The following is a 1,153,433-nucleotide window of genomic DNA, read 5'->3' as shown; positions in this document are numbered from 1 at the left end:
GCCTCCCGAGTGCTGGGATTAAAGGTGTGCGCCACCACGCCCGGCTGTAGTGAATTTTTTACCTTGTGATCACATACTCTGAGAGAGGTACAAGTGCTGAGAACAAAGAGCAGAGACAGGCCCTCCCCCTTTTTTTCCCAGAATTTCAGCTTCGATCAGCCCAGTTACTGCAGAGATAGAGCAAAGGCTACTTTACCTCATCCCACCCCTCTGTGCTCTTACTATGAGGAGCTAAACCAGGAACTGCTTCCAGCCCCTGAACAACTCAGACAGGTAGATCTGCTGCAGAAGCAAAGTAACTTAGCATTTTATTATTACATTGCTAAAAGTTAGGTTATTTAAAACCTCATTGATGGGTGCTGGGATGCCCCAGATGGGCTGAATTCCTGTGTCATGATTAACCACAGGATGGGCTGCCTAGCACAGATGGCCTATCCTGAGATAAGATATTTCTCATTCCCGTGGCTATCTTTAGGCTGTTCCTTGAGTGAGGTCTTTTATTCTCTTGTTCCTGGAATTTGGGGTCTGCTGCTGGAGCAAAGGCTTATGACCTAGTTTCTGAGTGGAGACAAAATGGGATGAATAGGCCCCTTTAACACACATGCAGGCACAACATCTGTACACACATGCATAAAATCAATCAGTCAATCTTTTTTTTTTAAATGTAAGTTTTAGGATTTTTTGGGGGGGGGGCAGGGTTTATCTGTGTAGCTCTTGCTGTCCTGGAACAGGCTCTGTAGACCAGGGTGGCCTCAAACTCAGAGATCCACCTGCCTCTGTCTCCTCTGCCTCCTGAGTGCTGAGATTAAAGGGTGTGCCACTACCACCTGGCACAGAGTGGCTCCAACTCCTAGATATGTTCCTTCCTCATCCTCCAGCATGCTGAAATCTCAGATGTGAGGTATCATATGATCTCTAAGCTATGTTTTTTTGTGTTGGGAATTGGTCTATTGCTGTGTATAAAATGCTAAAGTTTGAATCCCAAGATCTGGTTGTTGTCTAGATGAGTGCATTCTCATGTACACCGACCATTGTTGTGAAAACCAATTTAAAGCTATTGGTTAATAAAAGAGTGGGCAGTAGAGAGAGAAAGACAGAACCTGAGAATTGAGTGAGTCCAGGTGAGACTCAAACAGCAAGTAACAAGGGGGATATGATTTGGATATGGGTAAGAATAGCACAGAGACTGCCTAATCTAGGCTTACATCTTGTAAATAAATACCAGGATTCTGTCTTTTATATGGGCTAGCTAGAATAAATACTTCATTTATGTTTTATATGTCAAGTTCTATGAAAATTATTACATATTCACAAGAACTCTGTGTCTTGGTTAGGGTTTTACTGCTGTGAACAGACACCACCCATTTAATTGGGGCTGGCTTACAGGTTCAGAGGTTCAGTCCATTATCATCAAGGTGGGAGCATGGCAGCATCCAGGCAGGAGGAGCTGAGAGTTCTACGACTTCATTTGAAGGCTGCTAGGAGATGACAGACTTCCAGGCAGTTAGGATGAAGGTGGGTTTTTTTGTTTGTTTGTTTGTTTTAGATTTATTTATTGTTATATGTGTAAGTACACTGTAGCTGTCTTCAGACAGCATCAGATCTCATTATGGATGGTTGTAAGCCACCATGTGGTTGCTGGGATTTGAACTCAGGACCTTCAGAAGAGCAGTCAGTTCTCTTAACTGCCAAACCGTCTCAACAGCCCCTAGGATGAGGGTCTTAAAGCCCACACCCACAGTGACACAACTACTCCAACAAGGCCATACCTACTCTGACAGGTCCACACCTTCTAATAGTGCCACTCCCTGGACCCAGCATATACAAACCGTCACTCTCTGTGACACAGGAAGTATGTTTTCTTCCCACAAGTGAAGGAAATGACATCTAGAAGGATAAACTGCTGCAGGCCAAGGTCAGCTGACTCCAGAGCCTTCTACCTTAACCTGAAGACACATCACTTCGGACTTTGTTTCTTTTTTGTAATCAACTACTTAACAAACTGCGACCAACAGTAACCAACCATCACCCAACAAATATCCAACAAACAAACAACAAACCACCCTGGGGCCTCTTGGGGCCCTAGCATTTATATACACTCTGAAAAGTCCCCAGAATTCCCAATGTCACGCAATTGCAGAAACTATTTGCAGCTGCTAAAACCACATTTCTGCTAGAGCACAAGGCCAATTTTAGTCAGCTGCTGCAGATATCACATACAGCCCATATCACACATCTGGGACTAAAACGAAAGCACCACATTCCTATTCGTGTGTGTGTGTGTGTGTGTGTGTGTGTGTGTGTGTGTGTGTGTGAGAGAGAGAGAGAGAGAGAGAGAGAGAGAGAGAGAGAGAGAGAGAGAGAGAGAGAGAGATGTGTGTGTGTGTGTGTACCTGTGTGTGGGCACATCTGCCACTATGCACCTGCAGTCAGAGGAGAACAGCTTTCTTTCCTCTGTGGGTCCCAGAGATCAAACTCAGGTTGTCAGGCTTGATCTTGGAGCACAGTCACTGGATGGACCACCATATTATCAACCCTGTTTACCTATTTTTTGAGACAGGATCTCACTTTAGTCCAGGCTAGTGTTGAATTCTCTATGCGACTGAAGGTGACTGTGAACTCCTGGTCCCTCCTGCCTCTACCTCTCAATGCTGGGATCACATGCTCACACCACCAAGACCAGTCTTTTTCTTTTAAAGATTTATTCATGGGGGCTGGTGAGATGGCTTCAGTGGGTAAGAGCACCCGACTGCTCTTCTGAAGGTCCGGAGTTCAAATCCCAGCAACCACATGGTGGCTCACAACGATCTGTAACAAGATCTGACTCCCTCTTCTGGAGTGTCTGAAGACAGCTACAGTGTACTTACATATAATAAATAAATAAATAAATCTTTAAAAAAATTATTCATTTATTATATGTAAGTGTCTTCAGACACCCCAGAAGAGGGCATCAGATCTCATTACAGATGGTTGTGAGTCATCATGTGGCTGCTGGGATTTGAACTCAGGACCTTCAGAAGAGCAGTCAGTGCTCTTAACCACTGAGCCATCTCTCCAGCTCCCAAGACCAGTCTTATTTTTGTTCTTTTTGGAGTATAGGCCTTAGTATGTAGCCTGGGCTGGTCTCAAACTCTTATCTCCCTGCCTCAGCCTCCTTAGTGCCTGGACCTGGATTATAGGCATGCTCACCAAACCATGCCCACCCTCCCTTACCTGTCCCCCCCATGTCATTGTGCTATATGTAATTGACATCCATTAGAACTGTCTATATTAAAGTCCCTTATCTACTTTTAATTCTATTTATTTATTTATTTATTTAAGGACAGGGTCTCACTCTGTAGCACTGGCCAGCCTAATGCTTGCTTGCTGTGTAGACTAGGCTTACTTCAGATTCATAGAGATCCACCTGCTGGTGTGCTCCACCAAGGCTGGTCAAAGTCTACAATTTGATAGATTTTAATATATATAAACACCCATGAAAACATTTCTTTAGAGGTTTCCTTATGGCCTTTTAAAACCCCTTTCTCCCAGCTTTTCAATACTTGCCATATGTTGGCAATCACCCATCTGCTTTCTGACTATCCTCTAGAATTTTATACTGATGGATCATTTAGTGTTGTGGTGGTCTGAATGGGACTGACCACCACATGCTTTGTCACTGGGGAATGGAGCTGTTTGAGGATTAGAAGGTGGAGCCTTGTGGAAGGAGGTGGTCATTTGGGGCGAGGGGGCTTGAGGTTTCAGAAGCCCAGGACAGACCCAGTTTCTTGTTCTAATCCTGAATCTTGGGGATCAGATACGAGCTCTCGGTTACTACTCCAGTGCCGTATTTGTCTGTCTGTGGCTACGCTCTCCACCATGATGATAATGGACTTAGCCCCTGAAACTGTAAGCCAGCCCCAATTAAATGCTTTTCTTTAGTCTTGTATGTTTTTCCTTTTTGTGGAAAACGTGTGCCTTGGAGGAGGGATGGCTCAGCTGTTAAAAGCATTGGCTGCTGCTCACAACCTTCTGTAACTTCTGTTTTATCGGATCCAACACTGCCTTCTGCTCTTCTTTGTTGACATTAAAATGGAAACCTGCAATAGTTTTAAGATGGAGATGTGGTTATGCTTATATACCTACAGGGAATTAAAAAATATGGATCCCAACAAAACTTATAAAGATTAGATCGGACCAAGCAAAACTTCTTATCACTTGAGACATGAATGTCTTCACAAAGCAAACAGCCCAAATAATTCATAGACTATCTTAATTACTGATTTCTTTAAAAAAAATGCATGCAAGTCAACTTCAAAAGGGCTAGCCCAAGTGGTCGATCACAAAGAGATGGACAATACATAGACTGGATAGACAATAAATACAGAGAGCCTGGATAAATACAGAGACTGGGCAATGAATACAACAGCTAGCTTTTTTCAGACTAACCATTTCCCCCCCTTAGGGCCCAAACAACAGACAATATAGAAACTGGATAAACCCAGAGACTGAGCAATAAATGCTACAGCTAGCTTCTCTCAGACTAACCATTTTTTCCCATGGGGCCCCAAAACAGGAATACTTCACCCCAATGCATCAGAAAACAAATATATATATAAGAAGACCATTGTCCCAATCCCTTAAGTTGGGGTGGGAAGTTCTGATCACTTGGTGTGTTATGGTTGTTATCATCTAGGGTTTTAGAATGTTTTGCTTAATTATTGTGTATTGATAAAAAAATTTTAATAGAAATTTAAGGTTTTTTCTTTAGTTATTGTATTCTATATTGATAGAAATGTAAGTTTTTTTGTTTAATTATTCTATAATAATGGATGTTTAAGGTTTTTTGTTTAATTATTGTATAGTAATAGAAAATTGAATTCTGCTTGGCACCTACACACCGAAGGGCCGTGCTTTTAGAATGGGAGGGGAAGGCTGGTGAGATGGCTCAGTGGGTAAGAGCACCCGACTGCTCTTCCAAAGGTCCAGAGTTCAAATCCCAGCAACCACATGGTGGCTCACAACCATCCGCAACGAGATCTGGCGCCCTCTTCTGGAATGTCTGAAGACAGCTACAGTGTACTTACATATAATCAATAAATAAATCTTTAAAAAAAAAAAAAAAAAAAGAATGGGAGGGGAATGGGACCTGGACACACAGTGTAGTGGTGGTAATCTGAATATTACCAGTAACTTGGTAACAATAGAAAGCCACTTTACCGCAGATCTAATGCCAGTTTCCCCTCTCCTGGGAAGGAGATAGATACCGGCAGTGATGGCTAGCATCCGGAGCTCCTGTGCGATCTCTGTCCACTGGGGCTGTTTTCTTGCTTCTGTGAGTCACTTAGTTGAGAGATCCAGATCCTCACGAGCTGGCTGGAGAGCCAAGCGTTCAGATGGCTCCCTCTGTGCTCTGCTCAGTACCTAAGTGGCTTAGGTACCTTGCACCTTGGGAAACATCCTTGGCACTCTTCTTCAGATGGTCAGGCAAGCCCAGAGCTTATGAAGGGCGGTCCCTAGAGATGACCAGCACCTCTAGCACCAGGGTAAGAGGGCCCGTGAGAACCCCTCGAGGATGGGGAGACAACTGAGGCCCCTGGAGACACAACTAGAACAGGGAGGTGGGTGCTCGTATCCTCTGAGTCGTCTCTCCAGTCCTTCCTCCATTCTGAGACAAGCTCTCTCTAAGTAGCTTTGGCTGGCCTGCATACTATATAGACCAGTCTGGTCTTGAATTCACAGATCTCTACCTGCCTCTGCCTCCTAAGTGCCGGGGTTAAAGGTGGCCACTACCATACCCTCTCTGCTCTAGCTTTATAGAATTGGTGTATTTCGGGGCTCAAGAGATGGTTCAGTGGTTAAGAGAGCTTGAGTCTCTTCCAGAAGACCCGAGTTCAGATCCCAGTACCCATGTTAGGTGGCTCACAACTGCCTGTAACTCTGGCTCTAAGAATTCAATGCCCTTTTCTGATCTCTGTGGGTGCCACACACAGCTGGCACACACTCAGACAGACACATTTGAAAAGCATGATAGGGAGACAATGGCGACAGACTAGTGTTGGATGCTTTTCATCCTTCTCCAACTCCATAACAGCACTGTTTTTATGTCTGTTATCTGAGTCTTCTAGGCAGGCTCATGTGACTCTAGGATTAGCACTAGATGCCAGCCACAAAATCTATTTTTTAAGTTTACTCCGGAGAGCATATATCCCTACAGTTGTTTACAAGGTTAAGGGTTGGGAGACGAGGTAAGCTATGTGCTATCATAAGACTTGCTCACCTCAGAAGAATCCGGTAAAGGGAAGTGACACATCCCACCTCCTTAGGAATTGTCAGCACCACATGCTGCCTTACAACAGGCAGTGCCAGAGCAAACAGGGCCATCTGTTGGGTTAAGGGTTCCATAGTGGCCAGTAGCCATCTCTAAGTCTCTGTGTGACCCAGATGTGGAAAGGCGTCTGCTGTTGCCTCTTAGGTCAACAACCTTGACACACAAGCAGGAATCCCAGGACACACCAGGCTGCTGCAAGAGAGACTGAAGAGCAAAAGCCCCCTGGCATGTGTGTTTGTGTGTGGGGAGGTCTGAACTCAATGGTTAAGAGCTATGAGGGTTGGCCGTGTGACTGAGTGGCAAGGTGGTACCACAGACATCACTTTCCCCCATAGGGAAAATGTCAGCAGGCAGACATTTGTTGCTTATGGCCAAACTGGTAGAGGGAAAAGTGTCCCTGCCACATGAAGAACGTGGAGGAGAATTGCAGATGGAGAGCTGGAACTTAAAAACTACAGCCGCTGCCTTGCACTTACGTGGAACATTTCCCTTGGGGGTCTTGAGCCCAGGGTCATTTTGTTTTATTTTGAGACATGGTCTCTATGTAGCCCTGGCTGTCCTGGAACTCTCTATGTAGACCAGGATGACCTCCAACTCACAGAGATGCTCTTGCCTCTGCATTCTGAGTGCTGGGATTAAAGGCCACTTTGCTCGGCTTACCCAAATGGTTCTAACTGGCAGACTTACTAGCATTGGGAAAGGGAAGGGGTTGGGCCCAGACAGAAAGGATGCTGTATGCTCCCTCTGCTTCTAGGTTCTAGCTCTGAGTCAACTCTGAACCTTGGGTAATTTCTTCCCAGAGCTACTCTCCAGCCTCTTTACGCCCCAGACATGAAAGCTTGAAAGTCTCAGGGACCAAGTCATTTACTCCTTGGTTATTCTCTTCTTCACAAGATATGCTGGGGATCGAACCTGGGGCCTCATGCACTCCAGGCAAATGCTGTACTACACTGAGCCACACCCAGCCTCCCCTCCTTATACTCATATTCATCTTCTCTCTCTCTCTCTCTCCCTCCCTTCCTCCCTCTGTCTGTCTCTCTGTCTCTGTCTGTCTCTCTCTGTCTCTCTCTGTCTCTCTCTCTCAGCTTCCCTTTTTTTTTTAAAGATTTATTTTATTATTTATTATTATATGTAAGTACACTGTAGCTGTCTTCAGACACTCCAGAAGAGGGCGCCAGATCTCGTTACGGATGGTTGTGAGCCACCATATGGTTGCTGGGATTTGAACTCTGGAACTTTGGAAGAGCAGTCGGGTGCTCTTACCCATTGAGCCATCTCACCAGCCCTCAGCTTCCCTTTTAGCTGCTAAAAGTAGAGCTTTAACCAAGTGTGCTGGTAAGGCTAGGAACCTGGCATCTTTAGCCATTTCCAAGGCACTAGCAAAAGCAGTAAGAACATACAGGGGACAGGGCCAAGCAGTGTTAAGCAGTTTCGGTCTGATTATGGTCTGGTTAACTATTATCTCGGGTTGGACAGAATCATTGTCTGGGCCAGTGAGATGCCGCAGTGGATAAAAATGCCTGCCCTAACAAACCTGACAGCCTGAGTTCAGTCCCTGGAATTCATGGTGAAGAGAGATAACCTTTGATCTCTTCCTGAGCACCTGCACACACACATGCATGCACACATGCATGCATTCATGTACACATATACACACTTGTGAACAATAAAAGAAAGCAATCTTTTTTAAATTGCCAGCAGGGCACAGCCAATAAAAGCACTTGCCACACAAGCCTGATTGATGATCTGATTCCTGCCTCACAGTGCAGCTAACTCCCAAGGGGGTTGTCCTCTGACCTTTACAAATGAGCTGTGGCATACATATGCCCTCATTCTCACGAATTCTCTCTCTCTCTCTCTCTCTCTCCCTCTCCCTTTTCTCCCCTCCCCCTCTCCCTCTCTCTCTGTTTCCCTTCTAGCCATTTTCCCTAACACAGGTAAAATGAGCACAGCATGCTACCTTCTAAGGTCCCATAGGGTTTCACCAGGGCCTTTTCTTAGTGTTTTCTGCCTTTTCTTCCATTCTTGTGCCATTCTCAAGGTAAGGATGGGACTCTGAAGAACTGGGGCCACTTTTATGTATTTAATGTTTAGGTTTATTTTAATTTTATGCATATAGGCATTTGCCTGTATACATGTCTGTATGCCTTGTGTGTGCAGTACCCACAGAGGCCATAGAGGGGCCTTGGATCTCTGGGGACTGGAGTTACACATGGTTGTAAGATGCCATGTGGTGCTGAAAATTGAACCCAGGTTCTTTGGAGAAGTCTGTGGTCTTAGTTGCTGAGCCATCTCTCCCAGTCCCATGGGACCATTTTTAGTCACCAAGAAGAGCTTCTGCTGTGCCCCTCTGGGAACGGACTCTGCTAAGCGAAGTGTCCATGTAAGGAGCATGAGATCCATACCGACACTGGACATATTTGTCCCTCTACGTGTATCTCTGCATCTTCAAAGTTGTCATTGCCCTTCTCCAACACTCCACTGAGTTCTCCATTCTTCCCCCATTGGTAAAACCATGAGCAATAGTGTAAGAAATTAACCTTTATCCTATAAGTTCCCAAGAAGAACCTGTAGGGCATCCAAATAGAAAGGACACTGGAACATGTGGATGCATCTTGGAGAAACACCATAGACTTACGTATTGAGAAACATGATGTAGGCTCAGCTTTTTTCTAGGAGGTGCAGGAGCTGTCTGGCAATTGGGATGCCTTAGGGGACTTTCCAGAGCTTGGTGGAAGGTGGGATGCCATCACCCTTCCTATGAGTACTTGTGCTTCTCCACCAGCTCTCTGTTTGACCTCGAGTCAGAGGACAGAGTAGGACTGCTCTCCATTACTTGCTGTGTGCGTCCCCTGTGTGATCCTTACAGTTAAAACTGCTTCTGTCTGTGAGCTCTTCTCAATGGATTTTGTACTGGTTATCTGCATGCATACATACGCACATACACACATTACATGCATACATACACATATGTATACATACATGCATGCATACATACATACGTACTGTACTGGCTAGTTTTGTGTCAACTTGACACAGCTGGAGTTATCACAGAGAAAGGAGCTTCAGTTGAGGAAATGCCTCCATGAGATCCAACTGTAAGGCATTTTCTCAATTAGTGATCAAGGGGGAAGGGCCCTTGTGGGTGGGACCATCTCTGGGCTGGTAGTCTTAGATTCTATAAGAGAGTAGGCTGAGCAAGCCAGGGGAAATAAGCCAGTAAATAACATCCCTCCATGGCCTCTGCATCAGCTCCTGCTTCCTGACCTGCTTGAGTTCCAGTCCTGACTTCCTTTGGTGATGAACAGCAATGTGGAAGTGTAAGCTGAATAAACCCTTTCCTCCCCAACTTGCTTCTTGGTCATGATGTCTGCGCAGGACTAGAAACCCTGACTAAGACACAGACATAAACTTCTACAAAAGGCAAGTTCCTATTGAGATGGTTGTTGTCCACCAGTGTGTGGCCTTAGTTGGGACATCTATTTGCTGTTAACTTCTGAGCCCAAACCCTGATGGTATAGGGGTCTCAAATTTGGTAATATGCATTTCATCCTCTTTGTTGTGCTTAGCCTTCAGGAATTAAAGTGGGCAAGTGTCTCACACCAATGTGAGGGTTCCCATAGGTATCTGGGTTACATTCTCAACCACCTCCATTACCTTAGTTATCTCTGAACCTTCTGGCCACTTTGACTTCCTCAGTGCCTAAGAACAAACCTCCTCTTTCCACCAGATGGCGCTGTGACAGCACTGCCATCTGGCGTTCTGTGATCCAGAGAGGCCTCTGGACCACCCAGTCTGCCTTTAGGTTCTGCCTCTGACCTATGGGATTATGGGAATCCCAGTTCAGTATCCAAAAATGGCATGGGCATTGTACCACAGGATTCTTCATACTTGATGTCTACAAACTTTTCTCTTTTAAAAAAGGTGTGTGTGTGTGTGTGTCCCTCTGGGTGAGCAGTACCTTTAATCTCTTAGTTATCTTTCCAGCCCCCTACAACTGTTTACTAACCAGCTCTTACCCTTTGCTTTATAATAGTTCTACCTGGGATAACAGATTTAAGACCGGTGAATTCCAGAGAGTCAAGTATTCCAAGAGTAGGTCTGTTGAGGGGCACTGTCCTCTGCTTGCTTGGTACAGCAGGAGTTATGCTATGCCAGAGTGTGGCTCCCAGGCCTAGGAGCCAATCGAAAGGAGAGGACCTGAATTCAGGGGCAGGGTTCTGTGGAGATCCTCCATTCTTTCCTGATCTCTATGGCAACAGAATGCTAAGACTTTATCATGCTAAAAATATGGATAATTGCCCTTAGGTTTTAATTTGTCAGCTCTCAGCCTTCTAGGTGGGGTGATGGTTTTGTGGGACGTTAGCCTCCAGATTTACTTTCTACACTAAAGTCCTAGAGGTTGGCTGGCGACACAGGCAGCCACTGGACAAGGACTTGGCTAGGTCCTAACTCTTGACCAGAGCTCTCCCTGCCCCAGCCCTTCCACCCCTCAAGCCTATCTTACTTTATTCTTTGGGCCTATGGGAAGGGAACAAAAGAATGATATTCTATTTTTAGGTAGGAGCTGCTGGCTATGGCCCAGTCCCCTATAGTTATCGATTTGGCTGCTAATGTATCTTGAGTGGTGTGGGGACTATTTTTCGTTAGTCATCCTGAGGCTGCGAACCCGACCTCACAGTTGGCTTAGACTCTCCTGAACTGTTATACTCACAGGCAGTTTCCCTTCCCTTTTCAGATGGTCCCCTATTTCTGTTTGATTTCCTCAATAGTCCCATCCCCAACTGTCCCCAACCATCCCCTTTCTGAACACTGGGTCTTCTACATCAGTCTTTTTTTTCTCTATTCTTCTTGTTTGTTTTCAACACAGGGGTTTGTCTGGGAAGCCCTGGCTATCCTAGAACTCACTCCATAGACCAGGCTGGCCTTAAACTCAGAGATCTTCCTGCCTCTGGCCCCCAAGTCTGGGATTAAAGGCATGTGCCACCACTGCTCGGTCTCTTACTCTGTTCTTACTTCACTGGAGAGAAAGACAACACGGGTGTAAGGAAACATTTAAGACAACTTTTGCGGTACTTTTACCCCATATAAGGTGACAATGTCTAGTACATAACAGCTGGTGCCACTGTGTGTGACTCAGCGCTGTTACTCATCCCTCCGTAGGGGGCGGTTAGAGTAGAGAGAAGCTGGCAATGAACAGTCTCTGTCCAGGCTAAGATAGAAGAAACCTCCCTCCAGTTCTCCCACCTGAGTACAGGTAGGAGGGATTCAGTGAGACTCTGACCCAAATCCTTTTCTGGAACAGCTAGCATTATCCACCTAACCCTCAGTTCTAAATAGACTTCTCGCTTGACGTGGGCTCTGCTGTAGGTTGGCTTCCTGTAGTTTTGACTAAACATTAGGCAAAAACAAGTTGGGGAGGAAAGGCTTGATTTCATCAGTGATGTCCTCCACCATGGAGGGGATTCAAGGTGGGCACTTGAAACAGAAACCACGGAGGGACCGCTTCCTTCCTGGATTGCTTCCCCAGGTTTGCTCAGCCTCCTTTCTTAGACAGCCCAGGCCCGCTTGCCTAGGGATGACACGGCCTACAGTGGGCTGGGCTCCTACATAAATTAGCAATTGAGAAAATGCTCCACAGACATGTAACTAGAGGTCAGTCTGGTCCACTCAATTTTTCAGCTAAGGTTCTCTCTTTCTAGGAGTGAAAGGTGACCCCAAAAACTATTCAAAGACGTCTCATACTGTATGCTTATGTCTTTTCTAAGACAAGACCTTCCTTTGCTTTGCTGTGTTCCTGAGCTGGGGAGTTTGATACCTAGCACCATGTTTTGTAGCTCACAAGTGCTACTAACTCCAGTTCCAAGGGATCTGATGCCCTTTTTTGGTTTCCTATGGTATCCACACAGGTAACATTCAAACACACACACACATACCACACACACTTGCACACACACACACACATGTTAAATCTTTAAATAGCTATGTTCTTTTGTTTGAGACATTGTTTTGTTATGTAGCTTGGCTGGCCTCAAACTCATACATAGTACTCAGTCCTGCTTCAGTCTTTCACGTAATTTTAAAAAATTTTTTATTTTTATGTGTATGAGCATTTGCCTACATGTTTGTCTGTGGACCATGAGTGAGCCTGACAGAAGAGGTCAGAAGGAGGGGGGAATTTGACTCCCTGGAACTGGAGTTAAATATGATTGTAAATCACCATGCAGGTGTTGGGAACCAAACCTAGGTCCTTTGCAAGAGCAGCAAGTGAGCTTAATTGCTGAGTCATTTCTTGAGTTCTGGGATTACAGGATGGTTCACCAGGCCAGGCTTCTTCTCTCTCTCTCTGTGTGTGTGTGTGTGTGTGTGTGTGTGTGTGTGTAGACAGGATCTCACACTGTAGCCCTAGCTTGCATAGCCTGTGTAGCTCAGGCTGGCCTTAAATCTGTGGCCACTGGCATGTGCTAGTTTCCCAAAGGCTGAGGTTACAGTTGTTTGCCACCACATCTGGCTTGCGGTTTGCTGTGTTTGTTTTGAGTCTAGGATTCCCTATGGATCCCTAGCTATCCTAGAACTCACTGAAACCCAGGGTAGCCTCAAACTACAGAGGTCTAGTTTCCTCTGCCTCCCAAGTGTTGGGATTAAAGGCATGCACTATCTTGCATTACTAAAAGGAATAATTCTAACCATGGTGTTTATTCATTTAATCTTCACAATTGGGTAAGGTAAATTGTCTTTTCTACAAAACAGATTTGAAGAGATTAACTTAAACATATTCTGTGGGTTTAATAAAAAACTTCACCAGTGGGACATCTATCTTATCTTAATTGATAGATAGATAGACAGATAGATAGATAGATAGATCGATCAATTAATCGATCAGTCTTGGTCATGGTGTCTCTTCACAGCAATGGAAGCCCTAACTAAGACAGTGGGAAAGAGTTTATCATGTTTTAACTGTATTAACTCCACTGCATAGGGCTGGGGGAGATGTGGGAGCTGACTTAGTATATAAAAGTGATTGCCACCAACCCTGAGGATCTGAGTTTGATGTCTGTGGAAGGAGGGAACTGACTCCCCAGGTTTTCCTATGATCTACACACACACACACACACACACACACACACACACACACACACACACACAATCTTAGTTAAGGTTTTACTGCTGTGAACAGACACCATGACCATGACAACTCTTATAAAGGCAAACATTTGATTGGGGCTGGCTTACAGCTTCAGAGGTTCAGTCCAACATCATCATGGCATGAAGCATGGCAGCCTGCAGGCAGACATGGTGCTGGAGAAGGAGCCAGCACTTCTACATCTTAATCTGAAGACAGCAGAAGGAGACTGTGTGCCACACTGGGTGTAGCTTGAACATAAGACCTCAAAGCCCGCTCCCACAATGACAATTCCTCCAGTAAGTCCACAACTACTTCAATAAGGCTATATTTCCTAAAAGTGTCATTCCCCATGGGCCAGGCACTCAAAACTTGAGTGCAGTGTAGGAGGGTGTGTGCACACCTATTCAAACCACCACTAGAGCAGATGTAGATGAAGGTGACACTTCCCCAGGAACTCTAAGGCACCCACAGTGGTGTTAATAGGCAGGTGAGAATTAATAGAGGATCTTGAAGTCAGACCAGTTATATTGGAATCAAATTTGCCAACAGATTATGGGGCAAGTCTCTGTCTGTCTCTGTCTCTATCTCTGTCTCTCTCTCTTTCTCTACAGATAGATAGATAGATAGGTAGATAGAAGATCTTGGTCATGGTGTCTCTTCACAGCAATGTGAACATTTAAGCAAGGACATTTAATTAAGGCTGCTTATAGGTTCAGAGGTTCTGTCCATTATCATCAAGGCAGGAAACATGGCAGCGTCCAGACAGGCATGGTGCTGGAGGAGCTGAGAGTTCTACATCTTGTTCCGAAGGCAACTAAAATAAGACTGTCTTCCAGGCAGCTAGGAGGAAGGTCTCAAAGCCCACCCCACAGTGACACACTCCCTCCAAAGCCACACCTACTCCAACAAGGCCACACCTCCTAATAGTGCCACTCCCTGGTCCAAGCATATTCAAACACTTGAGTCTATGGACCAAACCTATTCAAACCACTATACCCACTAAACTCTACCAGCTCTGAGCCCTCTTCCTTCTGTCCTCTGCTGGCCAGAAAGCCAGTCTTGCGAGAATATAACTTTCCTAGGTGGAGTTAATATTCCTTCCTAGTATTGTCCAATGGTGGGTCTCATTTTGTGTTTTGTTGGCAGTGAGTTTTGTTGTTTTTGTTTGTGAACCAATGAGTTTAATGAGGGTTACTTAGGAGACGGTGGGTGAGGGGTTATTTACATAGGCATGGGTACTTCACCATTAGCTACACCACCAAGGAAAATGTCTCTTCCTTCCTTTTTTTTTTTTTTTTTCCAAGACAGGGTTTCTCTGTGTAGCCCTGGCTGCCCTGGAACTCACTCTGTAGTCCAGGCTGGCCTTGAACTCAGAAATTCGCCTGCCTCTGCCTCCCAAGTGCTGGGATTAAAGGTGTGCTCCACCAGTGCCCGGCACGTTTCTTCCTTCTTCAGCAACTGTTAACCACCTCCAGCTTCCCTCATGAGCCCTTTCCTGTGTTTTTTCTTGTGTGTGTGTGTAGACTGGAGGATGACATTGAGTGTCCTATTCTATCACCCCATGCCTTGTTTTAGAGAGATATTGTCTCTAACTGAATATGGAGCTAGGCTGGCAGCCAACAGTTTGTGTTTGGGTGTGATGTGGTGTGGTATGGTGTGGTGTGATGTGGTGTGATGTGGTGTGGTGTGGTGTGGTGTGGTGTGATGTGGTGTGATGTGATGTGGTGTGGTGTGGTGTGGTGTGATGTGGTGTGGTGTGATGTGGTGTGATGTGATGTGGTGTGGTGTGGTGTGGTGTGGTGTGATGTGGTGTGGTGTGGTGTGGTGTGATGTGGTGTGGTGTGGTGTGATGTGATGTGGTGTGGTGTGGTGTGGTGTGGTGTGGTGTGGTGTGATGTGATGTGGTGTGGTGTGGTGTGATGTGATGTGATGTGGTGTGGTGTGGTGTGGTGTGGTGTGGTGTGGTGTGGTGTGGTGTGGTGTGGGTTGAGGGGCACATGTGTGGAAGTCAGAAGACGACTTATGAGAGTTAGTTCTTTCTTTTCACTATGTCAATACTGGGCATCAAACTCTGCCAAGTGTGGTGGCAAGTGACTTCTCCTACTGAGTTGCCTCACTGGATACTTTTGGATTTTTGAGGTAGGGTTTTACTGTAGCCCAGGCTGGCCTCCATCATGCGGCAGGAGTCCTGCCTCAGCCTCTGAGTGTTGTCATTACAGGTGTGGGTATTTGGCACATTCTGCGCTTAAGAGTTCTTTGCAAATTATTTTTCAATGCTTTTAGTCTGGCGAAGCCATACAAGTCTTATTCATTCTGCCCTTTGCCATGCACACAGGAGATGTCTATTGAATTAATTCCGTCTTCAAAGTCAGAGGCAGGCTTTCTAAAACCTCTCTTCTAGCTTAGTTTCCACAGCAGCTTCCTCCTTTCCTTTCTCCTGGAGGAGAAAGGATACATCTCTGTTTTTTTTGGTGTTGCCATGGTAGCCTATGATACATCTAAAGTGCGGCTTGCCATCCACCAGAGACTGACATTTCCATAGCAACCAGGTGAAGGCACTTGCTGGATACAAGAAGAAATTTTGGTCTGAGTTGTGTGTCTGAATCTTCTAGCTTCAATCTTCCTTTCTCTTCCCACGAAGCATTTTCCCTGAGTCTCCAGAGCTGGCTTGCTCTTGAGACTTTTCCTGACTGAGGAATCTGGGAATCGGTGAGGTGAAGCTGGCCGCAGACTTACATCATGTGAGAAAGTGGATGTGAGGAAAAGTCTGCTCCAAGCTCCAAGACCACTTGTTTGTTTGTTTGTTTGTTTGCTTGTTTGTTTTTCAAGATAGGGTTTCTCTGTGTAGACCTAGCTGTCCTGGAACTCGCTCTATACATCAGGCTGCCCCTGAACTCAGAGATCCTCCTGCCTCTGCCTCCTGAATGCTGGGATTGAAGGCATGTGTCACCACCACCTGGCATCTAAGACCACTTTTAAAGCAGGGTGCTCTGCAGACTGTTCCAGATGATCTGTTCTTGGCGGAGGTTACTGCAGAGCCATTAGGCACGTTTGCTTTTAGAGCAATGGGTAGAAGGATGGGTCAGCCAGAAGGCTGGGAAGGAGCCAGTCAGTGCTGGGCTCAGACAGAGGACACCATGACCTTGGAAATCAGACACTTGTCAAATGTTTGCCACTGTTCTGGAAGGAATGTGCTCCTCAGACCCAGGGAACTCCATGGCTCAGGTCCCTGCTCTATCACGAGCAGCTGACTCAGCTCAGGGCTTTCATTCACCTCCGACTCCCCATCTGTAAAAGGAAATGAAGGGAGTGCCTATTTCGTCGGTGTGTTCTGAGCGTTAGATGAGATGCTAAATATGAAGCGTTTAGAATTGTGAGTCTGTTCCTGTCATCCCCTCTCCTCTGGGTGCTTACTCACTGGACTTCCCACCTAACCGCATTCTCATTTTAGAAAATGCTCGAAGTTTACAAGGGGAGAAGAAGGGTGGGCGGGAAGTGTGAAATTAATGAGTTCCTGGATAAAGTCTCAAGTTCTGTGTGTGTACAGTCAGCCTCACTGGTAGGAAAAGAACCCCCACTAACGTGACCTGAAGCTCTGCACAGTCAAATCACAATAAGGATGGCTCTGAAAATTCAAGGCAAGCCCCACCTAGGCACCTAGGGGTTAAACTTTGCTTGGTCTTGAAAGAAGCAGCCTAGAGTTACTGATACAATCCTTTATCTATTTATTTTCCTGAGACAGGGTTTCTCTGTGTATCCCTGGCTGTCCTGAAACTCACTCTGCAGACCAGGCTGGCCTCGAACTCACAGAGAATCTACCTGCCTCTTCCTCCTGAGTGCTGGGAATCAAAGGTGCATGCCAATACCTCTTGGCTTCAATCCTCTTTTTCGTAGATTCCCTACCTCTCACAGTCACATAGCTCCTGCCGTGGCTTCCCAGAGCCTGGTCCTACACTGGCAAATTTCTTTCTAATAAATATCTTAAATCAGCACAGGTCCTCAGTCTAAATACAAGTTCTGATTTAAACAGTGAACCGGAAGCTTTAGTTCCTAGTCTTTTCCCTGAAACTCCCCCAAACCACCAACCCCAGTCCTGGGTTGCCTATGTGTCCCACAGGAGTGTGTGCCAGAAAGTCCAGTTGTATCTCCGGAGTAGTACTATATGTTTATGTTTCTTGGCTCCTACAGAAGGGGCTTGGACTTCCACTGTGAGTTCCACAGCGAATCACTTGACAGATTTTAAAGATCACCACTCTTTTACTTTAAAAAAAAATTTTTTTTTTAAATTTTATCCTCCCAGTGCTGGGGTGGAACCCAGAGCCCTGTGCATGCTAGATAAGTGCTCTACCAGCGGAGCTGCATCCCCAGCCCTGTGTGTGTGTGTGTGTATGAGTGTATGTGTATGTGTGTGTGTGTGCGCGCGCACGCGCACGCACATGCATTTGTGTGCCCTGTCTTTGCCTCACCTCTCCCTATCCCTCCCTCACCTCTCCCTATCCCTCCCTCACCTCTCCCTACCCCTCCCTCCCAGCTGCCTTTGTATTTAGTTCTCATGACTACCATTGTATACATATAACAATATCAAATGTTTCCGAATATTTCTGAATATGTTCAGTGTAAGGTTCTGAGTGCGAATCAAAAAGCATGCCAAGGCAGTCCTGAATTCATACTTACATGAATTCGACAAAGCCAACAAGCTATGGATGCTTGACATCTAGATTCAAATACATGAAGTCAGACCCGAAGATGGTACAGGCCCATCATCCCTGGGATTGTAGGATGAGACAGAATGATTGTAAAGTCAATGTTTGCCTGGGTTACAGGCCAGCCTGGGCAATTTAGTTAGACCCACATATATGAGTCAGAGAAATGGCCCAGTGGATAAGGCATTGGCTGCCAAGCCTATGACTGGAGTTCTATCCCCGGGAACCACGTGGTAAAAACAGAGAACAGACTCTTACAAGTTATCCTCTGACTTCCACATGTATCCGTGGGATACATGTATGCACACCTGCACATACATACCCACACACACATAAACCAATGTGAGAAAAATAAACCTTATTATTATAGAAATAAACTTTATTATTTAGGTCTTTTTTTTTTTTCTTAATAACAAAAAGGGAGACCCAGATTAGCGGGAGAGTACTTGCCTGGCATGTTTCAGACCTTATGTTCAAAAGAAAAAAGAATCAAATCGGTGGAAAGTTCCTTGGGCATATCCATCAGTGAGCCAGGAAGAAAGAATTGAGAAGGAGGATAGCTCTGCATTCTGGGCTTCCAGATAACCTGGCACTGCCATCTACCCAAATGTTGCTACCTTCTGCACAGGGATGAAGTGAGCTCCTTCATGCACTTCCTTATGTTGTTTTACACCAATGTTTTTGTTTCTTTCACCTATCTATCTATCTATCCATCTAGTGTATGCATATATGCATGTGTTTGTGCATGCTTGCGTGCGTGCGTGTGTGTGTGCATTCGAGACATGCTCTTACTATGTAGCTCTAGTTGTCCTGGAACTCAACATGTAGCCCCAAATCTTGCATGTCCTTTTAGGTCCAGTTCCTAAGCCTGGAATAATACTTAGAGCCCAGCCCACAGTCCGTGGTCTGGCAGCTGTTGGTTTTGACTGTGTTAGCACTGTCGCCATCCCGCCCATCTTCCCGTGGTCTGGAAGCTGTTGGTTTTGACCCGTGTTAGCACTGTCACCATCCCGCCATCTTCCCCGCTTTACTTGGAAGTTCCTTGAGGTTCTGAGACTGTGTCACGCATGGATCTGTCTTCCCAGTACAGTGCCTGGCATAACTGCATACGCTTACTAGTAGAGGGGAACAAAATGTCTCTAGACATTTGTGGTAGAAATATTAAATTCCCAGAAATATATACTTAAGATCAGTGTGGATTGAAACAACCTTCTAGATTAAAGAAGAAGACTTGTGTGGGCTTCCTGGGATTCCTAGAGGACTTCTACCCACAAGACTGGCCCTCTTTTGGAGAGGAGAGCCCCTAATGCTAGTCTCTTGGTGGTGGGGGCGTTAGATGTAGCAGAGCCTAAAGCCACAGCCATAGCAAAGGCCTGAAGTGGAAAAGTACCTTTCTTGACAAAGAATTGTTTTCCCTCTTTGGCCCCTCAGGGGAAAGCACACAAGGCCTGGGTGTTGAGGAAGCCTTGTGGAGAGTTACAGGAATGGCAGGAGATGTTGAGGGAACACAGACTTCAAGATATAACTACAGTGGTTAAGAGTTCTGTGGGCATCTGACTGAGCCACAAGTAACTTAGGCCCCAAGACTAGTTGCTGACAGCTCACCTCAACAACTCTACCTTGGGCAAAGGGAAGATGGTCAGGCTCTCAGAGAAGACCTTACCTCTCCCAAGTCTGGTGAGAGCCTGGAGCTTCTGTCTGTTCTGAGCTCTTTCCCGTAGGCGGCTGAAAGAACACAGATGGGCCTGGCTGATGGGACTGGATGAGTTGGAGGGAGGGAGGTTTGTGGATTTTGTGGATGTGGCGCTTCCCCTGGGGGAGGTCCTGCCACCACCTTTAATATGCAATGTTCATGCTTGGAGCATCCAGGCCTGAAAGGCACCCTTGTTGATTCTTCTCCTTCTGAACTTGTAGCTACTGTTGGCGCTTACCCTGTGTGCTTGGTTGGTCCTAGCTCTGTGGTAACAGCTTCTCTGCCTCCCTCATCTACCTGTGCCCAGGGTTCTCCTTGCTCCTCCTTTCTCTGTAACACTGATTATTTTTATATGATTTAATAATTGAAAAAAAACATTTTTTTAGACAGTGTTTTCTCTGTCTTTGTGTAGCCTGACTATCCTAGAACTCGCTCTACAGACCAGCCTAGCCTTGAGCTCAGAGATCTACCTGCCTCTGCCTCCTGAGCCCTGGAATTAAAGGTGTGCACCATCACCACCTGGACTTTTTTTTTTAATTATCTATTTATTTATGTGCATTGGTGTTTGCCTGCATATATGTCTGTGTGAGGGTTTCAGGTCCTCTAGAATTGGAGTTATAGACACTTTGGAGCCTCTTAACTGCTGAGCCACCTCTCTAACCCTGAGCTAGGGTCTTACTAGGCAGCCCTAGCTGACCTGGAACTTACTACACAGACCAGGCTAGTCTCAAACTTAAACTCAGAGGTACACCTGCCTCTGCTTCCTGAGTGCTGGCATTAAACATATGCACTGCAATACCCATTTAACAATTTATTTTAAATTATTATTATTTTGTTGTTGTTGAGACAGGGATACCTTTCAATTGGGGCCTGCAGGCATGCAATTTCATGACCGGTTTTAGTCTTTTTTTTTTTTTTTTTTTAATGGTTTAAGCGCTTTATTATAGAAATGCAGGGGACAGAGAGAAGGTAGAAAAGAGAGAGGGGGAGAGAGAGAAAGGCTAGAGAGAAAGAGAGAGAAAGAGGAAAGGAAAGAAGAAGACAAAGAGAAAGGGAAGAGAGAAGTGAGAGGTGAAGGAACAAAGGAGTAAGAGAGTGGTTTTATTCTTATTTGGTCTCTGAACAAGCAATAAATCCCAAACCTGGGAGGCTGGTGAGATGGCTCACTAGTTAAAAGCACTGGCTACTCTTGCAGAGGACCCAGTCATTAGCACCCACATGATGACTTTTAACAGTCTCTAACTCCAGTTCTGGGGCATCCCATGCCCCCTTGTGGACTTCACAGGTATTGCATGCACACGATGTACTGATGTATATTTGGGCAAAACACCCATACACAGAAAATAAGAATGGAATATTAAAAAGCAGTCCAAAACCGGATTTGGCGGTTCATATTTGTAATCCAGGAAGGATGATTGACAGAAGTACACAGGGCAGACTGGGGTACAGTGTGAGACCCTGTCTCCAAAAGCAAAACTAGGGTGAGATAGCTCATGCTACAACCTGACAAGCAGTGTGGTGGAAGGAATACCAGCTCCTGCAAGCTGTACTCTTATCTCACATGCACACCATGGCCTGCTTATACCCAACACACAAGTAAATGAAATAAGTTTTATTAGTTGATTATTTTATGTGTATGGGTGTTTTTCCTGCATGTACATCTGTGTATTACTTACATCCCTGGTGTTTACAGAGACCAGACAAAAGGGTCAAATCCTCTGAAACTGGAGTTATAGTTTTAAGCTGCCAAAGGAAGACCAGCTAGTGCTCTTAACTACTGAGTCATTTCTTCAGTTCCAATTTAAAAAACAAAAACAAAAACAAAAACAAAATTTAAAAAACAAAAGCAAAAAACCCAAGTCTGAGGATGCCTTGCATGCAGGAAGCCTTTGATTCAGTCCACGACATCCATAAAGCCAGGCACGGCAGTCAACACCTGTAACTGAAACACTGGAGAGGCGCGGGCCAGGGGGATTCTAGATAACCCTTGGTTCCATGTAGCTCCGGCTGAGTTTGAACTCACAATACTCCTGTTCAGTCTCCTGAGTGCTGGATCAAGCCTATGAGTTCTGACCTTCCAAGCCACGATTCCTGTGCTTTCCAATACCACCTCTTAGGGTGGCCCGGCGTCACCTCCATGTGAGTCACTGTTTCTAGCCCCTGAACACAGTTCCACAGTACTTACCACTCACTGCTGTCCCGGTCCAGGGACACCTCTACCAGCCTCCTAGTCTCAAAGGACCATTGCTAACGTGTTACACATTCAGAGGCCTTTGGTGACTCACTTCCTGCAGTTAGGCACACTCCTTTGCTGACATTTAAGGTCCTTTGTGGTTGGGCTCCAAATCTTTCCTGTGTGCTCCTCTCTTACCCTCCTCTTCGTGTCTCTGAGGTTCCCATCCAAATGTACAACCATCTGGTCCCTTATTGGCCCTGTGTGGTTTCCTGCATGTTTAAATCTGAACTGCTCTATGCACAAGAGTCACGGGCCTTCTTACTTCACTCCAGCAAGGCCACATCCCTATTTTTCCCCACGGCTGGCCATTGCACGTGGCTCTGCCCATTGCATCCCTACATCTTCTCTGCTACAGTTCTACCTCATCTGTGCTGAATTGCAGATTTAGAGCTAGAACCAGAGCACATGATGTACAGAACCTCTGTCTTGCTGTTTACTGGGTAACTGCAGGCAAGCTAATGCAAAGGTTTCTTCTACTGTAAAGCAGACGGCGACGCCTTATAAGGTCTTTAAGGAATTAACGAAGTTAAATTGATTCCAAGGGTAGCTCCATTATTTGCATTTCCACCTCATCCTCTGCTGGGCAGCCCTGCTCACTAGCTACAAGGACTTAGGAAGCACCTCGCCTCTCTTTACCGGGTTGTAGGACGCTGCATGTGGTGGGTTGGAGGCCTGGCTCTCCAGCACTCAGGTAGCTGAACTAAATGTCTAGAGGTGAGGAGAGCTGCTGCCTCTGCTCTCTTTGTTCAAACTCATGGCTCAGGCAGCAGCAGGCGTGGGTGTCCCCAGGGGAGGCAATGACAGCTTCAGTTCTCACACGGGCTTCGCAGGTGACAGCTGGAGCTGTGGGGCCCTGCCAGGGAAGGCAAAAGCCCACCCTAGCATGCCCCAGCTAATGGGCATCCCTGGGGGACATAGTCTCCACCTTGAACTAACCCCAGTCAAAGCGGGGTGACTCTGGAACTCTCCACTTGGTCCCTGCACGATGAGGAGAATAAAGAGTTGGGACCCAGACCTGGAGCCTGGGACTCTGCCAGATCTCCTCTGGGTCTGTTTCTCTCCAGATCTGTTGTCTTACTGTTGTTGAGAGCCTATCCCAGGACTAAGCCAGCTCCTGCCCTTCCTAAAGATGTCCAGTCCTTGCTTCAGGGTTCTCCCAAGTTCTCTTGCCTGTAACAGGAGCGTCCCTTCACATCTCCTTCTCAGGGAACCACCAGAACAGAAAGCCAAGATAAACTTAGTGCAATAGAAAAAAAAAATTTTTATTGGAAAGGGGAAAGGGTGGCCCTTGCTGGTGCCTCCTAGTCCCTAGGCAAAGGGGCTGCCAGCCCTCAGATCTACCTTAGGGCATCTAAATGCAGAGAGTCTGCCCACATCGTCACATCAATAACCTTAAAGGAAACGTGCCATGCTAGAATGGTAAGTCAGAGTCCAATTTCAAGAATAACTTCCAGCCCTTTCTTTGAAGAACTTCTTAAGGGCAAAGTGGACCAGGACAGAGGATAATTTTCAGTTATCTCTGGAAAAGTCATCTCTGGGTTTTTACCTTTAAAACTTACTTAAAGGTAAGGCATGTTCCGAGTACCAAGGCTCCATCCAGGAGGCTACAAAGCACTTTTTTGGTTCTAGTTTTTGGAGTGTCTTTCCGGGAGAGGTGGCTTCTTGCAAGTTAATAATAACAATAAAAAAATACCTTGCAGCACGGTTTTCTTCCCTGACTTGCAGGTCTTGAGGCTCTGTGAATGGTCAGCTGTTCAGACCAGGAGAGGTGGTGGTGGTGGACCTACCAGCTACCCGGCCCCGCCTCCCGCTCACACCAGGGCATCCTGGGTATTTTTGGTTTCCTAGACGGACAGGAGTGGGGTGAGGGGGCGAGCGGAGGGCACGGTGACCATGGCGACTGCAGTGACCATGGCGACCGTGGCTCAGAGCACAGAGAGGTCGTGACACGACCTGGAGCGTTGCTTGAAGAACTTGGCGTTGCGCGGCACCAGGTTGGCGAGGAAGCGCTTAGCTTTCTTGGTGAGGCTCTCACGGCGCGTAGGCGGCGCGGGGCCGTCCGGGCTGCTAGGTTCAGGTCGCTGGCCCCCGGCATGACCCCGGCCCCGCCGCAGCCTGATCTGACGCACAGCACCCTCGAAGAGCTCACGAGTGTTGTGGTGGAGAGCGGCCGACGTCTCGATGTGCTTGCAGCTCAGCGTCCCAGCCAGATGGCGACCCTCTGCAGGAAGGGAACAGCAGCTCAGGCGCCCGCTGGGCAGCTTTGTCTGAGACTAGGGTGGGCTAGCACAGGTGGGGAGGGAAATGAGGGAGGGACCACCGAATCCCAACTCAGAACTGGGCTGGGATCCTAGGGCGGTGGTGCGAAAGGGTGGCCCGAGGTACCCAGGAGGAGCAGTGAAGGCTAGTGAAGGACCTCACACAGAAGCTGGGTATCAGTGACTCACGCACCAGTTAGGGGTAAAAGGCCTTTGGAGATTTCAAGTACAGAATGGCTTTAGGATACACACCCTCCAGTGATACCTCCCGGGAACGGGCCAGGTCACTCTTATTTCCAACAAGGATGACAGGTAGGTCATGGTGGGGCCTCCCAGCCCGGAGCCGAAGAAGGGTTTCTGGAACTTTAGAGAAGCTTCGTCGATCTGTGACTGAGAAGACGATGAGAAAGGCATCCCCCGTCTGAAGGCAGTGATCCTGCAGCCATCCTCCTGCATCTCCCTGCAGATGAGCAGAGAACCATGAAATACTAGGGCTAGAGACATTGAGATGGCCTAGACCAGGGACCAGGGACCAGGGACCAGGAACCGACTGTGTGAAAGAGGCCACTTGCTCAACTAGGAGCCAGTTAAGGGCAGTATTTCAATGCTCACGGGCCTTGTGGGGGCTGTGGGGAGTTAGTGATGTGAACCCCACGTGGGAGAATTGGAGAAATAGGATCTCATAGTAGGTTAACCATCTACTCTCTTAGAAGACTAAGTAAGGAGTCTGGAAGGGCTGGGGATGTAGCACAGTTGGTAGAATGCTTGCCTAGTATGCACAAAGGCCTGAGTTGTAAGCCTGTAATCCCACACACAGCAAGCTAAGGCAAAGGGAGTGTTGTGATAAAGAACAATAAACAAACAAACAAACAAATAGATAAAATTTAAAAAGTAACAGAGTATAGCCTCTTCTTTCCACATAGAGCTATTATATTCAGAAGCCCCTGCACATTTCTCCCTTTACTGAGACCATAGAGATCTCCGGTCCTGTCACATCAGATTTATAAATGGGTCAGTTTCTGTGTAATTACCCTGACTTGAAACGGAAGGGTTTGTCAAATTCAGATTCTAACTTTTGTCTGAGCCAAAAGGTCCTAGGAAAACGGTGGGTATCACAGCCGTGAGCCAAGATAGGCATGCCAAGGTGGGCCTTTTCTCCTTGAGATGCGGTAATGCAGAGTCATTGCTAGCCATGGTTGGAGCCAGGATGGGTAATGCCAGCAGTTTCAGCCAGACTGCTCTTCCCCAGTTCCTGCAGAGTCACAGACACATCTTAGTCCTCACCTGTTCCCAGATGTCATAAACAATTAAAGTCACTTCTTCTTTGTCCACCATGATCCGTCTCTCATAGGTGTCCTCTGTTGGGAAAGAAGGAAGAAAACATGAGGAGATTCCCCAACACGTGTGAGACCTGGTGTCCAGGAACACCTCCTGACATTAGGGAGTCGCCTCCAGGCAAACTTCATAGAAAGCAATGGAGAAATTTCTCTTAGATTCTGTCCTCCAGGGACTGTTCACAATACAAACACTTTCATGCCTGACTAGAGCCCTCCAGGATGCCCCTGAATACCTGAGTTTTCCATCTCGTGAGCATTGTCTCCCTGGAGACCTCCAAAAGTGCCCGCTAGAGTGCTCTTGCCCACTCCACTCTCCCCCACGAGCATGACCTTAAAGACGCCATCTTTTTGAGTAAGGGCTGCCTCCCCTGAGCCCAAGGAGTCAGAGGAGCCAGAGGGGGAGGCCTGGGGTGGCCAGTCAAGTTCATCTACAGCTTGGGCCCGCCGCAGCTGGTGTTTGTAGGGCACAGGCATGCTTCCTCTTCGTCTGGGGACCCCAGGAGCAGGAGGAGGCCCACTCAGGTCCAACTCTGCTAACAGTTTCTCTGGCTTCTGTTTCAGAAGTGTAGTATCTGCTTCTAGGGAGAGGGAGAAAAGGAAGCCATGGGTGAGATATATCTAGACATCGGATGAGGGGTTAATTCAGACTGCTTCTTCAGCTACACCCAGATAAAGAGTGTGACCCCCAAAAGAACTAAGAGTCATTAGTCTAGCCTTGTGCACTAAAAATTCCCCTGAAACTCAAAGCAATGAACTTTCAAGGCGCTGGCATGATAGTTTCCAATGTTGATCCTAGCCACAACATGATCAAAACTTGTATCACTGAGGGAGGTCCTGTGCACAGGGTTACACACCACTCACACCTTACACCGTCATAGGCACGCCCCTACATTAGGCCTAGTGGGCTGGGAAGCTATATCTTTCCTCTAATGGGCCCTGCCTCCTATTTCTTCCTGCACCCCAGTCCCAGACTGGCAGGTGTAGGCAGAATCAGAAACTCCGCAGGGACCTTATTCGTAGGTCTGGGGGAGGAGGGCTAGAGAAGGGGAGGGTACTGTTTCCTGTGTCCCCGTAGGCAGGTGAGCATCGCATGCGGGAGTGTTTGTGTGTGAGAGAGAATCCTCCTGGATCCTTGCCTGTCCTGGCAAGTGGGAGACAATGTTGTGTTCCTGGGGAGGTAGCGGTGGAGAGTTGTGTGTGAGGAGTATGACAATTCAGGGGTTGGGGTAACTAGAGGAACAACAACAGACACAACAAAGGGGGATGGAGCCGGGCTATAAATAGCACAGGATCAATATTTGGCAGGCAGCCAATGATGGAGCTAGAAGAAGCCCTTACAACAGGTCCCCAGGGAAGCCCCCTTAGCTGGGGATTCCTAGGTTTGTGGGCTGCTGCTTTTCTTCCCCCTTCCCTTCTGGCAGGCTCTGCCTAACAGGGCTGAGGTTAACCTAGGAGCCAAGTGCCAGTGTCTCTGGCGAAGCCCTGGGAGCGTTGGGGGAGGGGCACCCTGGCAGCTTTCCCCCTTCCCCTTGGCCGTCCGGACCTCAAAAGTGCAGGGGTCTCCCTTGCCGCATTTGCTCTTTCCTTCTCGTTGGACCCTGCCCAGACCTTCCCACCAAAGCTTCAGCTCCCCCACCCACAGCTTCAGCCACATCCTACTCCCCTTAGCCCTCACCTGGTGTGGGTGTCCCCAGTGGGGAGGCCTGGCGGCTGCTAGAAGAACAAAGTGCTACGGTTTCTGTGTCCGTGTCCATGTCGGTGTCAAGGTCCGTGTGCAACGGCGTGCATGTGCGAGTGCAGCCCCGCGGCTCAGAGCACCGGTTCCTCACTCAGCAGCACTGTCAGCTTTTCCCTTTAAATACTGCCTCTCCCCCCCCCCCATCATATTCCCCACCCCTCCCCGCTCCAGACACCTGGGGAAATTGTCCCGCCTCCTGATGAGGTCACATATGCTAATGAGCAGTGATGTAAGCGGGATTCCCTCCTTCTGTCTCCCTGCTTTTTCTTTGTGTCACTTCCCTCTGGGAGCATACTCCCTGCATAGGCACAGCTTGGCATACGGGCAGAACAGAGCAGTCAGAGGGACGGAAGAAAAGGTTTCAGAGGGCAGTGTGGAGGCAGGGGGCTGCAGATAAAGGAGTTGAGAGTGGCAGGAGGCAGGGACCCTGAGAGCCAGAGGACTTCTGCTCCAGGGTCCAAGACTATAAACCTTGTCTGTTGTTTCCAGTCCCCACCCCATCGTCCAGCTCAGGGTGGGTGCTCAGTGGCTAAAGAGTGTGACAGACGACTAAAGACGAACTGGAAAGACAGAAATGAATCAAGGGATGTGAAGCTGGAGAATGGCCACCCTACTGTCTAGGTCCTTCACTCTGCCTCTTCAGGAGCTACAAAAGTCCGCAGGCAGATGAGAGCTCCGAGGAAGGGAAGCCTCCTTGTGCAGCTTCGTTTCTCCTTCACCGCTAGGTCAGCACAGCCAGGGTTAATCTATGGGAAGCCAGAACCGGCAAATCCTTGACTGTTCCTTGTCTACCCAGCTTCCTTTTCTCTCGGGTCCCCATTCCCTGCAGCCTCCTCCTGCACACACCGTGCCTCTCTGCTTCATCCTATTTTGCCAAGTACTTGCCTACGGTATCTCTCTTCCTTTTCATAACTAAGGTTTAGAAGGGTTGGTGGTTGGCCTGTCCGATTGCCACCTTTAGATTCCCAATGCCCAGACAACCCACCGTATCTAAACAGAGTGGATTGCGTTCTCATGAATACATGCAACCTTTTTTTTTAAAAGATTTATTTATTTATTATATGTAAGTACATTGTAGCTGTCTTCAGACACTCCAGAAAAGTGAGTCAGATCTCGTTAAGGATAGTTGTGAGCCACCATGTGGTTGCTGGGATTTGAACTCCAGACCTTCGGAAGAGCAGTCAGGTGCTCTTACCCACTGAGCCATTTCACCAGCCCACACACAACCTTTTTTAACTGGTGATATATTTTGCCATTCTCGGTGAACTTCTCCCATGGAAGAAACTACAAGTAACTCGGAGAATATGTTGTAGTACCACTTACCTGGTGATCAGCCCCTGAGCAGGATCTGAAGGGGTCTACAGAACGCACGCTCTTAACTCTACAGCCCCTTCAGTTTCCACTCATAGCCTATTGTTCTGGTTTGCTTCTCTATTGCTGTGATAAAACCCAGAAACAAACTTGGAAGGAAGGGGTTTATTTGGCTAACAGGTTACAGTGCATCATCAGGGGAAGCCAAGGCAGGAACACAAGAAAGGAGCTTGGCCAGAAATCCTGCCGAAGTCTGGATTACTTGGCTAACTTTTTTATATAGTTCAGGGCCCTTGCCAAGAGTAGCACTGCCTACAGTGGGCCAGGACCCCATACCAACTAGCAACCAAGAAAATGCCCCACAGACATGGCCATAGACTAATCTGGCAGAGGTGGTTCCTCTTCCGGGGTGTCACTTTGACAACCGAAACCAATGCGATACTTATTTTATTCATAAGTTTGCTATACAAAGTATATTCTGTAGTAGATGTATACTTGGAGCAGTGACCTTGGTAACCATAGGTTTTATAAGTGCTCCTTAGCATTTTTTTTTTTTTTTTTTTGGTTTTTCAAGACAGGGTTTCTCTGTATAGCCCTGGCTGTCCTGGAACTCACTTTGTAGATCAGGATGGCCTCGAACTCAGAAATCCGCCTGCCTCTGCCTCCCAAGTGCTGGGATTAAAGGCATGTGCCACCACGCCGGGCTGCTCCTTAGCCTTTTGAAACATCTCCTCCCTTTCCCCCTAGACAGGATTTCCCTGCAGATCCATGGCTGTCCCCGAACTGTAGACTAGGCCAGCCTCAAACTCAAGAGATCTGCCTGCCTCTGCCTCCTAAGATTAAAGGACGTGTACTACCACCAACACCGCCACCCTGCACCTTTTGGAAAAATTTTAAAAATATATTATTAATTTCTTTATTATGTATAGTGTTCTATTTCATGTATACATATACACTACAAGAAGGCATCAGATCTCATTACAGATGGTTGTGAGACACCATGTGGTTGCTGGGAATTGAACTCAGGACCTCTGGGAGAGCAGTCAGTGCTCTTAACCTCTGAGCCATCTCTCCAGCCCCTAGGGAAATCTTCTATTTCAGATTTGTGTGTATGTCATGTAGGTGCCTACAGAGGCCAGAAGGTATCAAATCCCGTGGTCCTTGAGATATTGGCACTTGTGATCCGAGTGTGATCTGAGGTCCTCTGGAAGAGCAGCAACCACTCTTAACTTCTGAGGTACCTTTCCAGCATCCCTCTCCCAACGTGTGAGTGTGTGTGTGTGAGTGTGTGTGAGTGTGTGTGTGTGTGTGAGTGTGTGTGTGAGTGTGAGAGAGTGTGTGTGTGTGTGTGTGAGTGTGTGAGTGAATGTGTGTGTGTGAGTGTGTGTGTGTGTTAGTGTGTGAGTGTGTGTGTGAGTGTGTGTCTGAGTGTGTGTGTGTGTGTGTGTGACTGAATCTTCTTACCTTAGCAATTCTGGAACTCTGTTCCTCATGCTGTCCTTGAACTCATGAGTGTTGGGGTTTGATACGTCTGGATTTTTTTCCCTTTATCTCCTGCATATGTGTGTGGACACGCGTATGCAGCTGTACTCATGTGGCGAGAGGTCAGAGGACAACTTGGGAGCGCCTCTCTCCTTCCACTGTGTAGGTTGTGGGTATTGAACTCAGGCCTGGTAGCAAGTGCCTTTACCCAGTGAGCCATCTCACAGGTCCTATTTTATCTTTTAAAATTTTATTTTTTTTTGAAGCGCTGGGGGTCAAATCCAGGACATTATGCATGTAAAATAAGCCTGATACTACTGAGGTATTTCGTAGCCCTATTTTTTAAGTTTAAACTAGTTAGGCACAGATGGTAGCGCATCTCTCATCTCTCTAGGCCAGTGGTTCTCAACCTTCCTAATGCTGCAACCCTTTTAACACAGCTCGTCATGTTACGCTGACCTCGCTGCTTCATAATTTTACCTGTAATTTTGCTACCATTATGAATTGTAATGTAAATATCTGTATTTTTTCCAGTGGTTTAGATGACCCCTATGAAAGGGTCGTTCAAACCCCAACGGGTTTGAAATGGGGAAGTCTGCCCTACTCAGTAAAATCCTGTCTCAAAACTAAACTCAGAAGACACCCTGAAGAGGCTGGCTGAAATCTGTTTAGAAGTATTTGGAAGGCAGGGTTGGGAATACAGCTCCCTGGTAAACACGGGCTCAACCAATTGGCGGAGGACTGCTGCTCTGGAGGCTGAGGTGGGGATTACAGAGTTGAGAAACCAAGCCTGGCCTATCCGGTAAGATCCTGTCTCAAAATGAATCTCAGAAGACACCCTACCGACACAAGCTTTATTTATCTGCAAAGCTGACGTGGTGCTTGGATTCATTTCCCTGATGCTAGGTAAGACTGGATCCAAAGCTGCAGACCCTGGCAAGCTGCCCACTGCAATTATTGCCTCTTCATAGCAGTCTTGGACCACAAGAGCAGCATATGTTTCACTGAACAGTCTTCTCCACTGCACCTCACTCTGTTTCTTCATTCCCTTCTAAGGACCTTCCTGGGGGGTCCCACACACCCGAGACTGGGCCTCTTAGTGGTATCTCTTCACAGCATTTAAAGAGATTCATGCTGTATTTTGAATCTAGAATAAGCCTCAGAGATCCAGCCCTTACACTTTGAAGCACTGGGGCTTAGTGGGATGTTTTAAGTTACTGGGCGTGGCTTCTGTCCTGGCTAGTTTTATGTCAACTTGGCACAAGTCGGGGTCATGTGAAAGGAGGGAACATCAGTTGAGAGAATAGGTGTAGCTCTAGGTGTAGATGGAGTTGGGGATTTAGCTCAGTGGTATAACGCTTGCCTAGCAAGCCCAAGGCCCTGCCTGGATTCGGGCTTTATTTAGCTCTGGGAGTGAGAGTGAAGTCCAACTGTAAGGCATTTTCTTAATTAGTGATGGATGGGGAAGGGCCCAGCCATTGTGGGTGGGGTCATCCCTGGGCTAGTGGTCCTAGACTGCACAAGAAAGTAGGCTGAGCAAGCCATGATGAGCAAGCCAGGGAGCAGCACTCCTCTATGGCCTCTGCATCAGCTCCCGTTACCAGGTTTTGTCCTGGCTGAGTTCCTGTCCCGACTTCTAATGATGGACAGCAACGTGGATGTGTAAGCCAAATAAACCCTTTCCTCTCCGATTAGCTTTTTCACATCATGGTGTTTCATTACTGAGTAACTAGGCCAGCCTCCGAGGGCAATGTGGCACCCTGACTGGCCTCCTACAGTTCCTATTAGAGAATGGCTTTACTGTGCCTTTACTGTACTGGGATGTGGTGCTCCCTGCGCCAACCAGCATCACGGAGCAGAACTTCCAGAACTGTGAGCAAAGTAACCGTGTGAGGCAGAGCGAGGCTTTGTAGCTTAGGCTGGTATTGAATTCACGACAATCCTGCCTCAGCCTCCTTCGCATGTGTGAAGATTGTATGTGTGCAGACTTCTGCCTTCTTCTTGGACGTTGGTTGTCTCTGTTGTTTGCTGCAGTAGCAGTAACACCATTTTTTCCCCACCTTGGGCCCTGGTCAAAGTAAATTTGCATTGTTGGTAGGGTGCGTGCCCACTGTTATCAGTCAGGGTTCCCTGGAGGAACTAGTCAAGCCGACAGCCCAGATTAACCATCAATCCAGACCTCCAGGCATGAAGCCCTGGCTTCAGTCTCCAGTACTGTACAAACCTGGTGTGGTGTTACATGCCTGTAATTCCAGCCCTTGGTGGGCCTAGGATAGTCTTTTAAAAAAACAAAAAACAACAAAGGAAACCTTATCGAGTACATCTGCTTCCTTATATTGTCTGTGCAAGGTCAATTCCCCTTCCCACCAACCCTGGGGTCCCACTGTGGCTGGCAGAAGCAAAGTTCCTGCTTGTACCAGAATAGGATAAACTGCTACCCTCATGTACAATGACTTACAATGACCTATAAGCCCAGCCTCCCCCTCTTCCCTGCACCCCCTATCCCCCAACATATCGATGCATCCCAACCAGGAGCCCTCTTTTTACCCTACTCTCTGTCCACAGTGCAGTCCACAGAGGGAGAGGGCTAGGGGAAGGGGAGGGATGAAGGTGTCAGTCAGCAGGGTCATGGGTGGCTACAGTGAGAGGCCAGGCAGCTCACTTCATGTTCTCTCTCCCTCTCCCTCTCCCTCTCCCTCTCCCTCTCCCTCCAGGGTTTGCCTGGGTAGCCTTAGCTGTCTGGGAACTCACTCTGAAAGCTTCACCACTTTCGTCCAAGCTGGGAGGGCGGGCCCAAAGAGAAAACTGTAAGATTCCCTAGCCTGGCAGCAGTCTCTGGAGAGCACTAGGTCAAAGCTTAGGGTTTCCCTGATCCAAGTTGTTGAGGGTCCTAAAAGGGAGAGCCTGGGGAAGCCAGTTTCCTGGGAACTTTAGGGAATGCTGACTCCTCTGAAGCTCTGGGGCAACTTCTGCCATCAGCCAGGGTTCCAACACTTCTCCCATCTCATCCCCTCATCCACCATGCCCAGTGCTTTAGCTCCAACCTCTCCTTGGGCTTCACCGAGGTGGGTCTAGCCTCTGTGTTTTAACCTGCTTCTTCTTACTACTGACAGCATGGTTGGGAACTTAGTCTCTGTCCTCCTCCAGGAAGACCCCCTGGATTTGGTCAGTCATGCCAGGGATTTCACAACCTCAAACTCTTTCCTTCTGCTTCTCTACCTGCTTTGAAGGGCCCAAGTGGAGACCTCACCTTCTTGCCTGGCTGGGGCAGAGAGCCAGTGGCTCCCAGGTTTTACCCAGGAACAGACTGCTGCTCTGATCTGTGCTGTGAGAGCATTCCATAATCAGACCCTTTCTTGACTTCAGGGCTCAGCTGGCTCTGAACTGGGCCTGCACTGAGTTCAGGCTGAGCCTGATGCCAATCAGTGTAGGGTTGGGGCCTGGAGAATGAAGATGGAGAAGGCTATTCCTCAGGGTTCCCTGCATGGCAGAGATGGACAGAGAGGATGCAGGATGCAGGCTCACAGCTTATTTACCAAGGGCTGAAGTTTATGATTCCTTTATTTTTGTCATCGATTTCCTGGACAATGATGCAGCTAAGGGGCAAAAGCACTTGTGTCCTCTAAGTGGTGTCCTCTAAGTGGGCCAGGTACTACAGGGATGGAGGCTGGCAAAACCATCACCCTGGCCAAATCCTCCCCTTGGTGGCTAGGTCTCCAGCCAAACAGTCTAGTAGTTAAGGCCACTTTTGGGTGGGGAGCTGGAAAGAACGGAGTGTCCAAGCCCGTGACCCTTGTGGGACCTTTCATAACACAGCCACCTGGACAGCAGGCTGGGCAGAGGGTGGCGGTGAAGTCTCTTGTCATACCAGAAGGTGTGTATAGTGAACGCTCTCCCTGCCGGAGGGACACTAACTTTCTGTGCTACATAGATCAGTGGGGAAGCTGAACCACTTCCAAGGATCATACCATTGTGCCTAGAGTCCCTCAGGCAAGCAATGGTTCATCCTCTGCCTCCACCACCCAGACTTCTGGCTCAGCCAGTGGCAATAACAATACATCGTCCTCATCCTCTGGGGACAGGACTGTTGTGTGAGTTCCAGTTTGGGTCCAAGTGGGGCCTGGGGACCACAGGCTGGGTAGGAGGCGGCCTCGTAGGACCTGGACAACTCCAGACAACAGTGATGATTCTACAGGCACTGAGGGTAGTGGCCCTGGGGGCTCAGAGTCAGTAGCAAGGGCGGGAAGTGTGCTTGGGGTTGGGATGGGGGTCTTGATGGGTAATGGAGGAGCCTGCTCCCCATCCTGCCCCCCTACTGCCCCACCCTCACAGGCTTGGCCTGTGCTGTCATCCAGGGCCTCAGAGGGAACAGAGGGTGTGACCTGGGATCTGGTCTCAGGAGCCCGAGCTGGGGTATTAGTTCGAGGAAGCAGGCCCCAACGACGGAGACGGCGAACCAGACGGCGGACGGAGCGTCCACGCTGGCGACGGCGGCCCCCTGAAGTACCACCTGGAGTCATATCCTGGCGTAAGATCTGAAGCAGAGAACGTAGGTTTCCCAGCACAGAGTTCTGCAAGGAGAGAGGCAGACGTCAGAATCAGGGTGGCCAGATGGCTAGGTAGGAAACAAGGCTGTCACCATGAGGTCCAAGGTTGGAAGAATGACTCACATCGTTAGGGTTCTCTGTGGGGAAGTCTTCCACAGGCGGGATGGCACCCTGGGCAATGAGCTGCCCATAGGAAGGGGGTGCCTGTTGCTGCACAATCTCGGCCTCCATCCGGGAGAGGGGGGCAAAGATGCTGGAAGAAAGGAGGGCCACTCAGATATAAGTTACTCAAAGTGAGGGCAATGTGCCTTGGCCCAGAAGGCCTCTTCCCTCCATTCCCAGGCCAGGTCTGTCCAAAGTCATGTCCCTTCCTTCCTAGAGACTACTCTCCGGAGCTGATGGCAGGAACCACTCCTCAAGGTGGGCCTGCTCAGTGCCCAGGAACTGCATGGGTCCCATCTCATCCTCAGTCCCGGCTCCTCCACAGCCAGCCCCCCTCCAACTGACCTGTACTCCTGGGTGCGGATGGCATAGAGTTTGCAGGTGCAGCCGAGAGCGATGACCAGCAACAGGCCACACACCAGGCTGCCAATGACTGCTGCTGTGATGACTTTTCGGGGCAGGGCGTAGGAGCAGTCCCACTCATCACTGCCGTCAGTACAGTCTGGCTGCCCATCACACACCCATGTCTCATACACACACTTCTCATCCCGGCACCGGAAGTTGCCGGGCTGGCAATGCCGGCAGCGCCTCTCATCCGCTCCATCAGCGCAGAACGTCTGGTAGTTGCAGCGGTCGGCAGGCAGGTAGCAGGCTGTGGCACCAGGGGTGCCTGCAGCTCCACAGGGGAAGTGCCCTGGTGGGCAGCCAGGGCAACCCTCCTCATCTGTGCCATCGGCACAGTCCCATGAGCCATCACAGCGCTGTGCCTCGCTATAGCAACGCTCACCTAGGTTTTCACTAGCCCCCAGGCCAGAGCCCAAGCCGCAGGGTTTGTCCCAAGGTAAACAGTAGCCCCGGACATGGTAGGTAGCATTAAAGCCCCGGCCACTGCTCCAAGCAACTGTGTGGTAGGACACAACAGCCTGACCAGACAGGGTCTCCACAGTGACAGCCTTGCCATTGCTGAAGTGGGTGAGACTACGTAGCAGTCGAGGAGTCTCGGGGGGTCCAGCACCATCATACACATGCACCGCATCTCCATAACTCAAGTCCAGGGCTGTGAAGCGCACTGCCAGTCTCCGGCCGTCATGGGGGTCCAGCAGCCACAGGCAGGACTGGGGGTGGGAGACTGAGGCCAGGTGTGAATATCCAGGGGAAGAAAAGACCCCATAAAAGTCCTCCAAGGTGAGATTGCAGGCCAGAGTTGGCACAGGGGCTGGGTTCAGGTTAGGGAGTGGATCTGAGCTGCAGCCTGCCTCGTCTGAGCCATCCCCGCAGGCATTGATCCCATCACAGCGCTGAGCAGCTGGAATGCAGCGGTGGTTCGGGCACTGGAACTCTTCTTGCAGGCACAGTAGCCAATCTGCAGAGGCATCAAGAGACAGGGAAGTGCCAGAACTCCCAGGATCCTTGCCTCTTCCCAGGGGACTCCCACTTCTCCTCCAATGGTCCCACCGCACACCCTGTTCAGCCTACCTTGGCTGTAAGTCAGCAAGAAGCCCTGGCCCGTGGGTGCTCTGGCCCCAGCATAGCTGTATGTAATGGTGACATTGCCCCCTGGTAGCTGCAAAGGGCCAGAAGGGGCCTCACACAGGGAGATTGGTGGCTGTAGAGGGGAGTGCAGGATTAAATGCTCTGAGCCACAGGCCAGATGCAGCTTCTGGAACCTATGAGGTACAGAAGAGCAAAACATGAGATGCTCTGGAGATTTGCTCCCCCACCCCCACCCCTGCCTCCCCTCTTGATGACAGGTTCCTGGTAGCCCAGGAAGCACAAATGCTTCCTTACCCATGATTCAACGAGCCAAATGAGAACTCAGCCAATCCAGTAAATAGAGTCGATGAGGAAAAATATAAACCAGGGGCAAAGTTCCAACAGAGGTGCCATCAGACCACAAGACCCTTCCTAGAGTCCTCTGAGGGAACTGATGTGCTCAGGGACCAAGGTGAGAGCAGGGTTATTACTTTCCAGTTGTGGCAATACCATAACCCAAGCACAGTGCCCGGCAGTTAGCTGACAAAATGTATCTGTTCAATTAACCATAACAACTCAGCTCCACAAGTGACAAGGGAAAATCTGAAGTCCCCAGGGCTGTACCACGGGTCAACAGTCTCTTTTTAGATTGTTCTCTCCTTTATATACCTTTCTGGATAAATTCTTTTGTGTTTCGTTTGTTTATTTTGTTTTTGAGGTAGGGTTTCTTTATGTAGCCTTAGCTATCCTGGAACTCAGGATTTAGACTAGGCTGGCCTTGAACTCACAGACTGAGTTTGTCTCTGCCTCCTGAGTGCTGGGATTAAAGGCGTATGCCATTACCATCCTGCTCTCTGGGCAAGTTCTCATCAAGTGAAATGTAGGGGTACAGTTCTCATCAAGTCTTAGGGGTACAGGGCTGGGATTGTTGCTTAGAGGTAGGGTGCTCTCATCTAGGATGTGTGAACCCCTGAGTTGTTTCCCAGTACTGAAGGCAAAATAAACAAAACAAAAACGACCAAAACCACACAAAAACTCCAAACAACAAACCAACTAAATGAAAACCAAAAACCAAAAAATAAAAACAAAAACAAAAAATAAGAAAAAAGAAAAAGGAATACTGGGCATAGTGACTCCACAGGAAAATCCAAAATTTGGGAGGATGAGATGGAGCTAACTTAGTGCCAGCCTGCTGGGCTGCACAGTGAAGATGGGATCTGATGCCTTCTTCCGGTATGTCTGAAGAGAGCAACGGTGTATTCAGATACATTAAATAAATAAATAAATAAATAAATAATCTTTTTAAAAAAACAAAAGGAGAGGAGAGGGGAGACAAGGGGAGAGGATGAGAGAGGAGAGAGGGGAAGGGGGAGGGGAGGGGAAAAGGGAAAGGGGGCAGAGGAGAGGAAGGGGGAGGGGAGAGTAAGGATGGAGCAGTGCAATGCAGAAAGGCAGACCCAGAGAAGGTTTGTTTTGCTAGAGACTGAACCCAGGACTTCTGCACACTCCAGACAAGCATTCCACCAATGAGCTAGTAATACAGTCCCAACCCTGAGGAAGGGTCTAAGTTGATTAACAACTAGGCCACGCTATGATTCAAGGACTCATCACAAGTTTAGCTGAGCCCAGAATAATTTCTAGAGTCCTTTTGAGATGGACAGTCCCCAAGCTAAATATCCACCATGGCTAAGCCTTTACAGCAGACCCAGCCAAACCAAATTTTCTTCTGCTGACAAGGATGGAAATAACCATAGAAAGGTGATCAAAGGCTTTTTCAGAGGGAGAGGGAAGGGGCAGTAGAGAGAAATGGGGACTTGCCTTATTTCTCACCTGACAGTTACTGTCTGATCCTTGCTGCCCAGGATAACCCAGGTGCAGTTGGCAGGAGAGCTTCGGCTGTCCTGGCCTAGAGGCCTCTGTAAAGTGCCTTGTACTTCCGAGAACACTGCTGGGGGCGACTCACAAGCTAGAGGGAGAAGGGGTCGGGGAGACAATGGTAGAGTTCTTTAACATTCTTCTTTCTCTCTGAATGCCTCAAGATGGCAAAAATCCCCACCCACCAGTTACAGCCAACTGGTCCCTCTCCATTTTTTTTTTTGTTTGTTTAAAGACAAAACCCTTTTGTAGCCTAGGCTATCCTCAAAGTCACTATATAGCTGAGGCTGGCCTTGAACTGATTCTCCTGCCTCTGCCTCCCACGTGCTGGAATTATAGGAGTTGACCACCCTACTCCTTTTCCATATTCTTTATACTTCATCTTAAATATTCACACTATAAATAATGTTACTGTAGGCTTTGTGCCAGCCACAGGGTCAGGTGGCAGAGGAAATACTGTTTCTACTCTCAGGAAGACCTTACCCTAACTAGGGAGACAAAACACGGATATTACACATAAAAAAAATGAGATGGTTTGTAACAACTACCAGGTACCAGTTCACATTGGGCCTCAGTTTCCTCTTCTGTAAAATAGTGGATGATACCTATTCTAAAATTACAGCAGACTTCAGGATCCAGGGGAGAGATTCTTTTTTCTAGGGTGCATCTTCATTCCCATGCCCCAGAACCCTAGGAACTCGCTCTACTTACCAGAATTTGGGAAAGTGATCCGGTCTGGGCGGGCCAGAGCACCTCCTAGAGGGGGATCGAGAAAGGGCAGCAGAGAGAGTCAAGTTTTCTTCACCTGGGCAACTCCGGGGGGAGGCCCATCTGAGACTTCCGGACAGTTTATAGGAAGGGGTAGAGGAGCCGGAAGGAGGCGCGTGACCTCGCCGAAAGGTCTCCTTCCCTGGCTGTGAGTGGGAGGGACAGTGTGGGACAGCCCGAGAGGTGGCCGAGGCTCGACGGGGCGGCGGTCGCAGGGGTCGTGGGACGCCAAGGAGGGCGCGGGACGGCGGGCAGTGACACCGGGGCGGGGACTCTTACCGAGGAGGAGGAAAAGAAGAGGGAGCGCCGATGGCATCCTGGGTCGAACAGGGGTGCCGGCAGGGTCCCGGGGCGCTTCTTGTCTACCTGGCAGGAAGCTCCTCGCCGGGTGGGGGCTGCATAGCCCCGGAGCGACCCAGGCTCGGGGTGCCAGGGCTGGACGCACGGCGGAGAAGAACAGGCGTGACGCCTCTTGCTAACTTCAGAGTTGATCGCTCCTTACCAGTGCCCGGCGGTGCTCGCCCGGAAGGCCGCGAGCGTCCCGGCCAGGCCCGGCCGCACCTGCCGGGCTCGACGCTGCGTCCTCCGCGGACCAAACTTTGTGGACTGTCCGTCCCCGAGCCGGCGCGCGGCTCGGTCCCCGCGGCCCTAAGGGGACGCCGGCTTTGCACAGCTCGCGGTGCCCAGCGGACCCCGGCCGAAGCCCAGCAGCCGGCGACGAGGGGCGCGGCCAGCCTGGCCCCACCCCTGCCAGTCACCGCGCGGCCACGCCCACCTGCGCTCAGCTCCTTTCCGGGTTGCTTTTGCTGTCACGCTCCGGATCGCCCTTTGCCTGCCGCCTGCGTTATCTTTCAGATGTGTCTTGTCAAAGGATGTCTGCTTTTCCCGCCGTAACTGCTAAGTGTCTTTGGACCCTTAAATCCTCAGTACTTTTTCTTGACCCCAGCGCCTTAGATCCCGTAGCGCTTCTGGTAGTAAGCCTTTACTGAACCAATTACCAGGCGCTATTATAATTATCTGTTACAATGTTTATTCATCACTCCCGCCCCCGGCTCAGCTTTGGAAACTGACACTTCCTGTAGGCTGGGGCCTAGACTGGGTACCTTTGTCCCAAGAGTGTTGCTTGCTCTCCTGCTGAGATCCAGTGATCTCTACGAATGGTAAATACATAATATGGCTTCACGCTGGATCCGTGAACTTGAGAAAATTACTCCTCCGTTCAGCAGTCCTGTAAAAATTGAAGGTCATGATAGTGTGACTCCCTCCTATGGTACTTGTGAACATTTAGGGTAATATTGTAGATTGAGTCCTAAGCACGTTGGCAGACGTATGACGTGAAGTGTTTCTATCTGATAGCAACAATATTCTCAGTCACAGGGTAGTATTATTAAATGTTGTGGGTTTCCGGTTTCCTGTGGCACAGGTGGGTAATATTTACGAAAGAATAATAAGTTGAATACTTTTTTTCACATTTCAGGCTTATACCTAAGTACATTTAGTATACATATAGTAAATATTTAACAGCGAGATGTTTGTTCCTCTTGTCAACAGTCCTGTGAGGTAGTCTATGGTTACTTCCATTTTACAGATAAGGAAGTGCTGGCATGGAGAAGTTCAGTAATACCTTCCCCTAATCTGAATATTCAAATCTGAATGGCTCCCACTATTTTAAACTATTTGAGCACCGACATAGTGCCACAGGTGGGAAATTCCATACAGTGAAACTTTGTTTCATCTTCAGCATTGCTAAAAATAATTGATAAATTTATCATCAGGTTACTTGTGATGTGTATATGAAACATGAATAGATGCCATCTACCCGTGTGCTGTGGCATACATTGCAACTTGTGTGTGTGTGTGTGTGTATGTGTGATTAAAATAAATGTCAACAAATATTTTCAGTGCTTCCAGGGAATCACTCACCATCTGCTAGGTATTAATCATAGCATTTTGCATATATTATCTCACTGAAAGGTGACCACACCTCTGAGAAGTCAGTGTTGGAAACTGAGTCACAAATAGTTGAGATACCTTGTTTCTAAATCAAACTCTTGGCATATAAAAGAGCTAGACTCAGACAAGACTCAGTCAAGTTCTCTGGACCAGACTCCCTGCTGCTAGAGATGACATGGTAGATTCTAGAATCCTCAGATAAAAGTCTTTGTTTTTGAGAAGTCTCTTGTATCTTAGGCTGGCTTTGAACTCCTGGTTCTCTTGCCTCTACTTCCAAGTGATGGCATCATAAGCACGTCACCATGTCCAGCTGGAACAAGAATTTTAACATCTGACTACTCTCTAGGATAGATTTTATGTAAAGCAGCTGGTCATGCTGCTGTATACCTTTAGTTCCAGCACTCAGGGGGTCAAGGCAGGTGGGTCTTTATGGGTTTGAGACCTGTCTTGTCTACCTAGTAAGTTTCAGGCAAGCCAATACTACACAGTGAAGCCCTATCTCAAATACAAAAAACACTAGACTGTCTGTAAATAAGGAACGAGGTTATCTGCCAACTAGTCACCTGTTTTGAGATTTATTGCACAACTTTCTGCAAACTACATTTCCCAGGTTCCCTTTCAGAATCATCTCAATGTAGTCTCAGCTATTGGGGAAGATTGGGACAGGGAGGAGGGATGTGCCCTACACCCCTGCTTTAACTTTGGGTGGGGCAGGAGCTATCTGTCTGCCCTGGTTTCAGCTGTGGCTGGGTAGCATAACCTCTAGTTACTCAGGTTCTCCCCCTTCCTTCCTTCCTTCCTTCCTTCCTTCCTTCCTTCCTTCCTTCCTTCCTTCCTTCCTTCCTCAGCTTTTCCTGACTTTCTCAGCATCTGCTTTCAGCATTTTGGCAAATTTGTCTTATCTGTGCATATTTCTTCCATGTACTCCCAACTTCTTATTTCTCCCCAAGATTTATTTTTATGTGAGTATGACTCTGTGTGTGTGTGTGTGTGTGTGTGTGTGTGTGTGTGTGTGTGCCATGTCATGTGTAAGTACCTGTAGAGGACATCAGATCCCCTGTGGCTGGAGTTAACCTGCAATTGTAAGTTGCCAGATGTGGGTGCTGGGTACTGCCCTCTGGAAGAGCAGCAAGCACTCTTAACTGCTCAGCCATCTCTCCAGCCCCCTTTTTCTTAGTGTTTTGAGGCAGAGTCTCATGTAGCCAAGGCTGACCTCGAACTCCTCATCCTCTGTCTCTACCATCCCAGTGCTAAGATTAAAGACATGTCATTACTATTGGATTTTTTTAATGAAAAATATTTTATCCCCCCCCCCACCGTGTGTGTGTGAGTGTGTGTGTATGTTGTGTGTGAGTATATGTGGTTGTGTGTGTGTAGGTCAGGGACAACTTTTGGGAGTTGGATCTCTCCACCACTATATGAGTTCCAAGGATTGAATTAAGTTCATTGATGCTGCCTTTACCCGTTAAGCCATCTTCTTTGTTCATTTACTGTGTGTGTGCCCTGGAGTGTATGAGCATACATGCCTATGAAGATCAGAAAACAACTTTCATGAGCAGTCAACTCTCTTCTTCCACCCTGGGAGTTCCAGTGACTGAATTGAAGTTGTCAGGATTGGTGGCAGGCATCCTTACCCACTGAGCCATCTCATCTGTCAAAGTTGTTTCTCTTTGTAAAAATATAATGCTAGGCTTGGTAGTGCACACTACCAAGTTTAATCTCAGCACTCAGGAGGCAGATGGAGGTGGGTGGGGGGGTATCTGTGAGTTCAAATCCAGCCTGTTCTATGTAGAGAGATCTTGTCTAAAACCAACAAGAATATTCTGTATTTGTTAATATAAAAGACAAAGCAGCCAAGTGGGTGCTGGGACCTGAACCTGGGTCTCTACAAGAGCAGTCAGTGAGTGACTTAGTTACTCCAGGTCCCCCAAATATATTTTTATTAATTCTTTGAGAATTCCATACATTCACATAATGTATTTTGATTATATTCACTTCCCACCCAACCCCTAACTCTTTCCAGATATCCTTTCTAACCCTTCCAACTTAATGTTTCCTTGTCTTCCTCCTCTTCTTCCTCTTCCTCCTCCTCCTTTTTGATTTTTTTGAGGCAGGGTTTCTCTGTGTAACCCTGGATGTTCTGAAACTTGCTTTGTAGACCAGGCGGGTGAGCACTGCTCCTCCTCCTCCTCTTCTTCTTCCTCCTATAACTTGTTATTGTGTGCGTTTGTGTGTGTGTGTACTGCTTGCCAAAGTGTGCATGTATGCATCTCATGTGTGCCTGCTGGCTGAGAAAACAGAAGAGTGCATCGGATCTCCTGGAACTGGAGTTAAGGGTGGTTGTCAACTACCATGTGGGTGTTGGAATGGATGGAACCTGGGTCCTCTGCAGGAACAGCAAGTGCTCTTACCCTTTGAGATATCGCTGACATATTCAGCTCTCCTTCATTACTTTTTTTTTTTTTTTTCTTTTGGTTTTTTGAGACAGGGTTTCTCTGAGGAACCTTGGCTGTCCTGGAAATCACTCTGTAGTCCAGGCTGGCCTTGAACTCAGAAATCCACCTGCCTCTACCTCCCAAGTGCTGGGGTTTAAAGGCATGTGCCACCACTGCTTGGCTCCCTCATTACTTAAAAAAAAAAAAAAAAAAAAAAACCCAAAACAAAACACCATGTGTAATTTGTGCTGCCCGTATACTTGAGCATATAGAAACATCCATTAGAGTGTAACTGGCCTACTTTAGAATCCATCAACTGTCAATAGCTCCTTAGGTAGGGGTGGGGAGTTGTGAGCCCTATGTCTGCTGTGCTGGAATGTTGACTGGCTTGATCTTGTGCAGGCCTTATGCAAGCAACTATAGCTGCTGTGAGTCTGTGAGTACAGTGGGACGTCACGTCACTATTTTGCTCAGGTTCTCCCCAACATCTGGCTCTTACAATCATTTTGTCCCCTCTTCCACGGATGAGAGATGTGAACTAGCTGACCCATTTGTGGCTGAGCACTCCATAGACACTTACTCTCTGTCATTTGATCAGTTGTGACTTTCTGGGTTAACCACTGTGTACAGTGTAAAGAAATTTCTCTGATGAGATCTGAGAGCCTCCCTAACTAAAGGGTTGCGGATTTAGAGGCAGTTTGATTCTGTATCCATTTAGCAAAATAATAGCAGTGAGTTCACCCTTGGATCCTATGAACTCCCATCTATGAGTTCTTGGCTAGATTCACACAGTACAGGACAGGCACAGGTTCCCTCCTATGGAACAGGCCTAAATCTAACCAGAGAGCAGTTGGCTACCCCTATCTTAGTTATTATTCAATTGCTGTGAAGAGACACCATGACCATGGCAACTCTTATAAGGGAAAGCATTTAATTGGGGGCTTGTATACAGTTTCAGAGCTTTAGTCCATTATCATCATAAAGGGGTAGGGGGATGGGGGGCGTTGCAGGAATGTGTTTGAGGCATGATGCTGGAAAAGTAGTTGATAGCCACATCCTGATCCACAAGGAGAGGGGGGGGGGGAGAGAGAGAGAGAGAGAGAGAGAGAGAGAGAGAGAGAGAGAGAGAGAGAGAGAGAGAGAGAGAGAGAGGCTGAAAGACTGACTAGGTTTGTCATGGGCTTTTGAAACTTCAAAGTCTACCTACCCCCCAGTGACACAATTCTTCCAACAAGGCCAAATCTCATAAGCCTTGTAATCCTATCAAACAGTCCCACTCCCTGGTGACTAAGCATTCAAATACATGAGAATATGGGGTCATTTCCTATTCAACCCACCACATTCCACTCCCTGGCCCCCATAATGCAAAAAATGCATTTAGTCCAACTTCAGCGGAAGTCCCCATAGTTCATTAGTCTCAATACCATTTAAAAGTCCAAAGTTCAAAGTCTTTTGAGACTCATGGCAATCTTTTAGCTGTAACCCCCTGTAAAATCAAAATTAAAAAAAAAGCAGATTATACACTTCTAATATACAATGGCAAAGAATATGCATCGCTATTCCAAAATGGAGGAAAGGGAGCGTGGTGAGGAGATGCTGGACCCAAGTAGGACTGAAACCCAGCTGAGAATCTCCAAATTCCGCATCTGTGTCTGACGCCTGCCTGTCAAAGCGGTCTTCTGATCTCCAACTCCTTTCAGCTTTGTTGACTGCATCATACTTCTGTGTGCTGCTTCCACACATGCTCTGCAGCTCTCTTTGGCAGGTATCCCACAGCTCTGGCATCTCCAACATTTTGGGGTCTTCAACACAATCTAGGCTTCACCTTCACAGCTTCACGGGCTCCCATACGGGGGGGATACCCTTGACGTACACCTGGCTGCCACACTCCCATAACACTCTGTGTCACGTGGGTCTTTGAGATCCAAATTCAGATCTTCATGCTTCAGTAGCAAGAGCTTCACCCCATGTGATGGCTAATGCTGCTTATCAACTTTACAGGATCCGGACTCGCCTGAGAGAGAAGCCTCCAGAGACACTTGTGAGGGATTCTTTATATTGTTCGCTTCCATGTGGGCCTGTGAAGGGATTATTTTAATAGATTAATTGAGATGGGAAGACCCATGCTAAACAAGACCAGCACAACCTACACTTGAATCCTGGACAGCATAAAGAGAAGGAAGCGGGGCTGGTGAGATGGCTCAGTGGGTAAGAGCACCCGACTGCTCTTCCTAAGGTCCGGAGTTCAAATCCCAGCAACCACATGGTGGCTCACAACCATCCGTAACGAGATCTGACTCTGTCTTCTGGAGTGACTGAAGACAGTTACAGTGTACTTACATATAATCAATAAATAAATCTAAAAAAAAAAAAGATTTAAAAAAGAGAAGGAAGGGGCTGGAGAGATGGCTCAGTGGTTAAGAGCACCGACTGCTCTTCTGAAGGTCCGGAGTTCAAATCCCAGCAACCACATGGTGGCTCACAATCATCCGTAATGAGATCTGATGCCCTCTTCTGGTACATCTGAAGACAGCTACAGTGTACTTAGATATAATAATAAATAAATCTTTAAAAAAAAAAAAAAAAAAAAAAAAGAGAAGGAAGCTCCCAGATACCAACATAGTATTCTGCTTCCTGGTTTTGTGTGTGTGTGTGTGTGTGTGTGTGTGTGTGTGTGTGTGTGTGGTTTGTGTGTGTGTCCAGCTACCTTGAGCTACTGCCACCAGGATTTTCCCACCGTGATGACCTGTACCCCTGAACTGTGAGTCAAAATAAACCCGTTTCCCCTGAGTTGCTCTTGTCAGTGTACTTTGTCACAGCAACAGAAGATGCAACCCGTACCCACACTGGGCCATCTCTCCAACCCCAGGACTGTGAAGATTCTGACAACCTCAAGTGATGGATCCATAGTGTTTACGAAATAAAATGGCAAAATCCTGCACTTTGATTAAAATTATCAACTTACTAGAAAGTAGGGGCTGGAGAGATGGCTCAGTGGTTAAGAGTACCAAATCTTTTTTCAGTGGGAAAGAATACACTTGCTCTACAAGCTTGAGGACCTGAGTTCAAATCCCTAGCACCCATATCAAAAGCTGGGCATGGCAACTTGGGCCTGTAAGTCCAAGACTGGGAACATAGACAGGTAGATTCTCAGAGTTCACTGGCTAGCCAGCCTAGCCAAAGTGGTGGGCTTTTAGTTCAATCAGAGACCTTGTCTCAAAGAAAGAAGGTGAAAGCAGTGAAAGACTTACAACGTGAGGACTCCCCCACGTTCTGACTCAGGAGAGGTGACACGCCAAATCACTCACGAGAAACAGTCTTGCTGCAAACTGCAAGAGGACTTTTAATTTAAGAGCGCTCTTGGGCCCACGGTCATATACCACGCAGGGGTAGAGGACCGTGGCGCCCCGAGTAACTGAGTAAAGGGGTATTTAAAGGAAGAAACCACAACTCAAGAAAGTGGGGAGGGCATTGTTGGAAAATACCCAAGATACCAGTTAAGAGTCACAAGGAAGTGCAGTCACAAGTGTCACAAGGAATACCTGGTAATTGTTCAGGTTATTTCTCAAGACAGTTTCTAAGAGCCCCTAACAATAGCACATTCTTTGAATTAACACTCTTTGAACCCAGGAAGCAGGTGGGTGGAGGAATGTCGCTATCTGTTTTATGATTAGCATACCTTGGAGCATTGAGTTACAGAGGTCACATTCCCAAGCCTGGGCCTAAAGGCCTAGGAATTTTGTTTTTATGTTATACTTTTTCAGCAGTAGAAGACGACACACAAAAACTCTGGTCTAGCCACATGCACCATGTGCATATGCATAGAAAGAAACACACTGGTTGGTCTGAACGAAAATGATGCCCACAGGCTCATGATTCAGTATTTGGTACCCAGTTGGTGGAACTGTTTGGGAAGGATTAGCAGGTGTGGCTTTGTTGGGTGGGTGGTGTTAGTGTGGTGGACTTTGAGGTTTCAAAAGATTCCTTTGATTTCCAGTGTCTCTTCTTTTTCTCTCCCCTCCCCTCCCCTCCCCTCCCCTCCCCTCCCCTCCCCTCCCCTCCCCTCCCCTCCCCTCCCCTCCCCTCCCCTCTCCTCCACCCCTCCCCTCTCCTCTCCTCCCCCCTCTCCTCTCCTCCTCCCCTCCCCTCCCCCCTCCCCTCCCCTCCCCTTCCCCTCCTCTCCTCTCTCTTTCTCTCTCTCTCTCTCTCCCCCTCTTTCACTGTGGGCTTTCTGCCCATGCTCAAGTTCCCCAAATTGACTTAGAGACTGAACTCTACATGAATAAATGCCTAGGCCAATAGCCTAGGCTCTGTTCCCTGACTAGCTCATATTCTCAATAGTCCAGTTTATTCTGTTCTATGAATGCCACATGGTTGGTTACCTCACCTCAATTTCATACGACTGTCTCCTTCAGCGGACTGGGGCAAATCTCCCACACTGAGCTGTTTTTCCAGAATCCTATCTCTCTCTGCCATATTTCTCACCACCTTCTATTCCTGCCCAGCTCATTGGCCAATCAGCCTTTTATGGATAGGTGAATGCTTGTACACAACACACAAGTCTCTCTCTCTCTCTCTCTCTCTCTCTCTCTCTCTCTCTCTCTCTCTCTCTCCCTCTGTCTTGTGGCTGTGGATCAAGATGAGAACTCCTGGGCTGGAGAGATGACTCAGCAGTTTTAAGAGCACTGACTGCTCTTCCAGAGGTCCTGAGTTCAATTCCCAGCAACCACATGGTGGCTCACAGCCATCTGTAATGGGATCTGATGCCCTCTTCTGGTGTGGTATGTCTGAAGAGAGCTCTGAAGAGAGCTCATATACATAAAATAAATAAATAAATCTTTGTTTGTTTGTTTGTTTGTTTTTGTTTTTTTGAGACAGGGTTTCTCTGTATAGCCCTGGCTGTCCTGGAACTCACTCTGTAGACCAGGCTGGCTTCAAACTCAGAAATTCGCCTGCCTCTGCCTCCCTGCACCACCACACCCGGCTAATAAATCTTTAAAAACAAAAACAAAAAACAGATGTGAATTCCCAGGTATTGCTTTGCTCCACCAATAGGGGCTTTAACTCAACCAAAAGCCAAACGAAACACTTTTAAAAATATAAGTATAGCAGGGCGGTGGTGGCACACACCTTTGATCCCAGCACTCGGGAGGCAGAGGCAGGTGGATTTCTGAGTTCGAGGCCAGCCTGGTCTCCAGAGTGAGTCCCAGGACAGCCAGGGCTACACAGAGAAACCCCGTTTCAAAACAAAACAAACAAAAAAACCCACAAAAAAATAAACAAACAATAAATATATAAGTATAGTGTTTTACCACTGCTGTAGAAAAGTAAGTAAGGGGGCTGGTGAGATGGCTCAGTGGGTTAGAGCACCCGACTGCTCTTCCGAAGGTCCAGAGTTCAAATCCCAGCAACCACATGGTGGCTCACAACCATCCATAATGAAATCTGACTCCCTCTTCTGGAGGTCTAAAAACAGCTACAGTGTACTTACATATAATAAATAAATCTTTAAAAAAAAAAAAAGAAAAGTAAGTAAGACACCACACACACACACACACACACACACACACACAGAGAGAGAGAGAGAGAGAGAGAATAGTACTGGACCCTGGAGCAGGCCTATCTTTGGTCTCACTGCAGTCATCTAAAGTCCAGCTGGAGCTGGAGGATACATTTCCAGCATAGTTCATTTCCACGCTTGACAAGTAGGCAAGCTGTTGACAGGAAGACTCAGTCCCTTTCCCTGTGAGCATCTTCACAGACTATCTGAGTGTCCTTATGCCACGGCAGCTGGTTCCTCAAGAAGAGGACTCTACAAGGGAGCAAAGTGGGAGTCCGATCCTGTAACGCTAATCTCAGCAATCACACTCCAAGGCTGGGCGTGCGGCTCACTGATAAAGTATTTGCCTGGAGTGCTGGTTGGGTTTTTGCCAATTAGACATAATTCCAGTCATACCTGGAAAGAGGGAATCTTCTTGAGGCATGGCCCTCATCAGAGTGGCCTGTAGGAAAGTTGATGGGGGCATTTTCTTGATTAATGATTGGAGCGGGAGGGCCCAGCCCAATTTTAGGAGCTGCTACTCCTAGGCAAGAGGGTCCTGGATGTCGTAAGAGCAGGTTGAGCAAGCCCTGAGGAGCAAGCCAGCAAGCATTGCCTCTCTATGGTGGTTTCTGCCTCCAGGCACCTGCCCTGTCTGCATTTCTCCCTTGGCTTTCTTTAGTGGACTATGACCTGGGGGTTTGTAAACCAAATAAACCCTTCCCTTCCCAAATTGCTCTTGGTTAGTGTTTTATCACATCAACAGAAAACTGGCTAAGAGGGCCAGGTGTGATGTGCACACCTTTAATCCCAGCACTCCCAGCACTGGGATTCAAGTGGGGTCCTTCTTGAGTAGTGCCTTATGGGCAGCTCCTTAGTTACTGACTGTGTTGACCTGAAGACCTATGAACACCATAAAACTTGTACTCCCTGTGTCCACCCATCCTATTCCCAGCACCTAAGGGCAGCATGTGAGGCAAGTGCAGGAAAACTTCCATAGGTATTCCTAGTCACAAAGGGAGAGAGGTATACAAAGTACTCACTAGACCTTAGATATCCTAAATCCAGAAAGGTACCGCTTGACATTGGTACTAGAACTCAAAGCCTGAGCACACTTTTTCAGTGTTTGGCTCCCTAGTGTGTTTTTGTTGTTGTTTTTTTGTTTTTGTTTTTTGAGACAGTGTTTCTCTGTATAGCCCTGGCTGTCCTAGAACTCACTCTGTAGACCAGGCTGGCCTCCTACTCAGAAATCTGCCTGCCTCTGCCTCCCAAGTGCTGGGATTAAAGGCATGTGCCACCACTGCCCGGCCCTAATGTGCTCTTTATTTTTATCTTCTGGGAAGTTATTACAATCTCCTTGTTTTGTTTTAGAACTTCATTTTGTATCATTTTCCTTGCTTCTTTCGAGCTAAGCCAGCAGTGATTCTGCTAATACACAGTCCTTTTAAAAGCCTTTGTGGATCTCTGATTGGTGAGATGGCTGCTGTTGGCATTTGCTGCTGAGCCAGATGGCCTGACCCGAGGGTTGGATGGAGAGAACTGACTCCTCCCACAAATCATCCTCTGACCTCTACCTGCAAACCAGGAGTACATGCGTACACCACCCTCCTCCAGATGCTAAATAAATAAACAAATAAATTGATTTAAAAATTTTTAAAAAGAAAACATATGTGGTCCCCCTGTGAGTTGTACTGGGGCTCTGCCAGATGAAAGTTGTACTCACAAGTGTCCATGGCATAATTTCTCTTCTCCCAGACTGCTAAAGAACAGTGGTGTTCACATATCTTTTTATGGAAAGAAGGGTGGTACTTGGGACTAGACTCAGGGCACCATGCAGGCAATGCTTGCATTCTGCTTCTGCGCTCCATTTGCAGCCCTCTTCAGCTTCTTTTTAAATGAGTTATTTACTTAGTGCGTGTGCTCATAGAGATGGGAGGCTCCACTTCATTTAGAGCTATAGATGGCCGTGAGTCATCCGAAATGGGTCCCGGGAGCAGAGCGGAAATCGCTCTCAACCACTGAGCCAGAGCTCCAACCCTTACTGTTTGACCTTTTCCCCCTTGAGTATGTGTTGGACTTGGTCGCTCCTTTCTGATAGAACCTAGCAGAAAGAATAACATGCAACCCAAGAGTAATACAAAACAAGCAACGTTGGTTTTCCACTTTGCTGTCTTTAGGGTCACTCATTTGAGGGAAGCTAGCTGCCATGTTGTGGGACATTCAAGAAGCCCAACATGTCTTCAGGTCAAGAACACGGCCTAGGGCAAACATGTCAGGCACAGGAGGAATGATCCCTCTGGAGGCAAGCCTTCAGATGAATGTGGATGCAGCTACGACCTTAAGACCTGGACCACAACCAAATGTAAGTACCTAGACCAGGAGCACAGATACCAGGTGTGGCCTCCAACATGCTACCTGAATCTCTCCTGACTTTCATTAGCTAGGTTCCCTACTTTCTACATGACTTCATGCAAGTGTCTGTGGAGGCTGGAAGTAGGCACTGGGTGCTTGGAGTTGTGAGCCACTGTCAGTTGTAAGCCACCAGATGACAGTACTGGGAATTAAACCCGGGTTCTGTGCAAGAGCAGCAAGTGCTCTTAGCCATTGAGTTTACCTCCCTTAAAAGGCATCTTAAAAGGCATCTATCTCGAAAAACCAAAAAAAAAAAAAAAAAAAAAAAAGGCATCTATCTTGGTTCTACTAAAGCTACTCTGAGCACTTTGGTTTGCATTTACACTGATCTCAGTCTTTCTAGCTTCTGAAGACAGAAACATCAAAGAATTAAGTGTCTTGGCTTACAGAAAGCATTATGTAACAGTGGCAATTGTTCTCCTGACCGGACTAATAATACTGTTTGCAATGTGCTAAAATAACCTTTCTTTTCTGCACTTCAAAGGCTCTTTTTAGTCAGAATGGGAGCCTAAGCTTTTGTCAGACATCATGGTTCATGCCTGTGATTCTAGCACTCAGGAGTCCAGGGCAGGAAGGATAGGAGTTCAAAGTCACCCTCAGTTACAAAGTAAGTTCAAGGCCAGCCTTGGCTACCCAAGACCCTGTATCAACAAAACAAGACACCACCACCAACTAAACAACCAAACCAAACACACTCAAGCCAAAATCTTTATAATGACTTATAAGGCACCATGGTCTCTTGCCCTGGTACCCACCTCACCTCCACCTCTAATGTTCTCTTCCTTGCTCCTTCTGTCTAGCCACACTGCCTTGTTCTCTATGGATTTCGTGAGTCATGCTATCACCTCAGGCTTTTGGCATTTGCTCTTCCCTTTCCTTGGAAGATTCCTCCCAAGAACTACATGGCATGTTTACTGATGCCCAAGATCCCTGTGGGGCCATCTCTACATATCATGCACAATCCCATGGAAGCAGCATCTCCCGTCCTCATCTAAGTTTTGCCCTCAATACTTGTTGCTATGCAACATATTATATATTCCCCTAATTTATCACACTTGCTGTTCACTCCATTCACAAGAATAGATGTCCCAGGAGAGCAGAGGTCGTTTGTCTTCTGTTACGTCTTTGCTACTAAAGGTGATGGATGTGTCGGTACTCAGGAAACACAGGCTGAGGGAATAGTGAATGAATGAATTAATCAACGAATCAATGACTGCTGGTCACAGGCATCTCTTAGATGATGTCTTTTCATCTGTTTGACCACTCTTTGAATTATTAGTTCATTAAGGATGAAGAAGTTCTTTCTGACATAGAGAAGCTGAGGGCCTACACTGCGGAGGACACCTGTCAGGGAAGCTGAGGGCCTACACTGCGTAGGACAACTGTCAGGGCTTTTGATGCTCCTTCACAACTCATGAGTGAAAGGACTGTCTAGCTTCACAGACCACAAGGACAATGGGGACTTCATGGAGCAAGTTGTGCTAGACGCAAAAAATGAGCCCAGAGAAATTGAGGGACGGGAAAAGCCCAGGGGGTGTGACAGAAAGGTTCAGGAAGGCTTTGCAGGAGGCACGGTCACTAAATACCTCCGTTTGAGGCTCTCATGGAGAATTGTGACAAAAAAACGAAGCCTTGGGCTGGGGAGCATCTGCCTCCCCTGTTCCTTAGCTGAGGACTAAACCCAGAGCCCCACGCTTGCTAGGCAAATGCTCTATCCCTGAGCTAAATCCCCAGCCATAGCTCATGTCTTCAATCCCAGCATTTGGGAGGCAGAGGCAGGTGAACCTCTGTGAGTTTGGTCTATGTAGGGAGCTTGGTCTACATAGGGAGTTCTAGGCCAGCTAAGGATACATAGTGAGACCCTATGTTATCTTATTTTAGGTTTCTTTTTTCTTTTTTCTCTGTGTAGCCTTGGCTGATCTGGAACTGGATCTGGAGACCAGGATGGCCTTGAATTTTATAGAGATCCACCTGCCTCTGCCTCCCAAGTGCCGTCATTAATGCTGTGATTAAGTGTGTGCCACCACTGCTCTGCTTAGTGAGACCATGTGTTTAAAGGAGGAGGAGGAGGAGGAGCAGCAGCAGCAGCAGCAACAGTCACTGCCTTGGATGGTAGAATTCTGTAATCCCTGTACTTCTGCACCTCAGGGAGGATCTTCAGTTAGAGGCCATCCTGAGCTATGTCTCCAGATCCTGTCTACACACACACACACACACACACACACACTCACACACACACAGAGATACACACACATACACACACACACACACACTCACACACATACACACACATACACACACATACACACACATACACACACATACACACACACACACACTCACACACACACAGAGATACACACACATACACACACACACACACACACATACACACACATACACACACATACACACACATACACACACATACACACACACACACACACACACTCACACACACACAGAGATACACACACATACACACACACACACACACACATACACACACACACACTCACACACATACACACACATACACACACATACACACACACACACACACTCACACACACACAGAGATACACACACATACACACACACACACACACATACACACACATACACACACATACACACACATACACACACATACACACACACACACACACACACTCACACACACACAGAGATACACACACATACACACACATACACACACACACACATACACACACATACACACACATACACACACATACACACACATACACACACACACACACTCACACACACACAGAGATACACACACATACACACACATACACACACACACACATACACACACATACACACACATACACACACATACACACACATACACACACACACACACACACACACTCACACACACACAGAGATACACACACATACACACACACACACACACACACACATACACACTCCAATTTTGAATAGAAAAACTAAAGAAAAAAATTTGAGGAGAATTCTGATTACCTGGGAAAAAAAGTTTTCAGGATGGGAACTCTGTTTAAAGGGAGAGGCAAGACCTTACCACATGGCTATAGGAGCTAGTTTGTGCTTCAGGGAGAAAAAAGAATCAGCTTTATCTCTTTATTATGAGGGGTAGGGCATGCCTCCCAGGTTTAGTGACTTTAATTGTGTTTGAGTCTTGTATATTTCAAAATTGAGAAACACTAAGTTGTTTTTTTTTTTTTTTTTTTTTAGGTAGTGTCTTGCTTTGTAGATCTGTCTGGCCTAGAGCTGGCAACAAAGACCAGGATGACCTTGAACTTGTATCAGTATATCTGCCTCTTCCTCAGAGTCCCCCACAGAGCTAGGATGAGAGGTAATTGCCACTATGCCCAGATATTATGACATATCTTAAAAGACCTGATATATTTAAAATATTTAAGTGGGGTGTGGTAACTCATACCTGCAATTCCACTCTTTGGGAGGTAGAGGCTGGTGGGTCTTTGTCATTTCAAGTCCAGCCTGATCCATATAGAGAGTTACAGTACAACCAATGCTACATAGTGAGACACTGTTTAAGCAACAAGCAAGCAAACAAGCAAATAACCTTCCCCATCCCTTAACATTTACTAAATGAAAAATTCGTCACAATATAGTGCTATTCAAAAGATATGGGTGTCTTTTGAACTACAAAACTAGACATTTAGCGGTGTGTCACACGCATATTTAGAGAAAGAGAGAGAGAGAGAGAAAGAAGAAGGAGGAGGAGGAAGGGAGGAAGGAAGGGAGGGAGGAAGGAAGGAAGGAAGGAAGGAAGGAAGAAAGAAAGAAAGAAAGAAAGAAAGAAAGAAAGAAAGAAAGAAAGAAAGAAAGAAAGAAAAAAGAAAACTAGAAATGCAGGAACCTTTATAAATGTGAGACCTAGGGATGGACTCCCATGGTCTCAAACTCCTGGGGTCCCAGGCACAAACGTGGTGGATTAGCCAGCGTCTTCGGAGCCCACAGGGGGGCAGTGTGGCAGCTTGCAGCTCTGAGGATGCAGAAGAGCCTCCTTCTGTAGGCCGCCCAGAACGCTCTGAGTTAGTGAGGGCTGCCCACTAACTCCCGCACCTAGGCCAGGGTGGACAGCGATGGAAACTCTGACCTTTTGTTTCGGTGGTTGCGAGGCTAAGAACAGCCGTGGGCCCCGTCTGGCCCATAGTTCCACCCCTTTAAATACAGGTGTCTAGAGAGGAAACATGGAAAGCGGGAGGGAGGCTGGTGGTTTCTTTGGCTCCAACCAGTTTTTTCCTTGCCTAGGTTCTGGGTTCGCAGGGTCGACGTCCAATCCTCACACCGAACGCAAGGGGGCGATACCGCCCTGCAAACCCTGCCCAGCTGGTTTCTGCTGTAGAGATTGGGTGGGTCCCCACAGAGTGGGACGTGTCGGCCTCTAGCTTTCTGCCCAACTTCCCTTCTCTTAGAACTTACCTGTGGGCTTGCACAAGGTGGCTGTAGGGGAGGGTTGGTCTCGGTGTCACAGGACAGTAAAGACTAGTGAGACAGTTGGAGATGTCTGCTAAACAGGTTAAAGGATGCTGAAAGGGAGACCCTGTGGGCTCTTCAGGACTGGATGAAGGCTGGGCTGGTCGGCACCTGAAGGCTTGAAATCTCCTCAAGAGCTAGACCAACACAGCCTAATACCACTCCCAGATTAAGGACAGGCCTTGTAGAGGGTAGAGAGGGTGGACCAGGTGACACAGTAGGTGGCTCAGGAGATAAAAAGGGTATGTATGAACTTCTACCTGGATGCATTTCTCTACATTGTTTTTCTTTTTTCATACTAGGAATCCACCCAAGGAGGCCTCTCCTCATGCTGGACAAGGGCTCCACTACTGAGCTACACCCCCAGCTCCTTTTTTCTTTTTTTTTTTTTTTTGATTGGCTGAGTGATGATTGATTTAGATGCAGGATCTCAAGTAATGAGCTCCAGGTCAGATTCTGTTCCAAAGGAACAGAAAAGGGGTAGATGCAGGAGGATCAGAAGTCCGTGGCTTGGGCTGGAGAGACCTCTCAGTAATTAAGAGCACTGACTGCTCTTTCTTCCAGAGGTCCCGAGTTCAATTCCCAGCAAGCACATGGTGGCTCACAACCATCTGTAGTAAGTCTTAAGAACAAAAGTTCACAGCTAAGATGGCCGGTGGTGGTGCACACCTTTAGTCCTTGCACTGGTGGTTGTGGGTGGGTGGGGGGGCAGAGGCAGGCCAATCTCTGAAACTGAGGCTAGCCTGGTCTACAATCCTAGCACTGGAGGTTGTGTGGTGAAGGAGAAGCAGGCCAATCTTTGAGTTTGAGGCTAGCCTGGTCTACAGAGTGAGTTCACAGAAAAAGTCTCACCGGAAGAAGAGGAAGTTGTTCTTGGTTATTCTTCGTTACATAGGGAGTTGGAGGCCGGCCTAGGCTATGTGAGATCCTGTTTAGTCAGGTAGGCAGGGAGATAAATAAGAATCCTCTGTCGGGCTGGAGAGATGGCTCAGTGGGTATGAGCACCTGACTGCTCTTCCGAAGGTCCCGAGTTCAAATCCCAGCAACCACATGGTGGCTCACAACCATCCATAATGAGATCTGACTCCCTCTTCTGGAGTGTCTGAAGACAGCTACAGTGTACTTACATATAATAATAAATAAATCTTAAAAAAAAAAAAGAATCCTCTGTCATGTATGAATATACTCACAGAGACATCATTATGTCCAAGATATGTTTTTAAATCAGCTTTTAAAAAAATAAACACATTGCATACACTAGCAAGATTTTGCTGAAAGGACCCAGATATAGCTGTCTCTTGTGAGACTACGCCAGGGCCTAGCAAACACAGAAGTGGATGCTCACAGTCAGCTATTGGATGGATCACAGGGCCCCCAATGGAGGAGCTAGAGAAAATACCCAAGGAGCTAAAGGGATCTGCAACCCTATAGGTGGATCAACAATATGAACTAACCAGTACCCCGGAGCTCTTGACTCTAGCTGCATATGTATCAAAAGATGGCCTAGTCGTCCATCACTGGAAAGAGAGGCCCATTGGACTTGCAAACTTTATATGCCCCAGTACAGGGGAACGCCAGGGCCAAGAAGTGGGAGTGGGTGGGTAGGGGAGTGGGGGGGGGAGGGTATGGGGGACTTTTGGGATAGCATTGGAAATGTAAATGAGGAAAATACCTAATTAAAAAAAAAAAACAGCAAAACCTCTAAGCCAGGCAGTGGTGGTGCACTTGGGAGGCAGATTTCTGAGTTCAAGGCCAGCCTGGTCTACAGAGTGCATTCCAGGACAGTTAGGGCTATACAGAGAAACTCTGTCTCAGGGAAAAAACAAAAAACAGAACAAAACAAAACAAACAAACAAAGAACATTAAGAAAGAGGGCAGATGAGATGGCTCAGCAAATAAAAAGCATTTGCCGAGAAAGCCTGGCATCTTGATACCCAGAACCCATGTAAAGGTGGAAGGGGAGACCATCTGCACTTGTGTGCTATGCATTCATGCCCACCCCCATCATGCGTGAGCATGTGCACCTGCACACACAGACACACACACAGAGACACACAGAGACACACAGAGACACACACACACTAATATGAGTAGTAGTACAGGCCTGTGATCCCATCATTTAGAAGGCTGAGACAGGACAATCAGGAGTTCTCAGGCAGCTTAGGTTTCATAGTGAGACCCTATCTCAATAGACCAACATAGAACAAAAGCATGAATGAGAGGGGAAAAAAAAAGTGCTCAACCTCATTAGGATTTACAGAAACACAAACTAAAATGCCAGCGATCTCTTGCTCCACCTAATAAAGATGAACAGTCCTGGTGACTGCACATACCAGTGAAAATATGATGCTATAAAACCAAAATACTTGTACAAGGAGATGCACTACAGCAAAGAAAGGAAATACAGCTACACGGACCATCACGAGGGAACCTCAATAACAACAACAGGAACCGACAGCAGTGCCCGCCGTGAGAAACAAGAAAGTCTCAGAGCTGCAGAGACATCTCAGGAGGTCATGGCTGCTCTCCAGGGGACCTGAGTTCAGTGCCCATGGAGGCTCACAACTGTCTGGAACTCTAGTTTCAGAAAATCCCATGCCCTCTTCTGGCTAGTGTGGGAAGCAGGCCTGTATCTGGTGCACTTACATGCTGACAAAATACTCACACATATAAAATAAAACTAAACCTTACAAAGAAAGAAAGGCAAAGAAATAGTACAGCATTCAGGGACTTGGTATCTCTAATGGAGAGAATTTGGGGAGACTTTGGGGAGCACACAAGGGTCCTTTAAGACACTGGCTCTATTTTCCTAAGTCATATAGTAGATATATTGTCTCTTTTCTACTAACTTGCAAAGAGCCTGTTTTTTTTTTTGGTTTGCCTCTTTGTTTGTTTTGGTTTCTCAAGACAGGGCTTCTCTCTGCATAACCCCAACTGCTCTGCAGACCAGGCTGGCCTTGAAATTAGAGATCTACCTGCCTCTGCCTCCAGAGTGCTGGGATCAAAGGTGTGTGCCACGACAGCTAGGCAAGGAGCCATTTTTTAAATTCCTCTTTTGTGGGCAGCCTGGCCTTGCTCCAACTGGACCCCCATCCTTCCCGGAGTTAGGGAAGTGCCCGGAATGGGAAATCCAGTGAGTGAACAGGATATGAGCTGTGCTGAGGTACTTCCCAGGCCCATCTGGTCCTTGAGTCAGTGAGCTACTTCAGGCCCTCAGTGGATGCCCTCCCGACAGCCATCACAGTGCCGCCTCTTCTGTCTGCTTGCTCTCCAGTCATTTTCTACCCAGGTGTCTGTTTTCAGACAGTGTCTCGTGTAACCTAAGCTGGCACTCCCATTTCCATCTTCTGAATGCTGGGGTTAGGGTTATGGATGTATGTCACAATGCCTGGTTTTATGTGGTGCTGGGATCAAACTCGGGTCTTGCACATGGTAGTCAAGTCCTCTATGGACTGAGGCATACCCCCAGCCACAGACCTGGGCCTTTGTGAAGCAGCTTATCTCTTTTAAGCCCACAGAGGCCACAGAGACTGGAGATAAGTTGTTTAGGGGGACCTGGCCTCAGCAAGCATGCAGAGTAAGCTGCCCCCCTGGGGATGTGATGACAGCCCTGGCTTAAGGAGTCTAACAGTCCTGCTGTGGAGCACCAGCACTAATGGCAAGGGAGCATCTAGGGGGCTGAGGAAAGCAGGCTAGGAAGGAACTAAGCCACTGGCACCACACCAGCATGGAAAGTATGTGTATGAGCTCATTGGGAAGCTGGGTTCTGTCCAGTCAGGCCTGCCTGCCTTCCAGGCCCTGGCTGTTTAGCCCCAGCGCAGTCTGCCACTGGGTCTCTCTAAGACTGAGGGGGAAAGGCACTAAGGGGTAGGAGTAAGTATAGAAAACTGGTTTCCTAAAGGAGAAATAGACTAAGGTTTGAGATGAGTACAGATCTGGTACAGGAACTGTAGGACAATTGTCTGAGCTAAGGCTGGAGTTTTCTGGGGACTTAGTGGGAATAGTAGCCATTCCTCTGAAAGCTTTGCTGCCTCCTATTCTTAAAGATTTGTTTATTTTATGTATATGAGTACACTGTAGCTGTCAGACACACCAGAAGAAGGCATCAGATCCCATTACAGATGGTTGTGAGCCACCATGTGGTTACTGGGAATTGAACTCAGGATCTCTAGAAGAACAGTCAGTGCTCTTAACCACTGAGCCATCTCTCCAGCCCCTGGTGCCTCCTATTCTTATCAAGGTGTTCACCAACACCCCCTACTATTGTATGTAAGCACCTTTAGCCCCTCTGGTTTCTGAGTCCATGTGGCCTTTACTTTCCTTCCTTCTGAACACTTGCTTCTACCTCTGAGAAGCAAAGGGGTAGGCTGCAAACTGGCTTTCCTTTCTGAGGAACCTCTCCCATGCCCTGTCCTCCCTACCCTGGTTGCCTTCATTGATCTGCTGCATGGTCCAACAAACAAACACAGATAACCTGACAGTTCCCCAAAGCATACTGGCTGCATGGAGCTACACATTGGAAGAGATGCCCAAGGAACCTTGTCAGAATCTGCTTCCATAGAGCAGCCACCCAGTTTCTTTGGGGTCTTAGTTTTGCTTTGCTGTGCTGAGGATCACATTTAGTCCTGCTCATGTTAGGCAAATGTTCTCCCACAGAGCCACGTCCTTAGTCCCGATATGGGGCTAATTTGAACTAAGGAACTGGTTCCAACTGAGACCTTGCTCTGTATACTGAAGGCCTACAGCAAGGGCAAGGATACAGAGGTAGCTGGGAAGTCTGTTTAATGGATAAAGGCATTGAGAACGGGCAGGGAAGGACCACAACGGCTAACCAGATTATAATGTGTGGAGATGTCTCTCTAACATCTTCTCTTGCAGAGAGTGCGGTTCCTCTTAGGCTGTCCCTTCCCTGGCCTGCCTGGGTGGTAGCCCAAGAGGCTTTGGACCTGCTGCTATCAGGACCCCTGGAAAGGGAGAGTGCAGTAAAGAGAGGCCCCTCCCCCCACGGGGTGTGTTGGTGGGCAAACTGCTGCTCCTTCTTAGCCTTCTTTCCCACTCCGGTATCTTTTTAGCCCAGTGTCCTTGGGGCAGCCCAAACCTCCTTACATATTCCAACTGGCTCCTTCTGGCTGCCCCAACTCACAAGTGCTGCTTTCGAATAAAGGAACTTGGAACCATAGAAACTGGGTCAGGCCCAGCAGACAAATCGGCCAGGCCAGGCCAGTGAAAACAGTTGGTAGGTCCTTGGGAGCCAGAGGGCCCTCTGCCTCCTGTCATCCTATCCTGACATGGTGGCTCACTCAAGTGGGACCTTCTGACCACGAAGGCACCCTCCAAGGTCCCGGGGTGCGGTGGGCAGGCTCAAGTACATCATCAGCACCAGACACACGCGGCCTCCACCCCACAGTCCGGTCTGCGCAGAATCGATCCTCCAGCTCATCTCCCTTTGTCTCCAGTTCTGCATTCCCATTTCTCTCGTTGGCTTCAGAGAGCATCTTGTGATTCCAGAATCCCAGCCAAACAATTTCCTCGTGATGGGGAAACCGCACTCCTTTCCCGGGCTCCCCCTCCTCTTCCCTCTGGCAACACACCCTCCTGGGCTCTTCCACTGGCTCCAGCTGTGTTTTGCAGAATTCCCTCTGGATAACATCTGTAATTACCTCCAGATGTGGACCACAAAAACACAAAGGGGCCATTAGCTCATCTTTTACTTTTTTTTTTTTTTTTTTTTTTTTTTGTCACATGAACCGGCTTGATTCCCCCTAGATGCCCCCAGGGCCACCTCAGCTCCAATCCTTTTTGGTGAAGGTGGCGGTCGGTTGGTTAGCGGAGGCTGTTCCTAACTTCACTGAGACACACGGGGCCCTGGCAAACAGCTGTTGGCAGCAGAGGCACAGGTGATCAGGCACAGGGTCAGGGTTGTTGGCTGGCAGGAAGGTAGGGTACCCCATCTGCCAAAGTAACCACACCAAGGACTCTGCAGAGCAGCTGGATGGAAGAGGGCATGGGTGGAGCCAGGCTCTGGAAGGCAGGCAGGCTGTGGAGGACCTGGGCGGGAGCCCAGGGAAGACTGGGCTGAGGCAGGAAGGGAAGGCGGGAGAAGGGGGCTGCTCTCCTTCAGCTGAGCTGACTCAGCAGCTGGGCTGACCCCTCCCTTCAGGCTGGTTTTGGAGGAAGGGAGGGTCAACAGCCTGGGAACCCTGTCTAGGGCAGCAGTTTCTATGGAAAATGGAAACAAAGCCTTGTTATTTAACCCTTCCAACCTGAGGGTCCTGGCTCTTCTGGGACAATGGAAGAACTCTGTTGTGCCAGGGAGAGGACACTCCTAGGAGCGCAGACCATGGAGAAACCTTTCTTTTTTTCCATCTCTAGTTTCCTGATCCAACAGCAGGGTCTCAGGCCTATAAGAACCACCACCTCTCCGCCCACTACCCCACCCCTTACTGTGTAGCCCCAGCTAGTTTAGATCTTACTCATGTAGACCAGGCTAGCCTTGACCTCCTGCCTCCATAGAGTAAAGATGCCACCATGCCCAGCTTTAGCAGGACCTCCCTAGGAAGGGTCTCCCTAGGTCCTGGCACCTGTCATTGAACTTCAGACTAATGTGATCATGGGAATCCCTTGCTGAAGGGACAGATTTATGAGGAAACTCAAATGTGGCGAGATCACACGGCAGAATAATGCAATTTAGGAAGATTTTCCAAATGGCCTCAGCTTGACCACTTCCTCTTATTCTGGCAGCCTTGGTTCTCAAAGGTAGCCTTTTAAGGCTTTTGGGGGGAGAAATCTGGGTTCTTCCAGTCACTCCTCTAACCTCCAGTGGGGTATGACTTGTTCCCCAACTGCAACTCTTAAGTTCTATCAGTCTAAGAATAAATATTTATGACAAATACTAAAACCTGCATCATGGGAAATGGTGTTCTTAGTGTCTGCCCTCCCTATCCCTGCTTGGCCACATCGCATCCACCCCTACACCCAGCTCGAGTCACACAAAGAATGTGAAACACAGTTTATTCTTCTTGGAAAGGTTGAACAAGGTCAAAAAAATGTCCTTAGAGAGCACTGACCCAGCCCCGCCCTGCAGGTTTCTGGGGTCAGTCACCTCAGCCCCCCTCCACCCCCCACCCCTCCCCATGCCCCTTGTTAACAAAAAGGAACAATTTGAATGGCATTCATATATAATAATTATAATAAAAATATACATTAAACAAAACAAAAAAAAACCCAAACAAGACAGAAATTTAGCTGGGCTTCCAGCACCGTTCACCCCTATCCCCAACCCCCACCCAGACACTTCTCTCCTCTCCTTGCCTCTCCCTCCACAGGGTCTCACTCTCCCAAGTCCCCAGTACCATGACCACCTTCAGTGGCTGAAGGAGACTTCAAATGGGTCAACTGGGCGGGGAAGAGGAAGGGCAGGACATAGGTAAAATGGGCTGAGGGGTGCCTGCATCAGGAAAGGGAGGCCACCCTAACCAACAGCACCCAGACACCTGCCTCACTAGGGCAGTGAGGAAGACTAAGCAAGCCCAGACTGCTGACAGCCTCCTCTGGTCTCCATTGAGTCCCTGTATGCATGCTCTTCTCACTCCTGTATCATTTCCTACCCTTGCCTTCTACACTGTGAGCAAGGGGACAGAAAGTGGCCAGTGTGGCTTCCCTTAAGGCCCTTTCTGAGACATCCAATAAGATGTGCCCACTCCTGGGGACTAGTGTCCCATGTGTGCACTGCAGTCTGTGCAGACTCCCAGGCATACACTGCCACCACCACCCTTCGTGTCCTGCCCCCTCTGACTGCTCTCTTTGGGTCCCAGCCCCAGCGACTTGCATTTGAACAAGGTCTTTGTCTGCTTTGAGCTGTGAGGCTCATCCTTCAGATCCTGCTGTCTCCCCTTGACCTCACTCCACCCGGGACCTTTCCCCCTGGTTTCAGCTCTTCCAGCCTTGAACTTGACATTCAAGGCTAACATTCAGGGGTCAGGGGTCGGGTTTGCCAAGGGTTTCCTCAAACCCATTTAGTCCTTAATGGCTCAGGCTCCTTTGGAAGTTCTCCAGGCTGGGTTGGATAGAGGCAGATCTTTGTGGAGAGGAACTTGGCTGTCCAAGCCACCAGACTCTCTGTGAGCTTTTCTTTCTTTCTTTCTTTCTTTCTTTCTTTCTTTCTTTCTTTCTTTCTTTCTTTCTTTCTTTCTTTCTTTCTTATCAAAGTCTTTAGGGTAACTGAACAATCTTTCCACCTCCAAACGTACACTCTTAAGATTCCTTTTAGTCAGAGTGGCGGGAGGCAGCCAACTAGGTACACTTGGTACGTATAGGGCTCATATGCCCAGAGCCTCCTGAGGTCAGAGTTCAGAGATTTAAGGTATATAGTTAGGGGGATGGAAAAGAAGCAGATGACCCCATTTGGCCGTTGCCTATAAGGTCAGAGGGTCTTGCCTTCAAGTGCAGAGCCTTGACAACATTCAACTAGGGCTGAACACACACCGAGCTGTGAGGTTCCCTTGAGGGCCAGAGGCCGACCGTCTTCTGCTCAGCCCTCAAGGGACCCACTTATGGGTGAAGCAATGCTGGGGTGAGGGTGGGAGAGGCCAATTAGGGACTGAGAAGGGAGGCTGGAGGGAGGGAGCCCAGGACGGGTGAGAGCAGCCCACCTGCTACCACCTGTAGCCACTGGCCTTCAGAGGCAAAGTCCTTGTGGTAGAAGCGGGTGGGCCAGTGGTGGGGGTCAGACCTTGTCCAGCAGCGAACGCTGGCAGTAAAGCAGTCGCTTGGGCGTCCCATGGCGTCTGAAGAAGAAGACAGCGAGGCCCACTGCCAGTACCAGGAGCAGCAGTAGTACCGGCAGGACCACGGCGGCCGCACTCACAGCTCCACTGCCCTCCTCATCCACCTCAATGATGATCACCTCTGTCTCCTCCTCAGTCCCCTCATCGGGCCGGCCCCCCGAAGGGCAGCCCATCCAGTCCCGCAGAGCTGACTTGGGGTACCCTGGCTCTACCTTCAGCTTCTGGTTGTTGAACTTCCAGTATTTGTTTCCCTTGTAGAAGTATGTGAAGACTGAAGGGCCCCAAGAAGACGGATGAAGAGGACAAGAACCAAGACCCGGTGAAGAGGTCGGAGGACAGAGTCCATAAAGGCCCCCGAAGAGAGAAGAGAAGAAAGCACAGTTAGTGTGAGGCCAGCTAAGCTTACCACTCATCCCAGTAACAGCTTGGCAGAGTGGAAAGACTGAGGGTACTACACATGAAAACACTTGGCTCTTTCCTGGCAAGCCCCCAGCCCCCACTGCTACACCATCAATGCTTTCCACAAGACCTGCCTTTCTGCTTTTCCTTGGCTCCCCAAGCTTGCCCTTCTCTATAGTTTCCTTTGCTTCACTCACCTTCATCACTGCCCATGAATGACCCCCTGGGAGATTCAGGGATTCCTTCCCAGACTTTGATGTTTTTAGGGTACTCGCTGTCCACTGCCCTGAATTCTTCATTGAACCGGTAGTACCTGGGGGAGGGGAAAGAAAGGGGAGTGGTTGAATACTGGGCATGCCCTTAGAGGTGAGCAGACCCAGGACAAAGGGTAGCTAGGGTCATGGTTGGGGACAGGGATTTTGAGTAATGAGGGCCTGCAGTGGAAAGAGGCGGAAGGAGGAGGTGGAAGGGAAGGTCCAGGCTGTAAGGAGCCACTAGCAGCCCCTTAATGATAGTGCCTGGTGGCCGGGTGGAGGCCCAGTACTAGGTGCAGGAGGCATCAAATGACCAGGTTTGAAATGGTGACCGGGTCACATCCCACTCGCGAAGCACTAAGAAAAACTGTCTGTTGCTAGGCAACAGTAAAGGATTAGCAACAACCTTGGCGGGGTGGGGCTTTCTTCAGAATTTAGGGATCGGGCTATTTGGGGTGGCAGTGGCAGTAGTTTCTGAGTAGAGAGGCTTAGGGTTAAGGAGCTGAATTCTTACTTATTGCCCCGGAAGAAGTAGGTCTTCCCATTGGGCATCCAGAAGAGAGCTGCATCGATCTTGTCCGTGGGCAGCCCTCGGCCCAGCTCCTTAATGTGCTTGGGGTATCCGGGTTCCAGGGAGGCTTCGTCAAACACCCAGTGCTTATCTCCTGGAATAAGAGGGAAGGGAAGAACCTGGGTCCAACCTGACGGTGGGTGAGGTCTTCGGGAGTGAAGTGGAATCAGTCACCCGGGGAGACCCTTCCAACCAAGTTCCCAGGACTAGGAAATGCCTGGTTACCTTTGAAGAAGACAAATTTGCCATCCTTCCTCTCGTAGGCAGTGTTGATGGATGCAGGCAGGCCCCTCCAGAATTGGCCAATGGGCATTGGGTATCCGTCCATCACTTGGTTATTCCTCACCCGCCAGAACCATCGCTCCTAGAAACCAGTAAAGATGAGGGGGAACACATTACGCCTTATACCTTTGTCTTCCTCAGTCCCCAAAGCTTCCCCCACTGCCCTTGGTTCTATGGTTTTAGTTTTCAGTCCATTATTATTTCCATCCATTTTCCTCGCTGCGAGTCCTTCTGTCCCCTCAAACAATCCCACTTCTCTTCCTCTCACCTTGAAGACAAACATCTCTCCTCGGAGCATGGCTACGGTGTCAAAGTTCCCGTCACAGATGTTGGGCCCATAGGTGGGGTTCTTGGGCTTATCTGGGACAGAGGGTCGAGAGGTAGTTCTGGGTTGAGGGGGCATCTTTGTGGGTGACCCTGACTTGCTTCCTGAGGAAGAGAACAATAGGGGGTACTTTAGACTTTGGAGCCAAGAGGGTGGAAGAACAGAGAGATAAGCAGACAACACCCCTGGAAAGTGTGATGAGGGTGGCGGTGCTACCGAGATGGCTCAGTGGTTAAAGCAAGTACTGCAGAGGATGGGAGTTTGGTTCCCAGAGCTGACAACCAGTGGCTCACAACCACCTATAACCCTAGTTCTAGGAAGTCAGATGCCTCTGGTCTCTGTGGACACACAGACACACCCTAATAAGAACAAATATTAAAAAAAAAAAAAAGACAGTGTAAACAGGCTTTAGAGAAGGATGAAGTAGTCGGCTTGGGTGTGTCCAACAGGTGAGCTTAAAAAGTGGGAGCTGAGGGGCTGGAGATATGACTCCGTGATTAGGAGCACCTGCAGATCTTAAAGAGGACCCAAGTTTGGTCCCCAGCACTCACATGGCAGTGTCAGGAGATCCAGTGTCCTCTTTAGGACTCCACAGGTACACATGATGCATATACATACATAGAGGCAATACACTTAAATATGTAAAACAAAAAGTGCTTTTAAAAAGTGGTAGCTAATAGAGGCAATGAAAAGTGGTGTGTGTGTTTGTGTGTGGTGTGTGTGTGTAGAGACTTCACAGCATGATGGAGGGAAAATGCAGACAAGAGGCCAAGAGGGGACAAGTATAGAGATGGAGGAGCAGGAATGGGGATGGGTAACTCGCCATAAAGTTGCTGGATGCCACGGCGATCGTCATCAGGCAACACGAAGTTCTCTGTGTCCATCCACTGGTAAAAGGGGGCCATGATGGCGGAGGGATCATTGGAATGTTCCAGGCCTAGGGCATGCCCCAACTCATGCACAGCCACCAAGAAGATGTCATTTCCTGGAGGGATGGAGATGGTGAAAACTTGGTTAAGCTCCCTACTTCTCTACCAGAGACTCTAGTTTCACAGAGAAGCTTGCTGATTGTGTTTTCCACCTCAAGGGATGAAGTCCTGAGGGTCAGCTTCCTATTTGGTTCAGAAAGCTCAAGGCAGTCACTACCCTCCTCTGGGGAAAGTGGGGGACCTGGGTCCAGATCCCAATCCTAAGAAAACCTACACTGTAGAATTCAGTTTCTCCCAGAAGCTAGGTACCATGTTTGCCTGGAAAAGAGGGAGAGAAGTGAGAGCCCTTGCCAGTCTGTGATTGGTAAGTCAGTCAAGCTGTAATGGCAGACCAAATATACAGAAACAAACAGCTTAAAATAAGACTCCTGCACGCTCTCACTAGGTTCTACGGCTAATAACTTAGCTGTTGCTTGTTCTTTTGTTTTGAGATAGAGTCTTGTTATACAATCTAGGCAGGCCTCAAACTCACAATCCTCCTGCCTCAACACTTAGATTTATTATTTTTTTTAATTTTATTGATTTATGAGACAGGGTCTCACTATGTAGCCCAGGCTGGCCTAGAACTTACTACGTAGAGCAGGCTGGCCCACTACACCCTGCTACCTTAGATTTTGGAAGAAGAACCCTCTAGATACAAGTGACTGCACAGGGTAGAACCTGGGGTTCCCTTACTCACCATTTAGATCCTCATTTTGGACAGTCCAGGGCTCGGCAGAATCAAAGTGGGTATCCCCTCCAATATTGGGCCCTGGGAAGTAGGCATGAGCCAGGAAGCCTCCTTCACCATCAAAGGGTGTACTGTCGCCGTGGAAACCCTCAGCAAACAAGATCATGATGTCAGCCTGCTTCTCATGTCCCTCCCGGATGTAGGCATAGGGCACTTCTCGGAATCGCAATGGCGTGGCACTCTCCCATACTCGGAAGGCCTTCCGAATGGCCTCGAATGTAGCATACTCGCCCACCTTAGGGGTGTAATTCTGGATGCTACATCCAGATGTGAGGGTAGAGAAGGGAAACATTAGGATAAAGGAGGCAAAGTTCCCTCTCCTAGCTCTGACAGAAGTGCCTGCCCACCTTGCCAGACCTGGTTCCCTGCTATTGCATATATGTATCTCAGCCCAGGGGACGAAAGGCTTAGGGGACTTTCAGGCTTGGGGTGTTGCCAAGAGAGTGCATGCTCTTCAGAATGGCTGTACTTCTCTGCAAGATTAGAGCTATTTTCGTAGGAATTAGAGCCACTCTCTAGGAATGGGCAGTAGCCCAGGCCACCTTTGACTCAATACAACTAACGGGGAGGGATACTGCATGTGAAAAACATGTCTAGGCTGGGGGACTCACCAGAAAGTGATCTCATTATGCTGCCACTTGAGGCCCTGAATGGCATAGCGCTTCCTCCGAACATTAGCCTTGATCTCAGTCCCAAACTTATCCGGAACACCACAGCGAGGGCGCCTCATGGCCCTGGGGTGGAAACAACGGGGTCAGTGTAGTATATAAAACAAAACCATCTTCAAGGGGACAGAGTGTAGTGCTGTAGTTGACCCAGGGTCTTGGCCTCTGGTCCCAGATTAGTGATGGGTGAGGCTTTGTGTGTGCCAGTGTAGGGGAAGGCCAGGTCCTGAGGTGGATGGGAGAGGGCACTGAGGCAAGTTCAAGTGGAAGCATGTCTGGTATTCAGCATGGTCAGTGGAGGACAGGAACTTACATCATGGTTGCCAAATCAGCCTTGCCTGTCACTTGTAAACCATAGAACTTTTGCATGGCGGCAATGGCAGCTGAGAGTGACTGGGGTGAGCGTTGTGTGTGGGTACGCAGGTCTCCTGGAGGTAGGTAGCCATACTGCTGCAGCCAGGCCTGTAGGGAGAGAGGTGTGGCTTAGAGAACTTCCGGCTTGGTCCAGGGGGCCCACCTGCCTCTCCACGATGCCTGCCAGATGTCCTTGACGTCAGTCAGTGACTATGACGGGCTCTTAGTCTGATTCAGGCAGGAACTCTCAGGCTAACTGTTGACTTGAGCTCTAGCCTAGACCCCAGGATGGCTTGTCCTCAGGGGTGACAGGGTGCAGACAGATGGAAGGCTGGGAAACCATTGCTCCCGACTGAGCTATGGTGCTCTTGGACATAAGAGCCTCAGAGAGTTGAGAGGAGTTGTTAGCATATTTTTAGATTGTCTGTACATGTATGTGGAGGCCAGAGGTCAATCTCTGGTGCGTTCCTTGGGAGCTGTGACTCACCTATTAGGCCAGGCTAGATGGCCAGCAAGCCTCAGGGGTTGTTCTGCCTCTGCCTCTCCAGCACTGACATACTGACATTACAAGTGTGTCACTACCACCTCTTTTATACACACACACACACACACACACACACACACACACACACACACACATATGCTAGGGGTCAAATCCAGGCCCTCATTCTTACAAAGTGAGCATTTTGCCACACCTTAAAATGCCTTCTTAGAGCTGGCATTCTCGCTAGCACGTTTCTTCTCTGTGTCAGCTTTTGAAAATATGGCATGTCCCATGTCTTTTTTTCTTTTTTTCCCAGAGCTGAGGCCCGAGCCCAGGGCCCTGCGCTTGCTAGGCAAGTGCTCTACCACTGAGCTAAATTCCCAATCCCAGCATGTTCCATTTGAAAACAGGTTATGCCCATGGTAGGCAGAATAGTACAGTGGGGGTGAGGGAGCCTGAACAGGGTGAAGGAGTTTCTGGGACAGAAAGTACCACACTTCTAGGACCCTCACAGCAGAAATATTTTTAAGGAGGGCAGAAAATGAGTCAGGGGTAAGGCTTGATGATGATGATAGGGAAGCTGTATTCTTTAGGGTGGTAGCGAATCAGCCATAACCCTAAGTAAATACTCTACGACTTAGGAATCTAGACTTGGAGAGCCAAGCAAGCCATGTTATGTATAGACAATGAGGATGCCTGGATTCTTGTTGGGAGACACCATCCTGATAGCTCTGGTCCTATTTCAGTTTTACCCTTCTTAAGGAGTCCACAGGGGGTTTCACACTGCCTAGAATGAGCATTCGGAAGGGAAATGGTAAAATCTGCCTTGGAGCCCTCATCGCCTGCCTGCCCATGATCATTAGGATGGATCTATGGATCTATATGATGCTCTTCCCCTTCAGACTTAGGCACCCGTGGTGGAGCAGCGCTCTTGTGTGGGGTCTGGGGGTGATTCAGGAGCAGCTGACTTAGGACCTGAGCCCAAAAGGGCAGGAATTGCAACACAGTTCCAGGAAGTGATTCCCTTATGCTGACAAGAGTTAGGGCTCAAGTTGTAAACAACCCAGCCTTTCCCCAGCCAATGTGGTTGGCCAAACAAGCCTAGCATCACCTGTATCTCAGAGCCCTCCTCTCGGGTACAGGATTTTAACCTCTTGTGTGTCAGAGAGGCCTAGAGGGGTAAGTAACTCCAGAGCTGTTCCCTCCGATCTGAAGGCTTGCCCTGACCTGTGCTGTGGACTGTGCCAAGAATGCAGGAAACTCCCTTTGCTTCCAGCCTCACCTGTAGGCTCTGACCCCAGCTGGGCTATCAGCTGCTTCAGGCTTGGGGATAGGGGAGAGTGGGAGTGGCCGGCTTCCCCCCAACCCACAAGCTGAAACTCAGGAGGAGTGAAACCAGGTCCTCAACCCTCAGCAGATGAGGAACCGCTCTTAGAGTGTTCCGGAGAAGGGAGGCTGGACAGACAGGAGTTCCGGATAAATCCCTTTCCTATGAGCCTTTCGAGATGCAGGCAAGTCTAAATAAGCACACTCATAAACCCGGCCCCAGTACCCCGTGGAGCAAAATGGATGCTTTGTCAGGAAAAGGACTCCCCGGAAGAGTATCACAAAGCCAGGAAAGAAACTGTCCCCATCATTTTCTTCCTCTCCCGAACTGGGCAAGTTTCTTTCTCCATCTCTGAGCCAGGCAAAAACCACAGACTATGAAACTGGAACCACAGGAGAGGACTCTGGTGTCTGCGGCTGAGTGGGGGAAGGGACAAGCACCAGACACACCAACTGGGAGGAGAGGGCTGTCCTGGAGCTGTGGAGGCTCGGTTAAAGGGACCTAGCTGCCTCAGAACCCCTCTCCCTTCAGCTTGGCCGGAAGACAGAGCAACTCTGGTGGGTGGCAGGACCCGGTTGGCTGGCATTGTCTTGATCAATAACCGCAGGGTATTCCCTATGAGAGAGTCAAGGAACAGCTCCCACTTTCGGAGGCTGAGAGGGTGGGGGCTCTCCAGCTCAACATCAAGTCTTGGATCCTGGCCTCTGGATCGGTCCCGCCCTCCCTCAGCTTCCCACCCTACTGTGTGCCAGAAGCAAATGGTGGTTCTGGCTCTGGGAGGACCATGACCCACTTAGAGCAGAGCCAGGGCTGCCGCGCCTTCCCTAGGGCACCTACTGGAGACTGGGGAGGGGAAAAAAGACGTTGGCAGTGGGCAGTTTTCCAGAGGCTCCTTTTGTTAGGCACTCTCTGGGGCTAAGATGGTAGCTTTAGGCCTGGGAAAGGCGCCTCCTCTCTCTGACAATTGGGTTTGGTTTCCAGTCTCAGGGAGGATTTTACTCTTTCCAGTTTCCATGCACAACTGTGGCCCGACTCCTAGGGCTACACTTGGCCTTTCAGCTCCAGGTCTCTTCAGTGATACAGGCAGCATGTGCCCAGGAGAGGTTCATTCTGAGGGTGCGCCCCGGCCTGGGCCCAGAGAAGAGGGAGTCAAATCCAGACCGTATCCTGCATTTTGGGCCCTTCCCAGCCCTTCCCTACCACACCCAGGTCCTCACCAGGCTGAGTGGGTTGGGATGGCCCAAAATAAGAAGCTGATTAAATCCGTCTCCCACCTTCACCCCAAAATAAGAGAGGGAGGGAAAACTTCCTCGGACTACTCCCACGCCGCTTCCTTCAGGACCGGGGTGGGCTATGGTCACGGAAGAGTTAGGGATGGGGGTGGGGGCGCCAGAGTCAGTCGGGACACTCAGGGGAGACCCAGGCCAGCCCTCAACTAACTCGCCAAGCGAGCGTCTCCCCGACTGTCCCCGCGATCAATGCAGAAAAATAATTATCAACAACAACAAAAAAAGGCCCCCCAAGGCGCCGGTAGGGGTGTGGAGGACGAGGGAGGCGGTGGCCAGGCTGAGCCCCGCTGCTCACAAGAAGAGCTTTGTGTGCGCGGAAGTTCGGCCCGCCGCGATCCTCGACGCCCGGGCCGGTGGCCCGCACCGAGGGCGGTCCAGGGGAGGCGGGTACAGCTTGGGCGCCCCCGACGCCCCCACTTGGTACGGATGCGTCCGTGCAGGGCCGCGGGCACCTGAGCGCTGCCAAACTGAAGGAACAACTCGCGTGTGACACCGGCCCGGACGGCGCGGAGTCCAGTGTCTCTGAGGCTCCCGCCTTGTGCCACAGTGCGCGCAGAGCTTGGAAAAGCGAGGCCCGGGCCCCGCTGCAGAGTTCTTCCAGGGAAGGGAGGAATGGGAAAGAGTCGGTGGCGGCGGAAGGGGGGTTGTTGGAGGCAGGCAAAAGTTGGATCAACTTGCAAGTTTGCAGATGAGGGGAGAAAAAGAAAGGCTGGCGCAGCAGAGCCCCCCCAGAGCCCATCTCTCAGCGGGGGCTGTCCCCTTGGAGACCCCCGGGCTCGCCTACCGGGCGGGCGAAACTCCGGGAAGGGCCGGAGGAGCTCACTTACTTCGGGGCTGAAGTTGCTGCCTTGGGCCCAGCCGAGGGAGGCGAGCGCGGTGCCAAGCGTGAGCAGGGGGAGCAGGAGGCTGCGGGAGGGTCGAGGGGCGGGAGACATGGTTCCCGGCGTCGGGGCGCCGGGCGGTGCGGGCTCCGCGGCGGGGCCCACGCCCTGGGGTCGCGCCGCCTCTCTTGGGGCGCCTTTGTCTTCTAAAGGAACGGAATGTGGATTCCTAGAGCGCGGTCGGCTTGGAGGTGAGGGAATTGCTCCTGGAAATGTCTGTTTGCTCTTCTCTTTTCCGTTTTTTGATCTTTCTTCTGCTTAGTCGGCGAACTGAGTTGGAAGCCCTCTCTGCTCTCCTTTGGTCCCTCCCTTCTCCCACAGCCTCTCCTCCGCCCCCGCCCCAATGCCCTCCTTTTTCGGTGGGGACGTGGTGTTTCAGCTCGAATCCAATTACAGCAGGAGAGAAGGAAAAAAAAAAGTTTGTCTTTTCTGTGGTGCAGGCTGCCATCTGCAGGGGTTGAGGCCGCAACCGGCAACTAACTAGGAGCCTGGGTGTCCCAGGGGACGGGATGCGGAAGACTTTCTCTTCCTAAGCATTTTTTGGGTGGCCTGATTCCCGTAGTATTCAGCATGTCTCACTTGAGAGTGTTTAAGTATTGGGAATCCCTATGGCTAGGAGTGGTGGAGACATGAAGTCTAACATGCGAGTGAGGAAGGTTGGGAGAAGGGACATTTACTAACAAGAGGGTTGTATGTTGAGACCTGTGGACAGCCTCCTCCTCCTGCCCCAAACTTGAGACTGTAACAAAAGCCACTGTCCAACAGCCACCACAATTACTTTGAATTTGGGGGCCGACCCCTTTATTAATGGCTTTTACAATCTGGCTGTTCTATTAAGTGTGAACTGCCTGGGTAGGAAAGGGCTTCAAGGGCACAGGATGGGGGAAGCCGGATAGAAGTGGTGAAATTTGTTGTAAGAGGAAGGATTGGGAGGTAGGGTTTTGGAGTTTCCTTCAGTCTTTACAGTGGAGACAGTTCCTTTGAGCGCGCAGCTTCCGTGATGGCTGGGCAGGGAGAACAAAAGGAGAGGCAGACAGGGGAGAGGGAGGCCAGGCTGCGCTGGCTCTCCGAGAGGGAGACAGATAAGAGGTTGACAACTAGATATGGAAACACACCAAGCAGTGGGACAGAGGCAGGAAAAGTGTGGGAGACAGAAAACTCGACCATCAGCGAAATGTAAGATCCAAGAATTGCATTTGGTCAGCGAGAGGAAGGCAGTGGGGAGAGGGAAGGAAAGCAAGCAAGGGAAGCGGTAAGGGAAGGGGGCAGGAATAAAGCCAGGTAGGAAGCTGCAGAGATCCACAGCTGCCAGCTTTGTGGTGGATGATGGGAGCCAAACACGGAGCACTGGAACGGGAACAAAGGTCCTTGCCTCCAGAATCCAAGGGAGGGCTCATGATCAATACAATGAATGGTTGCTAGGTCATGGGCAGTGACCTTGTGTGTGGGGGGGTGGGGAAGCACAGGACCCTCTTTAACCTCTGGAACTTAGTCTGATTATTACTCCTTCAGCAGAAGACCCCAGTTTAATCCTTCGTATATCTGCCTTACAGTGTGAGTGTCTCCTGGACCATGTACCCAGATACTAGCTGCTTGTTAAGAAAGGGACTTCTAACAGGTGTGGTGGCACATGGCTTTAAATCCAGACAGCGATGGATCTTTGTGATTGCCAGACAACGGTCTACCTGGCCAGTTTCAGGACAGCCAGTGCTACCGTGAGACCATGTCTTTTTTGTTTTTTTGGTTTTTCTCTGTATAGCCCTGGCTGTCCTGGACCTCACTTTGTAGACCAGGCTGGCCTCGAACTCAGAAATTCACCTGCCTCTGCCTCCCGAGTGCTGGGATTAAAGGCGTGCGTCACCATGCCCGGCCCCCATGTCTTTTTTTTTTTTAAGATTTATTTATTATATGTAAGTACACTGTAGCTGTCTTCAGATGCACCAGAAGGGGGAGTCAGATCTTGTTACAGATGTTTGTGAGCCACCCCATGTGGTTGCTGGGATTTGAACTCAGGACCTTCTGAAGAGCAGTCAGATGCTCTTACCTGCTGAGCCATCTCACCAGCCCCTGAGACCATGTCTTAAAAAGGAAATAGAACCTCAGGTGGAAAGACCTTTTCAAGAAAACATTAAATGCCAACTGTATGCATCTGAGCTGTGCATGATCTCTCTCTTAGTGACAAGAGTATGAGGGTGAACCAGGGAAACTGCTGCTGCCCCTTTCTTCTCTCACAGAGCAGTTGCTGCTCTTAGCTGGCTCAGCCCAGATGACCAGCACTGAAGAGGTTTAAAATCCCAAGCAGGCCAAGTGATAGGTGGTGGTGCGCTTAGCTTTTGTTAAGGCTCTGGGCACGTTTCTTCAGCACTATGGGCAAAATGATCCCAGAGCAAGATCTGGCTGAACTGGAATGGGGAGGACTAAGGGCACTGGGCCAAGCCTGGCAGGCAGTGATTTTAAGGTCTTTTGCTATCAATACAAATGGTAGGGAAAATGACTTGATAAAGCATTCAGACGATAGAAAAGAAAGCCAGAGAGAGTCTGGGAAAGTGGGGCAGGAGCTGCTTTTTATTGATTCGGAAGTGGGCTTCTCAGTAAAGTCCCTTTAGGTTTAAGATCATGTTCCCGATTCCTTTCTTCCTGCAATTTCTGCTGCCTGAGCTTCCATGCCTGTATTCCAGCATCCATTTCCTGTGTCAGCAGTACAACTCGTCTCTGAAACAGACAGGAAGAGAGTAGGTGACATCTGAGGCTCAGGCATATGTACCACTGAGCAGGTCTCCTTCCCCCCCAAGAGCCAAGTGTTCAGCTGGATATTGATGCGTCACGCTGACGGTGTGAAGCTGGGGAAGGTCTGCTGTTGGTTTCTGCAGAGTGCCCCACTCCAGTCTTCCCTTCTCAGTCCTAGTAAAACATCTGCTTGGCCAGGTAGGGGGATACATCCTTTGATCCTAGTACTTGGGAGGTGAAGGCAGGCCCATCTCTTGTGAGTTTGAGGCTGGCCTGGTCTACGTGCCTCATCGAAAGAAAGAAAAGGGTCTGGAGAGATGGCTCAGAGGTTAAGAGCACTGACTGCTCTTCCAGAGGTTCTGAGTTCAAATCCCAGCAACCACATGGTGGCTCACAACCATCTGTAATGGGGTCTGATGCCCTCTTCTGGTGTGTGTCTGAAGACAGCTACAGTGTACTCATATAAATAAAAATAAATAAATCTAGAAAAAGAAAATAAGTTAGTTGGGTGTAAAGACTGGAGAAATGGCTGCTGCTGGTAGGCCTGCCTAGCAGGCAGGAAGCCCTGGATTTTATCCCATGCACTGCCAAATAGTAGCTCAAGTACAACACAACTTAAAACAGATTCTAATTTATGGGGCTGTAGAGATGGCTCTCTGCTCTTGCAAGGGACAAGGGTTCAACTCCCAGTAGCCACCCCAGAGCTCACAACCATCTGTAATTCCAGTTCCAGGGGATCTGACACCCTCCTCTGTACCACAAACACATATGATGAGCATACATTAATACAGGCAAAACACATGCATATAAAATAAAAATCAATCTTAAAGAAAATGAAGATAAATGATGATTTAAATTTTCCTCCTCCAGTTATAAACACAGCCTTTGACAGAGTCCCAGCTACTCACTGCAAGCTTCTCCCTTTGAGCTTTTCTTCGAAGTTGGCCTTTCATTGGGGGTGCAGGGCGGCCATCTACAGACGTAAACAAAAGGCATAGTGTTAAATGTGGTCTGGGGATCCTGTCCAAGCACTGGTGTGATAGGGATTGGAGAAGAGTAAGCCCCTAGCTCCACTTTTCCTGCTCACACTGACTATGGTTGGTTGGGTGGAGGCTGGCATGCGTGAGGCCGTAGGTTCAGGGCCCAGTTCTGCTCACCAGAAACAATACTGAGGAGGATCCCAGTTCACAACCACAACTATAACTGATCTAGCCTCAGGTGTGAGATCCGACAGAATCATGAAATGACTTCTTAGGCACGCTCTTCCTATCATTTAACCCTGTCATTAGCATGGACGTAGGGGCCGTCTGCCATGCTGAACTCACTTTTATCTTCAAAAACCCTTCACTCAATGTGTCTCTTTGCTAAACTTCATCTCACTGTATAATGAAATACAGGGTTTTTTTCCTCCCTCACTCTTGATATTTGAGGCAGGGCTTCACTATGTAGCCAAGGCTATCCCCTAGCTCTCAGTGCTTCTGCCTCATGAGTGCCAATTGCAGGCATGTGTCACTACTCTCTTTTAATTTTTTTTTTTTTTTTTTTAAGTTTTATTTTCATGTGCTTGGGTGTTGTGTTTGCATGTATGTCTGTGCACCATGTGGGTGGGTGCCTGGTACAGGTGGAAGTGAAAAGATGACATCAGATCCCCTGGAACTGGAGTTACAAGCAATTGTGAGTCACCCTGTGGGTGTTGGGAATCGAACCCATGTCCTCCAGAAGAACAGGCACCGCATTAAAGGCACCTTTCAGTCCATCAGCTTTTTTTTTTCTTTTTAAAGAGAAAAAGACTTCTCTGTACTGAGTCTGCCATTTCAGACTTGTAGGGATCTTCGGTGTTCTTTTCAGCAGCTTTTCAAAGAATTCCTTGCACATTTGCAAACAAATTGTCAAAATACACTCACCACACATGTGAGAGTTTTATCCTTCTGAGAGGGTAAAAGTCATACACACTTCCAAGCCCAGAACAGCCCACGTTTGTATTTCCTTATATATTCAGGATACGATCCTCGACAGCTAACTCTCCTTTGCCAATGTACTATTTATTGATTGATACACAGGGTCTCATTCTGTAGTTCAGGATAATCAAGGATTCCCTACATAGCACTGACCTCACAGCAATTCCTCTGCCTCAGCTCTCCAAACCTAAAACCTCAGGGGTGAACTAACACACGGCTACACAGTCAGGCAAAGGTAGAGCTGCAGTCCTCCAACTCTTAACGAAGTAAAAGGTTCACTATTTTCCCAGACACGCCCCCAATCCTTACCCCGGTGGTCTCGGAGGAAAAAGGAAAAAAAAAAAAACAAAAACAAAAAACCCTTGACATCAAGGCTCACCCGCGAAGGACCAGTCAGGGAGCTCCGTGAGGGGCCCATAGCCGGAAGGGTTGGCAGCCAGCCCCTGCCTGGGTGGGGGAGACAGTGGGTGAGGACGCGGCGGGATACCAGGTCCCGCCGCGCCCCCGCCCGTAACGGCACTCACTGGAGTCGCCACTGGCCGCCGGCCCGCGCCACTACGCTACAGTGCAATCTCCGGACACCTAATGGAAGAGCAGGGAGTTAGAAGGCTGGTCGCCCCGCGGCTCCCGGGTCCCCAACCCCACAATCACTCACTGGACAGCCAGGTCCCTAAGGCAGCCATGCTGGAGCAAGGGAACCGGAAGTGGGCGTGGTCCCGGCAGCCACGCGGGACGCTGCCGGGAAAACCGGAAGCCGACATCTTGAATGTGGTTTTCTATCGCCGGTCCCACCATCTTGCGTTATCGTACGGAAGTGGGAGTCAGCTGCGGGCTGAGTGTTCTGAACAGGAGGAACTGCCCCGCGCGTGCATGTTGCACCCTCCTAGGTGGTTGAGATACCTGTGACCGAATCCTTCGCAGCTGTTTCCAAGTCCTTTCCCGGACGTTCTCCAGACTTGGGAAATTTAGGGTAACTCAGAAGTGTAGCATTCAACGAACCTCATTGTGAAGTCTTCTGCTTCATTTTAACGTTTGTTTTTTGATATGGTCAAGTGTAGAACGAGTCGGAAAAATTTGGTTCTCATCCAACGGAGTCGAAGAAGTGATGAATGGGTTAGGAGATTATAAGGATAGCTAAACACAGTCCAGATAAGGCATTTGAGTCTAGGAAGACAAATGATCACAGACATGACTAATAGTGCAGCCCAGTGGTGGGAAGGGAAGTATATGTTATTTGCAAAACTATGTATGGAAGCACGGATCTGAGGACACTGTTAAACATTTTTTTGAGGAAGTTGTACTGGTGCCATTTATTTATTTATTTTTGAGACAAGGTCTCACCATGTAACTATGGTACTCAGTACGTAGCCTAGGTTGGCATCAAACTCATTGAGATACATCTGCCTCTGCTCCCGAATGCAGGGATGTAAGGTGACTCTGATTCTAATTTTAAACCACACATTCTCATGAGTTAGGTATACTTTTTGAGTGGTCCAAACCTGGAAGCTGAAGTGCTCCCAAGCCAAACCTGTTGAATCCAAACATGATGCTACAATGGAGAATTACACACCCAAAGTCGTGACGGAATTTTAGTCAAAAAATCAGGTGCACTAAGGGCTGGCGATGATGCTGTGGTGGAATACTTGTCCAGCATGCTTAGACTGTGGATTCATCCTCAGCATACTCAAAAATAACACCCAGCATGAAAGAATTTTATGCTTAGAATTCAGATCCATCCCCAACAAACATGTATTCAAATGTTCCCAAATCAGGCATTTCTGTATTAAGGGCCCAAGAGTTGGACAGATTCCCTGGTAGGCAGACAGATAAAGACCATGGCTAGATAATGATGAATGTCATCCAAGATGGCTGGTTTCCTCCTCTCCTCCTAGCCTGAGACAAAAGCCTGGCAGCAGAAAACAAAGAATCAATCGTGTGCGCTTTTTCTCCCTCCCAGGAGATCTGCTGATAGACTGACTCCCAAGAATTCAAGGCTGGATTGGTACATGTTACAAGACAGTTGTGGGCCAATCAGCCATCCTTTTTCTCTTTAAATTTACCAACCCTAAATTAGGGGAGGAAAACTTCAGAGACTTAAAAACCCCAGCCTTGGAAAAGGACTAGATTTTCAGTCTTCTGAGTCCCTCTTCTTGGCTTTGCAAAGGCACTTTTCTCTGTGTGTGATGCATGTATGTGTTGCTTCACCCTTCAATAAAGCCTTTCTTCAGTTGCTGATTCTGTCTGCGGTGTTTGCGATGTTGGAGATTTCTCCACTGCTACCTGTCACATCTGAGATTTTCCTGCTTTTTAATTCTTTAGCTGACAGTAGAAACAAGACCGATCAAGGCCCGTGATGCTAACAATACCAAGGCATTTCAAATAAAGGATATTCAGCCTATAAGCTAGAGCTGCCTTTCTCCCCAGCACCCCTTTTGAGATAGGGATCTTGCTAAGTAGCTCTGGATGACCCAGTGCCTGCTAGGTAGCCCTGGCTGCCCTCAATGCTCCTGTATCAGCCTTTTGAATACTGGGATTACCAGTTTGTACCACCATGCCTGGCTTTATTTATTCTCTTTGGTATTTATTTTTGCCTTTGAGGAACTCCTTTTTCCTTCCTTTTCCTTTTCTATTTCCTCCATCTCTCCTCCCTAGCCTTTCCTTTCCCATTATGAGACAGGGTCTTGCTCTGTAACCCAGACTGGTCTAGAAACTCTTCAGTTCTTAGTTCTCTGTTACAGGATATTTGATTATGATACATAGAAAGCCTAATTGCTAACAAAATACAGAAGCTTAGATATTGGTTTGTCAGATGCAGTTAGGTGTGTCCTGAAGGGAAGCAGTTAGGGTGTGCCTCTAAAAGTTTCAAATAGATAAGATGCTAAAGAATAGGAAGTTTCACCTATTTCTTTTTTTGTTTTTTGTTTTTTCGATTTTTTTTTTTTAGTTTTTTTCAAGACAGGTTTCTCTGTATAGCCCTGGCTGTCCTGGAACTCACTTTGTAGACCAGGCTGGCCTCGAACTCAGAAATCCGCCTGCCTCTGCCTCCCGAGTGCTGGGATTAAAGGTGTGCACCACCATGCCCGGCCTAAGGCAAATTTCTTGGGAGAGGTCTTGTGGTCTTTGCTTTATGACTCTAGGTAAAGTCAGCTGGATGGCTTCCTAGGCCCCTACTGACTTGACTCGGAGCCCCCTCGCTGTGAAGGTGACCTGGTTCAGCCTTCCTAGAGTGTGGGGCTAGAGACTTACTGCAGATGGGCCTTTACTAGCTCTCTCTCTTGGCTTGGAAGAGCCTTAGTTAGGGACGGAGCTCCAGGTAAGAGGGATTTTCTCTGGGCTTGCAGGAACCACAGAGAAGCAGCTGTCAGGACACAGCAGTATTCTAGGGAAGAGAGCTTAGGAGCCCTCTTGGGTTTGGAGGAGCTCAAGAGAAAGGTAGCCTAGTTGGTTAGTCTGACAAAGATAGAGATTTCTTTTTTTTTTTTTTTTTTTGGTTTTTCGAGACAGGGTTTCTCTGTATAGTCCTGGCTGTCCTGGAACTCACTTTGTAGACCAGGCTGGCCTCAAACTCAGAAATCCGCCTGGCTCTGCCTCCCAAGTGCTGGGATTAAAGGCGTGAACCACCACGCCCGGCAAGGTAGAGATTTCTAAGGAGCTAGCAGTTTAGTTGCAGGATCAGGCTCATAAGTAGATATTTTGTATATAGTTAAGAAAATAAAGTTACCTTACTGAGCTAGCGGGATTTTACCTCAGTTCCCACTTCCCATGTCTTTATTGGTATAAATATTTAAAAAATAAATAGATATTACAGTTCTGAAAATATTTCAAGGGTGATAATGTAAGCCAAAATCCTTTATGGCAAGACTACATTGCAGGGTTGCTGGGCTAGATACAAACCCAGGCTAACAAGGGCAAGGAGAGCAGGAGTGGTGTGATGGCCTGTCTTCGAGTGTATCAGGTCTGTCATTCCTCAACCCAGGCTGAGGAATTTTTACCCTGGAAGTGTTTTGGAGTTGTTCTTTGGAAGAAGGGAAGGGTGGATCCTGGTTTAAGAAATAAAAACTGGGGACTGGAGAGATGACTTAGAAATTAAGAGCACTGGCTGCTCTTCCATAGGTCTGGAGTTCAATGCCCCGCAACCACATTGTGGCTCACAACCATCTGTAATGAGATCTGGTGCCCTCTTCTGGCCTGCAGGCGTACATGCAGGCAGAATGCTGTATACATAATAAATACATCTTTTTTAAAAAAACCAAACCGATAACAAAATGATGCAGGGTGGGACTGACCTAAAAAGACCAGACGAAGAACAAAAGGAAATTAACTAGATGCCGCAGATTGCATCCCTCCTCCCCCACTCAAAATAAAACAAGGGAGAGCAGGGCCTGGAGACCGCATGCACTTGGGAGGTGGGAGTAAGGGATGAGTTCCAGACAAGCCTGTGATACAGAAACCCTGTCTGGAAAATTAAAACAAAACATACCACGAAGTTTATAAGAGTACTACTATGACATAAACCCTCCCCCTTTTTTGAGATGGGGTCTCAGTAGCCTAGGCTAGCTTAGAGGTCATTGTATGATATAGGTTGGCTTCAAATTTGCAGTTATATCTTAGCCCGAACCTCCTTCTGCATGCTGAGACTATATGTGAGAGCCAGCATGCCTGACCCCATCCTTTATTTTTTAAACTTGAGTCAAGAGACTCACTCAAGTTGCTTAAACTGGCCTTGAACTTTGTTTCAAGGTGGTCTGCCTCATCTCCCAAATAACTAGGAGTTGAGGCCTGTTAGTTTTGTTTTGTTTTTGTTTTTGTGCTCTGGGGTCTTGAATACGCTAGGAAGGGTCTCTACCCCTCAGCACCACACACTTGTTCTTCTTTTCTAAAGATTTATGTGTATTGGTGTTTTGCCTATATGTATGTCCATGTACCATGTATATGCCTAGTGACCATGGAAGCCAGAGGAAGACATGAGATTCCCCTGGAACTGGAGTTACAGATCACATGGGTGCTGGGAATCAATCTAACTTCTACAAGGGGGCTTTCAACCGTGAGTTGCTTCGACAGCCCCTTCTTTACGTTTGTTTTTCAAAGACATTTCTGCTGCTCTTGCAAAGGACCAAGTTTGAGTCTCAGAATCACCTGTCACTCTTGCTTCACGGAATCCGACCTATCTAGCCTCCGAGAGCACCTATACTCAAATGTGTACACACACACACAATTAAAATGAACACAAATCTTTAAAGCCACTTCTACACAAATAATTTCATATGCTTTTCTTACTAAACCTACAAAGGAGATTAGATAGCTCTGTATACTTTTCTTGAAGTTTTTAAGACTTTAAGATTGAAGCAAATGTGGCCATTGGAGTAGAAGGCCCAGTAGTAGGATGTATATTTGCCATGTGTGAGGCCCCAGTTTGATCTCTAGCAGAACACACACACACACACACACACACACACACACACACACACACACACAAAAACACTTGCACAAAATGAATGGAGTTACTTTTTTTTTTTTTTTACTGGAAGTGTCAGAATAGAGAAAGTGCCACTGTTTCCAAATGCATGTTGCTAAGCCTCTAGCCCCAAGACAGCACTAGAATCCCATAGTTTTCAGCTGAGAGATCAAATATACCCTAAAAGCTTGAAGAATAGGGTAAGACTCAACGTTCTGCAGTAACAAGCAAGATGATAGCCTTATACTACCACCTTTGCTATGTAAGGGAATCAGGTCAGCAGCTCTCCCGTCTCTTGGTAGCTCACAGAATACCATCAGTTGGGAAGATCATTCAAAGTGATAGAAGTGTCTTTTGGGGAATAAAACATGGACAATAAAACATGCAAAAGTAGGCATGTGTGCCTGGAGTGGTAGCAATAGCTTTTACTTGCAGGTCTTGGCAGGCAGAGGCAGGCAGATCGCTAGGAATTTGAGGCCAGCTTGGTCTATGTAGTGAGTTCCAGGCCAGCCAAGTCTGCACAGTGATATCCTGCCAAACAAAACAACAAAAGTCATTCAACAGAGCAAGAACTGGGGGATTTGGGGGTGGGGACAGGACAGGGAGTTTGATGAGAACTGGACAATCTGGGAAGAGAAAGGCAAGTCCCGCTTTGACCTGGTTAATTTGATGTAGCAGAGGTGCAAGCTATGGGTTATAAATAGACTGCAGCTGGGAGGTGGTGGCTCATGCCTTTAATGTGTGCATCTGAGTGTGCATGTGTGCACCATATGTGTGCATCTGAGTGTGTGTGTGTGCACCATATGTGGGCAGGAGCTCTTGGAGGTCAGAAGAGGTCACCAGATCCCCTGGAACTGGAGTTACAGGCGGTTTTGAATTGCCACCTGAGTGCTAGGAATTGAACCTGGGTCTTCTGCAAGAACAGTGAGTATCCTTAACTGCTGAGCCATCTCTCTAGTCCACCAGCCTTTGAACTTTATGGAACAGTCGAGCCTGGCATCTGCACAGCCCTCTTGAATGACTTATCCGGCTTTGCCAACTACAGGAAAGTGGCTCTGTCTTGTCACACTGAATACGTTCTGCACTTCATCTGAGAACAAGGGAACCGAGAGCCATAGAATACTGAGTTTGAGATTCCCGTTTCCTCTCCTAGACTTCTTTGCCTTTCGTGGTCATGAGGTCCCATGTATAAAACATATAGCTTTGGCATTTTATTACACACTCATGTTCCCCTCAATGTTACCTGAATACATCTCTGTTCCATAAGTCTAGACGCCATTACTTTTGCTCAAGAGCATTGCTTTGGGAAATTCAATGCCTTTTTTGCTACCGATTTATTTATTTATTCATTCATTCATTCATTCATTCATAATCAGAAATTTAACTTTGCCATTCAGTTAGACTTGGAGGAGAATATGAAAACCAGAGGACTGGATGCATCAAGAGCTCAGAGATCACGGAGATCTGTGCGCAGATGGGCTGGAGGGTGATGTCATGAGGAACAGTCTGCTGCTTCAGATTCATACAGGCCAGAGTATCAGAACTGTTCACAGCGAGCAATGGTGAGCGTCATGCTGGCCTTGCTGTTCCTGGTCTGAAAGCACTCCATGGCTTCAGCAATGCTCACTTTCACCTTCCCGAAGATTGCAGTCTTGCCAGAGAACCATCCAGGCACTCAGGAGGTACAGGTGAGAAGCTGGGAAGTGTTTGTGTTTGGTTCAGCATTTTCGACGGGCCAGATGCTGATGTATGGCACAGGAACTTGCAGCCTTGACCGTGAACCCTGAACTGATTCTGTGAGAGAAGGCTTTGTAACCACATCTTTCCCTCAAGTACTCAGAGTACAAAAGCTTGCCATCAATGGCAATAATGAAGATCATGGTAGTGAGAGGGTGAGGGCAAGGGTCAGCCATCTCTCCAGATGCCCCACTTTTGAGACAGTTATGTAGATAGGCTGACCTTGAACTTCCAGATGCCTTCTTACCTCAGCCTCCAGAGTGCTTACAAGCTAGTGCTGTCATGGCTACTTATTTTTAAACTGTCTGTTGAAATATGTGTGTGTGTGTGTCCCTCTTCTTTTTCAGAGCTATCAAATTTCTGTCAAATCAGTAGTAGATCAGATCAGCTCCACTAAATGGCCCAGCTTCAAGCCGGGTCAGTTATGGCCTTGAGGCTTCCTTCTTTCTCGACTACCCATCGTGATTCTGCCTCTGCCTCCCAGATTCTGGGGTTAAAGGCATGTGCCATCTGGAACATCTGTTTTTGTTATTTATTCTAAACATCTACTATGTGTGTGTGTGCATGTGCCTGAGTGCATGTATGTTTGCCATCTTCCTGCCTGAGCCCTTGGACATTAGAAGAAGGTATTGGATCCTCTTGAATTGGAGTTACAGGCATTTGTGAGCCAGCATCTGGATGCTGGGAAATGAACCCTGGTCCTCTGCAAGAGCAGTACACGCTCTAAACAGCCGAGCCTTTGGCCCCAACTGTGATATCTCTTAACAGTGTGTGCCTTTTCACCTGGTTTGTCTTAAAGGTGGGTAGGCAATCTTGGCTATAAAAAATTTGCCAGAGGCAGGCATGGAGGCCCACATCTTTGATCCCAGCACTCAGGAGGCAAAAGGAAGTGAATCACTGTCACCTTGAGGCCAGTCTGGTCTACAATGAGGACTTACTAAGCTAGACCCCACTCTTTCCCTCAAAAAAGCCAAGGCTGGATTATGCAAGAAATATGATTTACAAACCTCTGTTTAGCAGGAACCTATACAAAGCATATCTATATTCTTTTGTTTTCTATTTCCTGAGACAGAGGTTTGCACAGTAGTTCATGCTGGGCTCCAGTACAGGGTCCTCCTGGCTCAGCCTCGAAAGTACTAGGACTCCAGGCTTCCCGCATTTGCTGTGTTCCAGATCCTTTAAAAAGTAAGTTCAAATCCCAGCAACCACATGGTGGCTCACAACCACCCGTAATGAGATCTGATGTCCTCTAGCTACAATGTACTTACATATAATAAATAAATAAATTAAAAAAAAAAAAAAAGAACCGGGTGAGGAGCGCTGACTGCTCTTCCAGAGGTCCTGAGTTCAATTCCCAGCAACCACGTGGTGACTCACAACCATCTGTAATGGGATCTGATGCCCTCTTCTGGTGTGTCTGAAGACAGTGACAGTGTACCCACATACATGAAATAAATAAATAAATAAATAACAAAGAAAATCCTTCCTTTTCTTTTTTGAGAATGGATGGCCTTCAACTTTGCAATGTAGCCGAAAATGACTTTGAACTTCTGACCCTCTTGTCTTCACCTCCTAAGTGCTGGAAATACAAGCGTGTGCCAGCTTGCCAAGTTCAGAGTTCCCTTTTGCCTCTGCTTGGGCTTGATGAAAGGTTCACTGTGCAAGTTCAGTTTTCGTGTCTCCCTTGCAGCCGCTATTTTTGGTTAAGTGCTGCCTCCTGGCGACTACTCAGGACACCTTCGGGGCACCGTGGTCACTTTCTTTAATTTGGGACCTAGAATCTGATGCAACAGCTTCCCCGAGGGGGCGGAGAGTCAGAACACAGAGGTAGGCAGAGATAAAGTTCGGGGACCCCTCCCCCCGGCTGCAAGCAGGCACCGCCCCTGTCTCCCGCTGCCCCCGGGGCTTCCCGGCCTGGGTTTCTCCCGAGCTTCAGCCAGCTCTTCGGCTGGTTGGACTGTCTAGGGTTGGAAGTTTTGGTCAGACTGCGTCTGGCTGACAGCTCGGGCAGGACTGGGAGGGAGGGAAGAGGAAGCTGAGTGTGCCTGGGGCAGAGGACACGTCTCTAAGGGTATCCGCAGTCATTTTCATTCCCCGGGGACTCGTTGAGCAGGCGCGGGGCCGGGCCCGGGGTCAGCTCGCAGGGTCTCTGTGATCTCAGACCTTTGCTTCCTTCGCTCTCATTCACCACAGTTCCTTATTCTCGAGCTTCTTAGATAAAAGGGAAGAGCCCAGCCCTGGTAAGCGCTTGCCCATTCGAGGGCAAGCCGGGTAATTGTGACTAGGTTGGGTCTTGAGTGGTCGATATTTTAGCGCCACAGACCAAGAGGAAGACCCAACAAAAGAGAGAGGTGCGGGACGGGGCTCCAGTGAAATGAGAGTAGCTGGGGAGGAAGCGTGGGAGAGGGGCAAAGGTGAGTCCGCCGGTGGAGGGGGATGGGCTCATCTAGATGAGGGTCTCCAGGAAAGAGCGTTAGGTGTGGGCCTTTTAGTTTTTCCATTAGCTAAACAAAGACAATTTTATTTCTGGTGTACATGTATGTTGAGGGTGGTGTATGAGTGTGTGTGTATGTATGAGTGTGTGTGTGTTTCTGTGTGGCCCGGGGGCGGTGCTTGTGCCAGTGCACAACAGGCATCAGAGGATGCAGGGTATATTCCCTTGAGACAAGGTCTCTCACCCTATTTGGAGTTAGGCTTGCAGCCAGCAAGAGTCAGCAATCTGTCTCCACCCACAGTAGCTTTTTACCATGGAGCTGGGACTAGAACGCAGGTCTTGCTGTGTGTGCAGCCACCATTCTTAGCTGCTTAGCCATTTCACCCACAGAACTGTCTCTCCTGTCCTCCCTCCTTTCAGTTTTTCCTTCATCTTTTCTATTCTATCCTTTTTTTTTTTTTTTTTTTGGAAACAGGTTCTTTGCAGTCCAGACTAACCTCAGATTCACTATGTATTGAGGCTGGCCTTGAACTCCAGATCTTTCAGCCTCCACACCCATAACGCTGAGTTTGAATGACCATGTCTAGCCCTAAACTTCGCAGATTTCCACCTGCACAGGCTGTTAAGAGCCGGAACCCAGGGTCCTGGGTTTGCTAGGTAAGTGCTCTGCCAAGTCGGTAAGTGATAACCACACTCTTTCCCATAAATGCACCGACATGGGAAAGAACAAGTATCTGTGAATTCTCCTTACTCTAACTAACCTAGGGGTAGTGAAGGGGCGGTTCTGATGCTGATGTTAGGGTAGTAACCCTGGGCTGCCTGGGGGGCAAATTCAAGGACCCACCCTGGAGCCTAGCCAGCCAGGGGAATCAGAGAGACAGTATTGTTCTTTCTTTCTTTCTTTCTTTCTTTCTTTCTTTCTTTCTTTCTTTCTTTCTTTCTTTCTTTCTTTCTTTCTTTCTTTCTTTCTTTCTTCCCTCCCTCCCTCCCTCCCTCCCTCCCTCCCTCCCTCCCTCCCTCCCTCCCTCCCTCCCTCCCTCCTTTCTTTCTTTCTTTCTTTCTTTCTTTCTTTCTTTCTTTCTTTCTTTCTTTCTTTCTTCTCTCTCTCTCTCTCTCTCTCTCTCTCTCTCTCTCTCTCTCTCTCTTTTCTTTCTTTTTACATATATTGATGGCTTGTGTGCCGTCCCCCGCCTTCTTAGGGTACTGTGGGGAACAGAGCTCTTATGATGCTTATCTGCTCTTGGCAGAGATGTTGACAAATAGTACCAGGAATGAAAAGTGTCACGGAGAAGAATGTTCTCAGCAGGGGGAGCAGTCAAACAATCTCGCAGACTTTGCAAAAGCTCTGTGGTGGTGTGGTCCCAGCGAGAGACCGCCGTGAGGCCCCCTTCTGTGAGGGGAAGCAGGGGCAGCTCTGTCTCTCTTCCTGTGACCTTCCCTCACTGACACCCTGGGCTTGTCCCCAGAGTAAGATTAAAGATTCCTGGTCAGCCAGGAAGTGGCCTGGGATCTAAAAGAGCATCACACTTTCCTTGGAATACTTCTGATTTCGTGCCAGGGATTTCGGATTTCTGCCTTTTGGTATCATATAGTTTGGCTCCCCATCTAGTGATGCTAGAGTTGTGCGTGAGTACTGCACTTGAATGCAAGAGTCCTTAGAGGCCAGAGATGCAGGCAGTCAGGCGCTGCCTGAGGTGCCTGAGGCGGCTGTGGATCAGCAGTGCGTGCCATTTCTCTAGTCCCCAGCCTGAATTCTTGAGTCCTTATCTGGAGTAATTTACGGAACAGCTGGCTGCCCGAAGGCCACAGTCACACCTGGACTGTGCAAATACTTCTGGTGCTGTGAAGTGCCACTCCCCTGGACACAGATTTGTATGGTCTACATTTTCACTGATTTAATATGCCTACCAAGGAATGATATTTTTGATTCTGAATATAAAGAGGCTCGTCTAGTTTAAACTTTAAAAGTTTTATTTTATTTATTTTATGTTTTGCCTGCATGTATGTCTGTGTGAGGGTGTCAGATCTCCTGGAACAGGAGTTACAGACAGTTGTGAGCTGCCGTGTGGGTGCTGGGAATTGAATGTAGGTCCTCTGAAAGAGCAGCCAGTATTCTTAACCTCTGAATCATCTCTCCAGCCCCTTAAACACTTTTTTTTTATTAGTGTGTGTGCGTGCGTGCGTGTGTGTGTGTGTGTGTGTGTATCCACAGTGCATGTGTAGAGACTAGAGGACAACTTTAAAAAAATTTTTTTTTTTTGAGACAAAGTTTCTCTATGTATCCCTGTCTGTCCTAGAACTCACCATGCAGGCCAGTCTGGGTTCAAACTCACAGGAGCTCACAGAGACCTGACTGTGCAGGGGGCGGGGGGTGGGATAGAGGGGTAAACCCTGCATTAACGTGTGGCCAGAGGACATCTTTTGGGAGTGGCTTTTTTTCTCTGTCCTCTGTGGGTTTCGGGGCTTAGATGAGCTTGTCAGGTTTTGAAGGCAAGCAGTTTTGCCTTCAGAAATATCTCCCCAGACCTCTCCTCGTTTTCAGTCCAGGGTCACATTTTCTCTGTTTCTGCAAAGTAAACATTTAACAGATATTTAAATAACAGTGGTTTGAAAGGCTGCCAACTTTAGGAATGGCCCAGGGTGGCACAGGCCTAGTTGGTTTTTACCTAGTAACTCAGACCCGTTGTTGACAACTCCTCAGCCAATTAGAGATCTGAGCTGGGACCTCGCTCGCTGATATCTGAGTCCAAACTTGTCTGTACCCACAGGTGGCCTTTGTTGGCCTCCTTGGTTTGTTTTAGATGCTGAAATGGCACAAACTGTTGAGCTAGGACGGCAGCGTTTCACTGGCCTTACGGTGGGATCTTGAGATCAAAGGCAGTAATAAGCCCAGAAGGCAGGTTGGTGAGTTTTAGGACACAGAGTGGAGGAGAGGCTCAGGAGGGCGCTTTCCTTTGCACTTAACTACTCAGCAAGCTAGGGCCACAAGGAAGGCTCTGGGCTGAGGTGGGGAGGAGGAGCCCGGCAGAGGAGATGCCCGGGTGGCAGCAGGCTCTGAGGTCCTCCCTGTCTGACCAGGCAGTCTCAGCTCCGGCTCGTCCTCTGGCCCCTCCCCATCGCCGGCCAGAGTCACACATGTGTTTTCCTGTTTTCCATTTCGGTCCCAGGCACCCTCTGCCTTTTCTGCTCCTCCGTGTCAACAGCTGCTGAAGTCACACCCCCCATTCTCTTAACTACCACCCCTCACCCCAGTGTGCTGCTAGCCCCCTCCTCCCTGCACTTGCCCAGAGGTCTTCCGGACAGGTAAGAGGCGGAGAAGCAAGGGCAGTGGAAGTGTAGGGAGCACAGGGGGGAGGATGGAGTACCTGAAAATTGGCCAAAGAGAGAGGAAAAACCTTATTTCTTGGCCCCCAGCCCTGGCACTGTCTAGGTAGAGCTCTCTGTCCGGAGACTTCAGCTTTAGTTAATGGAAGCTCTGGTCAGAGCAGTAAACAGTTTTCTTTTCTTAAATTCACTTTTTTTTTTTTAAAGGGACGGTTTGAGCTATAGTGGGATATAGAAAAACAAATGGAGAACTGGAGAGGGAGGGGCTACGCAGCTATGGAGGCCTGGTGAGGAATCCAACCACACTAGCATGTATCTGTTTTGTTTCTGTTGTTAAGGGAGGCAACGCAGTTGAAGAGCGGAAGGCAAGCCTTGGGGTCTCTCAGGGGAGAGAGGGTGTTCTCACAGTAGCTCACTGAGCTTGGCAGAGGAGTCTAGACTCCGAGCTGTGTGTAGGTTCCCAGAGGAAGGGCATTTCTGGTGGTGCTGTTGAAGCATGAAGCATGGTAGTTCAGCACTGGCTTGCTGCTCTGCCAGGCCTTTCGTGCTTGGGGTTCTGCTGCCTGCTCCCTGGAAGGCCTGGACTGGGAACTTCTTTAGGCTCTAGGATGAGTGTATTCTTTTCTGGAATAGCCGTGATGTCCTAAGCGATGAGCACAGCAAAAGAAAGGGAAAATGACAAGCAGTGTGTCAGCGTCTGTAAAATCTGCCCTGGCTGAGTTCCTCTAGAATGGCGGGAGCGTTACAGTGAGAGCCAAAAGGGGTGTCTTCTTGCCTTTGGTGCTAGGCAGTGGTTGAGGAAAGAGGGGGCATTTCCATGAATGGCAGGCAGCCTGCCTTGCCTGGTTGCAGAGGGCTTACTGGCAGCTGGAATGAGGATTCCATTTGTTGTACTTCCTGGAGAGACCACTAGGGCATGCTGTTTGCTGGGGTGTGGGTTCCATCCATCCTTCAATTCCTTAAGGACTTCACTGGTTTTTGTTGTATGTTTTGTTGTATGTTTCTTTGTTTGTTGTCAACTATGAGCTCGACCTCCTGGACCCTCACATCCTTTTCTCCCTTCTTCTTTCCAGGGATTCACATTTGAGTCTGAACTCCATTGATGGCAAGGGCATTTTGATCTTAAAAGGGCAGGTGTCTTGATGTGTGTTTCTGTGTCTTCAATAGAAGTCACAGCACTCTGGGTAGACATTGTCACTTCTCTTTTTCACCCAAAATGACAATGGGAGGTGCAGCCGGAAGGCAGTGACAGTGATTCCACCCATGCTGTCCCCCTAAAGACTGCAGGTTGTTTTCCAATCTAATCTTAGTCCGCCCTAGGTAGGTAACTCATTAGGGAGCCACCTGGGGTGGCTTCCTGCCTAAAGGGACGGTCAGGTGACCAGAGACAATGGCGGGCCAGAGAGCTGGAAGCTGAGGAGACAGCACAGCTCTGTGATCTTCACTGCCTGCCTCCTCTCCACTTGGCACCCTACAGAGTGTGTAGTACCTGCTTCCTGGCTGCATACTTTCCACCGGGATAATGCCCTGAAATGCACAGTGGGTTGTCTGGCCTGGACAAGAACTCAGGCAGTGTTAGCACTACCATCGTGGACGTGTTTCAGGGGAGGCTGGGAGGAAAGGGCAGTGTCTTCAAGACGGATTTGTATGTAGGGCTTCCTTGTGAGAAATTCAATCTTTAATTTTTTAAAAAAATTCATTTTTATGTGTATTGGGTGTTTTGCCTGCATGTGTTTATGTACCGTGTATGTATTAGTAGCTATGGAATCCAGAAGAGGGCATCAAATCTCCTGAAACTGGACTTGTGAGCTGCCATGTGGGTGCTGGGTGTGGAGCTTGGGTCTTCTCAAGAACAGTGCTCACAACTGCTGAGCCATCTCTCCATCCTCAAAGCACGGTCTTTGGGAGGCCTAAGCCCAGCATCCCTTCTCGGTTTAGCTAAAAACGTCAAGGGGTTGGGATGGGAAGGTGAGTGAGCATAGAGATGAGCTGTCTCTGTCTATTTCTGTAGAATAACCTAAGAGTGAAGAAGAGGTAGAAGAAGAAGGGACACACAGTTGGGTTTCAGAACAGGTAAGCTGCCAAAAAAGGCTCAGTATACCAGAGTTAAAGTCGATTATAAAGGTAGAATAAACTGTGATTTCAAATTGTAGAACTTTTTCTGTTTATTCTGGGCCTGTCTAGCATAGTTCAGTGAAACATTATTTCCACACTATTTTTGTGCCTGGGGGTAGGTAAGCGCTCTACCATTGAGCTATACTCCAGCTTTCTATATATATATATAACACACACATATATTATTATTATGTTAGTTTTTGTTTGTTTGTTTGTTTGTTTGTTTTGAGGCAGAGTTTCTCCTCATAGCCCTTGCTGCCCTAGAACTCACTCTGTAGACCAGGCTGTCCTTGATCCTTGAACTCAGAGAGCTCCCTGCCTCTGCTCCCAGAGTGCTGGGTTTAAAGGTCTGTACCACATTAAAGGTCTGTACCACGGTGCTCAGCTAATTTTTTTATTATACTGAGTGCGAACGCTCGTAGAACAGTAGGAAAATTTCTCCTTCCATCGTGGGCTTCATCTTGGCACCCCCCTCCCCCACTTTTGACATGGTGTCTCCAGTCTAGCCTTAACCAAATAGGACCCTCCTGTCTCAACCTTCTGAATGTGGGATTACAGGTATGAGCCAATCACATCTGGGCCTCCATATATTTTTAAGAAATGGAGGAAAGCTTGTACTGGGACCTTCATAGGAAGTTTTAGGCGCTCCAGAGGTTGTATTGTGTTTCCCTAAGATGAAAGAGCATACTGGTGGGATGGAGTTGGATCTAGAAGTTTGATCTCATTTCTGAACCATATTTCTTTTTTTTTTTTTTTTTGGTTTTTCGAGACAGGGTTTCTCTGTATAGCCCTGGCTGTCCTGGAACTCACTTTGTAGACCAGGCTGGCCTCGAACTCAGAAATCCACCTGCCTCTGCCTCCCAAGTGCTGGGATTAAAGGCGTGCGCCACCACCGCCCGGCATATTTCTTTTGAAAAAGCTTGAGGGTCAGACTTTGGGGGTGATGCTCCGGTTTAGAGGCAGCCACCCCTCTCTTTGCATGGGGAAGTGTTCAGAGCTCTCACTTAGAGCGCCACACAGGGCGTCTGAACCACTCCTGTACTTCCGCCAATCTCAGCTTGTGAACAATGCGTCCCATTCTCTAACCTTCCTGCCTTTCTTGTTTCGAGTGAGAGAGAGAAGTGAAGTTTGGGTGGGCCTTGGAGGGAGGACACATGGGGAGAGGTCTGTGCCACCAGTGCTCTGTACTTGGTAACTTATTAGACTCTCCGGGGTTTCAGAGAGCACACCCAGTTAGTTAGCTGTCCCTTCCTCTGGGCCTCCTGTCCCGGGGCAGAGCTGACAAAGGAGAGTCCTGATCGAGCACCTTCTTATCACAGAAAGTGCTGAGCCAGGAGCTCCTAGCTGCCCCTTTCGCAGATGTGAAAGGCCCGTGAACCTTGGACCCAGAGGGTTGCTTAACGCTCCTCTCCCTTTTCCTCACCCCTTCCTTTCCTAGCTTCCTCACCACCTCCTCCCTTCTTGACCTGACTTAAAGCGGGTAGGCGTTTGTCTGGGTTTCCCTCTTACTGCTGGAGGAAGGAGGAGCTGTCAGATCTCTGTTCTTGGAGGGTGTGTGTGCCTCTTTGTTTCAGAGACTGTGGCTGGCCATTGCTGTGGGAACCTCCTTATATCCAGAGCCAGGGAGTGAGTGTGCCCCACCCTGTCCCCTTGCTAAACCCTCTGCTGTTCTCTGTCTGTCCAGTCACTTCCTCGAGCTCCAGAGCCTCTGGCTGTAGTGTTTCGCCATTTGTCTGATTGCTTTCCTATTTTGTGCAGCTGTGCAGCTGTCTCTAGCTCTGTATTTCAGGGCATCTGCTGTCTGGCCTTAGCTCTTTCTTTTCCTTGGTTTGCTTTGGTATGTCTCCAGCAGTTCTATGGTGGGTGGGCAGCCACCACCCACTGCCTCCAGTCCTCTCTGGGTTCTGCTGTGTGTTTGGGCCATCCTTCTGAAAGATCATTCCTACTTTTTGGCTGGTGTGGATGTGAGAGATTTGGCGGCAGGAGGCCTGGGGTGCTAGAGGCTGGGACAGGTATCTGGGAATGGAAAAGCAGTACAAAGAGAATCAATCTCCTGTCTTCTTTTTTTTTTTTTTCTTTCTAGGATGGGTGGGGCTGCTTGGGCTTTGCCAACATCTAAGATGCCAGCTGACCATTTGTTAATGGCTATTCTGGAGCAGGGAGGTGGCTGTGCATCCGTAGCAGGAGCGCTTTAAAAGCTTCAGCCCAGCACACAGACTCCATAGGGGGAAGAACAGCAAATCAGCAAAAAGAGGATCTAGCGAATCAGTTGGTTTTAGGGTTGGTTCTTCATGCAGGCATCTCAGCGCAGGGACATTTGAAACTGAAATCAGAGGGGAGAGACTTTGGGGGTCAGGGGGAGGCAGAAAAGTTTTACCAAACTGCTTCATTCATGCCTGCCCTGCCTATTATTCATGCCATAATAGGCTGAGGGTTCAGCTGTCTGATAAATAAGGTATGCTACATCCTAAGGCTAGCATGCTTTCCCCTTTTGTGGGGGAAAAGCCAAGCCGGGGTCATTTTGACATGCCTTGGGGGAAAAGGTTGCGGGGAGACAGAAGTGAGGAGGGTGTCTGGATTGGTGGGTGCTGACTGCCTTGGGCCCTGTGGTGTGGGAGGGAGCGATTCTGCAGAGTGACCAACACAGCCTTCTTTCTTCCTTAGAGGGCAATGCAAGCAAGCTGGTGAAGGTCTTCCTTCTCTTCGCCATGGTCAACAGCACCAAGTATGAAGTGGCTGCTCAGCACGAGGCCGTCGATGGCTCTGCTCTGGGGGATGGGGCCAGCCCAGTGGCGGAGCAGGTCAAATTGAAGAAGGAGATCTCCCTGCTTAACGGCGTGTGCCTCATAGTGGGGAACATGATCGGCTCCGGCATCTTTGTCTCCCCTAAGGGTGTGCTCATGTACAGTGCCTCTTTTGGCCTCTCACTGGTCATCTGGGCTGTCGGGGGCATTTTCTCTGTCTTTGGGGCCCTTTGTTACGCTGAACTGGGTACCACCATTAAGAAATCCGGGGCCAGCTATGCTTATATCCTGGAGGCCTTCGGGGAATTCCTTGCGTTCATCCGCCTCTGGACTTCTCTGCTCATCATTGAACCCACCAGCCAGGCCATCATTGCCATCACCTTTGCCAACTACATGGTGCAGCCCCTCTTCCCGAGCTGTGGCGCTCCCTATGCCGCTGGCCGCCTGCTAGCCGCTGCCTGCATCTGTAAGTAGAGATGGGGGAGGATTGGTGATGGTGGAGGACTGGGCAGAAGTGGGGGTGTGAGTCCAGCCAAGGAGGAAGAGTTGGGAAATGATTGCCTACAACAGCTTTTTTAATTGTAAAAAGTAATGTGCACTGCGGGAGTGTAGCTTAATAAGACCTCAGTTGGAAGCTCCAGGCTCACTGGCCAGTGCTACTCCTAAAAAGTTTTGCATGAAAAGTCAGTTCAATGTAGTTTAAGGTTTGGGGAAGTAGCCAGTTAAAGGGCTTGCCTAGCACGTATGAGGGTATGCTTTGACTCCCCAGAACAACATAAACTGTGTGCATTGCTTAGTACCTCTAACCCCAGCATCTGCGAGGTTTCTTGAGGGCCAGTAGCTTAAGGTCATTTCTTTCTTAGCAAGTTTGAGGCCAGCCTTGCATGAAAGAGATCCTGTCTCAAAAAGCAAGCAGACAGGTTGGATGTGATGGAGCATGCCTTTAATTCCAGAAGGCAACTAGATGGGTTTCTGGTGCCAGCCTGCTCTACACAGTGAAACCATGTCACAAACAATCAAGCAAACAAAGGATTAACTTAATATAGTGTTAAAAAATGAAGGTGGCACACGCCTTTAGGCCCAGCACTCAGGAGGCAGAAGTCTGTGGATTTCTTTGAGTTTGAGGCCAGCCTGGTCTACAGAGCACGTTCCAGTACAGCCAGGGCTACACAGACAAAACTTATCTTGAATCTTCCACCCCCTGCAAAAGGAAGAAAGCAGCGCAGCACGTGTTCCCTAATGCTGGTTGCCTATTGCAATTGGCATGTTCTTCCTAATAGTTCTTCAAGTATATATATATATATATATATATATATATATATATATATATATTTTAATGAAGTAGGGTGATGCCATTGTACCTGTATTGCCGTAACTCCTACCATTTATCAGATGTCCTTGCTGCAGGCCTGTCTATGGCCTAGTACACTAGTTTGGGCTGCTTAGATTTAGAGATGGTCATGGGTAGATGGTGCACTGTGGTAGTTACCCTTTATGCACTTTCAGGAGTTTTGGTTTCTCCTCCTCCTTTTCTCCTCCTTTTTTTGGAGACAGGGTCTTGCTATATAGCACAGATGAACCTGGAGTTCACCACAGTACCCATTCTGACCTTGACCTTGGCATCTTTGTAGCTCGACCTCTGAAGTGCTAGTATTATAAGCATGTGCCACTGTGCATGGTTCATGAGTGATTTAAAAAAAAGATTTATTTATTTATTTATTTTATGCATATGAGCACACTGTAGCTGTCTTCAGGCACACCAGAAGAGGGCATCGGATCCCATTGTAGATGGTTGTGAGCCACCGTGTGATTGCTGGGAATTGAACTCAGGACCTCTGGAAGAACAGTCAGTGCTTTTAACCGCTGAGCCATCTCTCCAGCCCTCATGAGTGATTTTTAATTACATATGTATTGATACAGAGTAGCTGTATGTCTTATGGGATGAGCCTAGCCTTTAATGGCTGAGCCATCTCTCCAGCACCAGTGTGGCATTTTAATCCATCCTCACCAGCCGGGTGATGGGCATGCCTGTCATGTCATGTGTGTGCTGTCATTTCCTTGTGTTAGGGATGCTCAAAGTCCTCAGTCAATTCTGGCCAGCTGTAGTCTGACTGTGCTATATAAGCTTCGAAGTGATTTGTTCTTTCCAGTTGCTCCCTCGGTCTATCAGTCTTCCTATCCCCCCTCCACGCCCCACCCCGCCTTCCTTTCTCCTCCCAGGTTCTGGGAACCCTCCTCCTCCTCCCACACATCCCACCCTGCCTTCCTCACCCCTCCCAGGTTCTGGGAACCCTCTTCCTCCTTTTTCTTTTTTCCACCACTGTTCTATTATTACCTTAAAAAAAAAATTAACACAGGGTCTTACTGTGCTGCTCTGGCTGGCCTGGAACTTGCTGTGTAGATCAGGCTGGCTTCAAACCTGCTTCCACCCCCCAAGTTTCATTTCTGTTCAGGATTATTAAGTTCCCCTCCCATGTAAATTTTGTGATTTAATAACAAAAAAATAATCTGTGTATCTGCACAAGCAGACCTGGACGGAGACGTCAGGTGTTTTGCTCTCTCTCTGTCTAACTTACTCCACTGAGACTCACTGGGACAAGGTGACTTTCTGAACCTGGATTGAGGCTGGTGGCCAGCAAGCCCAGTGATGCTTCTTGTCTGCCACCAATAGTGTGACCATGCCCAGATCTGTGTGTGGGCTCTGAGGATTTGAACTCAGGTCCTTATGCTGTGCCGCCGTCTTCCATCAGGCGTGCTTCTTTCCCCATCTGTGAAGGGGAATGTCATTGTGTAGTCTGCACTGGCTCTGTAGGTTGTTTTGGGCAATACAGACATTGTAGCACTTCTGCAATCTATTCTCTCTCTCTCCCTCCCTCCTTCTCTTCCTCCCCTTTTCCTCCTTCTCCTCCCTTCTCTTTTGAGACAAGGTCTTCCCATATAGTCCCGTCTGTCTTGGAACTCTGTGTTGACTAGGCTGATCTCAAAAGTACAGAAATCCATTTGCCTCTGTCTCCTAAGTGCTGGGATCAAAGGATCAAAGGCATGCACCACCATGCTTGGCTCCTGTGTGTGTGTGTGTGTGTGTGTGTGTGTCTGTGTGTGTCTGTGTGTGTCTGTGTGTCTGTGTCTGTGTGGTATGCCTATGCATATCCTCCTTAGCTTTTAGTCTTGTTTTGTGATTCTCATTGTAGAAACCATTAATCTCCTTGCCCACATTTATTCTGGGTGCCTTGTGTTTGGCAGCTGTTCTGAATGAGAATAGGTCTTGATTTGTCTTCCAGCAACTTCATTCAGTATTGATGTGTAAAAAAGCAATTTTTAAAAAAGCTGGTCTTGTATTTTGTAACCTCACTGGATTTGTCAGTTCTAACAGTTTTTGGCTGGAGTCTCGAGTTTTTCTGTGTGTACTGCAGTGTCATGTGACAACAGGGACAGCTTGACTTCCCTTTCCCATGTGTCAGTGTCCCCATTTCTTCACATGCCTTCTTATGGCCAGCAGGTCTCATACTGTATTCTATAAGAGGCATGAGGTGCATACCTGGATCCCACTGCTTGTGATGGTAGTGGGGTACAGGAAGATCAGGAGTTCAAGGTTACTCTTTTTTTATAAGATGAGTTCTGTCTGACTATGTAGCTGGGCCTGGTCTCAATTTGCTTTGTGACCTAGTGTGCAAGCCCTGTAATATGTCTCTCTCTCTGTCTCTTTGTCTCTATTTCTCTGTATACACACCTTTAATTGTGGTGCGGGTGTGCCTGTGCCACAGTTTGTGAATGGAGTCAGAAGATAAATCAGATGTTGGGCCTCACCATCTGCCTGGGAAAGGGTGTCTTTAAAAATAGTAAATTTTGATAATTTATACATGTATACAATTAATTTGGGTCATTTTCACTTCTTTTGCCCTCCCCCCACTCTTATGAACCACCTCTTTTTCTCAAAAAGTCCCCCTCCCACTTTCCCAGTTTTTTTTTTTTGGCCCCTGCTGAGTTTAGTAAGGCTTGTTTATGTGAGCATTGGTGGGGAGTTATTTACTGGTGCATGGGTGGTGCAACAGTGGTTGGACCACTGAAGGAAAGAATTCCTCCTCCAGTCTCTCAGGGACATGAGCCCCTCCCCAACCCTTGATTCAGGGTTGCCTGGCTTCACCTTGTGCAGCTCCTGTGCAGGCAACCACAACTGCAGAGGATTCATGGATGCAATGACAAGTGGAGTCCAGAGACAGTGTTTTACAGTCCTCTGCCCCATCCTCCACCGTCTCTTCCCCATCCTCCACTGTCCTACTCCCTATCTTCCATAGTCTTTCTCTTCAGCCCCTCCAAACAAAACAGCAACAAACACAGTTGGTGACGGGCTGGGGAGCAGCTCAGTGGTGGAGCACTTGTTTATTAGCAGGTATGAGGTACTGGGCTCAGTCTCTAGGTTGGCAGAACTCAGCAGCAAATCTGTCTACTAGTGGGCTGCTTTTCTTCTTTCTCTACGTAAATAACTTACACTAGAAAGTGATTTAATGGGCTGGAGAGATGGCTCAGTGGTTAAGAGCACTGATTGTTCTTCCAGAGGTCCTGAGTTCAATTCCCACACAATGCACTCTTCTAGTGTGTGTTTGAAGACAGCTGCGGTGTACTCATATAAATAAAAATAAGTAAATCTAAAAAAAAGAGAAAGTGATTCAATGTGTGTGTGCATGCACGAGTGTGTGTGTGTTTTGGTTATAGGACAACTTGTGTGAGTCTGTTCTGCCTTTCCACCATGTGGGTCACAGGATTCAAACTCAGCCATTACCTACTGAGTCCGTTTTGCTGAACGTGAGTTTTTTCTTGAGAGACTTTTTTTTTTTTTTTTTTTGGTTTTTTCGAGACAGGGTTTCTCTGTATAGCCCTGGCTGTCCTGGAACTCACTTTGTAGACCAGGCTGGCCTCGAACTCAGAAATCCGCCTGCCTCTGCCTCCCGAGTACTGGGATTAAAGGCGTGCGCCACCACGCCCGGCTCTTGAGAGACTTTTAGTCTATGATCCACTCTTTTTTTTTTTTTAAGATTTATTTATTTATTATATATAAGTACACTGTAGCTGTCTTCAGACACTCCAGAAGAGGGCGCCAGATCTCGTTACAGATGGTTGTGAGCCACCATGTGGTTGCTGGGAATTGAACTCTGGACCTTCGGAAGAGCAGTCGGGTGCTCTTACCCACTGAGCCATCTCACCAGCCCTGATCCACTCTTCTTATTTGTTAGTGGTGTGCTTAGGTTTTGTGTGTTCTCATGACTCCATTGGTAGATTACATGTGTTCAGAAATCTAGCCATTTCTCCCATCTAGGTTTTCCAGTTTTTGTCATATATTCCTCCATAATGATCCTCCACACTTCTCTAATAATGTTTCTTTTTTGTGTCTGATTTGATTTATTTGGGATTTTTTTCTTGTTTAGTCTAGTCCTTGCTAGACACCACAGGCTAATAAATAAAAAGCCTGGTGCCAGGAATGGGTTACACCTTTTGGAGTTGTTAGTCAGTGAGGTACCGTAGACTTCCAAACATGACAGGCTATTGGTTCCCTTCCGAATGACGGTAAGACACCACCTGAAGACACCACAGACATGAGTGTCAGGGTAGTACTGACCCGGAAGCTTCTTCTCTATTGGCCTAGCTTTCCTAGTGCTGGAAGGTGCTGTGCATATGACTGGAGGAGAAAAACAACGGCCATTCTCCCCAGATGTAAACCCTAAGAACGACAGTAACAATCTGCCCGGTCAAAGTACAATAGTGGCAGGGATGTTAGAGGAGTAACCGATTACTCTCTGGTTGGTTCCAAGCTCATTTGATATAGGGCTGGCGAGATGGCTCATCAGTTCAGAGCACAAGCTGATCTTCCAGTGAACCTTGGCTTGATATCTAGCACTCATACGGGAGATCAACAAACAACTATCTATAACTCCATTTCCAGGGGATCTGATGCCTTCCCCCCACCTACATGGGCAGTAGGCACATGTGTGGTACACAGGCATACATGTAGGCAAAACACTCATACATGTTAAAACAAACAAACAAACAAACATGACATATCCCATCTGATGGAACCCATCCCTGGCACTGTTATCAGGGCTGTGCCCTGTGGCTACATAGGCCATAGGGCCTGGGGAGTCCCTGTTACTATTACTCTGCTAAATGAACATACATTAAACTGACTTCTAATGACCTACTGCTAGTCCTGTAGATTAACACATTGTGTCAATTACTTTTCTATTGTGTTGACAAAACACCACTGACCGAGGGCAGCTTATATAAGAAAACATTTAATTGGACTTAGGGTTTCAAGATTAGAGTCCATGATGGTAGGACAAAGGCACTGTGGAAGGAACAGCTGAGAGCATATCTTGATCCGAAAGCAAGAGGAAGAACTAACTTGAAATGGCATGAGTCTTTTGAAACCTCAAAGCCTGCTTCTGGTGATACCCCTCCTCCAATAAGGCCATACCTCCTAATCCTTCCTAAATATTCAAACAGACTGAAGACCAAGTATCCAAATATATGAGCCTGTGAGGGGATTCTCACTGAACCACTACATGCATCTTTCAACTCTCACCAGATAAGCTGCTTCTTGTAGGAAATGGAAATCAACACAGAGACGCACAACTGGTCAAAGTGCAGCGAAGAGGAGACTGAGGAGTTCTCAGTGCTGCTAGAGGGGATGCCTGTATTATACTCCCTTCCTTAACGCTCAGGGATTTTTGTGGAAGGAGTGGAAAGATTGTAAAAGTCAGAGGTGATGGAATTTACAATTATTTCCTCCTCCTCTTCCTCTTCTTCCTCCACCTCTTTTTCCTCTTCCTCCTCCTCTTCTTCTTCCTCCTCCTCCTTCTCTGTCAGAAGCCATCTAGGAAAGGCTATGGCAAACAAATGAGTTTTCTGGAGATGGCCCACTGTTTTGCATGACTGCAGTGGGTGCACTCTGAGATGCAGTGTCCTCAGAGACCTCATCCCAGGATTGCTTCTCACTACTGATATGCCTTTCCTGCCACTATTACATAGCCCGATGATTCCTGGGCATTAGTCCACCCAACTGTATTTGGCAAATTTCTTGCAGATCAACATGAAAATGTATTCTCATGTAGTAATGTTGTATAGACTAATTGATGATTTCATAATTCCTGATAATAATTTTATAGAATTCCTAAATTGATATAAGTACTCTCAAACCCCCTGTAGAATAAAAGCTGCAAATAGAGCTCTGCAAACCCTCATGTGTCATGGGCTTATTGCACTAGGAAAAGAAAACAGGTGTGGAACAAATTTACAATCTAGAAAAACATTCTTTCTAGGTTAGGAACGAGGCCACTATCTGGTAACTATAGGTCATAAACTGGGAATGAGCAATTTATTATAGGTACAAGGACAGGAAATAAATGATGGAGTAGTTTATACAAGACTTCAAAAATAATAAGACACAAGGGACATGATTAGTCTTTTGACAAAACCCAGCTTATTTGTGATGTGAAAACTGTTGCTTTAAACTTATAATGAGCTTGTGGTGCCATAAAATACAAAATGAATGTTTAGTTAGGTACTAGTCTTAATGGAAAGATATGTAAACAATTCTGTGGTAACTCCTTAAGTCTTATTGACCTATGACACGAACTGTTGCCTTAAACTTAGTATGAACTTGTGGGATGTAAAAGTACTTAGAAAACCATGTGATCAATTATCCTGAGAAGGTATAAAAACCAAGAACAAGAATAAAGTGGTAGTGTAGCCCTTTTCTCCTTCATTCAGAGGGTGTGTGTGTGTGTGTGTGTGTGTGTGTGTGTGTGTGTGTGTATGTATGTGCGCACCTGACTTTTTTCTTTCTTTTCTTTTCTCTCTGGCTCATGGAGAGTTAAGGAGCTCTGAGCCTCTTGCCTGGATAGCTAGATGCCTGAGTCAGAGTAAAGAGCCCAAGCAACTAAGTTTCTTTTCTAATTCTCCTGCTACATTCAGCAGGAGTTAATTGCCAGAAGCTATCAGCTTTTGGCCCCTGAATAGCAAGAGGGAGTTAAATTGTCTAAGCGATCTCTTTTGACCCTGATCACCAACCCACCCTGTTATCTTCCTCAGCTAGCTGAATGTTGGGTGGGACCTGGGCACTCCTCCTCCTCTTCCTCCTTTTCCTCTTTCTTTTCAAGATTTATTTATTAGGCCAGGTGCGGTGGCCCTTGCCTTTCATCTCAGCACTTACAGGCAGAGGCAGACAGATCTCTGTGAGTTCAAGTCCAGTCCCATAGAAAGTTCCAGGGTAGCCAGGGTTATATAGTGAGACCTTGTGTCAAAAGAAAGACAATAAAAAAAAGAGAAAGATTTATTTATTTATTTATTTATTTATTTATTTATTTATTTATAAAAGAAATTTACCCTGTAGACTATGCTGTCTTTGAACTCAGAGATCCACCTGCCTCTGCTTCTCAGGTGCTGGGATTAAAGGTGTGTGCCACTATCACCTGGCAAGATTAATTTCATATGTAAATACATATTTTTAAACGTGTATGAGTGTTTTGCCTGCATGTATGTATGGATCATGTATGTGCGGTGCCTGAGGAAGCCAGAAGAGAGCATTAGATTCCCCCCAGAACCAGAGTTAGAGGTAGTTGTGAACTACAAGGTGGGTGCTGGAAACAGAATCCAGGTCCTTGGCAAGGCAGTAAATATCTCATCTGCTGGGTCATCTCTCTAGCTTCTATTATTTCTTCTTGTTGGATTGATCTCTTTATCACTGTGGCTTTGATTTTATCTGATGCCTTATAGTTTTTATATTCCCAGGCGGTTCTCGAAAATTTGGGTTCATGTGACCCTCATGCCTCAACTTTGTAGGGGTTTTGTTTGTTTGCTGTTTGAGATAGGATCTCACTATGTAGTACTGGCTAGCCTGGAACTGTCTGTGTAGATCAGGCTAGCCTCAAATTCACAGAAATCCACCTTCCTCCACCTCCTGAATGCTTGGGATTAATAGTTTGTGCTATCACACCCAGAGACTTTAAAGTTTCTTAATTGAATTGTATTGTTTGATAAAAGTACAGGTACTTCAGGTCAATTTTGGTTTCTATTGCATGAGACGTGATTTTTTTTAAAGATCTATTTATTTATGTGAGTGCATTGTAGCTGTCTTCAGACACAGCAGAGGAGTGCAGAAGATCCCATTACAGATGGTTGTGAGCCACCATGTGGTTGCTGGGAATTGAACTCAGGACCTTCGGAAGAGCAGTCAGTGCTCTTAACCACTGAGCCAGCTCTCCAGCCCAGGATACATGTTTTCATCTCTTCACCTTAGTCTGTGTGAGTTTTGTTGGTGAAGCAAGTTGCTCGGAAGCAGTTTGCAGGAGCATTTCTATGGGCCAGAGTTGTAGACATTTCGATCTATCTTCATGTTTTCTTCTCTTAAATTCTGTATGAATAGAGAGCCACGTTAGAGGTGTTGGGAGCCGGCTAGCCCATACTCCCCTCTTTCCAGTCTCCTTCTCAGAGGGTGATGGCCTTGGGGATGACTGTGATCCTTCAGCTGTGAAGCGCAGACACTCTTGTCTGTTTGCAGAGGAGCAGTGCCAGGGAGTGCAGGAGTTTTACACCAGGGCCTTGTTCACTGGCCTGACTCCATTAACCTTATTTCCTGTTCTCTTTTGCTTTCTTTATTGCTGTCTGTGCTCCGCATCCTCCATTCCCCTGCTTTACAGCTATGTAAACAACTGACTGTTTTTTTTGTGTGTGTGTGATTTACTTGTTTGTGGCCTACTCGGATCTCTGCATGGGGGATGTTTGTCAGGCGGGAGGCTTTTCTCCTGAAGTGTCTGGTGTGGTCTGTAATTTTTCTCGTGGCAATTTTGTGTGACCTAGGAGGTCACTCACTGTCCAACCTCCTTTTAGGATCTGTTATGTTAGTCTTGGGCTCCTCAGATGTGGCAAAAAGTAACATAGCTGTGTAGAGAGTGCTCATTCTCTAAGTGATATTTTTAAGGTGACTGCATCACTGTAAGCCACAGGCTTCTATTATTTAACCACTTTTGCTGACATTTCTTTTAAACCAGTGGTGCATTTGCTTGTCTTTGTAATTTGACATTTCTTCTGATGACTCAGGGTTATTACTGCACAGCCTCTTTTTCCCATTTCCCTTCCTTCCTTTTAAGACAGGGTCTTGCTAAATCACAAAGGCTGGCCTTCAACACATCTTGATTTTTCTGTAACTGTGAGGTCTCCTCAGGCTCCTTGGGTAGGAAAGAACATTTGCTTCTTTAGGGGCTTCGGACTGTTGACTTTAGTTCTCTGGGCTTTATTCTTCCCTGATGTCTATTTGTGCCACCTGTGACAGCTGCCTGTCATCTCTTGATTCTGGCATTATACCTACCTACATCTGTCACTCCCCTCTGATCTGATGTCTCTAATTTGAGAATAGGAATGTACTCAAACTCTCGAACAGCCACCTACATACACTTGTACCAGAAAGCATGCAAAGTAGCCATAGCTACTGAGAATCTGTGGACTTCCCCTGTCAGTAAAAGGCACGGGGTTTGCATGTGGGTTCAGGGCAGCGTGTGTGTGTGTGTGTGTGTGTGTTTATGTATGTCAGTCAAAATGGTTTATTGTGCACCTACTATATTCAAAACACTCAAGGTGCAAGAGACAGATGGTTAGCACACATCTGTAGCAATCTGCTGTCTTGGAGCTCTCAGTGGAAGGTTCCTGCTTGAGTTCAGGGCCTGAGGCAGGAGCAAGTCCTGTGTGCACTTCTACTGCTTTTGGTCCCAGCTGGAGAGCTGCCATTAACTGAGGAGGTCTGCTGCCTTTGTGCAGTCCCCTCTGAGGCCTGATTGTCATCTCCTGAGTCTCCTCTGGTTTCAAACTCTCTGCGTTCCTCAGTGTTGAACAACTTTCCCTCCCAAGGTGCTAGGCTGAGGCCAGGTGAGAGCCTTTTACTGGACCCCTCTAGGGATACTTCTTTGATTTTTTTTTTTCCCATGCTTCAGTGGCAGTGTGGACCAAAGAGAGTGCAGCCACCAAGTCCTCCGGAGCCAAAGTCTGCCTGTGTGCAGGGACAGGATCGAAGTGTGTTTCGTGGATGTGGGATGAGAGGTGGGAATGATGATGTCAGGTTTTTGTGTTTTGTTTTGTTTTGTTTTGCTTTGTTTCCTGTGGCTTTGGCAGGATGACTGCCCAGACCTGTTAGTATGTGGATCTGATCCTGACCTTAACCTTGGGGTTGTTCTAAATTGACGGCCAGACCAAAGCCCGAAAGGCAGACTTTTAAGATAACCTTGGTAGAGTGAAGGGTGTGCTCTACTTGTGTTTGAGGCTGAGCCCAACAGTTGTGTGCTTCTTGGTGCAAGGAGCAGAGAGCCTTTACTTTCAGTATAATGTGAGGATGACCTGAGGGCCAGGGAATCTGGGTGCAGTGATGAAGCTGCTCTAGAAGCAGAGGCAGGAGGATTACTTGAGCCCAGGAGTTCTAGATAACGTATCTGAGAGAACTGGTGAAAAAGCTGGGCATGTGGCTCTTGTCTCTAATTCTGGTATTTGGAAGGTAAAAGTGGATTTATCATGAGTTCTAGATTAGCCTAGCCTATGTAGCGAGACCCTGTCTAAAAAACAAAACAAAACAAAACAAAACAAAACAACAAAATAAGCAGGGTGGTGTGTGATACAGGCCTTCAAGTCCAGTGCTCTGGAGACAGAGGCAGGTGAACTCTTTTTGAGTTCAAGGCCAGCCTGGTCTACATAGTGAGTTCTAGGCCAGCCAAGGGTTATACTGTGTCAACACACACACACACACAACACACACACACACACACACTGTGAAAACCATACATTGAACTCAAGTGTAAGGTATTGATTATTGATGCTTGAAGCTGGTATCTCGTTGTGTTGCAGGCCTTTACTTTACAGGAATGCGCTTGGCTTTCTCCCGAGTGGTCATGTGCACGAGTCATTACACAGACCGTATCTGGACGTTGTTCTGTCTTTAGTAACTCCACAGACAGGATTCACAAGCTCGGTCCTTCCGTTACCGTTTCATAAGCTCATGGCACAAGTCAGATGCTGAGATTCTAAGCGGCCTAAGTGAGGACTCAAGCTAATTTTTCATGTTTAACAAGAGAAAGACTTTAATATACAGCCCTCATTTATTCTGTTCTTCTGGAAGCACGATGTAGGCATACTATGTGCTAGATATTACACTTGGTGCTGGGAAAGAATAATAACGGACATCCCTGTTCTTTCAAGACCTCACAGGGCAGAAGGGAGACAGATAGACATGCCATCCAACAGTGTGCCCTGTAGTGTAAGTGTGGTGACAGGCATGACAGAAGCCAGGAGGACAACTTTAGTTTTATTTTATTATTTTGTTTTGAAAATGTAGCCCAGGCTGGCCTCCTGTCTCAGTCTCCCCATTGCTGGTTATTTCAAGTGTTGACTTACCATTCCTGGCAGAACTTTTTTTTTTTTTTTTGTGGGAGGAGAGGTTTAGAAGAGAAGGGTCATGCTCAGGTCAGGCATGAGTCTTAGCTGAGGAGACATGCAGCTAATTTCTCAGTGAAAACCCTATTTGTGGAGAAGCAGATACTCATCAGTGTGTGGAATATTCAGAGAGTTCTAGGTAGTTGAATGGCTGGAATGTGGGCTGGGCAGCGAGGTGGCCTGGGATGAAGATGGCTCTACATGGTGCCTAATATGGACTGGATCTTGAGGGTAGGGGCGCTGCTGGTTTTTTGCAAAGCAGGTGAAGTTAAAGGAGAGGAGAGGTCCTGAAATGAACACAGCTCGTTCCAAGGAGGACTCTGGTGGCCACATGGAGAGTGTGTTTGGAAAGAATGTGAGAAGGAAGGTGGAGAGGCTCGTTCAGGAACAGAAACCGGAGTCCTCATGGAGAGCAGTGAAAAGGAGTGAGTGGCCTTAGGGACAGAGATGAGGGCTTGGATAGAGAATTGCTGGGGCTTTGGTAGTGAGAAGGGTGTTGTGGGTGGGACCGCACTTTAAAACAAGGGAGATGGGCTGAGTGAGGAGGGAGGGCCTTCTGGGCTTGACCTGGGCTCCTGCGATCCTTCTGGGTCTGTCCTGGGCTCCTTTGGTCCTGGGTCAACAAGAGACCCATGCTGCATCTGCAGCCACCTGAGGAGTTCTTTGAAGAGTTCCGTTCAGGAGAAGCCAGGTCTCATCTTAGAGAGAGAGAGAGAGAGAGAGAGAGAGAGAGAGAGAGAGAGAGAGAGGAGAGAGAGGGGCAGACAGAGGGGGAACAGAGAGAGAAACACGAGAGAGAGAAAGACAAAGGGACAGAGAGACAGAGTCTCACTCTATATATCACTAGACCAGTCTGGTCTCTATATCACAGAGATCCGCCTCTCTCTGTATCCTGAGTGTTGAGATTAAACACCATGGCTTGGCATTAAAAAAAAAAAATTGTAGACCAGGCTCAAACAAACTCAGAGAGAGCCACTTGCCTCAGCCTTATGAGTTCTGGGACTAAAGGCATGCACCATCACACCTGGCATTCACTATAATGTTTTAAAAGATTTGTTTTATTTTTAATTATGTGTATGCGTTTATGTGGCTATGTGCATGTGCGTGTGGGTGGTACAGAAGACAGAGGCGTTGCATTCTGGGATCACAGGTGTGTGTGAGCCACCTGAAATAGGTATTGAGAATAGCATTTAGGTTTCTGCAAGTCCACCACACACACTGGCCACTGAGTCCTCTCTGCAGCCGGAGACTTGGAGTTTCTTGTTATTTTATTTATATGTGTGTCCTTTGTATATGTGTATGTGAGTTTATTTACACAGATGTGTGTGCAGGCACCCATAGAGGCCAAAAGAGGGCGTCAGAGACCTTGAAGTTGGAGTATAGGTGTTAGAACAAACTGGTAGAGGTGCTGAGATCTGAACTCTGGTCCTTAAAATTGACTGTTGGCTGCTGAGCTGCTCCAGTCCAAACTTTATTTTTATATTATATGTATGGGTGTTTTGTCTGCATATACGTCGAGTGAACCACTAGCTTGCATGGTACCCACAGAGTCAAGAAGAGGGCATCAGACGACTTGAAAGTGGAGTTACAGATGGTTTGTGAGCCACCGTGTCGGTGCTGAGAACTGAACCCAGACCTTGGCAAGAGCACCAAGGGCTCTTAACGGCTGAGTCATCTCTCCAGCCCCCAAAGTTGGAGTTTCTAAACAAAAGGTTTTAACATAGGTTTGAGCATGACCATTAAGGGGAAGAAAGATACTTAGGAAAAGGGGCTAATTACCCAAATGTGGTTGTGGGCATCTCTAGAAAAGCTTGCTCTTGAGCTCTCAACAATACCCATTTACATTCTTTGCATGGTTTCTGAAGTGATGTGGTTCAAAGAGTTGCCAAGAACTTCTTTCCCCTCCTCTCTGGTAATGAGATCATAGGGTGGATCATGGTTCACAAGGGAGCTAAGAAATGTGTTTTGATTACAAACACAGTTAATAATCATACTAGTGAGATCCTCAAAAAATTACAGGCTTGCATCTGGGGGAAAAGAATGAGGTTAAACTAAAAGGCCTTATAAGCATGGTCCATTTTAATGTTAACATTATTTGAACTATTTCTACATGGAAGGAATGTTGTACCTTTAGGTGATCTTTGTGGCAAATTTTCTCAGTTGTGTCAAAATTCTCCACCATCAGCTGGTGCGGGATTTCAAGTAGACTCTGGTGTGAGGACTCCTTCCCTTCTCATGTCCCCTTGATTCCCCCCTCTCCCCCTTCCCTCGACCTTCTATCCTACCTTAGTTCTTACAAGCAATGCCTCCCCAGGATCACTGTGACCTGGAGTTCGGTCATTTTCCGGGAAGCTGAATCATGTTTAATTTAAAAAGAAATTGACATGCCAGGTGTTAGGGTACAGTGATGAGCAATGTATATATAATTGCTATGACCAGCAGTTGGTCACTGTGAAGGCACCCCCTTTTCTTAGCACAGTGAAAAGCCACAGGAACACAGAGTAGTCACCAGGAAGTTTCCTGCAGAACACAGAATCAGGACAATGGTTAAAAATCTGAGCTGAGAAACTGTCACTGAAGTAAGTGCCTTTAATCCCAGCACTTGGGAGGCAGAGGTAGGCAGATCTCTTGAGTCCATGGCCAGCCTGGTCTATAGAGCAAGTTGCAGGGCAGCAAGGGCCGACACATAGAAACCCTGTCTCGAAAACAACAACAACAATAACAACAACACTAAAACAGAAAACAAACAAACAAAAAAACCAAAATAAAACAAATCCCAAACAAACAAGCAAAAAACAAAAAGAAAACTTTTATTGATTGTAGCAGGCTTTATAAAACATGGAGCTGAAATGTCATTGGTAGTGTGGTAGAGGAGCCAGGCAAATATATATCCAGCAATGTATGTGGCAGTTTCTTTTTTTTTTTTTAAGATTTATTTATTTATTATATGTAAGTACACTGTAGCTGTCTTCAGACACACCAGAAGAAGGAGTCAGATCTCATTACGGATGATTGTGAGCCACCATGTGGTTGCTGGGATTTGAATTCAGGACCTTTGGAAGAGCAGTCGGGTGCTCTTACCTGCTGAGCCATCTCACCAGCCCCTTTGTGGCAGTTTCTAGGAGGGGTGGACACTCAGTGGATGGTGTCACATCTGTGTTGAAAGATGGAAGAGTCAGAGTTGGGCCGAAGCACTCAGATTGCTACCGTGCCCGAGTGTTCTGCCTTGCCTGACTTCCTGCCTGCTCCTCTTTGGTGTCTTTGCTGCACTCAAGCTTGCTCTTGCTTTGGCTAAGTGCTGCCTGGTGTGTTGCTGCTTTGGGTTTGTTTTGTTCTTTTACCAGGAAGGCTCTTTCCCCAGATGTTCACAGACCTGCTCCATGCACCTCTCTGGGAGATGGGTCAAAATGGTCTTTCTTGTGAGATTGGGGTGTCGCTCAGAGGTCGAGCGTGTGTCTAGCATGTGCTGGGCTCTGCGTTCGATCCTCAGCACCAGAACCGAACAAGGAAGCAGAGGGAGCAGAGAGTTGTTTCTTCCTTTAAGACGCTTTATGAAATATTTTTGAGTGTGTGTGTGTGTGTGTGTCTGTGAATGCCAAGTGTGTGTGGGTACACTCAGAGGTTACACCAGGAGGCATCAGGCAGGCCTCTTGGGACTGGAGTTAGATTGCTATGAGCTGCCTGTGGGTAGGGAGAACCGAATGCCAGTCTGCAAGAGCAGCAAGTGTGCTCAACTCCTGAACCATCTCTCCAGCCCCTCCTTAAAAGTTGGTGTTGTGAGTGTGTACAGGCGTGCCTAGCACATGTGTGGAGGTCAGAGAAAAATGACCAGAAATAAGCTTTCTCCTTCCATCGTGCGAATTCTGGGGATCAAGCTCAGGTCATTGGGCTTGGTGGTAGGTTCCTTTATCCACTGAGCCATCTTGCTGGGTCCCTCTCTTCTCTCTGTATTTCCTCTTTCTCCTCTTCTTCCTCTTCCTCCCCCTCTCTGTCTCTCTCTCTCCTCCCGAGCCCCATCCCAGCTCCCTGGTTCATTTTGCTCTGTGGTACCCATTACTGCCCAGCATCAGTGATTCGTTTGCTTATTGTCCGCCTTTTCCTCTACCAGGCAAACATCATGGGAATAAGCACTTTGCTTTGCTTAGTGTTTATACTGCACTCGGTACCGACATTCATGCCCTTCTCCTTCTAGGAATCATTACATCTTTTGAAGAAGGGGTGTTGGTGGTGAGACTTTCTAGACCCGGGGAAAGGCACACAGGTGAGAGAAGACATGGGGTACGCGTACTCGTAGGAGATTGTGAGTTGTACCTTCCTGGGGTTCAGACTTATCCTAAATAGGGAGCCAGTAGCGCTGGATTGGAACCTGGGCAAAGCCAGAGGCAGACACCATTCTGAAGTTCTTTCAGGGCTGGGGACATGGCTTAGTTCCTAAGAGCTTTTGTAGAGGACCTGGGTTTCCATTCCTAGCTCCCGCATGGTAACTCATCAGTGCCTGTAATTCTGTTTCCAGGGCATTCCTCTTCTGTGTGGTGCCTACAGCAATAGGGCCTTATCTAGTTGAGTTGGGCAACCAAGAGTAATATCAATAGTCTTTGTTGTTTGGGGCCTCCTTAACCAGTACTCAGTATGTAGTAACTGAGTATGAAGATTTATCCCAGGTCTGGAGCTGAGAGTTTTATTTAATGACCCATGTCTTCTGAGACCCATTGTCTACCCATGAAGGGTTATTGTGTTCAAATTCCCTTAAAAAATTTGTATTAGTACCTTTTTTTTTTCTTTGATTTGTTTATTTGTATGTTGTATGGGTGTTTGGCCCACATATGTCTGTGTAGCGTGCATGGAATGCCTATGAGATCAGAAGAGAGTGTCAGATCCTCTGGAACTGCAGTTACAGGCAGCTGTGAGCTGCCTCTGTGGCTGCTGAAAATGCAGCTAAGGTCTTCTCCACCGAGCCATCTCTCAGCCCCTCAAAATAGTGGCTTTCCATAAGGAATTTTCATATGTTCTTAGTTTGGATTATTGTGCCCCCAAACCCTCCTCTCCCCTGTCCCCCAATCCTGCTTAGGTACTTAAAACCCCGGATTCCGTCATCTTACACTTTCCTTTAATCATCTGTATCCCTCATCTGACTTCACAGGCTTCCCAAGCATGCTACACAGACATACATGCAGGCTTCCCCTTGTACCATTTGGGACCCCACCTCCCTCTCACGGGCTCTAGCCTCTGGAGCTCTGTAGACACTCCAGATTAAACACAGAAATCTAAAAATTCAAAGCCAGGACCACATATGAGAGACGACATGCAGTGCTGTGCCTGTTATTTGTTTGTTAGGATGCCCTGTCTTTTCCTGGAGGTGGGGTACTGAAACCTCCTGGGCCTGCTCTGCTGGGGCCACTCTGTGACTAACTGTGCTACTGTGTGTTTTATGACATTGAGTGCTCCTTTGTTTGGGTCATAAATGTTTAGAGCCATCCTGTCGTCTTGGCGGATTGGTCCTTCAGTCAGCATGAAGTGGTGGCGTTCTCCTTTCTCACCAGTTTTTTGTTTTTTTTTTTTAATTAGGTATTTTCCTCAATTACATTTCCAATGCTATCCAAAAAGTCCCCAATACATTTCCCCCCCCCCCAGTCCCCCACCCACCCACACCCACCCCTTGGCCCTGGCATTCCCCTGTACTGGGGCATATAAAGTTGGCAAGTCCAATGGGCCTCTCTTTCCAGTGATGGCTGACTAGGCCATCTTTTGATACAAATGCAGCTAGAGTCAAGAGCTCTGAGGTACTGGTTAGTTCATAATAATGTTCCACCTATGGGGTTGCAGTTCCCTTTAGCTCCTTGGGTACTTTCTCTAGCTCCTCCATTGGGGGCCCTGTGATCCATCCAATAGCTGACTGTGAGCATCCACTTCTGTCTCACCAGTTTTGGTTGGAGCTCTGTCTGTTGTTAGAGCAGCCACCGCTGCTTGTTCACTCGGTCAATGCACTTGGAAATCTTTTTCCAGCCTGGCAACCTCAGGTTGGGTTTGTCTTCTTTGGTGAGGGGAATTCCTTGGAGGCTGCACATAGATGGCTCCTGGTTCTCTATCCAGTTTTCTCGTCTGTATCTTTTGACTGGGGAATTGAGGACACCAGTGCTCAGCGTTATTATTGGAAGCTGTGTGTCGATTCCTGACCATTTGTTTGTAGCACTTGTTTTTCTCTTCCTTCCTTATTGAATGTTAATTCTATTCGTTCATTTCTTGTGGCCTCATGGATGGACTTGCCTTTCTCTTCAGTCTAAAAAGATTCTTTCAGATATCTTCTGTGGAGTTGGCTGAGTGGTCATGCATCCCTTTAGTCTATCTTTATTTTTACTTCTAAAAAACTTCATATGTATTTATTTATTTTGAGAGTAGGGTCTTTCTATGTAGCCCTGGCTGTTCTGGAACTATTTATGCAGACCAGGATGGCCTTGAATTCACAGAGCTATACCTGCCTCTGCTTCCCAAGTGCTGGGATTAAAGGCATGTACTACTATGGCTGGCTCCTTTAGTCTATTTTTTAAAAAAATGTTTTTATTTTATGTGTGTAAGTGCCCGCATGTGTGTATGTGTACTGGTGTACTGCTTTTTGTCCGGAGAGCCCAGGAGAGAGTGCTGAATTCTCTTGGAACTGGAGTTAAGATAGTTTTGTGAGCCACCATGTGGGTGCTGGGAACTAAACCCAGGTCTTCTGTAAGAGCTGCAAGAACCAGAACCAGCTCTCTACCCCATCCCCCTTACTCTATTTTATCATGTCAGGCTTTAACTTTCATTTATTGAAGATTTCATTTATTTTAAAGTGTGTGTGTGTGTGTGCACGCACATGCATGAACACACACACACACACACACACACACGAGTGCAGGTGCCTGTGGAAGCCAGAGTGTTGCTTCTCCATGGAACCAGAGTTACAGGTGGTTGTGACCCTCTTAGTAACATATATAGTGTTGGGAACTGCAGGAACAGTACATGTACTTGACCGCAGAGCCATCTCTCCACACTGAAACTTTGTAATTTTGAATTTTATGGTTTTAAAAAGATCTTTTTTAAAAGCATACAGGCCACAGCAGAGAGATGAGTTAGTAAGCGACTCCTTACTGTGGCTTGGACTAGAATCATAAGATCATGGTTTGGGGATAAGGGGACTAGCTGGGTCTGACATTGGCTGGGCTTGATGATAATATGATACCCATGTAGTAAGCTATATGGTGGATGGTGATGTTGGATGGTAATGTGATACCCACATAGTGAGCTATATGGTGGATGGTGATGTTGGATGGTAATGTGATACCCACATAGTGAGCTATATGGTGGGCAGTGATGCTGATCACTCATATGAGGAAGAGTAGGTTTGAGAGAACTGCTGGGATTAATTTTCAATATGTTGAATTGGATGTGCCTGATGACACCCAGTAGTGATTCTTTTTAAAATATTTATTTATTTATTTTACTTTATATATATGAGTATACTGTTGCTCTCTTCAGGCAAACCAGAAAAGGACATCAAATTCCATTGTAGATGGTTGTGAGCCATGATGTGGTTGCTGGGAATTGAACTCAGGACCTCTGGAAGAGCAGTCAGTGTTCTTAACCACTGGGCCATTTCTCCAGCCCTAATAGTGACTTTAAAAAAAAAAGCGTTATTGTTTATTTATGCATAGGTGTGTCTGTGTGAATGTATGCTAGCTACGTGGTACTCTCAGAGGCCAGAAGAGATGCCAGGTCCCCTGGTGCTAGAATGGCAAACAGTTGTAAGCTGCCCAATGTGAGTGCTGGGATCCATGCTTGGGTGTTCTGGAAAGAGCAGCAAGTCCTCAACCGCTGAGCCATCTCTCTGGTCACTCATTGGCTGGTCATGCTTCTAGGGTCATGTAGTTGGCTGCTACTGTGTTTTGGGAATCGTTATAATAGTAGTAGAAACCAAGGGCACAGAGGGCATGACCTAGGGCCTGGGTGTAGAAATGGAGGACAAAGAACAGACTCTAGGATTACCAATGTTTGAGAGATCTCAGCTCTGCAAAAGTGGTGACAAAGGAGGACCCGCTAAGAGGGGAGACAGAGAGGTGGTGACCGGGAGAGAGCAGTTTGAGAAATAGCCAGCGAGCAGCCGTGTCTCGTTCGCTAAGCGGCCAAGCTAGATAAGGATGAGTTACAGGGAGGCCAGTGGTGACTTCCCACGTGGGCTTTCTCCTAAGGCAATTTCAAGGCAGTGAGGTTGGAATTGGATTTCAGAACTATTTCACCAAGAAAAATCTACTCAGTGTTACTATGAGCTTATTTCTGTGCTGCGCCTAGGGGAGACAGATCCATTAAACGGCCTTTCTTTACGTAGCTCAAGGTAGGCACATGAACCATTCTAAGCCACTGTAGTATGGAGGAAAAAGGGGGGGGGGCAGCACAGAGGAGAAATTGGTTAACCATTTGGAATTAACAGATTCCAAGCAGGAGCTCAAGGAAACTCGGGTGCGATGGATGGCAGGGGAGGGGAGATGCTAGACCATTGTAGGGAAGGGAGTGGCGATAATCTGTTTGTCTCTCTCTCTTCAGATTCTCATTATGTAGCACTGGCTGGCCCGGAACTCACTATGTAGACCAGGCTGGCCAGGGTGGAATAAGCACCTGGAGGTCCATGCTTGCCCAAACAGCCTTCTGCGGAGGCAGGATGCTCTGGCCACCGAGCACGGCTACACATCGCTGTTCTCGCCTTGCCTATTCTCACTCACTGCAAGCTAGTTATTTTGGTTTAGCTTTTCCCCCTCTTTGTTGACAGGACATGTCTCTAGTCAGCCGACTGCCTGAGTCAACCAGCAGTGTTTACTGAGGGCTGTGAACAGGGCATAGCATCTTTGCATGCCCCCGACTTGGCCCTTCGGAACTGTATGTACTAATAGGATCCTTAGTAGACGCTGGCAAGCTGACTATACAGAAGCTAGAACTCAAGATTCAGCATCTTTGAGATGGGGCATTTCGTGCGGTGGACGCTCTAGGGCCCTGGCTGAGGCCTGTGGTCTGCTGTAGAAGCTGGGCGGAGGGAAGGACAGACAGTTCATCAAGAGCTGACAAGCCAGATGGTGGACTGTGAAGGACTTCGGATCTCTGTGTGTGTCTGAGATCTTTGACCATATGTCCTCTTGCAGTTTTTCCTGACTAGAGTGACTGACCTCATGTGCTTATGGCTAATGAGGTGGAACAGCTGGGCCTCCAGCTGACTTTTGCCCCTTGAATTTTTTCTTGGAAGCTAGTTAGTTTCCTATCTTGGAAAGGTTTTCCAAGGATCCATCCATCTTAAGTTAGAGGTTAGGTCATGTCCTACAGTCACCTTAGCAAATTAGGGTGGCATCAGAATTTAGGGTTATTCCTAGTATAGGATCAGTGCAAATTCCTTTCCAGAAGTGAAGGGGCACAGCTGTGTGAGGGTTTAACCCATACAGCTCTTAGGGGTTCATTCTTGGGCTCTTTTCTCTGTTACCTTTGTCTCTACTTCAGAAGCACTGAAGGAATGTTCTAGAGGAATGCTGGGAGAATTGCCTGGAACAGTGGGTCTGAATCTTAGCTGTACACTGGGATTATCAAGAGAATTTTAAAAGTATAGATTTATTTATGTGCATGGGTGTTTTGCCTGCATTCATGTCTGTACAGTATGTTCATGCCCAGTGCCCATGGAGGCTGAAAGAAGGTGCTGGGCCCCTGGAACTGATGGCTGTAAACCACCCTGTGGGTGCTGGGAATCGAATCCTGTTCCTCTAGAAGAGCATCCAGTGCTCATAAATGCTGAGCCATCTCTGTAGCCACACACCAACCCCCTTTTGAGACAGGGTCTCACTATGTAGTCTTGACTGGCCTAGAACTTGCCATGTAGATCAGGCCAGCCTCAAACTTACAGAGATCGGCATGATGAAAGGTGTTGGCCATTACTCTCATCCAAAGAATTAAAAACTCCAAAACGTTCCTTCCATCCTCTCTGCTTGGGGGTATCTGAGCCACTCAGACAGACAAGGCAGAGGCCTGTGGGAGGAGGAAACCAAACAAATTACTACTAAGGAGAGCTGGGGGGTCTCCTGATGCAGGAGATGGAAGAGCAGGTCTCAGTGTTGCCATGGTACCTGAGTTTTAACAACTTGGTGACAGCAGGGCTGCCCCAGAGGCTTTGACTTCATTGCCAGCAGTGACAATGTGCCACAGAGATGTAGGAGCCCAGGCTAAGGAAAGGTTCAGGCATGTTCTGCCCTAAGCTGGTCTGCATGTGATTATCTCATGAGGTAATTACCCCAGTTAAATACAAAGCAGCGTATTACCAGACTGCTCTGGGAAACTCTGTTTCAACTTCCCAAATCAGAACTGCCCAGGAGCCTCCCCGTGCGTGGCCGGTGACTTCTCAGGCCTTGTGCTTGGCATCTGACCACTTGAACCGAATGGCTCAGCAAACATGAAAGATGCAGCTAGTTTCAAAAAAGTCTATTTTATTTATTTATTTATTTAATTTATTTATTTATTTATTTAGTGTGTGTGTGTGTGTGTGTGTGTGTGTGCATATGTGCCAGGGTGCACCTGTGAAGGGTCAGGGGACAACTTGTGGGAGTTGGTTCTCTATTTTCACCATGTTGGTCCTAGGGATCAGACTTTGGTTGTCGGGCTTGGCTGTGAGTACCTTGATAACCAAGATAATCCACTGAGTCATCTTGCCTGCCTTATAGTTGCTTAGAAATCTAGGGGAATGTATAAACCATGGGCTTGCCTCCTTAGAGATGCCAGAGCCACAGTGTTTAAAGTGCTGACTGAATTCTAGAAAGGACACTGGGAGGGGTCTGATTCAGTGACCCATGGCCACTCTGTGTTTGGATCTTCTTCACCCGTGACACATGAGTCAGTGAAATGTTTCTGTGACCCGGAACAACCCCTGGGGGACATCAGAAAAGAAGAGTCAGTAAAAAGTTGAAGAGGTCTCTCGGGCTTGTTTGTGGTGTGTGTTGGTGTAATCAGCAGCTTCTCTCTATCTTTCTAGGAGTGGGACTTGGTTAGAGTCAGATGGTGAAAGATTACACTTGGATGTATTTGCTAGAACTGGGGTGTATAATATGAATGAGAGACTGATTTGCATGAGGCTCACTGGTTAACAGTGCTTGCTGCTCTTGCACAGGGCCAGAGTTTGGTATCCCAGCACTCTCGTTAGTGCCCCTGCCCCTTCTGCCAAGGTCACATTTAATATTCTTTGATTGCAGTAAGAAAAAAAAGTTCAGTCCAACAAGATACTGAGACCTGCCCAAAGATTTTTCCCCTTCTTTTTCTTTACTTTCTAACTACTGTAATAAACAGTGCCACTGAACACCAGCAGCTCTCTGCCTGCGAGCAGGGAGGCTGGTTCCTGTGCTTAAAAGGAGGTCTTCCTGCCGGGCAGTGGTGGCACACACCTTTAATCCCAGCACTCGGGAGGCAGAGGCAGGCAGATTTCTGAGTTCGAGGCCAGCCTGGTCTACAAAGTGAGTTCCAGGATAGCCAGGGCTACACAGAGAAACCCTGTCTCAGAAAAAAGAAAAGAGAAGAAAAGAAAAGAAGAGAAAAGAAAAGAAAGGTCTTCCTTCGTTACTTACAAAATGTGGCCCATACCTTAGAAGGGACACAAAGATGCCAGCTTCTTCATTGTATCCTTACCTTAGGGAAAAGTGTTACTTTCATTGTTGGACTTTACCCCCTCTCTGTCCTGGACCTGGCTCTGTAGACCAGGATGGCCTTGAATTTAGAGATCTATTTCTGCCTCCTGAGTACTGGGATTAAAGAATGAGTACCATCACTGCCCTACCAGACTGACTCTCTCTCTCTCTCTCTCTCTCTCTCTCTCTCTCTCTCTCTCTCTCTCTCTCTCTCTGTGTGTGTGTGTGTGTCTCTGTCTGTCTTTGAGACAGGGTATTACTATGTCCCTTGGCCTGCCTGGAACTCAAAACCTGAGGTTCACCATTCTTTGCCTCCCCGGTGTTGGCATTAAAGGGCAACCCACACCACCACACACAGGGTCTGCTATTGTGATGTAAACCATCTTCCATCAGTGCATGAGAATCAGGGCTGGAGAGATGGCTCCGCAGTAACAGCCCTCGTACAGGATCAGGGTTAGATTCCCAGCACCCACAGGGAGTGGCTCACACGGGTCGCCTGTAACTCAGGCCTCTGGCTTTCTCAGGCACCCGCACTCATGTGGTGCACATGCAGACAGGCAGGCTAGAACAGATGCAGGATCAGATAGAAGTTATGGACTTGTGGTGTGTGGCCCACATTGTCAGAAAAAGACAGCTTGCTTTCCCAATAAAGATTACAAAACATGTAAGAAGGGGGAAAGGAGACATGGCTCCCCTGACATCCTTTGCTGGTATTAATTCCATTCTGTTGTATTTTGAACTCTATGAATTAAGAAGAGCATATTGTGGAAAAATGCAAGCACATATTAATGCAAAAGTAGAGTGAACAATGAGACAAACGTTTGTTACTCCAGCACAGTGTAAGTTGTCGCTTCTGTCGTCCCATCCCGTGAGAGTACCGAAGCTTATCTAAGCATCATTAACATTTAACTTGTAAGCTTCAGGATTAATCTCTACGGGATAAGGACTCACAGTTTGTTGGTGAGACTTTAGACTATTTGAAGTTAAACCTGGGCATTGATCAGAGCAGGCTAAAGGTATTGCTACTTTTGGATTAAAAATTATTTTATGTGTATGTGCCTGCATGCATGTGTGTGTCGTGTGCATGGAGGATCCTGCAGAGGTCAGAAAATTGTGTATGGTCCCCTAGAACTGGAGTTATGGGTAGTTAGTTGTGTGGGTGTTGGGGACCAGACATGGGTTCTCTGCAAGAGCAGCAAGTACTCTTAACTGATCGGTCCCCCACCTTCCCTTTTCAGAACAACCTGGGCATTTCCATTTTGTTCTAGAGCGGATTCTGGGCCCTCGTGGCAGCATCCTCCCCAGGGACTTTGTGTCTGCTGGGGTTGACCTGTCCTGGAGTGCCTCTTCAGGTTGCAGGAGAGTCATCTTCCCAGCAGCTGCCTTGCAGGGGTAGAGTAGCAGCTGGGTCAAGGTTAAAGGTCATTTTAGGCAATCCTCCCATGGACTTGGCTCAGTATTGGGTGGGGACTGAATTACCCGCTGGGGTAGAAGGGCAGGTGTCTCTGTCTGTAGGCTAACTTGCATCCATCCCTATTATTCTAACCCTGACGTCTCCTTTCTTTGACTCTGCAGCAGGAGGTGGGGCTTTGCTTCAAGAGCCATACTTTTGGCTGAGCTTTGGGGACTCTGGTCAGCTGTATCTGTTAGGGGTGGGGACAAAGAGCCTAGTCAGCATTGAGGCTTGCCTTATTCATTTCCTGTTCCCAGGGCCAGGCTCTCTGGAGGAAGCTGGGAGCTGTGCAAGGTGTGAGCCAGCTCCCTTCAGCCGGTTCTCTCAGTGCTCCCATCTCTGTGTACAGGGTTTTGCATTCAAATTGAGCCTCCCTTCTTCAAGTTCAGTACAGAGATCAGACCGGGACATGATGGGGGTCTGTGACTGGGGGTTGTTCCCAAGTAGTGGGGAACATTGGAGGTAACAGAAGGGATGAAGTGATCCTAGCCGTAGGGGTCAAAATATCAACATTCTCAGCCTGGGAGTTGTGACCTTGATGCGTGTGTGTGTGGGGGTCCAATGACCCTTTCACAGGGGTCACATGTCAGATACCCCATATAACATATATTTACATTATGATTCATAATAGTAGTAGAATTAAAATGGTGAAGTAGCAACAAATCTTTTTTTGTTTGGGGAGGGTCACTGCGGCATGAGGAACTGCATTAAAGGGTCTCAGCATTAGGAAGGTTGAGAACCGCTGCTTCGCACTCTCCTGGCCGGGGTCGCTGGAAGGAAAGGCTTGAGTCAGCTGTCTTGTCTGTGCTCATGACCGTGAACAGAACCAAGACAAACCGCCCTGTGACGTGGAGCTGCAGACTCTGCGAAGCAGAAGTAGTCTTTTATGTCTGTCTATTCCAGTCCCATGTTGTGACCTATGGTTACCCTGCTAGGCCGGCCCACCCTGGTGCATCGTAGGTCACTCAAAGAGACAAAATAAGAGTAGACGCAGAGGGAGATGCACTCAGTATGGCAACACTGGGGAGGGAAACGAGCAAGTAAAGAGGTTCAGTAGATCCTAATATGAGGCTTAGGTTTAAATAGAGGGTGAGAGACATGCACAGCTAAGCAGCCCTGGCAATGATCTCCACCACCCTGGTCCCTCATTGCCTTAGTCCTAATGTCTCTAGCAAAGTGGCTTGAGAAGATGCCACGCTGTGTGAAATCACTTTGAGTCACTAGGTTCTCCTGCAGCTGGCACCAGGCTTCAGCCCTTTTCTTTTCTCCGCATGGGATGCCTAAGGAAATTCCAACTTATTTGGGACCACGGCTTAATGGTCTGCTAGCCAAAAGTGGGGAGAGATATAAGTTTCACTTTAGAATGTCTTCATTCCTGCCAGGGGGTTCCTGTTCTAGGGGCTCCCACTCTCCTGAGCGTACATAGGCCAGCAAAGCACATCTGTGTTTGGCGTTTCTAATGAAAAGCTGGCTTGCAGAGCCTAAAAGTGGAGAGTAGCCATTGCCAGATAGGGAGAGAGAGGTTTCTAGTGGCATTGAAATAGCTCAGGATGGAAGTCTAGTGGGTAGCGAGGGATGGATGACTGGCTGAGGAAGAGCAGTGTCTGACAGGCTTGTGGAGGGCAAGATAAAGACAAGTTATTTTGTGGAATTACTGAGGAGACAGTACACTAGCGTCTTTAATGATTAACTTAGCACCGGGGTGGCCTGGAGCGATGGGTACGTGTTTGCTCAGCCTTCCGGTAAGGTTTGGTTGTTTACTGTTATGTCTATTAGGCACAAAGACATGTATTTGAGTAGAGCCAGAAATCTCCTCAGAAGAAAACAAAAAACGTGGATAATACGTAGAAAGGGAGCCGGGGAGGTGGCTCACTGGGCAGAGTGCCTGGTGCTCGAGAAAGGAGACCTGAGTTTAGACCCTCAGGGCCTGCTTAAAGAGCCAGCTTGCTGAGTACCTGGGGGAAATCGATGAGTTCCAGGTGCAGGGAGATTATCTCAAGAGTAGGGCGGACAAGCTGACAATATGGCTTAGCCAGTAAAGGCTCCTGCCACCAGGCCTAAGTTTGACCCCTGAGCTCCACACGGCAGAAGGAGAGAATTGACTCTTACAAGTTGTCCTCTTACCTCCACGTGTGTGCTGTGGCGTGCACACTTACATGGAAATAACTATAATAAAAGATAAGGTAGAGAGGTGATGGAGGAAGACATCCGACATTGGCTTCCACGTATGCCTGTAGGGGTGAGTGCACACTCATGTGCCTGTAGGGGTGAGTGCACACTCGTGTGCCTGTAGGGGTGAGTGCACACTCATGTACCTGTAGGGGTGAGCACACACTCCTCATTTGTGTGCACTCGCATACACACAGACACAGTAAGGTTAGAAGGAAGACTGGAAGAGAAGATGGCTTATTCTCCCTGTTTCTTAGTGGAGGCCTCTGGACCAGAATCACAACAAGGCCAGGACCTAATAATTGTAGGAGGTCTGCAGAGCCTGAGGGCATTGTCAGGACTCCGCATTAGTAAGATTGTTTTCTTTCCTTCTGAGATGGGGTCTCTATAGTCCAGGCTGGTTTAGGAGTCACTATCTAATCCAAGGTGACCTCAGATTAAAATTTGTGGGTCTATAAAGTGATGACAGGAACTGCTCCATGGTATCTAATCCAAGGTGACTTCAGATTAAAATTTGTGGGTCTATAAAGTGATGACAGGAACTGCTCCATGGTGTGGTGAAGGGGAAGGTTTTTATTGTAGACAAGAGAAAGAGATCTGCCAGAGGCACCTGGAAGAGTCCAGAGCAGAGAGAGCAAGCAGGAGACTGAACATGGCCAGCAGACTGGACTCAGGCAGGGCTATCTGGAGAGAGGGGAGGATAGCAGGGATAGAGAATAGAACAAAAAGCAAGAGCAGAGGGGGGTGGAGCTCAGTGAGGGGTGGGGGAGACAAGTGGGAGGGTGAGAAGAGTGAGTACCCGGGGAGGGGAGGGAAGCCTGTGAACTGGAGGGAATTTAGGTAGAGGAGGAGGTGAGAATAGCTAGATGCTAGTGTGGACTTTGAAAGGTGCCTGTGGCACTGAGGGAGCCTAGAGGCCAGTATGCACCTATATGAATAGGTACCACAGGTAGCCATTTGTATCCTCTGCCAGTGATGGGGAAAGACTCCTTTTGGTAGAGGGGAGCTGGCTTTGTAGGAGCCTGAGGAATGCCGGATTTTATCTAACCTCCAGAAATCCTCCTCTAGTCCAGGTTGAGCCCATTTCTGGATATTTGGATTGTGTTTTGGGGTTTGGAGAATTGGAGTTTCCTTTGGACTAGGAGATCCTGTCCCAGTCTTCTGCGTGAGAGCCTGAGCCGTTGCCCTTGGGCTTGGAGTGGTTTCTTTTGTTTTGTTTGGATTTTTTTATTTTTAAAAGATTGTATTGGTAGCCCGAATCAACCAAGACCTACGTTGGCCTTCCCTTTCCTCACTGGCAAGGCCAGCTTTGTTCTGAGAGCCACTGAAGGGAGACTTGACAGTCAAGTGCTCTGTGGGGGTGTTCCAGTCGCTGAGCTAGAAGAAGCTGGCCATTGATTCCCTGTGGCATGGGGGTGGGCGCAGGGTTGGGGGTGCAGGGTGCAGTGCTGCCTGCTGAAGAGGCTGCATGATGGGCCGCAGGGTTGCTGCTTCTGCCTCTTGCTCCCCCCTCTCCAGTCTCTTCCCCCCCCCCCCCAAAGCTACCAGTCAGCCTCATAGCATGCGAGGCTTCCCTTCTTGAATTTCTTCCCAAGTAATAGAGTGTAGCTTTTGGGCTAATGGATTTTCCTGAGACTGTTATTTTTTTGGGTGAAAGGATTTGAACCCAGGACTTTCCCGCACTGGAACACACGATCTACAACCAAGCCACACCCTCAGCTACTACTCAGATTTTGACGAAAGATAGGGACTCGTTTTTTCGAAGAATGTGTACATTCATACGCCACAGCACTTGGCAAGAGACTGTCACGCCCTGCTGCGAACATTTACTCTGAGTATGGTCTGTGAACTTTTCCTGAGTTCCCCCTGGCAGAGGGATTGCCTCCAGCCCGGGGTGGAAGGACTTGAGGAATGTTTATGGCTCATACTGTTGCATTATTCTGGCAGGAAAAGTGCCCTGCCCTCTTTCTACGGAAACTTGTTTTAGCTGCACGAGTTTTACAATGCACAGGCCGGTGGGCAGGGGGCTGGAAGTTTGGTCTCTATTCTAATCCTTGGACACACATACTGACCTGCTGGCCTAGACACTGGATAAATTACAGCAGTACTTGGCAAGATTAATAACAACAGTATAGAGCCAAGATGTTGGGTTCTAGACCTGTGTGTGTGTGTGTGTGTGTATGTATGTGATAGGAAGGAGAGAAGGGATTTAAAGAATGAAGGACTAGAATACACCTGTAATCTGTACAACTCCCAGGTGCTTGCCACTTCTGTGACCAAGAATTTTGCCATCTTGTTCTGTGACACTAGTTTAAGGAGCTAGGGCTTGGGAATGTGGCAGTGTAAACACAGGTGTTGAGCAAGTGCCTTGCAGTGATGAAGCTGAGGATAATCGGGGTCCAAACACATAGCTGACTCCCCATGATGGGTTCATCTCCACGAGTGGCGCTGGGGAAGCTGCTTGGGAGTCTGAGGCCCTCCAAGTGCAGAGGCTAGATCATGGTCAGTGTTGTTTTTCTTTCAGGTCTCTTAACCTTCATTAACTGTGCCTATGTCAAGTGGGGAACCCTGGTCCAAGATATTTTCACCTACGCTAAGGTGTTGGCGCTGATTGCAGTCATCATTGCAGGCATTGTTAGACTTGGCCAGGGTAAGAAAAAAAAAATAGCAACTAACTTTATTAAACTTTCCTTTTTTGTCTTTTTCTTTGGAGTGCTGGGGATCAGATCCAGAGTTCTGGGCCCTGCTAGGCAAGCGGTGTGTCTCAGATCTATACCTTCACTGGGAGTCTCTAACTGACCTTATTTAAATCTCCAAATACCATATGTGGTCAGCACTGTTATTCCTTTTATATAAGTGAGGAAACAGGCCACGGGATGGACGTACCTATAATCCCAGTCCCCGTGAGGTGGCACTAAGGGGCTCAGGAGTGAAAGATCATCCATCCACAGCTACATAGAGAACTCGAGGCCAGCCTGGGACACAGAAGAGCCTATCTCAAAACAAAAACAAAAGCTGGGTGGTGGTGGTGGTGGTGGTGGTGGTTTATGCTCTATCCCAGCACTCAGAGGTAGAGTTGGGAGCATCTTTGAGTTTGAGGCCAGCTTGGTCTACATCTCGAGTTCCAGACCAGCCAGGGCTACACAGTGAGACCCTATTTTGAAGCAAAGCAACGAAGTCCCCAGGTTGACCATCTTGCTCAAGTTCCTAGTGGTTAAGTAGAAGAGCTGAAACTTGTGCCCCCCCGCAGACACTCCAAAGCCTGTCCTCCTTTGGCTCTGTTGCCTCCCACAGGAAACTGACCTTGGCAGGGGGGGCTGACAGCTGCTGCACCCTGGGAACTGGCTTTCACAGTTTGCTGGGCCTAGTGCTATTGCTCTGCCTCTTCTGCCCTTGGAGATGAGCACTCCTTCACATCTCTCCCACCTGGTTTCTAGGGCTGAAGCCTTCCCCACGTCTCCTGTTGACCTGGGCATACTGAATCTCGTCTCTTCTCTCCTCTTCCCGTGTTATCCCTGACTAGTGTTAGAGAGTAGGTAGGGCTCAGGCAGCCTGCAGTGTAGAGAAGAACACCACCTGTTTCTAGCCCGCTGGGCTCTGTGGGAGAGTCTTACCCTGGACAGTCACTTGAGTTCTTCACGTCATGACTGCATCCATGGTTCCCTGCACCTTAGTCCTCTGTAGACGCCTTTCTTCTGTCCCTGAGCCCTCCATGGCCCCCTCACAGCCATTTCAATGCTGTTATTACCATATGCATTTTCCCCTTTCAGGATCAGCTGAGGTAGGAGTGAGCCATTAAACCGTGTCTTCCGTTGTTCTCACCTTCCAGGAGCCACAGTTAACTTTGAGAACTCCTTTGAGGGCTCATCCTTTGCAATGGGTGACATTGCTCTGGCACTCTACTCAGCCCTGTTCTCCTACTCAGGCTGGGACACCCTTAACTATGTCACCGAAGAGATCAGGAACCCCGAGAGGTAGGTACCTCACCGCCACCCGGCCACACCAGGGGTAGCATCATTTCCGTGCCTGGCTGATTCATTCCACCAGCCTGAATTTTAACAGATTTAAGACCTAGAGATATAACTTGTCCATGGTTGCAGTGACTGTGCAGATGTGCGCTTTCTTGCATATGCTTTATCAATCCTTTTAGGAAGGTTTGTACATGTACTCATTTCTACCTAAAATAAAGCAGGCTATACTTTGTGCTTAAATATGCCTCTAGGCACCCACAAGGTCCTTGCCAGCTGCTTAGGAGGGTGAAGCAAGAGGATCGCTTTTACGTCCAGATTTGTGACCTAATCTGAGGAACACTGAGATAACCTCATAAAGCTTGCTCTGTCTTCAGACCGTCACTCACCCTTACCCCCACACAGATAATTTTAGGTCACAGGACTACCTTCTATGAGACTTCTTCTTCGGTTTCCCTCCTGGATCCTTTCCCTCTGTCCTGATTCCTGCCGATATTGTGTAACGGTTCCAGCCATTCACTGAGTTTCCTCATCAGCACTGCTCTGAACTGCCTGCCGTGGTGCAGATGAAGAGCTTTGGGTGGTGAGGCACGGACAGGGCTTGGGGTCTGGATTTCCTTGACAGAATCCTTTTTCCTTTTTTGTAGCCATGAACTTGCTATTCCGTTTTCTTCCTTCATTTTGCTTTGAGACAAGCGATGGCACTGTAGTCCTGGCTGCTCTGGAACTCACTATTCAGACCGTACTGGCCTCAAAAAAATCACAGAGATCTAGTTCTTTTTGCTTCCCACCATACCTGGCCATTCCTTGATTTTTCTTTACTAAAACTCCTTTTTTTTTTTTCTTTCCTTCCTGTGATATTATCTCACTATGTGTGCACTCCATGCTGGCCTTGAATCTGTAACCTTCTTGACAATGACCAGTTTGCCGGGTGCTTTTTTTGTATAAGTATGTGCCCGGGGTGTGTGCACACATGCTTGTGGAAACCACTTTGGTATTATTCCTTAGGTGCTGTGTACTTTAAAACAATGTATTTATTTTATATGTGTGTGTGTGAACCTGAGTGCATAGCTGTGAGCCATTAACGTGCACACTTGGAACAGAACCTGGGTCCTCTGGAGGAACTTGGGTTTGTAGCAGCTGAGCCATTTCTCCAGCTTCCATCTTTGTTTTGGAGACTGATTCCTTCAGTGACTTGGAGCTTGCTAATTAGTCGAGGCTGGCTGGCTGTGGAACCCTGGGGTCCTTCTGTTCCCGACTTTCTGATTCTGGGATCACAAGTGCACCCCATCCTCCACAACGCACCAACCCTTTCCATGTAGGCTCTGAGGTCGAACCCAGCCCCTCCTTGCAAGTGGCTTCATGGACTGAGCCATTTCCCTAGCCCTTGCCTGCTTCGGTAATATAACATTAAGAGGGTGGAATTACAGGATCTCCATGGCCTTTCCTTGCTCTAAAAGATTATGATCCTAGAAACTAAGATTTGCCAGGAAATAGTTTGCCTAAATTATAACAATTCTCATACCAGTTGGCTTTTGGCTTTGAAAACCGAGCCGCCTTTCTGGTATATAGCTGCTGGCATTGTGACCAAGGAGCAGGGGTACTAGAAGGGAAAAGAGACCGGGTAGTGGTGCTTCCACCTACTGGCAAGGAGCTGAATGACTCCAGATAATTTGCAATCCTGACTCATGGTAAAGGCTTGTAATCCAGCCACTCTGGAGGCTGAGGCAGGAGCATCCCAAGTTCAAAGCCAAGAACAGAGTGAATTCAAGGCCTCTCGGAGAAACTTACTGAGACCCAGTCAATATTAACAGAGGGATTGGGGCAGGGCTAATGGTAGAGCATTTGTTATCATGTGCAAGGCTTTAGAGAGCAGTGGTTCTCAACCTTCCTAATGCTACAACCCTTAAATACAGTTCCTCATGTTGTGGTGACCCCTAACTGTAGTTATTTTGGTTGCTACTTCATAACTGTAGTTTTGCTGTTATGAATTGTAATGTAAATATCTGATCTGTAGGATGGGGTCGAGATCCACAGGTTGAACCACTGCAAATGTGTCCTGGATCCCAGATCCAATTCCCTTATTTATACCTCATTTTTGGCATTTATACAGACAGTGATCTTTTTGCACTTGAGAGACCTTAAGGAGTCACTGTGCCTTTTTCATGGCTGCCACTTAGAATGGCACCTGGAATTCTCTGAAATGACTTCCTTGTTTGGGTGCACACACTGTTCTTTCTACTGGAGAAGAAGTGAGATTCCACAATCTGCCTCTCTCGTTTCTTCTGTGTCTTACCTTGAAGCTACACTGCCAGAGCTCAGCAACAGAATCCTTACCCGACTACTGGCTGTAGGAGGGAACACACCCACCTTCCTGCTATGCTGGAACGTAACGTAACCTTGCTCGGTCTCCCCTTTTGTTGCTGTCTTCCAGTGGAACTGGAGATTGGGTCTAGGACCCCCCAGGCATGCTAGACAAATACTTTACGCTAAGCTCTGCCCTCAGCCCTGCTTTACTTTTTTATTTTAAGAATAGTTTTAAATTTTCGTGTGGGTGTTTTTTGTTTTTTTTTGTTTTTGTTTTTGTTTTTTTTTCCTGCATATATGTATGCTCAGTGTCCTCAGAGGCCAGAAGAGGGTTTCAAGTCTTCTGGAATTGGAGTTACCGACCACCGTGGGCTACTACATGGGTGCTGGGAACTGAACCCAGGTCATCTGTAAGAGTCAACACTGAGCCATCTCTACCCTGTTTTTACTTGAGACGAATTCACTGAATGGTCCCTGCAGATCTTGAATTCGGGACCCTCCTACCGAGCCTTCAGGGTAGTGGGAATCATAAGCCAGAGCTACTACATGCAGTGTCACCGTCTTTGCATAACTTCTGTAACGGAGTATTTCTCCCCCTAGTACTTGTTAGTTTTTAAGGGTTTAAAGCTTACGCCAATACTTCAAGGCAACTTCAAAGGCAAAGGACCCGGGAACCACAGCCGTCTGTATCCTTAGAGAAGATGGCATGGCAGACCTAAGGACAGAGAGGTAGGGACACAATGGTGGGACTGACAGATCCTTTTCCCTTTCTGTTTGGCTGTAGGAACTTGCCCCTCTCCATTGGCATTTCCATGCCGATCGTCACCATCATCTACCTCTTGACCAATGTGGCCTATTACAGTGTGCTAGACATAAAGGAAATCCTGGCCAGTGACGCTGTTGCCGTGGTAAAGGATTTTAACTCACAGGTTGAGGGAGTGTTGTGGGCTTCTGGACATGTTCCAGTTGGCTCAGTCCTGGGAAGGGAGTAGACAGCCTGATAAGAACTCAAGGATACTGGGCTTTCAGGAAGGTCCTGTTACCTTCACTGTGGGAGGGACTGGATTCCTGAGGACTTTGGGCATATGTCTGGGCGTCCTGTTAGGATCTGCTGATGACTTCTGCTCCTTTTTCCTAGACCTTTGCAGATCAAGTTTTTGGAGTATTCAATTGGATAATTCCAGTAGCGGTGGCATTCTCTTGCTTCGGTGGGCTCAACGCCTCCATCGTGGCTGCTTCCAGGTATGACTGTCACTTTTTGCTCACAGCGTGGGTGTCATGAATAGCTTTGGCAGAGACAGTTAAACTTCTAGGACTGGGACTCCAGTTGCCGGTATTCCCCATCCCTTTCTCTTGTTCCCATTAGCTGCCCCCAGTTCTAAGCTCCACACTGAACTCCCTTCTGTTATTCAGACCTTTGGAAGGGATACCAGAGAGGGAGAATGGTGTGGCAGGTGACCCAGGGTGCCCTAAGTGCCCCACAGTTCTGTCAGCTTCTCTTATTGTATCTCAACAGGCTTTTATTTGTGGGCTCGAGAGAAGGCCACCTCCCTGACGCCATCTGTATGGTTCATGTTGAACGGTTCACACCAGTGCCTTCTCTACTCTTCAATGTGAGTGAGCCTGACAGCCAGGTGGTGGTGGGGTCTTACTAGATGTGGCTAGTCTGGGCTCCTGAAAGCCATAAAGAGGGTTCTGGCCTGGAACCTCCTGATGCACTGGGCTATCTGTGGATGGAATTTTCAAGACTCAAACTTCTGTGAAAAGTGCCAACTGCATGTGGCCCAAAAGAAGGAGTGAGAGCCAGGCTACATGGTAATGAGTAACAGCCACAATAGGGTGCGATGCATTCTTTAAGAGAAAAAGAAGTTGGCTGAGAAAAAATTTGATGGCGGGGGGCATTTTAAAGGTGGGGTATGAAGGTTAGGGTAGTGGACATGGGCTTTAGGTAAGGCAGACAGCATCATCAAGTCCTGCGACAAAGCTTTGTGAAGATGTGTCATAGAAGTAGAAGTGTTAGTTGGAGAGTCTACAGGGCTTTACCTAAGACTTCTGCCTAAGACACTTAAAGTGTTAGGGTTAACCTGGCAAGGATTTGAAGAATGCACTAAAAATTTAGTTGAGAGGCAAGTATCTTCTTTGTTTTTTTGAGACAGGGTTTCTCTGTGTAGCCCTGGCTGTTTTGGAGCTTGCTCTGTAGATCAGGCTGGTCTCCAACTCAGAGATCCACCTGCCTCTGCCTCCAGAGTGCTGGGATTAAAGGTGTCTGCCACCACTGCCCAGCTGGCAATTATCTTTTAATAGAGAGGGGTACCGTACCAAGAGTGCTCCAGGGTTTGGGGGCGGAAGGCCGACTTGCAGACTGTGAAGCTGTGAGTGACCTGGGAGGGACTGAGTGGGAAGGAAGCCAGAGAGGAGCTGACTTTGGACTTGTACCAACAGGGTGTGTTGTCCCTGGTCTACCTGTGCGTGGAGGACATCTTCCAGCTCATTAACTACTATAGCTTCAGCTACTGGTTCTTTGTGGGCCTTTCTATTGTGGGTCAGCTGTATCTACGCTGGAAGGACCCCGACCGGCCTCGCCCTCTCAAGGTAATCCATCCTCCTTACTGACCTTTGCTCCATTTAGTACAGCTAGTGCTGCCACCGCAGGGACCTTACAAGAAGTTATCCTTTCCCTAGGCCAGGCATAGTAGCACTTACTTGAAATTAAAAAACAAAACAAAACCAAAAAAAACCCTAAGGGTTGGGGCTGATGGCTCAGCGGTTAAGAACACGGACTGCTCTTACAGAAATCCTGAGTTCAATTCCCAGCAGCCACATGGTGGCTCACAACCATCTGTAATGGGATCTGATGACATCTTCTGGTGTGTCTGAGGAGAGTGACAGTGTACTTACATACAAAAACCAAACATCAAGTGTTTGGGGCTAGAGAGAACTGACTCAGTGGTTAAGAACACTGATTGCCCTTCCATGGGACTCAGGTTCAGTTCCCAGAATGGACATGATGGCTCACACATGTCTGTGAATCTAGTTCCAGGGCTTCTGTCACCCTTACACATGCAGTCAGAACACTAATGAACATTAAAAAACAAAAACAAAAACAAAAAAAAACCCAAAAAACAACCCAAACCAGAAAAACAAATAAAACTATGTGTGTGTGTGTGTGTGTATGTATGTATACACACACACACACATATATATAGTTGTTTTTTTTTTAAATCCCAAGGGTTGGGCTGGAAACATGGCTCGGTGGTTAAGAGTACCTGATTTTACAAAGAACCTGGCTTTGATTCTCAGCACCCACATGGCTCACAACATCTAACTCCAGTTCCAAGGGATCCAATACCCTCTCTAGCTTCTCATGCAGCAAAACATGCATTAAAAAAAAAAAAAACCCAAAATATCACACTGAAACAAAACACAAGGGCTAGGAAGCCATGCATGGTAGCCCATGCCTGTTACCCTAACCCTTGGGAGGTAAAGGCATGAAGACCAGTTGTAAACAGCTAGGCTAGGCTATGAGACCCTGTGTTTTTGTTTGTTTTTTTTTTTCTTTTAGTAAAAAAAAAAAAAAAAGAAAGAAAAAGAAAAACCAACAACCTGTCCCCACCCCAAATGAACCACAACAAGGACTGAAACTTGTCTAGCATACACAAGGCCTTGGGTTGGTTCTTCAGCACTGTCTCATCCCAGTGCCCTAAAATAAGCAGCCCCCACCTCCACCCCTGTGGATTAAAGGTGGGGTCCTGTGTCTGCTTGGGGCACCAGCCGCTGGGTGAGGTGGGATGCAGGAGTTTTGACTGTGTGCACCTCAGGCTGGCGCTGAGCAGGCTTCGGGCTGTGAGAAACCTCAGAATGCTGCTCCGGGGGTGGGCGAGTACAGTCTGAGGTCCCTGGGGACTGGCAGAGTTGCCTTGGGGGTCCCAGCCTGCACGGCGACCGAGGACATCTGGTTCTCAGACTCTTGGGCACCACAGATGCTACAGGATGCCATGGAAGAGCTGAGAATGGAGTGAGGGCCCTGTGGGCTGGATCTAGCCTGGCGCTGAAGGGAAAAGGGCAGGAAGACAGCCCCGACTGGGTCCCTGGGGAGAGAGTCCTTTTGGGTAGCTTGGCATGGTGGAGAACATGGCTGGGAGCCCCAAGAGGCCTTCTGTGAGAGGTCAGGTGCCTGGCTCTTTAGATGGCCTGCTCCATTTATTGTCATGGTGGGAAGTTGATGAGTAAAGACTGTATACTACTTTCTCAGGTTGGGCCTGAGGTTAAATACCTTCTGCAGGGAGGAGTGTCTGGGAAGAGGAGTTTAATTGGCTAAGCCCTTCAGGCCTTTAGGTACCTCATTAAAATGGAGATCTGTCTTGAGGTTATGGGACAGACAATGGGAAGGCAGTAGTGTGTCCTGTCTCTAAGCCCTTTGGGGATAAAGGTTGTCTGGGTTGTCAGCAATTCTGACTTACTGGGTGTAGGGACCAGTCGATGCCTACAATCCCAGCACTCAGGCTGAGGCAGGCTGATGAGTTTGAGGCTAGCTTGGGCTACAAAGTGAGACTATCTTGAAATAACAAGCAAGAAACCAACCCATGCTGAGCTAACCATTTCCTCTGTGCCCTTAGCTCAGCCTTTTCTTCCCCATCATCTTCTGCCTCTGCACCGTCTTCCTGGTGGCTGTTCCACTTTACAGTGACACCATCAACTCCCTCATTGGCATTGGCATTGCACTCTCAGGCCTGCCCTTCTACTTCCTTATCATCAGAGTGCCAGAGCACAAACGACCACTGTTCCTCCGCAGGATTGTAGGTAAGCTTGGCACAACCAAGTGGGTCAGCTACCTGAATAGACTGGGTTTTTTTTTTTTTGCCTTTTTCTGCAAACCTTACCATAGCTGGCTTCTGCCATTAACCATATGGCTTAATTGAATCACTCCTTCCTGGAGCCCCTTTGGTGCCCTGAACTCAGCCCCCTGAACCTTTTCCCAGTTTTAATTCCTGAATTAAATTAAATTCTCTTTGTAGCCTCTATCACACGGTACCTCCAGATCCTCTGTATGTCAGTTGCTGCAGAAATGGACTTGGAAGATGGAGAGTTGTCCAAACAAGATCCCAAGTCTAAATAGAGTGGAATTCTGAGGTGTGGACAGAATGGGTGTTTCATATCTCCCATTGGCCAGAACCCTGGAGGCACGGTCCAGGAGCCCAAGCTTGGCAGCTTCAACTCTGAACTTGCTTTTGAGGGATGAAGAATAATTTATTTGTTTTGCTACATGTTTCAGACTTCATAAATGCATGATGCAGACTGTGGCAGGAAGTAGGCCATTTTGGGGCAGTCCTGGCAGCACCTGGGTGTGCCTACCCACTCCTCTTTCCAAGGGCCAACAATGCTCCAAACTTGTCTCCTTCAGAGGAACACAAAACTGTCACAGATGCAAAACAATAAAAAGGTTATGTTCCTAAGGTCTGAGTGGCTTTATTCTACTTAGTGACTGGGGTATTTATGCAGTTCAGACACAGAAACTAAAAGATTCAATTTCTCCCTCTGAAGCCAGCTGCCAATGGCAATAGAACCGATTTCTACAAATACAGCACAACTGTTGTACTAAAATGTCATGAATGGGAAAAGCTAGTGCATAAACACTTCAGCTTCTTCTTAAAGTATGGCTGGCACATGTGCAGAGGCCAGAGGAGGGTGTCAGGCGTTGTGCTGTCACGTCCACCTTTATACCCAGAGACCGGATCTCACACTGAACCTGGAGCTAGGCTGATGGCCAGCAAACCAAGCAGTCCCCCTGTCTCCACACCCCATAGCACTGGGGTCACAGGCGTAAGAGCAGGGCATGCTCAGCTTTCCGCATGAGTGCCGGGGATTTGAACTCTTATCTGCTGATCCATTTTTCCCCAGACTCCCTTCATTCTTCTAAACCATTACTAAGGATTTCAGTATATCTGCTTCTTAAGGAAATTGCAAAAGTAATCGTGTTGGGGGTGGGGGGTCAAGAAACATGTCAGGGCTGGAGATGTGGGATCAATCCCCAGCACCACAAAAGCGGCTGTCATAGTCTTGCCCATGACACCTCTAGAATGCAAACTCAGATGGAGGTGCAGTGTGTGAGTAGAGGTCTGAGCTGTGAAGACCAGGAGAGAACATGAAGCCCCTTCCCAGGAGCCAGGGCTAGCGAGGAAAATCATCTCCCACCCTGTCCTGTTCAGAAGCACAACCCCCTTCCATACTTAACAAACATCAAGAAGCCCAGACAAGACAGGGGTTTACTAGCTCTGTGGATGGAAGGTCGCTTGGCTCTCCAGGACTCTTTTAATACACACAAATAAGAGTCTGTAGTGGAAACAACTTTTAAAATGAACCCCTCCAAATGCTATAGTCCCCAGAGCTGGGGCAAATCAGTGTGGAGGAGTCCGCAGAGGCAGGGGTCTTGTCAGAGTGAGCACAGAACACGTCAACCAAGTGTGTCTTGCCAAGGCTTCTTTGCGTTTGCTTTGATGCTGCTGTTGTTGCTGTTGGGAGCTTTGGGGGGGTGACTTGGATCATGCTGCAGCAGAGGGTTGTGCGTAAAAGTCTGTCGTAAGGGACCTGGGAGAAGAAAGAGAGAAAAAAATCTCAGTAAACAAAGAGAAAGAAGAAATGGAAGAGAGTACTTAGCCTGAAGGCCTCTTACCCCTGGCAGCCAGGTCCAAGTGTTTCTGCATTCGCTGCTCCCGCTCTCGGAGCTGCTGTGCAATTTCAGCGTTCTTCCAGCCTGTGTGACAAGAACAGAAGTTCCCCTCTTATGCTTAGGCTACTTTCTCCTGGTCCTGATCCCTATTCCTTTTTGAGGAAAGTCTCAAGTTGCATAGCCCACTACGTAGCCTGGGTGACTAGGTAGTGCAATCTTGCTTCAGCCTCGGGCTTGCTGGGGTGACAGATATTCACTGACACGTTGTCCAATCGCCCTTACCTTTTTTGAAGCTCTTCAAGAAGCCTTCCCTAGGAGGCAATTTGTCAGGGTCATGGACGACTCGCTGGGGGATCTTCAGCACTGTGCGCACAGCTGGAATCCGGAGGCAGGCTACTTGGCACAGGGAGAACACATTGGAGGACAGCCAGTACATGAACACTGCCTGGGGGAAGGAAGGAAGGTGCTCAGAGCTGCATCCCAGTCAGCTTGTTCAGACACTAGGCAGGAGGACATGGAGGCCGCTACTAAGCCGTTACCTACCGAGGGGAAGTGGATGGTCACAGGCAAGACCACCAGGGGCATCACCCTGATAATGTTCCTCATGAACTGAAGGTCATTGCTCTGAACACCTGTCTCAGCACCTAGCTGCCAAAAAGGGGTTGAGGGAAAGAAGAATCAATTCCAAGCCCCGACCCATCAACTCTCCTTCTCCAGAGAGTGGAAGGCGGACGATACACATTCTGCACACTACTCCATCCCTACCCCCTGTTTTCTGGCAGGCTCAGCACTCGGCCAACCCCAGCTTACCTCAAGGACACACCACATTGTGGCAGTGACTACCAGTGGCAAGACGTAGATGGGATCAGACACGGTGAGATCTTGGAACCACCAGAGCCCACCTGTCTGGAGGCTGGGCACAGGCAGGTTGGCCATCTCTCTCAAGGCAATAAAGAAGGAGATGAAGACGGGGGCCTGTTACACAGGATAAGCAGTCAGCACACCTAACAGGAGGTTACTAGAAGCCACACACACCACCACCACTTGCGTTTCTGGGGACCTAGGGACATGGGAAACAGGAGACAACTTGATGGATTTGGCATAAATAAGCAGGGCACATTTCTGCTCACCTGAGTGAGAGGTAGGATGAGCGGTCTCAAGAGTTTAATATCATGCTTTTTCTGATAGCGTGTCATCTCTATGGTGGCCTTGTAAACTGTGACGGGAGGGAAATGGGTCACTGGGTTAAGAGTGACATCAGTGAAGCTTAACATCCTATTCTTTCCAAGGAACGGAAAACAGGTGCCTGGCACCTGTTCCTTCCCCCGAGTGGAATGTCTCCAATGCAAACTCGCTTCTCTCCCACACCTGCCCTGGAACCAACTCACACTCAGCCTGGTCTCCGGCCAACTTGGCCTCTCTGATTCGAGTGGAAAACTTCTGCATCTCTGGCATGTGGTTGTGGATCTTGGCTGCTTCTCGCTGGCCCTTCACAATGAGAGGAAAAACGAGGCATCGGGCAAGGACAGTACCTGGAAAATACAGCACAGGCTTGGAGTGAAATTAAAAGCTGCCTGCAGCTAGAAGGCTCACTCCAGACTTTTCCTCACTGTGGCTCTCACCCAAGGGGCCCAGAAGGAAGGACAGGGTATACCTAGCTCTTCAAGGCTCAGAGTGCTGTGGTCGAATAAAAGTTCAGCATAACTTCTCTAAGCAGATGAGCAAGGATATTGTTTGTTTCCCTGAAACAACCATTGCTGCCACCAAGCAAAAGTTCTTTTGTACTTCAATAGCCTCCAAACTTTTCTATCAATGGAAACTTTTCAACTCTTTCTAAAGATCGATCGATTAATCTATCTACCTACCTATATCTATCCATCCATCTAATGGGTCATCTATGTATGTATGTATGTATGTATGTATGTATGTATGTATCTATCTATCTATCTATCTATCTAATGGGTTTTGCCTGTATGTATGTCTATGTGAGGGTGTCGGATCCCCTGGAACTGGAGTTACAGACAGTTTTGAGCTGACATATGGGTCCTGGGAATTGAACCCAGCTCCTCTGAAAGAGCAGCCAGTGCTTCTAACCACTGAGCCACTTCTCTAGCCACATCAACTTTTAAGTAGTAGATGAAAATATAGACTAATTCCTCGATAAAGGAAAAACATTCGCCCAGAATCTCCACCGTGTTCAGCATCTCTACAGAACTAAGTCTCAGAATGAGTCTGAGTTCATTTTCTGCAATAGGGTCTTGGTGTGTACAGGCTGGCCTTGAACTAATGGCCTTCCTTCCTCAGCCTCCCTAGTGCCATAATTACAGGTATGTGGTGTCATACCTAGCTTGTCAGAACAAAGCTGGAAAGTCAGTTTACAGGTCCACCATGTTCTGGTGGTTTAACGCTTCCCCCTTCCTTATACTCCTCTCTACTGGCCATTCCAACGAATACTTAGCTTATGCTATCTGTTGACATCTAAGTGGGTCTGGGCTAAGAAACCAAGGACATAACTCAGAACACCGTCACTCAAGACAGGTGGAGATCAGGTAACAAATACAGGCAGTATGGTCAGAAAAACAAGAAGGTGGGGGGAGACAGTAGGGCAGGTTTTCACAAAATCCGAGGACAGCCTTTAAGTTTTAATATGTCTTACGCATTAAGATTCAAGTATGAGAAGAGTGGATTTAGTAATGCCACCACCAGCAGTGACAGGGAAGTGATTTCAGCAAAATCTCAATGGCTGAGGGCCTAAGTCTAGAAAGAAGCAGTAGGCTGCCCGATGGATCCCCTAATACACAGGGATGCTTAACCTGTTTGTGTACTTAGTGTAAACAGGAAGGCACCAAAACCAAGGGTGGTAGCACCAGCTCCCAGTCTCAGGGCCAGAGAGGCCAAGAGTATCGAGAGTTTGAGGAAGACCTTACTTTTAATAAAATCAAGGGAGTGGGCTGGAGAGGATGCATAGAGGTTAAGAGTGTTGGCTCTTTTGCAGAGGACCCAAGTTTGGTTCTCAGTACCCAGGAGAGCTGGTTCATAACTTCCTGTAAGCCCAGCTCCAAGGGATCCAATTCAGGCAGGTGTACATATTCGCAGGGAAATGCATGCATGCACATGTACTTTTGAGTGCACACACAAAAATTAATCTTTAAAAAACTCTAGAAAGGAGCTGAAGACATGGCTCAGTGGTTAAGAGCACCAACTGCTCTTCTGAAGGTCCTGAGTTCAAATCCCAACAACCACATGGTGGCTCACAATCATCCATAACGAGATCTGACTCTCTCTTCTGAAGTGTCTGAAGACAGCTACAGTGTACTTCCTTATAATAAATAATCTTAAAAACAAAACAAACAAAAAAAAAAACCCTCTAGAAAACCAAGGGACTTGGGAATTTGTCTTAGTGACAGCACACTTGCATAGCTGTTGAAGGTCACTGGATTCAGGCATTGCATGCATATGGCACCCAGGTATATACACACACACTCATACATATAAAATAAAGGAACATTTTTTATTTTCATTTAATGTGTATAGGTGTTTTGCCTGTCTGTCTTTCTGTATGCCCATAATGGCCAAAAAAGGCATCCCCTGGAACTGGAGTAAGACAGATATGAACCAGTGTGTGGGTGCTGGGAATAGAACCTGGCTTCTCTGCAAAAGCAGCTGTGCTCTTAACCATGGAGCCACCTTCAGCTTTGTCTGCCCATCCCCTTCAACAGGGTTTCTGTTACCTTTGCTGACCTAGAACTTGCTATGTAGACCAGGCTGGTTTCAAACTCGAAGATCCTCCAGTCTCTGCATCCCTTCCCCAAGACTGGGATTAATGGTGTACACCAGACCGAGCTCAAATGAAGGTTTTGAAAACCTTTTTAAAGGCAGTTTTATGTAGCCCGGACATGGTGGTCTGAGTGAGAATGGCCTCTGAAGGCTCGTCTATTTGAATGATGAGTCATCAGATTTATTGGATGTGGCACTATTTCAGTGGCATTAGGAGGTGTGTGTGGCCTTGTGAAAGGAAGTATGTCAGTGGGAGTGGGCTTAGAGGTTTCAAAAAGCCCATGCACGCTACAGGCCCAGTAAACACCCCCCCACCCCCGCCACCCGCCTATGGATCAGGATGGAGCCCTCAGCTACTTCTCTAGCACCATGCCTGCCTTCCTGCTGCCTGAGATGATGATGGCCTAAACCTCTTGAAACTGTAAACAAGTCCATACTTATATGCTTTCCTTGACAGGAGTTGCTTTGGTCACGGCATCTCTTCATGGCCACAGGACAGTGACTAAGGTACGAGGCTAGCCTTGAATTCTTTAATTAACTAAGGGTGAACTCTGACCCTCCTTCCTCTACCTCCCAAGCACTGCGGACAGAGAAGTGGCTTTCTAACACGCTCTAGGAACTAAAAGTTGAGTGTTACCATCCCTTTTTGAATCACCTGATTTTCTGACCTCTACATTTCTGTCCCCAGTTCTTCCACCCTTGCTCAGGATGCCCTCTTACATGTGGCAATGGCCCCCCACCAAGGCAGGCCCAGGTCGACATGTATATATTCCAAGAGATTCTGGATGAGCCCCACCGGGGTGTAAGAGCCGAGCCCCAGTTCTGTGAAGCTCGGTTCTGTAGCACACTGGACTGCATCTGCAGCTCCTCCAGAAGCTACCTCTGGTACTGCAGCAGGGATAGAGGTAGCAGGAACAACAGGGGGTGCCTGGACCTGTGAGGAAAGAGACCAAGTGCCGTGAGTAGGATGTACAAAGTTGAGGATCCCTTATGCTAACAGTCCTGGGCTCTATTTTCTTGCTTTGACTTCTTGATCTTCAATGATGGCCAATGGTGTCCATACAATCCTGCCTTCAAAAGACAGTATTTTTTGCCTCTAGCAGGATAACTTAAGAGAGTGTCTCATGGCTTCCCTTCAGGCAGGGAACTTGCTTCCCACATCACGGTTCCCAGACTTCAGTCATTTGAGCATCATGGTCATTGCCCTTCCCATATTCCAAATCAAAGTACTTGGAATCCTTTTGTTCTGTGCTAGAAATTGAACTCAGGGCCTCACACACATCTGGCAAGAACACAGACCACTCACTGAGCTGGCCCTCAGCCCAAAATTCTCTTAATTCAACTCAGTTTTTTTTTTCAATCTTTCTTTCTTCCTTCCTTTTTTTTTTTTTTTTTTTTTAATGGTAGTGGGTGGGTGGGAAGGTTAGTTTTGGAGGCAGGATCTCGATTGCTCTGTAGTTCAGGTTGGCCTTGTACATGCTAACCAAGAGCTCTGTTACCGACTACATCCTGAGACGCGGCTCAGGGGCTAAGAGCTCCAGCAGAGGATCTATTTTCCGTTCCTAGCATCCTTGTAGAGCAGCATACAGCCACCTGTAACTCCAGCCTCAGGCTCTCTAATAGGCACTCATGAGCACATGCACACAGTCACACACACACACACACACTCATAACACAATATGATAAATCTCTCAGAGAAAAATCCTACTCAGGCTTCTAAGAAACAGTATTCAAAGAATCACACAGATCACAAACACACAAACACACAATCACATTTCACTTTATTGGCTTACCACCACTCCTCCGGTAGTGTCTTGAATATAATACAACATTTAATTAATTAATTAGTTAATTGTATTTATTTATTTATTTGGTTTTTCGAGACAGGGTTTCTCAGTATAGCCCTGGCTGTCCTGGAACTCACTTTGTAGACCAGACTGGCCTTGAACTTAGAAATCCTCCTGCCTCTGCCTCCCAAGTGCTGGGATTAAAGGCATGCGCCACCACGCCCGGCAAATTTAATTTATTTTTATTGTGTGTGTGTGATGTGTGTAGGCATGCATGTGTGGAAGTCAGAGATGAACTTTGTGTGGCTCCTTCTTCCTTCATAATTTTTTTTTTTTTTTTTTGAGACAAGGTCACACTACACAGCTCTATGTTGACTAGGCTGGTTTTGAATTCAGAGATCTGTCCATCTCTGCCTCCCAAGTGCTGAGGGTTACTAAGATTGTGCCACAACCTGCTCCACCTTTACTTGGGCTCCAGGGTTGGCACTTGGGTTACCAGGGTTGCATAGCAAGAGCTTTTGTACAGCGGGGTCATTTTGCCTGCCCTACAAATTTCTCAGCACTTTTAGGCATTTCCTCACTGAGTTGACTGAGATGAGAACCTACTTCTACTCCGAATAGGCTAATATTAGGAGGAACTGCGAGGAGTGTGAGAACTCTGCTACACATTCACTGTCTCCCGCAAAACAAAACAAACAAAACAACACAGAACCAAAAGAAACGGGCCAAGAAGGCGGGAACCTCTTACCTGGGCTTCTGCAAAGAGGGTGGCAGATGTACTGATGCAGCGAGGAGTGAAGACGGCGAGAAGAGCATAGGGTGGCCGCCCGTTACCCCGGCGGGCTGCGAGGAGCTCGGCGGCCAGCGGTCTCAGGGACACTGCGACGCTATGGAACTGACCATGTGAAAGGAAGGGAAGGCCTTGAGTCCCAGCCGACCCGCCTCTCCCGCAGACAGCCTGCTGTTGCAGCAGTCGGGGCGCTGCAGCAGTCGGGGCGCCGCAACTCTGCTCGCACAGACTGCAGGCCCCGAAGCCATGCACTGGAGCGTGCAGGGTGCAGCTCCGGCTAGGGTCTCCCGCATCCTGTTACCGAAGCCCGGGGACGGGGCCCAGAGGTCACGGCTCAGGGTCGAAGGCAGTTTCCAAACATCTACAGAGAAACCAGGCCACCAACCCCGGGACGTAACCCGGTGGTGCCCTCACGCGACCGGAGGTCATGACTCGCAGGTCGCAGTGACCAGGTCAGCATCTGCTCGTGACCTCAGCTCAGGTGACAAGGACAAGGCAGCATCCCCGCGCTTTGGACAGAACCTTACCGAACGCTGGGGTCGTAGGAGTCGCAGAAGCTGCCAGTGACCGCACACTAACTTCCTCGCCATCTTGCCGGGAAGAGAGCACTTACTCTCGCGCATGCGCACTCAGAACTTTGACGCTGCGGGAGAGGCCATTTTGGAAATGGGCAGGAAGTCAGACCTGACGTCACAGATCAGGTAGTGAGGGAGAATGAAGCCAGGCGCTGGTATTTGAAGTGGTTAAAAAACGTCAAGATTCCGCAGAGATTGAAACTAAGAGACCGAGGCAGGCGGATTTCTGAGTTCGAGGCCAGTTTGGTCTACAAAGTGAGCTCCAGGACAGCCAGGACTATACAGAGAAACCCTGTTTCGAAAATCAAAAAAAAAAAAAAAAAAAAAAAAAGAAAGAAACTAAGAGACAGGATGCGCTGTTAAGTGGCAGTGTAAACATAGCATATTTCCCGTTTTCCTTTCCATTTCCCAAACTGTAATTGTTCCCTGGGTTAAAAATAATTCTTGGATTAAAAATAGCCTTTACTCTTGGAATAGTGCCTCAAGTCTATAATCCCAGCATTTGGGAGGCGGAGGCAGGAGGATTGCATAGGAAGTTCGAGGTGAATCTTGGTTACCTATTGTGTTTAAGGCTAGCCTGGACTGCAGAGAGAGAGAGAGAGACCCTGCCTGTCACAAGAAGATAATGAATAAACAAAATCTCAAACTAGAATTAACCCCACAAACAGGCAAAACAGAAAAGAGAAAACAATAGCTTTTACATCTGTGCTTGGCGTGGGTTTTTTCTTACTGCAAGGTAATATTGTAATTACAGATCCAATGAAATTTGAAAGTAGCCTGGAATCTGACAAAGCTATAGGGAAGGCAGTTTCCGGGAAATAACCGAGGAAACTAAAGATTAAAGTTGAACTTGATGTCTTGGATCTGCTGTCTCAAGATTGTTACTATCTATTTGTAGATTTCGTTGTGTATTTTTTTAAACTAAAAGCTTCCCTAAAGCATAAATCGAAATAAAGTGGGTATGGTGCTGCACGCCTGTGATCCCAGCACTGAAGAGGAAGCTGACTCAGGTAAGTGGTGAGTTCAAGGCCAGCCAGGGTTAAAAATGGAGACCTTATCTAAAAAAAAAAAAAAAAAAAAAAAAAAGTAATGTGAAAAATAAATTACTGCTCAGGAAGGAGGGGGTTGATCACATATACTTCTTCATATGCTATTAGATACTCTGGAGGAATAAAATCTTATTTAAAATTTATTTCATAGATGTCGTGTGTTGTGTGAGTGTACATTCTCAGAGGTCAGAAGAGGGCTGGAGTTAGAGGTGTTTGTTGCATGAGTGTTGGGATCTGAACTCTGGTATTCACCATGGTGCAGCAAATACTCTTAACCACTGAGCCATATTCAACCCCGAAATTTGCGACTTTTATTTTGGAGAGAGAGAGAGAGAGCGTGTGCACATATTCTTATATATATACATAGCAGCTCACAACCACATACACCTCCAGTTCCAAGAGTTCTGACACCTTTGTCTGTCTCTATGGACACTAGGCAAGTGTGTGGTACAAATACATATAAGCAAGCACAACACTCATATATGCATACCTAAATATCTCTATCTATCTATCTATCTATCTATCTATCTATCTATCTATCTATCTATCATCTATTGTCAGATGTGGTGGGCATAGGCCTTTATTATCAGCATTCAAAAGGCAGAAACAAATGTCTCTCTGTGAATTTGAGACCAGCCTGGTCTACACAGTGAATTCCAGGACAGCAAGGACCACATAAAGAAAGTCTGTCTCAACAAACAAGCAAAGCAAAAAACAAACAAACAAAAATCTTGGAAATTTTTATCTCTTTTTTGTTTAGGCAAAATTAAATATTACTTTAAGGAAGACAATACACGCTAACAATTTCAACAGTGTAACAGTCACATTATTTAATATCTGATAAAATTTAATAAGCATGATATTCAACAAAAAATGAACAGAGCTAAAAAAAAAATCAGGGCTGAAGAGATGGTTCAGTTAATCTGAGTGTGATTCCTTGCACCCATACAGTGGGCTCACAACAGTCTCTATTCCCAATTCCAGGAAATCTGATGCTCTCTGCTAGTTCATCGGGTATCAGGCACTCCACACAGTGCACAGACATACATGAGGGCAAACACTCGTACACATAAAAATAAATGATTTTTTAAAATATGGAATATCAGCCAGGCAGTGGTGACATACACCTTCAATCCCAGTACTTCAGAGGCAGAGGCAGGAGGATTTCTGTGAGTTCAAGGCCAGCCTGGTGTACAAAGTGAGTTCCAGGACAGCCAAGGTTACACAGAGAAACTCTGTCTGGAAAAACAAAAACAAAGCAAAATGGGAAAAAAAATCTGAAATATCAATAGGAGCAGAGAAAAGTAAAACAAGCCACCCAGAAACAACAGAGATGATGAATTAGCAGAAAAGAATGCTGCAGTGCCAGGTGTCAGGGTTTAAAGGTTGGGGAAAAAATAAAGAAAGAAAGAAACTATGAGAGCCAGAAACAAAATCCGAGAGACTTAGATTGAAGACACAGGGTGTTAGCTGGGGATGCAGCTCAGAGGGTAAAGTGTTTGTCTAGAATGCACAAAGCCTTGGGTTTGATCCCCCGCACCAAATACACTGGACATGGGGGCACAAGCTTGTATTCCTGTGACCTGGAGGTAGAGGCAGGTAGATCAAAAGTTCAAGGTCATCCTTGACTGTAGAGTAAGTTTGAGCCAGTCTGGGTTATATGATGAAATGGTGTCTCAGAAAAAAAAAGGAAGAAAGCAAAGAGAATATTTGAAAACAAATGATTCATTCTCTGGGTCAACTCACATCAGATTAGACTGTAAAAGAAAATAACAATGAATCCGAAGATGATAAAAGAGACCATCTAAAAGGTGCAGGGAGAATAAAGGCTAAAAATACCTGTGAGATAATATCTAACGGTCTAGTATACATGTAATTGGAGTTTAGGAATGAGATGCAGGGGAGAATGTAAAAACTGGTGGCTTAAAGTTTTCAAGATGATGAAGATAATAAATGTATGGATCCAATCGAATATCCCTTCTTGGCCTTCGGCTAAGATCACATGTAGATCCAACTGACCTCAAGTAGGATCTTGAGAATACAGGAGACCATAGCATGGCTGCATTAACTGTCTGTTACCTTGATAAGAAATTCAACTTAGAAGGAGAAAAGGTGGCTCACCATTTCTGGGCTTTTGGGTTACAGTTGTTTGTCTTTATTGCTTTGGCCTATGGTGACACATTACTTTGTGGCAAGGGCTCATGGCAGAAGAGTCTTGTTCACCTGATGGTGGGTGGGAAGCAAAGAGACAGGAAATGGCCAGAGTCCCAACCTTCTAAAAATTACACTATTAATGACTTAACTTCTGTTGCTGGATCTTACCTCTAAGAGCTCCAAATAGCGCCAGCCTCCAACATTGATCCTTTGGGAGCACTCAGGGTTCAAACCATGGCAATGGTCAAAAATGAAACAATTTGTGATATGTTGTAGCCTAGGTTGACCTTGAATTTATGGTCCTCCTGTCTCGACTTTCTGAGTGCTAGGCTTACAGGTACATGTCATTGCATCTGGCAAATTACTTCTTATAAGAATGCAAGTCAGATTGGATTAGGGCTCTCCCTAAAACAACCAAATACACAACCCCGTCCCACCCCCACTCTCCCAAAAAAAGAAAAACCTTATTTTATTTTAGCCAGATCTTTAAAGACCTTACATTTAGGGCTAGAAATATGGTTAGTGGTTTAGTATTACTTGTGCAGCAGATCTGAGTTCAGTTCCCAGGACGCACTCAGCACACAACCTCGTGCAACTCCAGTTCCAGGGTGGACACTGAACACATGTGCTCATGTACCGCACCACATTGTAGCCATCCAGGCTTTTTCTATGCCTGCTCCAGTTCCTGAATAATGACATGGAGGCTTATGTTTATTGATGAGTGTTAGACCTTAAGCTAGGCTTGCTTCCCAACTTGCTCTTAACTTATGTATACTACTCTATGTCTGCAACGTGGCTCAGTTTCATATGTCCAACTTCCTCTGAGTCCAGGTGGTGAGTTTCCTATGCCTCTCTCCTCAGAGTTCCTCTCTCTCTCCTGGATGAACCACCTTACTATGGTGCCTTTTTAGTCAATCAAAAGGTGTCTTAAACAGGCAAGGAAGGACAGAGACACATTTTCACACAGTGTACAAAAACATCACTCTAATACCACATACATAAATTAAAAATGAAAAAAAAATCACATTTAAAAAAGCCTTATTTCCAAATATAACCATATTTGGAGGTACCGGGTTAAGACAGTATGAGAGAAGGTAAAATAGGTGTGCTGGCCTTCTCTCTCCCTTCCTTGGACCGAGACACTCCCATAGCTATACCTTCCTGGCATGATAGACTGTGTTCATGTAAACTGTGAGTCAAAATAAACTTCCTCCTTCAGGTTTCTTTTGTCAGATATTTAGTCACAGGGATAATAAAAGTAACCAACAGGAAATTAGTACCAGAAGTGGGGAAACTAATGTGACAAATCTAAGCATGTGGTTTCTAGGCTTCTAAAACTGGATTTTTTGAGGAATGTGGAAAAATTTGGAACTGTAGGCTAGAGAATATAATGTAGGCAGCAGAGCTTAGTGGGCTATTTTTTTTTTTTTTTGTGTGTGTGGAGACTTGGAAGACCATCTTAGTGATTACTAAGGCTTACTTGTGAAGTTTTAGAGAGCAAGGACTTTGTTAGGAGCTGGGCCAAAATCCATTTCTATGACACTTTTGGCAAAACACCTGGTTTCATTCTGTTGTGTCTTGGACATCGAGGTAGGCTGAATTCAAAAGTAATGAACTAAGCTGTTTATAGAAGTGATTGTAAAGCATAGCATTCAGTCTGTGGCACAGTTATTGCTCATTGTATGCACACACACACACACACACGCACTCTGCTCAATTTCAACTTGCCTTATTGGCTCAATTCCTGGGCTCTTCTAAGCCTTCCTTAGCTATCTCATGCCCTTCTTTTCACTCCCAGCTCAGCACCCTAAATCTGCCCTTAATTATGTTTTTAATATTTATCCTGCTTTCCCCAGGCCCAGTCGGGAAAGCAGCCAAGCGCCACTCCACCCTGGAACTCACATGGCTGGTCACCTTTTCTCCCTCTGAATCATAGTGAAACCTTTCTTTTTCTCCCCTCATCTCTTAGACTGCATGTGGGGACCAAGAAGTCCCTCCCTTTCTTCTGCCCAGCAATTAGCCCCTGCCATCTTTATCGATTGATCAAGAACCTTGGCATCAGACCCACCCCCCTAGAGAGAAAGGTGCAGTTTGTTGAGGAGAGGAGAGTGAACCCATTTAAAGGTTTAGATGTGGACAAGATAGTTGTGACTGTTGGAGAGATTGGTGAGCTAAGGAGAAAGCTAGTGCTTTGCATAGGGAGGAGCCATGAAGGCAAGATGCTACTGATTGAAGGCTTCAGGCTGAAAAACTAAAAACCTGATAGATGTGGTGGCTCTTGCTTATAATCCTAGGAGGGGAAGCTGAGGAAGTAGTTCACCAGAGTGTGAAGACTGCAAAATGCATTATAGGACACAGCCTGGAGTACAGAGCCAGACCCCATGTCAAGAAGAAGAAGAGAAGAAGAAGAAAAAGAGAAAGAAGAACAACTACCCCCAAATATCCCCACTTCAATCCTAAATAACTGTGGGGAAAATACTCATTTGAAGATATTGCCTGAAAATAATAAAACAACAGAACAACAACAACCTACAATAATCACTACCACCACCACCACCAAACAAATCCCACCACTAACAGAGCCTTTAGAGTGTCTTTTTGGAAAACGGTCACCTGAAGGCACACAGAGGCTGCTGTAGTTTTGTCTGGGTGACATCTTAGACTGAGAGTAGAACTTGGCAGTAAGGCTGGAGAGATGACTTAGAGGTTGAGAGCACACACTGCTCTCACAGAGGACATGCAATTGGTTCACAGCACCCGTGGCAACTGTTTCACATCTGCCCATAAGCCCAGCTCCCAAGAATCTAGCGCCCTCTGTTGTCCTTGCCAGCACTTGCACTCATGCAGCATGTGATTTATTTTGTGATTATTTTGATTTTTTTTTTTTTTTTAAATCACCTTAGAGACAGGGTTTCTCTGTGTAGCCTTGGCTATCCTGGAACTCACTCTGTAGACCAGACTGGCCACGAACTCAGAAATCCACCTGCCTTTGCTTCCTGAGTGTTGGGATTAAAGGGTGTGCCACCACCACTCGGCTTGAATTTTGATTTTTATGGAGACTCAATGTTAAAAGAATACCTCGATTCTCAGATAAAATGTTGAACTTAGAATTTTGAACAAGGCTGTAACTGTTAGGACTTAGAGGATCTTCAGGGATAGTCCAAAACGTTCTGAATTATGAGATGAACATGAGACTTAAGGGCCAGGAGTAAAATATTATGGTTTAACGTGATGTGTTGGGTGACAGTTGACTTGTGGCAGATAATTTGATTGACAGTTACCTAGATTATGAAACACTTGGGGCCTTGATGATGTATGCCTGTGGATATGACAATGAGGGATTTTCTGGAGTAGTTTAATTGAAAGGGAAAGAAAGGCCTGCCCAGAATATGGGCAGCTCGCTCTCATGAATCAGAGGGGAAAGTTGAGAGCAGCCATTCCTCTTTCTTTGTTTCCTTACTAGGCCCACAAGCCAAGCTGCTTCTCCTGCCTTGCCCTTCCCCACCATGGCTGGAGGAATTCTTCTCACTGTGGGATAAAGTAAACTTTTGCTCCCTTAGGGGAAAGCTGGTTATGGAAAAAGTACAGGACACGAACACAGTTGCACCATGATGATAGATTGTTCACTACGCTTACATGTGCTGCATCTTACTTATCACCTCATTGAACTATCGACTTACGATTGATTTCCACAGGGTGTCAAGGTTTTGGGAAAACGTTGAATCATTTGGAGCTTGGATTTTATTATATAGACACATCATATGAAAAATAAAGAAAGAAAATAAGCCACAGACTTGCAAATGCAACAATGGATTTATGATGATGTGTGAATCTCATTTTTGAAAGTCTATGTCCTGTAAACTATGGGATTTCCTTTCTCTCCTAGAGCGAACATCTTCTTCTGATAAGTTCAGAGGACCGTGTAGCTTCCTGAACTAAGGAGTCTCTGCTCCCCTGAGAAGAACAACTGATAATGAAGCCCAACCTCAGATCCTCGGCTAAATCCTCAGATCCAGAAAAGCTCTGTATCACCTGTAATTGTGGGCTTTTCTACCAGTGCCCAAATTCCCAAAATAACGACCCTGAGACTGAATTATTATGAATACATTGCCTAGGCCAAAAACTGTGACTCATTCTCACAAGCTCGGAACTCATTATCCTACTTATTCTATTCTAAGTCCTGCCACATGGCTAGTTACCTCGCCTCAGGTTCACATGACAGACTTCATCAGCGTTCAGGGAGAATCTCTTTCCCACACCTGACTCTATCCCAGAATCTTCTCTCCCTGCTGGAACTCCCATCTCCTCTTTCCTGCCTAAGCTAATAGACCAACAGCTTTTTCATTGGGAGGTGATGCTTTCCATCCAGTACACAAGAGATTTTTCTCTATATCCATCAACTACTCATTCTCAGAAAACCCACCAATATCCTTACCTCAACCCCTACTCCTTGCCCCAACTCGTGGTTAGCCTTGATCACCTGGTCAAGTTGCTATCTGCTAAGTTCATTTTCTCATGAGCAGTTGAGTAGTGTTTTGTGGGAAATGGTTCATGTCTATGCTACTGTTCTATTCTTCTGTGTGCTGTTTTTTTTTTTGTCACCCTGATGCTAAGTAGAGTCATCTGGGAAGAGGGAACCTTAAATGAAGAAATGCTTCCATTAGATTGGCCTACAGGCATATCTGTGTGGTATTTTCTTAATTGATCCAGCCCACTGTGGGCAATGTCACTCTGAGGCAAATGGTCCTGGGAGGTATAAGAGAGGAGCCAAATATGCTTTGTGGTCAGGATAGACTTTAACCAGCCCTGATCCTGGGCTAGAAGTCAAATGGCCTCTGGAGGGCAGAAAAGCACCATAGGACTGGTTGTCAATTGAGGCCTTATGACTTTGGTTGTGAGCAATGTTCATTTGTTAAATTTCTGGACCTCCCAAAAGGCCAATGACCTCCACAGGGTTTACTAGAGTGGACAGAGAAGGAGTATCATGTTCTGGAGTCGAAGTAAGAAGAGTTAAATGGCATTTACCTATTCTAAATGTAGACTTTGACTCTGTTCCTTATGATCCACAAGACTTGGGTTTCCAGTGAGTGAGTTTACTAAGAATACAGTAAGCAGGAGTGAAAGAAGACAAGAGCAAGCACTGGATTAGATGCTTCCACCATCTAAGAGTCCCAGAGTCCTGGATCCACAAAGAGCATGTGTAGAGAGGGTAGTTTAACAACATAACCATTTAACAAAATAACAACAGCAGGTTCTACCCTAATGCCTATGAATACCCCAGCCATGGGTTTCAGACGAGGTTTAAGGATCAGGCATGAATTCCCTCCTGTGGAGTCAGCCTCAAATCCAGTTGGAAACCAGTTGGTTACACCATAACAGTCATGCCACTATGGCAACTCTCTCCTAGCAAGTTGATATCATAGCATTCCGGTCCCATGCTGGGTACAGTCATTAATGTCTTTTTCCCCCTAACAATCTGAGTCGTACCTTCTGACTTATCAACTTCTCTACTTTCTCTGTATTGTCTGTGTTTGGTGTACTAATCTGTCCATGTGTCAATTCGTGTCTGTTTTTCTTTCATTGTCTGAATGACTGTTGTTCACTGTTTCATGTTGAAAAGAAAATATGGTTAAAACTTTATCTGCTGGCTATCCATCTCTTGATTCAGTCTCAGTTTGCATAGCAGAGGCTGATTAAAGTTGCCCTGCACCTTAGCCAGGAGTCACGCAAGAAGGATAGGTCCTGCTGAAAAACTGTTTTTAAAAAGGAGTCTGCAGCTTCTTAGTTCTAAGGCAAATAAACTGATAGTTGTTTTTTCCTAGAAAATTCTCTGCAGTTGTGATTATTGGGTTTAGCAAATGACAAAGTGCTTATTATCTTAAAATTATAGAAAAAGTAAAAATTCTTTGATTGGTCTAAATTTATAAGATCAGTGTAGCCACTTCATTTGGTTTCTGACTGGTCTTAAAGGTATAAATATGTTCTGCATGTCTTGGTCATAGAGTATTGGCTTACAAGTTATTGGGTATGATTAAAAAGGTATAACATTGGTAACAAGAAAGTTAGCTTAAAACTCATAACTCAGGGTTGGAGTCATTTTAAACAATAACACGTGGCATGAACCAGCCCAGGAAACTAGACCTCTAAGGATATTTCCAAAATGGGATAATATTTTATGTGATTCTTATCCTAGAAACTAGACTTATAAGAGATAAGATTTAAAACAATGTCTCTTTAATGAAGCATTAAAATTTTCACTGTCAGCTGGGCGTGGTGGCGCACGCCTTTAATCCCAGCACTCGGGAGGCAGAGGCAGGCGGATTTCTGAGTTCGAGGCCAGCCTGGTCTACAAAGTGAGTGCCAGGACAGCCAGGGCTATACAGAGAAACCCTGTCTCGAAAAACCTAAAAAAAAAAAAAAAAAAAAAAATTTTCACTGTCATGCATTCATATATACGAATTGACAGCCAAACTTTGTAGCGTGAAAGTGATGTTTCTGGTATGACTTTTTTTTTTTCTTTTTTCTTGGCTTTTCGAGACAGGGTTTCTCTGTATAGCCCTGGCTGTCCTGGAACTCACTTTGTAGACCAGGCTGGCCTCGAACTCAGAAATCTGCCTGCCTCTGCCTCCTGAGTGCTGGGATTAAAGGTGTGCGCCACCACCACCCAGCTGAGCTCAGGATTCTTAACTCACCCATATATTGTTAATTAGGATGATTATAAGAGTAATCATCTTATGAGAGTGCTAATGCAGCTCACTTCAGCCATCTGGCCATACAAAGCAAAAGCAGAATTATCTAGATATATTCGTCTTTGTGCAGAAATTGGACCCTTATACAATCGGTTTGTCTTTGGTTGCTGCCTTGCAGGGGACTACAGTACAAGCAATGCTTTCACAGCACTGAGGTTATAAGGAATGTTTTAACTATAAGTCATCTTAAGAAAGACTGTCCAAAATTAGGGGCATTGACAGAGAGTTGAATTGTTCCTCTGGAATCTGTCCTCACTGCAGGAGGGATAATCTTTGAGCCAGGACTCAGGCAGTAAGCTCAGATTAAGAAATATTTATATTTGAATTAATGCAAAGCTCAGAGCAGCCTTAGCAAGGCTTGTGTGGTGTTTCTTTTTTGCAAACCCTGCAAGTTCTTGGGACCTTGCCTCTCCTTGCCTCTGGAGAATTTTTTTTTAAGCCAAAACAACATTATTACAGATCTATCCAGGTGTTGTTCAAATAAAGTTTAAACTTAAGATTTATAAAAGATCAATGAGGCTGTAGAACTTATAGAGGCATTATAATCTGGCTTGCCTACTCCATATAGAATTATTATAGATTTGGAAGTTTTTTTCCCCTTACATCCTGATCATTGTAAAGGGTTTGCTTCTAGTGAGCTTGTGATCATTGGAAAGATTTGCCTCTAGGTATGGCTAATAGCCTTATATTATGCAAGAAAAAAAATTTTTTTTTGTCTCTGCTTCAATACAAGAAGCTAGGACTTTGAATCTTTCAGTATATATTGTTTCTTATATAGAAAGTATTTTATTAGCTAATGCCTCTGAAGGAAAATTTACTACAAATCTTTGCTTTTACACAATGAGCTTTAAAGTTTTGGGGTGTAACTGTTGCTTCAGAAAAGATTCAGAGGCAATATCTTTTTTAATATTTAGGATCTCAGTTTTATCCTAGAAAAATTATGATACAAAAAATTAAAAAACAAGAAAAGAAAAGAATAGATCATTTGCTTACTTCAAATTATTTTTAAAAGCTTCCAGGAGAAGTTAATTGGCTAAGACCTCACCCTAAGCTCACCACAGAAGGACTTAAGCCTTTGTTGGATGTTATCAAGGGAGATGCAAATTAACTGGTGAAAACAAAAGGCTTTGAAGAAAGCAGAGGAAGCTTCTGCAATCAATGGTAATCAAATATTAGCTGTGTATTCTAGTTATTGTTACTCAATGTGCCCACAGCAATTCTTTGACAAAAGAGAACAGTAATGTAGAATCACCTTTCTTCATCTCCAAGTAAAGTTTCAACATCCTATTATGAAGCTGTTGTGGTGCTAAGAAAGAATTGTAAGAAAAAGTCATGAAGGTATTTTAAAAGATATTTTTAAAAAATGTCTTAAAAAACTGACAAAGGCGTCTGTTCCTTGTTTTGAACAGCAATTAAATTGGTTATTGCAGAATATTGATATTTGGTCTATTGCATAGCAAACTTTTTAGGTAAAATTGATAATCATTATCCAAAAGATACGTTGTTAAAAATTGCTTCTATAAAAAAAAAATTGCTTCTATGCACGCTTTTGTATTTTCTGTAAATTTATATATGCATGTATCCCATAAAGAATACATCTACTGTATTTAAAAACAGGCCTTCTATGGGAGAGAAGTATATGTGATTGGATATATAAATATATATATATATATATATATATATATATATATATATATATATATATATATCAGGGCTTACAGTTGTTTGAAATTGTTCCTTTTTTAGATACTGCTAATTCTCAAAATTGCAATTGTTTATGCATATACAACCCAAGTTAAGAAAAAAAATACTGTTCCTTTAAAGGACTGTCTTTAGACATTTAAGAACTCATCCTAGATTTCCTGGACAAGACCCCTTAAGGTGACGCCACCCAGATTTATATCCCAGGCAGATTATAGGCTGTACACAAGAATAACTGGCATATAATCTCATTCTTTTTTTTTTTCTTTTTTCTTTTGTTTTGTTTTTTGTTTTTTCGAGACAGGGTTTCTCTGTGTAGCCCTGGCTGTCCTGGAACTCACTTTGTAGACCAGGCTGGCCTCGAACTCAGAAATCCACCTGCCTCTGCCTCCCGAGTGCTGGGATTAAAGGCAAGTGCCACCACGCCCGGCTATAATCTCATTCTTTACATTCATCAAAATAGTAATGGCTTGAGATAATACTTTGGTATTTTTAGAGAATGTGCATGTCAAATTGTAGAGACTTGTTCTCAGTGTTCCCAGTTTCTACCTGTTCCACATAATGGTGCTAATTCTCAAGGACTTATACTTAATCAATAATTGCAAATGAATACTTATATTTCTGATTTTAGAAAATAAAATATGCACATGTGACCATTGATACCTTTTCAGGCTTTCTAGTTGCAACTGCTTTAACAGGAAAAGCAACTAAAAATGTAATTAGTCATTGTCTGCATTGTTTTTCTATGCTTGGAGTTCCAAATCAAATTAGAACAGATATTGGAACTGGGTATTACAGTCAAGCATTCGAGGTTTTTTTTTTTTAATTTTATTTATTTTTAAATATTTATTTATTTGTTTATTTATTATATGTAAGTACACTGCAGCTGTCTTCAGACACTCCAGAAGAGAGCATCAGATTTTGTTACGGATGGTTGTGAGCTACCATGTGGTTGCTGGGATTTGAACTCAGGACCTTTGGAAGAGCAGTCAGTACTCTTAACCGCTGAGCCATCTCACCAGCCTGCATTTGAGATGTTTTCTCAACAATTAGATGTCACCCATGTTACTGGTATTTATTTTTTTTATAACTCTCAAGGACAAGGTATTGTGGAACTTTAAAACTATATCTTCTTAAACAAAAAAGGGGAGAATTATATCCCCATGCACATTATTTAAATCACACTTTTTATTTAAAATATTTTAAAATTTGGATACCAAAGAACTCCTTGCTGAGTGCCTTATAGTATCCTACAACTAGGTATACTCATGCGTAGGTGAGGTGAAAGGATCCATTTATTGGCATATGGCATGATCCTTATCAGATATTTAATATGGGGAAGAGGGGATGTTTGTGTTTTTTTCCACAGAATGCTGCAAGAGCTTGCTAGCTGCCAGAGTGATTGGTGTGGCAAGCTGACATAAAAGGATAACGCCGACCTCTGAGCTTGGTGAGTGCCCTGACAATGGTAGCAAGAAAGCTATATAGATATATGTTCTTGACCCACCTTTGCTTGCCTATGTCCCAGATTAGACAAGCTATACTGCCTTGCTTCAAGGACAGAGAACATAGAGAGACTGTGGAAAATTATTTAGAAAAACGAATCAAATGGAGGAGTTACAATGACTCTTCTCTTTCCTTCAATGTGATCAGTTATTCTGACTCTGAAGAAGTAACAAAGTTCGAGGCTTTTGGGCCCAGGCTTGGGAGTGTGGTTTTTGGGGCTTAGTGCTCCAGGTGCTGGTCATAAAACAGACATTCCTTCCTCCACCCACCAGCTTCCTGGGTTCAAAAAGTGTTCATTCAAAGAATGGCACCCTGACCATTACTGGAACCTGCAATGCAAATGTGCTATCTTTAGGGGCTCTTAGATTGTTAGGGACTCTTAGAAACTGTCTTGAGAGATAACCTGACACTTGTGACTTTATACTTCCTTGTGAATCTTAACTGGTATTTTTGGTATTTTCCAACAACGCCCTCCCCACCTCCATGAGTTGTGGTTTCTTCCTTTAAATACCCCCTTACTCAGCTACTTGGGGCGCCATGGTCCTCTACCTCTGCGTGGTGTATGGCCATGGGCCCGAGAGTGCTCTTGAATAAAAATCCTCTTGCAATTTGCAGCAAGACCGTTTCTTGTGGGTGATTTTGGGGTGTCGCCTCTCCTGAGTCAGAACGTGGGGGAGTCCTCACGTTGTGGGTCTTTCAACTCAATTCATGGACTGGTCTAGAAATAAATCCAATATTGGAGATTCCTATTATGAAGATAGCTAAAAATCTTCATCAGCCAGCAGAGTTAACTTGGAGCATAGCCTCCACTATTTACATGAGAAGTAACAGTTTTGGGGCTGGTGAGATGGCTCAGTGGGTAAGAGCACCCAACCGCTCTTCCGAAGGTCCAGAGTTCAAATCCCAGCAACCACATGGTGGCTCACAACCATCCGTAACGAGATCTGGTGCCCTCTTCTGGAGTGTCTGAAGACAGCTACAGTGTACTTACATATAATAAATAAATAAATCTTTAAAAAAAAAAAAAAGAGAAGTAACAGTTTTCCTGTTGATTCTCAAAGCCACGCCCCCACATCCCCCCACCCCCACCCCACCCCGCAGCGGGAGGCCAGAGCTTGGACTTGATCTCTGCTAATTTGCAACTGAATTAAGTGCTTGGGACATCCCCATAGACAACCTTAATCTTGTTGCTTTCAACTTTGACTTTGTGTTTCGAGCAGGTCAGTTGCCTCCACACAGTTTTGCCTTTAGCAAAGTGCAGATGGCAGTGATTCATGGCTATGAAGAAATGCATTGAGTGCATATTGTGGCTTTGGTCTGATTGGGAAAAAGGTGTGCAATGAGGGCCGGCAACCAAGGATGGACCACTGGGTCTATGGCTTATTTCAACCTAAGACAGAGGCATGTGCCAATAGGCTGTGTTTGTTCATAATAAACACTAAAATGCCATGTTTGTGCAAATAAATACAAGCTGCACATGTTCTCTGAATAAGTCCAATTAGTTCTAAGACAGGTACGGCTACCAGCCACCATAATTCTCAGGCAGGACCATGGAGCATAAGTAAATTATATGCCTCAGTCCAGCTAATTTTTAATAATAAAAAGGGAGGAACTGTGCCCTTCCCCCAGCCTTGAGCAGGCTGGCTCAGACCTTGCTTGCCACAGCTGACTAGCCCACCTAGGGTGGAGTCTTCTGACCTAGGTAAAGTCTATTGTCCTGCCACATCTGCACTTTTCCTCCAAGATGCCACTACCTGCTGAGAGGCTGAACCTGTTTTCCTGACAAAAGGCAGCAGATCCTCACAAGCAAAGAGATCCTGGCATGGTAGGGGATGGGTTCCCCCCTTTATAAGCTTAAACTCTTAATTAAACATTGGCCTTGATCAGAAAACTTTGTCTTGGCTCATTATTTCTTTTGCTGCCTTTCCCATCCAAAATTCCATCTTTACTTTCAGGAACCCAGTAACCCGTGGACGCAGGTGGCTATACCACATAAACCTTTAACTTCCAGAAACCCTCACTTCTTTCATATCATGTGTGTTCAACTATCTTCTCCCGTGGACTCACATTGGGCTCCTCCAAGTTCCACCTACCCAAGCAGCATGTCCCTCAACTGACTCCTACTATGTGGGGCACACCCAACTGACTTGTAGCCCAGCTGATGATCCACTCAGGCCCACATTGGAACTCCAGATTAAACAAAGACCGGCAGTAACCCTGGCACCCGTTCCAAAAATCCAGACCTTCCAGCCACTCTGAAGAGAGTCACTCTATTGTCTTCCCACTTTTGTTTTCGGGGAGAGCTATTGCACTGACTCTGGTCCAAATCCAGAAAGTCTAATGGATCATGAACAAAAACTCCAATTCCAGCCCCCACCCCCCATGCTTTATTCTTTCTCTTTCCATTCCTGGCTCCCTGCCCATTTGACTTTTTTCTTATCTATCTATCTATCTATCTATCTATCTATCTATCTATCTATCTATCTATCATCCAGCCATTGCCCCTTCCTCCCAGGCCCCCTCCCACAGTTCCTCAGACCATTCCTCCCCCTCCTGTTTCTGAGAGGATGCTTCCCCACCACCAGGCCTCCCCCCTCCCTGGGGCCTCAACTCTCTCGTGGATTAGGCACACCTTTTCCCACTGAGGCCAGAACAGGCAGTACCTTACTATATATGTATGTGTGTGTGTATGTGGGCACTTGTGTATGCTGCCTGGTTTGGTTGGTGACTCAGTGTCTGGGAGCTCCCAGAGGTTCCAGTTAGTTGAGACTGCTGGTCTCCCTATGGGTCGCCCTTCCCCTTTTGCTTCTTCCATCCTTCCCCTAATTCCCCATAGGGGTCTCCAACTTCAGTCCAATGGTTGAATGTAAACATCTGCATCTGTCTCAGTCAGCTGCTAATTGGGCTTCTCAGAGGATAGCTATGCTAAGCTCCTGTCATGCATGTCCTTTTGGGTCTGGGTTACTTCACTCAGGATGGTATTTTCTAGTTCAACCCATTTGCCTGTGAAGAAGTAACAAAATTCTAGGCCTTTAGGATGAGGCTTGGGAATGTGACCTTTGTGACTCATTGCTCCAAGGTATGCTAATCATACCTTGATAGCGACATTCCTCCACCTACCCTCTTCCTGGGTTCAATTCAAAGAATGGCACCCTGACCATTACTGGAACCTGCAATGCAAATGTGCTATCTTTAGGGGCTCTTAGATTGTTAGGGGCTTTTAGAAACTGTCTTGAGAGATAACCTGACACTTGTGACTTTATACTTCCTTGTGACTCTTAACTGGTATTTTTGGTATTTTCCAACAACACCCTCCCCACCTCCATGAATTGTGGTTTCTTCCTTTAAATACCCCCTTACTCAGCTACTCGGGGCGCCATGGTCCTCTACCCCTGCGTGGTGTATGACCATGGGCCCGAGAACGCTCTCGAATAAAAATCCTCTTGCAGTTGCAGCAAGATCGTTTCTTGTGGGTGATTTTGGGGTGTCGCCTCTCCTGAGTCAGAACGTGAGGGAGTCCTCACGTTGTGGGTCTTTCACCTGCATAACTCATGATGTTCTCATTCTTAATAGCTGAGTAGTATTCCATTTGTAAATGTACCACATTTTCTGTATCTGTTCTTCCATTGTGGGACATATGGATTGTTTCCAGCTTCTGGATATTACAAACAAGGCCACTATGAACATAGTGGAGCATGTATCCCTCTGATGTGGTGGGGCATCTTTTTGGTATATGTCCAAGAGTGGTATAGCTGGATCTTCAGGTAGGTCTATTTCCAATTTTCTGAGGAACCGCCAGATTGATTTCCAGAGTGGTTGTACCAATTTGAAATCCCACCAGCAATGGAGGAATGTTCTCTTTCTCCACATCCTCCCAGCATCTGCTGCCACCTGAGGTTTTTTTTTTGTTGTTGTTGTTGTTTTGTTTTGTTTTGTTTTTTGGTTTTTTTTTCGAGACAGGGTTTCTCTGTATAGCCCTGGCTGTCCTGGAACTCACTTTGTAGACCAGGCTGGCCTCGAACTCAGAAATCTGCCTGCCTCTGCCTCCCAAGTGCTGGGATTAAAGGCATATGCCACCATGCCGGGCTCACCTGAGTTTTTGATCTTAGCCATTCTGACTGGTGTGAGGTGGAATCTCAGGGTCATTTTGATTTGCATTTCCCTGATGACTAAGAACTTTGAACATTTCCTTAAGTGCTTCTTGGCCATTTAAAATTCCTGTTGTGAATTCTGTTTTGCTCTATACCCCTCCCCTGTTTTAATATTTTTATAAAGGCATATTATATAATAAATTTGTAGCCACGTTTTTAATGACCGCCTAAATGTCTGTTTGCTCACCGGGTGATTCTCTAAAACCACGAAGGACACAAGGACAAGTCATCTATGAGGCTTGAATTAACGGTTCCAGTCTGTTGGGTATAACCTGGGCTAGCCAAGGGATTTAGGAACAAAGAAGGTTCCATGGGTAGAGGTAGAGGTCTGATCCCCAGTGTGCAATGTTAGGGGCCATGTACAGGATTGACTCTCAGGACCACAGATTTTTACCCAGAGTAACCCTGACCCTGCTCCCGTGTCATTTTTTTCTGGGGGAAGGACTCTAGGGCACTCAACCTTCATGCAATCAGACATGCCTCTCAGAGACTGTCTAACAGCTTCCAGACTAATCTCTGTGCAGTACTTAGTCTTACAACTCTCACGGGCAATGGCTTCAAGTTCCAATTTTTCGATGTGTCTAGCCTGGCATGACTGTTTAGTTTCCAATGTGGTGAGAATGTATATTACCATGTCGGAAGCACAGACTACGGCAATCTATAAATGATTCGCGGCATGAGACTGATGGCCAAATTTAGGGGGAGGGGAATGATCTTACTTAAGCATTTTATGGAAATTGAGTCTCTCTCCCCGAGAAGAGGGTGATGAAGCAGCATCCACATCTGACTCTTCTCCAGTAACCTGCTTGTTATCGCCAACGTCCAGCCGATGGTAATGAACTGAAACAGATGCGATTGAAAGAGATGAATCAATTTGAGATTTAACAAATCGGGTCAATTTCTGAAATGCCCAAGGACCAAAGGAAATCAATAATAGGAGTCCCAATAGAGGCCCCAAAAGGGAGGGCAACAAGGTCGAAAGCCAGGGGGAGGTTGAAAACCAATTTTGGTACCATGACTCTTGTTGTTCTCTCTCTCTTTTTCTTTTTTTCTAAATTGGCAGTAACCTTGGCAATGCTATCGTTAACTAATCCAGTTTTATCAACATATACGCAGTATTCTTCCTTAAGTGCAGCACATAAGCCTCCTTGTGGTAGAAAGAGCAAATCTAATCCCCTTCTATTTTGAAGGGCAACTTCTGAAAGGGAGACCAAGGAAGATCATCAGTAAGATCATCTAGGCCCCTTTTTATATTCTTTATATCTTTGCTAATAGCCTCATTGAGCAGATGGTAATTGCGCGCATTCTGTTGAGATGACACAAGGGCTGCGATTCTGGTCTCTGTCCCAACAGCACTCAGGCCAAGAAGGACCGCAAGGGTCACTGCTGAGATAAGCTCTCTTTTGTGGCAGGATGTCAAGGAGGCACCTCGGTCCCAAAACTTTAATAAGTCATCTGACTCATGAATACTAAAATTTGGAAAAAGCTGAACCAAGACACAATAATCTCTATTATTTATAAAATCTTGTATAATAATGTACCATGTAAGGCCCGTGGAACATGCCAAAAAGGTATCATTTGGGGCAAGAAGATAAGAAAACCCATTATTATTTACTCTAAACGTGTTATTGCAAATCTCTAGCAAGGGCTGAGGCGGAAGCATGCCTGGGCCCAACACACAACTTCCTATCCCAGAGAGTTCTGTCAAGGTAAGCTGAACTGACTCGAAGGGAAGCTGCCTAGCATCTGAAAATTTCCAAATAAGGCTATGCCCTCATAAAAGGGCGGGGAAGCAGAAAAGCACATCCAACAATCTTCAAATTCTGACGCATTATCTCTTTGTCTCTTATCCAGCAAGGCTAAAGCAGAAGCATTCAATATAGACCACAGTAAATCAGTGGAAGAGGGGGGCCCGCAGGGAGAGTGGGCTGAAACAGGGTCGTAGCTCGCCCTGGAGCAGGAACAGGGGGGCGGGTACCTGGAAGTCTGGGACTGTTTGGGGAATTAGGGTGATGTAATTGGGGGTTAGGTCCTATAGATGCTTTATATATGTTGGGGATTTCCTTTTGTAGTTTAATCTTGAATGTCAATCCCCAATCTGTGCCCTCTTTATATATGCGCAACCCCCAAGAGAATCCTCTCTTGGTCCAGTTAGCAGTCCTTCCAGCTGTTGTAAAGCCAATTTGTAATGGGTTGCACCACCCTTGTAGAGAAGAATTGGGGGAACAATAGCTATTAAGGGGTTGTTTTCCAGGGGAGGTGACTTTGGAATTGGGGTAAAGTCATTTAACTGTGACATAATTCCAAGAGGAGGATGGGGTCCAATAGGTATCCCCAGTGGTTTCACAGCTCCTAGAGGCTCAATAAAAATCATTTTCATAGCCACATTTATAATTTAGAGATCTATCTCGATGAGTTCCTGGACAGACATATATACCTCCAGTGTGTAAGGCCAGGGCAGCACGACATATATCACTGCTGCAACCTGGATCAATCTTTTTATCACCTGTGTTAACTGCTGTTAATTGAGGCATATAATAATCAGGGCTGCCCCAGGCGGCGTCTGCACCCAATGCAAGGACACAGATGTCAACTTCTAACTTGGGCCAATGGGGCTCGGCACCAATCTTTGAGCTGGAGTTAGAGCAGCCCCAATGGCCAGGTTAATAGACTTAGAAACTTGTTGAGAAAACACATATACCTCGTTACAAAGCTTGATCATACCATTTATATCTAAACTCTTGGTTTTACCTCTCAGGGCAGCCTTACATGCTGAATTGGCGTTTTCAAGAGCAAGTTGTCGGACTAACAGACACTCACTTTCCTCAGGTCCCAAAATTCTCTCAGCTGCTTCCTGCAATCTGGCAACGAACTGTGCATAGGACTCTTGGGGCCCTTGTATAATCTTGGTTAGGGGCATAGTTAGCATCCCTGCAGCAGGGACAGCGTGCCAAGCTCCCAGGGCTACCTGTGCTGTCTGGGCAAGGACACCGGGGGAGAGCCCTAATTGTTTTATGTATGCAGCGAAATTGACCGCAGATTTTATCAGTAGTCCAGGAGGCTGTCTTTTTTTTTTTTTTTTAAAGATTTATTTATTTATTATATATGTAAGTACACTGTAGCTGTCTTCAGACACTCCAGAAGAGGGCGCCAGATCTCGTTACGGGTGGTTGTTAGCCACCATGTGGTTGCTGGGATTTGAACTCTGGACCTTTGGAAGAGCAGTCGGGTGCTCTTACCCACTGAGCCATCTCACCAGCCCCCGGAGGCTGTCTTACTAGTAGGATTCTTTCTATTATTTGCAGCCAAATTTTCTCCTCTGTCCACAAACTCTGACTTCCAAGTTAAATATTGGCCTCTAGTGAGGACAGACTGAACAACTTTATTCCATTCATTGGGTATCAAGTAGCCTTCTCCTGCTAAACCTTCTAATATAGATACTGTGAACGGGGCATTAACCCCATAATTTTTGACTGCTGAATGAAGATCTTTTACATGTCTCAGTTTTAGCTTTTTGTAGACTGGTTGGCTGTTGGTGTCCAACCCTTCATTGGGGGACATGCCACCCTCATCGGAATCAGAGTTTGTTTGATCATCCTCCTCCTCACTCTCTGGTTCCCCCTGATCTTTTTCGGAGGAGCCAGTGTGGCGGGGGCGTCCTCATGACCTGGTGCAGCCTGATGGGCTTGAGCTTGAGTGAGGACAGGAAAAGCCAAATTTTTATTCCCTTGTTTCTGAGAGGGACCTTTGCGGCCAGTTTGAGGATTTTTTGAGATGGGACCTTGAAGGTTCCCCATGAGGGCCCTTTGTAGACTCTGAGTCTCTAGACTGAGGTCTTGTAGCTCCTTTTGAAGCCCTAGAACATCTTTAAGATTGGTGATCTGAGGCTGAAGTTCTCTTTTAGTTTGAAGTAATTGCTGAATGGACGAAGGGGCCAGTGATACAGGACGAGGATTAGGCTGAGGATTAGGGGGCAAATAAGGACGAGGGTGGAAATTGAAGGGCTCGATGGTAAGATAGGCACTGGGCCCGGGATCATAGTGGTCTTGTTCATATTTAAAGGCTTCCTCATCCAATTCTGCCTCCGAGGCAGGATCGAGGGCTTCATCTGGCAACTCCTTATACAAAATGGGGTAAATCCTTTTTGGTCTAACAGGGGGTCAAGCAGTAGCCCCTTTTCTAGAATCTAATGTAATTTGGGGAGAAAGAGGGGAAGGCAGGGAATTCTTAGGGACCCGGGCATCGATAATCGATGACGGCCAAGACTGACCAGATTTGCCAGCGGCTTAGTTTCGCTTTTGTGAGACAGTGATAGGGAGTTTTCTAAAAAAATCTTCAGTAAGGGCTATGGGGCGAGCGCCCTCTCCGCCCTTTTCTGCCTGTTTAAGGAGATCTCTGATGATTCCCCAATAGCTAAAAAAGGACTCAGGGACATTTTCTCCTTGTTTAATCAAAGCATTGATATCTTTGCCTACTTTATTCCAAGTTAAAGGGTGTATTTAAGGACCATTCAATACCAGCCATGGACATCTCTCATCCACAAAACAACAACAACAAAAAAATTTTATTAAATTCTTTTTCTTAACTATTATCCCTCTCTCCTAAAGAGACCCCTTCATCTCTTGAATAAAAACTGTCTCTTTGGACAGAACATTTCCCATGGTGAATGGGACAACAATTTTATGCCCAGGCTTACCTCTCAACGTCCGCGACACTCGTGCCCCACGTTAGGCGCCACTTTACCCGTCCAGCAGGTCCAGTTATTTGAGGGTCTCGAGGGGATCTTCTCCTAAGAACCAAATGGGGGGAGAGAAAAGACGGACACCAAGTGCGAGGAACGACAAGGAACCATTCTGAATAGCATCAAGGTGTCACTGCTCAAGGCTTAAATGCACAAGCAAAGGAGGAAACACTTCTCAGCAGGAGGGATGGGGCAGCGGAAATTTTTCTTTTGGTGACTACACTGGGAAGCAGGAACTTGGTGGTATCAGGGTACATCTTGAGGTCAGGACATCCGGTGCTGACTTAGGGCTGGAATAATCTGTGGTTGTTCTTGGAGTGGTGCGTCGGTGGCCTGCTTTTGACCCCCTTTTCTTTTCAGGCGGGAGAGGCCCAATTCAGAGATCAGGACAATTGTGTTGTCTTAATGGCTCCCAACATACCCCATTTTTAAATTGGGTTATCTGTGGTTTTTTTTTTTTTTTTCTTTCTTTTTGAGGTTAGCTTCTTGAGTTCTTTATATAGTTTGGATATTAGCCCTCTATTGGATGTGGGGTTAACGAAGTTTTTGTTTTTGTTTTTTTTTCTTCCCATTTTGTAGGTTACCGATTTGTCCTATTGACTGTGCCTTTTGCCTTATAAAAGTTTTTCTGTTACAGAAGCTTTTCAGTTTCATGAGGTCCCATTTATCAATTGTTGATCTTAGAGCCTGAACCATTGGAGTTCAGTTAGTGTCAATGAGTTCGAGGCTTTTTCCCACTTTCTCTTCTATTAGGTTCAGTGTATCTGGTTTTACATTAAGATCCTTGATCCACTTGGACTTCAGCTTTGTGCTAGAATAAAGCTTACCTGGTCATAATGAATGATCTTTTATTTATTTATTATTTATTTTTATGTGTCTGAGTGTTTTGATTGCATGTAAGTATGTGTACTGTGTGCATTTAATACTTAGCAGGCCAGAAGAAGGCATCATATCTACTGGAACTGGATTTACAGATGGTTGTGAGCCACTCTATAGATGCTAAGGACAGAACTTGGGTCCTCTGCAAGAGCAACAAGCATGATTAACCACAGAACCATCTCTCCAACCCCACAACAAACATTTTGATGTGCTTTTGAATCTTGAAGTGCCAATATTTTATTTTATTGAGAATTTTAAAAATCGATATTTAATGGGGAGGTAGGTCTGTTATTTTCTTTGTATCTTTTTTTAAAAAATAATTATTTATTTTATGTATAGGAGTATACTGTAGCTTCAGACACACCAGAAGAGGGCATTGGATTCCATTACAGATGGTTGTGAGCTACCATGTGGTTGCTGGGAATTGAACTAAGGATCTCTGGAGGAACAATCAGTGCTCTTAACTGCTCATCCATCTCTCCAGCCCTGTATCTTTTTCTTTTGTGGTGTCTTTTTTTGTTTGTTTGTTTTTTGTTTTTTGTTTTTTGAGACAGGGTTTCTCTGTATAGCCCTGGCTGTCCTGGAACTCACTTTGTAGATCATGAATCTCAGAAATCTGCCTGCCTCTGCCTCCCAAGTGCTGGGATTAAAGGCGTGTGCCACCACAACCCGGCTCTTTTGTGGTGTCTTTATCTGGTTGTGATATCACAATTCTGCTTTCTGTTCATAAAAAGAGTTTGGAAGCCTCCATTCTTTTTCTATTTAATGGAATAATTTGAGTAGCATTGGTGTTAGTTTTTCTTCAAAGCTCTGTTAGAATTCTGCAGTAAACCTGGTCCTGGACTTTATTTTTATTATTAATTATTTTATTAATTACGTCCTGGACCTTTTTTTTTTTTTTTTTTTTTTAGTTGGGAGATGTTTTACTATGGCTTCAATTCCACTGTTGGTTATAGATCTAGTTAAATTATTTATTTGTTCTTGGTTTAACTTCAGTAGGTTATTTTATACAGAGATTAATCCATTTCTTTGATGTTTTCTAATTTGTTGAAGTATGCCATCATAATTTTGAGTTTAATTGGTATCTATTGTAACACCTCCCTTTTTTTTTTTTTTTTTTTTTTTTTTTGGTTTTTCAAGATAGGGTTTCTCTGTGTAGCCCTGGCTGTCCTGGAACTCACTTTGTAGACCAGGCTGGCCTCGAACTCAGAAATCGCCTGCCTCTGCCTCCCCAGTGCTGGGATTAAAGGCGTGCGCCACCACCGCCCCGCAACACCTCCCTTTTTATCTCTTGGTTTATTTTATTTATTTTTTAACTTTTATCTTTTACTTATGTATATGGAGTTTTGTATGCATATATGTATGTCTGTGTACCAGTTGCCTGCCTGGTGCTCCTAGAAACCAGAAGAGGCATCTGATCCCCTGGGACTTGAGTTATAATAAGTTGTGAGTTGTTCTGTGGGTACTAAGAATTGAACCTGGGTCCTCTACAAGAGCAGCCACCAGTCCTCTTCGCTACTGAACCAAGTATTTGTCAATCTGGTTTTTCTTTCCAAAGAACCACCTGTTGTGTGTGTGTGTGTGTGTGTGTTTTCGAGACAGGGTATACTGGCTGGTTTTATGTGTCAACTTGACACAGGCTGGGGTTATCACAGAGAGAGGAGCTTCACTTGGGGAAGTGTCTCCATGAGATCCAGCTGTGGGGTATTTTCTCAATTAGTGATCAAGGGGGAAAGGTCCCTTGTCGGTGGGACCATCTCTGGGCTGGCAGTCTTGGGTTCTATAAGAGAGCAGGCTTAGCAAGCTTAGCAAGCCAGAGGAAGCAAGTCAGTAAAGAACATTCCTCCATTGCCTCTGCATCAGCTCCTGCTTCCTGACCTGCTTGAGTTCCAGTCCTGACTTCCTTGGTGATGAACAGCAGTATGGAAGTGTAAGTTGAATAAATCCTTTCCTCCCCAATTTGCTTCTTGGTCATGATGTTTGTGCAGGAATAGAAACCCTGACTAAGACACAGGGTTTCTCTGTGTTGTAGTCCTGGTTGTTCTGGAATTTGCTCTGTAGACCAGGCTGGCCTCAAACTCACAGAGATACACCTGCTTCTGCCTCCCAAGGACTAGGATTAGACGTGTGCACCCCCATTGCCTGGAAAGAACCAATTCTTTATCTTGTTATTTTTTGCTTTTTTTCTCTTTCATTCTTTTAAAAATATTTTTAATTAGGTGTGTGTGTGCACGCATATGCTCACATACATGCATGCGTGCACATGTCTATGTGCACATGAATGACAGCATTCATGGGAGCCGGAGAGGAGATTGAACTTCCTAGAGCTGTGGTTATACAGTACAGATGGAGCTGCATGCAGTTGTCTGATGTGGGTGCTATGGATGGAACTTTAGTCCTCTGCAGGAACAATACAGTCATGAGCACTATACTATCTTTCCAGTCTGTTTTATTCTTTCCTAGTTCGTCAGTTTCTACCCTGACTTTTAAAATGGAGATGATGTCAGTTTTATAAGTTCCCACTGGCTATTAAAATGGTTTATGCAGTTACCTTTCCTGGGGGGAAAATTCCCATACCTAGAGGACATATTGTGAGTCTCTTCCCAGGACTTTGTCACTAGAAATAAATGTCTCACAACCAGGCAGAAACTCTTGACAATTTATAAAGCTGGAAGCAAGTGGCTGGGCAAACAATAGAAAGGCACTTCCTTTTCCTCCACCTGATGGCCTTGGTGACGTTAACATTATGAGAACAACAGCCTTTATCTTTCTCCTGGGTCTGGCACTTTCCACCTTATTTATTGGATGTCTTTCTCATCCCCCGGCTGCTGCTGTAATACTGATAGCTCATATGATTTGTGCCCTGAGTCTAACTCCTGCTGGCTCTAGCTAGTCCTTAAATCCAGCTCACTTGAGCTTTTAGTAATTATCAGGCTCTGATTGTAGAGGAAGGAAGCAAAATGCCTGCAATACCAACGTTGGGCTACATTTCAATTTCTGCCCTGATTTTAATTATTTCTTCCTGTCTGATTGCTTCTGGCTTTGTTTCATTTTTGTAAAGTCTTTTTAATCTTTTTCTTTCTTTCTTTCTTTCTTTCTTTCTTTCTTTCTTTCTTTCTTTCTTTCTTTCTTTCTTTCTTTCTTTCTTTCTTTCTTTTTCTTTCTTTCTTGTCTTTTGACACAAGGTTTCTCTGTAGCCTGGGGTGTCCTGGGACTCACTCTGTAGATCAGGCTGGCCTCAAAACTTAGACATGCACTCGCCTCTGCCCCACCCCAGTGCTGGGATTAAAGGCATACGACAGCACTACCCAGCTAGTTTTTAAAGTCTTAAGGCTTAAGTCTTAATTAATTAAGCCCTAAGTCTTAATTTACTTATTTGAGATCTCTCAAATTTTTGAGCTAGGCACTTAGTACCTGATGTGTGACATTATCCCTGGGGAGATGTAAACAAGAGCTACTCACCCAACAGGAGCTCACAACAGACCAAAGTATGGGTACCATCAAAACCCAACTTAGTGAGCCAATGAGTTATATTGGAGTTACTTACAGGAGCAGAAATGACTCAAAGACATCACCAAAGTCTTCCCTAGACTGCATGATGGGCCATAAAAGCTGGAGGCAACCAGAAGGTCGATCCCATTTTCTCAGATAGTGTGCTAGCCTGTCTCATTTTTATCGGTGAATTGAGATTTCTGATACTCAGAGTTCATATTCAAAGTGTGTGTTGATTCCTGCTATTTTGCTGACTTTGTGGTGCTTTCTTAGAGCCCTTTGGGTGAAAAGTTTGCTATTGATTGTCTCTAGGAGACAACTTTATCCTCCTTGGTCTAAGGGATCCCTTCCAGTGTCCTTTGCAGAGCTGGTGAAGTGTTCACAAATTCCTTAGTCTGTTTTCTTTTTTTTTTTTTTTTTTTTTTTTGGTTTTTTGAGACAGGGTTTCTCTGTATAGCCCTGGCTGTCCTGGAACTCACTTTGTAGACCAGGCTGGCCTGGAACTCAGAAATCCGCCTGCCTCTGCCTCCCAAGTGCTGGGATTAAAGGCGTGCGCCACCACGCCCGGCTGTCTGTTTTCATTATGGAAAATGTGAATTTCTCCTTCTTCTCTCCTCCCTCCTCTTCTCCTTCTCTTCTCTCTTGTAAACAGCTGACATACACTCACAAGCTATTCTGGCTATAGGGCAGACAATGCCGGGCACAGGAAATGGAACCTGGATGGTGACTGGCTCCTGCCACAAGCCTGTGCTCTTGCTCCGGCTTCCCCACACCCCATCTCCTTCCAACTCAATCCCCTTCTTGCTCCATCTGAACCACTCCTCTTCTGGCTTCCCCTATGATGTTGGAGTCAGTGTGGATACTTAGGCCGAGCAGAGTTGCCACTGCCCAGGTTTGAGGGGCAATCATGGTCTTGGTGCTTTCTTCTTATCTATAGGTTCTCTGTAAAGTCTGCATTGGAGCTGAAAAAAGAAGGATAATCTTGAAAGCCGCTCTCCACTGGAGAGCCTGCTTGCCAGTTCCCAGGGCGACTGCCCACCCCCAAGAAGTTATCCTATAGCCAGAATTGAAGGTGCCTCATCTGCCTCGAGGTTCTGCCACACGTTGCTCTGCCGGCGACTCTACCTTTCCTGAACCCAAAGCCGCCTTCATTTCGTTTTCTGCCTTCTGTAACATCCACTTGAAGTGACCAGTTCCCCAAGAGTGCCCTGTCCTTTGTTAGAGCCTCCTTCAAGGAATCCATGCTTTCAAATTGGACAGAACAGAACCCTTCAAGTTGTCTGTATCTTTGTGACTAGCTGCACACTCCATAGGCTGAGATCCTTAAAGATACCATCGGTGTTGTCTTGAATTATGTTAAAAGGGAGATTTCCTGTGTTCGCTGTATAGGGGGACTTTGTGGGCAGCTCCTTCTGGCTTTGGGACCCATGGCCACCAGCACAGTCATCATGCCCTCTGCCACCACTGAAACTGCTGTAGGCTGGACTGGAAGGTAACCACATCTGCCATTTGCTGTCTCAGCTCAATTTTAACAGTTTTATTGGGTACAGTGTGGGGAGCCATTTGGTGCTTTCTGAAACAGAGATGAGAGAGAGAGAGAGAGAGAGAGAGAGAGAGAGAGAGAGAGAGAGAGAGAGAGATCGAAAGAGAGAGACTGCCAGCTAGGCAGAGTCAAGGCAGGTCAGGGTCTGTTGGCAGATTTCCCAGCCTGCTGAGGCAAGGCATGGGATGATAAGAGGAGATGAACTTGAGGCTCAAGGCTCATAGCTGAAGAGTCTATTGACCTTGGTGGTAGGAACAGGGAGATTTTTTGTGTGAGAACAAATGTTTCGTGAATATTTCAGCAATTGTTTCTGTTAGCTTATGGCTTTGCTTCCCATGGTACTGAAGTATAAGAAGGCTATGAGAGATATACTAGGGGCTGGTGTGGTAGTGACCTGCAGCCTTCCCATACTGTCTCTTGCATCTTTTTTCTATCTGTCTTATAATAATCTTCACTTCCCCCTCCGAGGACCGTTTGACTTTATCCCTGCCAGACCTGTACAGTACAATAGTTAGAACTGGCAAATAGTCAAAAGCTAAGAATGTTACCAGATAACGTCTGAGGCCTATATCAGAGGTTTCTCCAGTTGGCTGCACAATACCTACCCACTGTACCCACCAATGTATTTAACGAGTTTTTCATCCCTTAACTATTAAAAAACTTCATGAAATAGCTATCCCCTGGGATTGTGGAATTCAGGGTAACCACAATCTTCGACCTGGAGCATGGTCACTTATATTTGATTACAGAATGAATTACGTTTCTTCCCTTTTGAGAGAATGGTACTTCTTGCATAGACAGGATCTTTTTTGGTTGAAGCTCTTATATTCAAAAAAGTCACTAAGGAACCTAAATGAGGGCACAGGGCAGTTCCAGGGAGATTACAATGGATACGCTAAAACTGTACCAGGAAGGTAGGACATATTTGCTAAGAACCAAGTTAATGTTTCAAGAGTCTTTGGAGATATCTGGGAAAGAACTGGGGTCCTCCCTCAGGTCTTCAGCCTTTGTATTATTCAACATAAACCCGAGAAGCAATAGTCTGCGTCCAGTCTTTACAATGTATGTCAATTGCTGGAATTCTTGTTCCTCAGCTGGAGGGAGGTTTCAACCAACTCTGGGGGAATGGGCTTCTCTCCCTTTCCATGTTCCCATAATCCCCCTGCTCTTTCCATCCTGCCTCAGAAGCCTTCCCCTGCTCCTTCTGACAGTGCTCACTCAGGCTTCTCCTCTTGTGTGCCTGCCCAGGGATGGCAAGGTCTTGGCTCCTTCTTCAGTCTCCTGCAGGCCTTCTTTCTCCGTGCTGTAGAAGGAACAAGGTTACATGGTGCTCTGGCTATGTGCATCCAAGAAAGGAGCACAGATCATTAAAGCCCAAGATTTTCTCTTATTCAGTCAGAGAGGGGTATTCATTCCACTTGAATAGAGGCATGAAGCTCTTTTTTAGACCAGAGCTGGCTATTTTACAGAAAACAAAGGAGTTATACATTAGCATGGGGTAACTGGCTTTTTCTGGGAGGCTACCTAACAATGACTAGAGACAATGGTGTAATTATAAGCCACACTGTTAAGAGATGCCTAGCTCACACACAGTCTCTGAACAAAATTTCACTATGCCTTGGGAAAGAGATTTAAACTGGCTTGTGGGTCTAATGAGGGACCTGCTTTGTTCTTTCTCTCCCAGGGCTTTGGAAGTGCTTCCGCCTTACCCAGACTCTAGCCTTTGCCAACGCTGTTCCCACAGCCAGGGGCACTTCCCTCCTTTCTTTTGCCTATCTTCTTCGTCTTTGCCTTCATTGCCTACTTCATTCCTCCTGGCTGAACTTCAATTTCTTTTCATCTCCAGGCTGTCCTGGGATCTACCGATGGTGAACTTGCTGCGGCACCCCACCACACTGCTCCCACTGTGAGCCACTTGCATGTGTGTGAGATCTTGCCTTTGTAGAAATGAGCTAGTTGAGCATTCACATTATTCTTGTGTTCTGCCTCCTAACATAGGCCATAGCAACATGGTCTTCTTAAACTAATGAGTTATTGAATGTGTGGATGAAAAACAGCTCTCACCTCAACGTGGCTAAGAAATACTTCATCACAGAGCCAAGTATGTTCTGGAAACAGAGCTTTAGATCACTGGAAATTCCATATTTCAACATAGAAGCACTTTCTTGACGTTTTTGCAGGAACTGAGCAAAAAAAAAAAAAAGTTATGAATCTCTGGGCAGTGGTGGCGCACGCCTTTAATCCCAGCACTAAGGAGGCAGAGGCAGGTGGATCTCTGTGTAGACCAAGGCCAGCCTGGTTTACAGAACGGGTTCCAGGACAGCCAGGAAAACACAGAGAAACCCAGTCCTGAAAAACAAAAACAAGCAAAACAAAATTATGAATCAAGAAACTTTTCAAACACATTGATGGGTATGCCAGGTAGACAGGTTAGAGCTGTAGAGGGAGAACTGTTATATGCCTTAGACACTATTTGAGAGTCTGAACCCTTTTTGGTGGAATTAGTTTGTTAAAAAAATTCTAAGCGTGCATTTATTTATGTATTTGTTTATTTAAAATCTGTTAGTCACAGGATGTTAGGTTTGACTTTATCAGTTAGTCATGATACAGAGGTAAACAACAAAGAATGGCTATTTAGGGGGCTAAAAAGATAGCCCAAGAGGTATTGTAATTAGGCTCTGGACCTGCAGCAATACAACCTCTCCAGTCACTGAAGTTCTAACCAATCAGTCTTTGCACGCACAGCTATGGTTCTGAGTATGCAATAAATGATTCGCTAATGTGGAGGCCATTGTGTCACAACATGCCTTAGGGAATAAGTAGCTTATTGTATAGTGGCTTCAGTCAGTAGAGGAGTTGGTGGGCAATAAAGGCACTTACCTTCTGAGTCAGAAGAATAAGGATGGCTACAACATCACCAATAGCACCTGTACGTTATGCCTGGGAAGGTATTTCCATTTATTTATTTATTTATTTATTTTAAACCTATGTCTGTGGCCTATGTCTTTATTTTAAAAGTAGGTCTGTGGTTTGGGTGAGTCTCTTGAAAGTAGTTTCCTGGTATGTAATTAATACTTTACAAAGGAGGGAAGTCTAGAGTGGCTGGTGGACGCCTCTGTAGGTCAATCCAAACAACTGGATACATAGTAATTTCTGTTTATGCAATCTCTCCCATGCAGATAAAGACAGTGTTGGTCTAAGCTTTGGGTGCAATGTGTGTGTGTGTGTGTGTGTGTCTGAGGTGCTAGGTTACAGCATCCAAGAGCTCCCAGTTTGGGATTCTCAGACCATGTTTGTTAATACTCTGCAGCTGGAGACTGGCTCTCCTGTCTTGCCGTCTATTAGTTGCCTTTACCCTGTAAGCTCAGAGAGAAGGAAGGACAGAAAAAAAGAAGAGACTCAATAGCAACATGGGCTGTATTTACTAAGGAAAAAAGACTGAGGAGGGGTCTCCAGAGCAGAATCGCAGAGCCCATCCATTGACTGCTTGCAGGCTAGGGTAGCTTTTGGGTAGGAAAGGGGAAGGGAGAGGCGGGAGCTAAGTTTCCTTTCCTGGCTCATGGTTGGCTGTTGCAAGGTATAGCTGGGGAAAGCGATTGATAAGTGCTGAGTGAATGCTTTGTAAGGGACCACGATTTGCAGAAGAATGATACCCGAGACTCAAATAGTATGTAAATGCAAAGAGTGTTTTATTCTGCAGAAGTCCAGCTTGCTGGGGTCTCCCATCACCAAGACAGAGACAACCAAGTGAGCTCAGAGGCTCCATTTAAAGCACACTGGAATTCTGGGGTAGATGGGCTTTATCTCATTTCAATCTATCTCTAAGGACATTCCACTGCCCGGGTGTGGGCAATGGCTGGAAACTGCTGACCCACTGTCCTTGCTTCAGGTGGTGGGGTAAATTCTGACAAGCTGCCAGAAGCCTGGGTTTTTAGGCCTAATCTCCTGAACTGCCTGTTTGAAGCCTGTCATGGAGTCAGCCTGTTTCATCAGCTTGTCAAGTGATTTATGTCAGCCATTTTCTGGAGTCACTGGGAGTCACAGAGTTCAGAGAAGCACTGTACTTTGGTTTCAGGGACCGCCGTTATTTAACCAGAATGGAGGAGCATTTCAGAATGGTGTGGCCATGGTTATGCTCTCCTCCCAGTCTCGCCACCATGGCCACGTCTGTCCGTTTCTGTCAGTGTTTGCAGAGGGTCACTGAGAAATCCCACTAGCTCTTCCGCCAGCGTTGACTCAGTTTTTTTTGTTTTTTGTTTTTTTGAGACAGGGTTTCTCTGTGTAGCCCTCGCTGTCCTGGAACTCACTCTGTAGACCAGGGGGGCCTCTAACTCAGAAATCCACCTGCCTCTGCCTCCCAAGTGCTGGGATTAAAGGCGTGCGCCACCACGCCCGGCTGTTGACTCAGTTTTTCCTCCTTTTTTTTCTTTCTTTCTCTGGCTCCTGCCTCCAGTTTGCTAGGAAGAGCAAAAGGAGTGGGCTTTGGTTGCAATTTCCTCTGTAAGTGATTGAGAGAATTAAAGCAAAAGTGAGTGAGTATTCAGTCTTTGGAAAAGAAGCTAAAAAAAACCCGAGTGAACCCATTTGATAAAACTTTGTGATTGTTTTGAGAGAAAGAAAATAGAAGTCTAAAACCTAAGATGCTTGTTAGGTCTCAGAAACCTGGGACAAATGGCTGAGGTGCCTATCAACATGCTGGTTTGCTCTCTCAGCATCACTAGGTACCTGTGGCTCCGCCCAGCACTTCTCGCCCTACCCCCTATCCTAATCTCTCCTTCCCGGCGGTCTGAACTTGGGCTTCCCTTCCCCCAGTCTGATCCCCATATACAACTCAGCAATTATGGCTCCACTGCTCCCTTAGTCTCTCGACCAGGCTGCCCCTCCTGATTGGCAGTACTTCTCTTATTCTCCCTCTCCACAACTCCTCTCAGTTTAGTCTTACCGCCATGTTCAGCCTGGACTCTTCCCTTTGTCTGCTTTCTCCATTGTATATACAATAAAAATTGTCTCCATACTTCAGGAGTGGTCGTGTTCTCCTCTTTTATTCCATTCTTTCATTCTTCTGTGGCTAAAACCATGGGAATAGCATAAATCAGCCCCCGTCCCAGGGCCTCGGCCTCTCTGAACCAAGCTGATGATTTGACTCTCCTAATGTATGTAGGGATTATTTGTTTCTGCAGGATTCTGCTGCTCACCATATTCGATTACAAATTCTAGACTCTGCCTCTTTAGCTGCTTCTTTTAACCTCCACCTGCTCCAACCATCCTTCTCTCTTTGGCTACTTTTTAAGTGTCCTCTTTTATGGAGCCTGCTACACTATCTGGGGTACCCAGATGTTTACTTAGCAGCTACTACCCACTTGCAAGTAAGTACGCACCATTTTTGTCTTTCTGGGTTTTCAGAGAGAGTGATGTCTGTGTTGCCTGTTTTATTGCCCTGCCCAGCTGCTGTGTTCACAGGGAATGTCTGCTGGCATTGGAGGCTGAGATGCATTGTTGAATCAAGGTAGGGAGGTGAGGAGGGAATGGTTTATGGGATCCACAGGAGATGTGCTAGAGCCTGCAACTGGTGTTCTGTTGCAGTGTTAGGGGTGAGACTGAGGGATGGAGTCTGGGGGGAACAGAGAGAGCTGAGACGGTCTGTGGCTAGCCTACCTGGTTTTCTGTCAGGCATGGCCTCACATTTAATGGTTCTTAATTGTGGTGTATTCTCTTCCTCATTTATTTATTATTTGTAATGATATTTTACTAAATCACTTGAGTCTTGTGTTACCACCGTGAAAAAATGTTATCTTTTCTCTTCCAATGAGTAAACTATTTTAATTTTGTGCTTTTATTTGTTAAAATGTCCACAAGATGATGATAGATAACAACATTGTGGACAAGCATATTATCTAATTTCTAATTAAAAAAATATTTATTATGTATACAGCATTCTGCCTGCATGTATGTCTGCATGCCAGAAGAGGGCACCAGATCTCATTACAGATGGTTGTGAGCCACCATGTGGTGGCTGGGAATCAAACTCAGGACCTCTGGAAGAGCAGCCAATGCTCTTAATCTCTGAACCATCTCTCTAATCCTAATTTTTAACTTTAAGTGAAGCAGCTCCTTTTACCCGTTTTGGTAATTTGGATTTTTAAAAGAATATCTCCTTCTGGGGAGATATCTCAGTTGATAAAGTACTTGCAAGAGGACTTAAATTCAATCCCTAGAAGCCATATACCATAGCAATTGTGATCTCAGATCTGGGGAGCAGAGGCAGGTGGATTCCTGGAAGCTTACTGTCCAGCCAGCTTACTTAGTGAGCTTTGGCTACTGAAAGATCCTGTCTTTAAAAACTTATGTATAATTCAATATATATATTAACTGAACAATACTTGAGGAACCCCTCCCACAGAGTGGGGGAGGAAGAGGGAGAGGCACAAATGCTTGTGTACATACATAAACATGAAACTATAACACAGAGGCACAAATGTGTGCATACACACACTCCTAGGAAGCAAAGATGAATGTCTCTATCCATTTTTTTTTTTTTTTGGTAGTTCAGAAATTAAGAGTGGTTGTCAAATTTTATCAAATGACTTCCTAGTACCGATTGGTAAAGGCACATTGTTTTCATTTAATTTGATATTTTCTTAGATTGTGGTGCTAGGTTTTCTAACAGGGGACTGCTTGCATTCCTGGAATAATCCTTTATAACCTGTGCTATGCTTTTGCATCTTTTTGATAAATACTAGATCTCTTGGCTCTCACTTTTAAATTTTCCCTTGTGTTCAGCAGCAAGCTTGGAAAATGTCTATTCTTTTAGTTTAACTTTTAGGTTAAAATGGACTTGACAAAATGAGTTAGATTTGCATGTATAGGAATATACAAAATTATTTCTATTTTTATGCCAGTATAATTTAAATAGTATTGGAATTATTTAATATTGAAAGGATGAGTAAAAATATGGTTGGGTTCCTTTCCTTTGTTAAGATTTTTATGCCCTCCCCAGACTTCACACTCAGCTGGTGTATTGGGACTGAAATTATTTTCCCCCTCTTAAGACAGGGTCTTGTTAAGTTGCACAGGATTACTTAGCCAGCAGGCTGGATTTGAACTCAGGACCCTTCTGCCTCAGCATCCTGACTGCTGAGATTACAGGCATGTGCACTAAGCTTGGGGAAAAAAAAAATGTTCCTTTTTCCAAAAGTGTTGCGGCCGACCAGCAGTTCGCACCGAACGGTTTAACTGAGATGGCAACTCGGGCTGAAAGAGAGGAACTAGACGGGCGGAAGAAAGAACGGAGCCAAGTCAAGGTCTCTCTGATCAAAGCTACACAAAAGGATTTTTTTTTTTTTTGTTTCACAACATTCCATGTAAAGTCTTTCGTTTCTATTAACTTTTCTTGATTCTGTATCTACGATGCCAAAATGTAAATTCTTTCAATTCTTTTCATTTTTTCTGCCTCTGTACCTATGACCATGCCTAGTCTTACATAAGAGTTCTTCATTGGATAAACAAAAATATTTATTCACAGAGGTGAACACTATAGGAAAACCAAATAAATGACAAAGCATGACTAATTTAGAGAAAAGATAAAAGGAACAAAAAATGTCAATAACGTTTTTTTATTTTTATATTTTTTTTTAGGGCCAGTGAAATGGGTCAGCACATAAGAATATTTCCTGCCAAGCCTGCCAAAACTGGATTTGAGCCCTGGAGTCCATGTTGTAAAAGGAAACCAACCCTTTCCTGTTGCCTTCTGACCTCCGCACATGTCAGTGTGTGTGTGTGTGTGTGTGTGTGTGTGTGCACACATAAAGAAATAGAGGTAATCTTAAAACTTTGAGAACATTTTTACAAAGAAAGAAGAAGAAAGGCAAAGGCTTACTTTCCCCGTCTCTGGATCTCACTGTGGAGCTCTGGGCTTTGTGTGTGCTTCTGAAGGAATTCACATGAACACACAACGCACAGAACAGAAGGTAATCTGAGTTCATTACAAAGGAAACTGAAACACTCTTGAGGACTGAGAGTAGAGCAAGAGCCAAGGGGACCATTGCCATCGGGCACACTCACAGGGTAAGAGTAGAAAATGACCTAAGGGACACTGTGCTGACCTACCTGTATTTTATGTAGGCTTTGTAATATTTCTAAAGTTTCTAAGAGAGACAGCTTTTCCTCAGAGGCATTTTCTTGTACCGATGATTGACAGGCTCATTTGGATGGACTCTCAGGGAGGGGACAGTTATGCCCTTGTTCTTTAGCAGAAGGCTTCTTGCTAGAAAACTGCATTATGGCCTTGTAGGCAGTTCAGACTGTCATGTCTCCACCTAGGGCCAGAGATAAAGCTTATACCTCTTTTTCTGCCCAGTGACCAGAGTCCTACAGTGGTAGCCTCTGATACACTACTAGCTACCTATCAACCCCCTCAAGAGCTAAGACTCAAAAATCACTTAAGAAATGCCCCCCTTGGGATGAAATGGGGCATAAAAAGTGTTTAGGGCGACCACTCTTTTTTTTTTTTTTGGTTTTTCGAGACAGGGTTTCTCTGTGTAGCCCTGGCTGTCCTTGAACTCACTTTGTAGACCAGGCTTGGCCTCGAACTCAGAAATCCGCCTGCCTCTGCCTCCTGAGTGCTGGGATTAAAGGCGTGTGCCACCATGCCCGGCTTAGGGTGACCACTCTTGTTGGTTAAGTTTATAGGGTCATCAGAAGATAGATTCACTGGGAACAGAGGAGAACATCCAGTGTAGGCATAACTTTTTCCAACCTACTTTAATAAGCATTCAACCTCCCCTCTAGCCCAACATCCACCAGAGGTAGTAAAAAAGAAAAGTTATTGGGAAGCAGGGGAAGTAGACCTGTTTAGAAATAGCCTCTTTGGACTAACTCCAGTCTTCATTATCAGGATTTTAGCAGTTCAGTTCAGTAGCAAACACTAAATTCAAATCAGTAGCTGCAGTCCAGTCCACTTGGCAGTCACCACACACAAACCAACAAAGGCAGTTTAATCCAGAAGAAACCCCAAGGCTCACCAACCAGCCAGCAGCAAGAACCTGCAGGAACATCATGAGAAGTTCTTTGATAAGTTTTCCTCTATGGCATCACCACAAGTGGAACTCAGCAACGCAACGTAAGATGAACACATGTGTTGCCAGCGAAGAATAGAGAGGTGGAGCAAAGCAAAGCAGTGCTGGAGCTCCCATTGTTTGTTGGGTCATATTTATAAGCCTTCATCCTGTATCCTTTCACATGTGTGCTTTAGCAAAACATTGTTCACCTGTGTCTGCTTCAGCAAAACATCCTTTCCCTTGTGTGTCTCAGCAAAACATCATTTGACATAACTGGCTTTCCAAAGAAATTGGAAGTTCTCACTTCAGTCTGATGATCAGCAGGACTGAGACAAATAGAAAGACAGGAAAATTATGGTGACATGGAAGGAAGGCTTGGGGAAACAGGCCCTTCATCCCAGGGTCTGGTCTGCCTTATCGGCTGAGAAACTTCAAATTCTCCTGATAGCCCAGACTGCACACAGAGATGAAATGTGTTTTCCAAGGACATCTGTTGAAAACAATAAATAAGTAGTGCTTACTTAGTGCCAAAATGATGTACAGCCTTGTGCTTCTGCCGTTCCTGTTCATTCCTCAACCTAAACCACATCCCCTATAAATCTGCTTTATACCGTTGTTTACAGAAGAACATTCTTTAACTTTTAACCTTGCTGTAAGGTTCACTCTTTGGGCAACGCTGAAAGAGGGAAGAATTCTCAGCAGCCTTTATAGATGTAACCAAAGTCCTATAAAAACCCGCCGATATAACACCTAAGTACGAATCTGCCTTGAGAAGTCCATATCCACATTGGGCTATGTCTTATTCTTTCCTTGACCCTCCCTTTCTGAGCCTACCATCTATGCTAATGTGCCTCTGGGGGGGGGGCGCTGAGAGTCAGCTCCAGGAGTAGGAGCACTTGCCAGGAAAGCTTTCCGAACTTGAACTTGAGCAGGGAGCTGGGCATGGCCGTGTGTGCACCTCTAACCTCTGGGCTGCAGGTGCCGAGGCAGGAGGATCACTGAAGTTTGTGAACTATCCTAGTTCTGGGGCCAGTGAGAGCCTGTCTTGAGGGAATATGGTAATTTATCTTGGAGCTAAAAAAGCTGGGAGTCTGGCTCCCTAACTGACCCAAGCTTTCTTGAAGGCCAAAGGATGGACCCTGTGGTGTAGCATTTGTAATTTTGTATCTTTTCCTCTTGGCAGAGTTCCTACATTTTACAAAACTCAGGACCAACCAAGCCTGGGTCTGTCCTTAGCTAGATCTTACCATTTGCATGATGTTTCTTCGAGCAACAGCATGGAAATGAAGTGAATTATATTTGTTTCCCCAGTTCCAATCAAATCCCAGTACTATTTACCCAGCAATAAGAAAAATTATGTACTGATTTTTCTACCTCTTCATTAACCTATAGCCACAAAGCTGAAGATACAAAGATTTAGTTGAAGTCACAGAACATTACAAGGATATTGTAAATCTTAGGAATATAAAATACTAACACAACTATAAATATCGATGCATTGGAAAACTAGTTATTAGTCTTTGATAGCGGGCTAGCTAGGGAGAGAAGCTAAAGGTGACAGTGGGAATAGGGATTCTATCATGCTGTTCTCACTAACTACGTCAACAAATCCCAACCAGTGTGAAGCTGGAGAGGTCAAGGAAAGCGCAATCGATTTCCCATGTTTCAAAATAGACCCATGCTATTTCTAAAGATGATAGGTCAAGGAACAGTCAGGTATACTACTAATGGTAGAAACAATACTTAAAGATGAAATAAAGACCATAAGAACAGCCTAGCCCCAAAACATTCCTCATGAAACTTGTGGGAAATTGATTGACTAGGAGATGAAGAAAACAAAGTTTTGATTTATCTGTATCTATATCTATAATATATATATTCAATAGCATTTGAATTTTCATTTGTTCAAGCATTATTTAATTTTCACTCAAGTATTTAAAAATGTTTATAATGGTATAATTGATGGTGCTGCTCTTTCCTGAGAGAAATTAATAGGAGAGTGATTTAAGTAAATTTTTTTGTTTTTGTTTTTGTTTTTTTCGAGACAGGGTTTCTCTGTATATCTCTGGCTGTCCTGGAGCTCACTCTGTAGACCAGGCTTGACCTCGAACTCAGAAATCCGCCTGCCTCTGCCTCCCAAGTGCTGGAATTAAAGGTATGAGCCACCACTGCCCGGCTTGATTTAAGTAATTTAAATTGGTTTTATTAACATGAAAATACCTCTATAGTATATTTTATCTTAAAAATTCAGCTTGAAAGCTGGACATGGTGGCACATGCCTTTGATCCTGGCCTTTGGGAGGTAGAGGAAGGCCGAACTCTGTGAGTTCCTGGCCAGCCAGGGGGGTTGTACAGAAAACACCTGTCTCGCGAAAAGAACAAACAAACAATCAAACAAACAAAAAACCAAAAAAGCAAAAAAACCAACCCAGATCGAGGCTGAAGAAAGGCTCAATGATTTAGAGCGCTTGTTGCTTTTGCATGTAAAACACATGGGTTCAGTATGGCTCACAACTGGTATAGTTTCTGGAAACCTGACTCTCTCTTCTAACTTCTGCAGGCACCAGGCACGCACATGGTACACACACATATATGCTGACCCAGGACTGTGCAGGAGTAAAAAGTGCTCATCACCACTGTGGAGCCTTTCCAGCCCTAGGTAAAAAAAAAATTAAATTCAGATTGCAGTTCATTGAGCTCCATAGAGACAGCGCCCGGGCAAGCGCGAGCCAGACAGGCACTGGGTGACTCTGTGCCTCGTGGAGGAAAATCAACTAAATATGGGCAAAGGAGATCCTAAGAAGTGGGGGTGGGGGTGGGCGGCAAAATGTCCTCATATGCATTCTTTGTGCAAACCGCCGACCGCCGGGAGGAGCACAAGAAGAAGCACCCAGATGCTTCTGTCAACTTCTCAGAGTTCTCCAAGAAGTGCTCAGAGAGGTGGAAGATCATGTCTGCTAAAGAAAAGGGGAAATTTGAAGATATGGCAAAGGCTGACAAGGTTTTCTATGAAAGAGAAATGAAAACCTATGTACCCCCAAAGGGGAGACCCAAAAGAAGTTCAAGGACCCCAATGCACCCAAGAGGCTCCTTCAGCCTTCTTGTTCTGTTCTGAGTACTACCCCCAAATCAAAGGCAAGCATCCTGGCTTATCCATTGGTGATGTTGCAAAGAAAGTAGGAAAGATGTGGAACAACACCGCTGCGGATGACAAGCAGCCCTATGAGAAGAAGGCTGCCAAGCTGAAGGAGAAGTACGAGAAGGATATTGCTGCCTACAGAGCTAAAGGAAAACCTGATGCAGCGAAAAAGGGGGTGGTCAGGCTGAAAAGAGCAAGAAAAAGAAGGGAGAGGAAGACGAGGATGAGGATGAAGAAGATGAAGAGAAAGACAAAAATAAAGATGATGATGATTAAGTTGGTTCTAGCGGAATTTTTTTTCTTGTCTATAAAGCATTTAACTCCTTCCCTGTACACAACTCACTCCTTTTAAAGAAAAAAATTGAAATGTAAGGCTGTGTAAGATTTGTTTTTAAACTGTACAGTGCCTTTCTTTTTTTCTTTTCTTTTTTTTTTTGTATAGTTAACACACTATCGAATGTGTCTTTAGACATTTTCAAGAGCCACTAACCTTGCCTGGTACAGTCTGGGGGTTGTAAATTTTGCCATGGTAATTTAAAGCAGGTTCTTGTTGTTGCACAGCACAAATTAGTTATATATGGGGACATATGGGGACAGTAGTTTGTTTTTTTTTTTTCTTTTTGGTTTTTGATTTTTGATTTTATTTTCATCTTCAGTTGTCTCTGATGCAGCTTATATGAAAATAATTGTCCTGTTAACTGAATACCACTCTGTAATTGCAAAAAAATTACAGCTGTTTTGTTGACATTCTGAATACTTCTAAGTAAATATATTTTTTATTAAAAATTAAATTCAGATACTCATATACATAAAAACATGTAAAAAAATAAAAAATCCAGAAACATACGTGGCAGGGGAGAAATTATGACAAAAATCTCAGCTGCAGGGCTGCAGCCAAGAGCACTGGCCGCTCTTCCAGAGGATCCAGGTTTGATTCCCAGCACCCACATCGCCGCTCACAACTGCCTGTAACTCAAGTTCAGGGCATTTGATGCCCTCTTCTCTCTTCCACTGGACTATAGACATATGCTGGATAGACACACATACAGGGAAAACATCCACAGAGATAAAATAAAAATAAATCTTAAAAAAAAAAATCCAGATGCTTTGGTCAGAGAGATGGCTCAGCAAATAAAGGGCCTAGCCAAGGCCAGTTACCTGAGTTCAGACCTCAGGACCCACTTGGTGAAGGGAGAGAACAAGTTCCTACAGGGTAGTCCTCTGATAGCTACACACGTATCAACACACTGGCACACACACACACACACAAATGTAATTTAAAAACATTTTAAAAGATTTTTAAATTTATGTTTATAATTGTTTTCTCTACACGTCGTATGTGCACTGCATACATGCAGTGCCTTTGGAGGCCAGAAGAGGACAGGAGATCCCCTCGGTCTCGAGTTACAGGCCGGTGTGACCCACCCAGACCATGGCTTCTGCAGGAGCACCAGGTTCCTCTAACTTTTGAGCAGCCAGCCATTCCAGACCTATTAAAAACCATATTCAGTTCAGACACTTAATAATATCCATTCTTAAACATCTGGTGTATACATGTATATGTCCAAGATACACATTCAAAATATTAGGGAGTGTTGCACCCAGGTGGAAAAAGATGCAAATGATTAAAAAAATTTTTTTTTTTTACCTTTCCTGAATTTTCTGAAATGTAGTTTTTCTTTTTTGGAGGGGGAGGGAGGAGTTGAGACAGGGTTTCTCTGTGTAGCCCTGGCTGTCCTGAAACTCTGAAGACCAGGCTGGCCTTGAACTCAGAGATCTGCCTGCCTCTGCCTCCCAAGTGTTGGGATTAAAGGCCTGCACCATCATGCCTGGCTCCTTAAAGAAATTTTTATGAGGAACTTAAATTATTTTGTAGTAAATAAAATCCAGAAATGCTATTTTATTTTCTTGTTTAGCTCCTTTTAAGTCTCCCCTGATTGGACAAGGTCATACAGATTGTGTGTGTGTGTGTGTGTGTGTGTGTGTGTGTGTGTGTGTGATTTTCCCATACTGGACTATGTATGCAAGTCAAAAATGTGTTTGTCATCACCCTCAAAAGAGTCCAGTGCGGAGATAATTTTCAATTCACAGTGATAAGAAAACTGCCTCACAGCTAAAGGGTTATATAAAAAGAACATCATTGCAGGCTTCCCCCTTCAGGCATGTGCCGGCTTCTTCGCGCAGGTGCCGTCCATTTCTGATCGCAAGGGCAGGTGACTCTAAATCATCAACAGAACCATCGCAGCTCCACAACAAAGCTCCAGCCGAGCTTGGCAGCAGCCGGCCCTTGTCTGGGGCGCTCATTTCAAATCGCCGTGGAAAGCGAAGTCACCGCCGTGAAGTTTCATACTGTCTGAAAATCCGTGACTTTTTTGTGTCATAAGAGCACACTTGCAAACTTCGATAAGGAAGTTTACACGGATTTCATCATGGCAGCAGATTTAAACGGTGAGGAAACAAAGGCAAGAGAATCTATGCTCTCTCTCTCAGAAAAGTCTGGATCCAAGGCATTTCCATTATCTCAAAGCAAGCAAGGAAGCCACATCTGAAACAATCTACTTTCACACAAAGGCTGCTTTGTGTTTAGAAATTCAAGAGGGGAGGCCAAGGGAAACCAAATACACCCACATGTAAATTCACTTTTTTTTTTTTTTTTTGGCCTTGATAATTTCTTTTGGATTAGAGTACTTAGTAGATAGTTTAGTGTATAGTAGAATTTCCTGTGGAATTTTTCATGTCTCAGAATGGTGGTGGTGGTGGGGAACTACAGCTGGGTATACTAGCATGACTTTAATCCCAGCAGCACTTGGGAAGCAGAAGGTGGTATGAAATCAAGGCCAGCCTGTTCTACATAGTGAATTCCGGGCTAGCCAGGACTAGATGGTAAGACCTTGTATAAAATAAAATAAAATAAAATAAAATAAAATAAAATAAAATAAAAATACCATAAACACAATTGGTACTAATTATATAAGTTCCAGAAGCCAAAAACAATTCAAGTTTCTTCAGGACTTTCCTGAGCCTTACTAGAAGATTCTAGATCAGACCTGTCTGACATCAACCATCCCCCAAGAACTGGAGAGATGGCTTGGCAGTTAGCACTGGCTGCTTTTCCAGAGGACCCAGGTTCCATTCTCAACATTCACATGGCAGTTCATAATTCTGTCACTTCATTCCTTGGGGGATATGTCCCTGTCTGGCCTCCAATGGCACCACATGCATGTGGTGTACAGACATATATGCAGGCAATACTTCACTACGTATAAAAGAAAATTTATAGAAGTAAATTAAAGGGCACTGGAGTAGTGCAGTCTCTCTTCTTCTAACCATGAGATGTGTTAGGATCTTTCCTAGAGAGTGAGAATTTTAAAAGTTCACTTACTATGCTGTGTGTGGGCATGCCTGCCACCCTGTGCATGTGGAGCTCAAAGGCAACATGGCGTAGCTAAGTCTCTTCTGCCTTTACATGGGTTCCAGGTACTGGAATTGACTTGCACGCATGGCATCTCTGATGCTCTGTTGGGGATTTCTCATAGAAACCATTTTGCCCCTTGATTCCATCATGTGGGGGGTGTGGATTTGCCCCTTGTCTTAGTTTGAATTTTCATTGCTGTGAAGAGACACCATGACTGAGGCAACTCTTATAAACCAGTGTGGTGGCGCACGCCTTTAATCCCAGCACTCGGGAGGCAGAGGCAGGCGGATTTCTGAGTTCGAGGCCAGCCTGGTCTACAAAGTGAGTTCCAGGACAGCCAGGGCTACACAGAGAAACCCTGTCTCAAAAAAAACCAAAAATAAATAAATAAATAATTAATTAAAAAAAAAAGGCAAACATTTAACTGGGGCTGGCTTACAGGTTCAGTATCCAAGCTCCTTTTTGATTAAGTTCTATCTCTATAAGGCAACTCACTTTTTCAGGAAGATGTCATGTGACCAGATTGTAGCTAATGGAATATAAATGTTGAGTGATGTTGTAGAGAGAGGACTTTTTGTTTAGTGGGCTTTTATTTTTATTTTTTTGTAGTTCTAGGAATTGAACGAGGGGAATAGTTGGTACTGTAGTGACCACTGAGATACGTAGCCTGCAGAGCAACAATAGGGAAGGATCCTGGGTCCTTAATTATGTATGGCTGCCATTCTAGCCCTAGAGTTCTTTGCTATGAGGAAGAAATAAGAGCACTTTATATAACAAATAATACACTATGTATTTAAGCTACTCTTGTGTTTCTGTTGTTTATGAACAGCAGCATCTAATCCTAGTTAACATAATTTTTTAGGTAGCCCCTGGTTAATGGGACCAAAGAGCTGTTCTCTGTTCTAAGCATGTGCTCCTTCTGGCACTGCTGGAAGCCCAGGGGGAAAGTGAAAGTTTCTCCCCCACACCCCACATGTTCATTCATCAACTGTTGACAGTCCTCAAGACAAACTGAATTACCATTGTTCCTCAACAACAGGCAACAGCCTGTGAGGTCATCTCTCCACCTCTATACTTGCCCTTTACAGCCCAGTCTCCAGGGGAAGCCAGAGGACCCTTTGAAAGGTGAAGAAATTCACATCACCCACCATCTCAAAACCCTTCAGCTTCTTCTAGTCCCACCTCAGATAGAAATCCAAAGCCTTTCCATATGGTCAGAGAAAACTAAGACTGGTTTCAAAGTGCTATGAAATTCTGTCTTTGGATCAAATGGGCTCACTGCACTTGTGAGCTCACAGCTTCTGTGATGACCTGCACAAGAGCAAGATGATCAACATTCCAGAATGGATAGGAAGGGGCTCATGAGGTCCAAGCCCTAGCTAAAGAGCTATTGGCAATTGAGGGCTGATAGGGATAATTTTTCTTTGGGGAGTGTAGACCCTCTGGTTCATGGTCTGCATCCATTTAAATGTCACTAATTGGACTCGGGGTTATAAGCAAGGAGTGGGAAGATGAGGATAAGTAGGTGAGAGGGGGAGATGAAGATGAGCAGTAGTATTTAGGGAGGCTGAAGTGAATGGGAGGAGGGTATTTGGGTTGGATATTATCTTAGTTTGGGTTTCCATTGCTGTGAAGAGACACCATGACCAAGGCAACTCTAATTAAGGACAACATTTAACTGGGGTTGGCTTACAGTTTCAGATGTTTAGTCCATTATTACCATGGTGGGAAGTATGGCATTGTCCAAGCAGACATGGAGAAGATGCTGAGAGTTCTACATCTTGATCTACAGGCAGCAGAAGGAGACTGGGTTTCATACTTGTCATAGCCTTAGCCAAGTACATATGAGACCTCAAAGCCAGCCTACATAGTGATGACTTCCTCTGACAAGGCCACACCTACTGCAACAATGCTTCTGGGAGAATTCTGGGAATTTTTTTAAAAAAGATTTATTTATTTATTTTATGTATATGGTACACTGTAGCTGAACAGATGATTGTGAGCCTTCATGTGGTTGTTGGGAATTGAATTTTTAGGACCTCTGTTCACTCCGATCAATCAATTCTGCTTGCTTCGGCCCAAAGATTTATTTATTATTATATATAAGTACACTGTAGCTGTCTTCAGACACACCAGAAGAGGGTGTCAGATCTCACTACGGGTGGTTGTGAGCCACCACGTGGTTCCTGGGATTTGAACTCAGGACCTTTGGAAGAGCAGTCAGTGCTCTTACCTGCTGAGCCACCTTGCCAGCCCAAATTCTGGGAATCTTGAAGGCCAATTTCAAACAGGGTGGATGGCAAGGATGAATACCCAAGCTTGACCTCTGACCTCCACACGTGTGCCTCTACTTATATCCACACACTAACAATGCACACACATGTAACAACAATAATATCAGTAACATCTTTAAAACAGTGATGGAAAATAGGATATTCATTTTTAAAACAACAGAACTTGGACTCTTCACTATAAAAATTCAACATGCATCAGCAATTTTAATATAAGTTCCTAGTTGGCAAACTTTCCAGAACAAAATTGATAAAAACCAAAGATTTCTTGGAAATGATACCAAATGCATGATCTGTAAGTGTAAAGATGAACAAATTGGTTTTAAAAGGAAAAAAAAACCTTTTAAATTTCAAAGTACTATATTAAGAAAATAAAAATCTAAGGAATAGATTAAGGAAATATTTGGAACTCATGTATCCAGTAAAGATCTTGTATCTAGAAAATATACAAAAACAAACAAAGAAACAAAAAACCAACCAAACCAACCAACCAAACATTCACACCAGGTATGCTGCTGACTTGGACCTGCAATTTCAGCACTTGGAAGACTGAGGTAGGAGGATTGCTGTGAGTTCTAGACAGCCTGGGCTACTTTGTGGACCCCCCACATCTCTCTCTCTCTCTCTCTCTCTCTCTCTCTCTCACACACACACACACACACACACACACACACGCTCGAAAGTAAAGCAAAACAAAACAAAACAAATCAATACAAAGACAGCTCAGTTTTTAATTTTAATTTATTTTTGAGGCAGGGTTTCTGGAAGTAGCTCTGTAGACCAGGTTGTCCTTGAATTCAGAAATCTGCCTGCCTCTGCCTCCCAAGTGCTGGATTAAAGGTGTGTACCACCACGCCTAGCTTATAACCCAATTTAAAAATGGCAAAATATTGACATTTCATTTCATATATATATATATATGTATATATGTGTATATATACATATATATATATATATATATATATGCTAACAATAACTTTTAAGGTGATCAATATTATTAATCATCAGAAGATACAAGTTAAGTCATCAGTGAACACTGCTACATGTCTCCTAAAAATTTTATCATCAAAAATACAAATGATACTATTGAAATACTTTGAATATAAAATAAATTGTGTGTGTATGTATGTGTGGTATATGCACATATGTGTGCAGGAATATCTGTCCCATGTATATCTGCTATATATATATATATATAGAAGTCAGGGAACATGAGGTATCTTGTTCCACCACCCTTGGCCTTATTTTTTTGAGGCAGAGTCTCTCACTAGAGCTAGGCTGGTAGTGAACAAGCCCCAGAAACCTTCCTATCTCTGTCCCTCCAAAGCATAGGTGTTACAGAGAACTGTAGCTGGGGACTTGAACTCAGGTCTTTCATGCTTGTGCAGCAGCATTCTCATACACAGAGAAAGCTCCCCAAGCCTGCTAACAAAAATACCTTAAAAGCTCACGAGTAGAGCTGATTGATGCATGCTTCAGCGGTCAAGGTGCTTACCTCAAGTGTGATGATCTGAGTCATCCCCAGGACCCCCCCCCCCCCCCATGTAAAAGAGGAAAACGACTCCTACAAATTGTCTAAACATACACATGCTATGCAGACAGACAGACAGACACACACACACACACACATACACACACACATTAAATGCACCAGTAACAACAACAGTAAACTAACAGGCAGAAGCACTTAGGAAAGGTTCCCAGCTGGGGAGACTTGTTTTGGCTTTAACATCAATAAATTTCCCACTATATCACAAAGTTAATGGACAAAGACACTGGCTTCAGAGCAGTTGAACATTTCCCTCATGTTTATTGAGAAAAGATCACTGAATTAAATTATGTTTGTATGGCAAAGTTCATGGCAGTGTGATATATATACTTGTACTCTTTGTGAATTTCGTGTCAATATTTAAACAATGCTATCTGATGCCAAGGAACCACTAATCTTAATTTGCAAACTCATGTGTGCACAAAATTTAATTTTCTAGGTATTTAAAAAAAATCCAGCTTAATTTCCCTAGACACCCTATTAGCCTGATAGTAGAAATTAAATCACAGTTAATTTTGAGGTCTCTCCCAGGACACTTTTCGTCAGGGTTGTGTTGGTGTTCTGAGGGTGATGGAGAGGGCTAAGAAGGCTCCAGTCTTCCTGCTCCTGCCCTCTGGAAGTCTTCCAGCCTGCGGAGGTCATCAGTGCACAAGAGGGAGTTAGCGGTCAGCTCTCCTCTCAGCAGGGAGGCCCTTGGCGGTGGGAAAGCCCTCCCCTGCTGTTTTCACACTCCACTGGGAATTTCCAGGCTTCACTGCTTCTCCCTGTACTTTGCTGAGCTTCAGAAAAATTCTTTGATGCTCTTGAAGTTCCCACTGGCCTAGAAACGCTACACTGCCTGCAGGCCTCCATTAATGGCCACTGCTTTAAAGTCCCTCCAGACAGCGATGTACAGCCTTCCCTTCATCTCTGGTCATTGCCCTAAAGCCCTTTGAGAAGTTGAGTCAAAGGTGGTCTCTGTTTTCAGATCCACAGTGCTGTGTGGGATTCTGTCATTTCCCTTTCAGACTCAGCCAGGATGTGAGAACCTGCAGGGTAAATGCACTTCCTAGGGCTCACTAGCTCTGAGTTATCCTCTCTTTGTTAGTTTTCCTTTTAATGATAAAATCTGGGAGATAAAGAAACCTTGCCCGAGCTTACCATGATCAGCACCACCGCTACTACCACCGCCACCGTCATTGTCACTCCCACCACCACCATCAACAAACTCGTTAGATTTAAACTGTACACCCTGTAGATTAAATGGGTCTAACAGACATTCGTAGAACATTCCACCTTATCCAATGCACTGTGCTCCATGGATTTGGATACAGGATAAATCTTAATAGACTAGAGGAGGCTGGAGAGATGGCTCAGCAGGTAAGGGTGCTGGCTGCTTGTCCAAAAGAACTGGGTTTGTTTTCCAGCATCCATATGGTGCTGGAAACAGCATCACAACTCTTTTTAAGACTAGTCCCAGAGGATCCATCACCCTCTTCAGGCCTCCACAGGCACCAGATACACATGTGCTTCGTAGACATACATACAGGCTATAAACATCCATACACATAATTTATCTTTAAGAAAGGATTAGAACACTAAGAGAAATAGAAACTTTAAAAGTTTATGATATATTTTCTTGTACTCTTGGTGAATTTCCTGTTTAAACGTTTAAAAAACACAAGAGATGGGCTGGAGAAATGGCTCAGTGGATAAGAGAACTGGTTTTACTTCCAGAGAAACTGAGTTCAATTCCCAGCACCTACGTGGCAGCATACACTGTAACTTGATCTGTTGCTGTTTTCTGGCTTTCTTGGTCAGTAGGCACACACATCTACATACATGGAGGCAAAAACCCATACACATAAAAAATAACACACACAATGTTAGTGAAATGTGGGGGATGTGGAGGTCAACCTTGTGAAGGAAAAAGTGGATGGAGAACAAGAAACCACAGGCTCCTGTGACTCCTGGAAGAGTCCTGATCTGCTGAACTCGGCTGTAGATCTAAGATGGCTCGGGAACTATGGCTTTCATTGGTGAATGGTGACAGTATGGCAAGATACAATTGGTTAAGAAGTTAGGGGCTTGGGATTGGCTCGAACACTAAATATAAGCTTAAGTGCTGAGCAATAAGTTCAGATCTGCACCTTGATGCTGGGATTCATCACATGACTCTCACCTCTCCACTCCCATTCTCCGTCTTCTTCCCACCGTGAAACATTAAGTTGACTTTTGAAAAGATAAAATTACTAAGACTTAGCTAGATTAATGAAGAAAAAAGAGGAAAGACTCAGATAAAACAGTATGAAAAAGAAATACAGCTAATATGACAAAAACACAAAGGTCTACTAGGAATTCCTTTTCTTTTTCTTTTTTAAACTTTAGTTAGTTAGTTGTGGGACAGACAATGGGTATGCCACTGAACGTGTGTGGAGGACAGAGGATACTTTGAAGGAATCCTTCTCTCCTTCAAACTCTGGTCACCAAGATAGACAGCAAATGTTTTACACACTCAGGCTCCATTTCTATGAAGAAGTACACTCAAATAATTTCGAAATTTAGAAGAGATGGAAACAATAACTGGAACCATAGAGCTTCCTATAGCCGTATCAGAAAGAAATAGGAATTCTAAGTGTACTGATAAGGAATACTGAGACATTCAATAATCAAAGTGTCTCATCAAAGAAAAGCCAAGGATCCCTACCCAAGTGATCTACAAACTCCATGCACCTTGCTTTAGGGTACCAATGAGAATAATATTCTTCACAGAAACAGAAATATATACAAATATTCATATGGGACCAGTGGCATCAAGGTGATATATCCTAGGGCTACAGAAACAGGGTTTCATCTTCTGACTTAAAAAATCAGGAAAGGCAAAGTTTTATCATTCAGCCAAGTGTCACATACACACACACACACACACACACACACACACACACACACACATACACACCCGAGTATTTGAAAGTCTCTAGGAACAGTTGCCTCTGGCAGGAAAAAGCCTTTGGCTTTAAGAATGAGAAGAATTAAGATGGCTAGCCACTTTAAATGTTAAAAGTACATTAATCCACCTATATACTCTTTTCCATACAATGGAAAAGTCTGACTCCTAGTCCCTCATATCTACAAAAGACCCAAATAGCCTGAGAATGTTCTGAGAACAAACAAGAGTTCACACCATCTGACTTCAAATTATATGACAAAGCAATAGTAATCAAAACTTCATGGTACTGTCATAAGAATAACTGTATAGATCGATAAAACAGAATGGAAAACTCACAAATACTCTTAGAGCCAACCAAATCTTGACAAATGTACCAAGAGCAGTCACTGGGGAAAGGACAAATTCTTCACTAAGTGAGGGTAGAAAATATAGATTATTCCATAGAATAATGCTATGCTAGAAGAATTGAAACTAAACCCCTAATAATCACCACCTTAAAAAAATCAACTAAAAATGAACTTACATGCAAGATACAAACTATTAAGCTATTAGAAGAAACCATGGGGAGCAGAGATGGATACCATGTCATTGATCTGGCTGGGCCTCATATAGCCTGAACTGGCCTTGAACTCTTGTGTAAGGAAAAATGACTGCTTTCTTGAATTCTTGATTCTTCTACTTTCATCTCTCTGGTTCTGAGAATACAAGTATGTGGCATCACACCTGGTAACAAATTAAATTAAAAATGCTAGCAGAGGAAACAACAGAATGAAGAGATAACTTACACAAGTAAGGGGAGGTATTTGGAAACTATGCATCTGACAAAGTTAATGTCCAGAATATAAAAGCTATCATAAATCTTAACAAAAATAAGTATTCAATTTATAAATGGATGAATGTAGTGAAAATTTTCTCATTTTTTTAAAACACAGGAATGTAATAAGAATATGTTTTTTATTTAATCCCATGTGAGGGATATGGGGCTGCTTTAGATTCTCTACAGCAGCTGACTATGATTTGCCTCATGCTCTAGCAGGGGTATGATTTTGCCAGCTGCAGATATTTTCTGCAATTGTGTGATGTTCGTAATTCTGAGGACTTTTCAGAGGATACATAAATGCTAGGGGTCCAGAGAGGAGTGGTGAGTTGTTGGTTGTTGGTCACAGATTGTTGAGTAGTCACGCACAAAGAAGAAACAAGAGGAGATCAGATATCCTGATGGCAAAGCAAGAATCAGATTTGCCCCAAGGAGCTCGAATGCCTCTAATCAGGAAGTAATCTAATGATGATATACCCTCCCTCTTCCTAACACCTGACTTTATTCAGGGATCTCTTTCCTTTCCTCTCTGTCCTTTTCTCCCTCCTAGCTAGTGTTAGGGGGTTGAAGGGGTGGAAAAGGGTGGAAGAAAGGAGAATCACAAATTATCAAAACACCAGCTACAGGTGAAAGACAGGAACAGACATTTCCCCAAGAAGACAAGAATTGGTCAAGAGGTATAAGTAAAAATGTTTAGCATCACTAATAATCAGGGAAATGCACATCAAAACCATGAGAAACTATCAAAAATACAAATTTGAAGGGGCGAGAGCAATGGCTCAGTGGTTTAGAGCACTTGTTGCTCTTGCAGAAGACCTAGATTCAATTCCCAGCACCCACATGATAGTTTTAAACTCCAGTTACAAGGGATCCAGTACCACCTTCTCTCCTCCTGGGGCACCAGGCACACACCTCACCTGGTACACCTACATTCATGCAGACAAAACACTCATACATATAAAAGAAAAGAAAAAAATTAAATTAAAAAATTCAAATTGGAGAAGAGAGAATACCAACTAAAGCTGTGAGCAAAGGAGGCTCTAATACACCACTGGTGAGGATGCTACTAAAGGAGGATGCTACTATACTAAAGGAGGCTTTAATGCACCACTGGTGAGGATACTAATCAGTTCATCCATTGTGGAAAACAGTAGAGAGAGATTCTTAGAAAAACAATGAGAATTACCTTCTAGTTCTCTAATCTCCTTCTGTGTATACTCTATTTTAATTTATGCTTCCATTGCTGTGGTAAAACAGCATGACCAAAAGCAACTTACAGAGGAAAGGATTTATTTCATCTTACAACCCTTAGGTCCAGGGAAGTTGAGGCAGGGACCCAAGGCATGAACCTGGAGGCACTGATGCAGAGGCCATGGAGAGGTGCTGCTTCCTGGCTTACTCCCCATGACTTGCTCAGCCTGTTTTCTTATAGAAACCAGGACCAGCAGGGCATTACCTACCTTGGGCTGGTCACTCTTACATCAATCACTAGTTAAGAAAATGCCCTACAAGCAAATCTTATGGAGCCATCTTTTTTCAATTTAGAGTCCCTCTTCCCAAATGACTCTAGCTCATCCAGTTGACACAAAACTAACCAGCACAATATCCTAAAGAAGTGAAATCAGTATAATGAAGAGAGACCTAAATTCCCATATTTATTACAACTTTACATATCATACATACACATACATACAACGGGGTGTTGTTGGGGTCAGGCTAGGACTGGCCAAAACTCTGTTCCTTTGCATCCCCATAATAAGAAGAGCACATAATATTATATAGTTAATTATCTTGGAGATATGATAAAATGTATGTCTCTAAAAGCTATTATTTTTGACATGTTATGTATATAATCTATATCAGTAGTAACTATTACTCTGAAACTTAACAAACAACATAAACTTTTGTTAGAAAAGTTGCAAGTAACGACCAAGAGATATGGAAAGAGGAAAGTGAGTCTCATTAGACTAAATGTCTGGGGGAATCCCAGGCCCCATCAGACTAAGGAGATAATTAGATCCCAAAAGAAAACAGAGCCATCCTGTGTGACTCCAGCCCCACACCCATCTTAGGCTGATTCCAGTCATGTGCTCCATGGCTGCTCCACCTGGTCTTTCCAACCATACCCTGTATGTGACTCCACCCCACACTGATGCTAGCCTCCTTTTCCTCGTGTCCCATTTGTTATAGCCGCCCCACCTCTGGACTGGTGGACCATAATGCTCCACTCAGTTCCTCCAGCACTGGCCCCTAACCCTCAACTCATCCCTGTCAGCACAGGCTCTATTCCCTAAAGTCTACTCCAAGCCACCCAAGCTGCCACACCATATTGAGATTCCAGCTTAGCAAGCTAAGAATACATACCAAAGGACAACAAACAACTTGGTGCACAGACACACATGCAGGCAAAATAACCCATGCATATAAAAATAATTTTAAAAAGTAAAATAAAATAAACACCTGAATTAATGTAAAGAGGAGAGGAATAAAATTATTCAGCTCTAAGAAAACAGAAATGACTGAATGAAATAATGAAGAGAATTCAGGATGGAATTGAATAAAGAGATAGAAACATTGAAGAAACACGAATCCAAAGTGAAAATCCAGTAAGATTAATATCAGTGGAAATAAATATCAATGGAAAGCCTCATTAAGAGAGAATCCTGCAGAAGACAGAATATCTGGGCTTGAAGACAAAGTAGATCTGGGTCATCCAATCAAAGAAAATAATACATATTTAAAAAGGATGTTAACATAATGTGTAGGAACTTTGAGACCATGAAAAGATCAAATTTATGAATTATGAGCATTGACAGAGAAAAATAGTTCCAGGTCAAGATATAGTTAATATTTTCAGTATAATAATAAAACAAAATATCTCAAATCTTAGAGAAATCATTAGAGATATCATTAGAAATCTTAGAGATATCATTCCTGTACAAAAGGTTCACAGGACCCAAATAGAGAGGAGCAGAGGAGACATAGTCAGAACACTGAACGCACAGTGCAAAGACAGGGGTAGTCACTTTTGACGCTGTACTCAAGCGAAAGCTACAGGAAAAAGGGCCAAGTCATCTATAAAAGCAAGACAATCAGAACAATGGCTGATTATTTGATAGAAAAATTAAAACCAGAAGAGTCTGAAAAGATGTAGTTCAAGTTCTGAGAGGCCACAACTGCTAGCCCAGGCTATTATACCCAGAAAAACTATTAAAATTGAAGGAGAAATAGGAGCTTTCCACGATAAAAATAGATGAATGGAATAGGTGAAAAATATGTACATTCAAGAAGTCAAGGGGGAGAAGAAATAGTGCCAGGACAATTCATCAAAAGAGATTTAAAAATACCATGAATTAACAAAATTATATTAATAGATATATTTCGATAATAATGGTCTTATTCAGGTTTTTTTTTTTTCCTGCACAAAACATCATGACCAAGAAGCAAGTTGAGGAGGAAAGGGTTTATTCAGCTTACATTTTCACATTGCTGTTTATCACCAAAGGAAGTCAGAACAGGAATTCAAACAGGGTAGGAACTTGGAGGCTGAAGCCATGAAGGGGTTCTGCTTACTGGATTGGTTCCTCTGGGTTGCTCAGCTTGCTTTCTTATAACCCAAGACTACCAGCCCAGGGATGGCACCACCCACAATGGGCCCTCCCATCCTTGATCACTAATTGAGAAAATGTCTTATAGCTGGATCTCATGGAGGCATTTCCTCAAGGGAGGCTCCCTTCTCAGTGATAACTTCAGTTTGTGTCAAGTTGACAGACAAAACCAGCCAGTACAATAATGTTGAATAACAATGGTCTCTTTTTATTCATCAATAAAAAGATACAGACTAGCAGATTGAACTAGAAAATAGGAACACTTCTCTTGCTGTCTCAAAGAAACACACCTCACTATCAAATAGAAACCAACTCAAGGCTGAGAAAAGATACTACAAGTAGATGGGACTAAGAAACAAGTAGACATAGCTATTCAATTATCAGACAAAGTAGGCTTCACACTAATACTACTTAGGAGAAATAGTATCACTTCATATTCATTAAGGGAACAATTCATCAAGAGAATACTACAATTCTAAACATACTCTCACAGATGTACTCAGTTTCATGAAACAAACACTACTAGATGTAGAGTCACAGATTAATCTCAATGGAATAATAGTGGGAGACTTCAATACCCTCTTCTTCCAGACAAAAAGCCAGTAGAAAAACATTAGAGTTAAATAACAAATCAAAGGAACATAATAGACACATACAGAACATTCCTCCCAAACATTAAAGAGTGTACACTCTTCTCATTGATTCAAAGGACATACCCCAGAACAGAGCACTCTTTATGATACAAAGCAAACCTCAACACATAGAAGAATGTGAAATAAAACAAAGTTACATTTTGTATTCTATCTGCTCACAGTCAGATAAAACTACATATCAACAACGATGAAAACTTCAGAAAGTACATAGACTCTTTAAGACTAAATAGCACACTATTGAAGGGAATGGATCACTGAAGAACTTAAGGAAGAAATGAATGAAAATGAAAACACAACACACCTAAATCTGGAATACGATGAAGGCAGTCCTAAAGGGAACTTTTACAGTCCCAAGTACATACAAAAACAAAATAAAACAACCACACACATACACACACAAAAATAAAAAAATAAAAAAACAAAAACAAGAAAAAACCCCAAACCTCCAAAAATCAAAACCAAATGAAACAAAAAACTACCACCACCATCACCACTAACAAAGCAAGCAAGCAAGCAAACAAACAAACAACAAACAAACAAGCAAAACTAACTACCACCACCACCACCACCACCACCAAAAGGAGACCTGACCTAGACTTAAAGGCCATTCTTCATTGGTAGGATCTTGAGAGAGAGGACCAGAAAAGTTAGGGTCAGGAAGTCTTGCACCAGCTATGTCTTATGTCAAACAAGTTCATTAAGAAGTATAGCCTTAGCCGGGCAGTGGTGGCGCACGCCTTTAATCCCAGCACTTAGGAGGCAGAGGCAGGCAGATTTCTGAGTTTGAGGCCAGCCTGGTCTACAGAGTGAGTTCCAGGACAGCCAGGGCTACACAGAGAAACCCTGTCTCAAAAAACCAAAACAAAAAAAAAAAAAAAGAAAAAAAAAGAAAAAAGAAGTACAGCCTCTCATACATTACTTCTATTTGCAGGGGAAGATTGAGACAGAGTCAGCAGGAAGGTAATTAAGAAATGTTGGCAAAGAGAACACAGGATAATTCAGACACAAGTGCATTAGGACAGATAAACCACAGCCCAAGGGGGAGAGTCGAGTCCCAGGAAGTGCAACCTTGACTCCTTCAAGGCCCTGGCTTCAGTCTCAGACTAAGACTTTGCCAAGTCAGACCCTGAATGGGGACATAGAACTAGTATTCTCTATTGTCATTTCAACAGTGCTCCTAAGAAAGCCTTGCATTGGCCAGGCTGTCAAATGAGGTGAGGTCTCAGATGGGGATCGTGGTACATTTACTCCTAGAGCTCAGGAGGTCAGAGGCAGGCAGAGCTCTATGAGTTCAAGGCTAGACTAGTCTACACAGTGAGTTCCAGACTAGCTAGGGATACACAGTGAAAGGTGTTGGCTTAGATTTTTTTCAAAATCTACTTTTAATAAGGGTTCTTAAGTGCTCCAACCTCCCTTCTAGCCCCCCACCCACCAGAGGTAGTGGAAAAGAAGGGCTATTAGTATACGTGGGAAGCAGACCTGTTTAGAAATTGTTCTTTGGAGGCAAGTCCAATCTGCGTTGTCAGCAGTCCAGTTCAGTAATATCAAGATAGCAAACATGAATCAGCAGCAGTGGCATGACCCAACAGAAACAGCCAAGTGCCAGCCAAATTGGCATGAGTGACCATGACCAGCAGGGACACTAGGAGAAGTTCTCTGCTGTGCATTTCTCAACAAAGTGAAGGTCAGCAAAGATGAAGATGAAAGATCAGCGAAGCAGTGCAAAGCTAGCTACGCAAGCCCCTTGTTACTGTTACATCACATGTCCTCCACGGGTGAGGACTATCAGCTGACAGCACTCTGTTGATTGGCACGAGTCCACCAAAGTGGTGAGAAGCCACCAGAACACCACTAGAAGGTTTTTTTCTGGTGTGTTTTCTCAATGGAGCCAAGACAAACAGAGCTCATCAATGCAAGGTAAGGCAAATCAATAAATACATGTCAGTAGTGAAGAATCCTTCCATGCGCTTGCTTTAGCAAAACATCCTTTTACCTGTGTCTACCTTACTGAAACATCCTTTCACCTGTGTCCACTTCCGTGAAAACATTTCTTTATGTGTTTGCCCCAGCAAAACACCATATGACACAACTGACTTTCCAACGAATCCAGAAGTTTCCACTTTCACTATCTTCCTGTCTCCCTTCCATATAGCTTCCTGAGCCCGGAGGGGAAGGTTTGATGAAGATAGCCCATTCTGGGATGGATTTGCCAGTATCTTTTGCCTCGGTACATTGATGGCTCAATTGTGGGTCTTTGTATTTGTGCCCATCTCTTGCAAGAATTGTTTCTGATAATGAAGGAGTGATATATGAAGTGTTGTCTTCAGAAATAGGACCTTATCATCAGTTTATGGAGAACAGCCAATAGTGTTGGCACTAGCCTGAGATGTTTGCAGGTTTTCATTTGGCCTATTTGGTCAATGACTCAAATAAACGAAGCCCATTCCTGGGACTATAATTTTCACTTCACTGGCATCAGAGGTCTAGTTGGGGCTTTGTTTCTCCCATTATTTTGTGACTCCACTTAGATTCCATTCATATATGTATATATTTTAGGAAGTTTCTTCAGGAGCAGTTTTCTACACAGGCTCTCAAATGACCATTAGTGTCAGTTGTTCCCCCCTCCCTGCCACATTCCCCCTTTTTAAAAAAAATTAGATATTTTCATTATTTACATTTCAAATGTTATCCCCTTTTCTCCTTTCTCCTCCAAAACCCCCCTTCCCCCTCCCCCTCCCCCTGCTCACTAACCGGTCCACTCCTGCTTCCCTGTCCTGGCATTCCCCTACACTGGGGCATCGAGGCTTCACAAGACCAAGGGCCTCTCCTCTCACTGATGTCCCACAAGGCCATCCTCTGCTACATATGTGGCTGGAGCCATGGGTCTCTCCATGTATACTCTTTGGTTTGTGGTTTAGTCCCTGGGAGCTCTGGGGATACTGGCTGGTTCATATTGTTGTTCCTCCTATGGGGCTGCAAACCCCTTCAGCTCCTTGGGTCCTTTCTCTAGCTCCTCCATTGGGGACCCTGTGCTCAGTCCAATGGATGGCTGTGAGCATCCACTTCTGTATTTGTCAGGTACTGGCAGAGTCTCTCAGGAGACAGCTATATAAGGCTCAGCAAGCACTTGTTGGCATCCACAATAGTGTCTGGGTTTGGTAACTGTATATGGGATGGATCCCCAGGTATGACAGTCTCTCAATGCCCTTTCCTTCAGTTTCTGCTCCACACTTTGTATCTCCTCTCATGGTTGTTTTAATCCCTCTTCTAAGAAGGACCGAAGTATCTATACTTTGGTCTTCCTTCTTCTTGAGCTTCATGTGGTCTGTGAATTGTATCTTGGGTATTCTGAACTTCTGGGCTAATATCCACTTATCAGTGAGTGCACACCATGTGTGTTCTTTTGTGATTGGGTTACCTCACTCAGGATAATATTTTCTAGTTCCATCCATTTGCCTAAGAATTTCAATCCCAGCACTTGGGAGGCAGAGGCAGGTGGATTTCTGAGTTCGAGGCCAGCCTGGTCTACAGAGTGAGTTCCAGGACAGCCAGGGCTACACAGAGAAACCCTATCTCAAAAAAAACCAAAAAAACAAAAAAACAAAAAACAAAAACAAACCAACAAAACAAAACAAACAAACAAAAGAATTTCATGAATTCATTGTTTTTAATAGCTGAGCCACATTCCTTTCTTTATTCCTCTTTCATGTTCCCATTTAATCTCCCACTCCAGTCTCCCCACCCCTAACCGTCTCTCCATAATTATATATTTATCCTTTGTCTTAGTCAATGTTTTATTGCTTTGAAGATATACCATGGCCATGGCAACTTTTATAAAGAAAAGCATTTAATTGGGAAATGCTTACAGTTTCAGAGATTTAGTTCATTGTCATTATTGAGGGAAGAATGGGGGCATGTAGGCAGACATCATGGTGATAGAGAAGTTGAAAATTCTATCTCCAGTTCTGCAGGCAGCAGAAAATAAGAGAGCCATTGGGCCTGGTTTGGGCTTCTGAAATGTCAAAGCCCATGCACAGTGACACACTTCCTTCAACAACACTATACCTCCTAATGTCTCTCAAGTAGTGCCACTTCTTAATGACTAGACATTCAAATGTTTGAGTCTATGGGGGCCATTTTTATCCAAACCTCTACACCCTACCCCATAGGCTTGTAGCCATTTCATAATGAAAAAACATGTTCCATCCAGCTTTAAAACTCTCCATAGTCTATAATGGTTTCAGCACTATCTAAAAGTCTAAAGTTCTAGGTCTTTTCTGAAGCTCAAGGCAATTTCTCAACTGTAACCCCCTGTAAAATCAAAATCAAAAAGCATATCAAAGACTTCCAACATACAATGACACAGGATACACATTAACATTCTAAAAGGGAGGAAAGGAAGCATGAGAGGAATCACTGGAACAAAACAAGATTGAACCCCAGTGTCTTAGGGTTCCATTGCTGTGAAGTGACAACATGACCGTGGCAACTTTATAAAGGAAAACATTTAATTTGGAGCTGGCTTATTCTTTCAGAGGTTTAGTTCATTATCTATTATTGTGGTGGTTTGATGGTTGGCCTATGGGAAGTGGCACTATTAAGAGGTATGACCTTGTTGGAATTGGTGTGACCTTGTTGGAGGAAGTGTATCACTGTGGGGGCGGGCTTTGAGGTCTACTAGGACACAGGGTCTGCTCAGTGTGGAAGAGACCCTCCTCCTGGCTGTCTGCAAAAGAGTGTCTCCTCCTGGCTGCCTTCAGGTCAAGATGTAGAACTCTCAGCTCCTTCTAGAGCACCATGTCTACCCGGATGCTGCCATTCTTCCTGCCATGATGATAATGGATTAAACCTCTGAAAGTGTAAGCCAGCCCCAATTATAAGAGTAGCCTTGGTCATGGTATCCCTCCACAGCAATGAAACCCTAACTAAGACAATCATCATGGTAGGAAGCATGGCAGCATGTAGGCAGACTTAGTGTTTGAGAAGCCAAGAGTTCTACATCTTGATCTTCAGGCAGCAGAAAGATATTGTGTGTCACACTGAGCATAGCTTGAGCATAGGAAACCTCAAAGCCTGCCCCCCCCCCAATGACACACTTCCTCCTCCAAGGGCACACCTATTCCAGCAATGCCTCTTAATAGTGCCACTCCCTATGGGCCAAGCATTCAAACACATGAGTCTATGGGAGCCATACTTATTCAAACCACTAATTTTTTAAAAAAGAATTATTTATTTATTTGATATATATATGAGTACACTGTTGCTGTCTTCAGATACACCAAAGAGGGTATCAGATCCCATTACAGATGGTTGTGAGCCACCATGTGGTTGCTGGGAATTGAACTCAGGACCTCTGGAAGAGCAGTCAGTGCTCTTAACCACCGAGCCATCTCTACAGCCCACCACCACTGTTATATGGAGTTTTCTGTGTGTGTGTTTTCTCCTGGCCCCAAGCTCCTAAAAATAATAAGTCTGAGACCCAAATATATATATATATATATATATATATATATATATATATATATATATAATCTTGTAACTTAATAATCCCGTTATTCTATTCTAAGTTTTGCCACAAGGCTGGTTACCTCTGCCCAGATCTCAATGTGTCTATCCACCTTCATCTCCTGGGGCAAATACTCCTGCACTTGGCTCTATCCTAGAATCTCTTCTGGCTACAGGATGCCCCACCTTTCATTCTACCCTTTCCTATATGCCAAAGTTGTTTGTTTGTTTGCTTGCTCGCTTGTTTTTGGACAGGTGATGTATCCATAGGGTACACAAGAGATTCTTTCTACAATTCTTTTAGTCCAATAGAAAGCTCTTTCTTACAATGATAAACTATAAACAATAATAACAATTATGAAAACTATCAGGTAAGATTTACACTCATAATGTCTAGTCCATATGCATTTGGCAACCTTGGAGAAAGTTATCTATGCTATCTTGGTGAGTTTAGAGTGTTGTACCTAAATAAATTTCTATTATAACTTATATTACCAACCTACAACATCTTCTCAGGCTTACAAACAATTTCTTCAATCCTAAACAATTTAAGCTTATACAGGTGATTATAGCTATCTAGTCTTCAACCCTATCAGAGACTGGAGAGTAATGAGGAAGTGTAGCCAAACAGCTTCCGAAACCTTAGAAATGAGAGGAGGGGGCTGCCTGGGCAGTCCCCTGAGGAGCATCCATTTTTGGCCTTCTTGTGCAGTATCTGACAGACTATTTTGTGAAGCAGGAATACTGAAGGACTTGGCTTGGCTTGGGAAAATTTAGCAGTCGACTTCCCTACATCAAGTTTGTGTTCATTTTTGGGCAATGTCCTGCCTACAGTTGTAGCAAGGGCATTTTCTTGCCCAGAGGCAGCTCGCAAACTCCATAAGGGGAGTCTTCAATGCTCATCCTATTCTTTAAAGTGGAATAGGGATGCTGCTAGAAGCAGTCCTGTTTCATAAAAGGCTTAACTAATAAAACATCTTTAAATGTCATTTTCTGTGGATCTCTGAGGTTTTTGAAGCCACCTATCTGTGGTATATCTGAATTGTTTGTTTCTAGCTAATTGCTATCTAATTAACATCTAGAGAAGATTAAATAAAGCCTATTTTTGTAAACAGTTAAGCTAGCACCTACAAGATCATACATTTTATTGACTATAAACTTGCATTTCTAATTATTTTAAATGCTTTGTAATAGCAGCTTTCCAAAGGTCTAGAACTTAATGCATTTTTAAACGTGTTGCATAAGTACAATACAGTAGCAAGTTGTAGCAATATATAATCCTAAATCTGCATAAATATACAAAGATCTATACCAATGTAATAAGATATAACCTTAATTTTGTATTTACAAAGATCAATGCCAATGTAGAATTTTTGGCTTATCAATGTTCTTAGGTCTAAAGTAGATTCAATAATCTACCCATTATTCCTATATTGCCTATATCCCTCCCTCTTTCTTTTCATTTCCCCGCCCCCCAACTTCCCTCTAACACTAAATAGGAGAGAAAGAAGTATAGAGAAAAGCAAAAGAAAGAGAAAAATAAATCCCTGAATCCAACCTCTCTACTTTGTTTCCTCCATGATCAAGACCATTAACAATTTGTAACCAACCCTCTTAAAAATGACAACAAACACTCATTGTCTACTGAATGACAAAAATTATCCACCCCACATCTTAGGAATTGGGATGTTGTTCTTTTAAAATTGCTTTCTGATGATTTGGGGTATTGCTTTCCTTTTGGGATAGTGGTTAGCCTTAAGAAAGCTAGCTATACCACTGGTAGATCCAGATATAGCACACATGGGCATGCACCCAAAGGAATCTACGTCTTACTACAGATATGCTTGTGCATTGATGTTTGTTTCTGTTTATTCACACTAGCTAGAAATTGTGACAGCAGAGATTCTCTATTAGCTGATAAACAGATAAGGAAAATGTACAATTACACAATGGAATATTATTCAGAGCTTAGGAAATGTGAAGTTTGAAGGAAAACGTATAGAGCTATCCTGATTGTGATAATCAAGAGCCAGAAACACAAACATTGGGCTTTCTTATTTGTGAATAAAGCCGACAAGTCTTAAAAAGAAAGAAAGAAAGAAAGAAAGAAAGAAAGAAAGAAAGAAAGAAAGAAAGAAAGAAAGAAAGCAAGCTAGCTATAGCACCGGGTGTGGTGGCACACGCCTTTAATCCCAGCACTGGGGAGGCAGAGGCAGGTGGATTTCTGAGTTTGAGGCCAGCCTGGTCTACAAAGTGAGTTCCAGGACAGCCAGGGCTACACAGAGAAACCCTGTCTCAAAAGCTAGCTATGACATTTGTCCAGTCTTTGTATGTTGAGAAAGTTCAGGGCTTAACTGAAGTCATGACTGAACAGTCTATGATGCTGGACCAATTGGGGTCAGCTGTTTCTTTGAAGCTGCCCTGGAATCATATTTTGATGAAACAGCAGTTGAGGCAATTGGAGGCTGGATCACCTGGGACACTTGTCATCTTTGGTGTCTGATTCTTTTGCTCTGCAAACATAGGAACTCTCACAAGTAATATACATTTGTGCAACAAAATATGTATACAATATGCAGTGTGCACAGATCAGTCCAAGGTGGTTCTTTGCTCTTTGAGCAGGTGAAAGACATCTGTCTGTCTTTATAAGTGAGTTTGGACTTTATAACCAAACTACAATATGTATCTCCATCCATGCCATAAGAAAGGATGCCATGATAAGTTTTGAGAATCCTGTAGCCAACAAGATTTATTGGCTAAGCTTAGCTGAAGTTTTGCTGGAGACATTTTTATGTCTCAGTCAGTTTCAGAGGTCTTCCTATGCAGAGACACTAGCAATATTGACTTGTTCTTTCATTTGACTTCCCTCTTCTTGTCTGCCCCTCAGGTCCTCAAGGGGTCTTCCCAGTTATATCTGATTTTTATCAGTTTGGAAGGAATCCATAGTTTCTCGTTTTCTGTTGAAATAAGAGCATATTCTTTTCCAAAATGCAACACATTTTCTGCCTTCTGAAGTTTGGATATATTTATGTTGATCTAATTTCACAGTCCTTTCCATATTTCAGTTTGTTTTAGCAGTTATGGTGTTTGTCTCAGTGGCATTTAAAAATGTAAAGTCAATAAAGCATTATTTCAACTATCTTTTTTCAGATTCCATATCTCCCTTTTGTTCTATGAGCATTTTCTTTAAAGTCCTGTTAAATCTCTCTACAATTGTTTGTCTTGTAGGATTTAGGGTATGTCAGTTACATGTTCTATGCCACAATACCTAAAAGTTTGTTATTTCTAAAGGATACATTTGCCTGAGTATCATCAGCTTTTGTAGCCTCCCCCAGCCCTGAGCAGGCTGACTCAGACCTGTTCTGCCACTGTGAATGAGAACACCTAGGATTGAGTCTTCCGACCTAGATAGGTCTATTGTTCTGCCACCTGTGCTCTTCTCCAAGATGCCACTACCTGCTGAGAGGCTGGTAGGGCATTTTTAAATTAGTTATTGATGAGCAATGGCCCGGCCCATTGTGGGTGGGGCCATCCCTGGGCTGGTGGTCTTGGGTTCTATAAGAAAGCAGGCTGAGCAAGCCATGAGGAACATGTAAGCAGCACTCTTTCATGGTCTCTGTATCAGCTCCTTCCTCCGGGTTCCTGCCATGTTTGAGTTCCTGTTCTATCTTCCTTCAGTGATGGGCTATGATGTGGAAATATAAACCAAGTAAATCCTTTCCTCCCCAACTTGCTTTTGGTTATGGTGTTGCATCACAGCAATAGAAGCTCTCATATAGGCAATCATATTATCTGAAAATAAAAATACTTTGTCTTCTTATTTTCCTATTTTTATCCCCTTGATCTCTTTCAATTTCCTTATTGCTTTATTTGAGGAACCAGTATGGAGAGAGTAGACATCTGTCTTACTCAGGGTTTCTGTTCCTGCACAAACATCATGACTAAGAAGCAAGTTGGGGAGGAAAGGGTTTATTCAGCTTACACTTCCACATTGCTGGTCATCACCAAAGGAAGTCAGGACTGGAACTCAAGCAGGTCAGGAAGCAAGAGCTGATGCAGAGGCCATGGAGGGATGTTACATACTGGCTTGCTTCCCCTGGCTTGCTCAGCTTGCTTTCTTATAGAACCCAAGACTACCATCCCAGGGATGGTCCCACCCACAATGGGCCCTCCAACCCTTGATCACTAATTGAGAAAAAGCCTTACATCTGGATCTCATGGAGGCATTTCCTCAAGGGAAGCTACTTTCTCAGTGATAACTCCAGCTTGTGTCTAGTTGACATATAAAACCAGCTAATACAACATCCTTATCTTGATTTTAGTGTAAATGATTTGCACTTATCTCTGTTTAGACTGATGTTGGTGTGGGCTTGCTGTGAATTGCTCTTATTGTGTTGATGTACGTCTCTTGTGTTCATAGTCTCTCCTGGGCTTTTATCATGACAGGATGTTGGATTTTGTCAAAGATCTGTAACTAATTAGATATTTGCATGTTTTTTGTCTTTCATTCTGTTTATGTGGTGAATATATATGTTGAAACATTCCTGAATCTTAGGGATGAAGTCAATTTGATCATGGTGGATGATATTTCTTAATGTGCTCTTGAATTCATTTTGCAAGTACTTTATTGAGATTTTTGTATCTAAGTTCATAAGGGATATTAGTTGTTAATTATATTAGTCAGGGTTCACTAGGGCAGTGGTTGTCAACCTTTCTAATGCTGTGACTATAGTGACAATTTTAGAATTTTGGTTTCTTTAAGAAACACAGAGATATTATAAAAATTTCATTTCATTTTAATCCCAGGTATGGGCTATGGTACTGCTTCAGACTGACCATAGAAGCTGACTATGATTTGCCTCATGCTCTAGCTGAGGCATGATTTTGCCAGGGGCAGAGAGTTTCTGCAATTTTTGGCATTTGAAAAAGTGAGAACTTTTCAGAACACACATAAATTCTAGGGACCCGAAAGGAGGGGTTTGTTGTTGGTTGGCTGTTCAGGGGTATGGAGCAGTGGGCCATGCCACCAGACAGAAGAACTGGTAAGGTTGCAGCAAAGTTCTGAACCCTGATAAAAACTCATAACTGAGAACTGCAGGAGTTTGAACAAGCTCCGGACCAGATTCCTGTCCTGGAATACAAGACTTTGACACTCCACTAGAATTGTCACATAGGGACAAAACCTAAAGTCTTTCCCCAAGTTAATAGGGGTACCTAACTTCTTATACTGAGCCAGCGGAAAGATCTATCCCTAGATCCCATCGCACCCCAAAAATCTTTATAAGGTCCCTGTCCACCAAAGATTGTCTGAGAGTGCCTGTTTTATTAAGCTGCAACACTTCAGGGGAGAGTTTTCTCTCTCAAAGTTTTCTTCTGCTAGACCTTGATCCTGCTGGATTCCCTACCTGCTGTGCTCTGGTAGGCCGACCTACGCAGACTGGCACAGGGGTCTGGTTACGGTTTGTTAGTAGTAATGCTTAAAGAAGAAACAAGGAGAAGAGAAAAGAAATAGATTCAGGGATCTCTTTCCTTTCCTATCTATCCTTTTCCCCTCTCCTATCTAATGTTAGGGGGTTAAAAGGGAGGAGAAATGTGGAAGAAAGAACCTACAAAGTAGCAATTCCAGTTACGTGTGATACTTTCATACAGTCCCTCATGTTGTGGTGATCCCCCCCCCCAAATTATTTTGTTGGTACATCATAACTGTAATTTTTCTACTGTTAAGAATTGTAATATAAATATCTGATATCCAGTCTCTGTGAAAGGTAGCCAAAGGGGTCGTGACACATAGATTGAGAACTGCTGTTCTAGAGGAATTGAATGTACAGAATGAATACATCCATATAATATACATGCACATGCACATGCCTACACACATATATATGAAGGGTATTTGCTAGAATGTCTTACAGGTCATGGTCCAATTCAACAATGGTTGTCTCCCAATGGGAAGTACAAGAATCCAGTGATTCTTCAGTCTATAAGGTTGAATGTCCCAGTAGATCTTTGTCCTAATTAAAACTTTATTGAAAGTTTCTGGGCTTCTTCTGAGAACAAAGTAAACTTTTAGTCTGAGAGTTGAATGAAGTAAGAGGGAAGGGACCTTCCTCGATCCCTGTTATTGCTGATGGTAATGAATCTCAAGGGAAGGATAGCTCCAGCCAGCAAAAACAGAGAATCTCAGATGAGTCAAATCTGAGCCATGCATCTTTGCACATCTCGAATTCCCATAGAGACCAAAGAGAATGTCTAATACCTCAGGCCTCTTCCCAGTACACAGAAACAAAGGGTCTACCCTGATTGCTGTACCCCAGAGTCTTCTGTGGGCACAGTGGGACTGGAAGATCATGAGCAGCTTGTAAGAGCCAGTCACACAAGTCATCCATTGATGTCTGTCTCTCTACTACAGGAACTATAGATGTATATTTAACTTTCTCAGGCAAGGGTCCTAGCTGTGACACTTGGGGTTAGGAGCCCTAGCAGCCAAGGAGTTGGTAATCCCAATTCTAGTAAGTACCCAGAGACAACTCACTTCTGAGAGGACCAAGGGAGGGAGTATTGCAAGGGAGGTGGGTTGCTGGAAAAACTGAAGGTTTAGTGGTACGTGAAGTGTAACAGGACAAGAGCTGCCTGATTGTGATCTGAAGAACATACGATAGACCTTAAGGTAAAAACATAATCTGAACAATTGAGATTGAATCCATGGATGACTCTGAATGGTTATTTGTGTTGATTATTGAGAATATTATACAAAAGCTAAACATGATAAAAATGCGTGCTTTCTTATCTATATATCAGTTTCGTGTACCTGAAGTCTTCAAAAATAGTAGCCAAATAATTACAAAAAGTTTATAATAATGTCATTTTATTTTACTAATATATTAAAAGAAGAAGGGTAAAGTGCATAATCTGTGAGCAGAGTTATATAAACCAATATGTAGATGTAAATAATGATAGAAAATGCAACAGAGAAATAGAAAACAGAACTGTGGTGTTTGAAACCAGCCTCACGCACACCAGACAAGGGGTGTGCCGCTGAGCTACCTCTCAGCCCTGCATCAAAATCTTCACAGAACTGGGAATGAAGAGATGGCTAAGACTCTAGGAGCACACACTGCTCCGGCAGAGGACCTGACTTCAACTCCCAGCCTCCGTGTTGGGTAACTTCAGCTCCAGGGGAGCCAGTACTGCTGGTTACTGAGGGCGTCTGCACTCACTCAGACATAATCACATAGGTAAGAACACAAAATAGATCTTCAAATTAAGAAGGCATCATAAATGTTATCTGTGTGGGGCTACAAAGGAGTCTTTTTATTCCTTTTACTCTACATTCCTAAACATTCTAATGAGCTGTTAATAGTTTATATTCTTCTTTCTTCCTTCTTCTTCTTCTTCTTCTTCTTCTTCTTCTTCTTCTTCCTCCTCCTCCTCCTCCTTCCTCCTCCTCCTCCTCCTCCTCCTTCTTCTTCTTCTTCTTCTTCTTCTTCTTCTTCTTCTTCTTCTTCTTCTTCTTCTTCTCCTTCTTCTCCTTCTCCTTCTCCTTCTCTTTCCTATTATTATTATTATTATTATTATTATTATTATTATTATTATTATATTATTTGTTGAAGAGCAACTGTGGCAGTCAGGGGACCACTATGTGCACTTGATTCTGTCTTTTCATGAGTTCCAGGGATGAAACTATGGTTGTCAGTTTTGTATAACAAGTGCTGTATTCACTGAGCCATCTGACCAGCCCACAGATAATATTTTTATAACTTTTACACATTTGAAAAAAATATATAGTCCCCTAATGTCTTAGTCAGGGTTTCTATTCCTGCACAAACATCATGGCCAAGAAACACGTTGGGGAGGAAACGGTTTATTCGGCTTACACTTCCATACTGCTGTTCATCACCAAGGGAAGTCAGGACTGGAACTCAAGCAGGTTAGAAGGCAGGAGCTGATGCAGAGGCTATGGAGAGATGTTCTTTACTGGCTTGCTTCCTCTGGCTTGCTCAGCCTGCTCTCTTATAGAACCAAGACTACTAGCCCAGAGATGGTCCCACCCACAAGGGGCCTTTCCCCCTTGATCAATAATTGAGAAAATGACTTACAGCTGGATCTCATGGAGGCATTTCCTCAACTGAAGCTCCTTTCTCTGTGATAACTCCAGCTGTGTCAAGTTGACACAAAACTAGCCAGAACACCTAAATATACTATACTTTTTGTTATGTTATTTTTACACTATTAGCCTACTAATTTTGGTAATAAAGAAAGGTCCCATATTCAACCCAGGACTATGTATTGGCTATTATTTGTTTTAGTTTTGCAAGAAGTACCATGGGTATTGTTTGATTTTGTTTTAAGTTCTGGTAGCTGGAATTCAAATGCAGTAACACTATTTTCAACAAAAATGCCTTCGATAGAAAGCTTTGTAAGCTTTTCATCCATGATGCTGATGAAAACTTTTGATTCACAGGACACAGAATTTGCAAAGAGAAAAGTTTTCATTAATTTAGGAGTGTGTATACAACTTTTAAATGAATATTGGAAAAACATGATCTGATCTAAAATAATAATAAAAAAAATCCTAGCAGAAAAAAATAGTAATTGAGGAAAATACGTAATAAAAAAATATTAAAAATTTAAAAAAAAAAGAAAAAAAATAGGTTACATACAAAGTTGTTTAAAATCCTTTTGGGTAGGAAATTACCCCGAATGTTGTAAAATGATGTTAAAGTTTATGATCTGCTGTTGACTCAGAGAGACATCTTACTCACCAGCCTGAGGAACAGGATGGCAAGGAGATGAAGCATCTAAAGGACTCCGCCAGCTGAAAGTGTAGTACTCATTCCTCTGTATCTTCAGCTTTGTGTTGTCCTCAGGGCTCACAGGCTCTGATGCTCAGCAGGGTACATGACCATCCCCAGCAGAGGTGGGAGGAGCCATGGCGAACAGCACCCCTGTTACTGAGTTCATTTTGCTGGGGCTGTCAGATGCCTGTGAGCTGCAGATGCTCATCTTCCTGGGCTTCCTCCTGACCTACTTCCTTATCCTGCTGGGAAACTTCCTCATCATCTTCATCACCCTTGCGGACAGGCGCCTTCACACCCCCATGTACTACTTCCTCCGCAACTTTGCCGTGCTGGAGATCTGGTTCACCTCTGTCATCTTCCCCAAGATGCTAACCAACATCATCACAGGACATAAGACCATCTCCCTACTAGGTTGTTTCCTCCAAACATTCTTGTATTTCTTCCTTGGCACCACCGAGTTCTTTCTACTCGCAGTGATGTCCTTTGACAGGTATGTGGCCATTTGTAACCCTTTGCGTTATGCCACCATTATGAGCAAAAGAGTCTGTGTCCAGCTTGTGTTTTGCTCATGGATGTCAGGATTGCTTCTCATCATAGTTCCCAGTTCTATTATATTTCAGCAGCCATTCTGTGGCCCAAACATCATTAATCATTTCTTCTGTGACAACTTTCCACTTATGGAACTCATATGTGCAGATACCAGCCTGGTAGAGTTCCTGGGTTTTGTTATTGCCAATTTCAGCCTCCTGGGCACTCTGGCTGTGACTGCCACCTGCTATGGCCACATTCTCTATACCATTCTGCACATTCCTTCAGCCAAGGAGAGGAAGAAAGCCTTCTCAACTTGCTCCTCTCATATTATTGTGGTGTCTCTCTTCTACGGCAGCTGTATCTTCATGTATGTCCGGTCTGGCAAGAATGGACAGGGGGAGGATCATAACAAGGTGGTGGCATTACTCAACACTGTAGTGACACCTACACTCAACCCCTTCATCTACACTCTGAGAAACAAGCAGGTGAAGCAGGTATTTAGGGAGCACATAAGCAAGTTCCAAAAGTTCAGCCAGACATGAAGAAAACACCATTGCAAACTTGCCTGACTCTCTGCTAATGAAACTCGCAATGGTAGCCGGTGATGTTCTCCTCGAAGGAAGCTTTGTGTGATATGCTCTAATGTAGTGTAGTTTCTGACACATATCATAAGCATCCATTCCATCTTGTACAGAGAAGACACAAATTCCAATATACCAGTACTCTGTGTGTTAAGTCTTGATGTTTCAGATCCTACCTGTATATGAATTCTATAATCTCCCCTTTCTTAAATGCTGAGAATAAACTTGGTCCTTCTTTGCTGGTTCTCTTCAAAGTTGATAAAAGTATGCCCAAAGGATATAGTCATTGATAGACCAAAGAAGTATTATGTACAGGAGAATTGACAAAATAGTAAAAAATAAACATGGACTAAACAATATTGTAAGAGCTTCCTTTTTTTTTCAGATTTCCAATATTAAAGACAAACTGTCTAATAAGACAAAAATATATATTCTCTTGGCTGAGGAGAGAGTTTAGTGGGTCAAGTGCATGCTGCCCAAGCTTCAGGGCCTAACATTAGATCCTCAGCATCCATATAACAGCTGGACAATGGCTGCTAGTGTGTAAACCCAGTGGGAGGAGCTGGTGGTATGGACCCAGGCAGGTCCTTGCCCAGCCATTCTATGAATCGGGGAGCACCAGAGTAAGTGGAAGAAAAACCAATGTGGGGAGTGATAGAGGAAGACAGTTACCACTTGTCCCATGTGAACAGACATGTGCACACCTGGAAATACACATGTACATATACTAAATTCATGAAATAAAAATGTAATGTTTAATAAATACGTAGTTTTGTGTGCCCTATGAAAAGCATTTAGTAGATTAAATCTGGGCTTAACATTCAGTACCAGAAAACAACAACAACAACAACAACAACAACAACAACAACAACAACAACAGCAACAGCAACAGCAACAAGAAAATGTTTAAATATATCTCTTAAGTAAATCAGAATTAAGAAATAAACCAGAGACAACTCACACATTGAAAGCCAGAAAACATAATTCTAAAAAATCTACCTGTCAAAGAAAATATTGGAAGGAAATTGAAAAATACTTTCAAGTTTGAAAACATTTCAAAGGAAAGCGAAAATGTAAGAAAAATTGTGGACTGTAACACAGTCAGTGCTTATAAAAATTTATAGCATTGAATATGTTGTCAGTTGCAATGAAACTAACAAGATCAACAAGATAGGTGATATATATGTGGTTATGTTTATGTTTCTGTATATGGAGACAGCTCTGGAACAGGCTGAGACTAAAATGTCTGTACACAGCCAATAACACTTATTTGGTACAAAATTTTCATGACTTGTTATTACATAGCATCCTTTAAGTTGGCATGAATGGAAATTTATACTGTAGCTTGATTTTATGATCAAACTAACCTATGAAGAAAGGCAGTCATCTTTCTTTATTGATCTTCATTAACCAATCTGTACACCCTGTATGCTCCATAAATGTCTTTACAGAACTATATGTTGCTTTTAAGTTTTATATACCGCAGGATGAAAGAAGAGAAAGACAAGATTCACACTTCGGGATGCTGAGATTCTGGGACCTTCCATTCCAGCCCCTTGCTTGATTATACTGTAACTACATCAAAGCTGTTTTTTCTAAAGTCTTGCTTCCAGAGCTTTTCCAGAACAGCTAGCTTGCCTATCCAGCTTTTCAGACTGTCATAGTCAGGATGTCAGCTAAGCAATGAACTTTCTCAGCACATAGTGACTGGAAGGCAAATAATGCCAGCTAGCCCTCCTTTGACAAAACCAATTTTTTTATTTCCCTCTGGGGACCCAGAAGGGAATTCTTCACTCTAATTCAGCTAGAAGCAGACAAAAGATCATCGTCCCAGTCCCTTAGGTAGGGGTGGATGGATCTGTTTATTTTATAAACTATAATATGTTGTCATTTTAAGGAATAGTCTATAAATGTTGTAGCTTTGGACAGGGAGGAAACAGACTCAGGGATTTCTACCTTTCCTTTCCTCTTCTCTTTCCTTCCTTCTTAGGTAAAGGAAAGAGGGGTGGAAGGGTAAAGGGAGGATATCATAGAAATAATCATAGAAATAATCGAAATAGTAATAATCATAGAAATTAGAGGAATAGACAAATAGGGATAGGTTATCAAATTTACTCTTAGGCAAAACATTGTTTAGCCATATCTTACATTGGTAGAAATCTTTATAATTAATGTAAATTGAAGTTGTAACTTTACATTGGTATAGAATTTATAGATTGATGCAGATTTAAGGTTTTCATTGATGTGAATTTCTTATATTGATACAAAATTTAAAATATTGTTGCTCTTTGATAGATATTGTACCTATACATCTCATCTAAGAATACAAAGCTTAACTCAGTCCTTCTAATAACTGCCATTACAAGCTATTTAGGATGATTAAGTAACACAAATTAAGGGCTAGATCGTACACTCATGATTGTCTTAGATTCTGATTTAATTATAATAAAGTGCTTTTAGGTTACTCAACTAGAAATGACTAAGACTAGTTAAGGTTGAACAGTTCAGATTACTTTACATAGATAGATAGTCTTCAAAGGCATCAGAAGTCCCAGAAGATGACATTTAAGGCCATTTCATTATTAAAGATCATTTGACTAAAGACCTGTCTGCTCCTGACAGCACCCCCTTTTTTGGTTCAAAGAAGAAGTTGAGCATCAGTGGAGTTGCTCCAGTTGTGGTGAGATAGCCACTGGGCAAGAATTACCTTGTAGCCGTCAGTGGCCACGGGTTACTGGGTTCCTGAAAGGAAAGCCGAAGATGAATGGGAAGAATGGTGAGAGAAATAACAAGCCAAGACAAAGTTCTCTCATCAAGCCTCAATATTTACTTTTGAGTCTGAACTTAAAAAGGGGGGAAACCCATCCCCCACTTTGTCAGGATCTCGTTGCTTTGTCAGGATCTTGTTCCTTCATCAGGATCTCCTCGGGACAATTCCCAGTAACCGGGAAAAATCAAATCCTTAGAAGCTTATAATTAATCAGTCAGATTTATATATCGATAAATTCTCAATTCACAAGATGCCCACACAATAATTTCAGAGCCAATTGATAATGATACAAGTTGTCCACCTAGATTAGACAAGTTATCCTAATTATTTTATCCCTATATGGTAGTATAGCTACCTGTGGCTATTTAAAGCCACAGGGAATCTGAATCGCCCTTCATTTTCCTTCTCCTCCTCTTCTCCTCTATTGCTCCCTGTCTCTGCAACTCTTAGCTCCGCCTTTCTTTCCCTGTCCAATAACAGGCTTCTTGTTGTATAAATAATTAAATTAATTGGACAGGAAAAATCCTGCTACACATACAATTCTTCTTGTATTAATTTTTAATTAGAACTAGAATTCAATGAAAATGAAGGCAAAACATACCCAAACTTATGAAAACAGTGCTTAGAGGAAAGTTCATAGGACTAAGTACCCTCATAAAGAAATTGGATTATTTAGTGTTGTGGTGGTCTGAATGGGACTGACCACCACATGCTTTGTCACTGGGGAATGGAGCTGTTTGAGGATTAGAAGGTGGAGCCTTGTTGAAGGAGGTGGTCATTTGGGGTGAGGGGGCTTGAGGTTTCAGAAGCCCAGGACAGACCCAGTTTCTTGTTCTAAACCTGATCTTGGGGATCAGATACGAGCTCTCGGTTACTACTCCAGTGCCGTACTTGTCTGTCTGTGGCTACGCTCTCCACCATGATGATAATGGACTAACCTCCTGAAACTGTAAGCCAGCCCCAATTAAATGCTTTTCTTTATAAGAGTTGTGGTCATTGTGTCTTCACAGCAATAGAACAGTGACTAAGACAACCATGTACCCTTATTTTGGTCATTTTTTTTTAAAGCTCAGCATACTTATTTTGAGATTCAACTATGTTGCATGTAATGATAATTCCAGACTAACAATTTTTAAATATAACCTAATTGACTTTGTTTGGCATCTTTCATTTTTCTTTTCTTTTCTTTCTTTCTTTCTTTTTCCTTAAGATTTATTTATTTATTTATTTATTTATTTATTTATTTATTTATTTATTTAATGCATGTGAGTACACCAGAAGAGGGCATTGGATCCCATTACAGATGGTGTGAGCCACCATGTGGTTGCTGGGAATTGAACTCAGGACCTCTGGACAAGCAGTCAATGCTCTTAACTGCTAAGACATCTCTCCAGCCCGATTTCTAGCTCTTTTCCAGTAAATTGTAATGCCTGATTTCTTTCACTGTCTACACCGGAGGCATTTCGTCTGAATGAGTAACATTCTTACTAAAATCAAAGCCCAAGGTGGCTCAATGATTTCCTAGGATATTGCAACACTGGTGGAGGCTAATCTAACTCAGCTATATGTCAAAAATCATTCCTTAGAGGCACTTATAATAAACAATATTGAAGGAAAGCACATAGATCCATTCACCGACTAACACGAGGACCAGTTTGGAGCATTTGTGCTATGGATGCCAAGGCTCTAGGAGACTAAGTTTCTGTGAAACTTTTTGCCTCAGAACTGCGCCCAAGCTTTTGGGCCTGTCACAAAGCAGTTTCCACTGGAGTGGGTGTGGCAACCATGATCAAGTATGCTTCATCCCAGGGATGAGAGAGTGATTCAATATATGAAAATCCATCAATATAATCAACTATATAAACAAACTGAAAGAAAAAGCCCACATGATCATCCCATTACATGCCAAAACAGCCTTTGACAAAATCCAGCACCCATTCATGTTAAAGGTCTTGGAGAGATGCATATCTAAGCACAATTAAAGCAGTATATAATAAGCCAATAGCCAGCATCAAATTAAATGGAGGGAAACTTAAAGCAATTTTACTAAAATTAGGGAGAAGACAAGGCTGTCCACTCTTTCCCTATCTCTTCAATATAGTACTTGAAGTTCTAGCTAGAAAGGTAAGATAACTAAAGGAGATAAGGGGATACAAATTGGAAAGGAAGTCAAAGTATCACTATTTTGTAGATGATGCCATAGCATACCTAAGTGACCCCCAAAATTCAGTAAAGTGGCTGGATACAAATTAACTCAAAGAAATCAGTAGCCATCCTTTATACAAACAATAAATGGGCTGAGAAAGAAGTTAGGGAGACAATTCCCTTCACAATAGCCACAAATAATATAAACTGTCTTGGACAGGAAGACCAACAGAGTCAATTAACCTGGATCCTTGGGGGCTCCCAGAGACTGAACCAACCACTGAACAAAGAGCGAGCATGGGCTGGACCTAAGCCCCCTGCACACATAGAAGATGAGCAACTTGGTCTCCAGCAACAGGAGCAGGGGGCTCTCCCTGAATCTGTTGCCTGCCTGCCTGCCTGCCCGCCTGCCCTCCTGCCTGCTTGTGGATCTCATTCCCCTAAATGGGCCACCTCAACTGGGGTCTGTGGCAGAGGTTGTGCCAAGTCCTGCTGTCACCTGATGTACTGTTGGTAGGGAATGGGGATTGTTGATGGTGGGATGGGAGTGGGGGATAGCAGGGGGAGAGTTACCTAAAGGAAGGGGCTCTCCCTTTTCAAAGGAGAAGGGGAGGGAAGAATGGAGGGAGGTACTGGGAGGAGAGGAAGAGCTAATATTGGGATGTAAAGTGAATAAATTAAAAGAAAAAAGAACACAAACAGGCTTTTAAGGGATCATAATAAAATTTAAAAAATAAGATTAGAGAAAAAGAATTTTTAATTAGAACTATGTTTTGGATGTTCATTCCATTATTTAAGCTTTCTGGACATCTGACTATTCTATAATAAAAATTGGGGAAAATTAAATCTACTTTTATAATTACAAAGAAGATTGGGGATTACTATGGAAGTGGTGAAAAGAACCGGTCATGAGACAGAAGCATGGTGCCTGCTGGAGTTACAGGTTGACAGTCACAACACCACTGTCTCTCTGGTGAGCAGCAGAGAGGATTAGCTATGCGACAGCACTTATTTAGCTCAGATCTAACAAGCAATGTCTGTAGGAGACCATGAAGCACTTTATTGTTCTAATATCTCTTCTGTCTAGTATGCTGGGAAGTACCTGAGAACTGTGGGTGTCCCTTTGACAGAGAGGAGAAGAAACAAGATGATTCCACAGACAGACCTGGGTTCTGCTGGAGCTCACCAAACGCCTGTCATTAGCTGAGTGCTGCTAAGCAGAGATGCGGATCAATTCTGTCAGCCATGGACTCAATGGCCCCTCAGGCCCCCTTGGTGGACTAGCCCTTGCTTTCCTTCTCCATCAGAACCAAGAGCACAAGGCAGAGGGTCCCTGTCATTCACAGAGCCCAGGCCATTAATTGGGGCTGGGGGTGGGAAGATGAAGAATTCAATACCAAATTGGCACTTATAAAAAGCAGGGGATTTTCTAAGGAAAATAGCCTTTATGCCACTGGTCAGCCAAACTTCCATGATAGTGTAAATTAACTCATATATACAGAATGATATTGAGGATATTTGAAAAATAGTAATAATAAAAGAAAATCAGATTGCTGGGCTGGAGAGATCGCTCTATGGTTAAGAGCACTGGCTGCTCTTCCAGAGGACTTGGGCTCAATTCCCAACATCTACCTGGGAGCTCACCTGCAAGCTAAACATCAATGCATCATCACCACCACCACCATCATCATCACCACCACCACCATCATCATCATCATCATTATAGAGAATATTTGAGCTAGTGGATAGTTTCTAGAGTGTCAAATATGTGACTCAGGCTCTGGATTCTGATCTTAGCAATAACAAGGTTTCCATGGTGAGCAGCCTCACCTCCTGAGCCACCCTGTCTCTGCTCAGGGCTTTCTTTTGTTTCTGTGATTTTTGTTTTGTTTTGGGGGTGATTTGTTTTTTGTTTTGTTTTGTTTTTAAGACAAGGTCTCTCTACATAGCTCTCGCTAATCCTACTTACTATGCACACTGGTTCTGGCCGAATATGTGGCAGAGGATGGCTTTGTTGGGCATCAGAGGGAGGAGTAGCTCTTGGGCCTGAGGGTATTCGATGCTCCAGTGTGGGGAATGCCAGGGCGGGAAGACGGGAGTGGGTGGGTAGGTGAGGGAGCACCCTCATAGAGGCAGGGGGAGAAGGGGGTAGGGTAGGGGGTTTCCAAAGAGGAGACCTGGAAAGGGGAAAATGGAAATGTAAATCAAGAAAATATCTAATTAAAAAATTTTTTTAAATATGACATCTACGGGGGGGGATAAAAATTCTTATAACAGTTTTGTTTGTTTCATGTAAAAAAGAAGAAGAAGAAGAAGAAGAAGAAGAAGAAGAAGAAGAAGAAGAAGAAGAAGAAGAAGAAGAAGAAGAAGAAGAAGAAGAAGAAAAGGCCAAGGTTGTAACTCAGAAGTAGTTTGCCATTTCCACAAGGTCTGGGCACAATCCCTAACCCAGAGAAAGGTCAGGCTGGACAACATGGCAAGGTCTTAGAAAAGAGAGAGAAGAGAGAGATTAGGAAGGAGGGGAAGGGAGGGGAACGAAAGAGTTCCTTGTCACTGGTTATACAGCTTTGGGATTCAGCGCCTAGGTCTCACCAGGAGATTGGGATTACAACACCTCTCATAGAGGTCTTTTTAGATGATGAAATAACACATGCCAAACACTTGGAGTGGCACATAGTAAGTGGTCATAGATGCAGTCTAGTATTGTTTAACACTAGTATTGAACTGTGTCTTCTTTGACAAGCTCAATGCCTTTTTTTCTTCCGGCAGCTCAGCTTTCTTAATAGGAATATTTGAGATCTCAGGGCTGCAAAGCAGCTGTTTAAGATTGAACTTCTCTAAGTCCTCCCCACTCCCCACAAGGAAATTTCTAAGTTCTGTGGGGCTTCCTGCTTCCATCGACCCATCAATATATTAAATTGTTATGTGAAAGAAGTCTGACTTTTTTTTATTTCTGATGGTGAGGAACAGTTGGTTCACACTGTGGAGAAGGCCTGCAAGTCTCTCTTGTGCCTCTTTCTTTTCTCTTGTGTCTTTGAGTATAATAATATTTTTCTGTTGCTGTGATCAAACACCGTGAGACTCATAGCAGGCAACTTATAGAAGAATGTTCATTAGATCACGTGGTTCCAGAGGGATAAGGGTCCAGCATAATGGGTAAGCATGGCAGCTCCAGCGGGATACTGAGTTCACATCCCTTACTGCAAGCGCACAGCAGAGAGGGAACTAGGAGAAGGTTGATGAGGCCTTAAGGTTTCAATGTGACACACTTCCTCCAGCAAGGCCACATCTGCTAATCCTTTCCAAAATAGCATTGGCAATTGGAACCAAATGTTCAAAAATGTGAGCCTATGAGGGTAAGGAGATGCACTGAGTTCAATACCTTGCAGTCCTAGGGACGCCTAGATCAAAACAGTAGCTTCTTAGGAGCTGGTGGGGTAGCTCAACGATTAAGAGCACTTGCTTTTACAGAGAACCTGGGTTCAGTGTCCTGTACCCCCTCTACAGCTCACAACCATCTGCAACTCCAATTCTAGGTGATCTGATACTGTTTTCTGGGGGTGCTGTATGGTCATGGTGCATAGACATACACACAGACAGACAGACATGCAGACATACTGACACAGACACAGAGTCAGATTCACAAGACGGTCTTCAGGCAGGCACTAGGCAGACTCATGCAGACAGACACCCCGGAAGGAAAACACAAGAGGGCACAAAGCAGAGAGTTCAAATCTGGACTCACTCTTGGCTATATGACTTGGTTAAATAGTTTTAAATTTATTTTTCTTAATGTGACACTGATCCATCATCGGTGGCTCAGAGTTAATCACTAATGTGTTTAATCCATGCAGCAAGCAAGCAGCTGCGTCTGGCAGGGAGGAGGGCTTTAAAGAAGGAGTGAGGATGCCCCAAATCCAGAAGGAGCAGCCTTAGATTCTGGCCACCATCCAATCAGAACACAAGAGACTAAATAAATAAACAAACAAATAAAATGAGTAAAAGCAAAATAAAACAAAAGGGAAAGTTGCACCGTTCAGAAAGATGGACAGACCTAGCTAAACCTGCCCAGTGTGTAGGTTGCTGCTCTAGTAGGGAGGAAGCCTGAAGGAAATTACAGCACCTCACTAGCATTAGTGGGGTGGTTACTTCACCCATCCTTTTAGCGGGGCTCCAGGTGAAGGTGCCTTGTCAGGGCAGTCCTGCCTTCCTGAGAGGTAGTCTCTTAGCCAAGTCATTGAATCTGTCCATCTTAATGTTAGGTTTCTACCCAGGCCAGAGTTTCTAGTGTCTTTTTTTTTTTTTTTTTTTCCCGAGACAGGGTTTCTCCGTATAGCCCGACTGTCCTGGAACTCACCCTGTAGACCAGGCTGGCCTAGAACACAGAAATCTGCCTGCCTCTGCCTCCCAAGTGCTGGGATTAAAGGCGTGGGCCACCCCACCCCACCCCACCCCACCCCACCCCCTCGGCGAGTTTCTAGTGTCTTGACTAGAAGTTGCTACTTCAACAAAAGTTCTTCCACCTCTGGGTGAAGTTGTGGGTGCTCTCTTATGGCTCAAAATTAATTGTGATAACAAGACCCCAGCCATTTCTAAACCGCTTGGTTGCTAAATGTGTTCAGATTGGAAGTTCCCAGTTCCTTGGTGATTGAAGGCTCTATGTTTAGCATGGGAAGTTTGCTCTTTTCTTCCAGTTGTTGAACATAGTAAGTTTGGATAGCTTTAATAAAAGTTCATAATGAACTTCATTGAAGGAGAGAAAGGAAAATGTCAGGTCACTTCTAAGTGCTGGGCCAGTGAAGTTACAGGCAAGGGCAGAGCCCTGTGTAACCTGTGGCTATGAGGAACTAGGTGCCCACCACTGACTGGGAGCTGGTCTGCCTGCTCCAGGTGGCTCACAATCCACTCTCATTGAGATTTCTCTGTTCTCCCTCACCTCTGGGAAGGCTACATACAACACGCTTGTCCCAGGGCCTGAGCCCTCATCTCTTTAGATGAGGGTTCTTGTCTCTCTTACACAGAAAGGCCCTCCCTGTTGGTAATTTCTGGTCTTCTTACTGTTGTCTTCTTTGGTCCAAAGCAGCACCTCATCTCATTTGCATATTACTATTTGTTTACCTTCTTTTCCAGAGGAAAAAAAATTGACCGCAGAGACATCCGACCCCATCAAGGCCTCATAACATACTTTCTTTTGCCATCGCTAGTATTCGTTATGGCTAGTACTAAAAATACTTAAGTTTTGTTGATCTGGTTGTAAAAGCTAGAGCCTCGGAGATGCGCGCTGTCTGAGCACTGGTGAGAGTGAGCTCCTTCATGCCTCTGCGCTCAGCGGTACATCTTCTTTCCTGAGTTTCATAGTCACGTGCCCTTTGCACAGAGATAAATATTTTCCTATGCGACTCCTTCCTCCTTTCTCTCCCAGCTCCCCCTTCTTCTCCTTTATTCTTTATTTTTGTCTCTCTCACTCCTTCCCTCCCCACTCTTTCGTTCCCCTCCTTCCTAATCTCTCTCTTCTCTCTCTTTTCTAAGACCTTGCCATGTTGTCCAGCCTGACCTTTCTCTGGGTTAGGGATTGTGCCCAGACCTTGTGGATGTGGCAAACTACTTCTGAGTTACAACCTTGGCCTTTTCTTCTTCTTCTTCTTTTTTTTTTATAATGGAAACTTTTTTTTTACATGAAACAAACAAAACTGTTATAAGAATTTTTATCCTTTCCCCCCCGTAGATGTCATATTAAAAAAAATTTTTAAATTAGATATTTTCTTTATTTACATTTCCATTTTCCCCTTTCCAGGTCTCCTCTTTGGAAACCCCCTACCCTACCCCCTTCTCCCCCTGCCTCTATGAGGGTGCTCCCTCACCTACCCATCCACCCCCGTCTTCCCGCCCTGGCATTCCCCACACTGGAGCATCGAATACCCTCAGGCCCAAGAGCTACTCCTCCCTCTGATGCCCAACAAAGCCATCCTCTGCCACATATTCAGCCAGAACCAGTGTACATAGTAAGTAGGATTAGCCAGAGCTATGTAGAGAGACCTTGTCTTAAAAACAAAAAAACAAAACAAAACAGAAAACAAACAAATTACCCCCAAAACAAAACAAAAATCACAGAAACAAAAGAAAGCCCTGAGCAGAGACAGGGTGGCTCAGGAGGTGAGGCTGCTCACCATGGAAACTTGACCACCTGAGTTGGATCCTTGGAGTGCAAGGGAATGCAGAAGGGGAGAACCAATTCCACAGGTGTCCTCGGATGTCCACATGCACAATGAGCATTTGTGCGCACACATACAATGTGTACACACATCGTGTACATACATACATATATACATACATACACAATAACAAATAGAATTTTAAAAAAGGGTGATTTTCCTTGGAAAATGTTGAAATCTGGTTTTCAGGAATTAGACTCACAATGGGGACATCTTACCTTTCCTCACTAAGTCATGTTGTCAGCCCTCTGGTCTAGGGTTGTTTTTTTTCTTAGAATGAACACGTACTTTGACGGGTGAGGTAGCTCTGTGTGTACAAGCACTTACCACTGCAAACTGATCCAAATTTGATCCCTGGAACCCACAAAAGGGAGAGCCAACCTCACAGTTGTCCATGGACGTTCACATGTGTGCTGCATGGCACATGACTCCCCCCCCCCCCCATACATACTCTCTTAAGAGAATAGACGCACTCTTTATACAGCCGTGAATCTATGTGCGCAGATTGACGACAACCTCCTCACATGCAGCTCAGAAGCAGTTTAGTGGGTTCTCTCTCACACTGCCCTTCCCTGCCTGCCACCCTCCCTTCAGGCTCAGCTGCCATCGCGCCTGTGACAGGCTTCCCTGACCCAGGCATTGCCTTTCAGCTGCTTTTTAAAAATATATACCTTTTAGTCAGTTTACTTAAAATTCAGTAAAGTGTTTTCTTTTTGTGGAGACTGGGATTTCTCATCAAGGAAGGGATCATGTTTTTCATTTTTGTAGTTCTTGTCTCTTGACATTTCTGTAGTAGTGGCAAAATATGTCCACTGTACAGCCATCTCCAGCAAAGCTGGTTCTGGGACAGGGTCGGCTCTGTAACCGCACCAGAAGGCATTTGTGTCTGTCTGTCTATGAGGTCATCTCACTGCACAGCATGCATTGCTTGTAGTTAGAGCTGGGATTCTGAGATGACTTGAAGTTAGCCAGAAGTGCAGGTACTGTTGATGATGATTTAAACATTGTTTTGGTTATCTGATTTATCTCAATTCTTTTGACTTGACCAAAACCAACATTATAGAAATGTTCCCTTTAAGCCGGGCGTGGTGGCACACGCCTTTAATCCCAGCACTCGGGAGGCAGAGGCAGGCAGATTTCTGAGTTCGAGGCCAGCCTGGTCTACAAAGTGAGTTCCAGGACAGCCAGGGCTACACAGAGAAACCCTGTCTCAAAAAAAAAAAAAAAAACAAAAAACAAAAAACAAAAACAAAAACAAAAAAAAACCAAGAAATGTTCCCTTTGTCTCTCCAGTGCTTCTATCTAGGGAGGAAACATATTAAAGTGACACCTTTAAAAAAAAAAAAAAAAGATTTAGCTGGGCAGTGGTGGCACACGCCTTTAATCCCAGCACTTGGGAGGCAGAGGCAGGCGGATTTCTGAGTTTGAGGCCAGCCTGGTCTACAGAATGAGTTCCAGGACAGCCAGGGCTACAAAGAAATTCTGTCTCGAAAAACCAACCAACCAACCAACCAACCAAAAAAAGATTTAAAAGTCTATGTATATGTATGTGTGCCTGTGTGAATTTATGTGCACCACATGGATGTGTGCACCCAGAGGCTACAGGGCACTGGATCAATCCCTGGAAACCCGCATTACAAGCATTTATGAGATATCTGAGATTTGAACTTCTGTTCTCTGCAAGAATAGCATGTGCTGTTAATTGCTGAGCCATCTCTTATCCCATTCATTTTAAGCGTGTATGTGTGTGTGCACACACATGCATATGTGCATATGAGGGCAAAGGTGTCAGATCCACTTGGAAATGGAATTCCAGGTAGGTGCCTGACATGGGTATGGGGAAATGGGACTTGGGTCCCTGCAAGAGGAGCCAGGGCTCTTAGCCACTAACCTATTTCTTCAGCCCCAAGTTCTATATTTTACAAAGGGACAGCTGAGTGGAGACACACAATAGGAACTTTTAGGTAGGAGAGGGAGGGAGGGCCAGGTTTTCCTGGGTAAGGAACTTCTGGGTTGAGACTAGGAAGTCAGGGAGCAGAATTGTGAAGGCCTAGACCTAGCTGACAGGGTGCTGACTGGGCAGGGCAGGGCAGAGCAGACCACAGGATTCTCTTTTGATTGAGGTTTAACCCACCTGTGCTCTTGACTAACTCCTCTTCCACCATGGGTAGGCTGATAGGATAGTCTGCTTTCCTGGACTTGGAGGTACACTACCTGGGAGAGGGAGTGGCCCACAGGTAGTACCTCGTTGCTTCTGTTCTCCTGTACGGGGGCTGCCTGGACTGCTGTGAGGCAGTACCACTCAGTGCTCTTGTTAGATCACTATTAAACAGTGTCATCACTGACAATTTTTACTCTTCTTTATTAATATAGAAAAGGAGCCCGAGGCCGCTGAACCAGTAGTACAAAGCACCAGGAGTTAATACTATTCTGGTGAAAGGCTTGGCTTTATAAAAGTGGAGGAGGAGGCAGGAACTGCCCGGCTTCCGGGGCCAGGCCCAGCCTAGTCCCCAGAGCCTTAGAGCAGGACCTGGAATGAGATTCACTGGAGAGGGCTGATGGATAATTTTGAAGCAGAAGGAGTTGGAGGCCATGGTGACAGATGAGAGCATAGAGGTTCGGGCAGTGAGAAGCATTCTGTGGCTGATAAGGATAGAGAACTGCTGGCTGAGTGCTCCTCAGTGAGCCATGGGGAGGGGCTCTCAGCGATAGGGCCAGGTAAAAAATGCTGCAGATACCTGTGGAGTTCATGGATCCAGGCATAACTCTAGGGTAGAAGGGCTTTTGCCCTTCTCCACCAGGAATCGCCTTTGCTCTATACTACACATGGGGCTTTAGGGCCCAAGGCACAGAGAGGCTCAGAGCCTCATAGTGGAAGGAACAAGAGGAAGAGACTCAGGTGTCCCAACTTAGGCAACCAGGATTGAGACACAGGGCAAGATAACAGTGTACCTGCATAACAGGTTAGAATATGGAGCAGGGTTAAATTTCAATCGGCTCCACAGCAGTGGTGTCTGCATGAGATCTTAGTGTACAACACATGCTGGAACCCATCATGTGCTATATCCTGCCCCGATCTCTTGCCTCTTCTGCCAATGAGAGCTTGGGATATACCTCCAAGGTCATGGAAGCGGTTGTGCAGGTGACTAGAGTTGCTTCTGGTGGGCGAGTGGAAACTGAGCTTGGATGGAGGCGTGGGGTGATGGAGAAGAAAGATGTTCCTGTGTGGAACCTACTCTCAGACACACTCCCAAAGTAGAAAGGCTGCTGGAAGCCCTCCTCTGTCTAGAGGTAGGGAAGGCCATGCAGGGAGACGGCGTGGTTCGCCCAGTCTCCTTGTAGTCTCTACCTGGCGTGGAGGGAATGGGCGGTACTAGGCAGCCCTTTATGCTTTTTCCCAGTGTGGGGAGTTCAAGGCCTTTGGTGGATTCTGCCTCTTGCCCTCAGCATGGGATTGGAAGTGCTCTTGTTCACTGTGGTCCTATCTTGGGGACAGCCCGAGACTCTGCCTGGCTGGCACATGTTAGTTGGTAAGGAAAGGACAGAGGTTCTGACTAAGACAGGGAGACAGATGACAGCAACTCCGGCTTCCTCCTCTCCCTCTCAGGGCATCTCAGTCAACCGAGTTGCAGATCTCTTCTACCACAGCATTGAAGATGTGTGGCTGGTCAGCATAGACGTGGTGGGATGCGCCCTCAATTTCCTGCGGACAGAGGACAGCGGTGGCTCAGCTCCTTAGTGCTGGAAAGTCTCTTCTCCCACAGTGGTCCCACCATTTCTTCTCCCCCAGCTCCTGCTTGCCTGTTATCCTGAGCTCTTCTCAGGAGCAAGACTCTACCCTTTCTCTGGATACTGCACATTCCTTTGGGAACCAGTGAATGTCAAAAGCCTGTTTTGTTTTGGGGAGCCATCCACTGTGTATTTCCCACTTGATCTGCTTGTTTTATGCAGGAAACGGAACCATGTGTGACTCAGTGGGAAAGGGAAGTGCAGGAGACAGAAGTGTGTAGGAAATGGACCCTGTCTTTTGGCTGAACTGGGTTGCACAGAAAAAGGGAATTCCTATCTAGCAGAGAGGGCCCTTTCAAAGGCACTGCTCTATCGCATCTGTATTTTTTGTCCTTATTTTGATCACCCTTTGTCACCTGAGACCTTCCCGCCCACCATCTTCTTCAACTCCCACTCTTTAGCAAGCCAACCTACCATGTCTCGGACGTAGGAATCCGGCCTTTGCATCTTCACCTTCTTCCCTGTGCTGGTATCTATCCAGGTGTTGGCCCCATAGATCATGGTGATGGGCACATCTTTTCGAATTAAGTGGATTCGCTCCAACATGGGGCGCCGGGCCCAGCCGAAGGACTCCATCATGGCTTTGAATGCTGTTTCCCCACTAACAGAACAAAAAGGTGAGGGGATGGACAGGAAAACAAAATGTCAGCTCGCTGCTCTTCAGAGGCCAGGCTGGATCTCAGAGACTTGGTTTATCTCCTGTCAGCCAGCACTGGCTCATCAAGTAGTGAGGAGACTGGGAGAAGAGTGACAGGCCCTAAGGAATGCTTGTGAAACCCGACCACATAGGGTGCTGTTCAAGACCGCAGCAAGGACTTGTGCAGCACAGCTTTCCGCTAGGTTGGGGAAGGGGCACAGGCACAGGCACAGGCCACATGTGGCGCCGCACCTGCCCTCCTGGAGCTTGCTTTCTTGCTTGTGTCTCTGGACGGCAGTGGCTAAGTAGTCATATGAACTTTGCTTTTAACTCAGCATCTCCCAAGGCTCATGAAAGGGGGCTAGAACTTCAGAACATGGGGAAGGGGCTTAGCTGATGAGAAAATGGAGGCTGAATTCACTAGAGGTGAGGCCCGAAGAGGGAGGGCTCTACCAAGAGGGCTTTGCTAAAGACACTCTGGGATGAGGAATAAAAACTGTGTCAGGCTTTTGAGACTGGGGTTTAGTAGCTTCTGTTAGGGGGACACCACAGACACGAGCTTAATCTCCCTCTCAGGCTTGTGTGAGCTGGGGTAGCAGCCAGGTTTCCAAGTAGCTTGCAGCCTTTGTGGGAGGCAGGGGAGGCTGAGGACAATGCTCCCTCCTGGTCTCTGCCTGTTGGGTGTAGTTGTATTCCTGTTTTCCTTTGTACCCTGATGGGCTCTGTCTATTCCAGCAGGCACAGAGAACATCTCTATGAGACACTGCACCAGACTCTGTAATCTGTCAGACATGAATTTAAATTGAGTCTTCTTAGCAAGTCATAGAACCAAAATATACCTTGATTTCCTTATACAAACTGGAGGGAACTACAGACACTTCCTTAGGTCCAGCTGAAAAGAATGGAGACACAGGCAGAGCACCCACGTCTAGGTGGAGTGAGGAAGGTACCACTCAAGCATTTCCTTGTTGTCAAAGGTTTCCAAAGGACTGCTGGGAATTACAGACACTTGTCAGCTACAGTAAGAAAGCTGAGTTTTATAAAACTGAGTGGTGACTGGAGGGGACAGGGAGAGCTGGCCACCTCATGGCAGCTTAGCTTCGGCTGGGACACAAACAAGAAGCAAAGTTAAATATTCTGTGGGTTATACTGAGAGGCCACGGCACAGAAGTAGGTCTCAGGTGAAGGGAGAGGCAGAATTGTGCCCGTTGGGCCTTTAGGTAGGTACAGGACTGACAGTGAGCCCATGAAAGCTGAATGGAGCCAAATAACAGGAAGCTGGGGGATGCTCATTTTTGGGGGTTCCTATGGCCCATGGTTTAAGCAGGATGTTGCTGTAAGGCTGGGCCTCACCTTCCTTACAGCCTTGGGCCCCATAGTGACTTGGACAGGCTTGGGAAAAGGTGGATGGTGTCTGCCTCCTGCAGGGTCAGGGTAAGGTCTTCGCAGGGTGTTGCTACCCACAGCGGGATGAGCCCTGCTGGGATCAGCCTTGCTCAGGTCTGGCTGTGGGAGAGGATTCCTTTCCTGCCTGTCAATGCTGCTGACACTGCAGATCAGCAAGCTTGCAGGGCTTGCTTGGGACCAGCCAGAGATGAGAGCTTCTCACAGTGCTCAGGCCACCTTTATACCTCTAAAAGAGGTAAAGGATTTTTATGCCAATTTGAAACTATTTCAAAGTGTACATAATTGAAATAAATGCATATTCTTTCTTTGAACGTATTAAAATGTATTCTATAGATATATCACACACATATATAGAAAGGGACACATGAGAGAAGCATTCGACTAAAAATGAGGAAATCTAGAAACTGAAGGTTGTGAATGGGCAAAGACTTCACTTTTCTATTTGCCTTAAAAACAATGCCCCCCACATTTGCCTATAAAATAAAACCCAAAATACCAAAAAAAAATTTATTATCAGTTTTTCAGTTATAAACTATCTTTTAAATGTTTCCCAGACGGTTTCTCATCATGTCAGCTACTGATCGCTAGAGAGGGACAGCATATTTAATTAAGTCTATTGTCTCCTATAGCTCTGGTGACCACCCCTAGGGAACTCTGGAGACAAGCCTGCTGGTGCCTGCGTTCCCCTGAGGCAGGCTTCTGTGGAAGAGAAGCAGTAGCTCAAGCCTTACTTTCAGCCCTGCCCCACCCCACACTGGTCCCGGGCACCGCCCTCACCTGGGATTCTGTGCATTGCAGTGGTAGATGTATTCCGAGATGGTGTCATCCTCAAAGAAGTCTGCAAACTTGCGCTTGAAGTCTGGACGGAATCTCTGCACCAGCCCAGGCCCTGGGAGGGGGTAGGAAGAACAATGTGATACTGGGCATGTGGTACGTGCCCGGGATTCCAGCACTCAGGGGGCAGACGCAGGAGAACTGTTTCAAGCTCAAGGTCGGTCTGGGGATGTGTGAAGACCCTATTTTAAGCCCCTACCAGAGAACAGAAAGAACAACAACAACACGCCCACCAAAAAACAAAACAAACAAACAAAACCGTGGAGCGGTCAGAGTGAGTGGTGGTGGTAGGGAGAGAAGAGGAACTCCTGCCTGCTTATGTTTAAACAACCACCACCCAATTTCTCTCTTGAAGGACTTAGTTCCTTTATGCATTCAACATGACAGAGAGAGTGCAGGAGCCTGTTGGGAAGCAACAGATGACTTCAAATGTCAGAGTTTGATTTTTTGGTCACCAATGAGTTTAGTGACCGTCTACCATCCCCAGGAAGTTGGTAATTTTCATGTCAGCTTGCCCCAGTACTTTCCTTACAGGCTCACATGTTCTGGGAGGGTCTGTGGTAGAGAGGATTTTAAAGTCAGAGTTATGCACTCCCCCTCCCCCTCCTCCACCCCAACCCCACCCTGCAACCTTGCGATTATTTATTTATTTATTTATTTTTACTTTTCTGAAGGTAGCAATGAAACCATACCATTTCCCAAGCACTCTCTCACTTTCGGGCTGTAACAGAATACTTGGAAAGGTGATCTTAACAGCCCTGCAGGCCCCGGCTTTCACCACTGTGCGTGAAGAAGCTGCAGGCATGCAGGCAGACTGTGAGGATCGGGCCCACTGGACACTGCCTCTGTCCTGGCAGGCCTTTTGTCTGTGAGCAGTGTCTGGGGGAGATACCATGAATATAGCCACAGGCCCTACTGTCCCTCTAGCACAGTCCTCCATGGCTGCCAGGCAGCCACCCAACACCATAGCTGATACCTTGCATGGACCTGGCCAGATCCAAGACCAGGGGAGGGGAGCATGGTTAGACCAGGAAGGATGGTAGTGAGTCTGTTAGAGGGCCCTGGACTCTGAGGTCGGCCCTCTGGCTGCCTTCTTCCCTTTGGCACCCATGTCTCTTACTTGCTCCCTTTGTCCCAGAACACCTGTGCTACCTTTTACGTCAGGGCTCATTTTCCACTCTGTTAGGAGCCATTATGTTTCAGCCACTCTAACAAGTGACTACTGAAAAGTTCTATGTAGACATAAGCTATCAGTACAAAACAGGGGTCACCACCTTTTCAGTCAAATGAACCTGCTTCTTATGTCAGCAGTGTCAAAAGCTCCTCAAAGGGAGGCACGTGGACAGCGTGAGGTGAGAGCATGCAGAGCCTCTGACACTACAGACTATAGTGTGTCCTGTCTCGTTCTCAGAATCTTCTGACAGCTACTTAGGGCTAAGAAATCCAGAGAGGGAGATGTGGTGTGTCTCTGGAGCAGGGCACGGCTCAGCGGGACCTGTTTGCCATGGTGTGTTATGTTAGAAGTCGAAGATCTGAGTCCGGCTTGCTGCGGTGCTGGTGAGCCATGGAAAGGGATCCAATGGTGGCTACTGCCCTTGAGTCTCTACCAGGTTGTCACACAAAATTCACTCGTGTAGCAAAGAAGTGGCACATCAGAGTCCCTTCCTTTCTCTAGTTCTATCTGCTGATACAGATGAAGGGAATATACATACATACATACATATGTATGTATATATATATCAACCACCTGAAACCTCCAATACAGAGACATGGTCCTGATGAATGGTTTTAAGGAACAATGCTATGTGTAGGCCTAGTGTTTAAGAACCAGTGAGGATGACAGAGATAGGTAGGTGCACCAAGGTGAGTGGTGGTGATTGGATGGCCTTGGCTTAAAGACAGAGTCCTTCGTCCGGAGGTGACTCACCCCAAGGCCCAGCCACTCGAAGAACAGCCAGTGGATTGGAACGTCCCAGGACAGATGCCACAGCCTTGACCCAGGTTGGAGGTGCACGGATCTCACTAGGGTCAGTTGGTCGTAGGGGAAAGCCCCATGGATCCACCAGGATAAGATGTTTAACTCTACATTAAACAGAAGATACACTGTATTTGCTTAGAGGTATCATAGTTTTTCAGTTGCTGGGGAATGAGAGTATTACTGGAATAAATATTGGAACGTGCCTAGGAAGGCAGAGTCAGCTCATGAGTGAGAAGAGTAGCTTAAGTTACCTTTCAGGGTACTTGATAGAGTAAGAAGTGGCCAGGAATCCTCCCAAACTGTGCCCCAGGAGGATCATGGTGGGGATTCCCATGGTCTCCCGCCATGTCTCTATTGAGGTCACAAACTCATCTTCAGCTCCTTCTGGGTCCCTTGGGAATGTTGGCCTTGAGCTTCGCCCAAAACCAAGCAGATCAAAGGTATGAAGTGTGCGGCGGGCACTCAGTGAATCCATGTTGAGGATCCAGAGGCCCACACCGCCCCCAAAGCCATGTACCATCACCAGAGGGGTGCGATCCTTTTGTTCTGGGCTCACAGTCACCGTCCAGATCTTGTTCTGGTTTGGGAGGGATACATAACGGGCCAGGAACTTGTTCTGGAGACCTGGGAAGGGAAGAATTCCTGGGTAAAGCATCAAGAATGCTTCCTGAGAGCACAGACATTTTGCCTAGATACACTCTTCAGTCTTCTCTCCTCTTAAAGAGATCATTTTAGGAAGCCCTCCTAGTCTCCACAGTGAGTTCCAGGACAACGAGGGCCACATAGAAAGACCCTGTCTCAAAAGAAAAGGGTAATGATGATGATGATGATGATGATAATGATAAAAGAAGACATGCTGAGGAAGCCACATTGCTCTATGGTCTCTGCTTCAGGTCTTGCCTCCAGGTTACTGCCTTGGCTTCTAAACTTCATGATGGATTGTAACCTGTAAGCCAAATAAACGTTTCCTCCCTGAGTTTGATTTGGTCAATATTTTAATCTCAGGAACAGAAAGTGAACTAAAACAGCCTCATCCATCTTCGGCCTCCTTAGCCCGGCCTTAGACAGAACCCTAAGTCAGGTTAGCAAGAACTGTCACGTGGCGTGCCCTGTTCCCCCATCTTTAGATCTGATCCAGTGAATCTTGCTGAGTTCATTCAGAAGAAACTCCCCTTGATGTCTTGATGTCTTTAGTAATCTCCATCCACTGACCCTGTTCGTTCCTTAACTGTAAGTTCCCCAGCTGTTCCTGTAACATGGGGAACTGGGAATGTTATCGTCCCAGTGACAACAGGTTTTATGTAGTCATTTTAAAAGACTTAAAAGTATCAGAATAATTTTTCTTTTATACTTCAAATACTAATGATTTCAAATCCAAGGTAAATTTACAGACCATTTGGTATATAGGCAGTAAGAGAGACCATATCACTTTTCAAGATGGTGTGCCCAATTCCCTTTGGGTCCCTGATGTTGTACAACTCTTGGACTCATTGTTCTTAAATTTGCATGTGCTTGGACATGAACAGAGAACTGTGGTCTAGCCAGGTGGAGGTAGTGATGGGAGTGGGTTGAGCCAAGGGCTTATTCCTCTTAGACACTGAGGTGGGGCAGTACTTTTTCCGCTATTGTGGCTACATAGAAAGAGCTGCCTGTGTCAATCAGTCTGCATCTGGATGGAGGCTTGAAAGCTATGGTTCCTTCCAAATGCTCAGAGAGAGTAGCTCTAGCTGGGCAGAGCAGCAGGGTGGAGAGGATCGGGATGGGGGTTGAGGTATGGGGGGAGACATGGTCTCAGGGTCTTGTTTGAACCAATGGCTCTTTCTGCTCATGGGGTACCCTTCTTCAATATTGCTCATGAGATCTGGTCTGTGTGAACTCCAAAAAACTGTCATAGGCTATGCCTGAGCAGAGAGCAGGAAACAGTGATATTAGAAAACAAAGGATTGCTAGCATTCAAGTAGGAAGGTAGTAAATTAAAAAGTGCCTGGCTATGTGTTTAGAAGAGAGGGAGCCGGGCATGGTGGCGCACGCCTTTAATCCCAGCAGTCGGGAGGGAGGCAGAGGCAGGTGGATTTCTGAGTTTGAGGACAGCCTGGTCTACAAAGTGAGTTCCAAGACAGCCAGGGCTATACAGAGAAACCCTGTCTCGAAAGAAAAAAGAAGAGGAAGAAGAAGAGAGGGAAAAGCAAAGAAGAGATAGGGAAAAGAGGAAGGGAGGGATGAAATCTGTGTATGAATCAATACACATTAATGGATAGGGTTTAAAATGAAGCTGTAGGATGGAGGAGAGAGCTACCATAGGGTGAGGGCGTTGAGGGACCACTGTCGTGGAATACTGTGTTGTCTGTCTGTATCCTCCCTGCAAGCCAATGATTTTCTTTCCTCTAACCCATACACTCCTAATGAGGAATCAGGGGGCTCAGTGGACCCAGGTTGGGGAAGACCCTGTATCCTTTCCAGGCCTTTTAAAGGGGAGGAGCAAACTGTCCCTTCTACTTACACTGGAGGATCCTGGCTTCCACATTCTTCAGTTGAGACATGGAAGTGGGGCGCCAAGTGGGGAGCCAGCTACTCAGCCAGCCCTGAGGCCTACAAGACACAAAGGCACTTACTGACAACACTGGAAAGAAGCCACTGTTCCCAGCCTTGCTGATAGCTCCTAGAGTTATCAGGGTACAAGGTGTTTCCCAACTTCAGGAGGCCTGCCCTTCATGGTCTTCAATATCAGCAATGCCTAAGCAGTCCAATAGATACACTGTTAATCTTTCCTTAGGCAAATGGCTATTAAGAACAATGGCCCTTAACAGAGAACAGATACCATGTACATAAAACTTGACTCTTTTGTATTTATTACCTTCGTGGAGCTTTACAACTCCTCTTTGTTTCTGGCTATTTTAATCTATGCTTAAGGAGATTACAGAGGGAGAGGGAGAGACTTTCACTAATATTTCCATTATTCTTTGTCACTCCCAGAACTAGCCGTTCTTTTAGGGTATTGCAGACAAATTCCCATGCCATCTGCTGTCATGCATGCTTCTGGAAGTTTGGGGTGCTGTTAGTGCCTGATTGGGGAATCCATCAATCAGGGTTGAATTTAGAGCTGGGGCAGGCAAGGACCAAGGGGTAAGATATCTGGATTCATGTCACCAAAAGACACAGGTGGCCTCTGGCCCATTTTTCAGGTTGTAAAACTAGGAGAAAACTTGCCTATGTCCTAGAGTAAAACTGGTAACTTATCCTGCTTTCCCTTTCACACCCAGTGACTAAGCCACTGAAGAGAAGAGGTGCCAAGCACTGGCTCTGGAGTAAACAGAACTCCTGGGTCTGAACTATAGACCCACAAGTGATGAACAGAAGGGGTTGAGGTCCAGACATATAGTGAACCTTGACAGGTGCCTGTTCTTGTTCTACCTTTCCTGTCTTGCATGTTTTCTCTCTTTTTGTGAACTCTGCCTAGGTGAAGGTAAGAGGATGGTTGCAGCAAGGGCTTGTGGGTTTGAGCAGGAGAAGATGAGGGCATCCTGGGGCGGAACCATCCCAGCTACTCATAGCATACACAATGGGTACCCTGAGTATCTCGGGAACTCGTTGGATGAAGCACCAGTACCTAGACCACAGATCTTGGCCAGTCTCAAAAGAGAGACTTCCTCTTTGCGTTGTAGACTATAACAAGTCAGACCATGACACCTGAACCAACCCCACACATCTCTAACTCTGGACAGCAGAGCTCAAGAGAAATGCTTCCCTATGAGACAGCAACACTGGCAGCAGTCCACACAGCCCTGAAGGGGTGGGGGGTGGGGGACAGGGAGCTATGGGCACAGCTTGGACTTTCTTCTATAAAAACAATCCAGAAAGAGAAAAGGCAACGGTGCCTGTCACACTGTGTGTCAGTGCCATTTAGGGAGGTGAGAGCTGAGGTGGGAGAGTGAGGCAAGCAGCCTCTTAATATTGAGCAAGTCTCTGAGTTTCTATGGGCATTCGCATCTGTTGCTTTATTTGTAAAACGGAGCTGAATGACCTGAGTCTTCTCTGGCTCTAGTGCTGTTTCCCCCAAGTCACTGTAGGCACCATACATTTCCTCTTAGAAAGCAATACTCTCTTGGGCATTCTTTTAGGTCCCTTACACGATTGTTTACTGTTGATACAAAGTTATTTCGTTGTTCTGCATATCCAAAAGGACAAATATTAGGTCAAGGGAAGGCCCTGTTCCCGTGGAACCCTTGGAGCTGAGTCATTCTCTTCTAAGCAACTTTTTTCCCCCGATCCTGTTAGACCACATCACACAGGTGGCATCTCAAACTTGATGGCCTTGGGCAAGCAGTAAGCACATCCCAATCTAACAAACCTACTTCTGAAACCACGGCAGTAAGCATGTGTTTATGATTAAGGACACTATCAACTAGGATTGCAAGCAGAACGTAAAGGCGGCCAAGGGCTAAAGGAATTTGCAAGCCAGTTCCACACTAATTCCACCGCAGTGGAGACTTCTTTCTCCTACCCATGCCTTGCCCTTCAAGGGCTTTTCACACCCACGACTTTAGTTCCGGGCAAGTCTCCACAAGCACCACGTCCGCATCGGGAAGAGTTAGCTTATTCCTCGTGCTTTACCACTAATCTAACTGGGCTACCAGGGGGGCGATCGCGAAGACTAGTGGAAAGTCAAGAGTCCCCAGGCTGAACGCAAGCTTAACCCCCAACACTCTCCCAGCTCCGCAGCCTTCTCATCTCTCAGCGCTCCCGGGGCTCCTGAGCGCAACCCATTCCTCCCTGGAAGCCAACCTGAAAGGAAAGGCGGGGAGTCTGAAGCTGTCCTCAACTACAGACAGTCCCCGGATCCTGGCCCGGACAGATAGAGACAGAAAGAGAAACGGACAGGAGTAACTCACTGCTGCTCCAGATCATCAGCCATAGTAAACAAGCCCTGCCGGGTCGAGCTGAGCCAGCCCATCCCTCCGCTCGACGCCAGAACCAGCTGACCCAGGGAAGTATCGGATAACAAAGAGGGCGGGGCCGGAGGCGGGGCCTGAGTCGCTAGCTGGGTTCAAGCGGGCACCCTTGGCAGGCCGACCGACTCTGCACATGGACTGCAATCACTTGGGTGCTTCCTTCTGTTTGCTCCCTCTGGCCTGCGTCCAGGCTGAACACTACGGTCCCACAAAAGTAGGCTCCTAATCCGGATCACATCCCTTTGGGGAGGGAGCGAGGGAGACAGGAAGATAGGTAGTTTAAAACTCCAAGTTCCTCACTGGAATGCCACCAGCCCCGCCTCCACACCTCCTTCAATTAAAGAGTGAAGGAAAGCTTTGCCTCTTGCTCACGTTCTCAAGCTTCCCTCTATATCTCAGGTCACAGACGCTTCATCTGCCTTGGTAGTCCTATGGAAATGGTTTAGATGTCCGTGGAGTCATAAGGGTGCTTCCTATAAAAGGGCCTTGGATATTGTAACTCAAGATTTCCAGGTTCCAGAAATACAAAAAGCAAACTGCCTAGTTAAAATTGAATTTTAGACAACAAAGTTTAAGGCTAAGTACGCTCCCTGTAGTATTTGGGGCACAGCTCTAAGATGAGGGGTGACACCTGTCAGCATAAGCATTTCTCTGTTCTGGGGATGTCTTGCCTCAACCTACTTTCCAAGGAAAAAGTAGCAGTATCCTGCTTCCTTCCATTCGGTGGACCTCCCAGAAGAGGGCCAGTTAAAGGACTAACGCATAAGGCTGGGCGTGATTTAGGTATGTGGATATAAGATTAAGGATGTGGGATGTGAAGTGACTTAACCCAGAAGTTTTGAGCACATTTCAGGCTGGCTTGGCAGAGAGGCGGGACACATCTTGAAGCTGGTTTCAGAATTCACTTGAAATGGAAAGGGGGTGTGGCATCCCTGGAGCGGCTCCCTTTCCAATTATCCACTGCAGTAGTTTAATCATACTTAAGGGGAAAATAATCTACAAAAGTAACTTTTCTTTATCCTGTCTTCCTCTCTCTGAGGGCTCTCTCTCTCTCTCTCTCTCTCTCTCTCTCTCTCTCTCTCACACACACACACACACTTCAAGGTGTATGTGTCCTGGGCTGGCCTCACATTGGATGTGTATCTGAGGATGATCTGTGCTTCCGAGTCTCCTGTTTCTATCTCTGGAGTGCTGGGATTGTAGGGTGTTCTGCCAGGCTTGTTGATTCAGGACTGGGGATCGAACCCAGGGCTTTCTGCTTGCTAGCTAGGCACTTTTAGCAGCAGAGCTATGTTCCTAGTCCTACAGTATTTTTCTTTGGTCTTCTTGAAAGACCTAAGAGAACCTGAGATTTATTCTTTCCAGAAACACAATGTTAAACTGATCATTATAAGGGTTTAAAGTTGAAGAGAACTGGAATTTTCAGAAATGTCCATCCATGATTCTAGCCAAGCTCAGTGGTCCTACAATTCACTATACACAGTCATAGAGTAGGCTTGATAACAACGCAGCCTCCTGATTCCCATCCTCTGAATCTAATTCAGTTAGTTTGGTTTGAGGCTAGAAAGCTGCTGCATTGAAGGTGTTCCAGAAGACACACTAGTTAAACAAATAGAACCCATGGTCAGAAGTTAAATTCAAGTTCTTAGCTCTGTCATTTATTTCCTGATCTTGGGCAAGTCATTTTGTTTGGCTGCTGCTTCTTCTGGAGTGTGGCTTGTGAGAATTAACTAAGGCAATTCAAAGAAGATTTAGCATATGTACTTTAACAATGATGTATCTTATGTCCAAAGCAAACATTATGTTAGCACAAATAATCCAATGATAAAAAGAAAGGAAGTAATCTTTTTTGGTGGTCCCCCACAGACTCCCCAGGCTGGTTTTGGAGAGCTGGCAACTATGTAGTCAGAACTTAGTTCAAACTTCCCTCCTTCTAAAAGAGACCCCCATCATCAGGGCACCACATGACTTTAGTTTATTTTCCTCAGAACACCATTTTAAAAAGGCTCTTGCATAATCCATACTCATTTGCCCCTCCTCCAGAAATTAAGTTTCAGGGGGAGTCTTGTCTGTTTAGCACCCTGCTTTGCTCCCTGCCCACAGCAGGGTATGTGCTTGGCATTTGGTGACTGCGTGGGCAAGCAGGCTAGTAAGCATGAGTGGCTGACAGAATGAAGCATTCAGTGCTAAGAATGAAGTACTCAATTCTGCGGTACTAAGTACTAAGTAGCTGACAGAATGAAGTGCTAAGTTCTAGGACAACAAAAGCTCCCATAATCCTGATAACCTATAAAATGTGGGTTCTTTTGGGAAAGGCTGATCAGGTGCAACTGGTATTAGGACTTTAGATTCTAGAACATATATGAGGAACACAGTGCAGAGAGCATTAGTATTCTGTCTCCACGTGTTCCAAATAAACTTTAGCACAGTTGTTTAGAAGGAAGAAATTCAAGTATATGGAAAATGTTCTTTATAACGAAAGTTATCCTTTAAGGTATTCCCAGAATTGATATAACTCAGGATTGAGTAGATCTTCTAGAATTATATACAATGCAATGAACTCTTGGTACCTACTCTAGACAGGCTTCTGGAGAGAAAATGTATTCTCCCTTTCTTATCTTGAAGTCAAGACACATATGGAAGAATATATCCTATCTTAAAAACATATCTTTTAAAACGTGCATGATTTGATACATAAAGTATTGTACTTTTTTTTAGTTTTTTTTTTTTTTCTGGTTTTGGTTTTCTGATACAGGGTTTCTCTGTGTAGCCTTGGCTGTCCTGGAACTCACTCTGTAGACCAGGCTGGCCTCCAACTCAGAAATTCACCTGCCTCTGCCTCCCAAGTGCTGGGATTAAAGGCGTGCACCACTACTGCCCGGCTGATAATATAATTTCTTAGGGAAAGAATGGAAGAATCACAGAGTATGCCCCTTCTACTCTCCCATATCTTATATTGTGGAGCACCTTAGTAATGAAGCCTCTAAGGTCTTCTCTGACTTCTGATTTGACTTAAAACCTACTGTGTCTTTGCCAGTCATCAGATTACAGTGCTAGCACCATCTTTTGCATGCCCAACTTATTGGAGCTTTGCAGAATGGCCGACTTTTAATTATTTGGAGAAACAGAGGTAGTTCATGTCAGAATGAATAATTGTTAGCAAGTGCAAACATCTTCTGGGCATTTACCATGGGCTCTGGACTTTGCTGCTTAATGTTTGACATTATTTCATTTAACCCCAATGAAAGCAGTGCTGTGATTCAGGTATTGTTATTTCCATGTCATGGAGATGGAAAATGAGACCATAGTGGCATATATCTGTAATTTCAGCACTTAGTAAGCAGAGGCAGGAGGATTGCAAATTTGAATCCACTCTGGGATACATAGTAATTTCCAGTCTAGGCTACATAAAGAAACCTTGTCAAAAAGAACACAAAGAAGGAAAGCAAGGATTAAATGTTAAGTGATCAGTCTCAGGTTAGGTCATTATTTGTATGTAGAATCAAAGTTTAACACCCTCTTTGTCTGACTCTGGAACTTGAACTTTTACCTACTATCCCTCTGCACATGAACTTTTTACACATAGTAATGCTCTGACTCACACTCCTCAAAACCAGTGACCGTAGGCTTTCCTATGGAGAGCTTAGTTAAGTTCATATACTGAACACAGAGCAAAACTTTTCCGTATTGCTAATTCAGGTAGCTGAGAAAATCTGGAGTTCAGAATGGCTTTGTCTCCGAATGAGTATGCTTGTCTCAATAAGTGATGTCTTGCATTGCTTCTGTCTTCCTAGGGAGTTCCTATGAAGATGTTAATGATGGTGGTTGACAAAGATCAAAGGCTAAGACATGTCTGGAAGGTGCTGGGATAATGGCACAGGAACTTCAGGAAGAATTCATTCCTGGGATGACTAGAAACAGCCAGGTGGCCCATTTGGCCTTAAGTTGACTAGCAGAGGAATCTGTTCTACTTGTGATGAGACAGGGAGAAGGGTTAAATTGCAGATGCAGGTGGAGTAGGAACCTGTCTGGTTATCCTTCCACATCCCACCCACTCTACAGTAACACAAGAGCACAGAGGCTACATTTCTAGGAGTGCAAACTTCTCCCTTGTGAATATGGAGTTACCTCTTTTAACACACTAAGGCTTTCCAAAGACACGAGTGATTCACTGGAACCTGGGCAGGGCTATTTACGTCTTATTGGATTATGGTGCTAAGTGTTTCCGGGCTAAATACAGATAACAAGTGACAGTAGTTCAGTTTCGGGTTTAGAAATGTTGCTCAACTAGTTAGGCATGGCAGTTGAAAGTGACTCAAACGCTGAAATGAAGTACCGGATTATATGCGGGTAGACTTTTTAACTGAAAGATGAGATACTAGGTTTAGAAGGTCGGGTTATTGTGAACTTGTAATGGCAGTGCAAACCAGAAGGCAGAACTTAAGTTTTCTTCAGTTAAAACGCTAAAAAGCAGTTAATTGTACTTGTTAAAACCTCAAACTTTCAATTCTTTTTCTATAAAATGATTCAGTGGATCAGGTTGAACCAAATATGCTCTTTGGAGCCTTTCAAAGGTTGACATCTCGGGATATTATAACAATACCTGTTGTACGATGTCAGTTTGCTGCTGATTCTGACCCTTCACTCTACGCACAAGTGACTTTCTTTTTAGACAGTGACTGATTAACCTAAAAATTCTTACAATTTAACTACAGCTATTGGACCTCTTTGGTACCCAACGAGCGTTTGTTGAATGAATGAATACCTGTTGGCTTAGGTTCTTCGTGGGGCCCAGATCCAGCCTTCCAGTTCAGGATCCCGTAGAGGTCAACCCTCTCCCGCCAGTGTAAACCGGCGCTTGCCCTGTATAAACATAGTTCTCACTGCGGAGGAACTTGACCTGATCTAATGATCCGTCATAGGCATCTGAAGATAGAGCTTTTAAGAGAATTAGGGCCAGGCAGGTTAAGTCCCTGGGCCGCCAGCTTGGTCTCTAAGCAGATTCCCAAGCTAGACCACTGAGGGGGATCAAAGAGAGCCGGAACTCTCTGGGAAGCGTCTCTGTCCGCTGTTAAACCTCTCCCCTTATTCCGGTCACAAATCTCGTCGCCAGAGCAACAGTGGGCGTCAACAAACGCAGGGCGGAAATAAGGCTATAGTACACGTCTCCAGAGGGGGGGGGGGGAAGAGATAGGCCATGCGCAGGCGCATTAATTTATTTCCGTTTGTAGTTCTCAGTCTGGGGATGCAGCCTGCGTCTGCGCATTAATTGTGACGCACCAAGGTTGGCCTTTACGCCGGAGCCAATTGGCCCGCCGGTGTGGGCGTGGCTAGGGCCCGCTAACGCGCACGCGCGAGCCACATAGTCTGTGGTCGTCCGGTATTCGAAGTCCCCGCGTTCGTCATGTCGGCGTCTGTGGTGTCCGTCATCTCCCGGTTCCTAGAGGAGTACTTGAGCTCCACTCCGCAGCGGCTGAAGTTGCTGGACGCCTATCTCCTTTATATACTGCTGACCGGGGCGCTGCAGTTCGGCTACTGTCTCCTCGTGGGCACCTTCCCCTTCAACTCTTTCCTCTCTGGCTTCATCTCTTGTGTGGGCAGCTTCATCCTAGCGGGTAATGATTCTGTATCCTGGTCATAATGTCCCACTTTGGCGCGCAGCTTCGTCCTCACGGTACCCTTTGGTAGTTTGTAGAAGGCCGTCGTCTGTGAAGTCACGCTTCTTGGGATCCAGGAAGCAGGCTCAGAAATGTCACATTTCTAATGCCAAACAGGAGTTGAAACTGAATATGTAAAGAAATAGCTCTTCTGGTGTTCGTCGCAATTAATACTTCTCTAAGGAAAAATATCCCACCTTGATGAAACTTTAATACAAACTTAAAGTTGGTAGAGCTTTAAATTAAAATGCCAAGCTGAGCCATTTCTATCACTTTGGCCTAATCCCTACTTCATCTAGGAGAAGACTTTAGTGATAGTATAGGAATATAAATATATGCCGGGCGTGGTGGCGCACGCCTTTAATCCCAGCACTCGGGAGGCAGAGGCAGGCGGATTTCTGAGTTCGAGGCCAGCCTGGTCTACAAAGTGAGTTCCAGGACAGCCAGAGCTATACAGAGAAACCCTGTCTCGAAAAACAAAACAAAAAAAAAAAAAAAAAAAAAAAAAAAAAAAAAGGAATATAAATATTAGTGACTGCTTGTGAGGAGGCAATCCAATTGATGCTGGCTTTTTAGATGCCCCTACTTATTTCTGTGCATAATTTATGTGCTTTTTCTCTTTACCCTCAACTCAATTTTTATTCACACAATTGTGTATTAGCTCTTCTTTCGGGTCTACACACTTAATAACCTTACAGACTTCCAGGTTTAATGAGGATTGCTGCCATGGATTTCATCTGAAGTCTGACCTTTCTTGCCCCACGGAACTGAGAGAATACTGGGAACAGGTTTGGCTCAGGAATGTTACTACCAAATGTATCATGGTCAGTCAGCAGTGTTTTGGGGGTTTATTAGCAATTGTTTTCCTCAGTGAATTACAGCTGGTTTGGGCAGAGACAAAATATAGCTTTGGACTTGTCTGGAGACTTGGTTTACAGTCTTAACATAAACCTCACGTCACATGTACACATTCACATTGCTCGGTCAGGCACACTGGGAACAATTTTACTTTTCAGAACTTAAATAGGCCCCAGCCGACTTGTGCCCCAGTCAGAGCTAGAGCTGCAAAGTCAGCTTATTCAGCGGTCATCATACTGTCTTTGGGTTTTGGTCCAGTTTCTGGAGGCTACACCCTAACCATCAGGATATGTTAGCACCATTAGCCAGGTCTGACAAACCTCTTTCCTGTGCCCAGTTCTGTTCCTGACAACTTTATTAGCCAGCCAGGAGAAAGCATTTGCTGAGAACCTCTTAACTTATTTAGCCTCTGGTTATGGAAGTGTAGGGACAGGGTGGGGCTAACAGCTGATTTAAGTCAGGCCTCTCCTGTTGAAGCCACCCATCTTCACAAGCCCCTGAGTTAAGTCCTGACTTACCGGAACTACATAGAAAAAATGATTTGCTGGAAAGTTAGGTTAGTGCGCTCGCTCTCTCTCTCTCTCTCTCTCTTTCTCTCATCCCATCTATCTTTCTTCTTTCTTCTTTTTACTTTTCTTTTCCTTTTCTTTTGTAGATGGCTTTTGCCTTTTTTTTGTTTTTTAAGATTTATTTATTTATGTGAGTACATTGTAGCTGTTCAGACATAGCAGAGGAGTGCAGAAGATCTCATTACAGATGGTTGTGAGCCACCATGTGGTTGCTGGGAACTGAACTCAGGACCTCTGGAAGAGCAGTCAGTGCTCTTAACCACTGAGCCTTCTCTCCAGCCCCAGCCCCAGCTTTTGCTTTTTTTTTTTTTTTTTAAATGTTCTCTTAAAAGTATTTTTGTGAGCATCTTTGTGTGCATATAGTGTATTGTAAAGTGTCATTATGTGTCAGTGTGCATGTGTGTGTATATGGAGGTCAAAGAGCAGAAGTATTCATTGGCTAGACTGAACTGGCTGGTGGATAGAGAACTCTGGGGAGGGAGTGTCTTCCTGTTGTGTGGTGTCTTGTCTGCCTCTCTCCAACTCTCTGCAACTCCACAGTTAAAGATGTGCCAGCAAACCAGGTCCTTATGCTTTGAGGCAGGCACTTTACCAACTGAAACATCACTCCAGCTCCTAAGTCCTGTTTTTGTGCCTGTTGAGGCTGAAATGATCAGGTTTCAGTGGGAGGTATATGGCTTGTTATTGACTAGCCTGCTTAGCAAAGGAACACTGATAGCAGTGAGGGCATTATTAGGAGTGAGGGCATTATTATTAGTACTGAGGTCATTATTAGTAGTAAGATTGGCGTTAGTAGTGATATTTACAAATCTTTTAGGTAACAGGGAATAGGGTGAGAGAAATAAAATTGGGTTTAAGGAAAAGGGTTTCTGATAATTCATTGTTGCTGAAGAAAGTTATCATTTGCATTCTCTTCCTGTCAGTGAACTCAGGGTATTTTGTCACTGAGCTAAATTCTCAGATCCATTCATCATCCACCCACCTAGCCATCCTTCCTTCCTTTCTTTCTTTCTTTCTTTCTTTCTTTGAGACAGGGTTTTAATGTGTATCCCTGCCTTGCTGGAACTGTAGATTGGGTTGACCTTGAACACAGAGATCAGTGTACCTCCATGTTCTGAGTGCTGGGGTTAAAGGTGGATCAGCAGCCCGGCTGCCATGTTTCTTTTGACAGCATTCATTTTACTAAGTCCAACTTCTTTTGCTAGGCCAGATCATTGCCTGGTAACTTGTTTTAATGAAAAATTAGAAATTTGGCTGTTTGGCCTTCGTTCACATTGTTGAGACAGGAGATCTCATGCCTGATGTTTTTGACGTTTCTGTGTTTTTTTGGGAAGAGACTGGAAGGGGCAGTTTTGGTGAGGGAGGCTATAGGAAATTCTGGGGGAGGATTTTGAAAGACCAAGTGGCACTAATGCTGGAGCTTTGGGTGTCAGGCCTGTTTCTGTAGGAGATCATCTGAGAATTAACAGTGGCAACACAGGCAGGTGAGATGGCTCAGTGGATGAAGGTCCTTGTCACCAAGCCTGAGCATCACCTGAGTTTGATCCCTGGGGCCTGGGTCGGGAGGAGAGAACCAGCTCCTGCATTGTCACCTCCACATGTACACACTCACACTAAGTAAAGCGTAATTAGCATGCACACCAGCTGTCCAACAGCAGCTCTCTTTTTGGAAGTGAAGGGCAGACTTGAAGTTGATGTTCGTTGCATGGCCTGGGGGAGGCCCTCTTGGATTGAGTCTCTTCATGCTTTTGGCTGGTTGTTTCTTTTGCATGTACATTTGCTCTTTAGAAATTGGTTAGGACACTGTAAATGAGTTTAATGCTGTCTTCTGTTTCCTCATGGCTGGGTGGCTAATTCAGGGTCTCAGGAAGGGACTTGAGGTGAGAGAGCACTAGGGATGGGCTTGTTCAGCAGCGTATAGAGTAGTAGGTTTTTAAAGGACCTCAGGGAAGTCATTTTCCTATCTCAGCCATGCTCAGCAGCTGTCTGTTTATCTTCCTGTTAGCTATCACTAGAGGAGGGACATCTGTCGCGGCAGAGTTAACATTCCAGTGTTGGTAGTCTTTGTAGTTTCCTTTTGTACCTAGCTGGGATCTGCTCATCTCAAGAACTGTTTAGGGAGATTAAGTGGCAATTAGTTAAGTCTGTCTTTAAAGTAAGTCTTACTAGGCAGACACGCCACCACTGAGCCTCGTCCCTAGTCTTGAAGTCATTGTTTTAAGTTACTTTACAACTTTGGTTCGTCCGTGCTCAAGCTTAGGAAGCAGTTTTGTGGGCTGGAGAGATGGCTTAGTTGGCTAGAGTGCTTACAGCGGTTAGTTCAGATACCTAGCACCAAGGTCAGAAGCTAGGCATGGTACATATGCCTATAACCCCAGTGCTGGGGTGGGGGCGGGAGGCGCAAGGCAGAGTCTAAGAGGATTGCCGAGTCTTGCTGGCTGCCAGCTCAGGTTCAATGAGAGAACCTGTCTCAAAGGAATAAGGATGAAAGAGAGAAGGACACCCAATGTCCTCGGCCTCTGAAAGTATGCACACACAGGCACGTGCATCTGGACACACGTGCACACATGCCACACACACATATACCACATTCATATCTCTGTCTCTCTTTCTCTTTCTCTCTCTGTCTCTGTCTCTCTCTGTCTCTGTCTCTCTCTCTCTCACACACACACACACACACACACGGTGACATTTACAAAGTAAAGTTTTAGTACTCCCAGTTAAGAAATCAGAGGAGTTTGCATTTGAGAGACGAGGAGACCAACGTAGAGTGTTTTCTGTCTCAAGGAAGCCATTGGCTTATGTGGCCTGGGGTGGAGCTACTTTAGGGAGTGTCCTTTGATATTTGGATTCCTCTCAGCTACTGTCCAGGAAATTGGGAGTTTGCCAACTTCGTGGCTGATTGTCTGGTTTCTACACTTGATCTTAGCCAAAAGGCCGAGAAGCGATTTGTCTGGTTTCTAAATGTCCCATCCATCACTATTTTATTCTCGATGTCTCAGGCTGCTTCCTGGCTTTGCAGCCCGTGCGTGGTATCTCTTTTAGCTTGATCTGACTTGCATGCCTGATCATGTTACTTAACCAAATTTGTCTGTGGTTTCCAAAGTAGAGTTTGTGTTTTGTTTAGTTTGTTTGTTTTTTCAGGACACATAGGCTCTTTTGGGAGCTGGCCTTGTTGACACCACCCTCTTCATCATTGTCTAGTGTCAGTAAGTCATTTGCCATTCCGAGGTTCTTGTCCCTTTACTTGCCTCTCTGCAGAGCTTGGTTCACATCTGACCCCTCTCAGTTCACGGTTGCTGACTCTTCCAGTGGGCCCAGGGCTCTCGTGTCCTTGCTTGCGTGTGTATGATGAGGTAAGGAAGAGGAGAGGTGGGACTCTTCCATTAGTCTGGGAGGCGAGGGCAGGGGCTTTCATGCCTGCATCCTTGTGCTTGTTAAATTGTGAGCACAGCTGTCTTAATTTAAGGAAGATGGAGGACTGTTTGCCAGGTTCTGTGCTGGTGTGCTGTGGATTCAGCTGTGAGGATCACAGATGCGGCTCCTCTTGAGGGGTCTTAGAGTCTGAAGGAGGATGCAGACAGGTCTCTGTGGAAGTATTGCCAGTGAGGACAGGAGCCTGATGGCTCCCTGGCCCTTTCAGTGCTCCTGCAGTGTGTCCCTCCTGTGTCCACTTTCCCAGAATGTGCTTTGCAACTTCTCACAGTTTTCTCCATTTCTTTGCCTGTATTCACAGTCTATCTTATATATTAGTTTTTTACTAGCAAAGTGACAGTAGCCAGGAGTCTGTTCATCTTCTAGTGGCTCACACCTGCTCCTGTGCCTCTGCTGTTTGATTCCCTCCCACGTCAGCTCTTGCACTTACACAGAGGCACCGGTCTTCTCTTGGTGGCTGAACAGCTTCTGTGGTGATCCCTTCATTCAGCATTGTGGATTTTCTCTATTGAGTTATTCTCAAGTTTTAGACTTGCTCTAATACTGTCTAATTTTAAAGTTGAACCAGGCATGGTGGTGCATACTTTGTCTTAGCTCTTGAGTGACTGAGGCAGGAGGATATCTATGAATTTGAGGCCAGGCTGGTTTACATAGTGAGTTCCAGGTCAACCAAGACCCCGTCTCAAAAAGGAAAAAGATCCCAGGCACTGCTAGCAACCATCACTAGCATCTTTTCCTTCTCTCTCGTTGCAGAGCTTCTTGAAAGAGTAGTTGCTGTGTCTCCCTTTCCCCCACATATTTCTCAGTGCTCTCATGCTGTGGCCTGTCCCCACCACTTCCTCAAACTATTTTCCCTTGTGACCAGATGGAGCAGTCATCCGCCTCACTTTACCTGACTGCTCAGCATTAGCATTTAGCTCAAATGGCTGGTTCTTTCTGAGTGAAACACTCGCTTCTCAGTGCTCTTGTGACTGCCTCTTCCTCGTTCCTTTTCACCTCCTGCTGGCTTTTCCTTCCCACTGTGCTGGGCATTTCATTTTGTATTTCTTTCCATAGGTGAATTTTTTTTTTTTTTTTTGCAACAGGGTTTCTCTGTGTAGCCCTGGCTGTCCTGGAACTCACTCTGTAGACCAGGCTGGCCTCGAACTCAGAAATCCGCCTGCCTCTGCCTCCCAAGTGCTGGGATTAAAGGCGTGCACTACCACTGGCTGGCACCATAGGTGAATTTAAGTTCTGTATCCTGTCCAGTTGGTTCAAAATACTAAATCCACTTGCTGACATATTTCTCTCTTTGCTGTCTCTTCAATCGCTCATGTTTACATATCCCAAATGGACATTCCCCTCACCCTCCTTCCCAGCCATCTGCTTCTTTACCAGCCACTGTACAGTGTCAGCCCTGGGTAGGTTGTTCAGCCAGATATATAGGAGGTCTTTTTGATCTCATAATCTCAACTCCCACATCCATTTCACCAGCAAGCTTTGTCTTCTCTGGAATATAGGCTGTCTCTGTCTCTGCTGACTTTTATCACCTTAACCCTGAGCTTTTCCATTCCTAAGTCATTCATCTTTAGTCCTGCAAACCATTCTTTATGTTGCAGTCTGGCCTTTTAAAGAATGTGAGTCGTTGTTGCTCAGCTAGTTGAACCCTTGACTGCTGCTTCATTGCCCTTTGGCTAAGTTCAGACTCTGTCCTGAGTCCTTTGGTCACTGATATTGACCAGATAGCTTGTTCCGCCTAGGAAGCGGCAAGACTGTTTTTACTATCTGTATTGCTCTGCCCCAGATCTTTATGTGCCTGGCTCTTTAGTCTTTAAATGGTCTTTAGTAGCACTTTTAAAAACACGACTACTGGATACAACAGCTTTCTAGTCTCCTTATCTTGCTCCATTTTCTCCACAGTGTGTACCCCACGCAGAATTTCCTTGTTGGTTTGCTGACTTGTGACTGGAGACACTTGTTTGTCTCCACGGACTATAGGTCCCTTGGGAGCCAGAGTCTAGAGTGATGCTTGACTCATAGTAGGTGCTTGTTAAATCTTTTGCTAAACAAATGAGCATTTAAGGAGATGATGAGCAGAGGTGCTGGATGGGCAGTCAGGAGGCCGTCGGTTTCAGTCTCTGGAAGTCCTCAGGGAGATGCTGAACCCTCATTTCTGGAGCAATTTCTTTACCTGTCTGTGTCCAAACCAGCTGAGGGATATGTCATACTTACAAGTGACACAGGATTTGGAGGGTTGGTCGTTCTCGTGCTCATCAAATCCGGGACCTTGTAAGTATCCTTCAGAGAATTTCCCTGGCTCTTCTCTGGAGGCTGCTTCCAGCTCACCTGTCTCCCACCACTTCTTGGACATTGCTCTAGTTTGCTTTCTATCGCTGTGATAAACTACGACCAGGAGCAGCCTGGGGAGGAAAGGGCTTATTTGACTTCATGGCATAGCCCTTTATCAAGGGAAGTAAAAGCAGGAACTGAAGTCAAGGCCATGGAGGACTGCTGCTTACTGCTTGCTCAACTCGGTTCCTTACACAGCCAGGACCGCCTGTCTAGGGGGTAGTTGCACTGCCTACCGTGAGCTGGGTCCTTCCATCTTAGTCATTAATTAGGAAAGTGCAGGAGGGATGGCCCAGCAGTCCTGAAGACTTTTATGGTTGCTTTTCTAGAGGACCCAGCCTCAATTCCTGGCACCTTGACGGGGTTTGACATGCTCTTCTGGCCTCCTATGACACCAGGTACACAAGTGATACACAGACTTACATGAAGACAAAATATCCAATAAGTAAAATAAATTTTTTAAAAGGGAAAAAAAAATGCCCCCAACCTCCCCAGCCTAGTCTGATAGAGGCAACCCAAAGCCCCACATGCAGTTCCCCAGCTGAGGTTCTCATTTCAGCTGACTAGTTTGTGTCAAGTTGGCAAAAAAAAAAAAAAAGAAAAAAAGAAAAAATAATCCAACTAGCATAGGCATTTTATGCACCAAATGGGGTGTTTGAAGGGCTAGAGAATGGCTCAGCAATTAAGAGTGTTGGCTATTCTTCCAGAGGACCCAGGTTCCAATCCCAGCACCCACATGGTTTCTCACAACCATTCATGTAACTTCAGTTCCGGGGTATCCAGTGCTGTCCAGTAACCTCAATGGGCACCAGGCACACACAGATGATGCATGTATACACATGTAAGCAAAACACTCATACACATAGACTAAACAATTTTTAAAAAATGGGGTGTTGATGTCAATGACCTCTGAGGTCCACTGGATACTTGTGGAGTTGACTTGTGCACTGTAACTTAATTTGAGTTGTTATAGTCATTTTAAGGTGACCAGCAGTCCATGACTGTATCCACCAGGACAAAGCTTTTCTCTTATCCCCTCATAGTTACTCCAGACACTACCTCATCTTCTATCCCAGTGCTGCTAACAGTTCTGTATCTATTTCTCTAGAGTTTTCGCTAGCTTGCAAGTGATAGATAATATGTAAAGTAAATATAAACATAGTAATTATATGTAAAAGTTACAGTTTCAGAAAGAGCAGTTTGGGGCCCATGGCAGAGCAGCTGCAGAAGCAGGCAGACCTGCGTTAAGGTCCCAGCACTCCAGGTCTGTCACCCAGGGTGGAGGAAGGAGAAGGCAGGCAGACCTTGAACCTCATTGGCTAGCCAGCCCAGGGAGTCTAAGCTTCAAGGAGAATGTCTGTGAGAATCCATGAGTTCATAAGAACTCTTTTCTCAAAAATAAGGTAGGTGGACTGGAGAGATGGCTCAGTGGTTAAGATCACTTCCTGCTTTCAGAGGATTTGAGTTTGATTCCCAGAATCCACATCCAACCTCCAGGGAATCCATGCCCTCTTCTGCCTTTTAGGAACACCTGTATACACAAGTCATATAGTCATGGCGCACGTGCGCACATGTGTGCATGCACACACACTGAGACATACACACATACACAGAGACATACACACAGAGATACACAGACACACAGATACACAGACACACACATGATAAAAACGAATCTGAAAAAAATTAGGTGTGATGTGAATGAGGAAGATTCCTGAATTTAACCTCTGACCTCCACATACATGTATGTGTGCACCTACCCTTATGTTCAGCACATATGAACATGTACATATATACACACAATATACAGACATATACATACAATACTACAGACACATACAAAAAGAGAGCTGCCATGAGTTAGTGATTTTGACTATTTTTTTCACTCAGTAAAAGTGGATAGTTTTCTTGTCAGTGTATAGAGAATTTCCCTTATTCTGAATAATTGCATAGGATTTTATTGCAGGTGTGTAGTATGATTTAATTATTCCCCTTGGTGACATTTGGACCATTTGTTTTTGTTTTCTTTCAATTTAGCAAACATTGTGTTTTGTAAGACACATTCCTTGTCAAAAGGTAAAAACATTTTAAATACTAAGTGGTATTGCCAGTAGCTTTCTCCCAGAGGTGGACCAGCCTGGCCTTTTACAGCAGGGCTTTAAGTGGCTTCCTTACTCCAGCCAGTGCCCTTCATAAAGGTCAGTGCACTTCTGCAGTGTGTCTGTGCTTAGGTTGATGGGAACTGTTGCCATGGTGATGAACTCTGGAGGACTAATCTGATCATTCTGTCTTCTCAGTGGATTCTTTGTTAATGTTGGAGTGGATGCTAGCCTGAAGCAGGTGCAATAATTTATTGAAGCCATAAAAGGTGTTTGAGTAGAGAATGCCCCTAGAGCTGCTTTTCATGTCTGGGTGACTGGCTGCCGCCTTGTTAGAGACTTCAGGGATACAGAAACGTGGGAGTAGAGATCACTGTCAAGAGTCTTGTGTGTTGGATCTTCTGTTGTCTTTTGCTACAAATAAAGCCACTAGAACTTTACCAAAGACAGTGTATCTACAGCAGGAGGCCCTTGTGGACCTTCAGCTGTATTCCTGATCTCTGTCGTGTATCTTCTTGTAGAAGTTGATTAAGATGTCATAGGGTCATCATTCATCCCAGTCTTTGTTACTGCTGCATCTATAGCCCGTGTAGGTATAATTAGACACCTTGAAGTCAACCAGCTTAAGAGTGCTTAGGCGGTTAGGAGGTGTGAGTAAGCTTACAGCTTTAGCGTAACTCTGAGGTGTTGTTTTCCCCCTTTATTGTTCCTTTAATAAAGGAAAGTTAAGATTATAAAGGTATATAATTTTATGAGTTTTAATTTTCCAATTACTATTTACAGTTTTTAGTTATTGGATGTGTGTATGTATGCTGTCAGGCTTGTCGGCAAATGTCCTCCCCAGTAAGCTACCTCACAATCTTAGTTTTATATTTTTTGAGACAGTGTCTGATGTAGCTCAAGCTCCCCTTGGACTTACCGTGGAGTTGGAGATGACCTTGAATGATCCCCCTTACACCTGCCCCGGGAGTGCCAGGCTGCAGCGGTGCAGCACCATACCTAGTTTGGGGTGAGGTTTTAGACACTCCGGTCTAACTATGACTTGGATCAGGACAGAACATTATCACTACTGTACAGGTTTCTTGCATTTTAAGCCATGATTCTGCCCATGAGAGATCAAAGTCACTGTCTGACTTATGCTACTGTAGATTTTACTCAGCCTATTTTGTTTGTTTATTTGTTTTTGTTGTCTTGCCTTTTTGAGAGAGTGTCTTAACTCTGTAGTCCAGACTGGTCTCCAAACTTGTGGCTGTCCTCCTTCAGACTCTCACGTCCTGGGATCACAGTTGTGGACCACCATGTCTGGCTGGTTTGCCTGGTGTTAAGGCTCCATATGTATGGAATCATCTAGTGTGCACTCTTTATGTTTGGATTGTGCTGCATAGCGTGGTGAATTCCATCCAACTTGGATCTAGCAGAAGTTCCTTTTCATTGCCGTATAGTATTTCCTTGTCTACATGTGGTATGTAGTTCCCCTGTACTGTTAATAAGCATTAACTTTTCTAGATGGTGTACTTCATAGGCATTACTCCTGTGCTTGCCTCTTGGCTGTGGTGCTTTCATTTTATTATAGAGAATTTTCATCACGGGATATATTTGTGTATTGATTAGCAATCATTTGTTTTGTATTTCTGAATAATGACTTTTGTGTTTTGTTTCTTACCCAGTTTGCCTGAGAATACAGATCAACCCCCAGAACAAGGCGGACTTCCAAGGCATCTCTCCGGAGCGAGCCTTTGCTGACTTCCTCTTTGCCAGCACGATCCTGCACCTTGTCGTCATGAACTTCGTTGGCTGAACTGCTCAGTTCCTTACCGTGGAGTTGGAGATTAGTGGAGCGTAAGTGGTGATCCCAGCCTTGTGCTGCTGTGCTGATTCCAGCAGGTGGATTAGATGGGCTGGTTCTGGTCCTGGTCGGCCGAGTTCCCATGGTGCAGTAGGGTGTTTGCAGGCTTGCCTGGAGCTTCAGCGGGCAGCAGTTTCGCGCGCTCATCAGCCTGTGTGTTACAGGTGTGCTCCCAAAGGCATTTGAAGAAAGATAAACTGCAGGTTTTGCTTTTAGATTTGTTCTTGAGTTTTTCCCCAATTCTGATTGCCATTGATGTTAAATATTAAATATGGCCATTGTTGCCTGATATGTATTCAGAATGAATGTATGACAGCTGGTTCTTATGAATGTGTGCCCTGAACTCAAATGGTAAAGTTGGATTAACTTCTGAGAAGACTTAGAACCAGACTGGTAGCATTTGGTTTGTTTGCTACATCCCTTGTTAAGCACGAAGCCATCTTGCCCCGCAAACAAACTTTACAGAATTCTGATAGGGAAATGCAGGTAGGCCTAGATCCCTTTTGTAGAGCTGAAAATTCCCTCTGCTCTCCCTTCATAGGTTGTGTGCCCTCCTCTCCACTCTCCCGTCTTGTCTCAGTTACTTCATTAATGCTGTGACAAGACACCATGGCAGAGGCAGCTTGTGGAAGAAAGTGTGTAATTTGGTATTCATTGTTGCAGAGTTAGAGTCTATGACTGTCAAGGTGGGGAGCATGGCAGCAGGCAGGCTTGGTGTGGAGCAGTAGCTGGCAGCTTACACCTTGAGCCACAAGCTTGAAGCAGAAAGCTAACTGCGAGTGTCATGGGCTTTTGAACCTGAAAGCCTATTCACCCCCAGATCAACCCCCAGAACAAGGTGGTCATTCAAAGTGACACACCTCCTCCAACAAGGACACACCCTCTAATCCTTCCCAAACAGTTCCACCTACTGGGCGGAAGCATTCAAACATAGGAGCCTGTGGCCATTCTCATTCAAACCTCTACATCCCAGAAGCAGCCTTAAAGCTGTGAAACAGACATGATTTTTCCCAACACATACCAATATTTTTCCTTTGATGAGAGAAAATGAGCTGGGAGCAATGCAGATGCACAGGTACACCATGTAGAGTCGCCTCTGCCGCTTGATGTTTGGCCCTGTGCTTGTGCAGCTCAGGGACGAATGCCTGTGCTCTTCCTTTCCTTTGCACAATAAGATTTCGTACTGTTGCTTCCAGGTGGCAAGAGAAGAGAATCTTAGGAAATAATAACCTTTTGGGAGAAAATGTCCCAGGTCCACCCTCTACATCACTACATGGAAACCTGTGTGTTGGTTCTGAGAGCCTCAGAAACCTCACACGAGAACCAGGGATGCACGGTGACTGCATTGGAAACGGCACACAACCGCACTGTAAAGACAGTTGTGTTTGTTGGGTGGACCTTTCAGTTGGGTAGTGGTAAGTTGCTGGGATGCTGTAGTCAGTGAAGACATTTGAGAACACTTCATTCTGCTCTCCTAATTCAGTTCCAGTCATTGGAGACCTGATTGCCATCCCTCCTCCTCATCCCTAGTCAGTGCCAGTTAGTGGGATGCAAAGGGAAGTACGATGCCTTCTAAAGGGAAGAGTTTTAAAAGTATAAACAAAGACAAAAGAAGCAGAGCTGGAGATGTATTTGAGGTGGTGAGGTGCCCTGGGTTCAGTCTCAGTACTGTACAAACCGGATGCAGTGGTAGGTGCCTGTCATCCCAGCACTCGGGTGAAACGGGGAAGATGAGAGCTTCAACTTCATCCTCAGCTGCTTCGTATCCAGTGGCGGTCAGCCTGAACTTCCTGAACTGTCTTAGGAAGGGCAAGGACCCATAAATGTACAGAGAAAACATGGCATGGTTAGAGTGTTCCCAGAGACCAGGATGAAGTGCCATGAGAGGTGGAGAAGGAGCTGGTGAGCAGATCCCAGGTCATTGTTCCCAGTGGATACCTTGAGTTTATGGGTACTAGGTCTAACTGTCAGGCGTTCTGAAGAGCTGGAGAAACAACTGTGTCTTCTGATTACCTTACTCTAGACTTGTGAAGGTGTTTCCCAGTGAGTTATGGTGTATTTAGGAAGGGACAATGCATTTCCAGGGTGTTCTCCAGGCTCAGAAAGACACCAAATCATGGAAGATTCTTTTCTGGTGCTGCCATGTTTGGAGGAGGACTCGGCTTCCAAAGAACTTAGTGTTTCAAAATTATGACAAAAGAGGAAAGCAGGCTCAGCAGAACAGTAGTGCAGGTCATATTAACAGGCCTGGGCCCCCTGCCCCGCTGGGATTTATGGGCTAAGCATGTGCAGAATCGCCCAGTCCCATATCGCGGTACCCGTCACTTTGTAGAAAGTAGTGGGCTCCTAGAAAAGGTGGGGAAACGCTCTTGTCTGGGGATTGCCCTGCACATTCTCCAGACCTTTGACCCGATACCCGCTAGCTACCCTGTGGTCCCACACATCTGTCTGTCCCATCTGTGTGGTTTTCATTCAGCTGTGTGTTCTAATGGTCACACTAACTCGGTAGGATGAAAAGGAAACCAAAAGCAAGACCACTCAGTGCGTTTATAAAACACTCATTCGTAAGACACCGGCGGCGTTGACGCCCTTATTCTGTGAAATGAATTACAGGGTTATAGGGCAGCACAGTTTGGGCAAGATTCTCATGTTGCTCCCTAACATTCTCCTTATTTTCCAGTTGACAGATGGGCATTTTAAAAAATTTAATGAACTTGAAGGTGATATTTAAAACCAGGAAGAAAAGGCATATCAAAAGATAATGGCATTGCACTGTAAAGTCAGTGTGACTTAGGGGAGCCAACGAAGGGCAGTTGCTTCAAGTGGTGCTCACTGGGTGTCGCTTCAAGTGCTTGTGAAGTATCATTTTACTTTCAGATGGCCTCAAGCAGGCGAGCCTGCCATTCCTATTTGTAGACTGGGCACTGAGAGACCCAGAGAGCACGAGGAGAAATCTTTCGTTTGTTTTTGCTTTGAAACAGGGTCTCATGTAGGACAAGGTCGCTTCAAATCAGTTATGTACTGAAGGATGGCCTTGTGTTGTTGACTCCAACCCTTGCCTCCCACGTGCTGGGATTACAAGTGTAGGTCCTCAGTTCCCGGGCCCAACTTTAGCTTCCTTTTCTAATTTAAACATTTTTTATTTTAATTTGCATATATGTATATGTCTGTGTGGGTTGTGTATGTTAGTGCAGGTTCCCATGGCAACCAGAAGTGATGGGTCTCCTGGAGCTAGTTATAGGCAGTTAGGAACTGCTCATTGTCGTGTTGGGTACCAAACTTGGGTCTTTTGAAAGACCAGTTTATAATCTTAACTGCCGAGTCATCTCTCCAGCTACAGTTTCAAGGGACAGGGTTTCTCTGTGTAGTTCTGGCTGTCCTAGAACTTGCTCTATACCAGCCTAGCCTCCGACTCAGAGATCCTCCTGTGTCTGACTCCCGAGTGCTGGGATTAAAGATGTGTGCCATAGCCTGCCCGGTTTCAGGGTTTTTAAAAGACAGGATGAAAAGGGAGACGGCACACCATTGGGTTGCATTTGGGAAGTTCACATACCTGGCGACGTGGGCCGAGGGACCAGGGAAAGTGACGTGGGCACCAAGGAGTAACACAACTAACTTTAGTGTGCTTGCCTTCCTGGATGGAGGTTGTTCCAGAAGCCTGGGCTGAAATTTTGTTAGTTCTCCTTTTTTAATATTATGGGGAGAGTCTCTTACTATCTCTAAAATTTTGTAGCATTTAATCCTAGCTAGTGCTAGAAGACTACCTTTGAGCTGATGGCACTGTTTATTACTAGGCAATTCTCTTCCTTTCTTTCTTTCTTTTTTTAATTTATCAAAATTAGATCTAGAAATCTAGAGAATTACCTTGGGAAGGGACTCAAAATGTATTCCTTTTTTCCATCTCCATCTTTATTTATTTATTTATTTTTTATCTTTTTTTAAAAATTTTTAATATTTTTATTACATATTTTCCTCAGTTACATTTCCAATGCTATCCCAAAAGTCCCCCATAGCGCCCCCCACTTCCCTACCCACCCATTCCCATTCTTTTGGCCCTGGCATTCCCCTATATTGGGGCATATAAAGTTTGCAAGTCCAATGGGCCTCTCTTTCCAATGATGGCCGACTAGGCCATCTTTCGATACATATGCAGCTAGAGACAAGAGCTCCGGGGTTCTGGTTAGTACCCATCTTTATTTTTAACTAATTAAGAGACAGGGTCTCCTTATCCCAGGCTTGCTTGGAACTTGAAAAAAAATTGTTTAAAATTTATTAGAGTTTATTGAGGGAGGGAGGAGCTGGTTGTGTGTGTGTGTTTGTGTGTGCCTGCCTAGAGCACATGTGGTGAACAGGACTGACTACCTCTGAAAGCTCTCTCCACCATGTGGGTCCTAGGGATCACACTGGGGCATCAGCATCCAGGGAAGTGCCCGTCCTCCCTGAGCCAGCTCACTTGCCCTGGACTTTAAAGAAAAAAAAAAGTTTTAATTTATTCTTTGACAATTTCACACGTGTTTGCAGTGTATTTTGGTAGTATCCCCCCCACCTAGTACCCCACCACATGCTCTTTTCTTTTCAAAATATTTTATAACCGACCGTGTCCATTTAGGGCTTCCTGCATGCATATGGGCACGGGCCATCTCTTCAGTCTAGATGGTACCCTCTGCACTCTGCCGCCACCTAGTGGATGCACCATTCCTGTGCTGGGAGTGGATCACAAAGCATATGAGTTGTAAGTTCCTTTCCCGTCATGGGAGGGCAGCAAAGGCCCAGGTGAGTGTAAATGCCGACCAGGGGTTTCTTTCCATCCTGGCCAGGAGACAGCAGTGCTGAGCTAGGGATCCTTAGCAGGACCCAGGCTGTGTTCCTCACCTGTGTTGATAAATGCAGGATTTCACAGGGTTCCCTTTGTCAGTGTCTGGACTTGGCTTTCATTTATTCTAGACCCTTTATTGCCTCCAGCTCTGAGTGCCCACTGGCAATACTGTTCAGTGTTTAGTGGATGAGCGAGTGGGTCCCCTAACCGTATCTCAGTGCCTCAGCCCTCGGGGCTGGGAAGTCAGGAAACTTCTTTATGTTTGGTCTTAATAGTTCCTAAAAAGCATTAATTGATTCTTTTAATTTGTGGAGCTAGACAGATGTAGGTAGATTTATTCGTGTGTGTGTGTGTGTGTGTGTGTGTGTGTGTGTGTGTGTGAGACTGTGGATATGGGCAGCATGGCAGATGATCCAAGGACAGTGTTCAGGGGTTGCTTTCTCTTTCCACCATGTGGGTCCTGGGGATGGAGCTCAGGTTGTCAGGAGTAGCAGGAGTACCCACTGATCCAGCTCATTAGCCCTGTTTGTAAATTATTTAAAATTTATTTTCCTTTTTTTTTTTTTTTTTGAGATAGTCTTGTTCTGTGCCCGGGTTCTTCTTGAACTCACAATCCTCTCCTTTGCCTCCTGAGAGCCGGGATATAGTTTACTGGTGGATCCGTGAAGAATTCTGTTCCTGTCCTGACCTCCAGCTCTGGTGACTCCAGCCCTAAGTCATTGTCAGCCACTGGGCTGCACAGGGGCCTGGTCCCTGGGCTCTCAGGCCCACAGTGCACACCTCTTGCACCCTGTATTGTCACATTGCTTTAAAGTTGTTAAATCCTGTTCCTGCTGCGCCCCCCACCTCTGCTCCCAGGTTCCTGAGAGTAGGGACCTTAAGGCCGATCCCAGGCCTCAGTTTCCCTGCCTGTACAGTGAGGAGCTTGGCCTTCATTGTAATCTCTTACAGCTGTTAACTTTCACTAATACAGTTAGGATGGGCACTATGCTGTGGACTCCATTTGGGTTCTCCCTCTCCCCCTCCCCCTTCCTCTCTCTCTCTCTCTTCCCCTCCCTCCCTCCCTCCCTCCCCCTCCAGTTGTTACTTTTTATTAATATTCTCAGGGTGACTGAAGGGAAAACATTAAAGTTCAAAATAAAATGTCCAGTGTTACAGAACCGTCCATCTATAAGATGCTTTGTCAGCCCCACATCTTTAGGATTCCTGTGTCTTCCACATGCACCTTATATCAGTGCATATAATTCCCCTGCCTGCCCTGTGCTCGGAGAGACAGATAGCTGTGTGTGTACCTGCTTTGTACCTGAAGGAACTTGGCCTCTGCAGAAATTTCAGTTGACTTTAGTCCTTGGTACTAAGTGACTGAGTGGGCACTTAATAGTGAATGTTTGGATCCTAAACTCTGATGTTCATTGCTCTCTATTTTCAAGGACTTTTGAGTAATGATTATATATATATATGTATATATATATGAATGATTATATATGCATGTATATGTATACACACATACTTAGAGGATTGTGTTTGTTAAAATATTAAACTTGCTTAAATGGGAAAGGTTATGAGCACTTTATAATAAGAAGGGATAAAGACAGATAACCCAGGTTTCCTGCGAAGGCGGCATCATTACCGTGATACAGGAGAGCTGTAGGAGCATGCATCTTGGGAGAGCTGAGCTGATCTAGCAGTGGTGACGGTGGTGACAGTGGTGACCTCACACAGCACCTGGGTCCTCTGAGTGTGTGTTCTCCACCCACAACAGTGGTCATTGGTCACATGATTGATGTTGCTTGGTGGACTTCTGAAAAGGGACTCACCGACCAAGGAACTAAGTTTTAATTTCCTTAATTTATTTATATTTTATTTTATTAGACTCTTCTGAATCCTTAGCTAGCCTTGGACTCAATCCATAGTTAAGGAAGACCTTGAACTTCTGGCCCTCCTGCCTCCCCAAGGCCTGGGACTGCGGACATGAGCCAGCATGCCTGACTCTGTGGGCTCTTGGGTGTTGATGCTACAGCACCCTGCCATCTGGACTGTCCCTGCCGCAGCCCTGCCTGCCCGTGATTTAAGGCGGTTTTAACCAGAGTTAAATACATGTGTGTAGCTGCTGGGTACTGGGTTGGACAGAATAGCTGCGGATAAAATTCCCAAGCTACCAAGTTGTAGATTTATCATTTCTAAAGGAGAGAATTAGCCTAGTTGCTTTCTGGAGTGTCCTTCATTTTAGAAGTTATGATCTGTGCCTTGTAATACTAGAGTGATTCAGACTGTGCTCTGCTCTCGGGAGTTGAGCACAGTTGTCTCTGATTTATATCACCCCTAGTTCCAGCTGTGATTGGGTGGTCAGGATCCAGGGAAGGGCAGCATTTGATCGTATCTGTCCAGTAATAGTGACAGTCTAGAGAAGGGAAGTCTGGGGAAGCCCACAGTCCCAGGAGCCGTTGTCATTTTCATCTATAGAATGAAATATAGAAAATGTCATTTTCATTATTTCTTGTATTTTTCCTTGCTTTCTTTTAGGGTGATTAGAATAGGTGGGTCAGATGGTGCTGTTTCTTCCTGGGGGGACAGACTGGGGACCCCGTCACCTCTCTCAGTAGGTGTCTTCCATTCTGCATGTTTCAGTGACATCAGGGAGGAGATTTTGAGGCAGTTTTTGATAGCAGCCTTTATTCCGCTTGTAGTTCAAAGCATTCTTGTGAGTTGCTCACCAGTCCATTGTGCCAGCATTTCAGAAACCCCAAGGCCTCTGAGCACTCGCCAAGTATGTCCTCTGGAGAAGAGAGAACAGGGTTTTCTGGAAGCTACCACCAAAGACCCGTTCTTTCCCGAGCTTTTCCTTTCTGGTGGACTGGCCGTGGTGTGTAAGGGTCATGTGCTTTAGTATCAGAGTCCACCCTGCTCTTAGCAGCAACCAGGCCCCACTGCAGGCATTGCTCACCTTACCCAAAGTAACTTATGAGAAGTGAGAACTGAATTACCTCTTCACAGACCTGACTCTTTCTGAGGTTCTGAGAAGTTTTATCCACGGTCTTGAGTCTGTCCTCAAATTGGACATTAGTGCTTTGAGGAATGTGAGGGCCAGGAAGGTGAGTGGCTGGTGGAGAGTTAGGATTGGTAAGTCAAGAGCTGGCTGCCAGTCTCTCCAGCACCTCAACGGCCTTTTTTCCCTTTTCTTTTTGTGAGGCTACTGTCATACAATGCTTGGGAAACATTGGCCATGTTCTGGTTATTGTAGCCTGGTCTAAACACTGCGATGCACTAGGAGTGCAGCAGCTGTCTCATGGGTTGAGAGTTTAGATGGAAGGATTTGGGACATGACACACCTTTGTGCTTCTTTCAGGCTCACTCTTTGACGTCCCCTGGATCAGCATTCTTGAGCTGGCAGCTTGTTGCACATGGCTTCGTCAGATTCGTGCTTGACTACGACTCTCACTGGATGTGAGGTGGCGTGTCCAGAGAACTCCACAGTGTACGTCTCTTAACGCAGAATCTGCCTCCCCTCAGTGTAGCCCTTACTTTCCATATTAAAAAACATTTCAGCCTCCAGGTGCCATTTGTTCTTTCATGTTTGTGTGTCTGTTTCCCTCTGCTCAGTGCGCTCCCATGACTTGCTCCCAGCTGTGACCCTTCACCTGTGACCCTTCACCTTTGTTTTCATTAAGTAGTTGTCATTGCTGACAACCTGGAAAATGGCAGTCCTTTGTCCTTTGCTCGGTCAGGCAATCCTTTATTAATCCTTCATTGTCTGGAACGGTACCAGTGAACACTTGTCAGAAACTGACCCGTGTGCTCTCTCGTTACGTCCGTTTCCATAAGCTTCTCGGAGAGTGAAATAAATGTGTGTCTCTCTTGGGCAGTATAGGCCAAGTGCAAAGTGTGTGTGTGTGTGTGTGTGTATGTGTGTGTGGTGAGAGAGGTGTGACTGTGACTGCAGGCAGGTGTCTCTGTGTGTGTTGCATTCTGTGTGACTCTGTATGTGTATGAGAGGCTGCTGTGCTGCCTGTGGCATGTGACTGTGGTGTGTGTGCGTGCACGTATGTTGATTTCTCTCACATTGTTTTCCAAAGCTCCCTCACAAGCCTTGGTCTCACGTCACAGTTGTCTTCAGAGGTTCCAGCTCTCCTGAAGTAGGTGAGGAAACGAAGCTCAGATTTGTGCTTAAGACCACAGGTCTTAACAGGAGATCACATTAAGGACAAAGCCGGAGTAGAGTAGCGTCTGCTGGCTGAAGTCTAGGCACCCTGTATCCAGTGAGCCCTGCGTCTGTCTAAGGAGCAGTAAGTTCGCCATATATGGGGAACAGCCCTGTCGTGTTCCCCTGGAGCTGATTACCAAATGACCTGTGCTCCAGAAGTCCCCCTGTGGGGCCGCACGCTGGCATAGGCCGAGGAACTCACGGTTCTGTTGCCTGGGTCACACTGGATCAAATCAGTCTGGGGTATAGCTGACTACCCCTTTCCTGGATGATTGCGGCTCGCCCTTCAGTGGGTAGTCAGCCAGTAGTGGTACTGGCCACTCAGGAGCTGTTGGAAAAGGAGACTCCCAGGCCTTACCCCCAAGGGACAGAAGCAAAGCTTTGCATTTTAACACGGTGCCAGGTGGTGGTGTGCACACGGAAGTCTGAGATGCACGCATTTCCAGCTCTGGGTGTATCCTGCAACTACCCAGGCTTGAGCCTCTCCATTCTTTATCAGCTCTCTGCTTAGTTAGACATACTCCAGAGTGAGTTAACAAGCCTTTTAGGAATGGTTGGGTTCAATATAATGACAAAACCTGGCAGGGGTCCTGAGGGCCCCCTCACAAGGCCTCACACTGAGAAGTTCACTAGGATGGCTGAGCGATCAGTGTGCTCGACACTCGTGCAGACGTCCTGCGGCTTTCCCCGGAGAGGTGGATGAGGTTTACTTTGGATTCAATAAGCAGATATTTCAGATATGAAAAGCAATCAGACTTTAAGAGGATGGGTCTTGGCAAAGGAAGACGTCACAACACGACGCATGAAGATTTACATTTCTCACAGTGGCTTAGAGCCGCCTGGGCCGGGTACTAGTTTCCAGGCGCAGATCTGCTTTTGTCTCGGGGTTGAGATTTTCCCCTTGGACTAGCCTTGGCAGCGACATAGCTTGCTGTGAGTTTGTACCGTTTACAGCAGTACAAAACTCAGACTACTTTCGGGAGTCTTGAGTTCAAATTTGAAAATGCACCATAGACTACCAGTTAGCTGTAGACTTTAGTTAGCTTGCTCTGTGCCTCTCAGTTTCATAGGCACAGAAAGACTAGCTGAGGGTTATTCCTCAGCTAGGGAAGTGCCTTCCACACGGCTCCCCGGTCTGAGGGTTGGTTTTGCTGACTCAGGTACTGTATGGGCTCAGGGATGTCCTGCTGTTTCCTGCAGCTTCCAGCTCACACCTCCTCTGTGGGGCGGTTTATTTTTATTTCCTGTGTTCTATCTGTGGGGCTGCAAGCCATTTACCACAACTACTGTACATTGTTCCTTGCTCGGCCGTGGTGGGAAACAGCCCTTTGCACCCTCTGCCTACACACTTCCTGTCGCCACGGCATGCAAATGTTCCTCCTGCTTCCTCTCCGGCAGCCTGCACCTCTGCTCTTTGATCACGTCTGTGATCTTGGCCCACAAAGCACTCTTGTTATGATTGTTGGAACATACTTGGGGGAAGTGACAGAGATTTGTTCCCTTCTTTGGGAAAGTCAGCAAGCCAGCCAGCATCAGCTAGTTTCCAGCACCTGGAAGCTACTAGCTCAGTTGTAGTTCTGGTGGGTTGTGGACTGCAAGTCTAGGCTAGTGTTTGGGTGCCCCATGACTTACGATTTATCTTAGGGTTTTCATTGCTGTGATAAAACACCGTGGGGTGGGGGGTGGAAGCCCCTTGGGAAGGAAAGGGTTTGTTTCAGTTTACAGCTGAAATCCATCAGTCGGGGAATCAGGGAAGTTGGGGCAGGAACGCAAGGCAGGAGCTGATGCTCAGACCAGGGGTGAGAGCTGCCTGCTGCCTTACAATACCTTGCTCAGCCTGCTTTCTTACAGCAGGGCCAGCTTGCCCGGGGTGGCACCACCTACAATGGGTTGGGCTTTCCCTCATCAGTTACTAAGAAAATGCCCCCACAGGCTTGCCCACCAGTCTGAGGGGGACTTTTTTCAATTGACATCCCTTTTCTCAAATGACTCCAGACTGTCAAACTGACATGAAAACTAGCCAGTATAAGACTATAGCTAATTTAAAAAAAAAAAAAAAGTTTCCCCTGGGTATGTGTGGTCCTTTACCTTGAATAAGGACTTTAGTGAGAAAGAAAAAAGTGAGAATTTCTGTCAGACTAGACAGAAATATTTTACTTACTTAATTTTGAATTTATAAGTCTGAGCACACAATTTTTCTTTCCTAATGTGGGCAGCCCGGTATTGTGGAATGTGCTTTGCATGATGTGAAGTGTTGAATTGAGACTGTTTTCTGCTACATATTGTCTTTTGAATCTTAGAGGACCCTCTGTCTGTACAATTCTGTAAATAATTAATTAGGCGCCTGGGCTGTGCCCAGTAGGCATGGGCTATAAAAGATAAGAAGCAGCCTCGCTGTCTAGGGGTGAGTAAACTCACTCATGCCCTGTGTGTCTCGCACAGTATTAAGTGCCTGTCCCCATCTGCTGTCGAAGTTCTATGGCCCCGTGAGGTTCTCTAATCTCACAAGGATGTAGTCTCATTTTTCCAGGTGGGGAGATGGAGCGTTGGGTTGCCAGTGTTAGGATGTGAATCATCTTTCTGACTCAAAGCATTTGCTTTGGATGAGCTAATGACTAATGAGTCTGGGAGCGATGATGCTTCAAGCATCAGCTACAGATGCGCCGGTCCTCATGGAAGGCAGCAGAACTGGGATCTCTCACATGATGCTTCCTCCCTCAGCACCATATCCAGCTGGACAGGGTCTTGCCACGGACCTCGCTGGCCAGTGGGAGGAGAGAGGTCTCCCTAGGGACCTATTCTTGCTGCTCTCACAGCGGTGGACCACTTTGCTTTAAAAAATTAAATATTGCTGGGCGTGGTGGCACACGCCTTTATTCCCAGCACTTGGGAGGCAGAGGCAGGCGGATTTCTGAATTCGAGGCCACCCTGGTCTACAGAGTGAGTTCCAGGACAGCCAGGGCTACACAGAGAAACCCTGTCTCGAAGAAAAAAAGAAAGAAAGAAAAAAAAATTATGTCATTTCCCCCTTCCCTCCTTCTCCCTCTCATCTACTTCCCTTCCCCCAATACTTTCTCAAATTCATGGCCTCTGGCCTTTTAAATTGTGATAGGTGTGTGTATGTTTATGTACACACACACACACACACACACACACACACACACACGTATATGATTTCAGAGCTGACCATTTGGTATTGGATAGCTGGTTGGGGGATCTTTTCCCTGGGGAAGAATGTTTCCCACTGTCAGTGTTGCTTGGCTGCTGCGCTCCTTGTTTAGGGTTGGCACCTGTTTGTCTCCCTCCCTCTGTGTTACCACGTCTATTGGTGTCTTTCGTGTTCAGTTCTAGTTTAGGCAGCCGTGCTGGTGAGACTTCGTGGGTGTAGCTTCTCTCACATTTCTTTTTCTTTTTTTTTTCCAGAGCTGAGGACCGAAGCCAGGGTCTTGTGCTTGCTAGGCAAGCGCTCCACCACTGAGCTAAATCCCCAACCCCCCCTCACATTTCTAAGAAGCCTTCTCAGAGCACACTTCCTGTTTCTCTGGTTCTTACAATCGTTGTGCTCCCAACCCCCTTCTAAGATGTTCCCTGAGCTGGGTTGTAGATGGATCCGCTGGAGCCGGCACCCCAGGATCCTCTGTCCTCTGCCTCTGACAGGGTGTGGTTTTCTTTCTGTATGCATGCGTGCATGTTTGTGAGTGTGCCAGAGGACATCTTGGCAGGAGTTGGTTCTTTCCTTCTACCATGTAGGTACTAGGGTTCAAACTTGGGTCACCAGGGCTGCCACTAGGTGCCTTTGTAGCAGAGTCATCTCGTCTTCTGATTTTGCCTTATCACTGAACTTCTGACCCATGGGGCTGGCAAGGTGGCTCAGAGATTAAATACACCTTCTGTGCGGCCTGGTGATCTGAGATTGACCCCCAGCGTCCACGCAGAAGTAGAGAACTGACTACTGAAGTTCTCTGACCGTCACATGGCACCACGGCACACCATCCCCGCCATGAGACTGAGCCTACAGTTTATGCATGTATTATGCTGTGTATTCCCTCAGCAGGGGAGCCTTGTCCACCCATGCTCCCTAGAGTGGACAGGGCTCGGGTTTGCCATTCAAATTCAGTCCTAGAGAGGAGCCAAGTAAGTGCAGACAATCACAGCGGAGTCACTGAAGCAGAATGTCAGGGACTGGTCTGGTTGGGGGGCCTGCCTAGCTGATGGCTGCACCTAGCACTGAGACTTCGTGTTAGCTCTGTTTGGTGGGAAACCAAGGCATTCGGACTAGTCCACAGTGTTTTTTTGTTTGTTTTGTTTTTGTTTGTTTGTTTGTTTGTTTCAAGACAGGGTTTCTCTGTGTAGCCCTGGCTGTCCTGGGACTGACTCTGGAGACCAGGCTGGCCTCGAACTCAGAAATCCACCTGCCTCTGTCTCCTAAATGCTGGGATTAAAGGCATGCACCATCACTGTCCTGCCCACCGTGGTCTTATATAAGGCAGTTTGTATGTTTCCTAAGTTGTCAAAGGGGCAGAGAAATGCGCTGCCTGTGGTTCAGGTTTGTAGGATCGAAGGAGGTAATGTTTGTTTTGATGTTGAGCAAGCACACACTATCGTGACTCTAGATCACTATCGTGACTCTATCGTGATTCTAGATGAGGATGCTGCCCCCTCATGTGACATCATTTGAATAACTCAGCTGGGGTCAGCAAGGAGAAGGAAGGATGCCCTAGAGTCGATAAAAGTCATGTCTTGCGCCGGGCGTGGTGGTTCACACCTTTAATCCCAGCACTTGGGAGACAGAGGCAAGCAGATTTCTGAGTTCGAGGCCACCCTGGTCTACAAAGTGAGTTCCAGGACAGCCAGGACTACACAGAGAAACCCTGTCTCGAAAAAACAAAGAAAAAGGAAAAAATCGTGTTTTGCAGTTTCGTTGACCACAGTCTTTTAGATTTACCTTGGGGTTTTCCTGCCCAGGCTGACCATGAAACAGACCAGTTGCTCCCACAACCTAAACCACGTTCTTTGATCCACTTCACTCTCAAGTTCTGCCAGTCCCATCTTCTTACGTCTGTCTATGCTTCCTCCATCTGGTGTTTTCTTTTTTTTTTTTTCTTGGTTGATAAATTTAATGTGGATGTTTCAGAGAATGGACAGAACTGGACAGTTTCACAGTGGATTTCAGGAGGGCTTCAAAACTGGAATCCTGTGGCCTCTCTTTTTATTTTTGTTTATTTATTTATTTTGGAGACAGGGTTTTTCTGTGTAGCCCTGGCTGTCCTGGAACTCACTCTGTAGACCAGGCTGGCCTTGCCAGACTGTCTCTGCCTCCCAAGTACTGGGATTAAAGGCGTGCGCCACCACTGCCCAGCCCTGTGGACTCTGGAAGGGTGGTAGGCTCACATTCCCAGGACAAACACACCCTAGGATATTGTGGGACACACTGGCCAGAGGAGGGATGCTTCTCAGAAAACCTGCCTTGAGGGGAGGTGCCTGGAGAGATTGTATCCTGCTACTACTGGCTCAAGGAGTCCTACAATCAGGGAAGCCTCTGGGGTGCCAGAGAGGAGGGAAAAAATGTGTCTCCTCACAGGTGATACAGTGAGAAGCATCAGGGGGGCCATGGGATACCGTGGGGTCCTGTGGTCCTGAAAATTCTCCACTGTGACCTCGCAAAAGCTGGAAGTCATGGAAGGAGTAACAGATGCGCGTGATAGAAGCTGCTGGGGCCACAGTCATGGGTGAGGTGGGCATCTGCTGAGCGGGGACCTGGCGAGCCCCAAGCCTACATGAGCACCGGCATCCTTACGCAGCAGGCTGCTTTTATCGCAGCATGGGGGTGCATGGGTGCATCCGAGCAAGCGCGCAGGATTATGGTCCATCCTTTCACTCATGCTGCCATCCCACTGCTTTGTGTCTGCCTCGGGATTTCGGTTCGCGAAGCATTAGCATACCATTATCTCCTCAAACAACAGGGAGAGAAGGTGGGCATGCATTCTGGTCTCCATGTGAATAATGAAAAATGGAGAGAGACAGAGCAAAGTTAAATGTGCCACGAAGGACACTGAAGCTTACAGACCCTGCTTTGCCTGACCCCTGCCTGCCTGAGGACTGCCAGGAAGATATTAACAGAGGCCATAAAATTACAGCCATTACGTCTCCCATGCTCACACACTGCCCGGACTGTCTGTGCCTTGCCTTTAGGCAATCTTGAGTTTAATTTACACACACCGAGGTGCAGCAAACCTAGGCTTTCCAGCTGGATGCATTTGGACAGGCATCTACCCCAATGTGCCCATCATCCAGATTCCAGATCAACAGCCCCGAATTCCAAAACCCTTGTTCTCCTTTCCCATCAGTCCTTTCTCCCTAGAGACACCTAGCATGTGAGTACCTGTTATGGGCAATCCCTTTGGCCAGTTCTTAAACTTTAGTTGTATGGAGTCAGAGTCCCTGAAACCTGACACAGTGTCTGCCCTTTGACAGGTATCCCCCTGGAAGAAAGCCTTCGTTCCTAAACTACCTGAGAGAATGTTGGTACAAAGAGGAAAACTGAGGCTGCAGGTTTACAGGCTACAGAGAGTGAAGTCATGGATCCTGGGCCTGCCGGGGCCCCATATTCCATCTCCTGGCTTCCAACAGGGTAGTTTCTGGGTTTCTCTTGTAGCTGGGTCTCCTAAACCTGGGCAGGCAGTGCCCCCTGCTGCCTGAAGGTCTGACCCTAGACTCTTTGCAGGCAGAGAGGATCACACAAGTCTGGAGTCCAGTGACTGGCATAGGGCAGGACCCTGTGAAACAGAAGTCACTTGTCATTTTATTTTCCTTTGGAAAGAGTTTTTCCGTAGGATGTAGGGATTTTCTTTATCCCGAAAAAAAAAAAAAAACCACGCCGAGGGAGAAATAGCGTTTTGGTGGAGTACTGCTGCCCCCGTGTGGCTACCTTAAGACACTACAACAGAGTGGGACTCCCAAGACGGAAGTTTTTCAGGTTTCAGGTTCTGCGACTTCCTTGGACCCTGAGAGACAGATGTCCACTAGGGTTATCTCTTGACATTTAAATTTCCTCCTGGAGTGGAAATGAGAGCGAATGGGGCTTCTTGTGGAAGGTATCTGTTGGGGAACGAGCCTTAGATGTGTGTGTAGGCAGCTGCCTCTTTCACAACCTGTCCAGCACAAGCTGGACTGGACATAGACTTTCTCTCTTGAACTAGGTATATAGACTTGTCTAATTTGAGGGCAATAGAGGTCAGGGGAGGGGGACTTCTTGGGAGTGGAGCCACAGTGCCTCCTCAGCCGGCTGCTGTGAATGGGTGTTACCACCAAGACCTGCAAGCCCCACCCAATGTGCTCGCCCGTGGCCTTCTTTTCTGCACCTGTGGTTGGGCTGCGGTGTAACGGCCCAGCCTACCTCTTCTGGGCACGTGGCCCGGAGAGATCTTATCTCTAACTCTGTATTTTTAACTCCTCTTTCCAGAGGATGTGGCTTCTGCGGGAAAGCTTCAAAGGGAGACCTGTTTGCCCATGTCAGCAACCATGACGTCATGGAAGTGGGAGGCTGTTCAGACCCAAACACCTGGAGGGAAGTGGGGAACTTTTTCCATTTCCTGTTCTACTTCTGGCTATTGATTCACTATCTGACCAGCTTACCCATTTCAGGGTGCAGCTGTCTGTGTGATTCTTGGAGGAAATCCTATGCCTTGTGTGTCTGTATGAAAGGAGGCCTTAGAGACAGCTGTGTTACCCATGTGGCTTTTACCCAAATCAGGGCTGGCGATCCTTCAGACTGCCCCCCACCCCCACCCGCACCCCCACCCCCGCCCCCACCCGTAGCCAGTACATGCAAGAGTCACAGTATTTGACAGGTCTCTCACACTCACCTCTGGGAAATATCCCTTGGGGACCCAGACTTCAGTCTTGTCCAGGGCGGGGTGGGCTGGATGTAGACTTCCTGCTTTGTACTAAGTAAACCGGAAGTCCTTCTTCCCACAGGTTGCTTGAGGAACTAGGTTTCAGTGGGTTTGTGTGGGTCACTGGGGAAACTGAAATGGACATTAAGTGACCTTTGGCCCTGGATGCTGGTTCTCATGTAGGACCAGAGTTTTTAGACTTTTAGAAGCCGGTGTTTCCTGGTAACTGTCCTCCAGGATTCAACAGTCATGAGGCTAATGTGAGTCTGAACTCTTCAAGGGCGCTCCACTCAAGCTCTGATTATTCTAATCGTTTTTGCCAACCTACTCTATTCCTTGCAAAACCGAGACAGTGGCTCACCTGGCCTCTGTTAACACCACCACGTTCCCTCTCCAGCTCAGGTCCCTCCCAGTGACTGTGTTGACCCTCATGGGGTCATCTGTTGGTGTCTGTTGGGTGCAAGGTACTGCACTAGGTATGGAGGACCTACTGGTGAGCAAGGTATTCCTCCTATCCGAAGGGTCATCTATAGTCCCCTTGCCAACATGTCACCTGGTAATAAAACAATATTAGATTTGATATTAGACATGAGCCTTGGGAGTTGGATTTTATGGTATACCCCAAACAAAAATGAGACAAAAATAAACCCTTGAAGCCTCAGGGGGCGGCCTGAGTGGTCAGAGCACACATCTGTCCAGCCTGCCTGTTTCTGGACTGAACTGTGACTCCAGCTGCACTGGACAACGTTGTAGAACACTTTCCACAGTTCTAGCCTTGGAACATGAAGGGTCCATTTTTTTTTTCTGCCTTCAGAGCTGGCCTGCATAAAGTCCTTGAGGGAGTAAGGGCATTTGTCTAGACTCTAGATATACCCATTTTACAGCTGGCCCTGGCAAGGAGTTTGCTGGGGTATGGGTGCGGTCTCTTCGGGAGTTGGTCCAGACGGGTCTGGGAGCAGTGGCAGCCTTGTGACCATTGTCATGTCTTCAGGTTTCCTCAGTAGCCTCTTCCAGACTAAACAGTGGGCGACCCAGAGTCTGACGTGGAAGAATCTCTGCCTGTTCCCCACACTTGTTCAGCTCCTGTGGAGACTTAGCCTCAGCTATGGGAGAAAGTTCTTGTTCTGATTGGATGGCGATTTCTCTGGGGGTGAAGTTGACTTTGATCTATCAGTGGCCTCCTGCCTGTCTTGTCCCGGCCTCGCTTGAGTTGGGGCTGGAAGCTATCTATATTCACTTCACCGCTGTGGGAGGACCTTCAGCTCCCTGCCACGTCACCTCACTCTGGTCCTTAGGTGACGTTAGGGTTCTTGTGACCTCTGGATGCTGCTCTCTGGGGGCACTGGGCTAGCATGGTTCAACTGAGGCTGGGCCTCTTTTACGTTTAGTGAGGAGGTCTGTCTTTGACTCCTATACTACCTTCTAGGCTTCTTACTCTGTCCCATTCTCACAAGGTCCCCCTTCAGCCTCCGCATTATGGCAGGCAGTTTTTAGGAGCCCGGCATCTCCTCAGCCACCCACGCTTTCTTTGCCTGGATTTTTTTTTTTTTAATAGAACAAAGTGAATTACCACTTTAGGAGCAAGGAAAAAAAAAAGACAAACTAATTTGCCCTAAGTTCTTAATGGTTGATAAAGGCTTGCTGCACTAACCTTCCCATGGGCACTTTCATCTAATACAGGGAAGAGAATGGTTTAATTAAAAGAAATTCCCAGTGGTAGTCTCTGGCATCGTGTCAGACACTCCAGGAGGGGTGTGGGGATGAGGCTCTTCGCCCCTCCTCCCGTGAGTGTGAGGGTGGCCCTGTCATGGTGGTGTTTCCTGAGACCGTCCCCGTCACTGGTCTCAGAAGGCTTCATTGTGGGCTAGAGATGAGGCAGCTTAGAAATGACGGGGTTCTGCGGTCACTCTAATCAGGGGTGGCAGGGAGAGGGAACATGGGTTTTTGCTATAGTCTCCAGTCGAAACTGACATTTCATGGCTGGTGACCCTGAAGCTCACAGGAGGGAGGGACATACCCTCGATCACACACGAAAGCTGGTCAGCCCCATCTCTATGAGAAGAAGCAGGCCTGGGAGTCACAGCTGGGAGGATTAGCCTATTTCTGGCTAGTGTGGTCATAGACACACAGTTGAACCAGGGAAGAGCTGGGTGGTGGCAGTGGGTGGGGGTGGGGGAGTCCTGGGAACTAGTAAGGACTCCCATTTGGTGTGAGCAGTCTCTGAAGTGTATTCCCATCAGAATCCCTGCCCTTGGGGAAAGAAGACTGACAGGAGAGGCTCCCTCTCTGCCGAGAACAGTGGGCTGTGAAGGCAGAGACTCTCATGGCTAGGAAGAGCTGAGGATGCCTGCTGTCTTTGGCCAAGTCCCAGACAGTCAATTTGTGAGGTAAAACACAGGTTCAGTAGCAAGGCAGTCTGATGTGAGAGCAAAGGTGTCCCAGGAGGGCAGGAGCCAGTGGGTGAGAACCTGGAGGACTTTCTTCATCCTTGGCTGGTCAAGTTCAGCTACAGGTCAGAGCCTGTCCATCAGCCCCCTGTGGTCAGCCTCTTAATGGGTGTGGCATGAGTGGGGACTCACCCCTGTAAAAGGAGCTTCCTGGCCCTTGGTACAGCTTGCTTAGTGGAATTCCCCCCCCCCCCCCACAGGGTTTCTCTGTGTAGCCCTGCTGTTTTGTCCTGGAACTTACTCTGTAGACCAGGCTGGCCTCGAACTCAGAAATCCGCCTGCCTCTGCCTCCCAAGTGCTGGGATTAAAGGTGTGCGCCACCACTCCCGGCCGCTTAGTGGAATTTTTAAGAGGTCATTCCAAGAGGTTGAATGGAGAGGGTTTGTTGAGGTAACTGGGCAAGTGTGATAGGCACGTACTTCGGTTTCTCTCTGCATGTAAATGCCCCCATCAAAACCCAGTCAAATAGGATCACAGTTTTGGTTTTTCTGAATCACCTTTAATGATGTCATGGGCAGCAGAATAATATACAATGTGGCTCAGTACACACAGTAGCAGGAGGGTCTAGACAATGAGATAATTTCTACACCTTGATGAAAGAGTTAATATGCATTTCTTTATGGATGCTTAAAAAAATAAACCCGCAAAAAAAAACATATTTTTTACAACATTTTCCAAAGAGATTTTACAGGGGAGTCTGCCATGGGGGAGGGGTCTTCAGATCCAGGAGAAGCTCCGCCCCTGCCGTTTTTTGTGAATGGTCAGCAGCAGTGAGGGAGCTGAGTGGGTGCTGCAGCATCGCTTAGCTCTCCAGCACCCTTCCTCACAAATCTGGGAGATCCAGTTGGGATTGTGAATCAGGGCCAACCAGACCCCAGACAGCCTTCTTGATGAGGTGGGAGGGCTCCTTTTGGCTTGAAGAGGGAGCGGAGGGGTGAGGAGGATGGAGCTTGGGAGTCAGGCTCTGTCAATCTTGCAGACCTGGAGTGAGAAAGCGCAGAGGTCAGGCTTGGTATGGAGGACTAGGACCCCCAGGGGTGTGATAAGGATGAATTTGTTAGGGGCTGTGCAAGGTGACCATGGACGCATGATGACTCTAGCCAGGTGTAGGGCTAATGAGTATAGCATCTTTGAATATCAAGCTGAGAGAGCTTGCTAGGGAGAAGGCACACAGGAAGGGAGTGTACATTCCAGAAGGCAGGGCCAGAGGCACGTGGTACGTGTGCATCAGGGTCCGGAGTTTTCTCCTCCTCTGTTCTTTGGTTGTGTGAGCCTTGATATGACTTGGCCTCACTTCCATCATTTCTAAATGAGCATGACCTGAGTATCTTAGGAGAGTCACTGCTGGACCAAGGATGCTGAAAGGATTGTGTTCTGCAGCCCAGGTGTTTCAGGGCACTGTTGCAACAGTGTTAAAACTTGTAACGGGTAGTGGGTAGAAAAGTCCTGTGGGTCCAGTCTTAGGATTTAAAAGCAAATTTTAAATCCCAGGGCGATTTGCGCTCAGGGTTGGGTCTTGCCCTGAATCCACACCTCTAAGCCTTCTCCAGGCTTTGATGCCTTCTTACCTCAACTGGACCACAGCCTCAGCGTCATGAGCAGGTTAAATCCAGCTACTTTCAGCAGGAGGATTCGGAGTCCCATAACGGACAGGTTTTGAAAGTTTAGGTTCATATCTGTAAAACCAAGAGGTGGTAGCCATTAACGGTATGTGCATGAGAGGGCGGTACAGCAACTCACGACCCTGTGGACTTTCCCAAGCGCTGGTTAGGTGTGGTTGGGTGTGGGTAACTTCAACTCCCAGGTTGCACACCCCCCAAGGCAAAGGTATTTTGTGTATTCCTCCAGGGTAAGAGCATTGTGTTTTAAGACAAAAAATTTAGTCCATATAATATTCTGAGGCCCTGTACGGATGAGGGGCGGGGTGCCGGTGGGGTGGGGGGGAGTAGATGTTCAGAACTTGTCATAATGCTCTAGACCTGGGCCCCTCAGTGGAGATGTGATGACTCCCCATCTGTGGAGATGTGATGACTCCCCATCTGTGGAGATGTGATGACTCAGTAACTAGTCATGTGGAATTGAGGTGGCACTGAGACAAGACCTTTGCCTGAGGCTATGTGAGTTCTACTTCCTTTCTAGAAAGGAATTCCCCTGAGATACAGAGAGGGCCAGTGTCCATAGAGTGACAAGGTTAGTTCAAGGCTGCTCTGAAGGGACTCACAAGTTCCACAGTGGGATATGAAGTGGTTTTCTTTGGCTATTCTCACAGAGGAACCAAAACAAGAGACACCAAGGCCCGAGAGTGACTCACTGGCCTTGTGAAACTGGAGGCACCGCTTGCTAAGTACTTAGAATGGAAAATGACGTTAACCATGCTGGGGATTCAAGACAGACCCTGCGAAGTTTGGGGCAGGACTGGAAATGCTGTTCCCACCCCCAGATCCACCCCCTCTCCTCCCCTGTGCACTAAAGGTCATTACTGGCTCCTCCCCACCTCCAGCATCACTCAATGTTGGTCAGACCCTTCTCTTACCTGTTTCAAAGCTTTTCTCCGTCAACGTGGCATCACAGGGAACGTCTAAAAGGGAAAACAAAGACATTTCCTTAGATTCTGAAGTGTGTCAACTGTCCCGCCACAGGTTGTTGGTCAGGAAAACATATCACAGCTTTTCTGTGATTCTTTGGGAGAGAGCTGGGGGACATATTGCCCAAGGGTATCTGCTGGGGCAAAGGCCCAATACCCTGACTTGTGGGCATGCTTTTACTCTTTCAACAACTATGGGCTGTGCAAAGTACGTGTGGCATGGGCCAAAAAGTCAAGATAGTCCCTGAACCTGGAGGTTTCAGTCTAGAGTCCCGTAAAGACAGCAAGACATATTCACAGTGACCAGGGCCATGTATTTTCATGTACACCTTCCCCCAATAGTGTTGATGCCCAACTTTGCTCCTTTATTATCTCTTACTTAGTATAAGGTCCCATCGACCGAGATGCTCTGCCACTCCCCTTGATGCCCATTGACCGATCTCTGTGTGGTTCTATCTGTGAAACCTAAGTGCTGTTGGCCGCTGGAGTCCCGCCATCACCTGGTGGGGCTTCCTTCATCTCTCTATGTTCTCTGTCTTCTGCTGGATCTACAGTCTGCCTTCTACACACCACTCAACCTTATGTTTATTTAGTTGTTTTTGGAGACAGGGTCTTGGGTAGTCCAGACTGGCCTTGAACTTTCTGTGTAGGTGAAGATAACTTTGAACGTCTGCTTCTCTTGCCTCTACCTGTGATCTGACCCCCCTGTCCATGGCTTACAATCCATTTCCTGCAGCTTCTCCTTGTTCTCCGGATTCTCCTTTCTTGGCCTCTGACAGGGTCCTCTCTGGCCCCAGGCAGGGCTGGTCCCTTCTTATCTGTTAACTTGTCGTGCGATAGTGTTTTCTCTGAGCCTTTCTCTGAGCTGTTCTTGTCTTAACTCTGAGTTATTGCACATATTAATTGCAGCCTGGTGTCATTTACATGTCCCTCTGCTGACGGATGGTCCTCCCGGATTAGAGTGGCGCTCCCTCCTCCTCATCTGACTTCTGTACTCACACTACTTGGCAGACATAGAAATCAGGGCAGGCGGCTGGAGGGGGGGGGTGGGGTGGGCAGGAAGGGATTGGAAACTGTGCCTGGGAGAACAGAGAGGGCACTTGGCTCAAGAGAAGGCAGGAAGGTGAGCTCTCAGAATTGTGAGACCAACGCTGGGCCAATGTCCTCTGTCATGTTCTCTTGTCTGCTTTGGTGACCCGCTAGGACTCCTTAGTGACACAGGATGTGGATTTTGCTGCTTAATGATGAGGGTGAGATGACCCAAAGCAGCTTTTGGAAACCATAGATTTGAGCCAGGAGGAGACCTCTGGGGCACCACTCACCTGAACTGGGGTAGGTGGCATTGGTCTCTTTGAAGGCATCTTGGCAGGTGAAGCTTGTCTGGTTGCTCCAGGCAATGGCCCCATTGCTCTTGGAATCCATAGCTTTCATGTCCAGCACAGTTTTGTCAGTGATGAACGTTCCAGATTCCATGGTTTTCGGCACATTGATTTGGGAATCAAAGTCGGTGAACAGGCAGAGGGTACTGTCCCGAGACCGAGGGTCTTTTAACTGGTACACAGCAGGTTCTGGGTTCTGGATGTCTGTGGGCCAAGAGGACTGATGTTAGAAGATTTATTTTTTGGGTCCTAACTTAGGTCAGAACTCAGATGCTAGTGACAGGCAAGAGCGGAACTCTCTGGACTAGCCAGTCTTGTTCACAGACTTTACATTGGAAATGACAGCTTAGGATCTAGCTGCCCATGATGGACACAGGCTTAGGAACAGGCACAAGTCATGAGTGCCAGCCAAGATCTCTAGCTCTCAGTAGTTCCTCTCCACGGGGTCCTTTCTGGCATCTGGGAAAACCAGAAAGAACTATGGGACCACTAAACCATCTTGTCATTTTTCTACTTAACACGATCTTCAAAACCCCGGTGGGTCCAGTCAAACAATTTTGTTTTGGCAGGACAAACACAAGCTTAGAAAACAGAGACTTAGATGTCTTCTCTAGAGTACTCTCCCCCAGGTAGGCTGGACATTGGTGAGAAACGAAGGCGTGTGATATTTTAACATTAGGTTAGAAAATCTCTCACACTACCAGGCCATTTTTCCTCTCTTGTTGATAAATGTTTTGAATAGCACTCACACCAGAGCCCTGTCTCTACAATTTACTCCGGTCAGCCTGGATTAAATCAACAGGCAGCTGAAGTCGCAGAATTTTCACCTGTTAGAGGGACACCAGGCTGTTCTGAGAAATGACTATTTCTTCAAATAAAAATAACCGAGTAAACCACACACCGGGCACTGAACAAACGTGCCCGGCTTTCACCATGAAAACATACCACTTAGCAAACCAATCACACTGTCTCTTTATTCCAGGAAAGCGGGTGCTACCTGAAGACAATTCTTTCCTTTCTCCAAGGGATTTTGTTTTTAACGTGACTCTCTCAGACTATTTCCCCACGCCCTCCACGGTCTGAGGAGGAAGCAGAGGCTGGCCGGAGGCAGACCACCTAGAGAGTTTCCAGCAGGGCTGTGATCCAAAGCTCCTTCCCCTGTGGGTCTCCCACAGTTCTTAACTGATCACAGGAGCCAACCAGGGTGGCCTTGGCAATGCTGGCTCCCTGCTGGATCCTAAACCAAAGCAACCAGGCCCTGGTGCCATTGCTCAAGGATGCTGAGTTAAGACAAGAGCTGTAGCAAGCAAGGTACTGCCTCAGAGCAGCAGAGCTGGGTGGGTGCCGTGGTCAGACATGGAGTTCTGGCCCCTTTCAGGCAAATATTTAAGGTCTCGCCACAGAGACGTCCTAGTGTTTAGTCCCCTTCATGTTCAGCTCCATAGATACCTATTGCAACCCCACCTTTCCCCCTGAAAATGAGAAACAAATCCCCTTTAACTAGAGGTCTTCAGGGTTCCTGTCTCTCAGAGCCCTGCAGTGAGAGACATTCTATCTCTACCTGGTCAGAAAAACACATTTTTACCACTGATAGCATCCGAGGTCACTTTAGCAAGACTGGATCAATTTCTCAGCTACAAGTTCAGCTGCTCTGATTCCTAACTTGCCATCATAATTCAAAACATACAGAGGCGGCGCGTGTCTGAGTGTATAAGCGCGAGGTAGGTCCCCAGGGGCATTGCAGTGATGGAAAGAGTCCCTCACCACTAAATCTGTGCTCTGTTGTTAAGTACCGGGAACCTTGGAATGAGAGTTAGTGACACAGATCAGGCTTGGGTAGTGTCAGGAAAACAGCACCCACCGCAGGCTTGTCAGGAAAGATGGAGCACCTGTCTGCACACCAGCCCTAATGCTTCCTTACACTAACACCCCCTGATTGTCTTCCAAGGAGGCTGGGATGAACTCACCTAGAGTCTGATGAAGACGAAGGGGGCGGGGGATTCCTGACACCCCTCACCTCACATCTAGTCTGCTTACTAAACTGGATTCTTAGTGTTCTTGTGGCTGGCCCTGGATCCAATCTCTGTATTCCCTGGGACGATCTAGTATTTCTTATTTCCACTGTCTAAAAAGGTTCCTTTTATTTTATTTTATTTTATTTTTTTTGCCTTGTTCTCTTAGTCTATTTTTACTATCAGATCTGCCTACACAAGCCAAAAGGCCTGTGCCTTGTTTATCCCAAGATCAAATCTTCTTTCTTGTTGCCCCGTGGTTGGAATTCCGCCTCCCTCCTCTCTCTTACTTACACAGATCTTATCAATCTGTCAAGGCTCAACAAATCTTTTCTAGCACAGAAAGCAGCCTCAGTCTAGGGCACCTTCTCCAGGACCCTGACCCTCTGAGTCTGTTTATCTACACCAGCAGTTGCCAACCCTTAAATAGTTTGTAGGTTGTTAAATGTACAGTAGTTCTGAACATTTGTCGAGTGTCTATGCTGTCTGCGGACAGGTCAGACATCTATCTGTCTTGGGCTTTTTTATTCTCAGCCTAACATTACCTAGAGTGATAGCTACTTAGAGGCATTTAAAAGTGTCCATTGAATGATTAAAGTCATCTTTTAATGAGTTTGACCTAGAGAAAACACAGATATTTAAGATTGATAGCGATGCCTTCCCCCTTCACAGACCTCCGTAAAACAATTAGCAGGATACCCCAGTTAGCCTCTCCCTGCCATGGGAACAGCGGACATCTCCAGAGAGAGCGTTAATAACTGTGGCCTAACGGGTTGCAAATGGTGCCACTTGGGGTCACTCACCAGATATTACCGTCACTTGGGTCCCTTCCCCGAATGTTAATTTGCCACTTAGTCCTCCAGTATTCACACTGTAGGTGACACCTTTACAGAAGCCTAGGCGACCTACCTATTCCTTAGATAGAAAGAAAGTCTCTCAGGGTGGAGAATCCCAGGCCTGAGACTGAGCCCTTTTGCTGTCTTGCATTGGAATTCTGTCTCTGCTACAAACAGTCCTTTCCTCCTGCCCTGTTCTACTGTGAGGCCCCACATTGAAGTAAGTGACATGATTTCCATAAATTCAGGAGAATTTACGAGATCAAAACTCCCTGCTCAGAGCAGCAGTTTCTCGGATACTCTAATTGAAGGATCTAGATTATCAGATCCTTCAATGATTGCCAAGGGTCCAGAGCGAGGACAATGCTTCCTCAGTATTTAGTGCTGGGTGGGGTGGGCCCTTTCTAGAAACATTTACAATCCTACAGAAGAAGATACCAGAACTCAAGCCAGTGTGTCTTGGACAGAGAGGCAGAGGGAGTTCTTGTAAATTCTATCCTTGACTCATTCTACGTATATGGTAGATTTCTGAATTTGGTTTCAGCTCCAAAGATTAGTTTAGAGCTATAGCTGAATTCCCAGTCCAGGTAAGGTCTTTGAAGAAGCCTTTCTGATACCAGTCAGAGCCCACGGGGGTCTCAGGATATTTCCCTAAACTGTCCTGGAGTTCTTGGTCCCTTACAACTTCTGTTTACCAAGGAAGCTGTTGTTTTGCTTTCTTGACAACAGTATAAACCTTGTGTGGCAAGGCCATGATCAGATCATAGTACCAAGGATGCATTAGACACTCCCAATGGAGGATTTTTGTTTGTTGTTGTTGTGTGCAGGCAATGTCTCACATGATACCAAATGATGTGGGAATATCACTTTGCTGTTGGAAGTGGAAACACTATTAAATATAGCCGGTGAAGGTAGAGCCAGAATTCAGCACAGGCCTATCCTCCTCCTCACCATCTCCCTTCCTATCCTTACAAAACAGAGCACACTGGCCAGTCACGGAGCTCAGCCATTTTTACCCTTGGGGAGGGTCCTGGAACTCAACTCAGTTCTTAGAAAAGTCTCTGGGAACTGGTGTCCCCTCACCACACTCATTAGCTAATCCAGGAGTTTAACTACCTGCTGCAATAAAAGAGAATTTGTGTTTGCCATTAACCCATCTCTTCCTCCCCAAGGGCACTTAGCTAATTTCCCGAATGTTCAGGTTATCGGGTGCTGATATTATCAGCCTCGCTTGAAAGCACTGAGTATGTGCAATTCTTTAAAAAAAATTTTTCTATAAATTATCCTGTCCAGATTTTCATTTATTCAATTGGCTCTTGGCACCTCTCTGACTTAAGTACGAGAACTGGGGATATTTTAAGCTACCACCAAAGCATGTGGAAATAAGAAATGATATTCTGTGCATCCCAAGATTTGCTAGAGATTACACCAACAAGGCACCAGTTCTTTTTTGCTCCGGTCATTGGCACAATCATACTCACATGGGCACACAGCCAGTCTGGTTCCTGCTCCAAAGGTCAACTTATTGAAGCTACCAGATAACACACAGCAGAAAGGTGCTTTACAAGAATTCTAGCCTGCACTGGACCAGCCTCGATGAGACATTCGTCTCCTGCCTCAGTTTACCGATTTCCTTTGATGAAAGGGAAATCTCACCTCAGATCCCTTTTCTCAGGAGTAGCCCCATGGACCTTTCCCTCAGCCATCTTGGAGCCAGCAGGGCTTTCCTGAAAGGAGGTTACCCATTCTGGCATAGGCAACAGAGTTAAAGGTGTAAGAGGCACCTTGGGAGAGTGTGAAGAGACAGAGATTAGTTGTAAAATGATTTTAAAAAGTACACATTGTTTTCTTTTCTGACATGGTCTTGCTCTGTAGCCCAGGGCTGGCCTTGAACTCACGATCCTCATGCCTCAGTTTCTTGAGTGCTGGGATAATGAATGTGTGCCACCATGCCTGGTATGAAATGGAACTTGAGGGAAGACTGCACTGGTGACAAACATCGGCAAGGCTTAGTGACAGGACTGAGGTGTAGGAGGGCCCTCCCTTAAGATGGCATCTGTCATTCCCTAGGGTACGCATGGACTACAGTTATCCTTGCTAGGGAGTCAGGAAGCTCTGCCTCATACTGATGTCATATGGAACACAGACCCCGAAGTCTGAGAACATTGTAGACAAGTGAGACCTCTCAGTGGGGACACCAGAGAGCCTCATTCCTTCTCAATTTCTGTGAAAAAACAAAAACAACAAAAAACCAATCTAAAGCCCAGAAAGATTAGAAGCCTTGTAATGCATTCCAGTCCTGAAGACTGCTGATCAATGCTAGCATTTTAAAGTCTGCAAAATCTAACAATAAAGCAAGCCCGGGCTCCTCAAGCTAACTATTTGAGGGTAATGCTACTACGAGCCATTAATATCTCATGTATGTACATGGGTATTTATTTCGGTCTTTGGATATGCCTTCTCTAGCTCTAGGACAGGACATTAAGATTCCATTCTCATGCTAGTCTAATTTTAACCGTTGGGTTCTCTGTGCTCCGAATCGGCTCTTTCTCCTGTTCACTCCTGCGGCCACAATTAGGGGCCTCACTGGAGCTGATTGTTTCTTTCTAATGATTAGGAAACAGCTTCATTTCCTCCCCACAACTGCAGCGCACCTAGGCAGCTGAGCTGCATCTGCTTCTGCCCTTGCCAGCATCCGAGCCTCAGGGACCTGCGCACACAGGACGGTATCTTCCCAACAGCTTTACCCGCTAAGAAAGATGTCAACTCAAAAGCCTTTTCCAAACACAGAGTTTTGAGCTTCCGGCCATGGTTCACCACGTGCCTGGGAGCTGGGCATTTCAAAGATGATTGTAATGTCAGCGGGATCATTTCCTCCGTGTACCACTTTCCCTGATGGTCCCTCAGATGGACACATCTTTATCATCACATCTCTAACTTTCCTGCTAAACCCTGATTGTGCTGTGTCCTCATTACAGACGTTTTTGTCCTTTTGCCTCTTAACACTGGTTTTCCAGAAACAGGATGGGCTTTCTAATCTAGGCTCACTGACCCTTGGCAGGAAAGAGGCCCTTGGTGAAGCACACAAGCAAACAGACTCCAACAGAGGCGCCTTCCCTGGAGAGATGGGATGCTTCCCCTGCTGGCGAAGAGATTCTGTCCTCTAAGGCAATCTAAATTTCTACTTCTTGCTCTGTTGTACTCCATGTGGGTGGACTCTAGTCTCCCTGCTTTAAAGGCCTAACAACTTTCTCTGTTGGAGAATACTCACTAATGCCAAACCCAACGGGTTTTAAACAGTGATTTCCTCTCCACTGAAATCTTCCCAACATCTAAAAGGCACTTTTGGAAAAAAAAGAATCACTGATTTAGTGTGTGTGTGTGTGTGTGTGTGTGTGTGTGTGTGTGTACACACGCAAGCACACCTTGGCTGTGACAATCTGTTCAATCTGTGCACACACTCTGGATTTCCTGGTCTTCCCTCCCTTCCTCACATCTAGCAGAATGGTTAGGATACTAGAGTTGTTTAATAAGTAGCTATTGCTAAAATACTCTCTTTTCAATGCAGGCCTGAAACTTACATTCTTTTGTTATGTCTATTCATCTTGCCCTTTAACTTCTGTAGGGTCTAATTGATTTGCGTTGTTTTTGGCATTACGTAGGCTTTAACAGTCCTTCTTGTCTCTTAGCTGAGCATGGGGTTTCTTGAGAGTGTGTCCAAAGTTCACTATCTTTGGGAAGTTTAATCCATTATCTTTTATGAAACTGAATGGTAACAAAAACAAAAATAAATCTTTTGTTACACTTAGTCACAGTTTCTTCTCTGATACAGATCTAGGAACCACAAAAGGGTCTATGATGATGAAGAGATTAATTCCCTTTGGCAACTACCTTAGAAAATACACCAGTAAGCAAGCCAATGGCTGGGAATTTAGAATCCGAATCACTGGTTCAGCGTGTAAGAGAGCAGAGGGACTTACTTGCATAAACTTGGAGTCTTGTCCCGCTCCCAAAAGTGAGCTGCCCCACAACCTGTGTCCCCCACCCTAGTACAGCACAGTACAAATACCTGCCCCCAGAAAGGGCAGCTTTCCATCACCGCTCAGAGTGTCTCAGGGAACAAAACTTTTGTGTGGCTTCCCTCATGGTTTTAATATTAATTCCTCTTTCTTTGTAGGTTAATATCCAATGAACAGTCTCCTAATGTTTCTCTTTCCCTCTCCAAAGTTCGTGCACCTTGCTAAGACAAGTGTGACTTTACTTAGGTCCCCAGAAATGCTGAGCCACTCTGCCATGGCTATTATGGCCAGAGGATCAGGATGTATAAGGTTGGACCAAACCTTCTTACTTGGGGAAGGAAAAATTTACACCCAGGTAACCTTTGCGGTGTGGGGGACTTCCTTCACACTAATAATAAGTCCTTTAGTCAAGTAGACCTAACTCAACTTCAGTTGTGTTTTTCTGAGCTATGTGATCTTGGGCAACTTGCTAATAATTCCAAGTCTCTGATTCCTTATCTATAAAATGGGTCCAATATCAATTACCTATCATTAGGATGGATGAGTGTACTGATCGAAGAAGGACAGGGCCCAGTCACTGGCAGGTCAGCCAAGTTGTAAGCAGTAGCTAATTATAATTCCTATCAGTGCTTTACATAGGGAAAAGGACTGAGGCTTCTTGAAGCCAGAGGAGGCCCATTTTTGTTCAGAATTCCTCTGCATCCTGGCTGCTATCTGGGGGGAAAAGATCTCCTTGAGTGGACAGGAGATGGTGAGTTTCTTAGACAGAGGGAGGAGTAGGGTAGGCTCTGTGTCTGCTACGAAGAAAAGTTCTTCAGAGACCTGACAAGAGGAAAACCTCGGTTCTCAAAATTTGGATATTTGTCCTTTGAAGCAGAACCCTTATCCATTATTCAACGCAGCCTCATTAGACCTGACACACCGACAGTTACTTCTCTTCAGCAAAGGACTCCGTTAATGAGTGCGGACCACTCTACTCACTCACTGTAGGACGCCCTTCCCTAACATTCTGCTCACAATTCCCCAATGATTGTTTCTGCACTACTCACATGGATGAACCACGAGGCTGGTCCCTTTTCCAAACGTAGGTTTGTAGTTTCCTCCTGAGGTACACAGTGAGGAACGCCTTTGATGAAACCTATCCCCTGTGACCTCCCTTTGCCATTGGTCTTGTTGGGTTGGGGCAGCAATCCAGGGAAACCCTGGGCCCACTGGATCCCCTACCCAGTTACACTAAAAAACCTATCACTTTCTTGTCAGCACAGAAGCAGGAATATCCTAATACCACCACGATCAATCACCTTGTCTGTGTGGCAGACAGTCTGGTCATCTAGGGCTTCTGAAAGTGCCATGGGAGTTGGGACTCTAGGGGATATTACACAGGCTTGTCCTGATACACCCCTAAACTTCTGTCAGAAGCTTTCTTTGTTCTTCTCTGGCTTTCCTTCCTATACTCTGAAGGGTTCCATTCATAGTCTTCCCATTACGTGAGAGCCCCAGGCATTTGATTCCTGCAAAACCCTGTCTGACCAAGACTCTGTAAGGTTAAGGTCCTTCCTGCGACTTGTGTTATTATCCTGGAGACAGGCACCCAAGGCCATCTGATCATCTTCATTTCCAGTGACCTTGACTCAGACAGGGCCTTGTTTCTATGAAACCCCAGAGGAAAAATGCTGTAACTTTTGAAAGACAAGAGGAAATGGATCTCCTGATGCCTACTTCAGGATGGAGAAGCTCACAGAAGTCACAGCCCAGGCTGCAGCCCTAAGTTGACGTGCGCACCCCAGCCATCCTTGGCCCTTGCACGTGGCTGGCTCACCATTGATCTCTACCTGTGCTTTAGAATTGTTAGTAAAAGGCTATGTGCCTCTACTGAACTCAGGGTGAGAGGAAGGGGTTGGGGCTTGATACTGCTCTGCACTGCCCGGACCCTAGGCTGCCACAGTCACAGCAGCAAGGTGTCTCCGAGGTCCCTTTCAACACATATTTCTGTGATCCACTGTTCAGTTTGAAAGCAAGCCTCAAGGAACAGTGGGTGAAGCTTTATCAAGAAAATGAAAGTGTGGCCATTGGAGATGCTGGAGCGAGAGGGTAGGAGGAAGCGAGGCTGGAGGAAGCTTAGGACCATCTGAGAACCTCGTTTGTGAGTGACCTCACAGATGGATGGGTACGCTCTCCACTGGCCTGGAGTCAGGACAAGGAGTGATCCAGGTGAAGGAGGTTATCCTAGAGAGCACTTGTGACAGAGGACATAGCTCACTTACTTGGTAACACCACCACCTGGGTCCCCTTCCCCAAAGTAAGTCTGTTGTTGCCATAGTCCCACTCTGAGTAAGTGCTTCACAAAAACGCACACATTTCGGCTCTACCCTCTCACGGAGGAGGCACACCCAGGAAGAGGTGATCTTGAAATTTCCTGTAAGGGGTGCTATGAGGACTCAAAGGAGCCCTTGGGACGAGAGCAAACAGTGCCAGCTCCCCAGTGCTACCCACGGCCTCCGCTTCCCTCATCACAGCCACCAGTGGGCATCACTTTCTCCCTCATCTGGGAAAGGAGTCTTTATGAGACTTTGTGAAAGAAACACTCTGCTTCCGACGCGGACCTGGAGGGCGTGAGAATTTCTCAGGGCCCAAGGAGAAGGCAAACACATTTCTCACTCACATCTCCCACACGTGTGCAGAGGACCCTACTTTCCTGTGGGCAGATGCAAAAATGATCTCTCATTTTGCCAGGAAGAGCAGCACCGAGAGTAGATCCTGCTGAACATCGGTACATGCTAAGGACACGCCAGGGCACATGACTCAGGGCTGCCATGCCCTCTCTGGGCCTGAGCAGGAGCCTTCATGGCCCGAGCTCAGCTCAATCCTGTTTCTGCCCTGATCTCACTCTAGGATATTAATATTAATATTAATTGCTGATGAGCTTTTGCTTTTTTTTTTTGTCCTTAAAACGTCAGACATCTCAGTACTGAACAGAGTTGAATCCTCCCCAGCCAAGAAAAGTGGGGTCCAATTGTGTCTGTCTTCTGCCAAGTTTAAGTATCCACTGTTAACTCTGATCATCTCCACAACCCCAATTTGCTAATAAGACTGAGGGATTTTTTCTTTTCTTTTACTTATTTAGTTTTGAGACAAGGTGTCACTAGGTAGCTCTGGTTAGCCTGGAACTCACCATACAGAAAAAAAGCTGGCCTTGAACTCAGCCTGCCTCAGCCTCTCAAGCACTGAGGTCAAAGGTGCACCCCACCACACCCCGAGATTGACGCTCTTGAGATCAGAGATCATATCTCTTGTTTTCTTTCTTTTTTTGTTTTTAAGTCAACTACAGTCCCTGGTGTGTTGGTGATATTCAATAATCATTTACTAAGTTGAACTGGCTTTTAGTGAACATTATTATTGGGGGCAAAGAGGCCAGTTTTGGAAGAATTTAAAAGCTTAGTATACTCTGAGTTGGAAAGTCTAAGTGCTTAGGCAAGTGAAAAGCAAGGATGCACTTCTAAGGGAGATAATAAGGAGGCAGTGCGCACCCAAGCACTGTGACTTCCATGCAGATTTTGAGCAGAGAGGTGAGAACTGAACGAGCAAATAAGAAATCACTCAAAGGAACAAATGCCCTCCCCTGCAGGATCTTGACAGTGACTCCTTTTAAGGGGCAGAAAGAGTAATATAGCAGAAATGTGCACTCTAGGTCAGCAGCAGCGCTATGATTGCAAATAAGATAGTCCTAGCAGTGTCCCTTACACACCAGTCCACCAGCTGCAAACGCAGCAGAGCAGAGCAGAGCAGAGCAGAGCAGAGCAGAGCAGAGCAGAGCAGAGCAGAGCAGAGCAGAGCAGAGCAGAGCAGAGCAGAGCAGAGCAAAGCAAAAGCAAAGCAAAGCACCCAAGTGGTGGCTTCCACCATGTCCCAGGGGTCACTGTGACATTAATCCATACAAGGTGGCACCTGTAGCCAGGTCTGGGATTCTGACAGCACACTCAGGTTTGTTATTAAGTGTTCCAGGGTCTGTGTGCATACACCAATTTGCAAATAAGACTGAGTGAGGCTTATCATTTTAACCTTCATCTGCCCAAGACTACTGGAAGATGAAAAGAAATAAGGCAGAACCCAGTAAGAGAGTCTGCAGGCCTCATAAAAGCTCTTACTGGTACTCAGAATTCCTACTCTACATAGGACCTACTGTGGTCTTCTCTATTTATTACTATATGTCCTGTTTATTATATATTGTTTCCAGGTATGATACTCATGGATACTGTAATATAATACTATTGTCTACTTATTTTCTTATATAAACAGCACCGAAAGCCACAGGTACCTCCTTATCTCCCCTCAAAAAGACAATGAAAGACATGAACGCAGACAGATGTCCCTTCTACTGTAATATAAATCAAGTTTCTCATTGCACTCACTTGGATCAACCAACAGGCTTGTTCCTGTCCCGAAGGTAAGTTTGTAGCCTATGTTGCTCACAGTGATTTGTCCTGTGACAAAATGGGCTGTTTCCTCCACTTGCCCCTTTCACAACACAGTTGAGCATAGGTCTGGGAAGCCCACGATACGTGTTTAGTAAAATGCTCTGTAAGTTTTCTGTTCATGAATGAATCTTACATGTGGCCTGCAAGATGGGTCATTCACTCAACAGTAGTCATGGAATGTGGCTCCAGGGCCAGATCCCAGCTTCTAGACCTAGCCTTGCTCACATTGATTTTTTTTTAAAATAATATTGGATGATTAAAGCAACCCTCTGCATCTGAACTGCTTTTTAGGAAGAAAATAAGTTCTGAGTGAGATGGTTTCTAGAATCAGAGTTAAGTGGCCTGTGAGCAGTGGCTGCTCTGCCTGGGGAAGGTTTGAGGAGCAGTGATGGGTGGGGAGGGAGTCAGCCCAAGCAGTGTCTGCTGTGTCTGTCTCCCCACAGACCTGAGCTCACAGAGTGGTTGGAACGGCCCTACGCTCTGCTCTTCTGTTACGGAGAGGAGAGAACCCTTTAGAAGGAGCATCTATATCAAGACTTTCTGAATCTTTAACTCTTGGCATCGACTAAGGATGGAAAAGCTAAACTCCATGTATCTCCCTCCTCTCTGATTGGCGTTATCCTTCATTTCTAAGTGAACCATGACAGAGCCTTTGACATGAAGTAGAACAAACAGAGCTTTGAGGTCAGACAGGCTGACCAGGTTGGAATTTAGGCCTTCCAGATAACTAGCCATAGAATTTTGGGCAAAAGCTTTTCTGAGCCTCATTTCTCCTGTGCAAAATAAAAAATACTGCTTTTACCTTACAGAGCTATAGACTCACTATAGTATATAACACTATACCCACACATCATAGGCACTTATATGAAAGTTATTATCATTTCTCTTCTCTTGTTGTTGTTGTTGTTGATGATGATGATGGTGGTGGTGGTGGTGGTGGTGGTGGTGGTGGTGGTGGTGGTGTGTGTGTGTGTGGTGTGTCCCAGGAATTGAACACCCATCATCTGGTTTGTGCATCAAGTGTTTTACGTCCTAAGGTATCTCACGGGCCAGTTATTATTATTATTATTCTGTTAGATTATTGATTAGCAAGGCTATTCCATTAAGGTTACAGAATATGCTTCCTCTACTCGGAATTTGCTTCTGAAATAGTCCCACACTCTTGAATAGCATGAGCTTTAGGTTCACAAAGGAGGGAGCTTCTAAACTACAGATGTCTGCACCCTTTAGCTCCTGAGAGAGTCAGAGGCTCACAGAGGGGCAATGATGGGTTCAGTATCACACAGCGAGTTGGTGACAAATCAAATTTAGCATTTTGTCTGAAATTAGCATCCCGGAGCATGTGCCACCACCGCCCAGCTCTGGAAAACACTTGAGATTTCACAAAACTATTTGACTTATTCATAGAAAGAAAAAGGTTTCATTTTATGGCCTCGAATGGAGCAAAGTTATCGAGGGTTTGTAGAAAGGCGACAACAAAGGCTAGGTGAGCCCACATCGCAGATATAGAGAGGAAATCTCCAAGGCAAAGGTTGCTGTGAGGGACATAGCTAGTTGGTAGCAGAGAGTAGAGTGTGGGTCTCCTTGATTCTCAGTCTGTTTCCCCTCCTCTCCATTCTTGAATGCGGGGGTCATTTGATTCACTTTCTCCTTTCCTTTGGAGGTTCTGACATCTCTGAGTGCTCAGTTTTAATTAAACAAATCTCTATCAAATATTTGTATAAAAGAGCCACATTAGATATTGCAGGGACATAAAGAAACTTTGCTCTCACCATCCTTCATTTTTACCGGTGGGTATTCGTAGCGGTGAGTTTCTATAGCTATATGTGTTGCAGACCAACACTGTACAGCTAAACTTGCAATACAGAAGCTAAGAGGAACCTGAAGGCTATCCAAGGAAAGAACACGCAGTCCAGACCTTTCCCAGGAAGCTGGGTTATTTCTAGAGAAAGTACTATTTTCTGATTATTTACAGTTCTAGTCTGGGCTCCATCCTATTCTAGTGAACCCGTTCTACTGTTATTTATAGCTCGCCTCCTACTTTCTTGCTTAAATGAAGAGCCCAGGAAACGACAGCCTTAAATTCACGGATTATCAACCAACAGAACAAGGATGCTGCAGTTCCCAGGGAAAACGCAGCAAGAATGTGCAGAAACCTTAACGCAAAGGGAGACAGAGCTCAGAGGGGCAGCGTTTACCTGGGGAGACTAGAAGCACCGTGCCCTTCCCAAAGGTGAGTTTGTTGTATCCTGAGTCACACAGTAGCAAACCTCTCCACAAAAATGGCCTGCAGCATAAGGCTTTTCAGCCCGTGATATATAGTTTATAAGGAGAGAGAAAATTCATCATTTATGGAGGACATAGGATATGCCAAGCGGCTTGACAATCTACATAGATTACATCACCTCGCTGAGATGGTGACCTTGTACGTTATTATCTTGTTTAATGAATGAGGAGCAGGTGACCTAAGGCTAAGCAGGCTCCACTACTGCCACTGCCAATAAACATTCAGACATTTTGGATCTACGTCATATTTTAGCAGAGGACTCACAAATCTCAGAGAACTCTCCCTCATTCCTTGTAGTGTGGGGTTGGGAACACACACACACACACACACACACACACACACACACACACACACTTTTTTTTTTTTTTTTTTTTTTTTGCTAGAAGTAGTGGGACTCTAGTAACAGTCCTAGCCCTCCAGCTTGTCCTTCATTGCAGGGCCATTCCCTGGACCATAAAGACCTTTCACCCACAGCCTTCCCATCATTTCTTCCTTAGCTCACTTACCAGGGCTCACCAGCAATTGAGTCCCACTTCCAAAAATCAGTTTATAGCCTTCAGTCCCCACAGTGTTTCTTAGTCAGTCAAAAACACCCACAGGTAAGCACATACCCAGACTCAGGGCTGTAGCTTTCCATCGACAAACAGGCTGCAGCTCACTTTTCCTTTACACTCCATAAAGCACACAGGTCATTTAACTCAAACCGGGGGCATTTGTGGCACCAAGTTTAAAAATGAACTTGCTTTCTGCCCACGTCTCTGGATCTATTGTCACCAAACTCCCAAATTTTCAACTCCATTTATCTAACAGATGCATTGGAACTTTCTCACAATTCCACAGCAGTTAGGGCTTTAGATTCTTGCTCCAGAGTCTCTTTAACTTTAATGTCAATCACTTGACAACTTCATGAAGAAGGGTTTAGATCACTATATGTAAAGCCTCCCCAACCCCAGTCAACACATTCTACAAGCCTGGGCCTTACTCAAGTCAAATTCTGCCTTCAAAGTCAGGTGACCCCCCAATGACCCTATGCTTCACAGTTGTAAAAAGCAAACAAACCCCAGATCTCTGCTTTGGCTCTGTGGATCTGCTGTCTGACGTCTAGTCTCATGGGCACCGTCTTAGCTTTCTTTCCCATTGGAAAAGAAAAAAGGTGGAAGGAGACTATTTAAATGTTAAGGGATGGATGAAGGACCTTAAAAAGTCCTTTGCTTACATCTCCTGAAATGGCCAAGAAGGGGGAGGTCTATTGCATCCCATTCTGGGCTCCAAATGCTATATTAGAGAAGACAACATGAGAACAGTTCAGACATGGACTCACTTGGGACGACTTGGAGTTTTGTCCCAGTTCCAAACCTCTGGTAAGTCCCAGAATTTGCACTGTAAGTGAGGTCTTTACAAAATGGCTTCTTTCCCTTCCTGTTTTCATCAGAGTAACTCTCAACTCAGACACTTCCATGAGAGAGAGAGAGAGATGGTGTTTTTAACCAGTGCCTGTGGCCACAGATCCCCACGAACACACACCATCTCTTCATCTTAAAAGAGTTCTATGACTGACCCAGCTTTTAATATTTTTTGTTGTTGTTCTATAGACCCATATTTTATATGTGGGTAGCACTTCAGGATCTGTAAACTATTTTCACATATATTAACTTATCCTTATAATAACTTATGAAGTATTATTAAACACTTTCTTTCTACAGATAAAGCTGGTCCAGTGCACTAGTCAAAGCAGATTTAGGGGACCTGGATGTGTTTCAGCTGAGCTGCCCGTTCTTCAGGATCAGCTCTGCGGGAGCTATTGTTTCTAGGGTTCCTACACGACCTGTCTTGTTCACAGCCAGTTCTGCACCCTTATTTTAACAGTTTCCCCATACAAGGAATGCGCTTGTCTGCATGAGCCATTAATTCTTTGACCACTGTGCCTCACAAATACTGTGGCAAGTTCACTGGGCCTTAGCATCCCTGTTAAGCATCTCTTTAGTGACGTCTTGTCCCCAAAATGAATACATTGTAAATTGTGGTCCTGTGCTGTCTGACAAAAATGCTCAGTCTGCTGTGATCTTAGATTGATGTGATCAGCATTCAGCTCTTCTCTCTCTTGGGAGTTCTGCTAGGGATTCCCCCTTTTTGATTACTGGAATAAAGGCTAAGCCATGGAATTAAGCCTATGAAAGCCTCTTTACAAGGTTCAACAACAGTGGTGCCATAGCTGTAGCTAAAGCCTGAGAGGATAGCAGCTAATATTCTCCAGCCAATTCTGAAACATTCTGCTTTTTAAAAAGATTTGTACAATTCCACCAAGTCGACTTATTATTTATTTATTTTTTTCTAGCCAAAGCCTGGTCCTTCTGATTCCCACTGTTACATAGGCACCGGCACCTGTAGACACTTCCATTTTCACCAGAGTTTAGCAAATTGTAACCGTCCTTCTAGTAAATTTCCTTTTATCACTTGAAGTTATCAAAGTAATTATGAACATAGAGTGAGACATGGGATGGAGGACTGCATCCACCAATAACATTTAATTCCTTTCCTCATTAAACCCCAATTCTTCTTTACTTAAGTGATAAGGAATGTGGTCATCTGTGTAATAAAGGCTATGAGATAAGGGTGGGCGTCATAATCACCAGCGATCAGGTACTTACTGGGAGTGACTGATACCATGGTTCCTTTTCCAAATATCAGAGCTCTGCCTCCCTGGTAGGCACAGTGAAACGAGGCCCTGCAAATTCTTCATTGGCTCCCTCATTCAAACTCATGGTGTATGCAACTAGGCAGAATAGAAATCATATCCTGTCCTTGCCACAGCCAGACTCTTGAGTTCTCAGTGTCTGCATAGGCAGCAACAAGACTCTAATTTTTTTTTCAGAACTATAATTTTTAAGCATGGAAGGCAGCTTGGCGGCTGGATCTTAGTTCATATAGCAACAACACTAGACACCGAGGAAACAATGAAAAGCAGTCACTGTCCCATGACAGTGACATTCAGGAGTGAGGAAACAATAAATAAACATATAAGGTCAGGTGAACGAACGGTATGCATTAGAGTCAGGTTGGGTAGCAGGCTGGAGGCCATCCAGGCAACAGCACTTGACGGACGGCATGCTGGCCTGCCCCCTGGAGACACGGAAGAACTAATCATCACCTTCACTGACAGACAAAGGAAAATGGAGGGCGGAAAGATCAAAGCTTGGCTCCAAATTACAGCGTGCCAACGAGGGTCATCTACATCATCTTTCTGCTGATGTACGAGATGCGAATATCACCAAGAAATGCGTTCTTAGAAAAAGATGGAGATGGGCAGATGGGCTAGAGAGATAGCTCAGCCCGTAAAGTGCTTTCCCTGCAAGCATGCACACCCAGGTTCCATGTCTAGAACTCACACATAGACAAGCATAGTTGTCTGCACTTGTAGTCCAGCACCAGGGATGTGCAGGCTCTTGGGGGCTATCTAGTCATCCAGCCTTGCTTCATCAGCGAGAGGCTTTGCCTCAAAAAAAGCAGCATAGATGACCCCCAGGAGCAACATTCAGCGACCACTGGCCTCTGTATGAATGTTTGCACAGCCACATGTGTGAAAGGCTGGGATGCTGTAGGCAACTGAAAGACATGGCCTATTTAGGGCTTGACAGTCATAAGATGATGCCAAGTGGAAGGGAAGATGGCATTTCAGAACAGCTTTCTCTGCCTGGGCAGTCCCAGGCTGACTGCTGGGCATCGGAGGTATCTTCCAATCTGCTTCCCTACTATGTTTGCCAACAATATAAACTAGAATCTGCTTTTCTAGTTAACATGGGGAAGGCATGAGAGGTCACCTTGCCTTCCCATGATGTCTGGATGAATGGGGACAGTTGATAGCCCACTCACATGTCTAAAAAGCTTGCACTTGTCTCAACAATGAATCCAATTCGGAATCCATAGAAAGAGGCATACTTACGCAGGTTCACCTTTAATACGGTCCCCTGACCAAAAATCAGCTTCTGGCCACTTGAAGTTGCCACAGTGATCTCTTCCACCACAAAAACTAAATGGTGCTAGAGAGTAAAACCTCCCAGAGCTTTTTGCTTGGCTCAGATATAATCCTACACCAAGCACATATTTTCAGGAAAAATATGAAACCCTCATGCTCTTTCTGATGGGAGGGAACCCCGGGAATCACTCAATACACTTGCCCAAGTGCATGTTTGTCTACTATGTGACTGCAGGCTTTTGAAGATTTCCAGAAAAGGCCTTGTTTTATGATTTTTTTCCCTCCTCACAACTGGAAAGTCTCACCTTATTTCCAAATCCAAGCCTTTCTTAGCCATAGCCAAGGTCTATCAAACTTGTTCACTTTTAGGCTTACCCTCAAATGGAATTTTGCCTAAAAATGTAACTTAACAAATCAGGAATCGTCTGACTGCCTATACTTCCCAAGGGCATTTCACAAACATGCTCTCATCCCAGTCTCGTGGAGTTGTCTGGGGTAGGCAGAGCTGGAACCTAGAAGCCCATTTCCCACATGAACCAACCTATAGACATCTCAACAGATCTCACGGAGGCATGGTTATCAAAAGGATGGACCGGGTTTGCTGTCCTTTGTCTTCTAATTGAATGCCTTAATTATGCTGTGCACGTTCATGTATTGATCTTAGCATCTTGCCTCTCGAGTACTGCTTCTGTCTCATCCCCTCTTCCAAGCTAATAAAAAGTCTCCCCCTCCCCAAGAAAATAAATAAAATGAAGCCCCCCCTCTAGCCAACTCCTCTTCATAGCAACCCTGTCTTTCTAATCCTTACACACATTCTGTGAGCCGGGAGAGAAGGGTTATCAATATTTCAGTTATAATAATTAGGAAAGATGAGAGCCAGAGGAAATAAATCAGAATGACGGTTATACAGGCTACAGCTGGGCACACACCGCAGTATAGTGAACCCTAGAAAATGTGGGCCCTTGCCCTGCCATTGTGAAAATGTTTGAATCACTTAACCACTCTGTGCAATGGAATCCTCCCCCCTGCCCCCTCCCCATTCTCCCATTCTTGGGACAGTAAGAGGCTTCTTTTAGGAAATCTGATCCTGGGATACATCAAGATAGAAATGTCTTTTATCTGTACTGACTTCATCTATTCATTTACCCACACTTACTTAAGAGAAATACTAAACATTTTCCAATCCAAGTTGAATACAGATTAATCTGGGCCAAACTACCATCACTTCACTTAAAAACTGATGGCGAGGCTCCTTTTCCAAGTTTGGGAGCAGAGCCATGCTTACCTGGCCTGACCAGCACCCTAGTTCCGATTCCAAAAGTTAGCTTGTTCCCTGCACTGTTAGTCACACAGTGATCTGAGGCCAAGCAAAAAACACAAGGGCTAAAGACATCACACGCAGCAGATACTTGGCAAAGGACCTTCCCTATGCTTGCAAAGATGGAGGGCTGCAAACGTTCAGGGTAAACCCGTCTTCTCCACTGTACACACATTTATGTTTACAAATTTGATTCTTAGCTTTGGCCATTTAGACCTCAATATTCAAGGATAATGCATCTGAATCATAACCTCACTGGGGAGCCTGTCTGACTATGCTTTAACACAGGAAAGAACCAAGAACTCTGGAACCTTCAGAGTCAGGCTTATTCATCTAGCATGGACATGCTGAATGCCCTGGACAATGCACTTCTAACTGAGTGTCTCCGTTTCACTTGGTGCCAAGGAAGTCTCCAAAGAAGAGGGAGACTTTAGTCCTGGGTCTACTGTGCACTGTGTCTCAGCTTTACTCCCTGTCATTAAAGTGTAGATCCAGACCTTTTCTAATTCTTCTAGAGACCTTCTTCTATTGGTGCAGCTAGGGCCAGGGAAGGCAATCAAGAAACTTGGGGATGTTTAAAGAGTATCTTTATCCACAAATGGTAGTCAGTAGGGCCTCTCAGACGGAGACAGCCAAGAATCATAGGACCAAGGCAAAAACCAGTCCTGTGAAAGTCCAGTTTTCCAGTTTGGCTTGCCTGTTCTGTTGTAGGCTTCAGCCTTTTTTCAAATGCTGGTCATGGTCCAAAACAGATGTTTTGGGATGCTTCAAACCTTTCTGGTACAACTGCCTGCCTATTTTCCCTTAGGTAGGACCCACTATTTCTCCTCATGGAGATTCATGGACTCCTAACAGCGATTTTAGGCCCTTCCTTCTGCTTTATCTATCACACCAGGGCTGCCTGGGAGGTAGTGACACAAAGAAATACTTTAAAAAATTCTTTTTTTTGACAATAATGAAATTAATTTGTCTCCCTTTTAGATTTCTTCATGGTAATGTTTCCCTGGAGTAGAAAGAAACCTACTCACCAGGCATGACAATCAGCTGAGTCCCAGCTCCAAAATGCAGCCTCCCTAAGGCTGAACCTCTATCTACACAGTGCCAGCCCCCTTTACACAAACCTGCTCCTACCATTCCCCAGCCTCTCTCCCTGGCTTGGGAGTGTAGGGCCGAAAAACCATCTTCTGTCCGCTCTGAGCTTCCCTAAGTCTTTCCCCCGAGCACCCAGCAGCCTACGGTAGACAGTCACTCTTTCTTCAGAGGCTACATCTTAAGGGACAAATGATCTGTGGTAACAATAGTCTTTCCACCGCCAGAGTCCTCTCCTATCAGAAAGCAATTACACAGCCTTTTGAGAGTGTTTAAATTGGAAGGACCTTCGCTCCCCTGGTCCTATTTCCTAGTCTAAAAGACTGCTTCAGTTACTAGGACTTACATTATGCTTGGATTCTATTCCAGAGCTGAACTTATGAAAACCTCGATAGATCAGATCTGTCCTCTGCAAAGTCACCCCACTTCCTTTGTTCAACCTCTGGTCCTCCTTCAAGGCATTTCTTCTCTCTCTCTCTCTCTCTCCTCTTCTTTCCCCATTTACTGCACTGAGAAATCATAGTTCTATATCTTCTAAGTGTAAAAAAATCTCTGTAGGCCTCAGCTTGTGAATAATTTGATGGCCCGTTTCTTGGCTATCAAAATAATAAAAATAGAAAAAACAGATGTAGCCCACCCTTTTATCTTCTATGCTAGGGTCATGGGGCCTTAGCACTTCGAATTCATAGGATATCCAAAGTCTAAAATGCCACAGAAACCCCTTCCACAATGCCCTCCACCTTAGTCCTGAGGATCCAGAGTGAAGTCCTTGAAGGGCACTCTCCAGACTTCACAGTGGAGCCTACCTGCCCGCCCACTGCACCGTTCAGTAGCATCCCGGAGAAGCTGGGACGCCTTTTCATCTACTGCTTTTGATTCTGCCTTTGGTGTCAACCTCTTCCATTATCTACACAAGAGTTCTTCAAATATTGGAATAAGAGTTATCTTCTAAGATTCTTGGTATGACCCGGAGACAGCCTTTCTCAGTTTTTTATCTGACTTCATCATCAACAAAGACATCTCTGAAAGGGTTTCCCTGAGACGAAAGTCCAGCTGCTGAGGAAGGTGGGGAGGAAAGAAAGAGGGGTGGAGAAAGGCTAGGATTCTAACTCAAAGGGAGGATCTTTTTTAATTTGTTTTTTGGCCATTTACCATACTTCCTGAGTGAAATTGCTCATGTACGCATTCACCGTTTTGTTTTAAAGTGTTCTGGATCCTGAAAGCAGTGTGAGTCTCATCTCACACCCTGCTCTTACAGACATCATGGTTACTGACTCAACACGGAGCTTGTAGTTACCAGAACCACAGGCTATTTCATTCTGTACAAACCTCAGCAAGACCCTAGTTGTGACCAGGTCTGCTGCTGGTCTAGCTTGGTCCTCCATTTTCTCTTAACCATTTGGTTACAATTTCAACTTTACCTTTGAAAGTGGGATAATATCTGCCCCAGAGGGCCATTAGCCCCTTAAATGAGATAAGGTACAAGGGGCATTTACACAGGCATATAGCAAATATTCAATAAATGTTAGCTATGGAATCTTGTATGAATGCATATACTGAGCCATGTCTGTTTTTTGAAATCTTAGGTACTCACGGGTACTTTCAGTTATATTCAGCTTCTTTGTGTGTTAATTAGTAAAAGTCGTGACTTCCCTTGCTTTGGAAACCTTCCTTCTGGAGGATGTCAAGCACACAGTTGTCTGTCTCAGAGTGTTAATGGAATCCTAGGATTTGTTTGCTCTGTTTATATCTGCTCAAGAGACAGGGACAAGGAGTGACTGATACGACATTGGACGAGGATCCAAGCTAAAGAGAACTCAAAGCAAATATAGAGCGAGTAGAGGCATTTAGCATAATGGGTGGGTAACGGTAACTTACTTGGCTCTACAGTGAGTTTGGTGCCAGATCCGAAGTAAAGCATGTTGTAATTAGACACACAATGGTTAGCACCATTACAAAAAGCCCTCTTCTTCAAAGAGAGGTTCGTTATGAAAAAATGACTACTAACCAAGTTATGTGAAGAGCAAAAGAAGCCTACAGATGCTGCGCAGTTCCACAGAGGTGCGAAGAACAGTGAAGAATGAGCGGAGACGACACATTCATTATCAGAGACAGGCAAGAGAAGGTCGACTGACTTTCTCCGGTGCCTATTGATTTCCTTTTCTCTAGTTTTCAGCCTGGGTTCTTTCTTCTGTTTCCCATGCTGTATGTAGACAACATGTGAAACAAGGGTGCTCCTAGTGAACTCTTTCCTCCCCTGCCTTCCTAATTATAAGTGAAAATTCCCCTCAGGTAGATTTGACTTCGAGGAAAGTCCTTATCCTGCCCCTGTTTTAGCTCCTGGGCTATCTGAATGCTCTCTTTTAGACCCTGTAACTGGGTCTGGATTGTTCTTGGCAACTGACCGGGAGCATCTCTTCAGGATATCCTGAGCCACGCAAGCTAGCTCAGGGAATTCTGCAAGCATGGCCTAACAAGACCACTCCATCTCGTCTGTCAGAATACCTGTTTTATATAACCAAATGTATCTTGCCATCCTCACTGATGGTCTCCTTCTAACCCCATAGGGGGGAAAAACCCTTTACATTTCACTTTAGTTTTGCTTTCTTCTTGCAGATTCCCTTCAGGAAAAAGGAAACAAAGAAAAAAAAAGAGGCTGCAGTGTTGGCTGTCATTTGCAAGTCTAGATGAAACATTATTTATGGGCAAAATATTTTGCTGGCAGTTTCAAGAGAAAGGAAGCCTCAGTGTCATCAATGGCACACCCACGCTGCTGCCTGAATTTCAACAGATCTCAACAAACGAGCACAGTTAGGAGAAACACAGTAGAGGTGACTTCAGCCTAAGCCAAGTAATTATAATACTTATGCAGCTTTGGAGGGCAAGGGGTTCACTTGCTCTGACTTGTAAAAATGATAAGCAGTGTGCTGCAGGAATATGTTGCTGGTAGGGCACCAGAAAACTAGAGAAGATGGAGCTTAATTTAAATATCCTAACTTGGCACCTTGTGTGTAAGGACTTGGGTAGAATAAGCTGGACTAAGCTAGAAATGTAGTTGGCTAACTTGGTTGAGTCCTTAAGACTTCGATAGCTCTGGGCAAAGCCATCTTGGAGCCTTTGGTTGGTTCTAGTGAGAGAATATCATGAGAATTGCAGCTTCCCTTACAGTCTGCAGCCATGGTGCAGCAAGTTTCCGGGCCCTGCCCGGCTTCAGCTCCACTCACTTCTGTAGGATCTTAACCATGCTTCCCTCTCTCATCTTGTCTTTCATGACCATCTCTCTTCTACTTTCCCTTTCCCAGTTGACACTGCTGGTAGTTCTTTCTCATTCTCAATCCCAGGCTCTCAAAATAACCAACACACACTTGTGCCCTGGTCAGTTGGTGTAAATAGGAATTAATTGTAGTGGCCTACCAGGCATAACTGCCAGTTGGGTTCCAGATCCAAAGGTGAGTTGCCAGCTGCCAGAAGATGCACTGTGATTTGCTCAACAACAAGAACCTCAGCCGAGAGGCCAGGCTGGCTGAGCACCAAATCACTTATCTACAAACTCTAAAAGAGTCCTTCCTTGTCTTTCTAATTCCAGTTTCCTTGAGGGAAATCTTTGATTTCCATTTTTTTTTCACCACAGGGTTCTGAGCATCAGATAGGTGTTTCTAAATCCCTATATAGTAAATGCTCTTTGATTTTAGATATCAACCTACCATGCAGATTTTCCCACTTAAAGAAACTCACAAAGTTAGAACAGAGGAGTTCTACTGTGGGCATCAATAAAATATGCTTGCAGAAAACTGCCCCACCCTACTTCTTACATCTTCCTTAGCCGAATTTACAGAACCGAAAAGCAGCGGGCATGGAGCTGGCTGGCATCAAGTTAATTTTACTCCTACTTTCATATTGAAATACTTTTGCTAAGATCAGGTTATTAGAACATTGCTAGTTTTGAATTTAAATGTTAGGCATTTATCTTTTGTCCCTATTAAAAGTCACTCCTAATATTTCCTAAGGTTGTAAGGATAGTATGCAAGGGCCATGCACAGGAGGGGTTCTGGGTGTGCATTGAATCTGTGGGAGAAACCAAGCGGACTAAGTCTATCAGCAGATATAGGAAGTATCCTTCGGTATTCATGAATACATATCTTTTTATTTCCCCATGTAACTTCTCAGACTTTGACAGAGAGACTAGTCACTTACTTTGGTCAGTGGCAATTATTTCCAAGATTCATTCTAAACAGAACCTCAGAGTGGATGGCGCCTTAGAGAGCTCATTAAGGAATTAGAAATCTTGTCGCTGATTACTGCACAAATCCAGGCCTATGATCCTAGCCAAAGCCCAGGATAATCAGTTATGTATCCTTAGTCCCAGTACATATATTCTGGGAGCAATTCCCAGAGACATCCCTCCCTCCACGGCTCATTGTGCATGGCGCTGCCAGATCCTAACCAGGGAGACTTTCGGCCTCCTCTTTGACACTCATTCTCCCTCAGTAGGCATTCTTTATATAGTGTATAATTGAGTCGAAATCAGCCCGTAATCCATAGACATTACTTAATCCAAGGATAAAATTTTATACTTACTGGGCTTGATAGATAACTTGGTTCCCTGTCCAAAGATAAGCTTCCCCTGGTTATAATTCACACTGTGTTACATACCCTGTCAAAAACACATCCAATCTGCCTGAACACATTTCTAATCCTCCACCCCCAAATCCACAGCCGACAGCTCCCACACCACAGCATGAATCATGGCAACATTTCTTACTGTAACTTCTTCTTATAAGGAGAATAAGAGTGTACACACAGGAGCCTGGGAGACAGTAATGAAAAGTCTTATTTATCCAAAAATGCTTCTATTTAATGCCAAAATGGGCTCTCATTTTTGCTTAATGGCTCTGGATATTGTCCTTTGGGGGAAATGGCTTCTTTCCCAAGGCATTTCTCAAAGGTTTACTGGGAAATGATTGGTATACAAAGGTTAAGATGAAGGGAAGGTGAGACTCCAAGGAATTGGGCTTACCTGGGGTCACCACAACCTGGGTTCCTGTTCCAAACTGCAGTTTCCCCAAACTAGCAGTTGTCACACTGTGACAAACACGTCTACAAAATGGCGTCCCCAGAGAAGACAGCTGCTAAATGAAGACAAACTGCTCATGGGAAAACAATCTTGCTACAAAATGAGGGAACTGCATGATGTGAGATACAAACATTTTCCTCTTCTCTTTTAATTTCTCTTCTTTCAAGACCTTGAGGATGATGTGTGCCAAGAGGCTTGCTTTCTGAGCAGTATAGCCAGTGAGAGCCATCGTGGGGTTAATAAAGCCTGCACTGCGTTGAAACTCTGCAACCATGGGAACTCTCCCTGCTCAGAGTTTATCTGATCCCAAACCCCATCCTCAGAGGCCCTGGAATTCAACCATAGTGGATCTCACTGCCTTTAAAGAGCCTGTGTGTTAGATTCTGGAGTCCAGTGGAAAAACCCCTGTCAGTGCCTGCTCTTGTCTTGGTTGGAGCAACACTCGTCTCTGATCTCCTTTTGGCTTGGTTTTTAAATCTATTAAGTGAGGATAGCTATTGCTGGAGTTTCCTACTGAGCAAGACTCTGACATTGAGACTGTTGGAAGTCCGGCAGAAGGGACAGACACCACAGAGCTAGCTTTTTGGTGACGTTCTTGTATGATTCTTCCCTTTTCCACACTAGCCTCCCTCCTTGATAAAGAAGGTGACAAGATATTGGGCCTTCATCTCTGCTCCCAAGTACTTTTGATTCAAGGAGGCCCCTGTCCTTGGAAGTAGAACATGCCTTTGTAGACAATCTTATTCAGCATATAATTCAAATTATTTGCCACTTACTTGGCTTCACCAGCAGCCTTCTCCCTGTCCCAAAGACAGAGGTGACTTTTGTCCTTCTACAGGGCTTGTCTCAACATTAAAACCAGCTTAGGTTTCTCCTCCACCAAGAATCCCCGAGAAGGGGACCTCTAATGCAATTCCTGCAGTGTTAGCCACAGCCTGAATCCCAACCCCTCCCCTCCCTGTGTCTCCATAAACAAATTCTCCTACTCTGTCCTTATGAGCTTGTCCCTCAGTCCCTCCTGAGATCACAGTAGACCTCAGGTCCCCCTCACCCCAGCTCATCCCCACACCAGCACTGTGTTCGCCATGCCTTTCACTCAGGTATACTTACAGGGAAACACAGATACTCTGGTGCCAAGACCGAAGGTTAATCCCTGGGCATAGTTATTTCCACAGTGGTTTTCCTCTTAGCAAAAACTCACTAGAGCCTCCTCTCTGCACCCCAAAGCATCGCAACAGTACAAATGACTCAGGACACAGAACCTGTGCTTCTGGCTTTAGAATAAAAATAAACCCCCCATCCCATTTATCCACCGAGTCTTGGGAACAAAGGGAGTTTGGGAACCAAACAAGCAGTGGTTCTAAAACCTAGCCCAGTAAGCCATGTGCCCTGAAGGCTGTAGCTCTGCCTTAATCAGTCTTGTACTTTCACAGAGAGACTCTGGAGGCTGCAGAAAGCTTAAAGAGGTTCTCTCATTCCTCCAAGGGCCTGGGGGCCTGCACTCCACTCACCCCTGATAGAAGGTGTCTATCTCCTTTCAAAAGTACTCTAGAGAAAGTGCTCTGGCAATGACTCCTGACAGCTCATTTTCACTGTTCAAAAACCCATTAGGAAGGTTTTACCACCAACGTTACTGTTACTACCTTCCTGCAATAACAGCTGCATCGTGTGCTCTGTGTCCCAGCCAGGCTAGAGAGCAAAGCCTCTCTGCCGGGTCTAATAAGTCCCTCCCTAGACTTAGAGTTGCGACTCTGTCCTCACCTGGCTCTTGCCAGATTTCCCCTAAATAAACAGTCCCCATTCACTCCCCTGGACTTGGCTGAGCTTGCATCTCCAGGCTTGAGAGCTTTGTCAGAGACAAAAGTTTTGGAAGCCAAATTTCTAATGAGCTTCACCATCAAGATGAGCAGGGTAATCTGGGACAGATTGCCCTTCCTCCAAAGGTTCCCCTGTTTTTGTGGTATGGAAGTCCTTTTGGGGAAGGGAATCTACGTATCTTGGAGGAAGTTGGTGATGGTAGTGTGAAGCTTCAGTTTCTACCATGTCTACACTGCAGTCATGGTCTCCAGGACCATGCCTTGGCACAGAGGGTGGGTGTGCAGCCCCCTGAACCTGGCAATGCAGCTTTACAGAAGCCTTGCCCCGCCTTTGACACCGGGATGGTTTTTATTGAAATGAGTCAGGACTCTTTCTATTTTCACATTCAAATCCCAGGTGAAGGATTTCATAGAACAGGCTGACATTCCTCCCTGTCCCGCACCGTGTCTCTCTATTCCAGCCCTGCTCCTGATGCATGACAGGGCCTTGACAGAAGAGCCCAGAGGGTGAAGCAAAAGCCCCACCATGCATCAGAGATGACGCTTGTCATTATTACTAATGGCTGGGGCTTAATGATGGCTCCCTGTATTCTGGTCACTATGCTAAATATGTGAGCTGTATTATTTCATTTGATCTTCACAATAATTCATCAGGGTAGATATATTTTTATCTTTGTATTATGGATGGAAAAAACTAAAGCTCAGAGAGATGAAGAAACTCACCCCTCACCCCTGATTACTCAGCTGGTTAAAGAGAACAAGAATTTGAATGTTTGAATTTAGATTTTTTTTTTTTTTTTTTTTGGTCTCCAGAGCTGATATTGCCCAATCCATCATTGCTTTAGCTTAAAATGTCTGGTGGGGGCATAGGACATTTCTCAGGAGCCATGGGTTTGAACTCAGTGCTTGAAGGCCCATGTTCCACAGAGGATAAATATTTTTCTCAGTCTAGATGAACAAAGCCTTCCTGGCTCTTTTCAGTTATTTAAATTGTAGCGGGGGGCAGGGGGTGGTCAGAATTAAAGGCGAGAAAGAACTTTCTGGCAGTGAGGGAAGTGATTACAGAGTGCATCCCACATGACCAGGGAGCCTGCCAGGAAGTCTAGTCAAAAGTGGTGGGGTACTGGATTCCCCAGAGCTCCCTCCTAATGTCCTCATTGGCTTAAATATTGTTTATATCATTACTCCCTCCACCTCCACTCCTACCTCATTTTAAAGCAGGGAAGAGAAACAGATTTTTTTTTTTTGGCCTGAGGAAACAACATTAATAAAGACCCAAGCAGATGCATAAGATTAAAGTATTTTTCAAACTAATGATTTGATTGATTTCCCCCCAAAGGCCCAGGCTAAGAAGAGGGCAACTTACTTGGCTTCACTGTGAGCACGGTCCCATCCCCAAAGGTTAATTTGCCTGCATTGGTGTTACACAGTGCTCCGTGCTATTGCAATAACCTTGACTGGAGCCTCTGAGAAGACAGGTGGAGGTAGGGGGAGGCGAGGCGGAAAACAAAACCCGAAATGACTGCCCATGGCCAAAACAATCTCCTTGTAATTAGGTTAGAGCGTGGGAAGAATACTGATAGCCAGCCGCTTTCCCTCTCCATTCTATCTGCCATAATTTTCCTTGAAAGGAGTCTTGGAGAGAACCCCCCCTGCTGGGAAATTCACAGAGTGGCTACTGCCTGTCTCTTGGGGCCAAGGCGTGTTCCTCCCACAGGACTTTTCTCCATTTGCCTCCAGTTCTTGCCTCCCCCGCTCCATACTTTCCCTGGACCTCCCCACTCCTGGGGTTTCACATAATTTCTCAGGGAGAGACTACATGGATATTAAAAGCCCGAGTACAATGCCTCAGGGAACACATGCATTAATAACCTTGTTTTCCAACTCGTATCCCAAACCACCCAACACAAACCGAGCAACGACAACACCACCTGTGTTCTGACAGCTTCCGCATGATGGAGGGTGGGCTTGCGAGAAATAATTAGCTAGCAAGAGGGACTTACTCGGGATGAGTGAGAATTTGGTGCCTTTCCCAAAAGTGAGCTGGTTGCTCCCAGTGCCTGGTAGACACAGAATTTCCTTTCCTTGCAAAAACTTCACAGATGCTGAGAGAATCAAACCCCACCACATAGGAGCCCAGGGAGGAAACTGACATGGAAGGAGAGGGTCTCTGTAAATATTGTCTTTACTCTTAATTGGAATCGTTCACAATAAGAACATTTTGCGTATTACTTAGGACAATTAAAATTTGTTATAAATTAGAAATTAAATGGAAATCCACAATGTTTTAAAAAATCACCCCTGAGCCCCAGACCATCCCTTCTGTACTTGACCAGCTTAAGGAATCTCAGGTTCTCTGTCCAAGACTTTGGACTCCTGGGGTCAGGAGAAGGAACTTGGGTGGGATGTGTGGTCAGGAGAAGTTAGGGGTGTGAGACACAGTGCCAAGCAGGGTCCTGTTCTGTGCTTCTCCACGACCTGCTGGCTGGAGTTTGATTGCTGCATTTCCCTGCTTGGCCCTAGTGACTTAGCTCCTCTAGCAGACTCGGGAGTCTCATGTTTGAACAGAGGGCCTCATGTATGCTAAACATACTCCTGATCTGTACCCCTCCCTACCTCCTAACAGACCATTGTTGGGGCAAAGGCATTCCTACATGCACTGGGAAATCACTGGGGAAGGGAAGATGCCCTTGTTGATTAAGGTTAGAGAGTTGGCTAGGCACTTTCAATCATAGAAAGCCTTACTTCCCTTCCTAAGACAAGTTCCCTGCTTCCTGAATTCCCACAGTGACCATCTTCCTACTCATCCCCACCCCGACCCACCCCAGTGCCTGCCCAGTGTTTTTCTTGGGTCTTTCTTCCTGTTAATCATTTCTTTTCCTGATGGAACCATCCAACAACCTCCCCATTTAACCAAAGCTTTTGTTTTCCCTCTGAGTCCTTATCTCTAATCCTTGTAAAAGGCGGTATAATAAAAACATGTCTGGCTTTGCCTGTCTACCCTGACCATAGAATTTCCATAGGCAGAGCTGGGATCCAGGAAGGCATTTCTGAGCTCCCTGAGAATGCCCAGCTCATTGTTAGCCTGAGAAAAAGATCCCAAAGGAAATCCCTGGTCCTGGCCTTAAATGAGCACTTTGCTGTGTCTGAATATATCACAGACATCAAATAGGAGTGGCCGTGCTTCTAAACAGAAGAAAACAACTGGGAAATGGGATGGCGTGAAAAGACTCCATGTGCTGTGTTACACTTGGCCAGCAGTTTATCCCTGTTGTCTGTGACATCAAAGTGGCTCTTAAAGAAGTTGTCTCCTGCCCATCCCTGGAACAGGGGCATAAGGGAGCATGGGGACAGAACCAGGATGCCAGCAAAGGCCAAACAGAACAACAGACCTTTTATAAAGGATGGGAGAGAGACTGTGGGAGTCATCAAACAAAGAAAACCTCATTATTTTTAGTAGGAGCCAAAAATCACATTGAATTTACAGTCAGCTGGGGACTGGTGAGGGTAGGGTGGACTGGGGTGGGGAGACTTGAAAATGGATTCTGGACAAAGTTTCTTGATTTTCCCCTTTGCTCTCCGTATCAGGTAAACAATGAGGAAGATCTTGGTGTCAGGTGGAAGAGTGGGACCAGTTTCTCCTGTAGTGGGGATGTGGTGTCTGGCTGAGCTGTGGAGTACCCTGGACAGGAGTGCTGCCCCCATGTCCCAGCGTATGAAGCTTTCCCACCCTACACTCACCACACCTTCAATTCAGTGGGAGAGAATTTCAGAACATCAGAAAATGGAACATCACTTACTAGGGAGAACATGAAGATGTGTCCCTTTTCCAAAGATGACTTTGTAAGCATTTGTGTCACACTGTGATTGGGACCATACCCAAAACGTCTAGTGACAGTTTTTGGGGAAAGCTATGTATTCTTCATTGGATAGTTCACCTTCATGGGACTTAACAGATCTCACATGGCCCTTCTGCTCTAATAAACAGGCCTCATCAATTTGGCCACCCACCTCTGTCCCTCCTTGTTATTTTGCCTGAATTTTATGCTGCTTATTGACCTCATTTGACCCTGAGAGTGAATCACAAAAGCAGCAACCCAACAAACTCCTGTGGGATGTCCAACACAATGCTGTTATTGCAGGCAAAAGATAGCTAGCAGGCAGCTACCAAGCTAGACACCTTCTCTCCAGAGCCTAAACAAGGACTTGGACAGGAAGGGGCAGCTTGGGTCTCACAGCTGGAGGGCCACTTGAGAGGAGCTGCACTGCAGAGCCCTCATCTCACACTCAGCACTAAGATACAAGCTTGGGAACAAGCCATATCACCCAACTCTGAGGACACTGTCCCTGAGCCAAGCAAAATATCTGTTGCATCCTTTATAGCCATCACTAGCTGGGGACAGAGGAGGCCACTCATTTTGGCCCATAGGGATCCTTGGCTTTGGGGAAATATGTGTATGTAGCCCATGGGAACATTCTCTTACTACCAAGAAATGCTCACCAACCCTGAAAAGATCCTGTTTGGACACTCAAAGAACAAGTTCCAGTGTCTCTTTTCCTCCTGCCCACCCACCACAAATGCAATTTACTACAGTCATTGGAAGAGATCTACATGAGATAGTTAAACTATCAGCTCTGAAACAAATTTAGGGAGCCAGCAGCCCACTTCCCTGTCTCTCAGTGTTTCCCTCAACAAAGCACCGGAAGACAAACTTGCCTAGTTTAAAACTCCTTGGTTGCTCATTCCAAGTCACGATCAGCACCTGTTATAGGCTCTAATAAATGGGGCCAACCAGTTTGATAACACTTGCATATGTCTATATATCTATATATCTATCTCTCTCTCTATATATATATATATACACACACATATATATGTATATGTATATATGTATATGTGTGTGTGTGTGTGTGTATGTGTAGTCCAACATGGGTGAGGGTCTTGGCTCCTAAAATAGCAACGCAGAGAGAACCGACACCCTAGGAGTAGCCCTTAGGAGAGCCAGGCTTCTGAATGCCATTCTTTGCCACCTCTCCAATGAAGTATGCTTATACGTTTTTATCCTACAAGGAAGCATTGATTATTGAACAGGAATCCTGTCATGCCTGCGACCTTTTTCATGATGAATTTCCTTTCAGGTATTTACAAAGCCACCTTGAACTGCCAGTTCCTCTCTGGATTGTTCCCCCCACCCCCTGCCATCTTCTCCACTGTATTTGAACTGTGAGGCTGTGTTTTTAGTGGAATTCGACATGGACAAGGAGACCAGATGTAGGTGTTTACCAAAAAAAGGACAGTGCATGGATTTCCTGTTAGACTACTGAAGAACAAATATGTGCTAGGCACAAGAAGAGATGGTGTATTATAAATATTATTAGCATCGGAAATGAGATACATTCTCATTCTTAACGCAAGACAAGTTCTGCGGGCAAATTCATAATAAACACACAAATCATTGCAGAATATAGTTTAAGAGATACCAAGGCTATAAATAACTCATGGCTTCAGTATCTGTCTGGAAAAAAGAGAGCGAAGCTACTATATTAAAGGCGATTTGGGATGGTCTCATTTCCCATCTATTTATGACTATTGCTGTATCCTTAGCATCATGAATGTTTCATGTGTTAAAATGAAGATTCATTTAAAAAAAAACAATTGTTTTCATATTAAATTGCATCTCTGCTATAGTCCCAGGATTTACTTGTTTGGCCAAATATAAGCAGGGCATGGATACTCACTGGGCTTCACCACTAGCTGCGTCCCATCACCAAAGAAGATTCTGTTATTGTTATTCCCACATCATCTCTTGCCTTTACTGAAACCTTTCGCAAGACTCAGTCAAATACAAAGCATCTCAGAGAGCAGACAGTTAGACTTGTTATCTTCTTTTGTTTTACTTCCGTGTTTCTGGAAATTGGCCTTTTATCCCAGGAAGAAAAAGAGTGCTTCCGCCATTTAAAGCTAACCATTTCTCCTTTATAAAGAGCAGACTTACAAGCTTCTACGACACCCCCCCTCCAGCATCTCTGAGCTAAAATCTGCCCAAGCTGAATCAAATAATTTGCTAACAATTTTGTCCCTTGTGTGGGCTCAGTCTCAGATATGAGGAACATTTTAGAAGGAAAAGCGAGATATGAAGGCCAGAGGAGGCAAATGCCTGGATAAGCAGATGATACAGATTGTAGAAACGGACAAATAGAAATGTTACATTCCTGTATCCACCAGGAAGCCAGCTGAGCTCACCTCCAAACTTGACCCAGCCTTTGTGTGCCTGACTCTAATTACTTACTTAGTGTGGAGTCTTCTCAGTGTGCCATAATGCTTAAGCAATTGCCTAGACATTTTCTGAAGAAGTTCCGCCATGGGCTGCTGTGTGGTTTCAGCCAGAAAGGGTCGGGAGTAAAGACCCACAATTTCTCACAACCTTAGGAAAACTCAGGCCTGAAAGAACTGAGCATCTTCCGTTATGAAAATTTGGATAAGTAAAAACAAGGGTGCCAAGAACTCATTTATCTCAAACTTGCACTTCGGCTGGATTTTAATATGCACGGAGTCATTTTATTAAAGGGAGAAGGTGAGCAGATCAGGTTGGGACAGCAGGGCCCTGACTTTCTTGGTTAGAAGTAGGGCTTAACAGAGAACATTTAAAGTTTGAAGAGAGGGTGACTTCATCCCATCCCCAGCATCTGTGACATTGATTGATCAGGTTTGGTCAGGAGTTCAGGATGGATTTTATTGTCCCCTTTCTAGTCAGAGAGCTACAGAGGTCCAGAATAAAGAATAAAGAGAAAGGACTTCTTCCAGGTAGCATGAAAAGGGAGCAATTAGCTGCATCACAGTTCAAATATGGAGTTAACCTCTGTTTCCCCTCCCCTCCCAGTAATCTCATCAATGACTCTGGAGTCTCTCTTGGAAGAAAGAGGAGGAGGAGGAGGAGGAGGAGGAGGAGAAGGAGGAGAAGGAGGAGGAGGAGGAGGAGGAGGAGGAGGAGGAGGAGGAGAAGAAGAAGAAGAAGAAGAAGAAGAAGAAGAAGAAGAAGAAGAAGAAGAAGAAGAAGAAGAAGAAGAAGAAGGAGAAGAGATCTAGCTTAAGGAAGCTGATACAGAAATGTATAAACAGCTGCACAGACAGGCTGCTCTGCACAGGTTGATCACAGCTGATAAGTGGCTAGAGAGCAGAACTCAGGAGCAGGCACCCCGCAGCATGCAGAGGACACAAGCTTCCCACAACAGATTCTCTGCTTTTCCTAGGGTGTACCTTAAAATTAGCCCAACTTCCTCTTCCCTGACTGAAGTTGCCATTCAGGAGAGCAGGGGATTTTTGAGAGTCCTGTGTCTTGGAATATTGTGACAGACAAAGGAGGACACAGCAAGGGAACAAAATCAGCCTTAGCTCTCCTCAGCAAAACTTGGCTGCTACCTCCCATTTGCCACGGGCAAGATCTAGCACACAGACCCTATTACTCACGTACTTGGCTTGACAGAAAGCAGAGTGCCAGTTCCAAAGATGAGCTTGTTGCCACTGCCCCCATAATTCACACAGCCCTGCAGAGCCTTACAATAACTCTGAGGAAGGGCTGTGGAAGATGGGGTGAGCACAGCATTGTGTCCTTTCACATGAAGAATATCTTAGTACCACTGTGGCAGAAGTCGAAAACCAGGAACCCTTTAACCTTCATATTCCAGTAAAACAGACTTTTAATTGGTGTCTTTATGGGGTTTAGGATATAGCCCCACAGCCCAGGTAATCAACAAGAGATCAAAAGCTTTGTAGGCATCTGCTCTTAAACACTGGGAAAGGTTCAGCCACACGACTTTTTAATCTACCTTTCCCCCTTTCTCTCTCTCTCTCTCTCTCTCTCTCTCTCTTTTTTTCTCTCCCCCCCCCCCCATTTATTTTTTTTTTCTAGTGGGATGGGCTGGCTTGTCTTTGGGAAAGAATTCTAAACATACCAGAGGGAATTAGACATCCCCACACCACTTGGCTCTGCTATTTTAGAAGGCCAGTCAAGCATTATTCATTCTGGAAGCAGCTATATTAAACAAGAGAGTTGGTGGCTGACATCGCCTTTCTCTGGGAGCGAAGACCCCATCGGGCTGAGTGCATCGTCTCCAGCAGGCCGGATTGTTCTTAAAAATACAATTTGCATGCTACACTTCATGCATTATTCAGCCAGTGCCTTCTTTCTTACTGTCATATATCGGAGACTTACCTGGCTTTATAATTAGCTTGGTCCCAGAGCCCCAGATCAACTGATAGTTGCTATCCACACAGACACAAAAACCTTAACAAAAACATTCACTGTCCTTCTGGGGAGCCTATTAGAGATAAAGCCCTGATAAAAACAACTCCAGAGCAAAGCACATAAAACAATGTAGGAATATTGACGATTGAAGATTATTTGTTCATTTAATTACATCTGATTCCCTTGCCCATTATGGATTCCAGACAGATGACAAAATCAACTGACTAACCATCCAAAGTCAACCTCAGTCTTTCTGCATATAAGGAAGGCAAGAACTGTCTTCAAATTAGAGATGTGGAGTTCACTTTATCTTCCTTGATATTCTACATAAAAATGGAAACAAGAAATAGATCATTCTCTGGGCATCCTAAGGCAGCTGACTCTCTAGTGTCTCATTTTCCGAGGAACTGTGCTCTCATGCAGATGAAACCGATTGTTTACAGAAGGTTGAACCTGGGATAAATGACACCCTGCTCTCCCACGGACACAACAGCTAGAGGCATGGAGGGTAGCTGCGGAATGAATGCAGTGCTAGGAAGAGTGGCCTGGACATCCCAGCCAAAGCTGGGAATTTATAGAAAACACCTTTTCAAATTGCTCCACGGTCTCAGAACTTACTTGGTGAGACTTGTAATCTGGTCCCTGTTCCAAAGATGACTTTGTCGGTATTGGAAGACACAGTGATATCGTGTTCTACAAAAACCCCTGGCTCCTCTGCTCTTTCTGTTTCTGGTACCAAATGGCTACCAGGAGCAGAAATTTGCAGTACTGTAAAACTCCAAATGCTAAATTGCATCTCCTGAAAACGTCCATGGCTTGTGCTTATCATGTTTTCAATGAACAAACCAACAGCCTGAGATGACTCCCCTGTGTGAAAGTAACTCAGCTCAAGCCCTGAGCCCAGGTCTGAGGGCTCATCAACTTTTCTGCCTGTGAAATACATCTGATAACACGCCATCCTCTTGGCTTTATTAGAGGAAGTGTGGAGATCAGGGTTACTGCTGGCACAGTGGGCTGCAGCACTGTCATGGGTTAATGAGTTTTGAATAATGGGGTAAGATGTGACTGTTCAAGTCACAGTACTATTAATCTGAATTACTAGGAATGCGTTGGCAGAAATGTGTTGTCAAAGCTACTAACACAAAAAAACTTATTTAGGGAAAAATAAAGGAGAAGTTGTCTGTCATGTGTATCTTTCACAATGAAGTTGGTAGACATAACCACTTCATCTACCGGGAAAGCTAGGCTTGGAAAAAGGCCACCGAATTCTGAGGTCTAACGATGAGAGAGAAGACACGGCTGTCCTCACAGCAGTGATGAGCATAAATTAGGTCCCTGGGCAGTTTAGTCCCCTCTGCAGTTGGCAACATTAAAAGGAATCGGTCTAAGTTATTAAAAAAATGAATATGACCTTTTTAATGGTTAAACTGGCAGTGTCTGTAGAGCTGGACATTGTATCCTTCTAGAGAATATCTGGGGATGCAAAGAACAGTATTGCTGTAAACCCAGGGAACAGGAGAAGACACACTTACATGGTAGAACAATGACTTTTGTGCCAGATCCAAATGTCACTGCACCTGCAAAGCCTGCCTGCCACAGTGGCTGACTCTACAACAAAAACCTCCTCAGAGGCACACATGGGCTCAAGGTGGAAACTAAAACATTTTAGGCCCGAGAGGAGATTCAGATGTATCTATCACCAGAGAGATGCTGTTCCTGACTCCTGAGACTTCTCTTCATCCTGGCCCCGCCCCAGTCTTCTAGTAGCCACCTAGGAACGAGGACACAACCTGCACTTTAGGGGTTCTGCTGAAGGATCACTAAAGAGGACTCCCCCAGGTCCCTGAGCCATCCGAGGATCGCTCAGGGAGCTAAGAAACTGCTCAGATATACAGCAGGTCTGCCACAGAGTCAGGCAGTGGTCCGTGCTTGGGTTGTGACAGGCATGGCAGATAGAAATTCAAAAGAGAAAGAAAAGAGGATTATATAGGTGTTAGAGATGAAGGGAGCAGGGGTAGGAGAGTGTGGGAACCAGACTGTAGACCCACTAAGTGCTGAAGCCTAACTCTGCTTTGTGTACATGTGAATTCCTGGCTGTCAGTTGTTCTCACCTATTTAGATTTCTTCCTCCTGGGTAAAGTTCTCAGTGCATCTGAGAAACCTAGACCACGGAGGCTGACCACCTCCCGCCTTGCTCCTGTGTTCCTTAGGTGTCTGACCAAGTGTTCTAGATGAGTGGCTTGGAACTGCAGCCACAAAAAAAAAAAAAAAGACGCCCAGAATCTGTTTCCCTCTTCCTAATTAGGCTGTCAATCTGTTTAGCTAATAAGTCGTATAAAGTGCTTTAATCTCTTCCACGGAAGAGAGTCATATAAATGCAAACTAGCAGCAGCGATAAGTCACGTGACCCTCGGCACATCTTTTCTTTGTGTGAAGAGATGCTATTTGGAAGGAAACCTTTCTGCGAGGAGAGAAGGATCGGGGAAAGCAGAGCCGCATTTGTTTTTATTAGGCTGAGTCTATACAGCACAAAGTAAAACAGATTTGGCAATTATGTAGGTAATGTGACAGTCAATTCAAGCAAAGTGAGCCCAAAGAAGTTTGCTCAGAGAGGTGCCTAAATATTTGGATCAGCTACTGGCATTAATCAAATTAACTGGCCCTTGGTGGTATATGGACACAAACGGATGAAAGCATCCTGATTTGGTTCCTATAAAAGGCTTCTATTTTATAAACTTAACGTTAGAACTGGCTGGGAATTTATACCTGTCCTCCTTATTTTCGCAGTGCAATTGACATTTCCCACTTAGTCTTAGAATACCTATCTTACATTAGACCTGCAAAGGTAAAAGTGACCTTCTCCCAAGGGAGTCTTATCAGGTGAGCACATGGAATCTCATTTAGAAGCTCATTAGTCGTGAGAGCCCATTACAGATGAAGGGCTTTTTCTCAAGTGGTAAAGGACTTACGAGGAATAATGGTTAGTCTTGTTCTAGTCCCAGAGACGAGTTTTTTTTTTTCTCAAATGTTGGCATAGTGTTTCTGCCCAGTTCAATAGCACCTCTTACGTTGCTAACTGTGCTCCATTGCCCTCTACAGCAGCGATTCTCATCCTGTAGCGCTGAGCGTCTTTGTGGGCGTTCAATGACCCTTTTACAGGGGTTGCATATCAGATAAGCTGCATATAAGATATTTACATTCCGATTCATAACAGTAGCAAAGTTACAGCTATCAAGTAGCAACAAAATAATTTTACAGTTTTGGGGGGAAGGGGGGGCTACAACATTAGGAAGGTTGAGAACCTCTGCTCTAGAGTCTCGCCAGGAACATGCTATACACATTTGGATCCCTACTTATTCAAAACCACTTAGTTAAAATGTGTTGTGTTATGTTTCTTTTAACGACAACAACAACAACAACAATCCAACCACAAACAGCACCCTGGTCTTTCCGTGAAAAGTCAGCCAATTTTCCCACCATTTCTCCTTGTAGGACAGACCATGCTTGAAGAACTTTGGAAGCTACGGTGGTAGCTTTTGCTTTAGAATACTATTATGATTAAAAAAAAAAAGCAAAATAAGCCTTTCTTTTCTGTAAACTAGTCAAACTTACATCCCCTCCACCTTAGCTAGAAGTCTCAGACCCAACTCACTGCAAATCCTGCCTGCCTTGGTCACGATATGAAACCCAACAGGCAGAGGAGGTCTTGTCACTTACTCTACAGACTCTGCTTCATAGCAAGAAAGGAAAGCCTGAAACCAAGAGTCTCTAGTTAGAAAAGATGAAGACGACTAGTTTAAAAATGAGCATAAGCGACAGCTGGTTCACATGGAAACCTTCAGACCCACCTGGTTGCACTTGTAAAGTTGTCCCCAGTCCAAAGATGAGTTTCCCGGTATTGCCTGATACACCCCAATGCTGCACTTTACAAAAACTGTCAAGAGGGCTTATTTTTAGTTTTTCCTTCCCTTTCTCTAGCAGTCTAATCTAGCCACAGTGAAAAGATAAACAAGGTACTTACTGTATGTTTTAGCCCTGTAAAACCACCTGGAAGCTCTTAGCTGTCAACCTCAGGCCATCTCAGTAAGCTGGTTACCATCATTACTCCCCTGCCCCTTTTACAGTTGGAGAAAATGAGGCATAAAGAGAATGATAACCTAGTTGTGCACAGTGAAAGGAGAAGTGGGCAGTAAGACGCTCCTGAACATTCCTGGAGGAAATGGCTCCTCAGGACAGACCAGAGCTAGAGTGAAATCAATTTTGATGTTTCTTCTAGCAAGTCACAAGAAGGTTGTAAGCCGCAGGGAACACGGGCTGTAAGGTTCATAGAGATCCTTGGATGGGGAAGTCTTCCCTTGCATGGTCACTGGCTTGGAGATGACCCCAAGTCCTGGGAATTAGTTCCCAGAAGCACTTGACTGCTGAGAAACAGTGTTTACCAACAGCCCATGCAGAGGGCAGTGTGGTGGGAAAGAAAGAGGTTGCGGTACAGGCTGTGGAGTCTAACTTTCCCAATAGTCAGTGCTTCCTGGCAGCCCTTCTGGAGTGTGGGAGCCAAGTTTCCCAGTTAAAAAAAAAGGGGGGGGGAGGCTTATACTCCAATTGCCTTCCTACCACAGCCTTCTTGATTCCTTGATCTAGTCATTTTGATTAAGCAATCAGCAAGAAGCCAGCTTCAGTAGGCAGGAGAGAAGTATTAGCTATCAATGGACATTTTAAACATTGTGAACGGGAAAGAAGGTGTTTTTTGGGGGGGATTTTCAAACTGTACAAACAGTTAACATGAAGACTTACTTGGATTTACTACCAGACTTGTCCCCAAGCCCCAAATCAGCTTATTGTTGTCACCAACATTACACAGTTATAGAGAGCTTTACAGAAATGGAGCAGCCAATGAGGTCCAGGAAATCCCTTTCAATCCCCAAATCCCGGTGGCCTGCTCCTTCAGCTGGGACCAGGGCCAAGGAGGCAGTGGGAAGACAGTTTATCATTATGGTTAGTTCAGGGGATGGACAGGGTGGAAAGGCTCAGCTGAGATGAAGCACCATCTCGCCACCTCCAGGCCTAGCTGCCCTCTCACCAGTACAGCAGGGAGAGGAGCTGCCCAGATATCACGGATGCTTCAGGATCCCCTGACTCCAGTGCTCATCCTTCCCAGGGTCGAACAGTCTTTAGGTCCCGAAGGGCAGAGATAAAAAGGACGAGGAATCTCATTTCTGCACTGTGCATGTTCCCACAATCACACACGTGTCCATCGTCACACACACGCACGCCACGTTTACACCTCACCATCTTTAGACTGAGAGAAAATGAAAACTGAGTAGGAAAAACAGAGAACTGAGCCTAATGCTGTGGTTCTTTTTTGAAATTAGAGCGCTCGTTATTGATTCAGTAGAGACACTCACCGGGTTTGACCGTTAACCTTGTTCCCCCTCCGAATGTGAGCTTGGCACCTGCATTATTATTCACACAGTGATCTCCAGCTCAGCAAAAACCTCCTAGAAACTGAGCTAAGTTTTCCCTACAGATCTTCTGGAAGGAGCGATGCTGTGAACGTAGAGAATATTAAATAATTGTCACAGTAATAAGCTGGCACAGAATCTGAGTACCAGCTTGGATTTCAGGTCTGTTTCCACATTGGACAAATGAAGGGTATTCTCTCTATTCCAAAGGAGGCATTTTCATGCACAGGGCCAGAGTACTGACTGTCAAAATCCCAGCACATCTTCAGCATTTTAGATAGTAATTCTCCAGGGTTCTCAAAATAATATGCTTCATTTGGACAAATTGCGAACAGTTTATGTCCATGGCACCTAAGCAAAACTCATCAGGGAGGGTGTCCTCAAAGAGGTTGAAAGAATAAGTCAGTGTCTCCTTGGCAGGAAAGGTCAGAGTACTGATCTACGTTCTAAGGGTAGGGCCAGGTGCTTCAGGCCACAATCTGCAGCCCAGCTCCTCGCACATCTAAGAGGGTGACTCACTTCTTCAGCACCCAGAGGAGTCACACACACTTCTCCACCTTGCAGTTTGCCCCCTTCCCAGATATTTTTGGTCCTCTACTTAGATGGTCATCAGAAAAAAAGACTTTCCACTTTTTATGATTCTTGTCCTGGGGGGGGGGGACTTCTCCCAGCAGATAACACAACTCAATGATTAGTATTAAACATTCCCTTATGATTAAGAGGGTAGTTTCTTCCAGTCTTTCTAAGGGCTCTCCTCCTGCCCAGAGAGAGAACGAGTCACTACTCTTTCAATTTTAACATAGTCAGAAGGAGAATCTTAGTGAAGCGCTCCAGAGTCCCACTATGTGTGTCAGTACGGCTACCTCTACCTTCCTCATCACGGGCCACTTTGAACATTGGGTGCTTAACAACTGACAAACAGAAGTGACATCTCCCCCCCCAACCCCCACCTCCCTTGCATGTTTATGCACATGTAAGAAGCATACATGTAATACAGCAACTCATAAATTTCCAACTTGAACTTAGCCAGGGTCCATTTTCCCATGAAGCCCCACCCCCACCCCCGCTACAGAAGCCAGCTCTTCTCCCCTTCTTTCATCCATCTGCTGGATCCCTTATGCTAGCCTTAATATTTAAACAAAGTTTACAATTTTTCATGTCTGCTTGTGAAATTAGGTCTGATGACAACTGTGCTGAACTTCCAGGCTACGTGATAGGAAACTCAAGTGTCTATGAAGCTGTACATGTCTGACTGGGCAAGAGGCCAGGAAGTCTGGGGTATGGACACAGGGCACAGGTGTGGGTGCATGCAAGTGTTTGGGGTGGGAGTGGAGGGATACTTTGCCTGGGGCAGAGAGAACATTTAATAGGGAAATATAGAGAAATCAAATTAAGCTCAGGAAATGCCCAGGTGAGAGAGAGAGAGAGAGAGAGAGAGAGAGAGAGAGAGAGAGAGAGAGAGACAGAGACAGAGACAGAGACAGAGACAGAGAGACTGGATGTGATCAAATCCTGAGATAAAATGATGAGTGCCCAGACAAAACACTAAGCTGGTCAGAGAAGAGAGCCAGGAAGAGCTAGGAAAGGCAAATGGAAGCATGTGAGTTGAGCGTATAGTTGTGAAAGAAGAGGATGAAGAACACAGGATGCCTATTGCTGGAAGAGTCTCTTGAAGTCTCAGGCTTTTCTCTCTGTTTGTTATACTTTACAAAGTCTTTGTGGTGTAGTCCCAGATGGCCTTGAACCTGTGACCTTCCTGTATGAGCCTTCCTAGGGCTAGGATTATAAATTTGCACCATTAAGCTCGGCTTCATTAGCATTCTTCTACTGAAAAATGCAAAATCTATCCTAGTGTCCCCAGAGTTTTTTTTTTAACCCTTTCTGTTCAGAGTCTAGGAACCCAGACTTGCCTCTTCAGAGAGCAGTAATTGTAGCCTCTGCCATCTTGATCAATATTCTTTCTGCTTAACCTGTCCCTCATGTATGAACATGAGGAATTTAAAAAATCAAGTCTTTCTTGCTTGTACTACTTACGTGCTATAACCTTCAGTCTGGTACCTGCTCCAAAGACGTATTTGTAGTTTCCTGTATTAACCACAGTGTTCTGTGTCTCTACATAAACCAAGGTAAGACTGCCATTGTTAAAAGTTAATATTGAGAGCTAGTCTTCTTTGAGAGGACTTAATGTCATGTCTTTTCGAAAGGAATTTAGTTGGTGTCATATCTCCATCTATATAGAAAGCCTTTATTTTTATGTCGAGTTTGAGATTGCAAAACTCCCTCAATTTCATGCTACTATCCCGTGTGTTCATCAAGAGGATGATTTAGTCAATGTCCTAAGACTCAAACACTTAAGCGCTTGCTTGAACTCTGAAAAATATTCTTCTTAGGATTCTCACTGAGAGTCAGTTTATGAGCCACGAAATAAACTGTTGACATCATTTTATAGATATACTTCATTTTAGATTCCAAACAGTATTGGCAGTTAGCTAGAGTTTCTTTTCAAATGATGTCTTTTTTCTGAAAATGTCTGATTATTAACAATCATGAAATCATCTTTTCAAGGATAAAACCATCATGGTTGCTACAGGGAGAAGAGGCTGTGTCTCTTGAGGGTCGTTTCACAAGAGGAAACAGTCAGTGATAGTGCATGAGAAAGTGTAGACCACTTTAATCTGGGTGCTTTGACTGGCCACTCACTGAAATGTACAGCTTCTGTCATCAATACAGATTCCTATCATGTTCTAGTTTTACACATTGAGGATAATTGATGAAATACTACAAAACCATGAAGTGGCAGTCACTTCTGTATGTCTGCATGGAAGGAGAAGGGACTTCTATAATTCTAACAGAAAAAAAGCAAACCAATGAACAGAAACCCTACCAAACCCCAGAAAGGGTGGGTAGCCTGCAAATCTTCCATATTGCTTCCATACACCTATCTCTGTAACCCTTGCCCTGATAACTCACAGCTCACAAGTTTCAAGGTCTATTGCTTCATCACAGGTAATCCTCTAGAGGTGGGAAGCTGTCTAAGCTACCAGAATCCTCAGTCTCTCTCACAGTGTCAACTGAGCAGCGATGTTCCCCTGGGATGAAGAGCAGTGCTGTCCAAAGGACAAGCTCGCCAATGTGACAAATCTGGGGCTGTCCTCTGTCTAGAGAAGGTTCCATGGTTTGGCCACTTGAACAGAATGAGGATGCCTGGGAGTCTGGCTGTCCTCTGTGCTTCCCCGCCCCATCCTCAGCCCACTCGCCTTACTTTTCAGTTCTGCCTAGATGTCACGGCACAAACCCGATTGGATCCTTCTCACTTATCTGCCGAGGACACGCTTCCTTGGCTACGCACTGCTGCCTCGGCAACCTCCCTTTCCGTTCCTTTGTTTCTGTCTCTATCGCAAAGCTTTTCTTCTTATCTCTGCCTTTCCCCCAAAGCCACAATGTGCTTTGTGGACCTTCGAGAGAAACACTGATTGCAGCATTAGTACAATTCATCAAACTGCCCATAGACCTGATAACCAAATCCAGCCTCCGGGGAGACATGTATTCATATCTTGCTCACACATCCGACATAGTTAACAACTGCATGCTAAACGAAGCAATTAAATTTAGCTGTGTCTCAACAGGCCCCAGTGGATTTCTTTCCAGAAAGGAGAATTAGTTAGGCACAAGAACTTACCGGGTGTGACCAATAATGAGGTGCTTCTGCCATCATGGAGCTAGTGTTTGAGACCCACAGTGCATCCTTCTTGAAACAACCTCCTCATCACAACAGTCATGTCTCCTCCCATGGTCCCTTCTAGAAACTCTAGAAGCTAATATCTAAAATCCAACCACCCACTCACAGATCATGGCTCATGTAGGATCCTCTTCCACAAGAACATTGCTGAAACAGTCACGGGGCCCCCACAGTGTGGTAGACCCTTACTCCCGAGGAAGTACCGTCCTGAGAAGCAGGGCTCACTAAAGTTACAGAGTCCAGAGTCTGCTTACACCTAGCATAGGGAAGGGCTAGCCTGGATTGAGACCCACACATGGAGTTGAAAGGCAGTTTTGTAAGGTTTGTGGGTGCAGTGAGATGGGGGAATACCTGCCTGTATAATAATACCCTGTATGCTATATATCAGTTACCTAGTCTGGTCGAGCCTTTGGAATCTTTAACACTTACTTGATTTAACAGAGAGTTTAGTGCCTTTCCCGAAGGTTAGCTTTGCATTGTTTCCTCCAGAATTCACAGTCATTTGGGGCCTTACAATAACCAGCAGGCAGGAAGGACTGAGAGGCAGACCAAGAAAAGTGACATCATCTTCCCCTCTAGTGGAAGCCTTACTCCTTGCAGCCTTAGTTCCCAGAGTCTTGGAAGGCTTACAGCATTCTCTCAAAAATAACAGCTGGTTGTGAAGCTACTCTGAGCTTGATCAGAAACCACTAGTTTTGTTGCCCCAACATTGAATTCTGAGGGGCTGCGCTAGCTTAAGACTTATGAAATAATAGAAAGGTCAAGTGTATATGTGATTACTATAGTGGCAACTTTAGGGCTGGTAGCACCATGCTTCCTTCATAGGCAAGGTTTTCACAGAGAATTAACAGTAGCAAAAACCCAACCAACTAACCAACCGATATGACTGCACGTCTCAAGTAAGGCAAACACAGCAACCATTGCGTGAAGGAAACCAGATGCACTTGCATTGCCGATAGAGAGAGAGAGAGAGAGAGAGAGAGAGAGAGAGAGAGAGAGAGAGAGAGAGAGAGAATGTGTGTGTGGTTGTGCTAGTGTGTGAGTGTGTGTGTAATTGTGCTAGTGTATGAGTGTGTGTGTGTGTGTGTGTGTGATTGTGCCAGTGTGTGAGTATGTGTGTGTGTGTGTGTGAGTGTATGTGTGTCTATGTACTGAGGAAAGCCTGATTTTTGAATTGTTAGGTTTTAATATTATCTAACACAAACATGAGCCTTACATTTATAAATCACCTTTAAGCACTTCTCTATATTCTGAGCTAATGAAGAAAGAAAGCAGTAATGATAATTACTTCTTCACCAAATCCTTGGAATGGCCAGACTTCATTAGCTAACAGAGGCCCATGAGAGTTATGCACAGTGATCTTGGAGGTAGTGACATGTACCCACCAAAACTGTACAGAACAGCAAAGCCACACTCTCACTTTGTCTGGGGGTAGCCTCAGTCCTTTACTTACTTGGTTTTACTGTTAATTTGGTGCCCGCTCCAAATCGTGGGGCATTGTTGTTATTGCCACAGTAATACACACTCTAACAAAAACTTCTTGTTGTTGTCTCCCAAGTATGGTAGGGACAGAGAACAGAGGCGTTGGCATACTCTCTTTCTACAGCACCAGGGCTATTTGTTACACATCCACACTGGGAGTGTCTGTATTTGTCAGTGTAGGCAGCACACCTAGCTGGAACACACACTGGTACTCAGCAACAGGTCATTAGCTTTCAAACAGGTCCCTGAACACTACAAAAGGCAACACAGAAAGAGATCATGCCCAGGTACTCGGGCTGTCTTCAGGGACTACTGCCTGGTGGCTTGCTCCAAAAATTCTATTTGTTTCTTAATCATGGGTTAAAAAAAAAACCACTCAAAGCCCTCATCTTCATCACATCATGCTAATCACCCCCAGTCACTCCATTAGTGGTAAATGGAGTGCTTTGGAGCGGAAGATTTGTCAATTGATTCTGCTCTCCAGGTTCTGTTTTTACTCCACCGAGAGTCCAACAAGGTGAGTCCTCCCGGAAGTTGCTTGCACAAGGAAGCAAGCTTCCCTAGGGTCCCCGCAGAGTGCCCACTAATAGGTCACAGTAGCCCGTCTCCCCACGTTAAACTCATCACCCTCGGGAGGTTGTCTGAGTGACTTGCTATTTTCTATTTGAGAGCACTCTCACCCTGTTGCTAAGTGACAACGTCCTGGCGATAAATTAATTTCCAAGCCCACTGTCCAGGGAAAACACGCAGTACAAGGAAGCCTGAAGAAGCCAGGAGCAGAGGTTGCTCTCACAGACCGAAGGGACAAGCTCACTGATAGAAAGCAAGAGAGCATGACTGATAATTGAGGGCAGCTGTCTTCCTCCATGAGGTCTCCTCTCACCGGAAGGCAGGAGGGATGGTTCCCAGCTAGGACTTCTCTAGAAGATGGCTTCTCTTACAGGAACACCCAGTCAAATTACTTCACAGTTCCTTGTACCTACCAAGGTTGACCTGAAGTCTTGTTCCAGTCCCCAAAGTGAGTTTTCTACCACTGCCAGTAACCACTGTGAGACACCCCATGTCAGAAACCCAGTGCTGGACTTCCCAGCCAGCCTCCACTGCCTGCCTTAGAGCACTCCCATGGCCTCTTTCCAGTCAGCCAACCTGGGGAAAGCTTTCCTGAACTCTGAAGTATCATCTCTGGTGAGGTTAGAGGGCTCTGGTCAGATGATGGCGTGATGACCACATTCGGTCAGTTGCCCTTTGGCTTAGTTGCTCATAGGCATCGGCTAGTTGATTAAAGCAAGGAGTTGTCAAGTTCAACTCTGAACATGTCTGGGATAGAGCCCTTTGCCCTCTCTCTTCTGGGTTTTATGCTAACGTGTCTGTCTTGTCTTTTTTTTTTTATGAGTGATGAAGCCGAGAAATCTACTGATTAATAAGCGCTCTACTTTAGGTCCTAAGTCAGGTCGAGTGAGCCAAAGCCAAGCCACGGAGACAGAAGAGGAGAAACAGCGAGGCTCTATGAGCACACCCATTGCAAGGCTTCCTGTGAAAATCATTTTCATTGCAAAGATGCGGCCAGCTAAGTGTCCAGTGTATCTTTATGTCTCTGTCTTTTGTTTGCTGGAGTCTAGAATGTACCACAATGGACATGCAGTCAGATACTGTGACAAGGGGCAAATCTTGAGAATCCTCCTAAGTATGGACTGCATCACTTCCTTCATCTATATGGCTCAATGTCCTCTAGATACTTCAGACAGGATCCATGGTGGCAGTTGTACCAGAGGCTTGCAAGGAGGATTTGGAAATGTCCCTGTCTACTTCCCATTTAGGCTCCCACCTCCCAGACAGAAACACTTACAGGGCCGGATGGTCAGCTGAGTTCCTTTACCAAAGGTGAGTCGATCTGCACCTCCTGTATTCACACCCTGAGGCAAGCCTTGACATAAACCTCTCTGACAGAAACATACATCCTGAGCGAAAAATGGCAGCGCAGCTCATAACCCTGGTCTCTGCTACTCTCTGATCACGTCTTCCTCTGTCTTGTTGCCAGCATAAAATATTTGCCAAGGCAGAGGGCTGGGGAGTGCAGGCCCTATATAGGTTCTGACTGCATCACATGTCCTCTATGGATTCTGTGGAAGTTTCTGTCTACCTGGAAGGGGTAGGTAGCATGGCGGACCTTAGTCAAAAGTATTTAAGAGACTATAAAACAACAACCACAACAACAACCACAACATGATGGTTTGTATATCTGAATCTAAAGGAGGACAAATGTCAAACACAATACGAAAAGGCACAGAAAAGACCTCACTTTGTGTTCACTCCAAGTTCATCCCCATCCCCAAAGCCAGCATGTCTACACTGCTGTCTTTCTCACTGTCTCCAATAACAGCACAGAAACAGGGCTGGTGCTCACCGTCAGCCACTTCTTACCAACACATCTGCCTGGGCTTTTTCATCATGCTGATGCAGAGTGCCTGCCAGTCAGCAGTGCACATCTTTTCTCACACCCAGGTCCCAGGCTAAGGACAAATCTCTAAGCTCAACACCACAGTCCAAGGTTTCCATTTTGCAAATCCAGACACCAAAGAGCAAGCACAATGGTCTACAGCGATTGCAAAAAAAAAAAAAAAAAAAAAGAAGAAGAAGAAGAAATAAAAAAATTTTTTTTTCAAGTTTAAACTCAGTTTCCAAGCTGTGGGCCACACCAGTGAATTTGGTGTTTGCCTTGCTCCCCAAGGCACTGCAAGGAGATCCTTAAGTGAGCCACCCAGTGATCTGTCTGCGCTGCACCTGGAGCTTTGTTTGTTTCTTAGAACCCAAGCACTTCTAAGTTAGTCTCTTCAATGTACAGAGAAGCTCAGGTTGGGACCGTGGGAGATCAGAATGTGTTTGGTACTTACGAGGTCTGACTCTCAAAATGGTTCCCAAGCCAAAGATCATCTTGTTTGCATAGTCCACACAGCCTCAAACTCCTGTACAAAAACTGCCCCTGAGCGTGAGTGTGGGAGGAGTCGGGGTCGGGTAGGTGGGTGAGGGGTGTGGGTGCTGAAACCGAGGCACCCCTACTTTACATTTAGGACTCCATGGTATTTGGCCAGAAAGCTAAAGACATTATACTAATAACAGAACCTTACAAATGTGAAATGGTCAGCAGAGTACTGGAAAGTGGCTGCTGCTTGCTCTTTACTGCTTAGCCGGGGATAAATGCTACCACCCACACACCTCAGTGTATCCTTTCTTTTAGGGCTTTTCTTGCCCTCAAGTCAGAAGTTTCTTTCATCTCATTAGTCCTATCAGATCTTCCAGTTCTAAACTATTCCGCTCTGCCGTGATGTCCTCCAGCTCCAAACCGTGATGTCCTCCAGCTCCAAACCCACGGTAACTGCCTCCTCTTAAAAACCTCTGGGAGGTCTGTTTGGAGGGCGAACTCATTACAGCTTCAGCGTGGTGTTCGCATATCTGGAGCTGGGAGCTGGCTTAGAGGTGGTCTGTCCCCTTCTGGGTAAAATATCCTATTCTGAGTTGTTCTCAGTTGTGTTTCCCCTGGGTGTGCTATGGCCTCACCTTGACACGTTTTTCTGAATGATTCTAGCAACTACCGTGCCACCAGGGAAAGAGCAGGCTGACAATTACTGGGTCCCCAACTCCTGTGGCTTAGCTCTGTCGCTGTCACTCTTAAGAACTCTGAGCTACCTGTCCCTGGATTCAGAGGACACCATTTTCCTGGAGAGAGAGAGAGAGAGAGAGAGAGCCCTTGATATCTAACAGTGCTTTATCCAGCCTCACTAGAAGGTGACTGATAGTATAAGTTTCACTGTAAGAGTCTGAGCCATACAAATCCTCAAGACCCGGGCTTCTAATTTCTAATGCAGAAACACAGAGCTTCCCTTCAGGAATCACAGTGGTTGGGACAGTTGGGAAATCCCACATAGGAGAGAGGTTCCAGCCCTGTGGTTCTTGCTTCTGCTCTGTGATGCCTTTGGTGACATGGTGAACAGACATGGTGAACATTGCAGCTTTTAGCTGTAGGTAGGAGGACTCTATCTGTGTCTATGTTGTCTCATCTCAGAGGATTTCCAGCAGTTAACTTTAGCTTCCAATTTTGCAAATTTAGATACCAAATACTATGCAGCACAGAGAAGATATTTGTTTTCAAGGTTAAACTCTGTTTTCTAGCTGTGAATCACACTGCTGTGTTGGCCTGTATCATGCTTTCAAAGGCATTAAGATAAGCTATTTGACAGGCTCCATTTGGGGGTGGGGGAGGACCTGGAGTTTTCCCTAAATTTATTTCCTCTTTGGGTTCGGTGCTTCTCTTTCTACCTTGGGTACCCCTGTCTCACCCAGAGCATCCGTGTTCACAACCTTGCCAATATCTTTGCAGTCTGCAAGAAGAGACACAACACCAGATTGATTCTACAACATTGTTCTGCCAGGAGTTCTCTGTCTGAATCTCTATGTCCCCTTGACAGCTTATGTTTCTACTGTTTCTCCCAGACACTTCCCCAGCATCCAAAGGTAAAAATCACCATACAAGATAAAAGAGGAGATGCAGGCATCCTAAGTTCTTGTCACATGTCACCTTAGCGCATGATGCGGGCAGCAAAAAGCGGGATTGCTGATCATATTTTCTAGTTATGAATTAAATATTTCAAGGCTGGAGTTCCCCTTGAACACTCAAATACACCTCTCTCTATCAGCAATGACAAAGGACATGGAAATTCCCTAAGCCTGCATAGCCCCGTTTGATCCCTAAAACCTAAGTGGCTGGTCTCCTGACTAGGGATGAAATACTTACTGGGTTTAATAGTGAGTTTGGTTCCAGCCCCAAAAGTCATTTTCTCATTTCCATAGTTGGCACAGTGTGCCAAGCCATTACAAAATCCACCATGCCAGCTCTGTATACTTTCTGCAGTCCCCTACCCTGTTTCTTATTTTTTATTTCTAATTTTTAAAATTTTACTTACTCACTTTACATCCTACTCATTGCCCCCCTTCTGGTCACCCCCTCCCACAACAGTTCCCCCTCCCCCCTCCTCTTCTCCTCTGAATGAGTTGCCCCCCACCCCGGGCATCCTCCTGCCCTGGCACATCAAGTCTGCATGAGGCTAGGTGCATCCTTTCCCACCGAGGCAGACAAAGTAGCCCAGAACATATCCCAAAACAGGCAACAGCTTTGGGATAGCCCCTCTGCCCCACCCCCCTCTGCCTCCAGTTCAGAACCCGCATGAAGACCAAGCTGCACAGCTGCTACATAAGCATAGGGAGGTCTCGGTCCAGCCTATGTATGTTCTTCCCCCACCTCGCACGTCTTGTGAGTCTACTCCCTTCGGCAACAGCAAAGACTCTCCTAACACTGCCTGATGCATCCACTGAGACAACAGGCTCATTAGGGGAGCTTGGCAGGTGACTCTCTGCTAAATTCATCTTCAGAGAGGACAGGAACTCCCTTTTCTGTCAGTGCCCATGCCTAAGCTGAAATACAAGCCGGGGGCGGGGGGGGGGGGACTCCTGTCGTGCTTCTAACACTTCAACACCTCCCCAGATGACAGTTTTTTGGTGAAGTTTCTCCTTGTCCTCACATGGCCTCTGTCCCTCTCCCCTCAGTTGAGTCACCCCTCCATCCTCTGCTCCTGAGGTGTGGACTGTGGCAATGTCTCTGGTCACCACAGTCTTGGTGAGTGAGCAAGACAGAAGACGATTACTGCAAATATCCATTGTCCCTCCTCTCCCCACAGGAATGAGGACCTGTCCTGGCATCAGGATCATCCTTAGGGGAAGGCAAGAGGCCCGTGCAATGTTCTAGAACATTCTACCCAGGATCAAGAGAACCAAGCAGTGAACTGTTGATAGCTCCTTCTGCAGGTTCAGGATTCTACAGAATGGTGACAGATTTTTTTTTTTAACTTACTTGGAATGACAGTCAAACTTGTCCCTTTCCCAAAATAGAAGTTCTGATAACCCGTGTTCCACTGTGACAATAACCTCAACAAAAACCAGCAGAAGACAGAGCTAGAATCTACACCTGGGCCCCCCATGTGGGCAAGTGGGGAGCGACAGCCTGGCTGTCACTTTCCCTGTAAGGACACTTGACAAAAGTATTAGAGGGAGAAAGTTCCAGGGCTTAAGGCACCTGTGACCCTGTGCTGTCAGAAGGTGGCTTCCTTTTGGGAGGGGATTAGAAGGACAGCTCACAAGCCTTTGCTGTGGCTTGCTGTCTAATTTAAGTGTAGGCCATTTGTTTTATGCTTGGGTATTTAAATTCTCTTTTTATTCTTAAGGCTTCATCTCTCTCCTGTTGAGCATATGTGACTCTGAAACACATTTTAAACCTAGGATTCCTTATGAAGTCTCTTGACCCTGGGGAGGATTTTATTTCTTTATTAAACTTCTAGAACAACTCATTCTCCTTAGGCTAATCCAGACTGAAGCTAGGACCATGTTGCTATCCCTCACCCTGCCTCATTTCTCAGACACCTCAGCCCTTCCATGTCTGTCACTCTCTCTACCTCGCTCAGCTCCCATTTATGGTGAGAAGGTGGTAGCAGACCTCAGATAAGGCCTTTTCATTTCCACTCTCAAGGCCCATACCCTCCACGGCACTATTTAAGGACCAAACCTGTGTTTGCTATTCGTTGACCTCTTTTTCCAGTCAAAGTTAATAGACCTCAGTTTCTTCAGTTTTATGTTCTCGCCAACCCTGCCACTGGGCTCCATGCTCATGATTATGAATCCCACCGTACTCCACAGCAGTGGCTCTCAACCTGTGGGTCCTGGCCCCTTTGGGGATCTAAGGACCCTTTTACAGGGGTCACATATCAGACAGCCTGCACATCAGATTTACATTGTGATCCACAACAGTAGCAGCATTACAGTTATGAAGTAGCAACGAAAATAATGTTGTGGTTTGGGGGTCACCACGACATGAAGAACTGTACTAAAGGACCCTAGTATTAGCAAGGTTGAGAACCACTGCCCCACAGGCAGCCTGAGAACTTACTTGGAACGACTGATAAGGATGTCCCCTGCCCAAACACCAGCTTGCTGAAGGAGGAGGATGCTACACAGCAAATCAACCCTTTACAAAAAACTGGCAGGTGACTTACAAAGCAAAGATCCCAGGTTTCTGTGGTACAACTTCAAAAGGCATCTCAGGTCCTGTTCAGCCTCTGAGATCTGAGCAGGGGAAACATTTTGAACAGACTCCGTTGGGAATAACAGGACACCTGCTGGGTGCCTGCAGTTCTCCTTGGTGTCATTAGAACCTCTGTCACACTGCAGGTTTTAAAAGGTGCCATGGAGCTCCCTGGTCTCCTCCCATCTTTATGATCCCCCCTCCCCACCCTTATCCTCCATCCCTATCTCATTTCCACCTCCAAGCTAGCCTAGTGACACCAGGTCCTCAGGCTTCATTGATCTACCTTTTCGCAGACAGCATAGCTTCACCAGCACATTGTGATTGAAGGGCTAGAAATGCCAGGCTCTCCAGAGCTGAGATTTGGACTCCCCGCACCTTCCCTCTGGTCAATATGTTGTTCTCATTTGTCTGGCTAATGAAGAGCTGACCTTTCTAAGTGGATGCATTTTGCTGAAATGACAACTGCCAGAGAGCTAACAACAAAGGCCATGCTCTGGAGACACCCTTGGCCTTTCAGACCCCTCTGGCATATTTCAGTCAATTGGATCCTGAGCTAAAATGTCAACTTCTCAGTGTTGGCACTCATACTCCTGGGTTTGGGGAAACTTAACAACAATATCATCATCATCATCATCATCATCATCATCATCATCATCAACAACAACAATAGCAACATGAGTAATATTGGTACAACCTGGACTCTGCTTAATAGAACCAGACTTTGCTAGAGGATACCTTTGACATTTGAGACATTTATAACAGCCCCACATTGAACCTCAGAGCAGTATTGGTAACAGCCTCTCTCCACACCCACCTGGTGTGATTCTATGCTGCTAAGGTCAGATAAAAAGCATGATGTTGGATATGTCCTCCACATACCTAAGACTCTGTACTATGCTCTCTGCCTGCAGAAGAGAAACTGGTTCAGCACAGGGGTGGCCACATGTCTCTTCGTGAGAAGACACTGTCCTTGGTGGAGACCCTAGGATAGCAACTGTCATTCTCTGATACCCACCTCCTGATTCAGTCCTCTCAAGCTTCACCCAAAAGCCCGTTTCTGCTTTTTAACTGTTTCCTCTCCTGCTTGCCACTTATTGAATTTATTATTTCGAAACACCCATACTCTCTAGGCTCCAGGCTGCCTTTAATTCATATCTATTTGGTTCTCTTAGGATTTCTACAAGGAAGATCTAAAAGCCCTGCAGTGGGAAAGTAAATGAAGATATGCCAGGGACATTGAGTGGGGCCCCTCCAGCTTGTGTCTCTTTCCATATACGGGCTTTGCCACACTGTCTCATATCTCTCTGCAGTGGGAGGTTTTACAACAGACCACAGAAGGAATTTTATGCATCTTAAAAAATAGTCACATCTCCCTCTCTTCCCAGCAGGATCCAGCTGCAAACACAGCAGAGCCAAGTCTTCCTGTCTGTTCTAATTATCGGCAAGGATACAAGTTACCATGAGAAGAAAGGTTTTAAGCCATGGATTGGATACTCTGGAATTAATTGCAATCCCTTGCCTGTGGTTTCAGTGATGGGGAACAGACATAGTGACCACTTCTTTCTGTCCACCCTTTCTCTCTTTTTGTAGTTTTGCATTTATAGATGAAGTTGGATGCATGCAGGGAACATGGAGGGATTTGAAATGAGACCTGATAGTCCCACCCAGATTTCTGTTTTTCCTTCTCTGCTTCATTAAAACAAACAAACAAACAAACAAACAAACAAACAAAAACCCTTCCGAACTGAGTATGTATGACGCGTCTATTTACGCCCTGTTCTGATTATCTCTCTCCATGTGGAGGGCACGAGTGGTGATGGCCTTTGCTGTGTCAAGGATAGTCTAGGATTTCTGTAAGGGAGACCTTTCTGATAGGGATGCTGTGAAAATATAAGATGGGATCCCCAGGAGTCATTTGGCAAGGGTTTCTCCTCCCCCTAAAAGTTAGAACTTCACTTCAGAGAAGGCTCTGAGAGCGGTAAAGATTCTAGCTTTTTCAAGATCAGCTTTATTCTGAGAAAGGGAAGAGAGCTAAGGAGACTGCAGATGACAGAGGACCTTGAACAACATTAGTTTACTTAGGCAAATCGTGGCTCTGAAACAACATGCAATCCTTTTAAACCTGGTGCCAGGGTTCCGGCTCAGAATTCCCCACCAAGCTGCCATTTCCTTTCTCACTTACTTGGATGGATCCTAAGGATGGTCCCATGTCCAAACATCAGCTTTCCAGTGTTAGCTCCAGTGTTAGCACTGTAACACAGGCTTTTACAAAAACACCAGGTGGAACCCCGAGGACCACAGATACCTTTGCAAAGACACTAGGTGGAACCCTGAGCCTCACAGACACCTTTATTTTTTAATTTTAGGGACAGTAAACTCATCGAGAAAGGTCTGGGCCTATGAAGCTGAGTACAATTCTCTGAAGGTCAGGAGACCATTTCTACATTTGGCTCAGAGACACTGACGGACTGCACCCAGGGCCCGCCCCCACCTCTGTGTCCTCTGGTTTCATAATGAGCCTTACTGGTTTCTCATGTTCAGTGTCTCTCTTCTAAAGGTCTCATTTCCATTTTACAACATCATTTTCAGGACAATTTCTCTATTCAGTTTTCAAGGCATGTCCTTCCCTCCCCTCAAGGTGTCACACATTTCTGATGACAATGAATTGATTACGAGGAGACAGGGTGTTCCGCCATTTGGAGGCTGACTAGAATTATATGAGGTTTAGACTCCAGCCTTGAGAAACGCTCTCTCCTTAGCTCCCTTCTTGCCTCAGCAAAGGAGAGGGAAATGGTGGGTACATGGAGCTGAGCTACCACACAGAGTAGCTTTCTGTCTATCTTGAAGTGACAGAAAGCAACAGCCCACAGGAAAGCTCCCCTCTGAGCTCTATTCATACACTGAACTATCTGTTAATAGAATTAGCTGCTTTAGGACGACCCTCAATCCGGGAAAAGACCTGGCAACCCTGTGATCTCAGCAGAGGTGTGCAACCTTTCTGGGCAAGCCTGACACTACAGTGGAGACAATGAGAGCTGTCCCAAGGAAACATTCCTGTAGAGTTACTTGAGAGAGCTGTAAACTTCATTCCTTGAACACACCAAGTTCCTAGCGCTAATAGTGATAGCCATGGGAATCTGGGGGTTTGTTGGTGGCGGGATGCCACAGAATATTGCAAAGAGCAAAATTCACATGGTTTGATCACATGGCATAGTTTAGCCCTTTAACTCAATTTGATTTTTAAACTGTTAAACATTTTTTTAAAACTAACTTTATGGAAGTTGCTCTGCCTCCTTAGCAATTATTTATTAGCAAAGAATTAAAGCTTGCTTACTGTCATTAGGAGGGTGGACAAAGAGGCTAAGAAATATGTATCTGCTTTGAACAGAGTAGTCAGGGACTTGTGCAGTCCGTCCTATGTATTTATTGTCTCAAATCCTCTCCATTTACCTCCTAGAACATGAGTCAAATGGGATGATTGCTCTTAACTCTCAGCTGTGTAGGCACCTAAGCACTGCTATGGCAATAATCTGTGTTCGGTAGACAGAAGGAAACAGAACCTCACCACGGGTTTCTGAGGCCCCAGCCTTGCCTTAAACTCACTGCAAAGAAAAGCCCACTGCACGGAGGAACCTTGCATGCAGTTACTGTCCAGGGCGCCTGGAGGATGCCTGACCTTCACAACTGTTCTCTTTGCATTGCTAGACTGGTTGACCAATGTTTCAGTAAAACTTGCCCTTCCAAGTTTTCCTGTTTTTACTTTTGCTGGATTTTAGAACAGGTCAGTCTTCAAGTATATTCTCAAAATCTACCAGCAACATAGATTTTTACAAAAAGGGTCAAAAGCAATCACAGTGACTTTTCTATAAAAACGTTAACGGTTTCAGTATGCACACATCCTAACTAGGGAGGGGCAGGATTGTAGGCGAAGCCGAGACTGCTCTGCTCTGCTCTCACAGCTGGGAGGAAAGACAGATCTTTCTAGTCTCAGGTAAATGCAGTCTCAAATGGAATCATTAATTTTGTTACTAAGAAGATAAAAGGGGATAAGTGCTCTGCCCTAGTGATCCAAACAGTTTCTGCCAGAGACCTCAAGAACTCCAGGAGGGACTGAGAACAGTTCCTTTAAGAGAAAGAGTGACAGGCTGGGCGTGGTGGCGCACGCCTTTAATCCCAGCACTCGGGAGGTAGAGGCAGGTGGATTTCTGAGTTCGAGGCCAGACTGGTCTACAAAGTGAGTTCCAGAACAGCCAGGGATACACAGAGAAACCCTGTCTCGAAAAACAGAGAGAGAGAGAGAGAGAGAGAGAGAGAGAGAGAGAGAGAGAGAGAGAGAGAGAGAGAGAGAGAGAGAGAGAATCATAGTGTAGAATTCCCATCAGTAGTTAATGAAATTACAGGGTCCCTCCTCATTTGGGGGAAGGTTTAGTATCTACATTATTTTTGATTCACTAAATTTGCATAGTCAGAACATGCCAATTTCCTCTCAATCTTTCTGGAAAATCCTTTCTGGCCTGGGCTGCATCCCTCTGGATCCTGGATTCAATGTGCCTCCCTGTAGCAAAGATTTCATTTAAGATGAATGATTGGGATATCGTTGGCTAGAGGCAATTTAGTCTTTGTACAGTGGCGATGGGGACCACCGTTCTGTAATAAATCCGCTCAGCTTTAGAAGGGAAGCGGGGATGCTTTAGAGGGGCGGTGCTTGGAATGAGAAGTATCCCTTGGCCGCTCCTGCAATACTTACTTGGAGTCACCATTAAGAGAGTTCCTTCCCCAAATGTCAGTTTGTAACTGCTGCTTCCACTGTTCCCACAGCCTGGGGAGGCTTTACAAAAACAGAACCTAGGGCTGTTCCTGCTGCAGTAGGACCCTGGCTGCTCTGGTCCTTGCACCAAGCTACAAGTTTGCAGTTTTTTTTTTTTTTTTTTTTTTTTTTTTTTGTGATAAGGCTGGGAGGAGCGTCGCGGGCTTCTAGAGGCCAGTGGAGGGCAGTGATAAACAAACTTGAAATATCTATATCTGAATCTATACCTTTAGTCTTAAGTACATTTTTTTATTGCTCTTTTATGACTAAGCTGCCTTCTTCATTTTGCTACGCCATTTCTCTCTCTCCCTTCCTAATTGTTTTCTCCGGCTTGGTGCTCATGCAGTTTCTAGTTTATTGTACTTTTGGGGTCACATTTCTCTGCTGTTTATTGAAATTGCGTATCATCAACTTCCTGGTTTCTGATCCCAGGGAAACAGATTTCAGAAGAGAAAAAGGATCAGGGACACACGTATGATGTGAGGTTGGGCGCTTTCTCAACCCTTCCCGGTTTGCTGCTCTGGAGGAGTAGGCAAACCACGCATGCGCCTCTCCTGCACAGTTTGGAGGACACAGAAGGCTCGACCCCTGGCTGTGGAGATCTACAAGCAGTTTTGGCTTCCACATTTACTCGGTCAGCCTGTCCCTTGCCCAAACACCAGTTTCTAGAAGGCACTCCAGGAGCTGTGCCACGTCAGACAACTTTACAAAGCTTGTATACACACTGCTCAGCCAGGCCGCTTTCCTCGCTGTTGAGGGAGCCCAGCAGTCAGGTCTGCTGTGGGGAATGGCAGGAGCCTCACAAACCAGAGAGGGATGCAGCTACTGTCTCCTCGCCTGCGCTCATTCGTCCTTTACAAAGGTCTCCTTCACCGGTTGCAGACATGTACCAGAAATTCTGGTTACTTTGTCAGACATTTAACGTCTTTATTGCTTTCCTTGCGTAGATTTTAACTTTTTCCCTCTCACCCTTCATGCAGCCTTTACAGCGCTTTCTCTAAAACAGCTGGATTAAAAGAATCTTTGCACTTAAAAGTCTCCTCAGTGAAGTTAAGCTGGCTTCCTACTTAAAAGTTTTTGGACAGACTCTAGGGTCTCCGCTTCAGAGATCCAGTACAGGGCTCTAAGACAGGAAAGGTTAAAAGGTTCATGGAGAAGCCAGGGAGAAGCCCGTTGCCAGAAATCCTCTTGCCCCTCTGTGCTTAGGTGGATTTTATATCTCAACATCCCTCATCTCCCTCCTCCCCCCAAACCCGTAGCCAGGCCATTGTTAGCCTTGCCGCCTCAAAACAAAAATTCCAGAGGACTCTTCCCACGTGCCCTCTAGTCTTGAGAGGAGACTAGAAGCATCCTTCTCCGCTTTGTTTCTAGCTGTGCAACATGAAGGGATTAGGAGACAATCGCTTCGCCTTTCTCTCTCCCCGACTCCTCCTGCCCCTCTTTGATAGTTTCAAACTATTTATAGAAACACCCCTTTAGGTTAGAGAAATGTACTAAGCTTCTAATCGCTTTGTCATTTTCCTTGCTGTCTATTTATTGCGGTCATATATTTACAATCTAAATTTCCATTTCATTTCCATCTCGGGAGCTCCCTAATGCACTTTTCTATTACTTCCAGAACACTGTGCAGAATGACAAACTACCAAAACAAATCACAAGGACTTTTTGGGGCTAGAGATGGACATTTCTGCTCAAGACAGGTCTGGGATGAACATCATTACAACTGTTCCAGGCAATCCAGACAACTGGGCAATGAGGCTTGTGGGGCTGATAGGCTATGTCTAAAGAGCTATCTACTGAGAATCATTCCTTGGGATTAATTTGGATTTCCTCTTTAATCTACTTCTCAAATGTCAGTTTCCTATCTTTTTTTGAACCCCTCTGGCGGGGAAAGATTAAGACAGATCTCAGGGATGTTTTTTGAACCTCAACGGATATTTCATCTTCACACACATCACAAATAAAGGGACCAAGAGAAAAGAGACTGCAACACGGTTGAGAAAGAATTTAAAACAGTTCCTTGAGAAGTATGAGAATTATAAATAAAATAGAGCTGTGTGTTTGTGTGTTTAATATATATATATGTATATATACATACACACACACACACACACACACACACATATATATATATATATAATTTCTAATGTTTGAGGGGTTCTACATAGCCAAGCCAGTCTAGAAATGTAGCAGCTGACATGCCTGCACCTTGAGCCCCTGTAGACCTAGGCCAGCACGGAAATAGTTTTCTGCTTGACACTGCTTTAAGGATGAGGAACTTCAGGAACGTCAAATGGAGGCAGCAGCCTGGTGATGAGGACATGCTGATCTTGTCCTTTCTAATGTAGATAATAATTCAGTCATGCGAGTGGATTTACTTGGAGATACCCAATTGGGTAGTTAGCATTTTGGAATTGTGAGGCAATGTGAACCCGAAATAATTGTTAGGGATGGGGTTCCATTCATGTAAAAAAGAGAAATTGTCTCACAAAGTGAAATTTCAGTGACACTGAAGTTAATTGAAATTAAGTTTGTTCTGTGTGCATGCATAACGTCCCTCTGAGCCTTGTGGGATGAAGAGGAGGGTCGATAATACATGTGGCCTTAAGAATCCTTTTCATACTTGTAAGCTCAGTGGCCAGTTTGTCAGCAAGAACACATAAGCGAGAAAGAGAGTGTCAAAAAGGGTCTCTTCTGATGCATGGAACTCAGTCCAGGCAAGGGTGCAAACATTCCGGGAGGACCCAGCTAGAACACGGCAGTGAGTGCCAATCGGGGGCATAGTTTCAGAAAGTCATGGTCTTTCTGACTCATTTGAAATTTGCTTTGAATGTTACCATGACCCTAAATATCAGCTTCACATCACTGTCAATACCAAAGGGTCTCATAGAACTTTACCTAACTGGCTCTGTTCTAAGAGTTTTCATTATAGAGTCCAGATAGTTCATTTCCTAATTGTGCCCACATGGAAGTCTTGGCTAGTCAAAGATGTAAGGGAAAGGTGGCCATTCAGTGACCAGCATGCACCTCACTGTCTCCTCTCGCTCATGCTGTGACCACCGTCACCTTGGGTCCAGCCCATATTCTTCTCCCTCTCCCTCCACTCTAGATGCATTTTGCCCCTGAATACTAAAGCTTCAATTTAGCAGCCATTAGTCAGACACAATCCCATTAACAGAAGCAGACTCAACATTTCCAAGTGCCTGAAAGTATTGAGAACAGTCTTAAAGGCTCTCTCACTGGGGGATGCCCACAGTGCCATTGCGAAACACAGTGAAAGATACTAATAAGTGGGCAGCTCAGTTGTTCCTCACTGAAACTTTAAAGGTGATGGCTTATGTTTAAAAACAAGAAACTGTCATCAAAACGTACCTGGTATAACACTCAGAACGGTTCCTTGACCAAATGTCAGCTTATTATTGCCTCCAGTAGTCACACAATGGCATGGGACTCTACAAAAACTCAGTTGTCCTAACCTCCCCTGAAGCTTCAACATTTACTTGTTGATCTGGAAATCTAACTGATGAAGCCAGCATTATACAACGAGCAGCAGTGGTGGGATCTGTGGGCCACCTGAGGCCTTGCTTTTCCTGAGGTTATGGCCACCTTTCTGGGATCATGTTAGCATCCACCCCCTACTGCTGCCTGCCTTGCCACACAAATATCCAGACTCCGCTCAACTCTGTACCATTTTATAAGAAAGAAAAACAGAAGCCCAAATAACCAGCTGATTTTCTTTTAGTTCCATGGAAAATCCCACCAATTGTAATATATTAATACACACACACACACATACATACATATATCACGTGTATAGCAGCCCGACTCCTAGTGCAATGGCCCCATGTTATTCTCGTCATGCCTCACAGATAAATAGCATGTGGGGTCAACGGCAGTGCCCTGTACGTTGCAGGAATACCCCAGCCATTGTTTGGATTGGAATCAGTTCATGAGACTGCTGTGATGTAGACTTGGGTTGTAAGTCAGAATAGAAAGTTAGCATATCAGGGTTCCAAGGGTGTAACTTGGAATATAAGTAGTTAAGACTTGAATAAAATAAATTAATAAAAAGTAAAACAGAAACCAGGAAAAACAACTTACATGAGCTCACTGTCAGTTTTGTCCCCTCCCCAAAGACGAGCTTTGCAGATCCTCCTTGATTCGCACACCCACACACTGCCTTACAAATACTATCTAGATTCTTCTGCTAGCCGCTAGGAGCCAGAGCCCCGGTGAGTCTCCCAGGGAAAGGGCAAAGGTCAAATCATGGTGCTGTGCAATTGTGCAATTATATGGCTATCCCTAAATGGAACAATGGAAAATACTTGATTGCTCTTTTACCTAAAGAGTCATTAGATGGCCACTTTATTAATTAGGCAAGCAATCAAGCCACTTGGTTGGTGGTTACAGTTAATTTAAAGTTGCTCAAGGCTCTGGGGTCAGAGACTTGAGTTTGAAACCTTAGGCAAGTGCTTTAACCTCAATTTCCCCATCTGCAAAATGGGAGAATGGCACAACTTATCAATGGTGCTGTAAGAGAGCAGAAGTTTATGACTGGGTGGCAGTGGTCTGTCCAGTCAGTCCTGGGCTGTCTGTGAGACACACTTCTGTAGCACTGTTTTTTTATAACTACAGAGAGCAAAGCGCCAGTGGCTTTCCCCCAGACACAAGCTTTTCATTAGTAAGCACTTATTTCAGGTATTTGAATGTAATAAACTAAGTTTCAAGTCTGTCCTTTCTTCTTTCCTTCTTTCCTTCCTTCCTTCCTTCCTTCCTTCCTTCCTTCCTTCCTTCCTTCCTTCTTGTTTTCTTCTTTTCTTCCTTCCTTTTTTTTAAAAATTTAGTTTTATTCTTTTAGGGTTCATTTTTTCTTTCTGTGACTGGGTCTCACTATAAAGCTCTGGGTAGCCTGGAGCTAACAATCTAGACCAAGCTGGTCTTGAACTTGCAGTGTGATGATGTATAGGAAGCACATAGCAAGTGGTCAGCAAACCCTCGTTATTATTTTCCTCCAAGTCAGGGTCATTGCTCGTTTTCCTCTTTAAAAATAAAGACCTAAAAGTTTGGAAATCCGGGTAAGGCTGTAGAATTATAAACCCATCTCTTCACTTGAAAAGTAGAATTGCATTAAAAGCACAGAAGAGCTGCAGACAGTGTGATGGGGTAGGAGGATGGTTTGCGTGGTTCTGTGGGAATTAGGACAGAGCTTTATCCACTTGCCGGTGGATCAGGTACCTTTAATTTTTTTAAGCTTGACTGGACTTGAATTTTGGCAGACATGGAAGCAAGAAGCCACATGCCCATCAGTTGGTGTGAAAGAAAGAAAAATCCTCAAATCGCATTTAGAAAGATGGTTAGATAGCCTCACACTTACCTGGACTCACTGTGAGCTTTGTCCCCTTCCCAAATGACAGCTTAGACCCAGTGCCTTGCTGCACACTGCGCTGAAGGGCTTTGCAAAAACCCGTGGCATCAACTGAATGAGTGCAGCTTTGCAGAGCTCCCAAGGACTAGAAGTTTCCTCCACTGTGCGAGTTTCAGAATAGGAATAAGCGATACCATCCTTTTAGGTGTCCTGGGGTGCTGGGGCCGAGACCGTGTCCAGAGATGCGATTTTTACTTGTAGATGCTGGAAGATTTTGCAAGCCAATTCTATCACACCATCCATGGTCCAAAGCTATCGAATCATGCAGTCTCACCTAACGTAAGTTCCTCTAGGAAACGAGTCAGCTGTGCAGGGAGTTCTGGTCAGTATCTGAAGGCCAGGCACGTGTTGCACATGGGCTTTTGCCTTTCCTGCTCCTGCGGGTAGCTATCCCTTTCTTCTGTTGGCACGTTCAGTTGCTGCCCTGGCTCAGTTATTCTCCCTGATTCCCTAGCTTCTCCCATTCCCAACCATCACACAGTGGTCTTATTGCTTTTTGGAACCCGACATTTTATTTTGGCTAACATTTGCTTAAATGTATACAAGTAGCGGCCATGCAGTGGCTTGTGTTGTTTCCCTTCATTGGCTCCGGGCAGGTCAGAATTATGAGACATCTTGGCTCTGCCCTGGACTTGGGTATCGGTCTCAGCTGTGTGACTTTGAGCAACTAACTTCACTACGTCTCTGAGTTTCACTGTCCTTATTTGCAAAATTAAAGCATTAGGAGATCATTAAGGACTTTCTAAGCTGTTGAGTTTTTCGTTTGCGTTCCTGGATTTAATTTATTCAAAAAAATGCTGTGCCTTTTTTTACCCCCTGGCTCATCTAATTCTCCTCATCTCCTAAACAAAATCAAACAAAAAGTAAAAAAAAAAAAAAAAAAAGGAGGAAAAGTAGGTCTCTGCTTAGCATACTGGGAAATGGTGTTTCCAACCCTACCATCTGCCTGCTTGTTTGATCTTCTTAGAAGTCTGAAGTCAGAATTTTGGAACCAAAATCCTTAGGGAGAGGTATATTTTCTGAAAGGAATCCAGATAATTCAAACCCAGCAAATAAACCGACACCTTTGGTTTAAACACAGGTCTTCCTCAGCTTCATGCCCTCCAGTTGCAAAGAAAGCTTTATCGCCTCTTTTTAGTAGGATGGGCTGGCTGTCCTTGAATCCCAAACTGACCTCCCAGCTTCTTCCCATTGGATAGGGCAGCTCATTGTGCCTGTGTGCTCCAAGGCTCCAGGCCCCAGGTGATGGACTGAGGTCTGCTGAGGCTCCTTGGAGCGAGGTTCAACAGGCTGAAGAGCTACTAAGCTCCTACCTAAAGTAGAGGTCCTTAGTGCTTCTTGCAGAGTGCTGGGTCCTGAGCCTTCGAGTCGGGGCAGGGACACTTTTCCCTCACACTCCAGGTCAGTCTCCAGGGAGATGAAGCAGGAACGGGAGGCAGTATCTTGGACTGTCATTTGAGACTATCTCTCTTTACTAGTGCAGGCCAAGACGCAGGCCATGAGAAGGACAGACTTTGTCTCTGGTTTCACAAGGATTGGAGACTATTTCTGGAAACCTTGCTTGGCGATTCCTTGCCCATTCTGTTCTGTAGATGATAAGAAGGCAACCCTTGGTGCCTCACTACTGACCCAGATCAGAGAAGGAGAGCTCTGGGGGCCATAAGGTAAATGAGGCAGGCCAGGCTTCCCTTTCCACTACACAAAGACACAGAGTGCTTCCTTGGGTACCAGGAGCTCACTCAGAAATACCATTCTTCAGACACTTTCTCTCTATGGATTTAGCTTAGGAAAACATGCAACTGGGGAGATAACTGCCTACAAAGTGAGTGAACACACACTAGAGCCAGTCAGAAAGAACACTGTTAATTACCTGGGGTTGAAGGTTACCCATGTGGTGCATATTTTTTTTTTTCTTTCTGAAGCCACATCACTCAGGGCCACTGTTAACTATGTCCTAGGCTCACGACGACGACGTCCACTACTGTTCATTCACATCCCTGGACCATTGACAAAAACCTTTGCCTCTCTTGGGACATTGACAATGCCTTCTTAGAAATCGGTCTGGATGATTCGTGGGAAAATTGTAGGTTGTTAATAAGTATTTGTTAGGTTGAATTGTATTAAATATCCATATTTTGTTACTATTCCTTAAGGAACACTTCCACCTCGCCCTCCAGCAATTTTCAGGTAGAAAAAAAGTATTTCTGTCAGACGTTACTTGCTGAGTTTCATGAGTCTTCCAGTCATGGCTCCAAAAAAATGCCAATTTCCTATTAGTTCTGTACCCACAGAAGTGAGTACCTTTGCAAAAACCTGCCCTGTCAGCTTGGTTCAAAGGCAATGACTTTGCTCTTTCTTCACTCCAAAGAGATACCCTGTGTTCCTCAGAGCGGCCGGCCCATCTTCCCCGAGAAGGGACCGCCTTCCTTCCCTCTTTTGGAGGAGAGGTAGGGGGAAGAAGAGTTCATTTTAGGATAAAGATGATAAATAAGATTTCAAAAATCTTATCACACCAGGCAGTTTTTTTTCCTTCCAAATTGATGGCTTTGCCAAAGGCTGTTTTCAGCACTCCTCTCTCTCCAGATGCAATAATAACTGGATTTCAAGTTGGCATCTGGACGTGGACCTCCAGGCTCCGATGAGTTGCACACATTAAACCAAGACATTCTGTTACCCTCCAATAGAGAAACATGCCTTCCTTTCTCTCCTTGCTGGGCAATGGGAGAATTCAAGCAGCATGCACTCGGTGGTATAAACTCTTAAAGTCTTGGGACAGGACCACTGTTCTATACAGCGGGACTCTGGAGTGAGAGACCTGGATTGCCAAGTGCAAATTGCTCACTGCGAAGGTAAAGACAAATTTACTCAAGGTCATGTAAGTAGGTTTGAATCATAGCTAGGACTAGAATTCAGGGCTTTTGGGTCCTAGTACTGCCGTCTGCTTCTCCCTGCACGTGCCACAAGAGAACGGAACTTTTCCTGGGCACTCTCTCCCCACAGAAGCTATTGGCTGGCCCAGGGAATGATTCTCCCTCTTAAAGAGTGAATATGGCACAGTGAAGAAGGACATGGCAAATGAGAGATAAAAACGCCTTCATTTATTTCCAATGCTGCAGGCAATAGCAATTGATAGCAAGGGAAATGGCCCGTGGGATACCCAGGGAAGCCAAGGAAAAGACAGAGATGGAAAAATTTGCCCTTTACCAAAAGGATAATCCAACAGAGAGTTGGCTCTGATTAGTCTCTCTGCAGGACTTATTAGAGGGAAGGACACCTCGTGCACAGAAGGTAAATACATAATAGTGTGGCCCTGCTTCCTTCTCTCACCCCCATAGTGTGAATAGAAGAGCTCTCTTTCCCTCCAAGTGTAGACAGGACCCAAGAATGCTTCTTACTGGTGTGCTCCAGGAAGCCACTACCAATTGTCAGCTCTTCATAACTGAGATGCAACCTGTTGGGTCTTGATGATCAGAAAGATAACTGTGAAATAGACCCCATATCTGGCTGAGAATTCTGACCTGCTCAGGAGTCAGTCACCGTCCCATCATAAAAGGTATCACTGACTTGGTTGGACCAGGGCTGTTCTTCCCACAGGCTGCTCCAGAGGTGGCATCCATGACATGGTAGAATGTCCCATAGCCCTCAGAATGTTTTTAAAAGCTTTATAGAGAGTAGCACTAGGGAAACATCATGGTAGAGTTCTTCATCCTTATTCTTGCCCAAATCCGCAAGGTCTTTCTTCAAAGCAGGAGCCTTTGCCTTATCTCTGCCTGCAGATGTGCTGGTCCTTGTCTTTCGTTGGTGTACTTCTTGGTATCCACTAAGCCAGGTTGTCCCCAGGAATCTTGGGATGGAAGGTGCCACAGGAAGACAGGGATGTCAAAGTTCTTTTCTGGACACTTGGCCCCCCCCCCCACATTCCAAATGCTTCTGAGATTTCCATTTTAGCCACATATTTGAGTATTCCACAAGATAGCTAGTGTCCTGTATTCATCATTTTGTAGGGAAAACATCCACTTCTCTGGGTCTCTTAGAGTACTATCTCTTATCCTTGAAGCCCGTCCTCTTTTAGTGACTGGTGAATAATGAGCTCATAGGACCAATACAGAAGCAGGTATCAGTCTCGGGGATGATGGGGAATGGAGACAGAGAACAGCTTTGAGATCAACTGTGAAAAGAGAGTGTTTTCCTTCTTTGACCTATTTTTTTTTGAACTCCAGTATGACCTGTTTATGGAGATGGGCTAGTTAGAGCAGCAGGGGGCGCTGTGAGGTCAAAAAACAAAGCCACCCAGCTCAAAGGACACTGGAAGGAAGAACAAACATCTCTCCCCTGTTTTATTAACCACGTTTGTTCTTTGACAATTTCATACATATCTACAATGCGTTCTGATTTCCTTCACCCTGCCTTCTCTATCTTTCCCTTCCTCCAGCCATCCCCCTTCTGCCTTATAGGTCCCTTTCCCATGCTTATGACTGTGTTTAGCTTTGTGTTCCATTGAGTAAAGCCAGGGCAGGGCCATCTGTGTGACTATGGGTATGGAGCTATCCAATAACGTCTGGTTATGATGAGTGCTGGGTACACATATGAAGATAACCGTACCCCAAATCCACCATTATCCAATAGTTCAGCAGAGGTAGGGCCCCAGGAGATCTGTCCTTATCCGTGATTGGCAGGCTCAGTGCAGGCAACTGCAGCTGCTGACTTCCTGATTACAATGGCTGGGTCACAGTCAGACAGTAGTATTTTGCAGCCCTTCTCTCTGTCTTATGGTTCTTGCATTCTTCCTAACTATTTTAGTAACAGCGGTTATCAAGACTCAGACAGAAGGATAAAGGAGGTTTGTTTACCCCTCTTGATGGGTGGTTTAAAGTTAATGAAAGTCAGTCCTGGTTTTTAGGTTGCCGATGATGCCCTGAAAACTTCCAGTGACCTGAGAGCTGCTTGCTGCATACAGCAATGCCCTAGGGAGATGGTTAGAGCTCTTGAGAGCATTAAGTCAGCAGTGAGCTACAAAATCTGGACAGAACTTTGGGCTCACTAAGTCAAATAAAAGTTACAACCTTTGGGAGGCCTAAGAACAGTGGGCATAAAGACCAGTTTTGCATGTTCCCCAGGTTGTTTGGGTTTTGGGGAGAAGATAGCTGGCTCAAATTTCAGGGGAGCACAGTGCTCTATGACAATGTGTTTGCAGCACTGACAGCATAAAGAGAAGACGTTTTGGGCTAGTGAGATAACTCAGCATCTAAAGGCCCCTGCTACCCAGCCTGATGGCCAGAGTTTTATCCCTAGATCTACAAGGTAGAAGGAGACAATAGAATCCTTCAAGTTGTCTTCTGACCTCACATGTATGTTGTGGTTTGTGAACAACATATGCTAGTATGTTCAAACGCACACACACTCACACACACACAAACACATACTCACACACATTTGAAAATGTGAAAAGACGTTGTCTTTAGATTTTTTTTAAACCATTGATTGATAGAACAAGTCTTTAGCTAAATTTAGCAGCCATTTTTTTTCATATTTAACTAGCATTCTCTCTGAATAGTTTTGAGAACAATGCCCTTAGGGCTATATTAATCTGTGTTTGATAAGTAGGCGCTGGAGGTGGTATAGTCCTGGCAGGGTGTCTTCAGAAGCCTCACTGGCTTACTGTGTGACCTTCTCAGAAGTGCCCTTTCTGAAGAATGCCTTTCAAGAAAAGTTAGAAGGACATTGGAGCTGAGAGATGTCACTTACACCACCGGCACAGTGTCCAGCACCTGACTGTACGTGTCTCGTGTGAGGACCTGTGGAACCCATGTCTGTGTTCTTGGGTGTGGTCATATGTCCCTGAACTTGGGCAATAGGAGGAGGAGGAGTAGTCAGCTATTCATCAAGAAGATGGTTTAGTCTAGGGCTGGGCTGGGGACCTGGAAGCTCTGAAAATGACTTCTGTCAGCAGGGGCTGGGTGTGTGCAAGGATTCTTCCAAGTGGTAGCCCCTGAGAAGGTGAACATCCCTTTTCCTCTGAATCTTCCTCTCCAACATCCAGAGCATCATCCTTATGGATGCTCACAATGGGTTGCTGGTCCAGGTGGTATTTTTTCTTGAGAACTCTGCATGCCCATGGTTGCATGGAGATACAATTCAGGAAGTCAAGTGAAAGTTGAGTTCCAGATAAACAATGAATACTTCTTTTTTAAAAAGCGTTCAGTGATGTTCCAAATATGGCATGTTCCAGACATTTGAGGTAACCATTGGCTGCTCTCTTGTATTTTTGTTACTCCCCCCTCTCTTTCTTTCTGTCTCATTTTTCCCCTGGAGATGGAGCCCAGAGCCTCATGTATGCTAGGCAAGGGTCTTACTGATGAAACACCCTCTGCCGAGTCCCACTGGTGAATTCTTCAGTGGAGCAGTGTTCTTTTACTGCACATCTATTTACTGAAAGACAATGAACTGGGGGTTGGGATACATCAGGGCCAGTGAAAAAATGAATGTTGTCATTAGTTTGTGTGCATGTACGTGTGTGTGTGTGTGTGTGTGTGTGCATATGTGTTGAGATGGAAAAAAGTAGTATTTTTTTTTTTAACAAATCTGGTATCAAGCTGAGGGAAATTTTCAACAGAGATGTAATCAAGGGTGGCAATGAGTAAGTAGCTAATTGGAGTGGCTGGGGACACTGAGCGGAGCTGAGGTTGCTGAAGAAGGAGGTCAGGGTTTTAGATAGCTAGAACAGCGAGGCAGATGGAGGACTACAAGAAAGGCTATTGCTGAGAGAGCAAGCAATAGTCCTAAGGCAGGGTAAGAGGCAAGAGTCAGAGCGAGACTCATGGAAAGAGGAGCAGTTAGCATTATAAAGACCCAGAGAATGGATAGTCCAGGACAAAAGCTGAAGCAAAGGGACCAGTTAGGACTAAGAGTAGTGCCAGTAAGAGATGGCAATGTTTGCATGAGGGGGCAGCTGGGATGGGAAAAGCAGATGAACTCGTGTTTAGAAATGCGAACAGGCTGGGCTGTGGTGGCGCATGCCTTTAATCCCAGCACTTGGGAGGCAGAGGCAGGCGGATTTCTGGGTTCGAGGCCAGCCTGGTCTACAGAGTGAGTTCCAGGACAGCCAGGGCTACACAGAGAAACCCTGTCTTGGGAAAAAAATGTAAACAGGTCTTACTGATGAAGCAGGTGTAGGGAAAAGGAAGGAGAGGAACCTTCGAAGATACTCGTGAGTTAGTGTTTCTGAGTCCAGAGCAAGGCTTCTTAAATTTTTGGTGCACGTGAATGGGAGGGGATGGCTCAGGGGCTCCAGACACCCCAGGCATAGGAGGCTTCTCATAACAGTAACCCAGCAAGCTTGTAGCTCACTCATTGCAGTTTACCTGCCCCCAAGCTCTCTTTTGGGCAGGAACTTTACAGCTATAGCCAAGGGTAGGCTCTACCAAGAGACAGGAAACCCTGTCGGGCATTGCAGTGAACACTGCCAGGCTCAGCAAGCACCATCTCAAGCTTTAAAACCAAAGGCTTCTAGGGTCCTGCCTGCCCATCTTTCCATCCTTATACAGAGGGACTTACTAACTTATTTTCTGTATTGAATACTATCTATTGATTCCATTTATTGAGTTCTACAAAGTCATGTACAAAGACACACGTCAGGTGCTCTGAGACAGGGCTACTGGGAGTGTAATTCTATGATCAGAGAATATAAGCATGGGAGGTAAGGTACTTTATACATTAGCCATCCAAAGCACGCCATTGTGGGGGCCACAGTTTCCTTCCCCCATCCCTTTTCCCAGCCCTCCTTTCTCTCCTTCCCTCTACCCCGCCCCACCTCTACTTTTAAAAGAGTCGTTCATTTTCATTGTTAGAAGTATCAGTTCTAGATGGTTTGAAAACCAACATTTCTGTAAACCACAACAGTTCCTTGGTAGAGGTATTCACCCCCACAATTTCAGTTAATCCAGTCACATGACAGTCATGTGAGGGGCTGCCTGCCTCCCTTCCTTTCCCTCCTGTCCCCTCCCTAGACAAAGCCATAGGGATGGTTAAAGAGAGTCCAGCAGCCCTCCTCCTACTGTGCCCCTGTACCGACTGGAAGGATGATTCTTGCCGCGACCCTTACCCTTCTGTTTGCCTGTAAGAGGCGTATTTCTCTCCCTCTGCACCCTGCTTCCCTCTCTCTGACCTTCGGAAGCTTGCTCTCTTTCTCTACACACTTAGGTTTCAGTCATTCTCTGCCCGTGACTTTCATTCCTATCCTCTGTTGAGTCCCTCTGAGCTGGCCAGTGTCTGGGATGCAGACGTTACTATGGCTTCCTTTCCTCTTCACAGACAAGGATGTGCTGTGCATCACGGTGACCCAGAGCTCCCCTCACCAGACAGTGGCAAGCGGCACTGAAGTAACACTGCACTGCAAGTACGATGTGGATTCTCCAAACCCAGATTTATTTTGGTATCGCAAAAGGCCAGACAGATCCTTCCAGTTCATCCTTTATAGGGATGACACTAGTTCCCATGATGCAGATTTTGTTCAAGGTCGATTTTCTGTGAAGCATAGCAAGGCCAACAGAACCTTCCATCTGGTTATCTCTCCAGTGAGCTTTGAAGACAGCGCTACTTATTACTGTGCCTCAGGGTATCACTGTGGTGCAGGTGCCCAGGGAGCCTGTACCCAAACCCCTGGAGCACAGTTTAGGAGTGCCTTCCCCATCCCCCTTCCACAGAAAGTCACATGCCAGGTTGTCAGGCATCTGGCCTTTAGTGGTACTCCCAAGTGACTAGGAACGAAAGGCCTGGCCACAGCCAGGAAAGACTCTGGCTTCCAAGGAGCACAGCACCTCTCACTCTGGGTTCAGTGTGTCTTTGTCAATGGAGTCACTTGTGGTTGGCTATGGAGAACTACAGCTTGAGGAACTACCATATCTCAAGTCCATGCTGTTCCCCATGAGGATATCAGAATGGTGAGCCAAGGACACCACTGTCAGTGTTTTTATCTCTGCGGTTGCCCAGTCATTACTGTGTATTAATAGGCTTTCTCGTTGAGACTCCAAGTGGACTCTTAAACCCACCCCTATCTTCTTCTTTCTGCATCTTGATGTGTTATGTCATGTGCCCTAGGCACTCTCTGATGCTTCTATTTTAGTTATTTTATTTGGACAGCATTTCTCCCTGAAGATCTTCCTTGTGGAAGAACAGCCTGGCCAATTGTCTAAGAACCAAGAACGCCATTTTCTAAGGTGTCAAGTGTGGAGTTCAATGGTGTCCTAAGAGAAAACCATTTTCTCTTGAAAAAATTGGCCATGTGATGTCAAAGCAGATGCCCCTTCAGGCTCTGAGTCTTGGACTCACCTTTGTCTACTTCTGTTAACATCTGCATCTTAGATATACCATTAGAGTTATTAGATACTGACTCGGGGATGGGAGAGTCCAGATGTGAGAAACAGTCTCATCTCACAGCTGGTTCATGACAGCTAGGAATGCATGTTGTATTTCTAGCACTTGTTGCAGCTACATGCTAGGAGGCGTTGTCAAAATGAATTTGGGAGGGAATTTGTGTGCACTTCAGACACAGTAAGTGAAAAGTAGCCTCAATGTGGAGCAACAGAGGGTGAGGTGAGAAAGTCACAGGATGTGGTTCCCGGCTCCTGCCTTCTGTCTTCACACACACACATACACATACACACACACACACACACACACACACACACACACACACACAAGAGAGAGAGAGAGAGAGAGAGAGAGAGAGAGAGAGAGAGAGAGAGAGAGAGAGAGAGAGAGAGAGAGAGAGAGAGAAACAATTTAAGGGATGTAGAGGACCACTGAGAGGGAGTGGGGATGTGAGAGTAATGGAGGTGGTGGTGGATCTGAACGAGATATGATGACATACCAGTAAGAAAATCTTACCATCAAACTCGTTATTCATATACTAACTAAAATATTAATTTAAAGTTTTTGGAGGCTCATTTTGAAGAGAAATTCATCTTCCTGTGCTATGCTAGGGTTTTATTTTTCCTGGCATGGCGGGTCAGAGTTGTCTCATTTGTTGCTGACAAGAGGCAGTTCTGAAGCTCAGTGTCGTGACATTTAGAGTGACACATCATTCTCATTTTGGTGATACAGGGAGCCCCTGGGACAGTAACTTTGGGCTGTCAGTCTTGAGACCTTGGTTTTGTTTCCAGCCATATCTCTGCCTCACCGAATGACTTTTGACAAAGTACAATCAATTTTTTTTTCAGGTGGAGGGGAGGGCAGGCTGGGCTAACGTTTTTGTTCTGCTTGGAGAAAAGAGGATGCAATCTTTTCTAACACCTTCAGAATAACATTTGGATGCTGCAGGGTGGCAGAAGACATCCCAGGCAAAGGGTGGCTTGCTTGGTTGCTTTTCCCTGGGTGGACCCGGCTTATCCATTTAGGTTTGCCTGAACCCAGTGATGCACAGCATCATCTCATCCCTTGGTTTGGAGGCGGTGGTTGATGGTAGCTAGGGAATTGGCAGTGATAATTGCTCTTTCAAACATCACACCATGACCCCGGCTTTATACTTTTCATAGGAACTGAGGGAACCACGGTATTGAGTTGTTAGGGCCTGTTAGTGGGTGTGTCAAAAAGCTGTGGCCTTGCTGAGCTGGGGTTAGCAGAGCTGAACACCACACTGAAGGTGTTGCTGTTGTTGTAATAGCAGCAGGAAACCAGGGCCCAGTTCCCTAGACAGGATGGAAGGCCGGAAGCACAGGAAGCTGTGATGTGACTGACACGCTCAGCCTGGCTTCCAGGGCACTAATAGCTCTGAGCATCATCCTCCCCTGATAGTCACTTCACAATGAGTGAAGCCAGAGGTGAACGGCTTAATAAATGTAAAAGAGGCAGGCCCAAGAAGAAAGGCAGAGGGCATCAGCAGCAAAGACTGAGGGGAAAGGATCTGTGCCCAGTAATGTCAAAAGCCAGGCTGGCAGGCAAAGACAATGCAAGCACCGTTTTCACTGGGAGATGGGGAGGTCACATCCCTACTTCTGCTTCCAAAACACTTGCACAGTGAGTCGTTTGCAGGCCGGGCACAGGTATTAATTCTGTACTCTCTGCATTGTGCCTGGGACTCAGCCGGTTTGTGCAGACAAAGTCAGTTCACAGAAAGCGTGTCCTTCCTTTCGGTAGTTTACTTTCATCTTTGGTAATAGAGTGGAGAATAATTAGATGCGATCTTAGAAGCTTTATTGTCTGCTTGGAGAGCATTAAGGAAGCCAAGTGTGAGTTTGTTTGTAAAGTATTAGGAGAAACAGAAAGTGCTAAAATTGTTCACACCCTAGTGCTGCTAGGAAAACTCTCCTGTGTGAATGTTGGAAATGAGGCGGGGCCTGAGCCATGCTCGCCTCAGGAGAGGAGGAGGGGGCTCTGGCTAGGGATGAGTTGAGTGCAGCTTTCCATGTTTAGCTAAAAAGACACAGGTTCTCTCTCCCAAGATTATTTCCTCCTAGGTAATGAAGCTGGTGATTTACTGGTCCCCACTTCCTAGTTCTGGGTAAATGAAGAAGGATGAAACACCATTTTCAAAGTATACCAATTATGGGGGCAAAATAAAATGGATCTGTTTTCATAACTTCCCATGCCTTTATAAAGCAGCGGGTAAAGCTGGGGCACACTCCACTCCCGAGGGCTTTTGCTTTTCTTCTAGACTGGAGGATTAGCTAGGCTTGTTGCTGTCACAGAAAAGCTGGTTTTGTTAGCAGCTGTTTAAATGTGGTGGTGAAGGGTCAGTTTGAAGCACTGGGAAGTTGGAAGCCTTGGATATAGCATCTTTCTAAGCTTTTGATTTCTTTCAGGAACCGTAGTCTCCTCATGCCAGCCCACCTGTAAATAAAGGAAAGTTTTATAGAATCACAGACTCTGAAACTGGAAAGAGGGAGCGGTGGTATCATTTTGGGAAGGCTGGTGTCCACTGTGCGGTACCATTACAGACATCATTAATCAATTGTGGAACATGGTTCTGCTGGTCGGTATAGTAATCAGACGTGTTTGCTTTCTTGTAGTCATTCTTAAATCCAAGCCCAGAGAGGGTAAGCAAACTGGCCAAGGTATCCAGGAGCTAGTCACAGGTCAGGACTAAAGCTTGGTCATGATGCCTAGGGTAACATTCTTTGTACTGCTGTGACCTCTGAACTGCAAGTAAAGCTAACAGGCAGGGTTAGATACCCATTTGGAAATGAATGGCTATACTTATAGATCAGTTCAACCCTTAAAATGTAGGCTCATTCCTCGAACATGAATTGATGGACATTTGGCTGTACTGGGGAAGATAAGGGAGAGGAGTATTTTATTTTATTTTATTTTATTTTATTTTATTTTATTTTATTTTATTTATGCTTATGTGTGTTTAGTCTACATGTATGTCTGTGAACCAAGTGTTTGTAGTGGTTTTGGAGACCAGAAGAGGACGTTAGATCCCTGGAACTTGAGTTATAGATGGTTGTGAGTTGCAAATTGAACTCTGGTTCTCTAGAAGAGTAGCCACTGCTCTTAGCCACTGAACCATCTCTCCATCCCCCAGAAAAAGGCTTTATAGGCAAGCCTAAGTCAGTCTCTCTCTGTCTCTCTCTCTGTCTCTCTCTCTTTCTCTCTGTCTCTCTCTCTTTCTCTCTGTCTCTTCTTTCCTTCCTCCCTCACTTTCTTTACTCTTCTCTTCTCTTCTCTCCTTTCCTTTTTCTTTTCATTTTCCTTTTTTTTTTTGTTTTGAAATAATATCTTGTTAATGTAGCCCTGGTTGGCTTGGTATTGTATAGTTCAGGCTGGTCTTGAACTCACATTAATCCTCTTGCCTCAGCTTCCCAACTGCTAGAATTCTAGGAGTGTCTCACCACACTTGCCTTATTATTATCATTTTAACCTCCTTTACAATTTATAACATAGTTAGGGTGGAGCTGGGAATATGAAGTGACCAATTCTTACCTTAAAAGAATAACTTGACAGTCAGGAGAAAATTGATGGCAATGGTCTTGGCAAACAGCAGTCGTAGACCCAGCACCGTGAGGGACATCATGTTTACCTTCTCTGTGTGAACTGTGACTGAATGAAAGGAAGAACAGTGGAGTCGGGGGAGACCAAATTTCTTTCTACAGTGTCAACAACTCTCAGCTCAGCTCCACACCACCATGGTTCTTCCTGGCCTGCACACACAGTGTGGTCCCAGACAGCACTCAGAGCCCCCAGGCTCCCGTGCCCACCCAGGCAGGCCAGTTTGGGAAACATTGGCTCATAGCCTGGCAAGCCCTGCTGGGACAGGGGCCAAGGGAAACAGCTGGGCTCAGTGTGTGTGTGTGTGTGTCTGTGTGTCTGTGTGTGTTTTCTTTTGAATCTGATGCTTTTAGATCCCAGGTGACAACAACAGAATTTGTTTTAACCTTGATTTGAACTAACCTCTTGGGCCATGGCAAGGCTCTGAAATTTGTGAAATTTGTGTGTCATTTTCAGGTTCTGGTAGTTTTTCATCATCTGGAAGAAACAACAGTGGTCAAGATGTTGATGACAATGAAGAAGCCAAAGGAGACTCTAGGTCGGTAAACTGAGGTCAAGAGGCTCACACAGTTGTTTATTCAGACAGGATTCCTTGGGCTTGGGACCTTTTTGGCATCCCCAGTACAGCATCAAGATGCTCTGTAATTTGTAGGCAGGACAAAGCTTTTCAATTTTTTGATGAGACAGCCACCCTTGTGGAATTTTGGCCTTTGTGTTGGACTAAATGATACCCTTGATGCCAGACATTTGTATGAAAAGGACAGTGGTTGGTGAAGATGAGAGGTGGGGATTTAAAAAGAGGAGAGATGCAAAGCTTTTCTCTCTTAGCCAGAGACGAGCACATCGTTATTAATTATTATTATTATTATTTACTAGCACAATGCTAAACCAAAAGTTATCCACCCCGAGTTCATATTGCTCACTTCTCTTTCCTCTGGCTTGCCCATCTTAGCTTCAGTTCTTTAAGCTAGATACTTTTTTTTTTTTTTTTAAGACAGGGTTTCTCTGTATAGCCCTGGCTGTTCTAGAACTCACTCTGTAGACGAGGCTGGCCTCGAACTCAGAAATCCGCCTGCCTCTGCCTCCCAAGTGCTGGGATTAAAGGCGTGCACCACCACCGCCCGGCTTTAAGGTAGATACTTACTGAAAGAATTTGCATATGGTTCAAAATCAGTCGAGTGCACAGTTTCACTGTTGTGCTGAACTGAACATGTCACTGAATTTGAATCTCCATACTGACCAAGCTTGACAGCACTGTACTTCCCGCTGGGGGAGATGACTATAGCAGGGTCGTATTCCACAATCTTCTTGGATGATCTGAGACTTATAGTCACCTTTTTAGGGTAGAAATCTTTCACCAGACAAGCAACATTTGTTCCATTTTTCATGATGAAAACAGATGGTTTGGCAGGAGGCTGGCTTTCTGAAAATATAGTCAACTGAGATGATAGTTTGCAGCCCAATGAGAATTAAACAGGCGTTGGCTAGAATCTAGAACATACTATATATTGTTAGTAGTATTGTACCCTTGATAGCATTTCATGGAAGTATGGACAAGGTGAGAAGAAAGATGAGGCAGTTAGTTTGACTTCTAGTAAGGAGCTGAAATGAGATAGGGTTGAAGGAGGGTTGGGGTATAACAACTACAGAGAAGTTTCTAGAACTGAGGATCTAGTATTGGCCTTGGGTGTGATCCCTGGCACGGCATAAACCCATCATACTCTGGTATACCACGTGTTACAGTGGAGGTAGAGGCAAGAGGAAAAGGAGTTCTAGGTTATCCTTGAGTACTAGTCCAGCCTCAGCTGCATAATACCCTGTCTCAAACCAAACCAAACTAAATCAAAATCAAAAGCAACAACTTCAAAAGACTGGGGTGATAGCTCAGCTGGTAAATGCTTGTTCTGTAAGCATGAGAACATGAGTTTGATTTCTAAAGCCTACATAAAAATACTGCACATGGTGGCCTTGCTTGTAATCTCAGCATTGGGAAGGCGTTTTCTAAGATAAGAGATTCTCAGGGCCTGCTGGTCAGCCCGTCTAGCCTCACTGTTTAGTTTGTGTTTTGAGAATGCCAAGCCAAGGAGAGACTATGTCTCATATGCGGTAGATAGTATTTCTGAGGATTATATTCAATTTCATTCTTTGGCTTCAGTGTGCTCCTATTTTGCACTATGCCAATTAAAAGCACAGACTTCTAAAAAGATCTGCATAGTCAACTCAAACTGGAGGATGGCGATGTTGAAGCTATAACAGGGTGTCTTTCCTGTTTTATAGACTGGAAGAGATCCTACTGAAAGTAAATGGTAGATTTATCTCCATTTGGGTGGATCTGATTCTTATTTAAGGGCCGGACTACAATTTTATTTGAGTAAGTTTTGTTTATGTTTGTTTGATATAATTTTATATGTATTCCAGGATGTATTTAAACTCTTTAAAAAAAAAAGAGTTTTTAAAAACAAGAAAGTAATCTTCTTTCAACAAACCCAAAAGAAGATAGACACACAAACATAAAAATAACATCAAAAATAACAGGCAGCAACAATCACTATTTCTTAATATCTCTTAATTAATGGACTCAATTCCCCAATAAAAAAACATAGAAAAACAGACTGGATACATAAAGAGGACCCAGTATTTTACTGCATACAGGAAACACACCTCAGAGTAAAGGGCTGGAAAACAATTTTCCAAGCAAATGGTCCCAAGAAGCAAGCTGGAGTAGAACTTCTAATACGAATAAAATTAACTTTCAACCAAAAGTTATCAAAAAAGATAAAGAGGGGGCACTTCATACTCATCAAAGGTAAAATCTACCAAGAAGAACTTTCAATTCTGGACATCTATGCTCCAAATGCAAGGGCACTCACATTCACAGAAGAAACTTTACTAAAGCTCAAAGCATACATTACACCTCACATAATAATAGTGGGAGAATTCAACACCCCACTCTCATCAATGGGCAGATAGTTCATGGAAACACAAACTAAACAGAGACACATTGAAACTAACAGAAGTTATGAACCAAATGGATTTAACAGATATCTATAGAACATTTCATCCTAAAACAAAAGAATATACCTTTTTCTCAGCACCTCATGGTACCTTCTTCAAAATTGACCATTTAATTGGTCACAAAACAAGCCTCAACAGATACAAGAAGATTGAAATAATCCCATGCATTCTATCAGATCACCATGGACTAAGGCTTGTCTTCAATAGCAACAAAAACAACAGAAAGCCCACGTACACATGGAAGCCGAACAAAGCCCTACTCAATGATAACTTAGTCAAGGAAGAAATGAAGAAATAAATTAAAGACTTTTTAGAATTTAATGAAAATAAAGGTACAACATACCCAGACTTATGGGATACAATGAAAGCAGTGCTAAGAGGAAAACTCAGCTCTGAGTGCCTTCAAAAAGAATCTGGAGAAAGCACACATTAGCAGCTTGACAACACACCTGAAAACTCTAGAACAAAAGGAAGCAAATTCACCCAAGAAGAGTAGATGGCAGCAAATAATCAAACTTGGCTGAAATCAACCAAGTGGAAACAAAAAGAACTATACAAAGAATCAACAAAACCAGGAGTTGGTTCTTTGAGAAAATCAACAAGATAGATGAACCCTTAGCCAGACTAATCAGAGGGAACAGAGACAGTGTCCTAATTAACAAAATCAGAAATGAAAAGGGAGATATAACAACAGAAACAGAGGAAAATTTTAAAAAGTCATCAGATCCTACTACAAAAGCCTATATTCAACAAAACTGGAAAATATGGATGAAATGGACAATTTTCTAGACAGAGTCCAAATACCTAAGTTAAATCGGGATCAGATAAACCATCTAAACAGTCCCATATCACCTAAAGAAATAGAAGCAGTCATTTAAAGGCCAGGACCAGATGGTTTTAGTGCAGAATTCTATCAGACCTTCAAAGAAGACCTAATACCAATACTCTTCAAACTGTTCCACAAAATAGAAACAGGAGGAACACTATCCAAATCATTCTATGAAGCCACAGTTACACCTCATATTCTCCCTTGGAGATGGAATAGTTTCTGTCTAATCAGAAACCTGTCACAATTTCCTTTCATAGAAGACTGCATAAGAGATTTTCTTCTACTTCTATTATGTTTCGTGTTCCAAATAGATTTTAAAAACTGGTTGAGTACATATTACTTTTAGCTTCAGAAGATACCATGTATATTAAAGAGGCACTTAGCTATTATAAATTATTTTGATGACTTAAAATGTCAATGCTGAGTTGTAGATTTTAAAATAAATTTTATTAGTTTAATAAAAAATGATGTAAAAAAAGAATTACTTATTTGTTTTATGTAATAAGTACACTGTAGCTATCTTCAGACACACCAGAAAGAGGGCATTGTATCCTATTACAGATGGTTGTGAGCCACCATGTGGTTGAAGGGAATCGAAATCAGGGCCTCTTGAAAGAGCATTCAGAGCTCTTAACCACCTAGCCAATTCTCCAGCCTCTGTATTCAAACTCTTAATCCTTTTGTCTCAGTTTCCTAACTGCTGAGATTACAGGTTTTTGCTATTTTCTTTGAGTCGTTTCTTTTGAGACAGGGTGTCATGCATCCCAGACTGGCTTTGAACTTGCTATATAGACAAGGATGTACTTGAACATGTGATTCTTCTGTTTTCATCTCCTGGGCACTAGGATTGTAGGCACACACCGTCAGAGGATAACAACTACCATTCTCAGAAAGTACTTGTAGAGATAAAACCAGCTAAGCCCATTTCTTGTTTTATTCTAAAAGGGGCTATGGAATGAATGCTGGTCCCAGAATTGGCTCCACTACCTGCCTCCTCTTCTTTCACACCTTGCTTGGAACAGAACATACCACTAATCCAGGTATGCAATTTTTCCCCCTTTCTTGAAAACTAGAAATTTTGATGCTTTGAGAAAGACAACTGCCTGATGGAACTTCCTGCTTCTGCATTATCTTCAAATAACTGCAAAGGCAAGGAGCCTTGTTTTACATACAACAAGAAATGACAACTGACACTTGAACAGATTTCTAACCATTTGTTTCTTTTTTTTACTTTCAACAGTAATTTTTCTTGTTTACTAAAAAAGAGTTGGGCTTGGCTTGTTGGTATCAAATGAAAACTATGTTGAATTACAATGTATATTTTATCTCTTATGGGTTATGGTCAAGGTAGCAGGTTCCTCCTTAACAGAAAATCTTGGTAATGTACATGCAAGAAGAAGCAGATTGACGTTTTAAATGCTTTATCCAGAGTCTAGGTTTGAGTTTTAATGATGGGGGTCCATGATAGTGATACTATAACCAAATCAGTTGGCCAGACTGGTTGAGAGGACTGACTGCTGATGACAAGGTGCCTGCTGCTCTCCACAGTAGAACTGGATCAGGGCAGATCAGGGATATCCTAAGAGAACAAGCTGTTCAGAGAAGGCTTCCTCACGAGTACATTATAATTCTCCAGTTTTTCTCCACCGAGAAGCTCAACTGAAAGATTGGGATCTGTTCTGGCACTCAGGGCAGAAGGCTAATTCCTAAGATTCTATTTTGGCTTTGGCTCTGGACAAGATTGGCTTTCTTTTCTTTCTTTCTATTTTCAAAGGGTTTCTTAGACTTATCTGCTCTCAACCCTCCTGAGAAAACCATAGGTTCTTAGTCTTCTTACACACTGAAGTTGCTGCCAGCAAAACTGATAACCCCAGCATTAACGGTTGGAAACCACAAGTCTTCATTACTTGCCTCTCCTTTCAGAAGCTCTGCTATCTCTTGTTCATTATCCTGTTTGTGGCTGGGTATGTATTTTGTGGTTGATTTTTCAAGAGAGTTAGGAGTTAGAAATTTGTTCAAACAAAACAAAACAAAACAAAACAAAACAAAACAAAACAAAACAAAACAAAACAAAACCACCAAACTAACCAAAGCCAACTCAAACCCCTACCTTATCGGTTACTCAGGAGTATGATCCAGTCTGAGTAAGTTGGACACTGAAGGCTTGCTTGGGTTTTCGCTGAGACAGGGTCTCACTAAGTAGTTAAAGCAAATTTCACTCTCTCAATCCTCCTGCCTCAGCTTCCTGAGTGTGTGGTTCTGGACCCAGCTGCTTGTGTGAATTTTAAAATTTAAACTCGTTAAGAAGCGATCATCAATAATCATCTTAAGCTAGGGAGATCATTTCTGAATAACATGAATATTATAACATAACTGGCAAGATGAATGTTTGAAGAGGTTCATGCAAGTATATGCTGAGCCTTGAAAATGTTAGTCAGGTTTTCAAATTGAACATAGTGCATTGATTTAATAAAACGTTTTCTCAGTCTCTCTCTCTCTCTCTAAGTTAAGATCCATATGTTTAAAACAATCGAAGGAAAAGTTTACCCAATCAATTCATTGGCATCTGGTTGTCATGCTAACTAAAGAAAACAGAATCTGGCTTAAGTTGGACCTTCCTTTTTAAATAAGTAGAATGTACTCCATGGAGCTGTCCTGTGGAACTTAGTTTATTCTGCATTTGATTTAAACAAATATTTGAAGATAAGATTTAAGTGAAAAATGTCAGTGTTTATCTTTTGAGAACAGTCTCTTGTTATTCCACAAATATAACTATATTTCAATGCTTTTCCAGGCATATTTGCTCAGACAATACCACTTAGTTTTCAGACCTTCTCCTCTTGTGAACACTCATATAATGCTAAAATTACCTGCTGGGAACCAATGCAAAGAGAAGACAACATCCTTCCTAAATGCTCTTTATGACTTACAAACTTAGATATTATCCATGGTAGAACCACATAGAGCATTACCACATAGAGCTTAGAGAAGAGTAGGGTTTCAGTTTCTCTAAGAATTGTGACATCTAGAAGAAACGTCACTTGGCATTTCAAGGCTCTTTGCCAGTGTGGAATTGCACTTAAGCCCCGAAGTTTCTTCTACCTGGTTGTTCTGACTTGGCTAACCACCTGTCTCTGAAGCCTTCTGAGCTGTAGGAGATTTGCACTCTGTAAGGAGGCATGCAGACTGGTTAGCTCAGCCAAAGGTATGTGCAGGAAGCGAACAATTTCCTGGGGAGTCTGAGCCCAAGCACCCCCTATGACTGCCTCCCTTCCCCTTAGGTGATACATTTATTACTGTAATTTTAAAAAGATTTCTTTGTATTTTCTAGCTTGATCTGTAGATTTAAGAAATAAGTAAGGACTAGAGTTTTAATATCTATATATATTTAAAAATAAAAGTAGGAACGGAAGCATGTTAGAAATTCAGCATCTTCACATCTGTCTCACTCTAACTCTGAGATGCAAGTGAATCTACTAGTAATAATTTGTAATATAAAATGGATGGTAGCTCTAGTTCCAGGGTTCAAATTATCCATAGAAATATAGAAAAAAAAATCAACTTACGGGGCTCCACAAAGAGCTTTATGCCAGTTCCAAAAAACATCTGTCGGGTGTCCCAGGAGCACGTTATAATCTTGCTTTGCAGATAACTAGTCTGGGACCAGCCCTGGGCCTGGGTTTCAACATCTGTGTCTTGCCTCTCAGGCTGCAACTCAGCCTACAGAGGCTACAATTCAGAGAATTGCAAAGTTGTCCTTGATGAGTCAGGAGGCCAAGTACATAGCATGTCCTTTTCTTTTGAAGCTGATAACTGAATGTTTGGATAGGAAAGCGAGCACAGAGTCTCCATCTAAGAGATGAGGGAACAGGGCTGAAGCAAAGCAAGAGAGGGTGACAGAGAGTTGACTTCAAGATGCAAAATTTAACTCCCAATTTATTTGAGAAGGCTGTCAAGAAAAACACAGTAGCTGGATACAGAGATAGAATATTAGATTTCTTACTGACTGAAAGGCAAGGCGAGGAGACCTTAGAAACATCGTCTTCTCATACTTTGGCTCCCTTCTCTTGAGCCATGAACAGTATATTTTGATTGGAGTCCTATTTTCCCCCATTACTCAGAGTGACTTTCATGATGGTCATGAGTTTGCTTTTTAATTACTGAGCCCAGAAGAGAGCCAAGGACCTGAAGGTTGAGTAACAAATAATTGTGGTTGATAAGACCCCATTGGTGCTTTATCATGCCTATAGGTCAGACAGGCCAATCCTTGTGTTGTTGTCCTCATTTAGTTTCATTTTATAATTTCTTCTGATCCTGGAGCCAGATACAAGTCTCAGGAAGGCATAGTAACCATCATGACTGTGTGGACCACACGGTACCATCACCAAACTCCAGGACTAGAGCTAGAACCATGGAAAAGGGAATGGCAGCCATGGAGGACCATCACTGGACGTCGAAGCTTCCAGATCTCAAGACCTGGTTTGAAATTCTCACTTTCTGCACCTGAGCGTCACATATCTTATTAACTCCTATCACTGCAGGTAGAAACCGGAAAAGAAAGTACAAGGTCACCATGAAGTTTGGTCGGTGTCCGAACAGATATTAAAGATTTATTTCTTCAATCTCCTTTTCCCCAAGACTCCCAAAGGCTCAGACTTAAAGATTTGACTCTTAACACAGAAGATAATTCTGAATTTCAAGTGGAAATGGTTTAAAGAGAAAATGAAACATAGTGCTTTTTGCTCAGATGCAATTTACCAAACATCAATCAGACTGCAATCGGCTATAGCGTAATTTGTTTCCCTCCTTCTCTTCGTTGATCTGGTGTTTGTATCCTTAGAAATAAGAAAATCTAACAAATCTCACCGTTTCCCCTACAGCAATAGGCAGTTGGAGAACCTTTGCAAGTTTTTATGATCCTCTGAGAGGCGGAGACCAAGCTGAGTACCAGTCACCCAGGCCTGCTGGGGTTTCCATTCTAACGTGCTTTTCCCACTTCTTTACTTCCTCTATAATAAGAAAAACTCACGTGTCACCATGTAAGATGTAATGGCTTCCTCAATGGACTTGGAATTTTTGAGCCATTAGAAAGACTCTGGCTTGGCTCCAGTGGCTTCACTTTTGGTAGCCAAACCACTGAACTCTGGGTTTCAAACACTGGATCAGGTTACCAGTGGATAATGCTTTCGGAGAACACCACCACTTCCCACTTTTTCTGGAGTCAGTGTCTGTGTTTCTCTGAGATATGAATCCCTGATATCTTGTGCAGAGCCTCCAGATTCAGGGCTTACAAGAGAGGAAAGTGTTACCCTGGCTAGCATGGGATCGTGGGGATCAGTTAATATGAGGCTAGCCTTGCTAGTTCAATGCAAGTTCTCACAGAAAAATAAAAGAAAGAAAAGAAATTGAGATAGATAAATAGATAGGTAGATGGATAGATAGATAGACAGACAGACAGACAGATAGATAGATAGATGGAGTACATTTAATGCCTTATTTCATGTCTTTTCCTTATTTCTAACCTCCCTTCTTACACCACGGTCACAATTCTTACTCTGAGAGACTCTTCTCAACTGGAGCTTCTGTGGTCCTAGTTTCTGACCAGAGGGCCAGAACCAGAAACCTACCCTATCAAGGTAGTTGTAGAAAATTTACTCTTATTGAACTTCAGGATAGAGTTTTCAATCATGTATAGAGTATTTCATTGAGAAAAACCTAATACATTTGTCCTAAAAGTTTATTCTAATTCATTGTAACAAATAATGAGTTACAAATTTAGACCCACCCCCAATTCCCTGAGAAGCCTCATTTATCTCCACGGTGTTACTGGCTCTAAGGTAGTGGCTCTCAACCTTCCTAATGCTGCAACCCTTTAACACAGTTCTTCATTTTGTGTGATCTATTCCCAACCATAAAATTATTTCACTGCTACTTCATAACTAAGTTTTGTATGGTTATGAATCATAATGTAAATATCTGGTATGCAGGGTATCTGATATGCAAACTCCTGTAGAGGGTTCATTTGACCCCCAAAGGGGTCACAACCCACAAGTTGAGAATTGTTGCTCTAAGTGCTTCTCTAACGATCTGTGATGAGCGGATCCCCACTTCCACAGTTAAGCTACACTGTCACAGCACTAGCTTAGGCATCAGTGGAATTCTCTGCTCTTTATCCCTTTCAGTCTGCCTTGTCCGTTTGGATAGGGTTGGTGGATCACCATGAGGGTGGCTTGAGGAATAGGATCTTGTGACGGCTTCTCAGAGCTAAGCGTTGCACTTTGCAGCCCGTTTAACATGTTTTATCTTCTGAATGTTGACATTTTAGGGAAGCCCCTAGGCTTTTGGCTAGTAGCTCTTCAATCTGCCATTTCTTATCCCTAGACTTTGCCGACAATCTCATTTTCCCTAAGAGAAAGGAATCATGTTGGTTTTGCTGAAATGCTAAATGGCCATCGTGAGCAGAAATAGTTATAGGAAGACTCAAGTAAGATAATGACCACCAGGTCGTGCATCACCTGGACAAAGAAGGGCAAAGTGCTTTTGGGCAAGTGCCACTAACTCAGGAGAGTTGGGTCTGCCCAAGAGTTCATAGTAACTATGTAAAATTACCATTCATAATAAAACCTTATACTACTTAACAAATACTGGTCTCTCTATTATTTTAGTAGACATTGTAAACAAATGCATGAGCTGGTATTAATAGGCCCATTTTATAGGTATTAATAGGCCCATTTTATAGGTATTAATAGGCCCATTTTATAGGTATTAATAGGCCCATTTTATAGGCTGTCACTGGAGGTAAAGACAGCAAGTGTGGCTGGGCCTCTTTGCTAAACACACACACACACACACACACACACACACACACACAGAGAGAGAGAGAGAGAGAGAGAGAGAGAGAGAGAGAGAGAGAGAGAGAGAGAGAGGCATGCACACATGTGTAAGCAAGATGCTGGACATCTTCTTCTATCATTCTCTACCTTTTTTGAGCCAGAATCTTTCATGGAATCTGGAGTTCGTTGGATAGGCAAAGCTATCTGGCCAGTGAGATCCAGGGAGCCTTCTATCTCTGTCTTCGCAGTGCTAGGATTGCAGGCAAGGGCCACTATGCCAGGCTTTTACAGGGGTTCTGGAGAGCTGCACTCAAGTCCTCATGCTTGTATGGTAAGCACTTTGCCAACTAAACCATCTCTCCAATCTCCCTTTCAAGTTTGTTCCCTGGCATAAAAGAAGTTTTTGTTCTGACATATATATATATAGCCTACTGACCATTCTTCACATACTCCAGAGAGCACTATGTCCCCATTGCCTGAAAGTCCCATTCCCCCAGGAAGCTGAAGGGCTTACCCTGCCATGGCAAATGCCACCTTTCCAATGAGACTTTCTGTTTAAAATCAACACCCTGGTCCCTTCTGCATGCACCTTTTATCCCACTTCTTGGATCTTGGCTTGTTGCAGTCTATAGTATGTTAACTTTGTGTTATTTGCCTGTACAGAGTAAGAATTTTGATCTGTTCTGTTGGGGCTGACACCTAAAATAGTGCTTGGCACAGGTGACAGTGCCGTGCCCCAGGCTGCGGATCAGGGCTCTGCTTTGGTTCTGCAGTTTGCTAGTCTAGTCCAGCTTGGTATACCACAACAGAGGTGTCCTCTGATGGACTGAATCATTTAGGTAACAAAATACAGTCAGTGTCTTAAACGTCTTTGTGGAAAGTAAACCTTAACGTGTTTATCTCCATGGACCAAGAGAGATAGATAATAAATCCCCAGACAGTTTTAGACAGACAAAGGGACTATAAATAATAGAGTGGAAAAAGGGGTTTTGTGGCTGGGTTGGGAAGGTCTCACATTTCTAAGCAGGGGTTGGGAGAAAGCTATACCAGTCCCTGGTGGGAAAAATGGCTCTAAGTAGAGAACTGAATGCAGAAAGACTCTGTTCAGGGAGATGCTTAGGAGAAAGGAGTGGGGGAGGGGAGCTGCTGAAGAGCTAGTGGCTGGGAGGAATGTGAAGAGCCTGTCCTCTGCTTCAGGAGAGGGATGGTGTGGCTATGAGGTAGAAGCCCTTTCTTGGTAAGGGAGGTGCTGGAACTGGAGGCTGGAAAGGAAACAGCACAGAGTCCTGAAGGGGTGACTGTTCTGAGTAGGATGGAGCCTGCAAGTGTGCAGAGACAGCTTGGCAGAACAGCAGGGACCATCAAAGCACAGACGCTGGGACCACACAGGGGATTCAAATTAGGGTTTGGCTAAGTTGTGTGATCTTGGGCAACCCCCTCCTGGATTCATTTTCCTTGGGTTTGCAAAAACCCAAGTGGTAACTAATTTCACAAGAGATTGAAGAAAAGAACTGATGCAAGGCAAGCACCCCCCAAGCAATATTGTGATATAAGGCTGGTATACAGTCACAGAGAGCACTGTGAGGGCATTTACAGCCACCTTCATTTAGGATGCTGTTTTTGAGGACCATGACCCTTCTGTGAACTCCTGCCCTGAACACTGGTGAGCACACGTTTACATGGTGGTGACTTATTGCATGGTATCCCCAGGTTTACTCTCCATGGTGGGCTAGACTACCCAGTGAGACCTGCTGCTGTGTGTAGATCTGACCGGTTAGCGTGGGGCTTCCTGAGAACCTTGCAAGCAAGAGCTTGAAAGAGGCTCCTGAAGAAAGAATCAAAAGAAATTTGGCTTCAGATAAGACAAAGGCCCTGTTTGCAGCCGCAGCTCATTAGTCCAGCACTGGTTGGTTAAAAAGGAAGGTGCTATTTAAAACTATTCTGGGTCCTACCCCCAAGCCGCTTCTTAGCTTTTCTAGCTCAGAGAATAATGTAATGCCCCGGCTGGGCGTCTGGCAAACTTCAATTAATCATATTTCTTTCTTTGGAGGGGAAAGAGGGTCAGATCTACCTGCCGCAGTTTGCCAAATCATTTTCCTTAAGTTCACTTACTTTTGAAGTTAAAATATAATTAAAAGGAAACTTTAAGCCATATGGATTTGAGAAGCGATTTCTGCTATTCTACACTTGGGGGGACATGGGCCCAGTAGATCAGAGCAAGTTTAACTCATTAGGAAGAGCTTCATGAACAAAGGGAGATTAGGGAAATTGGTCACTACCTCACGGGGGAGTGGGGACATGCTGTTATTTTAGTGAGATGTTTCAAAGTCAAAGAAATTTAAAGGCAAACGTCTGAGTTGCTTGACTTTACAAACTCTTCCAAAGGATGGCAAACTTGAGTTTCCCTACTTCACTGTTGCTTGAGCTTCAGGTCTGTCTCTCCCTTGCTCTGTGTCTCTACAGTAAGTGCTCACAGGGTCTGAAGGTGGTCTCCCACTTGGATCTCCCTTCTTGGCTCCAGATCCTGTGTTCCTTTTACTTCCCACACTCAGGACCCTCCTGACCTCTTAATTTTAAATTACAGGCCTTCCCTTAACCTTGGAAAACAAGTGGAAAGTCAGAGGCAGGGCAGAGAGCCTTGTTGCTCTCCTAGAAGCCGGTCTGGTGACTTGTGAGCACCAGAGTTTATCACTAAAATTTTCAGGACCTTTGCAGTGGCGTTTACCTTGCTGGTTTAGTAGACTCTTGGCTTAGGGTCCATATCTGCTACCTGACTATAGCTTCTACCAAGTGTGAAACACCATCTTTTTGAACAGCAAGAAACTGTTGAATTAAGATGGCAACTGAAATGATATTCTAATAGACACATTTCACATAGAGTACACTCAATACCTTCAGTGTGACTGACATGTTTTGTATAGAATACACTCTTTGTCACCATTAGTGTGACCACCGTAGAGTAGCTAGGCACACGGATTCTGAAAGCCCTTAGGGAGCTCCCACAGACTTTTAAGTGTCTCTTGGTGGGAAGTCCCACATTCTCATTAATTCTTCTTCTTGGATCTGGTCTCACTGGGAACCACACGGCTCCATCACAGATTTCTCTCTATTAACAGTTTCTCTCTGCAGTTTGACCAAATTGACAGGAGTATCTGGTGTCTAGGCACCTTCCTTCCACAGAGGACTGTGCTGACTGACACACTTGTAGTGAATGTCTACTTATTCTGGCTTCATGCTCCGTGATCAGGCCACTGAGTTCATTCTGTGATGTCCCAGGAACAGACATCTGGCCTAGGGAAGGTCAGCATTATTTAAATCTGGAGCCAAATCCCCCAAATGCTACTTTTTAAACAGACAACCCTGTTCCTGTGGAGGAGCTAACCAGAGTCCATCTCTTCCCAGGCATCTTCCTCAACATGACTGGATCACTAGGGATGTGGATATTGCTCCTTTCACATCACCTCATACTTCCAACCTCTTTAGGTAGAAGATCCCTCAGCCCCTAACCCAGATAAATAAATGACTTACTTGGTTCCACAGTCACTTGGGTTCCTTGTCCAAAGACGAGTTTGTCAGTAGCACAGCTACTGAGGCCATTCCAAAAACCTCGGCAGCTGTTTCCCATCTTCTTGCTCTGATGTCATGGCTGGAGGGCTTTCATGCTTCTATCCTTTAAAGACAGCATGCGTTACTCATCCTGCTGGCTCGTCATGACTTAACATCATGTACCAGGATGGGTTAGCTTACAGGAGGTTGATGTTTGAGGAGCAGCATGTGGGAACAACATATTCCATAGTCAACCTTTCCTGCACAGTACACATATGAAATTCTCTTGGCAGAGCTTTCTGTTGTCTTAAACATAGACCCACACATAGTTCTTTGTCTCAGAAAGCCAGCACTATCAGGTCTTGGCTTCATGACCATCCCAGTTAAGGCTTTTATATGTGTCATGTAGCCTTAAGGTCAGAGAATATATAGGACAACAGGGAGAAGAAGAAGGCGCTCTGAAATGCTGGTTAGTTCCAGGGAGAAAACTTCAAAACTGCTAAGTGTGGCTAGTGAACTGACCACGAGCAGATCAACTTTCTTTCAAGCCCACCTTCCCAGCTGCAGAAGGAAAGAACTCAGGTAAGTTTCTCTAGGGACCTGACTTCACAAATTCCACATGGAACGTCTCATTTAGCTCTTAAACTGTTGTAGAGCCACAGGAGAGCACGCCAAGGATACTGTTTTAGCGAACAAGTAAATGACAAAGTAACAGTTTTACCCAGGAAACAGATGAGAGACAGAGGCCAGCAAGTGGCGGTCATCTCTTGTCCAGTCAACTTCCTGACATTTTTTCCAGGCTTCCAAACAAGGGCAGGCTGCCGGGCTGTGTTTACCTTCCATGGTGGCTGGCCCAGGCAGGAGGCCTGGGGGACGGTTCTTCACCCTGTAGTTTTTGTACAGGTCCCTATGGGGTTTGCAACACTGTGCTCGTATCCCTCCGATCACGGTGCTACAGAGCTTTGCAAAAACCTTCCCTGGGCTTTGTATCACGTGTCTCTGAGAAGCCCCAGCCAGGTGTTTTCTGCATGTCAAGCCACAGACTATCAAAGGAGTTGGCAGTTAGTTCAGGCCAGACTTGCCTGGATACTTACTGTCTAATGCTTGCCGCCCTGCTGGCTAGCTCTGTTCTGGGGTCAGAGTGGATTTTTAGCAATTATAATGTCCACCCCTATCAATTCATACTTTCTGGCCCGTTTTCCCTCAGATGGTTTCCCACTGGGGACTGTGTTAGCTATCTGAAAGTCTTCTGTGCGTGCCACACGCTGTTTGGGCTAGGCAGAGAATGTTTGTGGTCAATGTAGTTTTTCCTCTTTCCCACCAAGCCTCAGAACCTCTTCTGCCTGAAGTGCTTTCCCCTTGGGTAGTGTTAGAAGGTCTGTAAAAGGCTTTCAGGCAAATTTAAAATTGTATCCTCTCCATTGACCTCTCAGTTGCTTAATTTGGAGCCTGTAGCCCATGTGGTGTCTTGTGAGAGAAATGACGACCTGCTGTGCTTGCCCTGGCGGCAGCACAGTCTCCTGCTTGGCAAACAGACTCTCCTCTGTGGGCTTTATAAAAGGTATCCATGTCTCCAGCTCATGTTGCCTTGTCCTAGGGCCTCCTCACACATTCCAGCTACTTCTTTTGGCCCAGTGACCTTGGTCAGGGCAGGACCAGATCCAGCAGAGACAGTAACTCTGCCTAAATGTAACCGATGCATCTTAGTTACATAGATATTTGACTTCTGGTTTTGGGCTGAGTCATGTCCTTGAATCATGCACTCAAATACTAACCTTGTTTGCTCTTGATCATCGTGAGCATCACTATGAAGACAGGGCAGCGCAATAGGTTCTGCTAAAGTGACCCTGTTAAGTGTTGAATATTAATGGGAGTGTATGAGCTTGGTGCTTCTTGTTTGTCAAGAGGGAGTAGGATTGAACAAAATGTTGGTATTCATTCCTGGAGATCTTAAGAGACGCTCATGGCTTAAAATGGAAGCTATTATTTCACTTGTGTTCTTTCTGCTGACTCCTTCCCACCTAGATGTAATGACTACATGCAGTGGCCCAGAGGAGAATAAAGAACTCACACCCTTGACTATGCTCCTTTTGGGAGTTAGTCTTTGAGATGTCCAGAGGTGGATGTTCACTGTGCTGAAGAAATAAACTCCTGGCTAACTCATATGTCACCCGAAGACTTCCACCCTAGTACTGGTGTGCAAGATTTCCCAAGGAGTGGTCAGGAGAAACTGCTCTGAGAGAGACTATTGCAGGAAAGAAGAAGAAGCTGAGTATCCTAATGAGGATGCAGCTACTATAGCCGCCAGCTCTTCATTCCCCCTTTCCCAGCTGTGGAGATACAGATTTGCTATCACACGATATACAATAGGCAGAGTGAACCCCTACTCTCGACGCTGGCATTTTTTATGCAAATGACAGTGTTTCAGTTCCAAGTCGGGACTCCTCATTATGAATTTCTACCAGCGTTTTCAAACCTTCTGTGATATAAAGAATATGTCCTCGGAAGTCACTTTTGTTTCTGCCTGGGTCTTTTTCTTTCATGTGGAATAGATTTGAACACAATCCACATCTTGAAATCAAATCCAGGTGGCCTGCTGTAAAAGTAAGACATTAGACTAAAAATTTAGCGCTATTTGTTACAGAATATGGTTACATCAGAAATAGCTGACTTCTACCCAGAAGCCAAGGCTCTACACTGCGCTCAAAGTCCCAAGAAGACAGCCATTCGGATACTGCAGAAGATAAGCAACTGGCCCTGACCTCAGACACTAGCTTTGCAAAAGGAGAAAACAGACTGCTGTTTCAAACACAGTTTATCTAAGAAATCAACCAACTTCCCCACTCTGCCCCTAAGGAAACCCTCCTTCGATTTCCCTGCCTCACCCTAGTTTCAAACACAGAATCTGCATTCTTTACAAATCTGTTCACTGTGTTTTGGGTCTTATGTCATCACAGCCTCTTTAGCTTAACTAAAGTTGCTCTAGCTGTTTGGGGTTGTCTAAACTCACTGTTTCTTTCTACAAATTTAATTCTTATGTGTAAATTCTTACACATTGACATTAAAACCCAAGATGGGCTCCCCCAATGGTGACAGCCCCACCAGGTCCCCCTTTAGCAGGGCTTTAATCTTATACCCCAGCTCCCGTTTCTCATCTTTGCTTCAGAGAGTCACTCCACTCTCAAAGGTAAGGCTGAATGGCCGGTAGCCAGTGTGCCACCTCGGGACCCCACCCTATCTGGGGCCATGGTTTCTAGCTCCCTCATTGCCATGCGAGTGTAATAAGATTTGCCTTGATTCTTACTGGCAATAGTGGTAAGCACACTGTCTTATCTAACTGGGTCTCCAGCACCTGAGAGGGCCGTCTTTACCACTCTCAGTACTGTCTATAACACAGGCCATTCCCCTGCTCAGCACACAATTGTGCAAAAGGGCTCAGTCAGTTCCCAGTGGTGACCTAGGCCTTTCCCTATTTCAGGCCCCTGGAGTCTGTTCTCATGATTCCCTGGAGATTCCCTCCTAGTGAAACATCCATCTCCAATGGGATGTGTGGGCACCAGCTAGCCCTGACCCATTTTACATCTATAAACACTGCCAGAAGTCCCTCTAAGACAGTCCTTTGGCTTGTCTTCAAAAAGTTCCAATCAGCCTTCAAGTCAGATCTTGAGCTGGCCCCAATAATTCCCTTGACAACCCGAACCTCTGGTTTAAATTTGACATGTTTGAACCCTTCATTTTTAGGATCTCAGCAAAACTCCTCCAGTGGAGCAGGAGACAGAGGTTCTCTGTCCTCAAGCCTCCTATAATCTCCACTCCCTTCCTCCCCGCTCTGTTTCTCTAATCTGCATGTCATGTTTCAATAGCTTCAGCTTCCAAACCCAATTCTCCCAGAACCTGATTCAGCAGATGAGCCCCTTCCTGATCAAACATCATCGGGGTTTCCTCCTGCTCTGCCCCTCCGCACTCTTCCCTTCTCTCATTATACCATTCTCACAACCTACCCACCACTGCCTTCTGTCTTTCCCAGAATGCCTCTCTCGCCCTTTCTGTACCCCAGGGACAGCTGGCTGGCATCTAGCCTTCTTTCTTTGACACAAATGGTCCCATTAGGGTTTGGGGCTTCTTCCTTCCTGAAAGACGTTGACACTCTGGGTTTAGGGGTAAGTATTTAAAAGGAGCCAGACATTGTCTAGCTAGCAAAATGATAGTAGGTTTTCAAGAGGGCACATTAAATACCCTTTAAGAATGCATGACTACAGGTTGTTGTTGTTGTTGTTGTGTGGGTGCTGATGTTGATTACTTGTATTTTAGAGAGTGAGTCTCACTGTGTAGCCCGAACCGGAAGTCACTTTGTAGCCCAGGATAGACTTGAGTTTATGCTGATCCTGCTGCCTTAACCATCATAGCACCGGAACTACAAGTATGAGCCACCGTGCCTCCCCTGGGGGCAACAGCACTATACCACCAAGTAGTAATGCAACCAAAATGTGGCAGGAGATAGTTTCTTGAATGTTAGAATCTGGAGTCTGAAGCCATTTTGGTGAACTTATTGTGTTATATTTAAGTGATGAGCCTTCTGCAGTTTGAATGAAACTTCTATCCAAGGATGGCTTAGTAACATCATCCTCCATCAGAGAAGTAACTGATTCAGTGAGTAAAGCAGCTGCTGGAAGTTTATTATAGTATGCTACATAATATGAAAGTATCAGAGCAGTTAAGCTAGCCACCACCAGTATCTTTTCTGTTTTCACGTGTCTGTGGTATGTATGTGTGTATGCATGGTTTGCATGTGTGTGGGGGTGTGCACATTCATGTCCATGCAAGTGGAGGCATGAGGTTATGGTCCAGAGTTACCCAATTTCTCTTCAATCTCTGGTCAAAGCAGGGTTTCTCAGAGCTCACTGACATGGCTGGTCTTGCCAGCCAGCTTTTTCAGAGGATCCTGACTCTTTCCTCCAAAGCTGGAATTACAGGAGGCTGACATGGCCACCCAACATTTACATGCAGATCCAGGCTCTGGTCCTCACACGTGCACAGCGGCCACGTGAACTGCTGGGCCATCCAAGCCTTCAGTTATTAGTTTTCTGTTACTGATGATATGTTATTTTCACTGAACTGAGACAGTCTCTCATGGCGGTGAGAATCAGAAGATTCTGGAAGCCAACTAACTAAACTTAGAAGGTGCAGGAAGCACAGAGTTTACAAAGCTCTTCCATGAGATTCCATAAACAGCAAACATTTGCTGCAAGTCACACAGTGAGCTCTAGGGGTGCCCACTCTGTCAATGGGGTGCCCACTCTATCAATGGGTTTCCTGCAGGAATTCATATATATTCCGACTTCAAGATAGAATTGTCCATGCGATGTCCCAAAGACAGAATTCCACAACACGCTCTAACTTCAGAACATGAGTGTTCTTGGAAATGAAGCTCTCAGGTGAGACCTAGTTCAACATAATTGATAGCTTTGGAAGTTTGTTTGCAGGTTCTACCTTGGGAGCATAGCAGCTGCTCATATACTCTTGACCTAAATATGGTCTTCCTCTATTGGGTAAAGTTGTCTTTTTTCTGTCAAGAGCATTGTTTTGAGCGGGATACACATGGAGTTACCAGAATGGAGGAGACAGATAATAAAGTGCCCAAATAGATACTCGGATCAATGGCATGACAGATACCATGGATAAATTGTCTATACACTCAAATTATGTCCTTATAAAAGAGGAATTTGGGATGTGTGTGTGCACAGAAGAAAGATCATGTGAAAATATGGCAAGAAACTGTCCACCTTGCATGAGACTTAAGAATAGACCAACCCTGCCAATCCTTGGTCTTGGACCTCTAGCCCACGAACTATGAGAAAATTACTTTCTGTTGCTTAAGTGTTCACTTATGGCAACCCGAACGGAGTTTCATAACTACACAATACACTAATACATGCACACATTCATGCAAACAGGCACTCACAGCCCCCAAAAGCTGATAGAGTCAATACAATATTTATCTGCAGCGACTTTTTTCCTTGTAAATATGTGGCAGTGAAGAACACAGGGAATATTATTAGAACATTGATGTAACTCCCTTGCCTCATGTTAAGGCATTTGATGCTTGACCCAGCATTGCTTTTGCTCCATCTCTGCAAATGTCAACATGGTGAAAGAAGAAACAGTGTTTTGGCATTATGAAAAGAGATCTGATACTCCTGGGTTCTCTGAGCAGGTCTTGGGGACCTGAGGCCTCGACAGAGCCATATTCTGAGAAGCTTGCTCTAATTCTCTGTTGTTTGCGCTGTCAAAGCTGCAACAGCAGCAGGAGACTACAGGTTTTCTCTACTGTCTCACCACATTGCCTGCTCACGAGTGGTTGTAGATGACTCACAGCATGCGTTTTGACAAATCAATGGTCAGAGACCGTTTTGAGTGACAGCTTTCTAGGTTTGTAGACAGGGTAGATTTGACCTGAACATGTTGGTTAGGATCTCCAGAGTGAAGGACCGTGACTCTCTATGTTGCTTACTGTTAATTTCTTCTTTCTGGTAGTATTCTGGAGGTCAGATGCTGGACCCATGGTGATTGTTTGGTGACATAGGAAGACTCAGTGATGACCCAAGAGTTTGGCTGCATTATATTCAATATACATAGTATGTTCATTACATGTAAGTATCCACTTACTTTAAGTGACATCTTTGTTGACATAGGAAGGTTCAACAACTATCCAGGAGTTTGACTGCATATCACTGATCTATGTACTGCATTTCTTGGGCAATAGTTCAGTATTTTCATTAAAATAAATGTTCATTTATTTACATAGCTGATACTTGGAACTGATAATGCAGTTTTCCAAAACCATGAAGGGGGAGAATGGGCTGCCACGGCTTGTAGGGTCAATTGGTTAATTTAGCAACTAGACAGGAATAAAAACAAACCAAGTCTCTGGATGGAGACTCATCTGTGGCTTTAAAATGTTTAAATTTGGCTGTGTTAGTTACTCGTATTGTTGCTATGACAAAATAGCTGACTGCAGTGGGTTGAGAAGAAACAATAAGAATCCAAAATAAATGCATTCTTATTAATGGCTTTCTTAGTTATTTGATATGTATATAGTTAGAGTCAGGACTAATTGTTATGTGAGAAACCTATCATGATTTTGTTTAACTGTCATCTGGGCATGGCCGGCCATTGCCATCTTGAATTGTTATTTCTTGGAGGAGACCTGTACATTATTGGGGCCATGGACTTGCCCGCATGGTGGGGGACATTGCACATGAGGCCACATAGCTCTCTAAGAGTGTATAGGTACCTATAGTTGCTGGGGGAAGATTTCATAAGCTTCCATACCTTCTCAAGGATATGTAGATAGATAACAGTTGATGGGCCTGAGAACCTCATCACTTCTTTCTAAACACAGGTGATTCAACAGCTTTCTTTAACGTCCCACTGGGCTCCACTTCTTAAAGACTCGACCCTGCTTCCCAATAGCATGAACACCTGAGTCTTTAGAGGACCTACACAGATCCAATCCAAACCATAACACTCACTGTATGGGTTTGTTTAGTTGTTTCTTTGTGAAATCCTATAGCTGGTTCCTTGTTTCTCATTAGAATGGAAGATTAGATTGGACTTAACTTTTTAATTTCCACCAAGAACACTGTGAAGGTCATGTGCACTGAGTTTGAAGTCACGCCAAGAGGGACATAGTGGCTTGACTGGGAGAACCCAGATAGCATAACAACAGGCAGATCTGCTATTCTATAAGGTTAACCATTCCCATTTCAACCAGCAAGAATCCTGAGACTGTCGAATGTCTTAAACCTTCTGTCTCTGCATGCCATATGCTTTCTGGCGTGGTTTGTCTGGGTGAGACAGGAAGCTCATCCCATTTCTTTCTGTAACTATGAATGCCTATAGCTTGCTATCAGGAAGCAATTACAAACCATTACTCTCTTCAAAAGTTAATATCTACAAGTTTGCACTTTTATCAAAGCAATCTATTTCTGTATGAAAAAAAAATGGTAATTTCACTAAAAGTGTTATGACTGCGAGTTGCTCATATTCTCCCACAATGAGCTTCTTTGACTTTATGTTGATTGAGTTGCTATTTCTATCATCACTGGAACCATCCACCCTGTTAATTTCAACAGGACAGAAAAGAGCCCTTGACATAGTTTTCCCCTGTGCATGGAATTTGCTTTCCTAGATTGAAAAATAGGAAACCAACATGGCATTCTAATTGGAGATTGTCATCATGTGATGAAGAGATTCACATTTGTGCCTCTGGACCTACTCATGCAGGATCAGGAAAAGGCTGGACAAGAGTCTAAGACAGGAAAGCGCTCATATCTATGGCCTTTGCATTGGTGATTCTGAAGAGAACAGAAATATTGCTTAGTTCCCAGGAAACATCTCACTGAAACCTAAGTTCAAGTGTGTGGAGAGGAATTGTGTCTTTCCTATGCAAGGAGGGAACTGCTGGTGAATTCCTGAGAGGGGGAGATTTGACTTTGAAATCCTCAGTGATACTGGGCCATGCTGTCTGCAAGGACCAATTAAGGTTCATCTTCAAAAGCTCCTCTAGCTGTCTTGACCCAACCAAATACCCTTTCCATCACACACTCCCTTATTTCCCAGTGACTCGGGTTTTCCCTAGGCAAGGTCTACATTTTTCATCACACAGGACACTGGTTCTGTGCAACCCTCTTGCTCCATTATTTCCTTATCTGGTATTTTTTCTCATCAGAATGAGGCGAATGCCCTGTTAGATCTGGGAATTCAGTATGAGGATTTCTCTCTAGAGATTCACATCCAGTCATGGGATTTGGAAATATATCATTGTAAAAAGCTGGGGTTGAGCAAACATGTTTTACTCCAGTATAGACATAATTTCACAACTGTTTTTTCTGAGCACTTGCTTTGTTATGCACAAGGCTTGAGCTCGTTGGAAGAAGGAATTATGTAAATTATGTAGATTTGGACTCGGCGTTTTGGTTTCTTATATACAGTGCGTGACCTCGTCTACTGGGACTCCGTCGCTGTCAGTCCGCTCGATCAATATTGAGGAGTTTGGTTAGGATTTGTATCACTGTCGACTTTGGTGATATTCTTTCCTAGTCTGAAATTCTTGCAGTGACAATACAGACTAAATATACAGCAACAACAACAAAGAGTCAAGAAAGCTTCCATATTTCCCTACAGCGCTCAATGGACTCTTGGCAGTGCTAAGACTTATACAGGGAGTCACAGCTGAGTGTTTCTGAGCAGAGGTTCAATATACTTCAACCTGCGTGATACGCCACCACAGTGAAACACAGCCGTACAGAAACACCCTTTGTTTCTTCCCTTGGCATTTTGCCATCACCACCCTCTGCCATACCCACTGGCCCAGAATCTTCCTCCAAAGCTGTTGCAGTTTAGAGTCCTAAAACTCAGGTGCACGACACTGTCACACTTGTAAGTTAAGAACCAAAAGCTTACAAAGGGGGATGACAGTAGACACATGAGCACAGAGACTCACCTGTTATCACCCTTGGAAGACTATTGTAACCCACTGTCAATGAAAATGTAAATGGGTCACTAACCAGCCAGTGCTTTGGATTGATAATTAACCAATGCTCTTTCTAGAAAAGGCACTGCCTTCACATGCTAGGAAGATGTTAGTGACCACATAAACTGTTCTATTTTTTACTGGAAGGCAGTTATTAAAATTCAAAGAGGGAGCTGCTTATATTTGATTCCTTCAAAGATAACAAAGCCAATAATACAATGTGTATACTCAATTTTTGTTCTTTCAACAGCGAAATAGAGTTGAGTAGAGACATCTTAACTTGGGATGATCTCACAACCAGTGCTTGTTCTTGGATGCTCGTGGCCGCCGGCTGATGGCGTTAGCAAAAATAGGACACTAATGGAGTAATTATTTGGTGCTTGATACTGCTTAAGTCTTTACAAATGTTTTATTGTGCAGATCAGGAATATTTGCTTATAAGATCAATCTAAAAACAACAATTTTAATGTTATGGGGATAGTTATAAACATAGGCATTGTCAATGAAACTGTCTTCAGCTGCAAAGGAACAAAATCATTCCATTTTCAGGGCGATGAATGGAACTGGAGATAACCATGGCAAGCAAAGCAAACCAGCTTCAGGAAGACATATTTTGTCTCATATGTGGAATTTCGATTTAGGAACAGACATTTTAGGAAGGGACGGGACATGGCTTCCTATTCAACATAGTACACAGCTTTTGCAGAGGACCTGAGTTCAGTTCCCAGCACCCTTCTCACCAACACCTTTAACTCTAGCCCGGGGGCCTGCCGCCCTCTTCTGGCCTCTGAGGGCACTGCACCTACATGTTCATACTCCTTCCCATACCTAAAGTAAAAAAAACAAAAAACAAAAAAAAAAAAAAAACATGGGACTAGAAGAAGGACTTTTGGGACGAGGGAAGGAGAGTCAGGCAAGTTTAATTTTATGAAGCACTTTAGGGAGGGAAAGAGCGCAGTCGTTGAGTTTGGCTTTCAGCAAAGGATGAGTGATATTTCCTGTGTGACCATTTATGGATCTCATAGACAAGGGCGCGTGCTGCCCCGCTGGACGATTACAGACTCTTCCTGCTCCTGAAATGGAGTCTTTCCCTGGCACCTGCTTACCTTTACCTGTTGACTCCAACTGTGTCCCTTTGCACCTCTCTTTGGTCAAGTCAGAGTTGTCTTTGACTCGCTGCAAATCTGGTTACTTTTTGGACATGGGGAGGGAAGCCCACTCTCCATTTCATCACACAGAGACTCCAAAAACAGTGCAGTCTTCGGTCTTTCTTTTGGGGCAGTATTTCCCAGTCTTTGAAAATACAGCTACAGTTGCTCTGGTCTTTAGTTTATAAGCTCCTTTAAAATGGAGTAGTTCCTCGTTTTCCCACAAGTGTTAGAAAAGTTAAAAGCTTTCCTTATTAACATAATTATTTATTTTTACGTGTATGAGTTTGTCTGCGTGTATGTATACGTACCACATACGGGCGGTGCCTGCTGAAGCCAGGAGAGGCATCACATTATCTGGAGCTGGAGTTACAGGTGATATTAAGTTGCCTTTCGCTTCTGGGAATTGAACCCAGGTCCTTTGCAAGAGCAGCAAGCGTTCTTAACCGCTGAGCCGTCTTTCTACTCACTCCCAATATTTATTTATTTTCTTGGTTTTTATTAGTCAAGTATTAGTGTAAGTCAGTTTCCAGACCCTTCTTGTTTTAATGTGAATAAATTGAAAATACACAAGGCATATGGTGGGTGGTGGGGAAAGGCCCAGAAAAAGGACACAGTAAGAAAAGGAGGAATCACAGATGACAAGCTTTATAGCGCACAGGCACCAGACACTGCTGGCCTCTCCTATCCGGTGCTAATCCTTAGATGATTTGTACCACAGTTAAGCATTCTACTCTATCACAGCCATCCTCTCCCTCTCTTCTTTCTTCCTTTCCTGACTTCCTTGGAGGGCAGTAGTACTCTTGGAATTCTATGTTTTTCCCCCCATAACCCATAAGAAATTATACATTGTAACATGGACCTTGACATTTTCTGGGGAGGTCAGATTGCTGTTAACTCAAATGATAAATACTCTGAACAATAGCATTTCCTGGCTATATTTTTGTTTCTCCCTTTATACTTTGTCCCTTTCCTCTTTATTGTCTTCATTTTTACTAAGTAGATGGGACAATGAGGACTATATTTTTTGTGTATGGGTGTGCAGGGGAGGCATATTTTAAAAGATGTACTGAAAGCCAGGGTGTAGTTCCTTATGGACAACTGGAAGTCAAAGTCACCCTCACAAGACCTGTCACATGCAGAAGGTATTACTTTGATCATCAGAATCTCCATCTTCATTATTCTGTATCCAGAGGGACAAAATCCTGGTGCTCATGGCCTTGAATGGCCATCTAGTGTATGGCCACTATGTGGACCTCAAAAATCAAGGGGGCAATATTGGTGACATAGGGGCATTATGTCAGGATAGATTTGCAGATTTCCAAGCAGTTCAAGTAAAAGTATAATACCGACTTTCCAGTAACTTCCTCATCTCTGTCTAATCCTTCTTAAGTCTCTGAAATTTTTCAAGCGTCTTAATTCCCAACAGAATAAATTAAACATCAGGAGAAAGTCTACTAGGCCCCTCTCTCTCCGAGCAGGTATTAAATGATTGAAGGGACTATAATTATGAGAATTTCTGGGACGCTGCTTCTCATGCCTGTCTCTGTAGATGTTTCTTGGGTAGTTGGTGGTTATGGCTCACATCTGTTGTTGACTGGCTCGATGCCAGCAGCTCTGGTTCTCTGAACTGGAAAGGAACTCAAATGTGGGGTTTTAGAGGTATGGAGAACCACAGGATGTGAACATCCTTGGGCCTCTGGTGCCTCATAAGGAAGCTGCATCTGCCCGATTAAGGAGCTGGAGAGAAGGCCAAGTCAGCAGCCGATGTGAGCCATTTCCCAGCACTCAGGCCCCATGTGTCCCACCACCTTCCACTTCTCTTGGAACACAGACTTTCCCAGGTCCGTCAGCCAAGCTGCAGAGTCAGGTCTGACTAGTGGATTTAGGGTGAATGGCATTCACAGTGCTGAACAGGGAGAGCCTTCTTCCAGATGTGATGGGTACCAGATGGCTTGGGGTGTGGAGGTTGAAGACTATGGCAGAACTATCCTCAGCCCTGCTGGCAAGCAATCTTGAGAGAAAGAGAGAAAGTGAGAGTAGAAAAAAAAAGCTTCCTTTTCTTCAAGTTTTCTTTATGATGTTTTTAGTATGCTTTGTTCTCAAAGCATTTCCCCTCCATGTCAATCTGCACTGACAGATGAATTGATTAGAACACAGAGGAGAGAGTTTCAATTTTCATCACCATCTTTCAGAAATAATGTACAGGAACTGCCATAAATACATCTAGCTGGAAATATAGGGTGTTTAAAGATCTGCTTTATATGGTATTCTTGGACTCTCTATATTAGAAATAAATATTTTTCTCTGTGTCAGATTTACTTATTTTACACTTGGTCTGCATATCAACACAGGCTGGTGCTGACTTATTATACTAGCTTATTATCAACCAGACCAGACCTTCTATCAATACACTGAAGAGAACCAGTGGTGTTAGAAAAGCAAACATGGGGCAGGAAATTGGAGCCATCTAAAGTGTCAGTGTTTCTTTTGTCACTAAAGGTCTGTGATCTGCCTGTCTTCCTAAAGCCCCTAGAACAAGTACATTAACTCTTTGCTCTGGAGTGTGGCAGAAACCGTACAAGTTAAGGTTTGACCATGATCCTAACAGTAGAGTTAGCTCAATGACCCAACTTTCTCTAAAGACACATTATAGTGATGGTAGCCAGACCTGTGAATTGTTAGCACTTCCAAGGATTATAAGGTTGACGGAGTTCAAGCCAGTGCCGTGCTGTGGTTAGGTCACTGATCTGAAGGGATGGATGTTAACTTTCAGCCTATGAGATGGAATGGACCTGAAAGATATCTCCCTCGAACCCCAGAGCAATGAACCTTTAACCAAACCAAAGATCCCAGAAGTAAGAAGGGAAAAGAAACTGTTTTGCAAATAATCTGAGATGATCATTGTTGGAAGCCTGGGAGGCAGAACTGAGATGTGGAAAATGTGAAGGATGGACATCTTTGAGTAGAGTTTACTCAAGGGCTTAAATGTAAAAGGTAAAGGCAATGGAACACACACACACACACACACACACACACACACACACACTAGAGAGAGACAGAGACAGAGGGAGAGAGAGACAGAGAGAGACAGAGAGACAGAGAGACAGAGAGAATAAATTCTGAAGGAGACACCAAAGAATGACTTGATTTGGAACGATAGCATACAGAGAATTTTCTTACTAGTGTTCTATCATGAGTGGGTTTTGGTTGCCTAGAATAATAACAGAGACACTAAAGAAGAAATCTCCCCACAGAGATTTCTAAAGAGCTTGGAAAAGTTAACTTATAATGGAATGGCCCTATAATGGAACTGAGAATTCATAAGAAGGTCCTGATGGGAGTTATCTTCAGAAGCAAAGTTCTAAGAAATACAAATAGGTCATAGCATTTGCAGAAAAAGTGAGGCTTTTATTCTTAATACATGTTCATACTTAATATAGTTTGGGATGTGTAAATTAGCACTGGAATATTAGTGAGTTCTCTGTTCCACTGAAAAGCTAGGTCTCGATGCCTGTGTGTTCAATCAGGAGACATGGGAGTATGCTTCAGGTCATTGGTTATTTAGTGGAACTTCAGGCTCAGCATCACTGTGAGGTGTCCTGTGTTTTCAGGCCTCTTTTTTGAGGGCTGTGCAGACCTGTTATTGTACCTATACACTTTGCTTTCTTTATACCCCATACAAGTACAAGACCTCATTGTGGTGATACAGATAATATATTGCCATCCCAGTCTCAGACTCAATCAATATCAGCACCTCAAGTAGTTTATAAGATTGAAATTTGAGGTCATAATACATGAATATACACTGTCTGGTTTTACTTACTGTTCTCCAATGTAGCCAGATAATGCTCTGTCTGGTTACTTGGCAACCAGCCGTATATTAGATCCTTTCAGGGACATTGCTAAAATGCTTCTTTAGAAGACTCGGGAAAAGGTAAGACTAAAGATAAAGCACAGCCTGGAGCTCCAACTGCTGACTGGGGCAGAGAGGAGGGAATAACAGCTGAGAAATATGAGGTCTTTGGCCCCTTTCCCAGAATTGCCAGGCTAAGACCTTGGCAGGGACTCAACAGGAAGCTGAACCCTATTTGCATATCCTTTTATACTTGGGAGATTAAAAGCTTCAACCTTGAGTGATCACAGTTTTTGAGAATCATGACAAGGCATTAAAGAAGAGGTGGGGTGTCCTGAGGGAGGTGAGCAGGAAGCCTCCCAGGGTAGGTGTGAGACTGACAACGACTTTCAATTGCCTTTGATTGATGATGAGTGTATTTCATTTAGTTCTTTTTCAAAAATATTCTTATTGGGTCACACAAAGGAATCAGCAGGGCAGGGATCTTTGCTTCCCAAAATCTTGGGAATCTGTCTAAGTCAACCCCTTTGTCTCATAAGCTAAATCTTCTTTCTGTGCAGACACTGACATCTCTTATCACTGAAGGAGTCCTAGAGATAATCAACTATCAACTCAATTGTGTAGATGCCATCAGAGGCTCAAAGAGCTCAACTGACTTATCCAAAGTCACACACAAAGTTCAAAGTGAGTTCTGACTCCCCTGTGAGCTTTTAGCTCTCCTTTAGCAGGTGGAAATCTCCTCAGGTCTCAAGTGACTTCTCTCAGACCCATGATTTGGCAGAACTGCTCTTTTCTATTGTCTCCCATCAAAGCATGCTTTTCTCTGGCAAGACAGTGACTCTGATTCCCTGGCTTTTCCCCCAGTTCTCCTGGACCAGTTCCCCGTGGTTCTTTAATGGAAGAATGAACATATTTATCCTTGAGATTCACTTAGGAGAACTTGGCTTTCTTGACAAAGTAGTAGTATAAAGAGAACTTGGCTTTCTTGGCAAAGTAATAGTATAAAAACTAACTTTCTGTAGACAACATGGACAGTACAAGGATAAGTGAAAACTACCTTTCATATTAGTAATTAACATAATAGTTTTCAAGGACAGGAAAAGCTCTATTCTTAAAAGGGCACATTAACTATGACCTGGGATGAGGGGGGTCCCTGCAGGTGTCACAGGAGCAGGGAAACAACCCTCAAAGAGAAGAATGAAGACTCAGTTCACCCTGACCTAGGCTGGATCAAACTTCTAGAAAGTCTAACAGCAGGCATTCTATTGACATTATATTTAAACACAATACAATTCGGGATAAAATTTCCAGGAAACAGATTACCAGGTAACAATCATTCCAATTCCAGGCACACAAAAAAGCTTAAGGCATGACTACACAGAAATTCCCATTCAAAGTACATGTAACCACGAAGGTGGGTTTTATAGCTAACAGACTAGAATCTAGCATGGTTTCTGACCTAGATAGCATAAAGGTCAGGAGGCCACAGATAGATGTAATATCTTCTCTAAGGATAGGTTTTATTACCTGGGAGCTGAAGACAAAGGTCTGGGGGGGGGCAGAGTCTGGGATAATCATTCTGGGGGCATTTGGGTGAGGTCTGGTTCCACAAATAGCAAAAGGTCACCAGGTCATTAACAAGACCCACTCTCATTCTGGGTGGAATGCAGGTATTTGATTTTATCTCCTCCACTGAGGAGACACCCTGCATGTTTAACATTCCTGGTTTCCCTAGTCATCTGTGGGTACAAAGACTTTTGTGCTCCTAGCTTGGGGAGGCCCTTCACGAGAGCATTCCTAAAGCTGGGCAAGGCCAAGCTTTATAAAAAAAATGTGGATTCTTTACGTTGCCTTTGTCCAGATGTCTGATCAGGTCTGCTGGAAAATGGTTTCTATGAGAAATTTGTTGTTTCTGCTATTCTAGTAAACTAGAGACATGTTCACTTGGCACAGGCGAGGGACCTTAAGGACCAGTGCCTATTAAGGTGATATGCTCGCCGCTCCAGTGATGGCATGGCTTTTAGAACTTCTAATGTAAACAGCACAGGGATTAATTTAGATTAGTCTTGGGAAAGAAGATTCCCGATACGTCATCGTTATGAAAAAGAATGTTGGCGATACATTAGGGGTTAGAAAATGCTGATAGTTATTGACACTGAGCCCCCTCACCCCTAGGCTAGAGCCTTTGGTGTTTTCTGTGTAAGACCTCCTTTCCTGTAGGATGTTAACTTTGTTGAGCACCTTTGGGGTGTGCATCATAGATGCTCCTAGTAATAACCCTGCGAACTTATTCTTCCTATTTTATGGACAAAGGATAGATTAAAGGCTTAGAGAATTTGAACAACCTACTGTAAGATCCTGGAACTTGTAAGTAAGGAGTTGTGATCATCACTGTTTAAACACACATGCAACTTATGAACCAAATTCTTAAATAAATTCTTGAGATAAATGAAACAACTTTCCCAGTAATATCCATATTATGAAAAAAAGTAATTTCAGCACATGTTAATATATTTTTGTGGCTGGTTATCACATTTGTTTTTATATATTGTTTAGTTATCTGTACTATATTGGCATATATTGGAAAACATTCCTTTTAAATTGTGATGTGAGACTTTTTGTTAGGACAATAAGGAAGCTTCCATGGATCTGCAGATATGGGAACGCTCAGAGGTAATTATCTAAGGCTTGGGAAGAGACTTGTGTCTTTTGTCTTGGCATGATCACACCTTTTGCCCTCGTTGGTTTCTTCCAGTGTCCTATAAGACTAGAGGACAACTCTGATGGGAAGCCAGCTCCATCCAAGAGGGAGGGCTCAGACCTTCTGTCTACTGAGCAGTCATAGCCTTTTGCCAGTGAAATTTTCTGAAGGGGTAGAACCTTTATGCCTCATCCTTCTGCTCTTTCCCCTTTGGTCCAGGCAGTTTTGGAGACAGTAATGAGTAGGGGAAAAGACAAGGAAACTCAAAGGAGCAAAGTGGGCAGGTTGTATCTTCAGAGAATAAGGAAGTTGTCTAAGTATAAATGTAAGGGTTGGAAAATCGCTGAAGGAAGACCCCAGACTCAGTATGCAAAAACAAAGAGTGCTTATTCTGCAGAAACAACCAGCATGCGGGGGTCAACCATTCTTTAAAATGGCAACCCCAGATAAAGGCACATACGCCTTCTTATAGGCAACCAGGGTGACTCTCAAGAAGGATTAGGTAATCTAAAATTTCATTGATGGGTGCTAGGGGTCACAGGTCACAGTGACTACATTCCTTTTTTTTTTTTTTTTTGGTTTTTTGAGACAGGGTTTCTCTGTATAGCCCTGGCTGTCCTGGAACTCACTTTGTAGATCAGGCTGGCCTCGAACTCAGAAATCCACCTGCCTCTGCCTCCCGAGTGCTGGGATTAAAGGCGTGCGCCACCACGCCCGGCCCCTTTTTTTTTTTTTTTTTTTTTGTGACTACATTCCTATGTCATGAACTTTCAATCATGTGATGAAATAGGGCTGTCCAGTGCAAATGGCCCATTCTGAGATAAGATATTTTTCCATTTTTGTGGCTATTCCTAGGCTGTTCTTTGGGAGTGGGTCTTATGATACTGTTCTGGATTTTATGGTCTATTCCTAGAACTAGTGTCTTATGACCTAGTTTCTGGGATTTATGGTCTATTCTTGAAGCTGGTTCCTTATGGTCTTTTTTTAAAAAAAATCAGGTCTAGTCCTCAAAATGGAGACAAATGGGGTCCTTAAATGGGGAAAATGGGGTTTATATTGTCTTTTCATGACCATGATGGAGATAGACTGAGACGAGAGAATCTCAAGGAGGGGGAGGTGTCCCTGAATGTACTTGCAGCTTTTACTTTGCTCTGCCTATTGGGGGGACTTCAACTCATGTAGTTTCTCAAGATTCCCAGACCCAAGAGTATATTCCAGAGCCGAGTCTTCCTGCTTCAGTTCCTTGGCTTGTAAATACAAGAGATTGTCAGCATTCTCCCTGGTGATTACAAATACCATCTCATTCTTTTTCCGCACGATGTTCAGTGATTAATACTCCCTGTTTTAGTTATTTTTTCAGTGCTGTTACAAAACACCATGACCAAGGCAACTTACAAAAGAAAGTATTTAATTTGGGGTTCACTGTTCCAGAAACACACACACATACACACGGAATAGTAGATGTCTTTTGAAACCTCAAAGTCTTCCTACCATTAGTGACACGCCTCTTTCAACATGGCCACCCTCCTAATTCTTCCCAAACAGTTTCACCAACTGGGGACCAAACATTAAAATATACGAGCCCATGGGGCCATTTTCAATCAAGCTACCATGCTTCCCAAAGGACTACGTTTGCAAATGTATTCATGTAGACTTTCTAGAGCTTGGTAACACTAGTTTAAACGTAAGAATCCAAAATTAAACCCATAAGCGTTCCCACTATTTTCCACGGTTACACCCCAAGAGATTTACTGAACATCTGGACAATCTCTCAAGATGGCGACTACTACATCACCACAGAAAAATAGCACAAAGCATCGAGAGTATCAGGCAGATACTAAGTGCTAGAGGCTGAGGGCACAAAGGTGCCACAGATATGCAGGAGGCTGCCAGTATCATTGGGGCTAAACGGGAGGCATTTCTGCCTTCCTAGCATGTGTTTCTTTGATAGCATCTACTGAGTCCAAGAGGACTCTGGGAAAGTACTGAGTCCTTATTAACAAGTCATAGTTTGACATCTACCAAGGAAAGAAGACCTTTAGTTGAGTGGCACAGCAGTGTGGAGGAAGGACAGTGGTGCTTGGATCCTGATTCAGCTGCTTCCAGTGGTGTGGCTTTGGGCATTCCCCCAAACCTCCTCATGCTTTGGTTTCTTCATCTGTGAAATAAGAAATAACAACAGCACCCGGTTGCTGGGAGGATTCATCAAATGGAGCACACAATGACGTCGTGCAGAAGTTCTCCGAGATTTCAGGTCAGCGTTATTAACCTCATTACGGGCAACTCTGGAGTGACTAATGAATTTCCACTTCACAGGGCTTTTTATTTTTAGCTTCATACTGCTGAAAGTCAAAAAGAGGTTTTCCTTTTTCCAACTAATAGGAAACGAGGCTGACTGATCATAGAAGGTGAGAACAGGGAGAGACCTTGGTAGTATCCGGTCCAGTGTCCTCATCTTACAAATGAGTGTGAGAGGAGAAGTGATGGGCTCGAGTTCTCATGGGAGAGAAGCGGGTCTGGAATAAGTGGCTTCTTCCCCATCCTGCAACTCTTCCTGCGCAGCGCTTAAATCCTGTCTAATTCTTTGTCTCTCACTTGAGATAACCCAGAAATTGGCCAGGATTGTGTACCCAGGGCAGGCTGACCAGTGCTGAGGAAAATGAACCATTATTCTTATTAAAAACACTTTTAATAACCTGGCTTTTTCTTTACCACATTGTCATCCTAGCAATGTGTTGGCTGGTGTGCTTGTGGTGAGAGTCATCTGAAATGAGGGAACTTCAATTGAAAAAAAGCCTCCATGAGATCCAGTCGCCTGGTATTTTCTTAATTAGTAATTAATGGGGAAGGACCCAGGCCATTGTGGGTGGTCCATTCCTTGGCTGGTAGTCCTAGATTCTATATGAAAGCAGGCTGAGCAAGCCATTAAACGATGATACCCCTCGATAGCCTTTGAACCAGCTCCTGCCTCCAGGTTCCTGCCCTGCTTGTGTTCCAGTCCTAATGCCCTTTAATGATGAACTGTGATGCGGAAGTATAAGCCAAATTAGCCCTCTCCTCCCCAACTTGCTTTTGGGTCCTAATGTTTCATGGCAGCAATAGAAACCTAACTAAGACAAGAAGCTTGCTTTTATTTTGAAAAAGACAGAAATGGGAGATTCTTTGCCTCTAAATGAAAGCAAGGGGAAAGCTAGCTGGCAGGCATTGGTCATTGATCCATTTATTCCCCAGCAGAGTGAGTGAGAGGCCCTGCGGTGAGGGCCAGGGGTTACCCAGGTTGAGATGAGAGAGAGGAGCCCAGCCTTTCTTCCTTCACCTCTTTGTGCTCAGTGTGATGCTAGACAGTGCAGAGGAGTTGGAGGGGAGGATTAGGGTTTTGAGGTTCTTCAGGAAGGGTCAGAAACCACAGACTGAGCCTTAGACAAGCACTCTGACTTCATTGAGAGCTTTGAACTCTCAGGACAGAGAGTAGAAGAAGTTTCTCACTCTCCAAGCCTTGAAGGAGCCAGTTTGGAGGAGGGGGGTGGGGGGTTCAGCCTGGCTGGGTGAGGAATGGAGATGGTTTCCAGTTGAGTAGCAAGGGGTTCCTTAGCAGGGGTGTGGGTTGGTGTGTGTGTGTGTGTGTGTGTGTGTGTGTGTGTGTGTGTGTTGGAGGGGGGCGGGTAACAATGCTTTCTTGTGGTTCTCAGATGACAGGATCTGGAGGAGGAAGTTCTGAGCCAGAGTTTGGTCCTTTTGGCCATTAGCTGATAGGTGGGAACAGGGACGGCACTGAATTCTTCAGTTTTCACTTTCTACAAGCTTAGTGAGGTACACTTTCTTCACTTCTAACACTTGGTTTGGCAAGAGCATAGTTTGGTGTCTAGGATGCTGAGCTTGAAGGCTTTTGGTTGGCTCTTCGTGCCCACAGGGGCCTTGACCCCGGGCTACCTCTTTGACTTCAGTGATACGCTCGCTGCTGTGTGGAGCATTGGGTCCTTACAGATAATATACTGCACGAAGCCTCCTTTACTTTCTTTTAGAAGACTCAGGCAGTTAGCCCTTTACCAACTACTCAGGGTTGAACCCCAGATGTGATTTAAACATAGCTCAAGTATTTATGCTGGGGTGGGGGGCTTTGATGTGACAGAGCTGTGACCACATGCCCCAGCTGTGTGTCCTTGGCACTTTCCCTGTGGATGCTGACTGACCTGTGAGGGGTGCTTTGACAGATGACAGACAGAAATGGGAACAAATTCTGGGGCTTTCTCTGGGCCTGTGGTTTTAGAAGCTCTGGCACCTTATACAGGCATTGAAGCTTTCTCAGAGTTACCCATCCCCCGTCCCTCTGTGCCTGGCTTCCTTGAGAGGAGGAAAATCTAAGAGCCTCCCTGGGCTCAGCATGTTTGATTTCAGCTTCACTGTTTATTGAGGCAGTTTGGGGAGGACATTGACCTGCAAATGCAGGAAAGGAGGAGGCCTTGTCCCAGGGAGACTAGAGTCAGCTTGGGAGGAGGAAGGGAAATACATACGCCATATTCTCTGTTTCCTTTTTTTCTGTGGTGGACAGGGAGAGCTTGTCAGACCATAGGATATGGTCATGTAAGGAGGAAGGAAGGCCAGGTCGAGGGCTCTTGGCACACACTCCATGTGCTTCCCACCTGTTAGCAGTTTAATTCTTGCTTCTCATGTCCTCACATTGGACCTCTTCTGGACCTCTTCTGTGCTGTCTCTCACACTTGTCCCGTGACAGTTTGCACCAATTGATCAGATTTCACCATTCAGTCTTAAAGAAATGACAGTGACTATGAAGGAATGCTTAGCAAGAAAAGGGAGAGAGCAGCCCTGCTCCCAGGACTTACAGAAAAAACCGGCTGTTTCAGCTTAAAACTGGACAAAAGATTGGTTTTGACAGAGACATTCAGAAAACAGACAAATGTCAGGCTGTCTATGTGGAAGCCCCTGCAGAGGTGTCACCTTTATTTTACAGCCTTTTTGAGAAGTGGTAGAAAACTTCAGTCACACCAGCCTGTTGGAACATCTTCTCCGAGTCTCTCCCCCCACTTCCTTCCTTCCTTCCTTCTTCCCTCCTTCTCTCCCTCCCTCCCTCCCTCCCCTTTCTTTCTTTCTTTCTTTCTTTCTTTCTTTCTTTCTTTCTTTCTTTCTTTCTTTCTTTCTTTCTTTCTTTCTTTCTTTCTTTCTTCCTTCCTGTCTGTCTTCCTTCCTGTCCTTCCTTCCTTTCTTCCTTCCTCCCTTCCTCCCTCCCTCCCTCCCTCCCTCCCTCCCTCCCTCCCTCCCTCCCTCCCTTCCTTCCTTCCTTCCTTCCTTCCTTCCTTCCTTCCTTCCTTCCTTCCTTCCTTCCTTCTTCACCCTGTCTTACTTCATTCTTCTGTATGGACACTATCATCCTGTAACATTGACTTTTAAATGTAATTTACCATTTAATTCCATGAAAATATAAACTCTGTGAGCTTCTAACAGCCATATTCCCAGCACCTTTAAAGACATACTCAGCACACAGTAGGCACTTAATAAATTGTTATTGAATGAACCAATGAATATTGTTACATTCTATGAAAGCAATTTTAATCTCCAAAAGTCTATAGTTGCAATCGATTTTTCTCTCCTAATGATTTGTTGTCTTAGTGATATATTTACACTGACATTTCTGTTTCTGAGAGTTATAAATACTCATGAGGTTCTGCCCTTAAGCTGGGGAAGGATAATTTAAACCTCCCTGTTGTATCATATGCATACAGGTAAAGAAGAAGCGTAGGACTGCTGGATTTATTAGTCAAACACAGCACTTGAGAATCTGACCTTATTTTTAATTCAGACCGCTGTTGCATTTGGCTCAACTTTCCTTTGTCCTGTCACCAAGTATTTTCCCAATTGAGTGTGGCATGCTGGGCCAGTGCACTGCCCCCACTGACTCTAGGCCATGTCTTTATGATGTCCTTTCCACATTTTCCATGCTACTTATACTGTTATCACTCCTAAATGCATGTGTATATTACTTAAAAAATTTAAAGACCCCCTCTATAGATACCGTATTCTTGAGGAGTGTCCACATTTTGTGGTAGTGGTAGGTAGGTATGATGTGGGACATAAGATGCAAGGCTGTTAGGACTCATACACACACACACACACACACACACACACACACACACGCATGCACGCACTCCTTTCAGTACTGGGGATAGAATGGTCTTTTGTTTAGGAAAATGAGATATAAATTTTAATCATGCAATAGCAGGCTCTTGCAGGCCTGTCTGGGGAGAAAGTGCAGACTTTCTTCATGAAGTAAACTAGAAACGTCCAACTTTTTTCTGACAGCCCGAGATACAGGGTTTGGACACTGGGTTGCATCCATGAAAAGAGTTGCTAAGAAGGGGAGTCCTGCCACCTTTCTGTTTCCCATGACCATCAGCTGGTGTCTAAGGGACATGGGAGGACTAATGGCTGGCCTCTCAGCTCTGTGCAGTTGGTGTTTGAGAGTCCTGGGCTGTCAGCTCTTCAGGAAACCTTGTTGCAGTCAATAGCATTTTGTTAGTGGGCAGATCAGGCTGGGGCAAAGCAGCTCACGGGACAAAGCGAACGCCAACCTTGTGCCCCAGCATCAACATAGGGTGGTGTGCATGGCTCTCATGAGTTCATCCCTGCAGTGAATGCCGAACATGTGCTAGACATTTTCAAATGCCGGAGTTAAGGTAAGAACAAAACAGGAGCAAGAAAGCAAAAAGAACCTTGCCACCCGGGATCTGTATTCCACACCTAGGCAGAGAGGAGAGACATTATTTGTTCTATCAGTAACTGAAGTCTCCTCAGAGCTTTACAATCATCTCATCTTAATTAATGCCAAGAGAAATGTATTCAACTGTAAAGGAAGAAAGTGGGTAGATGCCAGAGTTCACCATGTCAGCCAGCACACAGTACCCGAGACGCCGCAGTGTGCTTATGACCAGCCTCAGAGCAAGGGAGAACTGGTCAGAAATCTATTTCTCTTCTTTGCACAGCTTTTCCCACTGCAGTACTTTTGAGCGCATTGCCTCACCTCAGAATGTGAGAGCTATTGCTAGCAGACTGTCAGCCCATTTGCTGCCTCTGTCTAAGTGATAAGTGGATGAAAATAAAAAAAGACAATCTGGACATTTTGCCTGGGTGCGTGGATGCATATGGGTGGTAAAGATAGCAATTCCGTGGTCTTGACAGAACCCACAGAATTTTACACAACCCTCCTGAGCCCTATCCCAAACCCTCATTCACCACCATTCCAGGCCCCCGAGGAGACAAAAACAAACAAACAAACAAACAAACAAACAAACAAAAACAAAAAACAAACAAAACAACTCAGTGAATCCAAGAAAGCCCAGTAAGACACTACCTTTGACAAGCATCAGTAGAAAGAGGCACGTGGAAACATTACTAATGCTTTGGCCCGGGAGAAAAGCAGGACAGATGCAGTGGAGTGAGTGGTACTTGGTGAGAGGAGGGCATCCTGGAAGAATACCTTGTGTACTGAAATTGCAAATGGTATTTTAAAGTAGGGAAGGAAGATGGAGCAGTAGCAAGACTTGGATACTCATCTCCTACCCTGCTGGAGACTGGTCAAGGGATCCAGAGCAGCCTTTGCATCAGCAAAGATGACAGGACTTTACACTCGCTCGCGCTCAGCCACTCTTTAGGCAGCTAAGGAGTCTCGTCAGTTCATCCCACAGCCCATATCCCAGGGCAAGAGCAACCATCCTGCAAGCCAGATCCAGTTTCTGGGTTTGCTTCTGACGTAAGGTATCCAGTCTCTATGAGACTCAGTGGAGCCCATGTGTAAAGTGGAGCTGCTAATGGCGTCGTTGGGGTGTCACAGATGCCGGCAAGAAGTAAGGAGACGGGGATGGAAGGGAGAACAAAAGGCAAGAGTCGGTGGTCATCAAGTCATGCAGGACGCTAGAGATGGAGACCCTTGTCACTAGACAAGATGTCAGTAGTGCACAGAGCTGAAGGAACAGAGAGGCTTCTCCTTACTTCCCCAGTCTCTCTCAGGACACTCAGAGTCGGGGGTAAATGGTAAGGAGAAACTGTGTGCTATCCACAGCTGTACTCCAGGAAAAGCCTTTTTAATTACATCACAGCCTCGACAGTGTGGGTGTGTAGTTAAATGTTTTGTGAACCTCCAAGAACATTGTTAGAGTCAGTGCCACAATTTACTCCTTTCTCTGTCACAGCCTGGACTGAAACCCTTGGAGCTGGGGTGCCTCTCTGAGCAAATACAAATGTACAGACAGGTTAGGAGTGACTGATCCCCAAGTAAACCATATGTTCCAGAAAGGCGAGATCTTATGGGACTACTGTTTGCATAGATCTCAGCGGTTTCTCAGCTGCTCAGAAGTAACCCTGAAGCAGGCTGCAGTCAGGTCCTTCTCGTGCCTCAGTGATACTGAGTGGAGCCTGGTGGGGGAGGGGAACATCAGTTGTACTTTGGAATTTGTCCTTGGCACCAGAGCCACAGGTGTTCTCTCTGTATGAAAATCTGTACTAATCTAGTCTGATTGTGCTCATTAATGAAACTTTTCCCTTCTATGGGGTATCTGAGGGCTCCCCAGGGTGCCTGACTGTCCCTGCTTGGTCATGAGATGTCAGCACAGTATCTTCTGTCACTCCTGAAAGGCAAGGTATACAGGGGCCCAATGAGGGCTGAGGCTGAGCTGAGTGATGACACTGGATGCCTCTTGGTGGCAGAACCTCGTTTGGTTTTAACGTCCTGGAGCTGACAGATCTGCAGAAGGAGCTGAGATGGACGAGGAAGGAGAGTCTTTTCTGCACAGGGCTTGCTCAGCTTCCTGACTCTGCTCTCCTTCCACTCCCTGCTTTTTCTGTGACACACTTGCATTTGAGAAAGTTGGTTCCTGTTTCCTCTGGCTGCCCCTCACCTTCCATAGGAGCATTTCCCCTTTGTCAGGCAAGCATTGTGTAACCCGGGTTGACGCTCAAGTTTTCTTTCTCCAGTTGGTGTGCACCACCATGCTCTCCTGCAGAGGACTCTACTTCCGTGCAATGCCCGGGAGGCTTGCAGTGCCTGCCTCCTGTTAATAAGATGACAAAACCAACTTCAAGGTTTGCAATGTGATCTACTAAGGCCACTTGAGAGGGGCTCTCGAGGTGGCTGATACGGCTGATGAGTTGGTAGCAAGGTTTCTGTTTCCTTCCCTAGAAGTAGAATTTGATGCTGTTAGCCTGGTTTTAATTAGATGTACATGTCAGAGAGTCTGCTGTGATGTTAACAGCTAATATAAAGGAGAAGAAGCATTGGCATTTCAGATGTAATCAAAAGAAACATCAAAGGAGGAGATCGATACGTGTGCACCGACTGGGGATGTTGCAATGATTGTTGTGTTTGCTGCGAACTCCCTCTGGGCAAAGCTGGGCAGGGGATGATTCACCTTTGTCTAAAAGAACAGCCCAGCAAAACATCAGCTTCCGATCTGAGCCATATCCTGATCTTTATTAGGTTTAACTGTGCTCCTCCTCCCCCTGCTCCTCCCCCTCCTCTCCCTCCTCCTCTCCCTACTCCCCCCCCCTCCTCCTGAAGAATCACCTGAGTTATGCAAAACACTGTAAAAATTTTAGAAACACTAACTGGCTGACCACTCACTGCCAAGCAGGCAGCCCGGTAAACACACATACAAGTAACATTTCTGTATACAAATATACATGTAAATACAATACAATGAATGGAAACAGAGGCTATGAGTTTGAAGGAAAGTGGGGAGGGAGGGGCGTATGGGAGGATTCGGAGAGAGAAAGGGGAAGGGAGAAATGTTGTAAATTAAAATACAGTCTCAAAAACATTAGACCACTACCACTATATTACAGTTTATGGCAGACTAAATTTATAGTGATTTTAAAAGACAGGGAATGTTTGGCTTATCCTTCAGAAACTGGAAACCATAATCTTTGACACCTTAACAATAGGAAATAGAATGCAGGAGAAACTTGGAATCAAGTTCTTTGGGGGAGCGGGGAAGCAAGAGTGTTACAATGTCTCAGGTGGACCCAGGACTTACATTCCCACCATAGTGTTGAAAACAACTTTGCAAGTTCTCACCACCTTTTGACTGTCACGGGGCTGGCCTGTCCAAGGGACATTTACATTTATGTTTACATTTGCTTGTCCCTTGGGTAGTTGCTCATTTCATTCAACTATGTTGCCCTTACCTTGGCCCTGATACTACTCTACCCATGAGTTCTGAAGGGCGGTGAGGATTCTCAGGTGGACACCTTATTTGCATTTACAGATCAACATTCACATGAAGGGCATAACGGTGCTCACCATCCATAGTTCTTTAGAAGCTGCCAAAGGCAACCTCTCTGGATCGAATCCTTGATCTTTTCACACCAGGTTGCTTAGTTCCTGGTCTATGTGTCTAGCCATTCTACTATGTATCACACCCCGAGGATTCACTGATGAATGACAGGCATGCTCTCTTGTCTCATGGCGATTATATTTGAACAGCAGAGCCGATTGGTACTCAAATATTTGCATAGTCAATTCCTTCATTGCAGCAGTGGTGAATATTCAGCAGACACAGAAAGATTACGAGAGCCTGGTGAGGAGGGCAGGGTCTGGCTAGAGGGAGGGCAAGCGACTATGGTGCTGGCAAGGAGTCTGTCATCCACTCTTCTTAGCACACTTACTGGATGGCATCTGTCTGTTTCCTTTGCTTCATGGCATCTCTTCTGGTTTGGCCAGTGGGAGGCAGGAGGAGAGGACAGTGATGCCTAGGTTCCTTCCTGTAGGGCTGCTGTTGGCAGAGGCTGCCTTCCTCCACTGGATACGATGATCCTCTTACGGATGGTGGTTTTGGTGATGGCTTCTTCCTGCTGCATTTCACCCCCAGGGTGTTCTCAGCCCACGGTTGGTTATGTCACTGTCTCTAATTGGTTTTCTTTGTTTCTTCCTTTATTTTTCGTTTGTGTGAGTGTTTTGCCTGCATGTACATCTGCACAGTACATACATCTCTGATGTCCAAAGAGGCTAGAATTGGCACTGGATCTCCTGGAGTTGGAGTGACAGGTGCTTGTGAGCTGCTATGTGGGTGCTGGGAAATAAATCCAAGACATCTGGAAGAGCAGCCAGTGCTCTTGACCACCGAGCCATCTTTGTGGGCTCATTTGTTTGCTTTCTTACACCCCCACTTACTCAGTCAGTGTTCTATTGCTGTGAAGAGACACTGTGACCACAGCATTTCTTATAAAGAAAAACATTTCATTGGTGCTGGCTTACAGGTCATGGTGGGACATGGTGCTGTGTAGGCAGAGAAGGTGCTAGGGAAAGAGATGAGAGTTCTACATCTTTATCTGCAGATAATAGGAAGAGACAGTGCCATAGTGGGTATGGTTTGAGCATATAAGACCTCAGAGCCCACCCCCAGTGACATACCTACTCCAATAAGGCCATACCTCCCCATAGTGCCACTCCCTGTGGATCTATGGGGTCATTTCTTTCAAACTACCACACCTGCTGAGGCAGTTTCTATAGTTAGATGGTATAAAACCACAGAAAAAATTGTCTCAGTTCTGGAGTCTAAATATCTGAAGTCAGGGTCATAATCCCTGTGAAACTGGTAGGAAATACTTTCTTGCCAATCTTCACATGTTTTTCCAGACTGCCATACAAATGGCTTCTAGTTCCCAGCAGGGCCCCCTTTCCTTCAGAAACCCCAAGAGTCCAAATTCCATAGCATGCACTCCTATACAGTCTTTCGACCCTAGCCAGGCTCTCCCATTCTGCTCTGCTGACAGAACTCTGGAGTATTTTTGACCAGCATCTCCAAAGTCTTCATGTTCTTCCTGATAACGAGTTTCAAAGGTGTACGAACTGCGTGTGGACAGGATAAACAGCAGTGAATAATGTCTCCACGTTATGGTACTGATCGCTGTATAGGTTGATTATCTTAGTGACCTGATCAAAAGCCAAACCAAACCAAACCAAACCAAACCAAACCAAACCAAACCAAACCAAACCAAACCAAACCAAACCAAATACCTGACAGAAAGCATCTTCAGGGAAGAAGGCTTTGTTTTGGCTTGTAGTTTGAGGGAACAGCTCATCATAGCTGTGAAGGCAGCAGGAACTCACTCATATCTGGGTGTTTGGGAGGCAGAGAAGAGAAGGTGGCTTTAGAAAGTGTCCAACTGGCTTTTTTTTGGGTATTTTTTTTTATTACATCTTTTCCTCAATTACATTTCCAATGCTATCCCAAAAGTCCCCCATACCCTCCCCCCACTTCCCTACCCACCCATTCTCATTTTTTTGGCCCTGGCGTTCCCCTGTACTGGGGCATATAAAGTTTGCATGTCCAATGGGCCTCTCTTTCCAGTGATGGCCGACTAGGCTATCTTTTGATACATATGCAGCTAGAGTCAAGAGCTCCGGGGTACTGGTTAGTTCATAATGTTGTTCCACCCATAGGGTTGCGGATCCCTTCAGCTCCTTGGGTACTTTCTCCAGCTCAGTGTGGGACCTTAACCCATATGATGGTACTAACCCATATTTAGGGTGAATTTTCCCTTTTCAGTTAAACCTTTCTGGAAATGCCTTCAGAGAACCCAGCTATGTGTCTCCTAGGTGACTCAAAACAATGTCAAGTTGTCAGTGTCCTTCCTTCCATAGGCTTCCAGAAGAATGCATGTCCTCCATTAGAGGTGGATTTCTCAAGCTCTAATGATCTGGATTTAAAATATGTCTTCCCAACTCGAGATCCAGGTTAAAGGTGAGTCTTTCCCCAGCTCAAGAGATGTAAATTAAAGGCATGTCTTTTTTTTAAGATTTATTTTTATTTTATGTATGTGAGTACATTGTAGCTGTACAGATGGTTATGAGCCTTCATTTGGTTGTTGGGAATTTAATTTTTGTATTTTTAGGACCTCTGCTTGCTCTGGTCAACCCCACTTGCTCCAGTCAGCCCCACTCACTCAGTCCCTGCTTGCTCCAGCCCAAAGATTTATTATTATACATAAGTACACTGTAGCTGACTCCAGACACACCAGAAGAGGGTGTCAGATCTCATTATGGGTGGTTGTGAGCCACCATGTGGTTGCTGGGATTTGAACTCAGGACCTTCGGAAGAGTAGTCAGTGCTCTTACCTGCTGTGCCATCTTGCCAGCCCAAGGCCTGTCTTCCTACCCTAAAGATTCAGAGGAGAAATCCATCTTTCTCCTTTAAATTAAGAAAAAAAATCCCTTCCATATTTAGATCTTATTTAATTTTAGATGTAGTTAAGTTGACAACCAAGACAAAACCATCACAAAAATGACGTAGATGAACAGAAAACAGCCTTAATCAGTAGGTATTCTGTGCCCAGAAGTAACCTCACTGGCCGTACAATTTGGGCCTTTTTTTTCTTTCTGGTGTAAACTGTAGCATCTGCTTCACAGAGCAAGGCTGCATTTGTTAGAGGAGATGCTGGTATTTAGTTTCTGACTGCTATTACCGCTGCTTTGGCCTCTATTTTTGTGAGCTTCTTTTATTGCAATCCATCTACTTATTTTGAATTTATTATTTATGCACCAAGGCGGCTGCTTCCTTGGAAGAGAGATAGATTTTTGCCAACATGCCAATTGTCCACCAGACATTAATCCATAACTGTAGCAAGGAACTTAACAGAGAGCATTATTAGATTAGATTTGTTTTTAGCAGCAGCTAAGTGCTTACCACAGTATTCTGTCCACATCAAGTGCCCTATAAATGCTTCTATGGGCTAAAGAAAGAAAATACAAAATCAAACAAACATAATGGAAAGATGAATCAGCAGAACAGGCATGGAGATTAAAGGGGGGAACTCAAACCTAAAACACAAGAAGACTTAGCAGAGCGTGCCAGAGTTACTCTTTAAAGGCAAAGCAGAACAAACTAGACCGGGAAGGGAATGGGGCAGGATGGACAAGAGGAGGAATGCAGAGAGAAGCTGGTGAGGCAGTTAGCACACGTGGTCCATGCTCTGCGCCCACACTGGGATACCTGGGAGTTTTAACGGTTACTATAGCCCGGGAGCTACTTTTCTAGAATCTCCTTAGTCAGTCTGGGGCAGGTTCTGGACATCAAAATTAAAAAAAAAAAAACCTTTCTAGGAACAGACGAAATGGTTCTGTGGTTAGAGCATTTTCTGTTCTTCCAAAGGACCTGCGTTCAGTTCTCAGCACCCACCTCGGGGGTCTCCCACAAGCACTTGAATCTCCAGCTCCAGAGGACGTGGCTCCCTCTTCTGCCTCAGTGGGAACTGCACATACCTGCTATACGCTCTTTAAAAATAAAAATGCGTATTAAAAAGATGTGCTCTTGAAACACAAATGATACACAATATGGTTGCCTAAACAATACAAGCTGACACTCCAATGCGTGTGGGGAAAATTTCACAAGGTCCCATTCCTAGAGGAAGAGATACAGCCAAGCAATGGCTGCTGTGGGAGGGGGGAACCAGCTTTCTCCAGGGGCAAGCTCTCCGATAGGTTATTCAGTCCCAAGTGTTTAATCCTAAACACATGTACATATGCATATGAATGACACTAAATATATACTAAATACACTCACTTATGGAGTTTCTGACCCTTGGGAATAAACCATAGACTCAATCCAATTATAATTAAAGAATTTATTGATTTCTGCTACCAAGACAACAATCTCTGAGCCAAACTTGAAACTGCTGTGAGAAGAGGGTAAGGGAAGAATTTTTAAAGGTGAAAAGCCACAAGAAGACCTCTAGGATCTGCACAAGCAAGCCACGGCTACTCTGCTCTGCCAAGACTAGGTAGTTAGGACGCCTAGAAGGTTTGCATAAGCAGAGTCACCGTTGGGTGAGGATCACTGAGTCAGGGTCACTGGGAACTTAACCTTCCAGGGACTGGAATCAGAGGCAAATGCCTAGTGGGTACTAAGATGGATGCCCAGCATAAAAATGGAGGTGTGTGTGTTCGCATATGTAACAATAAAAATTAAAGAAGAGTTCATGGATTTGAGAAGGAATGAGAAGGACACAGAGAGGCTTAGAGGTGGAGAATGGAGGGTAGAAATGATATACAGTACTCACATAAAAATTCTAAAATCTCCAGGCAGTGGTGGTGTGCACCTTTAATCCCAGCACTTGGAGGCAGAGGCAGGTGAATTTCTGAGTTCGAGGCCAGCCTGGTCTACAAAGTGAGTTCCAGGACAGCCAGGGCTACACAGAGAAACCCTGTCTTGAAAAACAAAACAAAACAAAACAAAACAAAACAAAACAAAACAAAACAAAACAAAACAAAACAAAAAAAGAAATTCTAAAAACAATGTAAATAATAAAAAAAAAATCGTTCCAGGTAATTCCAGTGTAATGTAAACCAAGGCTGAACTGTGGACAGCAAATATTCATCACACTGTGGAGCCCAGGGGATAAGGCAAAAGTGTCCCCTGTGACCAGGAAGGCCACTGTGGGGATCACAGGCTGCCAGGTTCTGTTCTTTGTCCTCTCTCCAGAACAATATAGATCCCTAGTAAGGCATCTGTTTGCTGGTGGCTCACTGCTGACCTCTTACAAACAGAAGGCATGAGGCAAGTGTTGAGGTCAGCACCAAGCTGTCTTCCTGAGCTTCCACAATGGTGCTGGTCAGTGGTGGTTGCTTGGTATTTCCCAAGTTAACTGGGTATAGCCTGGCCTTACTAGGCTAATTCCATGTTCTTAGTTCTTTCTCATAATCCTGCCCTGGCCCTCCATGTCTGAACTTTGTCCTACTGAGATACTTTCTGAGCACTGGGATTCAGCCAGGGAAACCCATCTGCCCTTTAGCTGATGCTTGCCGCTGGGTAACACAGAGCTGAGAGAGATGAAACACAGTCCACAGCCCAGCAGACCCAGCTGGAGCAGTGGTCAACTTCCAATTTTGTGCCCCACATCCTCCTTCATTGTATCCCTCCCTCTCCTTGTTCCTCCCTTCCCTTCCCTTTTCTGACTTGTAATCCTTCCAGGCTTGTAGCCGTCCATTGTTATCCAAGAAAATTTGCCATAAAGAGTGCCGTGTTTGGTGCTCGGAGTGTGATGGCTATTCATGGTTGTCAACTTGACTCTATCTGGAATGAACTACAATCCAGAAATGGAGGGCATGGATGTGATCCAGATCAGGAGGCAGAAAGATACCCCTTTAACCCGGGCCACACCTGCTGGAAGCCAATAGGAGGACAATAGGAGAGGGAAGGCTTTCGTTCTTTGCTTATTTGCCCTTGCCTTGCTAGCACATCCATTCCTTCACTGGTATTGAAGCCTGTTTCTTCTGGATTCCAGCATATACAGAAGACCAGCTGAGACACTAAGCCTTTAGGACTGAGAAACTACTGGATTCTTGGACTTTCCTTTCATAGCCATTGCTGGAATAATTGGACTGCAGCCTGCAGCCTGTAAATCATTTGAATAAATTTAATGTGTGTGTGTGTATATATATATATATATTTATATTTATAATGTATGTTATGTATATTATATATACAACATTATATATGTACGTACACACCCACACCCCCCACCACACATATATATGTATGTGTATATATATATATATATATATATATATATATACACATACATATATACATATCCTCATTCCATAAGTTCGGTGACTCTAGAGAACCCTGACCCCTGACTAATACACAGAAGAAACTACTTCCTTTAAGAGGCTGGGAGATTACTTTCTGCTTTCCTAGAATTTATTTCGCAGAGAAGATTTTGTGTCATAGGGTGTAAATTTTATGCCATTTGAATAGAATGTGAAATTCTTTTTTTAAAAAACATGTTTATTTTCATGTTATGTGTGTGGGTGTTTTGCCTATAGGTATGTCTGTGCACTGTGTGTATGCTGTGCCCATGGAAGCCCAAAGAGGTCACTGGATTCCTTTGAACTGGAGTTACAGATGGCTGTGAGTGGTGGGTGCTGGGACTTGAACTTGGGTCTTCTGCAAGAGCAGCCAGTGCTCTTAGCAGCTGAGCCTGGGATGGGAAGTTCTTTCTGACTCTGGAAATCCTCTTTGTTTTCCCTGCTTGCTGGAAGCCTGAGGAACCTAGTGAACTTCAGACAGAACCCAGAGAAACAACAATCAAAGTGTTCAGGCTGCTGGTAGATGAAAAATAAATTTTTATTGATTGAAGAGCAGTTATTAAAAACAAACAAAACATGTGATTTTGTACTTCTGTCTAGTACTATCCTAAAAGAGAGTGACAAGCTGGAAAAACTTGGATTAGAAGCACATGGCTAATTATTTTTAAAGACTCGGAGTGGGTCCTTTCTCTTTGAAGTATTCTCTGCTTAGGAGGAAAAGCTCAGGGCTGCAGGTTGAGAAGTGAAGGCAGCGGGAGGTTGAAACAGCTGGTCAATTCCCATCAGTGGGCAGGAAGCAGAGAATGATGAATGTATTGTGATGCTGTTCAGTTCTCTTTCTCTGTTTTAGACAGTGTAGGACCCCCTGCCCAGGGAATGGTGCCACCCATAGTGGATGGGTCTTCTCATTTTAGTGAGTGTATTCAAGATAAGTCCTCCATAGAAACACCCAGAAGCCATATCCCAGACCATTCTAGATTCTGTCAAGTTGACAACCAGTGCTAACCATCATAGCAATGAATGCTTCAGAAGAATGTGGCTGCTTTAGTAATTGTAGGAAGCTCACATTGTGTAGATAGAATTACGCAGCTATGGCATTGAGATCTTGCTGTGTAGATCTTACACCCTTCACCACTACTTATCCTGTCTAGCACAGGCTGGTGACACTGCCGTGCTCTCTCAGAACCCCAGGGAAACCCCCCACCTACATCTTCATTTTCCATGGGGGAAACAAATAACAACTATGTTTTCGATGGAAAAGGAGAAAGCTGTGGGAACCTCTTTGGGAGCAAGACTTTCCACCATTTGCTACAAATGGGAGAGAATGGGGAAGGAGCCTGCCTCCTGGGTAGGGCTTCAGATGTCAGACTGAGAAGACAGATGTGGAAAAGACTTGTCCCCTTTTCCTGGGAACAGGGGTTGGTGGTTCTGACCCTTCATGCTAGTGGTTCCCAAAGCCACCGACAAACGTTTCTGTCACTCATGGCTCCACAGGGTGTCCAGCTCTTAGGTTCTGTCTAAGCTAAATATACTTAGAAGTTTTTTTCAATTAGTTTTATTACAGATCGGAAGGAAAACAGGAACGAGATGGAAAGAATGGCGAAATAGAGTTAGAACTAACAGCAAATAATGGGAGAGAACCATAAAATCCCCATGGGGACTTTCTTGGAGGCAGATGTGCAATACAGTAAAATGGTGCCTTCAAAGGCAGCCTTGGGGCTGGGTGAAGATTTCTAAACCAAGGAAGTGGGGCATTTGGTATTCAGGTGGAAACTCTATTGCAGCAGCTTAGATCATCACAACCCAGTGTCCTTGTCATGTCTCAAGAGCCTCACTCACTGCACCTGCTGCTGTCCCATTGCCATGACCTGTGTACCCCAGGCACTCTGGCAGAGTCTGTGGGATCGGCAGGGAAGTTTGATGGTAGGTAGAGACAAGGACAGGGACAATGACAGTTTTAACATTCAACACAATTAAGAGGCGTCATCTCTAAGACTGGTTGTTTTATAATTACCACTGTACTGCTGTGCGATCACCTAGTTTTGGATGCATGTGCTGTTACATACATCATGTCTATGACAAGTTAAAGGGCTCTTAACATTGAGCTGTGTAATGAATGCTCAGTATGAGTGAATGAAAAGATGATTGGAAGGGAATACATATTGTCCTTGTGGCGGGGCTTTAATTGCGAAGGAGTCTGAGAGTCGGTGCCTGTGCTTGACTGAGTAGTCACTGTATTTGGGAAGCTAACAGAAGAAGGCAAAGGAAATACCTCACGACTGCCTCTTCGTGATGAACAACCCTGACATCCGGCAGCATCTCGAGGGGAGTCACAGTCCATGACAAAGCACACGGCAACAGTCTATCTACCCATCGGCAGTGGCCAGGCTGCAGTGGGAATGGGGGCTGCATAGGGGATGACGCATGCCAAGGAGACAGACCAGAAGAGCCCAGAGAAGCAGGACTTTTGTAAGACTCAAATGAGAACAGTTTCTTTCAGAAGACCTTACTTTAAAACTTGCCAGCTTGATTTCCAGACCCAGAGGGTTGAGCTGAGAATCACGGTTCTAGTATGCCAGTGTTACTGTTGCCTCGATTCACAAACGTGCTGTGTCTGAGTTGACCTACAGTCTATCTGGGGATGTCTTCTGGGAAGCACACCAAAGGCCCATCACAACTGTTAGCCTAGAGGACTCTTTATAAATATTTATTTATATAAGTGTTATTTCCTTTTGTCTTTTCCCTTTGGAGTAGAGAGTAGATCTGAGTGGACCGTTGTAAGAAATGAGTCCTGTTTGCCGCTACATACCCACTCACCAGCTGGGGCGCGGGAACGTAGCTAGTTTGTAAAAGCTTCACAGTACTTTCCACACCTATAAGGGATGATGCTAGCTCAGTTTAGCATTCTGAACTCAACCACTCATCCTGTGCCAGTGTGTAGTCTCATTTGAGATTGTTCATTTAGAAAAACACAGCAAGGGGCGTTATTTCTTTAAATAAAACATCCTCGTGTGTGTTGCCTGCGCCTCAAGTGATCCCCAAAGCAGAAATTCAGTTCAGACAGTGAACCCAATACTCACATATTATGTATGGGCTTACTAGCAATGCATGATAGAAACTGAAGATGGACCATGGTAGCCTGTCCAGAGGGGTTTCTAAATTGCGGAGGGGGAGGGCAGATGAAGGAACTAGCCAAACAATCACAGCATGGGAGAAAACGCCTGAAATAATCCAAAGCAGGCAGGAACTTAAGTGGTGCTGTTGGATAACACTATCCTTAGAAGAGAGTTTTACATCGGAAATATAAGTTCATGAGCCATGAACACATCTGTGAAGTTTAATGCTGCAAGAATGAATGAGATCACTCAGGAAGAATCAGAGAAGTCCAGTAGGAGCCCCGGGGAATCTAGAAGCTCCATAGTGGAGTAAAAGCCATGAAAGGGAATCGACCAGGAGGGGCCATGGAGATCTGCAAAGGGTGACTGAAGTTGCAGAAACTAAACATGGGAAGCAGGGGAGGAAGAACAGGGACCACAGCTGGGAAGTTGTGTGTTGTGGCTGCCACCCATGTATTTGCCTTGGGAATGGGTTCTTTCATTTTAAACAAAGCTCTGAGGATGGAGTTGTGTCTGTTTTGCTCCTGTTATATACCAAGTGTCTGGTACTGCATTTGGCACAAGACAGATGCATTTGGCAAAATACAACTGTTAGAAAAAAAAAAACAGAGAAAGAAAAGCCAGCTTCAGGTATTTATAACATGTCCAGTATCATTTGCAGGTTCCTGTAAGGAGTGGAGTCTCCCAGAGAATGAATACTTCATTTAGAGGCCTGTCTAGACCTGTTGGCCTCTTGTGTAACTCTTTTCAACATCATTAGATGTTCTTCAGTCTAGATGCTCAGAAATGAACAAACACTAGTAATTTGTCTGATTGATTTTTCCCACAATCCTTTGGGAATTTAGTACTCGCCACTAAGGTCTCATGAGACATTAGTTGTTGGGTCAGTACAAAATAAAGAAATAAATAAAAGGTTCTGTGATGCTAATCCTGGTTTAAATAGGTACCAGCAGTAGTGTTTTTCAGGACTATTAATGTGGCAAGAGAAATGATGAGTATTCAGGGCATTGCTAATATTCATTCTTTGCTAAAATTTCTCAACCACAGAATTATTTTTAATTGTGCAACTACTATTGCCATCTGGAGGGATGGTGGCATACGAAGAAGAACTTGCTAATTGTTGTTTAGAGTATTCCAAGACTCTAAGAAAAACAAAATCCTATCAAGCTTTTTACCAGTCAACATCGGGACAAAACTCCTGGGCCAACTCAGAGGTACAGTGGTCTATTATTTCAAAAGATTTGGTGTTTCCTTCCCTGTATGAAGGCCCCCTCCTTGCTCTGCATATTGCTAACCCTTCTGTGGGGAGGGTCTTGGTCTCTAACCAATTGCTTTTGAGTTTGGCCAGAAGGGCCTTGGCCAGTGAGTGTGAGTGGTCGTGGTTGATGTGTCAGAGGGGAAGCTTGTTCAGCTCTTGTTGGCTCTTCCCTTGCTCTCCCCTTCTGTCATTAGAGCAGTGTCTTACCTTTCCACCTGGATTTTTTTTTAATATGAAGGGAAGGGGTTTTAACTTCTAGCCACCAATTTGTAGGAAAAGCAAACAGGGAATGTTCAATTCAAACTGTTGACGTTAAGGCATTTGGTAGCATATCAGGTTTTTTTCCCTAAGGCAGAGAGGGACAGGGCAAGGCTGATAGATGTGAATGCTGTTTCAGGGACACGGCAAGGCTGATATGAATGCTGTTTCCTTCAGAGCACTTACAGAGGCAGCTTCAGGGAAGCGGGAAGTGGGACCCAGGTGACTCGGTTTGTAGCTGAGTATTTTCATAGCTCGCAGGGAAACACTTTGCTCTGATTGAAGGCAACTCTGGGAGTGCAAACAATTCAACCTAGGCTGGATGAAGACTTGTAGAGCTAATGTCAGCTGTGAGGGGCCTGCATATTTGAGAAAAGGGAGGTCTCACTATTTCACAAGGCACAAAATCAAAGTGGGAATTCACAGCCAGTCCCGATGGCATTATCTGACTCCCCCAAGACATTGTACTTCTCCATTGGTCCCTCTGGGTTCTCTTATGATCCCTACTATTGGGAAGGAAGGGCTCTGTGTCCCAGAAGCACCAAGGTCTGAGAAAATCCCGGAAGTTTTGGATAGTTCTTTAATAAGAGTAATAAGTAAAAGGAGTGGTTGTTACAGAAAGAAAGGAAGAAAGAAAGAAAGAAAGAACTTCCCTTCCCTCTTTGCTCTCCTTAATTCTTTATCTTCTCAAAGAATATCACCACTACCATGTTAGGTGGTGTGTCTTGAGATGAGGATGATAACTAAATTTACAAAATCTCTAAGCTGCTGGGTGTGATAGGCCACACTTTTAATCTCAGGGCTGGAAAAGAAGCAGATGAATCTCCACGAATTTAAGGCCAGGCTGGAGTTTCCAACCAGCCGGGACTGCACCGTGAGACCCTGCCTCAAAGTCAAAACGAAATAAAGCAAAACAACAAAACCTCTAAGCTTTTCTTGACAGGGAACTAGCTGCATCCTGTGGTTACAGAGTCCCCATGAAATCTCGATGAGCTGTCCCCTCCCCACCAAAGGAAACTGGTTATATCTAGTTACTTAACAGCAAAGAGCAATGTGTGATGTATCACTGTTGTGGATGGTCATCTTCCTTCCTAAGCCATCTTAAGGAACCCCTGAGAACACCTTACTGGAGGGAAGCAGCACTTTTCCCATTATAAACATGTGCAACCTCCGAGACGCTGGCTCTGAGCCATCCCCTCATTCTCTGTAACCGTTCATTACTCCTGGGAAGAGCTAGAACCTCCAAGGCCCTGTGCAATCTGAGCCCTCCACCTCCCTGGGCAGCTCTCCTCTGTCCTCCCTCAACCTCTATGCTTTGGTTGGTCAGATGTGTCTTCTTGCTGTTGCTTGAGGGTCCAGGCAGGTGCTCCCCCACCCAGGGCTTTCCCAGCCGTGTGTGGTTCCTTGCTCTGTTACTAAGGCTGTATTTTCATTTTTTCACCCTGAGGACAGGAATCCAGCTCTGGCTGTTTTGCAGCTTAGCGTGTGATACAGAGTCAGGAGCACTGTGCTTGCTCAGTAAATATTTGAGGGATGAGGCTATGCTTCTCTATAATTACAGGCTTGTGCATTTTACTAATATAGGTTCTGAAAATAGTCAAGTGGAAAAAAATAATCAAAAGGTTCATGTTTATTTCAGTTAGAGGGGATCACTGAAAAAGATAACCATCATATTAGGCTTCTATGATTTCATCAAAGCTCCTGGACTTTCTGGGAGGACTTACTCACCTGTCAGCATCCCTGTATAAGGACATCTTAGACCTGCGAAGGACCGTCTGCCCCACAGTTGACCTATATGCCTCACAATGTACTCTTGGGGATGCCATTTTTGATTCCATCTCTGGATCTCTAAGATCACCCAACAAATAAAAATGGAGCAAAGCAGGGCCTTGCTGCACCCCAGAGTCTGAAGTGAAGGCCAAATTCTGAAAGATGCATCCATTTTTTTTCATACAGATACATTTATGTAATTTTCAGGTCCAATAAATAGCAAAATCAAATTTGGTCCTTATTCTCTCAGAGCTTACAAACTAGAGAAAATAGGAAGAATGAAATTAATGAAGTATCATCTCAAGATGCCTCTGAGAAGCAACAAGGAGAGAGAGAAAAATCCCACAGGGAAGAGTGTGTAGGAAAACCCTGGGGTGGGAGAGTACCAGATTGGATAGGCAAACAATGGCAAGAAGACAGTTGACTGAAGCCCAGAAACTGCGGGAAGATGGAGTATAGCTGCATAGTGAAGTGAAGGGGTCGGACTGCTTAGAGTCTTAAGGGTTTTGCAAGCTTCAGATCTTCCTGAAAAAAAAATCACAGAGAACTTGCAGGAGAATTTCTAAGGAGTGTCATGGCATGATCATATTTGTATTGAAGAGATCACTCTGGTACTAGAGGCTGAATCATTTAGTCAAAGACTGCCTAAGTGTGATCTGTGCAGGGAGGGCAGGGAGGATACTAACCAAAATGCCAAATGGAATGGGAGAAAGTCCACAAGGCCTCAACCCTACACAAAGAACAGGTAACTCAGACATTCCACGAATGGGAGAAACAGTCTTCTCTAGGGATGAGCACACCAATTGGTTATCCAATACCAGATGGTCAGCCCTGAAAACATACACAGGAGTAACTTTAAACATGCTGAGCAGGTTGTATTTAGGAGCATATGTGTATATGTGCACACATAGATGGATGCAACAGCAACTAATGAACAAAAGAGGCCAAAACTTTGAAGGAGAACAAGGAGCAGATGGGAGGGTTTAGAAGGAAGAAAGGGAAGGGGGAAATGGTATAATTATATTATCTCAATCATCATAAGAAGTAACTAAAAACTAGATTAAAGAAAGCTATACCACTCCTGGGCATGTACCCAGGAGGTGCTCCAACCTGTAATAAGGAGCCATGCCTTATTATGTTTATAGCAGCCTTATTTATAATAGCCAGGAGCTAGAAAGAACCCAGATGTCCTTCAACAGAGGAATGGATACAGAAAATGTGGTACATTTATAAAATGGAGTACTACTCAGCTATTAAAAATGATGAGTTCATAAAATTCTTAGGCAAATGGATAGAACTAGAAATTATCATCCTGAGTGAGGTAACCCAATCACAAAAGAACACACATGGTATTCACTCAATGACAAGTGGATATTGGCCCCAAAGCTCTAAATAACCAAAATACAATTCACAGACCACATGAAGCTCAAGAAGGAAGACCAAAGTGTGGGTGCTTAGTCCTTCTTAGAGGAGAACAAAATACTCACAGGAGCAAATATGGTGATAAAGTGTTGAGCAGAGATAGAAGGAAAGGCCATCCACAGACTGTCCCACCTGGGGATTCATCCCATATACAGTTACCAAACCCAGACTCTATTGTGGATGCCAAGAGTGCATGCTGAAAGGAGCCTGCTATGGCTGTCTCCTGAGAGGCCCTGCCAGAACCTTACAAATACAGAGATGGATGCTTGCAGCCAACCATTGGACTGAGCTCAGGGTATCCAGTAGAGGAGTTAGAGAAAGGACTGAAGGAGCTAAAGGGGTTTTCAACCCCATAGGAAGAACAACAATACCAACCAAACAGCACCCCTCCACCCCTCAGAGCTTCCAGGGACTAAACCACCAACCAAAGAATACACATGGAGGGACCCATGGCTCCAGCCACATATGTAGCAGAGGATGGTCTTGTTGGACATCAGTGGGAGTAGAGGTCCTTGGTCCTATGAAGGCTCGATAGATGCCCCAGTGTAGGGGAACTGAAGGTGGGGAGGTTAGAGTGGATGGGTGGGTGGAGGAACATCCTCATAGAAGCAGGGGGACGGAGGATGGGATAGGGGGTTTCAGGGGGAGGGGCAACTGGGGAAGGGGATAACATTTGAAATGTAAATAAAGAAAATATCCAACAACAAAAAAATCTTTTCCTATTCCTGACCTCCCAGAGCAGTTTTATTTAAAAAAAAAAAAAACCAACAAAAAACAGAATTGTTATTGAAAACATTTGAATGGGCAATGGGTTATCATTTATTCAATCAATATTTGATGAACATGCACCTTAATGCAAGACTTCCTGTGTGACCTTTTAGATTCCTACAAGCTTTCAAGTACAATGGGTTTAATTTCCCATTTAAAACCTTAATTGTTCCAAACGAAGGTCACAGCTTGGATTGGTTCAAATTGATTCCTTTATTTGTACTATAGATGTATACCTCCTTGGCATTTAAAAAGGCCACAACCAGTGCCTTCCCCAGGATTGCAATGCCCTTGGAATAGGCAACGTGTTGCATGATAGAAGCATTTTTTCCTTCTTTCTTGGCTGCTGGAACCTCAGCCTTCACGGAATCAGTCCTCCGTGAGGAAGAGGAAGAAACTGGCACACATGGTTTCTGTTTCCCTCTTTGCTGTTGCCCTTCACTCACGACAGTGGCTCTGGGTGGTGGGTGATCTGTCCATCACTGTAGCCAGTTAATGGCCCTGCTTCTGGGTTTAGGACACTCTGTCTGTCCTTGAGTCTTTTATTCCCGACCTCACAGCCTGCAGAGGACCCTGCTTGGGAGGCTGGAGGAAGTGGTGAGTCTACTGCAGTTCGTATGGACTGACCGATCGCTCTGTGCCTAGGACTTATGCAGACTTCTCGTTTTTCTTTTTCTCTTTTGTTTAGGAAGTGAGATTTCCTTTCACTGCTCTGAACACTGTTCAGCCAGACCCTCTTCACAATGGACAGAAATTATAAACGGTAGAATGGAAGCAACAATTACATAAACTAGTTTGATATCGATCACCTTTATTGGAAGGGCTGAGAAATGCATGGACAATATAGAAATAATAGCCAACTTTTGTGTCATTCATTCGGCCTCAGAATTTTTGCAGAGATTTTCGGCCCATGTGTACACTAAGGTAAGACCTTCAGCAGGTCCGTCTCCACCCGAGTATGAGGCTTTGGGTATCATTCGCAGTTACCTCTAGGAAGCTTAGAATTACTCCAGGTCTTTACCTTTAAATCTTTTCTGTCTTTTTAATTCCCCTCTCTCATCCTTCTTTTCTCCTCCTTCTCCTCTTTCCCCATCCCCTGGCCCTGCTCTCTTTTTCTCTTGTGTATGGATCCTCTCAGGTCACTGGGGGCGTAGTGGTTGCTTTTGTCCTAGGATGTCTCTCTCCCTTGGCTCCAGGCAATGCCTTGCTTGCCTACTTCATGCCTATCTTATGCTCTGAAATTTCCCTCCCAAACATGTCCCATCCATCCTGTAAGGGGAACAAATGAGCACTATTCTCTTATCTCCCACTGTTCTTATTTCAAATGAGATTTAACTGAGCACTAATGATTCATGTTTGTTTGTTTGATCTTGAGCTGGTGGAAGAAGATCCCGAATTTCACTGGATGATTTATGAAGGTGTGGTACAAAGCATGGAATCAATAAATATTTATTCGATTCTTCTTTGGTTTGTGAATGAATGAGAAATGGGAATACACAAAACTTATACAATACACTCTTCCAGTAAGCATATAATATATAATATTACCTCAGTAAGAATAGTTATTATATAAATAATGCAAATCATCTGTGTTCTGATTTTGGGATGGGCAACTGTTTATAAATAAGGCTCACATTTGTCTGTATGTCAGAATCACTTCAGGAAATTTTGACAAATAAGACTCTTCCATGGCAATGGGGAAAAAAATCTATTTATATTTTTCTACCTCAATAGAATGTTTCAATTATGATGGCTGTTTGAATGACCCATAGGCTTATAGAGACTGGCACTATTGGAAGGGGTGGCCTTGTTGGAGGAAGTCTGTCACTAGAGGTGGGATTTGAGGTCTCAGAAGCTCAAGCCAGACATAGTGTGCCTCATTCTTTTCCTGCTGTCTGCTGATCTGGATGTCAACGTCTCAGCTGTCTCTCTAGTACCATGTCTGCCTGTATCCTACCATGTTTCCTTCCCACCATGATGACAATGACAATGGACTCAATCGGAACAGTAAGCCAGCACCAATTAAATACGTTCCTTTGTAAGAGTTTGCTGTGGTCATGGTGTCTCCTCACAGAAATAGAAACGCTAAGAGAATGACTTCAATGTATTTCCCCAAATCCATGCTTTAGTAACTTAATCCTCAATGCAACAATGGTGAGAGGTGGGACCTTTAAGAAGCACTTGTGTATTGCCTTCAGGAAATGATGAATGCTATTAATTTTCACAGGAGTGGGTTTCTGACAAAACAGCCATTGTAGTACCTTTCCCTCTTGCCCCTTACCCTTCTGCCGGCTGCCATGGGCTGGAACAGCATGAAGACCCTTGTTAGATGTGAGGCCCTGGTTCTTGAGCTTCTCAGCCTCCACAACTATGATAAATTTATTTTCTCTATAATTTGTCTAGTCTGTGGCATTTTGTTACAGTCACACAAAGTAGACTAGGACAGTGGAGCTCCTAGACCAGTGCTTCTTAAGCAGATGTAACTTACCCAAGGACATTGTTCAAATATAGATTCAGAGTCTATATTTGAGATACATTTCCAGAGATGTAGGACTCATTTGGAGAAATGACCAATGTCACTTACGTTATCCATCTGGATTATACCTAGAATGGTTTGCTTAGACCAGTGGTCTTCAATCTTATAGGGCAGGAAGAAGACAGGAAGCAAAGGGTTTCTGAGTTATCTGGGAAGCCAGAACTCCAATGCAAGTTAAATCTAAATCTCTGGAAATGTATCTCAGACACTGATGTTTTTGAAGAATTCCCCAGGAGATTCAAATATTAAGATGGAATTGACTGAGAACCATTGCTCTCGAGATAAAGTGACCATATCTAATGGTGGTTTCTCTGTCATCTGGGCAAGAGATGAGAAGCAAGGTTCTGGGTTCAATTCCAGGCACTTTCCCAAACAAACAAAGCCCCAGCTCTTCCTTGTCTACTCAGAAAAAAAGCTCTCACAGCAAGGCTTTAGATCGTTGCCTACACCAGCTGCTTCGGGCACTTCTGTCAAGCATAGTGATATATATATTGGTAATCCCAGCACTTGAGAAATTGAGACAGGTGCATCCCCATGCGTTTAAGGCCTGACAAGGCTACATATAGATAACTTGTCTCAAAAACATAATTAATAATTAACCAATGAATTAATTCTGTGCCTGCCCATAGGCAGATAGACTCTTTACATTAAGCTCAAGAATATATATTTGAAACCGTATCTCCAGTTTTATATGTGCAATAATCTGTTGTCTTGTAAGATAAAATAAAATCTCCTTAGCTTCATAGTCAGAGATCTTTAAACAAGTTGCTTATAACCAACTTTTAGACTTCCCTTTCAATACTTTCTGCACCAATCCGGTGCACTAGGCAGCTCCTAAGGTGGGCTGCTTCTGGTACTCATACTCACATGTAATCCTTCCTCTTCGGTACTTCATTTACGGACTCTGATATTAACAGGATGGTGAGATGTTGCTTCCAAGAGAGGTTGCAAAAGGACTGTGGCTTCTGCTGCATACAACTCTTTCCCTCAGAGTCCTAACCATGTTGAGAAGAACTCTGTGGAGATGCACTTGTTGAAGACTGTTGTGTGATGGTTTGATGAGAATGGACCCTAGAGGCTCTTATATTTGAATATTTTGGTCCCAGTTGTTGGCAAGGATGAAGAGGTATGACCTTGGTATGTCACCAGGGGACGCTCTCTCTCTCTCTCTCTTCCTCCCTCCCTCTCTTCCTCCCTCCCTCCTCCCCTCACCCCCTCTCCTCCTCTTCCTCCTCCCTCTGTTTTTCCCTCTGTCCTTCCCTCTCTCCCTCCCTCCCACCCTTCCTCCCTCACTTTCTCCTCCTCCTACACCCTACCTTGTGGTTGTGGATCAAACTGTGAGCTCTCAGCTTTTCTTTTGATCCACCATCATGGAGTCTAATCCTCTGGAATCATGAGCCAAATTAAACGCTTCTTTTTATAAGTTGTTTTGGTCTTGGTATCTTATCACAGCAATAGAAAAGTAACTAAGACAGGATAGCAATACCCACATGGGTGAGCTTAAAGTATATCTTTTCCTGATCAAGCCCTGGGATGCCTACAGCCTTGGCTAATACCCCAGCTGCAGCCTCATGAGAAGTCCGGAACCAGCTAAGCCACACTTGGATTTCTGACCCACAGAGGGGTGTAGCACAACAAAACAACGTTTTTGTTGTTGTTGAGCCTTTAGATTTTGAGGTAATTTATAATAATAAATAAAATGCATACTGGGAAAAATCCTTTTTCATTTATTCAAATCTCGACTTTTTCAAGCCTAGACAATTCTATGAATTTTTTTTTTCACAGAGATTGAGCTTTGCAGGTACTCTCAGGGCACTGCATATAAAGTCAATAATATTCATTGCTGTAGAGCATGTGTTCTATATTTTTTAATTTTTGTATTTCTAATTTTAAATTAGTGTAATAAAAATGGGCTTCAAAATGACATTTTCACATATATCATTATGTATTCATATTTCTTCTTTGCATTTTTGTATTCTCTTGTAATCTCTGATTGTAATTGCTGGTGGTAGATAGGTCTTCTAAAGAAAATCTGTAAGCACATTGATAAGAATCCCACCCTCTTTATTTATTATTTATTTTTTTATTCTCATGACTTTCCCTAATACCATGAATGACATCAGCGGCTTTAAATAGTGTGTGGTAAAGGTAGTATCATAAGGAAAGCTGATTGGAAGCCACGGGAGGATCTGGCTTTTAGTTTCTACAGTCATTTCTGCTACATATGCTAAAGTTTAGCTTTGCATGGGGAGAAGATTCCAAATAGCTTTCTGAGCAGAAGAAGCTGGCTGCTGCATTACATTCCTCGGTGATTCCTGAAGAGTGGCATCTTTAAAGATGCACCATCCCTCTACTCTGTTTCCTGGGCTTCTCCAGACCTTTTGCCCTGTGGACTCAGCCCTTCTTAGGTGCTTAGCCAAGTATTTTATTCACTTGCTTCATGGTCAACCCAGTCCATGTTACCTCAACTATTATCTGTTCACAAGATCCTTCTCTGCCTATGCCCGTGGGGCCTCAGAACTCCTCTCTAGCTAAGATAACCTGAAACAGTCATGAAAATATTTCAGACAACATCTATGCTCAGTCTTCAGAGTAAGAATTAAAACCACTGCTAATAGCATTGGAAACTTTGATTAAAATGCTAATGGAAAACCATCTTCATTTTATCTAGTTTCTGCTCAAGAAGGCTTCCACCATAAAGATTGCAATGAGCTACAACACTCACGATGGAAGATGTTCTGCTCAGCAGCTTGTTGTTTTAATACAAGGGCCCAGTGGGTAGGGAAGGTTGAGGTCCTGCTGGTCTCTCCACACAAACTCTAGCATCCTGTCTTCTCTTCTCAACTGGTATAGAAACTTCAAAGGGTGGGCCTTGCCCCAACTCAGCTCCAGCCTTTCTTATCAGAGGTGACTGTTAATGTAATCAGGAGGTCTCATCTCAGATGTGCTGCATAGCTCAGCCTGAGATGGTCTCTCATTGGAGAATCTGCCACCTTCGTCTGACCCTAGCCTTTCTTGAAGGGATCAGAAGCGGAACTGTAGCACCGTGGATATCTGACCCACAGTAGTACGTACCAGCGTCTTTCACTGTTGCCTTCTGAATGTCGAGTATAAACTGATTTTTTGAAATGTTAATTTTCCCTTTGAAGTTGCCCATTACATCATCAGTAGAATTGCTATTTAGCTTGTATACTAAAAACAGAGCATTATTTCCATTCTTCTTATACCAGCTCATATGATAATTCTTCATGTCCCCTCCTGTTACAGTGCAGTAGAAGGAGGCAGGATCCCCAGCTACGACAGTAAAAGTTTTGGCAACTGGTTCCAAATATACATCCAAAGAGGTCCCTTAAGGAAAGAAGCTGAAGTCAGAGAGGTTGCAAAGGAATTTCTCCACCCCACGGGGATGGGGTTTGGGGACAAGTTGGGCATCAGTTCACCATATTAAGTCCCCAGAGAATTGTTCTAGAGATACACTTCCCAATGAAGAAAAAGATCCAGGCACCTGGCCTTACCTGTACTGAAGATGAATATACAGAGGACTGGACATCTCCAAAGCATAGCTTCACTGAGGATGAGTTTGTAATAGGCTGATGCTTTCCTGGGCTGCCCTGCTGAGCCTCGCCTCTGTCTCTGTCTCCGTGAGAATCCTTATCTGCTGTAAAGGTGGTTTGATATTAGTCACTTCCTCAGAGAGACATGTGGCAAGCTAGTGAGGTCATGGGCTGGTAGCATGTTAACTCAATAAACCCAGACTACCCCCCGATTGCAGGCCAGATAGTATTTGGGAGATGTGAAGGTGAAAAAAAGATACGACTTCTGGATTCAAAGAATTTAGGGTTCTTTTTGCTTGAAGAGAAGTTGAGAAAAGAGACAAACAGCAGTTACAGGAGAATTAGGTCCTACAAATGAGGTGGACCCTGTGTTCCAAGAGCACCAAGGGAGAGCTCAAAGCAGGGACTCCTGAATTGAGCCCTGAGCCCTGATTAGGGCATGCCAGATTTTGCATCTAGAGAGTTCTCTCAGAGGACAGAGAAGTCGTGAAATGAAGTTATCCAGCCTGTGAGTGCCAGCTAGCTCTTCCAGCTCTTCCATCTCCAGATAACCTCTTGGTTATCTGGCTTGCTGCTTCCTCCAGTCTTAAGCCGTTTCCTACCCGTGCTCAGCACCTACAGGAAAGTACTTGCAAATTCAAAAGTGTGTTATATAGCCTTGATCTGGTTCTGTTCTTCCTTCTTCCTGGAATGTCAATAGCTTCCTTCTCCCTCTCCCACCCTGAAGTGTTAGGCCATGACACGAACCAAGTTTATTCTGATTGTCTGAGGATTGACTTCCTGCATGGGGCTTTAAGATTATTTAAAACAGAAACGTATCTGCATTTGTGGTGCTATTACCAGACATAGAGTATGTCAATATTAGTAGCTTGGCAGATATTTACTGGCTAAGCAGGATTTTTGTGTGAAGTATCTGACCCCTAAGTAGCCCAGATGATTGGTTGTTTCCTCTAGTGAAGGCTGAGGTTAGAGAAAGATTTCTCAGCAAAACAGGTTAAAGCCCAGGGTATCTACGTTTTCTGCTCACCTTTGTGGATGTCTTCGGCACCAAGGTCACATCTATCTAAACCGCAGTTGTTTGTTAATAACATGAGGCTCACTATTTGGGTGGGGCCACTGGCCACCATTTTGTAAAAGAAGACCGATTTTGCAAGTCTCACTGTTGGTGGCTTGAGTCTTACTTTGGAACTCGCCAACACCAGGCAGTTTATATCCTGAAGCTTTAATTTCCTCATTTGTAAACAGAAATTTTAGTTCCTTTGTAGGGATGCTTCGTGATGGAAAGGAAAGGACACAGATAAGCAGAGACTCCTCCATTTGGTGGACACTTGTAGGCTCACCGGCGATGATGATTTCCTTGTTGCCTCTTCTCCTTTGTCACGGTAGGTTAGTGACCTGGTCATAGCTTCTTGCCTGAGTCACAGTCACCAGGGAAGACACAGAACTTGTAATGTCAAGGCTGACGCAGAACAAACCTCAGTGGAAGGGAAGTTTCTGCTTGAGTGTGCGAGTTTGCCTGTCGGACTCTGGGCCTGTAAGAGGATACGCCGAATGAAGCCATGTCAGGAGATGTGTTGCTATCTTCTCTACCTCTAGGAAAGGACCTAACAGCAGAGAGCCACAGTTGTTTCAGCTTATATGGGATGAGCAGGGTTCTTAAAAGGCACAAGGAGTTCAAATAAAACCAGCTCCTACTCCTTGTACACCCACCCTAGCTTTCTTTCTGATGGTCTCTTCCATTCCAGGCTGTGCTACCATCTGCTAGTCTCTAGGGACACTCGAGTATCCATAAAAGAGAGCCAGGTAGTTGCTCTCTATTAATCAGAACTTTAGGGTTTACGTTGCCTTTAGATTGAGAACAAACCCATTCTCCCCACCTTCCTAGATGCTTTGGGTGATGGAATGGGGTAAATGTAATGAAGAACAGCTCTTTCTTTGGTTTATCCTTTTACACACTACCCACAGACGTCTCACATAAAAGGTTCAGCAACAGCCACATGGGCTGTGATGGATTTCTGTTTGGGGATGGCCTTTATCAGCTGTCACCCTGCTTCTAATCTGTCTCTAGTTTCTCTGCTTGTCATTGGCTGGCTGGATCAAAGAGCAGAAAGAGAGGTGACTGAAGAAAGGAGTGGCATTTATGTTCCTCCAGACAGACATAGGACCTCAGCTGCCGAGCATCCCAAGGCTGCCTTCCGTAAAAAAGAGATTCTTCTCCTACGTCTGTTTTGGGCTTGGAATGTGCAGGCTGCTGGGATTTATTTCTATGATTTGTTTTCCCGCAGTGTCTGTGCTTCGTTGGTTGTTTTAAAGCAAACATGAGAGATTTAGAGAAATTCGAGAGGCATTTCTATGGGTGTCAAGGAAAATCACGGTCTCATTTGTGTCTATAAAGATTTCGGTTGCCAATATTCCATCTGCAATTCACTTACCCAGCTGTGTAGCTGTGAAGCAGCTGCCAATGGAAACAGCACAGAGGTGAGCGGAGACTCCTTCGGGTTGTAACTCTGCTGCTGTTGCGGCTGCCGCCGCCAATTCCGGACCTCAGGATGTAGCCAAATAAACATTTTCATATTTAGTTGCAGCTCAAGGTTTCCTCCCACTCGGATATTATTGTCTTGGTTCCCACCAGCAGCAGCTCATCCTGGGATCTAGATGTCACAATTCCAATCTGGGCTTCACTCTAGCCCAGCCCCCACACTCACTGCCAAGATTCAGCTTCCTGTTCCCATATGAGTCTGGACCAGGCTCCTCTGCTGCACTGTGTGCTCGCTCCAGCACTGTGTGAACCCCACAGTCAGTGGGAGGTCTGTGCTCCTTCCCTTGACCAAAGTAGACACTCAATTCACACTGTTGAATGACAAATTAATGAGTCCAACTCTATATGCTGAGACTTGTGGATACTCAAAGACTTAATTACTTTGATGTCCCTCGTCCTTTCTTCTTCATTTGTCCTTCATAGATCAGAGATGGAGATTGGAGGGCTTGCTGTAGAAGATAAGGTGGTTAGGGCAGACTGAAGGTTTCCACCAGGTCCAACATGAAATTTTCATTTTGTTCCCACAAATCAATACCCGGAAACGTGCCCTTGCGCAGAATTTGCCTGTCAACATATAGCTCGCCATGGCGTTGCCCTTCTTTATCAACTGTCCTTTATAGCTGTGGTAGCCTGTCTTGGAGAAGAAGAAGACAATTGCTATCCTACACACTCAGCATTGGATAGTGGAGAGAAGATCGGAGACCTGGCACAGAGTCGCATTTCCCTCTTGTGTGTGGCAGTAGAGTTCCTTATGGGTAGACAATGCATCGGTGTTCCTAATGTGTACCCTATATTTCATTCAACAATTCTGATGGCATGTCCTCGCTGACCTTAAGTGTTTTGAAGGGAAAGTGAGTCTAGGAGAAATAGCCAAAAATTTATGGAGTTGGTCTAGTAAAGCTAAGCCTTTGAAATTGGATCCCAGCACCAAATTCAACAAAGAATTACTTCAACTCCGCATCCTAATAAAAACCCAACTTGTGCTGTCTTGTACTTTGGAAGAGCTGGTTTCAGAGGGCACAGTATCAGTGCTGATAAGCCCGTATGCTGCAAATGAGAAAGCCACCAACACGGCAGGAGACGAAGCCCTGGAAAACACTCGTCTTTAGAAGAGATGTGTGTATGCAGTGTGTGTGTGTGTGTTTGTGTGTGTATTTGTGTGTGTGTGTGTGTGTGCACGATGTGCTTGTTTCTGTGCACATGGATTGTGTGTGTGCATGTGGATACATATGGAGACTAGAGGTTGATATTGGATGTCTTGCTCTCTATTCTAGAGAAGGCAGTTTTTACCCTCTTTCAGCTCCCAGTTCAGTAGTTTATACCCAGGAATTCCCGTGGTGGTTTCTCCAGTAGGTTAGGCTGATGTGGGAGTGTCTTTGGGCGGCCTGGAGCCTTGAGCTGAGCTTGACATTCATCCTTTCTGTCTCTGTTTCTGTCTGTCTCTGTCTCTGTGTCTCTGTCTCTGTCTCTCTTTTTCTTTTATTTTCAGGATGCTGTAAGGTCAGACATACCTAGACTTCTTTTGTTACCTTGTTGGAAGTGGAATCTTTTCAAGATATCTAGTATGCTGGTACTTTGATAGAACTAATTCTATATATATATATATATATATATATATATATATATATATATTCACAAACAGCCTTAATTTTATTTCTGGATGTATGTTTGTAAGTTATTCTACCCAGTTAATGAGTGGAGGCATTGTATTTTAATATCTCACAAAGTCCATGCTTGCTTGTTTTATGAGGGTCAAACAAAAATTACCTTCTTATTTGCTTTTTCCTGTGTAGTAGGCCCTTAATAATTTATCAGCATCCTTTGCAACATCCTCTGAAAAAGACTTTGAAGGTCTTTTCAGTTGTATTTCTCTAAACTCTCATTGATATTTAGTTCTTACTAGATTGGATGTTAATATAGAAGAATGCGTATGTTTTCAAGAGACTGACTTAATTCTGTCTGAATGTGTTTGTAGTATATGCATGTGTGTGAATGCATGTTTATGTGTGCATGAGGGTACCTAAGGAGAGCAGAAGTTGATGTTGGATGTCTTCCTCTCTTGCTTTCTACCTTATTTTATTGAAACAGAATCTTTAGTTGAACTTGGAAATCAGCAATTCATATGGCCAGTAAGCTTCAGTGATCCTCCTGTCCCTGACCTTCTGGTGCTAGGACTATAGTCGTGTACCACCATGTTCAATTTTCTTATATGTGTTTGGGAGATATGAACTTAGGTCTGTGTGTGTGCAGGAAAGATAAGTAACTGACTGATCCATATTCCTTGGCCAGAGAGTGGCTTAATTTTTGTAAACAACTTGCTAAAGGCTCAACCCAATCAACTACAGGAAAATGTAGTAATTTTATCATCATGTTAATTCATAAAAACCACAGGTACTTGATATGTGTTTCCTGTGTACCAAATCTTACTCTTGGTAGTTCACTCAATTTTAGGAATAATTCTCTCATAAAAGTTTTGCTGAGAAAAGCAAAGCACAAAGTAACTTGCCCAATGTCATGTGGCTAGTGAGTTAATAAGAGAAGACCTAGAATTCATACCTGAAAAAAATCTAGCTTTCAATCTGAACTTGAACTCAGCTACTTTACTATGCTATCTACCATCCATCTACTTATCCATGCATCCATGCATCCATCCATCCATGCATCCATGCATCCATCCATGCATCCATCCATGCATCCATCCATGCATCCATCCATGCATCCATCCATGCATCCATCCATCCATCCATCCATCCATCCACTGACACATTCATCTATCATACATCTTTAATCTATCTACTACATCTATGTATATAAATATTTACCATTTTTCAGGCTTTTAGAAACACTGGTAGGCTATCAAGGATCCGTGATTAAGATGTTAATTGCTGACCTTGAATTTGCATGTGTATAATTCATTTGTCCTTCAGGGAATTGGGGACCGTGCATTTATTTTCAGGTGGAAAATTGATGTAATTCAATAGGATTTAATTTTCACCTCTCATGGTTTAAAAGGATAAAAGTGAGGCGCTGGTACCTGCTGAGCATAGTTTATATTTGACAAGTACTCATTTTTAATTTGTATTTCCACAGCATTTAGCGTATTGATTTGCAAGGCATAAGGGCTTCTTGGTTTCAAATGGATGTATGATAAATAAATGAGGCTAGTTCAGGATAACACTAAATGCTTGTGTCTTGTTGGCAGACTCTCTGGATTTTGTGCATTGTGTCTGCTTGGGGTTTATAGTCTTTCATTCATAGTGATATCCAACAGACATCACAGTGTCTTTAGTGCACTACTGTGCACTAAAGTAATGGCCTTGTCTCTTGGCTTTACATATTCATTGGCAGGGTATTGGAGAATGTTCTGTCCACAAACAAATGGCCATGCTCTGATACCACTGTGCTTCTGAGGCATCATAGAAACGGGTGAGCCTTTGGTTAGCTCTTTGCAGATACAAGAACATGGAGCTGTGACTTCCATCAACATATTTATTCTGACTCTGGAGTGGCCTCCATCCTAATCATGGCAGCCATGTTGGATGATCCTGTGATTGGTTCTGCAAGAGACATCCAGTGTAAAGAATAGGAAGTGGAAAATGAGAAGTTTTGGGAAACACACACCCTTGCACCAGGAGGAAGCCAATATGGGATGCTTTGCAGTTCTCAGAGCTGTGCCACATAGCCTACTTTGCATGCACAATACACTTGGGCCACCTTATCTACAACTGCCATGTGGCTGCTTCATTGCAGCTGCAATAAAAGAAAGCAGTCCTTGGGGGTGGTTGGTGCCTGTGCTATTGAAAAGCACACTCAGGCTTTTCAGAGGCAGCAATCCAACAGGCTCCTTTAGAGGGGGCTTGGGTCCCCCTTTGCTACACCAGGCTTGTATTCTCAGCATATGGTACATTTGCTTATCAGTCCCGGGAGGCTTATTCTCCGAAAGGAAACAACTAGGGAGATAATCTTTTTTGAAAGACACTTGGTGGGTCACGATCCCTTGGGTCCTTGTTCCTAGATTTCAGAAATCTAAGGTACAGAAAAGGGTGAATGGAGGTAGCAACAGCCATTTTTCTAAATGTATCCGGCTTCAGTTGCCCTACTGGAAATTTCTGGTTTTGAAAGTTGCTCTTCGGAAGCCACATAAGGAGGAAGCGGCTTGTTCATTTGTAATGAGCCAATAGATCAACCACCTATTCAGCAAATGTTTCTTGAGAGACATCTAAATATAAGCTTTTTCCTGAATGCTTTGGATACAGTGGAAGTCAAGCCACCTAGAATTTCTAACCGTCATGGAGTTTAAAAATCCTCTGCAGGGCATTTAACTTGAGGCATGGGAAAATGGCACAGTGTAACAGTGAATCTATATAAGATTGGGCAGGGGCAGGTGAGGGTGTTCCTTGAGTTTGTGTCTATCCAGGCAGGGCATTGTCCCAGCTCATGCGGCTGGTCATGAGCTCACTATAGAGGAGACAAGTCTGGAATTTTCCTGACAGCTCATGTTTCCATTCAGCATCAGAGGACTGTCTTGCCGCCTTCCTTTGTAGCTCTTCTCCCATCAAGAAGTCACCCTGTCTGTTAAAGTTCTGTGGTTCCTGACTAAGCACAGTCGTTCTATTCTTGGAGCAGAGTCAGCTTGCCTACTGCGAGGACTGCAGAGTCATTATGCGATGACTTCTTTTTCATTGTGTACACAATGAAAGACTGCGGAGCTAGGACATTTAAATTTAGGATAAACAGCAAGCTATGTTTAGGGCCGATCTTATTTTGGGACTTTTTTATTATCACCTTTCTCAGTCTTTCCTCCTACCTCTGCTACCGATTTACCTCATCTCTCCTTTCTCTTCCCAGGCCGCCTGTCTTTTTGGAAAAGGGAGATGTCATAAAATGAGACTAAGGTGATGTCGAGACTGAAAGAGAACAGAAGGCATGATGGCAGAGTCTCTCTGGATCTGTGTTCCCTTATTCCAATGCCAGAAGAGAGGAGAAAAGAGAATTTTTAGGATGCTCCACATGGACTCACTATTCAAACATTATGAATTAGTTAAGAACACTAGTTGTAGTTGGTTGAATATTTATGCAATGGGCTTCATAAATAATAATCAATCAACAATGTAATAACTGGGGCTTCCAAGAAGACTCTGGGTTCCCAAATCTTCTCTATTGGTACCTAGAATTCTGCCTTTGGAAATTAATCCTTTGGATGACAGAAATACAAAAATGGCCTCAGAAGAACCAGCAGCACCTTAAATCTGATGCGCTAAAAATAAATGAGAATGAATTTTGAATAATAAGACCTTAGGGCATAAGACTTAAGAGACTCCGCCAGCTCACAGGTACAGTGTCAGGAAGAGTCTGTGGTTCCTTTCTCCTTATCCCTCATGCATCTCCCACCCACTTTTTAGACTCTTTCTTGAACTTGCACCTGAATGCCCTCCATGGGTTTTACATTACCCATGTGGCTCTATCCTCCTTCTTCTGTCCCCGACCAATCTCCACATTGACAGCAATCTTTCTATACTCTTTCCAGGTACATTTCCTTTATGTGCTTCTGATTTATGCCCATTTTCCATAGAACAGAATCCATGTGCCTTAGCCAGGTTCCCAAGACGTTCATTAGGTAGTTCACAACCCCACCCCAGCCACATGTCTGCTCTGGCTAATGTGGGCTTCATTTCTAACCAGCTCCCAAGCGTGGCTTGCATACTACCTGTGCTTAGCCTTGGCATCAAGGCTTCAAGTCACTCATCCATCAGGGATTTAGCCTGGAAATCCAGGCCCCAAGATAGGGCTGTATTTGAGAGCAATGAGCTCACCCTGGGACCATCCCTTTTCTTTTGAGTCTCATCTGTTAGTTGTCCATCTTCTCTCATATGGAAATTTCCATACATTTTTTTGTTTTTAAGGTAGAGAACAGAGAAGTTACCCTAAGGGCCTTTCTTTTAACCACACCAAGGCCTCCTGAGAAAGTCATAGTGTAGGACATGCTTAAGAAGATATGATCACCCGGACTTCTATGGACAGTGATAGAAAAAGAGTATTTTAGAATTTTTGTTCAGTTTGTTTGTTTCCAGGGAAGACACCAAAGAACAACTTTTCAAGTTTTTCAAGGTTGTGGTTATGGACCTGTACTCTGAGGCCCTAGACTGTAAGGGTAGGGTTAAGTCAGAAATTTGTGTAAGTGGCATACATTATAAAATAAGTCCCCATCCTGTTCGGGCTCCCTTTAACAGAACTGTTCCGTGAAGACAGAAGTCACTGTTAGGTGTCTGGGGTTGGATTCAAGACCTTGACTGAGATTTAGAGCACTCCGTTGTTGCTGAGAATGAGTTTATTTATGCTTAGAAAGGGGTCCCTGGTTGTTTTGGAGATCACGACGTGATCTGAGCACTGAGGTAGGTATACCAAGACAGTGCTTCATTAAGGCAACCTAAGAAGGTAACTTAGTTAGCATGAGGGACGTGTTTTCTCATTTGTGAATTTAGTTGGGATGTTTGTGCTCCCTGGTGTATCAGATCTCATAACAAAGATGAACCCCATGTTTGCGGTGTCAGAGCTCTGAAGGTAAGGCCCCACCTGAGACAGTAGAGAGGGAAGTGCAAGATTTCTCCAGAAGAAACATTGTCTTCCTCCTGTTAATTATTTCACGACACCAAGAGTTCGTCTTATATTGGGAAGAAATGATATCTTCTGTTCTGGGCATGTGGGGAATTTTTGTCACAGTGCCCATATATTTTTATTTGGAGGCACTAAACTGGCTGCTACCATGGGAAGGCAGCTAGATGACTGGGAGAGTCTCATATTGAGAAAGGAAGAGTGCTCTAAATCTCATTCAGAGTCTACTCCAACCACAGAAACCCAACAGTGTCTGCTGTCTTCTCAGAACAGTTAAAGGGAGCCAAGTAAGGGCGGGACTTCTTTTATAACAATTCCCAGTTACAAATGGTGTTGGGTTTCAAAGCGGGCGTGACTTTCTCTCCTTGGTCATTCAGCAGTGCTCTGTGTAGATCCCAGAGGCTAAGGCATCCATTGTAATGAAAGCAGAAGGACTCACAGCCTGTCTCCTGATTCTCTCTAAGCATAGATCTAAGCACAGAAGAGCACACTGAGCATCTTGGGGACCCACCGAGAGCCACGGAATTCCCACTGATTACTTAGGAATGTGATGGGTGCTCTGCTTTCTACGAAGGGGCTGCAGGGTTTTGTACATCTGGTAGTGTCTGGATCAGTGTCTGTTTCTGTTAACTCCCAGTCTAGGGAGGATCCATGCACTTTGGGTCTGTGTTATGAAAGAGCTCCTGAAAAGAAGAGAGCCGAACCTTGACTTTCCTCTTGAAATGACATTTGCACACCAGCAGCCACTGGTTTAGCTTCACAGTCTTGAGCATCCTCTGTCATCTCCAAAATTGCATGCTCAGCAGCTGAGTATGAGGTGTTCAGACAGCTGGAAAAGGGTAACAAATCTGGAACTAGTAAATTCCGGTTTCTACATTTGTCTCCACCCACCCATCCAACAAGTATTTGCTGATAAATATTGCACTGCTCCCTGGAATTTAACTACGTCATCCCTAAGGGCTTACATCTGCATGGGTGGAGACAAGCATGGCAGCTAAGATGCAGATTGTTTCTGGTCACTCCCATGATTAGAGGAGCCCTCTCCCTGACTGTTTCTTAGTGGGGAAGGTCACCTACAGGGCTGGATCTGTTTGCCAGTGAACTGCATTTTATCTCTATGATCCCAGGTATAAGAAAGGCATTGCAAGAAGCCTGACCACGTTGTCGGGTGCTCTGAGGGTGGGTCCTGTTTTTGCCTTCCAACAAGAGGCTTGTATCCTGAAATGATAAGGCAAGGTAGGGATAAAAAAAACCCGAAATGGAGCATCTGGCTTTTTGGCTGATCCAGCATTGCCCCCTAGTGTTCAAAAGCAGAGCTACAGGGAATGACGAATTGCAGGAATGAGTCGGTGGATGTGTGCGGATTACTGAAGGGACTCAGGAGCAGCTGCCTCAGCTGCAGGTTGGGAAGATGGATTGGAAGCTGCCTGTGAGAGATGAAATTGAAGATTACTGTTCATTTATGGCCGTGTTCTTTAGGATCTATGCTTAAGAAGAATCAGAAACAAAGCCAATTTATTTTCCTAATCTAGATTTTGCCAGAAGAAATAGTAACTGGTTGGCAAAATAGCCAGGCTGCCTCAGAATTCAGACAGTGTTGTGCTGATGGGGCCGGGGCTGGGGTGTGTGTCTACTTAGAGGTGATCATCTGGTCTCCCAGCCTCTCAGGATCCTAGGGAGATTTTGACTGACAATTGTTACCCTGACACTCTCTGGCTTCGACCAGCATGGATCTGCTAAAAATAAAGTAGGATGCAGACTCTTGTAGATAAGGGATATTGTTAGGTTTGCAAAGGAGTCTAGTCCATCACAAAGTAAGCTTGGGTTCCCTCAGGGTTTAAGAGTCATTAACCCGACTTAGAAGGGAAGATTCTGTTAACAGGAAGAAGCCACCCTTCCCCTTGGAGGCTTGGAGGAAGAGGCTACAATTGGGTCAATGTCACCAGGGGATGCTCACCGCGTAAGCTATTCTTCCTCTGAGATCTTGGATGTATGTGTCAAGGCTGAAGTTGTCTTGGCAGCTGCTCTGCTCCTGGCAAGATCTGCAACCAGTGCAGTGCTTGCTTCTTGACTTCTGCTTCACCTGAACACACACAGTGTCTGCTAGATACATCCTTGCTGGCCTTCCGAGGTCACGAAAGCAGTGGAGTTACACTCATACTACCATATTTCCTGCTGCCTTATTTCTTCAGTTGACTTATTATTTGGTTCTCTGGACCTCCAAGTTTGAAATCTTCTCTGTCCCTACCCCTTCAGCTCTCTTGCACTGCACCCATGAAAAGACAGAGGAACAGGCAAGAGGAACCTGCTAAATTTAAAAATGAAACAGAAGAGTGGCTGGTTCAGTAGCCGGGTAACTATGACACAGTGCATTCATTAAAGGTTGGATTGCTCATGTGGCCGCTATCCAGTTCAAGTCCTGGCGGTTCCTTTGGAGAAGACCGTAGCAAAGGAGCAACAGAGGGAGTGAATTCAGAGCAGGACAGTTGAGATAGAAGAACACTGGGGATGGATAAAGCAAGGCATTGTGCTTGTCTTGGGAGAAGACGCCGTGAGTTATGCCAAGTCTACAAGACTCCAAGCACAGCCACATGGTATACATAGAGAGTTGTCTGTGTTCTAGTGTGTAGTTAAGGAGCTTTGTGAAATCTTTTCTGCTAAGCCTTATTAAAACTCCAGTGCCTCACATTTAATAAGCCCTTGATAATGAGAATATAGCTCATGGCACAGTGGTTTGAGCCAATGCTGTGGAATCTAACAATCTGGAATCCAAGTTCTTCTTTGAGACTTCAGCTGTTGAATCTCAGGAGAGTTTTAGCCTTTCTGAGGCTTTGGTTTGCTATCTGCCTCGTGGAGACACAGTACCTTCTCCAGCTCCCACACACTGACCCAGGGAGCAAGAACATTAGGGAGGAAGATGTCTGGGAGGCTCTAAGCGTTGTGTCTGGCACACGGTTAGTACTCCCTGAAAATGAGCTGCTGGCTTTGTTTCCATGCATAGGGCACAGAGATCGCTGAGGATTCCTGAGAATTTTTCACTCAAAGCCCCACTTAGCTGCAATGTAAACATCATTTCAGAAAAGGAAAATAAGCAAGCACAGGATCAAATCAATTATCTCCCTAAATGCCCCTTGACAATTGCTTTTTAAAAAAATGCATTTTACCTGATATTCATAATGTACATAATGTGTTAGATCAAATTTACATATCAGCTATTCTTCAGTTCCTCTGACATCTCTCTCTGCCACGTTTCCTTCAAATTTCCTTCTCTCTTTCTCTCTCTCTTCCTCCCTCTCTTTCCCTCCCTCTCTTTGTCCCTCTCAAAGTTACCCACTGAATCTACTTAGTGCTGCCAACATTGCATGGGTGAGACCATCTACTAGAACACCGTAGTGTTATTTGCTTCTAAAAGTGTAAAGACTGCCAAAGTTTCCAGAGACTTAGAGAATATGCTATTGAACCTGGCCTAAGATGGGAGAAACTCTTGCATGCATTCATTCTCCCCAGAAACAGACATGAAGTGATAGTGGCTCACCCACCCATTTGCTACAAGCCGGGATGCTGTGGCCACAGCTCTGTCTTCTATTATAGCTAAGTGTGATTGACCCAGTCTCATGAGCTGCCAACGGGGGAAAAGACTTGGAGTCACTGTAGTCAATCACCATTGAGAACCTATTAGAAGAACAAGGTACCATGCAGCCTCTTGAAAGGCTAAGAGTGTAGAAATGGCCATTACAGAGGAAACTCCTTCCGCTTGGCTGACTGGGGCAGGGTCTATGGCTTTACAGCAATTGGTACAGATGCTGGGTGAGGAGGCACATTCATTTTGTGCTCAGTAAAACAACTTTTATTCATGGATGTGAATTGTTATCCCCTCGGGAAAGGTGAAGGTATAGAAACTGGTTGCAGTTTCTAGGGGAATCTAATTCTCTCTGTCTCTGTCTCTGTCTCTCTCTGTGCATGTATGTGTGAGAGAGAGACAGAGAGACAGAGAGACAGACAGAGACAGAGAGAGCATAATGATGAATCAGAGCTGTGGTATCCTAGGAAGTCCTAGGTAATTACCCAGCCTGAATTTCTCCTGGAGTTTCTGGATAGTGCCAGATGTGCTCAGGCCTCTGTGCACCACCCCACAGAGCAGGCATCTAGAGCCAACCTCCTCTTCCAGGCTGTTCCTCACGTCTGGGAACACATCAAAGGAGGCTTGATATTCATAACCGCTGTGAGTCATTTTCACATAGAGCTGCAGGGAGCTGCCTGCACTGCTGCTTGCTGTATTCAACCCTTTGTAGGAGCAGCTGAGCTAAACCAATCCCCTATTATGGACGAGAGTAGAGCCCTCCTGGGAGACCTGATTTACCCCCCCCCCCCGTGCCCCCCCATGCTGAATATAAAAAGCTCTTTTTAAAATTTGAGAAATAGTTATTAAAAAATCCTCAGTCTTGGACTAGGCAACTTCAGAGCCCACAGGAACAGCTCGGCAGGTTCCTTCCACAAGGGTGTGACCCCCCTAGGCCCTGTTGTTGGTGTCAATGACATCTAAAAGCCTCCGGGTTTGTTTCCTTCAGAGGACAAAGAATGTCAACAAGAGTCCAACCACAGCCACAATTCTTCTCTACTGGAAAACAAGTGTTGCCAGGTCCTGCTGAGTTGGCCTATTGTTGGAAACTGTATCCTGTGTGCCATCCTTTGAGGGCTGACAGAAGCTTGGGAAGGCAAAGCTGCAAGATGGTAGGAGCTGGAAGAGGACTCAGTCATCATCTAATTCCAGGACCTCAAGTTACACATCACAGATGAGGCATGGACGGGATACAGGCTGTTTAAGGTCACTCAGACAGGCAGAGTTTTTGGCATCTGGAGTCACTCTCAAGGGACTGGAAAGCAGTGGCGGGTCACCTTGGTGTTCATGGAGGGCTAAAGAGAGGAAAGGGATGAGGACCAGGAGAGATGAGGCTGTTTCTCAGTTCCATGCCCGAGTTCCTCTGTGTGGAAGGTGACTGAATTATTTACCTCAATATCAGGATTTTAATGAATGACTCCGAGAAGTCCTGGTAACCATGGGTTTTGTGGTTAGTGGAGGACAGTCCAGTTTCTTAACAGGCCAAAGAGGGGTGCCTGGATTTGTAGCCTGTTCTCAGAAACCACCCAAGGCTTCTGAATACCCTGGCTTAGAAGAACTCAATAGGGAATTGTTGTACCGGGTAAATGGTGAAAAAAAGAAAGAAGGAAAGAAAGGAAGAAAGAAAAAAGAATTATAGAAATACAGAAACGAAGCAGCCAAGTTGTCTGGCTTCAGACCTGGGACACACCACACAGCTGTGTCTTCCGGGCTGTGTTGTTTCTGCTGCCAGCAGGAGTGGACCCCTACTTTAGTTTCAGGCAGCTTAGAAAGCAAGTCCCCATATGTAGGTGCATCCTAATGCATTCTGGTCATGCGATATCTTTTCCGTCTGCTACAGAAGCAAGCGCAGTTTGCTCTTTAAAATGCCCAGAGCTCCATTTCCCATTTGGGGATTGTGGTGAAAGGTCAGACCACTGAGCTTGTCTAGTGGTAATAGGGGTTCTAGATAAATGAACCCCCAAGGTCTGCCAAGGAGATGAGAGAGCAGCAGACACCCCCGGGGAGGAATGTGGCAGCAGAAAGCTACACAGGGTCTCTCACCTTTTGCTAGTAACTTGCCCTGTACCTCTATTTGGAGATGCCTTGTAATCTCGAAGTCCACACCTCTCTGTCACTCTGTCACCCGCTTTCTCTTGTTATTACCTTGTCAACAATAGTAGCCACCAACTTAAAGGACAACTGCAGTAGGATGCAGCGAGTGACTGGGTAGCTGCCTCCTGTTTAATAAACAGAGAAAGATTGCTTTGCAGCATCTCTCCATATGCTGTGGCATCTGTAACTGGCATGTAAGGGACTCATTTTCCTCACATATCTCATTAAAGATGCAAAGCAAAATGGAGGGCTTCAAGCCCGGGCTCTCCAGGAGCCTGCCCGTACTTCACATTTCTTACCATCTGCTGCCATCTAGTGGTCCCCTGACTCTTCTTCATGGCAAGATCAGAATCAGAGGCAGTCTCAGCTCTGGAGAAACAGGCATAGGACAGTTTCATTAAGAACAATGAAGTAGAACAAAATGATAACCATGGTCTCCTCAGATCTCTTGTTATCAACTGATGCCCACCTGGGCCACCCTGGGAATGCCTCCCGGAGCCAGAGAGCCTCCCCCAATAGATTCCCTCACTGAACTGATTCAAAATGTAAATTAAAAAAATTTAGCATACATACTTGGAAGGTCTTGTGAGCCTCAAGGCAAATTCTTTGGCCAGGACCCTGGATCCCCTCCACTTCGTGCTAAATTCCTTATATATTGAGAAACCCCTCAAAGGTTGGTGAGAAAAAAGCTTAGACCAGAAAGGGAACCCCATGTGTCTTTCCTGCAGTCCATCCACTTACTTCCATAGAGAATCTCTGGAGGCTCATTCTAGTCCAAGGCTAACGGTGCTCCAACTACCACATTTCCTGAGGCTGACCTTGTCTGCTCCATTGTCTGTGTCGGCATCAGAGTGTGTCCTCAGCCTTGATCCATCGGCTTGAGGTTCAGCCTCCCCTAGGAAGAAGGCATAAAGCAACACGAAGAGCTGAACTTATTGCAGCTCCTGAGCATGGCAAGTGGCACCCAGGCAGGGCACACAGCAGCTGTGGGTTTATGCACACGGTGCAGGTGCTTGTGCACCACCGTGTGCTCATAACAGAGAAGGATGGAAGCTACTCCTGGGCTGGGGACACAAAGAATGATGCTGCTTCTTTTTCTTTTTCTTCTTCTTTTTTTTTTTTTTTTGGTCCTTAAACCAAGCAGTTAATGTCTTTTTCCATAAGCCTTGACATGTGCTCATTAATTTCATTAATTGATTCATCCTTTCATATGTACTTGACATTTCAATATTCAGCAAACGAGACACGAAAGCTAGCGCATGACACAGTCTGAGTCCTCAAGGATATTATTGTTAGAGCAGGGAGAGAGAAAGAAGGATGGCAGTCAAGGTGGCATCAATTCTCCAAATGGAAAAAACATCTACACAGAAAATTGGGTCTCACTAAAGACTGGGTCACAGGAGTAGACAAGTCAAACTGCCCAGGGAATCAAGATGGTAAAATGTTCTCTAAAATGTGTGGGCTCTTAAAGTCCCAATAACCTCCAACTGTTCTCTAGCTGTCAGTTATCTTCCCCAGGGAAGAAAGATAATGAGTGACATGGGGGTGGGGTGGGGATGAGGATGGGGGCGGGTGTGGGGGCGGGATACTCCAGAGCCCAAATACATTGATGTACAACAGATTCCTCCCCTTCTCAGTATTATTATTCATGCATTGATTGACATGTTCATTCATCATTCATTCAAAAATCCATACTGTCCCAGCACTGATATTACAGACACAACAACAACAACAACAACAACAACAACAACAACAAAACAATAACAAACAGGTTCCCAGTGTGTTTCCCACCAGCTGACAGAGAAGGCCAATTCACTGCCTTGCTTGCCCCCATCTTCCGGTACTTCATTAGTTAAGTATATGTCCACCTTTTGATGCTTGTAAGTGTCTGCTCATCTGGTACCCACTTCCTCCCTGATGCACACAGTGTCCTGCTAGTTTCCCCTCACAATCCCATCAATCTTTGTCCTTAGGGTGACTGTGTAGGCTCCCAGGCACTGCCATCTGGCAGGGGGGTGGTCACAGAGAACACTTCATTTGTTATATAGAAATAGTCTTCAAATAAGCTAAGAGAAGAACCTCTCTCTTAAAAGCAAATTAGACTCCATCCTGCAATGTTGTTTGATATGCCTTGGGAGGAGGAAATTCGATTATGCCAAAATTTCAAAAGCCTGGGTTCCTATGATAAAGGCGTTTATATTCCCCGGCGATAATGCCCAGTGAAAGGGAGCTATTCTGAGACCAGGCAGTCGAGGGAGAGATTTTATGTAATTTAAATTTACACAGATTTGGCCTCTTAAATTTACTGACAAGCAGCAAGAAGCTTTGATACCAGCTCCCCAGGAACATAACCTTTAACAGAAAAATGTTGGTCAGAAAGCGCTCAGAAGAGTGGTATGTAATACTGCTCCTTTAGTCTTCAGAATGCATGTGTGGGAAAATGATTTGTTCAGACAAGGTTGGACATTAGCTCATGCCGTTCAGTACCTTGCCTTTTTCTTTCACTCTCGTGCAGTCTTTGCCTCAACTCAGAACATCTTAGATTTACTCCCCCCTCTCCTTGGTGCCTAGTTTCCTTCTTAGCAAGCCACATGGAACCAGGGACTGAAGTAAAACACAGCGGGAAGCTTAGTCCTTTAACAGTCCTGTTGCTGTGTGTGTGTGTGTGTGTGTGTGTGTGTGTGTATGTGTGTGTGTGTGTTTGTCTCTGTATTCTAAGGCATAGCTTACCAGGGATCCATTGGTACTAGGTGGCCTGTGTTTTTCTGTAGCTCCTAGGACCTGGGACACAGTTGTCTGTCTGTTTTGTCTGGTGACCTGCAGACAGACTGGGCCACAATGGTGTTTTCTTTTCTTCCCTCATAGACAGGTCCTGATCTAGGACCCATGGTGGAGGGAAAGACCCAAGTCCTTGTCTGGAAATGTCATAGAAGGGAGGTAGGCCAAGCTTCAGTGGCTCGTTGGGGTGTCTGTTGCTGTTGCCCTTGGTTGTCCCCGCTGAGCTCACAGTTTGGCAGTCTGGGTAGGATTGTGAAGATATTCCAAGTTTCATCAAAAGAACAGCGGTTATCTGCTTTGTATCAGGTTCTTGTATAAGCAATTCTTGGCTCCAATGCTGCTTTATAATCTTTGGTCTGAGGCAAGACTCTAGACTTTTCTAAGGGTTGAGGGGGAGGCAGTTCGTCAATTTCCTTGTTATAAAGTCAAAAGGCTGAACCATGGCATTAACTGGACACTGGCCCCAAGTGCCTAGGAGCAGAAGGCCCGGGACCACCTCATTTCCCTAGTGTACTTAAGCCATGTGTGTCCCTAGCAGTCTGTCTGTCTCTGAGAGCATGCTGCTGCTGCTCTACCAGTCTGCCTCATATAAAAATGGGAGGGGAGTCACAGAGAAGCGTCCTCCCAGGCTCTGAACACTTTCGGAGTCACACTGGATGATGAATGGAGTTGAGTCATTTGGTTACTCTGCCTAACTTCCTTTGTGTTTAAAACACGGACTTTGTTTTTGAAAGAGGAGGTATCTTCTAAAGATGTCTTTCAATATTTGTGGTTCCACAGTCACAGTAGCCATGCAGTCTTTGGTCTCCACTTGCATGTGACTCTCTATTGATCGTCACCACTAGTACATGGAATGGAAAGAAACGGTGTCCCCTGAAGCTCCTACTCTGAATTAGTAGGTGCTTCTTACTGCGAAGGCAGTCAGGTATCCAGGCTTCTAGGTGCACAAGAACTTTATCCTTTCCTACCAAGGAAATGGCCAAGGTTTGAACTCAAAGACCACAATAGTTCAGGAATAAGTCTCAGACCACTGAGGATATCAGGTTGGCTCCGGCAGCCTACTCCCCCGCCGCCGCCCTCCACCCCCCATTGGTATACATTCTGTAGGAAAGGTGAATCTTTATGGGGACTTACTGAACAAGAATTTTATATTTGGCCTTATTTCTACATTTCAATTTTGTTTTCAAAACAAGATCTCACAATATAGTTCTGGTTGTCCAGGAACTCACTATGTAGACCAGGGTGGCCTTGAACTCACAGAGATTGACCTGCCTCTGCTTCTCAAGTGCTGGAATGAAAGGCATGCACCACTATGCCTGGCTCTACATTTTAATTTTGTAGATGAGGAATCTGAGCCTCAAATTAGGTGGCTAGGACAGGGTCATTTACAAAGCAAGTAGTGGAGACAAAGTAAAAACTGGGCCTTTGCCTTTTCCAGCATACATGCTGAGTCTCTGCCTTCTTCAGCATACATGCTGAGTCCCTGCCTTCTCCAGCATACAAGCTGCTGCTGCTGAATCGCACACCCTGTGAAACATCCAAAGTTCTGTGTCTGCCACTGCACCAGTGGACAAAGCCTCCATTCTTAGCATTACTCTCAAAGGTTAAATTCTAACCCTCAAAGTCATTTCCATCAATAACACTTTAAGATCAGTCTTGGAAGCTCAAATGCTTTTGAATATATTTGTATTTTTTTTGACTACCGGTTTATGTGCTCTTCTTCATAAATGAGACACGTAGCACATAAAGCTGGTCCTCCTTTGTTGACATGTCAATCCTAACTCAACTTCTCAGTATGATATTCCAGACATTCTGGAGCATTAGCGGTTCACAAAGTTTGATGTGCCAATTCTCCAAGGAACAAATTTGCATGTTAACTTGTGCCTTCAGTGGCTGAACTCCAAAGGATGACTAATGAATAGATCTCAGATCTCACGGCAGGTTGATGGGTATGTAATTCTTTTTGTGTAGTGTGTGTGTGTGTTAATTTTTGCCACATTCATGGTAACTCTATGAACAAGACTAGAATGATGAAATCTGGAATTTTCTCAAAGCAAATTATACTTTACATTTGATGCTAGAGAAGCTTCCAAGTGGAACAGCAGTGATCTCTTTTTTCTCTTTTGGTAAAATTATGGAGCAGCATCTAATACACGGTAAGTGCATGGCTGTCAGCTTCTGCTGCAGGCCCTGCCAAGCCTACTGCTGCTACTGTTGCTGGGAAGGGCATCAGAGCTCAGAAAGTACAGATAGAATCACTCCTTGGGGGAGGAATTCTTTCTGGAGCAAGAAGCTCTTACAAAATGAATCCTAAAACTCTTTGACCAGACCTTTCCCTAGTTCCCCTCTGGATTACCAGAAGACATAAAGAGTCCCAGGTACATGGAGCTCCACAGGGAACCTCGGCACTCACTCCAGGCTCTGGTGCTAACTGTACTGCCACCTCTTTGAGAAAATTCCAGCTGATTCACACCGGGCCAGCGAGAGAACAAGTGCCTCCCGGTGGATTGCAAGTGGAGCCTTGGCACGTTCTACTCACGGTGAAGCAGAAGGTGACATGAGCTTGGGAGGGGAAGTGTTCCTTTGTGGGACCATCATCATGAGAGAGAATATGGCAAAGGAAATGGAGTCTTAAGGGCGACTTGGCCAATGATGTCCTTGAGTTTTTCCGAGGAAGAGAGCTTTGATCTGCTCTTGTTGAGCGTATCCTTTATCCTAGGCAGCACCAGTTCTCTCGGATGGTCCTGAAGCTGCAGAATGGACAGATTGGACAAGTGAGTCGATGGATGGGCAACTCTGGCGAAATTAGGGAAAAGGCAACTCAGAAGTTAGGTAGCTCTGGCCTCTGTCAGTAGAGGTCAGATGAAGAACAGATTTTTCACTAGACCCCATGCAAATGCCTTTCAAATATATTTCTTTCAGGTACCTACTTTGTCTGGAATACTCCACGGGCCTCTACATCTCCAGCTCTTTCTCACTAATGTAAAATAAGCTCATTGGAATGAGCGGAGAGGATGGTTTTTACTTTGACTTAAACACTAATGAGCACTTTCACTTTGTCATAGTGTAAATATTAAAGTTATAAGAGACAGCCCAGGGACGAATTAATTACTTTAAAGACCCAAAGTGCTTGCACGGTGTCTAAACCTCTGTGCTGGGAAGCTATATCCTCATTGATACAGAGCTTCGGGTTCTCTGAAACCGAAGTCTCCAAGTGCTCCCAGGCGCCAGCCAGGATGGAACTCGAAAACCCAAGGGATGTGGAAACTGGGAACCTTATAGTCTTTTATGCAACTCGTCATCTTGTAAGTGGGAAACCGAGGATGTGGAAAGTGCCCAGATCTACAATTAGTTCTGAAGGGCCACGATTAGAGGACAGGTCTGAACCTGTCTAGGTGAGTCCTCTTCTCACCCTCCATCTTGGCGGGAAAGGACAAAGGTCAGGGCAGTGAGATTTCACTGAGTGTACAATGATTTCATTTCTCAAAGGGCATCTTCATCACCTCTTTGTAGTTTTCCTGCTCCTGGGTGGGTGGGCACGGTATTTACTCACCGCTTTCTATTTTACAATAAGAAAGAACACCTGTAATTGTTCCCTTTTCATCCCACAACTGTTGATCAAGTAACTCTTTGGTTGCATTGGCCATTTTTAAAAGGCAGGGCAGGAGCCCAGGATGACTTGCTTCCTGCCACCTGTGGGGTTTATCTTGGAGCTCGCCTCACCTCAATCCTCATAACCGAGCAGAAATGACCTGTATAACTGGTGTCAGAGTTACTGAATTTGTTTGATTTTTTTTTTCCAGGAATCGTGGCCAAGCATTATCTGCTGGATCTGGAATGACTGAGTCATATATTAAGAACAAGGCAGTCTGGGTTCCTTTCATTTCTCTGATGACAAAGGATGGGGCAGCTCCTCTTAACAATGGAAGAAGTAGGCTTTTGGGGGATGTGGTTTTTTGTTTTGTAGAAGTATGGTGGCCATTAGGTTTACAAGCTAATGGGAATGACTAGTGATTTAAACTGGGAATGGCTGAATCCCTCCCATTGTTGATGTCATCACTGTGTATAAACAATCCCTCCTTCAACGTTTGCTTCAGCTGTGTTTCAAAACTGAGTGCCTTTATGTGTTCAAGCTGCGAAGAAAGCATGAAAACAGAGCAGAAGACATGCATACCCATCTATTTGGAATACAGAGTAGTATCCAACCCAGAGGTCGGAGGCAAGCAAAAGAGCCAGATATGATATGAAGACAGAGAGGCCAGGACTTCCTGCTTCGTCAACTGACTGACATCTGTAGGTTCAGGCTTAGTGTTAGCGAAAATGGCCTTCAAGTTTCTGTAAAGCAACCCAAGCAAACTGATAGCATCACACGCATCAGAAGTGTTTTTCAAGGCTACAGGGAGCCTGGTGCAGAATTGCTTGGCAGTGTGAACTCCAAATTAGTGATTTTTAAAAGTCAGGACAAAATGTTGTGATTTTGCTGTACCAGGCAACCGCCTGACACTTGAGCTGACTGCGGAGCCTTGCAGAGGACATTTGGTCTGACGAAGCTTTTACTTGGTAACAACTCTTGCTCGATTTATTTGTCATTTGTGTTGCTATTTCTTACTCCACTAGCTTTGGCTTGATCTGGTCACAGGGGCTTCTAGTGGCCTGTTCTGGTGTCACCTGTTTTGGTGACAATAATGCTGACTATGTGCTTCTAGGGACAGGCCTTGCTGTGGTCCCTACCTGCCTTCTTTCCTTGATGCTCTGGAAGGATTTAGAAGTAAGCATTATTTTACTTTTGAGTAAGAGTAGTTCACTAAGCAGATTAACCACTTAGCTTGTGTTTCTGAACCGAAATAGCAGAGAGCTAAACTTGAAGTATGAATAGTTAAATTCAGAAAAGGGGCAGTTCTACTTTCTATAGTAGTAAACTCATGCTAGGAGCTCTGTTGTAGGGTCAGAGCATATGGCTGTGTACTGTATAGAAATTCAGTTCAGAGGCATATATTCATGACAGCCCACTTCCAGAGCCAATATGAATGTCATAATGTCTTACTTAATATCATAACCTACTGTTTGAAAGATAATTTTTCAGATGTTTTGTTTTCTCATTTTAAAAGTGTTTCTCCCCCTCTCTCTTTCTCTCTCTCTCTCTTTCTCTCTCTCTCTCTCTCTCTTTCTTTCTTTCTTTCTTTCTTTCTTTCTTTCTTTCTTTCTTTCTTTCTTTCTTTCTTTCTTTTTTTCTTTCTTCTTAGCACTATTCACAACAGCTACTTCATGAAAACAATCAATGTGCCCAGCAACAGAGACCTGGAAAAACACAGTGGGCTGTGCAAACACAATGGAATGTTCAATTGTAAAGAATAAGATTATGTCATTTGCAAGATGGTGGATGCTACTGGAGACAGTTATTTAATATTTAATTAAGTCTCAGAAAGACAAATTCACATCATTCGCCATTTGTAGATTGCAATCTTCATAGGTTTATAAGAACATCTACATAATGTCACTAAACTGACGCAAAGTTATTTTGGGGAGAGCGAAAAGGGAGCATTGCTCAAAGCACCTGTCTTATATATGCGCACGAAGGAGACAATCAAAGATGTCCCGGTCCTGAGAAAGCAGCTATCCAGTTGGGAGATTTCCTTGTAGGCTTTGGTTTTAAGTGCATTTTCTTACGTTGCTGGGAAACCTCATATTGTATATTCAATTTTACGATAACTCTTTCCCATTTCTATTACAGAAAAATATTTCCCCCCAGTGATTTGAAACTGTTCAAAGTGTAATTTTTGAATGCTATTTTTAATTATAAACTGACAAATTATAGTTGTATATATTTATGGGCTACAAAGCGATACGATGATTCATGAAGAACATTATGAAATATCTAAATCAAGGTAATTAGCATATTTATCATCTCAAAGACTTATTTCTTTGTAGTAAGGATAGGAAATGTATACATTATTTACCATATTTATTACACTCTAATGTTTCTCCTGTCTAACTGAGGCTTGGCACTCTTTGGAGACCATATCTTTATTCTCCTGGCATTTCAGCCTCTGATACCCACATTCCACACTCTACTCCTTCTGTCTGGCTGTTTTAGACTGTGCATGAGGAAGGACCATGTTTGTCCTATACCTGGCTGTTTCTCCAGTCTCATCCATGTTGTTGCAAATGACAAAACTTATTTCATTTAAAGAACTGGCTACTGTCCCATTTGTGTGTACTTGCCTTATTTTCCTATCTGTTGGCTGACTAGAGATACCTAGGTTGATCTTATCAGTTGGCTACTGTCACCAGAGCTGCACTAGACACACTGCAGACTCTCAACACATTGCTTTCAAGTCTTTTGGGTAAACATCTAGGACTGGTATTTCTTGATCACATGATAATTCTATTTTTAATTGTTGGTTTTTGAAGAATCTTCACACAGCCTTTCCCAATGACCGTACTAATGAGCATCCCTCAGCAGTGTGCTAGTGCTCCCTCTTATTAGCATCTTCACACACTTGTCTTTCTTCTTCTAGATGAAAGTCATTCTAACAGGTTTGATATGCTGATTGTACTTTTTTAAAAGCTTATTGATATTTATTTTATATGTGTGTGTGTGTTTTGCTCCATGACTGTCTATGTACTATGTGTGGAAATTGTCTGAAGAGGCCAGAAGAGGAAATTGGATACCCTGACAACAGAGTTGTGAGCCACCATGTGGGTGCTGGGAATCAAGTTTGGGTCCTCTGCAAGAGCAGTCAATGCTCTTAACCACTGAGTCATCTCTTCACCCTTGATTCTGGTTTTAATTTGTACTTCCAGGGTGATTGATTAGTGATATTGGCACTTTTTCTTAAACTTATTGCTATTTATGTCTTATTTTGAGAAATATCTATTCAGATTCCTTAACTGTTTAAACCCAATGATTTGTTTTCTTTCTATGGGGGTATTTTGGACATTGATCCTTTGTTGAAAAACAGTTTATTCCATCTGATAAGTTGTCTTCTTATAAATTATTCCCTTTTACGTTAGTCACACGTTCACTGTTGTGACAGAGTATCTGTCATGAGAAACGTCCGAGGGGAAAGAATTATTTTAGCTCTCTGTTTTGAGGGTTAGGCCCATCATCATTTTCTTTGTCTTGAAGCTTAGAGGTTTGGTGTACTGTGCCAGTAGCAGTGTGCCAGGGTTCACTCACCTTGTGGTAATCAGAAAGAGGGGAGGGGATCAGGAATTAGACATTGCTCAGGGCCCACACAGAGACCACCTTTCTCAGTTAGGCCTACTTCCTAAATTGCTACCATCTCCCCAAACACTACCTGAAGTGGGGATTTCTGATTTTGTTGGAGACTCAGTTGTGTCATGTGATATTTTTCTGGAAACTGTCTTATGAGAGGATGTTTTTGCTGAAGCAGACATGTAAGTAGATGTTTTGCTAAGAGCAGAGACTGTTTTTCTGGAAGTTGGTGAAAGGGCCTGTGATGTTTTGTTGGAGCATACACTTGAGAGGTGTGTGATGTTCAGAAAAAGTATAAGTATAATCCAACAGACAGTGGACGACACTCTTGCATTGGTTCACCCTGCAACTCTTTGCTGGTCATCATTAGTCTTCACGGATGCTGGTCTTTGATGAAATTCTTGCATCATTTACCTTGCTTTCTTTGCTTGTCATGACTTCATAGAGAGAAATACAGCAAAGAACTTCTTGTGGTATTCCAGCTGCTTCTTGTCACTTCAAAGGACTCTTGCTTATTGATGGAGCCTTGTGGTTTCTTCTGTATTGAGCCCCTGCTACTGATGCATGTTTGGTGTTTGCTAAGTCGACTGGACTGCCACTGCTGATTCGTGTTTGGTGTTTTGCTAGTGGACTGGACTGCCGACAATGAAGATTGGAATCAACCTAAAGAATAGGTTCACAACCCCTGTTTCCTATTAATTTTTCTTTTCCCTTACCTCTTGTGGGTGGTGGGCTAAAAGGGAGGTTGAAGCATTAAAGAACCATAATTAAAACAAGTTTTGAAAAATGTAAGCCTACAACCACCACTGTCAGGGAACTGAAACTTTAACACATGAGTCTAGGGGGAGATTTCAAATTCAGACAGGAACATTTTGCCTCTGACTGCTAAGAACTTTTGGTCATGTCATAATGAAAACTTTATTTAACTTGTCTCTAAAGTCTGAGTCTAAGTCTGACGTCTCCTGTGAGACCCGAGGTACACTCTTATCTGTGAGCTCTTCTAAAACATAAAAGTTTCATACTTCTAAACCATAATGGCACAAAGAAACTCTCCTGTCTCAAAAGGGAGGACTGGGGAGATGAGAGTGGGACTCCTAGAAATGACATTAGATCCCACATTATGAGCAGCAACTGGGTCACTTGGTGTCATGGTGTAAGCTTTATCAGGCTTAGACAATCTCACCCCTACTGCAGCCCACAGAGTCTCTCTTGCATTGACTTCACGCTTGTCCTGGTTTTCCCTGACAGAGGTTCCACATTCCAGGCACTATCAGCAGCTTTAGGCTTTTACTGTAGTTAAGGTTCATGATTCACTTCATCCAGCTACTTGCAGGGATTCCTCTCATCCTATCACAGAGTGCCTGCCTTTCAGGCGGTCCATTGAAACTTCAGGAGAACTCTTCACAATCCTAAAGACACCCATCTAGATGTCCTGTAGAAACAGATTACTACAGATTATTTTAAAGTCTCCTATCATCTTGAGCAGTAACCAAGATCCTTTAGACCAGGTCTTGGGAAGCTGAGCTCAGAGAAGCATGTCTTGAGGGATTTGAAGTTAAATTGGTATCATGAGCCAGCCACCTACAGGATTACTATTTTAGTCTGTTTATTAGAAATATCGGTCCTAGGGGATAACAGGAAAAAAGAGGTTTCATTTAGAGAAGATGAGAGACTTTCCAATTTCATGCCTCAATTTTGAATTGAGGATGTAATGCCCTGAATTCATTATTGTTTTTTCAGGTTCTGTATGGCACTTTGAAGTCATTCAAGAATGTAACAATACTCTCTATTCCCCTTCTTCCCACTATTGTTCTATGGCAGTGGTTACCTGGTAATATAACTTTGCTTTTTAGAGGAACTACTCCCTATCAGCAACTACTGGTGACTTGTTCACCATTGAGATCAACATCAAACTTCTATCTTTGATTTCATCTCTGGGGTTACTGGGATCAGCTCCAGACCTAATAATTATTTCAGTCATCTGGGGAAAGAAAACTATTACGAATGGTGCGGAATCAAGGAATAATAGAGTTGCTACAGAATCAGACCTTACACATGTGGAAGGAGAGTACAGAGAAATGGTAATCAACCTATCTGCCCTGAATCAGGAGCACAATGGACCCACTGAGGCTCGGAGGAAACCTAAGAAGGTTAACATATGCTGTCGACATGGACTAGAAGTGTGAATCACATAGAATCGTGTGTGGAATGTTCTTGTCATTTTTGTGGACTCTCAGCCAAGCATCCGGCAAGGCACTTGCAGTGATTGATTGTAGTGATAGTCAAAAATAGCAGGAGAAAAGACTGAAGAAGCAACCCCATAGGAAGAATATCAATATCAACCAACCAGATACTGCCCCCTCCCCCGCCCCCAGAGCTTCCAAGGACTAAACCACCAACCAAAGAGTACACATGGAGGGACCCACGGCTCCAGCTGCATATGTAGCAGAGGATGGCCTTGTTGGGCATCAATGGGGAGGAGAGGTCCTTGGTCCTTGAAGGCTTGATGCCCCAGTGAGTGTAGGGGAATGGCAGGGCGGGGAGGCAGGAGTGTGTGGGCGAGTAGAGGAACACCCTCATAGAAGCAGTGGGAGGGAGGATGGAATGGAGGCTACTGGGTGGGGGGGACCAGGAAAGGGGATAACATTTGAAATGTAAATAAAGAAAATATCCAATAAAAACGCTAAAATAAAATACAGCAGGGAAAGCGGGGCATGGTAGCACATGCCTGTATATAAGGAGGGAAGCCTCAGCTACATAGGAAGTTCAAAACCAGTCTGGAATCATAGAAATCTGAAATCAATTGATCAATCAATTAGAATCTAAGTAACCATGAAATTATCATAGCATGAAAAAGCAGAGCATTGGCTACATGGCAGAAGCGACCAGAGTTTACTGACTGAAGTGATATAAAACTTAAGTTGGGAAACATCACCAAATCGCTAGTACTACTCACAACACAAAGCTATTTGTCTTCTTATCACAACATTTAGACTTTGTGAAATGTGTACTACATGTTTCACTGAAAACACATATTTAATTTTCATAAAAACATGAAGAGAAGTCTAGAGTGCTGCATACTTCAAGGATGAGAACCATCACAAATAACTTCTTTCGCAGCTTTTAGGATCAGTTCCAGGACCTCAAGCGTGCTAGGGACATGTTCTACTACTGAGCTACTCCCTAGACGACTATCATAAGTAGTTTTGAAGTATGTCTTTTAATTTATCCTTGTTACTATTACAGTTTACATACAGGCCTTGGAAACATATTAAAAGTAATGAAAACTGCGCCTCCACAAAGAGACAATTATTCAAAAGCAGACAAACACTTAAAATGTGGAAACCCTTTGCTTTTCTTAATTCTCCAAGCAGAAATCTAAATAATGGAACTTCTTGGTTCATTTAACCCCTAATTTTACTCTGGTCACTTCAAAGCACTATATTAATTAAATCACTAGATGTTACTAGATTAAAAAATTTTAATTCCCTGGGGGGATGAATCCAAAGTGAGTCTAGGATTAATATCTTAAGATATAATGATCCAGGAGACAACAGTGGTCTCATCCAGTCAGGAGAGGGTGTTTTCTGTTGAGAGTTGGGAGGCTCTTCTCCTTGGCTTCTTAGAACAGAAGAAAATTGTTAGGTGTTCTCTCCCTCCCAAGCTATTTAACAGTGAAAACATTTATGTTTGTCTTTGAAAAGATTCATAGACAGAAGATGGGGAGGCAAGACCTAAATGGGAACTACAATGTAAATACCCTGGAATCTGGGGTGAGCCACTTTAGGTTCATAAGCTGACATGAGCTCAAGTTGGTCCCCTCTGTTGGATTGTGAAGAGTACTCACCATCTAGGTCCTGTACCTGAGGCCCAATTGTTCAACCAAGGAACTACCCCTGTAGGTTCCTTTAGCCAACAACCAACACTACTACATTCCAAAGTCATTTGAAAACAAGTACAATTTTGTAAGTGAAGGAAAAGATGTAATTAAATTGTCAAATGACTCATTTGAGTTCGATAACACTAATGAAAGTAAAAATTAACTATTCTGGCAGACCTAGAGCAAGGCCCCCTTGACTGATGGATGTGCAGACAAAACTGAGATTTGAAAACTATATATAAGTTGTTAATGAATAATTGAAAAAAATCAATGGCACTGAAAATTAAAAATGCAAGTAAAAATAGCTATTCACACCAAATTAGTGTCTCATTTATAAAAGTAATCACCATTAACTATGGCTGAATTGAACAAAATAAGGACATTTGTATTTACTAACATTAAGACTACAAATTTATAGAGTATCACAGGAGATTTTGTGGTATTACATTTCATGAGATTTTTTTTTTTTTTACAATGGTCCACCTCTTGACCTATCTAAGAAGATTCTTATAAAGATACTCATTAAATGTTTATTATGCTTTCAAATAATTAGAAATAACATAAATATTCCAATTAGAATACTATGCCACCACTAAAAATTAGATTGTGTTCCAATGTGACAGTGCACACCTTTAATCTTAGCATTTGAAAAACAGAGGCAGGCTCTGTTAGTTTGTGGTCACCCTGGTCTACATAGTGAGTTCCAGGTCATCCAAAGCTGCTATAGAGTGAGACATTATCTTAAAAAAGCAAGTTCTTTTTTTAAAAAACATTAAATATATAGGCAACCAAATGTAAAATCAAAAGTAAAAATAGATTGAGCACATAAAAGCAGAGGTATTGTGGTTTAAATGATAAGTGGCCCCACAGGTCCATGTGCTAAATAAAGCCTTTCCCTTTTAAAATTTCTCTCAGGCATTGTATAATTATAAATAGTGAAGTCAAAGAAGTGGGGGTCATTGTTTTGACAATAGTTGACTGTGAGGTTCTTAATCTTCTGAAACTGTTTGAAGGGGAAACTTGGAAGAGTTTGGAGAGGTAAGCAGAGATCTGTGATTCCTGAAGAAGCTCAGAGGACCTGCACTCCAATAGAAGGGCAGGAAGTAAGGAACATATTTGTGACATTTGAGACAAAAACAAGGGCTTTGTTGGGAACCAGACTAAAGCCTATTCTTGTCATATTCTGGCAAAGAAATTGTCTGCATTTTGTCTGTATCCTGATACTCGGTGGGGGACTAAGTTTAAAGGTGAGAGATTGAGTAGTGTGCCAGGCAAGATTGTAAGATTTTTCAGAATTCAGGTCTGCCATGGTTGTCCATTTGGAGTTACAGTTGACCTAAGAAACTTGCAGTGTGGTCAAAAGGGCTCTCTAAAGACAAGACTAAAGAAGCCATGTTTCCTGATAAGATTGGTGCCATTAAAAGGAAGCTAAGTACTTGGTAATGGGCAGTAGGAAAGATGCCTTGGGTGGTATATTAGGGATAAATAAGGCCTTAGCAACCTCAGGCTCACAGGTGTGAAATATTGAACTCATTCAAAGGGCTCTCTTGAGAAGAGAATGCTTCCAGTCCACCATATTTGTTCACATAGGGTCATCTAAGTCTTAGTGCCAAATCTTTATACAGACCTATCCAGGGCAAGAATTAATAAACAAGCTACCCAAGTATACTCCACAGGCATCCTCTCAATCTAAGAAGTTCAGTGATGGGATACACAGCTACAGTAAGTATGGTTTTGCCTTTTCTATCAGCAGAATCTGAACTAGTAGTAGGTATGGCTTTAAAGGATACACAAACAATAGAGTCTCACATGCATAGAATCCAACCAGAGACTTATTTCAGAATAAAGGAGATGAGGGCTTGAAACTGCCACCTTCACAAGATACTAGAATGGCGCACTAAGTCTAGCATTTAGTCTGAGTCATTTAGTGCTGGCTCAGAGTTCATGCATTATAAAGGTGGGGCGCTATAGTTCTAGGTTCAATATGTTTATCAAACTAGAAATGTCTATGTCTCTGTGTCTCTAATTGGAAGAGTGTGCGAATTTCTTTTCTTTCTTCCTTTTTTTTTTTTCAAGCAAGAGGTAGCAGCAAGAGTTACCTTACTTCTAATGACTGATGAGGTCTTTCATGGTTCCAGTTTCCACATCTTGAAATCGGTGGGGTTGGGGGACTGGTACTTTAATTATTCCTGACATGATGAAAGCCCCATAAAATAACAAATTATACTTTGTGAGAAACAGTAGAACCTAGACTGCAAGTGAAGCACTGCTTCTCACATACACTGGACCTGCAGGACCAGGAGAGCCCACAGTGCTTTCCTGAAAAGGCTTCCAGAAAAGACTTCTGGTCACCGCTCCTGCACATATCAGAAACCGGCAACACCGAGGCTGCAGAGATCTTCCTCCCCTACATAGCACCCTGTGAAACTTCCTAGAGCCCAAGGGACACCTTTCAATTCAGTGTAGCCACATCAGTATTTAATTCTGAGTTTTCTTTTTCATGTTTTATTTTCTCCTATTTAATTTCCACTCTTGCTATGTGCCTCTTGATAACTTTGTCTATTTTTTTTTGAAATATTTGCTTGCCTATTGCTTAGTTAGGTTTAGGACTGTTTTTCCATCCAGTTTACTGTAAGTCACTCTGACTACAATCTTCCCTCACATCTCAGATTCTCTTTTCTTATTCCTGTGTCTTTTCTTTCCCTCTTCTTTATTCCTTCTTGGTGCGTCTTACTTGTAACCTTCCATTCATAGCTTTAACAATGTGTGGCCCCCAACAATATCCCAGATCCACTCTCCTGATGACTTTACCCACTGTGATTGTTTTGTGTATTTTCCAAGTTGATGTAATATTTAATTCTTCTCCTTACCCACCCTATTTCCCTTCTACTCTCAGTATGGATATATTGCATACTCTCCTTTTATTTATTCTCTAACAGTTATTAAAGTCAGAGGTACAGTGGAACCTAATGGCTGAGGATTACAGAGGAAGGGTGGAGGGAGCTTCAACCCAGGATGCCTGAAACATGAGGGCAGCAATAGTTGGCTACCTCCCCTCTCCCAACCTGGTGCCATAGACTAGGCTTCCCTACCATCTACCCTAGCAGGAATTTATTACCCTGACAATTACTAGGTTTCACTCCTTGTTTGGCTTATAAGGCCTCTTTCCCCACTATAGCCCCTGAGTATGTAGATGAAGCATCTTCTAACACCTCTGCCCTGGCCAATGATACATGGGCCCGCAAACCTTGCCCCAGAGACCCTGGGCACCTCTCTAGGGGCATAAATACCCCTTCCTTTCCCATTGCCTGCACACTCATCGGTGACTGAGATCCTGCTCTGCACCTACCAGTGCCCAGATAAGTTAAGCTTCCCTCTCTCCAGTCCAGCTTGGTGCACAACATGCCTGGCTACCCCAAGGTGGTAACTGGACATAGCATGGCAAAGTACCACTGTTTTTAATTGACTAACATAACATTTGCATTGTAATTTCCAGTGTCTGTGGTTACTCTTGAAGTTAACATCATGCTCAGGGAGAACATAGAACTTACACTGAGACCCCACAGCTGCTGGGCTGCAGAATTCTTTTCTGAATTATACATAATTTGACACTATCATAGCCGAGTTCCACTTGAACATTTTGCATAGTGTAGTTATTTCCTGTTGTGTTCAGGTTTTAGCACGTGACATAATTTTATCTCTCTGGGGCAGAAAAAAGTTCCGCTGCATAGAGATACTATATTTTCTTTATTCATTCATCTGTGGATGAACTCTTAGGCTGTGAATAGGCTAATTCTTACATTAATAATTATCTCTACACCAATAAGTATGGAAAATCCATTGTGTGTGCAGAGCCCTAATGTAAGCAAAAAAAAAAAAAAAAAAAAAAAAAAGAGGCAACAAAGGTATTGTGTCTATCTTCAAAGTGTGTGCAGTCTACCATGAAATATTCATATTAACATAGAAGCTAAGAGTAGGCTGAGAGTCCCAGAAGTGAGAATTAATGTACTGGTACTGATGGACATTGTGTGTATTATAGCTCTCTGAAGGGAAATGAATATATTGATAATAGGATTCTGTACATAGTTGTATCAACAATAAAATGATAGAATACATCCCCAGCTGTAAATTTTCACAACCCAATGGTCCTTAATCTGGTAACTCATTCCTCAGAAGACCTGCTTACCTCAAAGTATTATTTATAAGGACACAGTGAAGTGTCAGAAAAAGCTTTGTAAATTATAAATGATGCTACAAATGGAAGAATCACTAAAAAGAAATATATGATAAGCATGATATGAATATTTGTTGAATAAATGAATTAGAAAATAAAAATATACTTCAAACACATTCATTATATGGCTAACTAAACCGTCTCCTGGCCCCCAATTATAAGATTATTGTCAACTCAGTCTTGTTATATTTTCACATTATTGGAGTTCATATCTTAATTCCCTTTTTTAGTGTCTCAGATTTATGGCTTGTTATAAAAAAACAACAGATAAAGAGAAAGAGAAATCAGAGAGTCAGTGTCATGTTTTGCGATAAAGAACATCATTTATTTATTCAAAACTTCATTTATTGAATAATTCAGGCAAAGTCTTGTGCTTTATGATGCTAATATTCTGGTGAGTAGCCAGACAAGAAATGTACAGGCAAATAGATAATTTATCTGTTAATGATGTTTGCCATGAAAGAATAAGACAAAATAAAGGCAAGATATATAGTCAGGTGGGTACTACCTCATATAGATTTGACAGAAAGACCTCTCAAGCCAGATGGTGTAATGAAGAAAGTCATCTGAGACAAGAATATTCATGGCAAAGACATGGAGATGAGAAAAGCTTGAGCATTCAAGGAATCTCAGAGGTATGTCCAAAATGTGGCCCATGGGCAACATACAGCCAAGGGTGGCTTGGAATGCAGCCCAGCAGAAAATCATCTACATACGTAAAACATTCTGAGAGTTAAAAAAAAAATCTGATTGCTCAGTTCTTGAGAATAACTTCCTAGATTATAATGTCATGTCATGTCAAATTATTGAACCACATTAGCTGGTGGTTAAATGTGGTGACAGGAAGATAAAGGTGAAGGAAAACAGGAAATAGCAAATGAACTTTTTGTCATGTTCTGTATGGTTTGTTTTAAGGATACCAAGGTTGAATAAGATATACTATCTTCTATCAAGGAATAGTGTATTCTAGAGAAAACAGGCTCTAGAAAGTATGGAGATAATATCTATTTTGAAGGTCTGTAAAGTTCAAAGAAGCCATGGAAGAGGGAGGTTTAGGGAGACTCTGATTTTGCCTGGGGGTTAAGGAAGATTTCAGAGAGGGGACGGAAGAGAACCATAAGCAGAGGATGTTGATGAGGTTGACACTCCAGAGGAGAGAATGCAGGCAAGGGTGTGTGTGTGTGTGTGTGTGTGTGTGTGTGTGTGTGTGTGTGTGTGTGTGTGCAGGGTGAGGGGCGGGAGCCTGAGGGGTGCTACCTCATATTTCCTGGGTTTGGTAGCTTGTCATCTCTATGCCAGCCAACCAAATTGAATTGGTAGCTGTGTAGGCTTCCCAAGTCTTAAGAAGTTTGAAAAATGAAGCAACATTTTAAAATTTTAATTTTTAACTGAGCCACAAAGGAACTTGTTCAACACCAGTTTCTAGTGGAGGAAAAGGAGCTCAGACAGGGGAAGTAAAGAGATGTTACCTGCCGGGCGTGGTGGCACATGCCTTTAATCCCAGGCAGAGGCAGGCGGATTTCTGAGTTCAAGGCCAGCCTGGTCTACAAAGTGAGTTCCAGGACAGCCAGGGCTACACAGAGAAACCCTTTCTCACTCCCCCCCCCCCCCAAAAGAGATATTACCTATGTTTTAGGCATTACAATTTAGCTTACTCAATGGTCATGTGACCTAAAGGCTGTTAGATAGATGTGTATGTCTTGAACAAAATAATGGTTAAAGGAATTGTTAGCCATGGACATATACATATTAGTTAGAGTTATTGTATGGATGGAGAAGCAGATTGAGGTTGGGTGGAGCTATAAACTCAGCAGCATTTAAAGCAGGAAGGAAAGATGTGTTGACTCTTTAGGAGTCGTCATTTCATCATTGACCTCACTGTATTCTTTTTTTTAATTTTTAATATTTTTTATTACATATTTTCCTCAATTACATTTCCAATGCTATCCCAAAAGTCCCCCATAGCGCCCCCCACTTCCCTACCCACCCATTCCCATTCTTTTGGCCCTGGCATTCCCCTATATTGGGGCATATAAAGTATGCAAGTCCAATGGGCCTCCCTTTCCAGTGATGGCTGACTAGGCCATCTTTCGATACATATGCAGCTAGAGACAAGAGCTCCGGGGTACTGGTTAGTTCATCATGTTGTTCCAACTATAGGGTTGCAGATCCCTTTAGCTCCTTGGGTACTTTCTCTAGCTTCTCCATTGGGAGCCCTGTGATACATCCAATAGCTGACTGTGAGCATCCACTCCTGTGTTTGCTAGGCCCCGGCATAGTCTCACAAGAGACAGCTATATTTGGGTCCTTTCAGCAAAATCTTGCTAGTGTATGCAATGGTGTCAGCGTTTAGAAGCTGATTATGGGATGGATCCCTGGATACGGCAGTCTCTAGATGGTCCATCCTTTCATCACAGCTCGAAACTTTGTCTCTGTAACTCCTTCCATGGGTGTTTTGTTCCCAATTCTAAGAAGGGGCATATTGTCCACATTTTGGTCTTCATTCTTCTTGAGTTTCATGCGTTTAGCAAATTGTATCTGACCTCACTGTATTCTAATGTCCTAACTATCAATCAGTCCTACCTGAGTGGACTGCAGGCCCTTGGAATGATGTAATTTTTTTTTAATTTTTAATATTTTTATTACATATTTTCCTCAATTACATTTCCAATGCTATCCCAAAAGTCCCCCATAGCGCCCCCCACTTCCCTACCCACCCATTCCCATTCTTTTGGCCCTGGCATTCCCCTATATTGAGGCATATAAAGTTTGCAAGTCCAATGGGCCTCTCTTTCCAATGATGGCCAACTAGGCCATCTTTCGATACATATGCAGCTAGAGACAAGAGCTCCGGGGTTCTGGTTAGTACATCATGTTGTTCCAACAATAGGGTTGCAGATCCCTTTAGCTCCTTGGGTACTTTCTCTAGCTTCTCCATTGGGAGCCCTGTGATACATCCAATAGCTGACTGTGAACATCCACTCCTGTGTTTGCTAGGCCCCGGCATCATCTCACAAGAGACAGCTATATTTGGGTCCTTTCAGCAAAATCTTGCTAGTGTATGCAATGGTGTCAGCGTTTAGAAGCTGCTTATGGAGGAGTGTTCCTCTTTCTCCACATCCTCGCCAGCATCTGCTGTCACCTGAATTTTTGATCTTAGCCATTCTGACTGGTGTGAGGTGGAATCTCAGGGTTGTTTTGATTTGCATTTCCCTGATGATTAAGGATGTTGAACATTTTTTCAGGTGTTTCTCTGCCATTCGGTATTCCTCAGGTGAGAATTCTTTGTTCAGTTCTGAGCCCCATTTTTTAATGGGGTTATTTGACTTTCTGGAGTCCACCTTCTTGAGTTCTTTATATATATTGGATATTAGTCCCTTATCTGATTTAGGATAGGTGAAGATCCTTTCCCAATCTGTTGGTGGTTTTTTTGTCTTATTGATGGTGTCTTTAGCCTTGCAGAAGCTTTGTAGTTTCATGAGGTCCCACTTGTCAATTCTCGATCTTACAGCACAAGCCATTACTGTTCTATTCAGGAATTTTTCCCCTGTGCCCATATCTTCAAGGCTTTTCCCCACTTTCTCCTCTATAAGTTTCAGTGTCTCTGGTTTTATGTGAAGTTCCTTGATCCACTTAGACTTGACCTTAGTACAAGGAGATAGGAATGGATCGATTCGCATTCTTCTACATGTTAACAACCAGTTGTGCCAGCACCATTTGTTGAAAATGCTGTCTTTCTTCCACTGGATGTTTTTAGCTCCCTTGTCGAAGATCAGGTGACCATAGGTGTGTGGGTTCATTTCTGGGTCTTCAATTCTATTCCATTGGTCTATTTGTCTGTCACTATACCAGTACCATGCAGTTTTTATCACAATTGCTCTGTAGTAGAGCTTTAGGTCCGGCATGGTGATTCCACCAGAGGTTCTTTTATCCTTGAGAAGAGTTTTTGCTATCCTAGGTTTTTTGTTATTCCAGATGAATTTGCAGATTGCACTTTCTAATTCGTTGAAGAATTGATTTGGAATTTTGATGGGGATTGCATTGAATCTGTAGATTGCTTTTGGCAAGATAGCCATTTTTACAATGTTGATCCTGCCAATCCATGAGCATGGGAGATCTTTCCATCTTCTGAGATCTTCTATAATTTCTTTCTTCAGAGACTTGAAGTTTTTATTATACAGATCTTTCACTTCCTTAGTTAGAGTCACGCCAAGATATTTTATATTATTTGTGACTATTGAGAAGGGTGTTGTTTCCCTAATTTCTTTCTCAGCCTGTTTATTCTTTGTGTAGAGAAAGGCCATTGATTTGTTTGAGTTAATTTTATATCCAGCTACTTCACCGAAGCTGTTTATCAGGCTTAGGAGTTCCCTGGTGGAATTTTTAGGGTCACTTATATATACTATCATATCATCTGAAAAAAGTGATATTTTGACTTCATCTTTTCCAATTTGTATCCCTTTGATCTCCTTTTGTTGTCGAATTGCTCTGGCTAGGACTTCAAGTACAATGTTGAATAGGTATGGAGAAAGTGGACAGCCTTGTCTAGTCCCTGATTTTAGAGGGATTGCTTCAAGCTTCTGACCATTTACTTTGATGTTGGCTACTGGTTTGCTGTAGATTGCTTTTATCATGTTTAGGTATGGGCCTTGAATTCCTGATCTTTCCAAGACTTTTATCATGAATGGATGTTGGATCTTGTCAAATGCTTTTTCCGCATCTAACGAGATGACCATGTGGTTTTTGTCTTTGAGTTTGTTTATATACTGGATTACGTTGATGGATTTCCGTATATTGAACCATCCCTGCATCCCTGGGATGAAACCTACTTGGTCAGGATGGATGATTGTTTTGATGTGTTCTTGGAGTCGGTTAGCAAGAACTTTATTGAGGATTTTTGCATCAATATTCATAAGGGATATTGGTCTGAAGTTTTCTATCTTTGTTGGGTCTTTTTGTGGTTTAGGTATCAGAGTAATTGTGGCTTCATAGAATGAGTTGGGTAGAGTACCTTCTGTTTCTATTTTGTGGAATAGTTTGTGAAGAACTGGGATTAGATCTTCTTTGAAGGTCTGATAGAACTCTGCACTAAACCCATCTGGTCCTGGGCTTTTTTTAGTTGGGAGACTATTAATGACTGCTTCTATTTCTTTGGGGGATATAGGGCTGTTTAGATCGTTAACCTGATCTTGATTCAACTTTGGTACCTGGTATCTGTCTAGGAACTTCTCCATTTCATCCAGATTCTCCAGTTTTGTTGAGTATAGCCTTTGGTAGAAGGATCTGATGGTGTTTTGGATGTCTTCAGGATCTGTTGTTATGTCTCCTTTTTCATTTCTGATTTTGTTAATTAGGATGCTTTCCCTGTGCCCTCTAGTGAGTCTGGCTAAGGGTTTATCTATCTTGTTGATTTTCTCAAAGAACCAGCTCCTTGATTGGTTGATTCTTTGAATAGTTCTTCTTGTTTCCACTTGGTTGATTTCACCCCTGAGTTTGATTATTTCCTGCAGTCTACTCCTCTTGGGTGAATTTGCTTCCTTTTGTTCTAGTGCTTTTAGGTGTGTTGTCAAGCTGCTAATGTGTGCTCTCTCTAGTTTCCTTTTGGAGGCACTCAGAGCTATGAGTTGTCCTCTTAGAAATGCTTTCATTGCGTCCCATAAGTTTGGGTATGTTGTGGCTTCATTTTCATTGAACTCTAAAAAGTCCTTAATTTCTTTCTTTATTCCTTCCTTGACCAAGGTATCATTGAGAAGAGTGTTGTTCAGTTTCCACGTGAAGGTTGGCTTTCTATTATTTATTTTGTTATTGAAGATCAGCCTTAGTCCATAGTGATCTGATAGGATGCATGGGACAATTTCAATATTTTTATATCTGTTGAGGCCTGCTTTGTGACCAATTATGTGGTCAATTTTGGAGAAGGTACCATGAGGTGCTGAGAAGAAGGTATATCCTTTTGTTTTAGGATAGAATGTTCTGTAGATATCTGCCAGATCCATTTGATTCATAATTTCTCTTAGTTTCACTGTGTCCCTGTTTAGTTTCTGTTTCCATGATCTGTCCATTGGTGAAAGTGGTGTGTTGAAGTCTCCCACTATTATTGTATGAGGTGCAATGTGTGCTTTGAGATTTACTAAAGTTTCTTTAATGAATGTGGCTGCCTTTGTATTTGGAGCATAGATATTCAGGATTGATAGTTCCTCTTGGAGGATTTTACCTTTGATGAGTATGAAGTGTCCCTCCCTGTCTTTTTCAATGACTTTGGGTTGGAAGTCAATCTTATCAGGTATTAGAATGGCTACTCCAGCTTGTTTCTTCATGCCATTTGCTTGGAAAATTGTTTTCCAGCCTTTCATTCTGAGGTAGTGTCTATCCTTTTCTCTGAGATGAGTTTCCTGTAAGCAGCAAAATGTTGGGTCTTGTTTGTGTAGCCAGTTTGTTAGTCTATGTCTTTTTATCGGGGAGTTGAGTCCATTGATATTAAGAGATATTAAGGAAAAGTAATTGTTGTTTCCTGTTATTTTTGTTGTTAAAGTTGGCATTTTGTTCTTGTGGCTGTCTTCTTTTAGGTTTGTTGAGGGATTACCTTCTTGTTGTTTCTAGGGCGTGGTTCCTGTCCTTGTATTGGTTTTTTTCTGTTATTATCCTTTGAAGGGCTGGATTCGTGGAGAGATAATGTGTGAATTTGGTTTTGTCGTGGAATACTTTGGTTTCTCCATCTATGTTAATTGAGAGTTTGGCTGGGTATAGTAGCCTGGGCTGGAATTTGTGTTCTTTTAGTGTCTGTATAACATCCGTCCAGGATCTTCTGGCTTTCATAGTCTCTGGTGAAAAATCTGGTGTAATTCTGATAGGCTTGCCTTTATATGTTACTTGGCCTTTCTCTCTTACTGCTTTTAGTATTCTATATTTATTTAGAGCATTTGTTGTTCTGATTATTATGTGTCGGGAGGTATTTCTTTTCTGGTCCAGTCTATTTGGAGTTCTGTAGGCTTCTTGTATGTTCATGGGCATCTCTTTCTTTAGATTTGGGAAGTTTTCTTCTATAATTTTGTTGAAGATGTTTGCTGGTCCTTTGAGTTGAAAATCTTCATTCTCATCCACTCCTATTATCCGTAGGTTTGGTCTTCTCATTGTGTCCTGTATTTCTTGGATGTTTTGAGTTAGGATCGTTTTGCATTTTACATTTTCCTTGATTGTTGTGCCGATGTTCTCTATGGAATCTTCTGCACCTGAGATTCTCTCTTCCATCTCTTGTATTCTGTTGCTGATGCTGGTATCTATGGTTCCAGATTTCTTTCCTAGGGTTTCTATCTCCAGTGTTGCCTCATTGTGGGTTTTCTTTTTTTTTTTTTTTGTTTTTTTTTTGTTTGTTTGTTTTGTTTTTTTGATTGCTGTCTTCTGGAACATTTTCTATATTCCTTTTTTTTTTAAATTTAAAGTTTTTTTTTTGATTTTTAATATTTTTATTACATATTTTCCTCAATTACATTTCCAATGCTATCCCAAAAGTCCCCCATAGCGCCCCCCACTTCCCTACCCACCCATTCCCATTCTTTTGGCCCTGGCATTCCCCTATATTGAGGCATATAAAGTTTGCAAGTCCAATGGGCCTCTCTTTCCAATGATGGCCAACTAGGCCATCTTTCGATACATATGCAGCTAGAGACAAGAGCTCCGGGGTTCTGGTTAGTACATCATGTTGTTCCAACAATAGGGTTGCAGATCCCTTTAGCTCCTTGGGTACTTTCTCTAGCTTCTCCATTGGGAGCCCTGTGATACATCCAATAGCTGACTGTGAACATCCACTCCTGTGTTTGCTAGGCCCCGGCATCGTCTCACAAGAGACAGCTATATTTGGGTCCTTTCAGCAAAACCTTGCTAGTGTATGCAATGGTGTCAGCGTTTAGAAGCTGATTATGGGACGGATCCCTGGATACAGCAGTCTCTAAATGGTCCATCCTTTCATCACAGCTACGAACTTTGTCTCTGTAACTCCTTCCCTGGGTGTTTTGTTCCCAATTCTAAGAAGGTGCACAGTGTCCACACTTTGGTCTTCATTCTTCTTGAGTTTCATGCGTTTAGCAAATTGTATCTTATATCTTGGGTATCCTAAGTTTTGGGCTAATATCCACTTATCAATGAATACATATTGTATGAGTTCTTTTGTGATTGTGTTACTTCACTCAAGATGATGCCCTCCAGGTCCATCCATTTGGCTAGGAATTTCATAAATTCATTCTTTTTAATAGCTGAGTAGTACTCCATTGTGTAAATGTACCATAATTTCTGTATCCATTCCTCTGTTGAGGGACATCTGGGTTCTTTCCAGCTTCTGGCTATTATAAATAGGGCTGCTATGAACATAGTGGAGCATGTGTCCTTTTTACCGGTTGGGACATCTTCTGGATATATGCCCAGGAGAGGTATTGCTGGATCCTCCGGTAGTACTATGTCCAATTTTCTGAGGAACCGCCAGACTGATTTCCAGAGTGGTTGTACAAGCTTGCAATCCTACCAACAATGGAGGAGTGTTCCTCTTTCTCCACATCCTCGCCAGCATCTGCTGTCACCTGAATTTTTGATCTTAGCCATTCTGACTGGTGTGAGGTGGAATCTCAGGGTTGTTTTGATTTGCATTTCCCTGATGATTAAGGATGTTGAACATTTTTTCAGGTGTTTCTCTGCCATTCGGTATTCCTCAGGTGAGAATTCTTTGTTCAGTTCTGAGCCCCATTTTTTAATGGGGTTATTTGACTTTCTGGAGTCCACCTTCTTGAGTTCTTTATATATATTGGATATTAGTCCCTTATCTGATTTAGGATAGGTGAAGATCCTTTCCCAATCTGTTGGTGGTTTTTTTGTCTTATTGATGGTGTCTTTAGCCTTGCAGAAGCTTTGTAGTTTCATGAGGTCCCACTTGTCAATTCTCGATCTTACAGCACAAGCCATTACTGTTCTATTCAGGAATTTTTCCCCTGTGCCCATATCTTCAAGGCTTTTCCCCACTTTCTCCTCTATAAGTTTCAGTGTCTCTGGTTTTATGTGAAGTTCCTTGATCCACTTAGACTTGACCTTAGTACAAGGAGATAGGAATGGATCGATTCGCATTCTTCTACATGTTAACAACCAGTTGTGCCAGCACCATTTGTTGAAAATGCTGTCTTTCTTCCACTGGATGTTTTTAGCTCCCTTGTCGAAGATCAGGTGACCATAGGTGTGTGGGTTCATTTCTGGGTCTTCAATTCTATTCCATTGGTCTATTTGTCTGTCACTATACCAGTACCATGCAGTTTTTATCACAATTGCTCTGTAGTAGAGCTTTAGGTCCGGCATGGTGATTCCACCAGAGGTTCTTTTATCCTTGAGAAGAGTTTTTGCTATCCTAGGTTTTTTGTTATTCCAGATGAATTTGCAGATTGCACTTTCTAATTCGTTGAAGAATTGATTTGGAATTTTGATGGGGATTGCATTGAATCTGTAGATTGCTTTTGGCAAGATAGCCATTTTTACAATGTTGATCCTGCCAATCCATGAGCATGGGAGATCTTTCCATCTTCTGAGATCTTCTATAATTTCTTTCTTCAGAGACTTGAAGTTTTTATTATACAGATCTTTCACTTCCTTAGTTAGAGTCACGCCAAGATATTTTATATTATTTGTGACTATTGAGAAGGGTGTTGTTTCCCTAATTTCTTTCTCAGCCTGTTTATTCTTTGTGTAGAGAAAGGCCATTGATTTGTTTGAGTTAATTTTATATCCAGCTACTTCACCGAAGCTGTTTATCAGGCTTAGGAGTTCCCTGGTGGAATTTTTAGGGTCACTTATATATACTATCATATCATCTGAAAAAAGTGATATTTTGACTTCATCTTTTCCAATTTGTATCCCTTTGATCTCCTTTTGTTGTCGAATTGCTCTGGCTAGGACTTCAAGTACAATGTTGAATAGGTATGGAGAAAGTGGACAGCCTTGTCTAGTCCCTGATTTTAGAGGGATTGCTTCAAGCTTCTGACCATTTACTTTGATGTTGGCTACTGGTTTGCTGTAGATTGCTTTTATCATGTTTAGGTATGGGCCTTGAATTCCTGATCTTTCCAAGACTTTTATCATGAATGGATGTTGGATCTTGTCAAATGCTTTTTCCGCATCTAACGAGATGACCATGTGGTTTTTGTCTTTGAGTTTGTTTATATACTGGATTACGTTGATGGATTTCCGTATATTGAACCATCCCTGCATCCCTGGGATGAAACCTACTTGGTCAGGATGGATGATTGTTTTGATGTGTTCTTGGAGTCGGTTAGCAAGAACTTTATTGAGGATTTTTGCATCAATATTCATAAGGGATATTGGTCTGAAGTTTTCTATCTTTGTTGGGTCTTTTTGTGGTTTAGGTATCAGAGTAATTGTGGCTTCATAGAATGAGTTGGGTAGAGTACCTTCTGTTTCTATTTTGTGGAATAGTTTGTGAAGAACTGGGATTAGATCTTCTTTGAAGGTCTGATAGAACTCTGCACTAAACCCATCTGGTCCTGGGCTTTTTTTAGTTGGGAGACTATTAATGACTGCTTCTATTTCTTTGGGGGATATAGGGCTGTTTAGATCGTTAACCTGATCTTGATTCAACTTTGGTACCTGGTATCTGTCTAGGAACTTCTCCATTTCATCCAGATTCTCCAGTTTTGTTGAGTATAGCCTTTGGTAGAAGGATCTGATGGTGTTTTGGATGTCTTCAGGATCTGTTGTTATGTCTCCTTTTTCATTTCTGATTTTGTTAATTAGGATGCTTTCCCTGTGCCCTCTAGTGAGTCTGGCTAAGGGTTTATCTATCTTGTTGATTTTCTCAAAGAACCAGCTCCTTGATTGGTTGATTCTTTGAATAGTTCTTCTTGTTTCCACTTGGTTGATTTCACCCCTGAGTTTGATTATTTCCTGCAGTCTACTCCTCTTGGGTGAATTTGCTTCCTTTTGTTCTAGTGCTTTTAGGTGTGTTGTCAAGCTGCTAATGTGTGCTCTCTCTAGTTTCCTTTTGGAGGCACTCAGAGCTATGAGTTGTCCTCTTAGAAATGCTTTCATTGCGTCCCATAAGTTTGGGTATGTTGTGGCTTCATTTTCATTGAACTCTAAAAAGTCCTTAATTTCTTTCTTTATTCCTTCCTTGACCAAGGTATCATTGAGAAGAGTGTTGTTCAGTTTCCACGTGAAGGTTGGCTTTCTATTATTTATTTTGTTATTGAAGATCAGCCTTAGTCCATGGTGATCTGATAGGATGCATGGGACAATTTCAATATTTTTATATCTGTTGAGGCCTGCTTTGTGACCAATTATGTGGTCAATTTTGGAGAAGGTACCATGAGGTGCTGAGAAGAAGGTATATCCTTTTGTTTTAGGATAGAATGTTCTGTAGATATCTGCCAGATCCATTTGATTCATAATTTCTCTTAGTTTCACTGTGTCCCTGTTTAGTTTCTGTTTCCATGATCTGTCCATTGGTGAAAGTGGTGTGTTGAAGTCTCCCACTATTATTGTATGAGGTGCAATGTGTGCTTTGAGATTTACTAAAGTTTCTTTAATGAATGTGGCTGCCTTTGTATTTGGAGCATAGATATTCAGGATTGATAGTTCCTCTTGGAGGATTTTACCTTTGATGAGTATGAAGTGTCCCTCCCTGTCTTTTTCAATGACTTTGGGTTGGAAGTCAATCTTATCAGGTATTAGAATGGCTACTCCAGCTTGTTTCTTCATGCCATTTGCTTGGAAAATTGTTTTCCAGCCTTTCATTCTGAGGTAGTGTCTATCCTTTTCTCTGAGATGAGTTTCCTGTAAGCAGCAAAATGTTGGGTCTTGTTTGTGTAGCCAGTTTGTTAGTCTATGTCTTTTTATCGGGGAGTTGAGTCCATTGATATTAAGAGATATTAAGGAAAAGTAATTGTTGTTTCCTGTTATTTTTGTTGTTAAAGTTGGCATTTTGTTCTTGTGGCTGTCTTCTTTTAGGTTTGTTGAGGGATTACCTTCTTGTTGTTTCTAGGGCGTGGTTCCTGTCCTTGTATTGGTTTTTTTCTGTTATTATCCTTTGAAGGGCTGGATTCGTGGAGAGATAATGTGTGAATTTGGTTTTGTCGTGGAATACTTTGGTTTCTCCATCTATGTTAATTGAGAGTTTGGCTGGGTATAGTAGCCTGGGCTGGAATTTGTGTTCTTTTAGTGTCTGTATAACATCCGTCCAGGATCTTCTGGCTTTCATAGTCTCTGGTGAAAAATCTGGTGTAATTCTGATAGGCTTGCCTTTATATGTTACTTGGCCTTTTTCTCTTACTGCTTTTAGTATTCTATATTTATTTAGAGCATTTGTTGTTCTGATTATTATGTGTCGGGAGGTATTTCTTTTCTGGTCCAGTCTATTTGGAGTTCTGTAGGCTTCTTGTATGTTCATGGGCATCTCTTTCTTTAGATTTGGGAAGTTTTCTTCTATAATTTTGTTGAAGATGTTTGCTGGTCCTTTGAGTTGAAAATCTTCATTCTCATCCACTCCTATTATCCGTAGGTTTGGTCTTCTCATTGTGTCCTGTATTTCTTGGATGTTTTGAGTTAGGATCTTTTTGCATTTTACATTTTCCTTGATTGTTGTGCCGATGTTCTCTATGGAATCTTCTGCACCTGAGATTCTCTCTTCCATCTCTTGTATTCTGTTGCTGATGCTCGTATCTATGGTTCCAGATTTCTTTCCTAGGGTTTCTATCTCCAGTGTTGCCTCATTTTGGGTTTTCTTTATTGTGTCTACTTCCCTTTTTAGGTCTAGTATGGTTTTGTTCATTTCCATCATCTGTTTGGATGTGTTTTCCTGTTTTTCTGTAAGGACTTCTACCTGTTTGATTATGTTATCCTGTTTTTCTTTAAGGATTTGTAACTCTTTAGCAGTGTTCTCCTGCAATTCTTTAAGGGATTTTTGTGCTTCCTCTTTATTGTCTTCTGCCTGTTTAGCAGTGTTCTCCTGTATTTCTTTAAGTGTGTTATTAAAGTCCTTCTTGAAGTCCTCTATCATCATCAGGAGATATGCTTTTAAATCCGTGTCTAGCTTTTCCGGTGTGTTGGGGTGCCCTGGACTGGGCGAAGTGGGGGTGCTGGGTTCTGATGATGGTGAGTGGTCTTGTTTTCTGTTAGTAAGATTATTACGTTTACCTTTCGCCATCTGGTAATCTCTGGGGTTAGTTGTTATCGTTGTCACTGTTTAAAGATTGGAGCAGAAGCTATGTTCCACTCACCAGCAGTCTCTAAATCCTGCGGCGGGGGTCGTGGGTAGCTGACGGTACCCCGGTGCTGGTCCAGCTGGAAGAGGCCTGTGGTCCTACTCAGGCCGGTTTTCTGCTTCCCTAACTAATGCAGTCTCTGGTCCCGCGTGGAATTGGATTGGAGCAGAAGCTGTGTCCCACTCTCCAGAAGTCTTAAGATCCTGTGGCGGGTTGTTGTGGGTAGCTGGCGAGTGTCAGCCGACCCTACGCCCCAGCTGCCCTGGTGCTTTTCTGACCGGAAGAGGGTTGTGGCCCTATGTAGGCCGGATTTCTCTCTCCCCAACCAGAGCAGTCTCAGGTCCCGCGTGATTGGACTGGAGCAGAAGCTGTGTTCCACTCACCAGCAGTCCCAAAATCCTGCGGCGGGGGTCGTGGGTAGCTGGCGGGTGTCAGGCAACCCTGCGCTCCCGGTACCCCGGCGCTGATCCGGTCGGATGAGGCCTGTGGCCCTACTCAGGCCGGTTTCTGCTTCCCTAACTAATGCAGTCTCAGGTCCCGCGCAATTGGATTGGAGCAGAAACTGTGCTCCACTCACCAGAAGTCTTAAGATCCTGTGGCGGGTTGTTGTGGGTAGCTGGCGAGTGTCAGCTGACCCTGCGCCCCAGCTGCCCTGGTGCTTTTCTGACCGGAAGAGGGTTGTGGCCCTATGTAGGCCGGATTTCTCTCTCCCCAACCAGAGCAGTCTCAGGTCCCGCGTGATTGGACTGGAGCAGAAGCTGTGTTCCACTCACCAGCAGTCCCAAAATCCTGCGGCGGGGGGTCGTGGGTAGCTGGCGGGTGTCAGGCAACCCTGCGCTCCCGCTACCCCGGCGGTGATCCGGCCGGATGAGGCCTGTGGCCCTACTCAGGCCGGTTTCTGCTTCCCTAACTAATGCAGTCTCAGGTCCCGCGCAATTGGATTGGAGCAGAAGCTGTGTTCCACTCACCAGCAGTCCCAAAATCCTGCGGCGGGGGTCGTGGGTAGCTGGCGGGTGTCAGGCAACCCTGCGCTCCCGCTACCCCGGCGCTGATCCGGCCGGATGAGGCCTGTGGTCCTACTCAGGCCGGTTTCTGCTTCCCTAACTAATGCAGTCTCAGGTCCCGCGCAATTGGATTGGAGCAGAAGCTGTGCTCCACTCACCAGAAGTCTTAAGATCCTGTGGTGGGTGTTGTGGGTCGTGGGTTTTCTTTATTGTGTCTACTTCCCTTTTTAGGTCTAGTATGGTTTTGTTCATTTCCATCATCTGTTTGGATGTGTTTTTCTGTTTTTCTGTAAGGACTTCTACCTGTTTGATTATGTTATCCTGTTTTTCTTTAAGGATTTGTAACTCTTTAGCAGTGTTCTCCTGCAATTCTTTAAGGGATTTTTGTGCTTCCTCTTTAATGTCTTCTACCTGTTTAGCAGTGTTCTCCTGTATTTCTTTAAGTGTGTTATTAAAGTCCTTCCTGAAGTCCTCTACCATCATCATGAGATATGCTTTTAGATCCGTGTCTAGCTTATCTGGTGTGTTGGGGTGCCCTGGACTGGGCGAAGTGGGAGTGCTGGGTTCTGATGATGGTGAGTGGTCTTGTTTTCTGTTAGTAAGATTATTACGTTTACCTTTCGCCATCTGGTAATTTCTGGGGTTAGTTGTTGTCATTGTCACTGTTTAAAGATTGGAGCAGAAGCTGTGTTCCACTCACCAGCAGTCTCAAAATCCTGTGGCGGGGGTCGTGGGTAGCTGGCGGGTGTCAGCCGACCCTGCGCTCTAGCTATCCCGGTGCTGGTCTGGCTTGATGAGGCCTGTGGCCCTACTCAGGCCGGTTTCTGCTTCCCTAACTAATGCAGTCTCAGGTCCCGCGCGCAATTGGATTGGAGCAGAAGCTGTGTTCCACTCACCAGAAGTCTTAAGATCCTGTGGCGGGTGTTGTGGGTAGCTGGCGAGTGTCAGCCGACCCTGCGCCCTAGCTATTCTGGTGTTTTTCTGACGGGAAGAGGCTTGTGGCCCTACGTAGGCCGGATTTCTGCCTCCCCAACCAAAGCAGTCTCAGGTCCCGCGTGATTGGACTGGAGCAGAAGCTGTGTTCCACTCACCAGCAGTCTCAAAATCCTGTGGCGGGGGTCGTGGGTAGCTGGCGGGTGTCAGCGGACCCTGCGCTCTAGCTACCCCGGTGCTGGTCCGGCCGGATGAGGCCTTTGGCCCTTCTCAGGCCGGTTTCTGCTTCCCTAACTAATGCAGTCTCAGGTCCCGCACACAATTGGTTTGGAGCAGAAGCTGTGTTCCACTCACCAGAAGTCTTAAGATCCTGTGGCGGGTGTTGTGGGTAGCTGGCGAGTGTCAGCCGACCCTGCGCCCTAGCTACCCTGGTGCTTTTCTGACCGGAAGAGTCTTGTGGCCCTACGTAGGCCGGATTTCTGCCTCCCCAACCAGAGCAGTCTCAGGTCCCGCGTGATTGGACTGGAGCAGAAGCTGTGTTCCACTCACCAGCAGTCTCAAAATCCTGTGGCAGGGGTCCTGGGTAGCTGGCGGGTGTCAGCCGACCCTGAGCTTTAGCTACCCCGGTGCTGGTCCGGCCGGATGAGGCCTGTGGCCCTACTCAGGCCGGTTTCTGCTTCCCTAACTGGAATGATGTAATTATAAATCATTGGTTTGTAATTAATTGTCCTGGTGCCTTTAACATGCACACTTAATATATGTCTATTTAAGTGAATGACCAAATAATTACTTTATTTAAGGCTTTTGTGGCTTAACATTTCTACTCCATGCACCTATCATTTAGTGTGACATCTCATGGAAGTTTTTGATCTTTTTACATTTATTTTTTTATCTTTACTTTTTTCTCAGTCTCTCTGTCTGTCTTCCCCCACTCCTACATGGTATTACCCCCATCTTATTTTTCCAACATGGCCTCAAACTAGCCTGACTTCAAATTCTGTGTGAAGCTGGGGTTGACTGTGATCTTTTGATCCTCTATGATGGAATTATAGGCATGGGCCATCTAACTTGGTTTATGTGGTGCTAGAGATGGAAGGCAGGGGTTTGTGCGTGATAGGCAAGCACTCTGTCAACTGAACTATATTCTCAGCCTCTGTTTTTTTTGGAGGGGGGGCATAAGGGTTTCACAATGTAGACCATGCTGGCCTCAAATTTGCAATCTTCCTGCCTCAGCTTCTTGGGTCTGATGTCACAGACATATGATACTATGTCTAGCTTTTTATTACTTCTTTACTGTGCAGTGACACATATTTATTAAACAAAATTAGAGAAAAGTAAAAGTAAAAACGTGTTTTGGGTTCCACTGTTAGGAATAACTATTGTTAAGATTTTCATGTTTGTTCTTTTATATCACTGCCATCAACAGAAACACACTGTGAACTACGGGAATAATTTTATTTTGTTTTTCAGACAATACATTTCAAGAATGAATCAGGAAGACAATGCTGAGGATTGAATCAGGGCCTTGCTTATGTTAGGCAAGCACTGTAGCGCTAAGATAATTCTGTAGCTATACTAATACTTTAACGATACATTTTATTTAGCCTAACATACCCCCAATAGCATCATTTTGGCATGCAGTCAGTGCACAAAGAACTGAAGAGATTGTGTCCACTCCTTTCTTCATACTGTCTTTGAAGCCCAGTGTGTTTTATGCTTACAGGGCCAGTCATAGCTCAGCCATTGAGCAGACATATCTAGACATAAAACCATAATTCTGCAAAAATTCTATAAAACTTTCAGTTTGTAAGTGTTTCAAATAAAATTTTAGTTTATAACAGTTTGGGCTCTCTGAGATCCCTTATCACAGCACCCAGTACCATACAGTTAGGCCTCAAAGTCAGTGCTGTATTAGACTTCTTAGACTTTACTCTTGTCCTTGTGCTGTTCTAGGAGACCCCCCACCCCCGCCAAGGACACCAAGGACACAACATTCATCAGGTCTCCTTAGGCTTTGCTTGCCTATGACAGTTGCTATGATTGTTTCTAAGATGGTTGCTTTCGGTGATCTTAACAGTTTTAAACAGATACTGGTTACTTATTTTAGAGACTTTACTCAACAGAGATTTTAGTATGATGGTCTTATCATGTTTAGATTGGTGTTAGGAGTTTTGAGGAAAAAGACCAGACTGGTCACTGTTGCGTGTAAGTTTTTCTACCCTGCTTTAAGCTCCAGGTTCACCGTGCTACTAGCACTGCCTGGTTCTCTTGGAACTGCAGATGAAAGACACACACACACACACACACACACACACACACACACACACACACATTAATATAATTTTTGACCTGCCTTATGGCTCAGTTGCTGGGAGTTTCTTATTTCCTGCCAGGAGAAACAGCCTATGGCCACGCTGCCTAAGACCTCACATGGCTGTTCACCTTTTCTCCCTCCATAGCATGGTGAAATTCCCCCTCTCTCCCTGCTTCTGCTAGCTTGCCTGTGGAGACCAGGAAGTCTCACCTATTCTGCCCAGTTCATTGGCCGCTAGCATCTTTATTGATGGATCAAAAACCAATAGGGGGCTAGTACCTTAGCATCAGAACCACCCCCTACAGGTCACGTCTTATTTTCCATCATATAGCATGATTAAGGTTACATGCTGTGAACATAACTTATCTGTGGATGCAAACTTTCATCACTGGATTGAGATAATGCCCAGATTTCACTATATTACAGCTATTGTTTTCTCTCCTCTTTACAGCCTGCTCTTTAGAAGGTCTCTAGTTGAGGCTGATTAGGAACGGAAGTTATGTCCTATCTCTTTGTGTACTGGGGTATGTGCATAAATTACTTACAATGTTTCTTTCTGGGAGCATCTTTCATTCTCCTCCAATTTATCCAACTATTTATTTATAACTAGGATTGAATGACTCAGTACTAGTTATAAAAATCTCTTTCCTTGTCTCTGTATTTTTCTCTCACCCTGACATTCTCTCTCACTCTCTGTTTGTGTGTGTTATATTTTTCTCTACCTTTGTATGTCTCTTATTTATTTGTCCAATTTATTTATTTATCCATCCATCTATCCAATCACTTATTTATAACCAGTACTGAGTCATGGATTATTTTATTCTCTGCATTTTTACTCAGTACTACTTTATGCATGTTATTGCTCAGAGTGTTTTGATTTGGGCCAAAGGAAGCTTTATCTGGTGGCTCAAAATTTGAATCCAGACTCGAGGCATTCCCTTGAAGATGACCACTTTTGAATTTATAAGTTGACTTGATCACTTGTTAAGCCTTTATTTTCTAACTCAGTTTTCCTCTGGGTTTTAGGTTGTCTGTAATACTACCATCGGTCACCAACTCTGAGTGACCAGCTATTACAGTTGATTTTAATGTCAACTTGTCACAAATTAGAATTGCCTGAGCAGGGAGCCTTGACTGAGGCTGCCCTGATTGCTTTAATCAATGTGGGAAGGCCCACCCTGCTGGGGTGGCACTTCCTGGTAGCAATCCGTATGAAAAGGGCACAGCAGGAAGAGATCATTTGCCTTTTGCTCAATTGGCATCACCCTTTCTGGTGGTAGAGTTGATTTATCCTGTTGTGGTTGCTGCTGTATCCTTCACTGTTACAGAACCAGTGTTTTCAGACTTCTACTGTGGAATAAGGAGCTTTCTAGGAACATTTAAAGGTTTACAGATTACAACTGCTGAGACTGCTCATGAACTGAGCAACTCCTAGGTTGTTGGCCTTTCCAGTAAGACACAGCTTCTATGGGGCTGTTCTAACTGCTGAGCCACTAAGCCTCAAGGACTGTGCTGCCACCAGGTTCTCAGCCTCTCAGGTATGATTCAGCTGTTGTTACAATTTTAACATAAGCCAACTTTGTGTGTCTGTATATTTATTTATGATCACACACACACACACACACACACACACACACACCATTGGTTTTTTTTTTCTCTTAGAGAACCCTGATCAATACACCAGCCAAAACTTTATTAATGATTCACCATTCATGCCCAAACCAACACCTTGAGATTTATATTCTAAACCACCACTACTAATTAACATTCTATCTTTGGGAATAATAGTCTTGATTAAAAAAAAACTCAATAATTTTTTGACGCTATCTAGTTCTATTTCCTTATTTTAAAAACAAGAGAAAGTATTGAAACACAAAAAATAAGCAAAAGTATTGTTTTGCAAAACAAACAAACAGCTGTCACACATATTTCAGATTTAGTATTCTTTGCTCTGTTCACACTACCTGGTTCTCTCAGACTCTGAACTGACAAGGTGCAGAAAGCCTAAAATTCCCACTTGTGTAGAGGCAGAAAATTGCTTCTTTCTATCCTGCTAAGCTCTTTGAATGGCTTATGAATGAAATTGACATAAGACAAATTAATAGGAGAAAACCAATTTAATTATGTCCACGTTCATGGGAGTTCAATAAAAATCTAAGACTCAATGAAAGGACAAGGTGACAGAGCTTCACATGTCACCATGAGCTACAAGGAGGAAGATGGGTTTGGGTGTTAGGGACTAGTGAGAGAGACCAAGACAAATTGTGAAGGTGAGGGGAAGAAATGTATGGCGAATTTAACGTTGTTTTATTGTGTATATAAAAGCCTCTGGATTGTAAGAGCTGCCTCTCTCACTGGTGCAGATACATTTACCAATGAAAATTTCCTTTATAAGAGAGCAATTCGCACTTTATCTTATGAAGTTGTAAGGGGCATAAAGATTTTTTTCCTGTATTTTTTTATCTTTTTAAATTTAAACTAACCAAAATGCCAGAGTGGAATAATTTGAGCTGGCATGTTCTGAATCAGTTGCCTGCAGTGAATAGGTTACACTGCACAGGAACTCATAACACATATATGATTATGTATATATGTGTGTATATTCATATTTATATACATAAGCATACACATACATGCATACATGCCTTCTTCACTTTCTCTCCTTTTTGTGTCTATGTGGCTAGAGGTCCTATTGACCCCATTTCTGGAAGTAGAATCAGGGGTGTGGAACAATTGGGAGTAGCTGAAGAGAGGATAGAAAAAGTCCCTGGACTCCTTCCCAGGCAGGCCAGTCTTCAAGCTAAAGAAGCTTCCTGGGAGAGAGCCCTTGACATTTTGAGATAAAGCCAGATGCACCTGTGAGGGCAGTCTGGCAAAACTCTGCTAAGCACGGCTCCATCTGTCTCATGCCGAGGTGAGGGGCCTCCCGGGTGCTTCTTTTGGAAGTGCCTAACAGTGCCACTTCTCTAGTTTTGTCAGTCTTTGTCAGTTTCTGTAGTTTCTTCTGTGAGAAGAAGCAAACAAAGGCTCTGGAAGGATGGCTTAATGGTTAAGACAACAATGAGGACTTGTAACAAGTGTGGTGTGGTGTTATGGATGCCTGTCACTCCAGCAGTGTGAGAGGCAGAGACAGGAAGATGTTTGGGCTCACTGGCCGTCAGCTTAGCTGAACAAAATGAACTCCAGATTCAAGGAGAGAGAGACTCTACCTCAAAGGAATAGGGCAGAGAACAATAGAGATACCTGCTGCCTTTATCTGGCCTCCATATGCACACCTATACAAACACACACACACACACACACACACACACACACACACACACACACACACACACACACACACACAGAGAGAGAGAGAGAGAGAGAGAGAGAGAGAGAGAGAGAGAGAGAGAGAGAGGAAGAGACAAAAATTCTGCTCACAGCTTGTCCTGGCTAGTTTTCTGTCAACTTGACACAAGCTAGAGTCATTGAGAGGAAGGAACCTCAGTGGAGAAAATGCCTGCATAAGATCCAGCTACAGGGCATTTTCTTAATTAGTAATTAATGGGGGAAGGCTCAGCCCATTGTGGGTGGTGCCACCCCTGGGGTGGTGGTCCAGAGTTCTATAAGAAAGCAGGCTGAACAAGCCATGAGGAGCAAACCAGTAAGCAGCACCCTCCATGATCTCTGCATCAGCTCCTGCCTCCAGGTTCCTGCCCTGTGTGAGTTCCTGTCCTGACTTCCTTCAGTGATGAACTGGGTGATGTGAAAGTGTAAGCCGAATCAATATTTTCCTCCCCAACTTGCTCTGGTCATGGTGTCTTGTCACAGCAATGGAAACTTTAACTAAGACACAGCTGCTTGCTTATATAGATATCTAACTGTGGCCTTTACTTCATCAGTCCTTTAGGAGTCTACCCAGAGAATGTCTTCCTGGAAGAACATGAGTGAGTGTTATGCTAAAATCACAGCCCAAGATAATTTGTTATGCAGTAACACAGAATGGATACATCCTTTGGCATCTGGATATGGGGGTGGAGCTTACATGACAGATGTCTAAAAGAGGCAGAAAGAATTCTAAGGAGAATATCTGAATTACCTTGAGAGACTGATACTAGAAATTTAGGTTTTAGTATCACTACCTGTGAAGGCTCAGAAGGAGGTGAGAAACTTTATTTCAAAACCAGAAGAAAGGGAAAATCCTTGTTGGGTAAATGCAAAACTCTATGAAATTGTCTCCTCCTGTCATATGATGTACAGAGTTTGTAAGTGATGGCTTTGGAGTTCATAGGTGATGGATTTGGTTATAGAGCTAAAAGAACACTTCCCAGCAATGTGCTGGTGTCATGGATTTCATCTAGTTGCCTACAGTGAAATTTGATAGAGAAAAATTAAGGTAAAAATTGTTAAATGAAGAGGAGCCAGAAGTAGATTAATCTGAAAAACTTTCAATTTCTCTAAGTGGAAAAAAATACTAAAATTAAAACTGACGCAAAATAAAATCTGAATGCATGGCCGTGTAATTTTTAATTAAAGTGTCAGAAAGATTAAAATGTGAGAGCATTCAATTGTACAAATGAATCTCTCTAAAGATGATGAGTGCGCCTCGTAGAGTCCCTAGGGCTGTGGGGCCTTTGGGAAAGCTTGAGAATATTATCCCTAAGCCATCTGTACAGGATCTAAAAATATAGGTCACCTGAAAAAGGCATGCGAATGTGGCTTTTGAGGGTTGTGCTTGCTGTTGGGTTTTGATAGCATGTTACTGAAAGCTATGTAATGCATAATGTTCTTGAGAAAATTATTTTAGCAGGAACAACTACTGGAGAGAGAGAGAGAGAGAGGGAGGGTGAGGGAGGGAGAAGGGGAGGGAGGAAGGGAGAGAGAGAGAGAGAGAGAGAGAGAGAGAGAGAGAGAGAGAGAGAGAGAGAGAGAGAGAGAGAGAGAGAACACAGAGAAAGTACCCTTTGGCAGGACTCAGCTGATGGTACTACTCAGCTTCAGATATGTTACCTGTCATGATAGATGAAGGATGTCTCAAAGAGTGGACCAAAGAGACAAGTGGGCAAAGATGAAAAGAATCTGAGGCCTCAACTATTGATTCAAGGAACTTTTTAAAAAATCACTTTACATTCCATTCCCTGACCCTCCCCCATCATCCCCTTACCATCCTTCCTGCCACCTCCTTCTCCTCAGAGAGGGTGGAGCCTCCCTCTGGGTATCTCCCCACCTTGGTGCATTCTCTCCTACTAAAGCCATGCAAGACAGCCTAGCTAGAATAACATAATTCCACAGACAGGCAAACAGCCTTTGGTATGGCTCCCATTCCAGTTGTTCAGTGGCCTTAGCTGTGACTCACAGCACTGGGGATATGGAGCCTGTAGAGGCCACCTCCTTGTAGCCAGGGTCCTGAAGGAAGGAACTTCTAACAAGTGATAGGGACACTAACCCACCCACAAAACTTTTGACCCCAAATTTATCCTGTCTACAGGAAATGCAGGGACATAGGATGGAACAGAGACTGAGGAATGGCCAGCCAATAACTGGCCCAACTTGAGACCTAGCTCATGGGCAAATACCAATCTCTGACACTATTAATGAAAACTTTGTTATGCTTGCAGACAGGAGCATGTTGTTCTTTGAGAGGCTCTACCCAGCAGTTGACTGAAACTGATGTAAATACCCACAGGAGTCTAGCATGGCCTCTGAGAGGCTATATCCAGCAATTAACTCAGACAGATGCAGAGACCCATAGCCAAACAGTGGATGGAGTTTTGGGACTTTTATCGAAGAGTTGGGGGAAGGATTGCAGGCCCTGAAGAGAATAGGAACTCCTCAGGAAGATAACAGAGTCAACTAACCTGGACCCTTGGACTATCAGAGACTGAACCACTAATGAAAGAACATAAATGGGCTGGACCCAGGCCTCCCTGCACATATGTAGCAGATGTGCAGCTTGACCTTCTTATGGGTCCTGAATGAAGGAACTTCTAACATTTGTCTAGCTGGATTTTGGAGGTGATTTGACCCAGTAGCCCCTCTCTATTTTTGTTTCCTCCCTTTATATCAAAATGTCTACAGTCGCTATCCCAGGCCTTCCCAGTTATGTCTGTTCCAATGCTGGATGATGTGGGTATGGGAGGACATGTCACTTGTCCCTTCAACACTATTTGTTGACAGTGGAGAGGACTTGTTCCCCAGAGATGCTTCTTAACAGATTGTTCTAGGGAGCTGTGTTTGAACACAGCTACAATTTATTTGGCTTTGAATTGATGCTGTTGGAATGAAACTCTTGAAAGCTTTTGTGATGTGTGTGTGTGTGTGTGTGTGCGCGCGTGTGTGTGTGTTTGTGTGGGTGTGTAAATCACTGATGATCAGACAGTGGACTATGGCAGACATACAAATTCCTATTTATTTATGTTCACATTTCCATATAACCTCCTTCCCTGAGTAACCGTGAGACTTGAGACTTACTTTTAACAAATAGAATGTGCAAGATGGTGGGATGGCACTCTGATCATGCTGCACTAGAAAAGACTGTACCCTAGAAGAATGAAATGCCAGATTCTTCTCATTGGTTTAATGGCTCAGAGCCATGTTGAAGAAGCTTGTCAATGAAACTGCCAATGACCCCTAGAGAGTGTGCGTATCCCCTAAGAAACAAAGGCAGGCTCCCACCAACAGCTAGAGTTAGTATATAGCGAAGAAGAAATGATTTCTATTTTATAACCTGAATGAGCTTAGAAGTGCATTCAGCCATAACTAATCCTTCAGACAAAAATGAAGCCCAGGAAATATCGTGTTTAGAAACAGCAGAGGACTGAGTTAAACAGCACAGGAGACCCTGATCCATGGAACTGTGTGCTGTGCTAGGCCTTGAATTTGTGATAATTGGTAACAAAACAATAAAGAAATAGAAATGGCATGTATCATTAATTTAAAAACTTCCAAAAGTATATGAAAACTAAATGGATGTGTATGTCACATACTCTCAAGGTGGAGCACAGTCACTGAACGAGAACATGGTTGCAGGAGATCCTGGAGATGTTCTGAGGGTGACAACAATTTTAAAAGTAAAAAAAATTCCAATGAGACCATTTAAGTAGGAGAAAAATATGACCAGTCATAGGAATTCCAAATATTAAGTTTTTTGGTAAGTTGACAAGTGTAGAGGGGATGGGAGAGCTCTATTATTATTATTATTATTATTTATTATCTTTGTGGGTAGGGGATTCCATTTGTACAACTTAAAATGAAAATATATTTAATTTCAACCACAAAAGATGTGGGGGCAAAAGGTTACATGTGCACCATACCAAAGGTTCCTGAGCCAGAGCTACAAAGAGTAGCTGGGCAGCTTCTGTAGCTTCATGAAAATCAGTGAGAACTGAATTGAGCTCTTGGTAGAAAGTAAAGAGAATATTGATAGAGATGTGGAAGATTATGACTGAATATGGAAGCAAGGGAGTGATCCAGCGGAAATGCCAAGATTCTCCTTTTGAGGGGATAGGAACTCCACCAGAAGACCAACAGAATCAACTAACCTGGACCCTTGGGGCTCTCAAAATTTGAACCACCAACCAAAAACCATACACAGGCTGGACCTAGGCCTCCCTGCACATAGGTAGCAGATGTGCAGCTTGGTCTTCATGTGGATTCCAAACAACTGGAGCTGGGGCTGTCCCCAAAGCTGTTGCCTGTCTGTGGGATATGTTCTTCTAGCTGGGCTGCTTTGTCTGGCCTCAGGAGGAGAGGAAGCGCCTATCCTTGCAATGACTTGGAGTGCCAGGGTGGGAGGATACCCAGAGGGCCCCCACCTGCCTAGAGGAGAAGGAGAGGGGGAACAGGGGAAGGATTGTGGGAGGGGTGACTGGGAAGGGACAGCGAAGAGGATGTAAAGTGTAAAAGAAAAAAAAAATCAAATCAAATAACAATTTGCTTTGGGATGGGATACAGAGCACTTGCCTCACATATATAAGACTTTAGTGAGGCAATTAAGCTTAAATGCCATCGTAAAATGAGGTCCTAATCCAATGGGGCTAGTAGGAATCCTGAACACAGACAAGGCTACATGAAGACGCAAAGGGAAGCCAGGTGTTTGTAATCTAAGAAGAAAACCTTCAGAATAAAGCAAGCCTGCTGATACCCAAATCTTGGACATTCAGCCTTTGGAATTAGGAGAGGATATTTCTATTTGCTTTAAGCCATCAGCCTGTATTATTTTGTTATGGCAGCCCTCACTGACGAATATACCACATATCCCAGGAAGCCCAAGGCTGGACTGCTCTTTGATTTCTAGTTCAGTTCATGTGTTTTGAGACCCTATACCTATCAGGATGTGTTGGAGACTGTAATTACTGATGGCAATTCCTTGCTAGGAGAGACTGTGATACTCAGAGTCCAGTAGAGGTTTTTGTTTTTACATCTCTGCTTTAGAAATAGCTGTCACTTATGTGGAAAGGAAAATGACTATGTTTCCTTGGTCCCTTTCATCTATTTCTGTGATTACGTCCGGACTTCTAACCTAAGTTGTTCAATATGTGGGAAAAGGAGTGCTACTTTGTGGCTGTTAGGATTTTTACAGCCCTTTCTTTCTTAGATGGGAACTCCTTTAAACTGGTTGGCGTTTTCAAGCACAGGGGTGTTTGTCAGTATAACTGACACCTCTGTACCACAATTCCCAGAAGAGGGAAACATTGCTGGATTAACCATTCTGTTTAAACTATGTCTTTCATTCTCCCCCTTGGCCTCCCATTTTTCACCTTCATGACACTCAGCATATTTGCACAGACGTTACTTATATGTGTTGCGGTAAATCTCCAACCCAGATAAGCCAGGGAATGAAAACACAACTCAATTAATATAAATTTTTGTGCCTAGATTGGGCAGATCTACCACTACACTACCATCTTCCCCATATAAAGAGACCCCTTAGAACTTGCAGTTTCTCCAGGCCAGGGGCTTCTGCTCTGCTTTCCTTCTTCCTCTTCCTCCGTTGTCCCCCCACCTCTCTCCTAAAACCTTAAGCTCCACTTTCCCTCTTTCTCTACCCAATCACTGGCTCCTACCTTTATAAATTAAGGTGGGAAGAAGGTTTAAAGGAAATCACCTTCTTGAATTTCATGTGGTTTGTGAATTGTATCTTGGGTATTCTGAGCTTCCGGGCTAATATCCACTTATCAGTGAGTGCATATCCTGTGTGTTCTTTTGTGACTGGGTTACCTCACTCAGGATGGTATTCTACAGATCCATCCATTTGCCTACGAATTTCATAAATTCATTCTTTTTAATAGCTGAGTAGTACTCCATTGTGTAAATGTATCACATTTTCTGTATCCATTCCTCTGCTGAGGGACATCTGGGTTCTTTCCAGCTTCTGACTATTAAAAATAAGGCTGCTATGAACATAGTGGAACATGTGTCCTTATTACATGTTGGAGCATCTTCTGGGCATATGCCCAGGAGCGGTATTGCTGGGTCCTCAGGTAGTCCTATGTCCAATTTTCTGAGGAACTGCCAAACTGATTTCCAGAGTGGTTGTACCAGCTTGCAATCCCACCAGCAATGAAGAGTGTTCCTCTTTCTTCACATCCTTGACAGCATCTGCTGTCACCATAGTGTGGATACTACTATCCATCTTAGAAGCGGGGGAGGAACAAAACACTCATGGAAGGAGTTACAGAGACAAAGTGTGGATTAGAGACTGAAGAAATGACCATCTAGAGACTGACTCACCTGGGGATCCATCCAGTTTACAATCACCAAACCCAGACACTGTAGTGGATGCCAACAAGTGCTTGTTGACAGGAGCCTGATATAGCTCTCTCCTGACAAATACAGAAGTGGATGTTTACAGTCATCCATTGGACTGAGCATAGGATCCCCAATGGAGGAGCTAGAGAAAGGACATAAGGAACTGAAGGAGTTTGCTGCCCCATAGAAGCAACAATATGAACTAGCCATTACCCACAGAACTCCCAGGGACTAAAACACCAACCAAAGAGCACACATGGTGGGACTCATGGCTCCAGTTGCATATGCAGTAGAGGATGTCCTAGTTGGACATTGATGGAAGGAGAGACCCTTTATCCTATGAAGGCTCAATGCCCCAATGTGGGGGAATTCCAGGGCCAGGAAGCAGGAGTGGATGGATTGGTGAGTATGGGGAGTGGGGAGGAGATAGGGGGAGGGTGTTTTTTGGAGGGGAAACCAGGAAAGGGTATAACTTTTGAAATGTAAACAAAGACAATATCCAATTTAAAAAAAAAAAAAAAAGGAAATCACCTGAGTGCTGACTCATTCCTTGTTTGAAGCCCCTCACAGAAGAACAGAATTAACATCAAATACAATTAGGCCCAGGGTTATCTGTAACACGTAACACATACACCTCATTATCATGGCTCTCCCATCACATTTATAGGGACACATTGTCAAGCAGACCTCTTTCTTAGTCTTGTGCCTGAGGCATGTGCTTATAACCTGTCCACAAGTGAGTGCAATCAAAGTGAACTTGGTAAGGGTGAACAAGGTTGACTTCAGGTAAGAACAGTTTGGGATTGGATTTCAATACTGAGAAATGTATAGGACACACTTTGAGACACAGGGGTGGCTCATGCAAGAGTGTGGCCATTGCAAAACACAGAATGCTTTAGGGAAAGGCCTGGCATCACAAGGAATTCTGGGGTGACATTCTGAGTAGTAGGAGGTGCAGTGGAAGACTGGCCTGGGAGCAGAGGGCAGGCTGGGCTAGGATGGGCTAGGGCTAAGGGTATACATGAGGAGGTGGATCCTGGGACACGTGTCCTGCTGAGGGATGAAGAAAACAGAATGGAGCATTCTCTGTGGAATGCACTGCCAGCTGCATGGCTGGAGAAGCTGGGGCATTATCTGATTTCCACAGGGAGACACCGTTCAGGCTGCAGGTTATTTAAAAAACAAAAATCAGAGAACTATTTGCCATGTTTGGGGCAAATGCTATTTGAATCTACTGTCCAGTCAATTCAGGTTCTAGATTGTGTGTGTGTGTGTGTGTGTGTGTAATGCTTCTGATAATGAGGCCGGAACACCATGATCTTTGAGCCTTGCTATAGAATATGTCCCCCAAAATACCAGCCCTTTCCTCTTCATGCCTCAGGGGCCACTCACATCCACTATTATTCAGCCTCTTCCTGGGGACGTTCGTAGGCCTTTCAGCTCCTCCCGGGCTCTTCATTATTTTTATTCTCCACAATTTCTCAGAGAGCCCAGAAACACAGATTTCTGGTTGTAATTATGAGCTGATGAGGCTGATAAATATCATCTCTTCCTGAGAGTCCACTGAATAATCATTTAATAATAGTTTTAATTACACGGAAGAAGACAAATCTGTCACGGAGAGGCTATTTACAACGCTCAAATCCGAATCGGTAGTGAGGTACTCAGAACCGAGCCACAGCCCTCTTTACTGTTGAAATCAGTCATCTCTTCAGGCTTTTCTGAAATCTGATGGGAACAGGGACCTCTCTTGATGGACCGTCTGGAAAACAGAGTGGAATTCCTGGTGTCAGGAAACATTGGCTCAATTTCCAGTACTATCCTCTGAATGACCCATAACAAGTTTGTGCACCAATTATCTGGGGTTAGGCCACACTTCACTAATTAAGAGCACCGCCCTCCATTTGATCATCCTCATGTTAAAATCCAGTGGCATGTTCAAGCATTCTCAAGCTGTTGGTCCTTCTGACCAGCTGGCTGCATGTCTGTTGAGGTGTAATATAGATCCATAGAATACCGTAGGGAACTCAGTCAGGTGGTATGTACTGAAGAGGAAAGCTTTGCTATAGCAAATAGCTACTACAAATCAGAACCACTAGAAGGGAGAGACCCATGGGCAATCCCTGAACAGGTTCTGAACATGAAATTTTAAGAGGCAGGATGGTGCTAGCTCCTCGTGGCCTTGTCTGCGAACAATCACAGAGTTTTATGGACTGGGCAAGTTTACTTGAGCCTTTGGTATCCTGGACTTTATTGGGTGCTTGATTATTATGTCCAAATGGTTAAACTTTGACCTCTAGCCCCTCCAGGTGGGTCTAGCTACTTCCTTTAGTCTGGTTCTTTCAGAGCTCAAAATTCATATGTCATGTTCCCAAGCTCCTGAAATAAATCACACTGACGGATTGATTCATGATTGGAGTCCTCTGGCAAACAGCGGCACTCTTGTTAGAAGGGGCAAGGGGCCCAGAGAGCATCATCAAATAGCTGAATGCAAAGGGATCCTCCTGAAAAGGCAAGGAGCTCGTGCACAAATCCCCACCAGAGACAGACACATGCCCAAGGCCTCAGAGTCTGAGAGGTGACACAGTCCAGGCTGCAGTTATTCCTCCTGAAAGAAAGAAAACCATCCCAGCGCAGAATGAACCAGGCAGCTCCTGAGCTGTTCTGGACACCAAGGCAGGAGCTGTGTCAGGTTTACTTCTTAACCTTGATTGCCGTCTAACCTTATGCCATACTTTCAGAAAGTCACAAATTCTCACGAAGCATCTTTGTCCAGTTCTTTGACTTTTTTTTGTTTGTTTTTTGTTTTTTTCGAGACAGGGTTTCTCTGTGTAGCCCTGGCTGTCCTGGAACTCACTCTGTAGACCAGGCTGGCCTCAAACTCAGAAATTCACCTGCCTCTGCCTTCCAAGTGCTGGGATTAAAGGCGTGTGCCACCATGCCCGGCTTTTATTTATTTATTTTTTTTGACATTTTAAAAAAACCTCTCTCTTTTTATTTTCTAATGCATAACTTTTACTTTCTGCTTTGTAAAAAGAAAAAAATTAGAAACAAGAAAATTGATCCTTGCAAAATTGTGAGTCAAAAATGAATCTCCTTGGATACAAACAGGTAGGGCAGTTTTCTGCAGAAATTTCTCAGGGGAATGTGAGAATAGATGTGTTTTAGGAAGAGGGTTCTGAGAATGGGATACCTTGGGTAACAGACAACACTGTTCTTGATGGAGCCTAGAACAGTATGAGTTATCTTCCCTATTAAAATTGGCCTTGATGTGTCCTTAAAAATGAAAGACAACCATAAGTAATTAAATTTTAATGACAACATAAAAATAGATAATTGAGGCAGTATAAGATAGACAGAAAAAGTTATCAGGTGACAGGAAAAGAAACAAGACCATCAACTCACAAGCTGATTGAAGCCTTGGCTGTTTAAGACAGGAAAACTGAATGTGAGTCTGGGAGCAAGCCAGTAAGCAGCATCCCTTCGTAGCTTCTGCTTCAGCTCATGCTTTAGCCCTTACGCTGGCTTCCCTTGATGATGGACTATAACCGATAAGATGAAACAAAACATTTCCTCCCCAAGTTGCTTTTGGTCATGGTGTTGATCACAGCTACAGAAAGCAAACTAGAACACAGTTTGTGGGAGAACAACAGGATTGTTGCTCTTACGGGCCTGACTGTCTTCGTTATTTGGGAGAATCACGGGAGGACTGTTCTACATGTGTAGAAGCCTTGTCCACATCCTCCTCTGGGAAACCACACAGAAGAGCTATTTTCTATTGCACATTTATCTTAAACTGGGAATGTGGAGAAGCAAAGTAATCAAAGTCATAAAGCTAAAGCATCAAAGATCTAAGTTAGACAAAGTGGCCGCCATGAATGATCTTCACCTGTATCCTATGTTATTATTTCACCCAGCAAAACTTAACATTAACCCAACGTTTTTTAGTATCAGAAGTCCTTGAATCAATAATCCTAAATCTCTTGCAAAAACTTATGACTAGTTTTTGTCTCATTTTTTTAACCAGAGCTGGACTGCAGATATTTTGGGGGTCATAAAAACTTGCTTCCACAGAAAGCTGCCGGGAGAAAGAGCACATCTGTTCTCAGGGCCATTATTTACAGAGTGTGTGCAGCCTGGCTCTTTTCAGCACGTCAGCACAGCATAATTCAGCAAGATGAGCCCAGCAAGCAACTTACATTTTAGTTGGTAACAATAGGGAATAAAAAAAAGGGAGCCCCTCTTTGCTGTTGGCCCATTCCAATTTGTGCTTGGTGATACCTGACGATTGATGGTCCTGCCATGTTAGTGGTCCAGTTCAATGGCAGAATGGACACATATTGTATAGACAATGTGGAGAAGAGGGTGTCCATTGGATAATCCCATCTTGAGGTTAGATTTATATATATATATATATTTTTATTATTGGTAATAGAGGCTCCTTGGAGGTTTCTGAGGAGACAGGAGGAGAGACATTTGTAAGGCTTTGAAAGTCAATTGTTGAGAGATTTTGGAACAGCTGCTGGTCAATGGGGTTGCTGTCAAGACAGAAATGATTGAGAGAGAGGAGGACATCATTTAAGAGTGGAACTTGCAGCCTAATTCCTTTGAGTGCCCTTAAGGGAGACCAAATTGCAACACCGCATTCACTATCAGATTTGACTTAGTTGTGGCATTTACATACTAATGCTTTCGGTTTAACTTGGGAATGTTATTTCCAGTCCTATACACGCTGCATATAAATGTGTCCAAATGAGTTATCTTATGTGTTTACTGTTTCTCAGTGTTGTTTATGTGGCTATTTGAAGTTGTTGTTTGCCGTTACTGCCTTCATTGTAATACACTCACTGCCAGCAGGGTTCCTGAACAGTGAATGTGGTGCCCCTTTGCTGCCCCTTGTAATGAATCTCCGCTTTTGAGGCTCACACCAAATTCTGTACAACTCAACCTCTTTCTTTTAGTAACTATGCAAGCCACTGGTCTTCAGTTATAATACTTCAGTTTCCTGATCTTAGAATAATGCATACTCCTTGTTGTGCCTGTTTGTGTGTGTAATTCATGAGAAAGGTGTTTGCTATCTGTGCAGAACAGGCTTGGATACAGCTGACCCAGTGAGCAGAGATGTGGTTGGGAAATTTGCAATTCTCAGGTGTACATCCCAAGATAAGTTTTTTTTTTTTTTTTAAATATGTCTTAACTTCAGTAACCATCTTGTCTCCTGTACTAAGAATGGTTCTCTTTGCTGTTATAAAATTTCTGACAAAAGCAGCTCAAGGAAGGAAGAGTTTATTTTGGATCACATTTGAGGATACAGTCCGATTGCAGTGGAGGCAGCGTGGTGCAGATGTTCAGGACACAGAGAACAGTGGATGCTGGCGCTCAGTTCACTTTTCCTTTTTATTCAGACCAGAACCCCATTTCATGGGATGACACCTTTCACATTAACCCAGGAACAAATGAACCCTCAGAGAGACCTCCAGAAGTCCACAGTGATCAAAATCCAGTAAAGCTGACAGGGATTCACCATTATAACCCCTGAACATGACACCTATGCTCATCACTTTAAATCCCAACATTCTATCCCTGGCTTCTAAATTTTCTAATTTTGTCTTATAGTGGGAAGTACATTTGCTACATCTCTAAACAGTCCCCATGGTCTTTAGCAGTGTCAGCACTGTTCAAAAGTTCAAGATCTTCTCTGAGACTCAAGGAAAGCTCAGACCTGTGTGCTTCAATAAAGTTAAGAGAACAAAACAAAACAAAGCAGTAACGAAAACCGAGAACAACAACAACAACAACAACAACAAGCACCACCACCACCAGAACAAAGAGCAAACCTTTAATACATATTGATACTTTGTAGAGAACCCGAAAGGGCAGAATAGAGGAATAACAAGGAAAGAGTAGACCAAAGCAGGGCCAGAAGCCAGCAGGGCAATTAGCAAACCTTGTAGTTTTAAGTCTAGCATCTGGGACTTGCGATAAAATCATCTGGGCTCCAACACACTAGACAGCCGTGGAACCTGCTGCAAACGTAGTCTCTCTCCTTGACAAGCATCCATTGTCTAGGCATCTCTAACACTCTGGAGTTATCACTGAAGCATAGACTTCACTTCTACAGGATGATGCAGTGGCCTCTCATTGTTTCACGTCAGGGAATCTGACCTGCCGCATGATGGCTGGCTTCAGCAACTGTCTGAAGTCCAGAACAAGCTTCGTTTGCATCAGCTCAGACTTTGTCCTCTCAAATGAATTTGTGTTTTCACACGTTGCACTTTTATGAACGGACTCCTGCCTGCAGGGGACATTTCCTGTTGTCCCAGTACAGAGTACAGGTGAGAGCCCTTGTTAATTACGCTGATCATTTTATAACTTGCAGCTGACTTCGCAGCCTCCTGTTCCACAGCTTTAAACTCATTCCTTTCCCTACTAAATGAGACATCCTACACAGCTTTCTTCTGTACTTCTTTGTCTCTCCCAGTGACCCTGATTGTCGACAACAGGCAGTGACCATGCTATAGTCTGAGTGCTATCCTGTGTTGAGATTTTCTCTGCCACTCACATTAGTCTATTAATGTTGAATTTACCTCTAATCAAATTCTCAGGACATGGATAGAATGTGACGGTATTCATTTCCAGAATTCACTATGAGTGGCTTCTAGTCTTGTTCTCAAAGCCCTGCTTTCCTTGTAAAACCTCAAGTTAGGTCTTCCCTGGCTACATCTCTCTTGGCAGTTTGGGTTCTAAATACCATCAGATGGCCCACCAAGTTTTCTTATAGTATTCTAGGGCTTTTGTGGCATAAAGTTTCAGACTCTTTCATAGTCTCCTTGCAGAACCAGTTCTCAAAGGCTCATTAAACTAAGAACCCCACTTCTTAATACCAATATTAATTGTTACTGTGACACAATACCTGGTGAAGGAATTTAAGAGAAGAAGGACTTATGTTTTGCTTTACAGTTTAAGGGGAAAGTCTGTTATAGAGAGGAAGACATGAGGGCAGGAGGCTCCTGATCACTTTGTATTCAGTTAGGAAGCAGAGAGATGAATGTTTGTGCTTATTCTCCTTTCTGTTTTGTTCAGTCTGGGATTCCAGCCTTCGAGTTCCATTTGGGGCTAAGTGCTTCATAGCCTCTCACTCCCTGCACACTTTCCAGTTCTGCATCTCTTTGTTTATTATCATGTACTATATGAAGACGCTTCTCTGATGAGAGTCGAGTAATACACACTCTATGGATATAGCAACGTGTCTTTCAGAGTCATTTTTTAAAAAAATTATCCATTTTATTCCATAATTTACTTATTTATCCATTTTTTCAAGATAAAGTTTCTTTGTGTAGCCCTGGCTGTCCTGGAACTCACTCTACTTGAACTCAGAGGTCTGCCTGCCTCTGCCTCCTGAATGCTGGGATTGAAGCGTGTACTACCACTGCCCGGCTTAACGGAACATTTGTGTTGAATCTCTGGGATTTTCATATTGCATGATTACGCTCATTTACCAGGTCTTCCAGATATGCCTCCTACCCTTGAGCCCCACCCTTGCAAAGTACAAAAAAAAATCCAAGTCTAATTTGTCTTGTCTATATACTCACTGGAGCACAGTCAGACTCTCAGTGGCCGGACACTTAAATAGAACTAAGTCTTTCCCCTCCCTCACTCTGGCCAGAAGCCATCAGTTGTGGAGAGCTACACTTCAGCATCCCCATCATACTTATACGAGTTCTCTTAGGTGGCTTCCTGTCTAGGCTGTTACAGATGCCTTCCATGTGCCTCCCTTTCAAGTGGGCATCTGTAGTCATCAATATCACAGCACAAATAGCCTCCTTGCTCTTCACAGCAATCAGAAGCATCGACTATGGACCTATACATGATTTCTAGTGACAACACAGAACACAAATGTGACTCCTGGTTATAGTAGGGCCATAGACCCAGAAAAGGCCCTCAGAGGCAGTATAGCCTTGGACAACACTGACTTCAGGTCAGTGCAGGCTACCTACATCAACATGGTTTCAGGCAGCTGCACAGACCACAGGCATCTGCATGGTCTTCAGTGATAACAGGTCATGGACATCAACACAGACCCAGGCAGCAGTAGGACCATGGACCCAGGCATGGCCCTTGGTGGCAGCACAGACCATCACCATGGACTCAGGTGGTAGTGCATGTCATTCACATCTATATGGCCCTTGGCGGTAGCATAGCTTACCAATGTAACTTCAGTCTGCAGTACAGGACTCCAGACATCCACATGGCCCTCAGGCCACAGACATCAGTGTGACCAGCTGCTGGTGGCTCCCTTAAGAGTCATTTTATTGCTGTGTTTATTTAGCAGGATGATAGCAATATGTTTCCCCTGGGCCTACGACTTACTTGGCAGCAGGTCCATGGTCCACTCTATCAATGTCAGGTATGGGTGTCATCTTGTGGAGTAGGTTGGTGTCAAGTTTAAAGAAAACCTTAAAGAGGAAGACTTACTCTTACTCTGACTCTCCAGAAATTTTTCTCAGGTTGTACAAAATCTTCCATCTCCATTAACATACTAAGGGAGTCTCCAAAAGCTAGATCACTAGGTTAGCAAAGTTTAGCTTGTGCATCCTTCGTGGTGGAGAGTGAGTTGATGATGGGTGAGCCAGGTAGGGGTATGTTGAGTTTGTGTAGCAGTAGCAACACCTCCCTAAGGAAAGCTGTTCACTGATGAAACAAGTCTGCATTAAATATTTATTTTTGAGGAAGGAGGGGGTGAGGGGAGAATCCTAGTTCAAATCCAACATGAAATTTTTCATAATATCCAGCAGCTCTACAAATGCTTTCCATTTCCTCTCTTTGATTGCTCTTCCCCAACACAGCTAACATTATAATGTATAGGCCTGTTTATTGGTTTTAGTGTGACTGTGCCCATGTCTTATTCTAATCCAAGTGTGTGATTTCAGAGACTTAGCCAATCAACCAATTTTGTATGTGTTCATCTTCCAAACAGTGCAAACTTATCTAATTATTGTTATTAAAAGGACAACTCCTTTAACTTTAGTTTCTGAATTCTTAAAGAAGGGAAGATGGATCAGAGTGGTTATTTTAAAAGAAATCTGTGTATTTCTATGATATTTGTCTGTTGGGGACTATATGTATACTTATTCTGTAAATGGCTGCCTACCATCTTCTAAAATACATTGATTTGTTTTATATGGTAAACCTAAGACTAGCTTTTGTGGTTTGCTAAAATAAAAAAAATGTTTTTATGTTTTCTGCTGTTTGTGCTTCAAACTTTCAGCTACTTAGGAAACTATCTTGAAGTCAAGGTTCACTTGAGCACTGGTTTTTATTTCAGTCTGTAAATGATGGCTTTGTTAGCAACTACTTCGAATTGATTTTAATGCCTTTAATGCCTTCTGTATCTGACTAGAAACAGTTAGTAGTATATCTAAACTTCATGCATTTTCCAAAATAACCAACAGTGCTATTTCACAGTACCTGTGCAGTGGACTGAAGGAACTGGAGGAGAGATAATACAGAGACTGCGAGGCCAGAGCCAGCCTGAGCAATGGGCACAGTAGGCCAGAACAGGCCTACTTCCCTTTGATCATGGGCCAGGATGCATAGCCGGAGCTGATTCCACTGAGGACAAGAAGGTGCAAGAAGCTACGTGACATCACTGGATGAGAGAGAGCTAACTCATGGAGACTGTGGGGACTATCAGGGAAAGTCTTCCATCCATGCAGCTGTCTGTCACTTTACCCTTTTATAAGAACAACAAACACACATGGTGGCACTTTTTTGTGTGGCACTGGGTTTGCTAACATTTTTATCTTTAGGTCCTCTAGCTATTGGCCCCTGGGACCAACTCACACCTGCTTAAAATGGATAATGATGGCCCTTCGGAGACTCTCCCACTCTCTACTAAAATTTTCATTACCTGTGTGGTATAGTGCTGACCTCTTCATGTCTTACAGACTTAAGAAGGACATTTAAAAGGTTGCCATTCTAGTGGATTGTACTAAATGAAAGATTCTTAAGTATTGCTTTAGAAGTAGTTTCCGTTAAGTTCTTCTGTGTCCTGATGCTAATTGTTGCTGACTCTGTGTGAAGATACATAATTGCTTAATTTCCAACATAGTTTTATTATTGCTGCTGGTGGTTTTGTAAAGCCTTATAGCTAACTGCTGTGAATTACTTGATAGTTGTGTTTTGTAAAGCCTCATAACTAAATTGGCAAACCGCACATTTTAGAGCATCTTTCTGCAATATTTGTTGTTCTTTTTCAATGTAGACCTGGGCAAGAGTGGTGTGCCACACCCTGATGATCTCTTGCTTTGAAATGTCCTTTGCCAAACATATTGGTCAATTACACCTACATTTAGCTACATTCAAACTCTCAGGGCATAGGGAGAATATAGCCTGAATCTTTGCCAGAGTATCACACAAATGACTTCTTGCCTAATTCCTGGTAGGGTTCCTCTTCCCCTCTAAACCCACATGAATTCCATTGTCTACATTTCTTTCAGTGTTCTGGTCTTCTGAAATCTCACCAGGGAAGCCCATGAAGCTCTTCTTGACAGCAATTGAGGGCTTTTCTATCCCAAAATTCCAAAGTCTTTCTCAACCATCTTGCAAAGCAATTCCAAAGGTCAGGCTTATCCTAGACTCTGAACTTGGTACCAATTCTCTTTGTTAATTACTTGTTTCATCTCTAGGACAATATATTTGACAAAGGTATCTTCAGGGAGGAAATTATTTTGGTGTACAGTCCATTATAGCAAAGAGGGTATGGGACAGGATTAGGAAGCAGTTGATCACCACCCCCTACCCTGCTTTCTTCATAGTCAAGAAGCAGAGCAGTGAACTCTGGTGCTCAACTCTGATATTCATGTTCAGGCTGTCTGAGACCTCAGCCCATCTTAATTAATTTATATAATCCATCACAGACATGCCTGGAAGCCCATCTTCCAGGTTCTTAACCTTCCTAATGCTCTGACCCTTTAATAAAGTTTTTCATGTTGTGGTGATCCCCAATCATAAAATTACTTTTGTCATTACTTTGAAACTGTCATTTTGCTGTTATGAATTGTAATGTAAATATTTGTGCTTTCCCAATGGTTTTAAGCAACCCTGTAAAAGGGTCATTCAATCCCCCAAAAGGAGTCACAACCCACACACAAATTGAGAACTGCTGCTCTAGGGCCTGTTAAATTGATTCACAGGGCTTCTGTTGGATGTTTAGGCAGTAAGCCTGTTTTATCTCCTATTCTGAGAGACTTATTTTCTATGCTATATATAATACTGGATATTTCCATTGCCTGGAAAAATGCTTCCTGGCCCCTTCCTGTATATAAAAACAATCATTCCTACAAATGAACAGCACCTCTGATCCCCTGGCGTGGCTTTGAGTGGCTTACTTGTGCCAGGCAACTTAGAAGCTGGGAGTTATCAACAACAGCCATCAAAAGATACTGACAAGACCTCGAAGGAAATTGTACAAGTTCTATCTCAACTTGAAAATCAAATACATTCTCTTGCTGGAAAGGTTTTCCCAAACAGGAAAGCCTTGGATGTGGTCTCTGAAGGACAGGGTGAATCTGCTTGTATCTCTGGAGGAATGCTGATTTTATGTTAATCAATCTGGGAAAGTCCAACAAATATTAAAATATCAAATATTAAAAAAAAATCCACTAGGGAGCTCATTCAATTGAAAATCTAGTCACCAACTTTTTAAACCCCGACTGGAAAGCTCTCATTTATCTTCTTCCTAACTTCTGGACTTCTCAGTAAGATCTCGCAGTTAATTGCTTTGAGAATCCAATAAGTCTGCTTAAAAATGGTCCTTCAACAACATTTGCATGCAAGAACAATAAAGAAGGGCACTTGTGATTATGGCCAAGGAAATTGTCTGTTCCCTGCTTGGACCATCAGGCAGAAAAGTTTTCTAGATGTTTTCCACTGGGCCCCAGGACATAGAATAACTTTAAGGACAGAATAGGAGAAATTCTTTTCATTTTACTCAGCTCTACAGTGTTTTTAGAAGACTAGCCTGCCGTTATGACTCCAGTGAGCTAGGAGAAAATCTCTCAAAGATAAGTCGAGGCAGGCAAGCATAGGAAATAGTGTAGCAACCTGGGACTCCTTTTGGTTTGGGCTATGCACTCAACCCTCTTCAAATGATGCACTTGGAAGCCTGGGACACCTACCTACACATACCCTACACAAACCTAACTCTGAACAGTGCAATAACAACTTGTTAGCAACCTAAAACTTCCCACGGCATCAAGCTCCACACACACCACCCTACTCCAAACAGTAGAGTAACTTTTCCCCTTTCTTAGTGATAGTCAAACTTTGACAGCTTAGAGTAATTGTATTCAATTATATCTTAGTTATTTCTGGGTATGAGAGAAGGTGAACCAATCTGGCCTAAATTGGCGTTAGTTGGATTGCATCCCGGAAGTGGATTCTTAGAGACAATGTACTGTTTACCAGTTTATGGCTATGCATAATTGGTTACACGTGTACCTAAAATCAGATGCATTGTGGGAAAGAACATGTACAATGAGCAAGGGTTTATTCAATCCAAGTCTGTCAATCAAAATAGAGAAGTGCCTAAAGCAAGCCTTTTAGTAAACAGTCTTACCTTCCTTTAGAAACACCAAGGCGAACCCACAGGGTCCCTGAGTACTTTCACTCTCGTGGTCTCATGGAGCTCGGTAATGTATCTGACTCATCCCATCACTTCACTTTGAACTAAATTTCCTAACTACTATTACAGTTTCTGTTAGCGGTTATCTTAATTCCTTACATAAGAGGCCAATAATAGGTTTCTGTGCGGACAAAATGAACCAATTCAAGCCAAATCAAAAGTATAAAGGCAGACTTATGAGAGGCAGATCTTGGGTAGGTTCATAGGTCTCATGAGTGGAGGTCAGTGAAGTCAAACACGTGGGCTAAAGTGAGGGGGTTTATGGGTTTGGGGTGCAGGATGATGACATGTGGGCTAGAAATGTCTGGCTTGGACTCAGCCACTTAGTAACGGTTCTTTGAAGCAGTAATAGGGAACACATTTGTATCAGAGGGCAGTAAAGTATCAATGGAGAAAGGGACATTTCATTCAAGATTTAAAGGGGCTAAGTGGTAAATATTGGCCAGTGAGGTTGCTTAGTGGCTAAACGTGCTTATACCCAAAGCTGATGACTTGAGTTTGGTTCCCAGTAGCCACAGGGTGGAAGGAGAGAACTAGTGACTGTAAGTTGTCCTTGGACTTCCACATCATGCCATACCGTGCCTGAGCATGCAGGTGTGTGCTTATGTGCACACACACATCCACTAACTACAACAAATGTAATTTTTTAAAAAAGAGTAAATATTGGTCAATTAACTGGAAGCCCAGACTTGACAGGAACTAAGATGTCCTGACATAAACACCAGGTTAGTATTTGAACACCGCTCCACTCCTTCCAAGTGAGGGAAATTTTCCTTAGCTAAAATTGAGCTTCAATGGTCTCTTCAGTGGAGACCCTTTGCTTGCTCTCAGAGTTAAAATGAAACATGGTGAAAGTGTTTAATGATGTTGGAAGAGGAAGCCTTTGAAAAACTTTCTCATTTTGTCACTGCTTGTGTCCTTAGCAACTCAAGATGCTTTTCTGTCTCTTGGGAGCTTTATGCCTGCGGATCTGATTTATGCCATCCACTGTGTTTCCATTCCATCATATGTCCAGGGCCTATTATCAAAATGGGCTTTATTCTTTTACACAGTCAGTTTTCCGGTGAGGGATTTGGAAGACACTGTAAAATGCTATGCATTATTCTTGAAAGCCAACTGTGCTGCGATGAGAAAGTTAACTGGCCTGATACTCAGTTTCAGGCACACAAGAACGAAGGCATGCTGGGCCTCAGAGCACAAACACCGTGAGACAGCTGAGTACTAAGTGACAAGAAAGAAAACGGCCACTTTACCTATCTTAAGCAGATTGAGTTTTGAAGAGGAGTACTAGCTGGCGCACAGATCATAAGACAGGTAGAGAACAAAATCTAGGCTGACTTCCAGCAGCGATGGCCAGAAATAATCATAAAGAAACTTTAGGAAGGAGGTGATTTCCCTTCCCCAGTAACAGCTACCCTCAAGTGCCATAGACCACAGAACACACAGTCAGACTGGCCACACAGGAACTTTCTAGTCCAGTCAAGATGTTACTTCTGCCAACAAAGTCTCCACTGTCCGCAAACCAAGAAAGGAAACAGTTCTGTACAGCCTATTCTTCATGTGCTTTACCATCCTAAAGTCAGGCAAACCCAGGACTGCACTTTAGCACTGGGGAGCCTGGGGAATATGGCTATAAAAGGGAGTCAGTATCCTGAAGGCAGGATTCACAGTATATGGAATCACTGGTATGAAGATGGCCTTCGAATCCTTTAAGGAAGCCACTAATGACATTAAAAAAATTAAACTGAAAGGAAATGTCCAGAAAAATGTAACAACAGAGAAGGTGCAGGTATATCAATCACATTCTAAAAATTAGGAATAGACTTTCTTAAATGATAAAGGATGAGGAGAAATATGATGAACGTGTTTTAATGTCACGGCAGACAGTGCAAGTGAAATTGACCATTGAGACAGTAGTTATTTGCATTTATAGGCTTCCCATCTCTTACATCACATACTTCCAGGCTTAAATTTATCATAATTTGATAATATGTGGAAGTGGATTCAGTGATGAGAAATGGAAACTAGTTTTTAATGTGATTGTGTTATTGATGAAAGAAAAACCCTTATCTATACACACTGCCATCCTATGGGAACAACATTTATTTTTACCTCTACTCATTATCTAAACCAGACAGGGCATTATTAAATTTTGACACAAAAGACCCTTTAAAACTGGTCGGCAGTGATAAGAAGCTAGAGCTGGAGCAACAAATGAATTAAAGAATTAAGGAGCAAGTGGTCCAGCAATGACCTCTCCCTTGATTCTAGATACACTCGAAGGGGGCCTGTTACCTCTAGTCTTTTGGACATCTCTTTTCCTGGCCCTGGATATAGTTTCCACACCATGTATAAAAAGCATGCTATTGTATATTTGTTGACACCCACTTTAGAATTCTGGGATTTTCTCTGTGCAGTTATTTCGTCTGGCATATTTGATATATGAGCTAGGTTTTGTTTGTTTGTTTGTTTTTGTTTTGTTTTTGTTTGTCAACTTGGCACAAGTTAGAGTCGTTTGAGAGGGGAGAAGCTCAATTGAGAAAATGCCTCTATAAGTGGGGCTGTAGGCAAGCCTGGAGGGCACTTTCTTAATTCGTGGTTGATGTGGGAGGGCCCAGTCCATTGTGATTGATGCCACCCTTAGCCTGGTGGTCGTGGATGTAGTAGGGAAGCAGGATAAGTAAGGCACAGGAAGCAAGCAGTGTCCCAAACCAGCAGGAAGAAGGGTCCCTGATGGCGAGGTATTAAGTGGGAAAACCAAGAATGACAAATAGAGAAGACAAGAAGTCAAGAAGACAAGAGCAATAGCTGGGACCACAGCATCTTCTATAAATGATGACTTGCACAAAGCATGTTTATTAAGAAGTAAAACATACTTTTTCAGGACAAAAACTGGCCAGGTCAGCAGAGAACTATGTCAGACAATGTTGGCAAGAAGAACAAAAGATCCCTCAGACACAGCGGCCTCAGGACTACTAACCATAGCCCAAGGGGAAGAGTAGGGTCCTCAGAAACTGCAGCCTTGCCTCTTTTGAGGAGGTTCCGACTGATAGGGTACCCCAGCTTTTTAGGAGGGTGAGAGTTACTACAGAGTCACACCACGGCAAGGTGTTACTGAGATTTTTTTTTTTTTAAAGCCAAGACACAAAACGGCTGCCGTTGAGCAGGAATCCAAGACAGCAATGGTGTCTTGTTTATATTAGGTGAGCAGGGGCCTGTGCACACAGAGGAGGAAAGCACAGCAGTTGTCACTGAGTCGAGGGTGGGGAAAGGGTGGGGAAACTCTGTAACCTAGTTCCAGAGTTAAGCAAAGGTCAGAGCCTTAGTGACTTCCCATTTGCCCAACAATGGCTCCAACCCTAGACTGGCCCTGCCAAGTCCATTTCTGAATAGGATTCAGAACTAAGGTTCCCTTTGTCCTTTCATCAGTGTCTCTGAGAAAGTCTTGGGTCAGTCATGCTCCCCACAAAATATAACTCTTTCTTGCATCAATCATGTCCTTCCTTGATTTTATAGCCTGACTCCCATGAATGATGGACCACAAGAAGTGAAAAGAAGTCTTTACCTCTACAACTCGCTTTTGGTCATGGTGTTTCATTGCAGCAACAGAAACCCTAAGACATTTGTTCTTACGAACTTTTGATTTATTGGCTTCTTTCTGTTCTGTTTCCTTAAGTTAGATAATTCATGGGTTTGGCTTCCATTTCTCCTTCTTGAGCAATGATCTTGTTGCAGGGAGCTCCTCAGAAATGGCTACTCAGACACAGAATACAGCCAATCGAAAGCAGCTGCTGGCTCTCCTTCCCACAGAGGAGCAAGAGGTGGCAGCAGGAGTGGCAGCTCCATGCTCTGGGACTGGTTTGCAGGCTGAACTGTGGCACCGACCTAGCAGGCCATGACAGATTCAGGTGGGTGTGGTTGTAGCCTCCTTGCCACCCAAGAAGCAACTTGGAGCAGGAAAGCATGCTCCTGTCCACAGCAGTCACACTCTAAACCTGTTGCCGCTGCTGCACACCTAGTTCTGTTTCTCTCTGATGCATGCTGCTCCACTCTGCCATCTTCCTTTTCCTTCTCAGATAATCTTGAAAGTCTATTCTTTAAGATAATTTTAAAAATTTTAATTTAATCAGGACTTTAAAATCTTTGTTATAAATTAAAGCAAATTTGGGCTATTTTAATAATTTTAATTTACATAGGAATTCACTCATAAGCCAATTTAATACCATGTGAATAATATAAAAACAAGCACATATAGATAGTGCAGATATATTGATATATATATAATTATATATTGATATATGTGACATATATCAATATATCAATATCAATATCTATCTATCTATCTATCTACCTATCTATCTATCTATCTATCTATCTATCTATCTATCTATCTGATAGATGAACTAAAACTCAGAAATCTTTGTAGTTTTTATTTAGAAACCTTAACAAAGTAAACCACAGTATCCTAGGGATTACATCATTGTTTTCATCTCCTTCCTGATCTCTGTTTTCCATCACTTGTTGAACAGTATCTTGAAAACTGCTACTCTACGCAACTGTCTCAGATACAATTTTTAAAAGCGAATGATGAGTCTGGTTCCTGCTATTCTCTTTTGATTGGAAGTAGACATCCAGATAATGTAATGTTTCACGGTTGTACTTAGTGTAAAGTTGTATTCCCAACTCTTAAATCAATTTCTCATTTAGACACCCAGGTATCTCCTCTCCATTCCTAAACATCTTGCTATGAAGAGACTGCTGGCCTCCATATCTCTATACCTGGGCATCACTCTGTGTTTTCCTTGCAAAAACATTGGGAGTACAGAGAGAGCTGAGACCATCAGTCTCCCTCTCAGTGATCTTGTTGATTCTGTGGGTAAGTTCTTGTCCATGTGTATGTTTTCTCTAGATTTAGCTTGACAACTCATTAGATGACATGTACATTGATTTTAGGATAGACCAATGGGCCACTCCTCTGGTAAGATAGTTCTTTTTTTTTTTTTTTTTTGATTTTTAATGTTTTTATTACATATTTTCCTCAATTACATTTCCAATGCTATCCCAAAAGTCCCCCATAGCGCCCCCCACTTCCCTACCCACCCATTCCCATTCTTTTGGCCCTGGCATTCCCCTATATTGGGGCATATAAAGTTTGCAAGTCCAATGGGCCTCTCTTTCCATTGATGGCCGACTAGGCCATCTTTCGATACATATGCAGCTAGAGACAAGAGCTCCGGGGTTCTGGTTAGTACATCATGTTGTTCCAACAATAGGGTTGCAGATCCCTTTAGCTCCTTGGGTACTTTCTCTAGCTTCTCCATTGGGAGCCCTGTGATACATCCAATAGCTGACTGTGAACATCCACTCCTGTGTTTGCTAGGCCCCGGCATCGTCTCACAAGAGACAGCTATATTTGGGTCCTTTCAGCAAAATCTTGCTAGTGTATGCAATGGTGTCAGCGTTTAGAAGCTGATTATGGGATGGATCCCTGGATACGGCAGTCTCTAAATGGTCCATCCTTTCATCACAGCTACGAACTTTGTCTCTGTAACTCCTTCCCTGGGTGTTTTGTTCCCAATTCTAAGAAGGTGCACAGTGTCCACACTTTGGTCTTCATTCTTCTTGAGTTTCATGCGTTTAGCAAATTGTATCTTATATCTTGGGTATCCTAAGTTTTGGGCTAATATCCACTTATCAGTGAATACATATTGTGTGAGTTCTTTTGTGATTGTGTTATTTCACTCAAGATAATGCCCTCCAGGTCCATCCATTTGGCTAGGAATTTCATAAATTCATTCTTTTTAATAGCTGAGTAGTACTCCATTGTGTAAATGTACCATAATTTCTGTATCCATTCCTCTGTTGAGGGACATCTGGGTTCTTTCCAGGTTCTGGCTATTATAAATAGGGCTGCTATGAACATAGTGGAGCATGTGTCCTTTTTACCGATTGGGACATCTTCTGGATATATGCCCAGGAGAGGTATTGCTGGATCCTCCGGTAGTACTATGTCCAATTTTCTGAGGAACCGCCAGACTGATTTCCAGAGTGGTTGTACAAGCTTGCAATCCCACCAACAATGGAGGAGTGTTCCTCTTTCTCCACATCCTCGCCAGCATCTGCTGTCACCTGAATTTTTGATCTTAGCCATTCTGACTGGTGTGAGGTGGAATCTCAGGGTTGTTTTGATTTGCATTTCCCTGATGATTAAGGATGTTGAACATTTTTTCAGGTGCTTCTCTGCCATTCGGTATTCCTCAGGTGAGAATTCTTTGTTCAGTTCTGAGCCCCATTTTTTAATGGGGTTATTTGACTTTCTGGAGTCCACCTTCTTGAGTTCTTTATATATATTGGATATTAGTCCCTTATCTGATTTAGGATAGGTGAAGATCCTTTCCCAATCTGTTGGTGGTTTTTTTGTCTTATTGATGGTGTCTTTAGCCTTGCAGAAGCTTTGTAGTTTCATGAGGTCCCACTTGTCAATTCTCGCTCTTACAGCACAAGCCATTACTGTTCTATTCAGGAATTTTTCCCCTGTGCCCATATCTTCAAGGCTTTTCCCCACTTTCTCCTCTATAAGTTTCAGTGTCTCTGGTTTTATGTGAAGTTCCTTGATCCACTTAGACTTGACCTTAGTACAAGGAGATAGGAATGGATCGATTCTCATTCTTCTACATGTTAACAACCAGTTGTGCCAGCACCATTTCTTGAAAATGCTGTCTTTCTTCCACTGGATGTTTTTAGCTCCCTTGTCGAAGATCAAGTGACCATAGGTGTGTGGGTTCATTTCTGGGTCTTCAATTCTATTCCATTGGTCTATTTGTCTGTCACTATACCAGTACCATGCAGTTTTTATCACAATTGCTCTGTAGTAGAGCTTTAGGTCCAGCATGGTGATTCCACCGGAGGTTCTTTTATCCTTGAGAAGAGTTTTTGCTATACTAGGTTTTTTGTTATTCCAGATGAATTTGCAGATTGCACTTTCTAATTCGTTGAAGAATTGATTTGGAATTTTGATGGGGATTGCATTGAATCTGTAGATTGCTTTTGGCAAGATAGCCATTTGTACAATGTTGATCCTGCCAATCCATGAGCATGGGAGATCTTTCCATCTTCTGAGATCTTCTATAATTTCTTTCTTCAGAGACTTGAAGTTTTTATTATACAGATCTTTCACTTCCTTAGTTAGAGTCACGCCAAGATATTTTATATTATTTGTGACTATTGAGAAGGGTGTTGTTTCCCTAATTTCTTTCTCAGCCTGTTTATTCTTTGTGTAGAGAAAGGCCATTGATTTGTTTGAGTTAATTTTATATCCAGCTACTTCACCGAAGCTGTTTATCAGGCTTAGGAGTTCTCTGGTGGAATTTTTAGGGTCACTTATATATACTATCATATCATCTGCAGAAAGTGATATTTTGACTTCATCTTTTCCAATTTGTATCCCTTTGATCTCCTTTTGTTGTCGAATTGCTCTGGCTAGGACTTCAAGTACAATGTTGAATAGGTATGGAGAAAGTGGACAGCCTTGTCTAGTCCCTGATTTTAGAGGGATTGCTTCAAGCTTCTGACCATTTACTTTGATGTTGGCTACTGGTTTGCTGTAGATTGCTTTTATCATGTTTAGGTATGGGCCTTGAATTCCTGATCTTTCCAAGACTTTTATCATGAATGGGTGTTGGATCTTGTCAAATGCTTTTTCCACATCTAACGAGATGACCATGTGGTTTTTGTCTTTGAGTTTGTTTATATACTGGATTACGTTGATGGATTTCCGTATATTGAACCATCCCTGCATCCCTGGGATGAAACCTACTTGGTCAGGATGGATGATTGTTTTGATGTGTTCTTGGAGTCGGTTAGCAAGAACTTTATTGAGGATTTTTGCATCAATATTCATAAGGGATATTGGTCTGAAGTTTTCTATCTTTGTTGGGTCTTTTTGTGGTTTAGGTATCAGAGTAATTGTGGCTTCATAGAATGAGTTGGGTAGAGTACCTTCTGTTTCTATTTTGTGGAATAGTTTGTGAAGAACTGGGATTAGATCTTCTTTGAAGGTCTGATAGACCTCTGCACTAAACCCATCTGGTCCTGGGCTTTTTTTAGTTGGGAGACTATTAATGACTGCTTCTATTTCTTTGGGGGATATAGGGCTGTTTAGATCATTGACCTGATCTTGATTCAACTTTGGTACCTGGTATCTGTCTAGGAACTTCTCCATTTCATCCAGGTTCTCCAATTTTGTTGAGTATAGCCTTTGGTAGAAGGATCTGATCGTGTTTTGGATGTCTTCAGGATCTGTTGTTATGTCTCCCTTTTCATTTCTGATTTTGTTAATTAGGATGCTTTCTCTGTGACCTCTAGTGAGTCTGGCTAAGGGTTTATCTATCTTGTTGATTTTCTCAAAGAACCAGCTCCTTGATTGGTTGATTCTTTGAATAGTTTTTCTTGTTTCCACTTGGTTGATTTCACCCCTGAGTTTGATTATTTCCTGCCGTCTACTCCTCTTGGGTGAATTTGCTTCCTTTTGTTCTAGTGCTTTTAGGTGTGTTGTCAAGCTGCTAATGTGTGCTCTCTCTAGTTTCCTTTTGGAGGCACTCAGAGCTATGAGTTTTCCTCTTTGAAAGGCTTTCATTGCGTCCCATAAGTTTGGGTATGTTGTGGCTTCATTTTCATTGAACTCTAAAAAGTCCTTAATTTCTTTCTTTATTCCTTCCTTGATCAAGGTATCATTGAGAAGAGTGTTGTTCAGTTTCCACGTGAAGGTTGGCTTTCTATTATTTATTTTGTTATTGAAGATCAGCCTTAGTCCATGGTGATCTGATAGGATGCATGGGACAATTTCAATATTTTTGTATCTGCTGAGGCCTGCTTTGTGACCAATTATGTGGTCAATTTTGGAGAAGGTACCATGAGGTGCTGAGAAGAATGTATATCCTTTTGTTTTAGGATAGAATGTTCTGTAGATATCTGCCAGATCCAGTTGATTCATAATTTCTCTTAGATTCTCTGTGTCCCTGTTTAGTTTCTGTTTCCATGATCTGTCCATTGGTGAAAGTGGTGTGTTGAAGTCTCCCACTATTATTGTATGAGGTGCAATGTGTGCTTTGAGATTTACTAAAGTTTCTTTAATGAAAGTGGCTGCCTTTGTATTTGGAGCATAGATATTCAGGATTGATATTTCCTCTTGGAGGATTTTACCTTTGATGAGTATGAAGTGTCCCTCCCTGTCTTTTTTAATGACTTTGGGTTGGAAGTCAATCTTATCAGATATTAGAATGGCTACTCCAGCTTGTTTCTTCATGCCATTTGCTTGGAAAATTGTTTTCCAGCCTTTCATTCTGAGGTAGTGTCTATCCTTTTCTCTGAGATGAGTTTCCTGTAAGCAGCAAAATGTTGGGTCTTGTTTGTGTAGCCAGTTTGTTAGTCTATGTCTTTTTATCGGGGAGTTGAGTCCATTGATATTAAGAGATATTAAGGAAAAGTAATTGTTGTTTCCTGTTATTATTGTTGTTAAAGTTGGCATTTTGTTCTTGTGGCTGTCTTCTTTTAGGTTTGTTGAGGGATTACCTTCTTGTTGTTTCTAGGGCGTGGTTCCTGTCCTTGTATTGGTTTTTTTCTGTTATTATCCTTTGAAGGGCTGGATTCGTGGAGAGATAATGTGTGAATTTGGTTTTGTCGTGGAATACTTTGGTTTCTCCATCTATGTTAATTGAGAGTTTGGCTGGGTATAGTAGCCTGGGCTGGAATTTGTGTTCTTTTAGTGTCTGTATAACATCCGTCCAGGATCTTCTGGCTTTCATAGTCTCTGGTGAAAAATCTGGTGTAATTCTGATAGGCTTGCCTTTATATGTTACTTGGCCTTTTTCTCTTACTGCTTTTAGTATTCTATCTTTATTTAGAGCATTTGTTGTTCTGATTATTATGTGTCGGGAGGTATTTCTTTTCTGGTCCAGTCTATTTGGAGTTCTGTAGGCTTCTTGTATGTTCATGGGCATCTCTTTCTTTAGATTTGGGAAGTTTTCTTCTATAATTTTGTTGAAGATGTTTGCTGGTCCTTTGAGTTGAAAATCTTCATTCTCATCCACTCCTATTATCCGTAGGTTTGGTCTTCTCATTGTGTCCTGTATTTCTTGGATGTTTTGAGTTAGGATCGTTTTGCATTTTACATTTTCCTTGATTGTTGTGCCGATGTTCTCTATGGAATCTTCTGCACCTGAGATTCTCTCTTCCATCTCTTGTATTCTGTTGCTGATGCTGGTATCTATGGTTCCAGATTTCTTTCCTAGAAACAGATTTCTTTCTCCAGTGTTGCCTCATTTTGGGTTTTCTTTATTGTGTCTACTTCCCTTTTTAGGTCTAGTATGGTTTTGTTCATTTCCATCATCTGTTTGGATGTGTTTTCCTGTTTTTCTGTAAGGACTTCTACCTGTTTGATTATGTTATCCTGTTTTTCTTTAAGGATTTGTAACTCTTTAGCAGTGTTCTCCTTCATTTCTTTAAGGGATTTTTGTGCTTCCTCTTTATTGTCTTGTACCTGTTTAGCAGTGTTCTCCTGTATTTCTTTAAGTGTGTTATTAAAGTCCTTCTTGAAGTCCTCTACCATCATCAGGAGATATGCTTTTAGATCCGTGTCTAGCTTTTCCGGTGTGTTGGGGTGCCCTGGACTGGGCGAAGTGGGGGTGCTGGGTTCTGATGATGGTGAGTGGTCTTGGTTTCTGTTAGTAAGATTGTTACGTTTACCTTTCGCCATCTGGTAATCTCTGGGGTTAGTTGTTATCGTTGTCACTGTTTAAAGATTGGAGCAGAAGCTGTGTTCCACTCACCAGCAGTCTCTAAATCCTGCGGTGGGGGTCGTGGGTAGCTGACGGTACCCAGGTGCTGGTCCAGCTGGAAGAGGCCTGTGGTCCTACTCAGGCCGGTTTTCTGCTTCCCTAACTAATGCAGTCTCAGGTCCCGCGCGCAATTGGATTGGAGCAGAAGCTGTACTCCACTCACCAGAAGTCTTAAGATCCTGTGGCGGGTGTTGTGGGTTGCTGGCGAGTGTGAGCTGACCCTGCGCCCCAGCTGCCCAGGTGCTTTTCTGACCGGAAGAGGCTTGTGGCCCTATGTAGGCCGGATTTCTCTCTCCCCAACCAGAGCAGTCTCAGGTCCCGCGTGATTGGACTGGAGCAGAAGCTGTGTTCCACTCACCAGCAGTCCCAAAATCCTGCGGCGGGGGTCGTGGGTAGCTGGCGGGTGTCAGGCAACCCTGCGCTCCAGCTACCCAGGCGCTGATCCGGCCGGATGAGGCCTGTGGCCCTCGTAAGATAGTTCTTATGAGAACAATTTTCTCTCTGTCTTACTTTGGGATTTCATGTGTATTCTTTACATTTAGCACATCTAAACTTCTAGGAGAATGATTCTGGTGTGTTCAAAAATTCTCAAAAATAGGCAGCCAGGCACATGTTCTATCAATAGAGAGGATACACAGGCCAAGCAAAGGGCTTTGAAGGGGATAAAGCACTTCCTGGAGCAGACAGGAGGGGGTGTGAATTTTCCCTCAGTAGTGACCTTTCTGTTAACTGGGAAGAAATGCAGATTTTAGCCTGGACAGGGTCTGAGATAAATATTTGCATATATGGAATTTGCATTCATTGTAGTCTGATGAAGGAGGAGTGAGGAGTCAAGGGCAAAGAAGTGGCAATAGGGAAAGGAGTTTACAGTGCTGCATGGAGCTGACCACCATGTGCTGTGTGTTTGACCCTCGCACGGGCTTCTTGTATTGTTGGGGATACAAGAATCCCATGAGAGTATAATTGTGAGAGTAAAATTGTGAAGCTGGAGTCATTTCTTCATTTGGTTTTCCCTTTGATTCAGCGGTGTTGTTAGTAAGTTTATTTCTCTTCCTGTTCCTTATTCTGTTCCCTTCCTTTCTCTTCTATGCATCTTCAAGAAATGAGATATAAGAATCAAGAAAAATGATCATGGAAGAAAGGTGCCAAATACCCTTGATGTATTATACAGAATGTTCAAAGAGCAGTAACTTTGTATAAGGTAAAGAGTAGAGGTCAAAACAAACAAACAAACAAACAATTTCTTTGATATACTGGAAGCACTTGGGAGAAATTATCAAATATTTTAATTTCTTTTGGAAACCTAGATAGGAAATGGATTGTGATAGCTAATCTTGGTTGTCAACTTGACTCTCCTGAGAGGAGGGAAACTCACCTGAGGAACCTCCACCATCAGATTTTTCTACAGAGTATTTGAATGATTGCTGTTTGGTGGAGGAGAGCCTAACCCATTATAGGATGTTCCACTTCTGGGCAGGTGGTCCTGAGTTGTGTAAGAGAGCTGGCTGAGGACAAGCTGGAGTGAGCATGCTAGTAAGCTGCATTCAGCCACAGTCTTTGCTTCAGCTGTTTTCTTCAGCTCCTGTCCCCATTTTCTTTAAGATGGACTCCATTCTGTAAGCCATTATGAACCCTTTTCTCCACAAGTTGTTTTGCTCATTGTGCTTATTAAAGCAAAAGAAAGCAAACTAGAAGTTGGTACCATGAGTGGGGTGTTGATGTGTTGGGTTATTTTTGTGGGGTAGGGGATTTGAATATAGACAGGGAGTCATCTGTGGCTGAAGAGTCTGTTATAATTTCCAAGAGGCCAGCACTACAGATGTGAAACCAAATCGGGCTGATTAGATAGGGCTGAAAAATCAGCTGTGATGACTAAGAGACCAGAATAATTGAGGCAAAATATTCTTGGAAGTATTCCTCAGGGATAGCATACATAAGCTATGGTCCAGTGGCGTGGGCATGTGTGGGATGGGCAAGAACTTGTTTTAAGGGTATAAAGGAATCACAGAACCTAGTTGAGGCTTGGAACCATGTGGCAGGATCAGACTCCCTGAACTAAGGCCATTGGTGAAGGCTCAGCTTCAGCTGCAACAAAGAACCCAGTGTATTAGAGAGGTCATGCTATGGCCATGGGATGACCACCATGGACAGCAGCAGGGGTGAATGGAGGCAGCCAGAGACTACTGCAAAACAGAGTCTGGAGCCCAGTAATGATAGTGAATACTAAATGCTGAATAGTTGGGCTATTCACACAATATGTATTTTCTTCAATCTGATTTTAACCATGCCTGGTTCTTCCCTCTTGGAATAAAAATGTGTCTAATTATTTTTGACTTTATGAGAGTCCCCACAATTCAGAGACTGGATATTTTAAAGAAACGTAAAGTCTTGGAATTTTTAAACACCATGAAACTTGTAAAGCTGTACTTTTTAATATTATGATATTAATGTGAGATCTTAGGGACAAACAGAAAGTAAGTGTTATAGCTTCACTGAGATGTCTTTGTGTGTCAAGTTGACAATGAATAGACTTGTGATTGCTAATCTTGGTTGTAAACTTCATACATCTGGAAGATGTATTTTAGCCAATTAGGGTATGTATGTTTATGTATTCAAATCAGGGGGCAACCTGAGTTGTTTAACAGAATCTGACTCAACTGTACAAGAGCCTGTGGGGAGAAGCCAATCCCCCAGGGAGATTTCTGTGAAGACAGGGAAGTGGCCACTGCCCTGGTGTTGGGTCTTTGTGTTGTTTGACCTGTGTTCTGGGAGTCATGCCAGATCACACACTGTGTACAATTAGAACTCTTCAAGGAGCTGGGGAAGTCTTGGTGCCTTACTCTCCATTCCATTTCTTCCTCCACCAGGTTTATCTCCAGATCCCCCACATTATCACATACCGTTACATAGTACTTGGAGAATTTGAGCTAGATCTCATCTAGAAGCCTTCTCCTCAAGGACAAGCTCTCATAGTACAGAAAGTGTAACATAAGTTGCTAAGGGAAAAAAAGCAATTAATAGTCCTTCCTAGCTGTAAAGCCTACAACTATAACAGTGACTAGTTTGGCAAGATATCACCAATATTACAATAGTGGCATTTATGTCTTGTGAGTAACCAATAACTGTCTAATTGAACTCATGGTCCACTCAAGAGGAGGGAATTTACGTCTGGTACTAGCACATTGGGTAGGGGTTGCATGGTAAGAGTATCAACTGGAACTGGGAACCTGAGTTGGTTAGGTTTTTGTTTGTTTGTTTGTTTGATTTTGTCAATTTAAGCCGGAGGACTAGAATGCTTGCTATTAGTGCCCTTTAGACATGACAAGGATGCTGTAGAAATCTGAACAACATGGTTATGCAAACGAGACCTACATAATGATAACACAAGTTGACATGCTAGTATGGACAGGGGAAAGTTCATGAGGTCCAACTCCGAAATGAGTTAAAGATAATCCATATCTGCTGAGCAAGGGAGGATCAGGACTCTCCAGGGAGGAGCTCCCTGATAGGTTATTCGATTTCAAGTGGTCAGTCCTAAGTGTGTGTACATACACACACCACTAAATGGACTCAGTAGGCTTGTATGTAAGTAACAAAGAAGAACAGATCATGAATTTGAGGGGAAGTGGAGGATATGGGAGGAGTTAGAGGTAGGCGAGGAAGGAGTGAAAATGATGTTAACACAGTACAAAATAGGAAATTCTTATTATTTTAAAGTACAAAGAGAAAAGAAAGTGGGTTGGGTACAAGCTGGAATGAGAAAGCCAGTAAGCAGTGTTCTCTGTGGGCTCTGCTTCAGTTCCTGCCTCCAGGATTCTGTCTTAAGCTCCTGATCTGACTTCCTTTAATGGTGAACTGTAACCCATAAGCTGAAATAAGCAGTCTCCTCCTCAAGTTGCTCTTGGTCATGTGTTTATTACAGCATCAGAAAGCAGACTAAACCCTGATAAAGAGCAAATATAGAAAATGAGGTAATTTCTAATTTAAAAACTGTAGCAGAAAGGAAAATGCATACAGTATAAGTTTGGCTGGGCAGTGATAGATAGCACTTGTTTTTGTGACCACAGCATATATAAACTGAGTAGTGTATTTGGTTTCAATCTCAGTGCCTCATGCTTGTGTGGGGAGCGCTTTATCCATGAGCCATTTCCCTGTCATTCCATATCTAAGGTTAGGGAGAAAGCATTTTGAAAAAAAGAGTTGTGGAGGTCTAGACTTCAGGGTTTGGGTGAAGATACCAGGTGCCTCAGAGACATTTTCCAAAGCACAGGATAAGGCCGGGCTTCTGGGCTGAAACACTGTCATGTGCACAGAACTGTGCTTTTCTTTGGGTTAATCATTATCACTAACTTGAGCATTCTATATTTCTAAGATATGTGTAACGAGGAACCAAGGCCTCCTACAGGATTATTGTAACCACTATTTGGTGACCAGAACTGTAGAAATTCTTCCTCCCTGGGACTCAGACTTTGTTCCTTAGCTTTCTGCACTTGCTCTGTTCTCAAAGACACCATCAAAAACAGAATACCATTAAAGCATTTCTATACATTTCTGTGCACATTTTCTGGAGCATATTCTAGTCTAGGCACTCAAAGTCCCTTTTTTCCAACCTCAGAATTAGAAGAAAATTTCCTCTCAGTTGTCATGTTCCCACATCTAAAAATTCTTCAATTTATAATCTTAGTTACTTTGTTGAAGCCACAAAATACCCAGTGAAACTTGCTGAATCTTGGCCATTATTACGATAGCTGAAGATTGCAAATGTGTCTGCTAGAGAATTTTGGAGTAAACAATTCATCTAAGAAGTTTTTTTAAAACCGTAACTTCATTTCCAGTACATCAGAGATCACAGAATTGTGTATCCATTCATTAGTGTAATGTTAATAGGGTTGCTTGCAAAGGGAACCATCCACCATCTTTTAAGTATCATTCTCACATTACCATCTGGCAGCAAGTTCAACAGCCACTTACTATACAGGTAAATGCTTGGCTAGAAAAAGAAAGATACAGAGGCAGACAGCAGGGAGAGTTAGATGCCCAATGATTTCTTGACTCCAGCAAGCAGACCATTTCTCTTTCACGCTACATCTCTTAAAGACCCAAGGGTATGTGCAGTCTCTTTTCCATAGCATAACTATAAACATTCTTGCTTCCTTCATAAAAAAACCTCATTTCTGCATATATTATTTCAGCTCCTTTTTGATGGTCTTTCTATAGTTTATCAACGTCTCTTCAAATGTTCTATTTCCTGTTAGAGCCCCATTTTATTCAGGTAGTTTTCACTCAGCTGTGATTATAATTCATGAGTCAGTGGTTTAACCTGGTGGTTAATTACTTCTATCTTGTATTCATTTTTCGGCTAGTTAGATTTCCTTTCCATCCCATACCTTATTCATTAGAAGTGCCTCTTAAGAGAGGATACATGCCGTTTTCCCCACGGTGATAGCTGATTGGATCCAGGCAGACATAAGGATCATCAGTTTGGACTGGAGCTGTGGAGTCAGTAGCTCGACTCTCTTGGTGCCTGTCAGTAGAGCTATAAAGCTTTGTGGGTCTGAACCAGACTCATCCTTTGGTAAATGACAGCTTGGATATTGAGTTGTGTCTGGTTTCCCAAGAGGACATCTTATTATACATTCAAGAAAGTAGGTTCAGAAAGAATAGCCGGTTAATAGTTTCCTTCCTCCTGTGAGACACAGCTGCATATTTTTGTAAAAGGATTTTATGAGATTCTCCTTTCAGAAAAATGTTCTTTTCCTTAACCAGTTTGCATAGCTATATAGAAAGTACTGTAAATCCCTTCTCCATATGTTGCGAGTGATTTCTGTAAACCTACTGAATCTATCTATCTATCTATCTATCTATCTATCTATCTATCTATCCTTGGCTGTTTTAATCAATTTTTGAATCTATAACTCATGGCAAAACCTTTTGGCTACCATTCTCAAGCACACATTATTTTATACTTGGTGAACATAATTCATGCAGATTATGCCAGATGACTTGAGAAGGTCAGAATGAAGGATGGAACTTGGTGGTGTAACAGTAGAATGTTTCTTTAAATCAAATCTTTACATACATCTTCTTTGATACTGGGATTGAGCCTAGGGCCTCATTTATACTAAACACTAGTTCTACCTTTAGGTGTTATGCTTGGCTGCTTTTCAGCTGAAGATATACCAACTAGCTATAGCTTTGTGTAGAATGGCAAAGAGACGAGAGAACATAAGTTGGTGCCAAGGGTACATATGTTTGAGTCTTACTAGACTGTGGTTTAGGCGAGCTTCCCTAGCACTTCACTGTTCAATGTCTTCTTCTCTGAAGCAGGGACAGTCATGCCAGGCTCAGTTTTGTGAGGAGGGTTACAGACAGCAGTGAGAATTAACCAAGCAGAGGGATTAAGATGCAGGCTTTGGGATAATGTACTTGAATCTGCAAACCATCTTTCTTATGTTGTCTTCTCAGCCAAGTAAGCTAATTTCTCTGTGTTTTAGTTTATTTGTCTTTAATATGGGGATAATCACTGTACTTACTACTTCATAAGATTATTATGAAGATTGAATTAATGTGTATAAAGCATTTACAATATTTTTAATCTTAAAGTTTCCTTTATTTTGCCCATTATTTGTGCATGTGCGTGTGCACATGTGTGTGTGTGTATATGTGTGTGTGTGTGTGTGTGTGTGTGTGTGTGTGCAGGTCAGAGGACAATGTTGAAGTGTTATTTGTGGCCTTCCACCTTCTTTTTCAGGCAGGGCTTCCCTTGTGTAAGCTGTGCTGTGTACTCCAGGCATCTTAGGGTTTTTATTGCTGTGATAAAACATCCTGACCCAAAGCAATTTGAGGGAGGAGAAGGTTTATTTAAGCTTACAGTTCACGGGTTGGAACTCAAAAAAGGCAGGAACTTGGAGGCAGGAGCTGATACAGAAGGTATGGAAGATACTGCTTACTGGCTTGCTCCCTATGGATTACTCAACCTGCTTTTTTATAGAACCCAGGACCACTGGCCCAGGGATGGCACCAGTTATACTGAGATAGGCTGGGCCCTCCCCAGGGGAAGCTGTGGCAGCTGGTTACAGTGTGCACTGTCAGCAAACACGGTAATGATTCTATTGTTCAGGTCACCTTTCCCCCTTTCAGTGGTTCCCAACCTTCCTAATGCTGTGACCCTTTAATAAAGTTCCTCATGTTTTAGTGACCCCTCAACCATAAAATTATCTTTGTTGCTACTTCAGAAGCATAGTAATTTTGCTACAGTTATGAATCATAATATAAATTTTCTGATGATCTTAGGAGACTACTGTAAAAGGGTAGTTTGGCACCCAAAGGAGTGGAGTCCCACAAGTTGAGAACCATGCGCTATCCCTTTCATTCATCCCAGGACCCCAGCTTTTCAACAGAGTTATTTTGGAAGAGGAAACACCATTTAAGAAAATGCTCCCACTGGATTGGCTTGTGGATAAGACTTACAAGGTAATTAAGGTAGGCTTTCCCATCTTAATTATCTAACTAACAGTCTCATCTAGACAGCCCCTCCCAGGCATGCCCAGAGGCTAACTGAATCTAACTAATCACTCCCAGGCATGCCCAAAGACAGGTGATTAGAGATTTTGTCAAGTGTACAGTCACTAACTGCAAATTTTGCCAAGTTAGTTGCTGTCTTAGAGCTTTTGCCTCCCTCCCTCCCTCCCTCCCTCCCTCCCTCCCTCCCTCCCTCCCTCCCTCCCTCCCTCCCTCCCTCCCTCCCTCCCTCCCTCCCTCCCTCCCTTCCTTCCTTCCTTCCTTCCTTCCTTCCTTCCTTCCTTCCTTCCTTTTTTTCCTTCCTTTATTAGTGGACATTCGTTTTACAAAGCAGCAGGTAAACAAAGCTTACAAGTCTCTGAAATCTGCAGAAATTTACAAGCTCCCCAAGGTTAAATCAGCAATGAAAATTGTCAGAGAAGAGTTTCTAGGCAACCAGCCCAGTTTCCTGCACATTGTGTGGGGAGCTCCAGAGATGCACCCTTTTGTGAGTCTATGCCTATGCTGCGTGAGCTTTTCAGTGATGTAGCCACCTTTGAGTCATCTCTGCCCCTGAAAACCTCCACCAGCTCTCCTGTAAGTATCCCCAGTAAACCTATTGGTTCATTGAAGGAGACATTATGCTTATATTATACTTACTACCATCAGCTTCTTATCTGGGGTGAATAGATGCTCGTTCACGTCTCCCTAGGAGAAGTCGTGTAAGAGATACTAAGGGGGCTGCCATGGAACTTTCAAGATGTCTCAGCAGGTAAAGATGCTGCTGCAGAAGCCTGACAACCTGAGTTTTATTTTTGGAGCCCACATTAAAAGATAAACATAATACATACATCTATTTCTCCAGGGCACAAAGGACATACATGATGGGAGGAGAGCACAGTGGACTGCCTGAAAACCCAAAAAACCAGCTAGCCTGATATGCTGGATAGTTATATGTCAACTTGATACAAGCTAGAGTCAGTTTCGAAGAGGAGTCTATGGAAGGAGAGACAGGAGAGAATAATTAGAAATGAATATGATCAAAGTACATGATATACTTAAACAAAACTGTTATCCCCAAATCCACTGCTTTGTACAACAAATGCTCACTAATAAACTTATTAAAGAAAGAAAGAAACAAGAAAATACAAAAGCTCTGAGACAGCAATTAACTTGGGCAAATTTGCATAGTTAGTAAGCAGTAGCACCAGGACCCAAGTCATTAGCCACTGATGCCTAAGCATCCTGCGAGCTGCCCTAGGACAAGAGCTAACACAAGTGGGGCAGGGACCTTGTCTGCGAGTCAGGAATGACCTTGTCTTCAGTCAGAAAAACCTCTATGATTTAGGCACTTAGAGATAATGGTGTTGGTGGTTTTGTTTTGTTTTGTTTTGTTTTTTAATCTTGTAACAGTGTCCCAACAGGATGGTCTGTGTTAGACAGAATGAGGTTCCAGAGCTTGGGTTTCACAGCTTCAAAGCATACTTCATCTGGGCCCTTGAGGTTTTTGTACAGCTCCCCACAGTGTCCTTGGCACTGTGTCTCTCCGAAGGCAGTGGTATATAGTGGAGTCTGATCACTGGACTGAATATTTCACAATGGGTGAAGTTCTTTTCTTTAAAATTTTTGGCTCCAAAGTTTTTTTTTTTTTTAATTGTCTTCTCTATCTTAAGAAACTGAGCAGCGTTGTTGGAATGTTGAACATCCCAGGACAGAGTGGGGTACTCCTTTGGTGTATAATTGTGATCCATAGTCACATCTGTTCCTTCTGACACAAGCATTTGGCTTATGTGTTGACTGAATTGCCACTAGTTCCTCCTGCAAGGGAAAAATGCTTATTTTATAGGTTTGACCAGAATCATGACCAGAAAGCTTTTAAGATTTTTGAGAGTATAAAAGTTATTCATATAAAATGGACTCACCAAACGTGAAGACCAGAACTAGAGAGTGCAGGGTTTAGTCTGCCAGTAGGATCCCACTGACTTGAAGCAGCTAAGAAACCACAGACAGGCTCATGCATCCATTTTGCCTTTTGGTGGATAGCACCTCCATGTGGCAAGTCAATGAAATAAAGACTGTAAAACACACATCTGCTTCCAAGCACTCCTGCTCTCTCTAGAGCCCATCCCTATGAGACACTGGGAGGACTTGGCTCTCGTAGGCAGAGGAGTCAACATATCCTCATCAACATGGCCTCTAGGGCACATATTCATTAGCACGGACACATCATGCCATGTCAGACTCTAGACATGAAAGAGATGTATGAGTGTGTGCACATATGTATGCACACATATGTGTGTGTACATGCATGCACATATGTGTATGTGCTTGTTTTCTTTATTTTCTAACAATGTCCAAACAGGCCTGACTGTGTGGGAGAGACACTTCTCTACTGGAGTCAGATATGCACCACATCTGGCTTGTTTTGGTTCTTGATTCCTTTTCTTTCTTTTCCAGGTGTGGCATTTCTGTAGCTTCTAAGAACTGGAAAATCTTTTCTTCAACAATGTAGCTTTTCATTTAAACTAGAAGTAGGTTGAGTATTTTCGGGGTTTTTTTTTTTTTCGAGTTGCATATTGAGTGGCTCAGGGTGAGTGAATGGGTCCAGGAGAGGATCTCGGAATAACAGAGACGATATGAGAAAGGATTCCATGAGCACATGCATGCATGCCTGCTTGTTATTTTCACTATATCTCTACAGGTGAAAAAATCAATCTATTTATTCATATGCTTGTTTCTTAGTTTTTGAAGCGCTGGAGATTAAACTGAGGGTCTTTTACACACGAGGCAAGTGTTCTATCATGGTTCTAAATTACCAGCTCGTTCTCTATTTACATTTTTCTTTCTTCTTTCATATTTTAAGATTAATCATGAGCCGTCATACCTAGTGCAGCATTCCTTTGTTTTCTCCTCCTCCTCCTCCTCTTCCTCCTCCTCCTGTTCTTTCTTTTTAGACAGGGCTTCTATGTGTGGCTCTTGGCTGTCCTGGAACTCACTCTGTAGACCAAGCTGGTCTTGAACTCACAGAAATCTTCCTGCCTCTGCCTCCCAAGTGCTGGTTGTAGGATTTGCTGATAGAGTCAGGGACAGGAGGATCATGAGTTTGAGGCCATCCTGGGCTACACATCTGTTTTTCTTTTTCCTTTCCCTTCCTTTCCTTTTCTCCCCCCACCCCTGCCCCCGGTATGGGTGGCACATGCCTTTAATCCCAGTATTTGTGAGGCAAAGGCAGATGCATTTTTCTAACTTCAAGGCCATTCTGGTCTACAGAATGAGTTTCAGGACAACCAAGGCTACACAGAGAAACCCTGCCTCAAAAAGCAATAACAAAAACAAAGAAACAAAAAGAACACAAAGCAACAGCCTTCTTCTTCTGTTTTTTTTTTTTTCCCCAAAGCAAATCAGAAAGTTTATTCTGGAAACAAATATTAATAATTATGGCCTAAGAACACAGATTCAGGTCACCCCATTTAAATGTTCTAACATAGGAATACTTGATCAAGTTTTATGGTAAAAGAACAAAAAAAAGTCATAAATTAAGGTTCTGTGTTGGTTTGATTTTTTGTCAATGTGACACACATTTACAGAGAGTCGCAATGGAATTATCTCTATGAAACTGGTCTATAGACATGCCTGTATCAGATTTTCATAATTAATGAATGATACAAGTGGATCAATCCATTTGTGGTGGGTGTTGTACCATTCTTTGGTTCTCAGCTATATGAATAAGTTAGCTAAACATGGACAGGAAAAAACCAGGAACAGCATTACTGTCGGTTTTGTCTTGAGTTTCCTGCCTGTCTTCTTTCAATGATGGATAATGAATTGTAAACTGTAAGGCAAATAAACTCTTTGTTCACTAAGATGCTTTTAGTTATGGTGTTTATCAGAAAAACAGAAAACAAAGTTAGGGCAGACACTTTAAAAATACACTGGTGAAAATATTACTTAGGCAAGACGAAGCACTCAAGGAAATGTCTGGTAGGGGCTTCAGATGCTATCTGATGGCAGTCTTAGCTTTTTGGTTTGTAGTTGGGAACTGTGAAGCAACAGCCTTCTTAAGGGCATTTTTACACACTCTTTGTGTTTTGACTGATCCTTTTGCTCTGCTTACACCCTTCTGCCCCAACTTCGTGTCACATCTGCACATATTCATATACACACATTTTACACATGTAAACATATGCACATATTTACATATGCACATGCACACATATACACCTATACATCTCTACACATATACACCTATTCACATATATGCATACATATATACATATATACATACACCTATATACATATACACATACACATATGTCACCCCTTATTAAAAACCTCCTTCTACTTCTCATGGTCTACTTTTTTTTTTATTTATATCACATCCACACTGCCATATATAAAAATTAGAAGCTAGGAATAACATTAGAGACAAGATGCAATTTTCTTTCCAATCTGGGCTATGTCATTTAACACAATAACTTCCAATTCCATGCATTTCCTGATACTTTCATGGTTTTCTTCATATATGTCTTTGTTAGTTATGTTTCTTGAAGATAACAGATAGCTGGATCTTGCTTTCTAATTTAGTTAATCTGTGTCTTTTAAGTGGTAGGTTGAAAATGCTTTATTCAAAGCTGTTATTAAGAGAGGTTTACTGTAATTATTTTGTTGGATGTTGTGTTTGTTGACTAGTTAATTGGTTCTTTTTTCCTCTTAGTAATCTTAAGAGATTTACTAGTTTTCTGTGTTGGACCTGGTTGATTCTTTATCTGGTTCATCTGTTCCTCTCATAAAAGGTGCTTTCCCTGTGTTCTTGTGGGCAGTGCTGTCTTCCTTTGTTCTCTTTGTATAGAAATCCTTTAAGAATGTTCTGTGTAGTGGCTTGGTTGCTGTGAACTATGTTAATTTGTGCTTTAAATGGACTCTTTTATCCATTAATTTTAAGAGATAACTTTGCTGAGTAGAGCAATCCAGGTTGACAATACTTTCAGGGTTTGAAAAACCATTCCACGATTTTGTGGCTTTTGGGGTTGCTGATGTGGGTTGGCATTTTTGCTGGATAGATGTCAGTGTTCTCTGTTTTATAGTTTTGTTATCTCGATTTCTGTATGTTGTAGAGAGGGTGCTTTCTAGCCATATCTATTCGGTTCTGAATGATTCTTCTGTTTGGATGCCTATTCTTCTGTAGGTTTGGGAACATCTTGCCTACAATTTCATTGAGTAGCTTTTATCCCATTTCCTTCTCAGTCAATGGAGTCTTATGTTTCATCTTTTGAGTGAATCCTAGATTTTTTTTACAAGTTCTGGTCACATTTGTTAAGATTTCCCATCTTATGTGTCTCTGCATGTTATACTGTTTTGACCTGACCTTGTATTGTTTATTTATTTGATTGATTCTTCATGGCTTGATTTTCTCAACATCTTAATTTATTTACTGAATTTTATGATTTCATCCACTTCGGTAAGTTTTTGTCTAGTTCCTGAACTGATTTCTGTTTTTGAGACCCCTGTGTGGTTATTGGTTTTTCATAAAAGTAAGTCTCTGGGTCCTTTTATGATTTCAGCAATCTCATTATCTTTGTTTTTTGGTATTATGTTGTCAGCTTTTGGGGGTTCTCATGAGGGTGTGCCATGTCACAGTTTTGTGTGTTCATTTACCTACATTTCCACAGCTATTGCAATATATGTTCTTAGGTTCTCTGTTACTTCTTTCCCCCCCACTGTTTTTCCTTGTTTATTTTATTTTACTTGAGTCCTCCTGGTAAGCTGCTGCCTGAACCCATGTTCAGGGAGAAAGTCTACTGCAGTAACGTTCGTGATGGTTTGAAAGTAGCCCTGGTACTAAGTGCAGAGGACACTGTCCCACTTCACTGTGTCCCTGCAAGGTTTAGAGGCCTCAACAGTAGGGCACTGGGTGGGGAAATGTTGTTTATAGATTGCTTAGAATTAAATGTATCAATATTTGCAGTGAACTGAGGAGGGAATGGAAAAGAGAAAAGGGGGGCTGAGAAGGAGAAGGTATGTATATATATATATATATATATATACATATATATATATATATATATTCAAGTTATGAAATGACGTAGTGATGAAATTTTATATTAGGTTTAGAGAAAGAAAGAACAGACATAAAATGATTTTATAGTGATGTGCAAGCTACAATCCAATGGAACACTTAAAAAGTACCAATGTAAAAATACAAAAAGGGGAAAGACTAAAAAGTAAGTGAGAAAAAAGTAAATTAAGAGGCTGAAGAGATAGCTCGTCAGGTAAAAGCACACACTGCTCGTTCAGGCGACCTGAGTTTAGTTCCTAGCTCACGAGTCTGATAACCTCCCAATTGGAATATGCAACTCTGGCTTCAGAGGACTGACGCCTCTGGCCTCTGCAGGCACCTACATTATGAGCACAATGTCCCACAGCTATTTCTTCCACCCACATACACATAATTAAAAAAAAATTAAAAATATAAATTAAAGATTAAGATAACACAGAGGAATGAGGAAGAAAAGTGTGGTGTCCTCAGCTTGTGTTGCTAAGGGGTATCAGCCAGAGAAGGCTGCTCTATCTTGCGTTTAAGCCAATAGAAAGTCTCTGTCTGTTAGCTGCCAGCGACTACACTGGGTGTTCAGGATCCCAGTGTAGCAATGAGCCTTTCTCAGGGTGAGCTTTTGAGCATAAAAACCATGTCCTGGGTTGACACACTACAGTTAACAAGAACAGTTAGACAGTAGCAGAACCACATAAGCTAAAAAGCAAGGTAGTACATTTAGAGACTTTCCCAGAACTACGGACTTTGATGGATTAGGTTTTAGTTTTGGCAAGTGGTTCTGTCTACATGGTGACTTTTACAGCTGGGATGGTATGTCCATCATGGAGTCAGTTATGCTAAAGTCTAGGGAACCTCCTAAGTCTGGGGCCCTGTTACAATTCCTCTTGGAATATACGATCCCCCCACCCCCACCACCTGCCTCTCCGGGTTTACTACGGCTTCTGTCAGGTTCCTAAAGTCAGTTCTGCCGCATACACATACTTGGCTGGGACCCGGTATTGAGACTTTCCCAACCTCAGACCCCCACCACCTTCCTGCTATCTCCCTGGCTGTACTGCAAGCCTAGGGCTTGCACCAGAATGCAGCACCACGCTGCTCGTCCATTACCAGCATCATCTCTTGCTTACTCCTCAGCGGTAAGCAGGAGTGGATAGTGAGTACTTCAAGCCCCATGCCTGGAGCTGTAATTGAGGCTTGCTGGTTCCGTTCTCCTCCCTGGAGATGCTGAGTTCAGCCTCTTATTTGAGTTTCCAGCAGTGTGAACTGACCTTTGCAGCACTCTCAAGAGTTTCCTGGTGGGACCCAGCTCGGTACAAGCAGTTTGGCATAACTGAGGGTACCAGCTCACTTCTCTGGAAGTCCCACCTTGTCTCATTTCTGTAGACCTTTTTTATTACTTCTCGGTTGGTGGCTTTGTACCTTGGCTTTGTCCCTTCTGAAGTGGTCTCACAGACGCTGCTTGTGCTCTGTCATCTCAGCTCCACTTTTGGATTGTCTGTGTGGAGGCTGACCTTGAATCTGTGCTGTAGCTAGGCACAACCTTAGCTTGTGATCTTCCTTGGCTCCGAGATTTAACGTTTGTTGTTATTTCTCTGATTGTTAAAATCTTGTTTACGTTTTAATAAACTGGCCATGAACTGGTTATTTTTCTTCTGAGATGTTAATGTTTTACTATTGATATAGCATGTTTTAGCTACAAGGGTGTTATCAGAATATCACACCATGCACTTCATTATAAAATGTTCATACATACATATTACTTTTATTGTACTTACTCCCCATCACCCACAACTTTTCTCTATTCTCTCTTTTATACTCTAATAGTCATTTTATACTTTCACATTTATTTTTGGTTTTAAATTTCAACTATAATTTTATAAGGAGTTCTAAAATGCAGCTAAAGAGAATAGTTAATATATGTTGGAAATATAGTTATTGTCAGTGAGTAGTATGCACTGTATACACTTACATGTCCTGTACTATATATTATACTTTTATGTCTGGCAATGATGTCTCCCCATCCCCCTCTCTCTCCCCTTCCCTTCTTTAGACAGTTCCACAGCTAATGTGAGTGTGTGTGTGTGATCCACAAATATGAGAAAACATTAGATTTATCTTTCTAAGTCTGCCTTAACTTGCATAACATAATGATCTCCAGTTATACTCATTTCCCTGTGGATAGCATGCTTTTATTCTTCTTTATGGCTGAATAAAATTTTATTGGGTTTGTACCATATTTTCTTCATCCATTACTTTGGCTTTTATTCGTGTGTTTATTTGGTTTTGATGTTTCTGAGGTAGGGCCTCATGTACTTAAGGCTGACCTCAAACTTGCTGTATAGCTGAGGATAACCTTGAATTCCTGATGCTGTTGCTTCCATACAGGCCTGGGCCACAATGCTTTGCTCCTGTTCCTTGTTGATGGACACTTAGGTTAATTCCAGGACTTAGTTATTATAAATGGTGTGGCAATAACCATCAATGTCCAAGTATTTCTGTGATGTTGACTGAAGGTATTTCATTCATATATATATATATATATATATATATATATGAATAAATAAATATAATAGTATGCCTGGGTCACCAGGATTTCTTTTTAACTGCCATACAGATTTTCACACTGGCTAAACTAATTTACATTTCCATCAGGAACATATAAGGGTTCCCCTCTCTCTGCATTGCCAATATTTTTAGCTATTTGTTTTCTTATGATTTCCATACCCTCTGAGTGGGGCAAAATAAAAAGAAAAATTCCAGTTTCACTATAATTCTTCCATTGTCAGTCATTTGTGTAGCCTATCTCCAATTGAAATAGCATTATGAGGTTTAAACAAATATATTTTATATCAGAGCCCGAGAAGTTAACTAGAGCATATATCCTTCTATGTTTTTTTTTAATTCTTTATATTTTTCTCTCTTTGCCTTAGAAGAGAAAACAAGGAAGGACCTGAGCAGAAAACTCCAGATGCTAGACTTTGGCCAGTATCCAGAAGAGTGAAAAAAGAGATAAGAAGAGGAGGAGGGGAGAGGAGAAGGAGGGGGAGGAGGAGAAGTTAGACTTTCCTAGGTAATTCAGAAATGTCAGCAGGCTCAGTCCATCCACCTGCCTGTGGCTGCCTAAGCCTTAGCACCTGGGCTAAATTAATCTGAAAGGGTGGTGAGAAGGACAGACACATAAAGAAAGGACCTAAGACAGCACAGGCCTTTATTCTAGGAAAAAAAAAACCTCACAGGTGGGGGCTCTCTGTAAGAATCAGATCCCCCCTCTGCTTGCATCTGGGGGCAGCTATAGGGTAGGAAGGGAAGAGACTGCATCTGGGGCAATCATAGGATAAAAAGAGTAGAGATTGTTTGGGGAGAATTATAGGGTAGGAAGGGGGAGCGAATGCATCCAGGGTAGTAATAGGGTAGAAGGGATTGCATCCAGGGAAGTTATGGGCTAGAAGGGGGAGTGAGAAGAAGGAGGCTGAGAAATTTCCTGTTTTGGCTGGCACTGGCAGTTGCTATGGGTAACTAGTGAATAGTAATTAAAGAATGTTCAGTGATCTGGTAATTGATTAGCATTCTTCCTGGCTAGTTGTTAATTGGGGTCAACAGGGCAAGAAAGGCAAGAATCCAGAGAAACATGTTACTTTAAAATCTGAAACAAAATTTCTGACGTGACTAGAACTGTCAAAATTCAACCAAAGTAAATGTGCTTTACAAAATGGAGTAGCTACAGCTAAACATTCCTGATATAGAGAGGTGGAAAGGGGGACAGAGCTGTCACGCCTGTAGCTTTTTCCTGCTGGAAAGGGAGCATCCTCATTGGGAGGGGGCCGTCTCTGATGCCAGAGATTTGGGAAGAGACGGATGTGTTTGACGTCTCTTTTGGCAGTGTCCTGGCTAACAGAGCTCAGGCTTTGGCAATCTCATTAAAGGGAGAATTATTCTTTCCATCTCTCACACGGCTTAAGGTGAATCCACCTTCCTGAGGCATGGATTTTGGCTAGGTGATTGACTGGCTCAGCTGGATTAATGTTTATGTTTTGGGAGGTTTGCAATGTTATGTCTCTACTCAGGCAAAGAAAATAGTTTTCTTTTAATGGGCTTCTCCAGATCCCTGATCAAATATCTTACCACAAAGGAGTAGTTCTGAAATATTATCAGAAGGGAACAAAGTTCTTACGGGTAAGGACAATGAATACTTCTCATGCTGAAGTTGTAAGAACTCAATCTCTATTTGGTTTGACTGCCCCCTTCCATCTCTAAATAGATCTTTCCTGGCACCTAGTTGAAGGGCTTAGATTCAGTTTTTGATATCAACAGAGCAGGGTATCTCACTAACTTAGAATTGGGTGAGTCTAAGATGTCTTTCCTTGATGTAGCAGTACAGAATTGTTAACACAGTATTGTGAATCCTTCCATGTTCCTATCTGTAGCATCAATGCCTGAATAACATAATTATGAGTAGTTAAAACTAAGACCAGGGCTAATACATCCTGTGTGCACTGTAATTTTTTTTAAAGCCCTGGTATCATTATCTTAAGTTTGAATAAGAAGCCCAGCATTTCTTTTTATATATATATATATATTTTTATTAGGTATTTTCCTCATTTACATTTCCAATGCTATCCCAAAAGTCCCCCATACCCTCCCCCCCACTCCCTTACCCACCTACTCCCACTTTTTGGCCCTGGCATTCCCCTGTACTGGGGCATATAAAGTTTGCAAGTCCAATGGGCCTCTCTTTCCAGTGAGTGCTGACTAGGCCATCTTTTGATACATATGCAGCTAGAGTCAAGAGCTCCGGGGTACTGGTTAGTACATAATGTTGTTCCACCTATAAGGTTGCAGATCCCTTTAGCTCCTTGGGTACTTTCTCTAGCTCCTCCATTGGAGGCCCTGTGATCCATCCAATAGCTGACTGTGAACATCCACTCCTGTGTTGGCTAGGCCCCGGCATCTTCTCACAAGAGACAGCTATATCTGGGTCCTTTCAGCAAAATCTTGCTAGTGTATGCAATGGTGTCAGCGTTTGGAAGCTGATTTCCTTTTGCCTCAGCTCCAAACTTTGTCTCTGTAACTCCTTCCATGGGTGTTTTGTTCCCAATTCTAAGAAGGGGCAAAGTGTCCACAGAAGCCCAGCATTTCTATTGGACCCTGAAAATTACATAGACAGTCCTGCTGATGGTTGGTCGATACCTTTGCATGCTCAGGAGTTAATTTTTTCTCCATATGCTAATTACTCACCATTGTGCAGAGCAATGAGGCACAGCTTTATTAGCCATTCACTGTCCCTGCTGTTTCAATTTTTCCACTACTGTGAATGCCACAAGCTTTGAAGGTCCTTAAATACCTTAACATACTCCTTCGAGTAGAGATTCTTACACGACAGAAGGAAGTACTGTGACTGCCTTCTGGAAGATGCACAATGGACCTTTCTATTATTTCCTCTAAGCTCACAGTCAACTCACAGGAGATTCCTGGTCAGAGGATCCACAGAAGTGCCATTTAATATGTCTCCATCCTCTTTCTCCAGCAGGAACGGTGTCAACAGCTGTTCCTGAGTGGGCTTTTATCGTGCAGGAAGCCTCTGAGCTCAGTGTAACTCCAGCCCCCATCTGTTCTGATGTCAATTCAACAGTCTTCCTGCTTTCATCTCCACCGCCTCTGTTCTCAGCAAAACAGCCCGAATGAGGATCCTGAGTGGGGGCAAGATCACGCCATCCTCTTCCCAGAGGCTCCCTGTGGCTTCCGGTTTCACCTAGCCCTTGAACACGCAAGGTGTTTACTGGCTGAGAACTGGTCCCTTTTCTCTCCCTGGAAAGCTCTTGCCCCAGATATCTTCAAGGTGTTCTCTCATCTTCTTCAAAGGCTTTCTCAAATGCAATTGCCTACTGTGACATCCTACCTAAAATTTCAAGGGGACTTCTCTCTCTGTCATCTCACACAGCAGCCACTATACCTCTAATTGCTTTGATTTCTCTCTCTCTCTCCTCATCTAACACATTGTGTAATTTACTTGTGTTTAAAGCTTATTAAATTCAGTTTTCAAAGAACCTGTTATACTATGCATTTTGTTATAGACATAGCACCCAGAATAAAGTCTGGCAAACAGTGGACACTGAGTAAACACCCATTGAATAATTTTTTTGAACCGAGACAAATATGCTTCCTGCATTACAAAGGGCTGGTTATTGTCCACATGACTATGCACATTTCTTCCACAACTGCATCTGTGTTTTGGATTAGGTCTTACATACAGGTCAAGTTGTTTTTTTCTGTGGACTGTTCTTCTGGGGAGATTTGGTTTACTTAAGGTGTTCTTTGGCCTAGTGCTTGAATCAATCAATTTTGGAATAGTGCTGAGGTTTCAGAGAAGGCCTGGAGGCCCAGGGTTCCTTTATATTGATGTATTTACATACCTGCCTTCAATGCAGGGTAAGACACTTAGAGTTCCTCTGTCTCAAGATTGAGAGCTCTTTCATAGGGTCTGTCATAAGCTCTGTTAATTCTCTGTGTTTCCCCTGAAAATGGGCCTGTATGATGTCTCTGGAGAAGCCACATACTTGCTCTTTCTTTGTCTTTATGGATTTCCTCCAGTAAACATAGTTCTTAGAAGCTCTGATAAGTGACATATATATTTTTCATTTTAAATGTCAGAGTGATACAGCTGATAAACACTATCAGTGGAGTGAGTGACTGGATACAAGATTAACTAAAAAAAAAAAATCAGTAGCCTTCCTATATACAAATGACAAATGGACTGAGAAAGAAATTCAGAAAACAACACCTTTCACAATGGCCTCAAATAATGTTTTATATCTTAGGGTAATTCTATCCAAGCAAGTGAAAGATTTATGTAATAAAAACTTCAAGTCTTTGAAAAAAGAAATTGAAGTAGATATCAGAAAATGGAAAGAGCTCTCATGCTCATGGATTGGTAGGGTTAACATAATAAATATGCCCAACCTACCAAAAGCAATCTACAGATTCAACACACCCCTCATCAAATCTCCTAAACAACTCTTTACCAACCTTGAAAGGACAATTCTCAATCTCATATGGAAAAACAAAAACCCAGGATAGTTAAACAATCCTGAAGAATAAAATAATTGCTGGAGATATCACCATCCCTGATTTCAGGTTGTACTACAGAACTATAATAATAAGGACTGCATAATATTGGCACAAAAATAGACATGTCAATAAGTGGAATCAAATTTAGGACTCAGACATAAATCTACACATAAATGGATACTTGATAAAGAAACCAGAAATAAATACTGAAATGAGACAGCATCTTCAACAAATGGCCCTGGCCAATCTGGATGTCTGCATATAGAAGAATGAAAATAGATAAATATTTATCATCCTGCCCCAAACTCAAGCCCAAAGTGGAAAGACCTCAATATAAAACCAGAAACACTGACCTTGACTGATGAGAAAGTGAGGACTAGCTTTGAATGCATTGGCACAGGAGATGATTTTCTGAATTGAACGCAGATAGTGCAGGCACTAAGATAAACAATTAACAAATGGGACTTCACGAAACTGAAAGGTTTCTGTAAGGCAAAGGACACCATCAGTTGCTCAAAGCAGTAGCCTACAGAATGGAAAAAGTTTTGTTGTTGTTGTTTTTTATCAACGTGATATCCAATAGAGGACCAATATCAAAAACGTATAAAGGACTGAAGAAACTTGATATAAAAAACCCAAATAATCTAATTTAAAAATTGGGTACAGATCTAAACAGAGAATTCTCAACAGAAGAGTCTCAAATGATTGACTGAGAAACACCTAAAGAAATGCTCAGCATCCTTAGCCATCAGGGAGTGCAAATCAAAATGACTTGGAGATTCCACATACACCAGTCAGAATGGCTAACATCAATAATACAAGTGACAGCTCATGCTGGTGAGGATTTGGAGGAAGGTAAACATACCTCTGCTGCTGGTGGGAGTGCAACTTGTACAGCCACTGTAGAAATCAATATGGCAGTTCCTTAGATAGCTGGGAATTGATTTATCTCAAGACTCAGCTATACTACTCTTCGGCATATACCCAAAAGACATTCCATCCTACTACAAGGACACTTGCTCAACTATATTTATTGTGACTTTATTCATAATAGACAGAAACTGGAAACAAATCAGATGCCCCTCAACAAAAAATGGATAAAGAAAATCTGGTACAATGGAGTATAACTCACCTGTTAAAAAATCATCATGAAGTTTGCAGGCAATTGGAAGTAGAAAAAATGATCCTGAGCGATATAACCCAGACCCAGAAAGACAGATATGGTGTGTGTTCACTTATAAGTGGCTATTAGTCATTAAGTTAATGGTAACCAAACTACAATTAGTAGAGGGTCTAGGGGGATGAATGGATCTCCCTGGAAAGGGGAGATAGAATAGATTTAAAGGGTGGACTGGGGACAGGTGGGGACAGAAGCAGAAAAGATCAGGTGATGAGGAGATGGAATGGAGGGAGAGAGTATGGGGATAGATGTCTGGAATTGGGATGTGGTATGGAAATCTAGTGTAGTGGAAACTTCCTGGAATCTATGAAGGTGATCCTAATGAGGACTCCTCATAATGGGGGATACTGAATTTCAACTGGCCATCTCTTATAGTCAGGAAAGGCTTTCAGTGGAGGGACTAGGTTGCATTCATTCGAGTCCCATAGAAATCTCCAAACAACCCAGGCTGATGGGTAACTCTCCATAAACTGACTGGAGCCTCATTGACAAGGACAACATGCACACACCTCATTGAACATGGAGAAGTAGACCCGGTTCCAACATGGAGCCTTTACCCCTATGTTCTAGTCCCTTTGGTGTGGAAAGGTACTCTGTGGGCTGCTGTTAAGGGAAATGTGGACATCAACCCACCCAAAAAACTTTTGACCTACACTCTATCCTGTCTGCAAAAATATGAAGGGCAATATTTTACTTAAGACCCACTCAACATGAAGGGGTCCACATCGGATGCTGCTTTGGTAACCAAGAGCCCAGAGACCTAGGGTAAAACCAAACATGACTGGTATAAAAATACTGATAAAATGATTCCAAGTGATATTCTGCTATACTCATCGATGTGTGCCTTATCATCAGAGAGGCTTCCTCCAGCAGCAGATGGGAATAGAGGTAGAGACCCACAGCCATACATCATGCATAGAAAGACTCTAAATTTGAGGTCTTCACCAAATGGCCCCCAACCCCCGGCCACTGCTCCCAGAGCTCAGGAAATCCTGTAGAAGAAGAGGTGGAAAGATTGTAAGAATCACAGGTGATGGAGAACACCAGGAGAGCACAGCCCTCTGAATCAACTAAGCAGGGCACATATGAGCACACAGAGGCTAAAGCAGCAACCACAGGGCTTACCTGGGTCTACATCAGGGCCTCTGCATATATATCACAGCTATTAGCTTAATACTTGCATGGGAACTTCTGACTATGAGAATGAATGGGCCTCTGTCTCTTTTGCCTGCTCTTGGGACTCTTCCTCCTGTTGGGTTGCTGTGTCTAACTTCAATATGTAAATTATCTCTTACACATTGAAGTTATCTCTCCAATATGGTTGTTATCTCTTAGAAGCCTGTTCTTTTCTAATGAGAGGTATAATGGAAGTGGATCTAGAGGGGAAGGGAGGTGGGGAGGAAATGAGAGGATTAGAGGGAGGAAAACGGTGATCGGGATATACTATATGAGAAAAGAATCTATTTTTCAAAGAAGAAAAGAAAAGTCAGAGTGACGAATACAGCAGCTAGGAACCAGTCAGACTGACAGGGCCAGGGCCTGGTCAGTTAGGGACCAGTCAGATTGACAGGGGTAGCGCCCAGTTCTGATTCTTACATCTAGTTAGGAATGCCAGAAATATTCTGGCCAGAGTCACTGACCCATGTCCTGGTTTCAGTTATTCCCTGGCCAATGGCCAAACATGTCAGAAATGTTCTGTCTAGAGGCTCTGGAGTATTCTGTTATCTGCAATCCAACTATAGGAATGGAAAGATGCATGCACATCTGATGGGTGACCCACATAGACAGACCTGATTATCTTCTGTGCCTCAACCCAGTCTTTGCCATCCGTGTTAGAAAAAGTCCCCAGATGAGCATCTCCATGGCGCCCACCTCTGGGACCCACCTCATCTACATTGGAGCTCTGCTTGCTTTCCCTTAAGTTCCCATAACAAACTCTTTGATTAAAACACACCTTTCCTGGGGTTTACGAAATTCATTCTTCACATTTGTGAGGCAAGGACCCCAGAGTCAGTGACTTAGGGAACCTTGTGAGACTGTGAGCTTTTAAGCCCTTAAGCCCATCTGTGACTAGAGAGCCTCCACCAAATCCAATGATCCTGTTTTCATACCATATTAATAAATCTTTGAAATGTGTACTATTTTCCATGTTTTAATGAGAAAATCAAGGTGTAAGTACCTTATAAAACTTGCCGAAGAGCATAGAGCTCATGATAGAGAAGTTTAAACACTCAGGAGTTTCTTTGGACATCCAGTGTGTTGTTCGTGTTGCTAATGGTGACGGGCTAGAGACATAGTACCATACTGTCATCCTCAATAGCATCCAGGCTTAACCAAGATTTGTGGCTTCGAAACAGAAAAGAATTTCAGGGCTAGCCAGTGTGAAATAGAGCTGGGGTTATATTAAAAATAGAAATATAAGAGCTAGTGAAATGGATCAGTAGGTAAAGGTGATTGCTGCTAAGCCTGAGTTCAATCCCTAGAGTCCACATGAGAGAAGAGATTAGATTGTTGCAAGTTGTCCTCTGACCTCCGCACCTGTGCCATGACATGTACACAAACACACAGAAAATAAGTAAATAGAAATAAATAGAAAGACAAGACTAAAGAAAAGAACATCTAAGAAAAAGCATATCCAAGAGAATTGTTATGGGATTCTCTAGGAGAGAATAACAGTTTATTAATTTTTTATTTTATTTTTATAGAGTATTTTGCCTGCATATATGTCTGTCTGGGAACCACTTGTCTGTTTAGTGCCCAAGGAAGTCAGAAGAGGACATCAGATTCCCTAGAACTGGAGTTGCAGACATTTGTGAGCCACTCTGTTGGTGCTGAAAATTGAACCCTGGTCCTGGGCGAGAACAGCCAGTGTACTTAGAGGCTAAGTCTTTGTTCTGTCCCCATAGAGTGGCAGTTTATTAAAAGACATTTTTAGCATATATATTTATGCATGAAGGTTAAAGGAAAAATGCTTGTAATGTGAATATGAGGTTCTCCAGGGAGAGTCACGGTTAAGTGTCTTATCAGGAGACATGTACCCTTTTGGTGGATCACATTTTATACCTTAGGAGGTTGCTAAAAAAACCTTGTACCCAGTCCCTCTTTCTTGGTAAGATTCTAGGGTTGTTTCAGTAAATGAAGGGAGGTGGTACCTTACATGGAACATTCTACAATTCTGATTGTGGTGAGATATTTAGAAACTTTCAGGTTTGTAGATAGGAAATGGAAAAGGCCATTAGTCGTTGTTAATTGTACTGGAATCCTTGATTCTTTTTAAAACTGGATTCCAAGGTATGTGTCTCCTCTGCCTTCTCACATGCTTGGAGTTCACTGTCTTTCTATCCTGTAACTATGCTATTGTACTTCAAGAATCTTAGTCCCAAATTATAGTGGAATGATAGTTTCAAGACTCTGCTTTTCTTCCTTTAATTTTCTAGATTGAGAGTGTTGCTCGGTTGGTACCATCCTTCCATAGCATGCATGAAGCCCTGAGTTCCATCTTCAGCACTTCAAAATCTTAGTAAAATGCTTGCAATCTCAGCACTAAAGAGGTGGAGGTGGGAAGATTAGGAATGCCAGGTTGTCCTTGGTTACATAGTAAGTTTGAGGCCAAGTTGGGCTACAAGAGACTTAGTTTCAAAACAAAATAATTTTTCTCCTGTTACACTTCTGCTATAAACTCTGGGTGTCAGTCATAATGACTCAAGAAGAGTGGGGTGGTTTGAATGAGAATGGCCCCTGTCTTAATTAGGGTTTCTATTGCTTTGATGAAATACCATGGCCAAAAGGCAAATTGGTCAGGAAGCCATTGAGGAGGAATGTTGCTTACTGGTTTGCTCCTCATGGCTTGATCAGCCTGCTTTCTTATAGAACCCAGCATCACCATTCCAGGGATGGTACCACCCACAATGGGCTGGGGCCTTCCCTATCAATCACTAATTAAGAAAATGTCTTACAGCCATATCTTATAGAAGCATTTTCTCAAATGAGGTTTCTTCCATTCAGATAACTCTAATTTGTGTGTCAGGTTGATATAAGACAAGCCAGCACAGCCCCCATAGGTTCATATAATTGAATGCTTGGTGGAAGTGTTTGGGAAATGTTAGGAGGTAGGGCCTTTGAGGGTTCAAAAGCCCACACCATTCTCAGTTTGTCCCCTCTCTCCTGTTCCCCCTCTATGTCTTCCTCCCTCCCTCTTTCTCTCAGTCTGCCTCTCTTTCATGCCTGCTGGTCTACCACCCTCCTCCCTGCCATGATAGCCATGGTGCCTATTACCCTTTGAGACCATGGCTCCCAAATCAAATGCTTTCTTTTATAGGTCCTGTTATTCATGATGTTTTGTCAAAGCAACCGAACAGTAACTAAAGCAAAGAGATTGCAAACATTCCCAAATGAGACTTTGAGACTCTATATCCCTGGAACTGTGCAGCACAGGCTGGCCTGGAACTTGTGGTGATCTTCTTGCTTTCATTTCTCGAGTCCTGGGATTACTGATCCATGCCATCATGCCTGGTCCAAGAGTCAAAGTATTCATCCCAATGAACAAGAGTAAAGACCACCAACCCAAAATCCAGCTCTAGAATTTTGGGTGTTGATCTTGCTGGGGCTTCCAAGAACGTTGATCCCACCAAGTAAGAATAAAGGCCACTACAGAAAAAAAAATAAGGCCAGCAAAGCAAGCTTTATTTACTATGCGTAGGACTGACTTTCCAAAAGGGAGATTTGAGAGAGCAGTAGGGGTGAACTTTTCAAGCCTCTTTCTATAAGGAAAAAAGGTGCAAACAGGGATTTTCAGAGGAATTTGGTAACAGAAGAACTTGGCAAGCAAATTACAAAACCAGACAGCAGATATGATTATCTGATACATTATCTTGGCAGAATACCTCAAGATTCTTTGGCAGAACATCTTACGTTAGGGTAGAATTTAGGATACATTCAAAGTGTGAGTTAAACTCTATGGGGGAGGGGAACTTATTCTGACCTTGTAATGAAATGGCTTCTAACCCTAAGATGGAGTCAGGTTGATCCACCGGAAGTCCTGACTTGACATGAAAATAAACTTGAAAGTCTTTTGAGAAAATATCCTTAAAAATAAAAGTATATGATAATTTATTTTTGGAAATGTATGTATACATCAAGAGGTTTTTCCTAAGTCTTGAGTAAACACTGGTAGCAGGAAATACTGCTGATAAAAGCCACAATACTAGATTGTTCATCCTCTGCAAAGAGGACTCTTACCTGCCTCCCATTGGAACTCTTAGGAAAAAAAAGTGATCTATCCAACAGATTAAGACACAGAAGAGTATAAATGGAAGCGTGGTGCTTTGATCATTGTCTTCTAAAAACACCTGGAAATTCTTTACTTCCTTAAAGGGGTTCCTGGAAGGTGGGTGAGATTGAGAACTGTGTGAGTGTCAACTGGACATTCCTGAAGGAAGTTCTTGGTACACAGATTCAGCCAAGGCTGTGATTGAGTCTTAGAGCATCAAGAACTCTAGCAGGTGAGAAGGAAGTAGCCAAGACCACAAGGAAACGCCAAGGCGCAGAGGGCTGAGACTTAGAGAACTCCCTCCCTCCAGGCAGTCACATGGTGCTTATACTTACATTTCATTGATCAGAGTTGAATTCATGACCACACCTGGCTTTAGAGAAATCTGGGAGACAGGGGATTTTATTCTAAAGTAAGAAAGGAGAGGTAAGCTTTGAGGAAAAAAAATAACACAGTACTACCCAGGATGAAAGACACTGCCTCACGGTTACAATCTAGATGAAGTGGATGGTGTCCCAGACATCATACAGTGCTGAAATGACTATATAGAGAAATATGCTACAAGCCATGTACAGACACACACACACACACACACACACACACACACACACACACACACACAGAGCTAAATAAGTGAAATAATTCATTTTCTTTTTTTTTTTTATATTTTTATTACATATTTTCCTCAATTACATTTCCAATACTATCCCAAAAGTCCCCCATAGCGCCCCCCACTTCCCTACCCACCCATTCCCATTCTTTTGGCCCTGGCATTCCCCTATATTGGGGCATATAAAGTTTGCAAGTCCAATGGGCCTCTCTTTCCATTGATGGCCGACTAGGCCATCTTTCGATACATATGCAGCTAGAGACAAGAGCTCCAGGGTTCTGGTTAGTACATCGTGTTGTTCCAACAATAGGGTTGCAGATCCCTTTAGCTCCTTGGGTACTTTCTCTAGCTTCTCCATTGGGAGCCCTGTGATACATCCAATAGCTGACTGTGAACATCCACTCCTGTGTTTGCTAGGCCCCGGCATCGTCTCACAAGAGACAGCTATATTTGGGTCCTTTCAGCAAAATCTTGCTAGTGTATGCAATGGTGTCAGCGTTTAGAAGCTGATTATGGGACGGATCCCTGGATACAGCAGTCTCTAAATGGTCCATCCTTTCATCACAGCTACGAACTTTGTCTCTGTAACTCCTTCCCTGGGTGTTTTGTTCCCAATTCTAAGAAGGTGCACAGTGTCCACACTTTGGTCTTCATTCTTCTTGAGTTTCATGCGTCTATCAAATTGTATCTTATATCTTGGGTATCCTAAGTTTTGGGCTAATATCCACTTATCAATGAATACATATTGTGTGAGTTCTTTTGTGATTGTGTTACTTCACTCAAGATGATGCCCTCCAGGTCCATCCATTTGGCTAGGAATTTCATAAATTCATTCTTTTTAATAGCTGAGTAGTACTCCATTGTGTAAATGTACCATAATTTCTGTATCCATTCCTCTGTTGAGGGACATCTGGGTTCTTTCCAGCTTCTGGCTATTATAAATAGGGCTGCTATGAACATAGTGGAGCATGTGTCCTTTTTACCGGTTGGGACATCTTCTGGATATATGCCCAGGAGAGGTATTGCTGGATCCTCCGGTAGTACTATGTCCAATTTTCTGAGGAACCGCCAGACTGATTTCCAGAGTGGTTGTACAAGCTTGCAATCCCACCAACAATGGAGGAGTGTTCCTCTTTCTCCACATCCTCGCCAGCATCTGCTGTCACCTGAATTTTTGATCTTAGCCATTCTGACTGGTGTGAGGTGGAATCTCAGGGTTGTTTTGATTTGCATTTCCCTGATGATTAAGGATGTTGAACATTTTTTCAGGTGCTTCTCTGCCATTCGGTATTCCTCAGGTGAGAATTCTTTGTTCAGTTCTGAGCCCCATTTTTTAATGGGGTTATTTGACTTTCTGGAGTCCACCTTCTTGAGTTCTTTATATATATTGGATATTAGTCCCTTATCTGATTTAGGATAGGTGAAGATCCTTTCCCAATCTGTTGGTGGTTTTTTTGTCTTATTGATGGTGTCTTTAGCCTTGCAGAAGCTTTGTAGTTTCATGAGGTCCCACTTGTCAATTCTCGATCTTACAGCACAAGCCATTACTGTTCTATTCAGGAATTTTTCCCCTGTGCCCATATCTTCAAGGCTTTTCCCCACTTTCTCCTCTATAAGTTTCAGGGTCTCTGGTTTTATGTGAAGTTCCTTGATCCACTTAGACTTGACCTTAGTACAAGGAGATAGGAATGGATCGATTCGCATTCTTCTACATGTTAACAACCAGTTGTGCCAGCACCATTTGTTGAAAATGCTGTCTTTCTTCCACTGGATGTTTTTAGCTCCCTTGTCGAAGATCAAGTGACCATAGGTGTGTGGGTTCATTTCTGGGTCTTCAATTCTATTCCATTGGTCTATTTGTCTGTCACTATACCAGTACCATGCAGTTTTTATCACAATTGCTCTGTAGTAGAGCTTTAGGTCCGGCATGGTGATTCCACCAGAGGTTCTTTTATCCTTGAGAAGAGTTTTTGCTATCCTAGGTTTTTTGTTATTCCAGATGAATTTGCAGATTGCACTTTCTAATTCGTTGAAGAATTGATTTGGAATTTTGATGGGGGTTGCATTGAATCTGTAGATTGCTTTTGGCAAGATAGCCATTTTTACAATGTTGATCCTGCCAATCCATGAGCATGGGAGATCTTTCCATCTTCTGAGATCTTCTATAATTTCTTTCTTCAGAGACTTGAAGTTTTTATTATACAGATCTTTCACTTCCTTAGTTAGAGTCACGCCAAGATATTTTATATTATTTGTGACTATTGAGAAGGGTGTTGTTTCCCTAATTTCTTTCTCAGCCTGTTTATTCTTTGTGTAGAGAAAGGCCATTGATTTGTTTGAGTTAATTTTATATCCAGCTACTTCACCGAAGCTGTTTATCAGGCTTAGGAGTTCTCTGGTGGAATTTTTAGGGTCACTTATATATACTATCATATCATCTGCAAAAAGTGATATTTTGACTTCATCTTTTCCAATTTGTATCCCTTTGATCTCCTTTTGTTGTCAAATTGCTCTGGCTAGGACTTCAAGTACAATGTTGAATAGGTATGGAGAAAGTGGACAGCCTTGTCTAGTCCCTGATTTTAGAGGGATTGCTTCAAGCTTCTCACCATTTACTTTGATGTTGGCTACTGGTTTGCTGTAGATTGCTTTTATCATGTTTAGGTATGGGCCTTGAATTCCTGATCTTTCCAAGACTTTTATCATGAATGGGTGTTGGATCTTGTCAAATGCTTTTTCCGCATCTAACGAGATGACCATGTGGTTTTTGTCTTTGAGTTTGTTTATATACTGGATTACGTTGATGGATTTCCGTATATTGAACCATCCCTGAATCCCTGGGATGAAACCTACTTGGTCAGGATGGATGATTGTTTTGATGTGTTCTTGGATTCGGTTAGCAAGAACTTTATTGAGGATTTTTGCATCAATATTCATAAGGGATATTGGTCTGAAGTTTTCTATCTTTGTTGGGTCTTTTTGTGGTTTAGGTATCAGAGTAATTGTGGCTTCATAGAATGAGTTGGGTAGAGTACCTTCTGTTTCTATTTTGTGGAATAGTTTGTGAAGAACTGGGATTAGATCTTCTTTGAAGGTCTGATAGAACTCTGCACTAAACCCATCTGGTCCTGGGCTTTTTTTAGTTGGGAGACTATTAATGACTGCTTCTATTTCTTTGGGGGATATAGGGCTGTTTAGATCATTAACCTGATCTTGATTCAACTTTGGTACCTGGTATCTGTCTAGGAACTTCTCCATTTCATCCAGGTTCTCCAGTTTTGTTGAGTATAGCCTTTGGTAGAAGGATCTGATGGTGTTTTGGATGTCTTCAGGATCTGTTGTTATGTCTCCTTTTTCATTTCTGATTTTGTTAATTAGGATGCTTTCCCTGTGCCCTCTAGTGAGTCTGGCTAAGGGTTTATCTATCTTGTTGATTTTCTCAAAGAACCAGATCCTTGATTGGTTGATTCTTTGAATAGTTTTTCTTGTTTCCACTTGGTTGATTTCACCCCTGAGTTTGATTATTTCCTGCCGTCTACTCCTCTTGGGTGAATTTGCTTCCTTTTGTTCTAGTGCTTTTAGGTGTGTTGTCAAGCTGCTAATGTGTGCTCTCTCTAGTTTCCTTTTGGAGGCACTCAGAGCTATGAGTTTTCCTCTTAGAAATGCTTTCATTGCGTCCCATAAGTTTGGGTATGTTGTGGCTTCATTTTCATTGAACTCTAAAAAGTCCTTAATTTCTTTCTTTATTCCTTCCTTGACCAAGGTATCATTGAGAAGAGTGTTGTTCAGTTTCCACGTGAAGGTTGGCTTTCTATTATTTATTTTGTTATTGAAGATCAGCCTTAGGCCATGGTGATCTGATAGGATGCATGGGACAATTTCAATATTTTTATATCTGTTGAGGCCTGCTTTGTGACCAATTATGTGGTCAATTTTGGAGAAGGTACCATGAGGTGCTGAGAAGAAGGTATATCCTTTTGTTTTAGGATAGAATGTTCTGTAGATATCTGCCAGATCCATTTGATTCATAATTTCTCTTAGTTTCACTGTGTCCCTGTTTAGTTTCTGTTTCCATGATCTGTCCATTGGTGAAAGTGGTGTGTTGAAGTCTCCCACTATTATTGTATGAGGTGCAATGTGTGCTTTGAGCTTTACTAAAGTTTCTTTAATGAATGTGGCTGCCTTTGTATTTGGAGCATAGATATTCAGGATTGATAGTTCCTCTTGGAGGATTTTACCTTTGATGAGTATGAAGTGTCCCTCCCTGTCTTTTTTAATGACTTTGGGTTGGAAGTCAATCTTATCAGATATTAGAATGGCTACTCCAGCTTGTTTCTTCATGCCATTTGCTTGGAAAATTGTTTTCCAGCCTTTCATTCTGAGGTAGTGTCTATCCTTTTCTCTGAGATGAGTTTCCTGTAAGCAGCAAAATGTTGGGTCTTGTTTGTGTAGCCAGTTTGTTAGTCTATGTCTTTTTATCGGGGAGTTGAGTCCATTGATATTAAGAGATATTAAGGAAAAGTAATTGTTGTTTCCTGTTATTTTTGTTGTTAAAGTTGGCATTTTGTTTTTGTGGCTGTCTTCTTTTAGGTTTGTTGAGGGATTACCTTCTTGTTGTTTCTAGGGCGTGGTTCCTGTCCTTGTATTGGTTTTTTTCTGTTATTATCCTTTGAAGGGCTGGATTCGTGGAGAGATAATGTGTGAATTTGGTTTTGTCGTGGAATACTTTGGTTTTTCCATCTATGTTAATTGAGAGTTTGGCTGGGTATAGTAGCCTGGGTTGGAATTTGTGTTCTTTTAGTGTCTGTATAACATCCGTCCAGGATCTTCTGGCTTTTTTAGTCTCTGGTGAAAAATCTGGTGTAATTCTGATAGGCTTGCCTTTATATGTTACTTGGCCTTTTTCTCTTACTGCTTTTAGTATTCTATCTTTATTTAGAGCATTTGTTGCTCTGATTATTATGTGTCGGGAGGTATTTCTTTTCTGGTCCAGTCTATTTGGAGGTCTGTAGGCTTCTTGTATGTTCATGGGCATCTCTTTCTTTAGATTTGGGAAGTTTTCTTCTATAATTTTGTTGAAGATGTTTGCTGGTCCTTTGAGTTGAAAATCTTCCTTCTCATCCACTCCTATTATCCGTAGGTTTGGTCTTCTCATTGTGTCCTGTATTTCTTGGATGTTTTGAGTTAGGATCTTTTTGCATTTTACATTTTCCTTGATTGTTGTGCCGATGTTCTCTATGGAATCTTCTGCACCTGAGATTCTCTCTTCCATCTCTTGTATTCTGTTGCTGATGCTCGTATCTATGGTTCCAGATTTCTTTCCTAGGGTTTCTATCTCCAGTGTTGCCTCATTTTGGGTTTTCTTTATTGTGTCTACTTCCCTTTTTAGGTCTAGTATGGTTTTGTTCATTTCCATCATCTGTTTGGATGTGTTTTCCTGTTTTTCTGTAAGGACTTCTACCTGTTTGATTATGTTATCGTGTTTTTCTTTAAGGATTTGTAACTCTTTAGCAGTGTTCTCCTGCAATTCTTTAAGGGATTTTTGTGCTTTCTCTTTATTGTCTTCTGCCTGTTTAGCAGTGTTCTCCTGCATTTCTTTAAGTGTGTTATTAAAGTCCTTCTTGAAGTTCTCTATCATCATCAGGAGATATGCTTTTAAATCCGTGTCTAGCTTTTCCGGTGTGTTGGGGTGCCCTGGACTGGGCGAAGTGGGGGTGCTGGGTTCTGATGATGGTGAGTGGTCTTGGTTTCTGTTAGTAAGATTATTACGTTTACCTTTCGCCATCTGGTAATCTCTGGGGTTAGTTGTTATCGTTGTCACTGTTTAAAGATTGGAGCAGAAGCTGTGTTCCACTCACCAGCAGTCTCTAAATCCTGCGGCGGGGGTCGTGGGTAGCTGACGGTACACCGGTGCTGGTCCAGCCGGAAGAGGCCTGTGGTCCTACACAGGCCGTTTTTCTGCTTCCCTAACTAATGCAGTCTCTGGTCCCGCGTGTAACTGGATTGGAGCAGAAGCTGTGTTCCACTCTCCAGAAGTCTTAAGATCCTGTGGTGGGTGTTGTGGGTAGCTGGTGAGTGTCAGCCGACCCTGCGCCCCAGCTGCCCTGGTGCTTTTCTGACCGGAAGAGGGTTGTGGCCCTATGTAGGCCGGATTTCTCTCTCCCCAACCAGAGCAGTCTCAGGTCCCGCGTGATTGGACTGGAACAGAAGCTGTGTTCTGCTCACCAGCAGTCCCAAAATCCTGCGGCGGGGGTCGTGGGTAGCTGGCGGGTGTCAGGCAACCCTGCGCTCCCGCTACCCCGGCGCTGATCTGGCCGGATGAGGCCTGTGGCCCTACTCAGGCCGGTTTCTGCTTCCCTAACTAATGCAGTCTCAGGTCCCGCGCAATTGGATTGGAGCAGAAGCTGTGTTCCACTCACCAGCAGTCCCAAAATCCTGCGGCGGGGGTCGTGGGTAGCTGGAGGGTGTCAGGCAACCCTGCACTCCCACTACCCCTGTGCTGATCCGGCCGGATGAGGCCTGTGGCCCTACTCAGGCCGGTTTCTGCTTCCCTAACTAATGCAGTCTCAGGTCCCGCGTGCAATTGGATTGGAGCAGAACCTGTGTTCCACTCACCAGAAGTCTTAAGATCCTGTGGTGGGTGTTGTGGGTAGCTGGCGAGTGTCAGCCGACCCTGCACCCTAGCTGCCCCGATGCTTTTCTGACTGGAAGAGGCTTGTGGCCCTATGTAGGCCGGATTTCTCTCTCCCCAACCAGAGCAGTCTCAGGTCCTGCGTGATTGGACTGGAGCAGAAGCTGTGTTCCACTCACCAGCAGTCCCAAAATCCTGCGGCGGGGGTCGTGGGTAGCTGGAGGGTGTCAGGCAACCCTGCACTCCCACTACCCCGGCGCTGATCCGGCCGGATGTGGCCTGTGGCCCTACTCAGGCCGGTTTCTGCTTCCCTAACTAATGCAGTCTCAGGTCCCGCGCAATTGGATTGGAGCTGAAGCTGTGTTCCACTCACCAGCAGTCCCAAAATCCTGCGGCGGGGGTCGTGGGTAGCTGGCGGGTGTCAGGCAACCCTGCGCTCCCGCTACCCCGGCGCTGATCCAGCCGGATGAGGCCTGTGGTCCTACTCAGGCCGGTTTCTGCTTCCCTAACTAATGCAGTCTCAGGTCCCGCGCAATTGGATTGGAGCAGAAGCTGTGCTCCACTCACCAGAAGTCTTAAGATCCTGTGGCGGGTGTTGTGGGTAGCTGGCGAGTGTCAGCAGACCCTGTGCCCCAGCAGCCCCGGTGCTTTTCTGACCGGAAGAGGGTTGTGGCCCTATGTAGGCCGGATTTCTCTCTCCCCAACCAGAGCAGTCTCAGGTCCCGCGTGATTGGACTGGAACAGAAGCTGTGTTCCGCTCACCAGCAGTCCCAAAATCCTGCGGCGGGGGTCGTGGGTAGCTGGCGGGTGTCAGGCAACCCTGCGCTCCCGCTACCCCGGTGCTGATCTGGCCGGATGAGGCCTGTGGCCCTACTCAGGCCGGTTTCTGCTTCCCTAACTAATGCAGTCTCAGGTCCCGCGCAATTGGATTGGAGCAGAAGCTGTGTTCCACTCACCAGCAGTCCCAAAATCCTGCGGCGGGGGTCGTGGGTAGCTGGCGGGTGTCAGGCAACCCTGCACTCCCGCTACCCCGGCGCTGATCCGGCCGGATGTAATAATTCATTTTCTAGAGCAATTTGATAAAATTAGTATAAGATTTCAATAGTCATTTTTGTATCTTTATTCACCTGTGTGTTTGTATGGTGTATGTGTGTTTGTATGAACATGTGTGGTGGGGTATGCATGACTGTAAATGCTATAGAAGGATATCAGATGTCCTACTCTACCATTGTCTATATTATTCCCTTGAGACAGAGTCTGACTGAACTTGGAGCGAGGCTGGGGGTCAGCAAGTCTCAGTGATCCTTCTCTCAATGACTTCTGCCTTTACACAGTACTGAGGCTGCACGTCTGCTGAGTGGCCATGCCCAGCTTTGTACTGAGCACTGAGATCTGAACTCAGGCTCTCATGCTCATACAGAGAGACCACTTACACACTGAGCTACCTCTCCAGACCCTCAATAGTCCCTTGAAAGATTATTAAAAATTTAGTAGAAAGCAAATCAAAGATACAGAAGCATTTAATGATATGATAAAAATGTTGAATATCTGGATGCCCATATACACATTTTACAGCTTCAAATAAAATTAATTACAATTATTTACTTGCTCCCAAAGAAAATCTTTATTTATTTATTTTCATTAATCTATTTAAAAGAAAATTGTTTTTTAAATAGGTGTGTTCTTTAATCATAATAAATATAAAAATTAAGATCTTGCTCTTCTAGTGTGTGATTCTGATCAAAATACATTATACACACATATGAAATTGTTCAAGAGTAAATAAAAATTATTTTAAAAAATCATGTACTCCTTAGTTAGGAAATAGTACAGGGAGGTATTAAATAATGTCCTAAAATTCAAGTGAATAAATTTTTAGTCATATTTGTCTTTTGAGGGGTTTGCTGACTTAAGAAGGGAGAGACTAGGTGGCTTGTGCATGATTCCTTCAGCAGACTAGGTTGGGGCAGGGTCTCGTTTCCTCAACAACAGTTTCATTGTGAAGTGGCTTCTAATGAAAATTGGTAAATGAAAACATGATGCTGCAGTTTACAGAATTCTGATAAGAAATCTTTCACGACGCTCTGTCATGTGATTAACAGCAAAAGAGCTGAGTTCATAAATGTAAAATAACAGTTTCCCGATAAACAATCATCAACCAAGAACCTTGGTCTTGTTCAGGGAAGTTGAAATTTATGATACCTTGTAGGTACTGACAAATACAAGGTCAGAGTCTCTTTTTTTCCTGCCTGGTGTGTTCCACTCAAGACCCCATGGAATTGAGTTAGTTTTTCATGTCAGATTTCATTTTGTCAGAATATGAAAGTTATTGTTGCTAGGACTGAAAGCCCTGTCGTGTGACAGGAGCCTGTGTTCTGTCAGGTGCTGCTGCTGACCTTTCCCACCTCAAGTGGAATCTGATTGGCTCCTGCAGATGCTGGGCAACCAGAGGAGATGTACCATTATCGTTATCTACCCTTAATGATTACCCTTCTGCTTAGGAGCTGTTGAGATGTTGTTCATGTTTACATTTTAATTGCACTCTCTGGTATATTTTCTGAGCCTGACTGAATGAGGATTATTATTTTCATAGAAGGTTGGAATGAAAAATCTAAACAAAAATTGGCACCCAAGGGTGCTGACTCAGGCTCCTTCATCTCACTGCTATATGAGGAAAGCTGGTTTTGAATTACTTTACTGGAAAACATCTAACTTGGACATTTCCTGGAAGTGAAATCTGTTTGCCATTAGCCTGAAAAGATGCAAAGTTTGAATAAATGTCACAATTTATCAAAAATAAAAACCAAAACCAAATATTAAAAAAGGGGAGAGAGAGAGAGAGAGAGAGAGAGAGAGAGAGAGAGAGAGAGAGAGAGAGAGAGAGAGAGAGAGAGAGAGAAGAAAGAGAGGAAAAAGGCAGCTAGCATAGGCAAAGCAAGAGATTCTTCTGATTGGCAATGCTTCTAAAGTACTTGAGGCAAACCTGGCTTTGAGCCTGAAGATACATTTTCCCCAAATCCCACCTTGAAGCTTTTCTTTCAGACTCCTTGGACTGTAGAGTGTTTGCGATTACCGAGAAAATGGCCCCGTGATTAGTATGCAAGAAATCAGCCTCTTTCTCAGTGCTGGGGATCGGATCCAGAGCTCTGAACGAGTTCCGTAAATGCTTTACCACTGAGCTATGTATGTCCTCAGCTTCAGAGTGCTTTTGGTGCAGTTTTGTTGGTTGGCTTCAACGAACATCTCAGTTATGTAAATTTTGTTGGAGTTAGAAAGCTGCGCACTGACTCATATCTATGGATGGAGAGAAGGTGGTGGAGAGGAAATATGATAGGTTCCATATTTGAAGACAGTTACTGCTGGTGTTTACTTATTCATAACTTCCTCCCTCTTTTACAACTTCAACAGGCATAGGAGGGAATACCACCATGCTCAGGGCTTTTTGTGTATATCTGCTTTCTTTCTTTGTCTATGTTAAAAAGGGAAAAGTGTAAAAAGGAGAAGGTAAGGACCTTCTATCTTTTCTTTTAAAAAACACCAAACCAGCTGTTAGGGCTCTCTTCTGACTGTGTCTCACAGAAATCTGTTAATAATACTGCTTTGGTGTAGCATGTAGTTTTTGCTACCTTGCTTTAAATTCTGGGCAGACCACGCTACCAGCCCCCACCCAGAGTCCTTTAGATCCATGGATAAACAACAACAGCAGCAGCAACAGCAGCAGCAACAACCACACACACACACACACACACACACACACACACACACACACACATACCACAGATACACATGCCCTCGTATGCATGTGCTCATACACACGCAAGTTAATCTTAAAATGCCTTTGTTAACTCAATGAGTGGGCACTTCTAAACCTCCCCTGCCACCCAAGGTATAATCTGATAGAGTGTCCATTGGCTACTTCAACCGAAAACTGACATGGCTCAACCAGCTTTATCTCCTGCTGATGTTCCTGCTTCCCCAGTTCTCTTGATTCTCTTTGTGTCCTCCAGTGGAACTCTAAGTGTCCTGCCCCATCCTCAGTCATTGGTCACTGGTATCTTTATTGATCAATCAAGAACCAATTGGGGAACAGAACCTTAGCATCAGCACTGTCCACTACACTTTGGTAATTGTTTGGTAATAGTCTTGTTCTGTTTCCAGTCATGTGCTCACTTTTCTGTGAAGCCCACAGTAAAACATGAGCTGAATGCTGTGACCTCCACCCTGATTTTGTGCTCTCATACCTAACATGGCAGAATGGGATCAACTTCCACATCTTTGCAGCGTATAACCCAGTTGAAGCCATGATATGACTTCTGAGCTTCTACATTTATGAATTTGGAATGGAAAGCAGAATTTTAAAGCAAAAGTGCTCTTGTAGTATATTTCTTATTTACTAGTTGGTAAGCTTGGTCTGTCCCATCAACCATATGGTTTGAAAATGAAAATCCTGCTTGAACTGAGAATCTTGAAAATCTTGAAAATCCTGCTTGAAAATCTTGCTAAGAACTGAGAAAATGGCTGTGATCCTTATGTTGGGCTGCTATGCTAACATCATAATCTGGCTGACTTATAAGCAACAGAAGTTTATTTCTCCCAGGTCTATAGCAAGGAGGAAGCCAACCATCATAGGCCAGCATGGTAGAGTTCTTGAGACAGTCCTCTTCAGGACTATAGACTGCTAAGCAAGATCCATAGTGGAGACATCTTATCCTCTGGCTTTCATGACAGCATTAGCCCACCCCCAAGGAGTCGACCATAAACACACTGACTTGGAATACCACTATACTGGGGGTGAGATTATGACATAAAATTTCAGGGGCACAGTGAATGTACAAACATCAGAAACACGCTTGGATTTCATGAAGGTTTTTTATTCAGTTACTGCCCACTGTAAACCTTTTGGAAAAAGAAATATCACAGACACACAGATACAGCAGGACTTAGAAGCAAGCAAATCTTCAGAATGCTTTCCTCGGTGCTTTAAAGAGTAGATTTGAACTTGGTGTACACTCTTACTTCTTTTAATTAAACTTAATTCATTTAAATTGCAAAGAATAATGAGTGCTTCCTGATCATAAAGTTGGGATTAGTTCTATTGTTCAGGAAGGAAGCCTTGGGAAATGCCTATAGACTCACTGAAGATAGTGTCCATTAGGTGTTGCTACTATGGAATCATTCTGGGGTCCCTCTCACAGAAAACCAGGATTTGTCTCTCTAAAGAGTCTTATTTGGGGCTATAAATCATCTGTGGCCACTGGAGGAACCCTTGGTCACTGCAGGCCAACTGGTTCCTATAAGTTACTGAGAGTATCTTTCCTTAAGTGAGTGGCCAATAACCCTACTGCTGTCACTCTATGAGACAAATGCAATTATGTAGTTTGGAATACAAAATACATTTAAGTAGACAGTGCAGAAAATGGAAAAGGAGCTGTCCATGTTGTGACTTTCAGAACCCATCTGATCCTAGCATTCCTTGGTTATCTGGGCACAGACAGTAGCCATGTATCTGAGAAAAGGGGATTGACAAAAATGTCATGCCTGGGAGCTCAGGAAGGAGCTGAGCATGGCCAAGCTGTGACCCATGCTGTAGGGTCATCCTTCAGGGGCTGTGTCAGGCAGTTACGGAGTGTTTCCTCTCAGTCTGCAGGGAAGACTCAATGTGAATTAGAAACAAGTGATTGGCTATGGGTGTGTCACAACCTCCTTCGATGGCTTATGTATCCTGTATTACAATTCAGGGATTAGTAGGGAAGGTTAGTAGGGTTGATTAATGAGGTTCTTGTTTATTTAGTACTTAGTTTCTCCACTATTGATTGGAAAAAGCTAGAGACAAAAGAGAATTTGTATCCCAGGGTGGATGGGCAGATATAGTAATTTTGCAAACCAATGCTCAGGACTTTTCAACTAACATCTGCTTATTGTCTTTGAAAGTCCTACAGAAATCTTTCCAAATATTGTGGTCAACGATACCTAGATAAGTTTACCTAGCCACAGCACTCAGTGTTTTATTGGGGGAATACCAGGTAAGAAGCCATTTATAGAATATTCTCATAAATTATGTACTCCCCTTTCTTCCACTGGTAAGTGTTAAATGTTACTGTCACATTAAAGTGAACAATGACTTCATATTTCATAGGAATTATTTGTGATAGTGCATAAAGGTAAAGTCATTTTGTGATGGAAGGATGATGGATGCTGACTGTGAAGCCAGAGAGAACAAGACTCTCTAATTTCAGGAAAGACATGTTTGGGATTTTCCTTCTTAAATGTATATTCCTTTTAAGGACATAAGTGTTAAACACTATCTTTTTCCCCCTATTTGTTTCAGGAGTTTCCTTATTGAATGATAAGAGATAGAGCTAAGCCCTACAAAGACAGCCCGAGTTTTGAGGAAGCCTGGAGGGCTAGATGCAGGTTTGGGTACAGACCAACAACGTCAGGAGAGCACTGTGTGCCCAGGGCACAGAAGTAGATAGCAGAGTGGCTGTGCTGGAGTCCCGAGAAGTGCAGGGCACTGAGGCAAGCTTTCTGATCAAGTGAGGCTGTTAATAGAAATTTTTCTTCACTGCTCCATTTGACAGCAATGCAAACAGAAAGTCCAGGCTTTCCCCCAGATCTTGTCTATACCAGAGCGGTCTGTCTGTAGCAGAGCTTGAATAACTGCAGAAGATAGTGCTGCTTCTTCCTTCCCAGGTGCTGAGAAACAGAGGGTTTTGCTGCGCTGTCTTCTCTCCACATAACCCTGTGCAAAGGGAGCAATCCAGAAGGTTGTGTGTGTGTGTGTGTCACTGGTTACTCTATTACCCAGTTCTTTCTCAAGGAAGACAGGTGAGGCAACCCGAACCTTGCTGCTACTGATCGCACATTACACAGGTAATGGCTCTATCCTCGCAGCAGTCTTCCCAGTGAACCTTAACTCACAGTCTAGCTGAAGCCTCAGAATCATTGCCAATGCTGTCTTCATCTCCTTTTCCCTGTGCAAGCTCACTGAACACTTGGATTTTGCAATTCACTCAGGCCTTTCTTCTCATAAAAAGGAAAGGGGGTGGAGAAGACAGGAAGGGAGAGAAGGAGAGAGAGAGAGAGAGAAAGAGAGAGAGAGAGAGAGAAAGAGAGAGAGAGAGAGAGAGAGAGAGAGAGAGAGAGAGAGAGAGAGAGAGAGAGAGAGAGAGAGAGAGAGAGAGAGTATGGAAACAGTGCCCTCTTCAGGATGCTTAGATTACTAAGAAGCACTTCTTTTTTTCTTTTCTTTTCTTTTCTTTTCTTTTCTTTTCTTTTCTTTTCTTTTCTTTTCTTTTCTTAATTAATCATTCCATTCGTTTACATCTCAAATGACATTCCACCTCCCAGTTACTCCACCAATCCAAACAGGTGTTTAAATTTTCTTCTAGAAAAATCTTTTTTTTTTTTTTTTTTTTTTTAGATTCTCACTGGTTCCATAAGGCTTTTTCCCCAAGGTGCATTAATTGAATAAACGTAAACAAATACAAGAAACACACTGACTGATAAATTTGAAAGATGTATCTGGGAATCTTGGAAGTTTTTCCATCTCTCCACCTCTCTGCATGCATCAGCTTCTTTCACTTGGACTGGCTGCTGCCTCAAGGTAGTGGGCATGATTGAAAATACTTCCTGGCTGAGTTTTATCTCACAGTGTAATCACCAAAGAAATACTCAAGCCTTCTTTTCCTAATTTCAAGTTTTAAAATTCTGAGAGAAAGCATTGATTGCCTCCACCTGAGTGCAGCTCATCACATCCATATCACATTCTTAGAATTTATCCTTTCTGCAGATCAGAGTTTGAATCTTTTCGTCATGCTAGACTGAGTTGCAAGTCTGACTTGAAAAGATGTCTATCCTGTGGACTGTTGCTAAGAGTGGCATGGAAGGGTGTCCCTTGAAGGCTTCCTTAGACACATGCAGTGGGTCACTTGTGGGTTGTACTGCCCATCTGTAGGAGGAGTACCTTTCTGTGCCATCTTGACTTCTGGAGTCAGGTTCTCCACTTTCTCAACTCTTACACAAGAATATGGAAAAAGAGCAAAATAAGACTGTGATAGCTGGTGTGTATTTAATTTGACTGCAGACTAAGCATTATGTCAAGTAAATGCATAATCACATTAAATCATCACAGCGTTTAACTTTACAGAAGAGGATCTGAAGCCTCCAGGAGTTGCACTAAATGCTTAAGATCACTCAGACAGAAGTTGACTCAACACCCTCCACTCACTTATTGGACTCCAATGCCATATTTTCTACACACATCTAGCAGTGTTTGTTAGGATTTGGGGAACATAGGGAACAGGTAGGGTTTTCCCATCATGTTCATTTCAGTCAATGTTAGATAGTTTTCTCCATATAATTTTTCTACATTTTAAATCCTAAACTCAATTCTCTGACTCAAAGGAGGCCCCATAGAAACATCATTTCCTATATGAAGTCTATAACAGATAAAACACCTAGAACTGATCCTTTCCCCTTAAGACCCCCCAAGTAAATGAAAGGCATTAGCAGAAATTCAAAGCATCACAGTCAAAATCACATACCATGCACACATCAAATATCAGGTAAGTAATATTATGTAATTTCACAAGATCTAATCTCAACCTCAATGGAGTTGTAAGTTAGTTAGGAAGTTTAGCATTAAACATAGATTAAAAACTATTGGTGCCAGGCAGCTAGCATTGGTTTATAATTTTAGGGGCAGGTTATGAGTATTCAGAAGAGAGGAGATTGTTGTAGACGCCCGACTCGCCAGCAAGAAAGACGCCACAACAGGATTCCTCTGCACACGTTTATTGGGAGAGCTTGATTGCGAAGGTGAAAGACCCTGAGCCCGAAAAACCAGTGCTGCTTATATAGGCCTAGGACAGGCGTGTCTATACTCGATTGATTATGCTTTCAGTACCTCATTTACATGCCTCAGGCCAGTCAGTGACTCGGCAAAAAACTCTACTGCACATGCGCACATTGGTTGTTTACCCAGACTTATGGGTGGTGGCCAGTGGTAGCCAGCGCTATCTTGTAATGGTGTATGTGGCTTCCCACAGATTGTGAAAGGCTGTAGCAGTTTAGAGTGGTTTCTCTGGATGCACTGAAATCTGAAGGATACGCAACAGTGCGGTAGAGAGGGAGTTAAAGGTTGTTTCAGAGAGGACAGCAAGATACAAGAGAAGGTGAAATGCTTTTTGTTTTTTTAAAAAGTCGGAGAATGATTGAACCAAAACTATTGGATGAAAAATCACCTGTTGGAATCAGGATGGGTCCTCAAACCGAGGCATTGATTCTGGAGAACTCTCAGAGTCAGGCAGAGGCACATTCATGTGTGGAGTCAGGAACTGATGTGGGATGTTGAATAGCCAGTGCCTTAGTTATTTGTCTGGTTGCTGGAACAAAACACTCTGAAAAAAAAGCAACTCAAGGCAGAAAGCTTTACTCTGGCTCATTGTTCCACCATGGCTGGAAGTCAGAGCTTGAAGTAACTGGACACACCACATCCACAAACAAGAGGCAGAGAATGTAACTTCCTACAGCTTCTCAGCTCCCAGTTTTTGTGTGTGCAGTCCGGGATGCTAGCCAGGGAATGACACCACTCATGGTGCTTAACACTTCCCCAAATGATGAACATAATTGCATACATGCATGCCCAGAGGTCTGTTTGCCATGATTCAAGATTCTGCCGAGTTGACAATGCACACAAACCATCATATGCATTGGTGAGTGTCTCTCTGTGTAGGCATTAAACATGCATGCAGGGCCTTTGGTAGGCCATCAGATTGTTTAGAGCTGGAGACATAGGCGGTTGTGAACTCCTAATTTAAGTGCTGGGAACTGACCGAGGGTTCTCTTCAAAAGCAGCAAATGATCTTAACTTTTGATCCCTCTATCCAGCCCCAGGGTAAAGACATCCTAGAAGAAAGTGTGTCAGTAGTATAGAGAGCTGCTAGGAATTGGGGTGGGGGTGGAAAGAGCAAGGAAAAGATCTCACTGAAGCAAAGTAGCTATCAGAGGACTTCAAGGGACAAAAGGAACAGGTGCCCAGTTGTGAACTCTAATAGGAGCGTGGCATCAGTTACAGGAGCTGAGCAGTCTGAAACTCTGCATATGTGAGGTGTTGAGATCATAGTGAAGTGTGAAAGTGAAATGACTTTGGTGAGACTTGGAGGTAGAAGACAGAGTCACAGATGAATGGACAGTGAGAACACAGAGAAACTAAGCAAACAGCAAGCAGTTATTGTTCTTACACATTCCCTGTTTAGATATTTGCAGTATGTTTTTCTTGATCAGTCTGTGATTAGGGTTTCTCTGTGTAGCTGTCCTTGCACTCACTCTGTAGACCAGACTGGCCTCAAACTCAGAGATCCCATTTGTTTAGGATTAAAGGTGTGTGCCCCTATGCCTGTCTCTACTTCCTGAAGTTTAATGAGCTTCCCACCAAGACGGAATGCTCTCTCTTAGAGGAAAGTGCTACATTTCAGTGTTTGCCATTAAGTGAGGTGTGTATTGTTACAGAACCCGAGAGAGGTTTAACAGGCAGGGAAGGAAAGATCTCACTGAAGAAGCAACATTTAAACTGAGATTGACATATATTTTTATCTGAAATCAGTGTTAGAATTCTGGCAGGAAATTAATGGCTACCTGTATAATTTGGGGAAACATGCCATCAGTTTTAAACATATAAAAGTATGAGTGAGCTCTCTCTCTGTATATATATATATATATATATATATATATATATATATATATATACACATATATAATATTAGTATAATACATACATACATACATATACAAACAAGTATATATATATATACCCTGGGACAAGCATCACTCTGGGTATTGAATGAGAGAGGAGTGGTTCTCAGAACTGGAAATAAGCTATCTGGAAAAGCCTCCTTAAGAAATTGATTTGGAACATATGGGTCAATACCAGCCTATGTTAGTCCCAAGGAAGAAGCTGGGGGAAGAGACATCTTGACCTTTACTAAACTTCTTCCCTCTGATCTCTGTAGGAGCTCCTCTTGAGTAGAAACTAGCTTGAAATTAGAAGGCAAGGGAGTTCATTGATATACTCTCTACACACTAGTGGCCAGGGCATTGAGCACAGGGGCAAGATAGGGAGAGAGACATAGAAGGTCATATAGGAGATGGCAGGTACACAGTTTAGTCCAGGTAATGAAGTCATGGGAGATGAGGTCAGAGAAGCAAGGCAGAACAGGGATGGCTTTGTGAGCACTGGTAATGATTTTGGATTTACATCAAATTGATTTCTACAATTTGATTACATCAATTGATTTATAGTTTTCTATTTTTATTAACTCTGTTCTTTGCCAGTTTCATAAATGTAAATAATTTCATACATGCATCATGATTACTCTCACCCACCCTCTCTATATTCACCCCAACCCCTATAAACACTTCCTCATCAGAGTCCCATCCCTATAGGATTCTTTGTATTGTTTATAACCTCATTGAGTGAAAAAAAATTTAAGGAGGACGATGCGACCACTCTGAAAGTATGGAGAAGATTTTTATTGTAGATACAAGGGAAAAAGCAGTCAGAGAGAAGAGTCCAGGCTGAACATAGCTGGAAAACTAAACTGGACCATGAGAGGGGAGAGGGGGAGAGAGAGCAGCCCGGGCAAAAAGGTCAGGAGGCCAAGAGAGCAGTGGACTAAAAATGGCTGAGTTCTATGGCGACCGAAGGGAAATGGAAACCCAGCCTCTGGGAGGGAAAGCTTTAAGGTAGAGGGCAGGGTGAGATGTGCTGAGAGGAGCCACAGGTACTGAGTGGTGGGACAGCTAGCCAGTGTCTCCTTTGGTATGTTAATAGGCACCTCAGTTAGCTTTTGGCCTGGGTTTCAGAGACCTGACATTCATGAGTTTAGACATTTGTGCTTCATTCACACTTATATTTGGGGTACTAATTGACCAGAGGATGAACATTTTAAGTTGACTTTGATATTCTGGATACAAGAACTTACCTTTCCCACTTCAGGGCCAACGGAGCTTCCTAGTCCAAGTAAAATGTCTCAGAGGAATTAACGATTTCCTTCACAAGGTTAGTTCACTGGAGGAAGACTGACTAGTTAGGCTTTCCAGTACTCCGATTAAATACCAGGACCAAAAAGCAAGTTGGAAAGGAAAGAGTTTGTTTGGCTTATGCTTTGTTTGTCATTGTTCATCATCTAAGGAAGTCAAGACAGAAACTCAGACAGAAAAAGAATCCTGGAGACAGGAGCTGATGCAGAGGCATGAAGGGGTATTTCCTGGCTTGCTCCCCATAACTTGCTCAGCCTGCTTTCTTATAGAACTCAAGATAACCAGCCTAGGAACGGTACCACTCTATAACAGGCTGGGCCCCCCCCCCCCTGTCAATCACTAATTAAGAAAATGCTCTACAGGCTTGACTGAAGCCTGATCATATGGAGGCATTTTCTTCATGGAGGTTCCCTCCTTTCAGATGACTTTAGCTTGTGGCAAGTTGACAGGAAACTATCCTGTACAGGGATCCAAAGGACATGAACTCTGATGCCTTCAGTCTGCCACGGTGATGGGTTTGTGATGAGGGACTCTCATAGAGAAGCTCTACACTCTTGTCAGTCTAGAGCAGTTAGGTGCTACTTGAGACTGGACAATTAATTGAATTCTCTAGAACTCACATGCAACCCAGAAGAAAAGTTAGGAACACCAGAACTCAAGAAATTGGTAGAGAAGGTGCTGTAGCCTTCAATGGAAAAAGTAGGAATTGGTGGAAAGAAAGAAGGAAAGCCTGAAAAACTTTTTTGGGGGATGGGGTGCGGGGTGGTGGTGGTGGTGACTGCATGCTATTGAATTAACAACTAAATTCTCCTGTAACTCCTGAGTAATTGGAATAGGCTTTTGCATCTAGGATATTGGCATATAGTTAGTAAGGTCATTTCAAGTTAGAAGCAAGTTCACACTGACATATTTGGGCTCTTGTCATATCCACAGAAATAGAAAACCTTTCCATGGGGGTACAGAACAGAAAGAATTTGCTTCACGAACGTTTCTTTGCTTGCAGAATATGTCTCTATGAAGTTGCCGTTCAAAGCTAGAATGTGCCAAATGGCTATGAAGAAAGGTCTAAAACTACTTCACAGAATTGGAAAGTTTTGACATAAATTAATCAACTTTCTCTTTCCTTCATGGCCAAATTCAGACTACTAAAAAGGAATTAAGAATGTTCCAAAACATGTGCTTCATTAGGGCTCTTCTGAAAGAATATTTGCATGTTAGGATGATAAAATTAAATAAATAGTGGCCAGCTACCTTCTTGTCTAAACCAGCTGGATATGGAATCAGGATTTTATAGCTTAAGTATATGAAACTGATCATCCAAAACAATGATAGGCCACCACTAACTGTGGCAAAGGTTATATTTTCACATAAATTAGGGCTGCATTCAAGTTTTATCAAAGTCCTCATTGAGAAAAACCACAAAACACTGATTCGACAAAGGCTAACAAGAAAAATGTAAATGAGTAGACTGCAAAATAAGATATTGTTATAGGCTCATAGATGTGAATGCTGGCCCCCAGTTGGAGCTGTTGGGGAAGGATTAGGAGGTGTACGCTTGTTGGAGGAGGTGGGGATAGAATTAAGGTCTCAAATACCGATACCAAGGCCAGTTTTGCCTTTTCTGCCTTGAACTTGCTGAGGAGACGTGGCCTTTCAGCTACTGTTCCAGTGCCTGTCTGCTTGCTGCCCATGCTCCCAGCCATGATGATCATGGACTCACGTCTCTGAAACTGTAAGCCAGCCCCCCAGTCAAATGCTTTCTTCAGTGTGTTGCCCTGATCATGATCATAGCAATTTGGCATCAATTAAGGCAGTAACCCACATTACACTCTGGGGTTAATTTTTTTCTTTCAGTTTTGTAGATTAACTTCCAGCTCAGGGAAACTGTTTCTCAGCAATGGATTGCTAACTGAACGTGCTGCAACAAGCAAGTGCGTTCCCCAGGAGTGTCAGTTTAGTGCTTATTTGAAGCTGTTCTGTGCTCCCCCAGTGCCCCTCTCACAAAGCCAGCCACATTATCACTTTTCTTTCTTCCCAGATTCCATAACTTTTTCTTTCATAATGCTGTCAGTCAGGGGCCACACCATTTCAAACTGCCTTTCCTAGAGAGAGATAAATGTTCAAAGGTCTTTGCATCAGCAAGAACTCCGTCATTCGTACTTTTGGATCTCGTCTGCACCTCTCTGTACAAGTTAAGCTTCAGAAAATGTATTAGGTTTATTGAAACAAGCGCCCCACTCCCCAGTCTCTAACACCACTTCATGAAGACTGACTGGGAATTTATCTATAACATTTAGAGTAGTCCAAACCATTTCTTCTACATATATGTGGTTATATTTTAAGAAAAAGAAACGCTTGTTTTAGTCTTACTTACTGGGTAGTTTTATTTTTGTTAGCCTTTTTCACCCTTTGTTTTCAAAAGTCATCCAAATTAGCTGTTCATTATGGCGAACATTTGAGAGTTGATTAAATAAAGCTTTTATGTACTAACAACAAAAATGATCAAGATCATTTCTAAATAGAAATGGAATGTAGTGGTTAGAACGATTCTGCCCTGATTTCTCCACATTTACTCCTGCAAACATTTTTGGTGACATATTTAGAATGTAATGCTAGGTTTACTGTAGCAAAATTTGTCAAGCTCTATTTTTATTTGTTCTCAAGTTTAAGTTAAAAAATACAATTTAATACAGCCATCAGATAAATGTACTATTAAATAGTTTTTATTCATCTTTTTTTTTTAACCTATGAGAACATGGAGATGATTCTCAATCTCCATACATGCTAAATTTCTGTCCAATAGAGACATTATATAAGTGTAAAATTATTTTTATTTTAGATAATTAAAAATATAATGAATATTAGTATATGAATTTACTGCCTTTTGACGTCAGACACAGGGCTATATACTTGGAGCTTGCCCTGCTGGGTTTCAGTCCTTTGTTAATCTGGTATTTCCTCATTATACCCCCATTCCTCTCTTTTGAAATGATAACGTATATTCTATGCCATTATATGTTGGGAGTATATAGTTTGCTTTTTGATTTTACAAAGGGTTATAGTTAAGAGATTAGCTTGAGTCTCAGAAGAGATTTTGGACTCTTATACTGTACTGAGACTTTAAAGTCAATGGGGACTTTTGATGTTGAACTAGATGCATTTTGAATTATGGTGTGGTCACAAGTTTGTGGGGACCAGTAATGGAATGTAGTTTGAATGAGAGTAGACCTTATAGGCTCATATGTTCGAATACCCTGTTCTCAGTTGGTGAAACTGTTTGGGAAAGAATAGGAAGTGTGGCCTTGTTGGAGAAGGTGTATCATTGGGTGTGGGCTTTGAGGTTTCAAAACACTTGCACCATAACTAGTCTTTCTATCCATGCCTCCACATTGTTGAACAGGGTGTGAGCTCTCAGCTACTGCTCCAGCATCATGCCTGCTGCCTGCTGCCTGCTTCCATGCTCCATGTCATGATAGTCATGGACACTAATGCTCTGAAGTCTAAGTATGAAGTAAATTCTTTCTTATATAAGTTACCTTGGTCATGTTGTCTTATCACAGCAATAGAGCAGGAAGTAAGGCAATTATTTGTGTGTGTTTGTATGTGTGTACAGAAGTTTTCAATAAAGGAAAATAATTGGAAAGCACATTCATACCCACTTTTTGCCATATGAAAAAATACGTTTAAGAAGTTGCAAGCAGAAGCTCTTGTCTCTAGCTGCATATGTATCGAAAGATGGTCTAGTTGGCCATCAATGGAAAGAGAGGCCCATTGGACTTGCAAACTTTATATGCCCCAATATAGGGGAATGCCAGGGCCAAAAGAATGGGAATGGGTGGGTAGGGAAGTGGGGGGCGCTATGGGGGACTTTTGGGATAACATTGGAAATGTAATTGAGGAAAATATGTAATAAAAATATTAAAAATTAAAAAAAAAAAGAAATGTCTTCTGAGATAATGTCTATTTTCTCCCTTGGGTGTCACTGCTTTTTTAAGATAGACTAGCACTTTGAACATTTGCCAGCACCCCGTGGCCAAACTTCTATTTTAGAGTTTAAATTTAAAGTGTAATTTGAAAATGAACTGAAAAAGTTTCAAACATTGAAATATTCCAAATATTGAGATATTTGGAAACAACTTTAGTATATATGTATATATTTATATATATTCCTTTATTGCAAATAATCAAAATTAAATAATTATCAACTAATGTTAATAAGGCTCAAATCATTCATGTTAAAAATCAATAACTTAACAGTGTTATATTTACATTGAAGTACTAATAAAAATAAGTGATGTCAGGTTCACTGTGTTACTATTAAGTGAGAAGTAGACACACAACACGAACCACTTTCACGTATATCTTTCCTATATTCTGTCTACACAGCTATTAAATTAATGGAGCTTTTTATAGGGGAGCAGAGAATCTAGTGAACATAGATATTGTTTGGCTCTAGGCAACATTATTTCTCTGAATGTGAAATCCTTATTATAAAATTGGGATATCAATATTCCCTGTACCTAGATTTGTTGGGACTACTGGATGAAGTAATACATCTTATATATCTGTCAGAACATGAGAGATAAATACACAGTCAATGAGTGTTAGCTACTATCACTACAGTTGTTGCCAGCACAACATTGTAATTGATATTATTTTCAGCACACATGTGTCCCTTTGAGTTAGCCTAGAGTCCTGAGTTAATTACAGAGGAGTTAGCAATCTAAAATTGTACCTCTGTAAATTATAATGAAGAATTCTATAAATTTTACTAAAAAATTGACCCACACACTTATGAGTTAAAGAATGAAAGCACTGCTGCTGTGGATGAATAAAACTCAGTTCATGATAACTAAAGTTAACTTTAATGGGGAGGCAGTAAAGAACACATGGATTGTAAATGGTTAAGTTTGTTGTCTTATAACTATGCTTAAGGTTTTAGTTGACCCAAAAACGTGGGAGCGGTCAGCTCTACCTGGACACATAACTCAGTACTACACGTAAGGAGGAGGAGTGGATATTTGGAAACAATATATATATATATATATACATACATATATACATATATATACATATTTATATATATACATATATCTTTTATTGAAAATATTTTTTATACAATATATTCTGATCATAGTTTCTCCTCACCCAACTCTTATCAGATGCTCCCCACTGGAGTCTATGCTCTTATGGTTTTCCATTCTTTCTCTACTAAACAAACAGGCAAATAAAGAAAGAAAACCAAAACAAACCAGAAAAAAACCCACAAAATACATACACACACACACACACCATAAAACACAAAGTCATAAACCATAATACACAAAGATGAGCAGACAGAAAATGCCCAGATAAAACAGTCTGAGATAAAACATCTACAAAATACCATTGGGTTTCTTTTGTGCTGGCCATCTACTGCTGGGCACAGAGCCTACCCTTAAGTGTGGTTAATATGTCCAGTGAGATTCCACTGGAGAAGACTAATTTTTCCTTTGCAGGTGGGGGCTTAATTGGAGATGAGTCTTTGATTAGGGGTAGGAATTTGTATCCATGTTCTCAGCACTGAAATCCTGTGCAGGTTAAGTGCATGCTGCCACTATCTCTGTGAGTTAGTAAGTACTGTCGTCTGGAAGACAATGTATTCTTGGAGTGATCCATCCCCACTGGTTCTTACACTCCTTCTGTCTCCTTTTCTGAATAGCTTTCTGAGCCCTGAGGAGAGGGGGTTGATCAAGAACGGAGTGTTCCCAAATCCATCACTCTTTACACTTTTTCCAGTTGTAGGTCTCTATGTTGGTTCAGATCTACTACTCAGAGGAAGCTTCTCTGATGATGATCGATATCTATGGGTATAGCAGAATGCCATTTGGAGTCATTTTATTGCTATGCCTCTTTAGTAAAACTATATATAGTATTTTCTTTTTCCCTAGGCTCATGGCCTGTACAGTCTCAGATTCTTGGCCACATGAACAGTGTCAGGCATGGGTTCCATCTTGTGGAGCGGGCCTTAAATTCAACCAAAGAGAGGTTGGTTGCTTCCACAGTATTTATGCCACTATTGCACTAGTATGTCATACAGGAAATTCAGTATGTTATATAGACAATTCAGTACGCTATACAAGCAGGTTACCATTATAAGATCACAGGGCTTGTAGTTAGATTGACCTTTTTTTTTGCTGGTAGAATGCAGAGTACCTTCTACTACCACAAACACTAATCAATAGGGGTGAAGGCTGTAGTCAGGCACTGGCTTAATTTCTTCATGTTCAATGCAATATGCACTTGTCTTCATCAATAGGACTTTCCATCAGTTTGTGGAGAGTAAGCAACAGCCTTGACAATAGCTTGAGAAGTTTGGGGGGATTTTGTGGGTTCCTTTTGGACAACAACTCAACTAGATGTAACCCATTCCTGCCCGCCACTGGAAGTTCCACTTGGAGGCAAAAGATGTTTAGTTGAGGCATTGTCTCTCCCATTATTTGATGACTCTACTTAGAATTTTTCATGTATGTATATATTTTAAGAAGCTTCTACAGTAGTAAGATTCCATACGACCTCCAAAATGGCCCTTAGTATTAGTTAAGTATTAGTATTAGTTCTCTCTCCCCATATCCTCTCCCATCCTCCTTTCTTCCATCCTTCTCCATGTTCAATCACCCTGCTCTACTCTCCTGAATATTTCTCTATTGAAGGAGACCTTCCCCTTCCCCTTAGTTCCTCACTCAACACCTAATCCCCATAGTTATATGGATTGAAGCATATCTATCAATTGCTTAAAATCTAACATTTACATATAAGGAAAACTACAAAATATTTGTTGTTTTTGGGTCTGGGTTACCTTACTCAGGATCATTTTTTATAGATCCATTTATTTATCTTAAAATTTCATAATTCAATTTTCACAGTGGATGATACCAATTTATTGTGTAAATGTGTCATATTTTTATTATTTATCCAACCACTGATGGACATCTAGGCTGTTTGAAACATCGTAAGCAATAAATAGTCAGTTGGTTAAGTGGGATGAGTGTTCCATGATGAGGGTAAGTTCCAACAAAAGCATAAATCAGGGAGATAAACTCATGGTGAGATTGCAGTTGGAGAGGGAGATGGGTTGCAGACAGGAGCATGATAATAAATGAGGCTGAACTGATAAGTAGGAAGCTAATTAATTCATCAATAGGTGATTCTTGATCATTTATCCTGCAGGGCATAGTTATGAACCCATAGTGATACCCCCTGCTTTGATTTTAGTCCATGTCTGGCACTTCTAAAGAGCCTACAAGTAGAGGAAGGTCTGGAGGAGTGTGGTGTTCTTAGATTGAAGTGAGTGGAGGGATGGATGAGTTCTGGAAAATGATTTATCAAGTTGAGTTCAGCATTTGGCCTGGCCTGTATTCATCCTAAATATGATTCCAAACCTGAAGTCTGGAGCACGCCTGTTGAACTTGTCTTATTCTTTCTGTACTTTATAAAGTGAGCAGATGGAATGAATGCTGCACCCAGGTGCTAAGCTATCATGGGAGATTATGAACATGAAAAGGAATACTGGAACTGTCTTAGTTAGGGTTTTCATGCTGTCAAGATACTCCATGACCAAGGCAACTCTTATAAAGGACAACATTTTAATTGGGACTGGCTTACAGGCTCAGAGAGTCAGTCCATTATCATCATGGCAGGAAGCACAGCTGCATCCAGTCATGGCACTGGAGGAGTTGATAGTCTATGTCTTGTTTTGAAGGCAAACAGGAGAAAACTGGCTTCCAGGCAGCTAGGAGGAAGCTCTCTCAAAGTGATACACTTTGAGATACACTTCCTCCAATAAGGCCAAACTTCCCTATAGTGCTACTCCCTGGGTCAAACATATTCAAACCACCACAGGCACTGTTCTTATTTAAAAGGCAAGCAAGCAAGCAAGCAAGCAAGCAAGCAAGCAAGCAAGCAAACTAAACCCCCAAACCAAACCAAACCAACCAACCAAACAAACAAAAAACCCAAAAAACAAACACAAAACCAAAACCCAAAACAAAACCTTTTTCCTTAGCCTAAGTAAGGTGGGGATCTTTCATTATCCAGAAATGCCTCATTCCGTAGTGGGTATAAATAAGGGTGGTCACTCGTGCCAGACAGCTTCCTGGCCCCAGCTTTTGGAGATGATTTCCCAAATGGCTTCTCCAGGTTGCCTCCCCATGAACAATTACTATAGTATCATATTTTTTCCAGACAAAGGAGGATGCCAAATCAGAAAAGTAGATTCATCAGATATATCAGTCAATCAAACAATGTTGATTTCCAACATTTCATAATTAGAGAGAAGTAACATGTCATGAAAAATCAGAGAGCTTGTGTGGGAAGGTAGAAGGTGGGGTTATTTTAGGGCTGGGGATGAACTTCAGTGGTTGAGCACTGGCTTAGTGCAGATGATGTTCTGTATTCAACCCCTAACAAGCAAACAAACAAAACCAGATATTTACAATGTGCCAGAATAGTGAGCAAGAATGAGCAAAGGAGAATAGTGTATACAATTAAGATATGTAGGGCAAATAAGAAATTGAATCATATCCAGGGATCCATCCCATAATCAGCCTCCAAACGCTGACACCATTGCATACACTAGTAAGATTTTGCTGAAAGGACCCTGATATAGCTGTCTCTTGTGAGACTATGCTGGGGCCTAGTAAACACAGAAGTGGATGCTCACAGTCAGCTATTGGATGGATCACAGGGCCCCCAATGGAGAAGCTAGAGAAAGTACCCAAGGAGCTAAAGGGATCTGCAACCCTATATGTGCAACAACAATATGAACTAACCAGTACCCCCCGGAGCTCGTGTCTCTAGCTGCATATGTATCAGAAAATGGCCTAGTCGACCATCAGTGGAAAGAGAGGCCCCTTGGCCGTGCAAACTTTATATGCCTCAGTAAGGGGACCACCAGGGCCAAGAAGTGGGAGTGGGTGGATAGGGGAGTCGGGGGGGGGGGAGGGTATGGGGGACTTGAAATGTAAATGAAGAAAATACCTAATTAAAAAAAGAAAGAAAAAAAAGAAATTGAATCATATATATATATGTATGTATACGTATATATGTGTATTTGTGCATATGTGTATATGTGCATATGTGTGTATATATGTATGTGTATATGTGCATATGTGTGTATGTATATGTGTTTATGTATATATGTGTATATGTAAATATGTATATATGTATACACACATATGCATACACACATATATCTTTGGTGAGACAGTGGGATATGCACATAAAATTGTTATGTACCAGCTTGAGTGAGAAACGTCCCCTTGGTCTCAAGTATTTGAATACTTGGTCCCCAGATGGGGACAATATTTGAAGAGACTTAGGAGGTGCTGGATGAAATCTGGCACAAGAGACATGCTTTGAGAGTGTAATGGCTCAACCCACTCCCACTTACTTTTCTCTCTTCCTGTTCATGGTTGAGATGTGAACTTTGAATTCTCGGCAGCTCCAGCTTCCATGCCTGCCCCTGCTGCTGTGCTGTTTCTACCACGATGACCATAAACACACATGAACTTTTTCTTTCTATAAGTTGCCTTGGTCATGGTGTTTTATCACAGCAACAGAAAAGTAATGAATACATGTGGTTTTTAGAATAATTAAATTTAAAACCTTGGACAAAACTTTCAAATAGCTTTAGGTCAAGCTCTGGGGTCTGCTGGATCACACTGATGCTGAAAATTTCTGACCCGTTCTATGCACATGAAGTTTTTGGTTTTTTTTTGTTTGTTTGTTTGTTTTTTTTTGTTTGTTTTTTGAGACAGGGTTTCTCTGTGTAGCCCCGACTGTCCTGGAACTAGCTCTGTAGACCAGACTAGCCTTGAACTCAGAAATCCACCTGCCTCTGCCTCTGCCTCCCAAGTGCTAGGATTAAAGGTGTGTGCCACTGCCTGGCATGAGTTTTGATAGCCAATGAAATAATACATGTTAACACACTTTGCAAAACTATAAAGCTGTGTATATCCCCTGCATTTTATTATTGTTTTGACAATTACAATTTATAGAATTACATCTGTGTTTCCTACAGTTGCATATGAATACTTTTTCGTCTAGAGAAAAGAAAGTCCTTTTCTGTATGTCACTGGTACCCCAGCCACTTCCTGCCATTCTGCACAGATGCTGAGATCTGAGGTTTCTGTTAGACCCTCTCTGTTGCCTGTGTCACCGTGGTGCTCCATGAGAGCACAGAAATATGTCGCAGTATCCCCCAGCTGTGAGTCTGAGATCTCCAGGCTGAAGGTCTTAGCTGCTTTCTGGAAGTTCACAGAGAAGCGGTTTAACGTTGCATTATACTGCTTGTATGCTTCTTGGAGAATGACTAGAGTCACCTGCCCTCCTTGCTGTTTGTACCAGAACAAGAGGTAATTAGTATCACTTGTGTCATAGGTGCAGTCCACGGTTGCCGACTCTGCCACCTGCACAGACTTTTCCTTCTGAGGCTGAGACACTGTCTGAGCCATGCTGGCTCCTGTGGAGAAGAAAAGAGAAATGACTCCATTGTGGCTTCTGTCAGAATTAGGAACAGACTCTCAGCCTGGCTCCCAGCCTCATCTGCCTTTTTCTCTTGGTTTCAGTGTCAGGCAGGGGATACCAGACTTAAGCTTCCTGGAAGCCTGGCCCAATGATGCTGCTCTCAGAACCCAGTGCTGTTGATCCGTCTCCCGATTTCCCATTCCTGATGAGGGCTTGTAAAAGCAAATGGATTTGCCTTCTTACCAAGAGAAGTGGAAAGGAAGAGCACCCACAGGAAGAACAGCCGTACCATGCTGGAAGCCGGCTTCAGATCAGTCCTTGCTCTCAGCTGCACTAGCACCGTCTCACCTCCAAACCAGGAAATGATAGGCTAAGTGGGCTGTCACTGGTGATATCTCACTTAGAAAATGTGTCAAGGTGTGTTTATCTTTCTCTTCAGAGGATAAATCTTTCTTAAGTGAAAAAAGATACACTCAGGACCAGATGTTCTCTCGAGTAAAATAGAAAAGAAAAAAAAAGTGATATATTGTTTTTAATAGAGACAAAATTTTAGAGGAAAAGCCCTGTGTGGTGTTGTATGCCTTTAATCCCAGCAACTTGGGAGACAGAGGCAGGTGTACCTCTGTGAGTTCAAGGCCAGCCTGGTCAACAGAATAAATTGCAGGACAACCAGGGCTATGTAGAGAGACATTGTCTCAAAAAAGCCAAAGGGTAAACACCAATAACAACAATAAACAAAACAACAAAAAGAAAAACAAAAAACTCCCCCCAAACCAAAACAAATAAAAATTTGGGGTGGGGTATGGGGTGGAAAAATGAGAAGACAGTTAAGGTTGATGTAATTACAAGGTTTGCTGTAATAATTTTTCTTTTCCCCCCTTTTTCTTCTCTTTCCCTTCCCTTTCTCTCTTTCCACTCCTGTTTCTGGCTGAAAAGTTGATATCATAAAATAGTCAGTAGGTTTTCAGAATATAATATTGGTATAATTATAATTCTTTGACCAATAATTAAAAAACCCAATCTTATATGATATATAAGTGTGTACATATGCTATGGCATGTATATAGAGGTCAGAGGGCAAGTTTTGGAAGTTGCCTTTCACTTTTTTCCAAGGCAGGATGCTCACTGTTTCTGCTGCTGGGCTGTCTGTGTATGTCAGGGGAACTGCCTAGGGATCCTAGGTGCTTCTCCTGCCTGCATCTCTCGTCTTGCCTTATGAACACTGAGATTTCACATACATCTTACTGCGTCTAGCTTCTTATGTGAGTTTGGGAGATGAGCTCAGGTCCTGGTTATACAGCAAGGGCTTTTGCTCACTGAGTTATCCATCTCCTCGGGCCCCTGACCAATAGTGTTTTGATGGTGTGAGACATGATTAAAATAATTCTGACAGTGACAATGTTCAGATAGTGGAGAAAATTTGAGGCAAGAATTTAGATTCTAATTGCACTGTTATTTACTGAAGTTTTTTTTTTTTCCTTTTTCTGTGAGAAATACCTGGCTTTGGCCGTACCAAAGACCTTTACCATACTGGTGGGAGGCATTGCTGCAAAGAGTTTTGTGAATGTTTCGTAATGATTTTGTGGGGGGAAAAAGACAAAACAGAACAGCATAGTTTATCTGAGAACATTCTTTACCGCACATCTGACAGCTTGTCATCAGCATTTTGTTGTTCTTTATATTTAATTTTTTTTCTACAAAGAGAGGAAAGGGCACAAATTACAGTACTTATTTTATAATGAGGCACCTGAGCAAAAATAAAAACCCACAATGCAGAGAACCGTGAATCTCATTTACATGAATTTTCTCTGCCTACAGAATCTGTGTCACCCTCTCTTAGTCAAGGCCACCTGTACAGTGTCAGGCTTTCTATAAGTTCCTTTCCCCTCTATAAAAGCAGAATGTGAAGAGAAGATCAAATTAAGAGCCATAGAGAGAGATGGTTCTAATTCTTCTGTCTTGCTTGTTGTTTCCATTTGGAAATCTTGGTACATTGTGGATGTTTTTTGTTTTTTGTTTTCTGTTTTCTGTTTTTTTTTTTTTTTAAATCAGAGATGTTTTCAACTCCAGAGGACTTCCTAAAACATACTTTTGTCCTATTTACTGTTTATGGCTGAAGCCACAGAAACTTTTAGATGTGTTAAAGGTCCACAGTTTCTCTTTGCCTGTCCATCCTCTTATAGCAACCTCGAGGTGATGGTGTGGCATTCACTCCCAGCCTCAGCCCTGCTCAAGGAGTGAGTTTACTAACGAGGGTCTCAAGAGTGAAGCTTTCCTGATTTGCTGTGCCTGTTAGGTCTCACATTAGAAGCCTCATCTTGCTCTTGACATCTCCTGGTCCCCTGGGCCTAGCCAGCAGAACCTTAGAATCTGATACTCACCATCCAATCATTTCCCAGTAAAGTTATTGAACTCTGAAGATTCAGTAAGATGATGCATAGCATTGAAACTTCCAGCGGATGAATGGAATGTGAAGACAGGAAGATGGCAAACCAGTGTGTGAGCTTGGCTGAGCCATCCCACAAGGCAACTCTGGTCACAAGGTTTCTCACCAGAGTTAGACATAAAACTCGAGAAATAGCCCATGAAGATCACATACCCACTGCCATGCTCTCATGAGAACTATAGATGCAGAAGGCTGGCACAGAGAGATGCCAGTGGCTCAGGTGGTGTAGCACCCATTTCTGCTTTGCAGAAGTTCTTTCTGTGTGTCTGCACCATATGTGCATTTCTTTTTTAAAATTTTTATAATTTTAATATTTTTATTAACTTTACACCCTGATCACAGCCCCCTTCCGTTCTTTCTTCCCAGTCCCACCCTTACAAATCCCTCACCCTATTGTTCCCACCCCTCTCCTCAGAGAAGAGGATCCCCTCCCTTGAGTATCACCCCACCCTGGGGCATCTAGTCCCAGCAGATCTAGCCACATCCTCCCCAACTGATGTCCCTTCCAAGTAGTCCAAGTTGGGGGTAAGGGGATGAAATGGCAGGGAACAGAGACTCAGACAGCCCTCATTCTACTTGTTATGAGAACTACATGAACACCAAGCTGAACATCTGCTACAAATGTGTTAGGGAACCTGTGTTCAGTTCCTGCATGCTCCCTGGTTGGAGTTCTGGGCTCTGTTTGCCCCCATGTCCCAGGTTAGTTGACTCTGTGGGTCTTCTTGTGGTGTTCTTGACCCCTACAACCTGCTCACTTCTTTCTCCAACTCTTCCACAAGACTCCCTGGACTCCCTCTGATGTTTGGTTGTGAGTCTCTACATCTGCTTCTATCTGCTGCTTCATAAAGCCTCTCAGGAGATAGTTATGCTAGGTTCCTATCTGCAAGCATAGCAAAGTATCAGTAATGGTGTCATGGGTTGGTCTTTCACATGAGATGAGTCTCAAATTGGGGCAGTCATTGGTTGGCTGTTCCCTCAGTCTTTGCTCCATCTTTATTATTGAGCATCTTGTAGGCAGGACACATTTTGGGTTGAAGATTTTGTGGGAGGATTGGTGTCCCCCTCCCTCCTCTGGAAGTTCTGTCTGGCTACAGGAGGTGGCCATTTCCGTCTCTATAACCCCCTCTAGTAGGAATCTAAGGTAGGGTCACTTCAGTAGACTCCCTGTATCCTCTCCTGTTCCAGGGCTCCAGCTAATCACCAGAGATGTGCCCTGCCAATTTACATTTCCACTCCCAGCCCCCTCCTACCCCACTTCCCACATCTGATCACCATCCCCATTCCCCTCCCTCCCCCTCTCCTTCCCAGTTCCTTCTCTCCATCCATCTCAAATGACTATTTTGTTTCCTCTTCCAAGTGAGATTTGTGCATCCTCCCTTGGGACCTCCTTATTACCCAGTTTCTTTGGGTCTGTAGATTGTAGCATGGCTGTCCTGTACTTTATGGCTAATGACCACTTATAAGTGCGTACATATCATACATGTACTTCTTGCTCTGCATTACTCCACTCAGAATGATATTCTCAAGTTCCATCCATTTGCCTGCAAAATTCATGATTTTTTTTAAATAGCTGAATAGTATTCTATTGTGTTGTTGTACCACATTTTCTTGATTCATTTTTCAGCTGAGTGTTTCTTATGTGTGTTTCTTAACCCAACAACAGTGTTTCTTTAGCTGCTGGTCCCACCTGCTCCTGTTTGCTAAGTCCCAGATTTCTCCACTGCTACCTGGCGAGCTCAGGAGTTCTCCAGTTCTCCTGCCTTTTAATTCTTTAACTGACAGAGAAAACAGACCTGATCAAGCCAGCCAGATGGTAACAGTCTCATGTTGCCTGTTCTTATAACTCAATTCTCAGATGGAAAAAAGCAAAGAAAACACCGACCAAGCTTTCCAAAAAGTTTGTATGCGATTCACTATAGTAGGTTACAATTTATCTTATTTGAGAAGGCAATAAAGACTATTTATTAAGCTCTGAGTAATACTTGGGTATCCTCTAGCAACATGATTACTGCAGCACATATAGGTGATGCAGCCCCAATGACTGTGAGGTCTTATGGGAAGGGGATGATGGATTAGGTACTCCACTGTGGAGGGACAGCAGCCCCTCATAGTTCTGGACTACAAGGACAGACACAGTCTTGGGTCTGGGTCTGAACCTCTGCTCAGAGAATTACAACTCATCCCTTTGTATGTGGTCAGTTGGGAAGACTTGGAGGCTAATTCACTTCAGTAAATAAAACAGACCAGTTCTCAGCCCTGTATTTTCCTGACAAAATAAATCTTAGGCTCACATCCAGACCTAAGCTGCCAGATCTCTGGTTACTAGGAGCATCTCTGTCCTTTAGCCTTTTGACATTTGTTGAAAATTTAATTTTGGGACAAACATTTGAGTTCAGCTTTTCAGATACGGGAGGATTTGTATCAGGCTTTTATTTTTTTCTTGTGTGTGTGTTTGTGTATCACTGGTCTAACTTTTTATAGATCAACTTCTGCAGATAACTATTAGTGAAAGGAAGCAGCGCCCTCTTCAGGTTAAGAACTTAACTACCTTGGGTACTTTATCTTCTTCATTAGGGACCCTGTGTTCCATCTGACAGATGACTGTGAGCATCCACTTCTGTATTTGCCAGGCACTGGCATAGCCTCACAAGAGATAGTTATATCAGGGTCCTGTCAGCAAAATCTTGCTGGCATATGCAATACTGTCTGGGTTTGGTGGTTGTATATGGGATGGGTCCCCAGTCTCTGGATGGTCCTTTCTTCCATCTCAGCTCTGAACTTTGTTTCTGTAACTGCTTTCATGGGTATTTTGTTCCCCATTCTAAGAAGGAACGAAGTATCTACTCGTTGGTCTTCCCTCTTCTTGGGTTTCATGTGTTTTGCAAATTGTATCTTGGGTAGTCTAAGTTTCTGGGCTAATATCCACTTATCAGTGAGTACATATCATGTGTGTTCTTTACCCTATAGGAGGATCAACAATATGAACTAACCAGTACCCCCCAGAACTATGTATCTAGGTGCATATGTAGCAGAGGATGGCCTAGTTGGCCATCAATGGGAGGAGAGGCCCTGGTCTTGGGAAGATCATATGCCCCAGTACAGGGGAATGCCAGGGCCAGGCAGCAGGAGTGGGTGGGTTGGGAAGCAGGGCAGGGGGAGGGTATAGGGGACTTTCGGGATAGAATTTGAAATGTAAATGAAGAAAATATCTAATAAAAAAAAGAACTTAACTACCCTGATCTTTGGAATTTACTTCTAAGAAAGAATTTGATTGCATCTGGAAATCTGTTCGGTTCACAGGTCTGCAGTGGCAGCTCAGTCCACTCATAAACACTTCATGGATACACCAGCAGTCCAAGTCAGTAGAGTCAGGAGAGCAGTAGCAGTGTCACGACCTAGCAGAAATAGCCAGGCCTCACCCTTGGCATAAGTTCTAAGGAAAGGTGCTATTCATAAGCCTTAGGTTGTTTCCAGGGTAATAGAGCTCAGCCTCTGGGATAGGCAGTGCGCTATTTTTTTCTTCAACCCATTACCTCAAAAGTCACATTTTCTATAATCACCAGACTTACCCCTGTGATTTATTTTAACAATGACAACTTTTTTGAATCTGCCCAAATGCCCCCTATAGGGGCCCACTGTCTACTTACACTCTTCTTACCTCATAGGCCCCTCTCTACATATCTCATTTCTTCTAAGATTTTGGCCTCTGTAGACAACCTCCCTTTTCCCTTTGCAGCCACCCTCATCATCTTTTATTGATGCAGATTGACAAAACCTGGATCTGCCCACCACATATCTATTTATACAGGTAAGGTGAAACATAGACTCTAAATGGAAAAGTTCCCACTCCTTAGGCACCCCTGGCTTAGCCTTCTCAGAGAGATCTTAAAATCCTTGCCAAATAGACAGCAGCCATTCTCTAGCCACTCTGAGGAGGAACTATCCTGCCTCTTCCTCTGGCAACAACTCTAACCATATCATATTTGATAAACACATCTTATTATCCTTTGTGGTGGTTTGAATACACTTGGCCCATGGGAAGTGACACTTTTAGGAGGTGTGGCCTTGTTGGAATAGGTATGGCCTTGTTGGAGGAAGTATGTCACTGTGTAGGTGGTCTTTGATTGCATTTAGAACAAGATATAGAACTCCCAGTTCCTTTAGGACTATTTCTGCCTGCAGGCTGCCATGCTTCATGCTATGAGGACTTGAGCCATTCCAAGTATATTCTCACTGTTTTCTACTTCCTGACTGTGGAATAATGTGAAAGCTCTCAGCTGTTCTTGCACCATGCCTCTGCTCTACCACCATGAACTGTAATCTCTGGAACCATATTCCCAATTAAATAGTTTGTTTTATAAGTTGCTTTGATCATGGTGTTTTGTTACAGCAATAGAAAAACAATGGAGACAATTCCCAAACAGCACCAACAAACAGGTGTCAAGTGCTCAAACATGTGAGCAGATGGGGGACCTTTCTCAAACCACCATAGTTTAGTTGGGAATTCCAATGGATATCTGTGTGTGAAACTACAGCAGCATTTAGTGGTTTATGATCCCTATCCTAGGCTTGAAAATTATAAGCCTGTACTTGAGACATTGTTACGATGCATTTCTTTTCTTTAGGAGAGAGGGTAGTGTTAGAATGACTCACATGTCATGACAGGCTAGATCAAAGAACTGGGTAAGATAGTGAAAGTTTTTTGTTTGTTTGCTTGTTTGTTGTTTTTTTGCAGTAGGTGTTGGGATCAGAGACAAAGTATTCCAAATATTTTTCTATTTGAGAGCACTTTTTGAGAGGAAAGGAACAGGGATACACATAGGGTCCCAGTGGGGAGTGCAGAGTGGAAGAATGCAGTGGGTTTGGTTAGAAGAAGCCAGGGAACTTGAGCAAGTATGTGATGCAGAGAGGTGTGTCTCTGCTTTGCAGATGAATGGAAAGTGGGTTAGAGGTTGGGTTGGGTCTGGGGAAGATGGTGTTCTTAGCTTAGGCCTGTCTTAACAAGGAGGAAGAGAGGGAGCAAAGGGTCCTCTTCGAGATGAAAATATGGCAGAAGTAGTGGCAGTCAAAGTCTGAAGGAGAAGGCAAACCACGAGAGGGTTCATATTTGAGAAGAGGGGCATCATATTTTGGAGGATGGGATTCTGACGAGAAGACTTTCTGAGAGGATTCTCATGTAGGAGGACCTGAAATCAAACGGGAAGCACAGAGATGGATACGATTAAAATAGATAAAGACCTGGGTGAGCAGACTTCCACCCACCTTCTACTGTGCTGAAGAGAGACCTCCAGGTTTATTTGAATTTGGAAGTCAGATGTGCCTTCCTGTGCTCTGGGCACAGAGGATACTGTGGCCAGGCCATAATGCAATAAAATATGGGATGTTTAGACTTGATAGAAACTTTTAGTCCTGGGGCAGATAAATTTGTGAGGAGGCATGTCAAAGGAGAATCTCCCGATCATTCAGAATATTGTTGGCCCATGATTGCAGAGAGAGGTGAGGAAAGACTTTCCTTGAGGGGTCCTGTGTGATGATGAAGTACCCCCCAAAGGGGAAGCATTCTCTCTAGCTGGGGCTTCTGAGGAGTCTGCCTGGTAGACAGTCAGAAAAGAAGAGGCTCCAGAGGAGGGAAACCCCTCAAGTGTCACTGACTGTCGAGCCAACTGATAGTGGCTGCAGGGAGTGCAAAGGAGAAAGCCCCGTTAGAGGAAAAGACAGGCAAGGAGACCTGAGCCCTCTACTACAGATGGCTTTCTCCGAGTAAACCTGTGGAATAGAGATTCCTAGAATGTGAAACAAGAGAGAGCTCACTGTCTACCTACAGAGCATTGTGGAGAAAAAGTTGGGGGCGGGGGATGTAGAGGAGGCCAGAAGCTTCCTAATTTTGGGTAGACACTGGCCACTAGGAGTGAGACAAGAGTGGTGATTCCTTAGTGAAGAATGTCTGCTGACAAATACTTTCTGTGGCCAGCTGTCATCAGGGGTCTGCAGGGGTGCTGGCAGGGGTATAGGAAAACAGCTCTAACTTGTTCTGGAATGAGAATTACTATGGTTTTGGCAACTTGTCACACTTTAGCCAAAATAGAGGAGCTTTCCAAAATGTCTGTCAACCTGTTGGGTGGTGAACAGATGAGATATGTACGTCTAGAGATTGAAGTTTGGTAAACGTGACCTGCCACATCATATTCTGAGAGAAATTAGTGTTTTCCTCCTCAGTAAACCTGGCCCTTATTTGTAGTCACTTAAGTGTTCACCTTCCCTCACTAGCTGTGATGGTTTGTATATACTCAGCTCAGGGAGTGGCACTATTAGAAGGCATGGCCCTGTTGGAGTAGTTTTGTCCTTGTTGGAGTAGGTGTGTCACTGTGAGCATAGGCTTTAAGACCCTCATCCTAGCTGCCTGGAAGTCAGTATTCTGCTAGCAGCCTTCAGATAAAGATGTAGAACTCTCAGCTCCTCCTGCACCATGCCTGCCTGGACACGGCCATGCTCCCACCTTGATGATAATGGACTGAACCTCTGAACTTGTAAGCCAACCCCAATTAAATGTTATCCTCTATAAGACTCTCATTGGTCATTGTTTCTGTTCACAGCAGTAAAACCCTAACTAAGACACGAGTAATCCCCTCAGAAAAGTTCATCTCTTTCTTTGTTACTTTTAAAAAGAATCCCAGTGTTTTGTTTTCACATATAGAGAGGCTGTAGCGGGTGAGTCTGTTTAAGAAGTGGTCCTAGGAATCCAGAGTGCTAATGGTGAAGGGCAACAGTAGGACTAGGGTTGGATTCTGGCAGAGATGCACACAGGACTCCTCTTACAGAGGTTTAGCTGGCAGGGGTCGGGGTAATTCCCATGTAGCCCTTTCTGGTGGCATGTGTTCTAGGACTGTGAGCTCTCAAGGCACCACAGGCTGAAGGAGGGGAGTGCATCTGTGTTTTATTCTCAGTTTTAAGTGAGTCTCAACTCCAGCCTTTTCTGTCATGGTTCTGGCTAAAATCAGAGACAGAGCTCTGAATGGGACAACAATGCCGATGAAATACTTGCTCCAGCTCTCTCTATGCTCCTCAGACTCATCACGCTTGCCCTTCAGTACTTCCACCAAGTGCTTTCACTCTTTGTAACATTTGATAAAGCAAGATTGCATGACATGAGCTCTAGTCTCCACTTCCTTAGCCAGAGCTAAGAACGTAATTGGTACTCACACGTCTCTTGTCTCCTGTACTACACTCTCAATATTTCCTTACCCTTGGATAGTGCATACTGGGCCTTGATTGCCTGCCCAGTGGGCAGACCCATGTCTTCTCTGCTGAGAGATTTTAGTTCCTGACATTTTGATCTTCCCAGAGCTTATTGCTACACTTCTGTTGCTGTTTGTGTTGGTGTGTAAACAGCAAAGGCAACACTGTGAAGCATTCGCCTTCCAATCATATCCCCCTTTCCCCTCTCCTGCCACAGCAATTGGTGTTTCACTATAGACAAATCACTTAGCCCTCTCAAATTATTAACTCTACACCTTGCATAGAGGACCATGGGCATACTGAGTTCAAATTAACCTCAATGAAAGCCACAGAACCAGACACGATGCACCTTATCTGAATTCTCTGTTGGAAGTATCCTTATAGAACCAAGACATTTAACTAGGCAGAGCCTAGCATTGTGTGTAAAGGAAACACAGTTCCAGATATTGGATTCCCTTTCGGTTAGGACCCCATAGCATGATGGTTTGAGGAAATCTACTTTTGGATGTGGATGGTCAATGAAAAGTATAAACATTTGACAAAAATTCGTGGAGGCAAGAACTTCTAGATTATAAGAATTGCTGAACAGAGGAAATGTTTAAGGCATTTGCTCCATCTTGTGTAAATATGATTTGAAGCTCTGAGAGTCAAGTAGAATTATGAAAGCGCCATGAAAGTAGGAACACTTACATGGCCATCTTGACTGTTACTTTAAGAGTTACAGTCCAAAGATACCTCTTTCCTGTGTTTCTTGCAGCTGGAGGAAAGTAGCACTTACTCCTAAGAAAAGTTGATGATTTTTCTCTTCTGTTACCCCGGCTACTTCTTCCATGTTTGCACAGATGCTGAGATCTGAGGTTTCTGTTAGACCCTCTCTGTTGCCTGTGTCACTGTGGCTCCCCCTGAGTGCACAGAAATATGTCGCAGCATCCCCCAGCTGTGAGTCTGAGATCTCCAGGCTGAAGGTCTTAGCTGCTTTCTGGAAGTTCACAGAGAAGCGGTTTAACGTTGCATTATACTGCTTGTATGCTTCTTGACGAACGACGAGAGTCACCTGCCCTCCTTGCTGTTTGTACCAGAACAAGAGGTAATTAGTATCACTTGTGTCATAGGTGCAGTCCACAGTTGCCGACTCTGCCACCTGCACAGACTTTTCCTTCTGAGGCTGAGACACTGTCTGAGCCATGCTGGCTCCTGTGGAGAAGAAAAGAGAAATGACTCCATTGTGGCTTTTGTCAGAGTTAGGAATAGACTCAGTCTGGTTCCCATCCTCCTCTGCCTTTCCTCTTGATTTCAGTGCCAGGCAGGGGATACTGGACTTACCTCCCTGAGAAGCTTGGTTTTAAGAGTCAATGCAGTATTTCTACTACCAATTGTCCCCTTTTCTTCAAAACCCTAGTCACCCAAGGGAATAGAGACCTACAGCCTCCTTACCTAGACAGGTCGTGATCACAACTGCCCACAGTGAGCTAAGGACTGCCGTGCTCCCCGCTCTCCTTGCAGGGTGAAGTCTCTTGCTCTGATCATTGTCTTCTATGTGTGCTGGCAGTTCTTCAAAGCAGGAAAGCTTTCACAGGTGGGTGGGGGATTATATGTTGCTGAGGAGAGATTTTCCGGTCCTTTGTTGTTCTGTTTCTCAGGCTTTTGGTTATAGTTTAAAGGACAGTTAATAGTGAGGGTTTTTTTTTTTTTTTTTTTTTTTTTAGATGGGATGAAAAGAAAGAAGAAATGGAGTTAGTGAATCTTACAAAAATAACAGCAAAGTATGTTAGGTAAGACATAATTAAGGACAATAAAACATCCTTGTTATGGTAAGGCATTCAGTTGTTTGTGTCTTCACAATTTCTTAAGGTGAAAAATGAGAAAAGAAGAAACTTGTGAGAGAAAAAAACCTAACTAAATTCAGAAATAAGTGGAAGAAAGAGAATTCATAAGATATAATTATGCTTATATTTCCCATCTCTCTATAATTTTAAAATCAGATCTTCCTCGTGCTACTTTACAAAGCTCTGCAACAGTGACTTCGGAGTTCTCATCAGCATTACAGTGCTTTAGATAGCTTAGTTCATATTCTGTTACTCTTAAAACACATTTCATTCTGAGAAAATATGCAACAAGAACTCTAGAAAGCCCCTAACTGACTCATTAGATTTGTGCTTTGCCAGAGCAAGGATCTGCATAATCTCAGAGCTGGAGTCCCAAGGTGGGAGCATGAGGTGGAGTCTGGCACCTGGTGGATGCTGTCTGGGAGCCTGTCTCCACTCACAGAAACAGTCAAGGACTTGGGAGGATTGCAGCTGACTCTGACAGAAGCTACTGACGTCTCCCCCTCTCTAATGGCGGCGATAGAAGAGGCACTAGACTAGAGACTCTCCTATAGCATCTCCATCTTGGTCTCATGATTTGAATTCCTGTATTTTAGATCCCTTCAAGTCAGTGCTAGGACAGAGACTTGTGTATAAGTGTTTTACTACACTTACATTTAGGGAATGTTGGCTGGAAGTAAATTGAGAAGAGAAGAAGGAGAATACATGCCCAAAGCCAGCCACCACTGTAGCAAACTACAGAACAATATTGCTGGGTATGTCTGGGAGACATTGATAGAATAACCTTTGGGATTATCCCAAATGATTCACAAAGCGGGTGGAGAAATTATCTGTGAATTTTCCATCACTGATTAAGTACTGCTCTTATGACAAACTCTGGTGCTCACAGCTTAACCCACACACTGTCCACGTGGCTCCCCTGGTTTACCCACACACTGTCCGCGTGGCTCCCCTGGTTTACCCACACACTGTCTGCGTGGCTCCCCTGGCCAGAAAGTAGTCCCCAGAGTTGCTAGAATTTTTAGCAAGTAATGTCCAGAGGTAATCACTAGGATCATGAGGAAGTTACCAATAGCACCTGTACAATATGTCTCCAGACGCGCTCAAATCTTCTTGTGCTTTGTGACGACAGCCACCCAGAGCTCCAGTATTTGCAAAAGAGACAGAGAAGGTTAGTGGAACAGGTGAAAGTTCATACGGTTTATTCCAAGCCTGTAATCCACACTTATTATTTTCCTTCAAATTCTTCCATTACTAATTACTCTTGCCATGTGAGAGTACTTAAGCTGTCCTAGATGTTCTTCTTTATGAAATTATGTAGACGTCCATTTCCTAGTTATTCTGCCATTATTAGGTCATGGTTGCCATACTTTCCTGTTGCAGTGACCAAAAGCCATTGTTAAAGACATGGTAAAAATGTAAATGTACAAATGAGCTTTTGACATATTTTACCAGCTCCCGATAGCCACAGCCCTATACAATGATCAGGATCAGCTGTGACGTTACAGCAGGCTGTAGTGGAGGTCCCACGACTCCTTCCCAGACTGTCTTCCAAAGAGCTGCAGGCACTGAGAGAGGATTGTCCAAGGGAGAGGCTGTGTGTATTGCAGGTGGCAGACCTGGAAGTACAGGGCTACTCAAACCTACTGAAGACCAGACCGTGTCACCCAAAGCCCCAGATGTTGGAAATGGAGCTGCATGGTATGATGTTAGTACTGTTGGATTTTTGTCTTGTTTTGGTCTGGTCTTTGTTTTGCACCGCCCCCCCCCCATTCATTTTGGAATGGGAATATTTATTTATTTAATATCTTGGCATATTTTTTATAATTTGTCTTGATTCACTGTATGACTGAAATAAAATATGTAAATTCTAATGCCTTTATTTTTTTTCCTATGAAGAATTTTTATTTCCTACTTTGTGTAGTATAATTTCTTTTAATTAGATATTTTCTTTCTTTACATTTCAAATGTTATCCCCTTTCCTAATTTCCCCTCCAAAAACCTCCTATCCCTTACCCCCTTCCCCTGCTCACCAAGCTACCCACTCCCTCTTCCTGCCCCTGCCAGTCCTCTATACTGGGGCATAATTTCGCCTACTGTCCATCAGAAATATGTGACTTGCATTTAGTTGTATCAGGGCTCATAGATAAAAGTTTAACTTCAATCTCAGGAAAGAATATGGAGCTTTGAACAGTGTATGACTATGAGAATTTTTCACGTTAAGTTGAACATGTATGGATTATGAGATGACCATGAGGCATGTAGTACTGTGCTGGAATATCGTGATCTGGCAGTAGAATGTCTCCCACACGCTTATGTGTTTGAGCAGTGGATCCTCAGTAATTGGTGTTGCTTTTGTAAGTTGTAGAACTTTTTTTTGAGATGGGTTTACTTGGAGGAAGTGGGTCATTGGGGATGGGACTAGGAGATTACAGCCATACCTTACTTCTAGCCCTGACCTAGTAGGTACTATTCCTAATAGGTACTTATGTGAGCAGGCCACACTACTGGCTTTGATACCACACACAGGATCAGGTCCAATTACCATGCCTTCTTTGCCACAAAACTGTGAGTCAAGATGATGTATTAAGTTGCTTCTTGTGAAGTATTTGGACTCAGTGATAAGAAACAATAATACATTTACAGTTGCATATTAAAGGCTCGGTTGTATCTAGTAGCGATGCATTGGATGTTTGATGACAGAAGTACCTAACTCTGACCTGGTAAGAGAGAAACCTGCGGAGAGGACCATGGTTCTATTATCTTGGATCATCTATTTCATGAGCATTGCTGAAGCAAAGTGATGAATGCGGATAGAGGCTGGCTGGGAGTCTTTGTACGGATCACTTCACCTACACGGCCATTGAGAAGATCTTCTGTAGTGGGTGCTCTCTGGTGGTTTGTGACATGAGAAACAGTGATCTGAACATTTGGCATCTATGCTCACTGCTCCCCACGGACACAGTACCCTTCAGCCCATAGGCTTCTGTAACCCTCCTCCCACTCCCACTCTACCTGCACTGGATTCTGATTCTACAGAAGAGTCCAAGGCATTTGCAATTTCCCAAAGGCCCACTGCTCATTATCTGTGAGTGCAGCCTTAACTTTCTCCCTAGTTTGAACTTTACACTCAGGAGGCAGTATCTTTTCACCATCCCATTCTCCTTTCCCTGTCTTTTGGAAGTTTTATAGCAGCTTCTGTAGGTTTTTTTTTTTGTATTTGATCTTCTAAGCTAATTTTTTGAAATGTCAAATATATTTTCTTTTACAACTGAATTGGATGATCCTGGCTTTCAAGATTTGTATTGTGACATCTTTGTAAAAGCCTACAAAGAAGCTGAAAGGCAGGCCCTTTATGCTGGTGTTTTGGTGCTTTCTCTTGGTATTGACTCAGGAGCTCGGGTTTCACACTGAGACACAAACTACATCAGACAGTATTTGAAGGTCTTGTCTCATAGTGCATGTCCTGGAAGGAAACGTTTGCTGGTTTTTTTTTTTTTTTTTTTTTGCAAGTTCTCCTCACATCTTCTTTTGGTCATAGGAAAACTGAAGTAAGTCTCTTGAAACCCAGGTGAACAGGTATGTTCTTGGGCCTCTCAGCAGGGTTTAGGTAAAGGCTGCAGGTGCCTGAGGGTCACCGTGTGCTCAGTACATAGAACAGAGTTCAGTCTTGGAGCTTGGAATCCTGTGTGAGCAGGGGAAAGTGCTGGCCTTCTATAACCAGCCTGCTTGTGAATCTTCTACTGATCTTCTCTTTAACCGCTGGAAACATCACCTCAGGGTGGTGAGGATCCCCTCGGGATCATTGGAAGCTCTGTCTTGGTAACTACAGCTCAGTGTGAAGTCTTTACCTTCCTTATCCATCAAGGACGTATCTGTTCTACCAGTGCTTGTCCATTTGACCCTGCTTAAGGAAAAACAAAGAGATTTTCATTCATAAAAAATGCTTTAGTATTCATGTCTAGAATTTTCCTTAGTTGTCCTATATCTCTTAGAATAATCTCTATGTTGTCCTGATTCCCTGTGTTTCACTGCCAGGGCACACGTGTGCTTCCTCCTGATCCTCCACTGTCCCACCCACAGGTCAGTTGCACACAGAGGAGGAACACTGAAGCCATCATTAAAGCAAGACTCATTCTTTCTTCTTCCCAAGCCTCAGAGGATGGCCTGGGCACCCACTACTGACTGTGTTCAATAGCCTGACTAGTTGTTCTAGCTTTGAATCTTTGAGCTTGCATCTTGTTTCCATAGCGATGAAAACCTTCCTGTCATGTGAAACAGTGCCTGCCTTCCCTCTGCTGACTCTTCCACTTTCTAGTTGTCAGCAGATAGTTCTGCCACACGTCAGAAAATTTAAATGAAAACCCTCTTTTTGTTTTCCTTTAATCTGAGGTAACTGAATACATTACATTAAAGGAAGATAGAACAGAAATGCAAAGCAAACAAAGGAGAGAAATCCACGCGATGTCAATGCTATTGTATTAATGGTAATTGTCTGGGAAGGTGAACAGTTTCCTGTATTCCTACAGAACATTTTCGAGTTAAATCTGTGTGCCATTGTATTTTCTTGTGGTTCTGTGAAGAAAATGTTCAATGTGTCTTTCTTCTCCACCCCTCTCAGGGGTTACTTAAGAAGTATCTGAATCTTGAAACCCTGTCTTGAAAACCAAAACCAAACCAAACCAAACCAAATCACCAAATGGAGGCTGCGTCAATTCTATGAACCAAAAGTCTTTTGCATTTTGGTAAACCTTTTTATTTAGAAAGTGTCAAGTATTATTAGCCATTTTATGTCTTCTCTATTACCAAAGTTGGCGTTCAATATGGTGTGTGTGTGTGTATGTGTGCCTGCTTACATATGAATTTCAAATCACAATTAGTACAAAAGTTTGAATTTACTTTTTTTTGAACACATGCACTGTGTTTTCTGTTGCTGTATGCAATTCATTACTATGCAGCATGCTACACTCAGTCTTCAGAGGGTTGTGTAGGGGATGGATTTAACTGACATACAATGAAGTTCATAAACTTGGATATTGTCATATTCTTTGTGTATTCTTTTTAGCTCAGTAATGTCTAGACTTTTCTATTAGAAATAGAACCTTTCACAAGCAGAATTTTACCTTTTAAGTAAAATGGACTGTGCTTTATCTTAATATGACAAATGTAATCAATATTTTATTAATCTTTTGAAAAATTCTACAGTGCATTTTGATCCTATCTACCCCCACTTTACTTTTTCCCAGTTCTTATTCCATCTGCCTAACTCTCCAACTTCATACCTTTGTTGGTTTGTTTGTTTTTTCCTTCCTTTCTTTCTTCTTCTTTTTTTATTTTTGTTTTTAAATTCGAACTCCATTGACTCCAATTTGTGTTGTTCATGTACTTCAGGATGTGGAGTTATTCACTGAGGTGTGACCACCCTACCAGGGGCCATATCCTTAAACAAAATGGACCATGCCTTCCCTAGAAGCTATCAGTTGTCCAAAGCTCCCAAAATAGGGGTGGTGGCTCATCAGCCCTTTCTGTCTCTGTGTGGGAATGCTGATTGGCTTGACTTTGTACAGACAGCTGAGTGCAGCAGTCCTGTCATGCCCAAAAGAACCCTGCTGTGTTCTGGTCTTTCCCAATATCTGGTTCTTACAATCTTTCTGGTCCCTCTTCTTCCAGTGATCCGTGAGCCTCAAGGAAGGGGTGTGATATAGATGGTCTGGTGGTGACTGAGCACTATACAATGCTTATTCTCTGTCCTGAGGCCAGCTGTGATTTTCTACAGTAACCACCATCACCATCTACTGTTCAAAGCAGCTTTTCTGATGGGCATTGAGAATTGTATTAATCCAAGGCTACAGAGATAAGAATAGAGAGGGCACTTTGAAACTAGGTCCATTTAGCAAAATAATGTGTTCACTCTGGGGACTACAAGCTTCTGAACTATGAATTCTTGGTCATAGTTACAGTACCAGGCAAAAGTTTCCTCCTGTAGAATAATCCTTAAGTCCAGAAATATCCTTAACAGCGAGAAAGAGGGTTTTTACCACCATAACATTCTGTTGTTATTTCACCCATGGACATCTTTCATGCCAGTCATTGTAGGTCACATGGTTCACAGCTGGATAAGACTGCTGATGACATTATTTGTCTCCAGTTGCCCATGTAACATCTTTCAATAATGTGAAATATAGACAAAGGGAGAAGTTTCTTGGTCAATAAAGACTTAATTTCTCCATTTTCTGTGATCAATGTGTGTGGTCTTAGAAATAGGGTGTTAGCATTATGTTCTGGAGGGCAACTGTGTTAGTCACTAACCAAGGCAAATCTTATAAAAGAACACATTTAATTGGGGGGTTGCTTACAGTTTTAGAGGTTTAGTTCATTATCTCTCTCTCTCTCTCTCTCTCTCTCTCTCTCTCTCTCACACACACACACACACACACACACAGAGAGAGAGAGAGAGAGAGAGAGAGAGAGAGAGAGAATCATACATTTCCTTCAACAAGTACATACCTATCAAACAAGGGCACATTTCCTAACCCTCATGATCCTTTCAAACAGTTCCATTCTCTAGTGACCAATCATTCCAATATATAAACCTACTGGGGTCATCTTCTCAAACCACCACAGCAACCAAGATCAATGGCAGTGGCCTATATTGTTTTGTGTGTGTGGGGAGGGGGTGTCTCTGGGACACCTTTGACCAACAATCTGAAGGTAGGTATCCCAAATCTGGCACTGGGCTATTTTTCCTTTGGCAACCCATTGCTTCTAGGATGAGCAAAATCCCTTTTGTAAGGTAACTCCAATTTAACTCTATCTATCTATCTATCTATCTATCTATCTATCTATCTATCTATCATCTATCTGTCTACTTGAGTTGATAAATTAGTAAGTTTTTACATGACTTCTTCAAGCATGCTTAGAGTTATTTATCCCTCCCAAATCCCCTCCTCTTCCTTACCTAACCATTCCTCCCTCCGTGTAAACCTCCTTCTCCATTCTTTTCCCAAAGGGAAAAAATTGTTTTCCAGTGATCAAAATTTATTTTAGTATTTACATTTTATCACTATTTCCAATGCTCATTTTTTATTAGCTCATAAAAACATATGCGCAATAAACTTGTATCTGTTTATGTCGACTGCATGTGATTGTTTAATTTCTTTTAGTCCTGTCTTTAAAGAGTATGATGAAACCTAGCATGGTGGGATGAATAATCAGGACTTTCTAAGTTTTTGAACAATTGTAAGTATCTGACAAATAATTCAAAATAAAGATAGGGATTTGGATTTTAAAAAAGGAAAGAAAGAAGTGCTAAAATATATGCGATGAGAGTGATGGCTAAAGATGGACCTCTCTCTCTCTCTCCCTCTCTCTCTCTCTCTTCATATATATATATGTATATATATATACATATATATATAAATTTATAATGTTTCAGTGGAGTTTTTTCCTTTATATTTCTCTCATATATTACATCCCAATTGCAGTTTCCCCTCCCTCCTCTCCTCCTAGCTACCCTCCACCTTCTCCTTTCTTTCTCAGTTTCCTTTCAGAAGAAAGCAGTTTTCCCAGGGATATCAGACATGTCACATCAAATTGCAAAAAGACTAGGTATCTCCCCTCATATGAAGGCTGGACAAGGCTACCCAGTAGGAGGAAAAGGGTCCCTCCAAAGCAGGTAAAAGAGTCAGAGACTCTATCTTATACCTGTCAGAACGACTAAGATCAAAAACACAGTGGCATCTCATGCTGACAAGAATGTGGAGCAAGGGGAACACTCCTCCTCCATTGCTTGTGAGAGTGAAAATTTGTACAGCCATTTTGGAAATCAATATGGTGATTTCTCAGAAATTGACTGGATATTTTAACACTAGCATTTCCCTTCCTTACTCTTCCTATCTTTCATGAAGTCTGTAAAGCTCCTCGTTTGCATGTACTGTGCTACATCTATAGAGGCATAAATAGATTAAAGGAATACTGGATTCCTTTCCTCAGTTGATTCTTTTTCTATCATAGTTCAACTAGAGCCACGCTAAATTATCTTTAAAAATATGAAGCAGGGTCTTATTATATTGTCAAACAGGAGAAAGCAGCCTGCCATCTGAATTCTGAAAACATTAGTAGATTTGCAAATGTAAGAATTCTTATATTTAGTCTTGGCATTTGGGTATATTTGAGTCTTGCTCATATTTCACATATCAGTTATTGACACTCTTCATTTGGGCTAATGTGTTAGCAGCAAGGTTAGTGAGGTCTCAGAAGGAGCAATGACTAAGGAAATCCTTGTATACAGTCCTCATCCTGCTAATTATAAGTGTTGACTTCACAGATATTTTCTCAGCTACACTCCCTAGGTGAGGTCCTGACAAGTCTACATCCCACTCCTCTTTCTTTGCCCTTCTTATGAATATGAAGTAAGGGCCTGAACCTCCATCCCATGAAGAATAAAGAGTTGGGATCTTCTTGGATGTTCATTGTGGAAATTAATCCTTTGCTCCTTTTTAAGTATGGAATTATGTAAAACAGGGAGACCCCCTTTTTCTAGCATTCCCCCTGTACTTCGGAATAGCGTGAGCTTTCTCTTGAAGATGCAGGTTTTGTGTCTGATAGGACTCTATCTTTCCCTGTCCACTAGTGTGTGTGTGTGTGTGTGTGTGTGTGTGTGTGTGTGTGTGTGTGCGTGCTTGAGAAAAACCAATCACGAGGAAACTAGTGTGTGGGCAGCCATTGGGGAATTTGGCTCTTGGTCATGTGCTACACTATCCTGAGAGCCATGAGGTCACTCTTCTTGACAGAGCAGATCCTCAACTTATACCATCTCTGGAATACAAACTGCCAAGGGAACTTCTATTATTTAGGTAGTTTACTCTTTGATAAATCACAGTCTCTCCAGGAATGTAAGAATGGATGTCTCATTGGTGAGAACGGAGGAGAGATGCTTGGAAGATGTACTATTCACATAAACACTTTTCTTTGTATTGTTTCTCAATGTTCAGCCATAATAATTTCAACATAGACAGTTATCATCAAAAATAGATTTAGATAAAGAAAATCTGGAATTTTCTCAATCAATGATTAACAGGCCTTGTGTCAGGTCAACAATGGATATTGTCTTTGTTACCTAAAGTCCATTCTATTTAAACTGGTGGGGATATTTCATAAACTATACAAAATAGAACATTCTATTTACATAGTTGGGAAGGCAAGACAATCATAAAAGAAGATATAAAATTAACAAACTCCAGGGGACAGTGTGTGGTTAGCATCAGCATTTATTACCATGGAGGTGGAGCACAGGCACAGTTATCTGCAGCCACAGGTGCAGCCTAGTAATCACCACAAGAGCTAAGAGACAATTCATATGAGCACCTCCGTTGGTTCAGGAAAGGAATTTGACAAAGTGGTCCCTACAGGTGTTAAAAGTGTCCAAATTAGGAATGAACAACAAATGCCATAATATAAAATCATGTGTTCAACAGTGCTGCCTTATGGGAAATATTCCGAGTTCTTCTAGTGAAGTGGGAAAAAGCAACGTTGCCCAACACTCTGTCACCATTGACACCATGCCAGAGCTTCAGGCTAGTGGAATCAGGAAACAACAAAACAACAATGACAACAACAACAGTCAGAAGTGTGACTTGAAAAGCAGGTGGCAAGATATCATTGGTACATTGGCAAATACTCGTACATCTGGGGACCTAAAAGGGAACAAAATCCCTAGCAAAAACTGATTATGACAAAGACAGCATTTAGAAAAGCTGCACATTATTCATATTTCAACCCCAAAAGACCTGAAATAGAGTATAGTTTTTAATTTCACAAATGAGAGGAAGTTGTCTTACAGAATTTAAAGTGAGTACACAAACCCGAGGGGTTCATCATGACATCTTTTTTCTTAGTTACTCCTCTCAGCACCTCCCCATTCCTCACCCCGTCTTGCTCACCCCCCTCTTCTTTTCAAGCAGTCACTGACTTTTGCTTCCATACTACACATGTTCCATCTCTGTCTTTCCTTCACTTCCTCCTGTCTACGTTAAGATCTCTTCTCCATTCCATTGTTTTCTCTCTACCTTCATCAAATACACAGGATGGGAGAAGAAAATCCTTAAATGAAAATTAAGCCTAGTTTGACAAGTTAGATAAATGGACCAGTGAATCCCTTCTTAGACCTAATGGTACGTGGAAATTGAGGGTCTGACAAAGGGAGTGTCTCAGCTCGGTGGAAGAAAGGACTTCAGCAGGTTTGCTGGGGTGACTTGTGTTTCCCTCAGCTGGAGGCTGGGGCAGATGGGGTGTAACTGTTACCTCATTTGAGACCAGGAGCTTGGCCAGACTATAGGGGTTCTGAAAACTTGGAGTGGTGTGAAGACTTTTTGAAAACTGGTCTGCGCTGGAGCATTCTGGAAGTTCAGATGTCAGATTTTTCTATCATGACTTTCACTCAAACTACACAAAGGAAAGAATGCATCTCCAATCTTGACTTTCCTGAATAGTGTATTGCTTCCTAGTGGAAAAAAAATCTTAGTACCAAAGAAAGAGACAACTTATTGGCTTCAAGCTTCTGTGAGTTATAGAAATATGGAAAGGCAGGGTATATATCAATTAAACGTCAACCTCAAGGCAAGGTTCCATATCTTATTCATTCATCCGTCTTTGAATGAGGATGAGGTGGTTTGGTTGTCACTGGATCCACTGTGTAGCATCCTATTCTGATTTGAAAAAAAAAAAAGATGTTATACTTTTCCTGACAGAAAATAAATCTTACATAACTAGGCCGCCTTACAATGTAGATTGAGCAGTTAAATAAGATTTCAAGACCTTCGGCTGCTATAATTAGGTAAATTACTTGCCATTTTATCAAGATCAGCAAGGGTGAAGGCAGATCTTATGAGAGGGAACTAGACATTGTGTTTTTGACAGGAAAAATTCTGAATGTCCATTGGTCATGCACGACAATGGCACCATAGGCGATATCGTATTTGACTCCAATCTGTCTTTCACCCGGGAGAGCCAGGATGGAAATGTTGAGAGTCATCAGCACACAGATAACAATTGAAGCCACATCATTTGAAAATCAACATAAATCAAATATGGGTTCAGAAATGAGCCTCAGGATTTAACAATATCTAGAGATCATCAATCCACAACTGATCTAGAAAAGGAGACACAAGCATAGCAGAACTTGTGGCCACCCAGAACTCAAGCGATGGTGTTTCATTCAAGGAGAGGAGAGGCATTATGTCAAGTGCTTCTGAGAGGTGAGGAATGGTAAGCTCATTGGATTTACAGGTATAAACGTTCTTGTCAACCTCAGTAGGAGGGGTCACAGTGGAGTAGAGGCTGACCAGAATGGAATTGCTAACACAAGGGCAAAGGAGTAGAAAATAGTGAACTTAGAATGAATTTAGGAAACTTGTTAGTAAAACAGACAAGGACCAACAAACCCAGTTTTAGCAAGCTGTCCTAAAGACATGGTAAGAAATTTGGATTACTTTTGTACTCAGAGATGTTTATGATAAATGCTATTTAAACTAGTAAAAGTTGGATATGAGTCACCAGAAAAGAAAAACTAAACAGTTTATTATGACACAGAAGCATAAACAGTTCCAACGATGAATCCAAGTCACTCGCAATGTTGAAAACAAGATTGTTGATGAGGGAACACAAGTGCTAACATAGAAACAAAAATAGACAAAAGTGAAATACAGAAATGACTATAGACAGAACCAGCATGTCTCTGTGGCAGAACTGTAAATTGTAATGCTTTCCTAATTTTTCCTATTCCCCAGTTCATAAACATGTGCAGGTTCAGTAAGAATGTCATTATCTGTCATGATTGTCATCTCTTTTACATCACTCTGACCAGTCTGGCTGGACAGTGCTTCTGTGAACTTTAAATTCAGGTCTAATTAGAGAGGACTGCAAGTGTCTCTTTTCTTTTTGACTGCAATAATTAAGGCAATAAAAGAAAGAATTTCAAAATGAAAACAGAATTTTGACTTTTACAACTCTAAATGGAGCTGAACTATAGCCATGGATGCACTTGGAAATCTGTCTTATATTTTGGCACTGCCTGTTGCAGTAGTGATTAATTCTCTCTAATCACCCTGGCTGCGGTGGCAGCAGTGGTGCCCTCGCTACCCATCCCTATGTTCTTAGTGCCCGAATGAAAGACACACACACACACACGCACACACACACACACACACACACACACACAAACATAGCCTTCTATTTAATATGCCTTAAACAGCTCAATGGCTGGGTCACTCCCAAACTTCCACTTTGCTAATGCCTCCCTTCTGATACTCCTGAGTTATTACTTACTAAAATTCCATCTTTGCTACCCTAGACCCAATGCGGGGCTCTTGAGGCTGCCCTTCTCCAGCTATATGATTGGTGTGCTCTCTCTTCTGCAGCTCTCAAGCCTCGATCTTATTCCTTTCCCAGCATGGTGATTCTCTGTTTTTCACTTGGTCCCCTTGTCCATGAATCCCAAAGTCCCATCTCTGTCTCCCTGCCCAGCCACTGGCCTCTGGCAACTTTATGTACCAATCAAAGCCAACTGTGGACAGGGACTCTCAGTGTCTTACATACAGATGCTTGTGCAATTTTGGGAACCCAAATAACATAATGCAAGCACTAGACCAAATCCACAACTGCCTTTCTCCATTTCTCTTCTTTTTCATTTTATCACATATATTTCAAATAACGTGGTATCTTAGCTAGAGTTTCTCTTATTGTCATAAAACACCATGGCCAAAATCAATCTGGGGAGGAAGGGGTTTATTTTTTTTACATTCCCAGGTAACAGTCCATTACTGAGAGAAGTTTGGGTAGAACTCAAAACATGGCAAGAATCCAGGGGCAAGAACCAAAGCAGAGGCTGTGCAGGAGTACAGCTACTGGCTTGCTATCAGGATGCTTGCCTGATTCCTTAGAGCATCTAGGGCCAGCAGGGTGGTACTACCTACAGTGAGCCAGACCCTCTCACATCCATCAACAATCAAGAGTGTATATCACAGGCTAGTCTGGTGGGCAAATTGTCTCAGTTTAGGTTTCATCTTCCCAAATGACCCTAGCTTATGTCAAATTGACATAACACTAGCCAGCACACATGGAATACTTAAAAAAATAATTTTTGTTGATTCTTTGAGAATTTCATACAAGGTATCCACCCTTCCCCTTCTCCCCCAAGATCTATCTCTCCTACCCTATTCCCCCCAACTCTGCATATCATACAAAACCCTCTCAATATATTCACTCTCCTCTGGCTCCTCCTAGATCCATGCCCTCTTACTCCATCCACCCAACTTTGTGTTCCTTCCCACCCCCTTAAAATCCATCAAGAACAGTTGGTGATTTTCATATACTCACACCCCTATGGCCTTCCACTGGAGCCTGGTCAATCCAGCAGGGACATCACCCTTAAAGAAAACCAACACTTCCCTCTTCCACCTTCCAACAGTTATCAATTTCCAATAGCTTCTCAGCTAAAAAGTGAGTCTTCATATCCATCTTCCCCCACTATGAGGGGATTTTGTATAGCTTGTGCTTGTACAGGTGTTGCGCAAGTTGTCAAAACCACCTTGAGTTTGTATGTGCAACTGCTGTGTTATGTTGTGCCTGGAGTGTGCTTTTATTGTAGCCACTCACCACCTCTGCCTCTTACAAACTTATTTCCCTCTCTTATGAGATGTTTTCTGAACTTTATAGGGAAGAGTGTGATAGCAATGTCCTAATTGGACTTGAGCATTCCACAGTCTCTCTCTCTCTCTCTCTCTCTCTCTCTTTCATATTTCAGTGAAATTAAGGTTAATTGTCATAGAAAATAATAATAGTAACCCCTGACTTAATTAAGAGAAGTTGGAAGTTCTGAACACACAGTGCCATTCCACCAAAGCAATGGTTCTGGAGTTTGTTTTTTTTTTTCTGGTGTTACAAAAACCACAAAATGTTTTTTGTTTCTCCAATCATTTATTGTCTAACTATCATCTAACAGCACACTAAACAGAAGCCCTTTTCCTCTGATCAAAGTGGTCTTGTTCCCAACAAGATTTCAGTTCTGTTTCTTGTATCATCAGAGTCATAGGTAAAGAACTACAAGCAGTGTGTTGTAAAGAGGGATCGTGACAGTCTAGGAGTAAAGGCTGAGAGGGGCTCTGGGAAAGAGCCAAGGGGATCCTGGGAGTGGAAGTGTGAAGTATGTATCTGGTTGGAGAGAGGGGTATTAAAGTTCTAGGGGGAACCCTGGGTTTGTACCAAGAGGTGGAGTCTTTGGTGGATGTATAATGAAGATGAAGTACATATACAGTGGACTGTTATTGAGGTGCTAAAAAACCAAAATTAGTGCGATTGTGCATGACTTTAATCACAGGATTAGAGATGCTGAGTCAGGTGGATCAATGGGAGCTTGAGGACAGCCTGGTGAACAAAGCTAGTTTCCCATCTCAAAAAAGGAGAAAGAGAAAATGATGAATTTCAAAGGTAAGTAGACTGAGCTGTGAACAATCATTCTGAAGATGGTTACTTAGGCCGAGAAAAACGAGTCACACCTTTTCACTGAGATGCAGGTGGTGGCTTTACAACTTTCATTGGGTCAGGGAACTAGTAAGGGACTGGGTGGGAGGGTTTTAAATGGATGCGAAGATAGAATGTGATGATATGAACATGGAATGATGTAATGGGAAGGATCAGATGAGAAGGAATGGGGATGAGAGGCAGGGTAGACGGAGTATGGGAAGGGACAACTAAAGCTAAAGGTGACTTGAAAAAGGTTTTTATGTAGAAACCCACTGCTGTAGACAGTTCTTAAAACATACATGTACACATATAAAAAGAGTTTAAGTGGAATTACCTCACGATGAGGACAGGGGTGGGGAGGACAATTCCTGTACCACCACAGGCTAGTAAATAAACAGTGCTGGGATTAGGCTGTCTCTTTTGAAGTTGTTGACTGGGGCCTCCCATAGACCCCTAAACATTACAGACTATTGGCATTGCTCTTGATGCCTTACAGAATTTGATGACACCCTATTTGTTGATGGTACCACAAATTCAAGTCATAGAACATGGAGAAATCAAGCTGGTACTGATCTGGAAGCGTCATCTCTACTGGCTGGATTTCACAGTCGGAGCTGGAAGGATATAGGCAGGCCTCTGTGGAGGAAATAGTCATTACTCTCACCTAACTGCCAGCCCTGCAAGCTACAATGGTGCCCTTCCCATCATTATACTCTGACTGGTGCAATAGCATCACAGATTTTATAGAAGCCAAACACTTCCCCCTTCTAAACTAAAATGCTAACGAACCCCCAAAGCTGTGCTCTGATTAAGATCTAGCCATTTTTCATAGTTAAAACAGAAACTAAAACACAAATAAAAAAAATGAGAAAGGTGTTTGTCCACTGACAAGAATATGTCCTCAGCACAGTTGCGTTCATCTGTATTCTGCCCCTTTGTGCTTAGCCTCTTTTCTGTAACAGTTTCTATTACTATATATTATGCTAACAACTTCCAAGTGTCTCTTACAAGCTGTCATACTTAAGATATTTTGACATCCTAAATTTATTACATGGTCTAGACTGGATTTGAACTTACAATCAGCCTGCTTCTTAATTGCTGGAATTGCTAAATTGGTAATATTTTGTCCTTAATAAATTTATTCTGAGTGAAATGTATTCTCCTTATACCTATGTAACAAGTGCAGATCCAAAGTACAGTTTTTTTCCTTAATTCTTTTTTAGAATCTCATATATAAGTACTCTACTATATCATTCCCCATCATGTTCTGCCTACTCCTCACATTCACAGCATCTTTATACACACACACACACACACACACACACACACACACACACACACACACACACACACCTCTGGAGAAGAGTGTTTATCCCTCTCTCAGCAGCCATAAATTGCCATCTAGGAGTAGAGCTGTGGGAGAGTTCCCCATAGTGATGTCATAACAAAGGTCTCATTAAAGTAACCATATTGTTATCATTGAGATTTCATGAGCCCAGCTTGCCTGTCTCACACACAAGACACTCAAGGGCAGTTGGTGTAAAGTTGAATGTGATTTTTTTTCAAAAAGTACATTGTAAATTTAATAAGCTTTTTGGTTAGTTAGTTCTTTATTCAGTTTTCCCTCAGTGTAAAATGTCAGATTTTACTTTTCTTATAAATGATATAACTTTGTTATTCTTTCTGTAATATCATTGGAAAATGAGCATTTCACATTTCTTCGACTATTTCTTATGAAATGGAATATTTTATTCCATAGCTGTCTGTTTTGTCTTGAAAAGCTTCAAATTACAATTCTTCCTTGTGGTGGGTGGAAATGTGCTTTTATATGACTGTGAACGTCCCTTCACACCTACATATACATATAACCAGTCATTTATGCATTCAATCTTTGTTGGCCAGTGAATATTAGCATAGAACCCTTGACTGTATCTGGAAGATTTAAATTAAAAAGATGTTTTCTTTTTCTATTTTTTTTTGTAATTAGCCTACAAAGTAGTGGGTTTCATTATGGTATTTTCACAGCATTTTGTGTTTGTTGATTATCCTCCCCCATTCAGTAGCCCCTCCCATGCCCTCTCCCACATACCCCTCCCATAGCTTCTGCCATAGCCACTCTCATAGCCCCTCCCATGGCCCCTCCAATGCTTGCATACGTATTCTATCACCTTCTCACTTTTCTGCCTTAAAATTCCCATTTCTCTCATTGCTCCTCTTTTAGTTTCATGCCCTCTTCCTAGACTCATATATCTATAATTGAAAGCTAGCATCTACATATGATAACACAAGTCAAATGATTTTGTGAAATGATGCATGCATATCTACTCCTTCAAAGATTATAAAAGATATTTATTTTAAATAACTTTAAAAGACATACCAAGATAATTAAAAACAAAGTTGAAGTATCTAGCTACCAATCATTTGCATTGAGGGTTTTCGTTCAGGTGTGTATCCACTGTGACTTGGACCACAGGACACTCTGAAGGTGTCTGGATGCTGTGCTCTGTGGGCTGTTTCAGAACCTAAGTATTTGCCAAATCTCAAAAGTCTCACTTCCTAGCTCTGCCTCACACACTTCACTGCTGTCATAAAGCCCAGACATTAAATGCCTATTAATCATGTATCAAGCACCATTTTGCTCAGGGAATTTATTTACCCAAACTGAGAAAAGGGTGAAGAGAGAGTATTTCCAGTCTGAAGCACAGGCCAGGCTGTGGGCACAGGGAGCTTAACTCCTCTGTACAGCACACTCAACTTTGGTTATGAATGTTAAAAATATTCACATTTTTTAAAGAAAATGAAAGTTGGTTGTATGTGGCCTATTTTTTTCATTTGAATAGTACTTCTTACACATCTCATCATATCATTACTTGAAAATCCACTTTATCATTTTCATTAATAGCTTAGCAGTATTCCACAACATAGATGAAGTTTTGCTACTTACTGGCCACTGAATCCGTAGCACTCTTCTACATTGTCTGTTCAGTGCAATGCTTCCTGGGAAGTTGTAATAGATTATTGACATCAAGTCCAGAGAGTATTTTTCTATTCTTCATACCACATTGACATGCATCAAACACTTTTTGGAATCAATTGAAATGAGCTTTCTGGATGCATTTGAGGTAGCTGTCCTCTTCTGATGAAAGATGGGACTCTGCTGCTTACTTCCTCAGGCTTCTCTTCTTCTATCTCATCTGTGAGATGGGTGCTAGATCACTATCTTGCAACCATGTAGCAACATATGGTATTAGCAACACTAACAGGGTACTGGAACAAAGGAAAACGAAGAGGCTCTGGCTTTTGGTGCAATGTGATATTACCACTGAACACGTCTCAGTTGCCCCCTGAATCTTTTCATTGAGATTATGGGATGTCTTTATTGCTTAATCTTGTTTTGTAAAGAAGTGTTGCAAAATTTTTCATATGGGCAATCTCAACTGATACTGTAAGCCATAGTAATTGTGGAGAAAGCATGAGGTTTTTTTGTTTTGTTCTGTTTTCTTTTACTGGGATGAGTTATACAAAGGAGAAATAACTTCATAGTTTCTCACACTAACCATCACACATTTGACAGAAAACGTCTAGTTGGTCACTGAAAGGGAAGATCTATATTTGGAAGGTTATCTATAGTTGTAGCTCATGTGTCACTGACATTTAGCAAAGAAAACGAGACTTAAAGAGGTAGAAGAATAAAGGGGTGACTGCTTTTGAGCCTTTGTTAAAACACTATTCTCAGGTGACCCATGAAGTAGCGACAAGACCAAAACACCTTCCCCCACCCGCAATGTGATTCAGTGATAAATAATACATCAGCCTGAGGTTGAATTCCTTGGACATGGTTTCTCACATGTCCTTACATCTTTTCATGTTCTACAAAGTACTTTTGACTTTATCTTCTGGACTCAGAGGACAGCAATGAATCCAAAGTGTTTGCCTTTGTACACGTTGCAGGATAGCCTAGAGAGATCTGCTTCAACTGTGAATTATTCAGTCATCATTTTTAGGACTCAACTCTCCCTGTCACCTTAAAAAATAATAAATTATGTATATGGATGTTTTGCCTATATGAATGCCAGTGCACCACATGCATGCAGTTCCTGGAGAGGCCAGAAGAGGGCATCGGATTCTCTGGACCTGGGGTTAGAGAGAGCCAAGAGATGTCATGTGGGTCATGGGAATTGCACCTGAGTCCTCTTCAAGAGCAAATAGTGATTTTTAAAGTTTTAAAATGTAGTTTTCTCTTATATAATACGCTCTGACCAGTTTCCCCTCCCTCCACACCTCCCAGTTTCCCCCTCCTCCTCTCTCCCACATCTACTTCTCCCTACACGGATGGCCATCGGTCTCTCCCCAGAAAAGAGCAGGTCTTCCAGGGACATTAAACGAACATAGTACAGCAAGATGTAATAAGATCAGGCACAAACTCTCACATCAAGGATGGATGAGGCAACCCAGTAGGAGGAAAAGAGTCCCAAGAGCAGGTGAAAGTCAGAGACCCTCCTATTCCCGCTGTCAGGAGTCCCACAGAAGTACCAAGCCAGTAACATAACATATGTGCAGAGGAGCTAGCACAGACCCATAGAGTCTCTGCAGTTGCCGCTTCAGTCTCTGTGTGCTCCCATGAGTCCTGCTTAGTTAATTCCACGGGTGGTACTTTCCCCTTCAGACAGTGGTCTTCACCACTGAGCCATCTCTCCTGCTTGCCATTTTGGTTTTAAGACATAAGTTCTGCTTATTTCTATGTCACTGAAGGACCAAGTCCAGGGCCTGTGTGCTAAGCATGTGCTCTACTAATGGGCTATGCTCCAGCCCAAGAGTGGACAGTAATGGTAGATTTTTGTAAGACTGTGGACAACAATTTTATATTAGAGTAGTTCAAAAGGCATCGTGACTCAGTAACACAAATGTTTTTCCTGTAAGAAGGGAAGTTTTTGAATATTTATTGTCACTGAATTTTGACATGGAATTTGAAGTTTTCACTTTTGTATCTTCTTTAGATACGTTTTATATCTTTTATGCTTTTATGCTCTATTTCCCATTACAATTTGTCTTTTGATTTAACCCAATTGGAATATATGGAGCACTTACCGAGTTCAGGCTTTACTAGTGCTACGGGGTATATACACGTGATAAGAAGAAAACCTTCCACTCTTGGCAGATGATATACTAGTTAAGTACCTAGTCTCTGAAACATATTGATTTTCTTGTGAATTACAGCAAACACACAGTTGTGAGTTGTTCAAAACCCTCAAGAAAGGAAGAAAAATATCCATGGACAAATAAATGTGAGATCAAGCCAGAACAGGGAGAGCAAAGTTAAAACAAAACAAAACATACAGTCTCAAACAATTGCTCACACTGACAGACTAAACCATAGAGGAACTGAGCCTGAACTTGTTACATTAATATTATGATTAAAATACTTCCTATTAGTCTAAGCTTATGTTCATTTACAAAATAATAGGCTCCATTATTGTGGCATTTTCAAGCATGTGTGTCATGTACTGTGATCATTTTCACACCCCATTACTTTGTCTTGCATCCTTTCTTCCCATTAATACTTTTGCTCTTCATAAGTAGATCCCTTTTACTTCCATGTTTGTGTGTGTGTGTGTGTGTGTAGCTAATCTCCCTCCCCGCTCTCACCCTTACTTCCTTTCTACAAATCCCCTTCCACACTCATGACTTCTTGTTACTTTTGAGACTCACTGAATTTAAGCAGCATCATGTATGTGACCACAAGGGTTGAACTGTTGATGGAAGCCTGGCGAATGCCTCTGTGAATACACAGCTGAAGACAGTGGCTGACTGCTCGCTGCCTCCCTTCCATTGCTGGCTTTGCCTCAGCTTTGGCCTCCTCTCTTATCAGGGAGCTTCAGGCTATTTTGCAATTTTTTCACATATTGTTTCTGTTCTCCTTGGCTTTTTAGTCACTTTGTTATAACTTCTGTGCTTCCCAATGTTTTCAGTCCCTTCTCTTCAGAATGTCACATGTCCTTGTTGCCCTGACTCTTCCATTCATGGAGTCACAGGTAGGATGTTTTTAGTTCACTCTCTTACTGGTTGATGCAACAAAATATCAGACAAGGGCTCTGGCTGGGAAGCACAGCCTGAGGCAGCTGGTCACATTGCATCTGCAGTCAGGGTTAGAGGAAGAATGCTGCTGCTGCTGCTGCTGCTACTGCTAAATTCTGCTTCTTTTGTTAATTTGGTCCAAAACCCCTAATGGAATGGAATGTTGCCATTCACACTCAAGGGCAGCCTTACTGCTTCAAGGAACCCAATCTAGATAACCCCTCACAGGTATCCCAGAGGCTTACCTGCCAGGAGACTATATACCTTGTCAGGTTGGCAAGCAACTGTAGTCATCACAACTCTGTCCTTTGTCTCCTTGACACCAAACTCATCGGTTTTAAGTCATGACCTTCTCTTTCTTTCTTTCTCATAGGCCCATGGCCTCCTCATAATGTAGGAAGCATTTAGCCAAGCTGTGAAAGTTCCAATAGTCTTCAGCAGCTCCAACACTGTTCAAAAGTGTAAGTAGAGTTTCTTCTGAGGTGGTTTATGTATTATCTGTAGGTCCCTATAACATGAAAACGTTAGACACTTCCAACATACAGTTTCAACATTAACATACCAAATGGGAGGGATGGGGATACATCAAGGAACAATTGTACCAAAGCAAGAGCCATATCTGGAGGAACATGTCTGCATCTCCGTGTCAGACAGGTGTGGTTTGTGATGAAATCATTCTGCCTCTAAAGTGCACAGGTGCCCCCTGCACCCCCATCACGGCTAGCTGTAGCATGCAATTTCTCTTGAGTCAACTCCGCCCCAGCTTGCAACCTTCATCAGTGACATCCCCTGGTTCTGTTATCTTCTGTATCCTAGGATATCTGCTACAGTGTTGGTTTTGTTTTCACACCATCATAGTGATCTCTCAGAACCTCTTTTCAGAGACTCTGACAGTTGTGCACATTGCCTGGCCTCGGCAGCTCTCTGAAACTGTGGAACAAGACTCCACACTTGATTCAGTTTTGCATCTTTCATGGTTTCAGAGTCAGTACAATGTGGACAATTCTCCCAGGTTCTGTTGCCAGCTAGAGGTGTAGCATGGACTCCTGGGATCACTGCTCTTGTGTACTTTGGTGACTGAATCTTAAAAAAAAAAAAAAAAACAAGGCAGGCAGGAAGGAAGGAAATCCATTTTCTAGCCAATTGTTTGCAACCAGGGAGTTTCTTCTGTGTAATTCTCAGTCAGGCTTTCTCCTTTCAAATCAGTTTGCATTTTCACAAGTGGAAGCCTTCAGTGGGTGGGTCTTTGTAGCAGGAGCACTTTCAGTGTTTTGATGAGGAGAGTGGGGGTTCTCTTTAATAACTGCTGATGTTTGTCATGTGCATTCTCCCTGTTCATGTCCACAACATAAAAATTTCTCACACACCTTTCCTCACCAAATGTCACATTTTGAAATCCCTATACTCTTTTTCTGACTTGGATGAGAACATTGAGAAAAACCAGGATTAAAGAGAGTCTGCAGGCTACTATCCTATCTTGAAATCTCCTCCACTGAAAAATCTCCTCCACTGAACAATTTAGTCTACACCTTTAAATCCAACTTCACCCGTATTCTCAGGACATAGCAAGGGCATAGCTGGAATTTTTTAATTTTTTCCAATTTTTTATTAGGTATTTTCTTTATTTACATTTTAAATGCTATCCCCAAAGTCCCCCATACCCTCCCCCTACCCTGCTTCCCTACCTACCCACTCCTACTTCTTGGCCCTGGTGTTTCCCCTGTACTGGGGCATATAGAGTTTGCAAGACCAAGGGGCCTCTCTTCCCAATGATGGCCGACTAGGCCATAAATGGCCCAAGTTCAGTTTCTGATGGTGTCCCACTTCCCATCTGAAACCATATGGGCTGGGTTCTTACTGCCTTAAACCCGATGGGCTGGGTTCTTACAGCATCAGTTCCTTCTCCAGGATCCCATGAAAAGAGACTGTAAGCAACCATGATGCACGTATTCACTGCAGCTCATTAGAGCATTGCTTCCCCGAAGCATGCCCCTGTGCCTTCTCCTTAAATAGGGTGTTCTGATGCTTTACTATCTTTGTGTGCTTTAACAATGCTCTGAATAAGATGTCAAGAGCCTGGCAATAGTTGATCCAGATAATCAACCCAGTAGCAGTATCTTTGTGGGTTGTCCCTGCTCCTGAATCTACACCTGTCTTGCAAGATTTCCCACATCCCTAGAATCTCTAATGTCTCCAGTTCTCCACTGTGTGTTCAGAACCACTCTCCGTGGCTGCCTACAGGGATGCTGACCCTACCACACAGTACCTGGACTCCTTGGCCTTTCTATAAGTCTGGATGGAAGCCTTTGCGATCCTGTCACTGTTTCAATTTGTATATCTGTGAAACATGAATCATACAGATGGAGCCAATACCTACTAGCAGTTAGAGCACAAGCTGTGTCCCTTGTGGGTCAAACAAGGGAATGAAAAAGAGGCTTTCAACTTTGAATCTTGTTTGGCTCCCCGTGACACTCAGGAGGCTTCAGATGCCTATAGAGACAATACATGTTCCTCTAAATATGTATGTTGTATAGCAGTTTCCTCACGATTGAAAATTTCCACTTAGCATAGAAGCTCATTAAGGCAAACAACAACAACAACAACACCAACAACAACTCAAATTAACTCCTGGAAGTCCCTAAAACTGACTAGATTCACTAGGCCCCTCTGTTTCCAAGAGCAAAGAGTAAAGACTGCTGAGAGTCCCTCTCAGACTAGCCAAGTGGCAAAGAAGACTCTCAGAGGAGCCAAGCTCAGAAGATGTCTCTGAGATTAGCCAAGCGGCCCAAAGGAAGCAGAAATCAGCTGATCTGATCTGAAAGGACACCCTACAACTTGTTGGTCTGCCTGCAGGCTGTGCAGTGTGCTCCAGGCTCTCAGCTTTTGTGTGCTGTTACTCATGCTGATATGGGCATCTGTCTGGTGATGTGCCTGCCTTTGAGTCATTTCTGATTTGTAAATAATCCTTCACCCATATTCCTGTAAGTAACCCTAATAAAACCCATTGGTTCACCATGATGGACTTTGGTGATAAAAATGCATTCTGTCATGGGCTCCCTATCAGGGATGGGTAACTGTCTTGTGTCTTTTCAGGAAAATCATGTCACAAAACACACATCAAACAAAACATCAAAGACAGTGAGCAAACTGTGCCTACTTAGGGACAACATGATCTATCCATAACTGAGTTTTGAATAATCCCCTTTCATTCCTCAGTCTGGCAATAGCTCTCATAAATCTACCTTACACCTCTGCTGTACATGCAGTATGTTGGAAACATAAGTGCTTTGTGTCTTTTCATAGTGTCAAACCTTATTCAATGACAAATTCATAAGAAGGCGTGGTGGTTTCATTGGTATGATTTGCTGATATCCCCACTTATCTTGACAGTCCAGGCTGAGTTAATCACAGGTTCTTCTATTCCAATCAATGATATTTCTCAGCTCAATGTTACATATAAGTTACAAAAAAACGAGAGGCCACAGCAGAGTTCAAGGTGTTGCAGAATTCCCAATAATCAAAATCATCAGTGATACAGATAGTGTCTATGAGGAATAAGACAGCCAAGAGCTGGAGAAGGTTCTGCTGCTGTGAATCAGGCTGCTGTAGGTCACCCCTGGGTGTGTCTTATCTGTCTTGAGCTCTGATCTCTCTTCACTCCCATGTTTGAAATCTCCACTGTAATCTCTTTCAATAAACTCTACTTCATAATGTCTCATCCTGAAACTCTTCTACAGCACAGCCAAGAATTGGTTTACCTTATTAAGGGTCTCTGGAAAGAATGCCTCAGGTGGCAGTGTGGAGCTCCTGCCCTCAGATGTTGCTTATGTTTTGTCAACTTGGTGAAAAGGGGTCAGGGAAACTAAGTCACAGTTTGGATGGTGGGATGCCCTGAAATTTCCCTTACCATTTGTGATGGTATGTATATGCTTGGCCCCAGGGAGTGGCACCATTAGGAGGTGTGACCTTATTGGAGTAGGTGTGTCATTGTGGACATGGGTTTTAAAAGACCCTCATCTTAGCTCCCTGGAATCTAATCTTCTGCTGTTACCTTCAGAAGAAGAGGTGGAACTCTCAGCTCCTCTAGTCTCAGGTCTGCCATGATGACCACCTTGATGATAATGGACTGAACCTCTGAAACAATAAGTTTCAGTTAACTGTTTTTTTTTTTAAAGATTTATTTATTTATTATATGTAAGTACACTGTAGCTGTCTTCAGACACTCCAGAAGAGGGCGCCAGATCTCCTTACAGATGGTTGTGAGCCACCATGTGGTTGCTGGGAATTGAACTCTGGACCTTTGGAAGAGCAGTCGGGTGCTCTTACCCACTGAGCCATCTCACCAGCTCATGTTAACTGCTTTTTTTTTTTTTCAGATTTATTTATTTATCATATGTAAGTACACTGTAGCTGTCTTCAGACATTCCAGAAGAGGAATCTCATTATGGATGGTTGTGAGCCACTATGTGGTTGCTGGGATTTGAACTCAGGACCTTTGGAAGAGCAGTCACAGTGCTCTTACCTGCTGAGCCATCTCGCCAGCCCCTTCAGTTAACTGTTGCCCTTACAAGAATTGCCTTGGTCATGGTGTCTATTCAAAGCAGTAAAACCCAAACTAAGACAAGTTGGTACCAGGGACTCAGGTATTGCTCTGATAGGCCTGTCCAGGCCTTTGTTTGGAAGAATGTGGACTTGGAGACTTTGGATTTGGAAAGCAGTGGAATGCTTTAAGTGGGGCTTAATGGTCTTTCCTAGTAGGAATATGGAAGACTTTGTTTCTGAAAGTGATTTAAATTGGGCAGTCCTAGCCCAAGAGGTTTCAGTGAAGAGGAGTTTCAATATGTGGTGTAGAGATTGTTTTTTACAGTATTTTGGTGAAGAATGTAGCTGTTTTTTTGCCATTGTCTGAAGAATCTCTCTGAAGACAAGGTGAAGAGATTCAGATTAATTGCTTTGAAAAGGGAAGTCTCAAAACGGCCTCATATAAATTCTGTTGTATGGTTACTAAAGTTCACTCTTATGAAGGGCGTTTTAACAAAAAGGAACAAACTGAGAAAGGAAACATATAAAATATATGGTTCAAATATTAAAGGGACTCCAGGAAGTAGAATGAAGCTGAATCCAATATTCTAGGAGATATCAGATTAAGGGAGTGAGAGTTGGCAAGATTCCACCCAGCTAAGTTTAGGTCCAGGCATGGTGGTATATACCTTTAATCCCATTGACGTTCAAGAGCAACATGAGACAGAACAAGTTTTAGGTGAAGAAAAGCTTAAGTCCAGGAGTGGTGGTATACATTTTAATTTCAGGAGACAGAGCCAAGCACATCTCTGAGTTCAAGGTCAATCTTCAGAGCAAGTTCCAGGACAACCAAGCTTAGTCAGTGAGAAAGTTGGAAACAGAAAGCTAGTAATAGAATAAAGGGGTGGGGTATGTTCCAGCCCCAGCAAGCAGCAGAACTCAGCAGCTTTGACCATTTGGCTCCGACTTTAGAGTCAAGAATAGAAAGGACTACTGGGACAATTGATGCTGGCTAGCTGGAGCTAAGAAATTAGCAGTGATTAAAAAGAGACCAGCATTACTGAGGTGAAATCTTCTGGGAAATATTTTCTGAGAGCACAAAGAAGCTGTGTTCCAGAGATAGCCAAGGTTGTACCATATGCTGTAGCTGGACTTGGAAATGTATAAGAATCACCCAGGTGGTACTGATATTGAAGGCATAAAAGGGTCATGAAGAGCAGTGAGGCTTGGCACTATGAGAGGCCATGGAAGGTCATTGGTGAAGGTGTAGCCTTAGTTACAGTTGACAGCCCAGGACTTAAGGGGTCATGCAAAGGAGTTGAGGCTTGGCACTTGTAGAGAGCCTATGAGAGGCTATTGGTGAAGCCTAGTTGCAGCTGAAGATCCCCATGTATTGGAGATGCCAGTACCATGGGATGATCACCAAGAATAGAAGTAACAGTGAAGTGGAATCAACCAGAGCCTAGAGTGCTACAGAGGGCATAGCTGGAAAAGTAACACAAGCCCTTCAGAGGAACCCAAAAGATCATGTGTAGATCCCAGACATTTGAATAGGAAGCTGTAAAGTTGTTAGAGATTCCAGGGCCATGAGAAACCTGATGAGAAAAGATGTTAACAGGGCATGGAACCAGTCTCAGAGAATAAAGTTTGTTGCTACTAAATGCCAGATGGGCCAACATCAGTAAACATGGATGAAAGAAGTTGGAGATCTAAAGAGTGCTTTGACATTGGACATGGAGATGTGGACTTTGGAATTTGCCAGCTGGTTCTCTGTCTTGCTTTGGTCCAGAACTTTTGACTTTATATGGGATTACAGTTAAAAGACTGCCAGAATCTCAAACCAGACTTTGAACTTTGGACTTTTAATATTGTTGAGATGCTATAGACTATGAGGATTTTTGAAGATGGATTAAATGTATTTTGCATTATGCTATGTTTAGGTATGCCCCCCATAGACTCATATGTTTGAACAAGTCAATGGGGGCCAGGAGTGGAATGTGATGGTTTGTATATGCTTGGCCCAGGGGTGGCACCATTAGGAGGTATGGCCTTGTTGGAATAGGTGTGCCATTGTGGGTGTGGGCTTTAACACCTTCATCCTCGATGCCTGGAAGCCAGTATTCTGCTAGCAGCCTTCAGATGAAAATGTAGAACTCTCAGCTTTTCCAGCACCTGCCATACTCCATCTTGATGATAATGTTTATTAAATGTTGTCCTTATAAGAGTTGCCTTGGTCGTGATGTCTATTCACAGTAGTAAAACTCTACCCAAGACACGATTCTAATTAGTCCATTACTTTTCAATTCAATTTCCCACAAAGTTTTAAGACATAGAGAAAGTGGAGACAATTCTTTGACACAATGTGATGTGAGTAGCATCTAGTTCTGGTCCTAGTAGAGTTTTCCATCCCACCTAAAACTCATGGTTGCTTTTCACTTCCTGCAAGTATACTGGCATTCAGATTTTCTCAGCAGCCATCAGAATCACACTAATAACACATTAAGCTCTATTTCTAACATTCTAAGCCTTTTCTAGCCTGTCTCCTTAAATGTCTTCAAGTTTCTCCAACAAACCAATTCTAGAGCTTAGGAGCCATATGGTCAGGTTTAATCAAAAAACAGACTCTGACAAATTTTTTCATGTGTGTATTAATCAGATATTTTGTTTCTGTGACAAGCACCTGAGATGAAAAATTTAAGGAAACAAGGATTTATTTTGGCTTATAGATTCAGAGACTTCAGTCCAAAGTAAGTTGGTCTATTGTTGCTGGCGTATGGTGAGGTCAAAAACTGAGTGGAGAGCCTGTGGTAGTACAGGCATTTCATCTTGAGGCATGGAAGAGAGATGAATAAAGGAGAGAAGGGGAAGGAGATGAAGGAAGAGTGAAGGAGAGAGAGAGGGTGAGAGAGAAATACAGAGACAAAGAGACAGAGTCAGACACACACACACCCAAACACAGAGAAAGAGAGGGAGAGAGAGAAAGAGAGAGAGAGAGAGAGAGAGAGAGAGAGAGAGAGAGAGAGAGAGAGAGAGAGAGAGAGAAAGAGAGAGAGAGAAAATTTCAGGCCAAGATATAGCCTGAAGGACATGTCTCAGAGACCTATTTCTTATAGATATTCCCAGTTTCCTAAAGTTTCCAGCCACCATCACTGTCCCTAGAATTCAGCACGCGAGCATTTGGAAAGTCTTTTATATTCAAGCCATTACAGAGATCTTTGTTAGCAAAGCAAGAGAAAGGACCAAGGGAGAGTATTTGCAGTAAGAGTAGCACAGGGTGTGAGGAGAGAGCTCATTCACTGTATTATCTATGGCTTCCTCATGAAACACAGTCGTATTTTCTGATATAGCAGTGTTCACTAAGACTGTAGTGTCTGTGGCCTGGTGGGTTTCCTCTTTCCTATACTGTGAGTGTTTGGATGCCTTTTCCAGCCAAATAGGAGGAGGGTCATTATCTCATTGTGGTGAATATTCAACAGAGACAACATGAGGAAAGGGGAACTTATTTTGGCTCAGAGTTTGAAGGTAAAAAACACCCTGACAGGAAACACATGGCAAAGCTGGCTCTGACTGTGGCAATGGGAGCATGAGGTAGCTGGTCACATGGTGTTCTGAGTCATGAAGGAGAGAGAGAGAGAGAGAGAGAGAGAGAGAGAGAGAGAGAGAGAGAGAGAGAGAGAGAGAGAGAGAGAGAACGGTGGATGCTGGTGTCAGCTCACTTTCTCTTTTCTTCATTTTTCTTTTCAGGCAGAACCGCAGCCTATGGGGCTGAATCACCCACATTCATGAGTAAACCCTCCTTAGTTAAACCTCTCTGGGAACCATCATGGACACACTGACCTGTATGTTTCCTAGGTGCTTGTAAAATCCAGTTAGGTTGACAAGGAAAAACCACCACCACAGGCCACCCTGTGCTGGGCACCCACATTCATCTCTTTCTGCCCACCCTGGCAGCGGACACCACATGAGCATTCACCTTAAGTTTGTAATTCTATGTGTTCTGTGTTTGAGAGGACTGTGGTTCTCTGAAACCACAAGGTCAAATGATCCATTCTTTAAGTTGCTATTGTCAGATATATTGTTATAACAGAATAGAAAAGAATATGCTAATCATGAGTATAGAGTCTCATAGTAATACAGGGAAAGATACACACAGACACAGGGACAAACAGGCTCACAGGTTCAGTCTTGTACAACAGAGGGCAGAAGACTAGAGGGCAGGAGGTAGAGAGTTCTGGATTTACTCTTGGTTAAAAATTCCAGGGGGAAGTATTTTTTATCTATTTCTTTAATTTAACACTGCTGTGTTATTGATAACTCAGAGTTAATCTAATCTCTAGTGCATTATAATCCAAGAAAACTTGGACAAGGACAAAGTAGGAAAGAGGAGAAAGGATTTGCTTTGTCCAAATAATGGAGCCAAATGGTATAATTCTCTATGAGCTAGAGGTATGATCTGTTATCATAACAATTTAAATCCATAAACTGTGGGAATATTTTCTTTATACTGATACAGTCATTACATGTTTACAATTTCACAGATCACAATTCTCCTGATTCAATGTCTCCTAACTACCACGGTGTCTTTTGCAGGAAGACCAAAACCAGAACCAAAACCAAACCAAAGCACCATGCCTTCTGCCTGAGGTTTTAGTGTGGCTGCCCTTTGAGATGTTATCTCTGTGCTTGCCAATGCACATAAATAAAGGGCTGTATCAGCAGGAATCAGACTTTTGATCTGCAAATCTATGGAGTTTGCTGTACTCCTTGAATAGAACCGTTCTGAGGCAAAATCAGCAACCCCCCTGTGTGGATTTTCCCACCCTCTGTGGAGAATATATTCTGGTGCCTTGTTTGGATATTGTCGAAACCAGTAAAGGACAATGTAGTATATGGATGAGACATTGTAGCTACAAAGCAATCTCACAGACCTTCCTTCTGTCACAGATACCCATGTCTCCTGGGATGTGATCCAGTCTGCTCTTCCAAGCCCTGTCACAAAAACCACAACAGAGAGCATCAAACAAGGCTCTTCTTCCCAGAGGACAGCTCGGGTGTGGGATAGAACTGTTACCTGGAAGAGCCAGTGCTAGGAGCAATGTGAAGATAAGCATCCCATACATTGCTTCTTCTAAAGTCCTGATTTAAGATCTTGCAAGATTCAGTGGATACTTCAGGCTTGTAGCATTTCTCAGTCAGGGTTCTGGGAGGTGGTTTGTGGCTGGTTCTTACCATGTGTCAGAAATGGGAGGAGCTCAAGTTAACTAGAGAGTTGTCTAAAGGAGCTTAAATAATTCTCCATGACTTGAGAAACACTGTTCATTTGAGATAGTCTGGGTTTATATTTCCATGCTCATGAGCACAGGCAAATGAGTTAACAGCAGTGATGAGTTTGCATAGGTTGGGCTTGTGTGCTCCTGTATTTATTCATTTTAGAAGAATGTTATTTTGGAAACAGGTTAATCTTTTAAGATGTGAATTCAGTTTGGTACTTGTAACAATGCGAAATAAGCAGGAGAGTAAGAGAAAATTCTCTATTTGAGCTGTACCAACTCTTCAAGAAGAGCTACTTACATCTATAGCCTCTATTTTATAAACTCTTCATGCCCCTGTGCCAACAATACTGGGAAGATTTACAAGGCATGTATTCTATTTCCGGAGCCTGCTTATGGTAATAAATGTTCAAATTAGTTTGCAATATACTCAGAGAGTCAGTATTTTTAATGAAGCAATTGATATAGGAAACAGTGTTAAAATAGAGTGTAAGAATTAGGTAAATGAGAAGGAAGATGTTTGCTTGAGTAGAATAAACGATGCCCATTGGTTTCTACCTTTTGCTATTTGCTAACTTCAGGAATCAAAGTTGCAGGCTTCCTTATAACTAACCATATGTTTAGTCTAGGTGGAAGATAACACATCCATAAGAGCAGGGGCAATGTGCACAGTAGTTTCAGGACTAGTCCTGACCAGAGAGCTTCATTTTCACTATGGGGCAGACTGTATGGTAATGTGGTTCATGGATACACACTCCAGAGCCTGAGCATGTATACACATTTGAGTACAGGATGCAAGATGTCTAGGAGCTCAATGCTTCCACAGTGCAGAAAGAGGCAGCTTAGACTGTAGATTGGGAGGTGGCAATGTGTAGAGTAGAGAATACTTTTTACTGTTTAAGTTACTACTTAACTTCTAGACTTTTCCCTCTTGAAATTAATACATGGGCACTTTTTCTTGCTGCTCATATTAGTGTAAGCTTTGCAAAATAGTCAGTTCATAACCACAATTAAAAGTTGCACAGTTTTTTTTTTCATGGATGATCAGAGACGGGGAGTGCTGAACTGCCTTGCTATCATGCTCACCCCTGCTTAGGAAGATTAACACGCTAAGAAGACTGATGACGGAATATCTTCACTGAGATCATAATTATTCTCCCCTGGAAGCATAGGGCTTCCCCAGAGGCAGCACGAATTCCATTTTCCTGCCTCTCTAATGACCAGTTCTCAGGTTTACTTGGTTGTGCCTGACTCATAGCTCAGTTGAAAACAAAAGGATCACCAGTGAAATCTGTGTCCACTCTTTTTTTTTTTTTTTTTTTTAGGTTTGTTTTCCTGTGAAAAGTGATTATTTACTCTGTTCCTCTTTTTCTTGGAACCCACACCTTTATAAACACACACGCACACACACACACACACATGCACACCAACTATTTCCTTTTTGAGTTAAGCAAAAACAATTATTTGGCTCCAATTTAAACTCAAATCTTTCTCACTAAATCATCTTTGGTCATCATTGCAAATGGAACACTGCCATCTTGTGAGCTGGCACAGAATATCTGGAAGTTTGCATATTTTCCTATTACCAGGATAGTAGGGTTTTCTGCCTCTGACAGTCTCCCTCCACTGAAGGATAGACTATGCCATGCCACCCTTGTTCTATCACTCACTGGCTCCATAGACATTGAAAAAACTGTGGAGCCCCCTCCCCAGGAACCAGTCAGAAAAGCACAACTGACTCCAGCCTGAGCCCTATCCTCAACATGCCTTCACCCAGAGCTCTTTGTTAGTATTTAATTAATAAATCACATTATATTTTGTTAGAATTAAAGTCCTTATTCTCATCAGTTTCATAAAGCCATGCATTCTCAGCATCTTGGGCAGCCATGTGTGCTCTGTTGGACAGTTAAAGTGAAGACGTGAGTGTTTGACGTGTAGCTGAAGGGATGAGGGGCGATGGACAGGAGAGAGAGCGGGAAGCGTGGGAGCTCACACTAGCATGTGTGAACATGGCAAAGAACAAATTAAATAGAAATAAATCTCTCTTTTCTGTTCTATAAACTGCAACCGTGTGTGATTGGATGGATGCCTGCTGAGTCTTTACAGATAGTAAGGTCTTTTCACAACTGTCGTAGATCTCGATTCCCTAATGCATCTAATGTATGTGTCCACCCAGCCTTCCTCCTGTAATGTGTTTTGAAACAGGCTCTTGCTATGTATGTAGCCCAGGGTGGCCTCTAACTTACTATCTTCCTGGCTTCATCTTCAGAATGCTGTGATTAAAGATATCCACTAGCACGCTTGGATTAATGCATTTGCAATTATTTTTGACTAAGGCCACTTCCTTCTTTAATAATTTAAATGAGCAGCTAATATTTCATTTCAAGAAAACTGACATGCACAGGTTTGGCTATGGATCTTGAAGAAATGTTCAATTTTGAAGAAAATGAAATTATGTATTTTCTTGTTAATAAATATTTATCTGAATAAAATATCTTAAACATACTGCCATATTATTGCATACAGGCATACTCTATTTTTTTCCTTAAATGACTGATTGATATTCTAAAATAAGGGTATGTCATAATTAAGTCATTAACAGTTTCTGAAAATGCATATTGATTGCTTCCGTTTCCCTCTCAGTATGGTGTTTACTGAGAAGTTTTAGTGGATGGTTTTTATTAGGTTTATGGAATTACTTTATATTCTTTATTTATAATTTTAAAACTATCAAATGATTTTTGTGTTCATTTAAATACTTTCTAGATATTTTTGAGAGAGATTTGTTCTCCAGATAAAGGAAAAACAGTGGAACTGATGTTTATTCCCCCAGGTCTTCCTCCTGAAATTACCTCTGGTTTTGTGATCACGTAGCACTGAATACTCTCCTGAGAAGAGACAGAAGAGTATTGTTGGCAATAAAGGCTTCAGCCTCGGCTTTTGTTGTGATGTGATGTAGTTGGCCCTCTACATCTGACTTTCCTGTGTCTGCCTTGTGAGATGATCAATGTCTTTCCCCCTAAACATGTTTAGGAGGCTTTTCTGTTGCTTCTGAGGGACAATTCTGATAACCATGTATTCTAACTGTAGAGGAAGAATGGAGTTTCCAGGGCCATTTTTTTTATTGGAATGATTCCTAGGAGAGTGAAATAGTTTCATGCTAGTAATTGCATTTGAAATAACACATTTAGTTACTGAAAGACAGCACTTGTATCAGTGGGTACTTTGCACAGTCGTCCTCCCAGGAAGAATGATGTAAGAGGCTTGGGCAGAGAGGTAAAGTACTCTTTGTCATATATTCTCCACCGTGGTCCAGAAGGCATGTCTGGCTATGTGCAGTCTGTTTGACTTCTTTCCTGGATACCTCAGAGAAACCACCAGATCCTAGAGCATGATAACAGCTGAACCCAACTGAATCTTTACATCACCTCCCTTTCCTTGTGATGCAGGAAGCCAGCCCTTGACAACTGCTCCAGCTATTGCTCATTCAGTGACATTTAAGAAAAGAGACCCCAGTATCTGCAGCACTTTTCTTTGAAAACCATATTCTGATGGTCTGTTTTTTTTTTTTTTTTATAACAGCCTAGAGTTGCAAGAATCAGAGTAGCAGAGCATTCCATGTGAGTCAATATAAATGACATAACGTTTCTGTTTTCATGGGAGTAGCCCTCTGGCTACTGTGCTTACATTAGTATTCTATCACCTCAATGTAGAACTTGAGGCTTATTTCTGCATCAATTTTAGATAAATTATCTGTACTTTGTGTTTGCAAGATACATGCTTCTTACATCCTATTTCCTATCGACACATTTCAATTTGATTCAGTTCAATAAGTTCAGTTTCATTCAACTCAGTTTCATTGCATTCTTTTCCTTTGAACTAAAAGAATTCAAACCTTTTAGAAATGTTTTTCTTTTTTAAAAATTATTTTATGTATTTACATTCCAGTCATTGTCCCCCTCCCATAATTCCTTACCCCATTCTCTTCCCAATTGCCTCTGAGAGGGTGCTCCCCCAACCAGACCTCCCTCTTCTCTGGGGCCTCAAGTCTCTTGAGGATTAAGCACATCTTCTCCCAATGAGGCCAGACCAGGCAGACCTCTGCTATATATGTGCCAGGGCCCTTGGTCTGGCTCCTGTATGCTTCTAGTTGGTGGCTCAGTCTCTGGGAGCTCCCTGGGGTCCATATTAGTTGAGACTTCTAGTCTTCCTATGGGGTCACCCTGCCATTCGGCTTCTTCAATCCTACCCCTAATTCAACAATAGGGGTCCCCAACTTCAGTTCAATGGTTGGGCGTAAGTATGTGTCTGTCTCAGTCAGTTGCTGACTGAGGACCTCTCAAAGAACAGCCATGCCACTTTCCTGTCTGTAAGTAAGCATATCATAGCATCAGTAATAGTGTCAGGCCTTGGTCTCCCCACTCTCCCACTCCCTGAGATAGATCCCAAGTTGGGCCAGTCATTGGACCACCTTTCCTTCAGTCTCTTCTCCATTTTTGTCCCTGCAGTTCTTTCAGACAGGAAGAATTCTGTATCAGAATATTTTACTGTGGGTTGGTAACCCAGTTCCTCCACTTGGGGCCCTATCTATCTACTGGAGGTGGACACTTAGAGTTCCCTCTCCCCAGTGATGGGCATTTTGGATAAGGTCACTCCTTTTGAGTCCTGAGAGTCTCTCAACTCCCAGGTCTCTGGTACTTTCTAGAGGTTTCCTCTATCTCCCATCCCTGTTGATGCTTATCTCCACTCATTCTCCTGGCCCTCTGGGCTTCTCTCCTGTCCCCCATGCCTGATCCTGTTCCTCTTTTCTCCTCCCCCACTCCTCTCCCACCTAGGTCCCTCCCTCCTTCTGCCTCCTGTGATTATTTTCTCCACCCTTCTAAAAGAGATCGAAGCCTCCTCACTTGGGTCTTTCTGCTTGTTAAATTCTGTGGGTTGTATCCTAAGTACTCTGTACGTTTTTGGTTAATATCCATCCACTTATCAGTGAATACATACCATACATGTCCTCTTGGGCCTGCGTTACCTCACTCAGGATAATATTTTCTAGTTCCACCCATTTCTGGCAAAATTTATAATGTCCTCCTTTTTAATAGCTGAATAGTGTCCCATTCTGTAAATGAGCTACATTTTCTGCATCCAGTCTGTGGATGTTACAGCTTGTTTGGGTATTTGGGTTGAGATTCTCACCCATGTGCCTGGTTACTGTGGACCTACTGGGAACCAGAAAACACTATGCAAGATGCCAGGGGAAACAGTTAAATAGTCCTGCCTACAACAATGACCTGTATGGCTTTAGAGATAAGTGTAGCTACCAGCTCTCTTCAAAGAAGCTCCTGTTTGCAGAAATTACAGACTATCATAGAAAACCACACCTGGATACAATGCAGAGATCCATACACAGATTATGAGGAGTGCAGCCCCAATGGATACATCACAGCTTCTGTATCTGTGGTTCACACACTTTGTGGAAGAGGGGGTGGAAAGATTGTAAGAGCCAGAATACTAGGATGTCTGTTGTGAAACAGTTCCCTATTTTTTATTAAAAATATATTGAGCAGATACCTAGATCAAGGCTTCATGCTGGATGCTGTGATACCAGTAAGGTTAGTAAGGCAAAGAGAAACATTGTTTTCCTTGGCTGAAGGGCAGACTATTTATTCTGAAGTAATTTTCACTGAAATAGATATAGTTTTCAATTGAGTTATAATATATATTTGCAAATATTAATTTTTTGAAGTGCCACAAAATGTAACAAAAATAGTCAGGGAACAGAGTCATCAATCGAAAATAAGTCAGCACAAAGGCAGTGGGTTTTGTTTCAGCGTTTCACACATCTTCCATTAGACTGTTCAGTTTTCCCTGTGCCCTGCCCACCTTTCCTTACCCTCCTGATCCTCTCTAGCTGTTTCTGCTTTTATAATACGCATATTTGGCTACATTCTTGTCCTTACCATTCTCCAATCCCTCAAGAACACTCCTTTTTCTCTCTCAGTTCCCTTTCAAGATTCTGTGTGTGTGTGTGTGTGTGTATATATATATATATATATATATATATATATATATATAATGTATATCTATCTATATCTATAACTATATTTATAATCTGCCCATGATGGGACTGCTACAGTTGTCTAAGGTCTCCCATAGCAATTATTGATGAGGAAAATGCTCCAGAGACTTGTCTACAGACAAATCTGATGGATACATTCTCCTCCCCTCTTTTTTTCATTTATTGGTTTTAATTTTTCATACAATGTATTTTGATCACATTTGAGCTCCTCCAAGATCCTCCTCATATCCCTCATTGGCCAACATCATGTTCTTCCCCTCTCTCAAAACAAACAAACAAACAACAAACACAAAACTCAAAACAGAGAAACCAACCCCCCAAAGACAAAAAAACAAATAAATCAAAGAACAAAAAACAAAACAACAACAAAAAACCCAAGCCATCAAACCCAAAGAAAACAGAACAAAAGCACACAAACACATAGACTCCATTTTCTGTTTGCTAACTACTCTAGAGGATGGGCCTCACCTGGGTATGGTCAGTGTCATTCCTTTGGAGGAAACAGAGTTGTTTTCTCTTAGCAGGTATCAATTATAAATAGCTTCTTGGTTAGAGGCAGGACTTTGTAACTTCTCAGTGATGGGATTTTTGTTTGGCTTGAAGTTCTGCAGGTCTTGTCTGTATTATCACAGTCCCTATGAGTTCATATTTGCATCAGCCCTGTTGTGTCTAGAAGACACTATTTTCTTATCATCTACCACCATTGGCTTACAATCTTTCTGCTTTCTTTTTTTTAATTTTTAATAATTTTTATTACGTATTTTCCTCTATTACATTTCCAATGCTATCCCAAAAGTCCCCCATACCCCTCCCCCACTTCACTACCCACTCATTCCCATTTTTGGCCCTGGCGTTCCCCTGTACTGGGGCATATAAAGTTTGCAAGTCCAATGGGCCTCTCTTTCCAGTGATGGCCGACTAGGCCATCTTTCGATACATATGCAACTAGAGTCAAGAGCTCCGGGGTACTGGTTAGTTCATAATGTTGTTCCACCTATAGGGTTGTAGATCCCTTTAGCTACTTGGGTACTTTCTCTAGCTCCTCCATTGGGAGCCCTGTGATCCATCCAATAGCTGACTGTGAGCATCCACTTCTGTGTTTCCTAGGCCCCGGCATAGTCTCACAAGAGACAGCTATATCTGGGTCCTTTCAGCAAAATCTTGCTAGTGTATGCAATGGTGTCAGGGCTTGGAAGCTGATTATGGGGTGGATCCCTGGATATGGCAGTCTCTAGATGGTCCATCCTTTCGTCACAGCTCCAAACTTTGTCTGTGTAATTCCTTCCATGGGTGTTTTGTTCCCAATTCTAAGGAGGGGCACAGTGTCCACACTTTGGTCTTCATTCTTCTTGAGTTTCATGCGTTTAGCAAATTTGCACAGATCTCTGAACCTTGAGGAGAGGGGTTTTGTGAGGAGCGGGTGCGGCCGCTGCCCCAAGATGGCGCCCAGGACGGCTGCCAGGTCTTATGACCTGCGCCTGACTTCCTCATTACCTTAGACTTAGCCACATCCCAGCTGCCTGCACTGCGCAGATGCCATGCCTTGTCACTGTGAACCAATGACTGGGGTGATTGGGAGGAGTCAGTAGGGTATTTAAGGCACACCCCAGATTCCTGTTCCTGCATTGCAATGTAAAGTGTTCCTGAATAAACCTGCTTGAAGAAGGACAACGTGGTGTGTGTCTTTCCTGCTGGTCGGGGTGGATGCGACAGGGTTTGATAAAGACATCTCAGTTAGGACTGAGTACTTCAAAGTCTTTCACTTTCTGCACATTGTTGAGTTGTGTGTCTCTGTGTTAACTCAGTGTTAGTTATCGTTTACTGCAAAGATAAACACACAAAAATGGTTCTGTGACAAAGTTTGAGTGATATTATCCATTTTGGGATATATATATATATATATATATATATATATATATATATATATATAACACATTGATTTGTAATTTGGAATCATTTTATTGATATGTTCATTTAGCAGAATAGTTAGACTTTCTCCTAGGTCCATAACCTATTTAGCCTTAGGTCCTTGACCACTTTAGCAACATCAGATATTAGATATGGGTTCCATCTCGCAGAGTGTGTCATAAACCCAATTTTTCAAAGTGGTTGGTTACTCCCATAACATTTATGCTGCAGTAGTTTTTGTAAGAAAGTCAATATTATAGTTTGTAGAGCTCATAGCTGAGTGATATTAATGTTTACTTTTCTCCTCTAGTAGTGTTCAAAAGTACCTTCCAACATCATGGATTCTAGTCAGAGGGAGTAAAGCTTCTAGTTGGGCACCAGATGGATTTCTCCTTGATTGATGACATAAATAGGTGATGTCTCAAACAATTGCAACTTACCATTAAGTTCTGGCGGGTAATCAATAGTACTGGCAATAGCCTGTGAGTTTTTTTCTGGGAAGAGTGTCTATGGGACTCTGTAGCCAATGACTCAACAAGAGGTATCCAATTACCTGTACTGGGGATTTTATTTGGTAGAATAAGATGTCAACATGGAACATTCTATCTTCTTTCAAATAAGCATATATTTTAGCATGCTTCAAAAGTGCTGGCCATGATCTCTCTTTTAGCGTTCCCTCCCATCCCTCTTTCCACTTAATCCCCATATGGGGATTTCTCCTTTATCTGTTTACAACACTATATTCTCTTTCCCTTTCCCTGCTCCTCCCAGGTTCATCACTAGCTACACAACCTTTGTGGTTAATCTAAATAAAATGTATCTAAAGCTTAAAAACTATGATGGTTAGGGTTTTTTGTGAACTTGACATTTGGAATGAGAGAAGCTCAATTGAGAAAATGTCTCCATGTCTCTTCCCAAATGACTATAGCTTGTACTAAAGTGACAGTAAAACTAACTAGCATAGATCCACCTCATTTGAGGTAGCCTTTCTTATTAGCCTTGTGCCCACCAATTAGGCTAATATGGCTGGCAAGGAATCCTCCAGTGTCTCTCTGATTTCTTATTGATGGGATTGCAAGTGTACAACATCATATAATACATACATACATACATACATACATACATACGTATGTACACATACAATCAACCCCCTTCTCAGTGCTGGGATATTTGTTTGACTTGAAGTTCTGCAGATCTTGTCTGTATTATTACAGTCCATATGTGTTTCATGTGTGTGGGGGTGGGGTGGGGAAGAGGGAGAGGGAGGGAGAGAGAAGCCATCTAGGAAAGGCTATGGCAAGCAAGTGAGTTTCCTGGAGATGGCCCACTGTTTTACATGGCTGTGATGGGGGCACTCTGGAGAGAGATGGCCCCAGAGACTTTGTTCTAGGATTGCTTCTTATCTGCTGTTATGCCTTTTCTGGCACTGTTACATAGCCTAATGATTCCTGGGCATCAGCCCATCCTATTGAGCAAATTTCCTGCAGATTAACATAAAGATAAAATTTCATGAATTCATATTGATTAGATGAATTAATTACTTTTTAGAATTCCTGATCTGATTCAAATAATTTTAGGAAGAAAGTTTAAGGAGATTATTTTAGTAGTTTTACCAGAAAGATGTAATAGCTTAGAATCAAGAAAAGAATGTGCCCCTTTCTCATAGAATAAAGTAAGTAAAGGCTGCATAATAAAAAAATACAACGAGCTTTTATACATTGCACTAAGAAGAGAAATAGGCTTGGGATAAATTTAGGATCAAGGAAAAACATTCATTCTTTGTCGGGTCCAAGGATGAAACCACAGGTGTGGACTATGATGAAGCAAGGTCATGTGAAAATGTTGCTTTGAGCTTATAATGAGCTTATAGAATGAAACACCGCTTTGAACTTACTATCGACATCCTTCTGTAACTCCTCTTTTGTGTAATGTTTTATCTATGAGGTAATTTTATAAAGAACTTTTGTTTAGGAAGGTATAAAAAGGATGAGAGGAAAAGTGTGGCTGTTGAGGCTCTGCTAAATCCATATATATATATATATATATATATATATATATATATATATATATATCTCAGATACACATATACATACACACACACGTGTGTGTGTGTGTGTGTGTGTGTGTTTGTGTGTGTGTGTACCAAAAACCAACTCCCTTACCTTTTTGAGACGGGGTTTCTCACTGGCCTGGAACTCACCAGGTAGGTTGGTTGGGTGGCCAGTGAACCCATAAAGCCTCCTGTCTTTTTCCCCTCAACATATATATTAAAACTGAGCACTACCATCCTTACTTTTTTTCTTAAATGTGAGATGTTAAATGTTTATACAAATTGAACTCACATCCACGTTGGTGTAAGGCCAAACACTTTACCAACTGATCTATCTTTTCAGGCCTACATATTTTTCTATGTTGTTGTTGGATACTGTTTGATACTTTACTGAATATGTTTATCAGATCTAAGAATTTTCTTGTGAACCATTTAGGGACTTCTAAGTATGAGATAAAGTGGTCTGCAAATAGTGACAATTTGACCTATTTTTCCTATGTGTATAGATTTTTATTCTCTATCTTAGTTTATTGCTTTATCTAAGAGCCCAGGCACTGCATTGAGTAACAGTAGAGTGGGCATTTTTGTCTCGTTACTGAGTTTAAAGTAAATCCTTTCCCTTATTTAGTATAATGATGGCTGTAAGGTTGTCGTAGATAGCCTATACTCTGTTGAGGTTTGTTACTTCTGTTCCTAGATTGGACCCAGGGCTAAATGAAAGAAAAGAAAAGGGAGCAGGAAGTTGATGTTTGTCTGTCAGTCTGTCTTTCTCTCTGTGTAACACGACAGATTCCTTTCTAGCTCTCTCCTTTGTTCATATAGTAGCCCGTGAGTTCTTTTCTGTTCCTGGTTTTTCATCTGATTTGGTGATCTTTTCTCTATTTTGCTGCTCTTCCCTTGACTGAGTTCATTTACTTGTTTATAGCTATTTTGAAATCATTTATCATTTTTTGGCTAGAAATATGTTGATAACATCAGCATTTTACCTATCTTAGTACCTTTGAAATCAGTAATTGAGGTCGTATAATCTCTTAGAATAGATGAATCATCTTGCTTTTCATTTTCTTTCTGTTTCAATTCTGCGAGTTTTACATCTGTTGGTTTAGATGTCTCTTCTGGCTGTACTTTTGTTTCATCTGATTGAGAAACTTTCTCGTGATTCCACCACTGTCAGTACTACTCACTGAGGAGAAAACATTTTAACAGAGCTTCTGCTCCCCTCCCCTGCTGGGAGCCACTCTCCTGCCATTGTCTTCAGCTTGGGTTACTTTCCATGCAGTGTCGCCTACTGTTGTCTTTGTACTTTTTCACGTACCTGAGCCCTACCTTTATAGATTGCGGCATCTGTTTTCCTTTTTGCTTTTGGAATGGAGTCTGTCTTTTCTTATCTTGACTCTTTCACTTTTTGCCAGAAGGAAAGTTAGAGTTTACCACCTTACCTGGAAGAACATAATGAACTAAAAAATACTATTTGGGGTCATCTGGAAAAATACATCTCTTGATAGATATGTCATCAATTTAGATATCAACATAGTTGCAGTACATATTAAAGTTGAGTTCACAATTAAAATTGTTCATCAGATAAGAAATCAGCTATCACTTACAAAGTTTCTTTGACTAAAAAATTCAAGATAACATAAGGCAAAGATTCAGCCTCTTGGTCATCAAATGCAAAAATTATAAGATAAAAAATGTTTGAGAAATCAAGACTTAAAAAACGAAATAGAACATCAATGATAAGCCAGGAACCTGGCATGGGCCTCCTTTCAGCATTGCCATCTACCCTTCCTCTGCAGGGCTCTTTTGGCTCTCTAGGGTCTTTTATGGTTCTACATGAATTTTAGGAATTAAAAAAAAAATCTGCGAAGGATTAGAATATGTGGGAATTTTGCATTGAATGTTTTTTTAGATGTATATTCCCGGAATCCTAACACTGGGAAGTGGGAAATACTAGAATCTTGGGACTTTCTATCTAATCAGTCTAATTAATTAGTGAGTTCTAAGTTCTGTGGAAACTGTGTCTCAAGGAAAAGATGAAAAGAACTATAGGAATATACCTGACAGCAACTTTTGGTATTCATGTGCAGGCGCACACATCCACATGCATTGCCACCACCCCAAGTGCTTGTTATCATCAGTACTCAAGGAATGCAGAAAAAGCCGCAAGGGCCCAGTTGCTCAAGGCTATGCCAGGATTATTGCTTGAGAACAGGATTTCTAAGCCAGTCTAGATACATGTTCAGATCCCACCTCAATGAAATGTAACAAACAAAGCACAGTGAGACACCATCTCGCCCTTGTTTGTATGTCGTTGTTTAAAGGAAAAGTGGTGATGAGAATGTAAGGAGGTGGACCACGTCACACACCGCTGATGGAGACACAAGTAACTGCAGCCACAGTGGAGAACACTGTGCAGATTCCTTTATAAAACTATGATCAGAGAAAAAAATGTGGAGCCTGACTGCAAACCCCACTTGAGAGACTCTGCCCGGTCTTAGTTTTCTTCCTTGCCTGCTCTTCAATCATTCACTCCTCACACTGCACTGATCTGAGACTTTTTGAAGTATAAGACCAGAGCTGAGACCAGAACTTCAGGTAGAGATTTTCAGGGGCATGTCCCTCATCTTTCAGCCAGTTCACCAACCACTGATTCCTGGGACCTTGAAATTCAGAGTGTCGACAACCTGACAGGTTGAGATAATAGCAAAGGAAGACCCAACACTCACTCAACAAATATGGGACCACGTATGAATCTGGCAACCAGGTTTAGTTGAGAGTGAAGTTGGCAGGTATTTGAAAATAGGAATGGAAATCACATTTCCCAGATTTATAACTCACTAAGGATGCATGGCTGCTCCAGGATCACTAGACATTTAAAACTCTCATAACAGGAAAAGCAGAAACCAAAACAGAAAGAGAAGACTCCAACAGGGACAGCAAAAGCAGACAGGCAGACAAGCACACTGGAGACTGGTGCTGACTTTTAACACAGCGGTTTGATCATTCTGGCTTGTTCACAGAAGAAAATGAAACCTTGAATACTATCAAAACCTCATTTCCACAGAACGAAAACTCACAGGGACTCTTTTTAAAAGAATGACCTTGACGTGGCATCTTGTGCTTTCTCCTTTTTCTCCCTCTTCCTTTTCTGTTTTCAGAATCAAACCCTGGACCTCACATGCTTAAATAAGTACCTTACCATAGAGATACAAATTTCTTTTTTTGTTGAGAGCTGTCTGTTAGTTCATTTAGCTACTTATTGATTATATTATTTTAGTTTTTTGAGTTCTTAATTTTTAATTTATTTTAGATGTCAAGTGCCTATCAGATGAATAGTTGGCAAGGATTTTCTCCACTCTGTATTCTCTCTCCAAACTTTAATTTTTTATTTAATTTCAATATAACTGCATCCTTTCTCTCCTCACTCTTCAACTTCCTACCCCTCTCATGTCTGGCCCCTTCCCCAAATTCATGACCTTCTTTTTGGGGGGGGGATTTCGAGACAGGGTTTTTCTGTTTAGCCCTGGCTCTCCTGGAACTCACTTTGTAGACCAGGTTGGCCTCAAACTCAGAAAGCTGCCTGCCTCTGCTTCCCGAGTGCTGGGATTAAAGGCGTGCGCTACCACCACCCGGCTGACCTTCTCTCTTTCTTTTTTATTAGGTATTTTCTTCATTTACATTTCAAATGTTATCCCCAAAGTACTCCATACCCTCCCCCCCCACTCCCTTACCCACCCATTCCCACTTCTTGGCCCTGGTGTTCCCCTGTACTGAGGCAAATAAAGTTTGCAAGACCAAGGGGCCTCTCTTCCCAATGATGGCCGACTAGGCCATCTTCTGCTACATATGCAGCTAGAGACATGAGCTCTGGGGGTACTGGTTAGTTCATATTGTTGTTCCGCCTATAGGGTTGCAGACCCCTTCAGCTCTTGGGTACTTTCTCTAGCTCCTCCGTTGGGGGCCCTGTGTTCCATCCAATAGCTGACTGTGAGCATCCACTTCTGTGTTTCCCAGGCGCTGGAATAGCCTCACAAGAGTCAGCTATATCAGGGTCCTTTCAGCAAAATCTTGCTGGCCTATGCAATGGTGCTTGCGTTTAGAGGCTGATTATGGGATGGATCCCCGGGTGTGGCAGTCTCTAGATGGTCCATCCTTTCATCTTTTTTAAGCACTGTTGTTGCATATACATATAAATGGATCAATGTGTAAATACAGCTGGCTGAATCCATACAGTACAGTGTGCATGTATATGTTTCCAGGATAGACACTCAGAATTGGATAATTAATAAGGGCCTCTCATTGGTTAATTCTTTACCTCTCATCAGTTGTTAATTGCCTGTACTTCTTCATCTGGGCATGGAGCCCCGTGGGATTCCCCTATCTACGTTGGGTCAGCTGGTATTGGTCTGGTTTAGGCAGCCATGTTGTTTAGATTTCATGTCATAGCAGGAAGACCACTCGAATGACATGCTTTGTCCAGCTCTTACAATATTTCTACCCCCACTTCAACAATGTTCCCTGAACCTTGGATGCATAAGTTTGGTTACAGAGCCATCAATTGGGATGGAACACTGCATAGTCAGACATCTTCGTATTTTGACTAGCTGTGTGATTCTGGATTCTGCAATGGTTTCCTTCTGATGTAAAAAGAGGCTTTTTGGATGAGAGGTGAGATCTTCAGTGACCTGAAAATTTTACTTTTTTTTTTAACTGTACAAAAGCTTTTAAAATGTATGCAATTCCATGCATCAATTCTTGTTACTTTCTGAGAAGTCTGAGCCCTTTGCAGAAATTCATCATGTCTATGTCTTGAAATAGTTTACCTGTTTTTCCGGAGCTTTTTAACATTTCAGGCTTCACAGTAAAGATGTTTTTTAAGAATTCACCTTGAATTGATTTTGGTGCAGAGTAGAGAGCTTCATTCTCCATGTGTATATTCAATTTTCCTAGCTGTTTTTTCAAACATTTTAAAATATTTCTGTAAAAAGTCAGATGACTGCAGTTACATGCTTTTGTTTCTTTCTGGATTCTGTTCTATCAGACTGATCTATGGCTCTGTTTTCTGCCAGTGCCACGCTCTAACTGTGGTTCCAGAATAATTTGAAGCCAGATATGGTGGCGCCTCCAGCTCTGCTCTTCATTCTTGAGGTTGCTCTCTGCTTCTGTGTATACATAGGAATTTTAGGATTATTTTTCCTACTCGTGTGAAGAACGTTTTTGGAATTTTGTGGAGGATTGCATTGAACACAAAAATCATGTGGCCATCCCATAACGTTAATCCTGCAAAGGCTGACTATACACTGTATTTTTCAATCTATTGAACATGAACTTCAGTACCACGAAGCCGTTCCAGTTGTGCCAAGATCCTTTTTTTTCTTTTAATTTTATTTATTCTTCAGAATTTCATACATGTTTACAATAAGATATGATTATATATACCTCCAGATTTCTCCTCCAGCTCCCCCATTTTATCCTATTATATCATCTCCCAACTTACTCTACTCTGATATTTATTTGAATATAATAATGTGACATTTTCAATTTGTTTTCTTTCATCCTCTTCTCATATTTTGTTTCATATGTTTTACTATTTTTTTTCATTCCTCTTTATGTCGGTCAACTTCTGCCTGGGATATTTTTCAATCTATCTTTGGAGCTGTTTTTAGTGTAGATAGGATGATGATAAATCTTTAGATTTTCTCCTTAAACATCATTGTTTCTTTTAATAGTTCTTATCCACAACAGACTCCCAATCATTGTACATATTTGTACAGCACAATGTAGCTTTATTTTTCTCCTGATCACCCACTGGTTCCATTTGCCCAGATCCAAATTCCCACAAAGAATTGCTCCCAAGGATGTCAGAATTGGTGACTGCTCGTGGCACACTAAGAATAGCTGTTCTGGGTTCATGCCTCTTATGGAAATTTATGCTGCTCTGAGTTAAAGCAGTGCCTGTGGCTCAGCCTTGTTCAGTTTGTCAGATCAGATGAGGCAGAATTGCAGAATGCTTTTCTCCAACAGAAGGCTGTTGATGGAAAGGGTGACGTGAAGACCAGAACACATGCCATGCCATGTGTTCTGTTATCACCGGCTGACACTGTCACAGACTTAACAATGCCTTCCTCTTGATGTCAGTAGCTTACTAACCTTTTGGGACATTGCATGCTTATCTTTAAATACCCATGACTCCTCTTTGTGTTTGCAATCGTTATTGTTTCTAGCATTCTATTGCAGACAGTATTTCCCAATTAGAAAAATGAAGCTTTAGGAAGAAATGCAAATATGTACACTGTAGATGTGTATTTGCACATGTGTACGACATGTGTGTGGATAAATTCCACTTACACACCTTTCTTTCGTTTTTATTCTTTAATCTTTTTTTTTACAGTCCAGTAGTTATCCCCCTCCCAGTCTGCCCTCTGACTGTCCCTCACCCCATATCTCCCTCCCTATCTCCAGGAGGATGTCCCCACCCTCCCCCAACCAGACCTCCCCACTCCCTGGGGCCTCAAGTTTCTCCAGAGTTAGGTGTGTCTTCTCTCACTGGGGCTAGACCAGGCAGTCCTCTGCTGTATATGTATGAGGGAGGGGACTCATATCAGCTGGTGTATGCAGTCTGGTTGGTGGCTCAGTGTCTGGGAGATCTCAGGGTCCAGGTTAGTTGAGACTGTTGGTCTTTTTATGGGATTGTCCTCCTCAGCTTCTTCCAGCTTTTCCCTAATTTCACCACAGGAGTTCCCGTCTTCTGTTCATTGGTTGGGTGTGCATCTGCGTATGATGAGTGTGTATTTGTGCATGTGTATATCTATATGTATCATGCATGAGTATGTATGTGATGTGTACATGCTATGCATTTGTGTATGATGAGTATGTGTGTGTGATGTGTGCATGCTGTGCAGCTGTGTATGATGAGTGTGTATGTGTGCATGTGTATGAGTGTATGCATGATGCATGAGTATGTGTGTGTGTGATGTCTGTATTCTGTGTATGTGTACATGTGTATATCTGCATGTATTATGCATGAGTATATGAGTGTGTATGTTGTGCAGCTGTCCTTGCTGAGTGTGTGCTGGAATAAGGGTGTCTGTGTATTTAGGTGTTCAGGTTCCTGAGTGTGAGTGAAGGCAGGAGATCACTATCAGGTAGCATTCTTCAGGAGCCATTCACTGGATTTTTGGAGTCAGGGTTTCTCACTGGAACCTAGGGCTATCTTGTTAGGCTAAGCTGGCTCACCAGGAAGCCTCAGATAGCCTCCAGTCTCTGCCTCCTTGACTTTTTACCAAGGTGGTAGTGGTCCAGTCCTCACTCATGTGGAGACAGCACTTTAACCAAATGAGTCATCTCCTCAGCAATAATAGCACTTTTTTTTAAAAAAAATCTAAACAGAAAATATTCAAGCTGAAGTTGTACCTAAGTGGTAGAGAATTTGCTCAGCACACACAAACCCAAACCAGACTAGTAAACATTATTACCCGAACAAACAAACATCAAAGTAAACACCTCACATAGAATATATGTTAATATGTAATAGAATATTTGTTAAATGTTGGCCTTAGCCAACATAAAAATGATGACTTCCATTTTATGCATAACTTTCCTTGAAGCCACATCACTAGGCAATTTCTGAGAGCAGGAATGTTCCATTTCCTTCTCTGAATTTGAAGAACAGAGAATCCCACAGTTAGATTGGAACCATGTTCATCAGTTTAGGAAAATATTATCTAGAGAGTTTTGACCAATTTGAGATTACCATTTAATTAATGGTGGAGATATTATTTTTAGGAACTTCCTGCCTCTGCTGCCATCAGAGAACAGCAGTCATTGCTCTGTGCTGCCCCAGGACCTAGATAGTGGTGACAAGGTGATGGAGAAGGTCAGCAGGCAGAGGCACAGTGGCATGATTCCAGATGTGTGCGCTTTGATGCCTTGGAGCTGCCCAAGGTCTTCTAGGACAAGTGGGTGGGATGCACATTTACACCATGGGTAAACAGGTACTGGCACCTTAAGGAAAGCAGCTGCCAAGGACTGGTCTGTCCCTTGTCCCCTCCCTTAATAAAGCTTTGTATACAAAAAAAAAAAAAAAAAAGAAAGAAAAAGAGGAAAAAATGAAAATATTCTAACTATTAAATGTGAGTAATGTGTCGGTTGCTTAACATATGTAATACACATAAGCAAAACAGTATGATTGTATCCGTTTTATAAGGGGAAGATGAAACGTTAGAAATGTATAGTGTTTGGCTGGCCCTTACGTAATCCCTAACAAACAGGTCTGCTTCCTTCCTTGCTTGAGCATTTTAGCATCTCCAACAGGTACAAAACCTCTTCGTCTCTAGCGTGTGTTCTTTGCTTGGCTTAGGTGTTCAGTCAGTGCTTTGACACAGGCTCACTAGTCTAACAGGTGTGGAGGGAGGAGGTGAAGGAAGCTCTTGATCTTTTTATATTGAAGCAAAGTGCAAAGGAGGTCTTCCAGTTCCACGTGCGCAGGGAGACACAGAGAATGGGATGTGAATGAGACTAAGGGGCCAGGCTAAGGCTGGATAGGTCACTGTTCATCTGCCTTTCGATCTGTTTGATTATTTCTGTATTTATGATGTGAATGTTGAAAGAACATGCTGCCTATAATGACTCTTCTGTCTAATAGTGCTGCGTTGCCAAGTGTCATGATATAGTCTTAACATGCTCCCAAACATGGGCAAGGGCTCAGACGTTCTTTCTGTTAGTGAGGTAGGTAAACAGCAGGAGGGAAGTGCGTTCTTCGGAACTAAGAGGCAAGGGATTTGTGCATATACTTAAATTATTGAAATTTGGACCGTTTGTATATTTGTAATGTAATGTTACTGGTGAAAGTCCTTGTAATGTTAAAGACACAGCCTCCCATTGCATCATGCCCATGCCTCTCCCATGGGATGAGACAGCTGTACCCTCCAGTCTCTAGCCCTGCCTCAGGAGGGCTGCGTCAGAGCAGCTGTGACCCAGCTGCAGGTTTGGAGACAGCCTGTGGCTGACTGTAGACCACTGTGCTTTCCCTCCACAGAGGTAAGTGCCTGAGTGGCTGGGCTGGGAGGCTTGGATCCACAGGGAACTTTGCTGCATATTCTTATCCAGCTTAGCGGTTATTTTGTCCTTACTTTTCTCATCTCCTCCTTTCTGCAATGTCACCAAGGAGATGAGGCTGCCATCATCCCCTTGCCTATACCAGAGTAAGGCATATAAAGATGTCGATAAATTGCAGTTCATGGTGACTTCATCTCCTTCTTGGATTGTCAGAGACTGAGGACTCTGATGCAACATTTGGGTGTTGACCCCTGTTCAAAAATGCAATGAAAAGAAAACACAAGAGGCAGTAATGAGATCTTACTGGCTGTAGTATAGAGATGGTGAATCCCCTACTACATATTTTCCAAGTGATAGCATTATTATATCAACCCACATTAGGGTTTTTTTGGATATATGAATATATATATATATATATACACAAATATCTCTATATCTCTATCTATCTATCTATCTATCTATCTATCTATCTATCTATCTATCTATCTATCTATGGAATACATATATGTATATGTATTCCGAAAAGCCTCTACCCCAGGACAGAAGAGACCCCCAGGAGGCCACCCTCACGTCATCATTTTTCCAAATGAAATATGTACTCACAGGTAGCCTGAAATGTCAATAGCCAAGCAAGCACTTGAAGGAGCATCCCCATCACTTGGCACTGGTGAGTGCAGCAGAGTCAGATTTCTCTGAATGTGCTTCCACTGGGGTGGCTACAGAGCTCAGGAAAGAGACTGCCTCAGCCAGAGATCTTATTGACCTCCTACTGCTCAGCACCACGCAAATGTAATTCAGATCCCTTTTAAAACACTGCCACCTTTTGGCTAGACTGGAAAATGTTAAGTAATGAGGATTTTTGTATATTTAATTCATATGATACAAACCTTACATCCCAGCATCCTAAGTAAAGACAATATAATTAGAATGGATATAACAGGTGATATGAGGGAAATGGGGGATACTTTGTGTTAAAACTTTAAGTGGAGCTGGGGAAAAGGAGATAGGGCAGGGCCAGGAGTAGGGGTGGGTTAGCCAAAATTCAGGGTGTGTGAATAGTCTTATGGAAATTTACAGTTTGTAAGCTAATATGCGTGTATGTAACATAGAAAGTGAGTTTGGCCAGTAGTTCTCTGCAGGGTTAGACAATGTTGCTCTCGGAAGACATGGGTAATTAAAATCTCAGCGCCAGGCATGAGATACTTTCCTATGAGTGACTGGTCAGGGAAGCCCTAGAGGCATCCAAAACAATGCCAGCTGTCATTGTTGCTCTTGGTTACCTACTATATCTAAAAGTTAAGACTCTATTTTGGAAAAATAGTATCCACTTGTTGCAGAACATTGATTAGAAAACTCCCTGCTGGCTTGCTTTCCCACAGGAGAGATTTCATGTCTGGTACTATAAGCCTTATCAAAAGCCCACAAAGGGTGGGGGAGGGGAATCACAGGCCCGAGGTGCAGGTTGGTGGATGGAGATGTGCAGAGTTACTGATGTTATTTCACTAAATGGTCATGCGGTCAAACTCTGTCCTTTTTTACTTGTGTTTATAGGTTTATTCTGCTCTTAACCTTGGTCAAAGAAGTTTCTTTTCGGGTGAGTGGTGGCTAGTACAGACACACATAACTCCTCAAAGTGCTGAGAATAAATGAGTGGGTCATCTATGTCAATCTCCCATCATTCAAAGCTCAGGGAACATGGTGGAAAGAGTGTAGGAGCTAGAGGCTGTGACAAATACTGCTGAATGCTGTCTTCTAAACATGACATGGCCGCCGCCCCACGTATCAACTCACAGCTCTGGCTGCCTGTGTAAGGGCTGCTTTTGTGTGACAGACTTTTCTTGGGCATGGTGCATAATGTGGATATACTTACTGATTTCAGAAAGTGAACCTAAATAATGATTTGGGGCCAATGATTTTTGTCAAGGTCCAACTTGGTGACCCAATGTGCTTTTAATGGGGTTACTGGCAGGAATGTTGTATTCCTCCTTGTGAGGCAGGTTCTACTTAGCAGTCTCTTATGGGACAATTGAACTTATGCACATGGCCTGTGTGCACATGCACACAGACATAGCACCTGTGTGCGGAGTCTACTGTTGGGAATAGGCCTCACATGACTGGATGGTATGTTAGGCTATTAGCATATCTTACAGGAGTCCCAGAGGTCTTCTATGTTTTCTAACCTATGTTGGTTCATCTGTGACCAGATTTTACATGAACAACCTCCAGTGACACCCGAGGACCGCTGACCTTCGTTAAGGGAATCTGCTTGATTACCAGGAGGACGTAGTTGGCTGTGGCTGACTCATGGAAAACTATCAGGCATATTCTGCATGCAACAGACTTTCTTACACTTTCCTGCTGCTTGAACCATGTTCCCATAAAAACAAGGTCCTGGTTACCATCCCATGAAGAGTGGGACTGAGAAGGTGAGTCTCAAGGAGTACTCTGAAGGTCTGCTGTCGACCACTCCAGGTGAACGCAAATTGGTTTGAGATCCCAGCCACAAGAGGATACTAAAGTAAACCCTCAATAAGATTCAATACAGCTGGAAACAATTCTATCACATGTGTCAGTCATTTTCTTAAAGGTTCAATATTTGGTACATGAGTATGGATAGGAGGTATCACCTTAGCTGGCCTTCCACAATCCAAGTCAGTTTCCATAAGCAGCCCTGCCTTCTTATCCTAGGATGTGTTCATGGGAGCACTGTGCATCTCCCCACCCTAATGGGTTTATGTATCTGGCTCAATCTGACCTGACCCAGGTTCAAGGGATGTCTTGCACTTGACACTGATTTGACTACTTGGGTCTGGGTTGAAGCTACTGTTATTATGTCTTTCTCAACCACACTTGAGTGATGAGAGAGCTCTGGGTCTGGCAGGTTCTGAGCAGGCACTGTATCTGTAACCACCTTCATTCCCCCCCCCCCACCAAGCCCTACCATATTTTGATGTCGAGTGAGCCCCTGGTCTTGCAGGCTCTGAATGGGCACTACAGCTAAGTTGTCTGTGTTATGTCCCTTACTTCTGTGGGAGTTCCAGGTGGATGAACAATTTCCACCCTTACCAGGCTTTGCTGTGGGTGTATGCAGCTTGAACTGCAGGCATGACTGTCCACTCTGGGGACAGACTTAGTCTTTCTTATTTCAACCGTGTTATCATTAATGTCTTCTTGTGAACCCTTGCTCAGACCTTAAAGTCTTCCAGAAGCTCATCAGCATATCATTTGGCTTTCTGTAAAGTTTGTTTTTCCTCAGGAGCACTGGCTCACCACATATCTTGTCACATTTGTCTTCAAGTGACCCAGGTGGAACTCTTTCCTGGCTTTGAACTTTTAAAAGTCTTCTCTAGAAGGTTTTATTATCACTGTACAAACTTGATTTGCATGCTTATCTACGTAGCTCAGATCTGTCACAACCACTCCTACTTCATAAAGATCACATCCTACAATGGGACTCAACAAAGCCACAAAAGCTGCATCCCTGTATTAAAGTCCCCACTGAATGAAGTCTGTGAACACAGTTCTATCTGGTCCAGTGATCTAGGGATCAAATACAGCTTCTCTTATTTCCAGTTTCATCAGCAATGCCTATATTGTTTTATATTTCTGGATATTTATGGGGACCTCAGATGGAGATATCTAAGTGTTTCTAAGGGCCCTGACAACATAGTCCATCAGATTATTCATCTCACATTGTTCCAGGTTACATAGCCTTTGCCTTAAGGAGAGAGGCCTCCACAGCTGTCAGACCACATCCTCTCCCATGCCACAGCCTCATGGGCCAGGCTGTGACAGGATCTGTCACTGCTTGTTAAAAAGTTTTCTCCAGTTTGAGCAGTTTACATGCTGAGTACCTCCTGGTTATAGCAGTTTCTCTCACCATATCCATCTTATCTTATAGCAGTTATCTTGCACGTAACTAGGGTTACACCCTAGTCTGCATTTTGGATCACATAGTTCCCCTTCTCCTCCACTTAAGGTTGAGCCAAGGAGTATCATCTACCATGTTCTCCACCTCATTACTCCCTGGACATCAGTAATGGCAATTATTTTGTCCATAAAACGGTCCTTTCTTTATCCTATACAATGTATTCATTTTCCTTTATTCTCATTACACTGAACAGATCTTCTAGGACAATGCTAAATACATGCGGTAAGAATAGGACTCTTCCATGTTCCAGAGACTGGTTTGAATGACTTCAGACTCACCTCAATAAGTTTGAATGGAACTGTAGATTTTATGAAGTTGTCTTAGCAGGCTAAGAATGTTCATGTCTAATCTCAATTCATGAAAAAAAATTTAAATATAGAATCAACACCAAATGTTATCAAACAATTGTTGTATGTATTGACATTATCTGATATTTTTCTTGTTAATAAAATGTTTTGTATTGTTTTTCATATAGTAAACCATCCTTGACTCCTCGATTTTTCTCTGTAATACAAGAATACTTTAACCAAGTGTGGTGGTACATATCTGTATTCCTGAACTTAAGAGATTGAAGCAGGATTGTTAGTTTGAGGGTAGACTGAGCTACAAATCTGTTCATCTACCTACCTACCTACCTACCTATCCATATAGAGTATGTGTGTGTAAAATTACAATTCTGTTTATTATATCTAAGGGAAAGTATAAATATTCAAGTCAAACAAGTGAAATCATTATTCACGCTATGAAGTCATTTTTGGATATCAAAAAGAAATATGCATGTATGAGCACACCTCAAACAATTATAAACGAAAATATAAAAGTTAGCAGCAGAAAATACGTGCTGCACTTCAGTTTCTGTCATTGCCAGACTTCAAACTGTCAAAATTGATTATGATGGGGGCTAAATAAGAAGAGACATTGAGATGAGCATCAGGTTTTACTTGAGTAATGATGAAAATAATTTTATTCTTTTATGTAATAATGAAGATATTTCAATGCAGATGGAAAGTGAAATAGCCATCTGTTGCTTCAAACACTGATTATTTGAACTGCATGCCACATGGGAGCAACATGAAAAGCATATACTTTTCATAAGAGAAAATGGAAGAAAGCCAAGATTTATTTCTTCTTCAGGGATGTTAGATAGACAGAATGACAGGTTCCTTGTGCTTGGACACTTCCCTGGCTCCGCAAGGATTTTCTCATATTTTTTACTTAAGTTTATACAGAAATAAGCTTTTTGTTGTTGCTATTAAAGGAAAAAGTCTGAAGTTCTCATCTCTTCTTATTGAAGGACTAGAAATTGTGGTATCAGTCACCGTGCAGATATGTCCATCCTTCCACTTCTATTAGCTGTTTTTGTCCAGTCGCAGAATCCCTTTCTCCATCCCTTCTTGGTTCTTCACTGTTTTCCCAGATTCCTGCTGAGCTCATTGCTCATTGAGGTGCAGAGGCCTCTTGAGATGGATGCCTCTGCTTCCCCTCCCACATCGGGCAGATTTTTGCACAGGTGCAGCCCTGTCTGTCACAGTGTGCTACTCTCAGGATACAGTGGTACACAGCCGCGTCTCTCAGGCTGACATGAGGCAGGATCAAGGTGCTTGACTTTCTGTCAGAGGCAATAGCCAGGAAAGCCATACTATTGGTTGTATTTTGTTGTAGACCGTGAGTCACGTATTCTGGACCCCGAAGAGGAACCTGTCGGTACCAATAGATGTACTCGTTTCCACTGATTGTGGCGTGGCTACAAGGCAAGCGCACCATTTCTCCTTCAGTACTTTCCATTAAATCTGGTTGTGTAGTCTTAGCATCACCCGCAATACCTAAGGAGTTAAGAAACAACAGATAAATGCTTTGGATCCTCAGAGATCAGAGTGCCCAGGTGTCAGACTCACAAAAGTCCCGGAGCTCCCCTCCCGAGCTCTGCTCTTGAGAGCTACGTTGCTCAGATCTGAGGACATTGCTGCTATTGACTCCTTAGCTATGCAGAATCACACAGTGAAGGATAAGTTGCCCACTTTCCACTTTCCTTGAGCTCCAGGAACTCAGAGCTCCTATCCGTGAGTCTGATATGAGCGGCTTATGCTTGTAATGCGCAGACTCATGAAACAATCACACCCACAGCAATTCTCTCCAGCAGTTTGGAAAATCACAGAAGGAGAAGTGGTGGCGGCAGATGCGTCTTCGTTGTCTTTAGGAACAAAAACTATCCTTCCTTAGGCTCAGAACACTTACCCAAAGCCAGGAGAATGGCAATTCCACTCACGCATCCCATAGTTAAGAGCAAATGGATGAGCTCAGATCTGTGTCTGATGTAATGATAGGAGGCCGTTTCAAGCAGCAACCCCACAGCTGCCAGCGTTGCCCCGCCTCAAGAAGCCTCCTTTGTGGGTGGCTTCAGTCAAGGGCCTCTTGCTGGGGTCTATCTCCACCTCTCGGGTTTAAATATAAAGTTTAAAAGGAGATGAAAATATTTTCCCTACAGAATCTCCCATTTCAGTTTCAGTTGAGAGGCTTTTCAAGTTTCAGACTCAATAAGGCTGAGTTCGAATGAACCAAACCTTTTGAGAGGAGAGATGCACCCCTTATTTATTTAAAAGGCAAAGCTCACTGACAACTGGTTTAGTGCTCCATTGAACTGGTCGGAATTGCTCTTTATTTCAGGAAATCCTGTTTATCTCTGTGCTGTGAGGGTAAGAAGAGACGTCTTACTTATATTAACAATACATAAGTCTTAGAAGCAGAAATATATAATTTAACTTTTTGAGGCACCGACTTTTTTCCGTTAAAATTACCAGTTAAAATAATACTGTAGATGAAACAATGTGCAACATAAGTGTATAATATTGCTGTGCTCAATACAGTGGAGAAAAGTTAACGTGAGAGCCACTGTAAAGGCCTTTGAAGCACCAGCCTCCTTGTGGACTCTTACAAGTTTCTGTCCTATTTCTTATAACTGGAATTGCTGCTTACTTCTGGTCCTATCATAGACACCAATGACTTGCTTGCCCATGACTAAGTCTGTGACTCCCCCACTCTAGCACATATCTTCCAGTCTCTAGCCAAACCTAGAATTGATATGCCCTGAAGATAGTAAAGTGAAAAGGAAAGGAATAAGGTTCAGCAAGACAAGATTTTGAGAAGAAAATGAAATGATGCCATTTCATAGGAGAGATAGCAACACTTGGTCTAATTTCTCAGCAGTGGCTACTAGAAATATGGGAAAGAATAAAATCTAAATCATTCCTTCTTCTCTGCTACAAAATTTGAAACTTTTAGTCTCTATAATGATAAATATTTGGTTACTTAAAACTGAACTTTATATTAATCACCTGTCATATTGATGGCTTGTCAAAGGGATTGAACTCATGGCCTTGCTGAATGCAAGGCAAATGCTATACCACTGAACTACATCTTTAATCTAAACAATAATTTTTTGGGGGGAGACTAAGTCCAAATATAATGCTCAGGCTTTCTCAAATTCATGGTGCCCATGATTCTTACTTCCACGTTCACTTTTCAGAGGAGCTATTCCTGACAGTGTTTGCTCGTGTGTATGTGATTTTCTCCAGTGATGGAGCCAGTAAGAAGGGAAGGGGTTAAAAAAGGATAATGGGGAGGTAGTGAATATAGTCACAGTACATTGTGTCTATGCATGAAACTGCAGAAAGAAAACAAAGAAGAGAAGAAAGATGATCTATTTAAAATTATTCATGGTCTCAAGTCATCAGAACCTTAGTTTTCAAGTCGCTGAGGCTGCACTACCACGCCTAGCTCCTCCCCTTACCTTCCCTAGGTAAGGGCTGGGCTCACTTGTTTACTTTGGCCTTTGGCAATGAACTTGCCTACATATTTGAAGCCATGCATGCATTCATGAAGTGCTTAAAATAATAGAATGACAGTAGGGATGGAATTCGTTTTCTATACTCACTGGCAACCTTGGCTTTCCCTGGAAGGACTTTAGTCTTGCAGCTCCCTCTGGTGACTGTTCACATGAAGTTCTTTCCTGAGAACTAAGACCTAGGGTGCAGTTTCAGGCTCAAGATTTGTTTTTGATTATTTTGTTTATGGGGGAGGCAGAGAGAGGGAGGGACCTGGGTAGGAGAGGTGGGAAAGAGGGGGAAGAGAGGGGAAGGGGGCAGGATCAGGTATAGGGGGAGACAGGAGAGAAGCCCAGAGGGCCAGGAGAATGAATCAAAAGATGCAGCTGCTGGTGGGGTGGGGGTGGGGCTCTGGAAAGTCCCAGAGACCTGGGATGTGAGATCCCCCCAGGAGTTAGTGTGGGTGAACTTAGCTGAAATGTTCAACAATGGGGAGATGGAACCTGAAGGGGTTACCTCCAGTAGTAGACAGGGCCTCCACTGGAGGAATGAGGTCACCAGCCAACCTTCAAAAACTTTGACCTAGAATGATTTCTGTCTAAAAGAAATACAGGGACAAAAATGGAGCAGAGACTGAAGGAAAAGACTGTTCAGTGACCAGCCCAACTTGAGATATATCCCATGGATGGGCACCAAACCCTGACACTATTTCTAATGCTATGTTGTGCTTGCAGTCAGGAGCCTAGCATGGCTGTCCTGTGAGAGGTTCTACCAGCAGCTGATGGAGATAAATGTAGATACTTACAGACAACCACTGGACTGAGGTCTGGGACCCCTATGGAAGACTTAGGGGAAAGATTAAACGAGCTGAAGGGATAACAACCTCATAGGAAGACCAACAGTGTCAACTAACCCAGACTCCTGGGAGCTCCCAGAAACTGACTCACCCACAAAAGAGCATGCAAAGATGGTCTGTGGTGCCTGGCACATATGCAGCAGAAGACTGCCTTGTCAGTGGGAGAGGGTGTGCCTAATCCTGTAGAAACTTGATGCTCCAGGAAAGAGGTGAGGGGGAAGGATGATGGGGTGAATAACTCTTGTAGTGTGTGGGGGGGACTAGGAAGGGAGGCAACATTTTGGATATAAATAAAATAATTAATTAAAAAAGATTTGTTTTCTATATGGTCTCTCTTTCAGTGGAAAGCTTCCTGCTACTGTCTTCCAAAAAAAAAAAAAAAAGACTGAATTATTTGCAAGTTTTGGGAATTCGGAATTATTAATCTGATGTATTTACAAGGACCAAATTCATTTTGTGCTTCTTGGTTTCTCCTTTCTTTTTTTTTAAAAAATGTTTTATTTATTTACATTCCAAACGTAGCCCAAAGCAGCTCCAAGCCCATGTTCTTCATCACACAGCATGGGATTTGGCAGTTTAAGCAATAATCTAGCAGGTGGGTGCAGTAGTTGATGCTTTTCCATCATGGGACAAGAAGTTATACATAGTGATTCTAAACAACTCCAGATCACTGCTCCTGGTTTCCCAGAGGATATTTTGAACAAAACCCTCCAACAGCAAAGGTTTAAGTAAGATTCAACACCGCACTGACTCTCACGGCTCATCTCCCAGAATCATAAATGTAGACCAGGGAAAGCCTGGCTGTGACCATGTAACAATGCATGGATGACATAGGAACAACGTAATCATACTTAATGCATATTCACTGCACTCCTACTGTGCGTCACCTAGTCAAGTAACAAAAGTCATTAAATGCCAGTTCATGGAAAAAGAAAAACGCTCGGGGTGAGTATAGAAAAGAGAAATACCGGAGATCAGACCAATATTAGAGCTTTTCATCTGGTATTCATTACTGCTGTGCTCAAGGTGAGGAGAATCAAGGCTGATCAAAAAGAGTAATAAATATTCTCGTATCACTTGTGTTTGTCTGTCTGTTTTATGTGATAGCTCTGTTGAGATAAGAATCACATATTATTTAATTCATCGAGATAAGTTGAATAATTCCAAAACTGAAGAAGGTACATGCTCAGAAGTATTAAACCATCCCCACAATCCATTCTAGAATATTTTCATCATCCCTCTAAAGTAATGGTTCTCGACCTTTCTACTGCTGTGGCCCTTTAACATAGTTCCTCAAGTATGGTGACCCCAAAGCATAAGATTTTCATTACTACCTCATAAGTGTGATTTTGCTACTGTTATGAAATATAGAGTAAATATCTGTCTTTTCCCGTGCTCTTAGGTGATCCCTTTGAAAGGGTCGTTCAACACTCCCTCAAAGGGGTTGTGACCCACATGTTGAGAATCCCTGCTCTAAAGGACTCTTTCCACAGAGTCACTGATGATTTTCACCAATGAAACCCCCTTTAGGCAACTGCTCATCTAGTTGCATAATATGTGAATTACTGTCTCAGCTGCTGCTGAGAATAAAAGATGTGGCAACACGTAGAAATAGCAAAGTAAAGGCAGACTTCATTAAGGAAATTTTAGGACAGGAGAAAAATTAAGGAAAAGTAAGAGAAACTCCCGTGAGTGGGAGGGAAGGTAAGAAGAAACCCTGTGGAACCACCTGTCTGGGAACTGGATCTCTGGACAAGGGTTGAGGTCAGTTCTATTGAGACTGGTTGTTTCTCTGGGCTTATGGACTGACAGTTAGGAGAATCAACACACTGTTCCTCTTCTTCTTCATTGCCTCTGGGGAGGCAATGATGCTGTTTTCATGTGCTGTCCATATATTAGGGGAATTGTCACATTTTGAAGCCCTCTGTACCTCTCTCATTTGATTTGTTAGATGTTCCCCTTGGCTGTTTATTGGCCTCTAGTCTGCACCTGCATAGCACATTGTTAATCTCGCAAGTCCTGTTGGTCTCCAGTTTTAGGAGTTATCTAGGAACTACTAATCTATCTGTCCACATGTCTTACATGTAGGTTTTTTTTTTTCAGCTACTGATATGTTGCTGGATTTTTCTTGGTCACCCCTTGCTAAGCCCCTTGACTCTGCTGTGGTCTGGAGTGGTATCCTTTCTGGAATAGGTGGAGGCTTTGTAGAAATTTGTAGAAACCATTGGTCTGATATAATTAGCTGCATTAGAAGCAAGACTATGTGAAGAGCAATGTGCTTGGTTGCCGTGTTTCTGTGAGCAGGTGCCAGCTGGGCTTCTCACACTGACTTTTTCCCAGAGCCCCGACTGTCTTTTTTCTTACCTGCTCAGCTTGGCTGTCTTACAACCAGCTGTGAGCCATTTATGCTGGTTTCACAGTATTCCAGACATGGCCATTTTAATTTACACACTCCTTTTATTCTTTCTCTGTATCATGTTCAGTTGTTGATTCTGTCTAATGGATATTCCCATTGCATTTATATTTGCTAGAATGAAGAGCACTGCTTTGCAAATGTTTGTAATACTTCATAGTCTATATGTGTATGCTATTCTATCAAATATTAATGGAATAGGAAAACTGCTGAGTTGATAGTGCTGTCTTTGCATCATGTACTTAATGAACATGGTTCATTCTCCCACTTATTGGATAGTTGATTCCTGTTAGTAATGCTTTATATATTTTTATGCTTTGGCCTTACAAATATTTTAAAAATTATTGCTATGAATTTAAGTCTTTAATTTTGTTTTATGGATCTTGAAAGTTCATTTAGGTTATCTTATTTACAATTAAATGCTGACTTAAAATATTGCATTGCAGGCTAATTTAGTGATTCAACACATACATAGATTATTTTGGTTTCTTTGTATTGCATTACATCGTTTGTGATGAAGGTATTTATAACCTTTCTTTTATAGGCATTACAACTTTCAGGATTGTCAGTACATTTTTTAATGGAAAGATTGTTCTTTGAGCTTACTTCAGTGAACTCAATGACATTTTGCTACTGCTTGGTGTCTAGTGTGACCTTTACTAGCATGAAGTGATTTTCTTCCAGTCTTAATTAATTAGGAATTTATTTTTTGTTGCAAATAAATGTTGATCACCAATTAAACACTTTTGGGTAACAATTGAGATGACTGCATTATGGTTTTATTAATGGAGGTTATTTCATTTATTTAGAGTTTGCTTTTATTTTTTTGGTATAAAGTTTTTATTAACTTTTTTCATATAATATGTTCTGATCATACTTTCCCTTTCTCCAAATTGTTCTCAGATCCTCCTCCTCATCTAATTACCCACCCAACTCTATTGCTTTCTTTCCCTTTAACAAACAAACAAACAAACAAACAAACACAAAATACAGGAGCCTTATATACATATTTTGTAACCCAAACCCTCATTCACTGTTGGTGGGAATGCAAACTGATGCAGCCACAAAGGAAACCAGTGTGGAGAATTCTCACACAAGCTAAAAGTAAATCTATCATATGACCCAGCTATACTACTCCTTGGTATAAGCTGGAAGGACTTGACATACACTCCACAGCCATTTTTATTGCTGCTCTATTCACAATTGTTAGGTCATAAGAACAACCTAAATGTCCTGTAACCAATGACTAGATAATGAAGCTATGGCACATGTACAACCTGGAATACAATTCAGTGGTAGAGAAATACAAAATAACTGACTTTGTAGGCGAAAGGATTGAACCAGAAAAGATCATGTTCACTGAAGTAACCCACACTGAGAAAGATAAAGGTCTCATGTTCTCTCATTAGAGCCTCCAAGCTCCAAATATTCAGAATCAAGTCCATATCTTGTTTCTGCAGGACCCAGAAAATTAGGACAGGGCTATTGTCAGGATAGAGTTGTTGAGAGCAATAGAGAGAATAATAGGGTATGAGCAATGTAATTAGAAAAGTGGCAAAGGGGGTTTCTCTAGGGGGGGAGGGGCTAAATGCCGAATATGAAGTTCTCTGTATTCAGAAGAAGGTGGTAGAGGGGAAAAGGGAAAAATAGGTACAAGTGATCCAACAAGGGAAATGGGAAAAGGGAGGCTCTTTAGGGAGGGCAGAAGAGGGTAACTAAAGAAAGAGGGCAAACTAACAGGGTTGTCTGAAAATGCCACAATCATACTATACATAGAAAAATTAAAACTATATTACACATAATTCTGTCTATAAATATACATATTTAATTTAAATGAACGTTTCTCATTTGTGCTGATGGTATTCCCTCCAAGAACCAAATAACACTTTACAAAATCTTCAATAGCAGATACAAAAAGCCCTCTTTTAAGTTGTTGGTCAGTGCTGCCCAAGAGACTCCTAAAACATACAGACTATTGCTGTTGCCTTTGGTTGCCACTCCCCCCATTCCAATAGGGAAGGTAAGTCCCAATTGCTGAAACTCCATGCACTCCAGAAACAGTGCCCAGAGGCTCCTGAGCTGTAACTAATTTGAACATCTTCTCCACGAAGACCAGAAGGCACCATGCAAGCATCTGAAGGAGAGAGGCAACCAACTGTCCTACCCAGCCATGATACCTATGAACTACATCAACTACCAGCATGGTACAAAAGCCCTACTGGCTCAGTAGTGTCATGCATACCTTGGCAGTAATGGGCAGCACTCTAATTGGACTTAGGACTTGTTCAAAAAAAGAGACAAACTGCCTGGTGCTGAAAACCTGGTGAAGTCATAGATATTGGAGGAGACTCTATAACTACCACTTTACTAAGCTGGCATAATACCCAATTACAATCTGAACATCTTTCCTTACACTCACAGATAAATGTAGTCTTCGCCTACGTCAAGAAAAATTCTCTCAGAAACAGTTGGAGACCACCACAGAAAACTATAATGAACCAATCTGCAGAGTTGTGGACCCCAGTTCCAATGTAAATGTACAAAACACTCCGGTACCTAGCACTCAGAGTATGGGAAGGGGTGGAAAGAACCAGAAGGTCAAAGAGTTGCTGTGAGACTCCATCTTCTAGGAATGTCAGAAGCTACACCCATAAAGTGTCACCCACATGGGTTCCCAAATGTAAAAAGGACAGCATCAATGCACTGGCCAAACTGCACAGGGAAAAGCCATGAAGCCTCAATTCCACCCAAAGAAATACAGGCAAGTTAGGAATGCTGGGAATGTGGGAAATAGAGTTCCTTATGGAAGAGCACAGCAATTGGTCGTCTCTTCTCATCCCTGAAAACATACACACAAATAACATTATATAGACCGAGAGGTTACATTTAGGAGCACATACGTACACACACACACATGCATACAATATCAATTAATAAAAAAGACACACGAATTAGAAAGAGAATAGGGAGGGGTATATGGGAGGCTTTGGAGGGAGGAAAGAATGAAATGTTGTCATTATGTTATAATTTCAAAAATAAAAAAATAAAGAATATCAACTTGGAGATTCTCAAATTAGTAATTTAATGATGTACCTGAAGGCCCTGGAAAAAACAAGAACAGTCAACACTCAAAGGGTGATTGGAAGAGATAATCAAAAGTCAGGGCTGAAATATAATAAAATAGAAACAACCAACTAACCACATAAAGAATCAATGAACCAGAGTGTATTCTTTGTAAAGCTTCAAAAAATCATAAATGTTTAGCCAAATCAACTTGAAGGACAGAGGGGATCTGAATAATAAAATAGAAATAAAGGGGGGTTATCGCACCAGACACTGGCAAGTTTCAGCGAATCATAAGGACATACTTTAAAATCTGTATTTCACCAAACTGAAAAAAAATTCTAAAAGAAATGGATAAATTTCTAAAGGAAGCCGGGCGTGGTGGCGCACGCCTTTAATCCCAGCACTCGGGAGGCAGAGGCAGGTGGATTTCTGAGTTCGAGGCCAGCTTGGTCTACAAAGTGAGTGCCAGGACAGCCAGGGCTACACAGAGAAACCCTGTCTCGAAAAACCAAAAAAAAAAAAAAAATTTCTAAAGGAATTAGAGAATTTATATTGACCCATAACATCTAATGTGATAGAAGAAGCAACAATTAAAGATCTCACAAGCAAAATGAAAGCCCAGGAACAAAGCAGAACTTTACAAGATGTCAAAGACATCAGCAATATTCCTCAAACCATTCTGTAAAACAGAAAAGTAAGATTTATGAATCCAAAATGATCCTGTGTCTTAGTTAGGTTTTACTGTTGTGACGAGACACCCTATAAAGGCAACTCTTATAAAGGACAACATTTAATTGGGGCTGGCTTACAGGTTCAGAGGTTCAGTCCATTATCATCAAGGCAGGAGCATGGCAGCATCCAGGCAGATATGGGGCTGGAGGAGCTGAGAGTTCCACCTCTTGTTCTGAAGGCAGCTAGAAGACACTGACACCCAGGCAGCTAGGATGGGGGTCTTAAAGCCCACACCCACAGTGACACACCTACTCCAACAAGGACATACCATCTAATAGTACCACTCTCTGGGCCAAACATATTCCAACCATCACACCCTGATACAAAACAGGACAAAGCTCTGTTTTGCAAATTATAGCCCAGTCTTTCTGATGACAATAAACACAAAAATTCTCAATAAAGCACATGCAAATGGAATTCAAGAACACACCAAGTGATTATCCACCATAATCAAGTAAGTTTCATCCCAGAAATTCAGGGATGGTTCAACACACAGAAATCAACACTTATAATCTACACGTAAATAGATTTAAGGACTGAAACCATGTGATCAATAGATTTAGAAAAAGCTTTTAATGGCCATCCAGACACCGCCCCACCTGGGGCTTCATCTCATATACAGACACCAGAACCAGACACTATTGCTGATGCCAAGAAGATGCTGACAGGAGCTGGATATAGCTGTGTCCTGAGAGGCTCTACCACAGCCTGACAAATACAGAGGCAGATTCTCGAAGCCAACTATTGGACTGAGCAGGGGGTCCCCAATAGAGGAGTTAGAGAATGGACTGAAGAAGCTGAAGGGGTTTTCAACCCTATAGGAAGAACAACAATATCAACCAACCAGAACCCCCCACCCCGAGCTCCCAGGGATTAAAGAGTACACATGGAGGGACCCATATAGCAGAGGATGGGCTTGTTAGACATCAATGGGAGGAGAGGCCCTTGGTCCTGTGACAGCTTAAGGCCCCAGTGCAGGGGAATGCCAGGGTGGGGAGGAGGGAATGGGTAGGGGAGCACCCTTATAGAAGCAGGTGGAAGGAGAATGGGATAGGGGCTTTCTGGAGGGAAAACCTGGAAAGGGAATAATATTTGAAATGTAAATATATAAAATATCCAATAAAAAAGAAAAAGCCTTTAAAATAATCCAGTGTCCCTCATGATATATATTTAGAAGAATCTAGAACATATCTTAACATAATAATGGCAATATACAGCAAACTCACAGTGAACATAGTCTAAATAACAAGAAAGCCAAAGCATTCCCAGTAAAATTTGAAATTAGTAAGGATAATACTCTCCCTGCTCCTGTTCAATATAGTGCTTGAAATCTTAGCTACAACAATAGGACAAAAGAAACAGCTAAAAATATAAATAGGCAAGTAAGAAGTCACAGCATCTTTATTGGCAGATGATATGATTTTATACTTAAAGAACCTAAAGTAAACATCAGGAAAGTTCTAGAACTGATAAGTGTGTTCAACAAAGCAGCAGGGTACAAAATTAACACATGCACATAGACACATATGAGCGTGTGGGCATGTGTGCGTACACACACACACACACACACACACACACACACAGAGCCTTTCTATATACCACTCACAAACACACTGAAATACCTATACAATACATACCTACATCCATATACATATTGGCAGTGCTGAGTGGACTCAGAGATGGGGTAGAAGAGGATTCACGAAGTTGGGAGGGAGCAGATGGGAGGCTGGGGTAAAATCCATAGAATGCAAGAAATGGTTTGCGACTCATGTCTGTCATGAAGACCTTAGAATACTGAGTAAATATCTTACAAGCAAGGAACAAAACCCAAATAATCCTTAAATCTAATGCAGTGCAATATTTTAATAAAAATTCTCTAAGGTGAGTATACAAACATCCAACAAGCACACAAAGATCTGCTCAGCATTATCGATGATCAAGGGAAAAAAAAATCCTCAGATCCACAGAGAAACACTGGTCATATCTAGTAGGATAAACATAATAAAAAGAAAATAACTATGTGAAGAAATCGAAACCTTCTTATATTGTTGATAGAAATGCAAAATGAAGTCAGTTTGTAAAATACTTTGTTAGTTCTTCAAAAAGTTGAAAGCAAAGCTACTGTGTGACCTAGGAATTCTGCCTCTATATATGGACCCATAAAACTCAAATAACCTGACAAAATGTTGTCAGTTTCAAGACAAACGTTTAGTCTTGAAACCATAATGCAAACAGAAAATCCAGATACAAGAAGTCACATACTGAAGGATTGCATTGATCTGAATGACCTGGAGTAGCCAAATGAGAGGAGACCAGCGAGTGTTGTTAGGTGTGGTGTGGGCAAGGGGATGGGTAAGGTTCTTGAGGATGTGGAGTTTATGTTTGTCTGTTTTGTGTCATATATAGTTCTAAAATCAGATGTTTATTGTATGTGTTTGTGTTTTGCTGAAAGAACCCAGATATAGCTGTCTCTTGTGAAACTATGCCAGGGCCTAGCAAACACAGAAGTGGAGGCTCACAGTCAGCTATTGGATGGATCACAGGGCCTCCAATGGAGGAGCTAGAGAAAGTACCCAAGGAGCTAAAGGGATCTGCAACCCTATAGGTGGAACAACAATATGAACTAACCAGTACCCCCCGGAGCTCGTGTCTCTAGCTGCATATGAATCAGAAGCTGGCCTTTGTGGGCCATCAGTGGAAAGAGAGGCTCATTGGTCGTGCAAACTTTATCTGCCTCAGTACAGGGGAACGACAGAGCCAAGAAGTGAGAGTGACTGGGTGGGGGAGTAGGTGGAGGAGCGTGTGGGGGACTTTTGGGATAGCATTGGAAATGTAAATGAAATAAATACCCAATAAAAAAAGAACATTAAAAAAATATTGTCGATAGTAATTATATTCAGTAGGAATTGTAATGAATCTTAACTAACATCTTAACAATATTGATCTTTGTGATCTATAAACATAAGATGTCATTTATTTTTTGTGTATTCATATTCATTGAGTTCTTCTAAAGGAGATTAAAAAAACATTTCTTATTAGTATTTGATGTGTTTGTGTGTGTGTGTGTGTGTGTGTTCCTGCACACGCGCACGCGCACCCCACAGGTTTCCCCTTGCCATGGTATGTGAATAGAGTTCAGAGAATGACTTTCAGGAGAATTGGTTTTCCCTTTTCACATGTAGTTCCAAGGAGTCAAACTTAGGTCCCCAGGTTTGGTAGAAAGTGCCTCTACTCACTGTCCTATCTTGATTGCCCTACAGGTCACATTTTATAGACACTTATCAGATCTGTGCATTCATTTTAGTTCATAGTAAACCATTATAATTCAAGACATGTCCAGGGACAAAACTGTCACTGCAGCCCCAGCTGTAAGTTTGCACCCAGACTGCAGATGCCTGCAGAACACTGTGTGCCTGGTGCACAGAGGTACAAGGCTGAATCTTCTGTTCGTGCAGCTGTTATATGTAAGGAGACGAGTTTAACATAATATCACCTCGAATCTTCCCTCCTTCTTTCTGTTCACATTTGAGCGAATGTCTATTAGGAGCGTGAAAACTTTGTGTTCTTCCTTCTTATACCAGGGGAAATAATTAGTCGCTGCATTTGTATAACTGCAGTTGATAAGTGCAGTTTCTTTTCCCCCAACATTCAGGATGGAAGGGCTCTGCACTACAGTGTTTTCTTGACCACTCACCACTGTTGAGAGAGAAAAGATGAGTTACTGGGTCGTATTCAGAATTTACATTTTATTTCTAGGGTATCCATGGGAACTAGGGGGGAGGGTTCTTAGGATGAAGATCTCTGCTTCGACAGACTTGTGGTGAACCTTTCAGGGCTTACTTACAGTTCAGATGAACACAGAGGAGGATGGACAAGGCTTCGAAAGACTTCTCCATTCTTCTTGTTTGAATCAACAGTGATCTATACTTCCTGGAAAGGTGCACATTCTATTTGCAATTGTGCTGTTCTTTCTTATCTTGGCTATGAGCCAATAGGAAGCAAACGTCTCTGTTCACAAATTCTAGGTTGAACTGAATAAGCGCATCTTTTCTTCCCATGTGAAATGACGTGCTACCACCTTGTGTGAGTACCTGACTGCTGATGAATCCTGCAGAGTACCCAGGCATTCTGTCTTTGGAAGGGAAGCTGGTGTATCTGTTTGCTACCTAGAAATCCTTCCTACAAAAGAGTAGGAACAAGTAAGTGTTCCTAGTTACTGTATTGTAGACTGAGCCTTTAACTTTTGGATTCTATAGTAGTTCTTTATGAGAATGTAGTAGGGGAATGCCAGGACAGGGAAGCAGGAGTGGGTGGGTTGGTGAACAGGGGGTGGGGGGATGGGATAGGGGTTATTTGGAGGGGAAATCAGGAAAGGGGATAACATTTGAAATGTAAATAAAGAAAATATGTAATAAAAAAGAGAATGTAAACTTGGAAACAAAGGGAAAAATCTTGTCAATGCGAAGCACAAGCATACCTGGAATCATGAACCAAAAGAGCATACAAACATAAAGACTGTCACCTACTGATGCCATCTATACCCCATTTAAACAGAAATAAGTACCAACTCCAGACAGAATGTCTTTGCTGCCTGGTAATGTAACTTCTGTATTTAAACATAAGTTATACCAGAACTGATGCTCAGCATGACTGAGAAAGTTCTTAATGTCAACCTCTCCTCTTGAGCATTAAGATAAAGCAAACTCCTAGGGGCTGTCAGACACACAGATATGAGACCCTGACACTTAACAGCTCCAGAGACAGTTTGTTATCTTGAAATGGTTATTGCTGGCTCCCTCCAGAAACCCTGAGAGGAAAAAAACCTAGACATTTAACTTAAGAGTCTTTATTTTAGTATTTATATTAACTACTAAATATTTAGTATTTATGTCTGAAGCAGAGACAAGATAAAGCCTCCTGAAAGACCAGTTCAGTTAGTTACCTGAATTTCATAGACTCTGCTTGGTCCAATTTGGGATATCAGTAGAGATTTTGGATCCAACAGGAAACATCAACCAACAAGCTAAGTGGTGATGGCTTCCAATTTTTTCACATCTATGGAGCAGAGGTGACAGAATGCAGGGTTTGCAAATATTGGTAGCAGTAGACTATTGGTTACTTTGCCTTACAGATATATTTACAGCTAGTTCTATAATATTTGTCCTATTTCAATGGCTATAAATCTCCTTTGGGAAACTTAGAGATATCATATACTGAAAATGCTTAAGTAAAATGTCTACACAGGCACACAGTGAAGTTTACTGGGCAGCTTCCTCCTAATGAGAAAGTGAAGGTGGTATTCAGATTTACAATTTCACCTTTTATCATCAGTGGAGTGATTTACAAAAGCGTTGGATAATGGTTTATGGCCTATGGAAAGAAAAGCAGAACATGGAAAATTAAATTAGATAAAGCTCAGCAGAATTGCCAAATGCCTAAAATATCAGTAACAATTAATTTAGAATGGAAATGGAAGGAGTTGTTTTGTAAAATCTTTGGGGAATGTGTTTATTTTAGTCCCAAAGAGATGCTTCATAATTGCTTCCTGAATTAGAAGCACAATTTAAATGTTTAAATCATCAGGTGACAGGCATTTCTGTCTGGCAATACTCAGAAGGGAAGGCTACACTACTGCTTCTATCAAGTGTGTAATGGACTCTGATGGTTTTACCTGAAAGCTTTAGTATCAGTACTTAGCTGTGAATATTTAAAAGAAGTCCTGCTAGAATTTTGGAGGTCGCTTAGGTATATTATCATATCATCGGCAGTACTTCCCCACCCCCAGTCTCTGACTGTTACATTATATCTGCCCACTATTCCTCTGAGAATGAATGGGTGAGTATCACATTTTCCCCCTATCTCCTGGTGTTCCTCCCCCAAGCATCCTATCATTCTTGAACATGCAGTATTTGAAGTTCTAATTCCCTGAGTTTTCAACACAAAGCTCCCTTTTACCAGATCCCAGAGTGCTTCTATAGATGCTTTGAATGCCATGCAAATGTATTTGTTATTAATGGGATCTTTGCTTGCATTGTTAGTATCCATAAGAGACAGGTGAGCTCTGGTGTCATGGAAAGCTTGTGAATCAGGGACCCTGTCGGCACTTCAGTTTCAGGTTCCTTTCTGTAACGAGGAGAGCTAAGGTCTATGTATGTTTACAGGACAGCACATAACTTGCTGCTTCACGAGCTTATTTTCCATTGCCAGCCCAGTCTGTGTAGCCCACCCAAGGAATGATCACATATGCTGCTTAGTAGACAAGTTGACATCTAACCTCATGTAATTATGATGTCAGTGTTAGCATGACCAAAGCATCTGTTTCGGCTTTCCTAGCTTCAGAGGCAAAGAAAGGCTCCCAGATTAATGTGAACGCCTGGCCTGAACCATCTACGAGTTAGACTTAAGCATACATATCTCACTCAAATCCCTGAGTTTTAGCATCAGAAAGTGAGAATGTTCTAGTAAATGTGTTTTAGTTAGAGCTCCTGAAGTTCCAGAAGTGTAGTTTTAAATTTTACTTTATGTATAGTGTGTGTGTGTGTGTGTGTGTGTACATGTGTGTGCATGTTCTGGCCTTCTGCTGTAAGTTCTAGGATTGAACTCAGATCACCAGGTTTTCATGGCTAGTGCTCGTAATAGCTGAGCCATGGGCCATGTTGTTGGCCCAGCAATCTATTTTTGAGAGCATTCACTTAGAAATGTTAATAAGTGCCAGTGAAGTAGCTTGGCAGGTATAAAGATTGTTGAGGTAGCCTGACACCTCAGTTCCATCAGTGGAAGGAGAGAACTGACTCCCCAAATCATCCTCTGACCTTCAAGGACACACACACAGACATACACACACACACACACACACACACACACACACACACACACACACTCACACACACACACTCACACACACACACATACACACACACACTCACACCAAAATATACAATAGTCATAAAAGGAATGCTAATGAGTTTCAAATATTTTAGGAAAATGTTCTTTGTACCATATTTCTAATCTGCTTCAGAGGATGAGTCCATTTATGTGTGTATGCCAAATACTGAAAGCAGTATTTGAACCTTCCTTTATTTAATGTATCTGAAAACAGGATACCTGCCGCCCCCAAGACCTTATAAGCTGTTCCTCAAATGACCATCTTTATTGTTTCCTTTGTCAAGCACCTGGACGTTGTCTTTTCTTTACACCACTCAGTTTTTATTCACAATTAGTAAGCCTAAGCAGGAACAGGTTTTGGACTCATGTTTCAGCAATGTAGATATTGTAGGTAGCCATTCATTTACTATGCTTCTAGTGTTGGAGATTTGATTCTAGGAACGCTGGGTCCTTTTCAGCATTGTCTTTGAAGTGTAGAAACCTTCCAGACCATGCTCATTGTAAATTACAAATCACAATTGGAACTGTTCTTCCCTCTGAGGCTGAGAAGGGGCTGCTTTCCCTATTACCCATGTTTGTCTTCTATTAATTCTAAGACTTGAAGTTGAGCCAATTTACCATTTACTTTTGAAGGTCTCATAGATAATAGAATCTTTATTAGAGTTCATGCTGATAAAGGATTTGTGAAGTTGTTGTGAGCATAGTCACTAATTCTGTGGCTTTGGCCAGGTCATAAGTCACACGAGTACCTTTGAACTCAGTGAGGAGACCCTCAAAGGTTATTCCCTCGGGCTGAGTTCTGGTATTTTTAAAGGATTTCTACCTCTTGTTACCCTGTCTACAACTTCTACTTTTATATTCTTATTAATTCCAAATTATAGAGGGAGAAGTCTTGCTACTGATTTAACAGTTGTGTTAAACTGTGGGGCAAGTGGACCATGCCACCAGACAGAAGAACTAGTGAGGTTGAGTGAACCCAAAGCCCTGAAACTCAGAATTGAGTATGCTAGGTGTGGGGTTAGCTCCCTAAAAAAACCCCACTAATTGCTCTGGAACTTGTAACCATGACACCCCACTGAGAGGACCATGGCAATCAGTCAGGTAGCATAAAACCCTGGAGTTCTCTATGCTAATGAGGTATCCAGATAGGCTCCTAATGTTCAGCCAATGAGCTTCCCTACCTGAGCATTCCTTCCCACGAAAGGTATTTATTTAATTCTTAGTTCACCCTGAGTAAGGCATATGTGTTTATATTCACCATCAAATAAAGCAGTTTGGACAAGCAAGGACCATCTCTTCATTAAGGATTTCTTTAGGGAGGTGAAGGGGAAGGCTTTATCATTAAGAACCATTAAGAGCAGAGCCTACATCTCCTTGAGAAGGCCTTTTCTCTCCCAGCCCCTCCATACTCTGCACTCTCTCGGAACCTAATCAGGTTCACCCGTGTCCTGGGTTCTGCTTTCCCCTTCCTGCCTGGGGAGTGGATGCCCTGAGGGGAAAGCATGGACCAGGGAACCCCAGTCCTAACTCCCAGTGGTACACCAGCGGTGTCTGGGTACTCAGGAGACTGGGACCCACTGCAGTCATCTCAGACCCCGCTGTTTCCCACCTCGTTCCAGGCACCCCAGCAGCGAGGCAGACATGCAGCAGTATCATGAGGTCTGGGGGGAGGATTTAGTTAGTAGACTATTGGCCGCTTAAGCAGGAGGACTTGAGTTTGACCCCCCAGCCTTCAAGAAAAGACTACATCTGGTGGTGCACACCAGTAGTTCCGGCACTAGGGAGACAAGGACGGGAGGAGCCCTGAACTTGTTCTCCATCTAACCTGGCTCAATTGGAAGGCTTCAGGTTCAGTGAGAGACTTGTAACGAAAGTTAAGTGGAGAGTGATTGGCAAAGGTGATGTTCGTCTCTGCCTCATCAGGTCCGTACACGGGCACACTCTCATGCATCATACATACATAAATAACATCCAGAGATTTTATAACCTAAATACTTTCCTGTTAAAACCAACTCCATTGGTCAAGTGTTACATTTAAAGTATTTTGACAAATGGGCACACACCTGTGTAACAATTACTCTCATTTATAAAGTATTTCTTATTTATTTATTTATTTATTTATTTATTTATTTATTTATTTATTTATTTCACGCTGACCACAGTGTCCCATGCAGTCCCATGCAGGACCTCTGGCTGGTATAAAATATTACTTAGTAAGTTACTTTGTGATCTACTGCTGCCAATTCTTCTCTTCCTGTCCTTGGACTATATATATGTGTGTGTGTGTGTGTATGTTCTATAGTATACACTATATCTCACTATATGTCTCTTTGTGTTTATCTCTTTCCAGGATAATATTTTAAAGTCATCTACGCTGATTGGTGGGTAGGTCAGTAGCTTATTTCCCATGTTTCTGAGTAATATTCAACTTAATGAGCTCATTTAATGGCATATGCACCCTTTCTTTGGCCATCCGCAGTCTGCTAGTGAGCCATGCAACAACTTTTATTTAAGGCATTTCAGTATGCTGTTTTAAAATTTTCTATTTGTTTATTTTTAAGGTTTCTACCTCTCTGCTGAGATTTTATTCTGTTCACTTATTAAGACTGTATATTTCTTCTGTTCTGTGGACATATTTTCCTTTAGTTCACTGCGCATATTTACTATAGCCGATTTAAAATGTTTATCTATGAAACTGAGCCATCTCAATCTTGGTTACTTTCTATCTGCTTTTGCTTTCTCGTGACTATGAATCACACTTTTCTAGTAGGTTTTGGTTGTGTGGTGGTGATCCATGGCTGTGATAGGCTTTAACTTCTGTAATAAAGAAGAACACTTCTCTTTGCTACGTTAAATTCTTATCCATAAATCAGTTAATAAAAATCTTGTGTTCTTATATTCCAGCGATGTGTCAGGTTTGCTGTTATTAAATTCTGATGGTTATATTTGGGCAAACAGGTCAGACGAATTGTGTAGACAGCACCTGATATCTGAACAAGCTCAAATTCATACACAAGAAGTCAGTGGAGAAAACTGGTGCAAGTTTAAACCTGCAAGTGCTTCCCAATGCCATTTACCAAAGACAGATAATTGGAGGAAACTTTAGAGGAAATGTGCTTAGTGACTTCTCCAGACAAGTGACAACCTTAACGATTTGATACTTACTCTCCCAAGTGCATGCTAGGAATCCGATAAACGAACTTTTCTTTTCTTTTAAGCATCCCTTCAGGCTGCCCCTCAGCTTAACTGCTATATATACAACAGGGTACCTGAAAGGACTTTGAGTTCTCCACACTCCCTGTCTCCCCTGCAGGTCTGGTGGTCTAATCAGCTTTGGAAAAGGCTTCCTTAGTAGCAATGGCTTTGGCCTTAGAGGATGATCTAAAAATCCCCAGGGACAAGACAACATTTCTATTCTGGGCACACACTGGTTGTATTTATCCAGAATACTTTTGAAACAGTTCCTCCCTGAGGCTAAGGTGGGGGGTGCCACTCAGAATACGGGTTCTGCTGGCTTAAATGCGTCTAGCTAGGGACTAACTAGGCCCTGGAGGAGGGGAAAAGGGAAACACTCATATTATCATATGACACATCATCAGATAATATCAGGCAAGCAGTGGCCAAATTGCTTTCTAAATACTTGGGTTTATATCTGTGAATAAAAATTCCTGGAAAGGGCCTGTGTCTGGCTGTGAACAAAACATTCCTGGAAGGAGCTTTTGTGTCTGCAGAGACCGATGACCCAAACAGAAATTCAGTACTGTTGAGAGATTAAAATTCTGTAGGTTCAGAGGTTAATTGCTTTATCCTGGGCTAGAATTACTCCTTGGTCTACTCTGTGCCTGAACTAACACCCTGTGATATAAAAACCTCTTAGAAGCTATTAACTTAGTAGAGCTTTAACTTTCACCAATCCAAGAACTAAAGACTATCATCAGACAACCTTTTACTCCTATAAAAAACTTTCCCCATCTCGAGGTATCTGCCTCTCTGGTGTACCCAATTTATTTTAAAGTTGCTGTGATTTATGGCTTTCTTTGTTCTGTGAAACTATAATAACCCTGTGAAATTGCTTCTGTGTCAGAACATAGAATTTGAAATAACTTAAATCCGTGTTTCTGGGCCATGGTCATTCAAAATGGCTCCAGAGTAAGCCATCTCTTACTCCCTTTAATATGAGAGTTGTGGTTTTTACAAGACGTAGATTAGTGCTGCTCTCAGCTTTTGTCAGAATCGTTTCTTACTGAAGCCTTGACAGTTAAGGCAGAGACTCAAATAACTGGTCAAGGTGCTGAGAATAAAGAGATTAAGGGGGAATTAGCTTTAAATAAATGGGTTGTCTTTATTACCCACCTTCAAGGCTCTCAGAACATCAAGGAAAGAATGAGCAAAAGGGATGAAAGAGCATGGGTATGGGGGGTGTATTTCAGAAATATGTATCTTAATGTGACATGTTCATTTCACTCATGAACACGTGGTAACTGTTGTCCCTCGCACAAGACCTACATAAGACTGGGCCCATCAACATTTCATCATGGAAAGGGGCAGGACTTATGGGACCCCACACTTCCTGGCAAGACTATTGTCAGTTACTGGGTGGCTGGTGTAGCCACTGATAACTTCTCATGCAACCTCCCACCCATGTGTATGCAAGTAACCCTAGTCAAACTCAATGGGTCACACACATTAAAAAATACTCAAAAGTACAATGTGTGAGGCTGTTGGAAAGAATACAGGTTTCTGTGGGAGAAGAAAAGGAGATAAAAGAAGGTAATGGGGAGTAGAAATGACTAAAATGCACTATATACGTGAATGAGATGGTTGAAGAATAAAACATTTAAAAATGTAATAAAACAAAATGACTTTTGATTTTTTTGAATAACATAAGTCATATCATACATCTTTCTCTTGCTGTATGGTAGGGTCAATTAATATAGTGTGATAGAGAAAACAATCCCAGGATTAGTTAGGAAAGAATAGAAAAATTATGAGAAAATACACAGATATGCAAACACAAATATATAAAAACATACTTATGCAGATATGAAAAATGAAAGCAATCTCTCCAACAGTAACATTTTCATTATCCATTTGTTTGCTCATATTCTTCCCATAACTCATTATTGCTCCAGTGTAGTATACAAGCATCTTTTGATGGGTTATAATTCTTCACAATGTGATTTCTACTTATTGCTTTTATTTTACAATTGTTACAGTTTTTGAGTGGGGTACCTCATAACTATAAATCACCATTCAGTGTCATTCCCATAAACATACTTTCCTGACTTTGTACAGTCTCCCCACCCCCCCAGATAATGATCTTTGGCTGTACAGTTGGCTGCTTTATTTTATAGTTTTAAATTTAGATGTTCTCCCTTTAAACTCATTTTTTTTCTTCATTGTTTCCAGTTAGATGCTTCTGTTAGATGCCATCTTCTCCCTCCATGGCAGATTTTAAGTACTACATTATGTTGGAATATACTCCACAGTATGAAAAGATCCTTAAAGACTGAAATATAAAGTTTGTTATCCCAACTGTACCTCCTGTACTCGACCCTAAGGTGCACACTAGTCATCATATGCAGATTATTTATAGAATCTCAGTAAATAGAGGATGTAATGGAAACTTCACAAAGGTTTGACATCTCATTTGTAGAATGCAGCAGTGATTTTATAATTTTATGATCAGTGACAGTCAAATATATCCGTAACAGATGGACTCATATACATATATTATTGAACTATGTGCCCAACTACAGTTGTAGTTTTATATATATATATATATATATATATATATATATATATATACATACATATAGTTTATAAATTTTTGTACATATATTGTTTGGATATGTATATATTTATGCATATGTATATAGCATAATTAATTTTAATTCTCAAGTTATCCATGTTGTTGCTTTGTAAGTGCTGTTCATTTCTTTAAGATTATTTTCTTCATCACTTCTATCTCAACCCAATCGACTTCTCCTCACTCATTAGGCCTATAACACATGATATGGAAATTTCGGTCTCACCTTCAAAGCTTGTATGGAGCTTTCACCTTCCCTTGCTTTCCCAAGCAAGCCTTCATCTCATTTTACTCCATCAGATCAGCTACCTATGCCTATACTAACTAGACTGTGAATTCAGTGAGAGAAAATTATTTAAATTCATTTCTCCTTCAGCATGTAATAAGCATGTAGAAAAAAGCATGCACTTAAATAGCTGCCTCCTTCCTTTTCCATGATAATCTCATTTCAACTTTCATATTGTATATAAAGAATCATTTATGAGTATGTATAACATCTAGGATCCATATTTGAACAAAAATGTGGTTATTTGTCTTTATAAGTCTGGCTTAATTTGCTTAAAATAGTGATCTGAATTGTATCCATTTTCCTGGAAACAACATAATTATATTTTTATGGCCAATAAAAAATAATAAAGTTTTATTATATATTGTTATACAATAATTCTTACCATATAAAACATTCCATCTTGGAGAAAGTCTCATTAAGATACAGAATTTTGTAAGAGAAGGTGAGACCTTCCATCCTGCAGCAGGTAAGCTCATTAAGTTCAGGAAGTAAACAACTCAAAATCTTCAGGAAGTACCTGAAAGTGATCAGATTCACTGGGTTCATCCCTCCTCAAGCATATATGCACTGTGAAGACTCCTAAGAATCATTCTTAGGCAAGCTGAGTTACTTAGAAGATGCTGTAGCCAAGCAAGTCATCTGGAGAAACAAAGACAAACCAAGCCACTTGGAAGATCAGCTGCTTACAAGAAACAGAGACTGCCCAAGTGGCCTTAACTAGGCTCAGATCATCTGAGCTTCTTGAAAGAGGTAGTTTCCAATGTGTTTGTAAATAATGCAGTAGGCTCCACATTTTGACTCGCATAAGCTGTTATTCATGCTAGGGTGGGCACTTGGTATTACAGCTGTCTATGTAATTTCTGTGCCTGTAAGTAAACTCTCACTCATATTCTTGGAGGTAACATCAATAAAACTCATTGCTTCACCCATGTAAAAGAGCTATAACACTAAAATCCTCAGTTCCCTATTTGGCTAGCGTAGACATTTGTTCAGGTCTCCTCAGGAATAGCGCCACACCCCACATATGATTAAAGAATAGTTGGCTTCTTCCATTTCTGTAATAGTCTTACTTTGACTTCCATGTTGAATATATGGAATTACACGCACGCACGCACTCGCGCGCACGCGCACACACACACACACACAATTTAGGATCCACATATGAGAGAAAACTTGATATTTGTTGTGGTTTCATGTATGTGCTTCCTTCTTCAGAGTGTCTGAGAGCCACTGCACTTGGGGCTGGAAGGATGAAGTGGTGCCCTGGAACCTGTGGGCTCTGCAGGATCCCAGTTGGGTTGGGAGTGGAAGGGGTGGAGGAGGGAAAGGCCTTCTCCGAGGATTTTAGTGTTATAGCTCTTTTACATGGTACTCAATGAAACAGCTCTTTTAGGCAGTGTTCAATGAAACAGCTTGTGCACATACACTTTTTTTCAGTGGAAAGGGGCTGTATATGAACCTTGGAGAGTGGGAAGGAGTTTTCAGGGTGGATATAAATCATTGGCTGGAGTTTACAATACTATGAATGCCTCATTTGCATGGAAAGTCATGCCAGGAATCACAAGTATTTGATACAATTACACCAGTTAGAAATTATTGACCAAGCCTTACTGATAGTCACTTTCATGACTAGATCAAAATTAGGAGGAAACTATTTATTGATAAGGGTGATTTGCTAAAGGTTACATATCACATTCATGACTAGATCAAAGCTAGAAAGGAACTCTGTATAAGAATGCTATTTCACAGTTATAACAAATGAGGAGATACAACTAATGACTGAAATAAAGATGGTGTGAAGCTTGAGTTACCGAGAAGAGCTTGAACCAATCAAGATGAACTTCTTTGTAGTGTTCCCTTGTCTTGTATAGCTGTGCAGTCTTTGAAGAGAGAGAAGACATCAATGCATCCACTTATGATAGCTTTCCATGATACATAGACTTGAACATAAGATAATAGTAAATATTTAAAGTACTGAAAAAAATTAATGACAGTCTAATAAAATGTATGCAGAATACATTAGTAAGCCTTCAAAGGGTCTGCTCTATGTAAAGTTAGTCTTTGATTCTTCTAGCCCCATTCTCCCAGTGTAAGACTCTGATGAGCCTTAGCTACCGGGGACCCCCAAAGTGAACCAAGTGGAACCAGGGATCGATGCAAAAGCAAGGGGAATTTATTGTTCCAGTGCACTGGAGTTGTCCTGCACCTGAAGGTGGCAACCTTGGGTGGACCATTCCGCAAGTTTTTATACAGTTTTCAGGGGCAGAAAAGAGCAACAGCCACTAGGCACAGTGTGATTGGCAGGACAGTGTGACCTTTAAACTGATTGGTCTCTGCGGGTGGCCAACAGTTGGTCCCCCCTTCCTTCTGGAGGGGAGGAGTGCCTATGTGCTCTATGACCTCTCTCTTCCAGGGGAAGGTGTGCCTGGTGGAATTTTCCAAAGTTCCTGAGCTGACCTCTTCACCAGAAATAAGACAAGGACTCAAAATATATTTACAAACACCTTGACCATATAGCTAGGCTCTTCTCTGACTAGAACCACAATTTAAGATAACCCATTTACTTTAATCTACATTCAGCCACATGGCTGGTTACCTGTGCTCATATACCATGTGTCCATCTCCCCACCTTTCCAGGAAGATCTTGCTCTCCCCTGGCTCTATCCCAGAATTCTTTTTCTTTTCAGATGTCCTGCCTTCTCTTTCTTGCCTAAGCCATAGGCCATAGGCTTTTTAATTGATGCATCCATACAATACTCAAAATATTCTCTCGACAGCTCCATGTCGAGAAGAAAATGAAGGAAATACGTTCATGAAGGAAATACAAATTTAGCTTGCAAGTAATCACATTTTACCAAAAAGGACCAACTTTAATATGTGTATGTATAGCAGAGATGCTATACATTGGGGAATGAATTATAATTTGGTAAGCTATTTTAGAAAATCCTATGTAACTATCTGCTTACCTGATCCTGGGACTTATTAATAATGGTAGTGAGTACCTATCTCCACTAATGCTAAACACAAGAACATTTATAGCATTTCTATTCATAGTGTTAAAACTTTGAATGTAACCTAAAAGCCAAGTGAATAATTAAGTGGATTAAAATTCAAATTTTCACATAGCAATTAAGGAATAACCTTTTATATTTTCTAGTTGGAATGGCTATTTTTAAAAGACCAAAGTTAACCATATTGGCATAAATGTGGAGAAAATAGAATTCTCACATTGCTTTTTTGATAAGTTCATTGGTGATAAATGCATTAGTAAATACATTGTGGAAACAGTATAGAGGTTTTTTAAAAATTAAAACTAGAAGTCCCATATGATTCAACAATCTCACTTCTGAGGGCATAGCTGAAGGGAATAAAATCAGTGTGCTGAAGAGGTGTGTCTATGCCTGTGTTTCTTGTAGTTACAATAGCCAAGAAATGGAAACAACCTGTGTGTCCATAAAAACAATGAATGAATTGATAAAAGTAATACATACACACAATAAAGTACCATTCAGTCATAAGAGGAAGACATACTATTACAAAATAGATAGGACAGAAGATGCTAAGTGAAAAAAGCCAAGCTCAGGAAGACAAATGACTCAAGATTCCAGTCACATGTGAAACCCACAAGTATTCTTTCATGGCAGTTGAGAACTGTATCCTGGCTGCTATGGAGAGCTGGGAAGACAGGGATAGGTTGATCGATGAGTACTGAGCTACTGTTAGGTAGGGGCATGAAGTGGTGTGTCTTATTGCACATGGTGATTATAGATAACAAGACCTAGTACATATTTCAAAATAAGCTAAAAGGCAGACATTGAAAGTTTTCATCACAAAGAAACTGTTAGTTCCTCTACAGAAAGACATCTTTGCCTGATTTAAGCACTACACCATGTGTTTATATCTGGTCATCACATAGCATCCTATTAGCTTGTACAATACTTGAATGTCAGTTAAGGAAAATTTTACTGATATGTACAATCAAGTGAATTAATCTGATGGGTCTGATACTATATGAAAGAGGGCAGAGCGCAAAGTATAGTCTGTACAATCCAATGCACATGGGCTCTAGAACAGGAGTTTTATTTTGTAGTGAATGAGATCAGAGCAATGGTGATTGCTGTAGGAGTGGACAGAAGTTAGGAAGGGTTCAAAGGTCATCATCCTGTGATACCAAAACTGTTCCCTGTCTTCATCACTGTGGTGGTTACACAGGTCCTCTGTGAAATTAATTAAGATACACACTTAACATCCGTAGTTGTTATATGGCCTTTCTTTTAAATTAATAAATCATTTTATTTATTTACATCTCAAATGTTGCTCCCTTCCCAGCTCTACCTCACAGAGTTCTTCCCCATCCTCCCTACCCTTCACCTCTTAGAGGGTGCTCCACCTGTGGATCCCCCACCCTGGGGCATCATATCTCTATAGGATCAGGTGCATCCTCTCCCACTGACGCCAGACAAGGCAGTCCTCTGCTACATATGTGCCAGGGACCTTGGACCAGCCTGTGCATGCTCTTCAGTTGGTGGCTCAGTCCCTGGGAACTCCCAGGGCTCCAGGTTAGTTGATACTGTTGGTCTTCATTTGGGGTGTCCACAACTTTTAGTTTCTTCAATCCTTTCTCTAACACTTCTGTAGGGGCCCTTGACCTCCATCCAATGCTTGGCTGTGAATGTCTGAATCTGTCTCTGTCAGCTACTGGTAGAGCCTTTTAGAGGACAGCCCTGTAAGGCTCCTGTCTGCAAGTACAACATAGCATCAGTGATAGTGTCAGGAATTGGTGCCCATCTATGAGATGAATTCCCAGTTGGGCTGGTCACTGGTCACCATCCTTCAGTTTGTCCCTGAATTTCTTTTCAGACAGGAGCAATTTGGGTTGAGAGTTTCGTAGGTGGGTTGGTGTCCCCATCCCTCCACTGGGAGGTTCTGTCTGACTACTAGAGGCAGTCTCTTCAGGTTCCATATCCTCACTGTTTGGCATTTTGACTAATGTCACCCACATTGAGTCCTGGGAGCCTCCCCATTCCAGGTTCGTTTCTAGAGAGTCCCTGCACCCCCACCCTGGCAGCTTAATATTTCCATTCATTCTCCTGTTCCTCTGGGCCTCTTTCCTGTCCCTCCACACTGATCCTTTCCCCTTTCCTCATCTTCTCTCCCACCCAGATATCTCCTTCCCTCTGCCTCCCATGATTATTTTGTTCCCTCTTCTACATGGGATTTAAGCATCCTCACTTGGGCCTTCCTTCTTTTTAAGAGGAAAGAATAAAATGAATGATGACACTCAAAAGGAATATTTTTTGAGACAAATTCAACAGCCATGTAAAATGGAATGTTATTTTCAAAGTATATTTAGACAGCACTGAAGGCTTTTTAATCATTAAAAGCCTCAGCAGAGCAAAAGAGAATTCAGGATATTTTCATACAAAGACTTAAAATGTTGCTACAAGAGTGGCTAAGGGTTTATCTTACAGTTAATAAAAAGAAATGATACCCATAGAAATGTAATTTGCACTATATTTTAATGTTAATGACTATAAACATGAATATGTAGAGAGGATATCAATAATAAGATGTTCTTACTCTATTATTAGCACTACAATAAATTTTGACTCAAAGAAGCCATTTATGTGTAAAAAATGTTAAGTTTAGCCTGCTAAAATTGAATTACTATAACATAAAACATTGCACAATAAACAAAATACACAAAGCACTATGAATAAAATATAAGCACAGTGGTATCAAGGATAAATGTACGAATATATGAACATATAACATATAATTCAATACAGTATATATTATGATAAATTATTATTTTTCTCCACCTAGCTCCTACTATTGTGGACTATGTGTCTATTTTACACATTAACATATAACATAGATTACTCATATAGGTAAAATATCTCATAATGGTAGAACTATTTTATATAACAGGATGAACAGGAACATTTAGTAGAGCAAAGGAGGGCAAAATTTTAAGGAATTCTGAGTGAAGAGAAGGCCTAATATGAATGATATGGTAGAAATAAATAGATCAGAATTTATTAATCTTAATTAAAAATGTCAAGAACTAAAATGATTAGTTAAAGATATAAATAAATGATAAGGATATTTTAGTCAGGGTAGAGGCACCGAACTAGGAGCATGAATATATATATATATATATATATATATATATATATATATACACACATATATATGTATATATATGTATATACATATATATATATATATCTTGTGTGTGTGTGTGAGTGTGTGTGTGTCTGAATGTGTGTGTGTGTCTGAATGTGTGTGTGTGTATGTGTTTGTGTGTGTGTGTGTATTCCTCGGAATTTAATAATTCCCACAATAGCTATTTCTCAGTGGGGACAACAACCAGTAGTTTTTCACTTCACAAGGTAGATGGGGGTCCTCAATAGTCCAAGTCTGGTAACCCACAGCCAGGAAGGTTCCCACAGGAGAGCATTGATCCCTAGTCCCAAATGAAAGCTTGGAGACACTGGTTCTGATATTAGCAAAGCAGTAGAAGCAGCAACCAGACAAATCAGCTCAGAGGCAGGAGAGAAGGTGAACCTGGCCAGAGGGGAGGCAGTCTTCCTTCCGAAATACCCTTTTCATCTAGGCTGCTCCCAGAAACTGCCCCAGATCTGTCGTGGGTCTTCCCACATTTAGTCAAGGCGCTTCAGCTGCAGCTCCCTACTTGGGTGATTCTAATTAGTGGCAAATCGACCTTAAAACCAACCATAATAGAAGGAAAAGATGATTTGGGACTCAGAGACTGACTTAGGTGCCAAACACAAAGCAAATCAATCCGTCATAACTCCAGCTAGACGAGAAGTGAGGTAGCAGATGCAGTAAGATCTCGTTTAATTTTTTTCCCATGACACAGTTTTCTTAGGATGCGCTTCAAACGCACCCCAGCGAACACCGAAGCTAAATTACTAATGTATCCTACTAATTATGATTCAAGTTTTAAATTATAGCTAATTATTAGGATGAAGTCGGTAGTATTTTCTTCTGATTTGTGGGTAAGTTTGGGAATTACACAAACCGGAAGCAACCTTACCACCCAGAATTATGATCAACTTGAACAAATGCGGCGGAAGAGTCCTGCTTGAACACCAGTTGTTCAGTATCAAAAAAATCCAAGTTTAGTCACTGATTAAATGGACCTCATTTTCGCTCCTTCTCATGCCATGCTCTTTGTAGTGGGGTTCCACAGAGCCTTTGGCCTTGGGGGCCTCCTCAATTCTGAATTAGAAACACTTCTGCTAATTTGGATGCAAGTGATGGAAGCAGAGGTTGGGCGTGTGCTCCCAGTCTCAGCTCTTGATCTCTCCCTCCGTGACTGCACAGAGCGTGCCAAACTGAGACACCTGGAGGATGATACAGGCTAGCTGGAGTCGAGTTTTTACAACTTCTGGTCTAACCAATGGTTGATCTCAGACATAAATGAACTCTGTCAATCCCAGAACTGCTTAGAGGAGCCCACTTTAAACTGTCATTCCACACAGAACTGGCAAGCTGTGTCATTAGGACTCAAAGACTTGGGGTTACATGCCATTACTGCAACAGTGGCTAACTCAGCAGCAGCAAATATGTATGCTTCACTGATTAGTGCGTCCCGTGGCTGGGCAGGATGACACTCAACTGGAAGAGGTGGGGCCTCCATGGAGTTTTGTAGATAGCTACCTCAAAGTCCCACTGAAAGGAACTCTCTCTCTCTCTCTCTCTCTCTCTCTCTCTCTCTCTCTCTGCTCATATACACACATATGCACAAACTTGTCCTTCAGTTTAGAAAAGTCTGTGGATAAGCAGAGAGAAACATGAAAATCAGTGACTGTTGTAATTGACCGGATGAGTCTCCATGATGGGTTCTGTATGGATCCAGCCCTGGACAGAGAACTCTTTGCCTCCATTCTTTAGCTCTAAGACATAGGAAACTGATGGCCCATTTCTAATACAGGACATGAAAGAGTCAGAGTGTTTTTAGCTCAGTAAGTAAGTTCACAAAGGGTAAATAAAACAAAAGTAAATAAAATAACAAAAAAAGAAATAGCAAAAAAAAAAAAAAAAAGGAAAATTGAACAATAAAGAACAGGAGAACAACAACAACAACAACAAACCCCTCAAAAACCAAAACCAAAACCCAACCCAAACCAACCCAAACCAAAACCAAATCTCACCTCATAAAATAATAACAAAAAAGAAAAAAGAAGTGAAATGAAAAGAACAAGGTCAACAAAAGGATCGAAGTGAAGCGAGACTTCTGCTTTGGCAAGCACAGCAGCTGCTCTCTCCAAGTAGAAATAGAGCCAATACACTGTTTAATACTCAGAAGCCAGGAGAGCTTTCTCAATTTATTTATGTACGTATTTATTCAGGATTTTGAGTCCTGATCTGGTCATATATCCCAATCCTAAAATTCACTATGTAGCCCAGGCTGGCACTGAACTCATGCTCTTCCTGCTTCAGTTTCCCAAATATTGGGATTTATCTGCATGGCTTGGCGTGTTGTCGTGTACAGCCTTTCTTTAAGATGATTTTCCTCACTAACTTTAAGTCACACCTGGTTATGCTGCTACGTGCAATGGAAAACAGATGCCCTTGTTTGAAGCATGAAGTTCTGCTTAGCTCCCCACCCCACCCCCCGCTCTGAGTTTGGGTAGAGGCTGCAGGCATGCGCAGAGCACCGTGCACCTGCTGCGCAGAGGTACACTGCTGTGTCTTCAGGCTGGGAGGCTGCGATGTGCAGTGAGAAGTGTTTGCCGCTTTTGTTCAAGAAAACTGCGAATCTTCCGTCTTCCTTCTTATCCGCATTTGAGCGTACGGATATCAGGAGTGTGGGGCTGTTGTCAGGGTATCTTTTGTACCAGGCAAAATAGTCAAACATATCATTCTCGTAGTCACAATTCAGGATAGATATCCCTCCCTCTTGAACAGTCAGCGATGGAGAGCTTTGCTTAACTTGCTGGCCCTCAGTCTTCTGTTGACTCTTTGCCCCTGTTTGGAGAGAGAGAGAGAGAGAGAGAGAGAGAGAGAGAGAGAGAGAGAGAGAGAGAGAGAGAGAGAGAGACCATGATTTGGGGTTTAGAACTGTATTAATGTTCCTACAAAACAAAGCAAAATCATCCGATTTTCTCATCTTTTTGGAGCAGTCCTTGGAGACTGTCTACCACTTCTAAATACCCCATCTTCAACTTACATTCTGGCCAAAGGCACAGAACCAACAGCAAGGCCTCCAGGAAGCCAGTCATGTCTTCTCTGAAGCTTTGAGTTGTCTCTTCTTCTACTCAGGGAACTGCAACTCCGATTTCATCTTCCTGTCCTGACTTTATTTCCTTTGGTTTAATCTGCAGATTGCATTGTTTTTTAAGTAGTTACACATCTTTGCCAAAGTAAACACTGCCCCCTCAAGTCCAAATGTAGAAAACTTCAAATGTACTCCTGATTTCCTAAAGTTCAATTTGCCATGCTATTCCCACCAAAAGTAAAAATAAGGTATCAAAGGAAGGCTCCCATAGTTCAAGTGAGTGTGTGTGTTTGTGTGTTTGTGTGTGTGTTGAAATGGTAGGAAATGAGGCTGACAATGTAAATAATTGTATTATGTCAAATGATTGACACATTGCCAGGTGAAAACTCATCCTGATGCCTTGTTTAAAATATTACAAAGATCTATTTGTATTGGGGTCACGTAAAAATATAATGCTCTACTTAGTAAAACTATTGCACATTTAGAAAGCAGGATGCTCAGGTATTTTGTCTTTAATGTAATTGAATCCTAGCATGCTCTTCAGATATATCAAATTTTTTTCTGGTTAAATAAATGGCAGAAGATAATTAAATTGGATTTAAATCTTACATAGGTTTTTTTCAAGAACACAGAAAATCTATCCTGGGCATTTACTCACATCTGTGTTATCCATCTTGGAACCTGAATGAGATTAGTCCATGTTCTCACTGTTCTCCAATGAGAAAAACAATGTCCTGCAGAGGCTGCACGCAACCCTGAGCTTTCTTCTTCAAAGTCACAAGATGCCAGAGGTAACATATGTGCTTCAGTCTTGGCCACAGCTTAATGATAAGAGAAATAAGGAGAATCAATTGTATTTTTAGTTTTAAGTCCATAGGGTAATGAATAGTTACATCTAATTGTAAATTCCAAGATGTTTACTTAGAACTAGTTTTTAAAACTATGACAACATACATTAGTTATTTATCACACCGCAGTAGAATATTTTTATTTGTAAATGATAATTATAAGCTAATATCTTGGAAGTCACAGCAATAAGCTCATTTGTGGTCTCTAGTGTGCCTTCCATGCGCCATATTACATATGTTCAAAACTATATAAATCAGGCTTTCTAATGAAGAAACTTTCTTTTAAAATATGTGTTTTACCTTTTTATTTATGCATATGTGTGTGTGTGTGTGTATGTGGGTATGTGCACAGATGTGTACAGATGACTTTGGACCCAGAAGAGGGTTTCAGATCCTCGGTACCTGGAGTTGTACGTATTTGTGAGCTGCTTGATATGAATGCTAACACTATTTAACATGGGGCCATCTCTTCACTCCCAGGTGAAGAAATGTTCACCGATTCCTTTGTGAATTGGAGCGGTCAATTAACAGTTTCTAAAGGTACTGGCTACAGAACTTGGTATGTAGGAAGAGGGACCAGTGGTGAGCAATTAATTCCACTAAGAAGGCTTACAGGGTGGAGTCAGGCGAGAGCCCAGAGAGGTGGGGTAATGCTTTAATTTGGTGTTAAGGACTACGGGACACCGAATACGGCTATGTAGGTAGGGAACATTTCTGGCCATTTCAAAGCAAACTATAACCAGAAGTGCTTAAAAAATCTACTCAATCCATTATGGTAGTAGTTTAAGGTTTAAGTATAGCACGGTTATAACCTGATATTAGAAAGAACAGCCACATGTAAGTCATGAGGAACTTTGAAATAGAAACCAGGAAGCTAGACTTTCAGACCTATTAGGGAGTCCTGGTGTGAGCAGTATATGGTGGTCTTCTTTCTTACCTAGTTCTGTCTACAGGTGGGAGAAGACCCACTGTATTGCCTCTGATGCTCTCTTCTAAGGTGTGTCTCCGGAGGAAGTAAAGACTTACACAGGTTAGAAGATGAAGTAGACCAAGGAGACCATGACAGAAGCAATTGAAAGACATTTGAAGCTTGTGGCCAGTGGGGCAAAGGCATGGTAGTTTGGCTGAGTCACTGCTATGGAGATTTTGTTCCTCTGGGTTATCAGTATAGAAGCCACAAGAGGTGACATTTTTGTTTATTTTTTCCTGTCTGTAACTTTCTTTCTTTCTTTGTTTCTTTCTTTGTTTCTTTCTTTGTTTCTTTCTTTGTTTCTTTCTTTCTTTCTTTCTTTCTTTCTTTCTTTCTTTCTTTCTTTCTTTCTTTCTTTCTTTCTTTCTTTCTTCCTTCCTTCCTTCCTTCCTTCCTTCCTTCCGTTCTCTCTCTCTTTCTCTCTCTCTTTCGTTCTTTCTTTTGTTCTTTCTTTCATTCTTTTGTTCTTTCTTTCTTTCTTTCTTTTTCTCTCTTTCTCTCTTTCGCTCTCTCTTTTGCTCTCTCTCTCTCTCTCTCTCTCTCTCTCTCTCTCTCTCTCTCTCTCTCTCTCTTTCTCTCTTTTAACACAATATTCTTGATGATTCTTTGGAAATTTTACATCATGCATCCTGATCACACTCATTTCCCAGTCCTTCCATGTCCACCTTTTAACCTCTCAGAAGAAAATAAAAAATTAAAAACAAACCAACCAACCAACAAACAAAATAATGTAAAACCCCAGTCTAATTTGTGTTACTATATACTCACTGGAGCATGGTCAAACTCTCAGTGGCCTGCCCCTTAGAACTGAGTCCTTCCTCTTCTGCATCTCTGCTAGAAGTCATCAGTGAAGAACTACATTTCAGCATCTCTGTCACATTTTTTTTAGAGATCTATTCCATGGGTTCTTGTTTAGGCTGCTATTTTTTGGGGAGGTGGCGGTAGGGGTTGTCACAGAAGCCTTCCATGTCCCTCTTCCTCCTCTACACATCTGAAATATCACTGCAAAAGTAGCTTCCTTGATCTTCACAGTTAGCAGGAGCATGGTTCATGGGATTTCACATGGTTCCTGGGAACAGTACAGACCATGAATATGGCCCCCATTTGCAGTAAGCACATAGACCCAGACAAGGCCCTCAGAAACATCCTAGACTGCTACTATTACCTCAGTAGGCAGTGCAAGACACTCAGATTAGCATGGCCCACAGAGATCACCATGGCTTCAGCAGGGAGGGCTGACCAGGGACATCAGACTGGCCTTCAATGGTTACATAAACCACAGACATCTACACAGTCTTTGGTTGGACTTTGGCCCCAGATGGCAGTGAGGATTGGGACATCACCATGGCCTTAGGTGGCAGTGCCTACTCAGATTAGCTTGGTCCTCACTGCTGTTTTTTATCTTCCCCATCTCTCCACCACATATTTGTTCATTTGTTCATTGTAGTGGTGCCAGCCACCCATTCCTTGAAGGTGGGGCTACCTAGGTGGCTTCTGTCACCCCTCCTGCCTTGGCTTGGGTCTTGTCTTGAACTTTTATTTAAAAATAATTAAATAGAATGACCTCATTCCATCTGCCTTCTTCATTGGTTACCTTCCACAACATCACAATAAGGCCCTAGTGCTGGAGTTAGGTCATGCTTATTATATAGAACATGGAGAAATCTAGCTTGTACTCATACTTCTAGCTCATACTAGAAGCTTCACCACTACTGAATAACATTGAAGTTACTACACTTGCTACCAAAGGAGAATAGTAATCACCAGTATCACTCAGCCACATATCTGTGATTCACAGCAGAGATATACTGGTGAAATAATGTCACAAATATAGGAGTATACAATTTCCTTTTGATTAGATGTAAGACATACTCCAAGAGATGGAACCTCTTTCTGATACTGTTAATAAGGCCAAGAATCTGGTATTAGCTAGGCCATGGACCCTAGAGGCAAACCTACTATTATTGTTCTAAATGAACATAGCAGCAAAACTACTCCTAATGACATATGGCTATATCCATAGATCAGTGCATTATCCAATCAACTTCATGGGAATTAACATAGAAACCCACATTTGGACAATATGTATACAGGATCCTGAAGTACTTGGCCTTAAATGGGATGTCTATATTAAATTATTCTTCAGATCTATGCAGAATAAGAGTCAGAAGGATTATAAGAGCCAGAGGTAGTGGATGACTCCCAGAGAACGGTGTGTTACATACATAACAGGGCTATTGCCCATAGGAGTTCACAGAGATTGTTACAGCCTGCACAAGACCTTCAAAAAGTCAAGTCAGATAAAATCCCAGGATGCAGAAGGGGAGCCAAGGCTCTATCTGCAAATTAATGTCTACTCAAAGAGGGAAAATTAGTTCCCTCCAGTGGAATGATGTCACTGCTCTACTTGGTGGTAGGGCCTGGGAGAATTAAGCCAATATATGAGGTGGATTAAATTTTCATGCAATATCCAATTTTATTCAGAGCATTAGACAATTTATACTCTGAGGCTTAAGAGGAGTCACATAAGTGAGGTGTCTAATCACAAGTGTGAGCTCTACTTGGCGAGGAAGCTGCACTGTGGCTGAAACATGTTTTTCCATAGAGGCGTATAAACAAATAACAATAGCGAGTTGTAATGAATACATTGTAGAAAATTCACTCCTATCCACTACACCTGGGAGAAGCAGGAAAACACATTCTAAAATAATTCCGTGTTTTTGAAGAAACTGAGGTCACAAGACTCTTGTTTTATTAGTGCTTTCCCACAACCACTCAAAATTCTCCTCACAGGGCTCCATTCATGGGTTGTGTTCCAACACAGTGACACTTGGTATTTCCACCACACTCCAGGGCAGGTCTTGTGATCAGGTGTCCACCAACACAAAATGGACTCCACGTTTCTTTGTGTGCTTCCTACTGTATGATTTGGTGGTTTCTTAGTTTTATTTTTTAAGAGGGAAATAAAAACATGAATTTGGGTGGGCAGGGAGGTGGGTAGGATCTAGAAGGAACTGGGAAAGGATAAAGAATGAGATTAAAATATAACATACTGAAACATAAAGAACCAAATAAAAATATAGTCACACTACTCCCCATTTCCTCCATCCTGCCCCTCCCATGTCTGCTTTCCTCCAAATTCACAGCCTCTTCTTTCTTAACCATTTTGTGTTACATATGCAGATGAATAAACATGTAAATATAACCTGCTAAGTTTGTTCAGCGCTATCTTCATGTACATGTTTTCAGGACTGACTCTGGATCATTATTGGATAACTCAATATTGGGTAACCAATCAGGGCCTCATTTCTGAAAAAGACTAACTTTCTCTCTTCAGCAGATGTTAATTGCATATAGCTTTTCATCTAAAGTTGGGTCCCTGTGTAATTAATTCCCTTATCTATATTAGATGTCAACTGGTGTTACAATTGCTCAAGTTTTGTTTATGCAGACATGTTGTTGAAATTCCATGGGTCTAGTTTTCCCAGCTGAGATATAAATATATATTCTTAAATAAATAAAATTCATTAAAATAAATAATATATTTAAATAAATATATATTTACTTAAAATATATATTTATATATCAGCTGGGAGTGTATATCACATGGTCAGTTGATCTCTGTATTTTGACCAGTTGTGGTTTTACTGAAATAGTCTCTGTCTTCTGGAAAAAAACACTTGTTTGATGATGGGTGAGATCAATCTTATTTATGAGTATATAGGTAAATATTTATAATTCAGTAAGGAATTACATTGGTTTAGGAAGGTGGCTGTAGTAGGGAGCTCTTTATAGTGTAGAATATATTCTTGAAATGATGTTAAAGCATCACAGAACTATTAGAATGAGATAGGACTTTCATTCTTGCTGAATGTTCCTTACAAGAGCCGGAGCTACACTACCACACAGGGTCAGGAAGCTCCCATTTTGGAGGTGAAAAAGATTCCCAAGGTAAACCTATAAAGCATAGGGAAGACTAAGCTCTTCACTCAGCATGAAGCTTACTGAGATCATGTTGACAGTTGTGTTCCTACAGAAAAAATAACTGCTGAAGGCCAGCGCCTCAGTCTTGTTTATTTTGTATTTTGACACTCTTTATGGAGAACCACAGACTACAGAATATACAACCATCTCCATTTAGGAAATTTGTTTGAGTTGGAGATGAGTTATTAGAAGTGTATTTCTAAAGTTTTATCTGTATAGACTTTACTGATCTCTCTCTCTCTCTCTCTCTCTCTCTCTCTCTCTCTCTCTCTCTCTCTCTGTGTGTGTAAAGATGAGTATGTATAATGAATTCTTGCCTCCAATATAGACTGCTTGGTAATCCTGCCAGAAATTTTTGGAGCGTGAGAGTTTATCCTTTAATACCTTTATTCTAACAACCCAGAATTATGTTCATATTTTAAAATTATATTGAAAGTACTTTTTCCAAATGAGAGTTTTGCTAAAAGTACGTTATTCCTAGATCTCACATGGTGATACATTTATCTTTTTAAATCCATCATTTCACAGACACAAAAGGCCTTCTTTTCTTTATTATTTCTGTTGTTAAGTCTTTGAAGAACTGTTCATCCCTGCTTCTGTTTTCATCCCATAGACTCCTCGGCACACATTACTTAAGACAAAGGTGCTCTATTGTAATCACTTGCATTTGCCTCATACATCAGTCTTAGAGAAACTGACAGAGCAGAATGCCTGTGAGTTAATGGGTAGAGGCTCAGAATTTTATGCTTATGCACTTCTGAGAGGAGTAAGGGAAGTAAAAACTGAGGGGCAGTTGGAAGGTCAGAGAAGGAATTCTCTCTCAACCAACTAATCGATGAGGCACCTCTAGCTGCTGAAGTGTGATCTGAGTTCATGAGAAACTCTCAGGGAACTGTTAAAGTAAAAGAGATACAAGTGGGGGTCATTGAAAAAGCCGTTCTTACCCATTTGCAGACTTAGAGAATTTTTCTTTAGTTTCCCCACTTATACTACAAGGCACAGCAGCCCAAGCAGTTGGCTCTTCTCTTCCTTCACTGCTTCCCTCTCTCATGTGTGGTGCCCCTCTCTCAATTCACACAAAGATATTCCCACTAGCTTCCAACAGGGGATGGTCTTAACTCACAGTGAATCTCTATTCAGAGAGTCCAGTTAGAAACAAAGAGAACAATACAAAGAATCAGAAAAACCAAAAGCTGGTTCTTTGAAAAAAAAAAAATCAACAAAATGGATAAACCCTTAGCCAGACTAACCAGAGGGCACAGAGACAGTATCCAAATTAATAAAATCAGAAATGGCCAGGCAGTGGTGGCACACACCTTTAATCCCAACACTTGGGAGGCAGAGGCAGGTGGATTTCTGAGTTCGAGGCCAGCCTGGTCTACAGAGTGAGTTCCAGGACAGCCAGAGCTACATAGAGAAACCCTGTCTCGAAAAACCAACCAACCAACCAACCAAACAAACAAATAAACAAATAAGTAAAATCAGAAATGAAAAGGGGGACATAGCAAAGGAAACTGAGGAAATTAAAAAAAAAATCATCAGATCCCACTCCAAAAACCTATACTCAACAAAAGTGGAAAATCTAGATGACATGGGGGATTTTTCTAGACAGATATCAGGTACCAAAGTTAAATCAGGATCAGAGAAACTAAACAGTCCCATAACCCCTAAGGAAATAAAAGCAGTCATTATAAGTCCCCCAACTAAAAAAAATCTCAGAACCAGATGGTTTAGTGCAGAATTCTATCAGACCTTCAAAGAAGACCTAATACCAAGACTTCTCAAACTACGCCACAGAATAAAAACAGAAGGAATACTACCTAATTCATTCAATGAAGCCACAGTTAGGTGATCCCTAAACCACACAAAGACTCAACAAAGAAAGAGAACTTCAGACCAATTTCACTTATGAATATCAATGTAAAAGTACTCAATAAAGTTCTCCCAAAGTGAATCCAAATACATATCGAAACGATCATTCATCACTATCAAGTAGGCTTCATTTCAGGGATGGTTCAACACAAGGAATTTCATCAACAAGATCCACTTATAAACAAAGTCAAAGAAAAACAAATCACATGTTCATTTCATTAGATGCCGAAAAATCCTTTGACAAAATACAGCACCCCTTCATGTTAAAAGTCTTGGAAAGACCAGGAATTCAAGGCATATACCTAAACCTAATGAAAGCAATATATAGCAAACCAACAGCCAACATCAAATTAAATGGAGAGAAACTTGGAGCAATCCCACTAAAATCAGGGACAAGACAAGGCTGCCCTCTGTCTCTCTATTTATTCAATATAGTACTTGAAGTTCTAGCTAGAGCAATTAGACAACAAAAGGAGACCAAGTGAATACAAATTGGGAAGGAAGAAGTCAAGGTATCACTATTTGCAAATGATATGATAGTATACATAAGTGACCTCCAAAATTTTACCAGAGAACTCCTACAGCTGATAAACAACTTCAGCAAAGTGGCTGGATATAAATTTAACTCAAACAAATCAGTAGCTTTCCTCTACACAAAGGATAATCAGTCTGAGAAAGAAATTAGGGAAACAACATCTTTCACAAAAGTCACAAATAATATAAAATATCTTGGTGAAACTAACCAAACAAGTCAAAGATCTGTATGACAAGAACTTCAAGTCTCTGAAGAAATAAATCAAAGATCTCAGATGGAAAGATCTCACATGCTCATGGATTGGTAGAATTAACATAGTAGAAAGGACTATCTTACCAAAAGCATTCTACAGATTCATTGATACCCATCAAAATTCCAACTCAATTCTCTGCAGATATAGAAAGAGCAATTCTTAACTTCATCTGGAATAACAACAACAACAACAAAACCAGGATAACAAAAACAGTTTTAAACAATAAAATAACTTCTGGGGGAATCATCACCCCTGACCATAATCGGTACTACAAAGCAATAGTGATAAAAGCTGCAATGGTATTCAGAGACAGACAGGTAGACCCAGAAATCGAAGACCCAGAAATAACCCATACACCTATGGTCACTTGATCTTTGACAAAGAAGCCAAAACCATCCAGTGGAAAAAGAAAGCATTTTCAACAAATGGTGGTGGTTCAACTGGTGGTCAGCATGTAGCATGTAGAAGAATGTAAATTGATACATTTTTATCTCCTTGTACAAAGCTCAAGTCCAGGTGGATCAAAGACCTCCACATAAATCCAGATACATTGAATCTAATAGAAGAGAAGGTGGGAAAGAGTCTCAAACACAGGGGAACATTTCCTGAACAGAATACTGATGGCTCAGGCTCTAAGATCAACAAACATCCACATCTGCATTGGTCCTTTGTTGGCAAAACTTCCCAAGGAGCAGCCACACCAGGTTCATGTCAGTAAGTGCCTCTTTTTTTTTCTTTTCTCGACCAAGACAAAAATTCTACGTCTGGCCTTAATACTAAGAAAATATGGATTCACAAGACTAAAATTAGATGAATATCAAATTGGTTTGCTTCATCTGAGCTTCATATTGAATATTAGGGATAAGAAAATGGTTCCTGATGAGAATGTAGGATTATATTGCTACGGATAATTTAGTTTCACATTCTCCTATTAGGACCCTTGGTCCCTGTGTTAGTCAGTGTGCTATTGTTGTGAAGAGACACCAAGACCAAGGCAAGTCTCATAAAGAAAGCATTTAATTGGAGCTTGCTTACAGTTTCAGATGGAGAGTATGGTGTCTCACAGGCAGACATGGTAGCTGAGAGTTCTATATCTAGTGCTACAGGCAGAAAGTAGAGAGGGCCACTGGGTTTGGAATTTTTTTTTTTTTTAACCCTAAAGCCTACTCCAGTGATACACTTCCTCCAACAAGGCCACACCTCCTGATCTTTTCAAACAGTGCCACTCCCAGGTAATCAAGTATTCAAATCTATAAGCCTATGGGGAGAGGTCCTTCTCCTTCAAATCACCACAGTTTCCACCCTCAGATTACATCATTATCTCTCCCAGGCTTCAGAGATTCTCATTCTCTAGTAGGCAGTAATTCTCCCCAAAGCCAAGGGATTCTTTTCTCTAATTAGACTGCCCCCTTGAGGATTAAATCTAATGCTAATACCACATTCTGAACAGCATTCGAAACAACAATGCAGCCACACACCTAGGCTTTTTCTTTTGTAATTAATTTGCTCTGTGATGACTTAACTCCTGGGTACAACATGTTCAATTATTTCCAGCTTTCATTCTTCCTCTTGGCTCCACCCAGACTCTTCCCTACCATGTTTTCCTTTCTTTCCAACTTCATGCCCTCTTCTGCTTTTTCTTTTTCTTTTAGAAAATAACCCATAGATCCTAATTAGTCCTGCCCATATGTGCATGAGTATGGGACCATCCAAGAGAGTTTAAGAAACCTTCCAAAGGCCCACACTTCTGAAGAAAACCGAGCCTCCCTCCCCCAGCCTTCAGTTACCAGTAGCTCCTTAGCTAGGTATCAAACATCACGTGTTCCTCCTTACTCCATGCTGGAATGTTTATTGGCCATGTCATGTGCAGAGAGGAAGTGATGGTATAGCATTCACTTCTAAATGGGACATTTGCATTACACTTTACATCCCCAGGGCTCAGGGAACTTTGTGGGGGAAAAAAAAGGTAGAAAGAGTCAAAAGCTGATGATGGGAAGGACTGTGGTGCACTATGTTTTCTGGACAGGAGAGGGCTGTTGCATACTCCAGAAATTTGTGTCTGATCCTGGAATCCACAGTGTTGTTTCAGGAAGGCACAGGTGCATGGAGAGTTTCATTGCTCCTTCAAATGGAGATTGCTACCCGGAGGGTTTTGGCCTCTGGGGAGTGGTGACTGTGGGAACTAGCTGGCATGAGTGAGTCCCTTGCATCATTTATGTAGTCTCTGCATAGAATACATAGCAGGATACCAATGAACATTTGAGTGTGTCTTAGAAAGTTGTGATCGTGGTAAGCAGTTCACAAAGTGTTACTAATCCTCACAGTGTGCCTGCCCTGAGTTAAACACTTAGACACTTAACCTTGCACAGATCTTGTGAGGAAAAAGCATTCCCACATTGCACACTCAGCCTACGGCAAACACCCTCCCCTGTTCTTTCCACAGTGTCTGCATTGCTCTTCAAGGAGATAGACTTGTAGGCACAGTGGTTATGAAAAAGCAATGCAAAGTCTTACTGGGAAAATGCCATCAAGCCCTTTGCAGCTAAGAGCACTTTTCCAAAAAAAAAAAAAAGGTAGAAGAAAATGAAAACAGTTCTATTATTTAGTAAGCAATAAGTCAGAATGTGTGCATATCCCAGGCAATTTGTTAAAAGCACGGTGAAGATTGAAAGACATCTCTTCCTTTTATATAGCTAGCTGGACCAAAAGGCATATGATTCTTCAAGATGAGCAATTGAGTTTTCTAATAGGCAGGATTAATAGCATGCTTGACCTAGCCTTAGTTTACCAACCATAGTTAGCTTCATCGAAGCTAGCGATGTTCTGCATGCCACTCTTCTGAAGGAAAAATAACTCTTATTTTTATGACAGCAAGTCAGTCTTACACTTGGAGGAAGCACCCCAAGGTTAGCCACTTCCCCGCCCATAAGGGCTTCCAGAGGGGTATTGCATCTCACAGTTATGGCTCCCGGAACCTTGAGAAAGACAGCTGTAGGTTAATAAAACTGGCAAGGATCTTTTTTCTTTTTAGAAGATTTATGTATGCCTCAAAGAAACATGGAGGGAATTCACAGTAAGTTTCTAAATGTCGGGCTGAAAGGAAAGGAAAAGGGACAGTGTCACGTTCCTTGTACTGGGGAGGACGAAAATTGTTTTCTTAAATTTTAAAAAGACTTCTTTACTACCACCCCAGCTCAGTGTGTGTGTGTGTGTGTGTGTGTGTGTGTGTGTGTGTGTGTGTGTGTGCGCACGCGCGTGCCTTTATTTTGGTACCTGAGGAGGCCAGGAGTGGGTGTTACATTCTCTGTAGTTGGAGTAACAGGAGGTTGTGAATCACTTAATGTGGGTGGTGGGAACCAAACTTGTGTCCTTTGCAAGAGCAGCAACTACTTTTAACCATGAAACCATCTCTTCAGTCACTGTCTTCTTATTTTCAAATTTATATTTTCCCTTAGACTTATGATGAAGGTATGCCATGCACAAAATCTCTCAAGGGTGGGCTACAGCACTAATGTTAGATTATAAACCGTGGGAAGTAACTTTTAAAATTGTAATGTAAAAAATGCATACAGGGGTTGGGGTGGGGATGGGAGCAGAAGGGATCGGGTGAGGGGAGGACGCTGGGTTCTGTTGAGGTGGCGCTGCAGTCAATAGTTACACCTGCACTTTTCTGCATGGCATGACTCTTACAACTGTGTTGCAGGAGGCAAAGAGGATGGAGAGGCCTGAACTTTAGGATTTTACCACAAGCGAGATCAGCATGGAAAACAGATCTGTGATCACAACTCACTAATCAGAAACACCGCTGTAGGCAATCCTGAGATCTGTGATTGCATCATTGGTCAGAAGTTTTCTATAGGCAAGCCCACGTTATACGAGAGTGTAGAATGAGGTACTGGGCTTTTGAATCATGGAACTTTCTGTCTGATAACTTCCATGGGTCCCTCGTATTAACCCCCACCATGGCCTACCCTGGGTGACTGTTTGCTGACATTGTCACTGATTTTTAAAAGGGGGCCACATGCATAGCCTCATCTTATAGAAGAATAAATGTTTGTGGATCATGTTTTCTAGAAAAGCAGAAAAACAAATGGGTCCATGGGGCAAGCGGGGGTTGGGATGCCATCATTGTTCATGCCCATAGCTGGTGAGGAGGAACCAGAGGTTGATGAGAGCAGTGTGGTAAGAGTCTGCAGCTGCAGGGTTTTGGGGCAGGCAGCCTAGGCCACAGGAGCAGTGTGTTCCTGCACAGAAGTAGGTGCCTGCATCTCCAGGCTGAGCTCGGGTGATGAACAGGGAGCTGTTCTTTCTTGCTTCCCCAAACTTAGCAGTCATCCTCTTGTGCTCCTTTACCTCTCCACTCTTGACCAATGTCACCAGGATGACAGGACCTTCCCTGGGGACCTGTCGGTACCAGTAAAATTGGGGGAAAGTGGTTGAGGAGCTGCAGTGTGCAGTGAAATCTTGCCCCTCCTGGATACTCAGAAACTGAGGACTCTGCTCCAGCTGTTGAGTGGCCACACCTGTTTCAAAGCAAAGCAGGACACAAAAGAGTCAAATTAAAATGTTCTTGCCCATTTGTATAAATTAAAAAAGAAATCGTGGGCCTAAAAGTCTAATGGCGATTATTTAGGACCAGGAAGTACGTGGGGGAGGGTGGAAGGATTGTGGATGTTTATCCATGAAGGCTTTATGGAGGACAGTTAATCCCACATTGTGAAGAGCATACATATTAATAAAGGGAAAATCTGAGAGCACGAGGGATTTAGGGAATCCTTTCAATTTGGGGGTGAGTTTTCTTTCCATTAGTCATCTACCCATCCATTCCTCCCTCCTCCCTTCGAACTTACGACTTGTCTCCAGAGACTGTCTTTTTCTTTATGAGTTTCTATTGAGTAAACTGGAAATTTTCTGAACTTACGAGCTACTTGATTCCAAAGGAGCAACACAGAGAGTTTCAGGAGCATCTTTTCTCCCTGTCACAGCTGGCCAAGGTCACAGGATCTAGAGCTCTCCTGCAAAAGGCTTTTGTGGGTTGGAACAAGTGTTCCTAGCACTCTGATCTCTAGCAAGATGTAAAACCGCATGTAAGACAGCCAGGGACTAACTCAGCTCCTACCCTCCCAGTCTAGCCCCAGACTCTGCTTTGATAGGCTGAAAGGTTTTGCCTTTTGAAATGCTACCCTCCAGTGGAGAGATAGGAAAGTGATGTGTTTTGAGTGCTCCTGATCCCTGAGTTTCTTTTGGTGTAGTTCATCATCAATATTTATGTAGAGTCTAGTGACCTTCAGAAAGAGAAACTATCTCTTTTTAAAATAGATCATTTTAAGCCAGAAGAAGAGAGAGATAGAAGACAATGGAAATATTATTTCATTATATTTTATTTCATCTAGAAGCATTTTCCTGAATAATGCTTGAACTTCTCTTTCCTCTGTCTCTGTCTCTGTCTCTGTCTCTGTCTCTGTCTCTGTCTCTGTCTCTGTCTCTGTCTCTGTCTCTGTCTCTGTCTGTGTGTGTGTGTGTGTGTGTGTGTGTGTGTGTGTGTGTACAAGATGTAGGTTTTCAGATCAGGGGGCACGAGTAAATAATTTGTTATGTAGCTACTTTTGCCAAATTAAAGATGAGTGTTTCTGTTGTGTGTTATTTAATTTAGAAGAGTTTGCAAGTGTCATACTGTAGTGCTCTGACATTAGGTCCTGGCTTACATGAAGCAAAGCCCTGACCATACCACGTTATAATGTGTTCATTGGCACAATCTGGTAAGTACTCCAAGGAAAGGATCATGTTCTTTCATCTATGTAACTCTGAAAATTATTAGGAAAAAATCAAATTCAAAGTTACCAAATACTAAGTTAATGTATATAGGTGTGCATGAGTGTGATTAGTGCAATGACTCGACAATGTGTTTGTGGTAGGGTGTAGAATGAGAGTATATCTGCTCACAAACATCAATAAAGGTAATGGGTACTGGCCACATGACTAGCTGTCAGTATCTCAAGTGAGAATAGTAGTGTAAATGTATTCTCTTTTTATACTTTTGTTCTGTGTCAGGTGTGCCATAATCTAGATTCCTCAAATAAGATGAAAACAATGGGGTGATTCATGATGACAAGAACATTAAGAGAGTTTCAGGTATCACAAGCTGCTGGGTAATTCTTTGAGACACCTCATAACTCATGCCATTTAGAGAACAATGTGGATACTGATATACCTTTAAGGAGATAAGAGTAACTTTCTTAAACACTGCAATGACATCAGAGTCATTATATTGACTGGGAATCTAGAATGGCCTTTAAAAAAATACCCAAATCTCCTAACATAGTCACCCAGAGGAAAAAGCCTTGCCATGATTTACCAAGGGATGGAATACAGAAGAGCATCCGTGGAGTCGTGTCTTCTTTCTGGGTTACGGCCTAGGTAGGAATCACTAGGTAGACGAGAGGAAAGCACAATGATGGGCTGACTCAGGAGATATAATGAACCAGAGACCACCTCCAAGCATCCTTGAGGTTCAACATTTCCAGCACAAACCTGCTCTCACTGAATCAGGATCCCCTGTCAAGGTGCATGGGGGATTAGGTATAAGTGCATCTTACTTATATGACAGAGATGGCATTAAGAGCCAAGTTTAACCAGATGACTAGGAAATGTCCGCTATCCCCGAGGAACTTGGTTTAATAAGGATATAAGAGGCAGAAAAGGGCATAATTTGATGAAATGTGCTAATGTAAAACTGCCCCGAAAATGCTGAAAGAAGAAAAGGGCAAGTACCTATAATTTTGATTTGTAAATGTAATTTCATAATTTGGTAATTTCATTTAGATTGGAAAAAGTCTTTCTGAAAGGATGTGGCATTTGTAGAGGTCTCATTAATGAGTAGTGCTTTTCAAGGTTTATGAAGAATGACATATGAAAAGAAAAGATGCTGGACTGGGCTCATTTGCCTTCAGTCATGCAGTAAAAATGGCGATGAGGATGAAAAGCCACAGGAACTAGTAGTGGAAATGTGTTCCTTTGCACAGCAGAGAGCTATGGGAGGACCTGAAGCAAGTGATCAAGTCAGATGTGTGCTTTAGACTGAGTCTGAGTGATAGTGTATTAGAGAGGTAGGAACTAAAAGATAGGTGACAAAATTAAGAAATGATCCCAAGTAATCAGTAGAAAGATAGTGGGAGTCTGGATCTGATAGGAACCAGGAAGCTGAGAAACAGCATCTGAGTATCAAAGCCATTTAAAACAAGACAAAACAAAACAAAAGCAAATACAAAAACAGTAACATGACTTGGTATGTCAGCCACCTGCAGAACAAGGTTTGATTTATTATTATTATTATTGCTACATTAATTTTGGATTGGTTAAGTTCTGCTTTCTGAGACTCTATTCCTGGCCTATAGATCTGCTGCACATACAGGCTAAAAATCAGAATAAATATTATCTGGTATGTGCAGGACTAAATCATGTGATTATATATATTTTCTGCTTCAATGGATACTCCCGGCTACTCATAGCATTGCTCAAAGCCTGTATTGTGGCCAAATAAAGGCATAGGAAGAACAAGAAAGTGCACTTGGCCTGAGGTGTGGCTGTTAACAAATGATGTCTCAGCCTGTTACTTGGCACCAGGTTTACAGTGGCTTTATTGAGGTGAAGGTACATTAAGATGATTCTAAAATATGTAAGAAGAGCCATGATGAAGGTCTAGAAGAAATCAAGGATATATTCTTTCCTCTTTGCTCTTTCTTTTTGTATATAGGGCCTGTCTTCAATAAATTAGCTATCCACACCAACAATCCTCTTTTAAAACAATGTCCCATCTTATCAGAGTCAGATGGCTCTGTTCTAATGGCAGTAGACACATGTGTCTTTAATGTTCTGCTCCATAGTGGAAAGCTTTGATAACAAGGTACATACGATTTTCCCTAATGGGTTCTGTTCTGCTTTAATATTCTCAACTCTGTGTGACTACAGAATAAACAGAACTAAGTTTATATATCCCATGGTTTATATATTAGGTTATGTGACCTAACAGTTGAAATTCAGATGTAAAGCTTTTCAGAATACCCCAAACTAGAAACATTCTATTGTTGGTTAACAGATACAGCGTCTTGCTGTGCAGTCACTGTACTCTAGATTTGACATTGTTCCACAGGTATTATAGCAACCCCAAACAAGCTGGATTTGGTATGGGGATCAGGATGATTGAGTTGTTTGCATTGTACTGGCTGCATCACCAGTTCCTTAGGAGAGACATCATTCTTAAATGTCAGCTCGCAATATATAGAAACACATTTTACTTGGAATTCCCAATGATCACATCTATGAGGATACCCAGAAGTTACTAAATTACTAGTACATAGTCACCACACTCTCCTAAGGACAAGAGAAAAGAGAAACCGAGGAACAAAACTCCCACCCAACAAAGATCACAACAAATATCAGTACCTAGAATTACATTCTTACCAAATTCAGAGCAGCCTGTCATGGGTACTGGAAATTGAACTTTATCCTTCTGAAAAAAAACAACGAATGCTTTTTACCGATGAGCCATCACCTCTCTGGTTCCTTTTACATTCTTTTTTGTCATCTCTTCTACAATGTTCCCTTGGCCTTGGAGAAGGTGATATTGATATTCATCTATGACTAATGATTGGGCCACGGTGACTTAGCAACAGTCACCTGTTCTCAGGAGAGTCAGCTAAAGTTATGGGTCTCTAAGGTAAACTATCCTTTGCAAAACGTTTGTTTTCGTGTCTAACTGAAGCTGATCACAGCAATAACCTATGGGCATAAGCACAAATGTTCAGAAGGTAGTTTGATAGGCACAGCAAAAGCACATCAATTCAACAAAATGAAAACATTTGCTTGTCTTCCGAGGACTTTCATTGCCCCAGTCACAGATTATTGTGCTGGCTTATGGTACCAAACATGAATTTCTTCATGTGGTGCAGGCCTTAAATCTAACAGAAAAAGAAATGGTTGTATCTATAATAGTCATGCCATTATTGCACCAGTGGGTGTGCCTTGCATTATATGTTGGCACTATAGCATCTAGGGGCTGTAGCTGAGCAGAAATGTTGGTGACAATTCTCCCCTGGCAGCTTACATAATGCCTTCTGGCACTATGAGATCCAGCCTGCAGGCAGATTAATTTTTTCCACATTCCACAGCCAATATGAGTGTTATTTTTAGCAACAGCAACTTATCATTTACTTTTGGCATGCAATCAATAGCAGTGGCAAGAGACTTCATGGTTTGTAGAGCCTCGAGTGTATCCCTGGTCCACGACTCATAGGAAAGTAATATGGCCTTGTGTTGTGAATCAGGCTGATCCAAGGCTTTCTCAGAGGCCCTGAGGAAAAGACAGAGAAACTAGTTCTGTGTCCTTTCCCAGGAGTAGATTTGGAAAGGTCTGGTCTGAAATGGTGGTGGTTTTGGGAGGTTGGGGGAGAAAGAGCCTCAAATGAGTTAAGGTTTTCATTCCTGGGAACTTGGCTTTTCCTTCTAAGGAGACTGAACTTATTAGTCCCAAGGCTGCTGTGTTCTAGGTGACCTTGAGATGTTCTGTGCTATCCTCATGCAACAGTGTTGGATTAGCTTTATGTTGACTTCATCCTATATCTCCACTAAGAATTGTATATGATGCTGTTTTTTTTTTAATCTGTGTAAATTTTAACATCTTTTTTGTGATTTTTATTAGATATTTTCTTCATTTACATTTCAAATGCTATCGCCTTTCCTAGTTTCCTCTCCAAAAGTCCCCTATAACCTCCCCCGCCCTGCTTCCCAACCCACCTACTACCACTTCCTGGCCCTGGCATTTCCCTGGTCTTCGCAAGACCAAGAGCCTCTCCACCTATTGATGGCTGACTAGGCCATCCTCTGCTACATATGCAGCTAGAGACACAAGCTCTGGGGGTACTGGTTAGTTCATAATGTTGTTCCTCCTATAGGGTTGCAGACCCCTTCAGTTCCTTAGGTACTTTCTCTAACTCTTCCAGTGGGAACTCTGCCCTGTGTTCCATCTAATAGATGACTGTGAGCATCCACTTCTGTATTTGCCAGGCACTGGCATAGCCTCACAAGAGATAGCTATATCATGATCCTGTCAGCAAAATCTTGTTGGCATATGTAATAGTGTTTGGGTTTGGTGGCTGATTTTGGGATGGATCCCTGTGTGGGGCAGTCTCTGAACGGTCCTTCCTTCTGTCTCAGCTCTGAACTTTGTATCTGTAACTCCTTCCATGGGTATTATGTTAACCATTCTAAGAAGGAACAAAGTATTCACATTTTGGACTATCTTTCCGAAAGCATTCTACAGAGTCAATGTAATCCCCATCAAAATTCCAACTCAATTCTTCACAGAGTTAGAAAGGGCAATTTGCAAATTCATCTGGAATAACAAAAAACCTAGGATAGCAAAAACTCTTCTCAATGATAAAAGGACCTCTGGTGGAATCACCATGCCTGACCTAAAGCTGAACTACTGAGCAATTGTGATAAAAACTGCATGGTACTGGTATAGCGACAAACAAGTAGACCAATGGAATAAAATTGAAGACCCAGAAATGAACCCACACACCTATAGTCACTTGATCTTTGACAATGGAGTTAAAACCATCCAGTGGGAAAAACCCAGCATTTTCAACAAATGGTGCTGTCACAACTGGCGGTTATAATGTAGAAGAACATGAAGTGATCCATTTTTATCTCCTTGTACAAAGTTCAAGTCTAAGTGGATCAAGCAAGTCCATATAAAACCAGAGACACTGATACTTATAGAGGAGAAAATGGGGGAAAGCCTTGAAGATATGGACACAGGGGAAAAAACATTCCTGAACAGAACAGCAATGGCTTGTGCTGTAAGATCAAGAATCAACAAATGGGACCTTATAAAATTGCAAAGCTTTTGTAAGGCAAAAGACACTGTCAATAATACAAAAATGTCATCAACAGATTGGGAAAGGATCTTTACCAATTCTAAATCTGATAGGGGACTAATATCCAGTATATATAAAGAACTCAAGAAACTGGACTCCAGAAAATCAAATAACCTATTAAAAATGGGGTTCAGAGTTAAACAAAGAATTCTCCACTAAGGAATACCGAATGGCTGAGAAGCATCTGAAAAAAAAATTCAACATCCTTAATCATCAGGGAAATGCAAATCAAAACAACCCTGAGATTCCACCTCACACCAGTCAGAATGGCTAAGATAAAAAATTCAAGTGACAGCAGATGCTGGTGGGATGTGGAGAAAAAGGAACACTCCTCCATTGCTGGTGGTATTGCAAGCTTTTACAACCACTCTGGAAATCAGTCTGGCGGTTCCTCAGAAAATTGTACATAATACTACTGGAAGATCCAGCAATACCTCTCCTGGGCATATACCCAGAAGATGTTCCAACTTGTAATAAGGACACATGCTCCACTATGTTCAAAGCAACCTCATTTATAATAGCCAGAAGCAGAAAGAACCCAGATGTCCCTCAACAGAGGAATGGATACAGAAAATGTGGTACATTTACACAATGGAGTACTACTCAGCTATTAAAAACAATGGATTTATGAAATTCTTAGGCAAATGGATGTATCTGGAGGGCATCATCCTGAGTGAGGTAACCCAATCACAAAGAACTCATATGATATGCACTCACTGATAAGTGGATATTAGCCCAGAAACTTAGAATACCCAAGATACAATTTGTAAAACATGCTGTGTTTATTAAATATACTTGACATGGCTTATGAAAGACCCCTTGGTCATCTATTTTCTCATCTTATGATCTCCTGGTCCTCTCTTTCTTGGGACCCTGTCACTGAAGAATGACCTGCTGCTCTGGGTACTCTCTGCTCTCATACTGCTCCTGATGCTGCTATTTTCATCAACTAGCCTTCTAGCTCCTGGGAGCATCCTTTCTTAATTATGCAGGATATCTTACTCTATGCTCTTCTTCTTCTTTTTCCTCCTCCTCCTCCTCCTCCTCTTCTTCTTCTTCTTCTTGTTTGTTTTTTGTTTGTTTTTTTTTTTTTTTTACAAAAATTCGGCAGTATTGCTGAAGGTCCATAATCATCCATTCCAAGTAAGTAAACGTTAGTTTTGAGTTGTTAAGTGTAGGAAAGAAACACCTTTGCTAAGCACTGTAGAAAGGTCAAATGCAATAAGAAGGATCTTGTCATCTCTATTAATTGTTCAGTCAAAAGAGCGATGCTGGTTGTGGCAGCATGGATGGAGGGTCACATCCCATCTGGCCCTCTACAATCCTTAGCCACTTCCTCTGAGTCACTTGGCTTCACGATTTTAAGGTGCTGAATCTGAGTGCATATCAAGTGACTTCTTTTGTGTTTGGGTTACCTTACTCAGGTTGATATCCTCCAGATACATCCATTTGACCAAGAATTTTATAAATCCATTGTTTTTAATAGCTGAGTAGTACTTCATTGTGTAAATGTACCACATTTTCTTTATCCATTCCTCTGTTGAAGGGCATCTGGGTTCTTTCCAGCTTCTGGCTATTATAAATAAGGCTGCTATGAACATAGTGGAGCATGTGTCCATATTACCAGTTGGAACATCTTCTGAGTATGCACTCACTGATAAGTGGATATTAGCCCAGAAACCTAGAATACCCAAGATACAATTTGCAAAACACAAGAAAATCAAGAAGGAAGACCAATGTGTGGATACTTCATTCCTCTTTGGAATAGGGAACAAAATTTCCATGGAAGGAGTTACAGAGACAAAATTTGGAGATGAGTCGAAAGGATGGACCATCCAGAGACTACCCCACCTGGGGATCCATTCCAAAATCAGCCACCAAACCCAGGCACTATTGCATATGCTGGCAAGATTTTCCTGAAAGGACCCTGATATAGCTGTCTCGTGTAAGGTTATGCCAGTGCCTGGCAAATACAGAAGTGGATACTCGCAGTCATCTATTGGATGGAACACAGGGCCCCCAATGGAGGAGCTAAGGAACGTACCCAAGGAACTGAAGGGGTCTACAACCCTATAGGTGGAACAACAATATGTACTAACAGGTACCCGCAGAGCTTGTGTCTGTAGCTGCATATGTATCAGAAGATGGCCTAGTTGGCCACCATTTGGGAAGAGAGGCCCCTTGGGCTTGCAAACTTTATATGCCCCAGTACAGGGGAACGCCAGAGCCAAGAAGTGGGAGTGGGTGGGTAGGGGAGCAGGGTGGGTGGGGGGATGGTATAGGGAACATTCAGGATAGCATTTGAAATGTAAATAAAGAAAATATCTAATAAAAAAGTATTAAGACTGCTGTGTATATGTTTACCACCCAAAATCATTGGAGGACTGGCTTGTACAGCTTAGCCTAGCTCAGGTCCAATTAGAACCAAGGCCATATTCTTGTCTGATGGCCAATTAGTGTCCATCCCATGGTTCTGCCAAACTCTGAGTCAACATGCTGGACTGTACCTTTCCATCAGCCACATCTGGTTACTGAAAAGACTTGGAGCTGGGCAAACCATTTCCATTCCCAGTGCACTCTATGTCATATACAATAGGGAAGTAACTGTCCCACTGCTAGGTCAAGCTTAGTCTGTTTCCTTGGTACTGATTGATTATGTATGCCTTTTCTGAACTGCTGCTCAGTCTTTAAAGCCTTCCAGATGCTCACCAGCACATCATTGAGAATTTTGTTAGTTTTATCACTAGGAATTTTAGTTTGACACAAATCTTCTCTTGTATGTTTTTAAGTGGCCCAGGGCAACCTCTTTGTATGTTTCACCATTCCTTTATTCTCTTTTGATTGTTTTATGTTTTATGGACTATAGTGCTACATTTTTCTGAAATACCTCACACATTCAAAGAGACTGAAGCTTTCTAGACTTTCCCACAAAGTGAATGCTTTACCTTGAGACTACTTAAGATTGTGTTTAACCTGCTATCCTACTTTACCAGCCTGTTTGCTTTGGGTTTCCTGTGCAACTAGCATTTATAAACTAAACTAATGCATAGCTTTAATCTTAACTTTTACACTCTTACATGCCCCAACCCAGATCAATGTATGCATGCATTTCATTTTGCAGCCATTTTCTGAAAGGAGCTAACAGGTTGCTTATAACCTTTAAGGCTTAGGAAATCTTAAAACAAATATCCACCATACATGTTGGAAGTAATATGTAGATATAGAGGTTCATAATATCTGTTTGTTGTATGAGTGCTTTCGATGTCAGTAGGGTTAAATAAAGTGGATTACTTAAAAACTGTTAAAGATTTTTATAAACAATCCCTAACCTCTTTCTCATGTTTTCTCTGCTGTTCAATAAATAGAGAGCAGAGCCTTTTGCCAGGGACAGACTCAGGATTATGCATAACTTACAGACATCAGACAGTCACACACAGCAGACAGACCAGTAACCACAAACTGTTGATGATGGAAGACACACAGAGAGAAGTGAAAAATTTGAATTTTGGGGTTGTTCTTGGTCACATTAATCCTAGAGGAAATGGCTTTGTTTTCATTTCTTAATGTGACATCAACACAGACCAGTGTTCTCTGAGGTTATTATCTGTAGTGCATTAACCAGTACAGGGAACCCAATATCCATGTTGGTCTAAGTCATTCATGTTTGCCAAAGATTCTTCCACCTCATAAATGCCACAACCCAACATGGGCCTCAGAAACCATTAAAGCCTCATAAAAGACATTTTTCTAGAATCTGACTTTCTATCATTTGTTTGTTTGTTTAATGGATCCTCAGATATTATCCCAGGTAATAGAGATAAAAATATAATAAGAAAAAATATTTGCCTTCTGTATTCTCAGAATAAAAGTCACCTCCTGTAAGAGACGATTTTTAAAGCAAATATATTAAAAAGATTTAAGCTAACTATAAAGAAAACATGTAAGGTGCAATACTGTTACTGAAAATGACTATGCAAGATGGAGGAAGCAGGAGGATTAGAATAGCACTATGTAAGAGTGGAACTGGGAGGAGAGGAGAGAGGCAGGGCCATGATTAGGATGTAAAGTGAATAAATAAATAAACTTACCAAAAGAAAAGAGAAAAATAATAACCCTTTGTATATTGAACAAGAGGAAAAAGGAGTGGGGCCAAATATGGGCCCTGGGTCATTTCCCTATTTCTTGAAAATTACACATAATTATCCCCCCTCCCCATTACACCAAATTCCTTAGAAATAGCAGTGGTTAGGGCATTTGAGCCCCATGCTCCATTTGCTTTCCATTCTGAGTTGCAGCAGAGCTCTAGAGCTGGTAGAGCAAGGAGTGGTGTACAAGCTGTTGAGCTGTGCAAGCCTCCCCCGAGTCCTGCAAACCCTTATGTGGTTGCCAGTTCTCATCAGAACAGACAAACTTTGACGCTAAAACATTTCAGATCTGAAAGTTTTCAGAAGTACTTCTAAAAGTTTTGATGAAGCAATGATAGTGTCTGCCTTACTGATTTGTTGGTGTCGTCAAGCAAATTTAGACTGAAAATCTATGACTGACGCTTGCCAGTCAGTTCAAATTAAATAACTCACTTACATAATGCTTTCATGTGCTGGGATCAAAGGCTTCCACCATGCCTGGGTTATCTTACAGTTTTTGAGACCACTACAGTGTAAAAAGCTAGATCTTGATTTTGGAAAAATGAGTTTAAATTTCTTGGCTATTAATAAGCACTAGAACTTAATTAGTTGGCCCACAGCCCTGGTAAATTTATCAAACAACTCTATTTGCTTTCTTTATAGGAATAGTTATATATTTAATAGGACAAATACCTAAGAATAATATTATAACATGGTGTTAAATACATCTCAAAACATCTACATTTTGATTCATCTATATATGAGCCTTACCATAATCTTTATAAATCTTGACATATCTATCCTAAAATATAACGTGAGAGGGATTATAAAATAATCTCATGAGAGGTTGAGTGAGACCATGTACTTCCATATGATAGAAGGGAAAGCGTATTGCAGCGAACACAATACATGTGGACTGACCAGTTAGAGATCATTTCCCCTTTGTTTTAGACTCCCAAGAAGCCATAGAGAGGTGGGAAAGGACAAAAATGAAGTACGTGTATACCGAAAGAGAGGGAAGTGGAAGGGAAACAACTGCATATTTAAAGCTCAGTGCTTTCTGTTCCTCGTGCCTCCTGCAGGACCAGAAGCAGCTACCTGCAGTGCAGGGGTCCAAGGAAACTACCAGGAAAGGACTTACAACATCATTTCCTTATACTAGAACCTCTCTTGGTCCTCAGGCCTCCTCCACACAGAGCTTCATGGAGGCTGCTGGAACCAGAGAGATCTGACAACTTCACCTTCCAATTCTTATTATTTCCTTTCTATTATGGAATTTCCAATTTTGCACATGCATCTCCTGGTGGTTTTGTTTTTGTTTGTAATTGGCAAGTTATGTTTGGGACTGTTGTTCATGTCCCTCCACCCTCACTATTGCAAGGCATTCTGACTACATTCTTAATCCACACCCCAACCACTTCCTCTCATTCCTGTGCCCTTTCTTCTTCTTTTCCTCCTCATCCTCTCCTCTGTAGCTCTTAATCATAATCTTCTGCACCTTTAGCAATTTCTAAAATCTGGCAACCCTAACAATTTCCTAGCTTTTCTCTCCTAGGTACACTAATAATCTCTTTTTTTTCAAAGTTGGTTGAATACTTCATCTTTATATTTACTATCATACTTCCCTCTCATTCCTAATTTTACTAACTAAAACACAAGCATATGCCATACTAATATTGGTTGTTTCTGCCCAACAGTTATTGACATCAAATGATGCATTATCATTAATTGATAGCATAATATCTATGTAGTGTAAATATTAAAAAAGAGGTGGTGCTCATATGTACAGTAACACTGAAATATAAATTTTATATCAAGTATCTTCCATTCTAAGATTTATAGTTATCTTCTGGAATATATATTCACATCTACTGTATCCAAGCCCCACATAAACATTGCTAATATTTTAAAAGAATATAACTGTTTAAAAGACATAAACAAATCAAAGAAAGAACACAAGATATGTAAATCTCAGCACAGCAACCCAAGAAACATGAAAAATCAAGATAATGTAACTCTTCAAAAAAAAAAAGCGCTAATCCTACAATAAAGGCAGCAAGACAGACAGAGCCAGATGCAATCTCAGACAGATCTTGTAATAAGTGTGTTGAAAGAAATCAAAGGAGAAAATAAGCTGCTGGTAGAGAACACAAACACATCAATGAAATGAAGAAGTGATGAAAGAGGAGTTCAATAAAGGGATAGCAACACTGAAGAAAACCAATCTGAAATGCTAGGAACAAAAGACTGTGCAAAGTGTCAGCAGTAGAATGGATCAGGAGAGGGACTGTGGGGACAAGGTGGAAGAACAAGAGCCATCAACAAAGACAAAGAAGGCACCCGTGGGAACTGCAAGATATAGGTGACACTATGAAAGGAGAAAATTTAGTTTGTAGGCTCTGAAGAAGAATATAGTTCCAAAGGTACAGTCCATGTTTTTAAAAGAATATATGAAATGTCAAAAAATTCCAGTCTAGATCCAGGAGGCATTTAGGATTCCAAACAGATAAGATCATAAAAAATTCCTCTTGCCATGTTGCAACTAAAACACTATATACACAACACAAAGAAAGCATGTTGAAACCAGCCAGAGAGAAACTCCAAGTCACATATGAATGCAGGGCATCAAGATGTCAGCAGTTCATTCAACTGAAACTTTAAAGGCCAGAAGGATCTGGACAGATATATTTAAAGCTCTGAGAGACAATAGCTACAGATCCAGGCCACTATACCCAGCAAAGCTATATGTCAAAATTGAAGGAAAAAAAAAACTTTCCATGATAAAAATAGGCTAAAATAGGCTAAAGGAATTCAGTAACACTAAGACAGCTTTCCAACCAAAAACAAGCAAAACCAAAATTGGACAGAAAATTTCTGATTAAATATAAAAACACATGCAAAACTTTTAATAATAATTCCAAATATTAGTAGTCTTAATTCACTAATCAAAAAGCCACAGACTAGTTGATTGGGTACAAAAACAGGAACCTTCCATTTTTTTGCCTCCAATAATCACAAAAGACAGACACTGCCTTACACTGAAAGGATGAGAAAGGTATTCCAAGCAAATGAACCCAGGAAAAAAGCAGGAGTTGTTCTAATTTTTGATTAAATGGACTTCAAAACCATTGAGCAAAGATAAAGATGGCCACTTCATATTGATTAAGGTAACAATCCATCAGGAGGGCATGACAATTATGAACATATGGTGCAAACACAGACACACTCAATTTTATAAAGCAAAGCTGTTAGATTATAGAAGCTCATAGTTAAGACACTTTGGACTTTCAAAGTGTTGAAATTTTTAAGAATTTGGGGAACTTTTGAATTGGATTGTGTTTTATATTATGAAAAAAAAACAGCAATGTGGGACACTTCAGCTAAGTGGCAGAAGGTTATGGTTTAAAAGTGACATGTCAGGTTAAGTAGGTTGGTGTTGTGACAGTTCAAGTTGTTAATTTTGTATAGTACATAGTAACCTAGGAAAAGCCCCTAAATGAAAGACTGTGTAGATTATGTTGGCCTGTGTGTGTGCTTATGGGGGCCTTGTCTTCATTACATATTACTCGATGGTTGAAGACTCAACTCATGACTAGCATCATTCCCTGGTCTAGAGCTTTGGGTTGCGTAGAGTAAAGAAAGATAGGTGAGTACTAAACAAGCATGCACTCAGTCTCTCTGCTCTTGACTGCGGATATGGCTAGCTGCTCAAGATCCTGCCATTGTGATTACACTGATAGGACAGACTGATGTGAATAATGCTCTCTAGTCTAAGATTCTTATTACTTTTCTAGAATAAAATTATGAAACTAATTACACACACACACACACACACACACACACACATATAGTTTGAACATAGATAACATACATGGGTAGACAATGCTTCCTCCAGAAGATATAGGTTGTTAAATGAAATTGCAGTGGTAAGGTAGGATACTTCCCTACTGGTTAGGGTAGGCATCCTCCCAAACCATGGACTGTAGAATTTGCTCTTGGTTTTCTACCAGAATTAGATGGTAAGACCTTATGTTTGTAGTTATAACACGCTTTCAGAGTGCCAAAGGTGCTATGCAGGCTACTTATGGAAACCACCATTACCCTGTGGTGAAGCCTGAATGCTACAATACCAACCTGCCAGGGAAGATGTATTTACTGGTACAATTGTGGCACAGTTGTTACAGGGTTGTAACTGCCTTTTGATTAAACACGAGGTCTGCTCCACAGTAAAGACATCATACTTCCATTTTGACTATATGTTTTGTCAAAATCCAATGGCTAGGTGGTCATAGGCAACGGGGTGGTGGTGGTATTGGTGGTAATGGTGGTAGTGGTGGTTATGGTGGTAGTGGTGGTGTTACTATTATTTTGCTAAATGGATGTTTCAAATTCACTCCTCTATATTTATGTTTTGTGGCTTGGCAAGAAAACTCTCCTTTTACAACGGGGTACAGTTAATATAGTAACTCCTAATTGGTCAAAGTGTTGAGAAAAGGGACTGTGATACTTTATCTGTAGGTGAAACATGTGTATCAACACTTCTAAGCCTCAGGTGAAAAGGTAGAAGGACAAATATAGGAGCCAGAGGATGGAGAGGAAGGCAGTGAAGTGCTGTCTTTGGACATGATGTGCCTATGAACTCATTGCAGCTAGGGTGACCTGCATAAGATATCCACAATATCAAGCTAATAAAATTTAGTTATTCCATCAGGCAGGATTAATTGTACTCAAGGGTTATTAAGAAAAAAAAAACAAGGAAAAAAAAAGAAAGAAAAGATGTGGAAAGACCATGAAGATGGGAGGATGTCTTCGTGACATTTTTATTACTGTTATAAGATACCATGACCTAGGCAACTTACAAAAGAGTTTATTTGGAGCTTACAGTTTCAGATTGCTTGTTAGAGTCCATGACCATCATGGCAGGGAGCATGGCAGCAGGTGGGCAAGCATAGTGTTGGAGCAGTAGCTGAGACTTCCATCCTGATCCACAAACATGAGGCAGAGAGGCTAACTGAGAATGGCCTGGGCTTCGGTGCCTGCCCTGAAGGCTGACTCACCTCTTCCAACAAGGCCACACCTTCCAATCCTTCCCAAACAGTTCCACTAATTACATATTCAAACATTGAGCCTAGAGAGACATTCTCATTCGAACCCTCACAGAAGGACGGGTATTAGGAGGCTATTTGTGGTGACAGAAAAGAATTTGGAAGTAAGTATGATCAAGATATATTGCATGCTTGTGTGAAATTGTCAATAAATAAATAAAATATACTAAATACTTCTTTAGAAAACATAATTCGCTTAATAAATAACCCAGTACCAGAAATGGTTTGCTTTCCTCAGGTTGCCAGAGTCGTCTCAGAGACTCTCCAAACACTACACGATCTTGCCGCAGCACTCTTGGTTGACTATTAGAATGTGATGGTAAGACCCTATTATAGAAGATACCACAGAGTTTAGTCAGACAACATGAGAAAATCCAGGTGGTTCTGACTGGGAAGCTTTCTCCCCACTGGTTAGCTCTCACAGTACTGGAAAGGACTATTTAGGATGCTGGCAGAGGAAAGTCATTGAACTTCGTACTATTATCTTAACTAACTGGATATAATATCAAACTGCCTTCTAAATACTTATTTCAATACCTATGCTGCCCTCAGTCCTATCAAAAAACTTTTTATCTTTTTGGTACAGGAGATAGTGACTAATGCAGAAACTCACAACTAGTCTACATTCAGCAAAGTGTCCATGGAGTATTCAGCTATAAATGAGATACACATATCATTCTTCCCACCCCAATTCAGGGAACATCACAGAAGTGGGAGACAGAAAGACTGTAGGAGTCAGAGGACCAGAGTGAGACAGTGTCTTTTGGACATGACAGGGCCACCATTTTCATGAACTCAGAGAAGCTGAGTTGATTGACTGCACATCAAATCAGATGACATTCCATCATGGAGAGCAGGCGGGCTGACAATCCCCTAATCCTACCTGAGGAGCTATTGATAATTGTTGGCTCCTAAGGAAGGGAGAGTCAGTTTTATTTAAGGGTGTGGATCCTAATGGGTTGACCATACTCCAGTTGACGGCCTCATATTCATAAGTATGTGAGAATCACAATTAGAGTAGGTAATGAAAAAAAAAAAAGAGGACATGAATTTGGGAGGGAATTTGGGGGATGGATCCTAGATTAGATATGTAGAGGAATGGGGGATGAATATAATTCAAATACAGTACATGTATATGTGGCATTCTAATATAATTAATAAAATATATTTTTAAAATTTAAAAATTAGCATTCACTGGAGGTACTTATTCAGATTTAAGTCTAAGTGTTTGTGAATGTGCAGAATGCTCAGATGTTCAATAGCCTGTCCAGTGCTCATGTGTACAAGTCAATAAATTGTCATTTAGGGTTTCTTTTTAGGGGGATTCATAAATGCCTAAACTACCCAATTGACAGTGCTGTGCTTGTGATTCTTAGCATTCTGGCTTTGAGAAGATACTTTTGTATATTCTTTCACTCTCTCCCCAGCTCTCCATCCGTTTTTATCATGAGGGAATTACACAGAGACAGCCTCATTTATCACTCTGTGCCTCCCAGAGCACAGTCATACATGGCTGCCTCTCTCTGGCTCACCTGAGGCAGGCTCAGCGTCTTGGACTTTGTGCCTGGAATAACTGAGAAGCTGTACATACAATTTGTCACAGGACTCATATCCTTGACTTTGGAAAGTCTCATCTTTTAAAATTATTTTTGTATTTTGACAAGTTCATGCTCATATTCAACATATAGCCATCATACTCACCTGCTAGTATCATTTATCCCCTCCCACTCCTACTGATCCCCACATCTTCCCAAATAGCTCCCCTCCTACCTCTCTCTCTATGTATTTTCTGATCCATTGATTTTATCTAAGTTGTTCGCATGAGCATGTGTAAGGTGGTTATTTATTAGAGTATGGACAACTTACTAGTGGTTAAGCCACTTAAGAAAATGGCACCTTCTCCTCCCCAGGCAACTGCCATCTACCAATAGCTTCTAGAGAAAGGATAGGACCTCATGAACGCCTTCCACATCCATGATGGAGTGTTGAAAAGCCCAGTGTCTTACAGGTTTCTGCAGGAAGCCACAGCTGTGTAGGTAATTTCAGAGAAGGACCATGGAAAGAACAGAGTGTGAATGTGCAGGCCCAGGAGAGAAGCATAGTAGGCTTGCCTGCATTGGAACATTGAGACTTGTCCTCTACGGAATATATGACCTTTGATGATATACAGCCTAAAGTCTGACATCTTAAGGAAAGAATCAAGTGAGAAGGGACATAAGCAAAGACAGAAGTGTTCCAGGAAGTTATTTTTGGACAAAGGGACATCTGAAAGAAGCAAGTCTCCATTGTCTCCAGTACCCTATACATATTATACCCACACTCACGGAGCTTTGCATAGAAACAGGGCATTTCCAAGCATCTAGTTTTTGTTAAAGTGAGTTCAAATTCCATTCTGAATTTTGCTTCTATCACTGAATTTTCTCTAAAATTCTTTATTGCCTGATCCTATAAATATTTCTCTGATAATATGTGGGATACACTCCTTCTTTTGTAATTCTGACATTACAACTTTCCCAGGGAAGAGCCTGCTGCTATAGAAAGTGACCATTGAGAGATAAGTCCTCAGAAGCTGTTCAGGCAGAGGTTTGAATGAATGAAAACTCAAGAATACAGGAATAAACTGCCACTGTCTCCTTTCATTTATATAGAGGCTCACCTGCTGAATAATGGCCACATTTAGTAGCCAACCTCCTCTCCTTTCATATGAGTTGGCTTGAATGCCTTCTTGAGAATAAAGAGGAAAACAGCACCAAGATTGTATAGAAGCAAAGATGGGACTGCAGCTTAAGATGAGAGATGTGTCAGGACAGAGGAAAAATGATTTCCACTTTCATCAGTCTGAGGAGCAGCCGCTATAAAGCACATCACTTTTACAGCTTTGCAGATGGAAGTTGACCAGGTCTGAGGAACAAATCAATCAAAGGTTAGAGAGTACTGTTCCAGACTCCCCTCTATCAGATTTGCAGCTCAGCCTCCACAGATGTCAGGAAATGTATCTAGCCATGTAATTGAACACCTGAGACAATATGTGTTCTATAGCTTCACAATGCACCCCAGGTTCCTCGTTCTGTGAACCAGACTTCTGTTCTGCCCATCCTTCACTCTCAGCATGTGTGTGAAAGACAACATCTCAGTGACATAATAAATAGAGAACATTGGGATTAAATTGTCTTTCCATGGATGAAAAAACTCAGCTCTTTCTCCATAAGGTACAGGCTGTGTGATCATGTGGTCATGGGACTCTGCCTTTTTTTAAAATTTAAGTTATTTATTCTTCTATCTGGTATATTGCAATTTCTTCTTTTAGGCCTTCCTCTATCCTCAGATCCACTCCCCTTCCATTTTCCTTCAGAAAACAGCAGTCTTCCCTAAGTTTATTAAATGTTTACATTAAGCTAGGATAGAAACTAGGTCCTCCCCACCTGGGGATCCATCCCATAATCAGCCACTAAACTCAGACACTATGCGCAATGCCAGAAAGATTTTGCTGAAGGGACCCTGGTATAGCTGTTTCGTATGAGGATATGCCAGTGCCTGGCAAATACAGAAGTGGATGCTCACAGTCATCTATAAGATGGAACACAGGGCCCCCAATGGAGAAGCTAGAGAAAGCACCCAAGTAGCTGAAGGGGTCTGCAACCCTATAGGTGGAACAACAATATGAACTAACCAGTACCCCCAGAGCTCGTATCTCTAACTGCATATGTAGCAGAAGATGGCCTAGTCGGCCACCACTGGGAAGAGAGGCCCCTTGGTATTGCAAACTATATGCCCCAATACAAGGGAATGCCAGGGTCAAGAAGTGGGAGTGGGTGGGTAGGGGAGCAGGGCAGAGAAAGGGTATAGGAAACTTTCGGGACAGCATTTGAAATGTATATAAAGAAAATAATAATAAAAAAAGAAACTAGGTCCTTCAACCATATTTCCATGCTAGATCATTGAAGCAACTGCTGACTTGGTAGAGTCATAATGATGGCCTCCAGTATATGGATGACATTCCAAGGTTTAAAATTTTCACTGACAAAGTTCTGAGCTGAGACTGAAGGAAGGACCATCCAGAGACTGCCCTTCCAGGGATCCATCCCATAAACAACCACCAAACCCAGACATTATTGCAGATGCCAACAAGATTTTGCTGACTGAACCCTGATATATCTGTCTCCTGTGAGGCTATGCTAGTGCCTGGCAAATACAGAAGTGGATGCTCACAGTCATCTATCAGATGGAGCACAGGGTCCCCAAAGAAGGAGCTAGAGAAAGCACCCAAGGAGCTGAAGGGCTTTGCAGCCCCATAGGAGGAACATCAATATGAACTAACCACTACTCCCAGTGTTCCCTGGGACTAAACCACCAATCAAAGAAAACACATGGTGGGACTTGTGTCTCTAGCTGCATATGTAACAGAGGATGGCCTAGTCAGTCATCATCGGGAATGATCTTGCGAAGGTTCTATGCCCCAGTATAGGGGAAATGCCAGGGCTAGGAAGTGGGAATGGGTGGGGTGGGGAGAGATTGAGGGAGGAGGGGATAGGGGATTTTCAGAGAGGAAACCAGGAAAGGGGATATGTAAATGAAGAAAATATCTAATAAAATATATTTAAAAAAGAAAGAAAAAAAGAAAAAAAATTTTTCACTGACTTCTTCTGTAACTCAATTTTTAGAACTGAGAGTTGCACATAGGGTCTATCCAACATATAACATGTTCTCTTAGGTGACTCATAGCACTTTATTTATGAGGAGTTACTTCTCCTTTTCATGGAATAATGAAATAACAGTACACATATAAAAAGTACTTTGTAATACATGTTTCACAGTGTATGCACAGCAAGAACAGAGTATACACCAAAAGGGAGAGAGTAGAGGAAAGCAAGAAATTATGAGAGACGGTGGAAGTAAATAAGTTTTATAAGATAAAGCTTAGGATTGATTTTTTTCTTTTAAAAACGTACCTATTAATATTTTTCTCCCAAAAGGTAATAGGCTACTTTTAGAGCAGACTTAGATTTACAGGATAATTGAGCACAAAGTACAGGGAGTTCTGATGGACTCCCTCCCTACTCACACACAATTGATTTTTACACCCAGACCAAACAAAATACAGAGAAATTGAACACCTTGCTGTCACACCATTAGTGTTTCTGGCAGTTAACAAAGATGTCAGCATGTCACTAGAGTGTCACAATGGAGTACAAGGAGGTTAAGAGAAAGATGGGAACAGCGAGTTGGGAAGGGCTACATCCCCCTGACAGGGTTAGTCTCCATTTTGCTTCTCGGGCTCATTCACAAGCTGGCACCTATTATAGCGGACTCAAACCCACCATTTGTTCTTAGGCTTGACCCATGCTGTAGCTGAGCAGTCCTGAGCTTATTCATTCAGTGGCCTAAACACATAGTGAAATAGTTCCAGTAACAATTAGCAAGGCCCCACCTTACGCGGCCACATTTGGATGTACTACGAGGTACTTTTCATTGCCCTCTTGTCCCACGCTGTTTCCTCGCCAGCAAGAACGCACACGGGACACAAGGATCCTTCTGCAGCCAATCTTTATTGCATATTGATGGGGAAGACAAAGAGCCTCAGAAAGGCGCTACTTATATACACCCTAGAGTGGCGTGTCCACGCCTGACTGGTCGCTTACCCACGATCTCATAGACACGCCCCGGGTGGGCTATGACTTTGGAGCACATGTGCACCATAACTTGTTCTTTGTTTAAGTGGCATAAGACACTGCGGAAGCTGGCGCCATCTTGTGATGGCAAATGTTATCGTGGCTCTCCACACCCTCTGTCTAGTATAATTCATCATGTGTGTAAAAGGATGAGTTTGTAGCAGATTGTTGCCATAAAGCAGATGATAGAGCAAAGTGCTCCCATACTCTCTCTGAGTTCACTCCTGTATAAGAGAGTCCATGACCTGCTCTAGAATTGTAGACTTACTGGACTTATTGATGTTATTGATTTGCGTCTATAATTTTATTACCCTCTTTCTGTTTATGAGCTATAATTTTAGTGCTTAGTATTGCAGTAAAATTTATCCATTTACTTGTTTCTTTTTATTTATTATTCATCAGTCTCCTCTTTCCCCTCCTTCCAAACTACGATAGCATAGAATATGCATTGCCATCCCAAAAGAGAGGAATGAGAGCACAGAGAAAAAAATACTGGACCAAAGCAAAACAGAAAACCAACAGGGAAATCCCCTAATCCTGAAGCTCTGTGTTTGATGTTAGAAGGCTTTGATAACTGCCTGTCCAGCTTGACCCCCCTCGTCAGCTGATTCTCCTCCTTATATGTAGCTCCCTTGACAGATATCACATGTTTCTGGCATGCACAACATCATGCGGTCTCCAAAGCAATCCAGGCTTCACTTTTACAGCTTGGTGCAAAAACTCCTCAGGGCCTCTGACACTCTCAGGACTTTCATGCATGGATTGTCCTGCCATGCATTGCCTGGCCTCAGTGGCTCCTCTTAACCATGTATTCCTTGTGACTCTAAAGCCAGCACCATGTAGATGACACTTCCAAGATTGGCTCTGAGCTTGGAGTGAACTCTGACTCCTCTGAATCACAGTTGCAGAAGCTTTGACTTGTGGTTATTTAAGAGCAAAAAATTTCCTAGACCTCTTCCTTTCACAAGCTGGAAGCTCATCTAGGTAGAACATTGCCCTGAGGGTACCCCTTCCTTTATGCCAGTGCACATCAGGCCTCTCCTTAAACCCCTTATCTCTTTCAGCATATGCATTATATTTCTCTGTTCCCTTTTTCCTCTTCAAACTGTACATTTGTATTGCTTTTTGACCCACTTGCTCTTTTTCATTGTAGATCCGCACAAGGGTTATTACCTCTTGATAGTCAAGATTCCTCTGCCTTCAAACCTTCTCCTTCAAAGAAATAAGTGCATTATTTTTTAATTTAGCCTTAGGCAAGATATCTTAAAATGAGCGTAGAAAGCATCCACATTCTAGAAGATGATAAGCTAAAATATCACAAGAAAGGCCTCCAGCTTCTAATTTTATTCCCTTTAGAAGCCTGTTGAGTTGGGCCTCCAGCACCCACTCTGTTTGTGTTACTGTCTTCCAAGCTCCTACTGTGACGGCCCATTACACTTTGCTTACAAGGTCCAGCTGTTTTTCCAGTCTGAAGTCTCAAAGTCTTCTATGTTTCTTCACAAACCAGAATTTTTGTTTCAAGTGAAACAGGGATCTGCTGGCCCTTGACTACGTGTAGGTATCCACTCTTCTCAGCACCACCGAGAAACCACTCAAGAAGTTGTTCTTTTCCCAATATATGATTTTGGCATTTTCAAATACCAGATTTGTTATCTGTGTGAGTTCACATCTGTGTCATTTATTGTATTGTTTGATTCTTGAGTCAATATTGGTGAGAGCACCATGCTGTTTTTATGTCTGTGGCTTCATAGTGGAATGTGACATCAGTTACTGTGATACCTCTAGCCTTGTTCATTTTGCTCAGTATTGGTTTGGCTATTTGATGTTTTTTTGTTTTTTTTTTTTTTATGTTCCCAAATGCATTTCAGGCTAGCCTCTTTGTATTTCTGTGAAGAATTTGACTGTGTTGACTCTGTGGGTCACTGTTGATGATGTAAACATATTTACCGTATCGGTTCTGTTGCCATGAGAACTGGAGAGCTTTATATTTTCTATTGTCTTCCCCAATCATTTCTTCGCTGTTTTAAATTTTTCACTATGGTTATTCTTCTCTTTGTTGGTATACTTTTCCTATGTATTTTACTTATTTTTAAACTATTTCAAAAGAGACTGTTTTCTTGACTTCTTAGCATGTTGACTATTGGTGCATAGGAAAATACTGGTCTTTGTGTGTCAGTTTTATATCCACTTGCTTTGGTGAAATTACCAGTTATAAGAGTTTTCTGGTGGGATCTTTAGGATAGCTTGTGGATGCTATCATGTTGTATGTAAATAAGGGTACTTTTGGGTTTTCTTTTCTTCCTGTGTGTATCTGTTCTATTTCTTTCTCCTATTGTTATAGCTGGCTGGCGTTTTGTTTGTTTGTTTTTGTTTGTTTGTTTTTTGAGTCAAGCAAAGAGCCGAGCAAGAAGGCATTTTTGCTTTGCTCTTGAATTTAATTCCAACATTTTGAGTTTTCACCACTCAGTGTGACACTGGGTGTAGGTTTGTCACGTGTGGTTCTTAATATGTGGAGGAAGCTCCTACTCCTAGTTCTTTAGTCATGAAAGGACGTTTGGTTTGTCAAATGTCTTTGTTTATGGAGATGGTTCTGTGATTTCTATCCTTAAGTCCATTAAAGTGACAGGTTATTGTATAGTCAGGGTTATTTAGAGAACAGTACAGCTAAAATAAATCTCTACCTATTGAAAGATTTATCAGAGTGGTTTATAGTCTGTGACTCAGTTATTCCAACAATGGCCATCTCATGATAAAAAACTTCAACTATACAGTAGTTGTTCATTCAGTCTGTGAGTCAAGATGTCTCAGCTGATCTTCGGCTGGAATCCCAAAGAATTAGGCTTCATATCATTTAAGGAATGCCTTATAGGCAAGATAGATGAACTTTCCAGAGAAAACAAAGAGGAGCAGAAATAGCTAAACACTTCTTTTTTCATATTCTTTTATATAGGCTGCCACCAGAACATGTGGGGCTTCTAACTTCTAAGGATCCGATCGAGAAACATTCTTCACAGGTGATCGTCTATTTGGGTCTTAGTTGCTTTCAGATGTAGTCAAGTTGATAACCAAGATTAGCTGTCACAATTACATTTATTAATTTATGTACATTGAATCATACTTGAATTCCTGGAATAAAGCTTACTTGGTCAGGCTGAATGATATTTTTGATAGGTAATTGAACTTGGTTAGCAAATATATGTTTTACATTTATTTTATTTTATTTTATTTTGAGTACTTCAAGCATTAGTGCTATATTTATATCATTTCCAATATACTGCCTGCCCCTCCAGCTCCTTCCAAGTCCCCTTTCCACTTCTGCTCAAATTCATCGTCAGCTTTAATTTTCATTGTTTTACATATAATAGTTATATTGTATATATACATATATGTGAACACACGCACATACACACACACACACACACACACACACACATATATATATGGAGCAGGTGTGGCAGCAGTCCCAAGATGGTGCCCGGGACTGCAGTCAAGTCTTATGACTTGCACCTGACTTCCTCATACACCTGAAAATAAGCCACGCCCACTGTGAGAACTGCGCAGGTGCACCATGATGCAAGATTGGACCATATGACGAGTGATGATTCTGGCCAATGGACTGCTGTTACGTGGACTGGGCTGATGGGGGATGGTTGAGAGGATATATAAGGGATTGCGATTGGGGGTGGGTTAGTTGTTGTTTTTTCCTGGAGAGATTGATTTCTGGAGAGAGATTCATGCATGATGTTAAAAGGTTCCTGAATAAACTGCTTTGAGAAGAACGTAGTGTTGTCGCTCTTTTCTGCTGGTCAGAATCAGGAGCGACATATATGTATGTATATATATATATATATATATATATATATATATATATATATATATATATATAACATTCTGAGTCCATTTAGTGTTGCTTGTCTGCATCTCTTGGAATTCCCTCATCCACAACTCAAATGGTAGCCTTCTCATGCCTGGCAGTGAAGTTTTTGTTAGTCTCTATCACTTGTGGGGGAATATTATCACCTCAGGTACCTTAATTTCTTTTAAATTATATATATATATATATACATATATATATATACATATATATATGCACATGTACATATATATTATGCATGTGTATACATGTATATTCATGTACATATATTAATTTTAAGTACATATATATCATGCATATTTTTAAATAAAATAAAATGTTTCACTATTTAAAAATTTTAAATCATCCGTAGTGTTCTTTATTCCCCCTTCCTTCCCCTATCTTTGTACTGTCCTCCCTCCTTCATCCTCAGAGGAGTCCCTTCCCATTTTCCTCTTTCCCTTTTCATAGCGTCTGTGCCTTACTATACTGTCTAGGTTTCCTTCTACCCCTTCCCGTGGTTTCTTTGTACTTTCCTGCTTTCTGCATTTACTTCCGGTTAGCAAATATTTCACTGAGAACTTTTACATTCATATTTGCTGGGGGCCAGCCATGGCAGGTCTTCTTTCCTTTTCTGGTTCTTCTTGAGGCAGTGGAGGGGGAACAATGTTGGCATCGGGTGGGTAAGTCTTAGTCTTATGAGAAATCTAGGGCTGTTGTATAATAATAAAATGTTTTCCTATCTCAATTCTAAGTCACTTTGCTTCAATAGCTGGCCTGCCTTCTGAGTTCCTCTGAGGCCAGAAACTGTTTAGCGCCTCATCCTAAAATGACAAGAGTTTAAGTAAAGTAGTCTTGTTCTATCTCTGAAGGAATTGCGTGGCTCTAACTTTCAGCCTGCTGGTTGAAGTTGCAGGAAATAAAAAGGGACACTTTGAAATGTGATTTTTACATTTATTTCTAAGTTGTAAAAAGTTTCTTATGAAAGCTCTCTAAGAAAAAGGGGGAAAGGGCGTGTAAAAAGGGGGGGAGTGAGGGGTTTAAGAAAAGGGGGATAAGCAGGATCTAAGCAAAGCTGGGTAAGGAGAATGTTAAGGAAAGGGGGATAAGAAGAGAGAGTGTGAGAGGTGCCCGCTTCTATGTGTCCTTAGCACTTACACACATTTCAGAATACATGATCACATGTTTAAAAGTTCAACCCAAGTTTACACATAAATTCAGATATAAATTAAATAAGAAGTTTACAACACAGAATGTTTACATGCATATCCATTAAGAGTAATTGTCTGGTTAAACATTCATCGCATGTCACAGCTCCACAGGTTCATGGAGAATTACTATAAATTTAAGAATTCCTATAGGGTCATCATTAAGAATTAAGAAGTCATCTATTTGTCTACATAACATCACTACAAGACAGCACATCTTCATTGTTCTGAGGAGATCTGCTCAAAAAGGTAGGCTAATACCCAGTGATTGTTTTATAATATATATATATATATATATATATATATTAATTAATGGTACCAGGAAAAGCATATGCCTACCGGAGCTCTATAGTAGATTTTTAAACTGAGACAGAGTCATCTCAGGAAGATCACCTGCTCATTATTATCTTGTTCTGTGATGACTGAGCTATGATTTTCTTCCATTTCTTGTGCCCTTAAATGATGCAGTATCAGGGTAAAATTAGTTTACTGAGGTTCTTTCTTTTTTTTTTTTTTTAGCTTACATAATAATTTTAGAAACACTGATATAATTTTTTAGTTAAAGTCTTGTAGAATTCAGCAGTGAATGCATTGGGGTTTGGGCTTTTTTTTTTTCAGTTTGGAGACCTCTTGTTACTATTTCAACCTTATTGTTCAATACATGTGGGGCGCCGCTATCTTCCGGTGCTGAGTCATTTCCTCAGCACCAACTAGTAAACATCTAGTTTGCGCCTGCGCTGGAAATCCCCACCCCGGGCAGCTCCGCCTCAGGGATAACGTCACATGAGGTGATCAGTGTTGAGCCAATCATGGCTTGCCACGTCCGAGGCGGGGAGAATTTTCTATAAAAAGGAGGGGCTCGGGCTTCCTGGGGTCTCCGGTTGTGAAGCTTATGCTCTCCCTCTCAAGACGCATAAAGCTTACTGCAGAAGAACCCTATTGTGTGTGGTGTCCTTATTCGCGGGCGAATCAGAGAACACTCACATCTGGTGCCGAAATCCCGGGAAAACGAAGAACATCGTGAGCACCGTCGGAGATCCCTCGGTGACGGGGAGGGTCCAGAACTGCAGGAACTACGTCTCGGAAAGGTATGCCTGAATTTTACTTGACCCTTTCTCACTCCCTTCAACTAACCGGGCCGTGGGAGGGATTGCCCAAGGCTTTAATTATCGTCCTCGTGGCCTTGGTTGTATGGTTCCTAGCCCTCTTCTTTTGTGAACATAGAAGGTTGTGTTAAATTGAAGTTCTTAACTGCAGTCTCCTTTAGAGTATCATGGGGGCTTCTCAATCAGTACAAACTTCATTAAAAGAACTTCTCAAAAGAAGGGACCTGAAGCTTGGGGATAGAGTTCTTCGCCGCTTTGTCGAGGAAGTTGATCGAGTAGCTCCCTGGTACGCGGTGTCAGGATCTCTGACACTGCCGTCATGGAATAAGCTAGGCAACGATCTAGAAACCTGTTCAGACCTCAGGTTGGGAGTTAAGGCCATATGGAAACTAGTTAAGAGTTGTCTTGAAGATGAGGCCTGTGAGGAGGAGCGAAAGAAAGGGCAAAAGGTTTTAGAAGCTATGCAGGAAGGTATGTCAGAATCCGAGCGTAGTGAGAGGATGGGTGTGCACACAAAAACCGTAAAAAAGGCAAAAAAGGGAAGTGAAAAAGGACCTCCCGGGAGAAATAGAAAGGGAGAGAAGGGGAGCAGCAAGCCCGGGTTATATCCGACCCGAGAACTGGCTGCCCTCCACCTAAGAGATACCTCGGATTCTTCCGAAACCGAGGATAGTAAACTGACCTCGGAGGAAGAGGGCGAGTTAGAAGAAGAAGCAGTTAGATATAAAGGAGAAAGGTATCACCCACATGAAGGCGGGCGACCTAAGTCAAGTAAGCCCGCGACCGGTGTCTCTTTTAAGGATAGGAGATTGTTGGCTGCCGCCATTCCCTCCGCTCCCCCACCTTATGAGGCCCGGTCATCCACAATTTCCTTTTTTCCCCAAAAGATCCTCCGCAAGCTACACTTAGCGTTTCCTGTTTATGAACAGGAAGGGGGGAGAATCTACGCTCCTGTAGACTATAGTCAGATAAAAGATCTTGCAGAATCAGTAAGAAAATATGGTCCCAATGCTAATTTTACTATTATGATTCTTGAAAGAATGGCACAAACTGCCATGACACCTAGTGATTGGCAAATGGTGGTTAAGGCCGCCTTGCCTACTATGGGACAATACATAGAATGGAAAGCCTTGTGGCATGAGGCAGCCCAGTCCCAGGCCAGGGTCAACGCAATAGCCCTTACGCAAGAGCAGCGGGATTGGACATTTGACCTTTTAACAGGCCAAGGCCCGTGGGCCGCAGATCAAATTAATTACCATTGGGGGGCGTACGCCCAGATTTCCAGCACAGCCATACGGGCCTGGAAGTCACTTAATCGCAAGGGAGAAACCACCAATCAGCTTACAAAAATTGTTCAAGGGCCCCAGGAGCCCTTTGCCGACTTCGTCGCACGCATGATGGAGGCGGCAGGAAAAATCTTTGGGGACCCAGAGGGGATAGGACCCTTTATTGAGCAACTGATTTTTGAACAAGCCACCCAGGAATGCAGGAATGCCATTGCTCCTAGAAAAGCAAAAGGGTTGCAAGAATGGCTAAGAGTGTGTAGAGAGCTTGGAGGTCCACTTAGCAATACTGGCCTCGCGGCCGCCATCATGTTAGCACAAAAGCACCCTCCACAAAAGAAGACCGGTGAACGGACCTGTTTTAATTGTGGTAAGCCTGGACATTTCAAAAGAGATTGCAAAGCCCCAGACAAGAAGGGGGGGGTCTTGACCCTCTGCACGAGGTGTGGTAAAGGGTACCACAGAGCAGATCAATGTCGCTCAGTGCGAGATATACAGGGAAGGCTTTTGCCTCCATTAAATGTTCCTGCTCCCAATGTGTCAAAAAACGGGTCATTGGGCCCACGGTCCCAGGGCCCTCAAAGATATGGGAACCGGTTTGTCAGAACCTCCGGGATGGCGGAAGAAGCGACCCAGGAAGACCCACAAGGGTGGACCTGCGCGCCGCCTCCGACCTCCTACTAATGCCCCAAATGAGTATCCAACCAGTACCTATAGAGCCAATGTCACCTTTGCCCCCTGGGACCATGGGCCTTATCCTCGGACGAGGATCACTCACCTTATGGGGCCTAGTGGTCCATCCTGGGGTTGTTGACCACCTACATTCCCCCGAAATACAGGTCTTATGTTCCAGCCCCAGGGGCGTGTTTTCTATCAGTGCAGGGGATAGGATAGCTCAATTGCTGCTCCTCCCCGACACCCTCTGGGAGGGCTCCCCAGGCCCCAGACCCAAAACGATGGGGTCGTCAGGAACTGATTCGGCCTACCTTGTTGTATCCCTGAATGAAAGACCCAAACTCTGTCTCGAAGTAAATGGAAAAAGGTTTGAAGGTATTCTTGATACCGGGGCAGACAAAAGCATTATATCCATGCACTGGTGGCCAAAAGCTTGGCCCACTACAAAATCGTCCCACTCTCTACAAGGCCTGGGATATCATTCATGCCCTGCCATAAGCTCAATGAGTTTGACCTGGAAGGCCCCTGAGGGACAAAAGGGTAAATTCGAACCTTATGTGCTCCCGCTCCCAGTAAACCTTTGGGGGAGAGACATTATGCAACATTTGGGCCTAACCCTGTCCAATGAAAAAATTGTGTTGGGGGAAGGTTTGAACAAAGCAAAAAACATGATGCTAAAGATGGGCTACAGGACAGGCAAAGGATTAGGACGGTCAGAGCAAGGAGGAATTGAGCCTATTTCACCAGTAGGAAATATAGCCCGACAAGGACTGGGTTTTTCCTAGGGGCCATGGGGACGGTTCGGCCTATACCGTGGAAAACAGAGGACCCGGTGTGGGTCCCTCAATGGCCCCTATCCTCTGAAAAAATGGAGGCCGCAATACAATTAGTAAATGAACAACTAAAATTGGATCATATAGAACCTTCTACCTCCCCCTGGAATACTCCCATATTTGTTATTAAGAAAAGATCAGGGAAATGGAGGTTGCTCCATGACCTTAGAGCCATTAATGAACAAATGCATTTGTTCGGCCCTGTGCAAAGAGGCCTTCCTGTGCTCTCCGCCCTGCCCAGGGGTTGGAATTTGATTATAATAGATATTAAAGACTGTTTCTTTTCTATACCTCTATGTCCAATAGATAGGCCCAGATTTGCTTTCACCATACCCTCTGTTAATCATATGGAACCCGATAAAAGGTACCAATGGAAGGTTCTACCACAAGGAATGTCCAACAGCCCTACTATGTGCCAACTTTATGTGCAGGAGGCCCTTTCTCCAGTAAGGAATCAATTTCCCTCGTTAGTCATGCTCCATTATATGGACGACATCCTTCTGTGCCACAAGGACCTTGGCCTGCTTCAAAGGGCCTACCCCCTTTTACTTAAAACTTTGAGTCAATGGGGACTTCAAATAGCTGTAGAAAAGGTCCAAATTTCAAATACTGGACAGTTCCTGGGTACCATGGTGACACCAAATAACATCATACCTCAAAAATTAGAGATAAGAAGGGACCACCTCCATACCCTAAATGATTTTCAGAAATTGTTGGGGGACATTAACTGGCTTAGACCCTTTTTAAAAATCCCCACTTCGGAATTAAGATCTTTGTTCAATATCTTAGAAGGAGATTCGCACATCACGTCCCCCCGAACATTGACTCCAGCTGCTGATCTGGCCCTACAAAAGGTGGAAATGGCCCTGACACAAGCGCAGCTGCTCCGTATCGAAGAATCACAACCCTTTAGTCTGTGTGTCTTACAAACTGCCCATTTGCCAACTGCCGTTCTTTGGCAGAATGGGCCCCTGCTATGGGTTCACCCAAATGTATCCCCAGCAAAAATAATACATTGGTATCCTGAAGCCATAGCTCAGCTTGCACTCAGAGGCTATAAAGCAGCCATCACCCATTTCGGGCGTAGCCCCCACCTCTTGGTGGTGCCTTATACCTCTGTGCAAGTTCAGACCTTGGCCGCCACATCTAATGACTGGGCTATACTAGTTACAACTTTCCCTGGAAGCATAGACAATCACTATCCCAAACACCCGATCCTACACTTTGCCCAGAGCCAGTCAATTGTGTTCCCGCATGTAACGGTAAGAAACCCAATTAAGGAAGGGCTCATGGTGTATACCGATGGCTCCAAGAATGGTGTAGGGGCCTTTGTGGTCAATGGCAAAATATGTTCCAAACAATATAAAGAAGCATCACCTCAAGTAATAGAGTGTCTAGTGGTTCTGGAGGTATTAAAAACCTTTTCTGAACCCCTCAATATTGTGTCAGATTCTAGTTATGTAGTAAATGCAGTAAATTTGCTGGAGGTGGCTGGAGTAATCAAACCCTCTAGCACTTTAGCACAAATTTTTCAAGAGATACAATTAGTGTTGCTTCAAAGAAAATTCCCAGTTTTCATCACTCATATCAGGGCTCATTCAGGCCTACCTGGCCCCATGTCCCTGGGTAATGACTTGGCAGACAAAGCCACCAAATTAATAGCCACAGCCCTGTCACCCTCTGTGGAAGCTGCAAAAGGATTCCACAATCGCTTTCATGTAACGGCAGAAACGTTGCGCCGTCGCTTCTCCTTGACTAGGAAAGAAGCTCGTGACATCGTCACTAGCTGCCAAAATTGCTGTGAGTTTCTGCCCCTCCCTCATGTGGGGATCAACCCCCGCGGCATTCAGCCTTTACAAATATGGCAAATGGATGTCACACATGTCCCCTCCTTTGGCAAGTTACAATATCTTCATGTGTCCGTTGATACCTGCTCTGGCATTATTTTTGCATCTCCCCATGTGGGAGAAAAGGCAACGCATGCGATCCAACACTGCCTCGAGGCTTGGAGCGCTTGGGGACAACCTAAATTTATTAAAACTGATAACGGACCAGCTTATACTTCACAAAAATTTCAAAGCTTTTGTCGCCAAATGGGAGTAACGCATCTAACTGGTATCCCATATAACCCACAAGGTCAAGGTATTGTTGAGAGAGCACATCGGACCCTTAAATCTTATGTTGTTAAACAAAAAGGGGGCGCTGATGAAGCTATACCCCGTACGCCAAAAGTGTCTGTGTCATTGGCACTATTCACCCTCAATTTTTTAAATCTTGACGCACACGGCCATACTGCGGCAGAACGACATTGTTCTGAACCAACTAGACCCAAAGAATTAATAAAATGGAAAGATGTTTTAACCAACAAATGGAGAGGCCCGGATCCTATTCTGATAAGATCCAGGGGAGCTGTTTGTGTCTTCCCGCAGAGCGAACAAAATCCATTCTGGGTCCCAGAAAGACTAACACGATCAATACCCCAAGATGATGAAGATCGCCCTGCTGATATTGGGAACCACCCTGCCTCTGCAAGTGATGTCCCAGGAAAAAGGGCTTCGATGGGGAATAATGTCAACATTCCCACTCCCCATGCCGGTGATGTATGATGCTCAGGTATTTCCCCGCCTGTTTTCTACCAACGAAAGTCATGGACTTCCATATTTACCGTGGGATCCCCAGATTGAAAAGGTCACTGAACAGAGAAAACATAATTTGAGGGGGAGCTTATGTTTCTCCCTCAATAGTTCTTTGACCGAGTGCATTGGGTTATCCTATCAGTATGTTGTCCATATTCCCAATGCACTTATGAATGATACATTTTATGGTGGAGATCTTGTTGATTTGTCTGGAGATTGGCCCAAGGTAACAAAAATTATTAATCATACTGAGTATCAGCAACCAAGGTTAGCCCCCTTTTGTGTAGCAAAGGACGAGCTGCTTTCCTCCCTGCCTTGGGCCGGCTGCCAAGCGCGTCGAGTGGGGCGAGTTAATGATTATTTCACATTATCCCCACCCTTGATTAATGGTTCATATAATGTGGCAAGACGCAATGGCGAAGATAATCCCTCGGCCATTGGCTATCCCTTCAATCTATGGCTTTTGTGTGGCATTAATGGAAGCTGCACCGATATTGCGCCTCTGGCATTAATAGAGGGAGGCTGGTCCCAAAGGGGTTTTATGCGATTCAGCCTAAATTCCTCCGCCACGTGGTGGGTGGGATCGCTTCAACAGTTTCAACATCCCCCTACGCCTGTTTGTGTTTGGCCCCCTTTTCTTTGGCTTGTTAGTAATTCTACCTTGCCTAATAATTTGACTGGCATTTATTGTCAAAATTATTCCTGCTTTTATGCTACATGCTGGGATGCCAAGGCTTTTTCCTTTGCCATGGTTGTCCGTTTGCCCCGCTTTGTTCCAGTCCCGGTGGTGGCCCCCAGCTCCCTGTCCCTTTTTAGGGAAAAGAGGGATTTTGGTGTCTCTGCAGTGATTGTAGGAATCGTGGCTGCTGTGGGCATAACCGCCTCAGTAACTGCATCAGCTCTGGCCCTGTCAGGGACTGTGCAGACCGCAGATACCATTAATCAACTGTCGGCCGCTGTGTCTGCAGCAATTGAAGATAGCCATCTTGCCTATACCCAGCTCCGGGGAGGATTATTACTGGTTAATCAACGTATAGATTTGGTTCAAGAACAAATTGATATTCTCTGGCAACTCGCGCAGTTGGGATGTGAAGTCAGAATGCCAGGATTATGCATCACATCAGTACAATATAATAATTTCACATATGCCGCTAATCTTTCTAAGAGTTTGTCCCAACAGCTGATATATAATTGGACGTCTGATTTTGACCAAACCCTCCAAAAACTTCGATTGGCCATCGTCCAAATCAATTCCACCAGACTTGACCTCTCCTTGACCGAAGGCTTTTCGTCATGGATTTCTTCTGCTGTTTCTTATTTTAAGGAATGGGTGGGGGTGGGTTTGTTTGGAATTCTCCTTTGCTTCGGATCGGTATTTAGCCTATGGTTAACTTGCAAATTATATAAGAAAAATAATAGAGACAAAATCATGATATCCCAGGCGCTTGCTGCCCTGGAGCAGGGGCAATCTGCACAGGTATGGTTGGCGGCGCTTAAACAAAATTGATTTGCACCACTGGTTGCTGGCTGCCCACGCCTTAGCGGGTGAGCTTCAGCAGCCCTAGAGGATTGTAGAGCAATGCATCGCACAGGTGGTCCCCCCGTCCCACCTGGGGAATATGCCGTCTAGTGGGGGTTTCCTGCCCTAGTCTTCCCCTCCTCGAAAAAATGGCAGAGGGACAGGTCGGAGCAACTTCGGGTCCCACTCAAGCCTAGTTGTTGCTTGCGGACATAGTTCTTACATCTCTGAGTAAGAGGATTCGGCCAATGTTCCCGTCCTCTCATACTGGGTGTCCAGTTGGTTTTATTAGACAAAAAAGGGGGAGATGTGGGGCGCCGCTATCTTCCGGTGCTGAGTCATTTCCTCAGCACCAACTAGTAAACATCTAGTTTGCGCCTGCGCTGGAAATCCCCGCCCCGGCCAGCTCCGCCTCAGGGATAACGTCACATGAGGTGATCAGTGTTGAGCCAATCATGGCTTGCCACGTCCGAGGCGGGGAGAATTTTCTATAAAAAGGAGGGGCTCGGGCTTCCTGGGGTCTCCGGTTGTGAAGCTTATGCTCTCCCTCTCAAGACGCATAAAGCTTACTGCAGAAGAACCCTATTGTGTGTGGTGTCCTTATTCGCGGGCGAATCAGAGAACACTCACAAATACAGGTTTATGATGGGATACAGTGTGATGCTTAACACATGTGCACAACAGTGACCAGAGGGTGATTGACATATTCATCACCCCAGGCATACATAACTTCGTTGCACTGGAGATACAAAAGCCCCCTTCCTAACTGTTTTAATGGTGGCCAACCACACTCTCTGCCCACACCTTCCTGGCGCTTCTGGTTCCTAGTATTTCATTCTCTATTTCTTTGTAGGAAACATCATGCATTGTTAGCTATTTATGCATGTATAAATGTCTTCATTTGAGTTTTTGACTTATTTCTCTTTATGTCTTTTGTGGTTCCTCTGGGAATAATGTTATTTATAACACTTAACTATTCACAGTCTGCTTGTTGCTGTTTCTCTCTTTTAAGAGAAATAAAGACCTAAGTCTTAAGGTAGTTTGTTATTTTACTCTCTTCTCCTTAGGTCTCAAATGTCTTCTATCTTCAGACCACAAAAATGTCAGAATACACTCTTCCTGTCTGACCAGCACTGGGGTGGCTGGGGCGCGGGGTCGGCTGACACCCGCCAGCTACCCACGACACCCGCTACAGGATCTTGAGACTTCTGGTGAGTGGAACACAGCTTCTGCTCCAGTCCAATCTCGTGGGACCTGAGACTGCTTTGGTTGGGGAGGCAGAAAACCGGCCTGAGTAGGGCCACAAGCCTCTTCCGGTCTGACCAGCACAGGGGTAGCTAGGGCGCAGGGTCAGCTGACACCCGCCAGCTACCCATGACACCAGCCACAGGATCTTAAGACTTCTGGTGAGTGGAACATGACGTCTGCTCCAATCTTTAAACAGTGACAACAATAACAACTAACCCCAGAGATTACCAGATGGCGAAAGGTAAACGTAATAATCTTACTAACAGAAACCAAGACCACTCACCATCATCAGAACCCAGCACTCCCACTTCGCCCAGTCCAGGGCACCCCAACACATCGGAGAAGCTAGACCCGGATCTAAAAGCATATCTCATGATGATGGTAGAGGACATCAAGAAGGACTTTAATAACACACTTAAAGAAATACAGGAGAACACTGCTAAACAGGTAGAAGACATTAAAGAGGAAGAACAAAAATCCCTTAAAGAATTGCAGGAAAACCAGACCAAACAGGTGATGGAATTGAATAAAACCATCCAAGACCTAAAAAGGGAGTAGAGACAATGAAGAAAACCCAAATTGAGGCAACGCTGTAGATAGAAACCCTAGGAAAGAAACCTGGAACCATAGATGCGAGCATCAGCAACAGAATACAAGAGATGGAAGAGAGAATCTCAGGTGCAGAAGACTCCATAGAGAACATCGGCATGACAATCAAAGAAAATTCAAAATCCAAAAAGATCCTAACTCAAAACATCCAGGAAATCCAGGACAAAATGAGAAGACCAAACCTACGGATAATAGGAGTAGATGAGAATGAAGATTTTCAACTCAAAGGACCAGCAAATATCTTCAACAAAATTATAGAAGAAAACTTCCCAAACCTAAAGAAAGAGATGCCCATGAACATACAAGAAGCTTACAGAACTCCAAATAGACTGGACCAGAAAAGAAATTTCTTCCGACACATAATAATCAGAACAACAAATGCACTAAATAAAGATAGAATACTAAAAGCAGTAAGGGAAAAAGGTCAAGTAACATATAAAGGCAAGCCTATCAGAATTACACCGGATTTTTCACCAGAGACTATGAAAGCCAGAAGGGCCTGGATAGATGTTATACAGAAACTAAGAGAACACAATTTCCAGCCCAGGCTACTATACCCAGCCAAACTCTCAATTACCATAGATGGAGAAACCAAAGTATTCCACGACAAAACGAAATTCACACATTATCTTTCCACGAATCCAGCCCTTCAAAGGATAATAACAGAAAAAAACCAATATAAGGACGGAAACCACATCCTAGAAAAAGCAAGAAGGTAATCCCTCAACAAACCTAAAAGAAGACAGCCACAAGAACAGAACACCAACTCTAACAACAAAAATAAAAGGAAGCAACAATTACTTCTCCCTAATATCTCTTAATATCAATGGACTCAACTCCCCAATAAAAAGACATAGAATAACAGGCTGGCTACAGAAACAGGACCCAACATTTTGCTGCTTACAGGAAACTCATCTCAGAGAAAAAGATAGATACTACCTCAGAATGAAAGGCTGGAAAACAATTTTCCAAGCAAATGGTAGGAAGAAACAAGCTGGAGTAGCCATTATAATATCTGATAAGATTGACTTCCAACCCAAAGTCATTAAAAAAGACAAGGAAGGGCACTTCATTCTCATCAAAGGTAAAATCCTCCAAGAGGAACTATCAATTCTGAATATCTATGCTCCAAATACAAGGGCAGCCTCATTCATTAAAGATACTTTAGTAAAGCTCAAAGAACACATTGCACCTCACACAATAATAGTGGGAGACTTCAACACACCACTTTCACCAATGGACAGATCATGGAAGCAGAAACTAAACAGGGACACAGTGAAACTAACAGAGGTTATGAAACAAATGGATCTGACAGATATCTACAGAACATTTTATCCTAAAACAAAAGGATATACCTTCTTTTCAGTACCTCACAGTACCTTCTCCAAAATTGACCACATAATTGGTCACAAAACAAGCCTCAACATATATAAAAATATTGAAATTGTCCCATGCACCCTATCAGATCACCATGGACTAAGACTGATCTTCAATAACAAAATAAATAATAGAAAGCCAACACACACGTGGAAACTAAACAACACTCTTCTCAATGATACCTTGGTCAAGGAAGGAATAAAGAAAGAAATTAAGGACTTTCTGGAGTTTAATGAAAATGAAGCCACAACATACCCAAACTTATGGGACACATTGAAAGCATTTCTAAGAGGAAAACTCATAGCTCTGAGTGCCTCCAAAAAGAAACTAGAGAGAGCACACATTAGCAGCTTGACAACACACCTAAAAGCTCTAGAACGAAAGGAAGCAAATTCACCCAAGAGGAGTAGACGGCAAGAAATAATCAAACTCAGGGGTGAAATCAACCAAGTGGAAACAAGAACAATTCAAAGAATCAACCAATCGAGGAGCTGGTTCTTTGAGAAAATCAACAAGATAGATAAACCCTTAGCCAGACTCACTAGAGGGCATAGGGAAAGTATTCTAATTAACAAAATCAGAAATGAAAAGGGAGACATAACAACAGACTCTGAAGACAATCAAAACACCATCAGATCCTTCTACAAAAGGCTATACTCAATAAAACTGGAGAACCTGGATGAAATGGAGAAGTTCCTAGACAGATACCAGGTACCAAAGTTAAATCAAGATCAGGTTAATGATCTAAATAGTCCCATATCCCCTAATGAAATTGAAGCAGTCATTAATAGTCTCCCAACCAAGAAAAGCCCAGGACCAGATGGGTTTAGTGCAGAGTTCTACCAAACCTTCAAAGAAGATCTAATCCCAGTTCTTCACAAACTATTTCACAAAATAGAATCAGAAAGTACTCTACCCAACTCATTCTATGAAGCCACAATTACTCTGATACCTAAACCACATAAAGACCCAACAAAAATAGATAACTTCAGACCAATTTCCCTTATGAATATTGATGCAAAATTCCTCAATAAAGTTCTCGCTAACCGAATTCAAGAACACATCAAAACAATCATCCATCCTGACCAAGTAGGTTTCATCCCAGGGATGCAAGGATGGTTCAATATACGAAAATCCATCAATGTAATCCATTATATAAACAAACTCAAAGACAAAAACCACATGATCATCTCGTTAGATGCTGAAAAAGCATTTGACAAAATCCAACACCCATTCATGATAAAAGTCTTGGAAAGATCAGGAATTCAAGGCCCATACTTAACCATGATAAAAGCAATATACAGCAAACCAGTAGCCAACATCAAATTAAATGGTGAGAAGCTGGAAGCAATCCCACTAAAATCAGGGACTAGACAAGGCTGCCCACTCTCTCCCTACCTATTCAACATTGTACTTGAAGTCCTAGCCAGAGCATTTAGACAACAAAAGGAGATCAAGGGGATACAAATCGGAAAAGAAGAAGTCAAAATATCACTTTTTGCAGATGATATGATAGTATACATAAGTGACCCTAAAAATTCCACCAGAGAACTCCTAAGCCTGATAAATAGCTTCGGTGAAGTAGCTGGATATAAAATTAACTCAAGCAAGTCAATGGCCTTTCTGTACACAAAGGATAAACAGGCAGAGAAGGAAATTACGGAAACAACACCCTTCTCAATAGTCACAAACAATATAAAATACCTTGGCGTGACTCTAACTAAGGAATTGAAAGATCTGTATGACAAGAACATCAAGTCCCTGAAGAAAGAAATTAAAGAAGATCTCAGAAGATGGAAAGACTTCCCATGCTCATGGATTGGCAGGATCAACATTGTAAAAATGGCTATCTTACCAAAAGCAATCTACAGATTCAATGCAATCCCCATCAAAATTCCAACTCAATTCTTCAACGAATTAGAAAGGGTAATCTGCAAATTCATCTGTAACAACAAAAAACCTAGGATAGCAAAAACTCTTCTCAAGGATAAAAGAACCTCTGGTGGAATCACCATGCCTGACCTAAAGCTGTACTACAGAGCAATTGTGATAAAAACTGCATGGTACTGGTATAACGACTGACAAGTAGACCAATGGAACAGAATTGAAGACCCTGAGATCAACCCACATACCTATGGTCACTTGATCTTTGACAAGGGAGCAAAAACCATCCAGTGGAAAAAAGACAGCATTTTCAACAAATGGTGCTGGCAAAACTGGCGGTTATCATGTAGAAGAATGCGAATTGATCCATTCCTATCTCCTTGTACTAAGGTCAAATCTAAGTGGATTAAGGAACTCCACATAAAACCAGAGACACTGAAACTTATAGAGGAGAAAGTAGGGAAAAGCCTCAAAGATATGGGTACAGGGGAAAAATTCCTGAATAGAACAGCAAAGGCTTGTGCTGTAAGATCGAGAATCGATAAATGGGACCTCATAAAGTTGTAAAGCTTCTGCAAAGCAAAAGACACCGTCAATAAGACAAAAAGATCACCAACAGATTGGGAAAGGATCTTTACCTATCCTAAATCAGATAGGGGACTAATATCCAATATATGTAAAGAACTCAAGAAGGTGGACTCCAGAAAATCAAATAACCCCGTTAAAAAATGGGGCTCAGAACTGAACAAAGAATTCTCACCTGAGGAATACCAAATGGCAGAGAAGCACCTGAAAAAATGTTCAACATCCTTAATCATCAGGGAAATGCAACTCAAAACAACCCTGAGATTCCACCTCACACCAGTCAGAATGGCTAAGATCAAAAATTCAGGTGACAGCAGATGCTGGCGAGGATGTGGTGAAAGAGGAACACTCCTTCATTGTTGGTGGGATTGCAAGCTGGTACAACCACTCTGGAAATCAGTTTGGCGGTTCCTCAGAAAATTGGACATAATACTACCAGAGGATCTAGCAATACCTCTCCTGGGCATATATCCAGAAGATGTTCCAACCGGTAAGAAGGACACATGCTCCACTATGTTCATAGCAGCCTTATTTATAATAGCCAGAAGCTGGAAAGAACCCAGATGCCCCTCAACAGAGGAATGGATACAGAAATTATGGTACATTTACACAATGAAGTACTACTCAGCTATTAAAAGGAATGAATTTATGAAATTCCTAGGCAAATGGATAGATCTGGAGGGCATCATCCTGAGTGAGGTAACATATTCACAAAGGAACTCACACAATATGTACTCACTGATAAGTGGATATTAGCCCAAAAACTTAGGATACCCAAGATATAAGATACAATTTGTTAAACGCATGAAACTCAAGAAGAACAAAGACCAAAGTGTGGACACTTTTCCCCTTCTTAGAATTGGGAACAAAACACCCATGGAAAGAGTTACAGAGATAAAGTTTGGAGCTGTGAAGAAAGAATGGACCATCTAAATACTGCCATATCCAGGGATCCATCCCATAATCAGCTTCCAAACGCTGACACCATTGCATACACTAGCAAGATTTTGCTGAAAGGACCCAGATATAGCTATCTCTTGTGAGACAATGCCGGGGCCTAGCAAACACAGAAGTTGATGCTCACAGTCAGCTATTGAATGTATCACAGGGCCTCCAATGGAGGAGTTAGAGAAAGTACCCAAGGAGCTAAAGGGAACTGCAACCCCATAGGTGGAACATTATTATGAACTAACCAGTACCCCAGAGCTCTTGACTCTCGTTGCATTTGTATCAATAGATGGCCATCACTGGAAAGAGAGGCCCATTGGGCTTGCCAACTTTATATGCCCCGGTACAGGGGAATGCCAGGGCCAAGGGGTGGGGGTGGGTAGTGGGGGACTGGGGGGGGAGTGTATTGGGGACTTTTTGGATAGCATTGGAAATGTAATTGAGGAAAATACCTAATAAAATAAAAAAATGTCAGAATACAATGATATGCAATTTAGACATCTCAAAAAGAGAAATTACTGTGCTATGCACAGCGAATCAGAGAAATGCAGACTCTTTATATACATATTATAAAGAGACTAAAGCTGAGAGTATAATTTCAGCCCTTTCAGATGTATTTCTAAAAATTGGGTTGCTGAATGATGTGATAGTCCTATAAAGTAGAAGTTTCTGGTTATGTCATGGGATACAGATTCACATGGTGACTTACTGACATGGTGTTTTGCTGAGCAAGATGTGTGGGAGGACATGTGATGTTTGGAGGGAGTATAAATAGGACTCAATGGACAGTGGCAGGGTGCTTGAATATGATGCTAGCCTTGCAATGCTTCACTTTATTGAGAGAGGGATGGCAAAGAACTTCTCCTGGTGTCCCAGCTGGTTCTGGTTGGTCTCTGACTCATGAGGATTCAGTGGAGGCCTGGCTGTTTCTGTTGGATCATGCCACCACTGCTGCTGACATATTTGGTATCCTGACACTATATAACTGGACTGCTGGTATCCTGACAGATTGGAATCACTTGAAAGAACTATTTCTAAACAGGTACACACTCACTTCTCCTATTTAGCATCTTTTCTCCCTTACCTTTGGATGGTGGGCTAGAAGGGAGCTCAAAGCATTTGAGAGCCCTTACTAAAAGTAGGGTTTAAAGAACCTAAGCCTGCAGCTCTATTTTTTTACTTTTTGAGACACTCATGTTGTCTAGCAGCTACATTGTGTTCTCAAGAACAACATGCAAGGGTCCAACCTTTGCCACAGCCTTGCTGTTTGTGATGTGATATACCACTGCAACTTAGTCTTGCATTTTCTTATTGCTGATCTGTTTTGAATACCTCTTTGTACAACTATTGGTTATTCACATGTTTTCCTATGGGAGGTTTCCTTCTATGATCTTTAGCATTTAAAACTGGACTGCCTTTTAGTGCTTTGTTAGAGAGTTCCTTGTATATAATTAGCACCAATCTCTTATAAGATAGGCAGCTTGAAAATACTTTTCTTAATGTATATGCTTTTTATTCTGTGGTTTGGAGGCTGTCTTAGTTAGGGCTTCATTGCTGCGAAGAGACACCATGACTAAGGCAACTCTTTTAAAGGCAAACATTCAGTTGGGGATGGCTTACAGTTTCAGAGGTTTAATCCATTCTCATCATGGTGGGAAGTATGGCAGCATGCAGGCAGACATGGTGCTGGAGAAGGAGCTGAGAGCTCTACATCTTGATCTTGGCAACCAGAAGGAGAGTGTTTTCTGCAGGCAGCCAGGAAAGGACTGTCATCCCACACTGGGCAGAACCTGGGCATAGGAGACCACAAAGTCCACTTACACAGTGGCACACTTCCTCCAACAAGGCTTCTACATTTTATGCAGTTGTACTTGCCGAGTTTTGCTGTTCTTGCTTATGCTCTTGACACCAAAGTCATTTCCAATATCAACGCAATGCTTTCCCTCCATATCTTCTTCAGTAGTTTTAGAGTTGTGGGTCTTAGGTTCAAGTCTAATTCATTTTGAGCTTTTATTTTCATGATACAATGTCAGGGTTCTGTGCTTCATCATCTAAAATGTAGCCAAGAAATAGAAGCAATCTGAGCAAGCTGAAAGTCCATTGACAAATGAATGAACAGAATGCAGCAAGCTGACAATGGGGTGCTATTTAGCCTTGAGAATGAAGGGCATTCTGGTATTTGTGATGAAGTGATGAAAATAGATGACATTATAGTAAATGAAATAAGTCAGCCACAGAAGGGCAAATACTGAATCCAATGGCATGAGTATCTAAAAATAGTCAAATTCACAGAAACAAAATAGAATGGCATTTTCCAGGGAGTAGAATAGGGGAGTTAGCGCCCAGTGGTTGTGTCACTTCAGTCAGGCAAGAGTCAGCTTTAGAGACTCTGCAGCCAAGAGCAGAGTCAACAACATACCAATGTGAGCTCAAGACCTAAGAGGACAGACTGCGTGTGAGATGTTTAGAAATAGCAATGATGTCAACAAATAAGTGTCCAGAGGAGGGACAGCGACGGTGGGTTCAAGGGTGTGCATGTGTGCCCAAACTCATAACATTGTGTATTAAGTATGGGCAGGCTATGTGTATCATTTTATCTTAATATACCTGCTTTAAAAAGAGAAGATTTGATTCTTGTATTTGCTGTAGATTTACTGTTTCTGCCACTCTCCCTTCCCTTTTGAGGTTTCCATCTTTGTGGAGAGCCTTTCCCTCCAGCATGAGGAGATGGCTTCTTGATTTATTTCTTTTTTTAATTGTGATATTCATTTCATTTTGTTTTTAATAGTTAGAATAGAAGACAATGGATTATACTATGTATACTATGCATCTTCAAATACACATCATGTCATTTTGTCCTTATCCCCACTCTTCCTCCATTGCCGTCTCCCATGTCCCTGTCTCCTCTTGCTGGCCCTCTTCCTCACCCCTGAGAATCATTATACTAATAATCAGTCAAATTCAGGAAGATAAACACTCTGGTTTTCTCATATGTAGAATAGATGTGTATGCTTATGAATGTGTGTGTGTGTGTGTGTGTGTGTGTGCGTGTGTGTGTGTGTGTGAGAGAGAGAGAGAGAGAGAGAGAGAGAGAGAGAGAGAGAGAGAGAGAGAGAGAGAGAGAGAGAGAGAGGACCACGTCAGGGGAGGAAGAAACCACAGGGAGGAAGGAGGAAGGAAAAGACATAGTATAGTGTTTGTGACACATTGTGACACAGAAATGTCTTTTTTTTTTAAGTCTGAGAATGAATTCTCACCGTTTGTTTTTCTTTCAAGATGTTCCTATCTTACGACAGTTTCAGTAGGATATTTCCATTTGTCTTCAGAAGTCAGGATTGACACTTTTCAAGGAGCCTTTTAAATATATGGGACATGGCTTTGTACACTGCAGGGACTACAGTAGGCTACCATGAGGACTTTTGATTTTAGTCTGGGAAAAACAGGACACCACTGCAAGGACCTGAGCCAAGTAGGACACCATCGAAGCTCACTGGTTGCTGTGTTCAGAGTAGACTGGAGTAGAACACGCAGCAAGGTATTTTAGAGGCCCATCATAGCTTAGACAAGGAGGTAGCAGTGGCTAGAGAGCAGATCAATGTTTAAAGTATGGTTAAAATGATTTCTCAATGAATTATATGTGAGAGGTGAGAGCAAAATCTTTGATTACTCATGTTATAGCCAAATATGCTGTTAGTACTGCTGAAATAGAAATGCTGGTGATCTAGGCAGCGTTTGGAAGAATGGGGTTAAATTGGGAGGTTGGGTTTGGTCAGGCTACACTGTAGTCCTGAGTGCAGCGTCTCTAAAGCGCAGTGCCTCCACACATTAGGACGTCTACCTGAGGGTGTCCTTTAAGTTAATTCCGACATGATGCCATAGTAAAATGAAGAATACGATACATTTCCATGTCTTTTTAAGAGTCAAACATTCTCCACATTCTTGTGCCTCTGCTCCGCTCATTTTCATTACTAGTGATCTTATTGTGAATCGTTCTTGGTGTGCCCTCGAGCACAGAAGGTCTCAGGAGGTTTGCGCTCAGCTCCCCCTGCAGCCTCAGGCACTGTGCCCTCCAGTGCACAGAAGTACTTGGCTGAGTCGCTCCAATGGGCTGGGGATTTCTTCAAGTTGAAAGAGGTGCTACTCTTCCTAAACTCGGCCTCAAAGCCCTTGGTGCCTTTAACAACGGCGTCTCCTGTGATGTATTTGAGGAGAAACTGGAGGCTCTGGCCAGGATACTGCACGTACCAGAAGAGGTAAGGTGCTGCACTGTATGAATAACTGCATCTGAGCTCCAGGGAGGCTCCTTCAGAGACCGTGACGTGAGTATCAGGCTGGTCCACGGACTGGGCACTGTTTCCTCCTGTGAAACCAAAGTAGCAGCAGTGAGACCAAAATTGACCCACCTGTAATGATACTATGTCCCTTGTGTAGATTCTGACTAGGAACATGTTCGGCCTGTGGAAACAAAAGCAAGGACTGAAATAATACTTACTCAGTGAGAAGAACGCGCTGAGCAGCAGAATGGTCACTGGGAACATGGCTAGGCAGTGAGAAGGCTGAGAGATGTATTCAGGAAAATCTCCCTGTGGACAAGGCCTGGAGACTATTAACTGAGAGATGCTCCCTTGGCAATGACTGCTCTGTCGTCCTTTCTACTTACAACTGCACTTCGGAGAGCTGCAAGGTATAAGGGCGCGCTGGAGTGACAGGATTTTTTTTTTTTTTCCTTTCCCAGTATAGACATTCAGCCTATGCAACAGTGCCCCCTGGCGGTCAAATGTGGAAAAATTACGCCTTAAAATTTTTTTTTGTTAGGTTCATTGAAGCAATAAAATCTGGTGAAAGTAAATCTTAAGCAGATGATCTAATTTTATGAGTTAAGTAGTACTATTTAATCTTATGAGCTAGAAAATGCTGCCTTCCTCATTTTATAAACTAGAAAGCTTAAGAATGGAAGAAAGTGTGTGTCACAGCAAGTGACAAGCCTGGAGTTTCTCTCATTACTATGACCAGGAAGGTCCATCAATAATGACTTATGACTATGCACGTTTATCCCAACAGCCTTTTACAGTGTTAGCTGTCATATATAATGAACAGGAAAGCACGCCTTTATAGAGCTAACTAGGTTTCATAAGTACATAGACCACCAGCTTGTCTGTTCCACTGAAGACCCAACAGTCTATAGGCCTCCCAGGAAATCTGAGGCACATTTACTTTTTATTGCACATCTTATTAGTGAAGGAAAAAGAAAGAAGTGTAAACAGTGACGCTAGCCTTGTGGAGTGAGTGAGAGAACCGCTCTGCACAGGAGGAGGAACGACTGATGGGGCCGACAAAGGAGGTACGGTACGATCAGTGAAGGCTGTGGAAGTCCTAAGTAAATTCTACTTAAGCAGCGGTTGGATGGGAGGTCCTGACACATGTCCCCAAACAAAGATCTCCGGGAGGACAGAACCACTAGAACCAGGTTTATGGAGGAGCACAGAACCATAAATACCAGAGTCAAGGCAAAGCTGTCAGCCAAAGCCTTGCTTCTGTAGACAGAGTCTTCTTAGGAAACAATGACAGTCAGAGGATGAGAGCCACCACTGCCTTTAGTTAAAGGATACCCTGATGGTTTCTTAGAAAGTAATAAAGAAAGAACAAAATAATTATTGAAGGACCATAAAACATGAGACACACCTGTTTAGGTTAGAGGACAGTCCAGCTAGACTCTAAAGATACTGATTTTTTTCCTCAAAGGTGATTTTTTTTGGGGGGGGCAGGTGCTTTGGGGAATGGAATGATTTCTTTCCCTGAATGTAGAAGCAACTCTTTGACCTTCCAGAATCGTTTGCAAATCCGTTTAGAACTCAGCTTGGCATAGCAGTACCCCATAATCCTGGTACCAGCTTGTCTTAGTTAGGATTTCTATTGCTTCAATGAAACATGGAGGCCAGAAAGCAAGGAGGGGAGGGAAGAGTTAGTGTGGTCCAATCAAGGAAGGAAGACAGAGCCGGAATGCAGACAGGACAGGAACCTGGAGGCAGGAGCTGATGCAGAGGCCAAGGAGGGGCTCTGCTTATTGCCTTGCTCTCCATGGCTTGATCAGTCTCTTTCTTATAAAACCCAGATCTGCCATCCCAGGGAATGGAACCACCCCACAATGAGCTGGGCCCTTCCCCATCAATCACTAATGAAGAAAATGCCCTTTAGGCTAACTGCAGCCCATCCCAGCACGGAAGAGCTCTCCCGACCCCCGCCGTGTTATTTGACCTCTATGGTGAATCTATGCTTGTGTTCTAATTTTAACAGCAACAGTCTTATAAATTCTGAAGTGTCACATAATTGAACAAGTCAGGAAATCTTTGGGCATCTGAAAATGCATGGTTTAAATGCTGTTTTCCATGTCCAGACCGACTAACACAAACATCCCAACTCATTCCATCACTGTTAGGTGGGCTTAGGGAAGGTAGCTGCAGCCAGAAGGATAGAGAGGCAATGACATCCGAACCTCTTCTAGGGACACTTCCCAGGATTCCAAGCTCCTTGTTCTCCATGGCCTCTTTAGTGGTAACTAACTCACGGGTGGTCGTTTATTCATTTTATTGCTTGGTGCTGTGCTACACTGATGGAGATTAGTTTTGCAGAGGTGGTTTTTTTTTTTTTAAGACTCTGATACACTTTTCAATTTTGAACATGTTTTTTTTTTTTTTTTTTTTTTATATATTTTTATTACATAATTTCCTCAATTACATTTCCAATACTATCCCAAAAGTCCCCCATAGCGCCCCCCACTTCCCTACCCACCCATTCCCATTCTTTTGGCCCTGGCATTCCCCTATATTGGGGCATATAAAGTTTGCAAGTCCAATGGGCCTCTCTTTCCATTGATGGCCGACTAGGCCATCTTTCGATACATATGCAGCTAGAGACAAGAGCTCCAGGTTTCCAGTTAGTACATCATGTTGTTCCAACAATAGGGTTGCAGATCCCTTTAGCTCCTTGGGTACTTTCTCTAGCTTCTCCATTGGGAGCCCTGTGATACATCCAATAGCTGACTGTGAGCATCCACTCCTGTGTTTGCTAGGCCCCGGCATCGTCTCACAAGAGACAGCTATATTTGGGTCCTTTCAGCAAGATCTTGCTAGTGTATGCAATGGTGTCAGCGTTTAGAAGCTGATTATGGGACAGATCCCTGGATACGGCAGTCTCTAAATGGTCCATCCTTTCATCACAGCTACGAACTTTGTCTCTGTAACTCCTTCCCTGGGAGTTTTGTTCCCAATTCTAAGAAGGTGCACAGTGTCCACACTTTGGCCTTCATTCTTCTTGAGTTTCATGCGTTTAGCAAATTGTATCTTATATCTTGGGTATCCTAAGTATTGGGCTAATATCCACTTATCAATGAATACATATTGTGTGAGTTCTTTTGTGATTGTGTTACTTCACTCAAGATGATGCCCTCCAGGTCCATCCATTTGGCTAGGAATTTCATAAATTCATTCTTTTTAATAGCTGAGTAGTACTCCATTGTGTAAATGTACCATAATTTCTGTATCCATTCCTCTGTTGAGGGACATCTGGGTTCTTTCCAGCTTCTGGCTATTATAAATAGGGCTGCTATGAACATAGTGGAGCATGTGTCCTTTTTACCGGTTGGGACATCTTCTGGATATATGCCCAGGAGAGGTATTGCTGGATCCTCCGGTAGTACTATGTCCAATTTTCTGAGGAACCGCCAGACTGATTTCCAGAGTGGTTGTACAAGCTTGCAATCCCACCAACAATGGAGGAGTGTTCCTCTTTCTCCACATCCTCGCCAGCATCTGCTGTCACCTGAATTTTTGATCTTAGCCATTCTGACTGGTGTGAGGTGGAATCTCAGGGTTGTTTTGATTTGCATTTCCCTGATGATTAAGGATGTTGAACATTTTTTCAGGTGCTTCTCTGCCATTCGGTATTCCTCAGGTGAGAATTCTTTGTTCAGTTCTGAGCCCCATTTTTTAATGGGGTTATTTGACTTTCTGGAGTCCACCTTCTTGAGTTCTTTATATATATTGGATATTAGTCCCTTATCTGATTTAGGATAGGTGAAGATCCTTTCCCAATCTGTTGGTGGTTTTTTTGTCTTATTGATGGTGTCTTTAGCCTTGCAGAAGCTTTGTAGTTTCATGAGGTCCCACTTGTCAATTCTCGATCTTACAGCACAAGCCATTACTGTTCTATTCAGGAATTTTTCCCCTGTGCCCATATCTTCAAGGCTTTTCCCCACTTTCTCCTCTATAAGTTTCAGTGTCTCTGGTTTTATGTGAAGATCCTTGATCCACTTAGACTTGACCTTAGTACAAGGAGATAGGAATGGATCGATTAGCATTCTTCTACATGTTAACAACCAGTTGTGCCAGCACCATTTGTTGAAAATGCTGTCTTTCTTCCACTGGATGTTTTTAGCTCCCTTGTCGAAGATCAAGTGACCATAGGTGTGTGGGTTCATTTCTGGGTCTTCAATTCTATTCCATTGGTCTATTTGTCTGTCACTATACCAGTACCATGCAGTTTTTATCACAATTGCTCTGTAGTAGAGCTTTAGGTCCGGCATGGTGATTCCACCAGAGGTTCTTTTATCCTTGAGAAGAGTTTTTGCTATCCTAGGTTTTTTGTTATTCCAGATGAATTTGCAGATTGCACTTTCTAATTCGTTGAAGAATTGATTTGGAATTTTGATGGGGATTGCATTGAATCTGTAGATTGCTTTTGGCAAGATAGCCATTTTTACAATGTTGATCCTGCCAATCCATGAGCATGGGAGATCTTTCCATCTTCTGAGATCTTCTATAATTTCTTTCTTCAGAGACTTGAAGTTTTTATTATACAGATCTTTCACTTCCTTAGTTAGAGTCACACCAAGATATTTTATATTATTTGTGACTATTGAGAAGGGTGTTGTTTCCCTAATTTCTTTCTCAGCCTGTTTATTCTTTGTGTAGAGAAAGGCCATTGATTTGTTTGAGTTAATTTTATATCCAGCTACTTCACCGAAGCTGTTTATCAGGCTTAGGAGTTCTCTGGTGGAATTTTTAGGGTCACTTATATATACTATCATATCATCTGCAAAAAGTGATATTTTGACTTCTTCTTTTCCAATTTGTATCCCTTTGATCTCCTTTTGTTGTCGAATTGCTCTGGCTAGGACTTCAAGTACAATGTTGAATAGGTATGGAGAAAGTGGACAGCCTTGTCTAGTCCCTGATTTTAGAGGGATTGCTTCAAGCTTCTCACCATTTACTTTGATGTTGGCTACTGGTTTGCTGTAGATTGCTTTTATCATGTTTAGGTATGGGCCTTGAATTCCTGATCTTTCCAAGACTTTTATCATGAATGGGTGTTGGATCTTGTCAAATGCTTTTTCCGCATCTAACGAGATGACCATGTGGTTTTTGTCTTTGAGTTTGTTTATATATTGGATTACGTTGATGGATTTCCGTATATTGAACCATCCCTGCATCCCTGGGATGAAACCTACTTGGTCAGGATGGATGATTGTTTTGATGTGTTCTTGGATTCGGTTAGCAAGAACTTTATTGAGGATTTTTGCATCAATATTCATAAGGGATATTGGTCTGAAGTTTTCTATCTTTGTTAGGTCTTTTTGTGGTTTAGGTATCAGAGTAATTGTGGCTTCATAGAATGAGTTGGGTAGAGTACCTTCTGTTTCTATTTTGTGGAATAGTTTGTGAAGAACTGGGATTAGATCTTCTTTGAAGGTCTGATAGAACTCTGCACTAAACCCATCTGGTCCTGGGCTTTTTTTAGTTGGGAGACTATTAATGACTGCTTCTATTTCTTTGGGGGATATAGGGCTGTTTAGATCATTAACCTGATCTTGATTCAACTTTGGTACCTGGTATCTGTCTAGGAACTTCTCCATTTCATCCAGGTTCTCCAGTTTTGTTGAGTATAGCCTTTGGTAGAAGGATCTGATGGTGTTTTGGATGTCTTCAGGATCTGTTGTTATGTCTCCTTTTTCATTTCTGATTTTGTTAATTAGGATGCTTTCCCTGTGCCCTCTAGTGAGTCTGGCTAAGGGTTTATCTATCTTGTTGATTTTCTCAAAGAACCAGCTCCTTGATTGGTTGATTCTTTGAATAGTTTTTCTTGTTTCCACTTGGTTGATTTCACCCCTGAGTTTGATTATTTCCTGCCGTCTACTCCTCTTGGGTGAATTTGCTTCCTTTTGTTCTAGTGCTTTTAGGTGTGTTGTCAAGCTGCTAATGTGTGCTCTCTCTAGTTTCCTTTTGGAGGCACTCAGAGCTATGAGTTTTCCTCTTAAAAATGCTTTCATTGCGTCCCATAAGTTTGGGTATGTTGTGGCTTCATTTTCATTGAACTCTAAAAAGTCCTTAATTTCTTTCTTTATTCCTTCCTTGACCAAGGTATCATTGAGAAGAGTGTTGTTCAGTTTCCACGTGAAGGTTGGCTTTCTATTATTTATTTTGTTATTGAAGATCAGCCTTAGTCCATGGTGATCTGATAGGATGCATGGGACAATTTCAATATTTTTGTATCTGTTGAGGCCTGTTTTGTGAACAATTATGTGGTCAATTTTGGAGAAGGTACCATGAGGTGCTGAGAAGAAGGTATATCCTTTTGTTTTAGGATAGAATGTTCTGTAGATATCTGCCAGATCCATTTGATTCATAATTTCTGTTAGTTTCACTGTGTCCCTGTTTAGTTTCTGTTTCCATGATCTGTCCATTGGTGAAAGTGGTGTGTTGAAGTCTCCCACTATTATTGTATGAGGTGCAATGTGTGCTTTGAGATTTACTAAAGTTTCTTTAATGAATGTGGCTGCCTTTGTATTTGGAGCATAGATATTCAGGATTGATAGTTCCTCTTGGAGGATTTTACCTTTGATGAGTATGAAGTGTCCCTCCCTGTCTTTTTTAATGACTTTGGGTTGGAAGTCAATCTTATCAGATATTAGAATGGCTACTCCAGCTTGTTTCTTCATGCCATTTGCTTGGAGAATTGTTTTCCAGCCTTTCATTCTGAGGTAGTGTCTATCATTTTCTCTGAGATGAGTTTCCTGTAAGCAGCAAAATGTTGGGTCTTGTTTGTGTAGCCAGTTTGTTAGTCTATGTCTTTTTATCGGGGAGTTGAGTCCATTGATATTAAGAGATATTAAGGAAAAGAAATTGGTGTTTCCTGTTATTTTTGATGTTAAAGTTGGCATTTTGTTCTTGTGGCTGTCTTCTTTTAGGTTTGTTGAGGGATTACCTTCTTGTTGTTTCTAGGGCGTGGTTCCTGTCCTTGTATTGGTTTTTTTCTGTTATTATCCTTTGAAGGGCTGGATTCGTGGAGAGATAATGTGTGAATTTGGTTTTGTCGTGGAATACTTTGGTTTCTCCATCTATGTTAATTGAGAGTTTGGCTGGGTATAGTAGCCTGGGCTGGAATTTGTGTTCTTTTAGTGTCTGTATAACATCTGTCCAGGATCTTCTGGCTTTCATAGTCTCTGGTGAAAAGTCTGGTGTAATTCTGATAGGCTTGCCTTTATATGTTACTTGGCCTTTTTCTCTTACTGCTTTTAGTATTCTATCTTTATTTAGAGCATTTGTTGCTCTGATTATTATGTGTCGGGAGGTATTTCTTTTCTGATCCAGTCTATTTGGAGTTCTGTAGGCTTCTTGTATGTTCATGGGCATCTCTTTCTTTAGATTTGGGAAGTTTTCTTCTATAATTTTGTTGAAGATGTTTGCTGGTCCTTTGAGTTGAAAATCTTCATTCTCATCCACTCCTATTATCCGTAGGTTTGGTCTTCTCATTATGTCCTGTATTTCTTGGATGTTTTGAGTTAGGATCTTTTTGCATTTTACATTTTCCTTGATTGTTGTGCCGATGTTCTCTATGGAATCTTCTGCACCTGAGATTCTCTCTTCCATCTCTTGTATTCTGTTGCTGATGCTTGCATCTATGGTTCCAGATTTCTTTCCTAGGGTTTCTATCTCCAGTGTTGCCTCATTTTGGGTTTTCTTTATTGTGTCTACTTCCCTTTTTAGGTCTAGTATGGTTTTGTTCATTTCCATCATCTGTTTGGATGTGTTTTCCTGTTTTTCTGTAAGGACTTCTACCTGTTTGATTATGTTATCATGTTTTTCTTTAAGGATTTGTAACTCTTTAGCAGTGTTCTCCTGCAATTCTTTAAGGGATTTTTGTGCTTCCTCTTTATTGTCTTCTTCCTTTTTAGCAGTGTTCTCCTGCATTTCTTTAAGTGTGTTATTAACGTCCTTCTTGAAGTCCTCTATCATCATCAGGAGATATGCTTTTAAATCCGTGTCTAGCTTTTCCGGTGTGTTGGGGTGCCCTGGACTGGGTGAAGTGGGGGTGCTGGGTTCTGATGATGGTGAGTGGTCTTGGTTTCTGTTAGTAAGATTATTACGTTTACCTTTCGCCATCTGGTAATCTCTGGGGTTAGTTGTTATCGTTGTCACTATTTAAAGATTGGAGCAGAAGCTGTGTTCCACTCACCAGCAGTCTCTAAATCCTGCGGCGGGGGTCGTGGGTAGCTGATGGTACCCCGGTGCTGGTCCAGCCGGAAGAGGCCTGTGGTCCTACTCAGGCCGTTTTTCTGCTTCCCTAACTAATGCAGTCTCTGGTCCCGCGTGCAATTGGATTGGAGCAGAAGCTGTGTTCCACTCTCCAGAAGTCTTAAGATCCTGTGGTGGGTGTTGTGGGTAGCTGGTGAGTGTCAGCCGACCCTGCGCCCCAGCTGCCCCGGTGCTTTTCTGACCGGAAGAGGGTTGTGGCCCTATGTAGGCCGGATTTCTCTCTCCCCAACCAGAGCAGTCTCAGGTCCCGCGTGATTGGACTGGAGCAGAAGCTGTGTTCCACTCACCAGCAGTCCCAAAATCCTGCGGCGGGGGTCGTGGGTAGCTGGCGGGTGTCAGGCAACCCTGCGCTCCCGCTACCCCGGCGCTGATCCAGCCGGATGAGGCCTGTGGTCCTACTGAGGCCGGTTTCTGCTTCCCTAACTAATGCAGTCTCAGGTCCCGCGCAATTGGATTGGAGCAGAAGCTGTGCTCCACTCACCAGAAGTCTTAAGATCCTGTGGCGGGTGTTGTGGGCAGTTGGCGAGTGTCAGCAGACCCTGCGCCCCAGCTGCTCAGGTGCTTTTCTGACCGGAAGCGGGTTGTGGCCCTATGTAGGCCGGATTTCTCTCTCCCCAACCAGAGCAGTCTCAGGTCCCGCGTGATTGGACTGGAGCAGAAGCTGTGTTCCACTCACCAGCAGTCCCAAAATCCTGCGGCGGGGGTCGTGGGTAGCTGGCGGGTGTCAGGCAACCCTGCGCTCCCGCTACCCTGGCGCTGATCCGGCCGGGTGAGGCCTGTGGCCCTACTCAGGCCAGTTTCTGCTTCCCTAACTAATGCAGTCTCAGGTCCCGCGCAATTGGATTGGAGCAGAAGCTGTGTTCCACTCACCAGCAGTCCCAAAATCCTGCGGCGGGGGTCGTGGGTAGCTGGCGGGTGTCAGGCAACCCTGCGCTCCCGCTACCCAGGCGCTGATCCAGCCGGATGAGGCCTGTGGTCCTACTCAGGCCGGTTTCTGCTTCCCTAACTAATGCAGTCTCAGGTCCCGCGCAATTGGATTGGAGCAGAAGCTGTGCTCCACTCACCAGAAGTCTTAAGATCCTGTGGCGGGTGTTGTGGGCAGTTGGCGAGTGTCAGCAGACCCTGCGCCCCAGCTGCTCAGGTGCTTTTCTGACCGGAAGAGGGTTGTTGAACATGTTTTAAAATACCTAATTTTCAAATCTTTCATGGTGGCATTGGGCTAAGATCTTAAACTTCTGGAAAGCCACCATTAGATAGCCTTTATTTCAAATAGGTGTATCATAATTTCTCAAATGTATTGATTTAGAGGTAATTGAAATTCCTTATATGTATAGAAAAACTAAAAGCCAAGGTTTGGGGAATGCAGCTGTTAAACTCTTCCTTGCCTTAATGAGTCTCTGCGTACATTTCCACTGTCACGAAGGACAGTTGTGCTGATTCTAGGCAGGCAGTGTGAGATTCAGGTCTCTCTCCATCACAGTTTTTGTGGATGAAGAAGCTGCACCAGAAGCCTTGGGACAAGGTCTGGGGACAGGGCACAGGTGCTTGGATCACTACGGCACGTAGCAGAACCAGGTTCCTGTAGCTGTAGCTTAGGTAGCCCTCGTGAGCAGAGTTGACTTTTCTTGTTTCTCCAAATTGACTTGTCAGTTAATTCTATTGCTTTATTTCATCCGTCCTGTCTGGTGGAAATGGCTTCCCTGGACCTCTGATTGCTTCTGTACTCTAGAATCCTAATCTATGTCAAGTTGTTGTGGGGGACGTGGTTTAGGGCAGCAGAAAGTATTTATTAGCTGCCCAGTGACTGCAATGGGTATTCAGGATGAAGTGCAGCACCAAGCCTTTCCTGGGGTGAGCTTTTGAGCACAAATCCATATCCTGGGTTGACATACTTCAGTTAACAAGAGCAGGTAGGTAGTCAGAAGTGGAGCTACACAAGCCAAAAAGCAAAGTTAGTACATTTAGAGACTCCCACATCTATGGTCACTGATGGATTAGGTCTTTATTTCCATTTTGCCAGGTGGTACTGTCTACATGCTGAGTCTTGTGGCTTGAATAGTACTTCCATCATGGAGTTGTCTGTGGGTTTATTAAAGTCTGGGTGCCTGTTACAAAGTGTGTATTAAACAATGTTCCCTGCAGTCGCTTGTTTTTCTCCATCAGTTACTCTTGCTCCCGTATCTCAGGATGTTTTCTAAATACAAAAACTGAAGAGCGATGGACATAAGTTAGCAACAAAGAGGAGGGGGGGGGAGGGAAGGAGGGAGTAATGGAAGGAGAGAGAAGGGTGGGAGAGAGAAGGGGCGGAGAGGGAGAAAACAAGCTCAGACATCCTCTCTGCCTTGTGTAGTCATGCCGAGACGTATCTACAAGACATGCCATTACTTCCAGCCCCCAGTAACCCATATAACAGGGCTTTATGTCATAGCCTGCCAGTCCTTCTGAGCCCTCCTACATTACAGCAGGGGAAGGCTGCATTTCCCCCAGACAGTTCCCATTACACCAGGTTCAAACCAGTTTAAGCTATGAACACTAGAGGGCAGCAAAGCCAGCGTTAATTCACAAAAGTTAGTTGGCCATCAGGTCGACAGTCCTTTAGGAAAGGGCTTCGCACTTCATTTTCCCTAGGGAGGAGTTTGCTACAGCCAGATTCCCACAGCAGGAAAACAGATAACAATTTCACATTTGAGTAAAGTTCCACCGAGACAAGGAACACAAACCCTGATCGGGCGCCGCGCTCCTAATCTGCCCCTCAGGTTCTTTGTACTTCAGAGCACAGGAGTGCAGGTGTGACACCGCAGATGCTCAGCGCTGCTAACAGATGAGCTCATTACCCTCTTGTTTTGTTTTAAATCTGTGTGGCTATTTGCACAGTCTGTACTTAGGGTTGGAATCGTTTTCTCCAAGTCCCTTTCAAAGCCATTTGAAACCGTTATGGCGCCATCACCGAGGGTCCAGTCTTGCTGCTCTTTTACAGGAAGAAGTCATCATTTTTTTTCTCTTAGCTCCTATGTCACTTCCTCATGACTCAGGGTGCTGTGCTGACCGCAATAGAGAGGGGAGCAATCAGAAGTTTGTTTTCATTTGTCTGGCAAGTAATGATACTAAGTGCCTGGAGTAACTGGATATTCATATTTCTGAGATAGCTGGGTTTTGATATTTTCATTGATTTTATTGACTCAAGCAAGTTTGTTCCTAAGTTGTGTTTTCTGAGTCTTCTTCCAAAACTATGCATTGTAAATGTGGTTTTACAGATTATTCTTTGACTTTTTCATCTTTTCTTTTTGGGCTACTCATAATTTCCACCTCCGTTTTAAATAACAGATTTTATTTATTGAATTGCGTTCTTTTCTTAAAGATTTGTTTATTTTATGTGTATGAATGCCGAGTGTTTGTCTGCGTGTTTGTCTGTGTGCCACACGCATGCCAGGTGCCCACGGAGGTCTTAAGAGGGCACTGGGTCTCCTAAGACTGCGGTTTGGAAGGTTGTCAGCCACAACCAGGTGCCGCCAGACAAACTTGGGTCTTCTGCAAGAGTAATAAGCTCTCTTAAGTGACAAGTCATCTCTCCAGTCACAACCCCCCCCTTCTTAGTTGTGTTTTTCAAAAAAACAAAATACAACTACAGATATGTTTATAGAAAGCTTTAAGGTTTCCTTTATTCTCTTTAAGAACCTCTAGTCCTCCCAAATAACTTCAGTTGCTTCGCTCAATAAGTCTTTCTTAAGGACATTTCCCAGAACACATAAGGAAGAACTACACCTAAACAAACACTGAAGACTGGGTTTTTCCTTCATGTCTGTCACACTTTTTGATTAATCACAGAGGCCAGCTTGAGGAACTCGTCATCAAATCTATGATCTCCTGATCAAGGACATTCTTCTATTAAAAACAAATCCAGTTCTGGACTGACAGTGGGCTTCAGTTAGGAGAAGGAAAAGCTATGTGTAAAACCCAGCTATAGACATTGGAGTATTCGTAGAAACAAAGGCCATGATCCTTCTGAAACTGCTTCTGGGTTAAACTCAGTGCAAGTGTGTTTATGGGTGTACTAAGCATGTTTTCCTAACCTTCCACTAATTTACATGTCTTAACATAAGATGTGCTGCTGAAAGATAACATTGCGTCTTACTAGATTTCAGTAGTGGAGTCATAGAGCATCAGCAGGAAATGTGACTTGGCTAGAAGACCAACTATCACCCACAGACATGTCTTTCTGTCTCCTCTTTGGGGAGAGTCATGACGTAAACAGGAAGCCCAATGTTTCTATTTCTTCATTTGAACTATAAGTGTTGTTGAGGGAGGTGCAGGATGGTATCAAGGTCACAAGTGGGCATTGTGGTAGATTTGCATCGTCTCAAACACCTGGCGATGATACTTCCCAAAGTTGCTCTCTTACACATGAGGACTGGCCATGAGAGAAACCATGTAGGATAGAAGGTGGGTGTTGTCTCTGCAGGTTGGCCTGGGCTTCAGGTACTCCTGTATGTGCTTATCAATTTATCAGCTTCTCTTTCTTTTTAAAATGTATTTCTCTTTTCATTCCTTAGAGATGGAGACAGCACTCAAGGCTTTGTGCATGTTAAGAGAATACTTGCACTCAGTTACATGCTCAGCCCATCAGCTCTCTTACTGTACCTCCCCCACTTCCCACTATGCCTCCTCCTGGAGCTGCTCTGTGTACATTCTCCACAGCGCAGATCTGGGTGTAGTTGTTGGGATGAACAGTTGAACTCACGTCCTTGCCCTTTCCCCACTAGGCTTTGTTTTAACTGTGTACAAGCAAAGATGCAGGACCACAGTGAGTAACAAGAGGAAGAGATTAGCCCATGTACACATGTACAGTGGTACCAGTAACTGCTTCCCAAGGTCACCCTCCGGACAGTATTGAAGGAGGTTTGTCCTTGTGATCCGCAGGTATCCTCATTACATCCTTGCGGGTCACAGTTCAGCCAAGTGTCTTTCCATCATCCATCCACCTTTCCTTCCCATGTGTTAGTCCAACTCCTCTGCAGATGTGGACAAGGAAAACAGCTTTGCACAGAGTTCCCACTAACTCTTGGAACCATGTGATTTATAACTTTTATAATTGACCTCTTCCTCTTGTTACTCACTGTGGTCCTGCGTCTTTGATTGCACACAGTTAAAACAAAGCCTAGTGGGAAGAAGGCAAGATCATGAGTTCAACTGTCCATCCCAACAACGACACCAGATCTACACTGTGAGCACCTTTAAATGAAACTAACACTTTATTATGGGATAGTTATCACCTCTAAAAATCTTTATGCACGTTCTGTGTGATCTACTTATGATTCAAGAATTCAAGACACGGTGTAGCAGAGGAAAGCTACTCCTGACAACTGTTTTCAAAGAAGACAGTTTCACTTGTAAGTATCCTCTGATCCAGACCACAGATAAAGCCCCCATGGCACGAGCTGCCCTCTTGCCTGGAGTCTGCAGGTGTGTATCTCAGGCGGGATCCTTCAGCAGAGGCTAGCTCAAGTGAGTTCCTGGGTTTTTGTCCAGGGTTTACTAACACTTCAAACGCTGTGGGGCCTGGAGAGCACAGAAATAGTTCACGGGAGTTTTCCAGAGGTAAAACTAAATGGTGAGGCTAGTGGAGTTAGCTGATTTCTGGAAGAAGACAGGATAGAGGCCAGTCTCTGCACTCTCACTAAAAGAACTTTGGCAGACTAGGAAAATAATTTCTCACCTGGAAATTTGTTTGGGCCAAGAAAGGTGGTGTGGCTTCTGAGCAGGGTGACGACTTCTCTCACCGTCTGAATGTGTCTGAAAGGACTTGAGGTGCTTTCTAGATCCCGTGGGAACAATCAGAAAACAGATGATGGTTTGGTGCAGAGAATAAAATACTGTGGAAACAGGCCGATCTATAAATGACCGACAAACCTAACTGAAGGCACAGTCAGCTTGCTCTTCTCCAATCCCTGTTGCCCCCCCAGGTCTGAAGCATCACGTGTCTGGGAGCAATGTCTCCTTGTTAATATCACTTGTTGAATGTGAATCATCTATTCTAGAGATATACAAACATTAACATGCACCAGGCAAGAGAGCAGTGTGTGAGACATGTCCCTCTGCATAATCATGTACTCTCTGTCTCTGCTCAGAGTTCTGAGTACATGTATATTACCTCAGTTATGCTATGCCCCAACCAGGAAATGGATCGCCCCAGGTTCACAGGCCACAGGATTGAACACAGATGAGAAAAAGCATGGCTCACCACAAACCGTTGCTTCTTATCTCCTTGACTTTCCCTGGTAATTAAGTCAGGTAGTAACTGAAAACAGAGAGCTGTGAAAGCCAGTAGCTTTGAGGGCTGGAGCTGAGGGAAGCAGACGTCTAGATAGCTGGTGCGCTTCAGAGCTATTCGGTGGAATAATTTGGGGGATACATTTAAAGTAAAATTCATCATGAATAAAGGACTCTCTAGCTACAGGTCATCAACTTAACCTAGAGGTTTTCATTTAAATAAAAATCTCATAAATCTTATGGGAAGTCAAAACTCACAGGTTTTTTGTCTTAAGAAAGTCAATTATAAGCTGGGCGTGGTGGCACGCCTTCAATCCCAGCACTCGGGAGGCAGAGGCAGGCGGATTTCTGAGTTCGAGGCCAGCCTGGTCTACAGAGTGAGTTCCAGGACAGCCAGGGCTACACAGAGAAACCCTGTTTTGAAAAACAAAAAACAAAACAAAACAAACTCTTATTTTCCTTCCTCACTGTCCCTGGGGCCTATTTAAATTCTGCAGCTAATAAAGCAACGCCTGAAAGTCAAGCTCTTGGTTGCCTGTGTTTTGTGGACTTGTAACAGGAATTAAAATATTATTCTTTGAATAGCCAACATTGATTTTTATTTACTAGCTATTAAAATGATGAAGACATTTGATCATGTCACCTTTGCCTAAAGAATCACGCTTAGGCGATCATGTGCCAGGGTTGCTCTGATGCTATACTTCCTACCCCACTGACTTAAGGTATTTAGTTTTAATTCTAAAAGGCTATACTTTTAAATTTGTAAAACATAGCACACCAAACATAGCTATGATACAGTGCTAGAACTTGTCTCTGTAAAATGTGACATATATGTACATATATACATATATGCATGTGTACACCAAGAATTCTCCTGGCAAGTGTACACCAAGCATGCTCCTGTGTGTGTTGAAGGGCGGTGTGTGTGTGTGTATGTGTGTGTGCTGCAAACCCTTAGTAGATACTAACACCACCAAAATTGGTGACTGAATCTTTGTGATCTGCTCTTACTATATTACCACAAAAAGGCCAAAAGGGAAAATGAAGAGAAAGTACAGAGAAGGTCGCTGAAAGGTCCCAGTTGTTTGATGCAGATTTAAACAATAGAGCACAGAGTGGGTTAGTGCAAATTGTCTGAAGTCTGTTCTTTGCATTTCAGTTCCAGTGTTGACAGGCAGCCAACATCCCAGTTTACAGTTTCTGTAGCCAAGCATATTCTTGGAGACCTGGGGACATCATCATAGCAAAGTGTCCTTTTGTCAATACAGCCCTGCTTGGTGTTATTGACAGAGCTGGTGAAAGACCCCTTGTCAGTGGATAGTAGCTGCCCCTGAAATGTGGTTATTTTGGGAGGGAAAGGTCAAGTTTAAGAGAGCTACAATACCTAGACTGGGAATTTGATGTCTATGACAAATGGATAATATCTGATAAAAGATAGAGTTTGGTCCTTTAGGAAGTACTCAACAGGTTCCATATTGAAAATTTGTTAAGTTTAGTAAATTAAATCTGTTAGGAGACATGAGACTTGAAGCAAAACACTCAAGGTGGGGCCCTCCTGGGTATCTGCTACTTCAAGTCTCTTCGAGGCTAGGCACTTCCTTTCCCACTGAGACCAGATAAAGCAGCCCAGCTAAAAGAACATATCCCACATACAGACAACAGCTTTTGTGAAAGCCCCCATTCCAGTTGTTCAGGACCCACATGAAGACCAAGCTGCACATTTGCTACATATATGCAGGGAGGTCCAGCCTGTGCATATTCTTTGGTTGGTGGTCCATACTCAGAGAGCCCCAAGGGCCCAAGTTAGTTGACTCTGTTGGTCTTCCTGTAGAGTTCCTATCCTCTTTGGGGCTGCAATCCTTCCTCCTGTCTTCCATAAGAGTCCCCACACTTTAGCTGTGGGTGTCTGTATCTGTCTGAGTCAACTGCTGGGTGAAGCCTCTCAGAGGACAACATGCTTCTGTTTGTGTAATTCAGGAGATTGTTTAGTCATGGGCTGGAGGCTCTCATTAACGCTAAAACGTTACTGGCTAAAGGTATGCATCAAACCCCCACGTTTCAAAAAGATATTTTTGTTTGACCATTCTATGGAGCCTGGCACCTCTCTGTTTCCTTTGTAAAAAAAAAAAATGTGAGAGACTCATATTGGAATTAAGGTAGAATTCCATCATCAGTCCAGAGTGGAGGTTGTGATGCCACGGCCACCATCATCCTTTTGGGGTTTGCAGGTGTGCATCTCATCTGGTCTCCCACAGAAGACTTTCTCTTAGGCAGCTCCGGATGGTTTTTCCTTCCATGATGGCTAAACCCCACGAGTCAGTTCCCAGAGAGTGTCGGAGTACGTCACTGAACCTTGCAGGTGCAGAGCTGGAATGGCGAGGCTGATTGTGTTAGTTGTTTCCTGGAAGCACACCGAGGAATGACTATTCTATTGTTCTGGTCATCAGAACTCCTTCAAAGAAGGAAAATCACCTCTCCACTGCAAGTGGCTTGCACCAAGGTTATTATATGGGTGCTGATTCATTTAGTTTCAGATGAGCAACCCAGGGTCACCATATCCCCCTCTTGCCTAGACGTGTCTGGAAAGACCTGAGTTACCTTCTGGACCACACGGAAGTCTGTGGGGGATAAACAGAAAACACAGATGATTTTCTGATATAAAGACTAAAATTCTGTAAGACTTAGACTGACTTAAGACCCTAGAAATTAGAAAAGAGTCAGGATCTGTTTGTTTGCTTTCTCTGGTTGATTTTCCTGCAGGGTCCCTGTGAAGTCTTGAATGCCCATGTGAGATACCCTTTTAACCACCCATGTCTCCTCTGACCACATTCAAACCATCCATATCTTCCCTAACCACGAATGAGCAACCCAAGTCTTCTCTGGTGTGAGTCACCCATGGTCTAAACTCCACATTTTACTTTTAAGTTTCTTTTCTAAGAAAATATTTTCAGATCCACCTTTTCAGTTACTACCTTTAAACAACATTGATATGAACTGCATGGTCATGGTGTCTCTTCATAGCAATAGAGCCCTGACTAAGAAAGCTGCCTCCAGGAAAGATGTGCCCACTAATTTACCAATTTAAGGGGGTTACTAATTTCTCTCTTGATTATATTTAAAGGCTATTACCCAGGACAAAATTAATGCCTGGTACTGTAATCATGTTCAGAAGCCATGGCTGGGAGGGTCATAGGCACAAAGGAAAACCTATTAATTTAACATTTTGTTAAATGTTCTGGTTATCAAACTATCACCTAAATATTAATATTTCAAACCATAGAGTTATGCTGCTCCCAACTCCAGTCAGAGCAGCTTCTTACTGCAGTGTGTCAAAGTAAGGAATCATAACTGTTCAAAGTGCTGGAGAAAAGCCTTTTAGTGATCAGCTATAGTGGGGAGTCCTGTAACTGTTTCCTCCAAGACTCAAGGAACATTGTTGGGAAGGGAGTAGAAAGAATGAAAGCGTGGCTGCCTGTACAAGATTTATTGAGGAGCTATTGGCAGCTGGTGGTACCTGAGGAAAAAAGAGTCATCATTCTCTCCAGAGAAGTGGCTACCACACTCCCATGTGTATGTGGGCCGTACTAATTAGACTCAATGAGCTATTAAAAACAAACAGGCAAGCAATCAAACAAACAAACAAAGTCATAGCTAGGTTGTATTGGCCCACATTTTTAATCCCAGTATTCAGAGGCAGAGGCAGAGGCAGAGGCAGAGGCAGAGGCAGAGGCAGAGGCAGAGGCAGAGGCAGAGGCAGAGGCAGAGGCAGAGGCAGAGGCAGAGGCAGAGGCAGAGGCAGAGGCAGAGGCAGAGGCAGAGGCAGAGGCAGAGGCAGAGGCAGAGGCAGAGGCAGAGGCAGAGGCAGAGCTTGAGACAAAGGCAAGAGCTTGAGGCAAGTGGATCTCTGTGAGTTCAAGGCCAGCCTAGTCTACAGAGAGAGTTTCAGGACAGCCAGCTTGCACAGAGAAATTCTTTCTTGAAAAACCACCACCACCACCACCATCACCACCAACAACAAAAGAGTTGTAAGTTGGGAGAGACATGTATCAGGAAGTCCTAATGGGAAATGGAAAAAGAAGTGAGCAAGGTATACTGTACATATGCATGACATTTTCAAATAAATAAAAACTTAAAACAGATAAAATGCTTGCATGTACCATCTTTTTGATTTTTTTGTGACTGTCTGTGAGTACAGTTCTAGAGATCTGCCAATGACTTTCAGTGAGGCCATACAACTTTGTATATTATCACTAATATATAACCAGCTGCCCACAACATAATTGAACATATATGGAAATGTATTGGAAAGAGTTCATTCTAATGAATAGGCTCCTTTTATTCGCTTTATTAACCACACTCTCATACTATCACACTAGTGAGTTTGTATGCTTCATTACATATGTGTGCAAATGAAAACTCTTCCACACCTCTGCCAGGTTACATATGTGTGCAAATGAAAACTCTTCCACACCTCTGCCAGGTTCAGGCCCACAGGAGAGTGTGCTGCTCCAGCATCGGCAGCCCATGCCCAAACCTGCACCTAAGTCTCCAGGAAATGTTTCAAGGGGGCAGGAGGATAAGCTTCAAGAAAATGCTATCTATTATCCAGGTCTATCTGGTAAAAACACTTCATGGCTCTTCCTTCCCAAGATGGCTACCATCCATCCCATATACCCAGGGCTTTGGGAATATATAGAAGGGCTTTAGAAAGGGACAAAGATTTTTGAGGAAGGAGATGTTTTATTTACTGATAAATGTAAGGTAATGATCCCCTTGAACATGAACTTGTTTCACTGGATTTGTGTTAGAAAGCATGGGAGAAGAAACACAAAATCCAACAGGGCTTGGACATCATGAATTCTGTGTTTTGACATCTTCCTGTGACAGTCTGCTTCAGTCACTGTAACACGATACCTCAAGACACCTCAGATAATCAACCTCTATAGAGCAAGCTTATTTTGGTTCACAGTTTAAAATGCTTTGGTTAACGACTGATTAGTGTTATTGATGTTGGTCTTGGTTAAGACAGTGTATCACGTCATGGACACAATGCTCGCCTCACAACAGCCAAGCAGCATAGGAAGAGGCTGGTAGGCTGGTGTTTGGCAGTCTCCCACCACTCTTCTCTGCATGTGTGCCCATACCTATCTGTGTGTGTACATATGGAGGCCAGAGCTCAACACTGGATGTTTCCCATGGTTTCTTTTCACCTTGCTTTTTCAGACAGGGTTTCTCACTGAACCTAGGCTTTATCATTTCAGCTTCCTTGGCTGGCCAGGAAGCCTTTGAGATATGCCTGTATCTACGCTTTCCTCCACTCACAGGTTACAGGCACATACCCCATGATCAGCTTTTTCATGGATGCTGGAGATCTGTGAAGTGGAAACTTAAGGGTTCTTTTGAAAATTAATTGGATGGTGTTTTGTTGGGGCATACACCTGAAGGGATGTTTAACTGAAGTGGCCACAGGAGAAAGACTAAGGCAGACTCATGCAAGAAAGTTTTATTGAAGCAGACACAGGTGAAAGGATATTCTGCAAGTGAAAGGACATGTGATGAAGGATTCTTTGCTAATGACAGGCATGTATTGGTCCACCTTACATTGCATAGCTGAGCTCCATTTGTCGGGACTCCATAGAGAGAAAGGCACCAAAAACCTTCTGGTGACGTGCTGCAGTTTCTTACTGCTTCCACAGATTCAGGCTGATTGGCAGAGTGATGTCAGTTGAGACAGATGCGCGTGCTGAGGCAAGACCCATGGAGGACATGTGATGTTTGAAGGGATATAAATAGAATTCAATGGACAGTGAGGGGGGCTGAGCTTGGCTTGCTTGCATAGCTAAATGCTTTTGGTCTTGGATCTTTGCTGATTTTTACTTCCTTGAGAGAGGCACAGATGAGAACTTTTCCTGGCATCCTCCCTGGTCCCTCCTGCTGACTCGAGCTGAGGCTGAGGCCTAGCTGTCTCTGCTAGGTCACATCACCACTGCTGTTATCCCTACTCTACTGAACTGGGCTGCTGATATATCCGAGAAGTATTTGCAAGTGGACTGAGCTGCCTCTGCTGACCTGTGAATTAAATTGCTGATTTCCAGACAAGACAGATGGGAGTTGCTTCAAGGGACCATTTCGAAAACAGGTCCAACTTGCCCCATACCCTTTCCTTTCTACTACCTCTGGTGGATGGTGGCTAAAAGGGAGGTTAAAGCATTTAAGAACCATCATTAAAAGAAGACTTTGAAACTATTAAAGTTACAGATCTGGATTCAGGTCTTGATGTTTGTACAGCAACCACTTTATTCCCAGAGCCTTCTTCCCAGCCCATCATGACCCATTTGTTTCCAGTAATTTCAGATACATTGTTATGCCATGCCTTTTATCATTGTGCAAAATGTACTTTAAATCAAAATGTTGGATAAAAACAAGAGGGACTCTTTAAAATTAGAGAAAGAGTGGTAAATTAATTAGGAAATTATTAAAATTATAGACATATATGCAACTAACATGCCCGAAGACAGCAAGGCCAAAGATGATTGAATTCTGGAGAGCAATATTCAGTTTGCCTTCAATAACAACTTGACAGAATAATAAGGAAAACTGGAATGAGCAATACAGCAAGGCAACTGCATCTCACAGACCCAGGTAGCAGCTGAGCACATTTCTAAAGCATGCACATGTGCGCGGTCCAGGATAGAGCAGCGCAGGCAATGGCTCAAGGGCGTGATGGGAGTTGGATGGAACGAACATGTTAAGTCTACAGCCTGCTGATTTGTCACATGTGAGAACTTGGTGACACTTTCCTTTTCTTTCTGCAATGGTAGGTACAGCCACACATGTAGGCTCAACCTTTACCCATGGAGACACTTCTGATGAGGTAGACCTGAACATGTTTCAGACTCCAACTAAGGCCAATCAACTTCTTTGCCTTTCATTCCTTTTGTGTTTGTCTCCTGGTGAGCCAGGGCATTGCAATTGAATACTTATTTCACTTCAGTCCTCTTGTCCTCTCTGTTCCTCTGATCACTCTAACTTAGAAATTTGTAGTGCACAGGCAGCCTTGCCCAACAGCAATGGGACAGGAGGCCCTTGGTCCTGGGGATCCCCCTCTGAATCCTGGAGGTCCAGAGTAGGGGAATGCTGGAGCAATAGGGCAGGAGTGTGGGTGGGTGGGGGAGCAGTTTCATACAGGCAAAAGAGTAGGGGGAGAGCAGATGTGGGATGGGAGGGTGGTGGAGAGGAAACCAGGAAGTGGGATATCATGGGATGGGGGGAGGGGTTGATGGAGGAGGTAACCAGGAAGTAGGATATCATTAGAAATGTAAACGAATGGAATGATTAATTAATTAATTAATTAATTCCAGGAGTGAAAACAAAGATGGAAATCCCAAACCCACAAGGCAAAATATATCTGTGGATAAAAGTGGCAGTAGGAAAGGAATATTAAATTATGCAAGTGATAGGATGGGGCTTCCTGATGTCTTATGACTGGGAAGGGACAGACCCACCCCACTGAAGGTTTGTGTACAGGCTGCAGGTACCTGGGGAGCACTGTGTACTCAGAACACAGAAATAAGTGCCTGAGTCTGTGGTCTGGGAGGAGGATATAGTCAAAGAGCTGTGACGTCCCTTAGTGACGGTTGAGGATGTCTGTTTTCCAGTAGGCTTCATTCCAGGAATGTAGGACAGGCCGATGAGGCGTCCCCCAGGACGTTGGTAAAACCACTGCACCTGGTTTGTAGAGATGGAAAAGCTACACTGCAGTTCTGCGTTCTCCCCCTCCTGCAGAACTAAGGACGCAGGACTCTGCTGCACTTGCTGTCCTTTCACCCCTGATTAGAAACAGAGAAAGAGACACAGATGGCTGTCACTGCAGTGTCCACAGAGCCCTGAGCACACCCATGTCCTCTGAGAAGGTGGGAGATCTGCAGGACTCCTGAGCTGCTCTCCCCACCCCTCCATGTGCTGAGCCAGATCCTCTCAGGTGCCCTGAATGCGGACAGCCAGACTCACAGCAAACCTGGGTGCACAGAAGGCCCAGCAGAGAGCACAGCAGCCTCTTCATGGTGCTTGTGTGGCTGCTGGAGACAGAAGCAAGTAACCAGCCCCTGGGCTGTGGTGTCAGGGTGGCTGTTGAAGTGTCCCCTCCTTCTTCTGCAACCAGTCAGCTCCACCCAGGAACCCTGCCTGGCCACACCCTGCTGAGTTCCCTCCCAGCCTTCAGAGCCTGAAGTTCTTCCCAAACCAGACTTGACTGAGAGTGTGTGTAGAGAAAACAGTGGTGGAGGGATGGACATGTTGAGTTGACCCTGGGGTTATATGGCCTGTGAGGGCCCCTGGGGAGGAGGGACATTCAGTGGCTATACTAACTAAAACCTATAGACAGAATATTCACATGCTCAAATCAAGAAACAGGCATGTGTCCTGAAAGTCCTTAGAAGTCTTTACATTAATTTAGTGAAACTCATGCCAGACATACAAGATACATAGATCAGAAATGTTCCGAAGTACATATTTAATGAGCTTGATCCTTTGTCTAGGAAAAATATGTGGATTGGGAGATCCCTGGAATAACCCTCTGTTAAATGTTATTATTTGTAGAAAGGAGCCTGCTGAGGACAGAGGGCTGCTCAGTGCTACTTGACTACACTGAAAGTGTGGCTTCTGAGTCGCCCTGCTCCTCCCCAGAGTGATCATAACTAACAATACGTGCTGCAAGTTTCCAATGTTGATGGAAAGCATTTCACATTTCCAACCTCAGAATAAAGAGTGCTAACATACAGACGATTGTGCTGGCCTGCCCTCAGTGATCCAACAACTGCTTACATCATCAGTTGCTAACCCTAGGTGCAGGTGGCAGGATATCAGCACCTGCTGCCACCCAATCCTCTCTGTGTGGTTCCTGTGTTCTCTCTCTATCTCTGTCCTCTTTGTGTTCCCTCTTCCTCTTTGCCTACCTCCCCTTTCCCTGCCCTCCTGGCTCTGCCTCAGTCTGTCTGCCTGTCTCCATGCCCACTCAACTGCCTCCACCTCATCTCCAGGTCTTCTCCCTTTCCCCATAAGGTCCTTTCCATGACTGTTTCCTGGCGTAATTTCTCAGGGGCACGTCTTGGCGTGGGCCTACTGCCAAAGGTATCCCCTTGCTGCTTTCTATCTCATAACAATGAGGACACAGTTATGTTTAACCTAATTTAAACATTAAACCATGTGAATTGAAGAATCCCATGATGCCCCAGTGATGTGCATGATTTTGTGTTTTAACCAGAATGTATACAAAGCTTGGCCCATGGCCTACACTACAGTCCTGGATTCATGAAGCTGAAAGAGGGTCTCACATTCCAGGGCAGCTGGGCTACATCTCTAATATTTGTAGATAGTATTTTTATGTGGAAAATAAAAATAAATATTTACCCAATTAATTTTAAATTGCATGGGGGGATGGGGCCAATTCAGATATAATTTCTGCATAGTACCTTAGGTGAGCTTTGTATTTGCTTTTCCTAGCTTTAGCCTGTAAAAACTTCTGAGGCTCATATCTTTAATTCAGTATTCTCTTTTGCTGTTTTACTGCCCTCAAAAGACATACCATCTTTAAAAATAATTATTTAAAAAGTTTAAAAATATTTATTTACTTTATGTGTGTGTGTGTGTGTATGTTTACTGTGTGTACATGTGCCTAGAGCATGTATGTGCACCATATGCATGCAACATGGAGGTCATAAGAAGGCATCATATGCCCTGGAACTGGAGTTATATACAGTTGTGAACTGCCATGTAGGTTCACTGTATAGGCTTATATTATTCAAAACCTACTTTAATAAGTATACTTAAATGCTCTAATCTCCTTTTTAGCCCACTGTCCACAAGAGGTAGTGGAAAGGAAAGGTTAATAGGGCATAGGACGATGTGGACCTGTTTAGAAGTAGTTCTTTGGGGTGAATTTGCATTGTCAGGATATCAGCAACTGAGTTCATGCAAATCGTCAGCAGCAGCTTGATCCATTTGCAAACACCATTCCTAAACTAGCAACAGCAGTTGGACCCAGAAAAAAACTGTGAGGCTCTGCCAATCAGCCCAAGTCTGTGGAAGCAGCAAGAAGCTGTCTGAACACCTCCAGAAGTTCATTGGTGCCTACAAAGTCATGACAAACAATGACCAAAAAAGAGTGGCAAGGTGAACCAGTACCACATAGCATTGTCCATTCATTGTCTGTTGGGTTATACCCTTTCCAAATATCATATGTTCTCTCCTGTCCACTCTAGCAAAGCATCATATGCCTTTTCCCAGATTGGTTCCAGAAAAACATCATGCTTCTGTTCTCTGCAAAACATTTTCCCATGTGTCTGCTTCAGTAAAAACATCCTCTCATAAGAAAGGTTCCAGAAAAAACATCATATGACACAACTGAGTCTCCAAAGAAAACTGCAAGAGCAGCCAGTGCTCTTAATAACCAAGCCATTTCTCTGACCTCAATTAATCACCTTTAATTCAATGAGATGAAAAATCCTTTTGATTCTCACCTATGAACTTAAGGATGTGAATTGAGTTCTGGAGTATGATCCAACCCAATTAAGCGTGTCTTAGATATAGAGGAATTCAAAATGAATTCAACATCATTGTCCTCCCTCAGAGAGCTTGTGATGATGTGTGTGGGAGAGAGTGATATCGCAGATGTTATAATAAGTGTATGCCACAAACACCACATGAGCACCAAGACAGAGACACACATACAACTCAGTCATCAATGAACAACATAACGCTGTGCACCTTTCCTGGAAATAATAAGGAGACAGAAGAAAAAAAAAGCCATAGAAACAACATTTGAGCACCAAGCCTTTATTTAATACAATGAACAGAAGTCAAGCAATATATAGATAGTAAAGTCTTAGATGATGATACGAAAGCTTAGCTGCAGCATTTGAAATGTAAATGAAGAGAATACCTAATAAACAAAAAACAAAATAAAATAAAAAAAAGAAAGCTTGGCCACAGCCACCCACCACTGTGTGCGCGCGTGCACACACACACACACACACACACACACACACACACACACACACACACACACAGAGCTACTCTACAGACACCCTGTAGCTGTCAGGTTCAAAAGAAAGTGCTCCTGTATACACCAAGATACCAGGTGTTTGTTCTTAAAACTGAATTTACACATAAGGAATCTTTGCTTGTTGTTCTGGTGTCTTAGTGTTTCTGACTAAAGTGAGATAAAAAATCATGACCAAAACCAACTTGAGGTGGAAAGGGCTTATTTATCTTTCAACTTGTTTTTCATCATCTAGTAAAGTCAGAACAGGAAACTCAAAGCAGAAAGCTGGAGGCAGGAGTGCAGAGGGTACAGAAAAGTGCTGCTTACTGGCTTGCTTCCCATGGCAGGATCAGCCTGCTTTCTTATATACTCCATGAAAACCTGGTGTCCAAGGGTGGCACTGCTCTCTGTGGGATGGATCCACCCACATCAGTCACTTGTTAAAGGAAATACACCACAGGCTTGCCTACAGGCCAATATGATGGGAGTATTTTCTCAAATGAGATTTCGACTAACAAATAGCTATAGTTTGTGTCAGGATGACAGAAAACTAGGCAGCACACCTAGAAATTGGTTTTGAATTTGAATGAACTTAAGGGAAGAGAAAGAAAACTTAACTAGATGGCCAACCTTTCCTGTCTGGTGAAATTGCTACTGCAGAATCTTGCATCCATTTTCCTGTGTCTCTGAATATCTAACTTCTTGTTTGTCTTCTGTATACATTTATACAGAAAGGTGATCACAAATCAGAACACTATTCACAACAGTTGTTTAAGATTGCTTTTATACATTGACTAACCTGCATAAAGAGTGATACTATAGGCCACGACAGTGTGTGCTTGTAATCCCAAAACTTGGGAGGCAGAGACAGGGGACCTGCAGCAAGGTAAGGTTAGGCCAGGCTACATTATAGTGAATTCAAGATTATCCTCAGCTACTTATGGAGACTCTGACTCAGAAAAACTTACATTGATTATTTATTTCAGTGACCTAGCATTGAGTATTTTGAATATGAAATTTCAATTTTCATTAAAATGCTAATGCCTTGGATTTTGCAATTTTTCTTTGTGCTTTAATAGGTAATATTAAATATTTTGAAAGAAATGAAATGCTGACTTGGGAAATTTACATGAAAATAATTTTAGGGGTTGAGGAGATTGATGGCTCAATAAAAGCTCTGGTTCATTTTGCATGGATTTTTACGGAGTTGTCACATCCACATTGTTAAGACAAACTTGACCAAGTTCTCCAGCTGCAGCAAGAGGATCTGGTTTCAAATCCACCATAAATGTACAAAGCAGGGCCTGGCCATACACGCCTGTAATCCTGTCACTGCCTCCCCATGTGGGGGTCCACTAAAACATGTTGGGGTCCAGCTCTGACACAGGATTGGAGTTCTCAACTGGAAGCAGGGATATCTGGAAGGCACAAAATAAATATACACAGACTACTTTTTGGGTACAAACTGACAGGGGGGCTTAAAGTTTATTTCTCTTCTCTCTCACTTTCTGCTCTCTTTCTCTCTCGCTCATTCACTCGCAGCTTGAGGCTGCACACACTCTGCATTCTCCTGTGCGGTTTGCTTTTCTTGAACTCTCACCCTCATACACACTTCTGTCTGTTCCCCTTTCACTCTCACACACACTCTTCACACACATCTCACACACATCTCACACACACACCACATGCACTCTCCTTTCACTCACCTACACACTCTCCATACGCACCTCACATTCTCTCCTCACTCACTCTTCACATTCTCTCCTCACTCACTCTTCACATTCTCTCCTCACTCACTCTTCACATTCTCTCCTCACTCACTCTTCACATCCTCTCCTCACTCACTCTTCACATTCTCTCCTCACTCACTCTTCACATTCTTTTCCCTACTCACTCTTCACATCCTCTCCTCACTCACTCTTCACATTCTCTCCTCACTCACTCTTCGAATTCTCTCCTCACTCACTCTACACATTCTCTCCTCACTCACTCTTCACATTCTCTCCTCACTCACTCTCCACATTCTCTCCTCACTCACTCTTCACATTCTCTCCTCACTCATTCTTCACATTCTCTCCTCACTCACTCTCCACATTCTCTCCTCATTCACTCTTCACATTCTCTCCTCACTCACTCTTCGAATTCTCTCCTCACTCACTCTTCACATTCTCTCCTCACTCACTCTTCACTTTCTCTCCTCACTCACTCTTCACATTCTCTCCTCACTCACTCTTCGAATTCTCTCCTCACTGACTCTTCACATTCTCTCCTCACTCACTCTTCACATTCTCTCCTCACTCACTCTTCACATTCTCTCCTCACTCACTCTCCACATTCTCTCCTCACTCACTCTCCACATTCTCTCCTCACTCACTCTTCACTTTCTCTCCTCACTCACTCTCCACATTCTCTCCTCACTAACTCTTCACTTTCTCTCCTCACTCACTCTTCACATTCTCTCCTCACTCACTCTTCACTTTCTCTCCTCACTCACTCTTCACATTCTCTCCTCACTCACTCTTCACTTTCTCTCCTCACTCACTCTCCACATTCTCTCCTCACTCACTCTTCACTTTCTCTCCTCACTCACTCTTCACATTCTCTCCTCACTCACTCTCCACATTCTCTCCTCACTCACTCTCCACATTCTCTCCTCACTCACTCTTCACTTTCTCTCCTCACTCACTCTTCACATTCTCTCCTCACTCACTCTTCACATTCTCTCCTCACTCACTCTCCACATTCTCTCCTCACTCACTCTCCACATTCTCTCCTCACTCACTCTTCACTTTCTCTCCTCACTCACTCTTCACTTTCTCTCCTCACTCACTCTTCGAATTCTCTCCTCACTCACTCTTCACATTCTCTCCTCACTCACTCTTCACATTCTCTCCTCACTCACTCTCCACATTCTCTCCTCACTCACTCTTCACTTTCTCTCCTCACTCACTCTCCACATTCTCTCCTCACTCACTCTTCACTTTCTCTCCTCACTCACTCTTCACATTCTCTCCTCACTCACTCTTCACTTTCTCTCCTCACTCACTCTTCACTTTCTCTCCTCACTCACTCTTCACAGTCTCTCCTCACTCACTCTTCACATTCTCTCCTCACTCACTCTCCACATTCTCTCCTCACTCACTCTTCACTTTCTCTCCTCACTCACTCTCCACATTCTCTCCTCACTCACTCTCCACATTCTCTCCTCACTCACTCTTCACTTTCTCTCCTCACTCACTCTCCACATTCTCTCCTCACTCACTCTTCACATTCTCTCCTCACTCACTCTTTACATTCTCTCCTCACTCACTCTTCACATTCTTTTCCTTACTCACTCTTTGCATGCTCTTCTCATGCTCTCTGAATTCGTTCTCTCACTTGCTCTTCACATGCTCACTACTTGCTCTCCACATTCACCTCACACTCTCCTCACTTGCTCTCTACTCACTTTCTTGCCTTTTTCTTGCCCCAGTACTTTATTGATATCCCAAAAGCAGGTTAAAAAAAAAGAAATTGTATAATCATTGCCAAATCAAACTCAAAAGAAAAGCCATGTCCCACAAAAAATCAAGAATTACAATTGTTCCCCAAAGTTTCAAGCTTCCCTATTCCCAGGCCTGTAGCCAAAGTAATAATAATGACAAACTTGTCATTATTTAAACTTTAACTTTGACTTATTATACTTCAGAGCTCAGATCTCCAAGGCCAGCTATTTGCATTTTCTTGTGAAGCTCTAGTGATAAATGGAACGGGCAAAGCTGCCATGTAATGGTCAGAAAGAATCAAGTTAACCCTTAACTCAGTAGTTCCATTAGCTTTCTACTTCTGCGCATTGCACACAATGACTCTACTAAGAGTTCCAGGGTTCTGACTTAGTTTTACTAATATAAGATTTTACATATTCTATACTTGCGTATCCAGGAACCACTCTCAGATGTTGTGCAAATCTTATTTTATAACTTCAATAGTTTTTTTTTTCTTTCTTGGGGTCCCAATGTTGGCTCTATTTCATTTTCTAATAATTTCTTCATACTTTCTTTGCAAGTCAAGCATCAATCTGGAACTACCATTGTGTCCAAGATGAGAACACACAGCATGCACCTGGGCCACTAAGACTGCTGTGTGTGCTATACCTCAATTTTTAATTGTTTAAGAATCATTACATCAGGGAACATCTAGTTTCACAGAATTCGCCAGAGCAGAAGGAGAAAGAAGTTAGAAACTCATAGAATAGAATAATTATGCACACCAAGACCGACTGAATAGCAGTCACACACAAATGAAATCTATGCAGCCCTTGTCCAGGGCTAAGGTTAGGAAAAATGGGAACGAATGTTTTTTACAAAGAGCTGCTGTGGGCTTCTGAGATGTCTCTATCCCAGCCTACTGCAGGCAGTCCCTTATTTCAGATGGCAGGTCTCCTGGAGGGATGTGTCTCTTGCTTCTCAGGGTCCCAGACACCATCCTTTTTTTTTTTTTTTTTTTTTTTTTTTTTTTTTTTTTTTTTTTTTTTTTTTTTTTACGAGGAGCTGCTTCTGAGATGTCTCCATTCTGGCCTACTGCAGGCAGTCCCTGTCATTGTATGCTGTCACCAGCAAAAACACATATGTATACATTCAACATATAGCAAGTTTTAGTTTCTGTCTTTGCCCAAGTCACTAATGAGAACCCACTGTAGATGGAGTAGGGCATAAAGAAGACTGGAAAATGTGGGCTCTTTTGAATGAAGTCCAGATGAGCTGTTCAAGACTGCTGCAACTGCTTGTGGTGGGCACTGTGGGAAACAATGTAGGAAGGGAAAAGCCCTTAGGGGGCATCAATTGATAATGGGTACTTAACAGAAATTAGCAAAATCTAATTTGAAGGGAGGAAAAGGGTCTGAGCACATAGATTAAAAAAAGTGTACTCACTAGCAGATATAAGTCCTGAAGTCAATCATCATACCCCTTAAATGACACACAGAGAGAGAGAGAGAGAGAGAGGAGAGAGAGAGAGAGAGAGAGAGAGAGAGAGAGAGAGAGAGAGAGAGAGAGAGAGAGAGAGAGAGGAGAACAAACCTGTGAGGCTTAAATAAAGCAATGCTCATTCACAGACCAGTCTTAAGGTCACATGGGAGACACTGCAGACCCTTTAGTTTAAATAGCGATATCTGTTTATTAGGCTCTCTTTGTAAAGTTTTTTTTGTTGTTTGTTTGTTTTGTGTTTTTAAGCACGGATTTCTATAAAGTTGTCATTTACTCATTGTTAAGACAGCCTTGACCAAGTTCTTCAGCCTCATGCACTTACTTCAGTGAGTGAGCTGGAATCCTTCGTTATCAGAAGAACCAGATCATTGAAGTCAAGAGATAAGGTAGAATATGATGGAGATAATGCAGTTTGAAAATAAGATGATTTTTAAATTGATCTGGGATTCTTTATTGAATGCAAGATAAGATTAATAATGTAAAGCAAATCTCTGATTTGCCTAATATTAACTCATAGCCAACTTCATGCCAGCTTGCCCATTCCTTGTCCCCTTCTTCTGCCGCCCCCCCCCACGTGTGTGTGTGTGTGTGTGTGTGTGTGTGTGTGTGTGTGTGTGTGCCCATACACTCACCTCTGGGTGAAGATGTGGAGTCTGGAGGTTGACAATGGGTGTCTCCCTCTACCACTTTTTTTTTTTTTTTTTTTTTTTTTATCTTGAGACAGGGTTTCTGAACTTTAAACTTGACATTTGGGCGAATTCGTCAGTGAGCTCCAGGGATCACCTGTCTCTGCTCCCCAGGACTTGGATAACAGCTGCCTGTCATTTCCTCCTTATCTAATACCACCTCTGAGGCCAAACAGAAAATTGAGGACAAGGTCCTGATCATAGGAAATGCTCAGCCATCCTTCTGTCCTTCCCAGACTTGAATTTCAAAGCTTTGTGATCATATACAGGGAAGAATTTGTGTTTTGTAAATCTTTCAGATTATAATACTCTTAAATGAAAGATGGATCCAAATTACAGATTGAAAAGAGGCACACAGGACCTTTCAGAAAAATCATAATAATGACAAATTAAAATGGACAATTCAACAAACAGAATTCAGAAAGTTATTTATTTTACTGACATAATTTTATACACCTTTTTTGTAAGAACATACTCATAATATTTTCAATGTAGAGAAAAGAAAGATAACACAGTCTTTCTACCCAGCATCATTAATTTGGGGGGGGGGACAAAACTATTTTTAACAATAGTCTTTTAGCTCAATGTAGCTATAAACATCATTTTAATTTGTAAGCAATATTAAAAAGTATTACTGTAATATTTACCACTTTTGTACTATCTTCAATATTCAATTCATACATTCCACTTAGAGCCCATCTCAGTTAAATTTAACAATTTAGCTCCTCCATTGAGCTGGCCCTTTTCAAGAGCTTAGTAGGTGTTTCTGGCTATTGGCTGTCATATTGGTCATCAAGTTTTTTTTGTTTTTTGTTTTTGTTTTTTGATTTTTTTGAGACAGGGTTTCTCTGTGTAGCCCTGGCTGTCCTGGAACTCACTCTGTAGACCAGGCTGACCTCGAACTCAAAAATCCACCTGCCTCTGCCTCCCAAGTGCTGGGATTAAAGGAGTGTGCCACCACTGCCCTGCTGGCCATCACACTTACCTGTGGGCATAAGGACAAATATTAAGAATGCAATTAGAGATTATACTGGTTTGCTCTTCTGGGCTCTATGTACCTAACCACTGGTAGTTGCTAGGCTTACAGTTCCCTCTTATTGAGTGAGTTATAAACCCAATTAGATAGCTGGTACAGTTGGTTCCTGACCAGATGTTAAGTGGCACTGTTGCAGCTTTGGGGATATTTTGCCTTGCTGGCCATTGGTTTGTAGGCTTCACATCAGGATAGAACTGTTAATTACTTTTCTTCATTGGCAGCTTGAGTAGCACCTTACTATGAAAGTCCTCAGGGAGAATGTTTCTAGGCCATCTCCATCTTGAATCCTTCAAGTCCTGTGTTTGAAGTGCATGGTGTCTTCAGTCATAGGGACTTACCGTCAAATAGCCTCTATTGTTTTGGATTCTCTTACCTGTAACTTGGAAGGGGGTTTCTTATACCTAGTGTTTGGAATTTTGTTAGATAATATGTGACTTTTGAAGGTAGAATTATCACCCTAAATGGCATCATTTCATTTAAATTATAAATACATGAACAGACATTTACATATTATATGTTATTTTAGATAGTCATAAAATAATATGATTCCTTTACTTGTTTTGGTTTTTCAAACACACATAAATCAATAAGCATAACAAATCATATAAGTGGACCTAAAGACAAACACTGCATGATTATCTAAATACATGTAGAAGAAGTTTTTGAAAAAAAAATCAACATGTCTTTATAATAGAAGTCGTAGAGTATAAGATTGTAAGGGAGCATACCTCAATATAGTAAATGCCCCTCATGAGTAACTGTCCTCTGAGATAATCAGCTGACACTTTGGGGCAGTTTATTGTGTCTTCTTGTACAATCCCAGCTGTATTTGTTGACTTTTCATAGTTTCTGCATATAAGGGGCAGAATAGAGCAAAATATTTTTGCTTGACCATCCAGCTGCTCCCTGACACCTGGCAACTCAAAACATGACATAGGTCAGAGAAGAGGACTACCCAAAGCAGGGACTCCATCTATGTGGGGATGAGGAATCCTTCCTCCCTGCTAGGAAAATGCTTTCCAAAGGCACCTTATTTGAAGAAGGAACATGCACATTCCTGTATCATAACCCCTCACCTATGCTCTGTAAGCAAGCCCAATAAACTCATTGGTTCCTGAGAGTAAACTTTGGTGGAATCCTACCTCAGTTTGTTGTTGGGACCTGAAAAGAAGGATAGACATTGCTATCCAGGAGAAGGAATTTTAGCAACAAGGATGTATATTGAGAATCAGGAATGAGACAGGGCTATTCACAATCACCATTTCTTTTCAATATAGCTCTTGAAGCACTAGCCAGCACAATAAGACAAGAGAAGGAAATAAGTGGATATAAATAGAAAAAGGAGGTCAACTTATCTCTATGTGCAGATGATATGATATTTTATATATAAGATATCCCAAAAACTCTACCAGAAAACTTCTAGAAATAATCAACAATTTTGGTACGTGGCAGCTTACAGAATCACCTTACAAAAATCAATGCCCTTTCTGTACACCACACACACACACACACACAGAGAGAGAGAGAGAGAGAGAGAGAGAGAGAGAGAGAGAGAGAGATCATGATCATGACAAACACAGTAGCTTCAAATAAAATAAAGTATATGGAAATAAGCCTAACCCTGGAGATTAAAGACTTTGCAATTAACCCTTTAAATTCATGAAGAAAGAGATTGAGGAAGTCATTTGAAAATGGAAAAAAAATCTCATTCTCATAGATTGGGAGAGAATCAAAATTGTCAATTTCAACCAAAAGCAATTTATAGATTAAAAAAAAAAACCTTAAGGGGGCACACCCTCATATAAGCAGGGGGAGGGGATGGGATGGGAGTGTGCAGAGGGGAAACCAGGAAAGGGGATAACATTTGAAATGTAAATTAATAAAATATCCAATACAAAAAAATTCTCATCATGGTCTTCATAAGAATAGGAAAAATAATCTCAGAACTCACATGGATCCACAAAAGTCCTCGAATAGCCAAAGAAATTCTGAGAAACAAAGAAACACATTGGTAAAGAATTGCCATTCCAGATTTCAAAATACAGTACAGAGGCACAGTAATAAAAACAGTATGATGCCGAAAAGGGAGAGATTAGAGATACCAGGGATCTGTGTGGAGGAGGCTCTGGGAAGACTGAAAGTGGGTTTGCGCCTTGTTTTATTGTAACTTATTGTGCTGTCTTGAAATTGCTGGGGTGCCCATTTTTTATTAAGGGAAATTGGGAAATGAATCTGGGGGAGAGAGGAGATGTGGGGGGAACTGAGAGGAGTGGAGGGAGAGAGAATTACAGCCACCATGTAATGTATGAGAGAAGAATAAGTAGAAAACTAAAATCACTTTAGATGTTAAAAATTGAGGAAAGGGAGTAATAGTAATAATTATAGAAATTGGGTGAATTAGGTCAAATCACATTATACGATGGTATAGAACATCATAATGAAAGTCATTACTTTCTATTATTAATGTGTTAATAAAATAATATATGTTAACCAAAGGAAATATAGATTACCTTATAAAGATTTCAAACTTTAAATTTCATGTTAACCCACCTGTGATTAAAAATAAGAGTGTTCACATGGATGTCCCCACCCCTTGCCACACACAGGGGGTCGGGAGGGGGTATGGGATGTGAAAGAGTTGGAGGGTGGATTGGGGGGGAATAAAAAATTAATTATAAAAAGAAAAAAATCTGAAAAATGAACTGCAAAATTAAAAAACATTAAAAGTGTTTATGAACCTTGGAATTTATTAATGGTATTAATGCTTGACACAAAGTGGAGTTGTAATAATTGAGTTTGGGGATATGTATTGGGTATGCATTAGTGTCAAAATGTTTAGGTGATGAATTATGATTATAGTTATTACTCCATAATATAGCTCATACTCTTCTTATATACATATATGTATATCTGTACATGTGTGTCTGCATATACATATGTGAAGGCATACATACATGTATGCTTTGCATGTGAATTTTGAATCACAGTAGAAGATATTACAAACATCTACTACAAGTCACAACCTTTTTATATGGTTTCAAACTCAGATGTTCATGCTTATTGACTGAGAACCCTAGGCTCAGAGCTCATGCTATTTGTTTTTCTTTCACAGGGTCTCACTATGTGGATCTGGTGGGTTTCATTATGATGGTCTATGATTATTACATAGACCAGGCAAACTATCCTCCTGCCTGTATCTTCCAAATGCTGAGACTAAAGGCATGTGCCATGATGCCTGACACAGTTGGTGCTGTTTAGGACAAGCTTAGAGTTAATGATGATAAAATAAGTGAAGGATGGAGGTTTCTTTTATGGGATGGATTCTCACAATAGGATGTCATAGTGGTTAACCTTGTATTAACTCAACTAGGCTAAAGAATGCTAGATAGTTGTAAAAACGTTGTTTTAAATTGTGTCTGTGAGGCTATTTCTTGAAGAAGTAAACATAAGAATCAGTGAATTGGCCTATGTGGGTAGACATTATATAAGCCACAGAGGACTGAGTAGAGCAAAATTATGAAGGAAAAATGATGACTGTTTCTGGTATACCTGGTTATCAGCCATTCATACTGTCATTGTCATTGAATGTGGGTGCTCTGGGCTCATGGATCTTTGGATGACAGCTTATCAACTTTCCTGCATGAACAGCTTGTGACTGGTATATTATGAGACTTCTCAGCCTCTAAAATATTATGATTCAAATCTAACTATGTATTACTACTATATCCTTATGGCTCTATGTTTCTAATTAACTCTAAACAACAGAGCATTTTTAATACATGGAAATCTTAACTTATCAAGGAAAAGGTTTGTCCAAGAATTTTATAGTTATTCACAGACCCAAGAAGCATATGTTTATCCATATTATTGAACACTTGTTTTGAATGTACTTGTACAAGTATATTCAATATATATACATATATACATATATATCATGAGGAGAATACACATGTATATACTCTTACATAGCTATATAAATATTCTAAAACACGCTGATAATTCTTAAATTTATATTTTATATTAGAATTTGTGTAGTATTTGTAAATACATCTATTTATTATATATTATTGTCTAAATCAACATTAACAATATATACATTACTCATATATATTTATGCATAGTTAACACATCTAAAACTATAGCATTGGAAAAATGACATTATAATATTCACTTCCTGAAATTCAAAACAGAGAATAGAATTTGCCATTATCAGAAGAAAATAACAATAAAGAGAAGACATACTTATTTAGATACACAACTGTTTGTAATGCAGTTTTTGAAAGCCCATGAAAACTACAGGGTAGAAATGGACAGGTCAAGGATCATAGAGCTGTATAGCATTAGAATTTTGAATCACAGTAGAAGACATCCTATGGACAAGTGAGTAAGGATGTTAAAAGTTGAGACCATAGCAGAAGCCAAATCAAATGTAACAGTCTTCCTAAATGTGTGACTCATGGTTTATAGAAATAACATGTTGAGAGACCGTGTGTGAGCTGCAGCAAGACTCCACCTGCACTTCCAGTTCCTGGTATATTTCTGAGCTGAGGAGGAATGCTCATATAGGCATAGGAGAGAATTCAGTGGGGAATCTATATATATAGGGCAGGGAGTGGGAATGAGGGACTCAGGAAATGGTGGCAGAACAAGCAGGTACTGCCTAATACACACACACACACACACACACACACACACACACACACACGCACGCATCATTTTACTATTCAGTTAGAGGGAGCAAGAGGCAAAGATAAGAGGGCAAGGGTGCTGGGGCTGTGGAAAAAGAGCTTCCCCAGACACTCTGTCTTTGAGAGGGATGTCACCCATATCCACACTACCAGGGCTGAGTGTCCAGGGGAGGGAGAAATGCACAGCTTCCCCTCCAGCTCTCTGGCCTCCCCAGTTTCCGTGCAGAGTCTGACTCGAGTAAGATTATAAAAAGGATAGACCTGAATGATGCAGTGTGGCCTCCCTTCCCCCAGCCTGGAACCTGCTTGCTCAAGGGTGGAGCTTCCTGCTCATTCGTTCTGCCACGCCTACTGCTGGACCCTGCCTTTGCTGCCTGGAGGCACACACGTGTTCGTCCTGCTACTGGACCCTGAGTTACTTGGCGGGATATTGGGTTCCCTCCCCCTTCCTTTATAACTGAGTGTCTGGAAATAGTAAAATTGAGCTTTGATCAGAATGTTGTCTTAGCTCCATTCATTCTTCCGCCCCGTCTAGATTCCTCTCTTTTCAGCTCGAACTGCCATTCTCAGTTGAACCGTTCGTGTTGTGGACTGCGGGCAGGCCGCAACAATGCAGGTCACAGGCATTGGACTACTTACTGTAGCGCGGGGTAGCACAGTTAAGGAGGAAGCATGGATTTTGGGAAAAAGAATAAAACCCCAAATAACCAGCAAAGGAGGAAGGATGGAGGGTTAAACTCTGAATATCCTCATTGCTCCCAGTAAGTTCCTCAGTGCATTGCTAAGCTGAAATCATGAGGCCAGTGCTAAGAACACAAGCTAATATTGACTGTTGACTACAGCAGACACATCTTTGGGTTCAAGGTCAGATGATGATAGAGGAGAATTGCCACAAAGAGGAAGGACTTCCTGGACATAGGATTTCTTAACTGCACTGCTTCCTCATGCAGTAGGCAGTGAGAACCCGGAAGGCTTGACTCTCAGGACCCGAGAATCTTCTGAATCTCAGCCTCTTAAGAGCCTCATGAAGTGAATGTTGGTGGGAGTTAGAATGAGCGCTGCAACATGAACCAAGAGAATGCAGAGTCACCCTTGTAAAGGCTAAAGTGGGTTCATAAAGAAAAGATTATGTGTCTGTATTTGGGTCCCAATTGAGTGCAAGAGGAACACAAAATCTGTGGAAGTTTCCAAAGCTAGTTTTGTCTTGGCGAAGACAAATTGCAAACAGACTTTCCATGGACATTTGCTGGGAGATTTCCTGATGTTCAGCTTTCCCGGCTGAGCACTGAGTTTGTGGATCTCAATGTTCGTTCTCTCAAACACTGGGTTCCATCTTACTCTGCTTCAAAGTAACTAACTCATGACCTTCCAGGTGTTGGAACTTAATGTGAGATTTGGTGCTGTTCTTGTGAAAGCCAAGGCAATAGTCCTGAGAGAAGACACACAACCCTTTCACAGGACCACTTCCACCAGCTCTCTCTCAGGTGTGGCTTGTGTGCAGTTTCCCTGCAGCCTCCTTGTGTCCCCACAGCACAGTAGTACAGGGCAGAGTCTGACAACTGCACTGAGGACTTCTGCAGATGGAAGGAGCTGCTGCTCTAATGGAGAGTGTCGTGGAACCCTTGGTGCTCTGTCTTGGTATCTTCCAAGTTCTTCAGGAGTAGTTGAGGGGCTTTGTTGAGATGTTGAACATACCATCAAAGCAGCACATCAGAATAAGGAGTCTGATAAGTGCAGTTCAGGATCAGAGGTGCCCCCACTGTGAGGGTTATGGAATTTCCATGGCGTAACCCTAGAAATAAATAAGATTGATTTGCTATAGGGAAAGGTAAATGAAGGCCATTTTGACTTTAGAAGAAAATGTTACTTACTGAACAGTAAGAGGATCACAATACTGGAGCAAATGATAGAAAGCACTCTGGTAGAAGAAACTGATTCTTGATTCCTGCAATACATCCAATCTTACAGGGCTAGGCTCCAAAAATATTTTCTTGAGACTACTCTCTCATAGGCAAGAAAATTGTTCTGTATAACAGTCTCTCTCTCTCTCTCTCTCTCTCTCTCTCTCTCTCTCTCTCTCTCTCTCTCTCTCTCTCTTTCTCTCTCTCATATGTGTTTGTGTGTGTGTCTAAAAAGGAAATACATGTGTTCAACCTAGGATGCCCCAAATGCATATGAAAACCACATCTAGAACCGCAATGATCTCTGGTGGTTTCTATGTCAACTGCATCAAAGCTTAGTCTACCATTATCTTTAATTCTACAGTAGACACTGTCAACAGGTGATATGTCTCAAAAGTCCTAATGGATGGCTGAAACCAAACTTAGTATATGGTGTCTTTATACACACACACACACACACACACACACACAGAGAGAGAGAGAGAGAGAGAGAGAGAGAGAGAGAGAGAGAATGATAACTTATCTATATGATAGAATTAGAAGACATTTTAATTGTACACTTCATATTTTACTTCTTTTGCCTGCTATTTTCTAAAAGAAACAATAAATAGTTATGAAAAATTAAGAGCCTTTCCATCAAAATGAGCAGAGTATTCTCTGTTAGTGACACTGTGTTCCTTCGGTGGAGGAAGTGAATCTAAATGGATCCTGAACTTCGATTCTAGACCCTCTATACCTAAGAATTCACTTTCATCTGTACTTAACCTAAAATATTCTAAAACTTATCGTATCTTTTGGAAACAGGTTTTCAGAGTTTTTAAAAAATGTCCCACTGTAAATAGAATACAGAAATATCTTCATCTTAAAGGTAGAAGAATATCTGTCTTTGTGGGCTCAGGTTTATGTACAGACTGCAGGTGCCTGGGGAGCACTGTGCACTAGCTGCGCAGAAGTACACGGCTGAGTCCCCAGGATGGGCAGCTGTGAGGTTCAGAGAGAGTCGTTTGTCTTTCTTGTTCAGTAAGACAGTGAACCCTTGTTCTTCTTTTCTGTCCACATTTGAAAAAACACTCATAAGCAACTGGAGACCTGCCCCTGCCTCTTGCTTGTACCAGTAGAAGTAAGCAGTGGCACTGTCTGTGTAGGTGCAGGTGATAACGGCGCTGTCTCCCTCCCGGACACTCAGGTGAAGAGGGCGCTGCTCCATCTGCTCCCCTCTGCTCACACCTGTGCAGAAGGAAACAGCAGAAGACCATCAGGCTGCCATCTTACAGTTATTTCAGGCAATCTAGAGAAGTCCAGTCTGCTCCACAGACTGATAATGAACACTGACAAACACCTTGTTCCCCAAAAGCTCTCACTCACAGTTCAGCTGCAGCCAGAAGCACAGGAACAAAGGTCCAGTCACTGTCCTCATTGCTCTCTCTCCAGACTCTGGCCTTCAGCCAGACAAGATGCCTCTGTGATCAACTCACCTCCTCTGTCCTCCACAGCACTGAGGCTACTTCAGCTGTCTGCACAGAGGGCTGCTGACTGCAGGCTGCTCTTAAAACAGGCAAGCAAAAAATCCCTTTGTCAGTTTGCAGGAACGGAGATGCTCTGCCCCCTTGTGGACAGCTTCTTCCTGCTGCACCAGCTGCTCCAGTCCTCTTTATAACATTACTTTTTAAAATCTATTTATTTTTTGCTTTTATTCAAAAATTGTCTTACAGTTATAGAATGCAGAGCTGAGAACTGATCGAATGTTATCTACCTATAGCACACACTCCCATCGTTTTGCTATAATCTTAGAATAAATATTTCTGGAATATTCCTGACATCTCATCATTTTTGTAGGGTATTCAGTACTGAACAGGAATAGAAAACAATGAGATGGATCCCCCAGTAATGCATTTACATGTTCTCCTGCCTCCCCAACAGCTCCATGTGCACAGTAGACAATGTCTCATATGGGCATTAGCCACCCAAGGTGTAAAAATTGGGAAGTTTCAGGAGCTAGGGTTAACCTGCCTGGAAAACTGCTACAAAACTACGTTATCTCGGCCATTTCTTGGTATATGAAGAAAGAAATCCCCTATGGATAAATAGGTTTGCCTGCATAATACTTGGTGACTTCAATGCTAACTCATCCTTTGATGGTAACTATGATCACCATGCTATGCAAGTTCTACTCATCTCTGGGTATACCATTAATACAAAAAAAATAATAAAAATAAAAAGAAGGAAAGAAATTTAAGAATTAAAACGCACCATGTGTCACACAGGCATGACAGACACTTGCAGAACATTCTACCCTAGAGCTATGGAGTATACAATCTCCTCAAAAGCACTCTGAACTTTTCTCAAAAACAGATTACATTATCTAAGCACTAATAAATGTAAAATAACTGAAATGATAGTTTATATCTTATTAGATCATGGCAGAATACATTTACAAACTTATAGCAAGTCAATCTACAGACACTACACAATTACATGAATATAGGCAAAATGCCAGTGATTCATTCGTTGAAAAGGAAGCATGGGAGAGCTTTAAAATTTCACAGAATTGAGTGATAAAATGAGAACATGCATTGTCATCACCTTTGAGATACATCAAAAGCAGTTCTCACATGACAAGTTTGCTCAGTAGGGAAAGGCACTGGTTGTCATGCTTGATGGAGTGTGAGCAATGTGATTCTAAATAAAAACAGTAAGGCAGGAGGTGTCACAATATCTGATCTCAAAGTAGATTACAGAGTCATAGGAACAAGAGCAGCATTTTAGTGATGCAAAAGAGACACGTAGACAAGTTAAATAGAATTGAGAACACAGAAATAAGGCAACAGGACTACAGCGACATAACTTGACAAAGGTTTCACAAACACACTGACGAAATGACACCTTCAATAATGGTGCTAAGAAAAACAGATGTCCGTATGTAAAAGAATAAAACTAGCTCTATTATCTAGTGCAAAATTAATGCAAACTGGATGGAACATCTCAATGGAAGAATAGAAACTCCGAGTAAAAGTGTTAGAGAAAAACATAGAGAAACCATTTCTAGAATAGGCATAGGCAAGAACTTTTAAAAACACCTCAATAGTTGAGAATAGTTGAGAATTAAAAAAAATGGGAGATTGGCCAGGTGCCTTGGCCAGTAAAGGCTCATGCTGTATGAATCTGTTGACAAATTTGATCTTCACAACCCAATGAAATGTGGATGGGGAGAAATGATGTCATAAGGTTGTGTGCTGTCCATGTAAGCATGCACACTGTTCTATGTATAACCCTCTCCTATCACATACAATAATAGTAATGATAATAATAATAATAATAAACCAATGAGATAACATGGGATTAGAAAGTGTCTGTGAAGTAAATGTAGTACTTAGAGTGAATAGGCAGCATCTTATGTAGGATTACTTTGGTTGTGATAATACACCATGACCCAAAATATCTTGAGAATGAGAGACTTATTTTACCTTACAGCTTGTACTTCATTAATCAGAAAAGTCAGGGCAGGAACTCTACAGTGGAACCTGTAGGGACTTAACATAAAGGCCACGAGGACTGCTACTTACTGGCTTGCTCACCATGGCCTGGTTATCCTGATTTCTTGTATCATACAGGACTACCAAGTCAGGGGTGGGACCACCCACAAGGGTCTGGACTCTTCTATATTAAGAAACTGTCTTACCATTGCATACACTAGCAAGATTTTGCTGAAAGGACCCAGATATAGCTGTCTCTAGTGAGGCTATGCTGGGGCCTAGTAAACACAGAAGTGGATGCTCACAGTCAGCTATTGGATGGATCACAGGGCCCCCAATGGAGGAGCTAGAGAAAGTACCCAAGGAGCTAAAGGGATCTGCAACCCTATAGGTAGAACAACAATATGAACTAACCAGTACCCCCCGGAGCTCGTGCCTCTAGCTGCATATGTATCAGAAGATGGCCTAGTCGGCCATCATTGGAAAAAGAGGCCCATTGGTCTTGCAAACTTTATATGCCTCAGTACAGGGGAATGCCAGGGCCAAGAAGTGGGAGTGGGTGAATAGGGGAGTAGGGGGAGAAGGTATGGGGGACTTTTGGGATAGCATTGGAAATGTAAATGAAGAAAATACCTAATTTTAAAAAATCGTACAAAAAAAAAAAAAAAAGAAACTGTCTTAATTAAACATGTTAGATATGGCCTAAAGCCATATCTAATGAAGTAATTATTTTTCAATGGAGGTTTCCTCCTCTCAGATGACTCTAGGTTGTGTCAAATTGAAATAATGGTAGCCAAAATGGGTAAAATACTGAATAGGAAAAAAATCTGACACCTCTATGTCAGACAGGCGATTCTATAATCTAAAAAGAACTCAAAACAGCATAACACCAAAACATCTCAATAATCTAATCAACAAATGGGCAAATGAGCTGAATAGGGAATTTTCAAAAGAAGAATTACAAATGATTAATAAGTAATGAGAGAAAAATTTTAGTATCGTTTGCCATAAAGAAAATGTAATATAAAAATTTAAGCTTCTATGTCTTGTTGAAATGGTCACCATTAAGAGAATAAAATACTCCCGGGGATGCAGTGAATCATAAACCTTATTCACTGTGAGAACATAAACATAGTTATGAAGATCACTATGGAGCTTCTCAAAGTCTTAAAGAGATGAAATCATATGATTAACTCATGTTCACACCCAGAAGAATCATTTTGATACTCTTGCACATCTGTGTTGATTGAAGCACTGCTCACAAAAGCCAAGAGAGTGAATCTGTCTAAATGCCCATCATCAAGTGAATGCATAAATAAATATACACAACTGAATTTACTCTCCTGTAAAGAGGGCAATAACATCGTTTCAGGAAAATGGACTGAAGCAAGATAACCAGATCCAGAAAGGCCACTAGCACTTGTTTCTAAAATTAAGATTTTAGAACTCTATCTATCTATCTATCTATCTATCTATCTATCTATCTATCTATCTATCTATCCATCCATCCACCCACCCATCCATCCATATACTTACCCACTCATTGAAAGAAAGATGAGAGGGCCACAAGCCTCTTCCGGTCAGAAAAGCACCAGGGTAGCTAGGGCGCAGGGTCAGCTGACACTTGCCAGCTACCCACAACACCCGCCACAGGATCTTAAGACTTCTGGTGAGTGGAACACAGCTTCTGCTCCAATCCAATTGCGCGCGGGACCTGAGACTGCATTAGTTAGGGAAGCAGAAACCGGCCTGAGTAGGGCCACAGGCCTCATCCGGCCGGATCAGCGCCTGGGTAGCTAGAGCACAGGGTCGGCTGACACCCGCCAGCTACCCACGACCCCCGCCACAGGATTTTGAGACTGCTGGTGAGTGGAACACAGCTTCTGCTCCAGTCCAATCACGCGGGACCTGAGACTGCTTTGGTTGGGGAGGGAGAAATCCGGCCTACATAGGGCCACAATCCTCTTCCGGTCAGAAAAGCACCGGGGTAGCTAGGGAGCAGGGTCGGCTGACACTCGCCAGCTACCCACAACACCCGCCACAGGATCTTCAGACTTCTGGAGAGTGGAACACAGCTTCTGCTCCAATCCAATTGCGCGCCGGACCTGAGACTGCATTAGTTAGGGAAGCAGAAAACCGGCCTGAGTAGGACCACAGGCCTCTTCCGGCTGGACCAGCACCGGGGTACTGCCAGCTACCCACGACCCCTGCCACAGGATTTTGAGACTGCTGGTGAGTGGAACACAGCTTCTGCTCCAATCTTTAAACAGTGACAACGACAACAACTAACCCCAGATATTACCAGATGGTGAAAGGTAAACGTAATAATCTTACTAACAGAAACCAAGACCACTCACCATCATCAGAACCCAGCACTCCCACTTCGCCCAGTCCAGGGCACCCCAACACACCGGAAAAGCTAGACACGGATCTAAAAGCATATCTCCTGATGATGGTAGAGGACTTCAAGAAGGACTTTAATAACACACTTAAAGAAATACAAAGGAACACTGGTAAACAGGTAGAAGACAATAAAGAGGAAGCAAAAAATCCCTTAAAGAATTGCAGGAGAACACTGCTAAAGAGTTACAAATCCTTAAAGAAAAACAGGATAACCTAATCAAACAGGTAGAAGTCCTTAATGAAAAACAGGAAAACACATCCAAACAGATGATGGAAATGAACAAAACCATACTAGACCTAAAAAGGGAAGTAGACACAATAAAGAAAACCCAAAATGAGGCAACACTGGAGATAGAAACCCTAGGAAAGAACTCTGGAACCATAGATACCAGCATCAGCAACAGAATACAAGAGATGGAAGAGAGAATCTCAGGTGCAGAAGATTCCATAGAGAACATCGGCACAACAATCAAGGAAAATGTAAAATGCAAAAAGATCCTAACTCAAAACATCCAAGAAATACAGGACACAATGAGAAGACCAAACCTACGGACAATAGGAGTGGATGAGAATGAAGATTTTCAACTCAAAGGACCAGCAAACATCTTCAACAAAATTATAGAAGAAAACTTCCCAAATCTAAAGAAAGGGATGCCCTTGAACATACAAGAAGCCTACAGAACTCCAAATAGACTGGACCAGAAAAGAAATACCTCCCGACACATAATAATCAGAACAACAAATGCTCTAAATAAAGATAGAATACTAAAAGCAGTAAGAGAAAAAGGCCAAGTAACATATAAAGGCAAGCCTATCAGAATTACACCAGATTTTTCACCAGAGACTATGAAAGCCAGAAGATCCTGGACGGATGTTATACAGACACTAAAAGAACACAAATTCCAGCCCAGGCTACTATACCCAGCCAAACTCTCAATTAACATAGATGGAGAAACCAAAGTATTCCACGACAAAACCAAATTCACACATTATCTCTCCACGAATCCAGCCCTTCAAAGGATAATAACAGAAAAAAACCAATACAAGGACAGGAACCACGCCCTAGAAACAACAAGAAGGTAATCCCTCAACAAACCGAAAAGAAGACAGCCACAAGAACAGAATGCCAACTTTAACAACAAAAATAACAGGAAACAACAATTACTTTTTCTTAATATCTCTTAATATCAATGGACTCAACTCCCTGATAAAAAGACATAGACTAACAAACTGGCTACACAAACAAGACCCAACATTTTGCTGCTTACAGGAAACTCATCTCAGAGAAAAAGATAGACACTACCTCAGAATGAAAGGCTGGAAAACAATTTTCCAAGCAAATGGTATGAAGAAACAAGCTGGAGTAGCCATTCTAATATCTGATAAGATTGACTTCCAACCCAAAGTCATTAAAAAAGACAGGGAGGGACACTTCATACACATCAAAGGTAAAATCCTCCAAGAGGAACTATCAATCCTGAATATCTATGCTCCAAATACAAAGGCAGCCACATTCATTAAAGAAACTTTAGTAAATCTCAAAGCACACATTGCACCTCATACAATAATAGTGGGAGACTTCAACACACCACTTTCACCAATGGACAGATCATGGAAACAGAAACTAAACAGGGACACAGAGAAACTAAGAGAAATTATGAATCAAATGGATCTGGCAGATATCTACAGAACATTCTATCCTAAAACAAAAGGATATAACTTCTTCTCAGCACCTCATGGTACCTTCTCCAAAATTGACCACATAATAGGTCACAAAACAGGCCTCAACAGATACAAAAATATTGAAATTGTCCCATGCATCCTATCAGATCACCATGGACTAAGGCTGATCTTCAATAACAAAATAAATAATAGAAAGCCAACCTTCACGTGGAACCTGAACAACACTCTTCTCAATGATACCTTGGTCAAGGAAGGAATAAAGAAAGAAATTAAGGACTTTTTAGAGTTCAATGAAAATGAAGCCACAACATACCCAAAACTTATGGGACGCAATGAAAGCATTTCTAAGAGGAAAACTCATAGCTCTGAGTGCCTCCAAAAGGAAACTAGAGAGAGCACACATTAGCAGCTTAACAACATACCTAAAAGCACTAGAACAAAAGGAAGCAAATTCACCCAAGAGGAGTAGACAGCAGGAAATAATCAAACTCAGGGGCGAAATCAACCAAGTGGAAACAAGAAAAACTATTCAAAGAATCAACCAATCAAGGAGCTGGTTCTTTGAGAAAATCAACAAGATAGATAAACCCTTAGCCAGACTCACTAGAGGGCACAGGGAAAGCATTCTAATTAACAAAATCAGAAATGAAAAAGGAGACATAACAACAGATCCTGAAGACATCCAAAACACCATCAGATCCTTCTACCAAAGGCTATACTCAACAAAATAGGAGAACCTGGATGAAATGGAGAAGTTCCTAGAGAGATACTAGGTACCAAAGTTGAATCACGATCAGGTTAATGATCTAAACAGCCCTATATCCCCCAAAGAAATAGAAGCAGTCATTAATAGTCTCCCAACTAAAAAAAGCCCAGGACCAGATGGGTTTAGTGCAGAGTTCTATCAGACCTTCAAAGAAGATCTAATCCCAGTTCTTCACAAACTATTCCACAAAATAGAAACAGAAGGTACTCTACCCAACTCATTCTATGAAGCCGCAATTACTCTGATACCTAAACCACAAAAAGACCCAACAAAGATAGAAAACTTCAGACCAATATCCCTTATGAATATTGATGCAAAAATCCTCAATAAAGTTCTTGCTAACCGAATCCAAGAACACATCAAAAACAATCATCCATCCTGACCAAGTAGGTTTCATCCCAGGGATGCAGGGATGGTTCAATATACGGAAATCCATCAACGTAATCCAGTATATAAACAAACTCAAAGACAAAAACCACATGGTCATCTCGTTAAATGCGGAAAAAGCATTTGACAAGATCCAACACCCATTCATGATAAAAGTCTTGGAAAGATCAGGAATTCAAGGCCCATACCTAAACATGATAAAAGCAATCTACAGCAAACCAGTAGCCAACATCAAAGTAAATGGTGAGAAGCTTGAAGCAATCCCTCTAAAATCAGGGACTAGACAAGGCTGTCCACTTTCTCCATACCTATTCAACATTGTACTTGAAGTCCTAGCCAGAGCAATTCGACAACAAAAGGAGATCAAAGGGATACAAATTGGAAAAGATGAAGTCAAAATATCACTCTTTGCAGATGATATGATAGTATATATAAGTGACCCTAAAAATTCCACCAGAGAACTCCTAAGCCTGATAAACAGCTTCGGCGAAGTAGCTGGATATAAAATTAACTCAAACAAATCAATGGCCTTTCTCTACACAAAGAATAAACAGGCTGAGAAAGAAATTAGGGAAACAACACCCTTCTCAATAGTCACAAATAATATAAAATATCTTGGCGTGACTCTAACTAAGGAAGTGAAAGATCTGTATAATAAAAACTTCAAGTCTCTGAAGAAAGAAATTCTAGAAGATCTCAGAAGATGGAAAGATCTCCCATGCTCATGGATTGGCAGGATCAACATTGTAAAAATGGCTATCTTGCCAAAAGCAATCTACAGATTCAATGCAATCCCCATCAAAATTCCAAATCAATTCTTCAACGAATTAGAAAGTGCAATCTGCAAATTCATCTGGAATAACAAAAAACCTAGGATAGCAAAAACTCTTCTCAAGGATAAAAGAACCTCTGGTGGAATCACCATGCCGGACCTAAAGCTCTACTACAGAGCAATTGTGATAAAAACTGCATGGTACTGGTATAGTGACAGACAAATAGACCAATGGAATAGAATTGAAGACCCAGAAATGAACCCACACACCTATGGTCACTTGATCTTCGACAAGGGAGCTAAAAACATCCAGTGGAAGAAAGACAGCATTTTCAACAAATGGTGCTGGCACAACTGGTTGTTAACATGTAGAAGAATGCGAATCGATCCATTCCTATCTCCTTGTACTAAGGTCAAGTCTAAGTGGATCAAGGAACTTCACATAAAACCTGAGACACTGAAACTTATAGAGGAGAAAGTGGGGAAAAGCCTTGAAGATATGGGCACAGGGGAAAAATTCCTGAATAGAACAGTACTGGCTTGTGCTGTAAGATCGAGAATTGACAAGTGGGACCTCATGAAACTACAAAGCTTCTGCAAGGCTAAAGACACCATCAATAAGACAAAAAAACCACCAACAGATTGGGAAAGGATCTTCACCTATCCTAAATCAGATAAGGGACTAATATCCAATATATATAAAGAACTCAAGAAGGTGGACTCCAGAAAGTCAAATAACCCCATTAAAAAATGGGGCTCAGAACTGAACAAAGAATTCTCACCTGAGGAATACCGAATGGCATAGAAGCACCTGAAAAAATGTTCAACATCCTTAATCATCAGGGAAATGCAAATCAAAACAACCCTGAGATTCCACCTCACACCAGTCAGAATGGCTAAGATCAAAACTTCAGGTGACAGCAGATGCTGGCGAGGATGTGGAGAAAGAGGAACACTCCTCCATTGTTGGTGGGATTGCAAGCTTGTACAACCACTCTGGAAATCAGTCTGGTGGTTCCTCAGAAAATTGGACATAGTACTACCGGAGGATCCAGCAATACCTCTCCTGGGCATATATCCAGAAGATGTCCCAACCGGTAAAAAGGACACATGCTCCACTATGTTCATAGCAGCCCTATTTATAATAGCCAGAAGCTGGAAAGAACCCAGATGTCCCTCAACAGAGGAATGGATACAGAAATTATGGTACATTTACACAATGGAGTACTACTCAGCTATTAAAAAGAATGAATTCATGAAATTCCTAGCCAAATGGATGGACCTGGAGGGCATCATCTTGAGTGAAGTAACACAATCACAAAAGAACTCACACAATATGTATTCACTGATAAGTGGATATTAGCCCAAAACTTAGGATACCCAAGATATAAGATACAATTTGCTAAACGCATGAAACTCAAGAAGAATGAAGACCAAAGTGTGGACACTGTGCACCTTCTTAGAATTGGGAACAAAACACCCAGGGAAGGAGTTACAGAGACAAAGTTCGTAGCTGTGATGAAAGGATGGACCATTTAGAGACTGCCGTATCCAGGGATCCATCCCATAATCAGCTTCTAAACGCTGACACCATTGCATACACTAGCAAGATTTTGCTGAAAGGACCCAAATATAGCTGTCTCTTGTGAGTCGATGCCGGGGCCTAGCAAACACAGGAGTGGATGTTCACAGTCAGCTATTGGATGTATCACAGGGCTCCCAATGGAGAAGCTAGAGAAAGTACCCAAGGAGCTAAAGGGATCTGCAACCCTATTGTTGGAACAACATGATGTACTAACCAGAACCCCGGAGCTCTTGTCTCTAGCTGCATATGTATCGAAAGATGACCTAGTCGGCCATCAATGGAAAGAGAGGCCCATTGGACTTGCAAACTTTATATGCCCCAATATAGGGGAATGCCAGGGCCAAAAGAATGGGAATGGGTGGGTAGGGAAGTGGGGGGCGCTATGGGGGACTTTTGGGATAGCATTGGAAATGTAATTGAGGAAAATATGTAATAAAAATATTAAAAATTTTAAAAAAAGAAAGAAAGATGAAATTTCAAAACCTGCAAGTCATATAAAGTACTCAGAAATTGCTGGTTGTTTGTGAGCCTAGAGGCTGCCTGGGGCTGAAAAAAAGAAAAAGAAAAAGAAACCTGAGTATGCACCGTAGTTAAAACATTCCTGGGAACAGCTTGACCATAAGATAAGGGGAATGTGAAGACATAACAGGGCTATCTAAACTGAGTCAACAACTCACAGAACTCTGACACCCTGCACGTACATGTAATTTTTCTGCTGATGTTTGAATAAGCCAATAGTGTGTTGCTATGCTGAATTCCACACCCCTAAGCCCCTTACCCCATAAAACCCCCTAGCTTTCGAGCCTCATGGCTGACATCCGTTATCTTCTGTGTGAGATGCATGTCGGTCTGGAGCTCCGTAATTAAACGACCTCATGTAATTACATCAAGATGGTCCTTCGTGAATTTTGGGGTGCACGCCGAATCGGGAATTGAGTGGTGGGTTTCCCCACTAGGTTCTATCACCATCCTCTATCCATCATCTATCTATCCATCTATCTATCTATCCATCTATCTATCTATCTATCTATCTATCTATCTATCTATCTATCTATCTATCTATCTATCTATCTGAAGGTGTTTAAAATGAAAGAAAGATATAAAATGGATGTAGACAAAAATTTTGTTTCTCTGAAAGATCAGTGTGGTCTTTACATAAAGGAAGGAGGGGAGGCCATTCTTTGATGGGTACTTTGTAGCGCGGGCAAGGAATTTAGTTTCTCAAACACCTGATTTTCCTTTTTCTAAGTTTTTTTTTTTTTTGCACAGGCTAAGCATCGGAAGCTATCATTTCATTTATTAACCATCTCAGTATTTACTACCATGTAAGAATGAGGAAATGAAGCAAGAACATTTTGAAGCAGTCTGCCCAAATCCTCTCAGCTGATAAGTGGTAAGTCTGGAACTTCAACCCAAGAACTGGCCTCTGGAATGCTACTCTACTCTTCTAGGAGGGAAGACACAATAACTTTGGAATGTCCACTAAGTACTAAACAAACAAACAAACAACAACAACAACAAAACCACATGGAAATCACACAGCACAGTAGCTCCTCTACCTCAGACACTTATTTTTTGAATGAACAAATAATTCTCATTTCTTTTATTTTTAAAGAAAATGACAAAGATCCAAATTACCAGGTTTTTTAACTTAAGCTTAACATTTCATATTTAAAGAACTGTCAGAACTGATGAAGTTGTCAGCACTCATGCATAACTAGAAAACATCCTTAATTTACACTAAACCATGTATCTTGACACTGACACCATTGCATACACCAGCAAGATTTTGCTGAAAGGACCCTGATATAGCTGTCTCTTGTGAGGCTATGCCAGGGCCTGGCAAACACAGAAATGGATGCTCACAGTCAGCTATTGGATGGAACACAGGGCCCCTCCTCTAGGAGGATCTAGAGAAAGTACCCAAGGAGCTAAAGGGTCTGCAACCCTATAGGTGGAACAACAATATGAACTAACAAGTACCCCTGGAGCTCATGTCTCTCGCTGCATATGTAGCAGAAGATGGCCTAGTCGGCCATCATTGAGAAGAGAGGCCCCTTGGTCTTGTAAACTCTATATGCCTCAGTACAGGGGAACTCCAGGGCCAAGAAGTGGGAGTGGGTGGGTAGGGGAGTGTGGGGAGAAGGGTCTGGGGAACTTTTGGGATAGCATTTGAAATGTAAATGAAGAAAATACCTAATAAAAAAAATAAATACACTAAACCAGTAATGTATTGATGCAGTAATTCATCAGAAACGACTGATGATAAAACTGAGTTATTTCTGTAGAAGGGTCATCTGGCAATGTTACCTTCACAGCAGGCAATCACTACTCACTCACATTTCAGCTCAGTAGGGATAGCTGCTATTGCAACTAGGTGTTCTCCCAATTTAACTCGTGAGATCAGAGGGCAGCAAGGAGCTCAGCACTTTAGATAGACATCAGGCATGAACTGCTTCCTTTTGAGTCTCAGAAAGATAACTATTGCATGTTTTCTCTCAATTGTTGATCCTAGACTTAAGTGTATGTGTGTTTGTGTGTGTGTATGTGTGGGCGTGTGTGTTCACAAAAAGCTGGTGGTTGTACCCTCTAACCTCCGAGCTCTGGCCCTAGGAACACTCAGGCCTGCTGAGCTCCAGGAACACCCAGGTTAGACCCCACCCCACCTTTTCCCTGCCTGCAGGGTCCACTTGGGATATAACCATCAGAGGTAAGCTGAACTCTGTTCCCTAAACTCCATTGTATTTTTAATGATGGTTCTTAAATTGCTTTAACCTCACTTGTAGCCCACCACCACCAGAGATAGTAGAAAGGGAAGGATAAGGGGAAAGTGGACCTGTCTAGAACGGTTCCTTGGAGCAATTCCCATCTGTGTTGTCTGGAAATCGGCAGTTCAGTTCACAGGTTTGCTGGTAATGCCAGCTCGATCCACTCATGAACACTTCATGGATACACCACCAGTCCAGTTCGGTACAGTCCCATTAGCATCAGGTGACATGACCTAGCAGAGACAGCCAGGCTTCAGCCTTGGCTCAAGTTAGCAGGAGGGACCAAAAGGAACATCCAGAGAAGTTCTCAGCTGTGCCTCTCTCAGGAAAACAAAGATCATCTAAGATAGGAGACCCACAAGGTGTTGCACAGCTAGCTGTACCAGCTCTCTCTCTATTATGGAGTCCTATTTATACTCTCCAAACATCACTTATCCTTCATGTGCCTTGCTTCAGCATGGGCCTTGCCTCTCATCATGTGCATCCAATCATCCCGAGTTCCTGACAAATGGAGCTCAACTACACAATGTAAGCCGGACCATACATGTGTGTTGTTAGCAAAGACTCCTTCATCATATGTCCTTTCACGTGTTTGCTTTAGCAGAACATCCTCTCTTCTGTGTCTGTTTGAACAAAATATTCCTTCACGAGTTTGCCATAGTCTTTCACCTATGTCCACTTTGGGAAAACACCCCTTCACATGTTTGCCGCAGCAAAACACCATCCAACACAACTTACTCTACAGAGAACTCTTGTTTCTCATATATATATATATATATAATTTGATGTTTGTGAGTAGTTTAGGCCATGAAACTAGAAAAGAAAAGATCATTAGAGAGAAAAAAAAATCTTAGAGGTGGTTGGGAAATGTAAAAAAAGAAGCAGAAAATACTAGAGTACCCACATACAAGTGACATGGGGCTTGTCGTGGGGAATCATGGAGCTAATAGGAGAAGTGCCAGTGATGGGAGAAGAGGAGTATGAAATCATCAACAGAATGAGTGAAAAACTCAAGGCAAGTCTATTACGTTGGGCATTGATTACTAAAACTAATTAAAGTATTCAAGTTATAAGTAAGACTTGAAAAAGAACTACCCTTCTCTTCCACATTTGGAGTGTGCTGGAGCCTGATTTTTCAAGGAAGGAAAATGGAAAGATTTAGATAAAGACTTCCCAACTGCTTGTGTTTGAGAAAAGACTTACAGGAAGTGCAGTCTGTCAACAGGCTGGGATTGGATGGGACAGCACCATGGGCAGGCAAGGGACAGCACACAGGTCCTGATAGGGAAATGTGACCTGTGTGTTTCTTTCCCTCTGGCTCCTCACACTTCACACACAGCACAGGGCTGCAGAAGAAGCTTTCTGAGATGATCAGTTGATGATTTTTCAATTTATCAACTTCCAGTTTGTTAGGGTCAGTTACCACCAATAATGTCATCATCACTGAGACACCTGGCCACTCTTCTCTGGACCACTGTTTCTCCCTGTGAAATCCCTGCTCTTTAGTTCTTGGTACTACACTCTGCTGACAACCGTACTCAGAATTGCTATTCAAAATTAGGGGAATCTTTGTCCCAATCTTTAACATCAAATATGAGAAAAATAAAACTGTCTTATAGAGAGTTGGGCACCTGAATTAGATAGATTGTGAAATATGTATCGTAGTCTCTCATGCATATTGATAGTAACTAAAATATATCAGCTTCATTTTTTCATAGTTTCTTCGTTTTTTTTTTTTCTTTCCTTCAGTGTCTGGGTTCATGGCTTATTTCTGCTTAATCTTCTCTCCAGATGAGTTTGATGAACATAGTCATCATCTCCCCCTATCTTCTTAGGGTCATTTCTCTCTGGCTGCAGTAACACACTTGTGATGCTCAGAACAGAAATGGCATAGAAGAATGGAGCTTGATTTTCATTTCCCTGATGAAAGCCCATGCTGAGTGTATTTATCGCTTACTTATTGGGTATCGTTTGTGAAGTAGCGAAGCTTTACCATGGTTATTTCTTTTCTTACTGATTTTGTAAAATGTTTGTATTGCTCATTTGAATCCTTTTCAGATACACACATCATAGACAGGCGCCGAGGCTCTTGCCAGGGGTATTCAGGATGCTGAGCAGTTAATAGAGGTCAGACAGGGCAACATGATAAAACTATCTCTAAAAATAAACTAAAGAACTATGCATTGCAAAACATAGTCTTTCAGTGCGTGAGTGAACTTTTCTCCTTTTGTTTGTTTGTTTTTAAGGTAGCATACAGCTATTACTCAGAACAGTGTCAAACTGGCAATCCTCCCCCTCAGCCTCACAAGTCATTAAAAACTACAGTCAGGTGCCACTGTGCTCAGCTTGAGGAAACTTTAGTAAGGACAATTGAAAACAAATTTTAATTTCACAGAGTGTTATCTTGAAAGTTTTATTCATTTTCTTTTGAGCTCTTTAAAAATGCTTTTCCTTGTTAACTTCTGTGGCTTCTGAAGAAGTATTAAACATGTTTCTTAGAGAAGAGAATATAAATTTTACATCTGTTAACAAGATTTTGCTGTTTGGATGTAGTGAGTCATCTAACTGTGCATTCCCTTCCCTTGTCTGCCTGGGATTCTGCCAAAATCAGAGAGGTGGACATGTAGAACCCCTTAGCTCACAGTTTCTTTTCTGGTCTTTAGTTTGGGAGGGCTTGCTAATGTCACATTGAAATCTCAGATCATTACTGACTAGGGACCCAGGGGAAATTTTATGTCACTTAGTGGTTATTTTGTTGAACAGAGAGCCAAAGCTCCATGCGCTCATACTCACAAGGCTTACCCTCTGTGGCTGTGTATTGGCTCTCTTCAGCTCCTTGACTAACTTTGTTCTGAGGTCCACTCTTTCAGATATGAGACTTTCTGTGCCACGTTTACACCTTTCATTGCTTGGTGTGCTGTTATTCTTCTGACTGTCAGTTTTCGATGTTCTTGTTGAAGAGGCGTTTACTGGAGACAGTTGGTTAACACTGCTGATTAACCTGTGGCTTTTCTTCAGTGAGTTGAGGCCACTTACTTTTAAAATTATACTGAGAGAACTTGCTGTTTCCCATGGTTTTGTGGGTTACGATTTTGGTTGATTGGCCTATTGTTCTTTCCTTCCTTCCCTGTTTACATTGGGGGTTTCAAGGTTTGCTGTTTGCACATGATATACTCCCGAGTACCCTGCTCCTTCCCTGAGATGTATTCTATCCTGTGCTCTTTTGGATGCCACTGTCTTTCTTCTGTGCACAGTACTCCCTTCAGGATTTCCTGGCTGTGCTGTTATGAATTTCCTTAACATGTGCTTATCTTGAAATTTCTTATTTCTCTATCATTTTAAAGAAGTAACTTTGCCAACTGTAGCAGTCCTGTGACGACGACGTGTCTCTCTGAACAGGAGATGAAGGCCTGGTGGGCACAGTGTTCCTGAGTCTCAGTCAGGGTGTGTGCCTGGTCATATCTCAGTGAAGTTTTCAATGCTCTTGAGGTTGGATCTATATTTCTTTCTTTAGCTTTGGAGAATTCTCTGCTACATTCTAATTCAGTATATTGTTTGTGTTGTCAGACTTTATCTCAGCTCCCTTATCTGTCCCACGGATTCCCAGGTTTTGTCTCTGTAATGTGTTTCAGAGTTCTTGGAAATTTTGGGTATGCTCATTAGTTTCTTTCTTCCCATGTTTCTGATCCACTCTGTCCAATATTGTCTGTCAACGATGCTTTCCACTGTGTTTAATTTAATTTCCCAGCATTTATATTTGGTTCATTTTCAGAGTCTCAATTTTCTTGCTGGGTTTTTCTTCATGTCTTTCAATTTCCCCTCCAAGATACTGTTTCACGCACTTTGTAACTTCCTTGTCTAGGTCCTGAATTGATTTTCTTGCTCTCTTCATCTGCTTATTTGAGTGCCATCTATTATCGTTGATCTTTTTTGTTGTTGTTGTTCTTCAAAGCCAGAATCTGATAACATTTTCTGGCATTTCGGCTGTCTCCTTATCTTTGGTATCCACTACAGAGGAGATGTGAGATTGCAGGGGTTGCTTTAGAGTCTCAACTTAAATTATCTAGAAATAGATTTCCCAGCATTTCCTTCCCCATGTGGCTCTGCTTCAGGGTTGGACATGAAATAGAAAAGTATAGAAGACTTGGAAGAAAGGATTGATACTTTTATGTTTTATATGACTGCATATTTGGGCCCATGCCATTCTCCCAAATTCACCCATACCAGGAATGTGCCAGGCTGGGACCCTCAGGTGCTTTCAGTTCTGTATGTGACATGGTGGCAAATGGCCTGACTTGTTCTGAAGCCCTCAAATAAGAGAGACTGAAGAGGGGAGATTTGTCCTGGATTCCAATTTTCTTATGGTTCTCACTGCACTTTCACGGGTCTCGGTTCACACAGATGCTGCCCTCATGCATCTCTCTTTCCCACCTAATGAACTAGCTGGTGACCTTCAGTACCTCAGTGCTCAGTGCCAGATGCAAAGAAAAAGATTGGTAGGCACTCCCCAGTCACCCCCAGTCATTGATGGGTGAATTCCTTCTACTATCTCACTACTTATTCCCTGTTCCCAGACTACTTCACTCCTGATGGTAACTTTCAAAGGGAATGATGTTCTTTGTTATTCCAGACACCCAGTCTGAGGTATGCACTGTTACCACCTTGAAGAGAAAGTAACACTTTAAATTATTATGATGCAAGATTCCCAGCTGTAGAACATACTGTTTGTTCTCTATGAGCTAATTTTTGCTAAAATATATTCAAGACAATGTATTATATAAAAAAGTTGCTTATGATAACTATTTCCAAATGTTATAGATGGGTGCTTTACTTAGAAACGCATGTCTGATACAGACTGCAGATGAGGCAGCCACCATTCTTCTCTGGGATGTGCAGATGTGCTTCTCAGCTGGGCTCCTGAGTTAGACAATGCTTAAGGAGCGCCCATTTTTGTTAAGCTTGTCCTGTCACCTCAAACAGTGTATATGGGATCCCAGAAAGCACAGGAATAATTCATTGAATTTTCCAGCCTTGAAGCTAAAATGATTATACCTGTGTAGATGTTCTAAGTTCTGCTTTGTCTCATATGAACAGCCCAGGGCAACTTCTTCCCCCTTCTTCCTGCTTGTGCTGGTTGGACCTGAGTTAATTTCTGCCCTTCATAGGGTCCTGTAGATTGATTCTACAGGGTAGAACATTCAGAAAACACAGCTGGTTGTGCAATGTGAATAAAATATTGTAGGAATTAAATTAGCTTGAGATTCAAAGACAAACCTAACTAAAGACATATTCTGCTTGCTTTTCTTCAATCCCTGTTCCCCCTCAGGTCTATGTGATTTGCAATATGCCTGGACAATACTTCCTGCTTAATATTCTTAGCTATATGTGAAACATGCATACCAGAGAAATCCAAGACTACCAGCACACAGGGAAGACTATGGGGAAGCATAAGTCTCTCTGTAGGACACATGTTTCTTACACTGCCTCAAGCAGGAAGTGGGCTTTGTTTGAACATAGACTACAAGTTCCATGTACAGAGAGAAAAAGCATAGCTCACCACAGACTATTATTTGCATCCTTGTCTTTCTTGGTTGTCAAAAGAGACAGCACTTTAAAGGGATTATGGGAAAATCCATGCTTAGAGTCGAGCTGCTTTGCATACATGGGTGTTACTCTGTGGGATCATTTTGGGGACCCAAAGTCAAATTCACCATGCGCCATATGAGATCTTTAATGCACTTACAGATCATGGTCATATGTTTATGTCTCTACATCTATTGTCTAATAAAGATTAATTTTTATTTATTTTTTTAAAGGAAGGCAAAGCTGATTTACTTTAAATTATTGACACAAGACACACAGATCAACTCCAAATCAGAGAAGACTAGGGTTTCTAATTGAATAACAGAGGGTTACCAAAAGGTAGATACATTTGAATGGAAAGTCACAGAAGCCATGAATTGTGGATAAGCCATAGTTTTGAGGCTTGTGTTTCTGTAAAGTCTGTAACGACTCCCATGGTGTGGCCCCACTTGACATATTGCCTCATCTGAGGAAACCATATTGAATCCTGTAGATTCTCAGTTAAGTCCTTTACACTATCAGCAAGCACTTCCCAGCATCCACAATAACGTTCAGGTTTGGTTGCAATATATGGGATGGATCCCTAAAAGTCTTGGAAAGATCAGGAATTCAAGGCCCATACCTAAACATAGTAAAAAGCAATATACAGCAAACCAGTAGCCAACAGCAAACTAAATGAAGAGAAACTTGAAGCAATCTCACTAAAATCAGGGACTAGATAAAGCTGCCCTATCTATTCAATATAGTACTTGCAGTTCTAGCTAGAGCAATTAGACAACAAAAGGGGTCAAAGGGATACAAATTGGAAAGGAAGAAGTCAAAATATCATGATATGCAGATGATATGATTGTATACTTAAGTGACCCCAAAAATTCTACCAGAGAGCTCCTACAGCTGATAGAGATTAAGTTTTTAAAAAGCCTCACAGATCCCCTAATTTCCCCATGAAACACTGGCATCTGAAAAAATCTTCCTCCCTTACTAAGTGCTAGGGTCTACTAAATTCTGCAATTAATAAATCTATTTCTAAATCATGTGGTAAAGGGCAATTCTTCAGAATTCTAGAAGATCCCTGTTTGCTTATGCTCTGTGAAATTGTAACAGGAATAACATAATGGCCTGATGTGCATCATGGGGACCTGTGTGTGGGTCCCCAGCAGTCATATCAGAATCCAGATACTGTAGTGTGCACCTGCAGGTCTCCAGCAGCCATGTCATAACCCAGATGCTGTGGGATGCAGCTGAGGAACCCCAGCAACCATGTCATAACCCAGATTCTGTGGGGTGCAGCTACAGTTTCAGTTCTGGGGAATGCCCAATCTATTATAATAGGCAAGCTCCAAGTTCAATCAAAGACCCTGCTTTCAAATAGAACAGATGAAGAGCCATAAAGGAAGATGACCAATGTGGGCCTCTGGCCTCCACTTGTGTATACCCAGATAATTCATACATATGCTGCAACAACAACAACAACAGCAACAACTACTACAGCAACTTTGTCCTCAAGTATTCAGTCTGACTTATTAAGTTCTCTATATTTTACTTGCAAAACAATCTCAGATTTAGCTTGCCAAGTATCCTCATGATACAAGGCTATTTTTTACCCTCACAACACATGATACACATAACATGGATATACTTAGGGGCATGTTAATACCACCTAAATGGGTGGTTGAATTTTTGTATACATCTGTATAATCATTTAGAATGTAGCTCTTAATTTTTCAATTCTTCTCATTATTTTTAATGCCTTAGTTAAATAAATTTACTGATTAAAATAAGTCAAGAGGCAATCAGAAAAGAAAGTATTAACAAGGTCTTTGAAAAATTCCAGTTCTTTGTTATAAGTTTAAATAACAGATTAATGAGTGCCTCTGGGAGCAGTTTCTGGAAACTGAGATCTGCTCTGTTGACAATTTGACAACTGAGGGCATGTCCCATCATTCCATCTCTGTAGCTAAGCAGGAGACTACAGGAGCTCTCAACAGCCTGGACTGCTCTCACTGGCATAGTTGTGTTCCTATTCTATGCCCTTGATAAAGAAGATGCAAGCTCTCTTATAGGCTCTAAAATCTGTTTTAGGGGTATACTAAGTTTGAATGTATTATGCTGGGAGAATTGTCTCATTAGGAAAATTCTTTTGACTTTCTGTGTAATATAATTGGCAAACCGTACTGTCTGGTAAAGAATGAAGCTTAAAATGTCTGAGACATGGATCAATGGTAAACAGCACTTGGTGCTCAGTCATGAGAGTGGGAGTTCAGAGTCCAGTTTGCTGGCTGTCCAGCAAGTGCTTATTACTGAGATGACTAAGCACACCCTGTTCTCACTTCAGGTTGTGCTTGCTTACACAGCTCTCAGACCTTCACTTCCCTTCTCACAATGGTCGTGCCTACCTTGGCAACACATTGGAGACTTCTATGGTCTTGTCTATTGTGCAGATATGTTAACCAAAATTATTAAAGTAAATCAAAATAACTAGAAAAGATATATGTAAAAAGTAATTGGTATGTTCTGTCTAAATTGCTATGCTCTGCCAGGAATGAATGTTTCAAGGTTACTTTGATATTACTTTCATCTAACTTTGATATAAATTATGGTCTTTGTATTTTTTTGTCTTTAAAATATCTGTACCTCTGAACTCTTATACTATGAGACATTCAGAGGCATTAGCTGGTGTAGGGGTAGTGCTGATGCTGAGGTCCTGTTCCTTATTGGTTCTTGATGTATCAGTATAGAAGCCATGGGCCAATTGTTAGGTAGAAGGAATAGGCTGGACTTCCAGGTTCCTGGAGGCAAGCAGAGAGACAGAAGAGAGACAGAGTTAGCCATGCTTCTGATGAAGAAAAGTCAACCCGCAATGTCAGATCTCAAAACAGAGTGGCCACACAGGCTACTTCTACAGGCGGGTGGTAAGGGATGTTTAGCAGGGACTAGATGTAACTGAGCAACTAAAGTTTAGGGCAGGTGGGAAGTGTGGAGATAAGAATATTGATAAAGGCCTGGTTTTCCAGGCTGGAGATAATGGCACCCAGCAACAGGTGGGAAGTGTGGAGATAAGAATATTGATAAAGGCCTGGTTTTCCATTATTCTGGATATAATGGCTCCCAGCAACTGTGTCAAAAGGCAAGTTGAAAATGAACAGCTGTGTGCCTGTGTCTTTTATCCATGGATTCAAGGGAAGCTGGGTGGGGGCTGGCAGCCCAGCCTATTCCCAGAGCTTAGGTAGGGTAGCTAATGTAAAATTCTTGAATTTCTTGAAAGTAGATGAGAATATGAAAGGCAAAACAAGAGGAAGTAGAGGAGGTCAGTGGTCATGTGAATCACTGCTTCCCTGGTCATCAGAGGAAATAAAAGTAAAAGAAAAATCTGTGTGATTTCTATTCCAGAAGCCAAAGTCAAGGTCTCCTAATGCTGGGCTGTAACAACCACACATTCATAATGCTGTTGACAAGAGTGCAGGGAGACAGGGCCTCTAATGTACAGTTGCCACAAACCAATCACACAGAGAACTATTTTTACAACTACTCCAGAAAGCAATTCATCTAAACAAGTTAAGGAAATAGATGTAAAACTCCAGCTGCAAAGGGAGACTGGGGAAAGCAAGCTGTGACTCCAGCTTGGTCTGTCTCTGGTCCAATAGTCTAATCCTTACACTCACTGAGTGACCCCTTCACCTGCTGCTGCAAATGAAAACTCCTCTGCATCTCTGCCAGGCTCCACCCACAACAGGGCTTTGCTGGAGCCTCAGCTGCAGGTTTGGGTATGGGCTGCAGGTGCCTGGAGAGCACTGTGCACTTGCTGCACAGAAGTAGGTGGCTGAGTCTCCAGGCTGAGAGTCTGCGATGTGTAAGGAGAGCTTTTTCTCCCTTTTACTGAAGAAGATTGTGAATCGTCCATCTTCCTTTTTATTGGACACTGAACGTATGGCTATCAGGAATACAGGGCCTTCCCCAGGGAACTGCTGGTACCATGGGAAGTAGTCAAAATTACTGTTCTCATAACTGCAGTTCAGAATTGCAGTCTCTCCTTCCCAGACTGTCAGAGACTGGGGACTTTGTCTCACCTGCTGCTGGTCACGTTTCTCCTTCTGCTGGCCACTCACCCCTGTGTAGAGAAATAGCAACTGTTGTTAGGTTCCCAGGAATGTACTTCCTGCTTAGATATCATGACTTGCCTGGTGCCCCAAGTCTCTCATGCCTCCACATTAATCCCACATTCTCGGATTTCTCCTTCATAACTCACCAGCTAGGTGAAGGCCTAGGAGTAAACACGATGCTGTCAGGATCTTGTCCATTCCTCCTAGACTGAAGCTTGGGGGAACTCAGGTGGCCTTTTGTCTTCCACAGAACACTGACTCCAACTTCACAGGCACCTCAGCTCTTTGAGCAGGCTCCACCCTTCACAGAAGCTCTTTCTGACATAGAAAGCACTTCCTGTTCTTCTCAAATTTAGTATCTATGAAAATAGAGTCATGAGGACTACAAATCCCTTCCTTATAAGGACATTAAACATTGGTGGTAACAATGTATGTTGTTATGGCTACCTACTAAAGCTGTATAGACATTGATATGCCCATAAATCAGAGTTTGGCTCAAAAGTCATCAAAGAAGTTTCATACAATAGATAGGAATATGAATTAACACAGAGCCCCACTGGACAATATACACAGAGTGAGAGAGGTGGGAACACTCAACCCTAAATGGGATGTTCTCATCAATGTACCCCCTCAATGTTTGGATCCATTTAGAAGAAGAGGTGGAAAGATTGTAAGAGCCAGAGGCTGTGAACAACTCCAAGGAACAGTATTTTCCAGACACAGCAGGACTGATGCACATATGATCTCACAGAGACTGTGACAGGCAGCATGCATGAAACCTGCAAATGTTCAAAATAGAAAAATCCAAGTACTGGGAAGGGGAAGTGAATTAGGGATGTCACCCTTAACCAAGGCAGTCTTTGTAATTAATACTTGTGAGTCTAGACAAGACAATGAAGGAAAGGGTGTGATCACTGCTCCCAATCCAGTCAGAGAAGATCCTGACTGAGGAGACGTTTTAACTGGCTTCAAACTATGAGTAGGTTTCCCAGTGGAAAGGATATATAACAATTCTAGACTCAGGTCATATCGGTGTGGCAGATGAACAGACAAGGTATGGGTGACTGCATTGCAAATGTATATTAGAGAGATTGATGTGTCCCTGGACTTGAATCTAGTAGTATTCACTCCTAATAGTATGTTAACCCCATGAGCCTGGGATAGACAGATACAATATTTTCAATTAATATTAGTTTTCCCAGTGGAGCATTATCAGGCATATCAACCATATTCCATAGTCAGTCCCATGGTTTGGATTCCACACAAAATGGGATCTCTGGTTGTTTTTTGTTTTGTTTTGCTGGGGGGTTTTTGTGGGACTTTTGACACATTTTGTTTTGTTTTTATGGTTTTCTCTTATTAATTTTTATTTGTTTATTTTGATTTTTTTATTGGAGAGAGGTAAGAAGAAAGATCATGAATTCGGGTGGGTAGGGATGTAAGGAGAAGCAGGGAGCTGAAATATTATCAAATATATTTTATTAAAAGTTTAATAAAAATTTAAAACATTAATAAAGATTAAAAAAGAAAGAAAAGATTACCAATGATCCAGCTATTCTACTTGTAGGTATTTCTCCATGCTAGAAAGATACTATCTATGCATTTTTACAACAGCAAGGACAGATAGCCAAGATGGAGAATCAGTCTGGTACCATCTGTCACCAGACAAATTAAGAAGATATTGCACATAAAACAAGAGAGTGTGTTCAGCCACATTAAAGAACTAAATCATGTCATTTGTAGTAAAATAAAGTTGGAGGATATGATACTAAGCAAAATTGACATATAAAGAAATATATCATACTTTGTTTTTATGTGTGAAAACTAGAAAAGAATAAGTTAAGGTGATCTGAGGATATTGAAGTAAGTTAGATTGAGGACGAGGAAGACATGCTATGAATTTGCTGAGTGCCTAGCTGCCTACTGTATGGGCAGTGCTTGGGTGTCTTTTATGACACACACAATTCCAATCTTCAACAGAGAACAGAAAACTGAAGGCTACAAAAGACACCTGTGTGTCTAGAGACAAGACCATGAAGTAAAGGTGTGGACACTGCTTCCCAAGCCAGTCAGGAAAGATTCTGATTGAGGAATAGTTTAAAATGGCTTCAAACCATGAGTAGATTTCATGTGGAAAGGATATATAGCATAATTCTAGGTATGGGTCATATCAGTGTGGCAGCAGAATGGGCAAGGTACGGGTGTCAGCATTATAAATGTACACTAGAGAAGTTAATGTGGCCCTGGCCTTGAAGGATAGCATGAATCTAATAGTGTTCACTTCTAAAGTCACGTTTGTCAAGGCTGTGAGCTTGGGATAAACAAACATAATATAGTTAGATGGCTAGGTAGATATGTATATTTGTTTTTCTCTAAATATACTTGAGCAAGTTAGGAGATAATTCATTTGTATGCAGTTTTTAAAAATTTAAATGTATTTTCATAACTTACCTCTTTCTTCTCCTCTTCCCAATCTCTACCATAACTCTACCTTCCACATATTCATGGACTCTTTAAAATTAGGCATGTGTGCAAATACATATGCAAATGCAACCTGATGAGTACATAAACTCATTGGTTCACTGATAGGTACTTAGAAGAAACACACTTCATCTCGTCTGATACAGCACTGCCCCTCTGTGGCCAAATATGGAGCTCTTCACACAACAGTTTCCTGAGCTAAGTTTCTGTGAAGAAATCCATATATCAATGACTTTTCCTTTGGTGCCAATATTCCTTCCCACGGAAAGAGATTTTGTCCTGTTGAGGGCAGCTATAGCACACTTTCTCTCCTATGCTGGAGGTGTGGTTTGGAGGGATCTGGAGTATTTGCTTAAGATACCTGGACATTCCTGGGAAGAACAATGCTTTTGTAATGTGATGTATGTACCACACCTGATGCGAGTGAGGTCTTTTCAGAGCACACAGTGAGTGCTCGGGCACTGCATTTCTGATTAGACTCCCCTTCTGAATCCAGAACCTGGTGAGAAAGCAGAAGAAAGAAAAAAGTCAGCAAAACTGAACTAGAATAGAGCAAGGAAATTAAGATCTGGAACAAACCAAAGAAGAATCGGTGGAAATGAAAATACATAATGAATCAAAACACACAGTGAAAAAAGCATTATTAAAATACTCAACCAAGCAGAATGAATTCATGAATGAATGAATGGGCTAGTACTGAATGGTTATTGCTGAGAATTAATATTAAGGACGGGGTGGGGGGAAGGTGATGAGTACTGCATTCAAACATTACTTAGGAAAAAAAAAAAAGAATGACCTCAATGATCAAGACTTCTCGAAAATTATCTACAGACCAAATCCTGAAACTCACGGGGAAATGAAGGACCTGAGAAAAACACTAATAGCATAAATTAACTATTAAAATATTTTAACATAAATATTCCCAAATGTAGAGAAATAAGCAAATATGTGAACACCAAAGGTTCTTAGAACCTTAAGTATACATGACCAGAGAAGAAGCAATATATTCTATATGTTAGCCAAGATGTCAAAAATACAAAGCAAAAAGAAAATGTGAAAAGACATAAGGGAGAACCCACTATATACAAAGACAGAAATTCCAGAGAAATATCAAAGTCTATCTCAAAGCAGACATGATATAATTTAAGCACTGAAGGTAGATAAATGGTAAACAATATTTTATACTCTGAAAATTAACTTTTAAACCTGGTGGAGAAATAAAGACATTTCAAGACAAGTATGAACTGCAGGAGATCATACTCACCAAGTTATAACTGCAATGGATATTAAAGGAATAGTAAATACAGAGGAAGACTAAAGTCTCAACCAATGAGAGAAAGAACAAAACATCTGCGCTAAGTCTCTTTCAGGTCAAGTCCCCAATAAACTACGATGTCAAACTAGGCCCCAAATCTTTGAATCTTAATTTACAACATGGCGTATAAGCTTTAACCTTGAGCATTTTAGGGACATTCTAAATCCTCTCTGTACAAGTTCAAATGAGTTAAAAGAATTAGAAAGTTCACATGGTGTATGACAACTGTAAAGGAACTGTAGTCATTACACTACTGTTAGAGAAAATGTACTGTGGCCCTAAAGCTAATAGAGATAAGCTTCTATTATTTTAGTTACTTGAACATTTCATAGAATGTGTTTTGTTTGTGTTCACCCCACTTTGTCAACTCTTCAAAGATCCCTTGCCCTACACAGCCTACTTTGTGTCTTAAAAAGACACTTTAAGAAATGTTTTTGACCAAGAATTTTCCTGACTAAAAGAAATACAAGGACAAAAATGGAGCAGAGATTGAAGAAAAGGCCGTTGAATGACTGGACCAACTTGGGATCTACCTATGGGGTTTGGACACCAAACCCTGACACTATTATTGATGCCATGTTGTGTTTGCAGACAGGAGCCTAGCATGGCTGTCCTCTGAGAAACTACCAGCAGCTGACTGAGACAGATGCAGACACTTTCAACCAAAAAATTGAAACAGAGGTCGGGAACCCTTCCTTATAGAAGAGTTAGGGGAAGGATTGAAGGAGCTGAAGGATATGGCAATCTCATAGGAAGACCAACAATATCAACTAGCATGGACCCCCAGGAGCTCCCAGAGACTAAGCCACCAATCAAAGAGCATACATGGGCTGGTCCATGGCCGCAGGGCACATATGTAGCAGAGGAATCCTTGTCTGGCCTCAGTGGGAAAGGGTGCACCTAATTCTATAGAGACTTGATGCCCCAGGAAAGGAGGTGAGGAGGTGAGGTGGGGATGGATGAGTCGAGTCACTCCTTACCAATGTCTGTACCTGCTCTGGATCATGTAACCATGACACCCCACTGAGAGGACCATGGACAGTCAGTCACATACTGCAATACCTGGAATCCTTTCACTGAGGATTCTCTGAGAGTGGCTGTCTGTACTGACCAGTAACACTTGGGGAAGAGTTCTCTCTCCTGAAGCATTCATCACTAGGCCTTGAACCTGCCTTGCTGTTGGCCAGGCTCAAGAATCCTATAGGATCTTAACTCCATGTCACGGTTCAATTCCCTAATCAGGACTGTGGCCCTGGTCTATCAGTCCTTAGGCATATGCTTACTGAACCATCTCTATCTGTCTGCTATCGGTGTTCTTGAGGTTTGTGAAGAAATTCCCGGACCCCAACAGTAACAAATATCCATCCAGCCAAGAACATATTCTTAAACATGCAGAGGCCATTCTTCAGAATAGGGCAGAGTCTTGGTTCAGAGAAACTGCAAGGATATGCACAGGACTTAGGTGAGGGGAAAATATACCTCGAGTCTTGCTCACATCTGTTTAACAGCATAGAAACGTTTGGGGATGTTTTCCTACAGCATCAATAGGTCAAACACATGTGTTCACCTTTATCATGGCCCACTCTGCTCATGACTGAATGTGCTTGAGACACATCTAAGCTGCATTACCGTCCACAGCAGTTTTACATGGATGACAGACAGCCTTTGCCTCTCTCCTTTTGCTCCTTACCCTTTACAAGTTCAGCACACGGTGGCTAAGATGGTTATGTTGATTCAGTCATCCCATCAGCTTCTGTTAGCTCTGAGTTGAACACTGCTATTTCAGGAGGGAGTATGTATTGGGAAATGAAGATAAAGGCAAATGTGAACCTACAAGGCCCAAAGCTTACCCGAGGGTGAAACAAGAAAGAGGCAGTAAGCTACACAGATATTTTGTGGTGGCTTCCTGATGTCTTGTGATGCTAAGGGCCACAATTACCCAGCTGAAGGTTTGTGTGTGGGCTGCTGGTGTGTGGGGAGCACTGTGGTTCCATAGCACAGAGATAAGTGCCTGAGTCTGTGGTCTGGGAGGAGGAAATGTGCAAAGAGCTGCGACGTTTGTTAGTGACTGTGGTGGATGTCAGTCTTCCAGTGTGCTTTGTCCCAGAAGGATTGTACAACAGGCTGACGAGTCTTCCTCCAGGATGTTGGTAAAACCACTGCAGCTGGGTTGCTGTGGAGGAAAAATTACACTGCAGCTCAGCCTTCTCTCCCTCCTGCAGAACCAAGGACAAGGGACTCTGCTGCACTTGCTGTCCTTTCACCCCTGATTAGAAACAGAGAAAGAGACACAGATGGCTGTCACTGCAGTGTCCACAGAGCCCTGAGCACACCCATGTCCTCTGAGAAGTTGGGAGCTCTGCAGGACTCCTGAGCTGCTCTCCCCACCCCTCCATGTGCTGAGCCAGATCCTCTCAGGTGCCCTGAATGCTGACAGCCAGACTCACAGCAAACCTGGATGTACAGAAGGCCCAGCAGAGAGCACAGCAGCCTCTTCATGGTGTTTGTGTGGCTGCTGGAGACAGAAACAAGTAACCAGCCCCTGGGCTGTGGTGTCAGGGTGGCTGTTGAAGTGTCTCCTCCTTCTTCTGCAACCAATCAGCTCCACCCAGGAACTCAGCCTGGCCACACCCTGCTGAGTTCCCTCCCAGCCTTCAGAGCCTGTAGCTCCTCCCCTGCCCGACCTGACTGAGAGTCTGGCTGGAGACAGTGAGGGGAGAAGGTTCTTCTTTGATGGCATTGGGATCTTAGGACAAGCGAGGAAACTTTGAGGAGGAGGGGACGGACCAGCTCCTCCTAAGAATAAAATGTCTCAACTGTATCAACAAAAGCCTGAAGAATGGCATGAAAAAGAGCTAAATATTATATCCAGAGTATAGGTGCATGCTTTGACTAAAATATTTTCATTGACCTTGTATTAATTTAATGAAGATACTCCAGTCATATAGTTACATGATATTAATTATTATGTAGTATAGATTTAATGGTCTCCTTTTCTTAGAATAGATAGAATGTATATTTGGACACTCCTGTTACAACCCAAGTTTGTGGTAAATATTCATAAATGGCCCATGAGGAGGAGGTGGAGGGGGAAACCAAAGTCTGTAAGCGCCAGAGGAACAGGAGCAAGAAGCGCTGGTGTGTTAGTGCACATGGCAACTGCAGGGAACAACATACTGCACATTTGTAACAATAGAGGCATGTAATTTAAAGTTTTTTCCAACATGGCAAAATTCCTGAAAGTGTCTAAGGCTGAAATCCTGGTGTTTTACTGTTCAAGTCTCAGGTGGTTTGTGTCCAGCTCTGCACTAGTGACTCAGTGCAGAGAAGCACCCAGCTGCCTCAGTCTCATGATCAAGGGAGTTTTTAACCTTCCTGCACTTTGTCTGAAAGCCCATCCATGGCTGAGGCAGGCTGACTTCCTGATGTGAGCTTCAGGAGGCCCTGGAAACCCAGGTGAGGGTGTCACACATGCAGGGAAGGACCCTGAGGGACAAGGGATGAGGACCTGCCCCTCTGATCCAGAGCAGCTGCTGCACATGCACAGATGCAGCCATCAGGCTGGGGCGTCCCTGGGCTCTGCATCCTCCTGTAGCCTCAGTGCTATGTGGGGAACTCAGCCACAGGAGGCTCTCTGTTCAGAGTGAAGCCACACAGTGTTCTTTCTGTGAAGATGGACTGAAGCAGAGTGACACTCACAGAGCTGTCCAAACTTTAGGATGCACAGCAAGGTCACCAAGATGAGCAGAAAGCATCTCACTCCTTCCTGGGATTCTCTAGAAAACAAATATTACCAGGATAACAACCAATGCCCAGAGAAGTGCACAAAGCTTGAGGAGATATTGATTCCTTCACAACAGGGAGATTGAAGGGACTGGCAGGAAGAGCCATTCTTGGCAATAAACCTTCCTCTGGTATCTGAGATTCTTCCTCCATTGTTTAAAATCCTCTGACTAAAATATGCCTAGTCAGGACTGTTGCCTTAGAAGTAGAGTGTAGGCTTAGATTTTTCATAACCTACTTTTATAAGGATTCTTAAATGCTACAATCTCCCTTCTAAACCACTGGCCAAAGGTAGGGGAGAAAGATGGTTAATCGGATAAGGGGGATATGGAGCTGTTTAGAAGTAGTCCTATGGGGGTGATTCTAATCTTCATTGTCAGGATATCAGCAGTCCTGCCAAAAACATCAAACATGGATCAGTAGCGGCATTCCAATTCAACTAGCAAACACCAAACATGAACAGTAGCAGCAGCTAAAGCCAGAAGAAATCATGAGGCTCCATCAAATTGGCTCAAGTCTGTTGGAAGCAGCTGGAAGACTATGAAAATTTCTTTGGAGGGTCTCTGTCTATGAAGTCATGGCAATCAAAGATCTGTGAAGAGCAGCAAAGCAATTCGAGGGATACCAATGCAAGAGCATTGTCAGTGAAGACCAATGAAGCACTGCAAGGTAGATCAATGCGAGAGCATCCTCTCCCTGACTGTGGGGGTATAGTTATATTCTTTCTAAACATCATGTACCCTCTCAAGCATCTGCTCCAGCAAAACATCACGTGCCTTCTCACAAGACAGCTTCCAGAAAAACACATGTGTCTGCTTCAGCAAAGCATCCTCTCATAAGGCAGTTTCCAGAAAAACATCACATGACACAACCGAGTCTCCAAAGAAACCAGAAATTTCAACTTAAATAGAAAAAGTGGGTTTTTGTAGCTTTCCTCTAATCTACAGAAAACTCAATTTCTATTTGAGAACAGTGTCCTCTAGAGGACAAATTGCAAGATAAGTTTAAAATTTTATTGTGCTTCTCACTGTCTGGCTCTCATATGACATGAATTAGAGTCACTTAGGAAGAGGAAACCTCAACTCAATAATTGTACCCATGAGGCTGGGGGCCTGGTTGACTGAGGGCCTTGTGATCCTGGGTTGTATAAAATAGCAAGCAGAGCGAGCCATGAAAAGCCAGCGAATGAGCATAATTTTATCATGGTTTTCCTTTACTTTCTGCATGGGTTCCATGCCCAGACTTTCCTTAATGATGGACTACAGTTTGTAAGCTGAAATAAACCCTTTCTTTTCTAAGTTGGTTTGGTCAATGTTTTATCTCAATAACAAGGACACTAGGACAGAAATTGGTGCCAATTCTGATGGACCTGAGCATGTGGAGTTTTACACCATGAACTATTTTATGTATGGAAAGTAGAGAATTTGGAGCATTTGACCAGGCTTAATGAGATGTGGGAATTCGGAAGAGAAGGATGCTGGTGATGGTCCCTGTTTGAAAAGTTGAGAGGGAAACTGAAGAGTTCTTCAAGGACGATATTTGGAAGGCGTGTGTGATATTTTGAGTTAAGAATCTGTGGCTTCTGCTCAGTTAGGGCTGAAGAATCAGCAGTGAAGTGAAATTTCTGTTTTGCTAAGACAATTGATGCTGGTTAGGTATAAAAAAAAAATCACCTGTGATTAATAAGTGACAAGAATCATTAAAGTGAAATTTAGAAAGTATTTCATCAGGGTTTACACACAGATGTGTTCCAGAGGGGGCCAAAACTGCATCTCAAGATGGCAGCCAAATTTGGTCAATAATGTATAAATGTCTTTCAGAAAAAACATAATAATCAAATAGGTCATGTAGAGAATTTGAGGCTTGGGGATTTGAGGTAGGGTCAGAGTCCTTGAAGATGCTGTGAGAGGGTGTTAGTAAAGGGGAAGTCAGATAGTAGCACAGTGAAGATATCATGACTTTTGTGGGATGAGCACCAGGGACTGCAGTAGGTATGGAGAAGACCTTGCTCATATAAGCATGAGACAAGGCATTCTTGCTGTGGCTTGTAGAGTCAGAAAAATTGAACTTTGCAGGCCCTTTGGAGCCCAGAAGACCACTAGTGAACTCCAGAGGCCAGATACTAAGCTCCATTATTTGATTTACACTGCAGAATGTTGGACTTTACTTTGATATGACTGTAACTGTGCCCTGGTCCTTCATTTTTTGATTCTGCAAGAGAATTTGAGTATTTTAGAGACTAAACTTGTAAAGTATTCAAATGTAGGGCTTTTAAAGTTACCGCATGCTTTATATCATGATACTAGCATGAGATCTTAGAAATAACAAAGAAGGAAAGGCTGTGTTTTAATTGTGATGTCTTTGAGTTGATAAAAGGTCAATTCAATGGGTTGGTGTTTTGTCAACTTGATACCAACTAGAGTCACGTGGGATGAGGAAACCTCAGTCGAGTGTTTGCTTCCGTCAGATTAGCTCATGCGCATGTTTTTGAGGTACCTTTCTGATTGGTGATTGATCCGGAACTGCCGAGCTCTCTATGGACAGTGCTCACTGTGGGCAGTTGTGTGGTCCTAGCTTGTATGAGAGAGTAAGCCGAGCCAAACACAAGAAGCAAGGCTAGGAAGCAGCATTTCTTCCTGGTTCTGCTTTAATGCCTGCCTGGAGTTCCTGCCCTGACTTCCTCAATGCTGGCCTGTAGACTGTAAACTGAAACAAACTCTTTCATATACAACTTGCTTCTGGACCATGGTTTGTTATAGCAAAAGGAAAAGTAGCTAGAACATTCACATATCAAGAAAAAGTTATATTTTCTAAATTTAATTATAAATTCTAAAGTATTGGAACCTAAAGTTTTAAACTTGTGACTTTAAAAACTTGTGAACTGGAAACATTGCATAAAATTTTTTAGAGTGTGAAAAATACAGTATTTTAATATATTTTAAAGGAATCTACCAGAAAACATCACAGTTCAGAAAACTATAAAATATTTTATTGCTAAACCTCTAAACATCATTAAAAAGCACCATAAGTAGAAACTTGATTGATGCCTCTAAGAATGAACTCAGTATTTCTTTTTTTCCCCTCTCTATAGGAAACATTATAAATGTGCTGTCACAAGAAGACCCAAATAAGAATTATGGATCTAAAAATGATTTACAGAAGTAAATCAAATAGATAAACCTTGGCCTGAAACTTAAAATTTTCAGTTTGCTGCACTAATTCAAAGTTAGATTCATCATGTGTCAAACTGATTAGGGACTCAGTTACCCATTTAAAAGTCTCTTCACCATTTTTCTGATGTGTAACTGAATCCTAGGAGTGACACCTGTCCTATTGTAGATGCTGTCAGCAAGAGATTATGCCGGCCTTGCACACCAGAGGGCAGGACTCATGAGACCTTCCATTTCTACTGCCATGATTCTAGTTCTAGCAAGGTATTGTGTATTAAATCATGCAAATAAACAGATAGAAGAATCAGTATAATTATTGTAAGCCTTAACATTCAGTGAGGCAATTTTGTGCCAAAGGCAGCACACAAAGGACAGAATCCTCCTTAGACAGATCAGAGAGCACAGTGTGGTGGCAGTGAACAGTGAGAGCAGAAAAGCTTACTGGAGGAAGTTAGGGAGGGAAGATAAGGAGTCCAGTGCTGGAAACTGGGAGGAAACAAATTGACTCTGAGTTAAGCAACCGAACAGGAAATCCCAGTATAAAATAGCTGTAGCCGAAGGCTGTAAAATCTTGATGGCAACACCTAAGTGTACAATGAAAAATATGTTGGCCACACAAATCTGTGAAACTCAATTATTCACTTTATCTAAGTACAAAATATGTTTATGGCCACATGATCATCACTTGGAAGATTAAAGTCGTAATAATTGGCATCAGCCAATTCAAGTTTATACAAGTTCATTAAGTTGTGTAGACTTGGAGTCTAGTTAATTTTGGTGTGTGATATTTTTATTTATTTTCAAGACTTTTTTATAATACAGTTTGTGAAATGAAATAAAGTTGTAATAATGGGGATTTAGAGAGAAAAGGTCTTCAATACATTTTAGTTTTGAAAACAATATAAAACTCAGAATCACATGAACATGCAGAGGGCTCTTCTTGAGCCTAGGATTCAAAGTAAGGAACTCTGAAGCATCTTCTTCATTCATTCCATATGAAATCTTTCAGATCATTTATCAGCTACATGATACAACAACAGAATTTTAATGGATTGGTTTAACACATTACTATTCATAACATTGGCAAATAAGACATACTGATATTGACTTTTTACATAAGGAAGGCTAGCATTGAGACAGAACAATCAGCTTTTACAACCAAGGTAATGCATAACTTATTTATTATCCTGTTGGAGGACACTTGGGTTGTACCCATTTCCTAATTGATGGGAAGAGTATAAGCATAGATGGACAAGTATTTATGTGGTATATGGACTTAGGGTCAATTGGATATATGTCTGAGTCATGTAGTTGGCTCATTAGGCAGTTCTAGTTTTAATTTTTGACCCACCTCCACACTGGTTGGTATAGTGGCCATACCAGTTTACAATGCCCCTGCCGTATATGAGGATTTCTCTGTCTTCACATTTTCAGCAGTGTCTGTTGTTAGTTTTGAAAGAATCACTTAACTGAAGTGACATTCACTTGACTGAAGCCTTTATTTGTGGTTCCCGATAGCTAAAAATATTGAAAACATTTTTCAATACTTATTGGGTATTTGTATTGATTTTTGAGTATCTATTCAGGCTATAAATTAATAAATTGATTAAATGATTTGGTTTTTGAGTTTTTAAAGTTTTGAAGTTATTTATATATTCTGGATATTAATCTGTCTGATACACAGTTGGCAATGAATGTTTTAACATTTGGTAAGCCATCTTTTGACTCCATTTATAGCTTCCTTTATTTTTCAGAAGATTTTAAATTTCCCATAATCTTAATTGTCTATCCTTGAGATTTGAAGAGGAAACTTCGGTTTCTCAGAAAAGTCAGTTGTGTTGAATGATGTTTTGTCGGGACAAACACGGGAAGGAATGTTTTCCTAAGTTGGACATAAGTGAAAGGCTAAAGCAAACTCATGAAAGAATGTTTCACTGAAGCAGACACAGGTTCTGCTAAAGCAAGAATGTGAAAGGGCACGTGATGAAGGATTCTTTGCTAATGACAAACATATGTTGGTCCGCCTTACACTGTATAGTTGAACTCCATTTGTTGTGACTCTGTAGAAAGAAAGGCACCAAAAATCTTCTGATGGCGTGCTGTGGTTTCTTGCTGCTTCTGCAGACTCAGGCTGGTTGATAGAGTGATGTCAGCTAAGATAGATTCACATGGAGTTTTGCAAAGACTCACGTGCTGAGGCAAGAGCCATGGTGAGGCAAGACCTATGGAGGACACATGTTGTTTGGAGGGAGTGTAAAAAAGACAGTGATGGGAACTTGCTTGGTTTGCTTGCATAGCTAAACACTTCTTGGTCTTGAGTATTCATTGATCTTCATTTTGGAGAGAGGGAGAGGGAGAGGGAGAGGGAGAGGGAGAGGGAGGAAAGGGAGAAGGAGAGGGAGAGGGAGAGGGAGAGGGAGAGGGAGAGGGAGGAGAGGGAGAGGGAGAGGGAGGAGAGGGAGAGGGAGAGGGAGAGGGAGAGGGAGGGGGAGAGGGAGAGGCACAGCAGAGAACTTCTCCTGGCATTCCTGATGATCTTGGTCCTGCTGACTGGAGCCAATTCGGCTGAGGCCTGGCTATTCCTGTTAGGTCAGAACACACCTGCTGCTATCCTGACACTAAGGAACTACACTGCTGATATATCCCTGAAGTGTTTGTGAGTGGATCGAACTGCTGCTGTTGACCTGTGAACTGAACTGCTGATTTACTGACAACACAGATGGGATTTGCTCCAAAGAACCATTTCTCAACTGGTCCACTTTCCCTGTATTTTTCTTTTCACCTCTGGTGAGTGGTGGGCTAGAAGGGAGGATGAAGCATGTATGAAACCTCAGTAAAAGTAAGCCTTAAAAAATGAAAGTTACTGAAATTATTTCCTATGCTGCTACTGAAGGCTTTTTCAGAATGTTCTTACCTAGATCTTTGTGTTGAAGAATTATTTTCTTTATAGTCGAATCTCATGGTTTTTGGATTTCCAGTCTTAAATTTGTTGATGCATTTTGAACTGATTGTTTTTGGATTTTGTTTGTTTTGTGGCAGAGTGAGAATTATGGATGTCATTTCATTCTTCAACATGTAGAGATCTTGTTTTTCTAGAACTATTTGTTAAATGAGTTGCCTTCTTTTTTAGAATGATTTTTATGGCTTTGTCAAAAATTAATTGCATATTGTTGACGGTTGCTGAAAGAAGAAAGAGACACTCTTTATACAGGATATAGCTTTTGCTAGGCTGCTCATGAGCCAGAGAAGCTGAGGCTTGGCCCTGTGCACAGGGCTGGAGTCCCTGAAGAGAGAGAGATTTGAAAGGCCATTGGTAAATGTGCAGCCACAACAACAGTAGAAGGACCCAGGATTAAAGCATCAAGGAAAGAATTTGCATTCGTGGTAGTGCCAGAGTCTGAAGAGAGCCCAGGGACTTCACTTTTGGTAAAGGTGTAGCCCACAGAGAATTTAGCATTTTAGAGATGCCAGTACTGTGAGATGATCACCAAGGTCAGTGACAGTGGAGCCAGCCTGTGCCTAACAGACAAGCTGCATAAGCTGTGAATGGCAGAGCCAGAAAAGTGCAACTGCCCAAGACCTCCAGAGCCCAGAAGATCATGAGTGAGTCTCAGACATTGGACATTATTTGCACAGTTGGAGTTTGATTTTGATTTCATTTTTATTTGACTGTGACTATGCCTTGTGTTTTTTGCTTCTTGCAGTAAGAAAGTTTTCAATTCACTTTGATTTTATAGGAGGTCACATTGAGAGATTCTGAGCTTTTAAACAGACTTTGTAATTTCAGAGAACCTTTAAAATCTTAAAGAGACTTTGGATATTTTAGAGAGACTCAAACTGTGAGACTTTGAAAAGTTGCAATGGAGAGACTTGATTTTTAAAGTCTTAACATGTATAAAAACTGTGGGACTTGAAAAAGTTGGAATGTTTTATACCATCATATTAATATTAACATATCTGTGAAAAATAAGAAAGGAAAGGTGATTTTTTTGAATAAGTGATGTGTTTGTGTACCAAGTTGATAAAGAGTCAATTGTACTGGCTATGTTTTATATCAACTTGATATAAAGCAGTACCATCAGAGAAAAGGATAACATGTGAACAAAATTGGACATCCTATATGAATTGTACTAGGGCTAATTGTCAGACTCTCTCTTGTGCTACCACAGGCCCTGCCTCTTCCTGTCTGTGGAGTATATCCTCAGAACCCCTACCTCTGGTTGAGGTTTTTGTGGGGCTCTTGTAGATACTTCTGCCACTGTGCCCTCTCTGATAGCACAGAAATATACTGCTGAGTCCTCAATCTGTGTGGCTGTGATGATGAGTCCGATGGAACTTTTTGGCTTCTGAAAGTTCAGAGAATAATGACCCTCTGTGGCATTTTCCTTTTTGTAAGAGTCCTGACGAATAAGGAAAACCATTTCCCCACTTGCTGTTTGCTTGTACCAGAATAAGAAATAAGAACTGTCCCGGGTTTCATACACACAGTCCATTGTCACCGTTGTCTTCTCCATCACAGAAATTGAACTCTGAGTCTGTGTTACCTCCTGGGCCATGCTGGTTGCTGATGGAAGAAGCACAGAGACATCAGCCTCTTTATAACAATGGGAGCCTAAAGCATAGAGTAGCTTATGAGCCAGAATTCTGATGATCTTTCCCTCTGAGCCTTATCAAAGAACAATGACCTCCTCTCCCAGTGACCTTCAGGAAGAAGGGCCTGATCCTATGCTGGGGAACATCCTTACCAAAACAAATGGAGCCGAAGGCTGCTCCCAGCAGACTTAGAATCAGCATACTGTTAGCTCTGGTCTTGAGTGAAGTTGTCTATGTTCTCTCTCAACCAGATCTTAATCTATACTTTGGCTTAAGGGGAATAAGCAAGGTTACTGGTCTGTGTGGTGCAACCACCCCAGCAGGAAATGAAGTTGACAGTTAAGGGGCAGGCTTAATTGTGCCCTGTCATAACTTCCTGTATGGATATGGGAGAGTGCTAGACTGTCTTGAAGACCCGTTGACCTTATTATAACTGGAAACCATCATAAGAAAATGGACTAATTTTCAAATCATTCAGATAGATAATGTAGGACATGCAATTTATTATGAAATCTGGTAATATTTGGATGACCTAGCCAAGCTGCTTCTGGTCTTATAGATTCATCCTTTTTCCCTAGAGGAAAACAAAAGGTTGACAGTTTAACAAGAATGCAAAACTTCATCTCAGTCTTTCTTCCTAAAATTAAATTGAGGGGATTTGGTGAATTTATCTAAAAATATGTTATTCTTAATGAAAACTTTCATAAGTTCCCTGAGTAACAAAATCTGTCATATGTGACACATCAGCTAACAGAAGGAAAACACACACACACACACACACACACACACACACACACACACTACTGGTCTGTCTATTTACATGTATATGGGTTTCATACTTAAAGGAATGAACAAAAATAAATTCACAAAATTTTTATTGAATAAGAAGATGGCATGGCTTTCTCACAAGGATTCTTAAAAACTTCATTCCTCATAAAATCAGCACACCAGCCATTTTCCCTGTTCTCTATTCTGAGGAAGTACTATATTTTGCCCTAAGATCTGTGACCTCACTAGCTCCAAGTAGTTGACTAAGTTTCTAGTATCAGGCACAGTTTCCTTCCTATTGAGCAGATCTTAAGTCCCATTAAAGAACTTTGGTTACAAGGAAGGTTTGAATGTCACCATTGCTAGATAAGGATACCTCGCTGCGCTGCTGTTTACTATGTGCTTCACAGGTGCCACAGTTGGATAAATCTGTTGGCAGCTTACATAGCACATTCTTGTACCAGGAGACTGCCTGAAGAAGACTTTCAGGTTAGATCTATTTGAATCTTTGGAGTCCTGTGTCCAAAGTGTGTGGCATAATTTCAATATACATATTTATTTTATACACACATGAATATATATTTATAATTTCTCTCTCTCTCTCTCTCTCTCTCTCTCTCTCTCTCTCTCTCTCTCTCTCTCTCTCTTACACACACACACACACACACACACACACACACTGCCCATCATCAAATAAGCTCTTTTTTTGCAGTAATGGAGCCTCTTGCAGAAAAACACGACTGCCATCAAATCATCTACAAGATTTTTTTTACAAAAAAAAAAAAAAAAACTGTCTCATATATTAAACAAGAGAAACACTTCACTCAGCCTGGGAGAGTCACTGGGTGAATTTGTATTTATCAAGAGCATAGAGGGGTACCTCCCCCTTGTGGTTCCTGTCTGTACTGCAGCATGGTTTTCTCTCTGAATGTGGTCATTTATTCTGTGGTAGACAGGGTAACATTGTGGTCCAGATGGGAATACAAAAATGTTACAGCACAAGCTTTCTGCAGAGTTTACCAGGGTATTTCAGGCTGCAAAAGTGGTATTAGCTTTGTCATCTGTTTGACATGTGAGGGCAAGAGGGATCCCTATGTTTCCCCAGTGCTTGAATGTAATGTCTCTCCTACCTCTCTTTATGATAATGTAAATATCTTACAACTTACTGTTAGCATGTCAAAGGATGTCCTAAGATCCTTTGTCTTAATGTATGGTCACTGTTTCCCTGGAACCCAGGATGTACCTCTTGATGAGATACGTTCATCTGTCTCTTGTTTTGCCTATAAACTATGTTACAATTTTTTCTGATTTTTGTTTTTCTGTTTTTTTGTTGTTGTTTGCAATTTTTAAATTAACCCCAGAGTTCTTTAGTAAACATTCAGCACACAATATTACTATATAGGAGAGCCAAAAAATGTCATCTCAAGAAAGTATATATTGTGACTGTAATATTATTGTGTGTCTATTGAATTTCAAGTATATAAATAATAAAAATCCTTTTTCAATGGGAAGACAATAATGACACTGTTCATGCAAGTTCCTTAGAATTTACCCTTCTGTAGGTTATAACCAAAGTCATACTCGTGTTGTTATGAACTTTACCAACAGAAACATCCATAATGCATGGATTTGGGGAATTTTATCATCCCACTTGTCCTTAGTTTGCTGAAATTATAAAATAGAAGTCCCAAATCAAAGAGGATGTTCTGTTATAAGTTAGCCATCCAAGTAATTAGAAATATGATTTTATGTAAAAAAAAAAAGAGGGAATGGATTATATCAAATTAACAAGGTTTTATATAGAAATCAAAGAATCTGTATAGTGAAGAGACAACTTATGAAATAGGAGAATATTTTCTAACTATTCATCTGTCACAGGATTGAGCTGAAAACAACAACAAAAGAATTTATACATTTAATATTGGACAAAAGATCTGAATGGAACAGCAACGAAACACAAGCAGCCAAGAAGCAGATGAGGAGTGCCCAGTGTCATTGGCTATTGGTGAAATGCAAATCAGAGCCACTCTTAGACACCAGCTCACTCACTGTGTCAAAGCCATGGTTCTGATGAGGATGTATGGTAATGGGATGCAGGAATGCTGATGGGAGAAGGGTGCTAGTCAATGAGTCACTGCACCTCGCCTTGTGAAATGCTTCAGGAAATCAAAGGCAAAGCTCGCGTTCATTCTCCTTCTGGAAACAAACTCGGAGAAGATGAATTTGGCATGCCATAGTCATACACACGTGTTTGTGTATCTCTAGTCAGAGCATTTTAGATTAGAAGTCAGCTTAGATTATCATCAGCAAATGGGCAGGCAGGAGTGTAGTATCACCAAGAATACTACTCAGGAAAAGGCAGAATAGAACTGTAATTTTCAGGAGAACTGATGGAATTGGAGGACATTAAGTGAAAAAAGCCAGACACACACTCCTTCCCCCATGCTACCCTGCAAAAAACTAAACTAAACTAAACTAATAAATAAATAAATAATACCCACACAAGTATCCTGTAGTCTTCTGAAAGCCTAGAAGGCTTGGGAGGTGTGCACAAAAAAAGGGAGAGGAGGTTTGATCAGTGGATACTGTATGCATGCATGGGAACATCTCTCTGAACCTTAATGACACCTAAATTAATATACCAGTGAAATAAATGCTGTAGGAAAATATGCTTTAGCCTTTTTTTTCAACTCGACACAAACCAGCATCACCCGGAAAGAGGCATCCTCAACTGAAAACTTACTTCCATCAGGTTGACCTGTAACCAAGTGTGCAGTCCATCTTCTTGAATATTGATTGATATGGAAAGGCTGAGCTCTGTTTGGGGTGCCACCTCTTGGAAGGGTTCCAGGATTGTATGTAAATATGATGAATGAGCACTCTCATCAGAAGATGGGGGAAAAATTAGTTCATAAGGAATGAATGCCGTGATCTAGGCAAGGATGGATAACTGATCTTGTCGCCACACACATAGACTTCCATTCACCTGGATCCTACTTGCTCCTTCCCAGGTCAGGCTCTTTCCTCATTAAGGGTGTGCTGCTATTCTAGCTCATACACTAGGCAAAACTGATATCATTTCTGACCATTAAAGGCGCTTGGTCTTCTTACATGTCCCCTCCCGCCATAGCAACTTCAGTATACTTCCTTCTATAGAGAACATCAGAATGTGGCATCAGGGACCATGCTTCCCCGCTTGGATGAGGAACTGACTTTGTATAAGTTTTCCTTTTCCTAGTGTGTAAACCAGGGCTTGAAAAACCACAGAAGTCTTAAAGGTAGAACCAGACTTAGATGTTTGTTTCTTTGCCTTTGAGACTCAAATCTTTGCCTCCCTACTATGCAGTGGCTCCAAGCCTCAGCTGTAAAAAGAGAGGCTTAGGCAAAGTGATTGGAGGGCTTCTTAGTCTAAAGTCTGATACACGTTCACTGTCCTGGAACTGGAGAGTTGTAAGAATGATTTTGGCTTCTCAAGGAGCCAACTAGACCCCAGGGCTGCACAAGGGATAGATGGGACCTTCCCTCATCTTACACACATGCATAACAAAGCCTGGCATTTCAGCATCCTGCTGCTCTCTGCCCCAGCTTAAAGAGCTAAAGACAAACAGAAATGACATGATTAAAGGGGGTCTATTTCCAGTTACCAGCAGACACTTGTTATGGAGTGACATAATCCACATTTCACCTGCTGGTGGGGTCTAGGAAGCAGCTCTGAGGTTTGTGTCAGGGCTGCAGGTGCCTGTCCCACACTGTGCATCTGTAGCACAGAAGTACACAGCAGTGTCTGTAGCTAGAGCACCAGTGATGGACAGGGTGCTGCTCTGGCTGGAGGTGTCAAGGGTGGCTCTGAGTCTTCCACTGCTCTTCTCTCGTTCATTTGAACGTATTAAGATTAGCTGGGCAGGGCCTTCGCCTGACTTCTGTCTGTACCACTGTACAACAGTTGTGTAAGTCTTGTAACTACAGTTCATGGTGACATCTTCACCCTCCTGGATGCTCAGAGCCTGAAGATTCTCTTCTCCCCATTGGCTCTTCGTCCCTACATAGAAACACAGGCCAGAGAACAAGAGTCAGTGAGTATGTTTTCAAATTGCATTTCCAAATGGAGCCACGTGGCCTCTGAACTCAGGTCTCCTCATTCCTATCACTACCAGCCCCAAACTCACAGGCCACTCGAAACCATAGAGTCACCAAAGATATTCCCAGGAATCTGTTCATTTTTCTTGCTTTATTAATGTCACAGGAAAGACTGTCCTACACCCTGAAGTGGAACCTGGTTCCTAGGACAGAAGTGTCTGTTCTGGCTGATGAGTTTATATTTGTCCAGCTGAGTCCCTGGTTTTTGCTTAGCCAATCAGAGACAGGCTTGGTTCAGCACCCTCTTCCAACCCCAACTGCAACCCCCATCTTTCTGACAGAGAGGCACTGCCATCTAGTGGTGAACACAGCATTCTGCCATTGGAACCCAAGTGTTTTATAATGGAGACATGCAGGGGTGATTGCAGCCCTTACAAGCCTGTTTTACTTTGTCTTCTTCCAGCACAGAGTGAGAGAATGCATAGATTAGTTCTGGTAAGAGGTCAGTGGAGAAGATACCAAATTCCAGAATTTACAGGATACTTCTGAACCGCCTTGTTAGGGTTCCTAAGTGTCTTAGGTAAGGTTTTACTGCTGTGAACAGACACGTGATCAAGGCAGTTCTTATAAAGACAACATTTAACTGGTACTGGCTTACAGGTTCAGAGATTCAGTCCATTATCATCAAGGCGAAGCATGGCAGCGTCCAGGCAGTCATGGTGCAGGAGGAGCTGTTCCAGAGGCGGCTAGGTAAAGATTGGCTTCCAGGGAGCTAGGTTGCAGGTCTTAAAGCCCATGACCACAGTGACACACTTCATCCAACAAGGTCACACCTACTGGTGTACAAGGTAATGCCTCTTGATAGTGCCACCCCCTGGGTCAAGCATATTCAAACCATCACACTAAGCAACTGCAATTCCTGAAAATGTATCTGCGAGGGCAGAAGGTTGGCTCACTGGGTAGTGTTTGCTATGCAAACCTGATGGCTTGAGTTCATGCCACAGACCCAAAGTGAATGGACTGCACCAATGAGAGCTTCATTTTCATATGTGTTCAAATTATATATAATCTTAGAAAAAGACATAAGGAAATTAAATCAATGTCAAGTTCATTACATTTCTATCAAATAAAGATTGGGTGAAGTAAATGTATCTGAGAATTTGCCTGTGGGGGGAGAAATTAGACAATGCTAGAAAAAGGCTCTGGGGGGAGCTTTTATTTTCAAATGAGTGAGAGAGGATGGAAAACACTTTGTAGTTTACACTGAATACGAGGCTGCTGCCGACCAATAACGCAGCTTTAAAACAAAACAAAACAAAACAAAAACAAAACAAAAAAAACGACTCTCACCCTCAGTTTGAATAAATACTCCTTTCTTTGTAAATGGTATGGTGAATAAAACAAATGTTCCGAAAAGTTTGTTTAGCTTGCCATATTGATGCTAGCAAGACATAGAAAAAGGTGAACATAGAGATAGTAGCTCCTCCCTTCAACGACCTCTGTGTTATAAATCATAGGAGTTAAAAATAACGTAAGGGATGTGTACAACACATACACAGGGCTTTTGCTGGATATGTGAGGTCATCAAAGGTCCAACCAAAGAAAGAGCACCATCACTGTCCCACAGAAGACAGTGGTCCACATCCCTCCAAGTCTCTTAAGCATGGCCTGTGGATAGAGCTCAGTTAATTGGGCACACGCATGTGGCCCTGGGTTTGTTTTCTTCTCCCATACAAACTGGCCATGGTACACTTGCCTATGATTCTAGCATCTCTGAGATAGAGACAGGAGAATCAGGGACTCAAGAGCATCCTCAGGTATTTAACAAGGGAGAGGTCAGCCTGGGATGCAAGCAATCCTGTCTCCAAAGACAAATGAACAGACAGACAAAGAAGCAAACACTACATGACAAAGAGGTCAGATTCCAGCATCCTAGGGCCTTGCAGTTGCTCTTTACATGTTGGTCCTTTCGTTTTCATTTACTCCTACACACACCACATCCGCCACTGTGGGGGATCCATACCATTATGTCAATGGAATGGCTCAAATGATAATTAGCTCTGGACCTCCCACACACTCCTCTCCCCTGAACATAACATGTAGGAGGGGCTGCACTGCTTCAACAGAAGTAAGCACATGTGGCTGGCTTGTCTCTGACATATCTAAATCACAGCACTACACATCCTTCTTCACCATCCATTTTGATGCCTGCTTGCTCAGTGTTAAATGGACAGAGGGCATGAACAGCAGAGAAATGCCTGGCTGAGATGACTCATGAGGTAAATCCCACAAAATACGAGTAAAGACCACTCACACAAATTTTTTGGTCAAATTAAGTAAGCTTTATTTTCTGTCACAAGGAGATGTCATCCTAAAGAGGGATTTGATAAAATAGCTTTGAAATAGAAAAAAGTGGTTAGTTCATATTGTTCCTCCTATGGGCTGCAAACCCCTTCAGATCCTTGGGTCTGATCTCTAGCTCTTTCATTGGGGACCCTGTGCTCCATCCAATAGATGACTGTGAGCATCCACTTCTGTATTTGTCAGGCACTGGCAGACCCTCTCAGGAGACAGCTATATCAGGGTTCCTTCAGCAAAATCTTGTTGGCATCCACAACAGTGTCTGATTTGGTGGTTATTTATGGGATGGATCCCCAGGTGGGACAGACTCTACATGGTCCTTCCTTCCGTCTCAGCTCCAAACTTTGTCTCTGTAACTCCTTCCATGGGTATTTTGTTCCCCCTTCTAAGAAGGATCAAAGTATCCACACTTTGGTCTTCCTTATTCTTGAGTTTCATGTTTTTCCAAATTGTACCTTGAGTATTCTGGGCTTCTAGGCTAATATCCACCTATCAGTGAGTGCATATCATGTGTGGTCTTTTGTGATTGGGTTATCTCACTCAAGATGATACCCTCCAGATACATCCATTTGTCTAAAAATTTCATAAATGCCTTGTTTTTAATATCTGCGTAGTACTCCATTGTGTAAATGTACCACATTTTCTGTATCCATTCCTCTGTTGAGGGACATCTGGGTTCTTTCCAGCTTCTGGCTATTATAAATAAGGCTGCAAGGAACATAGTGGAGCATGTGTCCTTCTTACCCCCAGAGCTCCCTGGGACTAAACCACCAATCAAAGAAAACACATGGTGGGTCTCATGGCTCTAACTGCATATGTAGCAGTGGATGGCCCAGTTGGCCATCAATGGGAGGAGAGGCCCTGGGTCCTGTGAAGGTTCTATGCCCTGGTATAGGGGAATTTCAGGCCCAGGAAGCAGGAGTGGGTGGGTTGGGGAGCAGGGCAGGTGGGGAGGAAACTAGGAAAGGGGATAATATTTGAAATGTAAATAAAGAAAAAATATAATAATAATAATAATAATAATAATAATAATAATAATAAGTGGTTTGCTTCCCCAGTGAGACTTCTTCGGAGGACCTTAAAGTTCCCTTTGTAAGCAGCTAACAGTTAGGAATTGCTTCTGGGTTAGGGAGGGGGAACATGTCTATTTCTCCTTTCAGTTCTAGAACCTCATTTGACGCAGACCCTTGTAGGGCCTGAGAACCAGTAATCTTTTTTATTTAAATTTTTTTATTAGATATTTTATTCACTTACATTTCAAATGCTACCCCGAAAGTCCTCACAAGAGACAGCTATATCAGGGTCCTTTGAACATAATCTTGCTGGCATATGCAATAGTGTCTGCGTTCAGTGACTGATTATGGGGCAGTCTCTGGATGGTCCATCCTTTCGTCTTAGCTCCAAATTTTGTCTCTGTAACTCCTTCCATGGGCATCTTGTTCCCTATTCTAAGGAGGAATGAAGTATCCACTTGTTGGTCTTCCTTCTTCTTGATTTTCTTGTGTTCTGCAAATTGTACCTTGACAACCAGAAATCTTAAAATGGTAAAAATTGCTGTTAACTAGAGATCAAGAAAACGAAGAAATGTTTTTATTAAGAAAATAAGCACAATTCTATAGTAATATCTAATGGGAGCATATTAGATTTCATTGAAAAATACAGTTTTAAAACAAATATATGTTAAAAGTAAAAAAAAAAAAAGTAAAAAAAAAAAGGAAGAAAAGCACCGGGATAGCTAGGGCGCAGGGTCGGCTGACACTCGCCAGCTACCCACAACACCAGCCACAGGATCTTAAGACTTCTGGTGAGTGGAACACAGCTTCTGCTCCAATCCAATTGCGCGCAGGATCTGAGACTGCATTAGTTACGGAAGCAGAAACCAGCCTGAGTAGGGCCACAGGTCTCATCCGGCTGGACCAGCACAGGGGTAGCTAGAGCGCAGGGTCGGCTGACACCCGCCAGCTACCCACGACCCCCGACACAGGATTTTGAGACTGCTGGTGAGTGGAACACAGCTTCTGCTCCAGTCCAATCACGCGGGACCTGAGACTGCTCTGGTTGGGGAGGCAGAAATCCGGCCTACTTAGGGCCACAAGCCTCTTCCGGTCAGAAAAGCACCAGGGTAGCTAGAGCGCAGGGTCGGCTGACACCCGCCAGCTACCCACGACCTCCGCCACAGGATCTTAAGACTTCTGGTGAGTGGAACACAGCTTCTGCTCCAATCCAATTGCGCGCGGGACCAGAGACTACATTAGTTAGGGAAGCAGAAACCGGCCTGAGTAGGACCACAGGCCTCTTCCGGCTGGACCAGCACCGAGGTACCGCCAGCTACCCACGACCCCCGCCACAGGATTTTGAGACTGCTGGTGAGTGGAACACAGCTTCTGCTCCAATCTTTAAACAGTGACAACGACAACAACTAACCCCAGAGATTACCAGATGGCGAAAGGTAAACGTAATAATCTTACTAACAGAAACCAAGACCACTCACAATCATCAGAACCCAGCACTCCCACTTCGCCCAGTCCAGGGCACCCCAACACACCGGAAAAGCTAGACACGGATCTAAAAGCATATCTCCTGATGATGGTAGAGGACTTCAAGAAGGACTTTAATAACACACTTAATGAAATACAAAGGAACACTGATAAACAGGTAGAAGACAGTAAAGAGGAAGCACGAAAATCCCTTAAAGAATTGCAGGAGAACACTGCTAAAGAGTTACAAATCCTTAAAGAAAAACAGGATAACCTAATCAAACAGGTAGAAGTCCTTAATGAAAAACAGGAAAACACAACCAAACAGATGATGGAAATGAACAAAACCATACTAGACCTAAAAAGGGAAGTAGACACAATAAAGAAAACCCAAAAGGAGGCAACACTGGAGATAGAAACCCTAGGAAAGAAATCTGGAACCATAGATACCAGCATCAGCAACAGAATACAAGAGATGGAAGAGAGAATCTCAGGTGCAGAAGATTCCATAGAGAACATCGGCACAACAATCAAGGAAAATGTAAAATGCAAAAAGATCCTAACTCAAAACATCCAAGAAATACAGGACACAATGAGAAGACCAAACCTACGGATAATAGGAGTGGATGAGAATGAAGATTTTCAACTCAAAGGACCAGCAAACATCTTCAACAAAATTATAGAAGAAAACTTCCCAAATCTAAAGAAAGAGATATCCATGAACATACAAGAAGCCTACAGAACTCCAAATAGACTGGACCAGAAAAGAAATACCTCCCGACACATAATAATCAGAACAACAAATACTCTAAATAAAGATAGAATACTAAAAGCAGTAAGAGAAAAAGGCCAAGTAACATATAAAGGCAAGCCTATCAGAATTACACCAGATTTTTCACCAGAGACTATGAAAGCCAGAAGATCCTGGACGGATGTTATACAGACACTAAAAGAACACAAATTCCAGCCCAGGCTACTATACCCAGCCAAACTCTCAATTAACATAGATGGAGAAACCAAAGTATTCCACGACAAAACCAAATTCACACATTATCTCTCCACGAATCCAGCCCTTCAAAGGATAATAACAGAAAAAAACCAATACAAGGACAGGAACCACGCCCTAGAAACAACAAGAAGGTAATCCCTCAACAAACCTAAAAGAAGACAGCCACAAGAACAGAATGCCAACTTTAACAACAAAAATAACAGGAAACAACAATTACTTTTCCTTAATATCTCTTAATATCAATGGACTCAACTCCCCGATAAAAAGACATAGACTAACAAACTGGCTACACAAACAAAGACCCAACATTTTGCTCCTTACAGGAAACTCATCTCAGAGAAAAAGATAGAGACTACCTCAGAATGAAAGGCTGGAAAACAATTTTCCAAGCAAATGGTATGAAGAAACAAGCTGGATGTCTTAGTCAGGGTTTCTATTCCTGCACAAACATCATGACCAAGAAGCAAGTTGGAGAGGAAAAGGTTTATTCGACTTACACTTCCATACTGCTGTTCATCACCAAAGGAAGTCAGGACTGGAACTCAAGCAGGTCAGGAAGCAGGAGCTGATGCAGAGGCCATGGAGGGATGTTCTTTACTGGCTTGCCTCCTCTGGCTTACTCAGCCTACTCTCTTATAGAACCCAAGACTACCAGCCCAGGGATGATCCCACCCACAAGGGGCCTTTCCCCCTTGATCACTAATTGACAAAATGCCTTACAGTTGGATCTCATGGAGGCATTTCCTCAACTGAAGCTCCTTTCTCTGTGATAACTCCAGCTGTGTCAAGTTGACACAAAAATAGCCAGTACACTGGAGTAGCCATTCTAATATCTGATAAGATTGACTTCCAACCCAAAGTCATTAAAAAAGACAGGGAGGGACACTTCATACTCATCAAAGGTAAAATCCTCCAAGAGGAACTATCAATCCTGAATATCTATGCTCCAAATACAAAGGCAGCCACATTCATTAAAGAAACTTTAGTAAATCTCAAAGCACACATTGCACCTCATACAATAATAGTGGGAGATTTCAACACGCCACTTTCACCAATGGACAGATCATGGAAACAGAAACTAAACAGGGACACAGAAAAACTAAGAGAAATTATGAATCAAATGCACCTGGCAGATATCTACAGAACATTCTATCCTAAAACAAAAGGATATACCTTCTTCTCAGCACCTCATGGTACCTTCTCCAAAATTGACCACATAATTGGTCACAAAACAGGCCTCAACAGATACAAAAATATTGAAATTGTCCCATGCATCCTATCAGATCACCATGGACTAAGGCTGATCTTCAATAACAAAATAAATAATAGAAAGCCAACCTTCACGTGGAAACTGAACAACACTCTTCTCAATGATACCTTGGTCAAGGAAGGAATAAAGAAAGAAATTAAGGACTTTTTAGAGTTCAATGAAAATGAAGCCACAACATACCCAAACTTATGGGACGCAATGAAAGCCTTTCTAAGAGGAAAACTCATAGCTCTGAGTGCCTCCAAAAGGAAACTAGAGAGAGCACACATTAGCAGCTTGACAACATACCTAAAAGCACTAGAACAAAAGGAAGCAAATTCACCCAAGAGGAGTAGACCGCAGGAAATAATCAAACTCAGGGGTGAAATCAACCAAGTGGAAACAAGAAAAACTATTCAAAGAATCAACCAATCAAGGAGCTGGTTCTTTGAGAAAATCAACAAGATAGATAAACCCTTAGCCAGACTCACTAGAGGGCACAGGGAAAGCATCCTAATTAACAAAATCAGAAATGAAAAAGGAGACATAACAACAGATCCTGAAGACATCCAAAACACCATCAGATCCTTCTACCAAAGGCTATACTCAACAAAACTGGAGAACCTGGATGAAATGGAGAAGTTCCTAGACAGATACCAGGTACCAAAGTTGAATCAAGATCAGGTTAATGATCTAAACAGCCCTATATCCCCCAAAGAAATAGAAGCAGTCATTAATAGTCTCCCAACTAAAAAAAGCCCAGGACCAGATGGGTTTAGTGCAGAGTTCTATCAGACCTTCAAAGAAGATCTAATCCCAGTTCTTCACAAACTATTCCACAAAATAGAAACAGAAGGTACTCTACCCAACTCATTCTATGAAGCCACAATTACTCTGATACCTAAACCACAAAAAGACCCAACAAAGATAGAAAACTTCAGACCAATATCCCTTATGAATATTGATGCAAAAATCCTCAATAAAGTTCTTGCTAACCGAATCCAAGAACACATCAAAACAATCATCCATCCTGACCAAGTAGGTTTCATCCCAGGGATGCAGGGATGGTTCAATATACGGAAATCCATCAACGTAATCCAGTATATAAACAAACTCAAAGACAAAAACCACATGGTCATCTCGTTAGATGCGGAAAAAGCATTTGACAAGATCCAACACCCATTCATGATAAAAGTCTTGGAAAGATCAGGAATTCAAGGCCCATACCTAAACATGATAAAAGCAATCTACAGCAAACCAGTAGCCAACATCAAAGTAAATGGTGAGAAGCTTGAAGCAATCCCTCTAAAATCAGGGACTAGACAAGGCTGTCCACTTTCTCCATACCTATTCAACATTGTACTTGAAGTCCTAGCCAGAGCAATTCGACAACAAAAGGAGATCAAAGGGATACAAATTGGAAAAGATGAAGTCAAAATATCACTCTTTGCAGATGATATGATAGTATATATAAGTGACCCTAAAAATTCCACCAGAGAACTCCTAAGCCTGATAAACAGCTTCGGCGAAGTAGCTGGATATAAAATTAACTCAAACAAATCAATGGCCTTTCTCTACACAAAGAATAAACAGGCTGAGAAAGAAATTAGGGAAACAACACCCTTCTCAATAGTCACAAATAATATTAAATATCTTGGCGTGATTCTAACTAAGGAAGTGAAAGATCTGTATAATAAAAACTTCAAGTCTCTGAAGAAAGAAATTATAGAAGATCTCAGAAGATGGAAAGATCTCCCATGCTCATGGATTGGCAGGATCAACATTGTAAAAATGGCTATCTTGCCAAAAGCAATCTACAGATTCAATGCAATCCCCATCAAAATTCCAACTCAATTCTTCAACGAATTAGAAAGTGCAATCTGCAAATTCATCTGGAATAACAAAAAACCTAGGATAGCAAAAACTCTTCTCAAGGATAAAAGACCCTCTGGTGGAATCACCATGCCGGACCTAAAGCTCTACTACAGAGCAATTGTGATAAAAACTGCATGGTACTGGTATAGTGACAGACAAATAGACCAATGGAATAGAATTGAAGACCCAGAAATGAACCCACACACCTACGGTCACTTGATCTTCGACAAGGGAGCTAAAAACATCCAGTGGAAGAAAGACAGCATTTTCAACAAATGGTGCTGGCACAACTGGTTGTTAACATGTAGAAGAATGCGAATCGATCCATTCCTATCTCCTTGTACTAAGGTCAAGTCTAAGTGGATCAAGGAACTTCACATAAAACCAGAGACACTGAAACTTATAGAGGAGAAAGTGGGGAAAAGCCTTGAAGATATGGGCACAGGGGAAAAATTCCTGAATAGAACAGTAATGGCTTGTGCTGTAAGATAGAGAATTGACAAGTGGGACCTCATGAAACTGCAAAGCTTCTGCAAGGCTAAAGACACCATCAATAAGACAAAAAAACCACCAACAGATTGGGAAAGGATCTTCACCTATCCTAAATCAGATAAGGGACTAATATCCAATATATATAAAGAACTCAAGAAGGTGGACTCCAGAAAGTCAAATAACCCCATTAAAAAATGGGGCTCAGAACTGAACAAAGAATTCTCACCTGAGGAATACCGAATGGCAGAGAAGCACCTGAATAAATGTTCAACATCCTTAATCATCAGGGAAATGCAAATCAAAACAACCCTGAGATTCCACCTCACACCAGTCAGAATGGCTAAGATCAAAACTTCAGGTGACAGCAGATGCTGGCGAGGATGTGGAGAAAGAGGAACACTCCTCCATTTTTGGTGGGCTTGCAAGCTTGTTCAACCACTCTGGAAATCAGTCTGGTGGTTCCTCAGAAATTTGGACATAGTACTACCGGAGGATCCAGCAATACCTGTCCTGGGCATATATCCAGAAGATGTCCCAACCGGTAAAAAGGACACATGCTCCACTATGTTCATAGCAGCCCTATTTATAATAGCCAGAAGCTGGAAAGAACCCAGATGTCCCTCAACAGAGGAATGGATACAGAAATTATGGTACATTTACACAATGAAGTACTACTCAGCTATTAAAAAGAATGAATTTATGAAATTCCTTGCCAAATGGATGGACCTGGAGGGCATCATCTTGAGTGAAGTAACACAATCACAAAAGAACTCACACAATATGTATTCACTGATAAGTGGATATTAGCCCAAAACTTAGGATACCCAAGATATAAGATACAATTTGCTAAACGCATGAAACTCAAGAAGAATGAAGACCAAAGTGTGGACACTGTGCCCCTTCTTAGAATTGGGAACAAAACACCCAGGGAAGGAGTTACAGAGACAAAGTTCGTAGCTGTGATGAAAGGATGGACCATTTAGAGACTGCCGTATCCAGGGATCCATCCCATAATCAGCTTCTAAACGCTGACACCATTGCATACACTAGCAAGATTTTGCTGAAAGGACCCAAATATAGCTGTCTCTTGTGAGACGATGCTGGGGCCTAGCAAACATAGGAGTGGATGTTCACAGTCAGCTATTGGATGTATCACAGGGCTCCCAATGGAGAAGCTAGAGAAAGTACCCAAGGAGCTAAAGGGATCTGCAACCCTATTGTTGGAACAGCATGATGTACTAACCAGAACCCCGGAGCTCTTGTCTCTAGCTGCATATGTATCGAAAGATGGCCTAGTCGGCCATCAATGGAAAGAGAGGCCCATTGGACTTGCAAACTTTATATGCCCCAATTTAGGGGAATGCCAGGGCCAAAAGAATGGGAATGGGTGGGTAGGGAAGTGGGGGGCGCTATAGGGGACTTTTGGGATAGCATTGGAAATGTAATTGAGGAAAATATGTAATAAAATATTAAAAATTTTAAAAAAAAGGAATTAGAAAATAGTGGGTATTACATAGCTCCCACAGTTACAAGGTTAGAGAGTGGCCTGGGGTTTTTGGTTATGTAGAAACTTAGCAGACCATTTTAAAATTATTTGGCAGGGCATCTTATCTTATTAGAGTAGAGGTCATAACACACGGTGTGGAACATGTCAAATTCCAGAAAATGGGTCAAGCTATAATCAAACTTAAGTTTTACAGAAAACATGGATGAACTCATTTTGACCTTGTAGTAGATGGCTTCTAATTTCACAATGGAGTCAGGCTGGCCCATCAATATTATAAGTGGAATGCAGCAGGATGGTAGGGTGATTGGTCAGACAGCCCAGAAGAGAGAGAAATTGAAATAAATGAGTCACTTATTTCTAAAATTATCATTTAAAGTTATGAGACTGTAGACAGTTGAGGAATGATGAAAAATGTGTGTGTGTGTGTGTGTGTGTGTGTGTGTGTGTGTGTGTGTGTGTGTGTGTGTAACAAGTGTGAAACTGCCTTTTCCATGGGCAGTGCTTGGGTGCCTTTTATGAAAGACACAGTTCCAACCTTCAACTTAGACCCAGTACTCAAGAAGAGAAAAATGAAGATTACTAATTTCACATGTATTTCCAGACAAGGTGACAAAGGAAAGGGTTTGAGGAAGCTTTCTGTTCCAGTCAGAGAAGGCTCTGATAGAGATGTCCAAACTTGCTTCAAATCATGAGTAGATTTCCTAATGCAAATGATGCCTATTGTAATTTTGGGCACAGTTTGTATCAATGTGACTATAGAGTGTACCAAATGTGGGTGACAAGATTAGAAGTGTATATTAGAGAGGTGAATAGAGATCCAGAGCTACCTAGAGTCTATGATTCAATAACGACCTACTTGGGTCCACAAATTAAGGACTGGCCAAGAAACCATAATTTGGCCACAGTGCAGGGTAAAGAAAGAACCAGTAAAGAAATTTTGGAAAGCAGAGAGATTGGACACCAAGGAGCCAAAAAGTCCAGGTGTTAGAAAAAATCAGAAAATGAATAGGGCTTGATAGCCTCACTCTCAGTGGCCAGGAAAAGACCCCATCAGCTGGAAATAATCTGGTGTCTCAGCCTGAGGCCATTCAGACTTTGGAACCACCGATCGATCTGCCATTCCTGGCTGCTAGAAAACCCTGACGTTTCAGGAGAGAGCAGGAGATCTATATTTGTCTCACTCAAGCAGGATAACTAATTCTCAGGGGTCTTGACAGCTCAAAGGACCAATTCCTGTGCCAGTAGGATCTCAGGGCTGTGGTGTTTCCCCTGCTTCTAAAGCACTTGAGATAAATCCCTACAGCGAACACTAGGTGCCTCATGACAGCCAATGCGGACAGACTTAGGAGGGTGAGAAAATCTGCCTGGTCCACAGAATGCTGTAGCTGCTTGTATTCTAACGCTAACTTTGTTCCCCTCCAAAAAGACTGCAGGTAGCTTCAGGAAACCTGCCCCTAGTTGTCTCTGATTAGTAAATAAATCAAGACGCCAACAACCAATAGCTAGAGAGGATGGAGAGGCAGGATTTTAGAATTCCTGGGCTTGGGACTTGGAGGGAAGGAAGAGAAAGGAGATCCACCATGCCCTGAGTGATGCCTGAGAAGAGTGCTGGACAGAGAGGCACAGCTGTCACGGGAAGGAGGCAGGAGAGCGCATCCCAGAGGGCAGCCCAACTGGGTCCAGGGCAGCCAAGATAGAACATTGGATTAGTAAGTAATAACTCGGGATTAACCGCATGGAGGTCAGGCAGTGGCCCAGCTATTTGCTGTCTAAATCATATTAAAATATAAAGGCTGTGTATGTGTTGTTCTTTCAGGAGCACAAACCATTGAGGCGGGTAGTGAAACCCACCACCAGGAATAATTATTTCAGCAGAATGCCAAGGCTAAATGCATGCAGCAGAGGAGCCTGGTACACAAGGAAGAGACACATTCAGTAGGAAGACAGCTCTGTTTGGCATCAGACACTTGTTCAGTATGGGCTCAGTAACAGCAGAGAGTGTAGGAAAGAATATGAGTCCCCAAGTTCAATTACCATCTGCCCATAGATATAATAGAGACTCTAGCTTCCCGGTACTCCACAAAAAGAGGCTGCTCCAACACCTCGTCTTTTCCTTTTCTTTTTTGCATTTTTATCCCTTGTGATTTCCCTTTTAAGCCACACATTTATCAGGATTTTTCTCTATATTTTAAAAGCTTGTATTTTCATTTCCTTTAACAATATTTTGTTACTCATTGAGCATTTCATACACTCTCCCATTTCTGCCTCCAAACCTCTCTCTCTCTCTCTCTCTTCACTTTATTGTTTCTTTTACTCCGTCTCTCCTTCTGTATCTCACTAAGTCCAGTTCTTTCTGTCCACAGTTGGATGGGTGTGGGGCCATCCACTGTAGCACTGCACACCCACCAGTTACCACGCCCTCAAAGAAGACTCTCCCTCCCTCAGCAGGCATCAACAGCCAAGAGCTCCTCAGTGAGGCCTGGGCCTTTTCCCCCTTTAATGTACAGATCTTGGTTGGCTTGGTCTTGCAACCTCAGCTGCTGTGAATTCATGAGTGTGACAGTCACGTCATGCCCAGAAGACAGCATTTCACACCTCCACACTTTGTCACGGAAATTCTTTCTGCATCCTCTTCCCCTTGGGCCTTGGTGGGCTTGGTAAAGGTGTCCATTAGGGGTGAGCACTCAGTATTTCATTCTCAGGACTTTGACCAGTGTTATGTCTTCTCTGACTGTTGCCCACTGCAAAGACAGGACTGTGGATACAAACACACATATTTAGATCGCAATCTGACAGCAACATGTAGTAAAATAACAATGGTGGGTTGTACTAGAGCACCTATGGTAAAATGCCCCCCCCCAGCCCTGTGCTTTTTTTTTATACATTCACTTATTTCTATTTTTAGGTGTATGGGTTTTTTCCCTTCATGTATGTCTATGCCCCACATGTATTAAGTGTCCATGGAGCCCAGAGGAGGGGTTCAGATTCTCTGAAACTGGAGGTACAGATGGTATTAGCTGCCATGTAGGTAGGTGTTGGGAAATGGGCTGTCTCTCTAGTCCCACAACAGGCTCTGGTAAGGGTTACCCTACCAAACATGTCATTCTCACCTCAGTGTGTTAGGGGTGGGTGTACTAGGGAAATACAATGCTTATGAACATGTTTGTATCTAAGAACAGCACTGTACATAGGTGCCAGTCCAGAGAAACTTCAAGGATAGGAACAGGACCTGGCAGAGGGAAAAAGGACCTGAAGTGCCCCTCCCATCTATTTAACAGCTTAGACACAGCTGAGGATGTCTTCCTGCGGCATCAATAAGCTAGACACTCGTGCCTGCCCTGGCCCACTGTGGTCAGGACTGATTGTGCTTGAGACATCAATGTCCACAGCACTTTCATGTGGTTGACAGCCTTTGTTGTTCTTTCCTTTTGTTCTGTAGCTTTTAGGAGATCAGGACACGTGGCTTGAAATGTTCACATTGCCCTTGTGAGCTTTTCCCGGTTCAGTTTAGAATGTCTGCTGATATCATCCTTGTTCAGCTCATGTTTGGGCAGTCATATGGGTGAGATTTTATGTGTTTATCTTTCTGACGCTAACTGATGCTAGGAGGAGGCACAGCTCCCAGCAATCTTCCTAATCTGGCTCTTGTGATCTTTCTGCCCCTCTTCTATACTGTTAGCTGAGCCTTAGCTCTCTGTCTCTGTCTCTGACTCTGACTCTGTCTCTGTCTCTGTCTCTGTCTCTGTCTCTGTCTCTGTCTCTGTCTCTGTCTCTCTCTCTCTCTCTCTCTCTGTCTCTGTCTCTCTCTCTCTCTCTCTCTCTCTCTCTGTCTCTGTCTCTCTCTCTCTCTGTCTCTCTCTCTGACTCTGTCTCTGACTCTGTCTCTCTCTCTCTCTCTGTGTGTGTGTGTGTGTGTGTGTGTGTGTTCCAAGTTGGACATTTGTGTTTCAGGAGGAAACATAGGTTGAGAAGTGAAGATTAACACCAAAGTCCTGACCTGTGTGGCACAAAGCTGACTGAGGGAAAAACTGCCAACTTTAGAAAGAGACATTGAACTAGATAGATGTTCTTTGGGGCTTCCTGATGTCTTGTGATTGCAAAGGGCCACACCCACCCAGCTGTAGGTTTGTGTGTGGGTTGCTGGCGTGTGGGTAGCACTGTGGTTCTATAGCACAGAGATAAGTGCCTGAGTCTGTGATCTGGGAGGAGGAAATGTGCAAAGAGCTGCGACTTTCGTTACTGGCTGCGGTGGATGTCAGTCTTCCACCTCTCTGCTCTGCCCAAGAAGGACTGTACAACAGGCTGACGAAGCTTCCCCCAGGACATTGGTAAAACCACTGCATTCTGTTCAAAGTTGTGGAATAGGTGCACTGCAGCTCTGCGTTCTCCCCCTCCTGCAGAACCAAGGACGCGGGACTCTGCTGCACTTGCTGTCCTTTCACCCCTGATTAGAAACAGAGAAAGAGACACAGATGGCTGTCACTGCAGTGTCCACAGAGCCCTGAGCACCCCCATGTCCTCTGAGAAGGTGGGAGATCTGCAGGACTCCTGAGCTGCTCTCCCCACCCCTCCATGTGCTGAGCCAGATCCTCTCAGGTGCCCTGAATGCAGACACCCAGACTCACAGCAAACCTGGGTGCACAGAAGGCCCAGCAGAGAGCACAGCAGCCTCTTCATGGTGCTTGTGTGGCTGCTGGAGACAGAAGCAAGTAACCAGCCCCTGGGCTGTGGTGTCAGGGTGGCTGCTGAAGTGTCTCCTCCTTCTTCTGCAACCAGTCAGCTCCATCCAGGAACCCAGCCTGGCCACACCCTGCTGAGTTCCCTCCCAGCTTTCAGAGCCTGAAGCTCCTCCCATGCCAGACCTGGCTGAGAGATTGGGTGGAGAACAGTGAGGGGAGGGGGACATTTTGAGATGACCCTGGGATTACAGGCAGTGTGAGTGATCTCTGAGGAAAATTGTCTCAGCTCTATTACAAGAGACTAAAGAACACTAAAAAAAGAAACAACTTAAATATTTATACCAGGACAGATGCATGTTCTGACTGAAGCATCTTTACCAACCTATGAATTAAACGAAGCGAGAGGCATTTCAATCATACTAACTAAAGCACATCTGTTTCTAACGATTTCCTATTCTTGGAATAAACGCAATATGTGTTGTGCCAAATACATTGGTATAAAAATATTTCTTACAGTCTAAGAGACTGAAACTTTTGCTGAAGGCTGCTATCCTAGAGTATACTCAGCCTGTTTATTTAACCTGCCTTTAAAAGAACAGTGTGACAACCAACCTTATTTGCCCTGGGTTCCTCTCTAACCAAGTTTACTACCTATGTTAAGGCATAGCTGTGATCTTAAACTATGTATACCTCAATGTCCCTGACATAAGGCATATATGTATGCATGCTATGGTAATGAATGCCCCAAATAGCAAACATACATTGAAATCAATCTTATAAAATAATATCTGCCATAACTATTAAAGACAACATACATATACTGTTTAATAGTGTTGGATGACTTGGTACCATTTGGTAGAGGTTGGAGTCAATGACATATTCCTTTGTAAAATTCTTTTAAAATGTATGTAAAGTATTCCTTATTCTTTCCCTCAAGAGATGCTTTCTGTGCTGTTCAATATAGAACAGAAGCCCTTTGTGGGAGATATACCTATCCAGGCACAGACACAGGGACAAATGAGACCAAGTATTTAGGAGACACAGGTATCGATTCACAGGACTGACAGATACAGACATGGAGGGATGGAAATCACAGGAAGGCAAAGCAGAGGATTCGAATCCAGGCTTTTTCTTAAATTACAGCAAAGGGAGTGCTTTGCTCTTTCTTTTCAACATTGAAACACTTTGGGCACACTGAGGCTATTATAAATGTGTTCAGACATACACAAAGTTTATTTTAATAGATACTTTAATTATAATAAGGGTTTGTGATACGTTTGCTTGTTAAATGCCCCTGTAAGAAGAAAGTGGGAAGGAGGAAAACGAATGCAGAAGTGCTACATTTCAGAGTGACAGGAGACAGCGGTAGTGTGCTATTGGCACTTGGTGACTGCAGGAAATAGTGTACTGTGCTTCCATAACAACAGAGAAGTGTGTTTTAAAGCATTTTATTATAACTATGATTGACAGGGAAGTGAGACTAGTCATGTAAGGCAAAACAAGAATGTGTTCAAAGTTAACTCATGGCCAACCTTACTCCATCTCAGCCCATCATTGAGGAGGGTCCTGTAGGACAACTGGGGTAGAATCTTGAGTTGGGTAAAATCTCATCCTTCAGGAATCAGATCCTTCCTTTGCAAATGAGAAACAAGTGAATGGCGGCTGTCTGTCCCACAGGAATGAAGCACTTCCCAAGATTCCACTTTCCCTGACTGTTGCCTTCAGGGACCATGACAATCCTGAGGCTGGGACCCTGGTCTCTTCTGCAAGTCTCAGGTTGTGTCCAGCTCTGCACTTGTGCCTCTGGGCAGAGGAGAACCCAGCTCCCTCAGTAAGGGGATCCTCAGATGGAAAGATTTCCACCCTTCCTGCACTGAGTCTGAAAGCCCCCCATGCCTGAGACAAGCTGACTCCCTGTGTGAGCTTCAGGAGGCACTGCAGATGTCAGCGAGGGTGTCACACATGGCGGGAAGGGCCCTGGGTCACAAGGGATGAGCAGCTCCCCCTCAGCTCCAGAGCAGCTGCTGCACATGCACAGATGCAGCCATCATGCTGGGGCAACCCTGGCCTCTGCATCCTCCTGTAGCCTCAGTGCTGTGTGGGAGCCCAGCCACAGGAGGCTCTCTGTTCAGAGTGAAGCCACACCATGTTCTTTCTGTGAAGATGGATTAAAGAAGAGTAACACTGAACAGCGGGGCTACTCCGAGTTGCAGAATGCACAGCAAGGTCACCAAGGCAAGCAGGAAGCAGAGACCAAAAAAAAAAAAAAAAAAAAAAAAAAAAAAAAAGGGAGAGGCAGACAGAGGGATTTCCATACCTTCTCCACAGCAACATTTCTTAAACTATTAGGAACATGTCAGTCTTGGCAATCTGCCTGTCTCTGGTGTCTGAGAATTTTTTGTCACTATCTAATATTCGTTCGATCAAAACAATGATTTAAATTGTAGAGAAATTAGGTTTTGGTGTCTGTTGCCCCAGCCTGATGGCTGCATAAAAGCCCTTTCCCAGTGAGAGAGCAGCGCTCCCTAGGGGCAGGACTGAGAAACAAAATTTTACAATTTCCATGTGCTTCTTTCTCACAACTGTCCTAGGACTGAAGTTCAAAGCTTCATGATCGCAAACAGAGCGAGATCTGTGCTTTCTACAGCATGAAATTTGTGAACTTTTCAAAAAGGAGAGTATAGAGTTATCAACTGAAAATGGACACAAACTGTTTTAGTCTGAGACAATTACAACACCCAGCTTTACACATTTCAAAGGAAAATGTCAGAAAAATCTCAGTATTCAGGAAATCACACGCTATTTTACTGCTGACGTCTAAATGACATAATCTAGGGGCACCGAGAGTAAACAATTTGATTAGTACTGCTAGGGATAAAGACTGCATTTTCTTTTTCTTTCCACAGGAAAAGTGACAAATGTGTTGTCACAAGAAGAGCTAGTTAGGAATTACTGAGCCAAAATCAATTACCAACGTGTCTCAGGAAAACACCATGTGGTAGACAGCCTGCTGCAGATAACTTTGTGTTGATGAACTCAAAGTCCAACTCATCATGTGTCGGGATGACTAGAGGCTTAGTTACTTAGGCAAAATCCTGCTGCCTTTCTTATGAAACGTAACCTAATTCCAGGGTGAAATCGGCCACATTCTAGATCTTTCCAACAGCAGGAAACTATGCAGTGCTTGCACACCAGGAGGCAGACATTGAAAGCATCACCTTCCAGTTCCAAGAAGTCACTCTGTTCCCCTCACCAGTCCCTCTCCCATCCAGTTCCCTCCTCCCATCTAGCTCAGATAACTATTTTATTTCCACTTTTGAGGGACCTTCAGGCAACTTCCCTTGTGTCCTCCTTATTTAGCTTCTGTGGGTCTGTGGATTGTAGCATGGGTATCCTGTACCTTATGGCTCATGTCCACTTCTCAGCGAGTACATACCATGCATGGCCTTTTGGGTCTGGATGATATTTAGCTCATTCAGGATGATATTTTCTAATGCCATCCATTTGCCTGCAAACCTCATGATGTGCTTATTTTTAATAGCTGAGTAGTATTCTATTGTGTAAATGAACCATGTTTTCTTTATCCATTCTTTGGTTGAGAGACATCTAGGTTGTTTCCAGTTTCTGGCTTTTACAAATAAAGCTGCTGTGAACATAGTGGAGTAAGTACCTTTTCTTGCCTCAGTGGGAGAGGTTATGCCTAGCCCTGCAGTGCCTTGATGTGCCAGATTGGGTTGTAGGGTTGGGGTGTAAAGTGAATAAATAATTATATTAATGGAGAAAAAAGAAGTCATCCTAAGCCTTAGCAGGTACCATTCCCTGGAGCAATTTTGCGCAAAAGGAAGAACACAAAGGACGGAATCCTCTTCACACAGATCAGAGTGAGGTAGCATCGAAGAAAGAACAGAAAAAAAAATTGGAGGCAGGAGTAGAAAGGAGTAGAAATACATACTCCAACTGGAAACTGCTTGGAAATAAGTCATGACTTTGAGTTAAGTAACCAGACAGGAAATCAGTCAGAATGTAAAACCGTAGCTTAAGGCTTTGAAATCTTGATGACGACTGCTAAGCGCACAGTGAAGAGACTGTGGGTCATAGGAATCAGTCTATTCATTCATGTTAGCCATATCTGAAATGTGTTTATGGCCACCTGACAAATAAACATAATAACTGAGAGAAATGTGAAAAGGGAAATCCTTCAAAATATTTTATCTTTGGAGAACAATATGCAACTTTAGTCTATTGAATATCCCTCTGGGCTCTTCTCAGTCCTTGGACCTGTCTGTGTAAAGGGGTCTGATTAATCTTTCTCTAAGCATAAAGAAGCATTCTAGATTGTTTATTATTATTGTTTTCCAAAAGGAAAAGTTTTTTAATAAAATTGGTATTATATTCATTTATTTCTTGGATGACATCATTTTTATTAAATCTTTTATTTGAAATTCTCACATTCATATAAATGTGATTGGATCTAATCCACCCCATACTCACACTTTATATTTCTGCCCTATTCACCACTACTTTTCCTCCTAATTTCATGCACTCTCTCTCTCTCCACTTAGTTCATTTAGTGCTGTCAAGTATGTGAATGGCTGTGAGACCACTTAGTGGGCCGTAGTAGCCCTTCAGGGTCCCCAGCTTGAAGCAAAGTGACTTGAGTTTCCCAGTAGCCCTCAATTGCCAATAACTTCTCAACTAGGGAAAGACATCATGAGCCTGTCGCTGTTCACGCTGGTATTTTGTCCAGCTTACTCTTACGCCAGTCTTGAGCATGAAATTCCAGCCACTGAGAGTTCATGTGTGCTATTGTACTGTCATATCCAGCAAATACTGTCCCTACAAACAGCCAGTCTTCCTGACTCTGACAGTCTTTCTTTCCCCTCCTGTGCTATGATACCTGTACTTTTGGGTGAATATCACAATGCAACGACGCATTTACATGTGAACACTTCACAGTCTCTTATGTTATGCACACCAAAGGAGAGCTTGTTTCTGTATTAATAGCCAACTACTGAAAGAAGAAATTTCTCCGATAACAATTGAGAGATGCACTCATCAGTGGGTGTAAGATGAGAAGTTAAGGCACAGTTTATTGTTAATTCTATTTAGAAGAATAATAGTACTAGGCTCTCTCTTAGGGCTTATGACTTACCAAGGCATGGGATTTTGTCCCAGTTAGTGGTACTAGGCAGAGATTCTGTATTGAATATGGCTTTAAGTACAATCAGAAACCATGTGATTATTCCCATAACATTTGTGCCACAATTTCACCAGTGAGCAAATTTATGGTTTCTGGATAACTAGGGCTGAAGAATTAGCTGTACTTAGCAAAAGACCTGAGCCAGTGAGATGAAAACTGCTTTACTGACAATTGATGCTGGTTAGCCAGAGCTAGGATTAAAAAGAGACAAGCATCACTGGGGTAAAAATTTCCTAGGGAGGATTTCCTCAGTATCAGCGCATAGAAGCTCTGTTCCAGAAAAGGCCAAAGCCACCCCTCAAGCTGGCAGCCAAACTTAGTAATGTGAAAGAGTCTCCCATGTGATGTTGATTTTGGTGGCATGGAAGCTGCTGGATTGAAGACATCATGGAGAGACACAGGCTTAGAAACATGCGTATGGCTTGAGTCTTTGAAGAGGAAAGGAGAGGCCATTGCTGAAGGTATACCCTGAGTTCCAGTGGAGACCCCAGCATATTGGAGATGCCAGACCTGTGGGATGATTACCAAGAACTGAGGCAGGTAGGTAGTGAAGCAGGCCTGAGGCTAAGAGATAAGCTACCTGGACTGTGGAGCACTGAGGCTATCTAAGCCCTTGGGAGGCCAAAGATTATGACTGAGTCTTAGATACTGGGCACTGAGCCACAAAATTTTGTTGATACTACTGGGCTTTAATTTTGCTTCAGTGTCCTTAGTTTTATGCCTGGGTTCTTCTCTCTTGAAATAAGAAAGAAATGAAACTTACTTTGAATTTTATACAAACTCAGTTAAGAGATTTTGGATACTGAGATAGTTGGAATATGCTTGGCTCAGGGAGTGGCACTAGTAGAATTTGTGGCCTTGTGGGAGTAGGTATGGCCTTGTTGGAGTAGGTGTGCCACCTTTGGCATGGGCTTTTAAACCTTCATTCTAGCTACCTGGAAGCCAGTCTTCTCCTAGTGGCCTTCAGGTGAAGATGCAGAGCTCTCATCTCCTCCTGCACTATGCCTGCCTGGATGCTACTATGTTCTTACCTGGATGATAGTGCACTGAACCTCTAAATTGTAAGTCAGCCCCAATGAAATGTTTTCCTTATAAGAGTTGTCTTGGTCATAGTGTCTGTTCATAGTATACCCTACTAAGACAGATACATTAACGAGATTTTGTAATTAGTATTTCAGTTTTTAGAGATTGTGGGGATTAATTTTTTAAAATAAAACAAAATTGTATCATTTTTCTCAACTTTTCTTCCTGCACCTCCTCCCGAGAATCCCCTCATTCTTGCTCCCTTTTAAATTTTGCAGCCTCCCTTACTGTAGTTGATATTTGTATATATGCCTAAATACATAAATACAACTTGTCCAGCCTGTCTAGTGGCACTTGCATGTATATGAATTCAGACTTCCCTTCTTGATATTGGATAACCAATAAGAGATTGAGCGCTCAGAAAGACTAATTATTCATCAACAGTTGCTAGTTGCCTATAGTTCCCTGTGTAGGGGTGTGGCCTGTGAGGTCACCCCGTTCTGTGTTAACATATCTATTGTAATTGTATTTCTTCCGGTTTTGTTCAGGCAACCATATTGTTATGGTATCATCGATGAAGAATCCCTAACATTTCTAGGACACACACCCTCAAAACAGCTTTTCTGGCCTTCTGGTGCTTAAATCTTTTCACCCCATCTCCCACTGGTGTCCCCTGAACCTCAGGTTCAGACCTTGTGTTGTCAGTGTGTGATGGAGCTGAGTGCCGGGTTTAGTTGTTACTGAGCTTTGATTGGTTGTGGTTTTCCATAAGGGGCTTGGTTTGTTGTTTGGAAAACATCTTATGGGAAAGGAAGGAGAGATGCTTTTCAGAACTCTTTAACAGAGTTCCACAAGGGATCAAGTTATTTACTCTAAATGACCCTAAGTTGTTAGAAAAGCAATCATTCAGTTATCAAATAATATCCACATGGTGCCGCTTTTGGCATCTGCAGTGGATATTTGTTATATAAGGTTGGTTTCCGCCTCTTTGCTGTTTCAGCAAAAGATTATCATAAAGCACATAAAATATACACTTATCATTCTTTGGACCAGTGGTGTGGACGAGTACATAACTGAAGATTATTTGTATGCAGTGACTTGTGTTGTAAAATTTTATCTCATGGGAAACCCAAGGTTAGGAAGGTTACACTGTATTTTCCTAAGGCAGATAAAACAGACAGGCTGAGAATGCAGCAGGATAGCACTCTGAAGTGACCTGGATGTCTTATGAGCTGCACTGTGAGGTCCAGAGAAAAGTCCCCTTGAATGTAAGAAATGGTTTCATAATAATGAATTACCACATTGCTTCTTTACTGACACTTCTCAGGGGTATTTTTTTCCATAGGAAACAATTGAGCTAAAAACAGAAATATGCCAAGCAAGAAGATCTCATTGCAAGGCCACCCTGAATGCCTCTTGGGAGAGCAAAGCAAGACCTCCAGTGCATATTGCAGGAGGCATGAGAATTGAGCTCTTGGAGCATTCTTCCATCCTGCAGACCTGGAGAGGAAACAGCCTCTTCCAGAGCTGCTCATGTCCAGGTATCTGCACACCTGGGGACCCTGGGAACCGTCCTCAGAGCTCTGGCAGTGCATGCTTCTAGAGTAGCCAAGTCTGTCCCCTGTACAAATTGCTCCTCACATTGAGGAAGCTGTGATTCGTAGGGAGAATAGGGAGGAAACCTCTGCTGCCTGACTCCTCAACTAATGGATTCCTGAGGGGCAGCTCCAGAAGCTTATACTGCAGCTACGGGGGAAAAGAAAGTAAGATGCTGGACTGGAGCGCACAGCTCCAGTCTGGAGCTGCCCATCAGGGAGGCCAAGTGGCCTTCTGTATGGGCCACAAAGACACCAGGGTTCCTCCTGGAAAAATTATCATCTTTTTGCTCTTGTGATATAAGAGGGCTGTCATCCTGAAACGAGGGAACAGAACATCTTGGACACTTGAGTAAGTGTAGTGTTTGTATTTCAGCAAGCCAAGTACCCTCGTTGGAATTACTGGCTGAGATACAGTGTACCTTTCTTTTCCTTCCTTCCTTCCTTCCTTCCTTCCTTCCTTCCTTCCTTCCTTCCTTCCTTCCTTCCTCCCTTCCTCCCTCCCTCCCTCCCTCCCTCCCTTTCTTCCTTCCTTCCTTCCTTCCTTTCTTTTTTGTGGGTCAAACACCTTCTTTTTTAAGGCATTTTTTGTTAGATATTTTCTTCATTTACATTTCAAATGTATTCCCAAAGCCCTCCCCCGGCCCTGCTCCCCAACCCACCCACTTCTGCTTCCTGGCCCTGGCATTCCACTGTACTGGGGCATATGATTTTCACAAGACCAAGGTCCTCTCCTCCCATTGATGGCCAACTAGGCCATCCTCTGTTACATATGCAACTAGAGACACAGCTCTGGGGCGGGGGGGAGGCATACTGGTTAGTTCATAATGTTGTTCCTCGTATAGGGCCGCAGAGCCCTTTAGCTCCTTGGGTACTTTCTCTAGCTCCTCCATTGGGGGCCCTGTGTTCCATCCAATAGATGACTGTGAGCATCCACTTCTGTATTTGCCAGGCTTTGGCATAGCCTCACAAGAGAGAACTATGTCAGGGGCCTGTCAGGAAAATCTTTCTGTCATATGCAGTAGTGTCTGGGTTTTATGGTTGTATATGGGATGGATCCCCAGGTGAGGCAGTCTCTGGATAGTCCATCCTTCCTTCTCAGCTCCAAACTTTGTCTCTGTAACTCCTTCCATGGGTATTTTGTTCCCCGTTCTAAGGAGGAGCGAAGTATCCACATGTTGGTCTTCCTTCTTCTTGAGTTTCATGTGTTTTGCAAATTGTATCTTGGATATTCTAAGTTTCTGGGCTAATATCCGCTTATCAGTGAGTGTATATCATGTGTGTTCTTTTGTGATTGGATTACCTCACTCAGGATGATATCCTCCAGATTTATCCATTTGCCTAAGAATTTCATGAATTCATTGTTTTTAATTGCTGAGTAGTACTCCATTGTGTAAATAAATCACATTTTCTGTTGAGGGACATCTGGGTTCTTTCCAGCTTCTGTCTATTATAAATAAGGCTGCTATGAACATAGTGGAGCATGTGTCCTTATTACTAGTTGAAACATCTTCTGGGTATATGCCCAGGAGAGGAATTGCTGGATCTTCCAGTAGTACTATATCTATGTTTGCTTACACCAATGCTGAGAGAGTTCTTTGACTATTTGGTTCTTTATGGGATTTTTAAAAAAGAAAATCTGGCTCTTGTATTAAGCAAATACTTTTCTGCAAAATCATACCACTGGCTGTTGAAGGCCAGGGGTAGAAGCTGGGGAGAGCTGTTTAGAAGCAATGAGTGAACTTGTATAAATCAAAGGCATAAAGGAACACTTCTCACTGGTAGTTCATCACTGAATAGCAGCTTGCTCTTCTATTTGAATGTAGTAATTTTGTCTTAAGTTGTAGACAGCAGGGAAGGAAACAGGTGTCTGTGGTCTGAGTGGGGCTGCAAGAAGAACGCACTCCAACGGCAGGTATTTTCCTTTGTCATCTCTTTGAAGTGTAGGGAAATAGAACACCTTAGGTCCCCCAATCCCTGAATGTAATGTCTATCCTACCTCTATTTGTAATAATTTTGTCATCTTTGTGATTATAAGGATGCTATCAAGGTTCTCCTCTTAAGTAGTGTCCCTTGGAGCCAGAGACTGTGTTCCATCCTTTAGTGCCTTCCCATCTCTCTCATCTTGCCTAGATTAGTCCATTCATTAAGAACTAATAGTTTCCACCTCCCGACCTCCTGAGGAGAGTGCCAGTCACCTCTTTAGAGGGAGTCCTTGCACATCTTTTCTCCCACCACACTTATATAACATCTGTTCCTCTTCTTCAAACATCAGAGCAGTGCCCTATGCTTCCCACTACCCAGTCAGTACTGGATAGTTTTGATACCAGGAACTTAATATCATCTGTATCAAAATATATAGGCCCTTAGCCCAAAATATATGCCAGAATGTCTGAAAATGAGTAAATATATAATTATAAATATCAGCGAGTATGACTGGTGGTTAAAGCCATCAGTTGTGAGGTGTGGCTTGTGGAAATATGTTTCAGAACATAGTGTGACCAGTTTTCCACCAAGCACCCAAGAAAGACTTGTATCAGTGCCTCTCAAAATTAAGAAAAATAAAGATCCTCCTGTAAGGGGCCACTTTTCTAGGTCCCTAAAACTAACAGAGCAGGCAAAATTAGCTCTAAATTGTTTATGTCACAGATTTTACACAATTGCCAAATCAAACAAAACCAGAAAAATTCTACAAAATTCATTTGCAATGTTAGTGGAAAGGATAATGGGACTAATGAGTTTGCTCACGGTAAAACAGGACAAACAGATAATGGTGTAATTGGCTAAGGTTTTTTTTTTTTTTTTTTTTTGTATTTCTATTTTCTGTGTAAATAGGTTCTTTTCATTGTGTAAATTACTTCAGGAATTTGTTAATAAAAATTCACTGTATAATGTTATTGTTTAAAGAAACTACAAGGAGCCATCTCTGGAAAGTATGGATTGGGTATTTATTGGTATTTGTGTCTATTTGTTTTCATTCTTTTATGCAACCAATGGATATGGACATTACATCTCTTTTCTTTTTTTTTTTTTTCTTTTTCTTTTCAAGACAGGGTTTCTCTGTGTAGCCCTGGCTGTCCTGGAACTCAGTCTGTAGAGCAGGTTGTCCTAGAACCCAAGAGATCCATCTGCTTCTGACTCCTGAATGCTGGGATTAAAGACATGTGCCACCACCGCCCAGTTTATATCCCCTTTCCATAGGAAGACAGTAGTGACATTGTTAATGCAGATTCCTAAGAGTACAATCTTCTGTATGCCATAATTTAAGTCCTATTCTTGCCGTTCTGAAAACTTTACCAGCAGAAACATCTATGATGCACGGATTTGCAGTATATTTTACCCCACTTGTCTTTAGTTTGCTGAAAATCATAAAATAAAAGCAAGGAAAATGTTCTATTCTAAGTTAGTCGTCTAGGTAATTTGAAATATTTATTCAAGGCTGCTGGGTTTACAATGGGTAGGGACCAGCAGGGAGGGGACTGGATCCTGGGGGTTTCACGTGCTTTGTCCCAGGTGGAAGCATGCCTCCAGGGACACAGGCAGAGCTGTGGCCCAGGGGATGGAGTACAGAAAGGAGAAGTCAGAATGTGCTCTCACCACTGTTGGGTTTGCTCGGAGGGGCTGCAGCCAGGGAGCTAGGATAGGAATGTCACGTCCTGGTCACAAATGGCTCATATGTGTATAGCCTGTGCCTTTTCTTTCTTTCAAAATTTTTTTGTATTTGCCTGATTGTTTTCTAAAGATATATAGAGAAAGTAGGTATAGTATTTGTTGTATGGGGAGGTAGGGGAGAATATGGAAGGAATTGGAGGAGTGCAAACCATGATCAGGATATAGTGTATGCATTTTTTCAATTAAAATAAAATAAAAAATATTTCAATCATACCAATATGTGTACTTTGCATCCTCGGAATAATAAATTTGTATCCCCATAAGTCAAACCCTCTCTTGAGTGGCTCTCAACTCCCATTACATGTGGAGGACAAAGAGAATAAGCAGGATTTCTCCCCCTTATGTTCTGAACTCTAGCTCAGACCTGCGGAAGCCAACTATGTTTGGGTGCAGGCTGCAGGTGCCTGGGGAGCACTGTGTGCTCACTGCACAGAGGTAGACAGCGGAGTCACTGGGCTGGGAGTCTCTGATGTGCAGGGAAACATGCAGGCTGGCTCTATTGAGGTGAGCTGTAAATCTGCCTTCTTTCTTGTTGCCATTAGAGAATATGGATATTAGTGCTTTGGGGCCTTTCCCAGGATGCTGTTGGTACCACCAGATGGACTGAGAAGCACTGTCACTGAAAGTGCAGTTGAGGGAGGCCATGGCTCCCTCTGGGACAATGAGGGATTCTGGGCTCTGCTGCACCTTCTCCTGGCTGCTCACCCCTGTGCAGAAAGACAAAGGTCAGATGGTCAAGACTGGATGCATTTGGATGTTAACACTCTAGAACTGCTTTTCCACAGGCCTCCCACCTGATTTTGTTGCAGAGTGAGAATATTAGCATTTTTACCCTCCAGCCTAAAATAGGCAATACCCTTATATATTGTATTTTTATATTCCCGTAGAAATGACCAAACTCACCACCTAGTTGAAGCCAGAGGATCACTAGTGAAACATGTAAGGAATGCATTACTCTTTCACTGAAGATTCACAATTCAAGCCAGCAAAAGGGGTGGCATTTAGGCAGTTTCAGTTCTTCTGCTTGAAGATGCATAAAAAGAAAGAGAGAAAAAAAAAAACAACAACTGTTCATCCAATTAGAAAGAAGGTCCTAGTTTTCACTGCTACATCAAAAGCCTTCTACCTCCCTCTAAACCACTCCCCAACACACACACACACACACACACACACACACACACACACACACACACACACACACACACACACAGTGTTAGGACCATATGAGAAAGTGCCTCTGGGTCTTTGAGAAGATACTGCCATCCTGTGGATTCACCTTAGTGTCAAAGAAATACTTCAAGCACAGATTCTTCTTATGAGAACTATTATTACAGGTGATGGTTTAGTCAGGTGAGAAATTTAAGCCATTTGCTCAAGTTTATGTACGTGTGTACTTATGCTTACATTTTCCACCAAATGTCAACTTATTTTCCCTAGTCACATTTTTGTAATGTTTCTAAAGCTTTACAATCAAATCATAGTTTATGTTTTTATCTATGCTCTGTGTCAGCTCATACACCCCTACATTATCCCATTATCAGTTTTTTTAATGACATGTAACTAGATAGGTCATGGGACCTAGAATCTAGTATATTATTAAGTGGACTTAGCCTTTAAAAAGACTCGTAATGCCATGTTGTTATATCGCCAAGTCAGGATGTCACACAACCCTCATTAGGGAAGCTTTTCATAATAGGTGGCAATTAACATAGAGACCCACAACTAGTCAATGTGCAGAGAGTGCTCAGTCCTAAATAGGACATTAATAGCCTATCACTTCCATAAAGACTCAAGGTTCTTTACAGAAAAGGGAATGGAAGAATTGAAAGAGCCAGGGGTGGTGGATGAGTTCAAGGAGACTGTTTTCAAAACAAAACCAACGAGGCATATATATGTGTTGTGACAGCAGTTGTGACAGCATGCATATGACCTGTGCAAGCTCAATAATGACATAATTCTTGGATGGAAGATGGGAGGGAGCAAAAATTCCATCCTTAGCTGAGAGAAACTAGCATAATAGCTGGTGGGAGGAGAGGTAGATTTTTTTATTGTCTTAGTCAGGGTTTCTATTCCTGCACAAACATCATGACCAAGAATGGTCCCACCCACAAGGGGCCTTTCCCCCTTGATCACTAATTGAGAAAATGCCTTACAGTTGGATCTCATGGAGGCATGTCCTCAACTGAAGCTCCAACTGTGATAACTCCAGCTGTGTCAAGTTGACACAAAACTAGCCAGTACACATAGCATAATAAACTGGAGTTCTTTATGCTATTGAGGGATCTAGATGCCTCCTCTCTATGCTCTCCTCCCCCCAAAAAAGTGTTTATCCAATGAGCTGGTACCAATTTGTCTTTGTCAGGGTTTCTATTCCTGCATAAACATCATGACCAAAAAGCAAGTTGGAGAGGAAAGGGTTTATTCGGCTTACACTTCCATACTGCTGTTCATCACCAAAGGAAGTCAGGACTGGAACTCAAGCAGGTCAGGAAGCAGGAGCTGTTGCAGAGGCCATGGAGAGATGTTCTTTATTGGCTTGCTTCCCCTGGCTTGCTCAGCCTGCTCTCTTATAGAACCCAAGACTACCAGCCCAGAGATGGTCCCACCCACAAGGAACCTTTCCCCATTGATCACTAATTGAGAAAATGCCTTACAGTTGGATCTCATGGAGGCATTTCCTCAACTAAAGCTCCTTTCTCTGTGATAACTCCAGCTGTGTCAAGTTGACACAAAACTAGCCAGTACAATTGACCCCTTGTCAACTTGACACACAAACACATCATTAATAAGCCTCAACCCTTAGTTCTTATTCATCCCCAAGATCTAAATAACTTTAAAAATCCCACAATCTTTACATATTCTTAAATTTTGATCTCTTTAAAATATCTATCTCTTTTAAAATCCAAAGTCTTTTTACAATTAAAAGTCTCTTAACTGTGGGCTCCACTAAAATAGTTTCTTCCTTCAGGGCGCAGTCACAATCAAAAGCAAATTCAATCTCCAACCATCCAATGTCTGGGGTCCAACTCACGATCTTCTGGGCTCCTCCAAGGGGTAGGGTCACTTCTCCAGCCATGCCCTTTGAAACACACACATCGTCCTCTAGGCTCCAGATGCCTGTACTCCACTGCTGCTGCTCTTGGTGGTCATATCATGGTACTGGCATCTCCAAAACACTTCATGACCCCTTCAGTCCTGGGCCATCAATTGCAACTGAGGCTGCACCTTCACCAATGGACTTCCATGGCTTCTCACAGTGCCGAGCCTCAGCTGCTCTGTGTGACCCCTTCGTGCCTTCAAAATCAGTACCACCAGGGTGACCCTTACACATTACCAAGTCCCGCTGTAGCAGGAATACAACCTTGGCTATCTCTGGAACACAGCTTCTTTGTGCTTTCAGAAAATACATCCCAGAAGATGTCACCTCAATGATGCTGGTCTCTTCTTAATCACTGCTAATTTCTTAGCTCCAGCTAACCAGCATCAATAGGCCCAGTAATACAAAGGTTTTATTTTAGTAGTTCTGGTATCTTGTTAATCACAGCTGATTCTTCAGTCTCAGCTAACCAGAACCACAGAATCTTCACAATCCAAAATAGCAATGGCCCTGAAAAGAGTCCTTAATTTTCCCTCTGAAATTTCACAAGCCAGGCCTCCATCTTCTGCACTGTTCTCAACATTATCTTCCAAGCTCCTACATAACATTGGACAGAGTTCTTAACACTGAATGGATCTTCTAGCCCAAAGTTCCAAAGTCCTTCCACAGTCTTCTCCAAAACATGGTCAGGTTGTCACAGGAATACCCCACTATGCTGGTACCAATTTGTCTTTGTCAGGGTTTCTATTCCTGCACAAACATCATGACCAAGAAGCAAGTTGGGGAGGAAAGGGTTTATTCGGCTTACACTTCCATGCTGCTATTCATCACCAAAGGAAGTCAGGACTGGAACTCAAGCAGGTCAGGAAGCAGGAGCTGTTGCAGAGGTCATGGAGGGATGTTTCTAACTGGTTTGCTTCCCCTGGCTTGCTCAGCCTGTTCTCTTATAGAACCCAAGACTACCAGCCCAGAGATGGTCCCACCCACAAGGGGCCTTTCCCCCTTGATCACTAATTGAGAAAATGCCTTACAGTTGGATCTCATGGAGGCATTTCCTCAACTGAAGCTCCTTTCTCTTTGATAACTCCAGCTGTGTGAAGTTGACACAAAAGTAGCCAGTACATTTATAAAGGTGCGATTCCTGGTATAAGGACCACACAGCAGAGCAGACTCCACCATGCAACAGTAGTTGCCAATGCAAACCACACTTTATATAAGAGATGGGGGGGGGGAGAGGGAGAGGGAGAGAGATAGAAAGGTAGAGAAAGAATGAGAGAGAGAGAGAGAGAGAGAGAGAGAGAGAGAGAGTGTGAGAGAGAATAAAAGAAACTGTGTGAGAGAGAGGGGGGAGGGAGGGAGGGAGGGAGAGGAAGAAGGAGAGGGAGAGAGGAGTTGGAGGGAGTTGAAGAAGGAGGATGAATACAGTTAAACTATGAATAAAATTGTATGAAATTCTCAAAGAATTAATAACCACTTTATTTAAATTTCAGATGTTCCTTTCTTAGGGTCCACGGATCCTTTGGGAAGGAGGCTTCTACAGTAGTGGGTTTCCATGTAACTTTTTCAGTCTTTAGTGATAATTTCCCTCCCAGTAACCACTCCTCTATCCTATCACCCTCTTTCTCCATTTAATCATTAAACCATTCTGTTTTACCATTCCTTTTAAAACATTTTATATTGATGCTTCTTTCAACCTTTCCTTGAAACAACCCCTTCCCCCACCAGCCCACCATGGCCCCTTTGTAATTTCAGGTCCTTTATGGGAATTCCAAATGAAACACACATGTCTAAATTCAAAGCTAACACACACAGATACGAGAAAACATTTAATGCTATAAATTTCTCCCTTAGGACTCTTTCAATGTATCCCAGAGATTATGGGTTGGCATTCATAGTCTTTTTAGGATTTGATATACTGCTCAAATTTCTTCTGTCTTTTAAATTTTTCACTAGGAGTCCGCTGCTATTATGATGTTCTTCCTTGTGTTTGTGATTTGTGGCTTCTCTCCTGAAGATTCCAATAACCATTTTGTTTTCTATGTTTTGCTTTGTTCCCTGTAATTCTCGGGGAATTTCTTCTCTGCTGTTATCTATCTGGTGTTCTCTGTACCCCTTATGCCCAGATAGACATTTCTTTCCTTGGTTTGGGGAATCTTTTTCTCTATGATTCCCTTAAGATATGTTCTAGATCTTTGAACTTGAGTTCTTTTCCTTTTGTGCTCATAATTCACAGATTTGATCATTTCAAAGTGTACCAAAGTTCCTGGACATTCGATTCAAGGGATTTTATATTCACCATTTTCCTTGATAGCGTGGTATGGCTCTTCTCCTTTGTCTTTTAGCTTTGATTCTCTTTTCTGTGTGAGACATCCTGTTGATTAGGCTTTCCACTAATCTGTTTTTTTTTTTTCAAGAAAAAAAAACTGTCTCCAAATTTTAATGGCTTGATACAATTTTGAGTTTTTGCTGACAATCAACTTTTGTATTAAAAGTATTAAAACAATTAAACATTTTAAATGTTACCTATGAATAAATCCTCTGAAATTTTTTCAGATTATTGAGTTTTTCACCTCTAGCTTCAGTTCAGTTTTTAAAAATACGTCCGTGATTGAAATAAGATCACCCCACTTCACCCTCTTTTTGATCTATGAAGGTTCAGAAGGGGCAGAGCCACATGGAGCTGGCTCTAGACCTTGCAGACACCTATGGAGGATTGTTTCTCCCTCTCAGCCCTGTGGTTGGTTGTTTAGGGGTGGAGCCTAAACAAGGTGATAAACTTGTGTGGAGTCTGGCTCTCTCATACTGAGTCCAACCCAATGGGCCGGGACCCTGGCAGAGATGACCCGTGGCATGGACAGAAAGACACAGCAGGAAGTTTGAATTACTGCTGAAAAGAGGAACCATTCCCCAAAGTGGTCTGCTTGGCCTTTTCATGAAGATTAGAAAATACGTTAATCCACGGACATTTATTACCACATGTATTAATACACACGGACAAATCTACAATTTTCTTCAGTAGTCTGAGCAAAATTAGGACATCCAGACGATGAGTGAGCTTGGGAAGAACCTAATAGTCACAGCAGAGAAAGTAAAGGTAAGAGAGGTTTAACCAGTTACCATAGTAACCTCTAACCTTATGCTTTTAAAGGCCATTCTCTTGAGCGAGGTTTCCCTGTCATTTGTAGGAAACATAACTTCATATCAACTTTCCTTGTCCTCTGGCTCCTGCAATCTTTCCATTCCCTCTTCCATGTTCTTTCCTCAAGGGAAGGAGTTATGTCGTAAATGTATCAATTTGGGGTTGGGCACCTCACTTGTTCTCTGCATCTAAATAAGTCCTGAAGAAACACAACACTCATAGACTTGGTAACACGGAGAGGGGAAATCTCATGAGGCTCCACCCATAAACAAACAACCACAGGGCCAAGAATGACAAACAATCCTCCACAGAATTGAGCCTCCTAATTGGTTACTACAGTAAATAATTAGCCCTGGAATTATAGGCCTACAAGTAATGCTAAATGTGCTGAGCAGATTGTATTTGTATATTTAGGCAGGTGTGTGTGTGTGTGTGTGTGTGTGTGTGTGTGTGTGTGTGTGTGTGTGTGATAATAACATACAGAAAGAGACCATAATTTTGAGGGAGCAGGGGACACTCACAGCAGGGGTTGGGGAAGGGAAAGGAAGCTGGAGTGATGTAATTATATTTACTTTTAAAAAAGAAAATAAATAGCTTTGGTCAGCTGCCAGGGAGGTGCTCAGTCCTTCAGAGGAATCTAAGGCCTTGTTAGGGTGATGCCTGCACTACATCCTGTGACTTCTCCCTCCAGACTTGCAGAAGTCATTATGCAGAAGCCCCTTTCCTGGCACATCTTGTTCCCTGCAAATATAAAATACAGCTAGTTCTACCAGAGCTGTGGAAGAAAATGTGGAGGACAGACTTCATCTGCACAGACTTCCTTACTCACAGAGCTTTACTGTGAGGCTCCTTTAGCTCTGCACGAGGTATTTTTGCATCAGATTTTGGGTTAGCCCCTGTCCAGATGAGTATGGAAGAGTCTGCCTCTTGTTCTTTCTGCTGTGGCTGTTCATATGAATTTTGTGCCCATGAGAGAACGCCGAGAGTCACATAACACAAAGAGGAAGAACCAAAGCAATCCCAGATGTTCAGTAGCCAGCCCCCTGCTTCTCAGAGTTTGTGCTCAGCTCCCCCTGTGGTTTGTGCCACTGTGTCACTCAGAGCACAGTAGTACACAGCCGAGTCTGACTCTTGCACTGAGGCTTTCCGCAAGTGGAAGGAGGTGGTCCCTTTATCATATGTAGCTTCAAAACCTCTGCTGTTTCCTTTCTCTTTGTCCCTTGAGGCTCTAAAGAGGAGCTGTGGACCTTCTCCGGGATACTGCACATACCAGAACAGAGCTGGGTACCCTGAGGCTGAGTAGTTGCAGTGTATAGTAAGAAAGTCCTCTTCTGAGAGGACCACTTGACCTTCCGTCTGAGTCACTGAGTCTCCATGGGCCCTTGCTGGGGAAGCAAAACAAAACAAAACAAAAACTGATATGAATGTCATTAAAGACCAAGCTCTTAGGTGAAGTTAGGGCTCAAAATTTTTCTGCCATAAAAACGTGAGAAGTTTAAGGTCACTCTACTTACTGAATATGAGGAGCATCACAGTCATGAAGCCTGGAGAAGAGTTCATCTTTAGACCCATCTCGACAGTGTTCATGTTCTTAGCATGTGGAAAACACAGAGAGAAGCAAGTAGTCTAAACTTGAATTCGTATAGGAAATGCTAGAGCGTTGGGATGCTGCGCCCTCTAGTGACTAGAGAGTAAACCAAGTTAAGTGTAGCAACATTTGCTAAAAGACCCAAGCAATGATCTCTTGGTTAGAGTTGAAAGATCTCTTGTACTTCAAACGTCATGTTTTCTCTGTTCTAAAAGAATAGCAATTTTATGGAATTTTTTATTAAAGTTTTTCAGGAGAGAAGTCACACTCTATAAAAAGTACTCAATATTCCCAAATTTCAGAAATGGTGAAGAAACACAAGTTATTCAATTCCATGGAGTGACTTGAATTTTTGGAAAAGGTTCCCCTTCTCCCTTGAAACTTGTCCTGCTAACATAAACCAGCTTGCTCAGTGAGCTAAGTCTACATAACAGACTTGACTTTCTGCCTTCATCTGCACTCGGCTTGTCTCGGTGTTTACATTAAAGCTCTATGTATTTAAAACATAAATCTCTTTCCTTGCTTCTACTAAGAAAATTCTGAGATTAAGTGTAAAAATGATAGAAATTCTTCTAGTTTCTTGTTACCATGTTCACAACTGTTTGCATATACTTGCTATGCCAAGCTCCTGTCAGCAAGCACTTCTTGGCATCAGCAATAGTGTCTAGGTTTGGTGTCTGCAGATGGAATTGACTTTCCTTCAGTCTTCTTCATTTTTTTTTGTTCCTGAATTTCCTTTAGATAGGAACAATTCTGGGTGTAAATTTTTGAGATGAGTGGGTGGCCCCATCCCTCAATTGGGGACTGTGCCTATCTAATGGAGGTGGTCTCTACAGGTTCTATCTCCCCTTTAGTGACTATTTTGGCTAAAGCCATCTCTGTTGGGTCCTAGGAACTTCTCACTTCACTGAAGTCTGGCAGTTTCTAGTCCTACTTCCCCATTTCCACTGCTACATGTTTCTGTTCAATTTCCTGACCATCTGTATTTCTCTCCCATCTCTTCCTATACCTGATCCTGCCCCCAATTCTTCCCCGCCCTCCTCTCTTCCTTCTAGATCCTTTCATCCCTCTACCTCCTGTGATTATTTTGTTCCCCTTTCTAAGTAGGACTGAAGCATTCACACTTTGATCTTCCTTCTTCTTAAACTTCATATGGTCTGTGAGTTGTATCGTGGTCATTCTGAGCTTTTGGGCTAATATCCACTTATCAGAGAGTATATACCATGTGTGTTCATTTGTGTCTGGGTTACCTCATTCAGGATGATATTTTCTAGTTCCATCAATTTGCCTGTGAATTCCATGAAGTCATTGTTTTTAATAGCTGTTGAATTTTTAAATTATTTCTAGAAGCTTTCTAATAAGAGTTGGAGATCTCTGTAGTATTCTATCATTTGTAGATAGGGATAGTTTGACTTCTTCTTTTCTCGTTTGTATCCTTTAATTTCCTTCTCTTGGCTTACTGCTTCAACTCGTGCTTCAAGCACAATGTTGAAAAGGAATAGGGCTAGGGGCCACCCCTGCTTCATTTCTGATTTTGGTGAGATTGGTTCAAGGTTTTTTTTTTTTTTAATTTAGCACAGTAATTCCCAACCTCCCCACTGTAGCAACTCTTTAATACAGTTTCTCCTACTGTGGTGACCCACCAGTCATCAAATCATCAAAGGATTTCGTTGGTACTCCATAACTGTAATGTTGATACTGTTGTGGATCATGATGTAATATCTGTGTTTTCCGATGATTTTAAGTGATCCCTGGGAAAAGGTTGTTTGATTCCGAAGAGGCAGCATCCCATAGGTTGAGATTTAGGATGCTGATTTAGGATGGTGTTGGCTGTGTGTTTCTCCTCTATAGCTTTTGTGTTGGGGTATGTTTCTTCTAGCCCTACATTCTCTAGGACTTGTATGAAGAAGGCATGTTGGATTTTGTCAAAGGCCCTTTCTGAATCTATTGAGATGATCATGTGATTTTTGTTTTTAAGTCCATTTATGTGCTATATTACATTATTTGCCTTGTGGGTTTTTTTTAAACTATTCCTGCATTTCAAGAATAAAGCCATTGTGGTCGTGGTATATAACCTTTTTAGATGTATTTCTGTATTCTCTTCACAAGTATTTTATTGTGTATTTTTGAGCCTATGTTCATCAGGGATATTGACTTATAATTTCATTTTTTGTTGCTGTATCTTTGCCTGGTTTGGACATGATTATAGTGGCTTTGGAGGACTTTGGGAATACCCCTCTTTCTCTTTTCTTTAATTGTTGAAACGAAACTGTCTGAGATCTTCTTTGAATGTCTAGTAGAGTTCTGCTATCAATACATCTGTTCCAGGAATTTTTTTTAAGGTTGGAGGCTTTTCATTACTATTCAAATTCCTCATCTGTTATGGGTCTGTTTAGGTTGTTGGTTTCTTCTGGTTTAAGTTTGTTCATTTGGCTGCATCTAGAAATTCATGTATTTCTTTTATATTTTCCAGCTATACATTTAAAAAATATCCCCTTAAACTATTCTGAATTTCGTTGGTATCTGTTGTATTGATTTCCTGTTCACTTCTAATTCTGATAATTTGAGTCATCTCTTTCTTTCTGTTATTTAGTTGGGCCAAAGATCTGCCAATCTTATTACTCTACTCAAAGAACCATCTTTTAGATTCATTGATTTTTTTTTAAAAAAAATATGTTTGCTTTGTTTTTATTTCAGTGATTTCTGGTCTATTTCTATTTCTTGTTTTTGGATTTTACTTGCCCTTGCCCAATTTTGGAGTTGCATCATTAAGCCGTTTATTTGTGCTTTAATTCTTTTAAAAGAATGTAGGTACTTAGAGCCATAAAATTCTCTCATAGGATTGCTGTCAATGCCTAAAGGGTTTTGTTGTATTATGTTTTCATTTTTATTTAGCTCCAGGAATTCTTTTATTTGTTTCTTGATTTCTTCTTTCACCCGTTCATCGTTTAGGAATGAGTTATTTAATCTTCATGAGTCTGTGTATTGCTAGAGGGGTTTTTACTTTTGTCAGATTTTAGCATGGAAATGGCTGCTTGCTTCCATGTCCCATTTGACTAATTCTTTTGACTATTCTTTTACTCTAAGGTAGTGCCTATCTTTAAAACTAAGACGTGTCTCTTGCTGGCACAGATAGATGGATTTTGTCTCTTCATCCATTTAGTCATTTTGAGTGACTAACTGAACCTAGTGATATGTAAAGTTATTACTGAAATGCGTGCGTTAGATGAGGTCATCATGTTGCTGATGTTTGCAGTTGTCTGTGTTGTCAGCGGTATTGTATGTTTTCATAATTAAGGCTTTGTATTTCTGTCCAAAGCCTCTCTACTATCCTCATTTCTCTTTGGTCGCAAATAATGCTTCTCGCATTTTCTTTAGGTTTGCTTTGTTGGATATATAATCTTTCTTCCTCCCTCAATCAATCATGGCAGATAGTTTTGCTTCACATTGTTATCTTAGGATGGTTGTTATAGTCTTTTAAGATTTGGAATGCATTGCTCCAAGGTCTTCAGGCTTTACAATTTTCGTTTTGAAGTAAACTCTTATTATGATAGGCTTTCTTTCGTTTGAGACCTGTGATTTTTTTCTCCTTTAGTTTCAATACAATTTCTTCTCTGGGTATATGTAGTATTTTAACTATGATATGCCATTGGACATTATCATTTTTGGTCTTGTCTATTCAGTGTTCTGAGTGCTGCTATATAAATTTTTAGATGTTTTGTTTTCTATTTCTGTGAAGACTGGTGTGGGGTTTTGGTTGGGATTGCACTGAATCTTTTAATTACTTTTAGTACAATGGTAATTTTCACAATATTAATCCTATTGATCAATGAGCATAAGAGGATATTCCATTTTTCTAGTGTCTTCCTCTACCTGTTTCTTCGGAGATTCATCATTTTTTCTGAAGAAGAAGAATTTAACTTCCTTAGTTAGGTTTATTCCCATATATGTTTTTGGAAACTATAGTGAATGGGAATGTGTGCATGACCTCAATATCAGCATGTTTCCTGTTGGTATGTAGACAGGCTACTGATGTTTGTAAGTATATTTTGTATCCTACCATGTTGCTGAACTTATTGATAATTTCTAGAAATTTTCTGGTAGGGTCTTGGAAATCTCTTATGTATAATACCACATCATCTGATAACCTGATTTATTTTGTTTCATGTTTGTATCCCTTTGATATCCATGTCAAATAACTACAAACAATTAAGGGAGAGAGGGAGAAGTATTTATCCCTGAGGATAATCTCCCTAATTAGCTATCTAATAGTAGGTACTCAGCCCTAAAATCATATGTGTACAACCAATGCTAATGAGACACACAACTGATTGTATTTGTACATATATGTAATCTTAATAGTTATAAAGGAAAGACAAGGGTTTGTGAGGGAATGAGGAAAGGAATAGATAGGGGGATGGAGGGAGGAAAGAGAAAGGGGAATTAATAAAATTATGTAAGGAGAGGCTCTGATGCTAAGGTCTAGTTCCCTAATAGGTTCTTGATTTGTCAATAAAGAAGGCAGAGAGCCAATTGCTGGGTGGCAGGTACAAGTGAAATTCTGGATCCTAGGAGAAAAAAGGAGACACAAGGAAGGAGAGGGGCTTTTCTGTCATGCTTTGAGACTAGAAAGCACACAGCCATCATGTAAGATCTTGGGGCAGCCATGGCCTGTGGCTCTGCTGCTGCCAGGTTACCAGAGATGTTTGACAGGAGCTGATTGGAGTTTGGGGTGGAAGGAGAGATGGAGAGGGTGGTTTGGTAAGAGCTCACATTTCCAGGCAGGAGGTATCTGTGCCCAGCAATTGTGTCATGAATGGCAAGCTATAAAGTGACAAACTGAGTGTGTGTCCTTTATCCGAGGCTTCAAGGGTTTTGGGTGTGGTCTGGTGGAGTGGTCGACTCCCCAAACAAAGGCGGATAGAGAGAAAGGCAGGACTGGGGCTGGTGGCAGCCGATCCCAGAGTCAAGCCGGAGCAAAGGTGGGTAAGAAAGAGAAGCCAGATCAGCGCCGGTGGCATCAATCCAGCTAAGCAAAGTGGAACAAAAGGGAGTCAGGAGTGGGTTGGTAGTACATCCACCGTCCTGGGGAAAGTATGTTAACTACTTGCAACAAAATTATATTTTAATTTTTAAAATAATGTTTTAATGGAGAAAATTGTCCTAAATTGTTTTGAGTGACTTGAAATTAATGTTCTTTTTTTTTTTTTTTTTTTTTTTTTTACTTCTCCAGTCGATGGAAGGGGACTTTATTTGGTCCCGGGGTCACAGGTCAAGTATGACCCCAGCTTTATTTGACCTTCTTCTCGGGGCGCAGGTTGTTGGTATGGCCGCACTTCGTGCGGCAGTTGACTGAACAAGGGTGCAGGCGTGCGTAGCACTTGCGGCAGATCATCTTGTCACAGTTGTACTTCTGGGCAAGCTGACGAAGGGACGGCTCAATGATGCCACCGCGCAGACACAGCACCAGGTGCAAGGTGGACTCTTTCTGGATGTTGTAGTCGGACAGGGTGCGGCCATCCTCCAGCTGTTTGCCCACGAAGATCAGCCTCTGCTGGTTAGGTGGGATGCCTTCCTTGTCTTGGATCTTGGCCTTGACATTCTCGATGGTGTCACTGGGCTCGACCTCAAGAGTGATGGTCTTGCCCATCAGGGTCTTCACGAAGATCTGCATGTTGGCGTCTGCTGCTCGGCCGCCTCGTTGAAGAGCTTATTTTGTATTTTTAATGTCTATATTTGTTGGCACCTTGAACTAACAACTGGCAAATGCTGCACTAGAAGGCCTGTGACACAGGATGTAGATGAGGCTCCAGGCCCCATGGCAGGTTTGAGGACAGGCTGCAGGTGCCCGTGGAGCAGTGTGCACTTGCAGCACAGAAGTACATGGCTGAGTCTCCAGGCTGGGTGTCTGTGATGTGCAGGGAGAAGCGTTTGGCTTTCTTATCCAGTACTAAAACAAGTCTTTGGGTCTGCTTTCTTTCCATATTTGAACGAATGTCAATGATGAGCTTAGGATGCTCTCCAGGTTCTTGCTTATACCAAGGGAAGTAGTTGGAGACACTGTTTTCATAAGTGCAGTTGATGCTGGCACTGGATCCCTCCTGGACTCTCAGGATGGAAGGAAGCTGCTCCACCTGCTCGCCTTGGCTCATCCCTATGCAGAAAGATGGAAAGAAAAAAAGGAGAAAGGCTGTGAGGTCATCCCTTTCCAGTAGTCTCTTTTTCTAGAGTAACTAGAATAAACCTGAATAGAGTTCCCCCTGGGTGTCTCAGAAATGCCCCCTGATTGTTCTTTGGCCTTCAGATATTAACTCACCATCCAGCTGCAGCCATAGAAACATGAATAATGTAGGAGCATATGTTTTCATTGCTCTTCCCAATTAAATTAAAATCCAGTAGAGACTGTGGTGACTAGCAGGTCAGCTATAACTCTCAGGATGTTATTCTTTCTCAGTGACAATTCTACCTCTGGAGTCACCTCAGCCACCGAGAAACAGGCTTTGCTTCTGTCACAAGCCTTCAGAATCAGCACACAAGGAAGTGAATTCTCTGCACACTCCTCAGCAGTTAAGATCTACTGACACCTTGTGGTTGCGTTCCTAACTACTGAGGCCTCAGGCTAAGTGCTCTCTGAACCTACGAGGGATTCAGACACACAAGACACTAATAAGTCATCTCAAGAGGGTCTTAGTATTGAGAGCTCAAGAATGGTCTTGGTACACACCAGTGAGGCTGTTTGTTCTTTGCATATAACACATTGTATATATTATGTTTCATATGTGTGATGTTTTCATATATAAATGCATATATGCTGTATGTTCATAGGTATGTGTAACATTTCTTCTCACTAGAACTGTATTTACTAATCAAACCTGGCATAGCCATATCTACTAAAAGTGATGAGAGCCATGAATCCAGCACCCCTGCTTGACACAGTCCCAGCAAAGCTGAGTGGCTTGCTGTAATCGCTGTCCTTCTATCTCTAACTTTTGCATTTTGGTCTCTGCATGTTGCATTATTGGGAACTTTCTGCATTATGATTCATTTTATATCTTTTCCTGAGAAAATATATGTCTAAGTCATTTTAGGAAAATCCTAAATTAACTTTATGTAGCCACTATTTGGAAGTCTTCTCTATTCCCTGCAGATCATTATACACAGATAAGCACATATCTAGATGAGATTGCTCTAGGAATCTTCTTCAGGTATCTACTCTGAACTATCTCAAATGGTATAATTGGTGCTGGGAAAATCGAGACAATTGACAAACACACTGGCCAGGAGAATAGGTTACAGATTTAAGGTCTCTTTCTATTAGAGGCTTATCAAGTCAGCTATGAGATTCCCCCGACCATCAAGCTTGGTTCCCTCCCTCCCCTTGCTGACTCCTTATCTTCTCTTTAGTAAGGACCTTTCATCTCTCCTCTCCATTACTGCCAAGGCCCTCCAGGCCTGGGAGAATGTTCATACTATTTCGGTGAATTCTTTTTTTTTTTTTTAAATATTTTTTATTACATATTTTCCTCAATTACATTTCCAATGCTATCCCAAAAGTCCCCCATCCACCCCTCCTTCCCTACCCACCCATTCCCATTCTTTTGGCCCTGGCATTCCCCTGTATTGGGGCATATAAAGTTTGCAAGTCCAATGGGCCTCTCTTTCCAATGATGGCCTACTAGGCCATCTTTCAATACATATGCAGCTAGAGACAAGAGCTCCGGGTACTGGTTAGTTCATCATGTTGTTCCCCCTATAGGGTTGCATATCCCTTTAACTCCTTGGGTACTTTCTCTAGCTTCTCCATTGGGAGCCCTGTGATCCATCCAATAGCTGACTGTGAGCATCCACTTCTGTGTTTGCTAGGCCCCGGCATAGTCTCACAAGAGACAGCTATATCTGGGTCCTTTCGGCAAAATCTTGCTAGTGTATGCAATGGTGTCAGAGTTTGGAAGCTGATTATGGGATGGATCCCTGGATACGGCAGTCTCTAGATGGTCCATCCTTTCATCACAGCTCCAAACTTTGTTTGTTTAACTCCTTCCATGGGTGTTATGTTCCCAATTCTAAGAAGGGGCATAGTGTCCACACTTTGGTCTTCATTCTTCTTGAGTTTCATGCGTTTAGCAAATTGTATCTTGTATCTTGAGTATCCTAAGTTTTGGGCTAATATCCACTTATCAGTGAATACATATTGTGTGAGTTCCTTTGTGATTGTGTTACCTCACTCAAGATGATGCCCTCCAGGTCCATCCATTTGGCTAGGAATTTCATAAATTCATTCTTTTTAATAGCTGAGTAGTACTCCACTGTGTAAATGTACCATAATTTCTGTATCCATTCCTCTGTTGAGGGGCATCTGGGTACTTTCCAGCTTCTGGATATTATAAATAAGGCTGCTATGAACATAGTGGAGCATGTGTCCTTCTTACCGGTTGGAACATCTTCTGGATATATGCCCAGGAGAGATATTGCTGGATCCTCCGGTAGTACTATGTCCAATTTTCTGAGGAACCACCAGACTGATTTCCAGAGTGGTTGTACAAGCTTGCAATCCCACCAAGAATGGAGGAGTGTTTCTCTTTCTCCACATCCTCGCTAGCATCTGCTGTCACCTGAATTTTTGATCTTAGCCATTCTGACTGGTGTGAGGTGGAATCTCAGGGTTGTTTTGATTTGCATTTCCTTGATGATTAAGGATGTTGAACATTTTTTCAGGTGCTTCTCTGCCATTCGGTATTCCTCAGGTGAGAATTTTTTGTTCAGTTCTGAGCCCCATTTTTAATGGGGTTATTTGATATTCTGGAGTCCACCTTCTTGAGTTCTTTATATATATTGGATATTAGTCCCTTATCTGATTTAGGATAGGTAAAGATCCTTTCCCAATCTGTTGATGGTTTTTTTGTCTTATTGATGTTGTCTTTTGCCTTGCAGAAGCTTTGCAGTTTCATGAGGTCCCACTTGTCAATTCTCGATCTTACAGCACAAGCCATTGCTTTTCTATTCAAGAAATTTTCCCCTGTGCCCATATTTTCAAGGCTTTTCCCCACTTTCTCCTCTATAAGTTTCAGTGTCTCTGGTTTTATGTGAAGTTCCTTGATCCACTTAGACTTGACCTTAGTACAAGGAGATAGGAATGGATCGATTCACATTCTTCTACATGTTAACAACCAGTTGTGCCAGCACCATTTGTTGAAAATGCTGTCTTTCTTCCAATAGATGGTTTTAGATCCCTTGTCGAAGATCAAGTGACCGTAGGTGTTGGGTTCATTTCTGGGTCTTCAATTCTATTCCATTGGTCTACTTCTCTGTCACTATACCAGTACCACCCAGTTTTTATCACAATTGCTCTGTAGTAAAGCTTTAGGTCCGGCATGGTGATTCCACCAGAGGTTCTTTTATCCTTGAGAAGAGTTTTTGCTATCCTAGGTTTTTTGTTATTCCAGATGAATTTGCAGATTGCACTTTCTAATTCGTTGAAGAATTGAGTTGGAATTTTGATGGGGATTGCATTGAATCTGTAGATTGCTTTTGGCAAGATAGCCATTTTTACAATGTTGATCCTGCCAATCCATGAGCATGGGAGATCTTTCCATCTTCTGAGATCTTCTATAATTTCTTTCTTCAGAGACTTGAAGTTTTTATTATACAGATCTTTCACTTCCTTAGTTAGAGTCACGCCAAGATATTTTATATTATTTGTGGCTATTGAGAAGAGTGTTGTTTCCCTGATTTCTTTCTCAGCCTGTTTATTCTTTGTGTAGAGAAAGGCCATTGATTTGTTTGAGTTAATTTTATATCCAGCTACTTCACCGAAGCTGTTTATCAGGTTTAGGAGTTCTCTGGTGGAATTTTTAGGGTCACTTAGATATACTATCATATCATCTGCAAAAAGTGATATTTTGACTTCATCTTTTCCAATCTGTATCCCTTTGATCTCCTTTTGTTGTCGAATTGCTCTGGCTAGGACTTCAAGTACGATGTTGAATAGGTATGGAGAAAGTGGACAGCCTTATCTAGTCCCTGATTTTAGAGGGATTGCTTCAAGCTTCTCACCATTTACTTTGATGTTGGCTACTGGTTTGCTGTAGATTATTTTTATCATGTTTAGGTATGGGCCTTGAATTCCTGATCTTTCCAAGACTTTTATCATGAATGGGTGTTGGATCTTGTCAAAGGCTTTTTCCGCATCTAACGAGATGATCATGTGGTTTTTTGTCTTTGAGTTGTTTATATACTGGATTACATTGATGGATTTCCGTATATTGAACCATCCCTGCATCCCTGGGATGAAACCTACTTGGTCAGGATGGATGATTGTTTTGATGTGTTCTTGGATTCGGTTAGCAAGAATTTTATTGAGGATTTTTGCATCAATATTCATAAGGGATATTGGTCTGAAATTTTCTATCATTGTTGGGTCTTTTTTGTGGTTTAGGTATAAGAGTAATTGTGGCTTCATAGAATGAGTTGGGTAGAGTACCTTCTGTTTCTATTTTGTGGAATAGTTTGTGAAGAACTAGGATTAGATCTTCTTTGAAGGTCTGATAGAACTCTGCATTAAACCCATCTGGTCCTGGGCTTTTTTTTGTTGGGAAACTATTAATGACTGCTTCTATTTCTTTGGGAGATATTAGGCTGTTTAGATCATTACCCTGATGTTGATTCAACTTTGGTACCTGGTATCTGTCTAGAAACTTGTCCATTTCATCCAGGTTCTCCAGTTTTGTTGAGTATAGCTTTTTGTAGAAGGATCTGATGGTGTTTTGGATGTCTTCAGGATCTGTTGTTATGTCTCCTTTTTCATTTCTGATTTTGTTAATTAGAATGCTTTCCCTGTACCCTCTAGTGAGTCTGGCTAAGGGTTTATCTATCTTGTTGATTTTCTCAAAGAACCAGCTCCTTGATTGGTTGATTCTTTGAATAGTTCTTCTTGTTTCCTCTTGGTTGATTTCGCCCCTGAGTTTGATTATTTCCTGCCATCTACTCCTGTTGGGTGAATTTGCTTCCTTTTTTTCTAGAGCTTTTAGGTGTGTTGTCAAGCTGCTAATGTGTGCTCTCTCTAGTTTCTTTTTGGAGGCACTCAGAGCTATGAGTTTTCCTCTTAGAAATGCTTTCATTGTGTCCCATAGGTTTGGGTATGTTGTGGCTTCATTTTCATTGAACTCTAAAAAGTCCTTAATTTCTTTCTTTATTCCTTCCTTGACCAAGGTATCATTGAGAAGAGTGTTGTTCAGTTTCCACGTGAATGTTGGCTCTCTATTATTTATTTTGTTATTGAAGATCAGCCTTAGTCCATGGTGATCTGATAGGATGCATGGGACAATTTCAATATTTTTGTATCTGATGAGGCCTGTTTTGTGACCAATTATGTGGTCAATTTTGGAGAAGGTACCATGAGGTGCTGAGAAGAAGGTATATCCTTTTGTTTTAGGATAGAATGTTCTGTAGATATCTGCCAGATCCATTTGATTCATAACTTCTCTTAGTTTCACTGTGTCCCTGTTTAGTTTCTGTTTCCATGATCTGTCCATTGGTGAAAGTGGTGTTTTGAAGTCTCCCACTATTATTGTATGAGGTGCAATATGTGCTTTGAGATTTATTAAAGTTTCTTTAATGAATGTGGCTGCCTTTGTATTTGACGCATAGATATTCAGAATTGATAGTTCCTCTTGGAGGATTTTACCTTTGATGAGTATGAAGTGCCCCTCCCTCTCTTTTTTGATGACTTTGGGTTGGAAGTCAATTTTATCAGATATTAGAATGGCTACTCCAGCTTGTTTCTTCAGACCATTTGCTTGGAAAATTGTTTTCCAGCCTTTCATTCTGAGGTAGTGTCTATCTTTTTCTCTGAGATGAGTTTCCTGTAAGCAGCAAAATGTTGGGTCCTGTTTGTGTAGCCAGTTTGTTAGTCTATGTCTTTTTATTGAGGTGTTGAGTCCATTGATATTAAGAGATATTAAGGAAAAGTAATTGTTGCTTCCTGTTATTTTTGTTGTTAAAGTTGGCATTCTGATCTTGTGGTTGTCTTCTTTTAGGTTTGTTGAGGGATTACCTTCTTGTTTTTTCTAGGGTGTGATTCCCATTCTTGTATTGGTTTTTTTCTGTTATTATCCTTTGAAGGGCTGGATTCGTGGAGAGATAATGTGTGAATTTGGTTTTGTCGTGGAATACTTTGGTTTCTCCATCTATGTTAATTGAGAGTTTGGCTGGGTATAGTAGCCTGGGCTGGAATTTGTGTTCTTTTAGTGTCTGTATAACATCTGTCCAGGATCTTCTGTCTTTCATAGTCTCTGGTGAAAAATCTGGTGTAATTCTGATAGGCTTGCCTTTATATGTTACTTGGCCTTTTTCTCTTACTGCTTTTAGTATTCTATCTTTATTTAGTGCATTTGTTGTCCTGATTATTATGTGTCGGGAGGTATTTCTTTTCTGGTCCAGTCTATTTGGAGTTCTGTAGGCTTCTTGTATGTTAATGGGCATCTCTTTCTTTAGATTTGGGAAGTTTTCATCTATAATTTTGTTGAAGATGTTTGCTGGTCCTTTGAGTTGAAAATCTTCATTCTCATCCACTCCTATTATCTGTAGGTTTGGTCTTCTAGTTGTGTCCTGGATTTCCTGGATGTTTTGAGTTAGGATCTTTTTGCATTTTGCATTTTCTTTGATTGTTGTGCCGATGTTCTCTATGTAATCTTCTGCACCTGAGATTCTCTCTTCCATCTCTTGTATTCTGTTCCTGATGCTCGCATCTATGGTTCCAGATTTCTTTCCTAGGGTTTCTATCTCCAGTGTTGCCTCATTTTGGGTTTTCTTTATTGTGTCTACTTCCTTTTTTAGGTCTAGTATGGTTTTGTTCATTTCCATCATCTGTTTGGATGTGTTTTCCTGTTTTTCTTTAAGGACTTCTACCTGTTTGATTGTGTTATCCTGTTTTTCTTTAAGGACTTGTAACTCTTTAGCAATGTTCTCCTGTATTTCTTTAAGTGAGTTATTAAAGTCCTTCTTGATGTCCTCTACCATCATCATAAGATATGCTTTTAAATCCAGGTCTAGCTTTTCAGGTGTGTTTGGGTGCACTGGACTGGTTGAAATGGGAGTGCTGGGTTCTGATGATGGTGAGTGGTCTTGGTTTCTGTTAGTAAGATTCTTACGTTTACCTTTCGCCATCTGGTAATCTCTGGAGTCCTTATAGTTGTCTCTGTTTAGAGATTATTCTTCTGGTGATTCTGATTCCCGTCTATCAGCAGACCTGGGAGACAGGCTCTCTCCTCTGAGTTTCAGTGGTTAGAGCACTCTCTGCTGACCAGCTCTCCTCTTACAGGGAAGGTGCACAGATATCTGGTGTTTGGACCTCCTCCTGGCCGAAGAAGAAGGCCCAAAACAGGACCTTTTCCAGATGCTGTGTTGCTTTGGCAGGTCTCAGAAGCTGTGCAGACTAAGTTCCTAAGTTCGGCGGAGTCCTGGATCCAAGATGGTGTTCCCTGCTCTTGAGGCAGAGGGCTCCCGTGCAGGGTGGGCCCCTGTCCTCCGGCTGGGAGGGTGCCGGATGTCTGCGGCCCCAAAAGGGTGCTGCCTCAGTGGCTCTGTCGCTCCCGGCCTGTCCCAGAAGCTGTCTGTCTCTGTGGTGCACACTCTCACCTGTGCAGACTAAGTTCCTAAGTTCCGTGGAGTCCCGGATTCAAGATGGTGCTCCCTGCTCTTCTATTTCGATGAATTCTTGTTGACAATATAGATATGATGTTTTTGTACTTGCATCCCACTTTCCATAGAAGTCTGCCTAGAATCACAATTACACAGAGCTACTCTTAGGAAAATTCTGAGAAGTCATTTGACCTTGAGGATGGCACCATCCATTTCACTCACTCCTACTGCATCCAGTGTTGGGAGGCTGAATTACTGATAGAATGGAAATGTGGATTCCCTGTGGAATCTGCTAAACCTTGCAATAAACCCAGCTTTCCTCCTTCCTGTGGACCCTCCTCAAACACCCCCATTCTAGCCCATTTGCTTTCCTTACTGTCAACTGTGAATACCTACAAACACTGTCTATCTGGAAACTCAGTGTTCACGCAGGCTTGGGAAGCAGGTGGACCATCTTCACTGCTCTCCCTATCATTTCTTCTGGTACTATTCTCAACCCCATAGCCTGCAGGGAGCTCTTCTCACACTGTTCCTGCATTCACAGGGACTCAGCTGAACGTTGCTACATTGCCTCTCCTCACCATCATTCCTTTGTTTCAAAGGCCAATAAAGACACTCCACCTTCGAACTAGTGGCCACACCTGTCTAGAAATCAGGTAGTCCATCTCAACTCATCTTCATGTCCCACACTGAAATTTCTGAAGTTTTACCCCAGCCCTGCAGCAGACCACTTGCGGGGTCCTGTTCTTTTTTCTACTTCCAGTTCCCAGGGACTCCAACAAACCTTACAGATGATGCAGTGCCACAGTTACTGTGAACCTTTATGCAATGACTCTCGTCCATCCCCTTTCATTCTTGTTACCATCCAAAGCATACACATCCTTCCTTCCTGCAGTGACCATATTAGCGGGGACTCAAGTAGATTATTCACTCTATCCTTCCTGTCGTCTATTACAATTTCTCCATTCTTATCCTCAGACTGATAAGAACCTTCTTACAGCTCCCATTTTTGTACTTCATTTATGTATAGTTCAGACACAGGGTTCCTAGCCCTTTAATCCCCCATCTTTCCATATAATGCTTTGCCTTACCATAACCTACTTTCAGGATCATTTCTTTGCACCACATTCTCAATCTTTATGTATCCCATCTATAAATATAAGCAGAAGTGTCTATCAGCCCTTTCTCCTAGCCCACATCTATTCTTTCTGCCACACATTGGCCCATAGAAGCACTTTATACCAGGAAATCACTTCACCAAGATTCAAAGAAGTCATCAGAAACCAAGGAAGGAAACATACACTTTACAAAGAAAATACCTTATATCAATACTTGGAAACAAAATCAATCCAGGCCCAGACAGTAGTACAAATATACAATCATTAATAGCCAAGACAATATGTCCCCACCAGAACCCAGGAACCCTACTCCAGTAGACCATAAAAATGCAATATAGCTGAGCACTAATACAAAGACACCAAACTAGATATTATGATTTTTCCCAAGGACTCTAAAGAGGGTATGAACAAATCCCTTAATGAGGTCTGTGAAAACACAAACAGTTGAATAAATGAAAAAATCAGTTCAAGACATGCAAGCAGAAATAGACTAACTAGAAAAAAAACACAGACAAAAAGATAAATCTGTAAATTAAAAATCTAAGAAGTCAAACCAAAGCCTCAGAACAAGGCACAGAAGAGGGAATCTCTGGCATTAAAGGCAAGGTGGAGGAAATGGAGACCACAGTCAACAAAAATGTTAAATATAAAAAATCATGGAACAAAATATCCAGTTAATCTGGGACATCATGAAAAGACTGAATTTAGAAATAATATAGATTTAGGAGGAAGAAGAAATTCAGGGCAAAGGCACAGAAAAATATTCTCAACAAAATCATAGAAGAAAACTTCTCTAACCTAAAAAGGCGGTATCTACCAAGATACAAGAAATACAACAGATCTGCAGGAGACATCCTGGTTCCCGGACTCCACCGAGACTAGTCTGCACAGAGGATAGATGTCTGCCAGGCCCAGGAGGGCTTTGCCAGAGCATCTGCGGGAGACATCTTGGTTCCCCGACTCCACGAGGCTTTCTGCACAGACATCCGGGCACCTTCCTTGCCAGAGGAGAGGTGTCCGCCCGGCCCGGGAGGGCTTTGCCTGAGCATCTGCGGGAGACATCCTGGTTCCCAGACTCCACCGAGACTAGTCTCCACAGGTGAGAGTGTGGACTACAGAAGCTAACAGCTTCTGGGACAGGTGGGAGCCACAGAGCTTCTGAGGCAGCCCCCTTTTTGGGCTCCACACATCTGGGCACCTTCCCTGCCAGAGGAGAGGTGTCAACCCAGACCAGAAGGGCTTTGCCTGAGCATCTGTGGGAGACATCTGGATTCCCAGACTCCACCGAGACTAGTCTCCACAGGTGAGAGGGTGAATGCCAGATATCTGTGCACCTTGCCTGAAAGAGGAGAGCCTGCCTGCAGAGAATGCTCTGACCACTGAAACTCAGGAGAGAGCTAGTCTCCCAGGTCTGCTGGTAGAGAATAACAGAATCATGACAGGAACAAGCTCTAACCAGAGACAACTATAACAACTGACTCCAAAGTTTACCAGATGGTGAAAGGCAGACTTAAGAATCTTATTAACAGAAACAAAGACCACTCACCATCATCAGAACCCAGCACTCCCACCTCAGTCAGTCTAGGGCACCCAACACACCCGAAAACCTAGACCCAGATTTAAAGGCATATTTCATGATGATGGTAGAAGACATCAAGAACGTCTTTAATAACTCACTTAAAGGAATACAGGAAAACACTGCTAAAGACTTGCAAATCCTTATAAAAAACAGGAAAACACATCCAAACAGGTGATGGAAATGAACAAAAACCTGCTAGACCTAAAACGGGAAGTAGACACAATAAAGAAAACTCAAATAAGGCAACGCTGGAGATAGAAACCCTAGGAAAGAAATCAGGAACCATAGATGCGAGCATCAGGAACAGAATACAAGAGATGGAAGAGAGAATCTCAGGTGCAGAAGATTACATAGAGAACATCGGCACAACAATCAAAGAAAATGCAAAATGCAAAAAGATCCTAACTCAAAACATCCAGGAAATCCAGGACACAACTAGAAGACCAAACCTATGGATAATAGGAGTGGATGAGAATGAAGATTTTCAACTCAAAGGGCCAGCAAATATCTTCAACAAAATTATAGAAGAAAACTTCCCAAACCTAAAGAAAAACATGCCCATGAACATACAAGAAGCCTACAGAACTCCAAATAGACTGGACCAGAAAAGAAATTCCTCCCAACACATAATAATCAGAACAACAAATGCACTAAATAAAGATAGAATACTAAAAGCAGTAAGGAAAAAGGTCAAGTAACATATAAAGGCAGGACTATCAGAATTACACCAGACTTTTCACCAGAGACTATGAAAGCCAGAAGATCCTGGACAGATGTTATACAGACACTAAGAGAACACAAATGCCAGCCCAGACTACTATACCCAGCCAAACTCTCAATTACCATAGATGGAGAAACCAAAGTATTCCATGACCAAACCAAACTCACACATTATCTTTCCACGAATCCAGCCCTTCAAAGGATAGTAACAGAAAACAACCAATACAAGGACGGAAACCATGTCCTAGAAAAAGTAAGAAAGTAATCCTTCAACAAACCTAAAAGAAGACAGCCATATGAACAGAATGCCAACTTTAACAACAAAAATAATAGGGAACAACAATTACTTTTCCTTCATATCTCTTAATATCAATGGACTCAACTCCCCAATAAAAAGACATAGACTAACAGACTGGCTACACCAACAGGACCCAACATTTTGCTGCTTATGGGAAACCCATCTCAGGGAAAAAGACAGACACTACCTCAGAATGAAAAGCTGGAGAACAAATTTCCAAGCAAATGGTCTGAAGAAACAAGCTGGAGTAGCCATTCTAATACCTAATAAAATCGACTTCAAACACAAAGTCTTCAAAAAAGACAAGGAGGGGCACTTCATACTCATCAAAGGTAAAATCCTCCAAGAGGAACTCTCAATTCTGAATATCTATGCTCCAAATACAAGGGCAGCCACATTCATTAAAGAAACTTTAGTAAAGCTCAAAGCACACATTGCACCTCACACAATAATAGTGGTAGACTTCAACACACCACTTTCACCAATGGACAGATCATGGAAACAGAAACTAAAGAGGGACACAGTGAAACTAACAGAAGTTATGAAACAAATGGATCTGACAGATATCTACAGAACATTCTATCCTAAAACAAAAGGATATACCTTCTTCTCAGCACCTCATGGTACCTTCTCCAAAATTGACCACATAATAGGTCACAAAACAGGCCTCATCAGATACAAAAATAGTTAAATTGTCCCATGCATCCTATCAGATCACCATGGACTAAGGCTGATCTTCAATAACACAATAAATAATAGAAAGCCAACATTCACGTGGAAACTGAACAACACTCTTCTCAATGATACCTTGGTCAAGGAAGGAATAAAGAAAGAAATTAAAGACTTTTTAGAGTTCAATGAAAATGAAGCCACAACATACCCAAACCTATGGGACACAATGAAAGCATTTCTAAGAGGAAAACTCATAGCTCTGAGTGCCTCCAAAAAGAAACTAGAGAGAGCACACATTAGCAGCTTGACAACACACCTAAAAGCTCTAGAAAAAAAGGAAGCAAATTCACCCAAGAGGAGTAGATGGCAGGAAATAATCAAACTCAGGGGCGAAATCAACCAAGTGGAAACTAGAAGAACTATTCAAAGAATCAACCAATCAAGGAGCTGGTTCTTTGAGAAAATCAACAAGATAGATAAACCCTTAGCCAGACTCACTAGAGGGTACAGGGAAAGCATCCTAATTAACAAAATCAGAAATGAAAAGGGAGACATAACAACAGATCCCGAAGAATTCCAAAATACCATCAGATCCTTCTACAAAAGGCTATACTCAACAAAACTGGAGAACCTGGATGAAATGGACAAGTTTCTAGACAGATACCAATACCAAAATTAAATCAAATCAGGATAATGATCTAAACTGTGCTATATCCCGTAAAGAAATAGAAGCAGTCATTAATAGTCTCCCAACCAAAAAAAGCCCAGGACCAGATGGGTTTAGTGCAGACTTCTATCAGACATTTAAAAAACGATCTAATCCCAGTTCTTCACAAACTATTCCACAAAATAGAAGCAGAAGGTACTCTACCCACCTCATTCTATGAAGCCACGATTACTCTGATACCTAAACCACAGAAAGATCCAACAAAGATAGAGAACTTCAGACCAATTTCCCTTATGAATATCGATGCAAAAATCCTCAATAACGTTCTCACTAACCGAATCCAAGAACACATCAAAACAATCATCCATCCTGACCAAGTAGGTTTCATCACAGGGATGGAGGGATGGTTTGATATACGGAAATCCATCAACGTAATCCACTATATAAACAACCTCAAAGACAAAAAACACATGATCATCTCCTTAGATGCAGAGAAAGCATTTGACAAAATCCAACACCCATTCATGATAAAAGTCTTGGAAAGATCAGGAATTCAAGGCCCATACCTAAACATGATAAAAATAATCTACAGCAAACCAGTAGCCAACATCAAAGTAAATGGTGAGAAGCTTGAAGCAATCCCTCTAAAATCAGGGACTAGACAAGGCTGTCCACTTTCTCCATACCTATTCAACATCGTACTTGAAGTCCTAGCCAGAGCAATTCAACAACAAAAGGAGATCAAAGGGATACAGATTGGAAAAGATGAAGTCAAAATATCACTTTTTGCAGATGATATGATAGTATATCTAAGTGACCCTAAAAATTCCACCAGAGAACTCCTAAACCTGATAAACAGCTTCGGTGAAGTAGCTGGATATAAAATTAACTCAAACAAATCAATGGCCTTTCTCTACACAAAGAATAAACAGGCTGAGAAAGAAATCAGGGAAACAACACTCTTCTCAATAGCCACAAATAATATAAAATATCTTGGCGTGACTCTAACTAAGGAAGTGAAAGATCTGTATAATAAAAACTTCAAGTCTCTGAAGAAAGAAATTATAGAAGATCTCAGAAGATGGAAAGATCTCCCATGCTCATGGATTGGCAGGATCAACATTGTAAAAATGGCTATCTTGCCAAAAGCAATCTACAGATTCAATGCAATCCCCATCAAAATTCCAACTCAATTCTTCAATGAATTAGAAAGAGTAATCTGCAAATTCATCTGGAATAACAAAAAACCTAGGATAGCAAAAACTCTTCTCAAGGATAAAAAAAACCTCTGGTGGAATCACCATGCCTGACCTAAAGCTCTACTACAGAGCAATTGTGATAAAAAACTGCATGGTACTGGTATAGTGACAGACAAGTAGACCAATGGACTAGAATTGAAGACCCAGAAATGAACCCACACACCTATGGTCACTTTATCTTTGTCAAGGGAGCTAAAACCATCCAGTAGAAGAAAGACAGCATTTTCAACAAATGGTGCTGGCACAACTGGCAGTTATCATGTAGAAGAATGCAAATTGATCCATTCCTATCTCCTTGTACTAAGGTCACATCCAAGTGGATCAAGGAACTCCACATAAAACCAGAGACATTGAAACTTATAAAGGAAAAAGTGAGGAAAAGCCTCGAAGATACGGGTAAAGGGGAAAATTTCCTGAATACAACAGCAATGGCTTGTGCTGTAAGATCGAGAATTGACAAGTGGGACCTCATAAAACTGCAAAGCTTCTGTAAGGCAAAGGACACCGTCAATAAGACAAAATGGCCACCAACACATTGGGAAAGGATCCTTACCTTTCATAAATCAGATAGGGGACTAACATCCAATGTATATAAAGAACTCAAGAAGGTGGGCTCCAGAAAATCAAATAACCCCATTAAAAATGGGGCTCGGAACTACACAAAGAATTCTCACCTGGGGAATATGAATGGCTGTGAAGCACCTGAAAAAAATGTTCAACATCCTTAATCATCAGGGAAATGCAAATCAAAACAACTCTGAGATTCCACCTCACACCAGTCAGAATGGCTAAGATCAAAAATTCAGGTGACAGCAGATGCTGGCAAGGATGTGGAGAAAGAGGAACATTCCTCCATTGTTAGTAGGATTGCAACTTTGTACAAACCACTCTGGAAATCAGTCTGGCATTTCCTCAGAAAATTGGACATAGTACTTCTGAGGATCCCACAGTACCTCTTCTGTGCATATATACAGAAGATGTTCCAACTGGTAAGAAGGACACATGCTCCACTATGTTCATAGTAGTCTTATTTATGATAGCCAGAAGCTGGAAAGAACCCAGATTTCCCTCAACAGAGGAATGGATACAGAAAATGTGGTACATTTACACAATGGAGTACTACTCAGCTATTAAAAAGAATGAATTTATGAAATTCCTAGGCAAATGGTTGGTCCTGGAGGGCATCATCCTGAGTAAGGTAACCCAATCACAAAAGAACTCAAATGATATGTACTCACTGATAAGTGGATATTAGCCCAGAAACTTAGTATACCCGAGATATAAGATACAATTTGCAAAACACATGGAATTGAAGAAGAACGAAGACCAAAGTGTGGACACTTTGCCCCTTCTTAGAATTGGGAACAATCACCCATGGAAGGAGTTACAGAGACAAAATTTGGAGCTGAGACAAAAGGATGGACCATCTAGAGACTGCCATATCCAGGGATCCATCTCATAATCAGCCTCTAAACACTGACACCATTGCATACACTACCAAGATTTTGCCGAAAGGACCCTGATATAGCTGTCTCTTGTGAGACTATGCCAGAGCCTAGCAAACACATAAGTGGATGCTCACAGTCAGCTATTGAATGGATCACAGGGCCCCCAGTGGAGGAGCTAGAGAAAGTACCCAAGGAGCTAAAGGGATCTGCAACCCTATAGGTGGAACAACAATATGAACTAACCAATACCCTGGAGCTCTTGTCTCTAGCTGCATATGTATCAAAAGATGGCCTAGTCGGCCATCACTGCAAAGAGAGGCCCATTGGACTTGCAAACTATATATGCCCCAGTACAGGGGAACCCCAGGGCCAAAAAGTGGGAATGGGTGGGTAGGGAGGTTGTGGGGGAGGGTTGGGGGACTTTTGGGATAGCATTGGATATGTAAATGAGGAAAATACCTAAAAAAATATTAAAAAAGAAAAAAAAGTCAACACTTTGATCAGGCAATGGAGAAGGCATGGGCAGCCAATCCCAGATGTCTAAAGCGTACTGTGAACGTGTTCCACTTGGGGATGGAATCTCGAATTTAGTAAAAGTTAATGAGAAAATTCAAGTTCAAAATGAAGAAATGAGAAAAAAAATCTAGAAGTGTCAGTCCAGGGAATGGAGCAGATGACAGACGACTATCACATGGTGAAGTTAACTGTGTATCACACAGATACTATTAGAGACCAGATTTAAAAAGAGAATGGGCATTATCATCTACAAGTGTGAAAGCATGGGATGAAGGGGATCCAGATATGAGGGCTGTTGATGAAAGTATAAAAGAATGGAAAGTGCTTTTCGCAATTAATACAGAGTTTTCTAATTTTGTTTTTTATTTAATTTTAATTTTGATTTTAAGAATTTGCCGGGCGTTGGTGGCGCACGGCTTTAATTCCAGCACTTGGGAGGCAGAGGCAGGTGAATTTCTGAGTTTGAGGTCAGCCTGGTCTATAGAGTGAGTTCCAGGCCAGCAAAGGGCTACACAGAGAAACTTTGTCTCAAAAAAACAAAAACAAAAAAAATTGCAGTAGACAATAACACCTATATTGCATTTCTTAAAAAAAAAAACAAACAAACAAACCTATATTGGGTTGTCTTGTCTAAAAAATAAATAAACCTCTAAAACTGCTATCTGTAGTCCTTAAGATAATTTGTTTACTAAACAAACACTTTCAAATCAAGATTAAGCTGGAATTGGATTAGGAAGAAGCTCTATCAAGATCAGTTAGGAAACCTTTTCAGAGTAACCCGTCTGTAATTGTTAATTGTCACTTTCCAATGTCACCTGACTCCATAGCTGTACCCTACCAAGAAGCAAGAATTAGGATGGCTGCTGTTTGGGAACTTTCTGAAAAGACTGAATCAATAATTCTCAGCTACATGTTGTCACTCTAGTGACACCACTTCTAGCCATGTTCACATAAATCTCACTGACACTTGGGGATGACTTATTACTGTCTGGGAAGCTCAGATAATCTATATTTTAAAGAAGTGTAGTTACAGTGGGGGTGGGGCTGATGAATCACAAGGGGTCAGCTAATCTGTGAAGCTTGAGAAAGAAAATGGAAAGCAGTCAGTCCAGTCACAGTTGTAGCTGCTCAGCTGCTGTTCCTGAGTGAAAACAGCAACGGACAGACAACGCATGGATGAATGGCATGGCTGCGTTCCAATCCCTCACAGAGACAAAGACAAGCCAGAGTTTTCAACTGTGGAATAAAATAATCTGCCAATCCTTGCGGGGGTCGGGGGAGGGCAGGAACAGTTATTTGGTTCACATTTAATTATTATATAAAGAGCCAGTCCCATATTGGATGATATTTAGGAGGTTTCTGTTGAAAGCTGTGTTTTAATGAGAAATTTTACATACAAAAATTTGGTAGAATCAACTGCTACAAGTATTATTGTGACATAAATAGCAAATGTATCTCTCTAGTTGGGAATGTATCTTTTGGCTAATAATTATTAAGTGAACTATTTGTTTTACATTGCATAATTAAATGTATTATATATTTGAAATATCAAGACATTTCTGTAATGTCTTGATCTAATAATAAGTTTTCTCTAGCCTTTCTACAATCTAACTTATTAGATATATTAAATTAATTATTTTGTCAACTTCCTATTGAGCAGATTAGCTAAAAGTGCTGTCTCGTTGCTCTTTAATCAAAGGATGAAAACAGTTGCTCTCAGTTTCAAATTCTAAAAAATGACCCAAATGATTCTCGAATATGTAACAGAGTTTATATCCTATGACATTAGCACAAACATATGAAAACAATGACATGCATGTTTTAGTCATGTGGGGTGGTGTTTCTGAGCATTTGACATTCTAGAAGTCGGTGTCGTGTCAGCCAGAATGTACTTGTGCACTGCCATGGTATTTTTATGTTTTCTCACATCTTCTCTGTAACTGGTAGAGATCTGATGAAGCCCCAGCTGTGCAAGGTGGGGGCTGGAGCTGCACACTCAGCTGCAGTTTGGGGCCAGGCTCCAGCCTTGCTGGGAGCACTGTGCCTCAGCAGCACAGAAGTAAGTGCCTGAGTCCTCCAGCTGGGCATCCCTGATGTGCAGGGTGCTGTAGCGCTCCTTAGAATCAAATGCTGACTTTAGCCTCCCATTCTCCTTCATTCCTGAAGCCAAGTAGAACAGACTGATGAGGCTGCCCCTGGAATTCTGTCGGAACCACTGCACACTCCTCATGGTGGTAGAAAAATTGCATCTCAGAGCAGAACTAGTTCCCTCGTGGAGGCTCAGGGCTGAAGGACTCTGCTCCACCTGATCTCCTCTCACCCCTGCTTAGAAACAGAAAAGCAAACCAGAGTCAGAGAGGTTTTCATCCACACAGGTCAAATAGCCCTCCCTGTGAGGATGAATGCGCATGAGCTTTGCGTGAGCTCTCTTCCTCTCCACCACTGACATTTCTGGAGAATCCTTAATAGGAACTTAGCTGAGCACAACTCACAGCAAATCTGCACCCACAGAATCCCCAGCACAGCTCCCAGGTTCCTCTGCATGGCCCCTGTCCAATCGCTGGGATGTCTTCTCTCCAGCCCTGAAGGGTGTCTTGTGCCCAGACACACTTGTGCTTACAGACTACAGGTTCTGTCTGAATCACCCAGTTTCCTCATTCAGCTGAACAAGAAACTCCGCCCACCTCCACCTCATGACTCTGCACTGTAATTGCTCCAGGACAGTGGAGGACATTGATGTAGAGCCCAGGACACTGTGTTTCTAATGTAACACGTAATATAAAGGAGTTTGGGGCGGGGCAGGGGGTGAGGATGTTTGAGAAAGGGGAATACATAAATACAGAATGCTGGTAGAAAAACCAATCACTTGAGAGAGAGAGAGAGAGAGAGAGAGAGAGAGAGAGAGAGAGAGTGTGTGTGTGTGTGTGTGTGTGTGTGTGTGTGTGTGTGTGTGAAACGAATGGTCTTTGAGTTTGGGGAATTTTAGACATAAATATAAAAGAAATAAAAACAGTAAAGATGTTTTCTCTTGAGCGTCCATTGTCATAATGCCCAGTAGTTCTATTTTGTTTTTATCTGTTCAGAGAGTTATTCTTAAAATAGATTTTTAGACACCTGGGATCCAGTGAACAGGCTCTAGATATCTATGGTTTTCTGCAGAATGATTGAGAGCTAAAGATCCAGGTGAACTCCACATCATCGTTTGTACTTCTTGCTTTGGGAATGGATTGCCTTATGTCCTTATGTCTCTTTTCAGCTCTTCAAACCTCAGAGCAACTTAAGAAAAAGTAATTTTAGGAACCCTGCAGTGCCCCCTAGTGGACTGACACCACCAACAATAGTGACTTCAGGCCATCTCCACAAGCCTCATTAAACCAGCCCTTCACTTCCTGATGAAGGAAATGCAGGTTGGTCAGAAGACAATACTGTCTAGATGGAGTTCTCAAAAGGAGAAATTAAAATGGCTAAAGAAAAACACCTCAAAATTTCTCATCAGCCTTAGCAATTAGGAAAATGCAAATTAAAACAACTTTGAGATTTCATCTCACACCAGTTAGAATATGTAAAATCTATAAAAAGCCTCACAATAAATGCTGGGGAGGCTGTGTAGGGAGTAAAGGACCCTGCACTCATTCTCAGGGGAGTAACAACTGGGATGCAACTCCTCTGGAAACACGTGTGCAGAATCTTCAAACACTAAAGGTCAATCTACCACACAGCCCAGCTATGCCTCTTCTTGGTATATGTCCCACTCCATAGAGCTTGCTTAACTATGTACATTGCTGTTCTACTCACGGTAGGAAATGGAGACAACATAAATGTCCTTAAACTGATGAATGGTTAATGAAACTGTGGTACCTATATATGATGGAATATTCTTCAATGTAGTAAAAAAAAAAACAGCACTATAGACTTCGACATGGGGATGGAATCTCGAATTTAGTAAAAGTTAATGAGAAAATTCAAGTTCAAAATGAAGAAATGAGAAAAAAAATCTAGAAGTGTCAGTCCAGGGAATGGAGCAGATGACAGACGACTATCACATGGTGAAGTTAACTGTGTATCACACAGATACTATTAGAGACCAGATTTAAAAAGAGAATGGGCATTATCATCTACAAGTGTGAAAGCATGGGATGAAGGGGATCCAGATATGAGGGCTGTTGATGAAAGTATAAAAGAATGGAAGGTGCTTTTCGCAATTAATACAGAGTTTTCTAATTTTGTTTTTTTATTTAATTTTAATTTTGATTTTAAGAATTTGCCGGGCGTTGGTGGCGCACGGCTTTAATTCCAGCACTTGGGAGGCAGAGGCAGGTGAATTTCTGAGTTGGAGGTCAGCCTGGTCTATAGAGTGAGTTCCAGGCCAGCAAAGGGCTACAGAGAAACTTTGTCTCAAAAAACCAAAAAAAAAAAAAAAATTGCAGTAGACAATAACACCTATATTGCATTTCTTAAAAAAAACAAACAAACAAACCTATATTGGGTTGTCTTGAAGAACATGTGGATACATCAACTGCATGCAGATGAGCAGATGGAGAAACACAGGAAGCTCTGCCATAGAACTCCAGGGACCTGAAGCTCTCAGCCAGGCCAGACATGCAGAGGCAAGAATGGGAAACCCTACCGCCTGCAGCAGGTGAGTGTGCTGCAAAGTTATCAGTGAACATTCCTGGGCTGATGTAGGTTCTGTGTCCTACGATTGTTTACACTACCCCTGCCTCCTCATCTCATTATAAAGAAAATCCACACTGAGAGAGTAACAGAGTAATATGTAAGACAAGACAAATACCACGTTCTTCTCATTTCGTAAAAAAATTAAATTAAATTAAAATAATATAAAAACCTAAGAGATTACCAGAGTAATATATAGGATAAATCACTTGGTATTAGAATCTTCAGAAAAGTTGTGCTTCTGTTCATTTTTTGTTCATTAATTAATGTATTTATTCACTTTACATTCCAATCACAGCTCACTCACCCTCCATTCCTCTCCTCACACCACCCCTCCCCTCCCCCAACCCTTCTCCACTAGAAGGGGAGATCCCCCTCCCAGGGTACCAACCTACCCTAGCACCTCAAGTCACTGTAGGACTAGGCACATTCTCTCCCACTGAGGCCAGACAAGGCAGCCCAGTTAGGAGAACAGGATCCACAGACAGGCAACAAAAGCCACAGCTCCAGTTCTCAGAGGACTTGCACGAAGATCAAGCCATACGTCTGCTATGTATGTGCAGGGGACCTAGGTCCAGTCCACTTATGCTCTCTGGTTGGTGGTTCAGTTTCTGACAGCCCCCAAGGGTTCAGGTTAATTTATTCTGTTGGTCTTCTTGTGGAGTCTCTTTCCCTCTGGGTTCCTCAATTCCCCCCCCCCCCAACTCTTACATAAGACTTTCATAGCTCTGTTTAATGTTTGACTGTGGGTCTCTGCACCTGTTTTGGCCAGCTGCTGTGTGGAGTCTCTTAGAAGACAGTTATGTTAGGCTCCTGTCTGCAAGAACAACAGAGTATGATTAATAGTGTCAGGGATTGGTTCTTGTCAAAGGGATGGGTCTCAAGTTGAGCCACTTGTTGGCTGTTCCCTCAGTCTCTGCTCCATCTTTGTCCCTGCGCTTCTTGTAGGAAGAATAAATTTTGGGTTGAAGGTTTTGTGGGTGGGTTGGTGTCCTTATCCCTTCACTGGGAGTCCTGCATGGCTACAGGAGGTAGCCACATCAGGCTCCATATCACCCACTACTAGGAATCTCAACTAGAGTCACTGCATAGACTCCCTGGACCCCCCCTCTGTCTCATGTCTCTGGCACCCCCCACACTGATTTCTGGGGGTTGGGGGATCAGGTTACAGAAGTCCTGGGAGATCTAGCTGAGAGTGTGTTTCTGTTCAATGTTAAAAAATATATGTGGTATGTATATGTGAATGTGCTCATGGTGTGTGGGTACAAGTGTGTGGTGGCATGTACAAGCACATGTGTAAGTGTGTGTGTGTGTGTGTGTGTGTGTGTGTGTGTGTTTAAGTGCACATATGTGCATATGCATGTGAAGGCCATAAGTCAATCTTGGATGTCATTTTTCTGAAGCTACCTGCCTTGCTTGTTGAATACAGGGTCTCTCACTGATACCTGCAGTTCATGGTTAGGCTAGGCTGGGTGGATGGCAGGCTGTAGGGATTCACCTGTCCTCATCTCCCAGCACGGCCACCACACCCAGCTTTTTATGGGTGTGCTGGAAACCATACTCAGGTGCTCATGGGTCCATGGTGTCTACTTACTTCCATTTCTGAGCTAAGCAGCATCTAGAAAATTCCCCCTTCCTTTCTCTTCTTGTTCTGAGTATTCATCCTCCTATATGGAATGAACAGAGGTAAAATATCTTCTTCTACCTTGTCTCAAATAGAGGAAGAAGAAACTAAAATCCCACCCGGGAGCCAGTGAGCACTAATGTCCACTGTGACGCTTGCCTCTATTTCAGCAGGACATGACAATATCAGATAAAAGAATCTATGTTTAACACTACTGTAGTAAAATCATGGAAGGAAAGGGGGAAGCAATGCATACTAATAAAAGCTGCAGAAGGAATCATGCTACAAGTTCTCAAGTAGATTTGACGAATTTAAGATGGCAACAAAAATAGGATGCTGTATTTATAACCATGAAGAGTTCTTTGGAAAAAATACCAATGAGCTTGAATTCCTTATTCTCCTGTTTTATTTTTAATGGTTACTAGAAATGACATAATTATGACAAATCTCTAAGCTTTCCTGTTTCTGGTAAACTTCTATATCACCTAACAATGTATCAAATTCTTTCCTTAATGTATGTACTTAATTATTGTGACCAATTCTGATCAGTGTAATTAGCACCAGAAGAAGAATGTATAGGAAAATCAGCATGAAAGGCAGCGGTGAAGGCAAACTTCAGGACAAAAGCTGAAGAGCAAGCGCACCTTTCACTTTCTGAAACATGAAATGACAAATGAAAGCTTCTGGTCTTTCCTCACAGACACAAAGAGCTGCTTAGTGTAGTCACTAGCTAAGCAATGCCCACTCAGGAAATGGTACTCATGGAAAAATGATAGTCTCCTCCACCCTAAAGAATTATGAGCATTATATAATTTTGAAAATATGCAAAGAGCTTCTAAGACAAAGTCAGATCGTGGATATTTCAGCTGGAAATGAGCTGCGCAAAGGCAGCAGGTACTGCGCAACTTGCCCCATTCTCCTCGTCAAGTCAAAAGAGATGCCACAGAGACCACAAGGAGAGATCTTGAGTCTAAGCACCCACAGCCATCCGTGTTTGTGTTCAGCTCCCCCTAGAGCCCCACACACTGTGCGCTCAGAGCACAGAAGTACACAGCCGAGTCGCTCCAGTGCACAGAGGCTTTCCTCAGGTGGAAGGAAGAGTCGATCTTGCTGAATTCAGCCTCAAAACCATTCACTCCTTGAACCACTGGGTCTCCTGAATAGTACTTGAGGAGCAGCTGCAGCCCCTGCCGCGGGTACTGAACATACCAGAACAGATAAGGTGTTGCAGAGTAGGAATAGTTGCATCTCAGCTGCAGAGAGGCTCCTTCAGAGACAGTGACATGAGCATCAGGCTGCATCACTGACTGAGCTTGGGCATCTCCTGGAAAGGAATATTAGGTCAGGAACTGTAGTTCAGACTTCACTGAAGACGGTCAGAATCCAGGGATACAGAGACCACAACAAAGCTGTACTCACTCAGGAGAAAGTGTATCCCCAGCACTGGGAGGAGCACCAGGAGCATGGCTGAGCCTTGGGAAGGCTGCAGTTCTGTTGTGGAGGAACTCTGGAACAGGACAGGCAGGAAAGCAGCTGAGGAAAGCAAGAGCTTGAAAGCAGATGTAGCGAAGAGTCTGCTGGAGAAATCTCCCGCTCACATAAAAACTGACCCTGCATACACGAGCCTGGAAGGTTTTGAATATCTAATTCTTGTCACTTGCCTTTGCTAAATACTCAGCCAACTGCAAGAAGGATGAGATGTGAGCAGGTGGAGATCTTCAAGAGAATGAAAACTAGTGAGTGCAGCAGCGCCCCCTGGAGGTCATAGGAGGAACCAAACGTCTTGAGGGTCCACAGCCTGCCTCCTGCAATGCTCCTGTTTTACAAAGTAAAACTCCCACAAAGCACATTGTATCTTTTCCTAATTTAGTATATATTGGTTTTAGCATTTAGTGAAAATGAATGGCTTGTTAATACTCCCTAGGAAACCAGGTTATGCAGTGTACCCCAGACTTCAGATGCAATTGTCTTAGGCTGAGTGTGAATGACCACCACAGCCATGGTGGTGATGCTATATGACAGAGATATTGCCATTGGTAGATGCTCTGCAGCATGTTGCAGAGGCAACAGGAAAATGCACAAAATTAGATTGCCTCTGCTCTCTTTGACAAGTTGGGACTCCAGATGAGAAGGTCTTCTTACTAGAGAAACAACATAGAGACTTCCATGGCTGGTGACAATACTGTCCTCCAGTAAAGAAACTTGTGATTAGACACTTCAGCTTTCTGGGCCATTGGAATGCATTGATTAATTCACAGTGTGTATTTCTTTGCTCTCAGGAAGAAGAAGGAAGATGGGGTCTTCTCTCATCTGTTCCTTCCCAAAGGGATTGTCTTTCCTGGGGAAGGGTTACCTATGCTAGCAATTTGTGAATGTTTAGCCTATGAATGAGACTGTAGAGGCTGTGTGTGCATGTGTGTGTTTCTTTCAAATTCCCCCCTAACTTAAAGAACAACAGTATATAAAAAGTAAAGCCAAATCCACAAGTGTTAGAAGAGTGACAATCCTCTATGAATTCAGACTTACAAGTACTTCCATAAAACGGAAGGAGTTAGAGTCATGTTGAAGGTTGGTCACAAAGAAAGAAGCACAGCAAAAACAAAGACCAGAAACTCATGCTGGCTTTCAATTTACTGTGTCAATTTACTGAGTCCAGCGTGTGTAAAATCCAAGGGCACCATATTGCCCAGGGCAGCACAGCTTTCCTGTCAGTGCTATTATACAGCAGGACTCTCTACTGTCTATGATGACAGAATTCAGCTCCCATAGCTGAAGAACATCAGAAAACCACTTGAATTACTAACCTCAGATTCTTATTTAAGAATGTTAATAAGTCAGCTAGGAGATGGCTCAGTACTTAAAAGCACTTGGCACTCAAATAGGAAGGCCTGTGGTCAGATTTCCAGAGCTGTGCAAGGCTGGACAGGGCAGCATAAGTCCACAGTTTTATTTCTTTTAGAGTAGCACTTCTAAGTCCAAGGGTGAAGACTGTTCGGTGGATCAGAGGACCCTCTCATAGGAGTCTCCGAAGACTTTCAGAAACTTCAGATATTTACATCACCATTCATAACAGCAGCAAAACTCGGGTTATATAGTAGTAATGAAAATGATTTTACGGTTGAAGGTCACCCCAACATAGGAACTGCAGCAGCATTGGGAAGGTTGAGAACCATTGTTTCCAGAGCAAGATGGGAGGTAAAGACAGAATGGACTCCCAGGAAGCACTTGGGAGCAGCTAGCCTGAAGTGCTGAAGACGAGACCCTGTCTCAAACAAGGTAGAATGTGATGACCTCAGGTTATCCTCTGACCAACTTATATGCACCAAGGCACATGAATGCCCTCAGTCACACAGATGAACATACACATACACTGTACACACCACAGACACACATTAGATACACACACACACCATACATAGCACTGACACCTATTGAATATTTGCCATACACATCAACAACACCACACAGGCACAAACACTTCACATGCACACACAAATACTAACATACATATCAAACACACAACATACATACATACACACATACATACATACATACATACATACATACGTAGACACACAGCACCACAAGCACACAGAAAAAAATCCATGTGGTAAATATATATTATACATTATTTTAACTTTAAAAGTTTAATGCAGTCGGGAGTGGTGGCGCACACCTTTAATCCCAGCACTTGGGAGGCAGAGGCAGGCAAATTTCTGAGTTCAAGGCCAGCCTGGTCTACAGAGTGAGTTCCAGGACAGCCAAGGCTATACAGAGAAACTCTGTCTCAAAACACCAAAAAAAAAAAAAAAAAAAAAAAAAAAGAAAGAAAAAAAAGTTCAAAGTTTATTTAAAATATCCAATGTCTCTTTAAAAGTATAGCTTCTTAATTGTGGATTCCTATAAAAATTTTACCCTATATAACATATATAATGTTATTATATATAATATATTTATATTAAAATGTCATTACTTATTATATATTATGATATATAATGTGACATATAAGATATAATAAAATAATCATAATATTATATATGATGTGATATATTTACATTATGATATATAAATATATAAAAAATATATAAATTTTTAAAGGAGCCCACAATTGAAAATGGATTTAAAAAATTTTAAAACATTTTTATTGGTTATTTTATTTATTTACATTTCAAATGTTTCCACTTTCCTGTTTCTGCCCCACAACCCCTCTAGCCCACCCCCCTCCTCCTGCTTCTATGAGGGTGCTCCCCCAGTCCCCCACCCACTCCTGCCTCACCACACTAGCATTCCCCTACAATGGGGCATCAAGCCTTCACAGGACAAAAGGCCTCCCTTCCCACTTATGCTAAATAAGGCATTCCTCTGCTACATATGCAGCTGGAGCCATGGGTCCCTTCATGTGTACTCTTTGGTTGGTGATTTAGTCCTTGGGAGCTCTGGGGGGGAGAGGGTTGTTGGTTGATATTGTTGTTCTTCCTATGGTGTTCCAATCCCCTTCAGCTCCTTCAGTCCTTCCTCTAACTCCTCCATTAGGGTCCTTGGGCTCAGTCCAATGGTTGGCTACAAGCATCCACATTTGTATTAGTCAGGCTCTGGCATAGCCTCTCAGGAGACTGCTATATCAGGCTCCAGTCAGCAAGCACTTGTTGACATCAGCAATAGTGTCTGGGTTTGCTGTCTGCATATGGGATGGATCTCCACGTGGGACAGTCTCTGGATGGCCTTTCCTTCAGTCTCTGCTCCACTCTTAGAAAAACAGATTTTTAAAAAGACATTTTAAATAAGCTTTAATCTTTTAAAGTTATACTATATTTTACATTGTAGCATTAGCATTACATCTTTGGGTACAAACAAGAAATGGAAGGTTATGGTTTTACTAGTGGTTATGTGTTGAGAAGTAAACGGATCAATTTGTAGTAGTTTTGTCAACTTGACACAAGCAATAGCCATCTAGAAAGAGGGAACCTAGACTGGAAAAATGCATATCAATTGGCATTTAGCCAAATCTCTGGAGCATTTTCTTGGCTAATGATCAACGTGAAAGTCCCAAACTCACTGTGGGCAATGGAACTCCCATTCTGGTAGTTTTGTGTTGTGTGAAAATAGCAATTCTTCCTGAAACATGAGAATCAAGTCAGTTAAAAAAAAAAAAAAGTCAGTTAGCAGCATCCCTCCACGGTTCTGTTTCAGATCCTGACTCTGGGTTCTTCCTTGACTTCCTGCCTTGTGTTCCCTTGATGATGGACTGTAACCTGTGAGCCAAATAAGCTTTTTACTCTCCAACTTGGTTTTGGTCAGATTTTACTACACCCATAGAACAGGACAGTATGTAAAAACTGCTGCATCAATACAGACTTCCAGCAAGGACAGAAGCTTTGGTATGTCAAAAGCTCCAGGCGGGAGGCAGTGGGTGTTTCAGTTCAGATCACAGAATCTAAATGGGCAGTCTCAATAGCCTTGGACAGTATAGCTTTGTTTTTAATTCAAAACGCCTGTTCTTAGAGTTAATGTTTTTCAGCTTGTTACAGTTTTGTATTGTCAATATTCCATTGAAAGACCATTCACACACTGTATAACTCAGTCATTCAAAGTGTATTCTATGATAGAGTTTTGTTAATAGCTATTATGTGGAAATAGACATTTGTCCTATGTGGTCTATTGTACTTGGTGCCTATCACATGCTTTTGTATATTTCAAACTTCATTTTGTAGTAAAAGTCAGTATGTCATTTTTTTATCCATTGTTGTGACATTGTTTTCCATAGGTTGGCTACATTTTTCCAGTCATCTATTGTCAAACACTGGGTTATTTCTACTTTGTGAAGTTATGGATATGCAGATATGAGCACTTGTATACTACTTCTTATGTGATACACACTTTCATTTCTCTTTGGTATATTACTAGGAAATTAATTACTATTTTTCAAAGTAGCTTCAATATTTTCCCTTCCCATGAACAGTGCATGCTGATTTCAAGTTCTCCATGCTTTAGACAAAACTTGTTCTATTATCTTTATTTTATATTTTCAGTTTTCATGGGAGTGATGTTGTCTTAGGGTTTTATTGCTGTGAAAAGACAGTATGGCCAAGGCAACTGTTATCAAGTAAAACATGTAATTGGGGATACCTTACAGTTAATGGATATTACAGATAATGGTCAAGTTTAGCCCACTATCATCACGGTGGGAAGCCTGGTAATGTTCAGTCAGACACAGAGCTGAAGGAGCCTGAAGTTCTGCCTCTTGATCCTCAGTCAGCCAAACCAGACTGGATGTATTTAAGACCTCAAAGCCCTGTCTCCACAGTATCACACTTGCACTAAGAAGGCAACACTTCCTCCAGTAAAGCCATGCCTACCAACAGTGCCACTCTGTACAGACAGTCACCAAACACAGGAATCTATGGGGGTGGGGGGACCTATTCAAGCCACCACCTGGGTCATACACTGTTAGAGTTTTGTGTTTTCTATAATCTCACAGTGTTTAACATTCTTTCATGTGCTTATCAAGCATTTCCATAAAATTCTTAGAAGACCATCTATGCACCTTTTTGCTCATTTTTAAACCTAGGTTATTTCTCTGTTTATCACTAAGGTGAGGAGAGGCTTATGAATTCTGTTTGGAGGTGTGCTATCAGATAAATGAATTGTAAATACTTTTTTCCCATTGTGGGGCCATTCTCATGTTATTAATAATGTGCTTTGAACCATAAAGATCATTTTATCTGTGTTCTATTTTCCTTCCCACTCCAGTAAAATATCTAAGAAAGATGTGCCTACAACATTCACAAGAATCTATACCATGTTTATTGATATATGGTTTATAGCTTTGCTATTTTATTTTTAATCTAGGATCCATTTAGACTTAGGTTTTATGTATTGAATAAAATAAAGGTATCATCGTAGTTTCACACAGGAACATCAAAATGTGTTCCCCAATTCTCAACTTCATATAGAAAATAACAACAACAAAAAAAAAACAAAAAACAAACAAGCAAATAACCCCCCCCCCCCAAAAAAAAAAAACAGGATAGAAAAAACAACCCTGAAAAAAAAAACTTCTGGAGATATCACTATCCCTGACTTCAGGCTGTACTGCACAGCAACAGTAGTAAAAGTTACATGGTTTTGGTATAGAAACAGACAGGTTGATCAATGGAATCAAATGAAGACCCAGAAACAAAGGCACATACATACGGACACTTGATTTTTGAAAAAGAAGCCAAATTGATACAATGGAAAAAAGAGAGCATCTTCAACAAATAGTGATGATCTAACTGGCTGTCACCATGTCGAAGAGTGCAAAAAATTCCTCTTTCTCACCCTGCACAAAACTCAAATCCAAGTTGACCTAAGACCACAACCAGATATACTAAATCTAATAGAACAGAAAGTAGAGAATAAGCTTGAACTCATCGGTACGAGAGATGACTTCCTGAACACAACACTAAATGGCTCAGGCACTAAGATCAACAAGGACCTCATAAAACTGAAAATCTTCAGTAAGTCAAAGGACTCCTTCAATAGGACAAAACAACAGCCTACATATTGGAAAAAGATCTTCACCAACCTGTCATCTAACAAAGGATTAATATCTAAATTATATAAGGGACTCAAGAGGGTAGACACCAACACCAATAACCCAATTATAAAAGAAGCACAAGCCTGATAAAGCTGTCTCTTGAGAGGCTATGCCAGTGCCTGACAAATACAGAAGTGGATACTCACAGTCATCTATTGGATGAAGCACAGGGTCCCCACTGAAGGAGTTAGAGAAAGGACCCGAGGAGCTGAAGAGGTTTGCAGCCCCGAAGGAGGAACAACAATATAAACTAACCAGTAACCCCAGAGCTCCCTGGGACTAAACCACCAATCAAAGAAAATACATGGTGGGACTCATGGCTCTAACTGAATATGTAGCAGAGAATGACCTAGTCGGTCATCAATGGGAGGAGAGGCCCTTGGTTCTGTGACTGTTCTATGCCCCAGTATAGGGGAATGCCAAGGCCAGGAAGCAGGAGTGGGTGGGTTGAGGAGCAGGGGCAGTGGGGAAGGGATAGGGGATCTTTGGAGTGGAAACTAGGAAAGGGGATAACATTTGAAATGTAAATAAAAATATATTTAAAAAAAAAAAAAACCTTGAGGGACCCACGAGATATAGAGGAATTCACGCCAGAAATTAAGCAACATTTAGAGCCCGGTGTGGTGGCGCACACCTTTAATCCCAGCACTCGGGAGGCAGAGGCAGGCAGATTTCTGAGTTCGAGGCCAACCTGGTCTACAAAGTGAGTTCCAGGACAGCCAGGGCTATACAGAGAAACCCTGTCTTGAAACCCTCGCCCCCCAAAAAGATTTGCCTCAGTACGGGGGAACGCCAGGGTCAAGAAGTGGGAGTGGGTGGGTAGGGGAGTGGGGGTGAGGGTCTGGGGGACTTTTGGGATAGCATTTGAAATGTAAATGAAGAAAATACCTAATTAAAAAAAAGAAACATTTAGAGCTGAGCAGCAATGAAAATACTGCATATTAATAATGTAGGCTAGAGCTAAAGTAAACTATCATGAAAAAGCATTGCCTTAACTCATCAAGAAATATATTTCTGCAATAACAATTAATGAAAACAGGCCATGGGTTGAAAGGAGAATAGGGAGGGGCTCATGAGAGGGTTTGTGGGAAGCAGAGGAAAGGAAGGAATGCTGTAATTAAATTACATTCTCAGAAATAAACTAAAGCAACAAAGTATAAAAAAGAGAAGAGAGAGAAGTACAGAGCTAAACAGAGAATTCTCAACAGAGAAATCTCTTGCCAATCAAAATGGCCTTGAAATTCCACCCTAGACCCATGAGAATGGCTAAGATCAAAAACTCAAGGAATGGCACGTGCTGTGGAGGATGTGGAGAGAAGGAAACACTCCTCCATTGCTAAGTGGAGTGGAAACTTGTAAAAAAGAAAACACTCTGCAAATCAATGTGTCTCTTTCTCAGAAAAAGCAAAACAAAACAAACATAACAAATAAACAAACAAAAAACCGGGAATAGTTCTACCTCAAGATCCAGTTATACCACTCCTGGGCAAAACCACAAAAGATTCTCCATCATCCCACAAGGACCCTTGCTCAACTGTGTTCAAGCAGCTTTATTTGTAATATCCAGAAACTGGAAACAACCTAGATGTCCCTCAACTGAAGAATAGATAAAGAAAATGTGGTTCATTTAAACAATGGAATACTACTCAGCTATTAAAATCAAGGACATCACAAAGTTTGCAGGCAAATGGAAGGAACTATAACATCATTCTGAGTGAGGTTAACCAGACCCCAAAGGAAATGCATGGTGAGTACTCACTTTTACCTGGATAGTAGCTATAAAGTTCAGTGTAACCCTACTATGATCCACAGGGGTATAGGGGTAAAATGTGTATAAGAGGGTATTCTGAGAGGGGAAGCTGATATTGGGATGCAAAGTGAATAAATAAATAAATCCATTATAAATCATCATCGTCATCATCATCAAGACACACTTTGCTCTATTGTCCAGGAACTTAAAACTGTTTGGGGAAGAGCAAATCCTTTACTCTCATACCTGGATATAACTATGAACATATTTGAGTAAAAACTGCCCATGTTTGAATGGGGCATTTGAAATGTAAATGAAGAAAATATCTAATAAAAATGCCTTAAAAAAAGAAAATGTGGTACATTTACACAATGAAGTACTACACAGCTATAAAAAACAATGAATTTATAAAATTCTTAGGCAAATGGATGGAACTAGAAAATATCATACTGAGTGAGGTAACCCAATCACAAAAGAACACACATGATATGCACTCACTGATAGGTGGATATTAGCCCAGAAGCTTGGAATACCCAAGATATAATTGACAACCACATGAAGCTTAAGAAGGAAGACCAAAGTGTGCATACTTTAATCCTTCTTAGAAGGGGGAACAAAATACCCATGGAAGGAGTTACAGAGACAAAGTGTGGAGCAGAGACTGAAGGAATGACCATCTAGAGACTGCCCCACCTGGGGATCCATCCCATTTACAGTCACCAAACCCAGTACACTATTGTGGATGCCAACAAGTGCTAGCTGACAGAAACTTGTTATAGATGTCTCCTGAGAGGCTCCACCAGTGCCTGAAAAATACAGAGGTGGATGCTCATAGCCATCCTTTGTGCGGAGCACAAGGTCCACAATGAAGGTGCTAGAGAAAGCACCCAAGGAGCTGAAGGGGTTTGCAGCCCCATAGGAGGAATGACAATATGAACTAACCGGTACCTCCAGAGCTCCCAGGGACTAAACCACCAACCAAAGAGTACACATTGTGGGACTCATGGCTCTAGCTGCATATGTAGCAGAGGATGGCCTAGTTGGTCATCAATGGGAGGAAAGGGCCTTGGTCCTGTGAAGCCTCTAAGCCCCAATGTAGGGAATGCCAGGGCCAGGAAGCAGGAATGGGTGGGTTGTTGAGCAGGGGGAGGGAGGAGGGGATAGGGGGTTTATGGAGAAAAAAACAGGAAAGGGGATAACATTTGAAATGTAAATTAAGAAAATATCTAATAAAAAAAGAAAAATTGCTTTCTATTTTAATGATTTTCTGTACTGTGCATTAATATCCTAGTAAACAAACTAAGTACCATTATTAAAAGATAAGAATCTTTCTGTTATGAGTATTCTCTACCAGTTGCACCGAGAGGCAATCTAAATGGCACCTGGCAGTCAACTCTATAGAGTCTTGACATCTAATTAGTTACTCTCACAGAGACATCATTGACCATGCTGTAGCACTCATTGTATGTTTTAGAAACAGGATTTCAAGATGCTTTAGAATATCTATCTATGAAGCATAAAATATAGGAAGCTCCTGGTCTCAACAGAGGAAAACACATCTGTCTCCAGCCCTGGTCTCAGGTTTATGTGCAGACAGGATGTGCCTGGGGAGCACTGTGCACTGACTGCGCAGAAGTATGCGGCTGAGTCCCCAGGATGGGCAGCTGTGAGGTTCAGAGAGAGTTGTTTGTCTTTCTTGTTCAGTAGGACAGTGAATCCTTGTCCTTCATTTATTTCTGTACTTGAGAAAACCTTCATAAGCAACTGAAGACCTGCCCCAGGCTCTTGCTTGTACCAGAAGAAGTAATAATTGTTAGGGTCTGTGTAGGTGCAGATGATAACGGCGCTGTCTCCCTCCCGGACACTCAGGTGAGAAGGGCGTTGCTCCACCTGCTCTCCTCTGCTCACACCTGTGCAAAAGGAAACAGCAGAAGACCATCAGGCTGCCATTCTCCAGACTTTGCTTTCCTCCCTACAGTGATTTCAGACATTCTGGAGAAGTCCAGTCTGCTCCACAGACTGATAATGAACACTGACAAACACGTTGTTCCCCAAAAGCTCTCACTCACAGTTCAGCTGCAGCCAGAAGCACAGGAACAAAGGTCCAGTCACTCTATTCATTGCTTTCCCTCTGGACTGTGGCCTTCAGCCAGACAAGATGCTTCTGTGATCAGTTCACCTCCACAGCATTAAGGCTTCTTCAGCTGTTGGAACAGAGAGCAGCTGATTGCAGGCTGCTCTTTCAACAGGCAAGAAAAGTCTCTTCAGGAGTTTGCAGGAGTGGAGATGCTCTGCCCCCTTGTGGACAGCTTCTTCCTGCTGCACCAGCTGCTCCAGTCCTCTTTATATTACTTTTAAAAATCTATGTTTTGCTTTTATTCAAAATTTGTCTTACAGTTATAGACTGCAGAGCTGAGAACTGATTGAATGTTATCGACCTATAGCACACAATTTCAAATATATCTATACTCTTAGAATAAATATTTTTGAGACATTCTTGACAGTCTCATCCATCATGTAGAATAATTAACACCAAGTAAAACTAGAAAACATTGAGACAAGTACTCCATTAGTGGATTTCACTGTTCTCCTGTTTCCCCAACACCCAACATGCTCAGGATACAATGCCTGTTTAGACATTAGTCACCCCAAAATGTACAAATTTGGGATTTCTGGAAGCAGTGAGAAACTGCATAATGAAAAGATTTAAAAATTGATAGTGATCAGAAAAGACAATACACAGAAAAGGGATGCACCTGAAGTGAATGCAACACTTTTAAGCAACTGACCCTTGAAAACACAAACGCACACACACACACACACACACACACACACACAGAGAGAGAGAGAGAGAGAGAGAGAGAGAGAGAGAGAGAGAGAGAGAATAGACAGAATGGAGAGAGAAAGAGGCAGACAATTTATACACTAAACCATATTCCTGTCTGTATAACTGCTTTTAATGTATCTAAAAGATTTTTATAATTTGTGACTTATTTTTCATTTTATTCTGGAAATTTTAAAATTCTTCCATGCTTGTTTTCAATGAATCATTGGCCCTTTTCCCATCTTCATGTAATTGTGCAGTTTCTCTTGCTATTAACTTCTCATCCTATCCCACCACAATCTTATAAGAAACAAGCAGTCATTTTAACTCTTTTTGTACTTATTAAGGCTTATATTATGAGCAGCAATGTGATCTATTCTAGAAAACCTCCACGTGCTATGAGAAGAATGCATACTCTGTGCTCTGTGAAATTCTGTTAAGCCCATTTGATCCATGGTGTCTTTTAATTCCGATATTTCTCTCCTCGTTATTAGTTAGCATATTCTTTGTAAAGATGAATGGGGCTTTGATGATGTGATGGTGAGCATAGCTACCTTTCAAAGATGTTTGCAAATTTCATAGGTTCTCTTTTTTTCTCTCTCTCTGTCTGTCTGTCTCTCTCAATATAAGTTTTAGCTAAAAATGTTTAAAGCAGTTTGCAGTTTTAAAAGAAAGACTTATAATTATAAATACTTTCACTGGAATAGCAGAGTGAAAATTCTCTTTTGGGGAGACCCACTTATACCCCCCGGGGAACTAAGCTTCAGGACGGCCCATGGGCATATAAACCAGACCCACCTACAGCTCCCAGGAACCCCTTGAATTTTGCTTCAGAAGTCTAGCAAACAGAACCTCCAACAAGTAAGAAAGCTGGATTCCTATGCTTAGACATGCCTACCCCACCCCGAAATTTAGTAAACAAACACAATCCATGGACCTCCTCCAGAAAAGGACGTGTCTTCCCCTGCTTAGATGCACACAATTCAGAAACTATACTCCAGTTCCTGGCCAACCTGATGTACTAGATCCATCTAAAACCGCTAGGAACTTTGTTCCAGGAGCCCAGCCACGCAGCCTTTGTAACAAGTAGGCTACTGACTGCTCCAACTTAGGCCAACATATGCCTCTCTGGAACTTTTTGTACCAGCCCCAAGTAGGAAAATTACTCTCCCTTAGTCTTATCCTGTACATTAGACATCTCTCTGCTAAGAAGAAAGGTAGATTGAACAAAGATGATGGGATGGGGAAGTAGCAAAGGAAGAAAAAGAAGGAGGAACCATAACCAACAATGTGCTGTAGATGTGAAATTCCAACACAGAAACAGAACCAGATATGAAACCAAGATATAGATCTGTTCCACAAATTACTAATGCCATACATACACATTACCTGGAAGAATTTCCAGACAAAGAATTCAAAAGAGTGATTATAAGTATGCTTAAACAATTCAACGATGGGCTTCCCTGATCTCAGCTCTACTACCACCCACTGCCATCTTACCCCCCACCCCCAACCATGGCCCTCCTGCACTCTAGCCGTGTCCTCTCTGAGATGGCTGCTGCCTTTCACCCAGGTCTTGCTGCTGCAGCCTCTGCCAGAGCCAGCTCCTGGTAGACCCATGTCGAAATGGGACCTCCAGATCCCATCCTGGAAGTTACTGAAACCTACAGGAGAGATACTAACAGCAAGAAGAGGAACCTGGGAGTTGGTGCCTACAGGGATGATAACAGAAAACCATACGTGCTCCCCAGTGTTTGGAAGGCAGGGGCCCAGACTGCTGCAAAAAGTTTGGACAAAGAATGCCTGCCCATTGAGGGACTGGCTTAATTTTATAAGGCTTTTGCAGAACTGGTCCTGGCGAGAACAATGAAGTGTTGAAAAGCGGCCGATTTGTCACTGTGCAGACCCAGAACTGGAGCCTTAAGGGTCGGAGGCAATTTTCTGCAAAGATTTTTTTTTAAGTTTAGCAGCGATGTCTTTCTGCCCAAACCATCATGGGGAAATCATATGCCCATCTTCAGGGATGCTTGGAGGTGCTGGCATGCATCTCCAAGGTTATCGCTACTATGACCCCAAGACTTGCGGCTTTGATTTCTCCGGAGCCCTGGAAGACATAACAAAAATCCCAGAGCAGAGAGTTCTCCTCCTGCAAGCCTGCGCTCACAACCCCATGGGTGTGGACCCGTGTCCAGAGCAGTGGAAGGAGATAGCGTCCGTGGTGAAGAAAAAGAATCTCTTCGCATTCTTTGACATGGCCTACCAAGACTTTTGCCAGCGGTGATGGTGGTAAGGATGCCTGGGCCATGCGGCACTTCATCAAGCAGGGCATCAAGGTCTGCCTCTGCCAATCATATGCCAAGAACATGGGTCTATACGGTGAGCATGTGGTAGCCTTCACGGTGGTCTGCAAAGATGCCAAAGCCAAAAGGGTAGAGTCACAGCTGAAGATCCTGATCCGTCCCCTGTATTCTAACCCACATCTCAATGGGCCCCGGATCGCAGAAACCATCCTGACTTCTCCAGAGATGCGGAAGCAATGGTTGCAAGAGGTGAAAGGCATGGCTGACCGCATCATCAGCATTAGAATCAAGCTGGTCTCCAACCTGAAGAAAGAGGGCTCTTCCCACAACTGGCAGCACATCACTGACCAGATCCATATGTTCTGTTTCACTGGCCTAAAGCCTGAGCAGGTGAAGGCTGACCAAAGAGTTCTCGGTCTACATGACAAAGGATGGCCGAATTTCCATGGCAGGGGTCACCTCTGGCAATGTGGGCTACCTTGCCCATGCCATTCACCAGGTCACCAAGCAATTCCCAGGTGCGAAGGAACAGAGACCATTTTCCCTTTAGCCTTTGTGCTCATGAGAGTCACATGCAGGGTGAGGGAGGGTGGATGGTGGTGAGGAGATCTGGTTTCCAACCACAGTGCAGCTCTCTCGGAGACTGAACGCATTCTTTGGAAAAGAGGTAGGGCAGAGGCTTCCACCGCGGATATCTGGAACTTCATAGGCTCTAAACCTTTTGTCTCCAGCTTTTCTGAAAGTTTACACAGGCAAGAAAAATCACAGCACCAAACACCTGTAGCCATGGCACTGGAATAGGTCAGACGCTTCACCTGAAGCCTCAGATGGTATCAGGGACTCACTCCCCCGCGGACCCCAGTAGAGCCTCTCATGTTAGAGACCGCAAGAGAAAAATAACTAGTTCTGTCATTAACAGCTGTCCTCCAGTTTGTCCTCCTGGTGTGGAGCAACTCTGTCAGCAGACTACATTACAGAAATTATGCTTTACAAAACCCAGCAGGTCTGTTGCCACTTCAACAGGGACAGCAGAAGATGCCTTGTCATTGCTGTTCTAGAGCCTAGAGTTTCATCCCGTTCTACTGCTCGGTTGACCGTCAACCTCATCCTATCCGGAGGTGTCAAAGAATGGAGAGTATAGTTTTTTCTGCTCATGCCATAGCCTCCTCTCTCATCAAAGAGCCATGGAGAGAGGGGCCCTGCCCTTGATTTCAGTGTCCTCTTCAGTGATTGATTGGCTCCTACTAGGATGGGGCTTCTGCCCAGCTTCACCTCTCCATTCATCTTGGCTGCACAGCCTGTCTCTTCACATGAGTCAGACATGCAGGGTAGGATCAGAAGGAAACACCCTCGGATTTGTGTGCTACCAGCGCGGCTCAGACTCTGTCCTTGGAAAAGAAAACCAACCATCTGCTCTAATCATGTAGACGTACTGCCGCCTGGTTTCTCTGTTACAATAGAATTACATAGACTCCCCCCCCCCAAAAAAAATAATAATTCAACAAAGACATGAATACAGTCCAGAAAAGTTAAACAAAACAAAAACAAAAAACCAAAACAAAGCAAAACAAAACAAACAGAAAAAAACCAAAGAGATGAATAAAATAAGGAAGCCAATATAAGACATAAAAATGCAGTTTAACAACAAGATAAAATTACTAAAGAAAACCCAAAGCGAAATGTTTTGGAAAATTAATCAACAGAATGAAACTTCAATGAAAAGCCATGGAATAGATCACATAGTATATTTAACCCAAGCACTGAAGAATATACATAATCCTCAATATGTCAAAAACATTTTTACAAATTGACCATGTATTAAGACAGAGAGCAAGTCTCAACAAATGTAAGGCATTTGTAATTGCATCTTGTATTATGTCTCATGACAATAGAATAAAGATAGCTCTTAAAAGCAGTGGAAACTACAGAAAGAGCACAAGCCCATGGAGACTAAATATCACACTATTAACTGGTAATGGAGTCAAGACAGAAAATTTTACACCCTTAGAATTTAAAGAAAATGAAAACACTACATAATATCTATGGGACACAATGAAGGCTTAGTCAATTAGGTTTTTTGTTTTGTTTTGTTTTGTTTTTGAGTTTTGGGGTGTTTGTTTGTTTGTTTGTTTGTTTGAGACAGAGTCTTTCTATGTATAACCCTGGTTGTCCTGGAATTCATTATGTAGTTAGTTGTGAGTTCCCACCAAGTTAGCCTCAAAATCCCAGATATCTGCCTGCCACTGCCTTCTGAGTGCTGGAGTTGAAGGCATGTTTACCACACCCAGAAAAAGGAAAATTTGAAACAGTACGGACCTACATCAAAACAAATTAAGAAATCTCCAGTTTCATAGCTAAATATGTACAGGAAAGCCTTAGAAAAGCAAGAATAAATGACTCCTCTAAAATAATAAGTGGGAAAAGAATATCAAGTTGGGGGTGAAGTTAATTAAAAGCAAAGAATGCAATTTTTTTTATTAAACTCAGGTTTGATCTTTGAAAAGACTAATATGCTTTTACCCAAATTAACCAAAAGAAAGTGATAAAGCCAACATTAATAAAGTTAGAGGTGAAAAGGAAACATTATAACAGACACAAAAATTCATGGAATCAGAAGAATGCTCTATAAACATTTATATTTAAGTAAATTAGAAAATCAAGAACACAGATCGATTTCATAAGACTTACCAAAGTTAAATCAAGATGAAGCAAAAACATTGAACCAGACATGTTACAACCTAAAAGATGAAAACAGTAATTAAAAATCCCCTAACTTGGAAGGCAAAAAGACACATGCTGTTAATGCTAACAGTTAGGAAGGCAGATGCCGTTGAATAACTCTGAGTTCTAAGCCAGCCTTGTCTACATAGCATGTTCTAGGACAGCAAGTGCTACATCACAGAGAGCCAAAATCAAAACAAACCAGAAACCAAAACCAAACAAACAAAAACCCCAAAAACTCATTATCCATCTAAAAAAAGACATGGGCCAGATTAATTCAACACAGAGTTCTACTAGACCTTCAAAGAACTAACACTGGTATTCCTCAAATTATTCCATAAACCCACAGGAAAGGAATATTTCCAAATTCTTTTTATGAATGCAGTATTACCCTAATACCATATCTAGTCAAAAGTTTAACAAAAAGAAAATTGTAGACCAATTTCCATAGCACACATACAAGCAAAAATTCTCAGTAAAGCACTTGCAAATCAAACTCAGGAACACTTCAAAAAGACCACATCAACCATGGTAGATAGGCTTCATCCTACAAAATATAATTAGATCCTTCTCTTTCACTCTGAACAAAGCTCAATCTCAAATGTATCAAGAGCCTCAGCATAAGACCTGATGTCTTGAACTGTAGAGAATTTGCTTCGACTTAAAGGCACTTTCTGAACAGGGCTCAAGTAGCACAAGCACTAAGACCATCAATCAGTGATCAGGACTTTGTGGAACTAAAACCTTCCATACAGCAATGAAGACCATCACTTGAATGAAGAGGCAGCCTAAGGATGGGGAACACCTTCCTTAGCTATATACCACTGAAGGCAAGTACTAAATAAAAGACAGAGACAGCCTAATAAAAAAGTTGAGATTTGAAATAACTAGAGTTTTTAAAGGAAGAAATACAAATTTGAGGAAAAAAATTTATATCGTCAAAATCATTACCCATCACGGAAATGAAAATTAAAACTATTTTTTAAGGTTTAGTCTTATTCCAGTCAAAATGGCAAAGAGAAAATTGACAAATGATTATGTGGAGACAGGGGGATTCTTATTCACTGTCGATAGTGTAAATTAGTGACACCACTATGGGAACTAATATGGGTGTTACTCAGGAAAGTAAAAATAGACCAATTATATAATCCAGTTATGCCACTTCTGGACAGATTCCCAAAGGACATTATATGCTACTACAAAGGTACTTTTTTATTCATGTTCATTGCTACATTGGTCACAACAGCTAGGACATGGAAACAGTCTAGATGTCCATTAGTGATTGAATGGATAATCGATTGGCTGTGACTACATGCACCAGGTCTATACAATCAAGCCATTCAAAATTCCCACACAGATTGAGGAAGGACTCATGGAGTTCCACCTCTAATGGACCAGCTATTGGCAATCAGTAGCTGCTGGAGAAGGAGAGTCAGTATTCTTCAGTCATGTTGCCATGGAGGTCTACCCATGATCCACTATATGGTTCTACATCCATCTACATACTGAAAAAAATCTAAATAGACTCAGTAGCTCTAAACAAAAAAAAGGAAAGGAGATTTGTGGGGAGGGTGTAATGAGCTGAATAGGAGAGGATTTAGAAATAAGGGAATGAGGACTGAATTTGATTAAACATAGTGTATATATTATGAAATTCTCAAATAACAAATAAAAAGCTAGGCAAGGTAAAAATAAAACAGAAGAATCATCAAATAAAAAAACTAATGTTGATGATGCACCTCAAGGTCCTAGAAAAAGAACAAAGCAAAACCTCACAACAGAAGGGCAGAAGTAATAAAGCATCGTGCAGAACATGAAATGGGAGGTATACAACAAAAAAATAAAATAAAATAAAAATAAAACAAAGATGGCTTGTTAAAGGAAAAGATTGAAAATTCTTATCCTAATTAACCAAGAGATGCACTAACACAAATTCATAAAGCTCTAGGTGAAAATGGGTACTCGAAGAGTTACAAATAAATCCCATCGGCTGTTAAGGCTGTTTATTTTGAAACTATACTCTAAGAAGCTGAAAATACAAAAGTAGATGAAAATATAAAAGTAGATGAATTACTGAATATATATGAATTGCAAAAAAATTACACCAGGAAGATATAAGCCACATAAAAAGATCCACAGTAGGCAGGGAGAGTGAAGCAGTAGAGCTTCCACGCAGAGAAATGGTCAGGACAGGACACTGAATGCCAGATTCTCCCAGACCTGTAACAAACTGTAGCCATGCTCTTCAAAATGCTCCATGAGTAGAAACGGAAGGAACTCTATTAAAATATCCTATGAGGTCTGCTTTACCTGCTGTAAGACACAGATAATAACACATGCACACACACACATACACACACCACACACATACACACATGCACACACACACGAAACACCACGAAACACATAGACCAATGGAATTAGACTTGAGGACTCAGAAGTAAATCAACACAGCAGCATATGCAATGGTAAAAACACACTTCCTTTAGTAAATGGTACTGATGAAAAATAGATAACTCTATGTAGAAGAATAAAATGATGTCTGTCACTCTGTGCAAAATTAAGGGGAAAAAAACCCAACAAACTCAAACCTCCAATCAGGACCTTCAATGCTAATACTGAAAAGACAAAGAAAGGAAAATCACTTTAAGATATCTAATAAAAATACTTGGTGATTTAGAGCCAATGGGGGGAAAAAGAATATACCAGAGATTTTAATTATGGTTGTTATCATATCTACATACTGGGTTTTGGTAGGATAACAAGTTTTATGGGAGTAATTCATATAAACCTTAAACAAATTTTCAAGGCCATTTTTCACAGATGTAGAGAGAAAGCCAATCTACAAAATTGACATGGAGGTACAAAAGACCAAAGAGAGACAAAGCAACCAAAAACAAAGAGGACAGTGAGGGAGTTACGGGTTTCACATTTACCACTGAGCCATAACGATTAAAACAGCATGACGAAGACATAAGAATAGACAATCTACGTGAAGATCCAGGATTAAAGGAGGCAGTGGCGAGCATCCTGGAGAGGCCTTAAATGAAGGTGCAGCCTCATCAGCAGTGGAGACTTCAGTGCATTGAAGACATTAGGACTTAGGACTGTGGGACAGTCTTCAAGTACAGTGGCAGCTCTAGAGTGGCCCCACCTTGAGCCCATGAGAGAAGCTACATGGGCTGAGGATGGCAAACCTGTAGAAGTGGAGATATCCAAGCCCTTTGGAGCCCAGAAAAACATGAGTGAGTTTCAGACACCACACAATGAACTATTTATTTATGCTGCTGGGCCTGGGTTTATCTTTAATCTGATTGTAACTGTTTCCTGGTTTTAATTTGTTTTGAATTAATTTGTGCAAGAATCCATCCTTAAGATACTAAGATGAATTCCTAATAGAATTTGAATATTTAAAGGGTCTCTGAAAATGTAAAGTGTGAATGGTAAAGACTGAGCATTTTAAAGGTATGCTATGTTTTATATTGTGATATTAACATGAAATCCTAGAAATCACCAAGAAAGGAACGATTATGAGTTAGTACTGATGTGTTCATGTGTCAAATTGACAAGTGTTCACCTGTGACATTTGTGTTAGGCAACTTAACACAATCTGCAGTCACTTGGGAAGAACAAACTTTAACTGAGGAATCTCTTCACTCAGAAGGGCATGCAAGCATAGCTGTGCAGCGCTTTCTTGATTAATAATGTCTGTGAGCAGGCCCAGTCCACTACAGGGAATTCTCCCTTGGACAGGTAGGTGGTCCTGGCTTCTCTAAAAAAGAATGCTGAGTAGGCCAGTAAATCAAGCCAGAAAGCAAAAATTCTCTGTGATCTCAGCTTCAGTTTTGGCCTCCAGATTCCTGCCTTGAGTTTCTACCTTAGATTCCTTCTAGGACAGCCGATAAGTGGCAAGACAGAATAATCTCTTTCATCCCTAGTTTGGTTTCTGATAGTATGTTTTAACATGGCAACAGAGATACAAACTAGGACAAAATGTTTATGTTTATGTCCATAGGCTGTCAGTGGTGTCAACGTTGTTCAGAGAAGTTTCTTTTTGTGGTGGGCAGCATTCAGTGTAGAAATACTTATCTGGTAAAAGAACTAAAAAATAAAAAAATAAAAAATAAATAAAAAATAAAAACTGAGTATTCAGCCCTAAATGGGACATTTTTATCAGCCTCCCTGACAAGGCTCAGAGAACATTAAAGAAGAGGAGGTAGAACAGATATCAGAGCTGGGTGGTGGTGGCACACACCTTTAATTCGGGCACCTGGGAGACATAGTCAGGCAAGTCTGAGTTTGAAGTCAACTTGATCTACAAAGTAAGTTCCAAAACAGCCAGGGCAACACAGAAAAACACTGTGAGAGAGAGGGAGACAGAGAGAGAGAGAGAGAGAGAGAGAGAGAGAGAGAGACAGAAAGACAGAGATCTCAGAACTAGGAGATAAGAAGGACTGCTATGGATTGCTGTTTTCTGACATGGCATGGCTGCTACAGTTATGAATTCATAGCATATGTGATTTCTTACATGAGACTAAGCCAGCCAAATATGCCACATAAATAGGGAAATGCCCCATGGAGCACTCACTCCATGCAGAGACTATTGTCAGTTGATAACTTCTGGGAATGGCAAATGACAAATCACTCTTTTTTGAAGGTGTAGATGTTTGTAGGTTTCCCACGCCCATACTGATATAAGTATTGATCACACTTATTGGAATTGGTATCTGTTGCTATGGCTAATATTGTGCCCAAAACAAACAAACAAAACAACTTGAGAAAGGAAAAGCTTTATTTTAGCATATAGTTCCTGATGATAGTCCATCACTGAGGAAAGTCAGTGCAGAAACTTGAAAGCAGCCTTGCCTGCTATTTTATCCAGTATTACCTCTGGCCAAGCAGTGCACTTTAGAGCCAAAGAGATACAACACGAACAAAGGAGATGTTGTTTACTCTCTGGCTTGCAGGTTACCTTATACACATAGATTTCTTATACAATTTAGGACCGTCTGCCTAGGATGATCTGGCCCATAGTGGACTAGACCTCCTGGCAATAATTAACCATCAAGACAATTTACAAAGACAAAGTTATGAACATCACCCCTCAAATAGGACAAATATCCACAGTTGATCAAAATACAAAGAATAAGGTGATAAAAGCTGCAGATAGAGGTAGGATTAGTTTCTTCCTGGAACGAGCTCTCACATAGGTTTTTCAACCGTACCTCATCAGGCCTAAACACATGTACATATGGACAACACAAAAATTGATTCAGTAAGGTTGCATATATATAAGAAAGAGAGAAATGCAGACTGGGAACATTTGGAGGGAGATAACACTGCAGGACTATGGATGGAACAAGAGATGGTGCTGAGGTAAATATGAGCAGTGATATATTTGCGTGGGAATCTCATAAAGAACACATTGTTGGGCACAATGACTTAAAAAATTAATATTGTCTTAGTGACTATAATTTCTTCCCCTGTGAGAACTCTAATAAACATTTAATTACAAACGAATGCAGCTAAACACCTGTGGGTCATTCATTAGGACAATATACTTAGTTTCCAATAAGAGCAGAGGAAAGCCATGTTGTGATGGGCATTTGTGGCACTTGACAAGGTCTTCATCTCCTCATACCCGCAATTTCCCTTTCTGTAATTAACTTTGTACACCTTGGACATGGGTTACTAAGCCTTGGCAGCCACCGTCGTGAACTTTGCAGTAGATATTACCAATAATCTCATGCAGGTATGAGGAAATCAAGCACAAAATTCATGAAGCACTCTGCTACATTCCCCTCAGCTACTACGTGGTTGATCCAGAACTTGAACTCAAGTCCTAGTCTCCTGAATGTTGCTCTGCTGTTCCAGGAGAGAAGATTCAACAACTTTGGCATGGCTACTAAGTACTAAAGAAAAGCCACATGGAAACCACACAGCGCAGGAGCTCCACTACTTCAGATGCTCAACTGGAGTTGCTTACCAAGTGCTGCATAAAGAGTAACTGGCATGCTCTCAAGTTCCAGTGTCTCTCATAAGACAAACTCATAGAGTCCTCTAAGGTCTATTTGACAGTGCATCCTAATGACAGATTTCATGACTTCTCATAGGTATCTGTGATCAGTCACCTGTCCTACCACCAATGGGGAAAATGTTCTTTAAGTTGGCAGGGTAGATGGAAGAGTAGAAGGCAACAAGAGCTCACTATGTGCTTGCTGTCAGGAGCCTGATATAGCTGTCTACTAATAGGCTCTGCCAGTGCCTGACAAACACAGAAGTGGAGGCTCACAGCCATCCATTGGACAGAGCACAGGGTCCCCAACGGAGGAGCTAGAGAAAGTAGCCAAGAAGCTGAAGGGGTTTGCAGCCCCATAGGAGGAACAACAATATGAACCAACCAGTACCCCTAGAGTTCCAAGGGACTAAACCACTAACAAAAAAGCCTCGAAGATATGGGTACAGGGGAAAAATTCCTGAATAGAACAGCAATGGCTTGTGCTGTAAGATGGAGAATCGATAAATGGGACCTCATAAAGTTGCAAAGCTTCTGCAAGGCAAAAGACATCATCAATAAGACAAAAAAGGCCACCAACAGATTGGGGAAAGGATCTTTACCTATCCTAAATCAGATAGGGGACTAATATCCAATATATATAAAGAACTCAAGAGGGTGGCCTCCAGAAAACCAAATAACCCCATTAAAAAATGGAGCTCAGAGCTAAACAAAGAATTCTCACCTGAGGAATACCGAATAGCAGAGAAGCACCTGAAAAAATGTTCAACATCCTTAATCATCAGGGAAATGCAAATCAAAACAACCCTGAGATTCCACCTCACACCAGTCAGAATGGCTAAGATCAAAAATTCAGGTGACAGCAGATGCTGGCAAGGATGTGGAGAAAGAGGAACACTCCTCCATTGTTAGTGGGATAGCAAGCTTGTACAACCACTCTGGAAATCAGTCTGGCGGTTCCTCAAAAAATTGGACATAGTACTACCGGAGGATCCCACAATACCTCTCTTGGGCATATATCCAGAAGATGTTCCAACCGGTAAGAAGGACACATGCTCCACTATGTTCATAGCAGCCTTATTTATAATAGTCAGAAGCTGGAAAGAACCCAGATGCCGCTCAACAGAGGAATGGATACAGAAAATGTGGTACATTTACACAATGGAGTTATACTCAACTACTAAAAAGAATGAATTTATGAAATTCTTAGGCAAATGGATGGACCTGGAGGGCATCATCCTGAGTGAGGTAACCCAATCACAAAGGAACTCATACAATATGTACTCACTGATAAGTGGATATTAGCCCAGAAACTTAGAATACCCAAGATATAAGATACAATTTGCTAAATGCATGAAACTCAAGAAGAACGAAGACCAAAGTGTGGACACTTTGCCCCTTCTTAGAATTGGGAACAAAACACCCATGGAAGGAGTTACAGAGACAAAGTTTGGAGCTGAGACGAAAGGATGGACCATCTAGAGACTGCCATATCTGGGGATCCATCCCATAATCAGCCTCCAAACGCTGACACCATTGCATACACTAACAAGATTTTGCTGAAAGGACCCAGATATAGCTGTCTCGTGTGAGACTATGCTGGGACCTAACCAACACAGAAGTGGATGCTCACAGTCAGCTATTGGATAGATCACAGGGCCCCCAATGGAGGAACTAGAGAAAGTAACCAAGGAGCTAAAGGGATCTGCAACCCTATAGGTGGAACAACAATATGAACTAACCAGTACCCCCCGGAGCTCATGTCTCTAGCTGCATATGTATCAGAAGATGGCCTAGCCAGCCATCAGTGGAAAGAGAGGCCCATTGGTCGTGCAAACTTTATATTCCTCAGTACAGGGGAATGCCAGGGCCAAGAAGTGGGAGTGGGTGGGTGGGGGAATATGTGGGAGACTTTTGGGATAGTGTTGGAAATGTAAATAAAATAAATACCTAATTTTAAAAAAAAGCCGCAAGGAAAAAAAAAAAAGAGTACACAAGGAGGAACTCAAGGCTTCAGCCGCATATGTAGCAGAGGATGGCCTAGTCGGTCATCAATGGGAGGAGAGGCCCTTGGCCTTGTGAAGGCTTCGTGCCCCAGTATAGGGGAATACCAGGACAGGGAAGTGGGAGTGGGTAGGTTAATGAGCAGGGGGAGGAGGAGAGGATGGGGGGGTGTTGAAGGGGAAGTGAGGTAAGTGTATAACATTTGAAATGTAAACAAAGAAAATATCTAATAATAAAGGGAAAAAAGAGCTCACTATGACATGTTACCTACAGCAGCTTCTTCTCTGTCAGTGACTTGTTCCTAGATCTCAGGATATTTCTGAAGTACAAAAAAAGTCAAAATATAGGCATAAATTTCACGTAGCAAAGAAAAATGCCCACCTTGGACAACAAGGCTAAGCCCCATATCTTAAGCAGTCTTCTGCTCTCCAGCGCAGAACATAGATGGATTAATCGTACGTGGCACTCCTACGTGAATCACCATTGTATCTGATAGCTGTAGATCAAATACCACAACCTTCTTCCTGGATCCTCCCCTGCCATGATTGTCACAAAATTCTAACTTTAAATCAGCAATGACAACTATTGCTACCAGTAGGTGTTCTTCCAAATTAACTCCTGAGCACTAGAGGGCAGCCAGGAGCTCAGCTCAAATATCAAATACTTCATTTAGACCTCTGATGGTAGATTCAGTCAAAAATTTTTTTCTTTGTCAGAACAAACACTGCATGTTTTTTTTCTCCTAAGTGGACCAATGTCATTGGCCAATGAACTAGAAAAGGACCAGGAATGGAAAAACACAGATCTTAAGGGAGGGCAGGAAAAAAAGGAAACAGAAAATAATAGAGTGACAGAATACAGGCTACAGAAAACCAGGAGGCTTAGAAGGAGGGCCAGGGAAAAAGGACTAAATGTCAGGGAAAAGAAACACGAGCCTCAGAGGATGAGAAAGTAAAACTTTATCCGGTAGGGATGGGAGATGCACCAAGGCTGGGAGTTTACTAAAACGATGTAATTGAGCCTTTTATGGCCCTCTGAGTCCTCTGTCCTCTGTCGGTCCTGTTTAGGTACCCATACCCTTACTTCCCAGCCACTCTTCTTTGTGTGTCTTCTAGGAACCTCTCAGAGGGCTACTTATGCTTTCCTGTCCACCCATATCCCTCTACCTCATTCTTTCAGAAGTACAATAGTTTGTATCTTAGTTTTTTTTTTAAAATGAAAGAATTTAAGCTATAAATAAGTTTTTTTAAAACTATTTTACTTTTCCATATTTGGAATAAGCTAAAGCATGATATTTCAAGGAAGGAAAATGATAAAGATTCAGACAAAGTCTTCACAAGTGCTTGCACAAGGAATTGCAGAGCACCAGCACGTTGGGATTTGATGGGACAGTTACCAGGGACAGAGGTCCTCGTGGGGAAACATGGCCTGTGTGCTTCTGGGCTAAGCTTTCCCTTAGGCTCCTTATACTTCACAGCACAGGACTACAGAAGAGCCTAGCTGAGGCATTCAACACTGTTAACAGGTGAGTTGATGATTTTTAGATCTGTTGTTCCTTGGGTAATGTGTGTTTAGTTAGCATCTTTTTCTCCATTCTCGTAGGTCAGATACAACCAGTGTTGTCACCATTACTGAGATACCCAGCTACCTTGCTCTGTTCTCAAAAAGAAAAAAAGAAAAGTAGGAACCCACACATTAGGAACTGTTCCTGTGTGATTTTTGTGCTGAGGAAAGAGGACCATTTCAACACAGTGTAAGAGACTGAAGTTATTATTTCTTTAGAGAAAGGAAATAACTATTGCCAGAAGACTGCCTGGCTGGAATGGGCTGAAGCAGGACACAGAGCTGGACATAGAGGTAGATTTAAAGACCCATAGTCTCTGGCTTTCTAGCTCTCTGACTACACTGTATACTTGCTGATGAAAGACCCACAACGTGAGGACTCCCTCACGTTCTGACTCAGGAGAGGCGACACCCCAAAATCACCCACAAGAAACGATCTTGCTGCAACTGCAAGAGGATTTTTATTCGAGAGCGTTCTCGGGCCCATGGTCATACACCACGCAGGGGTAGAGGACCATGGCGCCCCGAGTAGCTGAGTAAGGGGGTATTTAAAGGAAGAAACCACAACTCAAGGAAGTGGGGAGGGGTTGTTGGAAAAATACCAAAGATACCAGTTAAGAGTCATAAGGAAGTGTAAAGTCACAAGAGTCACGGAGAATACCTGGTAATTGTTTTGGTTAACTCTCAGTTTCTAAGAGCCCCTAACAATAGCACATTTGCATGGCAGTTTCCAGCGTTGGTCAGGGTGACTTTCTTTGAATGAACACTCTTTGAACTCAGGAAGCAGGTAGGTGGAGGAAGGAATGTCGCTATCAAGGTATGATTAGCATACCTTGGAGCAATGAGTCACAAAGGTTACATTCCCAAGCCTCGACCTAAAGGCCTAGAATTTTGTTACTTCTTCATTCCCCCCCTTTTTTTTTGTTAATAGTTCTAATCTTAGAACTAGACACTATCTTTTCTCTGACATATTTGATCCTTTAGGGCATAGTACTGTTGTCTCAAAACTAAAAGCCGCACTGCACTAATTCTTGTTCTAATAAAGGTGACTTGTCTATTTAACACACATGCACCTATAATTAAAAGCAGAAGCAAAATCAAAAGGGGTATCATAAAGGTAGAAAGTAGGGTGGTCAAGAGTACAAGATAAGGGCCTTTCCACCGGAGTCTCAAGGTTTTCTGTGCAGAGACGTCTAATGTAGCAGGTCTTTTTCTCTTGAGTAGGCCTTCTGGAGCTGCTTTTTTGCTCGCTGTCTCACTCACTGGAGCACCTTGAGCCTAGAGAACAAAGGCTGGGATAGCAGCATGTCAGCACTATGTAGAGAGGCTATTTTTACCAGTGGAGGGGGCCCCCTGTAGAGTAATTCATAAGGGGGTCAGTCTAAACTGTCCAGGGGTGTTTCTAACCCTGAAGAGCAAAGGGTAGGAGAGCTATCCAATCATTAGCGCCAGTCTCTGTTGTCAATTTGGTAAGGGTCTCTTAATGGTTCTATTTATTTTCTCTACCTGTCCTGAGCTTTGGGCCTGTATGCACAATGTAACTTTTAACCGATCTCTAATATCTTGGCCAGTCCCTGATTTACCTGGGCAACAAAGGCAGATCTATTACTTTGGGAAGATTTCTTTTAGGATCTTCAGTCCTGGTAGGAAAAGCTTCTATCCATCTTGAAACGGTGTCTATAAACACTAACAAGTACTTGTTGCAATATCTAGCTGGCTTAATTTCTGTAAATTTTACCTCGTCATAGCACAGGCCTTGCAGCTTTTGGCTATTTCTTCTGCCAAGTCAGAGAGTCCTGTAACATAGTAGTCAAAGGACCTAACCACACCTTTGAATTTCTTGGCCCCCAGGTGGGTCAAATACTGTCCAAACTTGATAGTGCTCAGGGGTGTATCTAAAGCTGGTCTCTCTGATGTCATAATAATCTTTAGGCTCTTTGACTGCCAGGATTATTGCTCCTTGGGCCACCTGTTTGGTGGTTAGATCTGCCATCTGATTTTTTTTTTAGCCATAGCATCTTAGGTTTTTTTTTTGCAGATGTCAACAGCCCTCTTTGTCTGTATATTGCTCCGTACAGTGGCAAAAGCATACCTGCTGTCATTGTTGACTTTTCTTTTGCCATTTATGGACCTTGTCTCAAAGTCACAAGTTTAGCTTTCTGGGCCGACGTCCCTTCAGGGAGGCTGCTGGCCTAGATCACTTGCTTTCTGTCCACTACCATACTGCTGTCCCCGCCTTCTGCTTACCTTTAACCTTGAGGCTGCTGTCATCAGTGTACCAGCTCGAACCCTCAGGCCAAGGCTGATCTGATCCTTCAGATCATTTCAGCGCAGTGGTGAGTAGGTGCAGTCTCACACAGTGGGACAGCAGGTGGAATGAAGCGAAGGTCACTCGTTCAGTCAACAAAAAGTTCTGATGTGTCACAGGAGCATTGGTAGTCATCCATCAGTCAGGGGGCTTTCAGATAATGCTTTCAAGAGCGTGGGATGCCATTACAGCCAGTTGCTGTCCCAGAGTGAGCTTATCAGCATCTTTGACAAGCAGATTATGGCAGTAATAGCTTACAGGCAAGAAAACCACCCGCTGGCAACAGGGTGTAACTTCTTGGTTAGGTAAGCCACTGGCCTTTTTCAAAGTCCCAAAGTCTGAGCAAGAACTCCTCTGGCGACCCCTGATCTCTCTTCCACATAAAGAGTGAAAGGCTTGGTTAGGTCAGGCAAAGGCTGGCCATCAAGAGGGCCTTTTTAATTTTTAAAAGGCTTTCTGGCAATCCGGGATCCACAAAACACCTCCCCTTTCTTGGTTAGGGGGTACAACAAGGCAGCTAAGGTCGCCAACCCAGGTGTCTAGAGTCTGTAGAAGCCAGCAGTACCCAAGAATTTTCTTACTTGCCTTGGTGTAGTTAGCCACTACTTCCCGTCTCGAAGGGTGTCTCTCAAATAAGTAACTTCAGTTTGACACAGCTGAGCCTTTTTAGCTGAGGTTCGGTCTTCAGTTGCCCAGGTTTCCTGTCTAGATCCTGTCTTTTTCTTTTTCTCCTATCACTGTGGCCAAGATTCTAGTCAAATTTTTCTCTTGTCTATGATCCCTCCTGTTTTCTCTTTCTTCTGCCTCCCGCCTCTCTCTCTCTCACACACACACTTTCTCTGCCTCTTTCACTAGATTGCCTAACTGTCTCCCTCTTTTCTCTGAAGCTTCTTTCTGATATCGGGGGCCAACTGCCTTATGAAGGCCAGCCAGGCCACTGAGGCCTTCTGGGCTTCCGAGGTAAGATTAAAGGGAGTGAACTGCCTGAAGGCTTCCATAAGTCTTTCAAGGAACATTGAGGGAGGTTCGATCGGCCCCTGCATTACCTCTTACCTTAGCCAAATTAGTGGGCCCATCTTGAGGCACCTTGGAGACCAGAGCCTGGCGTTAGATTTTCAAGCTCTCCTTACCTTCAGCCATGTCGCAGTCGCAACTGGGGCGAGTCAAAAGGAATCCCATGTCGATCTCATTTTGTAGCTGTGTAGACCTCCGTTGGCTTCCGGGCCATTTTTCTAGCTTCTAACAGAATTCTCTCTCGCTCTTCGGTTGTTAAGAGCATCTGCAACAGCTGTTGATAATCATCTCAAGTAGGCTGATGAGAAAACATAAGGAACTCTACCAACCCTGTGAGGCTTTGGGGATCCTGAGAAAGGGGGTGGTTAGTTTTCCAGTTATAAATACCAACAGAGGAAAATGACCAGTACTGAAGGGTTTAAAGTTTGGGCGGGTCCACCAGAGTCTGCCCGGACTCTGTGCTCTGCAGTTCCATGTACCCGCAGCGGTCCGCCTCTCGACACCCCGAGGGGTTTAGGGTTCCCTCGGCAGCTGGGGTTGAGGCTGTGGATAAGGGGAAGGTTGTGGACTAGGCCACTCAGGAGGCTTCATAGGGAGCCGAATTGGCTGGTGGCTGCGATTTGGGAGAAACCTTTAATTTCTCTTGTAACATAAGAGTACAACCACAATTTTGAGAAACAAAACCCAATTTTAACAGTGAAAACAATCTATTTTTTCTTTAAAACTGAACTCTAAAAACATTACTTGCTACAAATTTTGGCTGCCTGTTCCTGCACACAAACACAAGAAGGTGTAGTCGCCAATATTTCAAAAAGACACTACCCTAAATCTTATCTTTTATAAATCGGATTTCTAGGATAAGAATTACATAGAATATTACTCAATTTAGGCGTATCTTTAGAGACCTGTTCCCATGGGTTGTCTCATGCTGCATGTTGTAGTTCTAAATTACTCTAACCCAGAGTTACCAGTTTTAAGTCAACTTTTTGTTACCAATGTTACAAATTTTTAATCATAACTAATAACTTATGAGCCACTAATCTATAACCAAGACATATAAAAACATATTTATACTTTTGAAACTATTTAGAAACAAAAATGAAATGGCCGCATACATTTGTTTATTTAAACCAAACAAAATTCTTAATTTTTCTAGCTGTAATTTCAAGAGAGGAGCACATTGTCACCTGATGAATCCAATAATCACAAGCACAGAGATTTTTGTAGGAAAAACAGCCATTTGTTCCCTTACCATAGAACTTAAGAACTTGAGAAGCTGGTGGTTCCTATAAGAGCAGCGTTTATAATCAGCTCCTAGCAGGGCTTCTCTAGCCACACTAGATTCCTAACTACAGGTGCAGGGCTCCAAAGACCAATTAAAACTGTTTATTTTATTTTATTTTTTTACCAAATTATCCCCAGATAGTCGGAGAGTACTGCTTTTCTCAAAACCCATTCTCTCACATTTCAGGTGTAAACTATCTCTAGTCAGGGTATAAAGCACCTATGAGAATTACCTTTGCTTTTCTAGATTTTTACATAGCTCTAAACACATACACAAAAACACATAAAACAAAAACCAACAGATCCAGACACATTCGACCCTTTCTTGTCCTCTACAAGCAGGCAAGAGAATTAGACGATTTTGGAGGGGGAAGCTTCCGCTTCAACAGAACTCGGTCCCTCTGACCGATCCGGAGACGGCCAGGCGTCCCTGGCTCTCCTTACCTCCCAGGGCGTCCCCCAGGGCCACAGCCTGTGGTCCTCCTAGCACGTCTGCCGACCACAGTCCTCCGGTCCTTACGGCCCAAAAGGACAGCTGCAAATACCGACCGCGCGCGCATTTCAGACCCCATCACCCCATCGTCTACAAACACCAGCATCCATTTTTACCTAGACGACCAAAACCAGAGAAGCACACTTGTTCCTCACTCTGCCAGGTGTAAAACCAAGGCACGAGGTGGGACTCGAACCCACGATCTCGCAACCCGAAAACCAAGACACAAATTCAATAAACTCAGATGGATCTGAACTCAGACTTCGCCATGCTTCAGAAATATAGGACAAGACACAAACAACCCAACTCAACAAGCACATGTTCCAATGTTCGTTTCAGAAAACAGACACTCAAAACAGAGACACCGGCCGGCACACACACAAGAGGGGATCCCCATACCTCCAAGTCGGTTCTCGGGTGTGAGGGGTGGTCGCGTTTCCCGGCCAATGCACCAAATGAAAGACCCACAACGTGAGGACTCCCTCACGTTCTGACTCAGGAGAGGCGACACCCCAAAATCACCCACAAGAAACGATCTTGCTGCAACTGCAAGAGGATTTTTATTCGAGAGCGTTCTCGGGCCCATGGTCATACACCACGCAGGGGTAGAGGACCATGGCGCCCCGAGTAGCTGAGTAAGGGGGTATTTAAAGGAAGAAACCACAACTCAAGGAAGTGGGGAGGGGTTGTTGGAAAAATACCAAAGATACCAGTTAAGAGTCATAAGGAAGTGTAAAGTCACAAGAGTCACAGAGAATACCTGGTAATTGTTTTGGTTAACTCTCAGTTTCTAAGAGCCCCTAACAATAGCACATTTGCATGGCAGTTTCCGGCGTTGGTCAGGGTGACTTTCTTTGAATGAACACTCTTTGAACTCAGGAAGCAGGTAGGTGGAGGAAGGAATGTCGCTATCAAGGTATGATTAGCATACCTTGGAGCAATGAGTCACAAAGGTTACATTCCCAAGCCTCGACCTAAAGGCCTAGAATTTTGTTACTTCTTCACTGATAACTTCTAGAAAATATCCTAAACACTTTCCTGTTTGTTCTGAGCAAGAATGAGTTAAAAACTGCTGGCTTGGGTGATTAACACCAGTGGTAGCCTGACAGCAGAGGATTAAGTAAATGATTAATTGCTAAAACCTTTTTCTCTCTTGCCCAGAAGCCTGGCTTCTCCCTTGTCAGGCAGGAGGGGGGTTTTGTTAAAGATATTTTATTGTTTGTATTTAGTGAGTTCTCTAAGTGCATATTGCCTTCCCAGCCCTGCCTGGGATTCTCCTGCCAAATTCAGAGAGGTGGACTTGCAGGGTCCCTTTGCTCTGAAGGTATTTTGGTTGGTTTTTAATTTAGGAAGGCTTGCTAAAGTCACAGTGAGGCATTGAAGTTTAAGATCATTACTAATTAGGGACTCATGGGACATTTTCTATCAATTAGAGTTTATTTTGTTGAACTGGATGCTAAAGCTCCATGCACTCACAGGCACAAGGCTTTGTGGCTATGTAGTAGCTCTCTCCTGACTAGCTGTGGTATGAAGTCTCCTTTTTCAGATATGAGACTTGCTGTGCCTCTTGTTTACAGAGTTCATTCACTTCACATGCTAATCTCTGTTGTTTGGTGTTCTTAGCTATAGGAGGTGTTTCTTGGAGACACAGATAGTATTCATTGTTAATGCACCTGGTAGCCTATGGCTTTTTGTTGATGAATGGAAGCTATTTACCTCTTTTATCATGCACAGTTTATGAAAATTACCTAGAAACAGGGGCGGGACCATAGACTTGGTAGTTAAAAGAGTCACTGCTTTTGCAGAGGACTCAGATTCAGTTCCTGACATTCACATGGTAAATCCTTCCCTTCAGTAACTCTACTTTCTAGAATCTAATACCCCCTTCTGGCCTCCATGGGCACCAGATTAACACCCAGTACACACATACACATGCTGGCAAAAAGGATACACACATAATATAAAAAATAATCTTTAAAAATGTACCTGGAAACACATTTCTCAGAACTTCCTTCTCCATGTTGCTCTGTTTTGGGGGTGGGCATGGAAAAAGCAACTGTGGAAGACTTAAGAAACAGGTGTGATATATTTAATTATTTTTTATATAGCGCTGCAGATTCAGGTCCTATAAACATTTGATGTCAAGGAGATTCCAGCTCACTTTACCAGTAACACTCTACTCCTCACTTCTATAGCCTTTCTTTATTCAGGCCAGGTCTGTGTGTAGTGTGTTGGCAAATGGAATGACGTCTTCTGATGTTCCCCCAAACCAGAGACTGAGGAGTTAGGGGAGGTCTGTCTTTCTAGATTCCACTGGCTTTCTGAGTTTCACTGAATTCTTACAAGTCTCAATACAGCCAGGTGATGTGCGCATACAGCTGTCCTTCCCAGCTGCTAGTCAAGCTGACCTCAGGATCAGTACTAGATGCAAAGATAAAGATTTGTGGGGTTAACCCAGTCACCACCAGTATTTCATGGGGTGAAATCCTTATAATCGGTCTCTGACTACTTCACTCAGGCTGGATCTCCTTCTCTGAGTGTGACTTTTACCAGGAAACTATGTTCTTTGCTATTCCAAATACCTCATCTGAGGTATGTGCTGTTACCAAATTAAAGAGAAACTTTAAATTATTGTGGTGCAAGGTTCCCAACTGTAGAAAACATTACACATGTTCTCTGTGGTCTATTTTTAACTCTGTTTCAAGACAAAGTATTATAGAAAGCCGCTCACCATAACTGTTTCTGAACTGCATGGACTGAGGTTTTACTTAGAAACACAGTTCTGATGCAGACCACAGAGGCAGCATCCACAGCTGGGGTCTTCTTGTTCAGGATGTGCAGGTGTGCATCTCGGCTGGACTCTCTCTGTCAGAGGGGCTCTGCTTAAGGAGCCCAGTTTTTGTTAGGCTTGTGCTATCACTTCAAACACCGTGTCAGTTCTGAGAGAGCACAGAAGTACTTCCCTGAATCCTCCGGCTGAGAGGCTGAAATGACAAGGCTGATGGACTTGATTGATTTCTGGAAGACTACAGAGTAGCGGCCGCTCCTCTGGTTCTGAGTATCAAAAGAAGGTTGGTAAATAAGGAAAACCATCTCTCCACTAAAAAGCTGCCTGTACCAAAGAATATGGTAGAAGTATTCACTTGTCTCATATGAACAGTCCAGGGTGACTTCTTCTCCCCACTGACTGCTGCCTATTGGCTGGACCTGAGTCACTTTCTGGGCCACATTGCATCCTGCAGAATAATAATAAGAAAGAATTAGAAGCTTATCCTCTTATAGTATAAACAAAACACTGTTGGAATTGGGTACCTTAAGACCCAAAGAGAAACCTTACTAAGATATGTCGTGCTGGCTTCTCTCCAGCCCCTCTTCCCCCTCATGTCTGTAGGAACTGCCACATGCCTGTCAATGCTTCCTGTTTATATCCTTAGTTATACATGATGCATTCATACCAGAGAAAGCCAAGGCCACCAGCACACAGAGCAGGATCTGAGGAGGCATGTGACACACTGTCCTCTGCATGCGTGTGTCTGCTCTGCCTCAGCTCAGCTCTCAGTGTCTGAGAGACAGGCAGTGTGCATATGTACTGTCTGTGTGTATTACATTACCTCAAGCAGGAAATGGTTTTGTGTGTGTGTGTGTGTGTGTGTGTGTGTGTGTGTGTGTGTGTGAGAGAGAGAGAGAGAGAGAGAGAGAGAGAGAGAGAGAGAGAGAGAGAGAGAGAGAGAGAGAGAGATTATAGGCCACAAGTTCCATATGCAGAGACCAAATGTGTAGCTCATCACAGACCTTGACTTGCTTTCTTGTCTTTCTTAATAGTCAAAAGAGTCTGCACTTAAAAAGGAGCCTCAGAAAGTCTATGCCTGCTGAGGGCTTAGTTGCTTTAACACACATGGGCGTTATTCTATTGTCCAGTTAAGCTTCATAAAAGATAATAAGTTCCTCACAGATCCCATGAACTTCCCCATGAAACACTGAGATATGAAATAGTCTTCCTCCCTTAGTGAGTGGGATGGTCTATCTAAATTCTCCAATGAACAAATTTATTTTTAAATCACAAACAACGGGTAGTCCATCAGAATTTCAGAAGATCCCCATTTGTTTACATTCTGTGAAACAGGAAGAGGAATGAAATAATAATATTTAGATTCTAATTAGATGCTCAGTGTGTCAGTTGTCTGCTATGAATCATGAGGGCTTAGTGTCATCTCCAGCAGTCACATTGAATCTAGTTGCTATGGGTGCACCTGAAGTCTAAGCACCAAGAAACAGAGATAAGAGAATCCTGGAATCTCACTAGTCAGACAATTGGTGGGCTTCAGTCTCAGGAAACGCCTCTACCAAAGAAATCAATAAATCAACCAACCAAACAAACAATTATTCAATAAATAAAGGTAGAAAGCAATAGAGGTAGATACCCAATGTTGACCACTAGTTTATACACAAGCACATGCACACATGCTCTCGAACACACACACACATACACACACACACACACACACACATATACACAGATAGACAGATGAACTGAGACACATACATACATACACACACTTACAAGAGACAGATGAACAGAAACAAAGAAACACACACAGAGAGAGAGAGAGAGAGAGAGAGAGAGAGAGAGAGAGAGAGAGAGAGAGAGAGAGAATCAACAGTCAGATGTTATACCAATTTAAAAACCCACAGCTACAAAAACCGTTTAGGTTTTAAAAGTCTAACATCAAGTTTTATTCAGAAGATATGCTCTGTTCTGTCCACACAAATCACTATACTTATTACATGTCCTTGAAGTTTCTATCCCACTGCTATGAAGTATTCAGTCTCATTTGTTAAATTCTGTGTACTTTCAATTTACAAAACGGTCTCATAATAACCTTGCCCGGTCTCTCTGTGACTCAAGTCTATTACGTGTCCATGACACACATAAACTGTCTACACTTAGGGACATATTAATGCCAAGTGAGTTGGTGGTTGAATTTTTGTGTACTGCTGTATCATAGTTTGAATGTAGCTCTTCAACTTCCACTTGCAGTTGTTAATCCAATGAGTGAATGAATTAAAATAATGCAAGAGGCAATCGAAAGAATAAATACAAACAAGGTCTCTGAAAGGGCTTCAGGCCTCTCTATGGGATCAAATGACCTATAGGCAAGTATATCAGGGACTATTGTCTGGTATCTGGGGTATACTCCTCTGTCCATTTCACTGCTGAGAGCTGAGAGCACATGCCCTAGACTGCAGTCTCTGTAGTTAGCAGGAGACCATGGGAGCTACAGCAGCCTGGGGTCTCAGAATGGCAGAGCTCTGCCCCTCCTCTCCTTCTCCACAGAGCAGGTGTCTGCTCTTCTCCTGTGTAGCCACAGCCTCTGAGATGTGACTTTGGAGTACATTGGGTTTGAGTCCTGGGCTGGACAATCAGTCTCATTCTAAATGCTGCTTTGTCTTTCCTTGTGATTTATTGACAGACAATACTTCCTAGTGAAAATAAAGCTTAAGGTTGGTGAAGAGAGAGCTCAACAGGGAAAAGCACTTGCTGCTAATGATAAAGGCAGAAGCTCAGCTCCCAGGACCCATTTGACAAGCTAAGTGACCTGCAAAAACTCAAACTCCAACCTTGATGTATTGAATACAATCTACAGGCCTTTGCATGCACACAGATGTGATTAACCCTGTATATTCACAAGTCTTTTTATACTCACACAGATGTGGGTACTAACATTAAATAAATAAATAAATAAATAAATAAATAAATAAATAAATAAAATCTTTTAAAATAATAGAGCTTAATATTAAAAAAAAATTTAAAAAAAAGTTAATTCAAGAAAATTGGGATAATGATGTTCTTAGTTCAGAAGTGGGGAAGAAGTTCTATACAGAAGGAGAGAGAGAGAGGATAAATACCAATGAGGATTTTCAAAATGCTCTTAAAGATACTTATTGTTTCATGTTTACCTGGATTACTCTGGGTGTGTGTGTGTGTGTGTGTGTGTGTGTGTGTGTGTGTGTGTGTATAATGAAGTTATCCCACTCAAGGTGTCAAGAGACAGATCATCTAACAAGAAACCAAATGCTAGGCATGAGAAACTTCTTTCCATATGTTGATCATGAGAATCCAAGAGGCTCTAGGAAGAGTGCTGGCTATTCCTGTTGCCCTTGGATCCCAGAGATTGCAGGTAAGCCCTTATTGAAGGTACCATGCACATTGGTAATAGGACTTGGAAGACTTGAACTGGATCTAACCTGAAGATCTCACTGTTGACCACTAATTTTTATAATATCAGAAGGTGCTACTCCAGTTGCCAAAGCGGGGAGGCCATCAATAGTTCTATCTTGATGTGCTCCGTATGAACCACATTAGTGAACAACCCTGCAAGGTACTTACAAAGGTGCAATGGTGGCAGTAATAACTTAGTTGTAACCAGCACCTCTCTAGTGGGACTAATGGCCCAATCAAAAGAGGGCAATCAGACTTGGCATTAAAAGGTAGATGACTATTCAGACCTCATGCCATTATGGGTCTTAAAGGAGAACCTACTCTTGCCACTTACTAAACCAGAAACCTTTTTAAACTATAGTCTAAACAGTCCTCCTTATGCCTATGAGTAATTGTAGTTCTCCTGACTCTCAAGGAAATTTTCCTTTGCAGCAGATGGAGACTGTTATAGGAAACCACCCCTGGTCAAAATATAGAGAACAAGCCATCATGGGATGGTCAGCCCTTCAAATACATCTGCAACAAGACTTCTGCACTGAATGCTCAGAAAACACTAGAGAAAAGAAGGCAGCAAGAAAATGTGAGAGAGAAAAGACCAGGAAGTTTGCGCAAGACTGTCTGCTAGAAATGACAGAGGAGCAAGCTCTTGGTTGATACTACAACAGACTACATAACAAGTCCTGAACAGTGATGGTGCCAATAGATATGGTAAATGTCATGGGGCACCATCCATAGACAAAGAACTACATAGGACTAAGTACTGCTGACAGGGACAAATGGACACACCCAGGGAAGAACCCTTGATAAATAATGCTACAGTACCAAGTGGTCAGCACAGAAATCAGATGGACACAAGCAACACCAGACTCAATAGGTTATATCTATATAGTCATGTGCACACGCTCGAGGTGTGTGTGTGTGTGTGTGTGTGTGTGTGTCTAAAAGAATAATAGAAGAAGTGGCCATGAATTTGAAGTTATTTTTGGAAAGCTTAGGTGAGGCTGGAGGTGGAGGACACAAAAGGTGTTTCAGGGATGAAAGAGAATGTGAAAATGAGGTAAATATGTTTTAATTAAAATAAAAATAATACCTTAATGTCAAAATTAATAAATCAACCTGTGATCTATAATAAGTCCTGAGGGGCCGTCTCAGAACAAAACAGTAGTCATTCTTTTTATTTTTATTTATTGCTTCATAAGACAAGTTTTTCATGCAATATTTTTAGTCATATTCTTTCCCCTAACCCAACACCTCTCAAATCCTCCCCACCCCTACCTAACCCAAATCATGAGATCTCTCTCAAAATAATTATTTTTTAAAAAAATCTAATAGATTAAAAAACAGTAAAAAAACAAAAACACAACAAAACAAGACAAGACAGACAAACAAAACAAAGCAGAGAGAGTACATGGGCTCTATTACATGTTAGTGAACTCCTCCTGTGCAGGGGTCCTAGCATGGAGTGTGGTTGGAATGCATACTACCATGCTAATTAGGGCAATCAAGATTATAAGAGTGCTTTCATTTTTTTTTTTTTTGACCACTGACCAATAAAATGGTAATGCCTCAGTGCCTCTTGGTGTCAGAGTTCAGGCATACAGCATTTTTGTAAAAAGCACAAAAACCAAAGTTATATCAATGCTCATTTAGCCTCTTAGTAACTTTGTAACTTTCATTTTGACAGAACAGAGTAGGTATTTCAGGCACAACATAACATTTAATTTTGACTTACAATGTCTTCAATTATTTTAGTTCGTATTTAGTCAGAATAAACATCAATTGTTTTGATTAATATGTCTGGACCAAGGTCAGGGTTAAAGAGATTACCAGTGTGTTGCCAAGGCAGATGTGACTGAGAAATGTGAAAACCAAAGCAAAATGGAGTTAGGAGACCTCAGTGTCGTCATGGTTGACATACAATGTCACTGTATCAAGAAAAGTGGTTTTCTTCAGCACCAGGAACCAATTGCAATAACTTCTTCCTTTTAATCAACACTTTTGTTCATACAGTATATTTATTCAAGTTTTCCCCTCCTGTAACTCCTGCCAGGTCAGTTTTACTCTTTGGCATGTTTAAATTTTACTGGCGTGTTTGGTTGGTTGGTTTGGTTTTTATTTTGTGGGGTTTTTGTTGTTGTTGTTGTTGTTTGGGGTGGGTAATGTTTTATTTTGTTTTGTTTTTTGAAATGGGGGGAGAGAGAGAGAGAGAGAGAACAGGAAGGTGGTGGTCTGGAAAGGGGAGTTGGGAAGAGAGCATGAGTTCCTATGCTATTGCTTATGTTCACTTGAAAGACTCACAGTGTGAGGACTCCCCCACGTTCTGACTCATGAGAGGCGACACCCCAAATCACTCACAAGAAACAGTCTTGTTGCAAACCACAAGAGGACTTTTATTCCAGGTGCACTCTGGGGCCCACATTCGTACACCACACCGGGTTAGAGGACCGTGGCGCCGCGAGTAACTGGGTAAGGGGGTATTTAAAGGTAAAAACCACAACTCAAGGGAGTGGGGAGGGCGTTGTTGGAAAATACCAAAAATACCAGTTAAGAGTCACGAGGGAGTGGAAGTCACAAGAGTCACAAGGAACAATACCTGGTAATTGTGTGGTTATTTCTCAAGACAGTTTCTGTGAGCCTCTAACAATAGCACATTTGCATAGCAGGTTCCAGGAGCTGTCAGGGTGACTTTTTTTTTTCTTTTGAACAAACACTCCCTGAACCCAGGAAGAGGGGAGGTGGAGGAATGTCACTATCAGTTTTATGATTAGCATGCCTTGGAGCATTGAGTCATAAAGGGCATATTCTCAAGCCTGGGCCTAAAGGCCTAGTTTTTATGTTTTTATGTTAAACTTTTTCACACTCAACTTTCAACTGTTCTGACTGCAGTCTGATTGAAGGTGAAAGGTGATCACCAATCCTGGCTTCCCTGCAGAGACAAACCAGAAATCCTTACCCTTCCTTCCTCCTTACCTCAAACCACTGGGAATTCACATTCACAAAACATCATCCCAGAAAAATAAAATCAAAACAGATTTGTGAGACTGAACTGTCTGGTTGGGTCCTGGAGAGCCAGTGGCTCCAACAAAGGCTTATCCGATGGCACAGCTCCGTGGTAAGCTTGGCAGGAGTCTGGAGAAGGAGAGGCAGGAGAGTGAGGAACATCTGCATCCAGATGTTCAGTGATGCCACTCATTGTCACGGGAGCATGGCCATAGTTGATGCTGTTCTACAGTTATTACTACAGTTTTCAGTAAAAACAAAGCCCCCCTGTAAATGATCTTTCTCTCACAAAACCATGACTTTGTGAGCATTGCCCAAAATAGCATTTCTGTCTTCTGACACAGAAGGCATGGAGACACACCCCGAATGCATGCTGAAAATGTATCTGGCAAAGGAGTTTATGTCAAACCTCAAACTCCAAAAGCAGATTTCTGCTTGCCCACCACAGGAAGACACCAAAGTGTTGATTATTATGTTATTGTACATCACCCTGTCATAACTGTCTCTCAGCTCTCTTTAAATAATTTCCAGCCTTTCATTTTCGAGGAAGCTCAGGGTTCTGTCTTGAGGTACCCAGAGTTTCCAAACTCTCTGTTCTGCATCCTTAAATATGCCTTCACTCTCCTGCTGACTTCTAAGCTTAGTGGTTGCATTCAATGAATCCTATCCCAATCAGATACAAATACAATTTCCAATTTCTGACACTAGTTTAAAATGAGACAAGGATAGAATATTTTGAAGGACATGGAGAGATCACTTACTGGTATTTTGAGGTATATCTCCTATGCTAAAGGCCAACTGACTTTATTTTCCTTTGTAACTTCCCCTTTTTGATATTGAAAAATCTACTCACTGTGGACAAGAAAGAGCTTATAGGCTTCACATTCTTAAATTAAATATCTTCCACAGTGCTTTTGTTCATTTTGTTTTCCTGAGACAGAGTTCCACCATGTTGTTCAGGCTAGATCCCCAATCCTAGGCTCAAACATTCCTCCTGACTTGATTTCCTAGGTAGTTTAGGGCTACCACAACCATCAACTCTGTAGCAAGAAAATATTTAAACTTAAAGACAATTAAAGTTTTTCCATTAGAAATCTGGTTGGCGCTTCTATTGAACTGAATGAGTAACTCTTGCAAAGTGTTATGTGATGAGAGGTCCCTTTTCAATTCTGTGCATTGTGGATGGCCATAAAGATGGCAGCTGCTTTTATTTGATAGAAATTTTACATCTATTTTATATTTTATTCATCTATGAAATACACATGTGAAGTGATTTCTTTAGTGAGTGTTATGTATTTTCATTACATGAGGAAATTGAATTCTTCCTTGTCCACTGATGTTGGGAGCTATTAAGACAACTCTTGATCTCTGAATTGGGCCTCTCCCTGCGAGAAGAAAAGGGGGTCAAAAGCAGGCCACCGACACACGGATTCTAAGAACAACCACAGAATGTTCCAGCCCTAAGTCATCGCAGATGTCCTGACCACACCCTGATACCACCAAGTTCCTGCTTTCCCCTGTAGCTGCCAAAAGAAAGAATTTTTATTGCCCCCCTCCCACTGATAAGTACTTCTCCTTTTGCTTGTATTGCCCCACCTTTCCCACTGATAAGTATCTGTACTTCCCCTTTTGCTTGTGCATTTAATACATTGGGCCTTTCTCAATACATTGGGGTCTTGATGCAATCCAGAACATTTCCATGTCATTATTTGCACAAGACCCTCGTCTCTCTCTACACCCCCCCCCATTTGGTTCTTAGGAGAAGGTCCCCTCGAGACCCTCGAATAACTGGACCTGCTGGACAGGTCACACTGATGTCATTTGTCTATTGTAGACGTGATTGCATCCTTGTGAATACCTCCTGCTTTATTTACATACTTGAATTTCTTGAAGTTAAAGGAGGATCTGAGAAGCAAAAAAGAGGAGGTCAGTGGTCATGTGAATCACTGATTCCCTGGTCATCAGAGGAAATTAAGGTAAAAGAAAAATCTGTGTGATTTCTATTCCAGAAGCCAAAGTCAAGGTCTCCTAATGCTGGGCTGTAACAACCACACATTCATAATGCTGTTGACAAGAGTGCAGGGAGACTGGACCTCTGTAATATACAGTTGCCACAAACCAACCACACAGAGAACTATTTTTACAACTACTCTGGAAAGCAATTCATCTAAACTAGCTAAGGAAATAGATGTAAAACTCCAGCTGCAATGGGAGACTGGGGAAAGCAAGCTGTGACTCCAGCTTGGTCTGTCTCTAGCCCAGTGGTCTAATCCTCACACTCACTGAGTGACCCTTCACCTGAGGCTGCAAATGAAAACTCCCCTGAGTCTCTGCCAGGCTCAGCCACAGCAGGGCTTTGCTGAAGCCTCAGCTGCAGGTTTAGGTATGGGCTGCAGGTGCCTGGAGAGCACTGTGCACTTGCTGCACAGAAGTAGGTGGCTGAGTCTCCAGGCTGAGAGTCTGTGATGTGCAAGGAGAGCTTTTTCTCCCTTTTACTGAAGAAGATTGTGAATCGTCCATCTTCCTTTTTATCGGACACCAAACTTATGGCTATCAGGAGTGCAGGGCTTTTCCCAGGGAACTGCTGGTACCATGGGAAGTAGCCAAAAGCACTGTTCTCATAACTGCAGTTCAGAATTGCGGTCTCTCCTTCCCAGACTGTCAGAGATTGGGGACTTTGTCTCACCTGCTGCTGGTCACGTTTCTCCTTCTGCTGGCCATTCACCCCTGTGTAGAGAAATAGCAACTGTTGTTAGGTTCCCAGGAATGTACTTCCTGCTTAGATATCATGACTTGCCTGGTGCCCCAAGTCTCTCATGCCTCCACATTAATCCACATCCTCGGGTTTCTCCTTCGTGACTCACCAGCTAGGTGAAGGCCGAGGAGTAAACACAATGCTGTCAGGATCAGGTCCATTCCTCCTAGACTGAAATTTGTTGCGAATTCAGGTGGCCTTTTGTCTCCCACAGAACACTGACTCCAACTTCACAGGCACCTCGGCTCTTTGAGCAGGCTCCACCCTTCACAGATGCTTCGTCTGAAGCTCTTTCTGACATAGGAAGAAGCACTTCCTGTTCTGTTCAAACTTAGTATCATTGAAATAGCAAATGAGAATCAGAAATCCCTTCCTTATAATTTTATCATTATACACTGTTGGTAGAAATATGTGTTGATATAGCTACCAAGAAGAGCAGTATGAATTTTTGAATGAAAGAAAGAAAAGAAGCAAGAAAGAGGGGGAAGGAAGGAAGGAAGGAAGGAAGGAAGGAAGGAAGGAAGGAAGGAAGGAAGGAAGATCAATGATCCAGCTAATACCACATATGGGCATTTATCTAGGGGAGCTGAGGTCATCATATAAGAGAGATATCTGTATATGCACATTTATTTTAGCACAATTAACCATTGCCAAAATATAGGTGCAACCAACGTACCACTTGTCTACTGATGAATGGAGAAAATCATGTGCCTAGAACAACAGAGTAATATATTCATCCATGAGGAAATATGAACTCACAACATCTGTAGGAACACAGATGGTATTGCATGGATGGTATTTAAGGACATTATATTATAAATAAAGCACACATATAGAGATACACATAAGTGTTGACAAAACTTAACCATCACAACTTACCTCTTGTCAACCTGATACATAAAAACAACATTATTAAACCATAATCTTTCCTTTCTTGCTGATCCCCAAGTTCTCACTTTAGTATCACAGTATAAAACAAAATATAACTTTTAAATAATAAGTCTTTTAAAAATTTCAAAGACTTTTTCAAAATCTTTTTTAATTTCTAAAGTCCTCTACTACTGTGTTCCTGTAAAATCCAAAACAAGTTACAAACATGTTATTCCAAGTGGTAAGAAACGGAGTACATTTAAATCAGACAAAGCAAATCCCTGGTGCCTAGCCTTAGCTTCTCCCAAGTTCCCTTCAGTCCTGCAGCTTCTGCTCTGCAAAACCTGTATCATATGTGAGACTCGTACACATGGCCAAGTTGGTTTTACAGTTGAAGCCCTGATCTCCCCAGACCACAGTTTCTGTGCGTGGAACCTTAGGAGATAATTCCAAGAAGATTTGCTTCAATTAATCTAATCCCAAATTCATTACAGCTGACTCTCAGCCCCAGCTAATCAGGATCAATATCTCAATAAAGTAGAGGTTTCATTTGCATAGATTCTTAATTCAAAGTGTCCAATCCACAGTTCTGGTAGAGTTTTTTCTTCTCTTTTATATTTCCCAAGCCAACCCTACATTGTCTCACAACATCCTTATGTTCTAACCTCCCAGCAGAAGAGATTGTTAAATTCTGAGTACTTAATGGCCTTTGTAAGTCCAAATTCCAAAACACTGCCACAATCTTCCCAAAAGGCAGCATGGTCAGGTTCATCACAGCAACGCCCTCATGTCCCTGGGATCAATTTCTGTATTAATTACTTCCTGCTGCAGTGATGAAACTCTGACCCAAAATAACAAAGTGGTTATTACATCTCACCAGTCCTACATTACAACCCAGCACTGAGGATGGTTAGGGCAGGATCTGAAGCAGAGAAAATGGAGGAGCAATGGCTTTCAGTCCATGGCCCACTCAGGTTGATTTCTAACACATCCCAGGCCTATCTGCCCAGGATGGTACTGCCGCACGTGGAATGGCCCCTCCTACATCAAGCATGCAGAACATACCTCCATAGCATGTTCACAGGCCAATCTAAGGGGAACAACTCCTTCACTGGGGTTATCTCTTTCTGAGTATCTCTACTTGGCATGAATTTGACAAAAATAACTAGAACTCTGCTACTGGCGAGGCATTGGCGACCCCTATCAAACATTATAGGACATTAAAAATGTTCTTGGTTACGTTCCAGAATGTGATGGGAAGTTCTAGTTGCTGAAGATATCACATAAGTGAATCATAGAACTTGGATAAATTAAGCCAATATTGACATGAAAATTTCATCCTTACTGGATAGGTCAGGGATCTCTGATACTGCCAGAAAGTGTGGGTGATTTAAAACAAATTTACTGACTATTTCTAAGGTCTTCATTGGATATTTTAAGACTGTGACTGAATATAGAGACTTGAAAACTGAAAAAAAAATCAAACAAGGATGAGGAAGAAATGCTATGCACTTATTGAGTATTTAACTTCCTACTGTGTGGGTTGTGTTTCAGTGTCTTTCCCGACAGGCACAGTTCCAGTCTTTAAGCTAGTCTCAGCACTCAGGAACAGAAAACTGAAGACTACCAAAGCCATTTGTGTGTCTAGACACAATGATGACGGAAAGGGTGTGGCCACTACTTCCCGACCAGAGCAGATCCTGATAGAGGAGAAGATTGAACTGGCTTCCATCGATGAGCAGATTTCCCAGTGGGAAGGACATGTAACATAATTCCAGGCACAGGTTACATCAGTGAGGCAGGAGAGGGACCACATGTGGGTGACAACCTTAGAAATGTACATTAGAGAAGTTAATGTGGCCTTGAAGGATAGCATGCATCATCATGGTGTTCACTTGTAAATTCCTATTTATCAACACTATCGGCCAAGGATTAGCAGATATAATATGGGTAAAGGACTAGATAGAGACATGGATTTGATCTGTAATTGATTTAGGCAACTTAGGAGATAAGACTTATTTTAGGCAATTTAAACTACAGCTTACTGAGGAGTAGGCAGAAGAGCCAGAGGCTTAAGCTGTCTGAAGCAGCACTGCCCCCCTGTGGCCACGTTGGAAGGTCTTCACTCAGCAGTTTCCTGAGCTTAAAGGCCCAGGCCTTAAGGAAATGCATTGACTCTTTCTCTGGGGACAATATTGTTGAGATGGAGAGAGATTTTGTCTATGCTGAGGTCAGCTATAGGATGGTTTTCCCTTCCAGACTTTTCTCCATGCACCATCATGAGTCCCCATCTTTCTATCTTGCCTAAAGCCAATTCCTTCTGGAAAATGAGGTTAGCCATTCATAAGACATGAAAAAAATGAAAATGCATATTACTTATATTAAACCATTATAAAATAAATAAATGGTTGAATGACATGAGTTTTATTTTATTTACCTCTTATACAGACCACTTGTACAAATGATGATTATTAAACCATAAGCATACTTTTTCCACTAATTTTTATGTTTCTCTTAGTTTGGGATTACATACAATCACATCAATCCCCCCTTCCTTTTCCCCTTCCCCAAGCTCCCCATCTATTCATCCTTGCTCTTTCCAACTTATGACCTCCATTTTCACTGATTGTTGTTTCATATGTATGCGTATACATATTTATTCATAACGGCGTAAATACAACAACTTGTTCGGGCTATATCGTGTTACTAGTATGCATGTTCTCAGGACTGACCAATCAGTTTTGGAAAACCATTTGGTGTGCTTATCTTAGGGAAAGACTATTTCCCCACCATCTTTGGTTTCCAGTAGTTCATTGTCTAAGATTGGGACAACGTGTGCTTTCCCCATCTACTTTTGCTGTTGTGTCTCAGCTCACATTGAGGAGATATGTTGGAGAGACCTCATCTGTGCAACTTCCGACATTCCTATGAGACACAATTACGCAGCAACACCCTGATCCTCTGGCTCTTGCCATCTTTCCTCCTGTCTTCTTCAGTGTTTCCTGAGCCTTAGCAGGAGGAGGGGTTGTACTGTAGACATATCTACTGTTACTAGGCTCTGCAGCGCTGCACCTTGATTTGTTGTGGTTTTCTGAAATGGCCTCTCTCTTCTAGTAAAGTCATGGAGACCCTACAACCACCACTGTACTAAACCAGACAATCCCTAACTGCATTCTAAGTATTTGTCCTTATTCCATACACGTTCATTTAGAGAGTCTGCTCATTTTTCTTATTATAGAAGGAGTCAGTCATTCTCTTTTATCAAGTTGTAAAGGCTTTTAAAATATTCTATTTAAAGTTATTTAACATATATATATATACATATATATATATATATTGTTCAAATGACAATATCTGTTTGAGTACTTTTTCATACTTTATAGCCTCTTTTTTTTTTTTTTTAAGATGTTCGGATGTCTGCTAAGAAAAGCTCAAGGCAATGACAAGTAAAATTAAATGAATGAAAAGATAACTCAAAATAATAAATTAGAAGATTCAATAGCTTCAGTATAGCCCAAAGTTTTCTATAAATTCAATAAAATAGCACTAAATCTCCCAGCAGCATTTTTGGTGTATTAAATGGAGACCAGCACACTGTGGATGCCACTGTTCTGTGAGAAAGTGGTCCAGGTTTGTGTAAGGAAGCTAATTAAGGAAGAGTCTGAGAGTGAGCTAACAACAGACTTCCTCCATGGTTTCTGTTTGAATCTCCTGTTTGAGTTCTGGCCTTGGTTACCACCATTGATGAACTATGACCTGGAAGTAAAAACTTAATACATACTTTCACCCTCTAGGCTGCTTTTTTTCTCAGAGTGTTTTAGCACAGCAGCAGAAAAAAAAAAAAAAACACTAGAGCATCCAACTATGTGTACATCCTGTGGCTCACATGGCTTCATCTTGTTGCTGCAATTCAGTTTCTTCGCCCTAACCCTGACCCCATCCACAGAAGTTCTACCTGGGCACCTGCCTTTGCTTTCCATTCCTTTTCTCCTCACCACTTCTTGCCCTTTCACCCCTGATTAGAAACAGAGAAAGAGACACAGATGGCTGTCACTGCAATGTCCACAGAGCCCTGAACACCCCCATGTCCTCTGAGAAGGTGGGAGCTCTGCAGGACTCCTGAGCTGCTCTCCCCACCCCTCCATGTGCTGAGCCAGATCCTCTCAGGTGCCCTGAAGCATAGAGCTCAGCAGCCATTTCTGCACAGACTGCTTAAATGATCACATTGATTCAATCCTCCTGCCAGTTTCTCTGCTAGTTCTAGAATGGACATTTATGCCTCAGGAAGAACTATGTATTGAGAAATGAAGATAAAGACCCAAGTCCTGAACCTACTAGGCCAAAGCTTACCTGAAGTTAAAACTCTACAAATACAAGAAAGGGATATTAAGCCAGGCAGATGTTCTTTGGGGCTTCCTGATTTCTTGTGACTTATAAGGGACTCGCCCACCCATCTGAAGGTTTGTGTACAGGCTGCAGGTGGGTAGGGAGCACTGTGGATCTATAGCACAGAGATAAGTGCCTGAGTCTGTTGTCTGGGAGGAGGAAATGTGCAAAGAGCTGCGACGTTCCTTAGTGACTGTGGTGGATGTCAGTCTTCCAGTGTGCTTTGTTCCAGAAGGATTGTACAACAGGCTGACGAGGCTTCCCCCAGGACGTTGGTAAAACCACTGCAGCTGGGTTGCTGTGGAGGAAAAGTTGCACTGCAGCACTGCGTTCTCCCCCTCCTGCAGAACCAAGGATGTGGGACTCTGCTGCACTTGCTGTCCTTTCACCCCTGATTAGAAACAGAGAAAGAGACACAGATGGCTGTCACTGCAGTGTCCACAGAGCCCTGAGCACCCCCATGTCCTCTGAGAAGGTGGGAGCTCTGCAGGACTCCTGAGCTGCCATCCCCACCCCTCCATGTGCTGAGCCAGATCCTCTCAGGTGCCCTGAATGTGGACACCCAGACTCACAGCAAACCTGGGTGCACAGAAGGCCCAGCAGAGAGCACAGCAGCCTCTTCATGGTGCTTGTGTGGCTGCTGGAGACAGAAGCAAGTAACCAGCCCCTGGGCTGTGGTGTCAGGGTGGCTGTTGAAGTGTCCCCTCCTTCTTCTGCAACCAGTCAGCTCCACCCAGGAACCCAGCCTGGCCACACCCTGCTGAGTTCCCTCCCAGCTTTCAGAGCCTGAAGCTCCTCCCATGGCAGACCTGGCTGAGAGATTGGGTAGAGAACAGTGAGGGGAGGGGGACATTTTGAGATGACCCTTGGGTTGTAAGGGGTTAGGAAACCAGGAGCAGGAGAGGAAGGACCAGGAGCATCCAAAGAGAATATGCCTCAGCTACACAGGAGCCTGGCAACTCGGAGAAACAACTGCCAGGAAACAGGTGCGTGTTCTCACAAAAGACCCTGAACTGGAGCCTGAAAGGTGGCTCAGCAGATAAGGGTGCTTGCTGTTCTTGCAGGACCTTAGATCCCTTCCTAATATCTGCATCAGGTGCCTCACAGCTGCCCGTAACTCCAGCTCCGGGGATTCTGATGCTCTCTTCTGTCTTCCTGAGAACCTGTACACAGGTGCCAGACATTGACATAGACTCCCTCTCACACCTTCCAAAACCAATTTTCACTGTGAAATAATTTAAGGGAAATCACTGCAGTAAGAAAAAGACAGACAGACAGACAGACAGACAGACAGACAGACAGACAGTCAGACAGAAAGAAGAACATAAAGATACAGCATGAGTGTAATGGTTTCCTAGCTTTGGAATGCAGTTTTAAAGTGGGACACTCCTGTAACAGGTGTGTTCTAAATGCTGTAGAAAAATGTGACCCCATAAGAAAGTAGTGCACTGGGAAAAACCAATGCAGGGCTTCTGCATTCCAGAGTGATGGTGTGCTGGTACACATGGTGACTGCAGGAAACCACAGGCTTGCACTCATAACAACAGAGGAATGCAGTTTAAAATTTTACCATGAAGGTTACTTGAGAAATGAGATGAACAATGAAACACACACACACAATCATCTCAAAAATAGCTCACAGCAAACCTTATGACACCTAAGTCTGTATCTGTGTCATATGGTATTAAAACAATTAATGACCTCTAGTTTGTTCAGAATTCAGTAGTGTAATTTTGTACAATTTTACTCTTGGTTAAAAATGTTCTTCAAGAATCAGATTTTCCCAACAAGACACAACTAAATAGCAGCTAAGGTTTATTCCATAGGAATGAATCCCTTCCCCAAATTCCACTTTCTCTGGGTGTTGCCTTTAGGAAACATGCCAACTCCCTAGAAAATGCCTGAGGCTGGTACCCTGGTCTCTTATTCTGCAAGGCTCACTTTGTGCCCACCTCTGCACTTGTGACTCATGGCAGAGGAGCATCCAGCTCCCATAGTTCCATTGTCAGGGGATCCTCAGGTGGAGAGATGTTTACCCTTCCGAATCTGAAAGCCCCCCATGCCTGAGACAAGCCGACTTTCTGTTCGAGCTTCAGGAAGCACTGCAGATGCAGGTGAGGGTGTTACACATGGAGGGAAGGACCCTGAGGGACAAGGGATGAGCAGCTGCCCTTCAGCTCAAGAGCAGCTGCTGCACATGCACAGATGCAGCCATCTGGCTGGGGCACACCTGGGCTCTGCATCCTCATCAGTGCTGTGTGGGGAACTCAGCCACAGAAGGGTCTCTGTTCAGAGTGAAGATACACAGTGTTCTTTCTGTGACACTCATAGGGCTGTTCAAGCTTCAGGATGCACAAGGTCACCAAGATGAGCAGAAAGCAGCTCACTCCTTCCTGAGAGATTCCCAGGAAGCAAATAAAGCCTGAAGAGTAATAGAGGTAGACAGAGCTTGCTCTGAGCAAGGAGGTTTAGATACCTTCATCCTAATAACATTGGAGAGACAGTGAGGAAGAGACACTTTCTCTCCCTTGGCCTGTCTCTACCAGAATGTTTACAGAAAGTAGAGGAGGTTTTAAAAATAAGTATTTAGTAATGTTATACCTGAACATAATACATGAAGACCATATAGACCACCACCACCCTACTCCTCCTACAACTCCTCCCAGACTCACAATTATCCCACTCACCCTCCAAAAGCCAGCAAACTAAAATGGGTCAGTAAGACAAGGAGAATGAGCTTAAGACTAAGATACAGGGTAGTCGAGCACAGGTAGTATAAAGTTAAATATGCCAAAGGGAGAGGGGAGTTAAGATGAGAGGATGGCGCGATTGGACAGAGATGGAAGGTTTCCTTGAGTTAATTCTAATCTATGGGAAAACCATTTACTTTTTAGAAGGGAATGTCCTCAAGAGACTCAACTGAGAAATACGAAGATCACAGGTGCAGTAGACTTTCCACTATCCTTGCTGCCCTCTGAGGGTGAATTAGAAGGACTGCTGATTATGTACAGAGAAAGGTTTATGCTTTCTAAGTATAAAATTTGTGAGTTTTTAAAGATAAGAAAATAAAGTTATGAACTGAAATGGGAGAGAAATATTTTAGAGTGATAAAATTACAGCATCTCTACCCATTTCAAAACAAGAGCCAAGATCGTAGAATTCAGACACCAAGTAGTTCCTAGAGCTCTACATTATGCCATCAAATTCCTGAGAAAAAGATGTGGTTGGTGTGGCTAAGAATGTTGCAGATGTGTCTCCATATGAACAAGTGAATTAAGACATATATATTCAAATAAACATTGTGAAAATACATTTAAAATAACAAGCCCAGCAGTGGCAATCTTCACCTTGGTGAACTCAAAGTTACATCAACAAAAGGTAAAGTGATGAAAGACTTAGTTACTTGTACAGTGCCTTGGCCTTTCTTATAAATTCAATGTAAGCACTTTCTCTCCAATAACTGTGTGGAGTGAAGCAGGCTAGGAGCACACAGGGCACAAGATCAGTGGAGCAGATGGGAAAGGATCCTTCCAGTCTGCCATCTGCACCTGCAAGCTGAGGGTGTTCCACAGCCCTCTGTGCATGGGTCCTGCCAGGAGAGACCTGTTCTCCAAGGAGTGTGGACACAGGCTTACAGACCCACAGGAGGAAAAACAATCAAAGAAAATGCAAAATGCAAAAAGATCAAAACATCTAGGAAATCCAGGACAGAATGTGGAGACCAAACCTAAGGATAATAGGTATAGAAAAGAGTGAAGATTCCCAAGTTAAAGGGCCAGTAAATACCTTCAACAAAATTATAGAATAAAACTTCCCTAACCTAAACAAAGAGGTGCCCATGAACATACAAGAAGCCTAAGAACTCCAAATAGACTGTACCAGAAAAGAAATTCCTCCAGACACATAGTAATCAAAACACCAGATATACGAAATAAAGAAAGAATATTAAAAGCAGTAAGGAGAAAAGGTCAAGCAACATATAAAGGCAGACCTCTTAGAATTACACCAGACTTCTCACCAGAAATTATAAAAGCCAGAAGATCCTGAGCAGATGTCATACAGACCCTAAGAGAAGACAAATGCCAGCCCAGGCTACTATACCCAGCAAAACTCTCAATAACTATAGATGGAGAAACCAAGATATTCGACAACAAAAACAAATTTACTCAATATCTCTCCACAAATCTCCAAAAGGTAAAATGATGAAAGACTTAGTTACTTGTTCAGTGCTTTGGCTTTTCAAAACCCCTCAAAGGATAATAAATGGAAAACTCCAACCCAAGGCGGGAAACTACACATTAAAAAAGCAAGAAAATAATCTTCTTTTTAACAAACCAAAAAGAGGATAACCAAAAAAAGAACATAATTCCACCTCTAACAACAAAAATAACAAGAAGCAATAATCTTTCTTCCTTAATATCTCTTAATATCAATGGACTCAATTCATCAATAAAAAGACATAGACTAACAGACTGGCTACATAAACAGGACCCAACATTTTTGTTGCATACAGGAAACCCACCTCAGTGACAGAGACAGATGCTACCTCAGAATAAAAGGTGGGAAAACAATTTTCCAAACAAATGGTCCCAAGAAACAAGCGGGAGTAGCCATTCTAATATCGAATAAGATCAACTTCCAATCTAAAGTTATCAAAAAAGATAAGGAAGTACACTTCATACTCATCAAAGGAAAAATCTACCAAGAAGAACTCTCTATTCTGAATATCTGTGCTCCTAATGCACCCACAGTCATAAAAGGAACTTTAGTAAAGCTCAAAGAACACACAATAATAGTGGGAGAGTTCAAGACCCCATTCTCAGCAATGGACAGATCATGGAAACAGAAACTAAACAGAGACACAGTGAAATTAACAGAAGTTACAAAACAAATGGATTTATCAGATATCTACAGAACATTTTATCCTAAAACAAAAAGATATACCTTCTTCTCAACATCTCACAGCACCTTTTCCAAAATTAACCATATAATTGGTCACAAAACAGGCCTCAACAGATAAAAGAAGATTGAAATAATTCCATGCATCCTATCAGATCACCATGGTCTAAGGCTTGTCTTCAATAACAATATAAACAATAGAAAGCCCCCACATGCGTGGAAGCTAAACATTCTACTCAATGATAACTTGGTCAAGGAAGAAATAATGAAAGAAATTAAAGACTTTTTAGAGTTTAATGAAAATGAAGCCGCAACATACCCAAACTTATGGGATACAATGAAAGCAGTCCTAAGAGGAAAACTCATAGCTCTGAGTGCCTCCAAAAAGAAACCAGAGAGAACATACACTAACAGCTTGGCAGTACATCTAAAAGCTCTAGAACAAAAACAAGCAAATACATCCAAGAGGAGTAGACAGCAGGAAATAAACTCAGGGCTGAAATCAACCAAGTGGAAACAAAAAGAAATATACAAAGAATCAACCAAACCAGGAGCTGTTTTCTTTTTCTTTTTCTTTCTTTCTTTTTGTTTTTTTTTTAAGAAAATCAACAAAATAGATAAACCATTAGATAGGCTAACTAGAGGGCACAGAGACAGCATCCTAATTAACAAAATCAGAAATGAAAACAAAGACATAACAACAGAATCCGAGGAAATCCAAAAACAACAGAACCTACTATAAAAGCCTATACTCAAAAAAAAAAAAAGGAAAATCTGCATAAATTTTTAAACAGATACCAGGTACCAAATTTAAATCAGGATCATATTAACGATGTAAGCAGTCCCATATCCCCTAAAGAAATAGAAACACTCATTAATAGTCTTCCAGCCAAAAAACGGCCAGGACCAGTAGGGTTTAGTGCAGAGTTCCATCAGGGCTTCAAGGAAGACCTAATACCAATACTATTCAAACTATTCCACAAAATAGAAACAGAAGGTACTCTACCCAATTCATTCTATGAAGCCACAATTACTCTGATACCTAAACCACACAAAGACCCAACAAAGATAGAGAACTTCAGACCAATTTCCCTTATGAATATCGATGCAAAAATACTCAATAAAATTCTTGCATCTGATTCCAAGAACACATCCATCATGATCAAGAAGGCTTCATCCCAGGGATGCAGGGATGGTTCAATATATGAAAATCCATCAAAGTAATCCACTATATAAACAAACTCAAAGGAAAAAAAAAACATGTGATCATCTCATTAGATGCTGAGAAAGCATTTGACAAAATACAATACCCGTTCATTTTAAAGGCTTGGAAAGATCAGGAATTCAAGGCCCATACCTAAACATAGTAAAAGCAATATACAGCAAACAAATAGCCAACATCAAACTAAATGGAGAGAAACTTAAAGCAATCTCACTAAAATCAGGGACTAGACAAGGATGCCCACTCTCTCCCTACCTATCAATATAGTACTTGAAGTCCTAGCCAGAGCAATTAGACAACAAAAGAAGATCGAAGGGATACAAATTTGAAAAGAAGTCAAAATATCACTATTTGCAGATGGCATGATAGTATTTGTAAGTGATCCCAAAAATTCCACCAGAGAACTCCTAAAGCTAATAAACAACTTCAGTGAAATAGCTGGATATAAAATTAACCCAAACAAAGGATAAACAGGGGATAAAGCAGCCTTTCTCTACACAAAGAATAAAGAGGCTGAGAAAAAAATTAGGGAAACAACACCCTCCAAAATAGCCACAAATAATATAAAGTACCTTGGTGTGACTCTAACTAAGCAAAGGAAAGATCTGTATGATAAGAACTTCAAGTCTCTGAAGAAAGAAATCGAGGAAGATATCAGAAGATGGAAAGATCTCCCATGCTCATTGGTTAGCAGGATTAATATAGTAAAAATGGCCATCTTGCTGAAAGAAATCTACAGATTCAATTCAATCCCCATCAAAATTCCAACTCAACTCTTCACAGAGTTAGAAAGAGCAATTTGCAAATTCATCTCGAATAACAAAAAACCTAGGATAAAACCTAGCAAAAACTATTCTCAACAATAAAACAACCTCTGGTGGAATCACCATGCCTGACCTCAAGCTGTTCTACAGAGCAACTGTGAAAAAACAAAACAAAACACAAAAAAACAACTGCATGGTATTGGTACAGTGACAGACAGGTAGATCAATGGAATAGAATTGAAGACCCAGAAATGAACCTACACACCTATCGTCACTTAATCTTTGACAAAAGAAGCTAAATCCATCCAGTGGAAAAAGTATTTTCAACAAATGCTGCTTGCTCAACTGGCAGTTAGCATGTAGAAGAATGTGAATTGATCCATTCTTATCTCCTTGTACAAAGCTCAGGTCCAAGTAGATCAAGGGCCTTCACATAAAACCAGATACACTGAAACTTAAAGAGGTAAAATTGGCGAAGAGCCTCGAACATATAGGCACAGGGGAAAAATTATTTTTTTAAATTAGGTATTTTCTTCATTTACATTTCCAATGCTACCCCAAAAGTCCCCCACAGGCTCCGCTCTCAACCCCCCCCCCCACTTCCACTTCTTGGCCCTGGCGTTCCCCTGTACTGAGGCATATAAAGTTTGCAAGACCAATGGGCCTCTCTTTCCACTGATGGCGGACTAGGTCATCTTCTGATACATATGAAGACACAAGCTCCGGGGGGTACTGGTTAGTTCATATTGTTGTGTCACCTATAGGGTTGCAGATCCCTTTAGCTCCTTGGGTACTTTCTCTAGCTCCTGCATTGGGGGCCCTGTGATCCATCCAATAGCTGACTGTGAGCATCCACTTCTGTGTTTACTAGGCTCCGGCATAACCTCACAAGAGACAGCTATATCAGGGTCCTTTCAGCAAAATCTTGTTAGTGTGTGCAATGGTGTCAGTGTTTGGAGGCTGATTATGGGATGGATCCCCAGGTATGGCAGTCTCTAGATGGTCCATCCTTTCGTCTCAGCTCCAATCTTTGTCTCTGTAACTCCTTCCATGGGTGTTTTGTTCCCAATTCTAAGAAGGAGCAAAGTGTCCACACTTTGGTCTTTGTTATTCTGGAGTTTCATGTGTTTTGCAAATTGTATCTTGTATCTTGGGTGTTGCTGTAAGATCGAGAATCCACAAATGGGACCTCATAAAATTGCAAAGCTTCGGTAAGGCAAATACACTGTCAATAAGACAAAAAGCCCACCAACAGATTGGGAAAGGATCTTTACCTATCCTAAATCAGATAGGGGGCTAATATCCAATATATACATAAAGAACTCAAGAAGGTGGACTCCAGAAAATCAAATAACCCTATTAAAAATGGGGCTCAGAGATAAACAAAGAATTCTTACCTGAGGAATAACAAATGGCTGAGAAGCACCTGAAAAAATGTTCAGCATCCTTAATCATCAGGGAAATGCAAATCAAAACAACCCTGAGATTCCACCTCACACCAGTCAGAATGGCTAAGATCAAAAATTCAGATGACAGCCGATGCTGGCGAGGATGTGGAGAAAGAGGAACACTCCTCCATTGTTGGTGGAATTGAAAGCTTGTACAACCACTCTGGAAATCAGTCTGGCGGTTCCTCAGAAAATTGGACATAGTACTACCTGAGGATCCTGCAATACCTCTCCTGGGAATAGCAGCCTTATTTGTGCTAGCCAGAAGCTGGAAAGAACCCAGATGCCCCTCAACAGAGGAATGGATACAGAAAATATGGTACTTTTATACAATGGAGTACTACTCAGCTATTAAAAAGAATGAATTTATGAAATTCCTAGGCAAATGGATGGACCTGGAGGGCATGATCCTGAGTGAGGTAACCCAGTCACAAAAGAACTCAAACAATATGTACTCACTGATAAAGGGAAAATTCTTGAACAGAACACCAATGGCTTATGTTGTAAGGTCAAGAATCAACAAATGGGACCCCATGAAATTGCAAAGCTTCTGTAAGGCAAAGGACACTGTCAATAAGACAAAAAGGCCACCAACAGATTGGGAAAAGATTATTACTAGTGCTACATCTGATAGAGGGCTAGTATCCAAGATGTACAAAGAATTCAAGAAGTTAGACTCCAAAAAAAAAAACCCCAAATAACCCAATTTTAAAAATGGGGTACAGGGCTAAACAAAGAATTCTCAACTGAGGAATACCAAATGGTTGAGAACACCTAAAGAAATGTTCAACATCCTTAGTCATCAGTAAAATGCAAAGCAAAACAACCCTGAGATTCCACCTCACACCAGTCAGATTGGCTAAGATAAAAAACTCAGCCATTCCATTGCCAGCAGATGCTAGCAAGGTTGTGGAGAAAGAGGAACAGTCCTCCATTGTTGGTTGGATTGCAAACTGGTACAACCACTGTGGAAATCAGTCTGGCAGTTCCTCAGAAAATTGACCTAATACTACCTGAGGACCCACTAATACCACTCCTGGTCATATACCCAGAATATGCTCCAACATGTGATAAGCACACATGCTCCACTATGTTCATCACAGCCTTATTTAAAACAGCCAGGTCCTGAAAAACTCAGATGCCCCCTAACAGATGAGTGGATAAAAAAAATGTAGTACATTTTCACAATGGCATAAAACTCAGCTATTAAAAACAATGAATTTATGAAATTTTTAGGCAAATATATGGAACTAGAAAATACCATCCTGAGTGAGGTAACCCAATCACAAAAGAGCACACATGGTATGTACTCACTGATAAGTGAATATTAGCCCAGAAGCTCGGAATACACAAGATACAATTCACAAACCTCATGAAACTCAAGAAGAAGGAAGACCAAAGTGTGGATACTTCAATCCTTCTTGGAATGGAGAACAAAAATACCCATGGAAGGAGTTACAGAGACAAAGTGTGGAGCAGAGATTGAAGGAACGACCATCCAGAGACTGCCCCACCTGGGGATCCATCCCATATACAATCACCAAACAAAGACACTTTCGTGGATGCCAACAAGTGCTTACTGACAGAAGCCAGTTATAGGTGTCTCCGGAGATGCTCCACCAGTGCCTGACAAATACAGAAATGGATCCTCACAGCCTACCATCGGATTGAGCACAGGGTCCCCAGTGGGGGAGCTAGAGAATGGACCTAAGGAACTAAAGGGGTTTGCAGCCCCATAGGAAGAACAACAGTATGAACTAACCAATACCCCCAGAGCTCCCAGGAACTAAATCACCAACTGAAGAGTACACATGGTGGGACTCATGGCTCTAGCTGCACATGTAGCAGAGAATGGCCTAGTTGGTCATCAATGGGAGGAGAGGCCCTTGGTCCTGTGAAGGCTCTATGCCCCATTGTAGGGGAATGTCAGGATCAAGAAATGGGTGTGGGTTGGTTCGTGAGCAGGGGGAGGGTGGAGGGGATAGGGAGTTTTCAGAGGGGAAACCAGCAAAGGGGACAACATTTGAAATGCAAAAAAAAGTAAATATCTAACAAAAATTAAAATAAATAAATAAATTCAATTTAATTTATGATTGTCACCTGTCATATTGTAAGTCCTGCACACAAGAGGAGACTATGCAGAACATGGACACCAGGAGGCAGGAGTTATGAGCATTGCCTTCTAATTCCAGTACCACAACTTTCACTCTAGCAAGGGTTAATATGTTCCCCCCCCTCTCTCTCTCTCTCTCTCTGTGTGTGTGTGTCTGTCTCTCTCTCTCTTATTCCTCTGTGTGTGTGTGTGTGTAGTTGTGTGTGTATGTTGTGTGTGTGTATATTGTGTGTGTGTATGTTGTGTGTGTGTATATTGTGTGTGTGTATGTTGTGTGTGTGTGTGTGTTTGTGTGTGTGTGTGTGTTTTTCTGCATGTGATCAATCAAAATGAGATCAATGAGAACCTTAACAGGTTTCATTCAGAGAGGCAAATTTTTTAAACAATTTTTTATTAGATATTTTCTTCATTTACATTTCAAATGCTATCCTGAAAGTCCCCTATACACTCCCCCCACCCTGATCCCCAACCCACTCACTCCCCCTTCCTGGCCATGGCGTTCCACTGTATTGGAGTGTATAAAGTTTGCAAGACCAAGGGGTCAGAGAGGCAAACTTTTTATAGATATTTTCTTTATTTACATTTCAAATGTTATTCCCTTTCCTCGTTTCCTCTCTGAAAATCCCCTATTGCTTCCCCACTGCCCCTGCTCCCTAACCCACCCACTCCTGCTTCCTGGCATTCCCCTATACTGGGGCATAGAACCTTCACAGGACCAAGGGCCTCTCCTCCCATTGATGAATGACTAGGCCCTCCTCTGCTACATATGCAGCTAGAGCCACGAGTCCCATCATATATTGTCTTTGATTGTTGGTTTAGTCCCAGGGAGTTCCAGGGGTACTGGTTAGTTCATATTGTTGTTCCTCCTATGGGGCTGCAAACCTCTTTCCCACCTTTGGTACTTTCTCTAGTTCCTTCACTGGGGACCTTGTGCTCCATCCAATGGATGACTGTGTGCATCCACTTCTGAATTTGTCAGGCACTGGCAGAGCCTCTCAGGAGACAGTTATATCAGGCTCCTGTCAGCAAAATCTTGTTGGCATCTGTAGTAGTATCTGGGTTTGGTGGTTATTTATTTGATGGATCCCCAGGTGGGGCAGTCGCTGGATGGTCATTCCTTCAGTCTCTGCTCCAAACATTGTCTCTGTAACTCCTACCATGGGCATTTAGTTCCCCCTTCTAAGAAGGAATGAAGTATCTACACTTTGGTCTTCCTTCTTCTTGAGTTTCATGGTTTTTTGCAAATAGTATCTTGTGTATGCTGAGCTTCTGGGCTAATATCAACTTATCAGTGAGTGTATATCATGTGTGTTCTTTTGTGATTGGGTTACCTCCAGAGAGGCAATTTTGTGTGAAAGGCAGCAAACAAAGTACAGAATCTTCCTTGGGCAGATCAGAGTGCTCAGTGTGGTAGCAGTGAACAGTGAGAGCAGAAAAGCTTATTAGAGGCAGGGAGGAAGGGAGATACAGATTCCAACGCCTGACACTGTCTGGAAATAAACCAACTTGATTTGAGTTAAGGAACCAGGAAGCAAGTGCTCACAATGTAAGCAGTGTTAGCTAGAGGCTGACAAACCATGATGGCCGCATCTATGTGCACAACGAACAGACCATGGGTCACATGAATATGGCCAACTCAGCCATGCATCCTAGCTGGGTCCAAAACATGTTTATGGCCACTTCACCACCACCTGGTGAATGAAATCGGAATTGAGGGGTATTTGGTGAAGGACAGTCTTCAAAATGTTTTACTTTTGTTAACACAATTTAAAACTCAAGAATCTGCCATGTGATCACACCTCTAGGCTAGATACCTGGAGTCCATCTGGATAAGGGACTCTGGGACACAACTGGGACTAGACACCTCACAGCCACTTACTCTCTGCTTTCTGATCAGTTGTCATCGCTGTAGAGGCTTCAACTGCTTCAAAATGAAAGTTCTTTGATGCGGGGTGAGAACTATATTCATCTCTGTGTTAATTACAAATATTCAGAACACAGTTAGAAGCTTCACTGATTTAGGAAAGAAGCTGTAGTGGGATCTCCTCTAGGGTATATGACCTTCTCAGCTATGGGTATTTAACTGGATTTACAGTAGTGGGCCAGAGTTTCTTGTTATTGAGCAGGCCTTAAGTCTAATAGGACATGTGTTAGTTTCTTCCAATATGGAAGTGCTGCTATTACACCCTTGTGGATATAGTGACATGATGGTCATTTGTTTGGTTCCCATGGAGTCTTATAGAGCACCTCTGTACACTATGAGAACTCATCTTCATGGCGGAGTCTTCAGGTCAGTTCTAGCTAAATTCCTCCAAGTCCTATGTCTGATGTACATGGAGACCTAAGAAAATTGGTCTTACCTTCAAGTTCTATGAGGCAGTCAACGGCAGTGGTGATAGCCCATTTCATCCATTTCATTTGGAAGAAGCTCTTGAAACCCCCTGACCAACAACTTGGAAGGAGTGTTCACTTGCCTGACTCTGGGGCTTTTATTAGATTTAGCATTTATTCCAGTTTTAACAAGCTGTCATCTGAGAGATCCTGTTCTGTGCTGTGCCATTAGGAATAGCTTTTGGAGTTTAGAAATGCAATTTGACATTCCGTTGTGCTCCCTAAGCAGTAAGATAGCACACACTTCTTTGCTGATCTTTGTATTTAGAACTGAGTCTCTCTTAAGACACACCACGGTTGTGTTTTATTTATTTATTTTTTTAAATTTCAGGTCTTTCTTCCTTTAGGAAGAGATAAATATGAATACTAGAACAGTTTAGTTTAAATTAGCATTTTGTTTAGAAAATTGAGAAGAATCAAAACCTTGGCCTCTTTTCCTATGTTTAAGAATTATTAGAGAATCCAAATCCCAGGTGAGTGACTACACCAGGTTGTCAGGATTCAATCAAGGTGTAATGGAAGAAGAGAGTGGTCATTAATGGGGAGAGCTTTCTTGATAGTCTTTTATGACCAAGCTCCCTCCTACATGATGTGTAGACCTGGGCAGGAGGGAAGGAGGGAAGGAGGGAAGGAGGGAAGGAGGGAAGGAGGGAAGGAGGGAAGGAGGGAAGGAGGGAAGGAGGGAAGAAGGAGGGAAGGAGGGAAGGAGGGAAGGAGGGAAGAAGGAGGGAAGGAGGGAAGGAGGGAAGGAGGGAAGGAGGGAAGGAGGGAAGGAGGGAAGGAGGGAAGGAGGGAAGGAGGGAAGGAGGGAAGGAGGGAAGGAGGGAAGGAGGGAAGGAGGGAAGGAGGGAAGGAGGGAAGGAGGGAAGGAGGGAAGGAGGGAAGGAGGGAAGGAGGGAAGGAGGGAAGGAGGGAAGGAGGGAAGGAGCTCCCTCTCAGGGCATCATGCTGAAAGCTTCAACAGCAGTAGTTCATGAGCACCTTCACTAAATGAAGACTGTCAGGAGTATGGTAGTTTGAAAGAGAATGGCCTCACAGGCTCAAACATCTGAATGCTTTGTTCCCAGTTGGTAGACTGTTTAGGAAGGATCATGAGGTGTGGTTTTGTCAGAAGAGGCATGTCATTAGTGGTGAGCTTTGGAACCTTGAAACCCAAACCAGGCCCAGTTCTCACTCTCTTGCCCCCACCCCCACCCCCAGCTTGTTTGTGATAAAATGTAAGCCCTTAGCTACTGCTCCAGGTCAATGCCTGCCTGGCTGCTTGACTGACTGACTGATTGCTACATTCCCTACCACAATTTTTTCACCCTCTGATACTGTGATCAATACCTCAATTTAATGCTCTTTTTGTAAATTGTCTCGATCATGGTGTCTCTTCACAGCAATAGACAAGAAACTGAGTCAGGAAATGCGGTGGAACTCCCTGTAACATGGACCTTGGAGAGAAAGAGTGTAAATAACTTAAGGCATGAGACTGATGCAGACTTTGAAAGCTAGAGTTTATGTTCTTCATGTGTTATAAATTTGTAGGGTAATATCAGAAGAATGTTGGAAAACTTAAATCAGCTGATTTTGTAAGAATCTTGGATGACCTAAATCTCATGTTAGGGTTTCCCTGGAGATGATTTCTGGCAGGGGACCTGCACTTAGAGAGAGTGCATTATTTCTGGGGGTCAAAGCCTGGGTTCTAGCACTGACATCCATCCTATCCTGTGAGAATACCTACATTTGTAAGAATTTGATCTGCGCTTTGCTGGTGTTTTTCAGGAAGCAAGTGAAGCACCACTTTAATGAAAGCAAATAGCCTCCCTCTCAGGGCCTCCCCTATCAGCCCTCTCGCATCCTTGGTTCATGTGCAGCTTCCCCTGCAGTCTCCCTCACTGTGTCACTCAAAGCACAGTAGTACAGGGCAGAGTCTGACAGCTGAGCTGAGGACTTCTGCAGATGGAAGGAGCTGCTGCTCTTATGGAGAGTGGCGTGGAACCCTTGGTGCTCGGTCCTCTTGTTGTCTGTGGAGGTCTTCAGGAGTAGCCGAGGGGATTCATTGAGATATTGCACATACCAGAAAAGGAAAACATTTGAGTAAATAGTCTGATAGGTGCAGTTCAGCATCACAGGCAACCCCTCTGTGAGAGTGACCAGGCCTTCTGTCTGGGTCACTGAGTCTCCATCTCCATTGCTCCTTCCTGAAAATAAATAATAAACAAGAATGAGTAACTATATAAACATGTAAATACGGAGGAATTAATTTTTTATGTGAGGAGGAACACTAAAGACTGCCAGAGTTGTAAGAAAATGACGTCATTAACCCTTAGAATACAATGTGACTCACTGAGCATTAGGAGGAGCACGAGAACTGAGCAGGTGTCAGGACGCATGTTCATGGAAGAAATAACACTTGGTCCTTGAGTGAACCAGTCTCACAGGGCAGTCCTCCTGCAGGATGTCCTCACACTCCTCACTCACAGACAAGGACCTCTGTCTGCACAGTGAGTCTGTCACATTAAGTCACCACCCAAATGAGATGTTAACCACATCTGAAGGGGCAGTGCCCTCTGCTGGTTTCCCTTCAACATGCACCACAGATGTCTGCACAGCACATAAATAAACTTGGAACCTCACCCAAAGGAGTCAGGTCTCAAAGCCTCCAGAGGATGTCTGAAATCACTAGTGTTACTGACTCATTTGTATCCTACCGTATTTACTGTGGTGAGTGGACATAAAAGAATATACACACTCAAATATACCTCTGATAAAATTTATCTACTTTTTCTCTTTTTATTAGCTCTTAGAGAATGTTGTGCAATGAAGTTTAAGTTTATTCATCTGTTCTTTCCAGTCTAACCCAGTTCTGTGTCATCAAGCCCTTTCTAAAACAAAATACATCAGGTTTTGTGTTACAGCTTATGCTGTCCATCTACTCTGGGATATGCGGCCTTCAGTGGAGGATGTCTATGGACCAGAAGCTGCACTTTTGAAGGAAACAGATGGGAATGGCCACTTACCTTTTCCTGATGGAATTCTGTTTGGTCTGATCCTTTGCAAGTCTTAGTTGTACTGTTAACCTCTCTGAGTTCATATGAGCAGCTATCCTGCTATGTCCAGAAAACACTGCTTCCTTGTAGTGATCCACCACATATGACTCTTATAGTTTTCCACTCCCTCTTCTTCAATGAGCCTAGGGAACCTCTGAGTCTAGGGAGGAGGGTATGGGATATAGATGCCCAATCAGGGGCTGAGTCAGCTACAGTCTCTTCTTCCCTAACGCATAGTGAATTCTGTCCTCTGATAATATCTATGTGCAGCAGCAAGGGAAATGGTGAAGTTTTATTTCAAGTTTTAAATGATGGAGGATGCGGAAAACTGTTCTAAATTGTTTGAGTGACTTGAAACTAACATTCTTATTTTGTGTTTTGATGTCTACGTTATAGCTGGCACTTGAAAACTAGCAACTGGGAAATGCTGTACTGGAAAGCCTGTGGTACAGGATGCAGATGGTGCTTCAGTCCCTATGGTAGATTTGAGGACAGATGGACTAAAGGTCCCTGTAGAGTAGGGTGCACTTGTGGCACAGAAGTACATAACTTAGTCAACAGGCTGTTTATGATGTGTAGGGAGAAGGGTTTGGCTTTCTTATCCAGTAGAATTCGTAGGGTCTCTTTTCTTTCCAGATCTGAACAAATGTCAATGGTGAGCTTAGGATGCTTTCTGGGTTCTTGCTTATACCAAGGGAAGTAGAGAGAGGCACTGTCTACATAAGTGCAGTTGATGATGGCACTGGACCCTTCTGGCCTCTTAGGATGAAAGAAAGCTCTTCCACACGATGACCTTGGCTTATCCCTATCCAGAAAGATGGGAAGAGAAGAGAAAGGCTGTGATGTCATCACTTCCAGGATTCTCTTTGTCTACAGTAACTCAAGAAATCCTGAGTCCCATAGGTGTCTCAGAAATGCCCACTGATGATTCTGTGACCCTAGAATATTAACTCACTAATGAGATACAGACACAAAAACATAAACTAGCAACATATGTCTTCATTGTTCTTTCCAGATCTTGATGCCTGGCGGTTGACTTATAATTATCAGAGGGTGGTTCTTACTCAGTAACAATTCTAGCTCTGTAATTGTTCACTCAGCCACTGAGAAAAAGGCTTTGCTTCTGCCCCAAGCCTTCATCATCAGCATACACAGAAGTGAGCTCTCTGCATATTCCTTAGCAGTTGAGATTTACTACCACCTTGTGGCTGCATTCAAAGCCAGTCAGGACTCTAGTTACGTGCTCTCTGACCCTATGAGTGACTCAGACACATGGAACAGCAATATGTCATATCAAATATGTTCTAATATTGAAAGATCAATAATGGTATTTGTACACACTAGTGAGGTTGTTTCTTAGTTTTAAATCTAATGCATCATATACACTACATTTCACATGCAAGTGTATATATGTGTATGTATGTGTGATATATTCCTATATAATGTGTGTGTGTTTGTAACATTACTTCTATCTAGTACTGTATTTACTAATCCTCTCCCGTATCACAGAGTACTTTTATCATTTACCAAGCAACTCTCCCTTTTCTTGGAAATGATATTTAGGTCTCTGTTCTTGAGAGTTATGAGAGTTATGACACCCAAGAAATTGCTTTTTTTCATGTCTCTTATAGGCTTTCAGTTGCAATGGGTCAATGTTCCACCTATTTCAGTGAATTCTTTTTGACAATATAGATGTGATATTTTTATACTTGTGTCTTACCTTCCAGAGAATCTCAAATACACATAACTACTTTAATCCCAAACAATTAAAGTAAATTTAATTTATAGGTGAAAGCATCCATTTTTAAAAGTGATGTTTGATTGAGTGGCAAGGTGACAAATCAGAGAAAGATTAGACAGAATAGGATATGCCCAGCTCTTATTAGGAGAGATGGGAAAGGGAAGAGAGACAGGTTGAGAGAACAAGACAGACAGGTGAAGACAGATTGAGACAGAAATGAGAAGGAGTCAGATTAGGGCAATTTGCTCAAGTTAATTTGGAGCCAAGCAGAGCAGTTCATGGAGAGAAGCCAGATTGAATCGGTCAGCTTAGAAAAGAGTTTGAGCTAGAACATCTGAGTTGAACCAGCCAGCCAGAGTTCAGAAAGAGCTAGAAAGGATGATCTTATCCAGAAGTAAGTCTCAGAGGCTAAAATAAATTCTAGGCTAAGATAAGATTGGACAGAGGTTAGAAGGTTCCACGACTAGGCCTAGGCTAGAAGACAGAGGCAATAAACTTCAGAGACTACAATTACATCTGAGAATAAGAGACTTTTACAAACATAACTTCATAATAAAAGTCCTGGAGAGGCTAGAGACACAAGGGATAGACCTCAACGAAATAATCAACATACAGCAAGCTCACAACCAAAACTCAACCTAAGTAGAAAAACTTCAGAGCATCTCCACTAAAATCAGGAACCTGACAAGGTCGTCCATATTTTAGTGCTTGAATCTTAGCTAGGGTAATAAGACAACTAAAGATCCAGGAGACACAAATAAGAAAGGAAGCCAAAGTATCTTTATTTGAAGATGATTTGATTTTATATGATAAAGACTCCACCAGAAACTCCTACAGCTGATAGCACTTTCATCAAAGCAGCAAGCTATAAAAGTAACATGCAAAACTCAGTAGACTTCCAAACAGTCATGACAAACACATTAAGAAAGAATTCAGGGAAACAACACATATCACAATTGTCTCAAAAATAATAAAATAGCTTGTATAAACTCTACCCATGTAAATGAAAAACGTATATAATAACCTACCCTAGATCCCAGGATAGGTAATGAAAATGTGGTACATATACACAATGAAATATCACTCAACTATTAAGCCATGAAATTTACAAGTAAATGGATGGAAGTAAAAAAAAATCTTTAGTGAAGTAACCCAGATCCCCCAAAACAAATATAGTATGTAGTCTCTTAAATGGAGATATTAGCTTTTAAATCTTCAATAGGCTTCCCACAATCTTTACACCTACAGAAGTTCAGAATAAGTTATTGAACTAGGGTAGAGGGAAATTTTCTTGAATGGGGAAAAATAGAATAGATTGTAAAAGAGACAGGATGAGTGTTCATATAGAAGAAGGTACTCTGAGCATTACTAGAGGAGAGAGATAAACACAAACATAGCTTTAATACTTTGATCTACAATGGTGATCTGCCTAAACGATACACTAGTGCAGTAATGCCACATATGATATTGGACTATCTCTGAATGGAATTAAGACCCACCCCATGAGGAGGAACCTATGCCTGGTACTTCTTCTGGTGGTCAAAAACCTGAGACTTGATAGGTCATAGACCTAGGGGAAAACCAAATATTGTTCTTCTAAAGATATGTATCAATATAATGACTTCTAATGACTTTGTGCTATAGCCATAGATCAATGTCTTGTTCAGACATCATTAGGGAAGCATCCCCTTGAAGTAGACAGGAACAGAGAGACCTACAACTTCACAACTGGAAAATGTACAGAAAATGAGAGACTTTGGAACACCTAGTGCTAAATGGAATGTTTCCATTGAACTCCTTCCCTCAAGAGCCAAGTAATTTTATAGAAGAGAAAGCAGAAAGATTGTAAGAGCCAGTGGACATGGAAGGCAGTAAGGAAATAATGCCTTAGAGATGCCGTAGAGCTTCATTTCTGATAGGAGGAAAAGGGCATGGTCCTCATACCTAAACAAGAGGTCTCCAATTGGCAATGTCTCATAAAGGAAAGTTGAGCTTTCTCCAACAAAGTTTGACAGTGTATACAAACCAAACTCATGCCCAAAGCCAGATGGCAAACACAAATAAACTCAAAAGTATTTTTAGAGATTGTTCTTCTCTCATGATGCTCTATCTGGCCATTGTTTACTTTCTTGTATATGATGGTTTTGAATTATGTGTTTTTATGGAATTTTTTTTGGTTTGTGCATGTGTATCTGCATGTGTATGTGCTTCTCATCCTAGAAATTACATTTTCTTAAGTTTCCCTGAGGTTTGAAGAGCTGAGAAGAGACATATAGACATAAGGCAATCCATTCACAAAGCAAGGAGTAGGAATGGTGGTGTGTAGTTGCCCAGCTCTTTAGCACTCACTCATTCTGTATTCAAGCACAGATAGCTAGAGCCTGTTCACTGGACCTCACGTGTCTATAAATCTATTTAAAGCACAATTTTCTGAACAGATGTAAACAAAATAGAATCTCCTCTGTTATGGGGATGGACACACAAGAGAAAAATCTCCACTGCTTTTTATTTTTTAATTTTATACCTACAATTTCATAAAATCAAAGAACTAGAAATTATTGCAATATCCCTTATATCATATTTAATATATGCAATGTACATTCTTAACTAGAAAGAAAAATAATAACTACTTCTTGAACAGAATACTGGTCAATATAGCGTATGAAAACCAAGAAGGGAGGGGGCGTTACTTAATGTGACCAAGCATCCATAGCCTGTTCTGAAACAGCTGTGCTTTCCTGCTGAGCACAGCAAAAGAACTAAACAGAAGTCACAAGTTAGACTGTATAGCACATTGCATGCTGATTTGTTACATTGTGTAATTTAAAAGTCCTATCAGGGCTTTCTAATTGGGTACAACAATAACCACACTTAGGCAAAGGCCCTTAGATCAGCAGTAGATAACAATACTGAATGAATCCAATGGTGCTGTTATGTCATATTGCTCAGTTTGAGCTTTCCCTTCCTTCCTTCCTTCCTTCCTTCCTTCCTTCCTTCCTTCCTTCCTTCCTTCCTTCCTTCCTTCCTTCCTTCCTTCCGTCTATATATTTAGAAATCTATACATAACAGCATTTATAGAAAAAGTAGCCAGACGCCTTGAATTGGTGGTGGGGTGGGAAGGGCTATGTTGGAGATGTTGAAGTGAGAAAAGGAAAGGGGAAAAGTGCTTACATTTTAATTTCATTTTAAAAAAAAGAGCAAAAAGTGGTACAAGGCATTAGTTGTCAATCTAAAGAAGACATAAATACATATATTAACATATAACCAAAGAATAAGCTAGTGACCCTGTGAGTGGGATGATTCCAGGTACATGAAAGACCAACACATGGCAATTTGGGTAAAACATTATGAAGAAGGTAGAGCAGAGACTGAAGGAAGAAAGAAAGAATGGCAGTCTCTGACCTGCCAATTCTGTGTATCCTCTGCATACATATGCATAGGATTCGAGCCATGCACAAAGACATTAATAATTCATTACTTTTCTTATTAAAATGTTTATATTAATGATAAACATCCTGAGAAAGAAATTAGGAAAGCAACATCCTTCACAATAGCCACAAATAATGTAAAATATCTTGATGTGACTTAAACTAAGCAAGAAAAAGACATGTATGACAAGAACTTCAAATATTTGGAGCAAGAAATTAAAGAAGATGAAATGTAGTGGATTGGTCTGATGCTGATTGTATTCTAATGCTAAATACTGGTTCTTCAAGATGTGGTTTTCTGGGACTAGCAGATCCTCATGTACTCAAAGTGATGCCATGTGAAACTTCTCGCCAATTTAACTGGTCAATAAAAGGTTAGAGCCTGTGATTGGGCAGTGGAGAGAGAAAGGAGGGACTGGAGGACCAAGTGGGGGAGCAGTTGCCAGTAGAGAGAGGAGAAAGAAGAGAAAGGAAGAAGAAGCTGCAATGGACTAGAACAGCATAGCCAGGAGAAACAGCAAGTAACAAGGGAATTATACCTGGGAAATAAGTTAGTATAGTCCTAGATTTGCCCAATTTAGTCTGATGGCTTGTAACTAAAATAACTGTATTGTTTGTCTTTTATACAGGCTTGTTAGGATTATCAATTCTTTCTACAATACCAGAAGACAGAAAGACCTCCTGTAATCGTGGACCAGTAGGATTAACATACTAAAAATGGCAACCCCATGCTGGGATTTATTAATATAATAATACTGTGTGTGTGCATGCATGTGCGTGTTTAGCTACCCATGTGTGCATATTCATGTGGAGATAAGAGGTCAATCTTGGGTGTCATTTTTCTGAAGTTATCTACTTTGTTTATTTTAGACAAGCTCCCTCACTGATACCTGGAGTTCATTGTTAGGCTAGGATGGTTGGGTATCAGGCTATAGAGATCTGTCTGTCCTCGGCTCTCAGCACAGCCACCATGCCCAGCTTTTATGTGTGTGCTGGAAATCATACTTAGGTGTTCATGGTTACATGGCATCTACTCACGTGCATTTATGAACCAGCTGGAAAATCTCTCTTACTTTTCTTTTTTAATTCTGAGTATTCATCCTCCTAGGCTGTATGCACAGAAGTAAAATATCTTCTTGTACAATTGTCACCAATTGAGGGAGAAGAAACTAAAATTCTGTACTGGAGGCAGTGAGCTCAAATGTGCTAGCACTATGACTCTTGCTTGTATTTCAGCAGGACATGAAAACCTTAGGAAAAAAGAATCTATAGATGATGTTCCCATAGCAAAATCAATCATATACACCAGGAAAAAATGCAAATAAAATATGCATATGCTTCTAAGATAAAAGATGCAGAAGGAATCATACTACAATTTCTCAAGTAGATTTGAAGAATTTAAGATGGCAACAAAATAGGATAATACATTTATAACCATCAAGATTTCTTTGGAAAAAATACCAATGAGCTCAAATTCCTTATTCTTCTGTTTTATTTTTAGTGGTTGTGAGAACTGACATAATTATGACACATCTCTAAGATTTCCTGGTTCTGGTAAATTACTATATTAACTAACGATGTATCAAATTGGTTCCTAAATGGAAGTGCTTAAATATTATGACCAATTCTTATCAGTACATTTAGAACCAAAAGAAGAAAATACAGGGAATTAAATATGAAAGACTGAGTAGAGAAGGCAAATTTCAGGGCAAAAACTGAAGATCAGTCGTTTCATGTCTGTATAGATGACACATAAAATGACAAACGAAAGTCCAGCTTCTGGTATTTCATCATCAGCCATTTGGTCTAGTCACTATCCAAGCAATGTCCACTCAGAAAATGGTTCTCATGGATAATAACACTGTTATTCTCCAAGAAAAACACTGTTATCCCTCCGTTCTAAAGAATTATGACTGAGCATTAGATAATTTTGAAAATATGCAAAAGACTCCTGAACTGAAGTCAGACAGTGGATATTTTAGGTAGAAATGAGTTGTGGAATGACAGCTGGAACTGCTCAACTGTCCTTCTCTCCTCATCAAGTTCAAAAAGATACTTCAAAGACGTAAGGAGAGAAATCACAGGTCCGAGTACCCCCTGAAATGGGTGTTTGTGTTCAGCTCCCTGTACAGCCCAAGACACTGTATCTTCTCCATTCCAAAGAACCACAATTGAGAATTGGATATAGTGGATGGTTTAGCTTGCAAAGGCAACTGGTACTGCGCAATTTCCTATTTCTCCTCGCCAAGTTGAAAGAGATGTTCCAGAGACCACAAGGAGAGATCTTGAGTCTGAGCACCCACGGCCATCGGTGTTTTTGTTCAGCTCCCCCTGCAGCCCCACACACTGTGCACTCAGAGCACAGAAGTACACAGCCGAGTTGCTCCAGTGCACAGAGGCTTTCCGCAGGTGGAAGGAAGAGTCGCTCTTGCTGAACTCAGCCTCAAAGCCATTCACTCCTTGAACCACTGGGTCTCCTGGATAGTACTTGAGGAGCAGCTTCAGCCCCTGCTGCGGGTACTGGACATACCAGAACAGATAAGGTGTCCCAGAGTAGGAATACTTGCATCTCAGCTGCAGAGAGGCTCCTTCAGAGACAGTGACACGAGCATCAGGCTGCGTCACTGACTGAGCTTGGGCATCTCCTGGAAAGGATTATTAGGTCAGGAACTGTAGTGCAGACTTCACTGAGTACAGTCAGAATCCAGGGATACAAAGACCACAACAAAGCTGTACTCACTCAGGAGAAAGTGTATCACCAGCACTGGGAGGAGCGCCAGGAGCATGGTTGAGCCTTGGGAAAGCTGCAGCTCTGTTGTGGAGAAACTTTGGAACAGGACAGGCAGGAAAGCAGCTGAGGAAAGCAAGAGCTTGAAAGCAGATGTAGGGAAGGGTCTGCTGGAGAAGTCTCCCGCTCACATAAAAACTGACGCTGCAAATGCGAGCCTGGAAGGTTTTGAGTATCTGATTCTTGTCACTTGCTTTTGCTAAATACTCAGCCAGCTGCAAGAAGGATGAGATGTGAGCAGGTGGAGATCTTCAAAGGAAGAAGGAACACTAGTGCGTACAGCAGCGCCCTCTGGAGGCCGTAGGAGGAAACAAATGTCTTCTGGGTCCACAGCTTGCCTCCTGCTGTGTTCCTGTTTCACAGACATTGAAAACTTTCACAAAGCACATTGCTTCTTTCCTAATCTTTGATGAGGTATTCGTTCTAGCATCTAGTGGAAGTGGATGGCTTGTTAAAAATCCTTATGAAACCAGGTTATGAAATAAACCCCACACTTCAGAGGCGATTGTCTCAGGCTGAGTATGAGTGGCTACCACAGCCATGGTGGAGATACTTTATGGTACAGGTATCACCCTTGGTGGATGCTCTGCAGCACAGAGACAACTGGAAAACACTCGAAGTTAGATTAACTCTGCTATCTATGGCAAGTTGGGAGTCTAGATAGGAAGGTTTGACTGCTAAAGCTAGCAGAACTACAACTCTGAGACCCCCATGGCTAAAGTACTATCCTCCAGAAAAGAGACTTAGGATTAATAACTCTAGGGGTTTTTTTTCTGGGTCAATGGAATGCAAAGGCTCAGTGTTAATACATATGTTCTTTGATTCCAGGAACAAAAAGGAAATTCTTCCCAAGGGTCTTCTCTCATCTGTTCTTTCTCGTAGGGATTGTCTTTCCTGGGGGTGGGGGTTACCTATGTCAGCAATTTGTGAATGCTTAGTGTATAGATGAGCCTATGGAATGTGTGTGTGTCTTTCTGTTTCTTTCAAATCCCCCCCCCCACCAATAAGCCAAATTCCAAAAGTGTAAGAAGAATGGCAATCACGTAAGAAGTCAGAAGCTGGAAGGAGTTAGAGTCATATTGAAGCTTAGTCAGAAAGAAGGAAGCACAGTAAAAACAAAGACCAACAACTCATGCTGGCTTTCAGTTTACTGTGGCAGTTTTCAGAACCCAGCATGGATGTGTGCATGTGTATGATTATGGTGGATTGAATATGCTTGAATATCCTTGTTGGAGTAGGTGTGGCCTTCTTGGAGGAGTGTGTCACTGTGGGAGTGGGCTTTGCAACCTTTATCCTACGTACCTGGAAGTCAGTTTTCTCTTAGCAGCCTACAGATGAAGATGTAGAAACTCAGCTCCTTCGTTGCCATGCCTACCTGGATGCTGCCATGCTCCCACTTGATGATAATGGACTGAACCTGTGAACCTGTAAGCCAGCCCCAACTTAAATGTTCTTATAAGAATTGCCTTGGCCAGCTGGGCGGTGGTGGCACACCCCTTTAATCCCAGCACTTGGGAGGCAGAGGCAGGCAGATTTCTGAGTTCGAGGCCAGTTTGGTCTACAAAGTGAGTTCCAAGACAGCCAGGGCTATACAGAGAAACACTGACTCGAAGAAAACCAAAAACCAAAACCAAACCAAACCAAACCAAACAAACAAACAAAAAAAAAAGAATTACCTTGGCCATAGTGTCTCTTCACAGCAATGGAAACCCTAAGACAGAAGTTGATCAACCAAAATGAGGTCATTGAGACCTTAACAGCTATCATTCATTGAGGCAATTTTGTGCCAAATACAGCACACAAAGGACAGAATCCTCTTCAGACACAGGTAGGGAGGAGAGATTCCAACAGCAGACACTGGAGGTAAACCAATGTGACTCTGAATTACGGAGCCAAGAAGCAAATGCTCATGATGTAAACCAGCATTAGCTAAAGGCTGAGCAATCATGAGGTCAATACCTATGTGCACAGACCATGAGCACATAAATAAGTCAGCTCAGTCATCCATCCTTGCCAGATCTAAAACATGTTTATGGCCACTTTACCATCAGCTGGACAACAGAATTTGTAATCTAAGAATATTTGGTGAAGAACAGCTTTCAAAACGTTTTGCTTTTTGAATACAGTTTAAAATTCAAGACCATGAAATATCAGGTGATCACACCACTGGGCTCTTCTTGTACCCGGAGTCCATCTGGATAAGGGACTCTGGGACACAACTGGGACTAGAGACCTCACAGCTACTTACTCTCTGCTTTCTGATCAGTTGTCATGGCTGCAAAGGCTTCAACTGCTTCAAAATGAAAGTTCTTTGATGAGGGGTGAGAACTACATTTATATCCGTGTTAATTATAAATATTCAGAACACAGTTAGAAGCTTCATGACTTAGGAATGTGGCTGTAGTAAATTCTCCCCTAGGGTCAATGACCTCTCCATCCTCGGGGAGTTAAGTAGGTTTACAGCTTTAGGCCCAAGTTGCTTCCCTTGTAGCAACTTGACATAATAAGACATGTGTTAGTGTCTCCCAATGTGAAAGTGACACTATTACACCCTTGTGGATATCTTGACATGGTGGTCATTGCTTTTGTTCAGAGGATTCACATCTTGAATTGACTATTCATTGCTTTTCTCCCTTGTAATTTTACATAACATCTCTGTACACTATGAAAACTTGTCCAAAGGAAGGAGTCTTCAGGTCAGGTCTAGCTCAAGTTCTCCAATTCAATGTCCAAAGTATGTGGTAGCCTAAGCTACCACAACTAGGTGCCTTCAACTTTTATGAGACAATCAAGGGCGATGGTGAAAGCCCATTTCATTTGGAAAAATCTCTTGAAACCCCTTGACCAACAACATGAACAGAGGGTTCCCATCCCTGGAACTGGGAGTTTTATTAGATTTGGCATTCATTCCAGGTTTGACAAGCTCACATCTAAAAGATTCTATTCTATGCTGCGACATTAAAAGTAGATTTTGGAGTTTAGAAATACAATTTGACATTCCATTTTGCTAGTAAGATAATGTGCACAAAAATATGAATCTCTCTCAAGACACACCCTAGTTTTTTTTAATTTCAGAACTTTCTTCCTTACAAAGAAATAAATGTCAGCGCTAGAACATTTTATTTTAATCTAGTATTTGTTTAGAGAATTGAAATGAATCAACGCTTTGGTCTCCATTGCATTTTTCAGGATTGTGGGAGAACCTAACTCTAATGACAGGTAAGTGACCACATCAGGTCCTGCAGAGATGAACAAAGTACAGTGGAAGAGGAGAGTGGTCATTAGTGGGGAAGGCTTACTGCTTAGGGTCTATTAACACCAGCCTCATTTGTACACAGTGTGTGGGACAGGGAAGGACCTGCCTCTCATGTCATCATCTTGACAGCTCCAACAGCTGTTTCATGAGTAGCTTTATCAAGTGCAGTCAGTCAGAAAGTGTGGTGGTTTGAATAAATATAACCCAAAAAGCTCATATTTTTGAGTGTTTGGTTCCCAGTTGGTGGTCTGTGTAGGAATCATCTGAGGTGTGGTCTTTTCAGAGGAACCATGTCACTGGTGATGGACTTTGAAACCAATGTCTCCCTCTTTACCCCTTGCTTGTGATAAGATGTAAGGCCTCAGCTACTGGTCCAGGGCCATGCCTGGCTGGCTGCTGCTACACTTCCCACCATTATGGTCAACCCTATGAACCTCTGATCAAGCCTCCAGTTAAATTCTTCTTAATTGTCTTGATCGTGGTCTCCTCACACCCATAGATAAGTAAGTTAAGTCCAGAAGTTGGACTAAACTCTGTTTCATGGATCAAGGTGAGGAAGAATCTAAATAACTTAGGGAGTGAGACCGAATAAAAATTTTAAAGATTAGAGTCTGTGTCCTCATTTAGGTCATGAATTTGTGGAGTAATAACAGAAAGTTGTGGAGAATTTAAATCACTGAATTTTGTAAGACATCTTGGTAGAGAGATAAATCCCATGTCAGAGTTTTCCTGGAAAAGTTCCTGTGAGAGAGGTCCTTGATTTAGGGAGAGAACAAAATGTCAGGGAACCAAATCCTGTTTCATTTTGGTTTGGTTTGGTTTGGGTTGGGTTTTTATGGCACTGATTTTCATCCTACCCCATTAGAATATTTATCAATTCCTAGATTTGTAGGTGTCTGATCTCACATTTGTTCACATTTTTCAGGAAGCTAGGAAAATAACCGCTTACCAAAAGCACATAGCCTCCCTCACAGGGCCTCCCCCTCAGCCCTCCAGCACCCTTGGTTCATGTGCAGCTTCCCCTGCAGTCTCCCTCACTGTGTCACTCAAAGCACAGTAGTACAGGGCAGAGTCTGACAGCTGCACTGAGGACTTCTGCAGATGGAAGGAGCTGCTGCTCTTATGGAGAGTGGCGTGGAACCCTTGGTGCTCGGTCCTCTTGTTGTCGGTGGAGCTCTTCAGGAGTAGTTTAGGGGCTTCGTTGAGATGTTGCACATACCAGAGAAGGAAAGGTGAGTAAGTAGTCTGATAGGTGCAGTTCAGCATCACAGGCAACCCCTCTGTGAGAGTGACCAGGCCTTCTGTCTGGGTCACGGAGTCTCCATTGCTTCTTCCTGAAATTATATTTTAAAAATCAATCAATGACTTTTGGGATAGCATTGGAAATGTAATTGAGGAAAATACGTAATAAAAAATATTAAAAATTAAAAAAATCAATCAATGAATGAATGAATACAAAGGAATTACTTTTTATGCAAGGAGGAACATTAAAAACTATCAGAGTTGTAAGAAAATGACCTCATTAACCCTTAGAGTACAATGTGACTTACTGAGCATTAGGAGGAGCACAAGAACTGAGCAGGTGTCAGGACGCATGTTCATGGAAGAAATGACACTTGGTCCTTGAACGCACCACTCTCACAGGGCAGTCCTCCTGCAGGATCTCCTCACACTCCTCACTCACAGACAAGGACCTCTGTCTGCACAGTGAGTCTGTCACATTAAGTCACCACCTGAATGAGATGTTAACCACATCTGAAGGGGCAGTGCCCTCTGCTGGTTTCCCTTCAACCTGCACCACAGATGTCTGCACAGCACATTGCACATAAATTTGGAACCTCACCCAAAGGAGTCAGGTCTCAAGTCTCCAGTGGATGCCTGAAATCACTTGTGTTACTGAAGTATGTGTATCCTATGGTATTTAGCTTGCTGAATGAACATAAAAGAATATATACACACACAAATAGACCTCTGATATAATTTATATACTTTTAAATTTTTCTTAGCTTTTACAGAATATTATGCAATGAATTTTGGTTATACTCATCGGTTCTTTCCAGTCCTTGAAAGATTCAGTCTTTCATACAAACCCAGTTTAAAATAAAACTCGTCAAGTTTTGTGTTATAGGTTGCAGTGCACATATACTCTTGGATGTGTGACCTTCATTGGAGGGTAGTCTTTGTACCATGAGCTTCAACTTTAAAGAAAAAGGTTGGGAATGTCCACCTTCCTTCTCTGTGATGGAATTTTCTGGGTTGATCCTTTGCAATACTTATGTGTACTGTCAACCTCTCTGAGTTCACATGTGCAGCTGTTCTGCTATGTCCAGAAAACACTGCTTCTTTGTAGTCATCCACCACCTACAGATCTTATAGTTTTTCCATGCCCTCTTCTTCAATGACCTCTGAGTCACTGAATAACTAGGGAGGAGGGTGTGGGTTACAGATGTCCCATATGGGCCTGAGTCAGCTACAGTCTTTTCTTCTTTGCAGCATAATGAGTTCTGTTCTCTCATAACCTCTATGTGCTACAAGAAGGAAAGTATTAAAATTATATTTCAATTTTAAAACAAATTAAAAAAAAAGGATAGAGAGAATTGTCCTAAATGGAGTGAAGTGAGTTGAAGCTAACATTCTAATTTTGTGTTTTTATGTGTACATTATAGATGGCTCTTAAAACTAACCCCTGTCAAATGTTGCACTGAAAGGCCTGTGATACAGGATGTAGATGGGGATCCGGACCTCATGACAGGTTTGAGGACAGGCTACTAGAGGCATGGAACATTGTGCACTTTAAGCTTAGAAGTACATGGCTTAGTATTGAGGCTGATTGTCTGTGTTTTATAGGGAGAAATGTTTGGATTTCTTATTCAGTAAAACTATAAATCTTTGGCTCTACTTTCTTTCCATATTTCAATGAATGTAGGATGTTTTCCAGGTTCTTGCTTATACCAAAGGAAGCAGAGCGAGGCATTGTTTACATAAATGCAGTTGATGAGAGTGTTGGTCCCTTCTTTGAATCTCAGGATGGAAGGAAGCTGCTCCACCTGCTTGCCTTGGCTCATCTCTATTCAGAAAGTTGGAAAGAAAGGAAAAAGGCTGTGAGACCATCACTTTCCAAGTTTCTCCTTTTTTACAGTAACTAGAGAAAATCTGAGTAAGATTGCACACCGTAGATGTCTCAAATACCCATTGACTATTCTGTGGCCCAAAATATTAACTCACCATCCAAAATACAGCCACAGAAATATCAATAATGTGGGAAATATGGCTTCATCGTTCTGCCCAATTAAATTAAAATCCAATGTAGATCATGGTGACTACAGCTATCAGACTATTGTTCTTTCTTAGTAACAATTCTAGCTCTAGAATCATCTCTCCTCACTCACTGACAAAAAAGCTTTGCTTCTGCCACAAGCCTACACCATCAACACACACCAGAGTGAATTCTCTGCATAGCCTCCAGCAGTTGAGATCTACTGCCACCTTCTGGTTGCATCCCTAATCATCAAGGGCTGGTGCTCTTATCCTATGAGGTACTCAGATATATAACACCCAATATGTCATATCAAATGGAATCTAGATCTTGGATATCAAGAATAGTATATTTATTCACTAGTCAGGTTCGTTTTTATCTTTAAATCTCACATATCATATTCATTATGTTTCATATGCAAGGTATATACGTGTTTTCATATATAAAGGTATATATGTTATATATTCTTATATAAGTTGTGTTTGTGTGTGTGTAATATATATAAAATTTCTTCTGTCTAGAACTGAATTTACCAATCCCCTTCCATACTGCAGAATGTTCAGATCATTTATCAAACAACTCTCTTTTCTTGGGGACAGATATTTAGGTCTGTTTGCTCTTGAGAGTTATGGAACCTAAGACCTTCCTTAGGTCTCTTATGGGCTTTTAGTTGCAAGGGAGCAATGTTGTTCCTATTTCAGTGAATTCTTATTGACAATACAGAGATATGCTCTTTTTGTACTTGCATCTCACCTTTCAGAGAAGTCATCCTGGAATCGCAAATACACATAACTACTCTTAGGAAAGTTATGCGAAGTCATTTGATCTTGAGGATGGCTCCATTCATTTCACCCACTCTCACAGCATCCAGAGTGGGAGGCTGAATTCCTGATAGAATAGCATTGTGGATTCCCTGTGGAATCTGCCAAACCTTGCAACAAACCCTTCCTCCTTCTTGTAGACCCTTCTCGGCACGTTCCCAAACCTTTCTCATGGGTTTTGTTTTCTTTGTGTCAACTGTGAATATCTACAGACACTATCTGGGAACCCAGTGTCTACACTGGCTTGGGAAGTAAGTGGGTCATCCTCACTGTCCTTCCTGTCCTCCACTTCAGTTTCCCTAGTACCATCCCCATCTCATATGTAACAGACCACTTACTGGGCCTGTCCTCTCACTCCTCCTCCATTTACTAGGAACTCAGCCAAACCTTGCTGCATTTCCTTTCCTCTCTCACCCCCATTCCTCTATGTCAAAGGCCAATAGAGACATTCTACCTGGGAATCTTGTGGTCACAACCACCTGGGGAAAAAAAAGTATCTCATCTTCAATGGCCTTCATGTCCTACAATGCTATTCTCCAGTTTCATCCCCACCTCTGTATCAGACCACTTATACGGGCCAGAGCTTCCTCTCTGCTTTCATTATCCAGCGACTCCAGCAAACCTTGCAGAGAACTCAGCTGCCTTTGACCTGTGGACCTTCACAGCACCTGCTCTGGTACAAACCCCTTCCCATTCTGTCACTCTCCAGTGCATAAGAACACTCTCTATCCCTGAGTGACCACACGAGCAGGGACATAAGGAGATTATTCACACTATCCTTTCTGTCCCCCATTACAATCTCTCCATTCTTATCCTTAACCTAGTCACAATGTGCTTACAGGTTCCCTTCCTCCATGTCATTCACTGGACACCAAAACTCTTGACTCAGACCCAGGGTCGCTTTCATGCTCACCTCTCTCCCCCCGCAAAAAAAAAAAAAAAAAAAAAAAAATTTGCCTTACTGCAACCTGCTTGTAAGATCCTTTCCTCACAGCATGTCCCCATCTCCCTATGAATACTACCTTTACTTATGAACACAATCCCCTTGGGTTGTTATGGAAGCCTCTCTCAGACTTTTTTCTAAGCCCATGTCTATTCTTTTCTACCACACATTGACCCATAGAAACTCTCCCTACCAATGAACAACAATCATACTTTACTAACATCCAAAGAGTTCAACCAAAATGAAGGAAGGAAACACTCAGATATCAACACACAGAAACATAATCATCCTATCCCAGACACCTGCACATAAACCTAATCATCAATAGGCAAGGACCTATTGTCTCTACAAGGACCCAGTAACCCTAATAAAATAGACCAAGAAAATGAACCTAAAGAAAATTTGATTAAACCCTTTGATGAAGTCATGAAAACAGAAACAGTGGAATAAAATGAAGAAAACAGTTCAAGATGTGAAAGTAGACACAGAATCACTGAAGAAAACCCAAAAACTGAGATAAAACTGGAAATGAAAAATGTAGGAAGTCAAACAAAGCCTCATAGGTAAACTACACCAACAGAGTACAAGTCATGGAAGAGGAAAACTCAGACATCATAGACAAGGAACACGAACAGGACATTGCAAAGAAAACATTTAATAGAAATCATCCTGGAAAAATATCCAGAAAATATGAGACTATTCAATCTATGAATGATATAAATAAAGGAGAAAGATGAAACTCAGACCAAAAGTACAAAAAATTTCAACAAAATCATAGAAGAAAATGTCTCTAACCTAAAGCCAAAGGTACCTGTCAAAGTATAAGTGGCATACAGAACACCAAATAGACTAGACCAGAAAATAAACTCTCTAATGACACATAATAATAGTAAAAAAAAATCTGATCTTACAGAACAAGAAAGGAATATTTTAAAATGCAAGGGGAAACGTAACACATGAAGGCAGACATATTATACAAATAACCAACGACTCCATGGAGACTAGAAAAGCCAAAGGAACCTGCAACTCCATGGAAACTACAAAAACCAAAGGAACCTGGAAAGATACTCTTCAAAGTTAGAGAGACCATGGGTCCAGCCAGCCCGACTACTAAACCTAGGATAGTGATAGTTTTATCAATCACAATTGATGCAGAAACAAAGACATTCCACAGTAAAACCAAATTTAAGCAGTACCCATTTTCCAACCCAGATCTACACAAGATGATGGAAGGAAATCTGAAGAATTTAACCACACCCAAGAAAACATAAAGAATAAATAATCTCAGGACAGCAAACCAAAAGAGGAGCAGAAACACTCACAATACCAACAAAGTAATAGAGAGCAATAAACACTGCTCATTAATTATCTAAATTCCTCCAGTGAAATACACTGACAGATTAAATTCTAACACTGCATCCCTGCAAGCCAACAAGAGAACATGTATAAATTCATAGAAACTGAACAAGGCTCTACTAATCCTAACTTCAATTTATTCTATAAAACAGAGACAGATTTTCTAAATATCTTTATGAGGACACAATTACCCTGATATCTAAGCCATACAAGACCCCAACAAAAAAGAAATTACAGACCAATATCCATAATGAACATACATGCAAAAATTCTAAACAAAATACTTGCAAACTGAATACAAGACACATCAAAAAATCATCAGCCATGATGAAGTAGGCTTCATCTCAGAGTACAAGTATAATTCAGCATATATAAATTAATAATTAAATCTAACACATAAAGAGCCTGAAAGACAAAAAAAAAAAAAAAAAAACCCAACCCACATGATCATCTCATTCGATTCAGAAAAGGTCTTTGGCATAATCCAACATGCATTAATAATAACTGTCCTGAAGAAACTAGAGGTAGAAGAGATATATATCTCAACACAATAAAGGATGAGTATAGCACAATGCCACACCCAACATTAACCAAAACAGAAAGTTTTTTTTAAAAGCATTTCCACTAAAATCACAAACCAGATAAGGTTGTCCACTTTCTTCCTATTCAATTTAGTGCTTGAAGTCTTAGCTAGAATAACAAGACAACTGAAACTCAAGAATATAAAAAATAGGAAAGGAATTGCTATTTGTAGGTGATATGATTTTATCTGTTAAAAACTCCACTGGAAACTCCTTCAGCTGATAATACTTTCAGCAAAGTTTCTGGACACAAATTTAACATACAAAATTCAGTAGCCTTCCAATATAGTAATGGCAACACACTGAGAAAGAAATCAGGGAAACAGCACCTTTCACAATAGCATCAAAATAATAAAATGTGTTTGGAAGTCCTAGCCATATAAGTGAAAACCTTGTATAATAAAAATTTAAAGCACAGAAGAAAGCTATAAAGGAAGGTATCAGACGATGAAAGGCTTCCCATTCTTGTGAATTGGGAGGAGTGGCCATTCTATCAAAGGAGTTGACAGATTCAGTGCAATCCATGTCAAAATTCCAACATAGTTCTTTAGAGAAGTAGAAAAGAATTTTTCAGCTTCATATGGAAGCACAAAAATCTCAGGATAGCTAAAACAGTCATGAACAAGAAAGGAACTCTGTAAGACAAAAGACATCATCAAAAGGACAAAACAGCAGCCTACAGAATGGGAAAAGGTCTTCACCAACTCCACATCTGGAGAGGGCTAATATGCAAACTATAAAAAGAACTCAAGAAACTAGACATTGAAAAATCAAACAATCCAACTTTTAAAATGGGGTACAGATAAAGCAGAATTCTCAATACAGGAATCACAAATGGCTGAGAAACACTTAAAGAAATGTTCAATATTCTTAACAATCAGAGAAATGCAGATCAAAGTGTCTCTGAGACTTAATCTTATATCTATCAGAGTGGCTAAGCTCAAAAACACAATTGACAACTCATGCTGTCAAGGATATGGAGCAAGGGGGAGACTCCTCCATTACTGAAAGGAGTGGAAACTTACACAATCACTACGGAAATCAATATGGTTGTTTCTCAGAAAATTGAGAATTATTTTACCTCAAGATCCAGCTATATCACTCCTGGGCATATCCAAAAGATATTCCACCATACCACAAGGACACTTGTTCAACTATTTTCTTAGTGACTTTATTCAAAACAGTCAGAAACTGGAAACAAAGTAGATGTCCCTAAATCAAAGAATGGTTAAATAAAATGTGATATATTTGCACAGTGGAGTTAAAAACAATGACCTGAAATTTGCCAGCAAATGGATGGAACTAGAGAAGATGATCCTGGGTAAGGAAATCCAGATGCGGAATGGCATGGTATGTACTCACTTATAAGTGGATATTAGCTGTCAAGGGCAATAATGCTACAAATCACAGACTCAGTAAACAAGGCTAAGTAACAAGGAGGCCTTAAGAGGGGACCACAAGGATCTTCCTGGAAAGGGGAAATAGACTAGATTTCATGTGTGGACTGGGGACAGGAAGGGATGGGAATAGGAGGAATCAGATGGGGCTGTGGGGAGAGCAAGAACTGGGAAAGATGACTGGAATTATATGCATTTGAAGAGAGAGGTAGAAACCTTGTGTAGTAGAAACTCTCAGGAATCTACGACGGGGACTCTAATGGGGGGATCCAGTACCCAAATTGGCTGTTTTCTCTAACCAGGTAAAGTTTCCACTGAAGGGATTGGAACACCACTCAAGCTACAAAACCTCCTCTTTACACTTTATCCTTTTTTCCTGCCTACAAGATGTGCTGGGTAAAGGTAGCTCAGAAATTGTGGTAATGGCCAACCAATGACTGGTCCAAGTTGAGACCTGGGCCATGGGAGGGTGCCCACACCTGACACTACCTGAAGGGACAGGACCTAAAAGCTGTATAGCCCAGAGACTCTGTGTGTGTGTGTGTGTGTGTGTGTGTGTGTGTGTGTGTGTGTGTGCACATGCACACACACAAGCATGCGCACTAACAACCAGCAAAATAAATGAATGAATGATAAATAAAATAAGTAACGATTCTTAATGACACTGCTATAGTTGTAGACCAGAGTCCAGCATAATTGTCATTAGAGAGGCTTCAACCAGCAGCTGATGGGAGCAGATCCAGAGACCCATAGAAAAACGTTAGGCAGAGTGCAGGGAATTGCCCTGAAGAGAGAAAACAAGGATTGTACAAACCAATGGAGTGCTTAAAAACAGCCCACAGAATCAAATAACCAGGGCACTAGGGCTCACAGAGACCGAACCAACAGTCAGGGAACCTTATATGGTTCTGACCTAGGTCCTCTGCATGTGTGCTACAGTCATGTAGCTTAGTGTTCTTGTGGGACACCTAGCAGTGGGAACAGGGTCTACCTCTGACTCTTTTGCCTGCATTGGAACCCTTGCCCTCTTACTGGGTTGCCTCCTTCAGACTTAAAATGAGGGATGTGCCTAGTCTTACTGCAACTTGATATACTATATTTGGTTGATGCTCCTGGGAGGACTGCCTTTTCTGAAGGGACAAGCAGGATGAGTGGATCTAGGAGAGAAGGGAGGTAGGGGAGAGGGATTGGAGTGAGAAGAGGAAGGGGAATCTATGATTGAGATATAATATATGAGAGAACAGTACACTTTAAAAAGTGGGCAGATGTAAACAGAGAGTTCTTGAAAGATGAAACACAAATGGGTGAGAAACACTTAAAGAAATGTTCAACATCCTTAGTCAACAGGAAAATGTAAATTAAAACCACTATGAGATTTCATCTTATACCCCTGAGAATAGCCAAAACCAGTAAAACAAATGACAGCTCATGCTGGTGAGGTTGTAGCTTAAGGACAACATTCATCCACTGCTGGAGAGAGTGAAAACTTTATAGCCATTATGAAAATATATGCAGTGGTTCTTCAGGAAGAGACTTTGGAACACCCAGTCTTAAATAGAATTTTCCACACAGGACTCAAGGTAATTCTGTAGAAGGGGAAGCAGAATGGTTGTAGGAGCTAGTGGAGATGGAAGGCAGTAAGGGAATAATGCCCTTCAAAAAGGAGTTTGGTTCACATAGTAACTAACAGAGATGGCAGCAGCATACAGGGGGGTCCCAAGAGGTCCAATAAAGACAGGGTTCCAGTGTTAATCATAGGAAGTAGATATAATGCCTCTTCCAAATCAAGAAACCATCTCTAATTAACAACTTCTCACAAAGAAAAAAAAAACGTTTTGCCAACAGTCTCACTTAAGACTCACTTACACAAACCACACTGAAGGTCATGCCCAGTGGCAGATGAAAAATTTTTCAAGATCATTGGGTTTTTTGTATCATAATGCCTTATCTGGGCATTGTTTATGGTATGAGTCATTTGTTTATATACTATATTTTTCAGTTTTGGTTTCCATGGATTTGCTGTGTGTGCATGTCTCTCATGTGTATGTGCTTCACCTGTTTTATTTTGTTTTTCTATTTGCTAAGCTCTATTCTGGTTATTTGTTTGTTTTCTAAACAGAGAGAGAACTAAGGTATGGAATTGATTGTTTGGGGAAGTGGTGAAGATATGGAAGGAGATGAGGGAGGGGAAACACTGGTCAGAAGGTATTGCATGAAAAAAAAATCCATTTCCAAGTTAAAGCCAAAAAGATGAGTAGTGTGCAGCCTGAGTCTTGCTTGCTCAAAGTGCCCTTCTTTACCCAGATTGGCATGGTTGATTCTTGTGGTCAGACATATTAGACACGTTCTTTCCAGATTCAGCATTCAGAGTTGAAATGGTGGATTTCCTATAGGGTGATTGTTCCTACAGGAATGAAGTGGAGACATAATGCTAATGAGGAAATCAGTAGCAATGATATATCACACATAATTTCTGTTTTGTAAGAGAATTGGATAAGGGACTTCTATGATTTTTTTGTGGCTTTGAAATTCTTTTATGCTACTGAATATAGAAAATATCCACAGAGAGCAGTGTCAGGCATAGAGTATGAGGGGACTGGGAGAATGTGTCTCAAAGTATGAAAACCTAGACCATTCACCTTCTTAAACATCTAACAAACCTGCTATTTCACTAACATGACTGTGGGCCCCTGAAAAACTAGATAGGACCCTATTCAGATTTCTAAACCTCCCACAACATAAAGGGATTGATAGTGGATCATGGGGAGGTTATATTTATAGTGAAATAAAATATAATTTGCCCAAAAACTGTGATCATATGTGGTGTGATGTGATTGTGGACTCTGTATCCTAGGCAGAGAGAGTCAGAATGCTCCTTTATGAGGGTGTTTTTAATCCATAAATATAACACACCTTTCTTGTAAGAAATATATTTACCCTGCAACTTAAGACACTGAGAATGGAAGACGGTTTATAATATATGAAGCAAAAGTCACACTGTTAGTCTCATCTTGAAGTACCTGCTTCACAGGGGGTAATTATGAGGGTCAAATTATCAACTGAGGTAGTGATAAACTTTTGACACCAGATGTAAAACAGAAAATTATTTCTCTCTCCAAATGCTAAAAACAAAGCCTAGATTATTTTAAAACCCAACAGAGTTTATATTTAGGAATATTAGCTTATACATTGAATATTCAGCATTGTAATTTATATAAAAATATCAACGCAGGAATATGTGTTACCTACAAGCCACCATTCGTTGCCTTGTTCAGCCAGAGTTGGTGGGACATGCATGTGTGATGAAGGCTCTATAGGAAGAGAGAGACTGAGCCAGGGATGAACCTAGAGTGGTAATTGCTGTCAATATGTGACTGCCACCATTTGCAAGGTTTGGTTTAAGAGGTGAAAGACAGTGAGAGGATTCAAGATGCTACCTAATATAGATTGGAAACAATCAGATTTGATCCAGGTGAACTGCCACTTCAAGAAGAGTTGGCAGATAATTTATTGATCACTTCAACAAAGGTAGAAATAAATAAACTAAAGATGAAGATGAGGCAAACATGGTATATCTATTCAGAATTACTCCATCATTAATAAAGGTGACAGGACAAGAAGGAAGGACCATCCAGAAACTGCCCCACCCGAGGATCCATCCCATAAACAACTACCAAATCCAGACACTATTGAATATGCCAACAAGATTTTGCTGACAGGATCCTGATATAACTGTCTCCTGTGAGGCTCTGCAAGTACCTGGCAAATACAGAAGTAGATGCTCACAGTCATCTATTGGATGGAACACAGGGTCCTCAATGGAGGAGCTAGAGAAAGAACCCAAGGAGTGGAAGGGGTCTGCCACCCTATAGGTGGAACAACAATATGAACTAACCAGTACCCCCAGAGATCATGTCTCTAGCTGCATATGTAGCAGAAGATGGCCTAGTCAGTGAGCATTGGGAGGAGAGGCCCTTGGTCTTGCAAAGATTGTATGCCCTATTATAGGGGAATGCCAGGGACAGGAAGCAGGAGTGTGTGGATAGGGAAGCGGGGGGGGGGGAGAGAAGGGGATAGGGGATTTTTGGAGAGGAAACTAGAAAAGGGAATAGCATTTGAAATGTAAATGAAGAAAATATCTAATAAGACAAAAAAAGAAAAGAAAAGGGAAGAATAGAGAAGAAAAGAAAAAAGAAAAGAAAAGAAAGGGAAGGGAAGGGAAGGGAAGGGAAGGGAAGGGAAGGGAAGGGAAGGGAAGGGAAGGGAAGGGAAGGGAAGGGAAGGGAAGGGAAGGGAAGGGAAGAAAAAGATAAGAAAAGAAAAGAAAAGAAAAGAAAAGAAAAGAAAAGAAAAGAAAAGAAAAGGCTAAAGGACAAGCAAAATTTGAAACTGAACTAAAGACTAAAGTAAAAGTAATGAATCGAGGTGGTTTAGCAGTCTGCAGGGGATGTGGCACTTGTTTTATGTGATAAAATTTGCTGACTTGAAAAACAATAGCAATAAAAAGATAAAGACTTATAGAATGTGGAAAAAAGTTGGATAATAAAATAAAAGTTAATGAAAACTTGGCTCTTTGACAATGCAGAGAAAGTGGAAACAGTTAATTAAGAAGATAATCCACAGCTTTGTCAGGACACTACTGAGGACAGAAATAAGTAGATTTGTAAAAGTAATCACTTTGATCAGGAAGAGAAGACAGTGACAACCAATCACATCTGTCTAAAAAGAAGTGTGAGATTGTTCAATATCTGGTTGAAATTCAGACCTTAACAGAAGCTAATGAGAAAATTGAAATTCATAAACAAGAAATGAGAAAAAAATCTAATAGAGTCTGCTTAGAAGATGGAGCAGATGACAGATGAAGTTATTTGTGTATCACACAGTTATAACAAGATGAAGTTAATTGTGCATCACACAGATACTATTGTAAACCAGATTTAACAAGAGAATGGGCATTATCAATTTCAAGTGCAAGGGTTCACAGACCAATGAAGCGTTACAGGGTATACCAATGCAAGAGTATCCTTAGCGAAGCCCACTGAAGTCCTGCAGAGCGTTTCACACCAAAAGAAGACTGGCCAGTGAAGACCAGTGAAGTGCTGCAAGGTGTACCAATGTCCTCTTACTGCTTATTGGGTACTATTTATACTCTTCCAAACATCATGAACCCTCTTAAGTGTCCAGTCCAGCAAAACATCCTCTCACTTGTCTGCACTAGCAAACTGCCCTCTCATGAGACAGCTTCCAGAAAAGCATCACTTGTCACAACCGAGTCTCCAAAGAACCAGAAATTCTCACTTCAGAATGTAATTGCAATGGGGAGGAATCTGAGTGAATCACCAGGGGATATATTCGTTTGTGATGGTCTAGAAATCAATCGATCGATCAGGTCACTGCTGTAGCCACTCAGCTGATATTTCTGAGTGAAAACAGCAATGGATAGAAATTACATGAAAGAATGACAGGTGTTTTCCAGTTCCTTACAGAGACAAGGACAAGCTGGGTTTTTTCAACTGCAAAATGAAATCAGTCAACACTTAGGAAAATGCAACTCTTTGGCTCACATTTAATTATCATATAGTGACTTAGTCCCCTGTTGTGTTATATTTAGGGAGTTTTGAGTTTTCTTTTGAAAACAGTGTTTTAATGAGAAGTTTAGTATATCTATTATGTTGCAAATGTATAAATATGCCAGAAGAATCAATTGCTGTAAATACTATTGTGATACAGTTTGCAAATATATCGTTCTAGTTAGTCATTTACCTTTGGCTCTTGTAATTTTTATGTGAAATATTTGTTTCATATTGCATAATTAAAGGCACTATATCTTTTAACTAAAAAAACATTGTAGAAATGTCTTCATTAAATAAGATTAGTTTACCCTGCTTTTCTACCACTGAATTTATTAGATCATCAATATTAATTCTTTTATCAACTTCATATTTAACAGATTAGCTGGAAATTTGGTCAGGTGCTCTCTAAACAAAGGATAGAAACAGTTGCTCTCAGTTTCTGACTGTGAGAAATGACCCAAATGATTCTGGAGTATATAAGAGGGTTTTTTATTTTGTGACATTATCACAAGCATTTGGTAAAGTGAAGTGTGTGTTTTAGTGTTGTGGGCCGAGAATGACTCTGAGCATTTGACACACTAGCAGTCAGTGTCATGCAAACCTGAATTTAAGTGTGAACTTCTGCAGCAAGCTTATGTTTCCTCACATCTTCTCTGTAATTGGTGGCGACCTGATAAGGCCACAGCTGTGCAAAGCCTCCGGCAGAGTCTGCCTGTGGCTGGGGTTATAGCTGCACACTCAGCTGCAGTTTGGGGCCAGGCTCCAGCCTTGCTGGGAGCACTGTGCCTCAGCAGCACAGAAGTAAGTGCCTGAGTCCTCCAGCTGGGCATCCCGGATGTGCAGGGTGCTGTAGCTCTCCTTAGAATTGAATGTTGACTTTAACCTCCCATTCTCCTTTGTTCCTGGAACCAGGTAAAAAAGATTGATGAGGCTGCCCCTGGGAATCTGTCGGAACCACTGCACAGTTGTCGCAGCGATGGAAAAATTGCATCTCAGAGCAGAATTGGTTCCCTCTTGGAGACTCAGGGCTGAAGGACTTTGCTTCACCTTATCTCCACTCACCCCTGCTTGAAAACAGAAAAGCAAACCAAAATCAAAGAGAGATTTTCACTCACACCATCAGCTACCCAAGAAGACACCCATGAGGAAGAGTGCACAGGAGATTTTCATCAACTTCTCCCCCTTCACCACCAACATTTCTGGAGAATCTCTAATAGGAACTTAACACAACTCACAGCAAATCTGCACCCACAGAATCCCCAGCACAGCTCCCAGGTTCCTCTGCATGGCCCTTGTGCAATCGCTGGGATGTCTTCTCTCCAGCTCTGAAGGGTGTCTTGTGCCCAGACACACTTGTGCTTACAGACTACAGGTTCTGTATGAATCACTGAGCTTCCTCATTCATCTGAACAAGAAACTCCGCCCACCTCCATCTCATGACTCTGCACTGTAATTGCTCCAGGACCATGGAGGACATTGATGTAGAGCCCAGGACACTGTGTTTCTAATGTAACACGAAATATAAAGGAGTTTGGAGGAACTGTGTGAGGAAGAGGAACACATTAATGAAGAATGCCGGTGGGAAAACTAATGGCTCCAGTGGGTAAAGCAGAGCCTTCCAGAATCCTAGCAAGAACGACCCTTTTGGTCCAAAGATTTTTTTCATACACTATATTCTGACCTTTGTCTCCCCTTCTTCATCACGTCCAACATCTTTCCTATCTCCTCACCCACTCAAGTACAGCCCTTTCTTTTTCACTCTTTAGAAAACAAACAGGTAAACAGCCCCCAAAACACACACACACACACAGACACACACACACACACGACAGATAATTATAAGATACAGACAAAGGGCCAGTAAGACAAAACATGTTCAAAATAAACAATATGACATTCTGTGTGGCCATCTTCTGCTGTGTGTTCAACGTATAAGACACATTCAAGAAAGTACTGGCAGGACTCTTAAATTACACTATTTGACAAATTAGCATATGATCTATTACACAGAATAAAAATAATTTCTTGCAATTAAGATGACCATATACACAGTTTTGATAGTTATGGGAAAATTAAGACATGCCCTATTTCAACCCTAATTCTTTTTCTATTTCATGGTTTCTGGTCTGATGTTTTGCAGTAGGAAAACACAGCTGATCCAGATCAGACTAAGGATGCCTGCTCAGGTTCACTGAGGCCCTCACCCTTCTAGTTTTTCATACCTTATTTTTCCAGTTTTCTTTTCAAAAGAGAAGTTATTCCTTTTCTTTCTAGTTTAGAATATGTATGTATATATACACATATAGATTGTATGTGATATAAAAGGTATTGAAATAATGTCTAATACTTTGATTTTTTTAGAATTCTAGATGAAAAGCTAAAAAATGCAAATAGCAGTGAAAATGGTTTCTCTTGTGTGTCCATCCTCAGGGCGATTCTGTTTTGTTTACATCTCTTCAGAGAATTGCTCTTTAAAGAGATTTATAGGCACATGAGATCCAGTGAACAGGCTCTGGATAGCTGTGGGTTTATATAAAATGACCAAGAGTTTAAGATCTGTCTAACTCTGCACCATTACCACTCTTCCTGGCTCTGTGAATGGATTGCCTTATGTCCTTAGTCTCAGCTCGGCTCTTCACATCTCAGGGCACCTTAAGAAACTGTAGTTTCTAGGATTCCTGCAGTGCCCCCTAGTGAGCCCACACAACCAACAAAAGTGACTTCAGGCCATCTCCACAAAGCCTCATTACACCAACCCTTCACTTCCTGGTAAAGAAAATGCAGAAGTCAGAACACAAGAGTGTCTAGATGGAGTTCTCAATAGAAGGAGTAGAAATGGCTTGAAAAATCTCAGAATTGTTCATCAACCTTAGCAATTAGGAAACTGCAATTTAAATGTAATTTGTGATTTCCTCTCACACCAGTTAGAATATGTAAAATACATCAACTGACAACAAATGCTGACATGGGTGATGGGGAAAGGAAACTGTTCACTGGGCGGGGGCAGGGCATGGAAATTGGTGGAGCTGCTCTGGAAATTAGTGTAGAAAATTTTCAAAAAACTAAAGACAGATGTACCACATAATCCAGCTATTGGACTACAGTGTATGTCCAAAGAACTCTACGTCCTGCTCCATAGATACTTGCCTGTGTTCATCACTGTTCCACTCACAGGAACTAAGAAATGGAGACAACCTAATGTCTTTCTACTGGCGAATGCCTAACAGAAATGTGGCACTTCTAGTTCTGGAGAATTTTTCAGTGTAAAGGAAAATGGCAACATAAACTTTGCAGATAGATAGACAGATGCAACTAGAAATTATTATTTTGAATGAGTTGACTGAGACTCAGAAAAACAAAGGCCACATGTTCCACCACTGAACTAACTCCAGTGGAAATTGTCAAGACTCCTAGCTCCACATTTTCAGGTGGAAAGATATAACGTGGTATAACCACAGAGGCCAGAAAGGTACAGCATGCAGTTGGGGAGAAGTAAGTACCAGAGTAAGGGCAAGATAAGCATAAGTTTGTGGGAAAAATAGGAAAAAAGGACAGGGGGTAGTTGTGACGGGACAGGAGGTCAACAGAGAAAATGTGGTGCATGTACACAATTGAATTTTCCTCAGTTTGAAAAACAATGGCACCATGAAATTTGCAGGCAAATAGATGGAACAAGAAAAAAAAATCATTCACACCGAAGTAATCCAGACTCAGAAAGACAAACATGGTATGAACTCACTTCCTAGTGGATGTTAACCATAAAGGAAAGAATAACCATGCTACAGTCCACAGACCCAATAAAGCTAAGTAACAAGGAGGGTTCAATGGAGGGACACATGATTCTCACTGAGGGGGGAAATATAATAGACATGGGTGGTGGATGTGGAGCTGAGATTCAATGGGAGTGAGGGTGGGAATGGGAACAGGAGGGATCATGTTGGGGAAGGACAAAGGGAGAGCATAATGGGACAGACTGTTGGAATTGGGGGGACATGTCTGGGATGATCTAGAAATCTGGAGCAATGGGATTGAAAGAAAGATGAAATTTCAAGACCTGTAAGTCATATAAAGAACTCAGAAATAGCTGGTTGTTTGTGAGCTTAAAGGCTGCTTGGGACTGAGAAAAAAGAAAAACAAACCTGGGTATGCCCCATAGTTAAAACATTCCTGGGAACAGCTTAACCTTAAAGATAAAGAGGAATGTGAGGACATAACAGGGCTAAGTGAACTGAGTCAACAACTCACAGAACTCTGACACCCTGCACGTACATGTAATTTTTCTGCTGATGTTTGAATAAGCCAATAGTGTGTCGCTGTGCTGAATTCCACACCCCTAAGACCCTTACCCCATAAAAACCCCTAGCTTTCGAACCTTGTGGCCGACATACGTTATCTCCTGTGTGGGATGCATGTGGGTCCAGAGCTCCGTCATTAACCGACCTCATGTAATTACATCAAGATGGTCCTTCGTGATTTTTTGGGTGCACGCCTAATCGGGAATTGAGTGGGGATTTCCCCATTAGGTTCTATCAGGATCTCCCAGAAATCTATGAGGTGGTCTTAGTTAAGACTCCTAGTGGGAGAGTTATGGAGCCTGAATTAGCCTTCTGTTGTAACCAGGTAAGACTTCCAATGAAGGGATTGAGGTACCAACCAAGCCACAAAACCTTCGACCTACAATATTTTTCTACATATAAAATGTGCAGGGGTAAAGATGGACCAGAAAATGAGGGATTTCCTAGCCAGTTACTGGTCCAACTTGATAGCTATGCCATGAGAGGGAGTCTGCCCTGACACATTATGCAGACAGGAGCCTCGCATACCCATCATGAGAGAGGCTTGATGAAGCAACTAGTGGAAACAGATGCAGAGATCAACAGACAAACATTAGGTGGAGTTTGGGGACTACTGTGGGAAAGTAGGAGCCATGGTGGTCAAAAGCAGGAAGGATGGTGGAGGCCAGAGAGGTCAAGGACACAACAAGAAAACCTTCAGAATCAACTAACCTGGATCCATAGTGGCTTATAAAGGCTGTACCACCAACCAGAGAGCTTTCGTGGGACTGACCTAGGCCCTCTGCACTTACGGAACTGTTGTGTAGCTTGGTCTTCATGTAGTGGTACTCCTAACAGCAGGAGCAGGGGGCTATCTCTCGCTCTGTTGCCTGCCTTTGGGGTTCTTTCACCTAAGTGGGAGGCCTTCTTGAGCCTCAACAGGAGAATATGAGCCTAGCCTTACTGGAACTCTATATGCCAAAGGCTGTTTGACACCTCTGGGAGGCATCCACTTTCTTGAAGAGAACGAGAGGAGGAATGGGTGGGAGTGAGGATGGAGGTGGAAGGAGAAAGGGCTGGGAGGAGAGGAGGGAGGGGAAACTGCAGTCAGGATGCAAACTTAATTAATTAATTAATTTTTAAAGGTGTATTTTTTCTTCTTTTTTCTTTTTTACCATTCTGTAATTTATAAAGTACAAGGTAGACCTAACACCCAGACCATCATTTTTGTCAATAAAATAGAACACTCTGACATCTATCCTAATTTAAAAGACTTATAATTCTGCACCTGACTCATGTCCTGGCTTTAGATTGTATGCAGGAAATATTAAGTAAGGAATCCACACTACTGCCTGGAATGTACCTGTGAGCATTGGCAGGCAATGGCCAGCCTGTTTTCTTCTCATGGAGACTCTCTCAGAGCTCCAAAATATCTCTACCCAGCTCGCTAAGTTCCTGTGGGGGTCACTACCATGCCAGTCCCATGCTTCAAAACTCCCACGTCCTTTTGGGGTGCACATCAGGCAAACCCACACTTTACTGCTGTAACTCTCTCTGGAACTCAGTCGAGCGTGAAGGAAAACACTATACAAACTTAGTTCAGAAACAATGGTAACTCAATTGCTGGGCACATCAACTAGAATCCTCATCTTATAAGCCATATTAAATTGAAATCCTCTAGTGGTGAATCCTGGCAGATTCTCCATCTAACCCAGGAGACAGGAGTAGCTACATCTTGTCCTGTCCCTCTCCCTGTCCAAATGAGAATAGTGTATATATTTATACACCTCTTTTTCTTATTATAAAATTTACCCTATATAACTTATTAGTTTTAATATTTGAATAAGCTCATGAACATATAAATTATTTTAAAAGACTAAAAGCACATTACATCCAAGTTAAGAAACATACACCCTGAACATCCTGATTCATTCTGTTGATTTTATCACTCAGCATTCTAAATTTCTCCTTCATCTTGTTATTTTGGAGCTGATGCTTCCTGGAGTTTTATTTTTAAACCATAATCATATTTTATTTGTGCAGAGAAACAGGAAATACAGAGTATTTCATGTCTCATTTTCTGTTTGACATAAAATGTCAAGTTTGTGTTGATCCTTTGCAATTTTCTTTGCAATCTCAAAAGCCTTAGCTGGGGATGCTGGAGTATGCCTGGGATCCCAGCAACCGGGAGGTCAAGGAAGGAAGATCAGAAGCTCAGCATCATTATCAGCCAAGTATTGAATTTATTTGATGTCAGTCTAAACCCGAAACTCTACCACAACAAACAAATGAGTCTTTCTCACATTAGCTGTAGCCTCTGCTATTGCCTTATAATGTATTATGGACACATCTCATTATACATCCCATCCTCAGATAGCTTGAGAAATACATATTTATGTGTAACAATATATGAACACATAAGTTTCAACAATGGAATTCATCATAAGAACTGAAATACAGTTCTGTATGCTGATGTTCCAGTTCATGATGTTAAAGAGAACAATGAATCTTTGTCAAAACAACAAAAGAAAAAATCAAGATAACCAAAACACTAAAATATTAAAACTGTATCCAAATGTAAAAGCTATCATATTTGTATATAAAAGGCCATCTTCTGAGTGAATTAAAACTTTAATCCTCGGAACACTGAAGTGGAAATGTAAGGATTTTTTTGAAAGTCAGTTAGTTGTGTTGGAGGGTCTTTTGCTGGGGTAAACACATGAAGGAATGTTTCACTGAAGCAGACAGGTGAAATTCTAAGGCAGACTTGTGAAGGAACATTTTGGTGAAGCAGACACAAGTGAAAGTATGTTTTGCTGAAGCAAGCACAAGAAAGAACATGCTAGCAAGAGAAGACATGTGTTGCATAGTATAACCAAACAGAGAAAGACCTTTTAATGGAGGTTCTTAGCTTGGTAATCTGACTAAAGTATGTTAGAGACACACCTTTTCTCAAATAAGCATGGTATAAAAATCTATATTAGCCTGTACCTTGACCCACTAACAACCAAATTATTTAATCCCTAACGATTCCTTGTCTAGCCACTGTGAGACATGGTGGAACAGAGTGCACTGTGTTTGGATATGGGGTACTGTACTGGAGTGACAGTGATGGATGATGGGGCTGCACAGAAGAACATGTGGATACATCAACTGCATGCAGATGAGCAGACGGAGAAACACAGGAAGCTCTGCCATAGAACTGCAGCGACCTGAAGTTCTCAGCCAGGCCAAACGTACTGAGGCAAGAATGGGAAACCCTACTGCCTGCAGCAGGTGAGTGTGCTGCAAAGTTATACGTGAACATTCCTGGGCTGATGTAGGTTCTGTGTCTTACGATTGTTTACACTATCCCTGCCTCCTCATCTCATTATAAAGAAAATCCACACTGAGAGAGTAACAGAGTAATATGTAAGATGGATTACTTAATATTAGAATCTTCAGATAACTTGTGTTTGTGTTCTATGTTAAAATATTTATCTGCGCATGTGTATGTGCTTATAGTGTGCAGGTACAACTGAGTGGGGCACGTAAAAACCCATGTGTATGTGTACATGTAGAGACTAGAGAAAAACCTCGGGTGTTCTTCCTCATGTTCTGAAGAGCTTGGGTGTGACTGTCTGTGTATGCATGTGTGTTTAAGTGCACATATATATATATACATGCATGTGGAAGCCAGAAGTCAATCTTGGATGTCATTTTTCTGAAGCTACCTGCCTTGTTAATTGGAGACAGGTTCTCTCACTGATACCTAGAGCTCATAGTTAGGCTAGGCTGGGTGGATGGCAGGCTGTAGGGACCTGCCTGTCCTCACCTCCCAGCATGGCCACCACACCCAGATTTTTATGTGTGCTGGAAATCATACATGGGTCCATGATGCCTACCTACTTCTATTTCTGAGTCAAGCAGGAGCTAGAAAATTCTCCATTCCTTTTTCTTCCTATCCTGAGTATTCATCCTCCTCTACTGAATACATGGGAGTATAAAATCTTCTTCTATAAGTCTCCCAATCAGATGGAGAAGAAACTAAAATTCCACACTGTAGTTACTGAGCACTAACTTTTCACTGTGACTTTGCCTGTATTTCAGCAGGGTAGGACTATATTAGGAAAAAGAATCTATCATTGATATTCTCATAGTAAAATCATCCACACCAGAGTGAAAGCAATGAGTCGTAAAAGATGCAGAAGGAATCTGACTGAGGATTCTTAAGGAGACTTAAAGATTTTAAGATGGCAACAAAAACAAGATAGTACATTCACAACTGTGAAGAACTCTTTGGAAAAAATACCAATGAATTCCTTATTCTTCTGTTTTATTTTTAATGATTGCTAGAACTTACATAATTATGATAGATTTTAAAACTTTTGTGGTACAGACGAAGTCCTATATTGAATAACAAGGCATCAAATTACCAAGATGGCAATACTTAAATATTATGACCAATTCTGATAAGTTACATTTAGCAGCAAAAGAAGAATTTATAGGGAAATTAGCATGAAAGATTGAGAAGAGAAAGAAAATTCCAGGACAGAAGCTGAAGAGTACACCTTTCACATTCTGTGTGGACCACACTTAAAGTAACAAAATGAAAGTCCAGCTTCCCCATCAGCCACTTAGTCTAGGCACTGCCCAAGCAATGTTCACTCAGGCAATAACACTTAGGATAACATCACAGTCTCCTCATTCCACAGAACTACAACTGAGCATTGGATATAGTGGATGTTTTAGTTGGAAATGAGTTGCAAAAAGACAGCTGAGACTGCAAAACTTTCCTTCTTTTGTCTCCAAGTCCAAAGAGATGCCACAGAAACCACAGGAGAGATCTTGAGTCTGAGCACCCACAGCCATCGGTGTTTTTGTTCGGCTCCCCCTGCAGCCCCACACACTGTGCGCTCACAGCACAGAAGTACACAGCCAAGTCGCTCCAGTGCACAGAGGCTTTCCGCAGGTGGAAGGAAGAGTTGCTCTTGCTGAACTCAGCCTCAAAGCCATTCACTCCTTGAACCACTGGGTCTCCGGAATAGTACTTGAGGAGCAGCTGCAGCCCCTGCCGCGGGTACTGGACATACCAGAACAGATAAGGTGTCCCAGAGTAGGAATACTTGCATCTCATCTGCAGAGAGGCTCCTTCAGAGACAGTGACACGAGCATCGGGCTGAGTCACTGACTGAGCTTGGGCATCTCCTGGAAAGGAATATTAGGTCAGGAACTGTAGTGCAGACTTCACTGAGGACAGTCAGAATCCAGGGATACAGAGACCACAACAAAGCTGTACTCACTCAGGAGAAAGTGTATCCCCAGCACTGGGAGGAGCACCAGGAGCATGGCTGAGCCTTGGGAAGGCTGCAGTTCTGTTGTGGAGCAATTCTGGAACAGGACAGGCAGGAAAGCAGCTGAGGAAAGCAAGAGCTTGAAAGCAGGTGTAGGGAAGGGTCTGCTGGAGAAGTCTCCCTCTCACATAAAAACTGACGCTGCATACACGAGCCTGGAAGGTTTTGAATATCTGATTCTTGTCACTTGCCTTTGCTAAATACTCAGCCAGCTGCAAGAAGGATGAGATGTGAGCAGGTGGAGATCTTCAAAGGAGGAAGGAACACTAGTGCGTACAGCAGCGCCCTCTGTAGGCCACATGAGGAAACAAATGTCTTGAAGGTCCACAGCTTGCCTCCTGTGGTGTTCCCATTTCAGAGACATGGAAAACTTTGACAAAGCAGATTGTAGTGCTGCCATTACATCTTGGGACAAATAAGACACAAAGCTTAGGATTTTAGTAGTGGTGGTTTATGTGTCAAGAAGAAAATATGTCAACTTGTTTTGGCTTTTCTCAACTTGACACAAGCAAGAGTAATCTGGAAAAAGGGAACCTTAACTGAATAAAAAATAAAAAACATATCAATTGGCATGTAGGGAAATGTATGGAGCGTTTTCCTGGTGATCAGTGTGAGAGTGTCAAGCTAACAGTGGCAGTGTGACTCCTGGTCTGGTAGTTCTGTGTTGTTTAAAAATAACAAGTCTTCTGAAACACGAGGACCAAGTTAGCGGCGCCCCTCCACGGTTCTGTTTCAGATCCCAAATCTGGGTTCTTCCTTGACTTCCTGCCTTGGCTTCCCCTGATGATGGCCTGTGACCTGTGAGCCAAATAAACTCTTTGCTCTCCAAGTTGATTTTGGTCAGATTTTTTTTTTCAGCCATAGAAGGAAAACTAGGACAGTATGTAAAACACTGCTGTCTACAGACAGTCTTCCAGCAAGGACGGAAGCTTTGGTCTAGAGAACAGGCTGTGACAGTTCTAGGCAGGAGGCAGTGAGTGTTTCAGCTCAGATACAGAAACAGAATGGGTGGAGTCCTAACAGGCTTGGAAGGAAAAGCTTTGTTTTCAATTCACAGACACTTACTCTCAGAATTTAGGTTTTTCAACTTGTTAGAGATCTATATTGTAAATGTTCTATTGAAATACCATTCAGATACAATTCAACCATCCAAAGGGAATTTGAAGATTATTGTTTTACTCAAAGAACTATCTCGGCATCATCTAATAGATTTTATCAAAGTTCCTCACCACACAAATAAACTCCACACCTAGGAATAGTCACCCATCTCCTTTCATTAAGTCCTGCTGCTGATAGTTTTGTACACTAGCTATTACATAGAAATTGACATTTGTTCCATGTGGTCTCCTGTGCTTTTGTGTATTTCAAACTTCATTTTGTAGCAGGAGTCAGTATGCCATTCCTTTCCATTGCTATATGGCATTGCATTCCATGGGTCGGCTACATTTTCCATTCATCAGTGATAACCACTGGTTTATTCCACTTTGGGATGATATGAATATGCAGATATGAGCACTCAGACATACATCTTCATTTGTCTTTAGTATATTATTAGGAAATGAATTGGCATTTCTCAAAGCAGCTTCAATATTTTCCTTCCCATGAGCAGCACTTGCGGATTTCATGTTCCCCAAACCTTAGACAAAACCTGTGCTACTATCCCTACTTATATCACCTGATTTAGTGGCAGTGATGTGAGACTTTCTTGTATTTTTTTCTTTTCTAAAAGCACAGTGTTCCACATTCTTTCCTGTGCTCAGTGAGCATTTCCATATCATCCATGGAAACTGTCTATCCACAAGTTTGCTCACTTTTAACCTAGCCTATTTCTCTGTTTACCACTGAAGTATGGAGGTGATTATACATTGTGGTTGGAAAGGTGTTATCAGAAAAAAGATATGCAAATAATTTTCCCATTGTGATGCCATTTTCATGCTATTGATGATCTCCTTTGAATCATAAAGATAATTTTTCTATTTTCATCTTCTCTTCCCTTCTGAGTATAATACCTAGGAAAGATTGCTCAAACCATTTCACATGAACATACACTTCAATGTTTAGTCACATATGTTTTATAGCTTTGTTACTACTTTTCTAATCTAGTATCCATTTAGACTTAGGTTTTATGTATTGCATAAAAAGAAAGGCGTCTTAATACTTTCACACAGAACCATTAAAATGTGTCTTTGTTTTTTTTTACATAGTGTAATTCAATACCCTGCACTACTTACTCAAAAGACACACTTTGAACTATTGCTCATGGACTTAAAACACTTCAGGGTAGATCAGATCCTATACTCCCACACCTGGCTATAACTAGGAACACATTTGAGTAGAAACTGCTCACACCAGACTTGATGGGGCTCTGGCCAAGGTCATGTGTATTCAGACTGTAAGCCTGAGTCACTGCCATCTTACAGAAATATCAGTGTAGGAAGGAGATAGTAAATCTACACTGGCATTCCTTGAAGTGAACATTTATTGTGCTTGAATTCTTGCTTCTCAGGTGGTGTGAAGTTTTAACCAAGCTCCAGGATGAGGAGACCCTCCTTTTCTTCATGGCCCCACAGTTTTCCTGGATTTCCATCCTACTTCAGTTTTATTCTGTATACATCCCTTGGTTATATTATCTATTTGTCTACTATGACACCACTAGTGTGTGTGTGTGTGTGTGTCTGACTTAGAAAACATAAGCAGTTTTTAAAAGAGTAATAAATAATAATTTAACTTAATTTTGTATATAATAACCAATTATTGTAAAAAATAGATTTAATTTCTAAAGGAAAAATTAACACGTAGTAATAATTTATTCAGGGCTGGAGAGATATCCCAGTTCATAAAGTAGTTAGTTGTACAAACATGAGGTTCTGAGTTCAGTCTCCAGAACATATATAAAGCACTGTAAACCCAGCCAACTTCCTGGAACTGGTAAGGCCATGGAACCCAGAGAAGAACCTACTACTGCCCCTTTCCTCAAGCAGTATCCTGTATAACTAAATTCTCAGAACTTCCCATATGCCCCCAGATAGGTTGCAACCCTTACCATTAGAGAAGCTTCTTCTTGCAGAAGGCGAGGGATACTGCAAAGATCCCAAGCAGGTCACAATTCAGAGATGACTGAACATAGGCTGGCCAACCCCACATTACACAGGTATACAGTAGATCACTTTGGGAGACTGTATGGTGGAGGCCCTTCTGTGGTATAGACATGGCTGAGTGACCATTCTTACCAGACACAGACATGACAGACTCTCTCTTGATAATTACTCACAAAGACCACTGTGTACTTCTTGTCAGTATCTGGAATGTCTGTAATAAGCTGAGCATACCCAGTAATAAAATGATGTGGAAAAATTGAGGGTGTTCGGGGTCACAATGAACAAGAGAGCTCTATTGCAGCAGAAGAGCCTGGGAAAAACCTTCCTCTAGAGAAACTTCAGTGACATCAAGAAGCAATTTATCTGTGTGAAATGCAACACCGCACTTCAAGCACCATCTTTCATCACAAAGGAAAGGTTACTACTATAGAACTAGAAGAGTAATATATAAAATACATCATAAAATCATAAAAATCAGTGGGCAAGGAGGAGCAGGAAGGTTATGGCCCCCATCAGGTGCCATGAAGCAGAGCAGTGTGGAACAAGTAAGTGATAGAGAGATGGAATACAGAGAGAAGCAGTACAGAGTGTGTACAGTGAAGAGAGGCAGAGCTACAGATGTGAGGAGCCTGATATGAATAGCCTGTGATGGCACCTGCGCCCATGCTGAAGTCCTGGCTTTTGCTGTCACTGAGGGCCATGTCTGGGTCTCTGTTAATGTCTGTGAACCATGTTACCACCAAAGGCCATGGGAACATCCCTGGTCTGGGCTGCCACCTAGGGCCATGTCCCAGAGCTGTGCAGAGCTGACTCCACAGCTGTGCAGCACTTGGATGAGCTGTCCCTATCCCTTGCCTTGACAGCCTGGGAGAGCTGTCCCCAAGAGTCTGAGAGCAGAGGAGCTGGTGCTTCCCCACAACTGGAGCACTGAGGGGAAGTGGACCCCACAGTAGAGCTGGCCTATCTGGCAGAGGCATAATTTAGCCAACCATGAGGGTATGAGCATTGGAAAGCAGGCCCTGCCCCTCCCCCGGGGCAGCATGAGAGAGTTGGTCCCTATGGCATGAGCCTGGGAGAGCTGTTGGGCTGACTAACTCAGCTACCCCACCGGCCCAGATCCAAGGCTCTGAGTTAGACCATTCTAACATCTACCCCATCTGTGAACTGCTGGAGAACATGAAGGGGCAGGCCCTGCAGAACCAAAGCAGCAAGCTCTCCATGAGACAGGACAATAATGGGATATCCAAGAGAAGTCCAGGTGAGGATCCAGGATTGATAGTGTAGGAGAAACCAGCGGTCTCTAACCAGACCAATGGCTTGTTGTAATGAACACTTGCAAGTAAAGCTGCTTGGCAGAAGGGTAGACTGTGTGACCCATCTTGACACATGGAAGCTTCTACTTAGAGATTTTGTGGTATTTTCTTTTTTTGACAGGGGGGTTTCAAGGGCAGAGGACAGATATGAAAGGACAGGGAGATGCTTGGGATTATGGTGCATCATGTGAAATTCACAAAGAATCAATCAGAAGTCTTCTAAAACTCGTAAAAATTGGTTTTATGGTTGGCAATTATGAAATGCTTAGGCCAGGAAACACATGGAAGTCAAAACTGAACTAAATTTAGTAACAATATAAGGAAAATGTTGGTTTATATATTAATTATTTTTCCTGCCCCGTGCATTAACAACCTAATGAACATTCTAAGTACCATTATTAAAAGTTAAGAATCTTCCCATTATGAGTGTGCTCTACCAGTTACACTGAGATGTCTGTGGAGTGGGGGCAATCTAAAAAGCACCTGGCAGTCAACTCTAGAGTCTTGACATCTAATTAGTTATTCTCACGGAGACCTCATTTAAGATGCTCAAGCACTTGTTGTATGTTTTAGAAAGAGGATTTCAAGATGTTTTAGAACATCTGTCTAGTAAGCATAGAATACAGGAAACTCCTGGTCTCAACAGGGGAAAATATATTTGTCTCCAGGCCTGTTTTCAGGTCAGTGTACAAGCAGGACATGCCTGAAGGACACTGTTCACTTGCTGCACAGAAGTACATGGCTGGGTGTCCAGGATGGGCTGCTGTGATGTTCAGATAGAGAAATTTGACTTTCATATTCATTAGGACAGTGAGTCCTTTTTCTTCTTTTCCATACACATTTGAAAAAACAAAACCTCCATAAGGAACTGGAGACCCGCCCCAGGCTATTGCTTGTACCAGGAGAAATAAAGGATGGTAGATGCAGATGATAATGGCACTGTCTCCCTCCTGGACACTGAAGTGAGGAGGGCGATGCTCCACCTGCTCTCCTCTGCTCACACCTGTGCGAAAGGAAACAACAGGAGGTCGATCTGGCAATCATTCTCCAGACATTGTTTTCCTTCCTAAAGTTAAATCGCGCAAACTGGAGGTGGCCAGTCTGCTCCATAGACTGACAATGGACACTGGCAAATGATTTGTTTCCCAAAGTCTTTCACTCACATTCCAGCTGAAGCCACAAGCATAGGAACAAACACCCAGCCAGTGTCTTCATTGTTCTCCCTCAGGACTGTGGTCTTCAGCCAGGCAGGATGCTTCTGCTATCAGCTCACCTCCTCTGTCCTCCACAGCACTGAATATTCTTTAACGATTTGCACAGAAGGCTGCTGACTGCAGGCTGCTCTTAACAGTGGGTCACCCAAAAGACCCTTTGTGAGTTTGCAGGAGCAGAGATGCTCTGCCTCCTTGTGGACCTATAGTATCGGCTAAATAATCTGCTCCAATCCTCTATTACACTTTTATAGTTTTAAAATGTATTTATTTTCCTCTGTTAGTCAATACTTGCCTTTAAGAATGAAGAATACATACCTGAGAACTAATTGAATGTTACCTATGTATATAGCTCACAGTTTCATATGTTTGATGCAATCTTAGAATAAATATTTCTGAGATATTCCTGACAGCCTCATCCATCATACAGGGCATGTATTACTGAGCAGAATTAGAAAACATTGAGATCGGTCCTCAAGTAACATAATTTAGTGTCCTTCTACATCCCCAGAATCCCAACATTCTCAGGAGTCAATGCCTGATTTTAACATTAGGCAACCCCAACATGTACAAATTGGAAACCTTCTTCAGCCAACGTATACGTTTTAAAACGTATATGGATCAATGAAAAGCCCAGTACATAAAAAGGGGAATCTCTTAGAGTGGCTGTCCTGCTTTGGAGAAACTGGTCTCTGAGCATACACACACACACATACACACACACACACACACACACACACACACACACACACACAGAGAGAGAGAGAGAGACAGAGACAGAGACAGAGACAGAGAGAGAGACAGAGAGAGACAGAGAGACAGAGAGAGACAGACAGAGAGAGAGAGATCCCTTTGGTTAACACTTGGTGACTGCAATAGCCACTCATGTTTGGAAGGTAGCTGTGCTTACCATTACACCACCAATACCCCATTCATAATCAGACTCAAACTTTATTCCCTCAACTCTAAATTCTCCCCTACCCTTGTCATAACCGATGCCCACAAATCTCATATTCTTTGTTTGTTCATTTGTTTATAACGACTGAGTCTACTCAGTGCTGTCTGTGTTAGGATAGATGTGAGACCATCTACTGGGTCACACTTAGACCTCAGTGGCTACATATCTAAAGAAAACTGACTCTCCTTCTCCAACAGCCAAAAACTGTCAATCACCTCTCATTTAGGGGTGGAGCATCATGAATCCTTCCCACGTCCATCCAGCAATTTTGGATGGCTTGACTGTGTATATCTTGGACATGTAGTCACAGCCATTTATCCATTCAGTCACTGGCAGACATTTAGGCTGTCTCCATTTTCTAGAACTTGTGACAAATGAGGCAATGAACACGCATGAGCAAGTATCTCTCTAATGAGATATGATGCCCTTTGGGAATCTGTCCAGAAGTGGCATAGCTGGATTAGATGCTTGACCTGCTTTGACTTTTCTGAGTAACCCCCACATTAGTTCCCATAGTGGCTGCACTAGTTTACACCAACAGTGAATAAGAATCCCCTGTCTCCACATCATCATTTGTTGTCATTTATTTTTGTAGTTTCATCCTATTTGTCAATAGTTGGTCTTAGTGCTTATGCTTAGGTCTTAGTGTCATGCTTAAGCAGGCCTTTCTTGTGACTTTAAATTGAAACAAATTCCCCATGTTTTCCTCCAATGGCAGGTCTTAACGCTGATGTCTTTCATATACTTAGAACTGAGCATTGTTCAGAGAGAAAGATAAGGATCTAGTTATCTTTTTATGTTAAAGCTGGTTACATCACAGTCAATTTGATCTCTTTGAAGTGTTCTTGAATTTAGTTTGCAAGTGCTTTATTAAGAATTTTTTATGTGAGAAACCGGCCTGAGTAGGGCCACAGGCATCATCCGGCCAGATCAGCGCCGGGGTAGCTGGAGCACAGGGTTGCCTGACACCCGCCAGCTACCCACGACCCCCGCCACAGGATTTTGGGACTGCTCGTGAGTGGAACACAGCTTCTGCTCCAGTCCAATCACGCGGGACCTGAGACTGCTCTGGTTGGGGAGAGAGAAATCCGGCCTACATAGGGCCACAAGCCTCTTCCGGTCAGAAAAGCACCCGGGCAGCTGGGGCGCAGGGTCGGCTGACACTCGCCAGCTACCCACAACACCTGCCACAGGATCTTAAGACTTCTGGTGAGTGGAACACAGCTTCTGCTCCAATCCAATTGCGCGCGAGACCTGAGACTGCATTAGTTAGGGAAGCAGAAACCGGCCTGAGTATGGCCACACGACTCATCCAGCCGGATCAGCGCCGGGGTAGCTGGAGGGCAGGGTTGCCTGACACCCGCCAGCTACCCACGACCCCCACCGCAGGATTTAGAGACTGCTGGTGAGTGGAACACAGCTTCTGCTCCAATCTTTAAACAGTGACAACGATAACAACTAACCCCAGAGATTACCAGATGGCGAAAGGTAAACGTAATAATCTTACTAACAGAAACCAAGACCACTCACCATCATCAGAACCCAGCACCCCCACTTCGCCCAGTCCAGGGCACCCCAACACACCGGAAAAGCTAGACACGGATCTAAAAGCATATCTCCTGATGATGGTAGAGGACTTCAAGAAGGACTTTAATAACACACTTAAAGAAATACAGGAGAACACTGCTAAACAGGCAGAAGACACTAAAGAGGAAGCACAAAAATCCCTTAAAGAATTGCAGGAGAACACTGCTAAAGAGTTACAAATCCTTAAAGAAAAACAGGATAACATAATCAAACAGGTAGAAGTCCTTACAGAAAAACAGGAAAACACATCCAATCAGATGATGGAAATGAACAAAACCATACTAGACCTAAAAAGGGAAGTAGACACAATAAAGAAAACCCAAAATGAGGCAACACTGGAGATAGAAACCCTAGGAAAGAAATCTGGAACCATAGATACGAGCATCAGCAACAGAATACAAGAGATGAAAGAGAGAATCTCAGGTGCAGAAGATTCCATAGAGAACATCGGCACAACAATCAAGGAAAATGTAAAATGCAAAAAGATCCTAACTCAAAATATCCAAGAAATACAGGACACAATGAGAAGACCAAACCTACAGATAATAGGAGTGGATGAGAATGAAGATTTTCAACTCAAAGGACCAGCAAACATCTTCAACAAAATTATAGAAGAAAACTTCCCAAATCTAAAGAAAGAGATGCCCATGAACATACAAGAAGCCTACAGAACTCCAAATAGACTGGACCAGAAAAGAAATACCTCCCGACACATAATAATCAGAACAACAAATGCTCTAAATAAAGATAGAATACTAAAAGCAGTAAGAGAAAAAGGCCAAGTAACATATAAAGGCAAGCCTATCAGAATTACACCAGATTTTTCACCAGAGACTATGAAAGCCAGAAGATCCTGGACGGATGTTATACAGACACTAAAAGAACACAAATTCCAGCCCAGGCTACTATACCCAGCCAAACTCTCAATTAACATAGATGGAGAAACCAAAGTATTCCACGACAAAACCAAATTCACACATTATCTCTCCACGAATCCAGCCCTTCAAAGGATAATAACAGAAAAAAACCAATACAAGGACAGGAACCACGCCCTAGAAACAACAAGAAGGTAATCCCTCAACAAACCTAAAAGAAGACAGCCACAAGAACAAAATGCCAACTTTAACAACAAAAATAACAGGAAACAACAATTACTTTTCCTTAATATCTCTTAATATCAATGGACTCAACTCCCCGATAAAAAGACATAGACTAACAAACTGGCTACACAAACAAGACCCAACATTTTGCTGCTTACAGGAAACTCATCTCAGAGAAAAGGATAGACACTACCTCAGAATGAAAGGCTGGAAAACAATTTTCCAAGCAAATGGCATGAAGAAACAAGCTGGAGTAGCCATTCTAATATCTGATAAGATTGACTTCCAACCCAAAGTCATTAAAAAAGACAGGGAGGGACACTTCATACTCATCAAAGGTAAAATCCTCCAAGAGGAACTATCAATCCTGAATATCTATGCTCCAAATACAAAGGCAGCCACATTCATTAAAGAAACTTTAGTAAATCTCAAAGCACACATTGCACCTCATACAATAATAGTGGGAGACTTCAACACACCACTTTCACCAATGGACAGATCATGGAAACAGAAACTAAACAGGGACACAGTGAAACTAACAGAAATTATGAATCAAATGGATCTGGCAGATATCTACAGAACATTCTATCCTAAAACAAAAGGATATACCTTCTTCTCAGCACCTCATCGTACCTTCTCCAAAATTGACCACATAATTGGTCACAAAACAGGCCTCAACAGATACAAAAATATTGAAATTGTCCCATGCATCCTATCAGATCACCATGGACTAAGACTGATCTTCAATAACAAAATAAATAATAGAAAGCCAACCTTCACATGGAAACTGAACAACACTCTTCTCAATGATACCTTGGTCAAGGAAGGAATAAAGAAAGAAATTAAGGACTTTTTAGAGTTCAATGAAAATGAAGCCACAACATACCCAAACTTATGGGACGCAATGAAAGCATTTCTAAAAGGAAAACTCATAGCTATGAGTGCCTCCAAAAGGAAACTAGAGAGAGCACACATTAGCAGCTTGACAACACACCTAAAAGCACTAGAACAAAAGGAAGCAAATTCACCCAAGAGGAGTAGATGGCAGGAAATAATCAAACTCAGGGGCGAAATCAACCAAGTGGAAACAAGAAAAACTATTCAAAGAATCAATCAATCAAGGAGCTGGTTCTTTGAGAAAATCAACAAGATAGATAAACCCTTAGCCAGACTCACTAGAGGGCACAGGGAAAGCATCCTAATTAACAAAATCAGAAATGAAAAAGGAGACATAACAACAGATCCTGAAGACATCCAAAACACCATCAGATCCTTCTACCAAAGGTTATACTCAACAAAACTGGAGAACCTGGATGAAATGGAGAAGTTCCTAGACAGATACCAGGTACCAAAGTTGAATCAAGATCAGGTTAATGATCTAAACAGCCCTATATCCCCCAAAGAAATAGAAGCAGTCATTAATAGTCTCCCAACTAAAAAAAGCCCAGGACCAGATGGGTTTAGTGCAGAGTTCTATCAGACCTTCAAAGAAGATCTAATCCCAGTTCTTCACAAACTATTCCACAAAATAGAAACAGAAGGTACTCTACCCAGCTCATTCTATGAAGCCACAATTACTCTGATACCTAAACCACAAAAAGACCCAACAAAGATAGAAAACTTCAGACCAATATCCCTTATGAATATTGATGCAAAAATCCTCAATAAAGTTCTTGCTAACCGAATCCAAGAACACATCAAAACAATCATCCATCCTGACCAAGTAGGTTTCATCCCAGGGATGCAGGGATGGTTCAATATACGGAAATCCATCAACGTAATCCAGTATATAAACAAACTCAAAGACAAAAACCACATGGTCATCTCGTTAGATGCGGAAAAAGCATTTGACAAGATCCAACACCCATTCATGATAAAAGTCTTGGAAAGATCAGGAATTCAAGGCCCATACCTAAACATGATAAAAGCAATCTACAGCAAACCAGTAGCCAACATCAAAGTAAATGGTGAGAAGCTTGAAGCAATCCCTCTAAAATCAGGGACTAGACAAGGCTGTCCACTTTCTCCATACCTATTCAACATTGTACTTGAAGTCCTAGCCAGAGCAATTCGACAACAAAAGGAGATCAAAGGGATACAAATTGGAAAAGATGAAGTCAAAATATCACTTTTTGCAGATGATATGATAGTATATATAAGTGACCCTAAAAATTCCACCAGAGAACTCCTAAGCCTGATAAACAGCTTCGGTGAAGTAGCTGGATATAAAATTAACTCAAACAAATCAATGGCCTTTCTCTACACAAAGAATAAACAGGCTGAGAAAGAAATTAGGGAAACAACACCCTTCTCAATAGTCACAAATAATATAAAATATCTTGGCGTGACTCTAACTAAGGAAGTGAAAGATCTGTATAATAAAAATTTCAAGTCTCTGAAGAAAGAAATTATAGAAGATCTCAGAAGATGGAAAGATCTCCCATGCTCATGGATTGGCAGGATCAACATTGTAAAAATGGCTATCTTGCCAAAAGCAATCTACAGATTCAATGCAATCCCCATCAAAATTCCATCTCAATTCTTCAACGAATTAGAAAGTGCAATCTGCAAATTCATCTGGAATAACAAAAAACCTAGGATAGCAAAAACTCTTCTCAAGGATAAAAGAACCTCTGGTGGAATCACCATGCCGGACCTAAAGCTCTACTACAGAGCAATTGTGATAAAAACTGCATGGTACTGGTATAGTGACAGACAAATAGACCAATGGAATAGAATTGAAGACCCAGAAATGAACCCACACACCTATGGTCACTTGATCTTCGACAAGGGAGCTAAAAACATCCAGTGGAAGAAAGACAGCATTTTCAACAAATGGTGCTGGCACAACTGGTTGTTAACATGTAGAAGAATGCGAATCGATCCATTCCTATCTCCTTGTACTAAGGTCAAGTCTAAGTGGATCAAGGAACTTCACATAAAACCAGAGACACTGAAACTTATAGAGGAGAAAGTGGGGAAAAGCCTTGAAGATATGGGCACAGGGGAAAAATTCCTGAATAGAACAGTAATGGCTTGTGCTGTAAGATCGAGAATTGACAAGTGGGACCTCATGAAACTACAAAGCTTCTGCAAGGCTAAAGACACCATCAATAAGACAAAAAAACCACCAACAGATTGGGAAAGGATCTTCACCTATCCTAAATCAGATAAGGGACTAATATCCAATATATATAAAGAACTCAAGAAGGTGGACTCCAGAAAGTCAAATAACCCCATTAAAAAATGGGGCTCAGAACTGAACAAAGAATTCTCACCTGAGGAATACCGAATGGCAGAGAAACACCTGAAAAAATGTTCAACATCCTTAATCATCAGGGAAATGCAAATCAAAACAACCCTGAGATTCCACCTCACACCAGTCAGAATGGCTAAGATCAAAAATTCAGGTGACAGCAGATGCTGGCGAGGATGTGGAGAAAGAGGAACACTCCTCCATTGTTGGTGGGATTGCAAGCTTGTACAACCACTCTGGAAATCAGTCTGGCGGTTCCTCAGAAAATTGGACATAGTACTACCGGAGGATCCAGCAATACCTCTCCTGGGCATATATCCAGAAGATGTCCCAACCGGTAAAAAGGACACATGCTCCACTATGTTCATAGCAGCCCTATTTATAATAGCCAGAAGCTGGAAAGAACCCAGATGTCCCTCAACAGAGGAATGGATACAGAAATTATGGTACATTTACACAATGGAGTACTACTCAGCTATTAAAAAGAACGAATTTATGAAATTCCTAGCCAAATGGATGGACCTGGAGGGCATCATCTTGAGTGAAGTAACACAATCACAAAAGAACTCACACAATATGTATTCATTGATAAGTGGATATTAGCCCAAAACTTAGGATACCCAAGATATAAGATACAATTTGATAAACGCATGAAACTCAAGAAGAATGAAGACCAAAGTGTGGACACTGTGCACCTTCTTAGAATTGGGAACAAAACACCCAGGGAAGGAGTTACAGAGACAAAGTTCGTAGCTGTGATGAAAGGATGGACCATTTAGAGACTGCTGTATCCAGGGATCCGTCCCATAATCAGCTTCTAAACGCTGACACCATTGCATACACTAGCAAGATTTTGCTGAAAGGACCCAAATATAGCTGTCTCTTGTGAGACGATGCCGGGGCCTAGCAAACACAGGAGTGGATGTTCACAGTCAGCTATTGGATATATCACAGGGCTCCCAATGGAGAAGCTAGAGAAAGTACCCAAGGAGCTAAAGGGATCTGCAACCCTATTGTTGGAACAACATGATGTACTAACCAGAACCCCGGAGCTCTTGTCTCTAGCTGCATATGTATCGAAAGATGGCCTAGTCGGCCATCAATGGAAAGAGAGGCCCATTAGACTTGCAAACTTTATATGCCCCAATATAGGGGAATGCCAGGTCCAAAAGAATGGGAATGGGTGGGTAGGGAAGTGGGGGGCGCTATGGGGGACTTTTGGGATAGCATTGGAAATGTAATTGAGGAAAATATGTAATAAAAATATTAAAAATCAAAAAAAAAGAATTTTTTATGTATGTGCATAATGAAAATTAGTCTAAAATACTTTCTTTTTGTTGGATATTTGACTAGTTTTAATATCAGTAATTCTGACATCATGAAAAGAATTTGGAAATGGCCCTTTTTTATTTTTGAAACAATTTGAGAAGTATTGGTGTTAGCTCTTTGAAGTCTGGTAGAACTCTATGCTAAAGCTGTTGGCCCTGGGCGTTTTTAGTTGGTGGATTGTTAACTGCTGCTTTCATCTAGTTGGTTGTAATGTGTAGCTGCTTAAACGTTTTTACTGCATCTTGATTTAACATTTGTAAGTGGTATGCATCTGGGACAATGTCAGTGTTGGGCAGAGATGCTTGTTTGTTGCAGTGGTCAGCATTCAATGCTGCTATGTTGTTCAAGAAGAGGAGATTAAACAACATTGGCATGTCCACTTAGTACTAAATAAGAAAACATATGGAAATCCACCCCAGACAATGAACTAAATCTGCTTACCATGTATTCCATAAAGTTCTAGTTGGCATACTCTACGGTTGTAGTGTCTCCCACAAAATAAAGTCCATAGAGTCTTCTCAAGTCCATTTGGCAATACATCCTAATGACTGCTCTCACGGCTTCTCACAGACATCTGTGTTCTGTCACATGTCTTACTGCTAATGGGAATACATTGTGTTGGGAGGGTGGAAGACAGCAAGAAGGCTCTGTCATGCTACCTATAGAGGCTTCTGCATCAATATCTTGTTTCTACAACGGGATATTTCTGTAGTTCAAAAAGGGTCAGAATATAGATACACATTTCACCTAGCAAAGAAAAACAATCCCGACTTAGGCAACAATGCTAAGCTCTGTGAACTTTTGTCAACCTGTGCTGGATCCTGTGCTTTGAGGACCTGAAAAGTTGTAGAGGACTACAGGCTAATACTGTATACAACATCATTACAGCTTCAATACATGTTCATACATGAATATAGCAAAGAAAGCAAGGATGAAAGGAAGGTTGTTTTTGAGTTCAGAAAAACATGTACATAAGCACCAGTAAGCACAGACTAAATATTAACAGAGAAGCCCTTTTCCAGAATGTTCTCAGGACAGATCAATTTAAACACAACTTCCTGGCTTGTGGTATAAGTTATATCTGGGAAGGCAATGAAAGCAAGGTAGAAGGTCATATCCAGATTCAGGGTACACTGACCAGATAGGGTTCTATAGATATGTTCTGACAACCAACAAGAATAAATATGTCCTTAAAGTTGAATGTAAATGTCTGAGGAGTGGGTGTAGCAGCAGTCCCAAAATGGCGCCTGGGGACTGCAGCCAAGTCTTATTACTTGCACCTGACTTCCTCATATACCTGAAAATAAGCCACAACAATTGTGAGAACTGTGCAGGTGCACCATGATGCAAGATTGTACCATATGACGAGTGATGATTCTGGCCAATGGACTGCTGTTACGTGGACCGGGCTGATGGGGCGTGGTTCAGGGGTTATATAAGGGATTGCGATTGGGGGCGGAGATAGATACACAAGAGACTATTCCTAGAGAGAGATTCCTGCATGCATGTTGAAAGGTTCCTGAATAAACTGCTTTGAGAAGAACATAGTGTCCTCGTTCCTTTCTGCTGTTCGGAATCGGAGGCAACATAAATGTCACACAGAGCACAAAATCACATCCAAGACCAATCCAGGGAACAAAAATGCACCTGAGGTCAAAGGCCCTCTGCCTTTTGGCCTGAAGCCTATTTCAGTTTCCCAAGGCATAGGTCATTCTTCAGTCTATGTTCTAACAAGCTCCACGTCTTAAGCAATCTTCTGTTCTCCGTCTTAAAGTACCCATGAATCATATTTGGCACTCCTGCATGAATCGTCACTGTATCTGACAGCTGTGGGTCAAAACCACAACCTTCTTACTAAATCGTGCCTGCCATCAAAGTTCTATCCTTTTTTTTTTGATATTTTCTTTATTTACATTTCAAATGTTATCCCCTTTCCCTCCAGAAACCTCCTATCCCTTCCCACACCCCCTGCCTCAATGAGGGTGCTCCCCCCACCCACCCACCCACTCCCACCTTCTGCCCTGGCATTCCCCTACACCGAACTTCCATCAGGCATCCTGGCATCAAACTTCCACAGGACCAAGGGCCCCTCCTCCCACTGATATCCAACAAGGCCATCCTCTGCCACATAGATCCCTCCATGTGTACTCTTAGGTTGGTTGTCCAGTCCCCAGGAGCTCCAAGAGGTCTGGCCGGTTGACACTGTTGCTCCCCCAACTGGGCTGCAAATCCCTTCAGCTCCTTCAGTCCCTTTTCCAACTCCTCCATCTGGTACCCTGTGCTCAGTACAATGGTTGGCTGTGAGCATCTGCCTCTGTATTTGTCAGGCTCTCGGAGAGCCTCTGTATCAGGCTCCTGTCAGCAAGCACTTCCCTGCATCCTCAATAGCGTCTGGGTTTGATGACTGTATGTGGGATGGATCCCCAGGTGAGGCATTCTCTGGATGGCCTTTCCTTCAGTCTCTGCTCCACACTTTGCCTCGGAAGCATACACACTTTGGTCTTCAGATCAAGGATAGCTGCTTCAACCACTAGGAATCCAATTTGACTCCTGAGCACTAGAGGGCAGCCAGGAGCTCAGCTAAAATATCAAATACTTCAGTTAGATGTCTGGTGGCCGATTCAGTCAAAAACTACTTCCCTTTGAGTCTCAGAAAGACAAATATTGCATTATTTTTTCCTATGCAGGTCTTAGATTTTAGTGTGTGTTTGTGTGTGTGTGTGTGTGTGTGTGTGTGTGTGTGTGTGTGTGTGTGTAGAAATGTGATTGACTATTGGCCTAGAAGAAGATATGAAAGGGAAAAAACAAAGACAAAAACAAAAACAAGATCTTAATGGAGGCCTGAAAGTGGAAGAGAAACAGGAAAACAGGCAACAGGAAATCAGAAAGAACTCAAAGGGACAGTCAGGGAGCCAGCAGCAGGAGGGGCAAAATGGAGGGGTCATTTTTATATGCTTATTTATTGAGTAGAATGTCAGGAGCTATTTTGCCTGCTTCTGTGAAAACCTGTCTGTCAGCCAAAGTCAAGGCAGCTCAGGGTCTGCTGGCAGATTTCCTGACCTGCTGACACCTGGACCAATAAGAGAAGCTACACTTAAGACTCAAGGTGAGGGTTGAACATCCTATTAATCTTGGTGGAAGGAACAGGGGGTCCTCCAGGTGGCAATGGATATGCTATGTGCATTAACCATTGTCTCTGCCAGCTTGTGACTTTGTTTCCCACTCTACTGTAAAGTATATAAAGGCGATGCGAAATACATTTGCTGCTGGTGTGGTACATACTTGCAGCCCTGCCAATTTCTAACTTTCATCTCTGAGTCTTTTTTCCATCTTTCCTATAATCATCCTCACATCCCTCTCAGTGGACTGTCTGACTTCACACTGGTAGGCCTGGTGTGGTATAATTTGTGAAATGGCCAGACTTTTCCATTTTTATTGATTCTTTTCTTCCTGGATTTATAAGCTTCTTATATATTCAGTATTTGAATTAATTTCAGAAACACGCAATGAGGCAAAGAGACACTGTGACTCTTGCCTATAGCATACCAGAGGCTGAGGGAAGAGGACCATTTGAGCACAGAGTAATAGTTTGTGATCAGAAAGGGCATCGGGGCAAAACTCTATGTCTTTAAAGACAGCAAAAAGCTATGCATTGCAAAGATGAATTTCCAATGTGCCGATGACATTTCCAGCTCCTTGTTGTTATGTTTTAGGGAGGTTGTAGCTGTTGTACTTGACGGACTCAAACTGGCAAGCCTCAGCCTCAGGTGTATAGGTCTCTTAAAATTGCAGTCAGATGTGAGGCAGTGGACAGTGCCAGGAAACTTGGTAAGGTGGAACAGATTGGAAGCTCTGGGGACCTCTGAGAGGACAGTAAGAGGTTCACCTGCTTCTGATCAGGCCCCAGTCACGTGACCACACTCTCTGCATAGGAATCTGAGGTGTCATGATAATCAGAACAGAGTTCCCCATGCTAATGAGGTTTCTAGAGGCCCTGAGGGTTTAGCCAATAAGCTTCCCTTCCTGGATATTCCTTCCTGCAAAAGGTATTTAATTTCGGGTCCACCTTGAGAAGGTGGTATGCATCCAATTTCCACAATGAACAACCAATAAACAGTTTAGAACCGAGGACTGTCTCTTTCATAAAACAAAAACAAACAAACAAAAAACCCAAACAAACCATTGTGGGGGAGTATGGAGAAGGCTGAGCTAAGCTGAAGTTCCCCATCCTCCCATCCCCTCCCATTCCCTGGTTCCTCAACCCATTGGTCCAACTTCATTCCCAACTCCCCACAACCCAGTGGAATCCAGATGTCCAGGAGTTTGGGAGCCTCTGGCCCTCAGGCTCCTCATCTCTGGCCTGTGGACACCCTACCCTCCGTTCCAACCTCTGTGCAGTTTTCATTAGTAACTGGGCTCACGAGAATCAAGGAATCCCAGCTTTAGCCTCCCACATCTTAGACTGCTTTCCCACTTCCTGAGCAGTGTATTGGGGCTTCATTCTAGCCTAGCACCTGATGGCAGGGTAAGTGCAGACTAGTGCTCCACATCCTGTCTACCCAGCAGCATTCCCACACCCCAGAGGCAGAGCAAACTTGGAAGGTACAGTCAGGTGCCACGGTGTCCAATTGAGTAGCCTTTTCCAAGGATTAATTGCAAATCAGTGCTAGCAACTCTTTTCTGCAGTTGGTGCAGACAATTCCAGCATGCTGCACCCCCCCCCAACCTTAATTTAATAACAATCCATTTACTTTCAGCTTTACTTTTGAGAGCAGCTTGCTGTCTACCATGCTTGTGTTGATGTTTTGGTTGCATGGATCATTGGTGGTCTTTTCCTTCTGTGTTCATATTAAGGGTCTGTTGGTTGGCTGTCTTGGACATGATAGATTCCTTCCTGGCTCTCCTCCTTTCATCCCTTCATTTCATGAACTTTATTATGAATGTGTTCTTATGGATGATACTGCCTTTCTCCTTCCATTTATAGAGTTGCTCTAAGGATTTTCTGCAGTGTTGTACTAGTGGTTGTGAATTGTTTTAATTTGTGCTTTTCTAAAAAAAAAAAATGTTATTTTTTCTATGGAGTTGAAACAATCACTTCCCAAGTATGTTGACTGATAGTTAAATACTTTCAGGCCTTAAAATATGTCAGCCCTTTTTAATTGGCTCTTGGGAGTAGCCTTGTCTGGTGTTTCTGGTTTGAATGTAGATTGGTGTTTTTCACTTATTGTTCTTAAGATCATTTCTTTACAAGGCATGGAGTGGTTCTTCTTTGATCACGTCTGTTTAGGTTTTAAATACTCTCTAGTTTAGATCTCCATATCTTTTACTTGGTTTGAAGACTATCCAGCAAACATTTATGTAATAAATTCTGTTTTCAGACTTTTTCTCAACTTCTTCTTCTGTCCCACTGATTCTTGGGTTTGGCCTTTTGGATGTGTCTCACATTCTAGGAAGTTTGGGATATCTTCGTTATTTTTCTATAAGAGCATCAGATGTCATTATAGATGGTTGTGAGTCACCATGTGATTGCTGGAATTTGAACTCAGGACTTTCAGAAGAGCAATCAGTGCTCTTAACCACTGTGCCATCTCTTCAGCCCTGGTTGGTTTGTTTTCGAGTCTCAATTTTCTTGCTAATATTTTCATATATTTTTATTTCTTTTGTTTTTTTTTATTTTGCAAAGTTACTGGCTATTTTATTCACTTTTATAACTTTTCTTTTCAGATTCTGAGTTGACTCTTCAAGATTGTTCTTATGTGTACTTGACTCTCCGATATATGGTCATTTTTATTATTTCAAAGGAGATCACTATGTCTTTAGCTCACATGTTTGCTGTCTCCGTTTCTCGGTGTCTATTACTGAGGAGCTATAACTCTGGGTGGATGTCACAGTGGGCAGCTTGCTTTTTGCATCTGATGGATGTGTCTTCTAGGGTTTTGTTTGTTTGTTTGTTTTGCTTTTATTTTGTTTTTTACTTACATTTGTCTTATATGATTTCTCCTGGTGAATTGCCTTTGATTTGTGTTACCTCTGGCTGTTTAGCAGGGAACATATCTGCATTACCAGACATAATGACTTAGCCAAATTTCCAGTGCTGACTTGCAGTAGAAAACACTAGAGCACTTTTCCAAATCCCCAGTAGAGTTTAATGACATTTGAATGAAAATGTACTGATTTTGAACTAATGTTTAACTAGTGAAATGAGTAAGGAGAGGCAAAGAAGGAAAAGGACTTAAATGAAATGGGAAGAATGAGAGTCATAGGTTTTGGGTAGTAGAGCCATAAAATATTTGACAATAAGATTAAATGGAAGACAACAACATAACAAAATATAAAACTATACATACTAATAATTACTGTGCAGTCTTCTGGGAAGAACATGCATGATGAATTCTTGATTCACAAAAGCCAAGGATACATGTGCAAGACTGGAACTTTCAGTATTCTATGATTGCCATGAGGCTCCAACTCTATATGAGGAACAACATTCTGTTGGTGCTTCCTGTGAGAGGGAAAGCCATATTCCTCCATGGTATAGGCACAGATAAGGTATTTATCTTTCCTCCAATGACTCCCTCATTCACATCACTAGTAGAAGAACTCCTAATTAATTGCAGTGTGCCACAAGTGAAGGACATAAATATAAAACATAAATGAAAACTGTTGAAAGAAGATGGGACTTGTGGGGACAGGGAGGATAGTCAGGATAATGGAGGGAATACAATCAAAGTACATACATACATAAACACATATATGTGTACATATATGTATACACACATATATAATTATGTAATAACACTAAGTTTAAAACTTTAAAATATCCAATAGCATGAAGTAGAAGGTATCATGCATAGAGTCTTTATTTCTTCCTCTTCAGTATGGCATGGTCTCTCTCTGATTGGGTGGATTGTAGATCAGTTTCCACAGGTAGAAAGGTCTGCTAGTCTCATGAATTGAACCAAGTCGTCAGTGGGTCCTTCCAGATGAGGATTTCTGTGACAAAGACCACTTTTTCTGTCAGACGTCTTGTTGTTGTTGCTGCTGCTGTTGTGTTGTTGTTGTTGTTTGGATTGTTTTGGTTGCTATAATGAAACACTAACAAAAACCAATTTGGATAAGAAAGAGATTATTTCAGATGCTACTTCTACCACACAGTTTATTATTGAGGAATGAAGTCAGAACTTAGGGCAGGAACCTGGAGGCAGGAACTGAAGCAGAGATAAAGAATACATTAGCATTGCTGAATTTTCCCTCTGTGGCTCTCACAGACCCCATACAGGTGGACACCTCACTGCCAACTACAGCAAGCACTAACTGGCAGAGACAGCGTGCTGCAGCTCTGTTGCCTGCCTGGTTCTCTGTGAAGAAAGGACCATCTGAGCCCCCTTCTGTTTGCTTTAGTTCTTTCTCTTAAATGGCATATGGTGCTTTTACTTTAACTGTTTTCCATGTTGTCCCAGAAACCCAAGTGCTATCTGACTGTTTATCCAGATGTCCTGTGGTAGCTCTGTAGTCTCAGCTTGAATTCCTTGAAAATAGGGGAAGGAGGGTTGACTCAGTGGATAAGAGTACTTCCTGCTCTTGCGGAAGACCCAGATCCTGTGCCTAGCACCCATCTGTTAACACATACCTTTCAATAACTCCACTTTAAGGGACTCTAATGTCCTCTTCTCATCTCCATGAACACCAGAGCACACAATTCACACACACAGAACACACACACACACACACAGCCAAAACAATTACATAAATGATATTAAAAAATAAATCTTTAAAAACACAACTGAAAACACATTTTCCAAAATTTACTTCCCATGTTGCTCAGGTTAGATGGTGGATGTGGAAAAGGCAACTGTAGATGACTTGAGAAACAGGTTTAATATTTATGTTTTGTTCACCTCTGAGGATTCAGGCCCAAGGTACATATGATGTCAATTAGTCCCTGATGACTTTATTATTGACTCCTTAACCCATACTTCCAATAGCATATATTCATCGTGATTCAAGTATGTGTGTAGCACATTGGTAAGTGACACAGCTTCTTCTGAAGTCCCAACCCTTTCCTCCCATCCCCACCCTCCACTCCTGCCACAAGCACATATGAGATTTGGGAGGTAAGAAAGTTTTGTTCTTCTAGACACCAATTGCATTCTGAGTCACTGTATTTTCACAAATCTCAGTACATGAGATGACTTTATGCAGCTGGCCTTCCTAGTGGCTGGTCAAACTGACCTTCAGCACTTCAGGCTCAGTCCCAGATACAAAGACAAAGTTTTGTGGGGATAACCTGGTCACCACCAGCAATTTCATGGAGTGAATTCCTTATAATCTGTCTCTGACTTCTTCACTTGCTGGATCTTTTTTCTCTGAGTGTGACTTTTACCAGGAAGCTATTTTTGCTATTCCAGATAACTTATCTGAGGTATGTACTATTCCCAACTTAAAGAGAAACTGATACTTTATATTATTGTGGTGCAAGATTCCCAACTGTAGAAAATACTACACATGGTCTCTGTGATCTATTTTTAACTGTTTCAAGACAACGTATTATAGAAAGCAGCTTACCATAATTGTTTCTGAACTGCATGGACTGAGGTTTTACTTAGAAACACAGTTCTGATGCAGACCACAGAGGCAGCATCCACAGTTGGGGTCTTCTTGTTCAGGATGTGCAGGTGTGTTTCTCAGCTGGGCTCCCTCCCTTAGCGGGGAGGGGACTCTGCTTAAGGAGCCCCAGTTTTTGTTCAGCTTCTGCTGTCACTTCAAACACTGTGCCAGCTTCCTGAGAGCACAGAAATACGTTCCCGAGTCATCTGGTTGTAAGGATGAAATGACAAGGCTGATGGAGTTGAGTGATTTCTGGAAGACTACAGAATAGCGGCTGCTCCTCCCTTTTGCAATAGAAGAATGTGTTTGTTGAATAAGGTAAACCATTTTTCCACTAAGAAGCTGCTTGTACCAGAAAACATGGTATACGTCGTAACGTGTCCTATATGGACAGTACAGGGTGAGTTTTTTGCCCTCCTGCCTGCTTGCCTTTGACCAGACATGAATCACATTCTGGGCCACATTAGATCCTGTAGAGCAATCAAAAGAAAGAATTAAAAGCTTTTCTTGTGACAGTGTGAGCAAAACACTTTTGGAATTGGGCATTTTAAAACCCAAAGACAAAGCTGACTAAATACACATCGTGCTGGCTTCTCTCCAGTCCCTCTTCCCCCTCAGGTCTGTAGGAACTGCCACATGCCTGTCAATGCTTCCTGTTTATATCCTTAGTTATTCATGATGCATTCATACCAGAGAAAGCCAAGGCCACCAGCACACAGAGCAGGCTGTGAGGAGACATGTGACACACTGTCCTCTGCATGCGTGTGTCTGCTCTGCCTCAGCTCAGAGATCAGTGTCTAAGTGCCTGACACATGCACTGCCTGCATTCTTATGTAGCACCCCAAACAGGAAGTGGGGTTTTCTAAGATCATAGGCCACAAATTCTATGTAGAGAGAGAAAAGGGGGAGCTTACCACAGCCTTTTACTTACTTCCTTGTCTTCCTTGTTAGATAAAGGAGGCAGCACTTAGAAGGGAGCATGGGAAAAACCATGCTGAGGACGTAGCAGCTTTACCCACATGGGTATTATTCAGTGGGATAATGTTAGGACCCCAAGTTAAATTCATCATGAACCATGTGAGATAAGTAATGTACTTACAGGTCATTCTCAGATGTTTTCGTCTCTACACCAATTTGCTAATAAAGGTTAACAAAGAAAAAGTCCTCACAAGTCCATGCATCTCCCCCAGGAAACACCAGGATCTGGAATAGTCTTCTTTCCTTAAAGAGTGATAGGATTTGTTTAAATTCTGCAATTAACAAAGGTAGTTCTAAACTGTGTAGTAAAGTGCAGTCCATTAGAATTCCAGAAGATCCCTGTCTGCTTAAGTTATGTAACATTGTAACAGGAATAAAATAATAGTCTTTGGAGGTCTAGGAGAAACTCATTGTGTCAGTTCCCTTCTGTAGACCATGAGAACCTACCTGTGGATCACCAGTGGCCACAAGAGAATCTAGATGTCGTAGAGGACACCAGCAGTTCCAGATATGGAAAACAAAGGCAGAAATATTCAAGGGTTTCACAAGTTGGTCAGTATAGTTGAGTCGGTGACATTCGGGTTCAGTGAGTGTCTATTCCCACACCAAATAAAGAGGTGGACAGTAATAGAAGATAGCAAATGTTAACCACGAGCACTGGTTCACACACACACACACACACACACACACACACACACACAGAGAGAGAGAGAGAGAGAGAGAGATGCAGAGACAGACAGACAGAAGACACAGGGACACAGAGCAGAGACACAGAGATAGACAGACAGAGAGACACAAACAGAGATAAAGGACAATAACTAAAAACCCCATTTTTACAAACATGGATTAACTTTTAAAAGTCTAACATTAGGATACATTCAGAAGATGGTTCTTGTACTTATGAAAGACCCACAACGTGAGGACTCCCCCACGTTCTGACTCAGGAGAGGCGACACCCCAAAATCACCCACAAGAAACGATCTTGCTGCAACTGCAAGAGGATTTTTATTCAAGAGCGCTCTCGGGCCCATGGTCATACACCACACAGGGGTAGAGGACCATGGCGCCCCGAGTAGCTGAGTAAGGGGGTATTTAAAGGAAGAAACCACAACTCAAGGAGGTGGGGAGGGCGTTATTGGAAAATACCAAAAATACCAGTTAAGAGTCACAAGGAAGTGCAAAGTCACAAGTGTCAGGTTATCTCTCAAGACAGTTTTTAAGAGCCCCTAACAATCTAAGAGCCCCTAAAGATAGCACATTTGCATTGCAGGTTCCAGTAATGGTCAGGGTGCCATTCTTTGAATGAACACTCTTTGAACATAGGAAGCGGGTGGGTGAGGAATGTCGCTATCTGTTTTATGACCAGCACCTGGAGCACTAAGCCACAAAAGCCACACTCCCAAGCCTGGGCCCAAAAGCCTCGAATTTTGCTATACTTTTTCACTTACATAGAGAACTCTGCATGTTACATGTCCTGAGTTTCTATACCATTTCCCCCAATTATCACTTGTTGAATTCTGTTTCTTTTTAGTTTACACAATGGTCATTGATAAGCTTTCCAAGTCTCTCTCTGATTCAAGTCTATTACATGTGCATGATGCAAATAACCTGCACTTATGGCGATGTTAATGCTGAAAGACCCACAACGTGAGGACTCCCCCACGTTCTGACTCAGGAGAGGCGACACCCCAAAATCACCCACAAGAAACGGTCTTGCTGCAACTGCAAGAGGATTTTTATTCGAGAGCGTTCTCGGGCCCATGGTCATACACCACGCAGGGGTAGAGGACCATGGCGCCTTGAGTAGCTGAGTAAGGGGATATTTAAAGGAAGAAACCACAATTCAAGGAAGTGGGGAGGGCATTGTTGGAAAAATACCAAAGATACCAGTTAAGAGTCATAAGGAAGTGTAAAGTCACAAGAGTCACAGAGAATACCTGGTAATTGTTTTGGTTAACTCTCAGTTTCTAAGAGCCCCTAACAATAGCACATTTGCATGGCAGTTTCCGGCGTTGGTCAGGGTGACTTTCTTTGAATGAACACTCTTTGAACTCAGGAAGCAGGTAGGTGGAGGAAGGAATGTCGCTATCAAGGTATGATTAGCATACCTTGGAGCAATGAGTCACAAAGGTTACATTCCCAAGCCTTGACCTAAAGGCCTAGAATTTTGTTACTTCTTCATTCCCCCCCTTTTTTTTTTTGTTAATAGTTCTAATCTTAGAACTAGACACTATCTTTTCTCTGACATATTTGATCCTTTAGGGCATAGTACTGTTGTCTCAAAACTAAAAGCCGCACTGCACTAATTCTTGTTCTAATAAAGGTGACTTGTCTATTTAACACACATGCACCTATAATTAAAAGCAGAAGCAAAATCAAAAGGGGTATCATAAAGGTAGAAAGTAGGGTGGTCAAGAGTACAAGATAAGGGCCTTTCCACCGGAGTCTCAAGGTTTTCTGTGCAGAGACGTCTAATGTAGCAGGTCTTCTTCTCTTGAGTAGGCCTTCTGGAGCTGCTTTTTTGCTCGCTGTCTCACTCACTGGAGCACCTTGAGCCTAGAGAACAAAGGCTGGGAAAGCAGCATGTCAGCACTATGTACAGAGGTTATTTTTACCAGTGGAGGGGGCCCCCTGTAGAATAATTCATAAGGGGGTCAGTCTAAACTGTCCAGGGGTGTTTCTAACCCTGAAGAGCAAAGGGTAGGAGAGCTATCCAATCATTAGCGCCAGTCTCTGTTGTCAATTTGGTAAGGGTCTCTTAATGGTTCTATTTATTTTCTCTACCTGTCCTGAGCTTTGGGCCTGTATGCACAATGTAACTTCTAACCGATCTCTAATATCTTGGCCAGTCCCTGATTTACCTGGGCAACAAAGGCAGATCTATTACCTTGGGAAGATTTCTTTTAGGATCTTCAGTCCTGGTAGGAAAAGCTTTTATCCATCTTGAAACGGTATCTATAAACACTAACAAGTACTTGTTGCAATATCTACCTGGCTTAATTTTTGTAAATTCTACCTCGTCATAGCACAGGCCTTGCAGCTTTTGACTATTTCTTCTGCCAAGTCAGAGAGTCCTGTAACATAGTAGTCAAAGGACCTAACCACACCTTTGAATTTCTTGGCCCCCAGGTGGGTCAAATACTGTCCAAACTTGATAGTGCTCAGGGGTGTATCTAAAGCTGGTCTCTCTGATGTCATAATAATCTTTAGGCTCCTTGACTGCCAGGATTATTGCTCCTTGGGCCACCTGTTTGGTGGTTAGATCTGCCATCTGATTTTCTTTAGCCATAGCATCTTAGGTTTTTCTCTGCAGATGTCAACAGCCCTCTTTGTCTGTATATTGCTCCGTACAGTGGCAAAAGCATACCTGCTGTCAGTGTAGACTTTCCTTTTGCCATTTATGGACCTTGTCTCAAAGTCACAAGTTCAGCTTTCTGGGCCGACGTCCCTTCAGGGAGGCTGCTGGCCTAGATCACTTGCTTTCTGTCCACCACCATACTGCTGTCCCCGCCTTCTGCTTACCTTTAACCTTGAGGCTGCTGTCATCAGTGTACCAGCTCGAACCCTCAGGCCAAGGCTGATCTGATCCTTCAGATCATTTCAGCGCAGTGGTGAGTAGGTGCAGTCTCACACAGTGGGACAGCAGGTGGAATGAAGCGAAGGTCACGCGTTCAGTCAACAAAAAGTTCTGATGTGTCACAGGAGCATTGGTAGTCATCCATCAGTCAGGGGGCTTTCAGATAATGCTTTCAAGAGCGTGGGATGCCATTACAGCCAGTTGCTGTCCCAGAGTGAGCTTATCAGCATCCTTGACAAGCAGATTATGGCAGTAATAGCTTACAGGCAAGAAAACCACCCGCTGGCAACAGGGTGTAACTTTTTGGATAGGTAAGCCACTGGCCTTTTTCAAAGTCTCAAAGTCTGAGCAAGAACTCCTCTGGCGACCCCTGATCTCTCTTCCACATAAAGAGTGAAAGGCTTGGTTAGGTCAGGCAAAGGCTGGCCATCAAGAGGGCCTTTTTAATTTTTTAAAGGCTTTCTGGCAATCCGGGATCCACAAAACACCTCCCCTTTCTTGGTTAGGGGGTACAACAAGGCAGCTAAGGTCGCCAACCCAGGTGTCTAGAGTCTGTAGAAGCCAGCAGTACCCAAGAATTTTCTTACTTGCCTTGGTGTAGTTAGCCACTACTTCCCGTCTCGAAGGGTGTCTCTTCAAATAAGTAACTTCAGTTTGACACAGCTGAGCCTTTTTAGCTGAGGCTCGGTCTTCAGTTGCCCAGGTTTCCTGTCTAGATCCTGTCTTTTTCTTTCTCTCCTATCACTGTGGCCAAGATTCTAGTCAAATTTTTCTCTTGTCTATGATCCCTCCTGTTTTCTCTTTCTTCTGCCTCCCGCCTCTCTCTCTCTCTCACACACACACTTTCTCTGCCTCTTTCACTAGATTGCCTAACTGTCTCCCTCTTTTCTCTGAAGCTTCTTTCTGATATCGGGGGCCAACTGCCTTATGAAGGCCAGCCAGGCCACTGAAGCCTTCTGGGCTTCCGAGGTAAGATTAAAGGGAGTGAACTGCCTGAAGGCTTCCATAAGTCTTTCAAGGAACATTGAGGGAGGTTTGATCGGCCCCTGCATTACCTCTTACCTTAGCCAAATTAGTGGGCCCATCTTGAGGCACCTTGGAGACCAGAGCCTGGCGTTAGATTTTCAAGCTCTCCTTACCTTCAGCCATGTCGCAGTCGCAACTGGGGCGAGTCAAAAGGAATCCCATGTCGATCTCATTTTGTAGCTGTGTAGACCTCCGTTGGCTTCCGGGCCATTTTTCTAGCTTCTAACAGAATTCTCTCTCGCTCTTCGGTTGTTAAGAGCATCTGCAACAGCTGTTGATAATCATCTCAAGTAGGCTGATGAGAAAACATAAGGAACTCTACCAACCCTGTGAGGCGTTGGGGATCCTGAGAAAGGGGGTGGTTAGTTTTTCAGTTATAAATACCAACAGAGGAAAATGACCAGTACTGAAGGGTTTAAAGTTTGGGCGGGTCCACCAGAGTCCGCCCGGACTCTGTGCTCTGCAGTTCCATGTACCCGCAGCGGTCCGCCTCTCGACACCCCGAGGGGTTTAGGGTTCCCTCGGCAGCTGGGGTTGAGGCTGTGGATAAGGGGAAGGTTGTGGACTAGGCCACTCAGGAGGCTTCATAGATTTTGGAGGAGCCGAATTGGCTGGTGGCTGCGATTTGGGAGAAACCTTTAATTTCTCTTGTAACATAAGAGTACAACCACAATTTTGAGAAGCAAAACCCAATTTTAACAGTGAAAACAATCTATTTTTTCTTTAAAAATGAACTCCAAAAACATTACTTGCTACAAATTTTGGTGGCCTGTTCCTGCACACAAACACAAGAAGGTGTAGCCGCCAATATTTCAAAAAGACACTACCCTAAATCTTATCTTTTATAAATCGGATTTCTAGGATAAGAATTACATAGAATATTACTCAATTTAGGCGTATCTTTAGAGACCTGTTCCCATGGATTGTCTCATGCTGCATGTTGTAGTTCTAAATTACTCTAACCCAGAGTTACCAGTTTTAAGTCAACTTTTTGTTACCAATGTTACAAATTTTTAATCATAACTAATAACTTATGAGCCACTAATCTATAACCAAGACATATAAAAACATATTTATACTTTTGAAACTATTTAGAAACAAAAATGAAATGGCCGCATACATTTGCTCATTTAAACCAAACAAAATTCTTAATTTTTTCTAGCTGTAATTTCAAGAGAGGAGCACCTTGTCACCTGATGAATCCAATAATCACAAGCACAGAGATTTTTGTAGGAAAAACAGCCATTTGTTCCCTTACTATAGAACTTAAGAACTTGGGAAGCTGGTGGTCCCTATAAGAGCAGCGTTTATAATCAGCTCCTAGCAGGGCTTCTCTAGCCACACTAGATTCCTAACTACAGGTGCAGGGCTCCAAAGACCAATTAATACTGTTTATTTTATTTTATTTTATTTTTTACCAAATTATCTCCAGATAGTCGGAGAGTACTGCTTTTTTTAAAACCCATTTTCTCACATCTCAGGTGTAAACTATCTCTAGTCAGGGTATAAAGCACCTATGAGAATTACCTTTGCTTTTCTAGATTTTTACATAGCTCTAAACACATAAACAAAAACACATAAAACAGAAACCAACAGATCCAGACACATTCGACCCTTTCTTGTCCTCTACAAGCAGGCAAGAGAATTAGACGATTTTGGAAGGGGAAGCTTCCGCTTCAACAGAACTCGGTCCCTCTGACCGATCCGGAGACGGCCAGGCGTCCCTGGCTCTCCTTACCTCCCAGGGCGTCCCCCAGGGCCACAGCCTGTGGTCCTCCTAGCACGTCTGCCGACCACAGTCCTCCGGTCCTTACGGCCCAAAAGGACAGCTGCAAATACCGACCGCGCGCGCATTTCAGACCCCATCACCCCATCGTCTACAAACACCAGCATCCATTTCTACCTAGACGACCAAAACCAGAGAAGCACACTTGTTCCTCACTCTGCCAGGTGTAAAACCAAGGCACGAGGTGGGACTCGAACCCACGATCTCGGAACCCTGAAAACCAAGACACAAATTTAATAAACTCAGATGGATCCGAACTCAGACTTCGCCATGCTTCAGAAACATAGGACAAGACACAAACAACCCAACACAACAAGCACATGTTCCAATGTTCGTTTCAGAAAACAGACACTCAAAACAGGGACACCGGCCGGCACACACACAAGAGGGGATCCCCATACCTCCAAGTCGGTTCTCGGGTGTGAGGGGTGGTCGCGTTTCCCGGCCAATGCACCAAATGAAAGACCCACAACGTGAGGACTCCCCCACGTTCTGACTCAGGAGAGGCGACACCCCAAAATCACCCACAAGAAACGGTCTTGCTGCAACTGCAAGAGGATTTTTATTCGAGAGCGTTCTCGGGCCCATGGTCATACACCACGCAGGGGTAGAGGACCATGGCGCCTTGAGTAGCTGAGTAAGGGGATATTTAAAGGAAGAAACCACAATTCAAGGAAGTGGGGAGGGCATTGTTGGAAAAATACCAAAGATACCAGTTAAGAGTCATAAGGAAGTGTAAAGTCACAAGAGTCACAGAGAATACCTGGTAATTGTTTTGGTTAACTCTCAGTTTCTAAGAGCCCCTAACAATAGCACATTTGCATGGCAGTTTCCGGCGTTGGTCAGGGTGACTTTCTTTGAATGAACACTCTTTGAACTCAGGAAGCAGGTAGGTGGAGGAAGGAATGTCGCTATCAAGGTATGATTAGCATACCTTGGAGCAATGAGTCACAAAGGTTACATTCCCAAGCCTTGACCTAAAGGCCTAGAATTTTGTTACTTCTTCAATGCCATGTGAGTTGGTGGTTGGATTTTTATTGTCATTTAGAATGTAGTTCATAATCTTTCACTTGCTATCCCAATGGATGAAAAAACTCAAAAGGGAATCAAAAGAGAAAATACAAACAAGGTCTCTGAAAGAGCTGCACGTCTCTCTATGAGATCAAATGACCTATAATCAAGCACATCAGGGACTATTATCTGGTATCTGGGGTATATTCCTCTGTCCATTTCACTGCTGAGAGCTGAGAGCACGTGCTCTGGACTGCAGTCTCTGTATGTTGTGTCTGGCCAGTAGATCACAACTTGGGTTCTAGCCTGGAAAGGCATTTTGGAAACCTGGAAGAGAAGAGGGGCTGGGCTGTGTGAGATAAGGAAGGAACCAAGACAAAGGTCTCTGTTTAAGGTTTAATTTTTACTATTCTGGCACTCCGTTATGAAGGAAGGAGGAGGGGCCCAATTCCCGCCAAATAATCTTGGGGTCCAGTAGCAGGGTGATCACGTGATGGCTTCGGAACAGCAAAGCAGCAGGTTCCAGCAGTGGGCATGGCAGAACGATTGAGCTATTGAGCAGGGAAGCCCCATCCAGGTGTAAACAGTGGAACCATTAAGGCTGGGGGAGGGGAGGCTACATCTCCTCCCTGTTGTTAATAAAAAGGCTGGCCTGAGGCAAAAAATTTATCTATGTTCAATAGTTCTGCCTGAATTTTTAGGGCTAAAGAAAAAAACCTGTCTCCGTGGGATTCCCTAACTTTTCTTATGGTAAACTGTATCTGGATAAGACTGTCCTTTCTATCCTAGTAAACAACTAACAGAAAAGCCCTGAGCAGTAGGCTCTGACTTTATAATGCTAATTAGTGCTGAATAGGTAACTTCCTAGTTGAATTTTAAGTAGGGCGTTGGAACCCTGACTGAACAAATTTGAAATGCACTCTATTAAGAATAACACTGAGTTAGTATTCCTCCACATTTTGGATGACAGACCAACTCTGTAGTACAAGGCCATTTGGCTTTTTTAGGGTGGGAGGCAGTGAAGGGCTTGCCCTTTCAACAGTAAGGTCTCCACTGTAGTTAGCAGGAGACCATGGGAGCCACAGCAGCCTGGGGAGCTCAGGATGGCACAGCTCTGCCCCTGCTCTCCTTCTCCACAGAGCAGGTGGATGCTCTCCTGCCACATAGCCACAGGCTCTGAGATGTGACTTTAGAGTACATTGGGTTTGAGTCCTGGGCTGGACAATCAGTCTCATTCTAAATGCTGCTTTGTCTTTCCTTGTGAATTATTGACAGACAATACTTCCTAGTGAAAATAAAGCTTAAGGTTGGTAGAGAGATAGCTCAACAGGGAAAAGCACTTGCTGCTAATGATAAAGGCAGCACTCTCAGTGCCCAGGACCCATTTGACTAGCCAGTGTCCTGCAAAACCTGCAACTCCAGCTTTGAGGGATTGGACACAACCTACTGGCCTTCACATGCATGCATGTGTACCTATACACAAGTCTGTGTATACTCACACATACATACACAAACAAAAAATAAAATCTTTTGAAAACAATAAAGCTTAATATTTAAGGAGTCATAAAAACAAATCAGTCATTCACGAAAATAGGGATTATGGTGCGCTTAATTTAGAAGTGGGAAGGTAGGTCAATAAAGAAAGAGAGGAGAGAAAATAAATGCGGAGGGCCTGCCCCAGCTGGAATGGGTTAAGTGGAACATAGCATTGGATGCCGACCAAAAGACTGGTGCTCCCTGGCCTTGCATGACACTTAACAGTTTCTTACTGTTCTGTGCTTCATTAGGTGCTGAAGACTTAATTCTGTCTTCTTATTCTGTGATAAAAATTTAAATCTTTATTACTGTTTTGTGCTCGATTAAGCACTGAGGAAACTTAATACTTTATTATTTACTTTATAATTCTCTGTTCTTGCATAAGTGCTGGAAAACTTAACTCTAACTTTATACTTTATAATTCTCTGTGCTTAAACAAATGTAAGAAAACTTAACTCTTACTTTATAAACGTATTTTATAATCCTCTGACAATTAATATATGCTGTATAGCAGTGGAGGATTAAGTAAAAATGCCCTTTGTTCTTTTCTCTCTTACCTGGAAGCCCAGCTCCTTGGTAGCCAGGCTAGAGGGAGGTTTGGAACAATTAGCTTATAGTTGAGTCAGGAAAAGAAAGTCATGTTCACAGAAAGAAGTTTTTTTCATAAGCAAATATGCATAGACAGACGTACACATTCACACATGCATTCATACAGGAACAAACATGTCGGGCCTGATCACTTGTCTCATCAACTCCACATGTATTCATGCATACTTACATGCACACACCTACCCTTAAATGTGCATATATCTATTTAGTGGACAGAGCAAAAGCCCCATGAATAAGCTCCATAGAGCAAGTGCCAGTTGCACTTGAAAGAACTCACTCATTCTGGATGAAAAATAAGCTTCAACCTTTATTGCTTAAAGAAAGAAAAAAATTTTTTGAGTGTGAAAAAGCCCTGTCCTTGTCAGTGAGAAGAAACTTGCTGTTAAGGAAAAACACCTGTCTCATGGTAAGAAGAAACCTGTCTTCTCTCTGCTCACTCTGCTCACACTGCTGTGTTCTGCTGCCCAGTTCTGCTCTGCTCTGCTCTGCTTCTCCTCTGCTTCTTTTCTTGTTGCTACCATTCCCAGTTCTTGTAAATTTGCAGGATATGTGATCCCATGGTATCCTAATCCTCTTATTTTCAAAAGTTCATAAGTTCAAACATAAATTCAAATCATAAATTGAATAAGAATGAACGACAGAGATGTTTACATGTGTTTCCATTAAGACTAGTTATCTAATTAAACATCCATTATCTGTCACTAACTCACAGGTTCATTAAGAGTTTAAAACAAACAAACAAAAATCAAACAAACAAATCAGCATTTTGCTTCCTTGCTTTCCTCCAAGGAAGGTAACCAGGTGATATTTGACATAAAAAAAAAAAAGAGCTTAAAACAATAATTCTTATGTCCAAGCACGATTTTGTCAAGAGGCAAATCATATGCCTAGTGTCTCATTATGTCACAGGATTAGACACTGACCCGTCCAGCAGGTCCAGTTATTCGAGGGTCACGAGGGGACCTCCTCTTAAGAACCAAATGGGGGGTAGAGAGAGACGAGGGCCTTGTACGAATAACGACACGGAAACCGTTCTGGAATGTATCAAAGCCCCCATTTTGAGAAAGACCCAAGGCTTAAATGCACAAGCAAAAGGGGAAGTACAGATACTTATCAGTGGGAGGGGTAGGGCAATACAAGCAAAAGGTGAAGTACTTATGGGAGGGGGGCAATAGAAATTCTTTCTTTTGGCAGCTACACGGGGAAGCAGGAACTTGGTGGTATCAGGGTGTGGTCAGGACATCGGCAATGGCTTAGGGCTGGAACATTCTTGGAATCGGTAGGGCTGGAACATTCTCGGAATTGGTAGGGCTGGAACATTCTCGGAATCGGTGTGTCGGTGGCCCGCTTTTGACCCCCTTTTCTTCTCGGGGGGAGAGGCCCAATTCAGAGATCAAGAGTTGTCTTAATAGCTCCCAACAAGACACTGTCCTTATATAACTGTTATTTTAATCTGATCTGAGATGTTTAAGACTGTGAGTTTAGGGCCAAATAGTAAATTCATGACTCTGAGTTTATTGTTAGCGGGTTTTCAAGATTTTAGTTAGAAATAGCTGAGAGTAGTTAATGGGCAATAGTTCCTATTAATTTACATAGATAATTGGTTTTCAAAAAACATGAGAAATTCACAGAATGTGATGTTTGATGTCATGTATTCACTTGTTGTTAAGACAAGTCCGCTCCTGACTGATTTCCCTGTCTTGGATTCGAAGAAGAAATTGAGGATCTATGAGTTGCTCCTGTTGTGGTGAGACAGCCACTAGGCAAGACTTGCCTCATTTCATCTACAGACATAATACTGCCTAAAGAAAGAAGCTTGATTCTGCCAAGACAGAGTAGACTAGTCCTTAATATCCTGTTTCTCTAAACTCTGTCAGATGTGCATGGGCCAGAAGGCTGAAGACTGATGCTCCAACATGTTGAATTAAGGGACTGTCCAGGTGATCAGCGGTCTCTATAAATTGGCTAAGTTTTAGGAAAGAATAAATAGGAAGCTGTCTTGAGCTTCCTATATATTTTCAGTTAATATCAGTTGTTCTTGGATTTCTGATAGGGTTGAAAAACTACATGGTCTCCTAGTCAACCCAGGTTATAACTTTGAGAGGAACAGATTTGAGAGGATGGTTTTCAGATGGCACTCATAACTTGATGGTAACCAACACATCTCTGATTGGACTTAAAGTGCACTAAGGAAGAGGAAAATGAGAGGTCCTTTTGTTGTTCTGTGCATAGCCATAAAGACTGTAGCTGATTTTATTTGAAAAAAAATTACATTCAAAATTATATTTTGTTCATCAATAATATACAAATATGAAGTCACTTCTCTAGTGAAGGTTTTGTATTTTCATTATATAAGTAAATTAAATTCTTCTTTCCTCGATGATGTCATTTGTGTTGTAGACACATCTGCATCCTTGTGAAGGCCTCCTGGTTTACATGGATTTCTTGAAGGTAGATGTGGATTTGAGAGGCAAAACAATAGGAAGTAGAAGAAGTCAGTGGTCATGTAAATCACCGCTTCCTTGGTTTGCAGAGGAAATTAAGATAAAAGAAAATTCTATGTGATTTCTACCCCAGAAGTCAAAGTCAAGATCTCCTGACCCTGGGTTGTAACATTCACTCATTAACAACATTATTGACAAGAGAGTAGGTAGATGGGGCCTTTATAATTTATAGCTGGTACAAACCAACCACACAGAGAACTATTTGTACTACACTCACAAGAGCAATTCATTTAAACTAGTTAAACACAACTAGAAGTCCAGATGATTTTGAGGAACAAGGAGACTGGAGAAAAGCAAGCCATGACTTTACCTTGGACTGTCACCAGCCTGAATGAGTCTAGCCCCTATATCCACTGTTCCTAGGAATGAAAACTCCCCCTGTATCTCTACTAGGCTCAGCCCACAGCAGGGCTTTGCTGGAGCCTCAGCTGTAGGTTTGGGTCTGGGCTGCAGGTGCCTGGAGAGCACTGTGCACTTGCTGCACAGAAGTAGGTGGCTGAGTCTCCAGGCTGAGAGTCTGCGATGTGCAAGGAGAGCTTTTTCTCCCTTTTATTGAAGAAGACTGTGAATCGTCCATCTTCCTTTTTATGGGACACTGAACGTATGGATATCAGGAGTTCAGGGCCTTCCCCAGGGAACTGCTGGTACCATGGGAAGTAGTTAAAAGTGCTGTCCTCATAACTGCAGTTCAGAACTGTGGTTCCTCCTTCCCAGACTGTCAGAGATTGGGGACTTTGTCTCACCTGCTGCTGGTCATGTTTCTCCTTCTGCTGGCCACTCACCCCTGTGTAGAGAAATAGCAACTGCTGTTAGGTTCCCAGGAATGTACTCCCTGCTTAGATATCATGACTTGCCTGGTGCCCCAAGTCTCTCATGCCTCCACATTAATCCCATATTCTCGGATTTCTCCTTCATAACTCACCAGCTAGGTGAAGGCCTAGGAGTAAAAACGTTGCTGTCAGGATCGTGTCCATTCCTTCTAGACTGAAGCTTGAGGTGAACTCAGGTGACCTTTTGTCTCCTATAGAACACTGACTTCAACTTCACAGGCACTTCAGCTCTTTCAGCGGGCTCCACCCTTCACAGACGCTTCGTCTGAAGCTCTTTCTGACATAGGAAGCATTTCCTGCTCTGTTCAAATTTAGTATTGCTGAAAGCAGAGTCCTCAGAATCAGAAACTTTGTCATTATAATTGTGCCGTCACATATTGTTGGTAAAATTTTGTGTTGATATAGCCACCTAATATGGCAGTGTGGATTCTCTGAAAGAAAGAAAGAAAGAAAGAAAGAAAGAAAGAAAGAAAGAGAGAGAGAGAGAGAGAGAGAGAGAGAGAGAGAGAAGGAAGGAAGGAGAAAAGGAGGACCAATGATCCAATGATCCATTTAGGGGAACTGAGGTCATCATATAAGAGAGTCGGCATATAAACACATACCTGTGTATGTATGTTTATTATAGCACCACTCACTGTTGCTAAGATGTAGATGTAACCTAGTCAGACAATGAATGAGGACAACATTATATCTGAAACAACAGAGTAATACTCAGCCGGAAGGAAATATGAACTTAGGCCATCTGTAGAAAAATGAATGTTATTGAAGGATGTGATGTTAAAAGCAAAACAAAGCAGATGTGTAGAGGCCTACAACACATGTGTTCTCAAGTGTAAAAATAAAAAGAAAAGGAAGGGAAAAAGGAAAGAAAAGATGATCTGAAAATGGAAGTTAGACAAATGAGTATGGAGGAGGGGTCATTTGGAGGGGGAAAGGAGAGTACAGCAGAAAGGGACGGCAAGGTGAATATGGGGAAATCACTACAAATGCATATAATAAACTGTTACCACAAACCTACTAGCCTGACAATTAATGTATGCTAATAATTAGGATATTTATGATTAAGAAAGGATGAAATTTTCTCCATTCTAGAAGTTTACACACACACACATACATAAAACAACTTACAATGGAGTTATTATATATGGGGCATGAACAGGCCTACCAGACTCCACAAGCTATTGAACAAACAGGCAGTGACAGTAATGGTTACCTCATTTGGTGTTTGAGTATATTTTCTATCTATGAGTAAGATAAATATAATGGCCAGAAGCTGCTGAGAGAGGGAATAAAAATTTTCTGTTTATATTCTAATCATTGTCCACCTTGCAAGAAAGTCAAGTCAGGAATTCAATCTGGAATAGTGACAGGAAACAGAGGGATGAAAGCTGCTCACTGCAACCTACAAAGATGGAACCTCAGCCAAAGCCATCTGAGGCTAAGAAGAACTTCCCAATCTATCCCATGGACCTGATGCAGGGAAATGGGGTTAAAAAAAAAAAGCCACCAATCCTCACGCAGGAAAAACCCACCAATTCCTGACCACAAATAACCACCAATTTCTGAGCTCCGCAACCTCATAACTTGAATCCCAACAACCTTCAATCTGGAAGAAGAAACGTAGCTCTAGCCTTGAAGGATAGCATACATCCTCATGGTGTTCACTTACAAATTCCTACTTGTCAACATTATGGGCAAAGAATAAACAGATATAATATAGATAAATAACAGATAGATGTATGAATTTCCTCTCTAATTAAACTTATGCAATGTAGAAAACAATTCTATAATAATTTTAAATCCTAGTGTACTGAGAAGTATGTGGGACTAGCCAGAGCCTTCAGCTGTTCTGAAGCAGCACTGCCCTCCTGTGGCCACATAGGAGGGTCTTCACTCAACAGTTTCCTGTGCTTAATGGTCCAGGCCTTTAGGCATTAAATATTTTTCTAGGGACAATATTGTTGAGGTGGAGAGAGATGTTGTCTATGCTAATGTCAGCTATAGGATGGTTTTCTTTCCTCCCCTTCCAGCCTTTTCTCCATGTACCATCACGAGTCTCTATCTTTCTATCTTGCCCAAAGCCACTTCCTTCTTGAAAATGAGAGAAGCTACTCATAAGAAATGAAAAACTGAGAATGTTCACTACGTGCAATAGAACTTTATATAATAAGCAAATGGCTTCATTTGACATGAGTTATACTTTTTTGACCCATTATTTAGACCACTGGTATACAAGGTGATTATTAAGTCACAAACATTCTTTTTCACTAAAATATTTATCTTTTATTTTTTGAGATTATAACATAATCACATAATCATCCTCCCTGTCATCTGTCCAAAACCTTCCATATATTTCTCCTGGCTGGTTTTAAAAGTTATGGCTTCTTTCATTAATCATTGTTATATATGTATGTATATACATATTTATTCCTAAATAAATAAAAAAATGAATACAATCAGTTCAATCTAGATAATGTTACTTATATGTATGTTGTCAGGACTGATCAATCAGTATTGGATAACCAATTGGTGTGCTCATCTCACAGAAAGACAATTTGCCCACCACCAGCATTCTTGGTTTCCAGTAGGTCATTGTCTAGAACAAGAGACTGTGCTTTCCCCATCCACTTTAGCATGTCTGTGGCTGTTGCATTTCAGCTCACGTTGGTGAGTCTTCATCTGTGCAGCTTCCAATATTCCCAGGAGACACAATTAAGCAGCAACACCCTGACCCTCTGGCTCTTGCCATCTTTCCTCCTGCCTTCTTCAGTGTTTCCTGAGCCTTAGCAGGAGGAGGGGTTGTACTATGGGCACACCCACTATGACTAGGCTCCACAGCGCTGCACCTTGATTTGTTGTGGCTTTCTGCACTGGCCTCCATCTTCTAGTAAAGTCATGGAGACCCTACAACCACCACTGTACTAAACCAGACAATCCCTAACTGCATTCTAAGTATTTGTCCTTATCCCATACATGTTCATTTAGACAGTCTGCTCATTTTGCTCATTATAGGAGTCAATCATTTGCTTTTATTGAGTTGTAAGTACACTTTTTAGATATTCTATTTAAAGTTACTTGAAATATGTGTACATATTGTTTAAGTAACAATATTTTTGAGTACTTTTTCATACTCCCTGGTCTATTTTCTTAAAGATATTCAGATCTCTACTGAAAAAAACTCAAAGTAATGATGCATAAAGTTAATAAATGAAGGCTAACCCTCAATAATGAATAAGAAGATTCAAAAATCACTGTGGGTGACACTGTTCTGTGGGAAAGTGATTCTGGGTTGTGTAAAGAAGCTAATTAGGGATGATTCTGCGAGTGAGTTACCAACAGCCTTCCTGCATGGTTTCTGTTTGAATCTCTTGTTTGAGTTCCTGCCTTAATTAGCACCAATGTTGAACTATGACCTGGAAGTGAAAGCTAAATAAATCTGATCACCTTCTAGGTTGCTTTTACTCAGTGTTTTATCCCAGCAGCAGAAAGGCGACGAGAGCAAGCAGCTATCTGTGCATTCTGTATCTTACACGGTTCAATGTTTTTGCTGTGGCTGCGGTTTGATTTCTCCTCACTAACCCTGACCCTGTCCACAGCAGTTCTACCTGGAAGCCTGCCTTTGCCTCCATTCCGTTTTCTCCTCAACATTTATGAGTTCTGCATGCTGTGGCTTAAATGATCATGTTGATTCTATCCTCCCATCAGCTTCTCTGCTAGTTTTAACACAGGCATTTATGCTTTGAGAGGGTGTATGCATGGAGCAATGAAGATAAAGACCAATGTCCTGACCCTACCAGGACAAAAGCTCACCTGAAGTTACAACTCTACCAATACAGGAAAGGTGTATTTAAACCAGACAGATAGTTTTTGTGGCTTCCTGATGTCTTGTGACTGCAAAGGGCCACGCCCACCCAGCCGAAGGTTTGTGTGCAGGCTGCAGGTGTGTAGGGAGCACTGTGGTTCCATAGCACAGAGATAAGTGCCTGAGTCTGTGATCTGGGAGGAGGAAATGTGTAAAGAGCTGCTACGTTCTTTAATGACTGTTGTGGATGTCAGTCTCCCATTCTGCTTTGTCCCAGAAGGATTGTACAACAGGCTGACGAGGCTTCCCCCAGGACGTTGGTAAAACCACTGCATACTGTTCAAAGATGTGGAAAAGTTACACTGCAGCTCTGCGTTCTCCCCCTCCTGCAGAACCAAGGACGCTGGACTCTGCTGCACTTGCTGTCCTTTCACCCCTGATTAGAAACAGAGAAAGAGACACAGATGGCTGTCACTGCAGTGTCCACAGAGCCCTGAGCACACCCAGGTCCTCTGAGAAGGTGGGAGCTCTGCAGGACTCCTGAGCTGCTCTCCCCACCCCTCCATGTGCTGAGCCAGATCCTCTCAGGTGCCCTGAATGCGGACAGCCAGACTCACAGCAAACCTGGGTGCACAGAAGGCCCAGCAGAGAGCACAGCAGCCTCTTCATGGTGCTTGTGTGGCTGCTGGAGACAGAAGCAAGTGACCAGCCCCTGGGCTGTGGTGTCAGGGTGGCTGCTGAAGTGTCTCCTCCTTCTTCTGCAACCAGTCAGCTCCACCCAGGAACCCAGCCTGGCCACACCCTGCTGAGTTCCCTCCCAGCCTTCAGAGCCTGAAGCTCCTCCCAAATCAGACCTACCCAGAGCCTGGGTGGAGAACAGTGAGGGGAGAGGGGCATTCTGAGATGACCCTTGGTTTGTATGGAGTTAGGAAACCATGAGAGAGAGAGGACTACGTCATCCCAAGACAATGTGCCTCAGCTGTGTACAGAGCCTGGAAATCTCAGTAAAAAAACAAAAAACAACAAAGAACAGGTGTATGTTCTAAAAACTAAAGACCTTTTATTGGAGCCTCAAAGATGGCTTAGCAGTTAAGGGTATTTTTTTTCCTAGAGGCCTTAGCTCCCTTGCTAGCATCCACATCAGGTGACTCACAGCAGCCTGTCACTCCAGGTCCAGGGAATCAGATGCAGTCTTCAGTCCTCTTCAGAACCTGTACAGGGGTACCAGATGTTTACACAGACTCACAATCATATGCATTACCAAAAAAGAAAAGTCTTCACCTATGAAATAATTTAAGTGAGATCATTGCAGTAGAAAAAGAACCAGGAACACAAAGATATAGCCAAGTGCAATGGTTTCCTAGCTTTGCAATGCATTTTAAAGTGTGGGACACTCCTGCAACAGTCACCATTGTCCTAAATGCTGTATAAAAATTAGGACTCCATAAGAAAGAAGTGCACTGAAGAAAACTAATGTAGGAGTGCTGCATTCCAGAGTGACAGGGAGGCAGCCCTGGTGTCCTGACTGCAGGAAACACTGTGCTATGCAGAGGACTGCATTGTAAAGCTTTACCATAAAGAGACTGGATGAGAAATGAGACTGGTGATAAAAAACCAACTACATAATCTGATCCAAAATAGCTTACAGCCCACCTCATGCCCTCTGAGTCGGTCACGGTCTCAAACAGTATTAGAACAATCAATGATTTCTACTTTGATCAGAATCCTCTAGCATAATTGGGGTAAACTTTCCCTCTTGGATAAAAGTGTTATTTCTCAAGAATCAGATCATTCCAATTATAAACAAGTAATTGGCAACTAAGATCTATCCCATAGGAATGAAGTACTTGCCAAGATTCTACTTTCTTTGTACTGTTGTCTTTGTAAAACATGCCGATTCCCTGAAAGTGCCTGAGGTTGGGACCCTGGTCTCTTACTCTGCAAGCCTCAGGTTGTGTCCAGCTCTGCACTTGTGACTCAGGGCAGAGGAACACTCAGCTCCCTCGGTCCCATTGTCAGGGGATCCTCAGGTGGGACAGTTTTCATCCTTCCTGACTCAGTCTGAAAGTCCTACATGCTAGAGACAGGATAATTTCCTGGTGGGAGCTTCAGGAGCTGCTGGGGACCCAAGTGAGGGTGTCACACATGGACCCTGAGGGACAGGGATGAACAGCTGCCCCTCAGCTCCAGAGCAGCTGCTGCACATGCATAGATGCAGCCATCATGGGGCACCCCTGGGCTCTGCATCTTCCTGTAGCCTCAGTGCTGTGTGGGGAGCCCAGCCACAAGAGGGTCTTTGTTCAGAGTGAAGCCACACAGTGTTCTTTCTGTGAAGATGGACTGAAGCAGAGTAACACTCACAGAGCTGTCCAAGCTTCAGGATACACAGCAAGGTCTCCAAGATGAGCAAGAAGCAGCTCACTCCTTTCTGAGAGATTTTCAGGAAGCAAATGAAGCCTCCTTAAGGAGGTTTAGATACCTTCATCCTAGGAACATTTGGAGAGATAATGAGGAAGAGACACTTTCTCTCCCTTGGCCTGCCTCTGACATCTGGGTAAAATATGTCCTGTCAGTACATATTGAGGCAGTGGAAGAGGTTTTGAAAAACAATTTAATAAATTCATATGAGAACATAATGTATTCAGACCAAATCCACCACCACCCTGCTCCTGCTACAACTCCTCTCAGAACCCACTATATACCACTCCCCCCTGACAAAGCCAGGAAACTAGAAAATAGGGCATTGGGGGGAAAAGAAAGTTAAGAGTACAAGATAGGATAGTAGAACGCAGATAGTTTAACGTCAAAGGGAGCATGGAGAGGGCTGTGTAATCGAAGAGCAGAGCAGGATGGCAGGGCAGGACTAAGACAGAGGTTTGAGTGAGTTTATTCTAATCAGTGAAAAAGCCATTTATGTTTTAGAAGGTGTCATTTGGAGGCCCAATAGAGACATAGGGAGTTCACAACTGCAGTGGGCTTTGCACTGTCCTTGTTGCCTTCTCAGGGTGAATTCCAAGGGTTTCTGATCATAGGCAGAGAAAGGTTTATGCTAAGAGTCAAAAGTTGTGAGTTTTTAAAAAGAAGAGTATACAGTAATGAACTGGAATGGGGAGGATATTTTAGAGTGATAAAATTTCAGCATCTTTACACATTGTGAAATAAGAGCCAGAATCACAGAATTTAGACACTGAGCAGTTACTGGAGTTTACACAATGCCATGAAAATGCCTGAGAAAAAGGCGTGGTTGATGTTGCTGAGAATATTGCAGGTGCATTACACTACGAAGAGTGAACTAAGAAGTATAGGTTTATGAATAAATTTACATAAGTGTACTTTTTAAGTACTTTCTTTATTCTGTGAACATGCTACAAGAGACACACAACTACCAGGAATACAGGGTATTTAGGCTGTATCATCTTTTGCAACTATGGTAATAAAATATGATCTATCATTAACTAAAATATCATCACCATCACCAAGTGATATAGTTGTTAAGTAACTTTCTTGATCCAGCAGTCTTACAGATAAATTGATTAAGATCAACTTGTAAAAAAATGTTCTGATACTACTCAGGAAATTTTTCTCTAAAGCTGACAGAAAATAGACTGAAGGAACTTTATTACTGCATTTAAGATGAAACAATATATAGCCTAAATTGTAAATTTGGAAACAGTGCTGTAGCTATCAGAAATAATGCTTAAAAATGGGAGCATCCGACAACCCTCTTCCGGTCAGAAAAGCACCAGGGCAGCTGGGGCGCAGGGTCCGCTGACACTCGCCAGCTACTCACAACACCCGCCACAGGAGCTTAAGACTTCTGGTGAGTGGAGCACAGCTTCTGCTCCAATCCAATTGCGCGGGACCTGGGACTGCATTAGCTAGGGAAGCAGAAACCGGCCTGAGTAGGGCCACAGGCCTCATCCGGACGGATCAGCACTGGGGTAGCGGGAGCGCAGGGTTGCCTGACACCCGCCAGCTACCCACGACCCCCGAGGCAGGATTTGGGACTGCTGGTGAGTGGAACACAGCTTCTGCTCCAGTCCAATCACGCGGGACCTGAGACTGCTCTGGTTGGGGTGAGAGAAATCCGGTCTACATAGGGCCACAAGCCTCTTCTGGTCAGAAAAGCACCGGGGCAACTGGGGCGCAGGGTCGGCTGACACTCGCCAGCTACCCACAACACCCGCCACAGGATCTTAAGACTTCTGGTGAGTGGAGCACAGCTTCTGCTCCAATCCAATTGCACGCGGGACCAGAGACTGCATTAGTTAGAGAAGCAGAAAACCGGCCTGAGTAGGACCACAGGCCTCTTCCGGCTGGACCAGCACCGGGGTACCATCAGCTACCCACGACTCCCGCCGCAGGATTTTGAGACTGCTGGTGAGTGGAACACAGCTTCTGCTTCACACTTTAAACAGTGACAACGATAACAACTAACCCCAGAGATTACCAGATGGCGAAAGGTAAACGTAATAATCTTACTAACAGAAACCAAGACCACTCACCATCATCAGAACCCAGCACTCCCACTTCGCCCAGTCCAGGGCACCCCAACACACCGGAAAAGCTAGACACGGATCTAAAAGCATATCTCATGATGATGGTAGAGGACTTCAAGAAGGACTTTAATAACACACTTAAAGAAATACAGGAGAACACTGCTAAACAGGCAGAAGACACTAAAGAGGAAGCACAAAAATCCCTTAAAGAATTGCAGGAGAACACTGCTAAAGAGTTACAAATCCTTAAAGAAAAACAGGATAACATAATCAAACAGGTAGAAGTCCTTACAGAAAAACAGGAAAACACATCCAAACAGATGATGGAAATGAACAAAACCATACTAGACCTAAAAAGGGAAGTAGACACAATAAAGAAAACCCAAAATGAGGCAACACTGGAGATAGAAACCCCAGGAAAGAAATCTGGAACCATAGATACCAGCATCAGCAGCAGAATACAAGAGATGGAAGAGAGAATCTCAGGTGCAGAAGATTCCATAGAGAACATCGGCACAACAATCAAGGAAAATGTAAAATGCAAAAAGATCCTAACTCAAAACATCCAAGAAATACAGGACACAATGAGAAGACCAAACCTACGGATAATAGGAGTGGATGAGAATGAAAATTTTCAACTCAAAGGACCAGCAAACATCTTCAACAAAATTATAGAAGAAAACTTCCCAAATCTAAAGGAAGAGATGCCCATGAACATACAAGAAGCCTACAGAACTCCAAATAGACTGGACCAGAAAAGAAATACCTACCGACACATAATAATCAGAACAACAAATGCTCTAAATAAAGATAGAATACTAAAAGCAGTAAGAGAAAAAGGCCAAGTAACATATAAAGGCAAGCCTATCAGAATTACACCAGATTTTTCACCAGAGACTATGAAAGCCAGAAGATCCTGGACGGATGTTATACAGACACTAAAAGAACACAAATTCCAGCCTAGGCTACTATACCCAGCCAAACTCTCAATTAACATAGATTGAGAAACCAAAGTATTCCACGACAAAACCAAATTCACACATTATCTCTCCACGAATCCAGCCCTTCAAAGGATAATAACAGAAAAAAACCAATACAAGGACAGGAACCACGCCCTAGAAACAACAAGAAGGTAATCCCTCAACAAACCTAAAAGAAGACAGCCACAAGAACAGAATGCCAACTTTAACAACAAAAATAACAGGAAACAACAATTACTTTTCCTTAATATCTCTTAATATCAATGGACTCAACTCCCCAATAAAAAGACATAGACTAACAAACTGGCTACACAAACAAGACCCAACATTTTGCTGCTTACAGGAAACTTATCTCAGAGAAAAAGATAGACACTACCTCAGAATGAAAGGCTGGAAAACAATTTTCCAAGCAAATGGTATGAAGAAACAAGCTGGAGTAGCCATTCTAATATCTGATAAGATTGACTTCCAACCCAAAGTCATTAAAAAAGACAGGGAGGGACACTTCATACTCATCAAAGGTAAAATCCTCCAAGAGGAACTATCAATCCTCAATATCTATGCTCCAAATACAAAGGCAGCCACATTCATTAAAGCAACTTTAGTAAATCTCAAAGCACACATTGCACCTCATACAATAATAGTGGGAGACTTCAATACACCACTTTCACCAATGGAGAGATCATGGAAACAGAAACTAAACAGGGATACAGAGAAACTAAGAGAAATTATGAATCAAATGGATCTGGCAGATATCTACAGAACATTCTATCCTAAAACAAAAGGATATACCTTCTTCTCAGCACCTCATGGTACCTTCTCCAAAATTGACCACATAATTGGTCACAAAACAGGCCTCAACAGATACAAAAATATTGAAATTGTCCCATGCATCCTATCAGATCACCATGGACTAAAGCTGATCTTCAATAACAAAATAAATAATAGAAAGCCAACCTTCACGTGGAAACTGAACAACACTCTTCTCAATGATACCTTGGTCAAGGAAGGAATAAAGAAAGAAATTAAGGACTTTTTAGAGTTCAATGAAAATGAAGCCACAACATACCCAAACTTATGGGACGCAATGAAAGCATTTCTAAGAGGAAAACTCATAGCTCTGAGTGCCTCCAAAAGGAAACTAGAGAGAGCACACATTAGCAGCTTGACAACATACCTAAAAGCACTAGAACAAAAGGAAGCAAATTCACCCAAGAGGAGTAGACGGCAGGAAATAATCAAACTCAGGGGTGAAATCAACCAAGTGGAAACAAGAAAAACTATTCAAAGAATCAACCAATCAAGGAGCTGGTTCTTTGAGAAAATCAACAAGATAGATAAACCCTTAGCCAGACTCACTAGAGGGCACAGGGAAAGCATCCTAATTAACAAAATCAGAAATGAAAAAGGAGACATAACAACAGATCCTGAAGACATCCAAAACACCATCAGATCCTTCTACCAAAGGCTATACTCAACAAAACTGGAGAACCTGGATGAAATGGAGAAGTTCCTAGACAGACACCAGGTACCAAAGTTGAATCAAGATCAGGTTAATGATCTAAACAGCCCTATATCCCCCAAAGAAATAGAAGCAGTCATTAATAGTCTCCCAACTAAAAAAAGCCCAGGACCAGATGGGTTTAGTGCAGAATTCTATCAGACCTTCAAAGAAGATCTAATCCCAGTTCTTCACAAACTATTCCACAAAATAGAAACAGAAGGTACTCTACCCAACTCATTCTATGAAGCCACAATTACTCTGATACCTAAACCACAAAAAGACCAACAAAGATAGAAAACTTCAGACCAATATCCCTTATGAATATTGATGCAAAAATCCTCAATAAAGTTCTTGCTAACCAAATCCAAGAACACATCAAAACAATCATCCATCCTGACCAAGTAGGTTTCATCCCAGGGATGCAGGGATGGTTCAATATACGGAAATCCATCAACGTAATCCAGTATATAAACAAACTCAAAGACAAAGACCACATGGTCATCTCGTTAGATGCGGAAAAAGCATTTGACAAGATCCAACACCCATTCATGATAAAAGTCTTGGAAAGATCAGGAATTCAAGGCCCATACCTAAACATGATAAAAGCAATCTACAGCAAACCAGTAGCCAACCTCAAAGTAAATGGTCAGAAGCTTGAAGCAATCCCTCTAAAATCAGGGACTAGACAAGGCTGTCCACTTTCTCCATACCTATTCAACATTGTACTTGAAGTCCTAGCCAGAGCAATTCGACAACAAAAGGAGATCAAAGGGATACAAACTGGAAAAGATGAAGTCAAAATATCACTCTTTGCAGATGATATGATAGTATATATAAGTGACCCTAAAAATTCCACCAGAGAACTCCTAAGCCTGATAAACAGCTTCGGTGAAGTAGCTGGATATAAAATTAACTCAAACAAATCAATGGCCTTTCTCTACACAAAGAATAAACAGGCTGAGAAAGAAATTAGGGAAACAACAGCCTTCTCTATAGTCACAAATAATATTAAATATCTTGGCGTGACTCTAACTAAGGAAGTGAAAGATCTGTATAATAAAAACTTCAAGTCTCTGAAGAAAGAAATTATAGAAGATCTCAGAAGATGGAAAGATCTTCCATGCTCATGGATTGGCAGGATCAACATTTTAAAAATGGCTATCTTGCCAAAAGCAATCTACAGATTCAATGCAATCCCCATCAAAATTCCAACTCAATTCTTCAACGAATTAGAAAGTGCAATCTGCAAATTCATCTGGAATAACAAAAAACCTAGGATAGCAAAAACTCTTCTCAAGGATAAAAGAACCTCTGGTGGAATCACCATGCCAGACCTAAAGCTTTACTACAGAGCAATTGTGATAAAAACTGCATGGTACTGGTATAGTGACAGACAAATAGACCATTGGAATAGAATTGAAGACCCAGAAATGAACCCACACACCTACGGTCACTTGATCTTCGACAAGGGAGCTAAAAACATCCAGTGGAAGAAAGACAGCATTTTCAACAAATGGTGCTGGCACAACTGGTTGTTATCATGTAGAAGAATGCGAATCGATCCATTCCTATCTCCTTGTACTAAGGTCAAGTCTAAGTGGATCAAGGAACTTCACATAAAACCAGAGACACTGAAACTTATAGAGGAGAAAGTGGGGAAAAGCCTTGAAGATATGGGCACAGGGGAAAAATTCTTGAATAGAACAGCAATGGCTTGTGCTGTAAGATCGAGAATTGACAAGTGGGACCTCATGAAACTGCAAAGCTTCTGCAAGGCAAAAGACACCATCAATAAGACAAAAAAACCATCAACAGATTGGGAAAGGATCTTTACCTATCCTAAATCAGATAAGGGTCTAATATCCAATATATATAAGGAACTCAAGAAGGTGGACTCCAGAAAGTCAAATAACCCCATTAAAAAATGGGGCTCAGAATTGAACAAAGAATTCTCACCTGAAGAATACCAAATGGCAGAGAAGCACCTGAAAAAATGTTCAACATCCTTAATCATCAGGGAAATGCAAATCAAAACAACCCTGAGATTCCACCTCACACCAGTCAGAATGGCTAAGATAAAAAATTCAGGTGACAGCAGATGCTGGCGGGGATGTGGAGAAAGAGGAACACTCCTCCATTGTTGGTGGGATTGCAAGCTTGTACAACCACTCTGGAAATCAGTCTGGCGGTTCCTCAGAAAATTGGACATAGTACTACCGGAGGATCCAGCAATACCTCTTCTGGGCATATATCCAGAAGATGGCCCAACCGGTAAGAAGGACACATGCTCCACTATGTTCATAGCAGCCCTATTTATAATAGCCAGAAGCTGGAAAGAACCCAGATGTCCCTCAACAGAGGAATGGATACAGAAATTATGGTACATTTACACAATGGAGTACTACTCAGCTATTAAAAAGAATGAATTTATGAAATTCCTAGCCAAATGGATGGACCTGGAGGGCATCATCTTGAGTGAGGTAACACAATCACAAAGGAACTCACACAATATGTATTCACTGATAAGTGGATATTAGCCCAAAACTTAGGATACCCAAGATATAAGATACAATTTGCTAAAAGCATGAAACTCAAGAAGAATGAAGACCAAAATGTGGACACTGTGCCCCTTCTTAGAATTGGGAACAAAACACCCAGGGAAGGAGTTACAGAGACAAAGTTCCTAGCGGTGATGAAAGGATGGACCATCTAGAGACTGCCGTATCCAGGGATCCATCCCATAATCAGCTTCTAAACGCTGACACCATTGCATACACTAGCAAGATTTTGCTGAAAGGACCCAAAGATAGCTGTCTCTTGTGAGACTATGCAGGGGCCTAGCAAACACAGGAGTGGATGCTCACAGTCAGCTATTGGATGTATCACAGGGCTCCCAATGGAGAAGCTAGAGAAAGTACCCAAGGAGCTAAAGGGATCTGCAACCCTATAGTTTGAACAACATGATGAACTAACCAGTACCCCGGAGCTCTTGTCTCTAGCTGCATATGTATCGAAAGATGGCCTAGTCGGCCATCACTGGAAAGAGAGGCCCATTGGACTTGCAAACTTTATATGCCCCAATATAGGGGAATGCCAGGGCCAAAAGAATGGGAATGGGAGGGTAGGGAAGTGGGGGGCGGTATGGGGGACTTTTGGGATAGCATTGGAAATGTAATTGAGGAAAATATGTAATAAAAAAAAACATGAAAAAAAAAAACTTCAAGTCTCTGAAGAAAGAAATTATAGAAGATCTCAGAAGATGGAAAGATCTCCCATGCTCATGGATTGGCAGGATCAACATTTTAAAAATGGCTATCTTGCCAAAAGCAATCTACAGATTCAATGCAATCCCCATCAAAATTCCAAATCAATTCTTCAACGAATTAGAAAGTGCAATCTGCAAATTCATCTGGAATAACAAAAAACCTAGGATAGCAAAAACTCTTCTCAAGGATAAAAGAACCTCTGGTGGAATCACCATGCTGGACCTAAAGCTCTACTACAGAGCAATTGTGATAAAAACTGCATGGTACTGGTATAGTGACAGACAAATAGACCAATGGAATAGAATTGAAGACCCAGAAATGAACCCACACACCTACGGTTACTTGATCTTCGACAAGGGAGCTAAAAACATCCAGTGGAAGAAAGACAGCATTTTCAACAAATGGTGCTGGCACAACTGGTTGTTAACATGTAGAAGAATGCGAATCGATCCATTCCTATCTCCTTGTACTAAGGTCAAGTCTAAGTGGATCAAGGAACTTCACATAAAACCAGAGACACTGAAACTTATAGAGGAGAAAGTGGGGAAAAGCCTTGAAGATATGGGCACAGGGGAAAAATTCCTGAATAGAACAGTAATGGCTTGTGCTGTAAGATCGAGAATTGACAAGTGGGACCTCATGAAACTACAAAGCTTCTGCAAGGCTAAAGACACCATCAATAAGACAAAAAAACCACCAACAGATTGGGAAAGGATCTTCACCTATCCTAAATCAGATAAGGGACTAATATCCAATATATATAAAGAACTCAAGAAGGTAGACTCCAGAAAGTCAAATAACCCCATTAAAAAATGGGGCTCAGAACTGAACAAAGAATTCTCACCTGAGGAATACCGAATGGCAGAGAAGCACCTGAAAAAATGTTCAACATCCTTAATCATCAGGGAAATGCAAATCAAAACAACCCTGAGATTCCACCTCACACCAGTCAGAATGGTTAAGATAAAAAATTCAGGTGACAGCAGATGCTGGCGAGGATGTGGAGAAAGAGGGACACTCCTCCATTGTTGGTGGGATTGCAAGCTTGTACAACCACTCTGGAAATCAGTCTGGTGGTTCCTCAGAAAATTGGACATAGTACTACCGGAGGATCCAGCAATACCTCTCCTGGGCATATATCCAGAAGATGTCCCAACTGGTAAAAAGCACACATGCTCCACTATGTTCATAGCAGCCCTATTTATAATAGCCAGAAGCTGGAAAGAACCCAGATGACCCTCAACAGAGGAATGGATACAGAAATTATGGTACATTTACACAATGGAGTACTACTCAGCTATTAAAAAGAATGAATTTATGAAATTCCTAGTCAAATGGATGGACCTGGAGGGCATCATCTTGAGTGAAGTAACACAATCACAAAAGAACTCACACAATATGTATTCACTGATAAGTGGATATTAGCCCAAAACTTAGGATACCCAAGATATAAGATACAATTTGATAAACGCATGAAACTCAAGAAGAATGAAGACCAAAGTGTGGACACTGTGCACCTTCTTAGAATTGGGAACAAAACACCCAGGGAAGGAGTTACAGAGACAAAGTTCGTAGCTGTGATGAAAGGATGGACCATTTAGAGACTGCCGTATCCAGGGATCCATCCCATAATCAGCTTCCAAACGCTGACACCATTGCATACACTAGCAAGATTTTGCTGAAAGGACCCAAATATAGCTGTCTCTTGTGAGACGATGCCGGGGCCTAGCAAACACAGGAGTGGATGTTCACAGTCAGCTATTGGATGTATCACAGGGCTCCCAATGGAGAAGCTAGAGAAAGTACCCAAGGAGCTAAAGGGATCTGCAACCCTATTGTTGGAACAACATGATGTACTAACCAGAACCCCGGAGCTCTTGTCTCTAGCTGCATATGTATCGAAAGATGACCTAGTCGGCCATCAATGGAAAGAGAGGCCCATTGGACTTGCAAACTTTATATGCCCCAATATAGGGGAATGCCAGGGCCAAAAGAATGGGAATGGGTGGGTAGGGAAGTGGGGGGCACTATGGGAGACTTTTGGGATAGCATTGGAAATGTAATTGAGGAAAATATGTAATAAAAATATTAAAAATTAAAAAAAAAAGAAAATATCATCCTGAGTGAGGTGACCCAGTCACAAAAGAACACACACATTATGTACTCATTGGTAAGTGAATATTCACCCATAAGTTCAGAATACCCAACATAAAATTCACAGACCATATGAAGCTCAAGAAGAAAGAAGACCAAAGTATGGATGCTTCAGTGCTTCTTAGAAGGGTGAACAAAATACTCACAGGAGGAAATTTGGAGACAAAGTATGGAGCAGAGACTGAAGAAAAAGCCATTCAGAGACTGCCCTACCTGTGGATCCATCCCATATACACTCGCCAAACCTGGACGCTATTGCGGATGCCAGGAAGAGCCTTAAATGGCTGTCTCCTGAGAGACTCTGCCAGAGCCTGACAAATACGGAGGCAGATGCTCACAGCTAAACATTGGACTGAGCATGGGTTCCCAGATGGAGGAGCTGGAGAAGGGACTGAAGGAGCTGAGGGGGGTTGCAGCCCTATGGGGGGGCAACAGTGTCAACTGGCCAGACCCCCTGGAGCTCCCGGGGACTGGACCACCAAAGAGTACACATGGAGTGACCCATGATTCTGGCCACATATGTGGCAGAGGATGGCCTTATTGGACATCAGTGGGAGGAATGGCCCTTGGGCCTGAGAGGGTTAGATGCCCTAGTATAGAGGAATACCAGGACAGGAAGGTGGATGTAGGTGGGTGGGGGAGCACTCTCATAGAGGCAGGGGGAGGGAGAATAGGGTAGGGGGTTTCGGGAGGATTTTCTTATCTGAGTCAAAATGGTCAAAATCAATAATACTAATGGCAGGATGTGTTGGTGAGGATACAAGGAATGGGAAATAGTTATTTATTATTTGGTGGTTGTGAAAACTTGTACAGCTACCATGGAAATCAAGGTGTCAATTTCCCAAGAAGCTGGAAATAGACCTACTTCAAGTTCCAGCTTTATCACTCTTGGTACCCAAAGGACTCCACATACTAGTAGAGACACATGCACTCACCCATGTTCATTGCCACCTTATTCACAGGGGATAGGAACTGGGAACATCCTAGATACTTATCAACTGATGAATGGATGATGATGGTGGTATGATACACTTATACAATGGAATATTATTCTGCTGTTAAGACTGAAATTATAAAATTTGAAAGTAACTGGACAGAGCTAGAAAAAAGTAACGTGAGTGAGACAACCTAGATCCCCCTCTCCAAATAAAACAAATACTACCTGTTTTCTCTTATAAGAGGACATTCACTTTTAAGCCTTTGATAGACATGCTACAATCCAAAATTAAAAGAAAAAGTCACAAAAGTGCCAGATGAGGGACTTAGCGGGATTTCCCAAGAAAGAGGAGATAGACTTTAGAGAGTCAAAGAGAAAGCTAGACTAGGAGGATTAAATAGGAAGGGGGTGGGAGAGAAAGGTAACAGAGGGAATGTGGGAAGGGACAACTAACACTAAAGGCCATTAAAATAAATCCTCATGAAAGCCTACTATTGTAGAAGCTCCTAAAATATACACATATATAAAAATGAATCTAAACGGAGTCACTAAATAATAGGGCAGAAAATGCTCCAACTAGACATCTTACATCACCAAGTTAAAACCTACAGTGCCAGGGACAGTTTACATCTTGCTGAGTCATTCACTGAAGAGGCCCCGTGAAAACCCCTAGACATCACAGGCTATTGCCAAGGCTATGTGCTACTCTACATAACCTGATAGCTAGATCCCATTGCTGAAGACGACAACACTTACGTATGGCATCAAATGTTGAGACACTGAGTGGGTGCCTATCTAGAAGCTTGTCTCCAACTGATGAGCACTGATGTCATTGGAAGGTACTTTCCACTATCAGAGAAGAAAGGCAATAATCCATGTCTTCCAGCTGCAAACCCTGAGAACTGTAACAGTGGCCTGCCTGCAAGATATACTGCTGAAATAGCAGCACAAAAGTTACAGAAGCAAGCAACCACGTTCTTACTGTACTGGCCCACTCCATGAGCTGTAACCCATTCCTGACACTGCTGCAGTGGCTAAGAACCTGAGATTAGGTACAGCAATGACGTAGGAGGAAACCTACTACTGTTTTTTTTGCTAAAGGAACATAGCACTAAAATTATTTCTAGTGGCATTCTGTTATGTACATAAATCAGTGTGTTGCTCAATCCTCATCAGAGAAGCTTTTTCAAGCAGTGTATGGGAATTAACATAACGTCCCTCAGCTGGTCATTGTGTAGAATGTGACTCTGGAGCACTCAGTCCTAAATAAAACTTTTTTATCAAAGCTCTCCCCCTCAAGGGATCTATGTGGGAGAGGAAGCAGAAAGACTGCTAGTGCCATAGGTGATGAGTGATTCCAACCAAACACTATCTTCCAGACACAGCTAGAGCAGAACTCAGAGAGTGTGCCAATATGCACAAGAGTTACACAGATTTAATCCAGATGTGATCCCAGCAGTGAGAGAGGGAAGTGAAGCCTGAAACAATGAATCTGCTGGAAGAACAGGCAATCCCAGGTGTGGGCTTAGGAAAGAACTTTCTAAACAGAACCCATTTACCCGGGAATTAATGTCAAAGGTTGACCCAAGAGACCTCTGAAACCAAAAGCTTCTGAACAGAAAAGGCAGCAACAGAGAGAACAGACTCAGCACAGAGCTGGAGAGAATCTTTTCCAGCTATACAGCTGATAGAGGATTAATATCCAGAATATACAAACAAGTCAAAGCAAATGACACAATTTAAAAAAGAACTATGGATCTGAACAGACTGTTTTCAAAAGAAGAAATAAGAATATCTAAGGAATATCAGAAGGACTGTTCAATGCCTTTGGCAATTAGGGAAATGCAATTCAAATAGTGCATGTGTTTGCTCACAGCAGTTTCAACACTGTAGGCTTTATATAGAGAGCCTTGATCCATTTCAAGTTAAGTTTTGTGAAGGTGGTAAGTATGGGTCCAATTTCATTTCTCAACTATTTTGAGATTTCATCTTACCTGCGGAAGAATGATCAAGAGTTAAAAAAACAAACAAACAAACAAAGAACAACAACAATTTAAAAAACCTGAAAGTGAATATGTTTACGAGGACATGGGGAAAGAAGAACACTCATTCACATTGGTGGAACTGCAAACGTTTGCATTTGTGGAAATCAATGTGGTTAATCTTCTAAAAGCTAAAAGTAGATCTGCCACATGACTCATCTATAACTCTCCTTGGCACATGCCCAAGAGACTTGACATCCTACTCCACAGATCCTTGCTCAGCCATATTCATTGCTGTTTTATTCATGGTAGCTAGAAAACAGAAATAAACTAAATGTCCTTCAACAGATTCTCAGATAAGGAAAGTGTGGCACAGTACATATTGGAATACCATTTGGCTGAAAAGAAAATTAACATTGTAGAATTTGGAAGTAAGTGGATGGATCGAGAAAATATTATACTGAGTAAAGTATCCCAGGCCCAGAAAGACAAATGCTACATATATTCACTTGTTTCCAGAACCATCTCTGAATCTTCAGCTCTGAATGTATCACCTGGAGTAACTGCAGACACCAGGAAAGTTAAAAGAAACCATCGGGGTCTTCAAAGGAGAATAGTACAGGCTGGAGCTATTCAGGAGACATAGGTGACAATGAGGAACACTTACCTGATGAGCAGAAAGCAACATACATTGGGAGGGAGGGAGGGAGGGAGGGAGGGAGGGAGGGAGGGAGGGAGGGAGGGAGGAATAAACGTTAGGCAGGTTTGAAAGAGTCATAGAGGATCATACTAACTTATGTTTGCTTAAAATTACATATGTAAGTGCATCTGTATATATACATGCACATATTTTATAGAAATTATGACATTGTGATGTGATAATTATTCCCAACAAAAACAACCCCACCCTCCAAAACACCCTAGTTCCAGGCATATCTCCTTTTGAATTGTTGATCAAGGGAGTCCATGAACCCTCCCAAACTATACAGTCTATTGCCATATATCCAAATAGAAGACTTCAGCTTGTGTAAAATTGACATAAAACTAGCCAGCACAAGGCCCACTCAACATGATGGAATCTGTGTCTAGTACTCTAGGCCTGTCCCACTATACTTGTCTGATTAATCGATGAACCCTGGATGAGGAACTATTAATGCCACTTCCCTAAAACAGAATTATTTCTAATTGTATTCTAAATATGGGAACCATATACCCAAAGATAGTGTAGCTCCCATACCTTGTGACAGTTGGAATGAGAAGAACCCCATAGGATCATATTTTTGGATGTTTTGTCCCCATTTGGTAGATGTTTGGAAGAAATTAGGTCTTGGATGTAGTCTTGTTGTAGGAGTGTCACTGGGAGTCAATCTCTCTCTCTCTCTCTCTCTCTCTCTCTCTCTCTCTCTCTCTCCTACCCTGCTTTGTGGCTGTCATCTCTACATGTAAGCCCTCAAAAACTCATCTGGCATCACACCTACCTGATTGTTACCACGCTCCCTACCATGATGATTATAGACTCATCCTCTGAAACTGTGAGCCGACTCCCCATTTAAAGGATTTCTTTTTATAAGTTACCTTGGTCATGGTGTCTCTTCACAGCACTTCAAAAGTAACTCAGACATATGGGTATGCAAAAATTTTGTTAGGAATTTTAAATTAAAAAAAAAACTATTTTGGAGTTGTTTCTCAAAATAAGGTTTCTCTGTGTAACCCTGGATGGCCTTGAACTCAGATCCACCTGCCACTGCCTCCGCCTCCGCCTCCGCCTCCGCCTCCGCCTCCTCCTCTGCCTCCTGGGTTCGGAGATTAAAGGTATGAACCACTTCTCTCTCTCTCTCTCTCTCTCTCTCTCTCTCTCTCTCTCACACACACACACACACACACACACACACACACACACACACAGAGCCAAACTTTCTCATTTATGTTTTAAATATCTGTATGTTATAGTTTCCATTGCAAATAAACAATACAACAAATGCTTTACTACAAGACACAGGATGTGGATGGGGCTCCAGCCCCCATAGCAAGTTTGAGAATAGGCTGCAGGTGCCTAGAAAACAGTGTGTGCTTGCTGCACAGAAGTAGATGGCTGAATCTTCAGGCTGTGTGGCTGTGATGTGCAGGGAGAATCGTTTGGTTTTCTTATCCAATAAAACTATAAGTCTTTGGCTCTGTTTTCTGTCCACATTTGAACGAATGTCTATCACAAAGTGGAGACTCTTTCCAGCTTCTTGCTTGTACCACGGGAAGTAGGATGAAGCAGTATCTGTGTAAGTGCAGTTGATGACAGCGCTGTCTCCCTCTCGAACACTCAGTGTAGAATGGTGCTGCTCGACCTGCTCTCCATGACTCTCCCCTACACAGAAAGAAAAACAGAAAGGAGAGGAGCAGTCAGGCAGTACTCTGCTAAATCTCTTTGTCCACAACTAGAAGGAACTGTATAAAATCGATTGCCCATAGATGTCTAACATCCACCAATTTTTTTTCCTCTTGACCCAAATCTTCCAACTCACAGTCCATCCACAGCCACAAGAATAGGAATACAGTGTGAAGGGATGTCTTCATCATTCTTCCTGCTTGGGATCAATGCAGACTTGCAATCTCTTGCCAAGAAAGCTGTTTGTCCCTTTTTTCTAACAGTTATCGTAGCTTCCTAGGTTATCTTACCAGCCAATAAGAAAACAAATGCCTCTGTTCTCACACATTGCTTCAGCATGCAATGAAATGAGCTGGCTATGCTTTTCATCAGCTGTGCTACTGCCATCTTGTGGCCACTTCTCGAACTGCTGAATGCTGTGACTAAATATAGAGAGACTGGGGGTGATTTTTTTTTTTTTTTTTTTTTTTTGCATACAACAAAGTCATTATTAGTAAACTGGAAAGAGGTACACACACTTGGTGCCACTGAGTAATGAGCTGGGATAAACATTTGAAATCAATATGTCACTATGATTCATCCTTATGAATGGAGGCAAGAAAATGGTTAATTTTCAGTCAATATCATTTTTCTGGACAATGGAGAGTAAAGTAGGGAGGGAGAGGGTATGGCAGAAAGGATAGGTGGATGGAGGGACAACTAACACTAAGGATGTTTGGAAATTGTGTGTGTGTGTGTGTGTGTGTGTGTCTAGAGACAGAGACAGAGACAGAGAGACAGAGAGAATTAGTATAATATTTCTTCCAGAAGCAATAGCATGCCAAATAAAAAGCTCAGAGCCAGCTATGGGGCACATCCCCTAGAGTGTGGATCTGGAGCAGTCATAGAGACCCCTGAAATAATGTCACCTATTGCCGTTGCTCTTGGTTACCCACCAGAACTTTATGTCAGGACAACATTGCTGAAGACCGCACATATTTTGGTCACAGGACTGAGAGCAATCAAGCCAGGACTAATCAGGAAACTTCCTCCTTGCTGACTACATGTTATAGTATCAGAAGTGTGACTCAGGCTGCTAGGGGAGGAAATTTAACAACAGTCTTAGGCTGCTGTGAGCCATGAGAGCTACAATAGTGACCACCATGGCAAGATGCAGATATGCCCATAGGCACAGGAGCAGCAGGAATGTTATGGGAGTGGTGAGCCACTTTCTAATTAAATTTCAGGCCTACTTCCTGGTAGAAGAAAACGCATGACTGGTACTGTAAACAGGCCAGGAGCCAGTGACTGTGGAGATTATTGGCCCAGGGAGGCAGGGGGAACTACTACTGTTATTTTTGCTAAATGGACATAGTGTCAAACTTCCCTCTAAGTTTACAGTATCAATAGATTAGTGTGACAGTCAATCCTAATTAGAGAAATAATCTTTTGTGCAGCAGATAGTGGGAATTACATATACTCACAAGTGGTCACAGTACTGTTTCTTTTAATTTTTGTTTTATTTTACATAAGACCATTTTCAGACACACACACACACAAGTATTATACTTTTTAATCCCTCCCCCAATGCCCTAACTTCTCTTCTCTCTCACGTTCCATTAGTGCCTTTTATTTCTTAGACAGCCTTCCTCTATTTTCATGTCATACATACTACATTATATGATACATATGCAATGTCTAGCATCTGAAAACAAAAGAATCATGTGACATTAGCATGACATTGGCCTGTGTCTTTCTGAGCTGACCTCATTCATTTTATCTGATAATCTTCACTTACAACCATTTTCCTGCAAATGATATAACTCCATTCTTCTCTGTAGGGGAAATAATTCCTTTGTTGAGGATGCCACCGTTTCTCCCCCTATTCCTGTTTCTCTGAAGATTGTTGATTTGGAGTCTTGGGGAGAAATTCCAAGAGATATAGCTGGGCTTCATAATATATCTAGTTTTAGTTTGTTTTGTTGGGTTTTTTTATTCAATTTTTTGAAGAACCCTTATTCTGATTTCCTTATAAAAATATTTCTTCAAAAGAATGTGAAAGAGAAATGAACTGGATATTTGAAAGTCATATATTATCTCAAACTTTGCTCTTCAAGAATACTCTTGCTAGAGACCTCACTTGAGGCATTATTATAACCGAACAATCATGTCTTCATCATACAGATGACTATAATAAAATGAACAGATTCTATCTCTATGAGAAAGAGGCAGGGTAATGAGTCCTTGAACTGTTTCTGCTCTAAAATTAGAAACTGTTTTGAGGCAGAGACTGCAATGAGAAAGCTGACTTGCTTTGAGAAATGTTTGACTTGCTTTGTGAAAAGTCCTTGAATTGTTTCCACTCCAAAATTAAAAAAGAAATGGACTCAGCAATTACAAGGAGAAATCTGACTTGCTTTGAGAAATTTTTCCTTGTGGCTGAGTGGTAAAAGAAAAAATATCATCTCAAAAATCATCATGCTACTCATTTGTTAAAGGTAAACCTGTGCAAACTTGTTCTCTGTTCATTTATTTATTTTCTGTTGTGATGGAGATCAAATACAGACTTTCATGCGTGCTAGACAAGTATTCTACCACTAAAACTTTATTTTTGACTAGGCTTTATTTTCTGGTGTTAAAATGGATGTTATCCTTAAATGCAGTGACTGGCATGTCATTGCTGGTATTTCCTCTAGCCTGGGAGCCAAGCCTCTAAACATGATCATTGACTGCCTTGATCACTCACTTTTCTCTCAAACTGCACAATAGTGTGCTTTCCACACAGCACTGAAAGAAAATCTTTCAGCTCTATATTCCCAACATTGTTTTCTTCTGCCTAAAAACCATCTTGATCAACTTTAATTTTCTTATACTTTTATTTCTTATATAAGAATAATTCTTTTCTAGATATTTTCTTTATTTACATTTCAAATGTTATACCCTTTCCTCATTTCCCCTCTGAAAACCCACTATCCCATCCCTCCCCCCATCCCCGGTCACTAACCCACCCCCTCCCACTTCCCTGTCCTGGCATTCCCCTACACTCGGGCTTCGAGCCTTCACAAGGCCAAGGGCCTCTCCTCTCATTGATGTCCCACAAGGTCACCCTCTGCTACATATGCAGCTGAAGACTTGAGTCCCTCCTTGTGTACTATTTGGTTGATGGCTTAGTCCCTGAGAGCTCTGGGGATACTGGTTGGTTCATATTGTTGTTCCTCCTATGGGGCTGCAAACCCCTTCAGCTCCTTCAGTACTTTCTCTAGCTCCTCCACTGGGGACCCTGTGCTCAGTCTAATGGATGGCTGTAAGCCTCCACTTCTGTATTTGTCACACACTGGGAGAGCCTCTCAGGAGACAGCTATATCAGGCTCCTGTCAGTAAGTACTTGTTGGCATCCACAATAGTGGTAACTATTTGGTAACTGTATATGGGATGGATCCCCTGTGGGACAGTCCATGGATGACCTTTTCTTCAGTTTCTGCTCCCATGGGTATTTTGATTCCCCTTCTAAGAAGGACCAAAGTATCCACACTGTGGTCTTCCTTCTTCTTGAGCTTCATGTGGTCTGTGAATTGTATCTTGGGTATTCCGAACTTCTGGACTAATATCCACTTACCAGTGAGTGCATACCATGGGTGTTCTTTTGTGATTAAGTTACCTCACTCACGATGATATTTTCTAGTTCCATCCATTTGCCTAAGAATTTCATGAATTCATCATCTTTAATAGCTGAATAATACTCCATTGTGTAAATGTACCACATTTTCTGTATCCATTTCTCTGTTGAGGGACATCTGGGTTCTTTCCAGCTTCTGGCTATTATAAATAAGGCTGCTATGAACATAGTGGATCATGTGTCTTTATTACACATTGGAGCATCTTCTAGTTATATGCCCAGGAGTGGTATTGCTAGGTTCTCAGGTGCTCTAAGATCAAGAATCGACAAATTGGACCTCATAAAATTGCAAAGCTTCTGTAGGGCAAAGGACACTGTCAATAGGACAAAATGGCAACCAACAGATTGGGAAAAGATCTTTACCAACCCTACATCTGATCCAATATATGCAAAGGGCTCAAGAAGTTAGACTCCAGAAAACCAAACAACCCTATTAAAAAGGGTGTACAGAGCTAAGAAAGAATTCTTAACTGAGGAATACTGAATAGCTGAGAAGCACCTAAAGAAATGTTTAAATTCTTAGTCATCAGGGAAATGCAAATCAAAACAACCCTGAGATCCCACCTCACACCAGTCAGAATGCCTAAGATCAAAAACTCAGGTGACAGAAGAGGCTGGTGAGGATGTGGAGAAAGAGGAACACTCTTCCATTGCTGGTGGGATTGCAAGCTGATACAACCACTCTAGAAATCAGTTTAGCAGCTCCTCAGAACACTGGACATAGTACTATAAGAGTAATTCTTGGGATATTGAGACATTGCCTGGGTCTGCTGCAGAGGTTGTACAAAAGGAAACTGACTTCAAAGAACCAGTTGAGAATTGGTTACTGCTTTTACTCTTTCCTTTTATCCTTTTATGCTATTGCATAAGGAAAGGATAGCCAACCCTGAAGAGTTTTTAGCAAAGTCAAATGGAGGTCTCTAGAAGTTTCCTAAAAGATATACAATCACAGAAATAAAAAGATTTTAATGATGTTATCCTATAACCAGGAAAATATGCTCCTACTAGGCATGATAGGCTAACAAATAAGTCCAGAGCAAATAATGGGTTACTTCTTCAGAATTGTTGGCCAATGAGGTCCTATAGACCCTACTCTTCAAACATTACAGACTAGTGCCAGTGCTCTTAGTTTCACTACAACACTTGATGGAAAGAACTTATCACAGAGATTCCATACGTTTAAGTCATGATCGTGAAGAAATCAAGTTTGTACTCACTTAGATGCTTCATCTCTACTGGTCAGTTTTCATAGGACTGGAAGATGCTATGTACCCCACCAGAGGAGAAAAATAGCCATCAGTCTTACCCAGCTGTGAATTCTGAGTGCCATAATAATAACTGCCCTGGAAAGTCATGAACACTGACTCAATAGAGGCATGGATAGAATGGGAATAACCACTCATCTTCTGGTTGGATTTAAGGCATGATCTCTGAGATGAAATCTATACCTGAAACAAAGGAGAACCTACTATATTAGTCTGATAACTGGATATAGCATTAAATCAATTCTTAATGGCATACTGCCATACCTGTAAGTGAATGCCTTTCTCAAATCTCATAAGAGAAGCTTTTATTTGAAGTCAATGGAAATGAACACAGAGACCCACAACCAGCAAGATACAGATATAAGAGACTGCACAATGACCAGCCAAAAATGGGACATCTCAGGAAATTTTGCAGAAGAGAAAGTGGAAAAATTGTAAGAGCAGAGTTAGTTGGTGACAACAAAGTCTATGCAAACATAGCAGAACAGTTGTACATATGGACCTATGATGGTTGTGATAAATGCATGAGACCTGTGCAAGTCCAAGTCAGACAAAAATTCATGCATAGAGATTGATCAGGCCATGTATTACTGGTCACACACAGTAGTATCGTCTATATCTATTTCTCCTTCTGTATCTTATTTTTCTAGTTTTCTTCTTATCTGCATACCTTTTCCTTTCACTCTCTTTATAAAGGCTGGCCATCTGTGGAACTGAGATACTTTCCTGGTCTGCAAAATTTGAGATATTTTACTTAAAAACATAAGAATTTCAAACTCCATAGAGCAAGCAGGTAAAAAAGGGAAGTTGATTATGCAGGGAGGAATCATTTATCAATATTGATTTTATTGTTTCTCATTTGTGCATTGCAGTGATAGTCTATCAGATATACAGTTGGTATTCAGTATCTTTCAACAAGCCACTGAGATTGATATAAAAAATAGTAACTCAACAAAAGAAGAAACACCAACGGAAGTGAAAAATATATGGGACCTTTTAAAATAATTATGTGGAAATGTAAAAGGCACAACACACACAGACACACATAACTTATGGGTATCCTTCTAAGAACAAGTATTTCCTTCAATGTTCAATGGAAATATGATATCTTGCAATGCAATAGAAGATGGCTGAATAGGAAACCAAGTCATCAAGGGTATAAAGAACACTAGAACTTTAGGATTAAGTATGACATATTTATGTAAGTAAAAGAAGCATATATAAATTATCTTTAATAAAATTTTAAACCTTGTCTGCTATTTGTGAAAACAAAAAAGGTAAACTGAACACACTGAATGAGATTTTTAGTAGTTACTGCTTGTCAACTCGGCATAAAATCGAGTCACCTGGAAAAAGAGAACCTAGAGTAAGAAAATGGCTCCATTGGACAGGCCCATAGGCATGTCTCTAGAGAATTCTTTTGACAGTTGCTTGATGTCCACTGTGGGTGGCACCACCTCTAGGCAGGTCACCCTGACTTACATAAAAAAGCAGGAGAAGTGAGCCAGTAAACAATGTTCTCTCTTCAGTTCCTGGCTCCATGATGAACTGTAAGCTCTAAGATTGAGTAAACCATTTTCTGCCCAAATTGCTTTTGGACATAGTGTTTATCACAATAATAGAAAGAAATCAAGGACAGAAATTGGTACCAGATGCTTTATGTTGCTGTGAGAAGAGTGATTATGTTGCTCTTGTTGAGTATTGTAGAAAGGTTTTGGAGTCTTGGTCTGGAAAAGCCATTTACCATCAGAAGCTAGGGGGCTCTTATTGAAGGATGGAAGATAAACATGCTGAAAAATACAGATACTGAAAGTCTGGCATACGAAGTATCAGAGGGAAATAAAGATGGAAGAAACACCATTTGTGTTACATATTTGAATTAAGAATCTGTAGAAGTGAAACATTCTTCACTTTGCAGGGACAATTGATGCTAGTTATATAGAACTAAACATCTACTGTCCTTAATAAGAAAATAGCATGGCTGAGTCAAACTCTTCTGGGAAGAATTTTCTTGTGGGGACTGTGAAAGGTAGCCTGTCTTCTGGTCGAGTAAGACTTACCCCAGAGACCCAGTAGAAACTCTACACGGGACAGAGCAGTAATCCATGCTCCCAGAGAAACATGCTCCCAGCCTGACACCACGGATCCCCCAACTCCATAATCCTGTGACTATCAGTCTCATAGACAATGTCCTCTGGCATTCAGGCTAGACTCCACCCTCACAGTTACCTGACAATAGCCAGGTATGCTCCTCCCCACAGTCCCCCACCCCCGAAATGTGGCAATGGCTGATCTTGCTTTCTCTACCTTTTCTCTTTTTCTCTGCCTTTCTGCAATAAAGCTCTAAAACCATGGACTGTCTCTGCTTACCAAGACCCCTGTGCTTGAACGATGGCATGGGCCTTCCCTAAAGAGACACGTCGGGAAGGCCTTCCAGCGTTTCCAACTGCCACCACTGGATCAAGGACTCTCTCCCACGTGGGAACCACCAAGCGCCCCCTCTCCCCCTGTCCGCTGCCTCCAGGGCCCCCACTTCATTCTCAGCTCTTCTGAGATATACAGCGATATCTCGGATGTCTGAGACTGAGCACCTGTCATCTCTAGCCTCCATGAGGACCAGAGACCTCGGAATCCTCCCTCTCCATCTCCCACAGACTGGGGTTCCATGGCTTTCCACAGCCAGATGCCCACCTGGGGCCACATGGAGAGAGCATGGCAATCCCCCAGTCTGCCCATCCAGAGCACCAGAACTCTGGTGGAATTCGGGTTCGCCCACCCCCTTTATTTCCCCAGGAGCGCTGCCCCACGTTTTCTCAAGGTCATGACATGGATTCTGTATATAAAACTACAGCAGAACTTGGCTGTTGTGTGCTTCCCACATGGAACTGATTTTGAAAATATGAAAGGGACGTAAAAATATTATTAGGGCTCAATGCTTGGTAGCAGGATCAGAATCTGCCTGAAGAGAGGCTATTGGTGAAGGTGCAATCTCAATTGTAGTGGAAACCATGACATCGAAGATCCCAGGACCATGAAATGACCAAGAACGCTGGCAGGTATAGATTGTAGCCAGACTGAACCCATGAGATTAGCTGCTTATGCTGAAGATGGTAGAACTGCCCAAGCCCCGTGGAGCCCAAAAAACTAAAAGTGAGTTCCAGACCCTGAAACCTTGAGCTCTTTGCACTGTTGGGTTTTGTCAAGTCAGTGTTTCTCTGTATAGCCCTGGCTGTCCTGGAACTCACTTTGTAGACCAGGCTGGCCTCAAACTCAGAAATCTGCCTGCCTCTGCCTTCCAAGTGCTGGGATTAAAGGCGTGAGCCACTACGCCTGGCAGTATTCTTTATATGCTGTATAATTTGGGTCATTTAAAATGGATATTTTGTATATGCATTAATATATCAATAATTGATATTTTGTTCATACATTTGTATGACCATCCCATCATCACTGGCCATCACACTCATTTCCCTGATATCTGGACTCTCTATCTCTAGACTAATAGCCAAGCTGATAACCAACCAAGAAGAATCATCACAGCATCTTCACTTATTGTTAGATTTTAGGGGATATCATATTTTATTATGTGTCTGTATGCTATCCATTTTATTGCTACACAATATCCCATTGAACATATATGATGTCTTCCCATTAGACTAGTGATAGGCATTAAATTATTCTACTTTGGGTTTACCAGGAACATTCTAGCCTGAACATTTGGTTCAGCTTTCTGTGTGGGCATGTTTTTAATTCTCTTCAGAATATAAGTGGGAGTAGAGCTACTATTGACCACAGCATTTTACATTGCTACCTGCAATGTATGAAGACTCTACATCTATGCCAATAATCGCTATTTCATATTCATTTCATATTGTCTATTTTGTTGTGTGAAGTTACATTACTCTAAAGAATGTTGGTGTTTGTTATTTTTCCTTGTGCTTTTGGCTATGTTTAAAATAGTCATGTGTAGCCCAGGATAGCTTCAAATTCACAGTCCTTCTGCCTCATCAAGCTGAGTGTTGTAATTGCAGACACATGCTACCATGAATATTTATTAGCGGGGCATGCATTCAATCATTTATCCACTTTGAGTTTCTCATTATGCTATCATAGAGTAATTTTTAAATGTTGTGCTAATGCATTCTGTTTGGCACTGACTAAGCAGATACATGATTAGCAAACATTTCCTGTACCTTTGGGATTCTTTTTCTATTTATCCATGTTATGCTTTAAAGCATTAACATTTTAGAGGCATAGCTGGAACTCTGTGGAGCACTTACCTAACATTCATAAGGCCTAAATCTAATTCCTATCACTGAAAACAGTAAAAAATTAATGTTTTTCACTCCAATAGGAATCACCAATTTCATTTTCACTTTGTTTCTTTCCCTTTTTTGTCATAGCCTAGAAGTCTTTACCGGATTCATGACAATCCTGTTTACTTAAGCATGCTTCACTTGGCCTGAAGAGATGGCTCAATGCTTCAGAGCACTAACTGTACTTGCAGAGCCCAAGTTTGGTTTCCAGCTGTGAGTTGCCTATAACTTCAGCTCTAGAGCATTTGATGTCCTCTACTTGTCTCTGCAGACAGTTGCACTCTCACACGCATGCACATGAACACACACACCATCTAAATTTTTTCCTTTTTAATTTTTTATTGTTATTTGATTTATTTACATTCCAAAAGTTGCCCCCCTTCCCAGTGTCCCTTCCCGAGTACTTCACCCCCTCTCCCCTTGACTCTGAGAGGGTGCTCCTTCACCTGGCCACCCACCCTCCCTCCACCTCACCTCCACCAACATCCCTCTTCTGTGGGGCATCAAGCTTCCACAGGATTAAGTGCATTCTCTCCCATTGAGGCCATACAAGGCAGTCCTCTGCTACACGTGTGCCCAGGGCCACAAACCATACCAAGAGTGCTCCTTGGTTTTTGGCTTAGACTCTGGGAGTTCTGAGAGGTCTGAGTTGGTTGACATTGTTGCTCTTCCTATGGGGCTGCAATCACCTTTAACTCCTTCAGTCCTTCCTTTAACTCTTCCATAGTAGGTAGGACCCACCATCCAAATGTAATATATTTTTGATATGTAATGATTCATACTTGGATGCTACATTTTGGGTCTATGATTCATTTCATTTTTTGTAATATATTACAGAAAGAAGGAATACATCTTCCATTAACATGTGATGATGTATGCATAGCTGCCTAGTTTTCTTCAAGGTCTTTGGATCTCTTTGAAATACTTGTCTATGCCACTCTACCTAATTCTTAACCTCTCTTATCTCCTAAGTCCACAATCCAAGTTTCTTTCTCCCAACAATGTCACTTCCAGCTTTCCCAATGCTTAATTCATTTTCCTCTACTTGACCTATAAACAGAATTGAATCTCTTCATCTTAATTCACTTTTTCCCCCGGGGCCAAAGCATCCAGCATTCAGCATATTTTTACTCCATGTGTATCACAATTGCTGAAAGATTTCACTGAAAAAAGGAACACACTAGAAATATAAGGAAGATGCTGCAGAATATGCTAGATATGTTTGGCCAAAAGAATGAAAGAAGCCAAATAAAAATGGCAGGAATATATTTTCACAAGACGTGGACTGTCTCCACCAAAAGCTTCTACTTTTAAATTCAGTCAAACATAAAAATCTAAAACACAAACAAAAAAATAAAAGCAACAAATAAATGATCAGATCTTGAAAAGGGAAAAAAAGAAGAAATACCCCTTTCTTACTGCACGTTGCCAGGGAGATATGGAACACATTCAACCTTATAATCCATGTCTTGTTGTATCACACATGATAACTCCATGAACACATAGTTTCATTCAAAAAAAGATTTTGTATTTAAGAAATCACAAATTCAGCCTAGTATGGTGGTTCATGCATGTAACTGTAGATTTAGGCAGGAAGAAGTGTTCAAAGCCAACCTCAGGTCCACAAGTTATTCAAGGCCAGCCTGGGCTACATAAAGTTCCATCTCATAAAACAAAAGCAAAAGAGGAAATCACTGTGATGTGTGACAGCCTTCATTCTCTCAGATTAAGCCTAGAGTGTGGCATGCTTCCTTCCTGTTCTCCTAATACCTTCTTCATGTTAATTTGGATGCTTTCATGTGTGGTATCAACAAGAACAGACCTGCTCCTAGTCCCTAAATGAGTGATCTCAGACCCATTCAGCAGCCAGCCCCCTGCTTCTCAGTTTGTGCTCAGCTCCCCCTGCAGTTTGTGCCAATGTGTCACTCAGAGCACAGTAGTACACAGCCGAGTCTGACTCTTGCACTGAGGCTTTCTGCAAGTGGAAGGAGGTGGTTTCTTTATCATATGTAGCTTCAAAACCTCTGTTGCTTCCCTTCTCGTTGGCCTTTGGGACTTTAAAGAGGAGCTGTGGACCTTCTCTGGGATACTGCACATACCAGAACAGGGTTGGATACTGTTTGGTTTCATAGGAACAGTTCACAGTCAGAAAAGTCCCTTCAGACAGTGTCACTGGGCCTTCTGTCTGAGTCACCGAGTCTCCATTGCTTTCTCCTAAAAGAAATGAAATTAGTAGTGATTCAGTGCAGTGATTATCTGTATTCTGTCTCATAAGAGAAATTGTTGTTAAAATTTACATCAATATCATGAAACAAGACAGAACGTGTCGTTCCACTTACCAAACATTAAGAAGAGTGCAATCACCAGTTCAGGACAAGGGTTCATTTTCTGAGCCACTGGCGTGTGTGAATACAAGTATCTTGAGATAGAAAAGGTTACGTCGTAGTCAAAAGATGAATATGAGCTCAGAATAAAACAGGAAATGTGTATGTGTTGGATAGACACACCCATCTGCCCCCTCCACACACACACACACACACACACACACACACACACACACACACACACACACGGGAAATTTACTAACCTCAGAGGATTGCTGACCTATATTCTCAGACTGAACTGTGCAGAGGGCTGCAGCACCACCTTGGGCTGGTGGTGGCCTGTTGACCTTTGTGAACCAGACTTCTGGCTTAGACTGCCGCTACTTCTGCCACCACCATGTGCCCTAATGACCATCACAGTGACTGTCACATATTCCTAAAGGGAGATGATGCATAGCTGTTAAAAACATTGAAATGGATTATGGCAAATTGTCCATGTCTCCAAATTATTTTAGTGAAAACAACAAGCTTTACGATCATGCTTACAATGTTTTATTTTTGGCATATATTTTTAAAACTCAGAGCTACACACTGTTAACACACACACACATATTAGAAATGCAAAAAAAATATTTATAAAAGAAAAGAAATCCAAAACACAAACTTGAGAAATAAAGTTTATAAGTTTTGTTGTTGGAGAATGAAAGGGAGTAACATGGAGGAGAAAAACCAATAACAATGACAATTCTATTGGTTTTAAAGTTGGTTAAAACTTTATATTGAGTAAAACTATACTGACTTAGATACATATACCTAAAGGGTGTTATAATTTGTTCAAATAACAACTATAACTGTCTAAATCTTTGTGGTTGTCCACCTCCTCATTTGTGTTCATAAATACGTTCCGTGCTTGTGTCATTTTTCCAGTGGACTACCACAGGTACAAAACTGGCTGCATAAGACACTTAGAAATGGCACGGGATGGTGTTCCCATGTAAGACAACGGACAAGGTGAAAATGAGCCTATGACAACTACTATTCAGAATGGCAGCTATACCAATAACCACCAGGAGTCTTAGTCAAAATAAAAGAGGCAAAGTGTCACTCTACCATCGATTTCCTGCAGAGGAATAACTAATACTGTCCTGCTCACACATGACAGTGTACCTCAGTTGTACAAACAGAATCCTCATGAGGCTATGGCTGTCCTTGCTCCATCCATTATCAGTGAGTCCCAGAAAGGAAATGGTTTTGGTAAAATAGCCTGTTTCCCATGATAGTCAGTCTCAAATGACCAGAAAATACTAGGAATGAGAGATGGCAGACTTGTATATATCCCCTTGAAATGGCACAAGACTCCTTATCCCATCTTCTCTAAAAAAAATCTAACTAGTCCCCCTTCTTCTTTGAAGATGCCCATTTCCTGCAAATAGCTCTTTGCTGTTTGGAATCATTTGATCTGCTGAGGTCAGACCCTGCCCTCTTTCCTAACCTCTGTCTCTTTATTCTGTGCTCTCATGTCTGCTGAAGTAAGGAGAACATCCTACTTCCCTATCCATTGCTGTGACAAAACAGCTTGACATAAGTAGCTTAGAAGGAAGAAGACTTCTTTGACCTCACCGTTCCAGGTTATAGTCCATCATAGCACAGACTGTGTGCATGTCACAGCAGAAGAGGCCTTGGTCAACGTGTCACACTGCATGCATCGTCAGGAACAAAGAGCACAGAATGCTTGCATGTCATGCTCCACTAACTCTTGCCCATTTCATGCAGTGTTCAGGACCCAAACCCTGGGCACAGTGTTTCCCATGTGCAGGCTGAGTCTTCCCACAGTGATTAATGTACTCTACCACAGACATGCTCACAGGACAATCCGATCCACATAACTCCTTACTGAGATTCTCGTCTGGATGATTCTACACTGAGGCAAGTGATCTAAACTAACGATCACAGATGGAGAGTGCTTCTGAGGTCCTGGAGGTGTTGCGTGCAAGCAGTAAGTATCCTTCCTCAGCACTGACCTTCAGTCTGGAGCTGAAGGAAGTCTCTTCTCCCTCTAGTGCACACTATGTAAGCACCCACTGCAGTTACTGGTTATATAAGAACTGAGTTGTGTCTTAAATCTCATGGACATAGTCAGTAGAAAATGCAGTCTACAAAACAAACATTAAGAAGGCGATTGTGTCTCAAGGACCACTTTATGCTTTTTAATCCTGCTATGTCACTTTTCCTTGGAACCATGGTCAAATGTCTATACACTCTACATAGGGTTCCAAGGATAGACCAAAATAACGCCGACTTGAAGAACCAGTGAGTTTATTTAGGTTCCTTTCCCGGATGACAAGCATGAATGACCGAGCGTCACTCAGCTGCGGTTTCCTCCTCAGCATCTTACAGGTTTGTGCTCAGCTCCCCCTGCAGCCCCACACACTGTGCGCTCACAGCACAGAAGTACACAGCCGAGTCACTCCAGTGCACAGAGGCTTTCCGCAGGTGGAAGGAAGAGTCGCTCTTGCTGAACTCAGCCTCGAAGCCATTCACTCCTTGAACCACTGGGTTTCCCGAATAGTACTTGAGGAGAAACTGGAGGCCACGGCCATGGTGCTGGATGTGCCAGGAGAGGTAAATGGATCCACCATAGGAATAGTTGCATCTCAGCTCCACCGAGTCTCCTTCGAAGACAGTGACATGGGCATCAGACTGGGAAACTGTCTGTGTTTGGACATCTGCAGAATCAATGATAAATTCATGATGCAAACTATTCTTACTAAAATTTAGTGAGAGAAACAGTGAATTGTGTGCATCTACAACTATCCGGATATTTGACTCACCCAGGAAGAAATGTATCCCGAGGAACGAGATGAGGACCAGGAACATGGCTGCGCACTGGAAACAGCTCTTGTGCCTTTCTGGAAAAACCTGGCTCGTCCAGGAAAGTGGCTGCCGTTCCCAGTTCTTGGAAACAGTTGGCACAAGGTTTACTAGACACCTTCCTGTTTTAGGTAAAATTCTAAAGAAAAAAAAAAAAGCCCTGCAGAAGTGGTCCTGGCCCTGGGAACTTTCTGGCCTCTGGTTGTCTTCAGCTGTCAGATCATCTAAGAACTCAGACTGGTTCAGGGAGGGACTGAGTTGAGGGTGGGGACCAAGTGCATGGAGGCAGCTAGTCTGTGCAATGTCGCCCTCTGGCGGCCAGTGGAGAATGAAGACTCTGCAGCAAATTAGTGTGTTCTGTCTAGAGCTCACTTCATTTTTCTAAGTTAATCTGTGCTGTGTCGAATTCTAACCTAATTAAAAAATAGGCTGTTTTCTTTAGAAAAATTATTATATGATAAAACATTAAATTTTTGTCCTGTCACCACTTGGGTATAAAAGCAGGAAATTGCAAGCTGCAAACAATTCTAATGCCTGTCAAAACCCAGAAATTGAGTCTTTAAAGTTTGTTCTGAAGCTTAAGAAATGGCTCAGCAATTTTGCTATTGAAAGCATATTAAAATAATTTAAAAGTGTTTTCATTTCAATCTGGGAAGCCAGGAAATAATCTGCCTTTACCATTATTTTCTCATCAGTGTTTTTATAAAGAACCAGAACAAAAGAAATCAATTTGAAATTCAGTCCTATCCTTCTGGCCAGATAGCTATTCTATCTGAGATTTCCTCTCCATCTCTCTCTCTCTCTCTCTCTCTCTCTCTCTCTCTCTCTCTCTCTCTCTGTGTGTGTGTGTGTGTGTGTGTGTATCTCCCAATTCTCACTTTATTAGGGAGAATTTGTGGACACCAGGGCCAATGGGCCAATAGAGTCTTGCAAGGCTTCTCAACTCTAATTCTCTCTCCCTCTCTTCCCCACTTGTTTCTCACCTCTCTACCCCCACCCCTCATTTAACTCAGACCAACCAGTTCATTAATGGTGTTTGCCTGCATATTCTTTCTTATAGAATGAATTCCACATATGCTCTTACAATTCAGATGCAATGCCCTCTCACTGTGTGTGCCCCTGTCATAGCCATTACTTATGCAGACACACTCAGTGAGTCTCCCTGGGCTGGCCTTTAGAAGCCTTTGCTGGCAGTGAGCATTCAATCAAGGAAAGTTCTGGTAGAATACAGGAAGTTACTTTGGTAAAATGGAGGGGTGGGGGGAGAGAAATACAGACATAGAATAGTAGTCTAAAATATGAATCCTTGCCATTTAAAAAAATGAAGCAAATTTATCAATTTTAATTAGAATTTTAAATATTTAGTGACTTTAGAAAAGCAATAGTGACAATACAATACTGAGAAAAGACAGCAAAATGTCATTATCATTTGGTCTGGATAGTCCGTGTTGATTGGCCATCAAACAATAGACTGGAGCATCTGCAGAGGAAGGTAGGATGACTGATGAAGGTACTTACACACACACACATACACACGTGCACACCCATACAAACACACACACTCACACATGTACACACACACACATACACCACACACACACACACACTCCTTGAAAAGTTTAAGGCTGAAGTAAAGAGTAAAAGAAGATTTACCATGGACTCCTTGGGGGAGCACCAATGAAGCACAGCCCAGAGATACAGAAGCCATGGGAGCAACTTAATTTACACACAAGTATTCAGCAGTTTTAAGTGGGTGGAAGTTGGGCAGTCTAATGAAGGTAGTGTTGATTGTGGCCAATAGCCATGCCATTCTTCTGAAAGAGAATTTTTTTCTTCTCACTTCACCTTTAAGATATCTGGAGCCAAAGAAAGAAAGAAAGAAAGAAAGAAAGAAAGAAAGAAAGAAAGAAAGAAAGAAAGAAAGAAAGAAAGAAAGAAAGAGTCAAAATGAGTAGTTCTGTGAGATAAAGGAATCATTTTACATTGAGTAAAGGGTCCTTGCTCAAGAAGAAGTGATATTCTCCATCTATACACTTACTAAGAGAATCATAAGCAAACGTTGAGAGAATTAGAATAAGATAAATCTATGATTGGAGTAGTGAGGCCATTAACACTCCCTTCGAAGTAGCTAATAAGACACAGTAAGAACTGGCACTAGACAGAGCAAGCAATTAGACCAAACTGACACCTGTACTGACCATTCCACTTGTCAATGCAGGGTACGTTTACCAGTGTACAAACAATGTTCTCTTAGACAGACCATACACTCAGACAGTTCAAAATACACCAGTGAACCTTAAGGACTGAAGTTACATGACATGTGTTTACCGACCACAAAATTATGTAGAGTTCACTCACTCAACAAATGTCAAAATACCACCAAGTATTTGGAAATTAGATAACATATTTTTTGTAAGTAACACACAGATAAGGATAGAAGTTAAAGGGGGAGTTAGAAGCTATTTTGAATTAAGTAGAGGTAAAGCTCGGCCTGTGGAAATGCTTTAGGTTTAGCTCACACATATACAGGGGGAGAAGTGTAAAGTCTCAGTAGAGAAGGAAAAGTTCAGACCATCAATGAGCATCTACCATGAGACTCATGCTGCATCATTCTTCCCCACTCTCCAACTTTTCCTCATTTTTAATTAGATGTTTTATTTAATATCCACTCATTCATATCATGTGTTTGAATCCCACCCATTACCATTCCCTGTCCTCCAATGCTTCATATACCCCTCAACTTCTCCCTTCCAACTGTGTGTGTGTGTGTGTGTGTTCATTGGCTTGCTTGTTTTAAATCAATCCCGAGTGAGCCCACCTAGTGAGGCCTGTATATGCATGGTGTGGAATCATCTGGTGTGTAACTTCTTAGAACCAACACCCATGAAGAAAAGGGATTCTCCCTTTATTCCCAATTATTGAATTAAATATGTGGAAGAAGTTACATGGAACAGAAAGTTGTCAGATATTAATTCAGGTTATTATTTTCTTATGCTGGGTATCAGCATGGCATATAACTTTTTCCATACTTTCATTTTCATTTTCCAGTCTGTTTTTATCAGTTAAAAAAAGAGAAGATTTTTTTTAAAAGAATGATGTGTACTGCATGGCAGAGCATGAGACTCACTTTGCGGTTCTTTTGATTGGAATGTTTTGCTGCTTATATTTAATGTAATTATTTTAGACTAACTTGAAGCAAAAGCAACCTTGATACTTGCTTTACCTTTGAGGGACTTTTTTGCATTTTTCTTTTACTCTTTTTTTTATTTTTAATATTTTTTATTACGTATTTTCCTCAATTACATTTCCAATGCTATCCCAAAAGTCTCCCATGCCCTCCCCCCACTTCCCTACCCACCCATTCACATTTCTTTGGCCCTGGCGTTCCCCTGTACTGGGGCATATAAAGTTTGCGTGTCCAATGGGCCTCTCTTTCCAGTGATGGCTGACTAGGCCATCTTTTGATACATATGCAGCTAGAGTCAAGAGCTCGGGGTACTGGTTAGTTCATAATGTTGTTCCACCTATAGGGTTGCAGATCCCTTTAGCTCCTTGGATACTTTCTCTAGCTCCTCCATTGGGGGCCCTGTGATCCATCCACTAGCTGACTGTGAGCATCCACTTCTGTTTTTGCTAGGCCCCGGCATAGTCTCAAAAGAGACAGCTATATCTGGGTCCTTTCAGCAAAATCTTGCTAGTGTATGCAATGGTGTCAGCGTTTGGAAGCTGATTATGGGATGGATCCCTGGATATGGCAGTCTCTAGATGGTCCATCCTTTTGTCACAGCTCCAAACTTTGTCTCTGTAACTCCTTCCATGGGTGTTTTGTTCCCAATTCTAAGAAGGGGCACAGTGTCCACACTTTGGTCTTCATTCTTCTTGAGTTTCATGCGTTTAGCAAATTGTATCTTATATCTTGGGTATCCTAAGTTTCTGGGCTAATATCCACTTATCAGTGAGTACATATTGTGTAAGTTCCTTTGTGATTGTGTTACCTCACTCAGGATGTTGCCCTCCAGGTCCATCCATTTGGTTAGGAATTTCATATATTCATTCTTTTAAATAGCTGAGTAGTACTACATTGTGTAAATATACCACATTTTCTGTATCCATTCCTCTGTTGAGGGGCATCTGGGTTCTTTCCAGCTTCTGGCTATTATAAATAAGGCTGCTATGAACATAGTGGAGCATGTGTCCTTCTTACCGGTTGGGACATCTTCTGGATATATGCCCAGGAGAGGTATTGCTGGATCCTCCACATCATATGTGTGTAGCCTGTGCCTTTTCTTTCTTTCAATTATTTTATTTGCCTGATAGTTTTCTAGAGATATATAGAGAAAGTAGGTATAGTATTTGTTGTACGGGGAGGTGGGGGAGAATATGGAAGTAATTGGAGGAGTACAAACCATGATCAGGATATAGTGTATGCATTTTTTCAATTAAAATAAAATGAAAAATATTTCAGCCATACCAATATGTGTACTATGCATTCTCAGAATAATAAAGTTGTATCCCCATAAGTCAAACCCTCTCTTGTGTGGCTCTCAACTCCCATTACATGTGGAGGACAAAGAGAATAAGCAGGATTTCTCCCCCTGATGTTCTGAACTCTAGCTCAGACCTGCGGAAGCCCACTATGTTTGGGTGCAGGCTGCAGGTGCCTGGGGAGCACTGTGTGCTCACTGCACAGAAGTAGACAGCAGAGTCGCTGGGCTGGGAGTCTCTGATGTGCAGGAAAACATGCAGGCTGGCTCTATTGAGGTAAACTGCCAATCTGCCTTCTTTCTTGTTGCCATTAGAGAATATGGATATTAGTGCTTTGGGGCCTTTCCCAGGATGCTGTTGGTACCACCAGATGGACTGAGAAGCACTGTTGCTGAAAGTGCAGTTGAGGGAATTCATGGCTCCCTCTGGGACAATGAGAGATTCTGGGCTCTGCTGCACCTTCTCCTGGCTGCTCACCCCTGTGCAGAAAGACAAAGGTCAGACGGTCAAGACTGGATGCATTTGGATGTTAACATTCTAGAATTGCTTTTCCATATGCCTCCCACCCAATTTTGTTGCAGCATGAGAATATTAGCATTTTTACCCTCCAGCCTAAAATAGGCAATACCCTTATATATTGTATTTTTATATTCCCGTAGAAATGACCAAACTCACCACCTAGTTGAAGCCAGACGAACACTAGTGAAACATGTAAGGAATGCATTACTCTTTTCACTGAAGAATCACACTTCAAGCCAGGAAAAGGAGTGGCATTTAGGCAGTTTCAGTTCTTCTGCTTGAAGATGCATAAAAAGAAAGAAAGAAAAAAAAAACCAACTGTTCATCCAATTAGAAAGAAGGTCCTAATTTTCACTACTACATCAAAAGCCTTCCACCTTCCTCTAAACCACTCCCCAACACACACACACACACACACACACACACACACACACACACACACACACACACACACACATACAGAGTGTTAGGACCATATGAGAAAGTGCCTCTGGGTCTTTGAGAAGATACTGCCATCCTGTGGATTCACCTTAGTGTCAAAGAAATGCTTCAAGCACAGATTCTTCTTATGTGAACTATTAAAACAGGTGATGGTTTAGTCAGGTGAGAAATTTAAGCCATTTGCTCATGTTATGTACGTGTGTACTTATGCTTACATTTTCCACCAAATGGCAACTTATTTATTTCCCTAGTCACATTTTTGTAATGTTTCTAAAGCTCTTACAATCAAATCACAGTTTATGTTTTTATCTATGCTCGGTGTTAGCTCATACACCCCTACATTATCCCATTATCAGGTTTTAAATGACATGTAACTAGATAGGTCATGGGACCTAGAACCTAGTATATTATTAAGTGGACTTAGCCTTTAAAAAGACTGGTAATGCCATGTTGTTATATCCCCAAGTCAGGATGTCACACAACCCTCATTAGGGAAGCTTCTTTTAATAGTAGGTGGCAATTAACATAGAGACCCACAACTAGTCAGTGTGCAGAGAGTGCTCAGTCCTAAATAGGGCATCTATATCCTATCACGTCCATAAAGACTCAAGTTTCTTTACAGAAAAGGGAATGGAAGAATTGAAAGAGCCAGGGGTGGTGGATGGGTTCAAGGAGACTGTTTTCAAAACAAAACCAATGAGGCATATATGTATGTATGTATATATATATATATATATATATATATATATATATATATATATATGTTGTGACAGCAGTTGTGACAGCATGCATATGATGACCTGTGCAAGCTCAATACTGACATAATTCTTGTATGGAAGATGGGAGGGATCAAAAATTCCATCCTTAGCTGAGAGAAACTAGCATAATAGCTGGTGGGAGGCGAGTTAGATTCTTTATTGTCTTAGTCAGGGTTTCTATTCCTGCACAAACATCATGACCAAGAATGGTCCCACCCACAAGGGGCCTTTCCCCCTTGATCACTAATTGAGAAAATGCCTTCAGTTGGATCTCATGGAGGCATTTCCTCAACTGAAGCTCCAACTGTGATAACTCCAGCTGTGTCAAGTTGACACAAAACTAGCCAGTACACATAGCATAATAAACTGGAGTTCTTTATGCTACTGAGGGATCTAGATGCCTCCTCTCTATGCTCTCCCCCCCAAAAAAGTGTTTATCCAATGAGCTGGTACCAATTTGTCTTTGTCAGGGTTTCTATTCCTGCACAAACATCATGACCAAGAAGCAAGTTGGGGAGGAAAGGGTTTATTCGGCTTACACTTCCATACTGCTGTTCATCACCAAAGGAAGTCAGGACTGGAACTCAAGCAGGTCAGGAAGCAGGAGCTGTTGCAGAGGTCATGGAGGGATGTTTCTAACTGGCTTGCTTCCCCTGGCTTGCTCAGCCTGTTCTCTTATAGAACCAAGACTACCAGCCCAGAGATGGTTCCACCCACAAGGAGCCTTTCCCCCTTGATCACTAATTGAGAAAATGCCTTACAGTTGGATCTCATGGAGGCATTTCCTCAACTGAAGCTCCTTTCTCTGTGATAACTCCAGCTGTGTCAAGTTGACACAAAACTAGCCAGTACGTTTATAAAGGTGCGATTCCTGGTATACGGACCACACAGCAGGGCAGACTCCACATGCAACAGTAGTTGCCAATGCAAACCACACTTTATACAAGATAGAGATAGAGATAGATAGAGATGGGAGAGGGAGAGGGAGAGGGAGAGGGAGAGGGAGAGGGAGAGGGAGAGGGAGAGGGAGAGGGAGAGGGAGAGGGAGAGGGAGAGGGAGAGGGAGAGGGAGAGGGAGAGGGAGAATAAAAGAAACTGTGAGAGAGAGGGGGGAGGGAGGGGGAGGAAGAAGGAGAGGGAGAGAGAGAGGAGTTGGGCAGGTAGGGAGGTGGAGTGGATTTGGGGGGAGTTGAAGAAGGAGGATGAATACAATTAAACTATGAATAAAATTGTATGAAATTCTCAAAGAATTAATAACCACTTTATTTAAATTTCAGATGTTCCTTTCTTAGGGTCTATGGATCCTTTGGGAAGGAGGCTTCTACAGTAGTGGGTTTCCATGTAACTTTTTCAGTCTTTAGTGGTAATTTCCCTCCCAGTAACCACTCCTCTATCCTATCACCCTCTTTCTCCATTTAATTATTAATCCATTCTGTTTTACCATTCCTTTTAAAACATTTTATATTGATGCTTCTTTCAACCTTTCCTTGAAACAACCCCTTTTCCCACCAACCCACCTCGGCCCCTTTGTAATTTCAGGTCCTTTATGGGAATTCCAAATGAAACACACATGTCTAAATTCAGAGCTAACATACACAGATATGGGAAAACATTTAATGCTATAAATTTCTCCCTTAGGACTATTTCAATGTATCCCAGAGATTATGGGTTGGCATTCATAGTCTTTTAGGATTTGATATACTGCTCAAATTTCTTCTGTCTTTTAAATTTTTCACTAGGAGTCAGCTGCTATTATGATGTTCTTCCTTTTGTTTGTGATTTGTGGCTTCTCTCCTGAGGATTCCAATAAACATTTTTGTTTTCTATATTTTGCTTTGTTCCCTGTAATTCTCGGGGAATTTCTTCTCTGCTGTTATGTATTTGGTGTTCTCTGTACCCTTTATGCCCAGATAGACATTTCTTTCCTTGGTTTGGGGGCTCTTTTCCTCTATGATTCACTTAAGATATGTTCTAGATCTTTGAACTTGGGTTCTTTTCCTTCTGTGCTCATAATTCACAGATTTTATCATTTCAAAGTGTACCAAAGTTCCTGGATATTCAGTTCAAGGGGTTTTATATTCATCTTTTTCCTTGATAGCATGATGTGGCTCTTATACTTTGTCTTTTAATGGTTTGATAAAATTCTGAGTTTTTGCTGACAATCAACTTTTGTATTAAAAGTATTAAAACAATTAAACATTTTAAATGCTATCTATGAATAAATCCTCTGAATTTTTTTCAGTTTATTGAGTTTTTCACCTCTAGCTTCAGTTCAGTTTTTAAAAATACATCCGTGGTTGAAATAAGATCATCCCACTTCACCCTCCTTTTCCTCTATGAAGGTTCAGAAGGGGCAGAGCCACATGGAGCTGGCTCTAGATCTTGCAGACACCAATGGAGGATTGCTTCTCCTTCTCAGCGCTATGGTTGGTTGTTTAGGGGTGGAGTCTAAACAAGGTGATAAACTTGTGTGGGGTCTGGCTCTCTCATACTGAGTCCAACCCAGTGGGCTGGGACCCTGGCAGAGATGACCCATGGCATGGCCAGAAAGACACAGCAGGAAGTTTGAATTACTGCTGAAAAGAGGTAGCATTCCCCAAAGTGGTCTGCTTGGCCTTTTCATGAAGATTAGAAAATACGTTAATCCATGGACCTTTATTACCGTTTGTATTAATACACACGAACATATCTACAATTTTCTTCAGTAGTCTGAGCTTCTGCAAAATTAGGACATCCAGACGAAGAGTGAGCTTGGGAAGAACCTAATAGTCACAGAAGAGAAAGTAAAGGTAAGAGAGGTTTAACCAGTTACCATAGTAACCTCTAACCTTATGCTTTTAAAGGCCATTCTCTTGAGCGAGGTTTCCCTGTCATTTGTAGGAAACATAACTTCATATCAACTTTCCTTGTCCTCTGGCTCCTGCAATCTTTCCATTCCCTCTTCCATGTTCTTTCCTCAAGGGAAGGAGTTATGTCATAAATGTATCAATTTGGGGCTGGGTACCTCACTTGTTCTCTGCATCTAAATAAGTCCTGAAGAAACACAACACTAATAGACTTGGTAACACGGAGAGGGGAAATCTCATGAGGCTCCACCCATAAGCAAACAATCACAGGGCCAAGAGTGACAAACAATCCTCCACAGAATTGAGCCTCCTAATTGGTTACTACAGTAAATAGAGTGATGTAATTATATTTACTTTTAAAAAAGAAAATAAATAGCTTTGGTCAGCTGCCAGGGAGGTGCTCAGTCCTTCAGAGGAATCTAAGGCCTTGTTCGGGTGATGCCTGCACTACATCCTGTGACTTCTCCCTCCAGACTTGCAGAAGTCATTATGCAGAAGCCCCTTTCCTGGCACATCTTGTTCCCTGCAAATATAAAATACAGCTAGTTCTACCAGAACTGTGGAAGAAAATGTGGAGGACAGACTTCATCTGCTTCTACAAGCAGTCAGACCACTTCCTTACTCACAGAGCTTTACTGTGAGGCTCCTTTAGCTCTGCATGAGGTATTTTTGCATAAGATTTTGGTTTAGTCCCTGTCAAGACAAGTATGGAAGAGTCTGCCTCTAGTTCTTTCTGCTGTGGCTGTTCATATGAATTTTGTGCCCATGAGAGAAGACGAGAGTCACATAGCACATAGAGGAGGAACCAAAGCAATCCCAGATGTTCAGCAGCCAGCCCCCTGCTATTCAGAGTTTGTGCTCAGTTCCCCCTGTGGTTTGTGTCACTGTGTCACTCAGAGCACAGTAGTACACAGCCGAGTCTGACTCTTGCACTGTGGCTTTCCGCAAGTGGAAGGAGGTGGTCCCTTTATCATATGTAGCTTCAAAACCTCTGCTGCTTCCTTTCTCTTTGTCCCTTGAGGCTCTAAAGAGGACCTGTGGACCTTCTCCGGGATACTGCACATACCAGAACAGAGTTGGGTACCCTGAGGCTGAGTAGTTGCAGTGTATAGTAAGAAAATCCTCTTCTGAGAGGGCCACTTGACCTTTCGTCTGAGTCACTGAGTCTCCATGGACCCTTGCTGGGGAAGAAAAACAAAACAAAACAAAACAAAAACTGATATGAATGTCATTAAAGACCAAGCTCTTAGATGAAGTTAGGGCTCAACATTTTTCTGCCATAAAAACGTGAGAAGTTTAAGGTCACTCTACTTACTGAATATGAGGAGCATCACAGTCATGAAGCCTGGAGAAGAGTTCATCTTTAGACCCATCTCGACAGTGTTCATGATTCTTAGCATGTGGAAAACACAGAGAGAAGCAATTAGTCTAAACTTGAATGTGTAGAGGAAATGCTATAGCGTTGGGATACTGCGCCCTCTAGTGACCAGAGAGTAAACCAAGTTAAGTGTAGCAATATTTGCTAAAAGACCCATGCAATGAACGCTTGGTTAGAGTTGAGGGATCTCTTGTACTTCAAAGGTCATGTTTGTCATGTTTGTTCTCTCTCTCTCTCTCTCTCTCTCTCTCTCTCTCTCTCTCTCTCTCTCTCTCTCTCTCTCTCTCTCTCTCTCTCTCTCTCTCTCTCTCTCTTCTAAGAGAATATCAATTTTATGGAATTTTTTATTAAAGGAGAGACACCACACTCTATAAAAAGTACTCAATATTCCTAAATTTCAGAAAAGGTGAAGATACACAAGTTATTGAATTCCATGGAGTGACCTAAATTTTTGGAAAAGGTTCCCCTTCTCCCTTGAAACATGTCTTGCTAACATAAACCAGCTTGCTCAGTGAGCTAAGTCTACACAACAGACTTGACTTTCTGCCTTCATCTGCACTCAGCTTCTCTCGGTGTTTACATTACACTCTATGTATTTAAAATATAAATTTCTTTCCTTGCTTCTACTAAGAAAATTCTGAGATTAAATGTAATAATGATAGAAATTCTTCTAGTTTATTGTTACCATGTTCATAACTGTTTGCATATAATTGTTTAGATGTCATTCGTGGTCATTGTTTTAATTGACAATGACAATGACAATTTAATTATGGGTTATTTTATGTCCTAAGACAAGATCCAAATAACAAAATCTGTGGCCACTTCGTTTATGCACCACTTACAATTTTTCTTCTATAGGAAAAACCAGCATCATGAGATATACCAGTAGCTCATGATAATTACAACCGCTCTATTTCAGTAGAGAAATACATTTGAGAAGTAAGCCATGTTTCTATCTCATGTGGGAGAAGTGGACCATGTATGATGGACTTTCCTCTCTAGGGAAGGGGTACACGGTACCCTGGGGGAATAGGAAACAGAAGCTGTAGCTTGAGCGACCACCCTGATTGCCCTAGCCTAGGTTTTATTTTTTATTGATATTTTTGAAATTATTATTTAATCACAATATCTTCCATTTCTTTCCTCCAAACTCTCCCATGTGCCCCTCCTCACTATCCTTCATATCTTTTTTCTAATTCCTATTTAACAAAAATGAATTGTTTTAATATCTCTAACAGTATTGACAAAATAATACGTGCACTCTGTTAGTTATAATGTTAGAGATGAGAGTAAAATAGGTGTTACCTTCTGGCTTGAGCATCTATCATTGAATTGAACTGCTCTCACAGATACTTGTATCTACTTCTTCAATTTAATACAAATTACACCAGAGGGTTCATCTGATATACATAAATATATATATGAAATGTGTAGTGTTTATTATACATATACACACACACTCAAAATGAGGTGTGGTGTTTCTATTGTATTATTTTTTATTTACATATTTTCTTTATTTACATTTCAAATGTTACCCCCTTTCCTGACTTCCCCTCCGAAAACCTCCTAGCCCCTCTTCCCTTCTCCCCACCCCCACCCCCACCAACACACCCACTCCCACTTCCTGGCTCTGGCATTCCCCTACACTGGGGTATAGAGCCTGCACAGCACCAAGGGCCTCCCCTACCATTGATGTCAGATAAAGCAGTTCTGTGCTACATATGCAGCTGGAGCCATGGGTCCCTCCATGTATCCTGAAGCACTCACACTTTGATCTTCCTTCTTCTTAAACTTCATATGGTCTGTGAACTGTATCTTGGGTATTCTGAGCTTTTGGGCTAATATCCACTTATCAGTGAGTACATACTCTTTGGTTGGTGGTTTAGTCCCTGGGAGCCCTGGGTGGTCCAGTTAGTTGATATTGTTGTTCTTCCTTGGAAGTTGCAATCCCCTTCAGCTTCTTCAGTCCTTCCCATAACTCTTCCATTTGGTTCCGTGGGCTCTGTCAGATGGTTGGCTGTGAGTATCTGCATCTGTATTGGTCAGGTGCTGGCATAGCCTATAAGGGGACAGCTATACCAAGCTCCTGTCAGCAAGCACTTTTTGGCATTAGCAATAGTGTCTAGGTTTGGTGTCTGCAGATGGAATTGCCTTTCCTTCAGTCTCTTATTCATTTTTTGCTCCTGAATTTCCTTTAGATAGGAACAATTCTGGGTGAAAATTTTTGAGATGAGTGGGTGGCCCCATCCCTCAATTGGGGACCATGCCTATCTACTGGAAGTGGTCTCTACAGGTTCTATCTCCCCTTTAGTGACTATTTGGCTACAGCCATCTCTGTTGGGTCCTAGGAACCGCTCACTTCCCTGAAGTCTGGCAGTTTCCAGTCCTACTTCCATATTTCCCACTGCTACATTTTTCTGTTCAATTTCCTGACCATCTGTATTTCTCTCCTATCTCTTCCTATACCTGATCCTGCCCCCACTTCTTCCCCGCCCTCCTCTCTTCCTCCCAGATCCTTTCATCCCTCTACCTCCTGTGATTATTTTGTTCCCCTTTCTAAGTAGGACTGAAGCATTCACACTTTGATCTTCCTTCTTCTTAAACTTCATATGGTCTGTGAGTTGTATTGTGGTCATTCTGAGCTTTTGGGCTAACATCCACTTATCAGAGAGTACATTCCATGTGTGTTCATTTGTGTCTGGGTTACCTCATTCAGGATGATATTTTCTAGTTCCATCAATTTGCCTGTGAATTTCATGAAGTCATTGTTTTTAATAGCTGTTGAATTTTTAAATTATTTTTAGAAGCTTTCTAATAAGAGTTGGAGATCTCTGTAGTATTCTATCATTTGCAGATAGGGATATTTTGACTTCTTCTTTTCCTGTTTGTATCCTTTAATTTCCTTCTCTTGGCTTACTGCTTCAACTAGTGCTTCAAGCACAATGTTGAAAAGGAATAGGGCCAGTGGCCACCCCTGCTTCATTTCTGACTTTGGTGGGATTGGTTCAAGGTTTTCTTTATTTATCACAGTAATTCCCAACCTTCCCACTGTAGCAACTCTTTAATACAGTTTCTCATTGTGCTGACCCACCAGTCATCAAATCATCAAAGGATTTCGTTGGTACTCCATAACTGTAATGTTGATACTGTTGTGGATCATGATGTAATATCTGTGTTTTCCGATGATTTTAAGTGATCCCTGGGAAAAGGTTGTTTGATTCCGAAGAGGCAGCATCCCATAGGTTGAGATTTAGGATGCTGATTTAGGATGGTGTTGGCTGTGTGTTTCTCCTCTATAGCTTTTGTGTTGGGGTATGTTTCTTCTAGCCCTACATTCTCTAGGACTTGTATGAAGAAGGCATGTTGGATTTTGTCAAAGGCCCTTTCTGAATCTATTGAGATGATCATGTGATTTTTGCTTTTAAGTCCATTTATGTGCTATATTACATTAATTGCCTTGTTTTTTTTTTTTTAAACTATTCCTGCATTTCAAGAATAAAGCCATTGTGGTCCTGGTATATAACCTTTTTAGATGTATTTCTGTATTCTCTTCACAAGTATTTTATTGTGTATTTTTGAGCCTATGTTCATCAGGGATATTGACTTATAGTTTTATTTTTTGTTGCTGTATCTTTGCCTGGTTTGGACATGATTATAGTGGCTTTGGAGGACTTTGGGAATACCCCTCTTTCTCTTTTCTTTAATTGTTGAAACGAAACTGTCTGTAGATCTTCTTTGAATGTCTAGTAGAGTTCTGCTATCAATACATCTGTTCCAGGAATTTTTTTAAGGTTGGAGGCTTTTCATTACTATTCAAATTCCTCATCTGTTATGGGTCTGTTTAGGTTGTTGGTTTCTTCTGGTTTAAGTTTGTTCATTTGGCTGCATCTAGAAATTCATGTATTTCTTTTATATTTTCCAGCTATACATTTAAAAAATATCCCCTTAAACTATTCTGAATTTCGTTGGTATCTGTTGTATTGATTTCCTGTTCACTTCTAATTCTGATAATTTGAGTCGTCTCTTTCTTTCTGTTATTTAGTTGGGCCAAAGATCTGCCAATCTTCTTACTCTACTCAAAGAACCATCTTTTAGATTAATTGATTTTTTAAAAAAAATATGTTTGCTTTGTTTTTATTTCAGTGATTTCTGGTCTATTTCTATTTCTTGTTTTTGGATTTTACTTGCCCTTGCCCAATTTTGGAGTTGCATCATTAAGCCGTTTATTTGTGCTTTAATTCTTTTAAAAGAATGTAGGTACTTAGAGCCATAAAATTCTCTCATAGGATTGCTGTCAATGTGTCCTAAAGGGTTTTGTTTATTATGTTTTCATTTTTATTTAGCTCCAGGAATTCTTTTATTTGCTTCTTGATTTCTTCTTTCACCCGTTCATCGTTTAGGAATGAGTTATTTAATCTTCATGAGTCTGTGTATTGCTAGAGGGGTTTTTACTTTTGTCAGATTTTAGCATGGAAATGGCTGCTTGCTTCCATGTCCCATTCGACTAATTCTTTTGACTATTCTTTTACTCTAAGGTAGTGCCTATCTTTAAAACTAAGACGTGTCTCTTGCTGGCACAGATAGATGGATTTTGTCTCTTCATCCATTTAGTCATTTTGAGTGACTAACTGAGCCTAGTGATATGTAAAGTTATTACTGAAATGCGTGCGTTAGATGAGGTCATCATGTTGCTGATGTTTGCAGTTGTCTGTGTTGTCAGCGGTATTGTATGTTTTCATAATTAAAGCTTTGTATTTCTGTCCAAAGCCTCTCTACTATCCTCATTTCTCTCTTTGGTCGCAACTAATGCTTCTCACATTTTCTTTAGGTTTGCTTTGTTGGATATATAATCTTTCTTCCTCCATCAATCAATCATGGCAGATAGTTTTGCTTCACATTGTTATCTTAGGATGGTTGTTATAGTCTTTTAAGATTTGGAATGCATTGCCCCAAGGTCTTCAGGCTTTACAATTTTCGTTTTGAAGTAAACTCTTATTATGATAGGCTTTCTTTCGTTTGAGACCTGTGATTTTTTTCTCCTTTAGTTTCAATACAATTTCTTCTCTGGGTATATGTAGTATTTTAACTATGATATGCCATTGGACATTATCATTTTTGGTCTTGTTTATTCAGTGTTCTGAGTGCTGCTATATAAATTTTTAGATGTTTTGTTTTCTATTTCTGTGAAGACTGGTATGGGGTTTTGGTTGGGATTGCACTGAATCTTTTAATAACTTTTAGTACAATGGTAATTTTCACAATATTAATTCTATTGATCAATGAGCATAAGAGGATATTCCATTTTTCTAGTGTCTTCCTCTACCTGTTTCTTTGGAGATTTATCATTTTTTCTGAAGAAGAAGAATTTAACTTCCTTAGTTAGGTTTATTCCCATATATGTTTTTGGAAACTATAGTGAATGGGAATGTGTGCATGACCTTAATATCAGCATGTTTGCTGTTGGTATGTAGACAGACTACTGATGTTTGTAGGTATATTTTGTATCCTACCATGTTGCTGAACTTATTGATAATTTCTAGAATTTTTCTGGTAGGGTCTTGGAAATCTCTTCTGTATAATACTACATCATCTGATAACCTGATTTATTTTGTTTCATGTTTGTATCCCTTTGATATCCATGTCAAATAACTACAAACAATTAAGGGAGAGAGGGAGAAGTATTTATCCCTGAGGATAATCTCCCTAATTAGCTATCTAATAGTAGGTACTCAGCCCTAAAATCATATGCGTACAACCAATGCTAATGAGACACAACTGATTGTATTTGTACATATATGTAATCTTAATAGTTATAAAGGAAAGACAAGGGTTTGTGAGGGAATGAGGAAAGGAATAGATAGGAGGATGGAGGGAGGAAAGAGAAAGGGGAATTAATAAAATTATGTAAGGAGAGGCTCTGATGCTAAGGTCTAGTTCCCTAATAGGTTCTTGATTTGTCAATAAAGAAGGCAGAGAGCCAATTACTGGGTGGCAGGTACAAGTGAGATTCTGGATCCCAGGAGAAAAAAAGGAGACACAAGGAAGGAGAGGGGCTTTTCTGTCATGCTTTGAGACTACAAGCTCACAGCCATCATGTAAAATCTTGGGGCAGCCATGGCCTGTGGCTCTGCTGCTGCCAGGTTACCAGAGATGTTTGGCAGGAGCTGATTGGAGTTTGGGGTGGAAGGAGAGATGGAGATGGTGGTTTGGTAAGAGCTCACATTTCCAGGCAGGAGGTATCTGTGCCCAGCAATTGTGCCATGAAAGGCAAACTGTAAAGTGACAAACTGAGTGTGTGTCCTTTATCCGAGGCTTCAAGGGTCTTGGGAGTGGTCTGGTGGAGTGGTCGACTCCCCAAACAAAGGTGGATAGAGAGAAAGGTAGGACTGGGGCTGATGGCAGCCGATCCCAGAGCCAAGCCGGAGCAAAGGTGGGTAAGAAAGAGAAGCCAGATCAGCGCCGGTGGCATCAATCCAGCTAAGCAAAGTGAAACAAAAGGGAGTCAGGAGTGGGTTGGTAGTACAACCACTGTCCTGGGGAAAGTATGGTAACTACTTGCAACAAAATTATATTTTAATTTTTAAAATAAATTTTTAATGGAGAAAATTGTCCTAAATTGTTTTGAGTGACTTGAAATTAACATTCTTATTTTGTTTTTTTTTTTTTTTTTTTTTTTTTTTTTTTTTTACTGCTCCAGTCGATGGAAGGGGACTTTATTTGGTCCCGGGGTCACAGGTCAGGTATGACCCCAGCTTTATTTGACCTTCTTCTTGGGGCGCAGGTTGTTGGTATGGCCGCACTTCGTGCAGCAGTTGACTGAACAAGGGTGCAGGCGTGCGTAGCACTTGCGGCAGATCATCTTGTCACAGTTGTACTTCTGGGCAAGCTGACGAAGGGACAGCTCAATGATGCCACCGCGCAGACGCAGCACCGGTGCAAGGTGGACTCTTTCTGGATTTTGTAGTTGGACAGGGTGCGGCCATCCTCCAGCTGTTTGCCCGCGAATATCAGCCTCTGCTGGTTAGGTGGGATGCCTTCCTTGTCTTGGATCTTGGCCTTGACATTCTCGATGGTGTCACTGGGCTCGACCTCAAGAGTGATGGTCTTGCCCATCAGGGTCTTCACGAAGATCTGCATGTTGGCGTCTGCTGCTCGGCCGCCTCGTTGAAGAGCTTATTTTGTATTTTTAATGTCTATATTTGTTGGCACCTTGAACTAACAACTGGCAAATGCTGCTCTGGAAGGCCTGTGACACAGGATGTAGATGAGGCTCCAGGCCCCATGGCAGGTTTGAGGACAGGCTGCAGGTGCCCGTGGAGCAGTGTGCACTTGCAGCACAGAAGTACATGGCTGAGTCTCCCGGCTGGGTGTCTGTGATGTGCAGGGAGAAGCGTTTGGCTTTCTTATCCAGTACTAAGATAAGTCTTTGGGTCTGCTTTCTTTCCATATTTGAACGAATGTCAATGATGAGCTTAGGATTCTCTCCAGGTTCTTGCTTATACCAAGGGAAGTAGTTGGAGACACTGTTTTCATAAGTGCAGTTGATGCCCACACTGGATCCCTCCTGGACTCTCAGGATGGGAGGAAGCTGCTCCACCTGCTCGCCTTGGCTCATCCCTATGCAGAAAGATGGAAAGAAAAAAGGAGAAAGGCTGTGAGGTCACCCCTTTCCAGGAGTCTCTTTTTCTAGAGTAACTAAAATAAACCTGAATAGAGTTCCCCCTGGGTGTCTCAGAAATGCCCCCTGATTGTTCTATGGCCTTTAGATATTAACTCACCATCCAGCTGCAGCCAGAGAAACATGAATAATGTAGGAGCATATGTTTTCATTGCTCTGCCCAATTAAATTAAAATCCAGTAGAGACTGTGGTGACTAGGAGGTCAGCTATAACTCTCAGGATGTTGTTCTTTCTCAGTGACAATTCTACCTCTGGAGTCACCTCAGCCACTGAGAAACAGGCTTTGCTTCTGTCACAAGCCTTCAGAATCAGCACACAAGGAAGTGAATTCTCTACACATTCCTCAGCAGTTAAGATCTACTGACACCTTGTGGTTGCATTCCTAACTACTGAGGCCTCAGGCTAAGCGCTCTCTGAACCTAGGAGGGACTCAGACACACAAAACACTAATAATTCATCTCAATAGGGTCTTAGTATTGAGAGCTCAAGAATGGTCTTGGTACACACCAGTGAGGCTGTTTGTTCTTTGCAAATAACACATTGTAAATATTATGTTTCATATGTGTGATGTTTTCATATATAAATGTATATATGCTGTATGTTCATAGGTGTGTTAACATTTCTTCTCACTAGAACTGTATTTACTAATCAAACCTGGCATACCCATTTCCACTAAAAGTGATGAGAGCCATGAATCCAGCACCCCTGCTTGACACAGTCCCAGCAAAGCTGAATGGCTTGCTGTAATCGCTGTCCTTCTATCTCTAACTTTTGCATTTTGGTCTCTGCATGTTGCATTATTGGGAACTTTCTGCATTATGATTCATTTTATATCTTTTCCTAAGAAAATATATGTCTAAGTCATTTTAGGAAAATCCTAAATTAACTTTATGTAGCCACTATTTGGAAGTCTTCTCTATTCCCCGCAGATCATTATACACAGATAAGCACATATCTAGATGAGATTGCTCTAGGAATCTTCTTCAGGTATCTACTCTGAACTATCTCAAATGGTATAATTGGTGCTGGGAAAATAGAGACAATTGACAAACGGACTGGCCAGGAGAATAGGTTACAGAATTAAGGTCTCTTTTTATTAGCGGCTTATCAAGTCAGCTATGAGATTTCTCCGACCATCAAGCTTGGCTCCCTCCCTCCCCTTGCTGACTCCTTATCTTCTCTTTAGTAAGGGCCCTTCATCTCTCCTCTCCATTACTGCCAATGCCCTCCAGGCCTGGGATAATGTTCGTACTATTTCGGTGAATTCTTGTTGACAATACAGATATGATGTGTTTGTACTTGCATCCCACTTTCCAGAGAAGTCTGGCTAGAATCACAAATACACAGAGCTACTCTTAGGAATCTTCTGAGAAGTCATTTGACCTTGAGGATGGCACCATCCATTTCACTCACTCCTACTGCATCCAGTGTTGGGAGGCTGAATTACTGATAGAATGGAAGTGTGGATTCCCTGTGGAATCTGCCAAACCTTGCAATAAACCCAGCTTTCCTCCTTCCTGTGGACCCTCCTCAAACACCCCCATTCTAGCCCATTTGCTTTCCTTCGTGTCAACTGTGAATACCTACAAACACTGTCTATCTGGGAACTCAGTGTTCACGCAGGCTTGGGAAGCAGGTGGACCATCTTCACTGCTCTCCCTATCATTTCTCCTGGTACTACTCTCAACCCCATAGCCTGCAGGGAACTCTTCTCGCATTGTTCCTGCATTCACGTTGCTACATTGCCTCTCCTCACCATCATTCCTTTGTTTCAAAGGCCAATAAAGACACTCCACCACAGCTGTCTAGAAATCAGGTAGTCCATCTTAACTCATCTTCATGTCCCACACTGAAATTTCTGCAGTTTTACCCCAGCCCTGCAGCAAACCACTTGCAGGCTCCTGTTCTTTCTACTTCCAGTTCCTAGGGACTAAAACAAACCTTACAGATAATGCAGTGCCACAGTTACTGTGAACCTTTACGAAATGACTCTCGTCCATCCCCTTTGATTCTTGTTACCATCCAAAGCATACACATCCTTCCTTCCTGCAGTGACCATATTAGCAGGGACTCAAGTAGATTATTCACTCTATGCTTCCTGCCTTCTATTACAATTTCTCCATTCTTATCCTCAGCCTGCTAACAACCTTCTTACAACTCCCATTTTTGTACTTCATTCACTGGACACTACAACTTATAGTTCAGACACTGGGTTCCTAGCCCTTTAATCCCCCATCTTTCCATATAATTCTTTGCCTTACCATAACCTAGTTGCAGGATCTTTTCTTTGCACAACACTCTCAATCTTTATGTATCCCACCTATAAATATAAGCAGAAGTGTCTATCAGCCCTTTCTCCTAGCCCACATCTATTCTTTCTGCCACACATTGGCCCATAGAAGCACTTTATACCAGAAAATCACTTCACCAAGATTCACAGAAATCATCAGAAAACAAGGAAGGAAACATACACTTTACAAAGAAAATACCATATATCAATACTTGGAAACAAAATCAATCCAGGCCCAGACAGTAGTACAAATATACAATCATTAATAGCCAAGAAAATATGTCCTCACCAGAACCCAGGAACCCTACTCCAGTAGACCATAATAATGCAATATAGCTGAACACTAATACAAAGACACCAAAATAGATATTATGATTTTTCCCAAGGACTCTAAAGAGGGTATGAATAAATCCCTTAATGAGGTCTGTGAAAACACAAACAGTTGAATAAATGAAAAAAATTAGTTCAAGACATGCAAGCAGAAATAGAATAACTAGAAAAAGCACAGACAAAATGAAAAATATGTAAATTAAAAATCTAAGAAGTCAAACCAAAGCCTCAGAACAAGGCACAGAAGAGGGAATCTCTGGCATTAAAGGCAAGGTGCAAGAAATGGAGACCACAGTCAACAAAAATGTTAAATATAAAAAATCATGGAACAAAATATCCAGTAAATCTGGGACATCATGAAAAGACTGAATTTAGAAATAATATAGATTTAGGAGGAAGAAGAAATTCAGGGCAAAGGCACAGAAAAATATTCTCAACAAAATCATAGAAGAAAACTTCTCTAACCTAAAAAGGTGGTAACTACCAAGATACAAGAAATACAACAAACACCAAATAGACTGAACCAGAAAATAAATTATTTGATGACACATAATTATCAAAACAATGACCTAATAGAACAAAGAAAGAATATTAAAAACTGCAAGGGCAGTAAGACATAAATCAGACATATTATAATAATGACTAATAACTCAATGGAAACTACAAAAGCCAGAAGAATCTGGACAGATGTTATACAAATGTTGAGAGAAAGATGCTATTCCATACTAACAAAACCAGTGAAACTATCAATTGATGAAGAAGCAAAACCATTCCATGATAAAAGGCAAATTTAAGCAATGACCATCTACCAATCCAGCTCTATAGAAGAACATAGAGGAAAATCTGAAAGGAAAGCTACACCCAAGAAAGCACAAGGAATAAATAATCCCAGTCAGCAAATCATAAGAGTGGGAGAAACACACACCACAGCAACAAAATAACAGGAGTTATGAACACTGCTCATTGATAACTTTCAATATTAATTGTCTCAATTTTCAAAAAGAAAGACAAAGACTAAGAGATCAGATTAAAAACAGGATATATAAATATCAAAGACAATACAAAATATTGCAATTTCATGGAAGCTGAATGAATCATTACTACCCCAACTTCAAATCATTCCACAAAATAGAAATAGGGACCATTGTCTATTCTTTTTATGATACACAACTGCCCTGATATCTAAACCACACGAAGTTCCAACAGAGAAAGAAAATTACAGGCCAGTATCTGTTATCAACATAGATGCAAAAATTCTTTAAAGACTGCAAACTGAATACAAGACACATCATAAAAACACATCCACCATGATGAAGTGATACAAATAGGAAAGGAAGAAGTCAAAGTATCTTTATTTGAAGATGATACAATTTTATCTGTTAAAGACTCCACTGGAAACTCCTAGAGCTGAAAACACTTTCAGCAAAGTAGCAGAATAAAAAAATTAACATGCAAAATTCAGTAGACTTTCTATATTGTAATGATAAACACACTGAGAAAGAAATCATGGAAATAGCACCTATCAAAATAGCTTCAAAAATAATACAATGTCTTTGAAAAACCTTAACCATGCAAGTAAAAAATCTTGTATAATAAAAGTTTTAAAACAAAAAGAAAGAAATAGAAGATGTCAGACAATGAAAAGTCCTCTCATGCTCATGGACTGGTAAAATTAATATAATGAAAGTAGCCTTCCTACCAAAAGCAATGTAAAGACCCAGTACAAACTCTTAAATTTCCAAATCAATTTTTCACAGCAATTAAAAAGAAAAACAAAACCCAAACTATTTCTGATTCACATGGGATCACTGAAACTTGGGATAGCTCAGACAACCATTAGTAATAAAAGAACTCTGGAGGCACCATCACCCCGGATTTCAAGTTACACAGCAGAGTTTAAAGAACAGCATCAGATATGCATGCAAAATAGACATGCTAATCAGTATTGAGTACCCAGACATGAGTCCACATACCTATGAACCCCTCATTTGATAAAGAAGCTGGAAACACACAGCAGCAAAAAGACACCACCTTCAATGAATGGTGCTGCTCAGATTGAATGGTAACATGTAAAAGAACATGCATAGAATAATTTGTATTACCCCGTATAAAACTCAAGTCCAAGTGGATCAAGGACCTCAACATACATTCAAATACTCTGAATCTAGAATAAGGAAAATGTAGAATAATCTTGAACTAATTGGCACAGGAAAAGACTTTCTGAGCAGGACACCAACCAATAGCATAATCACTAAAAGAATAATTGATAAGTGGATCTTCATAAAACTGAAATGTTTATGTCTTGGCAAAAGTCACCATCATTTGAACAGAGTAGTTATTTTAGAAATGGGACATATTGTTACGAGTTATGCATCTGATATAGGGCTAATATCCAAAATGTATAAAGAACTAAAGAGACTGTAAACATCAAGAAAAGAAATAAAACAATTAAAAATAGGTACAAATGTAAACAGAGAGTTCTTGAAAGATGAAACATAAATGGTTGAGAAACACTGAAAGCAATGTCCAATATCCTTAGTTATCTGGATGATGCAACTTAAACTATGAGATTTCATCTTTAACCCTTCAGAATGGCCAAAATCAATAAGACAAATGGCATCTTATTCTGGTAAAGATATAGTATAAGAGGAACACTCATCAATTGCTATAAGAATGCAAACTTTAATAGCCACTATGGAAATAAGTGTGGTGTTTCTTTAGGAAAATGGGAATAGTGCTACCTCAACATTTAGCTTTACTGAATATACTGTATTGGGACTCAGAGGACTCTATCCCATACTACAGAGGCACTTGCTCAGCGATGTTTATTGCTGTTCTCTAGTGATGATTTTGGAATTTTTGTTTCTTTGAAATCAATCTGGTGGTTTCTCAGAAAACTGGAAATAGTTCTATCTGTAGACCCAGCTATACCACTAACGGGCATATATCCAAAAGACGCTACACCACAAGGACACGTGCTCCACCATGTTCATAGTAGCCTTATATATAATAGCCAGAAGCTGGAAACAACTCAGATGTCCCTCAAACAAAGAATGGATGCAGAAAATGTGGTTCATTAACACATTGGAATACTCATCAGCTATCAAAAATGAGGACATCATGAATTTTGCAGGCAAATGGATGTAACTAGAAAATAATATCATCCTGAGTGAGGTAACTCAGACCCAAAAGGACATGCATGGTATCTACTCACTGATAAATGGATATTAGCCAAAAAGTACAGAATACTTAGGATACAACCGACAGACCATAAGAAGTGAAACAAGCAGAGGAGGTTTCAAATGCACTTAGAAGGGGGAAGGAAATCATCACAAGAGGCAGAGGGAGGGAGGGAGGAGGAGGGGAACAGGATCAGATCTGGGGGGAGGGGACAGGAGAGAAGCTTAGAGGGCCAAGAGAATGTATGGAAATAAAGCAGCCTCAGGGAGTGAGAGGTAGGGGGACCCTCTAGAAAGTACCAGAGACCAAGGAGGTAAGACACTCTCTGTGGGTGACCTTAGCCAAAATGTCCAACATTGGGGAAAGGGAACTCAAAGAGTCCATCCCTCAGTAGATAGACAGGGTCTCAAGTGGAGGGACAGGGCTACTAACCCACAGTCAAAATTCCTGACCCAGAATTGCTCCAGTCTAAAAGAACTGCAGGGACAAAAATGGAGAAGACTGAAGGAAAGGAGGTTCAATGACTGGCCCAACTTGGGATCCATCTCACGGGGTTGGGTCACCAAGGCCCATCACTACTATGCTATGAAGTGGTTATAGACCAGAGCCTGGTATGGCTGTCCTCTGAGAGGCCCTACCAATACCCGAGACAGAAGCAGATACTTACACCCAGCCATTGAACTGAAGTCGGGGACCCCTTTGGTTGAATTAGAGGAAGGACAGAGAAGCTGAAAGGGAGAGCAACCCAACAGGAAGACCAGCAGTCTCAACTAACCCAGACTCCAAGGAGCTCCCAGAAAAGGAACCACTAACCAGGAGCATACACAGGCTGTTCTGAGGCCTCAGCTGAAGTCTACAGAAGTTAGGAATAAATCTGGAGCTAGGGGAGAAGGATGGAATCCTGAAAAGGTGAAAAATGGAATAAATAGTAAAAGAGACAGGGCAGGTGGTGGTGAAACAGGAAGGTTAAACAGAAAAGAGGAGGTAAAAGATGGTAAGGGAGAGGATATGGAGAGAGATAGCTAAAGCTAAGAGGTCATATGGAAACCTGAAGTCTACATTTCCTTGAGTGGTTCCTGAAAGTTAGATATGATCCTATCTGGGTTTCCATACCTCCCATGATACATGGATTGATATTGGGTCACGGGGAGGTGAAATTTCTAGCCAAATAAAATAAAATAAAACTAAACTTTGCTAACTGCTGTGATCATATATAGTATGATAAGGTGGTGGACAGGATAGCTGGGGCAGAGATAAACATGACGATCCTTAATGAGGATCTGGGTTTATCATTAAATCTAACACACTTTTCTTGTAAGAAACACACACTCCCTGCAACTTGAAGAACCTGAGAATGGTAGGTGGTTTAATAATATATGAAGCAAAAGTCACACTGACGGCCTCATCTTGATGGCTGTCTGGAGTTAAGTATCCACTTTCCAGGGGTAACTGAAGGCACAAATTCTCAACATAGGTAGTGACTAAGTTTGTGAGACTTGATATAAAACAGAAAATTGTTTCTCTCTCTAGATACAGAGAAGTGGGCTTATATTGTTATAAAACACAATAGGGTTTATACTGAGGTAAAATTAGCTTACATACTGAAAAGTGGTTGTAACTTATATAAAAACAGCGAGGCAGAGTGTGGTGTTATCTAGAAGCCAACATTCTTTGGCTTCTGCAGGAAGTGTTGGTGGGAAAAGTGTGTGAGGAAGGCTCTAGCAAGAGAGAGGCTGAACCATGGATGAACCCTGAGGAGTGACAGTTGCTGTGGATGAGCGAATGCCCTTGGTTGGAAGGCTTGGTTTAGGAGAGAAAAGACAGTGGAAGAATTCAAGATTCTGTCTATATTAAACCAGAAATAACTAATCAGAATTGATCTAGATGATCTGCCACTTCAAGAAGAGTTGTCAGATAATTTATCATTCTTTTTCATCAAAGGTAGAAATAAATGAACTAAACGATGAAAACGGGGCAAAGATGATAATCTATTCAGCCTTGCTCAGTCATTAATGAAAGTGACAGTTCAAGAGGCAGCCCTGGCTTCGGAGAAGTTGAAAAGACTGGAGAAGGGCAAGCAAAATTTGAAAATCAACTGAAAAAAAAAGTAATGAAACTGCATTTGGTTCAGTAGTCTGCAGGGGACAGGATACCGTGTTTTTGTATGATAAAATCCACCAGCTTGAAATCAACTGGAATAAAAATTTAGAGAATTAAAGAATGTGAAAACAAGAGTCAGATAAAGAGAAGAAAGTTAATGAAACTGATTTTTTTTTGAAATGAGGATGCAGAGAACGAAAACATCAATTAGGAAGAATGAACAGCTTACTAAGGACATTGCTGATGGCCAGAAACCAACAGATTCACAAAAGTCATCATTTTGATCAGTCAGTGGAGAAGGCAGGGGCAGCCAATCCCAGATGTCTAAAGCGTACTGTGAACGTGTTCGACATGGGGATGGAATTGAGAACTTAGTAAAAGTTAATGAGAAAATTCAAGTTCAAAATGAAGAAATGAGAAAAAAATCTAGAAGAGTCAGTCCAGGGAATGGAGCAGATGACAGACGGCTGTCACAGGGTGAAGTTAATTGTGCATCACACAGATACTATTGGAGACCAGATTTAAAAAGAGAATGGGTATTATCATCTACATGTGTGAAAGCATGGGATGAAGGGGATCCAGACATGATGGCTGTTGATGAAAATATAAAAGAATGGAAAGTGCTTTTTGCAATTAATACAGAGTTTTCTAATTTTGCTTTTGTTATTTAATTTTTAATTTTGATATTAAGAATTTGCAGCAGACAATAACATTTATATTGCATTTCTTTTTTTAAAAAAAAAAACCTATATTGTTTGTCTTGTCTAAAAAATAAATAAACCTCTAAAACTGCTATCTGTAGTTCTCAAGATCATTTGTTTACTTAACAAACGCTTTCAAATCAGGATTAAACTGGAATGGGATTAGGAAGAAGCTCTATCAAGATCAGTTAGGAGGCCTTTTCAGAGTAACCTGTCTGTAATTGCCACTTTCCAATGTCACCTGACTCCATGGCTGTACCCTACCAAGAAGCAAGAATTAGGATGGTTGCTGTTTGGAAACTTTCTGAAAAGACTGAATCAATAATTCTCAGCCAAATGTTGTCACTCTAGTGACACCACTTCTAGCCATGTTCACATAAATCTCACTGACACTTGGGGATGACTTATTACTGTCTGGGAAGCTCAGATAATCTATATTTTAAAGAAGTGTAGTTACACTGGGGGTGGGGCTGATGAATCACAAGGGGTCAACTAACCTATGAAAATGGAAGGCAGTCAGTCCACTCACAGTTGTAGCCACTCAGCTGCTGTTCCTAAGTGAAAACAGCAACGGACAGACAATGCATGCATGAATAAATGGCATGGCTGCTTTCCAATCCCTCACAGAGACAAAGACAAGCCAGAGTTTTCATCTGTGGAATAAAATAACTTGCCAATCCTTACGGGGGTCGGGGGAGGGCAGGAACAGTTATTTGGTTCACATTTAATTATTATATAAAGAGCCAGTCCCATATTGGATGATATTTAGGTGGTTTCCACGGTGTTTTCTTTTGAAAGCAGTGTTTTAATGAGAAATTTTACATACAAAAATTTGGTAGAATCAACTGCTACAAGTATTATTGTGACATAAATAGCAAATGTATCTCTCTAGTTGGTAACGTATCTTTTGGCTCATAATTATTATGTGAACTATTTGTTTTAATTGCATAATTAAATGTATTATATATTTGAAATATCAAGACATTTCTATAATGTCTTGATCTAATAATAAGATTTCTCTAGCCTTTCTACAATTTAACTTATTAGATATATTAAATTGATTATTTTATCAACTTCCTATTGAGCAGATTAGCTAAAAGTGCTGTCTCGTTGCTCTTTAAACAAAGGATGAAAACAGTTGCTCTCAGTTTCAAATTCTAAAAAAATGACCCAAATGATTCTTGAATATGTAAGAGAGTTTATGTCCTATGACATGCATATTTTAGTCATGTGGGGTGGTGTTTCTGAGCACTTGACATTCTAGAAGTCGGTGTCTCGTCAGCCAGAATGTACTTGTGCACTGCCATGGTATTTTTATGTTTTCTCACATCTTCTCTGTAACTGGTAGAGATCTGATGAAGCCCCAGCTGTGCAAGGTGGGGGCTGGAGCTGCACACTCAGTTGCAGTTTGGGGCCAGGCTCCAGCCTTGCTGGGAGCACTGTGCCTCAGCAGCACAGAAGTAAGTGCCTGAGTCCTCCAGCTGGGCATCCCTGATGTGCAGGGTGCTGGAGCGCTCCTTAGAATCAAATGCTGACTTTAGTCTCCCATTCTCCTTTGTTCCTGAAGCCAAGAAGAACAGACTGATGAGGCTGCCCCTGGAATTCTGTCGGAACCACTGCACAGCCCTCATGGTGGTAGTAAAATTGCATCTCAGAGCAGAACTGGTTCCCTCCTGGAGGCTCAGGGCTGAAGGACTCTGCTCCACCTGATCTCCTCTCACCCCTGCTTGGAAACAGAAAAGCAAACCAGAGTCAGAGAGGTTTTCATCCACACAGATCAAATAGCCCTCCCAGTGAGGATGAATGCGCATGAGCTTTGCGTGAGCTCTCTTCCTCTCCACCACTGACATTTCTGGAGAATCCTTAATAGGAACTTAGCTGAGCACAACTCACAGCAAATCTGCACCCACAGAATCCCCAGCACAGCTCCCAGGTTCCTCTGCATGGCCCCTGTCCAATCGCTGGGATGTCTTCTCTCCAGCCCTGAAGGGTGTCTTGTGCCCAGACACACTTGTGCTTATAGACTAGAGGTTCTGTCTGAATCACCCAGTTTCCTCATTCAGCTGAACAAGAAACTCCGCCCACCTCCACCTCATGACTCTGCACTGCAATTGCTCCAGGACAGTGGAGGACATTGATGTAGAGCCCAGGACACTGTGTTTCTAATGTAACACGTAATATAAAGGAGTTTGGGGCAGGGCAGGGGGTGAGGATGTTTGAGAAAGGGGAATACATAAATACAGAATGCTGGTAGAAAAACCAATCACTTGAGAGAGAGAGAGAGAGTGTGTGTGTGTGTGTGTGTGTGTGTGTGTGTGTGTGTGTGAAACGAATGGTCTTTGAGTTTGGGGAATTTTAGACATAAATATAAAAGAAATAAAAACAGTAAAGATGTTTTCTCTTGAGCGTCCATTGTCATAAGGCCCAGTAGTTCTATTTTGTTTTTATCTGTTCAGAGAGTTATTCTTAAAATAGATTTATAGACACCTGGGATCCAGTGAACAGGCTCTAGATATCTATGGTTTTCTGCAGAATGATTGAGAGCTAAAGATCCAGGTGAACTCCACATCATCGTTTGTACTTCTTGCTTTGGGAATGGATTGCCTTATGTCCTTATGTCTCTTTTCAGCTCTTCAAACCTCAGAGCAACTTAAGAAAAAGTAATTTTAGGAACCCTGCAGTGCCCCCTAGTGGACTGACACCACCAACAATAGTGACTTCAGGCCATCTCCACAAGCCTCATTAAACCAGCCCTTCACTTCCTGATGAAGGAAATGCAGGTTGGTCAGAAGACAATACTGTCTAGATGGAGTTCTCAAAAGGAGAAATTAAAATGGCTAAAGAAAAACACCTCAAAATTTCTCATCAGCCTTAGCAATTAGGAAAATGCAAATTAAAACAACTTTGAGATTTCATCTCACACCAGTTAGAATATGTAAAATCTATAAAAAGCCTCACAATAAATGCTGGGGAGGCTGTGTAGGGAGTAAAGGACCCTGCACTCATTCTCAGGGGAGTAACAACTGGGATGCAACTCCTCTGGAAACACGTGTGCAGAATCTTCAAACACTAAAGGTCAATCTACCACACAGCCCAGCTATGCCTCTTCTTGGTATATGTCCCACTCCATAGAGCTTGCTTAACTATGTACATTGCTGTTCTACTCACGGTAGGAAATGGAGACAACATAAATGTCCTTAAACTGATGAATGGTTAATGAAACTGTGGTACCTATATATGATGGAATATTCTTCAATGTAGTAAAAAAAACAGCACTATAGACTTCGACATGGGGATGGAATCTCGAATTTAGTAAAAGTTAATGAGAAAATTCAAGTTCAAAATGAAGAAATGAGAAAAAAAATCTAGAAGAGTCAGTCCAGGGAATGGAGCAGATGACAGACGGCTGTCACAGGGTGAAGTTAATTGTGCATCACACAGATACTATTGGAGACCAGATTTAAAAAGAGAATGGGCATTATCATCTACAAGTGTGAAAGCATGGGATGAAGGGGATCCAGATATGAGGGCTGTTGATGAAAGTATAAAAGAATGGAAGGTGCTTTTCGCAATTAATACAGAGTTTTCTAATTTTATTTTTTTATTTAATTTTAATTTTGATTTTAAGAATTTGCCGGGCGTTGGTGGCGCACGGCTTTAATTCCAGCACTTGGGAGGCAGAGGCAGGTGAATTTCTGAGTTGGAGGTCAGCCTGGTCTATAGAGTGAGTTCCAGGTCAGCAAAGGGCTACACAGAGAAACTTTGTCTCAAAAAACCAAAAAAAAAAAAAAAAAAAAAATTGCAGTAGACAATAACACCTATATTGCATTTCTTAAAAAAAACAAACAAACAAACCTATATTGGGTTGTCTTGAAGAACATGTGGATACATCAACTGCATGCAGATGAGCAGATGGAGAAACACAGGAAGCTCTGCCATAGAACTCCAGGGACCTGAAGCTCTCAGCCAGGCCAGACATGCAGAGGCAAGAATGGGAAACCCTACCGCCTGCAGCAGGTGAGTGCGCTGCAAAGTTATCAGTGAACATTCCTGGGCTGATATAGGTTCTGTGTCCTACGATTGTTTACACTACCCCTGCCTCCTCATCTCATTATAAAGAAAATCCACACTGAGAGAGTAACAGAGTAATATGTAAGACAAGACAAATACCACGTTCTTCTCATTTCGTAAAAAAATTAAATTAAATTAAAATAATATAAAAACCTAAGAGATTACCAGAGTAATATATAGGATAAATCACTTGGTATTAGAATCTTCAGAAAAGTTGTGCTTCTGTTCATTTTTTGTTCATTAATTAATGTATTTATTCACTTTACATTCCAATCACAGCTCACTCACCCTCCATTCCTCTCCTCACACCACCCCTCCCCTCCCCCAACCCTTCTCCACTAGAAGGGGAGATCCCCCTCCCAGGGTACCAACCTACCCTAGCACCTCAAGTCACTGTAGGACTAGGCACATTCTCTCCCACTGAGGCCAGACAAGGCGGCTCAGTTAAGAGAACAGGATCCACAGACAGGCAACAAAAGACACAGCTCCAGTTCTCAGAGGACTTGCATGAAGATCAAGCCATACGTCTGCTATGTATGTGCAGGGGACCTAGGTCCAGTCCACTTGTGCTCTCTGGTTGGTGGTTCAGTTTCTGACAGCCCCCAAGGGTACAGGTTAATTTATTCTGTTGTTCTTCTGTGGAGTCTCTATCCCTCTGGGTTCCTCAATCCCCCCCCAACTCTTACATAAGACTTTCATAGCTCTGTTTAATGTTTGACTGTGGGTCTCTGCACCTGTTTTGGTCAGCTGCTGTGTGGAGTCTCTTAGAAGACAGTTATGTTAGGCTCCTGTCTGCAAGAACAACAAGTATGATTAATAGTGTCAGGGATTGGTTCTTGTCAAAGGGATGGGTCTCAAGTTGAGCCACTTGTTGGCTGTTCCCTCAGTCTCTGCTCCATCTTTGTCCCTGCACTTCTTGTAGGAAGAAAACATTTTGGGTTGAAGGTTTTGTGGGTGGGTTGGTGTCCTTATCCCTTCACTGGGAGTCCTGCATGGCTACAGGAGGTAGCCACATCAGGCTCCATATCACCCACTACTAGGAATCTCAACTAGAGTCACTGCATAGACTCCCTGGACCCCCACCCCCGTCTCATGTCTCTGGCACCTCCTAGAGATGCCCCCCACACTGATTTCTGGGGGTTGGGGGATCAGGTTACAGAAGTCCTGGGAGATCTAGCTGAGAGTGTGTTTCTGTTCAATGTTAAAAAATATATGTGGTATGTATATGTGAATGTGCTCATGGTGTGTGGGTACAAGTGTGTGGTGGCATGTACAAGCACATGTGTAAGTGTGTGTGTGTGTGTGTGTTTGTGTTTAAGTGCACATATGTGCATATGCATATGAAGGCCATAAGTCAATCTTGGATGTCATTTTTCTGAAGCTACCTGCCTTGCTTGTTGAATACAGGGTCTCTCACTGATACCTGCAGTTCATGGTTAGGCTAGGCTGGGTGGATGGCAGGCTGTAGGGATCCACCTGTCCTCACCTCCCAGCACGGCCACCACACCCAGCTTTTTATGTGTGTGCTGCAAACCATACTCAGGTGCTCATGGGTCCATGGTGTCTACCTACTTCCATTTCTGAGCCAAGCAGCAGCTAGAAAATTCTCCCTTCCTTTCTCTTCTTGTTCTGAGTATTCATCCTCCTATACGGAATGAACAGAGGTAAAATATCTTCTTCTACCTTGTCTCAAATAGAGGAAGAAGAAACTAAAATCCCACCTGGGAGCCAGTGAGCACTAATGTCCACTGTGACGCTTGCCTCTATTTCAGCAGGACATGACAATATCAGATAAAAGAATCTATGTTTAACACTACTGTAGTAAAATCATGGAAGGAAAGGGGGAAGCAATGCATACTAATAAAAGTTGCAGAAGGAATCATGCTACAAATTCTCATGTAGATTTGACGAATTTAAGATGGCAACAAAAATAGGATACTGTACTTATAACCATGAAGAGTTCTTTGGAAAAAATACCAATGAGCTTGAATTCCTTATTCTCCTGTTTTATTTTTAATGGCTACTACAAATGACATAATTATGACAAATCTCTAAGCTTTCCTGTTTCTGGTAAACTTCTATATCACCTAATAATATATCAAATTCTTTCCTAAATGTATGTACTTAATTATTGTGACCAATTCTGATCAGTGTAATTAGCACCAGAAGAAGAATGCATAGGAAAATCAGCATGAAAGACAGCAGTGAAGGCAAACTTCAGGACAAAAGCTGAAGAGCGAGCGCACCTTTCACTTTCTGAAACATGAAATGACAAATGAAAGCTTCTGGTCTTTCCTCACAGACACAAAGAGCTGCTTAGTGTAGTCACTAGCTAAGCAATGCCCACTCAGGAAATGGTTCTTGTGGAAAAATGACAGTGTCGTCCATCCTAAAGAATTATGAGCATTATATAATTTTGAAAAATATGCAAAGAGCTTCAAAGACGAAGTCAGATAGTGGACATTTCAGCTGGAAATGAGCTGCGCAAAGGCAGCGCATACTGCGCAACTTGCCCTTTCTCCTCGCCAAGTCAAGAGACGCCACAGAGACCACAAGGAGAGATCTTGAGTCTGAGCACCCACAGCCATCGGTGTTTTTGTTCGGCTCCCCCTAGAGCCCCACACACTGTGCTCTCAGAGCACAGAAGTACACAGCCGAGTCGCTCCAGTGCACAGAGGCTTTCCGCAGGTGGAAGGAAGAGTTGCTCTTGCTGAACTCAGCCTCAAAACCATTCACTCCTTGAACCACTGGGTCTCCGGAATAGTACTTGAGGAGCAGCTTCAGCCCCTGCCGCCGGTACTGGACATACCAGAACAGATAAGGTATCGCAGAGTAGGAATAGTTGCATCTCAGCTGCAGAGAGGCTCCTTGAGAGACAGTGACACGAGCATCAGGCTGAGTCACTGACTGAGCTTGGGCATCTCCTGGAAAGGAATATTAGGTCAGGAACTGTAGTGCAGACTTCACTGAGGACCGTCAGAATCCAGGGATACAGAGACCACAACAAAGCTGTACTCACTCAGGAGAAAGTGTATCCCCAGCACTGGGAGGAGCACCAGGAGCATGGCTGAGCCTTGGGAAGGCTGCAGTTCTGTTGTGGAGAAACTTTGGAACAGGACAGGCAGGAAAGCAGCTGAGGAAAGCAAGAGCTTGAAAGCAGATGTAGCGAAGAGTCTGCTGGAGAAATCTCCCGCTCACATAAAAACTGACCCTGCATACACGAGCCTGGAAGGTTTTGAATATCTGATTCTTGTCACTTGCCTTTGCTAAATATTCAGCCAGGTGCAAGAAGGATGAGATGTGAGCAGGTGGAGATCTTCAAAGGAAGAATGAAAACTAGTGAGTGCAGCAGCGACCTCTGGAGGCCATAGGAGGAACCAAACCTCTTGAGGGTCCACAGCCTGCCTCCTGCAATGCTCCTGTTTTACAAAGTAAAACTCCCACAAAGCACATTGTATCTTTTCCTAATTTAGTATATATTGGTTTTAGCATTTAGTGAAAGTGAATGGCTTGTTAATACTCCCTAGGAAACCAGGTTATGCAGTGTACCCCAGACTTCAGATGCAATTGTCTTAGGCTGAGTGTGAATGACCACCACAGCCATGGTGGTGATGCTATATGACAGAGATATTGCCATTGGTAGATGCTCTGCAGCATGTTGCAGAGGCAACAGGAAAATGCACAAAATTAGATTGCCTCTGCTCTCTTTGACAAGTTGGGACTCCAGATGAGAAGGTCTTCTTACTAGAGAAACAACATAGAGACTTCCATGGCTGGTGACAATACTGTCCTCCAGTAAAGAAACTGGTGATTAGACACTTTAGCTTTCTGGGCCATTGGAATGCATTGATTAAGTCACAGTGTGTATTTCTTTGCTCTCAGGAAGAAGAAGGAAGATGGGGTCTTCTCTCATCTGTTCCTTCCCGAAGGGATTGTCTTTCCTGGCAAGGGTTATCTATGCTAGCAATCTGTGAATGTTTAGCCTATGAATGAGACTGTAGAGGGTGTGTGTGTGTGTGTGTGTGTTTCTTTCAAATTCCCCCATAACTTAAAGAACAACAGTATATAAAAAAATAAAGCCAAATCCACAAGTGTTATAAGAGTGACAATCCTCTATGAATTCAGACTTACAAGTACTTCCAGAAGATGGAAGGAGTTAGAGTCATGTTGAAGGTTGGTCACAAAGAAAGAAGCACAGCAAAAACAAAGACCAGAAACTCATGCTGGCTTTCAATTTACTGTGTCAATTTATTGAGTCCAGCGTGTGTAAAATCCAAGGGCACCATATTGCCCAGAGCAGCACAGCTTTCTTGTCAGTGCTATTATACAGCAGGACTCTCTACTCTCTATGATGACAGAATTCAGCTCCCATAGCTGAAGAACATCAGAAAACCACTTGAATTACTAACCTCAGATTCTTATTTAAGAACGTTAATAAGTCAGCTAGGAGATGGCTCAGTACTTAAAAGCACTTGGCACTCAAATAGGAAGGCCTATGGTCAGATTTCCAGAGCTGTGCAAGGCTGGACAGGGCAGCATAAGTCCACAGTTTCATTTCTTTTAGAGTAGCACTTCTAAGTCCAAGGGTGAAGACCGTTCGGTGGATCAGAGGACCCTCTCATAGGAGTCTCCGAAGACTTTCAGAAACTTCAGATATTTACATCACCATTCATAACAGCAGCAAAACTCGGGTTATATAGTAGTAATGAAAATGATTTTACAGTTGAAGGTCACCCCAACATAGGAACTGCAGCAGCATTGGGAAGGTTGAGAACCACTGTTTCCAAAGCAAGATGGGTGGTAAGGACAGAATGGACTCCCAGGAAGCACTTGGGAGCAGCTAACCTGGAGTGCTGAAGACGGACCCTGTCTCAAACAAGGTAGAATGTGATGACCTCAGGTTGTCCTCTGACCAACTTATATGCACCAAGGCACATGAATGCCCTCAGTCACACAGATGAACATACACATACACTGTACACACCACAGACACACATTAGATACACACACACACCATACATAGCACTGACACCTATTGAATATTTGCCATACACATCAACAACACCACACAGGCACAAACACTTCACATGCACACACAAATACTAACATACATATCAAACACACAACATACATACATACACACATACATACATACATACATACATACATACGTAGACACACAGCACCACAAGCACACAGAAAAAAATCCATGTGGTAAATATATATTATACATTATTTTAACTTTAAAAGTTTAATGCTGTCGGGCGCACACCTTTAATCCCAGCACTTGGGAGGCAGAGGCAGGCAAATTTCTGAGTTCAAGGCCAGCCTGGTCTACAGAGTGAGTTCCAGGACAGCCAAGGCTATACAGAGAAACTCTGTCTCAAAACACCAAAAAAAAAAAAAAAAAAAAAAAAAAGTTCAATTAAAATATCCAATGTCTCTTTAAAAGTATAGATTCTTAATTGTGGATTCCTAGAAAAATTTTACCCTATATAACATATATAATGTTATTATATATAATATATTTATATTAAAATGTCATTACTTATTATATATTATGATATATAATGTGACATATAAGATATAATAATATAATCATAATATTATATATGATGCGATATATTTACATTATGATATATAAATATATAAAAATTATATAAATTTTTAAAGGAGCCCACAATTGAAAATGGATTTAAAAAATTTTTAAACATTTTTATTGGTTATTTTATTTATTTACATTTCAAATGTTTCCACTTTCCTGTTTCCGCCCCGCAACCCCTCTAGCCCACCCCCCTCCTCCTGCTTCTATGAGGGTGCTCCCCCAGTCCCCCACCCACTCCTGCCTCACCTCACTAGCATTCCCCTACAATGGGGCATCAAGCCTTCACAGGACAAAAGGCCTCCCTTCCCACTTATGCTAAATAAGGCATTCCTCTGCTACATATGCAGCTGGAGCCATGGGTCCCTTCATGTGTACTCTTTGGTTGGTGATTTAGTCCTTGGGAGCTCTGGGGGGGAGAGGGTTGTTGGTTGATATTGTTGTTCTTCCTATGGTGTTCCAATCCCCTTCAGCTCCTTCAGTCCTTCCTCTAACTCCTCCATTAGGGTCCTTGGGCTCAGTCCAATGGTTGGCTACAAGCATCCACATCTGTATTAGTCAGGCTCTGGCATAGCCTCTCAGGAGACTGCTATATCAGGCTCCAGTCAGCAAGCACTTGTTGACATCAGCAATAGTGTCTGGGTTTGGTGTCTGCATATGGGATAGATCTCCACGTGGGGTAGTCTCTGGGTGGCCTTTCCTTCAGTCTCTGCTCCACTCTCAGAAAAACAGATTTTTAAAGAGACATTTTAAATAAGCTTTGATCTTTTAAAGTTATACTATATTTTACATTGTAGCATTAGCATTACATCTTTGGGTACAAACAAGAAATGGAAGGTTATGGTTTTACTAGTGGTTATGTGTTGAGAAGTAAACGCATCAACTTGTAGTAGTTTTGGTCAACTTGACACAAGCAATAGCCATCTAGAAAGAGGGAACCTAGACAGGAAAAATGCATATCAATTGGCATTTAGCCAAATCTCTGGAGCATTTTCTTGGCTAATGATCAATGTGAAAGTCCCAAGCTCACTGTGGGCAATGGAACTCCCATTCTGGTAGTTTTGTGTTGTGTGAAAATAACAATTCTTCCTGAAACATGAGAATCAAGTCAGTTAGCAGCGCCCCTCCACGGTTCTGTTTCAGATCCTGACTCTGGGTTCTTCCTTGACTTCCTGCCTTGGGTTCCCTTGATGATGGACTGTAACCTGTGAGCCAAATAAGCTTTTTACTCTCCGACTTGGTTTTGGTCAGATTTTACTACACCCATAGAACAGGACAGTATGTAAAAACTGCTGCATCAAGACAGACTTCCAGCAAGGACAAAAGCTTTGGTATGTCAAAAGCTCCAGGCGGGAGGCAGTGGGTGTTTCATTTCAGATCACAGAATCTAAATGGGCAGTCTCAATAGCCTTGGACAGTATAGCTTTGTTTTTATTTCAAAATGCCTGTTCTTAGAGTTAATGTTTTTCAGCTTGTTACAGTTTTGTATTGTCAATATTCCATTGAAAGACCATTCATACACTGCATAACTCAGTCATTCAAAGTGTATTCTATGATAGAGTTTTGTTAATAGCTATTACGTGGAAATAGACATTTGTCCTATGTGGTCTATTGTAGTTGGTGCCTATCACATGCTTTTGTATATTTCAAACTTCATTTTGTAGCAAAAGTCAGTATGTCATTTTTTTCCATTGTTGTGACATTGTTTTCCATGGGTTGGCTACATTTTTCCAGTCATCTATTGTCAAACACTGGGTTATTTCTACTTTGTGAAGTTATGGATATGCAGATATGAGCACTTGTATACTACTTCTTATGTGATACACACTTTCATTTCTCTTTGGTATATTACAAGGAAATTAATTACTATTTTTCAAAGTAGCTTCAATATTTTCCCTTCCCATGAACAGTGCATGCTGATTTCAAGTTCTCCATGCTTTAGACAAAACTTGTTCAATTATCTTTATTTTATATTTTCAGTTTTCATGGGAGTGATGTTGTCTTAGGGTTTTATTGCTGTGAAAAGACAGTATGGCCAAGGCAACTGTTATCAAGTAAAACATGTAATTGGGGTATCTTACAGTTAATGGATATTACAGATAATGGTCAAGTTTATCCCACTATCATCATGGTGGGAAGCCTGGTAATGTTCAGTCAGACACAGAGCTGAAGGAGCCTGAAGTTCTGCCTCTTGATCCTCAGGCAGCAAAACCAGACTGGATGTATTTAAGACCTCAAAGTCCTGTCTCCACAGTATCACACTTGCACTAAGAAGGCAACACTTCCTCCAGTAAAGCCATGCCTACCAACAGTGCCACTCTGTACAGACAGTCACCAAACACAGGAATCTATGGGGGTGGGGGGACCTATTCAAGCCACCACTTGTGTCATATACTGTTAGAGTTTTGTGTTTTCTATAATCTCACAGTGTTTAACATTCTTTCATGTGCTTATCAAGCATTTCCATAAAATTCTTAGAAGACCATCTATGCACCTTTTTGCTCATTTTTAAACCTAGGTTATTTCTCTGTTTATCACTAAGGTGAGGAGAGGCTTATGAATTGTGTTTGGAGGTGTGCTATCAGATAAATGAATTGTAAATAGTTTTTTCCCATTGTGGGGCCATTCTCATGTTATTAATAATGTACTTTGAACCATAAAGATCATTTTATCTGTTTTCATTTTTCCTTCCCACTCCCGTAAAATATCTAAGAAAGATGTGCCTACAACATTCACAAGAATCTATACCATGTTTATTGATATGTGGTTTATAGCTTTGTTATTTTATTTTTAATCTAGGATCCATTTAGACTTAGGTTTTATGTATTGAATACAATAAAGGTATCATCATAGTTTCACACAGGAACATCAAAATGTGTTCCCCAATTCTCAACTTCATATATAAAAACAAAACAAAAAACAAAAAAACAAATAAAAGAACCCAAAAATACCAGGATAGATAAAACAACCCTGAAAAAAACCACAAACTTCTGGAGCTTTCACTGTCCCTGACTTCAGGCTGTACTGCACAGCAATAGTAGTAAAAGTTACATGGTTTTGGTATAGAAACAGACAGGTTGATCAACGGAATCAAATAGAAGACCCAGAAACAAAGGCACATACATATGGACACTTGAGTTTTGAAAAAGAAGCCAAATTGATACAATGGAAAAAAGAGAGCATCTTCAACAAATAGTGATGATCTAACTGGCTGTCAGCATGTAGAAGAGTGCAAACAATTCCTACAAAACTCAAATCCAAATTGACCTAAGACCACAACATAAAACCCGATATACTAAATCTAATAGAACAGAAAGTGGAGAATAAGCTTGAACTCATCGGAACGAGAGATGACTTCCTGAACACACCACCAAATGGCTCAGGCACTAAGATCAACAATTAATAAATGGGACCTCATAAAACTGAAAATCTTCAGTAAGTCAAAGGACTCATTCAATAGGACAAAACAACAGCCTACATATTGGAAAAAGATCTTCACCAACCTGTCATCTAACAAAGGATTAATATCTAAATTATATAAGGGACTCAAGAAGGTAGATACCAACACCAATAACCCAATTATAAAAGAAGAACAAGCCTGATAAAGCTGTCTCCTGAGAGGCTATGCCAGTGCCTGACAAATACAGAAGTGGATACTCACAGTCATCTATTGGATGAAGCATAGGGTCCCCCAATGAAGGAGCTAGAGAAAGGACCTGAGGAGCTGAAGGGGTTTGCAGCCCCTTAGGAGGAAAAACAATATGAATTAACCAGTACCCCCAGAGCTCCCTGGGACTAAACCACCAATCAAAGAAAATACATGGTGGGACTCATGGCTCTAGCTGAATATGTAGCAGAGGATGGCCTTGGCGGTCATCAATGGGAGGATAGGCCCTTGGTTCTGTGACTGTTCTATGCCCCAGTATAGGGGAATGCCGAGGCCAGGAAGCAGGAGTCGGTGGTTTGAGGAGCAGGGGCAGTGGGGAAGGGATAGGGGATTTTTGGAGTGGAAACTAGGAAAGGGGATAACATTTGAAATGTAAATAAAAAAATATTAAAAAAAAATCTATTGAGGGACCCACGGGATATAGAGGAATTCACGCCGGAAATTAAGAAACATTTAGAGCCGGGTGTGGTGGTCCACGCCTTTAATCCCAGCACTCGGGAGGCAGAGGCAGGCAGATTTCTGAGTTCGAGGCCAACCTGGTGTACAAAGTGAGTTCCAGGACAGCCAGGGCTATACAGAGAAACCCTGTCTCCAAACCCTCGCCCCCCAAAAAAGATTTGCCTCAGTACAGGGGATCGCCAGGGCCAAGAAGTGGGAGTGGGTGGGTAGGGGAGTGGGTGGGGTGAGGGTCTGGGGGACTTTTGGGATAGCATTTGAAATGTAAATGAAGAAAATACCTAATTAAAAAAAAGAAACATTTAGAGCTGAGCAGCAATGAAAATACTGCATACTAATCATGTAGGCTAGAGCTAAAGTAAACTATCATGAGAAAGCATTGCCTTAACTCATCAAGAAATATAGTTCTGCAATAACAATTAATGACAACAGGCCATGGGTTGAAAGGAGAATAGGGAGGGGCTTATGAGAGGGTTTGTGGGAAGCAGAGGAAAGGAAGGAATGCTGTAATTAAATTACATTCTCAGAAATAAACTAAAGCAACAAAGTATAAAAAAGAGAAGAGAGAGAAGTACAGAGCTAAACAGAGAATTCTCAACAGAGAAATCTCTTGCCAATCAAAATGACCTTGAAATTCCACCCTAGACCCATAAGAATGGCTAAGATCAAAAACTCAAGGAATGGCACATGCTGTGGAGAATGTGGAGCGAAGGAAACACTCCTCCATTGCTAAATGGAGTGGAAACTTGTAAAAAAAAAAAAAACACTCTGCAAATCAATGTGGCTCTTTCTCAGAAAAACAAAACAAAACAAAACAAAACAAAACAAAACAAAACAAAACAAAACCGGGAATAGTTCTACCTCAAGATCCAGCTATACCACTCCTGGGCATAAACACAAAAGATTCTCCATCATCCCACAAGGACACTTGCTCAACTGTGTTCAAGCAGCTTTATTTGTAATACCCAGAAACTGGAAACAACCTAGATGTCCCTCAACTGAAGAGTAGATAAAGAAAATGTGGTCCATTTAAACAATGGAATACTACTCAGCTATTAAAATCAAGGGCATCGCAAAGTTTGCAGGCAAATGGAAGGAGCTAAAGCATCATTCTGAGTGAGGTTACGCAGACCCCAAACGGAATGCATGCTGTGTAAACTTTGCCTGGATAGTAGCTATAACGGTCAGGGTAACCCTACTATGATCCACAGACTCAAGGAACCCAAAATAACAAGGAGGATGATTTGATCTTTATCAGAAGAGGAAATAAAATATAAATTTAAGGTGAATGGATAGAGGGCACTGAGTGAAAGGAGGCAGAATGGGCGATTGCGTGTGGGGAGAGAGAAGGGAGGTATATCTAGGGTGTGGCAGAGACCTGCACTGGGAGGGGAGCAAGATGTCTATGTGTGTAACTCCAGTGGAGACTCCTAGCAGTGGGGATATGGATCCTGAAGTGGCCACTTCTTGTAACCAAGCAGGACTCCCAGAGGGGAATAAGGACAGCAACCCACCCACAAAAACTTTGACCAAAATTTGTCCTACCTCCAAGATATTCAGGGACAAAGATAGAACAGAGACAAAGGGAATGGTCAACCAATGACAGCCCCAAATTGAGACCCATCCCATGGGCAAAAACAATCCCAGATGCTACTAATGATACTGTTATGCTTGCAGACAGGATCCTAGTATAACTGTCCTCTGAGGGGCTCCACCAAGCAGCCAATGGAAACAAATACAAAGACCCACAGCAAACATCAGATGGAACTCAGGGAGTCTTGTGGAAGAGTTAGGGGGAAGGACTGGGAGACCCAATGAACACAGGAACTCCACAGAAAGGGCAACAGAGTCAACTAACCTGAACCCTTGTCGGGGATTTCAGAGACTGAAGCATCAACCAAAGAGTACACACAGGTTGGACCTAGGCCCCCTGTGCATAGGTAGCAGAAGTGCAGCTTAGTCTTCATGCAGGTTCCCCAACACCTAGAGTGGTGGCTGTCCCTGAATCTGTTGCCTACCTATGGATCATGTTCCCCTAACTAGGCTGTCTTGTCTGGTCTCAGGAGGAGAGGATGTATCTAGTCCTGCAGTGACTTGATGTGCATGCATAGGGTGTTTGGGGAGGGTTTATACTCAGAGAGGCTCACCATTCTCAGAGGAGAAGGTAAGAGGGGTCTAGGGGTAAAATTTGTATGAGAGAGTATTCTGAGAGGGGGAGCTATATTGGGATGCAAAGTGAATAAATAAATAAATCCATTATAAATCATCACCATTGTTATCATCATCATCATCATTATCATTTCTTCTGTTTTTAGTCTTGTGAAATTCACAGACACACTTTGCTCTATTGTCCAGGAACTTAAAACGGTTTGGGGAAGATTAAATTCTTTACTCTCATACCTGGATATAACTAGGAACATATTTGAGTAAAAATTGCCCATGCTTGAATGGGGCATTTGAAATGTAAATGAAGAAAATATCTAATAAAAAATGCCTTAAGAAAGAAAATGTGGTACATTTACACAATAAAGTACTACACAGCTATTAAAAACAATGAATTTATAAAATTCTTAGGCAAATGGATGGAACTAGAAAATATCATCTTGAGCGGGTAACCCATTCACAAAAGAACACACATAATATGCACTCACTGATAGGTGGATATTAGCCCAGAAGCTTGGAATACCCTAGATATAATTCACAAACCACATGAAGGTTAAGAAGGAAGACCAAAGTGTGAGTACTTCAATCCTTCTTAGAAGGGGGAACAAAATACCCATGGAAGGAGTTACAGAGACAAAGTGTGGAGCAGAGACTGAAGGAAAGACCATCTAGAGACTGTCCCACCTGGGGATCCATCCCATTTACAGTCACCAAACCCAGTACACTATTGTGGATGCCAACAAGTGCTAGCTGACAGAAACCTGTTATAGATGTCTCCTGAGAGGCTCCACCAGTGCCTGAAAAATACAGAGATGGATGCTCATAGCCATCCTTTGTGCGGAGCACAAGGTCCACAATGAAGGTGCTAGAGGAAGCACCCAAGGAGCTGAAGGGGTTTGCAGCCTCATAGGAGGAACAACAATATGAACTAACCAGTATCCCCAGAGCTCCCAAGGACTAAACCATCAACCAAAGAGTACACATGGTGGGACTCATGGCTCTAGCTGCATATGTAGCAAAGGATGGCCTAGTCGGTCATCAATGGGAGGAAAGGACTTTGGTCCTGTGAAGCCTCTAAGCCACAATGTAGGGAATGCCAGGGCCAGGAAGCAGGAATAGGTGGGTTGTTGAGCAGGGGAAGGGAGGAGGGGACAGGGGGTTTATGGAGGAGAAACCAGGAAAGGGGATAACATTTGACATGTAAATTAAGAAAATATCTAATAAAAAAAGAAAAATTGCTTTCTATTTTAATGACCTTCTGTACTGTGCATTAATATCCTAGTAAACAAACTAAGCACCATTATTAAACAATAAGAATCTTTCCATTATGAGTATTCTCTACCAGTTGCACTGAGAGGCAATCTAAATGGCACCTGGCAGTCAACTCTAGAGTCTTGACATCTAATTAGTTACTCTCACAGAGACATCATTGACCATGCTGTAGCACTCATTGTATGTTTTAGAAACAGGATTTCAAGATGCTTTAGAATATCTATCTATGAAGCATAAAATATAGGAAGCTCCTGGTCTCAACAGAGGAAAACACATCTGTCTCCAGCCCTGGTCTCAGGTTTATGTGCAGACAGGATGTGCCTGGGGAGCACTGTGCACTGACTGCGCAGAAGTATGCGGCTGAGTCCCCAGGATGGGCAGCTGTGATGTTCAGAGAGAGTCGTTTGTCTTTCTTGTTCAGTAGGACAGTGAATCCTTGTCCTTCATTTATTTCTGTACTTGAGAAAATCTTCATAAGCAACTGAAGACCTGCTCCCGGCTCTTGCTTGTACCAGAAGAAGTAATAACTGTTAGGGTCTATGTAGGTGCAGATGATAACGGCGCTGTCTCCCTCCCGGACACTCAGGTGAGAAGGGCGTTGCTCCACCTGCTCGCCTCTGCTCACACCTGTGCAAAAGGAAACAGCAGAAGACCATCAGGCTGCCATTCTCCAGACATTGCTTTCCTTCTTACAGTGATTTCAGACATTCTGGAGAAGTCCAGTCTGCTCCACAGACTGATAATGAACACTGACAAACACGTTGTTCCCCAAAAGCTCTCACTCACAGTTCAGCTGCAGCCAGAAGCACAGGAACACAGGACCAGTCACTCTATTCATTGCTTTCCCTCTGGACTGTGGCCTTCAGCCAGACAAGATGCTTCTGTGATCAGCTCGCCTCCACAGCATTAAGGCTTCTTCAGCTGTCTCAACAGAGAGCTGCTGATTGCAGGCTGCTCTTTCAATAGGCAAGCAAAGTCTCTTCTCGAGTTTGCAGGAGTGGAGATGCTCTGCCCCCTTGTGGACAGCTTCTTCCTGCTGCACCAGCTGCTCCAGTCCTCTTTATAATATTACTTTTAAAAATCTATGTTTTGCTTTTATTCAAAATTTGTCTTACAGTTATAGACTGCAGAGCTGAGAACTGATTGAATGTTATCGACCTATAGCACACAATTTCAAATATATCTATACTCTTAGAATAAATATTTTTGAGACATTCTTGACAGTCTCATCAATCATGTAGAATAGTTAACACCAAGTAAAACTAGAAAACATTGAGACAAGTACTCCATTAGTGGATTTCACTGTTCTCCTGTTTCCCCAACACCCAACATGCTCAGGATACAATGCCTGTTTAGACATTAGTCACCCCAAAATGTACAAATTTGGGATTTCTGGAAGCAGTGAGAAACTGCATAGTGAAAAGATTTTAAAATTGATAGTGATCAGAAAAGACAAATACGCAGAAAAGGGATGCACCTGAAGTGAATGCAACACTTTTGAGCAACTGACCCTTGAAAACACAAACGCGCGCACACAGAGAGGGGGGGGGGAGAATAGACAGAAGGGAGAGAGAAAGAGGCAGACAATTTATACACTAAACCATATTCCTGTCTGTATAACTGCTTTTAATGTATCTAAAAGATTTTTATAATTTGTGACTTAGTTTTCATTTTATTCTAGGAATTTTAAAATTCTTCCATGCTTTTTTTCAGTGAATCATTGGCCCTTTTCCCATCTTCATGTAATTGTGCAGTTTCTCTTGCTATTAACTTCTCATCCTATCCCACCACAATCGTATAAGAAACAAGCAGTCATTTTAACTCTTTTGTACTTGTTAAGGCTTATATTATGAGCAGCAATGTGATCTATTCTAGAAAACCTCCACGTGCTATGAGAAGAATGAGTACTCTGTGCTCTGTGAAATTCTGTTAAGCCCATTTGATCCATGGTGTCTTTTAATTCTGATATTTCTCTCCTCGTTATTAGTTAGCATATTCTTTGTAAAGATGAATGGGGCTTTGATGATGTGATGGTGAGCATAGCTACCTTTCAAAGATGTTTGCAAATTTCATAGGGTCTCTTTTTTTCTCTCTCTCTGTCTGTCTGTCTCTCTCAATATAAGTTTTAGCTAAAAATGTTTAAAGCAGTTTGCAGTTTTAAAAGAAGATTTATAATTATAAATACTTTCATTGGAATAGAAGAGTGAAAATTCTCTTTTGGGGAGACCCACTTATACCCCCCGGGGAAATAAGCTTCAGGATGGCCCATGGGCATATAAAGCAGACCCACCTACAGCTCCCAGGAATCCCTTGAATTTTGCTTCAGAATTCTAGCAAACAGAGCCTCCAACAAGTAAGAAAGCTGGATTCCTATGCTTAGACATGCCTACCCCACCCCGAAACTTAGTAAACAAACACAATCCATGGGCCTCCTCCAGAAAAGGACGTGTCTTCCCCTGCTTAGATGTACACAATTCAGAAACTATCCTCCAGTTCCTGGCCAACCTGATGTACTAGATCCATCTAAAACCGCTAGGAACTTTGTTCCAGGAGCCCAGACCACACAGCCTTTGTAACAAATAGGCTACCTGACTGCTCCAGCTTAGGCCAACATATGCCTCTCTGGAACTTTTTGTACCAGCCCCAAGTAGGAAAATTACTCTCCCTTAGTCTTCTCCTGTACATTAGAAATCTCTCTGCTAAGAAGAAAGGTAGATTGAACAAGGATGATGGGATGGGGAAGTAGCAAAGGAAGAAAAAGAAGAAAGAAGAACCATAACAAACAATGTACTGTAGATGTGAAATTCTAACACAGAACCAGAACCAGATATGAAACCAAGATATAGATCTGTTCCACAAATTACTAATCCCATACATACACATCACCTGGAAGAATTTCCAAACAAAGAATTCAAAAGAGTGATTATAAGTATGCTTAAACAATTCAACGATGGGTTTCCCTGATCTCAGCTCTACTACTGAAAGACCCCCAGAGGGAGACCCTCACTCAAGTCTCGGGATAGCCGCGAACCCAAGAAGACACTGAGACCGAACTTAAGATGTAGAGAGTAAGATTTTATAAAGCAGCAACAAGCAAGCACATGAACCAGAGCTCTGGGGCCGAAACTCATACACCAAGCAAGGTGCAGAGGAGAATCGACGACCGGCCCAAATTTTTCACAGGCTTATATAGGAGAAAGGCAAGGGGGGAGCAGGGCAGGGAAAGTACAAATTTGCGTCACTAAGGGGTTCTGCCAAGGGTTTTTCCAAGGGACTTTCCAAGGGGCTTTACGTAACCAAGGGGTCGTGTCCTATATTTTGGCAATGTACTTGATTTATTGGAACATTCTGAGGTTTGTTCAAACCCTTATCTCAAAAATGTTCCTGGCACAGTCCTCAGTTGGGAGGGGTTGGACTGGGTTTGTTCCAGGAGACCCTTATCTAAAAAATGTTCTTGGAACAGTTTTCATTTGGGAGGGGGTCGGACTCTGGGGTGAAGAGTTCAGGAATGTACTCTGGGGTGAGAAGTTCAGGAGTGTTCCGGGAACAATCTCCAGATGGGAGGGGTAAGAGGACTTTGAGTTGAAGAGTTCAGGAAGAGTTCAGTAATTTTCCTCTTTCATTCCCCCCTTCTTCTAGTGAGTAGCTCTAATCTTAGAGCGAGTTTTCGGCCTCTTGGAGGACCCGATATTGTTGCCTTAGTACCATAACCTGTACTGCATTTATTCTTTCTCTAATAAAAGCTACTAACTTATTGAGAATGCAGGGGCCAAAAGTGAGCAAAAGCATAAGTGTAATTAAGGGTCCTGCTATGGTGGAGAGGAGAGTGGTGAGCCAAGGGGACTTATTAAACCAGCTTTCGAAACATCCTTGTTGGCTTTCTTTTTCTTTTTTACATATATCTAGGCATTCTCTAAGTTTGGCCATAGAATCTTTGATTACTCCTGAATGGTCAACATAAAAACAACATTCTTCTTTTAGGGCAGCACAAAGTCCTCCTTCTTTAAGGAATAATAAGTCTAATCCCCTCCTATTTTGCAGCACTACTTCAGACAGGGAAGTTAAAGATTCTTCTAATTTAGTTATAGACTGTTCTATAGTTCTAAGATCAACATCCATAGCTGTACGTAATTCTTCATAGTATTGGGGGGTCTGAATTAAGGCAGCGGTCCCTGTACCTACTCCTGCTGCTACTCCCAATCCTAAAAGTACTGCCAGAGTTAAGGTAACGGGTTCTCTTTTCCAGCGGACCCGGTGATCAAACTTGTCTAAAAAGGAGCTATCATCATGATACAGGAGTCTAGGAATAAGTTGAACCAAAATGCAGAAATCTTTGGAACTATTAAAAACAGACATAGATACACAAGGAGTGAGACCGGTATTGCAAGCCCATACTGTGTCTATGGGGGGCACTAGATACTGACCACTTTTGTTAGGCTGGATGTTCTGGGTCTGATTACAGAGGTGTCTTTTATCCTGAGGCGCCTGGCCTAAACAAAGCCCACTTCCTGAAACTGCTACCAGAGTCAGCTTTCTGTTTTCCCCCCAAAGGCATTGAGAATGATCTGAAGTAGTATTATAAGTCCTGATCTGAGCAATTCCTTCATAATAAGGGGGCCTAGAGGCATAGCATAGCCAACATGATTGAGTCATATTAGGATTAGTCCTATTTAAAACTGAAAAAGCTCCTTGGACTAGACTGACCAGACGGCTCTCTGTGTCTAGGGGCGGTGGGGAAACTAAGGTTGGCTTCATGAGGGAAGTATTAGTCCCTAGGGTGGGTCCCACTGTTTTGAGCTGTGGAGTTGGTGGAGCTGGTACGGCCGGGACCTGTGGGGGAGCCGGTGCAACTGGGGGGCCCTGTTCTGTAAGGACTTTGTTGGGCCCTATGGGGGTTGCCGCTAGGTCTCTCACTGTCAATCTGATCGTAAAAATGAACCCAGGGTCTCTTGTTGGAGTGTACACACGCCAACCCCACCTATTTCCTTTTAGCCAACTCAATCGATTTTGTTTTCCTTTTTCGGTGAATTTTATAAGTAGGGGGTTGCAGTATTTACCTTTGCATGGCCCTGGGGGGCTGTTTTTAAAAGCGCACCCATTTTCTGGATATTTATAGGAGTTTCTTTCTCCTTGGTTTGGCCTGTCATAACCACTACCTCGTTTAACCGTGATTAAGTCCCAGTCAGAGGAAGGCTTCCAGTAGGCGTCCCCTGTTGTTTCACATGCCCATTTACCACAAAAATAAACTGATGCCCCGCCACATTCTTGTTGAAGCTTTTTGCTTTGACCCTGACCAGGGCAAACATAAAAATGTGCAGCTCTAAGATTAGCTCGGTAGAATTGCCCCGAACACCCATACGTGCTCCCTATTCCATTCGGAACACACCGCTCTTCAGGGGGTGGGTTATTAAGATCAGTGTGATCGGGGAGGTCCCAGTTGGGAGATCCTGCTGCTAACTTACAGATGTCAGGTGTGAGATCAGGCCACCAAGTCCAGGGGGGATGGACTGCAGTGACTGCCCATACAATGTTTCCCTCTTCATTAAGCACTTCCCAAGACTGCTGAACTGGAGCATGAGGGTTGTGGTTCCCTAGGCTTAGGGTGGCACCCGCGACACAAGCGAAGTTTAAGAGGATTGTCAGTAGTTGCCACCGTCCAGTTGTCTTCATGGTTGCCTCTTCCCTGGCTAGGAGCCTTCTTGACGTGGGAGGCGTGGATCCAGGCAGCGATTCCGTCTACCTTTACTGCCGTGGGAGTTGTTAACAGCACCAGGTATGGTCCTTTCCACCGAGGCCCAAGAGTGCAGGTGCGATGTCGTCTGACAAGGACCGAATCTCCAACCTGGAACCCGTGGGGCACTGCCGTAGTCCCCGGTGCATAAGCTTCTTTGATCTGGTCCCAGATCTGTGTTCTGACAACTTCTAAGGCCTTTAAATGGGTAAACAGAGCAGAGGGTGAGGAAGAGTCAACACAGGGATCCAATATCCCGCCAGACTCAGTCAAGGGGGGCGGTCCCCCATGTAGAATTTCATAAGGGGTAAGACCGAAACGTCCAGGTGTGTTTCGGACTCTGAGAAGCGCAAAGGGAAGGAGGGTCACCCAGTCTTTACCGCCGGTCTAATAGCTAATTTAGTTAGGGTCTCTTTTAGAGTCCTATTCATTCTTTCTACCTGTCCTGAGCTTTGGGGTCTATAAGCACAATGTAACTTCCAATCAGTCCCCAATTGTGAGGCCAATCCCTGACTTACCTGGGCAACAAATGCGGGCCCGTTGTCTGAGCCAATTACCTTGGGGATCCCAAACCTGGGTAGGATTTCTTCAAGGATCTTCTTGGTCACCACCTGAGCAGTTTCAGACTTAGTGGGAAAAGCCTCTACCCATCCAGAGAAAGTGTCTATAAACACCAGCAGGTACTTGTTGCCATACATTCCTGGTTTAATTTCAGTGAAGTCCACTTCCCAGTAAACTCCGGGGCGATCTCCTCGTTGTCTCTTTCCTTGTTCTTTGTAAGGTCGGGCAGCATTGGTGAGAGCACAAGCCTGACAGGAGTCAATCACCTGTTGTACTACCGAGTTAAGTTTCAAAATATAATAATCTGAACCCTTGATCAGCTGTAGGAGTTTATCAGATCCCAGATGAGTCAGTTGATGTAATTTTTGGACATAGTCTCTTCCTTCTTTTGTAGGTAAAATAATACGCCCATCTACAGTCCGTGCTAGCCCTCTAAAATTGAATTCCTGCGCTTGTTTGCGACAAACCATAGAATCTAATAGTTTAAAATCTTCCTCAGAGTAAGTATAATTAGGACTGGTTGCCGGTGAGGGCTCTGGCAGGGGCCTGCCTTTTTCTACCATTATTGTTACTCCTTGAGCTGCCTGCTTTGCTGCTACATCAGCCATCTGGTTTCCTCGGGCCACAGGATCCTGTCCTTTTTGGTGGCCCGGACAATGGATAATAGCCACTTTCTTTGGCATATGTATAGCCTCTAGGAGGGCCAAAATTTCTTCTTTGTTTTTAATGTCTCTACCTGCTGAGGTAAGTAGCCCCCTCTGTTGGTAGATGGCCCCATGGATATGGGCTGTAGCGAAAGCATAGCGGCTGTCAGTGTAAATGTTGATTGCCTTACCTTCAGCCAACCGCAGGGCTTGGGTTAGTGCCAGGAGTTCAGCCTTCTGAGCCGAAGTTCCTTCTGGAAGACCACTCGCCCAAATTACCTGTTTTCCATCCACCACCGCCGCTCCTGCTCTTCTTTTTCCTTCTACCACAAAGCTGCTGCCATCTGTGTACCAGGCAGGCACACCTGGCCAAGGCTGATCAGTCAGATCCCTCCTCATTCCAGTTTCTTCAGCCAGGACATCAGCACATTGATGTACAGGAGTGGAGTCATCCGTCAAGGGGAGGAGGGTGGCAGGATTGAGGATGGCAGGTAGAGCAAAAGTTACTCGATCATTCAGCAACAAACTCTGGTAGTGGGTCATCCGGGCATTAGTCATCCACCGGTCAGGGGGCTGTCGTACAATACTCTCCAGAGCATGGGGGGTGATTATAGTCACATGCTGACCCAGGGTAAGCTTGTCAGCATCTTTAACAAGCAGGGCTACTGCAGCAATGGCTTTCAGGCAGGAGGGCCAACTGCTGGCGACTGGGTCAAGCTTTTTAGATAGGTAGGCCACTGGCCACTTCCAGGGCCCCAGAGTCTGAGTCAAAACCCCGCGGGCTACTCCATCCCACTCATCAACATATAAGGTAAAAGGCTTAGTCAAATCTGGCAAGGCCAGAGCGGGGGCTGCAAGCAGGGCTGCCTTTATGCTGTCAAAGGCTTTTTGGTGTTCCTCAGTCCAGGTGAATGGGACTTTTTCTTTAGTAAGTGGATATAGAGGGGCCGCCAATGTTGCGAACCCTGGTATCCAGAGTCTGCAAAAGCCCGCCGTCCCCAGAAACTCACGTACTTGGCGCGGGGTGGTAGGGGTTGGGATCATCATCACAGTCTTTTTTCTGGCCTCGGTGAGCCACCGCTTTCCGTCTCGGAGGGTGTATCCTAGGTAGGTCACCTCGGTACGACATAGCTGAGCTTTCTTGGCCGATACCCGGTACCCCAACTCACCCAGTTCATTCAGTAGCTTCTTGGTTCCTTCAAGGCACAGCTCCTGGGTTGAGGCTGCCACCAGTAAGTCATCTACATACTGTAAGAGAGAAATCTGAGGGTTTCGTGCTCTAAAAGGCTCTAAAAGGTCACGGTGGAGTGCTTCATCAAAGAGAGTAGGAGAGTTCTTGAATCCTTGGGGCAACCTTGTCCAGGTTAACTGGCCCGTGTGTCCTCCTTCTGGGTCCCTCCACTCAAAAGCAAACAGTGGCTGGCTATTAGGGTGTAATCGAAGGCAGAAAAAGGCATCTTTTAAGTCTAAAACAGTGTACCAAGTCCGCTCTGGCAGGAGGGAACTTAGTAGGTTGTAAGGATTTGGTACGGTAGGGTGAATGTCCTGCACCCTCTTGTTAACTTCTCTTAAATCTTGCACTGGTCGATAATCATTAGTCCCAGGCTTCCGTACTGGCAGGAGAGGAGTGTTCCAAGGGGATTGGCAAGGCACTAGAATTCCTTGCTCTATCAGTCTCTGAATATGTGGCCAGATGCCTTCTTTAGCTTCCTTACTCATAGGGTACTGTCTGACCGAGACTGGGGAGGCATCGGCTTTTAACTCTACCACGACCGGTGGTACTTGTTTAGCTAGTCCCATCCCTGCCTGCTCAGCCCAGACTCCAGAAAAAGCGGATAGCCATTCAGGGTCTGGCAATTGTTTGGGACCCTGCTCATGGAGGCGATACTCTTCTTCTAAATTTAAAACCAAACACGCTATAGGGGTCTCTCCCCAGGTAACTTCTGGTCCCTTTGGGGTGAACTGGACTTGAGCTTTAAGTTTGGTCAACAAGTCTCGTCCCAGAAGGGGAGCAGGGCACTCAGGAATCACAAGAAAAGAGTGAGTTACTTGATTTTTTCCTATTTCCAAAACTCTCTTAGTAGTCCAGGGGTAAAATTTACTGCCAGTAGCTCCTATTACCATAGTCTTCTTACTTCCTAATTGTCCTAATGGCTTAGTCAAGACTGAATGTTCTGCTCCTGTGTCTATTAAAAAATTAACAGGAGTCCCCTCCACAGAAAGTGTTACCCTAGGCTCAGGGAGGGGGTCCGAGCCCCGACTCCCCTATTCCTCTTTCATAGTCAACACCTTGGGTTCTTTTGGCTTCCTTTTGGGGCAATTTCTGGCCCAATGTCCTTTCTCTTTACAGCATGCACACTGGTCTTTTTCAAGTGGAGGTTTCTGTTCTCCTGGAGGTCTTCTTGCCCTGTTGCCCAGGTACCCTGACTGTCCTTTTTCTGACCTTCTTTCTCCTACTACTGTGGCCAAAATTCTAGTTAAGTTTTTCTCCTGGTGGCGATCACGCCGATTCTCTCTCTCTTCGATCTCTTTCTTTTCTCTCTCTTGCTTCTCTTCCTCTGTCTCCCTCTTATGATACACTTTTTCAGCTTCTTTTACTAAATCCTGTAAAGTATAATCTTGGAGCCCCTCTAGTCTCTGTAACCTTTTCTTGATATCAGAGGCGGACTGACCAATGAAAGCCATAGCCACAGCTGCTTTTTGACCCTCTGACGAGGGATCAAACGGTGTATATCTCCTGTAAGCCTCCATTAGTCGTTCTAAGAAAACAGAGGGCGGCTCCACTGGACCCTGAAGGACCTCTCTTACCTTGGCCAAATTAGTAGGTCGCCGTGCGGCCCCTTTGAGCCCCGCCACTAGAGTCTGGCGGTACACCGTGAGACGCTCCCTACCTTCCGCAGTGTTGTAGTCCCAATTAGGACGGGTCAAGGGGAAGGATTCATCGATAAGATTGGGGAGATTAGTGGGGGTCCCATCTTGTCCCAGAACATTCTTCCTGGCTTCCAACAGGATCCTTTCTCTCTCCTCCGTGGTGAAGAGGACCTGCAAAAGTTGCTGGCAATCGTCCCAAGTAGGTTGATGGGAGAACATAAGTGATTCAAGGAGCCCAATAAGCCCAGAGGGGTTTTCTGAGAAAGGAGAGTGGTTAGTTTTCCAATTATATAAATCAGAAGAGGAAAAAGGCCAGTATTGCAAAGGAATGAGATCATTAGGTCCTGGTGCTGGTCCTCCCACATGTGCTCTAAGTGGCAAGGCGACTGTTGAATCCGGTCCCCCTTCCGCCCCAGGGCTTCGGCCTCGTCGGCTCCTAGTCCCCCCCGCCGGTCCCTGAGCCCCTCTCACTATTGGTCCCTGCGGCGGGGCGGCCGGCTGGGGCAGGGGGTAAGGAGGAGGTTGGGAGTCCATCCAGAGGAGGTCGTCAACCTCTGGATAAATCTTGGGGGGTGCTGAGGGACCGGGTTTTTCGGCTGCATCGGACTGGACAACCACGACCGTCAGTTTTGAAGGATTTGGAATCCAAGGCTTGACCCACGGAGGTGGGAACTGAACAAGATTCTGCCAAGTCACAATATAGGGGATCTGATCAGGGTGACCTCCCTCTTCCTGAAAGACAATTTGCCTGACGGCGGCAATTAGTGACAAGTCAAAAGCACCCTCCGGTGGCCAGCCCACTCCAAATGTCGGCCACTCGGAGGCACAGAAAGTCTGCCAAGGACCTTTTCTAACCTCTACCGACTGGTTGTGAGCTCTGATCCTCACCTCTCCCCAATGCTCCAGAGTTAGAGACAGGGGAGAGGAGGCAGACTGTCCCATTTCTAGAATAATTGCAGACACAACAAGAGCGGACACGAGACTGAGACAAAAAAATAACCAAAAACGGCGGCGACTTCGCGTCGACCACAGGCAGCTTACAGATTCAGATGGCCTTCCAAAGGCCGACAGATTGAGACCTACCTGGCCTCCAGAGGGGTCCACCAGGCGTCCCTGGTCCTCCCCTTGTCCTCCTGGGACGTCTCCCAGGGCGAGCAGACGGTGGACACCTGGACACGTCTATCCTTATCCACCTGCGCTCCCTCTCGGAGCGCGGTCTCACTGTGCACACTGCACACTGAGCGTACCGCAAAACCGAAACTGCGATCGCACCAGATACAGAATGGCCTACCTGGCCTCCAGAAACAGAACACAGACACCAGACCAAGTCAAAACAGATAATCTTACCTTTAAGTGGGTCTAGGACCTCTGGGTGGTCGCGCAAATCCCGGACGAGCCCCCAAATGAAAGACCCCCGGAGGGAGACCCTCACTCAAGTCTCGGGATAGCCGCGAACCCAAGAAGACACTGAGACCGAACTTAAGATGTAGAGAGTAAGATTTTATAAAGCAGCAACAAGCAAGCACATGAACCAGAGCTCTGGGGCCGAAACTCATACACCAAGCAAGGTGCAGAGGAGAATCGACGACCGGCCCAAATTTTTCACAGGCTTATATAGGAGAAAGGCAAGGGGGGAGCAGGGCAGGGAAAGTACAAATTTGCGTCACTAAGGGGTTCTGCCAAGGGTTTTTCCAAGGGACTTTCCAAGGGGCTTTACGTAACCAAGGGGTCGTGTCCTATATTTTGGCAATGTACTTGATTTATTGGAACATTCTGAGGTTTGTTCAAACCCTTATCTCAAAAATGTTCCTGGCACAGTCCTCAGTTGGGAGGGGTTGGACTGGGTTTGTTCCAGGAGACCCTTATCTAAAAAATGTTCTTGGAACAGTTTTCATTTGGGAGGGGGTCGGACTCTGGGGTGAAGAGTTCAGGAATGTACTCTGGGGTGAGAAGTTCAGGAGTGTTCCGGGAACAATCTCCAGATGGGAGGGGTAAGAGGACTTTGAGTTGAAGAGTTCAGGAAGATTTCAGTAATTTTCCTCTTTCACTACCACCCACTGCAGTCTTACCCCCCACCCCCAACCATGGCCCTCCTGCACTCTAGCCGTGTCCCCTCCGGGATGGCTGCTGCCTTTCACCCAGGTCTTGCTACTGCAGCCTCTGCCAGAGCCAGCTCCTGGTGGACCCATGTCGAAATGGAACCTCCAGATCTCATCCTGGAAGTTACTGAAACCTACAAGAGAGATACTAACAGCAAGAAGAGGAACCTGGGAGTTGGTGCCTACAGGGATGATAACAGAAAGCCATACATGCTCCCCAGTGTTTGGAAGGCAGAGGCCCAGATTGCTGCAAAAAGTTTGGACAAAGAATGCCTGCCCATTGAGGGACTGGCTTAATTTTATAAGGCTTCTGCAGAACTGATCCTGGGTGAGAACAATGAAGTGTTGAAAAGCGGCCGGTTTGTCACTGTGCAGACCATTTCCAGAACTGGAGCCTTAAGGGTCGGAGGCAATTTTCTGCAAAGATTTTTTTTTTAAGTTCAGCAGAGATGTCTTTCTGCCCAAACCATCCTGGGGAAATCATATGCCCATCTTCAGGGATGCTTGGAGATGCTGGCATGCATCTCCAAGGTTATCGCTACTATGACCCCAAGACTTGCGGCTTTGATTTCTCCGGAGCCCTAGAAGACGTAACAAAAATCCCAAAGCAGAGTGTTCTCGTCCTGCAACCCTGCGCTCACACCCCATGGGTGTGGACCCGTGTCCAGAGCACTGGAAGGAAATGACAACCGTGGTGAAGAAAAATAATCTCTTTGCATTCTTTGACATGGTCTACCAAGGCTTTTGCCAGCGGTGATGGTGGTAAGGATGCCTGGGCCGTGCGGCACTTCATCAAGCAGGGCATCAAGGTCTGTCTCTGCCAATCATATGCCAAGAACATGGGCCTATACGGTGAGCGTGTGGGAGCCTTCACGGTGGTCTGCAAAGATGCCAAAGAAGCCAAAAGGGTGGAGTCACAGCTAAAGATCCGTCCCCTGTATTCTAACCCACATCTCAATGGGGCCCGGATTGCAGCAACCATCCTGACTTCTCCAGACTTGTGGAAGCAGTGGTTGCAAGAGGTGAAAGGCATGGCTGACCGCATCATCAGCATGAGGACCCAGCTGGTCTCCAAGTTGAAGAAAGGGGGCTCTTCCCACAACTGGCAGCACATCACTGATCAGATTGGCATGTTCTGTTTCACCAGCCTAAAGCCTGAGCAGGTGGAGTGGCTGACCAAGGATTTCTTGGTCTACATGACAAAAGATGGCCAAATCTCCGTGGCAGGGGTCACCTATGGCAATGTGGGCTACCTTGCCGACCTTGCTGATGCCATTCACCAGGTCACCAAGTTAATTCCCAGGTGCGAAGGAACAGAGACCACTTTCCTTTCAGCCTTTGCGCTCGTGAGAGTCACGTGCAGGGTGAGGGAGGGTGGATGGTGGTGAGTAGATCCGGTTTCCAACCACAGTGCATAATGCTCACTCTGAGACTGAACGCATTCCTCGGAAAAGAGGTAGGGCGGAAGCTTCCACTGCTGGTATCTGGAATTTTGCCAGCTCTAAACCAAACTCCCTCATCTTTTTGTCTCCAGCTTTTCTGAAAGTTTATGCAGGCAAGAAAAATCACAACACCAAACACCTGTAGCCATGTCACTGGAATAGGTCAGACGCTTCACCTGAAGCCTCAGATGGTATCAGGGACTCCCCTGCGGACCCCGGTAGAGCCTCTCATGTTAGAGACAGCAAGAGAAAAAATAAATAGTTCTGCCTTTAACCGTTGTCCTTGAGTTTGTCCTCCTCGTGTGGAGCAACTGTGTCAGCAGACTACATTACAGAAATTATGCTTTACAAAACCCAGCAGGTCTGTTGCCACTTCAACAGGGACAGCAGAAGGTGTCTTGTCATTGCTGTTCTAGAGCCTAGTGTTTCATCCCGTTCTACTGCTTGGTTGACCGTCAACCTCATCCTATTAGGAGTTATCGAAGAATGGAGAGCATAGTTTTTTCTGCTCATGCCATAGCCTCCTCTTTCATCAAAGAGCCATGGAGAGAGGGGCCCTGCCCTTGAATTCAGTGTCCATTTCAGTGATCGATTGGCTCCTACTGGGATGGGGCCTCTGTCCAGCTGAACCTCTCCATCCATCCTGGCTGCACAGCCTGTCTCTTCACATGAGTCAGACATGCAGGGTAGGATCAGAAGGAGATACTCTGGGGTTTCTGTGCGCGGCTCAGACTCTGCCCTTGGAAAAGATAGCCACCATCTGCTCTAACCATGTAGACGTACTGCCGTTTGGTTTCTCTGTTACAATAGAATTACTATAGACACCCCTTCCCCAAATAATTCAGCGAAGACGTGAATACAGTCCAGAATAGTAAAAACAAAAAACAAAACAAAACAAACAACAAAAACAAAGCAAAGCAAAACAGAAAAAAAAACCCAAAGAGATGAATAAAATAAGGAAGCCAATCCAAGATATGAAAATGCAGTTTAACAACAAGATAAAATTACTAAAGAAAACCCAAACTGAAATGTTTCAGAAAATTAATCAACAGAATGAAACTTCAATGAAAAGTCATGGAATAGATCACATAGTATATTTAACCCAAACACTGAAGAACATACATACTTCTCAATACGTCATGAACATTTTTACAAATTGACCATGTATTAAGACAGAGAGCAAGTCTCAACAAATGTAAAGCATTTGTAATAGCATCTTGTATTATATCTCATAACAATAGAATAAAGATAGCTCTTAAAAGCAGTGGAAACTGCAGAAAGAACACAAGCCCATGGAGCCTAAGTACCATGCTATTAACTGGTAATTAAATGGTATTTTTGTATTTTCGGGTTTTTTGGGAGGTAAGGTGGGGTCTTGAGACAAAGACTATTTGTAATCCTGGTTGTCCTGGAATTCTTTATGTAGTTGTGAGTTCTCACCAGGTTAGCCTCAAAATCCCATATATCCACCTGCCACTGCCTTTTGAGTGTTGGATTTGAAGCCATGTTTTCCACACCCAGAAAAAGGAAACTTTGTAACAGTATGGACCTGCATCAAAACAAATTAAGAAATCTCCAGTTCCATAGCTAAATATGTACAGGAAAGCCTTAGAAAAGCAAGAACAAATGACACCCCTAAAATAATTATCCCATAAATTCACAAGGAAGGAATATTTCCAAATTCTTTTTATGAATGCAGTATTACCCTGATACCCTATCTAGTCAAAAATCCAACAAAAGAGAAAACTGTAGACCAATTTCCATAGCACACATACAAGCAAAAATTCTCAGTAAAGCACTTGCAAATCAAACTCAGGAACACTTCAAAAAGACCACATCAACCATGGTAGATAGGCTTCATCCTACAAAATATAATCAGATCCTTCTCTTTCACTCTGAACAAAGCTCAGTCTCAAATGTGTCAAGAGCCTCAGCATAAGACCCGATGTCCTGAACTGTAGAGAATTTGCTTCGACCTAAAGGCACTTTCTGAACAGGGCTCCAGTAGCACAAGCACTAAGACCTTCAATCAGTGACCAGGACTTTGTGGAACTAAAACCTTCCATACAGCAATGAAGACCATCACTTGAATGAAGAGGCAGCCTAAGGATGGGGAACACCTTGCTTAGCTATATACCACTGAAGGCAAGTACTAAATAGCAAGACAGACACAGCCTAATAAAGTTGGGATTTGAAATAACTAGAGTTTTTAAAGGAAGAAATACAAATTTGAGAAAAAAAATTTATATAGTCAAAATCATATCAGGGAAATGAAAATTAAATGAAAATTAAAACTATTTTTAAGGTTTAGTCTTATTCCAGTCAAATTGGCAAAGAGAAAATTGACAAATGATGATGTGGAGACAGGGGTATTCTTATTCACTGTCGATAGTGTAAATTAGTGACACCACTATGGGAACTAATGTGGGTGTTACTCAGAAAAGTAAAAATAGACCAATTATATAATCCAGCTCTGCCAATTCTGGACAGATTCCCAAAGGACACTACATGCTACTACAAAGGTACTTTTTTTATTCATGTTCATTGCTACATTGGTCACAACAGCTAGGACATGGAAACAGTCTAGATGTCCATTAGTGATTGAATGGATAATCGATTGTTTGTGACTACATGCACCAGGTCTATACAATCAAGCCATCCAAAATTCCTACACAGATTGAGGAAGGACTCATGGAGTTCCACCTCTCATGGAGCAGCTATTGGCAATCAGTAGCTGCTGGAGAAGGAGAGTCAGTATTCTTCAGTCATGTTGCCATAGAGGTCTACTCATGATCCAGTATATGGTTCTACATCCATCTACATACTGAAAAATCTAAGTAGACTCAGTAGCTCTAAACAAAAAAAGGATAGGACGTTTGTGGGGAGAGTGTAATGAGCTGAATAGGAGAGGATTTAGAAATAAGGGAATGAGGACTGAATTTGATTAAACATAGTGTATATATTATGAAATTCTCAAATAACAAATAAAAAGCTAGGCAAGGTAAAAATAAAACAGAAGAATCATCAAATAAACAAACTAATGTTGATGAAGCACCTCAAGGTCCTAGAAAAAGAACAAAGCAAAACCTCACAACTGAAGGGCAGAAGTAACAAAGCATCGTGCAGAACATGGAATGGGAGGTATATGACAAAAAAAATTTAAAAATAAAACAAAAATGGCTTGTTAAAGGAAAAGATTAAAAATTCTTATCCTAATTAACCCAGAGATGCACTAACACAAATTCATAAAGCTCTAGGTGAAAGTGGGTGCCAGAAGAGTCACAAATAAATTTCATGGGCTGTTAAGGCTGTTTATTTTGAAACTATACTCTAATAAGCTAAAAATATAAAAATAGATGAAAATATAAAAATAGGTGAATTACTGAATATATATGAATATATTATATATATGTGAATATATATAATTCATATAATATAGTATATATGAATATATATATATATATGTATGTATATGAATTACACCAGGAAGATATAAACCACATAAAAAGATCCACAGTAGGCAGGGAGAGTGAAGCAGTAGAGCTTCCATGCAGAGAAATGGTCAGGACAGGACACCGAATGCCAAATTCTCCCAGACCTATAACAAACTGTAGCCATGCTCTTCAAAATGCTCCATGAGGACAACCCTCTTCCGGTCAGAAAAGCACCGGGGCAGCTGGGGCGCAGGGTCGGCTGACACTCGCCAGCTACCCACAACACCCGCCACAGGATCTTAAGACTTCTGGTGAGTGGAGCACAGCTTCTGCTCCAATCCAATTGCGTGGGACCTGAGACTGCATTAGTTAGGGAAGCAGAAACCGGCCTGAGTAGGGCCACAGGCCTCATCCGGCCGGATCAGCGCCGGGGTAGCGGGAGAGCAGGGTTGCCTGACACCCGCCAGCTACCCACGACACCCGCCGCAGGATTTTGGGACTGCTCATGAGTGGAACACAGCTTCTGCTCCAATCTTTAAACAGTGACAACGATAACAACTAACCCCAGAGATTACCAGATGGCGAAAGGTAAACGTAATAATCTTACTAACAGAAACCAAGACCACTCACCATCATCAGAACCCAGCACCCCCACTTCGCCCAGTCCAGGGCACCCCAACACACCGGAAAAGCTAGACACGGATTTAAAAGCATATCTCCTGATGATGATAGAGGACTTCAAGAAGGACTTTAATAACACACTTAAAGAAATGCAGGAGAACACTGCTGAACAGGCAGAAGACAATAAAGAGGAAGCACAAAATTCCCTTAAAGAATTGCAGGAGAACACTGCTAAAGAGTTACAAATCCTTAAAGAAAAACAGGATAACATAATCAAACAGGTAGAAGTCCTTACAGAAAAACAGGAAAACACATCCAAAGAGATGATGGAAATGAACAAAACCATACTAGACCTAAAAAGGGAAGTAGACACAATAAAGAAAACCCAAAATGAGGCAACACTGGAGATAGAAACCCTAGGAAAGAAATCTGGAACCATAGATACGAGCATCAGCAACAGAATACAAGAGATGGAAGAGAGAATCTCAGGTGCAGAAGATTCCATAGAGAACATCGGCACAACAATCAAGGAAAATGTAAAATGCAAAAAGATCCTAACTCAAAACATCCAAGAAATACAGGACACAATGAGAAGACCAAACCTACGGATAATAGGAGTGGATGAGAATGAAGATTTTCAACTCAAAGGACCAGCAAACATCTTCAACAAAATTATAGAAGAAAACTTCCCAAATCTAAAGAAAGAGATGCCCATGAACATACAAGAAGCCTACAGAACTCCAAATAGACTGGACCAGAAAAGAAATACCTCCCGACACATTATAATCAGAACAACAAATGCTCTAAATAAAGATAGAATACTAAAAGCAGTAAGAGAAAAAGGCCAAGTAACATATAAAGGCAAGCCTATCAGAATTACACCAGATTTTTCACCAGAGACTATGAAAGCCAGAAGATCCTGGACGGATGTTATACAGACACTAAAAGAACACAAATTCCAGCCCAGGCTACTATACCCAGCCAAACTCTCAATTAACATAGATGGAGAAACCAAAGTATTCCACGACAAAACCAAATTCACACATTATCTCTCCACGAATCCAGCCCTTCAAAGGATAATAACAGAAAAAAAAAACAATACAAGGACAGGAACCACGCCCTAAAAACAACAAGAAGGTAATCCCTCAACAAACCTAAAAGAAGACAGCCACAAGAACAAAATGCCAACTTTAACAACAAAAATAACAGGAAACAACAATTACTTTTCCTTAATATCTCTTAATATCAATGGACTCAACTCCCCGATAAAAAGACATAGACTAACAAACTGGCTACACAAACAAGACCCAACATTTTGCTGCTTACAGGAAACTCATCTCAGAGAAAAGGATAGACACTACCTCAGAATGAAAGGCTGGAAAACAATTTTCCAAGCAAATGGCATGAAGAAACAAGCTGGAGTAGCCATTCTAATATCTGATAAGATTGACTTCCAACCCAAAGTCATTAAAAAAGACAGGGAGGGACACCTCATACTCATCAAAGGTAAAATCCTCCAAGAGGAACTATCAATCCTGAATATCTATGCTCCAAATAAAAAGGCAGCCACATTCATTAAAGAAACTTTAGTAAATCTCAAAGCACACATTGCACCTCATACAATAATAGTGGGAGACTTCAACACACCACTTTCACCAATGGACAGATCATGGAAACAGAAACTAAACAGGGACACAGTGAAACTAAGAGAAATTATGAATCAAATGGATCTGGCAGATATCTACAGAACATTCTATCCTAAAACAAAAGGATATACCTTCTTCTCAGCACCTCATGGTACCTTCTCCAAAATTGACCACATAATTGGTCACAAAGCAGGCCTCAACAGATACAAAAATATTGAAATTGTCCCATGCATCCTATCAGATCACCATGGACTAAGGCTGATCTTCAATAACAAAATAAATAATAGAAAGCCAACCTTCACGTGGAAACTGAACAACACTCTTCTCAATGATACCTTGGTCAAGGAAGGAATAAAGAAAGAAATTAAGGACTTTTTAGAGTTCAATGAAAATGAAGCCACAACATACCCAAACTTATGGGACGCAATGAAAGCATTTCTAAGAGGAAAACTCATAGCTCTGAGTGCCTCCAAAAGGAAACTAGAGAGAGCACACATTAGCAGCTTGACAACACACCTAAAAGCACTAGAACAAAAGGAAGCAAATTCACCCAAGAGGAGTAGACGGCAGGAAATAATCAAACTCAGGGGTGAAATCAACCAAGTGGAAACAAGAAAAACTATTCAAAGAATCAACCAATCAAGGAGCTGGTTCTTTGAGAAAATCAACAAGATAGATAAACCCTTAGCCAGACTCACTAGAGGGCACAGGGAAAGCATCCTAATTAACAAAATCAGAAATGAAAAAGGAGACATAACAACAGATCCTGAAGACATCCAAAACACCATCAGATCCTTCTACCAAAGGCTATACTCAACAAAACTGGAGAACCTGGATGAAATGGAGAAGTTCCTAGACAGATACCAGGTACCAAAGTTGAATCAAGATCAGGTTAATGATCTAAACAGCCCTATATCCCCCAAAGAAATAGAAGCAGTCATTAATAGTCTCCCAACTAAAAAAAGCCCAGGACCAGATGGGTTTAGTGCAGAGTTCTATCAGACCTTCAAAGAAGATCTAATCCCAGTTCTTCACAAACTATTCCACAAAATAGAAACAGAAGGTACTCTACCCAACTCATTCTATGAAGCCACAATTACTCTGATACCTAAACCACAAAAAGACCCAACAAAGATAGAAAACTTCAGACCAATATCCCTTATGAATATTGATGCAAAAATCCTCAATAAAGTTCTTGCTAACCGAATCCAAGAACACATCAAAACAATCATCCATCCTGACCAAGTAGGTTTCATCCCAGGGATGCAGGGATGGTTCAATATACGGAAATCCATCAACGTAATCCAGTATATAAACAAACTCAAAGACAAAAACCACATGGTCATCTCGTTAGATGCGGAAAAAGCATTTGACAAGATCCAACACCCATTCATGATAAAAGTCTTGGAAAGATCAGGAATTCAAGGCCCATACCTAAACATGATAAAAGCAATCTACAGCAAACCAGTAGCCAACATCAAAGTAAATGGTGAGAAGCTTGAAGCAATCCCTCTAAAATCAGGGACTAGACAAGGCTGTCCACTTTCTCCATACCTATTCAACATTGTACTTGAAGTCCTAGCCAGAGCAATTCGACAACAAAAGGAGATCAAAGGGATACAAATTGGAAAAGATGAAGTCAAAATATCACTTTTTGCAGATGATATGATAGTATATATAAGTGACCCTAAAAATTCCACCAGAGAACTCCTAAGCCTGATAAACAGCTTCGGTGAAGTAGCTGGATATAAAATTAACTCAAACAAATCAATGGCCTTTCTCTACACAAAGAATAAACAGGCTGAGAAAGAAATTAGGGAAACAACACCCTTCTCAATAGTCACAAATAATATAAAATATCTTGGCGTGACTCTAAGGAAGTGAAAGATCTGTATAATAAAAACTTCAAGTCTCTGAAGAAAGAAATTATAGAAGATCTCAGAAGATGGAAAGATCTCCCATGCTCATGGATTGGCAGGATCAACATTGTAAAAATGGCTATATTGCCAAAAGCAATCTACAGATTCAATGCAATCCCCATCAAAATTCCAAATCAATTCTTCAACGAATTAGAAAGTGCAATCTGCAAATTCATCTGGAATAACAAAATACCTAGCTAGGATAGCAAAAACTCTTCTCAAGGATAAAAGAACCTCTGGTGGAATCACCATGCCGGACCTAAAGCTCTACTACAGAGCAATTGTGATAAAAACTGCATGGTACTGGTATAGTGACAGACAAATAGACCAATGGAATAGAATTGAAGATCCAGAAATGAACCCACACACCTATGGTCACTTGATCTTCGACAAGGGAGCTAAAAACATCCAGTGGAAGAAAGACAGCATTTTCAACAAATGGTGCTGGCACAACTGGTTGTTAACATGTAGAAGAATGCGAATCGATCCATTCCTATCTCCTTGTACTAAGGTCAAGTCTAAGTGGATCAAGGAACTTCACATAAAACCAGAGACACTGAAACTTATAGAGGAGAAAGTGGGGAAAAGCCTTGAAGATATGGGCACAGGGGAAAAATTCCTGAATAGAACAGTAATGGCTTGTGCTGTAAGATCGAGAATTGACAAGTGGGACCTCATGAAACTACAAAGCTTCTGCAAGGCTAAAGACACCATCAATAAGACAAAAAAAACCACCAACAGATTGGGAAAGGATCTTCACCTATCCTAAATCAGATAAGGGACTAATATCCAATATATATAAAGAACTCAAGAAGGTGGACTCCAGAAAGTCAAATAACCCCATTAAAAAATGGGGCTCAGAACTGAACAAAGAATTCTCACCTGAGGAATACCAAATGGCAGAGAAACACCTGAAAAAATGTTCACCATCCTTAATCATCAGGGAAATGCAAATCAAAACAACCCTGAGATTCCACCTCACACCAGTCAGAATGGCTAAGATCAAAAATTTAGGTGACAGCAGATGCTGGCGAGGATGTGGAGAAAGAGGAACACTCCTCCATTGTTGGTGGGATTGCAAGCTTGTACAACCACTCTGGAAATCAGTCTGGCGGTTCCTCAGAAAATTGGACATAGTACTACTGGAGGATCCAGCAATACCTCTCCTGGGCATATATCCAGAAGATGTCCCAACCGGTAAAAAGGACACATGCTCCACTATGTTCATAGCAGCCCTATTTATAATAGCCAGAAGCTGGAAAGAACCCAGATGTCCCTCAACAGAGGAATGGATAGAGAAATTATGGTACATTTACACAATGGAGTACTACTCAGCTATTAAAAAGAATGAATTTATGAAATTCCTAGCCAAATGGATGGACCTGGAGGGCATCATCTTGAGTGAAGTAACACAATCACAAAAGAACTCACACAATATGTATTCATTGATAAGTGGATATTAGCCCAAAACTTAGGATACCCAAGATATAAGATACAATTTGATAAACGCATGAAACTCAAGAAGAATGAAGACCAAAGTGTGGACACTGTGCACCTTCTTAGAATTGGGAACAAAACACCCAGGGAAGGAGTTACAGAGACAAAGTTCGTAGCTGTGATGAAAGGATGGACCATTTAGAGACTGCTGTATCCAGGGATCCATCCCATAATCAGCTTCTAAACGCTGACACCATTGCATACACTAGCAAGATTTTGCTGAAAGGACCCAAATATAGCTGTCTCTTGTGAGACGATGCCGGGGCCTAGCAAACACAGGAGTGGATGTTCACAGTCAGCTATTGGATGTATCACAGGGCTCCCAATGGAGAAGCTAGAGAAAGTACCCAAAGAGCTAAAGGGATCTGCAACCCTATTGTTGGAACAACATGATGTACTAACCAGAACCCCGGAGCTCTTGTCTCTAGCTGCATATGTATCGAAAGATGGCCTAGTCGGCCATCAATGGAAAGAGAGGCCCATTGGACTTGCAAACTTTATATGCCCCAATATAGGGGAATGCCAGGGCAAAAGAATGGGAATGGGTGGGTAGGGAAGTGGGGGGCGCTATGGGGGACTTTTGGGATAGCATTGGAAATGTAATTGAGGAAAATATGTAATAAAAATATTAAAAATCAAAAAAAAATGCTCCATGAGTAGAAACTGAAGGAACTCTATTAAAATATCCTATGAGGTCTGCTTTACCTGCTTTAAGACACAGATAATAACACATGCACAAACACACACACATACACACACACACCACAGGAAACACATAGACCAATGGAATTAGACTTGAGGACTCAGAAGTAAAACAACACAACAGCATATGCAATGGTGAAAACACACTTCCTTCAGTAAATAGTGCTGATGAAAAATAGATAACTCTATGTAGAAGAATAAAATGATGCCTGTCACCCTGTGCAAAATTGAATAAAAAAAAAAAAAAACAGTTTCAAGTCAGGACCGTCAATGCTAATACTGAAAAGACAAAGAAAGGAAAATCACGTTAAGAATATTCCAGGCATTTTAATTATGGTTGTTATCATATCTACATACTGATTTTTGGTAGGAAAGCAAGTTTTATGAGATTAATTCATATAAACCTTAAACAAATTTTCAAGGCCATTTTTCACAGATGTAGAAAGAAAGCCAATCTACAAAATTGATATGGAGGTACAAAAGACCAAAGAGAGACAAAGCAACCAAAAACAAAAAGAGTGGTGAGGGAGTTACGGATTTCACATTTACCACTGAGCCATAACGATTAAAACAGCATGATGAAGACATAAGTATAGACATAATTTCAGTGAAGATCCAGGATTAAAGGAGACAGTGGCGAGCATCCTGGAGAGGCCTTAAATGAAGGTGCAGCCTCATCAGCAGTGGAGACTTCAGTGCATTGAAGACATTAGGACTTAGGACTGTGGGTCAGTCTTCAAGTACAGTGGCAGCTCTAGAGTGGCCCCACCTTGAGCCCATGAGAGAAGCTACATGGGCTGTGGATGGCAAACCTGTAGAAGTGGAGAGATCCAAGCCCTTTGGAGCCCAGAAAAACATGAGTGAGTTTCAGACACCACACAATGAACTATTTATTTATGCTGGTGGGCCTGGGTTTATCTTTAATCTGATTGTAACTGTTCCCTGGTTTTAATTTGTTTTTATTGTGCAAGAATCCATCCTTAAGATACTAAGATGAATTCCTAGGAGAATTTGAATATTTAAAGGGTCTCTGAAAATGTAAAGTGTGAATGGTAAAGACTGAGCATTTTAAAGGTATGCTATGTTTTATATTGTGATATTAACATGAAATCCTAGAAATCACCAAGAAAGGAACGATTATGAGTTAGTACTGATGTGTTCATGTGTCAAATTGACAAGTGTTCAGCTGTGACATTTGCATTAGGCACCTTGACACAATCTGCAGTCACTTGGGAAGAAGAAACTTTAACTGAGGAATCTCTTCACTCAGCAGGGCATGCAAGCATAGCTGTGCAGTGCTTTCTCGATTAATAATGTCTGTGAACAGGCCCAGTCCACTACAGGGAATTCTCCCTTGGACAGGTAGGTGGTCCTGGCTTCTCTAAGGAAGAATGCCAAGTACGCCAGTAAATCAAGCCAGAAAGCAAAATTTCTCTGTGATCTTAGCTTCAGTTCTGGCCTCCAGATTCCTGCCTTGAGTTTCTACCTTAGATTCCTTCTAGGACAGCCAATAAGTGGCAAGACAGAATAATCTCTTTCATCCCTAATTTGGTTTGTGATAGTATGTTTTAACATGGCAACAGAGATACAAACTAGGACAAAATGTTTATGTTTATGTCCATAGGCTGTCAGTGGTGTCAACGTTGTTCAGAGAAGTTTCTTTTTGTGGTGGGCAGCATTCAGTGTAGAAATACTTATCTGGTAAAAGAACTAAAAAATAAAAAAATAAAAAAATAAATAAATAAAAACTGAGTATTCAGCCCTAAATGGGACATTTTTATCAGCCTCCCTGACAAGGCTCAGAGAACATTAAAGAAGAGGAGGTAGAACAGATATCAGAGCTGGGTGGTGGTGGCACACACCTTTAATTCCAGCACCTGGGAGACATAGTCAGGCAAGTCTGAGTTTGAAGTCAACTTGATCTACAAAGTAAGTTCCAAAACAGCCAGGGCAACACAGAAAAACACTGTGAGAGAGAGGGAGACAGACAGAGAGAGAGAGAGAGAGAGAGAGAGAGAGAGAGAGAGAGAGAGAGAGAGAGAGAAAGACAGAAAGACAGAGATCTCAGAACCAGGAGATAAGAAGGACTGCTATGGATTGCTGTTTTCTGACATGGCATGGCTGCTACAGTTATGAATTCATAGTATATGTGATTTCTTACATGAGACTAAGCCAGCCAAATATGCCACATAAATAGGGAAATGCCCCATGGAGCACTCACTCCATGCAGAGACTATTGTCAATTGATAACTTTTGGGAATGGCAAATGACAAATCACTCTTTTTTGAAGGTGTAGATGTTCATAGGTTTCCTATGCCCATACTGATATAAGTATTGATCACACTTATTGCAATTGGTATCTGTTGCTATGGCTAATATTGTGCCCAAAACAAACAAACAAACAAACAAACAAACAAACAAAACAAAACAACTTGAGAAAGGAAAAGCTTTATTTTAGCATATAGTTCCTGATGATAGTCCAACACTGAGGAAAGTCAGTGCAGAAACTTGAAAGCAGCCTTGTCTGCTATTTTATCCAGTATTACCTCTGGCCAAGCAGTGCACTTTACAGCCAAAGAGATACAGCACGAACAAAGGAGATGTTGTTTACTCTCTGGCTTGCAGGTTACCTTATACACATAGATTTCTTATACAATTTAGGACCGTCTGCCTAGGATGATCTGGCCCATAGTGGACTAGACCTCCTGGCAATAATTAACCATCAAGACAATTTACAAAGACAAAGTTATGAACATCCCCCCTCAAATAGGACAAATATCCACAATTGATCAAAATACAAAGAATAAGGTGATAAAAGCTGCAGATAGAGTTAGGATTAGTTTCCTCCAGGAACAAGCTCTCACATAGGTTTTTCAACCGTACCTCATCAGGCCTAAACACATGTACATATGGACAACACAAAAATGGATTCAGTAAGGTTGCATGTATATGAGAAAGAGAGAAATGCAGACTGGGAACATTTGGAGGGAGATAACACTGCAGGACTATGGATGGAACAAGAGATGGTGCTGAGGTAAATATGAGCAAACAGTGATATATTTGCGTGGGAATCTCATAAAGAACACATTGTTGGGCACAATGACTTAAAAAATTAATATTTTCTTAGTGACTATAATTTCTTCCCCTGTGAGAACTCTAATAAACATTTAATTACAAACGAATGCAGCTAAGCACCTGTGGGTCATTCATTAGGACAATATACTTAGTTTCCAATAAGAGCAGAGGAAAGCCATGTTGTGATGGGCATTTGTGGCACTTGGCAAGGTCTTCATCTCCTCATACCCGCAATTTCCCTTTCTGTAATTAACTTTGTACACCTTGGACATGGGTTACTAAGCCTTGGCAGCCACCATCGTGAACTTTGCAGTAGATATTACAAATAATCTCACGCAGGTATGAGGAAATCAAGCACAAAATTCATGAAGCAGTCTGCTACATTCCCCTCAGCTACTACGTGGTTGATCCAGAACTTGAACTCAAGTCCTAGTCTCCTGAATGTTGCTCTGCTGTTCCAGGAGAGAAGATTCAACAACTTTGGCATGGCTACTAAGTACTAAAGAAAAGCCACATGGAAACCACACAGCACAGGAGCTCCACTACTTCAGATGCTCAACTGGAGTTGCTTACCAAGTGCTGCATAAAGAGTAACTGGCATGCTCTCAAGTTCCAGTGTCTCTCAGAAGACAAACTCATAAAGTCCTCTAAGGTCTATTTGACAGTGCATCCTAATGACAGCTTTCATGACTTCTCATAGGTATCTGTGATCAGTTACCTGTCCTAGCGCCAATGGGGAAACTGTTCATTAAGTTGGGAGGGTAGATGGAAGAGTAGAAGGCAACAAGAGCTCACTATGTGCTTGCTGTCAGGAGCCTGATATAGCTGTCTCCTGAGAGGCTTTGCCAGTGCCTGACAAATACAGAAATGGAGGCTCACAGCCATCCATTGGTCAGAGCACAGGGTCCCCAATGGAGGAGCTAGAGAAAGGACCCAAGGAGCTGAAGGGGTTTGCAGCCCCCTAGGAGGAACAACAATATGAACTAACCAGTACCCTCAGAGTTCCCAGGGACTAAACCACCAACCAAAGAGTACACAAGGAGGAACTCAAGGCTTCAGCCGCATATGTAGCAGAGGATGGCCTAGTTGGTCATCAATGGGAGAAGTGGCCCTTGGCCTTGTGAAGGCTCTGTGCCCAAGTGTAGGGGAATGCCAGGACAGGGAAGTGGGAGTGGGTAGGTTAATGAGCAGGGGGAGGGGGAGAGGATGGGGGGTTTTGGGAGGGGAAGTGAGGTAAGGGGATAACATTTGAAATGTAAATAAAGAAAATATCTAATAAAAGGGGGAAAAAAGAGCTCATTATGACATGCTACCTACAGCAGCTTCTTCTCTATCAGCGACTTGTTCCTAGATCTCAGGTTATTTTTGCAGTACAAAAAAGGTCAAAATATAGGCATAAATTTCACTTAGCAAAGAAAAATGCCCCATCTTGGACAACAAGGCTAAGCCCCATATCTTAAGCAGTCTTCTGCTCTCCAGCGCAGAACATAGATGGATTAATCGTACGTGGCACTCCTACGTGAATCACCATTGTATCTGATAGCTGTAGATCAAATACCACAACCTTCTTCCTGGATCCTCCCCTGCCATGCTTGTCACAAAATTCTAACTTCAAATCAGCAATGACAACTATTGCTACCAGTAGGTGTTCTTCCAAATTAACTCCTGAGCACTAGAGGGCAGCCAGGAGCTCAGCTCAAATATCAAATACTTCATTTAGACCTCTGATGGTAGATTCAGTCAAAAATTTTTTTCTTTGTCAGAACAAACACTGCATGTTTTTTTTCTCCTAAGTGGACCAATGTCATTGGCCAATGAACTAGAAAAGGACCAGGAATGGAAAAACACAGATCTTAAGGGAGGGCAGGAAAAAAAGGAAACAGAAAATAATAGAGTGACAGAATACAGGCTACAGAAAACCAGGGGGCTTAGAAGGAGGGCCAGGGAAAAAGGACTAAATGTCAGGGAAAAGACACAGGAGCCTCAGAGGATGAGAAAGTAAAACTTTATCCGGTAGGGATGGGAGATGCACTAAGGCTGAGAGTTTACTAAAACGATGTAATTGAGCCTTTTATGGCCCTCTGAGTCCTCTGTCCTCTGTCGGTCCTGTTTAGGTACCCATACCCTTACTTCCCAGCCACTCTTCTTTGTGTGTCTTCTAGGAACCTCTCAGGGGGCTACTTATGCTTTTCTGTCCACCCATATCCCTCTACCTCATTCTTTCAGAAGTGCAATAGTTTGTATCTTAGTTTTTAAAAAATAAAATGAAAGAATGTAAGCTATAAATAAGTTTTTTTTAAACTATTTTACTTTTCCATATTTGGAGTAAGCTAAAGCATGATATTTCAGGGAAGGAAAATGATAAAGATTCAGACAAAGTCTTCACAAGTGGTTGCACAAGGAATTGCAGAGCCCCAGCACGTTGGGATTTGATGGGACAGTTACCAGGGACAGAGGTCCTCGTGGGGAAACATGGCCTGTGTGCTTCTGGGCTAAGCTTTCCCTCAGGCTCCTTATACTTCACAGCACAGGACTACAGACGAGCCTAGCTGAGGCATTCAACACTGTTAACAGGTGAGCTGATGATTTTTAGATCTGTTGTTCCTTGGGTAATATGTGTTTATAGTTAGCATCTTTTTCTTCATTCTCTTAGGTCAGATACAACCAGTGTTGTCACCATTACTGAGATACCCAGCTACCTTGCTCTGTTCTCAAAAAGAAAAAAAGAAAAGTAGGAACACACACATTAGGAACTGTTCCTTTGTGATTTTTGTGCTGAGGAAAGAGGACCATTTCAACACAGTGTAAGAGACTGAAGTTACTATTTCTTTAGAGAAAGGAAATAACTATTGCCAGAAGACTGCCTGGCTGGAATGGGCTGAAGCAGGACACAGAGCTGGACATAGAGGTAGATTTAAAGACCAATAGTCTCTGGCCTTCTAGCTCTCTGACTATACTGTATACTTGCTGATAACTTCTAGAAAATATCCTAAAAACTTTCCTGTTTGTTCTGAGCAAGAATGAGTTAAAAACTGCTGGCTTGGGTGATTAACACCAGTGGTAGCCTGACAGCAGAGGATTAAGTAAATGATTAATTGCTAAAACCTTTTTTTCTCTTGCCCAGAAGCCTGGCTTCTCCCTTGTCAGGCAGGAGGGGGGTTTTGTTAAAGATATTTTATTGTTTGCATTTAGTGAGTTCTCTAAGTGCATATTGCCTTCCCAGCCCTGCCTGGGATTCTCCTGCCAAATTCAGAGAGGTGGACTTGCAGGGTCCCTTTGCTCTGAAGGTATTTTGGTTGGTTTTTAATTTAGGAAGGCTTACTAAAGTCACAGTGAGGCATTGAAGTTTAAGATCATTACTAATTAGGGACTCATGTGACATTTTCTATCAATTAGAAGTTATTTTGTTGAACTGAACGCTAAAGCTCCATGCACTCACATGCACAAGGCTTACCCTTTGTGGCTCTGTAGTAGCTCTCTCCTGACTAGCTGTGGTCTGAAGTCTCCTTTTTCAGATATGAGACTTGCTGTGCCACTTGTTTACAGAGTTCATTCACTTCACATGCTAATCTCTGTTGTTTGGTGTTCTTAGCTATAGGAGGTGTTTCTTGGAGACACAGATAGTATTCATTGTTAATGCACCTGGTAGCCTATGGCTTTTTGTTGATGAATGGAAGCTATTTACCTCTTATCATGCACAGTTTATGAAAATTACCTAGAAACAGGGGCGGGACCATAGACTTGGTAGTTAAAAGAGTCACTGCTTTTGCAGAGGACTCAGATTCAGTTCCTGACATTCACATGGTAAATCCTTCCCTTCAGTAACTCTAATTTTTAGAGTCTAATACCCCCTTCTGGCCTCCATGAGCACCAGATTAACACCCAGTACACACATACACATGCTGGCAAAAAGGATACACACATAATATAAAAAATAATCTTTAAAAATGTACCTGGAAACACATTTCTCAGAACTTCCTTCTCCATGTTGCTCTGTTTTGGGGGTGGGCATGGAAAAAGCAACTGTGGAAGACTTAAGAAACAGGTGTGATATATTTAATTATTTTTTATATAGCGCTGCAGATTCAGGTCCTATAAACATTTGATGTCAAGGAGATTCCAGCTCACTTTACCAGTAACACTCTACTCCTCACTTCTATAGCCTTTCTTTACTCAGGCCAGGTCTGTGTGTAGTGTGTTGGCAAATGAAATGACATCTTCTGATGTTCTCCCAAACCAGAGACTGAGGAGGTAGGGGAGGCCTGTCTTTCTAGATTCCACTGGCTTTCTGAGTTTCACTGAATTCTTACAAGTCTCAATACAGCCAGGTGATGTGCACATACAGTTGTCCTTCCCAGCTGCTAGTCAAGCTGACCTCAGGATCAGTACTAGATGCAAAGATAAAGATTTGTGGGGTTAACCCAGTCACCACCAGTATTTCATGGGGTGAAATCCTTATAATCGGTCTCTGACTACTTCACTCAGGCTGGGTCTCCTTCTCTGAGTGTGACTTTTACCAGGAAACTATGTTCTTTGCTATTCCAAATACCTCATCTGAGGTATGTGCTGTTACCAAATTAAAGAGAAACTTTAAATTATTGTGGTGCAAGGTTCCCAACTGTAGAAAACATTACACATGTTCTCTGTGGTCTATTTTTAACTCTGTTTCAAGACAAAGTATTATAGAAAGCCGCTCACCATAACTGTTTCTGAACTGCATGGACTGAGGTTTTACTTAGAAACACAGTTCTGATGCAGACCACAGAGGCAGCATCCACAGCTGGGGTCTTCTTGTTCAGGATGTGCAGGTGTGCATCTCAGCTGGACTCTCTCCGTCAGAGGGGCTCTGCTTAAGGAGCCCAGTTTTTGTTAGGCTTGTGCTATCACTTCAAACACCGTGTCAGTTCTGAGAGCACAGAAGTACTTCCCTGAATCCTCTGGCTGAGAGGCTGAAATGACAAGGCTGATGGACTTGATTGATTTCTGGAAGACTACAGAGTAGCGGCCGCTCCTCTGGTTCTGAGTATCAAAAGAAGGTTGGTAAATAAGGAAAACCATCTCTCCACTAAAAAGCTGCCTGTACCAAAGAATATGGTAGAAGTATTCACTTGTCTCATATGAACAGTCCAGGGTGACTTCTTCTCCCCACCGACTGCTGCCTGTTGGCTGGACCTGAGTCACTTTCTGGGCCACATTGCATCCTGCAGAATAATAATAAGAAAGAATTAGAAGCTTATCCTCTTATAGTATAAACAAAACACTGTTGGAATTGGGTACCTTAAGACCCAAAGAGAAACCTTACTAAGATACGTCGTGCTGGCTTCTCTCCAGCCCCTCTTCCCCCTCATGTCTGTAGGAACTGCCACATGCCTGTCAATGCTTCCTGTTTATATCCTTAGTTATACATAATGCATTCATACCAGAGAAAGCCAAGGCCACCAGCACACAGAGCAGGATCTGAGGAGGCATGTGACACACTGTCCTCTGCATGCGTGTGTCTGCTCTGCCTCAGCTCAGCTCTCAGTGTCTGAGAGACAGGCAGTGTGCATATGTACTGTCTGTGTGTATTACATTACCTCAAGCAGGAAATGGTTTTGTGTGTGTATGTGTGTGTGTGTGTGTGTGTGTGTGTGTGTGTGTGTGTGTGAGAGAGAGAGAGAGAGAGAGAGAGAGAGAGAGAGAGAGAGAGAGAGAGAGATTATAGGCCACAAGTTCCATATGCAGAGACCAAATGTGTAGCTCATCACAGACCTTGACTTGCTTTCTTGTCTTTCTTAATAGTCAAAAGAGTCTGCACTTAAAAAGGAGCCTCAGAAAGTCTATGCCTGCTGAGGGCTTAGTTGCTTTAACACACATGGGCGTTATTCTATTGTCCAGTTAAGCTTCATAAAAGATAATAAGTTCCTCACAGATCCCATGAACTTCCCCATGAAACACTGAGATATGAAATAGTCTTCCTCCCTTAGTGAGTGGGATGGTCTATCTAAATTCTCCAATGAACAAATTTATTTTTAAATCACAAACAATGGGTAATCCATCAGAATTTCAGAAGATCCCCATTTGTTTACATTCTGTGAAACAGGAAGAGGAATGAAATAATAATCTTTAGATTCTAATTAGATGCTCAGTGTGTCAGTTGTCTGCTATGAATCATGAGGGCTTAGTGTCATCTCTAGCAGTCACATTGAATCTAGTTGCTATGGGTGCACCTGAAGTCTAAGCACCAAGAAACAGAGATAAGAGAATCCTGGAATCTCACTAGTCAGACAATTGGTGGGCTTCAGTCTCAGGAAACGCCTCTACCAAAGAAATCAATAAATCAACCAACCAAACAAACAATTATTCAATAAATAAAGGTAGAAAGCAATAGAGGTAGATACCCAATGTTGACCACTAGTTTATACACAAGCACATGCACACATGCTCTCGAACACACACACACACATACACACACACACACACACACACACATACACAGATAGACAGATGAACTGAGACACATACATACATACACACACTTACAAGAGACAGATGAACAGAAACAAAGAAACACAGAGAGAGAGAGAGAGAGAGAGAGAGAGAGAGAGAGAGAGAGAGAATCAACAGTCAGATGTTATACCAATTTAAAAACCCACAGCTACAAAAACCGTTTAGGTTTTAAAAGTCTAACATCAAGTTTTATTCAGAAGATATGCTCTGTTCTGTCCACACAAATCACTATACTTATTACATGTCCTTGAAGCTTCTATCCCATTGCTATGAAGTATTCAGTCTCATTTGTTAAATTCTGTGTACTTTCAATTTACAAAACAGTCTCATAATAACCTTGCCCGGTCTCTCTGTGACTCAAGTCTATTACGTGTCCATGACACACATAAACTGTCTACACTTAGGGACATATTAACACCAAGTGAGTTGGTGGTTGAATTTTTGTGTACTGCTGTATCATAGTTTGAATGTAGCTCTTCAACTTCCACTTGCAGTTGTTAATCCAATGAGTGAATGAATTAAAATAATGCAAGAGGCAATCGAAAGAATAAATACAAACAAGGTCTCTGAAAGGGCTTCAGGCCTCTCTATGGGATCAAATGACCTATAGGCAAGTATATCAGGGACTATTGTCTGGTATCTGGGGTATACTCCTCTGTCCATTTCACTGCTGAGAGCTGAGAGCACATGCCCTAGACTGTAGTCTCTGTAGTTAGCAGGAGACCATGGGAGCTACAGCAGCCTGGGGTCTCAGAATGGCAGAGCTCTGCCCCTCCTCTCCTTCTCCACAGAGCAGGTGTCTGCTCTTCTCCTGTGTAGCCACAGCCTCTGAGATGTGACTTTGGAGTACATTGGGTTTGAGTCCTGGGCTGGACAATCAGTCTCATTCTAAATGCTGCTTTGTCTTTCCTTGTGATTTATTGACAGACAATACTTCCTAGTGAAAATAAAGCTTAAGGTTGGTGAAGAGAGAGCTCAACAGGGAAAAGCACTTGCTGCTAATGATAAAGGCAGAAGCTCAGCTCCCAGGACCCATTTGACAAGCTAAGTGACCTGCAAAAACTCAAACTCCAACCTTGATGTATTGAATACAATCTACAGGCCTTTGCATGCACACAGATGTGATTAACCCTGTATATTCACAAGTCTTTTTATACTCACACAGATGTGGGTACTAACATTAAATAAATAAATAAATAAATAAATAAATAAATAAATAAAATCTTTTAAAATAATAGAGCTTAATATTCAAAAAAAATTTTTAAAAAAGTTAATTCAAGAAAATTGGGATAATGATGTTCTTAGTTCAGAAGTGGGGAAGAAGTTCTATACAGAAGGAGAGAGAGAGAGGATAAATACCAATGAGGATTTTCAAAATGCTCTTAAAGATACTTATTGTTTCATGTTAACCTGGATTACTCTGTGTGTGTGTGTGTGTGTGTGTGTGTGTGTGTGTGTGTGTATAATGAAGTGTGTATAATGAAGTTATCCCACTCAAGGTGTCAAGAGACAGATCATCTAACAAGAAACCAAATGCTAGGCATGAGAAACTTCTTTCCATATGTTGATCATGAGAATCCAAGAGGCTCTAGGAAGAGTGCTGGCTATTCCTGTTGCCCTTGGATCCCAGAGATTGCAGGTAAGCCCTTATTGAAGGTACCATGCACATTGGTAATAGGACTTGGAAGACTTGAACTGGATCTAACCTGAAGATCTCACTGTTGACCACTAATTTTTATAATATCAGAAGGTGCTACTCCAGTTGCCAAAGCGGGGAGGCCATCAATAGTTCTATCTTGATGTGCTCCGTATGAACCACATTAGTGAACAACCCTGCAAGGTACTTACAAAGGTGCAATGGTGGCAGTAATAACTTAGTTGTAACCAGCACCTCTCTAGTGGGACTAATGGCCCAATCAAAAGAGGGCAATCAGACTTGGCATTAAAAGGTAGATGACTATTCAGACCTCATGCCATTATGTGTCTTAAAGGAGAACCTACTCTTGCCACTTACTAAACCAGAAACCTTTTAAAACTATAGTCTAAACAGTCCTCCTTATGCCTATGAGTAATTGTAGTTCTCCTGACTCTCAAGGAAATTTTCCTTTGCAGCAGATGGAGACTGTTATAGGAAACCACCCCTGGTCAAAATATAGAGAACAAGCCATCATGGGATGGTCAGCCCTTCGAATACATCTGCAACAAGACTTCTGCACTGAATGCTCAGAAAACACTAGAGAAAAGAAGGCAGCAAGAAAATGTAAGAGAGAAAAGACCAGGAAGTTTGCGCAAGATTGTCTGCTAGAAATGACAGGGAAGCAAGCTCTTGGTTGATACTACAACAGACTACATAACAAGTCCTGAACAGTGATGGTGCCAATAGATATGGTAAATGTCATGGGGCACCATCCATAGACAAAGAACTACATAGGACTAAGTACTGCTGACAGGGACAAATGGACACACCCAGGGAAGAACCCTTGATAAATAATGCTACAGTACCAAGTGGTCAGCACAGAAATCAGATGGACACAAGCAACACCAGACTCAATAGGTTATATCTATATAGTCATGTGCACACGCTCGAGGTGTGTGTGTGTGTGTGTGTGTGTGTGTGTGTGTGTGTCTAAAAGAATAATAGAAGAAGTGGCCATGAATTTGAAGTTATTTTTGGAAAGCTTAGGTGAGGCTGGAGGTGGAGGACACAAAAGGTGTTTCAGGGATGAAAGAGAATGTGAAAATGAGGTAAATATGTTTTAATTAAAATAAAAATAATACCTTAATGTCAAAATTAATAAATCAACCTGTGATCTATAATAAGTCCTGAGGGGCCGTCTCAGAACAAAACAGTAGTCATTCTTTTTATTTTTATTTATTGCTTCATAAGACAAGTTTTTCATGCAATATTTTTAGTCATATTTTCCCCTAACCCAACACCTCTCAAATCCTCCCCACCCCTACCTAACCCAAATCATGAGATCTCTCTCAAAATAATTATTTTTTTAAAAAATCTAATAAATTAAAAAACAGTAAAAAAACAAAAACACAACAAAACAAGACAAGACAGACAAACAAAACAAAGCAGAGAGAGTACATGGGCTCTATTACATGTTAGTGAACTCCTCCTGTGCAGGGGTCCTAGCATGGAGTGTGGTTGGAATGCATACTACCATGCTAATTAGGGCAATCAAGATTATAAGAGTGCTTTCATTTTTTTTTTTTGACCACTGACCAATAAAATGGTAATGCCTCAGTGCCTCTTGGTGTCAGAGTTCAGGCATACAGCATTTTTGTAAAAAGCACAAAAACCAAAGTTATATCAATGCTCATTTAGCCTCTTAGTAACTTTGTAACTTTCATTTTGACAGAACAGAGTAGGTATTTCAGGCACAACATAACATTTAATTTTGACTTACAATGTCTTCAATTATTTTAGTTCGTATTTAGTCAGAATAAACATCAATTGTTTTGATTAATATGTCTGGACCAAGGTCAGGGTTAAAGAGATTACCAGTGTGTTGCCAAGGCAGATGTGACTGAGAAATGTGAAAACCAAAGCAAAATGGAGTTAGGAGACCTCAGTGTCGTCATGGTTGACATACTCAATGTCACTGTATCAAGAAAAGTGGTTTTCTTCAGCACCAGGAACCAATTGCAATAACTTCTTCCTTTTAATCAACACTTTTGTTCATACAGTATATTTATTCAAGTTTTCCCCTCCTGTAACTCCTGCCAGGTCAGTTTTACTCTTTGGCATGTTTAAATTTTACTGGCGTGTTTGGTTGGTTGGTTTGGTTTTTATTTTGTGGGGTTTTTGTTGTTGTTGTTGTTGTTGTTGTTGTTGTTGTTGTTTGGGGTGGGTAATGTTTTATTTTGTTTTGTTTTTTGAAATGGGGGGAGAGAGAGAGAGAGAGAGAACAGGAAGGTGGTGGTCTGGAAAGGGGAGTTGGGAAGAGAGCATGAGTTCCTATGCTATTGCTTATGTTCACTTGAAAGACTCACAGTGTGAGGACTCCCCCACGTTCTGACTCATGAGAGGCGACACCCCAAATCACTCACAAGAAACAGTCTTGTTGCAAACCACAAGAGGACTTTTATTCCAGGTGCACTCTGGGGCCCACATTCGTACACCACACCGGGTTAGAGGACCGTGGCGCCGCGAGTAACTGGGTAAGGGGGTATTTAAAGGTAAAAACCACAACTCAAGGGAGTGGGGAGGGCGTTGTTGGAAAATACCAAAAATACCAGTTAAGAGTCACGAGGGAGTGGAAGTCACAAGAGTCACAAGGAACAATACCTGGTAATTGTGTGGTTATTTCTCAAGACAGTTTCTGTGAGCCTCTAACAATAGCACATTTGCATAGCAGGTTCCAGGAGCTGTCAGGGTGACTTTTTTTTTTTCTTTTGAACAAACACTCCCTGAACCCAGGAAGAGGGGAGGTGGAGGAATGTCACTATCAGTTTTATGATTAGCATGCCTTGGAGCATTGAGTCATAAAGGGCACATTCTCAAGCCTGGGCCTAAAGGCCTAGTTTTTATGTTTTTATGTTAAACTTTTTCACACTCAACTTTCAACTGTTCTGACTGCAGTCTGATTGAAGGTGAAAGGTGATCACCAATCCTGGCTTCCCTGCAGAGACAAACCAGAAATCCTTACCCTTCCTTCCTCCTTACCTCAAACCACTGGGAATTCACATCCACAAAACATCATCCCAGAAAAATAAAATCAAAACAGATTTGTGAGACTGAACTGTCTGGTTGGGTCCTGGAGAGCCAGTGGCTCCAACAAAGGCTTATCCGATGGCACAGCTCCGTGGTAAGCTTGGCAGGAGTCTGGAGAAGGAGAGGCAGGAGAGTGAGGAACATCTGCATCCAGATGTTCAGTGATGCCACTCATTGTCACGGGAGCATGGCCATAGTTGATGCTGTTCTACAGTTATTACTACAGTTTTCAGTAAAAACAAAGCCCCCCTGTAAATGATCTTTCTCTCACAAAACCATGACTTTGTGAGCATTGCCCAAAATAGCATTTCTGTCTTCTGACACCGAAGGCATGGAGACACCCCTCCCCCAACCCCGAATGCATGCTGAAAATGTATCTGGCAAAGGAGTTTATGTCAAACCTCAAACTCCAAAAGCAGATTTCTGCTTGCCCACCACAGGAAGACACCAAAGTGTTGATTAATATGTTATTGTACATCACACTGTCGTAACTGTCTCTCAGCTCTCTTTAAATAATTTCCAGCCTTTCATTCCTGAGGAAGCTCAGGGTTCTGTCTTGAGGTACCCAGAGTTTCCAAACTCTCTGTTCTGCATCTTTAAATATGCCTTCACTCTCCTGCTGACTTCTAAGCTTAGTGGTTGTATTCAATGAATCCTATCCCAATCAGATACAAATACTACTTCCAATTTCTGACTCTAGTTTAAAATGTGACAAGGATAGAATATTTTGAAGGACATGGAGAGATCACTTACTGGTATTTTGAGGTATATCTCCTATGCTAGAAGCCAACTGACTTTATTTTCCTTTGTGACTTTCCCTTTTTGATACTGAAAAATCTATTCACTTTGGACAAGAAAGAGCTTATAGGCTTCACATTCTTAAATTAAATATCTGCCACAGTGCTTTTGCTCATTTTGTTTTCCTGAGACAGAGTTCCACCATGTTGTTCAGGCTAGATCCCCAAGTCTAGGCTCAAACATTCATCATGACTTGACTTCCTAGGTAGTTTAGGGCTATCACAACCATCAGCTCTGTAGTAAGAAAATATTTAAACTTATAAGACAATTAAAGTTTTTCCATTAGAAATCTGGTTGGCGCTTCTATACAACTGAATGTGTAAATCTTGCAAAGTGTTATGTGACGAGAGGTCCCTTTTCAATTCTGTGCATTGTGTATGGCCATAAAGATGGCAGCTGCTTTTATATGATAGAAATTTTACATCTATTTTATATTTTATTCAACTATGAAATGCACATGTGAAGTGATTTCTTTAGTGAGGGTTATGTATTTTCACTATATGGAAAAATTGAATTCTTCCTTGTACACTGATGTCATTTGTCTATTGTAGACATGACTGTATCCTTGTCCACTGATGTCATTTGTCTATTGTACATGTGACTGCATCCTTGTCCACTGATGTCATTTGTTTATTGTACACATGACTGTATCCTTGTGAATACCTCCTGCTTTACATACTTGAATTTCTTGAAGGCAGAGGAGGATGTGAGAGGCAAAACAAAAGGAAGTAGAGGAGGTCAGTGGTCATGTGAATCACTGCTTCCCTGGTCATCAGAGGAAATTAAGGTAAAAGAAAAATCTGTTTGATTTCTATTCCAGAAGCCAAAGTCAAGGTCTCCTAATGCTGGGCTGTAACAACCACACATTCATAATGCTGTTGACAAGAGTGCAGGGAGACAGAGCCTCTAATGTACAGTTGCCACAAACCAAATGCACAGAGAACTATTTTTACAACCATTCTGGAAAGCAATTCATCTAAACTAGTTAAGGAAATAGATGTAAAACTCCAGCTGCAAAGACTGGGGAAAGCAAGCTGTGACTCCAGTTTGGTCTGTCTCTGGCCCAGTGGTCTAATCCTTACACTCACGGAGTGACCCCTTCACCTGCTGTTGCAAATGAAAACTCCTCTGCATCTCTGCCAGGCTCACCCATAGCAGGGCTTTGCTGGAGTCTCAGCTGCAGGTTTGGGTATGGGCTGCAGGTGCCTGGAGAGCACTGTGCACTTGCTGCACAGAAGTAGGTGGCTGAGTCTCCAGGCTGAGAGTCTGCGATGTGCAAGGAGAGCTTTTTCTCCCTTTTACTGAAGAAGATTGTGAATCGTCCATCTTCCTTTTTATTGGACACTGAACGTATGGCTATCAGGAATACAGGGCCTTCCCCAGGGAACTGCTGGTACCATGGGAAGTAGTCAAAATTACTGTCCTCATAACTGCAGTTCAGAATTACAGTCTCTCCTTCCCAGACTGTCAGAGATTGGGGACTTTGTCTCACCTGCTGCTGGTCACGTTTCTCCTTCTGCTGGCCACTCACCCCTGTGTAGAGAAATAGCAACTGTTGTTAGGTTCCCAGGAATGTACTTCCTGCTTAGATACCATGACTTGCCTGGTGCCCCAAGTCTCTCATGCCTCTATATTAATCCCACATCCTCGGGTTTCTCCTTCGTGACTCACCAGCTAGGTGAAGGCCTAGGAGTAAACATGATGCTGTCAGGACCTTGTCCATTCCTCCTAGACTGAAGTTTGTGGGGGAACTCAGGTGGCCTTTTGTCTCCCACAGAACACTGACTCCAACTTCACAGGCACCTCAGCTCTTTGAGCAGGCTCCACCCTTCACAGACACTTTGTCTGAAGCTCTTTCTGACATAGGAAGCACTTCCTGCTCTGTTCAAACTTAGTATCATTGAAATAGCAAATGAGAATCAGAAATCCCTTCCTTATAATTTTATCATTATACACTGTTGGTAGAAATATGTGTTGATATAGCTACCAAGAAGAGCAGTATTAATTTTTGAATGAATGAAAGAAAAGAAGCAAGAAAGAAGGGGAAAGGAAGGAAGGGAGGAAGGAAGGAAGGAAGGAAGGAAGGGAGGGAGGGAGGGAGGGAGGGAGGGAGGGAGGGAGGGAGGGAGGGAGGAAGATCAATGATCCACCTAACACCACATATGGGCATTTATCTACGGGAGCCGAGGTCATCATATAAGAGAGATATCTGTATATGCACATTTATTTTAGCACAATTAACCATTGCCAAAATGTAGGTGCAACCAACATGCCACCTGTCTACTGATGAATGGAGAAAATCTTGTACCTAAAACAACAGAGTAATATATTCATCCACAAGGAAATATGAACTCACAACATCTTTAGGAACACAGATGGTATTGCATGGATGGTATTGAAGGACATGATATCATAAATAAAGCACACATATAGAGGTACACATAAGTGTTGACAAAACTTATCCATCACAACTTACTGCTTGTCAATCTGATAAATAAAAACAACATTATTAAACCATAATCTTTCCTTTCTTGCTGATCCCCAAGTTCTCACTTTTGTATCACAATATAAAACAAAATAGAACTTTTAAATAATCAGTCTTAAAAATTTCAAAGACTTTTTCAAAATCTTTTTAATATCTAAAGTTCTCTACTACTGTGTTCCTGTAAAATCCAAAACAAGTTACAAACATGTTATTCCAAGTGGTAAGAAACGGAGTACTTTTAAATCAGACAAAGCAAATCCCTGGTGCCTAGCCTTAGCTTCTCCCAAGTTCCCTTCAGTCCTGCAGCTTCTGCTCTGCAAAACCTGTATCATACGTGAGCCTCTTACACATGGTCACGTTGGTTTTACAGTTGAAGCCCTCATCTCCCCAGACCACAGTTTCTGTGTGTGGAACCTTAGGATATAATGCCAAGAAGATTTGCTTCAATTAATCTAATCCTAAATTCATTACAGCTGACTCTCAGCCCCAGCTAATCAGGATCAATCATCCCAATAAAGTAGACGTTTCATTTGCATAGATTCTTAATTCAAAGTGTCCAATCCACAGTTCTGGTAGAGTTTTTTCTTCTCTTTTATATTTCCCAAGCCAAGCCTACATTGTCTCACAACATTCTTATATTCTAACCTCCCAGCAGAAGAGCTCATTAAATTCTGAGTACTTAATGGGCTTTCTAAGTCCAAATTCCAAAACACTGCCATAATCTTCCCAAAAGGCAGCATGGTCAGGTTCATCACAGCAACGCCCTCATGTCCCTGGGATCAATTTCTGTATTAATTACTTCCTGCTGCAGTGATGAAACTCTGACCCAAAATAACAAAGCGGTTATTACATCTCACCAGTCCTACATTACAACCCAGCACTGAGGATGGTTAGGGCAAGATCTGAAGCAGAGAAAATGGAGGAGCAATGGCTTTCAGTCCATGGCCCACTCAGCTTGATTTCTAACACAACCCAGGCCCATCTGCCCAGGATGGCACTGCCGCAAGTGGAATGGCCCCTCCTACATCAAGCATGAAGAACATACCTCCATAGCATGTTCACAGGCCAATCTAAGGGGAACAACTCCTTCACTGGGGTCATCTCTTTCTGAGTATCTCTACTTGGCATCAATTTGACAAAAATAACCAGAACTCTGCTATTGGCGAGTGTAGAGCCATTGGCCACCCCTATCAAACATTATAGGACATTAAAAATGTTCTTGGTTACCTCCAGAATGTGATGGGAAGTTCTTGTTGCTGAGGATATCACATAAGTGAATCATAGAACTTGGATAAATTAAGCCAATATTGACAGGGAAACTTCGTCCTTACTGGATAGGTCAGGGATCTCTGATACTGCCAAAAAGAGTGGGTGATTTAAAACAAATTTACTGACTATTTCTAAGGTCTTCATTGGATATTTTAAGACTGTGACTGAATATAGAGACTTGAAAACTGAAAAAAAAACATCAAACAAGGTTGAGGAAGAAGTGCTATGTATGCACTTATTGAGTGTTTAACTTCCTACTGTGTGGGTTGTGTTTCAGTGTCTTTCCCGACTGGCACAGTTCCAGTCTTTAAGCTAGTCTCAGCACTCAGGAACAGAAAACTGAAGACTACCAAAGCCACTTGTGTGTCTAGACACAATGATGACGGAAAGGGTGTGGCCACTACTTCCCGACCAGAGCAGATCCTGATAGAGGAGAAGCTTGAACTGGCTTCCAGCGATGAGCAGATTTCCCAGTGGGAAGGACATGTAACATAATTCCAGGCACAGGTTACATCAGTGAGGCAGGAGAGGGACCACATGTGGGTGACAACCTTAGAAATGTACATTAGAGAAGTTAATGTGGCCTTGAAGGATAGCATGCATCTTCATGGTGTTCACTTGTAAATTCCTATTTATCAACACTATCGGCCAAGGATTAGCAGATATAATATGGGTAAAGGACTAAATAGAGACATGGATTTGATCTGTAATTGATTTAGGCAACTTAGGAGATAAGACTTATTTTAGGCAATTTAAACTACAGCTTACTGAGGAGTAGGCAGAAGAGCCAGAGGCTTAAGCTGTCTGAAGCAGCACTGCCCCCCTGTGGTCACATTGGAAGGTCTTCACTCAGCAGTTTCCTGAGCTTAAAGGCCCAGGCCTTAAGGAAATGCATTGACTCTCCCTGGGGACAGTATTTTGAGAAGGAGAGAGATTTTGTCTATGCTGAGGTCAGCTATAGGATTGTTTTCTTTCCTTCCCTTCCAGTCTTTTCTCCATGCACCATCATGCGTCCCCATCTTTCTATCGTGCCTAAAGCCACTTCCTTCTGGAAAATGAGGTTAGCCATTCATAAGACATGAAAAAAATGAAAATGCATATTACTTATATTAAACCATTATAAAATAAATAAATGGTTGAAGGACATGAGTTTTATTTTATTTACCTCTTATACAGACCACTTGTACAAATGATGATTATTAAACCATAAGCATACTTTTTCCACTAATTTTTATGTTTCTCTTAGTTTGGGATTACATACAATCACATCAATCCCCCCTTCCTTTTCCCCTTCCCCAAGCTCCCCATCTATTCATCCTTGCTCTTTCCAACTTATGACCTCCATTTTCACTGATTGTTGTTTCATATGTATGCGTATACATATTTATTCATAAAGGCGTAAATACAACAACTTGTTCGGTCTATATCGTGTTACTAGTATGCATGTTCTCAGGACTGACCAATCAGTTTTGGAAAACCATTTGGTGTGCTTATCTTAGGGAAAGACTATTTCCCCACCATCTTTGGTTTCCAGTAGTTCATTGTCTAAGATTGGGACAACGTGTGCTTTCCCCATCTACTTTTGCTCTTGTGTCTCAGCTCACATTGAGGAGATATGTTGGAGAGACCTCATCTGTGCAACTTCCGACATTCCTATGAGACACAATTACGCAGCAACACCCTGATCCTCTGCCTCTTGCCATCTTTCCTCCTGTCTTCTTCAGTGTTTCCTGAGCCTTAGCAGGAGGAGGGGTTGTACTGTAGACATATCTACTGTTACTAGGCTCTGCAGCGCTGCACCTTGATTTGTTGTGGTTTTCTGCAATGGCCTCTCTCTTCTAGTAAAGTCATGGAGACCCTACAACCACCACTGTACTAAACCAGACAATCCCTAACTGCATTCTAAGTATTTGTCCTTATTCCATACACGTTCATTTAGAGAGTCTGCTTATTTTTCTTATTTTAGAAGGAGTCAGTCATTCTCTTTTATCAAGTTGTAAAGGCTTTTAAAATATTCTATTTAAAGTTATTTAACATATATATATATATATATATATATATATATATATTGTTCAAATGACAATATCTGTTTGAGTACTTTTTCATACTTTATAGCCTCTCTATTTTTTTTTAAAGATGTTCGGATGTCTGCTAAGAAAAGCTCAAGGCAATGACAAGTAAAATTAAATGAATGAAAAGATAACTCAAAATAATAAATTAGAAGATTCAATAGCTTCAGTATAGCGCAAAGTTTTCTATAAATTCAATAAAATAGCACTAAATCTCCCAGCAGCATTTTTGGTGTATTAAATGGAGACCAGCACACTGTGCATGCCACTGTTCTGTGAGAAAGTGGTCCAGGTTTGTGTAAGGAAGCTAATTAAGGAAGAGTCTGAGAGTGAGCTAACAACAGACTTCCTCCATGGTTTCTGTTTGAATCTCCTGTTTTGAGTTCTGGCCTTGGTTACCACCACTGATGAACTATGACCTGGAAGTAAAAACTTAATACATACTTTCACCCTCTAGGCTGCTTTTTTTCTCAGAGTGTTTTAGCACAGCAGCAGAAAAAAACGCTAGAGCATCCAACTATGTGTACATCCTGTGGCTCACATGGCTTCCTCTTGTTGCTGCAATTCAGTCTCTTCGCCCTAACCCTGACCCCATCCACAGAAGTTCTACCTGGGCACCTGCCTTTGCTTTCCATTCCTTTTCTCCTCACCACTTCTTGTCCTTTCACCCCTGATTAGAAACAGAGAAAGAGACACAGATGGCTGTCACTGCAATGTCCACAGAGCCCTGAACACCCCCATGTCCTCTGAGAAGGTGGGAGCTCTGCAGGACTCCTGAGCTGCTCTCCCCACCCCTCCATGTGCTGAGCCAGATCCTCTCAGGTGCCCTGAATGCAGACACCCAGACTCACAGCAAACCTGGATGCACAGAAGTCCCAGCAGAGAGCTCAGCAGCCATTTCTGCACAGACTGCTTAAATGATCACATTGATTCAATCCTCCTGCCAGTTTCTCTGCTAGTTCTAGAATGGACATTTATGCCTCAGGAAGAACTATGTATTGAGAAATGAAGATAAAGACCCAAGTCCTGAACCTACTAGGCCAAAGCTTACCTGAAGTTAAAACTCTACAAATACAAGAAAGGGATATTAAGCTAGGCAGATGTTCTTTGGGGCTTCCTGATTTCTTGTGACTTGTGAGGGACTCGCCCACCCAGCTGAAGGTTTGTGTACAGGCTGCAGGTGTGTAGGGAGCACTGTGGATCTATAGCACAGAGATAAGTGCCTGAATCTGTTGTCTGGGAGGAGGAAATGTGCAAAGAGCTGCGACGTTCCTTAGTGACTGTGGTGGATGTCAGTCTTCCAGTGTGCTTTGTTCCAGAAGGATTGTACAACAGGCTGACGAGGCTTCCCCCAGGACGTTGGTAAAACCACTGCAGCTGGGGTGCTGTGGAGGAAAAGTTGCACTGCAGCTCTGCGTTCTCCCCCTCCTGCAGAACTAAGGATGTGGGACTCTGCTGCACTTGCTGTCCTTTCACCCCTGATTAGAAACAGAGAAAGAGACACAGATGGCTGTCACTGCAGTGTCCACAGAGCCCTGAGCACCCCCATGTCCTCTGAGAAGGTGGGAGCTCTGCAGGACTCCTGAGCTGCCATCCCCACCCCTCCATGTGCTGAGCCAGATCCTCTCAGGTGCCCTGAATGCAGACACCCAGACTCACAGCAAACCTGGGTGCACAGAAGGCCCAGCAGAGAGCACAGCAGCCTCTTCATGGTGCTTGTGTGGCTGCTGGAGACAGAAGCAAGTAACCAGCCCCTGGGCTGTGGTGTCAGGGTGGCTGCTGAAGTGTCTCCTCCTTCTTCTGCAACTAGTGAGCTCGACCCAGAAACCCAGCCTGGCCACACCCTGCTGAGTTCCCTCCCAGCCTTCAGAGCCTGAAGCTCCTTCCATGCCAGACCTGGCTGAGAGATTGGGTAGAGAACAGTGAGGGGAGGGGGACATTTTGAGATGACCCTTGGGTTGTATGGGGTTAGGAAACCAGGAGCCGGAGAGGAAGGACCAGGAGCATCCAAAGAGAATATGCCTCAGCTGCACAGGAGCCTGGCAACTCGGAGAAACAACTGCCAGGATACAGGTGCGTGTTCTCACAAAAGACCCTGAACTGGAGCCTGAAAGGTGGCTCAGCAGATAAGGGTGCTTGCTGTTCTTGCAGGACCTTAGATCCCTTCCTAATATCTGCATCAGGTGCCTCACAGCTGCCTGTAACTCCAGCTCTGGGGATTCTGATGCTCTCTTCTGTCTTCCTGAAAACCTGTACACAGGTGCCAGATATTGACATAGACTCCCTCTCACACCTTCCAAAAACAATCTTCACTATGAAATAATTTAAGTGAAATCACTGCAGTAAGAAAATGAATGAAAGAGAGAGAGAGGAGAGAGAGAGAGAGAGAGAGAGAGAGAGAGAGAGAGAGAGAGAGAGAGAGAGAGAGAGAGAGAGAGGAACATAAAGATACAGCATGAGTGTAATGGTTTCCTAGCTTTGGAATGCAGTTTTAAAGTGGGACACTCCTGTAACAGGTGTGTTCTAAATGCTGTAGAAAAATGTGACCCTACCCAGGGAAGGAGTTACAAAGTTCGTAGCTGTGATGAAAGGATGGACCATTTAGAGACTGCCGTATCCAGGGATCCATCCCATAATCAGCTTCTAAACGCTGACACCATTGCATACACTAGCAAGATTTTGCTGAAAGGACCCAAATATAGCTGTCTCTTGTGAGACGATGCCGGGGCCTAGCAAGCACAGGAGTGGATGTATCACAGGGCTCCCAATGGAGAAGCTAGAGAAAGTACCCAAGGAGCTAAAGGGATCTGCAACCCTATGGTTGGAACAACATGATGTACTAACCAGAACCCCGGAGCTCTTGCCTCTAGCTGCATATGTATCGAAAGATGGCCTAGTCAGCCATCAATGGAAAGAGAGGCCCATTGGACTTGCAAACTTTATATGCCCCAATATAGGGGAATGCCAGGGCCAAAAGAATGGGAATGGGTGGGTAGGGAAGTGGGGGCGCTATGGGGGACTTTTGGGATAGCATTGGAAATGTAATTGAGGAAAATATGTAATAAAAATATTAAAAATCAAAAAAAAAAGTGCACTGGGAAAAACCAATGCAGGGCTTCTGCATTCCAGAGTGATGGTGTGCTGGTACACATGGTGACTGCAGGAAACCACAGGCTTGCACTCATAACAACAGAGGAATGCAGTTTAAAATTTTACCATGAAGGTTACTTGAGAAATGAGATGAACAATGAAACACACACACATACACAATCATCTCAAAAATAGCTCACAGCAAACCTTATGACACCTAAGTCTGTATCTGTGTCATATGGTATTAAAACAATTAATGACCTCTAGTTTGTTCAGAATTCAGTAGCGTAATTTTGTACAATTTTACTCTTGGTTAAAAATGTTCTTCAAGAATCAGATTTTCCCAACAAGACACAACTAAATAGCAGCTAAGGTTTATTCCATAGGAATGAATCCCTTCCCCAAATTCCACTTTCTCTGGGTGTTGCCTTTAGGAAACATGCCAACTCCCTAAAAAATGCCTGAGGCTGGTACCCTGGTCTCTTACTCTGCAAGGCTCACTTTGTGTCCACCTCTGCACTTGTGACTCATGGCAGAGGAGCATCCAGCTCCCATAGTTCCATTGTCAGGGGATCCTCAGGTGGAGAGATGTTTACCCTTCCAAATCTGAAAACCCCCCATGCCTGAGACAAGCCGACTTTCTGTTCGAGCTTCAGGAAGCACTGCAGATGCAGGTGAGGGTGTTACACATGGAGGGAAGGACCCTGAGGGACAAGGGATGAGCAGCTGCCCTTCAGCTCAAGAGCAGCTGCTGCACATGCACAGATGCAGCCATCTGGCTGGGGCACACCTGGGCTCTGCATCCTCATCAATGCTGTGTGGGGAACTCAGCCACAGAAGGGTCTCTGTTCAGAGTGAAGCTACACAGTGTTCTTTCTGTGAAGATGGACTGAAGTAGAGTGACACTCATAGGGCTGTTCAGGCTTCAGGATGCACAAGGTCACCAAGATGAGCAGAAAGCAGCTCACTCCTTCCTGAGAGATTCCCAGGAAGCAAATAAAGCCTGAAGAGTAGGAAAGGTAGACAGAGCTTGCTCTGAGCAAGGAGGTTTAGATACCTTCATCCTAATCACATTGGAGAGACAGTGAGGAAGAGACACTTTCTCTCCCTTGGCCTGTCTCTACCAGAATGTTTACCGAAAGTGGAGGAGGTTTTAAAAATAAGTATTTAGTAATGTTATACCTGAACATAATACATGAAGACCATATAGACCACCACCACCCTACTCCTCCTACAACTCCTCCCAGACTCACAATTATCCCACTCACCCTCCAAAAGCCAGCAAACTAAAATGGGTCAGTAAGACAAGGAGAATGAGCTTAAGACTAAGATAGAGAATAGTCAAGCACAGGTAGTATAAAGTTAAATATGCCAAGGGGAGAGGGGAGTTAAGATGAGAGGAGGATGGCGCGGTTGGACAGAGATGGAAGGTTTCCTGGAGTTAATTGTAATCTATGGGAAAGCCATTTACTTTTTAGAAGGGAATGTCCTCAAGAGACTCTACTGAGAAATAAGAAGTTCACAGGTGCAGTAGACTTTCCACTATCCTTGCTGCCTTCTGAGGGTGAATTAGAAGGATTGCTGACTATGCACAGAGAAAGGTTTACGCTTTCTAAGTATAAAATTTGTGAGTTTTTAAAGATAAGAAAATAAAGTTATGAACTGAAATGGGAGAGAAATATTTTAGAGTGATAAAATTACAGCATCTCTACCCATTTCAAAACAAGAGCCAGGATCGTAGAATTCAGACACCAAGTAGTTCCTAGAGCTCTACATTATGCCATCAAAATACCTGAGAAAAAGATGTGGTTGGTGTGGCTAAGAATGTTGCAGATGTGTCTCCATATGAACAAGTGAATTAAGACACATATATTCAAATAAACATTGTGAAAATACATTTAAAATAACAAGCCCAGCAGTGGCAATCTTCACCTTGGTGAACTCAAAGTTACATCAACAAAAGGTAAAGTGATGAAAGACTTAGTTACTTGTACAGTGCCGTGGCCTTTCTTATAAATTCAATGTAAGCACTTTCTCTCCAATAACTGTGTGGAGTGAAGCAGGCTAGGAGCACACAGGGCACAAGATCAGTGGAGCAGATGGGAAAGGATCCTTCCAGTCTGCCATCTGCACCTGCAAGCTGAGGGTGTTCCACAGCCCTCTGTGCATGGGTCCTGCCAGGAGAGACCTGTTCTCCAAGGAGTGTGAATACAGGCTTACAGACCCACAGGAGGAAAAACAATCAAAGAAAATGCAAAATGCAAAAAGATCAAAACATCTAGGAAATCCAGGACAGAATGTGGAGACCAAACCTAAGGATAATAGGTATAGAAAAGAGTGAAGATTCCCAAGTTAAAGGGCCAGTAAATACCTTCAACAAAATTATAGAATAAAACTTCCCTAACCTAAACAAAGAGGTGCCCATGAACATACAAGAAGCCTAAGAACTCCAAATAGACTGTACCAGAAAAGAAATTCCTCCAGACACATAGTAATCAAAACACCAGATGTACGAAATAAAGAAAGAATATTAAAAGCAGTAAGGAGAAAAGGTCAAGCAACATATAAAGGCAGACCTCTTAGAATTACACCAGACTTCTCACCAGAAATTATAAAAGCCAGAAGATCCTGAGCAGATGTCATACAGACCCTAAGAGAAGACAAATGCCAGCCCAGGCTACTATACCCAGCAAAACTCTCAATAACTATAGATGGAGAAACCAAGATATTCGACAACAAAAACAAATTTACTCAATATCTCTCCACAAATCTCCAAAAGGTAAAATGATGAAAGACTTAGTTACTTGTTCAGTGCTTTGGCCTTTCAAAACCCCTCAAAGGATAATAAATGGAAAACTCCAACCCAAGGCGGGAAACTACACATTAAAAAAGCAAGAAAATAATCTTCTTTTTAACAAACCAAAAAGAGGATAACCACAAAAGAACATAATTCCACCTCTAACAACAAAAATAACAAGAAGCAATAATCTTTCTTCCTTAATATCTCTTAATATCAATGGACTCAATTTGTCAATAAAAAGACATAGACTTGTTAGACTGGCTACATAAACAGGACCCAACATTTTTGTTGCATACAGGAAACCCACCTCAGTGACAGAGACAGATGCTACCTCAGAATAAAAGGTGGGAAAACAATTTTCCAAACAAATGGTCCCAAGAAACAAGCGGGAGTAGCCATTCTAATATCGAATAAGATCAACTTCCAATCTAAAGTTATCAAAAAAGATAAGGAAGTACACTTCATACTCATCAAAGGAAAAATCTACCAAGAAGAACTCTCTATTCTGAATATCTGTGCTCCTAATGCACCCACAGTCATAAAAGGAACTTTACTAAAGCTCAAAGAACACACAATAATAGTGGGAGAGTTCAAGACCCCATTCTCAGCAATGGACAGATCATGGAAACAGAAACTAAACAGAGACACAGTGAAACTAACAGAAGTTACAAAACAAATGGATTTTATCCTAAAACAAAAGGATATACCTTCTTCTCAACATCTCACAGCACCTTTTCCAAAATTAACCATATAATTGGTCACAAAACAGGCCTCAACAGATAAAAGAAGATTGAAATAATTCCATGCATCCTATCAGATCACCATGGTCTAAGGCTTGTCTTCAATAACAATATAAACAATAGAAAGCCCCCACATGCGTGGAAGCTAAACATTCTACTCAATGATAACTTGGTCAAGGAAGAAATAATGAAAGAAATTAAAGACTTTTTAGAGTTTAATGAAAATGAAGCCGCAACATACCCAAACTTATGGGACACAATGAAAGCAGTCCTAAGAGGAAAACTCATAGCTCTGAGTGCCTCCAAAAAGAAACCAGAGAGAACATACACTAACAGCTTGGCAGTACATCTAAAAGCTCTAGAACAAAAACAAGCAAATACATCCAAGAGGAGTAGACAGCAGGAAATAAACTCAGGGCTGAAATCAACCAAGTGGAAACAAAAAGAAATATACAAAGAATCAACCAAACCAGGAGCTGTTTTCTTTTTCTTTTTCTTTCTTTCTTTTTTTTCTTTTTTTAGAAAATCAACAAAATAGATAAACCATTAGATAGGCTAACTAGAGGGCACAGAGACAGCATCCTAATTAACAAAATCAGAAATGAAAACAAAGACATAACAACAGAATCCGAGGAAATCCAAAAACAACAGATCCTACTATAAAAGCCTATACTCAAAAAAAAAAGGAAAATCTGCATAAGTTTTTAAACAGATACCAGGTACCAAAGTTAAATCAGGATCATATTAACGATGTAAGCAGTCCCATATCCCCTAAGGAAATAGAAACACTCATTAATAGTCTTCCAACCAAAAAACGGCCAGGACCAGTAGGGTTTAGTGCAGAGTTCCATCAGGGCTTCAAGGAAGACCTAATACCAATACTACTCAAACTATTCCACAAAATAGAAACAGAAGGTACTCTACCCAATTCATTCTATGAAGCCACAATTACTCTGATACCTAAACCACACAAAGGCCCAACAAAGATAGAGAACTTCAGACCAATTTCCCTTATGAATATCGATGCAAAAATACTCAATAAAATTCTTGCATCTGATTCCAAGAATACAACAAAACAAACATCCATCATGATCAAGAAGGCGTCATCCCAGGGATGCAGGGATGGTTCAATATATGAAAATCCATCAAAGTAATCCACTATATAAACAAACTCAAAGGAAAAAAAAAACATGTGATCATCTCATTAGATGCTGAGAAAGCATTTGACAAAATACAATACCCGTTCATTTTAAAGGCTTGGAAAGATCAGGAATTCAAGGCCCATACCTAAACATAGTAAAAGCAATATACAGCAAACAAATAGCCAACATCAAACTAAATGGAGAGAAACTTAAAGCAATCTCACTAAAATCAGGGACTAGACAAGGATGCCCACTCTCTCCCTACCTATCAATATAGTACTTGAAGTCCTAGCCAGAGCAATTAGACAACAAAAGAAGATCAAAGGGATACAAATTTGAAAAGAAGTCAAAATATCACTATTTGCAGATGGCATGATAGTATTTGTAAGTGATCCCAAAAATTCCACCAGAGAACTCCTAAACCTAATAAACAACTTCAGTGAAATAGCTGGATATAAAATTAACCCAAACAAAGGATAAACAAGGGATAAAGCAGCCTTTCTCTACACAAAGAATAAACAGGCTGAGAAAAAAATTAGGGAAACAACACCCTCCAAAATAGCCGCAAATAATATAAAGTACCTTGGTGTGACTCTCACTAAGCAAAGGAAAGATCTGTATGATAAGAACTTCAAGTCTCTGAAGAAAGAAATCGAGGAAGATATCAGAAGATGGAAAGATCTCCCATGCTCATTGGTTAGCAGGATTAATATAGTAAAAATGGCCATCTTGCTGAAAGAAATCTACAGATTCAATTCAATCCCCATCAACATTCCAACTCAACTCTTCACAGAGTTAGAAAGAGCAATTTGCAAATTCATCTCGAATAACAAAAAACCTAGGATAAAACCTAGCAAAAAATAATCTCAACAATAAAACAACCTCTGGTGGAATCACCATGCCTGACCTCAAGCTGTTCTACAGAGCAACAGTGAAAAAACAAAACAAAACAAAACAAAACAAAACAAAACAAAACAAAAAACAAAAAAACAACTGCATGGTATTGGTACAGTGACAGACAGGTAGATCAATGGAATAGAATTGAAGACCCAGAAATGAACCTACACACCTATCGTCACTTAATCTTTGACAAAAGAAGCTAAATCCATCTAGTGGAAAAAGTATTTTCAACAAATGCTGCTTGCTCAACTGGTGGTTAGCATGTAGAAGCATGTGAATTGATCCATCCTTATCTCCTTGTACAAAGCTCAGGTTCAAGTAGATCAAGGGCCTTCACATAAAACCAGATACACTGAAACTTAAAGAGGTAAAATTGGCGAAGAGCCTCGAACATATAGGCACAGGGGAAAAATTATTTTTTTAAATTAGGTATTTTCTTCATTTACATTTCCATTGCTACTCCAAAAGTCCCCCACAGGCTCTGCTCTCAAACCCCCCCCCCCACTTCCACTTCTTGGCCCTGGAGTTCCCCTGTACTGAGGCATATAAAGTTTGCAAGACCAATGGGCCTCTCTTTCCACTGATGGCCGACTAGGTCATCTTCTGATACATATGAAGACACAAGCTCTGGGGGGTACTGGTTAGTTCATATTGTTGTGTCACCTATAGGGTTGCAGATCCCTTTAGCTCCTTGGGTACTTTCTCTAGCTCCTCCATTGGGGGCCCTGTGATCCATCCAATAGCTGACTGTGAGCATCCACTTCTGTGTTTACTAGGCTCCGGCATAACCTCACAAGAGACAGCTATATCAGGGTCCTTTCAGCAAAATCTTGCTAGTGTGTGCAATGGTGTCAGCGTTTGGAGGCTGATTATGGGATGGATCCCCAGGTATGGCAGTCTCTAGATGGTCCATCCTTTCGTCTCAGCTCCAATCTTTGTCTCTGTAACTCCTTCCATGGGTGTTTTGTTCCCAATTCTAAGAAGGAGCAAAGTGTCCACACTTTGGTCTTTGTTATTCTGGAGTTTCATGTGTTTTGCAAATTGTATCTTGTATCTTGGGTATTGCTGTAAGATCGAGAATCCACAAATGGGACCTCATAAAATTGCAAAGCTTCGGTAAGGCAAAAGACACTGTCAATAAGACAAAAAGCCCACCAACAGATTGGGAAAGGATCTTTACCTATCCTAAATCAGATAGGGGGCTAATATCCAATATATACATAAAGAACTCAAGAAGGTGGACTCCAGAAAATCAAATAACCCTATTAAAAATGGGGCTCAGAGATAAACAAAGAATTCTTACCTGAGGAATAACGAATGGCTGAGAAGCACCTGAAAAAATGTTCAGCATCCTTAATCATCAGGGAAATGCAACTCAAAACAACCCTGAGATTCCACCTCACACCAGTCAGAATGGCTAAGATCAAAAATTCAGGTGACAGCAGATGCTGGCGAGGATGTGGAGAAAGAGGAACACTCCTCCATTGTTGGTGGAATTGAAAGCTTGTACAACCACTCTGGAAATCAGTCTGGCAGTTCCTCAGAAAATTGGACATAGTACTACCGGAGGATCCTGCAATACCTCTCCTGGGAATAGCAGCCTTATTTGTGATAGCCAGAAGCTGGAAAGAACCCAGATGCCCCTCAACAGAGGAATGGATACAGAAAATATGGTACTTTTATACAATGGAGTACTACTCAGCTATTAAAAAGAATGAATTTATGAAATTCCTAGGCAAATGGATGGACCTGGAGGGCATGATCCTGAGTGAGGTAACCCAGTCACAAAAGAACTCAAACAATATGTACTCACTGATAAAGGGAAAATTCTTGAACAGAACACCAATGGCTTATGTTGTAAGGTCAAGAATCAACAAATGGGACCCCATGAAATTGCAAAGCTTCTGTAAGGCAAAGGACACTGTCAATAAGACAAAAAGGCCACCAACAGATTGGGAAAAGATTATTACTAGTGCTACATCTGATAGAGGGCTAGTATCCAAGATGTACAAAGAACTCAAGAAGTTAGACTCCAAAAAAAACCCAAATAACCCAATTTTAAAAATGGGGTACAGGGCTAAACAAAGAATTCTCAACTGAGGAATACCAAATGGTTGAGAACACCTAAAGAAATGTTCAACATCCTTAGTCATCAGTAAAATGCAAAGCAAAACAACCCTGAGATTCCACCTCACACCAGTCAGATTGGCTAAGATAAAAAACTCAGCCATTCCATTGCCAGCAGATGCTAGCAAGGTTGTGGAGAAAGAGGAACACTCCTCCATTGTTGGTTGGATTGCAAACTGGTACAACCACTGTGGAAATCAGTCTGGCAGTTCCTCAGAAAATTGACCTAATACTACCTGAGGACCCACTAATACCACTCCTGGTCATATACCCAGAATATGCTCCAACATGTGATAAGCACACATGCTCCACTATGTTCATCACAGCCTTATTTAAAACAGCCAGGTCCTGAAAAACTCAGATGCCCCCTAACAGATGAGTGGATAAAAAAAAAATGTAGTACATTTTAACAATGGCATAAAACTCAGCTATTAAAAACAATGAATTTATGAAATTTTTAGGCAAATATATGGAACTAGAAAATACCATCCTGAGTGAGGTAACCCAATCACAAAAGAGTACACATGGTATGTACTCACTGATAAGTGAATATTAGCCCAGAAGCTCGGAATACACAAGATACAATTCACAAACCTCATGAAACTCAAGAAGAAGGAAGACCAAAGTGTGGATACTTCAATCCTTCTTGGAATGGAGAACAAAAATACCCATGGAAGGAGTTACAGAGACAAAGTGTGGAGCAGAGATTGAAGGAATGACCATCCAGAGACTGCCCCACCTGGGGATCCATCCCATATACAATCACCAAACAAAGACACTTTCGTGGATGCCAACAAGTGCTTACTGACAGAAGCCAGTTATAGGTGTCTCCAGAGATGCTCCACCAGTGCCTGACAAATACAGAAATGGATCCTCACAGCCTACCATCGGACTGAGCACAGGGTCCCCAATGGGGGAGCTAGAGAATGGACCTAAGGAACTAAAGGGGTTTGCAGCCCCATAGGAAGAACAACAGTATGAACTAACCAATACCCCCAGAGCTCCCAGGAACTAAATCACCAACTGAAGAGTACACATGGTGGGACTCATGGCTCTAGCTGCACATGTAGCAGAGAATGGCCTAGTTGGTCATCAATGGGAGGAGAGGCCCTTGGTCCTGTGAAGGCTCTATGCCCCATTGTAGGGGAATGCCAGGATCAGGAAATGGGTGTGGGTTGGTTCGTGAGCAGGGGGAGGGTGGAGGGGATAGGGAGTTTTCAGAGGGGAAACCAGCAAAGGGGACAACATTTGAAATGTAAAAAAAGTAAATATCTAACAAAAATTAAAATAAATAAATAAATTCAATTTAATTTATGATTGTCACCTGTCATATTGTAAGTCCTGCACACAAGAGGAGACTATGCAGAACATGGACACCAGGAGGCAGGAGTTATGAACATTGCCTTCTAATTCCAGTACCACAACTTTCACTCTAGCAAGGGTTAATATGTTCCTCTCTCTCTCTCTCTCTCTGTCTCTCTCTCTCTGTCTCTCTCTCTGTCTCTCTCTCTGTGTCTGTCTCTCTCTCTTATTCCTGTGCGTGTGTGTGTAGTTGTGTGTGTATGTTGTGTGTGTGTGTGTGTGTGTGTTTGTGTGTGTGTGTGTGTGTTTTTCTGCATGTGATCAATCAAAATGAGATCAATGAGAACCTTAACAGGTTTCATTCAGAGAGGCAAATTTTTTAAACAATTTTTTATTAGATATTTTCTTCATTTACATTTCAAATGCTATCCTGAAAGTCCCCTATACACTCCCCCCACCCTGCTCCCCAACCCACTCACTCCCCCTTCCTGGCCATGGCGTTCCACTGTATTGGAGTATATAAAGTTTGCAAGACCAAGGGGTCAGAGAGGCAAACTTTTTATAGATATTTTCTTTATTTACATTTCAAATGTTATTCCCTTTCCTCGTTTCCTCTCTGAAAATCCCCTATTGCTTCCCCACTGCCCCTGCTCCCTAACCCACCCACTCCTGCTTCCTGGCATTCCCCTATACTGGGGCATAGAACCTTCACAGGACCAAGGGCCTCTCCTCCCATTGATGAATGACTAGGACCTCCTCTGCTACATATGCAGCTAGAGCCACAAGTCCCATCATATATTGTCTTTGATGGTTGGTTTAGTCCCAGGGAGTTCCAGGGGTACTGGTTAGTTCATATTGTTGTTCCTCCTATGGGGCTGCAAACCTCTTCCCCACCTTTGGTACTTTCTCTAGTTCCTTCACTGGGGACCTTGTGCTCCATCCAATGGATGACTGTGTGCATCCACTTCTGAATTTGTCAGGCACTGGCAGAGCCTCTCAGGAGAGTGTTATATCAGGCTCCTGTCAGCAAAATCTTGTTGGCATCTGTAGTAGTATCTGGGTTTGGTGGTTATTTATTGGATGGATCCCCAGGTGGGGCAGTCGCTGGATGGTCATTCCTTCAGTCTCTGCTCCAAACATTGTCTCTGTAACTCCTACCATGGGCATTTAGTTCCCCCTTCTAAGAAGGAATGAAGTATCTACACTTTGGTCTTCCTTCTTCTTGAGTTTCATGGTTTTTTGCAAATAGTATCTTGTGTATTCTGAGCTTCTGGGCTAATATCAACTTATCAGTGAGTGTATATCATGTATGTTCTTTTGTGATTGGGTTACCTCCAGAGAGGCAATTTTGTGTGAAAGGCAGCATACAAAGTACAGAATCTTCCTTGGGCAGATCAGAGTGCTCAGTGTGGTAGCAGTGAACAGTGAGAGCAGAAAAGCTTATTAGAGGCAGGGAGGAGAGGAGATACAGATTCCAAAGCCTGACACTGCCTGGAAATAAACCAACTTGATTTGAGTTAAGGAACCAGGAAGCAAGTACTCACAATGTAAGCAGTGTTAGCTAGAGGCTGACAAACCATGATGGCCGCATCTATGTGCACAATGAACAGACCATGGGTCACATGAATATGGCCAACTCAGCCATGCATCCTAGCTGGGTCCAAAACATGTTTATGGCCACTTCACCATCACCTGGTGAATGATATCGGAATTGAGGGGTATTTGGTGAAGGACAGTCTTCAAAATGTTTTACTTTTGTTAACACAATTTAAAACTCAAGAATCTGCCATGTGATCACACCTCTAGGCTGGATACCTGGAGTCCATCTGGATAGGGGACTCTGGGACACAACTGAGACTAGACACCTCACAGCCACTTACTCTCTGCTTTCTGATCAGTTGTCATCGCTGTAGAGCCTTCAACTGCTTCAAAATGAAAGTTCTTTGATGCGGGGTGAGAAGTACATTCATCTCTGTGTTAATTATAAATATTCACAACACAGTTAGAAGCTGCACTGATTTAGGAAAGAAGCTGTAGTGGGTTCTCCTCTAGGGTATATGACCTTCTCAGCTATGGGTATTTAACTGGATTTACAGTAGTGGGCCAGAGTTCCTTGTTATTGAGCAGGCTTTAAGTCTAATAGGACATGTATTAGTTTCTTCCAATATTACACCCTTGTGGATATAGAGACATGGTGGTCATTTGTTTGGTTCCCATGGAGTCTTATAGAGCACCTCTGTACACTATGAGAACTCATCTTCATGGCGGAATCTTCAGGTCAGTTCTAGCTAAATTCTTCCAAGTCCTATGTCTGATGTACATGGAGACCTAAGAAAATTGGTCTTACCTTCAAGTTCTATGAGGCAGTCAACGGCAGTGGTGATAGCCCATTTCATCCATTTCATTTGGAAGAAGCTCTTGAAACCCCCTGACCAACAACTTGGAAGGAGTGTTCACTTGCCTGACTCTGGGGCTTTTATTAGATTTAGCATTTATTCCAGTTTTAACAAGCTGTCATCTGAGAGATCCTGCTCTGTGCTGTGCCATTAGGAATAGCTTTTGGAGTTTAGAAATGCAATTTGACATTCCGTTGTGCTCCCTAAGCAGTAAGATAGCACACACTTCTTTGCTGATCTTTGTATTTAGAACTGAATCTCTCTTAAGACACAACACGGTTGTGTTTTATTTATTTATTTTTTAAATTTCAGGTCTTTCTTCCTTTAGGAAGAGATAAATATGAATACTAGAACATTTTAGTTTAAATTAGCATTTTGTTTAGAAAATTGAGAAGAATCAAAACCTTGGCCTCTTTTCCCATGTTTAAGAATTATTAGAGAATCCAAATCCCAGGTGAGTGACTACACCAGGTTGTCAGGATTCAATCAAGGTGTAATGGAAGAAGAGAGTGGTCATTAATGGGGAGAGCTTTCTTGATAGTCTTTTATGACCAAGCTCCCTCCTACATGATGTGTAGACCTGGGCAGGAGGGAAGGAGGGAAGGAGGGAAGGAGGGAAGGAGGGAAGGAGCTCCCTCTCAGGGCATCATGCTGAAAGCTCCAACAGCAGTAGTTCATGAGCACCTTCACTAAATGAAGACTGTCAGGAGTATGGTAGTTTGAAAGAGAATGGCCTCACAGGCTCAAACATCTGAATGTTTTGTTCCCAGTTGGTAGACTGCTTAGGAAGGATCATGAGGTGTGGTTTTGTCAGAAGAGGCATGTTATTAGTGGTGAGCTTTGGAACCTTGAAACCCAAACCGGCCCAGTTCTCACTCTCTTGACCCCCCCCCCCCCACGGTCCCCAGCTTGTTTGTGATAAAATGTAAGCCCTTAGCTACTGCTCCAGGTCAATGCCTGCCTGGCTGCCTGACTGACTGACTGATTGCTACATTCCCTACCACAATTTTTTCACCCTCTGATACTGTGATCAATACCTCAATTTAATGCTCTTTTTGTAAATTGTCTTGATCATGGTGTCTCTTCACAGCAATAGACAAGAAACTGAGTCAGGAAATGAGGTGGAACTCCCTGTAACATGGACCTTGGAGAGGAAGAGTGTAAATAACTTAAGGCGTGAGACTGAAGCAGACTTTGAAAGCTAGAGTCTATGTTCTTCATGTGTTATAAATTTGTAGGATAATATCAGAAGATTATTGGAAAACTTAAATCAGTTGATTTTGTAAGAATCTTGGATGAACTAAATCTCATGTTAGGGTTTCCCTGGAGATGATTGCTGGCAGAGGACCTGCACTTAGAGAGAGTGCATTATTTCTGGGGGTCAAAGCCTGGGTTCTAGCACTGACATCCATCCTATCCTGTGAGAATACCTACATTTGTAAGAATTTGATCTGCGCTTTGTTGGTGTTTTTCAGGAAGCAAGTGAAGCCTCCCTCTCAGGGCCTCCCCTATCAGCCCTCTCACATCCTTGGTTCATGTGCAGCTTCCCCTGCAGTCTCCCTCACTGTGTCACTCAAAGCACAGTAGTACAGGGCAGAGTCTGACAGCTGCGCTGAGGACTTCTGCAGATGGAAGGAGCTGCTGCTCTTATGGAGAGTGGCGTGGAACCCTTGGTGCTCGGTCCTCTTGTTGTCTGTGGAGGTCTTCAGGAGTAGCCGAGGGGATTCATTGAGATATTGCACATACCAGAAAAGGAAAACATTTGAGTAAATAGTCTGATAGGTGCAGTTCAGCATCACAGGCAACCCCTCTGTGAGAGTGACCAGGCCTTCTGTCTGGGTCACTGAGTCTCCATCTCCATTGCTCCTTCCTGAAAATAAATAATAAACAAGAATGAGTAACTATATAAACATGTAAATACGGAGGAATTAATTTTTTATGTGAGGAGGAACACTAAAGACTGCCAGAGTTGTAAGAAAATGACGTCATTAACCCTTAGAATACAATGTGACTCACTGAGCATTAGGAGGAGCACGAGAACTGAGCAGGTGTCAGGACGCATGTTCATGGAAGAAATAACACTTGGTCCTTGAGTGAACCAATCTCACAGGGCAGTCCTCCTGCAGGATGTCCTCACACTCCTCACTCACAGACAAGGACCTCTGTCTGCACAGTGAGTCTGTCACATTAAGTCACCACCCAAATGAGATGTTAACCACATCTGAAGGGGCAGTGCCCTCTGCTGGTTTCCCTTCAACATGCACCACAGATGTCTGCACAGCACATAAATAAACTTGGAACCTCACCCAAAGGAGTCAGGTCTCAAAGCCTCCAGAGGATGTCTGAAATCACTAGTGTTACTGACTCATTTGTATCCTACCGTATTTACTGTGGTGAGTGGACATAAAAGAATATACACACTCAAATATACCTCTGATAAAATTTATCTACTTTTTCTCTTTTTATTAGCTCTTAGAGAATGTTGTGCAATGAAGTTTAAGTTTATTCATCTGTTCTTTCCAGTCTAACCCAGTTCTGTGTCATCAAGCCCTTTCTAAAACAAAATACATCAGGTTTTGTGTTACAGCTTATGCTGTCCATCTACTCTGGGATATGCGGCCTTCAGTGGAGGATGTCTATGGACCAGAAGCTGCACTTTTGAAGGAAACAGATGGGAATGGCCACTTACCTTTTCCTGATGGAATTCTGTTTGGTCTGTTCCTTTGCAAGTCTTAGTTGTACTGTTAACCTCTCTGAGTTCATATGAGCAGCTATCCTGCTATGTCCAGAAAACACTGCTTCCTTGTAGTGATCCACCACTTATGGCTCTTATAGTTTTCCACTCCCTCTTCTTCAATGAGCCTAGGGAACCTCTGAGTCTAGGGAGGAGGGTATGGGATATAGATGCCCAATCAGGGGCTGAGTCAGCTACAGTCTCTTCTTCCCTAACGCATAGTGAGTTCTGTCCTCTGATAATATCTATGTGCAGCAGCAAGGGAAATGGTGAAGTTTTATTTCAAGTTTTAAATGATGGAGGATGCGGAAAACTGTTCTAAATTGTTTGAGTGACTTGAAACTAACATTCTTATTTTGTGTTTTGATGTCTACGTTATAGCTGGCACTTGAAAACTAGCAACTGGGAAATGCTGTACTGGAAAGCCTGTGGTACAGGATGCAGATGGTGCTTCAGTCCCTATGGTAGATTTGAGGACAGATGGACTGAAGGTCCCTGTAGTAGGGTGCACTTGTGGCACAGAAGTACATAGCTTAGTCAACAGGCTGTTTATGATGTGTAGGGAGAAGGGTTTGGCTTTCTTATCCAGTAGAATTCTTAGGGTCTCTTTTCTTTCCAGATCTGAACAAATGCCAATGGTGAGCTTAGGATGGTTTCCAGGTTCTTGCTTATACCAAGGGAAGTAGAGAGAGGCACTGTCTACATAAGTGCAGTTGATGATGGCACTGGACTCTTCTGGCCTCTTAGGATGAAAGAAAGCTCTTCCACATGCTGACCTTGGCTCATCCCTATCCAGAAAGATGGGAAGAGAAGAGAAAGGCTGTGATGTCATCACTTCCAGGATTCTCTTTGTCTACAGTAACTCAAGAAATCCCGAGTCCCATAGGTGTCTCAGGAATGCCCACTGATGATTCTGTGACCCTAGAATATTAACTCACTAATGAGATACAGACACAAAAACATAAACTAGCAACGTATGTCTTCATTGTTCTTTCCAGATCTTGATGCCTGGCAGTTGACTTATAATTATCAGAGGGCGGTTCTTTCTCAGTAACAATTCTAGCTCTGTAGTTGTCCACTCAGCCACTGAGAAAAAGGCTTTGCTTCTGCCCCAAGCCTTCATCATCAGCATACACAGAAGTGAGCTCTCTGCATATTCCTTAGCAGTTGAGATTTACTACCACCTTGTGGCTGCATTCCAAGCCAGTCAGGACTCTAGTTACGTGCTCTCTGACCCTATGAGTGACTCAGACACATGGAACAGCAATATGCCATATCAAATATGTTCTAATATTGAAAGATCAATAATGGTATTTGTACACACTAGTGAGGTTGTTTCTTAGCTTTAAATCTAATGCATCATATACACTACATTTCACATGCAAGTGTATATATGGGACATTTTCATATATAAATGTATGTGTGATATATTCCTATATAATGTGTGTGTGTGTGTGTAACATTACTTCTATCTAGTACTGTATTTACTAATCCTCTCCCGTATCACAGAGTACTTTTATCATTTACCAAGCAACTCTCCCTTTTCTTGGAAATGATATTTAGGTCTCTGTTCTTGAGAGTTATGAGAGTTATGACACCCAAGAAATTGCTTTTTTTCATGTCTCTTATAGGCTTTCGGTTGCAATGGGTCAATGTTCCACCTATTTCAGTGAATTCTTTTTGACAATATAGATGTGATATTTTTATACTTGTGTCTTACCTTCCAGAGAATCTCAAATACACATAACTACTTTAATCCCAAACAATTAAAGTAAATTTAATTTATAGGTGAAAGCATCCATTTTTAAAAGTGATGTTTGATTGAGTGGCAAGGTGACAAATCAGAGAAAGATTAGACAGAATAGGATATGCCCAGCTCTTATTAGGAGAGATGGGAAAGGGAAGAGAGACAGGTTGAGAGAACAAGACAGACAGGTGAAGACAGATTGAGACAGAAATGAGAAGGAGCCAGATTAGGGCAATTTGCTCAAGTTAATTTGGAGCCAAGCAGAGCAGTTCATGGAGAGAAGCCAGATTGAGTTAGTCAGCTTGGAAAAGAGTTTGAGCTAGAACATCTGAGTTGAACCAGCCAGCCAGAGTTCAGACAGAGCTAGAAAGGATGATCTTATCCAGAAGTAAGTCTCAGAGGCTAAAATAGATTCTAGGCTAAGATAAGATTGGACAGAGGTTAGAAGGTTCCACGACTAGGCCTAGGCTAGAAGACAGAGGCAATAAACTTCAGAGACTACAATTACATCTGAGAATAAGAGACTTTTACAAACATAACTTCATAATAAAAGTCCTGGAGAGGCTAGAGACACAAGGGATAGACCTCAACGAAATAATCAACATACAGCAAGCTCACAACCAAAACTCAGCCTAAGTAGAAAAACTTCAGAGCATCTCCACTAAAATCAGGAACCTGACAAAGTTGTCCATATTTTAGTGCTTGAATCTTAGCTAGGGTGATAAGACAACTAAAGATCCAGGAGACACAAATAAGAAAGGAAGTCAAAGTATCTTTATTTGAAGATGATTTGATTTTATATGATAAAGACTCCACCAGAAACTCCCACAGCTGATAACACTTTCATCAAAGCAGCAAGCTATAAAAGTAACATGCAAAACTCAGTAGACTTCCAAACAGTCATGGCAAACACATTAAGAAAGAATTCAGGGAAACAGCACATATCACAATTGTCGCAAAAATAATAAAATAGCTTGTATAAACTCTACCCATGTAAATGAAAAAATGTATATAATAACCTACCCTAGATCCCAGGATAGGTAATGAAAATGTGGTACATATACACAATGAAATATCACTCAACTATTAAGCCATGAAATTTACAAGTAAATGGATGGAAGTAAAAAAATCATCCTTAGTGAGATAACCCAGACCCCCCCAAAACAAATATAGTATGTATTCTCTTAAATGGAGATATTAGCTTTTAAATCTTCAATAGGCTTCCCACAATCTTTACACCTACAGAAGTTCAGAATAAGTTAGTGAACTAGGGTAGAGGGAAATTTTCTTGAATGGGGAAAAATAGAATAGATTGTAAAAGAGACAGGATGAGAGTGGAACAGGAAAATTAAACAGAAGGTGGGAGGGGTGAGAGGAAAGGAATATAGGGAAATAAACTAAGCTCCAACTGAGAGATCATATGGAATCTACTACAGAACTAGCTTCTTAATATATACATACGTGTGTGTGTGCATGTGAGTGTAAATAAATCAAATATAGGGAGACAAAGCACCAACTTAACCTCTCTTATCAACAAATGAAACCACCAGTTCCAAGAATAGGTATTATCTGAGTTGTTGGTCAAGGTGCTCATGGAAATATTCAAATAACTCAGAGAATTTCCTAGTTTTCAAGGCTATTCATTGCTCTCCACAAACTGATGGTAGTATGCTGCTGTTGAAGACCATACTTATACATCGTATTAAAAATGGAGAAGTCAAGCTGTTGCCTAACTGGAGTTTTCACTCCTATTGGACTAGTGTTCATATAGAAGAAGGTCCTCTGAGCATTACTAGAGGAGAGACATAAACACAAACATAGCTCTAATACTTTGATCTACAATGGTGATCTGCCTAAACGATACACTAGTGCAATAATGCCACATATGATATTGGACTATCTCTGAATGGAATTAAGACCCACCCCATGAGAAGGAACCTATGCCTGGTACTTCTTTTGGTGGTCAAAAACCTGAGACTAGATAGGCCATAGACCTAGGGAAAAACCAAATATTGTTCTTCTAAAGATATGTATCAATATAATGACTTCTAATGACTTTGTGCTATAGCCATAGATCAATGTCTTGTTCAGACATCACTAGGGAAGCATCCCCTTGAAGTAGACGGGAACAGAGAGACCTACAACTTCACAACTGGAAAATGCACAGAAAATGAGAGACTTTGGTACACCTAGTGCTAAATGGAATGTTTCCATTGAACTCCTTCCCTCAAGACCCAAGTAATTTTATAGAAGAGAAAGTAGAAAGATTGTAAGAGCCAGGGGACAGGGAAGGCAGTAAGGAAATAATGTCTTTTAGAACCAATAGGACTGATTTACATGTGAACTCATTGAAGTAGTGACAACATGTACAAGGTGTGCACAGACCTAATACACATAGTGCTTCATTTCTAATAGGAGGAAACGGGCATGGTCCTCATACCTAAACAAGAGGTCTTCAATTGACAGTGTTTCATAAAGGAAAGTTGAGCTTTCTCCAATAAAGTTTGACGGTGTATACAAACCACACTTGAAGACAACCTCATGCCCAGAAACAGATGGCAAACACAAATAAACTCAAAAGTATTTTTAGAGATTGTTCTTCTCTCATGATGCTCTATCTGGCCATTGTTTACTTTCTTGTATATGATGGTTTTGAATTATGTGTTCTTATGGATTTTTTTTTTTTTTTTGGTTTGTGCATGTGTCTCTGCATGTGTATGTGCTTCTCATCCTAGAAATTACATTTTCTTAAGTTTCCCTGAGGTTTGAAGAGCTGAGAAGAGACATACAGACATAAGGCAATCCATTCACAAAGTAAGGAGTAGGAATGGTGGTGTGTAGTTGCCCAGCTCTTTAGCACTCACTCATTCTGTATTCAAGCACAGATAGCTAGAGCCTGTTCACCGGACCTCATTTGTCTATAAATCTATTTAAAGCACAATTTTCTGAACAGATGTAAACAAAATAGAATCTCCTCTGTTATGAGGATGGACACACAAGAGAAAAATCTCCACTGCTTTTTATTTTTTAATTTTATACCTAAAATTTCATAAAATCAAAGAACTAGAAATTATTGCAATATCCCTTATATCATATTTAATATATGCAATGTACATTCTTAACTAGAAAGAAAAATAATAACTACTTCTTGAACAGAATACTGGTCAATATAGCGTATGAAAAACAAGAAGGCAGAGGGCGTTACCTAATATGACCAAGCATCCATAGCCTGTTCTGAATCAGCTGTGCTTTCCTGCTGAGCACAGCAAAAGAACTAAACAGAAGTCACAGGTTAGACTGTATAGCACAGTGCATGCTTATTTGTTACATTGTGTAATTTAAGTGTCCTATCAGGGCTTTCTAATTGGGTTTAACAATAACCACACTTAAGGAAAGGCCCTTAGCTCAGCAGTAGGTAACAATACAGAATGAATCCAATGGTGCTGTCATATTACTCAGTTTGAGCTTTTTCTTCCTTCCTTCCTTCCTTCCTTCCTTCCTTCCTTCCTTCCTTCCTTCCTTCCACCTATATATTTAGGAATCTACACATAACAATATTTATAAAAAAAAGTAGCCAGAGGCCTTGAATTGGTGGTGGGGTGGGGGTGGGGGCTATGTTGGAGAGGTTGAAGTGAGAAAAGGAAAGGGGAAAAGTGCTTACATTTTAATTTCATTTGTTTTTTTAAAAAAGAGCAAAAAGTGGTACAAGGCATTAGTTGTCAATCTAAAGAAGACAGAAATGCATATATTAACATATAATCAAAGAATAAGCTAGTGACCTTGTGAGTGGGATAATTCCAGGTACATGAAAGACCAACACATGGAAATTTGGGTAAAACATTATGAAGAAGATAGAGCAGAGACTGAAGGAAGAAAGAAAGAATGACAGTCTCTGACCTGCCAATTCTGTGTATCCTCTGCATACATATGCATAGGATTCGAGCCATGCACAGAGACATTAATAATTCATTATTTTTCTTATTAAAATGTTTATATTAATGATAAACATCCTGAGAAAGAAATTAGGAAAGCAACATCCTTCACAATAGCCACAAATAATGTAAAATATCTTGATGTAACTTAAACTAAGCAAGAAAAAGACATGTATGACAAGAACTTCAAATATTTGGAGCAAGAAATTAAAGAAGATGAAATGTAGTGGATTGGTCTGATGGTGATTGTATTCTAATGCTAAATACTGGTTCTTCAAGATGTGGTTTTCTGGGACTAGCAGATCCTCATGTACTCAAAGTGATGCCATGTGAAACTTCTCGCCAATTTAACTGGTCAATAAAAGGTTAGAGCCTGTGATTGGGCAGTGGAGAGAGAAAGGAGGGACTGGAGGACCAAGTGGGGGAGCATTTGCCAGTAGAGAGAGGAGAAAGAAGAGAAAGGAAGAAGAAGCTGCAATGGACTAGAACAGCATGGCCAGGAGAAACAGCAAGTAACAAGGGACTTATACCTGGGAAATAAGTTAGTATAGTCCTAGATTTGCCCAATTTAGTCTGATGGCTTGTAACTAAAATAACTGTATTGTTTGTCTTTTATACAGGCTTGTTAGGATTATCAATTCTTTCTACAATACCAGAAGACAGAAAGACCTCCCGTAATCGTGGACCAGTAGGATTAACATACTAAAAATGGCAACCCCATGCTGGGATTTATTAATATAATAATACTGTGTGTGTGCATGCATGTGCATGTTTAGCTACCCATGTGTGCATATTCATGTGGAGATAAGAGGTCAATCTTGGGTGTCATTTTTCTGAAGTTATCTACATTGTTTATTTTAGACAAGCTCCCTCACTGATACCTGGAGTTCATTGTTAGGCTAGGATGGTTGGGTATCAGGCTATAGAGATCTGTCTGTCCTTGGCTCTCAGCACAGCCACCATGCCCAGCTTTTATGTGTGTGCTGGAAATCATACTTAGGTGCTCATGGCTACATGGCATCTACTCACGTGCATTTATGAACCAGCTAGAAAATCTCTCTTACTTTTCTTTTTTAATTCTGAGTATTCATCCTCCTAGGCTGTATGCACAGAAGTAAAATATCTTCTTGTACAATTGTCACCAATTGAGGGAGAAGAAACTAAAATTCTGTACTGGAGGCAGTGAGCTCAAATGTGCTAGCACTATGACTCTTGCTTGTATTTCAGCAGGACATGAAAACCTTAGGAAAAAAGAATCTATAGATGATGTTCCCATAGCAAAATCAATCATATGCACCAGGAAAAAATGCAAATAAAATATGCATATGCTTATAAGATAAAAGATGCAGAAGGAATCATACTACCATTTCTCAAGTAGATTTGAAGAATTTAAGATGGCAACAAAATAGGATAATACATTTATAACCATCAAGATTCCTTTGGAAAAAATACCAATGAGCTCAAATTCCTTATTCTTCTGTTTTATTTTTAGTGGTTGTGAGAACTGACATAATTATGACACATCTCTAAGATTTCCTGGTTCTGGTAAATTACTATATTAACTAACGATGTATCAAATTGGTCCCTAAATGGAAGTGCTTAAATATTATGACCAATTCTTATCAGTACATTTAGAACCAAAAGAAGAAAATACAGGGAATTAAATATGGAAGACTGAGTAGAGAAGGCAAATTTCAGGACAAAAACTGAAGATCAGTCGTTTCATGTCTGTATAGATGACACATAAAATGACACATGAAAGTCCAGCTTCTGGTATTTCCCCATCAGCCGTTTAGTCTAGTCACTATCCAAGCAATGTCCACTCAGAAAATGGTTCCCATGGATAATAACACTGTTATTCTCCACGAATAACACTGCTATCCCTCCATTCTAAGGAATTATGACTGAGCATTAGATAATTTTGAAAATATGCAAAAGACTCCTGAACTGAAATCAGACAGTGGATATTTTAGTTAGAAATGAGTTGTGGAACGATAGACAGCTGGAACTGGTCAACTGTCCTTCTCTCCTCACCAAGTTCAAAAAGATACTTCAAAGACGTAAGGAGAGAAATCACAGGTCCGAGCACCCCCTGAAATGGGTGTTTGTGTTCAGCTCCCTGTACAGCCCAAGACACTGTATCTTCTCCATTCAAAAGAACCACAATTGAGAATTGGATATAGTGGATGGTTTAGCTTGCAAAGGCAGCTAGTACTGCGCAACTTCCTATTTCTCCTCGCCAAGTTGAAAGAGATGTTCCAGAGACCACAAGGAGAGATCTTGAGTCTGAGCACCCACGGCCATCGGTGCTTTTTGTTCAGCTCCCCCTGCAGCCCCACACACTGTGCACTCACAGCACAGAAGTACACAGCCGAGTCGCTCCAGTGCACAGAGGCTTTCCGCAGGTGGAAGGAAGAGTCGCTCTTGCTGAACTCAGCCTCAAAGCCATTCACTCCTTGAACCACTGGGTCTCCAGAATAGTACTTGAGGAGCAGCTTCAGCCCCTGCCGCGGGTACTGGACATACCAGAACAGATAAGGTGTCCCAGAGTAGGAATACTTGCATCTCAGCTGCAGAGAGGCTCCTTCAGAGACAGTGACACGAGCATCGGGCTGAGTCACTGACTGAGCTTGGGCATCTCCTGGAAAGGAATATTAGGTCAGGAACTGTAGTGCAAACTTCACTGAGGACAGTCAGAATCCGGGGATACAGAGACCACAAGAAAGCTGTACTCACTCAGGAGAAAGTGTATCCCCAGCACTGGGAGGAGTGCCAGGAGCATGGTTGAGCCTTGGGAAAGCTGCAGCTCTGTTGTGGAGAAACTTTGGAACAGGACAGGCAGGAAAGCAGCTGAAGAAAGCAAGAACTTGAAAGCAGATGTAGGGAAGGGTCTGCTGGAGAAGTCTCCCGCTCACATAAAAACTGACGCTGCAAACGCGAGCCTGGAAGGTTTTGAATATCTGATTCTTGTCACTTGCCTTTGCTAAATACTCAGCCAGCTGCAAGAAGGATGAGATGTGAGCAGGTGGAGATCTTCAAAGGAAGAAGGAACACTAATGAGTGCAGTTGCGCCCTCTGGAGGCCATAGGAGGAAACAAATGTCTTCTGGGTCCACAGCTTGCCTCCTGCTGTGTTCCTGTTTCACAGACATTGAAAACTTTCACAAAGCACATTGCTTCTTTCCTAGTCTTTGATGAGGTATTGGTTCTAGCATCTAGTGGAAGTGGATGGCTTGTTAAAAATCCTTATGAAACCAGGTTATGAAATAAACCCCACACTTCAGAAGCAATCATCTCAGGCTGAGTGTGAGTGGCTACCAGAGCCATGGTGTGATACTTCATGGGACAGGTATCACCCTTGGTGGATGCTCTGCAGCACAGAGACAACTGGAAAACAATCGAATTTAGATTAACTCTGCTATTTATGGCAAGTTGGGAGTCTAGATCGGAAGGTTTGACTGCTAAAGCTAGCAGAACTACAGCTCTGAGACTCCCATCGCTAAAGTACTATCCTCCAGAAAAGAAACTTAGGATTAATAACTCTAGGTTTTTATTTTTCTTGGTCAATGGAATGCAAAGGCTCAGTGTTAATACATATGTTCTTTCATTCCAGGAACAAAAAGGAAATTCTTCCCAAGAGTCTTCTCTCATCTGTTCTTTCTCATAGGGATTGTCTTTCCCAGGGCGGGGGGCGGGGGAAGGGTTACCTATATCAGCAATTTGTGAATGCTTAGTTTATAGATGAGCCTATGGAATGTGTGTGTGTCTTTCTGTTTCTTTCAAATTCCCCCCCCCAAATAAGCCAAAGTCCAAAAGTGTAAGAAGAATGGCAATCACCTAAGAAGTCAGAAGCTGGAAGGAGTTAGAGTCATATTGAAGCTTAGTCAGAAAGAAGGAAGCACAGTAAAAACAAAGACCAACAACTCATGCTGGCTTTCAGTTTACTGTGGCAGTTTTCAGAACCCAGCATGTATGTGTGCATGTGTGTGATTATGGTGGTTTGAATATGCTTGAATATACTGGTTGGAGTAGGTGTGGCCTTCTTGGAGGAGTGTGTCACTGTGGGAGTGGGCTTTGCAACCTTCATCCTACGTACCTGGAAGTCAGTTTTCTCTTAGCAGCCTACAGATGAAGATGTAGAAACTCAGCTCCTTCGATGTCATACCCACCTGAATGCTGCCATGCTCCCACTTGATGATAATGGACTGAACCTGTGAACCTGTAAGCCAGCCCCAACTTAAATGTTCTTATAAGAACTGCCTTGGCCAGCTGGGCGGTGGTGGCACATACCTTTAATCCCAGAACTTGGGAGGCAGAGGCAGGCAGATTTCTGAGTTCAAGGCCAGTTTGATCTACAAAGTGAGTTCTAAGACAGCCAGGGCTATACAGAGAAACACTGACTCGAAGAAAACCAAAACCAAAAAACCAAAAAAAAAAAAAAAAAAAAAAGAATTACCTTGGCCATAGTATCTCTACAAAGCAATGGAAACCCTATGACAGAAGTTGATCAACCAAAATGAGGTCATTGAGACCTTAACAGCTATCATTCATTGAGGCAATTTTGTGCCAAATACAGCACACAAAGGACAGAATCCTCTTCGGACACAGGTAGGGAGGAGAGATTCCAACACCAGACACTGGAGATAAACCAATGTAACTCTGAATTACGGAGCCAAGAAGCAAATTCTCATGATGTAAACCAGCATTAGCTAAAGGCTGAGCAATCATGAAGTCAATACCTATGTGCACAGACTAGGAGTCACATAAATAAGTCCAGCTCAGTCATTCATCCTTGCCAGATCCAAAACATGTTTATGGCCACTTTACCATCAGCTGGACAACAGAATTTGTAATTGAAGAGTATTTGGTGAAGAACAGCTTTCAAAATGTTTTGCTTTTTGAATACAGTTTAAAATTCAAGATCATGAAATATCAGGTGATCACACCACTGGGCTCTTCTTGTACCCGGAGTCCATCTGGATAAGGGACTCTGGGACACAACTGGGACTAGACACCTCACAGCCACTTACTCTCTGCTTTCTGATCAGTTGTCATCGCTGTAGAGGCTTCAACTGCTTCAAAATGAAAGTTCTTTGATGAGGGGTGAGAACTATATTCATCTCTGTGTTAATTATAAATATTCAGAACACAGTAAGAAGCTTCATGACTTAGGAATGTGACTGTAGTAAGTTCTCCCCTAGGGTCAATGACCTCTCCATCCTTAGGGAGTTAACCAGGTTTACAGTTTTAAGCTCAAGTTGCTTCCCTTGGAGCATGCCTTGAGTTCAATAAGACATGTGTTAGTGTTTCCCAATATGTAAGTGGCACTATTACACCCTCTTGGATATCTTGACATGGTGGTCATTGCTTTTGTTCAGAGGATTCACATCTTGGTTTGACTATTCATTGCTTTTCTCCCTTGTAATTTTACATAACATCTCTGTACACTGTGAAAACTTGTCCAAAGGAAGGAGTCTTCAGGTCAGGTCTAGCTCAAGTTCTCCAAGTCAAATGTTCAAAGTATGTGGTAGCCTAAGCTACCACAACTAGGTGCCTTAAACTTTTATGAGACAATCAAGGGCGATGGTGATAACCCATTTCATTTGGAAAAATCTCTTGAAACCCCTTGATCAACAACATGAACAGAGGGTTCCCATCCCTGACACTGGGAGTTTTATTAGATTTGGCATTCATTCCAGGTTTCACAAGCTCACATCCAAGAGATTCTATTCTATGCTGTGCCATTAAAAGTAGATTTTGGAGTTTAGAAATACAATTTGACATTCCATTTTGCTTCCTAACTAGTAAGATAATATGCACAAAAATATGAATCTCTCTCGAGACACACCCTAGCTCTTTTTATTTCAGAACTTTCTTCCTTACAAAGAAATAAATTTCAGCGCTAGAACATTTTATTTTAAACTAGTATTTGTTTAGAGAATTGAAATGAATCAATGCTTTGGTCTCCATTGCATATTTCAGGACTGTGGGAGAACCTAACTCTAATGGCAGGTAAGTGACTACATCAGGTCCTGCAGAGATGAACAAAGTGCAGTGGAAGAGGAGAGTGGTCATTAGTGGGGAAGGCTTTCTGCTTAGGGTCTATTATCACCAGCCTTGTTTGTACACAGTGTGTTGGACAGGGAAGGACCTGCCTCTCATGTCATCATCTTGAGAGCTCCAACAGCTGTTTCATGAGTAGCTTTATCAAGTGCAGGCAGTCAGAAAGTGTGGTGGTTTGAATAAATATAACCCAAAAAGCTCATATTTTTGAGTGTTTGGTTCCCAGTTGGTGGTCTGTGTAGGAATCATCTGAGGTGTGGTCTTCTCAGAGGAACCATGTCACTGGTGATGGACTTTGAAACCAATGTCTCCCTCTTTACCCCTTGCTTGTGATAAGACGTAAGGCCTCAGCTACTGGTCCAGGGCCATGCCTGGCTGGCTGCTGCTACACTTCCCACCATTATGGTCAACCCTATGAACCTCTGATCAAGCCTCCAGTTAAATTCTTCTTAATTGTCTTGATCGTGGTCTCCTCACAGCCATAGATAAGTAAGTTAAGTCCAGAAGTTGGACTAAACTCTCTGTTTCATGGATCAAGGTGAGGAAGAATCTAAATAACTTAGGGAATGAGACTGAATAAAAATTTTAAAGATTAGAGTCTGTGTCCTCATTTAGGTCATGAATTTGTGGAGTAATAACAGAAAGTTGTTGGAGAATTTAAATCACTGAATTTTGTAAGATATCTTGGTAGAGAGATAAATCCCATGTCAGAGTTTTCCTGGAAAAATTCCTGTGAGAGAGGTCCTTGATTTAGGGAGAGAAATGTCAGGGAACCAAATCCTGTTTCATTTTGGTTTGGTTTGGTTTGGGTTGGGTTTTTATGGCACTGATTTTCATCCTACCCCATTAGAATATTTATCAATTCCTAGATTTGTAGTGTCTGATCTCACATTTGTTCACATGTTTCAGGAAGCTAGGAAAATAACCGCTTACCAAAAGCACATAGCCTCCCTCACAGGGCCTCCCCCTCAGCCCTCCAGCACCCTTGGTTCATGTGCAGCTTCCCCTGCAGTCTCCCTCACTGTGTCACTCAAAGCACAGTAGTAAAGGGCAGAGTCTGACAGCTGCACTGAGGACTTCTGCAGATGGAAGGAGCTGCTGCTCTTATGGAGAGTGGCATGGAACCCTTGGTGCTCGGTCCTCTTGTTGTCGGTGGAGCTCTTCAGGAGTAGTTTAGGGGCTTCGTTGAGATGTTGCACATACCAGAGAAGGAAAGGTGAGTAAGTAGTCTGATAGGTGCAGTTCAGCATCACAGGCAACCCCTCTGTGAGAGTGACCAGGCCTTCTGTCTGGGTCACGGAGTCTCCATTGCTTCTTCCTGAAAATATATTTTAAAAATCAATCAATGACTTTTGGGATAGCATTGGAAATGTAATTGAGGAAAATATGTAATAAAAAATATTAAAAATTAAAAAAATCAATCAATGAATGAATGAATACAAAGGAATTACTTTTTATGCAAGGAGGAACATTAAAAACTATAAGAGTTGTAAGAAAATGACCTCATTAACCCTTAGAGTACAATGTGACTTACTGAGCATTAGGAGGAGCACAAGAACTGAGCAGGTGTCAGGACGCATGTTCATGGAAGAAATGACACTTGGTCCTTGAGGGCACCAATCTCATAGGGCAATCCTCCTGCAGGATCTCCTCACACTCCTCACTCACAGACAAGGACCTCTGTCTGCACAGTGAGTCTGTCACATTAAGTCACCACCTGAATGATATGTTAACCACATCTGAAGGGGCAGTGCCCTCTGCTGGTTTCCCTTCAACGTGCACCACAGATGTCTGCACAGCACATTGCATGTAAACTTGGAACCTCACCCAAAGGAGTCAGGTCTCAAGTCTCCAGTGGATGCCTGAAATCACTTGTGTTACTGAAGTATGTGTATCCTATGGTATTTAGCTTGCTGAATGGACATAAAAGAATATATACACACACAAATAGACCTCTGATATAATTTATATACTTTTACATTTTTCTTAGCTTTTACAGAATATTATGCAATGAATTTTGGTTATACTCATCGGTTCTTTCCAGTCCTTGAAAGATTCAGTCTTTCATACAAACCCAGTTTAAAATAAAACTCATCAAGTTTTGTGTTATAGGTTGCAGTGCACATATACTCTTGGATGTGTGACCTTCATTGGAGGGTAGTCTTTGTACCATGAGCTTCAACTTTAAAGAAAAAGGTTGGGAATGTCCACCTTCCTTCTCTGTGATGGAATTTTCTGGCTTGATCCTTTGCAATACTTATGTGTACTGTCAACCTCTCTGAGTTCACATGTGCAGCTGTTCTGCTATGTCCAGAAAACACTGCTTCTTTGTAGTCATCCACTACCTACAGCTCTTATAGTTTTTCCATGCCCTCTTCTTCAATGACCTCTGAGTCACTGAATAACTAGGGAGGAGGGTGTGGGTTACAGATGTCCCATATGGGGCTGAGTCAGCTACAGTCTTTTCTTCTTTGCAGCATAATGAGTTCTGTTCTCTCATAACCTCTATGTGCTACAAGAAGGAAAGTATTAAAATTATATTTCAATTTTAAAACAAATTAAAAAAAAAAAGGATAGAGAGAATTGTCCTAAATGGAGTGAAGTGAGTTGAAGCTAACATTCTAATTTTGTGTTTTTATGTCTACATTATAGATGGCTCTTAAAACTAACCCCTGGCAAATGTTGCACTAGAAGGCCTGCGATACAGGATGTAGATGGGGATCCAAGCCTCATGGCAGGTTTGAGGACAGGCTACTGGAGCCATGGAACACTGTGCACTTTAAGCTTAGGAGTACATGGCTTAGTATTGAGGCTGATTGTCTGTGTTGTATAGGGAGAAATGTTTGGATTTCTTATTCAGTAAAACTATAAATCTTTGGCTCTGCTTTCTTTCCATATTTCAATGAATGTAGGATGTTTTCCAGGTTCTTGCTTATACCAAAGGAAGCAGAGCAAGGCATTGTTTACATAAATGCAGTTGATGAGAGTGTTGGTCCCTTCTTTGAATCTCAGGATGGAAGGAAGCTGCTCCACCTGCTTGCCTTGGCTCATCTCTATTCAGAAAGTTGGAAAGAAAGGAAAAAGGCTGTGAGACCATCACTTTCCAAGTTTCTCCTTTTTTGCAGTAACTAGAGAAAATCTGAGTAAGATTGCACACCCCTAGATGTCTCAAATACCCATTGACTATTCTGTGGCCCAAAATATTAACTCACCATCCAAAATACAGCCACAGAAATATCAATAATGTGGGAAATATGGCTTCATTGTTCTGCCCAATTAAATTAAAATCCAATGTAGATTATGGTGACTACAGCTATCAGACTATTGTTCTTTCTTAGTAACAATTCTAGCTCTAGAATCATCCCTCCTCACTCACTGACAAAAAAGCTTTGCTTCTGCCACAAGCTTACACTATCAACACACACCAGAGTGAATTCTCTGCATAGCCTCCAGGTGTTGAGATCTACTGCCACCTTCTGGTTGCATCCCTAATCATCAAGGGCTGGTGCTCTTATCCTATGAGGTACTCAGATATATAACACCCAATATGTCATATCAAATGGGATTTAGATCTTGGATATCAAGAATAGTATATTTATTCACTAGTCAGGTTCATTTTTATCTTTAAATCTCACATATCATATTCATTATGTTTCATATGCAAGGTATATATGTGTTTTCATATATAAAGGTATATATGTTATATATTCTTATATATAAGTTGTGTTTGTGTGTGTGTGATATATATAAAATGTCTTCTGTCTAGAACTGAATTTACCAATCCCCTTCCATACTGCAGAATGTTCAGATCATTTATCAAACAACTCTCTTTTCTTGGGGACAGAT

The 1,153,433-nt window shown here is 42.8% G+C and overlaps 9 protein-coding genes, 9 pseudogenes and 5 gene segments (V, D, J or C); 5 read left to right on the top strand and 18 right to left on the bottom strand.

Annotated features, from left to right (window-relative positions):
- Positions 1 to 23,349: 23,349 nt before the first annotated feature.
- Positions 23,350 to 27,462, bottom strand: Rem2 (RRAD and GEM like GTPase 2). Its single transcript, XM_021182512.2, has 5 exons — positions 27,339 to 27,462; positions 25,897 to 26,241; positions 25,611 to 25,684; positions 24,579 to 24,786; positions 23,350 to 24,289 (listed from the first exon to the last, which is right to left on the bottom strand). Exons 1-5 carry the CDS (start codon positions 27,415 to 27,417, stop codon positions 23,994 to 23,996), a joined length of 1,002 nt encoding a protein of 333 aa, XP_021038171.1. The 5' UTR covers positions 27,418 to 27,462; the 3' UTR covers positions 23,350 to 23,993.
- Positions 27,463 to 33,737: 6,275 nt separating this feature from the next.
- On the bottom strand, positions 33,738 to 39,969 carry Lrp10 (LDL receptor related protein 10). Its single transcript, XM_021181630.2, has 7 exons — positions 39,299 to 39,969; positions 38,963 to 39,007; positions 38,207 to 38,342; positions 36,380 to 36,570; positions 35,249 to 36,266; positions 34,865 to 34,994; positions 33,738 to 34,765 (listed from the first exon to the last, which is right to left on the bottom strand). The coding sequence occupies exons 1-7, from the start codon at positions 39,333 to 39,335 to the stop codon at positions 34,181 to 34,183; spliced, it is 2,142 nt and encodes a 713-aa protein (XP_021037289.1). The 5' UTR covers positions 39,336 to 39,969; the 3' UTR covers positions 33,738 to 34,180.
- A 23,065-nt stretch (positions 39,970 to 63,034) lies between these two features.
- Mmp14 (matrix metallopeptidase 14) lies at positions 63,035 to 73,525 on the bottom strand. The gene is made up of 10 exons (XM_085828630.1): positions 73,156 to 73,525; positions 69,188 to 69,336; positions 68,821 to 68,943; positions 68,159 to 68,466; positions 67,310 to 67,475; positions 66,434 to 66,590; positions 66,109 to 66,247; positions 65,827 to 65,977; positions 65,256 to 65,371; positions 63,035 to 64,930 (listed from the first exon to the last, which is right to left on the bottom strand). The coding sequence occupies exons 1-10, from the start codon at positions 73,261 to 73,263 to the stop codon at positions 64,599 to 64,601; spliced, it is 1,749 nt and encodes a 582-aa protein (XP_085684756.1). The 5' UTR covers positions 73,264 to 73,525; the 3' UTR covers positions 63,035 to 64,598.
- A 2,221-nt stretch (positions 73,526 to 75,746) lies between these two features.
- Mrpl52 (mitochondrial ribosomal protein L52) lies at positions 75,747 to 78,629 on the bottom strand. Its single transcript, XM_021181367.2, has 5 exons — positions 78,550 to 78,629; positions 78,419 to 78,476; positions 78,274 to 78,341; positions 76,845 to 76,909; positions 75,747 to 75,921 (listed from the first exon to the last, which is right to left on the bottom strand). Exons 1-5 carry the CDS (start codon positions 78,575 to 78,577, stop codon positions 75,775 to 75,777), a joined length of 366 nt encoding a protein of 121 aa, XP_021037026.1. The 5' UTR covers positions 78,578 to 78,629; the 3' UTR covers positions 75,747 to 75,774.
- Positions 78,630 to 86,778: 8,149 nt separating this feature from the next.
- On the top strand, positions 86,779 to 135,187 carry Slc7a7 (solute carrier family 7 member 7). 9 transcript variants are annotated; one of them, XM_085828628.1, is made up of 12 exons: positions 86,779 to 86,913; positions 87,996 to 88,177; positions 92,856 to 92,917; positions 95,624 to 96,169; positions 125,984 to 126,109; positions 127,289 to 127,433; positions 130,519 to 130,642; positions 130,873 to 130,976; positions 131,251 to 131,347; positions 132,177 to 132,326; positions 134,351 to 134,534; positions 134,750 to 135,187. In XM_085828628.1, exons 4-12 carry the CDS (start codon positions 95,668 to 95,670, stop codon positions 134,848 to 134,850), a joined length of 1,533 nt encoding a protein of 510 aa, XP_085684754.1. In that variant the 5' UTR covers positions 86,779 to 86,913; positions 87,996 to 88,177; positions 92,856 to 92,917; positions 95,624 to 95,667; the 3' UTR covers positions 134,851 to 135,187. The 9 variants fall into 9 exon arrangements, with proteins under 9 accessions (XP_085684754.1, XP_085684753.1, XP_021037023.1 ...); XM_085828627.1 differs by lacking the exon at positions 86,779 to 86,913 and adding an exon at positions 87,086 to 87,157; XM_021181364.3 differs by lacking the exons at positions 86,779 to 86,913; positions 92,856 to 92,917 and adding an exon at positions 87,086 to 87,157.
- An 809-nt stretch (positions 135,188 to 135,996) lies between these two features.
- On the bottom strand, positions 135,997 to 143,389 carry Oxa1l (OXA1L mitochondrial inner membrane insertase). Its single transcript, XM_021181366.3, has 10 exons — positions 143,283 to 143,389; positions 142,714 to 142,860; positions 140,899 to 141,112; positions 137,790 to 137,933; positions 137,532 to 137,617; positions 137,212 to 137,376; positions 136,945 to 137,049; positions 136,684 to 136,846; positions 136,405 to 136,485; positions 135,997 to 136,319 (listed from the first exon to the last, which is right to left on the bottom strand). The coding sequence occupies exons 1-10, from the start codon at positions 143,376 to 143,378 to the stop codon at positions 136,186 to 136,188; spliced, it is 1,335 nt and encodes a 444-aa protein (XP_021037025.1). The 5' UTR covers positions 143,379 to 143,389; the 3' UTR covers positions 135,997 to 136,185.
- A 27,152-nt stretch (positions 143,390 to 170,541) lies between these two features.
- On the bottom strand, positions 170,542 to 171,254 carry LOC110308951 (eukaryotic translation initiation factor 4H pseudogene; annotated as a pseudogene).
- A 41,931-nt stretch (positions 171,255 to 213,185) lies between these two features.
- On the top strand, positions 213,186 to 214,127 carry Or6j1 (olfactory receptor family 6 subfamily J member 1). Its single transcript, XM_021182696.2, has one exon. The coding sequence runs from the start codon at positions 213,186 to 213,188 to the stop codon at positions 214,125 to 214,127; it is 942 nt and encodes a 313-aa protein (XP_021038355.1).
- A 13,508-nt stretch (positions 214,128 to 227,635) lies between these two features.
- On the bottom strand, positions 227,636 to 243,980 carry Abhd4 (abhydrolase domain containing 4, N-acyl phospholipase B). Of its 2 annotated transcripts, none has more exons than XM_021182237.3 (7): positions 243,653 to 243,980; positions 236,439 to 236,527; positions 234,190 to 234,562; positions 233,888 to 234,042; positions 231,904 to 232,015; positions 229,497 to 229,683; positions 227,636 to 228,996 (listed from the first exon to the last, which is right to left on the bottom strand). In XM_021182237.3, exons 2-7 carry the CDS (start codon positions 236,476 to 236,478, stop codon positions 228,907 to 228,909), a joined length of 957 nt encoding a protein of 318 aa, XP_021037896.1. In that variant the 5' UTR covers positions 236,479 to 236,527; positions 243,653 to 243,980; the 3' UTR covers positions 227,636 to 228,906. The 2 variants fall into 2 exon arrangements, with proteins under 2 accessions (XP_021037896.1, XP_021037895.1); XM_021182236.1 differs by lacking the exon at positions 243,653 to 243,980 and adding an exon at positions 238,828 to 238,917.
- A 226-nt stretch (positions 243,981 to 244,206) lies between these two features.
- Positions 244,207 to 264,047, top strand: Dad1 (defender against cell death 1). The gene is made up of 3 exons (XM_021181968.3): positions 244,207 to 244,502; positions 255,501 to 255,672; positions 263,842 to 264,047. The coding sequence occupies exons 1-2, from the start codon at positions 244,292 to 244,294 to the stop codon at positions 255,629 to 255,631; spliced, it is 342 nt and encodes a 113-aa protein (XP_021037627.1). The 5' UTR covers positions 244,207 to 244,291; the 3' UTR covers positions 255,632 to 255,672; positions 263,842 to 264,047.
- An 11,480-nt stretch (positions 264,048 to 275,527) lies between these two features.
- Positions 275,528 to 715,127, bottom strand: LOC110309056 (T-cell receptor alpha chain constant-like). The segment is given in 7 exon segments: positions 275,528 to 276,019; positions 276,607 to 276,714; positions 277,572 to 277,616; positions 278,945 to 279,205; positions 314,766 to 314,822; positions 714,656 to 714,949; positions 715,082 to 715,127. Coding segments are annotated over 6 exon segments (810 nt in total).
- LOC110309057 (T cell receptor delta constant-like) lies at positions 353,513 to 362,644 on the bottom strand. The segment is given in 5 exon segments: positions 353,513 to 354,017; positions 355,113 to 355,229; positions 355,581 to 355,655; positions 356,323 to 356,601; positions 362,589 to 362,644. Coding segments are annotated over 4 exon segments (510 nt in total).
- Positions 715,128 to 824,947: 109,820 nt separating the features above from the next.
- Positions 824,948 to 825,560, bottom strand: LOC147001877 (T-cell receptor alpha chain V region 2B4 pseudogene; annotated as a pseudogene).
- A 6,334-nt stretch (positions 825,561 to 831,894) lies between these two features.
- LOC110308948 (T cell receptor alpha variable 9-2 pseudogene) lies at positions 831,895 to 832,416 on the bottom strand (annotated as a pseudogene).
- Positions 832,417 to 837,626: 5,210 nt separating this feature from the next.
- LOC147001876 (ubiquitin-ribosomal protein eL40 fusion protein pseudogene) lies at positions 837,627 to 838,135 on the bottom strand (annotated as a pseudogene).
- Positions 838,136 to 874,313: 36,178 nt separating this feature from the next.
- LOC110308950 (aspartate aminotransferase, mitochondrial pseudogene) lies at positions 874,314 to 875,648 on the top strand (annotated as a pseudogene).
- A 75,834-nt stretch (positions 875,649 to 951,482) lies between these two features.
- Positions 951,483 to 952,031, bottom strand: LOC147001875 (T cell receptor alpha variable 22-like). The segment is given in 2 exon segments: positions 951,483 to 951,811; positions 951,980 to 952,031. Coding segments are annotated over 2 exon segments (381 nt in total).
- A 44,201-nt stretch (positions 952,032 to 996,232) lies between these two features.
- LOC147001874 (T cell receptor alpha variable 23/delta variable 6-like) lies at positions 996,233 to 996,811 on the bottom strand. The segment is given in 2 exon segments: positions 996,233 to 996,621; positions 996,760 to 996,811. Coding segments are annotated over 2 exon segments (441 nt in total).
- Positions 996,812 to 1,037,156: 40,345 nt separating this feature from the next.
- LOC147001873 (T-cell receptor alpha chain V region 2B4 pseudogene) lies at positions 1,037,157 to 1,037,811 on the bottom strand (annotated as a pseudogene).
- An 11,915-nt stretch (positions 1,037,812 to 1,049,726) lies between these two features.
- Positions 1,049,727 to 1,050,195, bottom strand: LOC147001872 (ubiquitin-ribosomal protein eL40 fusion protein pseudogene; annotated as a pseudogene).
- Positions 1,050,196 to 1,050,215: 20 nt separating this feature from the next.
- LOC147001871 (T cell receptor alpha variable 13-1 pseudogene) lies at positions 1,050,216 to 1,050,644 on the bottom strand (annotated as a pseudogene).
- Positions 1,050,645 to 1,088,431: 37,787 nt separating this feature from the next.
- On the top strand, positions 1,088,432 to 1,089,834 carry LOC110287736 (aspartate aminotransferase, mitochondrial pseudogene; annotated as a pseudogene).
- A 60,721-nt stretch (positions 1,089,835 to 1,150,555) lies between these two features.
- On the bottom strand, positions 1,150,556 to 1,151,167 carry LOC110288026 (T-cell receptor alpha chain V region CTL-F3-like). The segment is given in 2 exon segments: positions 1,150,556 to 1,150,905; positions 1,151,122 to 1,151,167. Coding segments are annotated over 2 exon segments (396 nt in total).
- Between the last annotated feature and the right edge of the window lie 2,266 nt (positions 1,151,168 to 1,153,433).

Source organism: Mus caroli, unplaced genomic scaffold (genome assembly GCF_978045245.1).
Source record: "Mus caroli unplaced genomic scaffold, Mus_caroli_1 scaffold_12, whole genome shotgun sequence".
In the NCBI taxonomy this organism is placed as follows: domain Eukaryota; kingdom Metazoa; phylum Chordata; class Mammalia; order Rodentia; family Muridae; genus Mus; species Mus caroli.
This window is presented reverse-complemented; position numbering and strand designations above follow the sequence as displayed.

What these genes read in the sequence shown, in the direction of transcription:
- Rem2 (XM_021182512.2), bottom strand. Translation starts at nt 27,417, where the DNA reads ATGGACACGGACACAGAAACCGTAGCACTTTGTTCTTCTAGCAGCCGC. An exon ending in ACTGGGGACACCCACACCAG is followed by an intron (nt 26,242 to 27,338) that starts GTGAGGGCTAAG and finishes CCCTCTCCCTAG; the next exon opens with AAGCAGATACTACACTTCTG. An exon ending in CCGGGAGGTATCACTGGAGG is followed by an intron (nt 24,290 to 24,578) that starts GTGTGTATCCTA and finishes CCCTTCCTGCAG; the next exon opens with AGGGTCGCCATCTGGCTGGG.
- Lrp10 (XM_021181630.2), bottom strand. Translation starts at nt 39,335, where the DNA reads ATGCCATCGGCGCTCCCTCTTCTTTTCCTCCTCCTCG. An exon ending in GATCAGACAGTAACTGTCAG is followed by an intron (nt 36,571 to 38,206) that starts GTGAGAAATAAG and finishes TGTACCTCATAG; the next exon opens with GTTCCAGAAGCTGCATCTGG. An exon ending in ATCCGCACCCAGGAGTACAG is followed by an intron (nt 34,995 to 35,248) that starts GTCAGTTGGAGG and finishes CCTTTCTTCCAG; the next exon opens with CATCTTTGCCCCCCTCTCCC.
- Mmp14 (XM_085828630.1), bottom strand. Translation starts at nt 73,263, where the DNA reads ATGTCTCCCGCCCCTCGACCCTCCCGCAGCCTCCTGCTCCCCCTGCTC. An exon ending in GCTGATTTGGCAACCATGAT is followed by an intron (nt 68,944 to 69,187) that starts GTAAGTTCCTGT and finishes TTTCCACCCCAG; the next exon opens with GGCCATGAGGCGCCCTCGCT. An exon ending in ATTCATGGGCAGTGATGAAG is followed by an intron (nt 64,931 to 65,255) that starts GTGAGTGAAGCA and finishes GGGGCCCTTCAG; the next exon opens with TCTTCACATACTTCTACAAG.
- Mrpl52 (XM_021181367.2), bottom strand. Translation starts at nt 78,577, where the DNA reads ATGGCTGCCTTAGGGACCTGGCTGTCCA. An exon ending in CTTAGGGACCTGGCTGTCCA is followed by an intron (nt 78,477 to 78,549) that starts GTGAGTGATTGT and finishes CTCTTCCATTAG; the next exon opens with GTGTCCGGAGATTGCACTGT. An exon ending in GGCGGCCAGTGGCGACTCCA is followed by an intron (nt 78,342 to 78,418) that starts GTGAGTGCCGTT and finishes TCCCCCACCCAG; the next exon opens with GCAGGGGCTGGCTGCCAACC.
- Slc7a7 (XM_085828628.1), top strand. Translation starts at nt 95,668, where the DNA reads ATGGTCAACAGCACCAAGTATGAAGTGGCTGCTCAGCACGAGGCCGTC. An exon ending in CATTGTTAGACTTGGCCAGG is followed by an intron (nt 126,110 to 127,288) that starts GTAAGAAAAAAA and finishes CTCACCTTCCAG; the next exon opens with GAGCCACAGTTAACTTTGAG. An exon ending in CCAGTGACGCTGTTGCCGTG is followed by an intron (nt 130,643 to 130,872) that starts GTAAAGGATTTT and finishes CCTTTTTCCTAG; the next exon opens with ACCTTTGCAGATCAAGTTTT.
- Oxa1l (XM_021181366.3), bottom strand. Translation starts at nt 143,378, where the DNA reads ATGCGCGAGAGTAAGTGCTCTCTTCCCGGCAAGATGGCGAGGAAGTTA. An exon ending in CCCTCTTTGCAGAAGCCCAG is followed by an intron (nt 141,113 to 142,713) that starts GTAAGAGGTTCC and finishes CTTTCCTCACAG; the next exon opens with GTCCAGGCACCCCCTGTTGT. An exon ending in GTGGGGGGCCATTGCCACAT is followed by an intron (nt 137,934 to 140,898) that starts GTAAGAGGGCAT and finishes TGTATTTTCCAG; the next exon opens with GTACTGTCCTTGCCCGATGC.
- Or6j1 (XM_021182696.2), top strand. Translation starts at nt 213,186, where the DNA reads ATGGCGAACAGCACCCCTGTTACTGAGTTCATTTTGCTGGGGCTGTCA.
- Abhd4 (XM_021182236.1), bottom strand. Translation starts at nt 238,889, where the DNA reads ATGGGCTGGCTCAGCTCGACCCGGCAGGGCTTGTTTACTATGGCTGAT. An exon ending in TCTATCAAGTACCCTGAAAG is followed by an intron (nt 234,043 to 234,189) that starts GTAACTTAAGCT and finishes TGTTTAATGTAG; the next exon opens with AGTTAAACATCTTATCCTGG. An exon ending in TGCAATGCACAGAATCCCAG is followed by an intron (nt 229,684 to 231,903) that starts GTGAGGGCGGTG and finishes TTGTTCTGTTAG; the next exon opens with TGGGGAAACAGCATTCAAAG.
- Dad1 (XM_021181968.3), top strand. Translation starts at nt 244,292, where the DNA reads ATGTCGGCGTCTGTGGTGTCCGTCATCTCCCGGTTCCTAGAGGAGTAC. An exon ending in GGGCAGCTTCATCCTAGCGG is followed by an intron (nt 244,503 to 255,500) that starts GTAATGATTCTG and finishes TTTCTTACCCAG; the next exon opens with TTTGCCTGAGAATACAGATC.